This window comes from Lissotriton vulgaris, chromosome 4_1 (assembly GCF_964263255.1).
Source record: "Lissotriton vulgaris chromosome 4_1, aLisVul1.2, whole genome shotgun sequence".
NCBI lineage: Eukaryota > Metazoa > Chordata > Amphibia > Caudata > Salamandridae > Lissotriton > Lissotriton vulgaris.
The window spans coordinates 1,062,587,531-1,063,740,963 of NC_141691.1; the positions used below are offsets into that span (position 1 = coordinate 1,062,587,531).

Below are 1,153,433 nucleotides of genomic sequence, written 5' to 3' on the forward strand. Positions count from 1 at the left end.
CACAGTCTGGTTCTGATCCTGCTGTAATTAGAATGACGTTTATGTTGGTAGGCATGTAAACACCGTCTAGCTGTCTGTAGTGTCTGACTGTAAATGCTAGGGATCACTGTCATAAATCCAGCGAAAATAATTATGTTAACATAAATAAATAAATAAAAATTACTTCTCAATTCAAAAGCACTATTTTATATTGGGGAACCTCTTTCTAAAACCTCTGCAAATTTACAATAAATCCTACTCTAGATCTTGTATGACCATACTACCTACAATACGCTCTCTAAATGTATTTGAATAAACCCAAACTAAACTTGTCATAGACAGAAGGCTGGAGCCTCGATACTCCTTTGAGAAACAGCCCCTCCCTCTAGAATCATGTTCGCGCTCGGAGCTTGAATCTGATCCAAGCATAATCAAGTAGCAGCCGAGCTTCATTGCGATCTAAAATTGGATGACTGCCAAATGTTGATCTCATGGCAGGAGCAAAGCTTCTGCCAATTATCCTGTTTACACTACTGAGGGAAAAACTATTCATTTGCAAGCATGCTCTTATCTGGAGTCAATGAAGCTTTTAGTACTGACTGTGAGGAAGAGCAACTTGACCCCTCCCTTACATAAACATAGAGAAAAAATGCTGCCTGGCTCAGCTGGAGAACAGCCAATAATTGTCCGCGGAAGAGAATTGGAGGATGGCCAAGACAGGCACTGGGAACCAGGCCATCTCGGTCTCGGTCTCGGACGGACTGTCTCAAGGTTAAAAAACACATTCCTTGTACGTCATAACATATCTCTTCCCAGGCCAGAGCTTTTCTAACTTTAACTGAAGCAAACCTTTAAAACGTGTTAAAAAGTAAATTAATAAAGACATATATTTTTCTGTATCTGAGTGACATGCTAGCATTTTAAAAATAATTCTGTACTGCTACTAGCTGCAAGGGAAACAAAACATTCATGGCATGGAAACACACCATATTTTACTCTTTTTTTTTTTTGAAAATAACATGTCGAACTCCTTAATTCTGCATTGCGTAACCAATCTTTTCATAAGTAAGTGTGCAAACTTTTCTATTCTACCTATTAGGAGGGCCAGGATTCATACTTTTTCAAAAGGCCATGTTTTCTAATTTTAGTGGGGACTGTTCTCTGCACACATCAATTGAAGCAGCCTGTCAAAGTACATAGGTCAGTCTTAAAACTAAATGCAATTTAAACTAATGTAGGGGAGACATTGGGAAAAAATATTCTGTAGAAACATTCCTATTTAAAAAACACACTGTTCATTTACACTAATAAAAACGCATTCTATGAAGGGTCTGATTTATATTATCCTGTAAACCCTGAAAACATCTAAGCACCCTCTGTGCAAAACCCTTATCTCAATTCGACTGGTCTATTTACAACTTTACCGTCTTCTGAGCTAAACACATTATATCAAGTATTCCAAGACAAAACCCTTCACAAAAACACTCCTTTACCCTCCATGCAACATTTTACCATTCAATCTGCAAACTGAATACGCCCATTGGATAACATGGCAAATCGCACCCCCGCACAAAACATGCTTTTTCCACCACTTCCACAGCTCGGATCCTTTTCAAACTTTGCATCACAGTAGTTCAAGCTATTCCCTAAATCCTCACCAAAAAGCAACCAAATCCCTCCACTGGAACGGGTACGAATTTCCGCTCAAAAACACGCCCCCCCCCCCCAAAAAAAACGCTAAAATTCCTCAACACCTTGTCAAAACAAATACTGCCTTCTCAATCCAAGAAATTAACCCGTATTCAAAACATTTTCTCCAAGCACTTGAAAGAGATCCAGCTCTCTCCTGACTAACGCAATGATAACATGCTCTGTACAAGCCATATCCACATGGCGCTATTCACAAGCCATATTTACAAGAAAGTCAACAAGTCCAAAAATGACATGCTCTTCACAAGGCATATTTACAAGGCGAAATGCACAAGGAACACAACAAGTCTAAATGGGAATATGCTCCTCACAAGCCATATTACAAGGAGCTATTTACAAGAAACTACACAAATCTTCCTAGTCTTAGTGAAATCACGAGCATTGAGCCCTTTCCTGGTTCTGGATCGTATATACAGTGGGGAATTGCTTCTTTCTACATACTCTAAAGGGTACAGGTGGTGGCGCTCGTGACCTACGGGGTGTTTCTGAGGGGGTCACTTTAGCTAGTTCTTCTGAGAGGACCAGTAACAACGGCATTTCTTTCTATCAGCCTGTTCTGCCTTGACCTTGTCTAGTTCTCTCTGTTTGATGAATTTCTTTCTCTGTTCTCCTATGTGACTCTTTGCGCCATAACTCAATGGCATCTTTCTGTGAGGGTCTTGATTTCTTTTTCCATAGAGCTTCTTCTACTCTCATGATGCACTCGGCATCCCATGTTCCTGAAACAGGCCATCTATATTTCTCTTCTAACTCCTTGGTGTAGTCCACCCACAAGTCTAAGTACAGTATGGCATCTAAGCCATGTTTGTGGTACATAAAGTGCCCTGGAGTGTCCCTAGGTGGAACAGGCACTGCTTCTTCTAGAATCCCTTTTCTAGTTCCTATCTGTCTTAATTTACTGAACAGTGGCATCGTAATATTTTTGACTAGACTTTTACTTGAATTTTGAACACAATTATTACATAAAAGAACACAGTAACATATATCAAACAGTCACTCATACCACGACATTAATCACAAAAATCCTACACATATATTGACTATACTTGATTTCTATAACGAAAATACTCACTAAAATACTTCTTGATATACTGCTAAACAGTACAGATACACCGCTAAACAGTGCAGATACACTGCTAAAACAGTGCAGACTGGAATTCTTGATGCACTGCTAAACAGTACAGATACACTGCTAAACAGTGCAGACTGGATCTGTGTACCCAAACCCATCTTTACCGGATGCATAGTAACACACCCGTCTAGATACTCCCTCAGCAACGGTACTCACCGGGAAGCACAGAAAACGGAAGGCCTCAGAAACTGGACTGGACTGGACTGAACCCTGGACTGGACTGGACTCGCGACGTAGATACTTCGGAACTTCGGAACTGGTGGGCCTCAAGACACCTCGGACCTTGCACTCTCGGCTGGACTCGGGTTGGGATCCTCCGCACTCCTCACCGCCTCGTCTGGGTGTCGATCGCAGTCTCAGTCACCTCCGTTGGCCTGAGGGAGATACAGGAAATCCTGCGGATGCGCATGAGTGTCCGTCCGGCTGTGGCAGGGGACTAGGCCTGCAACGCACCGCCGGCGAGTAAGGTGGGGGAGGGTCCCATCTGGGGTGCCAATTTATGTGGTAAATAAAATTACCTAGTACTTAATTTCTATGCGGTAAAATTCAATAAAATAGCTTAATCAAAATAAGAGACACAGAGTCCGTGGCATCTGAGTTTTAAGGGGTTTTATTCCATAAAATGGAATTGTATGGTCCGGACCAGGATATCATGTTCCTTTCACCACTGGGGTTCAGGAAGGGACAGAGCAATGCTTTATTAACAAGGTACAATATTTATAGTTCATTCATGCAGAAGGCGTAACAGCTGAGAGAAGCGAGATAGGAAACATGTGCGTAGCAATACGTAATCAGAAGGCGTGCACTAGGGCGTACACGGGGTGGGTACTAGAAACGTCACATAAAAGTGTCACAAGTGGGTGGATACATAATGAAATCTTGCAGTGTCAGCAGGAATCTGTAGCAAGGATGCGTGCGCAGCAGCATGACGTGTGACTGACGTAAACAGGAGGGTGCAGGGGACTTGACATTTAGCCTTAGAGGGGAGAGACAGAAGTCTGGTGGGTCAGATCAACTTGTTCCTAAATCATATCTGGTATCTTGTGTTTGGAGTACATGTTGCTGGAAACTAAAGGCTATCGGGACAGAGGTTACTTGTCACTAAGGCTAGGAGATGCATATATTTCTTTAAGTAACTGGAGTTTTCTATGGAAATTGGTACAGTAATACACTTGCATGGAGACGGAAAGACTGGACTGTATCTATTGCAGGCAGGATATGTTTATCCTACTCGTTAGCTAGGAATGTGGATTCACGGAGCAGAACTGATAACATAAAGGCAAAATACCATCTTGGCAGGCAGGCCGGACTGAGCCAGGCCCCGCGCTGCTTGGCAGGAAGGAAGGCAGAGTTCAGAGATGCAGGTGGGGGCTGCCGTTTTCAGAGGCAGAAAACAGAAATGAGCTTGATGGCAGAAATCAGGAAAAGGCTCGATGGCAGGCCTTCGCCAGAGCCATGAAAACATGAAAGTGCACCATGTAAAGACGGTGGCACGGCATACTTAGGAACTGAATTAGTGATCCATTCATGGCGGATCTGAAAGAGGACATGTTAACGTTGGACGCAAATGTATTTGCGTCTTCATAGCTGGCACAGGAGGGAAGTTACATGCACTTTAACTCGTACATGGAGACGTTGGGGTACGTAGTAGGGGACACAATTGAGCATAAAAATTTATATTACCTCACTTTGGTAGTTCAGTGTAGCCCCAGCAATTCCCTAGGCCCTAGGCCTATCCTTTGTTCGTGACGTGGCTCTTATACCACTATTTTAATATATGGTTTGAAGTGCCCCTACGGCTCTACTGTATTTTGTGCTTGTACCTCTGATCTCATAAAGAGTTCAGAGGGGTTGTGTTAGAAATAAATACATATATATTTTATATATAACCTGTGTGGTGTCCTTTCATTTGATAAAACAGCTGGCTTCACATGCCCTCTTGAGTTTAGCCTAAGACTGCTTTGTCCATGCTACCACTAGGATAGCTGGTCTATAAGGTTGACTTTACATCCGTCACCATAAGGGTTGTTTGGACTGATACAGGGTGCCCCCTAGAATAGTGAACATCACATATCAGGCCAACTTCTCACACATGTTCTCTATTGGACGGGGCACCAGGCAGGGTTGTCCGCTGTCCCCCTATCTGTTTGCATTAGCAATGGAACCCTTAGCATCCTGGGTGAGGATTGACGCCCAAGTGACTGGTCTTGAGTGGGCGGCGGGTCTGTCGGATCGTATTGCTTTGTACGCTGATGATGTACTCTTTTTCTTACAAATATAGATAAGACAGGACCACGCTTACTGCGCATTATGCAGATCTTCGGGGAGACCTCAGGTCTAAACATGAACCCTCATAAATCTACCCCATGGGTCCTTGGGGAGGGGCAGGACCCGGTTCCTGGGCCTCCTCCATTCAGGTGGCCTCTGGGGGGTTGAAGTATCTGGGAGTGTTTTTATCGGATTCGCCAATCACCTCTTGGGAAAGGAATTTAGTCCATGTATGGGATCGCGTGTGGGAGGATCTCAAAATCTGGTTCCATATGCCCTTGTCAATATATGGCCGGTCGGCCATCTTTAAGATGGTATCGCTTCCCCGCCTCCTTTATCAATTACAAAACCATCCCTATCCGATTCCTCCCGGATGGTTCCAACAGGTTAATACAGCCTTGGGACAGTTTCTATGGGCTAGTGGATTGGCGAGGGTGGCCCTGCGGACCTGCTTCCAGTCCACATATTGTGGGGGACGGGCAACTTCTAATATCCTGTCCTATCACACGCTGCACACTGTACTCTACTCCATGCCACTGCGCAGCTCCTTGCCACCGGCCACCAAACCTATCTTTCAAATATTACGATAGGCGTTGCGGAGAACCGGGTGGTGGAATAAGTTGACACCAGAAACTCCTCTTTGGTATAATGGACGACTGCCGCAACTAGCTGCATTGTCTGTTTTTCGGGGCTGGGACCGTATCGGCATCTCTACTCTTGGGGATGTCATGCGAGGATCAGTTCTGAAGTCTTTTCAGGATCTAGAAAAGGACTTTCAAATGCCTAAACCCAATATCTGCAGGTCCGACATGCCATCACTCCTTACATCGAGGGGTTGGGGTCCCTGGCTGAGTTTAGTCCCATAGAGCGACCTCTAACCCTGCTGGCAGGCAGGTCGCTCCCCACGCTGCTGCACAGCTCTGACTGCATTGTTTTTGCCTAAATCTTGTATTTTTCCCCTGTGCCTAACTTGCTTGCTTGCCGAGACTTGTTTTTATTCCTCTGTGCCTGTACTTGCTTTCTTGCCCAGACTTGTTTTTATTCCTCTGTGCCTGTACCTCTTTTCTTGCCCAGACTTGTTTTTATTCCTCTGTGCCTGTACTTGCTTTCTTGCCCAGACTTGTTTCTATTCCTCTGTGCCTGTACTTATTTTCTTGCCCAAACTTGTTTTTATTCCTTTGTGCCTGTACCTGTTTTCTTGCCTAAAATAGTTTTTCCTTCCTGTGCCCAGTCCTCCTGCGGCCCCCGCCTGTTTTTCCCGCCGCTGCCTCCCTGCGGCCCCACCCCCCTGCAGTCCCATTCGCCACCTACTCCCACCTCCCAGCTGCTCCTTCCTCCCACATCCCCTCATATTGTGGCCGCACAGCGGGCGCACCTAACGCCAATTCCGTCCGTGCCTGGACCGTGCCCAACGCCAGGATCCCTGGACCCCATGAACACGACGATGCCCGACACCCCACACTGCTGCACAGCTCTGCCTGCATTGTTTTTGCCTAAATCTCGTATTTTTCCCCTGTGCCTAACTTGCTTTCTTGCCGAGACTTGTTTTTATTCCTCTGTGCCTGTACCTGTTTTCTTGCCCAGACTTGTTTTTATTCCTCTGTGCCTGTACTTACTTTCTTGCCCAGACTTGTTTTTATTCCTCTGTGCCTGTACTTATTTTCTTGCCCAAACTTGTTTTTATTCCTCTGTGCCTGTACCTGTTTTCTTGCCTAAACTTGTTTTTCCTTCCTGTGCCCAGTTCTTCTGCGGCCCGCCTGTTTTTCCCTCCACTGCGTCCCTGCGGCCCGCCCCCCTGCAATCCCATTCGCCACACCGCTCCCGCCTCCCAGCTGCTCCTTCCTCCCAAATCCCCTCATATGGTGGCGACGCAGCGGGCGCGCCACTGGCGCGCCTAACGCCAGGCCCGTCCGTGCCTGGACCGTGCCCAACGCCAGGACCCCTGGACCCCATGAACACCACGACGCTCAACTCCGCTACGATGCCAGAACCCTCCACACACTCAACGCCGGACGATCACACACCTCCTTCCTGGCCGCCCCAAAGCGCACCCCCGGAACTTTCACCTGCCGGAACTGCAGCTTCACAAGCATAATAAACCCACCATGCTGCCGACCAGAAAAGAACCCAACCACCCCAGATGCATCCTTCTCAACACCCGCTCCTCCCGCAAACACGCCGTTGAACTCTGGGACCTACTCGACTCAACCTCCCCAGATGTCGCCTTCCTGACAGAGACCTGGCTGAACCCCGCCTCGGCAACCGACATAGCCATAGCCATCCCGGAAGGCTACAAGATCACCCGCAGGGTCCGCACCAACGGAGCAGGAGGAAGAATCGCCATTGTCCACAGGAACACTCTCAGAGTCTCGACCAACACCGACGACACCCTCAGCCCGCCGAACACATGCACTTCAAGATCCACACCGACCCCAACACCACCCTTGGAGGAACCTTCATCTACAGACCCCCCGGACACGACACCAGTTCAGCGACTCCATCGCGGATTTCGTCAGCACACACACCCTCACCTCCACGCACTACATCCTCCTCGGGGACCTGAACTTCCACCTCAAGAACAACAACGACACCAACTCAACCACCCTGATCGACAACCTAGCCAACCTCGGACTCAGACAACTCGTCACAACACCCACCCACTCCGCCGGTCACACGCTTGAGCCCATCTTCTCCGCAAGCCCCCACGTCTCCTTCAGCCACACCACTGAGCTCCACTGGACCGACCATCGCTGCATCCACTTCACCTTCAAGAAACCCACCACGCACCACCGCACCCAACAGATGCCTCGCCGCTGCTGGAGCAAAGTCACTGAAGACTAGCTAACCACCCCCCTCGCCCAGAGACCACCCACCGACCCCACCAACCTCGACACCGCCGCCCGCAACGTCAGACAGTGGATCAATGACATCGCCAACACCATCGCCCGATCAAGAAACCCTTCAACAGGTACGTCCAGCTGGTTCACTGAAGACCTCCTGGCCTCCAAGCAAACCTGCCGAAAGCTGGAGAACATCTGGCTCCGTGAACGAACACCGGACAGCCACGCAGCTCACAAGAACGCCAACCACAGACACCATCATCTCATCAGATCCGCCAAAAGGGCCTCCTTCAAAGACCGCCTAGACAACAAAGCACACAACAGCAAAGAGCTCTTCAACATCGTGAAGGAACTCTCCAACCCCAGCTCCAACACTCACGTCCCACCCTCGCAAGACCTGTGCGACTCACTGGCCACCTTCTTCCACAGCAAGATTGCAGACATCCACAACAGTTTCAACGCCACGACCGCCCCGACAACCACTGTGTCAGGTACCCCACAAGACTCACCTGGGCTTGTGAAGTAAATCTGCAGAGACGACAGAAACCACCACCCCTGACTCCAACCTTCCCCCGCGGGGATTAACACCCGACAAGGACAAGATGGAACCAAAGATGGGGGCCAAATAAGGATACGGAGCGGCCTTTGGTCGTAGGGGCGTTGGGTAGGGTCGTGGCACGGCTGGATAGGGTCTTGGCACAGCTGAGGGAATAAGACAAAGACCCAATCAGGACTAGGTACTACTATGCCACCACACCCCACAAGACACATACAGGAGGAAGCCCTTGTCTCTGGCACTCACCATAACATGCTGTTCGCGTTGATCCAATGAAGAGGCCCACCACGTAGTGTCCAGGAGTTAGGAAGGAGGCACTCCTGCTTGAGAACCACCAAAGCACCAAACAACAAAAAGGGCGCTTCTGCGCGTCGGGGTATTAATAACAGGAACTCCAGGGTAAGCGCTATAGCGCGGCCCAGTGCAGGTCTGTGGGACGCTCCTGCGCCACCTGCATTAACCTAACAGTGCTCCCTATAATGATCAAAATGTCGAAAACAGCAAAAGCGCTCCTGCGCCACTGCTACTGGAATAGTGCTCTAAGAAATAATGTCAATGCGCTCCTGCGCCATGCCCAGAAGAGGAAATGCAAAAAATAAAGGACCGCCAGTCCAAACAAGGAATCCAAGAGCTCACGGCGCTCAGTTCAAAACTGCCCACAACAGCGCTCCTGCGCCGGCTGTGGAAGGAGCGGCAAAAGGAAAGAACGGGGCCAATGATGTCACGTAACGCGGGAAGATTCCGGGCAGTGTTACCGTGACTCGCAAAGCAGCGGACCAAGGAAACTCGAGGAGTAGGAAACCCGGTCCGTCGACGTCTGCTGGGCTCCGGGAAGAAATCCGAATCAGAAGCACCGACCCGGCGGTGCAACACGCATTTAAGCGTATTCCCCCGGAAGTGCTTTTTCCGAAGGAGGACTAGACCGGGACACCACTTCCGGCCGGAAGTGAGTATTCCAGTCCTGTATGTGTCCCGTGGTGTGCGCGGAACAGCCGTCGTATGACAGTACCCCCTCCCTAAAAACGGAACCCCCTCCCGGACGTCAAAGAGGGGAAGCAGGGCGCGGATTCAGGGGGTGGCTCAGATGGAAAGCACGGACCAGAACAGGGGCATGGCGGACATGGGACCGAGGCTCCCAGGACCGTTCCTCAGGACCGTAACCCTTCCAGTCAACCAGGTAGTACAACCTCCCCCTGGTACGGCGAGAACCCAAGATGGCTCGAACCTCGTACTCTACATGGTCCTCCACCACCACCGGAGAAGGAGAAGGGGGGGATGACGCAGTCAGGATGGACCGCCTGCAGAAGAGAGACATGGAACACCGGGTGTATCTTCATGTGGGCCGGGAGCGACAGTCTCATGGCCACGGGGTTGATCACCTTCTCGATGGCAAAAGGACCCACGAACCGAGGCAGCAGTTTCTTGGGTCCATGCACGTTGAGATGTCGAATGGAGAGCCACACCTTGTCGCTCGGGTTCTTTTTGCCTGTGAGCGTCCGCATGTGCCTTGTAGGAGTCTTTAGCTTTGGGCAGCTCGAACCGGGCTTGTTGCCAGAGCTGACACAGTGTCTTGTGATATGCCCGTACCGTGGGCAAAGGGCTATCCGCTGGAACGTCCCACGCCGAGGTGCGGGGGTGTTTCCCTGGAAGACAGAACAAGCATTGGAAATGCAATAGGTCTCGCATTAGAAAAGTTGGAGCTATTGGTCTTGTAAATGACAAATATTTTATTTATTTGTTGGTTTTTAAAATAGCTAAATTGATAGCTTTGTCATTTACAATGCCAATAGTTATAACTTTTGCGAATGTGACACCTATAGCATTTGGAATGCAACATATTTTGTATTTACGTGACATAGATGGCAGCTCTGGTCGTTAGGCCACATCTCTAGAGAGCAGGAGAGTGCAGCAGGGGAGAGAAGCACAGCAATATATAGATTCAATGTATGGATACTTTAAGTTGATATAGTGAAAATCTACACAGATCCGCCCATGAGGGACAGACCTTCACAAACCAGCTCCAGAACATCACATCAAATTAGGATACTTTGCTGCTGATTTTACTGCAGTATTTATCCTTCTGCAGGAAAACTGGAATTGACTGCGAAGTATGTCACAGTGGCTACATTAGGAACGCTCTTTGGGGTAGAGGGGGGGCACAGTCTGCCGAATAAGAAATGGGATGCGTGAAAGAAGAAACAGTTCACTCTCAAGGGCGCAAACACCCCACCATTTTAAACATGTAAACACAATTACAGCGCGATGTTTGCAGCCTGCCAGTGTGGGCTGCCTCGCATTCCTTTTGGTTACTTTTGTCGTAATCGTTTGCACTGCAACTAAAAGAAAAGGGCAACAAAGGGACATCGGAGGAACGGGTCAGGTTTACAAATAAAGCCTCAACACTCACCCTGCAAGTGACGCCCGTCACATAAGCGCCCGGATCTCGGAGTGGGAGGTGGAGGCCTCTGCGCCCGGATCACTGATGACGCAGACCAACAGAGGAGGAGGCAGCAGTGAAGATAGAAGACGGACAAGGATTGTAACTTTCATCTTTAAAGTACGTGTTTCATTGATCTCTGGTGTGCTCTCGTACCACAGCTTTATAGCTTGGGAACGGGAACTACAACTCAATAACACGCCTAATAATAAATAAATGATATCTTGATGCTCCTCACAAAGACGGCGGTATGGCAGGGATGGCTTTGATGAGTGGGAGGTGGTAAACCAATGGATATTTATGCTATGGGCGGCATAGGTAATGAAGGGTAAGGAGGAAGGCCTCATGCTGGGCTTTTTGTAGGCGGGGTAAATGGAACTATAGCAACACTGGCGGCCTGACCTGACGGTTTTAACATAACGGCAGTGGATTGGATTAAAGCCAAAGGACTCTTCCTAAAGGGAGCGGCTCAACATGGCCGCCATGGTGAGAGACGTACATGCTGTGTAGCCCAAGTAACTGCAGCGGATTGAACCGACGCCAAAGGACTCTTCTTAGAGGGAGCGGCTCAACATGGCCGCCACTGTGACAGAAATAGTGTTCTACATGCTCTATAGCTCAAGGAACAGAAGCCGACTGTATTGAAGTCAAAGGACTCTTAGAGGGACCGGCTCAACATGGCTCCCACGGTGAGAGAAATACATGCTCGGTAGCCCGAGTAACTGCAGTGAATTATACTGAAGCCAAATGACTCTTCTTAGAGGGAGAGCTGATCAATATGGCCACCAAAGCGTAAGAAATGCAAAGACCGTAACACGGCGGGCAGGGGAGAGGGCAGAGCGGGGAGAGGGGAGAGGTGCGACACGGCAGGCAGGGGAGGAGAGTAGGAGGAGGAGGGGGGAGGAGAGTAGGGGAGGCACGGCCTAGCGGCCGTGCAATCAAGAAGTGAGGGGGCGGAGCTGGGGGAGGCAGTGAGAGAGAGAGTAGGCAAGACAGGCGGCTGGGGCCATGTGCACGCGCTTTTAAGCTCAATGCGCATGCGCATTGAGCTTATGTGCAGGTGTGATACACGTGCTGCCGTTCTCACTGAACTCCCCCCTCGGGCAATACTCGGTGTGCTGTAGCTTTGCTCACCAAGGACATCAAACAGCAGAATATACAGAACTGAATATTGTGCTCACACAAGATTACAGTTTTTCTGACACGCACAAACGGGCCAGAAGATGCGTATCCAACCTGTGATGACAGAAACCAATCCTCGTACCACACCTGTGGTACACCTTTAACAATACTTGGAAGTTCATAAGTAAACCTATACTACCATCTACGCCGGGGAGCTCCAGATTCTTTTCTTTGCTATATAGCACTTGTAGCCATGATCACAACAGAACTGAGTACTAGAATGCAAAGCAAAAACACAGATCTGGTAACTTTTTCCAATGGGTAAATGGTCTTAGGTACGAGTATTTAAAATATAACAGGACTTGCTGACTCCTGTTTTTGATAACGCAGCTCTGTCTACAGGAAGGAATCTAACTTTAAACTGCAATTAACTTTCAATGCCCATGTGCTTTGGAAACAACGTACTTGACTTCACATTCAAGGCCCCAATAAAAGTCATGCTTTGAAACACAGCTCGGTTTCTTCATTGAGGCCCCTTCACTCTGCTTAAACCTCAAGTCGGCTGTGGAGTCCCAACTTTAAGAAATACTGGTGCTTCATTTATGCAGGAACTTGCAGGTGGTGGAACAGACACTCGATTTTGTGAACCACTGCCATGAGCTTATTTTTCATCCTAATTTGGTCACAAGCAAAAAAGAAAAGGGAGACAAAGGAGGACTAAAAAAAGATATGAACACAGTGACCAATGTTGAAAGCAGAAACCGAGAAACGTGCAAGTGAGAAATAGAGGAGACTTAGGGAAGTGGAAGAAAATACACAGCTAACGTGTTATCTAACCAATCGACACCACCAACGTAGCGCTCCTAAGAAACCTGCTCTTGTGATTTTTTTCATCAAAGTAAGCACTGAAACTAAGTCTTAAGAGTCGCTCACCTTGTCCTACCTAGCAGGACAGTCAGCAGCGCGGCCAGTAGCCCGGTCCTCCGGAAGCGCGGGGAATCAATCACTTTACAGACAGGCAGGACTCAAAGGGGCTTTAAGAAGAAGCACGCGCACCCGCAGCTGAATGAAAGCAGCCCTGCCTCGTGAGCCTGCTGCTGGAGAGCGGGGCCTTCCTGGCACGCAATGCAGCAGAGGGTTCCCGTGCAGCGAGACTGTCTTCCCTTGCTGAGGCAGACTCTCTCACAGCACTCCTCGGGGGAGGGTAGAGGGGGAGGTGTGCGGTGCTGCGGAGGCGAGCAGAAAAGTGTTTTTTTTTTATTTTGTGCAAACATTAAAACTATATTTGCACTTTTATTTTCTTAGTGTTGTTTTAGATCATTTTTGTCTACGCTGTGTCTGCCTGCTGGCAATCTAAAACCCACAGACGCGAAAGTGAAAGCGCTCAGGCTGGGTAAACACAAAACCTGTAACGTGATCCAGGAATGCAAGTGGCACACAGTAGGAGGAGAGTAGGAGGAGGAGGGGGGAGGAGAGTAGGGGAGGCACGGCCTAGCGGCCGTGCAATCAAGAAGTGAGGGGGCGGGAGAGTAGGCAAGGCAGGCGGGAGGGGGGAGGAGAGTAGGGGAGGCACGGCCTAGCGGCCGTGCAATGAAGAAGTGAGGGGGCGGGAGAGTAGGCAAGGCAGGCGGCTGGGGGCATGTGCACGCGCTTTTAAGCTCAATGCGCATGCGCATTGAGCTTAAATTTCTCGTGCACTGCAAGGAATCGCCACGATTCCTTGCAAGTTGGTTAAAGAGTTGGTGAGCCCCCATAGTCTCGCAAGCTCGATGCGCATGCGCATCGACAGGCGAGACCTAAAAAGGGGGACATTCCTATGGCCGAATGTTTGCTGTTGTTGTAAGCGTACTCCGCCATCCACAGTACGTCGGACCATTCCTTCTCGACCGTGAGCAACAAACAGCGCAGGTATTGTTCCATGGTGTGGTTGGTCCTTTCTGCTTGCCCGTCTGTCTGAGGGTGGTAGGCGGAAGAAAGACGAACATCCATCTCCATGATTCTGCACACAGCTCTCCAGAAGCGGGACACGAATTGCGATCCCCGATCCGTAATCACCACCTCAGGAACGCCATGGAGGCGAACCACGTTGTTCACGAACACCAAGGCCAGTTCTGCCGCGGTGGGTACCTTGGGCAGAGGCACGAAATGAGCCATCTTGGTGAGGTGATCTACCACGGTGAGCACTGTGGTATGACCGGTGTTGGTCACTGGAAGCTCCACCACGAAATCCATGGAAATGGTGTGCCAGGGATACGGTGGTACCGGGATGGGACGTAGAAGGCCCACAGGGGTTTTTGACCTGTTCTTGCCTTGGAGACATACGGCACAACGGGAGACGTGGTTTCTTGTGTCTGTCTCTACTGTTGGCCACCAGAACCGTCGTTGTACCAGATCAAGCGTCTTTTGGTATCCTGGATGCCCTGAGAGAACATGGTCATGACATCTATGGATCACTTGCTGCCGAAAGGGCTCCCCAGGCAGGTACAGCTTACTATCTTTGACCAGGTGTCCGTTCTTGCGAACCACGCCTTCGGGTCCTTTCTTTAGGGCTGTTGTTTCCATTCCGGCCGTGTTCTTACGTAGCTGGGTCATGAAGTCCGTGGAGGCCACTACTCCATGGAAGTGCTCGTCCGAAATGACGGGAACAGGTTCGGTGTTTTCGGTGGTATCTTTGGACTCATCCAACCGCGAGAGTGCATCCGCTTTGGCGTTGTCCTTACCGGGTCGGTATGTGATGGTGAAATTGTATTCATTAAAGAACAGGGTCCATCGTAACTGTCGGGGGGTAAGGGCGCGTGCTGAGCGTAAGAACTGCAAGTTCCGGTGATCCGTGTAAATGGTGACCATGTGTTTTGCGTCCTTCAGGTAATGACGCCATTCTTCGAACACCATCTTGATTGCCAGGAGCTCCCTATCCGACACTGTGTAGTTCTTTTCTGCAGGCTGTAGCTTCTTGGAGTAAAAGGCCACTGGATGTAGCTGTCCGGTGTTGGCATCCCTCTGTGATAACACGCCTCCTAAGGGGTCCTTTGAGGCGTCTGCCTCTACTACGAAAGGCTGATCGGCGTTTGGATGAATCAGCACCGGGGCTGTGGTGAACCGCCTCTTTAGTTCCTGGAACGCGGTGTCTGCCTTCTGGTCCCAACAAAAGCTCTGTTCTTTGCGCAGTAAGCGCGAGATAGGCGCCACCATTCCGGAGAATCCAGAGATGAAACGGCGGTAGTAGTTGGCAAACCCCAAGAACCGCTGTACCCCTTTCACGGAATCCGGAGCAGGCCAAAGAAGAATGGCCTCTACCTTCTTGTTGTTCATCTGTATCCCTGCTGGAGTGATGACATGTCCCAGGAACTCCACGGAGGTGACATGAAAAACGCTTTTCTCCAATTTTACGTACAACCGGTGTTTACCCAGTTGTCGTAGAACCGAACGCACGTGTTGTACGTGTTCGGCGATGGTTTGTGAGAATATCAGGATATCATCAGTGTATACGGTACAGAAGATGTCGAGGAACTCCCTCAATACCTCATCGATGAAGTACTGGAACGCTGCGGGGGCATTGCAGAGTCCGAAAGGCATGACCTGGTACTCAAACAGGCCGTATTTGGTCCGGAAGGCGGTCTTCCATTCGTCACCCTTCCGGACCCTGACCAGATGGTAGGCACCCCGCAGATCCAGTTTGGTATACACTGAGGCGTTCTTGACTTGGTCCAGGAGGTTGGAGATGAGCGGTAGCGGGTATCGGTTTTTAACCGTAATTGCGTTCATCGCCCTGAAGTCGATGCAAGTCCTCAGATCCCCTTCCTTCTTCGTCACGAAGAAAAGGGGAGATGACACTGGGGACCTGGAATGACGGATGAACCCATTGTCCAAGTACTCATCCAGATAGGAACGTAGATGGACGTTCTCCTTTTCGGTAAGGGAATAAATCCTGCTACAGGGCAACGTCGAGCCGGGTATAAGATCAATCCGACAATCGAAGGAACGATGCGGTGGTAAGGTGTTGACTCCCTTTTTATCGAACACTTCTGCCAGATCCTGATAGTCCTCTGGTACTTCGGCATGAGACACCATTCCCATGCCTTGTCCTGGTAGCGATTGAGCTTGTACGGAACGGATACCCTGCATGTTGTCCTCTTCGTAGCAGGTGTTACAGCAGTGTTCGGAATCCAAACTAATAACCCGAGACACCCAGTCGACTCGGGGATTGTGGTTTACTAGCCATGGCAGGCCCAGGATGACTTTAAACTGAGGTGCGTCTATGACGTCAAAACAGATGGTTTCGGCGTGTTTGTTCGTGAAGCACATGGTCATGTCTTCGGTCTGATGGCGGATGAGACCGGAGGTCAAATCCGTACCATCGACTGCCTTCACCGTCTCTGGTTGTCTTTTAGGCACTGTGCTCATTCCGAGGGTCTGTAAATAGACGGTGTCAATGAAGTTGCCGGTAGCTCCGGAATCAAGCATCGCGATGACGTTCCAAGTAGCGCCTGTTTGGTTCCGCAAGGTCACTTCCATGCCTATGTGATGGTTGCCATCGAAGACTGCAGGGATCGCTGTGGTGCAGGAAGAAAAACCCAGAGGACGGACCCCCATGTCTACTGGGTTGTCTCGTTTCCCGCCTTGCTTCCTTTGTCAATGGGCAAGGCGAAAGGCTGTTTGTTCCGTGTGCGGCTTGGTTTCACTGGGCACTCCCTGACGAAGTGACCGCTCTTACCGCAATATAGGCACTGGTTCTGTTTCCTCCTCCTTTCCCTCTCTTGGCTGGTTAGAGCCCCTCTGATGCCGCCTATCTGCATAGGTTCCTGGGGGTCGCTAGGCGAGGTCGAGTCCTCCTTGCCTTTGTCGGAGGCCTTCTCCGCAAATGGGAGGAAACGGTTGTCGCTGTTTTTCCCTTTTTCGGTTTTCCTCTCTTGCAACCGGAAGTTCATCTTGACCATCATGTCGATGAACGGCCCTATCATATCTGGAGGGTCGGGGTGTTGGGCAATAAGGTCCTTCAGGTCATCCCTCAACCCTCGGTAAAACACTGACACCTTTTTGTCCTCAGGCCACTGCGCCTCGATGACTAGGCGACTGAAGGTCATGATATAGTGGAGCAGGTCGCTGTTTCCTTGCTTTAGCCCGAGCAGCTGGTTGTCTGCGGCTTGCACAAACGTATGACGGGCGAACATCCGCCTCATGGTCTCTTTGAACGTTGGCAAGTGGTTTAGCATGGGGTCGCTGTTTTCTACCAGCGAGATGGACCACTGCGCGGCGTCCCCGCCCATGTAGGACAGTATGAATGCCACCTTTGATGCATCGTCAGGGAAGGCAGCTGTTCTGGCCATGAAATGCAGATGGCATTGATGAATAAAGACGCCAAACTTGGTGCTGTCGCCATAGAAGCGTTCGGGTGGAGCTAGTTGCACCGGGTGAGGCGTGATGACCTGGATAGCCGCGTCCTGACCGGTGGTAGAGGAGGACCCTCCAAAGGTGAAGGTAGGAGGTCTAAGCAACCCCTCCTGTCGGACTCTGGGACTAGGAGTGGTTCCCCAAGGGTTGGTGACGCCAGCCGCCACTTGGCCCTGTAGGGCCGTTATGTCGTGGCGTAAGCTGAGGTTCTCTGTCTGCATAGCAGCCAACAAGGCTTCTATGTCCTGCAGGGTTACATCCGGGTCTCCCATGTCGTCTGGGCAGATTGTGTGAACGTGGGCTTCTGATTCTGTCAGGTACCCCACAAGACTCACCTGGGCTTGTGAAGTAAATCTGCAGAGACGACAGAAACCACCACCCCTGACTCCAACCTTCCCCCGCGGGGATTAACACCCGACAAGGACAAGATGGAACCAGAGATGGGGGCCAAATAAGGATACGGAGCGGCCTTTGGTGGTAGGGGCGTTGGGTAGGGTCGTGGCACGGCTGGATAGGGTATTGGCACAGCTGAGGGAATAAGACAAAGACCCAATCAGGACTAGGTACTACTATGCCACCACACCCCACAAGACACATACAGGAGGAAGCCCTTGTCTCCGGCACTCACCATAACATGCTGTTCGCGTTGATCCAATGAAGAGGCCCACCACGTAGTGTCCAGGAGGTAGGAAGGAGGCACTCCTGCTTGAGAACCACCAAAGCACCAAACAACAAAAAGGGCGCTTCTGCGCGTCGGGGTATTAATAACAGGAACTCCAGGGTAAGCGCTATAGCGCGGCCCAGTGCAGGTCTGTGGGACGCTCCTGCGCCACCTGCATTAACCTAACAGTGCTCCCTATAATGATCAAAATGTCGAAAACAGCAAAAGCGCTCCTGCGCCACTGCTACTGGAATAGTGCTCTAAGAAATAATGTCAATGCGCTCCTGCGCCATGCCCAGAAGAAGAAATGCAAAAAATAAAGGACCGCCAGTACAAACAAGGAATCCAAGAGCTCACGGCGCTCAGTTCAAAACTGCCCACAACAGCGCTCCTGCGCCGGCTGTGGAAGGAGCGGCAAAAGGAAAGAACGGGGCCAATGATGTCACGTAACGCGGGAAGATTCCGGGCAGCGTTACCGTGACTCGCAAAGCAGCGGACCAAGGAAACTCGTAGAGTAGGAAACCCGGTCCGTCGACGTCTGCTGGGCTCCGGGAAGAAATCAGAATCAGAAGCACCGACCCGGCGGTGCAACACGCATTTAAGCGTATTCCCCCGGGAGTGCTTTTTCCGAAGGAGGACTAGACCGGGACACCACTTCCGGCCGGAAGTGAGTATTCCAGTCCTGTATGTGTCCCGTGGTGCACGGAACAGCCGCCGTATGACACACTGAGACCTCCACCCCCACGACCACCATCCGCACCAATCACCTGCTCTCCTGGACCAACATCAACGACAACGACACCATCAACATCATGAACACCATCCACTCCGGACTTCCGTTAGACCCATGCCCACACCACATCTTCAACAAAGCCAGCACAGCCATCGCACCCCATCTCCAGAAAGTCATCAACACCTCCTTTGAGACAGCAACCTTCCCGGAGAGCTGGAAGCACGCCAAGATCAATGCCTTACTCAAGAAACCCAAGGCGGACCCCAAGGACCTCAGGAACTCCGGCCCATCTCCCTGCTCCCGTTCCCAGCAAAGGTCGAGAAGACTGTCAACGAACAACTGACCCGCTACATCGAGGAGAACAACATCCTGGACCCTTCCCAGTCCGGGCTCCACAACAACCACAGCACCGAGACTGCCCTCATGGCCGCCACTGATGACTTCAAGTCCCTGCTGGACAACGGAGAAACTGCGGCCCTCATCCTCCTGGACCTGTCAGACGCCTTTGACATAGTCTGCGACCACACACTACAAACATGCCTACACAACCCTGGGATCCAAGAGAAGGCCCAGGACTGGACCACCTCCTTCCTCTCTGGCAGAACACAGAGCATCCACCTTCCCCCCCTTCCGCTCCGGAGCTACCAAGATCAACTGCGGCAAACCCCAGGGCTCATCCCTCAGCCCAACTCTATTTAACATCCACATGGCACCGCTCACCCACGTCGCCGTCTGCACGACCTCAAAATCTTCTCCTACGCCGATGACACCCAGCTGATCCTCTCCCGCACCAAGGACCCCCACACCAACAAAACCAACCTTCACGAAGGAATGAAGGCCGTCGCTGAATGGATGAGGAACAGCCGACTGAAGCTGAACTCAGAAAAGACGGAGGTCCTCATCCTTGGATCCACCCCTTTGGCCTGGAACGACTCCTGGTGGCCGACCGCACTGGGAACTGCCCCAACACCCACCCACCACGTATGCAACCTAGGGGTCATCCTCGACTCCACCCTCTCCATGACTAAACAGGTCAGTGCCGTCTCCTTCTCCTGATTCAACACCCTCCGCATGCTCCGCAGGATCTACAAGTGGATCCCCACTGAAACGAGAAGAACGGTCACCCAGGCCATCGTCAGCAGCAACAGGTTGGACTACGGAAACGCCCTCTAAGCAGGAGCCTCAGCCAAACTCCTGAGACGGCTCCAACGCATCCAGAATGCCTCTGCACACCTGATCCTTGACATCCCTTGCCGCAGTCACATCACACCCAACCTGAGAGACCTGCACTGGCTCCCGGTCAACAAGAGGATAACCTTCAAGCTCCTCACCCACGCACACAAGGCACTCCACAACACCAGAACAACGTACCTCAACAGACGACTCAGCTTCTACACCCCCACCGGCCAGCTCCGCTCCGCCGACCTCGCCCTCGCCACAGTCCCCCGCTTTCAAAGAGCGACCTCCGGCGGCAGATCATTCTCCCACCTCGCCGCCAAGACCTGGAACACCCACCCCATCCACCTACAGCAGACCCAAAACCTGCGGACCTTCAGAAAACTCAAGACCTGGATTTTCGAACCGTAGCAGCATTCCCCACAGCAGTGCCTTGAGACCCTCACGGGTGAGTAGTGCGCTTTACAAATGATATGATTGATTGATTGATTGATAGAGGCAAAGATATTCATGGGAGGTCTCCATGACCACAAGAGCTCCAAGATTTATCAGTCCCTGGTCACACATAGCTTCCCCACACTGCAGCGCCTTAGGGAGGCCTGGGAGGGAGCAAAGGCCCGCTGGAGGAGGAGGACTGGGGGGAGGCCTTGGCCTCCCCGCGGGGGTCAGCCATAGCCATAAGCCTTCGCGTTATCCAGTTTAAGTATCTCCACCGGGTATAGTTCACTATGGTCAGGCTCTGGAGGGCGGGATTGGTAGCCTCCCTGGTGTGTCTTTGATGTGAACATGAGGAGGGTACCTTGCTCCTTACTATCTAGCACAGCTCCGCATTAGCACGGTTTTGGCGGGGGTTCTGTTGTGCCTCTCCGAGGTACTGGGCTGGGACCTCCCCCGCTCCCCGAAGTTGGTCCTGTTGCATGATATGGACGATATAGGAGGTAACATATACAAACGCCATCTTATGTTATTAGGGTTCACCTTGGCCAAAAGGGATATCGCCAAAGCCTTGAAGGCTCCGAGGGCGCTCTCTGTATCTGTGTGGAAAAATTGCATGGATTTCTTTATGGGGCTGGAGATCCCCATCTTTGTGGCCAAGGGGTGCCCGCTTAAACATTATAAAATCTGGCGACGATAGGCAGAGTATTGTGGCCTAGAGCTGGAACCTGTTTCAGTAGCCAAGTCTCCTGACGTGGCTTCCCTCCAATTCTAGTCGACATGCATTATTGCCCCTTGGATATTGGTGTGTCCTGTCTGAATATAGGCGAGTGTTCTCTTGTGGTGCTGCTCTAGAGTAGGGTGAGTGAGATGGGGGTGGGTTCTGGGGTTTTTGTTTATTTCCTTTTTTTGTTAATATTTCAAATGCATTGCTCTTCAGTTGTCCAATTTTGCTATTGAAATTGTCAAAGTCAATTCAATGTACTTTCTACATGCATGCATTGCTGGGTTACAGTGCTCTGCACTATATTTGTTATATAAAATCTGTTCTTTAAAAAAAATGATTAGCCCACATTTTAAATTAGCTCCTATCAGTGCGACCTGGCTCTGCAGGCGGCTTACTGTGAGGTGTGATTTAAACAGAAGCAGTCGGCGCTCTTGCAAGAGCACCCGTACCCCAGATAAATATGAACCGGAGCCAAGTCAAGGCGATGTCCTGAGCCAGGTAAGTTTGTGTACTTGACTAAAACAATTAAGCTGCGGCCTCAAAGGTCAATGCCTCATGGCAAAGTTACACATTAAAAACCACAAACAAGCATGCACCAGACCCTGTCTCAAACATATTCTTTTGTCTAACCAGTTCCGGAGGAGATGCTTGGGCTTTAACACTTTATAAAAAGATCAAATATAAATAATTAACTGTGTATATCTTTAGCAATCTAAAACAAATCTTTATTATTATTTGGTGCCTGTGGGTGGAGACCAATGCCTTTAGGTTCTGAAGCAACAGAGTGGGAAAATAGTTGAGTTCTACATCAGTAGCGCAATTAAATGATAGGTACTGGGTGATGAAGCAGCTCCTTCTTTGAAAATGGGTTTGCTAATAGAGCCTCTCCAGCTTTCTGTGATAGACTCCTCTAGTAGGATGGTGTTAAACATGGCGTTCAGGAAGCTGGCCCACCGCGAGGTGGAATGTTTAAAAAGTGCGTGTGGGATTCCGCTTGGAGCAGGGGTGGAGTCAGACCGGGTTTCTTCGATGATTTTAGTTATTTACGGTTGTGTACCCATAGTTGGCCAGTAGCATCATTTATCCAGTTATTCCCCTGAGACCACTATAGGCCAGCTGCATCGTTGATACTTCGTTTAAAGGACTGCAGATACTCAGGCCCAGCTATCCTCACTTATGTTTGCGTTGTAGACAAATCGCAGAATAAGCCTGCAGAGGTAGCTTGAGTGTGTAGGATTATACGCAGAGGACAATGGGCTGAATGGAGATAAACAGTAAGAAAACAAAAGTCATCTTGTTTAAGCAAAGCCTCTTAAACCAGTGCAAATGGCACCTTAGTGGAGCCATGATTGATGAGACATCTACTTACGTCAATTTAGGCATTAAGATAGATTCTATGGCCTCGTTTTCACCCCACTGAGAGGCGATCAAAGAAAAAGCACCTGCCCTCAATTGTGTCTTTTCAATGCTAGTAAAATCTAGTAATTGTGTATGAGTGGATATTTGTGTGATGTGTGCTTGCTTTCTCATGAATAAGGGGTAGGGGGGAAGGTAACAAGCCATTACATGGCTGGCAAGTTGTCCTGTGGAAGGTGCCTACAACATAGCTGGCAAGGTTTGAGGCTGCTGATGTGTGACATATCCATAAATTCAGTATTCCTGTGGAACATATGAATGCCTTATGTGTGGCACTTCTAGTGATGTGGACTAGAGAACCGAGAACTCAATAGAGAACAACAGCTATGCCCATGTAGTGAGATAGATTTCACATATTAGCCCATGTTATGGAATAAAAACTGCCTCAAAACGGCCCAATACTCCTAAAGGGATTACACAAGATCACAAGCGTACTTTCTTTTGCTATCATGGTCACCTCATCGTAATAACCAATAAAATGCATGTTTTAGGAGCATGACAATGGTTTAGTAACCTGTAATACTATACTTACTACACATTTCAGTGAAATTAATTGCTTTGTTAAACCATAACAGATATCAATAACAATGCGTGGTAATCTCAGACAGCCACAGCCAAAAAAAAACTCATGAAAGCAACATCTGGTCTACCACTACAGTGCTAAACGGAATCATGTTAAAACATAGATATTTTTTAAATGGTAATGATTGACAATGGAAAACGAATGGCAAAAACTAGGCCTACTCACTAAGCTATTTGGGATTCAGGTGTATGCTGTGTTCACACACGCAAAGGAAAGCAGTGGCCTTTTCTTCCTCCTTTCCACCTCTCAATCCCACTCCAGCACCTCTAGCCATTGGATTGGGGTATCCTTCTCCCCTCAGGCCCGACCGTATTTGGAAAGGGTAGCTTTTTCTCTTTCTGTTTTTTTTACATCCTGCAGATCGTCTCCCTTATCACAAGACCAGGGAGCTGCTCGGAGCACCAGTTTGATTTTCCTGACAAAGAAGAGTGCCAAGAGCAAATCCAAGAGGGGCTCTAAATTGCGTGATCTTGAATATCAGCGTGGTAACACGGGGCCAAGCATTGAAATGTGTTAGGCTAACCCACGATGCGTGCCACCTGGCAGGGCTGCTTCGACCTGTCCTTACTTTTTATAAGATCATGTTCCATTCTGCTCTGTTTTAATGCCATTCCTAAAGCATTTTATTGTGCAAATTGAGTGTTGTCCTATACTTCTCTTATTTCACGGCTATAACTGCTTTGTTCCTTACACGATATGTATCACACGCATATGGCCTTAAAATGTCACATATCAGCACACCTGATAACTAAATAGGTCACGCATAAGCAAACTGAAAATGACTATATGGTTTTGTTAGACAAGTCACACGTCTCTTGCCAGATGTAAAAAAATCACAAAAAAACGGAGTAACACATTGCTCTATAAAATTGGCAAAGCATGCATATTCTCGAAGCTCCAACAAAGTTCTAAACGTGTTTATTGTAATACTGTGCAAACTGAAGAGAAATGTGGAACAACAAAAGTGTTACAGACTGAAAAAACAGTTTCGATTCCCGCAGTTGTCAACTACACTGTACAAAAACACATGAAAGATAAAACGAAGAAACCGCTCGCATCCATATCATGGCGCCCACAGCTGGCCGTAATGAATGCAAAGTTAGCAGTCCAGTTGTGTCTTTAGTTTAACACTTGGCTAACGTGAATAGAATTCGTGTGATCGCTAAAAGAGATTGTTGCAGTCACGAGTGAGCAAAGTTCAAGTGGCGCTGGAAAAGCAGTCAGTCTTCTTGAAAACCAGAAGTTATTTAGCTGACCAGTTTGCCCTCTGTATGTGCTGGAGAAGAACATAGGAAGATAGGAGTGAAATATTGCTTGCGTTTAGAAGCGGGATCGACTTAGTTTCCTGTGTTTTACTGCATACAGATTGTGCAATTTTAGGTGAGTAGAGAGTTTTCTGAAAGGTGCCCTTTCTGTAGACAATGTGCAAGTATGTGCAAAAGTGTAATTTTGTGATAATATTACTTTATTATTTTGTCATTTTTACACCTTAACAGTGTTTTGGCCAACGTTTCACCTCATTGGTACTAGTTTAACAACCAAATACAGCAATAAGCTGCTGAAGGGTGATCAGTCAACCTTTATTAATGGCCTTTCACTGCGTAGAAACATGAGATCGCTGTTGACCTGCCACCTAATTTCGGGCAATGAATCACATCACAGACCGATGGGGTTAAAAGGTCGCTTTTATTTTTATTTTTTTAAAGTTTCAAAAACCTTTATTGTATTTCCATATTGTACATCATAGAAGTATCATTTTGCAATCATTAAATTCTCAAGTTACATCAACCCGTTCTTCCCGAAGGAGTAATGAATACGCTACAAAAAAACCATAAAAGAATACCCTCCCCTGCCAAGCCCCACACACTTGCACAGCTTCATCAAAAGTACCACAGGGAGAAGGGAGAAACGTGGATTGTATCATAACTCAAATCTGAAGTCCGAGGGATATGACTTTGAGTGCTAACCAGGCAGTACACCCATTCACAAAGTAACAGGGTAGTCAATTCAATTCAATTCAAAAGTAGCTTTATTCGATTTTAGCAAGGAAAATCATAAAAGCACATTTTAATACAACATAATAAAAAGAATTTAACTCAGACCTAGTATTAAAATAAACATAAACAATAAGAAACGACTTTAAAGAAATATTTTTAAAAAGGTATATCAGATTCGGAGGACAATCAATTCATAGATGCTCTACGCCTTACTGCAAATTTCAAAAAACTAGCAGCTACAGTAATGGTGTGTTCATCTTCGAGCATATAGAGCTTGAGTAAGGCTGGTCTGCACTGTCTTAGACCCCATTGTTTCAAAAGTGGTAGGAGATGCTTCTTTCTACCCCAATCGTAATATTTGCAGAATAAAAGGACGTGGATATTGGATTGCTTAGAGGTATTGTCACAAGGACAGACCACCAGATTAGTGGACCAGTCATTAGTGGTGGGAAATGTTAATAGGCGGTAGAAGCACTCTGTCCTCATCCTTGTTAGCAGCATTCTCGTGTAGGTTGGAATATGCGGAGAAAGATAGGAGGGAATGCCAACATCATGAAGTAGGAGCTTGTGATGGGCAATCGATAGTTTGTTACCTTCAATATAAGAGCGCCTGTCTTCAAGTAAACCTAAACAGCGTGCCTTAAGGTCCTTTTTTAGAATGGTTGTGCATAGGGTCGGGTTGGCATATAAATCGGCTAAATCCAGAGATGTTAGGAATTTCCGCACGTAAGCGAGCCAGGATATTTTTCTTGAGTCACTTAAGGCCATGCAGTCCATGATCACATCTCGGTTTAGCACAGTTTTTTCCGAGGTCCATATTTTGTGCCATAAAAGAATTGGTGCGGTTTTAATTGTGTCCGAGATATATACACGGGCAAGCTCGTTGTGGCAGACTGTGGTGGAAGTTGATCGTGGCACAGCCAGCAGGTATTTTAAGAATGCATTCTCGCTGGTTTGTATCTCTCCACAATCCGCCACACCCCAGATTCCAGCCCCATATGTTGCAGTGGAAATGCACTTCGCTACAAATATATCCAACAGGATCCCTACCGGTTTCCCACCTAGTTTTGTGGCAAATTTCTTTAGGGCTCCGATTTGTCTTATGAAAGCCAAGTTACGTGTATGAATAGCATTTTTCCATGACCCTTTGCTGTTAAAGAGTATGCCCAGGTAAGTAAAAGTTTTTGTGAGAGAGATCTTGGATGCGTTAATAAACGTGTTGCATGAAGTCTTCTTCTTTTTACTACAACACATAGTAAATGTTTTACTTACGTTGATCTTTAGACCTCTCTCGCCCATGAATGTTGAGAAGGCTGACAGTGCTTTTTGTAGCCCTAATTGTGTCCTTGACATAATAACGGCGTCGTCCGCATATAAGAGAATTGGGACTGCCAGGCCTTTTATTTTAGGGTAGTCAACGTCCAATTTTGCGAGGCAGTCGGCGACACTGTTTATATATAAATTAAAAAGAAAAGGGGCGAGGATGCAACCCTGTCTAACCCCCTTTTTGATGGGGAATTTGCTCGTGCAACTCCCATCCTTGCCGTAGCGAACCTTGGCCCCAGCTCCACGGTACAATTCTTTTATGAAAACAAGTATATTGGGATCAACTCCCATGGCGGTAAGGGTAGACCACAGTATAGAGTGGTTAAGGCAGTCAAAAGCAGAGCTTAAGTCCACGAAGGTCATATATAAATTACACCCTTTTGCCGTCACATATTTATCGGTAATCAAAGCTAAGTTGAGGCATTGTTCCACTGTCCCAAGGCCAGAGACAAATCCATATTGAAATTTGGATAAGGTGTTATTTGCCTGAGCCCATATCTGCAGTTGATTCAGCAGGACTCTCCCCGCCACCTTCATCATGGAGTCCAGCAAAGAAATGGGTCTGTAACACTTTGGGTCCATTCTTTCCCCTTTTTTAAAGATTGGTATTATGATGGCTTCTTGCCACGTTTCAGGGAAACCAGTGGGGGCATAGGCGTTAAGGACATTCGTAACAATTGGTGCCCACAGTTTGATGTTGTCTTTAAATAAATCTATTGGTATTCCGTCCGGCCCAGGGGCTTTAGCATTAGAACTTTCAAGAATGGCCAGTTCCACTTCTGCATAATTGAAAGAGATGGTAAGTGGAAATGACTCTGTGTAATTTCTTTGTACCTCGTTACTCTCAGTTTGATGAATGTCAGAGTGGGGTGGCTCAATCTGTTCATCTAGTTTATACAATTCTGTAAAGTGATTTATCCAGACTTCCTCTTGGATGGCAATTTCTATGAGGTCAGTTGTCCTATCTATGAAAAAAGGGGCGTTGACCTCTCTCCAAAAGGCCGTGTTGTCTCTTAGAATACTTGCTTTTACCAAAGCTTCCCAGGCTGCAGATTTCAGTTCCTTTTTCCTGTTTTTAATTGCCTGTTTATAAGCTGCACGGGCTGATCTTATTTCCGTCTGATTTTTTGGGTGTATGTTGAGAATAGACTTTAGGATATTGTGTGTACTTGAACATTCACGGTCAAACCATCCAGGGCTTTTTGTCCCATTACTTTTGTTGTGTTTTCTATGCAAGTTTTCCCTAATTTGTGACGCAATTTGATCAAAAGCACTGATGATTTCCTGTGGATTGGGAGGGTATTCTAGACAAATCCGGAATAGATCAGGGTCAAAGTTGATCAAATTTTCGAGAAACTTGGATGTGTCAATTTTTGCCCACTTTAAAGTATAGCCATTTCTCGACGAGAGTGATATGGAATGTGAATAAAGGTTTCCTGTAGTGCTCCCGGACTTGTTTCCACTAATGGGGGAATATATTTTCGCACTGATAGGGTAGTGGTCACTCATAACCAGCTCCTCTCTCCTTGTTTCTCGGGCATCGCCGTGGTGACTATTTGACAGAAGAATAAAGTCTATAGTCGTGAGCGAGCCCCTTCCATGGAATGTAGGTTGGAAGACAGTTGGTGGAACTGTTAGGTCATTAAAAAAGCCCAAATCCCATTCGTGCAATAAGTTGTTTAGTTGGGAACCCATAGCTGAGTGTTCGAAATGGGTGGTGTGTTCGCCATTTGGGGCTCTTAGGTCGCAAACCCTGGTTCCACTATATGGGCATAGGTGACAGTTGAAATCTCCTAAAATAACTAAGCGTCTATCTAGACGAGGCCCACCCATGCCCTTCTTGATAAGTTTGGATATAAAGTCTATGAATTTTGGTTGGTCGTCTCTCTGTGTACTATTATATAGGTTTACGATGAGAGAGCTAACAACCTCTTTCCCAGTCATTCTTAAGGCCTGTGAGTGGAGGCTAAAGGACTTTAAAGTAGGATCAAGCGAGGCAACCTCAATGGGTTCTAGAGATACGTTGAGTCTATTTGTGACATATAGGCAAAGACCTCCTGAGGGTCTGCCTCTAGTAGGCTGGGTAGCTGGGGTGAAATGTGTGCTATAACCATCTAGATTGGTAGGTGTCAGGTCCCAACATTCCTGTAGTGCTATGATATCAAATCTGTTTATAAAGTTCAGGAAAGTTGGGTCCTTCGCTTTGGCTGAAAGTCCGGCTATGTTCCAGGTTAGGATAGACAAATGTTGATTAAAGTCAGTATGATTTGGGGGGCAATAGGGATGACTGTGATCAGGGGTTAAAGTGGATGGAGCCAAGGGACCATTTATTTGTACTGCAGTGGGCCCAGAAGGGGACATATTAGTGGGGCCAGCAATAAGTTGTTCCATAACAGGTTCCCCATATTGACTTGAGGGTGACCCAATACTAGCAGGGGGCAAAGGAAATTTTGTCTTATTCTGGGTAGATGGTTGGTTGCTTGATGGTCAGTCGACCATTTCTAAAACTGAATAATAGTTGCTGGTTGGTACCCCCCTCCACCCCTCTGCGTAGGGTTGCTCTCTTCTTTGATTCCAAGGGTGAAAATCCCACTCCCTTCCTCTGTTGCGTGTATCTACCTGAGACCAACTCCAGCCTGGGGATTGGTTCCAGCTAAGAGGATAATCTTGATCACGAGGAATCCTTGGAGGATAAAAAAAGGACAGACGATGGGTGTCTATAGATCCCTTTCTCTCCAAGGTTGACCAAGAGCAAATATATTTAACAGTCTCTGGATCGTCAAAATTGATGATAATGCAGTCCCCCTGTATTCTTTTTCTAGTTTCCCCAATCCAAGGAACCCTGCGTGTCATGGAGAGCCTGCTATTACAGTGGGAGGGAAGGGGTCTGTTGACGTTGAGCCATTGCATGACTTTATTTTTTAAGGACCAGGTGGATTCACTCGTATTTTCATCTAGTTCTGGGACTCCCGTAAGGATCACGGTGTAGGGAGTTGCCTCTGGGGGAAGGTGGATAGGTCTCTTTGGCTTGGCTGGTTTATTCGTAGTATCACTTGCTGGTTGTACATCTAAGGGCTTGGGAGGGGGGGGCTTTGATTTGGTTTTGGAGGGCTCGGAGGTTGTTATGGTTGGCTTTCCCTGAGCTTGCTTGGTGGTGTCTTTAGTGTTTGTTGGAATTACTTTAGTGTTAGTAGGCGTTTTGGGAGGTTTACCTGCAGGTAAAGCGGTGTTATGTGTTGGTGGTGGGGGTGCAGATTTCTGCACAGTAGTTTCCCTAGTATGATTGGGAATTGTGGAGGCTGGAGGAGCTGTAACAATGCTAAGAGGTTTTTGTTGACTAGTAAGGTTGATAAGTCTAGCAATTTGTTTCTCAATGTTATTTAAGGATCTTTCGATAGGTAATAATTGAGATTTTATGAGATCCTTAATTGTGACAACCATATGTGTATTAAGCTCTGCATAATTTGTAGTTCCAGCAGCAGCGTGGTCCCACTGAGCATCTTCCAAGGATGCAGCTATTACCGAGGGGTCATCCACATTAATATGGTGGGAGGTACTGTCATTGTTTTTGCGTTTAGTGTGGGGGGATTTTTTTGACCTTGTGTGCTTTGGTGGACGTTTCTGATTAGTCGTGGCAATTGACCTTGTGCTGTCCTGTTTAGGGATGGCTCCCTCCCTTATCCCCTTCTCGGTATTAGTGGCAGGGACAACTAGAGGTTGCGACTCTATTAGAGTTGGCGATGCCATTTGAGTCTGGCTAATCATCAGAGTCGGTGTTTTCTCCAGGTCTTCCTGCGAGGTTTCCCCCAAGGATAAGTGAGTGACGGATAAATCAACACTCATAGGAATGGTATGTAAATCTGCACGGACTTCTTGCAGTAAAGGGGCATTATTGCCTTGTTGGATGGGTGTTTTGGCTAAGGCCAGAAGGCCCATGGAGGATCTTCGTGCTGCTTCTAAATCCTGGGAGACACGTCTTTCCAATAAAACAATCCCCTGGTTTATAGCATCGTTGGCCTTCGTAATGAATTGGTCAATTGGACCAGTCACCTGGCCCACCCCTTGTGCCGTCTTACTCCGCATGCCCCTTGTAGTCATGAGGGCTCTGTATTACACGTACACGAATAAAGTAAAAAGGGGGTAGCAAGATGCTATCAGGATGCGAGGGGAGATGTCAAGAGGGCTAGATGAAATAAAATGGCCCAGGCCAGGCTCGCTCAGGCTTGAACGGGCTTAAACGGGCCCGCCCTTTGCCCGGGCTTCGCCCCGGGCTGCGACCCGCGCGCGTCTCGCGATGCGCGTTTGAGCCCTTGCTTAAATGCTGTAATGTGACGAGGGGCGGGCACTGGGAGGGGGCGCGGCTCACGCGGGAAGAGGAAACAGCTGATGGATTTAGCGCTGTTCCTCGCAGTCCCGGGGCCGCGCCTCTCACCTCCTCTGCGGCCTCGCGGTGGCTTTCTCCTTCCTCTTGTGGCGTGGACAGTCTGGCAAAGAAGCTGCTACTCCTGTAGCAGAGGCAGGACACTGGAAGCGCTGGGAACAGAAACCTCAAAGGCGAGCGGCACCCGCGAAGCGGGGGCCGCGAGAGGTTATAGACGCCTTGCTGGGGGCGGGCACTGGGAGGGGGCGCGGCTCACGCGGGAAGAGGAAACAGCTGATGGATTTAGCGCTGTTCCTCGCAGTCCCGGGGCCGCGCCTCTCACCTCCTCTGCGGCCTCGCGGTGGCTTTCTCCTTCCTCTTGTGGCGTGGACAGTCTGGCAAAGAAGCTGCTACTCCTGTAGCAGAGGCAGGACACTGGAAGCGCTGGGAACAGAAACCTCAAAGGCGAGCGGCAGGGTAGTCATTGCTCCCATATGTGCAGATACTTTTCCTCCCCGCCCTATCCAGATCTCTCACCACTCCACCTCTATCAACGTTTAGGGCTTCATTACCATTCGGAGAGGGAAGAGAAAACACGACAGCCAGCTCCACAGTTTGCACCCCGCGCACCTCCTAGTCCTGTTCCGTATCCGAATCAGCCTTCTGTGATAGGAGATATGCAGTTAGAGGGCCCCATATGTCCTTTGGTCTCGACGACAGAGGAAGAAGCTCAGAATAGCACAACGACTGCTCCTGCAAAGTGGTGAAGTCTTGTATCCAGTCCTTAAACTTAGGAGCGCTGCCTTCGTACCCATTTACAGGCTATTCAACGCTTTACAATGAGGTAACCTAGTGCAAGGTATTTTTATGTACTGGAACTATATCCTGGGTACTGCCCAGTTGTGCCACCAATGGGGTCGACTGCAGCTGTATCCCTATCATGTGTGACATACCTTCAAATACCTGCGACCAATATTCAAATATTTGTGGACATTGCCATGCTAAATTAAAAAAATCCGCCCCTTCCCTTCCACATCGTGCACATCTATCTTCTTCCCATAATTTGAATTTGTGAAGTTTAGCAGGAGTGTAGTATAGCCTGTGTAGGAATTTATAGTGGATAAGTCGCAACCGGCTGCTAGCCGTATTTGTTTCTGTCTGCATGCAACTAAATTCCCACTGCTCGTCCGAAAGGGGTGCCTCTAGATCCCTGTCCCTTTCTGCCTGAGCAAGTGGAGTGTAGGGAGGTGGGGCGTACAGCAGGGATGTGACATGTTTGGGAGGTCCAGGTTGCATGAGCGCGTGTAGCGATGGTAAGGTAGGCGGCTCCCACGGGAATGATGGACTGGCAGCTTTCACACTCTGCCATAGTCGTATGGACATGAATAGGTCCATAGTAGTAGGGTTATGCATGCCAAATAATTGCTCCCTGGAACAGAATTTGCCTCCTATATAAAGGTCCCCCCCCCCCAAGTAGTGTATTTGAGACTGTCTAGGAGTCGCTGGCATATCCCTTCATAAGTGAGCTGTAATAAGGGATGACGTATCAAGGGCATTCTAGGGGAATACCTCATTGGGGCTTCTAGTGTAGCAGCAATCTTTTGACAAGCTGTATTAGTACAGTCGACCATGGACGGGCCACACTCCTGATCTTTTCCTGCCTTGAAGAGGTAACCCGAGCGTGGAACAGGGGCCATATAACCAGGGGCCTCCACAGCCAAATGTGGCATAAATGGAGGCGGGTGAAACCAGTAGGCTGCAAAGTGCACTTGGGCGCAATAGTAAACGTATTAAAAATTGGGGACATCAAACCCCCCCTGGCTGTAGGGTAGCACCAGCGTTGTAAGGCTTAGACGTGCCTGTCTCCCTCCCCAAATAAGTTGAGTGATTTGTGTTTTTAGCGTTTTGAAGAAGAACCTCCCAGGATTATATGGAATATTAATCAATAGATATAACAATTTTGGTAAAAGGACCATCTTAATAAGCGAGACCGTTCCAGCCATCGAGAGGGGCAGATTCAACCAGTGAGTAATGTTATCGTCACTTTGTCTATCACTGTCCCATAATTATTGCGCTTGAGAGCTTCTTTATCCCTGGTTATGCGTATTCCCAGGTATATAATTCGTCACTCTTCTAGACAAGAGGGTAGTCGAGTTGGTGTGGTATAGTCAAGTCTGTTAAGGGAAAGATTGCAGACTTGGCCCAATTTATTTGTATCCCAGAAATGGCGCCAAATTTGGTTATTTTCCGTAAAACAGGGTTAAGATTTTCTTGGAGCTTTTTAATGTATAATGTAATATTGTCTGCATAGAGCGAGACTATCAACTGTCGAAAGGGGTATACTAATGCTCTGTCTTTATGATGTTGCCAGATCTTTGCAGCTAAGGGCTCTATCGCTAAGGCAAACAATATTGGAGACAGGGGGCAGCCCTGTCTAGTGCCTCTAGAAATGGCAACATTATTGGATCTGGCTCCGTTTAACAATACAGTGGCGAGCAGCTGTCTGTATACCAGTCACACCCAGCTTAGAAAAGCTGGGGGCATCCCCATGTATCCCAAAGTACCAATCAGATAGTCCAACTCAACCGAATCAAATGCCTTGGTGGCATCAAGGAACACCGCCACTGCCAAACTGTTAGGGTCTATGTCCTGCAGGACTGCTAATAGCGTTCTAAGATTGTGCGATGTTGCACGGTTCGGGATGAACCCAGCCTGGTCCGGCAGGACCAGTCGCTCCATCAGGAGGCTGAGACGATTAGATAGGACATTAGCTAGTATCTTAGTATAGCAGTTTAGCAATGAGAGTGGTCGATAGGACTCGCAGAGAAGTGGGGATTCGTCAGGGTTTAGGAGGGAGACTATCTGTGACTCTCTCATGGTTCTCGGGGGGTAACCTTCGTCTCTTGCTTCATAAAAAATCTCTTTCAGTATAGGGGCCAATTGCTGCACATAGGTCTTATAAAATTCTATAGGGAGGCCATCCGACCCTGTCATGTGTCCGGATTTCATCTGCATTATAGCCTCAGTAATTTCGTCCACTTCCAAGTCAGCACTCAGGAATTTTTGCTGAGTGTTCCCAAGCCAGGCCAGACCTGTGTCCTCAAAGTACTGTGGGAGGTCGAGTGGCTGGCACCTCTGGGAGGTATATAGTGTTTTATAATATTCCACAAATATCTGCATTTGTTCTGGAAGGTTTCTATGAGTCTCGCCATGTGAGTCTTGGATCTCAGCTATGTAATTGGAGAACTTGGGTGGACGCACCAAGTTCGCTAGGACCTTCCCCGAGCGGTCTCCCTCCCCATACACTCTCGCTATATTATACTTCCCTCGAAATTTACATTCTCGTTCCACAGTATCCGTGTATTCTGTCTACTTGTCTCGTAATTTGGCACTGGTCTCCCCTCCCACCCCCACAGAGGCAAGGTCTCTCTCAAGTCATTTTCCAGCAGGTGAAGTTCCCTCCGAATATCCCTGAGTATTCCTCCGCCTTTTGAAATACACCATCCCCTAACCGTGGCTTTAAAAGCCTCACATACAGTTGTGAGACTAGGCACCAACTCTGCGTTACGCGCAAACAAGTCTTGAATTTCCTGCTCAAGCTCAGTCCTAGAGACCATGTCAAGGAGGTGCATAGGGTTAAGGCGCCATCTAGCGTAGGGGGACTGGTCCACCGGGGGTTGCAGTACTAATTGAACGGGAGAGCGGTCCGAGTACGTGCAGGCCTGGCGTGTCGCTGTTTCTATCCAATGTGCCATACCCACTGAGACGAACAAGTAGGCCAGCCTGGACCATGTTGAGTGAACTGCAGAGTAATGTGTACCCTCTCTCTGTGTAAGATGTTTGTAGCACCATGTGTTGAGAAGATAATTGGTATCCACCAGATCTGTTAATAGCCTTTGTGTGTCCGTGTAGTGTAAGGGAGTGGCCCGGGATCTATCAATCTGCGTACACACAGCCGTATTAAAGTTCCCTCCCCAGATTAGGTAAGTGGTACCAAGAGTCTGGATCTTGCTCCACACCATATGTAGGGCTTGTGGATCGTCGACATTTGGGCCATGATAATTAGCAATCGCAACATCGTGCGAGGCTAAACACCCCAGACCAAGCAGTATCTCCCCTGCGAATCAGTCTCAGACCCCCACAACAAAAGCCACATTGTGCCTAATGAGAATGGTGACCCCTCTGGAATGTGAAGAGTATTTTTTTTTATATATATATTTTATTCATTTTTCCAAACAAGAACATTCAGCCATTCACAGGATACAAAAGCTAGTAGCTGCACTGTGGACAATAATTTCTATATAGCTCCAAACGCAAAGTGTATACTCTCAAAGAAGAAATATATTCAGCAATCTCTAGAAAAGAGCATCATGTGGTAATCTACTAAAGGAGGAACACACTGTGCAATAATAAGCAAGGAGTCAACAGAGGCATGTAATCATTTCTGAAGCTACCAAACAAAAAGAAACAAAACTAAAAATGTATCTACAACTAACCCCCCCGAGCCACTTATCCTCCCATCCCCAACATGTCACACAGGTCAAACATTGCAATGGTATCAGGAAATAGGTCACAATCCTCACAAAATCGATATCATGAGACACACATCAAGGGACACCACCCCCCCAGTGAGAGGTACATGTATAAATATGACAGGCATATTCAGTCAGACAGTAAATATATTAATCAGGTCGAAGCGGCCGGGGTACTCGCCATAGACACCGCATCCTACTCAGCCTCCGGGGCTTTCAATAATATCACCAGTGCCTCCCAGGCCCTTGCGACCTCCAAAGCTTTGTCGCTGTGTGCTCGGCTAGCCTGATGTAATCTAGCTGTACCCTTACATTCCACCCATCTAAGGAGTTCAGCTCTCCACCTCTGAACACTGGGGACCCGTTTAGACTTCCAATGTGCCGTAATATTCCTTTCGGTCAATAGTAGACCCAAGTCCAAAAGTGTACTGGTGATCTTGGACTTGGATGTGCGGGGAAAAACCAGTGAAGCAGGCAAGTGCCTCTATCAGGCTCTAACTCCCGTTCAATTACTTCACTCAATAGCGTAGCCAGCTCCTCCCAGTATGACCCCAACTGTGGGCAATCCCACAACATGTGGCGGAAATCCGCCCTCTCTGTTTTGCATCTTGGGCAATTCGCTGTGTCGTATTAAAGTATTTGTTGATCTTAGCCGGGGTAAAATACGCCCTATGCAGAATAAAAAAGTGCACTAATTAGAAACGGGCATTTCTAGTACTTTTCCATACCCTCTCAACCAAAGCCGCCCACACCTTCTCTTGTATCACTTTGCCTAGGTCCTCTTCTCATTTCCGCTTCAGTTCCTGCAGCGGGGTCAGCGTTTCACAAGTCATTCACCTATATAAGCAAGTAACAGCTTGAAAGGTCCCCGCCGCCATCACAACTTATTGACAAGCCATGGAGGTCCGCGGCTCAGACAACCCCTCTCGCCAGTGTTTTTGGATGGCCGATACCATAGCTGAATGGAGCAAAAAATCTCCACGGGGATGGTCATATCTGTCCCGTAATGTGTCAAAAGGTAGGAGAGTTCCATCCTTGTACAAATCACCCAACATATACAACCCCTTCTCTCCCCAGTCGGTCAATGCAGACCAATTGCCCCCGTGCGGGAAAGCAGTACACATAGTTTAAGGGATCTCCGGGGCATAAGGCCGCTCGATCATCCCCCGTCACTGACTCCAATTCCAGCAAAGCCGAAGCATCCGTACCTCATTAGGAAGGGTCCGGAGCTGCAAAGGCAGTTGTAAAATAATAGACGACAACAGCTGCCCCGATACACACCCCTCGTCTCGCTTCGCCGGTCCCCGAAATTCCAGCGCTACTGCCTGAGTAAGCCACTGTAATTGCGCTGCCAAATAGTATGTCTCAAAATCAGGGACCGCCAGCCCACTATCCTCTTTCGGTCGCATTAAAGTTTTCAGCGCTACCCGTCGCCTGCCAGCCGCCCAAATAAAACTTGTGATCATTGACTGAATTTGTTTAAAGTTCGACGCCAGAATCCAGACTGGCAGCGTTCGAAAATAGTACAATAACCGAGGGAGAGCCACTATTTTGAGAAGGGCCACTCTACCTGCTACTGACAGAGGTAAGGTCCCCCAGAATTCCAGGTTACCCCTAAGAGTCCGCAAGAGCTCTCCCTACGTTACCCACGAGCAGGTCAGCAGGATTATGATAAATATGGGTCCCAAGATAGGACAAACATCGGTACTCCCACTGCACCCCATCAGTAAGCAATGGTCCCCCATCCAACGTGGCAGCAGGGAACAGGCAAGACGTATCCCAATTCACCTTGAGGCCGGAGACCGCCTCAAGATCCCGAAGTAAACGCTTCACCCCGGCAAGGGCGTCAGACGTATATTCGATAGGAACATAACCAGATCATCAGCATACAGTGCAATACAGTGAATAGCTCCACACACATTAAGCCCCAAGTAGCAATTTCCCATCCGGGCCTGGTCCGCTAAGGTCTCTATGGCCAACACAAACAGCAGAGGGGAGAGTGGACAAAGCTGGCGCATTCCACGGCCCACCTTGCAAGCAGCCGAAATCAGGCCACCTGTCTTAACTCAGGCAGTAAAGCCGTCCAAGCCACAAAGGAATCGCACAAGCCAAAACTGTGCATAACTTGAAACAAATACGGCCATTCCAGGCTGTCAAAGGCTTTTTCAATGTCAACCGATAAGATGGCAGCAGTGTCTGTCGGGTAGGAATCCACGTCCAAAATGTGAAGTAGTCACCTCACATTGATGGCGGTGTTCCGAGTGGGAATGAAACCCGCCTGATCTTTGTGCACTAAGTGCACCATATGCGGGAGCAATCGAGTCGCCAGTATCCGACTTAAAATCTTATAATCAGTGGTAAGCATAGACAGCGGTCGATAAGCAGTCCTGTCAGAAGGGGATTTCCCTGGTTTCAATAACGGAATAATGATGGCATCATGGGTAGAAGTAGGCAGCACTCCCGCACCCTTGCCTCATTATAAAGAGTCATTAATTTAGGAGCCAACAGATCAATATAGGTCAAATAAAACTTGATCGGCAATCCATCGACCCCAGGCGTCTTTTTTTGCGCCTTATGTTTTATCGCTCCTCTAACCTCTCTCAATGTTATATACTGTCCCATAAGGTCGGCCTGGGGCTTATCAAGGTGCGGAAGTTCAGCCCGACCTAAATACTCCCCCAGGTCGACCTCATTCAGTACCACCCTGCTCCGATAAAGGTCTTTATAATAGGCAAAAAAATGATCATTAATCCCCTGCTGTGTATAAATAGATTCCCCGGTCATACTGCACAATTCCAAAACAACCGTCCCCCGTCGGGCAGGGTTGGCCAATCAAGCCAGCAGCGTGCCGGCCTTGTCACGTTCTGTATGGGTGCGCACAAAATATTTTTTATAGTTGTAACAGTGCAATCTTTCAACTTGCGTGACGACCGCCTCCCGTGCATCCAATACATACTGCTGCCCATCAGGCTGCTCAGCTCGGGCCAGTTCCGCTGCGCGCAAGCGAAGATCCGCTGTTTCTATATCCTGCAGTTGCGTTTTACGCACCCCCATCGCATTAGCAATACAATGACCCCTCAGCACAACCTTAAAAGCATCCCACTCTACTGTGACCGAGGATGCCGTGCCTGCGTTCTCGTGAAAATATTGAGTAATACCAGCCCCCACCGCCTCACGAAAGAACTGATCATCTAGGAGCTCTGGCTGTAAGCGCCAAGTTGGTATTGCGGGCGCACCTGGGTCCAATGGAATCGTAGTAGGAGTGGGTTATGATCGGAAAAGGTTCTAGTAAGATAGTCACTATGTCTAACTACAGCATGTATGTCCGAGCAGCATAAGATTGCATCTAATCTAACATGGAGCTTGTGCAGTGCTGAGAAGAACGAATAGTCGCGCTTTCCTGGGTGAAGTGTCCGCCAGGTGTCAACCAGTCCCCAGCGAAGTTGCCAGTCCCTTCTGGCTTTAGAGGTTTTATGAATAGGAGCTTCAGGGAGAGGCGGATGGGATCTATCCAGGGAAACATCAGATATGGAGTTAAAATCCCCATCCATAATCACTGAACCAGTCAAGTAAGACGCCAACTTTCCAGACAATTGATTAAAAAAGGACTGTTGTTCCGTATTGGGCGCATAGATTCTACTCAGCACCACATCTCTACCATTGAGGCGGCCAGCAACCACCACATACCTCCTCTCTAGATCTGCTAGCTGCTGTTTCGGCTGAAAAGGTACCCCTGCTCTAACCCAGATCAACACTCCCAGCGCGAAAGCAGAATACGTTGTGTAAAAAAACTGACCCCTCCATCTATGCTGCAAGGCGAGTCCGTCTTGGTGTGTAATGTGCGTTTCTTGAAGAAAAGCAATTTGAAGTCCTCTACGCACTAGATAAGCGTGCACTTTGTGGTGTCGCACTATTGTATGTATACCCCTGACATTCCATGATAAACATTTCAGCTCAAGTAATGATCCCATGATACAATCGTACACTATCCTCAAATAGGACCCTCCAGAGGGACACGCCAGGGCCCCTAAACACCCCAAAACAAACACCAATAAAGATGCAGCGCCCAGCATACAGAGACCGTGGAAGCAGCCAGAACCCTTTAGTGGAGCGGCAGGGCGGCGGGTGAAGCAGCGCGGGGGACTCACTGTCCTGAGAGGCACCAGCGCTACTCAGCCCCGCCTCCCTCCTACCAGATATTGCCAGCATCCCCTTCCGGCCCGCGGGACGTGAGCAGGCGACGCCGGGCAAAGGGCGGGCAGTCCGTGGCCGTCACAGGCCAGAAGAGGCCAGACCGGGCCACCCCTCTTGGCTACAGTGATGGGGAGGCGCAATCAGGACAGTAATGGAGAAGGGGAAGATAAGAAGGCTAAGGTCCCAAGGAAATCGGAGTCCATAATCTCTTATTTAACCTGAGCAGTGGGGGTTTTAAGTGTTGAAATTGCAAATGCTGAGAAGGAACTCGGCTTAGATATTCTTCCCAACACATGCGAGGGCACAATAAATCCGCCTGCACCGGGTCCCGCTTCCATCATCCCCCTTGATCCTGTAGTGGTGATTAAGTATCCACCGCATGTGACTAATAATCAGCCGGTGATGATTGAAGACCTAGCCAGTGATAAAGGGGAGCAGCCGCCTGGACAAGTACCACCGGGTACTGAGGGAAAATGCAGGCGCTCTAAAAAGCCCAGTAAAAAGACTATAACAGGTGCTGTTCCACAAGCTATTGACTCAAGTCTTCCTGTCCAACTGGCAGAACGTGTGGAAGGTTTGTTCGAATCCCGGCTGGAGCCTGCCCTTGCAAGCATAGCCAAATACATTGTGGACACTCTTAACACTTGTGTTGCTAGCTTGATAAAGAAATGTGATCATATTGATAAGTTTATAAAGGAATATATGGAGCGACACTCTGTGTCCACTCAATGAAGGGAGGAGCACGATAGAATCAGGATGAAGAGTAGGCATCAGGCCCCCAATGAAATTATCCTCCCTGATGAGTGCTATATAAAGGCATCTAGTCAAGAGAGGCAGGGGGCCATTAATATGACAAAGGGCCGTGCGCAGCCGAACAATAATAAAACAGAGGCTAGACCTATGGTGGCTGTGGGGGCGGAACCACCTGGAACAGGCCTAAGCAGTAAAAAGCCTATTTATTCTACAGGATTCACCTTATATCTTCCTACGGAGGCTACCCCTTTGGTGGCAGTATTAACTGGGGTGTCCCCCCTAAACAATGATATGGTTGAGTCTATGCAAGACCTTATGGGGAAGGCAAAAACCTGGTGTACTCAGCTTAGTAGTGGGGGAGTAGACATCTCATCCCATATTATTATGGCAAGACGGGTTGGGTGGGTGGGGAAGCGTAACAAGTGTATAGCAGGGGACTGTGTGGTGGTCAACTTCAATAGGCCTAATGTTGCAGAAATATTGTTCTGGGATGCCTCTGATATTGGGGGTTATGGAATTAGGCCTTTCCATTGGGCTACTTCTATCCACCGGTAGCCAATCCACATAGAGTATTGCACACACAGAAAAATCAAGCTACTAGACGACCCCAGCCCTATGTGGTTGCCCATAACAATAACTTAGTAAGACAGCCTAACCAGAGAGAAGAGGGTTTTGTACCATCTTCCCCTAGTCTTTCTGGCAATCCGTCTACCGTATGGGCCACAGACTTAGTGCTGGCAAATCATTTTTCTCCCCTATCCAGCATGGATGCTAATGATTGACTACAGTACACAAATGAACATCTTGTTGAACCCACTAGGGCACCAGGCCATGCTTCTACCTGTAAAATTCTTAGCTGGAACGTGGCGGGTCTTAGACAAAAATGCACTGATGACATTTGGATACATTTTGTGGAACAATATGATATCATTGCTCTACAAGAGACCTGGGACACAGTAAATAGCTTCTGCCTGGATGGGTATTCCAGCTTTTTTGTGAAGGCAGTTCCAAAGGAGGGTTGCTCCTGCTTATATCCCTGAAATTAAGTGGTACTTTCAAAATGCTGGAGTTGGCCTCAAATAATAGATTAATTCTTGAGTGGGCTGGTCCCAATCTCCCTACTATTTTATTGATTAATTTTTATAACGCATATGAGAAGGACCTGCGGATCCAACATTTAAGTTCTCTGGCGGGATTTCTAAATGATTATAAATTAACACATAACACTTTATTCGAAATTGTAATTATGGGTGATTTTAATATCCATCCGTGTAGTTGGGATTGCTTATCAGACCACCATCAAGGCCCCCCAGGTTCTATTACTACGCACTTTGAACATAGTCCCCAGGGAGAGGCCCTGGAGGATCTCTTAGCTAATATGAACCTCTTCGAGGTAGCAGGTAATTGGGGGGAGGAAAGGGTTGCCACATTTAAGGGCAGAGATTCTGATACTGTTATTGATTTTATCTTTGTCTCTTCTGTTGTATTAGCTAAGGCCACCCTTTACGAAGTAGTAGTCTCAGTGTACAGTGATCATAACCCACTATCTTTGGTCCTGGATTTGGGGGAAGTAACCGCTAGTAGGGTGTCGAGTTCAGCGGGTACTAAGACCTTAATTCCTAAAGACCAAGGTAGGAGGCTCAACTGGACTAGGGTGTTTCCAGTTGCCTTTATAGAGGATCTTTTGGTTAAGGCAGACGTGGACTTGGCAGTGTGTTTAGATAGTTCTGCTCCAGGTAGCAAAATTATTGGTTCCTATGTTTCCGTTTGTACTCAGATCAGTAAGGACCTGAAGGCAAAAACCAAACGGAATCCTAATAATCAACCTAGATGGTTTGATGGTAGTTGCTCCAAGGCTCATGGGGTTCTTCTCCAAGCATGAAAACAAAAACCTAGAGATCGAGAGTTTGTCGGTGGCTTGAGGAAGAACTATAAATTAGCTATTGCTAATCGGAAAAAGGATATTAAGACCGAGGCCTGGATCAACCTCTTGTCAGCTGATGTCTTAAGGGACAGTAGTAAATTCTAGGCAATCATCAACAACCCTTTTTTTCTGGCCAAGATAATTTAGCTCTAGATTGTGTGATCCCCGATGAAAAATGACTCTTACATTTTAGCGAGTTCTATTGTATCGAGGATGGTGCCTCGACAGAGCGAGGCTATGTACCTATGCATTTAGCCCCACCTTTGCAATTTGTTGTGGATGAGGTTCAAAGGCGATTAAAGAGAAGTCCAAAAACAAGGCACCAGGCCCGGATGGCGTCCCCTCATACTTATATGGGACTCTACATAAATTCTGGGCAAAGATCCTAACAAATGTTTTTAATGCCTCAAGTATTAATGGGTTCCCGCTATCCTGGGCGACCTCTATAATAATCCCAGTTTTTAAAAAGGGCCTGAGAAGTAACTCCTCCTGCTACAGACCTATTTCTCTGATTGACTCTGCAGTTAAAATCTTGGGCAGAGTCATCTTGCATAAGCTCTGAGACTATCTGGAGGAGAGAGGGGTCCTCTCTAATCCTCAATACGGGTTCAGGGCGAAAAGAGGTACCCTAGATCAATGTTTAAATTTGCACCTGTTAATAAGCAAATATACCCAGGCAAAGGATGGAATGCTCTATATGGGCTTTATGGACCTCTCATCGGCCTTTGACCTGGTTAATCGGGCCAAGTTATGGGCAATTTTATTGAATTTAGGGATAGATCCACCTTTAGTTAACTTTTTAGCTGCTCTTCACCAGGGGCTTTTAGCATCAATTTGGGTTAATAAGGAGGGGGGTTGCACTAGTCATTTTAAGTCTACGCGGGGTGTTAGGCAGGGTTGCATCCTGGCGCCCCTTTTGTTTACTTTAAATATAAATGATCTGGATAAATCCTTGGAGGGGGCATCATTAGACGTCCCGCGTGTAGGAGATTCTGTAATCTCAGTCCTTCTTTACGCGGATGACGCAGTGTTATTGGCCCGTACTGGCCGGGGACTGCAGAATCTGCTGGACGCCTTTGGGGGTTTTATGGGTTCGTTAGACCTGCAGGTGAATAACAAAAAGTCGCACGTTATGGAGGTGGGCAGACGTTCTAGGGCCCTAAAAATAAAACGCTTCACTTGTAATGGGGCGGAGGTATCTAGGGTACAGGTTTTTACATACTTAGGTGTCAATTTTGATGATAAGGGCACCTGGGGTCCCCAACAGAAAGCTAAATGCATCTCCGTAGCAAGGTCAACATCCGCATTATTAGGCTTTGCGAAGCAGCTGGGGTCGCAACCTATTGAAGCCCTTTTAACAGTATATAAGTCTAAATATCTGACCATAGCCTCCTATGGTGCCTCACTGTGGGGCTTTCTACCTCAAGAAAAACTACAGATAGTAGAAAATACATTTTTAAGATCTTTATTGGTGGTTCCCCAATCTACCCCCACATTTTCCTTGCATTCTGAACTAGGGCTGGGGTACATTATTGACCAACTGAAACTGGCCCCATTGATTTGCTGGGCAAAAACCTGGATGAACAGTGAGATTACATTAAATCATAATATTCTAAGAGACTGTAGGGCACTGGAGAATGTTAAGAAGATTCACTGGTTAGTCTATATTAAAGAGATGTTTCTTAAACTTGGACGCCCAGAAATGTATACGTTTCCAGGTCTGATTAGAAAGGATGATTTGAGTTGGATTAAGAAAAACCTTTTGGGTATGCTAGCACTGGAACGGGAGGAAATGGAGTTGCAGAAACCCTGTGTTAGAGCTAATTATGTTCTTTCAACTTCATTACTCATTGAGCCATACCTAAAGATTGTCACAATTCCTTTTCACCGTCACCTTTTAATTAGATTCAGGTTCAATATAATTCATTTCAGTCTGGGTCATTTACCAGTTTGGGGCAAACTTGAATCCTCTATTCCCTGCAGTTTTGACAATTTTTCTATCCAAGATACAATGCACCTCATTATGTTCTGTGAGCACTACTTTGATATTAGGAAACAGTACCGTTATTGAGATAGGCTGGGTTTGTCCAAGTTAGGCCTGCCCTCACTTATTTACAACTGTTTAGTAGTACTTGGGTAATTTATGGGGTTGCTAGATTTTTGGTGGCCGCTGTTCGTAACAAAGAAAAAGGATAGCGATTAGTGATCTCCCTGTGTGATTTTATTTTGCCTGTTGATTGTATTTAACCCTTATTACGGTATTTTTACTACTTTTACTGTATACTGTATGATGAATTTGCACTTATATTTGTATTTATATGGAGGGATGAAATGTTGTACTTGCTTTTATGATTTTAATTAATCGAATACAGGGTTTTTAACTTGAAAAAAAAAACCAACTACCCCACCCCAGAACAGGAACTAAAACACTAGTCCCGATCCAAACGAACTAAATACACAACACCCTCTAGTAGCTACAGAGGATCCAGGGGGGGAGCGGCGACAATCCAACACTACCTCACTAAGATACTAGTAACAAATCAGCACCATACCCCATACAGAAGACACTGCCCCGCATCCGAAGGGGAAACACACCTGAAAACATTAGGCCCCACCCCTCCAACAGCTCAGCAATGCAATTAAGGGCAATACCCCAACAACCTATCAAGGTAGCTGGCAATCAACATAGAAAAGAAGCGTAATAAAGTTATAGTAAGTCAACAAAACAGTCAGACAACCTCATCAGCAGTTCCCGGGGTAACAAGCGGCATTGTTACAATATCAGCGTTAGACACTCCAGATGCGGAACCATCTGTCCCCTTTTCTGATCCAGTGTCCACTGCAGATGACTGTTGGCGATCCTGAAACAGTTCCGACACCGCCTGCAGTGCAGCCGACTGCTCCTTCTCCATCTGGGACGCAGTAGTTGACTGCAGGACCGTACGCCTACGCCTCATGCGCTTCGATCTGCGCTTGCTGGTTCATTGCGTTGCCCCGCTGGCCCGCAGCAAGTCTTGTAGGATTCAATCCAATGCCATGCTTCTTTGGGGTCCTCGCAAAAGTGTATCTTGCCATCCAAAATTATGCGCATTACAGCCAGAAACATCAAGGAGTACTGCAGCCATTCATCACGTAATGCTTTCTTGACCGTCAGAAAAGAGGTGCGGCGACGCTGGACATCCAATGTATAATCATGGAACAATGATACTTTACAATTGTCCACGATATAGGGCACTACGTGCCTGCTCTTTATAACAGGAAGTCTCTATCCTTATAGTGGAGCAAGCTGGCAACTACCAGCCGAGGAGGCCTTCCTAGCGCCGGTGGACGGGCAGGGACCCTGTGGTCCCTCTCCAGATTATAGAACTGCGTCAACCCATCCGGCACCACTACATCACGAAGCCATTTTGCGAGATACTCAATCATATTAGCTCCTTCCACTCCCTCCGGCAGACCAAGCACGCGTACATTATTTCTGCGATTCGGCATCCTCCGCTCTCTTCTCCAATGCTTAAAACCTATGGGTGATGTCTCCTATTTGAAAGGTTAGGGACTGTTGAGCCGGTTCCATGCTCCCCAGGGTCACCTCCGTCTGCTTCACCCGGTCAGCCAATTTAGGGGTCGATTATGATTGCGATGATTCGGCATCCTCCGGGCCGGTGGAAGCCAGCCCGGAGGATGCGGAATCACCGCTGCGGACCTTCAAAACAACCACCGCAAGATTATGATGGCGGTGGGATCAGCGGCGGGCGGCAGGTCCGTCCGCCGCTGATCCGCGGGGTGTTGGCCGCAATTTGGTGGCGGTGTCTGCAAGACACCGCCAGCCAAATTACGATGGGTTTGAAAACATGTTTTTCCGCTGTGGATTTACCGCTGTGGAAAAGCATGTGGACAATAGCTTCTGGGGGGCCCTTGAGGGCCCCCAGGGTGTTGGGGTGGGGGGTGCACATGGGGGGTACCTATGGTACCCCCCTGCATTTACATGCACAAAGCAGCCGGCACCGCGCAGTGCCGGCAGTTTTGTGCATGTAAATGCAAATCATGCATTTTTAACCTTGCGGCGGGTGCTGCTTTAAGCAGCACCCGCCGCAAGGTTAAAGATACGGGATGTGACCGCCAGGGTGGCGGTCACATCCTAATTGGTATGGAGGGACCGCCGCTGCCCCTGCGGATGGTCCCTCCACCTCGAGGGTGGCGGACGGACGCAGGTCTGTCCGCCATCCTAATAGGCGCCTTAGTGTGTTTTGAGCGGAGGAGCCCCAGCCCCACCGCCATGTTCGCAATGTCCTGGTGAAGAGTATCCTTTGTATCCGCTATCGCCTTAAAAATCTGGGTCAACTGTTGTTGTACCAGATTCTCCACTGGGGGACAGAAGAGTCTTGCCGCCTGCGGTCCGATGCTGAATCGTCATGGTCCAGAGGAGCCCCCGCCTGCTTCCCCCTCGGTTTCCCCATAGTGCCAAGCTCACGATGTCTTGCTAATCACGAGGGCACTGCTCCAATCCTGTCTCCCCAGCCGCGAACAGTAACGGGCCCTGCCGCAGCTCCCAGCGCTGTACCTTCGGCAATGGCGATATCATCAATACCCCGCTAATCACCAGGGCTCCGGTGGGAGCGCAGGACACTCCAATTTTGTCTCCTCAGCCGCCGAAAGGTAACGGGCCCCGCCGCAGCTCCCAGCTCTGTACCTCGGCAATGGTGATGCCTCAGTTACCCAGCTAATCACCAGGGCTCCGGTGGGAGCAGAGGACACTGTTCCAATCTTGTCTCCCCAGCTGCCGCACGATACCGGGTCCCGCCACAGCTCCCAGTTCTGTGCCTCGGCAAAGGCGATGTCACCGCTGCGCTGCCTGTGGAGGTCTCGTCAACGGTGCCAAGTCTGTGGTAAACAATTCCGCACTCCGAAGGCAAGCCCGCCGGCAGGAAGAGCAGTCGAGCCAACCTCACGCCCTCTGCTACAATCTCGTCGAAGAAGCGGCCGTCGTCATCGTAAAAGACTCCGGGCCGGCTCCTCCTCTGCCACCTCCCCCAGGTCACACAGCTCCCCAGGGATTCAGATCAGGCTGAAATCAGAACCAGTCACCCTCAGTCTTGATGGGGTTATGCACATGCTCCCGGATCCGAGGCAGCAGCGATTACATCAGGATAATGATCTGGGCCGGCGCGGAGGTCCAAGCTCACACGTCCGTCGCCATCAGTTCGTCAGCCACGTCCCCCTGGATAATGTAGAGTATGACGAGAAGCAACGATGCGAAGCCCATGGTGCAGCAAACTGGCGTTTAGTCACAGGGTCTAGGTAAGTTTCCTGTAATAGGGCTATATTAATGTGGTGTCTCTCTAAATACCCTACTACCTGCCTCTTCTTTCGTGGGTTCTTCAAACCTCAGACATTCCATAATAATGCAAGCAGTTTGTTATTGTTATTTGTAGCGTCCATCATTTCCCCTTCTCAAATAGGTTAGTGTGATGCTTGAGTTGCAAAGGCTGGTGTGCTGAACTAAATATAAAATTTCAGGGCTAGGACAGCCTCCCCCCTCCCACTCCGACATCCCCAACTCGCCGGGTATCATTACCCACCCAATCAGACCTAAACTGAAGGCCAAACTAACAATAAAGCTTAGAAGAAGAAATATGGGATAGTCGGAAGGGGCCCACGACTTGCCCTCTCCCCTCCTCTGTCTCACCCACTTGCCACCGAGCCAGAGGGTCAGACTAGCAAAAGACACACAATTGATGGACGGAATGCAGAACAAATCAAAACATTCACCCCAGTCAAGAGATCTGAGTTAAATCCATCATTCTTTTGCTCACCATGCCACCCCAGTTTAGACCTGGCCATATGCAAATCAGTCTTGACCCTGTGCCTCATGGGAACAGTCCAGCCCGAACTGCCAAGCCAGGTCCTCCCTGGACCAGAAACAAGCATCCTAGGACCGGATTTGGGGTTTCACCCCTCTTCAGCCAGGATAGCTTGATTCCAGTGGCACAGTGAGCCCAGGATCCACGTCTGAGCATACCTGGCGCACTTAGGGCGAGAAAGCAAAAGACACACAATTGATGGACGGAATGCAGAACAAATCAAAACATTCACCCCCAGTCAAGAGATCTGGGTTAAATCCATCATTCTTTTGCTCAGACTAGCAGCATGTGTGGGAGGGAGGTGAGTGGCCGGTCAGGCCATTGGTCAAAGTTATTTCGGATGCAATAAATCACTGGTTCTCATCAATTGGCGGTAGAGGGGCAGTTAGAGCCAGTCATTATGAAATAGGTTGGAATCACACTATCAGCCCAGATTCGTTGTCGGTGATTGGGACCTGAAACGCAGCCGTGCATCTGTTTCTGTGGGGGACGTCCGGCGGCAATGTTTAAGATAATCTTCTGCTTGCTGTGGGTTTTGGAAGAAGTGCTGTTTTCCTCGGTGCGTGATGCGTGGCTTCGCTGGGTACATCATCGCGTTTGGGATCTCTTGAGCTTGTAGCTTTTTCTTGACGGCTGCATACTTGTGTCTCGCCACTTGTACATTTTGTGTAAAGTCCAGGAGGAAGATAATAGTGGTGTTTTCATAGGGGGCTTCTTTTCTCGGGCAAGGCGTAGGACAGTATCCAGGTCCCGATAATTGAGGAATCGGACTATGACCGGGCGCAGTGGTGCTCCTGGAGGCGGGCGCACGGTCAGGGTTCTATGTGCCCTTTCTACTGTCAGGTGAGCAGAGAAGGAATGTTAGAAATTGGATTTCTGGTTGGATAAGGCTTGCGCCAAAGCCAGGCAGAAACCACCACTCTAGTTAGGGCAAGGGAGTTACACGCCAAGATAACCCCTGCTCACCCCCTTGTCAACGTGACACAAGCAGTAAGGCTTATCCCGGAGGCAATGTGTAAAGCGTTTGCCCAACACGCACACAGCAGCAACACACTAGGCAAACCACAAAAAGGAACCCCACACAAGGTTATATATTAAAAATAGCCTTTGTATTACCATAAACACATTAGATCATAATCACACACTGGCACTGGGCAGTATATACAGGGGATTATTTACACAGGACAGGGCCAAGTGGGCCACTGTCAGAATCAGCAATTAGTAGAAATGTAGCACAAAATAACACTTGTAGAACACAACCAGTAACCACTGGTAAAAGGTAGGTACACACTACGCAATACTAATCACCTTAGGCATAGATCACGCAGGTGCACATAAACTCACTAGTATAAACTAGACTAGGCAAAACAAACTCCTAAGCATAAAACATAGTTGGAGGTATCACAGGCATAAAGGCATTGCACAATACGCATAAATCACATTAGCCAATTATCATCACAAACATAGTAAGTAATCACAGTGTTCAGAAATCACATTAGATCCTTGCCCCAGGCCACTGGCCTTCCATGGGGCTCAAACACCCTTTATCCAAAAGTCAGGGCTGGCTGCGCACGTAGCCACAAGCAACAACGCAAAAGACCAGGCCTAAACGTGGCAGCTGCCCACTACTTGCTGGGCAGCTGGAAAGGGATGGAGCGAAGGAGTGCGTTTCACTCCTAACTTCAACTGTGCCCCCAAAAGAACTGTGCGCCTACACGGTGCAGCTGCCCACTGCTTGCTGGGCAGCTGTGAATAGTTAAAATGGGGCTTGGGATCCCAGGGCCCTTAAAACAATGTATGTTCTGGTCTGGTCTCAGAGCCACGGGGCTCTGAGACCAGTGAGCAAAACGTTGGAGCCACCTAGGCTCTAAAAACAATCCGGTGGCCCCTTTAGGAAATGGCCACCTCTAGGACACGGGCTCCTCTGGCCCTGTAAATGATTATGGCCCAGGTTACAGCTACCCTCTAACCATCGGGGCAGCTGGAGACAGACATACGGGCCCGGCACCCTCTAGACCCCTACTGGGGTCCTTTAAACAAATATATGCCCCCGTTCCTGGTAAGGCACCTCTTGCTCCAGTTGGAGCAGCCCTCTGTCCAGTGGGGCTGCTCTGGAAAGAGGTACCAGCGTGGTGCCTTGCGTGTATTTCCCCCAGACGGCTTCACTTACCGGCTATTGTCGGTGGGGAATCCTCTTCGCCCGGTCCCTCTTCTGGGACCGGGACTTCAATGGGGAGCTGGTGAGGCTCCTGCCTGTGTCCTGTGGAGGCGGGGGGGCTCCTGTCCTCCTCCACACCGCACCTCACTTTTCTCCTCAGCACCGGAGCGCGGGGTGGGCTCCCATCGGCTTCCGGCTCCGTCTCTCGGGCTCTCGTGGGCGCTGGGCTTCCTTCGGGACAGCGGAAGTCCCGCCCCACATCAGGAAAGGCGCCGCCTGACTTCTGGGTCGCCGCGGGCAGGGCGGCGGCCCCTCTCTGCAAAGAGATGCAAATACAGGGTGGACTTCTGCGTTCCTTTCGGCACACAGGGGGATCCCCACGCCGGGGGGGGGGGTCCCCTCGAATGCCACAACAGCAAGGTGGGCACACTATCTCTTTAAGAACGGACAAAAGTCGCGGGGTGGGCACCCGCGCAATTTAAACGACCATCATCACGGCGGCCATAATGCAGGGTAGTCACCTCCTCGAGGAGGTCAAAAATAGGCGTCTGTAATGCAGGGTGGGCCCCTGCACGGAAGAGGCCATGAGGGGAGGAACCCCACACGGGGCAGCTTCGTGCTGCCGGTCCCCAGCAGTCCTCCTGGGACAGCAACACAGTGCTCCTCAAGACAGCAAAGCCCTTTCTTTAGGAATCAAAAATTAAAGGGATCCTCAGGCAGTCCAGATATAGTGCCTCCCAGACACTGGAGCGCAATGTCCAAGGAAAGTCTTCAGAATGAAGGGGGGCAAAGGCTGGGCCCAGGGGCCAGCTCACAGGGCCCTCCAGCAGGGAGGCAGTCCCCAGTGGCGGTCCTCCTGGTGCCCAGCAGCAGCAGCAGGCCACCCTCAAGTTAGGTCACAGAGATAACCACTTTACAAGGGGTCACAGCCCCTTTTTATACACATTTTCCCTTTGTCTCAAGGGTGCAGGGTGGGGGAAAACCAGACACAGCTGGTTCTGGAGCACTATGTTGTGCTCAGCCCCTCTCCCCATTCACAGGACAGGCTAGGGACATCCGTCGCACCACAGGGGGCGGAACCAGCATTGTGTAGGTGAAAGCCCAGCCCTATTCAGGTCCCAGGTGCACTCCTCCCTCCCATCAACATGCAGATCTCTTCATTCACTACCGGGGAAGACCCATCCTGACTCCTGGAGCCAGGCACACCAGCCAGCTCCAGCCAATCACAAGCCAGACAGTCAATTCACATTTACTACACAGACAAGCCAACTTCTAGAAGTGGCACTTCTACACTAGATACATTAAATCTGTGCACACCATCGCGCAGCATTTAATCTCACGAGTTCGCACATACCAAACTCGCCTCTGCACTCCCCACACATCAGGAACTACCATGGACACACACATTCCCTATGCATTCCTATGGGAGGGCAGGCCAATCTCACCACACTCACTCAGACGGCGCACGCCCTTTACACTGGGACACAGTGTTAAAGTGCGCAGAAGCCAAAAACAACCAACACCAAGTCACATTAAAAAGCAAAACGTTTAGGGGTGAACCTGCCAAAAGGGCCAAGTCCAACAAGGAATCTCTCCCAAACAGGTCAGCAAGGAGCCGCTCAATAAAGTCCTCCATACGGCCCGTGTTGGTCGTCTCGGCCAAGCCTAGGATGTGGACGTTGTTCCTTCTTGAGCGGGCCTCCAAATCCTCATTTTTATCTGCTATGATCTAGAGAAGCCTGTCCATATGCAAGACTCGCTCCTTATTCACCATGGCCCAATCCTCTAGGTCTGAGATTCTGGTTTCCGTCTCCTTGAGCCTTTGATCATGCTGATGTAGTTTGTGCACCACAGAATCCAATCTCGCGTTCATGGTGCCCATTTTCACGTCTATAGATGTCAGGCTGTGTTTCATGCTGAGCAGCTGTGTCTTCCAGTCTTCTTCCTGGCTTTCCGCTGTATCTGAATCTGCATGGTCTGAGGAACCTGTGTCAACCAATCACAGACATACTGCCTTTCATAACTTTTATGTTAAGAGTTTTGTTCCATGTCTATTCCCATGAAATTCTCCACCCGATCAATTTCAATATAAATAATTTTGAATATATTCTCTTCTTGCTGTGTGTTTCTTCTCTTGATTGTATTAGTTTACTTTTTGAAATTGGTGATGAACATTAAAGTAATCCTGAGGATACACTAGGTTTAATTTGCTAAAGAACCGATAAGTAACATACCATTTGAGTAAAGTGATTTTGAAAACAAAATCCCTTGTAGCCACCCCTTACTTTAACTATTCACTGCCCAAGCCTACAAGGGTATATTGGGTTTTCCCACCTTTTTGAGGGTGCAGTAGTAGGCAAGGCTGTGTGTTCTTGGGCCCCAGTCTGTTTATCAGCGATGCTCCGTCACTCTATTTCAGGCCTCCAGCCCCGTAGCAGCAAGCGCCTCTCTGACACCTCTCTTGCCGTCAGCGGACAATCGGGCCTCACGAGGGGGGGTCCCCTGGCTGCTGAGAATTTTGGCCCGACTTGGCAGCCTCCCTGTAGGCTGTCCCCCAAACCGGTATGGGCGGCTGGCAAACGTTATTATCCCCCTCTGTTATGGCTCACCTCGGGGGTACGGCGATGTGTCCTCGCGGGCCTCCCGATCACGGTGGCTCCGCCGGCGGGGTCTTGCACCACAGCCACTTCCGAGCTCGGGCACACAGTCCCACGTCAGACCGCGGGCTTGTTTGCCTCTTGCTGCCGTCCTTCCGTCCCAGGCCTCAAGCGCGGTAACAAGTGCAGGGTTGCGCAACCCACAGTCTCTCGATTCTCAGCACCAACACGGGATCAACCTCACCGCTAGGATAGTCAGGGATTCCAGCAGCAATTTATATGAAATTAAGTCTCTGATGACCTCTCAGGATGGGTTTAAAGGATATTTTTCCGCCCGGCAGGCAGGAGCCTTACTGGTGTGCGGCTATTTTGGTCGCGCACCATTAGGGCCCCCAAAAGGTCACTTTTATTTCAGCAATGGCAATTCAATACAATAATGCAATAAATGAACTTACATGTAACCCCACCCCGGCACCCCTCCTTGATCCCCCATGAAATATCCCCATATTGATCATCCATGAATTTTCCCCCATATTGATCCCCCACAAATTTTTCCCCATATTGATCCCCCATGATTTTTCCCCCATATTAATCCCTCATGAATTTTTCCCCCATATTGACCCCCCCAATAAATTTTCCCCCACCTTGAACCTCGACCCCAACCCCTTAGTTTGTCCCCCTTCCTTCCTCCTGCCTCATTCCTAGTCCTCTGTTTTCCCTCTGTCCTAAGCTATATTGCCTGCCCCAACCCTTCCTGCCTGCCTCAATCCCTGCCAAATCTGCCAATAGGTAACTGAACCCGCCGTGAGAACCCGGGAAGCTAACCCAAAATGAGTGGCAACTAAAAATGAATAAAGGGAGCGTGGGAGGGGCACTAAAACGGCCGTGCCGTCGCCTACCTTGCCACAGGACCCCCAACTGGCACTAACTAGAACGTAGAGTTTGAAACCGCTGCGGTCTAAAGCAGGCACCTGCCTCACCTGCGCGTGCTTGCTCTGGGCAATACCATATCCGAAGCAGCCCTGGGCCCAAGCCCCCCATGGGGCAATGAATCACATCACAAACCAATGGGGTTAAAAGGTCGCTTTTATTTCAGCAACAACAATTCAATACAATAATGCAATGAATGAACTTGCATGTAACCCCACACGCAACCCCTTCTTGATCCCCCATGAAATATCCCCATATCGATCCCCAATTAATTTTCCCCCCATATTGATCCCCCATGACTTTTTCCCCAGATTGATTCCCCACAAATGTTCCCCCATATTGATCCCCCATTAATTTTTCCCCATATTGATTCCTCATGAATTTTCTCCCACCTTGAACCTCGACCTCAACCCCTTAGTTTGTCCCCCTTCCTACCTCCTGGCTCATTCCTCTGTCCTCTGTTTACCCTCTGTCCTAAGCTATTCTGCCTTCCCCAACCCTTCCTGCCTGCCTCAATCCCGTCCAAATCTGCCACCAGGAAAAAATCCTGTAAGGGCATTTTTCCTGTCCTCCCATATTCCTTGTGATTTGGAAGTTAAATATAAACTTCTTTGGGCTAAAGCAAGAATAAAATAACTTTGTAGCTCAGCTTGTTACAGAACAAACTGTTAATGAGAAATAATTCCCAGATAATACCAGAAAGCTTAAAAACAATCCAAGAAGGGAAAGCCGATTATGCAGTCCCTCAACCCTACGCTGTAGACCCAAAATGTAAGATAATTTGTCTTTAATATTCACAAGGTATAGTACATTCGCAATAAAAGACAGATGAAGGCCATCCGGCCTAAAAAAACGAAAATTGTCTTTACCAATGTCATCATGAGATAGCCAGCTGATATTGTTAATGATGCAGAACTGATGAAGCTCTCTATTTAACTAGCACATGGCTCTGTCAATAGCTGAAAACTTTTTGGCCCCCATCCAAACCCGCCTTGGAACCAGAGCAGTGAATACAATTTTTTGTAGAAGGCCGAGATGTAACGATCTTTGCCAAGTCAGCTTTAATGTCAAGCTGTAATCCTAGGCCCGACAGCTGTACAAAGACATTCTCACCCAGATGAAGCAGGAAAATCGTAGGGGATGGCTTAGAAGAATCCAATTCGGATAAACCGGGTAACAGTTGACCCCAAAGCATACCACTCTTACCAAACCAGATAATTTCAGTGTCCTCAAAACTAAAACCCAAAGTAGACTCATAATGGCTCCTCTCAGCTTGTTTGGCTGCTCATCTCATGAATGAGTGCCCTACGATTCAGACTTTCGCCAAGGATGCAGCAGAAAAGAGTTGACGACCTGGAAAGAAATAGATGTTAGCAAGCCCAAACAAGCATTTGCAATGCAATATGTCTTGCATTTTAGCGTTTGAGCTATTGACATTGTAAATGGCAATGCATTTTATTTATGTTTTGTTTTTTAAAACATAAATAAAAGGCATTGTTATTTATAATGCCAATAGCTTAAACTCTCGTAAATGTGAGACCTATTGCATTGCAAATGCTTGTATTATTTTATTCCAGTGCTGCTATCATGCAGCATCACATTCTTCAAGAATTACAGAACAGCGCACAGTCATAGGAGAAACAGAAAGATACAGGTCTCACAGAAATATGTGTTCGCATATTAAGGCCACAACTATTGGCTGCGAGGTCCCAGTTGCGCCTCAGAGTGCTAGCAGGCCCTTAATGCACTGCAAGCATTACCCACTGTTAAATGGGTTTACAACCATTAAAATGTTCATGCCTGCATACGCACTCATGGGTGGCCAGCTTGGAATGGTTTGTGTTATACTTTATTAAAATCATGCAAAGGAAACATGCTGGCAAAGCCAACAGCTCGGGAGCTAGTCAACCCACTTGACTTTGCCAGTGCTTGTTTCAGGTAGTGACCCTGCCAAGTTTTAACAGTAGCGCATGTGTACGTTTCCCATGATGGCATGCCTCATGCACTGACAAAGGGCTGCGGGATTGTTTATGCATAATTTGAAGTTTGCTTACGGTGAGTTCTGGAATACATATGCGTTGGCACGTGGGAGAGAACGTGTAGCGCCTCGTGCGAAGATCATTACATGCTGCAGAGAGACGTCGCTGAACCAATGTGTGTTTTCCCTCCTTCGGCCTTCGACACCCAGAAGAAAGGCGATGATTTAATTCCATGCCAATATAAATGCGCCTTTACTTGCAGATGGAACCCTCCCATTTTTACCACGATTAAATCAGGGGTGTGTGTTGCCATCTTACTGCATTTCAGCTTTTAATGCACAAGGGAGCTTTGGAAGCCACCACTTCCGTTGGCATAAAGCTCATCCCTACCGCGCCCCTCAATTTCCCACAGGCCCAATGCAGAGCACAGCTCCGTGCACCGCTGGCACACGTGCTCTGCCTGTGGTGGAATCCAAGTGGGTTTCTGAGCAGCTACTGCGATCCGTGAAGGAAGCTGTGCGGCACCCTGTGGAGTGCCTGGGCTCAAGCCCCATGCCTGTCCTAGCCGGGTATCCCATGACACCCTTGTAGGCAGGAACCAAAAGCAGCATTTGGAGGAGTGTTTCACTAACCATTGCTCGTTAGTCGTTGCTCTCTCTCCCTGCCCTGCTCGCTCCTGAAGACCCCCCCTTCCTTTGCCTATGGTAATTACCTAATGGAGCTGGAGAAAGTGGCAGAGGCGGCGGCAGCACCCCTTCCTTTAAAACCGTCTGCAATGGCTCTAGTTCTCCAGGACAATGCCCAGTGAAACAAGTAACTATTTCTTGCGAGCGGACAAACATTATGTTCTATGATCCGTGGCTGTCAGTGGAGAAACAGGAAAGGATATTTGTAGATAAAGATATAAGCAAAGCAAACTCCTCACGTTGAGAGGGGGAGTTATCCGGGTGTACTGGAATACAGCAGAGTAAGTTGGCAAAGAAAGACAACCAGCCATGGAATCTCCTGCGGTTGAGGTACAACAATACCACGATGGTGCAAACAAGAATGCTGGTGATTGCTAGAGCTACTCGTGGCAGTATATTTTATTAGTGTTGTCTTGCCAACGAGATAATATAAGCATGGTTAAAGCATCTCGGGCCAAAAAAAACAAGCGCGCACGCAACATATGGCCTCTGCGTGCCTGTAGTCGCTGAGGGTGGAGGAGTGGGGGGGTGCGGCAGAGAGCACACAGAGCGTTTCCCTTGCGGGAGCCAGCAGGGGAACTATCAAAAGCTCGCTCCCGCAAGGGAATCGCCAAACGTGCACGCTTTGCTATGGAAAGCACTGCAACGCGTGAACGTTTTTCGCCGAATAAGCAAATCGATTACAAGAGTCCTCTATGCAGCGCATGCGTACTGCATAGGCGAGACCTGAAAACGATGTCTAAAATTCTTTCAAATCTCTAACATACTTTAAACAGCAAATTGATGTCCAATGGCCCAACCTTCACAGCTGCTGTAAAGTAAAAAAAAACCTTTCTAACCACTTCTGAAGCTGCTCCTATTCTGAAAGAATGGGTACCAAATTCTAAAGGGTAAGACCTAATAAAAGCAAAGATTTTCTCAAGACTGCTAAAAGGTGTGAAGCGGTTAAGGCAGACCCATCCTGATGTTGAAAAATAAAATTATTATTTGAATAATGTTCAAATTCTTTAAATTGTAACCAAGCTGACCATGGGCATAGCGCGTTCCACCAATCTTGTGCAATTACACGGTAGCCCCTTTTCTTCTTTGGTCTGTTTGAGATGATTCTAAAAGAATACTTAACGAATTTGGTGTGATTGATACTTTGGAATATTTTAGCCCTTGAAGAAACGATTTTCTTAACAAACTCATATATCCTAAAAGCTCCAAAGAATAACCATAACATGCAAAGTTTAAACAATGAAGCGTCAAATTTGGAATAATAAAGTTTAGTCAGTGTTGTAGTAATGCACCCCAGTAAGGAAAAAGTTATAGTTTTGCGCAGTACAGTGCTACGTCTCTTTATTTTAGACCAACTTAGTAAAATTCTCCTTCTCAACTCACCTAAAGAGGGGTCATAACCCCAAAAGCACTTACCATAGAAAGAAATGCCTGAAAGCTTCCCCGCAATGGTGGTAGCAGATATATTCTGTAGTAGGGGATCTCTGTGTATAGTCATAATCTAGTGAATAGTCCCGCCCATGTGCGTGGACCCCGGAGCAATCAAAAATAATCTCTAAAGTGTCGAAAAAATGCAGAACTGCACAGACACTTAAGAGAGAATTTAAAGACATATAATGCAGCCTAACAAAGGCTACACTGTCCAGTACTTCAGCTAGAAATTCCACCAAAAATCCACAAAAACAGCAAAGCCTGTCCAGATTTCGTTTGTCTTCAGTACAAACCCCTTTGGAAGATAGAGAGGAAGGTATGGACAGACAAGCCCCATAGGCTGCCATTATGTGGCTCAGAATAGGATACTGTGCCTTTAAGAGAACTTTCCAGAACTTCACAGTATCCCAGAATGCCTTGCAGGTCTCTCTTACTTTCAGTTCTTTTTTCCGGCTCCTGCAAGCAGGACCCTGGAGCATTGAGCTCTCCCTTTTTAAGGGTTTTGTTGGTGTTTTTTGCACTAAACTCGATTTTGTGTACTTTTTCAGTACTTTAAAGCTTTCTTCTTGGTTTCTTGCACCCCTTGGTCGTCCATATTGCCTGCATTATTCGACAAATGCCCGGAGTGCTACAGGAAGAAGGCCAAGACAGACCCCCATGAGGTCTGTATCCTCTGCCTTCCCTCTTCCCACATCCCTGAGGATTGTGAGATCTGCCAAGGTTTCACTAGCAGAACCCTGAAGGACAGACTGAAGATCAGGCTTCAGGGACTAGAAAAAAGAAGACCGAAGACGCAAGGGGGGTCTGGAGGGGCTTCATCTGCCCATGCTGAGGCCCCTGGGGGGTTCCCCGGGGGCAGGAAGCCCAGCACACGTCCCCATTCTCCGTCTGGGTCGGTGGCACCCACCAAGACGTCGAGGGGGAAGTCCAAGGCCGGCTCCCCATCTCCCCAGGGCTCTGGGTCGAGAAAACGTCGCCCGTCAACGTCGAGGGACCTGCATAGGCCGCCGTCGAACACAGAGACATTGTCATCGTCGCTGTCTTCGGCGTCGACGTCGAGCTCTCGGCGTCGACAGGATCGGCGTCGCCGCTCGCCGCCGAGGCGATACCGTCGATCGCCGTCGAGACACAAGGCTTCATCGTCGTCGAGGGGATCCTCGTCGTCGAGCCCGCCGTCGACGCAAAAGCACTCGCCGGCGAGACGGAGGCGTTCGCCGTCGAGGCGTAGGAGGTCAAGGTCGACGTCGAGACACTCCAAGGCGACGTCGAGGCGGTCGCCGTCGAGGCGCAAGAGATCGCTGTCAAGACGCAGAGGGTCGTCGTCAAGATGGTCCGGGTCGACGTCGAGACACGGCAGCCGTTCGACGCCGAAGAGGAGGAGACGGTCGACGCCGAAGGGTCGCTCGACGTCGAGGGGCCGACGGTCGACGCCTGAACACCGGTCAGCGGCGTCGAAGGATCGTACTACGCGGCCTAGGGCTGTGGGGGGCTCCCCTCAGCCCGGGAAGGATGGTGGGTCACCGGGATCGGTATACTCGGAGGTGTATACTCCAAAGAAGTCTGTTCCACCTCCTCCTCCGTTACCTAGAGGCCCGCGTCCGAGGACTCCTACACCTCCGCCTTTGCCTCCTCTGCCTGAAAAGCCTCCACCGGTTCCGCCGAGGTCGGTCTCGTTGCCCGATCTCCCGACCCCTCCCAAGAAGACTCCTAAATCTAAGGAACCACGTAAGCCCAAGTCCGCCACCCCGGAGAAGCCGGTGGACCGGCCGAGGCCCAGGAGATCGAAGTCTCGCTCCAGACGGAGGGAACGATCAAGGAGCAGGCACAGGTCCTCCACCCGTTCCAGACGGCACCATAGGAGACATAGATCCAGGACCGATACGTCTTCTAGGACCCGCTCCTATTCCTCTACTCTGTCCGATTCTCCGGAGACTAGGGTGTCTCCTATCGACGACATCGGTACATTCCAGGAGGTTCTCCTGAGGGGGGCCGCGAAGTTGGGTATTACGGTGACGGCTCCTACACCTACGACGTCCGTGATATTCGAGACTTTGCACAAGAAGCACCTGTCTCGCCCTCTGTTGCCCTTGGTTCCGGGACTGGTTGAACCGGCACAAGAACTATTTCTTACACCTGCGGTGGTGAAGGCCGCCCCGTCTAGACTTTTGAAAAAGTACAGGGCACCGGACTCAGACCCTGCCTTCCTGAGGATGGACCCAGTCCCCGACTCAGTGATAGTTACGGCGGCCAGAAAACAGCATTCTACCTCCCCGTCCTCCACCGTGCCTCCAGACAAGGAGAGCCGCTGGATTGATTCGGCGGGAAGGAAAGCATGTGGGACTTCTTCCACCACCATGAAGGCTTCCAGCGACTCGGCATTACTGGGAAGATATGACCGTGCGCTTTGGGATTCCATGGAGCAGTTCGCGGACCTTGTGCCGCGTGACAGGAGGGAGGACTTCATGGAAATTGTCAAGGAGGGGATGCTGGTCTCGAACCAGGCCATCAGTGCCGCGGCGGATATCTCCTTGTTAGCTGCACATGGCTACTGCCTCGGTATCAACCAGCGCCGCCATGCATGGCTCAGGCTTACGTCTCTCAAGCCTGAGGCGCAACAGCGAGTGGCCAACCTGCCGTTTTCCGGGGACACGCTCTTCGGTAAACACGCAGATGACGAGATGGCTCGGATGAAGGCCGAGGCAGAAACCCTGACGGCGGTGGGCTTGGAGAAGCCCAAGGAAAAGAAACTCTACCGCCAGTTCCAACGGCGGTTCGGCTCGCAAGGGAAAGGAAGAGGACAGTCTTCGGGACAACAGCAGCAGCAACAACAGCAGCAGTTCCGAAGACCTTTCCAAAAACGTCAGAGGGGTAGAGGTGGACAGCAGCCCTCTACCGCGAACAAGGGCCCGGCCGGGTCTCGGCCCTGAGCGGTTACTTCCCCGTCATCCGTTACCCACTCCGGTGGGGGGAAGCGTTAAATTTTTTCTGGCAGAGTGGAGAAAAATTACTCAGGACAAGTGGGTGCTGAATATTGTTTGCAATGGATACAGTCTTCGGTTCATCAGCCCTCCTCCAGCGATCCCTCCGGTCAGCTTGCAGTATCAACTACGCGAGCTCCAGGCGGAGGCCGATATCCTGTTAAGGAAAAGGGCGATAGAAGACGTACCTCTGTCTCAAAGAGGAAGAGATCTGTACTCCCGGTTCTTTCTGGTTCGCAAAAAGGACAAGAACGAGTTCAGGCGCATTCTGGACTTGCGGCAGGCAAACAAGTGGATTCGCAGAGAAAAGTTTCGCATGCTGTCGTTGCATCAGATTTATCCTCAGTTGCAACAGGGGGACTGGCTTTGTGCCATAGACCTACAAGATGCGTACTTCCACGTGCCCATTGCGCACAAGCACAGGAAGTTTCTGCGATTTCAAGTCGGCACCAATCATTACCAATACACGGTGCTGCCTTTCGGACTGAAATCTGCACCCAGGACATTCTCGAAGTGCATGGCAGTGGTAGCGGCACACCTAAGGAAAGGCAAGGTGTTTGTCTACCCGTACCTGGACGATTGGTTGATCAAGGCCTCCTCCTTCTCAGAAGCCCAAGCGGACTTCCGGAAGACGTGCGTTCTCTTGAACAAGTTGGGGTTGCACATCAACATGTCCAAGTCTGTCCCGATCCCGGTCCAATGTATTCAATACTTGGGGGCCACCATCAATACGCTGTCAGCAAGCGTGTCTCCTTCAGAGGAGCGACGGAGATCGATCCTTCGGAAGGCTCAGGCTCTTATGACCGCTCCATCTACAACAGTGAGGACGGTCTCTTCTCTACTGGGGTCGATGGCCTCTGGTATCTTCCTCACTCCTCATGCACGACTACACATGAGACCTCTGCAGGAGTGCTTGGAGAACCAATGGGACCAGAGGAGAGGATCTTGGGACGACAGGATACGACTGTCTCTGCATGCTCTTCAGTCTCTGACGTGGTGGTGTTCAGCGGAGAATCTCCTCAGAGGAGTTCCCTTCCACAAGGACATCCCTACTCAGACAATCGTGATGGATGCTTCTCTCCAGGGCTGGGGAGCGCATTCGGGGGACTTACAAATCCAAGGCACGTGGTCTCAGATGGAGTCCACGTATCACATCAATTTCCTGGAACTCAAAGCTGTTCACTTGGCACTGAAGGCCTTTCATCCGTCCTTCCGGACCAACTCTCTGCTTGTACAGACGGACAATACGACCACAATGTATTACCTCAACAAGCAGGGGGGGTCGAGATCGTGCACCCTGTCTCGGGAGGCGCAGACGATCTGGCACTGGCTTCTGGCAAGAGGATTGACGATAACGGCTACCCATCTGCCAGGTGTACAAAATGTTCAGGCGGACGCACTGAGCAGGCTGCTTCAGGAAAACCACGAGTGGGTCATAAACGACGACGTACTAGGAGAAGTCTTCGCAAGGTGGGGGACTCCAGACGTAGATCTGTTCGCCACCGCTGAAAACAGCAAATGCCGAGACTTCGCCTCCAGGTACTACCAGCAAGGGACGCTGGGGAATGCACTCTGGATCAACTGGTCGAACAGCTTTGTTTACGCTTTTCCGCCCATCCCACTGATTCCGGCGGTGCTTGTCAAGCTGTCCCGGTCCAGGGCACGGATGATCCTGATTGCCCCGGAATGGCCCAGACAGTGGTGGTTCACAGACCTTCTACACCGGTCCCTCCTTCCGCACATACGGTTGCCGTGCAGGCCGGACCTTCTCACGAAGTTCGGGGGGCAGATGGTGCACCCCAACCTCTCATCCTTGAGTTTGGCGGCATGGCTCCTGAGGTAGTGCAATATGGCCATTTGAATCTACCAGAAGATTGCATGGACATACTGAAGGAGTCCAAGAGACCCTCCACTCGGACGTCCTAAGCTTACAAGTGGAAGAGGTTTTGTGTCTAGTGTGTGTCCAGGAACTTTGATCCTACAACGTGCAAGGAAGATGTCATCCTTCCCTACCTTCTACATATGGCGCGATCTGGCCTTAATGTTCACTCTATTAGGGTTCATCTCGCTGCATTGACTGCCTACAGGAAAAGCCCTTCACAGACTTCCTTCTTTCAGATCCCTGTGATCAAAGACTTTTTGGAAGGCTTGAAGAAAGTGTTTCCTCCTGTCCGGCTTCCTTCGCCTTCATGGGAATTGAATGTGGTGCTGTCCAGATTGATGAAGGAGCCTTTTGAACCTATTCATAAGGCTTCGTTGCAGCACCTGTCCTGGAAGGCGGCGTTCCTCGTGGCCATTACATCGGCCCGCAGGGTGAGTGAAATTCAGGCGCTTTGTTGTAATGAACCTTATACTGTATTTCATGCTGCTAAGGTTGTTATGCGTACTCACCCTAAATTTCTTCCCAAGGTTATTTCTGACTTTCATGTCAACCAAGCTATAACTTTGCCTACGTTTTTTCAGAATCCTTCATCTCCAGCGGAAAGGTCCTTACATTCCCTGGATGTTCGGAGGGTGTTGAAATTTTATCTGGATAAGACTAAAGATATTCGTAGGTCAGACCAATTGTTTATCAATTACCGATCAGTCAGGACGGGTCTTGCGACCTCTAAGCAGTCCATCTCTAGGTGGATTGTGTCCTGCATACAACTATGTTACCAGAAAGCTAATAAGACCTTAGGGGGTAAGCCTAAGGCTCATTCCACCAGGGGCAAAGCTGCCACGACAGCATTGCTCCGTAATGTGCCGATTGCAGAAATTTGCAAGGCCGCCACTTGGAAGTCGGTTCATACCTTTGCTAAGCATTACTGTCTGGACGCTGATGCCAGAGCAGATGCTCAGGTTGGACAGGCTTCGCTGCGGAATTTGTTTGCACAATAGTGGTGTTGGTTTTCTTTTCTCCACCGCCGTTTTGGTGTGGGGATGGGCTTGCCATTCTATTCACTAGATTATGACTATACACAGAGATCCCCTACTACAGAAGGAGTAGTTTCTTTTCTGTAACTCCAGTTCTGTAGTAGGGGTATCTCTGTTATAGTCATAAGCGCCCGCCCTCCTCCCCGGTGGAGAGATGTTCATATAAAGAATGCTACAGGTCGGGCGTGTTACGCCTTCAAAAAGAACTGAAAGTAAGAGAGACCTGCAAGGCATTCTGGGATACGTGAAGTTCTGGAAAGTTCTCTTAAAGGCACAGTATCCTATTCTGAGCCACATAATGGCAGCCTATGGGGCTTGTCTGTCCATACCTTCCTCTCTATCTTCCAGAGGGGTTTGTACTGAAGACAAAGGAAATCTGGACAGGCTTTGCTGTTTTTGTGGATTTTTGGTGGAATTTCTAGCTGAAGTACTGGACAGTGTAGCCTTTTTTAGGCTGCATTATATGTCTTTAAATTCTCTCTTAAGTGTCTGTGCAGTCCTGCATTTTTTCGACACTTTAGAGATTATTTTTGATTGCTCCGGGGTCCACGCACATGGGCGGGACTATTCACTAGATTATGACTATAACAGAGATACCCCTACTACAGAACTGGAGTTACAGAAAAGAAACTACTCCTTCTTGTCAATGTTGCTCAGAACAAAACGTAGTATGTCAGCGTTACGTGGTAAAGAGCCTACTTGATCATTGTTACGACAAGCCGCACTTGACTGGAGAAATTCCGCCCAAGCCCTTCTGTAAGCTAAACGAGTGCTGATAGCAAGAGAGTGTTCCCCCCAACATCTTTATCTTCAGTCTGCTAGAAACCATACCTCCTGAGGAATCTGAGTTTTTTCTGGTTCCCCTTTGGGTGCCAAACCACGAAATCTCTGCCACTGAGAACGAGATAACTCATATGCTATATTATTGTCCAGACCAGGTATATGCTGAACTCTAAACGTTATATTAAACATCAAGCAACCCAGCATAAATCTCTGCAACAACTTAAGCAGACGGCTCTCTTTTGCCTTTTAACCATTCACCAAATCAATTGACTTGTTTGCCAAAAACGTGCCCCAAACTGCCAAAGCTACGATCAGGGGAAAGAATTCAAAGAATGCAATACTGCGATTCTCCTTAACCCACTTATGAGGCCATGGCTCCGCGCACCATTTTCCGTCCCAGAAAAGCCCAAACCGTTAGCTCCTAATGCGTTGTAATTTTTTTTTGCACTGACCATACAAAGCGTTTGTCCAAAGACCTGATTGGAACACAGTTGAAGCCTTTAAAGAACAGAATCCAAACCTCAAAATCGGATCTCATGGACAGAGACACTCTAACCCTGTGATGGGGTAAGGAAACACCAGACATAGCAAAGCCCAACCTCCAACAGAAGGATCTCCCAGCCTTTACTACCCTGCAAGCGAAGTTTAGGTGCCCTAATAACCGCTGCATTTCAAAAAGAGTGAGTTTCGGTGACATCCTAGCATGTTCCAACAAATTCATAATTTCCTGCACTTTAATAACTCTCAACCTGGCCTCCATTTTAACTGTATCAATCTCAATACCTAGAAATATGAGACATGTAGCAGGTCCCTCTGTCTTCTCTTTAGCCAGAGACACGCCTAACTCCTGCATTAAAGATTTAAAGAAATGGAGTGCCTTATCACACTGTTGTGATCCCTTCATGGCAACAAAAACAAAATCATCCAGATAATGGGACACTAGTGTATGACCTGAACTGAATGAGAAAATCCCTTGCAAAAAAAAGAGCTAAAGTCTTCAGAAAGCTGACCAGAGACTGCCGAACCCATGGGCAAAACTTTGTCGTCAAAGAAATGTCCTTGAAAGTGCATTCCGAGTAATCCAAAGTCTTGTGGATGAACTGAAAGTAACCTAAAAGCAGATTTGATGTCACAATTTGGCTAACTCCACTTCTGAGCCGGCCTTCTTTACCAGATCAAAAGCTACATCCACTGAAGCAAACTCAAGCACAGTATCTTTCTTTGGGATAAATCATTCACCGACAAATCCTGTGGCCAGGACAAATGTATCATGCGAAAAATTTCCCTGAGTCTTTTTAGGAACCACCCTCAAGGGAGAAAATAAAAAGATTGGGAAAAGGCCAAGAAAGGAAGGGGCCAGCCATCCTACCCTGAGCAATTTCAGAGTGTAATGTTTGCCTAATGACCTGTGGAAATTGCTTTGCAGATTTCAAGTTTTGGGCAAACCTGTGTCTAGGACCTTGATAACCGAGTTTAAAAACACTCTTTAAACGCCCCACTCCAACTTCAGAGCTTACTCCCTGTGAGGATAAAACTGAAGCCAATAACAGAGCTTGCGGATATCAATTGGTGTAACTGCTTTTGAAGTAAGGCCCCTTCCTCTACCTTAACTCATAGGGAAACCGGATGCTTGTTCGCTAAACATTGCCACCGCATTTGAAACATTCATGCCTATATTTGCATAGATTCTTCTGGCAGACAGCCCTGTAAAAAATCCCAGCAGGCTCCTGTAGCGAAAGCTGGAGATTTTGCCCAAGTGCCCACCCCTTCCGGGATGGGTCTGTTAAGAAAGGGCCGGGGAGCAATAGCAAGCCCACTAGCAGTATGCATTGTAGGGGGAGGCTTCTAAGGATACATCCATGTCACCCATAATTCGCTATCCAACTCACCCCAAGGCTTCTCTGAAATGAGGACTAGACAGGCTCTAAAATCATGGTCATAATGTACCCAGGCAAAACCTCCAAATTATGACTGAGCTTTTCTAACTGTATTCAAGTATTTGGAAATTGAGACCAAACAATCTGGAAACTTTTCACAGTAAACACTTGCAAAAATTCAGAAAGGCAGAGGTCCAAGAGTCAATATTAGTGGGAACCCTTGTTCTTTTTTTTTTTTTAAATCTTTATTTATCATTTTCAAAAAGAAACATACAAATAAAGGAATGCATACTTGTTGCAAATGTACATTCGGATCATATCGTGTCACACTAGTCACAGACATGCAATATACAATAAACTGAGCATACTCAAGTTCCAGTCTCAGGCCAAAATGAAAGGTATCTGAGTGAATGCAGTTGCAATGCTGGGTCTCAGAGCGGTCTAGATCGCCTCTCCGCATCGATGAGTCATAAGCTTCTCATGGTTTTCAACATCAATCGGTGAAAAAGGCAAAAGTAACCAGGGTATTAGTCTAATGCAATACACAAATTAAATGTTTCTGTTAGTGTCCCTGTACAGTCCTTCAACCGATCCCTTCGGGATCCATATCGTTGGTAGAGGCACTCTGACCTACAGCCATGACGCCAGCGAGATATGAGCGATACGGTCCCCAAATATCTCTAGGTCTGGAAGTAAAGGGAACCATATTAGAGTATTCCTCACTGTTGGCGTTGCAGTGCGCCATGCTCCGGAGCCAGGAATTGTGTAACGGGGCGACGGTCACACCATCGCAATGCCACCTCGCGCTTGGCCAGTAAGAACCCCAGTGCCGCCAGTCTACGTGTCGCCTTAGGGAAGTCAGCCATGTAACCCAAAAGGGCAATTTCAGGGATGGGGACCAGATTCAGGCGCAGCATGTCACTAAGTGTGCGGTGTACCCTGGTCCAGTAGTCTTGAAGCATTGGGCATGACCATGAAAGGTGTGCAAAGTCCGCATGGGGGCCCCCGCACTTGGGGCAGGTGTGTGGCCTTGCCGAGTCTATTTTATGTAATCGCGCTGGAGTGAAGTATAATCTACGCAAGAACTTGAAGTGTAGGAGCTTATGTCTACTGTTTAGGGAGATGTCCTTGGTCGCCCTACAGCACCACTGCCACTGCTCATCTGTAATAGGGTAACCCAAATCTGCCTCCCACGCTGCTCGCACTTTCTGATCCGGGGAAGGAAGAAGGTCGCAGCACATATGATATAGCTAAATGAGTTCCCGATGGGTTTTGGATAAGAAAGGTGAGGGGAGGCATCTCCTCTGGAGGGAGGGGGAACGAGGCACGCAGCAGTGAACGCAATCTGGTCAGTACAAAGGAGTCCATAAACGTTCTCTCTGCAAAGCGATGGTCTTCTGTGAGAGAAAAGGCGTGGCCTTCCGGGAACAGATCCCCAATGGTGGATATGTGGAATTTGGATAGCGTTTACCTTAAATGTAAATGTAAATGTACAGGAATTTATATAGCGCAAATCACCACCGGTTTCTGAGCGCTTGCTTAGGGAACCCGTCCTGATATTCCCCTGTGAGATAACCCCGGCAGGGTATCTGCAAGGTGAAAGCCAGGCATCCCGCCGCGAGGGGCCGTTGTGGAGATTAAGCAAGCGAGTCGCAGAGTGTGAACCCATGAATCGAGTAGGCACCGGAGCGAGAATTGTCGAGTCCATGGACATTTTAGGACTCAAGACCCCGCCGAGCCGGGAATTGAACCTTGGACCCGGGCTGACCTCTGCTTTCAGGTCTGCCTCCTCTAACCAGTGAGCCACACTTCTCCACCTTACCACAGTTTCCCCAGTCATTGCCAGCCAGGTGGGGTTGGGCAATGGGAGGGCTGGAGAATATAGTTGGGTGAGCCCAGCCAAGCGGCGTAGTCTACCCCACGCCCAGCAGGTCGATGACACAGTTTGAATGTCTCGTGGGTCTCTAGGGAAGCCTGACGGCAGGGTGGAGGACAGCGACCCCGGAAGAACCAAGTCGGCTTCCGGCTTCAGATAAACAATCTGAGCATCGGGGTGTGTGAGACTGGGGACCGGGGTTGTGTCTGTACTGCGGGGTTCTCGAAAAGATTCGCACACACGGGCTCTCTGGGTAATGCAGGTTTTATTGCTTTGTACAAACGACGTTTGCGAACAGGCACTCTATAGAAGGGTAGGGGTGGGTCCGCCTCCTCCGTCCTGGTTCGTCCTCCTGTTGCTCTCCTGTCCCAAGGTCTCCTGGGTGTCGAAGGCCTTTTCCCCGCCGTCTCGCTGGTCTCTTGTCCCAGGTACCCCAGAGAAAAAGGAAAGAAACAAATGTCCGTCTTAGTAAAGATGCTGGGATGAACGTCTCTCAGGGAAGGGAGTGAGGGGAATCACACGTGCAACCTCCAACCTAGTCTGTGGGACGTGAACCCTTGTGAAACCATCAAGGGTGTGCAGGGGTGCTTTCTTTTTAGGCGGGCTTCCCTCGTCTACCACCTCCCCACGCTGTGTTATCGGACCGTACCTGGGTGAGCCACACTTCCGTGTTAGTGTGGCTGGGCGATGCGCGTCCCGCAGAGCCCCCTGGCTTCCCGCGGTAATCCACCTCAGGGTCGCTGTCAGGTCCCGCCGCCTCCTTCCCTGTTCGAGTCGTCCTGTAGCACGGCCTCGTCTCCGATTCCGTCCGGCTCCACCTTCCTAATCTCTCTCCGCTGTCCCCGCCGTGCCGGTGATCTTCTTGTTGTTTCGCCTCCACCTCCGTCCGACTCTCTCCGTCCTCCTCGTCCTCCGACCTCCGATCTTCCTCCGTCCTCCGCTCGTCTTCTTCCTCCTCCGTCCACTCTGCTCCGCTGTCTCTCCACTCGCTCCACCAACCTCCAACTCCACCTCCGGGTGACTCGCACACCTGGCTGGACTCCGGAACGGGCTTTACGTCGTCAGGAAGGGTGTGGCGCCAGTCCGACTCCGCCCCCTTAAAGGAGTAGTCCCGCAGGTGTACAGCTCCAGGCCGTCTCCGTACGACGTCGGGGGTATTCCATGCTTCTGTATTCTGGGAAGAAAAGGCAGACACATTACTAGGCATACCAGGGGGGCCCTCGTCGGGGTCCCCCGCGTCACACATCCCCCCCCTAGGAATCTCCCGATCGGGGAGAGGATACCGAGAAAGAAAGTCCGCATGGACATTCTCGGCACCCTTCTGGTGCCGGACCTGAAACCGAAAAGGCTGCAAGGCTAGGAACCATCGCATGACGCGAGGGTTGTTCGAAATGTTCCTTGCCATCCAAATGAGAGGGGCATGGTCCGTGTATAGCAGGAAAGACCGCCCTTCAAGGTAGTAGCGTAGCTTGTCCACCGCCCACCTGATGGCCAGGCACTCCTTCTCAATAGTCGGGTACCGAACCTCTCTAGGAAAGAGCTTCCTGCTGATGTACAGAACGGGTCGGAGGCCCCCCTCCCCGGTGTCCTGGGACAACACCGCCCCGATACCAAAGTCAGAAGCATCCGTATGCAACACAAAGGGCTTGTTGAAATCGGGCGACGTAAGAACCGGCCTGGTGGTGATGGCTTTTTTAAGAGTCTGAAAGGCCGTCCACATGGCCGGCGTCGGGTTGTGGAAGTCCGGGCGGGTCTTCGACTTCTTGAGAGTATCGGTCAGAGGCGTCGCAACCTCAGAAAAGGAGGGAATGAAACGTCGGTAGTATCCGACTAAACCCAAAAAGGCACGCATGTCCTTTAGAGTTTTCGGAAACGGGGTCTCTGCGATAGCCCGCACTTTTTCCACCTGAGGTTCAATGAGGCCATGACCCAGAAGGTACCCCAGATATTTGACTTTATGGTACCCGATCCGGGATTTCTTGGAGTTGACATGGAGACCCGCAGATGCTAGCAGGCCGAACACAGTATCCAGATGTTGCAAGTGAGCCTCCCAGGAGGGACTGAAAATGATGATGTCATCAAGATATGCGGAGCAATATTGATGATGCCCCCGCAATACCGTATTCATGAGTCTCTGGAACGTGGCGGGAGCCCCGTGTAGACCGAAGGGCAGCACCGTAAATTCGAACAGCCCCTCCGAGGTGGCAAAGGCTGTTTTTCTCCTGTCTTCCTCGCGTAGGGGCACCTGCCAATAACCCTTCGTCAGGTCCAGGGTACTGATATATTTGGCCTCCCCGAGTTTCTCGATGAGTTCATCGATGCGGGGTATGGGGTAGGAATCAAAAGCCGATACTTCGTTTAATGCCCGGAAGTCCATACAAAAACGGCTGCTGCCATCGGGTTTAGGTACCATAACTATAGGGGACGACCACTCACTCCGGGAAGGCCGTATCACCCCTAACCTGAGCATTTCTGCCACCTCTTTCGCTATGGCTTCCCGTTTAGCCTCTGGAATCCTATATGGTCGTTGCTTGACCACGGTACCCGGAGGCGTCTCAATTCTGTGCTCAGCCAAGGTGGTTTTACCTGGAAGGTCGGAGAAGATGGGTGCGTATCTCCTCAGAACCTGCCGGAGCCCTTCCTGCTCTCCTTCAAACAACTCCTCACTGATAACCAAGTCATTTATCGTGGGGGAGGGGGTTTTTATGGGATTCAGTACCAGATTTGCTGCCACCGGAGGCGTTCCAAGCCATTTTTTCAACAGATTTATATGAAAAATCTGGGTCTTTCTGGCGGTGAGACGGAGTCGATAGGTCGTTTTGCCTATCGTCTCGATGACCTTGTAGGGGCCCTGCCACTCATTGCTGAACTTTTTGACCAGTGAAGGCAGTAAGACCAGGGCCCAGTCCCCGATTTTTAGTGACCTCCATTTTTTTCCTCTATTATAATGGGTCTGTTGATGTTTCTGGCTGTCCTCCAAGTGCGTAAAAGCGAGTTCCCTGATCTTTCCTAATTTGTTCCTCAAATTCGAGCTGTATTCAAGAAGAGTTCTGGTTTCTCCCCCTTGTTCCGTTTCCCACATATCCTTTGTCATATCGAGCAAGCTCCTGGGTTGTCTCCCATAGAGCATCTCGAAAGATGAACACCCAAGGCTACTTTGACGCTGGCCTCGTATCACATACAGAGCTAAGGGCAACAAGGAGTCCCAGTCGGAGTGGTTTACCTCCACCATTTTTTTCAGGACCGTTTTTAATGTCCTGTTGTAACGTTCAACTAACCCATCCGTTTGAGGGTGGTACACGGATGTCTTAATCTGGTGTAAACCCAACATTTGGCAAACCTCCTCCATAACCTTGGACATGAATGGGGTCCCCTGGTCCGTGAGGATCTCCTTAGGGAACCCCACTCGAGAAAATAACTCAAGAAATTTATCGGCAATGTTCCTGGAGGTGGGTGCTTTTAAAGGAAACGCCTCAGGAAATCTAGTGGCGTAGTCCACAATAACGAGAGCGTATCTAAATCCTTTTTTCGTGGTGGTTAAGGGGCCTATCAGGTCCATCCCCACTCTCTCGAAAGGGGTCCCGATGACTGGCAGAGGTTGTAAGGGTACCGCCGCAGGACGTTGGGCATTCTTTCGTTGACAAAGGTCACAGGTTTGACAATGTTTTTTTATGTCGCTATAGATACCAGGCCAGTAGAAGTTCCGGAGGACGTTCTGGGTCGTTTTCTCGCTCCCAATGTGTCCCGCCAGTAGGTGGGTATGGGCATAGTACATTATTTGGTCGCGAAAACAGGCTGGTACCAGCAGTTGCATCGGCTCATCCTTAGAGGCTAGTCTATACAAAAGATCATCCTTTATCACAAAACTGGGGTATGAGGGATTAGGATTGTTTAAACCCACATGTGCCTGTTCCCAAGCATTGATGAGCGTCTCGTCATTGGACTGGGCAAATCGGAAGGACCTATCTCCTTCCCAGGGGCCTGTGGATAACAGGTTGTTTACTGTGTCTCCCTGTTCACTGCCTCGGCACAAATGGCGTTTGAAGAGGTTCAGGAAGTTCGGATTATCGGTGCCCAGGATCAAAGGTTCGGGTAGGGTATCCATTACTCCAACTTTCACTACCATATTTTCCCTACCCTCTAGACCTAGGGGAATGGTAGCCACTGGGTACTCTTTCACGTCCCCGTGTACACACTTAATATACACACTGTTCTCCGGTACTAACTGTTTGGGTGTCACATAAACCCCTTGGATGACAGATTGCTTACAGCCAGAGTCAAGGAGGGCCCTGACCCTCACCCCATTAACAGTAACACTCACATGGAAGGAGCCTCCTAGTTCAGCCGAATACAACACTGCCTTTGGAAGGTAATTAACGTCCATTGGCTCTTCGTGCGTTCTTTTCTGGGGGCACATCCGTGCTATGTGTCCCCACTGGCCACAATCGAAACACTGTGGGCCCCGATATTGGGGGTGATCGCCAGCCGATGGTCGGGGTAGAGGAGGGAGGGGTCCCGGTTGTGCCCTCACTCGTCGCTCGGGCCTTGTTGGTCCCTTGCTTGGCTTTTCCGGTTCCGCACTGTGAAGTCGAGGCTGGGCCCGGGCGTAGGTGGTGGCCATCTCCATGGCCTGAGCCGTGTTCAGATTAGAATGTTGGCGCAGCCATCGCTGTGTCCCATAGGGAAGGGCTTCCAGATACTGTTCGAGGTATATTTTGTCCATGATTTGGTCTTTGGTGCTCGTGGTTGGTGTGAGCCACTTGTCCGCTGCGGTTTTGAGTCTAAAGAACAAGGTTTTGGGGTTGTCTCCAGCTTGTCCCCTCTCCTTGCGGAACCGAACCCTATAGGCCTCAGAATCTAAGCCGAGGTGATCTAGAATCACAGTCTTGATTTGGGCATAAGGGGTGGTACCATTGTTGTTCGCTACCTGATAGGCTGCCTGTGCCTCTCCAGTCAACAATGGTGCCAGGAAAAACGGCCACTTGTCCACAGTCCACCCACAAGCAAGGGCCACCCTTTCAAAATTAGTCAGGAAAGCGTCCGGGTCCTCTCCCGGGACATATTTTTGCAAGGAAATGCCCGCGGGTGTAGGAGGAGCCCTGGTCTCACGGACAGTGACGGTGCCGGGGTCTCCCGTAACCCGCATTCCTTCCAGTTGTTGTACCACGGAACTTCGGAAGGTATCCCGGTCCAACTGGGCTGCGGCTAGTTGTTGCTCCACTGCCCATGCCAGTTGTTCTTGGCCCTTCACGAGGGCTTGCAGGATCGCATCCATCGTTGTGTCCTCGATGTTGCTCACAGTTGCACTGCCCGCATTCTCCACCACTTGTGAGACTGGGGACCGGGGTTGTGTCTGTACTGCGGGGTTCTCGAAAAGATTCGCACACACGGGCTCTCTGGGTAATGCAGGTTTTATTGCTTTGTACAAACGACGTTTGCGAACAGGCACTCTATAGAAGGGTAGGGGTGGGTCCGCCTCCTCCGTCCTGGTTCGTCCTCCTGTTGCTCTCCTGTCCCAAGGTCTCCTGGGTGTCGAAGGCCTTTTCCCCGCCGTCTCGCTGGTCTCTTGTCGCAGGTACCCCAGAGAAAAAGGAAAGAAACAAATGTCCGTCTTAGTAAAGATGCTGGGATGAACGTCTCTCAGGGAAGGGAGTGAGGGGAATCACACGTGCAACCTCCAACCTAGTCTGTGGGACGTGAACCCTTGTGAAACCATCAAGGGTGTGCAGGGGTGCTTTCTTTTTAGGCGGGCTTCCCTCGTCTACCACCTCCCCACGCTGTGTTATCGGACCGTACCTGGGTGAGCCACACTTCCGTGTTAGTGTGGCTGGGTGATGCGCGTCCCGCAGAGCCCCCTGGCTTCCCGCGGTAATCCACCTCAGGGTCGCTGTCAGGTCCCGCCGCCTCCTTCCCTGTTCGAGTCGTCCTGTAGCACGGCCTCGTCTCCGATTCCGTCCGGCTCCACCTTCCTAATCTCTCTCCGCTGTCCCCGCCGTGCCGGTGATCTTCTTGTTGTTTCGCCTCCACCTCCGTCCGACTCTCTCCGTCCTCCTCGTCCTCCGACCTCCGATCTTCCTCCGTCCTCCGCTCGTCTTCTTCCTCCTCCGTCCACTCTGCTCCGCTGTCTCTCCACTCGCTCCACCAACCTCCAACTCCACCTCCGGGTGACTCGCACACCTGGCTGGACTCCGGAACGGGCTTTACGTCGTCAGGAAGGGTGTGGCGCCAGTCCGACTCCGCCCCCTTAAAGGAGTAGTCCCGCAGGTGTACAGCTCCAGGCCGTCTCCGTACGACGTCGGGGGTATTCCATGCTTCTGTATTCTGGGAAGAAAAGGCAGACACATTACTAGGCATACCAGGGGGGCCCTCGTCGGGGTCCCCCGCGTCACAGGGTGGAACCAGGGGTATGCGTAGGAGCACTGCGCTACGAGAAAGTAGAGATAAAAATCAGGAACACCCAGTCCACCACGTTCATATGGGAGTGTCAATATGCGCCATGACACGCGTGGGTTCCTGTCTCCCCACACTAGTCGTAATAGTAATGATCGTAACTGTGTAAAGAAAATTTTCGTGAGGGGTACCGGTATATTGTTAAACAAATATAAAAACCGCGGAAGCACTATCATTTTAATAATTGCGACACGCCCAGCCATGGACAGTGGGAGCCGAATCCATTGCTCATTCTGGCCTTCCAGAGCAGTCAGCGCGGTGCCGTAGTTTAGTCTAATGATGGATTCAGTGTCAAAGTGTACTTGTATTCCCAGGTATTTCACCGAGTCTCGGTTCCAAGTGAGGGGAAAGGGGCAAGGCCATTCAGTTGTGCTAGGCGTGAGTGAAAATATGACAGATTTATGCCAGTTTATGTGTAAGCCCGAAAACTTGCCAAACCGGGGTATTTCCAAGATCAATGGCTCAAGGTTGATCTGTGTTGTCTGACATAAAGTATGGTGTCATCCGCATAAAGCGAAATTAAAAGCGGGCCGGTGCGGGACTGGAGACCACGATGTAAATGCCTTTCCTGAAAGTGACGGACCAATGGGTCCATTGCTAATATGTACAAAAGCGGTGAGAGGGGGCAACCTTGTTGCGTGCCACGCGATAGGCGGAACTGTTTAGTGATGGTGCCATTGAGGCGCAGTCGTGCCACAAGCAGAGTGTACAGCAATTCCACCGTATTCACCAAGCATTCAGGTATGCCCATGCGGCGCATCACAGACATAAGGAAAGGCCATTCTAAAGAGTCAAACGCTTTTCCGGCGTCTAAGAGAACCGCCGCTTCCGGGGTGGCTGGGTCTACGCGGTGCAAAACGGAAAAAAAGAGTGGGGAGATTGAGCGAAGTTAAGCGATGCGGCACGAAGCCAGATTGTGCCGGGGGAATAATGGACTCCATTAATAACGAAAGGCGGATGGCGATGACTTTCGCTAGGATCTTGTAGTCCAGGTTTAACAAAGAGAGAGGGCGATAAGAACCACACAGTGTGGAATCTCTTCCCGGTTTGGGCAGAAGCACTATGAACGCCTCCCTAAGTGTGGGGGGCAAACAGCCCGTCTCCAGGGCTTCGGCGTAAACCTCCACCAAACGGGGGACCAACAGTTCTTTATAGGCCTTGTAAAAATCAGCCGAAAAGCCATCAAAACCAGGGGCCGAAGACCCTTTCATGGAGTCGATAGCTTCAATGATATTGTCAGGTGTGATGGGATCCGCCAGAAAGTCTCTCATCCAATTCTCTAAGTACACCACTGCTATTTCATTAAGATAGTTACCTCGGTCAATGGTGTCATCAGTCAACGTGGAAGTGTACAAAGAGGTGTAATAGTTTAAAAAGGCCTCACATATTGCAGGCGTGGAGTGCAGTGTCGCCCTTACGGCCTATCAGTTCAGTGATGTAAGAGGACTTGTAAGGGGGCGGCAGTAGTTGAGCCAACAATTTGCCCGGCCAGTCGTCCTCACCGTATTGCCTAGCCGTGTGTGATTGAGTCAGAAATCTAAGTTCTCTCTCTCAGCTTCCTCACAAAACTGCATGTAAGCGTTTTGTTTCCCTTTCCTCCGTATATTGTTGAAGTTGTTCCGCATCTACGTCGCTATGTCACGCTCTGTCCGGAGCAAGGCAGTGCGAATATCGCGTAGTGCTCCCGTGTGTTTAGCAATGCACACTCCTCTGTGTGCATTGCTAAACACACATTGTCTCCTCCTGTGGGAGGGCTTTAAGGCAATAGTCGCCTTAAAGCCCTCCCACAGGACCGCCCAGGTGTCTACAGTGCCCGTGTTGAGTTCAAAATATTCCTCTATGGCCTGCCTGATGTCTTCCGTGAATACTGGATCTGATAAAGCTTTCCCGGGGAAGCGCCATTGTCTTTCATAACCACCCGCCCTGGGAACCTTCAGTCGTAGCACAATGGGAGAGTGATCCGACAGAGTGCGGGGGAGAGTAAGGAGGTCATCCACCCATCCAACCACTTCCGGGGAAATCAGCCAGTAGTCAATCCTGGTCCAGGTGTCATGAAACCCAGAGTAGTGCGTGTAAGCAGGTGTGGAGGCATGTAGAGAAGCCTCGATGTCAATTAGGGAGAAATGGGAGCATACTTCATGAAGGACTTGTCGGGAGCGGGGTTTCATGTCTGGAGTCGATGATGTACTGTCTCTGGAAGGGTTAAGTAGCAGATTAAAATCGCCACCGATTATCAGTAGCCCTGGCTCCAAGTTTAACAGGTGTACCTGTAGCTCATTGAAAAAAGCAGGCGTGTTTGTGTTAGGGCCATAGACCCCAATGAGTGTAATCCTATGACCCAAGAGGGTCCCTGCAACAGTAACATATCTGCCCTCGCTGTCAAGTATTGTGTGAGATAGCGCGAAAGGTATGCGTTTATGTATACAAATAGCGACTCCCCTGGAGTACCTGCTGTAGTGGGAGAAGAAGCGATGAGGGCCCCAACTCTTGGCAACCTGGGAAGCAGCGTCTGGCGATAAGTGAGTTTCCTGTAGGAAAACCACGTCTATCTTGTGTCGGGCAATGTAGTTGAAGACCTGTCTGCACTTACTGGTGTTGTTTAGTCCCCCAACATTCCATGACATCATTGAAAGATCAGAGGGGCCGAGCTGTAACCCTAATCTGGCCATGAGTACCGGACCGAGAAAGACGACTTATGACATGAGCAGCTCAGCACGCAGTTAGCAATTGTGATAATGTCGTGACACACTCTAAGAGAGCAAAACCAAACAAAACCCCCCTCCCGTCCCCCCACCCAACCTCTCATAAACCCCAAAGAGGAAAACCCATCCCAATATGGCGGTGAAATTGAATATCATGTGTGAAGAGAAAACAGTGTGAATTAAGTACACCGCAGCAAGTGAAACAAAAAACTTCGATGGAATAAAGGCGTGCGCCATGGGGGGTGGCAACGCCACGGCATCCGGGCAAACCAACCCAAATATTCGTGCAACATACAGATCAATGGGCATTCAGATTGGTCCTAGAAAGTCCGTGCCATTAAAATAGAAGCAAGGGAAGGAGTCATAATGTCAGCCTTGGCCGGAGCCCGAAAACAGATCGACACTTTGCTGTGAGCCGTCCTGCGCTGGAGAGGGTGGTCTGAAATTAGCAGCGGCCTGTGTGTTCCCAGACTTATAAGAGTGACAAAATTCTTGGACCTCCGTAGGGGTGTCAGAGATGCGGGTTCTGCCAGCGACTTCCACTCTGAGGCGTGCGGGGGAAAGCATTCCATATTTAAGGCCTAGATTGCGCAGAGAAGCCTTCACCCCAGTGTATTTCCGGCAGGCTTCCTGCACCATAAGAGTGAAGTCTGGATAGAACGACAGGGAGTCGCCCTGCCACCATATCTCCCCCTTCTCTCGAGCCGCTTTGAGGGCAGCATCGCGGTCTCTGAAGTTCATGATCCTGGCTATTATGGGGCGCGGCAGTAGACCCGGTTTTGGTCGAGGCCCCAGAGATCGGTGGGCCCGTTCCACCACAAACCCTGGGGTAAATTGATCCCTGCCGAACAGGTCAATGAGCAATTTCTCCATGAAGACATCCATCCTGCCAGTTTGTGTAGATTCCGCCACACCTAGAATACGGACGTTGTTGCGTCTTCCGCGGGCCTCCAAGTCCTCATTTTTTATGGCCACTTCCTACAGGATCTTTTCAACTTGTTCAAGCCTTTTCCGCTCTTTGGTGCCCGTGTCTTCAAGGTCGGATGACATCTAGCCGGCGATCGTGGGCTTGTACCTTGGAGCCCATGTCCGCCAATTTTTGCTCCAAGGTGTCAAATCTGTTGTCCGGTGACTTCAATCCGGCCCTCATTTCGGACATCATGGCGGTGACCAGAGATGTGGTGGCGTCTTGAGGGGGAGGAGGCATCGTGCCTGATTGGGGTCCTGTTGCGGAGTCCGCAGTAAGTAGGGAGGTCTTATCAAAGCTAAGCTTTCTTTGATTAGGGTCTCTCTTTCCCATGGTGACCAATATGAAACTTGTTGTGGATGACCAGGGGCAGAGTGGGAAGGCTAATGTTGTTCAGGTGGCAGGGAGGATTTACAGCGCCAGTCACGGAATCTCCCTGAAGGAGAGGGGATCCACGGAGGCCAGGCACACCAAGTCAATGCTCAGGCAGACACAGGGGAGGTCACACACCCGGAGATTCACTGCCGCTGCTCCACGTTCGGTTTTGAGGTGAGGCGTCGTCCTCAGGGACCAGAATGCGCAGGGCCGTAATGTAGTCTTTGCCCAAGAAAATGGTGGACCAAAGCTGTTGCGCAATTAGGTGGAAAGCGGACGGTGCAGTTGTATATAGTGCACCGCTCAGCAGGCAGCCACAGGGAGAAGCCACCGAGGGAAGGCCGGGTCACCCAGCCCCACAGCGGTCCCAGCCCCAGAGACGGCCCCCACCACCCCCGCTCCCCCCCCCCCCGCGGCACCAGGGCCAGGCTGCGCTACCCCCCAGACCCAGCCGGGGTCAGCAGCCACTCGAGTCCCGGGCTCCGGCCTACGCTCCAGTCCCGAAGGCCACAGCTCGGCCCGGAGCCCCTGAACCACCAGGCGGCCCCCCAGCAGGACCGGAGGAAGTGCGACCAGGTCCCCAATGCCCCAGGCAGGCAAGGGGCGCGCAGTAACGCATCCCCGGTGCAGAACTCACCGGTAGGCAGGGCGCAGCTAGAGAGGACGTCGGTGGGGTGGCGCTCCTTCTCCTCCGCCGTGCAGTCCTTCTCCGGGCACTCCTGAGCCCCAAAGAGGTTACGGATGGCGGCAAATCGCAGCCACTACAGGATGGAAGTGCTGAGCGGGGTCAGGTCAGGCTTATTCCCGCAGGATGGAAAAGATTGGCCGCACGGACGGCGGAGCTTCAGTCGGTAGCGGCCATCTTGGTCGTCTCCGTGGCCCCGCCAACCCTTGTTCTTTTAGCTAGCTCCCAAGCCTCCTCCATAGATCCTTCTTTGGATTGAATCTCCCTATGCAGTAACCTGAACACACTTAACGTTTCTTAGAAACTGTCTTATAATAATTTTATCAATAAGCGGCTCACCTGTTTGACAGGGCTTGTCCGGTGTTGAAAGCTTTTTCTTGCTGGCGCCTTCAGATGCCTTGGAATATTGCTCCAACTCCTTCCAACTCCTTCAGATTCTTTTATCTGCAAAATATTAGCTCTGGAAATCTTGTTAGTAATCCCTCCCCCCCCCCTTTTTGGAGAGAAAAAAGGCGTTTAGACATATCATCATTACTAGCAAGCTCACCCTCTTCCAAATCAGATAATTCATCGTCACCATTAGCATAAAAACCCCTGATGAGCCCCACTGCAGGATGATTAGGCTCCAACGCCCACACCACCATCGAAGAATCTCCAGTCCACTGCTTTTTTTAACTGTGTAATTTTGTAGTTGGACGAAGACATTAGGAAAACCCCCTCCGTGATTATCCTTTTGCTGATGAGGAGACGAACAGGACGCTTGATACCTGGTCAAGGTGTATTACTGCATCTGATGCCCTTTTGCAAACTTGTCTTATCGTTGGCCTGCAAGACACTAGAACTTGCAGACATGTGGACTCACATTAGCTCGGATGAAGTAGCAATTTTCTTTACCCTCATTGCTAACCCACATCCATTGTCCCTGCCCTTTATGCTCACTATTATCGCTAACTGAAACAATCACTGACGCTGCCAACCTCAAAACCTAAAAAGAGAAAATAATATAGGAATATGATGTTTAGTAGTTGAACTTAAGCAAGCAGTGACCTGAATAACATCAACATTAGCCATATATGAAATCCCCTCAGATGGCACCATTACCCAATTTCCTACAAAAAGCACATCCTGTCAAAGCCTGACCCAGCACCCTTGGAACGAATAAAACCATCCTACCCTGCGAAACAAAGCAGCCCAAAAGACTCCGAGAGGACTAAGCCATAATTTAAAATAAACAAACTTCAAAAACCAACCAAAAAGAAGGCGCTCCGCAATAATGCATATTCTTTACTGTCAAGTTGACCACTGCACAATAGCTGTAAACCCCATCCCTACACCCCATATTTAAATTACAAAATATAGAATTACAAGTTATATAGCCAATTATATTATCACTGTGTCAGTTATTCATTCACAAGCTTTTAGAAACCCAGATAACCACAAGACATATCGGTTTTTATCACTCACACTAAAAATGTTAAAGGCTCATAATAAACAAAACCAGGAACATAAGCAATGATTCATCTACAGTCATTTGTAAAGCATTTTATCCTAATGTTAAAAATACTCTATCTTCTGCACAAACGCTTTTTATCCACTAGATGGCACAGTCACTCTTCTTAGCAAGTTAAACCCCTAAATGTTCATTGAAATAATTCAAGCTCCAACAGACCATTAATAAACACTAAATACACCAATTCAATTAACAATAAAGGCAAGCTTTGAGCCCATATATGGTACTAAAACGGCCGCGCTGCTGGACCCCCAACTGGCACTAATTAGAACGCGGCGTTTGAAACCGCCGCATTCTAAAGAAGGCGCCTCGCCTGCTTGCGCTCTCTCTGGGCATTACCATGCTCGAAGCTGCCCGGGGGGTGGACATTCCTAGAATGCCACCCTCAAGCCCCCCATTCTAAAAAAAACAGCATACAATAGCCTATATTTAATATGGCGCTAGTTTTGCATTTCGGAGCACTGGAGTACACAAGTGCTACCTCAGTTCAGTAATACTCACTGAAGGATGAAAAGCTGGGTAGGCGCTGGCTGAATTTGAACCTATTACCTTTGGGGTGTGATCTATAGAATGAAAGCATTACAAAATAGAACCTGACTCAAGACTAAAAATAAAACAAATTCTCAATCTAACCTTGCCAAAGGTAAAAGGAATCGCAGTTCAGTGTGCTTATCCGAGGTTTGAGCAACATGGTCAGTGCCAAATCTGTTACAAAACCTTTATATACATGACATCAATAGTAAATGGCCATGTCTTTGACTAGACTTATGGCACAGAAACACCGGTTCCTAAATGAAACTTAAAACACTCTTCAATGGTAATGTAATGGAGAATAATTTGATATTTAATAGTGCATACCATATTAAATAAAAAAAATATTTTCAATTATCAGCAATGCCATAAAAGTTTTCCATCAATATAATTAATAAACAACATTCAGTGCAATTAAAACCTATCATATATTACAGCCTAAAATCGTTTCACATCTTATGTTTGTACAAATTATTATATATATAGTTAAAAAAGATATTCAAAAATTAGCATTGATTATAAAATTGATAAAATCAGCATTTGACAGTCGCAATTTTATCTAATAAGCAACATCATCATTTGATAGCTAGTCATCCTTTTGACCACATCCACACCAAAAACGTTGCTGTTGCACTAACATACAGTGCAGAAAGATCCGTTCTTAGTATCCTCAAGGCATTGTGGTGACACGAAGTCCCTATTGGTCTACACACAGGTGCCAACCAAGCTAAGCTAACCTTGGCATAGGCTTGGCATGCAAACAGCAGATGTGGAACGGTCTCCTATCCAGTGCAATAGGGACAGTTACCATTATCAGAGCCTGACCACTTTACAGTAAAATACTTTAAAGGGAGTGTCCCTACTCTAAATAGATTATATAGTTTCCTATCTAACGGGACCGTCATTAGGTCCCAGTACATCTCTAACCCCTGCACTACTTTACATTTTCAAAATACCCCATCAGTAAGGTACTTACCACTTTTTGCACCTCCCTCTGTATTACCAATGCCCAGTACTGTTGTTTCAATGCTCCCTTAGGCGGCAATATATCCATAACTGGATGTTACCAAAGAATATCATGACCTAACAAGATCAGCAAGATCAACAGCTTCTTGATTGAACACAGCCAAGATAGTTTGTGTAATCTGTCAGCATTGATGAAATCTTGTAGGGCAGCAGCATAATGTCTTAACTCTGGAGTAGCCCATAGTATTTGCCAAAGCAACAGAGAACATAGGGCAACCTTTTTGACACCGATGTACAGAAATAGGGAGTACAGGTGGGTACTGGATGGAACTGGGAACAGAGCTCTTAAAAAAATTCTCTGACTGCTACAGAGCAGAAACATCGCCAAACCCCCACTGCTCAGCACCATAAAGCGCTGCACTAATAGTCTTGGCCTCATACACCTAAAGGGCTGGTTCAACTGGCTTGGTAAAGGATACACAATGTTCTTTAAAATAGCTTCAGTATTCTGTATGTGCTTTAAACAAGCCTTTTCAATGTGCAGGGGCAAGGATATGTTGGACGAGAGTTTGATTCCTAGATATTCAAATGAGCCAACACTCCCTAGGAACCTATCCCCTAGCCTCAGGTTACCCTTGACCTTTTTCGAGGTGCTAAACACCATACATTTAGTTTTAGCTACATTGATTTCCAGGGAATAATCCTGGCAAAACACTTCATTTTTTAGAAGCTTTTGGAGGCAAATCAGGGTTTTGGAGATTAAAAGAGTGTTGTCCGCGAACCAAGTATGGGTTTCTTTTTTTTAAGGCTATGGTTGGAACGTCTGCTATGCACTCATAAAGGGAATCTTACAATCCCTTTCAAATATTAAGAAAAGAGGGTAGGGGCCAATACACACCCTTGCCTTATGTCTTTCATCACCAGGATCCTGTCGGTCAGTTGACCCTGGGACTCAATCTAACCATGGCAAAGTTGTTTTCATAAAGCTTGACCAGTAAGGCAAGGATTTCATGGGGCATACCCATCTCCTGCAGAACCTGCCACAATCTCAGCCTTGGGACCAGGTCGAAAGCAGATTTAAGATAGAAAAGGCTACAAACAAGTTGCCCTTGTGATCAAAATTGTCTTCCAGTACATTAAAACAAACCTGAAGACCTGGTCTACTGTAGATGTTTTAACTCTGAATCCCACTTGGAGTGGGCTTATAATACCCTTTTGGATATCCATGCTTGGATGTTTACTAAGATCATGCGACAGAAAACCTTTTGTATACAATCTAGAAGGCCTATAGTTAGCCTGTAGGGGCTTGTTTCCTATTTTGTACACGAGGATCTCTTCAGCTACTGCCATGATTCTGGGCTAGGGACCCCAATTGCTATAGCATTAGATAGAGGTACTATATAAAGGTGTCACTGTCATGTACAAACATGTCTATGGGTAAACCATCTGGGCCAGGAGCCCTCCCTCTTGCAAAGGAGGCTAGAGAATCAATAGCTTCTTCCTTTGTGCACGGTGGGATATTACAACTCTGGGGGCTACTATATAACAGAGCAACCTCACTGATATTAATGCCCTCCTCATGGTACAGAGCTGAAAAGTGTAAAACCAATCTTCAGCTGGAACATAGTTTGCTGGATCGAACCCTATGTTGGTCCCTCCACTGACTCACATCTTCTAGAAATGTCGGTGGTCTCTGTCCAAACATGCCTTTGATATCTCTCTCCATCTATTTGTTAACCCATCTTTCTTAGCCCTCAGCAAGATATTCTTGTATTCCTTCCTAGAATTAACAATCGTACTTGGGTATACCTCTCTCAATCAAGTCAAGTCATATAAGCTTTATTGGGTGCATAATATACAACCATAAAAGCATTCTAATCAAAAGGATTAGCACTCCTAATGATCATTAAAATTGATATAAAAAAGATTTTTCTGAAATACAGGCATTTCACAAACACTTTATAAGCAAATTACTACTCCATATCGATCATAATTACTAACCTCAACAATATAGCAATTACTAATACCAGGACAATTGATAATTACTAAATTCAAATATAAATAAGCATTTGAAAACATATTCCATATAATATTATAAAAACATCATTACCCTACCAAAAAGATAAAACTTCCTTTAAAAAAACAAGAAATCGGGGAACTAGGGTCAGTGCATTTTGTTTTTCAAGGTCATTTAACTCATTTAATCAAGGGGCAATTACATAAAGTGCGAGGCAATAACCAATATCAGAAAAGGAGAGTATAGACCTTGCGATATTCAATCATCTGATTTTTCATACGTCAGGGCTTCTAAATTAGAATTTTCTTTTCTTTTCCTGATTGCCATTTGTATAAAAATGATAACTGGGTTCATAATTTTGTCATTTTCCAAACGACAGATATAATTAAAAGCGTGATTATATTTATATAGCTTATTGTGTAAAAAGAGTGTTTTTTACACATATTTTCGAATACCCCGTTGACTGAAGGGATGTACCGAGACAAGGACACTTTGGGAGATTATGACTCTTTTTTCCCAATCTAGGGAAAGCTAATAAATAGTGTAGGGAGCCCAACCTTAGCCTTGTTAAGTAAAATCTATGCTGAATGTTTCTTACCGAAGTAAGATATAGTTTGAATGCCCGTCGATAAAGGGCGCTCACAGTAAGACATAACACTCTGTTTTAGGTTTGCTTCATCATTTCTTGTACGTTCCCTAGTAGTATCAAGTCTTGTCTTTAAATCGCTTTTACTATAATCCTGAATTGACGACGGCTCATTACGATCTGTGTCTACCTTACAGCACTTTAAAAGATTAAAAATATACTCTAACCAAGGAATATTCCTGCTATTGTCAAGAGCAAGGTGTCAGAACCCCTACACAGGGTCTAATAATTTGTGGCACTGACTTGCCCTGGTTGTGCCAAGATTCACAAAGTTATGGCACTTGGACTGAGCAGGTTCGGCATAGGAGAACTAAGATGGCCGCCATTTTCGAGAGACAGGTTGGCGGTCTAGTCTCTTCGCTGCAGCTGCAGAGAAATCAAGGTGTAGCGCGAGCGCGACAGGAAACGCGCACTTTACCAGAGATTTCAGCCGACGTAGAAGCCTAAGATTTGAGTTCCTAGTTAAAGTTTAAAATCTAGTCACAAAGGTTTATATCCGACGCTGTTGGGTATCTAAGAGAATATTTGAGAGGTTGGTGAGGAAATACTCGGCGCATTCAGTCAAGCGCGAGTTCCAGTTCACTGTGTGTGTGGTCAGAGCAGAGTCAAGAGTTCCTGAGAAGAGAGACGAATTTCGAGCAGCAAGAGAGCTGAATGAAGATTGAAAGCTAAGTCACATTAAACAAATGTTGTAAAGGTCATAGAGTTATACTTACCTGAGTTGGAGATAACCATTGGTCTTTAGTTTGAGCCTAAAACGAATGAGAGAATTCAAGGTTTAATTGAGAAGATAATGGAAGCTAAGAATGTATAAAGACTCAATGTAAATATGTTAATACTCACCAGAGACTGCTAGAAATGTGAAGCAACTTCTAAATTCTAAAATGAGACAAAACACAGGATTAAGGAGTTGAAGACACATAACAGATAGCGGAAAATAAAAGAAGAAGTAGCAAAGGATACATTTTAAAAAGAACTCGTAGAATTAGTGAAGTAAGTGAGTATATCTATATTCTTAATAATAAAAAGACAAGGAGTAGGCAGACAGGCAGGGAAATAACTATCCTATATCTTTCCATGCAGTAACAACTAATGAGCGAGACAAAGAATTTCATAGAGAAAAGGCAGAAGAGCAGCTAGAGTCCTGAAGAGTGTGGGTAGGTGAGATTTAAGAGATTAAGGGCCTGATGTAGGTAATTCTAATTTACCACTTCTAAAATACCGAATCATACCGATTCGATATTTGAGAAGTGGTAAATTAGAAGGGGGGAAATGTAGGTATTTCAGATTCGGTAAATACCGAATCGTTAAGATTCGGTATTTACCGATTCTGTAAATACCGAATCGGTATAGCCCATTGATTCCTATGGGCATTGCAGCCCATAGGAATCAATGGTCATTACCGAATAGGTATTTACCGATTCGGTAAATACCGATTTTTGCAAGGGTGCACGGGGTGTCACTTTGACACCCTCTTGCACCCCAATTCCGGACTTGTGTGCCATGTGGCACACAGACATGCCCTAAGGGCATGTCTGTGTGTCACATTGCACAGGTGTGCATGCACAGATGTGCATGCACAACTGTATTCAGTATTTTACCACCCAATTGGATTGGGTGTTAAATACCGATTCTTAAAGCCCTGTGGCACTCTGACATGTGCCAGCTACATCTGCATTTACAGAATCGGTATTTTACTGAGTCTGTATTTACTGATTCGGTAATTTTACCGAATCGGTAAATACAGAATCGGTAAAATACCGATTCTGTAAATGCATGCCCTACATCTGAAAACCGTAATACCGGTCGGAAACGGCCGAATTCGGCCGTTTCCGACCGGTATTAGGGCACCTACATCGGGCCCAAAGTGAGGCTAGACTAAGAAAGAGAGGGATAGGTTGTAACAGTGTATTACTTCCTTAGGTTCCATAGAAGAGAGCGAAGACGTCAGCAAGTAGCCGACCGAAGGAGCCAGCTCAGGACCAGTCTCTTCTTTGTTTATTATTTTATCCAATTCCCCCGTCCCCCGAGGTAATGTCCGGAGGTTCTTACTAAGACCTGTGAGCATTGCTTAGAGGGATTAGGGACCTAGCATCTCTGTTCCTGTGCAAGTACTGGTAAGCCTATTGTCCTTGATAGAATTGAAGTCTGACACAAGGCCTTAGTGAACTTGGTCTCATCTTTTGTCCAAATCCCGTGCCAAAATGTAAGTGCTGTTATGCTTATAAAATCACTATTGTATGATACAGACAGCTCTTTGTGTACAATGAATGCAGCAGTGGAACTTGGGACTGCCAACACTCTTTTTAAAAACTTGTTTTCCTGAGTTTGTAATGGAATAGCGTTGGCCCTCCCCATACAGCTGTCACACAACATGCGCCTGTTATACATTTACTCTTATACAGGATAAGGATTTCCCATACTGCTTTGTTACTATTTTGGTTGAAAATCTAAAAATACCCTAGCTTTATCACAAAAAGTTCAGGTTACATAGTTCAATGTGTGAGCCACAGGTACCGTTCCTATTGAAAAGTATTCCCAGGAAGAAGGAGGTAACTCTATTAATTTTGATACCTCTCACATGATGTTGTCTAGTCTTCACTCTATTTTAGTCTTCACTCTATTTTTCTCGCATGTCATGACAAAGAAATTCAGCTGTAGATCTTTTTCGGTCATGTATTGCGTGAATTTCTCTATAATACATTGTAGACCGTTCGCGGTCCTCGACAACAGGACGCCGTCGTAATCATATAGGAGTATTGGTGTGGCACATAAGCCGACTGTAGGAAGCATCCACATTTAAATTTTGTAAAAAGGGATCAACATTTATATATAAGGAGAATACAAGGGGAGCTAAAACACAACCTTGTTGTATCCCAGAGTGACCCTGATATTGGGGGTACATTGACCCTTTCTGTCAAACCGTACTCTAGAAATTAAAAAAGTGTAAATCTGTGATAGATATATAATGATATCATATGGGGCACCTAACCCTTTCAGTGTTTGCCATAGATTAGCATGGTAAATCATGTCAAAAGCACTGGTAAGGTCCACAAAACAAAGGTGTAGCTGACCTTCCTTGGCTAGGGTGTATTTTCCTATTAATAGCTCAAGGTTTACACATTGTTCCACTGTCCAAATACCCCTTCTCAATCCATACTGGACCTTAGTAAGGATGTTGTTCGCTGTGACCCAGTTTTCTAGTCTTCCTAACATGATTCTACCCATCAATTTAGATGTAGAATCAAGAAGGGATATGGGGCGGTAGCACTTAGCCTTCCCTCTGTCCCCTTTTTAGGTCTTGCCTAGCGTTGCAGCGCATGCGCTGATCGCTTTGCAAGACATGCTGTATTAGGTTCTTTTTTAGAAGTGGTGGGGAAGCCCCGCTCATATTTATCATTGGCTGGCGTTATTGACCATAGTAAATGCAGGCTTCCGATTGATAATGAGGCTTCTTAGTCCCGCCTTGTTACCGCCCTGTCTCCTTGTAAGACCGCCCATCTGGACTGGATCTTTTACTTGTGGCCTAGACGGTCTCCTTCAATTAGTCGGTAAGCACTTTTTTTGCTTTATTCACTCAATGGCAACAGCTTGTTTTAGTTGTCTTTGTGTATGGAGGTGTCGTGTGTATAAACCAGAAGTACGACGGCTCAGAAGTAGACAAGAACGTCAAGTGTTTGTAATAGTGCACCTTCCAGGGGGCCCGCGTGCAGCCATCGTGACATACCATGCGTGTGTCTAGGACTGTGCAGAGCCCCCCTGTCACGCGCTCCGGTCCAGCTCTCCCGAAGAATGTGGCGCCATCCTCCGAGCCCTGCCCTGTGTGGTCCCCGGGGCCTAATTAGGCTGACGGACGAGGTCACATCCCGGCCATTAAAGCGAGTGGCTGCACCGGGGCTTCTGGCGCTGCCGCTGCTGCCTCCTTGTGTCTGCTCGAGGGGGACACAATTGAGCCACTGCCCTCCCTGGGGGTGCCCCTAGAGCCGCTTTTCCGAGGGTGACGGTGTCACCGGTAGAGCCCCTGCCCTCTACGTGCGGCCCCTAGCACTGCTCTTTCGAGGGTGGAGGTCACACATGCTTCATTCATTCCTGCTGGCTGCGCTGTGAGTGCTAGTCCGAGCTGTACCCACTGTGGCGTAGAACGCTGTTAACAAAACTAAAAGCCTTCTGTGCGTGTGCATGTTGCTGTATGTTTGTGTGTAACATCGGCTTTCAGTGGCACGTGAACTGTATGTTCACTCAAGGAAGTGCATAGGCCATCACATGACGAGAAGTCCATGGGCATTGCAGAAAAACCCCGGCTCCATGTTTTACCTGGTCTGCTGCTTTGTTCCTCAACGCCTGCTTTGCAGTTTGTTCTCCTTTTCTGCCTGCCTTCATAATTATGTTCATCTTCTGGTAATATTTCCATGTTTCTCCTCACTCGTTTGCTTTCCTACATTGCATCTTTAGCTCCTTCCCTTGCAAGGGCTGCAAGGACACTTAAAAGAATAGCTTACTCTGTTCAAATATCCCAGTTTAGATTCTCAGTGTTTATCAAGTATTTTACTTACTTTAGAGTCTTTCCTAGCAGGAAATACTCAAAGCGGCCTTCGCAGTGGCTGACAATCATTCCGCCTGTTCTCACTGCATAATTACTGGTGCGCTGTTCATTTGCCTCTTGGGTATTTGTCACTCAGTTGATCGCTCCCAGTAGAGCTGAAGTTGGTGTGTTATGTTAATGCTGCGCTTCAAGCTTACCATTCCATATTTTAAACTAGTCATTCCTGTGTGACCAGCCTGCCCTCTTTGTCAGCTTCCTTGTTCTTCCTTTTGTGATTCCATTTGCCTTAGTTATTTCTAATTTTACATGTTCATGAAAAGTGAGGCTAGAGGGTCTCTAGTCTCATCCCTTAGCAGGCACACATATTATCGTCTTTGTGAGGACAAAAGACTTCCACTCAATAAGCTTGATTTAAATCTCGTTGTATTTCATGTGAATTATATTTTCAATTTCTTCAATTTTTCAAAGTTCATTTATGCATATTCAAGATCGTTGTAAACGATTTCTAGTTCAGGCAATGTCTATATCATACATCCAACCCGGCCCGGTCTGGGGAAGCCTAGGAGTGTTCTTGGGAGACACAGCAGAGGAGCCGCGCCGAGGACGAGCCCCCGCCCACCAGAGACCCGTGTCAAATCCTTGATGAAGGGCATAGAGAAATACCCGAAATGCATTGGATATATGATATAGACATTGCCTGAACTAGAAATCGTTTACAACGATCTCGAATATGCATAAATGAACTTTGAAAAATTGAAGAAATTGAAAATATAATTCACATGAAATACAACGAGATTTAAATCAAGCTTATTGAGTGGAAGTCTTTTGTCCTCACAAAGACAATAATATGTGTGCCTGCTAAGGGATGAGACTAGAGACCCTCTAGCCTCACTTTTCATGTACAGAGTAAGACGCCGTTGGGCCCTCGGAGTCACCTTGCGGAGCACCAGTAAACCTAAATTAACATTACTCAACACAGTGTGTTCACCTTTTCAACAAATACAAGCTGTGCATCTACCCAATTTCATTCACTTTATCCTAATTTTACATGTTCCCACATTCTCCCTTCAGTCTCGCACTCCTTTTGTCTCTGACATCATTTTTCATCTTTGCCTCCTTTTATGCTTTGATTTTCACATTACCTTCCATTCTAACTCTTGACCCTATTTTTCTTTTTTCCTTGTTTGATTTTTCTCTTTCGTGTCTTTCCCCAGAGATTTCCTCATGCTATCCATATCTTTTCCACTCGCTCTTCCTTTTAGTTCTCCTTTTGCTTCTCTTGCATAGCTGTCTTCTCCCATCCCCGTGGCTCCTTCCTTAATTCTCAGTTCTCCACTCATATCTTCTCCTCTCATTATCGCCCTAATTGTTTCACCGCCCCCCTGTTGTAGATATTAATTTCCATTTGTAACTCCCATACCTCAGTATCTCATTTGTAGCACCTCACCCTCATCTCGCATCTCTCATTTTTCCACCAATGGCTATCATTTTCTCTGTTTCTCTTCCCTCCCCCTCCCCTTCTTACTGGTTCCTTTCTTTGCATCACATCATAGCTAGCTCCCCCTTTGTTCCACATCTTTCTTTTCTTGTTTATCTAGCCTAAGGATCTTACCTTCCCCCCTCTTGCCCAGATCGACATCACTTGGAATTCTTCCTTTATTCTTCTGTCGTCTTCTCCATGTTTCCATTGTTATCATTGATGTCTTCTCCTTTTCTTATTTCCTTGTTCCTTTCTCTGTGTCTTACTGCCTTTGATTAGCTCTTTTTAACTTCCTCTACCTTCTGATTGATGGATGAAAAAACAACAGCAAACTGTGTGTTGTTTATCACACAAGACAGATTTGCTTTTATCCCTGCAGCCCCAGATAGCCATCTGACATCAAAACAAATCAGAGTTCCCTTTAAAGGATTTAAAACAAGTGAGGCATTTATTTTTTATTTTTAGGTTGAGCCAGGGCAGCGCATGCGCTGCTCTGCGAAGCATGCTGTATTCGAGTATGGGCTTGAAACCCAGCCCACTCTCCGCCCATATTTGTTACTGGCTTGTGTCATTGTCCTTTGTAAATGCTGGCTTCTGATTTGTTAATAGGCTTGTAAGTCCCTCCTTAGTATTGCCTTGTCTTCATATGTAACCTCCCATGGGGACTGGCCCTTTTACAGCCCATTACACAATGATACTGACAGGGGTCCCCGAATTACATAATGAAGAAAGAAAGAAAGAAAGAAAGAAAGAAAGAAAGAAAGAAAGAAAGAAAGAAAGAAAGAAAGAAAGAAAGAAAGAAAGAAAGAAAGAAAGAAAGTTACACCGAACTGAAAAATAAGGTTATGTTTTGGCTTAATAACAACAGACCACTCCCGGGTAACACGCAAGTAGATTTACTTTTTGTACGCAGGGTGAGTTGGCTGGGCCATAGAAAGAAGGAAGTAAGAGGGGACTGCATAATTGTCAATTTTCGAGACACAAGAGTGGTAAGGTATCTGTGACTGGCAAGGCCCCATAGGTGATGGTGGCATTCAAAGTCATGACTTGAGCTATTTCTATCCGTGCTCTGGTCTTGACTTTTCCCTTTTTGCTCCATTAAAGTTGAGAGGAAATGAGCATAGAGGGGCTACTAATGTACGTAGAAACGAGTTTAGTATTCCCCTGGCGAACCGTTTTGACGCATTTCTAGGATTAGAAGGAGTGGATTGACTGGGGCATAGTCATCATAGTGTTAACCTGGTCACCCCCCCTATAATAGAAAGCTCGATCCTGGGTGAAGAAAGTAAAGTAACACAAAATAGTCAGACTGAACATGGAATACACTCAAGGGAACTTGACAAGGATCATGCAGACCTTATGGGTAACAGTGGTATTGCTGTAAATACACCGGCAATAACTGAAGTAGGCATTGGTGAAACTATTAACATGGCGGAGGCTACACCTTCAAATGCGAACATGGTCGATAATATTTTGGAACATTGCGGGCCAAAAAACTAAAATACCAAATAGCAACTGGGTTACCCTGATTGATGAGTATGACATAGTAAGTCTACAGGAAACATGGTCGATAGAGGCCTTACATTTGTGCGGCTATAGGACCTTTCACTCACCGGCAATCACCTCAAGACATGGCAGAGCTCAAGGGGGACAATGTACTTATGTGTCAAACCTATTTAAGTGCCGTAATATTGAGATGGTTTTTAATAATAGGTACTATCACATAATTCGGATAGTGATAGATTTAGAGCTACGTATGATCATTGTCAACTTTTACAACAATGTATTGGTGGATGCCATGGAACAGACTATGACAAATTTGGGCAGAGATATTAAGTGCCTACAAGAAGCAAGAGTTAAATCAGTCTGTGTCACTTGGGGCGGGGATTTTAATTGCTCCCTGTGTAAACGTGGGGAAAACGGTACATGTGGCTTAATGCTGGATAAGTTGACCAGCTTGAGAAATTTTGAACATACTATCTGTGGGGACTAGCTGAATGAGGTAATCTTTTCATGTGATTTAGGGTTCGCAAATAAAAATGGCAGCAGTAATGTCCCTTATTGCCCAACGTTTAATGGCTGAGGAGCATATACTACTATAGATTTTGTATTAATCTCGGATAGATTTGGTGGAGAGGTCCAAGAGTTCAAAACTCTAGACAACCCTTTGAGTGATCACTTCCCCTTAAGCGTGGAGATAACAAAACTAGGCAAAGTTTGGACTAATACACGCCCCTCTATAGTGCATGCGAGGAACATTAATTTAGCTTGTCAGAATGGGTATGCCTTAAAATGGAGCAAAGTGGTACCGGAAGATTTTTTGGCTAAGATCTTAAAGACATGTAATGCAAGTATGAAAGCGTGCCTTGAGGAAAATGCCGATGATCAGGCGGTTACCTCAAATTTTAAGATTATTGCAGAAAAGATCAAGAATAGTCTTTGGGTAGAGTTAAAAAGTATCAAGGAAAAACAAACGAACTGGTTTGATACAGCTTGCACTAAAAGCTGTACTAAGCTTAAGCTCGCACTAAATGCCCCTATACGGGACTCTAATTTCATAAAAGTACTAAGGAAGAACTATAAGAATAGTTTGAAGATGAGGAACGACATTATTAAAAAGGAAGCATGGGATGCATTATGTGAGGCGTCCAAGACCAAAGACTCAGCGGCCTTCTGGAAGGTAGTAAATGCACCCCTTCTCAGTGATAATATGAAGGCCAGGGTGGAAATAGCTATCCCAGATAATGAGTGGGTTAAGCATTATCAAGAATTATATAGTGCTAATAATGATATGGATCAAGCCCCAACTGAGGATGCTGGAAACATTGATTCACCACAGTCTAGGACTAAGCTGGAACTTGGTATTACCCTCCATGAAGTGGTCATGAGCATAAAAGAGAGCGCAGGAGGAAAAGCCCCTGGCCCTGATGGCATTCCAGTTGATCTTTATAAGTGCAACATGGATCTTTGGGGCCCGCTGCTCACTCAACTTTTCAATCCATCTTGCACAAATGGCTTGCTACCCTCATGGCGCGAGTCAATAATTGTCCCAATATATAAAAAGGATGACAGATCCAGTTGTAAATGCTATCACCCTATCTCCCTCCTTGACTCTACCATTAAGATTTTTGGCCGATTTATTTTAAATAGACTGCAATCCTGGGCGGAGGAGCACTCTATAATTAGCGACCTTCAGTATGGCTTTAGGAAAGGCCTGGGCACTATTGATCAGTGTCTTAATTTGCATCTACTCTTGGAGAAATACACTAAGGCTAAGGGTGGTCTCATGTTTTTAACATTTGTTGACTTAACGTCAGCCTTTGATTGCGTCACCCACTCCAAATTATGGATGGTTCTTCAGAACCTAGGGGTTGAGAAAGACATAATTAATTTCTTAAGGAAATTTTATGCTGGGGTCACAGCCTGTGTCAGGTATGGGAAAAACGGAGAGCGCACTGACCCTTTTTTCATTGCAAGAGGAGTGCGGCAAGGCTGCGTTCTCGCTCCCTTTCTTTTAACTATTTATATTAATAATCTTGAAAGAATACTGTTAGAGGGGTGCAGGGATATGCTGTTTATTGGTAAAAGGTTTGTCCCTGCCCTCTTGTATGTGGATGACGCAGTTTTGAAGGCCAGGACTCCGCTGGCCATGCAAACAATGGTAAACAGTTTTACAGGCTTCATGAATAATCTTGATCTGAAGACTAACTGTTCCAAAACCTTTTGCATGACTTATGGCCCACGGCAGCAGAAAATGGAAAAAACAATATATATTGGTCTAAGACCCCTTGAACATACATCTACCTTTCCATATCTTGGCGTACTTTTTGACCAAACGGGTCGATGGAACGATGCAATTCTAACTAGGAGATTAATGTTTTGTAAATCTATTATGGCTCTGAAAACTTTTAGCCGGAGGATGGGGAAAAAAACAATAGGGGAGCTTTTAACTGTTTATAGAGCAACTTGTGTGGCAGTTGCCACATATGGAGCAGGGTTATGGGGGCACATGAATGTGAAATCACTTCAGGTGGTTGAGAACACCTCTTTGAAATTCCTCCTAGCGGTTCCCGATAGTGTATCAACATATGTCTGCCATGCAGAATTAGGGGAACCCTATTTATAGGATATTATTAGAGTTGCTCCAATCCTGTTGTGGCACAGGGTCTGGACAACTGAGGAATGTGTCCGAAATAGCTCTATTTTAAGGGACGTAATGATTCTGGATAACTCTGGCAAGGTGGGGTGGCTAAGATATGTGATGACGTTTCTTACGAACTTAGGCCACCGGGAATATTATGAGGATCCGCTAAGTATGAGTCACTTCTCAAGGAAAATCCTTAAGGGTATATGTATGAGGCATTTGGGCGATCTGAGAACTAACACAGAAATAATGAAAAAAACTGTGATCGCACACCAACTAATAGTGACCTCAGATTATATGCAACCTTACATTAGCTTGAAAATGAGTGACTTTGGGAGGTTCTTATTGACGCGTATCAGATTAAACCTGTTGTTTAGATCCCTTAGCTTCCCTGTCATGAATACTTGGTTGAAACTACTTATTAAGTGCCCTTGCGATGATTTGTCTGAGCAGTCAGACATTCACATACTTTTTTTCTGTAGATTTTACACAAATCCTTGAAGGAGATGGATTGTGACCTTACTGAAGATTATGGAATGTAATAAATGTCGCCCTGCGTTTTTAGAATTACAAAGATTAGATAACATTTTAACTGTCACATCTTTATCTGCATATTTTAAATTTGTTTTTAGATCCCGCAAAACGATTGTCTGAAGGAATGAAATCAAGACTTTCATACTTTTTTTATCTTTTGAATTGTACTTTTTAAGGTATCTTTTATGAAATATGATGATTTACTTGTACTTTTATGGTTGTTTATTTAATAACCGAATAAAGTTTATACTTGACTACTTCGCTTGTAACACAGTACGAGTTATTTAGTCTGCAAGCACTAATTTGTTTAATGAGTTTCTCCTACTGCAGGCAGGACATGCTTTCTTGCATCATTCAGCTCTGCATGCACGCTTTCAATTTCCAAGCAGCCTAGGTCAATGGCGGCTGCTTCTTTAAAATGCAGTCGGTCTCGCATTTACAAAAGTTTGAGCTATTGGCATTGTAAATGACAATGCCTTTTATTTATGGGTTGATTATCAAAACCCATAAATAAAAGGCATTGGCATTTACAATGCCAATAACTTAAACTCTCGCAAATGCGAGACCTATTGCATTGCAAATGCTTGTTTAAAAATAGGTACTATTATGCTTTCTACCCATGATGCTTGTAACACTCCTCCTATAGTAGCATTAAAAACATTTAAAAACATCGGTGACCAAAAATCGATATTATGTTTAAAAACATCAATAGGTACCCCATCTGGCCCTGCGGCTTTACCATTTGTACTTTTATTTAGGGGATGTTTAGTTTCATCCACAGAGATTGGTGGTATTTTGACAGTTTTCACTAAAATAAGGTTGCTGTTACCATTCTTCATATTTGTAATGCATCCGGGATTAAAGATGCTTTCAAATGCTTTATCCAATCATCAGGTGTTACTATGGTATCTATTTCAGCCGCTGTTGTATCTTTAAAAAAAGGGTGGTCTACCGTTTTCCATACTAAAACTGCATCAAGTGCCTCTGCAGCTTGAATCAGTTTTTCCCAGGCCTTCTTGGGAATATTTTCCTTAGATTCACTGTGTTTTTAAAAGTTTTCCTTAGGTTGCTGTTCCTTTCACTATCTTTGGGTCTTACTTTTAGGGCTCTTTTTAGTTCCCTATTTATATTTGAACACTCCTGATTGAACCATCTGGGATTATGTTCACATTTGTTTGTATTTTTCGATTTTAAATCACTGGCAATTTCGGACATAATGTAATGAAAAGTGCTTACAATATCTGTGTTTAAAGATGAACTATCCAGACAAGTATTGATGTCTTTTTGTTTTTTCCCTATTAGGTTTTCCATAAAAGCAGTTGGGTTCACACCCACCCATTTAATTGAGACTCCATTATTACCTTCTGTTTCCATGTCTGTCAGCTGCCTTCCCCCTTTCTTGCTGGTGCAGATTTAGCTTCCGCGTCATAAATAACGGATGATGGTTGCTAAACAGGCTTCCAAAAATCAAAAAACTTTCTACTTGCGCCTTACAAATCTGTGATACTTATATTATCTATATTCGAGGAAGATCTCACCCCTTCCTTTGTTTGGGTGATTATCTCTCCATTGTGTTCACCCGCTCCATGACTTCTAAATTATATCTATGGATAGTAGAGATAATTTCTTTCCCGTAAATATTATGTGGGAAGTGAAGGATGGGGTCACCAAAACGATCGCAGTATCCACATTATTGCCCCGCTACAATTTTACACTTTTCACAATTAAAATCTCCAGCCCAAATAAGTAGATAATCTCTTCCACCCCTTAAAAAGTTATCTAATTTTTCTTCTAATGTCCTAATTACCCTATGTCTTGTATTATCAAAAATGTTACTTTAGAGATTTAGTACAATAATAGTCTGATTCCCCTCGGAGTAAAGATGTACAAACTGATAGAACTGTGACGCGGTGTAAACTTTCTTTAATGTTAAAGGTGAGGTTACTGGGATTAAGGTAGTTAAGCCACCTTTAGCTCCCCCCACCCTAGAAGATGTTGCTTGTGTGGCGAATATAGGTGAAAGGTTGGGATGTTACCCAGGCCTATTTTGGGGTACCCATATGGAATATAACACTGCAAGCACAGCAGTATTGTTAGGCAGACATAATTATCATCACATTGGATGGGTAGCTAACAGCTACCTATAGATGAATTGTAAAATGTGTGTTATATAGAAGAATGATGTTGGCACCAACGCACGAGTGAGGCAAACACCAAAGCAGATCTTTGCCAGTCTGTTCTGTCAAGAATTCTCCCTATGGAGATCTCCATGGCTGACGCCCATGTGCCTAAATTCCCAGTTCTAGAGCTCCAGCTCTTGTGCCATAATGTGGATCACATGTTCATGAAGGAATCGCAAGATTGAAGTCTGAGTTAAAAATGCCAAAATCTTGCCTCTTCTCCTTTTCTTCCCTATCTCTCTTCTTCATCACGTCCGCTCAATAGGATCGAGACTTTAGGCATGGACGTTTTATTCAATGCCGTCATTTCATAATTACTTGTATGGTCCTTTTGCGTACCTATTACAGATATGATGTATCACTGACGCCTTATTACTTTCACCGACTGCATCAACTGCACTTTTCCATGCACTGCTGAATGTATTTCTTCTGTGAGACACTTATTGTATGTCTACCTTTTGGTATTTTTGTGTCTTTTGAATCCAAAATAAAAAAAGATTTGAAAAAAAAATTCCCAAATCTGTAGATTGGGAGCAAAATAAAATACTAGAGTGCAATTGTCAGAAATGCAGGGAATTTGTATATACTGATTTAGGTAAAATTGAGGATTTGTGTTGGCCTAGTTTGACCTCACTAAACGGTCTGCCAGCAGAGGAATTAATCAAACATAAATCCATGTGCATAGGGCACAATGCCTGGGATGTTTCTGTGTAATAGCCAAACTGAGCACTGTCTTCTTTCATCCTCCTGTGTCTTAAATCAAATGTTGGAAAAGTATTAAGCAGTAGAATTATTTTAATCCAGCACTCTACCTAGCTCACTATAAATACAAACAAGCATTAGCAAAGCCAAAAGGTATTGCCCATGCAAGAATTTATGGTCTTTCCAATGTGTATTGGCAATGTTTTACACCAGTGTGGCTGCTGTTCAATTCAGTGCCATAGAGGAGAGTGTTGTGGAGTGTTGTAGAGTGTAGTGGCAGAGTGTCCTCTAATGGAGTGGCATAGAGTGGAGTCGCGTGGCATACAGTGGAGTGGTGTACAGTGCATTGACTTAGAGCAGAGGTCTTCAAACTTTTTGATGCCGAGACCCCCTTGTAAAACCTTTTTAGGCGTAAGGACCCCCTTCCGACAAAAGTTTCTAGAAACTGGTACTCCTCATCATCAACTTTTGACAACCATAAATGCGCCTGTTAGACCTCATCACATCCCTCCATCATTCATCCACCCACACTTTCACACATCCATCCATCCACCCTTTCATCCTTCCTTCCATCCATACATCCATCCTTCATCCATCCACCCTTCCTTCCATCCACCGATCATTCATCCACCCACCTTTTCACACATCCATCCATCATTCATCCATGCAACCTTTTATCCATTCATACATCCATCCACCCTTTCATCGTCCCATCCATAAATCCATCCTTCATCCATCTACCCTTTCATCCTCCCATCCATACATCCATCCTTCATCCATCCACCCTTTCATCCATCTATCCATCCATCCACCCACCCTTTCATCCAACCATCTACCCATCATTCATCCCCCCACCTTTTCACACATCCATCCATACATCCTTCATCCGTCCACCCTTTCATCCTTCCATCCATACATCTATCCTTCACCAATCTATCCTTCACCAATCTATCCTTCACCCATCCACCCTTTCATCCTTCTATCCATACATCCATCCTTCATCCATCCACCCTTTCATCCTTCCATCCATACATCCATCATTCATCCATCCACCCTTTCATCCATCCATTCACCCATCATTCATCCACCCATCTTTTTACACATCCATCTCTCCATCATTCATCCATCCACCCTTTCATCCATCCATCCGTCATCCATCCACCCTTTCATTCTTCCATCCATACATCTATCGTTCACCAATCTATCCTTCACCAATCTATCCTTCATCCATCCACCCTTTCATCCTTCCATCCATACATCCATCATCCATCCATCCACCCTTCATTCATCCACCCATCTTTTTACACATCCATCCATCCATCATTCATCCATCCACCCTTTCATCCATCCATCCTTCATCCGTCCACCCTTTCATTCTTCCATCCATACATCTATCCTTCACCAATCTATCCTTTATCCATCCACCCTTTCATCCTTCCATCCATACATCCATCATTCATCCATCCACCCTTTCATTCATCCATCAACTCATCATTCATCCACCCACCTTTTCACACATCCATCCATCCTTCAGCCTTTCATCCATCCATCCACTCATCATTCATCCACCCACCTTTTCACACATCCATCCATCCTTCAGCCTAACATCCATCCATCCATCCACCCATCATTCATCCACCCACCTTTTCTGTGCCTCTCTCATGGGGGATCAGTATCTCTCTGCGTCGTCTTCCTTCTTCTTTCCCGCTCATGGGAGGGCATCTCTGTGCCTCCCTGCTGGGGGCGGGGGATGTGTCACGGGACCCACAGCTCCAGGTGCGCAACATCCATTGAACTCAAAGGGTTGCACTACAGCCACTGCCCCAGCCCCCTCCCCCTCCCCTCCCCCCAGCTCCCCCCAGCACATGTGAGCCCGGCTGTAACAGCTTCAGGGACACACACACAGTCACACCCAAGTACTTGACAGGTCTTTAAAAGACCTTTTACTTGTTAATGAGTCACACCTCGGTGTGAATTAGCCGTGAGCACCCTTGATCAGCCCAATGCCAGGAACTGCACTCTGCAGAATCTGCGACCCCATTTCCAGGACTCCACGACCCCCCTCGGGGTCGCGCCCCACAGATTGAAGACCGCTGGCTTAGAGTGTTGAAGTAAAAATTGGTGTACAGTGGCACAGAGTGCGCCGTCACAGAATTCAGTGGTGTACAATACAGGGTCGTAGAATACAGTGACGTAGATTAGAGTGTTTCATAGTAGAGTGCAGTGGTGCAGAGTGGCTTAGAATACAGTGGTGCAGAGTAGAGTATAGTGCATTAGAATGCAGTGTCATACATTGCAGTGGCATAGAGTGGCATGCTGCAGCGTAAGTAGCAAAGAACAGAGTGATGCAGAGTAATGGCGTAGAGTATATTGACAAAGAATGCAGTAGTGCAGAGTAGAGTGGCGTACAGTTCAGTAATGCAGAGTGCATTATTGCAGAGTAGAGTATCGTACAGTGCAGTGGTGTAGTGGCATAAAGGACAGTGGCTAAGAGTAGCATGCAGTGGTGTAGAGTGGCAGAGCAGAGTGCTGTAGACTGCAATGGCATAGAGTAGGTTAGAGTGGAGTGGCGTAGAATTGACTAGTGTAGAGTGCATTGGTGTAGTGTGTTGCAAAGTATAGTGGCGTAAAGTGCAGCGGCATAGAATTCAGCAGTGTAAAGTCCAGCGGTGTAGAGTGCAGCGGCACAGAGTTGGGTTGGTGCAGAGTAGAGTGGTGCAGAGTAGAGTGGTATAACATGCAATGGTGTAGAATACAATGACGTAGAGTGCAGTGGTGCAGAGTAGAGTATAGTGGCATAGAGTTGGGTTGGTGCAGAGTAGAGTGGTGCAGAGTAGAGTGGTATAACATGTAATGGTGTAGAATACAATGACGTAGAGTGCAGTGGTGCAGAGTAGAGTATAGTGGCATAGAGTGGAGTGCTGCTTAGCGTGCATGTTGTAAGGTGAAATTATTATGTGGTATGGCAGGGGTGCCTTACCATGTAATACTAGCACAGTACACAAAGATGGACCCTGGGTACTCTTTCAGTATACCTTCTCTCAGTCCTGGTAGAGTGGCAAAGAGCAGACAGGCTAGTTAGAGTAACATGTGTTAAGCATTTCAGATCACCAACATGGGTGATAAGTAATTAAAAATTGCACAGATTTTTATATATTTTTAGACACCAAAATTAATTTAATAAATACAGTGTAACCGGAGTTATCAATTTTCTTTTTCTTTTTACCAGCGATATCTCTATAATTTTCAAGTGACATTTTTGAAAAACTACTGAACGGATTTGTACCAAATAACATAAAGCACAATCTGCCAAACAACATCCACCTTTATACTAAATTTGGTATAATTCTGTCCAGCAGTTCCGGCTGTAGGTTCGACAAAGCATTCCTATGGGAATTAACATTACAAACGCGCCCATATTTTTCGGTCATCCCTGCAAAGATCACCCCCAAACTTTCCATGACAAACAGAGCCTACTTCGACACTTTTTTGGGGAACATAAGAAATCTATCCGCATCTCAACCAGCTCTGACGCCAACCTCGCCAACTCCGAACACCTTCACTTCCAAATCCACATCGACCCCAAGTCCACACTCAGAGGCACCCTCCTCTACAGACCACCAGGACCCCGCGCAACATTCAGTGAAGACATCACGGACTTCATCACTCCACACGCGCTCCCCTCCAAAGACTACATCCTTCTGGGAGACCTCAACTTTCACCTTGAAAAGATCAACGACCGCAACACCACCACCCTCCTGGACAACCTCGCCAACCTCGGACTTAAACAACTAGTCACTTCCCCCACCCACATCGCAGGTCACACACTCGACCCCATCTTCTCCACCAGCAATCATGTCTCCTTCAGCCACACTACGGATCTCCTCTGGACTGACCACAGCTGCGTTCACTTCACCTACAACAAGCCAAAACCCACCAACCACCTCCAACCAACTCTGCAAAGAAACTGGAACAAAATAACCACCGACCAGATCTCCGCATCGCTCCTTCTAAACACCCCAGCCCACTCTTCTAACCCAAACCAAGCCGCCGCCAACCTCACACTATGGTTATCCAACACCGCCGACACCTTAGCACCACTGAAAAAACATCAAAGCAAACCTGGCAGCAAGAAGGCCTCATGGTTCAACGAGGATCTTAAGAAGTCCAAGAAACTCTGCCGCTCCCTTGAAAAGGCCTGGAAAAAAGACCCAACCACTAGCACCAAGGACGCCTTCAAAAACGCCACCCGCACTCACCACCAACTAATCCGAAAGGCCAAGAAAACAGCATTCAAGGATCGACTTGACAACAACGCCCACAACAGCAAGGAACTTTTCAACATCGTCAAGGAATTTTCCAATCCCTCGGCCAACTCCGACGACATCACCCCCTCTCAAGCCCTCTGCGACTCCCTAGCCTCATTCTTCCACAACAAGATTGCAGACATCCACAACAGCTTCGACAACCAACCCGGAGACCAACCCATCCAACCATTTGCTGAACATCCTCCCCCCGTCAACATCCTTAACGACTGGAACCCAATCTCCACTGAGGACACAATTCGCCTGATGAATTCCATCCACTCAGGATCCCCCACAGACCCATGTCCTCACCACATCTTCAACAAAGCAGACTCCGTCATAGCACCGCACCTCCGAGACGTCATCAACTGCTCCTTCAACTCCGCCTCCTTACCGGAAGAGTGGAAACACGCTGAACTCACCGCCCTTCTGAAAAAACCCACAGCGGACCCCACCAAACTCAAAAATTACCGCCCCATTTCGCTCCTTCCATTCCCGGCCAAAGTCATCGAGAAAGCTGTCAACAACCAGCTCGCCGCTTTCCTCGAATCCAACAAATCACTCGACTCCTCACAATCTGGCTTCCGAGCAAAACACAGCACTGAGACCGCCCTCATCGCTGCAACAGACGACATTCGAACTCTACTGGACAATGGAGACACAGTCGCCCTCATCCTCCTCGACCTCTCTGCAGCATTCGACACAGTCTGCCACAGCACCCTCTTACAACGCCTCAATAACATCGGAATACAAGGAAAAGCACTTGAATGGATCACCTCGTTCCTCACCGGAAGAACCCAGAGAGTCCGCCTTCCACCATTCAAATCCGAGGCCACTGAAGTAATCTGCGGCGTACCCCAAGGGTCCTCACTCAGCCCCACCCTCTTCAACGTATACATGAGCCCCCTCGCGACCATCGCACGCCAACACAACCTCAACATCATCTCCTACGCAGACGACACTCAACTAATCCTTTCTCTCACCAATGACCCCAGCACAGCCAAAACTAACCTACACGAAGGAATGAAAGAAGTTGCCGAATGGATGAAACAAAGCCGTTTGAAACTGAACTCAGACAAAACAGAAGTCCTCATCTTAGGCACATCCCCCTCTGCATGGGACGACTCTTGGTGGCCGGAAGCCCTTGGAAAAGCACCCATCCCGACAGACCACGCACGGAACCTAGGCGTCACCCTGGATTCTTCACTCTCAATGAACAGACAAGTCAGCACCGTATCCTCATCCTGCTTCAACATTCTCCGCATGCTCAAAAAAACTTTCCATTGGATCCCCACCGAAACAAGGAAAACAGTCACCCATGCTCTGGTCACGAGCCGACTGGACTACGGAAACACCCTCTACGCAGGTACTACCGCTAAACTCCAGAAGAAACTCCAACGAATCCAAAACGCCTCAGCCAGGATCATATTAGACATACCGCGCAACGAACACATCTCCGGTCACCTGAAAGACCTCCACTGGCTACCCGTCAATAAGAGAATCACTTTCCGACTGCTAACCCACGCGCACAAATCACTCTACGACATCGGACCAGAATGCCTTAACTCACGACTGTCCTTCTACACCCCCTCCCGCCAACTACGTTCTTCCAGCCAAGCCCTCGCCACTGTACCCCGCATCAACAAGACCACCATGGGAGGCAGATCCTACTCATACCTAGCTGCTAAAACATGGAACTCACTCCCCGCTTACCTTCGCCTTACCCAGAACCACCAAGCATTCAGAAAGCAACTTAAAACGTGGTTATTTGACAAGTAATCCTCCTCCCTTTCTAAGTGCCTTGAGACCCTCTGGGTATGTAGTGCGCTATATAAATTATCTGACTTGACTTGACTTGACAGATTGGTCAAACGTCGCCAAGGTTATATGCAGGTTAGGGGATGCTTTTCCTGAGGAGGCAGGGCCCTGGCTGTAGTTGCCTATTGGCAGCTGCCAGTGGGTGGTGTATGTGTATGTATACATGTGTGTATATTTGTATATGTATATACATGTGTCTGTGAATTTATGTATATATATATATATATATATGCAAATATATATGCAAAAACCTCCATTCTTCTGCTACAACCACACTCGATATCGATTGCGCTGGAAACAGACACGGACCACGTTGGATGCTGGTTATTTTCGTTTATTCAGCTGTCGCCATAACGTTTCGGCATAAAAGCCTTGATCACATGACAGCGTAACCATTTTTTTCTCGCGTATTTAAAGTGCACAGTGCTTAATGCTGATTGGTTCATTTGAATCTGTCAACCATTGGGTAAACACAATTGACGGACTTTCATATCACGTTACTTTGATATATACAGATATTTATAAATAATTGTACATAGTATTTACACTCTATTGACATTTTCTTGATACCGGGATAAATCCCTACGTAAATGATTCTGGGTTAAATCCCATTATGTGATCAACACATTTTTGCCACATTAATTAAGATGCTAACTCATATTTACAATCCTGGGATAAATCCACATGTTGGCCATCATTTCATATTTTGAATTTGTCTACATTGCTATGTACAAATAATTTTAACATTTCATTAATGCTTCCTATTTTCCTGTACTGTTTGTGTTATTTCACCCACCCATATAAAGTGCTCCTGTGCAAAACCAATTTAAAAACAATGTGAAAAAAGGGCTAAACATTTGAACTCATTTCATCTTTAGTTACTTGCTTTCACTTCTTTGTTATTGCAGTTTGTAGTCCCAAACTTTTCTCCCTTTATTTGACATCCTTCTACCATTCAACTTATTCTTTTTGTTGCTACATTGATTTTCCCAGTTACTATACTCGTGATGATCATTTACTCAGGTTGTTTTCCTCCGTACTAAATATCGGATATATGGCCCTGCTATATATATATATATATATATTGCATTACGCTCCAACTTTGTTTCGTCAGAAAAACGGCAAGCACGCAGGTAATAGGATGTGTAGAAATACTTTATTACAAACCCCCTCACGCCAGAAAAAAAATTATATATATATATATATATATATATATGTGTGTATATATATATATATATATATATATATATATATATATATATATATATATATATATATATATATATATATATATATATATATATTCACTGAAAAAACCATAGGTTATAGACCATATATAGTTAGGAATTCGCATTTACAAAACCTTATATTTTACTCACACAAAACCATTGAAATTCCATATATAGTTAGTTGCACTAACTATATATCGCGCAGCCGCAATCCACTGCTGATGATGTCACATATTACATCATTCATGACATGGTCAGTGACATCACTGATGACATCACTGATGACATCTCAAATGACATCACTGATGACATCACTGATGACAACATCCAGTGACTATGTTTCTGTAAAGTTAAAATATGTCTTACATATTGAAGAATGAGTGGATGTATAAGTGTCTGGATGAAGGATTTAGTAGGTGCATGACTGACTGTATGGGTGAGTGATTAAATGTGTCTCACTGAGTGCATGGGTTAGTGACTAAACTGTCTTAATTTGTGCATCATTATGTCTGTTGTTCTGTAAACTGTTGCATGTGTTGATAAGTAGCTATATGAGTAACTATATGGGTTATTGATTGGTTGCCCAAGTATTTGTATGGGAGACTGAGTGTGTGTGTGGGTGGCTGGGAGGTGTATGACTCTGTGCATAGATGTGTGAGCAGTTGATTCACTAGATGTATGGTTTCAAAAGTGCATGTGGAAACAGCTGTATGGGCGGTTGACTGTGTGCATGAGTGTATTGGTGAGTGAATGGATATCTCAGTGCTACATGTCAAAGTAAGTACATATGTAAAACACAGTACATGTGAGAGTTGACATATATAAATAACTGTGCATAAGAGCCAGTGAATGTGTGAGTGGCTGTATGGATCATTGTGAACTTGTATCAGGGATTGTATAAGAGAGTAAATATGTGTTAGTATATGTTTGAATAAGTAAAGTTTGTATAACTGTATAGTTGAGGAAATGGAGGTGTGATTGATTCTTTGCATGACTGACTAGGTGTGTGAGTAACTCCATGGATGAGTGACAGTCTGTGAGTGTGTTTACACTGATTCTATCTAAGGTTATATTAGAGTCTGAAGAGGTTCATCGTATTATCACATGAATGATATCATCAGTGATGTGATCAGTAATGTCAAATGAGATGTCATCAGTGATGTCATCAGTGATGTCATTTGAGATGTCATCAGTGATGTCATTTGAGATGTCATCAGTGATGTCATCAGTGATGTCACTGACCATGTCATGAATGATGTAATATGTGACATCATCAGCAGTGGATTGCGGGTGCACGATATATAGTTAGTGCAACTAACTATATATGGAATTTCAATGGTTTTGTGTGAGTAAAATAAGGTTTTGTAAATGCGAATTCCTAACTATATATGGTCTATAACCTATGGTTTTTTCAGTGAATTTTCAAGGTTTTGTAAATGCTAATTCCTAACTATATATGGTCTATAACCTATGGTTTTTTCAGTGAATTTTCAAGGTTTTGTAAATGCTAATTCCTAACTATATATGGTCTATAGCCTATGGTTTTTTCAGTGAATATATATATATATACTTACATATATAAACATATATCATCTGTATATCTATATAAATACAAACATAAATGCATGCATACATATACTTATATGCATACAGATGCATGTTATTTACATGAAAGTTGAAAAAACACTAATAAAAGCAAAGCTAAAAAGCCACCTTATTACAAACAGAATGGCTTTAACTTAAACGAGGGCGAGATCTATTGCATTTTCAATGCTTGTTTACTTTGGTTCCATCAAGAAGGCATTCAGATGTGTCACACATTTGCCATAAATTCTGAATGTTAGCACTCTAGTTGCACATTAGATCACTGTAGTAAAGCTACTGCTCACCAGGGACGTCTGCTGCTGGTATTCAAAGTGCATGTTTCAGTTTGCATGTCAGAATTTTTTTAATGAAATAGAAGAGGATTTGAGAAGTCACTCAAAATGATCCCTAATTTTTCTTTCTGAAGCACTAATCATACTTTCTATGGCAAAATTAACCCCCTCATGTTGTTCCTTTTTAAATTGAGTGTTTTCAGACTTACCACTTCATTCCAATCAAGATGGCTTCTGGTGTGCCATACTTTTGTCATAAGTAAGACTGTTAGCGCTCTAGTTGTTCTTTAGAACACTCTGGGACATTCTGTCATTGGGCTATACTTGGGGTACATCTGGGTGATATTTGGGCTACATTTAGGCTATTTTGTCTCTGGTGGCCATCTTGGGAGACTGTATGTCAGAATTTTTTAATGAAATTGAAGAGGGTTTGAGAAGTCACTCAAAATGTGCCCTAATTTTTCTTTCTGCAGCACTAATCATAATTCATATGGTAAAATATACCCCCTCATTTTGTTCCTTTTTAAATTAAATGTTTTAAGTGTTACCACTTTATTCCAATCAAGATGGCTTCAGGTGTGCCATACCTTTGTAATAAGTAGGACTGTTAGCGCTCTAGTTGTTCTTTAGAACACTCTGGGACATTCTGTCATTGGGCTATACTTGGGCTACATCTGGGTGATATTTGGGCTACATTTGGGCTCTTTTGTCTCTGGTGGCCATTTTGGGAGACTGCATGTCAGAATTTTTTAATGAAATAGAAGAGGATTTGAAAAGTCACTCAAAATGTGCCCTAATTTTTCTTTCTGCAGCACTAATAATACCTTCTATTGCATAATATACCCCCTCATTTTGTTCCTTTTTAAATTAAATGTTTGAAGAGTTACCACTTTATTCCCATCACGATGGCTCCAGGTGTGCTATACCTTTGTAATAAGTAGGACTGTTAGCGCTCTAGTTGTTCTTTAGAACACTCTGGGACATTCTGTCATTGGGCTATACTTGGGCTACATCTGGGTGATATTTGGGCTACATTTGGGCTCTTTTGTCTCTGGTGGCCATTTTGGGAGACTGCATGTCAGAATGTTTTTTTAAGTTTGAAAAGCTTTATTGAGTTGAAGAAAACAATGTAAAACATCAGTACAATAGCACAAATAAAGAGCAGTAGGAATTAAAATAATTGTGGAGAATAATGTGCCAATAAACAAGAAAGGCCCCAAAAGGGGAAAACGCTATACAAAGAAAAAATGCTTTTATAACTTTTCATTTTGTGGGGAAGGAAGAGAGAAAGAAAGAGGGAAGAAAGGGAAAAAAAGGGGGGATGGAAGGGGAACAGCAATAGAAAAATAAATGGTAAGAGAAATAAAGAGGTATGAAATACAGAGAAGTTCACAGTAATAATAATAACAGTAATACTAAATATAACAATAACATGTGATCAAGAGGCACTTTTAGATAAAAAGTCCGTTAAAGGGGACCAAAGTAAATCACGTTTTATCAACAATGGAATAGAAGAAGCACATGCACGATCTAGTCTATGATGATGGCAGAGCAAATTCCACCAAGCATTATAAACCACGTTTGTAGTGTCTTTCCAATTAGTTGTTATAATTTGAAAAGCGATAGCTATGCAAAGATCAATAAATTTACGAGTATGGAGTGGGACATCCCAAACTGGGGCCAAACCACCTAGGAATACTGAAGAAATAACAAAGGGAACATTAGTAGATAAAATCTTATTAAGTGTAGACCAAATGTGGGACCACATAAGTTGGACCTTAGGACAAAGAAAAAACATGTGAACAAAGTCACCAGGAGTGCATGAACAGGACCAACACTTCTTAGTGTCTAACAATTTAAATTTAAACAAGTCACAGGGAGTATAAAATAATCTATTATAAAAAAATAAAGGGTTTGTGTGGTACTAGCGGAACGAGAGGTGGAATAAAGTTTGGACCAAATAGAGTCCCAGGTAAGTGAGGGGAAAGTTTGATTGAGGTCCGATTCCCAGATAAGTTCGAGATTAGTTTTAGGCCTGTCAATAAGTGAGGGAGAAAGTAATTTATAAATAGCAGAGGCCTTAAGGGGAACCTGAAAGTTAGGTGGGGAGGCAAGGAGGGGAGGAGAAGAGGATGAAGGAGTGTTGTGTAGGATAACAGTGGATAGTTTGGGTAGAAGTTCATGAAAGTGTATGTAGTATTTGTTAGAGATACCGAAGGAGTCACGAAGTGCTGGAAAGGTTAATAAGGAATTGTCAGAAATAAGATGGCGGTAAGTGAGAATTCCTTTGTCAATCCATTCCTTCCAAAAGAGCGCACGATTGCGTAATTTAAGAGATTTATTATACCAAAGTGGGGTATTCATATGAAGAGTAGATGGTACAGAGAATGAACGAAAAAGGGCGAGTGTTAAAGCTTTGGAGTGTTTGAAAATAGGAGAAAGTAGTTTAGGAGGTGGTTGAGTGAGATTGGAGGCAGTAAGGAAGGAGAAGGGGTGAAGTTGAGCCAATTCCAGAGAGCTCCAAGCCGTAGTAGGAGGAGACGAGGTATCAAGAAAAGGCCAAATTTGCTTGAGAGTAAAAGCTGAATGAAAGCGTGAGATATTGGGGAAGTTGACACCACCAAGATGTCTTGGCGTTTTATATGCTAACACTATTAGAGAAACTATCAAAATTAATCACTCCGATATCCTTAAAAAGCTCTCTTCTCTAATAGAACGTTGGTCCCCTCTTTTTCTTTCCTGGTGGGGTCGTCTCTCCACTATTAAAATGATGCTTCTTCCTATTGTGAACTTCTGTCTCTCCATGCTTCCTATCTCTCTCCCCCATTTCTTTTTTAAGTCTATCAATAGTCTTTTTTCCAAATTCCTATGGAATAAGCGTAAGGCTAGAGTCTCTCTCCTCCGTCTTCAACAACCTAAACATGTCAGAATGTTTTAATGAAATAGAAAAGGATTTGAGAAGTCACTCAAAATGTGCCCTAATTTTTCATTCTGCAGCACTAATCATACTTTCTATGGCAAAATATACCCCCTCATGTTGTTTCTTTTTAAATTAAATGTTTTAAGAGTTACCACTTTATTCCAATCAAGATGGCTTCAGGTGTGCCATACCTTTGTAATAAGTAGGACTGTTAGCGCTCTAGTTGTTCTTTAGAACACTCTGGGACATTCTGTCATTGGGCTATACTTGGGCTACATCTGGGTGATATTTGGGCTACATTTGGGCTCTTTTGTCTCTGGTGGCCATTTTGGGAGACTGCATGTCAGAATGTTTTAATGAAATAGAAAAGGATTTGAGAAGTCACTCAAAATGTGCCCTAATTTTTCATTCTGCAGCACTAATCATACTTTCTATGGCAAAATATATCCCCGCATGTTGTTTCTTTTTAAATTAAATGTTTTAAGAGTTACCACTTTATTCCAATCAAGATGGCTTCAGGTGTGCCATACCTTTGTAATAAGTAGGACTGTTAGCGCTCTAGTTGTTCTTTAGAACACTCTAGGAGGCTGCAGTAGAACACAAAGGAATCAACTGACAGTCTCTGTCCTTGTTGGATGTACATGTTTTACTGAGAATGTCAGACTTCATTTTCACATGACTGTGAATTTACAGAAAATATGCTTTCAGTTTAGCTTATAGATCCCCTTCCAAACCACTGTGGGAAAATCATGAGATATTAGTTTTCTTTCAAACAATATTCATGATATCACAGCAGAAGGTTTTTTCACATGGTAAAATCACCTTAGAACCCACCACAATTCCTAAAACGAGTATGGTACCATCAACAAATGATTTATAATGTAACTAAAGTACTAAAACCCTCTATTAACTACAATGCTTTTTAATGAGGTGCTATCATGTATATTGGTCCCAAGATGGCTGCCAACACTTCTTGGATGAAGTGCTGACAGCCAATCAGATCAGATGTGTGGTTAGGCTCCGCCCAGATATATATCTTTTTTTGAACCTAAATTACTCAAAATCCACCGGAGCACATATATTGAGACCTAGCAAAGGCACATCGGGCTAACAGTCCCTACAATTTTGCCAAGTTTCGTGCAAATCCATTCAGCCGTTCGAGCTCAAAGTGAGGCCAACCGCCCTATGGAAATTAACATGGGAAAAACGCGTTTTGGGACCCCCCTTTTTTCTCGGCCCCCCCTTGATGAAACCCCCCCAAATTGTCAGGGGCTGCTCAGAAACAAAATGTTCCATTTTCCTGAAAATTTCAGCCAATTCCGTCCACAAACGCCAAAGTTATTAGACATAGAATTTTCAAAAATCCCATAGAGAAAAAATCCTAACTATATATACCTACTGGCGACCGCCAGTAGGTAATATATATATATATATATATATACACACACACACACATATGTTTATGGTGTGTTGCCTGCTGGGGGTTGCCGGTGGGTGGTTGTGGTTTCCGTGAGAGGAGCGTTTTTTTTATTTGACGGTAACTGGCGTTGTTTCACCATAGAGAAGGCTCAGGCATACTGTAGGAAAGTAGGATCTGCTTCTTATGGTTACCCCCACTTTTTGCTAAATGTGATACTGTTTTTGACTAGTCTGACTGGCATCCTGCTAATCAGGCCCCAGTCTATCTGCTTTCTCCTTAAAAAGTTATGCTATGTAATTAGGTACACTCCAGGTTGGATACTGGGATACCCTTGTCAGTCCCTAGTATATGGTACCCATGTATCCAGGGCATAGGTACCCCAGAGGCCTCCCAGGGGCTGAAGCATGTATTATGCCACCCATGAGAGGCCATGCAAAATGGAACAACAGGCCTGCCATTGGGGGGCGTCGCTTGGACGCATGGCGGGCTAGACGCTGGTTAGCGCAGCTCCGGCCCCACAAGCCAGTATCCTGCTGAAATCCTGTCGGAATTGCGCCCTTATTTTTACAAAAGTAGATCGGAACCCCCCCTGGTCCGGGGGGCCTGCGCTCAGAGGGGTCCCGCTAACAGACTGATAGGGAACCAGGCTGGTTCTTTCTGGAGCAGCGGCGGACAGATTGTCCACAACATGGCGGTGCCGACCGCGTCTGCCTAATCGCCTACATTGGGGCGCCGGCGTGGGGTCGACCCTGCCGCCGAGAACAGCGCTGTGTGGCGATTGATGGTTGGAGGCTCATGAGGTGTTCGGTGAGCCCCTGCTGCAGATTGACCCGTGGCGTTGGTCCGCCGGTGCCTGCCTGTGGACGCCTGCCAGAGTCCCCGGGGGCGGGTCCCACAGGACCTCGGGGCTTCCTGTCGAGAAGGCCGCGGTAGGCCTTTATGCACGGGCCTTCAAGCTGCACGGCCAGAGGCTGCAAGAACACGACTTATGGAGGTGGACCCTGCCGATTTTGAGGTTTGTACAACCGCTGGGGCCCCGTTTATTCATGGAAGCGAGGGCGGAGTTTGGGCCCTGTGTTGTGTAATCCTTCCATAATGCTGCCACTTCACCCTCATTGCGGCATTTCACGGAAGAGGCCCGCTCTGAGCCCTGTTCAGTTTGGTGTTCTGAGGAAGACTGATTTGTTTTCGGAGCCCTAGGACATATTCCTTGGTGGGCCCGGTGTGGCTGACGGCGACGGTGAACGCGCTCCTGGACGTACGACTTACGGCCTACAGAATTCACGGTGAGCGGGCTGCTGCTCGGGGGGATTGGGCCATTCATCGCAGGTGGGCTCCCCCGGAGGATCCGCTCCCCACACTCCTGGGACAACCTTGGAGAGAGAAGGCCGCCCTGAAGGCTGATGTGCGCTCAGCCTCGGTGCCTGGTGGTGGTCGGGGGAGGCCTTGATTGCGCCCCTGCTGGAAGACGGCCCCTGAGAAGATCCGTGGAGTCCCGGTCCCTGCCATTGGCGGCGTGGTAGACTGTCCCTTTGAACGCCAGCCTTAACACCTGCTACCCCGAGAAACGGCTAGTGGTCCGCATGAACACATAGTGGGCTCGGTTTGAACTGTGCTGGACTTTTCGTGCCCAGGGAGGTGGAGTGGTCGTGCCCCTGCGGCTACCCTGATCCGCCTGCGCCGGATATGGGGAAAGATAGGCCCCTTAGAGGCACTCAAGCGAACATATTGGATTGGATCGCAATAGACCGAATACTGAGCAGGGACCGCCGCAGGGGTCGGCGGCGCAAGACAAAGCGGATATCCTGAAAGCCATTAGGGACTCTCGAACAGCACTGCGCCGGATATGGGGAAAGATAGGCCCCTTAGAGGCACTCAAGCGAACATATTGGATTGGATCGCAATAGACCGAATACTGAGCAGGGACCGCCGCAGGGGTCGGCGGCGCAAGACAAAGCGGATATCCTGAAAGCCATTAGGGACTCTCGAACAGCACTGGAGTCAAAGATGGATGGTATGGCCATGGATATAAATCACTTACGCCTGGACCTAAGGAAGGTGGTGGACCGGGTCACTGTCACTGAGGGTGGCCTGCACTCCTTGCAGACGGAGGTTCAGCACTTACAAGCGACGGTGGCTGCACTTAAAGAACATGCCTACCGCCTAGAGGACAGGGTTGAGGATGCAGAGGGGTGCTCGAGGAGGAATAACCTTCGCTTTTTGGGCTTTCCGGAGAAGGCCGAGTGTCCGGCAGCAGACCTCTTTCCGGAAGAGTTCGTTGGCTCTGCCCTCCCGGGTCTTTGCCTCTCCAAAATGTTTGCGTTGGAATGGGACCACTGCTCCCTTGGTCCCCCACCGAAACCGGGGTTGCCGCCTAGGACTCTGATTGCTCACCGGTTCAACTTCAGGGACCGGGAAATTATCCTGCAGTATATCTGCAAGAATGCCCCCCCCCAGATTCGAAAACCAGGATATCCATATCTATCCAGACTACACCAAAAAGGTGTAGGATTACGAAATGACTTCCTGAGCATTAAAAGGAGGCTGAGTGACCTCAAAATAAAGTACAGTCTCATGTTCCCGGCCAAACTTAGAGTACAGCACTAGGATAGGGTCCACTTCTTCAATACCCTGCAAGAGGCGGTGGACTGGATGGAATCCATGGGTATGGAAGGGCAGGATCAGCAACACGATTGGCAGAAACAGAGGAGACTGAGTGGCCAGCAACAAAATCCGCGTAGCCGCAATGGTGGATAACGATCCAGGTCACAGGGGGAGCCGGACGGAGGCCGCATCCTGGTGGGACAGTATGGCACCCTGCAAGAGGAGTTGAGGGGTATACCGACGCAGAACCTATTTTCCCCGTTGTGCCTAGTCCAAGAAACTCAATCGGAACCGGATGGCCCGTGAGACGCCTGGCTGCAAGTATGGGGCTGATATTGGGGGGGATGATGGATGGTGTGGTCCTATGGATAGCGTGGACTATGGACTTGGCCGCAGCGGCGCTCTGACTTTATTATGGAACTCCTGTAGGGGAAACCCGCTCGGTGGCTGTTAAGGGACTGTGCGGGGGGGAGGGAACGTAGCTGTTGGGGAAGGGGGCGCTATTCCGCCACAATGTGGTCTAGGTGCCCAGACTGTGGTGTGCTGTGGTGGCTCAGCTAGACCATTGGTCCGGGGGGGTTGAGCAGCACCGTGCAGTTTGGTTGTATTACAAGGACTGAGATTCTTTCTTCTGTAGCCTGTTACTGTTATTTGCACTGTTGAGGGGGGTCTTGGGGGTCTTTAGGGTGGGGTGCCGATTGTGGGGCGGAGTCCAGAATTCTCGGGCCAAGTTTGGGCTGTGTGAATGAGGTTCTGCTGCCTGAGGATGGGGGGGGGGGGGGGGGGGGGGTACAGTTTCATATGGTTTTCTATTTTTGTTCTATCAGGGAAATGCTCTATACCGGGTCACCAGAGGTCATGGGAGAGATCGGGGGGGGGGGTAGAGAGGGGAAATTCTCGACTGGGGTCTTGGGGACATTGGACCTGACGCCGGACGTAGAACTCATTGTGGCAGTAGACTTTAATTGCGCCTTGGATAGACATCCCCCTAAAGTTGATGCTAAACCCAAAACGCGGGAAGCCATGCCTCAAATGATTAGCAACTATCACTTATTAGATATTTGGGGGCACCGCAACCCCGATAGCCGGGTGTACTTCTGCTTCACTCCGTCGGCCAATACCTACAGCAGACTGGACTACTGCTTCATACAGGAAACGGCGGCCGGACGGGTTATGGAGACGCAGTATTTGGCCAGATATCTGTCTGATCACTCCCCCCTGTTGGTGGCCTATTCTTTGGACCGCCGGCATTCCCAAATCCTGTTGTGGCGACTTAACACTGAAGCATTGACGGACCCGGTATACAAAGAGGTAGGCGCAACTGGGTTGGAAGGTTACTTTGAACAGAACTGGAACACTGCGATCTCCAGGGCGGTGGAGTGGGACGCAATGAAAGTGGTGCTGAGGGGGATATGTATGTCTACGGAGGCAGGGGTACGGAGGGTACTAGAGCGAGACCTGCGACAGCAGGAAGATAGGTTAAAGACCCTAGAGAAGAACCGCCCCACAGACCCGGAGGGACAGACCCAGTGGACAGAACAGCAACCGAGGATAGGGGAGTTGTGGGAATCACTGGGCAAGTATAATAGGACCCTGAGTAGAGGTCGGTGGTACACTGAGGGGGACAAAGCCGGGCGCCTACTGGCGCGTTTGAGAAAGGTTGAGACGCAACCTCTCCTGATATTGGCCCTACAGACAGAGGGGGGCCGGCTGGTTTACACTCAGCATGAAATTACTAACGCCTTTGCCAGGCACCTACGGTATATATATTCAGAGCCCAAGCCCACCGTTGACCCGCAGATTTTAGAGGCATACCCTACTGAAATTGAATTACCTTGCCTTGATCCGGATAGTCAGGAATCTCTGGGGGTGCCTTTCAGGAGGGAGGAGATAGGGGCGGCGATTGCCCATCTGCGAACAGCTAAGTCCCCCGGAATGGATCGCATGGCGTCGGAATTGTATAAAGAGTTTGGGGGAGTTCTGACCCCTAGACTCCTCGACATTGTTAATGAGGCCGGGGAGTCTGGCATTTTGCCTGCCTCCATGCGCGAAGCACTGATAGTGATGATCCCTAAGCCAGGGAAAGACCCCTTACTTCCCGCCTCCTATAGACCAATTTCAATGCTTAATGTCGACCTTAAGATGGGTTAGTCAAGTTTTGGCCAACAGATTGCTCTCCTACCTTCGACAGCTGGTCGATGACGACCAGTCCGGCTTATCCCGGGTAGGAACACGTTGCAGAATATCCACCGCCTTGCCCATGTCATGCAGCCATTAGAGTGCAGGGCTGAACAGAATACTCTGGTATTCCTTGATATCGAACAAGCGTTCAATTTGCTTTGATAGGAATACTAGTGGCGGGTGCTCCTGAAAATGGGGGTCGATGAGGGGTTTGTAAATTGGGTTTACACTGCTCTACACTTAGCCGGTGGCAAGGGTCCGCATGGGGCGACAGGGGTGTTAGCTCTCCCCCTTGCTGTTCGCCCTGGCAATGGAGCCATTGGCGTGCCACCTCCGTAAGGTTCTCCTGTGGCAGGGAATCCAAATTGGGTCCCGGGAACATATAATATCACTGTATGCGGATGAAGCTCTGGTGTATCTGCGGGAGCCAACTCACTCGCTTCTGCTACTGATGGCGGGCTTGGGGAGGTTTGCCGAGGTCTCGGGGTTACATGTTAATAATATCAAATCACAACTATACCCGCCAACACGTGTTTCGTCTTGGTGAGATAAACCATAGACTTCTTCAGAGCTAGAACATTATAATATACATAATCAAAAACTGATTTGTGTGATACATGTGAGATAAAACATCACTACTCATAACAACTAGTAATCATTACAACACAATTCGCCCAATTGTAAAACAAAGTGGCTAAAACAGACACCTTTCCAAGTGAGTTTGCTTCTTATTCCTATACCACTAGAATAATAGCATGATAACGACCACAGCAGGTATGACATAAGATGTTCTTTCGTGAAAGTCAACCCAAAATAAACAATATATAGTATTGACAATGTCAACACTTTGCGTTTCTCCTTCTCGCACTTATTGAGTATCACAGAATTGTTTAAAATGATTGATAATTACAGAAAACAACTGATGTCACAAAGTGTTGACATTGTCAATACTAAATATTGTTTATTTTAGGTTGATTTTCACGAAAGAACATCGGACACCGACCCTTCAGCACTCGACATCCTTCGTGGGACAGCTCATATCCGGCTCCTGGTTGTCCTCGACGTCTCCTAGTCCCCGTAGCTGCAGAGTCAAGGACTCCATCAACGCACCTGAAGCACCTGACTTCAGTGGACATACGTCTACCGAGCCCATGGTCAATCCTGAGTGACCCAGACTCTGCCCCCTCTGCTTTCAGGTACTCTTGAACAAGAATCCTTGTTTGGACTTCAGCTGACACTTTTCTTCCTTCCGTCAGCGGCTCTTCTTCAAAGTCCTCCATTGGATTCAACTGCGATTTCCGACACCACTTCAGACCTATCAACCCGGCTTCCCTGGGATAGGTAACTTGGGTACCTCGGTATCCACGGGTCAGATGGCTCTCCAACCTCCTATTTTCCACAGGATTTCTTCGAAGTCCACCGGGTGGGATTCTTAAGACACTAAAACTTAAACTGCGACTTTCCAATAGAATTGTACGGCGCACATAGTCGTGTTCCCACACTGCACCCGTTCTCCCTGGGGTCCCTACTTAATCACCTTGGGTGGTTCCTTGGGGTCCCACGGATTCTATGTCCTTTCGACACTGTCATGACTCGAGTCTTGGTTCTTATACCACTTTCTTAGTATATGGTTTGGTCCCCCCTGGGGTCCACTGTGTATTTGTGCTATTTACTATCATTTCTGTGCTTTAGTATTGTGTGCTTTATGATAATCTCCATGTAGGAGATACTGTGTTGTACTGGATAGTGTTGTATTATAAAAAACATATTTTTTATAACTACTGTTTGGTTCTCCTTTCATTTAATCAATACTATAAGGTTGCATTCCTTCAAGATTAAGCCTGAAGGCTGCTCTCCACAGCTACTGCTTGGATAGCTTTGTAAGGTTATATTTGACCTTTTCTATCACCATAAGAGTTGTTTGCACTGGTGCAAGGTGCCCACTTTAATTAGTGGACAGCATATACCAGGCCAACTTCTCACGTTGGAGTGCAGCGGTTGGGATTCAAGCCTGTATTGTTTTACCAGATAAATCCTTGTATTGTTTAACTGAAAAACCACTAGTACTAGGTACATATAATACTAGCTTAGAGTATGTAAGTTCTACTCAACTTAGGGTTGGGGGAGTCAAGGGTCTAGCACACCCTTTCTCCAACCTCAGAGGTTTAGTTCCCACTAGGTTAGGTAGGTGCAACACCTCACCACACTTAGTATGTCTGCAAAAGGAGATGCCAGTGGCTCTTTGCCTTCTAGATACAGTTAGCTTTCATTCCAAGTACTGAAAGCCCTGTGTGCCTCTAGAAAGTTGAAGACAGGGAGAAGTGCCAACACTCAACGCCTGGTAAAGGTGTCACTTCTAGATGACTTAATGAAAACCTCTGGGTCAGATGAACAGGAGAGAGTGGGTAGGTCAGGGAATGAAGACAGGTGGAGTTGACACCTTTTATGACCTAGACTCTAACCCTGACCAGGGGTTATCTGATGTTTCCCACCTGGATAACTCAGATCTTCAAGAGGAGAATGGAGGAGGCCAGAAGGCCAGAAGGCCCTCTCTTTACTCCTCCTGTAAGAGTACAGAGTTTACCAAGGAGATCTAGATCTCCCGCTGCAGAGTATAATCACTCAGGACAGTCAGTAAGGACCTCTGTATCCAGCAAGAGAGACCACTCTTATGATAGGGAGTACCAATTTCTTGAACTTGAAAAAGCTAGGCTTAGGCTCCTTTTTGGGTTCCATTGTAGCAGGCTACTCTCCAAAAAGTGCTACAGCACCTCATCAGGGGAGAACGCGCTATATGAATGCAAACCCTCCCTCTTCCATCCCTCCACTATCCTTTTCAAAGCAAAAAGAGACTAACATTTCCTCTGCTCAAATTAACTTTATATTTTCCTAGACTAATTTACCACTAATCCTTTTCTGGTTCCGGAGTAACTTGCTACTCCCCGAAAAGCACATCAGCACCTCATCAGGGGTAGCATTGCGCTGAAAAATACAATCCTTTTCCTCTTTTTTCCCTCCACTATTCTTCTCAATCGAAATAACAGACTAACATATCCACCGCTCAAATTAATTTCATATTTCACTAAACTAATTCACCACTAATTCTTTTTGGGTTCCAGAGAAGCGTGCTACTTGCCGTTTAAGCACTTTGAAGCCTCGTCAAGAGTAGTAAGCGCTACATAAATGCAATTACAATACAGTACAATTCCATACAATGACATGCCTCAGGTGTAGGAAGGTGGATATCTGACTATATGGTTACCCCAAATGTTTGCCTAGTGTTTAGCTGATTTTCGACTTAGTTGGTCTGGGATCCTGCTAATCAGGGCCCCAGGCTATCTGCTCTCACTGTAAAATGGACAATTGGATATTGGGTCACCTTATGAGCCTCTGTATAGTGTACCATAGGTACCCAGGGCATAGATGCATCCAAGGCCTACTAGGGGCTGCAGCATGTATTATGCAACCCCTGGCTGGCCATTTAAACTGACACAACTGGCTGTTCACTCAGCTGGGGCAAGGTCGTGTAATCACCCCTTGCTTAGGTATAGTATTTCTATACCTACCATTATATATAGACACATATATACAGATAAGTCACTCCTATGGCAGGCCTTGACAATCTTGAAGGCAGAGTGCTTGGTTTTATGTGAGCTGGTGCTCTAGCATGAGCTGAGCCTGTCTGCAGCTTTCGGAACCATGTCCTTATAGCTGTTCTATGATATAGCCATACCATATACTCAAGTGCATTATAATCCTCACGGTTAATGCTAACTTTGGTTTGGCTTTATCAAAACATGTCGTGTAAGGTGTCATACGCTTTGGAATACTACCCCTCCCCCCCCCCGCCAGTCCTGGGGGCGGGGTAGCATTCCACCCTTCTAGAGGGAGAAGACACGTAGTTGTAGCTTTACCCGGTTAAAGTTAAACAGAGCCTCAGCATCACAAAATGGATGCTGCTGCCACAGACACAAGTCTGACCTCCTGCTGCTGGATGAAACTCCGGCAGGGGAGGCCTGGACAATAGGTTTCCTGCCTTGGGAGGTGCTAGCACCTCCCCAGACAGGCTACAGTGTATTGGGGCAGGGTGGGTTGAATGAAATGAGACACTGCCTGGGGCACACAAGGCGCTCCATGCATAGCCCAGTTCAAACAAGTTGCTGGGGCACTCCAGCCCCAGCTCTGGCGTGAAACTGGACAAAGGGAAAGGGTTGTAACCACCCCCTTCCTAGGTTCCACCCATAGGAGGGACCTAGCAGGTAATCCAGCCCCTTAGATTAGTATAAAGCTTGGAGCTGTGTCTAGAGACATTAGATTATCCTGAACTGAAACTCTGGAACAAAACTCTGGACCTTCGACATTCTAATGCAACTAGAAGACTGAAGAATCTCCCTTGTAGTCAAGGAGTGACCACCCTGTGCAAACAGGCACCATCAGTGATTTGCTGGTTATCTTTGTCGATGCTCCCGCCGGAACCCGAAGACTTAGCGACGCAGCCTCTGGACTTCCAGACTTCTCTGATTCCAACCCACATCCACAGCAAAGCTGAGACCCGTGGCGGACACGAGAGACGTGGGACCGGACTACCTGCAGTACCTGCTTTTTGCTAACTGTGCAGCTTCTGAGGCGTCCTCGAAGTTGTGCATTGGGACTTGAGAAGTCCCACTCCGAGCTGTAAGTGCACCGAAGCTCAGCCCTCCACACTCCACCAGTGCCGCGTGGGGCCTGCGCCTGCATTTCTCCTCGACGCTGGTTCCTTCCTGGTCACTGGCTAGTGACCCAGACTCTGTCCCCTCTGCTTTCAGGTTCTTCACTGCTCCGATCCACCCTTGGATCCAACCAGACATCTTCCTCCTGGTCGCCTGCAGTATCTTTGTGCAGCTCTCCATAGGATTCGACGACGAAACCCGACACGAAAGAACACCTGCACCCGGCTTCCCTGGCTGAGGTAACTCGAGTACTCCGGTGCTCCCGTGGGTAATAACTATCCAAGTGTCCTAGTTTAACTGGGTTTTCCCGTAGTCCATCCGGAAGTACCCGAAATCAACTACTTTGTAAACTTTACGTTCCCATTGAAAGTCTATGAGAACCTGTGTGTGTGTTTAGACACTGCACACACATCCTGTGGGACTCCTACTTCCTAACCTGTGGTTGTTCAGTGTAGTCCCAGCGATTCCCGAGGCCCTAGGCCTATTCACTTTTCCTGAAGTGGTTCTTATACCACTTACTTAGTATATGGTTCTTGAGGCCCCTAGGGCAGAATTGTATTTGTGCAACTAATAGTGTGCTTATTGAGTCACTTGTGCTGTATCTCGAACTCTGACCTCATAAAGAGTGCAGAGGCGTTGTGTTAGTAATGAATACATTTATATTTGATATATACCTTGTGTGGTGGCCTTTCATTTGGTATTCAAGGGGTTATTATTGGTAAAACAATTGGCTTCACATGCTCTCTGAAGTATTAGCCTAAGACTGCTTTGTCCATGCTACCACTAGGATAGCTGGTCTATAAGGTTGACTTTACAACCATTACCATAAGGGTTGTTTGGACTGATACAGGGTGCCCACTAGAATAGTGAACATCACATATTAGGCCAACTTCTCACATCAGGGAAGAGGAGAGGTGAGGAATACAAGGTAAAAAAAGGGAGAGAGGAAGGGGCTGACACATAATGAAGAAATAACATATGAATTTTCACCAGAGGAATTTTCGGGAACGCAGCAACAGGGAGCTGGCCAAAAACCAAAATCTTCCACTCTGCTCCAGACTATCAAAAGTCGCTGCCCACAGATGAGGGTGGGGAGACCCCATACAGCCAGACTACCAACTTGAGGTGGCGCTAGCCTCTGCAGGTGTACGTACGTCCTTCAGCCAGTCTTCCAGTTGGGGAAGTGGGTGATGGCCCCAGTACATTGCCTCTGGGCGGACATCCCTGACATATCCCGAAAATGCAACAACGGGGTGCTCTACAGCCGCAAGCCTGTAACCTCATCAATGACACCAAAGACTGACCTGCAGTATCGTTTTTATTTCAGGGCATGCCCAAGCTAAATGGATAAAGTTTGTGCAGGGTTCTGAGCACCGGGCGCAGCGTGCCTCATCTATTAATCCTAGCTTAAACAGCCACTCCGGGGTCCTATACAATCTATGTAGAAATTTTAAATGAACCAGTCACAGCCTGTAGTTGAGTGACAATGCTCTTGCTTGGGCACGGCAAAAGCTCCACAGCTCCTCCGGTATGGATAGGCCCAGTTTGTCTTCCTACTCCTGACGCGCAACTGGAGCTTGTAACGGCGCCGTACATTGCATTTCAGAATATAGTCTAGTTATAAGCTTGCTTGGGGAAGGGTTCCCAATGAAGCTCTCAAGAGCCTGCAGAGTGGGACGTGCCACAGGAAATGAGGCATAGGGAGCACGAAAAGCTGCTCACAACTTGTAATAAGTTAACCTTTCAAGAATATTCACATCGCCATCTCCCAGAGCCTGCTGTAGTATGATAAAAAACACCCTGGGCACGCAGTCTCCATATTGGTAAGCCGCAGTTGCCACAGCCTACCGCATGTGCCGGCATCCTATGAGTAGTGCAGGGCTGGGTGCTTAATTAGTGGAATCGAGGGGGCAAACAGATTGTCCAGTCGTGCACGGCAGCATTGTTCGGGCCATGCCTAAACTGTACAGCCAACCGTGTCCAACGCCGTTCGTGTCCGGCCCTGAGGCCGATATAATACCATATGGAGTGGGCACAGCACTGCATGATTATGTTCGGGCACTGTGTATGCCATGAATTGGGTGCTGTATCCCGTAGAACGCCAACTCTATCTGTGCACAGTTATAATAAAGATCCATGCCCAGTGCTCCCAATCCGCACTGTTCAAATGGAAGAGTGAGAATCTCCCAGTCAATCCTGGGTTGCTTCCCAGCCCACGACCGAAGTTTGCGCTGGAAGCAAGGGGGAAGAGGAAGAGGAAGGGGAAGGGGAAGACTGATAAACAATAGAGAAATTTGGGCAGCTCAACCAATTTAGTGATGGACAACTTTCTCACCATGGAACCGGGAGAAGCATCCAGTGAGCTACCCTGCTCACTAACCACTCCATCAAGCAGCCGTAGTTCGACCTCCAAAGAACATCCACATCACAGCTCAGCCATATCCCTAAATATCTAATGGGACCATTCGCCCAACATAAAGGAAATTCTGAGGCGGATTCCACAGTGTACTCCATGAGTGCGAAAATCACTGATTTTGCCCAATTAATATACGTAGGAAAGTGGGATTTGCTTTCATGGTTACCTCCACTTTTTGCTGGTGTCAGTATGTTTTTTTGACTAGTCTTACTGGGATCGTGCTACTCAGAACTCCAGTCACAATGCTTTCTCCCTAAATTCACTATGGTAAGTACTTCTGTACCTCCACAATTGGCTACTGGTGTACCCTTATAAGTCCCTAGTATATGGTACTGAGACAAAAGGACGTAGGTAACACCAGGGGTCTCCCATGGGCTGCAGCATGTATTGTGCCACCCATGAGAGACCAGTCAAACTGTTGCTACAGGCCTGCTATTGCTGCCTGTGTAAGTTAGTGCTAGCACCACTTAAGACAGATGTAGGTTTACTTACATATTCAGTCACTACACTTAAAACCTTTAAGTCACCACTAAGACAGGCCTTTCAATCCTGAAGCAGGTTGCTGGGTTATATGTGTGAGGGTGCCCCTGCATGAGCAGGACACCCCTACAAAACCCAGAGATGATTCTTCAGGCTTTGTAATTGTGGGCAGCCATTTTGATACATGTAGTGGTCATCCATCATTATGCGATGGCTAACTATGTAGTGGCTGTGCCAAACCTGGGAATGTTTGGTATCAAGAAAATTACATGAAGGGAGAAAGAGAGAGAAGATGTGGATTTGTTCTCCCTGGCTAGGCTTATATAAACAAAACGGAATCCGCTGGTGGGTGTATGTGGTCCCTACAATGGTGGGGAGCACACAGTGTTTTTTAAATACCCCTCACACACCAAAAGGACCCTTGGTGCCATGCGGCGTGCTACTACCTACGTCTACGTGGGAACACTTGGTACACATGTTATGTATGGTGTGTGTGAGGTTTTCAGTGGTAGTAAGTTAGTGGTGGGGTTCGAAGTGTTATTTAGTGATGGTTAAAAAATAACTGGCTCGTGGGGTGTACTCCCCCCAAAAATGTAATGGGCCCCCGGGCTGGTATTGTTAAAAGGTGTGTTTTGAGGTTCCTATGTATTACAATGTACATCACCTCGTGTGTGCATCAACATGTTTCGGAGTGAAACTCTTTCTTCAGGACAGGGTGCACAAATCCCCACCTTACTCACGTCTTGTTATCGAAAACATTTGTTTCTTACAGAAAAGTGAAACTTAATAAAGGTTATTATGTACCTAAATCAATCTTTATTGGAGGTTTCTGCAATTTGCGAACCTAGGAAAAAAATGGAAAGAGACAATATATTTCATTCATAATGCTCATAGTTGAATGTATTGCTCCAGTTCCGTGACCTAAAAAAGTGTGGGCAGCGACTGCTAGACAGGTAATGTCATTCTAACATTGAAGGTGAGCCCTGTAAAAAAGGGGACAAGAACAAGACATACACAACATAAAATATAAAATACACACTCTATTCGTTCTAGCCAAGGTGGTTCTGGTAAGCTGGTACTTGGGGGGGGTTTTGTAAAATTCCTTACAAAATCGTTATTAGATACATACTTATTTCCATAGTACGCTGTACCTCATGAGCCTCCTTACGTTGTGGGGTCTAAACGAGCCAATATGCATCTTGTAAGGTAAAGTAAAGCTCAGATATCTTACTTACAGGTTTGAAGCTCCGGTTGTCTATTGCCTGTTCAGTTACTCACGATTGCGAGGAAGAGTCTCTGCCTTACTGCCCCCAACGCGGCTCCGCTGCTAATGGAGACCGGGTGTTGCTTCGCGCTTATATGCTCGCTAAACGCACCAATTAGGTGTTAACTACCTATGTGCCAAGCCGGAAGCCTATGTCCTAATATGGGCAGTTCGGTGCGGTTTGTCGGTTCCGGCATACCGCTACCTGTGGGTAGGACCAGGCGCTCCTGAGTCTGTCGTAGTCTTCCGCGCATGCGTCCAAGTAGCGACGGCTGTCCCGTGCTTAGCGCATGTGCGCTGGAGAGATGCTGGGCAAAGGTCTTTCCCTCGTTGTTATGGGGAGAAGTATGCCGAAAGCTATTTGGTAAAATACATTGTGATTAACCTTAAAGTAAGGTCGTCACTGCTGGGCCCAAATGTGTGATATTTACAGCAAAATGTACACTTGTTTCTATTTATATATGCCGATGTCAAAATAATTCCTATCAAGAATTTACCATTAGTTTGGCCATTGGCCAATACAGTAAGTATCCTGGATCAATCATCATTATTTATATGAGTGAGATGGGTAGTGAAACCCCTAGGTGGTGACTCTTCTACTCAGATACTAGGTCTTTCAATCCTGAAGCAAGTTGCTGGGTTATAAGTGTGAGGGTGCCCCTGCATGAGCAGGACACCCCTACAAAACCCAGAGTTGATTCTTCAGGCTTTGTAATTGTGGGCAGTCATTTTGATATATGTAGTGGTAATCCATCGTTACGCGATGGCTAAATATGTAGTGGCTGTACCGAACCTGGGCACGCTTGGTATCAAGCATGTTGGAATCATACCATAACACCATTACCGGTATTAGTGTTATGATTCCAGGCACTGGGGGGCTCCTCTGGGAAGCCCCCAGTGCTCCTGTTAACAGCCTTTCAGGGTCTGACAGCAAGCTAGTGCTGCTGCTGACCCAGACACGTTTCTGCTCTTCTCTTGCTAAGCAGGGCTCGAGTAGGGGAAGGTAGAACAATAGGTTTCCGGTCACAGAGAGGTGTGACTACCTCCTAGACAGAACTAAGTGTATTGGGCTGAGAAGGGGGCGCTTTCCCGTGCCACCAGGCTGCTTTGAAGGGCAAGTTTGGTGCCCTACTTTCATACTCCGGCTTGAACCAGTTCAGGGAGTTCTTGGCTCCTGCGGTGGTGCAAAACTAGACAGAGGATGTGGTGTAGCCTCCCCTCTATTCAACCCCTCCTCTGGGAGGGACCCGTGAGTTGTCCCAACCCCTCTTCCTAGGATATTTTAGAGCTTACCTGTGAATGAGACCTCACATTCGTCATGGGACAAGACTCAAGCCTGAAATTACCTCACTTTTCAACCCTCTGGACACTTGGACTTCTCCTGGCACCATCACTGCATCAAGGAAAACTCCTGTGGTTCCTGGTCTCACTGTTCTGCAAGTCTTCTTCATTGTCTGTGTCTGTGCTTCTTCCAGGATCTTCAACAGACCTCTGGGCATCAAGGACACCCGAAGTAATCTTCCTTGGAGTGGAGAAGTCACCCCCTGCATCTGCCGGCACTGCAGCAAAGCTTGTAACTTATAACAGAAGGTCCCACTATCCTGATTTATATTCACCATCGCAACAAAGCTCACCAGTCTGCTGCTCCTGACGTCCCACGGACTTCCCTTGTCAGAACCAGTGGGACTGAACCCCTGTGATCTGTGTCCGCTTGCCGTTGCCAAGACCTGTTGGCTCTGCATTTCACAGATCTTCGGCTACAAGAAGCACCAGCATCTGCCAAGATCAGCAACTTCACTGCATCCTCTGTTCCGTGTTCCTTCATCTTTTGTGAGCTGCACGAGGTCCTCTTACGACTCCAATGCCTTCATTGTGGGTCCTTTTGAGGGTCTTCTCCTGCTCTTGTGGTCTCCCCTGCTTTCTCGTAGCATTGCTCTGACTCTCATGCTGCTTGTGTTGAGTCTCTTGGACATTGCTGGTCGTAAGGTTGCTCCTTCTTCCCTTTCAATGCTGGTTGCAGCTTCCAAGGCTTGTTGGTGCTTCCGCCGGACACCGACCCCATGATTCTCGACTTTCGATGTGAGACTGCTCGTGCACCGCGCTTGGTCTTCCTCAGCATTGCCTGCTCCCCACAGCTTCAGCAACAAGGTCACTGTCAACTCTTCTGAACCATCCAACAGCGGTGGGCATTGCCCTTCCATGCCTCCTGGTCATCTCCGAGTGGCATGGACTCTGTCCCCTCAGCTCGCAGGTTCTTCACTTCAAGAATCCACCCTTGGATTCCACCGGACACTTGCACAGTCTTCTCCAGGAAAAGGAGATATACCAATGTGTTAGTGAGTGTTGTGTTATAAATACACATATTTTTATACATACACTGTGTAGTTCTTTTTCGTTTAACCTACACTACGTGATTAGATCTGGTAACACTCCATCTGGGTAAGCCTGAAGGCTACTCTCCAGAGCTACCACTTATAGAGCTTTCAATGGTTGTCTAAGATCACTAAAATAACCATAAGGGTTGCTTGGATTAGTGCAAGGTGCTTCACTTAAATAAGTGTGCACCATATATTAAGCCAGCCTCCTACAATGGAGATTCTAGACTGCCCACCAAATCTGCTGAATACCCTGATCAATGGATCCAAATCCTTAGCTGGGTGCTTAACATACAAGGTGACATCGTCAGCATACATGGAAAACAGCACCACTTGAGGGAATGCCAGGCCCGATGTGCATGATACTGTCTATGGCATGCAGCCAAGGGCTTCATTGCTATGGCAAAAAGGATGGGTGAGAGCGGGCACCCCTGCCTCATCCCCAGTAAAACTGGAAAAGGGGGGAGATCAACACATTAATCCTGAGATGCACTGTAGGTTTAGAGTAAAGAAGACCAATCAATAGGATGAATTTGTGACTAAGTCCCAGGCGAGTCAACTACGCGAATAGGTACAGCCATTCAAGAGCATCAGATGTCTTAGTGGCATCAAGAGAAATCGCATCTGCACCCAAAGAAAGCTCTAACACCTGAATAATTACTATTATACTTGTACATGTTGTGGGGGGTGGGGAAGTGATAACTGTCTTGTAGCCATGGCTGAGGACACATGCCATTAGATGCTTTTAGCATACATAACATTGCATTTTAGAAGTTTTACAATTAAGAATGTAAGTTTGGGATGTCAAAACCCAGAATGCTGATCACTGTCAGAAAAAATCCTAAATAATAATGCTTTGTACAGAACACTGCTGCCATTTTCCTGGGTCTCGCTTGTGCTTTATATTCTTTGAAATAAAAAGGTAAGCATAATAGCACTCACATTTATCTCAATAAATCCCATTGTTAACGTTTAAAGGCATTTGAGAGATGCCTTCAGTAGAAGCCAAGCTTTTTTCAACTGTTTTGTTTCCTTTCATATCTTTCTGCCTCAAGAATCGACTGTACCACACACCTTAACTTGCGCTGTGTATCTGGGAAGCCAGCGACTGTTAAGGGCTTCATACAAGCTGCAGCACACCTCATTGGGGCCTGAAGAAATATAGAGCCACTTCACCCCTCCCTGACGTAACTTCACAGGTTCACCATGCCAGCCAGCATCAACTTGAAAACCTGATACATCATATACAGTTACATCATGCGCGGCACCCCTGCTTACTTGGTTGACAAGCTTGCCGTTTTGGGTGGCTCTCCACACAGCCACTGCCAGGACGCCTTCAGTAGGAGAAAAAGAAGAAAATAAGGCATTTTCCCACCTGTGCACCAATGAACTAGAATGATTTCCCCATATCCCTCTGGACAGCCACAACCTAATTCCAATTTAAAGAACACTACACCATGATTCAGGAACAGTGCACAAACTAGCTACTCCTCCTAACAAATGTTGACTTCGTATTTACCGTAGGTATATCTGCAGTCCTCTTCCTTTCTGTTAGTAAAGATATATGTTTTGTAGAAATATGCTCCAAGCTTTTTCAGCAAGTGTACCTAATATAATATATTTCCACATCATACAGCTTTAATATAGATGTACTTATTTTATTTGGGCTATTATTTAGGTTTTATGGTTTTCTTGAAATCTGCATCAGGAAAGTCTCTTTTAGCAAAGTCGCTTGAACAATACCAGTTAATTATTAGCACAACTTTTATATTATATTGTTTCAACTTATAGGGTCTTCGCATATTCCCAGTCAGCTCAGGGCCCCACAAGTCGTAGAAACAGCATGTTTTTCCACATTTCAGTTGTCAAGACAATATGCGGGTTCACTGATGAGAACGAAGAAATACATAGTCAAATAATTCAATGATGTGCGTCCGCTAAGCTCCGTAAACGCATCCTAAAGGGGGTCTGGAAGATCGCTAGCAGACATCTTAACAATGAGCCTAACTAAAGAGCTCTTGATAGCCCGCGCTTCTCATATAGAAGCCGCACTGAACAAACCACTGAAAGTGGAACTAGTCAATGCTGTCACTGTGACGCCGGGCACCAGTAGACCCAGAAAAGGCAGTATGACCCCCAGACCATGCGGCTATTGCAGAGGACCAACTGACAAACCCTAAGAGTACCCAGCCAGAGGAAAGAAATGTGCAGGTTGTGGAAAACTCAACCATTTTGTGAAAGTGTGTTGTTCCGGAAAAGGGCATGCACCTCACACCAAGGTGAGTGCTGTACCAGAAGTACAAGAGAGAATTAGGGATATGGATGACAATGTAGAGCACATAATCCACTCCATTTTCACTGTAGGCACAGCGTCTAGTCACCCCTGTGCCAAAAACTCGTTTGGAATCATCCACCAACAGCAGTAGTGGACACTGGGGCATTCATCAACATCATGTCCTCCGAAGCATACTGCACCATGCATACGCCCGCACGTTTACACCAAGCAATGGTCAAAGTAGTTGCCTTGGGCCAAAATAAGTCGCTAGATGTAAAAGGTAAATTCTGGATGACAATCGCATATGGATCTCAATCTGTAGATATGCAAATATATGTTGCTGAGGAGGTCACAGCATGCTACTAGGATGTAGAGCAGCAGAAGCCCTTGAGATCGTAAGTTTTGCATTAGGAGTATACCAAGAAGCCATAACTCACATTCTTGATACATTCCCTACTGTGTTTGAACACATCGGGTGCCTTCAAGGCAAGGAGATGAGATTAAACATAGATACATCAGAGCAGCCAATAGCCCTCCGTCACCGATGGATTGCTTTTCACAGATAGTAGAAACGTTGGCGGGCTCCTTTACTCTTTTCGTTCTTAGGTGCTTTCATTACGCGTGCATCATTCCCCTTGATCTACAACCCTTTTACTGGTTTTAATTGTAACTTGGCATTCTGCATTTTAAACTATATCTTTTGTTAAAAACAAAGATTGTGCAAACATTGAATTTGATTGCACTGTCCTGAAAACTAAGGCAACTGACCTGATCTGGTGGATAAGTCCTTTCTGGAGGGGTGGGGGAGAAAATCAACAGTTATTCGGCTAGGTAGTGGCCCAGTGACTGGCGTACATTTTTCCTCCCGGAGGATGACAAGACCGGCCGTTTTTGGAAGTGTGCTCTCTAGTCTATCTTGGCTCCCCATGCATTTCAGCAGGGATGCTGCGAGGACGCCCCACTAGCGCGCCAAAGGCAAGCCTGTCTGTGCCTGTCAGAGTCCTGGAAGCGAGCTGCGCCAGCCACTTTGTCAGTTCGATTAGTGCGAACAGGGCTAGCATTTCTTATAGCCCTCAGCAACTTTGTGAGCTGGCTCAAAGTTTCACATGCACCACTCTCAACCCTCATACCCTTAGTCTCTCTGTTACCCAATGCAGTTCGAGTAATTTCTGTATTAAAGGAGTAAAACAATCTCCAAGGGAGCACTTACATACTAGTCCCCACATTATGGCAGGCCTGATTAACACTCGTTCTCTTTCAAAATACGCCACCAATATTCATGACCTGTTGTGTGATGAACACTTTGATGTACTATTCATAACAGAAACGTGGCTTTCAGACTCCTCAGGCCCAAACATTTGGTCAGCCATTCCGAAAGGCTTTAAGATTATGAGAGAAGACCAAGTTTTAGGTAGAGGGGGAGGGCTCACAATTATTTACAAGGAGTCTTATACACTCACCTTTCTGTCCACAATGGATCTAGTTAGGGCATAGATTCTGGGCATCACACTCTCTATCTCACTGAAACAATGCGTATCAGGGGCACTCGTATACAGGTGTTTAGCCTCTCTTTGCAATGTCCTGACCCCAATACCTCTTAATTTCGCACACTGCTTAGTGTTTGGTGATTTTAACCTTCACATGGATTGTGCAGAGGCAAGAGATGCTGCAATTCTTCTGGAGAATCTAGCTGTCATGGGCCAGGTTGAGTCTGTTTTTGCCCCCACACATTTGGTCGGTCACACAAAGGACCAAATCTTCACCTCTTGCCCTCTCGAAGCTGATCCCCCCCTGCTGCTGGCTTGGTGCAACCACTATTTGCTTAGATTTAAATGGCCTACGCGTATTATCCCTCCGGCTCCGAAAGACAACTTATCCAGTAAGGTAAGAGGCTTTCACAAGATTCAACCGGAGGACCTATGTTCTGCACTTGAAGTGGACAAACCCACCATATCAGGTAATCTGGAGGCGGACACAACTCGAATAAATAACTGGTTGGAGACCACAATCCTAGCTCTTGATCCAGTAGGGAGGTCTTATTAACATCGCCTTAAGAAGTCTGGTCCCTGGTTAAAAGTCTAAAGCAAGAATGCAAACGCTTAGAAAGGCAGTGGAGAATTTCATACTGCACAACAAAAAAATCAGATTATAAATAAAGTCTCTTAAAATATCATAAGGAGTTTACATTAGCAAAAATAAATCATACTTTGAGGCTAAACTTTTAACTGCTGGCAATTGCTCTAAGGAAACTTTCAAAATCCTCAAATCCTTTACCATGCCTGAAGCAGAGACTAACTTTAAATCATCTTCTCAAAAATGGTGCGAACAACTTCCTAGCACCTTTCATGACAAAATAACCTCCGTTCAACTTAGCCTCCCACCTCCAAAAGTCAACAACTGCTTGGATAAAATTGGGAAACAACCTTTACAACGCAACTTTTACAACGCACTACCATTACATCAAAACTTTGACAATGCAACATCCATAACAATGCATGCCATTACAACCCAACCATTATAACTCATGACACTACAACGCATACCACTACAACACATGTCATTACAACGCAGTCATTACAACGCATAGCATTACAACGCATAGCATTACAACACATAGTACCCTTACACTATCCAACACTTACCATACTGTTGCACCCCCTGGAGTTAGAATAGTAATTTTTACCGCTCCACTGTCCAACACTTACCCTACTGTTGCACCCCCCTGGAGTTAGAATAGTAATTTTTACCCCTACACTATCCAATACTTACCTTACATGCAATGTAATGTTATGCGTTGTAATGGTATGCATTGTAAAGGTAGTATGCGATGTAATGGAATGCGTTGTAAAGGTAGTTTTTAAAAATTTGTTGTAATGGCATGCGTTGTAATGGAATGCATTGTAATGGATGTTGCGTTGTAAAAAATGCTTTGTAAAGGTATGCGTTGTAAAAGTATGCGTTGTAACGTCATACATCTGATAAAAACAGTACGAAGGAACTCACAGGCATAAAAGAGAGGAAGGAGACACACCTGATTCCTCCAATGCCTACCTTCGGTAGCACAGTTGGCTTCTTAGACTCTTTTTCTCCCATTTCAGTGGAAGATACCTTTCTCGCCATAAGTCGCTTAAAATCAGGCTTCCGCTCCGATCCAGGGCCCTGTGTCTCTTTTAGCCCACAGGCAAAGGACATTACCCCACTAGTGCATCAGTTATTTAATGCGTCTCTGTCATTAGCTAACATGCTCATGGAGACCCTCCCCAGATTGTCCAAGATGTGGACAATCCCCGGCCGACTTCTCCCATACGGCGTGGCTGTGCCCGGTACTTGAGAGGTTTTGGAAAGGAGTGGAGTGGGAGCTTTCACAGGCCCTGGGCTGGGAGGTCCCTCATGGCCCGCTGCGAATGCTGCTAGGGATCTTCCTTTGCCTGGACGGCTCTAGGTTAGATAAAAGCCTATTAGGAACAGCAGTGGTTGTGGCCAAAAGGGACATAGCACGACACTGGTTACGCAATGCGGCACCCACGGTGGGGGGATGGAGGAGGGGGGTGAACTGGTGCGGTGTCCAAGTGGAGGCCCTATTCGAATCCCGAGGTTCTCCAGAACTGTTCCCTTAAATATGTTGGAAGTGGATTGACTCGACCCATATGCACTGCTGATTTTGACTCATCGTACCTGTTGATTTGTGAGCTGCTGCCAATGAATTCTCTTTGCTGTTTTAAAATGCTGAATAAAGTTGATTATCAAAAAAAACATGCTCATGGTTTGGAATCAAGCTAAAATTCTACCACTGCTGTAAAAACCCCTGGCAGATCCAAATGATCCAATCAATTACCGACCCGTCTCCCTTCTCCCAGCCCTAGCAAAAGTACTGGAGAAACATGTCAATCAACAGATTTCCGCACATTTAGAAAGCAATAATCTGTTGCAGGCAAGTCAATCTGGGTCAAAAAATATAGTTGCTGGAAGTTCTCGACTCCATTCGTCTTAGTACAGACAGGGGCGATAGAGCGCTTCTGGTGTTACTCAATCTATCTGCAGCGTTTGACACCATATCTCACTCTATCCTCCTAGCTCGTATACATTCAATGTGGATAGGTCAAGAGGTTTGTTGCAGCCCTTTTTCTGCCACCTCCCGCAAGCTAAAGGTTGGAGTGCCACAGGACTCAGAGCTGAGTTGGACACTATTTAATATCTATCTCTGTCCCTTGGCCTCCTTAGTAGAACTCTGGCCCCAAAAATTGTGTCATATGCAGATGACACCCAACTCCTTTTCTCCTGGGGGAAGGGTGAGTCCTGAGAAAATCTGCAATCCAATAACCAACTCAAATGTAACGTGGGTAAGACTGAGCTCCTCTTCTTTGACCCGGAGGCCAAGACACCATTGGGAACATTTTGGCCAAAGGATGGCCCCCCTCCTTTATTAAAAACCTGGACTTCAAATTCGATGAACTGTCGTGTCACACTCAAATCAATTCTGTGGTGGGCACGGGCTTTGCCCTTCTTCGTGTTCTTAGGATTTTTTAAATCTTCTCTCCCTTCAGTCTAGACAACAAGTGACGCAGGCCTTGATAATCTCACGTTTAGACTATGGAAACAGCCTTAACGTAGGGTTGCCAAAGCACCTGTTAGACAGGTTGCAGTTAGTTAGAATGCAGCAGCCCGTACCGTCTTTGCGCTCCCACACCACTCCCATGTCTTAGGCCTCCTTCACAGCCTACGTTGGCTTCCAGGCAGGAAGAGGATCACTTTTAAAATATTGCTCCTAACCCAAAAAGCACTTTACGGTACCTGCCCAGGGTACCTTCAAGACAAAATCAAGCTCCACACTCCCCAGAGAAACCTTCACTCGGAAAATCTCTGTCTGGCCACAGTTCCTTGGATTAGGAATGCAAGGGTGGGGTGCAGATCTTTCTTCTTTCTAGGCCCCTCTCTTTGGAACAAGCTGCCGACTCTCATGGCCATAAAGAAAACATCAAAGCCCTGGCTATTTTATTCCACTTAGACTCTTCTCTGTTCCTTGCCTGTAGACGGCTCCAATGCTATAGCGCCAGAACACTCCTCGGAGTAACAGGTGTGCTTTATAAATTACTCACATACATGCATACATACATCTGAGGCCTCAAGTGGAAAAGAACTAGACAAACTTGATGCCACTGGCATAACTGAGAAAGTGACAGGGGCCACCTCATGGGTGTCTCCAATCATAGTGGCCAGGACGCCTAAACAACCCATTGAGGTCCGGATATGTGTAGACATGCCCCTACCCAATGTCGCTATCAAGAGGGAGTGACATCTACCGCCAACCATATACGACCTGGTTGGAGAACCAGCAGGCCCCATTGATATCCCCAAACTGGATTTGCTTTCTGGCTATCACCAGCTTGTCCTTGCAGAGAAGCCCCGCTACATCACGCCTTTCTCTACTCACGTAGGTTTGCGGCGCTACAAGCAGCTACATTTTTGAATCTCAAGTGCCGCCAAAGTATTCGAAAATGCTATACATGAACTCTTAGTTGACCTCCCAGGAGTTGGCAACGTCAGTGACGATATCTTAATGCATGCCAAGACCATTTCAGAACATGAGGTTGAAGAAAGTACTTCCCCGATTCAAGACTCTGGCCTCACCTTGCACAGCAGCAAGTGTGAATCTTGAAACAAAAACTAAATTATTTTGGATATGTATTTTTTTTTTGTCCTCATCTCACCAATAAGCTTCTGCAGATTTTAATTAAAAACCGTCATTTTTCCAACTGGGCGCCCTTGCTTAGGTCGATCCGACCAGCCCCATTTGATGAAGGCTTGGTGTAATCATAGGACCGGAGGGAAAGCCAACTTGAATTATAATAAACTCAAGTCTCGGCCCCAGCTCATAACGGGCTGCCAGATGTTTATCGAGCTTTCATTGGGGTATGTGTTCTTGTATGAGATATCAAAGAAGAATCACCGCCAACTACAGTGACTGAACTGCACAGTTGTTTAGGTATGGTAAATTACTGTGGCCGTTATATCAAGCACCTTATGATGCTTACACAATCAATCGGAGTCCTCACTGATCTATTTTGACCCTATGAAGGAGGCAACAATAGCTGGGGATGCAAGTCCAAAAGGTCTAGGTGCTTTGCTGATGCAACGACAAGGAAGAGAAGATTGGATTTTGGTAGCGTTTGCAAGTCAATCTCTCACTATGACGGAGCAGCCATATTCTCAGATTGAGGAGCAGGCGATCGCCATACATTGGGGATGTCGCCATTTTCATCTATACGTATACGGCGACCCTTTTACAGTCACAACTGACCACAAACTCCTCATACCGCTATTCAATGGAACGGCCTTCAAGCCACCTCCGGGATTGACAAATGGATGCTCCAACTTCAGGAGTACAACTGTAAAGTAGAATATCGTCCTGGGTCCCACAACCCCAGCCCACTTCTTGTTGTGGCACATTTGTGCTGCCACGCTCAAATAGGAAGAAGAAGCGGACAGAACAGAGGAATACGTGAGACATGTGACCGATCGGTCTCACCCCCTTCCGCTCTCCATGGAAGTCATCCGTCAAGCTAGAAATGGTGATGAATGCCTCCAAAAAGTACTGAATGTCATAAAGACCAACCAGTGGTTTGCATTCAAAAACCATTATTCTCAACTCACCCCAATGCCAGATGCACCAGGAAAAGTCTCTATCATGTTTGCTAGGAACTGAGTGCTAGCCTCGGTGGCTGCCTCCTGAGAGGACAATCGATTAGTCATTCCCACCAGCCTCACAGACCAGGTTCTTCAGCTTGCTCATGCTGGGCACCATCATATGGTCAAGACCAAGAATCGGTTACAAACCAAAGTTTGACTCCTCTTGATGGTTGAACAAGTCGAAGCGAGGATAAGGTCTTGCACCTGGTGTCAAGCATCAGGCGAAGCCAATCCACTGTCTCCGGTGATGACGGAAGTGGGACCCCAGCAGGCGTGTGTGAGTGCTAGCCTTGATTTTGGGAGCCTCACGGATGGAAGACACACCATGGTCATGATTAATGACTATTCAAAATATCCCGCTGTAGAAATACTCTCCTCTCTAAGTGCAAGTGAAGTAGTACTCAAGATTGAGACGATCATGGTGACACATGGGTTGATAAAAGTTCTAAAGTCTGACAAGGGTCCCCCATTCCTAGGCCAAGAAGTGGCAACCTATCTAAAATCCCTAAACATATCCCATAAATGATTCACACCCCGTTGGCCTCAAGCGAACTGTAAGGTAGAGCAATTCATGAAGACATTAAACAAGGTAATTTGGACCAGCTCTGCCAGCCAACAGGCTCCTGAATTGGCCATCTACTCATTCCTACTGGACAACTGCCATACTTCACATTTCAACACAGGGTGGACTCCTGGACATCGCTCAATGGGTAGAGTAATCGAAAACAGCATCCTTCATCACCATAAATGGATACCTGCCTCTATTGATGACCACCGAGTACATGAGAAAAGATAGAAGGCCAATGATGGGTCTAGCCAACGGCGGCATGCAAAATCATCCACTCTTGCAATTGGAGACTTAGTCCTCATTAAAGATTATTTCCCCAGAAGTAAGTTTAGAATACATACATCTGAGGCCTCAAGTGGAAAAGAACTAGACAAACTTGTATAAATGTATCCATGGCTTCTATTGTCCAACAACCTGATCCTCTTGTAGATCTAATCATCTTAGAAGAGCCAAATAAATCTGATGCAACTGTGGAGTTAGACCCAGAGAGCAATACCCCTCCCACTCCCGTCCCTGCACCAAGAGCTAAAAAAAGGGATTACCAAGGCACCACCTAGAAGAGGTGGCTTACGCTCCTGCAAGAATAAACCTGTAACTCCACCTAGAAGAACAAAGAAAAGGGTGGAAGAAGGGATAAGGGAGGAAGAGTACGAAAGTGTAGACGGGGAGGATACCCTCTTAAATAAGCTCATGGGCATATTAGAGTCCAAAACTATCAGGGTTAATGAAACCCCTCATATCGAAAGTAGACCAACTAGCTAACAAAGTTAATAAGCTAGAGACCATCCTAAGGAAAACCAATGAGGGGGTGGGGGAAATATCAAATTTAATTACAACTAAATTTGAACACATAGAGGCTGCAGGGAAAACTCTCGGGGGGAACATGATTGCAGGCCCACAAGTTCCACCTGAGCAAATCCAACAAGTCAGCTCTAGGCATGGTGACACACCTGATATGGCTTTAATCTTAGATCCAGTACAAGCAGTAGGCAACACTACCTCTGAGATTCCCAACCTAGAAACCGACCCTGTTGAACTAATTGTCGAAGCCTCCCCCTTGATTCTAGTACTTGCAAACACACCACCACTGAAAACAGGACAGATCGAGTCTTCAGATTCCTTAAGAAATAAGGCTCTCCAGTGGCTTAGTAACAACATGCATATATCTCCCTGGGGCAAGGAAAAACTATCTGATGATCTGCTTACAGCAAGAAGGGTTAAGTGGATAGGCACCAAGGCAAAGAAATTCCAAGGGGATTGTGTGGTTTTGAATTTCAAGGGCCCTGAAGTATTGCCTGATGTCCTACGGAACATCTTACCTCCACAACATAGAACAGCAGAAATAGTACCACTGACACTGGATTTCTTCTATAGCAGAAGAGGTCTAGTAGCTAAACCTAGCATACTGAGAATAAAGTGGACAGTTGTGGGAAATAGAAGGACCAGGACTAACCCAGTATGCGAGTGGGGGCTAAACTTGGATAACCACTACTCTGCGTTGACCGATCTAAACGAGTGTGATTGACTCGTATGTGCCTCCCCTATCCCTCCTGAAATCCAGCTGGACCAAGGATATGTTAAGATTCCCACTACAGACGAGCCTCCATCAGATAAATTGTCCCTGGCCTCCAATGTATCCTTCACTCCCGTTCCAGAGGAAGTAAATAGAGTTCAGATGGGACCAAAAAGAGCATTAGAGGTAATTGAGAAGTTACCAACATTTAGTGGAGCCATGGCCCGAGACACAGATTGTGTAGAAACAATAAATATCCCTGATATTGAACAGACACCCCACCAAATGGCCACACCGCCATTATCTATTATCTCTTGGAATATAGCTGGAATCACAAATAAGCTAAATATCCCAGACTGGGTCGACTTTATCAACCAGTACGATATTATCATGCTGCAAGAAACGTGGTCGCTCACACCAATCTTCCGGCAAGGGTATTTGAACTTTTACGTCCCAGCTACAAGAATCGAGTGGGTCGTCCCTCTGGGGGCCTGTTAACTTGGGTACGTCAAACTTTGAATTGCTCGGTTAAGCAAAGGTCTATACCCTCCAATGATATTCTAGCACTTGACATTAGCTGGCAAAATGGCCAACAACTATCCCTGTTTAATCTTTATTCTAGGGGAGTTGCTAGGGGTAAACCATCAGAGACCTTAACGACCCTTGAGCATCACATTGAAATGCTACCAGTGCCACCTCATATAATAATAGGCGGGGATTTTAACACCACCTTTGAACCTTTGGGCGAAGAGGATAGGATCCTGGCCGAAGATGAGGATACCAAGTGGAGAATTCCTCAATTAGACATCCCAGCAATCAGAAAATGGAGCACAGTAGCTATCCAATTGAAAAGTTTTTGTCTTTCAAGAGGGCTTAGAGCAGTAAATGGACGGGCACTATCAGATTCAATGGGGAAAAATACTTTTGACAATGGCCGATCGGCCAGCAGAATAGATTATATACTTCTGGATGTAAGGGCCTGGGATAAATTGGTAGACATGGAGGTGAAGGACAAAATAGAAAGTGATCATAATCCTTTGTGCCTGACACTCCATCCCTACCATGAAATACCCGACCAGCCAAGAGGGGATCAAATGGTTACGCAAGACCTTGTAAGCTCAAATAACCTTCGTCACTTGAAGTGGAGTATGCTCCTAGAAGATACTGCCAAAATAGAGACTGTAAAGGAAATAGTGGTGGACGAAGTCTCTAAGATCAAGTCCCATTATGGGATGACTGACTTCATAGACTACATGATGGCTGCTCATGAGAAACTGTTTCCCAAAATCCAAAGTTTTTTTGTTAAAACAGTAGCCTCAAATAAAAAGAAAATGGTCCAAGAGATTAGAGGGTGGTATGACAAGAGCTGCAGGTTAGCTCGAGATAATCTTAGCAGGGAACTAAGATTAGGAAGTGCAGAAACAGTAAGGCTGGCGAGAAACCAGTATAGACAGGCGCAAAAAATAGCAAAGAAGCGTTGGGATGAGGATTGTTGGCGAGAACTCAAGGAGGCGTGTGCCTCCAAGGACTCAAAGCGCTTCTGGGCCACAGTAAAATGGACAAAGGGTGGCATAGCACTCCAGCCTACTAATTATGTCCCGAAAAACAATTGGGTAGAATACTTCCAGCCACAGTATGCCCGTAATCCCATGCTTAACAATGATTGTCCTCCTCCACAAGTTTACTACAAATCACCTATATTTGTTGAAAGGGATGTGAGTACTGTATTGGATTGTGTAGCAGGGGGTAAAGCTCCAGGCATGGATGGAATTCCGGCTGATATTTTTTTATCGGATCGGAAGTCCTGGTGTAGCTATTTTGCAATGCTGGCCAATGCGGTGGCTATGGGAGGGAAAGTGCCTGCCTCATGGAAGGGAGCTGAAATCATTCCCATATATAAGAAAGGTGATCGATCCCTGGCTAAAAACTATAGACCCATTAGCTTGATTGATACAGCACAAAAGGTAATGGGCCGATTAGTCCAAAACAAACTGCAACAATGGATCGACGAAAAAAATATTCTGTCACCCTATCAAGCTGGGTTTCGTCCCTCAACTAGTAGCGTTGACCAAGTTCTCCACTTCCTAACCATCTACTGGAGAAACGTTACTTTAAAGAAGGGGACATTGTATGCAGTCTTTGTGGACCTAAAAGCCGCTTTCGACTTGGTCCCCAGGGAAAAGCTCTGGCAGACCTTGGCGGACGTAGGCTTAAGTCAGGAATTGCTTACACTCCTTGTTCGCCTACACGAAAATAATTTTGCAAGGATAAGGTGGGGCAAACAGGGAGAAGTAACTGATCCCTTTCCGGTAGAACGTGGGGTGAGACAAGGGTGTGTCCTAGCGCCAACTCTCTTCTCCATTTATATAAATGGTATCGTTGAACATCTAGAGAAGATTGCTAGTGACGCCCCAGTAATTGCTGGCTCTCGTGTACCAGTCCTCATGTTTGCGGACGATACACTCTTACTTTCCCGCACCCCCAGTGGGCTCCAAAAAGTGGTTGATGCCTTTGGTGTATTTTGTGATGGGAGGGGTCTTGAATTGAACACCACCAAAACAAAATTCATGTGCCTCAACCAGCAGTCCACCTTCAAAGGTGTAATAAAATACAAAGGTACACCCCTAGAAAGAGTGGACTCCTTTTCTTACCTAGGCATCACTCTACAAGAAAACATGAGCTGGAAACAACATATAACCACAACCTTATTAAAGTTCAGGCAGCTAGCAGGTGCAATTACCCTAAAACATCGCACCTCGCTGACAAAGCCAGTAAACTGTGTGTTGGAAATTTATTCTATGAAAGTCCTGGGGGCTTGTCTATATGGCTCTGAACTTTGGGGGTTTTCAAACTTGAGAGAACTGGGTCGAGCTGAAAACAGGTTTTTACGAGGGATTGTGATGGTCCCCCAAAGTACACCGACAATCCCGCTAAAATTGGAGCTGGGAAGAAAATGCATAGAGGACATAGCAAGGCTACGCCCTCTTCTATATTGGAGACGGATTATGGTGACCCCAGAACTAAGCCACTATGCAGCGGCATTGACGGACGTCATTAAATTCGACCGCTTTCATAGTATTCCATGGTTAAGGGAGCTTCGGGGACTCCTTATAAAATTGAAACTGGACTATCTATGGGACACCAAAGATGTAACCTGCTTCCCTACGAAGGCAAAGTTAAAAGATCTATATTGGGAAATGGTTTATCTTACAATGTTTAGTGACAGTACAAGCTCAAATTTAATATCTCGCTTCTTAAATATAAAAATGTACCCTTCTTGCGAACCTTTTTGGGACACTATTGAAAAACCTCATGATAGAAAACTTTATTTTCAATTTCGCATAGGTACACTCCCGCTGAACGCGTTTAAGAAGCATTGGTCCCCGGCATGGGATGAACATTGTCACCATTGCAATGAACAAATTGAACACATTTCCCATCTCTTGTTCTGTTGTCCACTGTATTCGTCCCCCAGACGTAAATGGTTAAAACCTGTGTGCTCAAACTTGGGAACCCGCAGCCAATCTGAAGCCCTCAGGATACTTGAAACAGATTGTTCTACATTGCTTGTAGTTGGGGTAGCAAAATTTCTTGCTTGGTCATGGCTAATTCGTACCCGATCGTTAATGGCAATTGCATCATAATGAATTATGTATATTCTCAACTTTGCACTTTGCCATATGGATTATTGTATTTTATCCTATAGAAAATCTATTTTTAATGAATTGTGATAATTTGATGTAATACGATGTATTTTATAATCATGTATTTATTCGACATTTCATGTTTAATATGTATTTTTAGAAGTATTTTTACATGTAGTATTTATTGTATTAGGGCTAGGTGAATGCTTTTATGACAAATGTCGAATAAAGCTTTAAAAAATGAAATGAATAGTCTAGTCAAGTCAAGTCAACAGTTCTTTATTCGATGATTAAAAATCACCACAAAAGCACATATATATACAATTAATTAAAATCCAATTAAATCATTATCAGAACCCTGCTTGTAATACAATCTAATTTTTTAAAAAGAGAGAAAAGACAATATAGATACATTGGAGGTCTTATCAATCAATCCCCCCTCTAGTTACCCTCTGTCGGACCGCCACTTTAATGAAATTCATAATACAGCATAATGTAAAAGGGTCACTCGCTTGTTGTAAATAAATTATAGCAGCTCTAGCATATTTCAATTTAGCTTGTTTTAAAATATCTACCAAGAATCTGCGCCTGGGTATTGAGTAAAAAGAACACAATAATACAAAATGAAGTGAGTCCTGCGGGGACCTATTGTCGGAACCGCAGGTTCCCTTCTGCTCAATTGTAGTTAAAAACCCTGACGGGGACGCTAATAAATAAGGTAATACAATGAGCCTAAAACAACACATTAAAAACCTTTCCTGGGCATTGTACATAAGGTATAAGTATGGCTCCATTCCCTCTGTACTTTTGACAAGACTATGGGCACTCACAGTTTTTTGGACCCTTCGACCTCAGCTCTATGTTTTATTTTCTGGGCTAAAAAGGCTCTCTTTACGATCACTTTATCCTGACGTTCAATTACTACCGGGTCGACAAAGAGATTCTTATAGCCCAGAGTTTCTAGGGTGGCCTTTACATAATTGAGCCATGGGATGCTCATACATTTTATCTCTTCCTAGGCAATCACTTAGAATTTCCCTACTTAGGGACGCCTCAGGATTTGTCCAAATTTTCAGCCAGGACAGGATGGGTCTGAGCTTCACCAAATCTGCAAGGTATGCCCTCCCTAATTCCCTGTGTGCTATAACAGCAGGGGTACTTTGTGGGACTTTCAAAATGGATCGTAGATATTTATTTTCTTCCCGCTGAATTTGCGTAATGTTAGCAAAGTCCCATGCCTCTGCCCCATAAATTACTTTGGAGCAGCACAAGAGCCATAAAGGTTCATCACCTGTTCGGGGCACCATCTACCTACCCTCCGTCCATAGCTGGCAATAGCACCATTAGTGGCAATCATTTTACAACAAAGCTCCTCCACCAGGGAATTAAATTTTAAAGACCCATCGAATAGTAAGCCTAAGTAGGAGAATGTTTTAACCCTTTCTATTTTGTGGCTTCCTATCGTGAAAGTGGATTTGGTGCAAGGTTTATTGCCTGCCAACAGCACGTATGACTTGCCCAGGTTGACGGACAGTTCTAAAGAATCCATAAATTTAACAAATCCGTCAATTAAAGTCTGTAGACTCTTTGGCGTACGCGCGAGCAGGACTGCATAATCCGCGTAATGTAAAACAGGGATGTGACGAGACCCTACTCTTGGACAATCTGTCTTTAAATTAACAAAAGCTGCTCTAAATTATTTATGTAAAGTGATAATAAAAAAGGGGCGAGAATGCAGCCTTGCCGTACCCCGCTCCTACATGGGAATGATTCTGTCAACCCACCCTCCATATTGTACCGTACTATAGCTGAGGTGTCGCTGTGAAGCTCCCTTAAAATGTTAATTAGGCCAACGTCAATCCCCATAAAAGTCATCATAGCCCAGAGCTTATCCCTATTCACATGGTCGAAAGCGGCTGCCAAATCCATGAACCCCATATAGATGGCTTCATTGCTGGCCTTGGTGTATTTGGCAGTCAGCATGTAGAGGTTCAGGCATTGGTCGCTAGTAGACGTCCCCATCCTAAAGCCGTACTGAGTGTCCGAGATGGTGTTATTTTCCTTGGTCTACTCAGACAGACGATTAAGGATGCCCCGACTCAAAAGTTTAGCAGACACATCAATCAGTGAAATCGGGCGATAGCACTGGGGGTTGTCCCTTTTGCCCTTTTTAACAATAGGGACGATTATGGCCGCATGAAGGCGGCAAACCACAACTAATAGCTGCATTTATGATTCTAGTCATTATAGGGGCCCACAGCTCCACACAACTCAGGAACAAATCAGGCGGGATCCCATCTGGGCCGGGGGCTATATTTTTTGTCAGACCCTCAATTCCGGCAGTAATTTTCTTAATGGAAAAAACTACAGGCTGACCCTGCTGCATCGTCCCTACCTTCTCTTCAATCGTTCCTGCTTCGTGGTTGTACAGCCCCTTAAAATTAGTGACCCACTGTTCCGGCAAAATATGTGTCCCTATTTCCGGGACATTGTCGTCCTGGAAGCTTGGTCTATTAATAATTCTCCAGAATTCAGACATGTCCCTTTTTTCTGCTGCCTCTCTTAATCTGCCCATGCTTCACCCTGTAGGACTAGTTTCCTCCTCTTGGTCTCACTCTTATATTTTTGTCTTCACATTGCTACCTGTTGGGGGTCCCTAGGCCTAGTTTTGAGGCTGCATTTAAGCTCCCTTAGAGCATGGGAGCAATCGCGGTCAAACCATCTTAGCTGACAGTTTTTCCTCATAGGCGCCCTTATTTTTAGCAACCCATCTATCAAGCTAGCAATCTGCCCAAATGCCAAGAGTAACGGAGAACCTTCTACTGACATATCTAAACAATCCTCAAAAGCGGATTTCCCAGTATCCATCAAGGTTTTGTAGAAGGTTTCCCCATCTATTTTAGACCACCTCAACCGTCTACCCTGGTCCGTTACCTTACCTTCTCAATGGTTGTACCAGGCTGTCTCCACCTGGACCGAGCCAAGTAGAGAAACTCCAGTACTAGGGGATTATGGTCACTGAAAGAGCTCTATTCTATCCCTACACTAGCAATTCTGTTTTTTAAGACTCTAGAAGCTAAAATATAGTCAATAAATGAGGAGCACCCTCTGCCCTTAAATGTCGGTGGTAGACTACCATCCCTCTCCACAACCATCATGTTAATGGTGTGCTCTAGATCATGGTTATGTAGGAGTTTACTAAAGGCCAGACCTTCAAGCGTGTGGTCGAAATGCAGCCCGTTCTCCGCGGGGCAATGTGACCATTCCGCGTCTATTGGAACTAAAGCCGGGCATAGGTGGCAATTGAAATCTCCCATAACGAGAATAGTAGGAGCATAAGCCCCCTTCCTAACTGTGGTTTCCTGGCTCAATCTATCATCCAGTTCCCGTGTAAATGTATTATAATCTCCACTAGCCCCATTATTGTAAACATTAAACATGGTCAACCTTAATCCTTTGCCCCTAAACCGTACTGCTTGTAGGGCTTGCGAGCACTAGTCCGTATTGGACCAAGTGCCCCGGAGGTTCAAATCTGCGTATATAGACAGTCCTCCCATGGCTCTACCCGATCATGATTTCTGTGCCGGGACAAAAAAACATTTGTACCCCTGGATGTGAAAGGGGCTATTGTCGACCACCCATGTCTCCTGGAGGCTGATTATCTGGTACCTGCTGATGTATTGACGCCACTCATAGTTGTTAAATTTGGATGCCAAACCCGCTATATTTCAGGAGATAACTCTTACTACTTCCGCTGCCCTCCCTGTTCCACTAATAGTCCGTTTTCCAACAGAGGTTCCGGCATGCCCTGAATTCGACCCTCTATCCCCTATGGATTGTTCAGTAGCTCTGGTCCGTGTCTCTATTATGTCTGGGCCCCTGCCCCCAGTGGGGATAGTTAACTGTGCCGGTGGACCTTGTAACCCAATTTCCACTGGTAAACACACTCTATTTACATCAACTAGACACACCCTTCCCTGAGCCCTAGTGTTATCATCCTCGAGTCAGTCATTAATGTCCAATGAACTCAGGACCTCATATTTGTTACTTGATGTGACTTAGTCAATATGGGGGACTGCTTGAGGACTGGGCTGTCCCTTACCAGTAGCTCCAATGTTATGGGGGGGGGTAAAAAAACCTCAACTGAACTACATTTACATAGTCGTAGTGAATTCTAGCTGATCCCGCCTGCCTCAAAATGTCAACAACCAATCTGGGGGAGCTAAAACTCACCACAACGCAATCACCCTCCATACTTTTCTTGGACTTACCCACCCATGGTACCCTTCTCACCGTCTTAAAGGTATTATGCAAGTGATCACCCAGCACGGTTTTGGTGGTCAGAAAATGAAGGGCTTTATTTTTTAATGTGGTCCAATGTTCTTCACGACCATCCTGGGTTTTCGGAACCTTTGCCAGAATTACTGAATATGGGCATGCCTCCAGGGGGGGGTGCAGTGAGAAAACTTTTTTGGAGGGCTGTGCCAGTGGACTTAATCTCCCTACAGTGCCCAAGGCATTTGTTTTACTCCCTCCCTAACTCCTAGAGTTGGAGACATCGTAGTAGGTACTACAACTTGGGCTGTATCTTAAGGTAGAGGGGTCATCATAGAATCCACCAAGTCGTTTACTCTAGTTGTAATTGTACTCAAAGGATGAGCAACTGGTGGATCATTCCCGAGTATTGGACTTTTATGGACTAGGAAGTGTTTGTCGATGGCATTTAATCTACCGTCTATCAGCTCAAGTTTAGCCATTAATGGAGAGATAAAAGACCTAAGCCGTTCGTCCATGAGCCTCATGAACTCAGTCATATTACACCACTGGTTAGCCCCTACTTCTTGCGCAGTCTGCTCATTTCTTCCTGGGACTCTACCTTCAGTGGCCTTAGGTAGAACATTATCTTGCTGACCACCCAGCCCAGATGAGGAATTTGTATTCCTAGGTTGTTTGGCTTGTTGCCGGCTTCCTTTGGGAGTATTACTAGCCTTTCTCTTGCCCGTTACGGTTTTAGCGTTACTCGCCGGCATAGCCCGATGTTGCCTAGTGCGTGTTACCGGGGGCGAAGGAGGTAAACTAATAACAGGAGATGGAACCGAACTGATGGATAAACTGCCATCTAGAACTGACCCGTTGGTAACCTGCGGGAGATGTATGGGAACAGATGAAACAGCAGGACAATCCAACTTTGCTGGAATTAGTATGGGAGGAACAATGTGACAAGATGGGTCCAGGGACCACCTCCTTTCTACAAGTTCAATTTCCTTGGCCACAGCAGTTTCAGCTTTTTTGAGAAAGGCATCTAAAGTCCCGACCCCACCAACCCCAGAACACACTTTAGGGTTAACTTTAGCCATAACAGTACTGTAAAACCCACCTGAACGTAGGTTAACAAGACTCTTAACCCAAGTGTGTCAATACAGTTGGCCTACTATAACAATGTCTAACAATGTCTCGCACCTTACTTGTTATCTCTAATACTGGCCAACCATTGATGTAAGAGTAAGAGGGGTGGCCCGGCCCGGCCTCCTCTGACCCCGGACGGCCACAGACGGCCCCACCCTTGTCTCGGGCTTCTCCCGGCGCGCTCCCGTGCGCGTCCCACTCCCGCGCGCGTCCCGCTCAACGAGGTTCCAAGGGAGCCTTTATGCGCCTCCTGGCGCTTCCATGTGACGTCCGCTGCTGCTGGGAGGTGTAGTCCAGGGAGTAGGAGGGGCCCGGCGGAGCCAAGCCCGGCCGGAGGAACAAGCGGAGCAAAGCCGGGCCCTCAGGTGCTGCCACGGGGATTCGTGGCTTGGCTTAGCCAAGCCCGGCCAAGAAGATGTGGCGGAGCAATGCCCGGCCCTCAGGAACGAGTACAAACAGGTGAGCTGACTAACTTTTGAGAGGTTCCCATGGACCATCATCCGTGTGAGAGGCACTAAACTTACTGCTCGTTGTGGGGCTGATGAAGACACTCAGATTGTGTCAGCATTCAAGAAGTTTCCTCACAGTGGTGTGTCTTCCTGGAACATGACTGGCACTGAACCTCAGTAAGATGAGTCAGGAAGCCTTTTTTTTCCTCTGCCAGTGTCAGGGCACAGTATTCATTGACCTGGTACTGTACAAGAATTTACTTCAGAAGCCCTTCTTCTGTTACTCAGAATCAGTGTCCATTTGTGCCAAAGAGTCCTGTTTTGTTGCTTGAGCACTGTCGTACTATATGGCAGTACTTTCACATCTAAGATTATTATCTCCCAATGGGGGCTGTTTCCTGTGAGGCACCTCATTGCCTCCCACACAGTGTTCTGAATGAAGGCTGCCTCTGCTTCTGTAGTTTCTAGAAAGCTGACACAAATAATGATTTCTCATGTAGCTAATTAATTGCATGTACCTCGTGCACTTCCACAATACCGTCTCTCCCCCCAGGTGCAATAATGTACTGAAAAAGAATCGTATTTTCAGTATAAAGAACAACATATTGGAAAACATAATTCCAAGTTATAGAAAAACACGAACTGGTAAAGCCAATAAGTATAGCCTTTAAAAGGTGAGTGCCAACCTGCTTTTGTTGCATGTGCTTATTTGCATTGGCGATAAGTGCACATTTTTACAGATGTTTTTATTGGCCATGTTGAAACGATCAAGTAAGCGAAAAAAAAGCTAGTATATCTGTTGCTGCATCATGACGCATGTCACAACCTGAGTCCACGTATGTGCACATATGGCTGCCATTTTGATACAGATGCACAGTGAGGCATGCATCATGAAATGCCGCCTGAGTTTCTGTTTATTACTTTACCTTTCCAAAATGGCTGCTGGCTGTGCCAGAACGACTAAAACTGCAGATGATTCAGAAAAGGGGGTGGTGATGAACAGAGTGTCTGAATTAAGCAGACCACTCTTACCCAGTCCAAAGATCAGGGCTTGATCCATCACTGTTTTTTAGCTCACTGCACCATCCCAGCTCAGAACCTGGCTACATGCAAATTAGTCTGTTCCTGTCCCAGTGCATGATGGGAACAGGGCAAACCAAACTACCAAGCCAATTCTTATACTGGGAAGGAAACAAGCCACCGGGGACCGGTTTCTGGTATTTCAGCCGTCGTCGGCCCGGCTTGCTTGATTCCTGATGGTGCAGTGAGCAAGGGACTCACATCTGAGTATACCCTTCCACGCTTATGGTGGACAAAATGATTCAGAAAAGGGGGTGGTGATGAACAGAGTGTCTGAATTAAGCAGACCACTCTTACCCAGTCCAAAGATCAGGGCTTGATCCATCACCGTTTTTTAGCTCACTGCACCATCCCAGCTCAGAACCTGGCTACATGCAAATTAGTCTGTTCCTGTCCCAGTGCATGATGGGAACAGGGCAAACCAAACTACCAAGCCAATTCTTATACTGGGAAGGAAACAAGCCACCGGGGACCGGTTTCTGGCATTTCAGCCGTCGTCGGCCCGGCTTGCTTGAATCCTGATGGTGCAATGAGCAAGGGACTCACATCTGAGTATACCCTTCCACGCTTATGGTGGACAAAATGATTCCGAAAAGGGGTGGTGATGAACAGAGTGTCTGAATTAAGCAGACCACTCTTACCCAGTCCAAAGATCAGGGCTTGATCCATCACCGTTTTTTAGCTCACTGCACCATCCCAGCTCAGAACCTGGCTACATGCAAATTAGTCTGTTCCTGTCCCAGTGCATGATGGGAACAGGGCAAACCAAACTACCAAGCCAATTCTTATACTGGGAAGGAAACAAGCCACCGGGGACCGGTTTCTGGCATTTCAGCTGTCGTCGGCCCGGCTTGCTTGAATCCTGATGGTGAAATGAGCAAGGGACTAACATCTGAGTATACCCTTCCACGCTTATGGTGGACAAAATGATTCAGAAAAGGGGGTGGTGATGAACAGAGTTTCTGAATTAAGCAGACCACTCTTACCCAGTCCAAAGATCAGGGCTTGATCATGTTTAATTCAGACACTCTGTTCATCACCACCCCCTTTCTTAATCGTTTTTGGCCACTATAGGTGTGGCAGGGTATACTCAGACATGAGTCCCTTTCTCACTGCATCATCAGGATTCAAGCAAGCCGGGCCGAAGAAGGCTGAAATGCCAGAAACCGGTCCCCGGTAGCTTGTCTCCTTTCTGGTGAAGAATTGGCTTGGTAGTTTGGTCTGCCCTGTTCCCATGATGCACTGGGCCAGGGACAGACTGATTTGCATATAGCCAGGTTCTGAGCTGGGATGGTGCAGTGAGATAAATAACGGTGATGGATCAAGCCCTGATCTTTGGACTGGGTAAGAGTGGTCTGTTTAATTCAGACACTCTGTTCATCACCACCCCCTTTCTTAATCGTTTTTGGCCACTATAGGTGTGGCAGGGTATACTCAGACATGAGTCCCTTTCTCACTGCATCATCAGGATTCAAGCAAGCCGGGCCGAAGAAGGCTGAAATGCCAGAAACCGGTCCCCGGTAGCTTGTCTCCTTTCTGGTGAAGAATTGGCTTGGTAGTTTGGTCTGCCCTGTTCCCATGATGCACTGGGCCAGGGAAAGACTGATTTGCATATAGCCAGGTTCTGAGCTGGGATGGTGCAGTGAGATAAATAACGGTGATGGATCAAGCCCTGATCTTTGGACTGGGTAAGAGTGGTCTGTTTAATTCAGACACTCTGTTCATCACCACCCCCTTTCTTAATTGACTAAAACTGCAGAGCACTGAAAAGTGAAAAGTGAACAGAGAGGTTTGGCAGAAATATGCGGGTGCTGGGCCTGGGATAAATTAAAAATAAAAAAAAACATAGGAAGTGAAGCACTGGTAAAAAGGAGACATGGGTCGGTGGAGGGAGTTTAATGACAGTGTGCATGGTGGCAGGTGCCTTTTCAATAGATACAAATAAAACAAGCATTTGCATAGCCAATAGGTCTCGCTTTTGGGACCTTTGTGTTTATCCTGAAGTTTTGGCTATGTTGTAGAGCATTGTGGCTGATGTGCATTATGTTTAAAAATTATAATAAAAAGTGTTAAGCATTTTTGTTACCTTTATAAAAATTAAGACGACATTATCCTAAACTGAACACCTTGATAAAAAAAATATTTGAAAATAATTTTTTTTTTTTGTACTTATGTGGTGGCACAGTGGTATTATGTGGAGTGTATTTGTTGCATTGAATAGAATGTAATTATGATGTGTATTTATCTTGTATTAAGTGTATTACGTTGAGTGTATTTATGTTGCATTGATTAGAGTATAATTATGTGGTGTGTAATTATGTGGCCCGGACTAGTATGTGGATTGTATTTATGTTGCATTGAGTAGAGTGTAATTATGTTGCGTGTATTTATGTTGTATTAAGTGGTATTACGTTGAGTGTATTTATGTTGCATTGATAAGAGTGTAATTATGTGGTGTGTAATTATATGGGCCTGAATAGTATGTGTAGTGTATTTATGTTGCATTTAAAAGAGTGTAAGTATGTGACGTGTAATTATGTGGTACTGAGTGGTATTTTGTTGAGTGTATTTATGTTGCATTGAGTAGAATGTAATTATGTTGTGTTTAATTATGTGGCACTGAGTGGTCTTATGTGGAGTGTATCTATGTTTGATTGAACAAAGTGTAATTATGTGACGTGTAATTATGTGTTACTGAGTGGTATCATGTGGAGTGTATTGATGTTGCATTGAGTAGAGTGTAATTTTGTGGTGTGTAATTATGTGGCACTGAGTGGTATTATGTGGAGTGTATTTATGTTGCATTGAATAGAGTGTAATTGTGCCTTATGATTATGTGGTACTGAGTGATATTTTGTTTAGTTTATTTATGTTGCATTGAGTAGAGTGTAACTATGTGGTGTGTAATTATGTGGTACTGAGTGGTGTTATGTGGATTGTATTTATGTTGCATTGAGTGGAGTGTGATTACGTGGCATGTAATTATGTGGCACTGAGAGTTATTATGTGGGGTGTAGTTATGTTGCATCGTAGTGTGTAATTATGTGGCATGTAATTATGTGGTATTATGTGGAGTGCATGTTGCATTTAGTAGAGTGTAATTATGTGGTGTGTAATTATGTGTTACTGCGTGGTGTTATGTCGAGTGTATTTATATGTATTGAGTAGAGTGTAATTGTGTGGCGTGTTATTACGTGGCACTAAGTGATATTATGCGGACTGTATTTATGTTGCATTAAGTCAAGTGTAATTACGTGGCATGTAATAATGTAGCACTTAGTGGTATTATGTGTGGTGTATGTTGCATTTAGTAGCGAGTAATTATGTGGCGTGTAATTATGTGGCAGTGAGTGGTATTATTTGGAGTGTATGTTGCATTGAGTGCAGTCTAATTATGTAGCATATAATTATGTGGCACTGAGTTGTATTTTGTGGAGTGTATTTTATTTGCATTGAGGAGAGTGTTATTATGTAGAGTGTAATTATATGGGACTGAGTGGTATTATGTGGAGTGTATTTATGTTGCATTGAGTAGAGTGTAATTATGTGGCATGTAATTACGTGGCACTGATTGGTATTTTTTTATTTTATTTTTTTGGTCATCATCTCACCTATCAAGCCTCTGCAGGTCTTCCGAAGCCGCTCTTGTGATCTGTGGCTCCTTTCGGCTTACCGCCCTCGCTTGGGTTATCCGACCGATCCCTTTTTGTGAGGGAGCTTGGTGTAATCATTAGACCAATTATATTAATCTTAAATTTTGGCCCCAACTCACAAAAGGATGCCAGATGTTTAATGGCTTAGCTTCTGTACCCTCGTAGTCTAGGCGGGCCATAACGAATGAGGCCTTGAGCCAATCCTCCCTTTGTGGTGGTAGGGGGTGTTTCCACCTCTTACAGATTTCCCTTCGGGCCAGCAATACCAAATAGATTAATAAGCCTCTGTTTTTCTGAGAGAGTTTCTGGCTGAGTCGGCCATCATCTCAGAAAAATACCATTGACATGTTGATATCTATAGTGGTGTTAAAAATATCTCGGATATTGTCGCCCACCTCTGTCCAAAATTTTGCCAGTACTGGACACTCTAGGAAGACATGTAAGTCATTGGCTAGGGGTAGCAGACATCTTGGACATTTAGAGGGTGGCTCCGGGGCGAACTTGGCGATCTTAGCGGGAGTATAGTAGAGCCTGTTAATAACGAAGAAATGATTTTTTTTCAAACAAGCAGGCTGAATACATTTATATAAAACCTTTAAAGAGGGCTCATATAAGGACTCTGTTGATGGCCCTAGGGGAATTTCAGTCCATACTGCAGCTAAAGGGGGACCTCAAGATCCTCAGCTTCCAACAAGTTATTATACCACATTGAAATTTCCTTTGTAACCCCTTCAGCGCTGCGCGAATTCCGCTGCGGTACTGAAGGTTCTAAAGAACCAATAGAACCATGACGGAACGGTTCCGTCATAAGCACAGACCAACCGATGCTCATGACGGAACCGTTCCGTCATGAGCATGGAAGGGGTTAATTGGGAGGATAAACTGCCACAGCCCTTCAATCTCTCCATTCCCACTGACTTCGCCCTTTTCTGCGTCGTACCATGACACCAACTGTAGATATTTAAATCTAGAGAACCCTGGCCCAATCTTTGCTCTCAGGTATTCCCATGGGTGTATCCCCCCAGAGTCTACAAGCTCGGCCCAGGTGGTGATGCCCACCCTTCTTATGGGCAACGCCAAACTGTGTCTGAGGCAACCCGGTGTTCCTGGTGCATCCCAAACAGGGGCACTGTCCGAATAGTATCCTATGCCCCAGCGACGTCTGAGCCCATACCATAGCTCCAAGGCCGCCCTCAAAACCTTCAGGCGTACCCGCTTGAAGAATTTTGGTGACCCAAACTTATTTAGAAAAGCCTCACTTCCGCTCTTGCCATTTCTCCTAACAGCCTGCCCCAAGCTTACTCCTCTGGTTTAACAAGTAGCATCCGAATGCTTTTAAACTGGAATGCTGCTGCATATAACCCCACATCAGGAAGAGCCAGCCCGCTTTTCTTTAATCTGCAATCTGCGTCTAAGTTTTTTCCACGCCAATCGGACCCCTTTTTCTCCTCACACAGAGCTCCCAATCTTGCTCTGCACCTTACTTAAGCTTTTTTTCATAAATGTTAATGGTATGGAGGAAAATAAGTATGACAGCTTGGGAAGAAGGACCATCTTTACCAAATTGTTTTTTCCATAAATGGTTAAGGGGAGGTTCCTCCATCTACTAAAGAGGCCATCTATTTCTTTAATGACCCTATTGAGATTAATCTGAGGTATCTTCTCCAAGTCCTTGACGATATAGATCCCCATATATCTCAGCTCTGCGCTGACTCTTCCTGACCACTCCAGATTCCAGCACATCACCTCTGTCTTAGTTTTATTGACTAAATACCCAGATAAAGACCCAAATTCACCCATAAGCTCCTCTACCCTCAGGATCGCCACCTCGGGGTCACTTGTGTACAATATTAGGTCATCGGCATAAAGAGCTATTTTAGAACGATATCGTTCAGATCTAAAGGTATGGATTAGATCGTCTAATCTCATCGCCCGTGCCAATGGCTCCATATATATATTAAATAAAAGGGGCGAGATCGGGCAACCCTGCCTAGTTCCTCTCTGGGTGTCAGAACTCGGTGTAAGTAGCCCATTTAGCAGGATTCGGGCGGAGGCACCCTGATAACAGTTCTGCAAGGTTTGTATGAAGATGGAACCAAACCCCATTACCTTCAGAACCTCCGAAACATACACCCAACAGACTCTGTCAAAAGCATTGGCCACGTCTAGAGCGACTACGGCCAAGGGTTCAGTCCTCTGAATGGCCAGATCTATATTGCCTATTAAGAGCTGCGTCTGCTCCTGCATATGTCTCACTGCAACAAACCCTTTCTGATCCGGGTGTATTAACTTCGGGATCAATTTTGCCAATCTCCCCGCCAATATGCCCAAAAAGATCTTATAATCGGCATTCAGCAGGGAGATTGGATGGTAGGAGTCCGCCTTTTTAGAGTCCTTACCAGTTTTTAAGATCAGAACGATTGTTGCCTCCTTCCAGGTCTTGGGCACCTTTCCGGTTGAACAATAGACTGAGTTAATGGTAACCCCCATTGCAGTTATCAACTCCTCTTTGAGGAGCTTATAAATTTCGCTCTGGAGTGAGTCCGAGCCTGCCGCTTTTTTGTTCTTAGACTGTTTGATCTGATCGGCTATTTCCTCTAAAGTGAAGGGAGCGTCTAATTTGTTCTTACTTTCTTCTGACAGCGAGGGAGATGTTTATTCCTCAGGAATGACTGGATAACACTCGGTAGAGGTGAAAGATCCTCTTTGTACAGTTCCGAAAAAATGGAAAGGAGACAGGTCTGCATATCCTCAATCCTACTTGAGGTATCCCCACTAGCATTGATGGTCATCTTTTATATAATTTCTGGCGCGATCAGTTCTCGCTTTCCACACCAAAAGGGCGCCTGCGTTCTCCCCATATTCAAAGTTCTGCATCTTTCTGGTGTTCCACTGCGCTCTACACTTGGCCTCGAACTTCCCTCTATATTTCGATCTTGCCTCATCCAAATCCTTCAGGACTTGTGAAAGTCCTCCGACTCCTTGTTACTTAATCCATTTCTTTCTTTCCCCAGTTTGTTTATCTTTCCCTCGACAACCTTTAGTGCCTCCGCTTCAACCTTGTTCTTAAAACAGATTACTCCGTGAAGTTTCCCCCTTAGCCAGGCCTTATATGCATCCCATACAACATCTGGTGTCGTGGAGCCCATATTCAAAGAAAAAAATTCCAGAGAGGGAGCCTGCACTGCCTCAATATCCTCAGAATCTAAAAGCTTGGAACTATTGAGAGTCCATCTCAACGGGGGCCGCTGCACCTCTTTGCTCTGATATATAAATTGTAGAGGTGCGTGGTCGGAGAGGTGACTCGGGAGAACTGATATCCCCCTTGGTTGTCTTTTAACGTTCTGTCTGAAAAGACATAGTCAATCCTTGAGGAGTGACCACGCTTTTTGCTATAGAATGTGAAGCCATGTTGGTCGCCTTTTTGGGCCCTCCATAAATCAATCAAGTCCATATCATGTATCATGTTCAATAGTGCTCGACGTATCTTGACTGCTCCTACATAATGACTCAAGTTGGATCTATCTTTTAACGGATCCAACAAGACATTGAAGTCCCCCCTGATAACATAGAGTGGAGATTCCAATATCAATGCTGACTGTAATTAATATATGTAGGTCGGATCGTCCATATTGGGGCCATAGAAAGAGGCACATATTAAGTCTATGTTTTCAAATGCCAATTGGGCTACCAACCACCTTCCCGTAGAGTCCGATTGTGTTTTTTTTATAATGCAGGTTGCTCCTTTTTTAATTAAAATTGCCACCCCTCTACTTTGAGATGCCTGATGTGAGGCACTAAAGCTCTTAACCCAAGGAATCTTGGAGAAGATTACGCTACTTTCCTCGAAGCTCAGGTGGGTCTCTTGCAACATACAAACTTGAGCAGTGCAAAGTTCTAGATATTTAAAGATTAACCTCCGTCTCCGGAGCCACCTTAAACCATTGACATTCCAAGAGATAAAGATGGTCTTTCTATCCCTCAGGCCCAGGCTACCCGTCATTCCCTTGTTCTACCTGGAAGAGTTGACACCCCTGCATGGCGTAAAAGTCCGTACCTAAGGTTGAGATGAGGTTGAATATTTTTTCTTTTTTCCCACTGCTCCCCACCCTCATGCCCCCCTCCCCCCACCCCTAACCCCCATGCCCCCTCTGCCCATGAGGAACCCTCCCTTCTGATAGGCGAAAGCCTATTTAGCCCTCACCCCCCTATGGAATAATATTAAAATGTTCAATTTTAACTAAATTCCTGATAGATGCATATAATATGTGCAAAAAAAAACCCCAAAGTCTAATTCCCCCCACCCCGCCCGTCTCTGATCTTTACTATGAGAGCATCCGCCTCTTCTCCAGTTTTAATTTGGTACATGTGGTTGTTCCACATCACCCGTAGCAATGCTGGGAATTTCAACTGAGTCTTGGCCCCAATGCTGTTCAGCTCCTCCAACCTTTTCCCCAGCTCCCACTGTCTCGTAGCTGTTATGTGTGAGATATCTGATCTTATTTGGAAAGTAAAAGGGTTAGAGCTATTGAAGTGTATGGAGCCTTCTTTCAAAGCGGAAGACAAAATCTGCTCCTTCACAGAATATGTTAAGAAATTCACCAGGATCTTCCTAGGTTTCTGCTTCGCAGGGTTTCTTCTAAAGGGATCACGGTGCACCCTCTGAATATCGTGTGTAAGGTCTACTTCTGGCGAATCTTTTAATACTGTACCCTTCAGTAGAGATATTACAAAACCCTTAATGTCAGCCCCCTCCAGAGCTTCCGGAACATTCAAGAGTCTCAAGTTGCTCCGGCGTGAATTATTTTCTAAGCACTCAAGATCTTCTTTTAGTTCTTTATTCTGGGAAGACAGCTTGATTACCTCCGCTTCGGTGGTACGCATGGATTCCTTGATTTTAGGAATTTCTGTCTCAATTACCTCAGTTCTAAGAGTGACCTCGTCCAATCTCTTGGCTAGCACTTCACATGATGCTTGAATTGCTGCCTGATTAGCCTCAGAAGTTAAAAAGCTATTAGTCATTTCCACTTGGTTGGCTTCAGACACCGTGAATTTGCTGGTAATTTCGTCCTTCATAGATAGAAGTATGTCGGCCAATGAGCGTAAGGTTGTATCAGACTTATCTCTTATATCTGCTATGTCCTCCATGTCTACCTTCTCAGATGAGAAGGAGTGATGTGCTTGCTCTAGTTCCGCTACATTTGGGGCGTCATTTTTTAAAATTAATTCAGTGAAATCCATAGAGATATTTGCTGTTCCATCTCCCCCGAGTGCTGAGTACCTATTTGACAGGCTGACTGCTGGATGCATCGTAACTTCCACCTCCACCAAGGCTGAGGACTTGTCTGAGCTCCCCTCTTTAACAGGATTTGTGGGAATCCCTGACGAACCCCCCTGTGGTAGTGCTCCCATCGCATTCACTACCACGATAACCGGAGCAGGCTGGGTAGGCTGGGTAAGCAGAGGGGAACAGGTGGTAGTGGAAGTAGTAGACATAACTTTGTAAAACGTTTTAAGTGAAGGGGTTACTTTTATGTTTGGGGTAGCTCCCTTTATGCCTTTACTTCTGCCGTTACATTTTACACTTTTAACACTTAGGTACTCTTCGGTGGTGTTCCCCTTAGCTTTGCCCCTTTTTGCATGCACCCTTACTTCAGAGACTGGAGGTGAAATGCGTGAGGGGTAAACAGACTTCCCCTTAGCTGGATCAAAGACTGCCCTGGCTCGCAATGCGTACCTATTTACTTTGATTGGATCAGAGCTCTTTTCTTTGTCACCAGGGCTACCAGGGCTAACTACACTGCCTACTCCAACACCCCCACCAAGAGCTTGTCTATATAAATACACCCAATTGGAGCACTGATAAACTTTGCCTCTTTTCCTTGTGGCAGATTTAGACCTCCATAATCAAAAACATGTATGCCACTATGCAATCGGGTCCCTATCACATAGTTACCAGGGCTGATATCCTTGTTACCACCACAGGGCGGGGAAGGTGAAAATTGCCGACCCCCTACCTTGAAATCCGCTTCACCGCTTACTCTGTTTAAGTTTTCGTTTTTCGGCATGGTGGCGGCCCCTCTCGCCCCTCTCACCGGCTCTGTTCCACAGAGACCTCCGCTAGCTCTTCCCCTGACGACCCGGAACAGAAGCAAGGCAGAGTCGCGTCTCTTCCGCGTCCGAGCCGCCTCCTCCCAGAGCTAGCGTCGATCCTTGCAAGCGCCGTCCCGCTCTCTCTCCTTGCGCTTCTCCCAGCCCGCTCCAAGGATCTGCGGAGAGACTGAAGAAACCCGACCCAACTCCGGAGGCATACTCAGCAGACTCAGCAAGAACTACGAAGTATTTTAGAGACGGCGGGGTGAGGGCTATAAGAAAGGCACAATTTTGTATGGAAAACCTAGCGAGGTTAGCAGGAAATCATTGCTCCATAGGGGAGTCCGGCTGCGGCCGTTTAGCTGGCGGCCGCCATGTTCCTCTGTGGCACTGATTGGTATTCAACAAAAATACACTCCACACAATACAGTGGCACTGATTGGTATTATGTGGAGTGTATTTTTGTTGAATTGAGTAGATTGTAATTATGTAGCATGTAATTATGTGGTATTGAGTGGTATTGTCTGGAGTGTATTTTTTCTGCATTGAGTAGAGTGTAATTATGTGGCGTGTAATTATGTTGTATTGAGTGGTAAAACAGATGTAACAAAAGGGAAAGGGACACTTCGCAAAATAAATAAATATAGAAAATGTTATTATAGTGCGGAAGGGTGGAGCAGAAAACAAACTAAAAGATGAAAAATATACAGAGGCAATTGCAGCACAGGAATGGGAGAGAGGAAAAGGGGGTAGAGGTGCGGCATGCGGCATGGCATCGAGTTTGTAGTGTAGTTCCTATATTCCCAATAGGCTCTGCGCATTGGAATAATATATACTGTAGTTTAGACGTAGAACTGAGGTCGACTAGGTCTCTACCGAATATATTAAACTTAATTGTGAGTGCCAGCTAGGTCAGAGGTCACTAGAAACTTTCTTGAATAAACAAGAAGGGATTAGTTTCTGACAACCGCATAAACATGACAACTTTGTTTCCCAAGAATAGGAAATCAATCTCTAGGGTCGCGGAAACAATAGATAACTATTTTACTCAGTCAATCGTGCATGCTTCCTTTCAGCAGAGGTGCTGAGAAAATAGAGAGACGGGCGTTTTCAATAAAAAGTATTTATTGAACAGTCTTCTTTCTCAAGCATAAGAAATGTACTGCTACAATAGTAATACTGGTTATAAAGTACAAGGCATATAATACGAACAGTATTATAAAGTAGTACTGTAAAAGCATGATATGGTTTCTAAGCCATAAGTTGCCTAAAATGTATAAAATACATACAGTGATAAAATAATGCCTAAAAGTACTCAACTGGTGCTTCTAAAATACGCCTACCCCGGTGTACCTAACCTAAGTGTAGTACAAGGGAAGAAGTAAGTGAGGAGTAGCTTAAGTTTAGTAGTTCTCTGCCAAGAATCTATTCCAAGAATTCTCTAAGGGTCTAATAAGCTCCGTACCTTGGTTTCAGAATGAAGGAGGTCTTTTATCTCTCTCTCAGGACTCGATTTCCCAGATACCCGCAAGGGTAAGCCCGAAACACTGGAGCTGGATTTCTCGGCAAGACTCAAAGACTCAATTCTTTGAAAACTCCGGGAGTTCTTGGATGAATCCATATTAAAGCAGGGGGAAGTCCCTAGCTGCTGAAGGCGGTTTTTCCAAGAAATCGTTACTGATTCTCGGAACTTAGTGGAAGTAGCCATGCCGTATTTGGGCTGCAAGGCTCAGGCCAAATATGGTACTGATTTCTATGCCTAAATAAGGATTGGATAATGTATACCTTATAAGGGCATGAATCAGGAAAATTAACACTAGGGTCCTAGATTCATTTACAAAGCCCACTCCATGATCTTAAGTTCAATAAAGCTAAACGTATAAGCACTGAACATATCTAAAGCTAGTGTTTACAATCCCACCCCAAAGTACATGAAAATGCACTTGAACTGGTTTTTCCACGAGAAAATGAGCATTTCTACAGTACGCATTTAAGGAAGTGATGTCATTCTAAGCATAAAGCATTGTACATAAAATGCAAACTGAATGAATCATATAATTACATTTATGAAAATGGCTCTTAAATACAGAAAAAAAGGTTGAGACCATTTCATAGCATGACATAGCCTATCAATAGTTGTAGTATTGAGGTATTTTCTCTAGGAAGTGTTCAAAAAGAATTTCTTGTTCTCTAAGAATAGTTCTACTTTAAGCAGATTAGTCTGTGCCAAAAGTTCAATGTTTTGTAAAATTCAATTGGTTGTGAAAAAATAGAATTCCAAAGTTAGAAGTCTTTGTTTTGAAAAAGGGAAGGCCGAATTTCAGAGTTCAGGGAACGCTGTGTGCATAAATCAAAAGTTATTCTTGGTGTCAGGAGAAAATATTAGATCAAACAACAATGGAGGAGTACCCCCTTGGAAGGAAAATACAAAGAAGGATTTCTTCTGTATCTGGAGCTTAAGGCTCAGGTCAGCACTAAGTGCCCCAACCCTTTACCGGACAGTGATTGTCCTTGAAGAAGACCCCTCACTCACCAACCTAGTTGGTGACATGCTTCATCATCGGGGTCCCACCCCATAGGCCGAGTGCCCATAGGGTGTGCTGCGACACCTGATTACAGTGAAGCGGGTTTCTTGGTTTTTTTATATGTGCAGAAAAGTTATTGTGATACGTGTATTAAAAAGGGCCAAGACTACTCACTCCAAGACTTTATTCTTGAGTGCTTGAACCCTGCTAAAAACAATGTGGCACCTGTGCCTATTTAGGAAGGCTTTGGTGTCTCGAGAAGTGTGATAAATTAAAAATAGCGTAGTGTGCTATGTGATTTAGTTAAAAATAGGTCTACATGTTTCAACCATATGAAAAAATTATTTGGTTTTCGTCAGGACCGCGTGTTTTGAGCGGGGTGGTCCGCACACGCTAAGGCGCGTCCAGCCCTCGTTCAAATGAAGACCACAAATTATGGTCTAGTGTAAAAAAGTATCTTTTCCTGGTTCAGGAGAAAACCTGTAAGAAAAAACGTATAGGGTTGGGATTACGTACTGGGGAGGACAAAACAAGGGTACACACTTAACAGATAATGTGCTTGGTGGGTTCACCAAAACTAAGGTGGTAGTACAACACCTTATGTATCAGGTCCTACCCGTGGTCTGTCTGTAGTGAAAAGACAGTAGTGGTCAGGCGGTAATTACCGGAGCGTGTATATGCTTGAGTAGAGAAACAACCCAGCATCTTGTTCATGTGCTAATAACTGGGAAAAGTGAAAGGGAGGAAGAGGTGTGGGAGAGCGATCGCCACTGAAATGCGGCGTCAAGCACGCCCAGGCATTACTGGAAGTGATCGGCAACTAAGCAATTGTGCCGCAGATAAGCGGTAGTTTTGTTGTTGAAAATACAGAAAACATGAAATTTATGCACTGCTTCATGTTTTCTGTATTTTCAACAACAAAACTAAATTACCGCCTGAGCACTACTGTATTTTCCTTCCAAGGGGGTACTCCTCCATTGTTGTTTAATCTATCCCAGGGGACCGGGAGTTCCCACCACACGTAGGGGCCGTCCGCGATCATTGAGGAGGAGGGGACGTCCGCATGGGCTGCGGAGTCCCCTCCTGTGCGATTAGGATGTGACCGCCACCCTGGCGGTCACATCCTCTATTTTTAACATTGCCGCGGGTGCAGCTTCAAGCTGCACCCGCGGCAATGCTAAAAATGCACGCATTGCATTTGCATGCAGAAAGAGGCAGGCACCGCGCGGTGCCTGCCGCTTTCTGCATGCAAATGCAGGGGGGTACCCCCATGTGCACCCCCCACCCCCCTTCACCTAGGGGGCCCGCAACGGGCCCCCTAGGTGAAGATCCGTATGCTTTTCCACGGCGAAAACCTGCCGCGGAAAAGCACTTTTAAAATCCCATCCTGATATGGCGGACGGTGTCTGAGAGACACCGTCACCATATCAGAGCTTTTCCGCCGCGGTTGTAAGCCAGCCGTGGCGGAAAAGCTGCGGACGGAAACCAGGACCCACCAGCCATCCTAATGTGGCGGTGGGTCCTTGGTCAGTCCGCTGCGGTTTTTCCGCATCCTCTGGGCCGGCGGTGGCTTCCGCCGGCCCCGAGGATGCGGAAAAACCGCAATCCTAATGACCCCCATAGTCTGTGCAATCTCCCTTACTCTCTCCTTTGTTTTATACAGAAAATATTAGATCGTCTAGGCTGGAAAACAAATCGTCTACCACAGTAGGTGAAAGTAGAACTACTTGATCAAGCAGATCAAAAGTGCACAGATGAGAAGCATTGCCGTCAGCGCCAGGTGCCGCGTTAGCAGTGTTCATATCAGATGGTACCTGTGTGCCTGTTGATCCTCGTATCTCACCCTCAGTTAGACTTACTAGTGAGACCTCAATGAATGCCGTCATCAGGATTGGTAGCCGTTGGGGACAACACGATGCATGAGTCGTTACCGGACCTAGCAAGGCGTCGACATCTGATGGCAGGACTGATGGAAGTGTAAGACAGATGTCCAACACACATTCCTCTCCGCAAAGCAGGCATCGTAGAACAGGTAAGATGCAATCTTGCCAGATTGGTCTGAACGAAAGAAACCAGGTTGTGTTCAGATCTCTTAAATGAGCCAAACCAAGAATCTGTGTAATTCTCTTACGAAACCTCATGGCAAGGAGGGTCCCTTCCTTGGTAATCTGGGTATTGTCGGTTACCAGACTTGCCATATCAGAGCAGAAGGAATAAAACTAGAATTCCTGCTACGAGTCCCAGGATGAGAGGCAGACCGCCGAACACAGAATGTACAAAATTTGGAAAAATTCCGAGGAGTGTTTCAAATGGTGTTAACAGTCCCGAAAAGATTGTCTTAAATACATGTGCGATGCCACTGGTATCAGACATGTTTAAGATTTGACTTAACATTTTTGCGAAATGTACTGGGCAGTTTGTTGATAATAATGCATGTATCTCTGCAGATGTCCTGACAACTTGCAGATCATACGTTTCTCTAGACGAGGTCAGTGGCACAGTTTTTTGCAAAGGAATGGCTTTTATTCTGCTTAAAGCATCAATTTGTATAGAAGAGATATTCAGTGAAGGCCATACTGCCGTCCCACTGTCTGTCTTGCTCTTTGGATACAATACTTGCATACAACAAGTGACCCTGGATGAAACACTAACGAGATAAAGATTTCCTGGCAACATGCCACAGCAGCTGTGGTCATTGAGCATAATGTAGCTTCCATTGGATAGCTGCCTGAAAATGGGTTCTAGCACTGTGGAGGGTGTACCGTGCAGGTGGCAAGAGAGGTTATTTTCAGAACCGTCGCAGGCTCCATGTAAATTAATACCTTGACACAAAAGTGTACCACTTAGTGAGTTCTTACAATTTTTACTACTAAGGAATACCTCTTTTCTCAACATTTGTGTGTGTATGGTAAAGTCCAGGTCGACTTGATGTATTCGTTACCCAACCTTTCATACAGGCCCGCTGGTAAATGCTGGAGACAATACTGAAATTGGAAAATCGTCACTGGTATCATGATGGTGCCATCAATTATCCATTCAAAGACAGGCTTCTCAGAAACTGTCAATGGTATTCTTTCCAGTTTTTCAATGCTCAGCACCGTATAGTCTGCTCCTCTTTGTGCCAAAGAGATTTGTTTATCTGTAAGGTTAAATACAGCAAACAATGACGTTGTGTTAATTAGACGCCATGGCACGTAGCCTGAACGAAGATTTTGTAACGTCCAGCCTAGCTGTATTATAGAACGTAATTGGAGGAATTCTGGAGGACAGAGTCGTTAACCCATTGTCCACAACAGAGAGCGTTCTCTAAATTAATACGATCAATTTCTCGTATTCTTTCTGCAGTTTCCATTTGCGTTATTTTCCAAGCTTCGTTGTACGCAGCGTATATACCGGTGTATATGAAACGTTTTTGCCGTGGTTTGCGAGGTCCCATTAAGAAATCTCGCAAATCATTGCTTTCTTTAAGTAAAGATAAGTGTTGTTTGATTTCCGGAAGTGTGGATGTCTTTAGCCACTCAAGGCATAGTTTTCCTACACTATAAGTTGTTACTATTCCTGGATGTTGTCTCTGGGAGTATCTTGGATCTGGCCTGTTCAGTTTTAACTCCTGTGTTTTGTTCAGGAATCTATCATGACAGTTATTGGTGTCTGTGGGCCAGATTAACATTTTTTTCCAATCAGGATTAGTTCTGTTTTGTCTTAAAATATATGGTCCATCTACCTCCTTTTCTTTAGTATCATTACTCTCAGAAGTGGGTTTAGGTATGGACGGTTTATTTAATTTTTTTATCCTAGCCAGGCCAAGACAAGAAGTTTGTTGAACAGTGTCATTTAAAAACATTACTTGTTCTGGTAAAATGCAGGCTCTGAACAAGGCTTCTAAACCTTGTACCTGCCAGTCTTTCATGCCCTAGACAGTTTTTAGGTCGAGCGTAGAGAAGACACCTCTTGTATACTTTAGTATACTGAATATGTGGACACGAGTCTGACGCGCGCATTTTCCTCTCGGATTTGGCCTCGTGAGCGCGCTTTTGCTGCTGGCTGTTTGCTGTGAATGTGTGCGAGCGCGACTCTGCCATGCGTCTTGGAAACCGAAACCTAAGAGCCGCGCGACGTGAGCTGTCTACGGTAGAAGCTCACGCGCACCGCACGTAGGTTTCGTTTTGACTTGTCATATTTGCAGTCCTAGGTTTTGCATTGCAGCTGGAAAAGGGAAATCGATTCTAATGTGTTTGAAAAACATCATTGACCTAACATATAGGACTCAGGAGTCTTCACACAAACTGCACTTTCGAGGACGAGATTTGCGGATTGTCTCTCGCAAGGTAAAGGCTGCAATACATGGTAACACAGGACCTTGGCCTATAGTAAGTACGTGGCAGGCGCAGGGTTATATTTCAGCCATCATCGCGTGCAAGCAGACAAGGTTAAGCGAAAGATACATAGTTAATTAACAAAACGGCCCTATAAATAATGTTTTTCGCTGAATGGACAATTTAGGCATAACGCGGGAATTTCCTGCGTTATGCCTAAATTCCCGCCGGGAAACATATCTTGCAGGGTTCAAGCCGAGACCAAGTGTTACGAAGCACGATGAATACTGATCACCACGCTCCGGCCTTCCTGCAACTTCTTCGATTTATCTGTTGGCAAGCAATTTTCCCGGTACTCTAAATAATCTCGGAGAAACAAGCTGCTGTTCGGGGTGGACATTAAATGACTCCGGTGAGATTAAACATCCGTACAACGCCAATATGTCACCGTAATATATGCGGCAGGCTCGAATTTTCAATATACCAAGAAAATGGCCAGGTGAGCAATTGGTCACGGTGGGATTGATAACTAGCGAGCTGCGCGGGACGGTCTTTGCAGGATGAAAATAACAGCGGCCCCTAACCCTTGATAGTAAGACCGGGCGAAATGAGGATTTGCGATAAAGGAAAATTGTGCCCTTCGGGGCGCCGTACCTGAGAGCAGGAACTCCATGTTGCTGTTCATGAGCGTGGCATTTACTCTTCCGTTGGATGCGTAAACATGACACCGCTTTCAGGCAGGTGTAAGTTTGGAGCTTTGTTTAAATGTCTCAAACTTTTCAAACCTTGGTTGTGTGCTGCTCTGTACAGCACACATAGAAAGTGAGAACAAGTGTAAGTATGTCAAAGCATGGCATTTCAGCAATGGAAGGGTGTGCTTTCATCAAAAACCCTTCCTAGGATCGTGCAGACATTCTCGCAATATGGTGCAAATATGGTGCTAAGTTGCCTGATAGAGCACCAGCATAGGGGAAGAGAACAGCAGCGACATATCTTAATATCTATGGCAGTGCCTTGCTATTCTTCTAGGGCTGCAGAGGACATTTCCTTCCTGTTCTGCGATGCACTTATAAATTAGTAAAACCTCCTTTTAGTGTTTATAATTATTCCAAATGTTTTACATCTAAGGAAGGTGCCACGTTTTTGATGTTTAATCGCCTCTTAGTGAGACAGTGCAGAGGAGTTGATTTATTTCCTTTTTAGCACAACTCGGTGCAGCAACCGAAGTTGGTCCGGGGGACAAAGCAGCACAGTCATATTTATTAACAAGCATTTTTTGCAGTTTGTACCCAAAAGTTGACGTTCAGTGAGTGACATAATTTTCTGGCTAGCAAGCATTACTTTTATGTTCCTTCCCAGTGTGTCAAACTCTTTTTTTGACCCAAATGCACAAGCTTCAAGCATTCACAAACATCCGACATCCACAAGCATCAGACATCCACAAGCGTCAGGCATCCACAAGCGTCAGGCATCCACAAGCATCAGACATCAGACATCAGGCATCCTCAAGCGTCAGGCATGCACAAGCAACAGACATCCACAAGCAACAGACATCCACAAGCAACAGGCATCAGACATCCACAAGCAACAGGCATCAGACATCCACAAGCAACAGACATCCACAAGCAACAGGCATCAGACATGCACAAACATCAGACATCAGACATGCACAAACATCAGACATCCACAAGCATCAGGCATCAGACATCCACAAGTGTCAAGCATTCACAAGCATCAGACATCCACAAGCAACAGACATCCACAAGCAACAGACATCCACAAGCAACAGACGTCCACAAGCGTCAGACGTCCACAAGCGTCAGACGTCCACAATCGTCAGACGTCCACAAGCGTCAGACGTCCACAAGCGTCAGACGTCCACAAGCGTCAGACGTCCACAAGCGTCAGACATCCACAAGCGTCAGACATCCACAAGTAACAGACATCCACAAGCGTCAGACATCCACAAGCGTCAGACATCCACAAGCGTCAGACATCCACAAGCGTCAGACATCCACAAACATCCAGAGCATCAGACGTCCACAAGCAACAGACATCCACAAGCAACAGACAGACATCCACAAGCAACAGACAGACATCCACAAGCAACAGACAGACATCCACAAGCAACAGACAGACATCCACAAGCAACAGACAGACATCCACAAGCAACAGACGTCCACCAGCGTCAGACGTCCACAAGCGTCAGACATCCACAAGCGTCAGCCATCCACAAGCGTCAGACATCCACAAGCGTCAGACATCCACAAACATCCAGAGCATCAGACGTCCACAAGCAACAGACATCCGCAAGCAACAGACAGACATCCACAAGCAACAGACAGACATCCACAAGCAACAGACAGACATCCACAAGCAACAGACAGACATCCACAAGCAACAGACAGAACAAGCAACAGACAGACATCCACAAGCAACAGACATCCACAAGCAACAGACATCCACAAACATCCAGAGCATCAGACGTCCACAAGCATCCAGAAGCATCAGACGTCCACAAGCGTCAGGCGTCCACAAGCGTCAGGCATCCACAAGCGTCAGGCATCCACAAGCGTCAGGCATCCACAAGCATCAGACATCAGACATCAGGCATCCTCAAGCGTCAGGCATGCACAAGCAACAGACATCCACAAGCAACAGACATCCACAAGCAACAGGCATCAGACATCCACAAGCAACAGGCATCAGACATCCACAAGCAACAGACATCCACAAGCAACAGGCATCAGACATCCACAAGCAACAGGCATCAGACATCCACAAGCAACAGACATCCACAAGCAACAGGCATCAGACATGCACAAACATCAGACATCAGACATGCACAAACATCAGACATCCACAAGCATCAGGCATCAGACATCCACAAGTGTCAAGCATTCACAAGCGTCAGACATCCACAAGTGTCACACACCCACAAGCAACAGACACCCACAAGCAACAGACATCCACAAGCAACAGACATCCACAAGCAACAGACGTCCACAAGCGTCAGACGTCCACAAGCGTCAGACGTCCACAATCGTCAGACGTCCACAATCGTCAGACGTCCACAAGCGTCAGACGTCCACAAGCGTCAGACGTCCACAAGCGTCAGACATCCACAAGCGTCAGACATCCACAAGTAACAGACATCTACAAGCGTCAGACATCCACAAGCGTCAGACATCCACAAGCGTCAGACATCCACAAGCGTCAGACATCCACAAGCGTCAGACATCCACAAGCGTCAGACATCCACAAACATCCAGAGCATCAGACGTCCACAAGCAACAGACATCCACAAGCAACAGACAGACATCCACAAGCAACAGACAGATATCCACAAGCAACAGGCAGACATCCACAAGCAACAGACAGACATCCACAAGCAACAGACAGACATTCACAAGCAACAGACAGACATCCACAAGCAACAGACAGACATCCACAAGCAACAGACAGACATCCACAAGCAACAGACATCCACAAGCAACAGACATCCACAAACATCCAGAGCATCAGACGTCCACAAGCATCCAGAAGCATCAGACGTCCACAAGTGTCAGGCGTCCACAAGCGTCAGGCATCCACAAGCGTCAGACATCCAAAAGCGTCAGACATCCACAAACATCAGACATGCACAAACAGACATTCACAAGCATCAGGCATCAGACATGCACAAGCGTCAGACATCCACAAGTGTCAGACATCCACAAACATCAGACATGCACAAACATCAGACATGCACAAACATCAAGCATCAGGCATCAGACATGCACAAGCGTCAAACATCCACAAGCAACATACATCCACAAGCAACATACATCCACAAGCAACATACATCCACAAGCAACATACATCCACAAGCGTCAGACATCCACAAGCGTCAGACATCCACAAGCGTCAGACATCCACAAACGTCAGACATCCACAAACGTCAGACATCCACAAACGTCAGACATGCACAAACATCAGACATGCACAAACATCAAGCATCAGGCATCAGACATGCACAAGCGTCAGACATCCACAAACATCAGACATCCACAAGCAACATACATCCACAAGCAACATACATCCACAAGCAACATACATCCACAAGCAACATACATCCACAAGCGTCAGACATCCACAAGCGTCAGATATCCACAAGTGTCAGACATCCACAAGCGTCAGACATCCACAAGCGTCAGACATCCACAAACGTCAGACATGCACAAGCGTCAGACATGCACAAGCGTCAGACATGCACAAGCGTCAGACATCCACAAACGTCAGACATGCACAAACGTCAGACATGCACAAGCGTCAGACATGCACAAGCGTCAGACATCCACGAGCATCAGACATCCACAAGCATCAGACATCCAAAGGCATCAGGCATCCTCAAGCGTCAGACATCCACAAGCAACAGACATCCACAAGCAACAGACATCCACAAGCAACAGACATCCACAATCAACAGGCATCAGACATGCACAAATATCAGACATCAGACATGCACAAACATCAGACATCCACAAGCATCAGGCATCAGACATCCACAAGTGTCAAGCATTCACAAGTGTCAGACATCCACAAGCGTCAGACATCCACAAGGGTCAGACATCCACAAGGGTCAGACATCCACAAGGGTCAGACATCCACAAGGGTCAGACATCCACAAGCGTCAGACATACACACGCGTCAGACATCCACAAACGTCAGACATGCACAAGCGTCAGACATGCACAAGCGTCAGACATGCAAAAGCGTCAGACATCCACAAGCATCAGACATCCAAAGGCATCAGGCATGCACAAGCAACAGACATCCACAAGCAACAGACATCCACAAGCAACAGGCATCAGACATCCACAAGCAACAGGCATCAGACATGCACAAACATCAGACATCAGACATGCACAAACATCAGACATCAGACATGCACAAACATCAGACATCAGACATGCACAAACATCAGACATGCACAAACATCAGACATGCACAAACATCAGACATCAGACATGCACAAACATCCGACATCAGACATGCACAAACATCAGACATCAGACATGCACAAACATCAGACATCAGACATGCACAAACATCAGACATCCACAAGCATCAGGCATCAGACGTCCACAAGTGTCAGACGTCCACAAGCGTCAGACGTCCACAAGTGTCAGACGTCCACAAGCGTCAGACGTCCACAAGCGTCAGACATCTACAAGCAACAGACATCCACAAGCGTCAGACATCCACAAGCGTCAGACATCCACAAACATCCAGAGCATCAGACGTCCACAAGCAACAGACATCCACAAGCAAGACATCCACAAGCATCAGACGTCCACAAGCATCAGACGTCCACAAGCATCCATAAGCATCAGACGTCCACAAGCATCCAGAAGCATCAGACGTCCACAAGCATCCAGAAGCATCAGACGTCCACAAGCGTCAGACGTCCACAAGCGTCAGACGTCCACAAGCATCAGACATCCAAAGGCATCAGGCATCCTCAAGCGTCAGGCATGCACAAGCAACAGACATCCACAAGCAACAGACATCCACAAGCAACAGACATCCACAAGCAACAGACATCCACAAGCAACAGACATCCACAAGCAACAGACATCCACAAGCAACAGGCATCCACAAGCAACAGACATCCACAAGCAACAGACCAACATCCACAAGCAACAGACCAACATCCACAAGCAACAGACAGACATCCACAAGCAACAGACCGACATCCACAAGCAACAGACCGACATCCACAAGCAACAGACCGACATCCACAAGCAACAGACCGACATCCACAAGCAACAGACAGACATCCACAAGCAACAGACAGACATCCACAAGCAACAGACATCCACAAGCAACAGACATCCACAAGCAACAGACCGACATCCACAAGCAACAGACAGACATCCACAAGCAACAGACAGACATCCACAAGCAACAGACCGACATCCACAAGCAACAGACAGACATCCACAAGCAACAGACAGACATCCACAAGCAACAGACAGACATCCACAAGCAACAGACAGACATCCACAAGCAACAGACATCCACAAGCAACAGACATCCACAAGCATCAGACATCCACAAGCATCAGACGTCCACAAGCATCAGACGTCCACAAGCATCAGACGTCCACAAGCATCCAGAAGCATCAGACGTCCACAAGCGTCAGACGTCCACAAGCGTCAGACGTCCACAAGCGTCAGACGTCCACAAGCGTCAGACGTCCACAAGCAACAGACATCCACAAGCAACAGACATCCACAAGCAACAGACATCCACAAGCAACAGACATCCACAAGTAACAGACATCTACAAGCAACAGACACCCGCAAGCAACAGACACCCACAAGCAACAGACATCCACAAGCAACAGACATCCACAAGCGTCACACATCCACAAGCGTCAGACATCCACAAGCGTCAGACATCCACAAGCGTCAGACAACCACAAACATCAGGCATCAGACATGCACAAGCATCAGACATCCACAAGCAACATACATCCACAAGCAACAGACATCCACAAGCGTCAGACATCCACACGCGTCAGACATCCACAAACATCAGACATCAGACTTGCACAAGCATCAGACATCCACAAGCAACATACATCCACAAGCAACAGACATCCACAAGCGTCAGACATCCACAAGCGTCAGACATCCACAAACATCAGACATCCACAAACATCAGACATCAGACATGCACAAGTGTCAGACGTCCACAAGCGTCAGACGACCACAAGCGTCAGACACTTCTGTCAGAGTACATCCCTAGAAGATTGCTCCGGTCAGAGGGGCAGCATCTTGCGATCGTCCCCCGCACCAGACTGGCTAGAGTGGGCGGCCGCTCTTTCAGTTTCCTAGCGGCCAAGCTATGGAATAGTCTCTCTGAAGCTATCCGCGGGATTCAGGATCTCTTAGTCTTCAGAAAGGCTATCAAAACACACCTCTTTCAACAATAGTTCCCTCCTTAGCGTCTCCACCTCACTGTACTCTGTCCTTCCGCAGCGCCGGGACGCCCCTTTGCTGAGGCAGCCGTGCGCTATATAAATCACTATAGCATAGCATAGCATAGCATAGCATAGCATAGCATAGCACATCCACAAACATCAGACATCCACAAACATCAGGCATCAGACATGCACAAGCGTCAGACATCCACAAACATCAGACATCCACAAACATCAGACATCCACAAGCAACATACATCCACAAGCAACATACATCCACAAGCAACATACATCCACAAGCAACATACATCCACAAGAAACATACATCCACAAGCGTCAGACATCCACAAGCGTCCGACATCCACAAGCGTCCGACATCCACAAGCAACATACATCCACAAGCAACATACATCCACAAGCAACATACATCCACTAGCGTCAGGCATCCTCAAGCAACAGACATCCACAAGCAACAGACATCCACAAGCAACAGACATCCTCAAACATCAGACATCCACAAGCAACAGACATCCACAAGCAACAGGCATCAGACATGCACAAACATCAGACATCAGACATGCACAAGCGTTAGACATACACAAGTGTCAGGCATCCACAAGCATCAGGCATCCAAAGGCATCAGGCATGCACAAGCAAGAGACATCCACAAGCAAGAGACATCCACAAGCAAGAGACATCCACAAGCAACAGACATCCACAAGTAACAGACATCCACAAGCAACAGACATCCACAAGCATCAGGCATCAGACATCCACAAGTGTCAAGCATTCACAAGCGTCAGACATCCACAAGCGTCAGACATCCACAAGCGTCAGACATCCACAAGCAACAGACATCCACAAGCAACAGACATCCACAAGTGTCAGACATCCACAAGCGTCAGACATCCACAAACAACCAGAGCATCAGACGTCCACAAGCAACAGACGTCCACAAGCAACAGACGTCCACAAGCAACAGACATCCACAAGCAACAGACATCCACAAGCAACAGACATCCACGAGCAACAGACATCCACAAGCAACAGACATCCACAAGCATCAGACATCCACAAGCATCATCATCAGACATCCACAAGCATCAGACATCCACAAGCATCAGACATCCACAAGCATCAGACATCCACAAGCATCAGACGTCCACAAACATCCAGAGCATCAGACGTCCACAAGCATCCAGAAGCGTCAGACGTCCACAAGCGTCAGACGTCCACAAGCGTCAGACGTCCACAAGCGTCAGACGTCCACAAGCGTCAGACGACCACAAGCGTCAAGCATCCACAAACCTCAGACATCCACAAACATGAGACATCAGACATGCACAAGCATCAGACATCCACAAACATTAGACATCAGACATGCACAAGAGTCAGACATCCACAAGCAACAGACACCCGCAAGCAACAGACACCCACAAGCAACAGACACCCACAAGCAACAGACACCCACAAGCAACAGACACCCACAAGCAACAGACACCCACAAGCAACAGACACCCACAAGCAACAGACGCCCACAAGCATCAGGCATCAGACATCCAGATACATCAGATGTCAACAAACATCCAGAAGCATCAGACGTCCACAAGCATCCACAAGCAACAGACATCCACAAGCATCAGGCATCAGACATCCAGAACCATCAGACGTCCACAAGCATCAGACATACACAAGCATCAGGCATCCACAAGCATCCAGAAGCATCAGACGTCCACAAGCATCAGACATACACAAGCATCAGGCATCCACAAGCATCAGGTTCAAATATATCCTCTCTATGTTTCAAGCTTTATTACAAATGTCACAAAAAGATGTTAATATTTCACTTCTGATTTTCGTCACAATAAAGTACACTGAACATAATGTTTACAAAAGTTGTTTACAAAAGTTTAAGCTATTGCCATCATAAATAACAATAACTTTTAAGTATTAATTATTTAAAAAAATTAAAAGCCATTGTTATTTATAATATCAATACATCTAAGTCACGTAAATGCAACACATATTGCATTACAAATGCTATCGGTGTCACATTTGCAAAAGTTAAAACTATTGGCATTGTAAATGACAGCTATTAATTTCGCTATTTTCAAAACCAACACATAAATAAAAAATGGGTCATTTACAATACCAATAGCTCAAACTTTCCTAATGCGAGACCTATTGCATTGCAAATGCTTGTTGTCTAAATATTGTCTTTCCAAAAGTTGAAACCTAATGTAGACAGCTGAGCATAAAAGTTTGCAGAATAAATTTGTTTAGTATTGGTCAACATTGTTTTCATTCCTGTCTTATTTACATTTTTGAAATAAAACATTTCTGGATTTGTAACATTAAACCCCGAGAAGTACGGAAACTTTTCATGAAATATTTTTGAGCTGCCTTTTGGTGGCGTTGGACAATGTTCCTATTGATTATATGTAAAAACATTCCTAGGGCTTACAGATGTATGCAAATAATGATGACCATAATGATTAAAACAATACATTTGTTCATAATCTGATGACCCTTCTAAATAGTCATGTTCAGTCAATTTTGCAGACATTTCTAAATCTGACATCATATAGTCTCAAAGTCCCAATCATCAGAAAATGTGCTGGGTGATACAAAGTCACTTAAAGAAACCTTAAACTGGTGTGCAATCTTCAGCATTTCTACTGGGCCATAGATGTCATAATCAGTTCTATCCCATCCTATACCACCAGGTATATGAACGGCTGTGATGTTTACTGATGACAGGTCTCTTTTTTTCACGATGAGATGATTTGTGAGGTTTTAGGACAGAGTTGATTTTCTGACTTGCTGTGTCCATTGTACTGTATTTTCCATCCATCATTTTTCCCAAGCTTAATACCAAAATGAGCCAGAGCAGGAGAAAATGTACACCTAACACAATCCAAAATTCAATCCATGGTGAAACCAGATATATTTTTTCAAGTTGATGAAAGAGTTCTGTTATTTTTTTATTTGAAAGTTTTATTTGCTGGCGTTTCCTCAGGTTCAGTGGGATCCTCAGAGAAAGTATCAAAGTTGATAAAATAGCCAGAGGCAGTTCTGTCAATTGTTGGAATTGCATCAGGATTGTTATTAATCTTTGGAATTGCTTCTTCCTTTGTCATATTGGTATAGTCAGAGGCTACATCATTGTAGACAGGTGTTTCTTGATGAACTGTTATTTAGGTCTTAAGAGTAATGAGTTCCATGGCTTTGTTGCATAGTCCTCCTTTTCTCATTGCAGGTTTATCAAAGGTGATAAGTCTTTCAGTTTGAACCTTTTGGATTGTAGCGAGATTTGGTCTTCTGCTACATCTTGGGAGTCCACTGGGCTTACTACTTATTATTGGCCACATGTTGTGGTTTGAATAAATTTTGGAAAAGGTGATGGACAGAGTTTCTGAATGATGCAGAATACTCCTACCCAGTCAAGAGATCAGGGCTTGATCCATCACCGTTTTTTAGCTCACTGCACCATTCCAGCTTCAGAACCTGGCTATATGCAAATTAGTCTGTTCATGTTGTGGTTTGACCAGGTCGATGGACACAACTCTGTTCTCCCTTTTATCAGCACTGGGCGGTAGTACTACTGATCTTGTTCCTTTGATTGCCAAGACAGGTACTGCTTTTCTGTAAGAAGGCCCAAATTCCTTCTTCACCGCTATCTTTTCCCTGACTAGATCCCCAATCTTTGGAATCCAGACAGGTCTTGCTGGGACAAGTGGTTTTTCTTCAGTGGTTGGTGGCTTCTGTATTATGTTACTCAGACTTCTTCTTGTTTCATTTAAGTCCTGTCAAAGAGCCAAACGATCTTTGACATCAAAGGGTTTTTGTTCCACCACTGAAGTTTGAAAATCGAGGTCTTCGATTAACATTCTAGTACCAAATAGTAATTCGTATGGAGTGATTCCACCCAAAGAATTTATTGGCATATTATTAAGACTATGTTGGACACTTATTAGATGTTTGATCCACCCATCACCCGAACCTAATACCGTAGCTGTTATGGATTGCTTTATGTTACGTTTTTTTCTTTCCACTATCGCATTACCCTCAGGATGGAAGGGACTAGAATACTGCAATGCAACGCCCCATCTAGCCATGGCCTCTTTGTAAGCTCGAGAGCTAAACGCAGGACCCTGGTCAGAAAGTAGCATGCCGATAAAAACTCGCAAATCCTTTATTACAGTTCTGGCGTCGGCTGAGTGCTGGGGCCATATCCAAATAAATCTTGTGCAGGAATCCACAGCGACCATGATATATTTATAGTTGCCATCCCTTGTTAAGGGACCACAGTGGTCCAGGTAAACGCACGCTAGTGGTTTATCTGAAATCAGAAGGGGCGTCTGTGCAGGTCGCTTCACTGTAGAAACTTTCATTTTTTGGCAGATTTCACATTCTAGAGTATAGTTTCTAGTTTGTTTCCTCATGCGTGGCCACCTATATCTCTGTTTTAATAAAGATACTTTGGCGGAAACTCCTGCGTGTGTAGAGGCGAGCCCTTCATGTGCTGCTAAGATTAGTCCTAACCTGTGTTCCATGTTTGGAATTGTTCTGTCCCCCACGCCAGGGATTCGAGCAAAAGGAACGGAGTTTGCATCAATAATGCATGTATTACGGAGTGGATAGTTTAGCGGTAACGCTGCATGATTGCCTTCCATAGAGGCTTTTACTGCTAGTAACGTTTCACCATTTATTTCTCTTTTCGAGCAAGCGATTGTAGCTACAGAAGCCGTTTGCACAGCTGCCTTAGCAGCTTCATCAGCCAATGAATTCCCTGCAACGTGAACGCCATCACGCTGATGACTCAGTGTATGTATCACATGAGTCTTTTGTAGTTCTTTCTGTAAAAGAGCTACTTGTTCCCAAAGCGTTTGATACTTAATTGTGCCACCTTTTGAATTTTTGAACCCGTTTTTAACTCAGTTCTGCAGATTTTCGTTGTAAGATTCAACGCAGAAATAGGAATCGCTCACTATTATTGTGGGGAATTCGTGATCGTTATTTTCAAGCGCCATCTTGAAAGCATGTAGTTCAGCTCGCTGAGCAGTACAGTCTCCGAGTGATTGAGTTTTAGTGGCCATAGGTCTGAATTTGCCTTCGCGCCAGCGACCTTTAACAATCGCTCACGCAGCACTATAGGCTTGTTTACCCCCAATTGCAGGCTGTGCTGATCCGTCTGTATATATTATACATCCGTAATGATCTGGAGGTAGAATCTCAGTCAGCAGGGAACATTCATGTTCATATTGGAGAAATTCTTGTGTTTTCAAGTATGGGTCAAACACCTATTCAACATCTGTTGCAGCAAGAGAGTTAACTCATTGTATCCATCTTGGATGTAAAGCTTTTGCATTCTGAATGCTCGCTTTTGTCACTGCCTCTAAGGGAGGTACAGGTGTAACGATCATTATGCGTTTACCCTGCGCGAGAGCTCTCTCCTTTGCTACTGCTGTTTGAACCGATGTCAGAATTTTCTCGGTAGAAATTAATTTCATTTCTGCTTGTGTGTACAAGTGTGATTTGTATGCTATTGGTACTGTTTCTCCTTCATTAAAGGTCAGGTACGTGAATCCGCATCTCCCTGGGATGATTCGGATCACAAGGTTGCGCACGTTTTCGCGTGTCTGTAATTGTGTTTTTGCTAACATGTCTGTTTGGACTGAACGCAGAATTTCTTTGTGTGTTTGAGTCCAATTAGTTGGTTTGAAATCAGGTTTGATTAATTCGTAGAGAGCTTTTACCCTTTCTGTGTAATTCAGAACATATGTTCTTCCAAAATTCAGGAAACCTAGAATTGACTGTAAGTTTTTCAGCGTCTTTGGAGGATGTAGGAGCACACATTTTTCTAGAAAATTAGCTGCAAGGCTTTTGCCTTCACTTGATAACTCATAGCCTAGAAATAGGACATTGAGGTGGGCAATTCGTGATTTCCTAAAATTGAATTTATACCCTTCAGATGCGAACCCAAGTATTATGGTGTTCACTCTTTTCAAGTGTACGTCCAAATCATCGTCTGTAAGATAGATGTCATCGACATAGGATAATGCCTCATCATCGTACGTTTGTAGTAACTCTGTTACCCTGGCTGAAAATAACCCTGGACAATTCTTGAATCCCAGGGGGAGACGGCAAAATTGTCGCTGTGTCTCCATAATTGAGAAAGCGCTCAAATGCCTGCTTTCAGGTGCAATGTTTTGACAGAAAAACCCATTCGAAATATCTCATGTAGTTTTATATTTTTTAGCACAATGTAATTCATCAATGCTGCACTGTGTGCATTTTGTACTACAAAACTTTTGCAACAGGAGTTTAAGTGTCTGTAATCCAATACTAGACAATATAAATTGTCTGGTTTGGAGACAGGAAACAAAGGATTGTTCATTGACGAGGTGCATGTTTCAATCACCCCTTAGTATTCAAGTTGATTTAAAATCTCCCTGACTTGTTTTCTTTAGCTTCTTGCTTAACTGGATACTGCATCTGTGCAGTAGGTTGATTTTTTAACTGGATTTTATGGTGAGGAGAGTCCTCATCCCATCCCACATGATTTTTATATAATGCTGGAGCCTGGGCCACTGCCCATTTTCTGGCATATGTGTATTTTTTATGAATTGGAATGTGATTTGAGAAGGCTGGCATAATTATCTCTTCGCCATTGTCAGAATTCTGTGTTTCTCATGAGGTGTACTATCAGGGAATACTGCCTCTAACTGAGAGATTTTTTGAGCTAACCAGAACGGAATTTGTTCCCTCTTTGCTGGTAATTTAACAATGACTGTTTGTATAGTCCGTGGTGTAATTTTGTTTCTGTTCCCCTGGTGAGGGGTGTGCTGTGGAATCCTTATAGCAGGTTGGACTGTTAAAGTCCGCATGACATATTGAACCAATTGTCTGTGTATTTTAATTGACTGTTTCAGCTGAGCTAACAGTTCTCTACCTGGCATATTTTCTATGTCAGGATGTGGTGTATAGCTGGCTAGTACCGGCCATGTGGCTCCTGGTCTACCTAGTGAACCGAAACCTGGTAATGTGATTTTGATGTTGTAGGGCGTGATTAAACCAGAGCTGATGCTCTTGGTAAGTTAGTGGAATTACAACGTCCTCAAAAGGAACGTATTCCACTGGAGGTTCCTCTCCTTTGTAGTAGTGGAACTCCTGTGTTACTGGATTTGCTTGTGGAAAAGTAATCCATGAATAGAATACCTCTGTCTGCCGATATTCATGTGCCTCTATAACAAATATAACTTTACCACCTCTCGATGATACTCCATTTTCTATAAGTTTTATAGTTATGGTTTTCCTTATATTTGCGGGGATGATTATAGCATCCTCGTCGTTTTTATTAAACCCTGTAACGTCTAAACCCAGTTGGTTCGCATTTACTGCAGCTCCACCAGTTGCGATGTTGTCGCCGTTATCCGACATTGTTTAATGACAGTTTGCAGAACAAGTTTCAAGGAAACAAAGATTAGGTGCACAATATTTTGGAACACTCTATCCTTCAACGTTGAATAAACCAAAAACTAATGCATAGGATTTTTGTCCAGCTCAGTTTTGGGGATATTGACCTTTTACCCACTCCAGACATCTATTGGAGTATTTTACGGGAAAAAGGGGTCTGTGTGAAAAGCACGACTGAGTTACTCTAGTATCTAGCGTTAAATTATTGCTTTACCAAACGTTGGGCGCCATGTAGTGTAGTTCTTATATTCCCAATAGGCTCTGCGCATTGGAATAATATATACTGTAGTTTAGACGTAGGACTGAGGTCAACTAGGTCTCTTCCGAATATATTAAACTTAATAGTGAGTGCCACCTAGCTCAGAGGTCACTAGAAACTTTCTCGAATAAACAAGAAGGGATTAGTTTCTGACAACCGCATAGACATGACAGCTTTGTTTCCCAAGAATAAGAAATCAATCTCTGAAGTCACAGAAACAATAGATAACTATTTTACTCAGTCAATTGTGCATGCTTCGTTTCACCAGAGGTGCTGAGAAAATAGAGAGATGGGCATTTTCAATATTTATTGAACAGTCTTCTCAATATCCCAGTAATACCGCAGCCCTTCTGTTAATTCTCATTCCAGAATTTTAACTCGTAAATGCCTGTAAATGGGTGATAATACTTTATAATAGTCACACAGGGCTCCATTTAACTGACACTTGTGTAAAGAGCTCGGTACATGCCGTGTCCGTTAGCAGCTGTTTCCAGGGCAATTACTCATTTCATGCAAATCTGCTGGTGGATGTCAGTGGGTTATGGAATATTTGTTGAGTTTCTTTTAGCTCCTGCTTTCTGCCCCTACTGTTGCGCGATCGCTTCTTTATTTGAGTCCTTTTTATTTTTTACACCGCTTTTTATTTTATTTTATTAGTGTTTATTGATTATAATTTTTTTTTTCTGCTTTTAGACTTTTTTCCGTTTGTCCGTAAATTGCCCGTTTGGCCGGGTTAAAGATTGTTTACAACATATAGCCTTTAAATCGATTCACCACAGTACCCCACACTTTTACCTCCTTCTGCCCTTTTGCTTAAGCTGCATAAGTCTTAAATGCAGCTGGCTCTAAGTTGCAACACTCATTTGCCACTCAGTACGACTTACAGTGGGGCGCAATATCTTTAAGAACGAAAAATGTATGCCAAGGTAGCTTGGCATAAAATGCGTGCTTACAATTTCAATTAATCAGCAGGTCATAAGTTGGAAAATGGACAAAAAAGGGGGGAAATAAAACAGATCGAGTGGGATGAATAAAGGAGTGAGAGAGGGAGGATGGGGTGGACCACACACACACCGTTTCCCTCACAGGAGCGAGCAGGGCCACCATCTGTTTTCAAAATAATTACAAACAGATGGTGCTCATGCTCGCTCCCGCAAGGGAAACGCCAAACGTGCATGTGTTGTAATAGAAAGCAATGCAAAAGGTGCACGCTTATAGCCCAAATGCTGATCGATTCCAAAAGGTCGCCTTCTATACAGTGCACGCGCGCTGCGTAGGCAAGACCTAAAAAGTAGAAAAAAGTAAACAAGGCATTTTTAAGAATGTGTGTGGACTTTTTAAGCAGGCCAGTCAGCGAAATGCCATGGTCTGATACCAACTTTGATGCCAGCCCTATCAAATAATGCCTGATGTCAACTGAACCACTGTAGCCATCGGCTGAAAAGGGTTGTCTAAAAAACCTTTAACTGTTTATATTTTATTCCTAATATATTGTGGGGTTATATGTGTTGTGTGCTGATCCGAGTTCCACAGATAGCTTACACTGGCTGTGGACAAGACCTAAAAACTAACAAAAACAGTTATAGGCCCTTTGAGAAGAAAGCTTTGAAATAAGGCTATTCATCATTATGAATGTTTTCTTAATAAATATAAATACTAATATTTCGTACTGTTACCATCCCTACTACTACCACCACTGCTAATACGGCTAGTACTATGACTAACGCAGCTACAACAACTACTAATAATAAAAATAATAATGTTATGAATAACTGCACATTTTCATATACGTCTCATGCGAACAGGTTCTTTTTCTTTTGTAGGACTGTTAAGAACAAATATTGTATTAGCAAAGTTTAAGGCATTGCTATTAATTTCTTTCTATTGTAAGACAGATTACATTTAAAAGTTTAAACTATACAACATAATTAGGTTTTCCTTTCCACAGGGTGTAGGTGTAGGACTGTTAAGGAGGAAGAAGTTAACCTCTCATAAAAGGACCAGTTCCTCAACAGGTTGACATATATTATGCTTTAAATGTAACTGAGGTTCGAGTCTCATTAAATGGAAATAAAACTTGTAGTTTAACAGCATTACCACGTGGTGCCATAATGCTTTCTTGTTCTGTTTCTTTGCGTTCACAGAGTTTGAAAATGGCCAACGAAGAGCGCCCATGCCCATGCGACATTGGAGATAAGTTTGAATATGGGGGGCTAGGAGAGGAAGTCGAAATCGAGCATTTCAAGGCATACATCTGCAGGCCACAGTCACCACAAGACCGGGCTGTAATAGTCGTCCAAGACATTTTCGGATGGGATCTCCCCAACACACGATTCATCGTGGATTTGCTTGCTGCCAATGGCTACATGTAAGACACATATTCTTCTGAACACTATTCAAGAGTGTGTATATACATGTATATTCCAACATAATGTATTTTAAAACTGAATCGCCTAAACCAATTCACAAGCTTGGCATGGGCTTGGTTTCAAACATACCTCAGCACCCCTGGATAGAACCCATAATTTTAAGCTTCTTTTGCATATTGTCTCAAATTTGTGCCAATTTATATAATCAGGGCTCTTCATTCGTAAAACATCTTTTCATCAGCCTTCTTCTCTGAAAGTAGAAAGGCATCTTAAAAAAAAGGCTGAAGCCTTTAAAAAATCTTTTCCCACATTTGTGGCAGGATGGTGACACTGGCTGGTTGTGTCCTGTGTGGGAGCTGGCGCCTGGCAGACTCAAGAATGGGTGCACCTAATGTCCCTAGCCTGTGGTCTGTGGATACAGGACAATTTGGTCCTGATGGGAGGCTAACAGCAAGTCTATATATGAAAGGGCAAACATAATTGCCCTGGGTTCCTAATGGGTCTAAAGGTTTCAAAAGAGTTTCAAATAGGCTCTCAAGTAGGGTCCTGTTGTCTCTGTCACTGGTGTCACTGCATACTTTTTACGTTGAAGCCTAGCATAAGGCGCAGTCTCGCTGGCGAGATTTAGTGTTATTGGGGAGATTTCACTAGCGGGCTTTCAGCCCCGCCCCTCTTTCCCATTGGCAGGCATCACCGTTCATGCTAAACGGTGGCCAGCCATTGGGAAAGAGCATCCTCTGACGTACAGTTTTCTCTATTTCTGCCGTCCCACTTGGACGGACTGCCCCGACTTACTGCTGGCATACAAGGTTTGTTATCTTCTTTATGGGTCTAAACCGGTGGTTCCCAAAGTGTGCGCCGCGGCACCCCGGTGCGCCGTGATGAGAAGCCAGGGCCGCCGCGCCGCCACCAAGGATGTGGGTCGTGGAAATTGAAGTCGCAATTCCTCCCCCTCCTTTGTGCTGAACGTGATCCCAGCCCTCACCCTCTGCATTTTAATGGCTCAATTAAGAGCTCGGTGAGGTTTCTGACAAAAGTAATGGGTATTCATGAGGAATGCAAAAGTGCTAACCAAGCTACAAGACTGCTTCATTTTGCATTACTAAAAAAAGTGGAATGAATAATCCTTCACTGCATTTCGCCAAAATTAAGTTTCCTCTCGCATCCGACTTTGGTGGAAGCACAGAGCTGCCTTCAAGAGGAGGAGCGCGCAAGACAAGAAACTCCAGGCACGAGACTCGAGACTCCAGCCAGGCTCGAGGCTAGGCTCGAGACTCCAGCCAGGCACGAGGCGACGGCTGAACACAGAGACTATGTACAACGTCGACAAGGGCTGCACCGAGGACATAAAAGGGCATACGCTGAAAGTGGGCGTCAGATAGAATGTCGGCTATGATGGACTACATTACACTGTCAGTGCTACTTGCCTTCCTAGTACCTGCGCATGGCTCGAAGGACATATACATTAAGGTACGCTCTACTGACACTCAACGTCAGCGGTGGTAGGAGTGCGGCTGGTACTCTCTTCAGAAAGCCCAGTTTGCATTGCTTAAAAAATATGCGGTCAGTCATGACTGATCGCGAATCTTAATTCATAACCTCATAATTTATGTTTGATTATTCTGTTGACTTATCGTTGTTATGTAACTGTATTCAATCTTCTGATTTATGTTATATTGTTTTATTTGTATAGTGCCCAGGCTGAGTTAGTATGGCCTCCTAGCACTCGTGGTTGTCATGACGTGTCTCATCTCAGGAGGCTGAGGGCTCCCATCAGTGGCATATTTCAAATTGATGCCCCCACTGCAGAAGAGACCCCTGACATTCTAATGGCTTACTCATGTGTTTAGGCCTTGGGCTGAATGGAAGCATCCAGAAAAGTGGTGGTGTGTGGGTGGGAGCGGGGCTTGCAACACAGGGGCTGCAGGAGCCTGCATCCCGCCTCTAGTTCCCATTACAGGTCCGAATCTTAGACATCCTTTGATGATATGTTCTCATTATATTGTGGAGATTCTCTCGTTGGTTGGCGTTTTCATGTTCAATGAACTGACAGTTTGTGATTTTTGTGCTATATAGTTTTGCTTATGAGCTTTCTTCCACCTTCTAAAACACCTTTAGGATCAATTGTAAGTTTTGTAGGTTTACCCAAAGGTGTCAGAGTGCTTTACATAAGAACCAGTTGCGATACATAAGGACTTAGAATTACAGGCGTTACATAAAGGATACAAGCAGAAAAAAATTGCAAATGTACAAGTTTAAAGTCACACAGGGAAGAGATATAAACAGAAACAAATTGCAAATGTACAAGTAGTAAAGTCACACAGGGAAGAGACATAGAAAAATTTGCAAATGTACAGGTTGTAAAGTCACTCAAGGAAGAGATACAAATGGATAAACTCTAAGAGTCACATAGGAATGGTAGAGAGTACAAAGGTCTACTGCGGTGGTTCCGAAAGTGTGCGCCGGTAAAAAAATGGTGGGGAGCCACGGTCAACTGCCAATTAAGTCAAGGGAGCCACGAGTCAAAAAAGTTTGGGAACCACTGGTCTAAACAGATGGCCCCATAAAGAAGATAATAAACCTTTTACACCAGCAGGAATCCAGCCGAGCCTCCCCAAGTGGGAAGACAGAAATAGAGACAATTCGGTGTCATAAGCTGGCCGTTCTTGTTTTAGTAGATAACAATTTTGACAGAACTTTTTCTCAGTCTCCCCCGCACACACACACTAATGTTACTGTAACTCCCTGTAACAGTGTTTTCAAACAGCGACCAATCACAGTTGTGCTGATCCTTTTTCAAAAAACAAATTGTAGAGCTTTGATCTAGCTACAGTTTAGAGACTTCGGCAAAAATCAAAACCGGCAATCCTTCTTTCGACTGATTTACGTGTACTTTGCAGCGAGCTGGATGAAAAATGTTCGAAAATAAAATGGGAAAACTCTGGCGTGCTGTCAGAATCAGTGAGATGGCATTATGTAACATTTGTCACATCATCACATGGGCCAGAAGCGATAAGGTGTGGAGAAATGCACAGCATCGCCTGGCAACAGATGTAGGTGGTTTGTCTATTGTACAAATTTACTTTGCCACGGCTTGTCTAACTTGTAAAATGCACAGCCCTGACCACCGAACTAGTGTGTGTATTGAAGGAAGGGCTAACTTGCCGTTCCGATTAACTTCGGCAACCCCTGTTTGCCTTGTCGTGGCAATAAAGTTCATTTGAATCTGAGCCAGAGACAGGAAGGGGAGGGGCGGGCCCGTCCCAGGTCCTGAGCCCGGGGCAGAGGAGGCCCTGTCCTGCGTTCCTGTTCCTGTTTCTGCCCTACTCGCACCCTCTCTCCGCGGAGCGCTCCTCCCACACTCACCTGCCCTGTGACCGGAGCAGGTCCACCGCACCGGGCGAGCATGCACTGGGCGGGGCTAACAGTGAATCACGGACACTCCCTTCAGGAGAGAGGTATTCACAACACCCGGTGTCGTGTCGGCCTGCTACAAACGACACAGACACTATAGTATCATGCAGGAGGCTTTATTAATCATGTCTTATTCATTCTTCGTCCCTACTCTAACTGTCCCTTTCCTGTGTCCACTCCTCCCCTTCCTCTGGCCCCCTAGCTCCGCCCACACCCAGCTACTAGAACGTATCCCAACATTACATCTCCCCCCTTGTTAACAAAATGAACTTAGCGTCCAACATATTTGGAGTTCCTAGATCAGCCATACAAGTCAGCGGGCTGTTTGCTTGAGCTATGGAGACGCATCTCAGCTTGCGTTGTGTGGCCTTCTGTCTCCTCGACGAGAGCATCCTTTATTACAAGAGTGCATCTTTGCACTTGCACGAATTCTCGTGTGATGTGCATATGCTCAGATTCATGGTGGCTTTCACTCAACTTCTGAGTGATCCACTCACCTTCAGTGTCTGAGGTGTCTGTGGAGAGCCCAGCTTGATATCGGCAGTCTGTTCTCCTTTGTGACTCTTGTTCCAGTGACGCTCGACCTCTTTTCTGAGGGGATGTTGTTCTGGTTCTCTTCCGAGCGCCTGCATGTATTTTTACTTCCTTTTGTCTTGTCCGGTCGAGAACAACACTGTCTTCCTGTTCCGAGTCCAGGATACCAGACGGTAGGGTAAGAACTGCGGAGATCATCTTGGTATGGCTTGGAGACTGATTTGCTGTCTCTGGTTGTCTCACCCACTCCTGCCTGGAACAGGTGAACCCTGGGACCGGCTGGGTATTTGTATGTTTCGTTCTCATCCGATGATGACCTGTCTCTATTGACACGTCTGGCTTCCCTTGCAGATCGACTGGTTGGTCCGTTTCTATCGGGGTGATAATGGCCACTATATCTGTGTTCCTTTTGTAGGACCTTCGAGTCAACCTCGCTACCCCTATCCGGGGTGACGGTGTAGTATTTGTGTCTTGATGCTCCTGTGACTGACATGACAGGTTATCTGGTGGAGTGATTGAGTGTGCATGGACATTGGTGTGAGACGTGTCGCTCTTGACGGGAAGAATGTCCCTTGGCTCTCTGGTGTGTTCGGGTGATTGACGCCGTGGCCGTTGTTGGGACCACAACTCTGTCGACTCGAAGGATCGGACCGACATGCTTTCTGAATCAGAGGAGTTCTCTGTCAATTCCCTTTGAGAACGTTCCTTTGAGAATGTCTTACTGAGTGGACTTCGGAACTGGGTAGTCCGTGACGAGTTGCTTTGCACGCCAAAGTTGTCTTTGAGGTGTTTCTCCGGGTATCTCTCTCGAGGTGTCTTTGTTGTCAATTCACTGGAGAGATTGTTCGATAACCACGTACTCATGTCTTGAGTTTGATTCCAAGGTATTTCATTTCTGTCTCTCTTGCATGATGATAATGACCTCCTCTCCGTTTCTTCATTATTTTGAGTGTCATGCACGCGTTTGTCTTCCCCTTTTCGTTGTCTGGATGAATCAGTCCATCTTATGCGGTTCACTTCCTCTTCACACTTGTGTGGTGTACTGACATCTGTGTTACCGGTGTGGTGTGTTCTCCTGTTTGACGTGTCCTCGGACTCGTCTCTCGAATGGTGAGATGCTTGTGTATGGTCGGGTACCGATTTCCAGTGTTGACTTGATTGGTTCAGTCTTCTAGGTTCTGCCTTTCGTGCGCGTTTGTTGGACAGACTGTCATCTGGTCCATTGGTGCGATCTGACCCACTTGACACTTCATCTGCTTCAGAACCGTTTGCACCATCTGTTGACTGACTCCTTGAGGTTGAATAACTTCTTAAGGTTGTATCAGTGCCGCTATCGCAATCCTGGTTCATCCTGGTCTTTCGTGTTGTTGACTCTGAGTATTTCATGACGCTTTGTCTCTTCTTTTGTCTTGGCTCTGATCTGCCTTCACCCTCCCTTTTTCTGGTTTTGTTTGATACGTCTTTTACTTTGACCCGCACTCCAACCTCGGCCCCTCTGATGATTCTCCTTAGCGACCACTGTCCCTGAAGAATCTTGCGCTTCGTGTCTGCATTTGAACAGCCTTCGATTATCTGAAGCCGAACGGCTTCTTCATTTGTAAAGGTATTGAAGTAGCAGCCGGGTACCAAGCTTTGCAACCTGGCGATGAATTTTGGCAATGGTTCTCCTGGTTCCTGCCGTGCTGTGGTGAAGGCGAGGCGAGCATGATCCACGTCTACCGGTGTATGGAAATGGGTACGTAGCTTCTTTTGGAGTCTCTCATAGGTCTCTGTGTCCTTTTCAGGGAATGTTCTGACTAAACGTCGGCCCTCATGACCTACCAGCTGGAGGAGTAGTATCAGACATTTTCTATCTCTTCGTTCACCGATTGCGTCGAAGAAATCGTCCAATGATTCCAGCCACCGGTTCCATTTGGGGCCCAAACTCTGACTGTCAGTCTGTGTCACTGGGGGTGGTAATTCAATGCAGGGATTGGACCGATGGGTTGCTGTAAGCACCGCCATGAGGGAGGAAAGTTTCCGTCTGCTACAGTCGCAGGATTGTTCACTTTGCTTCCCGTCTTATTTGCTGACCACCTTCGGCCGAGATCCTGTGTCTAATCGTCTCCTTTGATTTTGGAAAGGTTTGTCACTTCTGGGTGACTACTATATTCTGTCCGGCCACCACTCAGGCGACTCCATACGTGATGCGTGGCTCAGCAACTTCCAATTTTCGTTAGGGTGGCCTGCTAGCTGCAGGTAATCTGGAGCTATTCCGCGATGATACGTGACGCCACTGACATCTCGTTCTTGCGTTTCTCTTCAGCCTAGCACAGGTCATCCAGTGGTTTCAATGATGAGGAAAGGCTTCCTTGGTATTTGTTTACTCATGCTTCTGGAACAATTTTTTTCTTAGCTCTTCTTACTGTTGACCATTTATCTTCGCGGGGTGCTGAAAGTTTGCTTCGGTACTTGCCTTTGCTCACGTTTGTTACGTCTAGGATCTGTATTCGCTCATGCTTGTAGCGTTCTGGATTTGCATTTGCTTGTGTTGGTTCATTCAAGACTTGTGCGGACTTGTGCTTGTTTACGTCGAGGCTTGTATCTGCTCGGGCTTGTTTATACTTGAAGCATGTGCTTGCTTGTGCTTGTTTTCAGTTTATCTCTTGCACTTGCCAGTGCTTGTTGTGTTTATTGGTACTTTTGTTCCTTTCACTTCATGTTGCTGGTGCTCGTGCTGGTTTATATTCAGTGTGTTCTTCGATTTTTCTGGTACTTGCTTGAGCTTGGTGCACTGCAAGCCTTGCCTTTGCCAGAGCTCGTTGTTAGCGGTCACTTTTGTTCATTCCCCTTCTGGTCACTTGTATTAGTGCTTGTTTGTGTTTACCGTTATCTTTTCTTGTATCTTGCAGTTGCTTATGCTCGTTTTGTTGCACTTCTTGCATTTGCTTGTGCTTGTGTATTTGTGTTGTCTCTTGCATTGCAGGTGCTTGTTTGTCTTTGCTGTTACCTCTGTCCGTCTCTTGTATTTGCTTATGCTTATTTCATCTGCTGATGTGTTGTCTTTCATTACGTTTGCCGATGCTTGTTCTTTTTGTTTGCTCCTTTATGTTGGTCAAACTTTGCTCCTTTACATCTGCCAATGCTTGTTGGCTAATATTTACCAATGCTTGTTTCTTTGCCCTTGCCAAGGCTTGTTCCTTATGTTTGCCAATGCTTGTTGCCAAAACTCTGCTTGCCTGACCTCAAGATGGCCGCTCTGGATTTCTTGACAGGGGATTGGAGGATCCGCCTGACTTCAAAATGGCCGCTCCTGTCAAACTCTCATGCTTCACGAGATTTCGGCTTTCCTTCACTTTCACTTGTGATCGGGCACTCACCCGGTAATCGCACACCACGCAGGACTTCGTAATCTCCTCCCGGGTTCCAGCTCTCAGCAGGAAAAACTCCGCAGCACCGGTAGGACTGGGGTGGGCTCCCGACGTCTTCAGCTTTACTTGCTGCGTTTAATGTCACGCATCAGAGGTGAGCACTTTCTTTCAGTGCTCGGCAGCGCTTTGCATTCACGTCGGGGTGAGCACTTTCTTCCAGCGCTCGCCAGTGCTTTGCATTCACGCTCCACGTAGCTTCCGACTACAGAGCAACAGCACATAGACGGCGAGACTGCCCCCTCTGGTTCCGGCGGCGGTCTTCCCTCTGGGTACACGTCGCAACGGCGACTTTGTACATGTGCCTCACGGGACGGTAACTTGGCTCCTAGGGATCCGCGCAACAGCAAGAGCGCGAGATCCCACCTTCGTCGCCAGCTGTCGTGTCGGCCTGCTACAAACGACACAGACACTATAGTATCATGCAGGAGCCTTTATTAATTATGTCTTATTCATTCTTTGTCCCTACTCTAACTGTCCCTTTCCTGTGTCCACTCCTCCCCTTCCTCTGGCCCCCTAGCTCCGCCCACACCCAGCTACTAGAACGTATCCCAACATTACACCCGGGAGCCTCCCACCGGTAAAAGAGTTGAGTGCCGGGAGCCATCAGAGGGGCTACAAAGTCCCCGGGCCCATCAGTAAGAGTACCCAGGTGCACCGTGGTGGTGTCCTAAACGGAGTACAGGTTAGCCCCAGCTCTCGGGAGCTAGCGTGGAGGTCTGTGTAATTAAATAATATTGAGCGCAGTGCGGAGAGGCGTTACAGGCAGCACTAGGAAAGCTGCGTGATGCAAGAAAGGAAGAAGGCTTGCGTTTTCAGAAATGGATGGGGCTGCTGTTAAGTCCTGAACATTTTTCTATCGTTTCCCCCTCCTCTGTTCCTCTTTTGAAAGCCTCTCGAAGATCTCTTGCACAGCGCCTAGAATCCGCCGGCGTTGCTATGCTTCCAAGAAGTGGTACCTCTGGGCGCTATAAATACCCCTAGCAAAACGAATAGAAATAAAGTGCTGTGAGGCAGTCATGAGGTGACGCACCGCGCTGTGCAAGAAGCATGGGCTTAATGAATGCTGGCCAGTCTGGGTGGTATGGGGGGAACTGGGGTTAACACTGCCCCTCTCATGCCAGGTGTGAGAAGTTGGCCTGATATGTGATGTCCACTATTCTAGTGGGCACCCTGTATCAGTCCAAACAACCCTTATGGTGATGGTTGTAAAGTCAACCTTATAGACCAGCTATCCTAGTGGTAGCATGGACAAAGCAGTCTTAGGCTAATACTTCAGAGAGCATATGAATCCAATTGTTTTACCAATAATAGCCCCTTGAATACCAAATGAAAAGACACCACACAAGATATATATATATGTATGTATTACTAACACAACCCCTCTGCACTCTTTATGAGGTCGGAGTTCGAGATACAGCACAAGTGACTCAATACGCATACTATAAGTTGCACAAATACAATTCTGCCCTAGGGGCCTCACGAACCATATACTAAGTAAGTGGTATAAGAACCACTTCAGGAAAGGTGAGTAGGCCTAGGGCCTAGGAAATTGCTGGGGCTACACTGAACAACCAAAGGTTAGGAAGTAGGAGTCCCACAGGATGCGTGTGCAGTGTCTAAACACACACGCAAGTTCTCATAGACTTTCAATGGGATCGTAAAGTTTGCAAAGTAGTTGATTTCGGGCACTTCCGGATGGACTACGGGAAAACCCAGTTAAACTAGGACACTTGGGTAGTTATTACCCACGGGAGCACCAGAGTACTCGAGTTACCTCACCCAGGGAAGCCGGGTGCATAGGTGTTCTTTCGTGTCTGGTTTCGTCACCGAATCCTTTGGAGAGCTGCACAAAGATGCTGCAGGCGACCAGGAGGAATATGTCCGGATGGATCCAAGGGTGGATCGGAGCAGTGAAGAACCTGAAAGCAGAGGGGACAGAGTCTGGGTCACTAGCCAGTGACCAGGAAGGAACCACATTGGAACCAGGCGATGTCGAGATGCAAACAGGTGAAGAAGTGAAGCTTGTCTCTGCAGCCACGTGGACCAGGGGGTGTCGATGACAACCAGGAGCTGGATACGGAGTGTCCCACAAATGATCTCGCTGTTGGCGGTGTTTGCTTTCGGATTGGAGTCAACAAGCCTTAGCAAAGGCAACCCAAGCAGAAAGGGAAGATTGGCTTCTGTTCAGACCAGCAAGGTCTGGGGAGCTTCCCCTTTACAGGAAAGCAGGAGCAAGCCCAGAGCAACCAGGCAAGCGGTGTTGATTCAAAAGGATGTCTTCAGGAGGGCCTCTAGCCAACGGGCTAGCAACCCCAAAGACGCGTCGAGGAGAAATGCAGGCGCAGGCCCCACGCCGCACTAGTGGAGTGTGGAGGGCTGAGCATCGGTGCACTTATGGCTCGGGGTTGGGGCTTCTCAAGTCCCAATGCACAACTTCGAGGACGCCTCAGAAGCTGCCAAGTTAGCAAAAAGCAGGTATTGCAGGTAGTCCGGTCCCACGTCTCTCGTGTCCGCCATGGGTCTCAGCTTTGCTGTGGATGTGGGTCGGAGTCAGAGAAGTCTCGAAGTCCAGAGGCTGCGTCACTAAGTCTTCGGGTTCCGGCGGGAGCGTCGACAAAGCAAACCGGCAAGTCACTGATGGTGCCTGTTTGCACAGGGTGGTCACTCCTTGACCACAAGGGAGATTCTTCAGTCTTCTAGTTGCAGTAGAATGTCAAAGGTCCAGAGTTTCATTTCAGAGTTTCAGTTCAGGAGAATCTAATGTCTCTAGACACAACTCCTAGCTTTATACTAATCTGAGGGGCTGGATTACCTGCTAGGTCCTTCCTATGGGTGGAGCCTGGGAAGGGGGTGGTTACACCCCTTGTTTCGCTCCAGAGCTGGGGCTGGAGTGCCCCAGCAACTGGTTTGAACCGGGCTATGCATGGAGCACCTTGTGTGCCCCAGGCAGTGTCTCATTTCTTTCAATACACTAGAGCCTGTCTGCTCGCACCTCCCAAGGCAGGAAACCTATTGCCCAGGCCTCCCCTGCCGGAGTTTCGTCCAGCAGCAGGAGGTCAGACTGGTGTCTGTGGCAGCAGGATCCATTTTGTGATGCTGAGGCTCTGTTTAACTTTAACCGGGTAAAGCTACAACTACATGTCTTCTCCCTCTAGAAGGGTGGAATGCTACCCCTGCTGCCAGTACTGGCGGAGGGTAGTATTACAAAGCATATGACACCTTACACAACATGTTTTGATAAAGCCAAACCAAAGTTAGCATTAACCGCAAGGATTATAATGCACTTAAGAGTATATGGTATGGCTATATCAGAGAACAGCTATAAGGACATGGTTCCGAAAGCTGCAGACAGGCTCAGCTCATGCTAGAGCACCATCTCACATAAAACCAAGCACTCTGCCTTCAGGATTGTCAAGGTCTGCCATAGGAGTGACTTATAGGTATATATGTGTCTATATATAATGGTAGGTATAGGAATACTATACCTAAGCAAGGAGTGATTACACGACCTTGCCCCAGCTGAGTGATCAGCCAGTTGTGTCAGTTTGGATGGACAGTCAGCGGTGGCATAATACATGCTGCAGCCCCTGGTAGGCCTTGGATGCACCTATGCCCTGGGTACCTATGGTACACTATACAGGGGCTCACAAAGGTGACTCAATACCCAATTAGGTATGTACCTAAAGTACATGGTATGAATTTAGAGAGAGAACAGCTGGGCTGTGGGTCTGATTAGCAGGCCCACAGCCACACTAAAGTCGAAAAAGCAGTGAATCACAGCAAAAAGTGGGGGTGACCATAGGAAGCAGACCCTACTCTCCTACACAATCCCCCCCCCCACCCACCCAAACGCAGGGACATTAAACTAACCTTGACCAGTTGAGTCTTCATATTTTAAGTGGAAATATCTGGAGAGTCCATCTGCATTGCCATGGTCAGTTCCAGGTCTATGTTCCACTGTAAAGTCCATACCCTGTAGGGAAATGGACCACCTGAGTAGTTTGGGATTTTCACCCTTCATCTGATTTAGCCACAAGAGGGGCTTATGGTCTCTCTGAATCTTGAAGTGAGTACCAAACAAGTATGGCCTCAGCTTCCTCAGGGCCCAAACCACAGCAAAGGCCTCCCTCTCTGTAGCTGAGTAGCGTTTCTCTCTAGGGGTCAGCCTTCTGCTAATAAAAGCAATGGGCTGGTCTTGACCATCTTTATTCAATTGTGAAAGAACAGCTCCCACACCCAATTCAGAAGCATCTGTTTAGACAATTAATTCTTTGGAGTAATCTGGACTTTTCAGAATAGGTGCAAGAGCACATGGCCTGCTTCAAGTCATCAAATGCCTTTTGACAGCTTACATTCCACTGAACCTTTTTTTTTGGCATTTTCTTTGAGGTTAAGTCGTTAAGTGGGGTCACAATGGATCCATGATTCTTAACAAACTTTCTGTAGTAACCAGACAGGCCCAAGAAAGCTCTGACCTGTTTCTGGGTGGTTGGAGGAATCCAGTCCTTGATGGTCTGGATCTTGCTCTTCAGTGGTTGAACCTGACCCCCACCTACAAGGAGGCCCAGGTACACAACCTTACTCTGCCCTATTTGGCACTTGGTAGCCTTGATAGTTAGGCCTGCCTTTTGCAGGGCCTCCAAAACATTCCTTATGTGGATCAGGTGATCCTCCCAAGTGGAGCTAAAGACAGCAATATCATCTAGATAAGCTGCACAATAGTCATCCAGACCTGAGAGAACTTGGTTCACCAACCTTTGGAAAGTGGCAGGTGCATTCTTCAAGCCAAAGCGCATCACCACAAATTGGTAATGACCTCCTGGGGTTGAAAATGCTGTTTTGGCTTTTGCATCATCAGCTAGTCTGATTTGCCAGTAGCCTGCTGTCAGGTCAAATGTGCTCAAAAACTTGGCAGAAGCCAATCTGTCAATGAGCTCATCCACCCTGGGGATTGGATGGGCACCTGTCCTAGTGACAGCATTGAGACCTCTGTAGTCCACACAAAACCTCATCTCTCTCTTACCATCTTGTGTGTGAGGCGTTGGCACAAGGACTACTGGACTGGCCCAGGGGCTCTCTGAGGGCTAAATAACGCCCAGTTCCAACATCTTTTGGACCTCTGTCCTTATACAGTCCCTGACATGGTCAGGTTGCCTGTAGATTTTACTCTTCACAGGCAGACTGTCACCAGTGTCCACCTCATGGGTGCACCAGTTTGTCTGACTTGCAGTCAGGGAAAACATATGTCTATAGGCCTGTAGAACTTGTCTGCAGTCCTGTTGCTGCTGGTCAGTGAGGCTGCCTGCCAAGGCCACTCCATCAACTAAACCATCATCAGGGTTCTGAGAAAGCAGGTCTGGGAGAGGGTCACTTTCCTCTTCCTGCCCCCGTCTGTAGCCATGAGCAAGCCCATGTCTGCTTTCTCAACATATGCCTTCAGTTTGTTGACATGAAGCACCCTGTGGGGGCTTCTGGGAGTCCCAAGATCAACCAAGTAGGTAACCTCTCCCTTTTGCTCAACAACAGTGTGGGGTCCAGACCATTTGTCTTAGAGTGCTGCTGGGGCTTCTGGCTCCAACACCCACACTTTCTGTCCTGGCTGGTACACAGTCAGCCCAGCCTTTTGGTCATGCCAGGCTTTTGGAAGTTCCTGGCTAGCCTCAAGGTTTATAGAAACCTTCTTCATGTATTCAGCTATCCTGGAGCGGAGACCAAGTAAATCATTCACTATGTCTTGATTAGGCTTTTTGAGAGGTAACTCCCATCCTTCCTTCACCAGACATAGGGGTCCCCCTACAGGATGCCCAAACAAAAGTTCAAAAGGGCTGTAGCCAACCCTCTTTTGTGGGACCTCTCTGTAAGCAAACAGAAGGCAGGGCAGACGGATGTCCCATCTTCGCCTAAGCTTTTCAGGTAAACCCTTGATCATGCCCTTCAAGGTCTTGTTGAATCTTTCCACAATACCATTGCATTGTGGGTGATAGGGTGTGGTGAACTTGTAGTTCACACCACACTCCTTCCACATAGCAGTTGGGTACCCAGACATGAAGTTTGCACCTCTATCTGAGACAACCTCCTTCGGAAAAACCACTCTTGAGAAAACTCCCAGGAGGGCTCTTGCCACAACAGGTACTGTTGTGGCCCTTAGGGGAATCGCTTCTGGGTATCTGGTGGCATGATCCACTACCACCAGAATAAACCTTTACCCAGAGGTTGTTTGGGGATCCATTGGTCCAACAATGTCTATCCCAACTCTCTCAAAGGGAACCCCCACCACTGGTAGTAGTATAAGGGGGGCCTCTGTGGTGCCACCTGATTTGCCACTGGCTTGGCAGGTGACACAGGAGCGACAAAACTCCTTGGTATCTTCTGACATGTGTGGCCAGTGAAAGTGAGGGACAATCCTGTCCCAAGTCTTGTTCTGGCCAAGATGTCCTGCTAAGGGAATATCATGGGCTAAGGTAAGAAGGAAACCCCTGAATGCCAAAGGTATGACCAACATCCTGGTAGCACCAGGCTTGGGGTCTCTAGCCTCTGAATAAAGGAGCCCTTCATCCCAATACACTTCGTGGGTACCTGTAGCATTCCCAGCAGCCTCAGCAGCAGCTTGCTGTCTGAGGGGTTCAAGAGAGGAGCAATCCAATTGCGCCTGCCTCAGGTCTGCCCTTGAGGGTCCCCCTGTCCCAAGAAATTCAACCTGAACAGGCTCAAGTTCTTCTAGGACAGTTCCCTCTTGGGTCTCACACTCAGCTTCCTGTGAAGTCTGATCCTCATCCCGAGGCAAGGGGGAAGACACTGCCTTAACTCTTTTGCTCTTCCTCTTGGAAGGCAACTGGTCCATAGTTTCAGGATCCAGTGCCTGTTCAGTTTGGCACTTATTGGCCTGTGACCTGGTCACAGCAAGGACATGTGCTGATATGCCCAGCATCTCTACATGAGTCCTATTCTCCACTTTAGACCAGACTGAAGTCTCTAAATCATTGCCCAACAAACATTATACAGGGAGGTCTGAACTTACAACAACTCTTTTGAGGCCAGTTACCCCTCCCCAGGAGAAGTTAACAATTGCCATACTATGGGTGGTAGTGGCATTGCTAGCATTGGTCACTAGGTAATTCTCACCTAGTATGATATGTCCAGGGTCCACTAAGCTAGGCGTCACCATGGTGACACTGGCACATGTGTCCCTGTAGGCCTGAGCCACTACATTGTTAATTAAAGGTGTCTGTCTGTACTTGCCCAAGTTATTGGGACTCACAGTAGAGGACATAGCCATGTCCACATCACAGACAAGAACAGCTTGAGTTGGTACTCTGACTAGGCCAGAGTCCATCTCAGTTCCCAGGGTTAACCCTACTACGCCCTTCTGTTGAGAACCACCACTATTAGCTGCACTAGGGGGAACAGTTGCCTTAGGGGCAATGGTGGTTGGAGCGGTCTCCTTTTTGGTGCAATCACTGGTCCAGTGAGTATTACTTTTACAGATATTGCACAAGGGTTTTCCTTGGCCTTCTTTCTTCTTGGGTTTCTTGGAACCTCCCTCAGTAGAAGCTTTTTGGGACCTGTTAAAGACTTCTGGTCTTTTACTTTCTGATCCCCACCCTTTGGTCTGGCTTCTTCTGATCACCACCTTGGTTCTATTTTTTCTGCTTGACACTGGTTCTGACCCATTTATCTGCCTTCTTTCCCAATTCTTGGGGAGAGGTTAGATCAGAGTCAACCAGGTGCTGATGCAATAACTGGTTCTGACAATTATTAAGTATTTGTTCTCTCATGATCAAATTATACAATCCTCTATAGTCCTTAACTTTACTGCCCAACAACCAGCCTTCCAGAGCCTTAGTGGCTCAATCTACAAAATCAGTCCAGTCCTGAGTCTGTGTCTTCTGGGTATCCCTGAATAGCAACCTATACTGTTCAGTGGTTAGGCCAAACCCATCAATCAGAGCACTCTTCAGGACTGTGTAGATGTTAGCATCCTCATCACTGACTGTGAGGAGCTTGTCTTTACCTTTTTCTGAAAAGGAGAGCCATAAGATTGCTGCCCACTGACTTTGGGGTACCTGCTGTGCTTTGCAAGCCCTCTCCAAAGCAGTTATCCACTTGTGGATGTCATCCCCAACTTTGTAGGCAGGGACAATCTTACTTAGGTTTCTAGTATCATAGGACCTATCGTTATCCTGGGGATATTGCTGCCACCAGTGGGTTCTAACCCACTTAACTTTTACTCTCTTGCAAGAGCAAGTCTCTCTTTGGCGAAGGCAAGTTCTTCCCTCTCAATCCTCAAATTGACTTCTCTCATTCTGGCCTGTTGTTCCCTTCCCTCAGGGGAAGACAATCTCCTGACAACATCTGACCCTAGTGAGACACCAGAGTGATGAGACTCCCTGGATAGGGATCTCCTCCTTCTGTGTTCAGTGTTAAGCCTGCTTGGGAGTCTGTAAGGTACTATGCCCTCTCCAGCCCATGTAGGCTTAGGTTGGCCTGACTAAGTACTCCCACTTGGACCTGGCCATCATCATCATCATCCTCATCCACTTCTTCCACCTCGCTATCCTCAATTAGATTGTGATCAGGGAAATCTTCTGCTGATGGCTGACCCTCTTCTGCATTGTCTGTAGGACCTGTGTTAGATGCTTTCTTAGCATCATATTCTTCCATAGGCTCTATCAGGTGCTTGAGGGTAGGGTTTGAACCCTGTTTTAACCTCCTAGATGTGCACAAGTGCCTCAAATCATGGACGGTTAGAGTATCATATCTGGAAGGTATCCTTAAAGGATCTGCCTCCACTGGGAGAGATCCACTTGGTTCTGCTCGCAGAGACATGATCTAGTGAGGTGTGGTGTGTGCACCTACCTACACTAAGTGTTACCTACTAAACCTCTCTAGGAGTTGTAGTCAGGGTGTGCTGGGCCCTTTGCTCTACAACAACTAAGTTCAGTAGAACTTAAGTATATAAGACTTGATTATTATGTACCTCTAGGTACCTTAATGTGATCTTTCAAATGATATCTCAAGATATTATGGTAAAACAATCAGCACGCTCTTATCCCAACCGCTGCACACCAATGTGAGATGTTGGCCTGATATGTGATGTCCACTATTCTAGTGGGCACCCTGTATCAGTCAAAACAACCCTTATGGTGATGGTTGTAAAGTCATCCTTATAGACCAGCTATCCTAGTGGTAGCATGGACAAAGCAGTCTTAGGCTAATACTTCAGAGAGCATGTTAAGCCAATTGTTTTACCAATAATAACCCATTGAATACCAAATGAAAGGACACCACACAAGGTATATATCAAATATATATGTATTTATTACTAACACAACCCCTTTGCACTCTTTATGAGGTCAGATTTCGAGATACAGCACAAATGACTCAATAAGCATACTATAGGTTGCACAAATACAATTCTGCCCTAGGGGCCTCACAAACCATATACTAAGTAAGTGGTATAAGAACCACTTCAGGAAAGGTGAGCAGGCCTAGGGCCTAAGAAATCGCTGGGGCTACGCTGAACAACCAAAGGTTAGGAAGTAGGAGTCCCACAGGATGCGTGTGCAGTGTCTAAACACACACGCAAGTTCTCATAGACTTTCAATGGGAACGTAAAGTTTACAAAGTAGTTGATTTCGGGCACTTCCGGATGGACTAAGGGAAACCCCATTTAAACTAGGACACTTGGATAGTTATTACCCACGGGAGCACTGGAGTGATCGAGTTACCTCACCCAGGGAAGCCGGGTGCATAGGTGTTCTTTCGTGTCGGGTTTCGTCGTCGAATCCTATGGAGAGCTGCACAAAGATGCTGCAGGCGACCAGGAGGAAGATGTCCGGATGGATCCAAGGGTGGATCAGAGCAGTGAAGAACCTGAAAGCAGAGGGGACAGAGTCTGGGTCACTAGCCAGTGCCCAGGAAGGAACCAGGAAGGAAACAGGCGATGTTGAGATGCAAACAGGTGAAGAAGTGACGCTTGTCTCTGCAGCCACGTGGACCAGGAGGCGTCGACGATGACCAGGAGCTGGATACGGACTGTCCCACGAAGGATCTCGCTATTTGCGGTGTTGGCTTCCGGATTGGAGTCAACAAGTCTTGACAAAGGCAACCCCTGCAGGAAGGGAAGATCAGCTTCTGTTCAGACCAGCAAGGTCTGTTGAGCTTCCTCTTTACAGGAAAGCAGGAGCAAGCCCAGAGCAACCAGGCAAGCGGTGTTGATTCAAAAGAATGTCTTTAGGAGGGCCACTAGCCAACGGGCTAGCAACCGCAAAGTCGCGTCGAGGAGAAATGCAGGCACAGGACCCACGCAGCACTCGTAGAGTGTGGAGGGCTGAGCTTCGGTGCATTTACGACTCGGGGTTGGGGCTTCTCAAGTCCAAATGCACAACTTCGAAGACGCCTCAGAAGCTGCACAGTTAGCAAAAAGCAGGTACTGCAGGTAGTCCGGTCCCACGTCTCTCGTGTCCGCCACGAGTCTCAGGTTTGCTGTGAATGTGGGTCGGAGTCAGAGAAGTCTGGAAGTCCAGAGGCTGTGTCGCTAAGTCTTTGGGTTCCGGCGGGAGCGTCGACAAAGCAAACTGGCAAGACACTGGTGGTGTCTGTTTGCACAGGGAGGTCACTCCTTTACCACAAGGGAGATTCTTCAGTCTTCTAGTTGCAGTAGAATGTCGAAGGTCCAGAGTTTCGTTTCAGAGTTTCAGTTCAGGATAATCTAATGTCTCTAGACACAGCTCCTAGCTTTATACTAATCTAAGGGGCTGGATTACCTGCTAGGTTCCTCCTATGGGTGGAACATTGGAAGGGGGTGGTTACACCCCTTTCCCTTTGTCTAGTTTCGCACCAGAGCTGGGGCTGGAGTCCCCCAGCAACTGGTTTGAACGGGGTTATGCATGGAGCACTTGGTGTGCCACAGGCAGAGTCTCATTACTTTCAACCCACCCTGCCCCAATACACTATAGCCTGTCTGGGGAGGTGCTCGCACCTCCCAAGGCAGGAAACCTATTGTCCAGGCCTCCCCTGTCGGAGCTTCGTCCAGCAGCAGGAGGTCAGACTCGTGTCTGTGGCAGCAGCATCCATTTTGTGATGCTGAGGCTCTGTTTAACTTTAACCTGGTAAAGCTACAACTACATGTCTTCTCCCTCTAGAAGGGTGGAGTGCTTCCCCCACCGCCAGGACTGGCGGGGAGGGGTAGTATTCCAAAGGGTATGACACCTTGCACGACATGTTTTGATAAAGCCAAACCAAAGTTAGCATTAACCGCGAGGATTATAATGCACTTAAGGGAATATGATATGGCTATATCATAGAACAACTATAAGGGCCTGGTTCCGAAAGCTGCAGACAGGTTCAGCTCACGCTAGAGCACCATCTCACATAAAACCAAGCACTCTGCCTTCAGGATTGTCAAGGCCTGCCATAGGATTGACTTATAGGTATATATGTGTCTATATATACATGTAGGTATAGGAATACTATACCTAAGCAAGGGGTGATTACACGACCTTGCCCCAGCAGAGTGATCAGCCAGTTGTGTCAGTTTGGATGGACAGCCATGGGTGGCAAAATACATGCTGCAGCCCCTGGTACGCCTTGAATGCACCTTTGCCCTGGGTACCTATGCTACACTTTACAGGGGCTCACAAAGGTGATCCAATACCCAATTAGGTTGTACCTAAAGTACATGGTATGAATTTAGAGAGAGAACAGCTGGGCTGTGGGTCTGATTAGCAGGCCCACAGCCACACTAAAGACGAAAAACCAGTGAATCACAGCAAAAAGTGGGGGTGACCATAGGAAGCTGACCCTACTCTCCTACACCAGGGCAGTCACTCTTCACCTTCAGTCATTACTGTAACTTCCCACATCCCCTTCTCTTGACTCCGTCATTCCTTCCGTGGCTAATAACTATCTCTCTCCGTGCTTCCTTCCACTGCAGAACCGCTCTCCGCTCTCCTCCCTCCTGTCTCCCCTTCCTCTGCAAGGCCGTCTGCACCCCCTCCCTCGATCCATTAGTCAGTCACCCTTCTCCTTCCTTCTACCTCCAGTGGTGCCGACTGCAGGGATCTGTGTTAGACCCCATGGTCACCGGCTCCAATCCGTGCGGGCCGCTCGGTACATCAGCCTCCCAATGTCGATACATCCTCTAAAATTTATCAATGCACTTAACCGTCCTCACTGCTCAACACACATCACTGTACTCAAATCCCGTGTGTTTGTATAATACGATGTATTGGAAACATGTGCTTTATGTCTTTAAGTCAACCCATGGTCGACTTCTACCTGCTGTTTATTTCATACCTGTCTATATAAAGCGCCTCGAAACCCTGCGGTGATGTCAGTGCTATAGTAAATATAAATATATTCTTACAATGATTGCCGTTGAGTGGGATTTGAATAAACATCAGTTATGCGGTGCCGGGATACCCAGGCGTGAACATGTGCTTTACAAATGTTACGTTTACTCTACTTTGCCCCTATAACATTACTCCCAGTCCTTTTATGCGCTTCTTTTCTATCCCAAGCAATCAATCAGTAAACTTATGAAGCACACTTAACACCCGCCTCTTGCTCCCTCATTTAGTTTATATATTCTGTGCCTTCCTACACCAATGTCTGACCTCTCCTCCAATCCCTCAGCCCCTCCATCCTTACACCCCTTTACCCCTCCTCGAACCGTCTCCTCTGACTCACTCCTTTACTCTATCTGCTAAATGCACTCTTTCGTTTTACTTTCCCTTACTACTCCCTTCTGTCTGTCTTCTGCTTCTGCTTTTAGTTCTTCCCGACACTTCTTAGCCCCTCCCTTTCTGCTTTCTCATTCTGTCGCCTTTCTTTTCATAATTCCTAAATTCTTTTCTTAATCCTTCCCTTCCCCGGCCAGCCCCCCTTCACCACCTACTACTGCCTCCTTTCCCCACTGTAGTAATTTTCTCTTCACCATAGTTTATTCCCTATTGACACCCTGTTCCCCCTTCTTTACACACACCACCCCTCCCCCTCCTTCTGTGCCCACCCGCACCACGCAGTGCAGTGTACCTGGGCCGCCCTCCCTCCCCGGCAGGTATGCTGGTGGGGGAGGTGGCTCCCTCCCAAGCTGTGGTGATGAGGGGTGCTTAGTCACGCCGGTGAAGCTTCATTGTGCTTTAATGAACGTGGGTCTGAGTCCCATTTGGGCCTGCACGCACCGGTGCATCAGGGTGGGCGTGACCTCACTTCCCAGGTATATTGTTGTGATGACAGTGCATGGAAGTGGCTCCTGCGGGAGTGGAGTAGGGAAAACTGTGCGTGTAGGATTGGGGGTGTAGTTATACGCCCTGCCCCCTGTGACAACCCAGACAACTTGGGCATGTGTAGTGTGAACTTGGGGGGGGGCAGATGTAGAGATACCCCCCGCACCCTGTAATAACCCAGGCAGTCTGGGAATGTGTATTGTAAGCCTGGTGAGGGGGTAGATGTAGAGATACCTCCCCGCCCTCTGTGATGATAACCCGAGCAGTCTGGGCATATGTTGTTTATAGTTGGCTGGGGGGTGGGTAGTGACACCTGCCCGCCCCTCTCTGATAAATGATATAGCCAGGGCATGAGCTGTGTAAACTGGGGGGTGGGGGGGGGGGGGGGGGGAGTGGGAGTAGATGTAGTGATGCGTCCCGCCTCCTCTTAGAACCAAATTAGCTTGGCCATGTTTTTTTTTTTAAACGGGGATGGGGGGGGGACAGGTTGATGTAGTTGTGAGAAGTTGGCCTGATATGTAGTGCTCACTATTCTAGTGATCACTGTGCCTGCTTAAGTTGGTCCTGGTGAGTCTACTGACTTCTACCTGACCCTTTTCTGCCTCATCCCCTGACACTTCCTGATCCTCTTCCTCCTCATCAGTACCTGTGCCATTGAGTTGGAGGTCAGGGTCCCCAAGGGTTCCCTCTAAGGGGGGCCTGCTCCCATCTGGATTAGGAGGGCCTGTGTTAGAAGCCCTCCTGGCATCATAAGTCTCTAAGAGACCAATCGGGAATGGGATGGTAGGGTTAGAACCCTGTTTTAGCTTCCTGGAGGTACACACTTGTCTCATCTCCTGGAAGCTAAGAGCTGCATATCTTGATACGACCTGTGGAGGGTCAACTGACACAAGGGGGCCTCTGAGTTCCCTCCTTTGTCTGACATGCTTTTCTAGTGAGGTGTAAGTGGTGCACTTACCTACACTATTTGTTTGCCTACTGATCCCTTGCTAAGAGTTGTAGTCAGGGTGTGCTAGGCCCTGTTGAACTACAACAGCTGGTTCAGTAGAACTCAGAGTATTCTAAGCTAAGTTATATGTACCTGGGTACTTATGTAATCTTTCAAATGATATTCTTAGGATACGTATGGTAAAACAACAGCAAGCTCAAATCCCAACCGCTGCTCACCAATGTGAGAAGTTGGCCTAATATGTAGTGCTCACTATTCTAGTGATCACTGTGTATCATTCCAAACGACCCTTATTGATGATTGGTTGTAAGTCAACCTTATAGACCAGCTATCCTAGTAGCATGGACAAGAGCAGTCTTTAAGCTAAACTCTAGAGGGCGTGTTAAGCCAGCTGTTATACCATCACATATACCCCTTGAACACCAAGTGAAAGGACACCACACAGGTTGTTATGAAAAGGATATTTATTTATCACACAACAACCCTGGACTCTTTATGAGGACAGGGTGCTAAGCACAATACAAACCTCTTAAAGAAATACTACAAGTCGCACAATTTACGCAAATGCCCGAGGGGCACGAAAAACCATATACTATGGAAGTGGAATGCGAATCACTAGCAGGTAAGTAACAGTTCTCAGAGACTTTAGAATTGCTAGGCCTACAATACTGAACCCTTAGATTAGAAGCAGGAGGCCTAGGGGCGCGGGTGCAGAGTGGGAACTCTCACGCGCAATGCGGGACAAAGTCTATGGATGCTAGCAAATGCAAAGTTAGTGTTCTCGGGCGAACCCGACTAGGTAGGTCAAAAACGAAAGTGGATCTAGACACTTAGAGAGTTGTTCTACCCTGGAGCACCGTGGTACTCGGTTTACCTAGCCCAGGGGCTGCGGCTGCATAGGGTTCAAGTGTCGTCGGGAATCCTCGTTGACGAACCAGGAGCCTGAAGTGGAAGTTGCTGGCAGGCGACCAGTGAAGATGTTCCGGGCTGACCCAAGGACTGGATCAGTGAAGAAGAGTACCTGTAAACAGAGGGGACCGAGTTCTGAATCACTAGCCAGTGATTAGGTGGGCACCAGGATGGCACCGGACAAGGTCACTCAGCCAGGCGAAGAGGTGACACTGGATTCTGCTGCTGCACGGACCAGGGGCGCTGATGTCGACCAGGCTGGAGGTCTGCGAGCTGTCCCACGTCGGATGTCTGCTGCTGGCGATGCTGGATCCGGTGAAGGAGGCAACAAGCCTTGGCTACGGCACGCCCACGTGGCGACACAAAATGGCGTCTTGAGTGGACCAGGAGGGTCCGAGGAAGGTCCCCTTCAGGAGGAGACTAGAGCCAGTCTAGAGGAGCTAGACCAGCGGTGAAACAAACGTAGGACGTCGTCTGGGGGGTCACTAGCCAACGGGCAAGTGACCGGACAACGTGGCAAGCGACACAGAAGCAAAAAGGGCCCCACGCAGATCTGGAGGATGCTGGGGGGCTGGTCTTCGGTGCTCGTGCTGCTTGGGGTTGGGGCTTCTCTTACCCCAATGCACCCACTCGAGAGTCCCTCAGCGGTCATGCTGGGTCAGTGTCGTGCTGGTTCCGATGGTCACCGGGTCCTCTGGTCTCGTCGCACCCACGGTTCTCAGCTGTGCTGTAGAGGCAGGTAGAGGTCAGAGAGGGCAGGGAGTCCGGGTCTCGTCGTGCTGGTCGGTCTGGTTCCGGAGGAAGGACGTTTCAGAAAACCGCAAGATACTTAGTTGGTGCCTGCTGCTGCAGGGTGACTACTCCTTAGTCACAAGGGAGAAATCTTGAGAAGAAGTCTTGAGTTCCTTTCGTAGAAAGTAGTTTCAGGATTCAAAGATGATCTAATTTGGAAGGGTCCCCGCTCCCACCTTTATTCTAAAGAAAGGGGCTGGTACGCAACTAGGTCCTGCCCATGGGTGGGACCAGGAAGGGGGGTGGTTACACCCCTCTCCCCTGTCTGGACTTTCCCCAGCTCAGGGGCTGGTGTGCCCCTGGAACTGGTTCAAGCCGGCAGATGCACAGTGAGCACCGGGGTGCCACTTGCAGTCACCTTCCTATTCAGCCCTGCCTACCTAGGATACACAAAACCCTGTCTGGGATGGTGCTAGCACCGCCCCTGACAGGAAACCCTTTGTCCAAGCTCTCCTCGCTGGATGGACTCCCAGCAGCAGGAGGTCAGACTTGTGTCTGTGGTGGCAGCATCCATTTTGTGATGCTGAGGCTTGAGCTAACTTTAACCGGGGTTCACAGTTACGTACATGCCGTGTCCCTCTAGAAGGGTGGAATGCTAACCCCGTCTCCAGAATTGGCGAGGGGTTAGTATTTCAATTCGTATGACACCTTACTCGACATGTTTTGATAAAGCGATACCAAAGATAGCAAATAACCGCGAGGATTATAATGCACTTAAGAGTATATGGTACGCGTTATCATAGAACAGCTATTAGGACTTGGTTCCACAAGCTGCAGACGGGCTCAGCTCATGCCAGAGCACCATCTCACATAATTCCAAGCACTCTGCCTTCAGGATTGTTAAGGCCTGCCATAGGAGTGACTGATAGGAATACATGTGTCTATTTTAGGGTTAGATATAGGTATACTATATCTAAAGCAAAGGGTGATTACACCACCTTGCCCCAGCTGTCGTGCAGCCAGTTGTGTCAGATTTAGATGGCCAGCCAGGGGTGGCATAATACATGCTGCAGCCCCTGGTAGGCCCTGGGTACACCTATGCCCTGAGTTACAGGGTCTGATAAGGTGGCCCAGTACCAATTGGTAAATGCACCTAAGGTACACGTGTCAATTTAGTGAGAGAACAGCTAGGCTGTGGGTCTGATTAGCAGGCCCACAGCCAGGGAAGTCGTAAACCAGTGAAGCAAAAAGCAAAAATCTGGGGTGATCATAGGATTGCAGACCCTACTCTCCTACATGACCCCCCCCCCCCAAACTTTGGGACAATAAGCTAAACTTGACCAGGTGAGTCTTCTTGCTCTAAGTGGAGATACCTGGGGAGGCCATCTGCATTGCCATGATCAGTGCCAGGTCTATGCTCCACTGTAAAATCCATCCCCTGTAGGGAAATGGACCACCTAAGTAGTTTGGGGTTTTCACCCTTCATCTGATTTATCCACAAGAGGGGCTTATGGTCGGTCTGAATCTTGAAATGAGTGCCAAACAAGTATGGCCTCAGTTTCTTCAGGGCCCAAACCACAGCAAAGGCCTCCCTCTCAATAGCTGACCAATTTTTCTCTCTGGGGGTCAGCCTTCTGCTAATAAAAAGCAATGGGCTGGTCATGACCATCAAAATTCAGCTGAGGTAGAACAGCTCCCACACCCAACTCAGAAGCATCTGTTTGGACAATGAATGGTTTGTAGTAGTCTGGACTCTTTAGGATAGGTGCTGTGCACATGGCCTGCTTTAGGTCATCAAATGCTTTTTGATAGCCTGCTGTCCACCGAACTTTCTTTGGCATCTTTTTACTTGTCAGGTCATTAAGTGGAGTCACATTTGATCCATAATTTCTGACAAATTTCCTGTAATAACCAGTCAGGCCCAAGAAAGCTCGAACCTGAGTCTGGGTGGTTGGAAGAGCCCAGTCCTTGATGGACTGTATCTTGCTCTCCAGTGGCTGAACCTGGCCTCCACCTACAAGGTGGCCCAGGTATACAACCTGTTTCTGCCCTATCTGGCACTTTGTGGTCTTGATAGTGAGACCTGCTTTCTGCAGTGCCTCTAACACTTTCCTCAGGTGGACCAGGTGATCCTCCCAGGTGGAACTAAAGACAGCTATATCATCAAGATATGCTGCACAGAAGTCAAATTCAAATTCAAAATATCTTTATTCGGGTTCCATATGTGAAAACCATAAAAGTACATAAAAACAGTAAAAAATATTAAAAATCATTTTTCATTCATTGTAAAAAAGTTATTAAAAACTGTTACACGTCATTACAGGTTCGTACGGTGCCTAATACAAAGTTTTAGATATTGTGCCACAGATTTTGTCATCAACGAATTTTCCAAAAGTTGCAGAGCTAAACAGGCAGGGCGACATCTACGGATGTTCATGACTTTTAGTAGTGGTAATATCCACCTCCTGCGTAATTGCATATAAAATTTGCAAAAAAATATGACATGGATTGTAGACTGTGAGGACATAGAGTCACACGGACACACTGCAGTGTTGTGAGTCCATACATTCTGAATGGGAAATAAAACCAGAAAATGGTATATGTTAAGCCTAAAACGAGTAAGGAGTAGCTTTTCATATTGCGATAAATCATATTGTAAATAAGGTTGTATAGTTGGGACCAACTGTATCATTAAACATTGTTGCACTGAGGGTTTACCTATTTCACATAACAATCGGATTTCAGATAAATGTGACAGGCACAGTGTTTTTAGGTCTTTTTTTGAAATGTCTGTTACAGATAATGGGTCTTCAAAGAAACTCGGACGGCCAATGTCAGTGAAAAAAGATTTTACATATGCCAGCCATTTTATCTTGTTCATATGGTCTAGTTTCATGCAATCCTCTATTATTGTTCTCGTGAGGTGGCATTCTTCTGTGGCCCATATTCTACGCCATAGCATGATAGGCTGAATCTTAATTATGTCCAATATATATTGTGTACACCGAGTTCAAGGTGACACCCAAATGTGGTAGTGCTGTTAGGAACCGCCAAAAGAAACTTTAAAAAGGAGTTTTCAGTCTTTTGGAGTTGCTCTACGTTCGTTGTACCCCAGACTCCTGCTCCAAAGGTGGCGGTGCTGATAGATTTTGCGTTATATATCTTAATCATTTCGTTAGGTGGTCTTTTTCCCAAGCGAAGTGAAAAAGCTTTTAAAGCGCCAACTGTTCTTGTGAGGGCTAAGTTTCTGGAATTAATTGCCTCTCTCCAATTAAACGCCTCATCGATAGTTATTCCAAGATAAGGATAGGTGTTCGCTCTTTCTAGAGGCAGGTTGTCGACAAAGATTTTTTTCTCTTTTTTTCCTCTGTTACCGACGTGCATTACAGGTACCGACGTGCATTACAGAAGTCATCCAGCCCAGTGAGAACTTGATTCACCAGCCTTTGGAAGGTGGCAGGTGCATTTTTCAGACCAAAGGGCATTACCACAAACTGATAATGCCCACCAGGGGTAGAAAATGCTGTCTTGGGCTTGGCTTCCTCAGCTAACCTGATTTGCCAATACCCAGCTGTCAGGTCAAATGTGCTCAAGTAGTTGGCAGAAGCCAATCTATCTATAAGTTCATCTGCCCTTGGTATTGGGTGGGCATCAGTCTCAGTGACTGCATTGAGACCCCTGTAGTCTAAGCAAAACCTCATCTCTTTCTTACCACCATGGGTGTGAGGCTTTGGCACTAGAACTACTGGATTAGCCCAAGGGCTATCTGAGGGCTCAATGACTCCCAGCTCCAACATTTTCTGCACTTCTGTCTTAATGCAGTCTCTGACATGATCAGGCTGCCTGTAGATTTTACTCTTAACTGGCAGACTGTCCCCAGTGTCAACCTCATGGGTACACCAATTGGTCTGACTGGGTGTCAGAGAGAACATATGTCTAAAGGATTGAAGAACTTGTTTGCAATCCTTTTGCTGATGCTCAGAGAGGCTGCCACAAAAGACAACACCATCTACTGACCCATCATCAGGGTTCTGAGTGAGCAGGTCTGGGAGAGGGTCACTCTCCTCCTCCTGTCCCTCATCTGTGGCCATGAGCAAGCTCATGTCCTTCCTGTCGACATATGCCTTGAGCCTGTTCACATGGAGCACCCTGAGGGGGCTCCTGGAAGTTCCAAGGTCCACCAGGTAGGTGACCTCTCCCTTTTGCTCAATGATTGTGTGGGGCCCAGACCATTTGTCTTTGAGTGCTGCTGGGGCCACTGGCTCCAACACCCACACCTTCTGTCTAGGCTTGTACACAGTCAGGACAGCCTTTTGGTCATGCCAAGCTTTTTGGAGTTCTTGGCTTGCCTCAAGGTTTTTAGAAGCCTTTTCCATATACTCAGCCATCCTGGAGCGGAGACCAAGTACATAGTCCACTATGTTGGTTGCAGGCTTTTTGAGAGGTCTCTCCCATCCTTCCTTCACCAAACATAGGGGTCCTCTTACAGGATGTCCATACAAAAGTTCAAAAGGGCTGTAGCCAACCCCCTTCTGTGGGACTTCTCTATAAGCAAACAAAAGGCAGGGTATCAGGACATCCCATCTTCGCCTGAGCTTTTCAAGTAGTCCATGAATCATCCCTTTCAGGGTCCTGTTGAACCTTTCAACAAGCCCATTGCACTGTGGATGATAGGGTGTGGTGAACTTGTAGTTGACACCACATTCCTTCCACATAGCAGTCAGATATCCTGACATGAAGTTTGCACCTCTGTCAGGGACAACCTCCTTAGGGAAGCCCACTCTGGAGAACACTCCAAGTAGGGCTCTTGCCACAACAGGTGCTGTAGTGGTCCTAAGGAGAATAGCTTCAGGATACCTGGTGGCATGGTCCACCACCACCAGTATAAACTTGTGCCCTGATGCTGTCTGGGGTTCCATTGGGCCAACAATGTCAATCCCCACTCTTTCAAAGGGTACCCCCACCACAGGTAGTGGTATAAGGGGGGCCTTTGTTGTGCCACCTGACTTACCACTGGCCTGGCAAGTGACACAGGAGCGACAAAACTCCCTGGTATCTTCATTCATGTGAGGCCAGTGAAAGTGTGAGACAAGCCTGTCCCAAGTCTTATTCTGGCCTAAGTGTCCTGCAAGGGGAATTTCATGGGCCAAGGTAAGAAGGAAACCTCTCTGTGACAAGGGGATGACCAGCCTCCTGGTTGCACCAGGTTTGGGGTCTCTTGCTTCAGAGTGCAGGACTCCATCATCCCAGTATACCTTGTGGGTGCCTGTGGCGTTCCCTGCAGCCTCAGCAGCAGCCTGCTGTCTGAGGGTTTCAAGGGAAGGGCAGTCTGACTGTGCCTTCCCCAGGTCTTCTCTGGAGGGTCCCCCTGAACCCAGAAACTCAACCTGATCAGGTTCAAGTTCTTTAGGCTCAGTTTCCCTCAGCTCTTTGAGGTCAGCCTCCTCTGAGACTTGATCCACAACCTGGGGCAAGGGGGAAAGAAATGCCTTAACCCTACTGCTCTTCTTCTTGGAAGGTGTCTGGTCCATTGTTCCAGGATCCAGCACCTGTTCAGTGGGGCATCTTCTGGCCTGTGACCTAGTCACAGCAAGCACATGTGCTGGCAAGCCTAACATTTCCATGTGAGTCCTCTGCTCCACTTCTGACCATAGGGATGTCTCTAAATCATTGCCCAACAAACATTCAACTGGGAGGTCTGAACTAACCACAACTTTCTTTTGGCCACTTACCCCTCCCCAGGAGAAATCAACAATTGCCATACTATGGTGGGTAGTGACATTTCTGGCATTGGTCACTAGGTAGTCTGTACCTAGCATGATCTGTCCAGGGTCCACAACGGTAGGTGTCACCATTGTGACACTGGCACAAGTGTCCCTGTAGGCCTGAGCCATTTTTCCATTGATAAAAGGTGTCTGCCTGTATTTGCCCAAAGTATTGGGACTTGCATCAGGGGATATATCCACATCCCCTGTACAGACAAGGACAGCCTGAGTGAGTGTGCCAACTAAGTTGTCATACCCGTCAGATCCCAAAGTTAACCCAACTTATCCCTTGGGAGGTGCACTACCACTGCTGACTGTACTAGGGGGTGCAGGTGCCTTAGGGGCTGCAGTGGTAGGAGTTTGCCCTCCTTGCTTGGTGCACTCACTAAACCAGTGAGTTTTACTTTTACAGTATTGGCACCACCTTTTTGACTGGCCTTCTTGAGTCTTCTTTTTCTGCTGTGAAGCCTGACCCCCACCCTCTATGGTTTGTTGGGGGCCTGTCGAAGACTTCTGGTCATTTTGTTCATTCTTTTTGTTACCCTTTTGGTCTGCTTTCTTCTGACCAGGGTGGTCTGGTTCTGCTTAACCCTTGTTCTGACCCATCTGTCTGCCTTCTTTCCCAATTCTTGGGGAGAGGTCAGATCTGAGTCAACAAGGTGCTGATGCAACAACTGGTTCTGACAATTATTTAAAATCTGTTCTCTCATGATCGGTTTGTACAATCCTGTGTAATCAGTAACCTTACTGCCCAGCAACCAGCCCTCCAAAGCCTTAGTGACACAATCCACAAAGTCAGACCAATCCTGAGACTGAGTTTTCTGGGTATCCCTGAATAGCAACCTGTACTGCTCAGTGGTTAGGCCAAACCCATCTATCAGTGTATTTTTCAGGACTTGGTAATTGTTAGCATCCTCAGCTTTAGTAGTGAGGAGCTTATCTCTACCTTTGCCTTCAAAGGAGAGCCACAAGACTGCTGCCCACTGACTCTGGGGGACGCACTGGACAGTGCAGGCCCTCTCCAAAGCAGTTATCCATTTGTGGATATCATCCCCTTGTTTAAAGGGGGGCGCTATCTTACTCAGGTGTCTAGTGTCTAAACTCCTGTCCTTTTCTCTAGGTAAAATGCTGCCACCAGTGGGGTCTACCCCACTCAATTTCTGCTCTCTAGCAAAGGCAAGTTCTTCCCTTTCAATCCTCGGATTGACTTCCCTCATCTTAGCCTCATGCTCTCTCCTCTGAGGGGATGTCATCCCTCTGTGAGAAGAGGTCTGAGAGCCATTGGTTCGAATGGATCTGTTAGAGCCTCTGGATAGAGACCTAACTCGTCCATTCCCAATGTTAAGCCTACCTGAAAGTGGCCCTGGGGTTCCCCCAAGTCCATTCTCATGCCTGCTTAAGTTGGTCCTGGTGAGTCTACTGACTTCTACCTGACCCTTTTCTGCCTCATCCCCTGACACTTCCTGATCCTCTTCCTCCTCATCAGTACCTGTGCCATTGAGTTGGAGGTCAGGGTCCCCAAGGGTTCCCTCTAAGGGGGGCATGCTCCCATCTGGATTAGGAGGGCCTGTGTTAGAAGCCCTCCTGGCATCATAAGTCTCTAAGAGACCAATCGGGAATGGGATGGTAGGGTTAGAACCCTGTTTTAGCTTCCTGGAGGTATACACTTGTCTCATCTCCTGGAAGCTAAGAGCTGCATATCTTGATACGACCTGTGGAGGGTCAACTGACACAAGGGGGCCTCTGAGTTCCCTCCTTTGTCTGACATGCTTTTCTAGTGAGGTGTAAGTGGTGCACTTACCTACACTATTTGTTTGCCTACTGATCCCTTGCTAAGAGTTGTAGTCAGGGTGTGCTAGGCCCTGTTGAACTACAACAGCTGGTTCAGTAGAACTCAGAGTATTCTAAGCTAAGTTATATGTACCTGGGTACTTATGTAATCTTTCAAATGATATTCTTAGGATACGTATGGTAAAACAACAGCAAGCTCAAATCCCAACCGCTGCTTACCAATGTGAGAAGTTGGCCTGATATGTAGTGCTCACTATTCTAGTGATCACTGTGTATCATTCCAAACGACCCTTATTGATGATTGGTTGTAAGTCAACCTTATAGACCAGCTATCCTAGTAGCATGGGCAAGAGCAGTCTTTAGGCTAAACTCTAGAGGGCGTGTTAAGCCAGCTGTTATACCATCACATATACCCCTTGAACACCAAGTGAAAGGACACCACACAAGTTGTTATGAAAATAAAAGGATATTTATTTATAACACAACAACCCTGGACTCTTTATGAGGACAGGGTGCTAAGCACAATACAAAACTCTTAAAGAAATACTACAAGTCGCACAACTTACGCAAATGCCCGAGGGGCACGAAAAACCATATACTATGGAAGTGGAATGCGAATCACTAGCAGGTAAGTAACAGTTCACAGAGACTTTAGAATCGCTAGGCCTACAATACTGAACCCTTAGATTAGAAGCAGGAGGCCTAGGGGCGCCGGGTGCAGAGTGGGAACTCTCACGCGCAATGCGGGACAAAGTCTATGGATGCTAGCAAATGCAAAGTTAGTGTTCTCGGGCGAACCCGACTAGGTAGGTCAAAAACGAAAGTGGATCTAGACACTTAGAGAGTTGTTCTACGCTGGAGCACCGTGGTACTCGGTTTACCTAGCCCAGGGGCTGCGGCTGCATAGGGTTCAAGTGTCGTCGGGAATCCTCGTTGAACCAGGAGCCTGAAGTGGAAGTTGCTGGCAGGCGACCAGTGAAGATGTTCCGGGCTGATCCAATGACTGGATCAGTGAAGAAGAGCACCTGTAAGCAGAGGGGACCGAGTTCTGAATCACTAGCCAGTGATTAGGTGGGCACCAGGATGACACCGGACAAGGTCACTCAGCCAGGCGAAGAGGTGACACTGGATTCTGCTGCTGCACGGACCAGGGGCGCTGATGTCGACCAGGCTGGAGCTCTGCGAGCTGTCCCATGTCGGATGTCTGCTGCTGGCAATGCTGGATCCGGTGAAGGAGGCAACAAGCCTTGGCTACGGCAAGCCCACGTGGCGACACAAAATGGCGTCTTGAGTGGACCAGGAGGGTCCGAGGAAGGTCCCCTTCAGGAGGAGACTAGAGCCAGTCTAGAGGAGCTAGACCAGCGGTGAAACAAACGTAGGACGTCGTCTGGGGGGTCACTAGCCAACGGGCAAGTGACCGGACAACGTGGCAAGCGACACAGAAGCAAAAAGGGCCCCACGCAGATCTGGAGGATGCTGGGGGGCTGGTCTTCGGTGCTCGTGCTGCTTGGGGTTGGGGCTTCTCTTACCCCAATGCACCCACTCAAGGGTCCCTCGGCGGTCGTGCTGGGTCAGTGTCGTGCTGGTTCCGATGGTCACCGGGTCCTCTGGTCTCGTTGCACCCACGGTTCTCAGCTGTGCTGTAGAGGCAGGTAGAGGTCAGAGAGGGCAGGGGGTCCGGGTCACGTCGTGCTGGTCGGTCTGGTTCCGGAGGATGGACATTTCAGCAAACCGCAAGATACTTAGTTGGTGCCTGCTGCTGCAGGGTAACTACTCCTTAGTCACATGGGAGAAATCTTGAGAAGAAGTCTTGAGTTCCTTTCGTAGAAAGTAGTTTCAGGATTCAAAGATGATCTAATTTGGAAGGGTCCCCTTTCCCACCTTTATTCTAAAGAAAGGGGCTGGTACGCGACTAGGTCCTGCCCATGGGTGGGACCAGGAAGGGGGGTGGTTACACCCCTCTCCCCTGTCCGGACTTTCCCCAGCTCAGGGGCTGGTGTGCCCCTGGAACTGGTTCAAGCCGGCAGATGCACAGTGAGCACCGGGGTGCCACTTGCAGTCACCTTCCTATTCAGCCCTGCCTACCTAGGATACACAAAACCCTGTCTGGGATGGTGCTAGCACTGCCCCTGACAGGAAATTCTTTGTCCAAGCTCTCCTCGCTGGAAGGACTCCCAGCAGCAGGAGGTCAGACTTGTGTCTGTGGTGGCAGCATCCATTTTGTGATGCTGAGGCTCGAGTTAACTTTAACCGGGGTTCACAGTTACATACATGTCGTGTCCCTCTAGAAGGGTGGAATGCTAACCCCGTCGCCAGAATTGGCGAGGGGTTAGTATTCCAATTCGTATGACACCTTACTCGACATGTTTTGATAAAGCGATACCAAAGATAGCAAATAACCGCGAGGATTATAATGCACTTAAGAGTATATGGTACGCGTTATCATAGAACAGCTATTAGGACTTGGTTCCGCAAGCTGCAGACGGGCTCAGCTCATGCCAGAGCACCATCTCACATAATTCCAAGCACTCTGCCTTCAGGATTGTTAAGGCCTGCCATAGGAGTGACTGATAGGAATACATGTGTCTATTTTAGGGTTAGATATAGGTATACTATATCTAAAGCAAAGGGTGATTACACCACCTTGCCCCAGCTGTCGTGCAGCCTGTTGTGTCAGATTTAGATGGCCAGCCAGGGGTGGCATAATATCTGCTGCAGCCCCTGGTAGGCCCTGTACACCTATGCCCTGAGTTACAGGGTCTGATAAGGTGGCCCAGTTCCAATTGGTAAATGCACCTAAGGTACACGTGTCAATTTAGTGAGAGAACAGCTAGGCTGTGTGTCTGATTAGCAGGCCCACATCCAGGGAAGTCGTAAACCAGTGAAGCCAAAAGCAAAAATCTGGGGTGATCATAGGATTGCAGACCCTACTCTCCTACAGTAGTGACACCTCCCCACCCTCCGATAGATCTGCAGGTCTTGCCGGGTGTTTGTTTTCCTTCCAGCTGTGTGGCTCACATTACCGCCGCAGTGACTCTTCTCCGGAGGGCAGGCTGGGAGCTTCTTACACCCAAGGCATATTCTGGAGAGGAGGGGTGGAGTGGAGGTAATACCGACTGCCACACATCTTCAATCAATCAATCACGTAATTTGTATAGCGCACTACTCACCCGGTAGGGTCTCAAGGCGGCGGGGGAGGGGGAAATTACTGCTCGAACAGCCAGGTCTTGAGCTGCTTCCTGAAGGCGAGATGGTCTTGGGTTCGCCGAAGGTGGGTGGGGAGGGAGTTCCACGTCTTGGCTGCCAGGTAGGAGAAGGATCTTCCTCCGGCGGTGGCTCTTCAGATGTGTGGTACGGTGGCGAGTGAGTGGCTGGTCGATCGTAGCTGGCGGGTGGGTGTGTAGAAGGTCATGCGGTCGTTGAGGTACTTGGGGCCCAGGTCGTGGAGAGCCTTGTGTGCGTGGGTGAGGAGTCTGAACGTGATTCTCTTGCTGACGGGGAGCCAGTGCAGGTCTCTCAGGTGTCCGGTGATGTGGCTGTGTCGGGGGATGTCGAGGATGAGTCGTGCGGAAGCGTTCTGGATGCGTTGGAGTCTTTTTTGAAGTTTCGCTGTGGTTCCGGCGTAGAGGGTGTTCCCGTAGTTTAGTCGGCTGGTGACGAGTGCCTGGGTGACGGTCTTCTTGGTTTCCGTGGGGATCCATCTGAAGTACTTGCGGAGCATGCGCAGGGTGTTGAAGCATGAGGATGAGACGGCGTTGACTTGTCTGGTAATTGACAGGGAGGAGTCCAGGATGAAGCCCAGGTTGCGTGCGTGGTCCATCAGTTTGGGAGCGGTGCCCAGGGCCGGGGGCCACCAGGAGTCGTCCCAGGCGGAGGGTGATGATCCAAGGATGAGGACTTCCGTCTTGTCCGAGTTCAGTTTAAGGCGGCTGTACCTCATCCAGTCGGCGACGTCTTTCATCCCTTCGTGTAGGTTGGCTCTGGCGGTGGTGGGGTCGCTGCTGAGGGAGAGGATGAGCTGGGTGTCGTCGGCGTAGGAGATGATGTTGAGGTTGTGCTGGCGTGCGATGGCTGCGAGTGGGCTCATGTAGACGTTGAAGAGGGTTGGGCTAAGTGAAGATCCTTGTGGTACGCCGCAGATGACTTCGGTGGCCTCGGATCTGAACGGAGGGAGGCGGACTCTCTGGGTTCTTCCGGTGAGGAACGAGATGATCCACTCCAGCGCTTTTTCTCAAATTCCGATGTTGCTGAGGCGCTTCACTAGAGTTCGGTGGCAGACGGTGTCGAATGCCGCAGAGAGGTCCAGGAGGATAAGGGCTGCTGTTTCCCCGTTGTCGATCAGTGTTCTGATGTCGTCGGTGGCTGCGATCAGGGCGGTCTCGGTGCTGTGGTTGGCCCGAAACCCGGACTGCGAGGGGTCGAAGGATCCGTTCGTCTCGAGGAAGGCGGCCAGCTGTTTGTTGACGGTCTTCTCGATGACTTTGGCCGTAAAAGGAAGGAGCGAGATGGGACGTTAGTTCTTGAGGTCGGTGGGGTCCGCCGTTGGTTTCTTCAGGAGGGCGGTCAGCTCGGCGTGCTTCCAGCTCTCTGGGAAGGTGGTGGTGTGGAAGGAGGAGTTGATGGTGTCTTGGAGATGGGGTGCGATGGTGGCGTTGGTTTTGTTGAAGACGTGGTGTGTGCACGGGTCGGTTGGTGATCCGGAGTGGATGGAGTTCATTGTGTGGGTGGTGTCTTCGGTGCTGATCTGGGACCAGTTGCAGAGGGTGGTGGTGGCGGGCATTGGGTTCTGTGGTAGGGTGCGTGGTCTGTGCGTCGAAGCTGTTGTGTATGTCGGCGATCTTGAGGTGGAAGAACGAGGCGAGTGAGTTGCAGAGGTCTTGCGAGGGAGTGATGTCGTTGTTTCCGGCGCTGGGGTTGGAGAACTCTTTGACTATGCTGAAGAGTTCCTTGCTGTCGTGGGTGTTGTTGTCCAGTCCTTCTTTGAGTGCCGTCTTCTTGGTGGCGCGGATCAGCTGATGGTGTTTGCGGATGGGTGCTTGAGGGCGGTCCTGTTGTCTGTGGTGTGGTCGAGCAGCCAGGCTTTCTCGAGGGTGCGGCAGTTCTTCTTGGATTCCTTGAATTCGTCGGTGAACCAGGGGGTTTTCTTGCTGCCGTGTCTGTTGGGAGGGTTCTTCAGTGGTGCGAGGTCATCGGCGCAGGCGGTCAGCCACTTGGTGAGGTTGCTGGCTGCTTCGTTGGGCTCCGTTGTGCTGGTGGGAGTGTTCTGGCTGAGGGAGGCGGTGAGCTGCTCGGCGGTGATCTTGCTCCAGCATCGGCGGGGGACCTGTTGCGGGTGGTGGTGGGTCATAGTTTTTTTGAAGCTGAAGTGGACGCAGCTGTGGTCGGTCCAGTGGAGTCCGGTGGCGTGGCTGAAGGAGATGTGCTTGCTGGATCAGAAGACGGGGTCAAGCGTGTGGCCGGCGTAGTGGATGGGGGTGTTCACCAGTTGCTTGAGTCCGAGGTTGTCCAGCAGGGCGGTGGTGTTTCTGTCGTTGTTGTTCTCCAGGTGAAAGTTGAGGTCTCCTAGGAGGATGTAGTCGGCGGAGGGAAGGGCGTGCGGGCTGATGAAGTCTGCGATGTCTTCGCTGAATTGTGTGCGTGGTCCCGGTGGTCTGTAGATGAGGGTGCCTCGGAGGGTTGTCTTGTGGTCAGTGTATATCTGGAAGTGCAGGTGTTCGGCTGAGGCGAAGGTTTCGTCGGAGTTAGTCGAGATGCGGATGGTGTTCTTGTGTACGATGGCGATGCCTCCTCCCGTCTGGTTGACGCGGTCCTTCCGGGTGATCTTGTATCTGTCCGAGATGGCTATGGCGATGTCGGGCGCTGAGGAGGCGCTCATCCAGGTTTCGGTGAGGAAAGCGACGTCCGGTGCTGTCGTGTCGAGCAGGTCCCAGCGTTCCACGGCGTGCCTGTGGATGGAGCGGGTGTTGAGCAGGATGCACTTCAGGTGGTTGCTGCGGGTGCTGGGCTTTGCGGGGGCCGTGCAGGTCCGGTAGCAGGAGAAACGGCAGGCTTGGCAGGCGAAGGGTCCGTGGGTGCGTCTCGGGGTGGCTCGGTAGCAGGCAGGGTTACGTCCGTCATTGAGAGCTTTGAGGGTGGCGGCGTCGTAGGTCCGTCGGGTAGTCTTGCAACGGCGGGGGCCAGGGGTCCTGGCACTGGGCGCGTGCCAGGCGCAGACGGGCGCAGAAGGGCTTGCCTTTGGCGCGCCTTCGGCACACAATCGGCGCGCCCGCTGCGCGCCAACGCTGCGCGTGGGAGTTGTCGTCATAAGAAGGGAGTCGGGAGGGATGGTCCGCTGGGTGGCGGGAGCGAGGCTCCAATCGGCTGCAGGGGGGGCGGGGCCGCAGGGAGGCAGCGGCGGCAAAGTCGGGTCCGAACGGGCGGGCGGCTCAGCGGCGGCTGGGTCGCCTGCACGAGGCGAGGATACAGTGATGCTGCGGCAGGTAGCAGGTAGGAGGAGCGGCAGGTAGAGCAGGTAGGAGGAGCGTGGGGGCGACCAGGCCTCAGCAAGGCTCAGTGGTCGCCTATGCAGCACCAAGTCCCCCCCTCACCTTCCATCCCGTCCCGGCTGCCGCCTCCCAAGTCCTACTGCCCACCCCCACTACCTTGTTTCCCCTGTCCCAATCCTACCGCCCCAGTATTTTCTTCCCCCAAACTTACTGCCCACCCACCACTCCTTCCCCCTTACCACCTGCCCCCATACTTTCTGCTCCATTCCTCTCTCCAGTACCGCGCCATATCCCTTCCTTCCAGTACTGCTGCTATGGTAATGTTTGTAGGGCGCACATATTACCCAGTGCGTACCCTGGCGCCCAAGTGTTTGTGTGGGGGAGGGGGTCTGGTTCTCCTGACTGGGGACCCATTGGAAGGACCAGGTTTTTCAATTTATTGCCAAAATCTAGGATGGAGCTGGTGGGGGTAGGATAGGTGGTTATACTGTCCTATTCCCTCCTCCCAGTACTGCTGCCCCTTCCTCCCCCCAAAGCTACTGTCCGGTTCCTTCCTCCCACTTTCTGTCCTATTCACTCCTCCCGGTACAACTGTCCCATTCCTTCCTTCCAGTCATTCTGCCCTATTCCCTCCTCCCAGGTTTAGTGCCCTATTACCTCCTTCCGGTGCTACTACCCCATCCCCCCCCCCCAGTCATTCTGCCCTATTACCTCCTCCCGGTGCTACAGCCCCATTCCTCCACCCAAAGCTACTGCCCCATTCCTTCCTCCCAGTATACTGCCCCATTCCTCCACCCAAAGTTACTGCCCCATTCCTCCTTCCAGGCATTCTGCCCTATTCTCTCCTCCCGGTACTGCTTTTCCTTTCATTCTGCTCTGTACTACTCTGCCAATCCCTCTTCCCAGTGCTGCTGCCCCCATCTCTCCTTCCAGTTTTACCTCAATAATCCTTCCTCTTGCTCTTCCTTCCACATGTCTGATTAGCTCTAACCACTATGAGCCGTGCTCTGTTAGTGGTAGAGCCGGACCGCACAGTCTGTGCACTGCTCTCTGTTAGTGGGGTAGTGCATGCACAGTCTGTGCACTGCTATCTGTTAGTGGAGAGTGGTGCACGCACAGTCTGTGCATTGTCTGCTGTAAGAGCTGTCTATTGATGGTGCCTGCACAGTGTGTGCACTGCTCTTTGTCAGTGAAGTGTGGTGCACGCAAAGTCTGTGTACTGTCTGCTGTAAGAGCTGTGCTCGTCATGCGTTTCACGTAGCACTTATCACAGAGGCCACTGTGCACAAGGATGGCACGTGCACTCCTCCTGCACATACGGCACGGCGACCCCTCAGTTCCTAATGACACCAAAACACTTCACCTGTCACACTATGTTGTCCCTCTTTAAACACTGCCCACAATTTGAGTAGCCTGCTACCCTTTCACTGAATGCGCCTAGGGGCCTTGTCATGGGTATGAGGCACTATACAAATGCAACTACTGGTCAGTGGCAATGCATCATTTATTGTATAATTACTTAAAACCATAACAATATAAAACATAAAAAAATACATAATATACAAAATGACAAAGAGAATGGTAATTCCTTACAAGGCCCTGTAAGATACTAACGCATAGTTCAATATATACAAGCAATTTTAGTTCGATTTCGGATAATTTAACTATTAGCAGTCTGTTATGATTGATCCAATTTGAGGTTTTTTTTATAGAAGAGATAAAATACCTTACCAAGTCCATCTCAGACAGTGCAAAATGACCAAACTCTACAATACCTAATGTCCATGGTACAAAACCCAGGAGTTATCGATTCACGATCATGCTTTGTTGTTAATTTATAGAATTTGCATATTCTTGCCATTTCGAGGGGCACCATGGTGCTAAAAATCCAGTTCATTGCCTGGCTGCATGTCCTTATACCATTAGATAACAAGAATTAAAAATGCAATAGGTCTATCCTTTCATTAAGTTAAAGCCATTTGCTTTGCGATACAATACCATTAGCAAAGTAATTGGCTTTTAACTTAATCAAAGGTGAGACCTATTCCATTTTCAATGCTTTTTCCTAAATACCACTGGTGGTGGCTGAACTTTACAGCTCACACTTTCTCTTTCCTGTGTTCTCGCTTTCTTTCACCAGCTTTTACCCTCCTCTTCTTAATATTAAAGTAGCTTAGTAACTAGAACAAGAGGTTAATGTGGTCAGCGCCATCTGGGAAACCTGAGAGTAAGAGGCTTCTTAATAATAACTGAGTCTGATGGCTCAGTAGAGTAGTACTCCCACTGTAGGCATCTGGGTTTTACTCATGGTCACAGGTTTGAATGGCAGCAGGCCTACTGTACCTTTCATCCTCTCACCCCTCGGCCGTCATCTGCCCAGCCGGACGTCGGACACTGTTTTTCCTCGTCTCCCCGTTGTCCCTCCTACACCCTCCTCTTCCCTCCATTATTCTCCGTCTACCTCCCCTATTCCTTCCCTCTCTCCCCTAATCTTCTCTCTCCTTGCCTATTTTTCCCCCTCATGTTTATGGTATGCTTTTGTACTCATGTAATTCCTGTAACTACGCTCCAGTAACTGATGTAACTTTGTAACCATGTTCTGAAACAATACTTCTTCCTCATCTAAAGCTCTCTGATACCTCCGGGTCTAGCCAGCGCTATATAAATCTCAATAAATAAATGGTAGCGATAAAATAAGTCCCTTTGAGTAGGGCAACAACAAACCTCTATTTGCTTTACAAATGCTCCCCGGCTGTAATGCTGTAATCACGTCCCTCCTGCCATAAAAAAACAACGCCGCCCAGCCTCCAGGGCAGAGCGTGGGGGCACCTTCCCCCCATGCTCTAACTTACGCCGCCACTCTGTTTCCGCTTCCTGCCCCTGCCATGGGCCTGACCTGAGGTCACTTTAATAGCAGCAAAACTTTTAAAGGAGGGCATTTCTGTTACTTATTTCCTCTCCCACGCTGAATTCAATAAATATCCACATTCCAGTAAGTCTGACTGTCATCATAGGACGGCCCCGCCCAGGACTCACAGGAGTCAGGAGCGGGTCGCGCAGCGTGAACGTGCACAGCAAGACCGGTGGTGAAGCGTGAACCTGAACAAACCTTTGGAGCAGCTGCCCTGATGAAGCTACCGTCCAATCAGTGCACACCATCCCAGTGCCCAGGGAAGAAAGCAGGTGAGCTAAGGCAAAGATATTTTTTTTAAAAACGACGTATGAGTCACTGTAATCTGCCCCCTCTCAGCAAGAACTGCGGCGCAACCACGAGGCAGTTCACACTCAATGCAGAGGTCACGTCACCTGCACACCGTCTGCTCAAGTCTTATGCGTTATTTAATGAATGCACCTTGACGCCCCGCTCTGGCAGCTCCGTCTACAAGCAGGTAATGTCTCCGTTCCAGGTCCGAAGAGAGCACTCAAAGGCCGCCAAAGGTGCTCACTTTGTGCAGCCTGCCCTTCCTGACTACTTCTTTATTACTCCTGCTCAGATAAGGATGGATGTGTGAAAGAAGAATGCAGGGCTCGTGTCAAGGGTAGACGGGGCGTGCCAAGACGTTGGGCCCCTCAGAAATGTGCAGAACTGCTCATGTTCAACATGTTGTATTTTTCCGGACACTTTCAGCAGCGCCTGCACGTTCTGCTTTTGTCCTCAGCAACAAGGTGCAGGGGGGGGGGGGGGGGGGGGGGGGGAGAGGGTTTATTAGATTACTGCTTCGCCCATAACAAAACCGTAAATTAAGGGGGTATCAGGTCTTTTTTCCTGGAGTATCCTGGTTGGGTCACATTTGAAATCTTCCAGGTATTTAACAAGGAAATGCTTTTGACTTTGTTCGGTCCCAGTTTATATGAGATATGCATACACTGTAAGAATGTCAGATGTGTTGGTCGCCCCAGTATTTGCACAAATAACAATTTAAATACCACTATTTTGTTTTATTTCATTAACGCACTTTAGCAATACTCATTCCTCTGCAGGTTGTCAGAGTGCTTTTACATCATAGGTACATTGACAATAAATCAGGTGTGTACATAAAGAATGTGTTACATAAGACAGTGAGGGTCATGAGGGGTAGGAGCCACATGCCCTGGCATCGGCGCTATAATTAAGGTAGAATGACTGGCCTACTGCCATTCTGCATGCACAAGTGATCTCTACTTTCAGCAAAACCCAGCAGCACCCTTTTCAAGGTAACGTTTCCTACTTTCTTTTATTTATGTAAAGGGTAGTTTCACTGCCTTTGTGTAACCTCTTCCAAATCATCTCCCCTGAAGCTACAGGATTATCTCTTGGACAAATTTCTAAATGTTTCTTATTGCTTCTTATTGTTTACACAAGCAGTTTATTCATATTTATTTTCGAACAACAATATTGCTTGCACAAAATACCGAAATGTACAGTCTAATATGTACCATTTCAACCCTACGTGGCGGCTGAAAGAAAGCCAAACAAAATATACCCAAATATCCCACAACTGAACTTTTCACAAGCATACATCCTACATCCACGGGGTCAGGCGGGATAGCCATGCAAGAATGTGCCTGGCACAATAATTAAGCTCAAGAACAGTGCAAGAATCATGAGGCCTCAGCCCAGGGACCTGGCTGCAGCCCCTAAGGGAGTTTGAGAGGTGGTGGGGTTGAAAGGTTTGTTGGCAGGCATTCTCTGTACATGTTTGATGTACTTTAATTTTATTTGGCTAGGCTCAAAAGAAATTAAATCCATGAAAGGAATAAAAGGTGTGATAATATTCTTTTTGTTAAGGTGATTTGCACGGTGTGGGAAGTGTTAAGAATCACGAGGCCTCAGTCCACGGACCTGGCTGCAGCCTTCCAGGGGAGTTTGAGGGTCGGTGGAGGTGAAAGGCTTGTTGGCAGGCATGTCCTGGTACATGATGTCCCTGCTTCTGAGTGGTTAGTCTGTAGACTGAGGCGGTGAGTTGACGTCACATTGGAGCACCTCCCTGCAGGGGGGCATGCAGTGCATTCCTAGAAAAGGTTAAAAAGCGGGGTGGGGCTGTCCCGGAAATCCCTCCCAGTATGGACAGAGGAGAGAGCGGGAGAGATGGTGGATTGGAGGCCTGCCTGGAAAGGGCTGAGGAGGGCAGGTGATGTCAGGAGACTGGAGACCAGAAGGGGGGGCAGGGTAGCCCTGCAGGAGAGAGCACGAAAGAGGGGAGATTCTATGTTTAGAAAGCAGAAGAGAGGAGCAAGTGTGCAGGCGTACGGGAGGGAGGGGAACAGAAGGGCGTGTAAGATGGGGAGGTGTCAAACATAGTGAAAAGACCCAAAGGACAGTAGGGGACAACCAGGCGAGGACTTGACATGGGGAAGGGGAGTCATGATCATGGCTGAGGGGGGAGGAGGCCTCAAGTAGATATCTGAAGAGATGGGGACACACCCAGTACTGCACACGCCGCAGAAGACGGTGAGTTTACAGGCCTTGGAGACATCAGAAGGGGATGGAGGGGTTAGAGCTTGCCTAGATAGAGGCTGAGCGTAAGAGGGGAAAGTGCGCAGGTGTGTGGAGACAGCAGGAGGGAGGGAGGTGTAAGGGCGTTTGCAGGTCTGGTGGAGGGAACATAGGGGCTATGGGGAGGTAAGGGCCCACTGTGGAGGAAGTGGGCGGAGCTAGGGGGACAGTGGGTGTGGCCTCTGACAAATATTTGAGCACCTGGACTTCATATTTTACAAATTAAGCACTGTATACATATTAACTCTGCCCTCTCTGGGGAGGAGCTATGACAGCAAGCAAGATGGCCGCATAGTCTCCCGACTCCGCTGACCTCCGTCTTTCGCTCGAAGATCCTGTCATCTATCCTGATATTCCGCCCCATATCCGTGTCTATGAACTAATCTGCAGTCCGATGGAGCAATCCCGAGACTCTTCCGACATTGTGGAGTGGAGTAATGTCGAGGTTTGACTTGAGGCCTAACCCAGTCTGGAAGCCGGGGTCTTGAGTGCTGGTCCAGCCGGGTCCTAGTTGAAAAACAGCGGACCGGTGAGGGCGGCAGGGTCCGGTCCATGGAACTTTCAACATCTTTTGGATTGCTTTGCTGCCGATTTGCTGCCTGGTCTCGTATCGCAGGTGAGGAGACGAGTGACGCCCGAGGCTGTGTGGCGGGGGTCCCTGACCCGGAGGCCTAGCGTTTGCATCGCCGATGCCTTTGGGTTGGAGACTTGTTTTGCTTTTATTGTTTCTATGGCCTTTTTTCTCTTTCGTATCCTTCCTTTTGCCTTTTGTTTCGCTTCTTCTTTTTTCGGGTCAGCGTAGTGGTTCCACTCTTCTGTCAACTATCGATTTTTCTTATCTGTGCCTATACTTTTCGCGGTATTTCAGTATCATTGGGCGGGCGCTTAACTGGTGCGAATTGTGATTGTATGCTTGTTTATCCTGAATTGTATGCCTTAGCGCCACTGTCCTAACGAAGATCGATCTAACTGTGGAAATCCTACTATTTTGCCCGCCCTTTATGCGACTCTGTGATATTGTATGGCACCTGATCCTTCTATTTTTTTATATTATAAAATGGAGCCTTTAGAATCCTGTCATTCGCATGGTATGCTTAATAGCCAGTTTTAACTGAATTAGTGGTACTTTTGCTTCCCGGGCTGCCGAGTCGTGTCCTAACTGACTTGCTGTGATGAAACTGATTAGCGGCCGGCCCTGGTGGTTGTAGGCCCATATTTGTAACTGGTTGAAGTAACAATAAAGGTTTTCCAAAAAAAAAACTCTGCCCTCTCAACATTTTTAATAAGTGCATGGAAAAAACTGGAATAAAAAAAAAAATTAACTATGATACTGTATATTTCTGAATTTCTAAGAGTATGAAATTATCGCTTATTTTACTTTTACTGTATTACTATAACTGAAATTTTATACTGTGCATTCTCTTTTAGTAAAGATTTTAAATAATCAATCAATAAACATATCTATCTATCTAGCTAAAAAATTGGAGAAGCTATTCACTCGTGCAGACAAAACATGAGTGTGACTGTGGCTCTTTCTAGCTGATAGGCTGGCCCTTCTATCTCCAGGCAAACTGATTGTCCTGATTGCCTCTGGCTGTGATGGTTCTTTAAAAGATTGATTCCCCAAGTAACATCAAACAACCATTTGGACAGAGGTTCATAGAGGTGGCAGGGACCCCACTTGTCTGAGATCAGCTGTTAGACGGTAGATGTGTGATTCTTGAACAAGTGCCTTCAGATTTGTTTTCTTAGATCGTGCTTTCTTATTTTTAGCTGTTTGCTAGACCCCTTGGAAACAATATCAAGAAATAGTGGGCTTTGTGTCAGCCTGCTTGATCCATTTGCTTATGTTGGTCAGTCCCTTTCTGCTATAGCTTTGAGACAGGGTCAATCATATCTTGACTTAGCCCAATTGAGCACTTCTCCCTCGCTCTACTGCTATTAGATATTGGGCATATTTGTACCCTCCAAATGAGAGCTTCCGTCTGCAGTGAATACGTTGCATTATGTTCGGGACCAGCAGCAGCTGCCAGGGAATATCTTGTAATCAGAGTTGCATTCTTGGAAAGAACCCATAAAGTGTCATAAAGAAATATTTACCTGACGCACTTCATAAATAAGTATGTTTATATACTATAATACTTGTCAGGACTTTTTTTTACCTAGGTCATGTGTTGTGTATTTTTAGGTCGAGGACCGTCGCACTGCGTAGCAGTGGGTGGAACCCGAAGATTTTATGTTTTTTAGTTAGGGGGCTTGAACCCGCCCCTCTTCTCCATTGGCTGGCTTTTCCTAAACGGAGGCCAGCAATTGGAGGAGAGGGCCGTAACTCGGTTCAAGCCCCGTCTTTTTCGGATTCGGTGGCGTGTTTTTTTGCGTTCTTTCTATTTGTGACGTCATCCGTCACTTAGCAAAAAACACGCCCCCGATTCCAAAAATTTCGGAGCTTTGCAGCGGCCATTTCCTGTACGCCGCCGCCGCAAAAGGTATTGTGACCATGTAATTGTTCAAACTAAACAGCTCAAGACAACTCTGTGTCCAGCACACTGTTCCAACTATCTCTCTGTCTTCTATCTATCCTTCCGTCTATCTATCTTCTCTCCCCTTCCGTCTATCTATCCTCTATCTCCCCCCGCCCCCCCATGCGGGTCAAAATAACATTTGGATCTGTCTATCCAATAAAAGATTATGACGTAGTTACCAAAACCCCATGTTTTGAGAAGATGCCTCTTTGCAAAAATCAATTGTTAATAGAGAATACAACGAATATATGGTTACATCGTGAGCAGCATAGCTTGTTTCATACCCAATGCATTTTTTCTCTTAGTAGCAAACAAATTCTGTTGAAATAAACAAATTGAACACCTATCACTTTGTAGTGAGATCACATATGGCACTCTAGCGGCATGACTGCAATGTTGTTTCAGGTCAGTGTGTGGACCATGGTGCATTGGTATTGTCGGATGAAAACATACTGGCTGGGAACATCGCTTCACACTGCGCCTTCTTGAAACGGTACATTCTTTTGACTGTTTCCCGAGAGCGGTTCTGCACTTCCACAGAAGTATTCTGGCTCGTACCCTGCGCAGTTGTAAGACATTTCTTAGCCCTGGTCTAATGCACAGGTGTCTAGACTGTTTGGGGGAGGTGAATATTCTTACAAAGCCGCTGCTATCTGAGGTACCTGAAACAATAGTTCACAAACAACCCTGTCACTAATGCGGCAAACATTACCGGGTGCTTAGGCAGGGTCGCGCTGCCAGCAAGACGACCCCCAGTAGTATTGACTGTCTTCGGCTGTTCAATGAAGTGGGCATGTCCCTCCCTGCTCTCTACAAATCACTTTGTACGGGATAGAGTCCGACAGTGATCTGCCACATTTCACCCAGCTGGGACCCGTGTGTGCGCCTCTGTGCTTTGTGTACTCTCACAGAGTGCGGCAGTTCAGGCCCTCAATGCCCCCTTCGTGCAAGTGGTGTCTGTCGGTCCCTCCCCCCCTCCCCGTTCACTTCTAGTTTATAACTGGTGCAGTGGCTGGGCCTCTGTGCACGCGCAGGGTGGACTGCACACCTGAGCTGTGTTTAACTGGCCCTCTGCGGGCCCTGCCAGCAGCTGAGCGAGACTTGTAAAAACCCGGAAGCAAGGAGGGAATAAACAAAGGCGGTCTGATGGCTGCAGGAGATCCCGAAAGGGCGACAAAAACATTGGAATTGGCGACTGCAAGCTTCGATATTTTTATCACCACAGTGTAATTGCAGAGTCTCCTGACTGTGAGCTGAGCTATTGTGTCACATCCCCACCACCCCAGCAGGAGCTCTTTTCATGGCATGTGTCCCTGCCCCTCAAAAGCATCTCCCGTTCCCCTCACGCACAGTGTCATCGGTCTGGACCTCTACTCGTCCTTTGCAGGTCTTTACTGAAGGTGTAAATCAATCGTCCTTTCCATGTCCCTCATGAGGCAACCCAGCCACGTCTTTGAGGTGAAATCTTTAATTGGAAATCTCTGCGCTGCTCTGTATTTTGCCTCTTACTCTGCTTGGTTGGGTGCAGTGCAAAGAAAACAAGTTTTGCTCCATTGTTGGGCTTCTGTGAAACTTTGCATTACATATGTAATTCGCCAGGCAACAGGAAGTCTCCCAAAGCACTTGCCATGTCATCTTAAGGCTCCCTCATCTCCTCCTGTGGTGAGCAGGGCTCCAGAGGCTCCACAAATGCCCATCGAGAGTGTAGGGGCCAAGGGCTGCTCACCTCCAGTGACCAATCGGGTCCTAATGGCACAAGCCCCGTGTCCACTCCCGGTCCATGCCCCAGACTGGTCCCTAAAGAGTGTCCGACGGAGGCCGCTTCAGACATGGCCCGGGCTGACAGGACCGTCCGGAGCCCCCCTCTGTGCTGACACCAAAGTGAGTGACAGCACAAGCGAAAATGAAAGTGAAAGGAACAGAAACAAAAGAGGAGGAGCCTTCTGCCCGAGGCCTGCCTGAATGAAGGGAGTATCCGGGCCATTGCACCCTGGGATGCAAGGGGACACTGTCCTTGTGTGAGTGTCACTGAGTTTATCATCAGCAGTCTCACCGCGCACAGTGTAGTCAACCACCAGCCCTCTTCACTCCTAAAACCGTATGCAAAGCAGCCGTACCTTGCACTTCATCTGGCAGCCACCAAAATGTCCAGGCCAGTCACGGAGATAAAAAATGTAAACTGGTGCCCACCACCTGAAATCACTGGCAGCTTAACGTTCTGCTTTCAGGAGGTCTTCTGGTAGTTATCTTGTACTTCCGCCTGGAGGAGCTCAGCAACCGGCTGGCATCTCTGCAGCAAGAGAACAAGGTCCTCAAGATCGAGCTAGAAACCTACAAGCTCAAGTGCAAAGTCCTGCAGGAAGAGAACCACGACCTGCGCAAGGCCAGCGTCACCATCGTGAGTACTGGGGGCCAGGGGGCAGGGGGTCGGCGTCACCGTTACGAGTCAGTGCTTGCGGGGTGGTGTGTGCTTGTGTCTTCCCTCTTGGTGTCTCTGGCACTTCAGTGGGTTGGTCAGCTCTATGTCTTGTATCTCGTACGTGGCTCTGTCTGTGTGTGTGCGTGGCTCTGTCTGTGTGTGTGCGTGGCTCTGTCTGTGTGTGTGCGTATGGCTCTGTCTGTGTGTGTGTGTGTGCGTGGCTCTGTGTGTGTGTGTGTGTGCGTGGTTCTGTCTGTGTGTGTGCGTTGCTCTGTGTGTGTGTCAGTGTGTGTGTGCATGGCTCTGTCTGTGTGTGTGTGGGGCTCTGGCTGTGTGTGTGTGCGCAGCTCTGTCTGTGTGTGTGTGTGCGCGGCTCTGTCTGTGTGTGTGTGTGCGCGCGGCTCTGTCTGTGTGTGTGTGTGTGTGGCTCTGTGTACGCAAATACTCTCTACTACTCTCTAATGCTCACCTATTGCCATTGTAAATGACAATACCATTTATTTATGTTTAAAAAAAAAAAGAAAAAGAAAAGTCATGAGCAATGCCAATAGCTCTACCTTTAATAATGCCGAGACCATTGCATTGTAAATGCTTCTTCATTCATTTGTTGCAGAATAACATCCGATTTTCTTACAAAAATGACAGCTACAATTACGCTTTTATGTTGTTATTTACATCAGGGGTCTTCAACATTTTCAGTAGTAAGAGTTCCTTAAGTTCAATAAAAATTATCAGGAGCTACTATTATTATTAGTGTTGAATAATGACCAGATACGATTACATTAGTGGCTGTTATATAGAAGAAAACTAGCAGTGATCACCTCAGTTCATCAGGCACAGTTGCCAGTGGTAATATAAAAAAAAAGGTGCTGTCATTGTCGAATGCCTCTATGTGGGTAATACATAACATTTCTTCTTCAGGAAGCGATACTTCAAACCGTCCACCAAGGAAAACGACAACGGAAGCAACCATTGCTTCAGGAACACGAGGTCAGAAACCTACTGTGGACTGGGGGTTGCTGCGGACCGGAATAACAGGCGTGGAGGCCGTATATACTTGGCTATGGTAGCTGTTTTTATTGTTCTGACTGACAAAAACTGGAGTATGTACAGAGTTCAGGGGTGAAGCTGTAGTCGGCTCCCAGGCGTATACCGGCTGATGGATCTTCCGGAGGTCTTCACGTCTTCCGGGCGTTGGGATGACCTCGGAGGGAAACCGAGAAGCAGGGGTTTTTCCTTTCAGCACGGACTTTTCAAGTACCGGTACCAACACCAAGGCCGTGAGGGAATAGAGATGACCGTGAGGAGGGGAACGGACAGGGTTGTAGACGGGAGGGGGACAAAGAGGAGTGGGGAGGGTAGAAGAGGTGCTCTCGTGACGGGTTGGGGTGTAGGGAGTATGATACAAGTTATAAGTGCAGTGTCTCTAAGATCTATTATATACAGTGCAAAGGTGCGCTATCAGTGCGTTCTAACTCTATACAAATATTTACAGTTATTCACAAGGGGACACGGAGACGGTAACAAGGTACTCACGTGCCCCGCCGTAACTCTCCCGCGAGTTACGGCCGCTCTCCAGCCACCTCCTGAGGACTCCACCACTCCTCGGTCCAGACGTCCTCCAACTCACCGTCTTCGATCCTCACACTCCTTCCGCTCTCCTTCAATGGTTCGCTGCGCACTGTCTCCTGCCACGAGTCGGCTATCTGGAACGCTCTCCTCTCTTCGTCGTCGGCTTTTATAGTTCCAGGTCCGGGGTAGGGGTTGGGACTTCCGGTTTCCCGGTAGGCGGCTTCCGGTTCGGCACTTCCGGGTTCTAGGTATTCGTGATTCTCCGTTTCCGGGTAGGGTCTTTGTCCGGTCCTCTGGTCTCGTGCCTGTAGGGGGAACAAAAGAAAAGGACTCCTGGTCGTCAGAGACGCAGGAGGGTTAGAGGTTGTGGTACCCCCACTCGGGTGTCGCCCGGTTGAGGTAGGTGGTGTCCCCCTTCCACATCCCCTTTCCCTAGCTGTCTTTCTTGTGGGGGAGGTCGGTGGGGGATATCTAGACAGGTAATCTGCATTGCCCTGCTCAGCCCCCTTCCTATGTAAAGTCTGGAATCTGTAGGGCTGTAAGGATAGAAACCAGCGTAGTACTCGGTCGTTATGTCCCCTATTGCGTGCCATCCACTCTAGGGGAGCATGGTCCGTATACAGAAGGAATTCCCGCCCCTCTAGATAGTAACGCAGGCTCTCTACGGCCCATTTAATGGCTAGGGCTTCCTTCTCGACTACCGCGAAATTCATCTCACGCGGGAAGAGTTTCCTGCTGAGTTAGAGGATAGGCCTCTCTATGCCTGCCTGGTCTTTTTGGGAGAGGACTGCTCCCAGTCCCTGTTCTGAGGCGTCAGTTTGGAGAATAAAGGGTTGCGTATAATCAGGGCTGATGAGAACTGGCTCAGACACCAGTGCTTGTTTAAGGTCCTGAAAAGCTTTCAGCATCGGAGGGGAGGGATGTCGTAACAGGGATTCTGTTCCAGAGTTTTTCTTTAGGAGATCTGTCAGGGGTACTGCAATCTGAGAAAAATTAGGGATGAACCTCCGATAATATCCTAAGAGTCCAAAGAAGGCCCGGAGGTCCTTTTTGGTTTGGGGGAAGGAAATTGACTGGATGGCCTTTATTTTATTATCTTGAGGTTGAATGACCCCCTTCCCAAGGAGGTAACCAAGGTACTTTACTGTTTGTGCAGCAAGAGTGGTTTTAGCGGGGTTAATAGTGAACCCGTATTCACCCAGAGAGGTGATCACTCGTTTCAGGTGGGACAGGTGCTCGGGCCAGTCATTGCTATAAATGACTATATCGTCAAGGTATGCTCCCGCGTATTGGGCATGAGGTTGCAGGACAATGTTCATAGCCCGTTGAAAGGTTGCTGGGGCCCCGTGAAGCCCGAAGGGCATAACTCTGAACTGGAATAGTCCGTCAGGCGTGGAAAACGCTGTGTTCGAGGCATGTGGGCTGCTGAATTCATATCTGTGCATAGATCGCCGCCTAGTGTTGGGTCCGGATGATTGCACATTGTTGTCCTGGAAGAGTCTTCGAAGTATCACGAGATAGGTGGCTCCTCCCCTGGACTACAGTGCGCATGGGCATCGCCTCCATCCCCAGATTGTTTTTTTCCGCCATTGGGTTCGGATGTGTTTCGGTTCCCTCTGTCGGAATCGATAGTTGTTTAACTTTCCTTACTTGAGACCAAAAGGTCTTTAGGATTAGCGTCGGTATTGTCCATCGTTCGGGTTTGTTTATTCCTCAGCTCAGAACTCTTGCTGCCCTTCCGCGTGCTGTCGGCGCGGACGGGCCTACACGACGCTCCAGACTACTTAACATGGAACGAACTCCATTTAAGAGGTGCCCGGTGTGCACCTCAAAGTATTCACACCTCGACGTGCACCCAGTGTGCAACAAGTGTTTGTCGCCGGACCACGATGAGGCCAGGTGTATGGCCTGCTCGAAGTTCCGGTGTAAGAAGACTCTCAAGCTTCGTCGGGCCGCTAGACTCCAGGCCCAGTTATCAGCGCCCCGCCAGACAACATCTTCGAGGAAGACGTTGCTGACGACACCGTCTTACAAGTTTCGGACTCCAGCCCGGCGTCAGAGGATGAAAACTACGACGCGGGGGACGAGGAGTTTGAGGAAGTCGTCGGAGAGGTAGGGGACGACGACGGGGCCATTGCCACCGTGGAGGATAGCTCAGAGGAGGAGCATCCTCAGACTGACTCAGGGGTCAATCCCCATTATACGGCCCAGGTCGAGGGATCGCCTTCGGGCCTTACCCAAGACCTCAATACTCGTCCCACGACCCCGCCTCCGGGCCCAGCCACGGACATTGGTGATGCGCCACTCCCGGTAAAGAAACCGAAAGTGAAACCGTCAGGGTCCACACCAACGGTATCGAAACCGAAAGTGAAAGTCGCACTGGTGGGACAGAAGGCTCCTGAGGCCTCAGCGCCTAAAAAGTCCAAAATGGCCGCCGACATCAAGAGCCAAGCCAAGATGGCCGACCCGAAGACCCCGGTGTCGAAGCCGAAGGCGAAGACGACCGACGCGGCCGCGTCGGCGCCGAAGATGGTCGAGGTCGATGACCCGAAAAAAGCCTCGAAGAATCGTCAAGACGACCCCAAAGCTCTGGCTGCGCCGATTCCGGTCGTCAAGGCCAAGGGTGGTGATGTGTCGGCTCCGAAGACCATGCCTTTGATCGTCGACCCTATTCCGGACTCGGGGGAATCGCTCGGGCCGGGCCAGCCCTCCCCGTCCTTAACCAAAAAGGTCACGGAATCCCTTCAACGTATTCGGAAGGACGCATTGGCTCCCGAACCGAAGGATGTGGTGTCGAAGCCTCCACAGAAACCGGCAAAGGCGCAGACGCCGATCCGCTTCACGCTGCCGCCGAAGACGACGCCGAAGGCTTTCGCTCCAGGACAGGGGGCCGGGGTGCCCTTGAAGCTGGTGTCGACGCCTAAAGCGTCATTGGTAGTGCCGAAGCCTCGGCTCCAGCCACTCGCGGACGAGGAGCGTCGAGAGGTTGTCATCGACGCCAACACAGGCAAACTCTCTCTCCTTAAAAGGAAGATCACCCCGGAGCCAGTGTTAGAACATTTTCGTATTCCACTCAAAAAGAAGTTGGACTCTGTGGGTACTTCTGCCCCTATGGAGCCTGCATCTCCACAACATCTAGAACTCTCACCAACTCATTCCAACGCTGGGGAAGGTGACGGAGATGAGGTGGACGAGTACAATTATCCAGGGTACTCGGATCCAGAGGAGGTCAATGAACCTTGGTCTGCTGGAGGCGACCCTGAGGACCCTCAGTCAGGTCACGAATCGCAGCTTTGTGCAGCGAAAACTTCTCCAACGGAGGACTCTGCAGCCTTCAACGCTCTAATTGAGAGAGCTGCAGCTAATCATGATGTCGACCTCCATGCGGACCCAGTGGATGTCGATTTTCTGTTTGACACTTTCTCAGTGGCTGAAAAGTCGGTCAAGACATTGCCTATGCTCAAGGGAGTGCTGAAGCACGCGCCAGAGGTTTTCAGGGAGCCCACTCGGGCGCGAGTCATCAATCCTCGTATTGACAAGAAATACAAGGCAGCGCCCACTGACCCAACGCACATCAAGGGACACTTGCCACTGGATTCTTTGGTTGTATCCAACGCACGCAAGCGGGCAAACTCGCAGACCACGGGTGATGCTCCTCCCCCAGACAAAGAATCGAAAATCTTTGAAGCCTCAGGAAAACGTATTGCTGCGCAGGCAGCTAATATTTGGCGCATTTCAGACACGCAGGCCTTACTTGCACGCTACGATAGGGCGCACTACGACACCCTAGAAACACTTCTGCAGCACTTACCTGATCAGTACAAAGAGGGAGCTGAAATGTTAATTCAGGAGGGGAAGCTAATCACCAATGCTTCCATTAAGTGTGCACTGGACGTGGCTGATACCGCCTCCAGGGCTATAAACACTAGCGTGTTACTGCGTAGGCATGCATGGCTTAGGATATCAGGCTTCAAACCAGACATACAGACAACCATATTAAATCAAACAGTTAATCCAGACCACCTGTTTGGGCCTGAAGTGGATGCAACCCTTGAAAAAATGAAAAAAGACACGGACACTGCCAAGTCTATTGGGGCCCTCCAGTCCCAGCAGTTTCGGGGTGGTTCCTTTCGCCGCTCCAATAACAGAGGCACCTCAAGGGGTCAGGCATCGCAATCCACGCAGTACTATAAAAGCAACACCCAGACCTCATACACCAACAAGGGTAGAGGTGGTTACAGGGGCAACAACGTCAAAGGCAGGGGACGTGGAAACAACAGCTCCAGGTCCTCCACCACCAACAAACAGTGACGCCTTGTCACTGCCCCCCGACCACACAACACCGGTCGGGGGGAGACTCCAGCAGTTCCTGCCCGCGTGGAAATCCATCACCACGGACAGGTGGGTCAAATCTCTTATCCAGTACGGTTACTGTCTGGAACTTACTTCCACTCCACCAAACATACCTCCAAAAAACCGTCCTATGTCCGGCGAGCACTTGCACTTGTTGCAGCAGGAGGTCATAGTCATGCTGCAAAAAGGGGCAATAGAGCTCGTGCCACTGCAAGAAAGGGGAACAGGAGTTTACTCTCTGTACTTTCTAATCCCCAAAAAGGACGGATCCCTCAGGCCCATCCTGGACCTCAGGCCCCTCAACTGGTACATTCTGTCAGAACACTTCCATATGCTCACGTTGCAGCAGGTTCTCCCTCTGCTTCAGCAAGGGGACTTCCTGGCTACGCTGGATCTCAAGGATGCATACTTTCACATTCCCCTGCATCCTTCACACAGGAAGTACCTCAGATTTACAATTCAAGACCAGCACTACCAGTTCAGGGTTCTGCCTTTCGGGGTCACCACAGCGCCAAGAGTTTTTACAAAGTGCCTGGCGACTGTGGCGGCGCATCTACGGCGCCAGAACATCCACGTTTATCTCTATCTGAACGACTGGCTCATTCAGGCAAAGTCAGAACAGCAGTGCGCCAACCACGTGTCCCGCACCATTCATCTCCTGCACGATCTGGGATTCTCGCTGAATTACCCAAAATCCCATCTCCAACCCGCCCATATACGGCAGTATCTGGGCGCGACAATAGACACTCTGGCAGCCACTGCGCAGCCAAATTCAGTGAGAATCGCCAGTATCCAGACGCTGATCCAACGATTCAGACCTCAGCACTCGCTTCCAGCGAAGGTGTTCATGCAGTTGATAGGCATGATGGCCTCCTGCATCTCCATCGTCCCGCACGCGAGGTTACATATGCGTCCGCTCCAGGAGTGCCTAGCACGTCAGTGGACTCAGGCTCACGGGCAACTAACAGACCTAGTGTTGGTGAGCGGTCGGGCGTACAACTCTCTGCATTGGTGGAATCCACAAAACCTTTGCAAGGGCCGACCGTTCCAGGAGCCTATGCCACAGATTATCCTGACGACGGACGCTTCTCTCCAAGGATGGGGAGCGCATGTACTCCACTACACAGTGCAGGGACTATGGACACTACAGCAAAGGAAGATGCACATCAATGTATTGGAACTGATGGCGATCTTCATGGCCTTGAAGGCATTCAAAGTACATCTGTGCAACAAGGTCGTGTTGATCCGGACGGACAACATGACGGCCATGTACTACATTCAGAAGCAGGGAGGCACACACTCTCCGCAGCTGTCTCATCTGGCTCAGAGCATGTGGAAGTGGGCCATTCAGAGTAACATCTTCCTCATGGCGGAGCATCTCCCAGGCAAGGACAATCAGATGGCGGACCTGCTCAGCAGGCACAGCCACCAAATGCACGAGTGGGAGATACATCCATCAGTACTCCAACCGTACTTCCAAAGGTGGGGTCATCCAGAGATAGACCTGTTCGCCACAAGGGAGAACGCAAAATGCCAAAGCTTCGCCGCCAGGTTCCCACACCCGCAATCACAGGGCAATGCGATGTGGATGAACTGGTCAGGCAGATTTGCGTACGCTTTTCCCCCAGCACCTCTGATACCGCTGGTGGCACGCAAGCTCAGGCAACACTCGATGACTCTCATCCTGGTTGCTCCAACGTGGGCTCGCCAGCCATGGTACACCACGTTTCTGGAATTTTCCGTGGTACCGCATCAAAGGCTTCATCTCACACCCAGACTTCTGACGCAGAGCCATGGCGACATTCAGCACCCAGATCCGCAACAGCTCAACCTGGCGATCTGGCTCCTGAAGTCCTAAAGTTTGGCTACCTCAATTTTCCCCCCGATTGCATGGACATCATTCGGGAGGCAAGGAAGCCCACGACTAGAGCATGTTATGCGGCTAAATGGAAGCGGTTTGTCGTTTATTGTGTAAACCACGACATTGACCCGCTGGATGCTTCCATTCAGAACATCATTTGTTACCTGTTCCATCTGTACCAATGCAATTTGGCGTATTCTTCCATCCGCATTCACCTGTCTGCAATAGCCACATACCTCCAGAATAGGCAACACCTATCACTTTTCAAGGTTCCTGCTATCAAGGCATTTCTGGAAGGACTCAAAAGGGTCATTCCACCACGGACACCACCAGCTCCGGAATGGAACCTCAATGTGGTTCTTACAAGGCTGATGGGTCCTCCCTTTGAGCCACTGCACTCTTGTGAGCTTCAGTTTCTGACTTGGAAGGTGGCTTTCTTAGTAGCAATTACATCGCTACGGAGGGTTAGTGAGTTACAGGCACTTGCCAGTGTTTTTTCAAAACCCTGAATCGCTGGCGGAGCGGATGCTCCACACCCTTGACGTTAAAAGAGCGTTAATGTACTACATTGACAGGACAAAGGATTTTCGAAAGACCAAGCAACTTTTCGTTGCATTTGCCTCACACCACAAGGGTAACGCTATTTCCAAAGCTGGTATTGCTAGGTGGATCGTGAAATGCATTCAGATCTGTTACGCTAAGGCTAAACGCACTCTCACAATTCCACCAAGAGCCCACTCCACCAGAAAGTTGGGGGCCTCTATGGCTTTCCTTGGAAACATTCCCTTAGAGGATATTTGTAGAGCAGCCACATGGTCTACCACACATACTTTTACTAAACATTACTGTGTAGACGTGCACTCTAAACAGCAGGCAGCTGTTGGTCAGGCTGTTCTCAAAACACTTTTTCAAACTGCTGCAGCTGGCACGGGCGGCCGCCAATGATAGGAGGACTGCTATGTATTATATGCACAGATATGAATTCAGCAGCCCACATGCCTCGAACTGCAAATGCTACTTACCAGTATGCATCTGTTCTTGGCATGTAGGGCTGCTGACATTCATATCGCCCGCCCTCCTCCCCGGCGCCTGTAGCAGCTGCAGTATTCATATTTATATATGCTCATAGCATGGGCTTCACTCACATCTCGGCCAATGGCTAAAAACAATCTGGGGATGGAGGCGATGCCCATGCGCACTGTAGTCCAGGGGAGGAGCCACCTATCTCGTGATACTTCGAAGACTCTTCCAGGACAACAATGTGCAATCATCCGGACCCAACACTAGGTGGCGATCTATGCACAGATATGAATGTCAGCAGCCCTACATGCCAAGAACAGATGCATACTGGTAAGTAGCATTTGCATTTCTTTTTAACCTCACTCTTCAGGGGGATCTGCCAGTATCCCTTGCAGAGATCCAGCGTGCTAATGTAGCGAGCTCGTCCAATGCGTTCTATCATCTCGTCTACTCTGGGCAGCGGATAAGTGTCAAAACTCGAGACTTTATTGACTTCCCGGAAGTCGATACAAAATCTTGTGGAGCCATCGGGTTTGGGAACAAGAACGATGGGTGAGTTCCAGCAACTGATTGATGGCTCGATAATGCCCATTTTCAACATTTCTTGGGTTTCCTCTTGGATGACTTTACGGCGGGTATCTGGGACGCGATAGGGGCGTTGTCTCACGACCTTTCCGGGTTCCGTATGGATTGCATGTTCGATGACCGTGGTGTGTCCCGGAGAAGTGGAAAACACCATTTGTAAGGGTGACAAGACAGTCCTGAGGTCTTGTCGATTATTCGGAGGTAGTTCTGGATCTACACAACTTTCGAAGAGTGGGTTCCCTGGGTCTGTCACGCTGGATAACACTGGTTGGGGACCCTCCCATTTCTTGAGCAAATTTATGTGATAGATTTGTCTCTGGTTACGGGTATGGTCCAATTCGATTTCGTATGTAACAGGGGTTACCTGTCTCGTTACTGGATAAGGTTCTTGCCATTGTCCTAGAAGTTTGTGATCTGATGAGGGTAGGAGAAGTAGTACTAGGTCTCCGGGAGCGAATGTTCTGGGCTTGGCTCCTCTGTCGTATTGCCGTTTTTGTGTAGCCTGGGCGGTCAATAGGATTTGCCTCACTATTTCCCTAATCTGGCCCAGGTGAGTCTTGAGGTTGGCAACATATTCAGGCAGAGGTCGGGTACGGTCAGGCTCGGCTTCCCAAGCCTCCCGGGCCATATCCAGGAGTGTTCTAGGGGGCCTTCCGTAGAGGAGTTCATAGGGAGAATACCTGGTACTGCTCTGGACCTTGCAGCGTATAGCAAAGAGGGCCAAAGGAAGCATTTCCTCCCAGCGACGGCTTTCCAGACCCAACAATTTCTTGAGAGTGGTCTTCAGGGTAGCGTTATAAAGCTCTACAAGTCCGTCGGTCTGGGGGTGGTAGGCAGAGATCCTGATTTGTTTAATGCCCAGTTGTGAACATACCTGACGCATGAGAGAAGAAACAAACGGGATACCCTGGTCCGTCAATATCTCTCGGGGAAAACCCATTCGGGTGAAGATGGTTACAAGGGCTCTCGCTATGTTCTGTGTGGTGGGATGTTTTAGTGGGACGGCCTCCGGAAACCGAGTGGCGTAGTCTACGAGAACGAGAGCATACCGACATCCACTCTTTGAGGGTAACATGGGGCCTATCAGGTCCATCCCAACCCTAGTGAAAGGGACATCAATGAGGGGGAGCAGCTGAAGGGGTGCTCTTGGGGGTCGGTAACGACTGTTCTTTTGACATACAGGACACTCTTTGCAGTATTGGCTCACTTGTTTGTGTACACCAGGCCAGTAGAACCTTTCCAGTATCGTTTGTCCAGTTTTGTCGTCCCCGAAATGCCCTCCTAACAAATGACTATGTGCCAAGAACAGTACTTTCTCGCGAAAGAGACCGGGAACGAGCAACTGTGGTTCTTGTTGGGGTCCGCCTTTCCTATGCAACAGACCGTTCCGTTTAAAGAAATAAGGACATACGTGCAAGGGATCCTCATTTTCCAGGGCACGTCCCCAGGAGTCTTGTAACACTGGGTCCTCTTGTTGGGCTGCACGGAACGCCCGATCAGTTTCCCATGGATGTGGGTCCACCTGAACAGGATAGGCAGTGGCGTGTGTCCTTTTTTCTTTCTTCTTTTGCCCTCTGGTCTTCAGGACTTTGTTTGTGGGCTCTACGGGAGGAGGGTTTCGGGAAAAGGGAGCCTCGGACCACCATTTCTCCAAGGAGTTTGTAGCATCATGTAACAGTCGGGGTAGTCCGTTGTAATCACTACCCAGGATAACCTGTTCCGGCAGGTTGGGTACCAGGCCAACATTAAGGGGACTTCTTTCTCCGGAGGACTGTTGTACCTGTACCCGGGTGGTGGGATATATCTTGGTATCACCGTGTACGCATTGGATATCTACGGTGCCAGTCATAGGCCCCATCGGACTGGGCATTTCTTGCGGTCTTAACACGCTCTGCCGACAACCAGAATCAGCTAAAGCCATCATAGGATGTCCATCAATCTTCACCGGACACCGGAAGGGAGGAGGACTGGCATCCGTGGTGAGACACACATAGTTCCGAGTCAGTCCGACCTCCATCGGTTCCTCCTTCTGAGGACAGAACCGTGCTATATGTCCATATCCCCCACAGTGGTAGCATTGAGGGCCCGGAAGACTTGGTCTTGGGGTCACCGGAAAGGGAACCAAAGGGATAGGTTCCGGTTTTTGAGGAACTAACGGCCTCGGGGGTCGTGGATGACTTCCATGGGTCGTTCGTGCAGGATGTTCGGCCTTCTTCTGGAAGTCTTGCGCACGGCTGAAGGCACTTGCAATCTCAACAGCAGTGTCTAATGTGAGTCTGGAGTGCTGACGGACCCACTTCTGCGTAGCGGGATGTAGGGAGGCCAAGAATTGCTCCAGGTATATCTTAGCCAAGATTTCCTCTTTGGTGGACGTGGCAGGCTTCAGCCAGCGGTTGGTTAGGTCTTGGATGCGGAACGACAAGGCCCTGGGAGTTTCCAGAGGTCCTTCACGGGCCTGTCGCAGTCGTACCCTGTAGGTCTCATCGTCAATCCCAAGCCGCTCAAGGATGCATGTCTTGATATCCTGGTACGGGGTCTGCCCTTGGATGTTGGCCTGTTGGAACGCCGCCTGGAGTTCACCCGTCAGCAGAGGCCCCAGATAGTGGCTCCTGCGATCAACCGGCCAAGCAGCCGCCTGAGCCAGGCGCTCAAAGTTCGTAAAAAAGAGGTCCGGGTCCTCTCCCGGAACGTATTTCTGTAATACCACCGAGGGTAATGCAGTCGCGGGTCTCGATTGCCCCATGACGTCGACTAGCTTCCCAAGGGCTCGGTCTGGAGCGGTGCCCTGGTCTCTTAGGACATCGTGCAGCTGGCCTCGATCGTCCTCGGCTGTTTTGAGAAACCGCTCCATCATCTTCCCAAGGAGTTCCCGGCTTTCTGCGAGTTGTTTCACGGCGGCCTCCATGCTTCCGGATCCCACTTCTGACACCAGGTGTGGACTGGGGGTTGCTGCGGACCGGAATAACAGGCGTGGAGGCCATATATACTTGGCTATGGTAGCTGTTTTTATTGTTCTGACTGACAAAAACTGGAGTATGTACAGAGTTCAGGGGTGAAGCTGTAGTCGGCTCCCAGGCGTATACCGGCTGATGGATCTTCCGGAGGTCTTCACGTCTTCCGGGTGTTGGGATGACCTCGGAGGGAAACAGAGAAGCAGGGGTTAGTCCTTTCAGCACGGACTTTTCAAGTACCGGTACCAACACCAAGGCCGTGAGGGAATAGAGATGACCGTGAGGAGGGGAACGGACAGGGTTGTAGACGGGAGGGGGTCAAAGAGGTGTGGGGAGGGTAGAAGAGGTGCTCTTGTGACGGGTTGGGGTGTAGGGAGTATGATACAAGTTATAAGTGCAGTGTCTCTAAGATCTATTATATACAGTGCAAAGGTGCGCTATCAGTGCGTTCTAACTCTATACAAATATTTACAGTTATTCACAAGGGGACACGGAGACGGTGACAAGGTACTCACGTGCCCCGCCGTAACTCTCCCGCGAGTTACGGCCGCTCTCCAGCCACCTCCTGAGGACTCCACCACTCCTCGGTCCAGACGTCCTCCAACTCTCCGTCTTCGATCCTCACACTCCTTCCGCTCTCCTTCAATGGTTCGCTGCGCGCTGTCTCCTGCCACGAGTCGGCTATCTGGAACGCTCTCCTCTCTTCGTCGTCGGCTTTTATAGTTCCAGGTCCGGGGTAGGGGTTGGGACTTCCGGTTTCCCGGTAGGCGGCTTCCGGTTCGGCACTTCCGGGTTCTAGGTGTTCGTGATTCTCCGTTTCCGGGTAGGGTCTTTGTCCGGTCCTCTGGTCTTTTTCCTGTAGGGGGAACAAAAGAAAAGGACTCCTGGTCGTCAGAGACGCAGGAGGGTTAGAGGTCGAGGTACCCCCACTCGGGTGTCGCCCGGTTGAGGTAGGTGGTGTCCCCCTTCCACACCTACACAAACCCCAGCTGACACGGAATCCACCATCCCTGAGCCTTTTTTAGAATCAGGCCCAGATGCAACCGACGACCGAGGCGGGGCAAAAGGACAGGAAAAAGAAGCAGCAGACATCCAACAATCCACAAAGGTCAAATCGAAAATGAGGAAGAATCGCTAGTCATTAACATCTCTGACACGCAACTCAAGGATCATGAGATTAACGTACTCCAAAAGGGAATGTCATTCATCCCAACCAGCAGCACTAATTTACTTGAGCTAGAAGTGAGTACATTTAAGTTGACCCGCAAACTTCGTTTAAGATATTTCTTTGAAAAAGTATTGGAACCTCCAACTGACACCCAACCAGATTTGCTACTAGGCTTGAGACCACCAAGTACCTATATGCCTCCTTGTAGCCATAAGAGTATCAACACTTTTGAGACGCTGGTTAAGCAGGACATCTCAAAAATAAACTTTCGGAAAAAACACAAACAAAATTTAACCACCAAAGATAAGGACACTCTAAAAAAGATCGCTAATAACACCTCAATCAAATGCTTGAAAGCAGACAAAGGAGGGGCCCTAGTTATCTTAAACACTGATTTATACAACCAGAAAATTACGGAACATATTCAAGACCCGGACACATATATGCTACTAAGTGGGAATCCCACGAGTCAATTAAAAGTCGACTTAACGTCACTGATCACAAAAGCTTTTGATGATGAAATCATAGATGAGAGAACGAAAAAATTCTTGATAGTGGAACACCCCAGAAGTCCGACCATTACTATGTTGCCGAAGATTCACAAAAACTTAAGAAACCCACCTTTTCGTCCAATCGTTTCTACAAGAGGGTCAATACATGAACCTATTGGCAAATGTATTGACCGATATCTCCAACCGTCTGTTACCAACCTCAAAAGTCACATTAAGGACACCACCGAATTCCTTACCAAACTGTCTCAAATACCCATCAGTGAAAATGAACAAATCATCTTATGCACAGCTGATGTTAAAAGCCTCTACACCTCCATCCCACATGGCGGTGGCATCGAGGCAGTGGAGAAAGCCTTATTACATAGCGACATTGCGGAACAACTTCAAACCTTCATCCTGGAGTTGATGATCTTTACCCTCTACCACAGCTATTTCTCACATGACCAGAAATGGTATTTACAGATGTCCGGAAGGGCTATGGGAAATTGCGCAGCACCGTCCTATGCCAACATCTACATGGGTGAATTTGAATCCAATTACATTTATTCTGACAGCAACTGGACAGATGATCTCACATTCTATGCCCGGTACATAGATGACCTTTTTTTCGTGTGGAAAGACTCACGTGAAAACTTGGAAACCGCTCTTAAAAATTTGAATTCTAAAGACAATCGGATTGAGCTCACCTGGAACATCAGCAGCGAAGAAATAACCTTCCTTGATGTACTCATAAGATCAACCAACCAAGGCCTACAAACAGACCTATATCGCAAAAACACAGATCGGAACAATACCCTGCACTTTACCAGCTTCCACCAAAATTCCCTAAAAAAACATCTTCCCTTCAGTCAATTGTTGAGGATCAAACGCATTGTATCAGATCCTGATACTAGCATCCACCAAATGGAAGCCATGGCGAAGCGGTTTTTGAAGAGAGGATACCCGAAAGCGACTATTGATGAAGCCATGACACATGTATCCACCATCTCAAGAGCAGAAGCCCCGAAGGGCACTGCAAAGAAGAATACCAAGAGAACAGTACTGGTTAGCAGATACTCTACTTCCAGCCAAACATTTAGAAGCATCATAATGAAACATTGGCGCATCTTATCTTCAGAACTGGATTTTGGTGACCTGTTTAAAGAAACACCCATCTTCGCTTACACCCGAGCGGAGAACATCAAAGAAACCTTATAAAAAAAACCTGTACAACAATGCATATACACCGGCATTCGCCCGTGTCATCACTGCAACAATTGTAACAACATAATAAAAGGGAATACCATCACTCACCCCATGAGGGGATTTGATATAAAATTGAGAGTCAACGCAGCATGTGATTCATGCAATCTGATCTATTTGTTGAAATGCCCGTGCGGCATGATTTACGTAGGCAAGACAACCAGGAAGATTAAAACTCGAATGAATGAACACAAACCAAACATCAGAACCAAAAATGCCAAATCCTACATTGCCGTCCACTTTACTGAAGCCAACCATAACATCGCACAGTTGAAATTCATTGTTCTAGAGATGGTACCAAAAATAGAAGGAAGAGATATCAACAAAACACTCCTCCAAAGAGAAACATCTTGGATTTACAGACTTCAAGCTATGAAGCCCCATGGCCTCAATGATCGTTTGGAATTAAGTTGTTATTTATAATACCCTACCGGTACATGGTATGCACACTGCCGCCTGGAATGGTTTGCTAGGCTTCTATATCACACACCCCCCCCCCACTAACTCTTCGCTATCCTTCTTTCACCCTGTGCACACTCCTTACTCTACACCGCTCTGAGATGGCCGCCCGTATGGCGACCGACTCCCCAGTCCGTCTTTTATGTTTACGCCCACCCTCCCCAGTCAACCTGAGCTCACTGAACACTCCGCGAGTGAGCCATTCTGAGTTTTCACGAACTTCGCAAGCCCAGCCGTATACCCAGTGAGGACTTCGCATTGAGACACCAACTGCACCTGTAAGTTTCACTCTCTCCCCACAGTAACTCGGGGATACGCACCGACGTTGATGCCATCGTTGTAACTTTTGGTTTCCACCCTTCATTTTCAGATTCCCTGACCGCGGGAATGCAACCTTAATCGTAAGTCTCGCTTGGACGAGGCACCTTTTCCTAAACCTTTCTTAATCCACTTAGCCCGTCGTATTACCGTCCATCACACCAAGGTCGCGAACGTTTTCAATTTCAAACGCACTTGCTCTTCAGGCACTATCCTTTTCATTAAAAAACTTCACGTCCGATACTCAACCCACCACCCACGCGATTCCCTTAACTTTCGCCCGTGATAACCATTACACCTCGATCTCCCTCCTCGCTTAACCCGCACACAGCCCACCCCTTCACCCCGGGTCCTTAAGCATGTTACACCGCACCATTGGATAAGCATGCATTAAAAAGGTCATCATGTTATATTATGTTATTGATGTACGATATTTCTATACATTGATGAGTACGTTATTCTGCATTTTTTTGTAGTGCTCCTTGACAAAGAGCCAACCGGCTCGAAATGCATCGGAGCTCGTATGGTTAACCTTGGTGTCATCACTGATTATGAACTTTGAAAAACATTTTGGATATTGAAAACTGAGAATGTATCAGTTTAAAACTTTCAAGTAAACTGTGGATCTTTTGAAATCAAATGAACATTCATTGACTATATTTATTGGAGTTGATTGTTTTATTACAACGAACCACCACAGAGTGCCCATATGCAGGGATGCATTTACACTTGAGGTAATGCACTCACCCCTTCATTAGTTATTCGACGTACTCGGACAGTTACGTCACCTGCCGGAGCACCTGAAAACCACCTAAACAGAAATATCCTCTCATACAATCCCCATCACTAAATAAGGCTGTGCGCCGTGCCTACATCCCTTCTTGGTAATACATAACAGCCATAGATGTAATGCCCAGCACCAAGGTAATAAAAAATAGCAGCAAGTCTCCCCAGCGCCACATGACTATTGAATATTTATGGATCACTGAAATAATATCGACTGCCAAAATATCGACTTGCCAAAATATCGTGGACAAAATATTGACAGTCAAAATATCGAGTTTGTATCTACAAACAGGTAAGTACAAAAATATCGAGTACAAAATATTGTTAACAAAAATATAGATGTAAAAAATATCGACTTTATTAAAAACAATGTTAAATTAAATTAATATTAAATTTTAATTACTAAAATATACTTAAAACGACTTAAATTAAATTATAATAATAAAATAATAAATGAAAATAATAAAAATAATTTTTTAAAATCTTATTTGTTGACCCTGAACCCTAAAAATACCCCTTTACCCAAAAACCCAAAACTGACCCTGAACCCTAAAAATACCCCTTTACCCAAAAACCCAAAACTGACCCTGAACCCTAAAAATACCCCTTTGCCCATGACCTGAAAACTGACCCTGAACCCTAAAAATACCCCTTTACCCATGACCTGAAAACTGACCCTGAACCCTAAAAATACCCCTTTACCCATGACCTGAAAACTGACCCTGAACCCTAAAAATACCCCTTTACCCATGACCTGAAAACTGACCCTGAACCCTAAAAATACCCCTTTACCCATGACCTGAAAACTGACCCTGAACCCTAAAAATACCCCTTTACCCATGAACTGAAAACTGACCCTGAACCCTAAAAATACCCCTTTACCCATGACCTGAAAACTGACCCTGAACCCTAAAAATACCCCTTTACCCATGACCTGAAAACTGACCCTGAACCCTAAAAATACCCCTTTACCCATGAACTGAAAACTGACCCTGAACCCTAAAAATACCCCTTTACCCATGAACTGAAAACTGACCCTGAACCCTAAAAATGCTCCTTTACCCAAAATTTATCAATATTATTTAATTACCAATTAATTATTAATTAACAATAACAATAAAGTAAATATATTAGAACATTAGGTGTAATTATTTTAATAATTAATATTATTTTATCAAAATTAATTTCTTAAAAATAACACAAAATTATATATATAAAAAATGTACTCTAATTAATATAATTAACTAATTACAATTAATTAATTAACAATTATTTACTAATACAAAATATATTCAAAATTATATTAATTAATTAACTAATAATATTAATTATTTATCAATTAATTAAAAATATTAACAAACATATATTAATTAATTAATTATTATTAAATTACTTCCCACCCTATTCCCCTATAAACCCACAACCCGCTACAGAATTACATTACGCAATTATTATCAAAACAAAATTCATGTAATAAAATATTTCATAACATTAATACACACTATTCACACATATTATTACAAAAAAATACACTATAAAATATTATATATTATTAAAAAATCGATATTTTTGCTATCTATATTTTATACAGTCGATATTACTTCACTTACCTGAAAAACGATATTTTTGTAGTCGATATTATGTCCAGTCGATATTTTGTCCAGTCTATATTTTAAACTCGATATTATGTCCAGTCGATATTTTGGAGTCGATATTTTGTCTCTATACCAATATTTATTACCTGTTGTTGATGAACAATTGTTTAAAACAATCCCCCCTACCCCCTCCCCTTCAATGAAATTGTCCTTAATGGTCAGCTTTTGTACCGTAACTCGTTTGTGCTCGGCGTTGCAGGTAATTACTTGTTTGATAAAACAAATAAATACTGGGGCATTAAAATCTGGTTTAGTCAGTTAAACTGTAAATAAAAAAGGGCGGTCCCGCAAGTGCCTGTCGGTGACCCACCCTACAATAAAAAAAGGACGGTCCCGCAAGTGCCTGTCGGTGACCCACCCTACAGCCATCATTGTGTTGTAAAATGCGGCATATCGATAAAGATGAATGGTCATTGGTCTGTTAGAGGAGTGACATCACCATGTAAAACCTCCTTTATGGCGATCTTGATTGAGTGCATACATTTCCCAGTCTTCATAGGTTTCTTGTCACTGATTTGGTGAAAAACACGGCCAAAGCCTCCCTACAGGTCCTTACCCCCTTTGCGATTAAGTATCGGACGAAGAAGACGCAGATGCTTGTTCGTTTTGGGGCAACAGCGCAGGAGGGAAACCAGGATTCTTTGAACAAGGAACATAGCCTACACTCAATGTTTCCCCCTTACGAGCCCAAGCTGGGTTGAAGTCTGTAATGCGTAGCATGATAAGTCTCATGAAGAGTATTTTCCTTTCGACTTGTATTGTCAATGCCTCACGTAAATAAGGTTGAGGCTGTCCTGGAATGTATGATTTTTTCATGGCTCTGTAATTGAGCTAGGGCGGAGGGTTTCAATGTCTTGTGCGAATGATGTTGCCAAAACCTGCTTGACAAGAAAAAAGACTCCCTCTTGACCTATATTTTTTAGACTGATTTAGCAAACATTCAGAAAGTGGGCTAACTATTAATTAACAACAAAATACTGTAACAATTTACAAAATATATTTTTATTTCATTACTTTTACCAATGTTATTTTCTTCATATTTTTCTTTTTTTCAATTATACTGTACATAAACAGCTCAACACATTATTATCCAAAAGATTGTGTAATTACATATCAATAAAAAAATCACAAAGGAACAATAAATATTGAATAACTCCAGGTAGAGAGACAAATAGCAACCTAACACACTCTCATTCATACAAATCTCTTACACTCCCTACATACCATACACATCCATTCATACATCTGGGAGGTTGATGGAGCGAGGTGGTAAAAGCAACATTTTGTACACCCCTCTCGAAATTAATGTTCCATAACTTTAACATTCACTAATGGTGTTATGTGCTTGAATAACCAACCTTAGAGTAATATGCATACACGAACATATGGGAATACTAATCTTGCTTGCATGATGCAATAAAATTAGCTAATATGTGTTGTTATTGTGATGTGAACTAATGCACAGCTTAATTATAAACAAACACAATTTAAATGTGCTTATTGTACACGCTTTGTGCCAAAAAGTCGTTGGATATGTAAGTATAAAGCGCATTTATGTGGCTTATTTGCTAATTAACAACTAATAGGGAAATATTAGAATGGTGGGAGGTAAACAGAAGGGTTTCATTACCATAATTAACATGAATTTGTGTTTGTTCCTATGATAGTTCCAAAATGTGGCTTGTGAGGCCTATACAGAAAATGGCCACTCTGATTCACTGCGAGCGAGTATTTGTCTGCGCATGTGCATCCTAAGCCTGCAAGCGCGAGTGAGCTGACTGTGCTTGGATGGGAGGTTGAAGGACACCTTGCCCAGGAACCTAGGATGGGTGCCAAGCATGGACGATGTAATGCTCAGAGCGTGAGAACTTTTCCCTATGTTTCAAGTGAAGGAAGCGCCTAGGCCACAGACTGCCCTAAACAAAGTCCCTTTATTTTTCCTCTGATTCATCGTGAAAAATATACTGTAATGATGAGGAAGTGCTCATCTACCCCAAATGTGTCCAATCAGAACTCGAATTGGTGATGTTAGTTACTTTTTAGATAGATTAAGCTAGGAAATAGTGTATAAAACCCCCTGTTTTTGCTTAGAAGGGGTCACTCTTTCGATTTCCTCTGGAGATGCTGCCGGACTGAAGATCGATTTCTGGATGTAAGACTTTGTTTTTTCTGACTGATTATTTATCTTTGTAGGACTGTTAGAATACGATGAGGGTGTTAGCAAGGGATGTTAGGAGAGAGTGAATTTGGAACTATCTGTTCTTTGCTTAACTTTTTACTGAACTTTAAAATAAATGTCTATATCTGAGCTTTAAAATAAATGATCATTTTGAAAATAAAGTTAATGGTTCCTATTGAAAAAAGAATTAAATAAATGCCTAAATGTCGGACATACTAAAAGTTTGCTTTGAATAAAAATTAGATAAATGGAGAAGTAAAAGCTGATCTTTGGTTTTTCCTACGCCTAGTTTTCGTCGTAGCAGATCCATTGCCATTAGTGTGGTGTGTCTGAATAAAATGGTGTTTAAAATGAAGCCATGGTAAATTGTTTTACATTGCAGGTGTAAATAAAATAGTTAAATAGGTTTAGACACTCCGCCAATGTTATAGTAGGACTCCTGGTTTGATGGCCAAATCTGTGATGCCGAATTAAATTAACAGAGTAAGTGTGCAGTGTAATGGGCCCCCCTGTTGAATGAATGTGTGTTCTGAGGGTTCGGGGAAATGGCCATATTGATTTAGAATATATTTTTGGATCCCGTTGTAGCAAGGTCAATAACAAAAGATGGTATAATAATCTTGGTGACCAATTACAATATCTGCATATAGCAGGATCTGATAAAGGAATGGCCGACCCGTTTCTGTGGCTTGTAATGGAGAAGGCGCCACCTTCCTCAGAACCTGCCAGATATCAGATCACAAAAAGCCGCTCAACCAGGGGGGGACTACAGATTCTTTTCCACTGACATTTAATTGGTTGACTTCGCTGTGTCAATTATTTGTCCAATTACAAGTTTCTGCTTTCTCAACCAACTTCAGGGCATTGTTTGACAACTTCTAGTCATAGATGCACCAATATTGAGGTCTGGTAACCTTTTTAGAAACGAGATTGGGTTAACACGGTAACTCCTCCTGTTTGTGCACGTAGTGCCTACATTTTGGCAATACCGTAACTTCGTAACTTTTATGTCGACGTTCGGTTTTACACTCACTCCTCTCAAGAATGCAATAATTATTTCTCTGAGAGCCTCAATATATTCTACTCCACGCATTATATTGATCCTTGCCTTTATTCACATCGTGCGAGAAGCCCTCAGATCGACTGAGTACTGTAAATTGTTACAGTATTTTTTTGTTAATTGATAGTTAGTCCACTTTCTGAATTTGTACTAAATCAGTCTAAAGAAATATAGGTCAAGAGGGAGTCTTTTTTCTTGTTGTGTTGTATTTCCCCTCTTCTCCCTGACCTTATATGTATCCTTAGAGGGAGTCCCTTACCTACTGCATAGCCAAAACCTTCTTGTTCACCTCTTTCCTCCAAGCAGATAGAGGAATTTCAGGTAGCTGTAAGCTTGCTGCCTCTGCACTCAGGATCTTTATGGCATTGCCAAGGCTGGGATTCCAGGCTGAACCTACCTCCTCAAAAACAGACCTCAGTCGGTGTCTAAGTGAGTCTGCTGGTGCTCTCATGATGCTGAGGTTTAGCTTTACCAGGTCCCCCTGGCATGAGACCGAGCTCCAGTCTCAGCCTTGATTTCCTTGCTGACCGCAGAATGAGCAGCACTAATTTCTATGTCTTGGCTTGTGATTAGGAACTTGTCCAATGCTCCAGGATAAGATAAATGACCATAGCAGATGGCAGGTAACAATTCAGTTTTTAAGATACTCAACAGATGGATGTGGAGGTATACCCTGCCGAGGGTGTGTTGGTGACAAGCTTATACACAAAACCCACGGACAGGAATAAGGCTTTGTTATTCTCAGGTAATCACCCAAGAAGTCTACGGGAAAACTTGCCTTATGGCCAGTTTTTAAGAATTCGTAGACATTGTTTCTACAATGATGACTATAATCTGCATTACAGTAATCTGGCAGCCAAATTATGAAAACGAGGTTACCCAAAAAAAATAGTTAGTCAAAAATGCAATGAAACGTGCAAGATGGACACCAAGGGAATGTCTCCTTGAACGAAAGACTAAACCTCAGATACAAGAACAAGTCTGTGTGACTACAATTTGTCCAAATTCAAATAAACTGAAAACGTTATTTCTCAAAACTGGCATCTAATTAAGAATTAAGAATTTAGAAGCCAGTCTAAAGTCACCACTACTGTTTGCATTTAAAAAAGAAAGTTGCATTTCTAACCTTATTGTAAGATCAGCCATTCAAAAAGATCCTAAACCTTCATTAGGACAACTAATGGGCCTTGCACCCATTTTGGGACACCACAAATGTGGCATTTGTGTATGTTTCGAACTTACCACGGAAGGTTCATTGTTTAAACATCGAGGAATTTTTGGGAAACATGACACCTTCAGTAACTGTAAAACAAAATATGTTATCTACGGAATAACATGCCCGTGTGGGAAACTCTATATTGGCATAACCAACTGGGAAATACGCCAAAGAATCTCCCAACATAAATCGAGAATTAAAACAAACTTGGAGACAGCTCCGCTTGTGAACCATTGGATTAAGAAGGGTCACACTGTAAGCAACTTAAGATGGACAGTAATATCAAAGGTCGAACGAGATACCCGCGGAGGGGACTTAGAGCTGAAATTAGTACAAAAGGAGGCTTTTTTGATTTTAAAATTCGACACGGCTGGGTCTGGCCTCAACAAGATTTCAGAAATATACAAGGAGCGTTTTACACAGAGCCAACAGCGCCGTGAGGGGAACGGCTTATCGGGCTTACCTTAGGGCTGCCATCACTCCGCCGTGAGGGGAACGGCTCGACGCACAGCCGCACCAGCAACATCGCTGCCGTAAGGGCGGGGAACTCCAATTCCCAGGTGCCCTGGCGGTTGTGACGCCAGCAGAGCGCCCGGAGGCGCGTTAAAAGAGTGGAGCACCGAGCGCTCATTGGGAGTGGTTTACACAGAGCCAACAGCGCCGTGAGGGGAACGGCTTATCAGGCTTACCTTGGGGCTGCCATCACTCCGCCGTGAGGGGAACGGCTTGACGCACAGCCGCACCAGCAACATCGCCGCCGTGAGGGCAGGGAACTCCAATTCCCAGGTGCCCTGGCGGTTGTGACACCAGCACAGCGCCCAGAGGCGCGTTAAAAGAGTGGAACGCCTCTCGCCCCGCGAGTCGCGCGCGGGAGTGCCCGGGTGAAGCCCTCGCCAAGGGCGGGCCCGTTTAAGCCCGTTAAAGACCGGAGAAGGCCGGGTCGGGCAACCCTCCTTCCATTTGCCGCACAATCTGCCCTTGTGAGTACTTTGTCATTTGTATACTATTGCAGTGTTTTGGGATTTTCTTTTTTATTATGCCCCCTAAGGAGGTTAAGGGGAGAACACTGCCAATTTCACAGGAGCCATGGACCAGTTCATAACAAGGATGAACTGTGTTGTTGACGAGGGGATTACTATAATGGAGCGACGTGTCTCTCAGGAACTGGCTATTGCAAGAAGGACTTCAATGGGACACATTGCGAATGCGCAGACTCCTGTCAACCTAAATGTTAATAGTGGTTTAAGTGTTTCCCCAATTTTAGAACTCCCAACCCCACAGCTCCCCACTTGCAATTTGTCTTGGGCCTCAACTAGTAGCCAGTCCACGGCCTCAGATTCATTGTTGGTATCCCCCCAATGGTTTCCTTCTGTGCCTAATTAAGTTAAGGTGCATAACACTAGGCAACAGTGTGGGAGAGATCCAGGAGCAATCCCAAAAAATAAGCAAGGAATAGTAAGTACCATTGGTGGGAGGAAAAGGAAAGCCAGAAAAGTTATGAAAGAAAATCCTGTCAACCTGGAGCAGGCTGCTGCAAACCCCGCCCCGGGCTCAGTTGATTCCTCACTGCCGTGTAGGGAGAGCCAGGCAACAGGCGGGTTACCTAGTCAAAGGGAACGGGAGGGGGTGCAGGAGACTGAGTCTAATGCCATCTATGAGACTTTCAAGCTCCTTCTAGCGCCACTAGAGGATAGGCTGAGCAAGATCGAGGTCCATTTAAAAAGGATTGAGTGTGACATTAAGGGAATTGTAGAACCCCCTATAAGGGATAATCTTTCTACAGCTACTAAATCATTAGTTAAAACCCATAGGGGAAAGGCTGTTGCCCTAGCTCCTGCCATCCACAAAGAAACAATAGTTTCAAATACAGCCCATTTGGTTTCACCGGCACCTGTAGCTACACCCCCTGCAAAGGACAAAGCACCTGCCAATACTAATAGCTCTTGCCAGCAAAAACATAGCCCAGCGCAAGACATGCCAGGTGGGGTGGTCCCTACCACCCAATCTAATGTAGGGAAAAAAATCTTAAACTTACCCCCGGAGGTTTGCCCACTTGTGGTTGTTCTAGCCGGCGTACTAAAGTTGGGCAAAAATGAGGTTGAAACCCCTGCAAAACTATGGAATAGGGTTGTACATTGGTTAAACACGAATAGACCCCTGCCCCCGCATCTTGTTGGTAAAATACTTATGATCCGGAGGGTTCCATGGGTTGGTCATCTGGCAAAAAATATAAGGGGCGACTGTATTTTGATAAACTTTAACAACCCCAGAATTGTTGATTATATTTGTAACTGTAGATACCCTAGTACAGAAACGATTACTCATTCTCTCCCACTGACTTACTTTTATCCCCCAGGTTATTTTACCCCACAGTTAGATTGTTGGACATTGGTACAGCGGAACGGGAGGGGACCACCTCAGGGGGGATTGCATATGCCCCCCTCTCACATGAACACTTTTCTCAGTCACAACCGCTTTGATTGCCTGGAGGCTGTTGATTGACTCGATGATGGAGTAAGAGAATTGAATAACCCGCTTCCCCCTTTGGGTGGTTGGTCTCCCGACTGATTTACATTACGACAGTCCGTGGGGCATGAGTCTTCAAATGTAGCACTAGATATTCTGAGAAACTCTATCATTGTACCTAGCCAGGACTTAGGTGAAACCCCATGTGTCCCAATCTCCCATAAGGTTTATAGTAATACTTTCAAACTTGTTTCGTGGAATGTGGCAGGTCTGCGAAACAAGCTCTCTTTACCTGATTGGAATAATTTTATTGATGGGCATGACATATGTATGTTTCAGGAGACATGGAGCCTCGAACCTTTATATAAGCAGGGATTTTCTTGTTTCTACGTACCTGCTACTACGGTGGGACGTGGTCGCCCCTCTGGAGGGCTTATGGTATGGGTGAGGGTGGACTTTAATCTCAAGATTTCTCACCATACTTGTTCATCTTCGGATATTATGAGACTTTCCATTGGGGGTATGAATGGTGTCTCCACTTGGGAACTCTTTAATGCATATGCTAGAGGTACCCAAGGGGGGGGCTAAATCCACTACTATCGATACTTTAACTCAGAAAAATGGTTCAGCACTCCATATAATGTAAAATTGTCAATATCAATGAGGTCAAGAATCTCAATAAGCCACGATGTATTCTTTTCTTGCTTTATTTCAAATCTTCTCAAACAAGTAGCCAAACAAGTAGCCAACGCGTTTCGTCCGAAGGACTTCTTCAGGGCGAAATGATAAGATACTGTTTTGTATTCTGGACTTTCGCAATCTCCAGCTATTGTAATGGCACCAGTCTCCAGGAACTTGAATGATAAATATCCTTTTATTATGTGATGAGTAGATCAAGTTTTATGCGAAAAATGTGTTCTAGCGAGAAGGAAGGATGTCAGAATACACATCCACGATAGGTGATGTCAGTATTCACCTTCGTTAAATAGTAGTTTCATGCGGTCTCCTCGGGCGTCGTCTCAGAAGATGGTTCGATACTTTAACTGATCTGCTTAAAATGTGTTCTCCTGACTCTGTAATTTTGGTTGCTGGGGACTTTAACTGCTCGTTTGAACCTTTGGCAGTAGAGGACATTCTCGGAGTGCATGAAGATGATGCCCAATGGGGCGTTCCACCCCTTTCCCTCGCGCCTGTGAGGAGATGGTCTCCAGTAGTTATTCAGCTGAATGCTCTAGCGATTGAAACAGGTCTAAGAGCTGTGAATGGTCACACCAGTTCCGATGCTCAGGGGGCAGATACATACAATAGAGTATCGTGTGAGAGAAGAATCGACTATATAATGTTAGATAGGAGAGCATGGAAGTCCGTGGTGGATATGGCCATTATACCATCAGTAGAGAGTGACCATAACCCCCTGTCCCTTACATTGGTGGATTTGTGGCAGAGAACTGAACATACCCCATCAAATAGTGTGAGGCTAATAACCAAGCAAACTATACCATCCAATTGCTAAAGCTTTGATGATGATGATGACAAGTTGCAATTATGGAATTGTTACTGTGTTATGGCCTCATTGCTTTTATTTTACCCACGTAATCAGTAATCGTGAAGCTTGCTTCCCGTCCTGATCATGCATCTATACGGGGACTATGTCCTGTTCTACCTGAATTCTAATCGACACTGACCAATGAGAGGCAGTTTTTCACAGTTCAAGCCTTTCATAAAGTGGGGTCAACAGAGGATGTAAATGTTTCTCCCTACTTCCAGGATACGTTTTTAAGTACATTAAGGCTAGAATAGGGATTTTGCACTCAGCGACATTATCTCCCCGGGACAACGACAGATTCTTTAATATTGAATAAGTAGATATTAGGATAGGGCTATAAGTGACTACAGACCCAGTAATGTTATGGTCTTACATTATACCATCCAAGCCGAGCGTTTAACAAACAGGGACATACATTTTTACAATACAGGGATGACACCCAGCCTTGGACTTCAGCTCCCAGGAGCATTTGGGGAGTCCACGCAGAGTCAATTCGCTACATAAGTCCATGGCTGTAATTATGGATAGAGGCCTGTCCCTTACTGAAACACAGGACACTTATGGACACCCTCATGTCTTTAAGTGCAAGTATTCATATGTGTTATGGATTTCACATTATGCAATAGCCAAGCTCATATACGCATGCGCGAATACGGCCTACCAGACTACATAGCCCAAGAAGCCAGCGGAAGTCGCAGGTGACACTCTTCTGAAATTGAGGCTCGCATTTGAATAACACAGCGGCCCTGTTCGCGTCCGTGTAAAGCTTCACTCTGTAAGTCTAATCCATTTTCAGCCTTCAAACTGAATCCACAATAACAGAGTAGAAGTAGGTCAGAGATCTCATTGCGCCTTGGTTTCTTTGTTTTTGCCACCAGCATGACAATTAAGAAAACGACTTAAAACCTAAGAAAGTGATACAGGCTTCTCCGCGCCAGCTGGTGTCAGGAGGTAAGAGGGGGCTCAATCTAAGCTGGAGAAAGGGATATAAGGCAACACTAAGGGATGTCATTCATCTATCCTTTATATAGAGTATCCTCAACATTTGTGTCCTTTTCATCTCATTACCAGGCAACTGCTGCCCACACCAGTGGATAGTGGGTTCATTAAAGAAAGAAAGCAGCCAGAGAAGGACACTGTGGGACACATATAGGTAAGCCCACAGGATGACAATTGGAATCGTTTTTTGACTAATAGGAACATTCTTGTTTAACAGGCACACTCATGGTTCTCTACCCTTTTCTTCTTCCTTCTTTTCAATTTCTCCCCTTTTTTTAGAGGTGTTTCAGAGTTTTTGGAAAAAGATTTTGAAAAGAAAGAATTCCCGTTTCTGTGTACGGGTAAGCGGTAGTGAATACCTGGCTGGCTAGCGCTTTTAGACATCTGATCAAAACTTGGTTAGACATATTGTTTCTTTCTTCTTTCACAGATTGTTGTGGGTCCTGAGGAGAATCCCAAGAATTAAAGGGATTCGAAACGCGTAGACCATCGGTTTTACCAATTTGTCCATGTGTTAATTTATTGTGGCAGTGTTACACCTAACCGTCTTGATTTATTTTGAATAATTGTACAGTTGAACTGAGTTGTATAGGGTGTATTTAAAAAAAAACAATGGTGTAAATAGTACGTTTTGGCAGTCCTGGTGCTATTCAAGTGGTGTATTGACTCTCCGTTTGTTTTAGCACCTAGTATGTTAAATGTGTCAGGTGTGTTGTGAAATGAGTGAGTTTGTGAGAATGAATGCTTTTCCCTTTCCCTATGGCCCTATTAGGATTGTGATTAACTCCTCTGTGTACTTCTTTTTCAAAATAGGTTCTCCGTACAGCCCATATTGTGTTTTTAACTGAAAAAAGATCTTTTGTATTGATATGACGTAGCCCAGTGTATAGTTAGTCTACTGTAGGAAAAGGTCCTCTCTTTTAATCGTTGGGATTTTAGTATAAAATTGTACTTATATTCTTACTTAGCATTTCTGTATGTAATGAATGATGTTTTATTAATGTACTTTATGTGGAATTCTTTGGAATTGTAAATCATAATAAATACTAATTGAATTGAATTAATTGTGAGAATGAATGTATATGTGTGAATTTCCTTCACTATCCCTTGTGTCCATCCCCATTGTTTGTACAGAATTTGATATAAAAAGGATTACATTTCTGGAGATTTATAAATAAGTACATTTGAATAAATAGCTACTAATGAGCATTCAGATGCATTGTCTTGTGGTTTATGCATTTTTGAGAAATTGTGGTTTTGAATAAGGAATCAGTTTTGGCATTTTTTTGTTTTGCTTAGTTAACAGAAACTCCAAGCATTCCTACAGGATAGCATGCTCTGTGAGCAATGATTTGGTAAGGAGTAGCCCGAGGTGACAGGCTTTTACAAGTGTGCTATTTGTAAGGTCTGCAAACAGGGAGTAAACACCAAAACATACACCTCCCCATTCAAACCTAGGCCTGTTGCAATCACCAAGGCTTTGAACTGCAAAACAAGAGTTTGCAGTATATGTGGTGGAGTGCCCATTTGGCCTGCGCTATGTGGGGAGCACTAAGCTGCAGGTCCACAAACGGGTACTCCAGCACATGAGGGCAATCACCAATAAAGATGCTACCTATCCGGTGGCAAGACACTTTCAGGAACATCACAACAGCAATATACAACATCTGAAATATTTTGCTGTGGATACCATCTTGCTCCTCAGAAGGGGTGGCAATTGGGAGTACCTCCTTATAAAATTGGAAACCAAATACATTTAAGAGTTCCATAGCAAAACACCCCATGGTCTGAACATCAGTGAGGATTTCTTTACCTGTCTTTAAATCACACTGTTTGCACACCCAGTATCTTTTAGCTGGCATCATTTCCATTGAATTGAAATGAAAAGAATATGTATTTTTCTTCTTTTGTAGGATTTTACGTTTTTGATTCACGGCTGTAAATCAAAAAATGGTTGGAGGGAGCACAATTCTTATCACGCACTAGCACTTTGCACTTTTTTAGGTTACACATGATTATTTGCCCACTTGGGCAGAATTCTCTTTTCGAACCCATTACACACAATGGTCTTAGCCAGTGCACAATCTATCTTTTTAGATAGTATTGGAGTCAGCACAATCGGGTACACTATTGTGGCACCTATGAGGTATTTTGTCCACTAACTAATAAGTGACCATGTATATATTGTTGCACCATGTGGCTCTGGGCAATAGCTTGCCTAATCTTCCCGACAGTCCCCAGCGCCTAGAGACCCTTGCGGGTGATTATGCGCTTTACAAATGTGGATTTATTTATTTATGATGAATTTTATAACAATTTTACACTGAGATATGTTTTGCTTATACTGTCAAAAACTATTAATACCTCTCACCTATTTAATTAAGAAGCTGAAACGCGTTATGGCGGTGGTTCGGGCGATCTTTGAATAAACCCGTCATCTGCACTATCCTTGGGTCTGCCTTCTTGTCTCTGCATGCTATGGACGGGAAGTATTGTATATATATATATATATATATATATATATATATATATATATATATAATGGTTTCCCTGACACTTTAGCGCACTCCAGCCGGCAATGCAGTGAGAAAACGGGAAACTGACACCAATTTTGCGTGGTTCAAAGCAGGTCTTGATTTATTAAGCCATAGGTCAGCGCATTTCGAATACCTCAGTGTTCTTGTTCACTAGTTGAAACGCAGTCTGCTTGCTATTTTTATGCTCTGCTTTTTTCATGATGCTGACACCCCGGTCATGTGATTAATAAACATGAAAGAAACACTATTGGCATCAATGCAATTATCTCTTAGTATCTTATTACACCAAAATGATTGTACATACCTTATTAAAATATATACATATGTATTTTCTGTTATTTGTTAGGCACCACAATATTAGGAAAAATTTACATGCTTAAATGCCTGAATGCAAAACAGAGTTACTGAATATTCTATAACTAACATATACCCTAGAATATGGTATTTCAATGATATAAAATCATTTAACATATAAATATATAAATACATAAATAATCTGTATAAATTCCTATTTTTATATAAAAATCATTAATATAAAAAATAAATTAATTACAGTACTCATAATTGATTTTGCTGCATTTCAGAATAAATTCCTGTGGTGTACAAATCCCAGAATCATAAATAGCTTAGTGTAAGTGCAAACTAGCAATGTGCAAACATGCAATGTGCACATAGCTATGCCAGACATGGTGTTTCAGAGATGGTAGCTGCCATACATGTTTTAAAAATAGTGCAAAATCCTTATACTAAAGTGCTATTGTGTATGTGTGCAAGGTAAAGGGGAAGAAAAGCGGTATTTTGTAAAAAATATATACATTAAAAAGTCAATGTATATATTAAAAAACAGAATCATAGGGATAACGGGGAAATAAGATCTCAGTAGTGTGAATCTATAAATAAAATGGATGAAAAGTTATCCAAGACGCCTGACTGCTTTAGAGATAGTTGTGTAGATCCTCCGTATTATTAAGTCCTTTAGGATATTTACTGTCCAGTTCTAAAACATATATATATATATATATATATATATATATATATATATATATATATATATATATATATATATATATATATATATATATATATCCTCGAAAAACTCCTTGCATCCGGACACGAAAAACCAGGAGACAGACCACAGGACCAGATATTAGCTTTCTTCTTTTTTATTGCTCAAGTTGTGCGAGAGTGCATAACGCGTTTCGGGCTCCCAGAGCCCTTGTTCACATGCAATTTGTGTTTTGTACATTTTCTATTTTTATAGTGCACTTAACACCCAAACTTTACCACCTCCTCCATGTGTCACATGTTCATGGAAATAAAAGACACATTCAAGATGTAACTAAAGTGTCTATATGTCCGTATAAATACATTTACATGAGAAATAGAATCACTTGAATAAACAAGTTTTCATCTGCAGTCTCTGGATGAATCCATCAAATATTTGTATCTAAAGGGGAACAAGAAAAAAACGGGAGGGGAGTATGTTAAAAAAGTTTCCATCTTTAAATAGTTAGAATTAATAGATTATTCAATGAGATCAAGCTGGTGGATGGGTAAGATCTTAAAGTGCTATTTTTAAAGTGCAAACAGTGCATGTCCTAAAAGTGCAAAAGATTAATTATGACCTATGATTTGTCTGGAGGAAGAGAAAGTGACCATGTGCATGAAAAACCAACTTGTAAACAAATTTGCCTTATCTCAATATTTTCAACAATTGGGTTAAAACCACATTTTGCTTCAATTAAAATTCATGATAAAAGCATTTGACAATCCAAGCAAGTATAATCATGAATAGATAATTCTTATAAAAACACCCTGTGTGTAAAAATTATGTAGAAAAAAATATAATAAGTACAAGTAATATGTTACATATATTTACAAAATAGCGAATGATTCAAGAGGATTCATTAGTTTCCGCCTAACAGGGAACCTGACTAGACGGAACGGAAATTTGAAAAAATGTGAGAAAATGTTTAGGAAAATCATTGTTATATGTACAAACAGATAAAGCATACTCCAGGCAACAGGGAACCTGATTGCCTGAGAGCAAAGAATCCAAACTTGTTTAATAACACATAGACCACTTGTAGATAATTTCAGAATTACAGAATAGAGTATTTGAGGGATATTAGAGGAAGGTATGTAAATCCTCTGTATTATTAAGGCCATTAGGGCTTTTACTGTCGAATTCCAATATCATATTGGATTCCAACTGCCTTAATTTCAAATCCCTATTGCCACCTCTTCTTAGTTTTGGTATTGCTCCCACTACATAATAAGATAAACAATTTACATCTCTATTATGGGTAGACTCAAAGTGGCGTGCCACTGGGTAGTTTGAGTCATTGTGTAAAATTGCCCGTAGATGTTGTAGGATCCTGACATGCACTTGTTTGCTGGTGCTGCCGATGTAATTAAGACCACAAGTGCACGTCAGGACATATACCGCGAATTCAGTTTTGCATGTATATTGACCTACAATTGGGATTGCGGTCTCACTGAATGGGGTATGGTAGTGGGTTTTATTAACACCAAATCTGCATGCCCTGCAGGTGGAACATTTGCGAAATCCTCCTGCGGTCTGCATCCAATTCCTCTTTTGTTTAAGTTCAGGACTTGGTTGGTCCAAAATAGCTCCCATACTCCGTGCCCTGCGAAAGGTAATCGTGGGTTTAGGTGGTAACAATGCTCCTAGGACCGAATCTGTCATTATAATGGGCCAATTTTTGGTGATAATTTTCCTGATTGTGTTATCCTGGTCACTGAATGCTGTGATGAACCTGGGGCATGTATCATTATCGATGTCAACATTTGAAGAGGAGTTCTCTTCCATATTGTCATCTAACGGAAAAAGGCTATCTCGGGTTCTAAGACTAGCTTTTTTCAAAGCCTGGTCAAAGATCTTCTTGGAATAGCCTCGTTCCCTTAATCTAGTTTCCAAGTCCCTCACACAGTTAGTAAAATCCTCATTGGTGCTGCAGATTCTTTTCAATCTAAGGATTTCTCCATACGGGATGCTATGGATGGTATGTTTGGGATGCAGACTTGAGGCGTGTAGGGTGGTGTTCCCGGCGGTTGGTTTCCTAAAAAGTGTTGTTTGAATCCTGTTATCATTATCTATGTACACTTTAACATCTAGAAACTCAACCTCCTTTTTACTAATGTGGGATGTGAATTTCAGATTTAAGTGATTAACATTAATTTCCTTAACAAAGTTAATCGCTTCATCAATTTCACCTTGCCACACAATGAATACATCGTCAATGTATCTGAGGAATTTGATGATTTTTTCATCCACCCAGGTCTTATGTATCCTGTTGAGGACCTGCTCCTCCCACCAGCCGACGTGTAAACACGCGTAGCTGGGTGAGAAGCAGGCCCCCATTGCTACACCTCTCACTTGACGCCAAACATCTTTTTCAAAGGCAAAAAAGTTATTGCATAAACTCCATTCTATTAGGCTTAATATTGCCTTGTTATGTTCATAGAAATGTGCAGGTCTGAGTCCCAAAAAGTGTTTAACTGCATTGAGACCATCAATATGGGCTATGCTAGTGTATAATGATTCGACATCTAGCGTCATTAGTACCATATCTTCCTGCCATTCTACTGTTTCAAGTTTTTTCAGAAAGTCAGTAGTGTCTCTTACATAACTTGGTAGTTGTTTCACTGGTTCTTGCAAGAAGAAGTCTATATATTGGCCCACTTTCTCACCCACACTATTTATTGCTGAGATAATTGGTCTCCCAGATAACGGCGAGATACCTTTGTGGACCTTTGGGATAAGGTAGAAGACTGGTTGTGTGGGGAATTCATTGTATAGAAATTTGAACTCCTCTCCTGATATTAAGCCTTCTCTCCTCAATTTATTTAACAACTTGTAAAGATTATCCTTCGCCTGACCATAATCTTTGTTGCTAGACTTTAAATAGCACTTGTCATCATGTAATTGTCTGTGTGCTTCAGTGATATAGTCAGATTTTGGCCAAAGGACTAAGTTGCCACCTTTATCCGCTCTTTGCTTTACAAATGTGGATTTATTTATTTATGATGAATTTTATAACAATTTTACACTGAGATATGTTTTGCTTATACTGTCAAAAACTATTAATACCTCTCACCTATTTAATTAAGAAGCTGAAACGCGTTATGGCGGTGGTTCGGGCGATCTTTGAATAAACCCGTCATCTGCACTATCCTTGGGTCTGCCTTCTTGTCTCTGCATGCTATGGACGGGAAGTATTGTATATATATATATATATATATATATATATATATATATATATAATGGTTTCCCTGACACTTTAGCGCACTCCAGCCGGCAATGCAGTGAGAAAACGGGAAACTGACACCAATTTTGCGTGGTTCAAAGCAGGTCTTGATTTATTAAGCCATAGGTCAGCGCATTTCGAATACCTCAGTGTTCTTGTTCACTAGTTGAAACGCAGTCTGCTTGCTATTTTTATGCTCTGCTTTTTTCATGATGCTGACACCCCGGTCATGTGATTAATAAACATGAAAGAAACACTATTGGCATCAATGCAATTATCTCTTAGTATCTTATTACACCAAAATGATTGTACATACCTTATTAAAATATATACATATGTATTTTCTGTTATTTGTTAGGCACCACAATATTAGGAAAAATTTACATGCTTAAATGCCTGAATGCAAAACAGAGTTACTGAATATTCTATAACTAACATATACCCTAGAATATGGTATTTCAATGATATAAAATCATTTAACATATAAATATATAAATACATAAATAATCTGTATAAATTCCTATTTTTATATAAAAATCATTAATATAAAAAATAAATTAATTACAGTACTCATAATTGATTTTGCTGCATTTCAGAATAAATTCCTGTGGTGTACAAATCCCAGAATCATAAATAGCTTAGTGTAAGTGCAAACTAGCAATGTGCAAACATGCAATGTGCACATAGCTATGCCAGACATGGTGTTTCAGAGATGGTAGCTGCCATACATGTTTTAAAAATAGTGCAAAATCCTTATACTAAAGTGCTATTGTGTATGTGTGCAAGGTAAAGGGGAAGAAAAGCGGTATTTTGTAAAAAATATATACATTAAAAAGTCAATGTATATATTAAAAAACAGAATCATAGGGATAACGGGGAAATAAGATCTCAGTAGTGTGAATCTATAAATAAAATGGATGAAAAGTTATCCAAGACGCCTGACTGCTTTAGAGATAGTTGTGTAGATCCTCCGTATTATTAAGTCCTTTAGGATATTTACTGTCCAGTTCTAAAACATATATATATATATATATATATATATATATATATATATATATATATATATATATATATATATATATATATATATATATATATATATATATATATATATATATATATTTGAGCCACTTGTTGTTTCAGAGCCTTCCGTCCCCACTCAGAATTCACTTATTACAACATTATCATCAACAATCAATCTTTATTCGGTTTCTAGAGAACCATAAAAAAAAGTGTTTTAAATAATTTCATTTACACATATAACACCACCATGTAAACTTGTGTTAATAATTTACAAATTTGACCACATTAAAATAGGCTAAAAACAAAAAACAGAAAGATATAGCAGCAATCAAACCTTTGTGAATCTGGTTGCAAAGTGCAGGAAATTGAGGAAAATCATAACAGCAAGTTTACAAGAATAGGAATCTGTAAATGTAGTCCCTGAGACATTTTAGCAATTAATTTATCTAATAAATACCAATAATGCACAGCAATAAGCACACGTAATTAATCTCTTTCCACGGATCATATCCATACCCTAGATTACTTGCCTGCCATGTTTCATAATCTAACTGCAGCTGTGATCAATTTATATACACCAAATAACAAATAAATTAGGGCTGCAGAAGTTGCAAATAAAGTAGGGCTGACTTGCAGCTTTTAATATTCATTTGTCTAAGTAGCGGATTTAAGGAAAGTTTCCTTGGAGCTTTATAAAGTTTGCAAAATTGAAAAAAGTGTAGTGTAGATTGTGCAGTCTATGAACAACATGGGTACAAGGTCTGAATCACCAAACACTTCTCTAGGGAAAGAAACCAGGAGGTGAGCAATGTTAAAGTGAAACCTCATTAAGTAGTGCCTATGATGCTGGCATGGCACCATGTTTAAATAGGGCTCCATACTATGTGTGGTGGTTAATAGTTGGTAAGCCACCCACCCTTCTCCTACTACATTCCTGAGCTTTTCTTCTTCCATAAGCATTGAGAGGAATTCATCTTTGATAAGTGTTTTGGATGCCAAACTAATTCTTTGTGGATTGTTACAGAGATCCGCACGCCCAATCAATCAACGTTGATCCTTGATCTATATCAGTCATCCAATGTTATTAGCTTTATCGAGCCTCAAGCAATCAATAATTATGGCTTGATTAAGCAATGTTTCTGTTTTGGCCCAAATCGAAGCCATAACATTAAGAGTGCAAGTTGTATTCAATCCTTGATAAACAATAACTCCAACCTCGCATGACAGGAATAGATGGGTACACCAGAGGAGACAGAAAGCAACCTTCTTAAAAAGCCATTTTCTCTGACCAGGATTTGTGTTGTGTCAGAAACTTCCCATATGCCCGAGCCAAATGTGGTCACTGACATGCTTCTGGCCTTCTATAAGTCTATCATTACATCTAGGGCTTAAGGGCCATATCTACTATCAACCTGATTTGCGATTCTCAAATAGCGATTTTTAAAAAATCGCTATTTGAGTATCGCAAATAGGTATGTATGTACAAAATCGCATTTTTTTGCGATTTCTTAAAATTCCTTAATTGCGAATCGCAAGTAAGGAATAATTTCCCATTCATTACTATGGGCCAAGAGGCCCATAGGAATGAATGGGAAGGTATTCTCAATTTGCGATTCGCAATTTGAGAATCACAAATTGAGAATAATTTCAAGGGTGGAGGGGTGTCCAAAGGACACCCTGTTGGACCCCTGAAATATTCATGAGTGCACATGTGGCACACATACATGCCCTAAGGACATGTATGTGTGTCACATGGCACTTTGAAAAATGCAAAAATTTGCATTTTTCAAAGAAATCGCAAATTACCACCAACCTGAATTTGGTGGTAATTTGCGATTCCTTAAGGCAAAATTTCACTTTTTTGTGCTTCTTACATTGCGTTTAAGGAATCGCAAAATTTGTGTTTCCTTAAATGCAATTGCAAAATAAGGAATCGCAAATTTTGCGATCCCTTATTTTGCATGCAGATTTGTGTGATACATACCATTTAGCGAAATTCTTGATACAGATTGCCCTTAGAGCCTAATTTTGCCGCAAACTTAAAGACTGCAGCAATGGACCTATCAAGTTGGGTCTTCCTAACCTTCACCAAGTGCCCTAAGTGCCTTTATTATCGAATTGAACCTACATGTATTTATGAGTCCAAGCTGTCCTTTTCTGAGTGTACAGACAGAATGTACTTTGACGTGTCCTACATGGCGTGGTGTGTTTCTCTTTCACCTTCCATGCACCTACACCCCTCTTTCCCTATTCCGACCTGACCTGAGATTTTTTTACCATTCTTCGTCTCCAGAAGTCTTTAGGGGCAGATTGGTAGATTATTGTGTAAATTCAGAGCCAAGCTCTGCGTCGAGAGAATAGGCTCATTCCTAACAGTTTGCCAGGGCCACATATGCTCATGGATTCCCGTGTTTACCAACTTCAGGCTATGGCAAAAGCCATTAATAAAATTCAGCGTGAATTGGAGGTGGCTTGCCAAGAACAAACCTTTTTGTTAAGTAAGATTAACCTTCTAATGCCGACCCCACAAGTCTTGTCATGGCCGGCTGGTGAAAATGCAGCAGATTCAAATCCCAGACACGGTTTACCCCTGTTAACAGGCCTCACAAAATTGTACAGGAACCTGTGCATATTGGGAATCTGAAAAGTCCACTAACCAAAGAAAAGATGATTCATCGTTGCAAAGAAGGGCTGTGCCTTTATTGTGGTAAATGTGGACATTTTGTAAGAAGCTGCCCCCAGTTGCTGGAAAACGAGCAGGCCTGTCCTTGACTTGCAAATTGCAGACAGACCTTTCTGTGTCAAAAGAGTTTGCACCTTCACAAGCACATTATTATTTCCAGTTAAAGTGACATCACATAATGTTCAGTACACTCTTTTGGCTGTGATTCAGTGTGAAGTATCTGATTGTTTCATGGACTATACATTGAGAAGATGGCAGAAATACCTGTACAGAACAAGACATATGTGGTACCCATTCCTGGAATAGATGAGAAACCCTTAACCTCGGAAGATATCTCACAAACCTGACTTTCGATTTATTAATGTCTCCTCATTTCCCATTGTGCTGAACAATGTATGTTTGTGAATCCTTAATCCTACTATTAATTGGAAGGCTTATATAATTGATTAATTTCAACAAAATGGCTGCTGGCCGAGCCAGAACGACTAAAACTGCAGTGCACTGAAAAGTAAAAAAGTGAACTGAGAGGTTTGGCAGAAATATGCGGGTGCTGGGCCTGGGATAAATTAATAAAAAAAAAAAACGTAGGAAGTGAAGCGCTGGGAAAAAGGAGACATGGGTCGGTGGAGGGAGTTTAATGACAGAGTGTGCATGGAGGCAGGTGCCTTTTCAACAGATACAAATAAAAAAAAGTAGAAAAAAGTAAACAAGGCAATTTTAAGAGTGTATGTGGACTTTTTAAGCAGGCCAGTCAGCGAAATGCCATAGTCTGGTACCAACTTTGATGACCAGTCCTATCAACTAGTTCCTGATGTCAACTGAACCACTGTAGCCAATGGCTGAAAGGGGTTGTCCAAAAAAATCTTCAACTGTTTATATTTTGTTCCTAGTATATTGTGGTGGTATATGTGTTGTGTGCTGACATGAGCCCTCACAGACAGCTTACAATGGCTTTAGACAAGACCTAAAAACTGACAAAAACAGGGAACCATGTTCTGAAACAATGCTTCTTCCTCATGTAAAGCGCTCTGATACCTCCGGGTCTAGCCAGCGCTATATAAAACTCAATAAATAAATAAATAAACACTGTCAGAAATGCTTTCTAAGAGGTGATCTGCATAAATACCAGACCCTTGTATGTCTGGCATTGAGACAAGAGGAGTCATTGTTATCTGCCATATCTGAGGTGCATCAGGACTTTGTTGATGTCTTTAGTAAAGCTCAAACTCACTCTCTGCCACCACATAGGGATTATAATCGCTCCATTGATTTGGTTCTGGAGGCAGTGATTCCTATTGGATGCATTTATTTTTTGACCTTCAAGGAATGAGCAATTCTTAAGGCATATCTTGCCAAAACCTTAAGAAAGGGTTCATCATATAATCTACTTCTCAAGCTGGGTCCCCCATCTTCTTTTATTCCTCAATCAGATGAGTCTTACAGACAGTGTCATGATTACTGTGAACTTAAAAACATAGCTGTTCACAGCCAGAATCCCTTACCTTTAATCTCGGTCTTACCGGACAAAATCAAGCCTGCTGGATTTCCGTAGCATACGATCTGGTAAGTATCAAAGACGGCGATGAGTGGAAGATCCCCTTTAACACCAGGTATGGCTATTTTGAATATTTCATCACGTCTTTCGATCTATATAATGTCATGGCTGCATGCCAACACTTAGTAAATTACATCTTCAGCGATATCCTGGATCAATAAGTCATTTATTTTGATAACATTTTATTTTTCTCTAACTCTGTGAAAGAACATCGAAGATATTTCAAGGAGGCATTGCCTTACCTTCTGAAGCATTCAGTGTATGCAAACATTTGAGAAATTCGAATTGAACTAGATTCAGTTTTTTGGGCTTCATTCTCTCTGAAGAAGGCATACAGATGAATTGCTATAAGGTTAAAGCAGTTTTTGACTGGGAAGCATCAAACAGTGTGAAAGAGATGTAAGGTTAAAGCAGTTTTTGAAGGGGAAGCATTTAACGGTGTGAAATACATTTAAGAGTTCTTGTCTCGTTGAGTGTCATACAGTGTAGTACAGTGGTGTATAGTGGATGGCCATAGAGAGGTGTACATTGTCGGACAGTAGAGTGGAGTATAGTACCGTTGCGTAGAGTGGGATGAAGTGTAGCAGCGTGGAGTACACTGGAGTGAGGTACTGTACAGTGGAGTAAAGTGTCATGGAGTGGAAAAAAGTGTTGTAGACTATAGTAGAGTGGAGTGGTGTAGTATACAGTTGAGTAAAGTGTCATAAATTGGAGCACCATGTTGTACAGTAGTGTGGAGTGGGGTGTTGTACAGTATTGGAAAATTATGTAGACTACAGTAGAACAGAATTGCATACAGGCTAGTTGATTTTTATAAAGTGTAGTGGTGTACAGTGTTATTAAGCACAATAGCATAAAATGGCGTAGAGTGGAGTGGAGTAGAGTGGAGTACTGTGTCAGAGTAGAGTGGGGTGCAGTCGCATGTAAAGAGTTGCCTACAGTGTTGCCTACAGTGTTGTATAGTGGGCTAGAGTGTTGTAGAATAGAGTGGAGTAAAGTGGTATAGACGAGAAAAGTGTTGGAGAGGGGCATACAGTGTAGCAGAATATTGTAGAGTTGCATAGAGTACAGTAGTGTGTGAAACAGTGGACATAGCATAGAGAGGATTGTTATATAGTAGCGTACACTGAGGTAAAGTCTCATACAATGGAGTAGAATCTAGTGAAGTGGTCCTAGTGTGGAGTAAAGTACAATAGAGCATATTGGGGTGTCATAGAGAAGAAAGGAATGGAGTGGAGTATACTGGTGTAGCATATGTAGTACACTATTATAAATTGGAATGTAGTCCGGTATACCAGAGTGGAATTCTGTGTCATAAATCAATCAATCAATCAATCATAACACTTGTATAGCGCGCTACTCACCCGGAAGGGTCTCAAGGCGCTTGGGGGAAGGGGGCCGCTACTGCTCGAACAGCCAGGTCTTGAGTTGTCTCCTGAAGGCGAGGTGGTTCTGGGTCAGCCGAAGGTGGATGGGGAGGGAGTTCCATGTCTTGGCCCCCAGGTCGGAAAAGGATCTGCCTCCGGCGGTGGCTCTTCGTCTGCGTGGTACGGCGGTGAGGGCGAGGCTGGCGGACCGTAGCTGGGGGGTGGGCGTGTGGAAGGTCAGGCAGTCGTTGAGGTACTTGGGGCCCAGGTTGTGAAGAGACTTGTGTGCGTGGGTGAGGAGCCTGAACGTGATCCTCTTGTTGACGGGGAGCCAGTGCAGGTTCCTCAGGTGGCCGGAGATGTGGCTTCGTCGAGGGATGTCCAGGATGAGTCGGGCGGAGGCGTTCTGGATGCGTTGTAGTCTTTTCTGTAGCTTGGCTGTGGTTCCGGCGTAGAGGGTGTTGTATGGGCACAGAGTGGAGTACAGAGTTGGGAAGTAGAGTGTATGGGGATGGAGTGGAGTAGAATGTCAAAGAGTGCTATGAAGTGTGGTAAACTTCTATAGTGTGGAGTTATATAGAGTAGAGGAGAGTATAATAGAATGGAGCGGTGTAGAGTGGAGTGGCGTAAACCATAGTAGCATAGAGTGGATAACCGTAAAATGGAGTAGCTACTTTACTCAAGTGGTAATAGGTAGGGATCTGCTGCTTACCTATATCTAAATACTAGACTTCTATTGACTACCGATGGGCAGACTACAGGTGGTCCAAAATCAGGCGGCGAGATTGGCCTTAGGGATCCCGAAGTGGCAATCTGCCAGGCCCCTCCTCATCAAACTCCACTGGCTCCCTGTCGCCTCTAGGGCAGCCTTTAAGATCGGCTGCCTCATCTTCAAATCCCTGGCTGGCTCCTGTCCCATCTTTGTAAAATCTCTCATTCTACCCTACTGCCCGTCCCGCAACTTGAGATCCTCCTATCTTCATCTCTTAACTGTCCCCTCTTACAAGCTCTGCAGATCTGGAGGCCGGAGATTTGCTTACCTGGCCCCCAAGTTCTGGAACTCTCTCCCTCTTTCTCTTAAAACTTCTAATTCTTTGATTCTTTTTCGCAAATCTCTAAAACCTTGGCTTTTCCCTCATTCTGGTTAGTCGTTCTGTCCCCTCTACTTCCAACCAGCGCCAGGAAACCCATGGTGTCAGTGCGCTATATAAGCACCCCTTACGATACGATACGATACCGCAAACGTAATAATATTTCTCACACTTTTACCAAATACACATTGTTTCTCATTTATTTAAAAAGAAAGAGATGTATTATCCCCTTTTTATAGAAATGTAGCTTCCGCAGCCATATTACAGCATTGTCTGTTATGCAACAGCTAGAGACACCAGGGGCCATATTACACATGACTGCACCGGCGCAAAGTCACTGTGTGCCATAGTATGCGCCGATCACATTACAGAGGATCTGTTTGTAATGCACCTTGATGTTGGCGCAGACTTTGAGCTCTTTGTTTATGTGCGCTTGCGTCTGATTGCATATTGTATTGGCGCACAGACGCATACGTACATAAACACAAACATACTCTGGCCCACAGCGACAACAAGCGCCAGCGCAGCCATGTGTAATACGGCCCCAGATGTGTGTTTTGTAATGGTCTCATTTCTATGCGCAGCTGTAAAAACTTGCCGTCTAGCTAATCGCCAATCAAATGTAAACCTTTTTAATAGAAATTAATTGTATGTGATGTTTGTTATCTTTTTAGGAATTTAAGAAAGAATATATGCCTATGAGGTTTTTTTTTGGTTTAATTTATTGAAATGTTATTTGTCCTATGTACTTTTGTGCATTTTTCTTAAATGCGAAATAAAGTCATTTGATGATGAACTAGAACTTCCACTACAAAGATGTAGGAATTATATTTTCGAAATAGTGGAATTCTATGTTCAGCTTCTCCCCAGAGATGCCAAGTGTAATTCTTTTTTTGTTTCCAAAAGTTGCAATGCTTTTGTTTTTTTGTTTTTTAATCTACATGTCGTATGTGTATTTCACATATCTAGTGCATCTTAACCTCTGCACATTAATAATAATAAAGCTTCATCGTTCAAATAAAGATGCAGATTAGTTAATTAACTGGTGTTTTTGCAAAGCCATATTCAGTACTAGCGAATCACCTGGCAAAAATACACTCAGGCCCCCGGGATAAAGACCTCTTTCAATAGTTCATTTGGTTTATGTTGTTTAAACATCATTTGGTTTATGCCAACGGATACGTGGAATCAATATAAATAAAAACATGCATACAGTAAGTTATTCCTTTACTCAAACACTACTAGGTGATGTGCCCTATCGTCCCTCCGAGACAATGCCCCATAAGGACTGCCTGCCGCTGTATCCTGGAAGGGACATCAGGTTTCCCCAGGGCTGGCCCATCTTCTGCGTCTTTAAACTTCAGTAGCAGGGTTTCCCACACTCTTTTATGAAAAGCCACATTTTCTTGATTTTCCATAAGAGAAACAATGTGCACATATAAGCATTCAATAATATGAGTAGTCAAAGGAAAAGCATTACCGTACATATTGACATCGCTTTATCAGTGCACGTGCACAATGGTAAACGACGCTGACAGGTGCACGTGTTCCCGCCTGGACTCATCCTCCTCTGGCAAACCGACTTCACCGGTGGAACCACTGTCACCGTGTAACCCTTTGTTCCCCATACGATTGAAGGTTCAGGATGCTTATGCTTTCTCGTAGGGGGCAGGAGGAGGAGTCCCCCAACGCTGCACATGTTCTGTGGACCATTTACTCACACCAGATACCCAGCTTTCTAGCTTTGGAGAGGGGGCAGACATCTTGACATGGATATTTTGTGATATCTTGTTCTGCATCACTTTGCCTGAGCTGTTGTTTTATGTCTTTAACATATGGTATCAGGTCAAAAATGGTATTCTTGGTGTATGAAAGAATTGTGGTATCCAAAGGCAGTAGTGATATGGGGCCAATACGTTTGGCTGAATGAGCAATCGGGGACATTAAAGTCAGCATGTGGTGAACAGCATCTTGGGCAAGTTGGGGGTAGCCACAGATATTTTTATGTAATATGGAGGGGATAAGGTAGGTGCAATGTTTTCAATTACATTGAATATGTTTGAAATGTGCTTTTCTTGAGACTCTTAATGGGTAGAACGATGTGTTCCCTGTGTTGGCATCTGAGAGATTACTATGTTGATCATCTATTAAATATCTTCTTTTATGAAAACTCTCCAGGTTATGTAACGTTTGGGAAGCCGGGCTTGGTAGATCAAGGAATTTGCCTTTGGGCCTTTCCCCAGTCCCATTAGAGTGTGAAGTAGCTTGTGTACCTGTGGCTCTGTCTCTTTCTGCCCAAGAGAGTGCATCACATGCGTTTTATCCCAACATGTGTCCTTCTGGTATCGAGCACGCTTCCCTCGTCTGCTGGAATGTTTGCAATTTCCCTGCACACGAAGATCGTCCATCATCTAGAATCATAGGCGTAGGAGCTTTTTACCAATGTATCCCAGAACTAGTAAACTGGTGCTAATATTGGCATTATTTTAATACAGAGCCATCTGCCCAGACTTCTTTGTTGGACAAGAGCCATGGACTCCCTCTAGTGACTGGGCCACCTTTACCAAATGGTTAGAAACTCGAAAGCCAAGGCAAATTGACAAGTAAGTTGTATGTTAACTAATGTTTTACCTTAATATGACAAGAATGTTGAACTATGTCGCAGTTTATTTTAGATACGTACATGGTGAGAAAGCCTGCAGTGTCAAGGTTTCTGGTATGAATATCATAATTAGGAGGATGAAAAGTTTCTTGGTGCATGCTCTCATTGAGTCTCTTGAATGGCATTGTTGAACTCGGTTTAATGGACAGTAGGTAACTGACATGCACACTTCTGAAATACCAGGATGGTTTGATGGTGTACTTGCGCAAAGCCTTGTTGCTAATGTTCCTGCTGTGAGCAAACAATTGCCCCGGCGGGTGGATGGGAAGCTGGGACGGTCGGAGTCCTCTCTGAGCGAAATGTTCTGAGGGTTGGAGAGAGAGTTAGAGTTGAGCTGCAGGACGAGAGAGGATCTTCCAGGAAGCTGACGCTCAGCACTCATTGGAAGGCGTGAATCTTCCCAGGAAGGAAAGAACCTGAGGAGACTTCTGAGAGGGAACAGGTAGGTACAAAGGGAGCTCAGGGGCGATCGATTGGTGTGTACATCTTAGGACACTAAAAGGTTGGAAGTGTCTGAGACTTTTTCCAAGCATTCTACCCATTACTTTTGTGGTTATCTGAGTTTTACCTCTCTAGGTGGCCTGGGTACCAGGTCAGTCCACTACCTCCATTTGCACCAGCCCGGCAGTCTCCAAGTCTAGAATCAAAGGGGCATATTCTCAAGGAGTTTTTGCTGAGTTATCGGCATTTTATCGCAGCCAAAGTCGCGATAAATGTATCACCCCATTCACAAGCCAGTGCTAACAGCCCATAGCACCAGTTTACCTGCGATAGCAGCTGCAAAACACATCGCCACAGATGACCCTGGCAACTATCGCTATTGAGATGCAGAGTAGGCCTTCCCGTGCAAAAAGCCACATCAACGCCACTTCGCCACATACTCAACGACCAACCAGATTGGCGATAAGATCACAACACATGCAATATGGCTCGTTAGCAGCAGTAAATAAACACCTGCTCTGACCTGGTGCAAAGTCGGACGACAGCCTGCACCAGGAAAGGGAAACCAGCCCACAGCCACACCTGAAGAACAACAGATGTCATGGAGCCACTGATCATGCTGCCCGGACCCCCGAGAGGCCACAACACCCACCGCCACCACCCCAAGGACCACACCCCACCCCCCTGGACCCCCACTGCCCACACAACCAACACTGAGGTAGCACAGGCAAAGACAGCAGCCCCTTGAAAACGCACCAACCTCACACACCCAACACCAGAAAATGACATTACACACCACAGGCTCAAAGGGACAACCAGCATCCCACCTCAGACAAAGCTGCTGGCCGTGCTGCACCTGTTGGCCTCTGGTACCTACCAACCAACAACTGTCAGAGTCGGAGGAGCCCTATCAAAGTTTCACAAACCTGTCCTGGATGTCATCATCAGCTTGGCATCCCAGTACCCATACTTCACACACACTGCGCAGGAACAGATGGAGACCAAGCAAGGCGTCCACACCATATCTGGCTTTCCACCCGTTGTGGGTGCAACTGACTGCACATGTGTCCTACTGGTTCCCCCTGGCAAAACTGCACACAATAACCGCATCAGAAAGCACAAATATTCCATCAATGTGCATGCAATAGCGGTCTCCCGGGAAATCTCCACAAACGTCAAAGACAACCACCCAGGAAGTGTGCATGGCTCTGACATCTCCCGACAGTCCATCAGCAATCAGTGCTACCAGGATGGCACCTAAGGAAATGCACTGCTCATTGGCAAGTACCAATGAAACACAACACACACTTGACCTCCACAATCATGCAACGCACACCACTGGGAATGAACACGTTACAAACTCACATACAACGTGCCAAACAACATGCCCACCAACCAGACAAGACAGCACAACTTACTGTGGGAATATGGGCTAGTCATGTACATGAGCCATCAACGTCATGGCACCTCAGCCACACAATATCTGAATGTGGGGAGAGGTGGGAACCAGGCATTTGCGAAGGAGGCAAGTGACCTATGAATGAGAAGGTACCCATTGCCAAGTGTGGCGTGGATGTGATGGGCAGACTGCAGTATGCAAAAAACACACATAACCATGTCGACATTTCACCCCAGCTAGTGGGGAGGATCTCAAAAATGCCGCTGGTTAAATCCCGCCCCCCCCCCCCCCCACCCCCCCACCACCCTGTAAGCGTGAGCGGAGTGGGCTGGCCCGGCGTACACGAGGTCAGCGTAGGGGTGTGAAAAAAAGAAAAAAAAGCATGTAGCTCTGGGCATGTGTAACGCGGTGGAGAAGTAGACAGGGAGACGATATGGAAGTTCAAAAAGAAATAAGGGTTTATTGGCCGAAGTTCCATAATGATGAACAACAAATGATAGAAAGAATGTCTTTTAGTAGGGTCTTCACTCTCTTTCTTCAGAGAGTATAGAGTTAATCCATGAGGTTCCGCTTCGTTAACACAGCAGGCTCTGGTTCCTCGCTCCGTGTTGTATTTGCCGGGACAAAAAAGAAAAGAAAGACTCAGTAAGGGGGCGTTCCTTTAACTAAATCATACAGGTGAAAAGGAGTGAAGGACTTGCACCCGACTGTCACATTGAGACACGCTATCTTTTTGAAGTGAGTTACCTGTGGCTAAGCTTCCCACTAGTCGGACTGCCCGCCCCTCTCTCCCACCTTCCCCTTATCTCACACGGCCCCCAGGTGGCACCGTACCTTCAGAAGCCACGACCCTTTTGGGCCGTGGCTGGCTCTGGCGTTTTGCCAGAAGGGGTCTGGTTCCCTCTTTTCCTCGCTCGGGGATGGTGCCTCTTCCTCCCGTTGGGCTCCCAGCTCCATCCCGATGCAGGTTCCTTGGTCCTCGAGTCTCGGTGATACAAAGAAGGTTTCCGCTCCTCTCTCGGTTTTCCAGGACGCCGTTATCACATGAGCAGAGGCTAGTGACTCTCCTCTGCAGCTCGTATCCGTATCCGGAGTCGGGATCAGCTGACGAGGACAAGTGATCCGATGCGGAAGCCAAGGGTGAAGAGAAATTAAAGGGCCAGTGCATCCCGCTCAGTCCGGTGGAAGGCTGGAAACAGAGAAGGGGATAAGGCAACAAGTAGGGGGTTGTTGATCTGTCCCTACAGCGGAGGAGGAGTCCGCAGGTGGCTCCTCATCACAGCATGGTCCTCTTCCGGAATGAATACTGACTCACAGTGTGATCTTAGACAAATGACAGAATCCCTTGCAAAACAGTAAAATGATTACTACAGTGAAAGAGGGTCTTGCTGGGAGTGCTGTTTCAGGGTTTAGAAAACTACAGTAGTATTCACCCTGTGTAGGGGGTATAGCAGGGGGTGTTCGTTCAGAGTTTAAGGCACAGCGACAGTGTTCGGGCAGTGTAGGAGATCATGCAGGGAGTGCTGTTTCAGGGTTTAGGGCAGTGCAGTTGTGTTTCAACATTATAGGGGCATTCGCTGAGGATGGTGTTTCTGGGTTTAGAGTGGTGCAGTAGTGTTGAAAGAGTTTAGCAGGTTTTGCCAGGGATGGTGTTTCAGAGTTTAGGACGGTGCAGTGGTGTTCAGGCACGTAGGGGGTCATGGTGGGACTGGTATTTCCGAGTTTAGAGCACTGCAGTTATGTTTGGGCAGTGTACAGTATCTTGCAGGAGCTAGGAAAATAAAGCACAGCATGTCCTAAAGCATAACTGACTCCATGAGTACATGAATTTCCATGTCTGCAAACACATGCAATGAGCAACTGATTCTGTCACAATATTCCCCAAAACACGCTGACTCACATTCTGATCCTACACAAATAAAAATATCCCTTGAAATTCACTGAAATGATTACTACATGCTGCAGAAAGATTTTCTATGGCATTTCTACCGCACAAGGTTCGCTTTCAAGAGATCGCAAAACCTGAAGGATATCCTAATAAACACCAGACCCAAGAGAGTCAAAAAGGCAACCCAACAGACATTGTGGCATTTACCTCCGGTTACGGGCCATTATCCCTGTGGATGTGCGGAGTCTGCAGATACACCATGACAGCCAAAACCATACAACTCACAGAGACCTTCACATGGGAAATCAGACACCACACAAACTGTAACACCTCACACTGTATATACCTGCTCACGTGCCCCTGTGGCTTACAGTACATCGGGATGACAAACCGTCCCGTTAAAACCCGAATAATTGAACATCGCAGCAACTTCCGCTGCAAGAAGACTCACACAAAAATGTGCAAACATTATGTAGACCACAACCATGATTAAGAATCTATGAAGTGGGTAGTATTAGAATCTAGCCCCAACTGCCCGAAAAATGCCCTCTTTCAGAAGGAACAGAGATGGGTCCATCGACTGTCTTCAGATAAGCAGGGTCTCAACGAAGACATTCCTTGGCACTCACTTTGAGCCATACAGTCCCTTTCATTGCACCTTGCCACTTTTGTAATATTGCCAGGTTTCTATCAGTGGGCCACACTGAGAATTCCAACTCCCACCTGATACCAGCCCCCGTTGGTACCACACCACCATGTGCACCACACATACTCTAGACATAGTTCCCCAACCCCTGGGACACCATGGACAAACCTATTGCCACTCACTCAGCCAGACTATAACTCGGTACATTCTCTGTGCCAACTACACCTGTGTCTCTACTTCCCTAAGGCACACGAAGCAAGGCGACAAACCGAACGTTACCAGAAAGTCAATGGATCCCCCAGCGCCACAATATAGATACTGCCCTATCTCCAGGGCTTCTCTAACTTTACACATGGTTTAGCAGTACTAGGCGCAGTTAATAAGAACTAGTGCTCCAGGCGCTGACATACCACTTCGATATGATGCCAAGACACCGATCTACACCACGTGACACGGCGCCAGGGGCTCTGACGCGTCACTTAGGCCGACCCATCTGGGCGTCATATTACATATCCATAAATGGATACCTGTAACTTTTGCCAATGCCACGTACTTTATACTGGTTTATCCTTCATGGTCCTCGCTTGCATAAGCATGATTGTAGGTAACAGAAGCTAGCTATTACCAGCTACCAGCCTAAAACACGCCGATACACTAGTCTAAGATGGCCGCCACTTAATCAGCCGCGATCACGTGACACGTCAGGGGGCGGAGACGCGTCCTCCGCGCCGATTCGGTTTGTTGTGGTTAAATAACCCCGTCTGCCGAGCTCACACATCTACTCGAGCTCGGCGGAGAAGGGTAGGTCACAGAGCATGGACACAAGAGATTCGAGGTGAGTGCTTAATTGGGAAACGAGGGCAAGATATATAGGACCGCTCTGGTTCTAACGAGTTACTCACCTTTAGGTAACCCTTTGGCGCTATTTTCGTCCTTACTTCAGCTAAAACCCAAGGGCTCATCCCTGATGTCTCGCCCCGCCGACCCCTCATATGGCTTTTAGTTCTAGACCATTGGGTGAGTAGGGGATATAAACCTTTAAAACCGTTATGACCTTACAACTTTGCTAGTCACAGAGTTTATGTGTGTTCTGCACTTAGCCACATTAAACTATAAACGGTGTGTGTGTGTTTCTCTCTGTCTATTTTCAATGCCTGCACATGCTAAGAACCCAGGTGGTGAATGCCTCTAGCCTGGATAGCTGCTGCACAACTTTTTTTTAAATATTTTAACCCTTTTTAACCATTTAAATTTCCTCCACCCCACAACCCTCCTCACTAGCTCATTGGTTGTAGTAGTGTGTGCTCCACCATCTACACTATGCACACGCAATTGACTAGGCATGCAGTGGTTTTGTCAAAACGCTCCACAATACCAACAGCATGCCACACTGTTCACAGATCTTATGATTGACGTGACCTGTTCTTCCTTATTGCAAACTTTCTTAACTATTGTTTGTTTAATTTTTTCCCTATGTATAGGCATAGGACAACCCACAGAGGTAACATACACCAGTATACACATGACACTAGCATGTTGTTTTTCACCTTCTTAAGGTCCTGATGAATCGCGGGCAATTACCCATTGCGAGAAACATGTCGACCACCTTCACCCCTAGTCTCATCTAGAGTCACCTGAACTAACTTGTTGACACCTAGTGAACTAGCCCCTTATTTTTAATTGCAGCCAGGGGACCCCCAGAATAAAGTGAATTCCGGTACCCCTAGCTACATTTTAATATCCCATTCACTACCACACACCATCCCCGCCCACACACCCACACCTCACCATAAGGCTGTTGGATAAAAAGATCTCCGCCAAAGAGCCCCTCTTTGAGGTGAGCCCGTCGGGGATTGCACCGCCTCCCCGACGAGGAGCAACCGCCGATGATGAAGCATGACACCCTTCTGGGTGTGTGAGGCAAATCCATCCAACAAAATGGATGCCCCAGGGTGTTACTCCTACACCTTTGGTCACGCCAGTTAAATCTCCCTCAATCTTCCATTGGAACAGTCCAGCAACCCCCTTTTTGTTGCATTCTCAGATACGGACACACGCTGTGACTGGACCTGCCACCACTCTGAGTGGTAAACAGTGTCTGTTGATCAAGTGATCACAATGTCTTCCTCCCTCCTTTTGACAAAAATTTCTACCGCACACCCAGGATCTTTATTACACAGCATGGAGACTATTTGGGAATTAAGAGGCCTGACACACATACTGCATAGGACTTTCTAGCACTTCATGTCCTAAAGCCTGACTCTCTTCATGAGCACATGTATTCCCATATTTTTAAACACATCAACTAAGCAAATTATTCTGCCACATTTTGCTGATATGAATACTGACTCACACTGTGATCTTAGACACATGACAGTCTCCCTTGCAATTCAGTAAAATCATTACTACAGTGAAAGGGGGGTCTTGCTGGAAGTGCTGTTTCAGGGTTTAGAAAACTACAGTAGTATTCACCCAGTGTAGGGGGTATAGCAGGGGGTGTTCTTTGAGAGTTTAAGGCACAGCAGCAGTGTTCGGGCAGTGTAGGAGATCATGCAGGGAGTGCTGTTTCAGGGTTTAGGTCAGTGAAGTGGTGTTCAGGCAGTGTAGGAGATCAAGGTGGGACTGATATTTCTGAGTTTAGAGCAATGCAGTTGTGTTGGGCAGTGTATGGTATCATGCAAGGGCTAGGACTATAAAGCACTGCATGTCGTAAAGCCTAACTCACTCCTTGAGTACACGTATTCCCATATTTTTAAACACGTCAACTAAGCAAATTATTCTGCCACATTTTTCTGAAATGAATACTGACATACTCTGTGATCTTAGACACATGACAGTATCCCTTGCAAATCAGTAAAATGATTACTACAGAAAAAGGGGGTCTTGCTGGGAGTGCTGTTTCAGGGTTTAGAGCAGTGCAGTAGTGTTGAAAGAGTTTAGCAGGTTTTGCTAGGGATGGTGTTTCAGGGTTTAGGTCAGTGCAGTGGTGTCCGGAACGTGTAGGAGATCAAGGTGGGACTGATATTTCTGAGTTTAGAGCAATGCAGTTGTGTTTGGGAAGTGTATGGTATCATGCAAGGGCTAGGACTATAAGGCACTGCATGTCCTAAAGCCTAACTCACTCCATGAACACATGTATTCCCATGTCTGCAAACACATGCACCGTGCATGGGATTCTGTCACAATATTCCAAAAAACACACTGACTCACATTGTGATTCTTTACAAATAAATATATCCCTTGCATTTCACTCAAATGATTACTGCATGCTACAGAGTGAGTTGTTATGGCATTTCTACAGCACACCCAGGATCTCTATTACACAGCATTGTGCCTATTTGGGAATTAAGAGGCCTGACACACATACTACATAGGACTTTCTAGCTCTACATGTCCTAAAGCCTGACTCACTTCATGAGTAAATGTATTCCCATATTTTTAAACACATCAACTAAGCAAATTATTCTGCCACATTTTTCTGAAATGAATACTGACTCACACTGTGATCTTAGACACATGACAGTATCCCTTGCAATTCAGTAAAATGATTACTACAGTGAAAGGGGGTCTTGCTGGGAGTTCTGTTTTAGGATTTAGAGTGCAGTAGTGTTGAAAGAGTTTAGCAGGTTTTGCTAGGGATGGTGTTTCAGGGTTTAGGTCAGTGCAGTGGTGTTCAGACAGTGTAGGAGATCAAGGTGGGACTGATATTTCTGAGTTTAGAGCAATGCAGTTGTGTTTGGGCAGTGTATTGTATCATGCAAGGGCTAAGACTAGAACGCACTGCATGTCCTAAAGCCTAACTCACTCCATGAACACATGTATTCCCATGTCTGCAAACACATCAACTAAGCAAATTATTCTGCCACATGCTACTGAAAGATTTTCTATGGCCTTTGTGCAGCACACCCAAAATGTTTATTAGACTACAAGGAGACTATCTGAGAATTCTAACCCTGATATTATTATTATTATTATTATGTTTCTTATATAGCGCCTGAATCGACCCCTGAAGGGGTATCTCCGCGCTTGCCTTGGGAACCCGTCCTGGCTTTTCCCTGTGAGATAGCCCCTACAGGGCATCCCCAAGGTGAAAGCCAGGCATCCCGCCGCGGGGGGGCCGTTGTGGAGATTAAGCAAGCTTAATGCCCAGAGTTGCAGAGTGTGAACCCATGATTAGGTCAGGCACCGAAGCGAGAATTATCGAGTCCATGGACATTTGAGCTCAAGACCCTGCCGCGTCGGGAATTGAACCCTGGTCCCGGGTCTGACCTCTGCTTCAGAGTCTGCCTGCTCTAACCAGTGAGCCACACTTCTCCACATATAAAAGTGTGTAAGTGGTTAGACCACTTCATGTACACACTCTACATTTTTAACAACAGCACTGTACTGCAAAAAATATATCCAACACATTAACATACCAAAAGCTCCTATCACAATGTTTTTCCCAAAGCAGACAAATTCAGAATCAGACTCTATTCAAATAAACTCCTGCTTCTACATTATAACACATTTTTCATATTAACTTAAAGTGCACAACATAGATCCCCTTACAAATTTACAACTGACCTTTAAAAATGCTTTTGTAAATTTAGAACAGTGTCAATCACACACCAGATTTTCTTAAGCAGAATCTCTGAATTGTGCACCAGTCACTGCAACCATAGAATGGCATTGCTTCCCTCTCATTTTCCACACATATTCATGTAGATAACCAATGAAATTTCTTCCCACACGATTTCAAAACCAAACTAACATTTTAATTGGTTATACATTTCTACACTTTCAAAATCACATAATGTTCAACCTTCCCCCACTGCTCTCTCTGCCTGTTACCATGGTAACACTCCATAGAACACCTAACTGAACACACAGGTGAACAGTTCATCACAAAATGTTGCAAACCAAACCAGCAAGGGTGTTTGACTTCTCAATATACCAGCTTATCCTGTGCGAAGTTCCTTTCAATGACTTTTTCTCAACCATTAGCATTTCTCCTTTTAAAAACAGTACCATGCACCCTAGTTTTCAATGTTGAATTTTCAGAAACCACCAATCATTTCTTTTTTTTCAAGTGCACTGAATCTCATCTGCAGTTTTTTTCTAAACTCCTACTCTTCAAACTGCCAATTCATTTCCATAGCCCATCCGAATACAACCAGATCTCCCTTCAAAATGCTTAGAGTATGGATTGTAGGACACAGCTATATTTTCTGGACTGAAAGGTATGCAGCAAATAGATGCTTTCTCAACCTTGATTTACCAAATGTGGATATTATGTGGATTGGCCAGAGAGGATTGAGATGTCAACAATTGATGCCATTGGTAAAATCCTTTTTGCATCTCCAACACCCTAACCTCATAATTGTGCACTGTGGTGGCAATGACCTAAGCAGTTTGACTGGGGTAGGTCTGGAAATGCTTTTAAAGGACACCTTTGGGCAATTGATGTCACTTTTTCCACAAACTGCCTTTGTATATTCTAATATATGCCAAAGGCAAAAATGGAGCTGCTCCAACCAATATTGTCCACAGATTGAGAAAGCAAGGAAACATGAGCCATTTACCACTCCAGGCACAGTATTACTGCACTCTGACATTTCTGCCTGAGAACAAGGAGCCCAGAGCTCTGAAACGCGTACAGCTTTTTTAATCCTCTCCAAAGGAAAGTGAATCCTGTTGCCTTTACTAATCCCGAGCAGTGTTCCTCTTCAAAACCTTGCACTCTCGAGTGCTCTTTGTTTAAACCATTAATTATAAGGGCAGGCCTCCATGAAGAGTGAACCGCCTTGTAACCAAGGAGCCGTGGAAACACAGAACATAGTCGAAGTCTCCTGAGGTGCGAGGGGTGGCATTTACAAAGGAGAATCTGGAACTACGGAGGTCCACTGGAGGGTGAAATCAATAAATGGAAACACGATGTTAAAACGCAAAACCCACTGATGGTAATAATTGGAAGGCGCACAGCAAATCCTACTAAGGCAACAAGAGGACTACGTATCCCAGCATGCCACACCAGTGTTACTCACCTGTTGCTTATTGAAGGGTAAAATAAAGACATGCTGTTTGAAGTACACCTTTCGTTTCCTGCGCTCTGACATTTCTGCCTGTGAACAAGGAGCCCAGAGCTCCGAAACGCGTAAGGCTTTTTTAATCCTCTCCAAAGGAAAGTGAATCCTGTTACCTTTACTAATCCCGAGCAGTGTTCCTCTTCGAAACTATATTATATATATATATATATATATATATATATATATATATATATATATCTGCACAAATCTTCCAACCTCCACTACCAAGCGGCGAGAGAAGAGACAGACCCCACGTGTTTCCAGGCAAGATGTTTATTTCGTTCCTGTGCCTTCCAAAAGATGCAACGTTTCGACTAACGATGTAGTCTTGTTCACACACCACATTGCACAAAGCGGAAACTTTTTTTAATATTTTTTGCAGTGGAGACACGCCCCTCCGGGTCCCACCTCCAAACGTGAGTCACATGGTAACAATTTAAAACCAAATCAAATTGATTAAAGGCACAGTGCATGGTAACATTCTATGGTTGTAACAGTTATACAAAGCAAAGTAATAACACAAACATTGTATCGTTAATCCCATTTGCATGAATAACTATGAAACTTTAAAAGTTGTACAGTATAAATAACCGCATGAATGCGTGAATATTCATTAAAATAGTTTGCTTGGACACATATGAAACATATCGCCTCGACGATGATTTTTTGTATGCAGACTCATTTTGTTAGGCTGTTATTTACTGCAACCAAAATAAACAATGACCGCATGAATGCGTGAAATTCATATGAATCTTAGTAGGACTGAATCCAAAGACATACAGCATTCCAATGTGCAAAGCTTGCAATCTTAAAAGGAGATGTGTCATTGCCAATTAAACTGTTGAAATTTACATCCCAATGTTGCACTGTGCTGAGTTGTTGATGACCTGTACACATAATGACTTTAAAACACCAAAACCAGCACCTACGTGTATAATACAATGATACAACAACATATGATCGCCCTTCTCCATATGTGCCACAGTATATGTACATATATACATTATTTGTGAGACTCAAATCATGAATATATGGGAACTATCTGCGCCAAAGGGTTGTGTAACCCCATAAAAGATAAAACAGTGCATGAGTCAATACCAAGTGTTAAGAAAAAATTATAAATCACCCAAAAAGAAAGAATCCATGTGTTTGTTTTACAAGGAAAACTAAGCTGTCCAAAAGACAAAAACAACCAGAACTGTACAGAAATCAGACTACAAAATACCTAATATTAGGTGCTGTTTAACAGAATTTCATATATTTACATACTATCTACAATTATGCTCACGTTGTACCCACTATGTACATTATTGTGCAGAGAAACATTGACAATTGAGTGTCCCTAAGGAAGTTATGAAGATCCTCCGTTGCATTCAACCCGTTGGGTTGTTTGCTGTCGAGTTTGATGATATATTGGGTTTCCAACCGGCGCAGTAATTTCTCGCGGTCACCTCCTCGTTTGAGAGGGGCCACGGCGTCGATGACAAAATAGGTGAGACATGATAAATCCCTATTATGCCTGATGTTGAAATGTCGCGCCACTGGATATGCGCCATCGTGGTTTACAATGGCCCTGAGGTGCTGCAATATTCTCACATGCACCTGTGCGCCGGTACTGCCCACATAGCGTATATATATATATTTCCACACCATCCACTCCAATCAGGCTAGAAGAATGACCAGCGCACCGATATCGTAGATGATGATTTTTAATTCAAGCCCCTAACCCCCACAACAGACGCGTTTCGCCAGAAGGCTTCGTCAGTGTCAACCTGTGCAATATTACACGGCGCCATTTAAAGCCACTTTTCACATTTCCTTCAACAACATAGATGACGGTTAGCTTGTAATAGGAAAGCTAATGCAGCGGCCATCTTTTAGTGTGCAAATAAGCAAATAAATTCATATTACCAAAACGGCGCTATGTACAATAAAGTGCTCTAGTGCAAATTAAAAACAGATGTAGCAACAAGTTACTATTTCATTATATATGCGTACATATTGAGACACGTTAATTGAGCATTTTCACAAAAGGCTAGGATATTGGCAGCAGTATGTTTGGAAAAATACCTGTTTTTCGCCATAATCCCGCCCGTCACATAGAAATACTGCCCTGAATGGGCCTGTCTGGATTCCCAGTTGGGACAATACTTAATTGAGCCCTGGATGGGCAATCTTAGTCCCTGAAGACAGTCGAACAACGCTCAAATTTACATTTCACAGGCTTGTACCTATCTGATTGTATTATTGCATTCTAAGATGTTATTATCAATGCTGTTGCTGAATCAATACCGATTTGTATCTACAGGTGTACCCACATCTCTTCATTGTTGTTTAATCCCCAGGGGGCCATTATTTTTAAACCAATGATATACTTTGACTCTAAAGTACGGAGTGATCTTTCCATGTCTCCTCCCCTTTTGGTGCGCTCCACTTGGTCTATACAATAAAAGCTGAGCAGGTCCCTGTCGCTTTGGTGGAGTTCTGCGAAATGTCGTGCCACAGGGTACGACTTGTCTTTATTCGCAATCGCCCGCATGTGTTCAAGGATTCGCATCTTTGTAGGTTTGATTGTGCTACCTATATAGCGTTTCCCGCATGGACAGAGGAGGCAATAGATAGTATACTCAGAGTTACAGTTAAGTATTTTTTTGATGGTTCTGTCTGGCTCATTTTCATCGGTTCTGCCTGGGTATGTTTTAGTTGTTTTGCTATTTTTACAGGCCTTGCAGCCTAGACATGGGAAAAATCCTTTTGATTTCGAGAGTTGTATGGATTTTTTCTTAGACGTAAAATGACTGTGGACAAGATGGTCCGCCAGTGATTGACTGCGTTTATATGTTATTACTGGTCGCTCTGGAAGGACTTTTTTCATTATATGGTCAGTGCCAAGGATATGCCAATTTTTTTGAAAAATATGCATAATCCTTCCTGACTTCACATTGAAGGTTGTGATCATTCTGGGAATCTCATCTTGTTTTTGTACAGGTTCAGCTACCAGAAGTTCCTCTCTCCGGATTTTCTTAGATTTCTCCTCAGCAATGTTTAATATATTGTGAGAGTATCCTCTAATCTTGAATCTTTTTTTGGCTTCTTCCTTTGCCTGAACGTACTCCTCATCTGAGCAGTTTCTTTTCAGGCGTAGGAGTTCGCCGAAGGGGACGTTTCCGATAAGGCATTTGGGGTGATGGCTTGCTGCGTGCAAAACAGCATTCCCCGCCGTGGGTTTCCTATATAATCGGGTTTGAATCTTCCCCCTGTTGACATAAACTTCTAGATCTAGGTAGTAAACACTGGTGTCACTTATTGTGCTGGTGAATTTGAGATTCCCCACGTTGTCATTCAACGCAGCAATATAGTCCTCAGCCGCGGTTCTATTACCGCTCCAAACCACAAAAAGATCATCTATGTACCTTGTCCATAGTAAGATGTTGTCTGTCCACTGGTCATTGGCCTCCCCCCAGGCCGCGTGCTTCTCCCACCAGCCCACGAACAAGTTTGCGTAGCTGGGAGAAAAGCACTAGCCCATCGATGTACCTCTAACCTGCCTGTACAGCTGTCCTGCAAACAGAAATATATTATTATACAAACAGAATCTCATCATTTGTATTAACATGTCATTGTGTTCCCGGAATTGGTCATGTTTTTTATCCAGGAACCACTTTGCCGCTGCCAGACCGTTTTCATGAGCAATGCAAGTATAGAGGTTCACAACGTCAAGAGTTATTAGTAGGAAACCAGGTTATCCAGTATTGGGGTATCTTTCATAGATTCACATGCCTGAATCATTCCCCGTCGTCGAGGCGGGAGTCCCACGGTAAATTATATATATATAGCAGTGCCTAAAAACCATTAGTAGTAGGCTAAAAAAGTATATAGGCCCAACTAGGCCCAAAACTTAGCAGCCTATCTACCTCATTATGTAAAAAGAACTGAAAATGTAGCCTCAGCCAATCAGCTAACCTCACCCTCTAGAACCTTCCCAGCCCAGGCAGTTCTCCTCAGATTTTCACCGCACTTCGTGTGTAAGGGAGTCTCCCAAGTGCCTACTCAGTTTTTCTTCAGAAATTTCTTCAATTCTTTCAAGATGTCGGAAAAGAAGGCTTTATTCTAGGCCTGTGCTTCATGCTTCAAGAAGAGAGTTCACGTGGACGACGAGCACTCGGACTGTATTTATTGTTTGCATCCTTCACATGTGGTGAAGGATTGCAGGATATGTCGAACCTTCCCTCCTAAGACCAAAAGGGATAGAGAGGCGAGAGTTCTTTTGTGGCTGAAGTCGTCTGTCAGAGATGACGAGGACAGAGCCTCTACTTCAAGTAAGAGAGCCAGTTCCAAAGAGAGGTGTTCCCCTGAGAGATTGAAAAAATCTAAGTTCTCTCATAAACCCTCTGAATCCACAAAGAGTGCTGCGTCAACAGAGTCTTCTACTGTGAGTACAGTCCGCACTAAAGCTGTCACTTTAGTGTCTTCTCTCACTGTTACCACCTATTCTACGTCTTCTACTTCTTCAAATACTGTTTCCACCTCAGCAATTACTTCTCCTGTGATGTCCGTCATGGCCTCTTCTTCTGAGACAAGATCGTCAAGGAAAAGCGCGTCGTCGACGAGTCTACCGTCGACGACCAAATCACCATCTTTGAAGCGCTCGTCATCGCTTCCGTCGACGCTCTCGTCGACGGCTCCCCCGTCGACGAAGACTTCCACTATCCCGTCGACGAAGACCCAGTCGACGAAGATCCCGTCGACGAAGATCCCGTCGACGAAGACCCCGTCGACGAAGACCCCGTCGACGGAGGGCCCGTCGACGAAGGGCCCGTCGACGAAAGGCTCGTCGACGAAGACCCCGTCGACGACAGGCCCGTCGACGACAAGCACGTCGACGAGGGTTTCAGCTCCGTCGACGACTAGCTCGACGACGAGGAGTCCGTCGTCGGATCCGTCTACTAGAACGCCTTCCAAGAAGTCTTCATCCATGATTACAATACCTGTGACGATACCGTCGACGACAACATCGGCAACTCACGCACCTGTTTCTCTTTTGCCATCAACAGCAGCGCTGGCATCTTTGAATGTGCCATCTACGCATTTGTTGCCCACATCTCCGGTTAGGGTGCAGTATACCCATTTTCAGATGAAATCTTTTCAGAGACAGAGTTACTCTCATTTGTCTCCCCTTTTGCCTTCGCATATCTTGGAAAATTACGTGGAAGCAGATTCGGATAATGAAGATGATGATGATGATGATCCTTTTGGAGTGGCCCATCACCCTTCCCAGTTGCACATAAAATATCAAGAGGATGAGGATGAGGATGAGGTTCATTACTATCAGGAAAATTTGGCTACTCCTTATCATCAGGAGCAACAACACACAGAGGACACGACTCATCTTCCGTCTGTTCTAGTACAGGATTTGCAGGCCATGCTGGCCGATTATCGTCAGAGGTTTCCACCAACTCTGCCTACTCCAAATACTGTGCCAGAGGACATGCCAGTAAATCCACCGCCACATCCTTCACACTCTCCAAGGCAGGATGTTGGCCCCGGAACTGGAGATCAGGATGTTGACATCTCATCTCCAGATGAGGATGAAAGGGAGGATGGGGAGCTTCCGGATTCCACGCCTACGGAACCATGGAATGATTACGTCATCCCTATGCCCTCTCCTAACCTGCCAAAACCTTCAGATTCTCCGCCAGAAGACATAGGAGGTTTTCATAACATCATGCACCGGGCGGCTGCTCGATTTGCAATCACAGTTTCGGTTGAACAAACCGACTGTTTTCTTCATGATTTTAAAGAAGGGTATAGAAGGGTGTCCAGATCTATCCCTATCATTGATTATATCTGGAAAGAAGGGATTGATATTATGAAGACGCCAGCTTCCATCCCGGCGGTTCTTCCAAGAGTCGACAAAAAGTACCGAGCACCACCGGACACTCCTTCATGTTTGATTGGTCATCCGCGTCCTGACTCAGTGATTTCACAAGCGGCTCAACAACGATCCAAAAATCCGGTTGCACCTCTTTCAACGCCTCCAGACAAAGAGGGCAGGAGATTGGATGCAATTGGAAAGAAGTTCTCGGCTAATGCCGCTGCTACTGTCAAGATTGCTAATTCTTTGGCGATTTTAGCACGGTACGACAGACAAATGTGGTCAGATCTGTCGGAGTTCATCAATTTGGTTCCCGATGACCGTGTTGAAGAGGTCAGGAAGGTTGTCTTGGAAGGCGAGCGGGCAGCTTCTGAAATTATCGATTGCGCCCTCGATGTATCTAATACAGCCTTTAGACAATTGGCCGGAGCGGCAGTTCTCAGACGGCAAGGATGGCTCAAGGCGACTTCTTTCAGACCTGAGGTCCAGACCAAAATACTGGACATGGCCTATAATGGCGAGTTATTGTTTGGCAAGCACATAGATGAAGCATTGCTTGCGATAAAAACGGATACTGATACGGCCAAATCGCTTGGTGCACTACAGTATAAGCGAGGTTTTTTCAGAGGAGCAAGAGGCCGTGGGTTTTCATCAAGAGGACATTATCAAAATCAACAAAACCGCCAGTATCAACCTCAAAATAAGCCGTACTACCAGCAGTCCTATCGGCAGTCATCGTCAGCGGGTTTCTCTCGTCAAGGAGGGAAACGACGTTCTAACTACCAGGGACGAGATTCAAACAAACGCCAGTGAGTTTTGCCGGACACCATCCTCCCTTCCCTCCCTCCCCGTGGGCGCCAAGATTTCCGCCTTTTATCAGCAGTGGCGGAAAATAACTTCAGATCAGTGGGTTCTGGACATAGTCAAACACGGACACACTCTGGAGTTCTTGCAGAAACCTCCAACATTACCGCCCAGGGGTCCCTCCCCTCCTCGTCTTCATTTGTTATACATGGAAGCCATGAAAATGCTGCACAAGAATGCGATAGAGAAAGTCCCAGCATCCCAGAAAAATCAGGGGTTTTATTCTCGCTTCTTCCTTGTGGAAAAGGTTTCAGGAGAGTGGCGTCCAATTCTGGATCTACGAAACTTAAACACATATCTGAAAAAGCAGAGTTTCCGCATGGTGACACTCACGGATGTCCTCAATTGCCTCATGGAGGGAGATTTCATGGCTTCCCTGGATATGGAAGACGCCTACTTTCACATTCCAATTCATCCAAACCACCGCAAGTATCTGAGATTCACAGTGGCTGGTGTCCATTTTCAATTCAAGGTGCTCCCTTTCGGCCTGAAGTCTGCACCAAGAATCTTTACCAAGACTCTAGTCCCAGTTGCAGCTGCGTTGAGGTCACAGGGAATCCAAGTATTCCCGTACCTCGACGATTGGTTAATAAAGAGTCCGACGAGGACTTCAACAAGGCAATCGGTCAAGAGTGCTCTGTCAATGTTCTCGAATCTGGGTTTGACCCTCAACGCTAAAAAATCTCAACTTCAACCCAGCCAAATTCTGACGTTCCTGGGAGCAGTACTAGACACCTCTCAGTGCAAGGCCTTCTTGACCCAAATTCGTCAGGACAAGATCACAAAGCTGGCAAGCCAAATACGGTCAAAAAAGTCTCTTTCGGTCCGACAGTTTGTTTCCCTGCTAGGGATGTGTTCCTCCGCACTCCATCTAGTCCCACTGGCTCGACTCAGAATGAGGCCTCTCCAGGAGGAATTGCATCGACAATGGCGGCAGATAGACGGATCTTTCGAGGACCGTATCAAGGTCACGCCCAAGATAAAACAAGCTCTTCTGTGGTGGGCGGCAAAGAACAATTTGTCTCCAGGGCTCACTTTTCTTCAGACTCTACCGGAATTTACTCTAACGACAGATGCCTCCATGGAGGGTTGGGGAGGTCATCTCCAGGACCTTCAGGTGCAGGGACGGTGGTCCCATCAGTACAAGCACAAACATATCAACTGCCTCGAGTTGAGGGCAATTTTCCTGTCCTTGCGAGCCTTCCTGCCAAGAATTGCAGGCTCTGCAGTACTGGTGCGCACGGACAACACCACCAGCATGTTTTACGTAAACAAGCAAGGGGGCACAAAATCTCTGGCCCTGTCTCTTCAGGCGCAGGAAATGTGGGAATGGTTACTCCACCACAAAATTTCCCTCAGAGCGGAACATGTTCAAGGAATTCAGAATTCTCTGGCCGACGATCTCAGCAGATCATTCACAGGATGTCACGAGTGGGAACTCGAACAACGCCAAGTGGAAACAATCTTCCAGCTCTGGGGCACACCAACGCTGGACCTGTTTGCCACGCAACAGAACAGCAAATGCATATACTTTGCCAGCAGGTTCCACCAGCAAGGATCGAGGGGAAATGCCCTGTTGATGAGGTGGACCGGAATCTTTGCATATGCCTTCCCGCCGATTCCTCTCATCCCAAAGGTTCTACAGAAAATGAAGAGAGAGCGTTGCTCTCTAATCCTAATTGCTCCTCGCTGGCCGAGGCAGTATTGGTTCCAGGAGCTTCTGATACTCTCCCATCAACCTCCACTGCGCCTCAAGCCGACGCTTTCAATGCTGACAAGGGAGGAAGGACAAATACTTCATCCAGATCCTCAGTCGCTACACTTGCACGCCTGGCTCCTGATTTCTTAGAGTTTAAGGACCTAGAGATTTCTCCAGACTGTAGAGCTGTTCTATCTCAGGCTCGTGCACAGTCTACCATCAGAACCTATCGCTTCAAATGGAAGAGATTCTGTTTATGGTGCGGAGAGCATGACGTCCATCCACTACAGGCTCCTCCAGAGAAGATTCTGCCTTATCTGCTGTCTTTAGCCAGATCAGGTCTCGCTTTTTCTTCTATCAAAGTTCACCTTGCTGCCATATCCAGATTCAGGAAGAGTTACAACAAACCATCTTTGTGTTCTTCTTCTTTAATTAAACGGTTCCTTAAAGGATTGTTTCGAGTTTTCCCTCCAGTGCGGCCTCCTCCTCCTGAGTGGGATCTCAATATTGTGTTATCTCAGTTGCTGAAAAGGCCTTTTGAACCAATTCATAAATCGGAACTTAAATTCTTGACTTGGAAAGTGGCTATTCTGTTAGCCCTCACTTCAACCCGGAGAGTAAGTGAGATGCAAGCGTTCACTATATCAGAACCTTTCCTACATTTTTCAAAAGATTGTGTGACACTTAGAACTCATCCTAAGTTTATTCCCAAAGTTCCGACCCAGTTTCACATCAACCAACCGGTGAAACTCAAGACTTTCTTTCCAGACCCAAAGACTCCAGCTGAAAGGATGCTGCATTCCTTGGATGTCCAAAGATGCCTCAAATTCTATTTACAAAAGACAAAAGATTTACGCAAATCTACCCAACTGTTTGTGGCTTATGGTCAAGCTACACGTGGTCAGGCAGTGACGAAGGCAACTATAGCCAGATGGCTTTCCTCTGTCATTGTCTTCTGTCATGAGAAAGCGAACAAGCCCCTGACAAGAACGGTTAAGGCGCATTCCACCAGGATGATGTCAGCGTCTACTGCCCTATTTGCAGGGGTGTCCCTGGAAAACATCTGCCGTGCTGCTACATGGAAAAGTGTGCATACTTTTACCAAGCACTATTGCCTGCAGCCGGTGCTACATGAAGATACGTCAGTGGGAGAAGCAGTGTTACAGCATCTTCTTCACTGAGGTCAGCCTGTTATGGTTTTTTCTTGTTTCTATTGCTATATGTGTGCTAATATACTATTTTAATGCTCTGTATATAGATATATTTTATATGAAGGTATTGTCATGATTTTGCATATGTATTGAAATATGTTATTGCTCTAGTACCTTCCAGGTTGTGTGGGGATATATGGTTTGGATTGTCTCCCACCTTCCTCTACCGACAGTTATGGTTATTACTGCTTGCTACTCTGATTCAGGCATGTGAATCTATGAAAGATACCCCAATACTGGATAAGAAAACAAGTTACTTACCTGTAACTACAGTTATCCAGTATTGGTATCTTTCATAGATTCACATGCACCCACCCTCCTCCCCGGCAAGGCAGTTCTTATTATGGTTACTACTTCTCACTTGTGCTGGGAAAATCTGAGGAGAACTGCCTGGGCTGGGAAGGTTCTAGAGGGTGAGGTTAGCTGATTGGCTGAGGCTACATTTTCAGTTCTTTTTACATAATGAGGTAGATAGGCTGCTAAGTTTTGGGCCTAGTTGGGCCTATATACTTTTTTAGCCTACTACTAATGGTTTTTAGGCACTGCTATATATATATAATTTACCGTGGGACTCCCGCCTCGACGACGGGGAATGATTCAGGCATGTGAATCTATGAAAGATACCAATACTGGATAACTGTAGTTACAGGTAAGTAACTTGTTTTCTTCCCAAGCAATACTGTCAATTAGCCGCAAGAAGTCTTATGTGTCCCTCACATATGAGGGAAGTTCTTTTACTATTGGTGCAATATATCTGTCAATAAATTTAGATGCATTCTCCAGTAGGCTGCCCATCGATGAGACGATCGGTCGTCCTGGTGGTCTTTTTGAATTTTTGTGGACCTTTGGCAGGTGGTAGAACGTTGGTAAAATGGGTGTTTCACACTGTAGGTATAAGAATTCGTCCATGTTAAGCATTCCTTGTTGTTTCCAATCTACCAGCAAATTCTGGAAGTCCATGGTGCTTTTGACGTATTCTGCCCTGTTGATTACAGTGTAACAGTCCGCATCCCTCAATTGTCTGAGGGCCTCCTGCTGATAATGTTCTTTTGTAAAGATCACGATGTTTCCACCCTTATCAGAGGGTTTAATCTCGATGGACTCATCATTCCGCAGAGATTTAATTGCTTCCCATTCTTTGCGTGTTATATTTGAATCCTTAACGTTCATTTTCTCTTTTGCCAGCTTTTCAAGGTCCATGAGAACTGCATCGCTGAAGACATCAATCGCGTCATTTTGGGCTTTAGGGAGTTTCTTTGATTTGTTCTTCATGTTGCTCGGATCTCTGATCTGTTTGCTCCCACTTTGTGAGGGTTCTGTGCTACCACTCTCGTTGTTTGATGTTAGAGATACTGTGTTGTTCATTGTATCAAGTAATTGTGTCAAGGTTCCGGTTGAAATGTCATTATCAATGATTTGCTCCTCTGCATTCGGAGGTTTACTAGGATGCATTGCAAAAATCTTCTGGAATTTCAGCTTTCTAATATATCTGAAAAGGTCAATTTTAGTGTCGACTAAATTGAAGTTGTTGGACGGACAGAAGCTTAAGCCTTTTTTGAGTACATTCTCCTCTTCCTTGGTCAATATTCTTGTGGAGAGGTTGATGATGGTTTGATCTTTTTTTTTCACCATTTCGTGCGTCTGGAGACGCTCCTCGTTACTCTTGGCGAGGCGGTGGCAGCGTTTCCCCCTCTTGCCCCTCCTTGTTTTCCTCTTTGATTTTGTGCTGGGGGTTGATTTCGTTGTTGCGGCCTCTGTCTCGTTTCTTTTATGACCTGAAATTCGTCGAAAAAAATATTCTCTTTCTGTGCATCTCTGGCTTTATCTTTATCCGCCTGAGCCTCCACTCGTTCCTCATCTGAGATTTCTCCTTCAGATTCAGAGGTTTCTGCATTGCTTGGTCCGGGAATACCTTGTGCAAGGCGTTTTCTCGTGGCATCAAATTTCCGGGCAAAAGTCAGAATTCTCCCCGACATGTAATCTTGCTCGTCTCTTTGAAATTTGTTTTGTTTTCTCTTCCTGATTCCCAATTCATATTCTTTTGCTCTTTTTAGCATTGTTGATCTTAGGTCGTCACTAGTTTTAGTATCTTTTTCATAGGCAATCGTTTTTTCCAAGTCCGCTATTTCCTTAAGACATTCTTCTCTGTCTATCCATGCGTATTTTATAAGCATCTTTACCATCCCTTTTGCAGTTTCAGCCGTGTATTCTGCCCATTCTTTCAATAGAGCTGGGTTTGGCCTTTCATATGATGGTACTGTAAAAATACGCAAGCCTCTTGGAATACGATTGCAATCTACGTAACGTTGAAGGGAGGTGGCTTCCCACCATTTTCTTACTTCTCTCTCCATCAGCTTTTCCAGCCTCTGGTACAACATTTTCAAATTGCTGGGGGGTGCAGTTGTTGTGGCTCCGGTAGCCGCTTTTGCCGGTTTGTCTTTTGTTGATTTAAACATCATTTCGGCCGCTGACTCCCTCTCCTGTAAGAGCTCCCCTGTGTTCGACATTATTGCTCGTTTTCAGTGTCTCAATATGTAGCGCTTCTCCTTCAAATGGCGGGGTGGTGTCTGCAAATACACACTCTTTTGCGGGGCTAACGGTGTTAGTAGCGATATCTTTACGGGACAGAGGCTCACAGAGAAAATGTTCATAAACGTTGCCGCTTCACTCACCAGTTCGAAGCGGGTAACTCGGATCGTCCGCCGAAGCCTCAGCAGGCACGCCCCAGCTCCTCGCTCTTCACTGTGGGTCCGCGGTGTAGTTGAATTCTGTATTTCTCCAAGGTTGGGCAACCAATTCTGCTCAATCTTTCTGTTCAATACTTGTAGCCTCGGGGCTAACGGCCATCGTAATTTACAGCACCGATTCCTCACCGCCGTCGCTCCTCACAGTCCCGGGTGCTTGGTCAGCGGTGGTGAGCCGCTATTATATTTCCACACGATCCACTCCAATCAGGCTAGAAGAATGACCAGCACACCGATATCGTAGATGATGATTTTTAATTCAAGCCCCTAACCCCCACAACAGACGCGTTTCGCCTGAAGGCTTAGTCAGTGTCAACCTGTGCAATATTACACGGCGCCATTTAAAGCCACTTTTCACATTTCCTTCAACAACATAGATGACGGTTAGCTTGTAATAGGAAAGCTAATGCAGCGGCCATCTTTTAGTGTGCAAATAAGCAAATAAATTCATATTACCAAAACGGCGCTATGTACAATAAAGTGCTCTAGTGCAAATTAAAAACAGATGTAGCAACAAGGCTACTATTTCATTATATATGCGTACATATTGAGACACGTTAATTGAGCATTTTCACAAAAGGCTAGGATATTGGCAGCAGTATGTTTGGAAAAATACCCGTTTTTCGCCATAATCCCGCCCTTCACATAGAAATACTGCCCTGAATGGGCCTGTCTGGATTCCCAATTGGGACAATACTTTAAAAAAAAAAAAAAATTATATATATACTTGCCTGATCCGACCATGAGGCGGTCCTGCAAAATCCGAACCTCGGGTAATTGACTTGTCACCAACATATTTGCAGGACGCTTAAACGGAACGGGTCCTCTTCACGTGCTGCTGGCGGGCACGTCAGATATGCAAAACATCGACCCCTCCGTGAAGAAAGCCAGAGGACACAAGGGGAGCTTTCGGGAACACTTTAATGGCTGCTTGTATATGGCATGATGCATTTCGGCGTTGTGCCTTGCAGTGCGAGTGCTGTGCCCTTAAGGAGAGCCCCCGTGAGTAGAAGTCCAAGCGCTCCCTCGAGTCCCCAGCGTTCCTGCCTCATATCCAAAGTCAGACCGAGCCATGAAACTAGGAAGCAGTGGTCCCGTTTCCCTCGTGAAGTCACGGGCTGTTCTTGACAGTGGCCACTTGCCTGATCCGACCATGAGGCGGTCCTGCAAAATCCGAACCTCGGGTAATTGACTTGTCACCAACATATTTGCAGGACGCTTAAACGGAACGGGTCCTCTTCACGTGCTGCTGGCGGGCACGTCAGATATGCAAAACATCGACCCCTCCGTGAAGAAAGCCAGAGGACACAAGGGGAGCTTTCGGGAACACTTTAATGGCTGCTTGTATATGGCATGATGCATTTCGGCGTTGTGCCTTCTTCGGATGCCGCAAGCTGAACGGGAACACTCCTCCTCTCACCCTTGATATTCATATATATATATATCCCAAAAGGCTTGTGGACTAGTATCATCCTAAAGCGATTTTCATGAAGATGAGGTGAAAATGTTGTCGACCCCATTATTTGGCTTTAGTTTTAGCTGCAAGTAGTAGGACTATGTGTCTGTATTCTTTTTCCGGAGCACAACTATCCCTAATGTTCAGAGTCTTGAATAATCTGCAGGTACTGTCACCTTCAACAAGTTGAAATACTTCTTTGTTGTTTCATGCAGGTGGGCAACTTTGGTTGCTTTAAAGCTTGTTCATGACTTTAAGAGAATTTGGTCTTACTCTTTGCCAGTTTTCTAAGTGGTTCTTTCAGGTTGGCCAAATTACAGATGAAACTCCACAGTATGTGGCCATAGCAAGACAATTGTGCACTGCAATTCCAATAGGAGGCAGGTTTGGAAGTTTATTCTTTTATACCATTTTGTGGTCTGCGCCCAAAACAGAAACTACACAAAATCAAGAATGTATGTCATCTTTCAGTGATTTGCATTTCTTTGTGCATAATGTTATTCCATATTTGGATAGTATTAGAAGAACATCTTTGAATCTTTAATGTTCTTCAGTGACTTTAGTGGTGCATTTGAGAATGGTGTCACTCACTTTCACTCCCACTAGGCCTGGCAAGACTTCCCCATGGCATTCTGAAATACCTTACCAATTAGCTAAAATCCGCACATTAAACACCTGTATCATCCTAGATCTACTTGAGTTGAAAATGTGATCATGTATCTGTTTTCCATATCGAAGGTGAGCTGGTGGTATCTGGCAACCACCTGGTTACATTGATGGCTGAGAATAGGTCCCTTTATTGTAGGAATGTGGTAGCACTCTCTTTTACAGGCCTTCTTGGGGAGTGGCGTTTCTATACAAGTACTAAGCAGAATATGCTATTTGGATAATATTCATCGTCTACACATCCATAGGGCCAGCCACCTTTTCTATGACTTTAGCCATGATTACAATTTTGGCACTGTGGGAGCAGGCTGCCACACCACTGCCCCACACCCAAACCACTAAACTCGTCCACACACTGCCCTCCAGATTACGAGTTAATTTATGGTCTGAGCACGCACCAAAGCCAGTTCCTTCATTGCATGGAAGTGAAGTCCATGCTGTGCAGGAACTGTGGTTGCAGCCGAACAGGGGGCATATCATGTGCCCCACTGCATGCATCCTGTGGCAATAGAGGGCCCGCTTAGTTTCATCACAGCCATGAAAACTGGGGCTGTGAGGAAACTCATAACATGTTTGGCGGTGCCACAGCGGCTGGACCAGACCGCCATGCTACAGCAGAGGGATCACAGATCCCCGGTGGTTGAGGCGGTGGGACTGCCATACTCTTAATGCCAGTGTGGTGGTTGCCGCCACGCCACCGCAAATGTGGTGGTCCGATGGACCGCTAAACTCGTAATCAGGCCCTTTATCATCTTGTAGATTCTGAGGTTTGGCTTCAACTTTCCTCAAGTTCGAAAAGAAGTGCAACAATATATGAGTGCTTTTGTACACAGTCAGGTCGCAATGCAAATACACAGGGTGGATCAGCAGGCATCCAAATTTTGAGAAAATGTGTCAAAATGATTTTGTGAACAGTATATGAGGTGCAGTACTTTGGCAGTGCAGAAGCATATGACGGTGCCTTTGACTGTCACATTCAACTTTGCTTTCACAATTTCATATTTTAGGTTTTATGGCCATGTAAAAATACCCTGCAGTAAGGAGAGGTTCTCATCTGTTCAAATGCATGGATGTGAGTATTGATGTTCAGGAGAGGTTGCAGCTGGAGATTAGAGGTTGCAGCTGGAGATTATGTTGTTGGTCCATAATGTTTATGGCAGCCCTGTGACAATTATGCTGACAGTGTTTAGGGCTTGGACTTTTACTTTACATTTGGGTTATGATCTTTTGCGGTTTGCCGCTCTCTCCAAAAATGAGATTAAGAACATTTCCTCCTTATCTTCATAACAGGTTGGGAGGTGTGGTGTGTGGAGCACATTAAGTAGAGTCTGGCATTATCAGACACTTATCATATCCATTCTGGGTGGGCAAAGCAGCAATCCCAGAAGGATTTCTTTCAAAAACTGAGGGCAAAACACAAAGTACTGGGATGAGGAGGAGGGATTGTGAGGGTAATGAAGTAAACCGAACATCTTCATCCTCCCCTCTTAAATGCTAAGTTCAGTGTCAGACACTAAGGGGTCTATTAGAATGTCGGGCGATCCGCCCGACATTCTCCTCCGCCCGCATCCCATTTCCCCCTGCCACATTAGTATGGTGGTGGAGACCTCGGCGGACGGGAAGACCATCCGCTGGTTTTCCGCCGGTCGACAAGTCGACTGGGCGGAAAATGGGATGTATATGGTGGCGATGCCTGCAAGACACCGCCATCCATATTACAATACATACGGTGATGTCGCTGCCATGGAAAGGGATGCGGTTACTGCATGCGGGGGCCCGTAGCGGGCCCCCAGGGTATTGGGTGGTGGGGGGTGCACATGGGGGGTACCTATGGTACTCCCCAGCATTTGCATGCACAACGTGGCAGGCGCTGCGCGGTGCCAGCCACGTTGTGCATGCAAATGCACACAGGTCAGGCACAGCATTGTGGCGGGCGGTGCTGTGTGCACCTCCCGCCACAATGTTGTGGATGGGGGATGCCACCGCTGCACCACTGGCGGCCGGTCTCAGCATCGCTAGGGTGGCGGGCAGACGAAAGTCCGCCGGCTATACTTATAGGCCCCTAACTCTTTGCTCAAGCAATCTGTGAAAAATATTGATGCAGGATTTCCATGTTCTACATATAAACCTGCCTGTTTGTTCAAGTAAGATTAACACATGTGTTGCTTTGTGTATCAGTCAATTCGTTTTCACTCTCACAAGTACAGGGCGGATACCTAGAATGTATCTTCCTGACAAGGTTCTGCAACTGATAGCCTTATAATTAGCGATACAAACGGGGATGATGGACGGAGCGTTTGAGCAAATCAAACACTCACACCCACTGATCTGGGTTTAATCCATCACCATTCTTTAGCTCACTCAGCCACCCCAGTTCAGACATAGCCATATGCAAATCAGTCTGACCCTGTGCCTCATGGGAACAGTCCAGCCCGAACTGCCAAACCATGTCTTCCCTGGACCGGAAACAAGCATCCTGGGACCAGTTTCGGATTCATAATCCTCATCAGCCAGGCTATCTTGAATCCAGTGGCCAAGTGAGCAAGGGACTCACGTCTGAGCATACCCTGCCAACTTAGGGCGAACAAAGCGATACAAAAGGGGATGATGGACGGAGAGTTTGAGCAAATCAAACACTCACCCCCAGTCAACTGATCTGGGTTTAATCCATCACCATTCTTTACCTCACTCAGCCACCCCAGTTCAGACATGGCCATATGCAAATCAGTCTGACCCTGTGCCTCATGGGAACAGTCCAGCCCGAACTGCCAAGCCATGTCTTCCCTGGACCGGAAACAAGCATCCTGGGACCGGTTTCAGATTCATAATCCTCATCAGACAGGCTATCTTGAATCCAGTGGCCAAGTGAGCAAGGGACTCACATCTAAGCATACCCTGCCAACTTAGGGCGAACAAAGCGATACAAAAGGGGATGATGGACGGAGCGTTTGAGTAAATCAAACATTCACCCCCAGTCAACTGATCTGGGTTTAATCCATCACCATTCTTTAGCTCACTCAGCCACCCCAGTTCAGACATGGCCATATGCAAATCAGTCTGACCCTGTGTCTCATGGGAACAGTCCAGCCCGAACTGCCAAGCCATGTCTTCCCTGTACCGGAAACAAGCATCCTAGGACCGGTTTCGGATTCATAATCCTCATCAGCCAGGCTATCTTGAATCCAGTGGCCAAGTGAGCAAGGGACTCACGTCTGAGCATACACTGCCAACTTAGGGCGAACAAAGCGATACAAAATAGGATGATGGACAGAGCGTTTGAGCAAATTAAACACTCACCCCAAGTCAACTGATCTGGGTTTAATCCATCACCATTCTTTAGCTCACTCAGCCACCCCAGTTCAGACATGGCGATATGCAAACCAGTCTGACCCTGTGCCTCATGGGAACAGTCCAGCCAGAACTGCCAAGCCATGTCTTCCCTGGACCGGAAACAAGCATCCTGGGACCGGTTTCTAATTCATAATCCTCATCAGCCAGGCTATCTCTAATCCAGTGGCCAAGTGAGCAAGGGACTCACGTCTGAGCATTCCATGCCAAATTAGGGCGAACAAAGCGATACAAAAGGGGATGATGGACGGAGCTTTTAAGCAAATCAAACACTCACCCCCAGTCAACTGATCTGGGTTTAATCCATCACCATTCTTTAGCCCACTCAGCCACCCCAGTTCAGACATGGCCATATGTAAATCAGTCTGACCATGTGCCTCATGGGAACAGTCCAGCCCGAACTGCCAAGCCATGTCTTCCCTGAAGCGGAAACAAGCATCCTGGGACCGGTTTCGGATTCATAATCTTCATCAGCGAGGCTATCTTGAATCCAGTGGCCAAGTGAGCAAGGGACTCACGTCTGAGCATACCCTGCCAACTTAGGGCGAACAAAGTGATACAAAAGGGGATGATGGACGGAGCGTTTGAGCAAATCAAACATTCACCCCCAGTCAACTGATCTGGGTTTAATACATCACCATTCTTTAGCTCACTCAGCCACCCAGTTCAGACATGGCCATATGCAAATCAGTCTGACCCTGTGCCTCATGGGAACAGTCTAGCCCGAACTGCCAAGCCATGTCTTCCCTGGACGGGAAACAAGCATCCAGGGACCGGTTTCGGATTCATAATCCTCATCAGCCAGGCTATCTTGAATCCAGTGGCCAAGTGAGCAAGAGACTCACGTCTGACCATACCCTGCCAACTTAGGGCGAACAAAGCGATACAAAAGGGGATGATGGACGGAGCGTTTGAGCAAATCAAACACTCACCCCAAGTCAACTGATCTGGGTTTAATCCATCACCATTCTTTAGCTCACTCAGCCACCCCAGTTCAGACATGGCCATATGCAAATCAGTCTGACCCTGTGCCTCATGGGAACAGTCCAGGCCGAACTGCCAAGCCATGTCTTCCCTGGACCAGAAACAAGCATCCTGGGACCGGTTTCGGATTCATAATCCTCATCAGCCAGGCTATCTTGAATCCAGTGGCCAAGTGAGCAAGGGACTCACGTCTGAGCATACCCTGCCAACTTAGGGCAAACAAAGCAATACAAAATGGGATGATGGACGGAGCGTTTGAGCAAATCAAACACTCACACCCTGTCAACTAATCTGGGTTTAATCCATCACCATTCTTTAGCTCACTCAGCCACCCCAGTTCAGACATGGCCATATGCAAATCAGTCTGACCCTGTGCCTCATGGGAACAGTCCAGCCCGAACTGCCAAGCCAAGTCTTCCCTGGACCGGAAACAAGCATCCTGGGACCCAGATCAGTTGACTGGGGGTGAGTGCTTGTATTGTCAACGCTCCGTCCATCTTTTCCTTTGGTTTTTCTTTGTTCGCCATAAGTTGCCAGGGTATGCTCAGACCGGAGTCCCTTGCTCACTTTGCCACTGGATTCAAGCAAGCTGGACTGAAGAAGGCTGAAATGCCAGAAACCGGTCCTCGGTAGCTTGTTTCCGGTCCAGGGAAGGCATGGCTTGGCAGTTCGGGCTGGACTGTTCCCATGAGGCACAGGGTCAGACTGATTTGCATATGGCCATGTCTGAACTGGGGTGGCAGAGTGGGCTAAAGAACGGTGATGGATTAAACCCAGATCAGTTGACTGGGGGTGAGTGCTTGTATTGTCATCTCTCCGTCCATTTCCTTCGTTTTTTCTTTGTTCGTCCATAAGTTGGCAGGGTATGCTCAGACGTGAGTCCCTTGCTCACTTTTCCACTGGATTCAAGCAAGCCGGGCTGAAGAAGGCTGAAATGTCAGAAACCGGTCCTCAGTAGCTTGTTTCCGGTCCAGGGAAGGCATGGCTTGGCAGTTCGGACTGGACTGTTCCCATGAGGCACAGGGTCAGACTGATTTGCATATGGCCATGTCTGAACTGGGGTGGCAGAGTGGGCTAAAGAACGATGATGGATTAAACCCAGATCAGTTGACTGGGGGTGAGTGCTTGTATTGTCAACGCTCCGTCCATCATTTCCTTTGGTTTTTCTTTGTTCGCCATAAGTTGGCAGGGTATGCTCAGACATGAGTCCCTTGCTCACTTTGCCACTGGATTCAAGCAAGCCGGGCTGAAGAAGGCCGAAATGCCAGAAACCGGTCCTCGGTAGCTTGTTTCCGGTACAGGAAAGGCATGGCTTGGCAGTTCGGGCTGGACTGTTCCCGCCATGAGGCACAGGTTCAGACTGATTTTCATATGGCCATGTCTGAACTGGGGTGGCAGAGTGGGCTAAAGAACGGTGATGGATTAAACACAGATCAGTTGACTAGGGGTGAGTGCTTGCATTGTCAACGCTCCGTCCATCATTTCCTTTGGTTTTTCTTAGTCCTTATAATTAGGGCAGCAGTTCCTTGTAGTGAGTGCAATTCCATCCCCTGACAAGGTTTTTCAGGTGTGATAAATGTTTCCTTTACAGCAGAGATGTTATAGTCAATTGAGGAGACTAGAATGTTCCTAGCTCTGTGTAGAATAATATATTCTGACGCCTTTCAGAAATCTGAAGATGTGGACACCCACACCCTTTATTCTATGACGGTTGATGGGTACGTTTGCTGTTGCGTGCAATCGGGGCTTCACTGTCTGGACCGAACAGTGTTATACATATGAACAAAAAGAATGCAGCCCCTGGTTAGGGGTTGTCCCCTGGTGCACAGCGTCGAAAAACAAATGAATGTTTATATCCTGTATTCAATTAAGTCACAAATTTAAAACAAACGGTCCGTTTTCAAACAGTTTTTAATGATTACTTCACTTCAATGATCATTGGTCTTTAAACGTTGTGATTTTCACAAAATTATCATTCAAATGTCTCTCAGTTAGATCTCCAAATTTAATCCATAATCCCAATGCATTTCGAGCATCGGAGTTGCCCTTCATCAGGGGGAAATCTACAAGCAAAACAGATAGTAATGGGCTCTTAGTAGGAAGTATCACGGAATGGCTGCTAAATATAAGAAAGTGGATATTCCTGTGTTATGGAGGATGTGATAGGTTAAAAAGGCGCGTCAATAATCAACTGTGATGCTTCGAGTGATTTAGAATATCTGCGGTAGCGCATGTGAACTCGTATTGTTGTGGGTAATGCTAGTTTCCGGCGTACGTGAAGGATGGTGATGCAAAATGCATACACAGGTGCGTGGTGAGATTGCAGCGCATTAAAACGAGTGTATCGGGTTAAACTCATATAGTGTGCATATAAGGTGAATAATAAATAACGCAGGCAGTGAGTGCAGCAATTGCCACAACATCATCAGACGCAATTATTTCAACCATCCAATGAAAGGAACCAAAATGAAATTAAGATTGAATGCCACATCAACACCTCCTACGTCATCTATATGTTGAAGAGTCCCTGTGGGTCATGCTTCGTGGGACACACGGAAAGGAAAATACGCACTCGAACATTGGAACACAAGTGCAATATCCGAACCAAAAATTTGAGATCGACAGTTGCCACCCATTTTTCGGAAAAGAGACACACATTGCTCAATTGAGAACATCACATCATTTTGGGGGAACATGGCGGCCGTCAGTGGTTGCTGAGCGGTCGCGGATCTCTCGCTCTCCGCATCAATGGTAAGTAGCACAGGATGAGCGTCTACACAATACGAGGAGCCGATACGAGCTAGTATGAGGCTACACATTTAACCAGGGGTCAATTTTGTGCTCCCCACCTTAACTCCATCTTAACCCCCTAACCTGTCTATGAGTCTTCCGTTTTTTTTTGTTCCCTTACCTTCAGACTGCCCTTGCTCGCGGCCCGCGGCTTTTTGTACCGGCTTTTCAGAGGCGTTGTCGCGCTACTCACGCTGTTAGCGTGTCTTCGGCGGTCGAGTGGTTCCGGGGGTCCGGGGCTCTGGGGCCCTGTTTTGCCCCGGGATACTGTTTGCCTTGCTGCCTGAATTCGCGTCTCTGCAGCGCATGGTATTTAGCCCCCCCCCCCCCCGGAGTTGTAGTCATCTATGCAGCGGTGGCTCCTGGAAGTGACGTTCCGCCTCCGCGAGGTGGGACCTGGGTGGAGGCAGCCTTACAGCTAGCAAGAGGACGTAGGGCAGCAGCCAGGATTGGATTTCTCAGCGTTGGAAGCCCTCTCATCCATCCTGCCCCCCGTAGGGCATGCTGACAGCAGGAGCAGCGCGTTAGGAGATGAGAGCCCCTCACAATGCAACCAGTAAGGGGGAGAAGAAAGGGGGCAGGGTTATTGAAAGGGGACTGTGGTACCAAGGGACGTGAGGTTGACCCTGGGGTTCCCACTTCATCGCTGGTAGAGAGCTCCTCAGAAGCAGTAGAAACCTCTGCATTATATGGTGGGGGAGGTAAACAACAAATATTAAAGAACAGAACTATTAACAGATACACCCTGCGGATTAAAGGCATTTGGGGCCAAGCACTGTCCCCTATTGAGAGTACTCAAGGAGACTCTATCCCAAAAGTCACACAAAAGGAGAAAGTGATCCCCACTGAGGGATGTAAGTCTGTCAGAGGGAATAGAAAAAAACCGCCTAAGTCCGTCCGTAGTGTGAGTTCCTGTGTCACTCCCTCCCTTCGCACTTATTTTAAGGTACAAGCCTTGGCCCAAAGATTTATCCCCTGATGAAGGGCAACACCGATTTCTGAAATGCATTGGGATTATGGATTTAATTTGGAGATCTAACTGAGAGACATTCTAATGATAATTTTGTGAAAATAACAACGTTTGAAAGACCAATGATCATTTAAGTGAAGTGATCATTAAAAACTGTTTGAAAACGAACCGTTTGTTTTAAATTTGTGACTTAATTGAATACAGGATATAAACATTAATTTGTTTTTCAACGCTGTGCACCGGGGGACAACCCCTAACCAGGGGCTGCATACTTTTTATCCTTTCAGAAATCAACAGCTCAATGAATTGACCCATACGGCTGGATGAGTTTGGAAAAGATGATAGTAATTGTTGGAAGCACATGGTAGCCTTTTGTTGTGATAAATGATCCCCAGTTACGGACTTAGAGACCTAGCTATATCATCCGGGCTAAGAGCCAATCACACAACCTCTATTGCCCCTTCTTTGCGGTGTACTAAGGGTCATAAACAGTTAAAGACATAATTTCATGCTGTCCCAAGAAATAAGGATTCAGGTGTTGTAGTACGGAAAAACTATAAAGTCGTAATTGATTCCAGAAAGGAAGAGCTCAGAAATAAATCTTGGTTTGATTTATTGGCAGCCAGACGTTTGAAAGACACAGAGAAATTGTGGGATGTTGTCTATCACCCACTGTTCTCAGAGGGTCCCTCATCCAAAATTGACTCCTTGATACCTGAAACAGTATACGTCTCACATATTTTTAACCCTTTTAACTAGGTGATTGAATATAAGGAAAGAGATATTGATTTGCTTAAAGACATGAAGTCCTCTCAGTTTAGACAATCAATTTTAGTGAAGGAGGTGCAGGCAGATATTAATTCGGGTATATAAAGCAAAGTTCCTGGACCGGATGGAGTCCTTATTGATCTTTTTAAAAATAATCTTGCCCTCTGGGCTCTAATAATCACTAATATCTTTAGGGCTTCTGTTATTGGCACACTCCCCGCGTCCTGGAAAGAACTTTCTGTGGCCCCATTCTTTTAAAAAAGGTGATAGAAACGGTCTGGTATGCTGCAGACCGATTTCTTAAATTGATAAAACCAAGGTTTTGGGCACGGTGCTTTTAGCACTGTTGGAAGGGTGGGCCTGTGAAAACAATATACTTTCGACGACCCCATATGGTCTAAACAAGGATTGGGGACGGTTGAGCAGTGTCTCATTCTCTAGTTAATTGTTAGCAAGTACAGCAAGTCCATGAAGTGCTCATTACATCTGGTCTTCGTGCAATTCCCGAGTGCTTTTGACACTATTAATCGTGGAAAATTGTAGAATATGATGGAGGATGGTGTGGTGGAGGAACCCCTGGTTACTCTTCTTCAGAGACTACACTGGAATACCATGGTTAAAATACATAATGGCCCGACGGTGAGAGCATACACTGATTAGTTTCAACTTAGGGTGTCTACCAGGGATGCAGACACTTAAAGTGTCTGCCAGGATGGGCATCCTGTGCCCATTTGTGTTCCTTGTCTACATAAATGGTCTGGAGATATATTTGCTGCGAAAGAAACTACATTATCAGAGAATGGGGATTTTATTCCCATTCATCTTTATGCAGATAATGCTGTCCTTCTAGCAAGTATAACACATCAAAGAAGGGGATCAGGGGCGATAAAGGTGCAGTACACAAGCCCCAAAATATGAACTGTAAATAGAAGGTGTGCTGTTCCTAAGGGAAGAAAAAGGAAACTGGGGTGGAATAGTTCCTATAAGGATCAAGGGCTCTCCCACACCCCGAAGGGTGTCATGCTTCATCACAGGGCAGCTCCTCGATGGGCTGGCGCTGCAATGCCCACTGGATCCCGCTGTGGGGCTCTTTGCCGGAGGTCTTTTATCCTGTATTCCTGGCTGTAGATGAAGTGTGTGTGTGTGTGTGGTGTGTGGTGTATATACAAATGTGAGCAGGGTGTGAAAAAGGTGTGAGTTTAAAAGTAACTATGGGAACCAGCTGAACTAACTTTAATTAGCCGGTTCCATGCCGTAATTCAAAACCTAGCTGCTTGTATGCAGAGATTCTAATAATCTCATTAAGCAATAAGTGAGGAAAGTGGTCAACATGTTTCTTGCCCTACGTTTTCTTAAAGATCGTGGCATTTCATCAGTACCGAGACAATGTATTAACTACTCATAAGAGGGTGGTTCACATCTAGGTGAACAAATAGAAAACGATGCCCTCACCAAATACACAAACAGCTTCCAGAGTCCTCCCAGTTCGGAGCCCTAGGTAAAACAAAGGGAAGAACAAGGGAAAGCAAAGGGGAGAAAAAGGGAAGGAATGGGTAGATGGTGAACAACACATGTTTGTTAGGATATCAACGTGGAGACAATTAGCATCTGCTTCTTTAAAAAGTACCTACATTCTTAAACAGACGAAAAGTGTATGAGTCATAATTTCAGTATATTACAGAGGTGACGTAATAAAGCATTGCATGCGTCTTGCCAATAGTCTGCAGAAAGTCTGCAATGCTTTTGCGGAGTTCATGTCCTCTTTGGACCTGAAAGTAAAATACAGGAAATACTAAATGATGGTCTGCAGTCCAAAAACAACCAGATACAAAACCTTTTATGTGCAAGGAAATGTTGTTAAAGTATCACATTTTTGCTATCTGGTGATTATCTTTAACATTTAATTAAACTTAATGAAAATTGGACTCTCTTCTAACTTTAATGGTGCAGTGAACAAATAGAGCAGTCAAAGTACTCTTCCGCTTTACGGCCAATCTAGGCCAAAAGCCTGTTAGGGAAGTGATAACCCTGTATAAAGCAAAAATCCTCTCAATTGCTACCTATGGAGCTTTAGTATGGGGCTACAGTAACTGCTCCAAACTTCAGGTTGTGGATAACAGCTTCCTTAGGAGGCTCCTGATGGTTCCCCATGTTCCTCAACCTCTTTTGCCATTCTCAGGTGAGTTTGAAATATATAGAAGACTGTATGAACCTGACGCCCTGTTATTGAAGGTCACAATATGGATGACACCGGAACTAGAAGTTTCAAAACATACCTTTTGGACTGCCTGACTTTGTATTATGTATTATGTCGAAAAAATGTCCTGGCTGGGATATGTTAGATGCACTTTTGATTTATTGGGCCTTATTGAGTTCTTTGATGACCAAGCTCCTATCCGCCCTTAATTAAAGCCCAAATTAAGGCAGCATATTCCGAAATGGTGTTGTCTAAACGCTGGCAATTACCCACTCAACAGTAATTCCCTAGTATTTTTAATGATGCTTGCTTTAGTAAAAAGACACAATTGTATTCGTTTTTTTATCCTGAATTCACAACATAGATTTTATCTGACTAGGTTTCGCTTGGGCACCGTACATTTTTGGGTGACATTTCCAACTCAAGGTTGATGAATGAAAAATCTTCCTCCATGGCCTTGTGATAATATTTCAAAGCAATCTACATTGCACTTTTTACTTTTCTGTGCTCTTTATAAAACCCTGAGAACAATTTTCTTACTTCCCCTCTTGAGATTACATAGCCCTTGCTCATATCAAGAAGGCTTTTCTTTTACTTTTTTCTTTAATCTTCTGAAATATATTACGCCGTAGTTAACTTTAAAAGAAGGGCCCTTTCTGTTAGGAAGGTCTACGGTTTAGTGCTGTTCCTTGGACATTGAGGAAATCGTGGTCTTAGAGGTGTAATATTTGTATTATGTATGGAATTTCGCTGATAACATCTTGTACTAATGCACTTTAATTCTACTGTTTTCTTCCTTTTTATAAAACCTTAACCTCAATCTATTATTGCCCCTTCTGAGATTGAATACCTTGCTGTTAACACGAAAACAGTATCCGGTATTTATACTGTTCCAAGTCCCTTGAAATGTGTTAAGCTATTATGAGCACTAAGAAGAGGTTCACTGTCTTCTAGGATATTTGTTGTAAATGTTTACTTATAACATTGTTATTCCTTTGCTGTAGCCCTTCTTATGTGTTCCCACCTCCCCATCCTTCCAGAATCCCTGTTATGTTCTGATGCATTATTTCCTAGCCATGCTGAGTTCCATACTTGTCAGTTGGAGGCCTGGTCAGCTGTCGAGGTGTCCGCTTTATCTGCTCTCTGTTAATAAAGCTTCTACTTACCAAGAGAAGTTCCAGCGTTGTTCTTCATCAACTTACATCAATATTCTTACCTATTGTTTATGGGATGACGATAAAATTGCTGATTCACAGATGTATTTTCTTATGTATGATGCATGCAACTTTGCTGTGTACTTTTATGGTTTTTGTAAATCGATTAAAGTTTTATGGCTGATTGATCTATACTTGTAATATTACGATCTTATTTTACTGCGTTTATTGCAGAGAAGCAAATGCTACTTTAAGGTATCTAAAGGAGCACTACAATGCAAAGAGGTTTGCTGTAGTTGGGTTCTGCTGGGGTGGAATCGTCACACATCACCTGATGCTGACACACCCTGAAATAAAGGCAGGAGTGTCTCTCTATGGTAAGCCTGAAGGATTTATGAATGTACTCCTCTATTGCATACCTTATGTGGCTGAAGGGGGTTTTTGACTGAATTATGCAAATGTGGCATGGCAATGTCTTGAGCAAAAATTTGACACGGGTTATGTAGCGTAAAGAGAGTCAAACTGCATACTGTAGGAACAATGGCTAGAGAAGAAAATGTCTCTTTAGTGAAACATTTTCTGTGTGAACTAGTATCAGTGGCTGAAAATTATGTGAAACTGCATTATGAAATGTACACTATTTCACATCTGCAAAGTTTGCAAATTTCCTGAATATTGTCAGCTTAATTAAAATTAAAAAAATTCTCCGGCATTGTAACAGTTCACTTGATGAAACACTTTTAATTGAATGTTTGGTCAGATAATGAAAATGTGGATAGTGCAGATGAAATTACAATTACATCCTAGCCTTTTGCCATTCACAGGTTTGCGGGTACTTGGCACCTGGCTGCAGGGTTGGAAACCTCTTTTTTTTTGTATTTATAATTTTTTCCATAGAACACAAACTTACAGCTTGACATCCACATAGCACTTTGCAGTATAATATGAGTTGTTGCCTTATGCATACATACCCCTTGTTTACATTGCAATTCATATGTTTCAAATATATTTCACAAGGACATCAGTAACACCTGTCCATATATGATGCATTGATAGCCTATAGGATAATAATACGTAAAAGGGGAGAAAAGAATAAAACCATAGAATAAGAGTCCATCACAAAAGTCCAGTATCGAACAGTAGCAGGGCGTGCTTCCTTATGATATCTTCAAAGAGTCACGCAAAAGAAGCACTACTTTGCCTATAAAGACCTGTTGAGGTTCCAGAGAGATCCACTTGTACCATACAATTTTTATGAACCACTAACAGGAGGTAAGTCCGCGTCCCCAATCTCCCCTTGGAGGAGGAAGATCTAAAGCAGTCCCCAGATATCTCTAGGTCTAGAGGCCATCGGCTGTGTCTCAGCATATACTGACGTTTGCTCCTGACAATATAAAACGTCTGTGAGCCACTCCTTAAACTTTGGAGCCCGTACCCTACCCCACCGGCATGCCACCCTACACTTGGCCAGCAGTAGAGCAATATCAATTCATTTCTTGTGCTGTTTGGGTATTCGTGCAGTGTAACCCAGTAACGCTAAAAGGGGATCCCTCTCCATTGTGTTACCTATCAGTTTGCCAAGGGCCTCATGCACCTGTGTCCAGAATTCCCCAACCGCCGGACATTCCCACGCCAAGTGCAAACGTCCTCCCACAGACCTTCCACACCTATCCTTATCTGATAGCTGGAATTTGTACTTTTTAGCGGGTGTGTAATATAAGCGCTGCAAAAATTTATAATGTATCACCTTTAATCGACAGCTTGCAGAAATGCGTTTGGTTTGTGTACAGCAATACGACCACTGGTCGTCCGTCACTTCCGATCCGAGCTCCGAGCTCCAATACGTGCGGGCCGGTCCATCAACATCATTCTGCTGCGCACGTATGCTACGATATATACCCGATACCAGTTGCTTCCCATCAAGAGAAGTAATCATGAAATGTAGCGGGATAAAATTCTCCGGTTCTCGGGAAAAGTAAGGAAGGACTGCCCTCATCCCCTGCCTTAGTCGCACATATAAAAATCCATCCAGTGGCGTAGGCTGCACTCCTTGGAACAAATGCTCCAGGGATCGGAACATGCCTTCGTGGAACAAGTCCCCCAGACAGTGACATGAAGCTGCGCACACAGATTTTTAAAACCCTTTTCCTGCAATAGCGCCTTGGCTGGGTGATATGATAGCGGAAGCTGTGAGGGGGTACAATAAAGGGGATTCGAGGAGATCTGCCATTCGCCTCCATGCATCCACTGTGCTAGTAACCGTTGTGGGCGGTTCCCCGCGAGCACGGGCAGGTCCATGAATGAGACCACTCAGTGGTATAGGATTTGCCAGCCAATCTTCAGTAGCTACTTGTGGCATATATTGTGTGTGCCATATCCAATGGTACGCATAATGGGTTTTCTCGCTAACGTAGTAAACCTCGAAGTCTGGGTATCAAAGCCTCCTTGGCCATATGGCTTCGTGAGAATAGACTATTTGAGTCTTGAATGTTTGCCTCCCCAGAGTAAACGAATCAATTCAGCGTGTAGGATTTTTAAAAAAAAAATCCCGGGGTGATATGGGACATTAAGAAACAGATAAAGGAATTGGGAAAGTACGATCATTTTTATAAGGGAAGCCCTGCCTGCAAATGATAAAGGTAGAGAGATCCAGTGCGTGACATTGCTGGCCAATCGTGTGATAGCTGTCCCATAATTCAGTATTATCGTTTCCTCCTTGTCTCTGGAAACCTGTATGCTTAGGTATCGAAGGTCATAGCCGCACCACTCAAGAGGGAAATCTAACTTAATAGCCTGCCAAAAACAAGAAATTCCCTTAACAGAGGGTTGAGATTTTGTTGAGGGTCCCTAATATATAGTGTAACGTCATCAGCATATCATGATATTAGGATCTGACGCTGAAAACATCGAAACGCTTTGTTCTCGGTGTATCTGGCTCAGCCTAGATGCCAACGGCTCAATCGCTATTGCAAATAGTAGTGGGGATAGCGGGCACCCCTGCCGAGTACCCCGCAATACAGTAAAAGCAGGGGACAAATGTCCATTTATCAAAACCCTAGCAAAGGGTTGACAATATAGCAATTGTATCCAAGAGATAAATAATCTAGGGAAACCCATTCTCTGTAGTACGCCGAATGGATAATCCCACTCCACTGAGTCGAATGCCTTGGTAGCATCTAAAAAGGCAGCAGCAAGAAGGAATTCTGGCACCACAGTTTGTATCAGGGAAAACAAAGTGCGCAAGTTGTGGGTGGTAGCCTGTCACGGGACAAGGAGGAGGACGTAGACAGCAAATTGGAAAGAAGTGCTTTATTGGAGTAAATTAAGTCTCGGTCGGTTAATTTCACAAACCAACTGGGGAATGAACAAAACAATGTCTCTTCCTTGAGAGCGTATCCAGGGACCTTCCTTCTCCTAAACGTGGCTTCCGGCGAGAGGTTCGGCTGGCGTCAAGGATCACAGCAGACTGTGTGTCCTTCGGCATCTCCGGCATTCGATGGTGTATCGGGGGGGAATGGGAAAACAAAAGAATAGGGGGCTTTAGTTTACAGGCACAGGGTTTATGAGGTTCGGGAAGGGTAGTGAGGGATCACCCAGCGACCCTAGGGGCGTGCTGAGGATGGGGAAGACCGACACCGGGAATAACCAAGAGCAAGCTACCCCGAGGACTCCCCACCTTCTCCACCCGCATGCAGTCAATCCTCTCTCTTCCCGGGCCCAGGAGTCTTGAACGCACCTATTGAAGCCACGTTCCTCCGTGGACGTGGTGGGGCGAAAAGCGATGTTGGTCTCCAGGCTCCAGATCCGACGATCTCTCGAGGGCGTCTTCGGGCTTCGGCATCTCGCAACATGGCTTGGGTCCTGCGGCTTCGGCTTCTGGATCCGCAACAGCTGATGCTTCCTGCTTCCCCTCACACCCACACTCATTGGCTGCTGGTGTTTTGACTCGTGTCGTCACTCGAGGCCCCGCCTCCAAACCTGGATGGAAGACTGGTTCCTGCTCCCAGTTAAAGGGCCAGTAACACAGAGGCCACTTGAGGTCAGTTCCGGTGCTTTCAGCTTCAGAGGGCTGGGGAGACAAAAAAGGGGGGTTCCAGGGGGAAGACACAGTAAGAAGTCTGTTAAGACCCTCTGACTTCTGACATAGCCCTACCCGGAACAAAACCGGACTGATCTGGAAGGATGAGCTTGTCCATCAAAAGAGCCAGGCAAGTGGCCAGTACCTTTGCTAGAATTTTTGTATTGCAATTTATAAGTGACAACGGACTGTAGGAATCGCAGGCTCTAGGGGATTTACCTGGCTTCAAAAGGGACGTTATCACCACTTCCCTCATCGAGGGGGGAAGTATCCAGACTTCCAAGGACTCCTCAAAAACCTCCTTAAGGACTGGCGCCATGATATCAATGTAGTTTTTATAAAACTCAGCAGGCAAGACATCCTGGCCTGGCGCCTTCCCGTTGTTCAAAACCATAATTGCTTCCCTGATCTCATCAATCTCAAATGGTGCACTAAGGAACTCCCTGTGGACATCACTGAGCCAGCCCAACGCCACATCCCCCATAAAGGCACCTATATTCAGTGTCCCTTGACACTGCGTGGTGTATAGAGTGGCATAATGTGAGGTGAATGTTTTGAGGATGTCAAGGGTATCCTGGCAGACCATCCCCTCAGGCTTCTCTATTTCTAGGATATGAGTGGTAAACCGCGGGCATCGTGTTATCTCAGCCAGAGACTTTCCCGGTCCCTCCCCCTCACCATACCTGCAAGCCACCCAGAAGCGCCCTCTGAATTTCACCTCCCTGGTATTCAGATAATTTCTCCCTAAAAATGTTCAGTCCCTGACCCGTTTCCCCATTTACCATTCGATCTTCCAGCCTCTTCAAGTTTCTGAAGTGTCTGTTGTATGTCTCTCAACACTCCGAAACTTTTGGAAATACAATAGCCCCTAATCGTGGCCTTAAATGCCTCCCAGATAACCTCTGCGCTATCTACTGAGCCTTTATTGCAGAGAAAAAGTCCCTAATTTCCTCCCCAAGTTCGGACTGAAAAACTGTGTCTAGCAAAGCATTTGGCTGCAGTCGCCAAGTTGGCCTGGGCTTATCATAACGGACTGATCGTGATTCTTACGGAGCCATGGTCTGAGCAAGATCTGGCAAGATGCGTGGCATTGCGTATGCCAGTCACTAACCCCCTAGAAATCAAGCAGTAATCGAGCCTGGCCCATGTCCCGGTGCAAGATGTGAAATGAGTCCATTCCCTCACCCGTGGGTGCATATAACGCTATCCATCTGTCAATCCACCCTCTTCCATAATACCCGCTAACCCTTCCTGAGACTTGGGAGAATATTGTTTAGCAGCATTGGACCTATCCAGTGCGGGATTCAGGGCAGCGTTAAAATCTCCTCCCCAGATAATGTGAGTGGACCCCACGTCTACAATTTTCCCCCACAGGGTAGTAAAGAATTTAGGCGTATCTATGTTGGGGCCATAACAGCTCGCTATTGTTACCAAATCCCTACCTAATCTCCCCCATGCAATTAATACCTCCCTTATGGGTCCACCAGTGTGCCAGCTAGTGCAAAGGGTGTCTGCTTTTTAACCAAGATGGCAGTGCCACATGCGTATGAGGAATAAGAAGAGAAAATTCTTGCACTTGCCCACTTGCTTGCAAATGTATTTCGAGATCTAGGATTTATGTGCATCTCTTGCAACAGTGCCACTTGTATCTGCTGCCTATCCGGATAAGCCAAAATCTGCCTGCATTTCCTTGAATCATTAAACCCTCGAATATTCCAGGATAACACCTTCAGAACCGAGTCATCCCCCTGTGTAGACATGATGTCATATATCACAGTATCGATTAACCTGTGACATTAGATGATGCAACATATCTCTAGTACATGAGTGACATGTCTCGCCTATATAGCACATGCCAGTGTCGTCAAAGCTGTGAACTTCCCATTCCCAACCTCCCCCACCCACTGAAGCATCCCAATTATGCCAGTGACATTCATTCCCCCCACCCCACCCATACAACCCAAAAAAAATACATTCAGTGTAATGCACCCAGGCAGGTAATAAACTGGGATAAAGAGAAACAGATGCCCAAAGCAAAGAAAACAAGACAACAGGGGTGGACCCATTAGGGGAAGTTCCACTAGGCGGCACACAGGTACCTCTCGCCTGTCCAGGAGACCCACGCCAGAGGACGAGTCCCCGAAGAGGCATCAAGGGTGTCCGACCATCCGTTGTGTCCGTGTCCTGCTCGCCTGCGCTACCACCATAGCAATTTCTGGTGCTCATATTATAAGTTTGGAACTGTATAGCAACTTTCGCCAACCACTGAGGGGTTCATTCCACGTCTGACAGAAGTGCCTCTGATAGGTCGTCATTTTCGGGTGTTGCAGCCTTCCTTCTTTTAAGTTTCTTAAGAAATTCTTCCACCTGTTGCAGGTTTGTGTAAATCGTTTGGTGACCCTGGTGCGTAACTCTGAGGCGTGCTGGGTACAGTAGGGCATAATCCACCTGAGCTTGCCTAAGTTTCTGTTTGACTGCATTAAATTTGCGCCTCTCCTTCTGCACATGCGTGGTGAAGTCAAGGAACATGGTAAAAGACACACCTTTATAGTCCTTTGTTCCGTTTCCTTTAGGCGTGTTTAGTGTCCGTCAAGTTTGCGGACAATATTATCCATACGCGTAGTGAGTGTGTCTATCTTTTCCGCCATAGTCGTGAAGCCCTGCCGTACTTCTGATAGAATTGATTGCACATCATTGCTTGGCTCCACGTGTTTGCTCTGTGGCATCTCCTCTGCGCCATTCTCCGCCTTCACAGCCTGTTGACGCGTGCCCTTTCTTGCTTCAAATGTGTCCCTTGCTCACTTTGCCACTGGATTCAATCAAGCCGGGCTGAAGACGGCTGGAATGCCAGAAACCGGTCCTCGGAAGCTTGTTTCCGGTCCAGGGAAGACATGGCTTGGCAGTTCGGGCTGGACTGTTCCCATGAGGCACAGGGTCAGACTGATTTGCATATAGCCATGTCTGAACTGGGGTGGCAGAGTGGGCTAAAGAACGGTGATGGATTAAACCCAGATCTTTTGACTGGGTGTGAGTGTTTGATTGATTCAGATGCTCTGTCCATCACCAACCCCTTTTGTACCGCTTTTGGCCGCCATAAGTGTGGCAGGCTATGGTCAGACGTGAGTCCCTTGCTCACTTTGCCACTGGATTGAAGCAAGCCGGGCTGAAGACGGCCGGAATACCAGAAACCGGTCCTCTGAAGCTTGTTTCCGGTCTAGGGAAGACATGGCTTGGCAGTTCGGGCTGGACTGTTCTTATGAGGCACAGGGTCAGACTGATTTGCATATAGCCATGTCTGAACTGGGGTGGCAGAGTGGGCTAAAGAACGGTGATGGATTAAACCCAGATCTTTTGACTGGGTGTGAGTGTTTGATTGATTCAGATGCTCCGTCCATCACCACCCCCTTTTGTGCGACTGACGCATGTCCAACTTCCCCATCCTGCAGCACTTGGGCTCAAAACAAAAGAAGAGGGGGTAATGGATGGCATAGTGCACTGATTGAGATAATGTGGCGTATCTACGGCACGATTTACTCAAACCTGGGAGCGTCTGTTGTCGTAGATTCCGAGATGTGCTGCCGTTGATAGACCACAGCTGAGCCTCGCACTTTTTGTTGGCCTTGTGATGTCCAGTACTCCCGTTTATTTAGCGCTACAGGCTTCCCTTGCGTCGTTTAGTGCGCCACTGCCTTCAACAGTAGGGCCATGGAAGTGATGAGATATATATGTTCTGTGCTGCGCTAACGGGGCCTCACCACCCTCTGGTATCAGGTCTCCTGATCCTCAGTCACCGCCGATCAAATTCACGTATATCGCCGCTCACCGCCTGCGGTCATCCCCTGCTCCGCACCACAAACCAAGTCCGTGCAACATATGTTCTTCGTGTCTCTATGGCTATGTAACGGCAGAATACTAGTTGGTCAATTTGGGGTGACCAGCAGAGCAGTGCGGGCCAGTCGGAGTGCACTTCTCCGAGTTCTGTGCTGTGAAAGGCCTCGGAAGCGCTAGTCAGCGCACAACTCCTTCCCACAAAGGGCAAGTGGTGTGTCTATAAAGACTGCATGCTGTAATATGCTGCCATAGGCGCTCTGTCCAAAGGTGAAACTGCCTCCTATAATTATCACGCCATCCTCGATCCAACGCTCCCTGCCGCCATTTTCACAGCATCAGTACACAGACCCAGGCAGCAATCACTCCGTCTATCGCGCTAGCAGTTTGGCGGCAATATGTGTGCCCAGGCTCTCAGAGTTGAAATCGGGCCGGTATGGGAATCGAGTGGTGCCGCGCGGTTCGCAAAAGGACTCACTGATATGGTGACTGCGTAGTTGTGTCTGCCCGGCCTGCACACCACGTGGGAGCCGCGACATTCACATGCCTCCGTTTCCCAGCTGTGGCACCAGGGCTCTCCAGGGGTCCGCCCACGCAACGGATCCCAATGTCCACAGCTCCCTCTGTACTCTGCCTCAGTCGCTGAAATTAGCACCGCTCGTGCTCCAGGCTCAGTACTTCCCACCTACAGAATTTGCTAGCATTTAGCAAGGTCAGAAAAACCGGAGAATTGAAGGATTTGTGGCTGGACTGCGGGAGCCTCACGAGATTGCGGCCTATCCTCTTGTGCGCCACCTAGCGCCCCAACCTCTTTAAAAATTTGTTAGATCAGAAGTTTTCATGGTCATACTGGACACACATGCATCAGGCATCTGTCGCCCTCAGCTCACCCTCTTCTTATTCCAACCTCACCTTGTCCCTTTTTTCCAGTGGCTGGAATGCACTCTCTCAAGGACATCCCTTTTTATCGCAGGTCCAGCTTGATAACTATTGGGATTTTTCTGCTTTTTTTGCTTGTTTGTCCCTCTCATCTCATCTGTTAGCTAGGGCAATTTATGCCACAATTTTCTGACTTTAAGTCATGCATGTTATATCATTGCTAGTTTGCTGAGGCAGTCTATATAGTCTCTGGGTCTCATGTCTTGGAAAATTCATCAAGCGCACATGTGCGCTGTGTCAACAGCCATTTGCATTAGCTCCTGAAACCGTTCAACTATAATTCAGAGTTAGGAAATTAGGTTAGGGCCTTGACCCTGGGCATTATCCTAAACTTACCTTCGTCTGGTGCAGTAGCATGGACCATCTCACCTCCATGTGGACGCCATCCTAGGCCCTAAGCAAGTGGCACATACTCCTGGCAAGGTGAAAGTAATGGGTAGCTAGAACAACTTTCCTCTCACACTAGCTCTTTCTGGTTATCAAGGAACTGGAAAGGGATAATACATGCTAGGGAGCTGAAGGACCTTTATCGCCCACACCTTGTCTGTTTCTTAGACTTCATTGCACCTTTGTGGACATGGGCATACCAAGCAGATGTTTCACCATAGTATTGGCCAACTCTCTTCTTCAGGGTGCAGTGCCGTAGGCCTGTTGCATCAAAAGATTGAACAAACTTGCCACCCTGATTAAAGATTAAAGGACCAAAGTCAAAGTCAAAAAGTTTATTTTGTTTCGGTACTCTTTCGAGGACCACAAAATCATTAAGAGGAAAATACATAGTACATTTACATATAATTTACATATAATTTAAAACATTTTCAGAGTTATTTTAAAAAATTTGTAAATCTTATTACAAACATATTCGTTAGGTGGAAAAGCACACATGGAGATGAAATCCCTTGCTTTCGTAATCCTGCAGGACCGATATATTGGTTCTAGGCATGTTGCCCTAGCAGTAACAACGACTTTATTTGGACATACAAAAAGCATGTGTTCTAAGTTCTGTTTACCCCCCGAACACAGGTTACATTGAGAGGAACTGTTTGGTTTCCAGGTGGAGGTAAAAGATAACAAAGGGAGAATACCCAGACGTAACATCATGATCGTACGCCTTACGCCATGGGTAAGAGTGTATTCCAGATATGGCAATATTAACTTATATTCTTGGGAGTCAGCATAAGGTTTGTACAAGGAAAGTTTAGTACAATGTAAATAATCTAACTCGTAACTTAGTTTTGGTGAAAATGTTTTTAAAAATAGTTTGAGTTGTGCGGGAGTCCAAGAGGATAACATCTCTGCTTTAATTTTTGCTAAACTGAACGCCTCTCCCAGGTTTTTCACAAAAGTAGAGTTGATGGCATCCTCTCTGAAGATCTCGATTTTTAGCAGATGTCGTAGGGTACCCGCCTTAGCATGCAGAAGGTTATAGGCCCACCTTATGAGGCTTGCTATTGATATTGCAAATGCGCTGGTGATCGTACATTCGAGTCTTAGGGCCTGTACAGGTGTTGAGTTGGAAACTTTCAATAGTTTTTTTAAAGTTTTCCCTTCATTTGTGTCCATATAACTCCATTGTTTTAGGGGAATATGTTCTGAGGCGTAAGATAGAACCGGAGATATTTTGGCTCTGTATATTTTTATTAATGCTGAGAAGTGCCTACTTCCAGTCTTCCTATACAGGCGTGATATTGCGCCTGCGAGTAGGTCACATTTCCTTTTTAGATGGGTGATTTGCTTCCCGATACTCAAGTTATGCGAGAAGATTCTTCCTAGATAAGTATATTCCTTAGTCTGTTCCAAGATCTCGCTTCCCAGTTTCCATTGGAACCTCACTCCTTTCTTCTTTTTTGTAAATGCAACTACTTTGGTTTTATTGATGTTTGGAGTTAGAAAATGATCTTTCGAGTATATGTATAAAGTGTCCAAGAGATTTTGGAGACCAAAGGGTGTCAGATCGAACAAAACAATATCGTCCGCATAAAGTAAACAATGTATCGGATGAGATGCCATTTTCGGTGGGGTGCTTTGCCCTTGTTGTAGATGCGACGGCAGGTCGCTCAGGTAGAGAGAGAATAAAATCGGGGCCAACAGACACCCTTGCTTTAGGCCGTTAGACGTATGTATTATTTTTGACATGCCCCTCTCGCCCCCCATTTGGACACGGCACCAGGTATTGCTATGTAGGTTCACAATTAGTTGCAGTAAAGGCTCTGGGATACCCATTTTTCTCAGTTTCGACCATAGTGTCGGTCTATCGACCCTGTCGAATGCTGTTGAGTAGTCAATGAAGGCTGCATATATTGTTTGCGATTTCCCGGTTACGTATTTATCTAATAGAAATTGAAAGATAGCTATATTATCCGTAACCGAGTGGTGCGATCGGAACCCGGCTTGGAACATGGGGATTAGTCCATTTGAAAAAGCCCAAAGCTTTAACCGGTCAAGAATTTCAGCCGCAAAGATCTTTCCGCCAGAATCCATTAAGGCAATTTGTCTATAATTGCCAGCAATAGTCCTTTTTCCTTTTTTATAGATAGGAATTATTGTGCTTCCTTTCCACGAGTTTGGAATGTTCCCTGAGTCGAATATGTAATTAAATAGTGGCGCTAGCATCTGGCCCCAAGCTTTATAGTCGGCTTGATAAACCTTTATCGGGATCTGGTCAGGACCGGATGCACCCGTACTTCTTGCCTTTTTGATGTTCAAGGCAATTGACGCTGCCGAGGCCCTGGAGAGTTTTGTGTCATTGTCTTCCTTTTTCTGTTCAAATGCGTTTCTCGCCTTATCCTGCATGTTGGATTTATACAGATCCTTTAAGAATGTAACCCAATCTTCTTCTGAGACGGGAATTGCTTCGAGCTTCTTTTTAGTTCCCGTCATCTTTGCAATCAAGGACCAGTATTTTCGTTGGTTACATTGCCTTGCTGCTATTTGGATATCTATCCAGTTGCGATCCTGTATCAGCCTTTCCTGTCTAGCACGTTGCCTCCGGATTTGGTTCTTTAATTTGTTTATTTCAGCTTTATATAATGGTGTTTTACACAGGTACTGAGCCCGAATCATCCTATTTAACATTTTAACCGTAGGCTGATTGCAGTTTTTGTGCTTGCTGACGCACTTTCTTAGTGCTGGTCTGTCCTGTTTTAATTTGCGTTGAATTGCATTTTTGAGTTCCTGTAGTACAATTTCATAGTTTTTGATAGGATCTTCAGAGTAAATATTGGTTAACAATTGGAATTGTGTAATTAATACTTTCAAATAGTCCAAGTTTTCTGCCTCCCAATAAATCCGACGCTGGACTGGATTTACTTCTATTATGGGCTTACTGAATATTGGGTCGGTCTGATAAGTGGTTGTAGGCATCCAGAGTGTAGTTAAGCAGAGAGTGGCATGGTCACTTTCATCGTTAAACTTGACAGACAAGTCGGAAATTTGTTCTCTTAGCTCATTCTCACATATAAAGTAGTCTAAGATGGAGGAAACTCCATTTCCTTGTCTTGTGAATGAAGCTGGCTTATCTCCATTAATATTTCCATTTAGGATTATCCCGTTTATACTTGGGAGGAACGACAATAACAGGCTTCCTCTTTTGTCCGACTTCACTCCTTTCGGAAGTTGCGGGAGTGCTATTTCCAGTGATTCCTCCTTAAATAACGATGACCATTTCTTTATTTCGCTATTTGATATTTTGGCGTTTAGGTCACCCATCAAAATATACGGTAATTGATGTTGATCTTCGAGGATGTTGGATATGGTTTCTAAGAGATGATCGAATAAGGAGTCATGTTTTTTACTAGGCGGTGCATAAATGTTGAAAAGTAATATTTTCTTATAAGTGTCAGTAGGCTGTAATCTGAGTTGAATTTTGATACATTGTAGATTGTGCGAATATGTTTCAATACTTTCTTGTGACCAGCTATAGTCTTCTTTCAGCAGGATTGCCATACCTCCTTTCGCGTGACCCCTTTTAGATTCTTTTGCCGGGTTGTCGTAGACGTAATAACCTTTTTGCGAAAAGGAGGTAATTGACCAAGTTTCCTGCAGCGCTAATATATCTGGTTTATCTTTTGTTACATCTTTCATTTTATTGTGAGTTTTCCCGGCCATATTCCATAGGGATATTTTCAGACCTTTGTTAAACCTGACGTTGATGTAGATTGTCAATTTTATTGCCGTTTAATGCTTCTGGTAACCACGACCAAGTTTGTTGGTAATCTTCATCTTCTTTTGGATTAATGTTCCTTGACCACACCGACCTTGCGCCTTGCCTTACTTGTATTTTTAATTTGTCTTTCCTCATGTAGTTTGGTGTACATTCATCCCTTTCTATGTTAGGTATTTTATCAGTAGGATGTTGTTTAGTTATTACGGTATTTTGCAAGTTGGTTTTGATGTCTGAGATTGAGATTACATCATATCCGTGTTTTTGTAGAATTTCTTTTTCTCTCATGATTAGACCCGGGAGAACTGAAGAGAAGAATGACACTTGTGCGAATTGAGTATTTTCTATTTTTGGAAAGCTTACTAGGTCTATTTCTCTACTAGTCAGAGTGATCAAGGAGGGAATTTCTTGCAATAGCTGGACTATTCTTCCTCGATTGAGCGGGATATTATCTGTTGGAAAGAGTTCCTCGATAGTTAAGTGTTTAGATGTTGTTCTGTCCCACTGCCTTGTTATATGGTCTTGTAGATTTTTTGGATTGACGATATTTTGCTCTAGTGGTTTTCTTACTATTGACTGGCAATATTCATCTGCATTAGGATTCAAAGGCTTCGTCGGTGTAGTTGTTTTAGTCGGTGGAGTGATCACCAAGTTAGCATAAGTATGTTTTTGAAATTTGAGTTTGTTCCCTTTTTTCTTATGGATTCTTCTCAGGGGGCGTCCTCGCTTTTTCTTGCCCATGTTTTCTTTCTCATCAGTGATTTTTTCGATTTTTCCTGTCTGTTTGTTTTCATTGTCTTTGTTATCATTCGGCAGATGTATATTGTTTTCGGTGGATATCTTACCATCACCAATCTCAGTTTCTTTATTGGAAAAGATGGGATAGTTTTTGAGACTATTTTCCGAAATGTTTTCCTTTTCTTCACTGAAAAGCTTTTTTAGAGAGAAGATTATGGGTGGGTTTTCCTTGAACTGCAAATTCCTAAATTCACTCTCCTTTATTTTCGCATCTGATGTTTGCGTACTTACACTTTGCAATTTTTAGAGATCTTGAAGTTTTCTTGCAACCAGCTTCAGATGGTACCCGGCTGACTGTTTCTATTTCCACAGAAGAGGCTATAGGTGACTCTTTTTTCTTTTTTTCTTCCACCAGATGTTTGAGAATGCCTATTTGGACGTCCAATGTGTCATCTGAGTTGGCTAAGATTTGGCCGAGATGTGTGAGAACTGATTCCAGAATATCTTGAAGGGAGAAGAGTACTTTGGACAGGGGTGGAAAGGCAGCTGGAAGGGTCGCGTTAGGGAAATAAAGATTTGTAAGATTGGTTTGATTTGAGAACAGATTAGGTGATTTATCTGGGGAACTAGTGAATGGTTGATTTTTTCCTAGCGGAGACGTTAATTTCTGCTCTTCGGAGACCGCATTAGCTGATTTGTTCTCCTGGTTTCTGATTGGTGTTATTTGCGACATTTCTAGAATCATTTGGGAGTACTCTTCCGAGGGCAGATTTCTTAGCTGGTTTAACTCTGGATTAGGTGATTCTTGATTATTGATCCCTTGTACAGCTAATAAATCTGACTGGCGTTCACTATCAATGGAAATAGAAATGTGTTTATTTTCTTCTACCGATGTTCGAGGTGATGAGTGATTTTTCTCTGAGAGAGTAGAAAAGTATTTGGTTATTGCGGGTGTGTTGGTAATTTGGCCGGGTTTCAATGATTTATCCACAGATTTTCTAATGGCTGCATCTGTACCCATGCGTTTCATGTAAATTGTTCTTGAGCGCAATTTTTTCAAAGCCATCATTGAGGGGTATTGTGGACAAGTGAACAGGTGGGCGCAATCTCCTGAAATCGATGTAAGAGGGGTGACCCGTCCCGTCCTCGGTCGACCCCGGACGGCCACAGACGGCCCGCCCTTTGTCCGGGCTTAGTCCCGCGCTTGGTCCCGCGCGCGTCCCGCGTCGCGTGAGTCCACGCGATGCTTTATGCGTGGAGCCGGTGGGCGTGTCCGTGGGCGTGTCGCCTGGGGGAAGAGGCAGCAGCTGCTCCAGGCAGGGGCAGCTGGTCCTCGCAGTCCCCCGGGCTAGATGTAGTTCTTATTTACGCCCTTGCCTCAACCCTGGAGACTCAAGCTGGGAGCGACGGTCAGAGCAGCAGACAGCAGCTCTCGCTCACACCAGCGAGTCTCCGGGGAGGCAGCAAAGTGGAACACGGAGCTCTTGGCAATCCTTCTCTTCTGATAGCGCAGGCAGCAATACAGCAATTCCGATATCCTCTCAGTGAAGACAGCAGTCAAGTGAGTGGCGCCCGCGAAGCGGGGGTCACGAAGCAAAGTAGTGATTTCGCCGGTGGGCGTGTCCGTGGGCGTGTCGCCTGGGGGAAGAGGCAGCAGCTGCTCCAGGCAGGGGCAGCTGGTCCTCGCAGTCCCCCGGGCTAGATGTAGTTCTTATTTACGCCCTTGCCTCAACCCTGGAGACTCAAGCTGGGAGCGACGGTCAGAGCAGCAGACAGCAGCTCTCGCTCACACCAGCGAGTCCCCGGGGAGGCAGCAAAGCGGAACACGGAGCTCTTGGCAATCCTTCTCTTCTGATAGCGCAGGCAGCAATACAGCAATTCCGATATCCTCTCAGTGAAGACAGCAGTCAAGTGAGTGGCGCCCGCGAAGCGGGGGTCACGAAGCAAAGTAGTGATTTCGCCGGTGGGCGTGTCCGTGGGCGTGTCGCCTGGGGGAAGAGGCAGCAGCTGCTCCAGGCAGGGGCAGCTGGTCCTCGCAGTCCCCCGGGCTAGATGTAGTTCTTATTTACGCCCTTGCCTCAACCCTGGAGACTCAAGCTGGGAGCGACGGTCAGAGCAGCAGACAGCAGCTCTCGCTCACACCAGCGAGTCCCCGGGGAGGCAGCAAAGCGGAACACGGAGCTCTTGGCAATCCTTCTCTTCTGATAGCGCAGGCAGCAATACAGCAATTCCGATATCCTCTCAGTGAAGACAGAAGGACCAAGTCTCACTTCTTTCTGGTATCCCTGAAGACTTGATGCCTGACTTTTTCTGTGTTGAACAGGCAGGGGAACCCAATTTACCCTTGTAGGCTTGGGCAGTTTATCTTTAAGGTCAAGGGAATGCTACAAGGGACTTAATTTTAGAAAAACTAAATGCACTTAGTTAGGAGTCGTATGGAAGTTATCGCACTCCAAAGTATCAATACGATATCACATGAAGGGAACAATCTAAACTGATGGAATTAATCTCTGGAAGGAAGAGAATCAAAAGATACACGGAGAGAGAAAACCTGTATTCAAAGAAAATTTTTATAAGTTTTAAGGAAAGATAAATCACACAAAAATGTCTGGGGAGACAAGTAAAAATTAATTTGAGCAAAGAAGTCATGAACAGAGGTATGGGCAACTTAAACACATCAGTTCAGAACTAAACATCAACTCCGGAAAATTAGAACAAACAACCAGAATAATTAATCAACAGTGGTTGTAGGTGTGTTCCAAAGAAACAATGGTGGAGATGATGAGGTTGTCGACGTTTTGGTCTATATTGCTGTCGTCGAGAAGACCATCATCAGGACCAAACAATTCATTGCTGGTAAAAAGACCCCCTAAATTAAAACCATAAAACATCCATTACTATATAAACTAATTAAAAAATGATTACAGTTGTAAAATAAATTCTTCTGTGTATCACTAAAATCATACAAAGTACCCCTTCCCGGTACTACTAATTGCAGAGAGAAAGCGTTAATCTTATCTCATGTAAAATCATCAGCATGAAATTATTTAATAATACTGATCTGAAGCTTAAGAACAAACCATAAATAAAAATGGTTCCTATAAATCATATAGCATATATCATCAACAACATAGGAATGCTTTAAAATATTTATCAAGAAAGAGAGAAATATCGAAACATGTCTAAAAAAATTAACAATTCCACTTCACTGAGGTTTTGACATTCATTGAAAAGAAGCACTAATCTGAACTGAATTGGACATGGCTCTTCTATACGTTGAAATAGACTGAAATATGAGACATCATATTTGATCACACTTATCTAAGGACATTACAAAAATGCATCATCTCAACTTTAGAAGAACTTATTGTTTAACAAATCAATGAAAAAGAAAATAAAAGAAGGTATCAGTTGTCACCTGGATGTATTAAATTCAACCCTTCTGACGGATATGTAGGGTAGAGAACGCAGATGGCAAGAAATCAATCTAAAAGTAAATAAAGCAATTTAGAAAGCGGCATTTGAAAAGAACGGAGCAAACCGACTAACAGAAGCTTAGCGGTAATGGTGTACCTGTGCTTATGGTGAAACTGAATATATAATGTTAAATGGCAGTCACCTCGGGCGTAATTTCGAGTGAAATCTGAAACAGAGTAACATAAAAAGGGGAATGTCAGATATTCCACGGGTTGACGGAAATGAAAATAACTAGATAGCTCAGGCGTGAATCTAGTAATGCTTGCGTAAACAATCAAGTGTTTACGTATTGATATAGACAAGCAGCCGACTGGGGGACTGTTTAAATCGTGCGCAGCTCCTGGCATGTTTGGCAAGATAACGAAAAAGACAAGGCAGCAGGCTAGGTAACGAACAATAAACCTCAGAGTCAAAGAACCGATTTTAGTTAATAAAACAAAACGAAGAGGTCTGAGCGGGCTGCATAAAGCCCGACACCGCAAGGCAGGGCGCTTGTCTTTACTTACTGAATTTCCAAGCGATTCTTCAACTCGTAACAATCGGGTTGGGGAAACAAATATCCTGAGGATCGCACGCTTTTTAAAGACGGCGCTGTTCTATAGGAAGTGAGCTAAACAAGGGACTACTGACCCGTCTGAGCCTTAGTTCGTATGAGTAGACACAACTGCCATATTTGAATGGGGATAATGTGATTGAAACAGACTTGTTTCTGTCCTATCGAGTGTTAGATACAATGCTGATGGACTAAGAATTTGGTGGTGATATTAAGTATTGTGTCTGTAATCCATATTTGAATGGGGATACTGTGATTAAAACAGACTTGTTTCTATCCTATAGAGTGTTAGATACAAGGCTGATGGACTAAGAATTCAGTGGTGATATTAAATATTGTGTATGTAATCACAATGTTGTTTGGATAAAATAATATAACGTGGGTCTGTTTAGAGAACATATGTACCGACCACCCTAATGTAAGATAAGAAAAAGGGGGTAGAAAACTGGCGGCTTTAACGGACTCTGGTATTGGTCTTAGGCAGGTATCAGTGTACGATCGGAGGACACCAAGTGAGGTGACAAGTGATAACCGTCTAGTGTTGCCTTTTTGTTATTCACTGATGCCAATGGAAACAGCAATAGAATAAATGAAAAAATGACTAACAAATAAAATTCAAATGCAGGTAAAGCCTATTTTAGACAAGCCAACGCATGCCATTCAGTACTTGAATTAAGTCCATATTTAACAGACTCAGCTAAACAAATCCAATGTTGTTCCTTCAGGGTAAGTAGATGATTTACATTGGATTGCCTAATGGTTGGTTTTACCACCTCCACCAGCCACCAAATTAATTGATTTTCGTTGTGTTGTTTGGTGGAGTAGTGGTCAACAAGAGGGGCATTTTCAGTGAGACATCGAATCCTAGACTGGTGTTGAAGGATTCGTTTTTTAACAGGCTGAGATGTCGTGCCAAAATATTTGAGGCCACATGGACATTCTATACAGTAGACAACATTTGTTGTAATACAGTTAGAGAATGTTTTGAGAACAAAGTTTTTATTGTTCAGAGTAAACTGTTTCATATTTTTAGTAGTGTTACAAGCTGTGCAATGATTGCACTTATAATGACCCAATAGTGGACTCAATTGTTGCATATTGTCAATTAAATGGGTTTCCTTATTTTTGTATGCATGTACCAACCTGTCTCTCAAATTCCTACCCCTTTTGAAGGCAAACCTAGGTTTGTCAACTAATTCGGGAAGATCTGAAAGCAGGGACCAATGTTTGGAGATGGATTTTTTGATAGAGTTAATATAAGCCCCAAATGTCGTAATGTTATGTTATGTTACTATTTGTTTTGTAGAGCGCTCAGCTGCTCCTAAGAGCGTCCCGGCGCTAAAGATCATCACGCCAAATACCAGCAACTAACATACAGCCATAACGGCACCAGAATTAACCATAACAGCATTACAGGGCAAAAAGATAAGTTTTAAGTCCCTTCCTAAAAACAGAGAGATTGGTGCACGTCCACATACACATACAAGTTTAGATTCAGTAGTTTTTTCTTTAACCTGAAGCAACAACTCTCGGTCGTTGTACCAAGCTCGCTTTAATGAGCGTTTTAGGAGTTTATTCGGGTACCCACGTGCGAGTAGTTTGATTTTAAGAAGATTTGCTTCGCGGAAATAGTCAATACGTCTGGAGCAGTTTCTACGTAAACGTAGAAATTGGCCAAAAGGCAGTCCATTGCGTAGAGCTTGTGGGTGACAGCTGTTATACTTTAACAGAGTGTTTTTGGCAGTGGGTTTAGTGAATAAGGTGGTGAATAGAGTTTTGTCTTCCTTGACTTTGATTGAGATGTCAAGGAAGTCCATGCTGTATTTATCAAAGCCCATAGTGAATTGTAAATTGTTGTTTCTCGAGTTGATCCAATTGTGGAAATTATTTAATTCTTCACTATTGCCATGCCAAATAAAGAAAATATCATCTATATAACGCAGCCAGCATCGAAGATGGGCTGCGAACGGGTTGGTAGTGTTGTAGATGTATTTATCTTCAAAGTCAGCCACGTATATATTCGCAATGTCTGGGGCAAAAATTGCACCCATGGCGACACCTTTCAGTTGTTGAAAGTAAGTTCTCTCATGGATGAAAAAATTCTAGCATAGAGGAATGCGAATACACTCTATGATAAATTCAGAGGGAACTTGGTGGGGTCTGGGTCTGCTCTCAAGTAAGGATAACAAGATGTTTAATGCATCACTCTGGGGAATATTTGTATAGAGACTTTCGATGTCCATGGACACCAAAAGTTCGGTCTCGCTATCAAATTCTATGTTCTCAACACTGTTAATAGCTGCCATGGTGTCTCTGATATAGTTCTTATTTTCAATGTCAAAAGGGCAGATAAAGAAATCAGCATATTGTGCCAGGGGTTTTAGGATGGAATTACACCCTGACACAATAGGTCGCCCAGGGGGACAAGTCAGATGTTTGTGGACTTTCGGCAGTATATAAATGGCTGGCACTGTTGGCGTCTTATTAATAAGAAAGGCTGCCTCCTTTACACTCAGCCAGCCACCCTCCAAGCCTTCATTAGAGAGAGCTAGAATTTTTTTCTCCAATTGAATGGTGGGATTGCAGGTAGTTTACGATAGTTCGATACAACCGACAGCTGTTTTTCCAATTCAAGGTTGTATGCTGTTTCATCCCATAGTACTATCCCTCCACCCTTATCAGCTGGTTTTATGATAGTCTCTGGGAGGGACTGTAAATGGAATAGAGCCTGTTGTTGTTCCTTGCTTAAGTTGTAAGGAACCCATTTGGGTTGTTTAAGAAGATGTTCAATCTCAGTCAGAATCACATTCTCAAAGGTGATGATCTCTTTGGCTACCATATTATTGGATGGAAAGAAATTGGAGATTGGACTTAACCCTGTGGTATCAAAACAGGGAATATTGGTTTTGTTGGCAAAAAAGTTTTTTAGGCGTATTTGTAGCATCCTCCCTGACTCACACTGTATGATGTCATGTATTCTACTTGGTTACCATAGCTACTGGAATGTATCTTTACAAGCTGTGGGCTGTTTTACTTTGAGCTTGGATGAGATCTGGATGTGTCTCCTTTATCTCCAATAAACCTGAGCTTCTTTTCAATCCAATCCTGTGTGAGCTGTATCTCTATCAATAATCAGGATCTTACATTGGCGTAGTCGGCAGCTGAAGAGAAGGGAGACTCAACTATCTCAACAAAACAACAATTCCTGCTTCCTTCAATTTCAAGGTACCATTTTCTTTCATTTACTTTGTGCTTATGATTGCACCAGCGGCTATTAATAATAAAAGTGCCTTGACTGCACCAGCGGCTGTTTTCACAAGGTACCATTTTCTTCCATTTACTTTGTGCTTATGATTGCACCAGCGGCTGTAATAATAAAAGTGCCTTGACTGCACCAGCGGCTGTTTTCAGGATTAATTAATTATCCTTATTACTGAACTTTATGTCTTTTGACATTCCTCAATACTTCTGCGGCTGTTGTTTTAATAGTGCTTTGATTGCACCAGCGGCTGTACTCAAGATTAATTTATCAACCTTTTAATTGAGTTGAAATCACTAAGCCATCATACCAACTTTGACCTTTCTATCAATCTGTGAAATGTTTTATTGCCAGGAAAATAGCTAATTGCCAAGAAATCAATTATTATCTATTGAAATCCATTAAGCCTGTCAATTGCAGGTGAAATCCTTACTTTTCAATAACAAGTATAAAGCTCCGTTTTTCAAATCCAGCTTGAATCCATGTCTCTAATGCCAGCGTTAAAACTCCACCGTTAATATAAACATACTCAAATGTTGTAATTCAATCTGGCTTTAATATCAACATTTCGGTTTAAAAAAAAACATTCAATCCTTGTTTATGCCAAGGTTGTTTTAAGACGAATTGGTGTCTAAGTAAACGGTGCGCTTTTCAGTCCAGCGTCAAAAGTAAACAAACTCAGCAGTGCGCTTTTCAGTCCAGCGTCAAAAGTAAACAAACTCAGCACAATTTCGTTTATGTCAAAGTGAGCGTGCCGATTTCAACTCCAAACTTGGCTGTTATAAACTTTCAAAGACAAACCTGCCTCGTGAGGTCGCGCTGTACAGCCATTACTCACGCGTGCCTTTGTTTGTCTCCTTTCATCTGTGAGAACGTTCGGCGTCCCCGTCGTCTGCAGATCTTCGCGCTTTCTGACGGTCTTCGCGTGTTTTGGTGCAACGTTGACCCTGACGAGCGACGCTCTCTCACGCAGCGTCTGACATCAGCATCTGACATCACTGGCAGCCATTTTCTTCGTTTTTCTTCGTGTTTCCTGGTTTCCATGGAAACTTAACTCCAATGCACATTACCTATATTTATATCGTTTGATGTTGTATTTTATGTGTTATCACAGCGTCTCATCTTCTAAACGCCTCCTTTTAAAGACACCTTTTGAAACAATCTCCAGGATTTCATCCTTCTGAAGGACTCTGTGGAACAGCCTCCTGATCGACATCTCATCGCAAGTTATTATATTCTGTTCTACTCTACAGTTTATTATTAACTTACATTTACAAATAGTATAGTTATTTATTTAAGCTATTTTTTTTCCTTTTCAGGCAACTAGTGTGTTGTGTTCCTTATTGTTTTCCTTTTCCAAGCAATTTTCTTTTAATCTCATTAGACAACCATGCAAAATGTCACTGCAGCCCCATTTTTTTTATCCTCTCCTGGTGATCCTCCTATTAAGTGGCAAAAATGGAAAAAAGTATTCGAACGTTATGCTAAAGTTTGTGGGGTTAGTTTGAGCGCTGAACGCAAGACTTCTCTCCTACTTCATTGTCTTGGCTCAGAGGGCCAAGATGTATTTGACCATTTAGCTGAACTTACTGCTGAGGAGGAAAGAAATCTGAACGAGTTTGAAATTTGCATGAAGAAGTTAGATAATCACTACTTACCCAAGGTTAGTACAATCTTGGAAAGATATCAATTTGCTAAAAGGTTACAAAATGAAGGGGAAACTATTGAGGGGTATGTCACACAGTTAAGAAAATTAGCTTCCTCTTGTAAATTTGATACTTCAATTGAGGAAAGAATTAGAGATCAGTTCATGGTTGGTTGTAATATTGAGAAGGTGCGAGATGAACTTTGGTTAAAAGATGAACCATCTTTAGATGAGGTTTTACAACTAGCCAAAAGAGTTGAACATTCTCTAAAGTGTGTTGACACCTTAAATAAAGACAAACAACCCTCTGTTCACGTTATTAAGAAAACTGTACCTGACTCACAAAAACCTTCTGGGTCTACTACTTCTTCAAATTCTAAAAAGAAACCCTTTGTACCCAAATGTTTCAGGTGTGACAAAATTGGTCATTATGCGAATGACACGAAATGTCCTGCTTTTAATGCTGTTTGTTCAAAATGCAAAAAAAAGGGTCATTTTTCAATGTTATGCAAAAGTAAAACTCCTTCCACTTCTGTAAAATTTGTTGAAGATGAATGTCTAGAAGAAGATTTTGTCTGTGGACAAGTTATTGTTCAAGTCACATCCACAACTGACCAAAGAAACTGTCCTATTGACACCATTGAAATTGAGGGTGAGTCAACGGATGTTCTTTTTGACTCCGGTGCCAAAATAACTATTATTTCTAGGAGTTTTTATTTGGGTAAGTTATCCAAAAAGACTCAATTAACTAGAGCTGACATTCGTCCGTTAGCATATGGAGGTAAACTTATTCCTCTCATGGGATGCTTTACAGGACACATTGAGTATAAAAGTCGTTATACTGTTGGCAAAATCTATGTTTCTCAGAAGGGTGATAGTATAATCAGTTGGTTCCACCAGGGTGATCTTCACATAATGTTGGATCCCAGTGGTCCCAATCCCATATTACTTAAAGAGCTTGTCAACTCTGTCCAAGTTGATTCTAATGTTGAGTTATTGTCACGCATCAAAATGCAATTTCCTAAAGTGTTTAGAGATGAATTAGGTTGCCTCAAAGACTTCAAGCTTGAAATTCCACTAAGGCCTGGGTCTCAACCCTATGCTTGCAAGCCTAGACCTGTTCCCATTTCCCTCAGAGATGAGATGATTAGTGAATTAGAAAAATTAAAGTTGGGTGGGATCATTGAGGAAGTTACAGGAACTGATTGGATTGCGCCCGTGGTGGCCGCACGCAAACCCAATGGTTCTTTGCGTCTATGCATTGATTTGAGGCAATTGAATAAGTGTGTTATCAGTGACAGATACCCTCTTCCTAACATCTCTGATCTTTTGACTAAAGTGAACAATGCAAAAGTATTTAGCACGTTAGATTTAGCCTCTGCTTACCACCAGATTGAGCTAGAAGAGTCTTCAAGAAACCTTACATCCTTTATCACTCCTTTTGGGACTTTTAGATTTATCAGAATGCCCTTTGGCCTTGTTTCAGCGGCATCTGTATTCCAGCGCATTATGGAAAAAGTTCTCAAAGGTTGTGATAAAGTATGTGTTTACCAAGATGACATTCTTGTATTTGGTAAGAATGATGTTGAGCATGAATCTATCTTGTTTGATGTACTGAGTAGGCTTGAAAGAGCCAACCTCACCATCAAGATTGAGAAGTGTCATTTTGGTGTCTCATCAATTCATTATTTAGGCCACACAATTTCAAAAGATGGTATTGCGCCTAAGGCCAACTTGGTGGATACTATTGTTAAGATGCCCCCCCTTCCTCCAGAGAAGAATTGATGAAATTCTTTGGTATGGTAGAATATTACAATAAATAAGTTTGTTAAAGATTTTGCCAGTCAGTGTGTAGGCCTAAGAAGTTTGTTGAAAAAGGGGTCTGAATTCATTTGGGATGACACTTGTGAGTCTGAATTTCAGACGTTAAAAAAGGGACTTGAGAAAGCTCCTAATCTTCGAAGCTTTGACCCACAAAAGATTTCTATTCTTACTACCGATGCCAGTCTCAAAGGACTTGGTTCTGTTCTCCAACAAGAGAATGACGGAGTCCTAGATACCATTATGTTTGCCTCTCGTGGTCTTAAGGACCCTGAAACTCGTTATTCCGTTATCGAACGAGAGGCTCTGGCTGTATATTGGTCTGTCAAAAAATTCAAGAAATTTTTGTGGGGAAGTAGATTCATAATCAAGACTGATCACAAGCCTCTATGCGAGATTTTCTCAAAAAAAGGTATTGATTTAGTATCCAGTAGAATAACCAGATGGGTTATTGCACTTCATGAATTTGATTTCACTATAAAATACATACCTGGTGTTCAGAATTGTATCGCTGACACTTTGTCAAGGCTGGTTGACATTTCTAAGGACGTACCTTTAGATGATGACTGTGAGGAAGATAAATATCAAGTTTGCCCAGTATCTGTTGAAGTCATTGATGAATCCGAGTGGCGTTCTAAATTATCATCTGATCCCGTTCTCTCTGAGGTAATGTCTCTCTTAGAGAAGGGTTGGCATTCCAAGAAACAGGGTTGTGCTGAGTGTGCAAAATTCTGGGGGGTGAAAGACGAATTGGCTGTTTGTAACGATTTGTTGGTTCGTGGGACTAGATTGGTTCCTCCCTCTGAATTACGCAAAAACATCATTGATCTGGCTCATGAGTCACACTCTGGTATGACAAAAACTAAGGAAAGAGTTCGCTCATCCTACTGGTGGCAGGCATGGACTTGCACATTGAGCGTATTATCAGAGATTGTGTGGTTTGTAACCTGAGTGATAAATCCAAAGTTGTAAGAGTCCACCCATGATTATTAGAGATCTCCCGTGTGGGCCGTGGAAAGAGGTCTCATTTGACATCCTTGGCCCCATTTACACTGATGGGCAACAAACTTTCATTTTCGTATTAATGGATCTATTTTCCAGATGGCCTGAGATACACCTCACTTCAAACATTGAGACTAGCAGTGTTATAGAGCTGTATCTCTATCAATAATCAGGATCTTACAGTATTGCTCTGAAAAATCTGTATAACTCCAACTTGGTGGAGAACATTTCGTTCTTAAAGGTAGGAACAAAGGATAATCCTTGTGACAGAACTGATATTTCAACGGTGGTTAAGGAATGTTTGGAAAGATTGAAAATAGTCAAACTTACATTCTCATCTACCACTCGTAGTACTGGTTCCTTGTACGTCTGTAACCTGGGGTGTAGTTGTTCTTCCCCCATCCTCTGCGTGGTTGTCTCTGTTGTCCTCTGGGAGGGAGCCCTTGTCCTCTCTGTCCCTGTCCTAAAAAAGGTTGTCTAGAGGTAGATGGTTGTTCTTGTCCTAATCTTTGTTGATATTCAGAACCTCTTTCACTGTCACTGTCAGAGTCAGTACCGGAGAAGGTAATTCTCTTCTGTTGTCCATTTGATCAAGCTTGGCATTAAACCCTAGGGGAAAACAGAGCATATATTTCATAGTACCCGCTCTTAGACAAAACAACAAACCTCCCAGCGGCCAATATTCTTCAAAAGATAGCTAGATGGTAGATGGGATGGCAGCAATCTTACATCTTCTAGAGACATGTACCTTACTACTGAGGATTTCAGGAGCTTTTTATCATATATTGCCTTGCTATATTTATCATATAACGCCTCCTGCAGTGATTTCTTGCGTACACCGCCCATATTAGTTGGATTTACGAAAATATGTTTGAGGTTTACACTGATCAGACTTTCCCGTACGTAAAAGAGCCACGGTATGTCCATCCCCTTTTCACATTTAAGGCAAATAGAGATTATGTTTCTTGTGAGTATTGCTACTGGGTTCTGCCAAATTTTAAGCCAAAATATGCTGGCCAGTGCCCTAATAAAATCCTCAATATATGACCATTTTAACTCTCCATGGCAGATGTACTGTGATGCGGAGATCGGGGCCCCCAGCAATTTCCTTCAAAATCTATTTTCCTCACCCTGAATGCCACTGCAACCTGTGAAGCCCCAAACTTCTGCCCCATAGGTTTCAACAGGGATATATTGTAATTTAAAAATTTTAGTGATAGGTAGTACCACCTCAGCTTTTTTTCGGCTGGGGTAGTGACAATACCAAATTAATTGCTTTAGCAAATTTTCCCCTGCTGTGTGCCACGTGAGTAGTCCAGGAGTCATTGGCTGCAAATACCAGTCCAAGGTATGGGAAAGTGCAAGTGCGTTGTAAACGTTCGTTGCCTACAGTGATTCATTTAACAAGGTGCTTTTATAGGCTACAGGCCATTAAAAAAGATTTGTTAAAATTTGTGCAGAGATCTAAGGCAGCCATGAAATCAACAAAGCCCTGTATTAAAGTGTGCAGTGCATTTGGTGTGCGGGCCATCAGGACCGCATCATCCGCATATAATGAGGCGGGTAGGATATTACCATTGATATTAGGAACTTCATTAGTGAGCTTAGTCAGGGAGTCAGTTTAGTTTAGTTTATAAACTTTATTCGACAGTTTTAAAAAACGTCATAAAAGTACACAAGATAAAATCGTACAAGTATCATAACGCAGGAAGAGTACGTATCATCATATGATGTTTCAGGGACATACAAAGGTCAGTAAATGGGGAACACAGTAAAACAACTAAAAAACCATACTCTTCCTTAGAGCAACAGATTTCAGGATAAAGGTTGCAGTAAAAAAACACAAATCCGGGCTAGCAAGCGAAAATAACAGTTTCATGGCATTTGAAGTAGAGAACACAGAGTATTTTTTAAAAAACGGTTTCAGGTAAACAATTCGTAGGGCTTTATAGAGGGGGCAAATTAACATGAAATGAAGGGTGCTTTGTTTGGTCAGTCCATCACATGGACAAGCAGAGGTTGGATAATTTTTCATCTTTGGGAAGGCCACAAGATTGTGGACAATACCAAGTCTAAGTCTGGATAGTACGAATTGGTGGGATTGACTGTAGATTATTTTAAGGTAGGTCGGCAGACCAAGACCATCATTTACATTGGAAAAATAGAAAGCATGGGTTGAATAGTTACGTGTATCTGCTTTCCGTTTACCGAGTTTTACCCTCATGAATTCTTCTTTCAACCCCTTTTTAGATAAAGAAGTAGCAATCTCGGGATCTTTACGTACATCCAAATGTAAGAGTTCCTTAAAAGTACTAATCACATACTTTATCCATGGTATATTCGCAAATTTATCCAGGACCAAACTATCTTTGATAATGCACTTTGTGAAACTTGTTTCATCCTTCAGCCAAATAGACCTCCAAACCAGGAGGGGTCTCAATTCAATTAGATCGGCTATATGGTCCAACCTTAGTTCCTCGTGGGCCAGATAGTTGGATGCCGTAGGGGGTAAACAAAGTAGCCGTTTCAGAAACAAATTTTCCAATATTTGCAAGTCTTTGTTAGATCCGTACCCCCATACCCCCGATCCATAGAGCGCTATAGATAAACATCGGTGTCTATAAATATTTAACATTGCAGGGATCCTGCGGCTGCCCAATTTATTGGCAAATCGAAAGACACCTAAAGAAGCCTTCCCCATCCTGGCTTTTATGTTAGTGTGTTCAGGTGCCCATGAGCCCTGGCTATTAAAAGTAATGCCCAGATAACAAAAATTATCTACAGCCTCGATTCTGTTATTTTTAAAATAGAAAGACTTATGGTAATTCGCCTTTTTGCCACAGACCATAGTAAATGTTTTGGTGTTATTAATTTTAAGCTTTTTACCCTGAATGAAGTCATAAAAACAATTCATTAGCCGCTTCAAGCCAATTGGAGTTCTGGATAATAAAACAGTGTCGTCCGCGTATAACAACACTGGAATTGGTAGGCCCCCTGCTTGTGGTGCATCAGCCTGGACCTGTTTTAGTTCATGTTCCATGGAATTAATAAAAAGAGAGAAAAGCAGGGGGGCCAGTACGCACCCCTGCCTAATGCCTGATTTTACCTTAATCTTGCTCGTGCACTCTCCAGCTGGACCATATCGAATCTGTGTGGACAAATTGGAGTATAACCTAGCTAGGAAATGGATAATAGCCGGGGGTGCCCCCATATCAAGAAGGGTTGTCCACAACAGGGAATGATTCACCAGATCGAAGGCACTAGAGAGGTCCGCAAAACAAAGGAATAGGGAACCAGGTTTGGCCATAGTATATTTACCTATTAAAAGATTAAGGTTAATACATTGGTCAATGGTCCCCAAGCCCTTTCTAAAGCCATATTGTGATTGTGCCAGGATATTGTTATCAGACGCCCACTCCTCCAAGCGTAACAATAATACTCGGCTCATAATTTTAAGGGAGGAGTCTAGAAGGGAAATGGGGCGATAGTTTTTGGCCTCCCCTCTATCTCCCTTCTTGTAAATCGGGATGATAATGGATTCGCTCCAAGTTGCCGGGGTGGAAAGTTCAGTGGCAGCATTGAAGACCTGGGTCAATAGGGGGCTCCAGAGGGCCAAATCATGTTTGTATATATCTACCGGGACCCCGTCGGGTCCTGGGGCTTTCCCACCTTTACTAGATTTGATTGCCATGTCCACTTCTCGAATGGTGATTCCCAAAGGCTGCGGACGCAGCTGGGGGTTCATATGGGTTTTATCATAAGTCTCCTCTGGTGGATCGAAGATTCCTGAAAAATATTTGACCCAGCACTCTTCACTTACTAATGCGGTAAGTACTGGGAAATCATCATTCTGGAGGAATGGGGCATTAATAGTACTCCAGAACAATTTACAGTCCCGGAGGGCTGCGGCACAATCCAAATTATCCCAGGCTTGTTCCCGGAGTTCGTTTTTCCTACGTTTGAGTTCTGTGTTATAAGTTGACCTTAAGGTTTTAACCATTTCCCTATCTCTAGGGAGATTTGACAGTGCTTGCTTAAGAGTTTTTAGCGCTGTGGTACAAGCGCGGTCAAACCAGCCAACCTTACCCCGTTTAGATGTAATCTTGTTATTAGTAAAGATTCCATTAATTATAGTACCAAGATCCTCAAAGTCCGTTATAATGCCCGTAAGAGGGGCATTGACTTCCAGACAGCGAAGTATCTGTTTGGAGCCGCCTACCACAACTGTGCTATGTAGTTTTTCAGATTTTTCGGTACACCACTTTATCCTGGTTCCGTTAGGCCTACTTGGGACGATATTATCGACAACCCTGCCTGTGGGCATAATTTTCGGGCCCCACATAAGAATATACATAGTTAGGGCATTGTGGTCGCTCAAACAAAAATCCTTGGTAATTGGCACTGTACAAAATGGCACCAAAAGGGTTGAGATCAGCAAATGGTCAATGACCGACTCAGCATCCCTCCCTCTAAATGTTGGAACGATATTGCCTATAATGTCGAGAGCTGATTGGTGAATAACTAAATCAAATTTTAACAGAAGACCATTAAGGGCGGTCCCATATAGGGAGTGTTGGAAATGTGCTAGATTCTCCCCCGATTCCCCATCAAACCCACAAACTGGGGTTAGAGAGCGCGGGCATGTTCTAATGTTGAAGTCCCCTCCCCATATGATGTCATAGAATGAGTGGGGTTTGTTACAGATTTTATTTAAAAAGGCTTCCAATTCATCCACAACCAGACTACTGTTAGAGTCAAATGTATTATTGTAGTGATTGATCAGTAAGATGTTCCTGCCCTTTTTAGCTTTTAGTTCCAGAATTTGTGAATGTGTGCCCACAATTGCATATGTACCAACAGTTATCGGGAGATCAACTGATATCAAAAGAAGCAGGCCCCCTTTTGCCCTCCCCATAACAGATTCCTGGGCAACACAATTGTATGAAACAAAACCATCGACAAAAATTTCTGTAGTGGACCATGTTTCCTGTAAACATAAAATATCAAACCCAAGAATTAGTTCCCTCCACCCTAAAGCTGAAGCTTTCTGACGCCAGCCAGCTATGTTCCAGCTCACCATAGAATACCCTTGATCACTAGGGGGAGATAGCTCTTCTATGGGAGAGATCATGGTACATCCTTTATCATCAATAACCTCAACGGGTGGTGAAAAGTTGGACTCGTTTGATTTATCATGAGTTGGGGGGGTCCAAACAGGTGTATTGCAGGTTATTTTATCTCTCATTGCTGGTAGGGTTTGATATTCCACAGTGACTCCGCTATCGGTAAGGTTAGTCTCGTTGGGTAGAGGGGGGACATTGGGTAGTCAGTCGACTCCTTCGAGCCCATCAAGACAACTATATCGATTATAATCCCAGAAGATGTTCTGCGGGGTCTGAAATGGGGGCAATCTGGTGTGACTTGGGCGAAAAGGCCTTCCTCTACGTTCAACCCTAGTCCACTCGTTGCTTCCATCATAATACAAGGGGTTAGTCGGTGGTGGGAAGAAAAAGGAAACAGGGAGGGTCTGGATAGTGGAATCAGGTGACCTATTAACACCCGCACATATGTAAGATACTGTGCGTGGGTCTCTAAAACTGACAGTGATACAATCTCCCTTGATAGATTTAGGGGTTTTACCGATCCATGGTACCCTCCGCACCATGATGACTTCATTGTGCAGATGTACCGGCAAGGGGCGGTTCCAATTAAGCCATTTAATAACTTGGTTTTTAAGGGAATTGAAAGTTTCAGTTTCACCCCTGGCTAATGGAGGTGCACCTGCCAGGATTACCATAAATCGGTTGGCCTCCGGTGGGAGGTTGGGCCGTCTCGTTCTTGGAGTTTTAAGATCTTCTGGTTGCGACCCTTGGGTATCCAGAGACATAAGTGCGGGTGGGATATGCAAACCTTGAGGGGGGCCTTGAGTAGACTGTGGGGCAACTAGGCTAACCGAGCTAGAGGCTTGGGGAGCGGGTTGTGTGCTTACGGTCATAGAAACAGGGATTTGGGGCACAATAGTCGGGGGAGTAATGTGGAGAGAGGGCAAACTAGGAGGAGGGCCAGAACTATTAGGCTTAGTGGAATTAGCTAGAAGTATAGCAGTTGATTTCTCTATATTAGACATTCTGAAATCAAGCCTATCTAGTTTGGCCTCTAGAGGAAAAATAATCGATTTAAGTAAGATTGCTAATTTATCCATAGACATATCATTACTGGGTGAGCTCCCTTCCCCGTTGGAATTCAGCAATAAGGGTGCTCCGTCTGTTCTGGCTGTTCTAGCTATTTTAGATATCCTCCCCGTAGTTTTTCCCTTGCAGTTAAATTGTCTCTTCCGTTTTTTGGTGGCCCCTTCATTCCCCCCCTGAGTTGTAGGGATAGTAGGATTCCCATCATTAACATCGGCAGAGGATACATTTGCACATTCAGATATATGGCTAGAATCAGCTATGGTGATGGAGGGATTAGATATAACAGTAGAATCTATGCTTAGCGGGGGGGGCTGAGTCTGGAAGCGGAAATAGGGCATCCGACAGAGGCAAGCAGTCAGAAGGTCTTTCAGGAGTTCTGGCATTAGCTAAAGGGCCCATACTCGAGCGTTTAAGAGACATTAGCTCCTTGGACAGTCGTTTCTCCAGAGTAATAATTTCTTTGTCAATGATGGTGTTAGCCCTAGTAAGAAACTTCTCCATACCTCCAGCGGCAGATTGAGATCCTCCTGCCAGCGAAGATTTGCTCCTTGTTTCCCGGCCAACCATGGTCCACAGACGATCAGGCAGCAGGAAGAGGGAAGGGGTAGGGGGGTAGCCCGGTCCGGTCACTGCCGGTCACGAACGGGCACAAACGGGCCCGCTCTTGGCCCGGTCTTCGCCCGCTTCGTCGTCCGCGCGCGTCCCGCGTACGCGTTCCAGGCGGGGTTAAAATAGAGGAGGAGAGAAGGGGGCGGGAAGAGGAACCAGGTGCGCGCGATGGACGGCGCTAGCACTTCTGGACCTCGCAGTCCCGCTCCCAAGGCAGATGATGGTTTCCGGTTCTCCCCCTACCGTGGTGACCGAGCCGATGTGCTCCCAGGTCATAGGGTACAAGGAATCGAAGGCTCCGCTGTAATTCAAGCCCCCAGGGCGTCCACAGGCACAGGACAAAAAACTCCACGCAGTTCGAGCGGCACCCGCGTCAGCGGGGGCCGCGAGGAGTTTTAAAGGTATCCAGCAGCTCAGAGCAGCTCAGAGGGAGAAGGGGGCGGGAAGAGGAACCAGGTGCGCGCGATGGACGGCGCTAGCACTTCTGGACCTCGCAGTCCCGCTCCCAAGGCAGATGATGGTTTCTGGTTCTCCCCCTACCGTGGTGACCGAGCCGATGTGCTCCCAGGTCATAGGGTACAAGGAATCGAAGGCTCCGCTGTAATTCAAGCCCCCAGGGCGTCCACAGGCACAGGACAAGAAACTCCACGCAGTTCGAGCGGCTAGTCAGGGAGTCATGCAGATCGTTAATATATAAAATGAATAAAAGTGGGGCCAATACGCATCCCTGCCTGACCCCTCTGTCAATAGTGATATCCTTTGTAACCTCACCACCTTTACCAATCCGCACCCGGGCCTTTAAGTCCCTGTATAGGTACGCCAAAAAATGAACTAAAACTTCGTCCAACCCATATTTTAAAAGAATAGACCAAAGATGTGACCTGTTAACAAAATCAAAAGCTGAAGTAAGGTCCATAAAGTCCAAATAAATAGGGGATTTTCGTGCTACGGTATATTTACTGATGATCCAGTGGAGGTTTAGGCACTGTTCTACAGTGCCTATTTTGCTTCTGAAACCTACCTGGCAGGAATTTAAAATATGTTCATCCTCAGCCCAGGACCTAATCTTGTTGAACAGGATTCTCCCGAGTATTTTCAATGTATTATCAATCAGGGAGATCGGTCTGTAGCAGCTAGGGTTGGAACGGTCGCCTTTTTTAAAAATAGGGACGAAAATACTGGTAGACCATGTGCAGGTTATTAAAGCAACAGTTAAATTATTAAAAACATTCAGTAGGAGGGGTGCACAGAAATCTGGTTTGTGTTTGATAAGATCTATTGGTAGCCCGTTGGGGCTGGGGGCTTTATTGCCCAAGCTTTGGTGTATAGCATCCTCAACTTCTGATACAGATATCTTGATCTTAGAGGGTCTTTGATAGTAATATGATTCCTCATTCCTTGATGTGGCTTGATAGCTCTTTGAAAAATTAGATACACACGCTTCACTAGAAATTGTACAACTTTTGGAAGTTAATGTGAGACCTGCAGTTCTCATATCCTTCACTGCTAACCAAAAGCCATTCCCATTATTAAGTGTAACAGCGCACGTAAGGCTATCCCATCTCTCTTTTAGAACCACGTCTTTCTGTTGTTTCGTGATACACTTGTATTGATTTCTCAGAGATTTTCCAAGTACAGGGTCCCTCGAATTCATCGCAAGGGCCTCGCGAAGATCTCTTAGCTCTAGAGCAAGCACTATTAAACCAGTGTGGGCCTTAATTGGACTTAGTTATTGGTCTGGATAACATTTGTTTAATGCCCCCTCATAGTTGGACAAAGGCCTCAATTACCAAAGGGTTATGATCGCCTGGTAACAAACAACTGACAATGAGTGTTGGATGAGGTTTTATCATTCTAGGAAATAGGTCATTATTATCAACACCTCGCCCGGCCAATCTTAGGTTATCAGTAGAGGGCATTAGGTTACTAGCCCCACATTCTTTCACAAATTTTGGACTAGGGGCGACTCTTAATATTGTGGCAATAGGATTGTGATCGCCCAGAGAGGTTGGTATGACTTCAGCCCTTAACAGACAATCTTCCAGTGGGGCAGATATAAATACATAGTCAATAGTGGAGGCGCAACCTCGCCCTCTGTATGTTGGTACAGTATGACTATCTTTATGGGATACAGCCGCAATTTCCATTACATTTATTAAATGGTAATTGGACAAATGGACCAACATTTCCTTCCCCCTAATACACGGACATTTATCTGTGGTGGGTTCCTTGTCTAGTAGGTTATTGCTTGAAATACTGACATTTAATCACCACCTGGACATATACCAGCTAGCTTATCAAACAACCTTTGCAAATTTAAGATAAAATGTAACAAATTTGTAAAATTCGCGTTTGGGATAGAATGGAAATCATTATAAAAAATTATTCAAAGTGATGGAAATGCCTCAGGTATAAACTAACGCCTGGAAGTTGTCATTGTCAGTTGTCAGGGCCCTGATGCTGCCATCTGCGGAGATTTTGATCCAAATAGAATTACCGCCTGATGGGCGGCCGATCTTAGGGATAAGGCAATTATATTATAACATTCGAACCCTTCCTGGTGTAATTCCCGTGTTGCCCAAGTTTCTTGCAACATAAAAATGTCATATGCTTGAACTGTTTTTGCCCATTCGTCCAATTCGATTTTAGAGGCCAAGCCGGCAATATTCCAACCCAAAATATTTAAACTTAGTTTGTTCTCAACAATGGGTTGGGAATCTTGGCCTGGACATACGGGCATAGTTGGTGAGGGAATAATCATGTCAGGTAATGATAGAGGTACCAGTCAATCCTGATTATCAAGACCGGACAGGGTGGAAAACTTGTTATGCATAGTCAAGGGAGGGCCTCATGAATTACTGTCTCCAGCACTGGCTTGTAAAAATAACCCAGTGGCAATGACCAAATAAGGGTGGAATTCACTGTATTGGGCTCCTCCATGGTTAAAAATATTTTTTTTACCAGTGCAGGTTTTCTAAAATTGATGACTATGCAGTCACCCCTGATGTTCTTTGGAGAGATACCAACACACCCTATCCTCCGTACCATGATAATATCATTAATGTTTGCTGCCCGGAGCCCTCTGTGTTTTCCAAGCCAGTGAGCACATTTATTGCGCAACTGGACCCAAGATTCTGTCTGGTTGTTTCTGAGTGGAGGTACTCCAGCTAAGACCAATACATTTGGGCAAGCTGCTGGGGGGAGACTGAGTACTTCCCTACTGCCTTCTGTAATTTCCCTACTCGGGCAACTGGGGACTCCACCACTTTGTATATTATGCATGCTACGTGGGCTGTCCCTCGAACTCCCCGAATTTACTCGCGCTGCAGTGCTCACTCAGGCATTATGTGTAGCTGATGGCCCACGTAATGTGATAACAGGTGAGATAACAGGTGGAATAACAGGTGGGCAGCTCATTAACCCTGAACTAGGTTGTTCACCATTAATGTAGGTTGAATTAGATAAAAAACATTCCTTAACTTTACGGCATGTGATACACGTTTCTGAAAAGGCGGTAACTGTTGTGACGGTTGTATGATGTTACAACGCGATCTTTTAGATCGCGGTACATCACAACGCATCTTTTACAAAGTAAGTTGTTACCACGACTTGCGCTGTAGGGTGCTGGACTTAGGAATAGTAAGATTTACTATTCCAACTCTAGCCTATGTACAGTAGGGAAGGTGTTGGAATAGTAAATCTACTATTCCTTAGTCTACAGCGCCCTCCAACGCAAGTCGTGTTTTGACCTCGTTGTTATGGATGTTCCCCGTTGTGACTGGTGTCTGTGAATGCTGACCACTGGACGATACACGGACAGGACTAGGATTTGACCCATGTTGTGAGATAGCTTTGGGGGTGGCTATTTGGGAATTTAACTTGACTAACAGTGTCTCCAAATGATCTAATGGTCGCCAAAGAGCGGAAAAGTTCTTATCCACGATGTCTTTAAAGCGTTCACATTAAGGGGCTGATTCTGATGTGAGTTGGAAATGCTTCCCGACCGAATCGGGTTGGAAAAGGTTTCCGACCCACTCGGATCGGGAGAGTCCGACCGACTAAGTACGATGCATCCGGATGCTTCCAGATAGGATTTGGTTGGACTCCCATTGACTTTATTGGGAGCACATGTTCCTAATCGCATCATAATTGGGCACTGGGTCGCTCCCGATCCTATTTGGAAGGAGCAAATGCCATTAGGAAGCCTTCCTAACCGCATCAGAATCAGGCCCTGGGCGGGAATGCTTTCCAACCCGCATCAGAATCTGGCCCACAGTGTCCACAATGGAATTGATTGAGGCCTCACCCAGTCCACAGCTGGTGGAAAAGGCCCCTAGGCGTCAGTTTGTGTGCAGGTGGAGCAAGTTGTTGCCTTAGTTTGTGTTGGCTCCGCTATTAAATCAGCCATAGAACTGTTGAAAGCGTTTGCAGAACTCTGGATCCATGCACTCATAGTAGTGCGAGGATTGGTTACACGGGGCGGTTGTTTCCTCTTGGAGACAATAGGTTTAGTTGGCTTCCTTTTCCTTTTTGCGCCTGTTGATGTTGTTATGGGAAGGACAACACCATCCAAGGCGCCACTACAGGGTGCCACCAATAAATCCTCATTATTACAGTCACTAGATCTTGTTAGTGGCTGGGTACTGGGCATAGCGGTCTGTGTATTGAGTTCCATTAGATTATCGGCATTGTCGCCGGAGGCTTCGCCGACAGTGAGGCTGCATGGTGGTGCCACTAAACCCAATGACAAATGACTCTCAGTTAATTCTATTTCATCAGCGACTATACTGACTGCTCTCTCCAACATGCTATCGATACTTGTTGTAGTCCGAGGGTTTAGGCTTAATACTCCATTGCGTTTCCCCATAGCTATGTATTTAGTAGCACTTGTAGTAGTAAAAAATACAATAGTTTTTTGTTCACCTTGATTTGCTTGGAATAGCACTTAAACAAGGGGTGGCCCGGCCCGGCCTCCGCTGGGCTCTGACGGGCGCAGACGGGCCCCCCCCCCCTGGCCAGGGCTTTGCCCGGGCGCGCCCGCGTGCGTCCCTCGCTGCGGGAGCCGAAAGAAGGTTATATGCTCTGGCTGGCGCAAAAGTGACGTGGCTCCTGCCGTGGTACCCTCTGGACGCTGGAGTCCTCTGTTGTGGTTAGATGCGGGCACAAATGATCAACACGCTCCTGAGGGACCCGAAAGCAGGTTATATACGCCGGCTGGCGCAAAAGTTACGCGGCTCCTGCCGCTGTACCCTCTGGGTGCTGGAGTCGTCTGTTGAGGCTAGATGCGGGCACAAATGATCAACACGCTCCCCTTTTTTTGCGACGCTGCAGACCCCCCAGCCCTACCCCCTTCCAGCACAGCGTCGAAAGCATGTTATATGCGCCTGCTGGCGGGAAAGTGACACAGCTCCTGCCACGGTACCCTCTGGGCGCTGGAGTCCTCTGTTGCGGCTAAATAAAGGCACAAATGATCAACACGCTCCCGCCCTGCGGGAGCCGAAAGCAGGTTATATGCGCCGGCTGGCGCGAAAGTGACTCGGCTCCTGCCGCGGTACCCTCTGGGCGCTGAAGTCCTATGTTGCGGCTAGATGCGGGCACAAATGGTCAACACGCTCCCCTTTTTTTGCGACACTGCAGACCCCCCAGCCCCACCCCCTTCCAGCACAGCGTTTCCAACTCCCCGCCTCCAAGCTGTCCAGCCTCTCCCTCACACTACTTAATGGCGACCACTACACGGAGACAGGAGCAATCCCACTGTCCTGGTCAGTGACCTGCTCCCCTCCCACACAGCACCACCAAGTAGGGTCTGCCCTGCAGACCCACTGATCCTTTCTGGGTAGTGAGTTTGAGAACCTCCTCTACCTGCAGGCTCCTGCCTGCCCCTCATCCCTGGTGGTCGGTGGTAGAGCATCTCTGCTCTGTTGTTATGCTGTCTCTCAATCTTTTTCAGATGCAATGCTCCACGGGCACCCATAAAGGGGCTCTTTATCGGAGATCTGTTGTTCTTTGCCGTATAGGTGCTGTGGGTGTGAGGGGCCTGGTAAGATATAGATGTGGTGTGTGGGTTAAAACAGGTAAGGGAATCCTCTATAAATATTTTTATTCTGGAGAGGTCACAACCTGATTATAAAGTAAAAAGAAAAAGGAGGGCGTCTGTTTTAATCAGACAAAAATTACGCTCTCCCCCTTAGTGGTCAATATGTTTCTCACCTATAAAATGTCTCTAATAGATCAGTTGGTGATTCCTCAGGACCTAGTGACTAAATGAAAACTATCTACAGTGTGTGGTGTGGTTCTACATACCATTTCTTCTCTCTGTAGGACGTTGCCCCAGAGAAAAGCAGCCAACCTAGAGTACAAACAAAAAGGATCAAAAAACCAAATGGAGATATTGGTACATGGTCTTATTAATTGCAGTGGGTGTGTTTCACCGTACACAACCTCTTTGAATCTATACAAGTGATAAAAACAACGTGATTTCATGCATATCACATTCTAAGTGTGCCTTCATTTGTATTTAGAATATAAAAACCTCTGTGTAACCAGTTAGAGTAATTGAACATCATGGTGAGTGTATATCAGCTCACCTCTTAAGGATTCAAGTGCTGCTTCATCAGACCGCAGCAGAGTATATGGACACTCAACGTAGTGTCGCTGTTTATTAAAAGGAAAAAACAAACAACAAAATATCCTGGATGTGGGCTTGTAAGCACAACGTTTAGTTGCTAAGGCCATGACTCTAGAGCATTAAAAGTGAAAGTGGGCATGGTTCAGGTTAAAGTAAGCCCATAGTCGTGAAATTGGTATAATTGACAAGGTTATTCAACAGTCTCAAAATTTCCCCAGACCTGCCTGCGTAGCTGCTGGCGCCTTTACCATGCGCTCCGACATTATGCCAATCGTGCGGTGTGTTAAGGGCGCCTACAGCACCCAAGCTATGACTTAGTGCAGAGCTTTACAGAACATCAGAGTCAGCGTACCCTTCCCAAAGACCAGCAGTAACTTGTCAGCAATTCCCAGCACCTCTTACCTCTCTTAAAAGTTTGTGACCAGGCATAGTCTCAACCCGTAATCCATACTCACCTGCTCCCGCTCAGAGCAGTCCGGCTCACCTACCTGCTCCGCTACATCAGGAAGAAAAAGACAGGCTGCCGGTTCCTGTCTTAAATATCCTCTCCTAGTGCTATTAAGCAAGGTAAATCAGCCGCACCTGGTGTGTGGTGTGATGGTGTCGGCATGACATCATCTACAGTGTAACCATGGAGACGATCTTTAAATGTGGTGAAAGTCTATAGTTCTGGCTATTACCTTGATGTGGACGCGCATCAAGGGCTTCAAATTTGGCATTGAGTGGCGTGGTTTTATCAACAATGTGAACAAGAATTTATACAGTGCAAAAGTGCTCGTGTCACTGCGCTAAATTCGTGCATAAGTTGCTGGCGACCGCCGATTAGGTGATTTGTATGTCGGCCATCTTAGAGTGTAGTATTGTACTCTATTGTTAGTTATTAGATATATCGCCCTAACATAACCTAATCTCAATATCTGACTAGCCTGATGTCGATATCATGTGGCAGAGATGTATTAAGAGGTGAGAGACTTGCGTGGAGTCCTAAGCTGATATACTCGTTTGTTAAAGTTGCTGACAATGGTTGTATATATCAGATTAATTAATGAGCTCCAGGGTATGGCGTCATTTGCTAAGTCAAGACGGAACACCCACCTTTGTTCAATCCTGAACAAAGCAGTTTGTGTTATTTGTTGGTGGGATTCTAGGATGACCCAGTGTAGACTCTCTGGGGTGTCCGAGTTCAGGGAAGTGTGTGTATAGTTTGGTGGTAGTTTTATGGCAACGAATATTGCTCTTGTGCTCAGTGATTCTGACCTTAATGGGCCTCATGGTCATGCCAACATACCTCTTGTCACAGGGGCAGGTCAGTATGTACACACAACGTGGGGTGTTACAGTTAGTGTGTTTGATTAACATCCATGTAAATGTATCTGATAGAACCAATTGTTTGGTGTGTCTGGTCTGTGGGCATTAAAGGCAAGCCCAGCTGTGCCCTTCTGCGCTTGGACCACGCCCAGCACCATGGACCCTGGTCCTCGAACAAGCGGTTGTAGCTACACCTTCTCCCACCTACACACTCTAGCTCCTCCCCATGCCCAGCCGCCCCTCTCCACACCCAACCACCTCAATTGCACTCTGCTCAACAATCGATCCCTGCACAGATACGCCATAGAGATCTGGGACCTCCTCAGCCTCGCCCAACATCGCCTTCCTTACGGAAACCTGGATCAACCCCAGCTCAGCGCCGGACATTGCCACCACCATTCCACATGGCTACAAGACATCCGCAACTGACCAGGGGAGGCATTGCCATCGTCCTCAAAAACACCCTTCACCTGACCACCCATGCGCATGACCCAACAACAGTGGCAGCCAGTGATTTCTTAAACTGGTGGGGCTTAAATTGGTGATCTGACCTGAAGTATCTGAGCCTAACGAGAGACTAATTTTCCTCCAGGCTTTCTGCAGATGTTTTTTTCAAGAACGTTTAGAAAAAGTGAGCCAAATTGTACTTTTTACAATACAGTTTGCAGATACGTTTGTTAAAAAGCCACAGGTTTTACCACACTCCTTAAGAGCACTCATCAAAATATTCACTGACGGGCTTCTACCAGTGCTTAATTGGTACATAGAAATTACATGCTGGGGTCCAAACATTTCTAAGAAGGCCACTGCAAAATGTCAGACCTCCAAGCATCCAGATAATAGGCCAATTGGAATTTAAAACATCTGCAATACCCAGAATGCTATAGATGTTAAATGAATGCTTAGTACTGGTCCATCCATCTCACAAAGACATAATCTGGCAGCTGTTTAATATTGACACTCATTTTCTTCAGTTCAGAGAGATGGAAGGCTGAGCATCAGGATTTAAACTGTGACCTCAAAATGATAAACTGCACTATGCAGCAGGAGCTGAAACATCTGAGTTACCCTGTCATATTGTATATCAAGACATTAAATCTACTAATGTACTACTGAACTACAAGTAGAACCCTGCAGCCAATCTATAACTTCCAAGTGATTCCTGGCCTATGTGACAGCTGGCAATCCTGCCTTGTTCTGACAACAGCTGTTTACATTATACCATGTACTTTTGTTTTCCCCTTTAAAGTATTAACTCCCATTCCAGGCATATAAATTGTAATGGCATAAAAAACAGATTTGTCAGTGGTGTCACACACCCAGCCTCTGAAATATGAAATATTCTTATAGTTTTGGGACAAAAGAAAATTAGATTGTTGTGCCTGTAACGCATAATGGTCTACGCATGTCAAAAATATCACGTCTGAAATTCACCTTGTGCATCACAAACTCGCTTATGAAATACTTCATAAAATAAACGTGTCTTCCTGAAAAGCACGCGAAATATATAAGAATGCCCCTCAAATGTGCTTGAGGGTTGGACCCCTTTGGTTCCCCTCACGTATGAATCAGTATGCCAGAATGCCTGAAAGGCCAGCCCAACAACGAAAATAAATGCACAAATCCTATCCCTAAATGAATACCAGGCCATTCACCACATCTGTCTGAAGCTTTGGTAAATGTACGCCAGAAAGTGCAAGCAGTTTCCTGTGGAACATTCCACTCCTCTTTACTAAACAACATTTGTACGCTTATATATTAAAGGTGCATCACACTTTCTATCAAATATTCTTCATATTTCTTTATAAAATGTCTATTACTTTTACCCTCCCATACGGGACACTGCTCCCTTCACCTGAAGTCTGCCAGTGTAGACCTCTCAATGTTGTTCTTGTGTTTTCCAGGTGTAATGTCATGGTATACGAGGTATCCCAGCAGCAAAAGTGGGTTAGAAGTCTTATTTCAAAGATGTGGCCTTTTCCATCATCAGGACTCACATGAAGTCCATCCAAAGTTACTGCTGAAATCACGAGATATTAATGAGACACCCTCAGACAGCACCAACTCTGGAGTACACGCACCTAATGATGAGTGGTCTTAAACGCTCTCAGTGTTTCCAGTGTAAAAGAGCATGGAGTTGGAAGTCTTAACATACACTTCCATTCCGTAAACCTGTTTACGTGCCCTCCTGCTTCCAAAGAACAGTAAAAGCAGTAGCTCAATTGTTCTCTGTACCATACACTGTACAGTAGATATCAGAGGCTGCTTCTTGTGCACCTTGTGGCGCGAGGATCGACTTTACAACTGTGGACACTGTGACTGCCAGTTGCTCGGATAAGGGTGCCTGCTGATGTTGCAGGCTTATTGTTACGATGTAAATGCCCTCAGTACTGTGTTTCTGGCATTTCAGCCGTCTTCGGCCCGGCTTGCTTGAATCCTGATGGTGCAATGAGCAAGGAACTCACATCTGAGTATACCCTTCCACGCTTATGGTGGACAAAAATGATTCAGAAAAGGGGGTGGTGATGAACAGAGTGTCTGAATTAAGCAGACACTCTGCCCGCCTGCCCTCTCTCCCACCCCCTGGATCCACTGTCTCATCTTTTATCTGCAACTCTGTGGGGCTGCAAACTGGCACATGCAATTGCTTCTGGGCCTGACAAACATCATGAACAGGGAGACTGGCCATGGACCAAAAGCTGCTCTATGAGCTAATTTACGGCCAGTGCTGTTTCAGTCCATGATTCCCCTCTGCCCGCCTGCCCTCTCTCCCACCCCCTGGATCCACTGTCTCATCTTTTACTCATAGGGCAGAGAGGCCCTGCGCAGCCCATGAGCTCGTGATTCAGAAAAGGGGGTGGTGATGAACAGAGTGTCTGAATTAAGCAGACCACTCTTACCCAGTCCAAAGATCAGGGTTTGATCCATCACCGTTTTTTAGCTAACTGCACCATCCCAGCTCAGAACTTGGCTATATGCAAATTAGTCTGACCCTGGCCCTGTGCATCATGGGAACAGGGCAGACCAAACTACCAAGCCAATTCTTATACTGGGAAGGAAACAAGCTTCCGGGGACCGGTTGCTGGCATTTCAGCTGTCTTCGGCCCGGCTTGCTTGAATCCCGATGGTGCAATGAGCAAGGGACTCACATCTGAGTATACCCTTCCACGCTTATGGTGGACAAAAATGATTCAGAAAAGGGGGTGGTGATGAACAGAGTGCCTGAATTAAGCAGACCACTCTTACCCAGTCCAAAGATCAGGGCTTGATCCATCACCGTTTTTTAGCTCACTGCACCATCCCAGCTCAGAACTTGGCTATATGCAAATTAGTCTGACCCTGGCCCAGTGCATCATGGGAACAAGGCAGACCAAACTACCAAGCCAATTCTTATACTGGGAAGGAAACAAGCTTCCGGGGACCGGTTTCTGGCATTTCAGCCGGCTTCGGCCCGGCTTGCTTGAATCCTGATGGTGCAATGAGCAAGGGACTCACATCTGAGTATACCCTTCTACGCTTATGGTGGACAAAAATGATTCAGAAAAGGGGGTGGTGATGAACTGAGTGTCTGAATTAAGCAGACCACTCTTACCCAGTCCAAAGATCAGGGCTTGATCCATCACCGTTTTTTAGCTCACTGCACCATCCCAGCTCAGAACTTGGCTATATGCAAATTAGTCTGACCCTGGCCCAGTGCATCATGGGAACAGGGCAGACCAAACTACCAAGCCAATTCTTATACTGGGAAGGAAACAAGCTTCCGTGCTCACTGCACCACCAGGATTCAAGCAAGCCGGGCCGACGACGGCTGAAATGCCAGAAACCGGTCCCCGGAAGCTTGTCTCCTTTCCGGTGAAGAATTGGCTTGGTAGTTTGGTCTGCCCTGTTCCCATGAGGCACTGGGTCAGACTAATTTGCATATAGCCAGGTTCTGAACTGGGGTGATGCAGTGAGATAAATAACGGTGATGGATCAAGCCCTGATCTCCTGACTGGGTAAGAGTGGTCTGCTTAATTCAGACACTCTGTTCATCACCACCCCCTTTCTGAATCAGCCCATGAGCTCAGCTCATCCCCTTTTACAGAGTTGAAAACAAATAATACTTCCTGTATAGCAGGTAACTTACTTGGTACGGACTCTGGTTTAACAGACTCTGTCGGAGCAACATGGTTTGTTCCCGTGATTTTTAGGTCTCCGTCTGATCCAGCTCATGCGCTGGTCTAGGCCGAGATATTTAGAAGCCGCTTTTGGAAGTGCTTCCAAAAGCAGCGATCAGCTCACCCTCACGCGCGCAAGCATGCGCGCGACGTGCACAGCACTTTTTTTGTCACACGCGTGCGCACAACTCGCGCGGCCAATGCTTGTTTTAATCTGTGACGGAATCATTTCTCATCTAATGTTCTTCTAATCTGCTTTTCATTATTTCATGACAATATTTCTTTTACGCGACCTCCAGTTAGCACGGTTGTATGTTCTTACAACAAACTCTGTTGTAACGCATGCCTTTACCACGCATGCGTTACAACGGATTGGTATTTCCACGCTTATCCTTCTCCACAAATTCTTCCGTGGTGACGTCATACGTCGTAAAGAGGAAGTGGAAGTTTCTTTCCGTTTCCTCTTATACGACGCCGATTGCCTACACATCTCGACTTCTGGTTTTTTTGGGGGGGGAGGGGGGAGCCCCTCCCAACTCCCCTTTTTTTAATTGTCCCCTTTACCACACATGCCTTTACTACGTACCTCGTAGTAAACTTATGCGTGGTAAAGGCTTTCGAGGAACCACACATGCGTTGTAATGCATGCGTGGTTAAGGTTTTCATGGAAACGGCCGCGTTGTAGTGACCGTTTCCCGTTAGCACCATATTGTAGGATCTCATATGTTGACTGAGAGGTAACCTTGCTAATGATAACATTTTGTATTTTTTAGGGGGGCAAAGGGAAATTGATTTGCCCACAATCCCATGATGTGATGGTGAGGTCGGGATTCGAATGTACTCCTTCCTGTTCCAAAATGGGGTGCTCCCGCCAACATGCCACATCTCCTGCCCTACCTGGCATTCAGGATACGAACCTATTGCACCTGTTTATTCTACCCGTAGGCACTGGCGCTTATTCTACGACCTTCAGGAAGATGTCGGCTTACAAACGGATCATGCCTTCGCCTTTCATACACTACAGCTACAGAAGTGTCACGCGTGCATCACTTCCGGGCTGCTCCCGTGCTCCGCTCGTTAAGCCCGCTTGTCAAAACCCAAATCCGCTTTAGATAAAGGCCGCCGGGTCGGGATGTTTCTTCTATAAAAGGAACCAAGGACACTTTGAGCGTTTGACAAGGGATTGGCTGACAACTCTTCCTCCACTGGCCGCCTCGGCTGAGAGACACTTCCCAGGTTTCAGAATGTTGTGGAGTGTTATCATGAGCGCCAAGCCTCCTCAAGTGCCTCGCAGACGGGTAGAGGCACTCTCCCTCACCTGACCAGCACATGCAGGTTTGAGAATGTACATCACCTGGCTCGCAAGCAGTTAAATGTCTCACCTAGCTATCATTAATGTTACTGAATTATTTGACATATCTCAACGTATACCACGTTTACCTGCTTGCTACCCGTCCACCTGAAGCGCTTTGGCCCTTTGTGCGGGATATGAACCGCTATATCAATGCAAGTTATTTGGAGAGGAAGGCAGTGCTTGAAATGGAAAAATAGAAGTGCAGGTTCTCCGTACCAGAGTACCTGCTTGTTTCTGGTGAGTGCCGGTACTCTCCAAGTAAAAGTATTAGATTTCTCTTGAGAAGTGCCGGTACTCTTCCTCTCAAAATAAACAAGCATTGACATAGCCAATAGGTCTCGCCTTTGGGACATTATAAGTGGGTAGCCATGCAACAGTTGATGTTGCACCAAGGATAGTGTGCTGCATAATTGCTTATAAGGTCCCAAAGGCGAGACCTATTGGCTATGCTAACGCTTGTTTTTACTGCTGTGATTCTTTACAAAATGACAGGCACTTCAGTGTGCAATAGCTGCTAAGCTTTACTGATTTCGCTTGCTGTCTTGGAACCGTGAGACTGTAATTGATGAGGAAAGCTTCTAGGTGACCCTGACACCACCTGCATACACCAGAGAAAGAGCTCAAATGAATGGCATCAACACGGTCCTGGAATTAACAGCAGTGCGGGAACAAGACACCCGAGTCTGCGCAATGTGTAAAGACACTGTGCAGACCCAATTTCTCCGCTTGCTGCCTGCCTGCAGCCTCTACCCCACCCTTTTCCAACTCCTTACAGGATAAGACCCAGCCCCCTGTGACGAGCTGGGAAAGGGCGGGTGACCATCCTCTCCACTCCATGACTGACGTGAAGCCCCTGTGAATCAGGGTTTCAGGCTTAAACGCCCGGGGCAAATTTCATCCCCACGTCATCAGTGGTTGGAGATTGGTCATTAAGGCTCTGTCTTTGCCAAGGTGATGACCTCACACGCCTCAGGGCTGTGAGCTTGTCAGCCCAGCAAGTAATATAGACTGTGGGCCCGCCCACAGGCAGCAGTTTTAGTGAAATCATCGGCAACGCTGACTCGGTAGTGGTGTGTTATCATGAGAGTAATCACAGCAACAACGGCCCAAAGAAAGATGTCTGCATATAATATTTTTAAAAGAGCAGATTTAAAGGGTTTGTTTTAACTATGGCAATCAATGACCCTGGGGGCAAAAGTAAAGGGGGCAGAGGCCCGAAGCCCTTGCCCAGAAACTGCTGCTGCCCAACAACCTTTATGGAGCACCTCCACTTCCTGATCTAGACCAACCCGAACACTGCCCTCCAAGGCACCCCCCATCTACAGACCACCCAGCACCCCGGGCTCCTTTCGCCATCATCAACTTCATTGCACCCCAGGCCCTTGCATCCACCAACTACACTCTACTGGGCGACCTCAGCTTCCACCTGGACAACCCCAACAACTAGAACACCTCATTCCTCTTAGAGAACCTCACCAAGGTACGTCTCAAGCAGCTAGTTACCTCGCCAACACACACAGCTGGACACACGCTCGACCCCGTCTTCACCGCCAGCTACCGCATCATTTTCATCCACACCACCGAACTCCTCTGGACCGACCAACACTGCATTAATTTCTCGTTCACCAAACTCACTGTACACTACCACACCCACCGCTTCCTCCGCAGAAGCTGGAACAAAGTTTCCGAAAAACATCTCCCAACACCTTCCTCAGCAGAACCCTGCCTCCAGCTTCCACAGATACTAGCACTGCAACACGCAATCTCCATCACTAGATCGCCAACTAATCCAACACCCTGTTTCACCTCAAGAAACTTCTGGCAAACAACACTTCAAGAAAGCAAGCTGGTTCACCCCTGCCCTCCAAGAGTCCAGAAGCACCTGTAAACAGCTCGAGAAGAGATGGAGGAGCAACAAAACCACGGAGGCCCATGCCGCCTTCAAATCACCCACCACCGCACACCACCACCTCATCAAAACCACAAAGAAAATGACCCTCCAATACAGAATCAACGCCAGTGCCCACAACAGCAGAGAACTCTCGCCATCATTAAAGAGCTCATCAGGCCCAACAATGAGACCACAGACGTCCCACCATCCCAAGACCTGTGCAACAAACTCAGCACCTTCTTCCCCCATAAGACCAAGCAGATCTACAAGAGCTTAGATGCCCAAGATCACTCAACTGCCCCAACCATAGCCAACACCCCACCCCCCCATCAGATCCTGCTCAGCTGGACCCTGCTCACCCCAGATGACACCCTCAAGAACTTGAAGAGCATTCACTCAGGAACCCCATCAGATCCCTGTCCGCACCACATCTTCCACAGAACCACCAATGCCATCGCACCCAAGCTACACTGCACCATCAACTGCTCTATTGAAACCGCCACCTTCTCTGATGACTGGAAACATACTGAGATCAACCCGCTGCTGAAGTAGCCTTCTGTGGACCCAACAGACCTCATGAATTTCAGTCCCATCTCACTACTCCCCTTCCCAGCCAAGGTCATCAAAAAACCATTGACACCCAGCTTGCCGAGTTCATCGAACCAACTATGTCCCGGACATCTCCCAATTCGGTTTCTAGGGCAACCCCAGCACCGAGACTGCCCTCCTTGCCGCTGCAAGTGACATCTGCTCCCTCATCAACCAGGACAAAACTGCAGCCCTCATCCTCCTGAACCGACACCGTCTCTCACTGCACCCTAAGCACAAGACTCCACAATGCCAGCATCTGTGACCAAGCACTGGACTGGATCCGCTCCGTCCTCACCATCGAAACATACCTCTCAGAACCTACAGAGATCTGCTGCGGAGTGCCCCAGGGCTCCTCCCTGAGCCCTACCCCCTTCAACATCTATATCGCCCCACTCGCAAACATCGTCAGAAACCACAGACTCAACATTGTCTCCCATGCTGATAGCACCCAGCTTATCCTCTCCCTCACCAACAAACCCACAGTCATCACGGAACAATGTCCATGAAAGGATGAAAGCCGTTGCAACCTGGATGAGAGACCGTTTCCTCAAGTTCAACTCAGACAAGACAGAAGTCCTCATCCAGGGATCAACCTCCTTCGCTTGGAATTACTCCTGGTGGCCCGATGCACTGGGAACACCCCCACACCCATGGACCACGCATACAACCTCAGCATCAAAGTGGATTCTGGGCTCACTATGAACCACTGAACCACCAGATCAACGCTATCTACTCGTCCTGTTTTAACACTCTCTGCCTGCTTCGAAAAAAGACCTTCAGATGGATCCCCAAGAATCCAGAAAGACAGCCACTCACTCCCTCATCAGCAGCAGACTTGACTATGGCAACGCACCTCAAGCCGGCCTCACCCAGAACCACCTCCGGAAGCTCCAGAACGTTCAAAATGCAACAGCCAGACTGGTCCAACATCCCATTCCACACACCCAACAGACATCTCCGCTCTGCACAAGTGTCACTGACTACCGTCCCACGGATCCTCAGGACCAGAAACGGAGGAAGATACTTCTCCCACCTCGCCTCCTAGACCTAGAACACCAAGCACCTCTGCCCCAGGCAATCCCCATCATTGTCCCACTTCAGGAAGGACCGCAAGACCTGCTTTTCGAATGAAGCTAGTTCCCAGATGGATCTGCAGCCCCACTCCTAGCTTCTTGAGACCCTCACAGGTGAGTATCCGTGCTTTACAAACACATGATTGATTGATTGATGGCCTTCTGCTCTTTCACAAGCAGGGGCATTGCTTAGTCAGTGAGATTTCTTTTGGGTGGGGTGGGGGGGGTGGGGGGGGGGGGTGAATGTCAAATTTCCCAACTAAAAAAGCAGCGTGCTGCAGGGTGGAGAGATTAGGTAATCAAGGTTCGGGATGAACTGTTTCCTTGAGGAACAGGGTCAGTACTATTTTGCATTAGGTGGGCCTCTGTCTAGAGTTGCACAGTGGGTGAAGAATTATTGGTTAGAATGCAACAATGAGCGATTTCCACTGGTTAGACTATTTGTAAGAATTCATCCCATCACCTTTTAGATGTTTGATTGCTTAATATGCCTGTAAAGTTGAGCTTGGGGCAGCTTTCCAAGCCTACTGCTGCCACTGTTTGTATATTGCAAACAGTAGTTATTTTGCACCTATCCAAAGAGTACTTCTACATGTTCAGATTTACTAGTTTTTTTGGTAAACTGGTCACTATATATATTTAAGATCCCAACCAAAAATATGAATAAGTTAAAACCTCTTAGTGAAATTAGAAAGCCAAGAAAACTGACTGACATAGCAGATCTGACTCAACTACCAAACCAAGAATTCAGTTGAAGGGTACATCCCAAACATCTCTGATGAAGCTATGTCCCGGCCCATCCTACCAGGGCCTGGCTGTTCTCCCAGGAAACTATTGACGCCTGTCACGTACAACACAATGGCCTGGAGCCCTCTTGGATCACTAATTTTAAATGCATTTTCACTGCACACACTCTTATTTGCCTCTGCTACAAGAAACCTTTTTGGTAGATTTGTCAATTTGTGGCATGTGGACAGGGCTCCATGCTTTTAGTCCTCGATTTTTACAAATCATTTTATCATGTGACTTATGGCCACATTTACTAAACTCAAGTCACAAATAGAGGAAGGCATGCACGCATATTCTTAGAGTGGTTAGAGCCGAGCCATTGGTCCGGCTTGGCTCCATGAGTCTGTGCACAAGCCGAAGCCATGAAAATATTTTGAATGATATCAACAAACATAATATAATAATATGATACAGTAGCTTAAAAATTCGGGGGGGTGTGGCCAAGGAAACCAGCATGGCGGACGCAGCCTAGAAGAGCTCTGTCCCGCCGGCCAAATATCCGCAAATTTATCCTTGTTCTCCCCCACCCTGTGGCGTCCCGGAGGGGTGTTCCGGTAGCGGAAATCAGTGGCAGGCCATGTGCGAAGTTTCGGCGGACAGGGTGAGCGGGGACCGGATATCAAGATCTGAGGCAGTGGGGCCTACGCTGTGAAGTGACGCCGGGGACCTTGAGTTTCGCGGGTCCCGGCGGCGGATGCAGCGATGGACCGGATCGTGAGGGGCGAGTGGCACCGGTCCCGAATTAGCGCAAACGGCGCTCCGACTGCACTGATCGGCCCTCCACTGTCATCAGGTGACGGGGAGCTGCAAAGAACGACAGCCGATTGACCGGCTCTGGGGAGCAAAACTGCGGTGCGGCCTGGACTAAAACATGGAGCCGGGGACTAGATTTTGGTGACCTGGTCACCGGCGTTTAAGGCGCCCTTCCCCGGCTGCACCTGGCCCGAAGGGGCGAAAGTAAGGAGGTGTGCTCCCCCAGGGGTGCAAAGTGAGGGCCCAGTGAAGCAGCAAGACCAGTGGAGCATGAGGCGGCTCTTCCGGCGGTCAGATCGGGTCGCGGCGGCGACGAGGGGCGGGCAGGGAGCCCCCCTTGGAGAAAACAGTAGGCCCCATACTCAGCAGGGCAGAGGTGGTTGGCGAGAGCTGACCCAGCCGCCTCCGGCCCCCCTCTCTGATCCACGAGGTCCGAAGGGGCTACCCGTATCAAACTGCAGGCCACTTAACAGCGGGACAAACAAGTGGTGGCGGCGGAGACACGGCCCTTCCCTAGGGATCCTACACGGGGCTATCGCAGCTGTATGGGACGATAAGGCCTGTAACATCCCCATTCGCCGGTTAGACCGGGCCGCGGCATAGGCCTGGGGGTGTGGAGACTGCACGCTGTGGGAGACATAGATGGCCCCCCTGGCAGTTGGATTGGCGGAGGCGACCAAGGGCATTACAATAGACTCAGGGTCCATCCGGGTGGAGACCAGATAAATAAGGTTGGCACGGGCGTTGGTGGCATAGAGCCTGCAGTGTGGTAGCGATTGGCCCCTGACCACTATCGGTCCTGGATACGCAAGGCCAAGGGGGGTGCACAGAGCTGGGTCTGAGGAGGAGCCGTAGCCTGCACGGAGGATTGAAGAGAACTGGGTGGGGTCGTCCGTGGATACAGCAGGGGGCCAAGAGCTGAGAGGAGCAGCGAAGCGACACTGAGCGGAGGATTGCGACGACCGCTGGCTGGTCCCTAGACGGCACCCCGGGCGGCATTTGGACAGAGCAGGTGCGGCTGCGGACTTGGAGACGTAGTGAGACCCTGTGCGTGTCCTTCTCCCGGTGGCACTGGAGCAGACGTCCCGTGGCACAAGCAGCAGGTCCCAGCGCGAGTGCCGACAGGCGCAGCCCACTATGACCACAGACGGAAGTGGGGAGGGGCGCTTGGGCCTCAGGGGGTCTTCAGGCACCAGGACCAGACAATGCAGCACTTATGGCGGCAATAACCCAATCCAGGGATGTGTTGGATGCGAAGATAGGGGCGGTGGGGGTTGACGTCACACTACTACGCCAGGACCTGCGAAATGCCGTGGCCAGCATCACGGAGGCCGAGACCAGAAAATCAGGGGTGGAGGGCGACGTGGCGATCTTGAAGCGGAAGGTGGCCAGTATAGAAGGGATCCAGAAAGGCCTAGCACTCCGGGCAGAAGATGCGGAAGGGCAGGCTCGGCGGAACAACCTGAGATTCGTGGGGTTCCCGGAGGGCTGCGAGAAGGGCGACATGGAGAGTTTCTTGACCCAGTGGCTGGAGAGCTGACTCCCGCCAGATTCCCTCTCACGATGCTTTGTAATAGAGCGGGCACATAGGGCTCTTATACAAAAGCCACCAGTCGGATCCCACCCCTGCCAGTGATAGCCAAGCTGCTGAATTATCACGATCGGGACACTATCCTGCAACAGGCGCGGATAAAGGAGCCTCTCATGTGCTACAATCAGAAAATCCTGATCTTCCCAGACTACACCAGGCTTGTGCAGCAACAGAGGCAATCATTTACAGCGGCCAAGGCACGCCTGCGTGATCTTAAGCTCCCATATGTCCTACTATATCCGGCCCGCCTGCGAGTGGTTTATCAGTCCGTACTCTTTTCTTTAACACCCCGGAGGAGGTGTTCAACTGGACTGACGAGACTGTAAAAGTGAGGGTGCATACTCTGCCGGGCCGAGACTCGGACTCATCATCCAATAGTGTACCGACGCTGACCCTCTGACGATCACGGAGCAAAAGCAACTAGAGATCCAGATCTAGGAGACGCTCTACCTCCGGAAAGGCGTAGGATGGGAAGGCGGCTGCCCCCGACCCTCCGACGGTGGATCCTTGAATACTAGACCTGCATGAGGCAGAACTTTGGCGCATGAATACATCTGTGGTAACTGGGAGGATGCGGGATTCCCTACTGAGTGTTCTTGAGGCTACAAGGAACTACTACCAGAGACATTTTAGCTATAGTGATTTTATTGACACAGGGCGAATGTGGGTGGGGAGGTACTGTATTAAGGGCAGACGCATACCCCGAGTTCAGAAGAGTCCATTTCTTGGGAGGGGGGAGTTGGGTGACTGGGCGGGTAGTTAATGGGGATCCATTGGGGTAGATGGTTTCCGGCCTCCCGTTGGGGGTTTGCGACATTCTATGCCGCCACAGGTACTTCAATGTTGCTGAGGTATGGGGGGGGGCAGTTGGAGGTGAGGTCTGGGGGTGGGTGTTTGAGGGGGAGTGGGGGGTGAATAGAGAGTTGGGGGGAATTTTTAGTTTGCACTGCACAATGTTATTGAGGTCTCAACAGTGGGTGTGTACACGTCCGTTATGCTTGTCACTTGGGCCCTTGATTTGCATGCTCTTGGATAGCAGTTGAAGGTCCCAGATGAATGACTCCTAGGGCGTCAATACGGATTCTGAGCTGGAATGTAAGTGGGATGCTCGACAAGATAAAGAGGGGTGCAGTCCTGCGGTTGGGGAAAAGGGAAAGAGCGGATGTCCTACTACTGCAGGAAACGCATCTGCTAGGCAACAAGACACCTAGGGCCCGATGTAGGTAAATCACATTTACCGATTTTGAAATATCGAATTTTACCGATTCGGTATTTCAAAATCGGTAAATGGGATGTAGGTCCCAACATCTGGATTCATTACCGAATCCTTAACAATTCATTAATTACCGATTCGGTAAATACTGAATCCGTAATGCCCATTCATTCCTATGGGCTTTGAAGCCCATAGGAATGATTAGGCATTACCGATTGGGTATTTACCGAATCGGTAATTAATGAATTCACAAGGGTGCAGGGGGTGTCACTTTGACACCCTCTAGCACCCCCAAAACGGGCATGTGTGCAATGAGGCACACAGACATGCCCTAAGGGCACGTCTGTCTGTCACATGGCACATGTGTACATGCACAGATGTGCATGTACACAGGAATCGGTATTTTACCATGGATTTGTATTCCATGGTAAAATACCGATTCTGTAAGCCATGTGCCAATGGAAAATTGGCTACCCACATAGCATTTTCGGTAATTTTACCGAATCGGTAAATATTACCGATTTGGTAATTATTACCGAATCGGTACTTATTACCGATTCAGTAATAATAACGATTCGGTAAAATTACCGAATATGTGCACCTACATCTTCCTAGCCCTTTACCGATCGGAAACGGCCGAAAATCGGTATTTTCGGCCGATTCCGATCGGTAAAGGGCTACCTACATCTGGCCACTAGTCTGCTAAGATATGGGTATCAACAGGTTTATCATGCTGGGTTTGTGAGGGGGTTTCGGGGGGTGGCCATATTGGTGCACCGCAGGTTGTCCTATATCCACTCGACACAGTGGGTTTATCCACAAGGCCGTTATGTGTTTATCAAAGGGATGATTGGAGAGGAACCACTGGTGTTTTGGAATGTGTATGCCCCAGTCCCATTACAGTGGTCGCTGGTGGGGAAGTAGTTTGCGGTGTAGGCGGAAATTCCTGAGGTGATGGCAGTGGTTGGGGGCGACTGGAATGATGTCATGAATTGCCGAATGGATCGTTGTAGACCCGGGGAAGTACAGGCTGTGGACACGCCCACTAAACTTGGAGATATGGTGCGAGATATGGTGCGGGGGATGGGCTGGGTAGACACACACACATAGCCGGGAATATACACATGTTTCGGCGGTCCACGAATCATTTTCTAGACTCGACTATATATTCGTCCCCCGCGCAGCTGTAGGAAGAGTGGACTCAGCGTCTATATTGCCACGGGGGCTTTCGGACCACTCTCCAGTTGCAGTAGACCTTTTGCTAGACAAGGGACGGCAGCCTTTCAGATGGCGCCTTTCCACGTGGCATCTGCAGCAGGAAGACTACCAAAAGCACATGGGGGAGGCCATAGCCCACTACTGGGAAGACAATGTAGGATCGGTGGCAGATGTCGTGACACTCTGGGAGGCTCTGAAGCCCACACTTCGTGGGGTGGACATAGCCTGGTGTGCGGAGGGAGGACTTAGTGAAGGCAGCGGCGCATGTAGAGACGCTAGAGGAACAATGCAGTGTGGCTAGGGAGGATAGAGAAGTGGGGCAGCTACTATTAGCACAGCAGTCATATGCGTCCTTGCTACTAGATGAGGCTAGGCAGGTGTGGCTGGCGACGCGGAGCAGAATATATCAATGGGGGGACAAGTCGGGTACAATGCTTCATAGGCTCTGCCAAAACACATTTCAGGCGCAGACATTGCCGGGACTCAGGAATGAGGCAGGGATTTCGATCTCGGCTCCAAAGGAACTAGCGGACAGCTTCGCACAATATTATGCTGCTCAGTATGCCCGGCGGGAGTGCCTCCCTGCGACAGTGGTTGATAAATTTATTGCGGACCTTCCACCACGTGCAATATCGGAGGAGGTACGTGAGCGCCTCGAACTTCCCTTGTCGGCTGAAAAGCTGGGCATGGCCCTCGGAGAGCTTAATACCGGAAAGGCCCCCGGGCCTAATGGGTTTCCAAGTGGATTCTTTAAGAAATACCACCTTCAATTAGGTTCGCACTATAGGGGGGCACTAGAGGGTGCTAGGGAGCAGGGTTGCCTACCGGCGGACTGGAGACATGCCGAAATAGTGGTGTTCTGCAAACCATGGAGGCCCCCAGGCAGACATGAGTCCTATTGACCCATTTCCCTTCTAAACGTTGAAGCTAAGATACTGGCCAGGGCGCTCGCAAACCGCCTCCTTCCCCATATAGCGGAGCTGATCCACCCGGACCAGGCTGGGTTTATGCCCCGTAGGGCGACGAGACACAATATTAGACGCGCGCATGTTGCAGTGGAGGCGATGAAGAGTGTTGGGGACCAGGCGGCACTCCTGCTGGCAGATATTGACAGGGCTTTTGACTCCTTGAGTTGGGTCTACCTGTTTGCACTCCTCTCACGTCTAAACTTTGGGCCCCGCTTTATGTCGTACCTGAGGCTGTTATAAACAGACCTGACGGCCTCGGTGAGGGTGGCAGGGGTCACGTCTACTGCATTTCCCATCGGATGAGGTACTCGACAGGGGTGCCCCCTCTCACCGTATTTGTTTGCCCTTGCCATGGAGCCGCTGGCGGCGTGGATACGCATAGACGCACAATTGCGAGGTTTTGAGTGGGAGGCAGGACCGTTGGATAGAATTGCGCTCTACGCGGATGATGTCCTGTTTATCCTTACTAATCTGAATAGGTCGGGCCAAGGGTCTTGGAGATAATGCGAATATTTGGCGAAACATCGGGGCTATACCTGAACCCGCGTTAGTCTACTCTGTGGGTACTGGGAGACTGCGCAGGACTTGGATCATGGGCGTCTGCGCTGCAGGTGGCGACGGGGGCCTTAAGTATTTGGGAGTGTTTTTAACGGACTCACCTGCGGTCTCCTGGGAGTGCAACATAGTGCCAGTCTGGGACATGGTTCGGACGGAGATGAAAACGTGGTCCCATATGCCCCTTAATATCTGCGGCCGGTCGGCTATATTCAAGATGGTTGCCCTCCCACGCCTACTGTACCAAATGCAAAATCACCCGTACCCGATTTCACTGCAGTGGTTTCGGCAAGTTAATTCAGTGCTGGGACAAATCCTTTGGGCGGGGGGTGCTGTGCGAGTAGCGCTGCGCACCTGTTTTTTATCGACATATTGTGGAGGATTGACAACATCCGATATTCTGTCTTACTATCAGGCATCTCATCTCCTGATTTTGAACAAATGGTATATGGAGATAGGGGAGACCCGGCATATGCCCTTGAGAGATACCTAATAGAACCCGATACGCTACACACAATGTTATACTCGGCAAGGTTAAGGAAGAGGTTGCCCAAGGCCACCCAGGTAGTCTTCTAGATATGGAGGCAGGCGCTACGTCGCATGGGATGGTGGGGTAAGCTAACTGAGGAGACCCCTCTATGGCAAAATGGTCGGCTGCCGGCATTGGCGTCCTTGCAGGGCTTCCGAGGCTGGGATTGTATAGGAGTTTCAGCGTTGGGACATGTTCTGAATAGCACGACCCTTAAATCGTTTCAAGAGCTTAGCGAGGAGTTTAGCATGCCTCGAACCCAATTTTTTTAATATTTGCAGTTCCGCCACACCATTGCGCCTAGCTTGGAGGGACTAGACTCATTGCCCGGATTTAGCCCACTAGAAGCAAAGGTATTTATGGGAGACCTGGAAGAAAAGAAAATATCCCGCATCTACCAGACCCTGGTTACACATTTCTCCTCCTCTCTTCACAAACTGCGGGAATCCTGGGAAAGGGATATGGGAGAGCTGGAAGAGAAAGATTGGCGGTAAGCCCTTGAAGCCCCAAGAGGTGCGGCTATTGCAATGTGCCTACGACTTATCCAATTCAAATACCTTCATAGAGCCTATTACACTAGAGAGAGACTGTGGCGGGCTGGCCTGATTGAGTCCCCCGAATGTTTGAGATGTGGCCAAGAGGTGGGCACTTTCCTTCACACGGTATGGAACTGCGGAGCGTTGGCTGGGCTCTGGACAGGCATATGGGACTGTTTGTCTGAAGTGTTGGGTTGGGACCTGCCTCGTACTCCACAATTAGGCCTCCTACATGTCTTGGAAGGGGTGGGCGGTAATTTATATAAAAGGCATCTGTTTATTACTGGGCCTTACCGTTGCCAAGAGAGACGTGGCCCAGCCCTGGAAAAACTCCCGGGCTCCTCCGGTTGTGGTGTGGAAGAAAGGGCTAGATTTTTGTATGGGGCTGGAGCGTCCTATTTTTGAGGCCAGGGGCTGCCCTAGGAAACACTATAAAATATGGAAGAGATGGGCAGATTACAGGGGTCTGTGGTTAGAGCCACCAGTGCAACAGGAGGAATGCGCGGGACTGGTGTGAAGGGGCCACGGGTAAGGCATTGTGTACATTGTTCTATTCATGTGATTTTTTTCAAGAACGAGACAGAATTGTGCAGGGGGTTAGGGTGGGATCCAGGCAGGGGGAGTTGGCAGTGGGGGGGTGGGATACATGTTCTGTTTAAAATAATGTATGGATTGCTTCTCATTTGCTGATGGCTACTTGTTCGCAGTTTCTCCGGAGTGCGGAGTGCTGCGTCTTGTGTGCGATCTGTCAATAAAAACTGTTTTAAAAAAATATATATATCAAAAAAGTGTATTTCCTTAACATGCTGAAGCGTTTCACCTTAGTGCCCCAGCTTATATCAATGCATAGGAAGACATTTGTTAAAAGTGAACAAACATTCATGGCTTACACCCCCCCCCCCCCCCCCAACGAATTAGTGAACTAAAATGCACGTCAGTAGTCATGTAAAGCCTAAATGTGTTCTGGGTTCTAATTATACATGGCTCAATATTACATTCCATTAAATCAGCTATAAGAGGTGATTGTACAGCACACATCCTAAACTCAAGTATTTGAAAGTGCGCTCATATGTGATAATAAAGAAAAAAAGAGGCTAGCTGAAATAAAATATTTGGCTAGGATCATAATATATAGACGAGCAGAGAAGTCCATATTTATTCCAGGTTATCTGGGTCCACATTTTGAAATTCGTCCACCAGATAGATCTCTCTCTCCATCTCTCCTCTCTTCTCTCTCTCCAAAATGCTGGCAGCCACTGCCAGAGCTATTTGTCTTGCCAGTGCATGCTCCGATAACATTCTTTCTAAAACTCCAAATCCCAAACAGCACTCACTCTGCCAGCCTTTAACTGGAGCGAAAGGTTTCAATCATGTGCATATAGTGAAAATATTTTCTTATTGGGGCATACATTGTGCTACTAAAATGGGATCTTTAATACAGTAGCTAGCTATGTTGCATTATATCCAATTGGACTTTTGAGCAATAATTGCGCCAATTATATATGGACAGATGCCCTGTCTAGTAAGTTTTATGTTTTATCATGTGACGAGTTTCTCCCTTTTATTGTTAATTCCTCTCAGTATATCAGCATTACAAAATACAATCTTTCTAGGGTGTGAGGTTCTGTTCTCTGTGCTTCTAAGATTTGTGGGTACCGGGGCCACCTATTTAAGTTCTCTTGACCTGCTATAGCCCTTCTGATGCCCTTATTGGCTCCTGCTGAGCCTATGCACTAAGACTTTCTTCCGAAATGCCAGAGAAAAGTCATTTCCGAGGATCATTTATGCTGGTGTCACACTTGCATTAGCTGGGTCACTAGTGGGTTACTTCACTAGCTTTTAGGATAAACGGTTGTATTGTTGTTCAGAACTGGTGAAAAGCAACCAAGGGCCAGATGTAGGTAATCTCGATTTACCTACTCTTAAATACCGAATCGTACCGATTCGGTATTTAGGAGTAGGTAAATGGGATGTAGGTAATTTCACTTTCGAAATTACCGAATCGGAATGATTTGGTAATTACCGAATCAGTATTTACCGATTCGGTAATTGCCATTGATTTCTATGGGCCTTGAGGCCCATAGGAATAAATTATTTCAAACAACAAGAGAGTGTTAATACAAACATTCAACACAGTAGGCTAGTGGAGAAATTGAGCAAGCACTACTGGACTATTAGAAGAGAATGTTAATATCAGTAAGAGAAGACAGAGTGCACGTGCTCAAAGGCCTGGCTAAAAAGAACCCTCAGGCCCCAGTGAACCACTGGTAGCCGGTTGTCTTCATTGGGTTCTCATTATTAGCTAGGGAAAGTGAAAGTGAGTTAAAAAGAGTATGGACTACTCCTCAAAATTATTTTAATAGGAGGGTAGCTCTAACTCTATTAAAACCAGTGTATAGAAAATATAATAATTTTCGGACTATTGAAAGGTTATGTAAGTTTGAACCAATCAGTCCCTTAGTAAAGTGAAAAGAACAGAACTAAAAAGTGGTCAACATGTTTCTGCTTTATGAGCCCTACTCCGCTCAGCATTCATCAGGACCAGGTATGATACCGCTCACTGATCTGAGCACTCTAAAGTGCTCCGATCAAGTGGTGGTTACATGGAACAATACGACCTGAAAGTGTCGATGCTCCTATAGGAAAGTCTTCCCCAATAAGAATTTCGATCCTTGTTGTAGGAGAAACAGTGGAAATGTAATGTCATGAGGTAAAGTACCCCATGGGCATGGCGGCAGGAGGAAATCTTCACGTTTGGGATTTTTGACTCCAAACGGCTCCCTGCTCGATAACCTACAAGCGGCCACATCCGCCGCCCGTTGTACAAGATTTCCTCCTGCCGCCATGCCCATGGGGTACTTTACCTCATGACATTAAATTTCCACTGTTTCTCCTACAACAAGGATCGAAATTCTTATTGGGGAAGACTTTCCTATAGGAGCATCGACACTTTCAGGTCGTATTGTTCCATGTAACCACCAATTGGTCGGAGCACTTTAGAGTGCTCAGATCAGTGAGCGGTATCATACCTTGTCCTGATGAATGCTGAGCGGAGTAGGGCTCATAAAGCAGAAACATGTTGACCACTTTTTAGTTCTGTTCTTTTCACTTTACTAAGGGACTGATTGGTTCAAACTTACACAACCTTTCAATAGTCCGAAAATTATTATATTTTCTATACACTGGTTTTAATAAAGTTAGAGCTACCCTCCTATTAAAATAATTTTGAGGAGTAGTCCATACTCTTTTTAACTCACTTTCACTTTCCCTAGCTAATAATGAGAACCCAATGAAGACAACCGGCTACCAGTGGTTCACTGGGGCCTGAGGGTTCTTTTTAGCCAGGCCTTTGAGCACGTGCACTCTGTCTTCTCTTACTGATATTAACATTCTCTTCTAATAGTCCAGTAGTGCTTGCTCAATTTCTCCACTAGCCTACTGTGTTGAATGTTTGTATTAACACTCTCTTGTTGTTTGAAATAATGATTTGATGAGGGGCATGGGAGTGTCTATTCCGACCCTTACTCTCTTGTTGATTGAATTATCCATAGGAATAAATGCCAATTACCGAATCGGTAAATACAGATTCGGTAAAATTACCGAATTTGCAAGGGGGACAGGGTGTCACTTTGACACCCTGTTGCACCCATCAATTGTGCATGGGTGCACATGTTGCTGACATACTGCAACAGGGCACGTTTTTTAAAGCAAAAAAAATGCTTTTTGAAGGGTTTTCATTATTTACCACCAACTTCTAGTTGGTGGTAAATAACTAATTCTTACACCCTTGTAGCACTGATTACAGTGCTACCTACATGTTGAATTACAGAATCGGTAATTTTACCAATTCGGTATTTTACAGAATCGGAAAAATTACAAATTCGGTAAAAGTACCGATTCTGTAATTTAACATGCCCCTACATCTCAATATCCAAATACCGGTCGGAAACGGCCGAAAACCGGTATTTTCGGCCGTTTCCGACCGGTATTTGGATACCTACATCTGGCCCCAAGTTCTTTAGAGATGAACTATGGACTCATTTTGGCAAAACTGATGCAACTGAGGACAGAGAATTGGACATATAAATCAGTAAAATCTACTACAAAAGAAGTTCACTCTTCCAGTTGAAGGACAGGTGGTGATAGCCTGTGGAAAGCAGATGAGAGTGCCTAAAGACTCCCACTGTAAAGCAGAAGACTGAAAGGTATGTTGGGCATTGAGTTAGAATTAAAAATTTCCTAGCTAACGTAACGGAAAGTTTAAATTCTATTAAGGACTCGGAGGCGAGGATTATGCCTTCTTTTTCCACTTTATTTCAACAGCAGCAAGAAGGTAAACAAAGCTACTTTTCCCATGAACCACAGGGAAAAAGTAGGCAAGAAACAAATATGACACCAACCAATCAGCATCAGAGTCCATGTCTAATGAGAGGCAGCCAGCCCCATATAGTCCTTCACCAGAGTCCTTCCTTCCTCTTTCTGAGCGCGACGACAGCTGATCTGCACTCTTCAAACATCCTGTTTCTGGGCGTCAGAACCTGAAAACAACAGGGACGCATTACTCAAGGAACAGGAGAACGATCAATAGCACTAAACAAGATACATCATCTTAGCAACACATCAAGTGCATCGTTAACATCCAGTGAGATAACTCGTATTAGCAATACATCAAGTGCATGAAAAAACCTCTACTTACTTTCATACGGGGAGGGATCTCCTCTCAGAGAAATGGGCAGAATAATCCTCGCCTCTGAGTCCTTAATAGAATTGAAACTTTCCGTTACGTTAGCTAGGACATTTTTCATTCTATGTCAGGACTGGAGGCGAGGATTATGCCTGTTCAAAGCTTGCCCACAACCAGTTGAGCCATAATCAGAACTGGTTTAAAGTAGAACCTCTTAAAGGTAAAGTCCGAAGACCAATCTGCCACATTAAGGATATCTTCCAGGCGCGCACCCAAACAAAACGCTTTCGAGCCCATTGCCTCCCCGAGCGGAATGGGCACCAAGCTTCCACAAACTTATGCCAGCCTCCTGCGTCACCCACCGCACCCATCTGGCGATCGTGGGCGAAGAGACTGCCTTAAAGGGTTTCTTTAGCGAAATCAACAATTGACGTTCCCCGGGAGGGCGGAACTCTTCTGTCATCTCTTCATACGCCTTAAAGCATCTAACTACGCACAACTTTGGAGAGTCTGGAAATGCCGGGTAAGAAATAACCCTGGTATGGCATTTAGTGCGCCGGTCAAGAGTAAAGGTAACGCCCTCGGGAGAGAAAATCCTGCCCGAAATGTCCAAAGCCCGGACATCTGAGACACGTCTGCAAGAAACCAGACAAAGGAGCATAGCTAACTTCGCAGACAGCTCCTTCCTCGAGAGAAACCGGTTAGGTTGCCAAGACAGAAAAAGGTTAAGGACCTGATTAACTTCCCAAAGAGCCGAGTAGCGAGGCTCCAGGGGCAATGACAGCCGTATGCCTCGCAACAACTTACAGATTAAGGGATGTTCCCCAACCGGGGTACCATTCACCGGGACATGCCCGGACGAGATCGCCGATCTAAAGGTATTGATGGATCTGTAAGCCAGGCCGTCAGAGGCCAGATGTGCCCAAAAATTCACCACGGTAACCACGTCGGCGACCAGGGGATCGTAACCCCGTTGGGCACACCAACGGGACCATCTGCCCCATGCGGACCAGTATCGCTTAACCGTGCTGTCCGCCCAGGCCTTGACGATGAGGTCCTCAGCCTCTCTCGAAAGGCCCGGGGTTTCCCATCTACCCCGCAAATCTGCCACGCCATAAGAACCAGCGACTCCGCTAATAACAGTGGGTGAGGATTCCCCTCAGGATCCGTGAGAAGAACGGGAAACTGGGGGAGTAGGATTGTAAAATCCCAAGAAAGTTCCAGAAGAACCGGAAACCACACTTGCGACCTCCATAGGGGTGAAATCATCACCAAGTCCGCCTCCTGTCTTCGGACTTGAGCCGAGGAGTGCGTGATCATCGCAAAAGAGGGGAACGCGTACCCCCGTTCCAAACTCGAATCTTGGAGGAAGGCATCCGTGGCCGCCGCTAGGATATCCGGTCTCCAGCTGAAGAACCAGGGAACTTGGTGATCCAGACGGGACGCAAAGAGGTCCGCCGAGAACGGACCCCAGTGGTCGTTCAGGGCTGCAAAAATGGCTCGGTCCAGCCTCCACATGCTGGAATCCTAGAAATCAGATGCTCCGTCCATCACCACCCCCTTTTGTACCGCTTCTGACCGCCATAAGTGTGGCAGGGTATGCTCAGACGTGAGTCCTTTGCTCACTTTGCCACTGGATTCAAGCAAGCCGGGCTGAAGACGGCTGGAATGCCAGAAACCGGACCTCAGAAGCTTGTTTCCGGTCCAGGGAAGACATGGCTTGGCAGTTCGGGCTGGACTGTTCCCATGAGGCACAGGGTCAGACTGATTTGCATATAGCCATGTCTGAACTGGGGTGGCAGAGTGGGCTAAAGAATGGTGATGGATTTAACCCAGATTTTTTGACAGGGTGTGAGTGTTTGATTGATTTAGATGCTCCGTCCATCACCACCCCCTTTTGTACCGCTTTTGGCTGCCATAAGTGTGGCAGGGTATGCTCAGACGTGAGTCCCTTGCTCACTTTGCCACTGGATTCAAGCAAGCCGGACTGAAGACGGCTGGAATGCCAGAAACCGGTCCTCGGAAGCTTGTTTCCGGTCCAGGGAAGACATGGCTTGGCAGTTCAGGCTGGACTGTTCCCATGAGGCACAGGGTCAGACTGATTTGCATATAGCCATGTCTGAACTGGGGTGGCAGAGTGGGCTTAAGAACGGTGATGGATTTAACCCAGATCTTTTGACTGGGTGTGAGTGTTTGATTGATTCAGATGCTCCGTCCATCACCACCCCCTTTTTTACCGGAATCTTAGAAATGTCGCGAATGGAAGTCCGCTTCCACATTGTTCCGGCCCGGAAGATACTCAGCCGTAACTGATATCTGGCTGTCCAGGCAATACTGCCAGAAACTCGCCGCCAGATCCGAGAGGGCCTTGGACCTGGTGCCTCCCAGGTGATTCACATACCGGACCGCCGAAATGTTGTCCATTTTCAGGAGGACACAAGACTGCACTGAGTATCTCGTCCAGCACTGCACTGCAAACGAGCCTGCCAAAAGCTCAAGACAGTTTATGTGTAATTTTTGTTCTTCTGTAGACCACAAATCTCCTGTGGACAGATCGCTGCAGCGCACTCCCCAGCCCAGCCTGCTGGAATCAGACTTGATCACTAGATCTGGAGCAGAACCGAAGATTGCTCGCCCGTTCCAGGCCTCCATATGATCTAACCACCATTGGATCTCGGTCTTCACCTCGGGTGTCAGGCCCACCTTGTGAGAATAAGGAAATCCCTTCCGAAGGAAGTACGCCTTTAGGCGCTGCAAGGCTGTGTAATGAAGAGGACCCAGGAAGATGGCTTGAATGGAGGCAGACAAGTCTAGAACGTGCAGCTGGGTAAGCTGGACAGGCTTAAGGAAACAGCACTGCAAAGGCCTCTGCTGGGGCCCTATGACATGCGAAGCTGGGTGGCAGCTAAATTTAAGGGCGGCCAAGGAAACTGCAATTGAGGGCACACTCAAGCCCCAGGGGACTCCTGCTGGCAGTCAATTCAAACACACACACACCCCTGTGACGGAGGGGCGCTCACCGGTCTGGGTCTAGTCCCCCTTAAGAACCTAGGACAGATAGTACTGGACCTCCTCCGAGGCGTCAGCAAGCATAATACCTGACTCCACCACCGCTTAGAAATGCGATCTGAGGTGGTGGAGCGTACCAATGCAATGCGGCAAAAACGGTAAACACCCGCCTTAGCTGCTACAACCACCGGGCGTCTCTCCTCAGACCGGGGCCTCGCGAATCCCAACGCGCGCGCGACGTTTGAATGCCCAGAAGAGCACAAACGTCGCACCGCGTACCAGACGACCTCCACGCCCTCTAGCGGCGGGAGGTCCACCGAGAACGAGCCAGCAAACGTGTCGCGTGGGGTTGAGGAAAAAACCTCAACTCCGCGACAGAAACGACCAGACACGCAAACGGTGACAAAATGTGACCCCCAGGGGGTTCAACACTCAAATACCGGCACGCGATAGCGTTGTGTCAATAAATACCTCACAGCAAGGAAAAAACTGCGCGAACGCGCCCACATAACAGCAATCAGTGTAAAATACAGCAGTAAGCCACAGCGCAATGCAATAAAGGCACAGAAGAAGAAAAAACTTTCAGTAAAGCACTAAACAGTGAAAGAACTGAAGAGTACTTATCTTTGCTGCGGAGCAGCGAAGAAAGAGGAAGGAAGGACTCTGGTGAAGGACAATATGGGGCTGGCTGCCTCTCATTGGACATGGACTCTGATGCTGATTGGTTGTTGTCACATTTGTTTCTTGCCTACTTTTTCCCTGTGGTTCATGGGAAAAGTAGTTTTGTTTACCTTCTTGCTGCTGTTGGAATAAAGTGGAGAAAGAAGGCATAATCCTCGCCTCCAGTCCTGACATAGAATTTAAACTTCTGACTTATATTTAGGTCTCTGCTACAGATTGCTTTGGCTGGCCCTTATATTCATCTGAAAAGCCAATATCTAAGCTTTATGCCAGTGATGTAATACACTAGTGCTGAGTTTCAACAAACGGATTTAATCAAAAAAGAGAAGAGATTAAAGCCTTATATTGAGCATATTGCACTCTGATTTGAAATGCCCAAGCACACTCCATAAAAACAACCAGTCCAGGGAATCGAATGCCTTTTCAGTATGTAATAAAGCAGCAACAGCATTAAAACTGTGGTTAGCTGAGCCTTCATATTATACTATCTCAAATTTAGGTGGATGGACCACCCTGGAGCAGACCCAGATTTGTCAGTATAAATATGAGGGATGAAGAATTGAGGAAGCAACCTTGTAGCAAGTATTTTATTTACTGTATTTAACAGAGAAAAAGAGTTCTCCATGAGTGGCAAGATCTATAGTCTTATCTGTTTCATACAGTAACATTATTACTCCCTTATGAATGGTCCTTAGGAGCAGCCTTCTGGATATACTTTCAGTGAAAATCTCTAGCATCATAGGAGCCAGTTGGTCCACATAGGCTTCACGAAAATTCCTCCAGGTCCAGGTGCCCTCGAACTAACCACACTGTAGATCACATTTCAAATCTCCTTGATAGAATGGGCCCATTCATGTCTAACCAGACCACCCCTCGTAGAGTAGATAGTCTAGAAGAACTCCCAACAGATTAGTGCTACACTACCCCCGGTCAAGCCCAGAAACATATGTATCCACTCCCACCCACATTGAGAGCCTAGAAATTGTCTGTCAGTAGTGAAACCCAGCAACCCAAGAAAGTATAATATAAGAGGGTAAACATAATAGGGCACATTCTGCAGTTTCAATCATTGATAGAGCATGGTTATGTCAAGTGTACTAAGGGAACGAGCTGAAAATCTCCAAGTTCTCCTGAAAAAAAAAGGAAAATTTCTCCCAAAGCAGAAGATCCGCAGAAGCTACCCCAGACCCAGAATCAATTGAAACAAGCATTGTTAAAGTTAGTAGACCTTTCTTTGGGCAGTCTATAATGTTTCCTTTAAACAAATTCCATAAGCATTAAATGTGTAAAAGTATTTTAAAAAAAATACAAAAAGTAGATTGTATATGGCCTAGCGGTCCAACATTGCGGACACGCTTTAGGCAAGCTCCGACAGCCTACATTAGGATCCTTCAACATCCTGCTGGATTAGCAGCACAATCTTCCAGATTACACTATAGAGGTCGGAGTGCGTAAGAAGACGGAGAGGCGGCAGCCGGAAGCCAATGAGGTGCGGTGCTAGAGGTGCTGCAAGCCAGCTTCATGGTAGAGGTGCAGGGCAAACGGGTGGCCTTAACAGTATCGGCAGCCGTGTCGTGCTGCACTGAGTGTACTGGTGTCCACCCAGGTCGTGATCCGCATTTGGGCCCAGTATTTGCTCCAGTCGGGCTCCGGGCCAGGGCAACCCTGTTGTGTGTGCGGCTGTGGTGCTGTGGCCGATTGCACAGTTGAGGTATGGGTAGGAGGAGCCCGATGTCTGGGTGCTCCGGCCTGTTGGGCCTCCAGGGAGTCACCTCAGCTGGGCTGCGGCCACGTGGGGCCAGGAGGCGCCCACCTATTGTGGAAACAGAGGCTTCGCTGCTGGGAGACAGGGGGTGTGCACCCGGCCTCCTCCATTGCAGACACCGGGATCGGCTGACGTGGCACCGCCTTTCCTGCGGAGCCTCTGGGACGGCCTGACCGGGGTGTTCAAACGCTACCTACATGGCAGACCTCCTTCGGAGCTCGCTTCTTCTACAGGGAATAGCGGTTCTTGTGGCAAAGATAAAGGAATATAATGGTAAGAGTAATGCACAATGTCAAAGAATGTTGGGTCATATGGATATCAGACAAAGAGGAGGCGGAATACAGTGTGATTGAATATTTACACTTTTTATCAATTATTTCAACAAAATTCAAAGTCTATACAACAGTAAGTGCTTAGTGTCCCCAGTGGGTGTTGGAACCAAATGAAAGAACAGACTAGTGACATTTGTGACATTTATAACTTGGTTACCATTGAACAAAAAACGACAAATTCTTCCACAGAAAACAAGGCAAGGAGGAGACAATAGATGACTATGTGCCAGCGTTGAAAAACTTAGCACTCAACTGCTGCATTGGGGATTAACATGAGGAGTTGATAAGGGACCAGATTGTGATGCAGGGGTCCAACAGTAACATCCAAGATAATTTGTGGGCAAAGGGTGAGTACCCACTACAAAATATAATTGACATTGCGAAGAAGGCTGAACTTACAGGACGATGCGCAAAAGCAGTCATTGCTGAAAGCAACGAAAAGAAAGAAGGAGTAACAGTAAACAGGGTGACAGACTCTAAAAAATAATAAAACAGAATAGTAATAACGGGAGTTACAAACCTATGCAATGAAGAACACAGTACAGCAACAGACGGCGCTGTTATAGGTGCGGAAGCACAAATCACATGGCTGATGACAAAAAGTGCCCAGCACGAAGCGTGAAATGTACATATTTTGGTGTAGTTGGTCACTTCCAAAAGGTGTCCCACAGAAGAGGCACTGGATCAGTGAAAATGGTGGAATGTGAGGAAAAATCCAACCTAGACACATCGGATGACGAAGATGTAACCATGTTCGGTTTAAATGTTAATGATGAATGAGTCTCAAGTGTCGATGTGGCAAAGAAGACCAGGACAAGGAAACCTGTTTGTGAAATGACAATTGGAGGAATTGAGATTAGTATTGTGGCAGACTCTGACTCCCCGTACACTATAGTGAACAATGATGTATGGAAGGAGAAGTTTGCTCCTCAACTAGGGGAACAGTTGGGTAAAGCAGATATCTCAATCAAGACGTTCACTGGGGACCCCATCGAGATACGTGGATTCAGGAAATTGAATTTTGCCTTCAAAGGAAGGGAATCTATCTGCAAGCTCCATGTGTCTGCAGTGGGACCCTCCGTATTGGGGTGGATGGATCAAGGGGATCTGGAAATAAAGCTTGACCCTAGTAGGTCAGACCCAGTTTTGGTCGTACATGACAGTGAGAATTACAGTAAGACCTTGTTAAATAAATTTCCTAGTGTCTTCAATGGAGAAATAGGAGCACTCAAAGGATACACGCACAAAATACAAGTCAAGAGCGATGCCGTGCCAGCAGTGCATAAAGTACGCAACTTGCCATTCTCAGTAAAGGAAGAAGGGAAGGCACAACTGGACAAGCTTCTCCAGGATGAAATTATGGAATGCGTCGAGGCATCTGAGTGGGTAGCACCATTGTTTGTGGCCAAACGGCCCAATGGCAGTTTATGACTGTGCACGATTTGCGCAATCATAATCGAAATATAGTGGTTGAACAATACCCATTGCTGAGGATCAATGAAATGCTAGCCAAAATGAAAGCGGTGAAAAGGTTTTCGACAATAGACTTGAAACCAGTGTATCACCAGGACCCTCTACATCTGGAGAGCAAGAAACTGACCATGTTCATAACGCCTTTCAGATGTTACCGGTTCAACAGAGTACCCTTTGGATTGGCGTCTGAAGCTGCAATGTTTCAGAGACTAATGCAAAACATCTTCGCAGGCATCCCAGATTTATTGATGTTCCAAGACGACATCCTTGTCATGGGAAGGTCTAGGCAGCAGCATGACGATAAGGTCCACCAAGTTCTTGACATACTTGCGGCAAAGGGTTTGACAGCTGAATACAAGAAGTGCAGATTTGCTTGTCATAAGGTTAACTATCTGGGACATGAAATAACTGGAGAGGGAATTTGTCCGAAGAAAGAACTTTTGGAAGACATCAATGAAGCTCCTGTGCCAAAGAACAAAGAGGAGTTAAGATTCTCCCTAGGATTGGTAGAATTTTATGCCAAATTCATAAAGAACTTCTCTCACAAAACATATTCACTTAGAGTACACAATTGTTAAAATTGAAAAATAAATTTATATGGGATGAAGATTGTCAGAACACTTTCAATTCTTTGAAACTGTTCCATTGCAAGGTTTTCACATGCCCATGCCTTTGATAGTTCATTTACTGGGTTGTCAGACGAGGAAATAGACTGTGAACCACAAACCAGCAACACAGCACGGCACCCCACTCAAGAGCTAAACAATGCCTCTTCCATCCACAGATGGCCATGTTCTACAAGCATGAGTAGAACTGGTAGAAGGTTACCACCCACACCCGCACTCAACGTTGCCTCAAACTTTGCCACCAGTAGGGCGGGAAGGAGGTTATAATTGTCAGACTATGTTTGTGAGTAACATATTGTTATATACCCTCACCAGTTATTTACCCTGTTATGCCTCACTCTGATCCGTTCTTTTCTCTCTCTCTCTCTCTCTCTCCTTAAGGAGGAAGATATGTCATGATTGTTTTGTGTCCGCCTTCGGACACCGTAGCACTGCTTCTTACGTCACCAGCTGTCACCACTGGAATGTTGACAGTTGACAGCTGGTGGCCAGCTGAGCGGGGGCGTTTCTTGCGCCCCAATTTCAATGGAGCTTGTTTTGGTACAATTACCATTAAAGGAAGTTATTTCTTCCCTCTTCGTGTCCGGACTTTCATTACACTCTGGATGCCCCATCTCCATCCAGGTGAGGAGATAGGCGGCTGGATGTACACCTGGCTGTGGAGGCAGCCAGGCTAGGTCTAGGTGCGGCTTATGTTTGGGCTTCCCCCAGTCTTCACCTGTCATATCAGAGGGCCCTCTGACACCCGCCTTGGATTGCTTGCCTGCCCCTGTTTGTCCAGAGGGAGTGCTCCTGCAACTGCTCGGTTTGCCCTGACCGGCCTATGGGGTGGGTGCAGTGGCGGGGGCTTGGTACGTTGAGTGGGACTATAACGTGAATATCTGCTGTGGGCGATCAATGACTAAAGACAAGCCCTCGGGCCACACGGCCAAACAGAGCACGATGTAGAGTTAACCAGGGCTGGGGCAGTGACAGCGGATTCTGGTAGGACCCACGGATCTATCCTTGACAACGTGGCGCGGTAAGCCGCCATCACCCAAATCTAGAGGCATGTTAGAGGCACAGATTGGTGCTGTGGGCTCGGATGTGGCATTGCTGCCACAGGACCTTTGGAAGGCATTAGAGCACATCACAGAGGCTGAGACCAGAGTCTCTAATGTTGAGGACACTGTCATCTCACTACAACAAAAAATCACTACACTCACGACAGTGACAAAGGAACTAGCTGGGCAGGTGAGGATGCGGAAGGCTGCACCCATCGCAGTAATTTCCGCTATGTGGGCTTTCCAGAGGGCTATGAGAGAGAGAATAAGAGTAAATTCCTCGACCACTGGATCACTCAACTACTGCTGCCGGACTCCCTCTCTCTCTGTCTCGTCATTGAACATGCCCACAGAGCCCTGGTCGGGAATCCCCACTCTGGGACCAGGCCACACCCTGTTATAGCCCAAATTCTCAATGTTCACGAGAGAGACACCATCTTAAATTTGCACTTAACCAGAAAGAGCTGCTGTTTGAGTCTCACTGCATCATGATTTTACCTGGTTACACCATGATGGTCCAACAACAGCATGAATCATTTGTTGCAGCAAAGAATCGCCTTCGCGAACTAAAAAATTCAATGCATGCTTCTTTTCCCTGCCCGCATGCATGTGGTGCACAATTCTCAAACACTGATTTTTGATATCCCAGAAGAGATCTTTGCTTAGCAGGATGAAACAGTTTCTGTCAGGCCTCATACACTGCCAAGCATGAATTCGGATTCATCTTCCAGTGATCGCCGTATACAGCAGAACCTAATGGCGCTCCAAAGATTACCATGGCTTAGGGGTCTGGCGTTTGATCTGCTGAGGTTCCGTGGCCGCCACTGCAATAGATAGTGACATTATCATATGGTTATATCCATCTGCGATGAAGTCCTATCACTACTGGCTGCACCTTTAGTTTGCCCTCATCTATTGCCCTCCAGAGAACTTTTTTGTTATTTGGGGAAATGGGTATCCGTAGAATGAGCATGGCTCCCGGCCTCCGTTGGGGTCGGTTCCTGGCTCCTTCCAGGACAGAAACTTCAATGGTTTTGAGGTATTCTGGTGGGTTGGAAGGAAGGGTGGATTGTTGTATAGTTCTTGTTTACCCTGTTATGGGCAGACCTTGTGCTCACCCGACAGTAACCCAGCCCATGGATAGATTGGTTTATTCTTAAAGGTGCCCCAATGGCTGAGACAGATTTTGTTAGTCCTGCCGGCTGACTCTGTGTTATAACATGGAATGTTCGTGGTATCCTGGACAAGGTAAAGAGGGGCGCTGTGCTCCATCAGCTAAAAGATTAGAGGCTGATAAACTTCTATTACAGGAGACACACCTGGTTTTTCACCCTGAATTTGTCAGGTGATCACGGGGTGGCCATTCTTATACATCAGATGGTTCCCTTTTCGATCCTAAAAACCTGGGTGGATACACAGAGGAGATAGATTTTGTGCCTGGTACAATTTAAGGGGAGTCTGTGGTTATGGGCTGTGTCTATGCCACCCCCCACCGCTAGGGCAATATTTTGTTGATCGTATTATAGGTCTCTTGGAAACACTGCCAGAAGGTTTGGCTGTTATTGGCGGGGATTGGAACTACGTCATGTTCCGGTAGTGCGCTCAATGGCAGAAGGCGGGCGGTGGGGGGCGTGCAGGGGTCCCGGTTCAGGCCCTGGTTGAGACAGTGTGGTGGACTGACACCTGACGGGCCTATCAGCCCAATGAGGCTGGTTTTACTTCTACAGTACATGGGTCCTTCTTTCGGTTGGAACATATTTTGGTGCCAGCTGGTCACTTGCACAGAATCTATGCCGTAGATATCCTCCCTAGAGGATTGTCTGATCATATAAATATTGAGGTCAACCTCCTAGCCAACCAATTGATGCCTCACATGCCGGATGTGGTCCATCGAGATCAGGCTGGTTTTATACCCCACCGCGCCACTCGCCACAACATTCACTCAATCAATCAATCAGGAGTTTGTTAATGCGCGACTACTCACCCGTAAGGGTCTCAAGGCGCTAGGGGTGGGGGGGTTGGGGGGGTGCAGGTTCCATTCCATCAAGGAGGGGGTCTGTCGAAGAGCCTGGTTTTGAGGTTTCTTGCGAAGATTGGGAGCGATGTTGTCTGTTTGAGGTGGAGCGGAAGGGCGTTCCATGCTTTGGCCGCGAGGAAGGAGAAGGAGCGGCCTCCCAATCTGGTCTTTCTGGTGCGGGGGACCACGGCGTAGGAAAGCTGGGCTGATCGTAGGGTCCTTTGGGGTGCGTGGAATTTGAGTCGCCTGTTCAGGTATGCTGGTCCGGTGCCGTGGAGGGCCTTGTGTGCGTGGGTGAGCATCTTAAAGGTGATTCTCGCCTCGACGGGGAGCAAGTGGAGTGTGCGCAGGTGCTGGGAGATGGGGCAGTGTTTTGGCAGGTTGAGGACCAGTCTTGCGGCGGCGTTCTGGATGTTCTGTAGCTTGCGGATGAGGTTTTTGTTTATTCCGGCGTAGAGTGCGTTGCCGTAGTCGAGTCTGCTGGTGACCAGGGCGTGAGTGACTGTCTTTCGGTGTTCGAGGGGGATCCATTTGAAGGTCCTACGAAGGAGGCGGAGGGTGTGGAAGCAGGAAGATGAGACAGAGTTGATCTGGCAGTCCATTTTGAGCTCGGAGTCCAGGATGATTCCCAGGTTGCGTGCGTGGTTTGTGGGGGTTGGCGGGTTTCCGAGGGCGGTGGGCCACCAGGTGTCGCTCCAGGCGTCAGGGTTTGGGCCCATGATGAGTACTTCTGTTTTGTTGATGTTTAGTTGTAGGCAGCTGTTTTTCATCCATTTGGCGACGGCTTCCATGCCTTCTCGAAAGTTGCGTCTGGCGGTGTTGGGCTCGTTGGATAGATGAGCTGGGTGTCGTCTGCGTATGAAACGATGTTGAGTCCGTAGGTTCTGACGATGGGGGCAAGTGGAGCCATGTAGACGTTGAAGAGCGTCGGGCTGAGGGAGGAGCCCTGGGAGACTCCGCAGGTGGTAGTTGTGGGGTCTGAGAGGAAAGGGGGGAGTCTGACCCGCTGCGTCCTGCCGGAGAGGAAGGAGCAGATCCAGTCGAGGGCCTTTATTTATTTATTTATTTATTGGGCTTATTAAGCGCGACAAATACCCAAAAAGGGCTTCCCGCGCTGTGACAGAAAACTGAACCAGAGAGACAGGAAAAGGAAATGGGATGAAAACCTGAACAGGTCACTGGTTAAAAAGCCAGGTCTTAATGGCCTTGCGGAAGTGGGTGTACCGAGTTTCTAAACGGAGAGATTGTGGGAGGGAGTTCCAGAGCTTCGGGCCTAGGAGAGAGAAGGATCTGCCCCCCATCCTCGCACGGTATATTTTGGGGACACGAAAAAGGCCTTGAGTAGAGATCTCAAACATCGGACAGGCGTGTAGGTGTGTACAAGGGTTTGAAGGTATCTGGGTGCATTGCCCCACTTTATCCTATGCATGAGGCTGAGTGTCTTAAATTTGACCCTGTTGTCAATTTTTAGCCAGTGGAGCGCCTTTAGGTGACTGGACATACAATCTCTCTTGTTGCATTTACAAAGCAGTCTTGCTGCAGCATTCTGTACCAATTGGAGGCGCCTCATGACTGCCTGAGATGCCCCCAGATAAAGGACATTCCCATAGTCCAAGCGGGAGGTGATTAGTGCGTTGATCACTGTCTTTTGAGTGTCGTCCGAGAGCATCCATATGATTTTTTTGAGCCATCTCAGGATTGTAAAGCGGGTAGCTGAGAGATTGTTCACCTGGGGCTCCATGGTTAGGCCGTTATCAATAGTGATGCCTAGATTACGGACTTGATGCGATGGAGTTGGCAGAGGGCCCATTTCGGATGGCCAGTGTCTGGAATTCCAGAGGTTTTGATTGGGACCTATCATCAGGACCTCAGTTTTGCTTCCATTCAGTTTAAGCATGTTTTTATTCATCCAGGAGGAGATGTCCCTAAGACCTGTCTGTAAGCACGAAGGGAAGTCAAGGTTATCGTTTGATAGTGAGAAAACGATTTGGGAGTCGTCAGCGTATGGGAACATATTCAGACCAGCTGATTCAGCGATCTGGGCCAGCGGGGCTGCGTAGAGGTTAAAAAGTAGGGGGCTTAATACTGATCCCTGTGGAACTCCGTACGGGGAGAAATGTACATTGGATGCCGCATTACTGGAGGAGATTTGAAATGTCCTGAGAGTCAGAAAAGATGTAATACAATCTAGTGCCTTTCCTTTTATGCCCATGTTGGAAAGGGAAGCGAGCAGTATGTCGTGGGAGATGGTGTCAAACGCCGCGCTGAGGTCGAGTAGAATCAGCGCAGCTGTGTTTCCCTTGTCCACCAGTTGTCGAATATTTTCCACAACTCCAAGTAGTGTAGTCTCCGTCGAGAATCCGGTGCGGAAACCCGATTGGGAAGGGTGTAGGATGCTGTTTGTCTCCGTGAATCTGGCTAGATGTTAATGGACGTGCTTCTCCAAAATTTTGGAAAGGACAGGCAGGAGGGATATTGGACGAAAGTTTGCCAGGATTTTGGGGTCGGCCGATGGTTTTTTGAGAAGGGGCGAGACCATGGCATGTTTCCAGGACGGCGGGACCGTGGCCGTGGAAAGAGATAAATTTAAGGTTTGACATAGCATGGCAAGAAGAGGAGTGTTCAGCAGTCTGAGTATAGGGATCGGAAAGGGGTCAGTAGGAGATCCAGATTTAACCTTCCCTAAGATGTCCCGCAGACCTTGGACATCGATCTGGGGCCACGAAGTAAGTGGAGCGTAGGACAGAGGAGGTGGACATAGATGTCATCTGTATTGGGGCTGGAATTTTGCGCACTTTTGGATTGAGCCTGATGTTGTGTTGCTATGTCCTGATAGATTGTCTCAATCTTGGATGTAAAATATTTCTCCAATTCCTCACATTGGTGGCTGTTGAGAGGAAGAGGTTTGGCAAATGTATTACCACCTGCTAGCTCTTTTACAAGATTAAAAAGAATTTTAGACTTGTTGGTAGCTTCAGATATGGATTTGGCTACTTAGTTGGCTCTTGCCTTATTACAGGCTTTATGGTAGAGCTTGAGCTAACTTTTATAGTGCGAGCTGGCAGCCGGGGAGTAGTCTTTCCTCAGAGGCGTTTACATTTTGATTTAGAAACCTTCAGTTGTTCATTGTACCATAAGGCAGGAGAGTTATGGGAGGTGTTTTTTTGTGAGCTAGGGGCAGGCAAATGTCTAAAGCATCCAAGAGCCATTTATTGATATTGGTGGCTACAGTTTCAATGTCTCTGGTGTCTAGTAATTCCTCCGGTGGGGTCGAACTTAGGATCGACATGAGGTGGTTAATGTCTAGATTTTTCCAATTTCTTTTGAGGGACTTAGTAGTCCCGCTAAGTGGGCTAACGGCTGTATGGTCTCCCAGATGGAATTTTGTTAGAAAATGGTCTGACCAATCTAAGGGCAGAGCCTGTTGGCACTGTAGCTGGGGAAGGCTGGAAAAGATGGGGCCACAAATCACAGAAACCTAGTCCCAAAGGCAATAATTATTATAAATCTATGGGCATACTTGGATTTGTCAACAGATCATTCCAATAGCTCTCCTAAAAATCGAAGTAGGTGTCATGCTCAAGTTGCTTGCCAAAAAAAAGTTATAAAAGTAGCCACTCTCTGATAAGTCTAACACTAGACAACACAGTACAAACATTCACTAGAAAGACGACATTTGAAAAAAATGTGTGAATAGCTAGAGGACACCTCACGGGCGCACCACCAATGTGGCTCCTGGTTGGTACTCACCAGGTTAGCCCTGTTCTCATCATCGGTGTCCACTAGCTTAACGCAAACGTGTCCGACTCCCAAAAGTAAAGAGACAGTGAATGGTGCAGTGTACACAAACTTATATGTGACAAGGACTAACAACATTCAACATATAACTAAACAAATACTGTGCAAACAAGAAACAAGAAACCTTTTTATTTATATCCTCTTGTCTGCCACAGTAAACATATATACTTAAAAAAAGGAGAGAAGCGAATACTACCTATCGATTCGCTTACAGCTCACTGCCGACATGTTTCATTGCCATGGTAGAGTTTCAGGCAATTTCTTCAGGGCAAATGTTTATAAAAAGCCACTGCCAGCAATACTATGTTGAGCGTGCTGTAAATCAAAAAGGCATGTATGAGAAAATGCCTGTGATTATGCTGTGTACTGTTATTTCACAACCATATTAGGGGAATGTTCATTACCTGGCTCTCGGCTTTTGCTATCATACCACTTATGATCACGTCTTTACAAGTCAAAAGACCCACTTCCAGTCGGTAAGTATGGTCTAGTCCTCCCTTATATTTTATCTAATGCAGGGAAAAATGAAAGCCCAACAGGGGGCCGACATTAGAGAAAGCCAGTCTAGTCTTACCGGGTCTTCTGTTGTTAAAGCGAATCGACCGCCACGCGGTGGTTACCTGTGGAGAAGGTACGAGCGGCGTCTTCTCAACACCGGATCACCGAGTGTTTGGGGAGTGTACTATTTATTTTCCTTCTAGGCTTCTGATTGGTCTCTAGCGTCACGTGGGTTGCGTGTCAGTGGACTATGTAGTAAAAACAATTTCGATTGGTCCCTGAGTTGCGGTACACATGAGACAGTGTTTTTGATTGGACCCTCATCTTGTAATGTTTAAACGTCAGAGTGTTTGGGTTGTTCCTGTCCAAATGTAAACAGAACGACGTATAATATAATATACACGGAAGAAATTAACATCTACTGCCGGTCATCGGTATGTTTGTCCTGGAAAAGATGGGGTCCAGGTGTCCCCTTCTGTGAGTTGGGCCTGAGTTCCATAGAATGAGATTCATGGCAGCCAGGTCATGAACTAAGTTAATGCCTGGTTTGTTTGAAGGGTCGTCGAAATGAATGTTTAGATCGCCCACAATAAATAGATTGTTGTAGTTCACCCATACCGAGGAGATCCAGTCCACTAGTTGGGTGGCCCAAGGAAGTGAGGGGCCGGGCGGACGGTAAATCAGAAAACCTGTGAAGGTGAAGGTCGGGTGGGGTTGAAGTTTGAAAAGGGCCACCTCACAGGCAGGTAAAGGAATGGGTTCCAAAGTGCACTGCAGCGATTTTTTAAAGATGACTGCTATCCCACCTCCAATTCCCGTGGTTCGATCTTCTCGAATGATGGCATAATTGGACGGTATGGCTTCGGCGATGTCTGGGCCAGAACTAGCATGCAGCCATGCCTCGGTGAGAAAGAGGGCATCTAAGGAGTTGTCGGACAGAAGATCGAAAATGTCCCTTTTATGTTTGCAGAGTGACCTGCAGTTAAGACTGCCAAGAAGCCATGAACGAGCTGGCTTGCGGTCATTAGATCTGGGCCGACAGAGTTGCGGGATGTCGAGATGAAAGTTGCATGCATGGCATGCGGCACTGTCGTTCCTGTGGTTAGATAGTATTTCGCAGGTGTGTTTGACAGGGGGACGTAAGGACCGTAATAAGTTTGGCGTATAGGTAATCACTCCAACAGAGTTTAACCCCTTCGAAGCTAATGACGAGCTGGGCTCGTCATGGCGCTTACCTGCCGTGCGCGGATGACAAGGCCAGCTCGTCATGAATAATGGCATCCTGCATATCTCAGCACAGGACGGGAAAACGCCTAGCAGCCATGTGGTTAAGGGCCCTGGGCCCGTCCAGGCGCGGACGGGCGCAGACGGGCTTCCTTTGGCGCGCCTTCGGCGCGCAAACGGCGCTCCCGCTACGCTTGTCCGCTGCGCTTCCTGAAGATGCACATTTTTATCTTGTGAGGGGAAGGGGCGGTAGGGGCGTGGCCTCAGGGAGGTGGGCGTGGCCTGTGGGCTCGATTCAGGCCTTGTCCTGGATTCCTGCATCGTAGAGTCTGCGTATTAGAGTGCGGTGGGAGACTGTGTCGAACGCCGCTGATAGGTCGAGGAGGATGAGGGCTACTGTTTCTCTTTTGTCCAGTAAGGTGCGGATGTCGTCTGTTGCGGCGAGGAGGGCCGTTTCCGTACTGTGGTTTTTTCTGAAGCCGGATTGGGAGGAGTCGAGGATGTTGTGTTCTTCAATGAATGTGGCGAGTTGGCTGTTGATGGCTTCTCTATGACTTTCGCTGGGAACGGGAGCAGGGAGATGGGTCTGTAGTTTTTGAGGTCGGTGGGGTCCGCTGAGGGTTTCTTTAGGAGGGGGTTGACCTCGGCGTGTTTCCAGTCGTCGGGGAACGAGGCGGTTGCCAGGGAGCGGTTGATGGTTTGGCGGAGCATGGGTGCAATGGTGTTGGCGGCTCTGTTTAAGATGTGGTGGGGGCAGGGGTCCGTGTGGGCCCCTGAGTGGATTGACTTCATTGTCTTCAGTGTGTCTTCGGTGGTGAGGGCTGTCCAGTCATCAATCGCTGGTTTCCGGGTGTCGGGGGTGGTTGATGAGGGTTCAGTGTGTTGGTTGTCTTCGTCGAAGTTGTTGTAGATGCTCTTGATTTTGTGGTGGAAAAAGATGCTGAGTTTGTTGCAGAGGTCTTGTGAGGGAGGGATTTTGGTAGACTCGCATGTGGGTTGGGCGAACTCCTTGATGATGCTGAAGAGTTCCTTGCTGTTGTGTGCGTGGGTGGAGATTCTGTCTTCAATCGCTTTTTTCCTCGTTTCTCTGATGAGTTGATGGTGGGCGTTGGTGGCGGCTTGGAAGTTGTTGTGGGCTTCTGTGGATTTGGTGTTTCTCCAGGCCTTTTCGAGGCGGCGGCATGTGCGCCTGGACTCTCGAAGTTTGGTGGTAAACCATCTGGCTTTCTTGGCACGGGTATTGTTGTTTTTCTTGAGGGGGGCTATGGTGTTGGTGTTGTCTGAGATCCATCTATGCAGGGTTCGGGCTGCGGTGTTGGGGTCGTCGTTTTCCGCGATGGTTGGGGGGGAGTTGTTGAGTGAGGAGGTGAGCTGGTCATCGGTGATTTTGGTCCAATTTCTTTGTGGATGCAGGTGCTGGTGTCTGTGGATTGGGGGTGTTCTGAAGGTGAAGTGGACGCAACGATGGTCGGTCCATGGTAGTTCGGTGGTGTGGCTGAAGGTGATGGAGTTTCCTGTAGTGAAGAGGGGGGTCGAGGGTGTCTCCTGCTAAGTGCGTGGGCTCGGTCACGATCTGGCGGAGTCCAATGTTGTGGAGGTTGTCCAGGAGGCATGTGGTGTTGGGGTCCAGTTGATTGTCGAGGTGGAAGTTGAGGTCTCCCAGCAGGGTGTAGTTGGTGGATGCGATGGCCTGCGGGGAGATAATGTCTGTGATGGAGTTGGCGAAGGGTCCAGGGGGTCGGTAGATGAGGGTTCCTCGGAGGGCGGCGGTGGGGCTGGCCAGTATCTTGAAGTGAAGGTGTTCCATCAGTTCTGTGGACTCGTCAGGGAGTGTGCTCAGGCGGAGGCTAAATTTGTGGACGATGGCGATTCCTCCTCCTGGGTGGGTAGGGCGGTCCTTCCTGGAGATCTTGTATCCTTGGGGGACGGCGATGGTGATGTCCGGTCCCGAGGTGGTGTTGGTCCAGGTTTCAGTGAAGAATGCTACGTCTGGGGTAGTGCTGTCGAGGTGGTCCCAGATTTCTGTGGCGTGTTTGTGGAGGGATCGGACGTTGAGAAGGATGCATTGCAGGGTCATCGGTTCGGTTGTGTTCTTGTGGGCGGGTTGTGCTGGATCCGTGTTCTTGGCTGTGCTGCAGGTGTGCCGGCAGCGGTGACAGCTGAAGGGTCCGTGGGTGTCGGCTGGTGATGCTAGCTTGCAGTTGTTGTTGTTGCAGCCTGGGTTGAGTCAGTGGTCTTGCTCGCCTGTCCCCGCAGTGGCCGCCATTAAGTAGGGGTCGGGGAGGGCTGGACAGCTGGGAGGCGGGAGCGGGGAGGGGAGCTGGATTGGGCCTGTCGCGCTGGGGGGAGAAGGGCCGCGGGGGCAGCAGCGGCGGGGAAAGGTAAAGGGAGGAAGGAAGGGATAAAGAAAAAAGGGAAAATAAGCAGAAATAAGGCACAAAAGAGCAGAGATGCAGAAAAGAGCAGAAAGGTGAAAGATAGAGATGATAGAAAAACGAGTGAAATCGAGTGAAGGAGCAGAGGGAGAGAAAGGGAAAATGGGCAGAAATAAGGCACAAAAGAGCAGAGGTGCAGAAAGGTGAAAGATAGAAAGCGGAGAAAAACGAGTGAAAACGAGTGAAGGAGCAGAGGGAGAGAAAGGGAAAATGGGCAGAAATATGGTGCAAAAGAACAGAGGTGCAGAAAGGTGAAAGATAGAAAGGGGAGAAAAAAGAGTGAAGGAGCAGAAAGAAAGAAAGGAGACAGAGGTCCACTGGGCCACCAGGGATGAAGCGCAGGGAAACCTGCCGGTGGAGGAGGGCCTCGATCACCAACACTCAAGAGTGCAGGGGCAGGGGCACCTCACTTAATGGTGGAGCTGCGAGAGTGGGAGACCAATTTCACTGACAATGAGTCAGTGGTCTTGCTCGCCTGTCCCCGCAGTGGCCGCCTGTGGAGCGGCAGCGGCACATACCTCAGTACAACGATGTCCGAGCGCGGGGGCCCTGTCCCGCGCGCCCGGTCAATTAACGTCCCGGGCACCCAGGACACCTTCTCTTTGTCGTCCCCTGCAGGTACCGGCGTCGGAGCTTGAAAGACCGGAAACACTCGCCAGCGATCCCGGAAGAGACAGTGAGACGACCCCTAACGACCCGGAAGCAGCCGCCTCTGACCCCGGAAGTGGACAAACCAACAACAACACGGAAGGAAGAAAAAGCCCCGAGGACGGAGGAGAGGCGTTCGAAGCAACCGACTCGTGGCAGGAGGCAGCGGACAGCGACGAACCCCGGAGAGAGAGTAGAGCAGCACGGCACGATCGAAGCGAGGACGAGGAAGAGGACGTCTGGACGGAGGACTGGTGGCGTCCTCAGGAGGAAGCTGGAGAGCGGCCGCAACTCGGACGAGAGTTGCGGCGGGGCACGTGAGTACACGTCACCCTTTCTCCCTGCCCCCTCTTGTATATAGCTGTATATAGTATTGTATATAACGTAGGCTGCACGAGCACAGAGATAGAGCTTAATTTAACTACTTTTCACGCGCACTGTAACAAAGACCGAGCACTGTCCAGCACCTGACCATACTCCACCCTCCCACCTCTTCCTTGCCGCTTCAGCCCTCCCTTACCGTCCCCTCCTCACGGCCCGTTTTCCGTACCCCCTCACTCCCCGGTGTAGGTGGTGGTATTCCGACTGCGTACCCGGACTAAAGCCCTTACGCTTCTCTCCTTTTTCAAGCCTCCGAGGAGTCCCAGTACCACACCGAGGAGACTACTGGTGGAACAAGGAGAAGCAGGACCTGATCCCCAACGACCTCTCAGAGCCCGGTTCACAGCCGTATCCTTCAGCCACCAACCCTTGGAATCTACCCTGCAACCTTACCTTCATTGGGACTTTGTGCTACTGTTGAATAAAACTCTTGCCATAGCTCACTATATTCGGCCTCCCCGCCTGTTATTCCGGTCCGCCCGTCACCCAGTTCCACACCGCCATTAAGTAGGGGTCGGGGAGGGCTGGGCAGCTGGGAGGCGGGAGCGGGGAGGGGAGCTGGATTGAGCCGGTCGCTCTGGGGGGGGAGGGGCCGCGGGGGAAGCAGGGGCAGGAAAAGGTAAAGGGAGGAAAGAAGGGATAAAGAAAAAAGGGAAAATAAGCAGAAATAAGGCACAAAAGAGCAGAGATGCAGAAAAGAGCAGAAAGGTGAAAGATAGAAGGGGTAGAAAAACGAGTGAAAACGAGTGAAGGAGCAGAGGGAGAGAAAGGGAAAATGGGCAGAAATAAGGCACAAAAGAGCAGAGAGGCAGAAAGGTGCAAGCTAGAAAGGGGAGAAAAACGCGTGAAGGAGCAGAGGGAGAGAAAGGGAAAATGGGTAGAAATAATGCGCAAAAGAGCAGAGGTGCAGAAAGGTGAAAGATAGAAAGGGGAGAAAAACAAGTGAAGGAGCAGAAAGAAAGAAAGGAGACAGAGGTCCACTGGACCACCAGGGATGAGGCGCAGGGAAACCTGCGGGTGGAGGAGGGCCTTGATCACCAACACTCAAGAGTGCAGGGGCAGGGGCACCTCACTTAATGGTGGAGCTGCGAGGGTGGGAGAGCAATTTCACTGACAATGACTCAGTGGTCTTGCTATGCCCATAATGCCATGGCTCTCGACGATCGTCTGGGGTGACCAGTAGCTCTCCTGGCAGATATAGAGAAAGCCTTTGATTCAGTGAGCTGGACATATTTGTTTGCGCTCTTCCCGCATCTTAATATGGGGCCTAGATTTCTCTCATATGTTACTCTATTGTATATGGATTTGACCACCTCGGTTAGAGTCGCGTGGTAGGTCTCGGCCCCATTCCCCATCTGCTGGAGTACCAGGCAGGGCGGTCCCCCTTGTTGTTTGCCCTGGTCATGGAGTCACTGGCCGCCTGGGTTAGGGTAGATGCCCAGGTGCGGGGCTTTGAATGGTCCAGGTAAATCTCAGATCTCATTGCTCTATATGCCAATGGCGTATTACTCTTTATAACCGACCCAGCAGTTATATGACCCCAGATTTTGAGAATTATGCAAGTGTTCGGGGAGACGTTGGGGCTTTTATGAACGTCGACAAGTCTGTGCTGTTGCTGCTGAAGTGGTTGTTGGTTTACTTTGAGTGGGCTACGGGACTATCCCATTCAGAGGATGGCTTTCAATACCTTGGAGTATATCTGATTGGGACATCTAGCGGCTGGATCTGGAAGATTTTTGATAGCAGCGATAAGAGGCTTCGGTTGACTCCGCTAGACATTGGGTTCGTCATGACATCCGCGTTGTCTATATAGGCACCACCTTCGCGCTGACATCAGTTATTTTTTTTCCGCGCCTACCATCACAGATCCGTCGAAGAGAGCTACCCCCTGTCACAATTTGACAGACTTCTTTTGACTTTTTGTCGAATCCTTTTGGTGTGTAGGATATCCAGTAAGAAGACCTCTGGGTTCAAACCGCACAGAGTCTGTCACAGCGCCATGTCGGTCACGGACCCCCATCTGGTGTGTCTTTGGTGCCTGGAACGCGACCACGACCATGACCCGAAGCCATACTCCGACTACCAGGCCATGGCGCCGAAGGCTTTGAGGAAGTGGTTCCTACGTACGGTGCCACGGAGGTCGCCTTGTCAATCTCAGTCTTGGTCGAGAGGAAGGTCCGAGCACCGCTCCAGGAGGTCGAAGTCTCCTTCTTCCCAGTCAAAGTTATCGAGGTCAGGTAAGAAGCACCATAGGAATCACAAAAAGTCGAAGCGTGCTTCGCCCCATCTGCGAAGCGGGTACCTGGGTCAGCACCGCGTTTCCCTCCCTTTGCAGGGACAAGATCGACCCCTGCCCCTGCCCAACTAAAATAATACTATGATGCCATGAGCGCAATATTTGGCCAACCTGTCACTGCAGGCGCGCCTTCGGGCTCCACAGTTCCAGCAGAAGGAGACCCTGTGGGTTCAACGCCTCTGGTACCATGGCCTCCTCTTGGATCCGTTTAGTGGATCTGGACTGGCACCAGTGCCACGTCTGACGTCGAGACCCTTGGCGTCACCGGGGACACCTTCCTCTTCGTAATTCCAGATGACATGCAGCTGGTTGGACGCTGAGTGAGTCGTATGGTTCCATGCTGTTCACTTTGCCCTACTGAAGAGCTAGGGATGGATGGTGATTGGGAGGGGAAGCAGGGTCCCTTAGCAATCCTACAACCAAACCATGAACTGGACTGGTATGAGGACCTGGGTGATGCCAGCAGCCTGGACATCTCCCCAGATTCTGGCATATTGTCTCCTCCTAACCTGGCTACGGAGGAGGTGGATTCTTTTGCAATAGTGGTGTGTAGGGCTGTGAAGGTTTTTTTATCTGCAGATTCCTATGGTGGCATTCAAGACTAATGTCTTGACTGAGATCTTGCAGCCTGGTGTCTCTGCCTCTGAACCCTTGCTGCCTTTCAATGAGGCCTTGACCGAAGTTCTACTAGGCACCTGGTCCAAGCCCAGCGCAGGGTTCCTGCGAATAGAAATATTGCCCATCGCCATCGCCCTGCACCATGCGAACCAGCTTTCCTCTCCCCCATCCTCACCCCACAGAGCTTGGTGGTCGAAGCCTCCACTCCCCATGACACGTACCCTTCTGCACTCCCTACAGGGAATACAAAAAGCTGGACATCTTCGTTAAGATCTTTTCTTCCACCAGCCTAGCATTGCTGTTGGTAAACACTGCATGCCTCTTGGCCTTACTCCTATTTGCAATGGGATACGGTTGAACAAGTCCTGCCCAGAGTCTTGGATGAGGACCGGGCTCTCCTCTCCCAAGTTGTTACAGACGGCAGAGATGCAGCAATGTTTGCCATACGATGTGGCTTAGACACAACAGACTTGCAAGGCAGAGCAATTTTCTTGATGGTGGTCGTTAGGCCCCACACCTAGCTGAGTACATCGGGGCATGTCTAAGCTAATCTCATGGACATGCCCTTTGATGGCTCCTCCTGTCTCTTCAGAGACAAGGCAGATGCAGCACTTGAGAACTTCAAGGACTCGTGGGCTATGGCCAAGTCCCTGTGCCTCTCCACTTCATCCTGGCCAGTGTCTGCTATTCTCCCCTTTTGTGGCTACAGAAGCAGCTTTCAACTGGCCAATCCTATTCCAGTCAGAGGACTCCTCAAGTCCAACAACCTCTGTGGTGCCGTGGATGCGGTTCACCCCGACCTCGCGGGTCACGTGGCCAGAAGTCCGTTCAATCCACAAACCCCTCCTCCACCACAAAATCATTCTAGTCCGATCCCTCCGGATCATGGCCGTTTAGTTGGTGGTAAGATATGCCATCACCTCCACCACTGGCGAGATATCACCTTGCAAGATCTAAATAGACGGGATACCTCTTTCTTGTGGGGTTTACGACAAATAACTGATGTGTAGCTAATGCACAAAACATGAATTAATTCAGCAGATATGGTCATAATTGTAACAATGTCTATTATAGACCCAGAGTGACGGTAATATAAACTAATACAGATAAGTTTTGATAAAAAAGTATACAAATTTATTGTTATTTCATACAGTCTGAATCATTTGGTAATATTAAAACCAACAGTAAAAGCAAACATAAAGGTAATCATTCAACATATTATATACAGTTCATCCTAATTAAAACAAAATACATTAAAACAAGAATCACAGGTTTAGTCGACGCGGCGTTTCGGTTTTTCTTTATATGACACCTTCTTCAGGACCGATTCTTAAGACAAATCGTTATTTATGAACCCACTTAAATTTTAGTGGTATAGTATGCCCCAGTCTTGTACGATCTGCTGGACTCTGATGGGTTTTTGTCTGGAAATATCTTGGTTAGTAAAATAACTGGCCTTCCACACTGTGCGAGGCAGCCCCTCTCCCTTCGCCAACCAGATGTCACAGTAGTGATGGACGCGTCACTGGGATGGGGCAGCCATCGGGGAGAGGTGGAGATCAGAGGACTGGTCTCCGGTGGAATCCAGGCTCCATATCAACCTCCTGGAGCTTTGTGCAATCTGATTGTCACTGAAAACCTTCTTACCATCCCTCAAGGGAAGGCTAGTTCAAGTGTTCAAAGACAACACTACTGTCATGTGGTACAGCAACAAACAGGGCAGGGTGAGGTCGTGTACCCTCTGTCTCTGGACTTGGTTGCAGCAACAGGGCATTTCCTTAGTGGTTCAACATCTGGACGGTTTTCTGAATGCCAGAGCAGACAAACTCATCCACCCGTTGGTACCTTCATTATCACGAGTGGCATCTCTATCCAGAGGTGGTGCAGGGTCTCTTTCAACAGTGTGGAGAGCCTTTGTAAGATCTATTCGCCTTCGAAGAGAACACAAAATGTCAGCAGTTTTGTGCCTTGGAGTTTCCGAGGTAGTTCTCGCTCAGCAACGCTTTTCAACGCGAGTGGAGCACAGACCTTCTGCATGCCTTTCCACCCAAACCACTTCTGCCCAGAGTGCTCAAGAAGATCAGAAGAGACAGGCCAGACGTCATCCTTGTGCTTCCAGACTGGGGACAGAGAGTGTGGAAACCCAAGCTTCTCCAAATGAGCATCAATCCTCCAATAAGGTTGCCCCTTCGGGAGGATCTTCTATTGCAGTAGCAGTGGATGATCCTCCATCTGAACCTGTCCATTCTCCTCTTCCTTGCATGGAGATTACGCTGCAACAGTTGACAGCTTTTGACCTTCCTGCCAAAGTCTGTGAAGTTATCCTGGCAGCCAGGTGTCCCTTCACAAAGTTTGTATACGCCTGTTGATGTCAAAGATTTTGTAAATATTGTACAGAACTGTCTGTTGACCCCTTATCTGCTTCCCTCTCAGACATCCTTCTATTCATTCTTTCCTTGGCCCAGCAGGGCTTTGCACTGGGCACCCTGAACGGCTATCTTTTGGCCATTTCTGCTTTTTAGGTTGGCAGTCCAACCATCCCTTTTTTAATCACCTCTTGCACAGAGATTTCTGAAGGGGCTCACTCATTTGTTTCTCGCATCACCTTTTATTATGCCCCAGTGGGACCTCGATTTGGTTCTCAATTGCTTGATGTATGCTCCATTCGAAACACTGCACAACTGTCCCCTACGGCTGCTCACTATCAAAAACGTTTTTTTTGTGGCAATAACTTCTGCCTGGAGGGTGAGCGAACTGCGGGCTCTATCATCTCGGCCTCCTTACCTGACCATCTTTCTTTTCTGCCCAAGTTAGTAACACCTTTTCATATGGGACAATCTGTCAACTTGCCCTCCTTCTATGCTCCTCCAAATCTTTCTAAAGAAGAACAGCGTCTCCACCATCTGGACCCAAATAGAGTGTTGTTGTTCTACCTTGACCGCACTAAAACGTTCCGGGTGGAAGACCAGCTTATTTTGGAGCAATAAAGGGGCGTGCTGTTCAGAAGAGGACCATATCACGTTGCTGCATCCTCTGCAATAAAATATGTTACGCCTTGGCCAAGAAACAGCCTCCTGAAGGCCTTAGAGCCCATTCTACAAGGGCGAAAGCAGCCACTGTGGCTCTTCAGCGTGGTGTTCGGGTTTGTGACATTTGTCAGGCAGCCACGTGTGGGTCTCTGTACAAGTTCGCTAAGCATTACTGCCTAGACAACCAGGTCTGCAGTGAGGGCCTTTTTGGCTGTTCAGTCCTGCAGGACTTTTTGGCTTGAAGCTTGTCCGCTTCCCTCTTCCGGGGATAGTAGTGCTTGGGTATCTGCTCAAAGGTAAGGAGTCTGCGGCTAGATGTCTTTATCAGATGGACAAATTAGTTACCTTCGGTAACACCTTATCTGGTAGAGCCGCAGATTCCTTACCGACCACCCATCCTCTCGCACTGCAAATTAGTTTTTGTGTCAGAGATGTTTCCCTTCAGGGCCTTCTTTGTTTTTAACACACCATGGTTAGTCACTTCATTGCTCCAAGCTTCGGGTGTGGAAAGTCGTGAGAAGTACTGAAATCAGCATACCAAGATGGTGCCTCATATAGACGATGCGAAAGTCATGATGACAAACCCGACGCCTACGACGTCACGCGTGGTCGACCGACGCCACCTATCGGCGTGCAGGGGTACTGCGATCAAAACTCTTCTGGATTCAGTCTGATGCCTAGAAGTTCAAAGGTAAGTTATCTGTGGCTAGGTCATGTCTCTACCAGTTAAGCATTACCGAAGGCAAGTAACTTGTCCATTTAGCGGGTCTCCCATCTGTCTCATGGACCCGCAATTTAGCCCTGTTTATGGAGCGTGTCAAGACCAATGTCAGGTCTTGGTCCTAGCTAGCTCTATCCCTATTTGGCCGATCTGCCTCTTTAAGATGATCTCACTACCACGTCTTCTGTATCGATTACAGAGCTATCCACATCCTGTTCCCACCTCCTGGATCCGGAAGATCAATGCAATATTGGGTCACTTTCTGTGGAGGGAAGGTACCCTTTGTGTGGCCCTACGAACTTGCTTCCAAACCACATACTCTGGAGGCCTCGCCACTGCTGACATTCAATCCTGCCATGCCGCGTCCTACCTAGAGGTTCTTAATGCATGGTGGTATGGCATATGTGAGGATCCAGCCTATGCTGTAGAATGATGGGTGATGGGTGAGACATCTATGCTTACATTATTGTACAGTGGGTCGGAGGTAGGTTCTCTTCCCCCAGAGAGGTTATTCTGGTACGGAGGCAATCTCTTCGTAAAATGGGATGGTGGAAGTGTCTAACACGTGAGACACCATTGTGGCAGGGCACACTCCTTTTACAAGTTGCTGTGATGAGAGGCTTTCATAGTTGGGATCACATAGGTATATCCCCTTTGGGTGAAGTCATACGCGGCCTCATACTAAAGTCGTTCCGGGAGCTTCAATCTGAATTCTCAATGCCCCATAGCCAATTCTATCAATTCCTGCTGTTGTGCAATGCCCTATTTCCATACATCCGCACTCTCTCTGCTCTTTCGGACTTCAATCCACTTGAGGGTAAACTTTTAATGGGCGACCTTAGCTACCACAAAATCTCCAAACTATACCAGACTCCAGTTACAAACAGCTCCACCTGGGTAGCTACCCTCAGGTCGGTGTGACAGGGGGGCTTGGGTGATATAGACTGGGTGTCAGCTTTAGAGTCTCCTTGCGGGGCAGCAATATCTTCCCGCCTGCTTTTATTCCATTTGAAGTATCTTCCTAGAGCCCATTTTACAAGGCACCGCTTATGGCTTTTGGGCCTGATCAGTTCCCCTAGGTGCCTACGATGTGAGACTGAAGCTGGTACATTACTCCATACTGTTTGGAACAGCAGGGTCCTAACCCGCTATTGGCATGGTGTTGTGCCCTGCCTGGCTGATGTGTTTGCCTGGGATATCCTGTTGACCCTGAAATTGCTCCTCCTCCAAAATACTGAAGGTATAGGCGGTGATAGATATAAATGCCATTTGCTATTTCTTGGCCTAATCGCAGGACAGTGGAACGCTGCAGACACATCGCTTTTGGGTGTTTGGCAGCAAGGTATGGATTTTGTATGGATTTGAGGTCACAGTATTCCAGTCGAGGGAATGCCCCCAAAAACATCCTAAAATTTGGCAGAGATGGGCAGATTATCGTGGCTGGACTCTGGAGCATATACGGGCTGCCCTACAGCAACTAAATGCCGAAGTTAGGCAATATGGCCAGGACATATGAGTGGACATTCAGTTCTTATGAATTATGCATGAATCGGACATTGGTCACTGTATTGGGTGGGGTGGGGGGCACAAGAGGTATAACGTGCTCACATTAATGATTTTCTTTCTCTATTTTTCCTTTCTTTTTCTGATTTTGTTTATGGAGCTTTTGCTGGGGATTAAGTCATAATTTCTATCATGTGACATGATGTATCCTCGTGGCCCGGCTGGGTCATGCTCTGGCAAAACAAAACAATATATTTTTATGAAAGAAAAAGTGGGATGTATATTTTTGATAAAAGAAACCTGTAAAGAGTTAGACCCATTGCAACAACAAAAAACAAATTCACTGATGTAGACTAAATTGTATATGGATGCATGCAAGCAAAATGTTGTTGCTCATAATGAAGAGCACCAGTAGTGACGGTGTGGGGATCTTTGTATCTCCTTCTTCAGGTGTAATCGGTCAATAACCCCCGCCAGTGGTTGTATGGACCTTTGATCATCAACAAGGAGAGATTAAAAGAAGCAAGCTTGTACATCAAACACATTAACAGTGAAGTCCATTTGGGACTCTACAATAATCAAATTAGAGAGTTGATGTGGGTTAAAGGGTTTTATTACCAGTTCTAATTCAGCAAATATTATTACACAGTCATCATTGTTACACATTTATTGGTCGATATTTCAAAGCAAGGTAAAATACTATGGGGCCAATTCACAGAACTAATCTGAGACAAAGTCCTAAACTTACTACTTGTGGCATTCACAAAAGGCACTTACGATTTTTGGTATTCACAGAATGCACCTACGACTCCTAACTTTACGTCCGTCCGTGGGAAACTTTTCTGGGTTATGATGTAGTGTCTGGCGGTACCCTTTTCCCTGCCCAAACTGTTTTTCATGACCTCCTCTACCATTTATCACAAATTCCTAATGTTCCTTTTTGTAAAAATTGCAATCCGGCCCATTGATTACACTTTATCCGGCCCCAGCCGGAGATTATGGTTTGAGCCGGAGAGTACGGCCCTAGCCGGAGAGTAAGGTCTAGGTGCGGAGAGTACAGTCCAGGTACGGAGAGTACGCTCCGAGTGCGGAGAGTACGCTCCAGGTGCAGAAATTCCAGCCAAGTGTGGACGTAAAGTTAGGAGTCGTAAGTGCATTCTGTGAATACCAAAAGTAGTAGGTTTGGGATTTTGTCTCAGATTAGTTCTGTGAATCGGCCCCTATATTGGTGAAGATTACAAATAATATAGAGATAATACTACAAGCATGTTCCATAAAGGAATTTCCCTAATCCTTATAAGTACCAGAATGGCAATTTAAACCGGAGTAAAGGTGTCAGGTCAGAAATGTAATAAAGAGATCCTGCATTGTCACTGTTACTTGTTCTTTTTCTTCCTACGTCATTCTGATTTGTGTACTTTGCCCACACTTGCCCTCCTAATTATCTGATATAGAAAAGTAAGTGCCCATCTTAAAAAATAAGTACTATTGGCCCAACGTCAACCACTGGCGCAAATGAAGCACCACTTGAAAGTACACCAAGGACTGGGCTGACCATAAAATAAGCGATGGACCTTTTCCACTGAAAATACATCAGAGGCTAGTTTCATTCGTACGTGCAGTATCAGTCGCATATTAGAATCAACAATTTTGCCAGTTTGCGCCCTTCCTTGAAACATACAGTGCATATTTTATAGTATGCAGACCACTCTTTAACGCCCTTACTCTCTGTCACTGTATGTATTTATCAAGCCAATAGTATAGCAATCATATAACCACACATCCTAGGTTCCAGCTCTTTAAGTTGACCCAATATTTATTTCAGTCTAGTCTGAGTATGATCTTCTAGTAGATCAGGGCCTTACTTTGAAATGAAAATAACTGTTTTCTTCATCCAGCCCGGCATCTCTGGTAATCGCCAACAGTATCCAATCCAGAATGCTCCTTTGTTTGATGATGTCTACTGGGCTTTGAGACATTGTGTGGCATCATTCTCTCGAAGATCACTGTGAGTGCTGTCTGTAGGCTTGCTGATTTAGCTTTGCAGACTAACGTGCTATCCACCTAATATAGTACTAAGACATGTTTTGAGTCAAATCAAAATTAAAATACATTTTATCAGATTTGGTTTATTAGGCAACCATAAAAGCATATACAAAACATACAAAAACGTATTATTAAGAAGTTAAAAACGACATATATATCATGGCTAAAAACTACAGACATTTTTATAACACCGTAGAATATTCTTGTTGTAAGAGTCAGTCAGTCGAGAAACGCTACTCTTATCGGTTCTGTGGAGGATATCCTGCTGAGAATGGTGACACTCCGGCGATTGTTATATCTGTTTGGAGCCCTGCCAGTCTGGATCCCAGCAGGAATGTTTGGCTATCTTAGGTCTCCAGTGATGGTCTTTATGTGGGGTACAGGTATGCGTAGAGTAGCGTGGGGTACATTATCGAGACCAAAGAGCACAGGAGGCCTTGCACTTCCGGATTTCAAACACTACTACCTTGCAGCGCAACTGCAGTAGTTCACGAAATGGGTGGCTGGGAAAGGGAGAGGTGTAGACCAACCAAATGATGCAGTTTCTAGTTTGACTGTACTGTCTAATCTAGTGCTCCGTCTGCCTCCCTGCAGAGGAGATGAAAATAATCAAATCAAGGTAGTACGCAAATGCTTGATTAGGACCCACCAGAGAGCTAACATTAAAAAATCATATGCCCCAGAGATTCCAATGGCCATTTGCACGGGACTTCCCCACGGAGGGAGATGGCGAGGGGTGGAGACCTGGGCAGAAGCAGGGGTAACCGCCATAGGCATGTTATATGAGGCTGGAACCTTACTCCTGTTTCATGACTTCAGGGAATGATATGATATACCCAGAGGCCATTTCTTATGATACAATGCCCTCAAAAAAGTGATACCAAAACACGGAGGGGGGGGGGGGGGGGGGGGCTCTTGGAACCTCTCACATTAGGAAGATACCAATATGTGGTGTCATCTTCCGGGACTTTTAATGCGGTGACCTGTCTCTGTCGACCACTCAGAAATTAATCACTGCCTGCGCTTACCAGACTGAGGGACACTTGGTTGTGGAGTGTGGTGGAATATCAGAATTACAATTGCGGGAAAGAGGTTGTTGTTGCCAGTACAAACTGTGCTTTCCTTTCCTCATCACTTCTCAGTATGACGAGTGTCTCTGCCACATTTTCCGTGCCTTCTTCTCCTGTCCGTGTGACACGGCTGGCATTGGCGCGGGCCGGCTTCTCCCTGCATCACCAGTTTTTAATGTCCCACAAGCAGTAGATACAAGAAAGAAACGCTTTAAAATGTTTTCTAGATACCTTAACGATCCCTGAGTGATAATTCAAGTTAACAAAGACAGAAGAGAGCATGGTGAAAATGAATGCAGGCGGTTTTATGCAAAGTTATATTAAAGTATCATGTCTGGGTGATTGCAGGATCTTTAAATGTGAACACATGGACAGTATTTTACGTTGGCAAAGGTGGCAAACCCAGCAACACCAGTGGCGGCTGCTCCCCCCCCCCTCTCCGGTGGCACATTCGGGTGTGTCTCCTACTGCCAAGCCCTGCTGTGCAACTTCGATAAAAGCTGGTGCTGCTGCTCGCTCGCAGCTGCAGAACTGGCGTCCAGAGTCTTTCGCAGTACACCGTCACCCACCCTTTTATTTATTTTAATTTATTTTAAAAGTTTTATATAGCGCTAGCTTGACCCGTAGGTATCAGAGCGCTTTAATTACACTACTTCACTTCCAGCAGGATCACAGAACTGAAGTGTTCTGTTAGGACATGTGGTAGTTCTGCATTGCAACTGAGGCACACATGTCCAAAACTACAAACTTGAAATAGAAAACATTTCCACATATGTTTCGTTCTTCTGCGCTCAGAGAATGTGTACCCTCCTGATAAAGCACTTCTTTATAAAAATGCGCATCTCCCGGCTCCAACATTAAAATAGATGCCTTATTTTCTTAAAAGCGTACCACATGAAATAAGAATACCGTGCTCTGCAGCCCCGAGGTTCAGCCGGCAGTTGTACAAAATTGGATGAATTTAATTCTCCTTATTTAATGCGACCCAATATCATTGCATCCTAGACGCTAGCAATTACAGGCCCACTCTTGATGCCAGACGTTGGTTGCGAGCACGGCTGCTCAGCCGGATTAACCACTCCGCAGATTCCATTGTTCGCCGGCCTTGAGGAGTGCTCTTAGGTGCCTTCGCCCCGGGAGACAACACCATATCAGCACCAGTGAGGGAAACCCTGGAGCCTCAGGATGCTCGTCGGGTGCTCCTCTGGCTCTGCGTGCTTCGCCATCTCCGCCCCCGGCTGGGCCTTGCTGTGGCACTCCTCTCCTGCCGCTTGCACCCCTCGTGGAGCTTGGGGAGAGATCCTACCACCCACTATACGGCGCATTGAGTCGAGGATGACCCCCATGCTGCGTGCGTGGTCGGTGGGTGTTGGAGCTGTTCCCATTGCGGTCGGCTACCAGGAGTCGACCCAGGCCGACGGGCTGGATCCGAGGATGAGGACCTCCATCTTGTCCGAGTTCAGCTTCAGTCGGCTTTTCCTCATCCATTCGGCGACAGCCTTCATTCCTTCGTGTAGGTTGGTTTTGGCGGTGTGGGGGTCCTTGGCGAGGGAGAGGATCAGCTGGGTGTCATCGACGTAGGGGATGATGTTGAGGTCGTACAGTCGGGCGACGTGGGCGAGTGGTGCCATGTAGATGTTAAACAGCGTAGGGCTGAGGAATGAGCCCTAGGGTATGCGCAGATGATCTTGGTGGCTTCGGAGCGGAAGGCGGACGTTCTGTGTTCTGCCGGAGAGGAAGTCTTGCTTTTCGAGGGAAACAAAGTGTCTACATTGTAAAAAAAACAAATATACATAGCTTCATGTTGTTAAATAACTAAAACAAAACTAAGATATCTATGTTTGTTGTAGGAAAAATTGCCAAATAAAATGTAGCAAAATTCCCGCTAAATTTCCATATTTGTGCCGCTAAATTTCCATTTTTGTGCCGCTAAATTTGCTAATTCATGCCACTATATCCTGGGTGGTCTGACTTGGGAAAGAGACCTGGGAACAGTTATTGAGGAGAAGGCATGGGACACACTAGTGGAGAGAACACCACAAGTCACTAGAAACGCTCTGTACCAATTAATACATTTTTATGTGTTACACAGAGGCTACCTCACACCAGCACACATCAAAAAATACTTTGGGATGGGAGCGGCCCAGTGTCCAAGGTGCGGGGAGACAGATGCAGCATTCCTGCATATGTTTTGGGACTGCCGGAGGTTGGGTCTTTCTGGGGGGAGGTAACAGCAACAATAGCGAAAATTACTGAGAAGGAGTTCCAAGCCACACCAGAATCTGTTTACAAAACACAAAAACCAGTCAGTCAGTTAGAAAAGCTTTATTTGGTACAAATAGTCTCAGCTATAAAAGCACAAATATTACAATAAATGATTACAATGTTATGTAAGAAAACATTGATCTTCTAAAACCAAAATTCACACAGTGCCAAAGCAGATTAAATAAAACTTAAAACGTGATTAAAAAGAATTATGTACAAGCATCATGCATAAATACACCAAATCAAATAATAACGAAGGGTGGGCGGAATTTGCGTAGTTGCGCTACGCAAAGCTCAGCAAAACAGTAAAAAATCTCCACGAGCACACCCAAAGTTCAGCGAACACGCAGAATTTCTTGTTCCACCCGTTCGCGATGCTTTTTTCCTGTTCGCGAACGTCGTTTGCGCACTCAGGGGGAAATATCTCACGAACACGCATTTTGAAAGCGAGAACAAGCAAAAAATTCTGCGAAGCCGCGGATCGCAGACTTTTTGGCGATTCCGCGTTCTCAGCGGAACACAAAATTACCCGAATTCCGCAAGCAGAACGGAATTTACCGCCCAGGCCTAATAATAACCAATCGGTTAAAATGTAATTCTACTGACAGTTTACCTTTAATCATGAATCCCTAATGGAATCAGCAATAGAACAAAACATGGAATTGAAATACAGACTCTAACCTTATTTGGCTTTCAGGTTCCCTAAATTATTTAAGGACCGTCTTTAAAGAAACTGGAGCATATGTAAAGGGCAGAGGTCATGTCCAGAAGGGATCGCTGTGATAGGCCAAGTGGATCCCCACCAAGATTTAAAGAAAGCCTCGCTCTGTCCGGGCAGTTTCATTGCAAATGACGCTGACAGCTCGTTCCAACATCCGATTGATTGACATGGTTTTTGTTGGAGGCGTGGATACAGAGCCAGTGCCTCCCACTTTTCTTCTCCCCATAGTCAAGAATGAAACACTTAAATGTTGGAAACAAAAAGTGCCTAATCAAATAGGTCAGGCTAAAATTAAAACAAGGAAGTGTGAGAGAAAAAAGTACCTCTAAACCGTTGGTCAATGACAGAAGCAGCTGGCTGGCTAACTTGACTTCAATGACCAAAGATGTCTGTGGTAAAAATGAAGCTTGGTGTCCGGGGCCTCAGAGAGTGGGTCCAGCCTCGTCTGGTCACGGCCGGGCACGGTATTGGCCGTGCCATCCCGCACCCTACGAGAGACCCACAGTGAAATTTGTTGGGGCCTTCAGGCGCTGAAGATTGCGTTGGCGGCTCTAGCTGCAAATTTGCCTGAGTCCCGAAGTCCTGTCCCCATCATCGTCACTGGACCAGACCGCAGCACTCTCCTCTGTGTTTGGAGGTGCCTTCCGGCGCTGAATATGATGTTGGCGGCCAAAGCGTAAGGTTGCCTAGAGCCTGAAGTTCTGCCTCCACTGCCCTAACCGGACCGGACCGTAACACTCTCCTCAACAAATTTAATGGAGCTTAATGCGGAAAGTAATTATGTCCTGAGGGGGTTTATGCTAACTGTGGAATATACTTTTCAGTTAGGTTATGCATTAATGTTTTGGTTTTGTAGCTGTATGTACTGTGAATTTGAATTAACTGGGACTTTCACACTTTTAAGGCATGTACAAAGTAGAGTATATGTTGATATCCAACCTTTCGTTGTTAAGGTGATAAGGAACGATAATATGCTGGTATCATCTTTATTCTGAGCTGATGATGGCACATTATGCTTCAGAATTAATGGTTTTGGTCACCCAGGACTATTAGCAATGGTGCTGAGGGTTACTGGAGGACTGGAACTCGTTCATCAGTGCCAGGTTCTAGAAGCAAGATTGGTAGTGAGGCAGTAACACTGATCTCTGAACCTTCTTTAAGGAGCTACCACTTATGTTTACTCATTGCATACATTGTTTGGCCACCAAGTTAAGGTCACTTTTAGAATTGTCTTTAGAACCAGACCATATTCCATCAATGTGTTTCTGTCTTAAAATCTAATAAACAAATAACTATTTCACACAAGTTGTTCTAACACCCTCAAGTGTCCATGTAAAGTACTTTGCATTTTATCACTTTTGAACAGTGTTTTTATGTTACTAGCACTGCACAGTTTAGCATCCATGTCTATAAGTTTTACCTTGACGGCTTTTATCAGTCCCTTTGTAATTTTATCTTACATCCCATTAATATTGGATCAAATTCTGCTGACCTATGCACAGATTGGGTGGACGCTCACACAATGAACAGTACTAAACAATGAAAAGTAGCACAAGGAGAACAAAGACCTTTGTGAGCAAAAGCTATTTTGTGCTGGAAGATAACACGTGCGCAATGCCAAAACTGCTTCACACTGCGGAGCCACAACTCCCTGATAGATGAAATATGCAAAGTGGGTATAATGGGATTGGAATACTGCAAACAGCCCTAGGATTCCATGCACAGCCCTATCTACTAAACTATTGTGACCTGGCTTGTGTGAAATTCTAGCACCGAATTAAACCAGGCACAAACAGCGACCATGCAGGATATTGTGAAATATTCTTTAGCCATCCTTGGGACAGACCTCTTACCTCTCCTGTGTAGTTGTCAATTTCTCTTATCCACTTTGGACCAATTATACTGGCTAAATATTGATTAAAATGCATGCCTTTGACAATAAATCTTCCACATAATCCCTTGTAACTATGGCTTCAAATTATGTCATATTTCCACCAGTGCTATGAGCCCAATTTGTTCGAAAAGAAACACTTTCCCTCTAATGGCCTCACTAAACCTTCTGATATTCCTGGCAATGTCTTTAACAACCCCGAAGGCCTGCCACTCTCAATGTCTGCAAGCTCTGGAATTACTGCCTGAGCCTATAAAATATGTGTAATCTCAGGGGTGGGTTTATGTGTGACACATTCCGATATTAATGGCGGACATTGAAAAATTGCCCTATTTTTAAAATTTTAGATCTCTATGATTTTTGAAATACATTTGATTTTGCTGTTCTGGGAAGTCACAGTTTAGGACATCTGTGTTGACCAGAAATACCGAAAGTATTGAAATCCGTAGCCAGAGTTGGAAGCTTGAACCAATACCTACTATGGTAATTTCCACCAATGCTTAATAGGTAAATAAACACCTGCAGGGGTCCAACCTTTTGCTTAAAATCCTGTGGCCGTTGCTTCTGAATTTCAAGAATTTCTTAGTTCTCAAACTGTGTATCCTTATTCCACATCATGCATTTTTCATCTGTCACCCTACATTCCCTGTCACCATACTCTCTTTATCTAACTCGTGTATGTTCTTTTTCTTCCACTGTTTCCCGCTTCCCCACTGTTTTCCTATCTTTTTCTTCCTCCTTCTTTCTCTGTTGAGTACCGGTGGGTCCTTCACTTTAATTTTGGTGTCTACGTTAGTGAGAGAGAGAGGGTGCAATAGGAGAACCATAACTCTGGTGACCTGTCTGATTTAAGTATTATCACGATTTTTGGAGCTTATAGGTTTTATGGCAGGTACTCAGTATTCAGCATTACTTCTAGCATGGCTTTGAATGGGAGGAAGAGGTTGTGTGAGATGCGTTTCAAAAATTCAGTGGGGAAACTATTCGGACCAGTTTTTTCCCTATTCTGAAGTTGGCTCAAAGCCATTGATCCAGCGGAGCTCTACAACAACCCTCAATACACATTTCACTTTACCCAGGAGCAATTTAACTTTACTCATCAGTGGGGCCCATAGCATCGCGAGTCACACACACACTATTACTCCTGAATCAGTGACAAAGAAGGCGAGCTGCTGGTTAGCGGGGTACCTAAGCTCATATTATATACATTATGTACATTTAAAGATTTTCAACATATGCTAACCTGTTACCTGGAAAACCCTACATCAAGGTACTCCACTATTCGGTCAATGGATCATCTAGTGGAATTTAGTTGATTTAGACTAAGACCAGCTTAATCATAGTAATCCTATAACTTTAGCAATTTATTCTGTCATAACATTTCAATAAAATAAAACCAAAAACTCGAGTTTAAATTTTAATTGAATTTATCTAGTTCATTTAAGAGATGAAACTTAGATTTTATTTAGACAAACAAAGATTAAGCATTTTATCTAGTAAATGTTAAAAGAAGATTAGAAAATATATTACCCTTCTGTTATATGAAAATAACAGAGTCGCACAGGTTCCCAGATAAAGTCCAAAAATATTTCGAAGTCTCTAGCACAATAAAATTGTCCAAATCGACAGCATGTCGTGGTGCAATATAAAATCCGTGGAGCAAGCTTTTTTCACCCTTTCGAACAAGCTCTTTTGTACCCTTTTTCTCTAACTATCTAACTTAAAATTGAAACTTTTAGGGGCCACAGTTCATTCTGATTGGTCCATTAGAGGGGTGGTGAAGATCACCTCATTCAAACCTTGCCCAAACCAGTTTTTATTTTAGCAAAGTCGTCTTCAACATATTCCCATGGCATTCATCTCTGATTTATGCTTGTCATTCTCTTCTTGTTGCACAACTTATTTTTTCTTCAGCACTGTTCCGTTTACACGGTTTCAGATGCAAGCATCCTTTGGCACACTTCCGTGCCCTAGGCCAAGCTGACCTTGAAATCACTCACTTCGCGTACAGGCCATTCTGCTTACTCTGCTGTCATTTACGCGAATGCGTGGAGGCCTTTTCTTTCAAACTGATGTCAACGCTTTAGTCACTAGCCATTATCAACAAACAGGTTGCATAGGCCTCAATGAGAACTAATGTGAAAACAAACATAACAGAAGTTAGGTTTAGAATTATAACCCTTCTGCTTACCTCCCACCATTCTAATCATCCCAGTTAGTTATTACCTAGCAAAAGCAACACTAATAGCTTTATTTTACTTACCAAGTGCATTTCTTTTCTCTTGCCACAACATATACTTTTTCTAATAAAGCATAAACACACATGCTTATCTGATTAATGTATATTATTATAACTCTATATTAATATGACTCGATCACAATTATGAATATATTATTTTTGCAAATAGCCATTAGTTTCCCACGTGTAATGTAAAATGTCTAAGTGCTTTTGTTGATTAGTTTTTTACATGCTTCATACTTTTATATCCATTATAGTTATGAGAGCTTGACTTCACAGGGGGTACACACAATTTTTCGTCTCTCCCCTGCTCCATCAACTCCCTCCTTTGGTGATTTTATCACCACACAGTCATCCCACCTCCTCTTTGTTTACTTTTTTCTATATTTAATCTTATTTTTCTTTCAGCTCTTTTTCTTATCATTAATGCTATCATTATTATTATTGTTATTGGTACCTATTTCAGCAAACCAATTCTTTACATTAGAAAAACTCCTACCAAGTTTCTCTAGAACACCACCAACCTCCAGTGGGATAATTTCTTTATGCAATTCAGTAATATTTTTAATATACCTTTGTATATTCTGACTTTTGTCAGGAATATAAGTACAGCAATGTTGCACTTTCAATATTCCACAGACTCCTCCTTCTTTTGCCAATAAAATATCAAGAGCAAGTCTATTTTACATTACCATAGCTCTCATGGCAACCATTTCTGTATTTATCATTAAAAATCCTCCAGCTGTACTTGTCGAAAAACGATCTACTATCGTTGACAATTTCCTAATTTTGTTTGCATTGAATGATATACCCACTGCTGGTATTAGTGCTCCAAATACATCACCTACTATTTCTAGAAAACGAACCCTTCTCCTACATGTTAATAGTTTACCTATTTCGTGAATTCCATTAGTACCTCTATCTAACATGAAAAAGTTTGGGAAGGACCAAACCTATATAATACGTCCCATACCAATGGTCTGGCAATCTATAATAAGCTTTGTTACTACATATAAAATACAATCCTGGACAAACAGGATCATTTCCCCCTTTAAATCCCCATCCCCCAATGATTCTATAAGTGTCTTTGCAATCACATGCTCCAATAAAATAGTTATCATATACTGTGTTATCCCTTCGAATACAACATTTTCCCTGTTGGAGAAGATATATTCCCAATGTAACATCAGTATCACCTTTTACGAAATTTTCTTCATCAAAATTTAATGAGGATGGTTTCAATGTACGTGCTGTAGCCTTTCTATGATAGGCTAGTCTTCTATCTTCTGCCATTTCTAAAAATACTTTTTCTGCCTTTTTCGATTTACATGTCACATTGTTTTTAAATGCATATTCTATTGTCAACTTATTGGTTTCTAAGAAAAATTGACCCAAAACTTTACCAGATTTCACTTTGTTCATTCTATGTACTACGGGAACTTTAGCAATAATGTCATCAACATCTGAATAATAATACTCCAATTTCCCAGTTTTGTAAAATAAACTAGCTATTACACTACAAGTCATTCCATAAGTCAAAGGAAGGTGAAGATAGGTTACCCCCCTGATACAGATGCAGGCAACTGCATACAGACGTAGCAGTCTTGTACATCCATAGTTTCCTCATATTCTTTCAACAATCTAGAAAAAACATTCTTTGAAAAATCATTAATAGATCTATCTTCATGTAATTCGGTTTTATCTACTAGTTCTACATCATTGTTTGTATCATGTATTTTCTCACTTTTATTGTCAGCTTGATTTCTATATGAATGCTCAAAATTTGAATGAAATGGAACCAAAATTGCTAAAATAATCCATATAAGCATTAATAAAGAACTGCAAATTAACCACATTCTACACCATCTGCGTAACATCCCACATTTGGACGTATTACTTGCAGGCATTTTTTTTTTCAATCGATTCTTTCTATAATGTCTCTTTAACACTTACACCTTCTTTTACAATGTCTATTTGCCACTTTACACACAAAATATGTGTCCTTTTATTTTTATTCCGTTGGACCTTTTCTTTCAGTTTGAGTTTTCCACTTTTACTTTCTTGGTTTTGAAATCAAACAAATTCTTTACCTTTGCCTTTGTCTTTTTCACTCACCAGAGTCACTTTGATTTTCTTGGTATGTCTGGTAAGGAAATATACACCCACTCAGGTGATTTGTACTTGTGATTTGATCTCCTTACTTTTTTAGGTCTTTGCAAAATGTCTTTATTACTTTCTTTTTGGCCTTCTTGGCTAGATATTTTGTTTAGTTGTTCTTTTAATTCTCCATTCACATTTATCAATTTGAATTTTAGTCCTTTGATTTCTGTAGGCCAATCATCTAGCTTTTTGGGCTTTTTGATCACAAGTTCAATTGTTTCACGTTCCACTTTCCAAGCCCTTTATCTGGGACTCTTTCTCAAAGTACGTTCTCTGTCACTTTCATCAGACTCCGTTTCAGATCTCTTTTCACTTCCTCTTATTTTAAACTTCATGATTTCCCATTCAGCTTCTGAGTCTTGTTTTTCTTTTGTCAAATCAGTTCTTTTACAAGGAATCTCTCCATAATTGGTACTTGGAATCTCATCCTTATCGTGAGTTTCTTCATTTTCTCCAGTTTTAAGATCGATATTCCTTTTCCTAGAACTTTCTGTTTGACTTTCAGATTTTCCACATTTACCAGTTTTATTCTGTTCTTTTTCAGTGTCCAAACTGGTTTTTGCTTTTTCCAGATGTTGACTTACAGGTCGATCTTCAAGATCTGGAATTTCAATTATTTCAGTTTCTGTTTCTGATTCCGAATTTGTATCTGATATTTCCAGATGTCGCCTCACAGGTCGATCTTTCTTATCTGGAACTTTGTCTGTTGTCTCCTCCGCATCAGAGTCTGAACTAGTCTCTTCTTCTTGCAATTGTTGATTCTCAGGTTCTGATACTCGGATGGTGTGGCTCGTGTGAACCCACCTTTTAACACCTGAACATTTCACTGCAGTTGTGCTGACTGGAATCACTTGTCTTGGCTTATCCTTCTGTGTACTTTTATGCTGACCCAGTCTCCAGGACTTAAATCATGGGTTCGATGCTTTTCCTGAGTACACGCATCAGTTCCAACCTGGTGAAACACAGAATCGATGGTATCAGATAGGCCCTTGCAGTAATCCAATATAATATCATCATTTATAGCTAGCAGTTTCTTGACGGGTACAAATGTGTGTCTCATTACTCGTCCCATCAGACCTCATGTGGACTTAGACAAGTCTTTCTGTCTGGAATGCTTCTTAAGGTCATGAAAACAAGTGGCAAATCATCAGGCCATTTTAGTCCTGTGGCCAAACACATTTTCCCAAGTCTGATTTTTATTGTTCCATTAACTTGCTCAACTACCCCAGATGCCGCTGGTCTGTAAGCGCAATGTAATTTCTGGCAAATATCCTGTGCTTCACAAATCAATTGTTGGCTCCCTCTGTCAGATTCAATTGTTACTGGAAATCCGAAGTGCGGTATCACCTCTCTTAACAAAAGCTTTGCTACAGTCACTCCATTGTTTCTCCTTGTGGGGAAAGCCTCAACTTGTTGCATGGTGGCATCTCTATGAAATCAAACTGCATTCGTGTGAAAGGACCACCCTTCCGTCCTATGGTTCCCAAACTCACAACAGTTTTTCTTCCTGGATTCAATTGTTGGCAAGTCAAACACCATTGGCATAAACTTTCAGCTATTATACGAAACTTTGGATTATACCAAGTTTGTTTGAATGACCTGATCATAGCGTCTCTGCCTATGTTTGCTTGACCATGGTACATTCGGGCCATATTTGAGATCATGCTATCAGGCATAACTGGTCTTTCATCTTTGTATACCCAAATTTCATCTTCTTCTCTTTGTCTGCAACCTGATTTTATCCATCTAGCTTTTTCTTCATCATTTGATTCATCCTGCAATTGTTTTACTTCCTGCCAAGTTTCAACTATGTTAGTAAACATTAAAGGCCTTGAAACATGTTCTTTTTCTCTGTCCCGATTGATTGAAGCTAAATTTCTGGCACAATATTGAGCAATTGCATCGGCGAATCTATTACCTTCAGTGACATAATCATCTCCATTTTTATGTGCAGCACATTTCACCACTGCAATGCTTTTAGGCAGCTGTATCGCCTCAAGCAACATCTTTACAAACTCACCCTTCCGGATAGGTGATCCAGCAGAGGTCATATAACCTCTTTGGGACCACGGTTGCCCATAATCATGGACCACTCCAAATCCATACTGACTGTCAGTCACTATAGTAACCCGGACATGCTATCCCAGTTTGCATGCTCGAATCAAAGCAATCAATTCAGCTACTTGAGCAGAACGTATTCCTTTCAGACAAGATGCTTCCATGACATCTGCTACTGTACATACAGCATATGCAGCACTCAAAGTTCCATCATCTGTTCTTAAACAGGAACCATCTACACACAGCACATAATCTGATTCTTCGAAAGGTTCATCTTTAATGTCAGGTCTTGGTTTGTTACAATACTCAAGCACATCCAAACATTTGTGATCAATATCATCCATCACTTCCACATCCAAAGAGTCAGGTAACAAAGTAGAAGGATTCACATTGACACACCTTGCAACTGTCACATCGTCTGCACCCAAAATCACCTTTTCATACCTGGTCAGGCGATTATTAGTCAGGTACTGCGTTTTTGTCTGAGTAAGGAGTATCTCCACGGAGTGTGGCACATACGCCTTAACCGGATATCCCATCACAATACCTTTGCTTTGTTCCAAACTTACACTTGTCGCAGCAACAGCTTTCAGACACCTAGGCAATGCTTTTACTACTGGATCCAACACTGCTGAAAAATATGCAATTGGTCTTCTCATTCTTCCATGTCTCTGAATCAAAACTGATAATGCACATCCTTCTCTCTCGCTGCAATACAGTTCAAAATCTTTTTCATAATCAGGCATGCCTAGTGCTGGTGCGTCGCATAAACTGTTTTTACAGTGTTCAAATGAATCCATTTGTTTTTCATTTAGCACTATAGGGTCTTTTACATCACCTTTTGTCAATCTCTGTAAGGGTTTTGCAATTAGTGAAAAACCACATATCCATTGACGACAGCAACCAGCCATACCCAAATAAATTCTTACTTGTTTCTGTGTCTTTGGTGGACTCATCCCCCTGATAATTTTGATTCTTTCTGAGGTCACTTTTCTCACTCCTTTTCCAATCTTGTGACCTAGGTATTGTACTTCTTGTTGGCAAAATTTCAATTTTGATGGGGACACTTTATGTCCTCCTTCTGCTAAATGGTTCAACAGTGCAATAGTATCCGAAATACAACCTTCTTTTGTCTTTGATGCCACTAACAGGTCATCAATATATTGCACCAATACTGATTTCTCTGGCATATTTATATTTTCTAATGACTTCTTCAGTATCTGATTGAAAATTGAAGGACTTTCAGTATACCCTTGAGGAATTCGGCACCATGCCAAAATACGCTCTCCAAACCGAAATGCACAAATCGGTTGGCTGTCTGGATGTAATGGTACTGTAAAGAATGCATTACACAAATCAATACCAGTACACCATTCTGCATCATGTGGAATCTGATATAATATTACTGCTGGATTTGGCACAATGGGACAGCATGGGGAAACTATTTTATTTACCTTTCTCAAATCCTGTACTATTCTAAATGTACCATTTGGCTTTTTCAGTCCCATAATTGGTGAATTACATGGACTGCTCATCATTTATTTCAGGATTGCTTGCTTAATCATTTTGTTAATCACCGGTGTTACTCCTTCAATTATTTCTGGTGTCAATTTATATTGTGGGATATTTGGATATACAGGATCTTCCTTTATCGTGATTTTTACAGGACTTACTCCTTTCATTAGCCCTATTTCTTCTTCTGTGAAATCCCACACCTCTTCTTTAAATGTTTCTTTTAATTCAATTGGGATCTTTTCTCTGTCAAATACAGGAAATGTTTCACTTCTTTCTGAGTCTATTATCATTGTCTGCTGTTTGGAAAGCTATGCCACCTGGTGAACAGTAAATGGCACAGTACATCTTACACAGTATGTCACGTCCAAATAGATTTACAGGACTGCTGTCACATACCACACAACGATGCATCTCTTTAAAATTACCAATTTCCACTTCTACAGGTTGTGTCAGAGGAGTTTTAATCTGTCTGTTCGTCACACCCACAACTTGGATTATGTCACCAGAGAGAGGAAGATTTTGAATTTCTACTGATCTAATTGTAGAACAGGTAGCACCTTTGTCCACTAGGAAAGTAACATTTACACCATTCACCTTTCCATTCACAAAAGGACCAGATTGATCTACCTCCAGAGTTGCGCCAAGCATGCACTCCACTTCCTCTCCTAGGCACCGTCAGTAGCTTTCATCAGATTCATTTCCATCAAATCTTAACCAAAACTGCCGAACAGCAGTCACATGCAGTGATCTTTTTACCTGTTCTCCTTCATAGAATCCTGTCTCAACACTGTATTTCTGAAGATTAACACTCTGTGGAAGAGGTGGCAATGGCACCTGATTTTGCTGGACTACCTGCTGCTGTGGTGGAGACTGTTTATTAACCTCATTCTGGACCTGTGAATTCAATGATTTATTTTCCAGATTAACCTTTTGCAGTAACTTACACTTGTTTCTCATATGCCCTATCTTTCCGCAATTATGACATGGCCATTTCTTTTTAGCCTCATCAATATTCATTTGCCCTTTTCCTTTACTCATATTATTCTTAAATTTCGTTTAGCTTCCATTTTTAGTAATTTGTGCTTCTTGTCGCTCCACAACTTTCACTTGTGCCCACATTACTTTTTCTTTCAACTTACGCTGTCTTGTTTCAATATCATCACTACAATATTTCGCATATCTCAACACATCGTCCACTGAACTGAATTGCCAGCAGATCATGTGGTGTCTTATCATGTCTCCTATTTCAGGTCTCAAACTAAACACAAATCTGTATACAAAATGACTCATATCCTTTTCACTTAGGTTTTCATACCCACTATACTGTTTAAAAACTAGAAGCAACCTTTCATAATATGCATGTACAGATTCTTTCGATTCTTTAATAGTTCTGTCAATTTCTAACAAATCCGTTTCTTTTGGCAGGATTTTATTTTTCAAAAAGGTAATAACTTGGTCATATTTTCTCATTACTTCTGGACCTGGAGCACCTATTTTTGCATCTTTCGGGTATTCTTCCTTTGGCTAGTCAATTGAAATTTTACATTCTGTCCATAAATCTGCTGGTACAACTATGTCAAACAACCCATCTAAATTTTCCCATAACACTTTTGATACCTTCACAAACCTGTCTACTTGCCTGTACCATTCCACTGTTTTCTCTCGTAATCTTGGAAAATAATTCGTGAATGACAATATATCCTGTCTACTCCAAGGCACATGTATATATCCTCCTCCTGGTATTTCTCTCAAAGGGTATTATGTTGCTACCACTGCTTCTTTCTCCTTAACAGGGAATGCTAGTGAAGTTTTGTCACTGACTTCTTCCTTTTTCTTTGTCCATCTACTTCTCCATCGATCTACGCCTCCCCATTTTCTCAGCAACACTATTAATTATTTTTTTTGGGTCAGTCTTCCTGCTGTATTCATATTATCTATATGTTTTTCAGTGAAATCTACTCTGTACGGTTGTTGCAACATTTTTACCTTTGCCAATTCCACACCTAATTCATTTGCAATTTCTTCCAATCGGTCAGGAAGATTTTTAGCTCTCCATGTTATACTTTCACTCATAAATAGTTAATTCCTTAATTTTCTCAGCTAATTCTTTTGTTGATCTTTCCAATTCTGAATATATTTGCTGTCTCAACCTGTGCAAGTTCTGACCTTTCAGAGGTACATTTTACTTCTAACTGTCTTTTTGGGGTTTCTGTTACTACAAGCTCCATTGGCAGTGCATTTGGAGTCACTACTGCTGAAGTTGATTGATACAGTGAGGTCTTCTGTTCAGAATGCTTTCCAGCACCTCATCCTCTGTATCACTCATTCCACATACATTCTTTTCTGAAACCTGATGATTTCATTTCTCTGTACACTTTCTTCCTACATACCATCCCACATATAAGCACACCTCAATCTCTTCATTCTTACTCTCATGTGTAGTTCCCCAATATCCTTTAAAATTTCTATGTCTCCCATCCATATTCTAAAACCTTTATTCCTCTTTAGCATGCATTTCATCCTCCCATTCCATTAGAGCCTCAAACTGAGTCGGTCTAGGTCTGGGCTCAAGTCTCATCATTTTTTCTCTCAAATGTCTTAATACTGCTATACTAAATGAACCTGTTTCTGGAAATGCCAATATTCCATCATTTTTAGTGTATTTTGCCCAATTCTACAACCATATGCAAGTATGATAGCCATATTTTGTCATCATGTATGATGCAGGCGTTTTCGGTGGAGGATGCAATTTTCCCACTCTCGTAACTACCTCCTTTCCCTTTTTGTAAACAAATTCTTGATTTTCTTAAACCATGAAGGTTTCTCACTATCTCGTTCATAGTAATAATCAATTTTTACGTATTTTTCGTCTCAAAACGTTTGTACACTTCCTTTCAGTCTATACCGCTATTCTGACCAATCCAAGTGTGTCTCACACTAACGCACCAATCAGCACTGTATATGTCAGTCATGTGGACCAATCCCAGTGCGACTCTTTCCACGTCAGCTTCTACTCCTGCTGACCCCTCCTTTACAAAATTTATCTGCACAATATTTATATATTTTACAATACGCAAACTTGTTACTTATGACATAAACACATTTCCATTGCCTGTTTCGCTAAAATCAAAGGAAAAGTTTGTTCAAACTCACAAGAATTCTGTATTTCCAGTAGACAGCGCTTACCTCTTCTCTACCACAAAATTAAGTTTTGCCGATAAAGCAGCACTTCTCTCTACTTTACCCTTCTAACAAGCTTAGGGAACAAAACTGCTACTCTCCCAGGGATAAGTTTTAGTCAGAGTACATATGACTCCTGTTCTTAAGGGCTGAGGTTTTACAGATGACCTTCGCTATACATTCACCACTCTCATACAGAAAATGTCCCTAAGGATAACACGACAATGTTACCACTTTAAAATCAGACAATCTAGAGTGCGACTTCTCTTGCCACACATGTTCCCCCTGCCTACATACAGGGCAACCAACTTCCTACTTCCTGGAAATCCGACTACATATAACGTAATACAAACTCAACATATAGGGCCCGATGTAGGTAATCTCAATTTACCGATTCTTAAATACCGAATTTTACCGATTCGGTATTTAAGAATCAGTATATATGATGTAGGTAAAAAAAAAAAAATCGGTAAAATTTACTGATTCAGTAATATTTCTTATTACCGAATCGGTAATACTGATTCTGTAATAAGGAATACCTTCCCATTCATTCCTATGGGCCTGGAGGCCCATAGGAATGAATGGGAAGCCATTTACTATTACAGATTCGGTAAATACTGAATCGGCAATAGCAGGAGCATATTCAAGGGTGGCAGGGTCTCACATTGACACCCTGTTGCACCCCTGAATCATGCATGTGTTCACATGTGGCGAACATACATGCCCTAAGGGCATGTATGTCCGCCACATGGCACTTTGAAAAAAGCAAATAATTGCTTTTTTAAAGGTATTCGGTATTTACCACCACCTTGTAGTTGGTGGTAAATAATGAATCCTTAAAGCAATAAGGCACTCACTTAAGTGCTACCTACATAGGTTTTAAGGATTCGGTAATTTACCGATTCCTTAAAATAAGGATTCGGTAATTTACCGATTCCTTAAAATAAGGAATTGGTAAATTACTGAATCCTTATTTACAGCCTCCTACATTGGAAAGGGCTAAATACTGGTCTGTAACGGGAAATTCACCGATTTTTGGCCCTTGCCAACCAGTATTTAGCTACCTAAATCTGACCCATAGTGTTAAACATATAACATCAATAATCTCTAAACTAACCTGTAGAAACCAGACTCCTGCTACCAAGAAATCTGTTCCAGCGGAGCCCTCCCAACAGCCCTCAACCCTCATTTCACTTTACCCAGGAGCAATTTAACATTACTCATCGGTGGGGCCCATAGCACCGCGAGTCACACACACACACACACACTATTACTCCTGAATCAGTGACAAAGAAGGCGAGCTGCTGGTTAGCGGGGTACCTAAGCTCATATTAAATACATTATGTACATTTACAGATTTTCAACATATGCTACCCTGTTACCTGGAAAACCCTACATCAAGGTACTCCACTATTCGGTCAATGGATCATCTAGTGGAATTTAGTTGATTTAGACTAAGACCAGCTTAATCATAGTAATCCTATAACTTTAGCAATTTATTCTGTCATAACATTTCAATAACATAAAACCAAAAACACGAGTTTAAATTTTAATTGAATTTATCTACTTCATTTAAGAGATGAAACTTAGATTTTATTTAGACAAGCAAAGATTAAGCATTTTATTTAGTAAATGTTAAAAGAAAATTAGAAAATATATTACCCTTCTGTTATATGAAAATAACAGATTCGCACAGGTTCCCAATCTGTCTCTCTATTCTCCTTAATGCCTCCCTTCCAAAAAAAACTCTGCATTCGATCATCTTCATTGTTCATTGCTCCATAAAAGCTAAAGTCCAAAAATATTTCAGTCTCTAGCACCATAAAATTGTCCAAACCGACAGCAGGTCGTGGTGAAATATAAAATCCATGGAGCAAGCTTTTTTCACCCTTTCGAACAAGCTCTTTTATACCCTTTTTCTCTAACTATCTAACTTAAAATTGAAACTTTTAGGATCCACAGTTCATTCTGATTGGTCCTTTAGAGGGGTGGTGAAGATCACCTTATTCAAGCCTAGCCACACCAGTTTTTCTTTTAGCAAAGTAATCTTCAACATATTCCCATGGCATTCATCTCCGATTTATGCTTGTCATTCTCTTTTTGTTACACAACTTGTTATTTTTTCTTCAGCACTGTTCCGTTCACACAGTTTCAGATGCAAGCATCCTTTGGCACAGTTCCGTGCCCTAGGCCAAGCTGACCTTGACATCACTCACTTTGCGTACAGGCCGTTCTGCTTACTCTGCTTTCATGTACGCGCATGCGAGGAGGCCTTTTCTTTCAAACTGATGTCATGAGAACTAATGTGAAAACAAACATAACAGAAGTTAGGTTTAGAATTATAGCCCTTTTTTTTTTTACCTCCCACCATTCTAATCATCCCATTTAGTTGTTACCCAGCAAAAGCGACACTTATAGCTTTATTTTACTTACCAAGTGCATTTCTCTTCTCTTGCCACAACATATACTTTCTCTAATAAAGCATAAACACACATGCTTATCTGATTAATGTATATTATTATAGCTCTACTATAATATGATAGATCAGAATTATGAATATATTATTTTTGCAACTAGCCAGTAGTTTCCCACATGTAATGTAAAATGTCTAAGTACATTTTGTTGGTAGTTTTTTACATGCTTCGTACTGTTATATCCGTTATAGTTATGAGAGCTTGACTTCACGGGGGGTACACAAAAATGTTCGTCTCTCCCCTGCTCCATCACCATCAAGAGCTCCTCATCCGTGATCTCCCCTTTTAGGAGTTCTCATTCTTGTTTTGTAAGGCGCCATGTTAGGAGGTCACTAATAAAGTCCCATAAGTCTGCTAGATTTGGGGCGTTCAGTCCAGCATATAATGGTTATATTTGGCAAAGATGTGGAGAGGTTGTCCTTTGTTATTCATCCCTTAGAGTCAAATATATGGCTGATATTCCTGTTTGACTCACTATGTTGGCTTAGCCAATGCAACGGTTTATTGGCTTTGTTACTCCATTGATACATACGGCTTTGGGAAGTGAGTTAGGCTGCTCTTGCTTCTCCCAGCAAATTTTGACTCAGTAGTATTCTGTTATGATTAATATTCTGAAGTATTTCTGGAACTTAGGTGCAAGGTATTATGACTTCAGATTCTGGAGAGACACCTCATGTTGGTGTATGATGTTACCCATTGTATAGCTCATGGCTTTGCCTCTAATAAATTCCTCAAAGGCTTCCCTTAGCACTGTTGGTGACACCACTCAGTCCTGGGTTTGTTTGATGTAAAAGTCAACCTCAGTTGCGATAATAGGTTTTAAAATCTACATTTGTCAACTGCCATGCACTAAGAGTAACTGTCCCTCCTCATCCATTTCCCTGTTCAAAAGTCGAACTCTACTGGTGGATGGTCATAAACACCCCAGGATAATTATTCCACTTGTCTAACTGCACCTAACTCTGTCCTTTACACAAGAAAATTGTTAAACCTGGAAAACACATGTTTGTGGTCTGTAAGCTCCTTTTGAACTGGGAGGGGCTGGAGTTGCAACAATATTCAGCTTTGTATTGGAGACAAATAATAATAATAAAGGCAGACAGTTTGAGTATACCTCACATGATACCCTTCTTAACCTAGCATGAAGAACTTTGGTTTGCCAGGAAGTGGCATTTTATTCTCATCAAAGTGTTTCTTGTACAAGGAAAATGTCAGAGTTATGCTGCTTGGTAGCATTATGGATTGCTCCATGTATGTTCTTATTAGGCCGGGCGTTTACATTTCATGGGCGTATGGGAGTACACTATTTTGGGTATGTTCTCTGTCACTGGATATTCTTAGGTGGGTATGTTAGTGCCCACTTTAACAATCTACACACCTGTAGAAGTAACTTGTGCCATTGATGCATACATATGAACATTCCCAATAAAAATAAAAATTAACTTTTTTGTGCTGTCTGGGAAAAGTAAAGGAAACAGACGACTAATGACAATAGGGGAAGTAGCAAAGGAATTCTAAAATAGCCTATGCACCATCCCATTTGCCCTTAGTGAACATGATTAGTTTAACTCAACTCCATAGTCATAGTCAAATGTATGATTTTATCCCCATGGTTGTAGGCATGTAGGCCTTCTAGGGGTATATATCTGACAAGATGAGGCCCATGGCAGACAGCACCCACTCTCTTGAACTGGAACAGGTCAGCCTTGTTTATTGGCAGAGCCATTGAGAGTGACATGATGAATCGCAAAGGAACCCCCTGGTTTATTTGTCTAACAAAGTCTTATGTTCTCAGCATTACTTAGTCAGACAGGGTGGGAAAGGGATTTTCTTGGTCTGCATTATTGAGACGCGAGTCTGAGTCTAAGATATGGTGTGAGAAGTTGGCCTGGTATATGATGATCACTATTCTAGTGAGCACCTTGCACCAGTCCAAACGACCCTTATGGTGATTGGTTGCAGTCTTAGGCTAAACTCAAGAGGGCATGTGAAGCCAGCTGTTTTGCCATATGCAATCCTTTAAACATCAAATGAAAGGACACCACACAAGTTATATATTATAAAATATATGTATTTATTACTAGAATAATCCCCTGTACTCTTTATGAGCACAGAAGCACAAGCGTTAAACAAAGAACTTCATATAACATACAACAGTTGCACAAATATGGATTGGCCGGGTGGCCACTCAAACCATATACTAAAATAGTGGTATAAGAACCACGTCACGAACAATGGTAAGGCCTAGGGCCTTGAGAATCGCTGGGGCTACACTGGACTAACGAAGGTTAGGTCGGGGAGGCCCACAGGATACGGGTGCAGTGTCTATAGGCAACCGTTGCACCAATAGAAGTCAATGGTGCGTAAAAGTTAGAAAGTTACTGTTTTAGGAGACTTCCGAATGGACTAGGACTTAACCACTTAAAACTAGGACACTAGAGGTGTAATCCACTACATGAGCACCGGAGTACTCTTGTTACCTCACCCACAGGAAGCGGGTGCATAGGTGTCAAAGTGCGTCGGGTTTCGTCGTGGAGTTCTATGGAGCCTGGAGGCAAAAGATGCTGCAGGCGATCAGGAGAGAAGAGTCCGGTTGGATCCAAGGGTGGATCGAAGATGTTGAGTACCTGAAAGCAGAGGGGACAGAGTCTAGGTCACTAGCCAGAGACCTGGATGGAACCAGGAAGGAACCAGGCGATGTTGGGTTGCGATCAGGTGATGTCGAGGAGTTTGTCTCCGCTGCCACGTGGACCAGGAAGTATCAATGACAACCAGGAGTTGAACACGGGCTGTCCCGCGAAGGCTCTCGCTGTCAGCGGTGTCGGTTCTCGAATCGGAGTCAACAGGCCTTGGCAAATGCAACCCATGCAGGAATCGAAGATGGCTTCTGGATCGGACCAGCAAGTTCAGATCGGCTGCTCCTTTTCAGGGGAGCGAGGGCAAGTCTGGAACAACCAAAAGCTGCTCAGGGCTGGGGCTTCTCAATCCCCAATGCACAGCTTCAAGGGGGCCTCGGGAGCTGCACAGGAAGCAATTTGCTGGCTTTCCAAGATGGCCGGTCCCACGTCTCACGTCGCCTCCTTGGGTCTAAACTTTGCTAGGACTGTGGATCGGGCTGTTGGAAGTCTGGGAGTCCAGGTCTTGTCGGTCTCTGTTGTTCGAGCTCCAGCGGGAACAATGGCAAGGAAAACCTTTGAGTGCTAATAGTGCCTGCTTGTGCAGGGTGGTCACTCCTTGACCACAAGGGAGATTCTTCAGTCTTCAGTCACTTGTGGGACACCCCCGCGCCGCACGGCCACCAGCTGCTGCGTGTGCCCCTTGCCTGCCCTCTGCCTCGCTGCTGCCTCGTTTGCCGGTTGCCGGCTGCCTCCGCTGCGGTTGTTTTTGCCCTTGTTTTGTCGATAATTTGTGCCTGTTTTGTTTTATTTCATTTTGTCCTTGTTTTGTCGATAATTTGTGCCTGTTTAGTTTTATTTCATTTTCCCCGTGTTTTGGTTTTCCTTCCTTGTTGTCCGCCTACCTCGCCGCCCTCCGCCCTCCCTTCCCGCCACCGCCGCTTTTCCCCGCCCTTTTTTCTATTCTGTACCCTCCCCGCTCCCGCCTCCCAGCTGCTCCGCCCACCCGCGCACTTGGCCTTAAATGGCGACCGTGCGACGCAGGTGAGTGTGACCCACTTGTGGGACACCCCCGCGCCGCACGGCCACCAGCTGCTGCGTGTGCCCCTTGCCTGCCCTCTGCCTCGCTGCTGCCTCGTTTGCCGGTTGCCGGCTGCCTCCGCTGCGGTTGTTTTTGCCCTTGTTTTGTCGATAATTTGTGCCTGTTTAGTTTTATTTAATTTTGCCCGTGTTTTGGTTTTCCTTCCTTGTTGTCCGCCTACCTCGCCGCCCTCCGCCCTCCCTTCCCGCCACCGCCGCTTTTCCCTGCCCCTTTTTCTATTCTGTACCCTCCCCGCTCCCGCCTCCCAGCTGCTCCGCCCACCCGCGCACTTGGCCTTAAATGGCAACCGTGCGACGCAGGTGAGTGTGACCCACTTGTGGGACACCCCCGCGCCGCACGGCCACCAGCTGCTGCGTGTGCCCCTTGCCTGCCCTCTGCCTCGCTGCTGCCTCGTTTGCCGGTTGCCGGCTGCCTCCGCTGCGGTTGTTTTTGCCCTTGTTTTGTCGATAATTTGTGCCTGTTTAGTTTTATTTCATTTTGCCCGTGTTTTGGTTTTCCTTCCTTGTTGTCCGCCTACCTCGCCGCCCTCCGCCCTCCCTTCCCGCCACCGCCGCTTTTCCCCGCCCCTTTTTCTATTCTGTACCCTCCCCGCTCCCGCCTCCCAGCTGCTCCGCCCACCCGCGCACTTGGCCTTAAATGGCGACCGTGCGACGCAGGTGAGTGTGACCCACTTGTGGGACACCCCCGCGCCGCACGGCCACCAGCTGCTGCGTGTGCCCCTTGCCTGCCCTCTGCCTCGCTGCTGCCTCGTTTGCCGGTTGCCGGCTGCCTCCGCTGCGGTTATTTTTGCCCTTGTTTTGTCGATAATTTGTGCCTGTTTAGTTTTATTTCATTTTGCCCGTGTTTTGGTTTTCCTTCCTTGTTGTCCGCCTACCTCGCCGCCCTCCCTTCCCACCACCGCCGCTTTTCCCCGCCCCTTTTTCTATTCTGTACCCTCCCCGCTCCCGCCTCCCAGCTGCTCCGCCCACCCGCGCACTTGGCCTTAAATGGCGACCGTGCGACGCAGGTGAGTGTGACCCACTTGTGGGACACCCCGGCGCCGCACGGCCACCAGCTGCTGCGTGTGCCCCTTGCCTGCCCTCTGCCTCGCTGCTGCCTCGTTTGCCGGTTGCCGGCTGCCTCCGCTGCGGTTGTTTTTGCCCTTGTTTTGTCGATAATTTGTGCCTGTTTAGTTTTATTTCATTTTGCCTGTGTTTTGGTTTTCCTTCCTTGTTGTCCGCCTACCTCGCCGCCCTCCGCCCTCCCTTCCCGCCACCGCCGCTTTTCCCCGCCCCTTTTTCTATTCTGTACCCTCCCCGCTCCCGCCTCCCAGCTGCTCCGCCCACCCGCGCACTTCGCCTTAAATGGCGACCGTGCGAACGCGCAGCGGTCACGCGCAGCGGGCGCGCCGATTGTGCGCCGAAGGCACGCTAAAGGTAAGCCCGTCTACGCCCGTCCGCGCCTGGACCGCGCCCAGTGCCAGGACCCCTGGCCCACGAGGACCCCGACCGACCCGCCTGACGTACTCCGCCGCCACCCTCACCGCTCTCAACACCGGCCGACTCCCAGAATGCCATCAAGCCACTCCACGACGTACCCACGGACCTTTCAGCTGCCACGCCTGCAAGTTCACCTGCATCCGGACCAGCCTCGCACCAGCACCCGCCAAGTCGAACACCAGCAGCACCCACCTCAAGTGCATCCTGCTCAACACCCGCTCCGTCCACAGACACGCCATCGAACTCTGGAACCTCCTAGACGCCACAGCCCCTGACGTTGCCTTCCTCACGGAGACCTGGATGAACGCCTCTTTAGCTCCCGACATCGCCATCTCCATCCCAGAGGGCTACAAGATCGTCCGGAGGGACCGAAACGCCAACCAGATGGGAGGAGGCATCGCCATCATCCACAGGAGCACCATCCGTCTCACGACCAGCACCGACAACACCCTGACCAGCGCCGAACACCTGCATTTCCAGATCCACACCAACCCGAACACCACCCTCAGAGGCACCCTGATCTACCGACCCCCTGGACCACGCACGCAATTCAGCGAGGACATCGCCGACTTCGTCAGCCCGCATGCCCTCCCCTCCGCTGACTACATCCTCCTGGGAGACCCCAACTTCCATCTGGAGAACAACAACGACCGCAACACCAGCACCCTGCTCGACAACCTCGCCAACCTGGGACTCAAGCAACTGGTGTCCACCCCCACCCACCTCGCCGGACACACACTCGACGCAGTCTTCTCTTCCAGCACAGACATCGACTTCAGCCACGCCACAGAGCTTCAATGGACGGACCACAGCTGCGTCCACTTCACCTTCAAGAGAACGACGACCCACCAACACCAGCAACAGGCCGCCCGCAGAAGCTGGAACAAGATCACAGCAGACCAGCTCGCCACCTCCCTGAGCCAGCACCCTCCTACCAGCTCAGCGAACCCCAGCCAGGCCGCCGACAACCTCACGAAGTGGATCAGCAACTGCGCGGACGAACTCGCCCCACTGAGGACCCCGCCTAGCAGACCCGGCAGCAAGAAGGCCCCATGGTTCACCGACGAACTCAAGAGCTCCAAGAAGAACTGCCGAGCCCTCGAGAAAGTCTGGAGAAGGGAACCGACACCGGACAACAGGACCTCCTTCAAACTTGCCACCCGGAAACACCACCAGCTGATCCGCGCCGCCAAGAAAACAGCATTCAAGGACCGGTTGGACAACAACGCACACAACTGCAAGGAACTCTTCAACATCGTGAAAGAGCTTTCCAACCCCAGCGCAGGAAACAACGACATCACCCCATCGCAAGACCTCTGCAACTCCCTCGCTTCATACTTCCACAACAAGATCGCGGACATACACAACAGCTTCAACAACCAACCAACGCACACCATGACCGAGCAACCACCCCCCACCACCACCCTCCACGCCTAGACCCCGATCAGCACCGAAGACACCATCCGCACGATGAACTCCATCCACTCCGGATCACCGACCGACCCCTGCCCTCACCACGTCTTCAACAAGGCCGACGCTGTCATCGCACCCCACCTGCGAGACATCATCAACACATCCTTCGACACCACCATCTTCCCTGAGAGCTGGAAACACGCCGAACTCAGCGCTCTACTCAAGAAACCAACAGCGGACCCCACTGACCTCAAGAATTACCGCCCCATCTCGCTCCTCCCGTTTCCAGCCAAAGTCATCGAGAAGACCGTCAACAAGCAGATGGCCGCCTTCCTCGAGACGAACGGATCCCTCGACCCCTCACAGTCCGGCTTCCGAGCCAACCACAGCACCGAGACCGCCCTCATCGCCGCCACCGATGACATCCGAGCCCTGATGGACAATGGAGAAACAGCGGCCCTCATCCTCCTAGACCTCTCCGCGGCATTCGACACGGTCTGCCACCGCACCCTAGTAAGCGCCTCAGCAACATCGGAATCCAGGACAAGGCGCTGGAATGGATCATCTCCTTCCTCGACGGAAGAACACAGAGAGTCCGCCTACCACCGTACAAGTCAGAGGCCTCCGAAGTCATCTGCGGCGTCCCCCAAGGATCATCTCTGAGCCCCACCCTCTTCAACGTCTACATGAGCCCCCTCGCGGCCATTGTACGCAAACACAACCTCAGCATAATCTCCTATGCCAACGACACCCAGCTGATCCTCTCCCTGACCAACGACCTCGCCGCCGCCAGAGCCAACCTGCACGAAGGGATGAAAGAGGTAGCCGAGTGGATGACGACCAGCCGCCTGAAACTGAACTCGGACAAGACGGAGGTCCTCATCCTGGGCTCCTCACCCTCCTCCTGGGACGACTCCTGGTGGCCTCCCGCCCTGGGCACCGCACCCAAACCGACAGACCATGCACGCAACCTGGGCTTCATCCTGGACCCCTCCCTCTCCATGACCAGGCAAGTCAACAACGTCTCCTCGGCGTGCTTCAACATCCTACGCATGCTACGGAAGATCTTCTGGTGGATCCCCACCGAGACCAGGAAGACCGTCACCCAGGCCCTCGTCACCAGTCGACTGGACTACGGCAACGCCCTCTACGCCGGTACCACCGCCAAGCTCCAGAAGAGACTCCAGCGGATCCAGAACGCCTCAGCCAGACTCATCCTCGACATCCCACGAACCAGCCACATCTCCGGACATCTGAGAGACCTTCACTGGCTCCCCGTCAACAAAAGAATCACCTTCCGCCTCCTCACCCACGCACACAAAGCCCTACACGACCAAGGCCCGAGCTACCTCAACAGCCGAGTCAACTTCTACGCTCCCAAACGCCACCTCCGATCAGCCAACCACGCCCTCGCCGCCGTCCCCTGCATCCGAAGAGCGACTACAGGAGGAAGGTCCTTCTCCTACCTGGCCGCCAAGACCTGGAACTCCCTCCCTCCCGACCTGCGCCTGACCCAAGACCACCTCTCCTTCAGGAAGAAGCTGAAGACCTGGCTGTTCGAGCAGTAGCGCCCCCCTCCCCCCCCCCCCCCAGCGCCTTGAGACCCTACGGGTATGTAGCGCGCTTTATAAGTGTCACTGATTGATTGATTGATTGATTCTACGTCGAGTAGGATGTCGAAGGGTCCAGAGTTTCGTATGAAAGTTTCAGTCAGGATGATCTACCGTTTCATGGCACAGCTCCTACCTTTATTCCAAATCAAGGGGCTGGATCTCCTGCTAGGTCCCTCCTATGGGTGGGACCCAGGAAGGGGGTGGTTACACCCCTTTCCCTTTGTCCAGTTTTACGCCAGAGCTGGGGCTGGAGTGCCCCAGCACCGGTTTGAGCTGAACTTTGCATGGGACACCTTGTGTGCCCCAGGCAGTGTCTAGTTTCATTCAGCCCTCCCTGCCCCAATCCACTATCTCCTGTCTGGGGTGGTGTAACATCTCCCTGTGACAGGAAACCTTTTGTCCAGGCCTCCCCTGCCGGAGTTTCGGTCAGCAGCAGGAGGCCAGACTTGTGTCTGTGGCAGCAGCATCCATTTTGTGATGCTGAGGCTCTGGTTAGATTTAACCGCGTTTAAGGAAAGTAACATGTCTTTTCCCTCTAGAAGGGTGGAATGCTACCCCCGTCGCCAATACTGGCGAGGGGGTAGTATTCCAAAGCGTATGACACCTTACACGACATGTTTTTATAAAGCCAAACCATAGTTAGCATTGAACCGCGAGGTTCATAATGCACCTAAGAGTATATGGTATGGCAATATCCCAGAACAGCTATAAGGACATGGTTCCGAAAGCTGCAGACAGGCTCAGCCCATGCTAGAGCACCACCTCACATAAAACCAAGCACTCTGCCTCCAGGATTGTTAAGGCCTGCCATGGGAGTGGCTTATAGGTGCATATGTGCCCATATATAGGTTTAGACATAGGTATACTATATCTAAGCAAGGGGTGATTACACCACCTTGCCCCAGTTGAGTGCTCAGCCAGTGTGTCACTTTGGATGGCCAGCCAGGGGTGGCAAAAGATATGCTGCAGTCCCTGGTAGGCCTTGGATGCACCTATGCCCTGGGTACCTATAATACACTGTACAGGGGCTGATAAGGTGACCCAATCCCAATTGGAGATGTACCTAGGGTACATGGAGTCCATTTTACAGAGAGAGCAGATAGCCTGGGGCCCTGATTAGCAGGATCCAAGGCCAACTAAGTCGAAAACCAGCTAAACACTAGGCAAAACATCTGGGGTAACCATAGTCAGGTACCCACCTTCCTACATATGGTACAACTGCTTCCTGGTTCAGACCACCCCAGAACTGGACCTCCTGTGGCATCTATTTCCATTTTTCTATCCTGGCCTGCTTACCATTGATTCCACCAGGTCTGCAGGTTCTCCCTTGGGTTATATATCTCTCCCCAGTATCTTTTGTTCACCATCCAGTTAGAGATCACTCTGAAGTCTCAAAAAATATTGCCTTAGAGTGTAGGAGGACTTTGAGTTATGAGGGGAATATGAGTCTGTAGTCAGTGTGCATTGCTCTTAGCTTTTGTTTGAGTCTCTCATGTCATTTTCTGTGCTGGTTCACAAGTCTTGTGCAGTTTGGAAATGTAAGTATTCGAGTTGAGCTGAAAATGATGGTGCCTTTCTTGAATGCCATGTGTTGGATAGAATCTTGGTCTTTGTGGTTTAGTATCCTGGCAGTGATCAGCATTGGTGGTGCATGGGCATCATCTCTGGGTCAAGGGCCTGATTGGCTTGTTCAGTGATGAAGTAAGAGGAAAGTTCTATCCCCAGCATCCAGGATTGAACAATTTGTGCAAGAAGTGTTGTGGCTGGGTTCCCTTTGTCCCTTCTGGGAAGCCGCATAGACGTAGCTTCATATGGCAAGTTCTTCCCTCCACATCCTCCACTTGTTCCAAAAGGGTTTTGGTTTACCCACTTCTTATTTTCGGGTCTTGTAGTACATCTTCCAGTTTCTAGATTCACTCAACAGTATTTTGTAAATGCTGCCTGAGCAGGATCACATCTGATCCTATTTCGGCAATTCATATTTCAAGTGTTTAGTAAGTGCTCTTAGTTGTTTGAAGAATTGCTGCAGTGTCTGTAGTCTGTGGTCACTGCAGCTGTTGGTTTTGCAAAATTATCGAGTTTAGATTGCTGCAGTGTCTGGTTTAGTTCATCTTTCGCTATCATATGGTAATGGCCTGCATTTTATCACACTGGCAATAGGGCCATTAAGGGTATCTCTGCATTGTTACATTTGATAGGCACTGAGTCCTTTGTGGTGGGCCTCAGGGGGTTAGTCTGGGCCACAAATGTTCTCTGAAGGGAGACCCAACGTCTCAAGAAAGTCATCTCCCTCCCTTTGCAGTTGTTTTGGCAATCTCCTCCCTGCCTCTGGCACCGAGATCAAAGCACCCTGTGTTGATGCCCCAAAAAAGGAAGAGGAGGGTATGGGTTAAAAAGAGGCAGGTGAGAACCCTCAGAAAGGGAAGGCTATGCCATGCTAGGATTGGTAGACAATTCACTGGTCACCTAGAATGAATGAGAAATGCAGTTCATTCTCTCCGGTGAAAAGAGTTCTCAATTGAGGCTCTGTGTCTTTGGTGCAGCAGTAGTATGGGTGATCACATCCTGCCATTGCCTCTACTCACCGCCTTTTCCCCGTGGAATCACTGCCCCGGAACTCCAAAGGTCTTCATCGATGGGGCTGCTCACAAGGTCTCTTCCTTACAGCAGGCCATCCATCTCTTCTGAGAGTTCTGTGCTTCGCTCCTTCGGCTCTATGTCCGATGTATTTATTAAGTTTTATAAATCAAATGCAAGGAAGTATTTGTTCACATTGTATTTTATCTTTACTTCTAGTTGTATATCTTAAGCACTGTTTTACCAGAGGTACCGTATACGGGTATATTGACCAGAGCCACAAGCAGGGAAAGTGTGTGATCGTCATGTAGATCTGTTCTCTCACAGAAATCTCTACCAAATACTTCAATGTGTCTCTTTAGTAATCTTCAAGAAATCAGCCTTTCTTTAAAATATTAAAAAAATAAACCTCGTTCGAAATCTGTCCAGAGGTCATATTAAATCACCTTTTTGACGTCATCAGAGGTAATATGCTATTTTCTATGACCTCATGCACAAGACAAAAGGTGTTGTATCATTTCTGCTAACCTTGGCATTTTAGTGAACCAATGCCTCTCTCTACTGGATCTGCTGAAAATTGTATTTTGGTAAATTAGAAAAATCTTATTTTAACTCGTTTAGATGTTCTATATTTTTCAGGAATAATCAAAGATTCTGATGATCGATATGCTTTGAAAAACCCCACATTGTTTATTTTTGGTGAAAATGACAGTGTCATTCCTCATGAGCAAGTAAGTTAATATTCATTGTCAATGTAACAATTTCATCCTAAATGATAAATATATGGTAATCTTTTTATATGCATTGTGTAACTGATACTTGTGGTGTGGTGGATTTTTTTCCTTTTGCATTCCATTCTGTCTCACAAATTAAAGATTTCTTTTTGGAGGATGTCTGGTCTCCTGATTTAGAAGTAATTTGAATTGGGCCAAGGTGAGCACAGGAGAGGCCGACATGCACCCCTCCCACCTGTGTAGTCGTGTTAAGACCCCCAGATCTTCACTCCCTTTGGTACTTGAGACAAAGCGAAATATAGGACATAAAGCACAGCAGCGAAGTGCAGAGCTTCAGGCAGGTTTGGGGGAAGTCAAGGGCAGATCATAAAGTTGCAGAAGGAAGTAAAATAGGACCCCAATGCATTAACCTTCTTCATCCAAAATTGAGAAGCAGGTTTAGTGAAGTGAACCCCCCAAAAGGGGCACACCAGGTAGGAGATTGGCCTGCAAAAACACAGTTCCCCAACCCCTTGTGCGTAGTATGTGAGACAAGGCTGACAATGGGCTTTTAATGTGAACTCCATGAAGGAGAAGGAGCCGGAAACATGGTGGGCCTCAGCTAAAAGAAGTTGTTGACAGGAGCATATATTGAGGGCAAAGCATTGAGCATAGATAATGTCAAATCAATGAGTTAAAAAAAACATCAAACTTCTCTGCCCCATAAATTCTTGGAGGAGCTACAAATGACTTACGCTTAAAACCTCAGTGGGTAAGTTGCTAGATTCAACTAGATGCCACTGTCCTGACACTGAAGGAAGTCTGATGGCATGCAAGACTTTAAACCTGGCGATGGAGAGTGGGCACGAGGGAGCTATGCTCAATTTACATATATAAGTGCCAGGTACGAAGGAGAAAGAATTAAGTCACTCATCCTAAAGCAGGTCCGATCCGTGGGCTCACTCAGAGATGAGAGCCTTATTAGGATCAGTCTTGGAGATCCAAACTGATCTCTGCACACACATGACTTGAAAATTAGAAGGACTGAATGAAGCAAGTGTGCAGACTCAGAGACATTGATAGGTGTGTGATGTATTATAAGCTAAAGATAACCATGAAGAGACCATCCGCTGAAGCTTAAATGTTCTGAAATCATCAAAACAGGGATGCTTGATGCTACCTAGGACATGTTAAGAGGACATATTAAGACTGAAAGGCAGAAATATTAGGGCTTGTCCCCAACTTCCCCATTCCTGCAACAATAGGAGCTGGTAAAGTGTTTGATGTAGTAAAAATAATACACTAGGCATGGGTAGATAAAGGAAAATGATTGAGAGAATTAATTAGAACAAACAGTGTCCAGATGTTCTACGAAGTGAAACAAGCAATAGAGAAAAAAGGATCCAATCAAGCACCTAGTACTGGGACACTGTTGGAACTTCTGGAATATTCAGAAATCTATAAACAGATCTGTAACAAACAATGGAGAACATGAAGAACGGTTTGAGGCAGGCAATTAAGGAAACTCAGAGGGATAATCTCTGCTGTTGAGAGAACACAGCATCAATCAATGAGCAAACAAATTGAGGACTTAATACAGAAATCAGCTAGAGCTGCAGAGTTATCATCATAAAACTTTATTTTGGGTCATTTTAACCATAGAAGTGCACAATGCAGAACAATATGTATATTAAAAACACTCACCCCAATTCATAGCAATAAATAAATAATCATACAGCATCAATCGTCAAGTAAAATATCACAGAGCTCAGATAAAATCAAAGGTACAAAAACCTCAAAAGAAGTCCTGGAAGAAAACTCATTAGGGGTCCGCTAAGCCCCCCTGGGTTATCTAAGCAGAAAATCAGGCATTGAGGACATTCAGAACTATGATCAAGAACATGAAAATCTATCATAGAAATAAAAATAAAATCCATAAAGCTCCATAAAATTCATAAAATATGTAAGAACTGTAGCCCCCTGATTAATAGCATGACCAATATTCGGCAGCAGAGAAGCTGATCTTGATCATGGGTAAGCTTTGCAGGTAAATAAATCGGCTCTACAGTAACAGATGTTGGCAACCCTTAAAATGAAATGAATGAAATACCAGTAATTGTAAAGCGCACAGCTACCTCCGAAGTGGTGTCCCGGCACTGGGGGCCCCGGGAAGATTAAGCAAGCTATTGCCCAGAGTCACATGGTGCTGGGCTAACCTGCCGCCGGCTCCAGGGATCGAACCGTGAACCCTGTAGTCTGGAGTCAGGCACCCTGGCCGCTGCACCACACCTCTTCCAGCAACAGGCGTCATACAGGCTTGATGGTTACTGTAGTCCCAATATTGCCAGAAAAAGACTTCAATAGTTCTCTCGCCAAGTGGCTGCCCGCTATCTGCCTCCATTAAAATGTCAATCCATCAGGGTGAGCGGCATGCCGGCACCCTTGTCAGTGCTGCCCAGTCTTTCTGAAGTCCAAGGCCCCCTCGGTCGCTGACTGCACTTGAAGTACAAACGCCAGGGAACCCATTACCAGTGTCAGGACATCCACGCGGCCAGACCAGCCGCATAACATCGTTCCACAAGGTTGCCCTTAAGGGATGTCACGCACCAAATGGTATCCGCACACTGTACCACAGGTGGCAACACCAACAGCATGCCATACGCAATCACGGAGCCATATGCGGTTCGAGCTATTACAGCTCTTGATCACTGGCAGGAAATGAAGCAGGATGCGGGCTTAGCAGAACATGGTTTTAATAGATTGTAAAGTCCCGCCCTAATGGGAGTCATCACAGGCATGATGGTTACTGTAGTCCCAATATTGCCAGAAAAAGACTTCAATAGTTCTCTCGTCAAGTGGCTGCCCACTATCTGCCTCAATTAAAATGTCAATCCATCAGGGTGAGAGGCATGCCGGCACCCTTGTCAGTGCTGCCCAGTCTTTCTAAAGTCCAAGGCCCCCTCGGTCCCCGACGGCGCTTGAAGTACAAACGCCAGGGAACGCCTTACCAGCGTCAGGACATCCACGCAGCCGGACCAGCCCCATAACATCGTTCCACAAGGTTGCCCTTAAGGGATGTCACGCTCCAAAGGGTATCCGCAGACTGTACCTCAGGCGGCAACACCAACAGCATGCCACACGCAATCACGGAGCCATATGCGTTTCGAGCTATTACAGCTCTTGATCAATGGCAGGAAATGAGGCAGGATGCGGGCTTAGCAAAACATGGTTTTAATAGATTGTAAAGTCCCGCCATAATGGGCGTCATCACAGGCATGATGGTTACTGTAGTCCCAATATTGCCAGAAAAATACTTCAATAGTTCTATCGCCAAGTGGCTGCCCGCTATCTGTCTCAATTAAAATGTCAATCCATCAGGGTGAGAGGCCTGCCGGCACCCTTGTCAGTGCTGCCCAGTCTTTCTGAAGTCCAAGGCCCCCTTGGTCCCTGACAGCGCTTGAAATACAAACGCCAGGGAACTCCTTACCATCGACAGGACATCCACGTGGCCGGACCAGCAGCATAACATCGTTCCACAAGGTTGCCCTTAAGGGATGTCACGCACCAAAGGGTAGCCGCACACTGTACCTCAGGCGGCAACACCAAGAGCATGCCATACGCAATCACGGAGCCATACGCGTTTCGAGCTATTACAGCTCTTGATCACTGGCAGGAAATGAGGCAGGATGCGGGCTTAGCAGAACATGATTTTAATAGATTGTAAAGTCCCTCCCTAATGGGCATCATCACAGGCATGATGGTTACTGTAGTCCCAATATTTCCAGAAAAAGACTTCAATAGTTCTCTCGCCAAGTGGCTGCCCACTATCTGCCTCAATTAAAATGTCAATCCATCAGGGTGAGAGGCATGCCGGCACCCTTGTCAGTCCTGCCCAGTCTTTTTGAAGTCTAAGGCCCCCTCGGTCCCCTACGGTGCTTGAAGTACAAACGCCAGGGAACGCCTTACCAGCATCAGGACATCCACGCGGCCGAACCAGCCGCATATCATCGTTCCACAAGGTTGCCCTTAAGGGATGTCACGCCCCAAAGGGTATCCGCACACTGTACCTCAGGCGGCAACACCAACAGCATGCCACACGCAATCACGGAGCCATACGCGTTTCGAGCTATTACAGCTCTTCAACACTGACAGGAAATGTGGCAGGATGCGTGTGGCATGCTGTTGGTGTTGCTGCCTTAGGTACAGTATGCGGATACCCTTTGGTGTGTGACATCCCTTAATGGCAACCTTGTATATATATAATAGGATGTTATTTATTGTATTTTTTAAACTGCTTTATGGAGGTTTTTATTATGCTGTTTTTACATCTGGAAATTAGGCAACCTCGTTTTTGCCAATGATTGTTATTTCTTGATTTTGTATACTTTGATGGTTTGGATCAAACCAAATAAAGTTTATGATGAGAACTTGGAAGTCTTACATCTATTGGATCCAATACAGCAGAAAGATATGCCACTGGATGCATTAAACCTCCTTGTTTTTGAGTAAGAATCGAAAGTGAACATCCAATCCTCTCATGACAAAATTAAAAAAACATTAAATTGTATTCAGGCATCCTGAGTGTTGGCACATGACAAGAACTCTCTTTCAGGTTTTTAAATGTATCAATGCATTCATCATCAAATGGTACAGGATCGTAGACATCAATGCATTTCAACCCTACAAAAGGGTTTGCAACCAAGAAAATATTTGGAATCCACTGATGAATGTGGCTAACAATTCCTTGAAGCCGCAAACCTCTATCTGAGTGGTTGGTTGTCTCAATTTCAGAACTTCAGAAACTCATTCATTAGAGACTTTTCCTACATATTTTTTTGTTCACTGACAGAATATTGACACCTAAAATATCCCCATACCACAATATCGAGTTATAAATATCTATGTCAAAAATTTTGACATCCTATATTTATAATGGTAAGTACAAAAATATCAGAAAAAAAATGTCAATGTCTTAAATATAGGTGTACAAAATATTGTTATATATATATATTCACTGAAAAAAAACATAGGTTTCACACCAGTTATAGTTAGCTGGAAATTTTACTGACATAAAACCATTGAAATTCCCACGTTATAGTTAGTTGGACTCACTATAACTTGCGCGCCTGCAATGCACTGCTGATGACGTCGCATATTACATCACTCATGACATGGTCAGTGACATCACTCACCTTTTCACTGTAGCTTATTACTAGCCGTCATTCTGTGTTATGTTATCTTCTGTCTCTCCTCCCTGCTCCCTCTGTATAGCGCCAAGAAACCTAATGGTGTTAGCGCGCTCAATAAGTTAATTTAACATAACATAACATAACATAACACTCATGACATCACTGATGACACCATCCAGTGAATGTGTGTCTTTCTTAAAAACATATATGTTTTATATATGTATTTGTAAAGGACGATGGAAGAATAAATGGTTAAATAAGTGTGTAAATGGGTGTTTGTTTTTATAAGAATTGATTGGTTAACTGCCTTATTAAGTGTATCTTAGTGAATACATATATTAGCAAGTAAATTTTAAATATTGAAATGTATGTATCAGTGTTTCACTTTGTGTATAAGTGGCTGTATGGGTTGGTGACTGACTCACTGTTTGTATGTGTTTTGAAGACAGCATATGTACAAAACTGTATGGATGGATGAGTGTGTATATGTGTATGTTAGTGAGTAAAGGACTGTCTCACTATTGTCTTTTTCAGTAAGGACATATGTTTTAATCTAGTATATGTGTGTATTGATTTATATAAGTGAGTATATGTGAGAGTGAGAGATTGTAAGAGTTCCTGTTTAAATAAGTATGTGTTTCTATAAGTGATTGTTTAAGAGAGTAAGTATGTGTAAGTTTCCTTAGAAGTAAAGTGGCAGTGTGTGTATTGCTGTATATGCAAATAAATGGATGTTCAATAGTTTTTTTGCATGTGTGAATATGTGTGTGAGTAACTTTTGGATGACTGTCCAGGTGTAACAGGATGTATAGGTGTATCACTACATGTAATGAGTGAGTATATGTATGAGTGACTATATAGAACTGTTGGTGAATTAGTGGATGTGTATATAGATGGTGGAATTACTGAATTGTTTGTTGTAACTGGTATGGGTATCTCCATTTTTTTGAAAATGTTAAATACTATTTTGGAATATGTGTTTCAAGGCTTACATTACACTGAAAGGAGGTCTGTCACTCTGTCACAAGGATGGTGTCATCAGTGATGTCATGAGTGATGTCACTGACCATGTCATGAGTGATGTAATATGTGACGTCATCAGCAGTGCATTGCAGGCGCGCAAGTTATAGTGAGTCCTACTAACTACAACGTGGGAATTTCAATGGTTTTATGTCAGTAAAATTTCCAGCTAACTATAACTGGTGTGAAACCTATGGTTTTTTTCAGTGAATTTAATAGGTTTTTTAAATGCTAATTCCTAACTATAACTGGTGTGAAACCTATGGTTTTTTCAGTGAATTTCATAGGTTTTTTAAATGCTAATTCCTTTCTATATCGAGTTTCTAACCTATGTTTTTTTAATAAATTTGCTGTTTTGTGTAAGTATTAATTTGTAAGTTTTTTTTTTTTAATCATTTTTTCCTGGGGCGCTCTGGGTGCGCGCTCCGGTAAGCTCTCCGGAAAGCGCACCCAGAGCTCTACTTTCGTTCGTGAAAAAAATATGAATGAAAAGTTATCAATAACGCAAAACATTTCGTACCAGGGGGGCGCTAGAGGGCGCGCTTGCGGAATGGCTGCCTAGACCTGCAGCTCCCGCTCCTTGGTCACTTATCCTGAGGTGATCCTTCGCCACGGGGTGCCGTGGTGCCCCCAGGAGACCGGACTCCGCATCCGGGGGGTGCTATCCACAATCGTGTCCAGTCTGGTGTGGCTGCGATCCCCAGAGCCGAAGATACGGGCTTCTGAAACCTGCCCGGTGCCTGCTCTGGAGCTGCCTGAGGCGGGCGCTCGGCCGCCACAACCACGCGACCTCGGTGCCTGCCACGAGGCTCCCAGGCCGCAGCGGACCCTCGCCTGCCCGATCCTGCTGAGACGGCGTTCGGAGAGGACGGTGAAGGTAGGAGGCTGCTGCCTGCTCTCCTTGGGTCTCCCCCCGGCCGGCACCGAGCTGCCACAGAAGGCGGGCTGCTCCTGCCGCGACGCCTGCAAACGCGGCACTACCTGGCCGCCGTGCCTGTCTCGCCTGGCGCCACAGCCCCGTACCTTTGCGGCGATGCCCGCCTGAAATCCTGGATCGGGTGTAGGGGTTGCCCCATCGCGCGGAGTTCCCCTGGCACTTTCCCGCATTGCTGGGTTATGGACTATTTCGAGCGCTGGATGCGCTGGGGGCTGTACACGTATCACACAGCTGCCATACAGAGAGGCGCCAACCAATATATGTGCCACGCTATTCCCGGCACTGGCCTGCCTCCCTGGATCTGACCCTACAGCCCATCGGGGAGGGCCGATGCTCTGGCCTCTGCACTACCTGGCTATCACACAGCGAGTGCCTGCTACTGCAACAGGGTGCCCAGGACTGGACTAGTAACCACTACCACTGGGCGGTTGGTAATATAGCGCTACTGGTGATACCGGCTGCATTGCGATATACTACAGCATACTGAGCCTGGGACCCTATTACCTACTCCTGGCTGTTTACTACCCACAGTGCTCTGTCGCCCTATCTCTTCCTTTTTGGCCTCTCACTTACCTCCGGTCACAACCATGGGACGGCCTGAGACTCGCCAGCCTAAGCTGAGCTTCGATAACACACGCAAAAGCAACACGTCGACGCAGATGAACCCGGGGCCCAGCGTACCGCCACCACAGCCTGCCCCACCCATCGCTCCTGCTGCGGACCTTACCAACCTGATACAGGAGATGCGTCAAGGCTTCGCCACCGTCGTAGAGAAGGTGGACGGCGTCACGGCTAGGCTGGACGCCCTGGTCCATAAGGTAGATCGCCATGAGGAGCGCCTTACAACTGCGGAACAGAGAATCTCCGACAACACCGATGCCGCCGCGTCCCATACGACGCAACTAGCGAGAATGGACAATCTCCTCCGCATCATAGCGGCAAAGAATGAGGACTTGGAAGCGCGTAGCCGCCGGAATAACATCCGCATTACGAATGTGCCGGAATCCACTGCTACGGGCAGGATGGAGCTCTATGTGGAGAAACTGCTCAAGGGGTCGATCGGAGATGAAGCTTTCTCATCCCAGTTCATTGTGGAGAGGGCCCACCGATCCTTGGCGCCTATGCCCCAACCAGGCCTGCCTCCGAGACCTATCATTGCTCGTCTTTTGAATTATCGGGACCGCGACACGGCCCTCAGGGCTGCCCGGACACAAGGGTCACTGCGGTTTGATGGCATTACCTTCTCCATTTATCCTGATTTTACCCCGATGGTCCAGGACGAGCGGCGCAAATTCCTCCCAGTGAAGAAAAAACTGCGGGAGGCCCAAATAGACTACGCCCTCTTGTACCCAGCGAAGCTTAGAGTCACCCACCAGGGCAAGCAACGCTTTTTCACCAACCCGCAGAAAGCTGAGGATTTCCTCAAGACGACCCGAAGAGCACGCAGAGATGGACAGGCCCCTGCAGACGAACAAGAGAATGATGACCTGCCTCCTGAGCACCATGCAGACTAACGGATCTTACATACTCTGACTCACATTTGCATCATACCGGACCACTAGCTGGCACTGACTCACCACTTGAGAATTGGGGAGATGCGTGAGCGGCGATTATCTGGACATTGCACCCCAGTGGTAACGTATACCAAGGACCACTCTCTCGGCCCTAGTCTCCACCGAGGGCGGTACAGTTTGGAGCTATGGGCCGGATAGTGGCAGCGCGTACTTTCTGATGTACCCCTATTGGGTGTTCCCCACTGACTTATTGTTTGTTTGGCTGTTTGCCTCTCTGAAGTTGGGGGGGGAGGGTGAAGGGGGGGTTTCACGTTGAGGGGATCCAAGGCTACTGGCATGTTTGGGATGCTGGGGTGGGTGGGGGGGGGCTAGTTTTTGTGAGGTTAGCATTGAATGCGCTGTGTATATATTACTTCGCCTGGTGTATGACTCGGTCCTTTGGGGGTGGCGGTGGACCCTTTGTTTGGCCCTCTTGGACACTTTCGTCTTTGCTGTCGCTATGTCCATGGCTGCTGTGAACACTGCTGCGCGACTGACATGTCTATCGTGGAATGTCCGGGGGCTGAACAATGCTAAAAAATGCAGGAATGTTATTGCTTACTTGAATAGACATGTACAAGTTGCCATGCTGCAGGAGACGCACATGCCCATACGCAGGGACAACTCCTTTGGACTCAAATGGGCGGGCACCCGTGCCTTCTCCTCCTATTCGACATATGCGAGGGGTGTGGCGATTCTCATTGCCCGTGGCGTGCCTTTCCATCGCTTTGGGGAGGAGGTGGACAGGGAGGGGCGGTATGTTTTGCTGTGGGGCAGGGTAGGACATGACGTCTATTTATTTGTCTCTATGTATGCACCGAATGTTGACTCACCTGCCTTTTTTTCCACACTGTGGGGTAGGATTGTTTCCATAGGGGCACGACATGTCGTCTGGGGTGGTGATTTTAATCTGGCGCTGGCGCCCCCCCTTGACAGGGCGGATGGTGTTGGCTCCTACAAGCCCCGAGCCAGGGAGATTTTGGAGGGAGTGGTGGAGGAGGGTGGTCTGTTTGATGCCTGGAGACACCTGCATCCCCTCGGAAGGGAGGGCACACACTTCACACCTCACACCGGGACATGGGCGCGCCTGGACTATTTCTTGGTTACCGGAGACATTACTATGGAGCTGATAGGGGTTGAACACTTGCCCAGAACTTTTTCTGATCACAGCCCTGTGAAGTTGCAGTTCAGAAGCCCTGGTTGGGACAGTCCGAGACCACAGTGAAGGCTGAGCCCCGACGTGCTCCTTGACGAGCTCTTTCGCACAGAGCTGGGTGAAGAGATTAGAGAATTCTTCCCTAGAAACAAGGGCTCAGTGGAGTCGGTAGAGCACATATGGGAGGCTTTCAAGGTCACTATTAGGGGGTTCTGCATTTCCAAATGTCACGGGGTCCTACGTGCTATCCTGCGCACCATCACCACACTAGAGACAGAGCTGCGTGCTCTGGAGCTCCAAATGGCGGTAGATGATGATCCACGCCTGCAGGTGACCTTTAGGGACACGCTATCCAAATATGAGGAAGAGGCTGCCAGGGAGGCGAAATATCGGGGTAAACACTGGGTGGCCCGGAGATACTGCGAAGGGGAGAGACCTGGGAAAGTGCTGGCTTCACTCACACGCACGCCACGCGCACACAACACTGTCTTAGAGCTTACGGATGCAACTGGCGCCGCCATTAGGGAAACAGATGCGATCCTTACTACCTTCACGACACACTACTCGACACTATATACGTCCACTGTGGAGGAGGACGCTCCATATGCCGAATACTTGAGCGAAGTGGCCCTCTGCTGGCTTAGTGATGGAGATAGGGAATTCCTTGCGGCGCCCTTCGAGCTCGATGAGATTCGCGAAGCCATCATGTCCCTCAAAAACGGTAAAACCCCGGGGCTCGATGGCATTCCGGCTGAATTCTATAAGGCCTATATCGAAATCATGGCTCCCGTGCTGAGTGAAGTGTTTGCCGAATCGTTGGCTGATGGGATACTGCCCTGCTCTATGCGGGAGGTGGTTATCGCCTCGCTTCTGAAACCGGATAAGGATCCCACCTCCTGCGACTCTTACCGCCCACTCTCCCTTTTGAATTGTGACGTCAAGATCCTCGCCAAGGTTCTGGCCACACGACTTTCACTACTCATGACCAGACTTGTCCTACCTGATCAGTCTGGATTTGTGGTGGGCAGGTCCACGTCTCATAATCTCCGCACCCTTTTCTCCCTGCTCCGCACAGTCCACCCTGATATCCCTGTGGCAGCTGTGTTCCTGGACGCCTCCAAGGCGTTCGACTCTGTCGAATGGCCCTACCTCTTCTCGGTCTTGGCCAGCATGGGTTTCCCTAAAATGTTCTTGGCCTGGGTGTGCCTCCTATACACAGATCCCACGGCAAAAGTGCTGATAAATGGAAAATTGTCGCCACCCATCACCCTTACGAGAGGCACCCGCCAGGGGTGTCCGCTCTCGCCTCTATTATTCGCTATTGCAGTGGAACCTTTGGCTTGCCGTCTACGCCAATTACACCGAGAAGGAGCGGTACAATGTCTGCAGCGGCAAATCGATGTATCCCTCTATGCGGATGACATAACGCTGTACGTCAAATACCCGGATCAACACCTTAATCCCCTGCTTCGTGAGTTTGTCCTTTTCGGAGGTCAGTCGGGCGTTCACATCAATTGGTCTAAATCGCAATTTTTTCCTCTCACTGATGCTGTGCACGACTTCCCCCTAGATTACCCATTGGTGTGGTGCCGTGATGATCTCAGATATCTTGGGATTCGTATCGCGCGCACCAAGGACAAGACACTCCGCTCCAATTATGGCGTAGCCGTGACCAAACTCACTGCCTCCGTTGATAGGTGGATCACGTTGCCTCTCTCCATGGCTGGTAGAGCTTCCCTTATAAAAATGATATTATTGCCCCGATTCCTGTACCTTTTCCTCAATATTCCCTACTACCCAGGTGCCTTTTTCTTCAGGACACTTCGCACGGAGCTGCGCAGACTTTTTTGGGGTGGTAAGTCTCCCCGTTTGAAGTGGTCGACATTGACCCTACCCTACGACCAAGGGGGGTTTGATGTCCCCGATTTTGAAACGTACTATTTATGCGCGCAGGCGCATTACGCCTATCATTGGATGGCCCCTACTCCCTTCATGCCACACATAGCGGTGGAGGACTGGATAGTACACCCCCTCCCGCTGAATGGCCTGCTGCACTGTCCCGAGACTTCCATCACCACTTCGAATACCTCGGTTTCTTGCACGCTGGATGCATCACATTTTAATCTCGCAGACTTCCACAAGAATCCCGCAATTACATGTCCTCATTGCAATTTCACTATTCCTCCTCTTACCAACATCAGTTCTACAATCAACTCTCAGGAGGAAGGAGTTAGTATATCCATAGCTCTCATCAATGTACGCTCTCTTGGTAAGCATAGGCAGGAAGTCTTTGACCTCATTAAGGATTCCAAAGTAGATGCACTATTCCTTACAGAAACCTGGACTGACGGTACCTCACAACCTGACCTGGCTATCGCAGTCCCAGATGGATATAAAGCCTACTGTCAGGATAGGCCCAAACAAAGAGGAGGTGGACTGGCCATAATAACCAGAGACTCCTACCCAGTCAGGATAACCCCCATTCCATCCAACTCGTGTGAAGCCTTGCAATTTGCTATTAATTTCTCTCCCCAGTTTAACTTCAAGGGGATTTTGATATATCGACCCCCTGGATCCAAAGCGGCTTTTTTATCCAGTATTAACTCCATGATGGAATCTGTAGCTACAGAAAGTGCTTTTACAATTCTAGGTGATCTAAATTTTCACCTAGATCTTACTCACCTAACCGACTCTGCCACTCTTATATCTGATCTGCAAACCTTAGGACTGAAACAACGTGTCATGTCTCCCACCCACCAAGCGGGCCACATTTTGGACCCTATTTTCTCAAACCTTGAAGGCATGCAAATAACAAATATCTTGCCCATGCCCTGGACGGACCACTACGTCGTTTTCGCAAAAATAACTACGCATAATCAGTGCAGTAATAGACCGGTTCCTGTGCCCAAACAGTCCTTTAAAGATTGGAAAAATTTGAACCATGACCAATTAAAAGTGACACTTGAACTTACCCGTCCTACACTGTCCCCGGAACCCAATTCAGCTCTTCAGCAGTTCTACACCTGGGTAGGCCAGGCTACGAATCAATCAGCCCCCACTAAAGAACGGTCCAGTAATAGATCTAAACCTACTGCCCCTTGGTATAATGACAAATTAAGGGCACAAAAACAAATAAATCGCAATAAGGAACGACAATGGAGAAAGAATTACGACATCGACAGTAAAAACATCTACAAAGAAGCACTGGCGCTTTATAAAGCCATGATAACAAAAGCAAAGAAGGACTATTATAGCGACCAAATCGAGAACGCTAAAAACTCTAGTAGGCAACTATTTCAAATTACCAAGGTACTGTCAGGTAACTCCCCTGATCTTACTCCCCCTCCTTCGCAATCACTGTGTGATGCTCTTGCCACGTTTTTCTACACTAAAGTAGATGATATTTACCAGGCCTTTGCTTCTAATCCATCTTCGCGCACAGGCAGTTTCCCTATCCCGCCCCCAGCAAACACATTCTCTAATTTTCAACCAGTTACCCCAGATCACATAAAAGCCATATTGTCCTCCATTAAATCAGGATCACCCCTGGATCCTTGCCCAATCTCAGTACTCCGGCCGGTGATGGAGGATATCATTCCAGTGGTCACCCAGGTCTGCAACACCATTCTTCTATCAGGCAATTATCCAGACCCCCTCAAAAACACCTTACTAAAACCCTTGCTGAAAAAACCTTCCCTCGATAAAAGTGAGTTAAAAAATTACCGTCCCATTGCAAGCCTCCCTTTCATGGCGAAAGTGCTTGAAAAAGCAATGAATTCCCAGATTTCCGAGTTTATAGAAAAACACCAGCTCCTAGATGACACCCAGTTTGGATTTAGGAAATTCCATGGGACGGAGACAGCCCTGATTAAAGCGGCCGACGATATCAGGGTAATCAGGGACCAGGGGGGCACAGCCATTCTGGTCTTGTTAGACCTATCCGCAGCCTTCGACACGGTCGACCACAACATCTTGGTCGACCGGGTCGAGGGTTTTGGAATCTGTCATACTGCCAAAAATCTAATCGCGTCCTTTCTTGCCAAAAGAACGCAGGCAGTCATCCTAGGACCCTTTCAATCGGCCCAACTCTCAGCCCCATGTGGTGTCCCTCAAGGCTCATCCCTGAGTCCGACACTATTTAATATCTACGAGTCGGACCTTGCTAAAACCATCAAAGCACATGGGATGAGCCTAACCTCTTATGCCGACGATACCCAACTAGTGTTGGCAATTAAAGGGGACGGAGATCAAGTGGCCGAACAATTCAAGAAAGGACTCCTAGATATAGGAGATTGGATGTCAACCAACTGTTTAAAGTTGAACTCTGACAAAACAGAGGTACTTATTTTTGGAACTCTTCTGCCAGCATGGCCTTCGAGTTGGTGGCCTGACACCTTTGGTATGCCTCCTATCCCCGTTACTAAAGTCAGGAACCTTGGAATCATCTTTGATGATGCCCTAAATTTTATGGACCATGCCAATAAAACGGTGTCTTCGGCACATCTAAAGCTTAAGATGATCAGGAAAATACACCCTTTTTTACCTGAATCAGCCATTAAGACACTGGTCACATCTCTTGTCTTGTCCTCCCTGGACTACTGCAACGGTCTTTTTTTAAATGCTCAAGCCAGAGTCATTACCAAATTGCAAACCATTCAAAACGCCGCCGCACGCCTGCTGGCTGGCAAAACCAAATTTGAATCCATCTCCAATAGCATTAAAGACCTTCACTGGCTCACCGTGCAGAAAAGGATCCAATTCAAAGCTTTATGCATTGTGTTCAAGGCTCTTAACAATCAAGGTCCCCAGTTCTTAAGAGACCAACTTCAATTGCACAAACCTTCCAGAGCCTTAAGGTCAGCCACCCTAAACCAACTAGTTACCCCCCGTACCAAAACTGTTTCCTGGGGCGATCGCCGCTTTTTGGTGGCCGCTCCCAGGCTTTGGAACACTCTGCCTCTCAACATCAAGCGAAGTCCCACCCTTCTGCAATTCCGTAAGCTCTTGAAAACTTGGCTGTTCACTCAATAGTCCATCAGCTCAGAGGCATTTACAAGCAATTGGTTTACAGCGCCAAGACACCCACGGGTATAAGCAGCGCTTTAGAAATGTTAAAAATAAATAAATAAATGGCGTCGCATTGCTCGGCGACTGCTCTGCACGCTGCCCTACTCCCCCAAACTTCCTCTTACTTATCATCCACGTCTTGCCTTGCTATCGGAAATAGGGTTTCGGCACCTTTGTGGCAAGCTTCTTATCGCCTGCTGGGGAGATCTGTTCCACGACGGACTTTTCAAATCAGCCGATCAATTTTTTGGAACGCATAACCGTTCGCCCCTTGACCTATTTTACTATATCCGACTACGTGCTGGGATGCGTGACATCCTACCTGACTATCCTGATGAGCCTGCGACCCTGCCGCCACTACATTATCTTTTAGAGTCACAGGATGGGACCCATTTGGTCTCTGGGCTCTACCGCCAGTTTCGCGGGGCTGCTCCTTTACAGGCTTCTGCTGCCCGGTTGCACTGGACGGCGGAACTGGGAACAGATGTCTCGGATGACCAATGGAAATACTGCTGCGTATTAACTTCCCGCATCTCGGCCAGCTGCAGATTGAAAATAATACATTATAAATTCCTTCAGAGGATATATTATACGCCGGTCCGGAAATTCAGGTTTGGACTGGCCGATAATGATCGCTGCGAACGTTGCTGTGCTGAACATGCTGATTTTCTCCACCTGGCATGGTCCTGCCCCCAGGTTGCAGACTACTGGCGACAGGTCATCGAAGCCGTCGCGGAAATGGTAGATGAGGAGGTTCCTGCGGACCCTCTGGTAGCCATCCTTGGATATACCAAGCAATTACCTAGGGGATGCAGAAAATTCATTGACATAGCATTGCTCTTGGCCAAGAGACGTGTCGCTTGCCGCTGGAGCAGGGGCAGAGCTCCCAAGTTCAAGGACTGGCTAACTGACTTAACATACTGCCAAGACCAGCACACCACCTTTGCTGAGCTGCTGCCTCTCTCTTGCCGGCCTGGGAACATCTGGGATCCACTGGGTCACTATTTGCTTAAACGCTCACCAGACGATGTGCAGTCAAGCGACGCACCCGACACTCCCCAGCTACAGTGACACTTTTCTAGACATTGCCTGTGACCCTGGATATACAGCGCTGCCTTCTTACCCCTTTCTGTGCCTAAGCGTCCTCCCTGCCACATAGGCGGACGGTCCCGCCGCTGGTAAACTATGTCCTTCATACCCTGCTGATCCTGAGATTACACCCCGCGAACTTCCATTCACACTAGAAATCAAGACTAAGACAGTCACTTTCCCCGCGCAGCGCCACCTGCCAAGAAGGCCGCGATACACCACTACCATACACTAACGCAACACAGTCATGCGACACCTCTTGGTTTGTTACCTCGTTGGGATGTTTCGTGGTTCTCGTTTCACAAACAACAAAACAATAGTGAGACTACTCTCTCGCTCAAAAAATCTGTTCGACTGCTGCTCATCCTCGCTTGGCCTGCTCCACCGGATACTGATGTGACACAGCGACACCCTATACTTTGCCGCCGGGCCCCCGGGATGCCGGCTCCCAGGCTGTGTATTGTTGCTTCTCCATTGCTGCCGGCCTCCGGGTTGTAGGCGATCCAAGCTGTGTATCCTACTACTTTTATCTCAATAAAGCAGATTTGAATACCAAAAAAAAAAAAAACCATTTCGTACCATACAAATAAAAGTATTTTTTTATAAGGAAATGAAAATGATTTTGCATTTCCGTGAAACTATGAAGACGTCACTTCGGCGCGCAGCGTAAGCGCCTACGTTCGCGCCGCGTATGCGCCCCGGAAGCGCCTACGTTCACGTCGCGTATGCGCCCCGGAAGCGCCTACGTTCGCGACGCGTGTGCGCACCCGGAAGCACTCCGGTGCGCGCAGCGTCAGCGCGTCAAGTCATGTGACCTTAAAATAACACTTTTCATTGGTTGCTAACAGTTTTTTTTACAAAGAATGAAATCCCCACCCATTTCCTTCACTTCTTCTTTCACTTTTGTGACTGAAAGATCTGTTTTTTGCTCCTGGATCTTTCTTGGTTTACCATGGCTGCCAGAGAATCCAGCAGTGATGAAGAGCCTGAATTCATCAATGAAGAGCCTCCTCAGCCAAAGGTGAAGGAGCATTTTATTTGGAAATTTTTTAAAATACCACCTAACCAGAAAAAGGTGAATGCTCCAAAAGTGGAGTGCGGGATCTGCAAACAAGTCCTGTCACGGGGTGACCCCCAAAAAAATACTCTTTTGGGAACTTTACGATGATCCGGCATGTGGAGAGGAGGCACCCCCAGAATTTTGCCCGGGAAAGTGTCAGGGCTCTGGCACAAGAGGTTCCCAGTGATGGGGCCTCTACATCCACCAGAGGAGCAACTACATCTGGGAGGGGGAAATCGCAGGAGCTCGTGCCAAATATTCAACCTGCTTTTAACAATGGTGTCCTGAGATGCAGATACTGCAATCAACTCCTTACCTATGGGGAGCAAAGTGTCCAGCTCATGGTTCGAGCATTGGAGAACCATCACTGCCGTTCCCACCCCCAATTTTTTTTTTTTTTTTTTGCTCCTGTTGAGCAGTTTCCATTCCCTGTTTTTGTTCCTGTTTTGAAAAAAGAAGAAAACAAAAAGTTCTTTTCAGAACTACCTCCAATTCTCATCAAAGAGCTATATTCTTAAAAAAATGAAAAAGAGTAAGTGAAATGGAGTGCATTGATAATGGAAAGGAAAATGAGTAAGAAAGAACAGAAAGGTATGAGAGGAGAAAGGAAGTGAAGTAGGGGGACTGAAAGAAGGTGAGTGTTGGGAAGGAAAGTAAGGAGAAGAAGAGTGAATATGGGGAATGTTGATATTCAAAGAAAATGTTGAAAAGGAACGGGGGTGTGGAAGGGTAAGAAAAGATGCATTGCTGGAGTTGAAGACTGAAGGCCTCATTTATGAAGCCATGCGTCACTTTAACGCCACCAGAGCGTCATTTTTTGTGACGCATCAGTCCAGTAAAAAATGCACCTTATTTAGTCATATTTACAAAGTGGCGCATCTAGGTAGATGCGTCACTTTGTAAGCCCCTGCGCCTCATTATTCCTACGTCAGGTGTAATGTATGCAAAAGGGACGTATTGACGCAAGAAAGGGTCGTAGAGGTGACTCAGTGAAATCTATGAGATATCACTGCGTCACTTTTATGACGCTGTTGCGTCCAAATCTTACGCCTGTTTCACAGCAGGCGTGCAGGCCCTTTCACATGGGGCTTGGCCCCATGTGAAAGGATACATTGCTGGAGTTGCTTCATTTTTGAGACACACTCCAGCAATGCATCACTTTTGCGCTAACAGATACGTCTAAAATACTGACGTATCTGTAAGAACTTCCAACATAATACGTCATAAATTTAATATGACGCATGAGTAGAAGACTGAAGGACTCATTTATGAAGCCATGCGTCACTTTAACCCCACCAGAGCGTCACTTTTTGTGACGCACCAGTGCTGTAAAAAATGCACCTTATTCAGTCGTATTTACAAAGTGACGCATCTAGGTTGATGCGTCACTTTGTAAGCCCCTGCGCCTCATTATTCCTACGTCAGGTGTAATGTATGCAAAAGGGACGTATTGACGCAAGAAAGGGTCGTAGAGGTGACGCAGTGAAATCTATGAGATATCACTGCGTCACTTTTATGACGCTGTTGCTTCCAAATATTACGCCTGTTTCACAGCAGGCGTGCAGGCCCTTTCACATGGGGCTTGGCCCTATGTGAAAGAATACATTGCTGGAGTTGCTTCATTTTTGAGACACACTCCAGCAATGCATCACTTTTGCGCTAACAGATACGTCTAAAATACTGTGCGCAAGTCGCGTAGCACGCCCGGTGCGCTCCCCGGTGCGCGTACCGGGGCCCGCCTATAGATATATATATTTTTTTTAACCTAAATTACTCAAAATCCACTGGAGCACATATCTTGAGACATAGCAAAGGCATATCGGGCTACCAGTCCCTACAATTTTGCCAAGTTTGGTGTAAATCCATTCAGCCGTTCGGGCTAAAAGTGAGGTCAACCGCCCTATGGAAATTAACATGGGGAATCTCGGCCCCCGCTTGACGCATTCCCCCCAAACTTTCAGGGAAGGACCGGAGCTCGACGAGGCCATTTTGAGGCCATTTTCAGGCAGATTCGTCAACCGGCGCCAAAGTTATTCCAAATAGAATTTTGAGATTTAACATTGGAAAAAATCCTATCTATAACTACCTACTGGCGACCGCCAGTAGGTTATATATATATATATATATATATATATTTATGGCCAAAACAAAGAGGGAAATGACCATAAGGGGGCAGAGTAGACCCCCCTTGACCCCCTAGGTTTGATGTGGGGGCCATAAAAGGGCCCCGCGGAGCAAAAAAAAAATAAAAAAAAATTTTGATTTTCGCGGGGTGAGCGCCCGGTACGCGCACCGGTGCGCGCACCGGTAAGCGTACCGGGGAGCGTACCATGGGGAAAAAGAATGACAGTTTTAAAAGTAGCTGTTTAAAAAAAAAATGTTTTGTTGTTTTTTTTATACATACACATACATATATATAAATGCACATGCATATATATATATGCATATATGTGTATATGTGTGCGTGTAGAGAGAGGTAGAGGTGTAGAGGTAGAGAGGTAGAGAGGTAGCGGTAGAGAGGTAGAGATTAGTAGAGAGAGAAGAAGAGAGAGGTAGAGAGGTAGAGAGTAGAGAGTGAGTAATAGAGAGTAGAGAGTGAGTAGTAGAGAGTAGTAGAGAGCAGTAGAGAGAGTAGCAGAGAGTGAGTAGTAGAGAGTAGTAGAGTGAATAGTAGAGTGAGTAGTAGAGAGTAGTAAAAGTAATTTACAATCGTTCGGAATATCGGTGTTTGGGCAGATATGATCCAGGGACCCCCAGTATGCAAGGGGAATTAGTCCCCCCTCTACAAACGTGCCAGTGGCCTGCATTGCACAGAGGTGTAACAAGGGTGTGGCCTCATTACACTTCTCTGCAATGCAGCTCCCTCGCGCATACTGGAGGCTCCTGGTGGATTAGTTGACCCCAGGGACCCCCAGTATGCAAGGGGAATTAGTTTCCCCTCTGCAAACGCGGCAGTGGGCTGCGTTGCAGAGAGGTGTAACAAGTGGCATAGTCTCATTACACCTCTGCAATGCAGCCCCTGGCGCATACTGGAGGTTCCAGGTGGGCTAATTGGCCCCCATGGCCCACCAGTATGAAAGGGGAATTAATTCCCCCTCTTCAAACATGCATGGGGCTGCGTTGCAGAGAGGTGTAAAAAGGGTTGTGGCTTCATTACACCTCCCTGCAATGCAGTCCCCTGGCGCATACTGGAGATTCCTGGTGGGCTTTCAGGTCTTATATAGTTAGGAATTAGCATTAAAAAAACCTTTGAAATTCACTGAAAAAACCATAGGTTTCACACCAGTTATAGTTAGGAATTAGCATTTAAAAAACCTTTGAAATTCACTGAAAAAACCATAGGTTTCACACCAGTTATAGTTAGGAATTAGCATTTAAAAAACCTATTAAATTCACTGACAAAACCATAGGTTTCACACCAGTTATAGTTAGCTGGAAATTTTACTGACATAAAACCATTGAAATTCCCACGTTATAGTTAGTTGGACTCACTATAACTTGCGCGCCTGCAATGCACTGCTGATGACGTCACATATTACATCACTCATGACATGGTCAGTGACATCACTCATGACATCACTGATGACACCATCCTTGTGACAGAGTGACAGACCTAATTTCAGTGTAATGTAACGCTTGAAACACATATTCAAAAATAGAAACAAACATTTTCAAAAAAATGGAGATACCCAAACCAGTAACAACAACCAATTCAGTAATTCCACCATCTATATACACATCCACTCATTCACCAACAGTTCTATATAGTCACTCATATATATACTCACTCATCATATGTAGTGATACACCTATACATCCTGTTACACATCAGCAGTCATCCAAAAGTTACTCACACACATACTCACACATGCAAATAAACTATTGAACATCCATTTATTTGCATATACATTTATACACACACTACCACCTTACTTCTAAGGAAACTTACACATACTTACTCTCTTAAACAATCACTTATAGAAACACATACTTATTTAAACAGGAACTCCTACAATCTCTCACTATATATACTATACTCACTTATATACATCAATACTCACATATACTAGATTAAAACATATGTCGTTACTAATGAAGACACTAGTGAGACAGTCATTCACTCACTAACACACACATATACACACTCATCCACCCATACAGTCCTGCACATATGCTGTCTTCAAAACACATACAAACAGTGAGTCAGTCACCAACCCCTGCAGCCACTTATACACAAAGAGAAACACTGATACAAACATTTAAATATTTAAACAATACTCGCTAATATATGTATTCACTAAGATACACTTAATAAGCCAGTTAACCAACCAATTTTTTTTAAAAAAACATCCATTTACACACTTATTTAAACATTTATTCTTCCATCGACCTTTACAAATACATATATAAAACAAATTTATTTTTCAGAAAGACACACATTCACTGGATGGTGTCATCAGTGATGTCATGAGTGATGTCACTGACCATGTCATGAGTGATGTAATATGTGACGTCATCAGCAGTGCATTGCAGGCGCGCAAGTTATAGTGAGTCCAACTAACTATAACGTGGGAATTTCAATGGTTTTATGTCAGTAAAATTTCCAGCTAACTATAACTGGTGTGAAACCTATGGTTTTGTCAGTGAATTTAATAGGTTTTTTAAATGCTAATTCCTAACTATAACTGGTGTGAAACCTATGGTTTTTTCAGTGATATATATATATATATATATATATATATATATATATATATATATATATATTACCTACTGGCGATAGCCAGTAGGTATATATAGTTAGGATTTTTTTCCTATGGGACTTTTGAAAATTCTATGTCTAATAACTTTGGCGTTTGTGGACGGAATCGGCTGAAATTTTCAGGAAAATGGCACATTTTGTTTCTGAGCAGCTCCTGAAGATTTGGGGGGGGTTCGTCAAGGGGGGGCCGAGAAAAAAGGGGGGTCCCAAAACGCGTTTTTCCCATGTTAATTTCCATAGGGCGGTTGGACTCACTTTTAGCCCGAACGGCTGAATGGATTTCCACGAAACTTGGCAAAATTGTAGGGACTGTTAGCCCGATGTGCCTTTGCTAGGTCTCAATATATGTGCTTCAGTGGATTTTGAGAAATTAACGTTTAAATCAAGATATATATCTGTAACAGCGCTCCGGGCAGCTATCCGGTTAGCGAACCTTTCGCGTATCGGAACTTTGCAAAGCGAAGCTGATTGGCTCTCCGGTGTCTGTCAACATTCTAAACAGTCCGGTGCGGCCGCCATCTTGTCTCTCGGTAGGATCGAGAGACAAGAGGAGGCCAAAACAAAGGGGGAAATGAAGGAAAGGGGGCAAGGTAGACCCCTCCTGACCCCCTAGGATTGATGAGGGGGATATTATAGAGCCACGCCGGGCCCAAAAAAAAAAAAAAAAAAAATCCGATTTTTTCGCCGTAGAGACGCGTCTTGGTAAGCGAACCGGGCAGCTAACTGGGCAGCTAACCGGGAAGCTAACCGGCAGTGTAACGGGAGTCTGAGGAGTAGCTGATTGGCTGTCAACATTGTAAACAGTCCGGAGCGGCCGCCATCTTGTCTCTCGGTAGGATCAAGAGACAAGAGGAGACCAAAACAAAGGGGGAAATGAAGGAAAGAGGGCAAGGTAGACCCCTTCTGACCCCATAGGATTGATGAGGGGGATATTATAAAACCACGCGGGGCCCAAAAAAAAAAAATCCTGAGGAGTAGCTGATTGGCTGTCAACATTGTAAACAGTCCAGAGCGGCCGCCATCTTGTCTCTCGGTAGGATCGAGAGACAAGAGGTGGAAAAAAAAAGGTGTAAATGAATGAAAGGGGTAAGGCAGACCCCTCCTGAACCCCTAGGATTGATGAGGGGGCTATTAAAGTTCCCTGCGGGGCAAAAGAAAAAAAAATTGTGATTTTTCGCGGTAAAGGTGCTTCCTTGTACGTTAACCGGGCAGCTAACCGGCAGCGTAACGGGAGTCCGACATATTGTGTTTTTTGAACGTTTGTGATATGTGCACGTGTGGATTTTGTCTAATTAAGGTTAAAAAAATATATATATATCTTTAAGCGTGTTCTGGCGCGCTTACGTTTTGGGTTTGGTTTGCGCTGCAGAGACGATACGTCATGGTTATGCGATGCATCATGAGGCGTCTCACGGGCTACGTGATACGTCACTTAATAAAGAATATATTTTACAGCTATAGATATTAGCTTTTAAAAAAACAATGAAATTCACAGAAAAAACCATAGGTTATAGACCATATATAGTTAGGAATTTGCATTTACAAAACCTTGAAAATTCACTGAAAAAACCATAGGTTATAGACCATATATAGTTAGGGATTAGCATTTAAAAAACCTTATTTTATTTGCACAAAACCATTGAAATTCCATATATAGTTAGTTGCACTAACTATATATCGCGGACCCGCAATCCACTGCTAATGATGTCACATATTACATCATTCATGACATGGTCAGTGACATCACTGATGACATCTCAAATGACATCACTGATGACATCACTGATGACATCTCAAATGACATCACTGATGACATCACTGACATCTCATTTGACATTACTGATTACATCACTGATGATATCATTTATGTGATAATACATCTTCAGACTCTAATATAACCTTAGATACACTCAGTGTAAACAGGCACTCACAGACTGTCACACATCCATGGAGTTACTCACACACCTAGTCAGTCATGCAAAGAATCAATCACATCTCCATTTCCTCAACTATACAGTTATACACACCTTACTTATTCAAACATATAGTAACACATATTTACTCTCTTATACAATCCTTGATACAAGTTCACAATGATTCATACAGCCACTCACACATTCACTGGCTCTTATGTTCAGTTATTTATATATGTCAACTCTCACATGGAGTGTGTTTTACATATGTACTTACTTTGACATGTAGCACTGAGATATCCATTCACTCACCAATATACTCATGCACACAGTCAACTGTCCATACAGCTGTTTCTACATGCACTTTTGAACCCATACACCTAGGGAATCAACTGCTCACACATCTATGCACAGAGTTATACACCTCCCAGCCACCCACACACATACTCAGTCTCCCATACAAATAGTTGGGCAACCATTCAATAACCCATATAGTTACTGATATAGCTACTGATTTAAACATGCAGCAGTTTACAGAACAACATAAATAATGATTGCCAAATTAAGACACTTTAATCACTAACCCATACACTCAGTGAGACACATTTAATCATTCTCTCATACAGTCAGTCATGCACCTACTAAATCCTTCATCCAGACACTTATACATCCACTCATTCTTCAATATGTAAGACATATTTTAACTTTACAGAAACATACAGTCACTGGGTGTTGTCATCAGTGATGTCATCAGTGATGTCATCAGTGATGTCATTTGAGATGTCATCAGTGATGTCATCAGTGATGTCACTGACCATGTCATGAATGATGTAATATGTGACATCATTAGCAGTGGATTGCGGGTCCGCGATATATAGTTAGTGCAACTAACTATATATGGAATTTCAATGGTTTTGTGCAAATAAAATAAGGTTTTTTAAATGCTAATCCCTAACTATATATGGTCTATAACCTATGGTTTTTTCAGTGAATATATATATATATATATAACCCGAGGTGCCCGAGGTCTTCACCTTTAAACATGAGCAGCGCGTATTATGTAAACACTGAAATCATTAACCGGCATTCAACCGGAGTATGTTTAAACAAGTTTACTGACATTAACCAATTCTTAAATAAATACAAGAACACAGCAGATTTACCTCGCGGCATACGCGGCATGCCATGTGTCACAGGGCCGATGTTAAATACAGAAATCACCGGCCACCTGCAGTAGTGTAACATTTGTGCTCTCACCCTCGGCACGAGTGTCCAATTACAGACCCACAGACTCCCAACTTAGCAAGCCCCGGCCAATCATGCGTTATATGTTATACACATGTGTCAACACCAGGGGCCAAGGATTCGGTAAACAGGCTCTACACAAAATATTGCTTGGGTCAATATTAGAGGTGACGCTTTAAAAACATTCACAAAATATTTTATTTTATTTTATTAAGCACATGGGAATGGCAATTCCAATTGTAATGTATTATTTATTGAATGTTATATATATGTCCACAATAACAAGTGAAGAAAGACTACCATGAATTTAAAATGTGCAAGTCACCAACTTGTTAATTCACGGGTGTAACCATGTTCACCATAGCAACGGCCAATTGCAACAGGTTGGCTAATTGATCACATGACATAGTTAACATGTATATATATGTTTGGATGTAACAGACAGATGTTAGTGAGCAAGGCGGGAGCAAGCCGCCGAAACGGCGAGGAAGAGTATTGGATACCGTGTGGACAAAATACTATAATATCTCACTTGGGAGTTTACAACTGATAGACTTTTGTCACGACAACCTACTTGTACAACGAGAATACAATGTTGCTCACTTGAGCGTTTTCAAGTTTTCTAATGAATTTGTTGAATATGTGTTGAGGCAATCATGTTTATATAATGCTATTGGACTGCTGCCCCACGCTATCGTTTAAACAGATATTAACTGTACTAGATGAAAAAATGTGAGATGAAATTATTTCATTAATATTATTAAGTTGCATGTTATCTTCCATGCCTTTAACTGTATGACAGGAATGTCTTTATGTATACTCTGTGGAATATACTGCAGTGGGCTTGATAGATGTAAGGCGATAATACTCCACTCCAAGATGGCCGCGATAATGGGGTCTTGAGTCCTTTGTTTATTTTGAGCACTTATCACGTGAAACTTTATTTAATGTTTTGAACACTGGCAATGCAATTACCCGTGACCAAGGCGAAGGTATCGCCGAAACGCGTTGGGGTTGTTTCCGTGTTTATTATCACGATGCTGCATCTGATGGAATAAATAATATTGGATTGCGCAAAAAGGATTGGGAGTGATCTTTTTCCTATCGAGGAGAGTGCATTTGCGTAGCTGCGGCTATGCGTTGTGAGCCTGTATATATATATATATATATATATATATATATATATATATATACACACACACACACACACACGTTGCCCCAAAGAGAACATCACACCAGCAGGGGTAACTAAACACAGCCTCTAGCAGCAGAAAACGCAAAGGACTGCTGGTAATCCTGCCAATGTAAATCCGGGTTCTTGGCGTTCGATCTTGAGCGCTGTGAGGAGAGCAGGGGGCCTAACCACCGGATTTACATTGGCAGGATTACCAGCAGTCCTTTGAGTTTTCGTGCCCACTGGGGTTGACATTTTAGTGAACTCTTCATTTTGAATTGCGGTGCCCAACCGGGTTTTGATGAAACTGATCTAAGCAGTGATAGGCAATACTACATATACCATGATGCCTTGCTTTGCTGACGCCCATGGTGGGCGGGACTAATAATTCAAATAAAAGGTGTGTTCCACTACAATACCGCTTTCCTTGCCTAATTGAAGAGAACCAGTGAACAAGAGAGTTATTCGCTCGAAACACGTTTGGCAATCACATGCGAACCTTGGATGGCTGACTAGATGATTCTGCTGCTGGTGGCTGTGTGCAGTTACCCCTGCTGGTGTGATGTTCTCTTTGGGGCAACCTGTGTTTTTGTTTGTATAGCGGCAAGCCTAGCCGCGAGGATGTCACACTGCTGTGCTGCGGGTCCTTGGTGTTCGATCTCGAGCGCTGTGTGGAGAGCAGGGGGCCTAACCACCGGATTTACATTGGCAGGATTACCAGCAGTCCTTTGAGTTTTCGTGCCCAAGTAGGGAAAGTGTTGGATAGCAGAGGGGTGAAAATTACTATTCCCACTCCAGTGAATGCAACAGTAGGGAAAGTGTTGGATAGCGGAGGGATAACATGTACTATTCTCACTCTAATCAGTGCAACAGTAGGGAAAGTGTTGGATAGCGGAGAGGTAAAAATTACTATTCCCACTCCAGTAAGTGCTGCAGTATGGAAAGTGTTGGATAGTAAAGGGGTAAACATTACTATTCCCACTCCAATGTGAGCAACAATTGAGAAAGTGTTGGATAGCGGAGGGGTAACAATTACTATTACCACTTCAATGCAAAAGTAGGGAAAGCGTTGGATAGTGGAGGGGTAAAAATTACTGTTCCCATTCCAGTGAGTGCAACAGTGCAGTAAGTGTTGGATAGCGGAGGGGTACAATGTACTATTCCCACTCCAGTAAGTGCAACAGTAGGGAAAGTGTAATAGTCCCCAGTACTCCTCAGGATCAGGGCGATGCACAAATGGGTCCACCTCTTGACGTCCGTAACTCTGAATGTAAGGCACAGAGTATTGAGGCAATCATAAGAGGGAAAGGAAGTCGGTAAGGAACAGCGGGGATGGGGATACCTACAATCAAAAGAACACAAGATCAATACAGTTCTACAAGAGACTACACTCAATATAATCCCACTAAAATGGACAGTTACCTGAAAACACCCTACGTAATGGCCTCTGTGTTCCTCTCTATCACCAGTATAGATACACATCTTAACTCTTAAACTGGAATGATATGTACCTATAACAACAAAGCAGAAACAGATTATAACACCATTCATTCCCACTCATCTTCATAGGTGAACCCAACCAGGTCATACGTACCCTCCTTTCATTCCAGACAACAGAAAGAAGAAAAAGAAACCAAGAAAAAATAAATGCTGAGGGATACTGTGTTCCTGCTTAACAGTATCCGCAAAATAGTCTCCTGTTCCACCGAGAGAATCCCCAGAATCCCCTTCCTCCTATAGAACCTTCAGAGAGAACTCACACCCAGAGCCAAAGTTAGTCTTGGTGAACAGCAAACAAAAAAGATTTAAATAGTGTCAGAAATAACCTCCAATGGCTATTATAAATGATAATGTACCCCAAATCACAGTCAAAGAATTGTTATACACTGGGAAGGTGTATAGTCTTAAATAAGTACTGTCTTCTGCTGCTACTCGAGCCTGAACAGCAGTGAATATCCAGCCTCCGACGAATCCATAAAAAAGAATCTTCGGCAACCGAAGAACAGAGACTCCGGTAACTTAGAGACAGCTGACCTTCTTCCAAATGCTTCCGGAAAGCGATATTGAGCGGAATGCTCGCACCCAAGTTCGGATACTGGACAAGGCACTTCCCAGCTCCGAGACAGCAGACACAGGCAGCGGAGCTTCTCAGCATCAACCAGCTTACTGGAATGCCACTGAATCCTCGGGTGGCGCGGACAATCCAAAACCCCCAAACAGGAAGAGAACCGAGCCGTGTTTCCACACGACTCAATCCTGCGGCCAGAATTACGCACACCGCCAAGAGTGCGTTGTTTGGGGATATCCCCGAGGCCCCTCCCACAATTGCCGGGTTTCTGGGAGATGTAGTTTAACCCACAATATTCATGAAACGGGTTTCATAGGCTCCTATGCTCAGTGCCTGACAGAAAGTGTTGGATAGTGGAGGGGTAAAAATTACTATTCCCACTCCTGTCAGTGCAACAGTAGGGAATGTGTTGAATAGCAAAGGGGTAAAAATTACTATTCCCACTCCAATTACTGCAACAGTAGGGAAAGTGTTGGATAGTGGAACAGTAAAAATTACTATTCCCCCGCTCCAGTGAATGCAACAGTAGGAAAAGTGTTGGATAGCGGAGGGCTCAAATTTACTATTGCCACTCCAGTCAGTGCAACAGTAAAGAAAGTGTTGGATTGCAGATGGGTAAAATGTACTATTGCCCCTCCAGTCAGTTCAAAATTAAATACAAACTAGATGTCAACAACAACAAAATATTTGAAAAACAAAATAGATAAAAATAAATATATGATAAAAATGCAAATATATTTACTTAAAAAAATGAATACAAATAAAACACATTATAATGTTAAATACATATCACAAATACCTACAAATATTATATTGAATAAAATGAAAATAAAAATCAAAAATGTTTATTTAGAAATTATTTATGAACAAAAACATTAATTACATACATTTAGTATATGTACGTCCTACCCTATAACACCACACAATTCACATCCCACAACTAAATAAAAAAATATATACTTCCATAATTAACATAATTCATAATCAAGTAAATAAATATTATTGAAAAACGAATTAAAACACATAAAAAGTAATTAACTTCCCACCCTTTGCGCTATAATTCCCACAACCCACACCTAAAATTAAACTGTAAAAAAATTAATTACAGAACTAAAATTGTTTTTCAGTTAAAAAACTAATTATAAAGTGAGTACAAAGAATTTACTTTCTACCCTTCACCCCTATAAAACCAACACAATCACACACAAAAATAAATGACCCTAATTAATTATCATCTAATTAATATTATTTATCAACTAATTATTATTAATTAATTTAAAAAAGACTTCCTACCCTTTATCCTTATAAACCCCATAACCTGCACCTAAACTTTATTACATTTCCATATTTAATTTTCAATTAATTAACAACTAATTATTAATGAATTGAAAATAAATACCTTTCCACCTTTTACCTTTATAAGCCCAAAACCCAGACCACACAAAAAATAATTAAACATTTAACAAAATTTATAATCAATTATTTATTATCAACTCATTATTAGTTAATTAAAAATAAACTACTTGATACCCTTTACCCCATAAACCTCACATCCTACACCTGAAAAAATACACAATTACCATAATTAATTACCAATTAATTAATGTTAATTATCAACCAATCAATAATTAATAAAAATAAATTACTTCCCACATTATACCCTTATAAATCCCACAACCCATACAAAAAAATATACACACACAATTAACACTAATAAATATTAATAAATAAATAAATTATCATTAATTAATTATAATTAAATTACTTCCCTCCCTATTCCCTTATAAACCCACAACCCGCTACAGAACTAAAAAACGCAACACTTAATCAAAATAAAATTGATAATTACTAAAAAGTTAACAAATATATTAAAAAACATAAACAATACTTATACCAAAAATTCATCACATACATTCAAAATATATACTAAAATACTCAACACTAATTTAAAAATCGATATTTTAAACAACTATATTTTTGCAAATTATATGAATGACAGTTTTTCAAACGATATTTCTTACTATAAGTTCGATATTCTTGACAACGATATTCTTGCTGTCGATATTTCTGTGTCACAATATCTACAAGTCGATATTTATGTAGGTCGACATTTACAACTCGATATTGTGTCTAAATACCCATCCTTTTCAATATGGCGTATGAGATAGATGACTATTACAATTCTGAATTTTAGTTGGGGAAACCTTATGTTCATTATTAGCTAGGTGAATCGACAAGGAGATTTTATCAAGTTTACAGTCCTCTTTTGTCTTAGATAAGACAGCAGGTCATTGTTACATTGCACTAACACTGCATTGTAGGCCACCTCAAATTCTCTAGCTCTAACTCTCTAACCTAAAGCTAGAAGATGTTTTAATCATGCCCACTTTGGTGAGTGAAATTGGGAATTTTGCTTTTTCCTCTGAAGTTCCCTGAGTTGGTCCATCTAGGTGGTGTAAATAAAATAAAGTCGTGATTTGTTGGCCACATTGCACACACTAATTTAAACCCTGATCCTAAGGGACTTCTGCTTTCGCAGAAGGCCCCCAGGAGGGTCGTCCTTACAAGGACTGGGAAACTGAAAAAAGTGCAGCGGCCAAGCCAATGTAGCAGTTGATGCTCCTGGCCCTGCATAGACGAGAGAAAGTTTCAACTGCCATACCAGTCTGAGGAGGAATGGACTAGAGGAAGAAGGAGAACAAAAGATTGAGAAGGAGAGGAGAGGGAGAGAATTAATGGAGAGTTAAGGTAAGGTTTACCTTTTCAGGCCTTCTAAGAAGGATGATTTCCTGATGTAGATGTCCGAGGTAGGACATTCTTTAGCACAAAAATGTTGTGTGGCAAATGGGCGTCCACCTTGAGATGGAAGTATGGAAGGGAGGGATCCCAGCAGAGGGCAACTCATATTTGCTTTTTAATTTTTTTAAACAAGTTTATAAAGCATATGGCCCCGCGCTGCGGCAGAAAAGACCAAATTCCGGCCAGTAGGGTGAGACCATAGAAAGATTAGACGGGGGGCTTAGAGATGGAAAGAGCCAGGTCTTAAGCTTTTTCCGAAAAATTGTCACCAAAGACTCCAGCCGGAGCCCCGGGGGGGAGTTTATTCCAGTGGGTGGCTGCTAAAAAGTGGAAGGAGCGACCACCCATCCTTTCTCTTCTGATGGTCGGAATGCTAACCAGCCCCGTCCTACTTGATCTCAGTCAGCGGGTTGGAGCGTATGGAGTCAGTAGGTCATGCAGATAAGTGGGCCCTTTTCTCTGTAGGATGCGATGGCTGACACACAGAGCTTTAAAAAGAATGTGTTCCCTAACCGGAAGCCAGTGAAGAGTAGCTAGGGCCATGTTAGAGGGAGCTCTCCTGGGTAGCATTAGAACGAGATGGGCCGCTGCATTCTGAATGCATTGGAGTCTCTGTACACATTTGATATTTGCTTACAAGTAGAGGGCGTTCCCATAGTCCAGGCGTGACCTCACCAGAGCATGGACCATAGTTTTCTTTGCTGTAACAGGAAGTACATCTAGGGTCTTTCGGAGTCCTCGCAGAACCCCTACACATTTTCCCGCCACCCGCCTGGTGTGGTGCTTGAAGGATAGTTTAATTTCCAAACCACGCCAAATTTTCCAATAATCTCTGCCAGGGGGCGATGTAGAGATTAAAGATTATTTAAATTTAAAAAAGCATTTCACAAAGCTGGAACGGTCTAGAAAATTTACAAATGTGCGAGTGAGACATCTTTAAACCCACTCAAAATGTCTAATTCCATCTTTTTGGTGACATCAGAGGCAGCTCCTCCATTAGGGCGGAGGAGCATCGCCCCACTGCTTTCTCGCAGTGCAAAAAGCAGAAACATAAAATTGTATGTTTCTTCTTCTCGTGCTGGGAGAAAGCAGAAAGCAGGGTATGCCTGGTTGGGGGTGGGCGGGTAGGTGGGTTGTGGAAGAGTGGCTTGTCCACTGTTGTGGGCCCTGACTGTTTGGTCGACCGACCAAACCAGTCATGCGCACTCTATATTTTCTCTTTGTAGGCTGGATGCAACCTACATAGAGAAAATGGCCTCCAATTACCACTCCGGTGCGTGAATCACCAAACAGAGAAACGGACTCTCAAATAAATTCAAATCACTGCCGGCTGCAGTAACTGCAAAATAATCTGACAAATGACACGTTTTGGCCAACACTGTGGCCTTGCTCACATAATAGCGTCGCTCGGTTGTCAAGTTTAAATTCAAATGTGGAAATAATCATGTGACTCACACACTTCCCTGCGGATAAACAATGAAAAAATACTATACAGGTAAGAACTACTGGTAAAAGACTCACTGATAACGTGTACACTCCTGATACTGGTGGTACATTACCTATGTACACTTGGTTATGATGGCTAGACAATTGACTGTGTTAACACAGAAAGAATTAATGCAGAAATGCTTGAAACATGGAGTGGCAAAAAAAGAAAAAAGAAGAAACAAAAACAGCTAATATCAGAATTAGTTGACTGTTCCGTTATCCGTTTCATTATAAATACCGAAATGCAATGGCCATCATTGGTACAATATTCTAAAGGGAAAATCTGGTGTGAATATATGCTGGTGCACGATATATACATGTGTACACTATATACAAATATACAGAGTATACATTGTATACAAATTATCTGCAGAAATCTACAAATGTATCTGTCTTTTAAATAAGGGACTACAATGTATCTCATATTGGCGACATCATTATATAAATGCTCAAATGCAAAGAGACCGTATGAACTTACCACTTCAAAATGTGCATATAGCATATAAATCACATATAAAAATATATAAGCAAAAAGATAAACCCAGCTCCAATGCATGGATTATTATAAATATAAGCTGAAATGAACGGTAATGATTAGAAAAATATCACACTCTTCATTGATATACCCCCAAGTTACTGTACGTTCAAATACAAAGATAGCTGGCTAGGTTAAGTGTTACAAACAGTAAAGAACAACTATTGCCAAAATGTACCCAGAGGAAACACGTTAACTTGGAGTTTACCTGAAACTGTTCATCCTAATGAATAGTATAAATAATCAACTGGAAATGTGCAAAAAAAAACAAGTGAAGCGTGCTAAATAAAGTATACAAAAAACCAAACTCAGGGAAAAGGAGGCCGAGATGTTGAGAATTATTCAGAATTGCCTTCCATAAAAAGGTAAGATTCGATAAGGGGGGGAAAATATCCTACGGCTACTAACCCACTCAGTTAACTCGAAAGAGCAGGAAATACAGGAATACACAGGAACTAATGCCAATAACAGAAATATACGTTAAGCAAGAGGTCCGACCTAGGAGTATAACATCACATATATACATGGAATACAGAATATAGAATGTAGAATATTTCCAGAGGGCAGTTGGAATAATGCCAAAATACTGATCTCAAAGGAAATTACAAATAGTGATGTAAATCCTCGCAAATGTTTAAACCTTTAGGCGCCTTGGTGTCAAGCTATATAAAGTATTTTGTCTCTAGTTGCCTGAGCTGTTTTTCACGGTTCCCTCCTCTCTTGTTTATCGGAACACTATCTATGACAAAGTATTTGAGCACATTTAGATTGTTGTTGTGCTCAATTTTGACATATCGTGCAACTGGATATGAGGGATCAGAATTCACTGTGGCACGAAGGTGTTGCAATATGCGCTGGTACGCCTGCAGCTTTGTGCTGCCTACATAGCGTAAGCCACAGACACATTGAAGAATGTAAACCACATGGTCAGTCCGGCACGTGCAGTGGCCTTTCAGGTTCACTGGGACTTCAGAAAAAGCCGTAGTGCTGCATTTGTAAAAACCTTTTACGGGAGAAAGCCAGTCGGCTTTGTTAATGAGTTCAGGACTGTTTTTGACAAGTTCACTCTGCATGGAGCGAGCTTTTCTATATGTGAAGTTGGGCTTAGCTGGCAGAATTTGAGAACTGAGCGTTGATGATGCTCTTAACCCTTTCGATGCTGATGACGAGCTCAGCTCGTCATGATGCACGGTTGAGCTGTGCTGATGACGAGCTGAGCTCGTCATGAATAATGTAAAATATCCATTTCCAGCACAGGACGGGAAAACTGCTAGCAGCCAAGGTGTTAATCCTGTTAGCTTGCCTGCTGTACGTAGAGATGAACCTACATGAAAAAGCTTCACTGCGAGTGTGGCTTTCACTCTGGCTATTCTCGGATACTGCAGGTGTCGTTGGCATAGCCGAAAAGGAATTAGATCGCAACAAAGATTGCGTATTGCATGCATTTGCTTTTTTAAGAGCAAAATCAAGCAGTTTGGCTTTGTAGCCTCTATGTAAAAACCTATTTCTGACTGCTTCTTGTGCTTCTGACAAAGACTCAGTGGTACTGCAGGCTCTGTGTATCCCGAGAAACTCCCCATATGGTCGACTGGAAATAGTGTGGTGGGGATGAAAACTCGTGGCTTGCAACAATGTGTTGCCTGCCGTCGGTTTACAGAACAGCCGTGTTTCTAGCCCCCCCGTTTTGGACAAAAACTGTGATGTCAAGAAAATAAACAGTGCCAAGGTCTATATGCGCTGTGAACAGTAAATTCAGTTGATTGTCATTGATGGCATTGACAAACTGGGAAGCCTGATTTTCTGAGCCCTTCCAAACGACAAAAATGTTGTCTATGTACCTCCACATGTGAACCAAATGTGTGTCTACCAGTGATTTATGTTCTACCATAAGGACATGCATCTCCCACCAGCCTACGTGCAAGCATGCATAGCTGGGGGAGAAGCATGCGCCCATGGCTACGCCCTGTTGTTGCCTAAAGATTTTACCATCAAGCGTAAACAGATTGTTGAACAAACACCAATGTATCATACTGAGCAACATCGTATTATGCCGATACATGGAGATACATCTGTTTTTCAGGAAGTAATTAACAGCATTTAGTCCACCCACATGTCGAATACTCGTGTATAGGGAGGTAATATCTAAAGTCATAAGCAAATACTCACTGGACCATTCTATTTGACTGAGATTCCTTAGAAAGTCTTTGGTGTTCCTAAGATAAGTGGGCAATGCAACCACATGTTCCTGCAAATAGTGATCGACGTATCTGTAAGAAGGGTGCAAAGACAACCAGTAACCAAAGACCCTTCTCTGTGTTGCCCGGCGGTATCGCCTCTATGACCCACCAATATTAATCAATGAAGAAGCAGGCGCTGGAGACTGAAAGGCAGGAAACGGGGTTTTATTCTCTCCAGAGGAGAACACATCAATTCGGACAGCAAGTATCGTCACGAGGTGCTCTGCTCGCATCTCGGAGGCCTGGCCTTTTATACATAGGATTAGGATCTTTATTACATGTAACACATTCTTGTAACATTTTGGCATGTGAAAGAACATCCTCGGAATCTCCCCTTCGGGCCCGTTCCCACATATATTTGCAGTTGAATTCCCCACCCCGGTCACAACAGGTGATGATTATCGCGCAGCTGGACATTCCGCCGATTCACTGAATGTGTGGAGTTTGATCGGATCTCATAGGGTGGGGGCTTTGATCAACTCGAGGGCCCTTTGATGGGCAGGGGAAGCTTCCTACTGTACGGGGTAATAAACAGTATCCGCAGGGCCAGGTGGCGGCCTGGGAACAAGGAAGACAAACGGGGACACAGGAAAAGGGGTTTGTATCAAAGGACTTGGGACCATGAAAGGAATGAAGGGAGGTGTCGCGCTGGGAACAGGATGGGATTCTGTGGCAGAGCTGCGCTGAAGAGGGGTTTATGGCCCAAGGCATGTGAGAGCGAGGGGGTTGTCAGCGTGCGGGGGATACCTGCGAGGATAGGAGAGCGAGAGACGCGCTGGCTATCAGGGAAGGGGCAGGGAGGCCATGGTGCTTAAAATGGCTGCCGCTTACGCTCAAGGCATCTGGGAGCGGGAGTGATCAGTGCGTGGGGGTGTTGGTGAGGGTGAAGGTCCGTGTTGGGGGTCAGGGGCGCGCAGAGAGTGGTTCTGATCAGAGCAGCTAAAATGGTGGGGACACATGACAAAAGTGTGGCATCAGAAAAAGGCAAGATGGCGCAGATGATGTTCACCAAAACGTAACAATTTTCCACAGTCCTCCCTTTAACATTTCCAAGACATCTTGCTGGCCTATTTCCTATCTATATCTACTGTGGTGGTCATAAGTAAGGGGATGGAGACCTAGGCAAAGGAACTGTACATAAATATCACATTATAAATATCACAGTTGAAAATCTTGTCATCTAGTAGGCGGGTTCTTCGCTAAACTTGTTGCAGAAAAAGTCATAGTAATGCAATATCAGACTGGAATTACATAGCGGGGGTGTTGGGTACAGATCATAGATGCTTATAGTCATTTGGAATAGGAACTGGTAAGTAAGTCCTTTTTGTACTCGGTGGGAGTATAGTCAGATTCAATGGTGGTTGGGAGAGAAATGAGACATAGCAAAAAATAATCAAGGTCTCCAGTGTCTTATGGTCGTGAACCATTATTAGCTAATTCTCAACAGTCTCTGCCGTCTTCCGTTGACACCGTTAAGCACCTGTATTACAATTCGTTCTTTCAACAGGAATGTTCATGTGGGTTGAGTCGTTGGAGGTCTGCGGGCGAGAGTACGTCTTTGCTTAGTTTCACCAGACCTCATGGAGAAATGCGTTACGGTTTTGGGGCAGGTGCATTTTCTTCTGTAACCCGGAGCACAGTTATTAGAAGACAGAAAAGGATTGTGATGAAAAAGTGCAATGGTCTTCGAGTTGTGGAGTCTGTTTGTTTCTTGAGTCTCTGTGGTGGGTACTTCCTGTTGTTTCCGTCATCTTCGAGGCGTTCAGCAGCGGGTAGAACCACATACTTCGTTCATCTTCTCTTTGGGGTGACCCTTGGTGGAGTTTAGGTCACCGTTCTGAGATTAACATAGTTCGTGGTCTACTTAGTCGGAGCTTCCTCCCTTTAGACGCAGGAAATACCTCATTCTGGATAGCTCAATAGGATTTGGAGGATTTTGAAAGTTCAGGTGGAAAAGGGGGGGGGTGTGTGAGTAGTCCTTATGGTAGGTCGGAGGAGGAGGGGATGGAGCAGGGCCAAGTCGGGAACAGACCAGGGGGAAGGAAAGTTTTAGACAGACGGGTCCATAACCAGTTTCGGAGAGCGGGGACTTCTCGGCATACGTCGATCATAGAGCAGGGGCCTCAGGTCAGCCCCTTCCTTTCGTTTTGTCGGAAATAATGCCTCGTCCTGCGACTCCTTACTGTTACAGTCTCGCCTTGGTCACCGTCGCTGATGGTCCACGATCTTCGGACAGGCCGCGTGCTCCCACATCCGGTCTCTTTCTCTTCCGACAGTGGTACCCTTGAATGAGTTTGAAAAGACAGTCTTTAGAGATTTTGCAGAGGAAAGTAATCACATAAATCTATTTCTCTCCCAACCCCAAGCAACTGGGGTATACATCCGCTGCATCGAGGTTTGCAAACAATTGATGATAGGTTCGCTGGATTCCCAAAAATTTTCCTTTGTGGCTATTTCTTTGGTGTTTTGTTGGTCATTACATTCATTTGTCGTGGTACGAGGTCTGATACCCATTTATTGCATTCGTTTATTACAGTCATGTCAGTTCTTCTGGCAGAGACCTATTTCCCTAGTACAAGCCTTTGCAAGACTAGATCGGTCTTCAGGGCTTTGCATTTTATGAAAAAGTGCAACGTGCTATTCACCATAATCTGATAGGTATCTTTCTGAGGGATGAACACAGGCTAAACGATTTTTCATTATACCATTGCACCTTATCTTTCTGCTAAACATTTTATTTTCAACAGGTTTTATCGCAACAAGTTCTTGTATTTTCCGATCTGATTTTAACTTTGCACACATCATTCTAATTTCTACATAGTCTCTTACAACATGGTTATTTCATCAAAAAACTTCGGGGTTTGCGATGACTATTTAACTTATCTGTGGGGTGAGAGGAGCCTTATGGGAGACTATTAGTAACGTAGCGTATCGGGGCAAGGGACATTCTTCGGACTCTCCTTCCGGGCAGCTGATACGAAACTGGGGGCATTCTGGGAAGACGGGGATGTCTTGATCATTTTTACTGCTTGGGGTACGGAGACAACTTGGGACGGGGAAGGTTGCATTACCAAAGACATTTTTTATCATAGAAGCCACTGACAAGTAGTTCCCTTATTGCGGGTCAGATTAGGGAACTTTTAGTCGTCTTACCTGTCCCTTTCTTTTTTGGCCAATCTAATTTTCATCCATTTTTAGCAGAAAAGGAGAGGTAGTAACGTGGTATCGATATAATTTCATTTAGGACAAATTTGTGCAAATACTTGTGGTATTTGGGGCCAATTAGGTGGTGCACCAGGTTCGCCAATTAGGTGCCAGTCGCTAGGAAGAGTAAAAGTGTGGAGGAGTGAGAGACAGAGAGAGAGAGAGAGAGAGACGGAGAGAGAGAGCAACAATAGGCTAAATAGTACACGTGTGACATGGAGAATGACCGTGTATTATTTAGGCTATTTAGTGCATTACCCAACGTTAGACATAAGGACATGCATTGAGTTGGGTATCTTTGGGAGCCATCTCGCAGTGTAGGTCTGCTTCAGGTATCGGACATGGCGTGGTACCAGATCTCTACTATCTCCTGGTCGTGATTCCAAGGTAACCTGCAGAGGGTGAGAAAGGTAGGAGGAAAAAGGAAGGGGGGGGGCAACATTCAAGCATATCAAACGTATGGGCACGAAAAGACCTTTACTTACCACTTACTCGTCTTATCTCCTCGGGATATAATCTCTGGGGTCTTGGTTTCTAGAGCCAAGAAGGAGGGGGAGGGGGCAGTGTGGTGAGGGTGGCGAGCGATAGGTTGTACAGGGGGAAGACGGTCTGGGCGTGGCATTATAGATAGGGTGTAGGAGAACGCTAAAATGAAATCAGAGGTGTCTAGTATAGCATCATAGGAATGAATTAAAAGATGAATCGAAGTAACATAAGGTTAGGTTTACTCCACAAGTAAGAGCGCATCCATACAGATCTTCTGTCAGCATACACAGTGAGTAACTGTCCTCACAGCGATTGCATCATGGAACATAGAACACAGGTAATGAAATGCATACGAGTCAGTAAAAGAGGAAATGCGTAATAGGCACAACGCTAGATACTGCGCCTAGTGCGAGGTGTCTGGGTTGTGGATGAGTCCGGCTATCGGGCTTCTCAAATCACTTCTCGACGCCTGTAAGGTGCTGAAGGCACGTTAGTTCTTCGGTCAACCCCGTTCCTGAGTACCTTCGAGTATCGTACCTTTGTAACATTCTACCATCTACACTGCTTCGCTTTACCCATTCTCAGAAGTCGAGGTCCTTCTTCATGTGTTAGTTCCCGAGCTCAGTCGCACATTTGGAGGCAGCGTATCATACCTTAGATTCAATCATCCATCCGGGGCCGACCAACCCCTTTTTTTTTTTTTTTCTTTTTTTCACATAACCTAAAAAAAAGAGCAGAGCGGTTGCGCACAGAAAAGCCCTCCCACCAACTCCCACATTTTACAAAAGTATGCGATAACTGTTCATAGTTTTGCAAACCTTTATTTGCATAATCGTTCAGTAAGTAAAAGGTGCGAGTGCAATCGTATTTTGACCGAACATGGCGGTGACTGAAGCACATACAGTAGGGGGGCTATTTTTGCAACATTTAAAAACATTAAAAAAAGGTCTACTTAGTTATTTGCGAGAAACTAAAAATGTCTATTAATAGTTGAGGAAAAAGGAGGCATTTATTTCATGATTGGAAACACAGTCATACTAATCGCAATCGTATTTCCTATACGTTTACCGTGGGTGTGCGTCATAAGCGACGTTAGGTATTGGTCATAATAAATATCATTATAAATCATACATTGAAATCAACATTTTAACGGGATTCTTTCAAATGTTTGCCAAGTGAACCCTCCTCCCTTTTTCGTCAAGTGTACAAAGGTTCACATACATATCTCAGAACATCAAGTCTTGTTAGCTAAAGAACACCATGCGGTGTTCGTAAGTTCCTATTGATACCGGCGCCATTTTGGGCGATGTCGGGTTGGTTGCACCAGAATCCCTTTCGGCAGTTAAAAAACCTGTGCTAACAGAGGGGCTGGTAATGTGGACCGTCAATCAAGAGGGGAGGGAGGTAGAATCTTCCCTACCAGGTCACGTTGAGGTTCAGCCGGAACTCACTCGAATTCGTTAGCCCACAATGTTCCTGGGTGGTTCAGACTGAAGCTGGTGCAGACACGAGAGCACCACCATCTTGCGGCTATGTCGTGGTCGTTCCAGTTGTTCCCTACCGGAAGCCTGTAGGGGCCGAGGGCTTCTGGGACTCTGGTAGAATCTTCAAAGCTGTGGGGATGCTGTCGGAGGTGGGGGCTCGTGCCCAGGTGGGCAAGTGCCCGAGTTGCAATTCCGGACAAAGTTACTCCAGCGGCCTAGACCCGCCTTCCAGAGGGCCCAGACGCCATTTTGAGACCCTGCAGCCGCCGCCCTTCGTCGTGTCTTTCAGGAGTGGAAGAAAACTTCTTGTGGCGACAAAGACAGAGCATCATGCTGTTGGAGCAAGACATTTGATTCGGGGCGCCAGGGTGCAGCTGTGGAGCCTTCATCTGGGGAGGTGGGGGAGGCTCGTCCGTGCCGCCTCCCTCTCCCGGCGCAGCCCACGCCGTCCCTTTGAATCAGGGGTGCACATGATGACTACCCTACACCCCTGACTCCGACTCTTGGGGGACCATTGTATGTCCGGTGCTGCACAAGTATGCCCGTCGGACATTGTATGTTCTGTGCTGCGAAAATAGGCCCGTTGAACATTGTACGTCCTGTGCTACGCAAATAGATCTGTGGCCTGGCTGGAGGATTTCGGCGCCGGGCCGGGGCTGGGAAACCTCCTACCTGTGGAGGTGGGAGAGGTTCGTCCGCGTCGCCTCTCCCTCCCAGCCCACCCTGCATCAGTTCGAAGGAGGAATTCGTGATGGCCGGACCAGGAGATACGAGGGAGGGGGTCATCTGCCGCCCCCCTCCCTACTCGTGGCCCAGGGGATGTCACCCCAGGAAGGACAGCATGGGAAGACCATTTCAAGTCGGCTGGTGTAGCCTCCGGTACCTTCTCGCCGGCGATTTCGTTTGGGCTATGGTCGTTGGCAGGCCCCGCCCCACACGTGCCGTGTTTCACCTTCCGGATGGACGGGATTGCCGACCTGTTACATTTTGAGAACTTCCGGAGTGAGCGTAATATGTTTTGTATTGTTCCTATTAGTACAGTTTACTCTAAAGAATGTTTTACTAGTTTTTCTATTTATCGTTGGTTGTGTGTTATCTTTATCGTAATTAAATCCTAAATTATATAACAGATGCTTGGTTTCCCTGAGTCCTTTTTCTAATGGGAGGTTGTCTACGCAGGCCTGTATTTGCTTTTGTTTTTCAGAGTGGGGGGCAACAGGGGGGCAATCAGTCCCAGAACTCTAACATGTCGTTAAAATTAGTCTGACGAAATTTGTGCCATCGAGCATAATCGAACGTGGTGGTTCTATCCGTCCTGTCCGTGTTAGTCTGATTTGTTTTTGCCTCGCGCCTTTTCCCTTCCTGCCGGCCTGTTATTTCTGTCGACCCTCCGCTCTTACTTATGTTCTGTAGAGTCGGGCATTGGGCTTTCCAGTGCCCGAGACATTTACAGAAAGCACATTGGTTTTGCCTTAAATCTGTTCGTCCTGTGCATAGTGTTGGGGGATTACTTTTGGGTCGTTGTGTCTCGGGGTTGTCCCGTCGGCACATCCCTTTACACCGTCCCTTTTTTATGTCTAATCCTCTGAACTGTGTCGTCGCTGGCCCTTCCTTTTGCCTACTAGACGTTTGGAGGGTTGCCTGTCGCGTTTCTTTAACTACTTTGACTTCGTCTCTTTCCTTTCGTTGCGTAGCTTCTTTGCGCCACATACCGAGACTATCGAGCATAATAGGCGTTGTCTTATTATTACGAAGGGCTATTTCTACCGTTTCTATTTTGTCTAAATCGAAGGATCCTATTAGTGGCCACTGCTTCTCTTGGTCTGCTTTGGTATACTTATGCCATAGCTTACTATAGGCTATGGTAATTAATCCATACTTTGTGAACATGTCTTTATTAGGGGTGCCTTCCAGCGGGGCTAGATGGTCCACCTCTAATAAACGGTCCGGGCTGAACCAGCTATCCATCAGTGGGGAGAAGACAGGCATGACGGATCACAAATGGGGATAATAGTCAGCACTACCTTTCTTATCACTGTGTGCAAAGACTAGACAGAATATTTCTATTCTACGTTGTTTGCAGGCAGTGAATACCTCAAGAACCAATATCAATCAAAAAATGGTCAATAAAATGGTCAATGGGGAGAATAAGTAGGCCCGCAAAGATCTGCGTTACCTACCCTTTCACTATCTGCAAAGAGGGAACCTATTATTTCCTGTTTGCAGACAGAGAATCTCCAGAAAACAATCCGTAACAGTTAATCAATGGGGAGGGGCAATTGATCAGTGGGGGAGAAAGATAGGCACGACGGGTGCGTTACCTATCCTTCACTGTTTGCAAAGGGAGAGCCGGTTGTTTCTCCATTTGCCGACAGTGAATCTCCAATAAATTAACAAAAAGTAATACTAGTATTTTCTCATCAATTATCAATCACTTTCGCAATTCGTCGTGTTTACACGACCTTACCCGGACCGTATGGACAGTTTCTTGTCTTCCGAATCCAGCGCCCGATCGTCCTCTTCTCTTCGTACTCCTCGTGGCACTCCTGATGGTTCCCAGTCAGGACCGTAGATCACTCGAGAGAGGTCTGTTCGGAACCAGTGAAGTTCGGATGATCGGCTGTCAGACGAGGGTCTATCGGACAGGGTACCTTCCGATCGTTGCAGTTGTTCACTCTGTCGTCAGGACCTCTCCCACTGGATCCACGAGTCGCTGATGGGCCCCACGCTTGGGACGCCAATTGTAAGAAGGGTGCAAAGACAACCAGTAACCAAAGACCCTTCTCTGTGTTGCCCGGCGGTATCGCCTCTATGACCCACCAATATTAATCAATGAAGAAGCAGGCGCTGGAGACTGAAAGGCAGGAAACAGGGTTTTATTCTCTCCAGAGGAGAACACATCAATTCGGACAGCAAGTATCGTCACGAGGTGCTCTGCTCGCATCTCGGAGGCCTGGCCTTTTATACATAGGATTAGGATCTTTATTACATGTAACACATTCTTGTAACATTTTGGCATGTGAAAGAACATCCTCGGAATCTCCCCTTCGGGCCCGTTCCCACATATATTTGCAGTTGAATTCTCCACCCCGGTCACAACAGGTGATGATTATTGCGCAGCTGGACATTCCGCCGATTCACGGAATGTGTGGAGTTTGATCGGATCTCATAGGGTGGGGGCTTTGATCAACTCGAGGGCCCTTTGATGGGCAGGGGAAGCTTCCTACTGTACGGGGTAATAAACAGTATCCGCAGGGCCAGGTGGCGGCCTGGGAACAAGGAAGACAAACGGGGACACAGGAAAAGGGGTTTGTATCAAAGGACTTGGGACCATGAAAGGAATGAAGGGAGGTGTCGCGCTGGGAACAGGATGGGATTCTGTGGCAGAGCTGCGCTGAAGAGGGGTTTATGGCCCAAGGCATGTGAGAGCGAGGGGGTTGTCAGCGTGCGGGGGATACCTGCGAGGATAGGAGAGCGAGAGACGCGCTGGCTATCAGGGAAGGGGCAGGGAGGCCATGGTGCTTAAAATGGCTGCCGCTTACGCTCAAGGCATCTGGGAGCGGGAGTGATCAGTGCGTGGGGGTGTTGGTGAGGGTGAAGGTCCGTGTTGGGGGTCAGGGGCGCGCAGAGAGTGGTTCTGATCAGAGCAGCTAAAATGGTGGGGACACATGACAAAAGTGTGGCATCAGAAAAAGGCAAGATGGCGCAGATGATGTTCACCAAAACGTAACAATTTTCCACATATCTAGATGCATTTTCAAAGACACTATCTCTTGCTGAGATAATTGGACGTCCAGGAACCGGAGTCACCAGTTTATGTACTTTTGGGATCAAATAGAATGTGGGCAGGGTAGGAAGCTCTTTGTGGAGAAAGCAAAATTCATCTTTAGTGATGAGTCCTTCTCTTTTCCAAACATTGAGTTGTTCTTTATTATTATTATTATTATTTATATTCCTTGCAGGTTTTCTTGACTGCTGCCCAATTAGAAAGTTCATAACATTCAATGTTGTTCAAATGTCTGTATGCTTCCAGATTGTATTGTGCTTTGTCCCATAGCACTATATTTCCTCCCTTGTCAGAGTTATTGATCACCACGAAATCACTGGTTTTAAGTTTATCCATTAGTTGGAAATAGTGTTGAGTTTTCATGTCTTTGGGCTTATGTTGATTCTTAGTGGTTTTGTGTTGAAGCAATTTTAACTCTTCTGTAATTCGATCATGGAAGATGTCCAATGCATCTCGTGGCATCACTGGGACAAATGTGGACGGAGCTTTGAAAGGACTGTTACCAGGAGCTGAGATTGTAATGCCGTCTGAATCTGCCATCTCTTGTGTGTTGGGGGTATAGTCCTGTAGTCCTGCTCCCTCAGAGCGCAGAGTGTGTAAAGTAGACAAAAGCGGAATTTGATGAACTGTCAAGCCCGGATTTTTGGGTAGGGTCGTAGTTTCAGCTGTTTGTTTATTGAGATTTTTGATTTTGAAAAATGTGGTCAGTTTCAATTTACGAATAAACTTGTAGACATCGACCCTTGTCTCAGCATAATTAAAGTTGCTCTCCGGGCAAAAACTAAGCCCCAATGTTAGCAATTGTGATTCTGCTGCATTCAATTGGATATTGGTTAGGTTGATGATGTTGTTTTCTGCACTAGTATCTAGTGCTGCCAGGTCTTTTTCTTGTGGAATTGCCATCTCTGCCTCTGTTGCTTGGTTCATTTGCGCCTTTGGCGCCTCCTGTTGTTTCTAGTCGCGAAGATTGAGGATTTTGTACTGTCGGTCGTAAGGACACATTTCTCTGTTCCCTTATAAAATCCATTTCCTCCGCGTAAGTTAGAGGGCCCAGTTGTGAATTATTACCAGCTTCCGAACCACTCAACTCGGATTCAGTGTCACCGGCTACTGTGCTAGTGTCGGAGGAGGAGGCCACAGTGTTATTGGATGTACCTGCTTTGTCTTGTGCTTGTTTTTGTACTGCAACCATTACTTTCTGTTTCTTGACAAAGTCGTACTTTGGGGCAAAAGTAAACACTTGTCCTTGCTCGTAATCATTCTTATCATGAGCAAATTTGAATGCCTTGCGCGTTTTAATGGAATCCTCTTGTTTCTTAATGCGGGCTGACATTTCTGCAATGCTTTTGTCAATAAAATCTTTATTAGTTGGAGTTGTCAGTTGTTGTAATTGTAGTTTGATGTGTGCGATTTCTTGTATATTAACATCTCGATCAATTTTCGCGTGCTTGATCAGAAGGCAGACTAATCGCATTGACGCATCTGACCCTTGCTCTGGCTCCGTTGTTATCGTGCTACTTTTATCAGTTATTTTCGGCAAATTCGTGAACAACTCATCGGCTGCCTTTTCCCGTTCGAGCAGCGCCTCATCCGACATTGCACTTTAAATAAATGGATAATGTTTCGTAACAGGGGTTTACTTCAAACAACCACCCTGTGGCCAGCAGTGTGTAATACCTCCCCACCTGCGTTGTGTGACTCAATGGCTCCCGACTTACTGCAGAACCCTCCCTACAGGCACCTGGCTGGGCGCTCTTCGCACCAATTTGCCATTAAAGCGTCGCGATTGGCTTAGGGAGGGGAGGGAGGATGAATGCTTGATACTTTCAGTTCCAGGAAACACAGTAGTCAAGACCCGGCCAGGAGCAGAGGCAATAAGGTAAGTTTTAATTTTTTTTATTTTGTTTAACATACCCCCTGTCTTTTTGAACAACAGTAACATTTAAAATCACTCTACGTTCTTCAAACCACAGTAGGTAATTTTTTTGAAGCATGGCAATAACAACATGTCCCTATATTGCTGCTAAAAATTTAAGTGAATGTTGACAAACAATCTGATAAACAAACCGGTGGCTTTAGTTCCTTGCTATAGCACACGTTAACCAGGATCTTAGCATTCATTTAAAGTGAAAATAGTGTGGTTTCCTATTGAAACTGAATTGGAGTCTAAACAAATCGGGCAATGTGTGTCTGCCACTTTCTTGGTAGAAATTCCTTGTCTGGGCCTTTTTATTTGTCACCTACAGAAAACCTGTCATGGTATCTTGTTGAAGGCCTATTGCATGCAATATATGAAAAATAGTGAGACAGCGGGCAATCCTGTTGTCTAGGTGGTAATGTTCTGCACACTTTTACTTGAACCAATTGGTTCTCTTCAGGTATACTCATAAACAATAATAATCCAAGAAATAATCCTTATTTCAAACTTTCATGTTTATTTCATCGTTTTAGTTAATGTGAATCCTTTTATTTCCAGGACATCTCATCTTAACATCTCCCATTTACCCAATGCATTTCGGGTCTATGGTGACCCTTCCTCGGGGGTCTCTATTAGAAAAATCAAGAAAAAATTGCAATCAGCCTCATAACCATCTTAATCTGTACATTTACATTCAGATGCATTTATATCCATTCTGTGATTATATGCAAACAAGCAACAAAAATCATGGCGTGTAGTCAAAAAACGATCCCCAAATAGCCAGACTATTAGTGTTCAACCTATTACCAAAAGTTTGAGCAAGGATGTCCATTTTTAAAAAATTCGCGCTAAAAACGTGACAAACGTAAAGATTCCAAATGCACGCTCCATGCCAGTCTCCCTTAACCTACTCTAACAAAAATAATAATCTTTAACAAAAACTAGTAGAACCCAAGCAAACGCCCTATTCCTCCATAGCGCTTCACTTACTGGGAAATGCAAACGTCCCTCGTCTACGCGATGTCCACCAATCCGCTGCTCCCTGACTGTCAATGATAAGCTATTTAAAGCTACGCGCGCTCTGATTGGCTCAACATGCAGCGGATTGGTGGACAGGGAGACTGGCATGGAGCGTAGTAATAGGTTGAACACTAATAGTCTGGCTATTTGGGGATCGTTTTTTGACTACACGCCATGATTTTTGTTGCTTGTTTGCATATAATCACAGAATGGATATAAATGCATCTGAATGTAAATGTACAGATTAAGATGGTTATGAGGCTGATTGCAATTTTTTCTTGATTTTTCTAATAGAGACCCCCGAGGAAGGGTCACCATAGACCCGAAATGCATTGGGTAAATGGGAGATGTTAAGATGAGATGTCCTGGAAATAAAAGGATTCACATTAACTAAAACGATGAAATAAACATGAAAGTTTGAAATAAGGATTATTTCTTGGATTATTATTGTTTATGAGTATACCTGAAGAGAACCAATTGGTTCAAGTAAAAGTGTGCAGAACATTACGACCTAGACAACGGGATTGCCCGCTGTCTCACTATTTTTCATATATTTACAAAGTGTTTTTAGACTAAAACACTGGGTTAATGTTGCACAACATCGAATGGATTAAATTGAAGAGAATACTAAAAACCTGAGTGCTGGATGGACTCTATCAAAATTTATTGCATGCAATGCCAGCAGTTACAGCGGGCTTTATGTCAGCCCACTGCTTATTATTTGTTGTTTTTCTTGTGTTCTCATTCGCTTGCTTGTTTGATGGGTTTCCTTCCTCTCGTGTTTGTCCCTCGCCTGGAGAATGGCCTCTTTACCATCATTTGGATTGGATGTCTCTGTTTCTTTGTGATTTGTGTGGGATCTCCCTCAGGGCAACACAAACAGATAGCAACCTTACTCTAAGATTTTGGTGCAAGTAATCCTGGCCTTATTCTATGGTTTAAATCTTTTTTTGAAATTTCAAAAGGAACAAGATACAGAGACCTCGGGCGGTCATGCAAGCAATGCAAAGTAGGCTCCAGTGCAACACAAGCATGTATTTCCGGTGCAAAACGAAGCCAATCCGTGATATGGATCTCTTGTAACACCCCAAAACATAACAGCCCCGCCCTCCCCCCTCCCTCTCTCCCTTGTCGACTAAACAAAAAGGTATCCTTTGTATGACGGAAAGGAAAAGCGAATGAGATGGTCCTCAGTGCGTGGGTTTCAGTGTGCGCTTGGGCGCCTTCTGGTCCGGTATTGGTGTGTCTGCCAATCGGAGAAGGCGCAAGTACCTAGGGCAGCTCAATTCACGAAATTCTTTGGTGAGTAAAGTCAAGAAGGGGCGTCACAATTCTGGGAATTCCTCACCCCGCCCAGCCTGCACCAGGGACAGCTTCTCCATGCTGGGCACCATCCACAACCTATGTAGCCAACCCGTGTGCGGGGGGGCTTGTGGTGTCCTCCAGTGTGCTAAAATATTTTGTGTGGCCTCCCCTAACGCTATAGCGATGAGACAACCTCTCCGGGACTTCAGGGGGTACATCAGGGTGTTGGGCAGTCCTAGCAAGATGTAAGCGGGGAATCGGGGGAGTTGTGTATCCAAGTGATCATCTATGTAATCTAATAACGTGCCCCAGGACCCCTGGAGGCGGTCACAGCTCCACAGCAGATGTTCTAATGTGCCCAGCTCCCCACACCCCCTCCAGCATCGGTCACTGATATGTGGGTCAAATTGGTGGAGGCGTTCTGGTGTATGGTACCAATAGGTCGCCACTTTTTTTTTTTTTAAGACCTTTATTGCACTTATTACAAGAACACAGCATTTGGCCTACAACCCGAAAAGAGGGCCGGCCGCAAAGCATTTCGTGCACATACCTCAATTATCGTGAGAATCTCAATAGTTGAGACCAAAGGCAAGGTGTACAGCATGTCAAAGTGAGGAACCTGAGTCTTGTATTATTATTATGCAGATTATAAGCAGTCTCATTTTTAGATATACAATAATAACTTAATACTTCAACATCCCCCCTCCCAAACACCCCAGGCATCAGATCATGTCATCGTTGAATAATACATAAAATCAGAAGGCAATCGAGGTATACGGAATATGTAATGCATCGCAGCCTTGGTTGATGTTTTGGTTAGGCCATGCATGCTGCAGAAGGCTATCTCATTGAGAAAAACCGTGCCACAGACAGATGGATGCTAGGTCAAGGGTCCACCTATATCTATCCTATAATAGATATTCATATAATGAGGAGAAGAACATCAGCACTATAGTCACAACTCAGCGGTGAACATCTGCACAGCCAATTCTAACCAGGGACTCCCTTGTCCGTCACTGGGTTCTTATGGTTATGCTATATATCAATCTTCATCAAGCTTCGACAACATATACGTTGTGTATGGGCCCAAGACATCACGTGGCCGTAAGGTGACAGGCAGTTCTTCATAATAACGGGTCAGCTGATCCCGACAATATGCCATGTCTTGCAACCATACTTTGACATCTGGCGCTCGCCTCCCCCCCCCCCATGAAACAGCCACTCTGCGCTTAGCAATCTGTAGTGCCATCACTATCAATCGTCTCATTCCGGTAGGCACTCCAGAGGCTATACCCAGCAAGCACAAGCGCGGGTCAGCAGCAATTTCAATTGACGTCATTTCAGAGAGCGCCGCAGTCACAGCAACCCAGAACGCATACACACGTTCACACCCCCAGGCCAAGTGGATAAAGTCACCACAACGCACACAATTTGACGTGTCACGAAGACCATACTTAGCCTACTGTGCAGGCGTATAATACCATTGTTGTAAGAATTTATAGTGAATGAGACGAAAATTTCCATTAGCTGCAAATCCACCAGTCATGGAACAGCAATCAGACCATTCATCATCAGTCAGTGGTTCCGGTAAACATGCATCCCACCTAGCTTTAGCTATCACATTGCCTCCTCCCTCATCCTCTTGTGAAGTCCGGTACAGTCGTGAGATCAATTTCACTCGATTTGTCGTTGTATATAGCAGCTGTAAGGCACCCAACACTGGTGGTTCGTCCGGGAAGGAAGGATATAAAGCACGTATCGCAGCGCGTAGCCTGACATAAATAAACGTGGCCATAGTGGTATTAGTCGTCTGTTTCAACAAGTTCTGTAACGGTAGGAATCTGGCAATCAGAAACACATCTCCCATAGTGTTAATCCCTGCACCCTGCAGCAACTTTAAAGCTCCTATTTCACTTGATACCGAGACCTCAGCATGGTACAGCAATGGCATACCTGGGGCATATAATGGCAATCTGATCGATCGTTTGCCTAACTCCCGCCAAGCCCTGGAAGTACAGTGCACCGTATCCACTTCACCCTTGTCAAATACTGAGTGTGGATTCACTATCATTGCCTTTAGGGGCAGCGGAAGTACTGCGCTTGCCTCAAGTGCTACGTGCGGCGTATATGGTGGAGCTGATAGCCAGTAAGTAGCAAAATGAGCCTGAGCACAGAGATAATATAGTCTCATGTCCGGCACAGCGAAACCTCCCAACTCGTAAGGTTTTGTTAATACATCCCACTTCACTCGCGGCTTCTTCCCGGCCCAGGCTAAAGTAATTAACAATGACTGCAGTTGTGCAAAAAAATGGGACGTCGGGGCAATTGGCACGTTAACAAAATAGTACAAAAATTTAGGAAGAACCACCATTTTGATCAGGGATACCCGATCAGCAAACGAGAGTGGCAGCCGAATCCAACGTGTGACCTGATCTTCCAATTTCGAAATAGCCACTCCGTAGTTAGCCCGAATTGTTTCTTGGCAATCACTCTGCACCCAGATCCCCAGGTAACGTACTGGCTCCGTCGCCCTCGCCAATGGAAATTCCAATGGGAAAGGCAGCGTGACGTCCGTGAGGGGTAACAATATGGATTTATCCCAGTTGATGGATAAGCCCGAAAAGCGCCCAAATCGAATGAATTCCCGAAGTACTTTTTCCAAATTTTGAGCAGGTTCCCTTATGTACAGAACCATATCATCGGCATACATGGATACCGCCAGGGACATGAGAGGGAATCGCAACGCCGTGTCTGCATATCTTTGTCGCAGAATACACGCTAGGGGCTCCAATATGATAGCAAATAGTAAGGGTGAAAGAGGACAACCTTGCCTAGTCCCCCTCTGCAAGGGGAACGGTGCCGACACATGACCGTTAACCCGCACTCGCGCAATCGGGTTTGTGTAAAGCAGAGTAATTAAGGACGTAAAGAAAAACGGCACTCCCATGCGATGCAGCACTGCTATCATGTATCGCCAGGCCATGGAGTCAAATGCTTTCGCAGCATCTAAAAGTACCGCCACCGCAGCAAGATCTGGCTTGAGAAGATGCAGAACTGCAAACAAAGCTTTCAAATTATGAGTCGTGGATCGGAGGGGGATGAAACCGTACTGATCCGGCAGAACCATAACCGGCAATATCAGTCGCAACCGCGTTGCTAGCAACTTGGCAATAATCTTAACATCCGTATTCATCAGGGATAGAGCCCGATATGACTTGCATTGATTCCGTGGCTTGCCCGGTTTCGGCAGAGCAACCAACAATGCTTTCCTCATCGTTGCCGGTAATTGTCCCTGCTCTAACGCCTCTTCCAGAACCATCGCCATGTGTGGTAAAAGCAAATCTACATACTCTTTATAAAATTCAGATGGCAAACCGTCAGTTCTGGTCGCCTTGCCATCCGGCAGAGCCGCAATTGCATCTCGAAACTCCCCCTCAGTAATATGATGCATTAGAAAATCTTGTTGTCCCTTCAAAAGCCAGACCAATGCTATGTTCTCCAAATATTGCGCTAATTCTTCCTCCCCTGCCGTCTCCCTATGCCCATACATCTGCTCATAGTATTGTACAAAACAATCCAAGACACCAGTCGCGCTAGTCACGGTGGTGTCCCCATCCACAATCTCCTGTACTCCACAGTGCCTAGCCCACGGTTCTCTAATTCTGCCTGCCAGTCCACGTCCCGGACGCCCCCCCTCACCATAATACCGCGCCCTGGTATGTTTGGACAGGAATTTAACCTCTTGGTCTGCCAGTTCATTATACTCAGTGACTTTCATCCAGATTGCAGCCAATAGGGACTCCTCCGGTAGTAGCTCATGTTGTCGTTCTAGAGACAACAATTCACCCTCCAGTTTGTCCATGGAATCCCTCAGCGACTTGAGCACTCCCGATTGCAATCCAATACACGCTCCCCGTATCGTCACCTTAAAGGCTTCTCATACTGTACCCATGTTCTCAACAGAGCCAACATTTTTGTCAAAGAATTCTTCAATAATTGTCCTCAGTTTCTCACGCAGTACCAGGTCTGTCAAAGTATCCGGTGGCAGACGCCATGAGAAGGGAGCAGTAGCATGCGACGGCAATCACACCTTCATGAGCACAGGAGCATGATCGGAGAGCGTTCGAGGTAAGTGGCACACTTCCATGACCCAGCCGTTAACATCCCGTGTCACCAACCAATAGTCCAGCCGCGACCACGTGTCATGCGCTGATGTATAGCAAGTACCTTCTCTCACTCCCGGATGCCCCAGCCGCCACACATCCACCAATCCAAGCCCACTCATACCATCACGCACCACGTCAGCTGCCCTCCTGTGCATATAGGGTCTATCATCCTTCCTATCTAACGCACCATCCAGTGTCAAATTCAAATCCCCTCCACAGATAATTGCCGAGGGTGGCAGAGCATATACCTTGTTCCATAGAGTGACATAAAATTCAGGATCATCAATATTTGGATCATATACATTGACCATCGTTATCAGCGTACCACACAGTTTCCCATGCAATATAATATATCTACCTTCTTTGTCAATTTCCTCATGTAGTGAAACAAACGGGACATTTTTCTTAATCAAGGACATAACCCCATGAGCATATGAGGAGTAATTTGATGCTAATCGAGTGCCCGCCCATTGCCTAGCCACTGTCTCTGCCGCCCTTCCCTTAAGATGTGTCTCCTGAAGGAAGACCACCTGTACTCCATGCCTGTTAAAAAATGCCAACATCTGTCTCGTCTTCTGTGGTTGGTTCAGTCCCCTTACATTTCATGTGATCCAACTAATCTTGCCCCCTCCATATGGCCTTTCATTCATTGAATCCTGAAACATATAGAGTGAGCTCAACCGCCCAGCACCAACTGCTGAATACAAGGCAACAAACCAAATAACCATCTGCAGGAATCGTCTGAAAATCAAAGTGGTATGTCAACCAACAGATCCTATTCCCATTTTCCACCCCTCCTGACCTCCCACCCATGACAATTGGGCAAACTACCCAGACCTGAAATCCCTGGTAACCCTTTGCCCTCCCCCCACCCACTTCAGCACCACCAACCTGCCAAAGCCTTCCCCAACCCCCCAGACTCCAAACTCTTAACTCTGCTCCAAACATTTTGTGGGGATCTCCCATATGTGGGGGCATAGGGGCGCTCAACTCCCGCTAGTGAACTAAGCAGGAGAGGACCAAGCTATTTGTATGAACATCCAACCCCCGCCACCCCAACGCCGCGGCTTACATCATAGCGTTCCTGTATTTCGCAAACTGAGAGGCATTATTCCAACCAATGTCCTGTGCAGCGCCATCATGCAACCATTAATACACTAAAAACATTGTATCAAATGACATTCCCAGCAGACAGCCAACCCCTAGTCCATATCTTTCTGTTAGTCTTATCCCTTAAACAAAAGAGTGGTCCCATAAGGCCAGCTGTATGTCCTCAACAATTGTTAACTCAATCAGTGCATAAGTCGTGTAACATTAGCTGGGATGCGTGCATTACCAATGAATTTGCAAAGATGCACAAGCCCACCACCCACCAGTTTAAGTTATATATTGCTGAATCGTCAATAATGAGAGTGGACTGTCAGTTAGCAGCAGCACCCCAGTGATGATGAACAAGAATTACTGAGTTGCTTGAAGAGTCCAAAGGCTCATGCAACTTTGTCGTGTAGGTTTTCCTCCCTATCCTGAGCCACATTTGAGTCTCGTTTTCTCTTTTTCTGCTTTTTAGCATAGTCCATGGCCGCCTTAGGAGAGGTAAAGATTTTGTTATCTGATGGTGCCCCGATCCGAAGGCGGGCCGGGTGCAGCATGGCATATGGTATATCTTCCGCTCGGAGAAGTTGCTTTACCACATTAAATTCTTTCTGCGCTGTTTGCAATGCCATCGTGAAATCAGGGTAGAACTCAAGTTTGTTGCCCTGATATTCTATGGTGCCCCTCTCCCGTGCTAGACGCAAGATCACGTCTCTGTCTTTATAATTAAGTATGCGGGCAATGATGGGACGGGGCGGCGCTCCAGGCACTGGCCGTTTCGCTAAGGAGCGATGTGCTCGTTCCACTATGAATACTCGGGACAGCTGTTCAGTCCCAAATATTTCAATCAATAATCGTTCCATGAATTCTTCCATTCTGCCAACATTTGTGGATTCCGGCAGCACCGTGACACGGATATTGTTGCGTTGGGACCGCCCTTCCAACTCCTCATTTTTGGACTGAATAACCGCCAAAACACGCTCCATGTTGAAAACTTTATTAGTCACTGTGGCGAGACCATCCTCTGTGGCAGATACCCTCTGCTCAACTTCTCCCATCCGCTCATTCTGTCTGTCGAATTGTGTAGCCATATGATCAAGTCTGTGATTAACTGCTTCAATGGTGCCTTCAATGGACTGCAATGTCTTTTGCATAGCCACAAGCGTGGCCTCTAAATTCGGCGTTGCCCCGGCTGAATCAGTGTCCGGGGGCGCCTGTGAGGAGGACATTGCGGTTTTTCTAGTTTCAAAGTTTATTTTGGGCTGATTTCTCTCAGGCTTGCCCATGCTGCCACCAGTCCGCTATAACTAATATCACCGGCAGTAGTGTGCAATCTGATAAGGATTAGGCAATGCCAGCAGGCCAGACCAGTATCCGAAACCAAAGAGTGTAATCAGTTCCAGCACCCAAGGAGAAGAAGCTCCAGGAGCCACGCGTGCACCACCACCGGTCTACAAGCAGTGTCGAAGCTAGGCCCAGGCCATGCCCCCTCAGGACGCCGATCTCTCCCTCTCAGTCTTCTATCGAGCCCATCAACAGTTCCCAGACACAGTTGTTTGCACTGCCCCAGGCACCACGGAGCCGCCAGTCCGCTATAACCAATGTCACTGGCAGAAGTGTGCAATCTTATAAGGATTAGGCAATGCCAGCAGGCCAGACCAGTATCCGAAACCAAAGGGTGCAATCAGCTCCAGCATCCGGGGAGAAGAAGCTTCAGGCGCCACACGGGCACCACCACCAGCCAACAAGCAGTGTCGAAGCTAGGCCCAGACCATGCCCCCTTAGGACGCCGATCTCTCCCTCTCAGTCCGCTATCGAGCCCATCAACAGCTCCCAAACACAGTTTTTAGCAATGCCCCAGGCACCACGGAGCCGCCACTACGCCGTTGTCTCCTCACATTCGTCCCGGTCCGCACCCCGCCCCCGCCGGCCGCAGTTCGCGCGGAGCAGCCCAGTACGGCCTAGTGCCACCTCTGCAGCCCTGGACTTTCCTAGGCCGCTGCCCCACTCACCTCTACCAGCAGAGACAGGAGCCAGCCCCGATGACGGCCGCTCGTCACTGCCACAGACCGGAACTCCCCCGCTGGCCTCGACGATCTTCTCCGGCCGCTCTCACTGCCCTCGATCCCAATGCCAGGCGTTGCAAGGACCCTCCACAGCAGCCAGGCCCCATGGCCGATATGTCCTGAAAGAGAGCGACTGGGCTATCGTGGAACCTGAGGGGTTGTTGCTTCCTGGCTTCTTTGAGAATACGTTCTTTGAGGGGAAATCCGGTAAAAATGCTAAGATATCTGGGGGGGGCGGTGGTCTGGCGTGGTGGTCCCACTCTGTGTGCTCTATCTATGCGGATTTCAAAGTCCGCTGGTTCTCCAAGGATCTATCTGAAAAGGGCCTGCAAATATCCTGTAACTTCAGACCCCTCTTCCTTCGACGGCACCCCCGGACCCTAATGTTATTCTGTCGCAATCTGTTCTCCAAATCTTCTGCATGGGCTTGCAGGTCCATGTGCTGTTCCTGGAGGTGTAGCACCTCTTGTTGTAATAGCTCCACTTCTTCGCTGTGGGCGCAGTCTGTTTCTTCGACGGCGGCCACTCTCTCCCCCAGACCGTCAACCTCAATTCTGATCTCGAGCACCTCTCCGGCTACTTCTTGTTTCAGGGCGTGGAAGTCGTTTCGGAGGGAGTTAAAGAGGTTCTTGAGGAAGGATTTGGTGATGGGCTCTTCACCATCTGAAGCGTTAGTGGGCTGTTTGGGAGCACCCGGGGACGTCTGGCCCCTATCTCCCTTCGTCTGCCCCTTATTCAGCATCTCCGGTAGGGTGAGTTCCCCTTCTTACGTTGGCCCGCCATTGGGCGTTACTCCCGGGGGTGCGGATCGCGTCGTCCTTCTATCACTGCTCTGTATTCCAGGCGGGTCCCTGACATCTCCTAGGCCATCCGCTCCGGGTGGTGGCCCCTTCTGACGCCCCTCTGCCTCGGTCCCCCGGGGAGTCCGCTGATGGTGGTGGGGCCTGTGGAGGAGGGCGCGGCACGTTATTGCGAGCGCCATCTCTCGCTATGTCCTTTCTTGCTGGTGGGTCAGGCAGACACTGGGCAGATGGCGAGCCCGGCCACCCTTCTCGAACCTAATGTTCTGGGGCCCCCTGATGTGTGTCTCCCGGTTCTTGCTCTTGGCGGTGTAATAGGCCCTGTCGCTCCTGACGATGCAGCCCCGCGGCTTCTCACCACTTCTGCTGGGCCGACACCACTAGGCTTTCGGGTGTGCCCTGCGCCTGGTAGAGGGAGGCGACCCCCTCCCAGTGTGTTCTAGGCCTCACCAGCCGGCAGCTGGGCCCCGTCCCCTCTGCTCCTTGTCCTACGGCTCCGCTGCTATATCACCAGGCGGGAAGGTGCCAGGGGCGGGGGAATGTGTGATGTCTGTGGTGCTCCGCAGGGGGCCCCTGTAGATGGCGAGGACCCGCTCGGCAGGCCAGGCCCCACGCGTGGGCCGAGTTGCTGCTGATGCCAGGCCACGCCCTCGGCCTCGAGTTTGGCGCCGCTGGGGCTCAGGCGTGTCCCAGCGAGCGACACCACAGCGCATCCAGGGCGGCCTCTCACCTCCTCCCCGCGCCAGCCGGATCCCCCGCCGCTGCCCCCCCGGGCCAGTCCTCCTCCAGGCGACCCGGCTGGTCACCCCAGGTCCTCACCGCCCGAGCTGCTAGATCGCTGTGGACGCCGTGTGCCTTTCCCCAAGTTGATGACAGGGCGTTGAGGCCCCGCCGATGGGCCCGCTCGGTGCCCGCTGTCTCGATCTCCTCCAGGGCCAGGCCGCGACGACGGCCTCGATTTGGGCGCCGCCGGCTTCCTGGTGCTGTCTCTCCGCTGGGCCCCACCTCGCGGCTGTCCCCGTGCAACCGTCCCCCGGAGCAGCCGCAAAGATGCCGGACCCTGCCGCTTCAGCGCGGGGGTTGGTGCCACTTCAAGGGGACCCCTTCGCTCCCGCCCAAGTGTCTCTCTGGTAGCCGCTTAGTCACGTGGCCTCCGTCTGCCTGCTGCGCTCGCTAATGGTGGCGCCAATGTGCGGCTCTAGTTCCCCCGCTGGCGGACTCCGCAGCTCCCCAGGGCTGCTGGGAGTGATCTTCTATCTCCCCACACCTGCTGCAAGGGCACGGGTGGAGAGGCGCTGAGTTAGACGTCCGGTAAGGGCAGGTTTGGAGGAGCACTCGGTGTATGCGACCGCTCACTCCGCCATCTTGGCCACGCCCCCCCTGGCCTTATTTTAAACTCCAAATGATTCAAAGGCTTACACAGTGTCTCAGTCTAAACACTTGTACTCTGTGGAGCTGCGGTCAGTTCAATTCCTGGTCAAGCTTAGGGTGAAATGTGCATGTCCATGGAGATTTAAAGTGCTTACTCTCGTAATTTAATAAGGAAGAAAAAAATTGGATATGACAGGATTAATATTGACACAAGGAAGTCTTTCTCTCGGATAACCTTAATACTCCTGTAAGGATCATTGAGCTGAATGTGGTATTGATTATTGTGTGCTTTGGTGGGGGGAGGTAGGGCGGTTGTAGGAGGGGTGTTTGGCATATTGGTGAGAGGCACATTTTGGTGAATGTGTTCATTTCATGGTTTTGTTTACTTCATGATACTCGAATGCAAATAGAAAGATAAAACATGCATTAACTGTTTAAATATGTTACAATGAACAAAGTGTTTTTATTTGTGATGGCTTTGCTTTCAACATGAAAGCAAAAGTTGGGTTAACAAAAATGTGGACTAGAGAAAAACTGATCTTAATTTGCTCCATAGGTCACCCTTCTGGAACAGAAACTTAAGGAACAGTGTAAGGTTGATTATGAAGTTAAAGTATATCCTGGACAGACCCATGGCTTTGTTCACCGCAGGAAGGAAGATATTAATCCTGATGATAAACCATACATTGAGGAGGCAAGAAGACGAATGATCGAGTGGTTGAATAAATACATGTGAATACGAGACCAAGAGCAAAATTCACAACCAACTCTGTTATGATAATCATGCACAAATTATTAAAATAAACGGAATATGAAGTTTCATCTTTGTGATGTTGCCCGTGTTGTTGAGAAGATGATACAATTGTGAAATCAGGCCTACAAAAATACAACCGTGTTTCTAGTAACCAGATTCATTCTTTGATTTCATGATTTAAAGAAAAAAAAGAAATCTGAGATTTATATGGGAGAAAGAGTATAAGATTTTCTTTAAAAATATTCTTAGTGGGGTGGCAGATGATTCTCATATGTGTGATGATTTTCAACTGTATCTGCCATATGCAAATACAGTTTTCTGCAGCACTGGGTGAAATGCCATGCTGCACTGTACTGTTGTAAATATGGATCAGACCTGTGTGTAAGAAGTTGCTGAGTGTGGTGTCAAGCCAAGAATGATAACACAGCGGTCTGTCAGTCTTGTACATATGCACACAAGTACAGTGTGGAAGTGTGCCACATATACAAAGTGTTGCCAAGCCACATCAGGTGGTTCAACACTGCCTAGTAAATACTACGAAGCACGGTTTCACCCAGTAAAGTCCAAAATAGTGATAGTGCTGTTGTAATAGTGGCGTTGAAATATGCAACAGTTCACATTAATTTCTCAAATGCAGGTCGGATGTGTGCAGGTGAATAATGCAGCAAACATAACCACATTCCAAATTGTTGGATGCAACTATTTGAAGGTGACTCACTCCTGTTGTTAACATGAAAAACCGTACAACTTATGGAAGCACCTTACGTTGCTAATGGGCACATTATAATGAATATAAATTACATACTTAATGTGCATTCAATGTTTGCAGATGTGTTCTGCATTTTTAACTATTGTTAACTGCCCTAGCATTGTAGGGAGGGGTTCATTATAAATATCAACATGTCTGTTGTGTATGCTATGCTCATCAAATCACACATTCCACATTCATATCATGGTAAGTGAAGGGTAAGAATGGGCCTCATTCACAATATTGCAACTATGCATGTTACTTGGCTACACCCTGCTTTGCTATTATTCTCCACAATGTTTTAATCCACGTGCAAGGTGGCTAATGTTATGTTCCGTTGGCATTATGTCATTTTGTAAATGGTCCTGGGTTTGTTGGTCAATGACACATATAGATATGTGTGGAACATGGGTCTTAGGTAAAGTCAAATGTGCCTGGGAGAAAATGCATAGCTATTGATGTCTGTAATCATTCATCCAGTAACCAATGCATCAAAGGACTATGTACAATACAGTACATATCATCAATGTCCCCACCCCTGTGCTGTTCAACAAAGTTCTACTATGCAACAATGCACCAATCCATTAAGCATACCTCAGAGTCATATGTCCTCCTGCTTGCATCAAGTCATCATTGTCACTGCTGTGGAAAACACAAGGGGAAGATGCTCACTTCTTCACTCTGGCTCAGTCCCTTGCCTTTAGACACATTCTGGCTTGAGCTCTTTAACAATTTGCTGCACAATGTCCAATCAAAATCTAAGGTCTTTGGGATATATGTAGTCAAATCTCACCATTAGAAAAAATAAAGCATCCCCTGGTTAGCTGAATGACACATGTCACCCTCTAACAGATTGCAACATTTTCCTGTTATGGCAAGCCACAAAATACACAAGAGTAGTAGCCACAATACAAAATACTCATAAACAGTCATTTGTTAATGTCCTGATCTCAGTCTCAAATACACAGAGAGATCAATGGACACATACCCATGTCCAGTAGACATACCTATGCTGACTTACAAAGGATACAAAAGGGGATGATGGACGGAGCGTTTGAGCAAATCAAACACTCACCCCCCCCCTTTGGTATCGCTTTATTCGCCCTAAGTTTGCCACTGGATTCAAGATAGCCTTGCTGATGAGGGTTATGAACCTGAAACGGGTCCCATGATGCTTGTTTCCGGTCCAGGGAAGACATGGCTTGGCAGTTCGGGCTGGACTGTTCCCATGAGGCACAGGGTCAGACTGATTTGCATATGGCCATGGCTAAACTGGGGTGGCAGAGTGAGCTAAAGAATGGTGATGGATTAAACACAGATCAGTTGACTGATGGGTGAGTATTTGATTTGCTCAAACGCTCCGTCCATCGTCCCCTTTGGTATCGACTTACAAAGGATGTCTGTGATTACCATGTGATACATAGGCTAGGATGTAGCCACTTTGTAGTCCTTAACCACAGAAAGGCAAAGAATGTGTATAAGTTCAATTTACTACCAACATGCTTCACCATCATGAAAAATCTGGGTTGTGTAGATTTCCCACTTTAAGCTTCACCGTGTACCTGTGTATATCAAAGCTACCTTGCAGCATCCAAGCCACCCTTGGCATAAAGTGCTAGGGGGTCTGGGTAGACGGAATGATTGCCAATGAACAAGCATGTGTTCCTTCCTGCACACAAACATCCCTTCATGGGATTGACCTGTTGTGACGACGCGCTGTCCTTAGAAGACCCAACGGAACATTATTTCCCTCATTGTTCTCCCTGTTTCCTTCTATGTTTTAAGCACGTACCTGAGGACTCCTGTTCCTTTAATTCCCTCGTCCTGTCAGGTCATGGGACTCTGTCACATGACCCCCAGCGCTTCAAGACGGAAGACGCCAGAGTAAGACGTCGTTCATTTGGACCGCCTCGTGTAGCAAGGGAGGAGGAGACGCTCATGAGGACCTTTGAAGTAACCCCGTGGAGTGACGCAGCGCTTGCTGAACCGGAGGAAGAGGAATCAACCGCCGTCAAGGGGAAGGACAAGTGGGAGAGAGCCGAAGGAGGAACAGACGGGCAGCCAGACCCTAACTGGCAACGTGGAGCCTCCTGCCACGGCCCAGTAGGGACGTGGCTGGACATGGTACGGGGTTGGTACCGAGGCCTGGGGCTAATGCACTCGACCGTGGGGGTGTAAAGGGAGAGAGCTCTTAGTTCTAGAAACCGGCCAGCCTGCGCATATGTTCAGAGCGCTTGCGAAACACTGGTGAAGGAGTGGTGATATACCCTTACACTTCCCCTGCTCCTGGGACACTATTAGGAAGGAGAATCCCCTTCCTTACCCCCATTCTTCTTTCTTTCTTTTCCATGGACCTATCCACCAAACGAGGGAAATAACCAACCATAAGAGCGGGAAGAGAGCTGTCCATCAGCGTCCACACCACCCGGAGAGAGAAGAAACAGGGAACCGGACTACAACTCCCAGAAACGCTTGCTTGATGGACTGGATTATCAGTCCCCCTCTTACTCATTTGTAGAAGTTGGGGACTACAAGTCCCATAATCCCGTGCTTCAAATACCGAACTCTCACTCCCGAATCCCTTGTTTGAGATAGGACTCTATGGGCCAGATGTAGGAATCGGCCATTACCGACCGGTAATAGCCTTTTCAGATGTAGGTGGTATATTTACCGATTCGGTAAATAACGAATCGGTATTTACCGATTCGGTATTTACCGAATCATCATTTACCGATTCAGTATTTACCGAATCGGTAAATGAGATGTAGGAAGCACTTTAAAGAGTGCTTTTGTGCTTTAAGGATTCGTTATTTACCACTATTAGTTGGTGGTAAATAAGGAATTCCTCTGTAATTGCAAATCTGTGCATTTACACCTGTGCCATGTGACAGACATACATGCCCTTATGTATGCCACATGTACACACCAGCACTATTCAGGGGTTAAACACGGTGTCAAAGTGGCACCCTGCCACCCTTGACTCTTTCCCTATTTTACCGAATCGGTATTTACCGATTCGGTAATTGACATTAATTCCTATGGGCCTCCAGGCCCATAGGAATGAATGGCAATTACCGAATCGGTAAATACCAAGGGCCAGATGTAGGTAATTTCATTTTACCGGTTCATAAACACCGATTGATACGAATCGGTATTTATGAATCGGAAAACTGTATGTAGGTAAAAAATGGTATAAAAATACCGAATCGGTAACAGTCAGAATCCTAACTCTGTAAATACCGATTCGGTAATCTCCGAATCGGTAATCACTGATTCAGTATCACCCATTCAACCCTATGGGCCTCCAGGCCCATAGGAATGAATGGGAGATACCGAATCGGAGATTACCGATTCGGAGATTACTGAATCGGTAAAAGTTGATCTTGAAAATTCTAATGGAAGACATGTGAGCCAGTCAACCAATCAAGGACACCCACCACATCCCACAACAAAGCTTTCAACCAATCAGATGCAAGTACCACACCCAGTACCTGGAGTTGGCCACACCCATGCAGGTGCAGATCCACAGAACTGTTTGGAGAGCTGGAGGGGAGACAGAGGAGCAGGCTGCACTGAGCCCAGCAGAGCATCACCATGGAGTCCCCGGAAGCCCAGAAGGATGGTGTGGATAGATAAAGGAAGATTAAATTCAGCACAACTGAGCTCCAGGTGCTAGTGGAGGAGGTAGTGCAGCATTACAGCCAGCTTTTTGGGAGACAGTCCCTGCAAGTGGCAGAGTCTGTCAAAAGAACCACCTGGCTGGCCATCCAGAGCAAAGTAAATGCCCTTTGGATCACACATTGTGAAATAGAAGACGGTGGTATGATCTGAGGATCACCACTAAAAAGAAGATTGCAACCCAGAGGAAAGAATCCTCAGCCACAGGTGGAATCCATCATGGAGCCTTAAAGCATACACAGGATTGGGGATGCTGACAGCTCAGCCAGAGCTGCAAGAAAGAAAGTTAAGATGCATGGACATGAATCCCCACCCATTCCCTGGCCCCTTCCCCAATGTGGGTTACTCATGCACAATCCAGAACACATGTCAGTACTCACCAGCAATGCATCATGGTAGTCGTAGTCATAGGAACATTCATCAAAGCAGCCAACACAGAATAATGCATGCCATGCCACACTCCCCATACACAAGCAGTTGAGGCTTAGGAAATTGTGTGATAGGAATTTGTCTAATGGAAACACACAGGTGATCATTGTCCATGTCTGCCCACAGGAGAGTCATCGCGCAGTGCAGCGCAGGGAGGGAAGGCAAGTGCACCAGCAACGGCTGCGAGGGAGAAGCCCACAGACAAAGCAGGACCCAGCACTATCCTTGAGGACACTTCCACAACGCAGGCACTCACAGAAAATGGAGGAAGACACCACAGCACAGCCACTGTCACCCCTGCTGTTTGAGACACAGACTCCGGCAGTACCTGCAGGTGCCACAACACCAAGCTCAGGGTCCTCTGTGCATTTGAGGCCAAGGAGGCAGGACGTTCCACCACTCAGGATCCTGGAAAGCTCTGATGAGGAAGAGGTGAAGGTTCAGACACCGAGCACTCCAGCAGTGGCTGGCAACGCAGAGCAACAGGGGTCATTAGGATCTGGGTGTGCAAGTGCCCGTGGTCGTAGGGCACGTGAGCGAGAAGAGGGGCATGATATGCAGGGGGTCTTTGCCGGTTTGGAAAGCACTATGGTGAGGACCCAGCGCATGCAGGCCAAAGGGATCATGGCAGTGCACAGACAGGTGCGCATCCTCATTAGCAGGATGTCAAACATTGATAGGGGGATATGCTCCATGGCCCTAGGAATGGAGTCCATGGCCAAAGGAATGGAGTCCATGGCAGAGGGGTTGAGGGACATGGGTGTGCGCATGGGTTCCCTCTGTGACAGGCTGGAGAGTGACCAGACAGAAAGGCGCAGGAATAGGCACGAACTGAAGCAGATGAATAAATCCATCAATCGTCTGGCAACTGCAACCACCCTGCTATGCCGCCGGTCAGTGAACATGCAGACTGACATTGTACACTGCTGCAGTGACTTGTCCAGGGGCATGGGGAGGGTGACTTCTGCTATGGAGGTACTGCTGACACAGCAGATAGCCACTGCTGGTGACACGTGTGTCGTGGACACAGAGGAGTCCACAAGCAGGAGTGGATCCAGCACGCCTCTACAGGATGTTCGCAGGAGCAGCAGGCTTCATGCAGATGACCCTGGCACCACTGCGCAAGTTGGCCCCCTGCCCCATGGCTCCCACAACATAATGCGTAAACGCAAACATTACCATTTGATCCCGAACACAGGACAGGTCACCGTGAAGTGAACTTTGGCCACCCAGTGTGAAAAGTGAATTTTATTTGGTCCATGTGGTCTTGAATATGTGGAGTCCAGTAGTGCATATTAAACAGAGTGTTTCAAGAAGTAAACATGCCTGTGTATCATCACTCCATTAGAAATATCTGTTTGTGATTTCTGCGCGTCTCAGTCTACCATCTGTTGCTGGCGCTGCACCTGCTGCATTGTCATCGGCTTGTTCTGTCCCATCATCTATGTCCTCATGATATGTGAGTTCTACCTCTGTGCCCTCCTTGGTGGCAAGATTATGCAGCATGGCGCAGATCGCAATAATTTTACAACAGATCACTGGCGTGTACTGCCGTGCACCTCCACTCTTATGGAGGCACCTAAATCTGCTTTTAAGCAGTCCAAAAGTGGGGGGGCGGAGCTTGCCGGCATCGATGGCGGCTGCTTGAAAGCGCAGCTCCGCCAAGTCGCCTCAATAATCCTTCATTTATCCTTTCCCCCACAGCGCTGGATGTCTGGCGGGATCGCCGCTTCACCCCCGCCTGCCGCTGACACCCCCGGCGCCAACGTCGGAGTCCGGGTGAGGCCGCAGAGCACTGAAGATTACAAGCGGAGAAGCCGAGGCGGAGGGCCGCGGAGCCGCGACCTCGAGTAGTCCTGCCCCCCGAGCTGCGTGACAGGACGTGCGGCGCGGGCGCTGTCGGCGGCCCAGGTGATGTCACGAGCCCGCTTCCCGGCCCCGGGGTAATCGGCTGGTGAAGCCGGGTAAGGCTGCACACTGCATAAAGGAGCGCCGGGGGGCCGCGGATGGCCTCCATTGACCCCCTCTGCACTGCAGATTACTTTGGCCTCGGTGGGGGCAGTGAACTGAATCTCTGCACACGTGGCTGGGCCCAGAGCTGGGCAGGCCCCAGGCCACTTCCCATCGTACCTGCCTGCTCGCATCAGCCGGGGCGCGCTATCTGCCCCCCCCCCCCCCACGGGCCAACAGCAGTATACTTTCCTACGCCCGGTGGTGATATGCGCCTGGCCCGAGGAGGCGCCCACGACGGCGGCAACACTGCAGAGGCTGCGCCCCAGGACAAGAGGGGGCCGCAGGGGGGGACCCACTGTTGCCCTGGACCATTTTCGCCCCAGCCGGGGTAGTGGGAGGCTTCGAGACAGGCGCCCCGCGGCGCGGACCTGGTCAACAGCCCGGTTTACACTTCGGACCCCCTTCCTTGTCGGTGGATAGGCAGGGGGCGCGGGGACGATGACGGTCCCGAAGAGCCAAGAAGGGTTCGACTAGCGGCTTCCCCCCCTACCCGGCGGGGGTTGCGAACACGTGGAGAGTCAAGCTGGGGAGTCCTGGAGATCCCCCCACAAAGAGGGAGTTGCGGCCACCGCGAAAGACACCTCCCCCCGGGGCCGGCAGGGCAAGAGAAGGCCCGAAGGAGCAGCTGAGAGGCAAGATGGGGAAAGGGGGCGCAAAGCAGTCAAAAATCCCCTTTGAGCAGAGTCGCACCAGGCCTGTGGACTCGGGAGAAGCAGACAGTGGGCAGGCCTCTGCGGCGCAGGAGGGCTCTATCTACGCCGGCATAAAGGACCTGCTGGTCACCATGGAAAAGGGCCTACAGGAGAGTATGGCATCGATAGGGACCAAGATTGACGCCCTCACCTTCCGCATGGACAGGATGTCGGAAAGGGTCGACAAACACACAGAACGCCTCGACATGTCCGAAAGACGGCTCACGGAAGTGGAAGAAGGGCAAATGGAACTTGATAAGGACCGCAAACACATGGCGAAGTTGCTGCAGGTCATACAGGACAAGTCAGAGGATTTGGAAGCGCGCTCCAGGAGGTCCAACATACGAATCACGGGGGTGCCGGAGACGACCCAAACGGGCAAAATGGAGCTATTTGTGGAGAAGTTGCTGACCAGCCTGCTGGGGGAAGGTGTATTCTCCAACATATTCATAGTGGAGAGGGCACACCGCTCTTGGGGACTGCGTCCACCACCGGGAGCCTCCCCCAGGCCCATAATAGCTAAACTCCTAAATTACCGCGACAGGGACTCAGCTCTGAGAGTCGCACGGGAGAAAGGCCAGCTACAATTTGAGGGATCCAACATATCCCTATACCCTGACTTCACTGCTCGAGTACAGGAGGATCGGAGACGTTTTGCCCCTTACAAACAACAGATGAGAGACCTTGGGCTGGACTATGCAATGCTGTATCCGGCGAAGCTGCGGATAAATCAGGGTGGTCACTCCCATTTCTTCACGGACCCGAAAGAGCTTCAAAAGGCGCTGAAATCCTGGGCAAAAGAGCGGCGCAACAGCCCGAGGGATAGACCAGACGACCTGGCCCCCTCCAGTGGTCTGGTGGATCAAGAATAACGGCTCGGCCTCTTGGGACTCGTCCAGTTGGTATCTGCCAGCGCTCCGCCACTGAGGGGTAACGAGCATCCAGTTTTGCTCGGGGGTCCTCACAACGAGACGAACAGTGCAGGCCGGGCGAGCTGTCGAAACATTGGGAGTGAGCATGGACTTCGTCACATGGTGAGATTGTTCCTATATATGGGGGCCTGTTTGAACTTGGTGCCACTTGAGTACACTACTCGCTCACTCTGACTTACTAGCTTACAGGAGCCTGTTGGAGCTGGCAGTTCTTTCCCCCTGGTCTGCATTGATTTTTCAATGAGTGGGGTGTTGGGGCGGCGGGTGGGCGGGGGCGGTAAATTTCGACTGACGGGGACACTGGTTGTGATTACTGATTCTGTTATAGAATGCTGTGGTAGGATTACTGATAGAGCTGATGTGGCGAGGAGCCTGATGGCGCACGTTGGTTTCGGTTAAATGCTTTCTACAGTTCTCTTGGTGACCTCTGCCCTAGAGCTGATCGCACACAGGGTTCTGGCTGGGCCCTATGGCTTTGGTTTCGGGGAAACAGGGAGGGGGGAGGTCTATCGTATCATGCTAGGCCAAGTTGGGGTTGGTCGGCTGTGGGTGGAGGGGGGGGGAAGACATGGTTGCCATTACGAGACAATGGGAGAGTTACAATTGTTATGCTCTGTTTCAATGTGCCTTGCCTCAAAGAAATCAATGCATCTGCTGCGACTGTCTGATTGCCTGCTCGTTAGTCTGCTCAAGACACTTGCCTACAATGATACTCCCCGGGTGGCGCCCTGATGGCTGAGGGGGAGATTGGAAGGGCGGATGAGCGCCCTGGGTTGGTACACGCTTTGACATGGAATGTGAGGGGGCTGAACGATCACAGGAAACTTAGAAAGGTGCTCTGCTATCTTAGACGCCACAATATTGATATCGCACTACTACAAGAAACGCATCTACCGCTCACTAGTAACATGCTACACACCAGGAGTTTAGCGGGTAACATAGCGGTTGCGGGGTTCACCACTCACGCGCGGGCGTCCTCACCTGGATAAACCCGAAATCTGGATTTCAACTGCAGACCATTCAGGTCGACCCAGAGGGGAGGTATGTCCTGGCGTCCTGCACAGGAAGGGGGATGGAATTGCTAGTGGTCAACACCTATGGCCCCAACTTTGACTCTCCTGTATTTTTTGACTCCCTGACCACTGAGATCTCCAACCATAACAACTCACACGTACTATGGGGTGGGGACTTTAACTTGACGTTAAATCCTGACTTAGATAGGTCCTCGGGTCCCCCCCGGCGGCAGCCGCGCAGTCACTCTCCGTGAAGCTGGTGATGTTGGACATGATAGATGTGTGGCGGAGCAGGAACGACGGAAAGAGTGGTTTTACCCATTACTCAGCGTTGCACAACATACATACAAGGATAGATTACTGGTTTGCTACCGCGAGTACTGACCGCTTGATTAAGTGCTGCAAGGTTCTCCCCCGCACCCTCTCGGACCACTCCCCCATTCTGTTAACCCTGGAGACCCCAGTGAAGGGTTACGCTCCGTTTACCTGGCGCTTCCCGCCGTATTCCTTGCTGGATCCGATTTTCCGCAGAGAATTGGCGGAGGCGATCGAGGTGTTCTTTGAGACAAACGTGGGCTCGGTTGAAGACTTCCAAACGGTGTGGGAGGCATTCAAGGTCTATATTAGAGGGATAGCAATGTCCAAGCACTCTAGTGTCTTGAAGACTACCAGAGCCACTCTGGCTGACCTTGAGCGGCAATTGCACGCTCTCGAAAAAAGACTTCACTCCCACCCGGACGACTCCGTGGAGGATGAAACTAAGCGTCTACTGAGGGAATACCACGAGGCGGCCGACAGAGAGGTACTACACCTGGGCAAATATGCCACGGCACGCACTTACGGAGAGGGAGAGAGACCGGGCGCAGTCCTAGCTAACATTGTCAAAGGCCAGAGGAGAAAGGCACATATTCCTGATTTAAAGAACGCAAGCGGGGATAGGGTGTCGGATGAGGCGGAGATGGCGGCGGTCTTTCGGGACTACTATGCGGAGCTCTATTCCTCCAAAAGCGGAGATCTGACGGATGAAATATGTGATTATTTAGAACATATACAGCTCCCATTTCTCCCCCAGACAGGGAATTCCTGATGTGCCCCATTCAGCTGGACGAAATTAGAGAAGAACTAGCCTCCATGAGATCGGGTAGTGCGCCGGGCATGGATGGCCTCTCTGTCGATTTCTACAAAGCGTTCCAGGAACAGCTACTGCCGCACATCCACGCCCTCCTAGACGACATAGGGGTTCAGGGTACCATGCCTAGCTCTATGAGGGAGGCAATGATAGTTACCATTCTTAAGCCGGGTAAGCCACAAGTCGACTGTCGCTCATATCGCCCGATCTCGCTGCTAAACGTTGACACCAAACTATACGTGAAAGTACTTGCGAACAGACTGGCACTCCTAGCCCCGGATTTAGTAGCCCCAGAACAGGCGGGATTCATCCCATCCAGAAATTTGACTTATAATATCAGAACTGTCTTGGGTGCCATCCAACACGTGAAGCAGGACACGCCAGCAGTAGCGCTTTTTTTAGACATGAAGAAGGCGTTCGACTCCATAGAGTGGCCATTCCTTCTACAGGTATTACGGAGAATGGGCCTGGGCGAACCCTTTATCCAAATGATTGGCGCGCTCTATGATGGCCCGGCGGCTAGGGTCCGGGTAGGCAATGCGGTATCCCCCCCCTTGTTCATAGGGAGAGGCACCCGCCAGTGATGCCCTCTGTCCCCTTTACTATACATGCTAGCTGCTGAACCCCTCGCCTGTGCCCTAAGAGAGTATCATAGTCACAAGGGAGTTAGGTTCCCCACATACAAGCTGATCGTATCTATGTACGCGGACGACACCTTGCTATACGCCCACGATCCGGCTGTCTCACTTCCCCCACTCTTGAGAGAGGTGGTCCGATTCGGCGCGCTATCGGGGCTCAAGGTTAATTGGGCGAAATCTGTGGTGCTACCCCTGACTCCTGTGACGACTCGGGTGGAGACCAAGTTCCCCGTACAATGGACGGAGGAACCGATTAGATATCTGGGGATCCAGATACATACGGACCCGGACCTGCTCCTGGGGAAGAACTACGGACGAGCGGTCAGTAGGCTCGAGGACGAGATAGAAATATGGTGTAAACTGCCTCTAACGCTGATGGGCCGCATAGCCCTGATGAAGATGGTAGTGCTACCACGGTTTCTATTCCTGTTTAACGCTCTACCGATTGTGCTCTCTAAATCCTTCTTCCATCGTCTAACTAGTCTGCTGATCAAATTGGCGTGGGCAGGCAGTGGAGAAGTGTGGCTCACTGATTAGAGCGGCAGACCCTGATGCAGAGGTCTGGCCCGGGACCAGGGTTCAATTCCTGACGCGGCAGGGTCCTGAGCCCAAAATGTCCACGGACTCGATAATTCTCGCCTCGGTGCCGATTCTATTCATGGGGTCCCACGCTGCAACTCTGGGCAATAGCTTGCTTAATCTCCACTACGGCGGCCCACCCGCTGCGGGATGCCTGGCTTTCACCTTGGGGATGCCCAGTAGGGGTTATCTCACAGGGAAAAAGCCAGGACGGGTTCCCAAGGCAAGCGCCTTGATGCCTTCGGGTGATACGTGCGCTATATAAATCGCAATACATTTACATTTACAGGCAAACAGCCGCGAGTCAAATGGACTACGCTCACCCTCCCATATAAATTGGGGGGGGCTGGCGGCGCCGGATCTGGAATTGTACTACAGAGCTGCCCAGGCATCTCATCTACATACCTAGACACATGGCGATCCGCTAATCCCGCATGTCCGACTCGAACGATTATTCGCGCACACGATACCGCTCCCTTCCATAATCTGCCAACCACAGGATCTCCGGACGGGGATATTGGATTCCATATCTTCCACCAACCACGCGTGGCACTCACTTCTATTTCGCCAGGGAGGAGCATTGCTGTATTCACCGGAGATGCCGATTGAGTGGATGCGCTGGCTCCCTCCCATGGCGGACAAAGCGACCACACGGGAACTCGCTAAATTGGGATTGAGCAAGACGGGAGACCTCTTCCTCGACGGCACGGCCAAAACCTGGGACCAGGCGCCGGGGAACGGAGTTGACCCTCCGCTACTCCAGAGGTTCCACTTCCACAGAACTCGGAGCGCCCTCGCCGAACTCCGGGGTCCGGATATGTCGGAGCCTCCGGACATGCCGGAACTAACTTATGTGATCACACATAAAGACCCCAAGAAACTTTTGACGAACCTTTACGGGATAGCGAGATCCCAGGGGGAACACCAACTCATGAAAGCTCGCTTGGAGTGGCAGAGGGACCTAGGCACCTCGCTAGATGACTTGACGTGGAGCTACTGCTGCGAAAGCACGAAGCGTATTTCCCTAAATGGAAAACACCGACTCATACACTTTAAATTCCTTCAAAGAGTGTACTACACCCCAGCACGGCTTCATAGATACGGGCTGCGCCCGGAGGCGCACTGTGAGCGTTGCAGAGCGGCAGACGCGGACTTCTTGCATTTGGCGTGGAGTTGCCCGGGGATACATAGATTTTGGCGGGACATTTTTTCCGAGATGAGCAGGATTCTGGAAGTCGACTTAGACATGGACCCGGGGTTAGCACTAATAGGCAACTCAAAAAGACTTCTGGGGGCGATACGCAAACTCACGGACATGGGGATGCTGATGGCGAGAAGAGTGGTAGCTCAGTGCTGGATGCGGGGCCCTCTTCCTACCAAGGCTAGATGGGCGCGAGACATACTATACTGCTCCACACAGACGGAGGCATACAGTGAGCTGTTACCCCCGAAATCCCGCCCGAAGAACTTCTGGGCCCTTTATAGGACTTACTTGCAGGGTCAGCAGACAGAGAGCGAGGACACGACAGACAGCACCCCCTCGGGGGCAGCCGTAGATTCCACACACGATCTAGACTAGGATACTGACACCAGGAGGGGAGGATACCGGGGGAGTATGAGGCTCAAGGGGGGAGGACAGGGGGAGTAGGGGTTCCATGGGGGGGGAATTTACGGGGTAGACCACACACTGTCCGATTTCTTCACTAGCAGGGGTATAACCCGCGTGGTTCAAGATCAAACCCCCCCCATTCAAGGCCCCTTTGCTATCAATGGGTTGGTCACGTTTGGAAGGAGGAACGGGGAACGAACACAGTCATTGCAGAGCTGTCTACGCTAGATGGAGCGAGGTACTTGGGTAAAGGCTATAGGCAAGATTAGAGGGGGGGGGTTGTTCTGAGGGGGTTCAGGGGTTGGTGTGAAGGGCGAAAATTGAAAAACGCACAGAAAGACGGGCAGCCGCCCACTTGTAAAATCTATACTACATTATGGAATTCAGATGCACCTATGCGCCGCCGGACCGGAGGGGTTGTGGGCCAGAAGCTGTGTAAAATGTATTTCCTTACTCTGTGCAATAATAAAAAAAAAGCAGTCCAAAAGTGCGTTCCACAACGCAACGTGTTGTTCTGTGTGGCACATTGTAACGCCTTTCGCTCCTGGTGGATGGATTCAGGTAGGGGGTGAGAACAAATGAACGCAGGGCATATGCACTGTCACCTGGGTGGAAAATGAAATTTTGATTAGTCACATACTCATGATTGATCCTTCTGCATTGACTATCAAGGTGTCTCACACTTACTTACCTAGCAGGTATCCATCCCCAAAATCACCAGCCACAAGGCGTCTGTATATCCTACTCTTCTGGAATATGTAAGAGTCGTGGGTACTCCCTGGAAATTTTGCAACAATGTCCGTAATCATGTTGGCAGCGTTGCAGATCACCTGCACATTGTTTGAATGCGTAGACGTCCGGTTTCTATATATGTGTTCTGTTGCTGCAGGTGGGCATAGTGTGGTGTGCGTCCCATCGATACAGCCGATGATGTGTGGGAACTGTGCAAGTTGATAGAAATCGGTTTTTGTTTTAGCTAGTTCAGCAGGTGTGTCAGGGAACTCAATGAAGTGTTCCATCCTCTGCATCATGGCGTCAAGGAATTTTCTGAAGAAACGTGACAGGCAGCTCTGGGACATCCCACCTACCGCAGCAATCACATGCTGGTAGCTCCCAGAAGCAAGACGATGTAGGCAGCACAACACCTGTACGTGGGGTGGGATAGCGTATGCTCTTGGGGTTGGGTGTTCCAGATATGGGTGGAAGTCCCTGATCAAGTCCAGGATGGTTCCGGGGTGGAGTCTGTACCTTTGCAGGATTTCAGCTTCAGTCAGTTGGATGAGGGTGATCCTCTGCCTATACACCTGCTCCTCCCCTAGCCGGACCCTCTCTCCTGCTGCCTGTATCCGTAGCCGCCTTGTCATGATGTAGAAAGCCATTGATGATTTATTCATCATATGAAAAGACTCTGAAAGTAATTTGCAACAAGCCCTTACCGCTTTGAACACCAAAGACAAAAGAATCCAACTCACTTGGCAAATGAGTGAAGAATCAATCAATTTTTTAGACGTAGCCATCACCAGAATACCTAACAGATTTAAAACTGATCTATACCGTAAGCCAACGGATCGTAACAACACACTCCACTACTCCAGTTTCCATCAGGGTTCATTAAAAAGTCACTTGCCATTTTCTCAAATGATGCGAGCTAAACGTATTATATCTGATGAACATTTGGCTGAACAACGCATTAATGAAATGAGCAAACGATACTCAGAAAGAGGATACCCCAAAACTATACTTGAGAATGCCAAGACACGTGTCCAAACAATTAGCAGACAAGAGGCGCTTCAAAAAACCACTAAACCCAAAGACAACAGAATGGTACTAGTATCCAAATTTTCAACTACAAGTACTAAATATAAGAAAATCATCTTAAAACACTGGCCAATTTTGCAACTAGAGCCTGATTTTCAAAACATATTTAAAGATCCTCCGATATTCGCATATACGCGGAGCAACAACATCAAAGAAATACTAGCCAAACGATCCCAAACCACTATTGAACATAAAGGCACACGCCCTTGCATGAACTGCAATAACATCATCAATGGGAATACCATCACCCATCCAATGAAAGGCAACAACATTAAACTAAAAGTTAATGCTACTTGCGACTCTACCAATCTCATCTATTCTCTAAAATTTCCCTGTGGAAAAATGTATGTGGGGAAAACAGAGAAAAATTAAAGTACGAATAAACGAACACAAATCAAATATAAGAACCAAAAATGAAAAATCCATGGTGGCAGTCCACTTCAATGAACAGAAACACACCGTTGCACAATTAAAATTCATGGTACTTGAAATTATCCAAAAACAGAGGGCAAAGACAACCACAAACTTTTACTCCAACGTGAAATGTCATGGATTTATCGTTTACAATCTATGAAGCCCTTTGGGCTCAATGATAGAACTGAATTCCGTTGTTACTTATAATCTTTTGCTTCTACTCCACATCGTCTTCAGCCACTTTTTGTGGCTTTCTGATACAGTAACTTTGCTGTGGTTTATTTATATATGTTGTTTATATTTTGTTTAAACTATGTTGTGTTCACTCTGTTGGCAACTTGTCATTAGTTGCACTGTTAATTTACACACATTCACTACCTTTACCTAGTACACACCGGTATACACATGTAAGATGGCCGCCTCGATAGTCCGTTATCTATTCTTATTAACCCCACGTGACGAGCATACACGAATCACAGTGACTTAACATGAACGCACTTCCGCGCGTTTCACAATGTTCCCGGAGGCTGTTCTATGAACTTGTAACACCAGCACGCTATACGGACTAACTCTTTAAGTAAGTTTCACGCGTATTTCCTTTATAGCTATATGTGATAGGTCTCCCGGCCGCAAATAGAAACTTACGCTTCGCCGTTTACTTTCCACAGCTTGTTGATACTACTCATCACATGTTGCAACCATAAGTTGTACCGACATGTTGAGCACCCTTTTGAGTCTTCAATCACTCTATAACCGTTTGACCTCGTTTGAGCACCCCTAGTCTTAATTATTTTATAACTGTTGGACCTCGTTTGAGCACCCCTGTTTCTTTCTACCGAGCACTTAGCTACTTTATCAACTCACATTCGTGGCAGCACTCCCTTGGACACCATATTGCATGGTATACACGTCACTCAGCATGTTTTTCGTTTTTATTGACCTCCCACACTGGATTTTCCACCACATGACACGTATTATTTAACTTCTCTTAGTAACACAACTCTATTTTTATTAATTGCTAATCTCTTTTTTTAGAGCTCCTTGATAAAGGGCTCATGCCCGAAATGCATTGGAGTAATGCAATTTGCATACATGATGAATAATGATGCAAGTCGTCTAAATGATATGCTAAAAATATTTGAAGATTAAATATAGACTTTGCAAAAAACTCAATGAACTTTATTTTGGGAGTCAATCTTTGATGATACCCAGAGGTGTGCCTCAAATACAGGGATGCATTCATATGTATGTATGCACTACTTTTTCTCTTTTTTATGATGTAGAAAGCCGCCATTGTGGTTGCAGTGTTGCATTTTGGGGCCTTCTTTTATAACCTGTACCTGGTTTCCACCTGCTTTCAAGCCATGGTAATTACCGACTCTTAAATACCGATTTTCATGGGATTCGGTATTTTTTGGGTTTCCTACATCTCGATATGCCATTTTTACCATTTCTTATTTACCGACTCGGTAAATAAGAATTCGGTAAGTTCCGAATCGGAAAATTACCATTTCTTATTTCCCTATTTGGAAAATAAGTATTCGGTATATTCTGATTCGTGAAATACCGATTCGGTATTTTACCAACTGGTTTTTACCGATTCGGTACATTTTTTATCACAAACATCTCGAATCTCTTATACCGGTCGGTAACGGCTGAATTTAGCGATTTTCGGCCGTTACCGACCGGTATTTGCCTACCTACATCGGGCCCCAAATCTTAACGATTCGGTATTTTTTACCGACTTTTTATCTACATTGCATTTACCGATTCGAAAATCCGAATCAGTAAAATTCGGTATTTTCAAATCGGTAAATTACAATTCAAGGTATCCTGGTCTGCTTCTCTGCCGCGCCACACCTGTTTAAATGTGTGCTGCACACTTTAAAACACATAGACACATCTTAGATTGGGATCATTTTAACAAATACCCTTGTCTCAGTAACCATGACATTTAGGTATCCCTGGGCTCAAGTGCATGAGTGGCCTCATCTTTAAGCCACACTTGTAAATAGGTGGCAGTGGCAATATCAAGGTGGGGGTTTCAGTGGGATATCCACCTCAAAACTCTAGACAGCATTCATGTGTATTTTGCTGAAGGCAGAGCTGCAGGCCTTGCTGCTGCGCTGCCCTATGGCAAAAGAAAAGGGCAGTAATTGGCCGTATCTATTAGATATGACACATTCCTGTCCTTTTACCCTGCGCTGTTGCACAATGGGATGCCGGGGGCCATCTTAGGCAGCATTTGCACCATGGTGCAAGGCTGACTGCGCTGCGGGGATGATCATTGTTTTGTGCAGGAACGGAAACCTTCCTTCACAAAACCAATCACAATAGGCTTTTCCCTCTTTCCATGTATGCAGCAGAATGCAGCACACATAGAATGAGCAAAGATTTGGAGATATTAAGATATTTCTTCTTGTGCTGCCCTTACGCCTCCCCTGGGAGGCTTACGTTTCTGGTGCTGCCTCAGACTAACAATTTCTTGTAAATCTAGGACAGTGTAAAAAAACATGGATGTTGCTGGGAGCACCCCTAGGAACACCCAAGGAACGCCCCTTTGAAGCACTTTTCTGCGTGAAAGGAGCAGATATTCATAAGGCCATGAAAAGCCACCTAACATGGCTTTACGTGGCCTTATAAATATGCCAGTGGCACAATGCGCCACCGGAATGTCAAAAAAGTGACGCACTGGCAATGCAATAGTGCTGGGGCCAAATCCTGCACTCAAACTGGAGTATGGAAGGGTTCCTAATCATCAGTGTGGTGTGAATCAATGTAAAGTAGCTCAGCGCAGCATTGTAAATAAGGTGAAGTAACCAGCACCACAGGCAGGTCTGAATAGATAATGTAACAGGTGTAGTATGGGCTTATAGATATGCCCCTCACTGTTGGCATACAGGGAAAATGTCCAAATCAATGAACAACCTAATTGTAACAGTCGTGGACTTTGTACACTGACATACAAAGCTGCGTGTAACAGGTGTACCATGTAACACAAGAGAATGCAAAGTGTCATGCCCTTGGATTATCAAATGCTAAAATTTCTTGAAAAATTGAACAGACACTTACAACAGTATCTGCTCTTTACATTGCTGAGGATGAAACATCATCCTCTGCTCAGCAACCTGTCCCGCTCTTCAATGATAATAATGTTGAAGAAGATGTCACCACCATCGAGAGCCACCTGACTCCACAGGCACCGGATCCAGCAGCATTGTGGCTTCTCCAAATGCCCCGCCAAACATCAAGCAGGCACCACCTATTACCACTGCCACAAACCTGGACTCTGAGGAACCACAGATACAATTTCAATGTTCATTTCATTTCATTCTTTATTTCGATCGAATAGATCATAAAAGAGTACATCCAAAGTTTTAAAAAAAGTGCACTTGGTTAATACAAGTTCATTCTACAATGGTTAAAAAAATGACATTAAAGCTTTCATCCAATTATTCAAAATCAGACAGTTCCAATAGTTTACATATCATGAATCACAAAATCAATTTAAAATATCAAAGATTGAATGTACTGTATTCAAGTTAAATGTCAGCAAGCATGAAATTGTTTTAAAAATTATACCGAATCTATGTCAAGTTGCATGCAACGAGTACGTATATGCCACATCGCAGTTCTAAATTTGGATACCGCAAACACAATCGGAGGTGAAACATCCGTCTTTAGTATTCTATAAGCGGGCAAGTAATGCCTGAACCCCAGGTTTTTAAGAAGGGGAACGAGCCAGTACTTTCTAGGTTTCTGGTAAGCTTTGCAGAAAAATAAAACGTGCAAATCATTTTCCTGGTGGTACGTACAAGCTGGACAAAGCTCTGGGGTAGGGAGGTGGGACCAAGTGCTACTAAGTGCTCTAAAAAGGGAGTGTGCCAAACCTCCACTGTAAAAATAATTTCCTTGTCAGGGCAGGGCTGATTGCATCGAGGACGAGTTCCTGATGATAAAAGTCTTTGGATTTGATGAATAATTGCGTTAAAGACCCCATACGAGGATTCTGTAGTAGAGATGTTATTTTAGAATCGTAGAAATCATTTGACAAAGATTTACACGAAATCTTGCTACAAGCGTTTACTGGGTCCAACCACAGTTCTGGCCTACCCAGGCTCTCACAAATCTTTTTTTTATATATTTTAACCAGGGAATGTTCATTTTGTTTGGAAGAGATAAAATCTCTTGTAACTCCATCCGGTAACTCGAGAGCTCTGGGGTACTCCAAATTTGTCGCCAGAAAGTTCGTGGTTTTAATCCCAGCTCATCCTCAATTGGTCTTAGGCCCAGATCTAGTCTGAGCGGGAAGAGTGGGGTGCTTGGTAGTAAAACCCCCATCTGCCTGATGAATTTGTTCTCAGTGATTGTCAGGTTTTGTGCAGGTATATGCCCCCACAGCTCCCCCCCATATGTGACTGCCCCCCGGGCCTGCATTTTGTAAATTTGAAGCACTGGGCCGAGTGATTTATGAGTTGATCTGTTTGCCATCCTGGAGATAACACCCGTTAGCTGAGCTAATTTAATATTATCCTTTATCCGATGTGTATCCCAGGTCATATTTTGGTTGATGGTCAACCCGAGATACTCAAATTTGTGAACCCTCTCTAGTCTCAGTGTGCCAGTTTTGGAGGCGATCAAGTATCAGCCTGCCGAATAGTTTTTGGGACATACCGATAAGGCTGATGGGCCTGTAGTTGGCTGGAAGCAGAGGCGATCCCTTCTTGAAAATAGGGACAATCTCTACTCCCAGCCAAGTACAGGGCACCTCCATGCCCCTCAGAACTGCGTTAAAAATTGTAAAAAAAATAGGGAGCCCAGATATCCGGTTCTTGTTTGAAGATATCGCCCGGGAGGCCATCCAGGCCAGGCGCCTTTCCTGAAGCCAGCCCTGAAATGGCCACCCGTACCTCTGCCTCTGTGAAAAAGTTCCCCTCTAGCAGTGTGCCATTAGGTGGCAATGCATCGGTTGAGGGACTATCACCATCCGTGTACAAGGTCTGGAAGTGATCTTGCCAAACCTCGGCTGAGATGTTAGGCTCAATTGCAGGAGACAGTTCCTCAGACCCTGCATTCACTATTTGCCAGAACTTCCGGGAGTCCCTGACAGCTAATGCGATAGTCAGGTTCTCCCATTTGTCATAGTCCCATTCTTCCTTTGCGTGGGTGATCAGCCGCTTGTAATCCTTTCTCCTTTACTGTATGAGAGATCTGTTTTTGCCTCCCTTGAGGGCAGTCAGTAGGTCAGATTTAGCTTTTCGGCAGGCCGCATTGTACCAAGTAGGACAATGTGGCCTTCCTCCCCCTGACTTTTCCGTAGAGAAAAGAACTTCTGCTATGGACTTAATATGGTCCTCATGAGCCATCCATAGTTCTGTGTGCGCATCGGCGATGTTGGGTTGCTTCATTAGTGCGCTCACCCTTTCAAAAATAGGGATGACACGGGCATATAGCCCTGAGACCTTCTCTGAGTTGGCAGCTAACTTTTCCCACCTCACTCTCCGTCCATTATTAGCCAGGGACAGTCCCAATTCGGGGACGTCTGCCCCGCCCCATTTGGAATATCAGTGCAGGGGAGGGAATATTCTAGTTCTAGCGCATTATGATCGCTATCCTCCCTTGGTATCACCCTGAAGTCCTCAATGTGCGATCAGGAGGACAGTGGCACAAAAATGTAGTCCAGTCTTCACTCCCTTCCCACCTTGTTAAATGTACATTTTGGGAGAATGTCAGACTTTGTGCGTCCGTTACAAGCCCTGATCCCATAATTAAGGGTTAGCGTGGTGATCTGCACTGCTAGCGGTGTCCAGGCTCTAGGTGGAGAAGCCGCTGTTGGGGGAACTAAGCACACCGCATCTTCCTGCAGTGGTATCTCTTCGGATAATCCTGCGAGAGGCTCAAAGTGTGAATTCAGGTCTCCTCCTACCAGGAATAGAATTCCCTGAGGGAGATCACTAAGGAAGGCGGAAAGTTCCTCGATGGTACTCGATTCCTTAGTTACGTTCACCGGCCTTGAGTAAACGTTTACAAATGCCAATTTACTGGAATTTGACCATTCCAGGATGACACATTGAATGCCATCCGACACTATGGGATGAGATGTGGCCCTACAAACTAGGTGTGTAGCCACCCAGATCGCAAGGCCGCCAGAAGGCCGCCCCTTTCCCCCCCACCTCGCAAGGGTGGAGAATACAGCGAAGCCTGTGCGGGAGTGTTCCTCCCGTGCCCAGGTTTCTTGTAATAGACAAATGTCTTTGCTACCCACAAAGGTGCTCCACTCTGGGCAATCAAGCTTATTTCCCAGACCAGCCAGGTTCCATGAGAGTATCTTTAACGGAAGCGGTCTGGAGTTGGAAGCGGAACTTGGGGCAATCCTCATGTCAAGTTGACTCACAGATGGTATTGTGGTTTCGACCATGTCCCCTGGGTTTCCTGCCGGTTCCCCATAAGTGGGCAACATCCCCATATGGGGAGGTTGGCCTTCCTGGTCATAGTGCTGTTCGGCACGGGGTATAGTCCCTATGATACGATGAGTATGACTGTTAGATCGACTATTGTTTCCTACCTCGCCCCCACTGATTCGCTGTTTGCCCACCCGCCCCCACTTCTGGAGATGTCAGTCAATCATAGCCTGGCAGCTAAACCTATTATACGTGTTAAAGTAGGCAGGCTGCCTGGCTATGTGCCGGTGGGGGACTCCTCCCTCCCAGCCTCCCCACCCATCCCCTCGCCTAGGGACTGTTTCCCATCCCTCCTCATCGGATACATACTTCGAGGGTGGGTAAAAAAAGAAACGAGGTAAGGATTGAATGGAAGTACCCAGATCACAGTAGGGCCAACCACAAATATGGAAGACAGTCAAGTCAAGTCAAGTCAAAGAATTTATATAGCGCACTACATACCCAGAGGGTTTCAAGGCGCTTAGGGAAGGGAGGAGGATTACTTGTCAAATATCCACGTTTTAAGTTGCTTTCTGAATGCTAGGTGGTTCTGGGTGAGACGGAGGTAAGTGGGGAGTGAGTTCCATGTTTTAGCTGCAAGGTATGAGAAGGATCTTCCTCCCATAGTGGTCTTGTTGATGCGGGGTACAGTGGCGAGGGCTTGGCTGGAAGAGCGAAGTTGGCGGGAGGGGGTGTAGAAGGACAGTCGAGAGTTGAGGCATTCTGGTCCGATGTCGTAGAGTGATTTGTGTGCGTGGGTCAGCAGTCGGAAAGTGATCCTCTTATCGACGGGCAGCCAGTGGAGGTCTTTCAGGTGGCCAGAGATGTGTTCGTTGCGCGGGATGTCTAGTATGATCCTGGCTGAGGCGTTTTGGATTCGTTGGAGTTTCTTCTGGATTTTAGCGGTAGTACCTGCGTAGAGGGTGTTTCCGTAATCCAGTCGGCTCGTGACCAGAGCATGGGTGACTGTTTTTCTGGTTTCGGTGGGGATCCAGCGAAATGTTTTTTTGAGCATGCGAAGAATGTTGAAGCAGGATGAGGATACGGCACTGACTTGTCTGTTCATTGAGAGTGAAGAATCCAGGATAACGCCTAGGTTCCGAGCGTGGTCTGTCGGGATGGGTGCTTTTCCAAGGGCTTCCGGCCACCAAGAGTCGTCCCATGCAGAGGGGGATGTACCTAAGATGAGGACTTCTGTTTTATCTGAGTTCAGTTTCAGACGGCTGTGTTTCATCCATTCGGCAACTTCTTTCATTCCTTCATGTAGGTTAGTTTTGGCGGTGCTGGGGTCATTGGTGAGAGAAAGGATCAGTTGAGTGTCGTCCGCGTAAGAGATGATGTTGAGATTGTGTTGGCGAGCGATGGCCGCAAGGGGGCTCATGTATACGTTGAAGAGGGTGGGACTGAGTGATGATCCTTGTGGTACACCACAGATGACTTCAGTGGCCTCGGACTTGAATGGTGGAAGGCGGACTCTCTGCGTTCTTCCGGTGAGGAACGAGGTGATCCATTCAAGTGCTTTTCCTTGTATTCCGATGTTTCTGAGGCGTTGTAAAAGGGTGCTGTGGCAGACTGTGTCGAAGGCTGCAGAGAGATCGAGGAGGATGAGGGCGACTGTGTCTCCATTGTCCAGTAGAGTTCGAATGTCGTCTGTTGCTGCGATGAGGGCGGTCTCCGTGCTGTGTTTTGCTCGGAAGCCAGATTGTGAGGAGTCGAGGGATTTGTTGGCTTCGAGGAAAGCGGCGAGTTGGTTGTTGACAGCTTTCTCGATGACTTTGGCCGGGAAAGGAAGGAGCGATATGGGGCGGTAATTTTTGAGTTCGTTGGGGTCCGCTGTGAGTTTTTTCAGAAGGGCGGTGAGTTCAGCGTGTTTCCAGCTCTCCGGGAAGGTGGCGGAGTTGAAGGAGCAGTTGATGACGTCTAGGAGGTGCGGTGCTATGACGGAGTCAGCTTTGTTGAAGATGTGGTGAGGACATGGGTCTGTGGGGGATCCTGAGTGGATGGAGTTCATCAGGCGGATGGTGTCCTCAGTGGAGATTGGGTTCCATTCGTTGAGGGTGTTCAAGGGGGGAGAATGTCCAGCATATGGTTGGGTGGGTTGGTCTCCGGGTTGGTTGTCGAAGCTGTTGTGGATGTCTGCGATTTTGTTGTGGAAGAATAAAGCCAGGGAGTCGCAGAGGGCTTGAGAGGGGGTGATGTCGTTGGAGTTGGCCGAGGGGTTGGTGAATTCCTTGACGATGTTGAAAAGTTCCTTGCTGTTGTGGGCGTTGTTGTCTAGTCGATCCTTGAATGCTGTTTTCTTGGCTTTTCGGATTAGTTGGTGGTGTGTGCGGGTGGCGTTTTTGAAGGCGTCCTTGGTGCTAGTGGTTGGGTCTTTTTTCCAGGCCTTCTCAAGGGAGCGGCAGAGTTTCTTGGACTTCTTAAGATCATCGTTGAACCATGAGGCCTTCTTGCTGCCAGGTTTGCTTTGACGTTTTTTCAGTGGTGCTAGGATGTCGGTGGTGTTGGATAACCATAGGGTGAGGTTGGCGGCGGCTTGGTCTGGGTTAGAAGAGTGGGCTGGGGTGTTTAGAAGGAGCGATGAGGAGATCTGGTCGATGGTGATTTTGTTCCAGTTTCTTTGCAGAGTTGGTTGGAGGTGGTTGGTGGGTTTCGGCTTGTTGTAGGTGAAGTGAACGCAGCTGTGGTCAGTCCAGAGGAGATCCGTAGTGTGGCTGAATGAGACATGGTTGCTGGAGGTGAAGATGGGGTCGAGTGTGTGACCTGCGATGTGGGTGGGGGAGGTGACCAGTTGTTTAAGTCCGAGGTTGGCGAGGTTGTCCAAGAGGGTGGTGGTGTTGCGGTCGTTGTTCTTTTCAAGGTGAAAGTTGAGGTCTCCCAAAAGGATGTAATCTTTGGAGGGGAGCGCGTGTGGAGTGATGAAGTCCGTGATGTCTTCACTGAATTTTGCGCGGGGTCCTGGTGGCCTGTAGAGGAGGGTGCCTCTGAGTGTGGTCTTGGGGTCGATGTGGATCTGGAAGTGAAGGTGTTCAGAGTTGGCGAGGTTGGCGTCAGAGCTGGTTGAGATGCGGATTGATTTTTTATGGACGATAGCGATTCCTCCTCCTGTGTGGCTGGTACGGTCCTTGCGAGTGATCTTATAATCTTCAGGGATGGCAATGGTGATGTCTGGGGCGGAAGAAGCGTTCATCCATGTTTCTGTTAGGAAGGCGACGTCTGGAGAGATGGTGTCTAGTAGATTCCATAGGTCGATGGCGTGTCTGTGGACCGATCGGGTGTTGAGCAAGATGCATTGTAGATGGTTGGGGTCGAGAGTCTGTGGTGTGATCGTAGCGGAGATGTTGTCAGTGCCGCTGAATTTGCAGGAGTAGCAAGAGAAAGGTCCATGGGTGTGACCAGGAGTGGCTTGGACGCAGTTGGGGGCGCGACCGGGGTTAAGGGCTAGGAGGGCGGCGGCATCGTAGGCAATGCGGGAGGGCTGGGAGACGCGAGGGGCAGGGGGTCTGGCGTTGGGCGCGGTCCAGGCGCGGACGGGCGTAGACGGGCTTACCTTTGGCGCACCTTCGTCGCGGATTGGGCGCGTCGCTGCGCGTAAACGCTGGGCGCGGGAACAACTGTCATATATGGATAGTGGAGGGGGAGGGGCGAGGGCGTCTCAGCTGGGAGGCGGGGCGGGCCACGAAGGAGGACAACAACAATCAAAATGGCAGCGGAGGGGTCGGCGGAGCGGAGCGCTTGGGGCGAAATGCGCAAATACAAGAATAATGCTTACACAATGACAAACGCGCTTTAAAAATGTAGATTAAGCAAAGCGGCAAGCGGGGCAGACTGCAGGCAGTTAATCAGGACAGACAAAAGCGGAACAACGATACCACAGTGCGCCAGGGAGGCAGGGGAGCGACCACTCAGCTGGATGGCACAGTCCCCTTTGATTGATTTCCTCGAGTTGCCAACCCAGGGGACTCTTCTTGTCGTGAGAACCTCACTCACTATTCCTCGGGGGAGAGGTCGATTTAAGGAGAGCCAGCTGACCACCTTGTTCTTTAAAGAGGTTGCCGATTCTGTGGTCTCTGGTTTCAGCTCTGGAATGCCAGCTAGGATGACTACATATGGTCCCGCCTCTGGGGGAAGATTCAGGGGCCTGATTTTTTGTGTCCTAACCGGGTCACCCTGAATGGCTATTGTGTTAGACCCTGAGTGGGTCGATTTGGGAGCCCCTTCAATTGGCTTGGAAATTAGGGAGTGGGTGGTGATCGGCTCAAGTTGTGCAGTTAATGTGGGCTGTTTAACCTCCTTCACTGATGGAGCTAGTGTAACCCTCTTATTCTTAGGCTCAGCACCACCACTATTGACCTTGTTATCAGCTTTAAGGGCATCTGTTAATCGGACCGTTGATTTTTCTGTGGTCATTAACCTGGCCTCACTTTTTATAAGGCGGGCTTCTAGGGGGCTAAGGAGAGACTTCAGGAGAGCGGCCATATTAGCGATGGTAATGACACCTCCTTCCGTCTGGCTAGAGTTGGAATTCGCCTGCTCCGTTGCCCGCAGAGGTGAGTTTACTCGAGGTATAGATGTAGTTTTCTCAGGCAGTGTGGGTGCAAATTTGCCAGTTTCTACAGAGTCGATATTCATAAGGCCATGAAAAGCCACCTAACATGGCTTTACGTGGCCTTATAAATATGCCAGTGGCACAATGCGCCACCATAATATCAAAAAAGTGACGTACTGGCAATGCAATAGTGCTGGGGCCAAATCTTGCACTCAAACTGGAGTATGGAAGGGTTCCTAATCATCAGTGCGGTGTGAATCAATGTAAAGTAGCTCAGTGCAGCATTGTAAATAAGGTGAAGTAACCAGCACCACAGGCGGGACTGAATAGATAGCGTAACAGGTGTAGTATGGGCTTATAGATATGCCCCTCACTGTTGGCATACAGGGAAAATGTCCAAATCAATGAACAACCTAATTGTAACAGTCGTGGACTTTGTACACTGACATACAAAGCTGCGTGTAACAGGTATACCTTGTAACACAAGAGAATGCAAAGTGTCATGCCCTTGGATTATCAAATGCTAAAATTTCTTGAAAAATTGAACAGACACTTACAACAGTATCTGGTCTTTACATTGCAGAGGATGAAACATCATCCCCTGCTCAGCAACCTGACCCACTCTTCAATGATAATGATGTTGAAGAAGATGTCACCACTATCGAGAGCCACCTGACTCCACAGGCACCGGATCCAGCAGCATTGTGGCTTCCCCAAATGCCCCGCCAAACATCAAGCAGGCGCCAGCTATTACCACTGCCACAAACCTGGACTCTGAGGACCCACAGATACAATTTCAATGTAGTGCGGGAGGAGTCCAACGTGAGATGACAGACAAGGTGCGGGCGGGTTGGAGAGCCTGGCAGCCGAAGTTGAGAGGATCCTTGGATGCCTCAGTCCCAATATGGACCACTCAAATGCCATCAAAGGCACCTATAGTCTGCTCCGTGGCCTACAGCAGTCCCTGGCTGACATTGCTTGTGTCATGATGCAGAGGCAACAACAACTCGTCTGCCTAAGAGTTGGGGGCAATGAGGAAGATCCTGGAGAACATGGAGCAGAAGCAGGATTCCCACTTGGCTGTCATGGCTGCCTACCACTGTGACGTTGCTGGAGTCCTGCAAGCCCTGCAGCTCATCCTCCCTGCACTGCTGCCTCATCTGTGCCAACAGATTAATGCTGCTGCACCTACAGCATCCATCTCTTCTGCCTCTGATGTGTCTGTGTCTCCCTGGGCTGCCACAAATCCAACATCACCCGCACGGGAGGAACCAGACACATTAGAGGAGGAAGATGTGGATGATAAACAAATCATAAGGAGAAGCAAGCAGTAGCATTCATTTCTGGCAAGTGGCTAGTTTCTGCTTAGCCCTCTGCTTACCATCATGTCTCTGAACATCACCAATCACTGTCCTCAGATTGGCTTTGCTACGTTTACCTTGGACATTTCATGGACTGTCAATGTGGCCATTGATCCTCAATGGCACTGAAATCAGCCTCCTGACTGATGTTTTCTGATTCCTCAACATGTCCCCCCACAAGGACTCTCTCTGGCCATCACCTAGCTATGTACTCAATTTGGGGGTTGTTGTCAAAAGAACTGGTCCAGTCTGACTATTTCAAATTCCCACATGTAAATAAAAACACTTAAAATAATGGGGACGGAAGATCAGCTGCATCAATCGGTGTCAGGCAGGGTTGCTTCTGCTGGAGACAAGCAGAGATTGGGAATATCTGATGGAGCTCGCAGCATACACAAGATGGCGGACACCCACAGAAGAGAACCAGGCACACGCTGAGGAGATGAGCGAACAGCGAGAAAGGCCTAGAGGTGACACGGCGGGTGTCAGGTCTGTCGGAGTTCGCGGGCACAAGCAGAGACGGAGGACTATAAAATCCCTTGGACTCCGCACTAGACCACTTCGCGTTCTAGCGTGTAGGTCTTACCTCACTTCCAGGTCCCTTGTAGAACGTCCGGTTCACCGTCGGGCTTCCTGTTCCTGAATCACTACAGCCCGTATTGCTCCTGACGTCCTTATCTCCCTGCTCTAGTTCCGACTTGAGGTTGCTGCTCAAGACGTCCTCATCCCCCTGAGATTGTTCCTGTTCGAGGCTGCGCTGATTGTTGGCGTCCTCATTTCCTAACCGCATTCACCGAGGTTCAGATTGGCATTGCGTCGGTTCCCCGCAGTCATGGGGTAAAGTGAATCCTCTGTAGGTGCATTCCTTTTTGCCTCAGATATATAGAGTCTCCTCTTCTTTTATTTACAGGGAGACAGTTCCTTTGGGCATATTCCCTCAGTGCCATTACTCCTCCTTTTCATTTGGTCATTTGGTGTGACAACATGTCCATGGAGATTCGTCCTTTTTTTTGGTGTTTCATGATTGCCCCATGGTGTTCCTGATGTCAAGAACCACCACCTTGCTATAAAGAGTTTGTTCCGATAGTTACATAGGTGTTTGGGGGCATTATCTACACTTGTTATTTAAAAAACTAAAGACTATTAGTCTTAGATTCATACTGGTGCTTCATTTACACAAGTGATATTTATTTAGCGGAAGAAGGGACAACCTAGGTACTTCTGATTCATTTATTACATGATATAGTAACAACACATAGCTTCTGTGTAATATTAGTACTTACAGTGATTTTCTTATTTTATTTAGGGCTTTCCTGATTGTGTGGTCCTGTCCTTGAAGAGATTACGACGAGGGACGTTTATTTGTGTCTCTTCCCTATTTCCCTTCTTTCCCAGATTTCACTGTTTTACTTTGGCTTTGTTGGGCAATCCGGTGGTCGCGGGAGGATTGGACCTATCATCCTTGCATGCCGTTCCTGTGGAAACTTGAGCACTGTGACAGCAGGGTACATTATTCCGTACAGCTGCCAAAGGAACAACTGAGCTGCAGGGAAACGGAGAACTCTGCGCCCGGAGACCGCATCGGTGTAACTAGTGCAAATCGCTGGGAAATGGCCGGCAGTACAACAAGAGGCAGCACAGGATCCTGGCTGCTGACCAAGATGCCAAAGAAAAGTAAGTGTTGGTGCTGCCTCCGTCCACACGGTGCAATAAGGAGCGCTTTGACTTGCCCCCACATCCCATTGAAACGAACGGCTGCAGCCGAGACTTGCTGAATAGCGGGGCTTCACAGCGGAGGAAACTACATGGCGCATCCCGCGGGGAGGCGATTACCAGGCACGGGGGGCTGCCCCCAAAACAAACACCCAGTGAAAGCAAATGGCCACTGCCCCCAGGCATTAAGGGTACAAATAGCGGAAAACAAGCTGCCACTCCTCGCCTATACACTACATGGAAAGATTTATAGGCTGGGAATCCCGTTTCCCCCTAAGTAAATAAGTCCAATTTTCCGCCGAGACTGACACATAGGGGGTAAGATCGTAGGTCGTGCCACGAGGAGAGAGGTGGCATTGTCCCAGTACATTAAAAAGAGCACACTGAGGGCGCTGCAGACTGGCAAAAGTGTTGAGAGCCAACAATAAAGTGCTGGTGCTGCCCCCCACTTCTTTCTGTTTCTTCGTTGTATGGCGAACTGGAATGCGCATCATTTGGGGCCATACACCTATGCATGGAAAAGCGAGAACAGGGTGAAGGAGCGGGGGAAAAGCCACCAAGCAAACCAACCCCCCCACTCACAACAAAGACATCATACCTAACTTCACCCCTGCAAAAAGTATACTGGGCACATACACGCCAGCGGAGCGGAAGGGGGCCAATAAGGAAAAAGGCAGTACGCAAACACGCAAGAATCTAGAGCAAAATAAGGCGCAGGACCTGCAGAAATAAATAATCCTACCCGCCACTTAATAGCATAAGGGATAGTGGATCCACCCTGGGGGCATAACGACGCTTCAACTTAGTGGAACATCCGCAGTATAAGCCAGAGGGACGGTAGGCAACCCAGGCTACAATTTGAGACTCGAGAATCAACTCGGTGCAGAACAGCAAAACAGTGGAAAATATGGCAGAAAAGGCACCCTTAGAGGAGCGAACATCAGTCAATGACCTCAAAGATTTGCTTTTAACTATAAAGACCAGCCTCAACTTGATCAAATCTAAAATGGATGCCATGAATGCACAGATGGATACAATTACTCACAAAATTGAACAACACGACAAGCGCCTCAAAGAGACAGAACATCGCATCTCCAACCCTGAAGATACAGTGGGGCCAAAAGAGCAACTATTAATCATGGACCGGCTACTGAAAGTAATAGCGGCCAAAAATGAAGATTTAGAATTGCGCTCCCGGCGAAATAACATCAGGATCTTGGGGGTGGCAGAAACGACGAACACTGGAAGGATGGAGGAATATGTTGAGCGCCTACTCAAGACCATCTTTGAAAGAAAATCATTTTCAGAACTGTTCATTGTGGAGAGGGCACACCGGTCGCTTGCGAGTCGCCCGCCACCAGGAGCCCCACCGAGACCAATTATTGCCAAACCTACTAATTATTGTGACTGTGACACAAGGATGCTTCAATTTGCTACTGTGGATCGCTCCTTTTTATACACATTTCTCTCATAGGTTAACATGGTACACAAAGGTTTACAACTTGGTTCCCATAATTATCCCCGAGAGGGGTCGCTTTGATGTATTCAAGGTCCGGAACATAAGTACAGAAACATTTGGCGGTTCCCAACTGTAAAAACCCATTTTCCCACCATTAGTACATTCCAATCGGCAGTAAACAGATCGAAGAAGGAACAGAGACAGGTGCAGAGGAAGGCAGAAACAGTGGGGAGATCGGAAAGGGTGTAAAGGGGGGTGGTTTCGGGAAACACGAGCTGCAGGCATCAAAGGGGTGTGCCTAATGAGATGCACGGCTGAGACAATAGACCGGCACGGCAAGATGAGCCTCGAGCGGGGCCATCTGCCTTACAGTATCATCCCCCTCATCATAAAGACACTTTCAAAGGAAATGTGTCTTCGGCAAGAGTCTTGGGAATCCCAGGGTCGCGAAGCGGACAGCGTCCGTTCGCTGGCTACTTGAGGGCAAGAGACAAAATGGATGCCATATCTAAGATGGAACCCATGGGTACAGATAGAAAACCCATGAAACAAACGAACGGTTCAGGTTAGCACAACGAAACTGCGCACGCCCACTAAACTCGTCATTTGCGGTTCATAGATACCAGACTCGACCATATTCGTGCGAGTCGAAAACACCACTTACGATCGTCACGGAACCTCAGACGCTCCTTTTGCCCTCATGTAGGCAAGCACTAGTCAGAATCATACTCGATATTCATCAGAACGTCTAGATGTTGCTGCAACATAACTCTGTCCAACCGAGCTCCTTTGGTAACAGGCGGCTGTCTTATACACGTCGTAGCACAGAGGCCACATAAGGCAGGACCACACTGCACACAAAGGCAACACGTGAACAGAAATGCTACAACAACTCCGATGATCATCAGAATCTTCCAACCCCAAGTCGACATCAGGCCCCAAAACCACCCAAGCAGCGTCCAATCCCCTAGGTCCACGTGTATGGACTCAGAGATCTTATGCAACTTTGAGATGGCTTGATAGACAGTCGGAGCGTTATCTGGAATGAAAATGCAGCAGCTCGAATGGATCACCTTACATACTCCACCTCGATCTGCTAAGACCACGTCTAAAACCATACGGTTTTGTAACGTCATAAGCCTTTCCGCCTGAAGTTCTGTGGTGATATTACCAAGGGCACTGGCAGTGATATTAGCTGTCGATTCCACCACACGAGTCAACTGTCTCAGGTTCCTACTATTGACCATAGGTCCCCAAAACGGGAGGAAACCCTTGAAAAAGTCTCCTGCCTCTTGACCGGCAGTGTCCTCTTCGCTAATCACGCCTCTCACAACTCTAGTCTTGTGATAGTCTGGATCTACAGTGAACGTCGGAGGCAACAGATTTGCGATAAAACATGAGCCCACAAAGTCGGAGGGCAACCATGTATACGCACAATCATAGCAGACAAAGTATGTACCCTTGGCAGCCAGAAACACAGGGGACGAGACCATCGGCAGGATATAAGTCTCGGAGCAAGCACTCTCTCCAAGACGAGCTTTCGATCTTCGGCCACGACCCATTAGACAGAAATTACCAAGGTGGGGTACGACCCATATCGGAGGCGAGCTTCTAAGCTGTTTTTCACTCGTGAGCGCACTATACTCGACCTTACTCAGGACCCTATAGGCTTGTACCTCTTCCTCTGGGATGAGCGACGGCTCATAGATATCTCTATCTAAATCCTCTATCGCTATAGACAAAGGCTTCTGATACGAGCCAGGACCAGAGAAGGGAGAACGTGGCTCTCGATTGGGGTAGGAATCTAGTGCACTTCGAAACATTGTTTGGAATGCTCGAGCTGAACCCTGGGAACTATAAGGTAGGACCAGATATGGAATTCCCTTATCCGTGGTATGTGGCATTAACCCACACACCCAACAATTAGTAGTGTTAACCACTAACTGATGCTGATGAAGGAGCTGAATAAAGGAATTATTTCTGAATTCCACACGTCCAGCCTGTTCGTGTTCGGGTAAGATATGGAAAGAATGAGGGGATGCAACCCCCTCATCATAAAGACACTTTCAAAGGAAATGTGTCTTCCGCAAGAGTCTTGGGAATCCCAGGGTCGCGAAGCGGACAGCGTCCGTTCGCTGGCTACTTGAGGGCAAGAGACAAAATGGATGCCATATCTAAGATGGAACCCGTGGGTACAGATAGAAAACCCACGAAACAAACGAACGGTTCAGGTTAGCACAACGAAACTGCGCACACCCACTAAACTCGTCATTTGCGGTTCATAGATACCAGACTCGACCATATTCGTGCGAGTCGAAAACACCACTTACGATCGTCACGGACCCTCACCTGGAATCTTATTTCCAGTGTGCACAGGCACATTATGCAGCGTACTGGATTTAACGGTGGAACAGGGTTACATGAACCCAGTCCTGACCAAAGCATTCCTAGGCTCCGCCAAACAATTGAGAGGGACAAACACGACGGCAGCCGACTGTACAAATGCAGACTGGCAGAAAATTGGCAGGCGATTGCAAACACCCATGCTATACTCCCCGCTGCTGGGCATACTACATCACCCAGACCTACCGGTAACGCATGAAATGGCCTGTCGACAGGCAAACATGGAATGATCTGTATGACAAGGGCACTTTCTGTACGCATGAGGCCTTTTTTCCGCGAGCGCCAACCCAATGCAATTGAACTGTTTCTCTATGTTAGCTTACGCCAGGACGTAAAAACGACAACACACGACTTCCCTGCTGAGCCTGAAACGCTTGTCCCGCTGCATATGCTGCTCCAAAGCACTACACCCACACGTGGTCTCTATGCTATATCGGGCCACCCAGTCACATAGCCCCACTATGCAACAGAAATCACGTACACAAGGGAATGAGGAACTGGGGACAGCCATTAGTGGTGACCAGATGCCATACTACTGCCAGCAAGCAGGCAAAGTGTCAGCAAATAGTAGATTACGCATCATACACTTCAAATAGCTACACCATATACAGACCCCCCAGGATATAGCGGCATGGATTCGCAAATTTAGCGGCACAAATATGGAAATTTAGCGGCACAAATATGGAAATTTAGCAGCATTTTTGCAGCACTTTATTTTACTCATAATTATTCATTACAGGCTATTAAAGCATATAAATACAGGTGTGTTTTTTGTACAGGATCCATCTTGTACTGATTTACTTGAAAGTGCTCTCAAATGATAATGTCAAGTAAATTAGACACATGAAGTACATTAATATGATTTAGATTACACAATTTAGTTATGCTGGGAAATTGGGATGTTAACCTACGTTTCCTGGTCACATATAGTGCAATTATGTCACTGACTAGATTCATTTATTTTTCTCAATCCCCTTTGAAACCAGAGGTCTGTGTTTTTGTACAACTGCGTCAGATGAATAGTTAAATAAATACAGATAACAGGTTAATCTGGCATTATTTCTAAAGAAGGACATATATAGATAGTGAAGGTAAAGGAAGGCAGGACACTTATCTGCTAATTTCACTGGCTTTCTCATACTTTAAATAGCTGTTCAAAGCAGAGCTGAAGTGCACTGAAAAATTTAAGAATACTGCGATCTCGTGTCTAATGCTGGTGAAGGCAACGAGTGTTGAAGCGGATTCGAATGCGTGGCTTAAAAGAAAACCTATTCTGTAAGCCTCTTGTTGCTGTTTCAACATCCGGTAACTAAGTGCATATAAAATAACGCACACCTTAAATGAAAAATAAATTCAATATAAACTAATCAGCTGGAAATTCACTACTTTATGTTACAACAAAACCTCAAGTGGTCAATGTGATCACTGGAGATGTCTACACGTGTAACTGGAGTCTCCCAGAACTGAATCCTGTTTGGTACAGCAGAGAATTTTGATGTGGGTATTTTTAGCTAGAATTACACATAGTATAAGATAGGATGCCACAAACTGAGCAAATACATTTAGGTTAATGATGAAAAATGTCCTTCTAAAGTATAGATTGTACCCAGTGCAAATATTATTATAACTGTCCATTAAAAGCATGCACGCCACAGTTCAGCCTGAAACACCTTTACAATACCTCTCAAAAAGAAGAAATCTTTGTAATCAGGAACCTTAAATTGACTTAATCAATTAATGCCTATATGGCTGCCAAGCAGCCTTGTTTTTTGCAGATTAACCTATTACACACATTCACAATTCTTTCAGGAAGCAGGCACCCCGGCAGAACGGATTGTTTCTTGTTAAACTGCTTGCCCTTCTCTGGGATTAAAGAACAGGAGATTCCCTCCCACTTCAGTTGAGCCATCTCAACTGTCAGAATTAACCTTTTGTCTTTTAGCAGAAAGGCTAAAATTACTGACAAATGTTGTCGATTGAAACAATTATCGCGGACAAGTGGCATCAGTGTCACAGGACAGTCTGTGTAATTTAAGAACGGATGGTCAGTGGTCACCCTACTTCTCCGCCGCAGTCCCTTATACTCCCTAGGCTATGACCCATGTATTTCTGTCGGAAGCTACCAACTCAAACAAGCCTTACTTGCACCGGAGGTTTTTATGATGTCACCGAAAGGGCGCATCTAGGGTATATCGGTCAAGCCCTATCTTTTCCATGCATGCACACTTCTGTTCCTGGCGCAGCATCTTCCAGATGCGCCCGGGTGGGCAGTCCCTGCTTTAGTCTGGATATTGAGAGAAAGCTCTCAGCGCTGAAGCATGACCCACTTTTCCTTTCTCCAATCTGGAATACAGAATAAAAAAGATTTGTCATTGCATTCCTCAATTTCACCAGGCACTTTTGTAAAAATCGCGGCATTTTTACAAAAGTGCCGATTTCGCGGCAAATTGCGGAATCGCGAAATCCTGGGGGGTCGGCATATATTATACGCCAGTTAGGCTTCATCGATTTAATCTCAGAGATACCGATAGATGCGAAAGATGTAATAAAAAAAGAGCAGACTTCCTACACTTGGCCTGAGAGTGTGTAGCCATTCAAGAATACTGGACACAAGTCCTACAAGCACTGGAGCAGATGAGTGGCTCCTCAGTCCCAAACACTCCACTGACAACACTGCTGGGATACACAGCGGAGATAGAGACATCAGTCATGATATTATTGACCAAGAGGAGAATAGCTTGCAAATGAGGAAGGGGCAAAGCTCCTAAGATTAAGGAATGGAGGCGCGATCTCATCTACTGCCAGGATCAACTATTCTCATACGCAGAGCTAATGTCAATTACCTCCAGACCTCGCGATATATGGGACCCCCTACGGAATTACTTGATGAAACACCAATCAGATTAGGCTAGCTCAGAGCAGAACTCACAAAATGGGCCACTGCAGGCAGGAGAAGAGAGTGAAAACAGGAAGGGGAGAGGAAAGAGTCACTGAAGGGCGAGGTCCCTAAAGCATTCACAAGAGAAACTATAGTCTGACCTCACATGTGAACAAGAGAGGCGAGATGTTGGACATTGAAATATAACTGTGATAATGTAACTATGCATAAAGTTACCTAGAGATGAAAAGAAGAAACTGCGACCGGTTTATTGTGTGCAAAACTGAACATTTACATGTCTGTACTGAGAAATAACAATTTATGTATGACCACCTGGGAAATGTTGTTTATCGTTGATATGTATTCACAAAAACTCTAATAAACAGATTTTATATTTTTATTCTCCAAGGCGACATTATTACTGGAATTTCACTTTTCCCAACATTCATGTGCGGATAGAGCCTTGCTCACTAATCAAGTCAGCATAAACCCACTTGAAATGGCTTAACCTTGCCTAGCTAACGAGGCATACTTTGACCCTATACTTATTGTCAATGTTGTGTACAATGGGTGTTGTGATGGCTGCACTGGAAAAAAAACAGTTTCAGCTGGATCCTTCACCATATTCCCAAAGATGATGTACTAATATTGCTGTCAGAGGAGAAATGGCGTGTAAATAAAACATTGGTTCGTATACATAGTCGGGCAGCATTTTGCTGGACACATCTAGACAGCAAAACAACATGAATGTCAGTACCTTCAAGCGCCTGATCCAACATTTTCCCAATGAAGGAACCCTTGCACAATGGCGTAAGGGTGTCTGTGTTTCAGGTGAAGTTATTTTTATTTGCAGGAAGGTGTCCCTTCTGGTACATAAAAAAACAATTACGTTTTGCTGTTTCCATGTGTTCAGTCCAACGCAGCACACATGGAAACAGCAAAAACGAAGAGAAATTGTACATTTATACTTGGTGCACAATGCTAAGTCCAGGTTTACCCTGGTCTTAGTTTTGGCACTGCCCCATATTTACGACACTCTTGTAAATATGGGACAATGTCAAAATCTGGGTGTTTACGGTGGAACTGCCACCACAACACCCATTGCCCTTCCCTTTCACGCTAAATACAGCGTGATTTTGTGCCTTATGTTAATCCTTTGCATGCTGCCATTGGCCGTCGTGAGCACTCCCTCCCCAGTGCTGCGCACGACCAATGGCCGACGCAGCCCCACCCACCCTTTAGAAAGCCCGCACCGCGGCGGAAAAACCGCTGCGGTTAAGGCGTTAAAGGCAGAGTTAATATATCAACACATAAAGGTACTGGGGAGTGTCCCAGTGCCCGGAGGGTTTGAGAGGAAATTCTAACCGGAGTATATCCTCCCTTAATGGTATTTTAATCACAAAAAAATACTTCAATTCACCAGTCAGTGGTCAGAGATGCTAGTAAACTAGCCGTGCCCGAGAACGGGGACAAAAGAGGGGAGGAAAATAAGGGGGGCCTCTCTAGGGAAAGGTTGTGCCTAACACAACCATGAATGTGGGAAAAAACACTTTTTGTTTTAATTACCCTCACACACCCTGGTGATGTCATGCTTCATCATGGGGTCACCCCGACCCCTCAACTACAGTGTTGGGAGCTCTTTAGATAGATAAAGGCCAGGGGGTTAAAGATTAAAATACCTCAGTCAGACCCCCTGTTTCCCTTAATTCTTGGGTCTGTCTGGGTCGTTAACAAATCTAAAAAACAGGTCTTGTTGGAGTATTATGGTCCTAAGACCCTGGTGCCGACATGTTTCAGTCCTGGGTGGCTGTAAAGGTCCTGGACTTTCTTCAGGGCAATTGGAAACCCCCCTATGTGAGGAAATTTATAAGGATGGAGAGTCCCTATCCTCTCCGTGATACGAGGGCAGAGTAGCTGCTCCTCGCTGTGTGTGATATGTTAGTGTGTCTGTTTTCTGCCAACCTCCATTCAATTCGGGAAAGCTGGGCGTATCACACAGGACTGGAAAGATAATGTTGGTGATCTTCAATTTGATTACTCACCCCGCATTTCAACCTGCTTATGTTCCGGTCCTCTGCTCCTGCCAATGTCAAAATCTGGGTGTTTAGCAGTGGAACTGCCACCACAACACCCATTGCCCTTCCCTTTCACACTAAGTATAGTGTGAATTTGTGCCTTATGTTAAAGGCAGAGTTAAGCCATATTAAGTGGCTTAATGCTGCTTGTAAATAAAGCAAAGCCTCTATTGCCACCACAACATCAGAAAAAGTGGCGTTCGGTTGGCACTAGGGGCTTGTAAATATGCCCCTAAGTAACACCACACCACCTCCTACATCATGGAACTGGTGGGGGTTCAATGCCTTCATTGTCTAATGTGTTTTTATACTAAGCAAATACTTTTTAGATGACAACTTATCCAGCACACAATCTCAAAACTTAACTTTGCTAGCCTACATATCATGCATGTTTGTAAATCCCAATCAAACAGCAGTATGCCAGTAGCCTGTCCCTAGAAGATGACGTCAGTATATTTTTAGATAATAGATATCAAATCGAGTTTTGGCGAAATTAATCTGATGTATACAAAATCTAACTCCAAGATCACTGATTCACATTAAACATCAGCGACACCACAAATCACTAACCAATATAACTTTTTTTTAAGATACTACTTAAGCTAAACCTACTTCCAATAAACTATCCTAACCTACAATAATATAATTATTTTTTGTTTGAATATATTTTATTGCATTTCTTTCATGAGAATACAGGGGAGTAACATAGTGTAGCAAGCAGTAGCACTGTTAAAATATAACATTTCACATCCGTTGTCTGTACATGTTCATACAAATGAAGAAAATAAGACAGGTTAAAGCATTGTGTGACAAGGATGTTAAATACAGCTGTATAAAAACTTCTCTTTACGACAGCAGTTTGCTAGGATTACAACTTCACTCAGTCTTGTCCGGCAAAACCAAACCTGTATGGTAAGGTACCTATGGTAATAATGTGACCAGTATATGAGGAATTGGGCATGTCAGGGGACTGGCGGGAGTGCTTCTAGAAGGACAGGCGCGGTGCGTCCCGGGCCACAGTTAGCATCCCTGTTAGTAAGGGCATTATAACGAGAGGGAGCCGGGCGGTTGAAGTATTTCCGCGTGAAAGAACATACTCAGCAAGTGTCATCGTCCCTCATTCTCAGGGTGTGTCTCTTGTGCTGTACCCGTGTGCGTCGCGCCCGTCCCAGTGGGGTGTCTACACCTGTGCACTCAATGTCATCGTACAGTCACCAACCATAGCTCAAGAGAGATGATCTGCAAATTGTCTATACCCAATACCTTTTGCTCATAACTATAAACAACAAATAAGAACTCGTGGAAACGGGGACTGAAAAGTAACACAAAGGGAAAAAATCCCCAAAAATAGAGAATTAAGGGGCTTTATTAGAACAGATTTTACAGGAATACGGGCAGAGATGAATGTGTGTTTCGTCGCGTCTGCAGTGGGTGTCGTCCAGCGCCTCGCGCCGCGGCCGCATCAGTGGGGGGGGGGGGGAGTCATCAGAAAAGTTCCCAGGAGCATGCGAGAGGGGCAGTCAGGTTGATTAGGGGGAGAGGGGGCGGCAATGATCAGAGAGCGGAACTTCTATGTGATCCCTCCTTGTAGGCACACCTGGTGAAAGGCAGCCAGGGTGTCATCCCAGGTGTGAGCTATTGGATACTTGTGGAGCCCCACAGTTTCCTCCCTACGCAGAGCCACGCTTTCTGCCTGTGCCCAATCATCGAATGAGGTGCGCCAGTACATGGCCCGGGGAGGTTCACCATTCTTCCAGCGCTTGGTAATAAGCCTCTTTGCTGTTATTAAACCCAGGTCCCAGAATCTAGCCTGAGCTTTCGTCTGTTTCATCCGCCTAAACATGCTCAACAAGCAAGCCTCCCATGTATGTGGCAAGCTTCCCCCCGTGGCCGCCGCCAGAGAGGTCGATACTGCTGTCCAGTAGTCTGGCAGCAGTGGACATGACCAGAGCATGTGTAAAAAGTCTGCATCCACCAACCCACACCTGGGGCACGCTGTCGTTGCAAGGTTAAAGTAGCGGTTTATTTTGTCCGGGGATAAATACGCTCGGTATATAATGTAGTATTGGATAATTTTGAAGCAAGAGTTGCGCTGGACATTCAACGCTCCAGCCAGCAACCTTGTCCATTCTTTATCGGTCCAGTCTTGTCCCCTGTCTCCAGTTCATTTATCGCGCAAGCGCTGTAGGGAGAACTGAGTATGTGTATGTAGGGCCTGTGCTAGGCAATGGACAATGTGGGAGCCATTCCTCATCACATGTAAATACTGTATCAACAGGTGAGTTTGTTGTTCTTCGCGAGGTCACTCCAGGCCTGCGAGAGTGTGTGTATTATCGTCGCATGCGTTAGGAATTGACCGGCAGGTAGCCCCATATTTGCCGCTAAGGTCTCGAAAGGAAGTAGGGCACCTTCCACAAATAGGTCCCCCAGTCCCTCCAGATCAGCTCGTGTCCAGCTACTCAGTGTCGCCTCCGTGAGAGCGCCTCCTTCCCAGGGCATTCCCAGCAATGGCAGATTTGGAGCATACAGTTTAATGGAGCTCGTGAGTTTCAGACTCCTCATGTACCGCTAGGTGTATTTGCTCTGGTCATCGGACTTTAGCTAAAGGGTGGAACGGCGCATGAACTTGCGGCGTCGTCATAACCGCATCGTCCATGGCAGTGTCTTCCAGGTTCTTCCCGCTCAGCCAGTAGGTCACCCACTGTAGCTGGGCCGCTAGGTAATAGAGTTCCAGATTAGGGACCGCCAATCCCCATTCTCTGCCGAGGCATACAGTGTCTTAAACGCCACCCTAGGTCGCCCCTTGTTCCATATCAGTCGTCTGGTTAGGGCTTCTAATTCTCGGAACATCCGGGTCGGGACATAAACAGGAAGATTGGCATAAAAGTAGAGCAGTTTAGGTACGCTATCATTTTCCTCAGCGTAATGCGACTTGGGACATTGAGTGGGAGGGAGTTTCAAAAAGTTACCTGAGCCGTTAGCGATGTAACCGCCCGTACCAGATTACCGTCTAGCAGGTCAGTGGGGTTTCGGTATATGTACACTCCCAGGTAGCGGAAGGTGGTCGGATACCAAACAAGTCTTTCACCCAGCACCTCGATGTCACTCTCTGGGGTGTCGGCAGCAAAGGAATATATACCTGACTTTGCCCAATTAACTTTAAGTCCCGACATCTCCCCGAATGTGCGAAATATATCGGTAGGCACTCGTGGGAAGCAGGTCAGATCTCTAATATAGAGAAGCAAGTCATCTGCGTAGAGTGACACTGCATGCAGTCTATCGGCCAAAGGGATGCCCCAGTCCGCTCCGGAGGCTCTGAGCTGCGCGGCTAAGGGTTCCATCATGAGCGCGAAGATTAAGGGAAAGAGGGGGCACCCCTGTCTAGTACCTCTACGCACTCTGATTGGACCTGAGAACAGTTTGCCCGTTCGGACACGTACAGCCGGTTCCCGGTACAGGAGCTCCACCATCTGGAGAAAGGCTTCCCCCAAGTCAAACTTCTCCAGCACTAACTTCAGGTAGGGCAACTCTACGGAGTCAAACGCCTTCTCAAGGTCAAGGACCAGGCACCCCGAAGAGGGGCATCGGGCCAGAGCTAGACTCTGGACCCGGAACAAGCGTCTGATGTTGTACGACGTGCTGCAAGTCGGCACAAAACCGTTCTGGTCAATGTGCACAAAGGTAGGCACCAAGGGAGCCAGTCGCTGGGCCAACGTAGACGCCAGGATCTTATGGTCAGTGTTGAGGAGGGCCAGCGGTCTATACGAGCCCAAGCTGAGCTCGTCTTTGCCCGGTTTCAAGAGAGACACTAAGTTCGCCTCATTCAGTGAAGGTGGGAGAGCAGAATCCGCAATTGCCGCCCTATACATGCGCAACAATTCGGGAATGAGGATAACAGAGTAAGCTTTGTAGAACTCCGCAGGTAATCCGTCAGGCCCCGGGGACTTGCCATTAGAGAGGGAAAAGATAGCTTCGCGTAATTCTTCCGACGTGAGTGGTGTTCCTAGGCCTCCACGCTGTTCATTAGTAACTACTGGCAGGTGCAAAGTCAATAGATATGGCGAGATGTCGTCGACTGAGATTCGCAGTCGGGAGCGGTAAAGGCCTTCATAATGTGACTTGAAGGCCTCGTGGATAGCCCTCTGCATGTAAACAGTGGTGTCTGGGGCAGTGCGGATAGACATTACCGGCGTGGTCTGAGCGTCGCGTCTAATCAGCCATGATAGTAGTTTACCTAGTTTACCAGGTTTATCACCCAAGCAGTGCGTTCGCGCCGAGTTAGCCGCATAATTCAGATTTTTCAACCTGTCCAGCAGTTGTGTGCGCCGCTCCCTGGCCGCCAACAAAGCCCCGTCATCCCCCCCACTGCCTCCCGCTCCCCCCAACAGATCAGATTCACCTGTGTCAGTTCGGTCTCTATCTGCTTCCTCATACCCGCCTGCATGCCTAGACAGTGGCCCCTAGTGACCACCTTAAACGCATCCCATTCCAATTGCGGGGAGGATGCTGTATTGTCATTTTCTTCAAAATACTGCAGTAGGCGGACCGATAGTGCCTCCCTATACGGAGCGTCCAATAAGACATCTGGTTGAAGTCGCCAAGTTGGTATCGGTGGGTGGGGACGTTCCCAAGCAAAGTCGAGGGTGTGAGGATTGTGGTCAGAGTGGGTGCGGCCGAGGTATCTTGTATCTGTGACATGCTGAAGTAGGTCGCTCGTCATCATGTACCTATCTAATCGGACGTGAAGTGTGTGTGCACCTGAGTAGTATGAATACACCTTTTCATGAGGGTTACGGCTGCGCCAGGCATCGTGCAAGTCCCACTGCGCCGCCCAGTCTGTAAGTGCCCTCATTGCCCCAGCTACTGGCGTGCCGACCAGGGGAGGAAATGAGCGGTCTAAAGCAACATCTAAAACAGCATTGTAGTCGCCTCCAAGTAGTAGCGGTACTCCATGCCAAGGGGCCAGCACCGTAGACAGCTGCGTAAAGAAACGCCCCTGGTCAGTGTTAGGAGCATCGATGGAAGCGAGGACTATGAACGGCCCATCCAGTTTACCATAGAGTACTACATATCTACCCTCTGTGTCTACCTTGCAATGGAAGAGTGCAAATGGGACCCCAGGGCGTATCCAGACCAGCGCACCCGTGCAAATGCAGAAAATCCTGTAGCATGCAACTGTCCCCGCCACCTGCGGTGTAACGTGAGCGCCTCCGGCCCGATCAAGTGAGTCTCTTGCAACAGGGCAATGTGAACATGGTGCCGTTTGAGATATGAATTAATCTGGTAATGCCGCGAAGGTGTATGCATACCCCGCACATTCCAGGTACAACATGTAATCGCAGCCATTATATATCCATTCTACCTTCCCCTCCCCCAGCCATCCCCCCCAGCAACCGGCAGACCCGCACAACACGGCAGACACCCAACTCTGTAAACAAGGTAAACAAAAACACAATGCCAAAATGTCGACAGCAAAACATATTGTCGTCCAAACGCTCCTACGAGCTAAAGAGTCCTTAAGTTCAAAGGGGGGGGGGGTGCTGAGCGCCTGGCTCTGTTCTTACGCTAGCATCATGTGTTCAGGTTGAGGGTGCCTCCCCTCACAGGCAGTTCTCGGCGGTCGGCCCAGCTCCAGTGGCGACCCCCAGTGAACGGGGCCCATAGCTCCCGGGTCCAGAGTTCAACCACCCTCCGGTGTCTCAGATTGGGTCCCCGTGCAGCACTCACCTTCAGAGGTCCGTCCACCCCTGCAATGGTGCCCCATGGTTCACCTACGGTGTGTGCTCTCACGTCGTACCTGGATGAAGGGGGGCCAGACTCGTAGCAGACCCTCCCTGGGTCCGGTCGCCCCTCCGCAGGCAAGATAGTGTCTGTAGCACCTCAAAGGTGAGAAAGAAAAGCAAAAGTCTAGTCGGAAACAAAAGTTCCCGAGGTTAGTTTCAAAGGGGCCAAATGGTCAGTGGACAAAGTCAGCCGTCTGCAGGGTGACATCCGGTAAGTCCGCCGAATTTTGTGAGTCCGGTATTTCGTAGATATGTTCATCGTCGCTTGAAACTGCACGAGGGCTGGCTTCCAGGTCTTGATCCGCTTCCAACGATCCACAGATTAGCACCACCATTCGGAGAGCCTCCTGTTGCTCACTTTGCACTGTTTCGGGTGTGGGCCCCACCTCCATCTCCGTGGTCGTCAGTTTTATCGGTGAGGGTCTCCGCCGGCGGCGTCATTGGGGTCCTCGGTCACGTCGCGCCATCGATGGAGCCCCACCAGGGTCCGTGTCAACACCCGAGTCAAGCCAGGCCTCCCCTGCCTCAGGGGTTTCAAAAAAATGTGTCTTGTCTTGGGCCACCACTCGCAGGCGCGTCGGAAAGAGAAGGGAGTATTTCAAAGTTAGGCGGCGGAGGCGTTGTTTCACTGCCAGGAAAGAGTGGCGCTGACTCTGGACTTGTACTGTGTAATCAGGGAAGAACCTGATCTTAGCGTTCTCTACACTTATGTCCGACAGCTTCCTAGTCTCCCTCAGAATGGCGTCGCAATCACAGTAGTTAAGGACGCGAATGAGCATGGGCCTGGGGTTGGATCCCGCGGGAGGAGGTCACGTTGGCACCCGGTGGGCCCGTTCCACTACAATAATATAACTTATGCTAATTATTATAAACACTAAACTAACTACTGTACCTTAAACTATACACATAAAAAGATATATTAAAAATCCCCCCCTCCCTCCTTAAGGCACATCTGGAGACAGGACAAGGACAAGTTAACCTAGACAAACACAAACTCAACATATATCTAAACAAATATATATTTTTATTTAAACATTTTTTATTATACAAGTCAAAAAACATCCCCACCTCACCCAAAGAAAAAGGAAACGTAACCCAAAAGCTATGTATAACTCAACACCAATATAATACCTTATCTACACCTAACACTAAACTAAACCTACTCTAAACCTACACTTAACACTACATAATACTCTACATTAATAAAACATATAAAAGTTTGCACCAAGGAATAAGGGGACTGTACAAGGGGGAGTGCGAAAGCAGGTTTGGCTCATAAAGGGAGCCCCAGGGCACCCTTTATGTCCTGTAGGTGGGTCAGTACCGTAGAAATGCCCCGCTCCACAGATGCCACCCAAACATTTAGCTCCAAAAGTAGCCTTCTGTCCTCATGGCTGTACCCGATAGCATGCCTTGGTTGTGCTGGTGCAGCTGCAGCCGGTTGAGCTTCTATGCTTGGCAGGGCAGGTTATGATGGGGCAGACGGTAGATGAGCTGAAAGTGGTGGGGCAGGTGCTGGAGGTTGGGGAGCAGCAGGTGGCACTGAATGTGTGCCTCTATGTCGTATGCCAGAAGGGCCTGGCATATTGTCATTGTCCCTCTGCTGAACCTAAGAGGCAGGCAGCACACCACTCTGGTTTCCTGCTGTTTTGGCACCCTTGTGAATGGCCTTCAACCGTCAGGCCGCCCTCTCCTCATGGTGCCTCCTCTCCTTGGTGCCTCCCTTAGCAACTCTGTGGATGTGCTTATAACGGTCCTTCTGCAGATTCGACACACTGGTTGTCTCAGGTGATGACTTGTCTGTAATGAAATACACACATGACAAGATGTAAGAACAAAGAACAAGGTTCAGCATGTATCCCCCGAACACAAAAACATGAACTTTACACTTGTCAACTGTTTGATACTTCTAGCATGACCTGACAAATTACATGTGAAGCAAAACTCTTATCACAACCTGACAGTGATACCGACATGGTCATGTATGATATGGGATATAGCAATGGCAGAGTGCATGAACAACAGGAAGGTTAGCTGAGTTTACCAGGGGAATGTCCCCAAGAAGACAGCTTTACAGGCCCATTGCAGGCACAGGGCATGACATTTACCCCAAGACATAGGATGCACTGGTTGAAATAGTGGCCGACCACTAAGCATCAAAGTGTTACTCATGTACAACAGTCACTAAAATCAGATATCATTAAATCACTACATAGTGGGATGTGTCTCCACATCTACACATCCATGATTGATGCTGTATACATCTACTTGAAGTATCTGAGGAGTTGTATGTCACAACTCAGCAATTTGAAACACAACAGGCATATTTACCAGGAAGTGGTGGAGCGTGGCCTCCTTGGCTTAATGCCATGCTCCGAAGCTTCTGAATGGCAGGCCTGCACCATATGTACAACAATATGGTGCAGCCCTGCGTTTCCCCTGCCCTGGTGCTAAATTTAGCAGGCTAGCTCCAACTCAGACACATTTGCACCAAAGTGCAAGGGTGTCTGTGTGAGAAGTTGGCCTGGTATATGATGTTCACTATTCTAGTGAGTGTGAGAAGTTGGCCTGATATATGATGTTTCCAATTCTGGAACCACCTTGTATCAGTCCAAACAATCCCTTATGGTGTCTGGTTGTAAGTCAACCTTATAGACAAGCTATCCTAATGGTAGCATAGACTAAGCAGCCTTAAACGCTAAACTCAAGAGGTCGTGTTAAGCGAGCTGTTTTACCAATCACAATCCTGTAATACCAAATGAAAGGACACCACACAAGTTATATATTATAAAAATAAATGTATTTATTACTAGAATAATCCTCTATACTCTTTATGAGTCTAGAGGCACAAGCGTTTAAACAAAAGCACAGTTTAACATACAAAGTTGCACAATTATGGATGAGGCCGGGGGGCCACGCAAACCATATATTAAAAAAGTGGTATAAGAGATACCAATTGAACAGTGGTTAGGCCTAGGGCCTAGGGAATCGCTGGGAGCAGTCGGAACTAGCAATGCTGAAGTCGGGAAAAGCCCGCTGGATTCGGGTGCAGTGCTTAAAGCACAGGCATGCACCAATGCAAAGTCAATGGTGCGTAAAAGTTATAAAGTTATAGTTTAAGGAAACTTCCGCTTAACCTAGCAAGATGAAACTTTAGACACATACACTAGAGGTATGTACCAGTGTGTGAACACCGGCGTTGATGAGTTACCTCACCCCCAGGAAGCGGGTGCACAGGTGCGAAGTAGTGTCGGGTTTTGTCACGCTGGTTGATGGTGCTTGGAGCTGAAGATGCTGCAGGCGTCGTGAAGGAGAAGTGTCCGGTGTGATCCAAGGGTGGATCAGAGTTGTAGAGTACCTGAAAGCAGAGGGGACAGAGTCTGGGTCACTCAGCAGTGACCAGGGTGGAACCAGGACGGAACCAGGCAATGTTGGGCGCAATCAGGTGGTTGTCGAGGAGCTTCTCTCCGCTGCCACGTGGACTCTAGGGCATCTGCGACGTTTAGGAGTGGATCACGAGCTGTCTCACGAAGGTTCTCGCCGTCGGCGGTGTTGGCTTCAGGATTGGAGCAAACAACACTTGGCAAGAGCAATCCACGCAGGACTGGAAGATTGCTTCTCACTCGGACCTGGAGGGTCAGAGCGGGTGCTCCTTTTCAGAGGAGCGAGTGCAAGTCTGGAGCTACCAGAATCACAAGTTAGGTTTTGTAGTTCATCGGTACAGGGGCCACAAGCCAACGGGCAAGTGACCGGGCCAACGCGTTGAGCCAAAAGATGCAGAAGAGCCCCACGCAGCACTCGGTGAGTGTAGAGGGGTAAGCTTTGGTGCAAGAGTGGCTCAGGGCTGGGGCTTCTCAAACCCTGATGTACAGCTTCGAGGGTCACTCGTGGGCTGCACGGTCAGCGTCTCGTGGTCTTTCCAAGATGGCAGGCCCCACGCTTCCGGTCGCCTCCACGGGTCTCAGCTCTGCAGGGACTGTGGATCGGGCTGTTAGAAGGCAGGCTCACTTGGTCTTGTCAGACTCTGTTGCTCGATTTCCGGCGGGAACGGCAACAAAGCAAACGTCGAGGTGCTGGAGGGTGCCTGTTTGCACAGGGTGGTCACTCCTTGACCACAAGGGAGATTCTTCAGTCTTCTACAACGAGTAGGATGTTGAAGGGTCCAGAGTTTCGTTTCATAAGTTTCAGTCAGGATAATCTGAGTGCTTTGGCACTGCTCCCATTCTTACACCAATCTAGGGGGCTGGATTACCTGCTAGGTCCCTCCTATGGGTGGGACCCAGGAAGGGGGTGGTTACACCCCTTTCCCTTTGTCCAGGGTCGCGCTGGGACTGGGGCTGGTGAGCCCCAGAACCGGTTTGACCGGATTATGCAAGGGGAAGCCTTGTGCTCCCCAGGCAGTGTCTGGTTTCTTTCAAACCTCCCTACTACAATCCACTATCTCCTGTCTGGGGTGGTGTGACACCTCCCTGTGACAGGAAACCCTTTGTCCAGGCCTCCTTGGCTGAGTTTCGGTCAGCAGCAGGAGGTCAGACTCGTGTCTGTGGCAGAAGCATCCATTTTGTGGTGCTGAGGCTCCTTTTAAAATCAACCGCGTTTTAGCAAAGTAGCATGTCGTCTCCCTCTAGAGGGGTGGAATGCTATCCCCGTTGACAGTACTGTCGAGGGGATAGTATTCCAAATCGTATGACACCTTACACAACATGTTTTGATAAAGCCAAACCAAAGTTAGCATATAACCGCGAGGATTATATTGCACTTAATAGTATATGGTATGGCATTATCCCGGAACAGCTTAGGGAATTGGTCCCGACAGCTGCAGACAGGCTCAGCTCACGCTAGAGCACCATCTTACATAAAACTAAGCACTCTGCCTCCAGGATTGTTAAGGCCTGCCATAGGAGTGACTTATAGATATATATGTGTCCAGATAGGTTTAGATATAGGCATACTATATCTAAGCAAGGGGTGATTACACCACCTTGCCCCAGCTGAGTGATCAGCCAGTTGTGTCAATTTTAGATAGCCAGCCAGGGGTGGCAAAAGTTATGCTGCAGCCCCTGGTAGGCCTTGGATGCACCTATGCCCTGGGCACCCATAGTGCACTGTACAGGGGCTGATAAGGTGACCCAAGCCAATCTAGTTATGCACCTAGGGTACATGGAATCCATTTTACAGAGAGAGCAGATAGCCTGGGGCCCTGATTAGCAGGGAACCAGGCCAACTAAGTCGAAAACCAGCTAAACACAAGGCAAAAAATCTGGGGTAACCATAGTCAGGTATCCACCTTCCTACACACACACCCCCAAACGAAAGTAGATAAGACTATCCTTGACCAGGTAAGCCTACATTGCCTTAGTGGCCATATAAGGAAGTACCTGCACTAGCATGGGTACCCCCTGTCTCAGGGTCCACTACGCAGTCCCTCACCCTTGGGGTATTAGAGGGTCTCCACCATAGGAAATCACTACCTTGGGTGTGTTTATGCAAGGAAAAAGGCTGGTTTTGATATGGAGTATTGAAGTGAGGCTCCACTAATTTAGGGCTCAGCTTCCTCTAATTATCTTCCACCATGTGTGCCTTTCTTTCTTCAACTGAGTTGCACTGTGCTCTCAAGGTCAGCCTCTGGCTACCTAAAGCTGGAGGCTGGGTCCCTCTGTTTATCTTACTGGAGGGACAGTTCAGGTTTGGGCCCTTTTGGTCCCTTTTGGTCCCAGGTTTGGCTGTGCCCAACAGAATCCATCTGTGGGAGGTCCCTAACTACTTTTAAGGGGGTTTTAACGTTTTCACCTTACTGGGGCTACTAATTTCGGTGCCCCTAATCTGTTGATGGAGGTGCTTTATTTGACAGGGGGCCCTATGGGGCTCACTGTCCTTCTTGTCCTCTGCAGCCCTGGGCTGACTAAGGCAAGGCAGAGAGGGGCAGGTTACCTGCTCCAGACTGGGTACCACCTGAGAAGGGTCCACTACCATCAGAGGCTCTGTCAGGCCAGGCCTAACAACCTCTGGGGCAGTTCCTTCATCAGGGGTAAGATCAGTTCCCTGAGGAGGCTGATCCTGTCCTAATGTCTGGTGAGGGGGAGATTTCCATTCTCTCAGTTTGGGTGGAGTGATCCATCATTTCAGGCTTCACAACACACGTATCTGTTTGAGTTTGGGCTGTGGCCATCACAGCCCCACCAACATTTTCAGGAGGAGACTCAGTTTGGGTATGTGCTGTTATCATAACAGCTCTGCTAATCTTTTCAGGAAGGGAGTCAGCTAAAGATGGGGCTGAGTCTTGCACAGCCCTACCAACCTTTTCAGGAAGAACATCTTGAATTGGGGCTGTAGCCATTACAGCCCCACTAACCTTTCCATTGGCATTTACCATTCTAGAATGGATTTTCTGTTCAACCTCAGCCCAGGCTGAGATTTCCAAATCATTGCCAAGTAGGCAGTCTACATGCAAGTTTGATGACACTGCCACTCTCTTTGGGCCAGTGACACCCCCCAGCTGAGACTTACTACTGCCATGGGATGATTGGTTTGAATTCCATCAATGTTTGTCCCTTGTATGTGGCACCAGGTAAAAGTTGCTTAGAGGGGACTATACAGTCAGCCACCATGGTGATGCTAGTCCCTGTGTCTCTAAAGGCTTCAACTTTCAAACCATTGATGAGGGGTTCTTGTCTTTATTTGCTCAATGTATTTGGGCAATCAGAGAAATTGGCAAACCCCATGCCAGTCTCATAAACAAGATCATTTGGGGATGGGGACCTGGATAGGCCAGGGTCCGCCTGTACTCCAAAAGTAAACCCACCCAGATTCCTGGGTGTGCTCCAACTTCCTGGGGGATTACTGCTGATAGTAACAGGAGGTGTTGGAGCTGGCTTTGGAGGTATATTTTCTTTATTGCCATTCTTTGGACAACAGCTGTCTGATTTCCAATGGCCAGTCTGTTTACAGACATGACAGTATGGCTTTTTCTGGGTAGATGAAGTGTCTTGGTACCCACCCCCATCCTTGGAGTTTTGGGTCCCTGGGGAAGTCTTTTCTTTATTTTTATCCCCACCCTTATCTTGAGGCTTGGTAGACTCCTTCTTCTGGTCATTGCCCTAATTCTTAGGCCTAATAATGGTTCTGACCCATTTATCTGCCCTCTTTCCCAATTCTTGGGGAGAGGTCAAATCTGAGTCCACCAGGTGCTGGTGTAAGAGCTGGTTCTGACAATTACTTAGGATCTGCTCCCTCATAATCAAAATATACAATCCTGTAAAGTCATGTACTTTGCTGCCATGTAGCCAACCCTTCAGAGCCTTAGTAGCACAATCTACAAAATCAGTCCAGTCCTGAGTCTGTGTCTTCTGGGTGTCTCTGAACCTTAACCTGTATTGTTCAGTGGTTAAGCCAAACCCATCTGTTAGAGCACTCTTCAGGACTTTGTAGTTTTTAGCATCCTCATGTCTGACAGTGAGGAGCTTATCTCTCCCTTTCTCAGAAAAGGAGTACCATAAGATTGCTGCCCACTATTCTTCAGGAACCTGCTGTACCATGCAGGCTCTCTCAAGAGCAGTTATCCACTTGTGGATGTCATCCCCTTCCTTGTAGGGGAGTGCTACCAAAAACACGGGTTAACCCAAGAAGTCACTGGGACCTGGGCGAAATATTGATACAAACAAAGCGGTCCCAGATAGACACACAATTAACTGAATCCTAAAAACAAATGGGTACATACAAAGATAATTATAACAACATTGTTTTTAATCACAACGTGTATCGTAAAAAATGTATTCATAAAATTAAATACATAGTAAATCACATATAATGCCCCTAAAAGGAATGAAATGGGGAAAGGTAGTGCTGGGTTAGTGCAAGTATAGAAACTAGAACATTGGTCACTTAGACCAAGATATACCAGAAATTATGATAAATTGGCACAATGGAACAAATAATTTTTCAATTAATTTAAACAATCATGCCTCAAATAAAATCACAAATAAATAAATAAGGGAGGAGGCTGAGCACAAAAGGAAGTGTCGACGTTTCAACCCAAGTGGATGCAGGCGTGGTATAAACCTTGCTAGAGGGTCTTCATCAGGACAGGGGTTGCTGGAAGTGGGGCAATCGATCTGTATAAAAAAGGTAAAATATCAATTTTACTATGGGTCACCAGGGATCCCAAAAAGCTTCTTTTAAAAAATTGATAAATTAATAAAAGGCCGGGAGGGAAACATAGTCATATGTTATAGACAAGAGGAATACATCATTGATAGCAAAAAAATAGTTACGGACAGATATCTAATGAGGTAGGCTAATTGGAAAAAACCTCAAAAGCACGATTGGTCTTTAGTCAGTAAGTGTCACCGGATAACAGACACTGCAGTTAGGCAGTTAATACATGGTATACTTGTCCAGAACGTGGGCACAAGTGTGAATCAAAAGGTAAACAAGCATACCTTAAATAGATACTGTAATGCAGTGGGTCTGATTGAATAGTGGTAGACTCTTGAAGATACGAAAGGTAGATTATATCTAAAAGATCAAGAATATTCATTCAGATACTTTAAAGAAAAGTTGTACATCAGTGTAAACCTCTTTGGTAGGAACAATTGCCAGGACTTGGTGTGAACCTCACTGGTAAAGACAATTTAAATGAGCGAAGTAAGTGTAGAGGCGCACATCTGTAGTCAGATTGAAACAACACTTATATCTTGTCTACAGACCGCTGTTTTGGGGGTAAATAGTCACATTAATAGTGGTTAATACACTTTGGCTAAACGATTGGTACCTGGTCAGATTGAAAAACATACCTTGTGTTAGTGCCTAATCGGGAAAAGGTGTCTCAGAATCAAACCGACAAAGGAATGAAAAGAAAACAACCACTGCTCTCTAGTTGCACCTCATACGGGTGCATACAATGAAAACTGAGGAAACAAATTTAACATCATTTGCCTGAAAATTGGCATACCTGTCAGTAAAAATGCCGATGACAATCAGGGGTTCAGCTGTAATATTTAACAAGGACGTACGTAGGTCACCGCTGGATCGTATGTGTCGGTCCTTGTCAGTTCGAACAAAACAAAATCTATAGAATAGCGGGAGAGTATATTAGTGTTTAGATCCCCACGTTAGTAAAGTCACGCAAAATGCGTTAAAGATAACATACCTAACTCTAGGTGGTATGTTAGGACCTTCAATTGCAAACGCAAACAAACCGCTATGTGCGCTTTCAAATTAACATACCTGCCAAAAGCAGAGATGCAGCAAAAAAAGGGGGAGGGGGTTTAGCTGTAGTTTTAAACCAGGAAGTGCGTGGGTCACCGCTGCTGTGGCGGTCCTCGTCAGCTCCACTAGGCAGAATCTATAAAATAGCCGGACAGTATATTAGTATTTGGGTCCCCACGTAGATTAAAAATTACTCATAATTCGTTTATGATAACATACCTAACAAAAGGCAAGATTGCCACGAAGAGTGGGGGTTCAATTACAGTCGTGGCATACACCGAAGACCGCTGGTTTATTGTGCGGTTCGCAATTCAAAGAAGTCAAAGGACACGGTCTGTAAAATGGCAGAGCAATTTGTTAGTGCCGTCGTCAGTTAAGAAAAATGTGAAGCGCTAGAGTCATAAAATAGATTGAGACAAAACGTACCGTGTAACAAGAAAAATCGTAGACTAATTGAGAGATCCTAAACAGCACTGCTCATCGCTGGGCTCAGACGGGAGTAACCGCTAGAGCTACTTCCTATAGAGTTCCGATCGCGTGACTCATAGTGGTCATCGTCATAAAAAGAGGACTAGTTGAAAGAGGAAGAAATCTATTTTTAACCAACTCCAGTATATAGTTGAACGATGAAGACAAAATTCTAAGGCGGGTAATAACGCTAATGTTTGCTGATGTGCAGTATCTAAAGTAGAAGAGTTATAGAAAGTCAGTGCATGTAGTCGCGATCACTCATATAGCCTTGCGTGTGTTACTCAAGGAATATGTATTCTGGAAGGTTATTGTTAGGGAACCAAAAGTACACATACGTTAAAACACTTGCCAGCATGAGCCATAATATTGGTGGATAATTACCTTATGGCTTACATAGTGAACGCATAATTGTTATATAATATAATTGACATTACGGCGTACCTATCGAGCACGATGGTAAAGGCCGTCAGTACGAAAAGGTTATTGTTGTGCATTCAAGAGGTTGATACAGATGATACAGCAAAGTACTGGCCAGCATTTATATTTACAGATTGGCCATTTGAGCAAAAGTGCTCTCAGTTTCATTAAGACCCGCCTTTACTGAGTCAAACAGAAACATCCATTTGGCCTCACGGGTATTGAGAACATTTGAAATACTGCCACCCCTGGCACCTAGTGTGACTTTTTCAAGGATGACCCACCTCAGACTCTCTGGTGTATGTTGTTTGGCTTTGAAGTGATCGACTAATGGGGCTCCCACTACATCACATCTAATTCTACTTGTATGTTGTAGGATCCTAACTTTTGCCTTTTGCTGAGTCTGGCCAATGTAGATTAGATCACATTCACATAGGATGGCGTAGAATACGTTCTGGGTGTTACAGTTCGTAAGTGATTTCAGTGGGATTTTGTGATCCTTATATTCAAAGACCTTTGTCTGGACTGTATTGTCACAAGCTTTGCACTTGGTACATCTGTGATGTCCTGTGACAGGTGTGAACTGGGGCTGTAGCCATTACAGCCCCACTAACCTTTCCATTGGCATTTACCATTCTAGAATGGATTTTCTGTTCAACCTCAGCCCAGGCTGAGATTTCCAAATCATTGCCAAGTAGGCAGTCTACAGGCAAGTTTGATGACACTGCCACTCTCTTTGGGCCAGTGACACCCCCCGCCCCCCCCAGCTGAGACTTACTACTGCCATGGATGATTGGTTTGAATTCCATCAATGTTTGTCACCTGGTATGTGGCACCAGGTAAAAGTTGCTTAGAGGGGACTATACAGTCAGCCACCATGGGGATGCTACCCCCTGTGTCTCTAAAGGCTTCAACTTTCAAACCATTGATGAGGGGTTCTTGTCTATATTTGCTCAAGGTATTTGGGCAATCAGAGAAATTGGCAAACCCCATGCCAGTCTCATAAACAAGATCATTTGGGGATGGGGACCTGGATAGGCCAGGGTCCGCCTGTGCTCCAAAAGTAAACCCACCCAGATTCCTGGGTGTGCTCCCACTTCCTGGGGGATTACTGCTGACAGTAACAGGAGGTGTTGGAGCTGGCTTTGGAGGTATATTTTCTTTATTGCCATTCTTTGGACAACAGCTGTCTGATTTCCAATGGCCAGTCTGTTTACAGACATGACAGTATGGCTTTTTCTGGGTAGATGAAGTGTCTTGGGACCCACCCCCATCCTTGGAGTTTTGGGGCCCTGGGGAAGTCTTTTCTTTGATTTTATCCCCACCCTTATCTTGAGGCTTGGTAGACTCCTTCTTCTGGTCATTGTCCTGATTCTTAGGCCTAATAATGGTTCTGACCCATTTATCTGCCCTCTTTCCCAATTCTTGGGGAGAGGTCAAATCTGAGTCCACCAGGTGCTGGTGTAAGAGCTGGTTCTGACAATTACTTAGGATCTGCTCCCTCATAATCAAATTATACAATCCTGTAAAGCCATGTACTTTGCTGCCATGTAGCCAACCCTCCAGAGCCTTAGTTGCGCAATCTACAAAATCAGTCCAGTCCTGAGTCTGTGTCTTCTGGGTGTCTCTGAACCTTAACCTGTATTGTTCAGTGGTTAAGCCAAACCCATCTATTAGAGCACTCTTCAGGACTTTGTAGTTTTTAGCATCCTCATGTCTGACAGTGAGGAGCTTATCTCTCCCTTTCTCAGAAAAGGAGTACCATAAGAATGCTGCCCACTGTTCTTCAGGAACCTGCTGTACCATGCAGGCTCTCTCAAGAGCAGTTATCCACTTGTGGATGTCATCCCCTTCCTTGTAGGGGGGCACAATCTTTGTCAGGTTTCTATTGTCATAGACCCTGTCTTTCTCTCTGGGAATATTGCTGCCACCAGTGGAATCTAATTTTAGGAGAGTAGGGTCTGCTATCCTATGGTCACCCCAATTTTTGCTTTTTGCTTCACTGGTTTTCGACTTACTGAGGCTGTGGGCCTGCTAATCAGACCCCCAGCCTGCTGTTCTCTCTCTAAATTCACATACATGTACTATAGGTACATAACCCAATTGGAAAATGGACTCCTTGTCAGCCCCTGTACCATGCACTATAGGTGCTCAGGGCATAGGTGCCACCAAGGCCTACCAGGGGCTGAAGCATAGCTTTTGCCACCCCTGGCTGGTTCTTAAATTGACACAATTGGCTGATCACTCAGCTGGGGCAAGTGGGTGTAGTCACCCCTTGCTTAGATATAGTATACCTATATCTAAACCTATATCTGGACACATATAAACCTGTGAGCCACTCCTATGGAAGGCCTTATCAATCCTGGAGGCAGAGTGTGTGGTTTAATGTGAGATGGAGCTCTAGCATGAGCTGAGCCTGTCTGCAGCTGTCGGGAACAACTCCCTAAGCTGTTCCGGGATAATGCCATACCATATATTAAGTGCATTATAATCCTCGCGGTTATATAGCAACTTTGGTTTGGCTTTATCAAAACATGTCGTGTAAGGTGTCATACGATTTGGAATACTATCCCCTCGACAGTCCTGTTGACGGGGATAGCATTCCACCCCTCTAGAGGGAGAAGACATGTTACTTTACTGAAACTCGTTTGATTTTTAATAGAGCCTCAGATCCACAAAATGGACGCTTCTGCGACAGACACAAGTCTGACCTCCTGCAGCTGACCGAAAATCAGCAGAGGAGGCCTGGACAAAGGCTTTCCTGTCGCAGGGAGGTGTTACACCACCCCAGACAGGAGATAGTGGATTGTAGCAGGGAGGTTTGAAAGAAACCAGACACTGCCTGGGGTGCACAAGGCTGCCCCTTGCATAATCCGGCCAAACCGGTTCTGGGGCACACCAGCCCCAGTCCCAGCGCAGCCTGGATCAAAGAAAAGGGGTGTATCCCCCTAGATTGGTATAAGAATGGGAGCAGTGCCAACGCACTCAGATTATCCTGATGAAACATTTGAAACAAAACTCTGGACCCTTCGACATCCTACTCAACGTAGAAGACTGAAGAATCTCCCTTGTGGTCAAGGAGCGACCACCCTGTGCAAACAGGCACCATCCAGCACCTTGACGTCTGCTTTGTTGCAGTTCTTGCCAGAACTCGAGCAACAGAGATCGACGAGGTCAAGCTTGCCTGCCTTCTTACAGCCCGATCCACAGTCCCTGCAGAGCTGAGACCCGTGGAGGCGACCGGAAGCGTTGGGCACGCCATCTTGAAAAGACCACGAGACACTGACTGTGCAGCCCATGAGTGACCCTCGAAGCTGTACACCGGGGTTTGAGAAGCCCCAACCCTGAGCCACTCTTGCACCGAAGCTCACCCCTCTACACTCGACGAGTGCTGCGTGGGGCCCTTCTGCTTTCTTTGGCTCGACGCGTTGGCCCGGTCACTTGCCAGCTGGCTTGTGGCCCCTGTGCCGGCGAAAACCTATAACCGACTTGTGATTCTGGTTGCTCCAGACTTGCACCCGCTCCTCTGAAAAGGAGCACCCGCTCTGACCCTCCTGGTCCGAGTGAGAAGCAATCTCCCGATCCCGCGTGGATTGCTCTTGCCAAGTGTTGTTTGCTCCGATCTTGAAGCCGACAGCGCCGACGGTGATAGCCTGCATGGGACAGCTCCTGACCCGCTCCTGGGCGTCGCAGATGCCCCAGAGACCACGTGGCAGTGGAGAGAAGCTCCTCAACAACCACCTGATTGCGCCCAACATTGCCTGGTTCCGTCCTGGTTCCACCCTGGTCACTGCTGAGTGACCCAGACTCTGTCCCCTCTGCTTTCAGGTACTTTTCTACTCTGATCCACCCTTGGATCACACCGGACACTTCTCCTTCACATCGCCTGCAGCATCTTCAGCTTCAAGCACCAACAACCTGCGTGACGAAACCCGACGCCACTTCGACCCTATGCACCCGCTTCCTGTGGGTGAGGTAACTCAGCAACGCCGGTGTTCCCACACTGGTACACACCTCTAGGGTCTGTGTCTAAAGTTTTGTCCTTCTAGGTTCAGCGGAAGTATCCTTAAACTCTATTTGTGTAACCTTTACGCACCATTGACTTTGCATTGGTGCAAGCGTGTGCTTTAAGCCCTGCACCCGAATCCCGCGGGCTTTTCCAGACTTCAGCATTGCTTGTCCCGACTGCTCCCAGCGATTCCTTAGGCCCTAGGCCTAACCACTGTTCGATTGGTATCTCTTATACCACTTTCTTAATATATGGTTTGAGTGGCCACCCACCCTCATCCATAATTGTGCAACTTTCATATGTTATACTGTGCTTTCGATTTAACGCTTGTGCCCCTTTGCTCATAAACAGTACTGGGGATTATTTTAGTAATGAACACATATATTTTTATAATATATACTTGTGTGGTGTCCTTTCATTTGGTATTACAGGATTGTGATTGGTAAAACAGCTCGCTTAACACGACCTCTTGAGTTTAGCCTTTAAGGCTGCTTAGTCTATGCAACCATTAAGAAAGCTTGTCTATAATGTTGACTTACAACCAGACACCATAAGGGATTGTTTGGACTGATACAAGGTGGTTCCAGAATTGGAAACATCATATATCAGGCCAACTTCTCACACTAATCCACACAATTGTTGTTCTCTTGCGGGGCGGATTTAAACTTGCTGTTGTTTTACCATTGCAATCTTTTTATCAAATTGAAAGATCACATCAAGTCCCCTAGGTACATATAAATCAAAAGCTTAGCATATTTAAGTTCTACTGAATTTAGTAGTTGCAGATTAAAAGGATTAGCACACCCTGACTACAACTCACTAGCAAGGTACAGTAGGAAAACACTTAGTGTAGGTAAGTGCACCACTTGCACCTCACTAGCAGTCATGTCTGACACAGGAAGAGCTTCAGGCTCTGCCCCTGTGACAGTTGACCTTACCAAGGCAACTTCCAGCTATGACAAACTTAGCCACAAAGACTTGGGTGCCTTGTGCATTGCAAGGGGGCTAAAAAGGGGTAGAAACCCCACCATTCCTTCCCTGATAGCCATCCTGGAAAAGGATGACTTAGATAAGGCGAGTGCAGCTCCCTTAGATTTAGAGATGGAGTGAACACCCCTGAGAATGAGAAAACTCCAGAAGAGGAAGAAGAAGAGGATGAAAATGGCTCAAAAGTAGATGAGCCTGATGATCAGGATCAGAGGGGTAACCAGGTTGTAGTTGCCAGGCTTAACCAGGCCAACTTAGACCTACATGACCTACATGGGAATGGAGAGGGCCAGCACCTCCCCAGATCCCATAACATAATCCTCCCAGGCAACAGAAGGGTGAGATCTCCATCAGGGGACTCTCATATTTCTAGTGTCTCAAGAGAATCTCAAAGGGGAATGACTTCCCCCAGAGGGAAGAGCATAGGGCCAGGATGAGGGCTGTCCAACTCCAAATAGAGAGGGAAGAGATAGCCTTGGCTCAAGCTAAACTTGCTTTAGCAAGAGAACAGAAGTTGTGTGGCCTAGATGCCACTGGTGGCAGCAATATTCCTAGAGAGAAAGACAGGGGCTATGACATTAGAAACCTGACACAAATTGTGCCCCCTACAAGGAAGGGGATGACATCCACAAATGGATGACTGCTGTTGAGAGAGCCTGCATGGTACAGCAGGTTCCTTGGGATCAGTGGGCTGCAATTTTATGGTACTCCTTTTCTGAGAAAGGGAGGGATAGGCTCCTCACAGTTAGACCTGAAGATGCCAAAAACTACTCTGTCCTGAAGAGTGCTCTTATTGAAGGGTTTGGCCTAACCACTGAGCAATACAGGTTGTTGTTCAGAGACACCCAAAAAGCACAGACTCAGGACTGGACTGATTTTGTTGATTGTGCCACTAAGGCTCTGGAGGGTTGGCTGCAGGGAAGTAAACTCTCAGACTATACAGGATTGTACAATCTTATAGAGAGCGCAGATCCTTAATAACTGTCAGAACCAGCTGTTGCATCAATACCTTATTGACTCTGATCTGACCTCTCCCCAAGAATTGGGAAAGAAGGCAGACAAATGGGTCAGAACAAGGATTAAGCAGAAACCCCAGAACCATGGTGGTGACCAGAAGAAAACAGACCAGAAGGGTGGGAATCAGAAAGATAAAGAAAAGGACCAGAAGTCTTCAGGCCCCCAAACTAGTAATAAGGAGGGTGGTTCCCAAAATGGCAACAAGAACAAGAAGAATGATGGCCCAAAGAAACCTTGGTGTAATACCTGCAAATCAGTTTCACACTGGGGCAGTGAATGCACCAAGAAAAATCCAGTCCCCACCACTGCAGCTCCTAAAGCACCTGTACCCTCTAGTACAGTTAACAGTGGTGGTACACAGCCAAAGGGTATAGTAGGGTTAACCCTGGGTACTGAGGTGGATTCTGGCAGTTCTCCTATATGATGTGGACTTATCTTTGTCCACTACTGTGAGTCCCAGTAACCTGGGCAAGTATAGGCAGACGCCTTTGATAAATGAGAAACTGGCTCAGGCCTACAGGGACACTTGTGCCAGTGTCACTATGGTGACACCTGACTTTGTGGACCCTGGTCAGATTGTACTAGGTGAGAATTACCTAGTGACCAATGCAAGCAACACCACTACTACACATAGTGTGGCTGTTTTGAACTTCTCCTGGGGAGGGGTAAATGGCCTAAAGAAAGTTGTGGTAAGTGCAGACCTCCCAGTAGACTGTCTGTTACGCAATGATCTTGAAAGCTCAGTTTGGTCAGAAGTGGAGTACAGGACTCATGCAGAAATGCTAGGGATTTCAGCACATGTCCTTGCAGTGACAAGGACTCAGGCTAAGAAGTGCCTTCCTGAACCAGTGGTGGATCTTGGAACAATAGACCAACCACAACCCAAGAGAAGGAGCAAGAGGGTTACGGCTGTGCCTTCCCACTTGCCCCAGGTTGAGGATCAGACTTCACAGGAAGCTGATTCTGCAGTCCAAGAGGAGACTGTCTGAGGAACTTGAGCCTGACCAGGATGAGTTTCTGGGGACAGGGGGACCCTGAAGGGCAGACCTGCGGCAGGCCCAATTAGATTGCCCTTCACTTGAACCCCTCAGACAGCAAGCTGCTGCTGAGGCTGCAGGGAATGCTCAAGGTGCCCATAAAGTATATTGGGATGATGGACTCCTTTACTCAGAGGCTAGAGACCCCAAGCCTGGTACCACCAGGAGGCTGGTTATACCTTTGAGGTTTAGGGGTTTCCTTCTCACCTTGGCCCATGATATTCCCCTTGCAGGACACTTAGGCCAGAACAAGACTTGGGACAGGCTTGTCCCTCACTTTCACTGGCCTCATATGTCAGAAAATGTCAAGGAGTTGTGTCGCTCCTGTGTCACTTGCCAAGCCAGTGGTAAGTCAGGTGGCACAACAAAGGCCCCCCTGATACCACTACCTGTGGTGGGGGTACCCTTTGAAAGAGTTGGAATAGATATTGTGGGTCCCATGGATCCTCAAACAGCATCTGGGCACAGATTTATACTGGTGGTAGTGGATCATGCCACCAGGTATCCAGAGGCAATTCCCCTGAGGACCACAACAGCACCTGTTGCGGCAAAGGCCCTTCTTGCAGTGTTCTCAAGAGTGGGTTTTCCAAAGGAGGTTCTTTCAGACAGAGGTACCAACTTCATGTCTGGATACTTAAAGGCAATGTGGAAGGAGTGTGGAGTAAACTACAAGTTTACCACACCTTATCACCCACAGTGCAATGGGCTTGTGGAGAGATTCAACAAGACCCTCAAGGGAATGATAAAAGAATTACCAGAGAAGCTTAGGCGGAAATGGGACACCCTTTTACCCTGCTTGCTCTTTGCTTACAGAGAGGTCCCACAGAAGGGGGTTGGCTACAGCCCTTTTGAACTTTTGTTTTGCCTTCCTGTGAGGGGTCCACTATGTTTGGTGAAGGAAGGATGGGAGTTACCTCTCAAAAAGCCTAAGCTAGATGTTGTGGACTATGTACTTGGTCTCCGCTCCAGGATGGCTGAGTATATGGAAAGAGCATCCAAAAACCTGGAGGCCAGCCAAGAATTACAGAAAGCTTGGCATGACCAAAAGGCTGTTCTGGTGGAGTACAAACCAGGGCAGATGGTGTGGGTGTTGGAGCCAGTGGCCCCAGCAGCACTCCAGGACAAATGGACTGGACCCTACCCAATTGTTGAAAAGAAGGGAGAAGTCACCTATGTGGTTGACTTTGGAACCCCTAGGACCCCCCACAGGGTGTTCCATGTAAATCGTTTGAAAGCATTTGTTGACAGGGAGGACATAAGTCTCCTCATGGCCACAGATGGGGATCAGGAGGAAGAGAGTGACCCTCTCCCAGACCTGCTTTCCCAGAACCCTGATGGTTCAGTTGATGGAGTAGCCTTGGCAGGCAGCCTCACTGAGCAGCAACAGGTGGACTGCAGACAGGATTTGCAGGCCCACAGACATATGTTTTCACTCACACCCAGTCAAACTAACTGGTGCACCCATGAGGTGCACACTGGTGACAGTCTGCCTGTGAAGAATAAGACCTACAGGCAACCTGACCATGTCAGGGATTGTATAAAGGCTGAGGTGCAAAAGATGTTGGAGCTTGGAGTGATTGAGCATTAAATGATTACGACCAGAGAAGCGTGCAGCCGACAGTAGACGTAGAGGGAACGAATACTCACGTCTCTGGGGCATGACTTAGGCGCCTCTGGTCCCACACAACGCGATTGAAAGTAAAGCGCCGTGTACCAAGAAAGTTCGGCACTATACTGCCACTCAATTTAACAGGTAAACTTATCAGCAAGGCACAAATAGAAGCCACTACAAAAGGGACAGAAGGAATCATATGTCATACCAAACTCGGCTCAGTCTGCTGTAAATTTTTAACAATTTACGGATAAGGAACATTAATATAGACCAAGCTTGAAAATTGTTCATGAACATCCGCGGTTTGAGTAATAACGTCATTACAGAGGACGTCTGCACTATCACTATAGATTGGTCCTTCGCACCTAAGAGGTGCACCCGGATAACCTGCTCGTGTGACGCCCTGAGAACGAGGAAACGCACCTGTCTGTGCAGCGGCCGGGCTTGGCTCCGCCATTCTGCTTGAACTACCGACCGGCCGGGCTTGGCTCCGCCGGTTGGACTCCACCTCCCAGCAGCCTCCAGGGGGAGGCGGCGACGACATCCACCAGCGCGCCAGGCGGCGCATAAAGCTCCCGCAGGTCTATCGTCCCGCGAGGACGCGCGCGGGACGCGCCGGGCTAAGCCCGGGCAAAGGGCGGGCCCTCTACGGGCCTCATCGGCAGGAAGAGACAGGGACAGGGCCCTGACCTCTGTCCAAATCTTTCAAGTAAGTCATTATCTCCCAAAAATAACTGTAAGTGTCTGTGATACCTCTCAGCGTTTAACATCACACGGATTTATATAGACGCTATTTGAAAAAGTTGCCTTCCAACATGTCTAAAGCAAAATCGATTGACCCCCTCAATACCATAGACAATTATATGGTCCAGAAAGTTGCTAAAATCAATAACGACAGGAGATCATCTCTGGGGTTGAGCTACTCACCAGAATTGCCTTCTGACAACACGCCTTTACCTACTCCTGCTTTTGATGTTAGTAACGAGGTGTTCCAGACCCCGGAGAAAAATTCACTGACCCAGCTTTTAGTAGCCATTGCCGATTCAGTTCCCGAGAGTATACCGGACGAAGAAATAATACTCCTAGAAGAGGAGGCTCCTGCACCGGTCCCAGCACCAAGAGTAGTGAAGGGAGGGGAGAAGAGCATATCTAAACGGGGCGGTCTCCGATCAAGCAAAAAGCGTCCCGATGCATCCCCCCTGGAAAATAGTGGAGATGATACAAGGGGAACTACTGGAGGGAAGGTACAATTGGATGAAGATCAATTCAAGAAGTTGTTAAATGCCTTAGATAACAAGATCAAAACTATAACCAAGCCGCTTCTAAGCAAAATAGACCAGCTTACGGAAGAGGTGAATAGGCTGGGGGGTCTTCTGCAAAAATCAATAGAAGAAAAAGCGAAAACCCCATTGCCGAAAACACTTATAGTCGAATCGAAAAATACCCAAACTACTTGAAAATACTCCCTTGATTTCCAGGGAGAGCACTGATCTAGAGAGTGGGGGCCCGAGGGATCTAGATATCAACAAAGGGGATTCTGAAGGGCTGAGCCAAAGGGACAGAAGGGAAGATTTCAATTTAGAGAAGGGGCCTGTAGAATTAATTGTAGAGGCATCTCCCCTAATATTGGTCTTGGCAAATGTCCCCCAGTTGGAACCAGGGCAAGTTGAGAACATCCCTTCCCTGATAAATAAATCACTCCATTGGTTATCAAGGAACATGGCTTTTACCCCGGAAGGCAGGGACCAGTTGGCACAAGAAGTAGTTAAAGCTAGAAGAGTTGAATGGATCGGGGGTGGCACTAAATAATTTAAGGGGGATCGTGTGGTGTTACACCTTTCTGATCCAGAAGTGTTGCCAAACATTCTAGCGAATATATACCCCCCCAGCGTAGATCAACTGTAATAGTGCCACTAACTTTGGATTTCTTTTATACGAAAAAAGGTAATACTCTAAATCCAACAATGTTGAAAACTAAATGGAACCCTGTACTAAAAAAAGCCAAAACCCTTGATATAAGGAACAATTGGGGAATCCCGATGGAAAATAGATTCTCGGCCCTTTCTGGTCTAAGTGAATGTGATTGACTGGAAGAGCGGTTGAGCATAGAAAAGGATAAGGTTGCAGAGATTCAAGAAAGTGGAAATGATGTCTCTATAAAGCACTTAGAAATAAATCATAGTGAGGGTAAGACATTTGGTCCCAGGGAAGATTCCCCTAGTATAGTAGAGCACTTGCCACCAAATACCCACACCACTGTATGTAATGAGGAAAGTAGTCCTTCATTCCCCTTGTTCCCTCTTAAGCAGGGTGCATCATTACAAGAGCGGACTACTCAGATGAAAGGTAGTCTTAAACTTATTTCCTGGAATTTGGCGGGAATCCACCATAAATTAGAAACCCCTGAATGGTGTGAGTTCATTGACTGCCATGATGTTATTATGCTGCAGGAAACTTGGGCAGTGGCACCAGTTTTTCGGCAGGGCTTCTTAAATTTCTTTGTACCTGCGAAAAAGAATACTAAAGGGCGGCCCTCAGGGGGTCTAACTATTTGGGTACGACAATCCCTACAATGTACCATCAAGCAGAGACTTACTTGTAATTGTGACCTACTCCCACTTGTGTTCACCTGGGCTGATGGCCATAACATGGTCTTATATAATATCTATGCCAGGGGAATTCAAGGGGACAAAGCCTCGGATGTGATAGGTGCATTAGATAATGATTTAGAGACTCTTCCTATACATTACACTATCCTAGTGGGGGGAGACCTGAACACAACATTTGAACCACTAGGACTTGAGGATAACGAACTGGCCCTAGAGGAAGACACCAAATGGGGAGTTCCCCAATTGGATCTACCGATGGTAAAAAAGTGGACAGAAGTGGCAATACAGGTTAAGAGTTTGTGCCTGGCCAGGGGGTTGAGGGCAGTAAATGGCCGCACCCCCTCATACCTACAGGGCATGCATACCTTCGATAATTTGAGGTCAAGTAGTCGGATAGACTACATCCTTATAGATGTTAGAGACTGGCACAAAGTGGTAGATATGCAAGTGACATCGAGACTGGAGAGTGATCACAACCCGTTGTGCCTGCTCTTTAATCTGGATCAAGATGAAAATTCATCTAACCAAGAAAGGGGTGTTACGACACTAGAAGTTATTCCAACTAATAATCTCCGCCACATTAAATGGGCAACTTTGGTAGATAAGCCTGGGGATATGCAGGACTTAGTGGAGGTAGTTAGTAAAGAGGTTAGCAGATTACAGATCCACTGTAATGAATTACATTTTAACCAACTTATTGAAGAGTCACAGCCAACGTTTTTTGCTAACTTACAGAGGTTTTTCTTAAAAAAAACACAGCAGAGGAAGGGTCCTGGCCCCCCGATAAAAAGAGGGTGGTATGACCACTCTTGCAGAAAAGCGCGACAGAACCTCAGTATACCATTGAGGACTAAAATAGGAGTATTAAAGGCCAGGGATGATTACAGGAAAGCCCAAATTAGGGCAAAAAGACTGTGGGATGAGAACCTATGGTTAGATCTTAAGAAGGCATGTGTAGCCAAACAACAGAAAGAGTTTTGGGCCATCTTAAAGTGGGGCAGTGGGGGAATAGCAGACTGCCCGAAAAATCATGTAGCAAAGGAAGCATGGGTGGACTTTTTTAAACCACAATACGCTGACAATCTGCCCCCACCAACGGAATCACCACCAGAAAGGGTATTCTATACTCATGGAATATTCTCATTGAAAGATATAAACGAGGCAATGGACTGGGTAACTAGAGGAAGGGCGCCAGGAATTGATGGAATGCCGGCGGATGTGTTTTTATCTGACAGGGCCAACTGGTGTAAATATTTTGTATGGCTTGCGAACTCCATCGCACAAGGAGCAATGATCCCAGCAACATGGAAGGGCGCGGAGATTATACCAGTCTTCAAAAAAGGGGATAAGGCTTTACCAAGTAACTACAGGCCCATTAGCCTTATCGACTCGGCACAAAAACTGATGGGCAGGATGATACAAAACAAAATACAAGCCTGGATAGACGATAAGGATATCCTTTCCCCGTATCAAGCTGGCTTCCGTCCATTAACTAGCTCTGTTGACCAGGTATTCCATTTTTTAACCTTGTTTTGGGAAAATGTAACCCTGACAAATGGCCCATTATATGCTGTTTTCGTTGACCTGAAGTCAGCGTTTGATCTAGTACCCCGACAAAAACTTTGGGTTGTTTTGCGCGATCTCGGAATAAGCCCCGAATTGCTCACTTTGCTCGTGCGTATGCACGAAAACAACTATGCCAGGATTAGGTGGGGAGCACAGGGAGACGTCACTGAACCTTTCCCCGTGGAACGAGGGGTAAGGCAGGGCTGCGTCCTGGCCCCCACCCTATTCTCTCTTTACATCAACAGCATAGTAGATTTTCTAAAGAAACTTCCGACAGATGCCCCGATATTAGATGGGGAGCGGGTTCCTGTATTAATGTTTGCTGATGACACCTTACTGGTCTCGCGGACCCCTAGTGGTTTACAAAAGACAATCAACGCTTTTGGTGATTTCTGTCGGATTCGGGGCTTGGAACTAAATACAACAAAGACTAAGTTTATGAACCTGAATCCTGCTAAGCAATTCAAGAGGAAAATGCATTTTAATGGGTCTTTTTTGGAGGAAGTGAACGCTTTCACCTATCTAGGTATTTCTCTACAGGCCAACATGAACTGGAAATCTCATATGGACTCTGTGGTGCTAAAGTTCAATCAACTGGCCGGGGCTATAGCACAAAAACATAAATCTTCATTTAAAAAACCCATTCAGCCAATAATGGAGATTTATGTATGAAAGTGCTGGACGCTTGCCTTTACGGATCAGAGCTATGGGGCTTTACCAACTTCAGTACACTGGTCATTGCAGAAAACAAATTCCTTCGTCGAATGGTTGGTGTCCCGCAGAGCACCCCATCGATCCCGCTCCAATACGATCTTGGGAGGAAAAAGATCGAGGATATGGCCAGATTGCGTCCTCTTCTATATTGGAGGCGCATAAAGACTACTCCTGAATTGGGCCACTACGCATCTGCTCTCACTGACATTATTAGCTCTGATCGGTTTCATAAAATACCCTGGCTTAAAGAAATTAGGAACTTGCTCCAAAAATTGCACCTAGATCACCTGTGGACTGCAGTAGACCCCCATGCCTTCCCATCTAAGGCATCATTGAAAAAAATGTATTGGGACATGATATATAATACTGTTTTGACTTCCAACCAACCCTCCATGTTGGCATCCCAGTTCTTGGATTCTAAAATAACCCCTAAATGCGAACAGTACTGGGACTTGATTTCTAAACCCCTAGATAGGAAGCTGTATTTTCAGTTTAGAATTGGCTCCCTACCCCTTAATGCTTTCACTGTCAAATGGTCCCCAGGCAATGTAAACACATGCTTCTATTGTAAAGTACACGTTGAGGACATCCCACATTTCCTGTTTGCCTGCCCATTATATGCTGCCCCGAGAAGTAGATGGCTAAAACCGGTTTGTAGGAATTTGGGGATAAGGAAATATCTAGAGGCACTAAGAATATTAAGATCAAATTGTGCCCCCAATCTTGCTATCGCCGTAGCCAAATACTTGGGGTGGGCCTGGATAATACGCATGCGCACTTTAAACTGTAATTAATTATGTAAAATGGAAAATGTAATTATAAGGATAGTTCCAATCGTCAAGAACTTTGTACTGGGACTCGGATTTTATAACGTATGAATTTTATAAACTGAAATACTCGCCAGCACTTTGTAATTTGATGGTATTTAATATGTATTTTATGTTGATCTTAAAATTTTAGCGTAGTATTTATTCTGTTTAGCTTAGGGAAACATGCTATTGAAACTTGAAAACTTGATTGAGCCATCAGAGAGCCCATGGGCTAGCCCAGTGGTCCTTGTGCCAAAACCTCATACCAAAGATGGAAAGAGAGAAATTAGGTTTTGTGTGGACTACAGAGGTCTCAATGCTGCCACTAGGACAGATGCCCATCCCATTCCAAGAGCAGATGAGCTCATTGTCTCTACCCCTAGTGGACATTATCAATTTGTGGTAATGCCCTTTGGTTTGAAGAATGCACCTGCCACCTTCCAAAGGTTGGTGAATCAAGTCCTTGCTGGGTTGGATGACTTTTGTGCAGCATATCTAGATGATATTGCTGTCTTTAGCTCCACCTGGGAGGATCACCTGATCCACCTGAAGAAGGTTCTGGACGCCCTGCAAAAGGCAGGCCTGACTATCAAGGCTACCAAGTGCCAGATAGGGCAGAGCAAGGTTGTGTACCTGGGCCACCTAGTAGGTGGGGGTCAGGTTCAACCATTGGAGAGCAAAATCCAGACCATACAGGACTGGGCTCCTCCAACTACCCAGACACAAGTCAGAGCCTTCTTGGGCCTGACTGGGTATTACAGAAAATTTGTAAAGAACTATGGGTCCATTGTGACACCATTGAATGACTTGACATCCAAGAAGATGCCCAAAAAGGTTCAGTGGACAGTAAGCTGTCAAAAGGCATTTGATGACCTGAAGAAGGCCATGTGCTCTGCACCTATCCTGAAGAGTCCTGACTACTCCAAACAGTTCATTGTACAGACAGATGCTTCTGAGTTGGGGGTGGGAGCTGTGCTTTCACAACTAAATACAGATGGTCAAGACCAGCCCATTGCTTTCATTACCAGAAGGCTGACCCCCAGGGAGAAACGTTTGTCAGCTATTGAGAGGGAGGCCTTTGCTGTGGTTTGGGCCCTGAAGAAGTTGAGGACATACTTGTTTGGAACTCACTTCAAAATTCAGACAGACCATAAGCCCCTCTTGTGGCTAAATCAGATGAAGGGTGAAAATCCCAAACTGCTCAGGTGGTCCATTTCCCTACAGGGGATGGACTTTACAGTGGAGCACCGCCCAGGGACTGACTATGGTAATCCAGATGGTCTCTCCAGGTACTTCCACTTAGAACATGAAGACTTATCTGGTCAAGGTTAAGTTTAATGTCCCTGCGTTTGGGGGGGGGGGGGGTTGTGTAGGAGAGTAGGGTCTGCTATCCTATGGTCACCCCAATTTTTGCTTTTTGCTTCTCTGGTTTTCGACTTACTGAGGCTGTGGGCCTGCTACTCAGACACCCAGCCTGCTGTTCTCTCTCTAAATTCACATACATGTACTATAGGTACATAACCCAATTGGAAAATGGACTCCTTGTCAGCCCCTATACCATGCACTATAGTTGCTCAGGGCATAGGTGCCACCTAGGCCTACCAGGGGCTGAAGCACAGCTTTTGGCTCCCCTGGCTGGTTCTTAAATTGACACAACTGGCTGATCACTCAGCTGGGGCAAGTGGGTGTAGTCACCCCTTGCTTAGATATAGTATACCTATATCTAAACCTATATCTGGACACATATAAACATGTGAGCCACTCCTATGGAAGGCCTTATCAATCCTGGAGGCAGAGTGTGTGGTTTAATGGGAGATGGAGCTCTAGCATGAGCTGAGCCTGTCTGCAGCTGTCGGGAACAACTCCCTAAGCTGTTCCGGGATAATGCCATGCCATATACTATTAAGTGCATTATAATCCTCGCGGTTATATAGCAAATTTGGTTTGGCTTTATCAAAACATGTCGTGTAAGATGTCATACGATTTGGAATACTATCCCCTCGACAGTCCTCTCGACGGGGATAGCATTCCACCCCTCTAGAGGGAGAAGACATGTTACTTTACTGAAACTCGGTAGATTTTTAAAAGAGCCTCAGATCCACAAAATGGATGCTTCTGCCACAGACACGAGTCTGACCTCCTGCAGCTGACCGAAACTCAGTGGAGGAGGCCTGGACAAAGGCTTTCCTGTCACAGGGAGGTGTTACACCACCCCAGACAGGAGATAGTGGATCAAAGGAAAGGGGTGTATCCACCCCATTCCTGGGTCCCACCCATAGGAGGGGACCTAGCAGGTAATCCAGCCCCCTAGATCGGTATAAGAATGGGAGCAGTGCCAACGCACTCAGATTATCCTGATGAAACATTTGAAACGAAACTCCGGACCCTTCGACATCCTACTCAATGTAGAAGACTGAAGAATCTCCCTTGTGGTCAAGGAGTGACCACCCTGTGCAACCAGGCACCATCCAGCACCTCGACGTCTGCTTTGTTGCAGTTCCCGCCGGAACTCGAGCGACAGAGATCGACGAGATCAAGCTTGCCTGCCTTCTTACAGCCCGATCCACAGTCCCTGCAGAGCTGAGACCCGTGGAGGCGACCGGAAGCGTGGGCACGCCATCTTGAAAAGATCACGAGACGCTGACTGTGCAGCCCACGAGTGACCCTGTACACCGGGGTTTGAGAAGCCCCAACCCTGAGCCACTCTTGCACCGAAGCTCACCCCTCTACACTCAACGAATGCTGCGTGGGGCCCTTCTGCTTTCTTTGGCTCGACTCGTTAGCCCGGTCACTTACCAGCTGGCTTGTGGCCCCTGTGCCGGCAAAAACCTAAAACCGACTTGTGATTCTGGTTGCTCCAGACTTGCACCCGCTCCTCTGAAAAGGAGCACCCACTCTGACCCTCCTGGTCCGAGTGAGAAGCAATCTCCCGATCCCGCGTGGATTGCTCTTGCCAAGTGTTGTTTGCTCCGATCTTGAAGCCGACAGCGCCGGCGGTGAGAGCCTGTGTGGGACAGCTCGTGACCCGCTCCTGGACGTCGCAGATGCCCCAGAGCCCACGTGGCAGCGGAGAGAAGCTCCTCGACAACCACCTGATTGCGCCCGACATTGCCTGGTTCCATCCTGGTTCCACCCTGGTCACTGCTGAGTGACCCAGACTCTGTCCCCTCTGCTTTCAGGTACTTTTCTACTCTGATCCACCCTTGGATCACACCGTACACTTCTCCTTCACATCGCCTGCAGCATCTTCAGCTTCAAGCACCAACAACCTGCGTGACGAAACCCGACGCCACTTCGACCCTATGCACCCGCTTCCTGTGGGTGAGGTAACTCAGCAACGCCAGTGTTCCCACACTGGTACACACCTCTAGGGTCTGTGTCTAAAGTTTTGTCCTTCTAGGTTCAGCGGAAGTATCCTTAAACTCTATTTGTGTAACTTTTACGCACCATTGACTTTGCATTGGTGCATGCGTGTGCTTTAAGCGCTGCACCCGAATCCCGCGGGCTTTTCCCGACTTCAGCATTGCTTGTCCCGACTGCTCCCAGCGATTTCCTAGGCCCTAGGCCTAACCACTGTTCGATTGGTATCTCTTACACCACTTTCTTAATATATGGTTTGAGTGGCCATCCACCCTCATCCATAATTGTGCAACTTTCATATGTTATACTGTGCTTTTGATTTAACGCCTGTGCCCCTTTGCTCATAAAGAGTACTGGGGATTATTTTAGTAATGAACACATATATTTTTATAATATATACTTGTGTGGTGTCCTTTCATTTGGTATTACAGGATTGTGATTGGTAAAACAGCTCGCTTAACACGACCTCTTGAGTTTAGCCTTTAAGGCTGCTGAGTCTATGCTACCATTAAGATAGCTTGTCTATAAGGTTGACTTACAACCAGACACCATAAGGGATTGTTTGGACTGATACAAGGTGGTTCCAGAATTGGAAACATCATATATAAGGCCAACTTCTCACACTAATCCACACAAATGTTGTTCTCTTGCTAAAGCAAGTTTAGCTTGAGCCAAGGCTACCTCTTCCCTCTCTATCTGGGGTTGGACAGCCCTCATTCTGGCCCTATGCTCTTTTCTCTGGGGGGAAGTCATTCCCCTTTGAGATTCCCTTGAGGCACTAGAACTATGAGAGTCCCTTGAGGGAGATCTCATCCTTCTATTACCTGAGGGAACTAGGTTATAGGGTCTGAGGAGGTGCTCGCACTCTCCATCCCTATGTAGGTCCAAGTTGGCTCGGCTAAGCCTCCCCACTGGTACCTGGTTACCCCTCTGATTCTGATCAGACTCATCTACTTCTGAGCCTTCCTCCTCTTCTTCTTCTTCCTCCTCATCCACCTCTGGGTGGTCTCATTCTCAGGGGGGTTCACTCCATCTCCTGCATCTAAGGGAACTGCACTCTCCTTATCTAAGTCATCCTTTTCCAGGTTGGCTATCAGGGAAGGAATGGTGGGGTTGTGACCCCTTTTTAGCCCTCTTGCAATGCATAAGGCACTCAAGTCTTTATGGCTAAGTTTGTCATAGCTGGAAGTTGCCTTGGTAAGGTCAACTGTCACAGGTGCAGAGCCTGAAGCTCCTCCTGTGACAGACATGACTGCTAGTGAGGTGCAAGTGGTGCACTTACCTACACTAAGTGTTTTCCTACTGTACCTTGCTAGTGAGTTGTAGGCAGGGTGTGCTAAACCCTTTAATCTACAACTACTAAGTTCAGTAGAACTTAAAAATGCTAAGCTTTTGTTTATATGTACCTAAGGTACTTGATGTGATCTTTCAATTTGATAAAAAGATTGCAATGGTAAAACAACAGCAAGCTCAAATCCGCACCGCTGCACACCAATGTGAGAAGTTGGCCTGATATATGATGTTTCCAATTCTGGAACCACCTTGTATCAGTCCAAACAATCCCTTATGGTGTCTGGTTGTAAGTCAACCTTATAGACAAGCTATCCTAATGGTAGCATGAACTAAGCAGCCTTAAAGGCTAAACTCAAGAGGTCGTGTTAAGCGAGCTGTTTTACCAATCACAATCCTGTAATACCAAATGAAAGGACACCACACAAGTTATATATTATAAAAATATATGTATTTATTACTAGAATAATCCTCTATACTCTTTATGAGTCTAGAGGCACAAGCGTTTAAACAAAAGCACAGTTAAACATTCAAAGTTGCACAATTATGGATGAGGCCGGGGGGCCACGCAAACGATATATTAAAAAAGTGGTATAAGAGATACCAATCGAACAGTGGTTAGGCCTAGGGCCTAGGGAATCGCTGGGAGCAGTCGTGACTAGCAATGCTAAAGTCGGGAAAAGCCCGCGGGATTCGGGTGCAGCGCTTAAAGGACAGGCATGCACCAATGCAAAGTCAATGGTGCGTAAAAGTTACAAAGTTATAGTTTAAGGAGACTTCCGCTTAACCTAGCAAGATGAAACTTTAGACACATACACTAGAGGTGTGTACCAGTGTGGGAACACCGGCGTTGATGAGTTACCTCACCCCCAGGAATTGGGTGCACAGGTGCGAAGTAGTGTCGGGTTTTGTCACGCTGGTTGATGGTGCTTGGAGCTGAAGATGCTGCAGGCGTCGTGAAGGAGAAGTGTCCGGTGTGATCCAAGGGTGGATCGGAGTTGTAGAGTACCTGAAAGCAGAGGAGACAGAGTCTGGGTCACTCAGCAGTGACCAGGGTAGAACCAGGACGGAACCAGGCAATGTTGGGCGCAATCAGGTGGTTGTTGAGGAGCTTCTCTCCGCTGCCACGTGGACTCTAGGGCATCTGCGACGTTCGGGAGTGGATCACAAGCTGTCCCACAAAGGCTCTCGCCGTCGGCGGTGTCGGCTTCAGGATTGGAGCAAACAACACTTGGCGAGAGCAATGCACGCAGGACTGGAAGATTGCTTCTCACTCGGACCAGAAGGGTCAGAGCGGGTGCTCCTTTTCAGAGGAGCGAGCGCAAGTCTGGAGCAACCAGAATCACAAGTTAGGTTTCGTAGTTCGTCGGCACAGGGGCCACAAGCCAACGGGCAAGTGACCGGGCCAACGCGTTGAGCCAAAAGATGCAGAAGAGCCCCACGCAGCACTCGGAGAGTGTAACGGGGTGAGCAAGAGTGGCTCAGGGCTGGGGCTTCTCAAACCCCGATGTACAGTTTCGAGGGTCACTCGTGGGCCTGCACGGTCAGCGTCTCGTGGTCTTTCCAAGATGGCGGGCCCCACGCTTCCGGTCGCCTCCACGGGTCTCAGCTCTGCAGGGACTGTGGATCCGGCTGTTAGAAGGCAGGCTCACTTGGTCTTGTTGGACTCTGTTGCCCGAGTTCTGGCGGGAACTGCAACAAAGCAAACGTCGAGGTGCTGAATGGTGCCTATTTACACATGGTGGTCACTCCTTGACCACAAGGGAGATTCTTCAGTCTTCTACGTCGGGTAGGATGTCGAAGGGTCCAGAGTTTTGTTTCATAAATTTCAGTCAGGATAATCTGAGTGCTTTGGCACTGCTCCCATTCTTATACCAATCTAGGGTGCTGGATTACCTGTTAGGTCCCTCCTATGGGTGGGACCCAGGAAGGCGGTGGTTACACCCCTTTCCCTTTGTCCAGGGTCGCGCTGGGACTGGGGCTGGTGAGCCCCAGAACCGGTTTGACCGGATTATGCAAGGGGAAGCCTTGTGCTCCCCAGGCAGTGTCTGGTTTCTTTCAAACCTCCCTGCTACAATCCACTATCTCCTGTCTGGGGTGGTGTGACACCTCCCTGTGACAGGAAACCCTTTGTCCAGGCCTCCTTGGCTGAGTTTCGGTCAGCAGCAGGAGGTCAGACTCGTGTCTGTGGCAGAAGCATCCACTTTGTAGTGCTGAGGCTCCTTTTAAAATCAACCGCGTTTTAGCAAAGTAGCATGTCGTCTCCCTCTAGAGGGGTGGAATGCTATCCCCGTCGACAGGACTGTCGAGGGGATAGTATTCCAAATCGTATGACACCTTACACGACATGTTTTGATAAAGCCAAACCAAAGTTAACATATAACCGCGAGGATTATAGTGCACTTAATAGTATATGGTATGGCATTATCCCAGAACAGCTTAGGAAATTGGTCCTGACAGCTGCAGACAGGCTCAGCTCATGCTAGAGCACCATCTCACATAAAACCAAGCACTCTGCCTCCAGGATTGTTAAGACCTGCCATAGGAGTGACTTATAGGTATATATGTGTCCAGATAGGTTTAGATATAGGCATACTATATCTAAGCAAGGGGTGATTACACCACCTTGCCCCAGCTGAGTGATCAGCCAGTTGTGTCAATTTTAGATAGCCAGCCAGGGGTGGCAAAAGTTATGCTGCAGCCCCTGGTAGGCCTTGGATGCACCTATGCCCTGGACCTATAGTGCACTGTACAGGGGCTGATAAGGTGACCCAAGCCAATCTAGTTATGCACCTAGGGTACATGGAATCCATTTTACAGAGAGAGCAGATAGCCTGGGGCCCTGATTAGCAGGGAACCAGGCCAACTAAGTCGAAAACCAGCTAAACACAAGGCAAAAAATCTGGGGTAACCATAGTCAGGTATCCACCTTCCTACAGTGAGCACCTTGCACCAGTCCAAACAACCCTTATGGTGATGGTTGTAAAGTCAACCTTATAGACCAGCTATCCTAGTGGTAGCATGGACAAAGCAGTCTTAGGCTAAACTCAAGAGGGCATGTGAAGCCAGCTGTTTACGATATGTAACCCCTTTAATTCCAAATGAAAGGACACCACACAGGATATATATAAAATATATATGTATTTATTTCTAAACAACCCCTCTGAACTCTTTATGAGGTCAGAGGCACAAGCACATAACAAGATACTTATCATACAATAAGTTGCACAAAATACAGTAGGGCCCTAGGGGCACGCTAAACCTTATACTAAAATAGTGGTATAAGAACCACGTCACAAACAAAGGATAGGCCTAGGGCCTAGGGAATCGCTAGGGCTACACTGTACTACCAAAGGATAGGAAGTAGGAGGCCCACGGTAGGCGTGTGCAGAGTCTTTACTCACACGCAAGTTACCATAGAGTTAGAATAAGAACGAAAGAATTAGAAACTAGTTCTTTTAGGGCATTTCTGACTGGACTTGATGAAAGTTACTTGAAACCTAGACACTAGGATATTCAATACCCACAGGAGCACCGGAGTACTTGCGTTATCTCACCCACAGGAAGCAGGTGCATAGGTGTCAAAGTGTGTCGGGTTTCGTCGCAGAATCCTATGGAGCCTTGAAGAAAGATGCTGCAAGCGACCAGGAGAGAAGTGTTCGGTTGGATCCAAGGGTGGATCAAGGATGAAGAGTACCTGACAGCAAAGGGGACAGAGTCTGGGTCACTAGCCAGTGACCAGGAAGGAACCAGGCGATGTCGCAAAGCAATCAGGTGATGTCGTGAAGCTTGTCTCTGCAGCCACGTGGACCAGGAGGCGTCGACGATGACCAGGAGTCAGGCACGAACTGTCCCACAAAGGCTCTCGCTGTCTGCGGTATCGGCTTCCGGATTGGAGTCAACAAACCTTGGCAAAGGCAAACCACGCAGGAATCGAAGATGGCTTCTTAATCAGACCAGCCAGGTCTGATGGGCTTCTTCTTTTCAGGGAAGCAAGGGCCAGTCTGGAGCAACCAGACCAGCGGTGTAAATTCAAAAGTTCGTCGTCAAGATGGCCACTAGCCAATGGGCAAGTGACCGGACCGACGCGTCAAGCAGGAAAATGCAGAAGGGCCCCACGCAGAACTCGTGGAGTGTGGAGGGCTGATCTTCGGTGCAGTTGATGCTCGGGGCTGGGTCTTCTCAATCCCCAATGCACAACTTCGAGGGTGCCTTGGAAGTTGCACGGAAAGCAATTCACTGACTTTCCAAGATGGCCAGTCCCACGTTTCGCGTCGCCTCCACGGGTCTCAGCTTTGCTGGGCTGTTGATCGGGCTGACGGAAGTCTGGAAGTCCAGGTCTTGTCAGGCTCTGTGCTCGGGCTGCGGCGGGAGCGTCGACAAAGCAAGCCGTTAATCGCTGGATGGTGCCTGCTTGTGCAGAGTGGTCACTCTTTGACCACAAGTGAGATTCTTCAGTCGTCTATCTTCAAGTAGAACATCGAAGGTCCAGATTTTCGTTTCAAGTTTCAGTCAGATTTAATCTAAAGTCTTGGGACTCAGTGTAGGAGAGTAGGGTCTGCTATCCTATGGTCACCCCAAATTGTTGCTTTTTGCTTCACTGGTTTATGATTTAATGTGGCTGTCGCCTGCTAATCAGACCCACAGCCTGCTGTTCTCTCTCTAAATTACTGCCAAGGCACTCTAGGTACATTACGAATTGGAACTGGCTCACCTTATAGGCCCCTGTAACAGTGTACCATAGGTACCCAGGGCATAGGTGTAGCCAATGCCTACCAGGGGCTGCAGCATGTATTGTGCCACCCCTGGCCTGGCCTCCATATTTGACACAACTGGCTGATCACTCAGCTGGGGTAAGTTGGTGTAATCACCTCTTACTTAGATATAGTTTCACTATATCTAACCTTAACTGGACACATGTTAACCTATAAGACACTCCTATGGAAGGCCTCTGCAATCCTGGAGGCAGAGTGCGTGGTTTCATGTGAGACGGTGCTCTAGCATGAGCTGAGCCTGTCTGCAGCTGTCGGGAACAACTCCCTTAGCTGTTCCGGGATATTGCCATACCATATACTCTAAGTGCATTATAATCCTCGCGGTTATTTGCTAACTTTGGTTTGGCCTTATCAAAACATGTCGAGTAAGGTGTCATACGATTTGGAATACTATCCCCTCGACAGTTCTGTCGACGGGGATAGCATTCCACCCTTCTAGAGGGACACGACATGTACATAACCTGAACCCCGGTTAAAGTGAACCAGAGCCTTAGCATCACAAAATGGATGCTGCCACCACAGACACAAGTCTGGCCTCCTGCTGCTGGGAGTCCTTCCAGCAAGGGAGGCTTGGACAAAGGGTTTCCTGCCTTGGGAGGTGCGAGCACCACCCCAAACAGGATTTTCTGTATTGGGTAGGACAGGGCTGAATAGAATCAGACATGCCCGGGGCACACAAGGTGTCCTCGTGCATAAGCCAGTCCAAACCGGTCCTGGGGCTTTCCAGCCCCAGTCCTGGCGGGGAGCTGGACAAAGGAAAGGGGGTGTAACTGCCCCCCTTCCTGGTCCCACCCACAGGAGGGACCTAGCAGGTGATCCACCCCTCAGATTGGGAATAAGAGTGGGAGCAGTGCCATAGCACCTCAGATCATCCTGAATCAACTTGAAAATAAGAAGACGACTGGACTTCGACATTCTGCTGCACAGAAGACTGAAGAGCATCTCCCTTGTGGCCTAGGAGTGGCCACCCTGTGAACACAGGCACCATCCAGCAACTCGACGTCTGCTTTGCTGCCGCCTCCTGCTGGAGCCCGAGCCCAGAGCCTGACGAGACCCAGACTCCCAGACTTCTCACCGACCGATCCACAGTCCCTGCAAAGAAGGGACCCGTGGAGGCACCGAGAGACGTGGGACCGGACATCTTGAAAGACCCCTGAGAAGCTGACAGCGCAGCACCTGAGGCACCCTCGATGCTGTGCTTTGGGGATTGAGAAGCCCCACAACCGAGCAGCCCTTGTACCGAAGATCAGCCCCCTAGCATCTCCATGATCTGCGTGGGGCCCTTTTGCATCGTGCCACTCGACGCGCCATCTCGGCCACTTGGCGATGAAACCTACAATTTACACTGCGGGTCTGGTTGCTCTAGACTTGCCCTCGCACTGTAAAAAGGAGCACCCGCTCTGACCTTGCTGGTCCGAGTGAGAAGCTTGCATCGATTCCTGCGTGGCTTGCATTAGCCAAGGCCTGTTTGCTCCGATCAAGAAGCCGACACCGCCAACAGCTAGAGCCTTTGTGGGACAGCTCGTGACCAATGCCTGGACGTCCTTGACCTCTTCGTGTCCACGTGGCTGCGGAGACAATCTTCACCTCATCGCCTGTTTGCACCCGACATCGCCTGGTTCCATCCTGGTTCCACAGTAGTCACTGGCTAGTGACTTTGAACATTGTCCCCTCTGCTTTCAGGTCTTCACCACTTCAGATCCACCCTTGGATCCACCGGAACTCTTCTCGTCTTGACGCCTGCAGCATCTTCAGCTCCAAGCACCATCGACCTACATGACGAAACCCGACACTACTTCGCACCTGTGCACCCGCTTCCTGTGGGTGAGGTAACTCAGCAACCCCGGTGTTCCTACACTGGTACACACCTCTCGTGCCTAGTTCTAAAGTTTTGTCCTTCTAGGTCAGCCGGAAGGTTCCTTAATCACTAACTTTGTAACTTTTACGCACCATTGACTTAACATTGGTATATGCGTGCACTTTCCGCACTGCACCCGAGTCCCGCGGGCCTTTCCCGACTTCTTCACTGTTTGTCCCGAACAGCTCCAGCGATTCCCCAGGCCCTAGGCCTACTTCCTTTCAGCTAGGTATTTCTTATACCACTATTTTAGTATATGGTTTAGGTGGCCCCTAGGGCTCATCCATATCGTGCAACTTTTGTGTATTTAAACTGTGTTTTGTTTTAACGCATTTGCTTCTGTGCTCATAAAGAGTATAGGGGATTTTGTAGTAAATAAATATATATATTTTCAATATATATCTGTGTGGTGTCCTTTCATTTGGTATTCAATGGGATTGTGTATGGTAAAACAGCTTGCTTCACATGCCATTACAGAGTTTAGCCTAAGACTGCTTTGTCCACGCTACTAGGATAGCTGTTCTATAAGGTTGACTTACAACCAAACATCATAAGGGTTGCTTGGCATGGTATAAGGTGATCACTAGAACTAGTGAGCATCATATACCAGGCCAACTTCTCACACTCAGCTCCTACCTATATGCCAAATCTAGGGACTGGATTACCTGCTAGGTCCCTCCTATGGGTGGGACCAGGGAAGGGGGTGGTTACACCCCTTTTCCTTTGTCCAGTTTCACGCCAGAGCTGGGGCTGGAGTGCCCCAGCACCGGTTTGAACTGGACTATGCATGGGACACCTTGTGTGCCCCAGGCAGTGTCTCATTTCTTTCAGCCTCCCTGCCCCAATACACAAGAGCCTGTCTGGGGTGGAGCTAGCACCTCCCAAGGCAGGAAACCTATTGTCCAAGCCTCCCTCGCTGAAAGGACTCTCAGCAGCAGGAGGTCAGACTCGTGTCTGTGGCAGCAGCATCCATTTTGTGATGCTGAGGCTCTGGTTAACTTTAACCGGGATTAGTAGGAACAACATGTCTTCTCCCTCTAGAAGGGTGGAATGCTACCCCTGTCACCAGAACTGGCGGGGCGGGGAGTAGTATTCCAAAGCATATGACACCTTACATGACATGTTTTGATAAAGCCAAACCAGAGTTAGCATTTAACCGCGAGGTTCATAATGCACGTAAGAGTATATGGTATGGCTATATCCTAGAATAGCTATAAGGACATGGTTCCGAAAGCTGCAGACAGGCTCAGCTCATGCTAGAGCCTCATCTCACATAAATCTAAGCACTCTGCCTCCAGGATTGTTAAGGCCTGCCATAGGAGTGACTGATAGGCATATATGTGTCCAGATATAGGCTTATATATAGGTGTACTATATCTAAGCAAGGGGTGATTACACCACCTTGCCCCAGCTGAGTGATCAGCCAGTTGTGTCAGATTAGATGGCCAGCCAGGGGAGGCAAAAGATATGCTGCAGCCCCTGGTAGGCCTTGGATGCACCTATGCCCTGGGTACCTATAGTACACTGTACAGGGGCTCATGAGGTGACCCAATGTCCAATTGGTAATGTACCTAAAGTACATTGTAGTGAATTTAGAGAGAGCACAGCTGGGCTGTGGGTCTGATTAGCAGGCACACAGCCACATTAAGTCGAAAACCAGTGAAGCAAAAAGCAAAAAGGTGGGTGACCATAGGAAAGCAGAACCTACTCTCCTACAGTCTGCATCAAGGAGATAAATGTTCATGTGCAGGAAGGAACACCTTCCTGCACATAAACAATCAATGGCCCTTTGATGCTTCTATGTGTGGTGCACAACACAGCACACATGGAAACAGCAAAAATGAGGAGAATAAAAGCAGTTGTCCTCGTTTAGCTTGTTTATGGCCACGTTTTCCCTGGTCTTAATTTTTCCGCTGCCTCCTACTTACGCCACCCTTGTAAATAGGCGGCAGCATGAAAATCAATGGGTGCTGCGGTGGACCGCCCAACACAACAACCATTGCCCACCCCTTTCATGCTAAGTGCAGCGTGAAAAGGTGTCTTATGTACAAGGCAGCGTTACGCCACATTGAGTGGCTTAATGCTGGCTTGTAAATAAGGCTTAGCCCCTATTGCCACCACAACGTCTGGAAAAGTGGCGTTGTGGTAACAACAGGGGCTTGTAAATATGCCCATAGTGTAACAACTTCAGACAGTATTGATCTTGGTAGAAGCACCGACAGCTCAGAGCATCCGAATAAAATGTGAAGGGGAACACAATGGATACGATAGGACAGACCATCAGATAAATAGATTGTATGTGGGCGCCCTTTGAGAAGAATGGTGTAGGGTGGAGTCATACAAAATTGGTTGACAATCTGCTCCAACATGTTGCACATGTATGGATGCAAGGAATGTGTCATATTAAGGAGCACACACCAGTTTTCATAAACATCAGTGTCCACTTTTTCTGCCTAGAACCAACGCAGGCCCACCTTGCACAATGATGCCAGAGTGCCTACATGCTTTTGGAGGCAACAAAAATTGCTCCATGACAGGGCAAAACACTGAAATGAGTTGTATTGTTGCAAGTACAGTGAAGGGATACATTTTCAAACTGGGGATATGCTACGAAAAGGCAAGAAGGCTACTGCTGTGATCAATCAGTTCATCATAAACATGTGCAAACATTCTCATCTCCATGCTGCCTATGCATGTCAAGAACACCCAGACTGTGTTCAACAACATACCAGAGCATTCATCTAAGAATATCTTTTTTTGAAAAGCAAAATACATGGACTATAGGCCATATGTATGAAGCTTACGTTTTGCGATTCTCAAATAGCGATTTTTAGAAATTTGCAATTTGAGAATCTCAAAATGCTATGTATGTAGGATTTGCAAATAATTTTGCAAATCCTACATATTCCTTAATTGATTTTCGCAAATCGCAATTCGCAATTAAGGAATACCTCCCCTTTTATTCCTATGGGCCTAGAGGCCCATAGGAATCGCAAATTTGCGATTCATTTTTTTTCCGAGGCTGTTTTGCTTTCATACATACCACTTAGCTATTTTGCGATCGCAAAATTGCCTTCATACATATGGCCCTAAGGCACTCACCAGTGGTGTGTGGATCCCTAAAGTCATCAATATCACCCTTAGTGAACAATGGTCGACCAATTGTGACACAAGAAAAACTAGTTTGTATCAGACATGAGTTGTCACGTGTCATGTCCAATACTGAAGTCATCTACATAAAAATGTATTTACTATTACAGTCATGTCTCTGTTCATGTTGCCTACATGAAGGGATGTGAATGGTCTGTCTGACACACAACACATGACCAATGCCGGCTTGTAGACTACAAGACGATCTTGCAAGTATATGTGATCATATTGTTACTACACCTTGAGGGATATATTCACAAGGCACTATTGCCTCCACAGCATCACTTTTCTTGACGTTGTGTTGGCAATAGGGGCTACACCTTATTCACAAGGCTGTGTTAAGCCACTTGACGTGGCTGGACGCAGCCTTGGGAATAAGATATATAGGCTAAATGTCCAGGTAGGAATCATTCAAAACAACCACTTTGCATTTATATATGTCACGTGAGTGATCACACAAATCAATAGGGTAACCAAAGGGCTTATATCAAAAATATACTTAATTTATTTTTGATTCTCAATTTTCGTTTTTTAAATACATGAAAGAAATTGCAGAACTGGCAACAGACAGACTACCATAACATGTAAACTGATTGATAGTCTACATACACCTTCAGCATAACATGTGGCTACGATCTACGGACCACATCAAAGTAAATATTTACACATAAAAATATACAAATCAAATTATACAGTGAATTATACAGTGTATTGCATGTCAGGTGTTAAGCGTCGACGTTTCGGTCCATGCTGGTCAAGTCGATCCGTCGGACCATCTTCAGGACAGAGACGTTGCACAGCAATGTGATAACTAAAACGCCACACGGGTCGTTCTGCAGTTAGGACTGTCGCCACGGGGTTGGAACAACAGCAATGCGCCGGCTCTACAGAGTCCGTGCTCGATCCCCGGTGAATACTCGGGACGCCTTGGGAATAAGGCAGCCTTTCACACTCTAATTAGTGTGAAGACTTTGGGGAATGGGTGTTGTGGTGGGCATTCCACCACAACACCCATTGTATTTTATGCTGGACCATATTTACAAGGCTGGCGTACATATGGTCCCCTGCGTTACAGTGTGGCTTTGAAAGACAATGAACCCCTTACCATGAGAGTTGGAAGGATTTTATCGCAACCACAATACTTGAGTAGTTGAACAACAATGGGCTTGGGTACGACACTGGGTGGTGGTCTGGGAGCCGGGACTCTATGGGGAAGATTTTCAAAGAAGTTGCGCAGCGCAGCAGCCAAAAATGCTGTGCTGCGTTGCGTGACAGGTAGGAAGCTGGAGAGCGCCATATCCACAGAGATATGTCTCACTCCTTACCTCTTCTTAGTGCCGCCACTGATTTCAGCTGCGCGGAACCAGACACACACTGTAGTGCCATAGTGCTAAGCTCCGTACCTGAGTCTGGCATAGGTTTTGTACCGAAAGGGTACCCTTCCTGTACAAAATACTATGCCTAAACAAGTACAAACACTTATCCCAATTGGTATGTGTGCTGCACAGTGCAGCATGCATGCAAAGTAGGAAAAGAAAGGAGAAGTGAAAACATTTCTACTCTTAACACCTCCTTTCAGATGGTTTTAACTTTTGGCACTAAACTCTGTCTACAATTGTTTGTAGATAGGGCTTTGCATCAAAAGGCATGGGGGTTGCATGAGAATGCCCATGTACCACTCATGTAACGCCCCATTGGCAATAAGTAATGCAAAGCAATGCTTCACGTTGCTTTGCATTACTTGTAGGATATGTTCCAAAGCAAAACAAATTTTGCGCTGGAAAGTAAATTGGTAAAAAACATTTTGTACTGCTAACCGAGCACAAAATATTTGAAAATCTGCCCCTATCTGTTCACTTGACAACAGAGAAGTGGGAGACGCCATGGTGTTTAGCCAGGTGTTGATGAACTCTGTTGCTTTTGGACCTTCAGAGTTCTCAAGATTGTTTACAATATGCAATTATTGTTCAGCATAGTTGTACCCAGGGCGTAGCTTGGTCAGTAAGAATGGGCGGTGAGCTTCAGATTCCCCAACAATCACACAGTTTAAAATATATTATATGAAAAGAAGAGGGGCGAGGGGGCTTAAGGAGAGGTAGAAAGGGAGAGGAGTGCAGATTGTTAGGGGTTCTTATAACTCAATATTTTGTAAAATAACCATTTTTAAGACCTTTAAACAAATACAAGAGTGTGTGGGTTTTTGCTTGCATGTGTATGTAAAAAAACCAGAGTGAAATTAAACAAACACCTCACTATACCCGACTTAAAGCTTCTGTACCCAATGATTTACTACAGAATACATTTATTATTGGGGTGTAACACCCTAAACACTCTCTTAAAGCTACGCCTCTGGTTGTACCTGTATGCATTACTCTTTTTGATCTTTCAAATTCGATGCTCTGTCTTCAGGACTATATGTTTGTGTTGTACAGTGAGAAGCTGTGCTGGACATTTATAGTCCTTTTTTTTTTGCAGGAGTGCTCTGTGTTACATGCAGTTTTCGTACATGTCCCTATAGACTCTGCGCTGCCTAAAATGCTGGAGTTGGTATTGTTTATGCCAAAAATGGGTGAACAGGTTCTTAAGTATCAACTGGGGGAGGCTGAGCAGAGGTGTGTAGCTCCTTGGTGGGGGGTCTTCGTTATCTGGTATATCAGCAATTTACAATAAAGAGGAACTCTTTTGTGAGGGCGGCCTAGAAGGCAGTGCACCTATGGAGAAGTGTGGCTCAATGGTTAGAGCGGCAGACCTTGATGCAGAGCGCTGGCCAGGGACCAGGGTTCGATTCCCACCTCGGCGGGATCGGGCTTAAATTCCTCTGACCGGATATTCTCGCCTCAGTGCCGAATGTAAGCATGGGCTCCACGCTGCAACTCTGGGCAATAGCTTGCTTAGTCTCCACAACGGCCCCCGATACACAAGGGATGCCTGGTTTCACCATGGGATGCCCAGGAGTGGACACCTCACAAGGAAAAGCCAGGAGGGGTTCCCTTGTGGTAGGAGTACAAGCGCCGGGTTACTGTTCGTGCTATACAAATACAACACATTTACATTAACATTGCTCCGCCACCCATTCCCTTTATTCAACATTTATCAGACCCCAGGTGCGGCATCTACACAAAATTGTGGGGTCCTTCTATGCTGCCCTGCTGGCCTCCCCCAGTGCCATGCTGTCCTGAAGCCGGGGTAGCCACCATTTTGAGGTGGCGGGATGCCATGTCAGTGGGCCCATAAGCAGGGGCGGATTGGCAAGGCAGGCATTCGGGAATGGGCCGAAGGGCCGGTGCCCCAGTGCCCTCTGTGGGCCATTTTTTTCTCCCCTGTCCCAGTCCACAGGGAGTGGACTAGGAAAGGGGAGAAAAAAAACAGCCCACAGATTGCACGGAGACAGAGACTGAGAAAATGAAAGCAGCTTCGCTCTGCTGCCAGACAGCGATTGTCAGCTGTGGGCTCTCCTTCACCCCTACCCTGCCAAGCAATCAAGCTGAGGCTGGGCTGGGGAGGGGTGATTGTTTGCAATAATCGGCCTCCCTGGGGGCCAGGTGTTTCACAGGCCTTTGAGCCATTTGCACCTCGGCCCCCTGGCGCCCATGCAGCCCAGAAACGGTGTTAGTCTTAACACCTCGTCCACAGCCCTTCACATTCAGGGCATTGTGGGCGAGGAAGAATGGGTCTTGCTGTGGGGGCCTGGTGATGTTTGGAATTTTTTTATTTATTTATTTATTTATGCGATTTTATATAGCGCAGACTTTACCCGAAGGTTTCAGAGCGCTTCACACTAGGAACAGCAATAATACATGGAGAAAATTATAAATGGACAAATTGCAAAAGCAAACGTTAAGTTACATGAATCAAAAGTGACAATAGTGAGCAACCAAAATACAAGAGGAGCAAACGATACATTACAGGAGGAAAAAGTGATATGTGTGCAGGTTACAAAAGCGTACAAAATACAAGTAGAGGTATAATACTGCAATTAATGGCAGACACTCCAGCACAGGCACAAACGTTATGTAGGCAATGGTGGCACTTGTGCAAGTATCTAAAGCAAACAAAAGTGAGAGGTAGCAAACAGTGTGTTACAAGAGAAAAGTGACGTGTGCAAGTTACAAAAGGGTACCATACACAGGTACAAGGTGTAGGAGAGTAGGGTCTGCAATCCTATGATCACCCAGATTTTTTGCTTTTGTTTCACTGGTTTACGACTTTCTCTGGCTGTGGGCCTGCTAATCAGACCCACAGCCTGGCTGTTCTCTTTCTAAATTACGATATGTACCCTAGGTGCATTTACCAATTGGTACTGGGCCACCTTATCAGACCCCGTAACGCAGGGCATAGGTGTACCCAGGGCCGCCAGGGGCTGAAGCATGTATTATGCCACCCCTGGACTGGCCTCCTAAATTTGACACAACTGGCTGCACGACAGCTGGGGCGAAGCCGTGTAACCACCCTTCGCTTTAGGTATAGTAGCTCTATATCTAACCATACAATGGACACCCGAGTTCCTATCAGTCACTCCTATGGCAGGCCTTAACAATCCTGAAGGCAGAGTGCGTGGGCTCGTGTGAGCTAGGTTCAGGCCCGAGCCGAGCCCGGTTGCAGCTTGCGGAATCAAGACCCAATGGCTGTTCCATGATAACGCGTACCATAACGGTAACTCCGGTGTCGCGTTATCCAGGCATGTCGAGTAAGGTGTCATACGAATCGGGGTGCTGCCCTCTCACCAATTCTGGCGATGAGGTTAGCATCCCACCCTTCTAGAGGGACACGACATGCACGTAACCGTGAACCCCGGTTAAAGTTAACTGAAGCCTCAGCTCCACAAAATGGATGCTGCCACCACAGACACGAGTCTGACCTCCTGCTGCTGGGAGTCCTTCCAGCGAGGAGCACTTGGACAAAGGGTTTCCCGTCGAGGGCGGTGTTCGCACCGTCCCAGACAGGGTTTGTGTATTCTGGGTAGGTAGGGCTTTGGCGAGAAGGTGACTGCGGAGTGGCACCCCGGTGCTCACTACGCATCTGCCGGTTAGAACCAGTTCCAGGGGCGACAGCCCTGGCCTGGGGAAAGTCCGGCAGGGGAGAGGGGTGTAACTACCCCCCTTCCTGGTCCCACCCTTAGGGCAGGACCTAGTCATGTACCCACCCCTTTCTTTAGAATAAAGACCGGAGCGGGGACCCTTCCAAATTAGATCATCTTTGATTCAAGAACTACTTTCTACGAAAGGACATTCAAGACTCTTCTCAAGATTTCTCCCTTGTGACTAAGGAGTAGTCACCCTGCATCAGCGGGCACCAACTAAGAACTCTGCGGTTTGCTGCAAGTCCTTCCTCAGGAATCCGACGGCCCAGCTCGACGAGAACCGGCTTCCCTGGCACCTCTGACCTCTACCCACGTCATCAGCTCAGCTGTGATCTGTGGGTGTGACGAGACCTCGAGGGACCGCCCATCATCAGAACCTGCACGCTCTTAACGCCAGCACGACCATCGGGGTAACTCTCTGGTGAGTGCTCTGGGGTCCGAGAAGCCCCGACCCTGAGCCGCTCCAGCACCGAAGTGCAGTCTCCCAGCATCTCCACGATCTGCGTGGGGCCCTTCTGCTCGCTGCTCAGCACGTTGTCTGGTCACTAGCCGCTGGCTTGTGCCCTTCTGTGACGACATCCGAGAATCATCACTGCTGGTCTGGTTGCTCCAGACTGGCCCTTGCTTCCATCTTTGCGAGAAGCACCCCGGACCCTCCTGGTCCACTCAAGACGCCATCTTAGGCCCACCACGTGGCCCTGAGAACTGCCAAGGCTTGTTGCCCCATCCTGGGCCCAGCGACGCCGACAGCATCATCCTTCGTGGGACAGCTCGCACCTCCGCCGTGGTCGCCGACAACGCCTCCTGGTCCGTGAGACTGCAGAGCCTAGCGTCGCCCACTCACCTGGTCGAGGTGACGGCCAACCGGTGCCTTCCTGGTACCCTCTGACTACTGGCTAGTAGTACGAACTTGGTCCCCTCTGCTTTCAGGTTTCTTCAATCTCCGATCCAGGCTTGGATCTCTACGAACTATTCAGCACTGGTCGCCGGCCAGCAACTCCTTTTCTTCCGGCTCCTGGCTCGTCAGCGAAGACCCCGACGCCTGTAAGACTTGTGCAGCCGCAGCCCTCGTGGCTAGGTAACTCGGCATTTCGGTGCCTGCATAGCCTCCTTACTCTAGGGTCCCGAGTCCCTCGCTTCCGACTTGCCTTATCGGGTCCGCCCGAGACCTTAATCTTTCCGTGTCCTCGGACACTTGTTTTAATTGTGCACTTGAAGTATTTGCTAAAGAGATTTGGTTTGTGCTTAGTACCCTGTCCTCATAAAGAGTACAGGGCTGTTGTGATTCTTTATAAATATACTGTTTATTTTCATAACACTTGTGTGGTGTCCTTTCACTGGGTGTTCAAGGGGTACATGTGTGGTAAACAGCTGGCTTAACACGCCCTCTCGAGTCTTTAGCCTTAGACTGCTCGTATCCACGCTACTAGGATAGCTGGTCTATAGGTTGACTTACAACCAAACACCATAAGGGTCGTTGGAACGATACATAGCGGTCGCTAGAATAGCGAACGTTGCATATCGGGCCAACTTCTCACATTGGTGAGCAGCGGTTGGGATTTGAGCTTGCTGTTGTTTTACCACACGTATCCTAAGAATATCTTGTTGAAAGATCGCACAAGTACTGTTAGTACATATAACTAAAAGCTTAGAATACTCTGAGTTCTACTGAACCAGCTGTTGTAGCTCCTCAAGGCTTAGCACACCTTGGCTACAACTCTTAGCGAGGGTACAGTAGGTAAACACGTAGTGTAGGTAGGTGCATCACTTACACCACACTAGAACCAGTATGTCGGACAAAGGAGGAAACTCTGGGTCTCCCCTTGTGTCAGTTGACCCTCCACAGGTCATCCCTTCAGGATATACTGTGCTGAGCTTCAAGGAGTTAAGACGACTGTGTCACTCCAGGAAGATTCAGCAGGGGTCTAACCCCACAACGTCCTTTCTGATTGGTCTCTTGGAGACTTATGATGCCAGGAGAGCTGAGAAACTTCGTAGCTCTTCTAATCCAGAAGGAGACATGCCTCCCCTCGAGGGAACCCGAGACGATCCTGACCTCATCCACCTCGCAACTGAGAACGAAGATGTGGAGGAGGATGAGGATGAGGATCTCTCTGGGGATGAGGCAGATAAGGGACAGGTAGAAGTCGTCAGACTAAGCAGGTCCAACTTAAGCAAACATGATAGCGGTACTGGGGGACCCCTGGGACCACTATCAGGTCAGCTTAACATTGGGAATGGACGAGCCCGATCTCTGTCAAGAGACTCTGGCGGATCCCTTCGAACCAATGGCTCTCACAACTCTTCTCAGAGAGGGATGACGTCCCCTCAGAGGAGAGTGTACGAAGCTAAGGAAAGGGCAGCTAATCTGAGGATCGAAAGGGAAGAACTTGCCCTGGCCAAAGAAAGGCTTGCCTTTGCTAGAGAGCAACAGTTAAGTGGGGCAGTCCCCACTGGTGGCAGCAATGTACCTAGTAATAGGGAAAAGAGTTTCGATACGAAACACCTTGGTAAGATAGTGCCCCCCTTTAAACAAGGGGACGACATCCACAAATGGATTACTGCTTTGGAGAGGGCCTGCACTGTGCAGGGTGTTCCCCAGAGTCAGTGGGCAGCTATCTTGTGGCTCTCCTTTGAAGGAAAAGGAAGAGACAAGCTCCTCACCACAAGGGTGGAGGATGCTAACAATTACCAAATCTTGAAAAATACACTCGTTGAAGGGTTCGGCCTAACCACTGAGCAGTACAGGGTGCTGTTCAGGGATACCCAGAAAACGCAGTCTCAAGATTGGTCTGATTTTGTCGATTGTGCCACTAAGGCTTTTGAGGGCTGGTTGCTGGGCAGTAAGGTTACTGATTATCAAGGATTGTATAATTTGATGATGAGAGAACAAATTTTAAACAATTGTCAGAACCAGTTGTTGCATCAGCATCTTGTCGACTCGGATCTGACCTCTCCCCAAGAATTGGGAAAGAAGGCAGACAGATGGGTTCCTACAAGAGTTAAACAGAACCAGGGCCAGAATCAAGGTGGTCAGAAGAAAGCAGACCAGAAGGGTAAAGATTCTAAAGGGGAACAAAATGACCAGAAGTCTTCGACAGGTCCCCAACAACCCAAAGAGGGTGGGGGTCAGGCTCCCCAAAAGAAGAAAGAAGGCCAATCCAAAAGATGGTGCCAGTACTGTAAAAGTAAGTCTCACTGGTTTAGTGAGTGCACCAAGAAAGGAGGAGGGCAGACTCCTGCCACTGCAGCCCCTAAGGCACCTGTGCCCCCTAGTACAGTCAGCAGTGGTAGTGCGCCTCCCAAGGGTTTAGTAGGGTTAACCCTGGGTTCTGAGGGGCGTGACAACTTAGTTGGCACACTCACTCAGGCTGTCCTTGTCAGTACAGGGGACGCAGACGTATCCCCTGACGTAAGCCCCAATACTTTGGGCAAATACCGACAGACGCCTTTCATAAATGGAAAGATGGCTCAGGCCTATAGGGACACTTGTGCCAGCGTCACCATGGTGACGCCTAACTTTGTGGACCCTGGACAGATCATGCCAGGTACAGAATTCCTGGTGACCAATGCAAGCAATGTCACTACCAATCACAGTATGGCAATTGTAGCTTTCTCCTGGGGAGGGGTAACTGGCCACAAGAAGGTTGTAGTTAGTCCAGACCTCCCAGTGGATTGTTTGTTGGGCAATGATTTGGAGTCGTCACAATGGTCAGAAGTGGAGCACCGGACTCACATGGAAATGTTAGGTTTGCCAGCACATGTGTTCGCTGTGACTAGGTCACAGGTCAGGAAATGCCCCACTGAACAGGTGCTGGATCCTGGAACAACGGACCAGACACCTCCCAAGAAAAAGAGCAGTAGGGTTAAGGCTGCGCCTTCCCCCTTGCCTCAGGTCGAGGATCAAGTCTCAGAGGAGGCTGACCTACAGGAATTGAGGGAAACTGAGCCTAAGGAATTCGAACTTGATCAAGTTGAATTCTTGGGTTCAGGGGGACCCTCAAGGGAGGACCTGGGGAAGGACCAGTTAGACTGCCCTTCTCTTGAACCCCTCAGACAGCAGGCTGCTGCTGAGGCTGCTGGGAATGCCACAGGTACCCACAAGGTATACTGGGAAGATGGACTCCTGTACACTGAGTCAAGAGACCCCAAGCCTGGCATGACCAGGAGGCTGGTTGTACCCTTGTCTCAGCGTGGTTTCCTACTTACCTTGGCCCACGAGATTCCCTTAGCAGGTCACTTAGGCCAGACGAAAACGTGGGACAGGCTTGTCTCACACTTTCACTGGCCTCACATGAACGAGGATACCAAGGAGTTTTGCCGCTCCTGTGTCACTTGCCAAGCCAGTGGTAAGTCAGGTGGCACGACAAAGGCCCCCCTTATACCAATGCCTGTGGTGGGGGTGCCCTTTGAACGGGTGGGGATCGACATCGTCGGTCCCATGGAACCACCTACAGCATCAGGGCACAAGTTTATACTGGTGGTAGTGGATCATGCCACCAGGTATCCTGAAGCTATTCCCCTTAGGACCACTACAGCACCTGTTGTGGCAAGAGCCCTAGTTGGAGTGTTCTCCAGAGTGGGCTTCCCTAAGGAGGTCGTCTCCGACAGAGGTGCAAACTTTATGTCGAGCTATTTAACTGCTATGTGGAAGGAATGTGGTGTTAACTACAAGTTCACTACACCCTATCATCCACAATGCAATGGGCTTGTTGAGAGATTCAACAGGACCCTAAAAGGGATGATTCATGGACTACCGGAAAAGCTTCGGCGTAGATGGGACGTCCTGATCCCCTGCCTCTTGTTCGCCTACAGAGAAGTCCCACAGAAGGGGGTTGGCTACAGCCCTTTTGAACTTCTGTACGGGCATCCTGTAAGGGGACCCCTGTGTTTGGTGAAGGAAGGATGGGAGAGACCTCTCAAAAAGCCTGCAGCCAACATAGTGGACTATGTGCTTGGCCTCCGCTCGCGGATGGCTGAATACATGGAAAAGGCATCTGAAAACCTTAAGGCCAGCCAAGAACTCCAAAAAGCTTGGCATGACCAAAAGGCTGTCTTGACTGTTTACCAGCCCGGACAGAAGGTGTGGGTGTTGGAGCCAGTGGCCCCAGCAGCACTCAAGGACAAATGGTCCGGGCCCTACACCATCCTGGAGAAAAAGGGAGAGGTCACCTACCTGGTCGACCTGGGAACTCCCCGGAGCCCCCACAGGGTGCTTCATGTCAACAGGCTAAAAGCATATGTCGACAGGAAGGACATGAGTTTGCTCATGGCCCTAGATGAGGGACAGGAAGAGGAGAGTGACCCTCTCCCCGACCTGCTCACTCAGAATCCTGATGATGGCTCGGTAGATGGTGTTGTCTTTTGTGGCAGCCTCTCCGAACATCAACAGAGCGACTGTAAACAGGTTCTTCAGTCGTTCAGACATATGTTTTCTCTAACACCCAGTCAGACCGATTGGTGCACCCATGAGGTTGACACTGGTGACAGCTTGCCCGTCAAGAGTAAAATCTACAGGCAGCCTGATCACGTTAGAGACTGCATCAAAAGTGAAGTGCAGAAAATGTTGGAGCTGGGAGTCATTGAACCCTCGGATAGCCCTTGGGCTAGTCCCGTAGTTCTAGTGCCGAAACCTCACACCCAGGGTGGTAAGAGAGAGATGAGGTTTTGCGTAGACTACAGGGGTCTCAATGCAGTCACTAAGACTGACGCCCACCCAATACCGAGGGCAGACGAGCTTATCGATAGATTGGCTTCGGCCAACTACTTAAGTACGTTTGACCTGACAGCTGGGTATTGGCAAATCAGGTTAGCTGAGGACGCCAAGCCTAAAACCGCATTTTCAACCCCTGGTGGGCATTATCAGTTCGTGGTAATGCCCTTTGGTCTGAAAAATGCACCTGCCACCTTCCAACGGTTGGTGAATCAAGTCCTTACTGGGCTGGATGACTTCTGTGCGGCGTATCTTGACGATATCGCTGTCTTTAGCTCCACCTGGGAGGATCACCTGGTCCACCTGCGGAAGACGTTAGAGGCACTGCAAGCAGCAGGTCTCACTATCAAGGCCACCAAGTGCCAGATAGGGCAGACACAGGTTGTATACCTGGGCCACCTTGTAGGTGGAGGTCAGGTTCAGCCACTGGAGAGCAAGATACAGTCAATCAGGGACTGGGCTCCTCCAACCACCCAGACTCAGGTTCGAGCTTTCTTGGGCCTGACTGGTTACTATAGGAAGTTTGTCAGGAACTATGGTTCCATTGTGACACCATTAAACGAACTGACAAGTAAGAAAATGCCAAAAAAGGTTCAGTGGACAGCGAGCTGTCAAAAAGCATTCGATGACCTAAAGCAGGCCATGTGCACGGCGCCTATCCTCAAGAGTCCGGACTACTCCAAACCATTCATTGTCCAAACAGATGCTTCTGAGTTCGGTGTGGGAGCTGTTCTTTCTCAACTGAATTTTGATGGTCAAGACCAGCCCATTGCTTTTATAAGCAGAAGGCTGACCCCTAGAGAGAAGAATTGGTCAGCTATTGAGAGGGAGGCCTTTGCTGTGGTTTGGGCCCTGAAGAAGCTGAGGCCATACTTGTTTGGCACTCACTTCAAGATTCAGACCGACCATAAGCCCCTCTTGTGGCTAAATCAGATGAAGGGTGAAAACCCCAAACTGCTTAGGTGGTCCATTTCCCTACAGGGGATGGACTTTACAGTGGAACATAGACCTGGTACTGATCATGGCAATGCCGATGGGCTCTCCAGATATTTCCACTTAGAACAAGAAGACTCACCTGGTCAAGGTTAGCTTATTGTTCCGACGTTTGGGGGGGGGGTCATGTAGGAGAGTAGGGTCTGCAATCCTATGATCACCCAGATTTTTTGCTTTTGTTTCACTGGTTTACGACTTTCTCTGGCTGTGGGCCTGCTAATCAGACCCACAGCCTGGCTGTTCTCTTTCTAAATTACGATATGTACCCTAGGTGCATTTACCAATTGGTACTGGGCCACCTTATCAGACCCCGTAACGCAGGGCATAGGTGTACCCAGGGCCGCCAGGGGCTGAAGCATGTATTATGCCACCCCTGGCTGGCCTCCTAAATTTGACACAACTGGCTGCACGACAGCTGGGGCGAAGCCGTGTAACCACCCTTCGCTTTAGGTATAGTAGCTCTATATCTAACCATACAATGGACACCCGAGTTCCTATCAGTCACTCCTATGGCAGGCCTTAACAATCCTGAAGGCAGAGTGCGTGGGCTCGTGTGAGCTAGGTTCAGGCCCGAGCCGAGCCCGGTTGCAGCTTGCGGAATCAAGACCCAATGGCTGTTCCATGATAACGCGTACCATAACGGTAACTCCGGTGTCGCGTTATCCAGGCATGTCGAGTAAGGTGTCATACGAATCGGGGTGCTGCCCTCTCACCAATTCTGGCGATGAGGTTAGCATCCCACCCTTCTAGAGGGACACGACATGCACGTAACCGTGAACCCCGGTTAAAGTTAACTGAAGCCTCAGCTCCACAAAATGGATGCTGCCACCACAGACACGAGTCTGACCTCCTGCTGCTGGGAGTCCTTCCAGCGAGGAGCACTTGGACAAAGGGTTTCCCGTCGAGGGCGGTGTTCGCACCGTCCCAGACAGGGTTTGTGTATTCTGGGTAGGTAGGGCTTTGGCGAGAAGGTGACTGCGGAGTGGCACCCCGGTGCTCACTACGCATCTGCCGGTTAGAACCAGTTCCAGGGGCGACAGCCCTGGCCTGGGGAAAGTCCGGCAGGGGAGAGGGGTGTAACTACCCCCCTTCCTGGTCCCACCCTTAGGGCAGGACCTAGTCATGTACCCACCCCTTTCTTTAGAATAAAGACCGGAGCGGGGACCCTTCCAAATTAGATCATCTTTGATTCAAGAACTACTTTCTACGAAAGGACATTCAAGACTCTTCTCAAGATTTCTCCCTTGTGACTAAGGAGTAGTCACCCTGCATCAGCGGGCACCAACTAAGAACTCTGCGGTTTGCTGCAAGTCCTTCCTCAGGAATCCGACGGCCCAGCTCGACGAGAACCGGCTTCCCTGGCACCTCTGACCTCTACCCACGTCATCAGCTCAGCTGTGATCTGTGGGTGTGACGAGACCTCGAGGGACCGGCCATCATCAGAACCTGCACGCTCTTAACGCCAGCACGACCATCGGGGTAACTCTCTGGTGAGTGCTCTGGGGTCCGAGAAGCCCCGACCCTGAGCCGCTCCAGCACCGAAGTGCAGTCTCCCAGCATCTCCACGATCTGCGTGGGGCCCTTCTGCTCGCTGCTCAGCACGTTGTCTGGTCACTAGCCGCTGGCTTGTGCCCTTCTGTGACGACATCCGAGAATCATCACTGCTGGTCTGGTTGCTCCAGACTGGCCCTTGCTTCCATCTTTGCGAGAAGCACCCCGGACCCTCCTGGTCCACTCAAGACGCCATCTTAGGCCCACCACGTGGCCCTGAGAACTGCCAAGGCTTGTTGCCCCATCCTGGGCCCAGCGACGCCGACAGCATCATCCTTCGTGGGACAGCTCGCACCTCCACCGTGGTCGCCGACAACGCCTCCTGGTCCGTGAGACTGCAGAGCCTAGCGTCGCCCACTCACCTGGTCGAGGTGACGGCCAACCGGTGCCTTCCTGGTACCCTCTGACTACTGGCTAGTAGTACGAACTTGGTCCCCTCTGCTTTCAGGTTTCTTCAATCTCCGATCCAGGCTTGGATCTCTACGAACTATTCAGCACTGGTCGCCGGCCAGCAACTCCTTTTCTTCCGGCTCCTGGCTCGTCAGCGAAGACCCCGACGCCTGTAAGACTTGTGCAGCCGCAGCCCTCGTGGCTAGGTAACTCGGCATTTCGGTGCCTGCATAGCCTCCTTACTCTAGGGTCCCGAGTCCCTCGCTTCCGACTTGCCTTATCGGGTCCGCCCGAGACCTTAATCTTTCCGTGTCCTCGGACACTTGTTTTAATTGTGCACTTGAAGTATTTGCTAAAGAGATTTGGTTTGTGCTTAGTACCCTGTCCTCATAAAGAGTACAGGGCTGTTGTGATTCTTAATAAATATACTGTTTATTTTCATAACACTTGTGTGGTGTCCTTTCACTGGGTGTTCAAGGGGTACATGTGTGGTAAACAGCTGGCTTAACACGCCCTCTCGAGTCTTTAGCCTTAGACTGCTCGTATCCACGCTACTAGGATAGCTGGTCTATAGGTTGACTAACAACCAAACACCATAAGGGTCGTTGGAACGATACATAGCGGTCGCTAGAATAGCGAACGTTGCATATCGGGCCAACTTCTCACACAAGGGTAATACTACAGTAAATGGTAAATACTCAAACTGCCAGAACACACTGGGAAGGCACTTCCCATGCACCAGCTTCACCTCAGCCTCCCCCTGGCTACCTGGCTACCTTGGATGACCAGAAAGCTGTGTTTTGTGCTCCCCTGCCAGGACATTTTCCCAAGGCCTGGAGGGTTGATTAATTTACTAATTGCAGGGGCCTTACATCTGTTCATGTGCTCCTGAGCTGAAGGTCTGGGGAGGGCTGAGTAGGTTAGTAATAGGAGGGGCTTCGCTGCTTTTCAGGTGCTCCTGTGCTGGAGGGCTGGAATAATTTTGTGACAAAAAGGGGCCTTGCTATTTTTTTTAGTTGCTCAGCATGTAGGCCATTGTCACCTTGGCCCTGTGTCGTGTGCAAGAACAGTATCCTCCCACTTTCATTCATTGTCTGTGCAAATGGTGTTTCATGAAAGGGCACGCCCCTTGAATGTGGGCCACGCCCCTTGAATGTGGGCCACGCCTCTTGAATGTGGGCCACTTTTTTCGTCAGTGCCCGGGCCGAATTGTGATCCCAATCCGACCCTGCCCACAAGGTAAGACCGCATAACAGAACTTGAGCGAGGCTGCTGGCCCCCACACATTGGAGGTGAGGCCTGTGGGGCCTGTGATGTGGTCACCGCGATCGCCTCGCCATTTCCAGCACCCGAAGGGGTAGCGGTGGACCACCTGTGGTATATGTAGAGAGGGATTCTAATTGGTTGATTAGGGGTGGGGTTTCATTGTGAATAGAAAGGTCCTGGTGTGTACAGGACGTTGAACAGTCATACATGCGTGTGGTGTATTTACTTCCGTTCATACGTAACAGTGCTGGCGACGAAGGTGGGATTTCTCAGCTGTCCTCTCCTGCTTCCTGCTTGAATCCTGATTCTTTGTGGTGACCTGCGGTGCTGTTTTGGGGATATACTTGTGACGGTGGAGCTCCTGGCCGTCTTGCTGTGTCCCGGGAGTTTTGTTCCGGGTGTTGCTGTCTGCCCGCTCCGGCTGTGTTTGGGGGCGTGGCCAGCGTGGCGGTTCGCTTCATTGACAGCGCTTCACTGTGCTGCCGCAGCAAGGCCAGAGCACGCAGGAGGTTGCTGTCAGTGGGGAAGCCCTGCGGGATAGCAGCGCTTACGGTTCCTGAGCATCTTGTGGCAGGAGAGCTCGGTGAGCCTGACAGCGCTTCGTTGTACTGCCACAGCAAGACCAGAGCACGCGGGAGATCGCTGTCAGCAACGAAATGCTGCAGGATAGCAGCGTTTATGGATCCTGAGTATTTTGTGGCAGAGGAGCTTTGTGAGCCATTTCTGGTTGTCCCGTGCTGCTCAGTACAGCTGGTATTAGTAAAAAGGCAGTGACATGGGATTCCTACCAGTTGGTCATTAAGTGGACAGGTGATCCGAATGTTGTAATTCGACTCTGAGGAGCATAGGAGTTGGGGAAGTGGCTCCCTGATTTGTCTTTAAGGGGGTCATTACGTCGTCCATTCCCCCATTTGAACATTTTCTATTGGATGGTCCACCGTCTGCCCAGTCCGCCCGGTGGAAGGAGTGGGTGGACCGTTTGGAAACCTATTTTGCTGCTATTGATTTGGAGGACGAGCAGAGGCGCCCGATGCTGCTGCATCTGGGAGGGGCGGCTATTCATCGTTTGGGACGGTCAGTGGTGGAAGGTACTCCACCTACTTATGACACCTTGAAGCAAGCTCTGACTGCCCATTTTGAGCCCCTAGCAAATCCGGATTATGAACGGTTCTTGTTACGTCAGGCTAGGCAGTTGCCCGATGAATCTGTGGACATTTTCTATGCTCGTCTACGTACCTTGGCCAGTACCTGTCGATTGCCTGATGTCGCAGATGAAATCAGGGCCAATTCATACAAGGCTGTTATTCTAGCAAACTCCATGTATCAATATTGCAGGTGCCAGATATGCCTATGGGTGACATGTTGACTCGTGACAGAGCTAAGGAACTTTCAAAGGTCAGAGCGGCTCATATGGATGCTGCCCTTCAACATGCTGTGAAGGTGGAGCCAGTGAATGCTATTTCAGCCTGAGTCCCTGACAGACAAAGGATGCTGAACTGGGGAAAAATGGAACGACCCTGGATTTGTTATGGCTGTGGAGGTTTGTTTCCTCATAAGGGGACATGTCCTGCGGTTGGGAAGCGGTGCTCTAATTGCAATAAAGTAAACCATTTTGCGAAGATGTGTCGTTCTGCCCCTGCCCGAAGTTCTGTTCCCATATCATCCGCCCAGGTGTATACAGCTGCTCCCTTGTTGGCGGAGGGAGATATGGATGATGATGAAGAGACTATGCATGTCCTACATGCTTTGCAACCTGGGGGTGCTGTACGGAGAGGTCTTCTCAGATGTTGTGTACTGGTAGATGGTCAGTCGGTGCCTGCTTTGATTGATACAGGGACTTCCATAAATGTGATGGCCGAATCCATGATGATGACACTGCTGACTATTCCGGTTTTGAGTGGGACTTCTACTAATGTTTTTGCTTATGGAGCCCGTGAACCTCTTCCGTTGGTTGGTGTTTTTACTGCTGAGGTGGCGCATGATTCTCATGTTGTGAAGACGCAAATATATGTCACCAAGGGTGGCCAAGGAATGTTGCTGAGTTGCCAGACAGCCGAAAGACTGCAGTTGGTTGTTTTTGCTTTAGGTGTGCATCAATGGACTGTAGATGATTTGCTGGTCCAGTTTTCTTCATTGTTTGATGGCATTGGCTGTTTGAAAGATCGGATGATCAAGCTGCACATTGATGACTTTGTCCAGCCGGTGGCGTCGCGTCACAGGAGGGTGGTTTTCCATCTTCGGCCGAAGGTGGAAGCAGAACTGGCGAGGCTGGAAAAGGCAGATATCATCGAAAGGGTGGATGGTCCCACTCCCTGGGTGTCACCTATTGTGATCGCTCGTAAACCCAAGCAACCTGGTGAGGTCGGCATCTGCGTGGACATGCGTTTGCCTAATCTTGCGATTAGATGTGAACGGATGTATGACGTTACAACGCAGGCTATTACAACACCTGCCTTTACAACGCGGTTTTTACATCGCATACCATTACAACGCATAGTGCTTTTAGGTGCTGGATAGTGAATTATTTAATTTACTATTCCAACTCCAGTCCCCGTGGACACTAGGGAAGGTGTTGGATAGTAAATTAAATCTATTCCCTATCCTAGAGCGCCCCCCAGCACAATGCGTTGTAATGGTTTGCGTTGTAATGACTGCGTTGTAAAGGCACTGCGTGGTAAGAGTTGCGTTGTAAGTGATGTTTCCCGACGTGAACGGCACCTCACCCCTACTGTTGATGATATTGTGGTGGAGGTGAGCGGGTCTCGGCGGTTTTCCAAAATGGACCTTCATGCTGGTTACCACCAGTTACTATTTGACCCTTCTTCCCGTGCGATAACCACGTTTTCCACACATGTGGGTTTACGGCGGTATAAACGCTTGAGTTTTGGCATTTCCAGTGCTGCAGAAGTTTTCCAGGATACGATCCGTGGGGTTTTGTATGGTCTGGATGGCGTAATTAATGTCAATGAAGACATTTTGGTGCATGCCCCTACTTTGGATGGGCATTTGAGCCGTCTTAAGGGTGTGTTTCAGAGGCTACTAGATCATGAACTTACCTTACATAAGGAGAAATGCGAGTTCTTGAAAACTGACATTTCGTTCCTTGGCTATTGTTTTTCGCAGGATGATGTATCCCCTGACCCTTTGAAGGTATGTGACATTCAGTCCGCTTCTGCTCCTGTCAATGGGTCTGGTGTGCGGAGCTTCATGGGAATGGTCTACCATTGTGGCCGTTTCATTCGTAATTTGTCAGATCTAACGGCTCCCTTGTGAGAACTCACCAAATCCAATGTTACCTGTGACTGGGGTCCGGAGCAGGAGTCTTCTTTTCAAGCCACCAAGCAGGCCCTCTCCTCTGATACCACACTGGTGTATTTTAATCCATTCCTGGACTCTGAGCTATCTGTGGATGCAAGCCTAGGCGGCCTGGGGGCTGTCCTTTCTCAGCGGCAGAGTAATGGTGAATAGCCGTGCATTGACGGCCACTGAACAACGATATTCTCATATAGAGAAGGAGGCCATTGCTATACATTGGGGATGTCGTCATTTTCATTTGTATTTGTATTTGTATTTGTATTTGTATTTGTATGGTCAGCCTTTTGTTGTTCACACTGACCATAAGCCGCTTATTCCCTTGTTTATGGGCTCATCCTCTAAGCCTCCTCCCCGTATTGAGAAGTGGATCCTGCAATTGCAGGATTATTGTTTTACGGTGGTCTTTCGTCCTGGAGCTTTGAATCCTGCTGATTATCTTTCCCGGCATTTTCGTCCTGCCACTATTGCTGAGGAATTTGATGCTGAGGACACTGAGGAGTATGTGCGGCTGGTGGTGGAGCGTTCTAGGCTACTCCCTATTTCTATGGAGGAGATCGTGGAGTCCACGTCTCAGGATGGGTGTCTTCAACTCTGTCTTTCTGCTGTGGGGACTGGGAAGTGGAAAGGTTTCATGGATTCTGCTAAATGTCGTACTGAGGATGCTAGATCGACCTTGGCATCTCTCTTTCATGTGCGGGAAGAACTGGCACGCTCCCCAGAGGGGTGTCTAATGAGAGGTCCACAGTTGGTAATTCCTGCCTGTCTCCAGCAGAGAGTGGTGGATTTGGCACACTTGGTTCACCAAGGGGTTGTGAAGACCAAGTCCAGTTTGAGATCTAAAGTATGGTTTCCCGGATTGGACGCTCTAGTGGAGAGTACGGTGTTGGGTTGTACGCTGTGTCAAGCTGCTGGGGGTGGGGATGCTCCAGCTCCCATCCTTATGGAAAGTATCCCCTTGTTCCCTTGGCAGAGGGCAAGTGCTGACTTTGGATGTCTACCTGATGGGCGACACATGCTGGTAGTGATTGATCACTTTTCTAAATATCCTGGAGTTGAAATTATGGATACTACAACAGCATGTCACACTATTCCGCTGTTTGATAAAATCATGGCGACACATAGTTTGATTTCTGAATTACGCACTGATAATGGTCCCCCTTTTTCCAGCCATGAGTTTGCGCTCTATCTGCAATCCAGAGGTACTTTCCATCGTAGAGTTACCCCTTTGTGGCCGCAGGCCAATGGAGAGGCTGAACGTTTTATGCGTACCCTTAATAAGGCCATCAGGATTGCCGTCACTGACCGTCAAGATTTGGACTGTGCTATATTCATGTTTCTGAAGGAATACCGGAAGACTCCTCATTCAACCACGAAAGTCAGTTCAATGTCACTATGCATGAATCGTCCTATGTGTGACTTTGTTCCTCAGATGGAGGCAGTTCCTGTGAAGTATGCCGCTGTGGCTGGGGAATTGCGGAATCGGAAGATGAAGAATGATAAAGTGGCATTCAGGCGTGGGGCTAAGCCCAGGACTTTTTTCTGTTGGTGATGTTGTATTGGTGAAGAATCGGCACCGGAGAGGGAAGTTAAGTCTACCTTTTGAGCCTGAGCCATGGTTTGTGCAGTCCGTTCATGGGACAAAAGTTACTGCCATAAGGAATGGGTTGAGAATTTCCCAGAATATGTCTTTCGTTAAATCTTATCGGGCTCCTATTGGTGTTCAGGGGTATGGACATATGATACCATCTGATGCTGAATCTGTGGGTTCAGATGATGACTTCACGGACATGGATCCTTTGCCTGTTTCTGTTCCATGAACGGAGTAGGCGGTGCCTGGACAGTATGGTGTGTCTCCATCTACCCTACCGTCAGGAGTGTTTCCGAGTCTGCTGTTATGTTTTCATCTGGTGAATGTCAAGTACCCGAGTCTGACTCCCAGCGACGGGGTGTGGGGATATATCAATTACAGCCGTGTACTGCTAGATCCACACGTTTGAACATATTGAAATGGATTAATGTTTTGTTTTGGGTGGTTTTTGAAAGATCCACGTGTTTAGAGTTATGTAACTTATATGAAAGGGATTTATGTTTTTTTATTTTATTTAAATTTGTGGAGGAGTGTGATGTGGTCACCGCCATCCCCTTGCCATTTCCAGCACCCGAAGGGGTAGCAGTGGACCACCTGTGGTATATGTAGAGCGGGATGCTAATTGGTTGATTGGGGGTGGGGTTTCATTGTGAATAAAAAGGTCCTGGTATGGACAGGACGTTGAACAGTCATACCTGTGTGTGGTGTGTTTACTTCCGTTCCGACGTAACAGGGCCTACTGCAGTGACGCAGGCACCTCTCCTTCACCTCCTATTCATCCGCTATTTCTCTACTCATGCCGAGGAGCTCTGAGCACCCTTTACCTACCGGCTGTCTTCTACTCCCACGTGTGCCTCGCTGAGCTGGGGCAATTACTGCAGGCACTACCGGCACCCGGAGGATGACAGCGGAGGACCGTGGGCGTGATCGCGTGGCCCCCGGGCTGCGCAGATTAGCCTTGCGTCCTGTCCTGGGAGGCCTCTCCTCCTACACAAACAGGTTGGGTCCCCCTCCGCACCAGACTAACACCAACGGACTGCTCATTAACTGAGCCCCGGCTCACTGAGGCTCCCGCTGAGGGGCCCCTATACAAGGATCAGGACATGCCTGCCTGGGAGCTGCCCGATGAACACTACCCATTCTTGGCAAGGGAAGTGTACACAGGGCCTTTGGGATTATTGGCCCCTCTGAGGCACCCTACTTCCCTTCCTGCCGTGGACGAATACTCTCCTTCTACAGCCGAGGGAACCCCCACTGCCCCCACCAACTGCCACACAGATATGGACTCTGTGAGTCAGTTGTTTCCCTCCACTGACAACAAATTGTGAGCCCCCCGATAGTGGCTTGAAGCCAGAATGAAGACTGCTCACCCTCTGGACCCTGTTGGATCACTAGAAAACAGAGAATCCTATTCACTACTGCCCATGCAGACCTACAGGGTTTAGCTCCCTAGGATGGACTACCAGCACATGCAATAGTGGAAGGACTCTGCTCTTACAGCCGTGACATGCTGCTTCACCCCACCTCTACAAATTTTCCACCTCTAGGTATAAGAATTTACTCCAACGCTGAGGGCAGGTGCACCTGGGGCTGCACGTGCTGCCTTGCTTAAGATCCACGTGGGGGCATCTGCAAGCAGGCTCAGGAGGCGGACCATAACTAAGCATACCAGTGCTACATGGCCAGCTCTCGACTCCTTGCTTACCATTCTTCATTGCTGGCTCTGTTTCTGAAGCACATGGAGGGATTGCAGAGAGGAGCTGGGAAGGGACTGCTCCAATAGAACTGTCTCTCTGTTGAGTGAAGGGAGGAAGCAGAAATTAATGCTCTGATGACTGGAGTCGACTCTGCGGCTGCTCGTGCTACGGTGCTGAGCCATTGACTGCTGCATCATCAATCAGGCTCACTAACCTCGATCACGCATGCTCTATCAGCCCCCTCTGATGTCAAATACAGCTGAGATGGGTCGCCTACGAAATCCACTATAGATCCTCCTCGCGCTCCTACACTACATGTTTGATGCTGTATTGGCTGCTATTGAGAAGTCCTGTGTATCACAGGAGTCCACAATTGACAATGCAGTTGCGGACCTCATGCTGTAAATGTAAATGTATAGGCATTTATATAGCGCACTACTTACCCGGAGGGTCCCAAGGCGCTTCGACCGCTGCGAAACCCTTCCTGGCTTCCCTGAGATATGGTCCCTTAATGGGTATCTCCAGGGTGAGACCAGGCATCCCCGGCGGTCTGGTGGGGCCGTTAGTGAAGATGAGGCAAGCTAATGCCCAGAGTTGCCGAGTGTGAACGCTGATCAGAGTGGGCACCGAGGCGACAGAATTATCGAGTCCGCTGCACACCAATCATCGCAAATTAGCCGCAGCGTGACAGCTACAGAGCAAACTCTCTCGGAGATACAACCAACCACCCATCAACAGGAGCAGTAATTGTGGGAATAAGGCGCTAGAATCCAGACTCTGGAGTCGTGGATGAGTATGCGGAAGGTTGTTCTAAGCAAAATAGTGTTCGCCTTATCCACCTTCCTGAAGGAGCAGGACAGGACGCTGTTTCATTAATCGAGCGGTGGCTCAAGGAACTATTTCCAGAATCCTCCCTCTCAGCTACTTCACCATAAATAGGGCACATCATATCCAGGCTCGTGGGTCCTGGTGCCTGCCCCAGACCATTCATATTCAAATTGTTACACTACTGCAACAAGGTTTCAGTATTGTGTGAGACCTGGAAATTGCAAGACATCAGGGTGGAGAATGCACAAGTAATGTTCGGGGGTCAGTAACACATCATCTCAGAACGACGACGGGCCAACCAGGAGGCAGCACAGATTTGCAACGGTCAACTGGATCTGACCAGAAGGCGGTGTCTTCGAGGTCCTCTGGAGACAAGGAATCTTCTGCGCATGTCCATCCGAGACTAACTTGATGACTCCACCTGCTATCACCCAGCAGATGTCAAATAACATCTTATGACCTTTTCCGCCATTTATGCCTTTGCTATGCCTTTCACTGTTACAAATGCGTGTCAAATTGTACAATGATGTTCATCTTATTGTAAATCCCCAGTCACTTATACCCGTATGAGAAACCCAATGGTACTCATCAGTCTGAGCCTGGTCCGGTAACGTTAAGTGATGTACGCTTCCTCTCTTTGTATTTGTGCATTTTAGGATATGATGGAGGCTGACCAGCAGACAGCGCTCTTGGTGCTCTTATCACCTTCGTCCAGTTTGGAGGTGCTTTCTTCTGGACTTTCGAAGCTTCACATATCTCCTATACCTTTTTGAGTTTAATACCTTTGACATGGTTTATGTCTGAGTTTGGGCAGCCTTCTCAAGGGGGCTGCTTCTTTAGTGCTGAAGAAAACCAGGTTGCCGTCTGGTTCACACCTTTTGCTGCTTTGGATTTGCTGCACTTACCCACAGGGGGTTCCCAGTTCTGCTCCTGCACATGGGGTTTGGTGCTCTCTTAGACCAAATCACTGATTACACTCTCACCCAGTTGCATTATGACCCATTAACATTATAAAGTGGAATGTGCGAGCTATGCAGGCTCCATCTCACTTTTATGAAGTATACTCTTACCTCAAATGTCACGCTGCAAATATAGCACTATTACAGGAGGTACATTTAACATTGTTTGAGGCGAATACGCTGCAGAGCAGGTAGAGGAGGCAGTTTTCACCGCACATTTCTTTTCCTATGCCCATGGGGTTTGGATCAGGGTCAGGCCTTGAACTCCTTTTCAGGCTAGGAAGGTTGAGATACATGACAAGGGTCGCTACATAATTATCAAGGGCAAGTTAGATGGGCGCCTTTTCCTGTTAAGTAAAATTTACGCCCTGAACATTGATTAGGGCTCCTTCTTACGGTCGATATCCCAAACACTTTCTAGATGGTGTGGTCTACCGTGGCTATTAGGAGGAGACTTCAACAGTGCTTTAGACACTAGTCTGGACATCTCTTACCCTCCCCTGTGATGTACGTTGACCTCCGCCAATGCATTGGCACTGCCGTATTGGCTCCGCCACTGGCAACTCGCTGATGTCTGGAGGTCACAAAACCCTATTACCCTAGTGTATTCCTTCTACTTCTACCCACACAAACTACATTTTAAGATAGATTGGTTGTTATGCACAGGAATTTATAACCCTCTATCCTGCAAAGAGATTATTTGAGATGCACCCATGTCGATCATAACTCAGACTACTAGCACCTCACATGTGATACTGGACCTTCCCGAATCCCCATTTGGCACGTACAACCCGCTATGTTAGAAGACCCTCCCTTACGAGCCTCCTAGGTACTGCTATAGCAGACTACTTTCACCAAGTCACAGGCAAGTCCTCTTCAAATTTATAATAGGATGCAATGAAGGTGGCACTGAGGCATCGCTGTCTTGGCCTGGGATGTGGCATGTGGAAGCAGATAGAAAGCAAACTGTCTCAGAATGAATGGGATCTCCTGGCGCTGGAGACCCGCATAGCTTCTGAGCCATTGCATACACCTGCCCTTAAAAGAGCAAGGGATGGACACACAGCCCTGCTGGAGTGCTTACAATATCTGAATTACGAAGCCCACTCTACCAGGGTACATGCCACTGCTGACTGGCCTGGACCACTTCTTGCATGGATAATCGGCATGAGCAGCCGATACAACTGATGGTAACATTGAGGCCAGCCGGAGGTACCTTACTCTTCACACAACGTGAAATTCTTCTTCAGATGTTTCACCATTACACCTTACTATACCAGTACGCAGTCAGCAGTCACATCAGACATTGACTCCTTCCTGTCCTCACTGCCTTTTCCTGGATTAACCCTGAACCAATGATCAGACTTCGATGGCCCCATTGCCCCTGTGGAAATTCGGGACGCAAAACGGGCCCTTGCCACTGGGAAATTACCGGGCCCTGATGTCCATCTGACTGAATTCTCTAAAGCCTATGCAGAGCTCTTGGTCCCTCGTCTTCAGCATATGTACGATGAGGCGCTGTTGTCCTCTCACCTTCCCGACTCCCTCTATGAGACCACACTTGTCGACCTTCCAAAGCCTGACAGGGGTCATATGCTGTTGGGCTTTGTTAGAATTGGGGGTCTTTAGTTGGCACAGGTAAGGACTTGTGACAAATAGGGACCCTCTCCTCTAGTCAGAGTAAGGGGGTACACTCCTAAAATAACCCCTGCTCACCTCCTTGGTAGCTTGGCACGAGCAGACAGGCTTATCTCAGAGGCAGTGTGAAAAGCATTTGTGAACACATACAGTAACCAAGTGACAACACTACAAATGGACACCACACAGGTTGCACAGTTATAAAAATAAGTATCTTTTATATAGAGTTACCATAAGACAATAAACAACAGAAATAATCCACAATACTATTAAAGATCAAGAGTTCTTGTTAAAAATGCTTAAATCACAGTTCTGTGCGAGTCGGTAGCCCTGTCCGGCTACAGCGTTGTTGAAATAATACAGAGTCTAACAAATCCAGCGGACAATGTCGGTCCGGGCCCACTCAAATGTCGATAGACTCAATCACCGTACCTTTACTTGAGGCGTTCGTCACGGTGCAGAAAAGAAAGCGTTGCAGGACGCGCTGTCCCTCGATGCGGTGCAGGCAGCGGCCTGTTGACGGAGTTGGTGGGTAAAAGGCGTACGTTGCAGGGCGAGACGGTGCTTCGTTGCGGTGCTTCCAGCTTGCGGTGCAGCGACAGAGCCGGAGTTCGGGAGCTGGCGTCGATCAGTCCGGACAGCGGTGCGAGTTGGGCGGTGCTTCGTGAAGCGTGCGAGGCGGTGCCCAACTCTGATGCCTTCACGGGACTGAAAGACAGCAGCAGTGACCGTGTCGGTCTGACCAGTATGAGTTGGTGTAGCGAGGCGTTGCACGTCGCGGTGTCCACAGGTTATGGTGTAGGCAACGGCTCGGTGACGGCGTGAGAACAGAGTCGGTGAGCTCAGAGCTTACGTTGCAGGATGCGGGCGTTGTTCGATGCGGTGCCTACAGGACACTGGGTCGGTCGTCAGAGTCAGTCACAGCTCCCTGCCTCTGTAGCCACTGAAACAGAATTTCCAGCAGCAATCCACAAAGGCTGGTGAAGTGTACTGGTCCTGAGACTTCGGTCAGGGGGCAAGCTGTCTTCCAAGCCCTTGGAGATTCTTCAAAAGTTGAAAGTAAAGTACACAAAGATCTTTCTCCTTTCTTTGGCAGTCAGACAACCACTGCAGGCCAATCCCCCAAGCAGCACTTCGGCTTTGGGATAGTCTCTCCTCAGTTTCTTCAGGTTCCTCTCCTCAGGAAAGGTTTCTTCTTGTAGTCCAAAAGTGATCTAATTTCCTGGGATCAGGGTCCCAATACTTATACCCCAAAATCTTTTGTCCTCTGTGAGCAGAGGGGCCTTTGCCCTGTCCAAACCAGTTCTGGAGCACTCTGTTTACATGGCTCCTTCTTTCCTTTCACAATGCAGGGCGTGGAGCCAGCATTGTGGAAGGCAGGCTCAGCCCTATTCAGGTCCCAGGCGTAATTCCTCCCACCTATCTAGATGCAGATCTCTCTATTCACCTCTGGGCTGCCCCATTCTGTGTCCTGATATCCCCCAGCCCTGTCACTCACAAACTCCAGACAAGGAATACACAACCTAGCAGAGGCAGGCTTGGAAAGTTAGACAAGAAAATACACACTTTCTAAAAGTGGTATTTTCAAACACAGAATGTCAAAACCAACTTCACAAAAAGATATATTTTTTTTCATTCTTAGTCCAGGGATACTAAACTCAAATTTCTACTGTGTTCCCTGAGTCAGTTAGGATTCTAAGATGTAATAATCTATCTGCCCATTCTGGCCTATGGAGAACAGTTAGCCTTGCAATAGAGAAAAACAAAAATGGCTGTAATTCACTATTTATTAGGACATGCTACACATACCAGGGCATATCCTACCTTATACTTACAATGCACCCTGCCCTTGGGCCTACCATAGGTGTGTCTGATATGAAGAAAAGGGAAGGTTTAGGGACTGGCAATGGGTGCACGTGCCCAGTCGACATGGCAGTACCAGACTGCACACAGGCTCCGCAATGGCAGGCCTTAGACACATTTTATAAGGCTGCTCCTGTGGGTGGCACAACCAGTGCTGCAAGCCCACTAGCAACATTTGGTTTACAAGCCCTGGGCACTCTCAGTGCACTGTACTAGGGTCTGACAAGTAAACCAAATCATCCACGAGATCCAGCGGGGACAGCTAGGTGCCGAGAGGGTGTCGAGCGTTGCGGGCGGTGTGCCATTGTCGCTCCCACCCCCCCTCTGAATCTATGGGGCGTGGTTCATACTGAATACAAACTTTTGGGCTCCTCGCAACTGAGGCAAATCCCTAGCCTTTGGTTTGTATTCTCACGCACTTTTTACACATAGTGCCACTGTTTTTAACTTTCACACCTACAGCAGGGTAGGCCTTAGCGCGCCTATACCTGTTGAGGTAACACCCACTTCACTGGTCCTGACGAAAGCCCTGTAAACTCACACACTTAAAGGGCAGAAACATGTTGACCTTCCCCTAACAGGGAAACACCTGTATTTCTTGTGGATAGTTTCCCTGCACATAGCTTTAATTTTAATATGTCAAGTTGACCAGCGAATAAATGATTTTTTGGGACAACCTCTGACATTTTTAACTACACTTTCTTTTTCACATTCACTCTCACAACAACCCGCTCCGCAGTCTCCTGGCGTCGTAGCACACTCGGGAGGTACTCGATCTCCCGAGTGGACCCGATGATGAAGCATGTCACCACTAGGGTGAGTGAGGGTTTCTTGAAGAAATAATTTGTTTTTTCTAGAAAGTTAGCCCAGTATATTGACCAACTATAGCTGGCCTCATACCAATACGTGCTATCTTGATCACACCCACGTCTCACTGACGGACACTCTTCCTTTGTTTGTATACCTACCATAGGTGTGTCTGATATGAAGAAAAGGGAAGGTTTAGGGACTGGCAATGGGTGCACGTGCCCAGTCGACATGGCAGTACCAGACTGCACACAGGCTCCGCAATGGCAGGCCTTAGACACATTTTATAAGGCTGCTCCTGTGGGTGGCACAACCAGTGCTGCAAGCCCACTAGCAACATTTGGTTTACAAGCCCTGGGCACTCTCAGTGCACTGTACTAGGGTCTGACAAGTAAACCAAATCAGCCAATCATGGAATCACGAATTAACACATTATTTTACAATAGGGAGAACTTGCACTGTGGCACTGGACAGCAGTGGCACAGTGCCCAAAGCATCTAACACCAGCAAAAGCACATGAGACAACAGAAAAAATGGTAGGGAGACCCACGTCAATGGTGTCAGGTCTAACACGTGTCCCCTCCAGCTAAAATGTGGGGAGAACTACCCTACCTCTTGGGAGTTCTCATCACTTAGGCGGAAAGATCTGGACAGACCATCAGCGTTGGCGTGTTCTGTACCAGGGCGGTGTTCCACCGTAAAGTCCATACCCTGTAGGGAAATGGACCACCTCAACAGCTTTGGATTCTCAACCCTCATCTGCATTAACCATCTGAGGGGCCTGTGGTCTGTCTGAACCCGGAAGTGAGTCCCAAACAGGTATGATCTCAGCTTCTTCAGTGCCCAGACCACAGCAAATGCCTCAAGCTCAATAGCACTCCACCTCTGTTCCCATGGAAGTAACCTCCTACTGATGAAGGCTACAGGTTGATCTAGGCCCTCCTCATTCATCTGTGACAAAACAGCCCCCACAACATTCTCTGAAGCGTCTGACTGAATGATAAACTCTCTGGAGAAGTTGGGTGCCAGGAGCACGGGCGCCGTGCACATGGCAGCTTTCAGGGCCTCAAAAGCTTTCTGACAGGTGTCAGTCCAAATCACTTTCCTGGGCTGCTTCCTGGAAGTCAGCTCTGTGAAGGGTGCAACAATGTTGTCAGAGTTGAGAGCCTTTTTAGGACTCACAAGGTACTACAGGAGGTTTGACAAACCTCCTGTAGTTCCCTGTGAGTCCTAAAAAGGCTCTCAACTTTGACTGGGTTTTGGGGTTTCCCAAGCCAAGATGGTTTCAATCTTGGGTTGTAGGGGCGCCACCTTGCCGCTCCGAACTTGGTGTCCCAAGTACACCACGGAACCCTGCCCGATGTGGCACTTACTCGCCTTGATCGTGAGCCCTGCCTTTCGCAGTGCCAACAGCACTTCCCAGAGATGGTGCAGGTGTTCTTCCCAACTGGTGCTGAACACTGTAATGTCATCCAGGTAAGCGGCACTAAACTCATCCAGTCCAAACAAAATCAGGGTTGACTAACCTCTGAAAGGTGGCGGGGCATTCTTCACCCCAAAGGGCATAACCCGGAACTGGAAAATGCCCATCTGGTGTGGAGAATGCTGACCTCTCCTTTGCCCCATCAGTTAAGGCGATCTGGAAGTACCCAGACGTCAAGTCAAACGTGCTGAGGTAGCCGTGCAGCCCCTAGCCGATCAATGAGCTCATCAGCTCTGGGGATGGGGTACGCATCAGTCTTCGTGACCGAATTGAGCCCTTGGTAGTCCACACAGAACCGGAGTTTGGGTGTGGTGGCACCTGGTGCAGCAGCCTTCAGGACCAAGACCATTGGGCTGGCCCAAGGACTACTAGAGGACTCAATCACCCCTAACAAAAGCATCTTTGAGACCTCCTCTTTGATGCAAGCCCTCACCCTGTAAGTTACCCTGTAAGATTTGTGCTTTACAGGTAAGCTGTCTCCTGTGTCCACATCATGGACGCACCAATCTGTGACACCAGGAACCAGGGAGAACAGATCAGAGAACTGTCCCAGCAACTGGTGGCAGTCATTCTGTTGCTCAGGGGTCAGGGTGGAAGAGAGGTTAACACCATCCACTGACCCATCCTGCTCTGTTGCAGAGAGGAGGTCAGGAAGAGGCTCAGTCTCCTTCTCCATTCCAGCATCTGTTGCTAAGAGCATGCCCACTTCAGACCTCTCCAAATGGGGCATAAGGTGGTTGACATGCAGGACCTGCAAGGGGTTCCTGGGAGACCACAAGTCCACCAAGTAGGTGACATCACTCTTGCGCTCCACAACCTCAAAGGGTCCGGTCCACTTATCTTGGAGCGCACAGGGCTCCACTGGGCCATGACCGACACTTTCTGACCAGGCTGCCAGAGTGGCATTCTCATCATACCATCGCTTCATCTCCTCCTGGCTGGCTTCCAGATTTGTCTCAGCGAGTTGTCTGAAACGCTGAGTCTGGTTCCTGAAGGCCAGCATGTAGCTATATACATCCTGGGGAGGTTTCCTGGGAGATTGCTCCCAACCTTCCTTGACCAGACTCAGAGGTCCTCTGATTGGGTGTCCATAGAAAAGCTCAAAGGGACTGAACCCTAGAGATTTCTGTGGCACCTCGCAGTATGCAAACAACAGGCATGGTAAGAGGGCGTCCCACTTACGCCTCATGATTTGCTCCAGACCCATAATCATGCCTTTTAGGGTTCGGTTGAATCTTTCAATCAATCCATTTCCTTGGGGGTGGTAAGGAGTGGTGAATTTGTAAATTACCCCACACTCCTGCCACAGGGACTATATATATTAGGAAATTAAGTTGGTCCCCCGTCAGACACCACCTCATGAGGGAATCCCACTCTGCAGAAAATTCCCATCAGTGCTCGTCCCACCACGGGGACCGTCACTGTCCTCAGAGGTATGGCTTCCGGGTAGCGGGTGGCATGGTCCACCAAGACCAGGATGAACCTGTTGCCCATGGCTGTCTTGGGGTCCAAGGGCCCCACAATGTCAATCTCCACTCACTCAAAGGGGGTACTGACCACAGGGAATGGCTAGAGAGGAGCCTTCTGCTTCCTCCCACTCTTTCCACTTGCCTGGCAAGTCTGACAGGTCCTGCAATGAGTGTCTGAACTCTTGCACATTTGGGACCAATGAAAGTGGGTGCAAGCCTCTCAAAGGTCTTGTCCTGCCCCAAATGACCTGCCAATGGCACATCATGAGCCAGCCCCAGTAGGAAGGCTCTGAAGCTCTGGGGTACCACCAGCACACGGGCTGACCCAGGCTCAGCAACCTTAGGCTCACTATACAGGAGACCGTTCTCCCAGTAGACTCAATGTGATCCAGACTGATCACCTGCTGCCTGGCTTACAGCCTGTTGCAGCAAGCCCTCAAGAGAAGGGCATTCTCTCAGCTCCCGGCAGAATTCTTCCCTGGAGTGGCCTCCTCCCTGCTGCCAATGGGTCAGCTCAGGCAGGTCCCCCAGTTCAGCTACCTGTTCCCTGGTAGGCTCCAGGGCATCCCCCTCATGGTCTACCTCCTCCTGGTCCGTGGGAACTTCGGGGGCTGGTTTCCCGCACCCCCTGCCTCTTCTCTCTAAGGCAGGTTCCTGGGCCTCCCTCTCAGGCTCCATGTCCTCTTGAGCACCCCTACTGGCTGCCATTGACCGGGTGGTCACGCACGCCCAGTCAGGCAGACCCACCATCTTCAAGTGAGTACTCTTCTCCACCTTTTCCCAAGGTGAGCTCTCTAAATCTTTCCCCAAGAAACAGTTAACAGGCATGGGGTGCCTCACAGCTACCGGAAGAGTACAAGAGACCCCCCCCCCCCCCACTCAAAGGGAACCTGAGCCATTGGACAGTGGCTCTCTGTGTTGTCGGTGGCAACAACTCTGCAAAATGCATGAGGGACAATCTGCTCTTGAGACACCAGGTGACACCTGACAGCTATCACACTGGCTCCTGTATCTCTAAGAGCCTCCACCTTATGGCCATTGATGGTCACCCACTGCCCATATTTCTTAGTGTTCCTGGGCAGTTGGTTCTCTGGGACCACCTTACAGTCTCCTAAAGAGACAAGGGTCATCTGTGTGGGACCCCACCCACCTTGAACATCAATCTCCTCCCCAAAGGATACACTTGTCATCTGCCGGGGCGGAGCACCAGTGGGTGCTGCTTTTTCAAATAGGCGGCACCTGGGATCACTCGCCTTGTGACCCAGGTCCCCATATTTGTAACATTTCAGGGGCCCCTGTAGAACACGACTACCTGTCGGGACCCCTTGCTTTCTCTCAGGGGGAGGCTGGGAACCTTTCCCTTGGTTCCCTTGGGAATTACTTTGGGGCCCTCTACGGAACTCCTTCTGTTTACTCTTGTCCCCCCACTCTTCTGGTGGGGACCCTGCCCATCTTTGGCTGAGTCTCCCATATGACCCTTGTGGACCCGGGTACTCCCCGAGCGGTCCGCCTCCTCAGCAAGCTTCCTAGGGTTAGTTAGCTTGCTATCAATCAGGTGCTGGCGCAGCTCTGGAAAACAATTATCAGACAAGTGCTCCTATGCAATCAAATCCAAGAGACCTTGAAAATCATTAACTTTGCTGCCCTTCACCCAACCATCCAATGCTCTGCAAAAGAAAGTGACATATTCTACCCAGGTACTGTTTTCTATCTTCTTGCACTTCCTGAACCTCTGCCTATAGAGTTAAGTGGTCAAACCATACCTAGTCATGAGTGCCTCTTTCATGTGGCTATAGGATTTATGGACTTCAGAAGGCAAGTCCATCAGTGTGTCCTGCCCCTCACTAAGGACCCCCCATCCCCACAACCCCTCTCCCCAATCTCTCTCAGGGACCCGGTGGGAAGACATGGCTACCTCATAGGCTCTGAACCACTGCCCAATATCATCATTTGAAAAAAAACTTTTTTACCACATCCTTGGGCTATGCACTGTACCTTCCACAGGCACGGACGGTGTGCTGCCACCAGAGGGAGTAATCTCTAAACTCCAGGCTTTTAAATCCACCTCCCTCAAAACTTTGTCATGCTCCAACTGTAATCTCTTTTCCTCTAGAGCCAATTTCTTACATTCTAACTCCAGTTGGCCATTCAATTTGAGCTTGGCCATCTCCATTTCATGCATCCTGTTTTCTTTCCCATCTGCCGATTCTTCTGGAGACAGCCCTCGGGCAGAAATACTGCTACCCACCAGGGAGGGTGCATCCCTCCTTTCTGGACCCAGTGGTCCGTCAAGCTGCTGCTCTGCATCCTCATATTCCATCACATTTCCAGGGGCATTCCTTGTCTCGACCCAGGCCCTCAGCGCCTTTTGGAACTGCTCCTTTCTGGGGAGTCCGGTCACAGAAATGTTAAACATTTTGCAGAAGCTTTTGAGCTGCTTGCTGGAGTAGCATTCTATTTTCTCCTCCTCCCAATCACAGTCAAGAGATGCAATGGATGCTTCCTTTTCCATGATGATTGAAACAGGCATTACTTTCCTAAAACAGAGATTCCTGGTAAAACAAGTATCAGAAGTATGTGGTTGCGCTATGGTCTGCATTCACTAAGTAGTGTTCACCAATCACTGTACATGAGACACAAATGCAAGTCCAGAATCCCCACCGCTGACCACCAATGTTAGAATTGGGGGTTTCTAGTTGGCACAGGTAGGGACTTGTAACAAATAGGGACCCTCTTCTCTAGTCAGGGTAAGGGGGTACACTCCTAAAATAACCCCTGCTCACCCCCTTGGTACCTTGGAACAAGCACACAGGCTTATCTCAGAGGCAGTGTATAAAGCATTTTTGAACACATACAGTAACCAAGTGACAACACTACAAATGGACACCACACAGGTTGTATAGTTATAAAAATAAGTATATTTTATATAGAGTTACCAGAAGACCATAAACAACAGAAATAATCCACAATACTATTAAAGATCAAGAGTTCTTGTTAAAAATGCTTAAATCACAGTTCTGTGCGAGTCAGTTGCCCTGTCCGGCTACAGCGTTGCTGAAATAACATAGAGTCTAACAAATCCAGCGGACCGTGTCGGTCCGGGCCCACTCAAATGTTGACAGACTCAATCACAGTACCTTTACTTGAGGCGTTTGTCGCGGTGCAGAAAATAAAGCGTTGCAGCACGCGTTGTCCCTCGATGCGGTCATGCAGCGGCCTGTTGACGGAGTCGGTGGGTCCAAGGCGTAAGTTGCAGGGCGAGACGGTGCTTCGTTGCGGTGCTTCCAGCTTGCGGTGCGGTGACAGAGCCAGAGTCCGGGAGCTGGCGTCGATCAGTCCAGACAGCGGTGCGAGTCAGGCGGTGCGTCGCGAAGCATGCGAGGCGGTGCCCAACTCTGATGCGCTCACGGGAATCAAAGTCAGCAGCAGTGACCGCGTCGGTCAGATCAGTACGAGTCGGTGTAGCGAGGCGCTGCACGTCGCTGTGTCCATAGGTTACTGTGCAGGCAAGGGCTCGGTGACTGCGTCAGGACGAAGTCGGTGAGCTCAGAGCTTACGTTTCAAGATGCGGGCGTTGTTTGATGCAGAGCCTACAGGACACCGGGCCGGACGTGAGAGTCGGTCACAGCTCCCTGCCTCTGAAGCCACTGAAACAGCATTTTCAGCAGCAATCTACAAAGGCTGGTGACCTCTACTGGTCCTGAGACTTCGGTCAGGGGGCAAGCTCTCTTCCAAGCCCTTGGAGATCCTTCACAAGTTGAAAGTAAAGTACACAAAGTTTTTTCTCCTTTCTTTGGCAGTCAGGCAACCACAGCAGGCCAATCCTCCAAGCAGCACTTCAGCTTAGGGATAGTGTCTGCTCAGTTTCTTCAGGTTCCTCTCCTCAGCAAAGGCTTCTTCTTGTAGTCCAAAAGTGATCTAATTTCTTGGAATCAGGGTCCCAATACTTATACCGCCAAAATCATTTGTCCTCTGAGGGCAGAGGGGCCTTTGCCCAGTCCAAACCAGTTCTGGAGCCCTCTGTTTACATGGCTCCTTCTTTCCTTTCACAGTGCAGAGCAGAAACATCAGACTCACCACAGGATGTAGAGCCAGCATTGTGGAAGGCAGGCCCAGCCCTATTCAGGTCCCAGGTGCAACCCCTCCCACCTATCTAGATGCAGATCTCTCTATTCAGCACTGGGCTGCCCCATTCTGTCTCCTGGACTCCCCCAGCCCTGTCCCTCACAAACTCCAGACAAGGAATACACAACCTAGCAGAGGCAGGCTAGGAAAGCTAGACAAGAAAATACCCACTTTCTAAAAGTAGTATTTTCAAACACAGAATATTAAAACCAACTTCACTAAAAGATGTATTTTTTCATTCTGAGTCCAGGTATACTAAACTCAAATTTCTACTGTTTCCCTGAGTCAGTTAGGATTATAAGATGTTACAATCTAACCACCCATTCTGGCCTATGGAGAACAGGTAGCCTTGCAATAGTGAAAAACGAAAATGGCTGTAATTCACTATTTGGACATGCCACACACACCAGGGCATATCCTACCTTATATTTACAATGCACCCTGCCCCTGGGCCTACCATAGGGGTGTCTGATATGAAGAAAAGTGAAAGTTTAGCGACTGGCAGTAGGTGCACGTGCTCAGTCGACATGGCAGTACCAGATTGCACACAGGCTCTGCAATGGCAGGCCTTAGACACATTTTACAAGGCTGCTTCTGAGGGTAGCACAACCAGTGCTGCAAGCCCACTAGCAGCATTGGTTTACAAGCCCTGGGCACACTCAGTGCACTGTACTAGGTTCTGACAAGTAAACCAAATCAGCCAATCATGGAATCACGAATTAACACATACATTTACAATAGGGAGAACTTGCACTGTGGCACTGGACAGCAGTGGCACAGTGCCTGAAGCATCTAAGACCAGCAAAAACCAATGAGGCAAAAAATGGAAGTGAGACCCACGCCAATGGTGCTAGGTCTAACAGGCTCCTACTAACCACTGGTGTTATTGAATACAGATTATAAAAATATTGGCTTAGATATTGGCTGAGAGACTAGCACCTTTAGTGGCTTCTCTGATACATGGAAACCAAAATGAGTTTGTTCCAGCCCACAGCACCTCGTTCAATATGAGATACCTTTTTCGGATCTTATGCTATGACCCACACACCTGGCCACCTTCGAGGTGCCTGGTCCTAGATCTGGAAAAGGCGTTCAATACCCTTGAATGGGCCTCTTTACTTCAGATCCTCTGAAGGAAGTGACCCACTTAGGGCCACCCTGGTCAGCACAGACCACCTCTCAACCTTCCATACCGAATGAAGAGTCAGAGAAACAGTGGAGAATATATACCAATAATCGTTTATTAGTATATGCTCAGAGCGGGGCTTCATCTACACCGTCTCATAAGAGTACTGCAGAGGGAACTGAGAAAAAATAAGCATAAAGATACATTATGTACATTGCATGGTTGGCTAAGAACACACCCACAGTGGACTTTTCTAAACAGTTGTGGCCAGACAGCAAAAGACACAAATAAAGGTTTCTATTCTCATATCTTGCACAGTTCAGGACACTCTCAAGGCTGTTCCATCCTGTGCTGCGATCAAACTGCCTGAAAGGTGGGAGAGGTTCTTTATCTAGGGAAAACTATGCACTGGCATAAGCAATCCTTCGGTAAAGAAACAAAACTTCGCAAAGGCTATCTCTCGGAACAGGGAAGGATTAGTTTCAAACCTCACACAAAATGGAGTCTGAAAAAGGAAATAGCACAGCGAATGCTAACTTATACATGGTATTATGAGAGCATCAACGAGCATAATCTAATAAACGCTTCTTTTAGCATGAGCTAAAAACATTTTCTGTTATGCAAAAATAGACACATATTTGCTGCCACTATACAATCATCTAAAGCAGATAGAGCCTCAAAATTAGAAATGCAATCAGGGTGAAGTTATGGGTACACTTTACAGCAGAGGTCTTCAAACTGTGGGGTGCGCCCCCCTGGGGGGTCGTGGATGGGTTCCCAGGGATGCGCGATTACCTCTGCAGATGCATGTAAATGAAGATGGCCTAGAAGTGCGGCGATCTTTAATTGCCGCATTTCCAGGCAGTGTTCATTTATTCCGAAGTACAGTGAGGGTAGGGGTCAGTAAATGTGCTGGCAGGGTCAAGGAGGTTGCCTAAAATAAATCTGGTGAACACGAGGCACAGTGCGCGCAGCGCGTGCCACTTATCAAGTCATCCCCGATGGCTCTGAGGCGCACAGATTTTATTGCGGGCATGTGCGGTGGCTCAGTCAAAGGCTTCTGCCCTGGTAACAATGTAATGCATACCATTGTATGCATTGTATTTCCAGTTGAGGACCATGTAGCAGTGACCGGTCTTGCAAGCTATTGGGACAAAATGTTGAGCTATGTCAGTCAAGCTATGAATACAGAAATGTAATAAGCAGAAGCCCCCTCGATATAGGGTTCAGGCACCACTCAAACAGCAAAACAGCTCAAATGGGGATTATCACTGGCGTAATTTGTATACAGAGAGGAGAAACGTGCAAGCAGGCGCTGCTGCATGGGAGTTTCTGACAGGTGTACTCATTTCATACACACGAGAACAGATGTAAGTAAGTGTTTTGTGTTTTTCAAAGTAAAGGTCTGCCATTTGAAAAAGTTACGCCCTTACCTGGGGGTTTTGCTGCTATTCACCTGCTGGTTCTTTGTTGCCCTGTGCTCCCTGCGAGCGAAGCTGCCTGGCCATCTCCAGACTCCCGCCTTTGCGACCGGCTACCTACGCGGACCGCTGCTGCCGGACTACACTACCCAGGAGGCAGCGCGGTCTCGCGAGGGGAGGAGGAGGGGACGCTCCGCCCCATAAAAATCTCGGCGGGCTCCCAGGGCGTGGGGCGCTCTTACCTGGGGGTTTTGCTGCTATTCACCTGCTGGTTCTTTGTTGCCCTGTGCTCCCTGCGAGTGAAGCTGCCTGGCCATCTCCAGACTCCCACCTTTGCGACCGGCACCCTACGCGGACCGCTGCTGCCGGACTACACTACCCAGGAGGCAGCGCGGTCTCGCGAGGGGAGGAGGAGGGGACGCTCCGACCCATAAAAATCTCGGCGGGCTCACGCGGTGCAGGACGCCCTTACCTGGGGGTTTTCTGCTATTCACCTGTTGGTTCTTTGTTGCCCTGTGCTCCCTGCGAGCAAAGCTGCCTGGCCATCTCCAGACTCCCACCTTTGCGACCGGCTCCCTACGCGGAATGCTGCTGCCGGACTACACTACCCAGGAGGCAGAGCGGGCTCGCAAGGGGAGGAGGGGACGCTCCGGCCCATAAAAATCTCTGTGGGCTCCCGCTGCGCAGGACGCGTGCGGGCTCGCCCGGGCCAAGGGCTGGCCCGTCCTGTGCCCGTCATCGCCCGGAAGAGGCTGGGCTGGGCCACCCCCGATTATTCCAAGAACTGTAAGAAGATTAGACTTTATAAACCCTTCCTTTCGTTTTGAACGTTGTATTGATATTGGCTGTATATCTACTCATTAGGAAGTGGTCTGGGAGTGCCTGTTTGCATTTTGTATGGTTATGGCGGCTCGTGTTGGAAAGGGGATGAGGGCTGCAGCGTGGGGGTCTATAAGCGGAACGCTTGACCAGTTTATCACAAGGGCACAATCGGTTCTCGAGCATGAAATAGTCATGACAGAACGTCGTCTGTCGCTGGAACCTATGTATATAAGAAGGTCATCTCTAGGACCTATAGGATCGGTTATTTCGCCAAACCGATCAGAAGGGCAAGCCTTTACCACCCAACATACTAATGAGAGAGGTAGCACTAAATATGAAGCGGGGAGTGTACGAGCTAATCTAGTGCTAAACGAGGTTATCCCACCTGATTTAGTAAATACCGTAGCCATTGAGGAGGCCCCTACTAATGTTCTATTATATTCCTCATCAAGGTCTTGTGTAAATAATAGTACAAAAACACATAAGATCAAGCAATTCACTGGACAAACTACTACTGCCAAAAGGAAGCGGGAGGGGGGCCCGTAAGGGGAGATGTCCAAAGTTGCAAAAAACTGCGGAAGTGGCAAATAACATTGATAGTATTGTTGAGGAGGTTGGGATTTCCCAAGACAATGTATCACCTTACCAGGAATTGTTACCCATTACTCCCCCAATGTCCTCGCCATTAAGGCTGGTTGATTCAACCCTCCCTTTGGTCCAAGCATTGGAGGGACTTATGCCCCAAATGGAACAAATGATCAAGACCCTAATCCTACCATTACTACAAAGAATAAAAGTAATTAGTGAAAGGTTGGAGAGACTCGAGCTGAACACTACTGAGCAATCTGGTATGTGGAAAAAATTGATGGAGTGCTCAGAAAGAATTAATACGGGGGAGGTAAACAAACCCACTTCACCAGCAGTGGGAACAATTTCATTACCTAATCCAATGGCAACTAAGATAGTTCCGGTGGAATTGGGTAGGGGAAATCAAACCCCCACATCATTGGAAAACAGAAGGGTGGAATCTGGCACAGGAAATCAAACCGCCCCACTATTGGAAAATAGGACAAGGGAACTGGCAAAATGCTCCCAAGGAGCGAGGGAGGAGACACGGTAAATGAAGATAGAACAAGGGGACAGAATAAGGACAATTCATTGGGAGTAAGGGAACGTAATAACCTTATAAAGAGTAAAACTGATTTAAATATCATTGATCTCTCACCTGATTCTTTTCCATATGTGTGGTTCTCACTGGGGTACCAGAATTAAAAAGTGGCAAAACAGAAACTTACCTAGAACTTAAAAACAAACTAATATTCTGGCTAAATAAGAACAGACCCCTCCCGAGTATCATTGATGGGGAAATTCTGTATGCTCGGAGAGTTAGTTGGGTCGGGCATAGAACTAAAGATATAGCTGGGGATTCTGTGATCGTTAATTTCAGAAATTGAAGGGTAGTTGGGTATATCTGTGACTGTTTTTATCCAAGTGATGGGAGTGGCATATATCCTCACGATTTGACCTATTTTTACTGTTCACCATCTACGACACTGCCCAATTATAACCCCTTTGGGCGGCAACAAACAGGGATCATGGGCGAGCCCAGGAATTATTATACCATCCCTACTTTAACTCGATTTGAGTTGCTATCTGGTCTTGAAGGTGTAGACTGACTGACCTTATACAGTATGGGAGAGGATTTGAATTGGGTCATTTCCGAAAATAAGGAGGTTGCGTTTAATGAATCCTTTGTTGGGAAATAATGGGAGAATAACTGTGTGCATATAACACCCCATGTAATTGTACCTGTCCTACACCCCCCGTCAGATAATGCGAGTTAAACATCTAAAGGTAATTATCTAGAAGATAGCTTTCAACATGTTAGTACTAAGGTGGTACAAGTAGCAGAAACTAATCTGACAGGCAATATAGTAGTTACAGGGTTAGAACTTAGTTTCAATCTGAGGTCCTGGAATATAGCAGGCATTAAAAAGAAGCTAAGTGATCCTGCTTGGCAGAATTACGTAGATGATTCTGAAATTATATTATTTCAGGAAACCTGGGCTGTTGAAAATCAGTTTAAAGTTGGCTACAGATCATTTTGCGTACCCACTATTGCCGCGCCAAAAGGAAGACCCTTGGGAGGTCTGGTGATATGGACAAAAATTGCACTAGGAATCGATTTTAAGCAAATTGACTGCAACAGTCTGGATATCCTGGGAATTAAGTTTAATGGCACAAACAAAAGAGAAGTTTGTATCCTTAATGTCAACAGCAGGCCCTCGGCTGCAAACAAGAAAGCAAAAGTTATCGAGCAACTAGATAATATTATTTCTAAGCTCGATCATGGGACGTTGGTAATTGTTTAGGGGGATTTTAATCGTAAATTTGAGCCGATAATAGGCTTAGAAAATATTCTTGAACAAGAGGACAGCGCCAATAATATCCCGGTAGTTGAGACCAGTTGGGCGGTGCCATGGTCAGTGGCGACAGCACAGTTACTGCGTCTGACCACTACGCATGGCTTACGAGCCTGTAATGGCCGTCTCCCATCAGACAGCCCAAGTCAACCTACCTTTAAGAGGGGCAGCTGTAATAGTCACATTGATTATGTCATGGTGTCAATTTCTCTCTGGCCGGAGGTAAATGATCTTGTAGTGGAGAATTGTGTTGAAAGCGACCACTACCCACTTACTTTGAAGCTTAATCAGGCATTATTTAATTTGCTGCCTTCGGGGAGACATTGTCTTAAACATACTGATATTGAACCCTTGACCTCATACAACCGTAGAGCATTGAAGTGGCCAGTAGTAATGGGAAACGATACTATTGTTAAAAAAATCTATGAACTCTATGTTGATCAGTTTTCGCTGTATATTAATTCCTCAGTACAGGAAATCCCCATTATGCAAATTCATGGAAACATCTCTTAAGGACTGGGGGTATTGCTGACCAAAAATAACAAGCGCCTAAAAAGGGGTCAGCTAAACTCAGCAAAAGGGGACACATGGTATGATAAAAGCTGCCGAAATGCCAAAAAAGAACTTATAATGGCTGCAAAGAACTACAATGTACAAGTGCTGAGGGAGAAAAGGAGGTGTTAAAAGAGCTTAATAGCTAAGGCAAAGAAACGATGGGAGGAAGAAAATTGGTCCAAATTATTGGAAGCGTGTAAGGCAAATGATCAGACATTATTTTGGGGCCTGATTGCTAAAGGCTCTGGAGGTGGAACCCCCAGTAAATGTAAATGTACATGTATTTATATAGCGCAAATCGCAGGCATCTATGCGCTTGCTTAGGGAACCCGTCCTGGTATTCCCCTGTGAGATACCCCAGCAGGGTATCCACAAGGTGAAAGCCAGGCATCCCGCCGCGAGGGGCCGTTGTGGAGATTAAGCAAGCTATTGCCCAGAGTCGTAGAGTGTGAACCCGTGAGTCGAGTAGGCACCGGAGCGAGAATTATCGAGTCCATGGAATTACTGAGCCCAACCCCCGTCGGGGCAGGGAATTGAACCCTGGTCCAGGGCCGATCTCAGCTTCCGGGTCTGCCGCCTCTAACCCCTGAGCCACACTTCTCCACAGTAGGGATAGGTTCCTTGAAGCAAATGTTTGGGTCTCCTATTTTTCAAAGCTATACTCCCCTGGTAATACTGAATTTACATTTATCACTGATGACCCAGGAACGAACCGTGTCATACCTCTATCTTTTAGTTTGGCAGAAACCATTGAAGCCATTAAAGCGATTAAACCGGGAAAGGCACCCGGACCGGATAGGATTCCGGGGGACCTATGGAAGCATGAAAACATGCTGTGGGCCCCATATGTTAACTGCCTTTGTAATGATATTGCCAAGGGTGCCCCTATCCCAGATACGTGGTGGGGCACTGAGATTGTAACAATTTTTAAAAAGGGGGATCGCATGAATCCGGCCAATTATAGACCTATTAGTCTAATTGACGTTCTACAGTAAGTATTTGCGAGGTAGGTTTTAAATAGGCTTGGTTCTTGGATTGAGGAGACCAACACCTTAACCAAGTACCAAGCAGGTTTTAGAGAACGGATTAGTACAATCGACCAGGTGTTCAGATTTTTATGTATCATCTGGAAATACATTAAAATTAAGGGGGCACATTTGTACGTGGCCTTCGTGACCTTAAGGCAGCCTTTGACCTGATCCTCAGGAACTTACTCTGGTCAAGAGTAAGGGACCAGGGTGTTCCTGGGGAAATTTTGGGACATATTGTCAGGTTGCATGAGGCTAATTTTTCTAGGGTGAGATGTGGCCCAAACTGAGAACTGTCAGATCGAATTAATATAAATAGAGGGGTCAGGCAAGGATGCGTGCTGGCACCAACACTGTTCTCCTTGTATGTTAATGATATACCAGACACCCTCTTGGGCTGCGAGCATGACTCTCCCAAGCTCGGTGGTCGCCATGTGCCCGCGTTGTTATTTGCAGATGAAACCATTTTAATTTCACAGATACCCAAAGGATTGCAAAACTTATTAGATACCTTTCGGTCTTACTGTGAAGCTAAAGGACTGGAGATCAACTCGTCAAAAACCAAGTACTTGGCGGTTAATCCCCATAGAACTTAAAAAAAAACATTAACTGTTAATGCGGAATCGATTGAACACGTTCTGAATTTTATTTATTTAGGTATTACAATTGACGTTAAACTAAACTGGAAAACCCAGATAGATAAAAGCAAAAAGATCCTCTCACAAAATGTAGCACCAATAATAAGGCGTCCCAAGATTAGTTACTCTGTCACTCCAAGTACAAAGCACAATCAGCCGCACTTTACGGGGCAGAGTTATGGGGCCATGCTGCCAAACATGCCTTTATGGTACAAGAGAACACCTTTCTCAGGACTATCCTAGAGATTCCACAGTGCACACCCCTACTCCCACTCACAATCGACCTGGATATTCATCGTGTTGATGACCATGCAACTTTACGACCCCTGTTGTATTGGGTCCGTTTGCGGTCAACAGATGAATTAGTATACTACAGAGAAGCCCTGAAAGAAATTATGAAAATAAAAAACAATATGAAATTGGCATGGCTAAACCATACCGAGGAGTGGCTGTTTAAGCTGGGGTTAAGCGATTACTGGTTGGATCCTGAGGGTCTCACTTTGAGCTGCAAAAAATTGCTAAAAGAATTATACTGGGCGTTTGTCTTAAATTTAAAACTACACAACCCGGATTTGGGGGTTTCAACTCTTAAATATCTGAGTATGAAGACAGAGAGTAGATTCGAACCCTTTATGGATGAGATTCTACCAGGCCTTGCCAAATCACTGTATTTAAAGTTCCGATATGGCATATTGCAAATCAAAGCTAACACCACGAGATGGGTATGTCATGAGGGTAATGTAGGGAAGGATGACTTGGCTGACTTAGCTAGATGTGAATTATGTAACAGCAATGCCAGAGAGGATGAAGCACATTTATTATTCTTCTGTCCTGCATACACATACCTGAGGAGAAAGTCGATAAAACCTATCTGCCGCCTCCTGGGATTTAGGCGCTATTGTGAGGCGGAAAGAATTCTTAGATCAGAAACGACTCAACCAATAGTTTTTAGTGTGAGCAGATACCTCTTTTCTGTGGCGATAGTACGGAAGAGACAGGGTCTTAAGCTGTAATGCCATCTAGTTAGTTTTATATAATGCAATTGTCATAAATATTTGCACCTTTTATTCATTTTTCTATTTATAGGAAAAGGGAGTAATAATTCATATATAAACTAGGTTCTAATGAAATACAAATTTTTAGTTTGTGATTGTAAATATCTTTTAGAATAATGAATTGCACTATGGTTTTAAATTTATAAATGTATTTATTGTCTTATAATCGCAAATCTCTTTGAATGAGCCTCAATTGGTCTAAAATGAATTGTGGGAAAAGGGGCCGGAATGGATAAATTGGTTCTGTTTTAATTACTGTATGTATGTCTTTTATGGTTACATTTTAACCGAAATAAAGATTTTGAAAATGAAAAAGTTAAAGCTATTGGCGTCATAAATTGTAATGTTTGTTATTTACTTTTTGGGTCTGTAGTGGAGTGTTTCAGGAACAAAGTGCATGTGATTCTATATTATTAGAATTTGTTGGGGCGTGAAGGAGTCGGGGTAGAGGGCTATAAAGACAGGAAGAGGAGGAAAGTGGACAGAGGTTTAGGTGGAAAAAGATGAGGCGTGAGGTAGAATAGTAAGATGAATTGAACATGTTATGGATGGGAAAGGCAAATAGAAAATTACAAGAGGTAGTGGTGTGGAGAGCATGGGACTCACATCTGAGCATACCCATCCCACTCGGGGTGACAAAATGCAAAACAACAGTTGATGGACAGAATGCAGAACAATGTCATATATTCACCCCAGTACAGAGATCTGGGCCTAAATCCATCGTTTTTTGCACTCCACACCACCCCAGTTCAGACATGGCCATATGCAAATCAGCCTTGACCCTGTGCCTCATGGGAACAGTCCAGCCCGTAAGACATGGCTTGGCAGTTCAGGCTTGACTGTTCCATGAGGCACAGGGTCAGACTGATTTGCATGTGGCCATGTCTGAACTGGGGTGGTGTAGAGTGCAAAAAAAACCGATGGATTTAGGCTCAGATCTCTGTACTGGGGTGAGTGTATGACATTGTTCTGCATGCTGTCCATCAACTGTTGTTTTTGCATCTATCACCCCGAGTGGGATGGGTATGCTCAGACGTGAGTCCCATGCGCTCCACACCACTGGAGTCAAGCTATCCTGGCTGAAGACGGCTGATAGCCAAAAACCAGTCCTAGGATGCTTGATTCCGGTCCAGGAAAGACATGGCTTGGCAGTTCGGGCTGGACTGTTCCCATGAGGCACAGGGTCAGACTGATTTGCATATGGCCATGTTTGAACTGGGGTGGTGTGGAGTGCAAAAAAACGATGGATTTAGGCCCAGATCTCTGTACTGGGGTGAGAGTCGGAAGACTCCTAAAACAGTAACTTTGTAACTTTTACACACCATTGACTTTGCATTGGTGCATGCGTGTGCTTTAAGCGCTGCACCCGAGTCCCGCGGGCTTTTCCCGACTTCACCACTGCTAGTCCCGAATAGCCCCAGCGATTCCCCAGGCCTCAGGCCTTACCACTGTTCGAGTAGTGATACTTATACCACTATTTTAGTATATGGTTTGAGTGGCCCCTGGGAATCATCCATAATTGTGCAACTTTCATATGTTTTACTGTGCTTTTGTTTAAACGCTTGTGCTTCTAGACTCATAAAGAGAATAGAGGATTATTCTAGTAATAAATACATATATTTTTATAATATATAACTTGTGTGGTGTCCTTTCATTTGATATTGCAGGATTGTGATTGGTAAAACAGCTGGCTTCACATGCCCTCTTGAGTTAAGCCTTTAAGGCTGCTTAGTCCATGCTACCCTTAGGATAGCTTGTCTATAAGGTTGACTTACAACCATCACCATAAGGGATTGTTTGGACTGATACAAGGTGCCCCCAGAATTGGAGACATCATATATCAGGCCAACTTCTCACATTGGTGTGCAGCGGTGCGAATTTGTGCTTGCTGTTGTTTTACCATTGCAATCTTTTTATCAAATTGAAAGATCACATTAAGTACCTAGGTACATATAAACAATGCTTACATATTTAAGTTCTACTGAACTTAGTAGTTGTAGATCAAAGGGCTTAGCACACCCTGCCTACAACTCACTAGGAAAACACTTAGTGTAGGTAAGTGCACCATTTACACCTCACTAGCAGTCATGCCTGGTACAGGTGAAGCTTCAGGCTCTCAACCTGTGTTGGTTGACCTTACCAAGGCAACTTCCAGCTATGACAAACTCAGCCATAAGGACTTGAGTACCTTGTGTACTTCAAGGGGGCAGAAAAAGGGTCACAACCCTACCATTCCCATCCTGATAGCCATCCTGGAGAAGGATGATCTTGAGAAAGCTAGTGTAGCTCCCTTAGGGTCAGGAGATGGAGTGAATCCCCCAGAAATTAAGAACACCCCCCCAGAAGATGAGGAGGTGGACCCTGAATCAGAAGGTGAAGTGTCAGATCATGATCAAGGGAATACCCAGGTACCAGTTGGGAGGCTTAGCCAAGCCAGCTTGTTCCTACATGGAAATGGAGAGGGCCAACACCTCCCCAGAGTACATACCAGAATAGTTCCAGGCAATAGAAGAGTGATATCTCTCTCAAGGGATTCTCACATTTCTAGTGCCTCAAGAGAATCTCAAAGGGGAATGACTTCCCCCCAGAGAAGAGAGCATAGGGCCAGAATGAGGGCTGTCCAACTCCAGATAGAGAGGGAAGAGGTAGCCTTGGCCCAAGCTAAACTTGCTTTAGCAAGGGAACAAACATTGAGTGGATTAGATTCCACTGGTGGCAGCAACATAATTCCTAGAGAGAAAGACAGGTCCTATGATACTAGAAACCTGAGCAAGAGTGTGCCCCCCTTCAAGGAAGGGGATGACATCCACAAGTGGATAACTGCTCTTGAAAGAGCCTGCATGGTACAGCAGGTTCCTCCAGACCAGTGGGCTGCAATCTTATGGCTCTCCTTTTCTGAGAAAGGGAGAGATAAGCTCCTCACTGTTAGACAGGAGGATGCTAAAAACTACACTGTCCTGGAGAGTGCTCTAATAGATGGGTTTGGCATAACCACTGAACAGTACAGGTTAATGTTCAGAGATACCCAGAAGACACAGACTCAGGACTGGACTGATCTTGTAGATTGTGCTACTAAGGCTCTGGAAGGTTGGCTACATGGCAGCAAAGTACATGACTATACAGGATTGTATAATTTGATTATGAGGGAGCAGATCCTAAGTAATTGTCAGAACCAGCTTTTGCACCAGCACCTGGTGGACTCAGATCTGACCTCTCCACAAGAATTGGGTAAGAGGGCAGACAAATGGGTTAGAACCAGGATTAGGCCTAAGAATCAGGATAATAACCAAAAGAAGGATACTTCCAAGGCTCAAGAAGAGGGTGGGGATAAATCAAAAGACAAGTCTCCCACAGGGCCCCAAAACTCCAAGGATGGGGGTGGGTCCCAGAACAACTCCTCTAACCAGAAGAAACCTTACTGCCATGCCTGTAAAGAGACAGGCCACTGGAAAACAGACAGCTGTTGTCCAAAGAATAGCAATAAAGAAAATATACCTTCAAGTAAAGCTCCAACACCTCCTGTTACTGTCAGCAGTAATCCCCCAGGTGGTGGGAGCACCCCCAAGAATTTGTCTGGGTTTACTTTTGGAACTCAGGTGGACTCTGGCCTAACCAGGTCCCCTACCACATCTACTATTGTCTGTGACAATGGCATGGGGTTTGCCAATTTCACTGCTTGCCCAAACGCTTTGAGCAAGTACAGACAGGAGCCCCTCATCCATGGTCTGAAAGTTGAGGCCTTTCGAGACACAGGGGCTAGCATCACCATGGTGGCTGAATGTCTAGTCCCCTCAAGGCAACATATACCTGGTGCCACATACCAGGTGACCAATATTGATGGAATAGAAACCAATCATCCCATGGCAGTAGTTTACCTCAGCTGGGGAGGTGTCATTGTCCCAAAGAGAGTGGCAGTGTCACCAAACTTGCCTGTAGATTGTCTACTTGGAAATGATTTGGAAATCTCAGCCTGGGCTGAGGTTGAACAGGAAATCCATTCTAGAATGGTTAATGTCCATGGAAAGGTTAGGGGGCTGTGTTGGCCACAGCCCCAATCCAAGATGTCCTTCCTGAAAAGGTTGGTAGGGCTGTGCAAGACTCAGCCCCATCTTTAGCAGAAGCCCTTCCTGAACAAGTTAGCAGAGCTGTTATGGTAACAGTCCATACCCAAACTGAGTCCCCTCCTGAAAAGGTTGGTGGGGCTGTGATGGCCACAGCCCAAACTCAAACTGATTCATGTGTTGTGAAGTCCGAAACAATGGATCATTCTACACAAACAGAGAGCATTGAGGAGGAAGAGAAATCTCCCTCCCACCAGACATTAGGACAGGATCAGCCTCCTCAGGGAACTGATCTTACCCCTGATGAAGGAACTGTCCCAGAGGTTGTTAGGCCTAGCCTGACAGAGCCCCTGATGGCAGTGGACCCTTCTCAGGTGGGACCCAGTCTGGAGCAGGTAACCTGTCCCTCTCTACCTTCCCTTAGTCAGCCCAGGGCTGCAGTGGACAAGAAGGACAGTGAGCCCCAAAGGGCCCCCTGTCAAATAAAGCACCCCATCAGCAGATTAGGGGCACCAAAGCTAGCAGCCCTAGCCAGGTGAAAACTTTAAAAACTCCTGAGGGATCCCCCTTAAAATTAGTAAGGGACCTCCCACAGATGGATTCTGTTGGCACAGCCAAACCTGGGACCCAAAGGGCCCAAACCTGAACTGTCCCTCCAGTAAGCCAACAAAAGGGACCGAGCCTCCAGCTTTAGGTAGCCAGAGGTTGAACCTGATGGCACAGTGCAACTCAGTCAAGGAAAGAAAGGCACATATGGTGGAAGAGGATTGAAAGAAGCTGAGCCCTACATTAGTGGAGCCTCACTTCAGTACTCCATCTCAACCCCAGCCTTTTGCTTTGCCTAAACACACCACAGGTAGTAATTCTCCATGGTGGAGGCCCTCTGATACCCCTAGGGTGAGGGATTACTTGGTGGACCATGACACAGGGGGTAACCATGCCAGTGCAGGTTCCTCCTTATATGGCCACTCAGGTAATATAGGCTTACTTGTCAAGGATAGCCTTATCTCCTTTCGTTTGGGGGGGGGGAGGTTATGTAGGAGGGTGGATGCCTGACTATGGTTACCCCACATTTTTTGCCTAGTGTTTAGCTGGTTTTCGACTTAGTTGGCCTAGGACCCTGCTAATCAGGGCCCCAGGCTATCTGCTCTCTCTTAAAATGGACTACATGCTCCCTAGGTGCATAACCAATCTGGTACTGGACACCTTGTCAGAACCTATACAGTGCACTATAGGTGCCTAGGGCATAGGTGCATCCAATGCCTACCAGGGGCTGCAGCATATATTTTGCCACCCCTTGTTGGTACTTAAATTGACACAACTGGCTGATCACTCAGCTGGGGCAAGGTGGTGTAATCACCCCTTCCTTAGATATAGTATACCTATATCTAAACCTATATCTGGACACGTATACCTATAAGTCACTCCTATGGCAGGCCTTATCAATCCTGGAGGCAGAGTGCTTGGTTTTATGTGAGATGGTGCTCTAGCATGTGCTGAGCCTGTCTGCAGCTGTCGGGACCAACTCCCTTAGCTGTTCCGGGATATTGCCATACCATATACTCTTAAGTGCATTATAATCCTCGCGGTTATGTGCTAACTTTGGTTTGGCTTTATCAAAACATGTCGTGTAAGGTGTCATACGATTTGGAATACTACCCCCTCGCCAGTCCTGTCAACGGGGGTAGCATTCCAGCCTTCTAGAGGGAGAAATAAACAAAACAGATTGCCAGTACTGTGCAATCATTTTCAAGACAATAGAAGAAAAAGCTCCTAGTCGCTAATTCCAAAATGACCACTCTTTCAGTCAAAGTTTATGGTAGAAAACTTGATAATCCTTTATTTTTATTTTTATGAGTTTAGTTAGTTTTTTGTTTTTCTAAAAGATTTTTTCTTATTTACATCATCAAACAATAAACGTTATTGAAAAATGGAGGAGTGAAACTTTTTCAAGGACAAGGGAAGTAATTGTGGGGGTGATTTATACAAACATTTAACACAAAAGTAAACACAAAACACGTGTACACAAGACAAAGGATGTACATCAAACAATCACTGGGGGGCGATGATAGTTGGTGGTATGGTTTTATCAAATGATTCAAGAAACTGAGTTGGTGTATTCAAATTAAGAGATGAACCCAAGTCCTATTTACAATCATAGGAATGGTGTAATACGATAAATGAGCTCAAAACATCAAAACAGTAACAAAGACCAAGCAATGTTCCAAAACACTTTTTTGCTTCACAATTGTTTAAGCAGAGATTGGTCTAAAGCCATAAACATGGCACCACAAACAACTAACACCTCGGTCGACGCGTTTCGAATCCTTAGTGAGTTCAAAGGTTTCTCTTCAGGACCAAACACAATTAATCTGGAAAACACAATAAGTGAAAACAATCTGTCAGTCAACTCAAAAAGAGGGACTCTTAACTTTCATTCAGCCACCAAATACTCTCAGTAAGCTTACCTGTCGAAGAATTAGATGGGGCTTAAAGTTGTAATAAACTGCAAAGAAATTTCAAAAGTGAATAGAATCAGAAAAGGCTCGCTAAAAAATCGTCCTACATCAGTTGGGGATAGGGGTCTGAACTACTCACTAGCAGATGGCGTTGTCGTGTCCAACTATAGATGGAAATATCCTTGTGCAAATCAGTGGGAAGATCCAACAGGTTCCGGAACCCAATCCGTTGAATTGTTTGCCTCAAGATTAATTCTGGGGAATGAAATAGCGAGGGCTATTAGAATTTCATATCGTTAAAGAAGTGATATCTTAAATGAAGTTTGAAACGAGGTGTGGCCATTAGAAGGGGTGCATACGACCACTCCGAAATTATCACCATTCAAAGATAATATAGCGGCGAGCATCGGGCTATTTTAGGTTCGAACTAAGCCAAGCGAATTGTTGAAGAAATAGTTACCTGAGGTTAGGCGTCCATCTCCTACAGGCTAAATCGCCATCGTGTGTTTACGCGATAAAAATCGTTCCGGGTCAGCCTTATTTAAATGGATAGTATTTCCGGATCTGTTCATGTGTGTATCATGGGAGTTGTAGTTCCACCAGATTTACGTCCGGCGGAATAAATTGTGTAAAATACCAACGTAGCAAGCTAACTTATTTGTGAAAAATTATGCTTCCTGTTCCGTTTACTTCCAGACTGAATCGCAATCGTCATTCCGTTATTCCGGGTCAACCTGTTTAGATGTGGGGTATTTTCGGGTTTCTTTATGTGTATCTCATGGGATTTGTAGTTCCATGTGGCTGGCCGACGGCAAGTTGAATTGTGTGCAGTTCAAAATTAATGAGATTTATAGAGCCATGTGGTTAGCATCCGGCAGGTTGAGTTTGCGTGAATTTACTAAAAAACTACGAACTAGTTGTAAACGATGAAGTTTTAGAATTGTCGAACAGGGAGGGGGTTATCGTATCATGTGATTGGCTACCATCAAGTTTGGTAGCTGTCCGGTTTGGCTCCAGAGACTAGAATTTAGGAATATCGGGCAAAAATGAAATTTATGTGGTGAATAAGCCACAGCTTAGATTGAACTAAAAAGAAGGTATAGGGTGGATGAGTTTATAAAAACTTGTTGGGTGTCCGATTCAACTGTTGGGTTTAGGGAGTAACGAGTATGATGGGTTCGCACATTTGCTCAAAAACATTATTTTTTGGAGTGTGATGGAATTATTACAAGTTGTACAGTTCAGACATTTCATTCAGGCCTTGTATTATAGTGTTAAATTTCAGGATCAGCATTGCCTCTCGTTGTCGTAACTTAGCCTCTACATCTCCGCCTCTTGGGTCATTGTCTATTTTTGAAATTATTGTCCATTTAAAATCTTGTTCACCATGCGCTTTATCGATCCAATGTTGAACCAATGGAGCCGTAAGAACTTTTTTCTTTATTCTGGACTTGTGTTGGGACATTCTTTGTCTAACTTCCTGAGTTGTTTTGCCTATGCATAGTTTGTCGCATGGACATAGTAAGCCATAGACCACATTCTTTGTTTTACAGTTGGTAAACTGATCATGCTTCCACGATATCCCTGCATGTTGGAAAAGGTTTCCTTCAATAGTGGAAGGACAGCAGAGGCATGTACCGCATTTGTGGTGGCCGGTTATGGGTGGAAGATTCAAGTAGTCACGTAGTGTCGGAGCTTTTGGCTTAGGAATGGCTGCTCGGACGATGTGGTTTGCAATGCTTTTATCTTTTTTGTATGCAAAAAGGGGGACATCTGTCAATTGAGTATCAAGGTCTTTAACTAGATGCCAGTTCTGATGGATCAGCTTTTTAAGGATGTTGGATGAAGGGCAATATGTGGAAACACAAACAGTTCGTTGTTGATGGTTTTTTGTTTTTTCACCAGTAATTCTTCGCGTGGCGTCCACTAAGCTCTCTTGATCGCTTGTTTAAGTAGTTTGGCTGGATAGCCACGAACTAGGAGTTTCTCTTTCAGGGCATTGGCATGGTCCATGAATTCATCTTTAAAGGTACAGTTTCTGCGGAAGCGCAGAAACTGCCCTATTGGTAAATTTTGTTTTAAACTCCTTGGGTGACTGCTTGAAAAGTCCAATGCCTTGTTACGGTCAGTCTTCTTTTTAAATAAAGTGGTGACCAGTTGTCTATTGGCACAGTAAACTTCGACATCCAAAAAGGACATTCTTGTCTCAGAGGTCTGGAGGGTGAATTTGATATCCTCTGTCCTATTGTTGATCCAGTCATGGAACTGATTTAGTTGTTCCGAGGTCCCCGACCAGGTGAAAAAGACATCGTCCATATATCGTACCCATCCACCAATCCATTGGTGGAATGGGTTGCCATTGTGGATAAAGGTATCCTCATATTGACTCATAAAAAGGATCGCCAATTCCCGGGCAAAAGGACAGCCCATGGCGACCCCCTTTATCTGGAAGTAGAAATCATCACCAAACTTGAAATAGTTTTTTGTCAGCGCTAGTTTGGCCAGCTTCAGGATAAATTCTGTTGGAATTTTGGATGGAATCTCACGTTTGTTCAAGAAGATTTCAAGTACCTCCAATGCTTGGTCTTGAGGGATCTGGGTGTAAAGTGATACAATGTCCATGCTCACTAAAAGGTCATGTTTCTCTGTGAATGGTAATTGATCCAGTTTTGTTAAAAAGTCTGTGGTGTCCAAAAGGAAAGATTTCACCGTCAGTGTAAATGGCTTTAGGAAGAAATCTATAAATTTCGAGATTGGTTCAAATAAGGAGTCACATCCAGAAATTATAGGTCAACCCGGTGGTGTTGTTTCATTGTTATGTACTTTAGGAAGTACGTAAAACAATGGGATTCGTGGGTGTTTATTCAATAAAAAGTTAAACTCATTTTTCCCAAGGAATCCTTGTTCAAGTCCATTGTGAAGAATCGCGCCGAGTTCTTTTTGAAAGTCAGAGGTAGGATCCATATTGATTTTACGGTAGCATTTAGGGTCTGAAAGTTGTTTAGTAGCTTCTAAAATGTACTCATCTGTTCCCCAAACCACAATCGATCCGCCTTTATCGGCTTGCTTGATGATGATATTTTCATTTTGTTTAATTGATTGCAAAGCCAATTTCTGTTCTTGAGATAGGTTAGGTTTAGTATATCCATTTCTTTTCTTTTCTTGAACAGCCAAAGCAGAAAGGATGGTTTTTTCGAAGTAAATCACCTCTTTAGGTATTTTATTTGCCGGCGGGCAAAAGTTTGATTTTATCTTGAACCCAGTTGTTTCAAGTTGAGGTCGAGTTTCCTTGTCAGCAAAAAATGTAATCAATCGAATTTTTCGACAGAACTCTATAAATTCCAATTTCAATCGAACGAAGTCCGTAAATTTAGATGGTACAAAGGATAATCCCTTTTCTAGGACACTGATTTCTGCTGCAGTTAGGACTTTTTTTCAGAGATTATAAATTGGAGACTTTTCGTATGGTACTAGTTCTTGTAGTTTTGCCTCCTTGTTGACATCTCCCATGGTTGGTTGAATATTGTTTTTCCCCGGGGCTTTTGCTGGCCCTGTCCTAAAAAAGGTTGTTGTTGTTGGTTTTGGTAATTTGGTTGATAATTCGCTTGATATTGTTGTTGATAGTTTCTTTGGAAACCGCCTCTTTGGTTGTACTGGGGACGGGAGGTCCCTTGTTCAGAGTCACTTCCTCCTGAAGATGAAGTGTCGGAGAAGGTGAGGTATTTAGTCCGTGATCTACCTTGATTATCAGATAAAAACCGTCTAGCTTCAGGTCTAGTATAGAATTCTTGTTGAAGATAAGGATAAGCTTTTTCGAAGTTAAATTGCGTTTATCTCTCTCGAAGTTATTATCTTTTTGTTGAACAGTATAGTCCTTGAACTCGAGTATCTCTTTTTCAACTTTATCAAGTAGGATCTTTGAATCTTGGATTAAGGGGTTCGATTTTATTTCAGTCTCTAATTTTTCAATTTCTTCCAGTTGGGTTTTAGATAGACGTTGAGCTGTTTCTATGGTTAAGACCATGAGGTCTCGGCTACATTTAGTCTCTATGAAACTGAAACCTTTTTTGTAGACACTGTCTTCAGTAAATATGACCGGTATGTTTTTTACAATCAATCCAGATGGTATGGTGCCTGACCTAAGATGTTGGAGTAAGTAGTGGCCATGTAAATCTGTCCGTATTTGTTTCTTTTTCAAGCAAACTAATTTATCTGATTCATTATTTACCTGAGCAGAATTACTGAGCGTAGCTGAGCCAAACGAAGGAGGGTCTCTCAAGAGTTTTTTGATATGATCTTCGCTATATGCGAATGTTTGTTCCTCTTACATTATCTACAGGTTGGATTATTTAATAGGGCCTGTCTGGATATCTCTTTCAGACTACACACTTACATACATCCGTACCAAAAAAGAATAAAATCCAAATAATAAAGTGCAGTGATATATAGATAATGAATGAAAAAAGAAGGAAAACAAAGTGGATGGTTTCCACAGTCCACACCCGGTGGAGACAGATTAATTCAAAAGCAGAGACTACCTTGAATGTCTCTCAAAAAACCTCGCGGGCCGGCGCCCGCAAAACAAGCCAAGAAACTGTACGGGTCTGGCGAAAAGCACAGTAAGGCTACGCCACTTAGAAATAAACAAAACAGATTGCCAGTACTGTGCAATAATTTTCAAGACAATAGAAGAAAAAGCTCCTAGTCGCTAATTCCAAAATGACCACTCTTTCAGTCAAAGTTTATGGTAGAAAACTTGGTAATCTTTTATTTTTATTTTTATGAGTTTAGTTAGTTTTTTGTTTTTCTAAAAGATTTTTTCTTATTTACATCATCAAACAATAAACGTTATTGAAAAATGGAGGAGTGAAACTTTTTCAAGGACAAGGGAAGTAATTGTGGGGGTGATTTATACAAACATTTAACACAAAAGTAAACACAAAACACGTGTACACAAGACAAAGGATGTACATCAAACAATCACTGGGGGGCGATGATAGTTGGTGGTATGGTTTTATCAAATGATTCAAGAAACTGAGTTGGTGTATTCAAATCAAGAGATGAACCCAAGTCCTATTTACAATCATAGGAATGGTGTAATACGATAAATGAGCTCAAAACATCAAAACAGTAACAAAGACCAAGCAATGTTCCAAAACACTTTTTTGCTTCACAATTGTTTAAGCAGAGATTGGTCTAAAGCCATAAACATGGCACCACAAACAACTAACACCTCGGTCGACGCGCTTCGAATCCTTAGTGAGTTCAAAGGATTCTCTTCAGGACCAAACACAATTAATCTGGAAAACACAATAAGTGAAAACAATCTGTCAGTCAACTCAAAAAGAGGGACTCTCAACTTTCATTCAGCCACCACATACTCTCAGTAAGCTTACCTGTCGAAGAATTAGATGGGGCTTAAAGTTGTAATAAACTGCAAAGAAATTTCAAAAGTGAATAGAATCAGAAAAGGGTCGCTAAAAAATCGTCCTACATCAGTTGGAGATAGGGGTCTGAACTACTCACTAGCAGATGGCGTTGTCGTGTCCAACTATAGATGGAAATATCCTTGTGCAAATCAGTGGGAAGATCCAACAGGTTCCGGAACCCAATCCGTTAAATTGTTTGCCTCGAGATTAATTCTGGGGAATGAAATAGCGAGGGCTATTAGAATTTCATATCGTTAAAGAAGTGATATCTTAAATGAAGTTTGAAACAAGGTGTGGCCATTAGAAGGGGTGCATACGACCACTCCGAAATTATCACCATTCAAAGATAATATAGCGGCGAGCATCGGGCTATTTTAGGTTCGAACTAAGCCAAGCGAATTGTTGAAGAAATAGTTACCTGAGGTTAGGCGTCCATCTCCTCCAAGCTAAATCGCCATTGTGTGTTTACGCGATAAAAATCGTTCCGGGTCAGCCTTATTTAAATGGATAGTATTTCCGGATCTGTTCATGTGTGTATCATGGGAGTTGTAGTTCCACGTGATTTACATCCGGCGGAATAAATTGTGTAAAATACCAACGTAGCAAGCTAACTTATTTGTGAAAAATTATGCTTCCTGTTCCGTTTACTTCCAGACTGAATCGCAAACGTCATTCCGTTATTCCGGGTCAACCTGTTTAGATGTGGGGTATTTTCGGGTTTCTTTATGTGTATCTCATGGGATTTGTAGTTCCATGTGGCTGCCCGACGGCAAGTTGAATTGCGTGCAGTTCAAAATTAATGGGATTTATAGAGCCATGTGGTTAGCATCCGGCAGGTTGAGTTTGCGTGAATTTACTAAAAAACTACGAACTAGTTGTAAACGATGAAGTTTTAGAATTGTCGAACAGGGTGGGGGTTATCGTATCATGTGATTGGCTACCATCAAGTTTGGTAGCTGTCCGGTTTGGCTCCAGAGACTAGAATTTAGGAATATCGGGCCCGCGAGGTTTTTTGAGAGACATTCAAGGTAGTCTCTGCTTTTGAATTAATCTGTCTCCACCGGGTGTGGACTGTGGAAACCATCCACTTTGTTTTCCTTCTTTTTTCATTCATTATCTATATATCACTGCACTTTATTATTTGGATTTTATTCTTTTTTGGTACGGATGTATGTAAGTGTGTAGTCTGAAAGAGATATCCAGACAGGCCCTATTAAATAATCCAACCTGTAGATAATGTCAGAGGAACAAACATTCGCATATAGCGAAGATCATATCAAAAAACTCTTGAGAGACCCTCCTTCGTTTGGCTCAGCTACGCTCAGTAATTCTGCTCAGGTAAATAATGAATCAGATAAATTAGTTTGCTTGAAAAAGAAACAAATACGGACAGATTTACATGGCCACTACTTACTCCAACATCTTAGGTCAGGCACCATACCATCTGGATTGATTGTAAAAAACATACCGGTCATATTTACTGAAGACAGTGTCTACAAAAAAGGTTTCAGTTTCATAGAGACTAAATGTAGCCGAGACCTCATGGTCTTAACCATAGAAACAGCTCAACGTCTATCTAAAACCCAACTGGAAGAAATTGAAAAATTAGAGACTGAAATAAAATCGAACCCCTTAATCCAAGATTCAAAGATCCTACTTGATAAAGTTGAAAAAGAGATACTCGAGTTCAAGGACTATACTGTTCAACAAAAAGATAATAACTTCGAGAGAGATAAACGCAATTTTACCTTCGAAAAAGCTTATCCTTATCTTCAACAAGAATTCTATACTAGACCTGAAGCTAGACGGTTTTTATCTGATAATCATGGTAGATCACGGACTAAATACCTCACCTTCTCCGACACTTCATCTTCAGGAGGAAGTGACTCTGAACAAGGGACCTCCCGTCCCCAGTACAACCAAAGAGGCGGTTTCCAAAGAAACTATCAACAACAATATCAAGCGAATTATCAACCAAATTACCAAAACCAACAACAACAACCTTTTTTAGGACAGGGCCAGCAAAAGCCCCGGGGAAAAACAAGATTCAACCAACCATGGAAGATGTCAACAAGGAGGCAAAACTACAAGAACTAGTACCATACGAAAAGTCTCCAATTTATAATCGCTCAAAAAAAGTCCTAACTGCAGCAGAAATCAGTGTCCTAGAAAAGGGATTATCCTTTGTACCATCTAAATTTACGGACTTCGTTCGATTGAAATTGGAATTTATAGAGTTCTGTCAAAAAATTCGATTGATTACATTTTTTGCTGACAAGGAAACTCGACCTCAACTTGAAACAACTGGGTTCAAGAAAAAATCTAACCTTTGCCCGCCGGCAAATAAAATACCTAAAGAGGTGATTTACTTCGAAAAAACCATCCTTTCTGCTTTGGCTGTTCAAGAAAAGAAAAGAAATGGATATACTAAACCTAACCTATCTCAAGAACAGAAATTGGCTTTGCAATCAATTAAACAAAATGAAAATATCATCATCAAGCAAGCCGATAAAGGCGGATCAATTGTGGTTTGGGGAACAGATGAGTACATTTTAGAAGCTACTAAACAACTTTCAGACCCTAAATGATACCGTAAAATCAGTATGGATCCTACCTCTGACTTACAAAAAGAACTCGGCGCGATTCTTCACAATTGACTTGAACAAGGATTCCTTGGGAAAAATGAGTTTAACATTTTATTGAATAAACACCCACGAATCCCATTGTTTTACGTACTTCCTAAAGTACATAAGAATGAAACAACACCACCGGGTCGACCTATAATTTCTGGATGTGACTCCTTATTTGAACCAATCTCGAAATTTATAGACTTCTTCTTAAAGCCATTTACACTGACGGTGAAATCTTTCCTTTTGGACACCACGGACTTTTTAACAAAACTGGATCAATTACCATTCACAGAGAAACATGACCTTTTAGTGAGCATGGACATTGTATCACTTTACACCCAGATCCCTCAAGACGAAGCATTGGAGGTACTTGAAATCTTCTTGAACAAATGTGAGAGTCCATCTAAAATTCCAACAGAATTAATCCTGAAGCTGGCCAAACTAGCGCTGACAAAAAACTATTTCAAGTTTGGTGATGATTTCTACTTCCAGATAAAGGGGGTCGCCATGGGCTGTCCTTTTGCCCCGGAATTGGCAATCCTTTTTATGAGTCAATATGAGGATACCTTTATCCACAATGGCAACCCATTCCACCAATGGATTGGTGGATGGGTACGATATATGGACGATGTCTTTTTCACCTGGTCGGGGACCTCGGAACAACTAAATCAGTTCCATGACTGGATCAACAATAGGACAGAGGATATCAGATTTACTCTCCAGACCTCTGAGACAAGAATGTCCTTTTTGGATGTCGAAGTTTACTGTGCCAATGGACAACTGGTCACCACTTTATTTAAAAAGAAGACTGACCGTAACAAGGCATTGGACTTTTCAAGCAGTCACCCAAGGAGTTTAAAACAAAATTTACCAATAGGGCAGTTTCTGCGCTTCCGCAGAAACTGTACCTTTAAAGATGAATTCATGGACCATGCCAATGCCCTGAAAGAGAAACTCCTAGCTCGTGGCTATCCAGCCAAACTACTTAAACAAGCGATCAAGAGAGCTTGGTGGACGCCACGCGAAGAATTACTAGTGAAAAAACAAAAAAACCATCAACAACGAACTGTTTGTGTTTCCACATATTGCCCTTCATCCAACATCCTTAAAAAGCTGATCCATCAGAACTGGCATCTAGTTAAAGACCTTGATACTCAATTGACAGATGTCCCCCTTTTTGCATACAAAAAAGATAAAAGCATTGCAAACCACATCGTCCGAGCAGCCATTCCTAAGCCAATAGCTCCTACACTACGTGACTACTTGAATCTTCCACCCATAACCGGCCACCGCAAATGCGGTATATGCCTCTGCTGTCCTTCGACTATTGAAGGAAACCTTTTCCAACATGCAGGGATATCGTGGAAGCATGATCAGTTTACCAACTGTAAAACAAAGAATGTGGTCTATGGCTTACTATGTCCATGCGACAAACTATACATGGGCAAACCAACTCAGGAAGTTAGACAAAGAATGTCCCAACACAAGTCCAGAATAAAGAAAAAAGTTCTTACGGCTCCATTGGTTCAACATTGGATCGATAAAGCGCATGGTGAACAAGATTTAAAATGGACAATAATTTCAAAAATAGACAATGACCCAAGAGGCGGAGATGTAGAGGCTAAGTTACGACGAGAGGCAATGCTGATCCTGAAATTTAACACTACAATACAAGGCCTGAATGAAATGTCTGAACTGTACAACTTGTAATAATTCCATCACACTCCAAAAAATAATGTTTTTGAGCAAATGTGCGAACCCATCATACTCGTTACTCCCTAAACCCAACAGTTGAATCGGACACCCAACAAGTTTTTATAAACTCATCCACCCTATAACTTCTTTTTAGTTCAATCTAAACTGTGGCTTATTCACCACATAAATTTCATTTTTGCCCGATATTCCTAAATTCTGGTCTCTGGAGCCAAACCGGACAGCTACCAAACTTGATGGTAGCCAATCACATGATACGATAACCCCCACCCTGTTCGACAATTCTAAAACTTCATCGTTTACAACTAGTTCGTAGTTTTTTAGTAAATTCACGCAAACTCAACCTGCCGGATGCTAACCACATGGCTCTATAAATCCCATTCATTTTGAACTGCACACAATTCAACTTGCCGTCGGCCAGCCACATGGAACTACAAATCCCATGAGATACACATAAAGAAACCCGAAAATACCCCACATCTAAATCGGTTGACCCAGAATAACGGAATGACGATTGCGATTCAGTCCGGAAGTAAACGGAACAGGAACAGTGGCGGTGCGTCCATTAGGGGCGTTGGGGCGTTGCCCCACTAACCATGGACGACCGCACGCTGCAGGAATTAGTAAATACTATAGGCTTCAAAAATAATTTATTCGCGCTTCACTAAGCGCACTCGCAGTACTGTTTGCGGCAGAGAGAGCCAGCGGGACAAGCCCGACAGATTCGGAATCTCGGAAGGCAGTGGGGGCGGGGCTGCGGCAATGAGTGACAGCGCAGCCATAGGTAGCGCAGCAGGCACTGTGTGTGTGTGCGCATTTAGGGATAGTCATTTTTTTGACTGGCCCACGCATGCGCACACCCAGTAGTACCTTCCCCCCTCCTCCTTGCCTACAGCACACAAACAGGAAGGGACCCGGCTCTCCCGGGTCTCATAATGGGCAGTTTTTGCCCTGCACGTTAGCCAATCCTGGCGCTGCGGCGCAGTGGCGCTGGTAATGCTGCGCCAGGATTGTATGCACGTCACCGCGCCTGGCGTGCCAAAGCAACACACGACGAGGAATGAGAGAGTCACGAGGAGAGGAGAGTGTCTAGTACTCTGTCATCATGTATGTGTACGTACCCTCCTCGTGAGTCGTGTTTGCCTGCTGCAGTACTTCCACACAGTCAGTCGAGACTGTCGAGTGAGTCACGTCACCGTCACGTCACCTCATAAAAAGTAAGTTTTATTTAGAGTACAGTACAACAGTCTAGTACAGACAGTCCAGAAGTGTGTCGGTGTGCGTGGTGTGTCGTGTGTCACTCGCTCACAGTACTACTAGTCTGGCCTAGACATGGGTATATGTGGGCTCTGATAACAAGAAGCCTCTCTGTGGGGCTCCACCGCTCCAGGCATGGGCACGCGCGGCATGAATAACTGAAAGCATTCTGCAAGCCATAATCTGCGGTGCCCTGTCCGGGCCGTCCGGGCCGGCCAATATAGCACCGCTCCTGCCCGGCTGGCACACCAGCCGCCGCTCAATGGCCCAGCTCAAATCCCCTTTTGATCGGACCGAGGCGGGCATCATTGCATTATAAAATGCTCCGTGGGCTTGAAAGTCTACAAAGATTCATCGGTGGCCCTGTATAATGCTGCTCTTGACGATTCAGTTGCTGTTTGCCGTGTTCTTACTCTGTGTATACACAGAGTAAGAACACGGCAAACAGCAACTGAATCGTCAAGAGCAGCATTATACAGAGCCACTGCTATCATGTAATTATGCAGCCGTGTCGTTTGTGTTAGTAGCTCAGAATCCCTGGCATGAACACAGGCGAGGCTGACAGGCGGGCTGCAGGCTGTAACCAAAGCGAGACTGCATGTGCCACGACGTGAAGTTGACCATGGCAAGTAGTTAAACTTTACACATAGTGTTCTGTTATGAAGGAAAGGTTTCAAATAACTACTACCAAACCTAATTATACAGCCCTAATAGCCTGGAGACAGTCGTTTTTCTTCTGCCCTGTGAGCCATCCTTATGCAGTGATTACTAAGGGGAAGGCCATTTCATGCAAGAGACGAGAGTCAGTCTGGAGCAGAAATAAAGGGCTCTTAACCCAACTAGCCATGGAACACGAAGGGCTCAGCTGTAGGCGACCACTGTGGATTTTTATTTTACTGAATATTACATGTTAGTGAATAAAAGATGCACTTTTTGTTTTCCCCGGCTGAAAGGGTTTCTTTAATCAGTTATGTCTTCTTATTTGAAGCAGCCCTTTGTTGTTTTTTCCTATCCAAATAGAGCAAGATTACATCATAAGGCTGTGCTCATTTTACCATGCCTGACAGCCACATTATTAACCCCTTATCCGAGGCAAGTTATCACGGTAAAATTGTGAAAGTTATTTTATGTGCTGTTTTTATTGATACTGTTAGATTACTAGTACTTTGACAGACCGACATCAACTGTGCACCTGAAACAAAAAGTAATTACACAGTTTGCAAATGGTTGTTCCTTTTAAACAGCGGGGTCACCAGTGCTGTTAGTTGTTACCACCTCCTCCTTTTTTTCCTTTTCTCGATGGATACCTTATTTTGTACATGGTGGCAGAGCCTCATGGGCTACCATTGCTTTCTTTGCAGATAGCTGTGAGTTTCTGTGGTGAGTGGAGCTTCCCTCATGAAAGCTGACGCCAAGTTGCTATGAGTTGGTCAGCTGTGGTGCTGTCCACATCAAAGCAGCCAGGATGATGTGATGGAGTATGGCGGTCCGTTGAGATTGTGGCTGCACTTTAATGTTGGAGTCCACGGGTTGCGCTGTGTGGGGCATGCTGTGCGAAAAGCAGGGCTCTCAAGTGGAAAGAAGCAAAAAGGGTGATTGGCTCCACTTGGGCATACATTTATAGTTTTTGCTATTGGTTCTTAGCCTGCTTTTTATGGGTAAACAAGTTATTTATGCCTATTGGAGAAGTTACCCTGAGTCCTGTGTGGTTTGTACAAGAAATTAGCACGATTACATTGCTTGATTTTGCTCATAAGAAAGTGTCACTCATCGTTGTTGAAATGTCACTCATAATTACACTGAAATTATGAAAATGTCACACATAGCACTCTGAAACCTTGGCAGCTATGGTAACGAGCTGCAAGCCACTGACGGCACACAGGTGTCACAGGCGCCGGCGCGCGCCCAAAACCCTGCCCTAGGCGAGTTTCAGAATAGCATTAAAAATGCGTGACAATACATTTCAGTGCGGTGTTGCGGAACACCAGGCTGAAATGCGTAAGAGTCACGTCTTATGCGTGCTACTTGACAGGACTGTTTTTTCGCTTAAGTATGCATTTGCCACATCTGCCACATAATCCATAGTCTTCTGCATAATCTTCAGATTGTAATAAAAAAAGTTTAATTTATATCTCAAAGGGTTCAAAAGTTACTAAAGACGCAGCAACACGTGCTGCCCCTCAGTGGAAGGCCCTCTGTAAAGCTTGATTGGTCACCATTCTAATGCTTATTGCTATATTTTTGTGTTAAACCGGTGCTAATGGGGGTCAAGCAATGCCCAGGAAGTGTAAAGATGACAAAAACATGCAGTATTACGATCGTAAAATGTGCCACATTAAACCACATCATTTGCGTTTTCTTGCCGCAAAATTTGGTCCTTCCCTGCCACATAATTCCCTTGGCCCTGATTATACATTGTGTCACAGGCTTTTTAGGGGGACCAGGGGCATAGCTGCCTTTGGTGTAGCGACAGGCGGCCTATGCCCTGATAGTTGTTCACTTTTACTGCCCACTTGCAGCCAAATGGGTAGTTTTCCTTGCTTGCACCCGGACCATTGGCACCATTGCTGATGGCGTCATGCAGCGTGTCTCTATTTTTTAGACACCACATGCATATTTGTTGCTGTCCTCTCCGCTGCTTTGAGGGAGTAGGGTCCTCAGACATGCTCCCTCCTTGTGTGCTGCTTTCGCGTCCACGTAAGTTTTTCGCACTTAAGTTGCTTGCTTCTGGTTCCAAGCAGCTTCACCTAAAAGCGGCTTTGGAATTTGTAAGTGAACTTCCTGACTGTGAGTGCGTACAGAGGAGGATATTTAGGTTTAGCGTTGGGCCTGGGACCGGTTGGTTAACTGTTCTGCCTTAAATGGTTCTAAAAATCGTAATGAGCTCTTGAAGGCAGTAAGGAATGGCGTGGCCGAGGGGGCCGCGGTGTCTACAGTCTACGCACTTAGGGACAGAGGTGGGCTGATCTGTTTGCAAATGCATCGTGTGTCACGTACATCGACTGGGCTATAGGCGTTTTGGGGCTGGGCCGAGTCAGAGTCAAGCTTATATGTCAGGCATGACTCCCTACTTTGGTTTCCTATGCGGTCTGAGACTGAGGTCTTGGGACGGAAGTGAGTCCGAGGGTGGCACGGGGTCGGGGGGCACTAGAATGGATAGATTAGGTCCTGGATGTGTCTGGCAGGTCGGCGGTCCGAGAATGGATTGGAGGCTGTGGTTACCATGGATGGACTGGAGGTCAGAGTTCAGATCCTCTCAGTGAGGGCAGGGGCAGGGTATATTTGAGAACCTGGTTTTGAACGCGATTTCGGTGAAAGACAGTCTTTGGAATTTATATTGGAACTTATCATGGCTCCACATTGAAAACAAGTGAGGGCAACTGCAACCTCTGATAGAGTGCTACTAGATTTGGATGACATATATTGGGCGGACGCCCTTTAAAGGGAGCGTGTATTACGCAAGTATTGGAAGATAAAGTATCATACAAATTGGAGATTTGCCTTGAGAAAGCCCATAGGGTGCGAATCGCGCGTCGGCTGTCAAGAACCGTGTTTATAAAAAGAAATAAAGTTTGGATTTTGGATACACTACGTGATTCCTTTGGACAAAGAAATCGGGTCTATGCGTGCTTACAGCAAATGATTGAAAGAGACTTTTTGTGATGTGCAATGATGTTTTTGTATTGTATATTTGAGAACATCACAGACATGCATTGCAGATTCTGGGAGCATCTCTCCCACACGGTGTTTTGGAAGACCTCGCCTGCAGATAGTGGCCCGAATGTTCTCCTTTCGTATTCCACCAGTCCCACGTACATGGATGAGAACAGGTTATAATTAGGGCTCCCGGTTTTATGGTATTTATTTTTTTAACATTTCCGTCTGTATTTATCCATATTTATTTTTATGTCATTTTATCTGTATATATCTGTATTTATTTTTGTCGCAAGCAAAAAAAGACGTTGCAGCTAGTATTTTTCCACATTTATTTAAATAGACAGTGCAAATGGTTGTTATAGGTTTAGCTATATGTATATATGCGCCAAATATGTTTCATGCAACATCCATCCAAAAACTTTTCTGTTAGATGAAAACAGGAACTCACATAGGAGAAATGGGAGTGGTGTCACAGAGATTACCTGCAATAATATTAGTGATCTGATGCTGTGTTACAATATTGAAAACACTGTCAGTAGCCATTTTTATTCTATGTAAACACATTTAGAATTTAGACACGTGTACCTGGGTACTTTCAGTGACCTGGCCAAAGACAGCAGCAAGCTCTCATTTCAGAAAAAATAAAGGCCCTTGCATTAGTCCTGCTAGGCTCTATTTCCCTCACAATCCTGAAGCATGAAGCCTAAAATATCCAACAACAGCCACGTAAGTGGGCAGCTTTTGATTCACATTTTTTTTAAACTAAGTCCTTCGCTAATGCAAAACCCTTTTTCCATAAGTTAACTAGTCTCTGCTTTGAAGACATTGGGCTTGTATCACTTCCCTTATTTTACCTAATACTGCCCCGTAGCATTTGAACAATTTACTTTAAAGCTTTAATCCCACACAGTGTAGCTGCAGCCACAGTTCTTCCTCACACAGTGGAGAAAATAAACAATTTAACTTGAAAAGGGGCTTACAGATATGCCCAGCTGCCTCTGTCTCTCAGGAATGTTTATTCATGCTTCACCAACTCACGGAGGAACGTTTCAATTTAAGGTCTGAAAGTGAATGCAACCTAATTTTCTTAATGTGTTTATTCTGCTGGTATATCTGACCTTTTTGGGTCACACATTTCTGCCAGTCTTAGCTCCAAGTATTCGCGCTGCTAACAACGCCCCCACCTCCTCAAATGTTAACACCTGTAGTAGTGCAAACAGTGAAATACAGGTCCACCCCCCACCCTTTGATTAACCTGTGACCTAAAACTCACTGGGGTGCAGGCTCAGCGATGGAGATGTCAAAGGAACCGCAGAAGGAATTTCCCGTGCCTAGCAGAGAGTGATTAATGGCTCAGCAGGTGCTAATGAGGGCAGTCATAAACGGCAATCAGGAAGAGGGCTCAGAGAATCTAATTTAGTTGTATTTTTCCGCTTCTATTTATAAATACAGACAGGAAAAAAATATTTTTCCGTCTGTATTTATATGTATAAATCCGTATAAACGGAAAACCGGGAGCCTTAGTTATAATGTACGGCAGCTTCCTATGAAGCTCTGTTTGATAATGGCCTCCATTTATGTGCAACCCGGCTCTATTAAAGTTATTTTTAAACACATGTAAAGGGCGGAGTTCGGTGACCCGCAGCATCAACAAACATACATCATTGTCTACCTACCATACAAGGGCTCTTATAAAGTTTGCCATGATGAATTCTGTGGTGAGATGGTGGTGCTCTCCTTATTGGTCTTTTTGAGGGTCTCTTCGTTCACGAAGACTCTCACATGCCTGTTTCTTCGCTTTCTCAAAGGACATTTCACTCACTTGTGATACGTGCGGCTTCCAGTATCTACAGCTCTTTCATCTTCAACTCAACATGCGAACGTGGAAGTGGATGTGTTTGTCTTGGTTTTGAAATAGGGTTAGGGAGACTAGATTTCTCTCGTTGTTTGTGGGGGTGAGGGTGCTGGTTATCATTGAGTCCAAAGGATTTTTCCAATCTTAAAAAGGCAACTTGTAGTACTTGTAGGTAGCACTGGGCAATGTTGAGGTCTGCACTACAACTGCTTTCACTTCAGGAAGACTGATTTTAACACTTAGAAGGTTGCAAATTTATCTGCCCAGCTCCTCCTTTTCCCCATGCCCATCCTGGCTAGATTTAAGTCTGGAAGGGACTGTTAACGTGTTAATATGGAGAGTTGGTATTAAGATTTGTTTCTTTGCTTATCTGAGTCTTTAGAAATGTTTTTTGAACGGTTTACAAGAGCTCGCCTTTAATCTCTGTATCTTGTCCATCTATGCTAGATGGGACAGGAAATCTTGCAAACAGTTTCGTTCCTGTGCTTTAGGTTGGGAATTTTCTGAGCAGTGTGCCTACTTGGAAACACTACCTACGTAACAACCTGCATGTCTGTTGCTTTTCGCTAGGCTACAAGTCTGCAGTGTATTGAGTGTTGGCTAGATATTTATTTGTGCCTATGCCAATGCTGCCAACTGGGGATTGTCCTGAACCTTGGATGAATAATTAATAGCTAAAATATTTTGTTACTTTTTACTGCACAGCCTTTTAACTGCAGGGCATCGACGGGAAGGAAGGTTACCATTAAACCTGTAGAAAAGCAATTGGCCTCATTAAGAGACCTGCATTGAATTCTCAGTTTCCCACTAACTGTTCAGGCAGTTGGGGCAAGTTAACATTCTGCCACGTCCTAGGCATAGTTCCCAACATCTATTGGCCCTTAGTTGCATTGCCCTGATCCCTTCAGAACAGCCCTGGTCTTGGGGTGTAGGGCGGGTTCATGCTTTCTCATATACTGTGTGGAGTCATGCTGTCTCATATATAGTCCCGGGACAGGAGACATGCTCTCACATATTTCACCCATGCATTCGCACCCTCTACTCGCCTGGCGGTCCTTCTTCCTGAAGGACTGCGAGTGCGCACCCCCCTTCTCACGAGTGTGTCTCAAGCCTCGGGCCCGCAACCTCCCTGATTCGGTCACAGACCAGCGCCCGGGCCGTTTTTCTCCTAAGCGCTGCAGGAGTCTGTTATTAAGCTCTGTGGTTATACTGAATAAGCAGCTACCTATGTTATATGACAGCTCTCTAATAATGTAATACCTGCACTTTCACAATTGCTTTATTAACCTTCCTTCTTACTCAAATCTGCTTGAAAATGCACAATTTTTCCACAATTTTTTCAAAATTTTCTCGGGGGGAAATCCCCCCGAACCCTCCTTGGGGGGTCCGGGCTCGCTCGCTACGCTCGCTCGCTACGGTGCAGTATGATTATCAGTTTACGCCTCACCACTTTCAAATGGCACCAGCCGCCACTGAACAGGAAGCATAATTTTTCACAAATAAGTTAGCTTGCTACGTTGGTATTTTACACAATTTATTCCGCCGGACGTAAATCTGGTGGAACTACAACTCCCATGATACACACATGAACAGATCCGGAAATACTATCCATTTAAATAAGGCTGACCCGGAACGATTTTTATCGCGTAAACACACGATGGCGATTTAGCCTGGAGGAGATGGACGCCTAACCTCAGGTAACTATTTCTTCAACAATTCGCTTGGCTTAGTTCGAACCTAAAATACCCCGATGCTCGCCGCTATATTATCTTTGAATGGTGATAATTTCGGAGTGGTCGTATGCACCCCTTCTAATGGCAACACCTTGTTTCAAACTTCATTTAAGATATCACTTCTTTAACGATATGAAATTCTAATAGCCCTCGCTATTTCATTCCCCAGAATTAATCTTGAGGCAAACAATTTAACGGATTGGGTTCCGGAACCTGTTGGATCTTCCCACTGATTTGCACAAGGATATTTCCATCTATAGTTGGACACGACAACGCCATCTACTAGTGAATAGTTCAGACCCCTATCCCCAACTGATGTAGGAAGATTTTTTAGCGACCCTTTTCTGATTCTATTCACTTTTGAAATTTCTTTGCAGTTTATTACAACTTTAAGCCCCATCTAATTCTTCGACAGGTAAGCTTACTGAGAGTATGTGGTGGCTGAATGAAAGTTGAGAGTCCCTCTTTTTTTTTGTAAAATTTTTTATTTTGCAGACAGAAAGAATAAAACATCAAACAAAAGGTGCCACATAGGGCGCACAGATGATCCCACACAATGGGAAAGCGTTAGTGTAAGACGAGGCAATGCTGCAATACAAGAAAGTCAGTGAACAAGAGGCTTCGCCAGCCGTAAGTGTCGGCAGTCCTGCTCGTATCCCCCAACATGGGGTTGCTCAGTTAGTGCAGCCGATAGGGAGTCCAGAATCGCCATGCCCTCGAGGTGAGCCTCGTCTTATCGACATAACTGTCCCAAAGTAGCACCCAACCATAACCCCCCACAACTCCCCCCCCCCCTCCCGTGACGGTGCCGCACTCATCCCCCATACATCCGATAGGCATACTTTAGAGCTGAAATAAATGTAAATTCCTCAATGACGCCGGGCAAACTGCTGAGGGCAAACCAGTAGAGAGAAAGGACACCAAGGGGCCCCACACGTGTCTGAAGTTTTTGTAGTTGCCTAGGAATATGTCCGCCATTCTCTCGAGACTCAGGAGCCTCCACAGTCTAGCGTGCCAAAGGGAGATCGCCGGGGCCTCTTTCCGCTTCCAGGCTGATGCCAACGTGAGTTTGGCCGCGCCGAGACACAGCCAAAGGATCTTTTTGTCAGCTCGTGTCTGGTGCTCAAGGCCAGGGTCTCTCAAACCCAGTAGCACGAACTCCAGGGAGTCGTCGACAGGGTACTTCAGGATGTCTTTAATATGGGATAAGATCTCGACCCAGAAGGGTTTGATGATCGGGCAGTCCCACCAAATGTGGCGGAAGTCCCCCAGGAGGCCGCAGCCCCTCCAGCACCTATCCGTGACAGCCGGGTAAATGCGATGAAGTCGAGCCGGGACCATGTACCATTGCGTAAGGGTTTTTAAATGCGCCTCCCTCAGGAGTATGGAGTGATTAAATTGCGTCATGTCCTTCCAAAGCGCCGACCATTCGCCGTCGGTGATATCCCTCCCTACCATCTCCTCCCATCGCTCCATGTAGCGCGGTCTAGGGGAAAGGGCAGAACGAAGCAGCAGTTGGTAGAGAAAGGAGATGGCCCCCTTCATGGTGGATGTCTTCAGGAGGAAGGCCTCAAAGGCGGACGGAGGTCTCGTCGCAGCCTCCCGCACACCCGGTGACGTGGCCCAGTGGAGCAGTTGTAAATGCCTGTATTGTTCCACCGGCTGCACTTGGTAGTCCCGCATGCAGTTCCCAAACGTCAGGGGGTCAGGGCCGTGGAACAGGTGGAGTAGCGCCCGGCACCCCCCCTCCCTCCAGGCGTCAAAGGGGCCCTCGGTGAGTGCCGGCGGAAACTCCGGATTGAAATGCAATGGAGTGAACGGGGACGGAAAGGTCGTCCATCTCTCGTCACCCGCCAGGGTATCCCAGACTTTCAGCGTAGTCCCCGTGGGGGTACTAATATACGCGTTTGCTGGGCGGTCCCGCTTCGGCTTCCAAGCCAGATCCCAGATGGACCGGCCCACCACACTCCGGTCCATGTGCAACCAGTGTTTGTCGGAAAATTGCTGTGACCATTCCACCATGACCCTAAGTTGGGCCGCTTTGTAATAGAGGTGGAAATCCGGAAGGCCGACCCCCCGTCAGTCCGCAGCCGTCGCAGGAGTGCAAATGAAAGTCGCGCCCGACCCCCCTGCCAGACAAATTTCAAAATCATCGATTTAAGGTGGCTAAAAAAGGAGGAGCTCAGTGGGATCGGCAGGGCCTGGAACAGGTACAGATACTTGGGGAGAAGGACCATTTTGATAGCGTGCACCCGACCCAACCAGGATAGGAATTTTGGTTTCCATTTCTCCAGTTCTGCCCGCGACTTGGCCAAGAGGGGCGGGAAGTTGGCCGCGAATAAACCGCCCACCGTAGGGGTGAGGTGAACTCCCAAGTATAGAATGGAGCCCGAGGCCCAGGCCAGAGGCGTCGTCGCTCTCACCTGTGCCACCTCGGCCTGAGACAGAGTCAGGTTCAGGACATAAGACTTGCCGTAATTAACTTTGAAGCCGGCCACTGCTTCAAATTCCAGCAAGATATCTCGAACACACGGAAGAGAGTTAGCAGGGTCGGCCACTGAAAGTAAAACGTCATCTGCAAAGAGGGAAATCTTGTGCTGTTCCCCCGTGAATGGGATGCCCTTTACCCCCTCATGCTCCCGAACCGCCATCGCCAGAGGCTCAATGCTGAGCGCAAACAACAAGGATGAGAGGGGGCAGCCCTGTCTGGTGCCCCGTGAGTGCCGGAAGAAGGCCGACAGGTGGCCGTTCACTGCCACCCTCGAGCGTGGGCTGCAGAAGTTGGCTCTCACCATAGCGATGAATCTGTCGGAGAAACCAAACGCCTGTAATGTGTGGAATAGAAAGCCCCAGTCCACTCGGTCGAAAGCCTTCTCCGTGTCCAGACCCACCAAGACCGCCGGGGTGCGGAACTTGTCCGCTTTCTCAATAAGGTGGATCACCCTCCGAGTATTGTCGTGCGTCTGGCGGCCTTTGATGAAGCCGGACTGATCTGCGTGGATAATCGTCGGTAGCAGATCCTGGAGGCGGCTCGCCAAAATCGCCGAGTATAGCTTCGCGTCGATATTTAGTAAGGCTATGGGGCGGTATGAGGCACACTGCTCCGGATCCTTCCCCGGCTTCGGCAGGACTGTAATCACTGCCTCCGCGAGGGTCCCGGAATTCACCCCAGGTCCAACCATGTCATTAAAGAGGGCGACCAGGAAGTCACACACCTCAGTCGCATAGGTCTGATAGAAAACTGCAGTGAATCCATCGGGCCCGGGGGCTTTGTGCAATTTCAAGTTTTTGATGGCAGAGAGGACCTCCTCCCTCGTGATCGGAGCGTCGAGTAAGTCATTCCAGGCCCCGGAGACCTGCGGAAGCGATAAGCGCTGCAGGAACTCCCGCTGCTTAGCGGTATCCAGCTCCTCTCCCCTGTATAAAGCGGCATAGAAGCGGCCAAAGACGTCCGCCTTCGCCCCGTCACAATGGTGGAGCGCTCCCGCGGAGTCTCTAATCCCACCTATGTACTCACGCTCCCTCTTGTCCCTCATTTGTCGGGCCAAGTGTCTGCCAATCTTGTTACTACTGGAGTAGGAGTGCCGTCCCAGCCGTAGGAGGGTGAGCTCGGCCCTATTTGTATAGTGTGCCTTCAGCTTGCCCCTAACCGCTGTCAGGGGACGCAGGGTGATCCTCGAGGGGTTAGCTTTGTGTGCCCTCTCAAGCGTGAACACCTCGGCCTCTAGCGCCTCCCTCTCCTTCCTACGTAGAGCGTTCAATTGCGAATTGAGGCCCAGGCATGTCCCCCTGATCGTCGCCTTGAAGGCGTCCCACGTGGTCATCAGAGAAGTGTCCGACGGGGGATTGTAATCGAAAAATTCCCGTATGGCCAAGCGTAAGGCTTGATTGGATACTTCGTCCCTGACCACCGATGCAGGGAAGTACCACTTCCGGTTCGCGGTGTCAGGTGGCGACCAACGGAGCGTGAGCACCATGAGGCTGTGGTCCGACACAGATATCGGGAGAATGGCGGCATCTAGAATGTTCCCTCTAAGGGATTGACTAAGGAAGATGTGATCCAAACGGGAGTAGGAGTGGTGCACATGGGAAAAGAACGTATAGTCCTTCACATCAGGGTGAAAAAACCGCCATCCATCAATTAGACCCAGCTCCTCCACCCCACGCTGCGTAGCATCAGAAAAGACCCCTGTGTCCGCCCGCCGCCCCCCCGAGCTGTCCATATCTCTGTCCCAAATCAAATTATAATCGCCCAGCAGGAACACGAGACCTTCTGCAAAGTCCCCCACCTTAACCAGTAACTCCTGCAGGAACTTGTTCTGACCTGCATTGGGCAGGTAGAGCACAACAAACGTACACAACCTACCCTGAATGTGCCCCTTGACCATCAGCCACCGTCCCTCCTTGTCGCTGCGGACCCCCACCGGTTGAAAGTGCAACGCCGCCCTGAACAGTAATGCCACCCCCCGATGCTTCGTGATAGCTGAGGACCTGTATACAATGGGGTACGCCCTATGGCGGAGCCGCATCTCATCCTTTCGCGCCAAGTGAGTTTCTTGCAACCCTACCACATCAAGGTGATGGTCTACCACATATTTCAGGACCTTCTGTCGCTTCTGAGGAGAGTTCATGCCCTTGACATTCCATGTCCCTATACTAATTGGCATGGCAAACACAAACCACAGACCCCGCTGTCAGTAATACAATTGGCCCCCATCCCGCCTTCCTCCCGGCAGAATACACCCAAGCGTTTCCAGAATAGTCGCTGAACCACACCCTCTGTAGCAAAGTACGCACTCATCCACATACACACCACAGTCACCCCCAATGGCCTCCCGTCACGGGTCCCCCCCCCCAACCCCAAGAACCCCCAACCAAACCCCCCCCTAAACGATATGTAAACTCAACATCGTACAAAATCAGAAAAAAAAGTGCAGTAACCAGACTCATCGAGATCAGTAGGCCGAAGTCCGTAGGAGGCCCCCATTCAAGAGACAGGCCGGGGGAATGAAGACACTATTCCCCTTGGCCACAATCGAGGTCGTCTCCTACAAGAGTACTTTCAGAGCCCTCGACCAGAAGGCCCGAGCCTCTCCGGCGCCGATCCGCCATTCCTCGGGGATCACGCCGCCCCAGAGCTATGCTGTGAGTCGGCCAACGTGGCCGATGCCACCGAGGCGACTGCTGCTCCCCGTTCTTGCAGGCTGGCAGAAAGGTCTGGGCGTTGTCTGGCAGGGGAGCTGATGGGGGAACCCCCCACCCTGTGCCATGAGTTCGAACGGCGGCGCCGCCGAGACGGGGAGGCCGCCCCGGCCCGCGAAGACGGCACATCCTCCATTCCCAAAAGCTCTTTTGCCGCCTGAAGCGTGCGGATTTGAGCTAGGCGATTCTGCCACCTGAAGATGATCCTGAAAGGGTGTCCCCAGGAATAAGCGATGCCCCTCTCTCTCAGAAACGATGTAACCGGTCGGAATTCCCTCCGCTTTTGCAAGGTAGATGCAGCCAAGTCCTGATACAGCTGTGGTCGATGACCCCGGAATTGCAGCACCTCGATGGTCCGGGCCTTTCGGAGAATCCTTTCCTTAAGCTGGAAATCATGGACACACACCAGAATGTCAGGGGGGGGGTCCCCCCCCGCGCCGTGGCAAACCTACCCGGTGTACCCTGTCCATCTGTATCTCCTTCGTGTCTGCCTCATCGAGGACCTGGAGGAACAGCTCCTGGACGTACCCCCGCAGGTCCCCAGCCTCACCGTCCCACGGCACCGCCCGTATTCGGATGTTGTTTCTACGGGAGCGGTTTTCAAGGTCTTCCGTGTGTAGCTGTAGGTCCAAATTTTGCTCGGTGAGGCGGATGATGTCTTGTTGAAGCATATGGACGTCGGTAGCCACACTCATATCTCTGTCTTCCAGGGTCGCCACCCTTTCGCCTATGCCGTCTACGTCTCTCCGCACCTCCCTCAAGTCGGAGGCGAGTTGCGCCCTGAGCTCGGATATGTCCTCCTTGATTGAGGCAAACAACTCCGACATGAAAGCCTTCGTCGCTGGGGCGTCTTCATCCGAGTGCTTCGACGACCCACTCGCTCCACGGGAGGCCGGTTGTTGAGAGGATTTCAGGGCATTGTCCTTCCCCTGGCCCCGTTTGCGCGGCATAGTAGACATGGCGGCCACAGCGCCCTGAGCCGGCGCCACGTGGCTGTGGAAAGTAGCGGGGCCCTCAGGCGGTCCAAGTGCTCGGGAGGGCGCTCACGGGTGTCACCAAGTATGTCCAGCCCCCCACACACAGCTACTCGATCCGCGGGATCCTCCGGTGCCCAAGACGGGAAAGCCCGAGAGCCGGTGTCTGTATGCCTTTGCCCTCCGGGCCTCCACCCAACACTTGTTGCGCCACCAGCCAGCGGGAGAACCACTCCTTTGCCTCGTAGCAGTCACGGCCTTGCACAGCGCCCAGGCCCCGCGCCTCGTGGACAGGTGTAATGGCGAGCCTCGAGATTCCGATCAGGCTGCAGACGCCAGCCGAGCCTGGCCCCGTGAAGGTAGTGACGGGCGGTGCAGATAGTAGAATATTGCTGCTCGTCCGAGTGCCCCAGCAGTGCCAGGGGCCGGCGCTTCACCTCCCCCAGGGGCAGTGGGGTACGATCTGGGACACCCGTCGCCCAAGTGCAGCTCCTTCCAGCCTTCGGCCTACCCCAACGCCTGCAGGGCAGATCTAGGGCCCCGCCCTCCGACCGCGCCGGGCCTCGATGTCCGGAGAGCCCGGGGTCTCATAGGCGCGGGGTGCGTTCGATCTCAGAGGCGCTCCCGGGGTCACACCGCCTCGGCGACCCCACCAAAGCCTGCCGCTCCGTCAGGCGGTCTTCCCCGCCGCTTTTGGGGCGCGTGAGCTCCCCCAAATTCGTGCTTTTAGATGCTTTGCTGGATCAGCGCCGGAGCGGCACGGAAAGGCGTCCTACTCCGCCGCCATCTTGGCCACGCCCCTCGAGAGTCCCTCTTTTTGAGTTGACTGACAGATTGTTTTCACTTATTGTGTTTTCCAGATTAATTGTGTTTGGTCCTGAAGAGAATCCTTTGAACTCACTAAGGATTCGAAACGCGTCGTCCGAGGTGTTAGTTGTTTGTGGTGCCAAGTTTATGGATTTAGACCAATCTCTGCTTAAACAATTGTGAAGCAAAAAAGTGTTTTGGAACATTGCTTGGTCTTTGTTACTGTTTTGATGTTTTGAGCTCATTTATCGTATTACACCATTCCTATGATTGTAAATAGGACTTGGGTTCATCTCTTAATTTGAATACACCAACTCAGTTTCTTGAATCATTTGATAAAACCATACCACCAACTATCATCGCCCCCCAGTGATTGTTTGATGTACATCCTTTGTCTTGTGTACACGTGTTTTGTGTTTACTTTTGTGTTAAATGTTTGTATAAATCACCCCCACAATTACTTCCCTTGTCCTTGAAAAAGTTTCACTCCTCCATTTTTCAATAACGTTTATTGTTTGATGATGTAAATAAGAAAAAATCTTTTAGAAAAACAAAAAACTAACTAAACTCATAAAAATAAAAATAAAAGATTACCAAGTTTTCTACCATAAACTTTGACTGAAAGAGTGGTCATTTTGGAATTAGCGACTAGGAGCTTTTTCTTCTATTGTCTTGAAAATTATTGCACAGTACTGGCAATCTGTTTTGTTTATTTCTAAGTGGCGTAGCCTTACTGTGCTTTTCGCCAGACCCGTACAGTTTCTTTTCTAGAGGGAGAAGACATATTACTTTACTGAAACGCGGTTAATCCTAACCAGAGCCTCAGCATCACAAAATGGATGCTGCTGCCACCGACACAAGTCTGACCTCCTGCTGCTGACCGAAACTTGGCAGAGGAGGCCTGGACAAAGGGTTTCCTGTTGCAGGGAGGTGCTACACCTCCCCAGACAGGAGATAGTGGATTGGGGCAGGGAGGGCTGAAAGGAACTAGACACTGCATGGGGTGCACAAGGCTTCTCCTTGCATAATCCAGCCAAACCGGTTCTGGGGCTCACCAGCCCCAGTCCTGGCATGGAGCTGGACTAAGGGAAAGGGGTGTAACCACCCCCTTCCCTGGTCCCACCCATAGGAGGGACCTAGCAGGTAACCCAACTCACAGATTTGGTATAAGAGTGGGAGCAGTGCCAGCACACATCAGATTATCCTGACTGAAACTTATGAAACAAAACTCTGGACCCTTCGACATCCTACTCGACGTAGAAGACTGAAGAATCTCCCTTGTGGTCAAGGAGTGACCACCCTGTGCAAACAGGCACCATCCAGTGCCTCACCAATTGCTTTGTGGCAGTTCCTGCCGGAACTCGAGCAACAGAAATCAACAAGACCCAGCTATCCTGCGTTGCAACAGCCCGATCCACAGTCCCAGCTAATCTGAGACCCGTGGAGGCGACCTGAAGCGTGAGGCCGGCCATCTTGGAAAAAACAGAAAGTACTGACCGTGCAGCTCCCGAGGCTCCCTCCACGCCGTGCATTGGGGTTTAGGAAGCCCCAGCCGCGAGCAGCTTTTGCACCAAAGCTACCCCCTCCACACTCTCCGAGTGCTGCATGGGGCCCTTCTGCATTTTGCTGCTCAACGAGTTGGTCCGGTCGCTTGCCCATTAGCTAGTGGCCCCAGTACCAAAGAACCTTTGAATGTGCTCTGCTGGTCCGGTTGCTCTGGACTGGCCCTCGCTCCCCTGAAAAGGAGCACCCGCTCGGACCTTGCTGGTCCGAGTAAGAAGCGATCTTCGAATCCTGTGTGGGTTGCGCTTGCCAAGGTTTGTTTGCTCCAATCCGGAAGCCGACACCGCCAACAGCGAGAGCCTTCCTGGCACAGCTCGTGACCCATCCCCCGGACATCCTCGGTGCCCCAGAGTCCACGTGGCAGCGAAGACAAGCTTCACGACAACCACCTGATTGCGCCCGACATTGCCTTGTTCCTTCCTGGTTCCACCCTGGTCATTACTGAGTGACCCAGACTCTGTCCCCTCTGCTTTCAGGTACTCTACATCTTCGATCCACGCTTGGATCAAACTGGAAACTTCTCTTCTGGACACCTGCAGCATCTTCATCTCCAGGCACCATCAGACTGCGTGACGAAACCCGACACACTTTGGCACCTATGCACCCGCTTCCTGTGGGTGAGGTAACTCATGAACGCCGGTGCTCCTGCATTGGTAAACACCTCTAGTGTCTAAGTCTAAAGTTTGGTAATTCTAGTCCAGTCGGAAGACTCGTAAAACAGTAACTTTGTAACTTTTACGCACCGTTGACTTTGCATTGGTGCATGCGTGTGCTTTAAGCGCTGCACCCGAGTCCCGCGGGCTTTTTCCGACTTCACCACTGCGAGTCCCAAATAGCCCCAGCGATTCCCAAGGCCTCAGGCCTTACCACTGTTCGTAGTGATACTTATACCACTATTTTAGTATATGGTTTGAGTGGCCCCTGGGCCTCATCCATAATTGTGCAACTTTCACATGTTTTACTGTGCTTTTGTTTAAACGCTTGTGCTTCTAGACTCATAAAGAGTATAGAGGATTATTCTAGTAATAAATACATATATTTTTATAATATATAACTTGTGTGGTGTCCTTTCATTTGATATTGCAGGATTGTGATTGGTAAAACAGCTGGTTTCACATGCCCTCCTGAGTTAAGCCTTTAAGGCTGCTTAGTCCATGCTACCCTTAGGATAGCTTGTCTATAAGGTTGACTTACAACCATCACCATAAGGGATTGTTTGGACTGATACAATGTGCCCCCAGAATTGGAGACATCATATATCAGGCCAACTTCTCACATTAGTGTGCAGCGGTGCGGATTTGAGCTTGCTGTTGTTTTACCATTGCAATCTTTTTATCAAATTGAAAGATCAAGTACCTAGGTACATATAAACAAAGCTTACATATTTAAGTTCTACTGAACTTAGTAGTTGTAGATCAAAGGGCTTAGCACACCCTGCCTACAACTCACTAGCAAGGTACAGTAGGAAAACACTTAGTTTAGGCAAGTGCACCACTTACACCTCACTAGCAGTCATGTCTGGCACAGGTGAAGCTTCAGGCTCTCAGCCTGTGTTGGTTGACCTTACCAAGGCAACTTCCAGCTATGACAAACTCAGCCATAAGGACTTGAGTACCTTGTGTACTTCAAGGGGGCTGAAAAAGGGTCACAACCCTACCATTCCAATCCTGATAGCCATCCGGGAGAAGGATGATCTTGAGAAAGCTAGTGTAGCTCCCTTAGGGTCAGGAGATGGAGTGAATACCCCAGAGATTGAGAACACCCCCCCAGAAGAGGAGGAGGTGGACCCTGAATCAGAAGGTGAAGTGTCAGATCATGATAAAGGGGATACCCAGGTACCAGTTGGGAGGCTTAGCCAAGCCAGCTTGTTCCTACATGGAAATGGAGAGGGCCAGCACCTCCCCAGAGTACATACCAGAATATTTCCAGGCAATAAAAGAGTGAGATCTCCCTCAAGGGATTCTCACATTTCTAGTGCCTCAAGAGAATCTCAAAGGGGAATGACTTCCCCCCAGAGAAGAGAACATAGGGCCAGAATGAGGGCTGTCCAACTCCAGATAGAGAGGGAAGAGGTAGCCTTGGCCCAAGCTAAACTTGCTTTAGCAAGGGAACAACAATTGAGTGGATTAGATTCCACTGGTGGCAGCAACATAATTCCTAGAGAGAAAGACAGGTCTATGATACTAGAAACCTGAGCAAGATTGTGCCCCACTACAAGGAAGGGGATGCCATCCACAAGAGGATAACTGCTCTTGAAAGAGCCTGCATGGTACAGCAGGTTCCTCAAGACCAGTGGGCTGCAATCATATGGCTCTTCTTTTCTGAGAAAGGGAGAGATAAGCTCCTCACTGTTAGACCGGAGGATGCTAAAAACTACACTGTCCTGAAGAGTGCTCTAATAGATGGGTTTGGCTTAACCACTGAACAGTACAGGTTAATGTTCAGAGATACCCAGAAGACACAGACTCAGGACTGGACTGATTTTGTAAATCGTGCTACTAAGGCTCTGGAAGGTTGGCTACATGGTAGCAAAGTACATGACTATACAGGATTGTATAATTTGATTATGAGGGAACAGATCCTAAGTAATTGTCAGAACCAGCTTTTGCACCAGCACCTGGTGGACTCAGATCTGACCTCTCCACAAGAATTGGGTAAGAGGGCAGACAAATGGGTCAGAACCAGGATTAGGCCTAAGAATCAGGGTAATAACCAAAAGAAGGATACTTCCAAGCCTCAAAAAGAAGGTGGGGATAAATCAAAAGACAAGTCTCCCACAGGGCCCCAAAACTAGAAGGATGGGGGTGGGTCCCAGAACAACTCCTCTAACCAGAAGAAACCTTACTGCCATGCCTGTAAACAGACTGGCCACTGGAAAACAGACAGCTGTTGTCCAAAGAATAGCAATAAAGAAAATATACCTCCAATTAAAGCTCCAACACCTCCTGTTACTGTCAGCAGTAATCCCCCAGGTGGTGGGAGCACCCCCAAAAATTTGGCTGGGTTTACTTTTGGAGCTCAGGTGGACTCTGGCCTAACCAGGTCCCCTACCATATCTACTCTTGTCTGTGACAATGGCATGGGGTTTGCCAATTTCACTGCTTGCCCAAACACTTTGAGCAAGTACAGACAGGAGCCCCTCATCCATGGTCTGAAAGTTGAGGCCTTTAGAGACACAGGGGCTAGCATCACCATGGTGGCTGAATGTCTGGTCCCCTCAAGGCAACATATACCTGGTGCCACATACCAGGTGACCAATATTGATGGAATAGAAACCAATCATCCCATGGCAGTAGTACACCTCAGCTGGGGAGGTGTCATTGGCCCAAAGAGAGTGGCAGTGTCACCAAACTTGCTTGTAGATTGTCTACTTGGAAATGATTTGGAAATCTCAGCCTGGGCTGAGGTTGAACAGGAAATCCATTCTAGAATGGTAAATGTCCATGGAAAGGTTAGTGGGGCTGTGTTGGCCACAGCCCCAATCCAAGATGTCCTTCCTGAAAACGTTGGTAGGGCTGTGCAAGACTCAGCCCCATCTTTAGCAGAAGCCCTTCCTGAACAAGTTAGCAGAGCTGTTATGGTAACAGTCCATACCCAAACTGAGTCTCCTCCTGAAAAGGTTGGTGGGGCTGTGATGGCCACAGCCCAAACTCAAACTGATTCATGTGTTGTGAAGCCTGAAACAGTGTTTACTGCCTAATTACATTAGCCTGCTGTGTGCCTGCCTGCCGAGTTGTTCTCTTAACTATTTAAATAATTATAGTGCCGCTTTTCACTATTTTTGCGCGCTCTGACTAGCGCGACGCTGTGCTCCCCCCTCCGCCTCCATTTTGTTGTTGTTTGTGATCCCTGGAGCCCGCCCCGCCTCCCAGCTGAGCAGCCCTCCCACAGACCTGATTAGCGCTGCAGAACCTCAGAGCGCCGTGACTCGCTCCTGTCCCTCAGGCTGAGTGGTCGCTCCCCTGTGTCCCCTCGTGACACTCGGTATCGTTGTGCTGCTTTTACAGTGATTCCTATCTAACTGCATTTACCTGCTGTGTGCCTGCCTGCCGAGCTGCTGTATTAGTTAATTATTTAATTAATCGCGCCGCTTCCACTGCACTCGGTAGCGTTGTACCGCTTTTGCCATTGTTTACTGCCTAATTACATTAGCCTGCTGTGTGCCTGCCTGCCGAGTTGTTCTCTTAACTATTTAAATAATTATAGTGCCGCTTTTCACTATTTTTGCGCGCTCTGACTAGCGCGACGCTGTGCTCCCCCCTCCGCCTCCATTTTGTTGTTGTTTGTGATCCCTGGAGCCCGCCCCGCCTCCCAGCTGAGCAGCCCTCCCACAGACCTGATTAGCGCTGCAGAACCTCAGAGCGCCGTGACTCGCTCCTGTCCCTCAGGCTGAGTGGTCGCTCCCCTGTGTCCCCTCGTGACACTCGGTATCGTTGTGCTGCTTTTACAGTGATTCCTATCTAACTGCATTTACCTGCTGTGTGCCTGCCTGCCGAGCTGCTGTATTAGTTAATTATTTAATTAATCGCGCCGCTTCCACTGCACTCGGTAGCGTTGTACCGCTTTTGCCATTGTTTACTGCCTAATTACATTAGCCTGCTGTGTGCCTGCCTGCCGAGTTGTTCTCTTAACTATTTAAATAATTATAGTGCCGCTTTTCACTATTTTTGCGCGCTCTGACTAGCGCGACGCTGTGCTCCCCCCTCCGCCTCCATTTTGTTGTTGTTTGTGATCCCTGGAGCCCGCCCCGCCTCCCAGCTGAGCAGCCCTCCCACAGACCTGATTAGCGCTGCAGAACCTCAGAGCGCCGTGACTCGCTCCTGTCCCTCAGGCTGAGTGGTCGCTCCCCTGTGTCCCCTCGTGACACTCGGTATCGTTGTGCTGCTTTTACAGTGTTTCCTATCTAACTGCATTTACCTGCTGTGTGCCTGCCTGCCGAGCTGCTGTATTAGTTAATTATTTAATTAATCGCGCCGCTTCCACTGCACTCGGTAGCGTTGTACCGCTTTTGCCATTGTTTACTGCCTAATTACATTAGCCTGCTGTGTGCCTGCCTGCCGAGTTGTTCTCTTAACTATTTAAATAATTATAGTGCCGCTTTTCACTATTTTTGCGCGCTCTGACTAGCGCGACGCTGTGCTCCCCCCTCCGCCTCCATTTTGTTGTTGTTTGTGATCCCTGGAGCCCGCCCCGCCTCCCAGCTGAGCAGCCCTCGCCCCTCCCCCTCCACTCTCCATATATGACAGGAGTTCCCGCGCGCAGCGTTCACGCGCAGCGACCGCGCCCAACCCGCGCCGAAGGTGCGCCAAAGGTAAGCCCGTCTACGCCTGTCCGTGCCTGGACCGCGCCCAGCGCCAGACCCCCTGCCCCTCGCGCTCCCCAGCCCTCCCGCATTAGCTATGATACCGCCACCCTCCTAGCCCTTGACCCCGGTCGCGCCCCCAACTGCGTCCAAGCCGCTCCTGGACACACCCATGGTCCTTTCTCCTGCTACTCCTGCAAATTCAGCGGCACCGACAACATCTCCGCCACGACTACACCACAGATTCCCGACCCCAACCACCTACAATGCATCCTTCTCAACACCCGATCGGTGCACAGGCACGCCATCGACCTATGGAACCTACTAGACACCCTCTCTCCAGACGTCGCCTTCCTCACGGAAACATGGATGAATGCTTCCTCCGCTCCAGACATCACCATTGCCATCCCTGAAGACTACAAGATCACTCGCAAAGACCGCACCGACCACACAGGAGGAGGAATCGCTTCAACAGCAAGGAGCTCTTCAACATCGTCAAGGAATTTTCCAACCCCTCGGCCAACTCCAACGACATCACCCCCTCTCAAACCCTCTGCGACTCCCTAGCCTCTTTTTTCCACAACAAGATTGCTGAAATCCACAACAGCTTTGACAACCAACCCGGAAGCCAACCCACCCTACCATCTGCTGACCATCTTCCCCCCGTAAACACCCTTAACACCTGGAACCCAATCTCCACTGAGGACACCATCCGCCTGATGAACTCCATCCACTCTGGATCCCCCACAGACCCTTGCCCTCACCACATCTTCAACAAAGCAGACTCAGTCATAGCTCCGCACCTCCGAGACGTCATCAACTGCTCCTTCAACTCCGCTACCTTCCCAGAAGACTGGAAACACGCTGAACTCACCGCCCTTCTGAAAAAACCAACAGCAGACCCCACCGAACTCAAAAACTACCGCCCCATCTCGCTTCTTCCATTCCCGGCCAAAGTCATCGAGAAAGCTGTCAACAACCAGCTCGCCGCCTTCCTCGAAGCCAACAAATCACTCGACCCCTCACAATCTGGTTTCCGCGCCAAACACAGCACTGAGACCGCCCTCATCGCAGCTACAGACGACATTCGAACTCTACTGGACAATGGAGACACAGTCGCCCTCATCCTCCTCGACCTCTCTGCAGCCTTCGACACAGTCTGCCACATCACCCTTCTACAACGCCTCAGAAACATCGGAATCCAAGGAAAAGCACTGGAATGGATCACCTCGTTCCTCACCGGAAGAACCCAGAGAGTCCGCCTCCCACCATTCAAGTCCGAGGCCTCTGAAATCATCTGCGGAGTACCTCAAGGATCCTCACTCAGTCCCACCCTCTTCAACGTATACATGAGCCCCCTCGCGGCCATCGCCCGCCAACACAACCTCAACATCATCTCCTACGCGGATGATACTCAACTGATCCTTTCTCTCACCAAGGACCCCAGCACCGCTAAAACTAACCTACACGAAGGAATGAAAGAAGTCGCCGAATGGATGAAACAAAGCCGTCTGAAACTGAACTCAGACAAAACAGAAGTCCTCATCCTAGGTACTTCCCCCTCAGCATGGGACGACTCCTGGTGGCCGGAAGCCCTCGGAAAAGCACCCATCCCGACGGACCATGCACGAAACCTTGGCGTCATCCTGGATTCCTCACTCTCAATGAACAGACAAGTCAGCGCCATATCCTCTTCCTGCTTTAACATCCTTCGCATGCTCAGAAAAACATTTCGCTGGATCCCATCCGAAACAAGGAAAACAGTCACCCACGCTCTAGTCACGAGCCGACTGGACTACGGAAACACCCTCTACGCAGGTACCACCGCTAAACTCCAGAAGAAACTACAACGAATCCAAAACGCCTCAGCCAGGCTCATATTAGACATCCCACGCAACGAACACATCTCTGGCCACCTTAAAGACCTCCACTGGCTACCCGTCAATAAGAGGATCACTTTCCGACTGCTTACCCACGCACACAAATCACTCTACAACATCGGACCAGATTGCCTCAACTCTCGACTGTCCTTCTACACCCCCTCCCGCCAACTTCGCTCTTCCAGCCAAGCCTTCGCCACTGTACCTCGCATCAACAAGACCACCATGGGAGGCAGATCCTTTTCATACCTGGCTGCCAAAACATGGAACTCACTCCCCGCTCACCTTCGCCTCACCCAGAATCACCTAGCGTTCAGAAAGCAGCTTAAAACGTGGATATTTGACAAATAATCCTCCTCCCCTTCCTAAGCGCCTTGAAACCCTCTGGGTATGTAGTGCGCTATACAAATTTTATGACTTGACTTGACTTGACTATCGTCCACAAGAAATCAATCTGCATCTCAACCAGCTCTGACGCCAACCTCGCCAACTCCGAACACCTTCACTTCCAGATCCACACCGACCCCAAAACCACACTCAGAGGCACCCTCCTCTATAGACCACCAGGACCCCGCGCTGAATTCAGTGAAGACATCACGGACTTCATCACTCCACACGCGCTCCCCTCCAAAGACTACATCCTTCTGGGAGACCTCAACTTTCACCTTGAGAAGATCAACGACCGCAACACCGCCACCCTCGTGGACAACCTCGCCAACCTCGGACTTAAACAACTAGTCACCTCCCCCACCCACATCGCAGGCCACACACTCGACCCCATCTTCACTTCCAGCAATCATGTCTCCTTCAGCCACACTACGGATCTCCTCTGGACTGACCACAGCTGCGTTCACTTCACCTACAACAAGCCGAAACCCATCAACCACTCCCAACCTACCCTACAAAGAAACTGGAACAAAATCACCACGGACCAAATCTCCGCTTCGCTCCTTCGAAACTCCCCAGCCCTCTCCTCTAACGCCAACGAAGCCGCCGCCAACCTCACCCTATGGTTATCCAACACCGCCGACACCTTAGCACCACTGAAAAAACGTCAAAGCAAACCTGGCTGCAAGAAGGCCTCATGGTTCAACGATGATCTTAAGAAATCCAAGAAACTCTGCCGCTCCCTTGAAAAAGCCTGGAAAAAAGACCCAACCACCAGCACCAAGGACGCCTTCAAAAGCGCCACCCGCACTCACCACCAACTGATCCGTAAAGCCAAGAAAACAGCATTCAAAGATCGACTCGACAACAACGCCCACAACAGCAAGGAACTTTTCAACATCGTCAAGGAATTTTCCAACCCCTCGGCCAATTCCAACGACATCACCCCCTCTCAAACCCTCTGCGACTCCCTAGCCTCTTTTTTCCACAACAAGATTGCAGACATCCACAACAGCTTTGACAACCAACCCGGAAACCAACCCACCCTACCAGCTGCTGACCATCTTCCCCCCATAAACACCCTTAACGCCTGGAACTCAATCTCCACTGAGGACACCATCCGCCTGATGAATTCCATCCACTCTGGATCCCCCACAGACCCATGCCCTCACCACATCTTCAACAAAGCAGACTCCGTCATAGCACCTCACCTCCGAGACGTCATCAACTGCTCCTTCAACTCCGCTACCTTCCCAGAAGACTGGAAACCCGCTGAACTCACCGCCCTTCTGAAAAAACCAACAGCGGACCCCACCGAACTCAAAAACTACCGCCCCATCTCTCTCCTTCCATTCCCGGCAAAAGTCATCGAGAAAGCCGTCAACAACCAACTCGCCGCCTTCCTCGAAGCCAACAAATCCCTCGACCCCTCACAATCTGGCTTCCGAGCAAAACACAGCACCGAGACCGCCCTCATCGCAGCAACAGACGACATTCGAACTCTACTGGACAATGGAGACACAGTCGCCCTCATCCTCCTCGACCTCTCCGCAGCATTCGACACAGTCTGCCACAGCACCCTTCTACAACGCCTCAATAACATCGGAATCCAAGGAAAAGCACTTGAATGGATCACCTCGTTCCTCACCGGAAGAACCCAAAGAGTCCGCCTTCCTCCATTCAAGTCCGAGGCCTCTGAAGTCATCTGCGGCGTACCTCAAGGATCCTCACTCAGTCCCACCCTCTTCAATGTATACATGAGCCCCCTCGCGGCCATCGCCCGCCAACACAACCTCAACATCATCTCTTACGCGGATGACACTCAACTGATCCTTTCTCTCACCAAGGACCCTTGCACCGCCAAAACTAACCTACACGAAGGAATGAAAAAAGTCGCTGAATGGATGAAACAAAGCCGTCTGAAATTGAACTCTGACAAAACAGAAGTCCTCATCCTAGGTACATCCCCTTCTGCCTGGGACGACTCCTGGTGGCCGGAAGCCCTCGGAAAAGCACCCATCCCGACAGACCACGCACGGAACCTTGGCGTCATCCTGGATTCTTCACTCTCAATGAACAGACAAGTCAGCGCCGTATCCTCATCCTGCTTCAACGTTCTTCGCATGCTCAGAAAAACTTTCCGCTGGATCCCCTCCGAAACAAGGAAAACAGTCACCCACGCTCTGGTCACGAGCCGACTGGACTATGGAAACACCCTCTACGCAGGTACCACCGCTAAACTCCAGAAGAAACTCCAACGAATACAAAACGCCTCAGCCAGGCTCATATTAGACATCCCACGTAACGAACACATCTCTGGTCACCTTAAAGACCTCCACTGGCTTCCCGTCAATAAGAGGATCACTTTCCGACTGCTTACCCACGCACACAAATCACTCTACGACATCGGACCAGATTGCCTCAACTCTCGACTGTCCTTCTACACCCCCTCCCGCCAACTACGTTCTTCCAGCCAAGCCCTCGCCACTGTACCTCGCATCAACAAGACCACCATGGGAGGCAGATCCTTTTCATACCTGGCTGCTAAAACATGGAACTCACTCCCCGCTTACCTTCGCCTCACCCAGAACCACCTAGCGTTCAGAAAGCAGCTTAAAACGTGGATATTTGACAAATAATCCTCCTCCCCTACCTAAGCGCCTTGAAACCCTCTGGGTATGTAGTGCGCTATACAAATTGTTTGACTTGACTTGACTTGACAAACAGAGAGCATTGAGGAGGAAGAGAAATCTCCCTCCCACCAGACATTAGGACAGGATCAGCCTCCAAAGGAACTGATCTTACCCCTGATGAAGGAACTGTCCCAGAGGTTGTTAGGCCTAGTCTGACAGAGCCCCTGATGGCAGTGGACCCTTCTCAGGTGGGACTCAGTCTGGAGCCGGTAACCTGCCCCTCTCTAGCTTGCCTTAGTCAGCCCAGGGCTGCAAAGGACAAGAAGGACAGGGAGACCCAAGGGGCCCCCTGTCAAATAAAGCACCCCATCAGCAGATTAGGGGCACCAAAGCTAGCATCCCTAGCCATGTGAAAACTTTAAAACTCATGAAGGATCCCCCTTAAAATTAGTTAGGGACCTCCCACAGATGGATTCTGTTGGGCACAGCCAAACCTGGGACCCAAAGGGCCCAAACCTGAACTGTCCATCCAGTAAGCCAACAAAAGGGACCCAGCCTCCAGCTTTAGGTAGCCGAAGGTTGACCCTGAGAGCACAGTGCAACTCAGTCAAGGAAAGAAAGGCACATATGGTGGAAGAGGATTGGAGGAAGCTGAGCCCTACATTAGTGGAGCCTCACTTCAGTACTCCATCACAACACCGGCTTTTTGCTTTGCCTAAACACACCACAGGTAGTAATTCCCCATGGTGGAGACCCTCTGATACCCCTAGGCTGAGGGATTACTTGGTGGACCATGACACAGGGGGTAACCATGCCAGTGCATGTTCCTCCTTATATGGCCACTCAGGTAATATAGGCTTACCTGGTCAAGGATAGCCTTATCTCCTTTCGTTGGGGGGGGGGGGGGGGGGGGGTTATTTAGGAGGATATTTTGCCTAGTGTTTAGCTGGTTTTCGACTTAGTTGGCCTAGGACCCTGCTAATCAGGGCCCCAGGCTATCTGCCCTCTCTATAAAATGGACTCCATGCACCCTAGGTGCATAAACAATCTGGTGCTGGACACCTTGTCAGCCCCTATACAGTGCACTATAGGTGCCTAGGGCATAGGCGCATCCAAGGCCTACCAGGGGCTGCAGCATATCTTTTGCCACCCCTGGCTGGTGCTTAAATTGACACAACTGGCTGATCACTCAGCTGGGGCAAGGTGGTGTAATCACCCCTTGCTTAGATATAGTATACCTATATTTAAACCTATATCTGGACACATATATATACCTGTGAGCCACTCCTATGGAAGGCCTTATTAATCCTGGAGGCAGAGTGCGTGGTTTAATGTGAGATGGAGCTCTGGCATGAGCTGAGCCTGTCTGCAGCTGTCGGGAACAACTCCCTAAGCTGATCCGGGATAATGTCATACCATATACTATTAAGTGCATTATAATCCTCGCGGTTATATAGCAACTTTGGTTTGGCTTTGTTAGACTTGTCTGGCTTTTTGGCGAAGTCCCTCCTAATTATTATTTATTTTGTCCCCTTTTTGACCCTCATACCCTTGTTAATTTTTTGTCTACTGACTTTTTGTAGGTGTTGGCCAGGGGGATAGGTGTTCTTTCTCCCCCTCATGATCTTTTACCTCAGGCCCAGAGGCCTGTTCTGACAGGAAAGTTGGCACCACCTAAAATGGTGGCCGCCAACTGCCCCAACTGTCACATCCAGAACTTGGCCATAGCCTAACATAGGGCATTCCAGAACCTTCTGGTCCATTCTGGACCACTGAAGGGCAGCCTATATAAGGCGGAATGCGAGGAAGCCATTTTGTGCTGACCAGAGAGTGGAGGAGTGAGGCAGTGGTGAGAGGAGGAGGACGCACTGGGAGCAGTTAGTTTGTCCCTGTGACAGACAGCCACTACAGGGAGACGTTCCCCCTTCAACCCCTGACCAATCCCTCCCAACCATCTTCCTCTACTGATAAGGAAATCAATCTACCTGTGAAGAAAGTCCCTTCTAATCTGAGCCCCAGTGAACCCTGACAGGGAGCTCTTAATAGAGGATTTCCCACACTTCCAATTTCACCTACCAGCCTTGAAGAGGGGCTGTGAGCGCCGCGTGGTGGCCGGTGTCCCTTGACGCGCTGTGGAGAAGACGCGTGTCTGTGGAGCCTTAGCAGCCTGGGGGGCGAGTGCGCAGCTCGAGAGTATACTTCCCCTGGAGCCAGGTGAGGGAAGAGACTGTGTGAAAGGAGCGGCGCTGTTCTGGCCGTCTGCGGGACCCCGGGGGCACCAGCCGCGTCATCGTGGAAACCCCAAGGGCTGGGAAGTAAGAGAGCGCTAACGCGCATGTTCCAGGCGCGTCCGCTTCTGGAACCAGGAGGGGCCTAGGATCGGGCAGGCCCAGGAGTATAGCATCTGCCCTGTGAGCAAGGGCCTCGCGCATGCCCCGAGGATCAGCGCGACTCAAGGAGATAGGCGGGAGCGGAGGCGGAGCTGTAGAGGAGCTCCGCGCATGCCCAGGAGTTCAGCGTGACCATCGGGTTGTGTGGAGAGGCGCCGGAAGGGTTCCCTGAGCGCCGCGACTTCTGAGATAACCCCCCTCGCTCGAGCGCCAACCAGAGGAGCCGGCGTGAGCGAGAGGGGGAAGGCGAAGTGCTGACTGCCGATAGCGGGTGCCGGGTGCACGTGATCCCGCCCTCGAACCTTCCTGCTTCTTCGGGGACAGAAGGCCGACTGCGAGAGGGATCTCCCTCAGTCTCTGCCAGCCCGGACTACTGTGGAGCCGCCCGTTTGAGCCTGACAAGTGGAGGCTTGGGGAGTAACGCCTCCCGGATGCAGTAAGGAGTGTGTGGGGCAGGTGGGGAGAGGTAGCCGGTAGAGCCTAATCTCCTTCAGGCATTTCAATAGAGGAGGAGTCCCTAGGAGAACTATCTGAGAGGGAGAAGGGGGGTGCTGGAGTGTGGTGTAAACAGATCCAACACCCTGACTGTTTTCCTCACCTGTACTTGAGGAAGCTATCCCTTATAACGGCTGGCTGGGAAAAGTAAACTATTGTAATAGAGCCTGAGAGAGGGAGCACGTGCCAAAGTGGTGCTGTGAGATCTGGTAATTAAAAAGAGGTATAAGCCTAATTAAAGTGGCTGAGACCATTGTTGTCATCTGGGGTCTGAAACCTCTCATTGAATGTGCTCCCTGATGATGGGTAGTAGTGTGAGGAGGTAAAGTCTAGAGCACTTCCCTAGAGTAAAATCTAATTAATACTGAAATCTGAGGAAATTGCCTATAGATATTGATTATTGATTCAAGTTAACAAACCTGAGAGTGAATACTGATTTAATGACAAATGAATTGTAATGATGAAGCTGGCTGTCTAGTTGCTTAGCAGTTTAAATGAGATAATTACTGATCTAAAGTGACCTGAAATGTTCTAAGCTATTTATATCCAAAGTGACCTGAAATGTTCTAAGCTATTTATATCTAAAGTGACCTGAAATGTTCTGAGCTATTTATATTTGAGAACAGAGAGCATATTATTTTTATATAAAGCAATACGTATTTTCCCACATTTTTGGTGTAGTGTTTTCCTTTTTGAGTGCTATTGCGTGGAATTACTTTTGGGTGGTCTGCAACCTTTACACTGAGCCTCTGTTATGCTAGTCTTGCCCTAGGCCAGGCTACCTAATTCCAACAGGCTTTATCAAAATATGTTGTGTAAGGTGTCATAAGATTTGGAATACTATCCGCTCGACAGTTCTGTTGATGGGGATAGCATTCCACCCTTCTAGAGGGAGAAGACATGTTATTTTGTTGAAATGCCGGCCATCTTGGGAAAACCACAAAGTGCTGACCGTGCAGCTCCCAAGGCTCCCTCGATGCTGTGCATTGGGGTTTGAGAAGCCCCAGCCCCGAGCAGCTTTTGCACCAAAGCTACCCCCTCCACACTCTCCGAGTGCTGCGTGGGGCCCTTCTGCATTTTGCTGCTCAATGCATTGGTCTGGTCACTTGCCCGTTGGCTAGTGGCCCCAGTACCGACGAACCTTTGAATTTGCTCTGCCAGTCTGGTTGCTTTGGACTGGCCCTCACTCCCCTGAAAAGGAGCACCCGCTCTGACCTTGCTGGTCCGAGTAAGAAGCGATCTTCGAATCCTGCGTGGGTTGCGCCTGCCAAGGTTTGTTTGCTCCAACCTGGAAGCTGACACCGTCGAGAGCGAGAGCCTTTGTGGGACAGTTCGTGATCCACTCCTGGACATCCTCGGTGCCCCAGAGTCCACGTGGCAGCGGAGACAAGCTTCATGACAACCACCTGATTACACCCGACATTGCCTGGTTTCTTCCTGGTTCCACCCTGGTCACTGCTGAGTGACCCAGACTCTGTCCCCTCTGCTTTCAGGTACTCTACATCTTCGATACACCCTTGGATCAAACCGGACACTTGTCTTCTGGACGCCTGCAGCATCTTCATCTCCAGGCACCATCAGACTGCGTGACGAAACCCGACACACTTTGGCACCTATGCACCTGCTTCCTGTGGGTGAGGTAACTCGTGAACGCCGGTGCTCCTGCATTGGTATACACCTCTAGTGTCTAAGTCTAAAGTTTGGTAATTCTAGTCCAGTCAGAAGACTCCTAAAAGAGTAACTTTATAACTTTTACGCACTATTGACTTTGCATTGGTGCATGCGTGTGCTTTAAGCGATGCACCCGAGTCCTGCGGGCTTTTCCCGACTTCACCACTGCTAGTCCCGAATAGCCCCAGCGATTCCCAAGGCCTCAGGCCTTACCACTGTTCGAGTAGTGATACTTATACCACTATTTTAGTATATGGTTTGAGTGGCCCCTGGGCCTCATCCATAATTGTGCAACTTTCATATGTTTTACTGTGCTGTTGTTTAAACGCTTGTGCTTCCAGACTCATAAAGAGTATAGAGGATTTTTCTAGTAATAAATATATATTTTTATAATATATAACTTGTGTGGTGTCCTTTCGTTTGATATTGTAGGATTGTGATTGGTAAAACAGCTGGCTTCACATGCCCTCTTGAGTTAAGCCTTTAAGGCTGCTTAGTCCATGCTACCCTTAGGATAGCTTGTCTATAAGGTTGACTTACAACCATCACCATAAGGGATTGTTTGGACTGATACAAGGTGCCCCCAGAATTGGAGACATCATATATCAGGCCAACTTCTCACACCCTCCTTTTGCCATTGAGTGGCAAATACTTTAAGAAATGTCAATGTTCATAAGGCCATCAGTTTCTTGTTGGAGCATCATCATCATATTGATGTTGTGAATGTTAGAGGGTGGAGGTTTGATGGTCTGGACACACATTGTACAGAGCACTGGCAGACACTGGTTGGGGGATGCCACCAGCTCCAGAGGAGATGTAGAGTTTAAAGTTTTTGTATCACACGTACTGGTACCAACTTTCTTAGTCCTTAGGCAATGAAGGCAGAGATGGCTTTGCACATTTATGACATTCACAGTGTCTCGTTCATCAGGCAGTATCCTTCTTGTGCGGAATCTGGAAAATGTTCGTCGATTAGTTGAGTTTGAATACTACCATCTCACCAAGTTCATCTGGTGGTAGTAGGGTTGTGGATGAGCTGGTCGGGCAAAAAGAAGCATTGCATGTCCGGATCTGTTCTACCAGAAGTCATCCCGAAATGTTCCAAGGGCAGAATTAGCAGTACCATTGACAGTGTAGGCATCCTGCATCATCATCCACCATGCAAGACAAGACCCAGAGATGGAAAAGGGGTAGGGAAAGAATGGGACAGGGTGTATCATGGAATGCGCCATTAGTCCACACACCCAGCAGTTGGAAGTGTTCATGATCAGCTGGTGATGATGCAATATTTAGATTAGTGTTGTTGAAGAATTCTGCACTGCGGGGTAATTCGTGGGCTGGTAACTTGTAATACTGGTGTTCTGCAGGAGTCAGGGTAGAAGTTGGTGAGGTCACAGGATGGTAGATTAGTAACAGCCAACCAATGATAGACAGGATGAGGGAGACAAACAGCGTCACCACGGTGACCATGAAGCATTTACTATGTCGAAGGCTGACATGTTGTTTCTGGATTCGGGTGTCTTGGACAGTGGCCATTGTGCTAAGCCAGGGACCTCTAGTGGCTGTCTGTGATTGGTGGTTGCTTCACTGGGCGCAGGTGCCAAGGGCCCTTATGACTTACCTCAGTCTGGCACATCAGCACTACTCTCAGCCGGGGAAGATCACAGCCTTATAGCCTGTAGGTACTTGGCAAAGTCAAGGGCAAGCCTTCCCTCAGTGGCGCAAAACAATTGTTCTTAGTGTTGAGCAGAGTTAAGGGAGGGTTTCACCCATCTTTTCAGTATGCTGTCACTCTCTGCTTCCGTAGTTGTAGAATGCAGTCTGGCATCGCTGAATGGGACATACGTCGGGACTGTTTCTGTAAAGAGTACGAAAGGTATTAGTTAGACTGTATAGACAATCAGTTTTTATACCCAATGCTGTACAGACATATTAGTAGTGTGGGACTGAATATCAATCACACTCTGTACCATGCCCTCGCCTGCCACCCTCCTAGCGGGACCTCCTACATACATTCCTTCCCTTTTTCTAAGAGCTGTTTGTCTGGCCGTCTGGTCAGCCAGGGCATTGCCTTTCCCAACATCATCTGTCACTTTCTTATGGGCCTTACATTTTATGATGGCCACCTTCTGGGGAGTGTCAGAGAGTCTAACAGTCAGTGAATTAGGGGGCCATGTTGAATTTTGGTCCCATGGGAAGTAACGAAATTCCTTTCTTTCCACAACCTCCCGAAGTTGTGGGCCACCCGAAAGGCATACTGACTGTCAGTATAGATATTAACTGTTATTCCCTTGCTTATCTCACAGGCTCTAGTGAGGGCCACTAGGTTCTTACCTAGGTGTTGGGAGCGAGGCTGTTGTGCCTTTGCCGACCGGCTCTCCTGCAGCTTATAACTCTCACGCCGCTCGTGTTCCAAGCCTGACGGAAGGAGTGCAAGCCCATCTGCCATAACCTCCAGAAGCGGAGCTACTGTGCGAGAGAGGGACTGCGAGGACCAGCGTGCAGTGTGGCTTGGATCTGCCGCAGCTGGTCCTCTTCCCGTCTCCGCCCTGTCGATTTAAAATCACTGGCTGACTCTGTGCTACTGGGTGTTCTTACCTAGGTGTTGGGAGCGAGACTGTTGTGCCTTTGCTGACCGGCTCTCCTGCAGCTTATAACTCTCACGCCTCGCGGCCCCCGCTCCGCGGGAGCCGCTCGTGTCCCAAGCCTGACGGAAGGAGTGCGAGAGAGGGACTGCGAGGACCAGCGTGCAGTGTGGCTTGGATCTGCCGCAGCTGGTCCTCTTCCCGTCTCCGCCCTCATTGTCACGTTATTTACTTTAATCGTCTACCGCGTACGCGGGACGCGCGCGGGACGAAGCTCGGGGCTAAGCCGGGGCTAAGCCGGGGCAAAGGGGGGGCCCTTTTAGGCCCTCAGAGGATGAAGTAGGCTGGGCTGGGCCCATTCCCTTTAAAAAAGCTTTTCTTTAGTATAATCGTGAATGTGTTCATCTAATTATATTTCTTGTACAGTTTTTAGCTGTTGTTAAACTTTGGAACTCTAGTATAGGAGCAAAAGCTGATACTGTAATTTTTAATATCTTATTGAGTCTGTTTTATTTCTGTAATGACTGCTAAAAAATTAAGGTCGGGGAGACTGTTAGTGGGAAGAACCTGCTCTAAGACCAAATCTAATCCTTTACGGAACAAGGATGGTCACGCTATGCATTTAAAAGGAAATTGTCAGTTATTTAGTCTATGTGAAAGGGGAAAGATTAAAGCTGCCACAGCAGGGTCTAAGTCCGATGACAATGCCGAAATAAGTGATTTTGTTAAGGATCACACCACTATGAGGGGGCTCAGAAATTCTGTTGGTGTAATTGAACAAGGTGATAAGGAAGAGGGTGTTACTTCCTACATTAAAGAGAGAGAAGGTCTTCCTAATACTTTGGAGATGTTGGCGCCTTCACGGCTAGTGCTTGGGGATAAAAATATATATGCTTCCCGGCCCCCCACGGTCCGCCAGAGTCCAGTCATAAAATAGTGGGTGTTACAGTGCATAATCCTCCATCTAATCCCAGTGAATTTCTTTCAAAAGATGCTCCTGGCTCATCTTTGCCGAGGGAAGTGCAAAGTAATGATTTTATTTCTTCAGACTTAGATATGGAGCTCTGTAGGAGGTATATTGTTGAAGAATCCAGCAAGATTCTTGATCCTATAAAGACCCCGGCAGCATTTGCCCCCTCTGGGCTTCAGCTATATACTAGCACTCCATCTAATAAATCTTTATTCAATATTTCTCAGTCAAACACTTCTATGAGTCCTGACCTTAATATAACAGGTATTGACCCTATTCAACCAATTAGGTCAGATAAACCCGTCTCTGACTCTTTATCGTCATTAGAACATTTACTCTCTTCTATTTTAATATTACTGGAAAAATTTGTTGGTGGTTCAGATTGTGTTCTGGAAACAGTAACTCAAATAATATCCACATTTGTAAAGCGCACAATCACCCGTTAGGGTCTCTAGGCGCTGGGGGCCGTCGGGAAGATTAAGCAAGCTATTGCCCAGAGTCACAAGGTGCTAGGCTAATCCGCCGCCGGTGCCGGGGATCGAACCATGATCCCCAGATTCCGGAGTCAGTCGCCCTGGCTCCGGCGCGACACCTCTTCCCAATACTGAAGGTGCTATTGAACAATAAGCAGGGGAAGGAATCTAGCCCTGACTTGGGATCTAGTTCTCCAGGGCCCAAAGTAATGAAACATACGATGATAAAGAATGAGCCTTCGAATGCCCCTCAAGTTCTAGTCCGAACAGGACCGGATGAGGATCCTATCTTTACTGATAGAAAAAAGTTAGAATCTCCCTTGGGAGTCCCCGTAGCTAATTGTGTAATAGAGCTTGATCAAGTAATTGAAATTATGGATGATCCCAACACAAGGGTAGATAAAGAGTTATTTCCTATTTTCAAATGGCAGAAAAATGAGGGAGATGAGGGTGTACCGGGCCCAGAAGGTAAGAGAAAAAAGGGAACTCTAAAATGAATGGGGGAAAAAAGAGGAAACTTATTCGCAGATTTGGAAAAAAGAGGCGGAGGAAAATCTACTTTTATGAACAGTTGGAAATTTCTATTAAAAAAGTGCCTTGTCATGTATCCTTAATTAATTCCCCCAAGATGAGATCCAGGAAGTAAAATTAGACCAAGAAACTTTAACTTCCACAGAACAAGAGGTAGTCCCAACAACAATTCAAATAGATTGTCACACTGACATTATTCCCCTCTTATCTGGTGCCCCAAATATTGAAACGGGGGGGGCCTCTCAACTTTATTCCCCCTGGGGAACTGAGGAAACCAGCTGGCCTAGCTTTAACAGCCATTAACCCTCTAGCTAAATCATTCTCGGATTCGGTGGGAAGAGAAGGGGTTCCCAAGAGACCTGCAGAGATTCTTAAAGAGGAAAGCATTGACGCACTTACTTTAGATTTTTTCCCTTTGTTTGATCCAGATTGTACATTAAATAGATCTCGGCTTCTTAAATGTTTTCAGGAGACCGCAAGTCTGTAATTAATACAATCATCTGATATAGATATAGTAACAATCCTGAAAACAGAGGTAGGGACTTTAACAAGGGTAAAGTTTTATTCTAAACTTATTGTAAATCACATCCTTCAGCAGTCAGAAGGCTTTCAAAGTAAAGGGATTGACGTTATGCCTTTTTTGGAGAATTTCCGCTTTGGTAGACTTATTAATAAGTTTTCTCTCCTCCAAGCAGCCTCTGGTAGTACTGATTGGCCGGGCGGTTACGAAGATTTAAAAATTTGCATTTCTAAAGACATTCGTCACGTGTCACATATCAATACCAATCCTTCTTCTCTCCAAAGAAACACGGTTGAAGAGAGTCTCCACTGGAATTGGTTGCCTGGAGTTCTTTCGAGGAAACCTATAAATAATTCTGAAATATATCCCGGTCTTTAGAAAAGACCTAAAAATATTATCCTGGAATGCTGCTGGTATGAAGAACAATTCTGAAAAATGACAATTCCTTCACACATTAAAGGCCAGTGTGATCTGTCTCCAAGAGACGTGGTGCGCTGATAAAATTTTGTCAGGAAGGGATTATTTCGTACTGGAGGGTAGAGCACTTCCCTCAAGGAGAGGTCGTGCAAAAGGGGGTGTAGCATGCCTACTGTCTAACCGGATAAATTCGAATTTTTCCCTTTATTTAGATCCCAGTAATCTTTTCCAGGCAGTAACGCTGTTTAACTCTGACAATGCTGAAGCTTGTAATCCTATTGTTTTGATAAATGTCTACATTCCCCCAGATGCCTGCTTTAATATAATCTTAAAGAAGGTCTTTTCTTATGTAAAGAAAATTACTGAGAAAGTACCTGCTCCCCATATAATCTTGGTAGGGGATTTCAATTGTACAATCTCTAATTTTAGTTTGTCTTTGTTTAGAAACAAGCATAAAGAGGAGATTTTGCAGATTCCCCAAGCCCTCTTTCCTAGCAATAATAAGACAAATAGGAGAGGGAAAATGCTCCTTGCAGAATTGGCTGAAATGGATGGGATTATTGTGAATGGAAGGCTCCCCTCAGACTCTCCAGCAAACTATACTCATAAATCTAACCAGAGTGAATCAATCTTAGATTATGTAATGGTGGAAAATTCAGCCTTTTCCCTACTGAAAAATCTTAAGGTCTCCCATACACCTTATAGTGACCATAAAGTAATAGCTATCACTGTAAATGTAAATCCTCCTAAAACCGATTGTTGGTCTTTAATAGTGACTTGGTCAGTTTTGGAGACAAATCAGGGAGATGTTATTGGAATGCTAGGACTATGAGGGGTTTGGAGAGCATTCTTGATGCTGCAGTTAATGACTTGGATAATTGGAAAGGCTCTGAAATAGTGTGTTTTCTAGATTTTATGAAGGTTGTGATTTCTGTTGCTAGTAAATCTAATTGGAAAAGAAATACTAAAATACGTCCCTGTTCCCACCGAGTACTTAATATAGAAATAAATAAGCTAGTAAGAGAACAATATCTGAATAATTCTCCTGAAAGATCTCGCAGAATAGTTTTATTAAAAAGAAGGAGGAGAAGGTTGAAGGCTAAATTGAAAAAAGACAGGGAGGATTCTTTATGGATTAAACTAAGGGAGGCTGCTACTAAAGGCCAAGTAAGACTATTTTGGTCATTTATAGGGGAGGGATGTTTTGTTAGGTCAAGTCAACTTCCAATTCCCATTGAAGAACAAATTTGGGTGGACTACATTACAAACTTATAAGCAAGTAATGGAATGGTGGTCCCCAGTAGAAGAATAATGCGGATAGTCATGCTCTAGATCCTCCCTCTGGAAAATTCATTGAATTGGCTATCAGGGAATTGCGTTCCTCCGGGGCAATGGGACCGATGAGCTTCCTATTTCGGTCTTAAAACAAAATAGCGTATTGTGGAGCAAAATTCTTTACCCGGTGTTCAAATTTTGTTTTTTGAGTAGAACGGTTCACCCCTCTTGGAAAGGGAGTATATTGGTTCCCCTCTTCAAGAAGGGAGACCGGACGGCCCCACAAAATTATCGCCAAATCACCCTTTTAGACGCAATTGGAAAAGTTTTTGCAAAGTGTCTCCTGAAGTTAATTCAGGATTGGGTGGATAAGAGTAATGTACTACCCTTTGAGCAGACGGGTTTTCGCAAAGGGCATGGCACTATGGACAACTTAACGGCCCTACAAGTAATATCTGACAAATAGATCAAGGTCCGAGGTGGGAGAGTTTATGCAGCCTTTATAGATTTCTCCACAGCTTTTGACAAAGTGGATCGCCCTTTGCTGTGGAGGAAACTATTGGACCTTGGCATGCCATCATTGTTATTGGATCTAGTTCAGGATCTTCATTCTGATTCCTGGTGTAGAGTTCTTCAGGGTGGGGAAAGATGCCTATCTCAAGCAATTTTGTCTGCCAATGGACTCAAACAAGGTTGTTTATTAGCTCCTTTACTATTTTCCCTATACATATCTGATCTTCCCGAGACCTTATCTTTAAGTGAAGGAATTGCCCCTGTTTTGGGGGATAAACCAATTATATGTTTGTTGTATGCAGATGATATATTAATATTGGACCTAACTCCAAAAGGATTAAATAAGCGTCTGCAGGCACTTCACGTATATGCAGAGACTCATCCTTTGAAGATAAATGTCTCAAAAAGTAAAGTCATGTGTATGACAGGAAAGAAAAAACAGAAATATGGGAATTTTATGTGGTTGGTAGGTGGACATAAGTTAGAAGTTGTAAAATCTTAAGTCTTCCTAGGGAAAATAGTTTCTGGTAATTTGAGTGATAAGGCCCATATAGATAATAACACTCGGAAGGCAATGGCACAAGGCAAGGGCTTAAGCGCGCGTTATAATTCCACAGGCAAAAGACATTTTGTCTATTTGTTAGAGGCCTTCCGTGCTAAAATCCCGGCCTCTTTACTTTATGGTATCAAACTACTTGAATTGGGCCAATGGGGTTTTTTACATACTACTGAGGGCAGACTCTTACGGTATTTAACTATGGTCAACACTGCTTGTACTGTGGCTGCCCTTAGGCTAGAATTTGGTATGTGTAGCAGCTGGGTCCAGGGCCTTGCTGGGATAGTACGATGGGTCTCATGTCTGGCAAAGGGAAAACCGGATACTTTAAGATACCTTATACAAAAAGACCTATTGGGATCCCTGTAAGAGCATTCTCTAATCGTAAAATTTTTTAGAAGGGCTGTTGCTCTATTGCAATTGGAAGAATCAACTCTCTTTACGCTATCGACACACAAGTTGAAGTCCACCCTAAAACTGGCCACATGGAATCTAAGTTTTGGGATGGATAGGGATACCCTTATCCTAAAGAAAGGTGTTTCTCCGGTCATTGATTCCTATCTAATTAGAAACATGCAACCTTATGTCTCCTGGAACCTTCCTCATGGTATACGGCGCTTTTGGTTCCTTTTGAGGCAGGACCTTCTCCCTTTGAACAATTTACTATCCAGATGGTATGGTTCCTCAGCAACGTGCAACCAGTGCAATAATTCGATCCAGGACATTGCTCATGCTCTTTTTGTATGCCCGGCCCTTCTGTTATACCGACGAAAGTGGTTGAGACCAATTTGCTTAAAACTAAGTATCTTGACTGCCAGCTCTTTAATGGATGCCATTTATAATCCGCCAAACGAAATGTTTTGCTACAAAATGTTTAACTTTTTAAAAAGCTTTCTAGATATATACTAGTGGATATGAAATTGCTTCTTTTTTTCTCTTCCGTATTTGCCTGTAACTGTATTTTTCTCTTATGTTATTATTTTATGTGGATCTCATGTGAGTTCCAAAATCATAAATAAATATTGAATTGAATTGATAGTGAGGGCCACTAATTATGCTGCCTGAGCAGAACACTGCAGAATCTGAGCTGTTTCTACTACTTGCCCCAATGTCGTGAGGGCGTAGGCGGTGAGGTGTTACCATCTGGCCCTCTGAGACATGATCCGTCCACATACAGTGTACCTTCTGGTTCTGCAATCGGGGTATCCTGTAAGTCAACCCGTCCCTTCGTCTTCTCCTCTGTCTTCAATATACAGTCATGTGGGTCTAAGCGGGCATCCTGAGTATCTAGTGGGAGTAATGTGGCGGGGTTTAGTGCAGTGCATCTTTTGATGTTAATGTGGCTAGCAAAGAGTGTCAGTTCATATCCTGTAAGTCGTGCGCTAGTGAGGTACTGTGTCTTGGTGTTATTAAGGAGGGTATCTACAGAATGGGGGCCAACAGAGTCAGGGGGAGTTCATGACGATTCCCGGACTCTGACGGACCATGAGGGCGGCCGCAGCTGTCGCCCCTAGGCATCCTGGGAGAGCCCTTGCAACAGGATCTAAGGTGGCTAAAAAATAGGCACATGGCCGTTGGTGACCGCCAAACATCTGGGTCAGGACAGGGCATGCACAGCCGTCTGTCTCATGTATAAAAAGAAAAAATTGTTTGCTATAGTCAGGAGTACCGAGGACTGGAGCAGTACACAGGCCCTCTTCAAATCTTGGAAGGCCTGTAGTCCATGGAAAGAAACTGTCTGATATGTCTTTAGTGGTGAGGGAAAAAAGAGGTTGGACCATGGCTGTAAAATTGGAAATCCGCTGTCTACAGTATGAGGTTAGGCCTATGAAGGCTCGCACCTGCTTTTGTGTTCGTGGGGCCGTCATAGCATTGATAATGGCTACACGATCAGCGGTGTGCTGCCTTCCCTCCTTCGAGAGGAGATGACCTAAGTAGGTCACCTTCTCTTGACAAAACTGAAGCTTTTTCAAAGAGACTTTGTGGTTATGGAGGGCAAGGTGGCGTAACAGACAGAGAGTAGCTTCTTTACATGTTGGGGCAGAATTTGCAGCAATGAGGAGGTCATCTACATATTGTAATAGTGTAGAATTATCAGGGAGTTCCAAGGAATCTAGTTGACTTTTTAGGGCTTGACTATAGATACTGGGGCTCTCAGTGAAACCTTGAGGGGCGCGGCAGAATCTAAAGCTCTGCACACCAAGGGAGAAACCAAAGAATTGTCTGCTGTCAGGATATATAGGAATGATGAAAAAAGTATTCTTCAGGTCTATGACAGAAAAGTGCGTGGCATCAGAAGGGACCATTGTTAAGAGGGCTGTAATGTCGGGGACAACAGGGTATTGGGAGATTGTTATTTTGTTAAGGGCTCTCAGGTCAATCACAAATCGGTATATTTTAGGGGAGAGAGCATCTCCATTGGTCTTTTTAGGAACAGGACTGTTACAGATATTACCACGTGTCTCCTCCACTACGCCCTTGTCCATCAATTCAGATATTATTGTCAAAAGGGCCATTTCTCCTTCCGCGGGTAGTCGATACTGCCAGAGGCGGGGGAGAAGTGCACCTGGCTGGATGCGTACCACATGAGGGGGTAGGTTGAGGCACCCTACATCAGTGTCTGATGATGCCCAGAGGGAGGAAGGTAAAGACTGCAACTCTGGTGGGAGGGGACCGGACAGTTACATATAGGAAGCTGTGGTGGGGGAAATTGTTAGGGGTACACCTTGGGGACTACATGATATGGTCGCATATAGAGCTTTCAGTAAATCCATGCCTAACAAGTTTTCACTGCAACCTGTAGTAAGAATCAAGGGAGCGTCAACATGTGCAGGGCCAATATTGAGAGGGAGGGGTTCAGAGACAGGACTGGTCATGGGTGTCCCTGCAAAACCCACGGAGACATTCATATTGCCAGAAAGGGGTGCCTCCGGAACTGACAGACGTGCAATAGAAGACCTGGTGTCCCCAGTATCCAAAAGAAAATTCTTATCATTCCCCACAACTGACATTTGAACATACGGGCCCCTTTGATCCACTGGAATTTGCACTCAGGTAATACCCCTTTCCTGGATCTCCTATGCTTGGTAGGATCCTGTCTCATCAACTTCGTCATAATCATCATTGTAATAAGTGCGTGTTGCTTCGTACCCATCAAACCTATTGGCCGGGGGTGGCCGGACTAGAGTGTCATCCGTGGGCCTAGGTTCTTTATTCTGTGGATGGGGCGGGCCATGGTCCCTAGTCGGCCTCGCTTCCCTAGGAGCACGAGGCTGAGTCTTCCCTGTTCTTATGTTTTCAGCTAACACGGGACACTCATCTATCCAATGGCTGTACCCCTTACAATAAGCACACTGATCTGTTTGGAGGGCTCCCGTACGTTAAGGGCTGGAGGGGGTAGACTGGCGAGCCCTCGGAAGGGGTTGGAGTTGAGGTCTAAAATTCCCCTAGGCATGGGGACCTCAGGGAGGGTAAGCCTGCTGGCGAAGTGCCCTAGTCTTAAGATCCCTAACCTTCTTACTTTCCCTGTCTCTATCTTCATTCTCCCTATTCTCGTGATATTGTGCCATAGCCAAGATACCAGTCATAGTTTGGGCAGACCACGTACTTTCAACTTTCTTAAGCCTGGCGGAGATCTCAGGAAGCAGAGGAAGTAGGTTGCCGACAAACTTATCGACAAACACTGGGCCAGAACCTGGGGTCTGGGGATCCAAACCACTATGTCCCTTGTATTGTGTCTCAAAACGGGTAAAGAAGTCAGCCACATTCTCATCTTTTTGCTGCCTACAGGCGTTTATTTTATCCCAGTTAATGATAGTTTCCGGCAAAAGTGTTTTCATAAACGGCATTACTTTACCGGGCAAAGTCAGGATGGCAGCTTCTGGTTTTGTCCCTCCTACCGTTGTTTCTTCCTTAGCCTCTAGGTCAGCCCATTTTCCTCCCAATGCCACTTCATGGTCAGTATGTCGAATCTTGTCCCAAATATCAGTGGGGACAACCGTACCAATAAGTAAATCTATATCCTCAAGAACGAGAGTACCTGCAGATATAATCTGACCTAATTCTCTGTAAAAGGCAGCCGGATTCTTCCGGGGATCTGGTAATTGTCCTTTTAACTGCATTACTTCTGACCTTTTCCAAGGAACCTGAACCCAAAGCCTGCGCCAGTGTGCTTCAACAGCCCCTCGGCCATTATTTTGGGCATCAGTAAGTGCCTCTCTCATTGGCATAGCTTTTTCTAGAGGGGTGTTGGAAAAAGCGGTCATATCACGGTAAGCCATTAAAACAGACATAGCGCCAAACATCCCCTCTCCCTGAACATCGCCTCTTTTATTTGTGACCTAAGGTCCATTAATTCGCTGGGTATCTGCATAAGCGCATTCTCAAATTTTTGCATGACCAAAGTACACATGTATTCAGCCCAGGTGGTTTGTTCCATAATCGTCCACTGAGAAAAGGTGGACCATATTTCTTTAAAGGTATAAATATTCCCGTTATTTATCAAACATTCACACTGTTGCCTCTGTAGGTCATTTTCTCGAAGGGATGAAAAGCTGACTGCAGAGTGCAAGGAGGCCAGTCGGGGGGAATTCAACAATTTATATAAATCTTGCTTAACTGTAGACCAAGGGGAAGTAGGAAAAAGGCGGGTAGTGGTAAAGCAGCAGGGGTTGGACGGATGGAGACTTGTTGTCATTCCCGCAGCGAGGACAGGGTTACCGGGCATGGTCGGTGTCATAGGGAAAGTCGGGAGTGTCGGTGTGACAGGGGGAACAGTATTAGGGGCAGTGGGGGTAAGAGTGGGCGGTGGCGGGGGGGACATGCGGAGTGGGAGGCGTCAGGGCAGGGTACATTTGAGCAAATGCAGGAGGGCTTTCTAGCATGGTATCAAGCAAGGATTCACCTTCTTCTCCCCCTTCCATGTGGCCCTTTCCTTTCTCCTCACAAGCTGGATAACATTTCTGTACCCGAGCCCCATGCTTCCTATCGGCTATTTCTACTGATTTTGTCATTTTTTTGGGTAAATTTTCTCTAGCGTGGTCAGCAATTGACATACGTTCCTGTTTCCTTTCTTGGGCCTTCTGCTTTCTAGCTCTCAGCTCTATCTCTTTCCTCCAAAATTGGACAGATTCAAACATAGACGGGCGCGTTTTTCTTTTCATTAATTGTTCCTCTAAGTTGGTGAGAACTTGGGAATTAAAGGAGCCATAAAGTGGCCACTGTAATTCCGCGTTACTTGGTTTGGTATACTTTACCCAAAATGAGGAAAACATTATGGCAGAAGGGCCATGTTTAACATACATCGTATGGCCAGGGGTCCCTTCTGGAGGAAGTGGACAGGCCGCCTCCAGCTGCGAGTCCTGCGTACACATACAACAACATAATTTCTTGAACTTACTACTGGCTGGCATGCTTAAAAACAGATAACAGATACCAGCGGGTTTCTACAACTCACCTCGCTTGCTTGGCTTTTGCAAAAGTCAATAACAGCAGAATCATACAGAACAGACACCAGCGGGTTTTTAAAACTTCACATCGCTTGCTTGGCTTTGGCAAACGTCAATAACAACTTGGATTTTGCGAAAGTCAATAACAGAATCATACAGACTTGGTGGATGATCAGTCCACCCTTACCTTACAGGGGTAGTTCTCTTCTGCAGACGTAGGGCTGTGTCCTGTTCTAGAAATTATTTGCTAGGGGACTCCAGCGAGGACGCGGTCATGTGGCCCAGACCGGGTGGGGAGGGACAGCGGGGGAGTCGTTCGGTCTACCGGAATACAAGAATCCCTCGGGTAGGGCGCCTCCGTCGGAGTCTCTCCGTGCACCTCCTCACATCCACCGGGCCTGACCTTCGTGCTTGTGGAGTCCCTGTTCAGGCGCCATTTGAAGGACCGGTTACACCCACTTACTGGGTCGCGGTGGCGGGGGAACCACCCTAGTCTTCCATACCTTCCATACTTAGTAAAAGGAGACACAGGAGCCTTCGTCTGCAGGAGGAACCCAGATTTATTTCAATAGCCTGTGCTATGGAACAGAGTCCCAAGCTAGTCAGAGACAAGACAAAGGAGGCTGCTACTTCACTCTGTAGCTTACAAGCCTTTTATACTTTTTCATCCCAGTCTGTTGGCTGTTAGTTCATTGTTTAATCAGGGCAGTGTTTGCAGTTGCTAACCAGATCCAGACGACGTTTGTAGATGGTGAACTGGTCAAGACTTGGTACACAAATCATTGTTCACTCGGCTTTGATCAAGGCTTAGTCTTTTCAGGTCATTGTTCAATTGCCTTGATCAAAGCCCGGTCTTTCAAGTCATTGTTTAACTACCCTGATGAAGGTCCAGCAGTCAGACCATTGTCCAGATAACCTGATCACTGTGTCAAGGATGTTTACCAGGCTGGGAGCAGGAGACGGAGAATAAATCATTTACTCAGGGTGAGTGTCTCGTGGCTTTCTGGTGAACTGCAGAGAACAGGGGGTTGGGCGTGTGACAGTTCCTGGGCAGAAATGCAGGCTGCAAGATGGTTTTTGTCGGGTCACTTAGAATTTTCCTCTGGCATCAGCAAAAATGACCAGGTGGGTCGTGTGGAAGTGTTTGACACGAGATGGCAATGAAAAAGCAATGGAGTCCCGGTACAAATGATGCAGATCAGAAGAACACTTTTCCTCAGGCCCGCACCACACGTTCTCACGGATAGATTACATTTTAGCACCAATGCAGCAGGACACTACAATTCGAGATGTCAAACACCTGGCCAAAGGTATATCGGATCAATCCCCTATATGGGCTCATTTTACAGTTGGAGACTGAAGGGAGGGATGTGTTGCGCCGATTAATGCCTGGTATCTTCCTAATGAGAAGACCAAAAAGAAACTTATTCTCTCAACTGACCAGTGTTTTCAGGAAAACATTGGGACTGTAGAGTTATTGGTAGTCCTCTGGGAAGCGTTTAAAATGGTGCTGAGGGGGTAAGCCCTTTCCGCAACGCTGGACGCCGTAAGGAACGTGAGGTGCAAATGGTCACCATGATAAGCGATCTTCTCGCTCTAGAGGAAATGGCGCAGAGGGAGGGTAGTCCGGGACTTTTGAATCAGATGCAACTTAAAGCAGCAAAATACAAGGCTTTGGCTACTGACGCTGCTAAGACCTTAGCAAGAGATAGGGAGGCCCGACTATATGACCAAGGGGACAAAGCGGGCAAATTAATAGCCTGGCTAGACAAAAAGAAGCAGGCGCAGAGGGTCGTGGTCGAGCTTAGGACTGATTCAGGGACCATCCTTACAGAACCCAGGGAGATTGTCAGGGAGTTCGCAGGGCATTTTCAAAAAGTATACAGCAGGGGTCCGAGCGCTCGGAAGAAGATTCAATAGCCCTACTGGCTGGCATCAGGTTGCCTACCCTCTCAGATGACGAACGAGAGAATCTGGAGGCGTCACTCACTACGGAGGAACTGATTAGGGCCATTCATGACCTCCAGCCTGGAAAGGCCCTCGGGCCCAATGGTCTTCCGATTAAGCTCTACAAGATAAAGCCTGACAGCCTGAGGCAGCATCTAAAACACATGTTCAAGGCATGTAGGGAGCAAGGTATACTACCGAGGGACCAACGCATAGCTACAATTGTGGCCATTCCTAAGGAAGGAAAACCGAAAGAATTAAGTACCTCCTACAGACCAATATCACTATTAAATGCTGAGCCAAAAATCCTGGTAAAAGTACTCGCTAACAGGCTCAAGCCGGTACTCAACACGCTGATCCACCGGGACCAATCGGGCTTTATGCCTCACCGCAACACTGCGCTCAACTTGAACCGTCTCCACGGAGTATTAGGATGCTGCCACAAGAGGTGCCGCTCACACAGCTGACTCTGGTGAATACATCCAAAAGGATTTCTGTTGTCGAACGGAGGGTGCTTCCTTCGTAATCTTGCCCTGCAGTGACCAGCTACCTGGGAGGTCGCGCCGCTGGTGGGAGCTCTTCCGTGGTCGGCGGATTGCCTACTTGCTCCCAGCGAGCGCTTGACCCCAATCTATTGGCTGCCTGCACCGGGGGACTGCGAGGACCAGAAGCGTTAGCATCTTCCAGCTGGTGCCTCTTCCCCTGGCGGCAATGCCCCCTACCTGCCGCCTATTTACTTTTCGCGACACCCGCTCCGCGGGTGCCGCTCACACAGCTGACTCTGGTGAATACATCCAAAAGGATTTCTGTTGCCGAACGGAGGGTGCTTCCCTTCGTAATCTTGCCCTGCTGTGACCAGCTACCTGGGAGGTCGCGCCGCTGGTGGGAGCTCTTCCGTGGTCGGCGGATTGCCTACTTGCTCCCAGCGAGCGCTTGACCCCAATCTATTGGCTGCCTGCACCGGGGGACTGCGAGGACCAGAAGCCTTAGCATCTTCCAGCTGGTGCCTCTTCCCCCGGCGGCAACGCCCCCTACCTGCCGCCTATTTACTTTTCGCGACACCCGCTCCGCGGGTGCCGCTCACACAGCTGACTCTGGGGAATACATCCAAAAGGATTTCTGTTGCCGAACGGAGGGTGCTTCCCTTCGTAATCTTGCCCTGCTGTGACCAGCTACCTGGGAGGTCGCGCCGCTGGTGGGAGCTCTTCCGTGGTCGGCGGATTGCCTACTTGCTCCCAGCGAGCGCTTGACCCCAATCTATTGGCTGCCTGCACCGGGGGACTGCGAGGACCAGAAGCCTTAGCATTTTCCAGCTGGTGCCTCTTCCCCCGGCGGCAACGCCCCCTACCTGCCGCCTATTTACTTTTCGCGACACCCGCTCCGCGGGTGCCGCTCACACAGCTGACTCTGGTGAATACATCCAAAAGGATTTCTGTTGCCGAACGGAGGGTGCTTCCCTTCGTAATCTTGCCCTGCTGTGACCAGCTACCTGGGAGGTCGCGCCGCTGGTGGGAGCTCTTCCGTGGTCGGCGGATTGCCTACTTGCTCCCAGCGAGCGCTTGACCCCAATCTATTGGCTGCCTGCACCGGAGGACTGCGAGGACCAGAAGCCTTAGCATCTTCCAGCTGGTGCCTCTTCCCCCGGCGGCAACGCCCCCTACCTGCCGCCTATCTACTTTTCGCGACACCCGCTCCGCGGGTGCCGCTCACAGAGCTGACTCTGGTGAATACATCCAAAAGGATTTCTGTTGCCGAACGGAGGGTGCTTCCCTTCGTAATCTTGCCCTGCTGTGACCAGCTACCTGGGAGGTCGCGCCGCTGGTGGGAGCTCTTCCGTGGTCGGCGGATTACCTACTTGCTCCCCGCGAGCGCTTGACCCCAATCTATTGGCTGCCTGCACCGGGGGACTGCGAGGACCAGAAGCCTTAGCATCTTCCAGCTGGTGCCTCTTCCCCCGGCGGCAACGCCCCCTACCTGCCGCCTATTTACTTTTCGCAACACCCGCTCCGCGGGTGCCGCTCACACAGCTGACTCTGGTGAATACATCCAAAAGGATTTCTGTTGCCGAACGGAGGGTGCTTCCCTTCGTAATCTTGCCCTGCTGTGACCAGCTACCTGGGAGGTCGCGCCGCTGGTGGGAGCTCTTCCGTGGTCGGCGGATTGCCTACTTGCTCCCAGCGAGCGCTTGAACCCAATCTATTGGCTGCCTGCACCGGGGGACTGCGAGGACCAGAAGCCTTAGCATCTTCCAGCTGGTGCCTCTTCCCCCAGCGGCAACGCCCCCGTGCACGGTCCTCCCCTTAAATTGAACAGTCTCACACGCAACGCGGGACGCGCGCGGGGAAAAGCGCGAGGCGAAGCCCGGGCCAAGGGCGGGCCCGTTTCATCCCGTTCCAGACTGTGCAGGACTGGACTGGGCCACGGTATTTACATTCTCATTCTCATACCGCTACCTCTAACTGTGACATTTCGTTGGTTTTTGACCAAGTATCTGACCTGTTCTTATTAATAACTTTGTCATACTTGGCGCAACAATGAATAAGCGTACTAAAAGTAAAAAGACCTCTAACCTAACTGACATCACTGGTCCTATAGACTTATTCATTACCAAGACCCACGAGGTCATAGACAAAAGCATACACATCCTAGAACGGAGGGTATCCCATGAACTGGAGGTTGCAAGAAGATCATCTATGGGGCTCCTGGCTTCTGCACAAACCCCTACTCAACAGGGTCCAATTATTCCAGGAAGCGGACAATACGAATGTATTAATACATACGGTTCCAAATATTGTCGATCTATCCGCCACCCAACTCTCACTGGGGTCTAACTCCAGTGAGGACTTGGAAAAAACACCAGATCTACAATTCTCTCATGATCATATGGATATTGTAGACCCTATTTCCACGGGCAAGCGGGAGGGTGCTATAGCAAAGAGGCAAAACACAGACTTGACCCCACACGAGACCACATCAGCTCTGCATAACATGATGACCTCACTTAAACCAACTACTGACATAGTCCTGTCAGATCAACCGATCCCTACCAATAGTAATGCTGATTGTATAGCAATCTCACAGGACGCTGTTCTCCGAGAGCTGACAGAGAATCTAGCCCTCGGGGTGGCATACAGAAACCATGTACCACATGCGTAACACTACATGATTTTATCACAAAAAGCATGGGCCTGTTGCTAAAACGCCATCTGCAACCATTGGAAAAGAGCATCATGATCATTGAGAAGCAATTAGCTAAATTAAATACCCCAGCTTTCAAGCAAAAATCACTGGGAACACCTGCCAAGGCCCTGGGGAACGCGAAAGACACAAACAACCCGGCTCAACCCCTGTCTTTACCAGTCTCCCGACCCAAGCCCTCCCGCTCGAAAGAGTCGTAAACATTGAAGCTCCAAAAAATAAACAAATTACTTCAAAACCTGTCCCAACAGAAGGGATTGGAAAACAAAAAGGCCCCATTGATAATCCTTAAAAAACCCCGGCTCCCATGGAGTCAAATAGCCAAGTAGTGAAGCAGAAGGATACCCCACAGACTTTACAAAAAGCCCAACCACCCCAGCCACAGGCCAATGTGAGGAAAGGCCCTAGGTACAGGCGTCCGATACATCTGCCACCCGAGGCGACCCCATACACTGTCATACTTACCGGGGTCACCGAGCTGGCAGATGGTACAGACGAACCCCCCTGGTCTTTGCGTAACAAGGTATTGCAGTGGTTGAGCCAAAACAGACCTCTTCATCCATCTAATCATAGCAGAATCATTTCAATGAGAAGAGTGTTCTGGATTGGCGATACCAAAAAAAGTTTACAGGGCGATTGCATTGTACTTAATTGTGAGGACCCCGCCACAGCTGATTACATTTCCTCATGGCCAGCTCTGGAGAAAAGGGGGGGGGGTTGACGTACAGCGTCTCTCCTTCTTTTATCCACCCCTAAATACTTTTAATTATGGTGACCCGAACAGCTGGGAAGAAGTCCAGGATTGGCCCTGGACACAGGTGGGGCACTATAACAGAAACAGAAATAGGAATAGTAGCAACCACTGGAATAGAGGGTGGGATAATCGTCCCTGGCCACCGAGAAGAGAAAACTTAAATCCCGATTACTGGAGGGGGGCCCCCACAAGGAACAGGTTTGACTGCCTAGACATGGTCGATTGACCAACAATGGCAACAAAACAGAAAGGAAATAATTCAGGCATCTCAGATGAGTCCAGCATAAATGACCACCAGATTCTCAACCCTAGTACTGGGCCATTAGGGAACACACCCGATCCCCCAATAGGGGAAACATCGCTAACACCTCAGCATCCATCATACCAACTAATCGAGGCCCCAAAAGGGGAAGGTTCCGTAGCCCAAGAGAAATTCAATGGTGGGGTTATACCCACAATCCCGCGGGATACCACACAAATCCAAAGGGAGGTAGAAAACAGCGTAGAGGGTGCGGAGAGGCCAACTTCTCAGACACTGGCACTAGAAGCCAATCAACAAAAATCCAACCTAAAAATAACTTCCTGTAATATCGCAGGGCTAAACAATAAATCAAGGGCCCAGTCATTTCTATCCTTTATGGAAAAACAGGACATAATATGTTTACAAGAATGTTGGGACCAGGAGGAGACCCACATTGAGGGCTTTAGTACCTTTTACATCCCGTCGATACAGGGTAATCGAGGTAGAGGGTCGGGGGGTTTGTGCATCTTTGCCTCTAATTTGTGTAATATAAAACTGTCCCCATACATGGCAAGTGGATCCAAAGTAGGGGTGGCCAGATCAATGCAAGGACTTATGGTCAAAGCAAAGGGGTGGTCTATTTTTGTGATTAACATATATATCAACGTGCCAAAAGTAGATCCTAAAGCTTTAATAGCTGAGCTTATTAAAATGCTCACGAGAGGTGGGCAAGATGCAGATTGTACTCTAATAGTAGGTGATTATAATTGTCATCTATGTCCCTACAGTGCCACAAAAAACTGTGGCATTTATAACTTAAGAGGGGACCCTACTACACACTTTGAACACTCTATTATGGGTAACATGTTAAACCAATTAATGCATGATTGGGACCTGGGGTTTGCTAATGAATTATGTGAGCCTTCTGTAGCTTTTCAGACAACCTTCTTTGGTCGAGGGTCAGGCACTGTAATTGACTATATCCTAGTGTCCAATAGGAACCAGGGCTGTCTGGAGGAGTTTAACACGGAAGATCTGGCAATAAGTGATCACTTTCCGATTAGCACCACTATTGCCGTTGAGAAGTCCGAGAGCCCTGTAACAAGCATACCTAGTATTCTTTATGGTCACTCAGTATCACTGGCAAGAAAGAACGGATATGCCATAAAATGGGCAAAAATCGATTCCACAAATATTGTGAAGGATTTAGTCCAGAAAGAATTGAAACAATTTACGACCTGCCTAGAACTTAACACTAACCCCCAGTTAATTATAGAGGCTTATGGAAGAATAACTGCCACTATAAACGATAAGTTAACCAAAAAATTAAAGATAGGGGCAGTAAAGAGAGTACACGGCTGGTTTAATTCCGCCTGTTCCAAAGCCCATAAAGACCTGTTACAGGCATTAAAGACAGTCCCCAAAGACACTAGTTTGATTAAAGATGCCAGGCGAGCCTATAAACAGACCCTACGCGAGAGACAGGACGAATTGAAAAATCAGGCCTGGGAAGCCCTAGTAAAGGCAAGTGCCTTAAGGGTTAATATTTCTTTCTGGAAAGAAATCAATGCCCCCTTCTTCTCCACGGACAGCAAGGCTGACTCGATGGAGATAGCCATAACGGAAGACGTCTGGGTTGATTACTTCACCTCCCTATATAAAAAAGATCTAATAACTATGACCCCACAATATGATTTTAATAATAGGCAGGTGGAACAGGCAGTGATGCAAAAAAGCTTCCCCTTAAATATAGTTTTTACCCCCCTAGAGGTCGAGCTAGCAATCTCCCAGAGTGCTAATTTAAAGGCCCCTGGCCCAGATGGAGTTCCCATCGATTTATTTAAAGAAAATGTAGACCTTTGGGCTCCTCTATTAGCAAATGTATTAAACGTGTATAGCAAAAGGGGTTTTCCTGATACATGGCACGAAGCCATAGTAATTCCAATATTTAAAAAAGGGGATAGACAGGACCCAAAATGCTACCGCCCTATTTCCTTGCTAGACACCCTGATGAAAGTTGCAGGCAGAGTATTGTTAACCAAATTGCAAACCTGGTCTAAGAGCAAAGGGATTTTATCGAAATTACAGTATGGCTTTAAAACTGGTGTAGGCACTGTAGAGCAGGGTTTAAACCTGGCCTTAATAACAAGTAAATATATTGGAAGGAAAAAAGGGAATTTGTTTCTAACATTCGTCGACCTAACCTCGGCTTTTGATTGTTTAGACCATAGCATGTTATGGAAAACCCTGGTTAAATTGGGGATAGACAAAAATATTCTATATTTTATACAGGAACTGTATAGAGACGCAGGCGCCACGGTCAGATACGGTAAAAATGGTGAGCGAACCAGAAAATTCCCTATAGCAAAGGGTGTTCGACAGGGCTGCATCCTTGCGCCATTCCTTTTTAATCTATATATTAACGAGATAGCAGACTTTTTAAAAGATCTTGAAGTGGACTACCCTAAAATAAACGGCATCTCAGTACCACTATTACTATATGCTGATGATGCCGTGATTATGGCTCGCACCCAGTTGGGCCTTCAGAAAGCGCTAACAGGATTCTCAACCTTTATGACCATGAGAGGTTTAAAAATAAACGAGGGAAAAACATTCACAATGTCATGTACAATGAGGAAAAATATACCAGAGTGTAAAACCTTCGTCAATAATACTAAGATTGCTATGACCAAACCCTTTTCCCACCTAGGTATCATATTTAACAACAGGGGTACATGGTCAACAGCAATAACCTCCCGGAATCTGGCCTTCTCTCGCACGATAGGTGCCCTCAAACAATTTGCTAAAAGACTGGGCAGGAAACCTGTAGACATATTACTTAAGATTTATGCAGCGAAATGTGTGTCCACTGCTGTATACGGGGCGGGTATTTGGGGACTGGCAGACTGTACACAAATCCAAACAGTGGAAAATGCTTTCCTGAGACACCTATTATCAGTCCCCCGCTCCACGTCTACTACAATCTGCCACAATTAATTGGATAGAGTCCACATCACCGACCTGATAAAAATAGCCCCAGTGATGTTGTGGTTCAAGATCTGGACATGCGATGACACAGGTTTCAACAGGGAAGTAATCCAAGACTGCTTGAATCATCCCGCTTCCAGTAAGCAGCCATGGCTAGCCTATGTGAAAAAGTTTTTGTTCTCCATTGGCAAACCAGATTTCTACCTAAATCCTACATCATGCTCACAAATAGCAAAAAAAGCCCTAAAAGTGGCATGTCTTGATTTACTGGAGGAAAGGAGATGGTACTTAGACGGGCACAAGTCTACAATAGTAGCCCATCGTAACATCCTACATGGTACAGGCCTTCACGCTTATCTAGCCCCAACCTATTCTTGTTATCATAGAATGCTCCTGACTCGAATGAGGACGGAGTCATTCTATAGGTTAATATCATTTCCTGCCCCGAATGATTGGTCTGCTAATTTGGAAAAATGCCCGTGTGACGACCTATCCAAACAGTCAAACCTACATTGCATTTTCTTTTGCAAATATTACCAGTGGGGGAGAAAAAGATACCTGTTACCATTGTTAAAGACATGGGGATTGAGAACCTGTAAAACTGCACTGGTCAGATTGTACATGATGCAAGATGAACTCACCATAGTGACAGCAATAAAATGTTTGACCTTCACTGTAAAGTGTAGAGGGACCATGGGTAACGATTAGGACTTTATGGATAAAACAAAAAATTGTAAAATCGTATTATATTGTACCTTATCACATCAAATAATACGTAACACAGGAGACTGCACGAATTCCATGCGTCTTTAATGAATTTTAGAAATTTTGTATGCATTTTAACGAACCTTACCTGTTCTGTCTTTATGATATGTATTTTTGTAAGAAGTTTTTTAATGAGAAAAGCTATTTAGTCTGTCTATGTCTGTATTTTGTATGTTTTTATGGTTTTTTGTCAAAACACCGAATAAAGCTAATTTTGAATTGAATTTGAATTGCTGCCACAAGATTCAAGAGGATGCGGTGGTGGTATCATTGGACCCCGCGATGGCATTCGACACGCTCGAGTATCCATATATGATGGCAGTCCTTCAGAAACTGGGTTTTGGTCCGAACTTTATTGGTTGGGTGTGCCTCCTCTATACCGAGCCTCTAGCCCAGGTGGTAGTGAACAATAACATTTTGGAGGTTTTTACCCTAGGAAGAGGGACGCGACAGGAGTGTCCCCTCTCACCTTTGCTCTTTGCCCTCTCCCTGGAGCCATTGGCTGCCTGGATACGACAGGATCTCTCCCTAAAGGGGCTTCGATGGGTTAACGGGTGGGAGGACAGGATTTCGCTATATGCGGACGACATCCTTTTGTACCTCGCGAACCCTGGTAAGTCCCTTATAGTGGCCTTAGACATTTTTATCAGCTTCGGGAAGAACTCAGGATATAGTATTAACTGGAGTAAGTCACTCCTCTACGTCCTTCATGGAGACCCCCAACAATCCTGCGTAACTGATCAATTAAGGTGCCCACAGACGGGTTCATGTACCTGGGAATCTTTATCTCCAAGGAGAGGGCCATTAGATATGAGAAAAATCTATTGCCACCTCTGCAACGTTTAAGAGAGGCGCCATTACCTGGAAGACATTCCCGCTGTCCCTACTAGGTCGGGCAGCGCTCTTCAAAGTGATGGCACTACCACGGTTTCTCTAGGCCCTCCAGAACTACCCGGACTTAGTTCCTCCGAAATTTTTTGCTGCCATCTAGGCCACCCAAAGAGACCTTCTGTGGACTGGAATACCCTGAATATCCCTTCAGAAACTCACATTAGGATGGTATGACGGGGGTATAGCACTTCCGGATATCTGGAAATATTACTGGGCTGCCCATCTTTCTGCCGTAAATCAGGGCACTTACTGTGCCGGAAATTACCCCGGCTATGGGGTCCAACTTTGGCACATTGTTAACCGAAAACTGGGATGGGCTGACAAACTCACACTGTTTACCCCGTTATGGGTTTCTGAAAGGTTGGGTACACTGAGTCGCACTAAAGGTTTTCACAATTGGGAACTGATAGGAATCTTTCACATAAAAAACTGTGGGGTCTTGACAGAGTGGTGACATTCGCTTTGCTCCAGCATACTTATGACCTGGCGCACACGGAGCACTTTCGATATTTGCTGGTTAGGCATTCTCTCCAGGCAAACATCCCACCAGGGACACAGCTCGCAGAATCCTCCCTCCTTGAGGATAGGCTGCTGGATGGCCACCTCCCAGAAAAGGCTATTTCCCTCACATACAAACAGCTCATAAATCACACTCCCGACCCCTTACTGGCTCTTAGGGGAAAGTGGGAGGCAGACGGACTCGAAATTGACGACGAGGAATGGAGAGAAGCGCTCGCCTCCCCCAAAGACATAGCAATATCGGCTAAATTGAGATTGATTCAGTTGAAAATACTCCACCAAGTCTATATTTCTGGTACTAGGCTGATGTTGATGGGCCGCAGTGAAGATGGGCTCTGCAGGAGGAGATGTGGGAGATGGGAACTTTCTTTCACATACTATGGAAGTGCTCTGTGCTGCAAGCTTATTGGAAGTGGGTACACACCTGTATGCAAGAGGTCTGGGGGGGAATTGCGTCCAGAGGTAAAGAGGTGCCTTCTCAACATATGGGAGCCCACAGATCTATCATCAAAAGGTAGAATATGGGTGATGCTAGGATTGGCAATCGCTAAAAGGAATATAGCACGACTGTGGGGAGCGGTAGCACCTCCAACACTCAGCTCCTGGAAGAAGGATATGGACTGGTGCATGGTCCAAGAAAAGACAGTCTATGTGTCCCGTATGGTCCACATGGAATGATTATCATGGTAATCTGTGTGAACCCCCTTTTACTACACCCATTGACGAACTAAGTACAATGTAAACAAATTCGGCATGGATGACATCCTGTGAAAAGCTGTACCAGATATGATATACATGTATTGTGTTTAAAAATGATGACTCTGTGAAAACTGTAATCCCTATACGTGATGACCACCTAATTTAGGGGTCGATTACAATGGTGGACGGAAGGACGACCGCCGGCCTGGAGTAGGCGGAAAATGCTTTTTACAGTCCGCAAGCCGCGGATAGTCCATCCGTCATATTAGGATGGGAAGCACTGCCGAATTTCCGTACGCCACGGAAGAAAATGATCCGCCGACCCCGCGGCGCACGGAATCAATCCAGAGACACCGCCGTATGGAATGACGTCTCGACCGTCCTCAAAATCACGATGGCGGAAACAACACAGCAAATCGCTGCGGAAAAACCACCACACAGCGGAACCACCACAGCTGAGAGGCAAAACATTGCAGAGAGACCCACCACAGCCAGACCACCGTCATGGACCCAGCTCTACACGCATTCCCGGTACTCTTCGTGCTCTACCTCCAGCAAGTCATGGATCGTAGCCGACGACAACGCAGGTACGCAAACACACAACACACACACCACGCACGTGTTGAAGCCCCTGCCCACAACAGAACCCCAGGTCTGGACAGGAATACACATACATGCACCCCCAGCAAAACCACCTGGGCAGAACTCACCCCACGCACTCAGAACACACACGCACCGCAAACAAACAGCCACACCACGGACATCGCAACGTAGCGGAGCAGACGACGGAAACCATGCCCACAATCAACTAGGTAGGCAGGCAGGAATGGCTAGGCCACACAGCCACAGGCCCACATACACACACTAACACACACGGCATACCACACATAAGGAGACATGCTGGCCCACCCTCAGCCCAACCCCACACCTACCCCACTAACAGACAGCGCCCATACACCACACACCACAAAAAAACAACCCTGTTGCACACACATCAACAACCAACACACAATCGATGAGCCCTGACATGTTGACTGACAAAGTCGAGACTGAACAACCTACTGGGTAGCCACAAATCATGAGTGTGACACACGCACCATATGAAAAACATCCACATAACCTGCAGTACATGGGAAGCCACTGTTGTCCCAAAATAAGCCTCAGAGTGCCTCCACCACCCTTACACAGTCCACGGCCATATTGTAATGACTGTCACCCCTGCCAAACGAAAGGAAACAGTGCTGGGCAATGGTTATGTGAAAGTGGCAGACACAGCATGTACGACAGCAGCAATATATCAACAATGCAAGGAGACAACCAGGAATGACACAGATAAACCACAACACAGGATTAACTTGCTTCATTGCACAGCACAGAGGTTGACTTTGTGAGTAGTCAGCAGCATGCACACTGGATAGAACAGAGCAGGTACATCTGAGGCAGCACATGAGAGGGACAAAGTGCATCAACAGTCCATGGTACATAACAGAGCAGGTCCATCTGAGGCAGCACATGAGACGGCACAATGCAGCATCAGAACAGCAACAGGGCAGTGTTCACAACAGAGCAGGTACATCTGAGGCAGCACATGAGAGGGGCAAAGTGCATCAACAGTCCATGGTACAGAACAGAGCAGGTCCATCTGAGGCAGCACATGAGAGGGCACAATGCAGCATCAGAACAGCAACAGGGCAGTGTTCACAACAGAGCAGGTACATCTGAGGCAGCACATGAGAGGGGCAAAGTGCATCAACAGTCCATGGTACAGAACAGAGCAGGTCCATGTGAGGCAGCACATGAGAGGGCACAATGCAGCATCAGAACAGCAACAGGGCAGTGTTCACAAAAGAGCAGGTACATCTGAGGCAGCACATGAGAGGGGCAAAGTGCATCAACAGTCCATGGAACAGAACAGAACAGGTCCATCTGAGGCAGCACACAAGAGGGCACAATGCAGCATCAGAACAGCAACAGGGCAGTATTCACAACAGAGCAGGTACATCTGAGGCAGCACATGAGAGAGCACAATGCAGCATCAGAACAGCAACAGGGTAGTGTTCACAACAGAGCAGTTACATCTAACGCAGCACATGAGAGGGCACAATGCAGCATCAGAACAGCAACAGGGCAGTGTTCACAACAGAGCAGGTCCATCTGAGGCTCAGTATAAATAAAGTTTGGTCTGAGTTGAAACAGTATCAAATGATTTCCAACAAACACACACTCACCATAGAGTTTTTTTTTAAAAAAGATGAGTCGGAATGAAAATGCAACTTATTCATTTATAAACATCTTGGCATTTTTGATCATGCACGGTCAGATTTGATCCAAAAGCAGCAAAAATTGAACAAAACATATTATAGTATCTACATGTACTCAAAACAATACATAAGGTATTCATCGGACGTGCTCTCAGAGAAAAGGAGGGAAAGTGAGTGGGTAAGTGAAAGGGACAGGGTAAAGGTGTGGTGACAAAGTGGTTACATCCAAATCGACACTTGAAAAACCTCTACTAGCAGGTTAATGAGCAAAGGTTCCCAAAGTCACATCACACATAGGGAACAAGAGTCCATCGTTTAGTTGGTTCCTATGGTGTGTAAAGTGAAGGCGTAGTTCTACGTTTCGACCCCTGGTTACGCTAAAGGGCTAGTTCAGAGCCTCATGGTGGGGTCTTCATCAGGAAGAGAAATGGAGAGCGTCGTCAAAAACGGCCATCAAATGTTCCGTCTGGGAAATCTGGGCTCCCTCGAGCTCCACAGAGTGTTGGCATGTGGGTTGACACACAGCCGATGGGTACTGGTGAATAGATCCTCGATGTATCGGTATAGCTTTAAGCTTCTTTATGTAATCCCAGACGGAACATTTGATGGCCGTTTTTGACGACGCTCTCCATTTCTCTTCCTGATGAAGACCCCACCATGAGGCTCTGAACTAGCCCTTTAGCGTAACCAGGGGTCGAAACGTAGAACTACGCCTTCACTTTACACACCATAGGAACCAACTAAACGATGGACTCTTGTTCCCTATGTGTGATGTGACTTTGGGAACCTTTGCTCATTAACCTGCTAGTAGAGGTTTTTCAAGTGTCGATTTGGATGTAACCACTTTGTCACCACACCTTTACCCTGTCCCTTTCACTTACCCACTCACTTTCCCTCCTTTTCTCTGAGAGCACGTCCGATGAATACCTTATGTATTGTTTTGAGTACATGTAGATACTATAATATGTTTTGTTCAATTTTTGCTGCTTTTGGATCAAATCTGACCGTGCATGATCAAAAATGCCAAAATGTTTATAAATGAATAAGTTGCATTTTCATTCCGACTCATCTTTTTTTAAAAAAAAAAACTCTATGGTGAGTGTGTGTTTGTTGGAAATCATTTGATACTGTTTCAACTCAGACCAAACTTTATTTATACTGACCCACGGACCCAGGTCCTGAGTGTTTAGGGCCTTCCCCGTTAATACTCATACTCTCTGAGCAAGGAGTGCCTTGCGAGGGTTCTTCGTATACCTATATAGTATTCTAGATTAATCACAAATGTTGTATAGATAGGCTGTCAACATCATGGAACTTGTGACCCTATCCTATACTGAAGATTACATAAAGAAGCTTAAAGCTATACCGATACATCGAGGATCTATTCACCAGTACCCATCGGCTGTGTGTCAACCCACATGCCAACACTCTGTGGAGCTCGAGGGAGCCCAGATTTCCCAGACGGAACATTTGATGGCCGTTTTTGACGACGCTCTCCATTTCTCTTCCTGATGAAGACCCCACCATGAGGCTCTGAACTAGCCCTTTAGCGTAACCAGGGGTCGAAACGTAGAACTACGCCTTCACTTTACACACCATAGGAACCAACTAAACGATGGACTCTTGTTCCCTATGTGTGATGTGACTTTGGGAACCTTTGCTCATTAACCTGCTAGTAGAGGTTTTTCAAGTGTCGATTTGGATGTAACCACTTTGTCACCACACCTTTACCCTGTCCCTTTCACTTACCCACTCACTTTCCCTCCTTTTCTCTGAGAGCACGTCCGATGAATACCTTATGTATTGTTTTGAGTACATGTAGATACTATAATATGTTTTGTTCAATTTTTGCTGCTTTTGGACCAAATCTGACCGTGCATGATCAAAAATGCCAAAATGTTTATAAATGAATAAGTTGCATTTTCATTCCGACTCATCTTTTTTAAAAAAAAACTCTATGGTGAGTGTGTGTTTGTTGGAAATCATTTGATACTGTTTCAACTCAGACCAAACTTTATTTATACTGACCCACGGACCCAGGTCCTGAGTGTTTAGGGCCTTCCCCGTTAATACTCATAGGTCCATCTGAGGCAGCACAAGGACGTGTGTCATACGGACAGTCCCATGGACAATAATATTGCAAGGGTGGTTACAATGGACAGTTCAGACATCAAGTACAATGAGATTTGAGTGATGGGAAGTGCACCTCACAGCACAGAATCCGGTGGACTGTGGGACCTCGTAGCTTCGGACACAGTAGCAGGACCTGATACAGGAGTGTGAGAAACAGCCACAGCTCTAGTGACTGACACATGAGCGATAGACCCAGACACACTGGCAGGACCTGATACAGGAGTGTGAGAAACAGCCACAGCTCTAGTGACTGACACATGAGCAATAGACCCAGACACAGTGGAAGGACCTGATACAGGAGTGTGAGAAACAGCTACAGCTCTGGTGACTGACACATGAGCGATAGACCCAGACACATTGGCAGGACCTGATACAGGAGTGTGAGAAACAGCCACAGCTCTAGTGACTGACTCATGAGCGATAGACCCAGACACACTGGCAGGACCTGATACAGGAGTGTGAGAAACCGCCACAGCTCTAGTGACTGACACATAAGCGATAGACCCAGACACACATGCAGGACCTGATACAGGAGTGTGAGAAACAGCCACAGCTCTAGTGACTGGCACATGAGCGATAGACCCTGACACACTGGCAGGACCTGTCCCTGGACAGTGACCAACATATACCATGCCAGCATCTGAGACATGAGAGTGGAGGACACACACACAGTGGCAGTACCTGAAACAGGAGAGCGCACAACTGACACAGTGCTACTATATGAGGCATGACAGCGAACAACAGACACTGTGCCACTATCTGAAACATTCGAGTGAACTGCAGCTGACCTACTAGGACCACTGAAATGATGAGCCACAGTGCTGTATGGGCCAGGAGGCAGGGTGGCTTTGGGAGCTGGGGACAGCTGTACTGGGGCGACATTGGGGTGGTCAGGTGTTACCGGTGTGTGTTTCCATTTCTTTGGCATTTGCAAGGGCACCCTGGACATGACTGGAATGGGAAGTGGTGCGGGCTCATCTGAAACATCACCCATCAAAGGTGGATCATGTGCTGGTGGGGATCTGCTCTCTGGGGATGTGTTGGACCCTGCTTGATGCTTGCCCTGGCCCTGCCTTCTGCCCTCTGCATCATGTGTAATGGGGGATGCAACAACAGTGTACTCCTTCCTCTGCTTCACCGGGGTGTGGATGGGAGTAGAGGTATGGGGGGACTCCACCTCTGACACATGTGGTTTACGTTCCTTCACCAACACCAGCTTCGGGGACACATGGGTGATGGATGTCTGTCCTTGGTGGATGTCCTGTCCATGGGAGACGCCTTGGCCCTGGGAGGTGCCTTGGCCGTGGGAGGCGCCTTGGCCTTAGGAGGTGTCCTGTCTTCTGAATGTGCCTTATGCGTAGGCGGTGCTCTGTCCCTGGGAGGTGCCCTGTCCATTGAAGGTGCCCTGTCCTTTGTAGGGGCCCGGTCCTTGGGAGTGGCCCTGTCCTTGGGAGGTGCCCTGTCCTTTATAGGGGCCCGGTCCTTGGGAGTGGCCCTGTCCTTGGGAGGTGACCTGTCCTTGGGAGGTGCCTGCTCCTTGGGAGGAGCCGTGTCTGCGGGTGGTGTCCTGTCCTTTGCGGATGCCCTGACCTTGGTCTGTGCCTTGTCCATGAGATGTGCCTTGCCCTTGGGAGTACCTTTTGAGGGGGATGCCTGTGTGCCCTGTGAATCCGTGTCCCCATCACCCCATGAGGGTCCTGTGTGTCATCTCCAGGGTAGCTGATGTCGTGTTCTGTGAAAGATTTCCCTTTCCTAGGGGATGGTGTCTGTGGCCTTCGTAGCCTGCCTTGCTGCCTGTGCCTGCTTCTAGTGCAATACCCTGAAAATGAGGCATGTTCAAAAATGTCACTCTCCCCTGAGACAGCAAGTGTTGTGGATGGGGGAACTGAAGTAGAACCTTGTCCATGTGACCGTTGAATGGCTGCAGACACTGTGTTGGATAAGGACTGTACTGTTCTGTGGAGACAAGCAACATCACCATGCATCCCCTCCATGAATGCTACCACGTGCCCCAACTTCCTATCGTGGTCAGGAATGCATTTATCATGTTTTTCTACCCTACACACAGCTGTCGCAGCAGATCAACCGCCTCAGCACTAAGGGCAGTTTGTGTCACAGGGGCAGAGGCAGTGGTGCCTGCACCAAAGGCCACTCTGCTCCCCCTACTCTGGCGAGCACGAGCAGTACTTGTTGCAGTTGGTGACAGTGTGGGCCCAGTGTGCTGTGTACCAATTGAAGTTGTAGATTGTCCACTCCCTGTGTCTACCAACACTGATGACTCACCACAGCTGTCTGAAGATGAGGACGATGGTGTCTCCACATGTGAGTCCTCAGGGATAGTTCTGTCCCCCTCTCCGGGGCTGCTCTCTTCCGTCTCAGTCTGCGTTTGTGTGATCTCTGATCCGGATGCATTGCCACCACTTACCTCTGTTGTTTGTCTTTCAGTGCCCTCATCCAAAGCTGAAAGAGAGAGATAAGAGGTATACCTAAGTGCCACACTCTCACGTACTGCAAATTACAAAATCCAAACTTCCTTGACTGCTGAACAACATGTCGCACCCATCCTGCACATGAACCACCCCTACCAGACATCCTCATGTCAAAGAATTAGTGGGCCCTGTGACACATGTACATGAAACAAACAGGGCAAGTGCATGCAGACCACCACACATGTGATGCCATGGGACCACAGACCCGAATGGCATGTCCTGGGCCCCTGCACTACAATGCTGGTTGACATGGATGCTAACTCTCACTCCGCTAATGTCACCAACATGCAATAGCAGCACACCATATACACCACGGATGTCACTACCGTGTCTGACCAGCAATGGATGCATGCACTCCCAAGTCACAAACCCATTCAGTGTGCTTACCACTAGTTTGCTGCTGCTCCCCTCTCAACCGTGCGGACAGGTCAGGATGTGTCACAGCTATGATACGTAGCATTAGAGGGGTCATGGTACGTCGTGCATCTGTTAGCCTGCCCCAGCCTGATCGGTGAATCAGGCCCAGTGTCATCTCCGCCACATTCTTGCTGAACCTGGAGATGTCGTCCCACCGCTTGTGGCAGTGTGTGTGTCGCCTGTTGCACACCCCCACTGCCCGTACATCACGTGCTATGGCCCTCCACATGGCCTTGCGATGGTGCAGCTTGACCTACCATAATGGGAGACAAGAGGGGGCAAGCAAGTCAGTGAATAGTTGGCCGTTCATACAGTTAGAAGGTACAGGTATCTGTCAGCAGCCATGCACAGTACAACATATGTGACTGACAGGTCAATATGGCATTAGTCCATCATGGAAAGCAGGTGAGGTACACACCCACAAGATAACTGTGATCGGTCGTGACCCAGCACAGCCACAAGACTACACATGTCATATTTGTGACCCCTCAAAGATAACACTTGCAGCATAGAGGTCAATCAGTCAGTGACAGAACCAGGAACACATGACAGCGTGCCTGGCCTGCTTGGGCATACCCACACTGCCTCCCAAAGAACACCGCCCAGATTGCAGAATCCAGGAGACAGGGACACCTCATGCACACCAACATGTCCCCCACTGAACTTACCACCTGTCCTGGAGCACGTAGAACCGTTCATAGTGGTGGAGCACACCGTCCACAAGGACCTCCAGCTCCTCTGCACTGAAGGGACGGACCCGGCGGTGGGTAACCACCCATGGCCATCCATGCCACGGTAACATCAATACACATAGCGGCACCCACCGCCCGGCCCCGGCGGTGGGTGCCGCTATGTGACTGAATGGGGGGATACCAACTGCCATTTCCACTTGCACATTCAAATGTATCTGTTAGCCTGCCCCGCCCCCGCGGAATGCGTGCTCCGCCATTGCGATGCCAGCGAGTGATGATGTTCAAATGATGCACCATCGTGGTAGCACGCACATGCGGTTGGCGGTGTGTGACCATGATGGACCTTGCCTATGCAGCCAAGGGTACGCACAATTGCAGTAGCAAGGATAAATTTCTGTGATGGCGGACTGCGTGCCCTGACGCGGTGTGTAGACACACTGCATGTCTCTACACACATCTAATGATAATAGGTGTACATGTGTGTCAGGGCATGTCCGGAATGCCTCAAAACTCATCATGTTCTGTCAATGGCCTGTGTCCACGTGTCAACAATGTCCATTTGTTGCATGTGTGAGCATACTATTGACATTGCCAGTGGTTGTCAAAGGACAGTGATGTGAGCTCAAGTTGCGGCATATGTGCATGGCAATGTGGTGACATCTTGGTTTTGAGGTCACACGTTTCAAAGTGTACACATCTACATAGTCCATTAAGGCTGTGTACCCACAGTTTGATCCAGTCGTGAGTGTGTGTTTTGTATGTGCAAGAAGCAATGATGGGGGGATACATGCATTCTGTGGATGCGTCTGTGTGTTGTCTGTTGTATGTCAATGCCTGTCATGAGAGCATACACAGCATTGTTGGTGGTGTCAAGGGGGCATGAAGACAAGGAGGGTGTGTTCCAGGTTCGTGTTGTGAGTGCACATCCATATGTGTCTGTGGGGATGCTTGTCCACACATGGGCCCTCCATCATGTGATGTTGGCTGTTCTTGCAACATGTGTGCACGTACCATTGTACATATTTGCACACAGGATGTTGTTTGTTGGTGAACATTGTGTGTGTAGTTGGCTGTAGTGCCTTATATTTCTGTCACATCACACATACAATCAGTGTCTGCAACATGGATTATTTGTGGTGTGTTGGTCAAGATGTGATAGTGTGCTTCAGCTGTGCCGTGTTGTCCAATTGACATCTGTTCCCATCTACTTCCACACAGGAGGGCTCTAAATGTGCATCGACCATACACTGTGCTGGAGGACATGGCTGGAGAGGAGGTGATCCGCAAATTCCGGCTTGACCGACCGACATTGCAGAACCTTGTAGCACAATTGGCACCGCACCTGCAGCCACGCAGGCCATATCCTGGAGCAATTACACCCACAGCAAAGGTGATGGCGGCACTTCACTTGTTCGCTACGGGCACATTCCAGTATACAGTTGGTCATGCCTGGGGTTGGTCCTAATCCATGTTTAGCATGGTACTGCTGGATGTGCTGGAAGCCATGATGCGTTACAAGGATGATTACATCCATTTCCCACGTCCGGTCAGAGTTGGCAGCAGTGAAAGGGGATTTCTATGCCCTGGCCCAGATTCCACACGTAGTGGGTGCCATTGATGGCACACATATTGGTCTAGTTCCACCCCAGGCACGTGAACCCATCTATCGCAATCGGAAGCACTACCATTCAATCAATTTGCAAGTGGTGTGCCTGGCTGACATCATCTCCCATGTGTGTGCCAGATTTCCGGGATCCGCACATGTCTCCCACATCCTGCGGAGCAGCATTGTCTCCCAACTGATGGCTAATCTGCGTCAAGATCGTGCGTGGCTTGTAGGTGAGTGTGCTGTGATGACTACTGTTTTGTATGTGTGCCATGCTGTTCCCACCAGTACTGGTACTGATGTATGTGTCTGTCATCCCCCCACCTAGGTGACTCTGCGTACCTAAACCGCCCGTTGCTGCTGAGCCCCCTACTGAAGGTGGAGGTTCTCTGCTTCGGTCAAAGTGTAAATTCGACTGCACAGTAATGAAGCTCCAGGTTCCAGCTCGATCTTACACTCATATTCCCGATGTGGAGGAAGTCTTTCAGCGTTTCGTTTATCAAAAACACTAGCCAAGTCTTGGTATTCTTTAGGAATGTCCTGTGGTTCCAGAACACAAATGCTAGTAGTGAGTTGAGCTAACTCGCTGGCTGGGGATCCTTCGACCTTAAGTTTAGTTCCCGAAAAACAATTCTTCAAGCAATGTTCGGAGTTCATTTCCACGGTTCTTTTCTCCCAGCCAATAGTGGGGTTGTGTTCAGTCAGCCACAGCATCCCCAATATTAACTGAAATTGTGGAGCATCAATAAGATTAAATCTTATATATTCGCGGTGACCCTGCAGCCCCTCCAATTCCAACGTTTCAGTCTCTTCTGTGATTGGGCCAGAGGTCAAATTTGTACCATTCACAGCCTTCACCACTTCGAAATGTTTTTTCTTAATGGCCTTGACTCCAATTTCTCGAGCATACCTTAAATCGCAAAAGTTCACTGTTGCGCAGGAATCAATCATCACTGACACCCCATTGATTTCTCATGATCCAAATTTGACCGTAAATGTAACTGTTAAGTGGGGGGCCGCTGATTGCAATGTGTTGACCAGCTGTTGATGTTCAAGAGTTGACTGTTCAATACTTCCCACCAGTGCAACTCCCCCTACTGATGGGATTTGTCTTTTAACCCCAAATTAACTTTGGGTTTTTTCAGACATTCTTTCACAAAGTGACTCGAGGCCCCACAATACAGGCACAGATTGTTTGAACATCGTTTCTCTTTTTCTTCTTTTGTCAGGGGACCTCTGATAGAACCTATCTGCATAGGTTCCTCTCCTGTAGTAACGTCTGTCTTGCTGCCTTCAGACTTGATTGCGATCAAGCTGGGGAACCCAGGTTCTGAAATCTTTTTTCTTCTCAGATCCTCTCTCATAAAGTCGATGATATATCTGTAGAACTAAATCTATTAGTTCAGAAATTTCCTGCGGTCTATTCGGTATCTGTGCTAGGGCATCCTTTAATTCATCTTTCAGACCACGATAAAAAATGGCTGAGCGTTTACCTTCGGGCCAATCAGTTTGGTAAATTGTGCGATGTATGCTACTAAGTAACGATTCCCTTGCTTTAGATCCAGCAACTCGTTGTCAGTGGCTTGATTAGCGGTTCCTCTAGCAAAAATTCTCAAAAATTCTTTCATAAAGAGTTCAAGGTTGTACAGAGCAGGATCATTTCTGGAGATTATTGGCATAGACCAGGCAGCGGCATCACCACTCAAGTAGGACAGCATGAATGCAACCTTCTCTTGATCCTCTTTAAACACTACCGTCCTGCATAGAAAATGCAAGGAGCACTGGGCGAGAAATATTTGGGCCTTATGGGGGTCCCCACTAAATCTCTCTCGATTAGCTAAAGGAACAATTGGAGCCACTGAGTGTATAACTTGGCTTGCCACTTCAGCAGCAGATTTACGAGTAGGGTCTATTCCCGGTAAAGGAGTCGTTCCAGCAAGAAGTTCCTCCATTTTTTGTTTAATTTGATGGGTCTCTTGTTGGGATCTTTTGACCTCATCTCTAAGGACTCTATTTTCCTCAGAAGTACGAGTTAGTTGAATCTGTAACCCTTCTAAAACCCCCCTTAAAGACTTTAAATCCAAACCTTCAACCATGTCGACTCGGTGGATAAATTGGCACTTCAATCTGTCAAGATGCCGAAGATAATCCACAGGAGCCGACGATGGTCCCACTGCCCTTCCGCCTCAACCGCCACTCGAATAAAATCAAAGTGACGTCTAAAGCAGGGGGGAAAGGGGAAGTGGAAGAGAAAGAGAGACAGCCTCTGTTCAGAAGTGTAGCGGCTTCTTCTGCAACGGTCTTTTGGGGTTCTGTAGAGTTTGCACCCGGAAAGAAGGCATGATATAACAAACAACTATATTCACACTATACCTAATATCTGTTCTTGAATTTACTAAATGATTCTTACCCCTTGAGACCTAGGCAATAGCTTCCCTCTTATTGAATGGTAGTATTCTTATAACAGATCCTGCAATAAACACAATGACAGTCAATAACTCTGTAACCAATATTTAGTTCTCACTGACCCTCTAATGTTTCTCTCTTTACCTGATACTGTTATTTAAACTTACTTGAATTGCTTCAACTGGAACCTCTGGTACTGTGGAGTTGGTTTCACTCTTCATATGAATTGACCCTAGCTATGAGTAAACTTGAACTGAAAACGATAATAGTCTGAAGAACAAAGTTATGCTCCATGCATTTAGAAATTGACATTGCTTCTCACAAGTTCAGCATTCCGGTTTTTCCCTACCGTTGAATTACGACAAACAGCTTCCGAGTAAACTTCACTCGGAAACGACTTTTCTACCTCTGGACGAATGTGCATCCCACGTTGCGCATGCGTATTTCTTTCTCAAACTTTTCCGAAGTCTTCTATAACCGCAACAACATCGAGTTCCATGCGTGAAGAGAAGACGCTTCTTCACTCTGGAACGGTTACAGTTGAAGTGCGCAGTTCACCTGTGGAACGCGCACCTCGTTTGCTCTGCCGCCCTCGTGCCCTGAGACGCTAGAACGGCAACCTGACCCCAGCTGTGTCCACCCAGCTCCGCCATTTAACACCCAGGGTCTCCTCAACACGGACAAGCATTGTTTAAGAATTAATGAAGAAACAATGTGTTTTCTTCTCCATCGCGGGTATCTGCCTTCTCTTTTAAATGTGGTTTTACCTTTACTCTTGTGCTCACATTGTAAGTTGTAGCCACAGCAGACCTGACACGCACTGGTGGTTTATCCGCGGTGCGGTCGGGAGTATATTTGTCGCGAATATGGTGGACGGACCCGTTTCCGTCCGCCATCGTAATCAACCTCTTAATTTCTTTTGTCACTAAAAAGATATTTAAAAAAAAAAAGTTAGACACGATTCTGAATTCAGCAAGGGGTCATTCGTGTAGATCCTTCAAGGTTTTTTTTTTATATAGAAACTAACCGTTGAAAATAGGAGAAATTGAAAAATATTTGAAAAAAACAGCAATTTGTGCCAACATTTTCACCTGTAACTTCTTCTAAGTATGACAGATTTTTAACGCAATATACCGTTACATCCGCTGCACCCTTCTGGTTGTGGGGATATATAGGACTAGAAGGTTCACCAAGAAGCAGGGGAACACAGAAGCCATAACTGAGCAGCGTCTTGCAACGGTTTTTATTGTGTACCGAATATATAGCAGTTCATTTGGGAAAATATAAACAGTCAAAAATCAGTATGAAAGACACCTATGTATTTCTGAAATGGGAACAGAATATAGAGTCTATAAACAGTAGCTATTTGCACATTGAGATTGTGGTTACCCATACTACCATGTGAATTATAGGACACATTGTCTTACATTAGGAAGGCAGAAATGCATTGAAAGTCAATGGGTAATAACAGTTGCTCCACAATTCTTTGTTCCTCTAAGTCTCCAGATAAAAATGGTACTGCACTTGCGTGGGTAGGTCTAGTGCCTGCGACAGGAAACGGCCCAAAACGCAACTTGGACACACCACATTTTTGCAGTGAAAACTGACCCTTTTTTTGCAAAGTGCCTAGCTGTAGATTTTGATCCCTAGCTCTGCTGGCACCTAGGGAAAACTAACAAACCTATACATTTTTTAAAGCAAGATACCCAGGGGAATCCAGGATGGGGTGACTTGTCTGGCTCCCACCAGGCTCTGTTACCCAAAATCCTTTGCAAACCTCAAACTTTGTCAAAAAAACAAATTTTGCTCAAATTTCTGTGACGGAAAGTTCTGGAATTTGCATTGATCAACACAATTCCATACACCCCGCATTTCCCAAAGGCTTCCATTAAAAATGGTACCTCACTTGTGTGGGTAGGCCTAGTGCCCGCCACAGGAAACGTCCCAAAACACAAAGCGGTCACACCACATTTTTACAGAGAAAACTGATCCTTTTTTTAGCAAAGTCCCTAGCTGTAGATTTTGAACCCTATCTCTGCCAGTACCTAGGGAAACCTAGCACACCTATACATTTGTGAAAACTAGACAACCAGGGGTATCAAGGATGGGGTGATGTGTCAGGTTCTCCCAAGTTCTGTTATGCAGAATCCCTTACAAACCTCAAACTTTGTAATAACAAAACACATTTTCCTCACATTTCAGTGATGAAAAGTTCTAGAATCTGTGTGGATCTACAAAATTCCACCCACCCCGTATTCCCCAAAGTCTTCCGATAAAAATGGTACCACACGTGTGTGAGTAGGCCTAGGGCCTGCAACAGGAAACGGCCCAAAACACAACGTGGACACATTTATATAGTAAAAAAATATCCTTTTTTGCAAAGTGCCTAGCTGTAGATTTTGAGCCCTAGCTCTGCCGGCACCTGGGGAAACCTAGCAAACCTATACAATTTGGAAAACTTGACACCCGGGGGAATCCAGGATGGGATGGCTTGTCTGGCTCCCACCAGGTTCTGTAACCCAGAATCTCTTTCAAACCTCAAACTTTGTCCAGAAAAACACATTTTGCTCACATTTCTGTGATGGAACATTCTGGAATCTGCGTGGATCCACAGAATTCCACCCACCCTTCATTTCACAAAATCTCCCAATAAAAATGGTACCTCACTTGTGTGGGTAGGCCTAGTGCCCATGACAGGAAACGGGCAAAACGCAACACAGACACATCACATTTTTACAGTGAAAACTGTCCCTTTTTAGCCATGTGCTACCTACAAAACCTTTAAATTGTTAAACACTATACACCCAGAGGAATCCAGGAGGGGTGACTTGTGTGCTCTAACCAGGTTCTCACCCAGAATTCCATGCAAACCTAAAACTTTGTAAAAAAAGAAAACATATTTTCCCAACATTTCGGTGTTGGAAATTTCTGGAATCTGTGTGGATCCACAAACTTCCACCCACCCAGCATTCTCCAAAGTCTCCCGATAAAAATGGTACCTCACTCGTGTGGGTGGGCTAAGTGCCCGAGGCAGAGACATCACAATGACCTATCACAAAACGACCTGGTTTTGCAAGGGGGGGTTACCTGGATTTTTGGCTCCCTCTCGGCGGCCATCTAGGGAAACCTACTACACCCACACATTTCTGAAAATTATACACCCAGGGGCGTCCAGGGAGGGATGGCTTGCATGGATCCCCCAACGTATTCCTACCCAGAATCCCCTGCAAACCTCAAATTTAGATGAAAAAAATCACTTTTTTTCTTAAATTTCTGTGTGGGAAAGTTGTGGATCACCGGGCTGACTCAAATTTCCTACCACCCAGCTTTCTCCCAGGTCTACCGATAAAAATGGAACACACTCATGTGGGTGGCCCAAGTACCCGTGACAGACAAGGGTCCAAAACGTATTGAGGAGACTTCCAAATTACCAATCACAAAACGACCTAGTTTTGCAAGGGGGGCACCTGGATTTTTGGTCCCTGGCTCGGCGGCCATCTAGGGCAACCTACCAAAGCCACACATGTCTGTAAACTAGACACCCGGGGAGTCCAGGGAAGTATGGCTTGTGTGGACCCCCCAATGTTTTTATGCCCAGAATCCCCCGCAAACCTCAAATTTAGCTGAAAAAATCCCAGGTGACCCTCCTTGCAAAGTGGGGTTGTTTTGTGATAGGTAATTTTGAAGTCTCCACAATACATTTTGGGCCCTTGCCTGTCGCGGGTACTTGGCCCACCCACACGAGTGAGGTATCATTTTTATCCTGAGACTTTGGGAACTGCGGGGTGGGTGGAATTTTGTGGATCCATGGAAATTCAGAACATTCTATCACAGAAATATGAGAAAATTTGTTTTTTTTACTAAGTTTGAGGTTTGCAAGGGAATCTGGGTAAAAGAACCTGGTGAGAGGCACACAAGTCATCCCATCCTTTATTCCCCTTGGTGTCTAGTTTTTAAAAATTTACAGGTTTGCTAGGGCCTAACAAACCACAGGTAGGTACATAGAAAAAAAAAAGTCAGTGCCTTGTGGGCTTTCTGCCACGGGGGCGGGGGTAGTTGCCCTGATATGCCCTCAAGGGAGGCAGAAAGACTGTGGTAATATTTTATGTAGGGTGGGGGCATTGGCATGCCTATTCTGGGCAGCCCCCACTTATTAAAAAAAAACGCCTAATCGCTGGTGCTTTGTGGGCTCTCTGCCAACTCCGGGGTGCAGATCAGGGGCTACATCCCCCATCTGCCTCCTGGGGGGCAGAAAGCCTATGGCATTTTGGGTGGGGGCACTGGAACCCCAGAATTTTAAAAACAAATATTCTCTGATGCCTAGTGGGCTTTCTGCCCCGGGGGGGGGGGGGCAGATAAGAGGCTATTGCCCCCATATGCCTCCCAGAGGGGCAGAAAGACTGTGGAATTTTTTGGGGGGTGGGGGCATCGCCGTGCCCATTTTGGTCAGCCCCCACCCCTATGTATAAAAATAATAATAATAATCCCAGGTGCCTAGAGGGCTTTCTGCACCCCCGGGGGAAGATCAGGGGCAGAAAGACTGGCATGTTTTTTTTTGGGGGGGGGGGGGGGCATTGGCATTCCCATCCCGGGTAGACCCCTACCCCTAAATCAAATTTTAAAAAAATCATGGCTTCTAGTGGGCTTTCTTCCCCCCAGGGGGCAGATAAGGGAATACTGCCCCATCTGCCCCCCAGGGAGGGCAGAAAGACTGAAATTTCGCTATGGGGCATGGGGGCAATGCCATGCTCATCTTGGGTAGCTCCCACCCCTTTAGCAATACAAAAAAAATCCCCGGATCCAGGGAACTTTTTACCCCCCCCCCCCGGGGGGGCATATTGGGGGCTGCTGACCCCCGGGGGCAAAAAGACTGAGTAGCACCCCTCCAAAAGATATTGGAGGAGCAAAGGCCCTTGCCCAAGGGGCCACTTCCCCTCCCTAGTATCTAGAGGGTAGATCCCTACTTGGGGATTGTCTTCCTGGGGTGATCCCCAAGCAGTAATCCACTAGGGAGGTGTACCATTGGAGAGGGCGATTCTCCTCTTTCCAACGATATCTCTCCTGACTTTCTACGTGCTCAGGGTGCCTATTGCCTCATTTCAGTTTCAGTTTCACTGAAATGACGTCAGAGCACTGATCGTCATTTCAGGTAACCACACAGACAGCCTCGGGACCTGGGGAAAGACTTCCCCTGCTTCCGCTCCTGAGGCTGTTGGGGGGTAAAGGAAATCGATCTGGTGCAGAGGGATTTCAAATACGGTGTGCAAGGACGGCTGGGAGCTATTCTGCGCACACAAGCACCGTGGTGAAGGGCAGCTCCCGGCTATCCTGCATATGAAAAGGGTTAAAATAAACATGCTCTCAGTAAAATATCTCAAACCCATCAGATCAGACATACCGTGTTAATACAATTATGCATATTCATTAAAACCACTACACCATAATCACCGCCAAATACAGCATTAACATACATAGAAGGGGAGCACAGAGTGCAAATGGAGAGCATAGTGTGAAGGGAGCATATAGTGGAAATGTTGAGCACAGAGGCAAGGGTATAACCATAGCTACCAATCTATCATAATAGCTTTGAGGCTGAGTTCCAAACTCCATGCCCTTTCATCAAGATGACACTAAGGGGAAGACAAACGACAAAGTGATAGAATGAATGCTTGAATTAATCTTAGCTACTGGCGATTGTCTAGGATGCATTCAGTACATCATTTTTTCACTCACTGTGCTACTTTATACAGAGACTAGCTATATGCAAATCAGTCTTGATCCTGCTCCAGTAGCAACTGTCCAGAAAAAATTGTCAGGCCATGTTCCCTCCATACGAGAAGACAATCAACCCCAGACAGGAAGCCACAGCACATGACGTTTAACCACAGTGACATCACAAGAAGTGATATGATTAGTGATTCTTTGACATAACGAACAAAACAGTTCTGCAGTAAGATGTTACACAGTGTTTCTGTACAGAACCTGAAAAATGTAAATGGCTGTCAAACCGTGGAACAATTACCTCTGCCAGCTCCTACCCAGTGCTTCACAATCTTTCGGGCCCAACATCCCAAGGTGGGACATACCTCTTATACACCAATGATTAGTCTTCTCCAGCTCTGTGAAACTTATCCTAGATGGGAGAAGGGCCTTACAATCCCTTACATGACATTATTTCCACCCAGGTATATTCAGTAGATACTGTCTTGCAAGGGCAATGGGGCCTATTCAACCTAAAAAACACAAACTTTTCAATTTTTGGGGAATTCATACATTTTCCCAGAAGTATGCCCAGAGGCCGGTGCCATGTTCAGGTTTCCAAGCATAGTTCTGGGAATGTCTTGTGTATTTTTTTTTAGTATCACGTATGTTTATTGAGAGTACAACAGGTGGTAAATCAAAAACTTGGCATGTTCAGAATGACTAAACCCATCCGGGGGCAAACCCATTATGCAGCGTTGAGGAGTACCCAGAGCCTGACCACCTTGTGAGAAAGCAAACTTATACACAGCAAGCCGCCTACAACCCAACCAGGGCCGGCCACGTCATAAACATAAGGCGGAGAGTGTGCCACCCTGAGGTGTTGCTACTTCCCCCCCGCTGGTATGTCGGAGATCGTAATGCTCCGTGCTGCCGCTGCTGAGGGTCTGACACTCCATCTGTAATCGCTGGTAATTGTCATTAGTGCATATCTGCCACCTGAAGCCCCTCGCCCAAAAAAAGGTCAGAAACCAACTCAGAACAAAACAGGAAAGAACAGAAAGGGAGGGCTTATCATAGTCACAATGGCTCTCGAACCTCGAACCCCCATCCCCCTCTCTTAACTCGCCCCCTCTCCCCCTGAACGCCCCCCCCCCCCACCCCATGGTCCATGGTCTATTCGCATCCCGGCCCGGGGCCTACAAAGTCCTTGTTAACAGATCACTGAGCGTTTGGCTCCGTTCCGACGTCCGTCACCCTCAACAGCCGGAGGTACTTGGGACAGGTCACCTCCATGAACTCAGATGCCAAAAAGGGCAGGAATGGTTTCCACAGATCCACATAGCACGCCCCCTCCCCCGCTCTCGATAAAGATAATTTCTCCATACCCAGAACTAACCACAGGCGATGTAGCCAACCCAGGTGTGTGGGGACGTGTTTAGATCGCCAGTGTGCCACTATATTCTGTACCGCTGACCCAAGTGGGATTGCTATTATTTATTTATTTATTTATTTTAAAAATTTATAAAGCGCAGCGTATACCCGTGGGTGTCTTGGCGCTATGACTTGACTAATGATCTCAGCTTGAGCATGTGTTTAAATTAAAAAGGGGTTGGCCTGCACAGTTTATTGGTTAAATAACCAGGTTTTTACCAATTTTCTGAATTGGAGCAGGGAGGGTGCCAATTTTATTTCCTTTGGAAGCGTGTTCCAAAGTCTGGCTGCAGAGTTAGTGAAACATCTATCGCCCCATGTGACCGTACTGGTGCGTGGCACTACCAATAGATGTTTCTGTTCAGATCGTAAGGATCTTTCCGGTTGGTAGTAGAGGAGTTTCTGTTTGAGAAATGCTGGTCCAAGACCTTTAAGAGCTTTATATGTGAGACAAAGGGTCTTGAATCGAATACGGTTTTTCACCGTTAGCCAGTGATAATTCCTTATCGCCTGTTTGGTGGACTGAAACTTGGGGATGCCAGCGAGTAGCCTTGCTGCGGCATTTTGGATTAGCTGTAGTTTGGCTACTACCCGTGCTTGAGCATTTACAAACAATCCATTACAGTAGTCCAATGATGAGAGTACTAAGGAGCTCACCACTGTTTTCCTTGTACTTTCCGGAAGATAGGGTAGGATTTTCCTAATAATCTTAAGCTTATAGAAAGCAGACGACGCAACCTGATTGGCGTGGCTGGCGAAATTGAGGTTGTCGTCGAATAAAATTCCTAAATTCCTCACCTTTTGCACAGGTTCTGGGGGGTCTCCGAGTGGTGTCGGCCACCAGCAGGTGGACCACTGTGGTGAAAGTTTTCCAAAGATCATTACCTCAGTTTTGTCTGAGTTGAGGCGTAAGCAATTCTCAGACATCCATTCCTTGATGGCCATCATACCTTCTTGGAACCTGACGGCTACCTCCTCGCCTTAAACATCCTCTCCGTGATTTCAGCGGGTAGGTCAGCGCGTTAGGTAACCCCAAAAGCACGTATGCGGGGAAGAGTGGGATGTCCGTTTCAAAGTGTGTGTCTACCTCCCTCAATATCTGGTTCCAATATTCCTGTAGAAGTGGGCAGTCCCGGAGTATATGTACCAGTGTGCCAATCTGTCCGCAACCGCGCCAGCACCGTGGGTCTTGCTTACTGTCCATTTCGTACAGGCACTCGGGGGTATAATACCAGTAAGAGGCCAGTTTCGTAAGTGTGTCTGTGAGGCCCATGTGGTAGGCCGAGTGTCGTGCCCTGTAGTAGACCCCCTCCTACTCTTTATGTGTCAGGGCTCTCCCCAACTCCTTCTCCCAGCGCACCCTGCCCGCATTATACGTATATTTATGTTTTTGCATCAGCATCTTATAGAGGTCTGTGATTAATTGTTTGTCATTGGTGCGGGAAATTAGCCAGCGTTCGAATTTAGTCAGATGTCTATCTGCCATCGGTCTCACTGTGGCGCCGAGCGCCCAATGCCTCACCTGTAGGTAGCGGAACCTTTCGGTCTCCGGCAGGTCAAAGTCCTGTCGAAATTGCTGGAAGGGGATCATCCCTTCCGAGTCATAGACATGATGGAGAGCCCGACAGCCGGCAGGCTTCCAGCGCACAAACGCTCTCTCATCCAACCCTGGGTGGAACTCCGGATTGCCTATGATGGGTGTAAGGGGGGAAGGGTGGGTGGTGAATTCCTGGCTAACCCCCACCCGGTCCCAAATTTCTAGGGGGACCCGTGTGATGAAGGATGCATAGAGATTGGGCGGCCTATGCTCACGTCTCATGAAGGGGATTTCCTGTAGTGTCCGTCCCGCTACAGCCTGATCCTGAAACAACCAATGTTTCCCGGACTCCCACCTGACCCATTCCACTAGAAAATGGAGCTGTGACGCCTGAAAATATGTCGCTAGGTCAGGAATCCCGATTCCGCCCTGTTCTGGCGCCAGCATGGCGATATGGCGCTTCATGCGGGGTTTCCGCCTGTTCCGAATGAATTGTGACAAGTCAGACTGCGTTTGTTTTATCCAGCCTCGTGGCGGTGCAAGAGGGATCGTTCGGAAAAGGTACAGGATCTGGGGTAGGACCGTCATCTTCACCGCCGCCACTCTTCCCAGCCAAGACAGCGGGTAGTAGTTCCAGCGGCGCAGTTCATTTCTGATCTTCTGCCGCAGGTTGGCGTAGATGACGTCCACCGACTTCTGAAGGGAGGGCGCTAAATGAATCCCCAAGTACGGGACTGTGTCCGATGTCCACGGTATGGGGAACAGTGCCTGTAGGTGAGTGCGTGTAGAGGGGTCAAGGGAAAGGTCGAGGGCCACCGATTTGGTCATGTTGACCTTAAAGCCAGAGACTCTGCCGAACCTTTCTAGGGCCGCAATGCATGCCGGCAGGGAGCTCCTAGGTTTAGCGAGGGAAATCAGCACGTCATCGGCATATAGGCGACATATTTTCAGGCGTCACAGCTCCGTGTGGATGCTGCCACCAAACTTGATACCCTGTACCTCCGGGTCGGAGCGCAGGAGGTGTGCAAGAGGCTCCATATATAGGGCAAACAAGAGAGGGGAAAGTGGGCAACCCTGCCGGGTGCCGCGTTCAATGTCAAATCGGGGGGATGTGCACCCGTTGACTAGGACCGCTGCTGTCGAAATTTGTAGCAATTGAACACTTTGTTTCGGAATTTAGGCCCTATCCCTGTTTTGAGTAGCACCTTATCTAAGTAGGGCCAGTGTATCCTATCAAATGCCTTTTCGGCGTCAATGGTCAGCATCATGTACTCGCCCTCCGTCCAAGCAGCTTTTTCAAGGAGGTGGAAGGCCCGTTTAGTATTATCCGTGGTCTGGCGCTCCGGAATAAATCCGGACTGGTCCGGGTCGATCAGCCCCTCCATGTACGGCCCTAACCTGGAGGCGAGAATCCCTGTATACAGCTTGAGGTCAACATTCAAGAGGGTGATGGGCCTGTATGCTCCACACTCAACCGGGTCCTTACCTGACTTAGGTATCACTGCGATAGACGCCTCCAATAGGTCCCTATGTATCGCCCCCTCTTCCGCGAAGGACGTGAAGAGCCGAGCGAGTAGCGGGGCTAATTGGCAGCAGAATGTTTTGTAAAAGCTCACCGGAAAACCGTCTGGGCCCGGGGCTTTTCCTAATTTGAGCCGGGAGATAGCCGATATGACCTCCTCCGGGCGGATGTCCTTTTCAAGGCAGTCTACTTGTTCTTGTGTCAATCTGGGTAGGGAGACACCCTCCAGGAACTCGGACTCCGCCTCCGGACAAGCAGGGTCGGCTTTGTATAAGTCTGCATAGAATGTGCTGAATGCATCCGCTATGGCCTGATTTCCGTCTACCGCTGAGCCATCACCGCTCCGTATCTCAGGGCCTCTCTGCGCTGCGTGACCTCGCGAAGTTTGTGTGCTAGCAAGCACCCACACCTGTCCCCGCCTGTATAAAATGCGTGGCGCAACCGTAGCGCTGCGTACTCCGCTCTGTCGAGGTCGAGCACCGCAAGCTGTTGTCTGACCGCTTTCAATTGTCGCCAAATCCTCGGGGCCCCCGTTCTCCGGTGCATCTGTTCCAGCTCTCTAGTCTGCCGCGTAAGTTCCTCCCTCTTAGCCTGACGCTCCGAGTTTTCCATCGTCGAGAGCGAAATGAATTCCCCCCTGAGGACTGCCTTCAGCGCGGACCATTGCGTGGAAAGCGTGGTGTCAGTGTTGCTGTTGTGCATTAGCAAGTCAGTGAATGCACCGTGGATTTTAGCGACCACTGCTTTCCTTTGTAGGAGTGAATCTCGGAGGCGTCAAACCCTGTGTGGGCGTCGGGTGTCGGGCATGGAGAGGACGGTCCTAACCGGAGCAGGATCAGAGAGTGAAGCAGTGCCTATGTCAGCACTAATGGCGAGTGATTTTGTGGCTGTGGACACCAGCAGGTAGTCGAGTCTTGCATACGTCTGTTGCGCAGCTGAGAAATATGTGTAGTCTGTCTCCCCGGGGTGCAGCTCGCGCCACAGGTCTGTCAAACCTAAGTCCCGCAGTCTGTCCTTGCCCGCCGCAGTGAGTGCCCCCACCTGTGTAGTGCGTTGACAGGACCTATCTAATGTGTTGTCGAAGACTAAGTTTAGATCTCCTCCCAGAACTATGTGGTGATCAGTGGTGTCAGTGACTTCTGTGAGCGCCCTATGAAGAAAGTGTTCTTGGCCGTCGTTGGGCCCGTATATCGAACTGATCGTGAGTGTCCTGTCGCCTAACGAGAATCTATAGACTAGCAGGTGCCCCCTGATCTCAGCAAGCTTCCCCAACACCCTGCCCCGAACTTTTGTGCCACCAAAATTGCAACTCCCGCTTTCTTGTCTGGACAGGAGGAGAAAAATTGGTGTGGAAATTTACAGGACCTCAACCTATGACAGTCTCTGGACAGAAGGTGTGTTTCTTGTAAAAGGCATATGTCCGCGCCGGACTGTTCTAAATGGAGCAGAATCGCCTTGCGCTTAGTGGGGTTGTTAAGGCCGCGGACGTTCAATGTGAGGACAATCAGTTCATCGCCCTTCATCTGTAAGTTCCCTCCCATTCCCTGCCTCTAGTTTAGCCCTGGGGTGGCCAGGTCACAAGCCTCCAACACGTCTCTGGTTCGTGATCCCAACTTCTTGACCGAGTGTCGCCCCTGCCAGTAAACGAACCATGGACCATTTTCCCTCCCCAACCCCAACTCCCCTCCCTCCCCCCCCCAACAACTGCAGAGAGTCAATGTCTCTCATCCAAGGATGAAAAGTAGAAGAAATAAGGGAAAGTGTAAGGTAGTCTTACTAGTCTATTCGGGGGAGCCTTGCCGCCAACGGCCATGCGGCCAGGACGAACCCTCAAGACATTAGTTGGCAGAGTGTCTCTCATCCCGTGGAACCGGCACCGCTGTCCGTGGCCACGGCTTCTACTGCGGCGCGTTGACCTGCTTCGATTTCCATCGCCGAGGGCTTCTTGACTCGTCTTCGCCTTCTCTGATGGCTCCACTGCGACTTTCTTCCGTCTGTGCCCGGTGCTGATCCCTGGGCCTCAGCCTCGTCTTCTGGCTTCTCAATTCCTAGCAGCGTGCAGGCCTCCGATACCGAACGCAGTTGCCATTGTTTGTTCTCCAGTTTGAAAACTAGGCGGAATGGGTGGCCCCAGCTGTATGGAATGCTGTTCTGCTGTAGGTAGGTTGTGACGGGTTTGAAGAGTCGACGCTTGTGGAGCGTGAGCGCAGCCAAGTCCTGAAATAACTGCGGGGATGTGCCTTGGAAAGTTATCGGTTGATTGTGGCGCGCTTTCTGTAGTATTTCTTCTTTGGTACTGTAATCCTGAACGCACACCAAGATGTCCGGGGGGGTGCGGTCCCCGCACGTGACGGTCCGGTCCTGTGAGCTCTGTTCAGCTGTAAAGGAGAGTCCAGCGGTCGCCCCAGCACGTGGTTGAATAGTTCCCTTGCGTAGCAAAACACATTGCGAGTGGCGTCGGACGTGGCTACATTGCGAATGCGAATGTTATGGCGCCTAGAGCGATTTTCCAAGTCTTCCAGGTGGAGCTGTAAATCTACTTGCTGGTCGTGTAGCTGGATAATCTGCTGCTGTTGGGCCGCCAGCTCCGTGTCCCTGTCGTCGCTCTTGGTTTCCAGGTCCGCCACCCGCTCCCCTATACCGTCCATCTCGCGTCTCACCTCTCGGATTTCACTGGTGAATTCTATTTTGAAGGTCTGTATGTCGTCCCGTAGGGACGCAAAGAGGGACTCCAGAAAGGCCTTCGTGATGGGTTCTGTCCCGCTGTCGGCGGTCTGATCCATCTTCTTCAGTGCCGGGGCCCCCGCGTCCTTCTGTGGGGGATCAGTGTTTTCGCGAATAGCTCCTTCACTGTTTTACCCCTGGGAGGCCTGGCTGACGACATCCCGTCGTTCCAGTGTCTTTGCCGCTGGTGTGATGATCTCTGCTTGTGTCCCCCTTGAGTGTGAATCTTCACCGTGACGTCGAATGGGCCCTGGCTTGCCACGGGCCGGCGCGACCTCGCCCGTGTCCCCTGCAAGGGTGCCCTCGGCGCGAGTGGGCCTGTGTGCGGCCTGTCACAGGCTCGTGCTCAAGTGGCTCCGATACGGGCCGGATCCCTGGTCCCGCATGTACGGGCCCCTCTCCCTTGGAAACTCAGCCGCCACCTCCAGTGACCTTGAAAGTCTCCCCCTGCGCTGCGGCGCCCCCACCTCTTAAGCCCGGGGCCCCTCCTGTCATTGTGCCGGGGCGGGCACCTCACTGCGCAAGGAAAGACAGTCTGCCCCGGCAGAGCCCGAGTCCGTGGACCCACTCACTGCTGCCCGTCAGGGCCCCTCAATGACGGCCTCTTCCAGGGGAGACACAGTCTGCCAGGCCTGTATCGAGGGTGAAACACTCTGGGGGGTCACGCCGCCACCGGGCCGATATGCCCGCCGAGGGGGTCCTCCGCTCCAGGCCTCCACTCACAACCCCCACTCGGGACTCACCGCTCGGCCGCCTGCGATTCCCGGGGCCAGTCCCCACCGGAGGCTCTGTCACCTGCGTTACGCCTCCGTCTCCATCCGGGCCCCGCGGCATCCAAGCGCTGTTCTGCTGTCCATTGGGCCGATTACCCTGCTCCGCCGTCCGCCGTCCGCCCAGAAGCCTCAGTTGCCGTTGCGGGTCCTTGTGTTGGCACCCGAAGCTTGCGGGAGACACCCGCCGCAGGCCATGCTGCTTCGCCGCTGAAGGGGGCGCGCCGCTCGGCCCCGTCTTCCACGCTGAGGCGGCCTCGCTACCAGGCCGGAGGGGGGCGGGGCGCCTCGCGTCTCTGGCTCAGCTGCGGTCCTGCGCCGCCTCGTCCCGCGCCTCTGCCGCTTCCACCGGGTCCGTTCTGCTCTACGAACGGTTCCGACAGCCCGAAGCCCCTGACTGCGGACGCAAAGGCGTCGGAACCGGTGCTGTTACAGGGCCGTTGGCAGGAGCTGAGGCGAGACACGTCCGCTCACTCCGCCATCTTGGCCACGCCCCGTGTATTTTTTTTAAAGTTTTATATTCGCCCTTTGAAGAGTTCTCCAAAGAGGAGAAGGCTGCACAAGGAAAATAGAACCCTCTGTGCAAACACACTTTTATTTTCTAAATGGGCAAAACATTTTTTCACTTGGAGGTAGCCCTTCCCCTACACCTGTACTAAATCTAGTGGCAATCTATTTGCTTTTCCATCCTGGAAGGAAAGTTACGCCAACTGTTTGCTGGGGGACATAGGCAACCATTTCTAGGGCGAAATGAGGACCGAGAAGAGTTTGGGAATGCATTAAAACATGCATATTGTGGCGTTCTAACACTTCTAAGAGAAAACATGCATTAGATCATCATCTTCTTACCCCCTGAGTAGGATTCTATGTCAGGACCTGAGGCTCCGATTATGCTTCTCATTTTCTTTATTGAAAATTCTCAGCAGCCAATCAAATGAAAGTAAAAACAAATAAATACTACAATACCCATGAACACTCACTAGGTATCACATTACAACCATAGAGTTACCCTTATCTAAAGAGTACTAAAGAATACCATATCCTCTTTCTTTGTTGCGCTGCAGCCAGTTAAGTGCTTTTGACTTATGTGTATTCATATTGCATATTGCTTGATGTGTTGTACTTACAAGTTATTGCGCTTCGTTTTACTATTGCAGGCTGGTGATTGTATTCTCTGTGTGCTTGTGTAGCGCCATGCTAGTCGTTTGCTTTTGATATTGCACTCTGCTGTTGGTCTACTCGTCTGTTCAGACCTCTCTTGATGCCTGCAGTGTCGCGCTGATCTTGTTCCCCGTGTGTACATTTGTTCAGTGCTCTTTTGGCACTCAGGGGGCTTGGGAGCACTTACTGCTTCCCCGGACCGGTCGCTCGGTGCCCGCGCCTTTGTTTGTGGAGCTGGAGATTCGGGGTGAGGACGTGCCTCATTGCGACGCCCAGACCTCTTTCTGGCTTTACGGGCGGTTCGCATCGCGTATGGGGGGGCGGCCATTTTACCGGTTTGTTGAGTTTCACCGGGTTTTAGTGAGCGTGGGAGCAGCGCTGAACCTGCTCGTATCACACTACCCTGTGCCAGTCCCCAGCGACACCCAATTCCAGCATTGTGGTGCATTTGGGCTGTATTATTATGGCATAGGTGTTGCCTAGAGTGGTTGTTTCTGGGCAAGCCCTCCCTCCACGCTTTATTTCATTTTGCACACATTGTGCCATCAGTACTTGTGGTGCATTGCATTGGCTTGTCTGGGTTCTCCACTCCCCTTTATTGAAACACTGTTACTCTCTTCACATATTTACTGTGTTTTTCCACTAAGACAGTGCATTTTGGCTCCACTTTCTCCTTCAGTGGGTATAATTGCCTCTTCACAGTGTCACCATGGCTGAATATTATTATGATGAGGAGTATTTTGATGAGGGCCCTTCTGGGTCACTGGGGCATGAGCTGGTCGAGGCTCTTGATGTAGGTGTTTAACGCCCCATTAATAAAGCCATGGTCAGGGCTATTGAACCTTTGAAACGCCATTTATGTAATTACGCCCTACAGCAAGGATGGCTTCTGGGTTCTGCGACCCGTTCTGCCTCTGGCGAGAAGGGTTCCAAAAATCCTCATTCCTCTGATTTTGCCAAGTTAGGAAAAGCCTTGTCTTCTGATCATACATATGGTTCAGCGTCCAAGGAAGTACATTCTGGTTCCCCTCAAAGGGATAATGGTGATACCTCTTCTGATACTGCTTCTGAACCTGAGTCTACTCCTCCGCCTGCTAAAAAACAGTTTAAGGAGCGTTATGTGGATGCCTCATCCCATCCTACATTACTCACCTTTGATCCCACAGAGATTGTTCTCCCTAACTCCTCCTCATGGCGTCCCTCTCCTGAGGTTGCTGACTATGTACAGTCCCATATTGGCCAGGCATTCGATAAAGATGTCAGGGCGCGTTTGCACTCAGAATGTCCTAGGCCATAATTGGCTGACAAGGTGACAGACACTCCGGAGGTGGATCCCTCCATGCTCACTTACCTCAATAAATACTCAAAAGATCGTAAGAAAGGAATTGATCGAGCATGGAGGTCTTGTCAGGATAAACTACTTGACTTGACACGTCCCCTTATGAAAATATTGGACCTGGGTTTTCGGGCAAAGGCCTCGGGGTACGTAGTGGATCCTGATGAACTGATCGGATGGGCTCAGCTGGCCAATTGTCAATTGGGCAACGCAAACTGTTCCATGTCTTGTGAGCGCCATTGCTCTATTCTTTTGAAGCTCGACCCGAAATTGGCAGAGCTGTCTACCTCTGAATCTGGTCCTTTGGCTCAGGGTCTGCTTTTCAGTCAAGCTTTTCTAAAGGAGCTGACAAAATTTGTTGCTACCTTCAGTGGTCGCGCCAAAGCGCACGGTTCTCTCAGGTGGGCTTTTCGTCTGGTTTTTGGCCAGGCCCGACGATATCGTGGGCGGTTGTTCGGCATTGGTTTCCAGCAAGGCATCCAGCGAGGATATAACTCCCAACGTGGTGGATATCAGGATTCCAACTCCAACTCCTCCTCTTCCTTCTATCCAACACGTAGAGCTAGAAACAAGTTCAGAAAAGGCTGTTATGGAGGTAACCAGGGAGGTCAACAGGATACCACATCTTCAGGTGAGCTTGATTTCCTTTTCGGAAGTGACATTGAGGGGCAGGATAAAATATTTTCTCCACAATGGCAAAAAAATGTGCAGGATGTATGGATCCTGGACACAGTGTAGTGTTACAAAATAGCGTTTTTCCATTCTCCTTCTCAAACTCTCCCTCCACGCCCAATGCTTTTTTCACTTCAAGATCAGACCTTCATTTCCAGCGAGCTCGAATCTCTACTTCAAAAAGGGGCCATAGTACGATCGTCGCGTCACCCCCAGGGTTCCATCAGCAACATCTTCCTCGTACAGAAGAAGGGGGTGGATCCAGGCAAGTTTTAAATCTCAGGGAGTTCAATGGAAGGGTTGAATATCGTCACTTCAAGACGGAGAGATCCATCTTCTTCGCGATCTTCTTCAGGATGGGGACTAGATGGTCTGCCTAGATCTGAAAGATGTGTATCTGTCTATGCCCATCTTCAAACATCCGGCAGGGAGTTTGGTAAGAGTAGAAAGTCCTACCCTTCAGCCTCTCGTCAGCACCTTGGTGCTTCCCGAAAATTCTGAGGCCTGTGGTAGAATCCCTTCGGGCCCGGGCATTCATCTCATTATCTACATGGACGACATTCTCATCATGGGTCATTGTCCTCGCCTGGTAATGCAACATCTAGTTTGGACCACAGATCCTTTGCAGACTCTGGTTTTCTGGTCAATCCACAGACGTCTGTATTGATTCCGTCTCATTGGGGTGAGTTCCTGGGGTTTCTGATCAAATCCCTCACTTGTCAGCTCCTCTTACCCAATCAGAAAATCAGATCTATCAAGAGAGTGTTGAGACTGATTTTGCACAAGCAGATTGTGTCGTTGAGATCTGTAGCCCGGATCGTCGGATTGTTAGCTTCCTCTATCCAAGCGATCTTCCCGGGTCCCCTTCATTACCGAGCACTTCAACGGCTCAAGATCCGTCATCTCCATAAAGGCCTCAAGTACTCAGATCAGATTCCTCTCACAGAGGAGGCGAGTTGGGAGATGTTGTGGTGGCTAGAGCACATGGAGTCTTGGAACGGTCAAGCCCTCTTTGGTTCCACTCCGGAAGTGGTGATAGAATCCGATGCCAGTTGGTGGGGTTGGGGAGCCTGTTGCGGTCAAGTGTCTATAGACAGGCGTTGGTCTCAAGAGGAGTTGAATCTCCACATCAATTGCCTGGAACTTCTGGCGGGCTCCTTTGCGATTCCCTGCCTCTCGCCCCGCCAGACGAATTGTTGCATTCTTCTCCGCATGGACAACGTGTCAGCGGTTCGTTATGTGAGCAAATTGGGTGGGACAAGGTCCCGGATCCTAGCGGAAATTGCCAAGGATTTCTGGCACTTTTGCCTTCATGGCAAACTGTTTGTGGTGGCGGAATATCTACCGGGGTGCAACAACCAGATTGACGATTGGCACTCCCGGCATCTCTGGGATTTCTTTTTGCCTCCCGCCTCAACAAACAGATTCCAGTATTTTTAAGCTGGCGTCCGGACCTGGAGGCCTTTCTTCAGGTGTGGCCTCCGACTCTGTGTTATGCCTTTCCTCAATTTGTAATGATTCCCAGGGTCCTGGCCCGGACCAAGAGTTATCAGTCAGAATTGATTCTGATCACTCCTCTTTGGAGGGCTCAGGCGTGGTTCCCAGTACTTCTGGAGATGCTGTGTGCAGTACCGATCCTTCTACCCCAGTGGTGGAATCTGTTGCTGGATCCTCTCAATTCACCAAACCCGTTGACAGCCTCTGGTCAACTCATGCTTGTTGCTTGGCGAATTTCGGGGACCGCTGAAAAATCCCAGGCCTTTCGCGAGATGCTACCGGATTTATCAGCGAGGCTTGGTCTCCCAACACACACAAGGATGATTCTGCGGCCTGGAAACAATGGTGTGGTTGGTGCTCTCAACGGGAGGTGGATACCGCTACAGCGGTTGTGTCCTTGATGGTGAATTTTCTTGCATCCATCGCATCTTCAGGTCTTGCCTATCGCACTGTAAATAATTTTCAGTCAGCCATCTCGGCGGGTCACGTGGCGGTTGATGGCAAACCGGCTGGTGAACATCCGTTGATATGCAAATTGCTCAGAGGTATCCAGTTGGTAAAACCACCTTGCCCTAAATATTCTGAGCTATGGGATGTTTCTACTGTCTTACGATTCTTGGACGCCTGGTCTTCCAATAAGTTTCTGTTCCGTAAGCAATTCAATTCAATTCAAAAATCTTTATTTCGGTAAAAATTTTACCATAAAAGACAATTATTAAAAACAATTCATTTAAAAATTTTATACAGCAAGTTGTAAGATTCATAAAAACATCACTGAAAAAAGAGTCCTTGTATACCAGAAACCGGTCTGCACTCAGCTCTGTGTTTTAAGACATTTCCTTCTGATAGACCAGAGGGCGCCCAGGTACTTGGCCATAGCAAACACAATATGTTCTGACAGATCGGTTTTTAAAACTCTAAAGGCGGCCAGACACCTCTTAAATCCAAGATTCCTGCATAGGGGGACAATCCAGTACCTTCGGATCTCCCGATAAGCTGGGCAGAAAAAAAGAATGTGGATCTCGCTTTCCTCCGTAATTCTGCAAGCTGGACAGGTGCTACTTGGATCATGACACCATTTGGATGTAAGAGTTCTGATGGGGAGAGATCCATGTCTCCACTGAAGGTATAACTTTCTCAATAAGGTGGGATAAATTTTGTCCAAAGTTTGTTCCATGTTATAGTTCACCTTGTGGGACAAAAAGGAAGCTGTTAAGGTCCCAAGATGTTGGTGGCTAAGTATCTGGGAGAGTTTACTTTCACGATATGTCCTGGCTAAGTCCTTTTTAGAGAGGGTATGGCACATGTTCAGGGGGTCCGACCACATTGTTGAGAGGCCGAGGGCCTCCAATTCCAATTTGATGGAATTGAGCCATTTTATTTTTCGAGCTCCTGGAATAGCAAGAACCTCCCGGAGACCTTCCCTGTAACTGGCCAGTTCCGGGGTTGTCCATAATCTACGCCAGAAGGCCAGCGGGCGTAGGGCCAATTCCTCATCGAGTGGACACAGGCCTAGGTCCATCCTGAGGGGGACAAGGGGGTTGCTCGGTGGTAGCCCAACAAGGTTTCGGATGAATTTGTTTTCCACCTTCAGCAGCACTGTTGTTTTTTCAAGGCCCCAAAGTTCAGATCCGTAGGTAACAGCCCCCTTGGCCTGTGATTTGTAAATCTGTAGTGGAGGGCCAATGGGCCTAATTGATGATTTGTTACTTGCCAGGAGCTTCATTATGCCTCCCGAATGCTGGGTCAGTTTAAGGGCAGCTTTCTCCAGATGTGAGCTCCAGGTGAATTTGTCGTTTAACACAATTCCCAGGTATTCGAAAGTTTTTACTCTTTCCAGCTTGGTCTGTGCAATGCTTGGGCTAAAGTGAAATTTCTGTGGGGGGTTGAGGACCATGAATTTCGTCTTGGTGGTGTTGATTTCTAGTCCATGGGCCTCACAGAAGTCCACAAAGCCGTCAAGGATGCGCTGGATGCCTTTTGCCGACTTGGATAATAGCAGTGTGTCGTCGGCAAACATAATGGCTGGGACCCTCTCAGCAGCCAGTTTTGGGGCGTCAGAGTTAGGTACACCCGCTAAGTGGGCGATTACCCCGTTGACATAGAGGCAGAACAGGGTTGGTGCGAGCACACAACCCTGCCTTACCCCCCTGCCAACGGGGAACCTCTCGGATAATTCCCCCATCCTGCCGCATCTAACCTGGGCAAAGTTGTTGGAGTGGAGGCGAATTATCATGTTCAGAAGACCTTCAGGGACCCCCAGTTTGTCAAGGACCTCCCAAAGCTTATTCCTCGGGACCAGGTCGAACGCTGCCCTTAGGTCCACGAATACAGTGTAGAGGCTGCCACCCTCCAACTGCACCGTTTTCCAGTATATGAGGACAAGGCGAAAGACCTGGTCCACAGTGGAGACCTTCTCCCTGAAGCCTGCTTGCAGGGGGCTAAGAATGTTGGAGTCCCTGATCCACTCGTGTAGGCGGTTTAGCAAGAGCTTGGAGAAAAGTTTCTGAGCTACATCAATTAGGCTTATTGGCCTATAGTTTGCCGGGAGAAGGGGGGACCCCTTTTTGAAAATTGGCACTATTTCAGCCCCTGGCCAGGTGGAAGGAATTGGGAGTCCTTTCAGAATGGAATTGAATAGCACCCCAAAGTAGGGAGCCCAAACTTTAGATTCGTGCTTGTAAAGGTCGCCTGGGATCCTGTCTAGGCCCGGCGCCTTACCTGCAGACAGGGAGGAGATTGCCAGGGTGACTTCCTCTACGCTGAAGCCATCCATTGCAGTCTCACTATTTTTAAGCTTGGGGGGCACACCTACAGGTTCACTTTTCCCATTATCACTACTATGTGGTTGATATAGATTTTTAAAATGTTCCTCCCAGACAGCTGGTGCTATGTTGGCCTCGACTGCTGCAAGTGGTTCAGCCGAGCCGTGCCTAACAATCTGCCAGAAGGTCCGTGAGTCTCGGCAAGCAAGGGCAGCTGTTATTTTTGACCAATTCTCCTCATCCCAATCTATTTTTGCAGTGTGAAGAGCGGCTTTATAGGCTACTCGTCTCTCCCTAATAGTGTTTGATGGGTCTCGTGCTTTGAGTGATTCCAGCAGAAGGGTTTTTGCTTCCCTGCAGGTGGCATTGAACCAGCTCGCTCTTCTCTGTTTGGGTTTGTGTGGCCTGACGATTGGATTCAGTACCTCTGCAAGATTGGTGCATAACTCAGAGTGGATGTTACCGAGAACGGACAATTGCGCCGGACTGGCTGTAATACTGGTCTCGGAGTCGCTGGCCGAGAGGTTCATACAGCGCTCTACTTTTTCCAGGGTAGGGACAACTAGTGCATAAATTCTCTCAATGTTGTTATGGTTTTCAAGCAATTTGGCCCATTTAATTCTACGCCTGTTGCTGGATAGCACAAGGTCGGGCTGTGGTGGTGCATTGATGTCTACCTCATCTGTATGCCGACCAAGGATCTCAAAGTTTAGTGAGAGCAGGTTGTGATCACTGTCAAATCTGGGGATAACTTTGAAGTCTTTCACCCTCCTCCAATCCCTGGTTGGAACCATTATATAGTCAATCCGTGACTCCTGTCCTGGTCTGTTAAAGGTATTTTTTGGCGGGATATCACCCTTGGTCCGACCATTGCACGCCCTCAGCGAATGGCATAGAGTGAGGGCCATTATCTGAGTAGCAAGGGGGGACCATGCCCTGGTCACTGTTTCTGCGAGAGTAGGAATTTCCCATAGGTCATCCTCCTCACTGGATATGCCCTCCAAGTAGTCAGGGAGCGGTTCATATTGCTGGTTGAAGTCTCCACCTATGATTAGAGGGGAAGAAAAGTTGTGTATGTCGAGGAACTGTGCTAAATCTTCCACTGGACCCGAAGTTGCTGCAACCCCCACTGGCCTTGAATATATATTAATTAGTGTGAGCTTCCCTCCACAAGGCCAAACAAGGGAGACACACTGGAAGTCACAGGAGTTGGTTTCCAGGTGTGTGGCCCTGCAGCCCAAGTGGGACCCAACCCAGATCGAAAGTCCTCCTGAGGGTCGGCCCTTTCCTCCCCATTTCGCTTCAATATTAAAGATAGCGAATCCCTGGCGGCTAAATTGTTCTCTAGCCCATGTCTCTTGTAAGAGACATATATCATAGCCCTCTACTAGATCTGTCCAGTCAGGGGTGTCTACTTTATTGGCTAGCCCTGCCACATTCCAGGATAGAATAGAAATTATACCCGGGGCCTTTGGTGTGATACTAGTGCCCGATATTGTGGTGCACTCTTGGGCTACAGGTTCTCCACATTGGTTCGGTGGGTGGGCGTTCAATAGAACACTATTTAATTTAGGACTGTGTAGGATGGGAGGGTTATGTTCCAACCTAAAGTGGATATTAGTGATTGCACCTTTGGGTGAACATGTGGCTAGACTACCTACCCCTACTCTGGGATCGTCGGTCATTATCTGGGCAGCAGTTTGTACGTGGGATAGAACACCCCTGTGTGTTTTTAAAATACTGTTGGGTAGTATGCCGCCCATATGGTGTATGTTGACGGTATTTGGAGTGGGCGGAGGGGGTTCGGTGGGTGTCGAATGTAGAAGTCAATCCACTTCCTCAAGACACCCATATCTATTGGACATCGGGACCCCATTCCATCCACCAAGTGTGTCTTCCCAACAACTGCTTTGTACTCCCCATGTGTAGTTCCTCACCGGAATCCTACTCCAGTTCCCCCCCTGAGCTACAGGGGGGCTTGGTGGATAGAAAAAAGTGAGTGGTCTTGCTATTATAGATGCAGATGAGCTATGGTTGGTCCATGAGTAAATGGCAGTAACAGTGTTAGGATCCTCAAAGGAAACAATCACACAGTCGCCACAGATGGACTTTTGCGTGGTCCCTACCCAGGGTACCCTCCGTACCATGAGGATTTTGCTCCTCAGGTGGTTGGGTATTGGTTTATTGGCGTCCAACCAGTGGGTCACCTTATTCTTTAGAGAAGCAAAGTTTTCCTGCTGGTTGTACGTCAATTCAGTTACCCCGGTCAGCACGACAACATAGGGGCTGACCTCAGGGGGAAGATCTACAAATCCCCTGGACCGTATAAAGCTAGTGCTTGCTCTCTGTGATATTGGGGGGTTTGTATTCTGGCCATTTTGCCTTGGTTTGGGATAGTCAGTCGGAGGAGGTACTCTTTGGCCAGATGTAGTTGAGGGGGGTGGCGGGAGAGATACGGCCCCCGATTGCATTATGTTTTTCTTTCCCCTACTAGGAGGATTATGGGTTTCTACCTTGGTGCGTGGTTTAGGTGTTGGTTTGACCTTGGGTGTAACAGTGAGACTAGCAGAAGAAGAGGTGGCAGCAGGATAGGAAAGCGGGGGTGCGTTAGTTGTTCCTAGGGGCTTGGCCTTGGGGGAGGCCCGCAGGTTCGCAGCGACTTGAGTGATAGGACCAGGAGGTGCTACTGGTGGCGGGGGTACATTTGAGCATGTTGGTTTAGAGTTCTGCATAGTGATAGTAGCTAGATTTAGTATGCTTTTTTCTATTTCCAGCAGTTGTGTTTCTATGTGTGTGAATCTCTTCTCTAGTGGGGAAAGTAGTTTTTTAAGTGTTTCCCAAACTACAGTGAGAAATTCAACATCCTTCCCTTTAATGGTGCAGAGCGGAGTTCCTGAAGTGTCACTTTCAATAGTCAGGTCATTATTTTCTCGGATGACTACTGTGTGCCAGGGAGTATTTTCTGGGCGCATTTCTAAGGGGGGAGATTTAGTCTCTGTCGGCGTAGCAAGGGGAGGTGCCTTTGTTTGGTAGCTGCGCCTTCGCCACTTTGGCCCTTTTCCTTGAATATGCCGAGGTGGGGTTGCGCTTCCTTTTGTTGAGTAGCTGGTTTTGTAATTTGGGTGGACTAACACCTTTTTCATTGGAAGCTAGAATGGTTTCGGCTTTGGAAGGTGTGCCCTCCTCAGCTCCCTTCTTTTTTTCTGCACATGCGCCCAGATGAGATTTTGGGGAGGGAATAGTGATTTGTGGAGATCCCCCCTGTGGTGCAGGTGTACTATCTGCTTGTGCTACATGGATCACAGCATTTGTGACAATCAGGTTGGGTGTAGAGGCGGGCGGACGCTCTGGTGTTTTCGCCCAAGCAATAGGACCTAGGGAGGATTTTTTGGCGGCAGTTAACTCAACTGACAGTCTTCTAGCTGCTTCAAGTTCCAGTGAAACCCTGTGTTGCATCTTATTGATTTCGTTGTCGATAGCAGTGTGTGTCCTGGTAATAAAGTCGTCCAAAGTTCCATTTTTTAGTTTAGATTTGGCCGCTCTGTCTCTAAACTCGGGGGCTGCCATGGTGGATGCAAGGTGAACGTGCAAAGAGAGTGAGGATGAAGAATCAAATGGGGTGGCCCAGTCCAGTCTCTAACTGCCTCTAACGGCCTAAAACGGCCCGCTCTTTGCCCGGTCTTCGCCCCGGGGATCGCCCCGCGCGCGTCCCGCGGTGCGCGAGACCAGGGCTCCTAAATAGGACAGGGGGCGTGGCACTAGGAGGGGGCGCGGCGCGGGCGGGAAGAGGAACCAGCTGTCGGTGATCTTCAGGAATGCTGGTCCTCGCAGTCCCGCTCGCCGCGCCTCTCACCTTCCTTGCTTTGTCCAAGATCACAGGGAACGGCAAAGACACTGCCCACAGGACACAGCTCCCAGCTACACCAGTAGCGAGCAGGGCAGACTCCAACAGGTCAGTTTCACTCTCGAGCGGCGCCCGCGGAGCGGGGGCCGCGAGAGGTTAAGTGCTCTATCAGGCAGGGGGCGTGGCACTAGGAGGGGGCGCGGCACGGGCGGGAAGAGGAACCAGCTGTCGGTGATCTTCAGGAATGCTGGTCCTCGCAGTCCCGCTCGCCGCGCCTCTCACCTCCCTTGCTTTGTCCAAGATCACAGGGAACGGCAAAGACACTGCCCACAGGACACAGCTCCCAGCTACACCAGTAGCGAGCAGGGCAGACTCCAACAGGTCAGTTTCACTCTCGAGCGGCTCCCGCGGAGTGGGGGCCGCGAGAGGTTAAGTGCTCTATCAGGCAGGGGGCGTGGCACTAGGAGGGGGCGCGGCGCGGGCGGGAAGAGGAACCAGCTGTCGGTGATCTTCAGGAATGCTGGTCCTCGCAGTCCCGCTCGCCGCGCCTCTCACCTCCCTTGCTTTGTCCAAGATCACAGGGAACGGCAAAGACACTGCCCACAGGACACAGCTCCCAGCTACACCAGTAGCGAGCAGGGCAGACTCCAACAGGTCAGTTTCACACTCGAGCGGCACCCGCGGAGCGGGGGCCGCGAGAGGTTAAGTGCTCTATCAGGCAGGGGGCGTGGCATTAGGAGGGGGCGCGGCGCGGGCGGGAAGAGGAACCAGCTGTCGGTGATCTTCAGGAATGCTGGTCCTCGCAGTCCCGCTCGCCGCGCCTCTCACCTCCCTTGCTTTGTCCAAGATCACAGGGAACGGCAAAGACACTGCCCACAGGACACAGCTCCCAGCTACACCAGTAGCGAGCAGGGCAGACTCCAACAGGTCAGTTTCACTCTCGAGCGGCTCCCGCGGAGCGGGGGCCGCGAGAGGTTAAGTGCTCTATCAGGCAGGGGGCGTGGCACTAGGAGGGGGCGCGGCGCGGGCGGGAAGAGGAACCAGCTGTCGGTGATCTTCAGGAATGCTGGTCCTCGCAGTCCCGCTCGCCGCGCCTCTCACCTCCCTTGCTTTGTCCAAGATCACAGGGAACGGCAAAGACACTGCCCACAGGACACAGCTCCCAGCTACACCAGTAGCGAGCAGGGCAGACTCCAACAGGTCAGTTTCACTCTCGAGCGGCCCCCGCGGAGCGGGGGCCGCGAGAGGTTAAGTGCTCTATCAGGCAGGGGGCGTGGCACTAGGAGGGGGCGCGGCGCGGGCGGGAAGAGGAACCAGCTGTCGGTGATCTTCAGGAATGCTGGTCCTCGCACTCCCGCTCGCCGCGCCTCTCACCTCCCTTGCTTTGTCCAAGATCACAGGGAACGGCAAAGACACTGCCCACAGGACACAGCTCCCAGCTACACCAGTAGCGAGCAGGGCAGACTCCAACAGGTCAGTTTCACTCTCGAGCGGCTCCCGCGGAGCGGGGGCCGCGAGAGGTTAAGTGCTCTATCAGGCAGGGGGCGTGGCACTAGGAGGGGGCGCGGGCGGGAAGAGGAACCAGCTGTCGGTGATCTTCAGGAATGCTGGTCCTCGCAGTCCCGCTCGCCGCGCCTCTCACCTCCCTTGCTTTGTCCAAGATCACAGGGAACGGCAAAGACACTGCCCACAGGACACAGCTCCCAGCTACACCAGTAGCGAGCAGGGCAGACTCCAACAGGTCAGTTTCACTCTCGAGCGGCGCCCGCGGAGCGGGGGCCGCGAGAGGTTAAGTGCTCTATCAGGCAGGGGGCGTGGCACTAGGAGGGGGCGCGGCGCGGGCGGGAAGAGGAACCAGCTGTCGGTGATCTTCAGGAATGCTGGTCCTCGCAGTCCCGCTCGCCGCGCCTCTCACCTCCCTTGCTTTGTCCAAGATCACAGGGAACGGCAAAGACACTGCCCACAGGACACAGCTCCCAGCTACACCAGTAGCGAGCAGGGCAGACTCCAACAGGTCAGTTTCACTCTCGAGCGGCTCCCGCGGAGCGGGGGCCGCGAGAGGTTAAGTGCTCTATCAGGCAGGGGGCGTGGCACTAGGAGGGGGCGCGGCGCGGGCGGGAAGAGGAACCAGCTGTCGGTGATCTTCAGGAATGCTGGTCCTCGCAGTCCAGCTCGCCGCGCCTCTCACCTCCCTTGCTTTGTCCAAGATCACAGGGAACGGCAAAGACACTGCCCATAGGACACAGCTCCCAGCTACACCAGTAGCGAGCAGGGCAGACTCCAACAGGTCAGTTTCACTCTCGAGCGGCCCCCGCGGAGCGGAGGCCGCGAGAGGTTAAGTGCTCTATCAGGCAGGGGGCGTGGCACTAGGAGGGGGCGCGGCGCGGGCGGGAAGAGGAACCAGCTGTCGGTGATCTTCAGGAATGCTGGTCCTCGCAGTCCCGCTCGCCGCGCCTCTCACCTCCCTTGCTTTGTCCAAGATCACAGGGAACGGCAAAGACACTGCCCACAGGACACAGCTCCCAGCTACACCAGTAGCGAGCAGGGCAGACTCCAACAGGTCAGTTTCACTCTCGAGCGGCACCCGCGGAGCGGGGGCCGCGAGAGGTTAAGTGCTCTATCAGGCAGGGGGCGTGGCACTAGGAGGGGGCGCGGCGCGGGCGGGAAGAGGAACCAGCTGTCGGTGATCTTCAGGAATGCTGGTCCTCGCAGTCCCGCTCGCCGCGCCTCTCACCTCCCTTGCTTTGTCCAAGATCACAGGGAACGGCAAAGACACTGCCCACAGGACACAGCTCCCAGCTACACCAGTAGCGAGCAGGGCAGACTCCAACAGGTCAGTTTCACTCTCGAGCGGCACCCGCGGAGCGGGGGCCGCGAGAGGTTAAGTGCTCTATCAGGCAGGGGGCGTGGCACTAGGAGGGGGCGCGGCGCGGGCGGGAAGAGGAACCAGCTGTCGGTGATCTTCAGGAATGCTGGTCCTCGCAGTCCCGCTCGCCGCGCCTCTCACCTCCCTTGCTTTGTCCAAGATCACAGGGAACGGCAAAGACACTGCCCACAGGACACAGCTCCCAGCTACACCAGTAGCGAGCAGGGCAGACTCCAACAGGTCAGTTTCACTCTCGAGCGGCGCCCGCGGAACGGGGGCCGCGAGAGGTTAAGTGCTCTATCAGGCAGGGGGCGTGGCACTAGGAGGGGGCGCGGCGCGGGCGGGAAGAGGAACCAGCTGTCGGTGATCTTCAGGAATGCTGGTCCTCGCAGTCCCGCTCGCCGCGCCTCTCACCTCCCTTGCTTTGTCCAAGATCACAGGGAACGGCAAAGACACTGCCCACAGGACACAGCTCCCAGCTACACCAGTAGCGAGCAGGGCAGACTCCAACAGGTCAGTTTCACTCTTGAGCGGCTCCCGCGGAGCGGGGGCTGCGAGAGGTTAAGTGCTCTATCAGGCAGGGGGCGTGGCACTAGGAGGGGGCGCGGCGCGGGCGGGAAGAGGAACCAGCTGTCAGTGATCTTCAGGAATGCTGGTCCTCGCAGTCCCGCTCGCCGCGCCTCTCACCTCCCTTGCTTTGTCCAAGATCACAGGGAACGGTAAAGACACTGCCCAGAGGACACAGCTCCCAGCTACACCAGTAGCGAGCAGGGCAGACTCCAACAGGTCAGTTTCACTCTCGAGCGGCTCCCGCGGAGCGGGGGCCGCGAGAGGTTAAGTGCTCTATCAGGCAGGGGGCGTGGCACTAGGAGGGGGCGCGGCGCGGGCGGGAAGAGGAACCAGCTGTCGGTGATCTTCAGGAATGCTGGTCCTCGCAGTCCCGCTCGCCGCGCCTCTCACCTCCCTTGCTTTGTCCAAGATCACAGGGAACGGCAAAGACACTGCCCACAGGACACAGCTCCCAGCTACACCAGTAGCGAGCAGGGCAGACTCCAACAGGTCAGTTTCACTCTCGAGCGGCTCCCGCGGAGCGGGGGCCGCAAGAGGTTAAGTGCTCTATCAGGCAGGGGGCGTGGCACTAGGAGGGGGCGCGGCGCGGGCGGGAAGAGGAACCAGCTGTCGGTGATCTTCAGGAATGCTGGTCCTCGCAGTCCCGCTCGCCGCGCCTCTCACCTCCCTTGCTTTGTCCAAGATCACAGGGAACGGTAAAGACACTGCCCACAGGACACAGCTCCCAGCTACACCAGTAGCGAGCAGGGCAGACTCCAACAGGTCAGTTTCACTCTCGAGCGGGCGTAAGCAACTTTCTGCAAAGTTGGCTATGCTACTTTGTCTAGTGTCTTGAAAGTGGGTTTTAGATATCCGCGCGCTAGATCTAGCGGGTTGTCGATTTTCTCCGGCGGGTGTTACTTTTACTGTCACCAGACGCACCAAATGTAACACAACTTCTATCACTTATCCTGTTTTTCCTGATAATCCTAAACTATGTGTGGTACAATGTATATGGGATTAAGAGGTAAGTAATGCAGAATTTTGGCAGGATATGGGAGGTCAATTATTGATTGCTCTACAGAAACCTTTTCGCCCAGTAACCCCAGCTGCCTTAGAAAGATGGGTGCGCTGGCTTATGGGCGAGGCAGGAATTGATGTTTCAAAATTTGGTGCACATTCAGCTCGTGGGGCTATGGCCTCTAAAGACTTTTCTGTGGGAGTCAGTTTACTGGATATTATGAATGCAGCTGACTGGTCTTCTGACTATATGTTTAAATCTTTTTATTATAAACCTATTGTGAATATTGCATCTGTTGTGGTGGTACAGCTTTAAACAAGCATAATCAGAGCCTCCGGTCCTGACATAGAATTCACAATTTGCGAACATACGTGACAAGAATTTTCCATTCTATTAAGGACACGGAGGCGAGGATTATCCCACCCATGATTCTGTATTGTGATTTATGCTTCGCCTTGAATATGTATCTTATACTGTGTATATCTTGTGTTTTTACCCTACCCTTTCTGGTATAAGACACTCTTGGAGGGAGTAAGGTATTACAACTCTGTCTTTACTTTTCAGGTTCAGATCTCAAATAAGGTTCGCTGATCTTCATCTTTGGAGAATTCTTCATGGTCTCTGCATGATTGACGAGTTTCGTTGTAGCAAGCTTTAAGTTTCCTGTTTGCAGCCGTTGGCCTGCTGGTTTTCATTCTGAAGATTGGGTTTTTCCTTTCAAGATGGTTCACAGATGTCGGCCTATGTTTCTGGACTTGACTGTTTATTTTTAACACAAAGAAAGAGTTTATGGTATTCTCTAGTACTCTTTATATAAGGGTTACTCTGTGGTTGTCATGTGATACCCAGTGAGTGTTCATGGGTATTGTAGTATTTATTTGTTTTTACTTTCATTTGATTGGCTGCTGAGAATTTTCAGTAAAGATAAAGAGAAGCATAATCCTCGCCTCTGTGTCCTTAATAGAATTGAAAATTCTTGTCACGTATGTTCGCATATTTTGAATTTACAAGTGTAAAATTCTCGCAGTTTTTTAGTTTCAAAATGTATTTTATTGGATTTTCCAGCAGACAAAACCAAAGACATCATCGCATATTGAAAAGGCAAGAGTCATATACAGTGGACGGGACAGACAAGCATGTCTTCCCTAACATTGATTGACCGATGTAAACACATATGCCTAACTGGCAGTAAGACATCCTGGAAGCAAATTAAGTGCAATGTGATAAAATGACATAAGAAGGACAACAACAACCAACAACCTCCCTCCCACCCCCCTCTGAGCCCCCCACCCCCGCCCCGACCAGTGTGCCTTGTAGTGCCGGAAGGTCCGTCAGCAGGTCCGCAAAGCGCAGAGCCCCCCTTTGGGAAGCCATTAAGCGTCTCTAGTGGTATCAGTAAGACGCAAAATCTTAAGGTATTTGGGGCATGTGATTTCATTAAATTCTCTGGACAAAAGGGTCAGCAGTGGAAGCCACGTTTTCTGAAAGGCATCGGTGGCCCCGGTGAGTGTTGCCTGTATGCGTTCCATCCCGAGTGTAAACCAAAGTTTATGGAGCCACCCTGTGTGTGTAGGGCTGGTTGTGGAACCCCATAGAGATAGAATATGTTGCGTGGCAGCTTGCATGGCGATTCCCATCTGTCGGCCCCTCAATGATTTCATGGGGAAGGTTAGAGCATTGGGGAGGCCCAGCAGAGCGTATGCAGGGAATCTCGGGATTTCAGTGTTAAAGGTAGAGTCAATATCGTCCAGGACCAACTTCCAGTAGTCTCCGAGTATCAAACATTCCCAAAGGAGGTGGGTTAGAGTGCCTTTTTCCCCACAACCCCTCCAGCAAAGCTCACTACGCGCCGGGTTTCCCTTGTGTAGGCGAGCTGGGGTGAGGTGCCAGTACATAGCCAATTTCACTGCAGCCTCCCTCGCTTTCGTGTTGCGTGTCGTGCGCGTAGCCCTATAGTAAACTTAACCCCATTCTTTATATGACAAGTTTCTCCCCAATTCAGCCTCCCACCGTTTCTGACTAGGTGTTTTCTCCGAAGTGTGTGGTGGTGTGAGCATTTTATAGAGTTCCGAGACAAGGCGTCTATCTGAATCTTTAGTAAGTAACCATTTTTCAAAGATTGACATGGGGCGAACCACCATCATTGCAGTGTCCGGTGCAGTGAGCCAATGTCTTAGTTGAAAATACTGGAATAGGTGAGGGTTCTGAATGTCGTACCCTTGCTGAACATCAGTGAAGGGAAGAAATCCCGGTTGGTCAAAATGATCGCCTGCTGCACGACATGCCGTGCCGCGCCATTGGAGGAATACGCCTGCACTATTGCCCGGAGGGAAATCTGGGTTGTCCAAGATGGGGGTGAAGGGGGAGGGAAAGGTTGTTAACCCGTGTTTGAGCGCCACCCTGTCCCATACCTGTAAGGTCGTGCGTGTGATAGGAGACCGCAACATGTATCGTGGCCGGTGCTGCCGGGCGAGAAATGGAATCCTCCAAAGCGGCATCTGAGCCATAGCCCTGTCTTGGAAGAGCCACCTTTTTTCCGACTCAGGTCTGTACCATTCTACTAAGTAACGGAGTAGAGATGCCTGGAAGTAACGCAGCAGATTGGGGACGCCTAGGCCTCCTTCATCCATGCTCCTGTAAGCCAGTTGTTTGTGGACACATGCCCGTTTACCCTCCCAAACAAAGTTAAGCAGGGTGTGCTGTAAATCCTTCAAAGTGCCAGCGGGGGGCGTAACCGGGATGGTCTGGAAGAGATATAGAATACGAGGTAGTATAGACATTTTCACTGCCGCCACTCTGCCCAGCAAGGAGAGGGGCTGTTTAGACCACTGTGCTAGATCTGTCCGGATCTGGGTGGTGAGAATCTTATAGTTGGTCGATACCGTTAAGTCCGTAGAGGAGGTGAGGGTAACCCGGGTAGCCAGCTGGAGACCACTCTCGTGACCAATGGCGTGGGCATTCGGGCACGCATTCCTGCCCAACGGCAGTATCAAGGATTTGTCTATATTAATTCGGAATCCCGAAACGGATCCGAATGAGGCAAGTTCCTCCATAAAGGCTGGTATGGAGCTGTTAGGTTGGTCCAGGGCAACTATAACGTTGTCTGCATATAAACTAATGACGTGAGGTTCATGACCGAAGTTAATGCCTGTACTGTCTGAACTAAACAGAATACTCTCACCCAGTCAAGAGATCAGGGCTAGATCCAACACCGTTTTTTAGCTCACTGCACCATCCCAGTTTCAGAACCTGGCTGTATGCAAATTAGTCTGTTCCTGTCCCAGTGCATGATGGGAACAGGGCAAACCAAACTACAAAAGCCAATTCTTACACTGGGAAGGAAACAAGCTACCGGGGACCGGTTTCTGGCATTTCAGCCGTCTTCGGCCCGGCTTGCTTGAATCCTGATGGTGCAATGAGCAAGGGACTCACATCTGAGTATACCCTTCCACGCTTAGGGTGGACAAAAATATTTACAACAAGGGGTGGCGAGGGAAAGGGTGCCAGAAACCGGTCCCCGGTAGCTTGTCTCCTTTCTGGTGAAGAATTGGCTTGGTAGTTTAGTCTGCCCTGTTCCCATGATGCACTGGGCCAGGGACAGACTGATTTGCATATAGCCAGGTTCTGAGCTGGGATGGGGCAGTGAGATAAATAACGGTGATGGATCAAGCCCTGATCTTTGGACTGGGTAAGAGTGGTCTGTTTAACTCAGACACTCTGTTCATCACCACCCCCTTTTTGTAAATCGTTTTTGGCCACTATAGGTGTGGCAGGGTATACTCAGACATGAGTCCCTTTCTCACTGCTCCATCAGGATTCAAGCAAGCCGGGCCGAAGAAGGCTGAAATGCCAGAAACCGGTCCCCGGTAGCTTGTCTCCTTTCTGGTGAAGAATTGGCTTGGTAGTTTAGTCTGCCCTGTTCCCATGATGCACTGGGCCAGGGACAGACTGATTTGCATATAGCCAGGTTCTGAGCTGGGATGGGGCAGTGAGATAAATAACGGTGATGGATCAAGCCCTGATCTTTGGACTGGGTAAGAGTGGTCTGTTTAACTCAGACACTCTGTTCATCACCACCCCCTTTTTGTAAATCGTTTTTGGCCACTATAGGTGTGGCAGGGTATACTCAGACATGAGTCCCTTTCTCACTGCTCCATCAGGATTCAAGCAAGCCGGGCCGAAGAAGGCTGAAATGCCAGAAACCGGTCCCCGGTAGCTTGTCTCCTTTCTGGTGAAGAATTGGCTTGGTAGTTTAGTCTGCCCTGTTCCCATGATGCACTGGGCCAGGGACAGACTGATTTGCATATAGCCAGGTTCTGAGCTGGGATGGGGCAGTGAGATAAATAACGGTGATGGATCAAGCCCTGATCTTTGGACTGGGTAAGAGTGGTCTGTTTAACTCAGACACTCTGTTCATCACCACCCCCTTTTTGTAAAAGGGCTTCATCTTGGCGGATAGAGGCATCTAGGGCTTCCGCGTTAGTCTTGGAGATTTTAGTGAGACGTATCGTGGTCAAGTAGGCCTCAATGTCTCCAGAGGGGGTCTCCTCCTCCCCATACAGCGAGGCGTAATAGGAACGGAAGGCGTCTGCTATCTGGGCCTCGTCAGCAAGTACCGCCCCATTGGCGCCTATGAGGCCGTTGATCTTTGTTCGTTGGGTTTTGGCCTTCAGAGCACTGGCAAGTAGCCGACCCGTTCTGTTGCCTCCGACATAGTAGGTATGTCGAAGACGGAGAGCCGCGAATTCCGCCCTATCCGTATCGAGGCTGGCAAGCTGAGCTCTTGCTGCCTTTAGCTGCTTCCAAACGCGTGGGGCGCAAGTGCGACTATGGACTCGTTCCAGCTACGCTACACGGGCTGTAAGATCATCCCTTATACTTTTGCGGGCTTTGGCTTCAGCTGCTGCTATGGCTATAAGTTCTACTCGAATGACCGATTTCAGGGCGCCCCAGAGAGCTGTTATAGATATTCCGGTTTAGTGACATCCGGTCTCTGAAATAGAGTTTCACGTAGGCGCCACGGGCCGCTGGGCCGGTGGGCCGTGCGAATCGTAAGCGACAGTTCCACTGCATCATGGTCAGAGATGGCCGCCGGCACTATGGTGACCTCCTCAAGGTTGTTTAGTAAATCAGAAGAACCTACGAAATGATCGAGTCTGGCATATGTGCGGTGCACGTGCGAGTAAAATGTGAATTGCGATGTGTTTGGGTGTTTGGCCCTCCAGAAATCTACCAAGCCCCTGTCCTTCAGCCATTCACGACCATTGGGCGAGAGGGCACAGGTCCCGCCATAGCGGTGTCCAGATCTGTCTGCCTGCGCATCCATGACGATGTTGAAGTCTCCCCCCAAAAGTAGGGATGCATGTGGGGTCTGAAGCGCTTCCGAAATCGCGCCTTTTAAGAAGGCCTCCTGTCCTGTGTTTGGGGCATAAAGAGAGCCTATTGTAAAATGTGCATCACCCAACTGAAATGTATGTACCAAGAGGCGACCCTTGATCTCACCCACCCTATTCCCTATCCTTCCCTGGAAGTTTCTTGATATTAAAATCGCAACCCCAGCTGTTTTTGTAGGGAAAGAGGAAAAGAGCTGTTGTGGGAAGGCGCGGGAGCGCATTCTATGCCAGTCTTTCTGCAATAGGTGTGTCTCCTGTAGCAGGCAAATATCTGCCCCTGAATGTTCTAAGTAGGAAATAATGGCTCGACGTTTAATGGGGTTATTCAGCCCTTTCATGTTGAGGGTCAGTATCTTAAGGGTCACATCAGGCATGGTGCAATAGGGTACGGTTCAGCTCTAAGTAGGTGACCCGCAGGTCACTCTGCAGTCGCGCAGCAAATTGCAAGGCTGGACCCTCCCGGCAGCCCCACAAACCCACCATCAGACCCTCTATCCAAACTGGTGACAGACCACTGAATCGGCACAGCTTAGACATAACCCCTGTAGCAATGATATAATCGGACTGGCACACTGGTCCCCACCCCGGAGCCCCCCCTAGCCCAACAAGCCCCCCCAAAACAACCCAAAACCACCATTGGCTACATCCTTGCTTATGTAAGCTGAGATCTTTGCGGGCAGAAGTTCTCCAACCAACTCCACCCCTCAAACTCCCCCCTCCCGACCCCAACTCCCCCGAAACACATAGTCCCAGTCCTGTTAGTCCACACAGGGCCGTGGTAAAGAGTATTGAAGGGGTCATCTCCGACGGCGGCCCCTCCGGTCCCCCCGCCCGACCCAACCACCGCCCGGGCAAAGTAAGTGCAATAAGGAATCTCTCCCGCAAAAGTGTTTAGCATTCTGGAGACGAAGTTTCTTTGGCCACCTCCGCTAGCGCAGTCTCGCGTTCTCGGGAGATGACAGAGGCATCTGGTTTAAGTCGGTGCGTCGGCGAACGTTTGTAATGCACAGTCTGCCAGCCCCTTCCGGGCGCCCCTTGAGAGCTTCTGAACACCGGCTCTGTGTCGACCTGTTCAAGGCCCACAAGTGTACAGGTGTCCTTTAGTGAGCACAGTTGATGCAGCCGGCCATTCCATTTAAATATGATCCGAAACGGGTGGCCCCAGGAGTAAGGGATCTCCTTCTGCTTTAGGAAGTCCGTCACAGGTTTGAATTCTTTCCTCTTTTGGAGAGTAATAGAAGAAGGGTCCTGATATAGAGCGATGGGGTGGCCTTGAAATTGAAGGGGCTAGGCTTTCCGAGCCTCTCGGAGGATTCTCTCTTTAAGGGGGAAATCCGGGAGGAACGTTAAAATATCCGGCGGTGGGGCCGGGGCTCGACGGGGCAATCCAACCCTATGGGCCCTGTCGATTCGAATGGCAAAGTCTGCAGATTCCCCCAGGACACTCCTGAAGAGGGACTGTATGTAGCCCGTGACATCAGCCCCCTCTTCCTTTTGAGGGACGCCCGGACCCGTATATTATTGCGGCGGGAACGGTTCTCAAGGTCCTCCGCATGGGCCTGGAGGTCCAGCTGCTGGTCAGTGAGGCGCAGTATTTCCTGTTGAAGCTGCTCGATTTCACTGCTTTGGGTCTGGTCAGCCTCCTCGATGGAAACCACGCGCTCCCCAAGGCCTCCACATCCCGACGGAGCTCCCGGACCTCCCCGGCCACCTCCTGCTTCAGGGATCAGAAGTCTTCCCTAAGTGAATTGAATAAGGTTTCCAGAAAAGACCTGGTGATTGGTCTTCAGTTGAGACTGGCGGTTGTTTAGCGGTTACCGGGGAGTGGGGGTCCTTGCTAACTTTGGGCTGCGATTTGGCCAACGTTTCGGGAAGTGTTTGGGATCCCCTCTTCCCCCTCTGTGCCATATCGTGGGCTGCCCCTGCAGAATCGGGCAACAGGCCGGGAATCTCGGGGGGCCCCACAGTACCGTGGCGTGTCTCGGTGGGGTCGCGGCGCAGGTGTAGATCACTTCACCCCCTTCGCCTCTGTCGCCCAGGTCGTAGGCCTTAACCACTGCCCACAGGCCCACAAGGAACGCGGCAAGGTCAGTGCTTCTGTGGGTGACCCAAAGTCTTAGCTAGGCGTAGTGTAGCGAGGCAATAGGCCACAGTCTCCCGCACCCCACACAGTTCACCAGCGCAGTACCAGGGTGGTTTCTCAGGCCCAAAGCGTGACCCTTTGCAGGGCTTTACTGCATCCCCATACCGGGGGCTCGATTATGCCCCCCGAGCTGATCAGAGCCTCCACCTCTGCCCAAGTCCTCCTCACCTCTGATTGCTGGGTATCCGGAGTGGTCTCTTGGAGCAGGCCCGGGCCTTCAGCTCAGCAGGGATCTTGACTCCAGGCGGGGCTCGGCGTAGTTAGGCCGCAGGGCCGTATCGGAACTCAGCAGCCCCGAATTCGCCACCCGGCGCGATCCTCCACGGCGGTAATGCCGCGCTGTCCTCTGCTCCCCCCGCAGGGTACTCTCCAGGTCCGTCAGGGCCCTCCGGACGGTCGGCCTCCACGCCGCAGAGATCCGGGCAGCAGGCCACAAGCCGGGGTCTCTTTTTTGAAAGCCCCCGCCGGGGCTTCTCAGTCCTTGGTTGGAGTGCCCAGGCAGTGCGATGTCGCAGTAGGCTTCTCGGTACGGGAGCCGCAGTGGGGGACTTGCTCTCTGATCTCGTCCCTCTAGGCAGACGTCAGCCGGGTGATTTCCGCCGTGTCACTTGGCGGGCTCGAGCGCGGCAGCGCGGCCGCCATTGGTGCAGCGTCTCCCGGCAGCTTACGCCTCGCTAGACAAGCAGGCCGATGGTGATTTCTTCTGGCCCCCTGTGTCGTCGGGTGCCCCCCCCCCCCTGGTGTTTTGGGCTATGTTGGGGAGAGATTCGGGCTGTTGATGCGGCAAACGGCGGGATCGGGCAGGGAGACTCGGAACCTGCGTCCGATCACGCCGCCATCTTGGACACGCCCCGCCGCAGTTTTTTTAAAAATAATTTTGTTTTATTGTTTTTCAAACAAACAATACATCAAGAGCATTATTACTTTAGTACATTATCAGCGTGTCCGTGTCACAGGTATTCATAGCATTAGTCCATATCACGTAACATATCACGGCATAGTACAATATCTACAGAACGTCAAGAGGCAGAGGACATTGCATCAGGGCAGTACACAACAGTCACATAAATAAGCTATATTTCCATTACATCATTGGCGTGTAGGTGCCTGTACAGGTATTAAAGTAAACTATACCAGAATGCAAAACGTTTAGTTCACAGGTGGTATCTCTATCGCTCACAGGGGGAGGACCCTTCAACTATTTGTGCACACTTCTGTCCTGCTATTGCGTAGCTACGTCTGTGTCCGGCGTTGGAGTCTCTCGTGGGTGTGAAAGCAGGTAAGATGTTAAGGGGGTCCAGATATCCCTGGGCCTAGAGGCACTAGGTAGCAGTTCCACGTATATGGTAAGGCTTTCTTGGCAAACCACCAAAGCATCAAGCCAGCCCTTAAATTTCGGTGCACGCCCCCTGCACCCATTGGCAGTCCACCCGCCTCTTAGCCATGAGTAGTGCAAGGGCCACATATTTGCAATGTGCTGCCTGTATTGGTTTGACGTAGCCGAGCAGAGCCATCAATGTTGTGGGTTCAATGTGTGTATTCGTCATCAGATCCAGAGCGTCAAAGACGTGCCCCCAAAATTCATTCACACCCGGGCATTCCCAAGCCAGATGGAGAAAATCTGCTCCAGGAGCACGACATCTGTCACATCTGTCCGAGTCTCGCAGATGATACCTGTGCATCTTGGCTGGGGTGTAATACAATCTATGGAGAAACTTATAGTGTATTATGCGGACCTTCTCAGTCTGTGAGCAGCAGTATTCCTAATGGTCATCTATCAGGGCGAAATCCAACTCCTCACTCCATCGTGTGCGGGATAGCGTAGCCGGCAGTTACCTCTGTGTGTGCACTGCCCAATATATCATGGAGACAAGGCGTTTAGTCATCGCACTTTTAAGTATCAGCTGTAGCGGAGCTAGCACCTGAGGCTCCGCCAAGAAGTCAGGGGTTAGAGACCGGACTCCCTGTCTAAGGCGAATATATAGAAAAACGTCAAGTGGGGTTTGTTGCAGGCCCTGAAAACCATGTTCAGAGGTGCGGAAGTGGCCATCATGGTATAAGTGCCCTCAAGTATTAATGTGGGTGCGCTCCCTAAAGTTTTGAAATATTGTTTCTTGGAGAAGGGGCATACTTGGATGATAAGTGAGAGGTAATAACGGGGAATAAAGCATGGGAGCGTTTAACATGCACCCTATGCGTTGCCACGCTGTGGTTGTATCTGTGAGGGTGGTCGGCATCTTGTCCCTGGTGTTAACCGAATCATACAACGCTCCCTCTATTGGAATGGGGTGTGCAAGCCAGTGTTCCGCTGCAACCTGTGGCATATACCATGGCTGTTTCCCCCAGAAACGTGCGTAATGTACTTGTGCGCTAATGTAATACAATTCGAAATTTGGTACTCCGAACCCTCCCTGTGAGTATGGTCTAATAAATACATTCCATTGCAATCTCGGTTGTTTACCCCCCACCCCATACCAAACGCGTCAGTTCTGATCTGAGTTCTGATCTGAGTGTCTTAAAAAAAACAGCTCCTGGATAATGTGGAATATTTAAAAACAGATAGAGCAATTGAGGAAGAATCACCATTTTAATTAAGGATGCCCGTCCCGCCAAGGAGAGGGGTAAGGTAATCCAGCGGGTAACATAGTCCGTTATGCGGGTCATTGCAGTGCCATAGTTTAGTTGCATCAGCTCGCCTCTATCTTTGGTGACACGGATTCCCAAATACAGTAATTCCTCATCACATCACTCTAAGGGATAATCCAGCGGAAAGCGAACTGTTGTGGTCGTCAAAGGGAAAATGCTGGACTTCCTCCAGTTAATTTGGATTCCCGATAGTCTCCCAAAAACAATAAATTTCCGGATGATCGGATTCAAATTTGGCTGCGGGTCACGAATGTATAGGGTGATATCATCGGCGTATAGGGATATGAGTATTTGCCTCATATTGCAACGTAGCGCCTTATCATTGTGTTGTTGATGCAGCTTTGCAGCTAATGGCTCCACTGCAAGAGCAAAAATCAAGGGGGATAACTGGCATCCCTGTCGGGTGCCCCTAGTAATTTGGAATGTCTCGGATGTGCGTCCATTAATGAGCACTTTAGCAACTGGCAATTGGTATAGAAGCCTAATCCATGAGAGGAAAGGGGTGGGAAACCCATCCGCTGCATTACCCCAAAGATATAGTCCCACTCAATTGAATCAAAAGCCTTAGTGGCATCCAAAAATATAGCAGCTAGGGGCAAGTTGGGTGAGACATTATTTAGAATAGCAAAAAGGGTTCTCAAATTATGGGAGGTTGCACTCCTGGGCACAAAGCCCGACTGATCGGGGAGGATCAGATTTTCCAGCAACAGGCTCAGTCGAGTAGCGATGAGTTTGGCCAGTATTTTGGCATCACAATTAAGGATGGACAGCGGCCTATAGGAGTCACATTGTCGGGGCGACTTCCCTGGTTTCAGTAGTGAAATGATGAGAGCCTCCCTCATGGAGGCAGGGAGGCAGCCAACATCTAGCGATTCTTCATACACCTCGCGTAAGATGGGGGCCATTAGATCTATGTATATTTTGTACAACTCTATAGGAATTCCGTCCATTCCCGTGCCTTTCCCTGATTGCATGCTCATAATAGGTTCCCTAACCTCGTCCAACTTAAATGGGGCACATAAGAATTCCCGTTGCACATCGCTCAACAAGCCTAGTGCCACATCTCCCAAATAGTTCTCTAAATCTAAATCACCCTCCCTATTTGTTGTGTAGAAGTGAGTGTAATGGCGTGTAAAGGCATTGAGGATATTGGCAGTGTCACGGTAGACCATCTTGTCTAAGTCTTCAAGTTCCAATACATAGAGTAGCGAGTTTCCTAATCGTATGCACCAGTGCCTTACCAAGTTGTTCTCGCTCTCCGTAACAGCGGGCCACCCAGAATCTGCCCCAAAACTATGTTTCCCTCTGTGCTGTGTCCATGTAATCCGTGAGTGTCTCCCTAAGAACGCTGAACTCGTTCTCAGACAGAACGCTGGTCGGCCTCCCACGCAGATGTTCAGCCAGAGCTACCATCCGTAAGCTCCACTGGCTGCCCGTGGAACTCCGAATTAAATTCAAGGCCTTAGTCACGATCTTTAAGATCGTTAAACAAGGAAATCCCCCTCTGCTTCGTAGCCTTGCCCAACCTTACGTTCCTGGCCGTGCTCTGCGCTCTTCCAACCAACTCCTCCTGACAATCCCTAGGATTCGACTTTGCCGAACTGGAGGCCGTTCCTTTAGCGTCCTTGGCCCCAAATTGTGGAATGATCTCCCCCTTAGCATTCGTTCCATAGATTCCCTCCCAGCCTTCCGTAAAGCAATTAAGACTCACCTCTTCCCCGCTCCCTAGATTCCCCTTCCCCCCCTCCCCCTCTATCCTCAGTCTGTGTGCCTGTTTCTTAGCGCCGGGACACCCCATTGCTGGGGCAGCTGCTGCGCTTCATCAAATCCAGAAAATAGAAATAAACTTGAGTTGGGCGAGACTGTTCAGGCCCGCAGCTAATTTTGCTTCCAGTGACTTAAGCTCTGCCTTTAATTTGCGTAATGTGTTAGTTATGTCTTTTAGTGCACCTGGGCCCTTCGATATGCAGAACCCGCGGAGTGTAACCTTGATTGCCTCCCAAATGGTTTCTACACTGTCCACCGATCCTTTGTTTCGCGCAAAGAAATCCTGTATCCAGCTCTTCCTGGAAAAACGTGTCTAGCAAAATAGGAGTATGAAGTTGTCAAGGGCTGCACGGTAGGCCGAATTCTGAGGAGGACAGTGTGAGTTTTACCGGGGCGTGATCCGAGTAGGTTCTGGCCAAGTGCTGTACTTGAAATATTGCTGGGCCCAACCCTCGGGACAAAAACCAGTAGTCTAGTCGCGCCCATGAAGCTGCCTGTGCTGTGTAATGTGTTCCCTCCTGTGTTTGTGGGTGCGTATGTCTCCAAGCATCAATCAATTGATAGGTGGGTAAAGTATCTTGTATAACTATACGTGCTTTAGTGTAGTGGTGAGGAGCAGGGTGTGACCTATCCAAGCTTGGGTTGTATGTAACATTAAAGTCCCCATCCCAAATAATGTGACTGGAGCCTATATCAAATATCTTAGCCCATAATGAAGTGTAAAATTCTGGGGCATCCACGTTCAGCCCATAGCAACAGGCCAGAGTGACTGAAACAGACCCCAGCTGCCCCCATGCCAGGCAGTATCATCCCTGCGAATCCCAGGTGGCTCCCGCTAGGTGGAAGGGTATCTTTTTTTATAAGGATTGCCGCCCCCTCACATAAGAGGAAAAAGAGGAAAAGATTCTGTGCTCCGCCCATTTACCTGCAAAGTTGTTTGGTTTCTGAGGAGTGAAATGTGTTTCCTGAAACATAGCTATGTGCACTCGATGCCTGTCCAAATAAGCTAATATGTGTCTCTTCTTCCTCTGGTCCCCCAAGCCCCTAACGTTCCAAGTGATAACGTTCAATTTCTCAGAACCTGTATCAGACATGTTTCTGGACATTTGCTATCAACTTGCTCTGCATCTAAAGAATGCAGTTCGAACCATGTACTTGATCACAATGTAATGCCTAATTCCACTTGGGATGCTCAAACACTAACTCGCCTGTTGTCCTTACTGAACTATCGAGGATGGTATCTTGGTGAGTGAACGTCACATAGAGAACAAAACATACCCCCACAACCCCACCCACTGAAGCAGCCCCAACTTGCCAGAAATGTTCACCCACCTGCCCTTCCCTAACCCCAACCTAACCAAGAACAGCACAACAGTCCTTGCAAGTAGTATGCAGTGGACAATCTTGGGTGAATACCCATTGGGGGCCAGTTCGAGGCGGCAACACAGATACCTCTCGCCCATAGATTCCACCGCAGATGGTCCAACCGGGCTCTTGAGGTCAAAGGGTGCCTGGTGTACAGTAGAGATAGCTCAAAGTGGTCCACCAGCTGAATAGATTATGCATCCCCTGAAGTAGATCCAGTTGGCAGTCGATCATCATGTCTCAAACCATAATTAGAGTAGCTATGAACAGCAGAGAATGGATCATTGTGAATCATCTTCTGCTCCCGTTGATGAAAATTGTTGCGATGCCGCCATGCCTCCGTCAGTGCGATTCGTGCGCCTCACATGTTTTAGGAACTCCTCTACCTGTTGCGGCTTGGTGAAAAAGCGTTGCTTACCCTGATGAGTAACCCTGAGACGCGCCAGATATAATAGCACATAGTCAGTTTGGGCCTTCAGAAGCTTATTTTTGACGTCCATAAATTTGCGCCTCTCTTCCTGGACTATAGGCGTGAAATCAGGGTAGATGGAGAACATGGTCCCGTCATATGATAGGTTCTGTTTTCTTCTCGCAGCTCGTTGGGCCACATCCCGGTCCCTTTAGTTCAAAAGTCTCGCTATTATAGGACGTGGAATGCCGCCGGGCGGCGAGCGGGCCCCAGGGTTCGGTGGGCCGGTTCTATAATGAACTAGCTGGAAAAGGACTCTTCTCCGATTGCAGACAACAACAGTTTTTCAACGTATTCTTCCATTTTGCCTGTGTTGGTCGATTCACGAATTCCTAGTATGCGAATATTATTGCGCCTACTGCACACGTCTAAGTCCTCGTTCTTTGCAGCAATAAGTTTCAGGAGCTTATCCATGTGGTCAAGCTGCGTTGTGGTTCTGGATGTCGTGTCCTTGGTGTCTGAGATGCGCTGCTCCGCCTCCTTTATACGGTTCTCATGCCTTCCAACTTATGTGCAATGATGTCCATACGCGATTAAATTATGCTCACCTTATCCACGATGGTGGCGAACCCTTGTCTGACCTCCTGGAGGATACTTTGCACATCAGCAGCCTCTGGGGTCGCACCCCCCTGGGCCTCATCTCTCCTGTCGAGGTCCTGGTCATCCTGCAAGTTCCGGGCACCTCTCTTCGCTGCTTCAAAGTTCAACTTTGGTTGCCTGGTATCTGGTTTGCCCATGACGATGCAAGGGTGTAGCTTGGTTGTGTGCCCCCGATGCCTGTGCACACACTGATCCCCAGCGGAGTGGTTCGAATGTGCCTTCAACAAGTAACAGTAGATGAAGCACCAGTGCAAGGTGGCGCAATGGCTCACAGCCGGCCGACCGCAGCCTCCTCAAGCTGCCAGCAACAGTCCAGACCGCTCACTTATTCTCTCCCACTCCGACGCGTGTGGGCCACCTTCAGTGTTTCACAGCAGGCACTGCACCACAGAGCCCGAGCACAGAGGGGCTTGCAGGCTGTCGCCAAGGCAAAGTTTGCAAATGGAGCAGGCAGTGACAGGGATATTTCCAGAGACCTATATTTATGGGTAGTAATGTCCCAGGGCAATAGACAGTCTGGGCCCGATTCACAGAATGAACTTAAGACTCAATCCTAAATTTACTACTATTTTGGTATTCACAGAATGCACTTACTACTTTTGGCATTCACAGAATGCACTTACTACTTTTGGCATTCACAGAATTAACTTACTACTTTTGGTATTCACAGAAGTTAGGATTTTGTCTTAAGTTTGTCTTAAGACAGACTTAAGACAGACTTAAGACAAACTTAAGACAGACTTAAGACATATTTAAGACAAAATCCTAACTTCTGTGAATACCAAAAGTAGTAAGTTCATTCTGTGAATACCAAAAGTAGTAAGTGCATTCTGTGAATGCCAAAAGTAGTAAGTGCATTCTGTGAATACCAAAATAGTAGTAAGTTTAGGATTGAGTCTTAAGTTCATTCTGTGAATCGGGCCCTCTGTGCGGTTCAAAGATCCAACCCCGCTCCGCTCCCAAGATGGTGGGTAGGAGTCTCCGGCTATGTTCCAGCGCTGTCACAGGAGCCCCAGATATGCACAAAACGCCAGTGGGAGGGCAGCGGGCAGCAACGCGTGTCTCACCCACCAACACACCTGCGTCAGGTGGGTAGTTTTATAGCAGCGGATTCCCAAGCCACGTCTCTCTAGCAGCGAGCCTCTCCCTGTGCCGCCACCCCAGCAGGAGGCCTTGTCCCAAGCAGTAACGGCAGCGCCAATGCGCCCAAACTCCTTCGGCGCAGGGTAATGCAGGGATTGCTTGTGCGCGGTCCGATGGTCAGAAGCAGGGGCGGATTGGCAAGGCGGGCATTCGGGCATGGGCCGAAGGGCCGGTGCCTCAGTGCCCTCTGTGGGCTGTTTTTTTTCTCCCCTGTCCCAGTCCACAGAGAGTGGACTAGGAAAGGAGAGAAAAAAAACGGCCCACAGAGTGCACAGAGACAGAGACACAGAAAATGAAAGCAGCCTCGCTGTGCGGCCAGACAGCGATTGTCAGCTGTGGCCTCTCCTTCACCCCTACCCTGCCAAGCAATCAAGCTGAGGCTGGGCAGGGGTGATTGCTGGCAATAATCGGCCTCCCTGGGGGCCAGGTGTTTCTCAGGCCTTTGAGCCATTTGCACCTCGGCCCCCCTGGCGCCCATGCAGCCCAGAAACGGTGTTAGTCTTAACACCTCGCCCACAGTGTAATGATGGGAAGTCCACACGTGAAGTAGTTATTAGGTGATGCTTTATTCCAAGATGTAAAGGGAGACCCCACCAGGAGCACCCATCATGGTACTCAGCCCAGCTAACTGTGATCTGTCAGGCAGATCACCAACATTCTGTTAGATGCATCACATCAACATTCTAATAGAGGTAGAGAGGGAAGACATAGGAAATAATAAGATACTACATTATCCTCTCTCCTTAACAGAAAACAAAAAGCTTAAAACAGGAACGGAGAACTGGAGAAAATGAAGGCGAGTAGAATGAGCGAAAGGGGAAAAAGAAGAAAAGAAAAGAGGAACAACTTAAGGAAAAGAACAAGAAGGAAGAATGGAAGAAAACACAAACCATCCACCCTTCTAAGACCATATAAACCATCCTCTCTTCTTACAGAACTGAAAGGAAGAAAATAAAAGAAGGCGAAAGAAGAAAATTACATTACGAGAAGATGAGGAAAATTAGAAGAGAAACCTCATCAACACACTATTACCACAAAGCAAAATACAGTAACGCAATGCAAGAGATAATAGTGCTAAAAGTAGCAATAAAATACAAAATATCTGAACACATGTAAATCTGAACATATTTAGCATAAAAAGCGTTAAAAAAAACCACAAAAATAGTAGGCATAAGCTAAATATGATGTATCCCATCCTCGTCGCCATGAATGTAATGATGGGAAGTCCACACGTGAAGTAGTTATTAGGTGATGCTTTATTCCAAGATGTAAAGGGAGACCCCACCAGGAGCACCCATCATGGTACTCAGCCCAGCTAACTGTGATCTGTCAGGCAGATCACCAACATTCTGTTAGATGCATCACATCAACATTCTAATAGAGGTAGAGAGGGAAGACATAGGAAATAACAAGATACTACACACAGCCCTTCACATTCAGGGCATAGTGGGCGAGGAAGAATGGGTCTTGCTGTGGGGGCCTGGTGATGTTTGGAATTTTTTTGTTTTATTTATTATTTATGCGATTTTATATAGCGCAGACTTTACCTGAAGGTGTCAGAGCGCTTCACACTAGGAACAGCAATAATACATGAGGAGAAAATTATAAGTGGACAAATTACAAAAGCAAACGTTAAGTTACATGAATCAAAAGTGACAATAGTGAGCAACCAAAATACAAGAGGAGCAAACAATACATTACAGGAGGAAAAGGTGATATGTGTGCAGGTTACAAAAGCGTACAAAATACAAGTAGAGGTATAATACTGCAATTAATGGCAGACACTCCAGCACAAGAACAAACGTTACGTAGGAAATGGTGGCACTTGTGCAAGTATCTAAAGAAAACAAAAGTGAGAGGTAGCAAACAGTGTGTTACAAGAGAAAAGTGACGTGTGCAAGTTACAAAAGGGTACCATAGACAGGTACAAGGGTAATACTACAGTAAATGGTAAATACTCAAACTGCCAGAACACACTGGGAAGGCACTTCCCATGCACCAGCTTCACCTCAGCCTCCCCCCTGGCTACCTGGCTACCTGGCTACCTTGGATGACCCAGAAAGCTGTGTTTTGTGCTCTCCTGCCAGGACATTTTCCCAAGGCCTGGAGGGTGGATTAATTTACTGATTGCAGGGGCCTTACCTCTGTTCATGTGCTCCTGAGCTGAAGGTCTGGGGAGGGCTTAGTAGGTTAGTAATAGCAGGGGCTTTGCTGCTTTTCAGGTGCTCCTGTGCTGGAGGGCTGGAATAATTTTGTGACAAAAAGGGGCCATGCTATTTTTTTTAGTTGCTCAGCATGTAGGCCATTGTCACCTTGGCCCCGTGTCCTGTGCAAGAACAGTATCCTCTCACTTTCATTCCTTGTCTGTGCAAATGGTATTTCATGAAAAGGCACGCCCCTTGAATGTGGGCCACGCCCCTTAAATATGGGCCACGCCTCTTGAATGTGGGCCACTTTTTTCGTCAGTGCCCGGGCCGAATTGTGATCCCAATCCGACCCTGGTCAGAAGGCAGTGTCTGTTTTATCGCTGCAGCATCAGGTGGGGTCCAGGGCACAGTAGCGCACCCCGGAATGACAGGGATCTATGTCCGACAGCTGCCGAGGGCCCAATGCGGCAGCAGTACGGGCGCGCGCCTCTCTGCACTCACCGCCAACAGCAGCGCTCAAAGCAGCGTCCTCTCTGCACCCACAGCAAGCCCCGGGGGCCTGCTCCCCTTTTGCTAGGAGCCCCACAGGCTGCAATACAAGGAACCGGGCCTCCATTTCCGGCACCTCAGGACAGGTCGCGGTGCAGGGCCCAGTCACCTCGTGGCCAGCAGTGGCCAGCAGTGGGCTCGCATGATGTCCGAAGCTGCCCCGGGGCTCTCCAGCGCTCAGGCCCACATGCATCATTGTTTCATTTTGCACTTCCTAATTTGCGATTTTTAGGGAATCGCAAATTAGGAAATGCAAAATGGGATGCATGTACATTTTCTCAAAATATTTGAGAATCGGTAAAAATCACAATTTTTACCGATTCTCAAATATTATGCGATTAGCAAAGTGCGAATTCGCAATTCCCATTCATTCCTATGGGCTAAAATGCCCATAGGAATGAATGGGAATTGCGAATTCGCACTTTGCTAATCGCAAATCCTGATTGCATTTCAAGGGTGGAGAGGGGGGTTCAAATGACCCCCCCCTGCACCCATGAAATGTTGTTTTCGCATCATGTTGCACACACACATGTCCTAAGGACATGTGTGTCCGTAACATGAATGTGTAAAAAATGCTTTTGCAGCGTTTTTAACACTTTTTGCAAATTTACCGAGTGGTTCAACCACTCAGTAAATTTGACACCCTAATTGCGAATTCGCAATTATGAAAGTAATCATGCATTGCTTTTAAGAAATCGCAAATTTGCGATTTCTTAAAAGCAATCGCATTTTTAGAAATCGCAAAAATGTTGCGATTTCTAAAAATGCTTGATGCATTCCAAAAAGCATTTTTGGAATCGCAAACGGCCGATTTTAAGGAATCGCACCGTTTGCGACTCCAAAAATGCTTGATGCATGTGCCCCTCAGTGCCTCCACTCCGGCAAAAGCTTCACGGCGTCGCGGCAGGAGCAGGGCTGAACCAATTCAGTCTATTTTCGCAGCGGGTCGCCAGCAAGACAGGATCAGCCGCAGGCTGTATTAAATTCACTTCAACCGGGCCGCCGAGCAGGATAAATGTCGAATTTAAACACCAGGCTGCAGGAGCCTCACTCTTGTGTGGCCACCTTGCGTGCGTGCCACCTAGCGCCCCCCGCAATTCTCGGCAGTTGTGGCAGAGAAATACACACTTGATAAAGTTTTTACCCCTGCCACAAATCCCTTTGTGAACTCCTGGCATGAGAAAGTAATTTTGTTAATAAACTTTGCCAATCAGCTTTTTAAAAAGCATACCCTCCAAACTAACAAGTGGGCAAAAAAGTGTTCTCAGATATTTCACTCCCTAAAATGGTTTGGGGTAGTGTAGGCAGCTCACTACATGTAATCAGGAACAGTTTCCAATTATGGATTCTCAAAGACCAAATCAGTGCTTCAGGTGAGTCTGATTAGTTCAATTCAAGTAAAATAAGACTAGAACCCATAAAGTGGTCAAACTAACACTTAGGGCTGGAAATAATTTTCATGAGGGCATGGAGTGAGACGGTCACGCTACTCGAGAGGTTTTCTTCCATGGAACTTTGTTTGTGAACTCATGTACTTTTAAACTAACTTCAAATAAGAATTTCTACTGCCAAAACCTACTACACTTATACATAAAATACCATGCATAAGTCTTAGATCAAAGGATGTTTATTCCACAATGTCTTAATCGCTTGCTGATTCTTCCAAAATTATATGATTGAGTTTATTTAGAACAACTCATTGCTTCACCTTTCTTTCCTTTCATCTTCCTTATACTGCTATTTTCATTTTGTATCCCATTCACTCTTGACCCTGGAGTTGCCTTCCAGTAAGCCCTTTATTCCCATTCCTACTTACTCTTTCAAATTCTTCCTTCAAATGCCGGCTCAATTTTTCTTTTTCATCACACATTCCCTCCTTCAACAGTTCTTCCCTCCTCTTACCACTTATTCAAATGATTCCCTCCCCCAGTTAGACTTCCCCTGCCCCTTGAAGCTGTGCTGTAAGACTCTGAATCCGAAATGCTGGGAAATCAAACAGGGATCCCACCACCCCTCCTGTGGGCATAGTTCACAAGTATGCAACATTATGGAGACTATCCCTGACATGCCAGAGACAATGCAGGGTAAATTTGAATACATCAGATCTTCCACTTTGTTTTGAGAAGTCTAAGACAACAATAGCATCATGTATTTTCCAAGTCTTTGACGATAATATATTCTGTAAAAGATGCAAGACTGTTATAGTAAAAATTAGTAAAAAATTAGCACATCTGAATATTAGAAATGTAAATACATAGTACATACCTACTATTTTATTAAGTGTTACTAAAAGTCCACATTTATTATTCTTCCCAATTAGGTTTGATGAAACCCTCTGGGAACATTTCTCTAAATTTCAAGAGTGTAGGGCTTGAGGACCCAACTCTGAAATAAGCCTTTCAGACAGTCGTAATAAGAGACGACGCCACTAAAGTCGAACTATGTAGGAAATGCATCTTTTCTGCTTGGTCAAGCCGGATTTTTCAGCTTTTACTGGACTGTATATTTTTGCAGCCTTTAAAACTCTCTGCATTTTACCCCCCTAAACATGGTGGAATTGGCATTGTCCTAACTGATATAAAAAATAGTCAGGGGCGCTTCCTGATTCTCTCGGGGACGTTGGGTGGAGCGGTCCTTCACTTCTTTTCTATCTAAGTCCAACCAATGACGCTTGCCTCAACACTGCAACATCTCACTCATACCATCATACCATCTGCAATCTACATGAAGGTCAGTTGATCCCCGGGGGTGGGACTTTAATGCGGTCATGCAGCCCACTCTAGACTCTACAGGTATCCCCTACCAGGCTGCTCCACGCCAGGAAACTGACTGGGCGGCCAACCTAGGCCTAAGTGACATATGGAGGGTCTGGCACCCCCGCACCCCTCACTATACGCACATCTCATCAGCCCACCACTCCCACCCCAAATTGCCATGATCTTTCTGCCGGCCCAGACTGCCAGCGCATGACCAGTGCTTCCATTCTCCCTCGCAGATTCTCAGACCACTCAGCAGTACTCGTACACGAGGCCACATGCCACATTTGAACGCCTGCTTCCTTCAAAACCAGGAATTTCGTACGGCCGTGGGCGAGGAGCTTACACAATACTTCCTCACAATTTTAGGCTTGTTGACCTCACCTAGCATCCTCTGGGAGGCTGGTAGGGCGACAATCCGAGGGGCTGCCAGAGGCCTCCTCCGGATGCACAGTGGGCCAGAGATGGCCACCTTGCACTCCTCGAAGGCACATGCACTGACCGGATCTCCGGGCGGGCCCCGAGAGCGACAATTGGCAGCCGTGCGAGACGAGATTAGGCAAACCTCGCTGGAATCGGCCAAACTGCTGTGTCGCTCCTCTGTCACCCGTGTCTATGGGTGGGGTGACAAAAACGGGAGACTCCACCACAGGCTGGCCTTCTACCCCTTGGCATCTCGAATAATCCCCGAGATCCGTGACCCCTCGTGAACCGGCTGCCGTACCTCCCCGGAGATTGCATAAGATTTTGCCGGTTTCTACTCCCATTTATACTCGGCGCGCCAGCTGCCCGACACGCCTGCGGACTTCCTTGCTCCCTTGCGGCCCACATTCCGTGCCTGTCGCAATTGGAAGCCGCAAGCCTGGACCATCCCTTTTCCCCAGAAGAAATTGGAGAGGCGATCTCCCTACTGGCATCTCGAAAAACTCCGGGCCCTGACGGGTTTCCTCAGGAGTATTATGCGTCCTACTGTGATCAGTTGGCTTCCCACCTCGCAGCCTTGTTAATCCCTAGACAATGAGGAAGCTTGCTTTCTCATTCTCCTTGACCTCTCAGTGGCATTTTATACAGTCAATCATGCCTCCTAAATTAATTTGCGTCAATTTCGATTTGGCCTTAATGGTGTGGTCCTCAAATGGTTCACTTCTTCCAACGAAGAACACAAAAATTCAAAATCAAATCCTGCCTCTCTAACCCGACGACTGTCTCCTTGGGCGTGTCCCGAGGCTCTATTCTTTCCCCCTCCCTCTTCAACCTCTTTATGGAACCCCTCACCCTCATTCTGAAATAGGCGGGAATCAACTATCACCTTTATGCCGACGACTCCCAAATCTATTACAAAATTAAATCACACTCTGATATTCTGCACTTAAACAATATCTTGAATAAGATCCAATCCTGGTTCTACTCCAACCATCTTAAACTGAACCCTAAAAAAACTGAAATTATTCTCTTCTCACCTAAAAATAATCGGCTCGCCATCCAAAGCTGGATCACTGACCTAAATGCCCGTAATTGCACACTCTCCCTGTCTGATTCGGCAAAATCCCTAGGTTTCACGCTTTATAAAAACCTGGACCTTCAAGACCACATAAAAAAACTCAGCTAAAGGAGCACTCTGCACTCTCCGTCACCTTAAGATATTCAAACCCTTCATTCCCACTGACGACTTCAAATCAGTTGTCCAATCTTTAGTCCTCCCTAGGTTAGATTTTAATAAGATAAGATAACTTTATAGCATGATTTAAAAAGAAACTTTTGCAAAGTACAAAAGTTAAAATTATGACACTTATTAGATTGATAAAAATATGACACTTATTAGGTTTGATAAAAATTGAACCCCAGTTCCAGAAATGAAAAGCGCCCGGCCCCCCACATGTCCGAGCTCTCTCGTAGGTACACTGCGCCGCAAATGCCTATGAAGATGATCCCTTCAAGGCAATTGTGCTCGTGACCGTGGTTGTATTTTGAGTCCCAAAGTTGTCCAGCCTGTACGCCCGTCCCTTTTTGTTTTGGTGTTTCCAACAGTTTTTCGTGTGTCTGGGTGCTCGCAGGGCAAGATTTCCTGCTATTGTAGAGGTCCGTGGATCTGTGCCTCTAGCTGAGGTAGGGATCGACATCTCCCCTCCCCGAGTTTTTTTGCGGCACAGTCCATAAACCTCACCAAAGCGCAGTTTAAGTGTGTTTTCCGTGGGTCGAAGCAGGCCAATACTGCAGATCTACATGATCTAAATTCCTTGTTGTTCCAGGCCCTCCGTAGGAGGGTCCTTCTTTCTTTCAGGAGGCTTGGACACAGGCACAGAACGTGAATTATGTCTTCCCTATGGTTGCCACAAAATGGACATAGTTCCGGGGCTTGTTCTCTTTTCCATTTGGGAAGGTGGCAGGATAAGTTGATCACCCCCAATCTTAGTTTTAAAAAGCATAGTTTGGTGCGTGCATCGAAAAGACAAGTTAAGTAACTCTGAGGTGTCAGCTGATCATATTATATGAGGGTCATCCAACCATGACTTCTTCTTGCAAGACTCGCCATGTCTTCCATTGAGGAGAACTTTTTTCCACTTATTTTTGCTAGCCGTTTGAACTCGTTTTGGCTAACGTGTAGGTCCCAAACTTCGCTCAGGCCTAGGGTTTTTAGTCCGCTTGACAAATAGCCATGCCCTGCTTGCCATCGTTTTGTGTTCCGATTGGACCATAGGTGTTCCTCTAACCTGCCCTCTTTTGATGTCCTCAGCTTGTGGCAGCACATTAGAAAATTAATCATTCTGCCCAGGGATTGTTTGCAGATGCCCAGTTCCAGCCTGATATGTGCCGGTGACGTGAAAGATGGTAGCTGGAAGACTGTTCTAAAGATTTTCGCTATAATTGTGTCTAATTGGCCACTATCCAGTCCTTTTTTACAGGTCCTGAAGAAAGCCTTGTTAGGCTGAAACATGTCGACCATATAAGTTCCACCTACTGATAGTTTTATTTGTTGACACACTATCATCACTCTGCTTTTTAACCTTCCCGTTATGATGATCCCCTTAATAAAGTCTCATCTTCGGCATCATAACAGGCAATTTTAAACACCATTTTTCACTTTTATTTTATACACACCTTCTGTGTACTGCAACCTTTTCCCACCAGCATTACTATCATATCCAGTTGGCTCTCTCTCACTGATGGATCTAACACTAGTACTCCTCACTATACGTTCAGTGAAGGACCTAGTAGATACCAGTTTTCACAAAAAACCCAGATGATGAGATTCCGCCAATGGGTGGGCTGATGGGTATTCTTCATCACTTTTCATGTTTCTCTCAACACACTGATCAGTTCTCCACACACTACTTTTGAGTGTATAGATATCTTGAGCTTTACTTAGACCCTTAGCATCCTCTGTGTGTTTTTGCTAGTCTGGAACCGTAGCCAATCTTGATCCTGACCCATGTGTCCTGGTGCAGTAACTGTAGGGCTCTTAGTAAATCGTTTGGGATGTTCAGTGCGGATAGCTTTTGCCATAGCTTGGCCCTATTAACCTTGTCGAACGCCAATCTATAGTCTCTAAATCCCATGTAAAACGGTCTGGTGCTAATCTCCGCCTGGTCTATCAGACACGAGAGAGTCATAAGGTTAACCGCAGTGCCGGTTTCGCTTGTGAAACCAGTTTGATTTGGAGGGATTATTGAATGTTCGTCGGCCCATTCCCGCAGTGAATTCAGCAAAATCCCTGCACAGTACTTCGCTTCATTATCGATAAGAGCGATAAACCGATAGTTTCCTGGGGATTTTTTGTCCCCTCCTTTAAAGATTGGAACAAGAATCGATCCTTGCTAAGAGGGTGGAATGATGTTCTTTGCTAAGATGGAAGTGAAAAGTGGAGCTAGCTTAGAAGCCCAGAAGGCCGGATCCTCCTTAAACAAGGCCGGAGGAATACCGGCTGGTCCTGGGGCCCCATCATTCCGACCCTTTTTTTTATCTGCCTTACAATTAGGTCCTCCGGGACTGTACTATGCTCAGTGCTGTTATCATGATTTTGTCTCTCTATTTCCATTATGATTATTTGACTTTAGTGGAAAAGCTCTTCCGTTGTTAGCCCTTTGCAAAAGCAGTCTGGAGGTGAGTTCAACTCTGTCGGAGCATTGCTGCCCTTTGTGCCGATAACCTGATTTGGGGTGTGGTCTTGTCGGTCGGTAAAATGACTGTGCAGAAAGAAATACCACTCGGACCACAGTATGTTTGACGTGGCAACTTTCGGGCAGTGCTTAATTTGTAAAATATGAAGTGCAGGAGCTCAAATCTGTGTCGGAGGCCACACCTACTTTTCTCTGGCTCCGCCCACTTTCTCCATTGGCTCCACCCACTTCCTCTATTAGCTCCACCCACAAGCTAAAGATGGACTCCATAACACCCTAGTATCACCCCACCACATAACTCTGAATCCTGTCTGTAATAATGCAACCCTTGGAAATGAGGGCAGGCAACAGCGATGGCCCAGGCTTACAGAGCATTAACTTCATACCATCAACAGGCACTCTCGGCTGTGCACTCTGCAGATGTCAACAACTACAGAACACATACCATAAGAACAAGAACAATGAATGAGCCCTGAACGCGCGTGAATCAATTTAAAAAGTAATAGATTGCATTGCAACCGTTAAACAGCAGGGTGGGTGAATTACAAACGTTGCCCCACAGTTGGAAGAATTCGAAAAAGGTCAGCCTTCATGAAGGGAGGTCGGTTCCTGACCTTGTCAGACTGCATCAATTTTTAGGGGCATCTGGCCCGAACTACATGCACCGGGTGACCTAATCAGGAAGGGAATTGGCTGCCTAGGGGTAGGAGTTTCCCTGCCTCCAGTCATGGTTGCCCTTAGTTCCAAGGCGCAGTAACTGCTTGGCAGCTGCGCACCCCTCGCCCCTCAGTCTGGAGGTCAGTGACAAGTAACCCCGTGGAAGGAGGAGAATGAGGGTCGCCCGCTCGCACCTTTTTAAGAGCCCCCCTACTGCAAGCCTCCAGGTCCTCCGGACGCCCAGACACCTATCACTTTTCAGGTGCTAATCGCACCACAGAAAACAGTGGCAAACGACCACTCACAACCGTGTCTCGGCACACACGGATAAACAATGGAATTCGGTAAAAGCCGAAAGCACTTCCTGTCAATAGAAGTTGAGGCCTGTGTAGCTCAGATCCGAAGTCACTGCTTTCAACTTAGCTCGGTGTGCTGCTGCTTAAGTCTGTTGACAGTTCCGTCGTGACACCAGGCGAAAGCAACAGCACGCCACGCTTAAAATGTGACATCATAAAAACCCTGAAATTACCCGTTTGGTTTTGAGTTTGTCGTGAAGATGTGCTAGGTGTTGGTTATGCCATGTACATTAGCTATGATACAGCCAGTACATACGACCGTATGAGCAGGGATGTCCTCAAGGTTTCTGCACAGGCTCAAACATTCTCATTTCTCGAAATAATTTTCTGACTCATTCCAGCGCTGCAAATGTTTAGTGATATACTTTTTATTACGGGCAGGAGTAAATCCCTTTCCGAGGAGGGAATAGAAAAGGATCATTTCCAAAATTGGTCGGCAACTATAGTAAGGAGTTTTCCAACTGAGAAAAACAGGGGGGAAAAAAACTGAAAGTGTAATTTCACATTTGAGAAGGAATTTTCCTCTGTGCAACGATACACTATTTGAAATTATTGATGTGGAAATTCCTCTATATTTTGGTATATTTTAATTGACAACAGACTTTCATCTGGGTATCTGCAAGTCTGCATCTGTCAATGCGGTTTCAAGAGTACCTTGGGGAACCCTTGTAAAATTAAAACATTTATACACAAATATAAAAACATAATTGGAAATATACTACTGTTTCTGCTCAAACTGGTACTAAAAGCCAATTCATATTGGGGAGTCCGTGTAGGCCAAGGATGTACATAACACATTATTACACGGAGAGAGGATGTGGCCTCGTAGCTGATGGGACTTGGTTCGAGCCTCTGCTGGTAGGCTAGACATCTTGTGATTCTGGGCAAATCACTCCCGGTGCCTAGCGAAAACAATACATTAGGTCTCGCATTTGTTCAAGTTAAGAACTGTTTGCCTTAAAAATGACAATGTTTTTTTACTTTTGATTATGTATACCAGTGTCAATAGCGCTCTGCAAATATAATAACTCCAACGCAAATAAAAAACAAAAATAAAAAACATTGTCATTTGCAACACAAACGGTTCTAACTTTAACAAATGCGACACATATTGCAAATGCTTTTCCTCTTTCTTGCCATTTTCTTTCCTGATCCCAGCCTACCATTGAAAAGGAGTGTCTCGGTTTCTGCATGCCCCGGGCTCTTTTCTAACACCGAGTATTGTTGAGGCAGGACAAAGTTTTACGTGGCCTTGACAGTTTTAATGCTGCCCATTTCCTGAGTGACCGTTCAGGGTAGCTGCTCAGGGGGGGAGGGAGGGGAGGGGGTGGAAACGTTTCCCGACAGTGCTTCCCTGTATCTCGAGGCCCGGGTTTAGCTCTGTGGGTTGGAGCGGGGTTCTGATTACACACCTACGTCGCGGGGTCAATCCCCCTACGGGCCACTGTGTAATTTTAGGGGAATTTTGACAGGCCTACGGCTGTGATAATTTGACTCGCCCCTATGCAGCAGTAGTAATGCTGTCCCTCAATTAGGAAAACTGTGTAAAGTTAAACTCTATGCCAAACTGTGTGAACTGTGAAGCTACAAAGACCTTCAAACCTGTCTATTGATGGGACCCTGGTTCACATGTCATATCCGGAAGAAGGCCGTGGCGGCGGCCGCCAAGTTATGTTGCACTGACTGATTGCATCACACTGTCCGTTGCGACAGCCACACCACACTCGAAAAAGAAAAAAAAAGTGAAACCATTACCAGCATAGGGATCGGCTGCGCACCAGCCACCATGTTTAAACAAGTAGTCAGCCAGCGGCTGGGCGGGTACTGGTAGGCTAGGACAGCAGGGCCTAGTAGTTAGTTTTATCTTCTTAACCCCGCAGCCTGTGCACGGTGTGAAGGAGCCTCACCCATTGTCGATAACATTAAGCAGTGGCTTCAGGGAGTATTTCATGCCAGACTGCATTGAGAAATTAACATTCTTTTTCTCTAAAGCACGAGTGAGGCATTCTACCTTCCCCCGCCCCCCAGCGCAGGCCAGTACAGTACTGAGGGCCACGGCACCAGCACGATACTTGTTGCATTTTTGCATATTCCTATAATCAGTATTATTGGAGCTTCCCCCTCACCCCCCCCCCCCCCCCCCCCCCCGCCCGCCAGTGATCTTACAACCGGACTCTCACTGAAGTAAGTCAAGTCACACACTACCAAATAAAAATACAGAGTGCGTTGGTTTTTGCACGCACGGTATGAGTACTTCAGTAGGTTAGCCTTAGCTCGCCGCTTAGCTCACTCACAGTACACAGTAATTCACTTAACTCACACACGGTTTTATTAACTTCCTTCAATCTTACCGTCCGTTACTCGTGGTGGGCGGTCGGCTCAGTGCCTCGGTCAGTAATAAATGATTTCAGATCAGGCAGCCAGGCCTGGTGCACTGCTGCTCACCCAACAATATGCAGAACCACGAGACAGCAGTGTCGTCCTACTCTGGTTAGCAGTGGGCTGCGGTGGCGCGCGCGTGGTCATGTGACACTCGCTTTGCACGCACAGAGGCCCCTATCAGAACAGTCAGATTAGTTCAGAACCAACGGTAACCCAAATCCAGCCCGCCCCGGGTGCCCCAATAAATCAGTGGGACACGCACGGCGCACGCACAGTCAACTGTGTGCAGTGCAGTGCACGCACGGCCCACTGCCCCACTCACTGTGTGAATAAGACTTAAGTAACCAACCAGCTGCCGTTAGGATCACAAGCGCGCGCCACGCCCCGACCAATAATTTATTCTCTCTCTCTTTTGCACCGTGCGCGGCAGGCAGCAGCTAATTAAGAGAAGTATAGAAGTGTGTGTTAGTCGATCACACACAGCCGCAACGAGTACAGTCATTAACCGGGCTCCTGTGACCTGCAGGCTGCATGACTGAACACGCTGAGGCGGAGTACACAGAGTTCTTATGGTAAATAAAAAAAAAATCAATGACGCACGGGCGAGATGCATAGACCCGGCCCTGTCAATTAAGTGCCGGTGCTAAGCACCGGCAAGCACCGGCACAAATTAAGCACTGCTTTCGGGACACGACGTCCAAGGCTATTTATGGTGCGCCAGAACCTCGCGGAGTTGTGTGACCTAATGTGTTGATATATTTTGGCCCAAAAGGAATTCCAGTGAGCCCTTCGATGTTCTCTTTTTGCTTTTTTTAGATGGCTGCGAACTTCTCTCAGTTTGGTTATAATTGATGTATCCATTGGCTTTATTTTTAATTCCCGCCATAGCCAGTTCATGCTTCTTTTCTCCGATCGTATCTTACCTAATCTTTTTGTAGGTCCGACATTAGCCTCATGTTAAAGTTTCCAGATAGTACGATGTCTGTGTTCGAGAATCCTGATCTCATTCTTAGCACTATCGCTATCAACTCGTCTGAGAGGGTTTGCCTGGAGTCAGAATTTGGACGAATGTACACATTCAATAAGATTATGGTCCTGGGCTGGCCTTGATGGGTGCTGAAAGAGATTCCCACAGACTGGAGAGAATGGGAAGAGCTTGCGAGGTCCCATGAGGTTATTGCATTGTTCATTGATATGTAGATAACTAGGCCTCGGTTACCTCATCCTGATGATTTCATTTTAATAGCTGGAGTGTGGTGAGTTCTGTACCCTTCCAAATGATGCTGCTCCGCGAGATATGCCTCTTGTAGAAGTATGATCTCAAATAACCGTAAGTAAAAGATCGTGGCTTCATCTCCTAGTTTGTTTGATAGCCCATGGATGTTCCAAGAACAGATCTTTAATGGGCAGGCTTCTTGCACCTTTTGACTGTTGTTTTGTCAGCGTAGCAGCCGGGTTGAGTTTAATGAACCCACCAGCCAAGACCATGTGCAGGCCTGTTCCAGTCCCCTATTTAATGTATGCGGGCCACCTCTTGCTTTTGAGTCGGGGTGAGAGTTTTATCCCAGGCACTCCACAGAACCGAGTAGACCTTTCTCTGTCCTGCTCGCGGGTGCTCAATGGCTCGTGTTTTCTGCAGAACATGAGGGTATCCTGGTTCCCTGCCGGGGAGAATGGTGATGCCCCTCTGGTTGAAGGTTTCCGAGTGACTTAAGATCTTGTTCAGTACCTCTCTCGAGTGCCAGGTGACCTTCGTGGCTTCATTTGTTTGACCCTGGCCTGGTGCTATAAATTCTATTGAGATGATGTCTTGTGAAGTTACAACATTAGACCGGCCAATGGCTTCTATCAATTTCATGATGTTCCCACGATTTAGTATGTCGCAGCTGCCTTTGGACTTGTACTCTGAATAAAAAAGTGTGAAGGTTGTATCTCCATGAGAAGGGACCTTGTCAGCCCCGGATAGTGACTCAGGTCTTAGCACACACTGAGTTAAGACGGGTCCTGTCTAAAGTCCAAGTATTTCCTCTTTCATTGCTTTGTGCACAGGTGTAAGAATTGACCCGTTCAATGCTCTAGGGCTCTATTGGGTTGCACCACGTACGATTTACGCTTTGCCTCCTCTGTCCTGAAGCCGATATAGAAAAATTGCCCTGATGATCATTATGCGGGCTACTGGCTTGGGCTTGATTGAATGCTTTAATGCTGCCAGGCATCTCGATAAGTCTGGTACATCTTTGGCCCTCTTCCCTTGGCAAGGATGTGGGGTCCGGGAAGGCCAATTGGATGTTAGTACTTGGCTCAATATTCCCCCCTTTTCTTAAGTGCACGTGGTCTACCCCTGCACATTCCTTTTCCTTCTCAGGGGATAAAGAGCCAGTCAGATGTTGTTTGATGCTGTTGGATGAAATTGTTGGGGTCTCTGTTTCCTTGATTACCTCGTCTGTTCTTATTGGGTCATTTTGCCTTGTTGAGTCTGCTCGGTTGTAAGTGTTAAACAGTGGGTAGAGGCTCAGATCTTGCCTGGTCTGGCGAGTCTTATTGTGGCCTTTTCGCTTCCTTTGTCTTTTCTCCTTGCCGTTGAGACCTTCTAAATCTTGATTTGAATGAGATGGTGAGGTGAACTCTGCTTTGCCTGCGGCTGAGGGTTTTTGTTGATTGATCATTGTACTGCCGGAGGCCGGAGTTTCCAGAGATGGTGACGTGGCCCTGACTGCTGCCCCTCTTGCCCCTTAGTTTGCCACCACCTTGGTTTCGGTTGCAGGGCATATGACATTTTCTCTTTTGCTTGAGGGGAGAGGAGTTGGCCTAACGGCTAGGGCGCTCGACCTCGGACCTGGGGATCTGGGTTCGAGTATAGGTAACAACGCCAAACATCCTGTGATTGTGGGCAAATCACTTCATCTCCCCGTGCCTAACAAAAATGAATGTGTGTCCTCATGTAACGTAACTGGTGCTATGTAAAGTGCTCCGATACCCAATTCGGGTCAAGTTTGTGCTATACAAAACTCTGCAAAATAAAATAAATTAAAAAAATGACTTCCACCATCAATTTTGTCATCATCTCTGGGAGCGTACTTAGTTTCTCAATTATTGGTGAGCAGTCGCAACCTTGTCGCGGGGGGTCGACATCCGCTTGGGCCAGTCTAATCAGGTTGTTTAGATTTGTGATTTTGTTGTCTATATTAGCAACGTACACAGCCAATGTGTTCAAAAGGCTGATTTGTATATCCATTTTGTTGGCTTGGTAGGTCATGGCAACGGCTGACCTTTGTAAGATGTCCAAAGCTGTGGCCCATGCCGTCTCCTGTTTGAAATCCTCCTTCTTCCTCTCATTTGGGACCAGTGATGGCCTGGGATGGTCGGAGCATCTTTGCCATATGATGTAAGCATGTTTTCCCATTCTTTTGATTAAAAAAAGGAGAGATCTCTCTCCATAGCATGAGCATCTTCCTCGCCTGGTAAAGGCGTAGACCAGCTATGCCCGTGGTTTGAGGACTGGGCTAGGTCTTTTCTGCCCTCCTCCCAGTGTGGTGGGTTCTCTCGTGATACTCTGTTCCGTCACATTGGTTGTACTGCTCTTTGTGCCGGGCTTTATAGGTGGCTCGATGTACTTGGGCGTGGGGTCTAGATTGACTTGGGAAGAAGATGTGTTTTTGGCTACGAAGTTGCTCGTTGTCTCTAAGGGCCATATGTATCAACAAACCCTTTTGCGATTCCTAAATAGCGAATTTTAAGGAATCGCTATTTAGGAATCGCAAAATGGTATGTATGAAGAAATTCGCATTTTATTAGCGATTCCTTAAGCTTCCTTAATTGCGAATTCGCATTTTGTGAATTCGCAATTAAGGAATAATTTCCAATGCATTCCTATGGGCCAGGAGGCCCATAGGAATGATTTCCAAATAATTCTCAAATTGCGAATTCGCAATTTGCTAATCGCAATTTGAGAATTATTGCAAGGGTGCAGGGTGTCTCAAGGACACCCTGCTGCACCCCTGTAAATTACATGTGTGTGCATATGGCGCACATACATGCCCAATGGGCATGTATGTGCGTCATATGCCACCCTCACAAATGCACAATTGTGCATATTTACAAGAAATCGCAAATTACCACCAACTACAAGTTGGTGGTAATTTGCGATTCCTTAACCAAAATTCGCTAGCCAAAAATGCTACATACATATCATTTAGGGAATCGCAAAATTGCGATTCCCTAAATGCTATGGCAAAATAAGGAATCGCACAAGTTTGCAATTCCTTATTTTGGGAATGTTTCATACATCCCAAAACATGCAAAAAGGCCGTTTGCGATTCACAAATGCCGAAATTCTGAGAATTTCGGCCTTTGCGAATCACAAAAGGCTTGATACATATGGCCCTCAGTGAGTTAACGCGGTCGTAGATTGGATGCAACCTGCAGCCAAGACTGAAGGTGGGACCCCTAAACTGCTCAGCGTGGTTATATTAGGGTCTCCCCCCTGTGATGGTTCTGCCTCATCAAACTTGCAGGTGTCTGTAGTTTGATAGATTTGTGGCTTACTTGTCTCCATGTTCTTGTCTAAGCTATCCTTTCAGATGGTCACCATAGGGCTCAGAGGAATAGGTAACCCCCTGATTTTCATGTTGCTTGAGAAGACAGCTGACCCTGCGTCTTTCAGAAAGGCAAATTTTGTCATTATTTTTGGTTGAGAACCAGATGATTTGTAGCCAATGGAGCCAGCTTCCTGTGAATGTAAATGGGAAGCACTAGCTGTTGTGCTTCCAGGTGCACTTGGTGACAGGTCAAGTATCCGATCATTGACAGCATTAGGTGTCTCTAGCTTTTCTCTCTGTTTCTTTTTATTTTGTGGGGCTACACTCCCCTGCTTCCCTAATTGCATCCTTTGCTTAATCCGGTTTTATTGCAAGAAGCCAAGGTGCCCCGTCTTGGGCCTACTAGATAACCGTGCAGGCAGCGTAGAACTTTCGGGTAAACTAAGCTCGCTGGAGTGCAGGAGGGATAAGGGTGACAGCAGGGTTTGCTACTAACTGGCTCGCTGCACCTGGCGCTCACTGGGTCCTCAAGTAGACCGCTCTCTCTTTTCTTTCTCCTGCTGTATACTGCTTGCTCCCTAGCAGCTCTCTTTTAAGGGTAGTTCACTATCAGTCACTAGTTGTTGCTATCAATTGCTTCTGCTACTGGGTGCTTTCTTCCTTTTCTTGCAGATATGCTCACATAGGCCTGCGCCCTCCAAACCAATTGCCACTTCAACAGGTAGTCATGCAGCTAGCCTCTCGCGATTTAGCTGAAATCTACAAGTGGCTCAAAGTCCCATGCACGTACATGCAGGTAGGTTGTGCTGTGATGTATTATGAAGTCAGCCTCTGTTAACAGCCGCCGCTCGCTGCCGCTTTCCCTTCACCCCCTCGTGATGAAGGAATATAGTATCGATACTATATAATGTTGTCATAACATATTCAATATATATCTGCAACTTCGATAAAAGCCCCTTGTAAATACACTTGAACCATGTACATCTTATGAATCGGGCCCTATTTGAACAAACGCCATCTTGGTTTTGTTTCTCGAGGCCTCTTTTCTTAAGTAAGGAAAACATGTGACATGCTGCTAAGAGGAGAGTCTGAAAGGTCGGCCTAGGCTATGAACAGAGCATTGATTCTAACTTAGGAAACCCAAGGTCACATCTGCTCTTTCTTGTAGGATGAGCACATTCCAGCAGGCGCCATGTCTGTACTCCCATGCACCAGAACGAAAGGGAGGCACCTTTACTGACCTACCCCCGGAATAGCTTTAGCAGAGTTTCGAACCAATCTATTGTGCCTTATATGGGTGTTCCTGTTGGTCTCTCTTGAACTGGTACTTTTCCATGTACGGGGTTTCTATGAGGTATGTCGAAAGATATATGCACTGTTTTGAACGTAATCCAGCAGTCTCCTCTGCACACCTTTGCGAGCTGTGACCAGAGGGAGGCTCCCCTGTACAGGGCACTTTGCAAAATAAACGATTGAAACTTTTCCATTGCCGACTGATTTATGTATGGTAAATGAGATATATGGGCTATTGGTAAGTATAGCTCCATGGTATATTTTTCTAGTACTTCAGTTGGCGACTCAGCCGGGACTCCGCGATAGGGTTGTCCCCTCCCGTAAACCGAGAGAAGAGGGACGGGGAGGGGTTCTGATCGAGGGGTGGGATTGAAAAAGGATCCTAATTGAGAAACCAGTTTGTGGTAGAAGCAGAAAATTCCACTCTTCGACCTAGAGACCTTCCCAGCTGCTAAATAACCCTTCGCCGGAGTCCTTCAGGCTTAACCCGGGAAACAGCTGACCGTGTTGGTCTATATGGGAAGTTGGCGGTGGAGAACGTTCAATCAGACCTGCGTGCACCAGGTGAATGAATTGTATGGTATAAAATGAGCACTTTTGAGAAGTGGCTCAGAAAAACAGTTAACTGTGTATGGTATGGTGGTTGGTGAACCACAAGGGAATCTGGGGGTCTGACGTGGCAGAGGTGTGACTGCATGGGTAGATGCTCCACAGACTTCTTTGGCGAATAATTGGGAGAACGTCGGACGCCTTTGTGTTGCACGGTGGGTGCTCACTCGGCCGGATCCTCTTCGGAAAGGCCCCCAGGAGCAACTAAGTAAACGCAGGGTCTGGGGTGGCGCCCATAATGCCTGGCCCAACCAGCACAGGACTGAGGGATAGTCTGTAAGAGGGTCCGTGGTTCGCCTGTGTACTGGGGTGGTAGGGACGGTACGGGTGTGAGTCACCGAGTCAGAGACTTTGAGTAAGGTTTTCAGAGATGGCTTTATTTTTATATATGCCTTTCTTCTCCGGCTCGTTAGTCTTTCTAGGGCAAACACAGCAGGGTCCGTCTTGGTGTTCTTTAGGGACTCCAGATTGCATAAGCCAGGAATGGTTGGAGAGACACTCCTTCAGGAACCACCAAAACGAAAGAAGAAATATAGAGAGGGGTTAGGGGGCGTCCGGGTTTGGAAATGCAAGGGCCGGGAGTGAGGGAAACCAAGTGCACGAGTGCTATCTACAGATTCGTAATCCGTGCTCAAGTGCTCGTGAGGAGGGAAGGGTTGCAGGCTGTACAGACGTATTTACAACTATACACAGGCGGGCTATTACTCGGCAGGCTGGTTGCGTCTTCCCACCTAACCCGCTACTTTGCCCCGTACCTGTTCAAGCCACGCTCCTCCCGCGGGAGCGTGGCAGGGCGGTTCGTGAAGATGTTGGCCTCCTGGCTTGTCGGGGACGTCTCTGGTCTTCTGTACACGGCCCGTCTCGTCTTCTTCCTCCTCAGTCTTCGGTTTCTCTCCTCTTCTCCGCTCGTCGTCGCCTTCTTCTACCTCCGGGGAAACGCCGTCCGTCTTCTTCCTGGTTCTTCCCTCTTTTGACGAACCTGGCGCGATGACGTCCATTAGGGGAGGAGTCTCGTCATATTGAAATCCCCAATTAAAGGATCCATGTCTCTTTTCCTTATCGCTGTTTCATAGGGGTCCATCCTCTTCATACTGCCATTCCTCGTGAGAATACGGGGCGGAATGCTGTTGAGAGGGGACAGAAACGGGTGAAAGGGGAACAGCTGACCACCAATCTTTGACATAGTCCTGTCCCTCGGAGGGGCGTTCTGCCCGGTTACAGCCTGTCTGATGATCCCAGGGCAGTCTCTGGACTGTCTCTTTTGTGAAATCTTTTTGTGGTCTGGAATCCAAGGTGATCGATTCCCCGAACAGGAGTCGACGGGCTCTGTTCGGGTATGAGACATGTCGTAAGAAATTGTAAAGTCATGACGGAGCATTTTTTTTTTCTCTTTCTTTCTTTCTCGATCGAAATTTATGCACTTTAAGTACAGTATTATATTGACTTGTCGTAAGTGGAAAAAGTGAAAGAGTGTATGGTGAGTAGACGCGTTTATGTGTGTGACTGTAGATGGAATGATATGATATGTTGAATATTGTTGTACTTTGTACATGAAGACACTGGTAGCCAGGATGTAAGTTTCATGTAGTCTTCTTTATTAATCCATGTCTATAACATCAAACAGGGATCATCCAAGTACAGCTCTTAATCCAGCTCTAGTAACTCCTATTCCAGCCCCACAAGGACCAGCCTGCCTAGCTGCTCAGCCCATCTCCAAGTGTCACCCACTCAACCACACAGTCACCCAGGCATTCCATTCATCACAGGCACACCAAATTTCCGTCACCATCTCTCACACTAGCTGAGCAGCTAGGAAGACCTATGCGAATTCACATAGGAATGTAAATCTTAGGATATAACATTATCCCTTTCCTTTAAAAATGAAATCAAAACTAACAATCTTTAAAGAAAAGAACTATACACAACAGGCGATAATGTTCATAACTAAGTGATGAAATTGAATCCAAAACATCAACAAAGAGAGAACAAAGCAGACAAGAAAAGATGGGCAAAAGAAGACATAATAAAAACATGCATCAAAATCCCCCATCCTCCTCATGAACATTTTTTTTTTTTTTTTTTTAAATTTTTGAAAACCTTTATTGTGCTTCAAAGTCAAACAAATATGGGCCTACAACCTCTCGGCCGGCCACGAACACCATTGAGCACCAAAGCAGCGTTACGGCGACATAGCATTAGCACTTTACAGGCGAGCATTCAATTACACTGTGCACTTCAGAACACCACGTCTCAGGATCAATGAAGGTTAATTTTAAGGTTTTTCAAGCAAGCAATGTATCATGTCGTACTTCACCAAGTCTGTTGGGAAGAAAGAAAGAAGGATCCATGCAGGGGGAACAACACCATAGTTTCATCACATATACAGGATAGGACCGCCATTCAGTGAGTTCCCCCCGGGCAGGAAGGCAACCATCCACAGAGTCAGATAAGAGACCCCTCTCATACGCCACCCGAACCCTGCCGCCCCCTAACCCCTAGTATAACTAGACACGGACCCCGACCAAAGTAAAACCAAAAAATAGAGAAAAAGAAGAAGGCACCATAGAAATAAGTCTATATTCTACCTACTAACCCCCCACCCTACACGCATGCGGAGGCTACGGCCTGCCCCCCCCCCCAGCAGTGTGTCTGTCGCCCCATAAACCCGAAATATAGCGAGAAGAAGGAAGAGAAAGAAGGGAAAAGAGAAAAAGCACAAAGGGGACAAAACATGCCCTATGACATAGAGAAGAAGAGAAGGACACCCTAATCCTCAACTCTCAAAGGGGAGAAAGAAGGGAGGGAGGAGGTTCATTTCCAGGCAACCCGGTCTCCGCCAGTCATACAGCATTCGCCCCCCCGCGATCAGAATAGACTGCAGAAATTGAAGCAATGTAAGAGCGAAGCATGATTCAGCGGCGAACACGCAGACTGGATACCAAATACAGTCCGAAATCCCGACCCGCCCGCCCAGCAGCCAATATCAGGAAATGCAACCTAACCCTGTCCTGAACGTGGACTGTCCCACCGTCGCGCTGTCCAAGCGAGGCCCGCCCACCCCAAAACAAGAAAACAAAATGGCGAGAGGGCAGGGATCAACAAAGCGGTGACACAAAATGGCCACGATGATTCAGCAGAAAGTCCGGCCATTGCAGCAGAATGTTCTCTTAACACACCAGGCATACTCAGCGTCTGGAGAGGCAAAAAGCGCCGCGCAGAAAGAAAAGGCAGCCAGGACGGTGCAAGCAGTTCTCGGGGTTTCCACAATAGAGAGTCTGGCCACAATGTATCACTCCACTCCTGGAGGAGAAACAAAGTATTTTGAGGGTAGCCGTCAGTCAGGTAGTCCTGGGCGTCCGCAGGATAATCAGGGAGCTCAGATGTGCCGCTTACCGGGGGGATCACCGGCGCTTCACACGCTGCAGACAATGGTAGGCGGTCGCCGTGCAGTTCAGAGCCACCGATGCCCCAGCTCAACAGTGGTGTCATTCGGTCCAGCTCGTCGCCCAGTTCCCGAGTGCAATGTCGCACCTCTAAGCGGAGATCGCACAGAGCTGAAAAGACTGCGCCGAGAGAGATACCGGACTGCATACCTCCGTTCTCGTGTCCCCGGGGGATCTCCAGTGGCACGGGTTCTCCTGTAGCCAGGGCGACACTGGACCCCGACGTGGAGGGGCTTAGGTCCCCACAAGACATGGCGGCACACCCGGCCAACTCAATCAGGGTCCACCCCGGGCTCCAGGTGTAGAGTAGAGCCAGCGCACCCCCTCGTTTCACTGACCTCGGAGGACACTCCGTGCCCCAAAGCAATGCGGGTCAGCTACACTCCTCTCGGCAGTATCAGGTAGCGAGGCATGGGGTCCGCAGATAAAGTGCAATCCAAAATGTCCGTCTCACCCTCGCATCAGCCACCTTAAACAAAAGCTCCGCTGTAGTGGAGGTCCGCAGCTCCGTGAGTATCGTCCCCTTTCCGCCCGCGTCTCAGCGTCTCCGGTGACTAGTCTCAAGTCGCGCCTCTCGGGGCCAGCGCCAAGTACACCGCCGTGTGCGCCAGCGGAGCACTCCGGCCGGCAGCAGGGTCAGGAGACACGGGAGGGGGAGCTCGCTGATACTAGGTCCAGAGCCGGGAGTCAGGAGCCGATTTCTCCGGCTGCCGGGCAGGTCCGGGGGCCGGGAGGGCACCGTCGTGCTCAGCGTCGTGTCACACACACGCTGCCGTCGAAGTCGTCAGGATTGAGAAGCAGGATGTAGGCACGGCAGAAACGGACTGGCGGAGCCGGGAGCCTACAGGTCCGCTCCGGTCGCCATCTTGGCTCCTCCCCTCATGAACATTTTTAAGATACATCTGATATGAATCATCAGACAATATCAAAATTGGGAAGGAAAAACAGCAATATTACATTTCAAATCAGCATTAGCCCTGTCCTTTCCCAATAACACAAAAGAAAATATTGTAGAGAAAGGTGCAGACACACCACGACAAACACCCAAGGCCAGGAACAGACAGCAAAGGTGAACCAACACTACAAATACACGTGCACCACAATATGGACCAGCTGCAAAGAATCCCACTTTGACAAAACTTCAACTTACTCGTGCCGCGTTTTCTCCAGCCACCATCTGACCTTGGTGAACTTTATTGTGACAAACAGAAACAAAAAAAAACGTGGTTGGCAAAATTGGAATACTAACTTTGACATCAGCGCTTCTTTGAGAGAGAAAAGAGCAGTTCCCAAACACAAGATGGTGGCACGTTTTGTTACGTGATTGCCGAATGGCTCAAGGTGCGTTTATGCATTAAAACGAAGAAACATCGCCGGAGCAGAGGCAGGCCTGCACGTCAGAGTGAAGATGACGCAGGCCACACAGCAGGGGAGGCTACACGCGACGAACCAACTGTAACAAGGTAGGCGCGCAAGATACTTGACTCGTGCCATATTTGATTTTTTTTTTTACATTTGAACAGCGATCCAACAGTCAATGTCCAGGTGAGAGCCAAAAGGTGACTATAATTTGACAGGAAAAACCTCAGAGTCAAAGTCTTCTGTCAAATTAAATACGAGGCAGTTATCAGACCATAAAAACAAGTCTCCAAGCTCTCGTTAGAAAAGCTTATTACCTTTATGGCTGAGATACCCGCCACCCCCTCTCAACACAATCCCCAAAGAGGGAAACCGGAAACAGTTCTTGAAGTTTTTGGAAGAGGGAGGGAGTAACCCTCCCGGCCGTATTTATTAAAACAAAATTAAAACATTAAACCAACATTTTATATTATGTACAATTTCATTACCACATTGCGATGTTTGGCTAACCTTAACAGATTCTCTAATACAGAGGTTCTCCTAGCCGAACTAACATCCTACACACATTTACTTGAAATTATGAAATTGTACATCCTAACGTTTAAGGGCCAACGGCAAGGTCGTAACCGGTGTCAAGATCCCTAACCAAAAATACCCCCCCCACTTGTGAGGGGCGACAGCACTGAGGCGTACCTCAAGTGCAACTACCAATTTCCCTTTGACTTGACGGGGGCACCAATAAAACTCGACGCCACTTAAAGGTCGTTCGAGGACTCGTGTGAGGTATCTAGAAGGTAGCGTAGACCCCCCCCCAAAAACCCCGCACAACTTACCACATCTGCCGTCGCAGACGTCACTGGCCCCGGGAAATTCCCCAGGAGGGGGCTGTAACCCCTCCTACACAGGAAGGGGCCTTGACCGCCTTTCCTTTTCTTTCGGCGACCCATCCTTAGAAGGGACCGCCTCCCCGTTGAGGGGCCAATGGCCACCTCTCCCGAGCGCTCCCATCCATGTTGGGTGACGCCCACTCATAGGGATCTTCCAATTAGTGCTCACCGATCATGACCTTACCGCCCGACCAAAATAAATACGACAATGCTAACTAAATGACTAAACTAAAATTACAGTAGCAACTATACCTTCATTAAAAGCATGCTACCAATGAACACTAAAGCAGAATTTCTTTATTTGCAAAACGTAACACAAATCGACATTCTTTATTACATACTCAAAATCATCACGAATAATACCACAACCTGTAAACGAAAATCAGAGTTATCCATCAACTTTATTCAAAACCACTTGCTGTCATCAGGGGCTGGTGGGTGGGTCAAAATTGGCTCTTCGTTCCGTCTCGAGCTCACGTGCAGCGAGGAGGTGCAGCTTCAGAGCACAGGAACAAGAGGATGCCTTCCGGTCTTGCGTCCCCTTTTATCCGTCTTCAGGGCGGGCGTAAACCCGCCCCTGCCTGCCCCGAGGGCGTGGCCAGCCGCGTCCGTGTCTAGGCCAGCCCACCCTAGGGCGGGAAAAAGCGCGCCCCGGCTACGCCGCTTCGGGCATACCAGCCGAGACACGCCTCCCGCCCAAGATGGCTTCCCGGGGGGATCGTGGTACTCTGCCATACGTGCGGGGGGACCGAGTGGTCGCCCCTTTCCATATGGCTGAGATACCCGCCACCCCCTCTCAACACAATCCCCAAAGAGGGAAACCGGAAACAGTTCTTGAAGTTTTTGGAAGAGGGAGGGAGTAACCCTCCCGGCCGTATTTATTAAAACAAAATTAAAACATTAAACCAACATTTTATATTATGTACAATTTCATTACCACATTGCGATGTTTGGCTAACCTTAACAGATTCTCTAATACAGAGGTTCTCCTAGCCGAACTAACATCCTACACACATTTACTTGAAATTATGAAATTGTACATCCTAACGTTTAAGGGCCAACGGCAAGGTCGTAACCGGTGTCAAGATCCCTAACCAAAAACACCCCCCCCACTTGTGAGGGGCGACAGCACTGAGGCGTACCTCAAGTGCAACTACCAATTTCCCTTTGACTTGACGGGGGCACCAATAAAACTCGACGCCACTTAAAGGTCGTTCGAGGACTCGTGTGAGGTATCTAGAAGGTAGCGTAGACCCCCCCCCAAAAACCCCGCACAACTTACCACATCTGCCGTCGCAGACGGCACTGGCCCCGGGAAATTCCCCAGGAGGGGGCTGTAACCCCTCCTACACAGGAAGGGGCCTTGACCGCCTTTCCTTTTCTTTCGGCGACCCATCCTTAGAAGGGACCGCCTCCCCGTTGAGGGGCCAATGGCCACCTCTCCCGAGCGCTCCCATCCGTGTTGGGTGACGCCCACTCATAGGGATCTTCCAATTAGTGCTCACCGATCATGACCTTACCGCCACAGGCCGGATAGTTGACCGGCTATCCGGACCCCCCACAAAGCTCCTACCTAAAGGTCATGTTTTAACGTTTTTAACCATGCTAAAAAGTCTCCTATGAGTAACTCATTCCCCACCCGAGACAAATGCACACCATCCCCCAAATACATACTGTCATCATTAATACAGCCATGCGAAATAGAATGCAATGTCCTGGAACGGAACAACCTACTCACTTTGTTATTAAGCTTTCTAACAGAATGATTCAAAGCAGGAATAGAAATAGCCCCTCGCCATACCTTTCGTGGGATCACATGGGACCACGCAATTATGCACCCCGGAACTCTCCTCGCCAACCAACTTACAGTGGAAAGCATTGCCTCCAGGAGAAGTCGTCTACCGGTGGTGACTAAATCATTGCCCCCTAGATGTACTATGACTATAGACGGCGGTGACCTCGTCCGCCCTAACAAACCCTCGAAAAATGTTTGAAACTGGTCAATACAGAGACCGCCCCTTCCGTAGAAGGACACCCTGTACCCGTATTCCCCAGCTACGTGAATCATGTCACCTGCTTTGAATACGTCCGCGGCACGCCTCACGTATGAGTGGCCCACGACCCACACCTCCTTTGTCACAGCCGGTGATGTCTGACCGCTGGCCCGGTGTTGGGTCGACTGCATAGTCCGCCCCGCCTCGTAGGCTTGCGCAACTGAAAATCAAACAAAAACAAGAGGCGTGAGTACATCATTACAGCTTCACAACATGTGCAACCGCACATACCTCTTATAACAATTGGAGGACCAACGCCCCACACGTTTTACTTGCTCAACATTAAGACCCCTAGCTGTAGCTTCTGTAGCAGCCCCTATCCGAAAGGAATGGGTCCCAAACTCGCCCGGGTTCAAGCCCGCAGCGGCAATTGACATCGCAAGCACCCGCTGAAACTGAAATTTCGTCAGTGGGGTGGCGTCCGCGTGTCTCAACAAGGTCCCCCCCCATGATGCCACCCTTCGTGCTAGGTAATCATCTAAACACTTTACCGGACACATGGAGGACCCGGGAATCCTGCGTATAATTATGCAGTCACCCATCCCACCCTGATCGGTCTTGGACCTTACAAAGGAGACAGTCATCGTCTCTCCTCTGATCTGAACGTGTTCCTGGCACAAACCCCCTGTCACATCCTGTTTGTTCCTTGCCACTAGTTCACTTACCCGCATCGCCCCATGAAATGCCAGCGTAAAAGCGGCTCGGAACAACACTGTCTCAAACTGAGATGAACATGTGGAAGGGAGTGTGGCCAACAACTGGGCCAACCTATCCAAACCTATCGGGCGCCTCTCATCTACTCTGCGACCCTCAAGGCGTTGCCACCCACGCAGCGCTTTCTGTACCACGAAAGACGCTGTCGGGTCCTGGATACCATGAGCCCTGGCAACAAAGGAAATGGCAGCACGATGCCTCTGGGCCGTAGCCACTGATTTCCCAGCCCTACGTAAGGACATCAGAAAATTCACTACCCATTCCTCGTGGCCCCAAAGCCCCTCTCTATCGGTCCCCAAAAAGGCTAAATAGGACCGAAACGCCCCTTCATATGCCTTCCTCGTCCTTGGTGCTAGACTCTCTTCCACGAGGTGACGAAGTTCGGGGCACCGAGAGACCAGAGAGCTTCGGGAAAGGGTGCCGGCTCTGGGTCCGCTGTGGGAAGGAAACCCGAGAAAGCCTGCATATGAAAACGAGACAGTGCATCAGCCGCCTGATTCATTACCCCCGGGACATGTTTTGCTCTGAATAGCACATTCAGTTGCATACACAGTAACACAATTTCTTTGAGCAGTCTTAAAATCAGTTTACATCGTGCAGCCTGGCTATTGATGCACTCGACCACGGTCTTATTGTCAGACCAAAATATCACAGAGTGATCTTTGAACCCTTCTGGCCAGGTTCTCAGGGCCACCAAAATGGGGAAAAGTTCAAGGAAAGCAATATTACTTGTCAGACCATTGTCATGCCACCATGTCGGCCACCTTTGTGCCGACCATTTTGTGCCGAAGATGGCACCAAAACCTATGCTACCTGCTGAATCTGTCCATAGCCCCAGCTCTTCCGAGGACACGGCTGGTTTGTTCCAGACGACTCGACCATTAAAGTCCGCCAGGAATGCTAGCCAAATGCGCATGTCCTGGCGGACCTCAGCCGATAGTCTCGTGCGATGATGGCCCTCCTTTAAGCCGACCATAGCTTGGGCAATTGAACGGGAGAAGGGGCGGGCCATTGGTATAACCCTCAGGGCAAAATTTAACTGTCCCACCAACTGCTGTAATTGATGCAGCGTAACTTTAGATCCATTTATACACACTCGCAGAGCTGCCCTGAACTTCAACACTTTGTCAGCTGGCAAACGAAAACAACCCTCACTGGAGTCTAACTCGATCCCCAGAAACTCGAGGCAGGTCGCAGGACCCACCGTCTTACCTGGTGCCAATGGCACACCAAAGTGCTTCATTAACATACAAAATTCGGCCAAGGCCCGGCCACATTCAAGATCCCCGGCTGCCCCAAGGAACAGAAAATCATCAAGGTAATGCATTACATGTTGGAAACCCGTCTTCTTTGTGAAGACCCATTGTAGAAAACTACTGAATTTCTCGAAATAGGCACAAGATATAGAGCACCCCATCGGCATACACCTATCCATGTAATAATAACCCTGAAACATGAAACCCAGGAGACGCTGGTCGTCTGGGTGTACCGGGAGCAATCGGAACGCTGATTCGATATCTGACTTCGCCATCAGCGCCCCGGGCCCCAGGCGATTCAAAATGGCTACGGCCTCATCGAAGGATGCGTACCGCACCGAACATACTTCCGGATCTATTGCATCGTTTACAGAAAAACCACGTGGAGCTGATAAATTGTGAATCAATCGGAACTCACCCGGGTCCTTCTTGGGGACCACCCCTAAAGGAGAACAAACAAAATCCTGCACCGGGGGTACACTAAACGGGCCGGCGACCCGACCTCGAGTAACCTCTTTCCGGATCTTATCTTGTACCACGGTCGTATGCTGCAGGACCGACAGTTGATTTTTACACTTCTCCACACCCTGAAAGTCCCCTACCGGGATGCGGAAACCATACGAAAATCCGTTCCGCAGCACCCCAGCAGAAGTACGATCCGGGTATTCACTGAGCCAGGGAATCATCGCCAAGGTATCAATCGGGGTAGGTAAAGGCGCCCCTCGGACTATGTTAGACCTGTTTGGCGCCTCCTCTCCCCCCGTTATCACCCGTTTTGGCTCTGCACGTGGACTCAGGATGGGGCGACCCGCACCCACTACATTCATGTTTAAATTTACACGATCCCTGGGGCCTAGTACATTTACCTCTGTTGAAATTAAAGCATAACCCCTTTTTTCCTGTATTGCCGGCAGGCCTCGAGTAATCGTCGGTACCCGTACCTGAACGAAAGGGCGTCCCCCCATATTGGCGGGAGGATTCGCCAACATTACTTCCTACCAATGGCATTTTCAACATTCCTGTCTCCTTCATTTTATCCCATGTCAAAGAATCGTAACAATCCCAGGTTAAGCTTTTATTATGCTCTTTCGCCTTTCTAAAAAGATTATCGTAGCAAAACCAATGGTTACCCTGGTATGATGTCGAGTACCCCATGATTCGCGACTGATAGGTCGGCAACTCGGCAAGCAACTCGGGCCTACGTTCCCCTAAGATCGACGTAAAGATTCCCCATGCATTGCCCCAATTGCCAATATTTTCATTCACCTTAAAGGCGGCCATTTTTGCGCGCCAAACACTCGGATGCATGAGGTCTTTCTGGCCCTTAACATGCTCCACCTCATAATGATCAACAAGCAACGAGAAGATGTTCACATATTCCCCCGCCCAAATCTTCTCTTTAATTGCCAAAGGCACATGTTGACCCAACCTTTCTCTACGAGAGGGTGCTGACTCATCCCTCGCAATCGGCAATGGCCGCTTACCTGCACCGGACGCTGCCTCTGCGGTCGCAATCGTCCCTTGTGGCTTGTCAATTACTGCAGCCGGCGCGGACACCTTGGCTGCCTCCCGTTTCTCACGCAGATGCTTCATCAGCGCCTGCGCGTCGACAGCCGTGGCGCCCTCACTACCTTCGCCCAACCACGCTGCAAGTTGTGCTGCCAGCTCGGGCGGCATATCCTCATTGGACACCGGGGTGACCACCACGGGAATCGGATTCCCCTCCACGGGTACTGGGGTTGGCGCTTCAAGCGGGGTACAGGGAACCGGGACGTCTCCCCCAGCTGGCCCCCTTCTTGGCCTCTTGGCTCTCCCTCCTGGGGCTGCTCCAGCCGAAGGACGTTCCGGCCCCCCTTCCCCCTCTCTCTCCGCCACCCGCTTCTTCAGCTCGGTCATCTCCTTCATGAGTACCCGAAGCATCTGTTCAGTCGTCATTCTCTTTCCGCCTTTCTTGGGCATTTCTCTGACAGAGTATCTGCAAGACAAAAAGAAGGATTACAACGCTCAAAATTGGCTCTTCGTTCCGTCTCGAGCTCACGTGCAGCGAGGAGGTGCAGCTTCAGAGCACAGGAACAAGAGGATGCCTTCCGGTCTTGCGTCCCCTTTTATCCGTCTTCAGGGCGGGCGTAAACCCGCCCCTGCCTGCCCCGAGGGCGTGGCCAGCCGCGTCCGTGTCTAGGCCAGCCCACCCTAGGGCGGGAAAAAGCGCGCCCCGGCTACGCCGCTTCGGGCATACCAGCCGAGACACGCCTCCCGCCCAAGATGGCTTCCCGGGGGGATCGTGGTACTCTACCATACGTGCGGGGGGACCGAGTGGTCGCCCCTTTCCATTCTCCCCCACAAATAGCACATCTAGTTTGTAACATTTTCGAGATCCTGGCCAAACCCAATGTAGAATACATAATTTGAAGACTGGTTTGCTGAATCCGATGATGTGGTTAATACTCCAAAGCCTCACTCCAATCTGTCTTGGGCACACTCACATTGGCAATAAGAAAAGTCCAAAAGTACAACCACTGCACGCCGTCTCTAGAAGCATCTAGGTCAATAACAGTCCAAATGGTCTTGAAAATCAGAAAGACGTTTTGTGCTGCAAATTCCAATGCAGGTTGTGAGAAACCTTAAGGTCTCATAAATGTGCACGTTGTGAAAAATCTTTAAAAACACACTCCTTGTTACCAGAGGACTAGACTTAGCAACACCACGCCACACTTGTGTTGCACTTATGAATTTGCTTCACTGAGTTAAACTATAACTCACAACTTGAACAGTCACAATCCTTCATTGATTCTCCTATGTGTGTATTTCTTTCTAGATAGTCACCGTGTTGCTCATGTGTCGCACGTCTTTCACAAATTGTAACAACCACACCGCTCCTGTGTGGTACATGTGAATATATTCACAGAATTCAGTCTTTAACTCTCACTTGAGAAGCCACAATTCCCTTGCGCAGTGGGTACATCCAAACAGCAGACTCTAAGGGAAGTGGTAGGGTGAAAGTCAGAACATTCATACCCTAACATACAGACCATACCTTTGGTCAAGTCCATGGAGTAAATCAGGCAGGACACAAGTTGGGGCCGTCCGATGACAGGACACTGGTGGGGCTGACTTGCCTTTTACTCCATACTGCTTCAAGTATTTTTCTTTCCTTTTTATTTCTTTGTAGTTGCGCTGGCTACAATGTTTTCTTAGTAGTATCTGGGTTACTGTTCAGTCCTTAAGTACGCTTGGGTCCAGGTCCGCTCGCCGCCAAAAATATGCTGTACTTTGTACATGAAGACACTGGTAGCCAGGATGTAAGTTTCATGTAGTCTTATTTATTAATCCATGTCTATAACATCAAACAGGAATCATCCAAGTACAGCTCTTAATCCAGCTCTAGTAACTCCTATGCCAGCCCCACCAGGAGCAGCCTGCCTAGCTGCTCAGCCCATCTCCAACTGTCACCCACTCAACCACACAGTCAGTCAGGCATTCCATTCATCACAGGCACACCAACATTCTGTCACCATCTCTCACAATAGCTGAGCAGCTAGGAAGACCTAGGCTGATTCACATAGGAATGTAAATCTTAGGATATAATATATATCTACCAAAATGTCTTGTTTTAGTAAATTATGTTTTGGGTGCTGCCGACGGAAAAGTGGGTGGCTGGAAGAAAGACAGCCCGCTCCTCCAGAAGGCAGTCCTAGTTCTGATATGTAGGTTAAACATGGTCTTACTCCTATCTTGTTTAATACATTGTGGAACAAATATACTAAAGACAATGCAGAATTACAGTGGCCTTTAACAGGGTCCTTTGATGAAAGGAAAATAAATTACTTACAAAACAAATTATTTTTAAGAAGGAGCCGTCAGAATATGTTTGACTCCTTGGCCTTATGGGTCAAGGAGGCGAAGCGACGGCGAATACGGGGAAAGAAATTAGAAAAAATTAAAACAGGACAGACTGTAATCCAAAAGGCAGTGGCATACGAAAAGGAAAAAGTAGAGAAGAATATCAAACAATTAGACAGACAGTTTAGATTACAGACTGATAAAAGTTATGTGACCCGAACCGAAGCGGAAGATGAAATAGAGAAACTGTTGGAGACTCGCCCTCCGCCACCATATGTGCCCCAGAGTTTGTACCCAACAGTTCCAGTGGATCGAAATGGAGGGATAGGAGGAGCGGTTGCGACTGCTCGAGTAGCTGTGCACCCTCCCCCCGTTGTCTGTCCCTCCTACCCTCCGTCCCACTACCTCAGAATTAATAACCTTGTTACCCGGACGGTGGTCGCTTCCCCAGTATTCTTAACACCCCAGGCTAGAGGAATGACGGTTACCTCTAGCGGGATGACCGCTGCCTCTTCAGATGACACCCCGTGACGCCCTATGAGAGGGATGGAAGGTCGTCGAGTTTTTACTCGATCATCCTTAGGTGATGAAGAAAGACGGGCTGTAGTGATTCAGGCGTCCCAATGGATGCGGAATCCAATTTATACTCTAGAGGACATTTGGAGTACAATGAAAGATTTTGAACCTGTTACTCAACAACTAGCATTAGAACACATGGCAAAAATACTGATTCCATTATGGGAACAATGCTTTCATGAAGGTCTGGCCCCCCAAATATTGTGTGACATCAGAGATCGAGCATTTAAGTTCGAACTACTGGTCAATGAGGTTTTCCAAAATGTTGAAACTCTGATAAATTATCGGGACCGAATGGTTAGGAGATGCCCAGATGCAGGAACACAGTACCCTATGAGAGAAGTGCACCCCCTCTTTCACCACGAGGTTCCTGAAGTATTGGATGGAGGAGGCCAGATCATTAGAGCACGTGTAGAGGCACACTTCCAAGACCAGTGGGTTTATACCCCTTGGAAACAGAGTGAAGTCCTTACTTTAAAAGCTCAGCTCCCTGACCCTCGGACAATCCTACCGCTTATTATAAAGAATTGACAGAAGCCGCGAATTCGGCTGTTATGACTCTAGCTGATATCGAGTTATTTTTCGGTCTTTTAGTCCCAGTGGATATATGGAGACAAGTGCATGATTCAGATCATGCCTCCGAACTTGGAGGGACCTGGGATCAAATTAAGGCATGGGACAAAGATCGAAAGCCTGGCAATAAACCTAAAGATGAGATTTTAGCTATACCGGCTCGAATTATTACATTTATGCAAACCCTTATCCCCCTACGAAAGGTAGATTGGGATAAGTTAACAGCCTGCATCCAAAAGAAGGATGAGAATGTGTCAGATTTTTTTACCCGGTTTGAGAAGGTATTTATTGACTTCAGTGGACAGGATTTGTCCACCGAAGGTGGCATACGACTATTTGTCAATAGATTTGTCACTAATTTGTTACCAGAAATAAAGACACGTTTACAGGCTGCCAAAAGTACTTGGACTACGTCAACCCCTTCAGGTATCCTTAGCATGGCTCAGTATTATGAGCATCGAGAAAATGAGAGTAGGGACAAGTCGGATAAAAAGGTTAAGGACTTGAAAACTCGTGTACTGCTACAGCAAGTAGGCAGAGGACAAAATGGAAGAAGAGCAAGCAGGGGCCCTTTCCCTAGGGGCGCAATGATGAGAGGAGGTGGAGGACAGGGACCCCCTTTAAGGTATGATCAGTGCTCCAATTGCAGACAGGAGGGACACTGGCGAGCCCAGTGTCCATTATTGTATGGACGGGGTGGTTTCAGCATACTGGAGCTATGAATAGTTCTGTGGCTCATACATTGGCGGCTCTGTACGGGCAAAATAACGTATCAGTGGGATTTTCAGGAATCCCCGTGGTCAGCCCCGTTTCGAAACCACTTCCCTTTATCATTGGACCCGTTACTGTAGAATCACCAGTTTTGCTTACCTCTAGTTGCTGCGAAAATTTGCTAGGCTTGGACATATTGAAAAAGTTGCATGCTCGCATTTATTGTTCTCCTGAAGGTGTGTACCTAACTTTGCAGCCTCCCATTGAACGAGTATCTCAATGCTTAGTCAAAAATGCACCCCTCCCTCCTGAGTTCTCAGATATACCGCCCACCCTTTGGGCAAAAGGGGACACGGATGTCGGATCATTGAAAATACCACATCTATCCATAACCCTAAAACCAAATGCGCATTTACCACGTATTCCCCAATATTGAATTTCGCCTGAAGGTAAACAGGCTTTATTGCATGTTATTCGTGATTTGATTAAGAAAGGAGTTGTAGAGGAAACAGCGTCAAATATTTGTAATAGTCCCATTTTACCGATTTTGAAATAGGCCCCTTTGGATGGTGATCCTGATTATAAAGGAACTTATCGTTTTGTAATTGACCTTAGAGAGGTTAATAAAAGAGTGATTCCTCAATATCCTGTGGTCCCTGATATCACTGCCATCTTGACTATGATTCCCTCTACCGCGCAGTATTCTTCAGTGATCGATCTAAAGAATGCTTTCTTTAGTATCCCTATACATCCAGACAGCTGTCACATTTTTGGATTCTCGTTATCTGGCCACAGTTTTAGATTTTGCCGCGCACCCCAAGGCTATACTGAAAGTCCTAGCATTTATAGCCAGGCTCTAAAAGTGATACTGGATGAGTTAGTCCTCCCTTCTGGTAATGTCCTCATCCAATATGTGAATGATATTTTGGTGGCGTCTGATACGACGGATGGTTGTAAGGAAGCCACTGTTAAATTGTTGCATCATCTGGCTACTCATGGTAATAAAGTATCCCTGTCCAAATTTCAGTATTGTCGACAGGAAGTGACCTACCTTGGTCACTAACTGTCGAAAGCGGGGAGACGATTAACTCCTGAACGAATAACTGTTATTACTAACATGTCTGTGCCTCGTACTCAACGTGATGTTCGTGCTTTTCTAGGCATAACCTCTTACTGTCGCCAATGGATTCCTAATTTTTCTCTTCTGACTAAATCTCTGTTGCACTTGGTTACAAAAGATGTGCATGAACCCTTACCCTGGACGGATGAATGTCAAGATGCCTTTAATTCTTTGAAATCTGCACTTTGCTCTGCACCTGTTCTGGGTACTCCGGACTACCGAAAACCTTTTGTACTTTATGTGCACGAGGTGGACGGTTGTTATCTTTCAGTGTTAACCCAGGGTTTTGGTTGAAACAACGACCCTGTGCATATTTCTCGGCAGTATTGGAAAATGTTGCCCGAGCCCTCCCTAGCTGTCTAAGGGCTACTGCTGCTGTGGCGGTGGCCATTCGACAGTCGGAGGGGATTGTTTTAAATACTGACCTCACAGTGATGGCACCACAAGCTGTGGACATATTATTGAACAGAACAAAAACTCAGCATCTCACAAGTGCACGATTGACTGGTTATGAATTAACTTTATTCGCACCCCATATTAAAATTAAACGCCACTCTGAACCCAGCCCGTTACTACCCCTCCCTTCCAGTGATCAAAAGGACGATGTCCTTGATTGTATATTTCGGACGGAAGAAGAAACGAAGGGACGTGTAGACCTCACTGATTCCCCTTTATCTGACCCACAAGGGGAATTGTATCTGGATGGCTCTTGTTTCAAGTTACCAGATGGCACGACCGCAGCTGCTTATGCTATAACTACTCTTAGAACAGTAGTAGAGACCGCTCGGGTTTCTCAGCACTCAGCGCAAGCAGCTGAACTAATAGCATTATTAAGGGCCTGTGAGCTGAGTGAAGGGTTAAGAGTAAATATCTTTACTGACAGTCAATATGCCTTTGGCGTGGCCCATATTTTTGGGCGGCTGTGAAGAGAACGAGGATTTCTTACTTCTCACGGTCAGAGAATACAGCATGGCCAGTTGATTGAAAGACTCTTATATGCTTTAACTTTACCGGAAAAGGTAGCTATCATCAAGTGTAGTCCCCATAAGAAAATCACTGATACTACAGGAGAAGGAAATGCTTTTGCTAATCAAGTAGCGAAAGAAACAGCACTAACTGAAACGTCCACGATGTTCCCCAGTGTAGCAACTCAATGGGTGGCAGAGACTTCAGTGTTTTATAACACTATTGAAAGTGTTAAGGAATTGCAGAAAGAGGCCACGTCTGATGAACTGTTAAGATGGGAACAGGAAATTGGGCGGTTAGACAAAAACGATTGTTGGATTGATTTGACGGATAGACAGAGATGGCTATTGCCTAATGCCCTGGTGTATGCAGTAGTAGTGATGGCCCATGGCACTGCCCATATTGGAGCAAAAGGTATTTGTTCGTTATTGGACCCTGTGTGGAACAACTCGAATATTCCTAAAACTGCCGTCCATGTAGTTAAATATTGCATGGTTTGTTTGCAGCATAATCCTGGAAGAAGAGAGACAGTCCTTACTGGAAATTTTGCCCCCCCTTCTTTACCATTTGAATTATTACAGATGGATTATATTCAATTTGACAGAGTAAATAATCTTAAGTATGTACTGGTGGTGGTTTGCGCATTTAGTAAATGGGTTGAAGCCTACCCCACCAAGGAAAACACTGCCCTAGCTACTGCAAAAGCCTTAATTAAGGAATTCCTTCCCCGATTCGGTTTATCCCGAATTATATGGACAGATAATGATGTACATTTCAATGCAGAGATCGTTAAGCATGTTTGTGCAGGGTTGCAGATAAAACAAAAATGTCATGCAGCACGACACCCACAATCTGCAGGATTGGTGAGAAATATAATAGCATATTGAAATTGAAAATGGCAAAGATACAGGAGAGTACCAGTTTAAGTTGGCCTGATGCGCTGCCTCTAGCATTAATTATTTAATAAAGGACAGTGGTCCCTAGACAAAGAGCATTCAAACAAAAGTAAATATAGACTGAATAGAAACTATATTCATTGTCCAGCCGGATAGTATTTAATTTTTGATAAAATGATGATCACATGAAATGAGGTGTAATACAAGCAGGACACCAGCGGATGTCAAACTAACACGCTCAAGGAAGGAACAAACCAGGAAGTAAAGGCAGGTAAAAATGGTCTGTGTATCATAAATCATAACAGACAATATGTAATACAAACTATTGCTTCTAGTCATTCACAGTGAACTAAGCATATAGTGTGCAAGGGTCGACGACGTTTCGAACTTTAACATTATACAGAGTTCATCTTCAGGACAAACTGGTATTGCCTTAGAAAATATCAAATGATACAATAATTAGAAAACAGCCCACACTGTGGGAATCATGTAAAGTAGCATGATCAAGAAAGAGAAAGGGGTGGGGGGGGGAGAAACATAGGAAAAAAGTTAAAACATGTCTTTTAGAAAGTACACAAACAAGTTAAAACATGTCATTTACACAACCAAATTATTTGTTTGACAAACCAAGTGCGAGGCCCCTTGATAAAGGTGATTGAGAGGATAGCCTTGATGCGAGGAAACAGGGAGGCACATCGTAATATGATCTATGTAAATACCAAGTGCACAGGGGGTCGTATTAATGAAAAATAATTAAGCAAGGACGAACAGTGAAGGTGCAGAAATGCCTGATAGTTCCTAGGTTGGTGAATTGGTGCCGGAGAGTGCCGTGAATCGAAGACAATGACGGGGGATTGGTGCCGGAGGGTATCGAATAGCCGGACAATACTGATCAAATAAGAACCCCATAGAACCTAGGCTGGTGAAATGGCGTGAATCGAAGACAATGGCGGAGTAATAGTGCCAGGGGGTGTCGGATAGCCAGACAATACTAATTAGTGAAGGGAGGTACCTGTGTGGCTGTCAAAAAAGTATGCGGCGGCAGTACTTGAGAGACGAACAACAGACCCAGGGTTCTGTAATAGGGAAAAAAAAACCTAATGTAAACCGTTCTTAAAAGGGACATGGGTGGAGGTGAGGATATTAACTCACTTACCAGTTGCAATCTAATGGCTGGCAAAAGTAGAAGATACTTGAGCGTTGGGCAACTGACCAATGGTTCTACAAAGGGAAGCATAATTTGTGATATAAACCAGTATCCGTGCGTGAGAGGAGGGAAACGTGAGTAAAGGGAATTATCTCACTTACCAGTTGCGAGCAGGCGGACTTGACCAAATGGAATGGATACAGACCTAAGGGCAAAGTAGGCAAAAAGAAATGAATTATCAAGTTTGCCGCTAGTAGGGTGGGAAAGCGGAAAGTCACGCTAAACCTTACAGAGATAGCCAGCAAAGCGGATCCTCAATGGGGTCCACGATGTTGTTTAAAATTACACGATGGGGAAAGAGATAGAGTACGAACCAGAAAGTAAGCCCAGCACATGTCACATGGACATTCTAGCCCCATCACCAACCGCGTGAAAACGGGCGGCCATGTTGGAACAGTAAGGTTATCTGAACCAGTGTCGGCCATCTTAAAGTGGTTGGATAGAGGTATGGGAATAAAAACATGCAAATTACATGAGCACAGGAATGCTGGGGTGCAAAAGTGCATACAGTGTCAGAGAGAGCACAATACTGCATCACATATAACCATCAGCAATTTAGTGCCAATACATATCCATCACAGAGGCAGTATGTGTGGTTGCAGAGTGATATACCACAGGAGAGCATAAGGATTAACAGTACATGGTTACAATAAAGCAGTCCATTCCACAGCGCAATTCAATCCATTTTGGATACTATGAGTCCTAAGTATCCAGTGCAGTTCTCCCTCATTGAGTAGATGTTGCAGATTGGCTCCTCGGGCAGGTACCTTGACTGTGGCGATGATAGTCCATTTAAAATCAAGTTCAGTGTGCGCAAGTTCCATGAAGTGCTCCACCAATGGAGCATTAGGTGTTCGGCAGCGTATTCTGCTTCTATGCTGACACATCCGTATGCTTGCCTTTTGTGTAGTTTGCCCTATAACAAACTCTCATTTATTCAACAAGCAAAATCTATAGTTTCTGCCTCTTTTTTCACACTTTAAATGATTTAAAAAATCCAACCCTATCTTCCCTTAAATACCATAAATACCTTGATTTCTACCTTACTAATGTCTCGAGTCGACTACTGCAATGCACTCATGCTTAACGCCCAAGAACAAGTAGTCAACAAACTTCAGCTGGTCCAAAACGCGGCTGCACGACTCGTCACAGGTATACCAAAATTCAAGCCAATATCCAATACCATCCGCAAACTTCATTGGTTGCCAATCAAACAACGTATTAAATTCAAAGCCCTCTGCATTGCCTTCAAAAGCATTCATGAAAAAGCACCTTCCTTTCTTAAAGATGCCCTTTGTCCCTATCGACCACTACGCAATCTTAGATCTGCTGATGCTAATCTTTTGAAAGTAATCAAAACTAAAAAAGCAACTTGGGGAGACAGATCCTTTACAGTAGCTGCTGCTAAACTATGGAATACCATGCCAGGACATCTAAAAAATGCTCCAACATTATTATCATTCAGGAACAGTTGAAGACGTGGCTGTTCAATTACTAGATCCCTTTATCCCCGGGTCCAACCTTTCAATTTTTTTCTGTCAAAGCGCCAAGACACCCTTGGGTAAATGTGTGCTCAACAAATTGCATAAAATAAATAAATAAACTGTGAATGACTAGAAGCAATAGTTTGTATTACATATTGTCTGTTATGATTTATGATACACAGACCATTTTCACCTGCCTTTACTTTCTTGTTTGTTCCTTCCTTGAGCGTGTTAGTTTGACATCGACTGGTGTCCTGATTGTATTACACCTCATTTCATGCGATCATCATTTTATCAAAAATTAAATACTGTCCGGCTGGACAATGAATATAGTTTCTATTCAGTCTATATTTACTTTTGTTTGAATGCTCTTTGTCTAGGGACCTCTGTCCTTTATTAAATACGTAACTACCCAAGGTCCCTAGCTTATTGCTCCTTTGGGTCCCCTTCTATTGTATAAATTGCCCCTAGCATTAATGTCAATAAGAGTAACCCCCCATTCTCGAGCTGGGCTGTCACCTTATGAGGTTGTTTTTGGATGACCCGCCAACGTGTGGGGCCGTCCCAAGACCTAAATCCTTCTGTGATCTTGATTACCCTATGATGACAGATTACCTGTACGCTTTAACTAAATATCTGCGTTCTATTCATCAACAGGTCTCAGCAGTACTGCAGCCGCTGCCGGAGGGTCCCGGACATCGCCTGGAACCAGGACAGTGGGTCCTTGTACAGAATTACCAACGAAAATCGAGTCTGGAACTAAGGTGGAGCCGCCCCTACCAGATCCTCTTGGCCACTCGGACAGCAGTAAAGGTGGATGGGTAGAAGAACTGGATCCATGCATCACATGTGAAGAGGCTACCCTTGCCGCTTCCCTCTGATCAACAGAACGGAGACGGGGTTCTAACACACGAGGGAGAACAAAAGGTACGGTTTGTGCCTTTCTCGGATGCCGTTGAAATTAGGCAAGAGGAAGGATTGTCGATACCGCAAGGAGGCGAATCAGCCTTGGTTCCTGAAATTTGTGATAAATCTGATCCCCCTGAGGCTTCTGAAAATTGTGATGCACCAAATATCCCTGCAGCTGTGTTGTTCCATGATCAGGAGCAACCTGGCCATCTGCGATACAACTTATGGCCCCGAAAATCACGCAATACCCCAGTTCCGGATTGCAGGAGAAAGGGAAAGACTTGAGTTGTAGGGTGAAAGTTAAGCTTTTCTGGGGTATTGAGCAAGACACTGGACTGAACCTGTTGAGGGCTTGGAACTGACACATTGCTCTGTTCAGAAAGAAAGACTGTGTAATCTAAAGGGCCTAAATTGCAACGGTGAAAATTACTGGGAAGATCATTTTGTGGATGGATAGCAAGAGCCTGCCTGTGAGGCTCTAAACGGACACAGGGAGAAGAAACCCTCTGGCAGTTGGCTTGCGTTGTTCCCGAGTTTAGTTTGGACTTTTAGTTAGGATGTATCCCTTTGCCCGATTTGCTCTTGAAGATGAGAGACCTCTTGCACCCAGACCTTTTATTGAGAATGTTCCTATGTTTTCTGGTTGGGCTACCAGAGTGAAGGTAGCCTTTGTAATAACTATTGCAGTAATTATGATAATCTTAATGAGCGTGTTTATATATTTAGAATTTCAATATCCAATGCACCATGTTTTAGGTACCACCGCAACCCCGACTGAGCATTTCTTTTATACTTTACCTCTCCATAAAGAGCGACACCGAGAAACCTATGTTAAAAATACATTTATAGAAATGTTGCATGAGGCTCATAGCACCACGAATAAGACAAACTGCTGGCTGCGTGGTCTCTTGCCATCTGTAATGCATCGCCATGATTTGTTTATTTGCTTACCACTATCACACTTGGCAAGTTGTGAAGCCTGGTTTCAGTTATAATCACTCATGTATTTGCATTATGTAGCTGACCCCAAAAGATATACTGAAAAGGATTATGAAGCTGTGTTCAAATATATAGAACAACATCAGGGATTTGATGCCCAGGGGAACCATGGGGAGAGATCTTTAGATCCGAATGTGTGTATGAATATGTACACCACTTATGAAAATGCTACTTGGTTACAAGAGGAAATGTCGGATTTTGAACAATTCAATTCTACCCAATATTTTCAGCATTTCCAGGATCGAAATGTCACCGATGATAAGGCAATGCCAGTTCCTATTCTGAATAGTACTGCTTCCTTTTGTATACAATGAAAAGGTCATGTTAATGTGGGAAATAGTAGATGTAACTATACTTACATTTTGCATACTACCAGTACACCACCTCTAATTACTCCTCCCAATGTATATTTTGTATGTGGAGAAAATGCCTATACTTGGCTTCCGAGAGGGTGGGCCGGAAAATGTTACCTGTCCTTCTTGTACCCTACAGTTTACATAGCTCCTTCTGACTACCACAAAACCCACCAGCTGACTAAACGGAGTTTAGGTCCTTATCGAGTATACAGAAGTATTAGTACCGAAGGCACCGATCAGACTGAAACTGCTGCTCAGCAGTTTATGGACATAGCGAAGGGTTTCTTTCCAATCTGGGGTCCCATTTTCACTAGTAGAGATGTTAGGCGTCTTTCCAGAGTAGTAGAAAATGTGGTTCAAACTACAGCTGGGATTTTGACTAACCTCACTGTAGAGCTTCAGGCTACGAGGCTTGTCTCGCTCCAAAATCGGATGGTGCTTGACGGCATCCTAGCTGATCGAGGAGGAGCATGTCATGTGATCGGCATCTCCTGCTGCGTATGTATTCCAGATTCTGCTCCCACTATACATTTAGCTATTCAAAAATTGCATCGCTTAGCTGCGGAAGTCCATGCTGACACTGGCACTTGGTCTTTTACCGGGTGGTTTTGGGATCTCCTCTCTACTTGGGGCTCGAAGATTTTCATGATTCTGGCTAGAGCACTGGGAGTGGTATTTGTTAGTTGCCTGTGCCTTAATTGTGGCCCCGCATTTTGCTCCTATTGTGCAGCCAAACTTACTTCCTCCTTGAGAGTTTCCCGACAAACTAAAATTGAACAGCAGTTAGTGCAGAAGGAGGTGGCCGACCTCATGCAGATAGATGAGGGTGTCTTCTTAGAGTAGAAGACCATTTTTTTATATTGGCTATGTTATGCCAAAAGGGCGGTCTGAAGTAATATAAAATTGATACTATATAATGTTGTCATAACATATCCAATATATATCTGCAACTTCGATAAAAGCCCCTTGTAAATACACTCGAACCATGTACATCTTATGAATCGGGCCCGATTTGAACAAACGCCATCTTGGTTTTGTTTCTCGAGGCCTCTTTTCTTAAGTAAGGAAAACACGTGACATGCTGCTAAGAGGAGAGTCTGAAAGGTCGGCCTAGGCTATGAACAGAGCATTGATTCTAACTTAGGAAACCCAAGGTCACATCTGCTCTTTCTTGTAGGATGAGCATATTCCTGCAGGCGCCATGCCTGTACTCCCATGCACCAGAACGAAAGGGAGGCACCTTTACTGACCTACCCCGGAATAGCTTTAGCAGAGTTTCGAACCAATCTATTGTGCCTTATATGGGTGTTCCTGTTGGTCTCTCTTGAACTGGTACTTTTCCATGTACGGGGTTTCTATGAGGTATGTCGAAAGTATATATGCACTGTTTTGAACCTAATCCAGCAGTCTCCTCTGCACACCTTTGCAAGCTGTGACCAGAGGGAGGCTCCCCTGTACAGGGCACTTTGCAAAATAAACGATTGAAACTTTTCCATTGCCGACTGATTTATGTATGGTAAATGAGATATATGGGCTATTGGTAAGTATAGCTCCATGGTATATTTTTCTAGTACTTCAGTGACCTCTGCCACTTCAGCGCCTGTGCCTGTAAGGGTGCTGTAAAAATGGTACCAGGGCCCAGGGAGCCTCACGGGGGCCGTGAGCGGAGAGCGAGTCATCTGCGAGACAGCAAACGGCTCAAGCGATCACACGCGGCTAGAACAGGCTTCTGTGATAACTGTTGCAGGCAAAAGGGTGCTGGAGGGAGCAAATGCACAAGGAAAGATGAACAAGTGAACAAATGTGCACGAGCGAGCAAGCGTTTGCCTACTAACGTGGGTCTCGCTCAAGCTTAAGCTCTTGCTTCTATTAGCCGTAGTCAGTCTCACCAGTATCCAGTTGCCTGCCTCCGGTACAATCGCGGCTCAGCCCTGGTGCTCAGCTCTGTTCGAGGGCTTCTTCCCCAGCACCTCCCCCTCAAAGGAGCGCTCTGGCTCCTGCTCCGGTTGCCGTTGCCGGTCTCACCGGTCTAGCTGGTCCCAAACTCCAAAGCCCGGTCTCTTGTGTTGGCGTTGGTGTTGGTGCTGGTGTTGGCGTTGACGTCTCCAAGCCAGCCGCGGCTCCAAACGCGAAATGAAACGAAGCTCCTCCTCCTGCGGCTGCAGTTCGTAAATAGAAGCACTCTCCCGTAACTGGAAGCACACGCCAACTACCAGATTAGACTAAGGCAACTTTATCCTGACAGGAACTCCCAAAGTTCACCTGGCCCCACTTAGAGCTGTTCTCAACCTGGCGGCCAGACTCGTCATGGATTGTAAAAGATTTGACCACATCTCCCCAGCCTTGAAAGCCCTTAAATGGCTCCCTATTGATGGAAGATGCTTCTACAAGACTGCATGCATCACTCACAAAGCCCTCCACTAACAAACCCTGCTATACTTAGCAAACAAACTCAAAAAGGCGGTCTGCACCAGACTGATGAGAAGCTCCAATTCGCTCCCCCTCGTCCCCCACTTAAAAAAGAAATCCACCCAATCTCGCTCCTTCTCCGGGTATGCCCTGAGCATTTGGAATTTCCTCCCACTGGACCTGCGCTGTAACCCCACCTACCTCAACTTTTAAAAAGACCTTAAACATCACCTTCTCAACTTATACTGGGGTCCTTAATCTCCACTCTGACCGAACTTTCTTCCTCCCCCTGCTTCGGTTTTTGTCAGTTTCTTTCCTCACCCACCCATTGCTCATATCATTCCTCCCTTCCCAGACACTGACTTCTAACCCCCATGTACATTATGTTTATGTTCAATTCTGGCAATACCCTCTGTATCTTCTAATCGCACATTCCTCTACATTGATTTCTAACAGCACATTTTTTACCCGAATCCTCGCCACGCTTATTTTTATACTGTGATGTATCCGCTTGCTTCATTTGTTATCTTGTACAACTCTCTTCTCCATTTGCCTCTGTTCATGTAAAGCGCTCTGATACCCCAGGGTCTAGCCAGCGCTACATAAAACCTTTCAAATAAATAAAGTGTTCCACCACGTGGTGGAGGTGGGGGTTTTCCTCCGGAGACAAATGTAGCCACTATTATGGTTATACTTAAAACCGAGCCACCCTCGTTGTCCTGCGCAGACTACTGACCAATCTCACTGATCAACACTGAACTTAAAATTTATGCCACGGTTTTAGCCCAGCGCCTACGCCCGCTCCTTTGCCATGCTGATCCATCGGGACCAGTGTGGCTTCATGCCTGCCTGTGCCACTAGACACTGCATACAGCGCATCCATCTGGCGCTCGCCAACCATCAGGCGCTCACTCCCTACTTATCACTCCTTCTCGTAGACTTCAAAAAGGCTTTTGATACAGGAGACTGGCACTATCTTCATGAGGTACTTGCAACGATGGGTGTGGGTCAACAGTTCCGCCGTTTCATCCATGTCCTCTACTCTAATCCCCAAGATAGGGTGTTGGTCAACAGCTTCCTCTCCTAAGTATTTCCGATCCGGAGGGGCACGTGACAGGGCTGCCCCCTCGCCCTACTCCTCTTTGTGCTGGCAATGGAGCCCCTGGAGTGCCTCCTTCGTGCTGATGACTTAATACAAGGCTGGTCGTGGGGAAGCAACCGCGTGGACAAAATAGCATTATATGCAGATGACGTGTTGCTCTTCCTTGCCGATCCGGCCCACTCTGGCCCCTGATGTCTCCACTCCCTCCAGTGCTTCGAACAGGTTTTGGGGCTCCGGCTGAACCCAGCCAAGTCCACTCTTGTGCTGCTTCATCTCTCTAGGGATTGCTTTGACTGGCAGTCTTCTATACCTATTAGACTGCAGTCGTTTAATTACCTCGTTATATGGGTAGCCCTACTCCCTGAACTGGAATGGACACTGAACATTACCCCTCTGGTTAAGCGGACCAGGAGCGATCTCAGGCGCTGGCAAGCCCTACCACTCAACCCACTTGGGCAGGTGGCATTATTTAAAATGACGATCTTCCCCCAATTCCTTTACATTATTCAGAACACTCCCTTCCACTACCCCTGTACCTGGTTCAGAGAGATCGACTCACTAATCATACAATTTTTATGGGGCTCGGGCAGATCACGCATGTCCCTTGACCATTGCTGTATTCCGTCCTCTGATGGGGCGTTGGGCATGACCGACCTATACCTATACTATATGGCGACGAGATTGCTTGTCCTCCACCATTGGTTTACAGGGGGATGATCTGACCCTGCTTACCAAACCAAACTCTGGAACCTGGACTTTCCCTAAATCCAAGCCTTCCTTTACGGCTCCCCCGTCCCCCAGATTCTCCCAACAGTGATTCGAACAGTCTTAATGGCCTGGCGCTCTGCCGTGAATCATATGAGCTGGGAGACTAAGTTGACTCAGCAAACTCTGCTTAGGGAGGGTGCATGGCTTGGCGAGGTAGCAGAAATACGAGTCTTTATGCATTGGGACCACATTGGAATCTCCCTCTTGGGTGATATATGGGTAGGAGACCACATGCGTTCTTTTCAAGACCTACAGAGCCGCTTCTCCCTCCACACCTCACAAATCTATAAATATTTACAACTTCGACACGCCCTTACTTCACATATCTCCGCCGGGACCACGCTCCCTGAGTTCAGCCCTCCAGAGGCACAGCTCATGATGGGGAATCTCAGGAAGGGAGGCATATTGCGCATTTACCGCACTCATAAACAACAGCCCCACGTCTCTGGAACCACTTAGAGCTGGCTGGGAGGATTGGTTGGGTCCCCTCGAGGAGGAGGATTGGCGAGATGCCTTGATGGCCCCCAAACAGATCACTACCTCGGCCAGGCTTCGTCTTGTCCAGACCTACTACCAACACACCGCTTGCCTTACTCCAGACCGTGCCCAGCGCAAGCACTCCTAGCCTACCAAACACCCACTGGTACTCTGCAGCAGACCTCCATGCCCTAGACCTCGGACACAAGAAAAACTGCTGCCTAGCATCATCCCGCTCTACAGCAAGTTCTTTTTCCTGCCTTGGATGCCGATTCATCGCTCCCCCAACATGAGCCACATCAGCCCCCGAAGACAAGACTAACCCAGGACAACTCTCTTGCCTCCTACTCAACACCAGATCCCTCTGAATTTCCAACTGCGCACATATGACAACACCACCCTCAAAGGCACTTTCAAATCAAGCCCGCCAGGACCATGAGCCAACATCAGCAACGCCATCGCAAATTTCATCACTGCACTCATCATTAAATCCGAACACTACGTCTTCCTGGAAGACCTCAACTTCCACCTGGACAACAAGTCTGACACCAACTCCACCAACCTCCTTGAAAGGCTGCAAAACATCTGACCTAAGCAGATAGTCACAGACCCCCACACAAGAAGGACACATGCTAGACCCCATCTTCACATCCAGCAACCGAATCAAATGCCACCAAACCACTGAACTCAACTGGTCAGATCACTCCATCGTATATTTTACTGTCGTTGTACCTACCCACACACTCCCCAATGGGCACAGCACCCCATTTAGCTGCTGGTCGAGGGTCACCCTCAGCACTACCTGGCCCAAATACACTACCAAACTCACCCTGAGAAGCTCAGACTTTTAGTGACTGAATCACCAATGCCGCCAACCTCGTCACCCCCAACCGACCTGCTAATCTTACAGACCCACCAAACAAGCCAGTTGGTACATCTCAGAACTCTGTACTTCAAAACACTGGTGCAAACAACTGGAAATAAGATGGCGCACCAGCGATTTACCCATGGGCAATTTTTAAATCAGCCTGCAGCGACTACTACTGACTGATCAAAGCTGCAAAAAATGAGGCCCTAACCCGCCGGATCAACACAAGCACCAACCAGAGAAATACTTCTTAATCATCGTCAGAGAGTTCACCGACCCATCAGCCACCGAAACGCCATCCCCACCTCCCAGGAACTCTGCGAGGCACTTGCTGACCACTTCCATACCAAAATAGCAACCATCTACTAAAACTTTGACCCCCAACCCTCCAACCTCCTCAACCAACATCACCAAACACTCACTCACCGCCTGGGAACAACTCATCATACCGAACACTTCCACCCTGATGAATACCATCCACTCAGGAGCACCCACTGCCCCCTGCCACCACAACTCTTCTGCCTCAGAAAAATAAAATCAGCAATCAACTCACCACCATCCTCAACACCTCGATAACCATGGCCACTTTCCCCAATGTCTGGAAACACACCCAAGTTTGACCTCTCCTGAAAAAACCCTGGGTGGACTGCAGTGAGCCCGGAACTACTGGCCCATCTCACTACTCCCATTCCCAGCTAAAATCCTGGAGAAGGCCATCAACCTCCAACTCATATACACCTGGAGAAGAGCAATCTACTGGAACCCTTACAATCAGGTTTAAGAGCCAACCACAGAACTGAGACAGCTCTGATCGCCGCAACAAATGGCATCCGCACCCTTCTAGACAGAAGAGAATCTGCCGCCCTGGCCCTACTTGACCTCTACGTAGCTTTCAACACCATCTCCCACCACACTCTCACCGAATGGCTTCACCGGGTCGCCATTACAGACAATGCACTCAGCTAGATGGTACTTTTTCTCACAGGTCACACTCAGAAAGTCTGACTACCTCGCTTCACATCACAAGCTAAGCACAACATAAGGCTCATCCCTCAATCCCACACTCTTCACCATATATGTGTCATCACTTGCATACATCATCAGATCGCACAACATCAGCATCATCTCCTACCCCAATGACACCCAGCTCATCCTATCATTTTCAGCAGACTCACCACAACTAAGGCTAACTTCCACAGCTGCATGAAAAGCGTATCAACCTGGATGAGGGAAAACTGCCTAAAGCTCAACACAAACAAGACTGCAGTCTGAATATTCGGCAAACACACCGACCTCTGGATTGGCTCCTGATGGCCTTCAGAACACGGACCCACCCCCACAAACCACATCCGCAACCTCAGCATTATCCTCAACAGCTAGTTTCCATGAAACGACAAGTCAACACCATTTCCTCAGCCAGCTTCCTCATATTCTGCATGCTACACAAGATCTTCCAGTGGCTACCCATCAACACCAGAAAAACAGTAACACCAGCTGGTTAGACTGCAGCAAACAGTTACGCCAGCCCACTAGACTACAGCAACACACTCTATGCAAGCACCATCGCCAACCTCATACAAAGACTCCAGTCAATCCGGAACGCTGCAGCCAGACTGATCCCCAACCTGCCTTAAAGAACCCACATCACCCAACACCTGAACGTCCTTCACTGTCTTCCAGTTCAGAAGAGATGCCTTTTCAAACTCCTGACCCATGCCTCTAAAGCCCTCCATGACCAGGGACCCACCTACCTTAACCACTGCCTCCACTTCCATCAACCACCCAAAAACCTCAGTTCCGCACACCTCACAGAAAGCCCCCGCATTCGCAGCAGCAGCACCAGAGGATGATCTTTCACCCATCTCACCGCCAAAGCCTGGTAAACCCTCTAACTACACCTCCACACGACACCATCGCTCACCGTCTTTAAGAAGGGACTCAAGACACAGCTTTTTTAACAAGGCAGGCAGAAAGCACCTAGATACACTTGCGGGTGACAAGTAGCGCTATACAAATCCCTTTTGACTGATTGATCAATAGTTTGAATATATTTAACTTACCTATACATCATTAGAACATGGTACAAGTGTACCCAAGCCCTGACAGTTAAATGCCACTAGTGGACTTCAGCACCTACTGTGTCACCCAGTACAGTGCAAACATCACCTCAGGCCTACCCAGTGTTGCCTGACGGTAGCAGTGTAAAAACTGCAATTCAACCTGTCAAAATAAACATTATAGCAGGTCAAAAACTTCCTTTTAAATATTAATAAGTCACCCCTAAGTAGGTCTTGTGGTCCATAAGGCAGGGTGCATGATATATGAATATAGGACATGTAGAAATTGAATGTTAAAATCTTAATAATGTACCCTGGGAATGAAACTAGCTTGAAAAATAATGAAACAACTTTTTTTAATAGAAATTAAAAAACACATTTGATGGTGAAGTTAGATTTAAAAAAAAATATTACAAAAATATAACTTTTAGAACGCTACCTTTTTCAGCCTCAAATTCGTGGAGGCTAATTTGCATTTGATCTCTAATGTCTTCCAGCCTGGGTTTATCATTTAAATAAACGTGAAAAAGGCATTAAATGCTTCTCAGCAACAAACAATAGGTTGACCTGATTATGGAAAGATGGCTATTCTGAACCAAGCAGAATACACAGAGGGGGACTGTGAGCATCCTTTTTCATATTCCTTTGTCAAATCATGCTCGAGTGTAAAATCCTGCTTGACAGGTCTGCTGGGTTTACATATAAAACTTTGGGGCACATTTTAAAGGCAGAGCACATGATACCAAGACAGTTCTTGAATACCCACAGTCTGGTTGCAGAAGGACCCTGCATTTTCTTACTATAAGTCTCTGGGATGTTGCATATAGCATCGGGGGCACACTTGAAAGAACTGGAGCAGGATGGCAAGACAATTCTTGTGCATCCACTCTCTGAGTGCTGATGAACCTTGTTTTGTTCTACAAGACTTCTGTCTCCTGGTTTAAAGGGGGGATACAGTGGATGCTTCAAAGCTGTTCCAAATTAGATTTTGGTGTTAGTTGTGGGAGGAAACTAGGATTACCATAGTACACCCCTCACATACACACACCCAGCCAAAGTTTATTGTGGCCAAAGACTTTCGTCATTTTGAAAATGCTCAAAGTGGGTAGCGTTGGCCCCGAGACCCTTTACCCCATTGGCTAGGGCATGCCCAGGAGTCCTTTCCACCAACTAGGTCGTAGCAGGTATAAATGTGGCACCTCCAATCACCACTTCAGAACACTCTTAGATCTGAGGAAGAACAGAAGAGAACCGGACATGCTGTACTAAAAGGAGCCCAGAAGGACTGGACCTACTCCCTCTAGTACCCAGGACAAAAATATGAAGACCAAGGGTCATAAGGCCGACTTCCAGTTCAAGCTACAGGGATACAACAAGCTGCTACAAAAGGATTTTCTTACAACTGCCCAGTTGACCAGCTGGACTAAAACATGCTGTTGACCTCTGCCTGACACCATGCACGTCTCTAAGTGCCTCTCCTGAGGTACAGGGAGACCTTATAAGTGGATTGGGACAAAGTACTAAAGTAAGAAGGAAAAATGTTTGACCAGGATGAACCTGGTTGGTACATCCGAACTGAGTTCCATTGTGGTGTTTGGACGGAAAGGCCTCTGTATGGTAATGGATGTGCACCCTTGGCCTGAGTTCCCAACTGTACTGATGTCTGGATCCCTAATGCTGATTATTTTTGTCATAGGCAAACACAGATCATGAGTGTGCGCCATTACATTGGCCTGTCTCATGGACTGTGGTCTTGTTGGACATTCACCAGGAGTTAAGCAGCATGAGTGCAGTGGTGGCAGCATATCATGTAGCAATCATTTGGAATGAGCAGGTCTTTTTCTTGAACGAGGTGGCTGTTGACTCTCAGGTGTTTTTTTTAATAACAAGATATAAGGCAATTATGAATAGGGACAATACCTATAAAAAGTGAAGGGTTGTTGTTGGGGAAGAAAATAAACTTCAATTCCCACTCATGAAGTAAATAAGATTTTTGCCTGAGCAGATTGGGCCTAAGTGGTGTTATTTATGATTTTGAGTGAAGGCGACCCAATCTGTCTGCTCCCTCTGTAGCACCTTATTGTATAGAAGAATACACCAGGAAATAACATATACAGACTAAAGCTCAGGAATAGGATAGAGAAGGCAATCAACCTCAGCGTGAACAAACAGGGAAGGGATCAATAATGGACAAACACACTGGGTCATCACTAGGGTTGTACACTGGTAAGACTCAGAACGTCACACAGCAACAGGGAGTCAATTCCCCTGTACAGATTACTCTTACTGATGGTCACCCTGTAAGCACCATAGAAGAGAGGCAGCAGAAGTGATTATATCTCTAGACCCCAGGGCACAAAAAAGGATATACTTTCATATACAAGACACACCCTTATGGGTCCAGCTGGAGGCACAGTGGCAATTCCTAAGAAAAACAGAAATAGCACACTGTTACAGATAAGGCACTTAAGACTACATACAACACAAGACAAGGGACGGGGCAGGAATTGTCTTGCGGAAACCAGGGGCCAACCCTTGTATAAAAGAATACACTCATACACAAGTAAGGACCAAATAGTACACTTACCAGATACAAAAGCCCAAGTGAACAATACACGGCAAGCACTAGTAAGGAACATAAGAGCTGTAGCAAATAGTCAGGAGCAGGCTATTCAAGAAAAAAACAGGAGAACAAACAGTCAAGGCAAGCACAAAGATTCTACAAAGCTGTAAAAAACAAGAGACTGGAACTTCGAGGGAACCAGAGACTTCGTATTAATCACTGAAAAAGGGAACCTAAACCAGAGGCAAAATCTAGAAGAGGGGGGAGAAAATACAAGAGCAATAGTAGAAGCAAAAGGACTAAGTAAAGGGAAAATAATAGCAGGAACAGAAGGAACAAACTAGGAACAATTAGAAAGGGAGCAGCTCAAGGGCTGAACCAAAGTGTAGAAAAAAGGCAGACAAGAGAGTAAAGCAAATAAGAGCTTGGAAAATAAGTAACAGGCTTAATTGGAACAGTCTTTGGATGCGGCAAGGCAGGAACTGGACTGGAAAACGAGCAACAAGTAGTTTGGTACACAGAGGAACAAACTTCAATGCACGAACAAGGATCTTCTGCAAATGGCAGCTTATAAGCAGTTGCAGATAGCAGTTAGGCCAGGGTGGAGTCCCATGACTGGGCTACACAAGACTGGTCACATGTGTGTGCACTTCCGGTCTCTCACAAATCCTGGAGGACAGAATCCAGTGCTGAGGAACAGCAGGAGTACTGCCATAGAACGCAACAGACAGTGTATTCCAGATATTACTTGGCAGTCCATTATTGAACCTGAAGACCTTGGAGGCAAATGTAAGTTTTTTAGGTAGGTGGATACAACATTGAACTGGAAAGCAGGCAGGAGTCAGAGTTGGACTTTGGGTGAGTTTCAATTGTTATTTCCATGCTGCAGATGGGCCACGTACAACATCCCCCAGGAGCGGAAAGATGGAATTGTAACAAGGGCTGGGAGCCCTGGGCTAACCTTTTGAGGCACATATCACTGTGGCTGACTTCCAGATGTGAACTCTAGTCACTCCCATGGCCTGTGCTGTTGAACTATCAGTTCAAAGACCTCCCTGCTATGACAGACTGCTATTCAATATGAAGCAGGAGGAGTAGGAACTTGAAAAGAGACACAATCCCAACATAAAACTTCAAAGACTCAGATCCTAAATTACATTTAATGTGAAAAGGACTATAAGAAGAGAAGTTTGAGACCTCAGAAATTGTCATCTGCCAAGCAGCCAGACGGGTTGTATGAGGAGGGTAAGCTCTGCAAGACTTATGCCTGTGAGGGGGAACATCCTTTACCACAAATCTTTTACAACGCGGTACCGTTACCACGCAGGTTTTACAACGAAAGTCGTTACAACGACTTGCGCTGGAGGGCGCTGTAGGATAGGGAATAGTTTAGTTTACTATCCAACACCTTCCCTACTATCCACGGGGACTGGAGTTGGAATAGTAAATTAAACTATTCCACTATCCAGCGCCCCCCAAAGCAAGTTGTTGTAACGACTTGCATTGTAAAACCTGCGTTGTAACGGTACGCGTGGTAACACCACGCGTTGTAACGACATACATCCACCCGTGAGCAGGACTTGGGGGCTAGGCTCCCTGCTTGGTGAGGGGACAGGAAATCCAAGACAACCTGTCCTGGAGCCAGGAGCATCTGTTCCTGCCTATTTGCAAAGACCAGTGTGCCCTGTAAGGAAGAGGGGAGCGCTGGAGGGAGTAAGTTCCAGTGGGAAGCTCTTTAGCGTAGACTCCCAGTGCGAGGTGTGAGGAAACGTATGCTACACCGATCGACTACCTGGTTGAAGTGAGAATGCCGGGGGAGCAACTTCATCTAAGTGTGGACCGAGGACAACATCATAATAGCCCCCTCCCCTCGTGAGCCAAGAAACACCCCACCAGAGAAGCTGCAAGAGCACGATCCTAAGGAAGAAAACATGCATGCACCGAGTGTAGCCGGTGAGTCCAGATGCGGATGGCTCACCTCACTTGGGCTGCAGCCACTGGGAGCACCTGTGTACTGGGGCACTCCAGAACTTCGAACGCTTTTCTTGCTGGTGCAGGTAACAAAGTTTCCGGCCTATTGGCCCTGGGGGAGAACCTGCTGCTAGTTGAAGCTCGATAGTGCTGGAACACTATTGACTTTTAATTTGAGCTGTAGTGGACTCTTTAGAGACCCAGGCTACTAGTGCAGTATAACCTGGATGTTAGCAATAGCAAATGGGGAATAGCAGTTCCTAATATAAGGATTGAGTGGGACAGGGTATACTTTGTAATTGTTTGTGAATGTTGCATTCTACCTTTGTGGGGCTAGTAGTAGAAATAAATACTATTTGGGAGTGATTTCTTGCTGCTGCTGCCTGCATTTTGAGTTGTGAGCTGGGCCCGTGTTCACTAACCTGCATCCACACTTTTTCCCCAAGGGAGCCTTGGGATGCTCAACCATGCTTGCTGTCATATTCAGCGTTCTGTGTGTGTGGTGGGGGAGCTTCCTTACTTTGTTGTTTGGCCTACAGCCTCATGCACTCCTGAAATTGTCTTTGACCACTGGGAGGACCAAGAAGATAATGTAAAATGTTTTATAATACACCCACCGTGCTCTTGAAGGATACATTTAATTTTGTATAGTCCATAGTCAATAAAAACATTCAAAGCACAATCCCGGCAACAGCACTACATTGAAAATAGCAAAATTATATGAATTTCAACCTCATCATAAACTGCTGGTGCTACTCCTCTCAACAGGAACACAATAATGGTCCACTGGAAATAAAATAGGCTTCTCACACAACAAAAAAGTGTAACAAATATTTAATGTCAGTATGTGGAAAAAGTGGGAAAACCCAAATCCAAATTCTGTTGCCAGATTGCAGTCCTGTCTTCTCAATGCTTCTAACCCATTGGAGTCTCGCCCTCACCCACAGACCTCCTGGACCGTGAACCACATTCACCACAACCATCACGGACCTCATCGCGCCCCACATCATCTCCTCCGTGGACTACAAACTGTTCGGAGATCTGATCTTCCACCTCGACAACCTCAGCAACCCCAACTCCACTGCTCTCCTGGACAACCCTGCCAACATTGGACTGAAACAGCTCGTCACCACCTCCACTCACAAGACAGGACACACCCTCAAACCCATTTTTGCAGGAGGAAACAACATTTACTGCAGCCACACCACACAGCCCCTCTGGACGGGCCACCACTGTGTACACTTCTCCTTCTAAAAAAACACTGCTCCACGGAGGAATTGGAGCAAATTCACAGAGGATCACCCCAACTCCACCCTCAACCACGATCCCCCTACCACCATGACCAACGTGAACTCTGCAGCTAATGAAAGCCACAGATAGATCACCAACTGCGCAGACAAGCTCGGCCCCCTCCGGAACTCCAACATAGAAGCCACCTGGTTCACCATCGACCTCTGAGAATCCAGATGCACCTGCAGACGTCTCGAGAAAGCATGGAGAAACACCATAACCTCGGAAGCTTAGACCCCCTACAAGAACGCCATGTCAGAATACCACCAATGCATCAGATCCACCAAAAAGACCTTCATCCCAGACAAAATCCCCGCCAACTCCAGCAATTCAAAAGAATTCTTCAGCATCATCCAGGAATTCACCAAACTCCCCCGCGAAGCTGCGGACGTCACCCATTCCCAGGACCTCTGCAACAGACTCTGATCCTTTTTCCATCTCAAGGTCAAGTCCCTCTACAACTATTTCAATGAACAAACACCTCTCACCAAAAGCACGCCCACCCCCAGCAACACCAGCAAGCCTACCAGCTCAACCTGGACCCCGATCACTACCGAAGAAACAGCCTCCACCACGAAGAGCATTCATTCAGGAGCCCCCACAAACCCCTGCCCGCCACACATCTTTCAACGGTCCGTCCCCGCCATAGCTCCCGAGCTAAGACGCACCATCAACAACTCCTTCGAATCCAGCACATTCGCCGACAAATGGAAATGCACAGAAGTCAAGCCCCTCCTCTAGAAGCCCTGCGCAGGCCCGATGGACCTAAAAAACTACAGGCCCATCTCTGTTCTACCATTCGTAGCTAAAATCACTGAGAAGATAGTCAACAGCCAAATCACGAACTTCATCAAAGCAAACTCCATCCTCTACCCTTCCCAATCCGATTCCACCGCAACCACAGCACCGAGACCGCCCTCCTCGCCGCCACAGGCAACATCTGCATCCTCCTTGGTCTGGGCCCCACAGCGGCCCTCATCTTACTTTACCTCTCTGCAGCCTTCAACACCGTCTCCCACTGCTCTCTGACCACCAGACTCCATGACACCAGCATACAGGGAACTGACATTGATTGGATCCACTCTTTCCTCACCGGCCGAACCCAAAGAATCAGACTCCTGCCTTTTCTCTCTGAACTCACAGAGAACAACTGCAGAGTACCACAAGGAGCATCACTCAGCCCCACACTCTTCAACATCTACATGGCCCCACCCACCTCCATTGTAAGAAAACATGGGCTCATCCTCTCCCTCATGAATCGCCAGACTCAGCTTCCAGAAAGGAATGAAAGAAGTTGCATCCTGGATGAGCAGCAGCTGTCTGAAGCTCATTCAGAGAAGACAGGAGTCCTTGTGTTCGGACCCACCCCCTCAGCATAGGACAACACCTGGTGGCATCCCCAGGGAACACGCCCCCAACCTAGGCACCATACTCGGCTCCTACCTCACCATGACCGAACAGATCACTGCCCTATTTTGCGGGTCAGTAACCAATCACCAACTCTCAAAATAGGATTTGCAAGTCGGTATTAGGAAGGGGCGTGCCAAGGGCATCCCTTCCTGATAGCAAGTTGCAGGGGCATGCATGAATGTTTTGCGACCATAATGCAGTCGCAAAACATTCATATTTTACCAACTCTGTGAAGGAGGTGGTAACCCATTCTCAAATGGGAAGGGGTCCTCCAGGGACCTCTTCCCCTTTGTGAATGTGGACGCCAATTTTTTTTCAAGAGCATGCAGCGGTCCCATGGACGACTGCCTACTCTTAAAAAATGAAAAGGTTGTTTTTCATTTAGATTACGGAAATGCATCCTGTTTACCTTTACAATCGCATTTACAAGCAATTTCAAATTGGTGGTAAGCCAGTGGCATATGGGAACCGCTCCCAGGAGACACCTTCCCCTTTGTGATTGGCAGCAAAAATGTTTTTTAATGGCAGACAGTGGTCCAGCGGACCATTGACTTCTCTTAAAAAATAAAATGAAACGTTTCATTTTTATTTTTTAAATGCATCCCTTTTTCCTTTAAGAAAAACTGACTGCATTTTCTTTTAAAACCCACTGCTTTATTGGCAAAGCAGTCACAGATATGGTGGTCTACTGACCCCAGCAGGCCACAATCCCTGTGAGTGCCGGCCCTGCCCAATGGGTGGCAAAATGTGCCTTTCTGAGGCATTCAGGAATCGCAAACTGTGTCTCAGACACTAATGCACATCAGTGTTTGCAAGTTGCAAATAAATGCAAATTGTGAGTCACAAACACTGAGGGTCGTACATCTTTACGTTAATTCATGGCAAAAATGACAAAGGGACGGGAGCATAGGCATAGCAGGACAGTAACAAAATGGATTGAGCATGGAGAGCAATGTAGAGAGAAACAAAAGGAGAAGTGAGACAGCAGAGTGGAGAAGAATGACAAAAATGTGGGAAGAGGAAAAGTAAATCAAGTGAGGAAGAAAGGAAAGGTAGCAGAGAGAGGATAACAGTGCTAAAGATCCAGACAGATGGAGGTAATGAGTGGGACGAGATTGGGGAGAAGTGATGGAAGATAGTGGAAAGAAGAGCAGAAATTGTTAAATTTAGAGCGAAAGCTGGTAAGCGAAAGTGGAGAAGTGGGAGACTGGAAAGTGGTAGGGGATGTGGCGTAATGGCCAGAGCTGCTCAGTGTTGGCTCAACAATTTGTGATTCTAGTCAAATTACCTAATCTGTCTGTGCCTAAATAGAAAGGAATGTGTCCATGTAAATCTCCAAACCATTGCATAGAGTCTGCGCTATATAAAACTACAAAAATAGTGAAGGACTAGGGAAATGATGGCGAGGAAGGTAGAAGAGGGTGTCAAACATTTCCTGGTCAATGAGAAAAAAAAGGGATGGTACTACCTCACATGCAGGATTCTAATGCTCTCCCTCAGTCTATGACTTAGTTTAGAGGTTTTTGGCATTCTAGGAGGTAGTGCTAAATGTAGATTACAATCTACTAGTGGAATTTCTTGCAGCAAACGGATAGAATGGTAACTCAAATTCCAACTGTGGATTCTCGTCTGGTTGTTTTTTTAAAATTACATTTGATTGATAAAACATTGCCCATTTACATATAAGTATCACAATCATGAATAGCGGGCATTGATGCACTGCTAATATGCTCCTTGCATTGACAGTTTACATTTATACAATATCCAAGGACGCGGAGACCTGTTGAATTCTTGTACACCTTACAACAGCAGGATACCCTCCATGCCACCGAATTGCTTTCCCTGTATCCGACATTTGGCTTATTTCCATGTACATTAAGAGTAGCAAGATGAGGTTATGTGAACTATGTTATATCTTATGATAGCGCCATTCCAGTCGGGCGCTATCATAAGATATATCAGGCCCGGGAAGGTTACACGTCCGACTCCGGTTTAAAACCTTGCCAAACACAACTTCTTCAAACACACGGCAGGAAGACCATGGTGTTTTCAGGAAACGCCAGACTTTAGGTGAGTGTTCAGCAACTTCACATCTCGTGGAATTGCGAGTCTATTCTTGTTTGATATCGGCGCACAATACTGAACCAACATGGTTCTTTTTTCAGAGCAAAATTTATTGACCCGAGCAAAACACAGATCACGCCCTAACCTGATGGTGGCTTTCTACATTTCCAGGTACGACCATTACGGTAACTACCGACTTTACACTCTTTTTCCGATAGACCGATTTTTAAAAAAAACACTGTTTCATTTACCACAGGTTAGCTGTCTTGGGCTTACGTGCACCGACTTAATACTGACTATACACTTCCTTCAACGAGGAAGGTGTGTTTGGCTAATTTTTTTCTTAGATTCGCTTGTAGAAGATTCTTAGAGTGACTGGTTGTTTCGTTTCTTTTACAATTTTAAGACACTGTTTTTGCTTAACATTGAAGGCATGAGATGGGGTTATTCATTTCTTTCTTGTACTTTGTTTTTCTGTACTGTTGATAAGTAGTGTGGGTATACACTACCGGAAGACAAGTAACATTTTGTGTACACTTATGAGAATGCGTTTTTACGTTTCATGAAGTCATTGTTTACTGATGTAAGTTCATTCAAACATGCCCGTGTATAGGTGTTATAACACACTATTAGTATGATTATGATTTTTGACATGCAATGTATTACGAATATATTACAGTTGTGTTTCATCTTTTTGTAGAACATCAATGCCCCTGAAGAAGGGCAGCATTGCCCGAAATACATTGGGCCAATTATAAATTTGATTTATGAAATATGTGAAAGACTAAGGATTACAACATTCAACGTTACAAATAAAACTTTATTTTAAAAGAAAACTACAAGTTCAAAGGAATTTTTTCTATCCAGTGTGCGTCGGGGGCCGCCATTCCCGACTGGAATGGCGCTATCATAAGCTACACTTCCACCTCCAAGACTCAGAAGGAGGTACCCAGGCAGCACCTAATCACTTGCTCGTATCTCTTCACCTTCAATTTAACTAATCTTCGTGTGCGAGAAGGTTCAGTTCTCATTTTATTGTCAACTATGTTAGATCCCCACATGGGAGATAGGTTATAAACGGCTCTCATATACCATGGGGACGGCTTCCCTGCAGCATCAGGTCAAAATATGTAGTCTGGTGTCCATGGCAATATGCAATATCTGTGAGCCTATCTTGGGATCTAGGAGCTCGGGATCTCCCCCAATGCATAGTCACCTGAAGCTTTGCGAGGAGGAGCAGTAGCGCAACCAGTTTACGGAACTCCTGGGACATGTCTCTAACATATCCCAATAGTCCCAATAATGGTAAAAATGCGACAGACATCTCTATGATTTATTCTAGTATGTGAAAGACCTCCACCCAGTAGGCTATAATGACAGGACAGTGCCATGCAAGGTGTATAAAGTCTGATTGCAGCGCATGAAAGCGAATCACTGACATAATGCCGCCACTGATAATATCGACATACAAAACTATCGAGACACAAATAACAATAACATAAATATATACATACTATACTTATTTTAAAAATGACACAAATATCAAAATATAAATATTGTGAACAACAAACAATGATTTAAACATTATCGAAATCATTATTATCGTTAAAAATAATATCGACAACATTAAATAAACAGACAAAATAACACAAATATCGAAACCAAAAATATAAACCACATAATTACCGTCAATACCACAATATCGATACCTTAAAAATTATTCAAATAACACAATACATAAAAAATAAAATAAAAATATATCACTAACACACACAAAATAAAAAAAATATATACAATTACAAATAGAAAAATATGATTAACAAAATATAACTTTAACATAAAAAACTCCACTACATTTTTTGCTCTTTACAAACATATTATATTAAATAATTAAATGAATTCATATCTTAAATACAATATAAATTACAAATTACGTATTAGCATTTGTTTTAATAAACAAAAAATAAAATAAACGTTAACTGAACATTAATTAGCGTCTCCCAAATAAGGAAACAACTGCCAAAATTATTTAAAAACATTAGTAACATCCAATGAAAACCCCCTACAGCTTAAATAAACCAATAATATTTAAAGAACAATTAGATGAACACTATATAAACTAAAGAAAAATTAACATTATTTTATGCTACAACAGCAAATACAAGAATAAGGAAAATCTCTGCCAGATTGCTTCTACAACACCAAACTACCACAGTGAAAACTCTGATTTTAACTTTACAAAGTAAGTAAAATATAAAACTAATGTTATAACTTCTAAAACAAAAGTAAAGTACTTTCAAAATAATTGAATAAGTAATAGATTTTTTTTAATGATATCTTCTCTACAGAAAATCCAAACTACAGTAAAGCAACTACAGACTTCAAAAAACGTTCTACAAAAAGAGTATACATTTATCCAAAAACGAATAATCCCAACGCAAACGCGCCACTAACCACCTAAATGCCAACATACAGAAAATGCAGTTATATATTTTTTCTACAGATAAGAAAACAAAATACTAAATCCAAAAATCAACAGAAAACATCATAACTTCAAAAAAGTTCAACAGATTAAAACATGTAAGTGTAACTTTGTTTTTAAACATTTGCAAAACAATAAAAGCTTTTAAAATATATGGAAAAAAAATCTGTATATTTCTCATAACAGTCAAAATGACTGAAGGTGCAAAATTCATAACTTCACAAAAAGGAAAACTGTTATTATGCTATATGGGATATGTCAACACCCAGGAAAAAAACAGGAGACAATTGTAATTGGAAATCCAGCAAATATTATGCAAATGCATGTTATGGGAGGGCTACAGCAAAACAAACCACTGTATTAAATGTTAAAGAACATAACAACCGCCTATCATTTCAGAAATAGAAGTAACAGACGTTTTAGAAACTCTCAAGGAAGCTAGCACTAGCTCTCAAAAACCTACAACTCAAATACTGAAGGACATCCTAACCCGAGTTCCATAACATGTAACTGACCAATTAGCCTCCATCCCAACTTTAAAAAAGATTAATAACTAGAACAAAATAATTAACTAGTAACACCCCACCTACCCTCAAAACTTTCATTAAAGTTCAAATACCACCTGAACTCAGTATAACTCATAATGAAGAGCATTCCTTCTGTATGATAATAAATCTAACGAAAAAAGTATTATTATATTTGCAACTCCCACAAACCTACTTAAACTGCAAAATTGAGAAACTGGATGATGAATGGGACATGAAAAATATGTCCCAAACCATTTTAACAATTATACACAATACATGGCCAGTATCACAATAGCATCATCCCCATTATATATGCCCTGTTACCAAACAAACAAACAACCACCTATACAGAACTCCTAACAAAAGTAAAACAAGAAACTAATAACTACTACCACTGAAAATTATCATAGACTTTGAACAGTCAATGATTCAGGCAATCCTGAAAAAATACCCTCACACAGCAATACAAGGTTGCTATCACCTCTTTAATCAATGCACAAGGTGATACCATCAAAAATCTACCCTTTGGGGCTCATTAGGATGGCGGTGTTTGGCACATCCGGGGTGCTGGCAGTGGCGGAAAATGTCCTTTTCAACACTCCTGCTGCCTTCCTCGCTTCTGCCATATTACAATGGGCAGAGATAGCCCATTTCCCGTCCGCTGCAGAGTGTTGGGATCCGCCAGGAATTTCCTTCAGCAACGGTGGCAGAGGAAGCCAATAGAGACAGACCACCATGTGGAATGACGTTACGACAGCCGGAAAAATCACAATGCCTCAAACAGCCCATCAGAATGCAGAGAATAAACCAGCCACTTGGAGACGGCTGAAGCACTACTGCGGAGATCGAAACCCGAATCCCAGACACCTCCACGCGTTCCTGACCGCTATGGATCCAGCTCTTCAAGCCCTTCCGCTGCTGTACCTCATCCACTACCAGCAAATAAGACGTTGCTGCGGTCAACACCACAGGTACGTAAATAACACATCTCCGCATACAAGCACAACACACACTCCTGTGCTGAAATACGGTCCTGTCCACATCAGACACTCTGGTGGAGACAGGAACATATCCCCTAGTGTACTCACACATGTCCTGCCTGCTAGAAATCCACACCTCCGCATCGGGCTCACCCATCAACAACAAAATCAGTGCAATGTCCCGGTCACGTCACCGCAGTGGTGAAGACGAGGGAAAACCTGTGCACAATGTAGTAGGCAGGCAGGACGGGCGTCAGGCATGGGCAGTCTGGGCAGCTTCCCAGGGCTCTACCTTCACCCTACCCACATGGTGGGCTGCATCAGTTGGCCACAGCCCACAGCACGCTTTCCTCATCCATTTCTGCACATGCTGTGTGCCCCTCTTGTGCCCCCCCATGCACTATTGAGCAGCCAGGAGTGGCTCGATCACGCACCTCACACATCAAAGGGCAAGGCAGATTGACTGGGAAGGTGGATGTGAATATGAACACCCTGCACAGAAGGCCAAGGGCTGGACAATCCTCCTCCTCACACCTGCCTTCCACTCATGTGAATCAAACTAAGTAAATTAAGAAATGAAGACTCACACTACTTATTAACAACCACTGAACTGTTCACACTGCATGTCAAGTCCCTCAAAAAGATCCCACACTGACACTCTGCCACATACACATATCATAGGTCAATGTATGACAATAAATGGACTAGTCCAAAGTGGAGTGCACAGTGCTGGAAACCTATAGAGCAAGCCACATAGCATTTGTATATGACATGCAAGAGAAGGAACATATCACACTACCCTTAGGCCATCAAATCAGACATGGGTGGCACAATGATTGAAATTAAAGTAAAGTGACATTTTTGCAATATCTCTGGGATACATCAATGCAAGCTATGCATAGGCAAAGGAATGATAAGAAGTATCAGAAGCCATACAGTGACTGGCCCCACATCTGTGTCAACTACCTTGACATGTGAATGCCACCAGCATACACAAGTCCTGTGAGTTTCCTGACAACCAATCACACACCCTGGTATGTATCTACAAATGTCAGACTCACACTGTGTCTTAACCAATGCTGACCAGAAACCAATTGCCAAACACAAAACTCACAAACAACATCCAAAGAAGTCCAACAAGCTCAGCCATGTGCAGACAAACAGTGGATAGGCAATGTGACCCTAGACAGAACAGGAATACACATAATTTTCACTCTGGACAAATGCACAGACACCATACCCCAACCCAAAGAAGAATTGCATCATAAAATGCCAATCATCAACACTAACTGTGATCAATGGGACAAATCAGCTAACACAGACATACACACCACACCAGTTATCAGGTGAACATGGTGTCAATGTGTACCACAAGCATGCACATGCGCAATCCTGACAAGTGACAGGTCAAATATAGGAGGACATAGCACTATTGTGCACTCAAAACAAGCTCATGAACAAGACTCCACATTGCTGTATGTGATATACACACAAGAAATGCACACTACACATTCAACACACATCGGAATGTATTTCAATGCACAAACTACTCTCACACAATGTCATGCAAATAGAACATTACACACACATTGCACCTGTCGTTAGAAAGAGCCATCACAGGCCAAACACTGCTTCCATCAACAACAAAAACACAACATTTGCCAAAACTATTCATCACATACTCAACTCAGTCGGACATCAGGGGATGCCACCATGTCAATACAAGGCACATACACTGACAGCACTGCATGCACAGTAAGCAGTGTGTGAACACCAACAAAAGCAGTAGCACACATATCTGAGTGCCCAACCATAAGCTCCCACACCACAAATTATCACAGCACACAGATCACATCACACTCAGGAAGGGTAGCAGTACCTCAGCAAACAGACATACAGCTTAGCCATCACCCACAGCTGCACAACCCAGGAAACCTCAGCTGCAAACAACATGACTAGAGGACTGTGCTGCTCAAACATATGCACTGCACATGAGCAACCATGACTGCAAACAAGTAGAAGAAAACAACACATAACTAATTATGAAACTGTCCTGTGTCGGCAAATTGGTCCTGTACACAGATCATTCTCCCACAGTATAGTGTCACACTATGAAGTGGTGGGGAGGGTCACACACTGGCAAGGCATGGGGTGGAAGACATGAGACTGTAGTGGTATGTGCATCAGTATTGGACAGGTGAGGAGTGTATAGTGCAAAAACATATAGAGGAGTAACTCACAATGTGTAGGCATCAGAAGCATCTACAGGAGATGGTATGATTCCTCATACCCCATACTATACTTGTCCCAAAAATGTACCAAGTGACAGCAATGCATGGGAAAACTCACAAATAATGTCAGTGTGGTTGAGCAGGTCAGCACAGTGAGTACAAACTTAAACAAGACCTATGGCTGATCAACAAAACACAACAGACTTTGCAGTGACACACACTGCATACTCACAATTGACAGCGACAGTGACAAGTGGATTTTCCCTAGGAGTGCAAGAACACACCGACACACTGCACAGTGCTCAACCTACAACTCCTACATGTGCCCACAATCTGAAGCACGCCTGACAATGTAACCAAACAGGCACTCATTACCTGGATCATACATGTGTGTAGTGGGCATTTGCAGGGGCGCATACACACCAACACTACTGACAATGACAGGCCAATCACACTGTATGACTACTCAAATGCACACATTCAAATGTACCCATGTGACTATGAAGTCAGGCCTACACAAGATGACTACACATCAACACTGCTGTTCACACATCAAGCAAGATCACACAGATATGACGGACCCAGGACACCCCACAAGTAATCTTGTGGATAGCATTCACCTCTGTTGAGGTATGATCCTGAAAAGCATTCAGGAGAGCAGTCTGACCTACACACAGCTGGCGCAAAAGGTCTAATGCCTCTACAATGAGGACAGCAGAGGAGACGTGCAGAGGCTGCGGTGCCTGGGGGTAAGGAGACGCTACCCTTCCTAGAGCTGCGGGCACTGACAGCACTTGTGGGAGCCTCCAGGAGGGTGTGCACTGGATAATTTGGAACTCCCTGTGCCGCCAACATCGAGGCTTCACCGCTGGAGTCTGAAGATGTGGAGGTTGGGGTTTCCGGGCGGGAATCAACCAGGGCACTCCTGTCCCCCTCCGAGGCGCTGGTCACAGATCTTTTGACTGGGTGTGAGTGTTTGATTGATTCAGATGCTCTGTCCATCACCACCCCCTTTTGTACCGCTTTTGGCCGCCGTAAGTGTGGCAGGTTATGCTCAGACGTGAGTCCCTTGCTCACTTTGCCACTGGATTCAAGCAAGCTGGGCTGAAGATGGCTGGAATGCCAGAAACCGGTCCTCAGAAGCTTGTTTCCGGTCCAGGGAAGACATGGCTTGGCAGTTCGGGCTGGACTGTTCCCATGAGGCACAGGGTCAGACTGATTTGCATATAGCCATGTCTGAGCTGGGGTGGCAGAGTGGGCTAAAGAACGGTGATGGATTAAACCCAGATCTTTTGACTGGGTGTGAGTGTTTGATTGATTCGGATGCTCTGTCCATCACCACCCCCTTTTGTACCGCTTTTGGCCGCCATAAGTGTGGCAGGGTATGCTCAGACGTGAGTCCCTTGCTCACTTTGCCACTGGATTCAAGCAAGCCGGGCTGAAGACGTTTGGAATGCCAGAAACCGGTCCTCGGAAGCTTGTTTCCGGTCCAGGGAAGACATGGCTTGGCAGTTCGGGCTGGACTGTTCCCATGAGGCACAGGGTCAGACTGATTTGCATATAGCCATGTCTGAGCTGGGGTGGCAGAGTGGGATAAAGAACGGTGATGGATTAAACCCAGATCTTTTGACTGGGTGTGAGTGTTTGATTGATTCAGATGCTCTGTCCATCACCACCCCCTTTTGTACCGCTTTTGGCCGCCATAAGTGTGGCAGGGTATGCTCAGACGTGAGTCCCTTGCTCACTTTGCCACTGGATTCAAGCAAGCCGGGCTGAAGAAGGCTGGAATGCCTGAAACCGGTCCTCGGAAGCTTGTTTCCGGTCCAGGGAAGACATGGCTTGGCAGTTCGGGCTGGACTGTTCCCATGAGGCACAGGGTCAGACTGATTTGCATATAGCCATGTGTGAGCTGGGGTGGCAGAGTGGGATAAAGAACGGTGATGGATTAAACCCAGATCTTTTGACTGGGTGTGAGTGTTTGATTGATTCAGATGCTCTGTCCATCACCACCCCCTTTTGTACCGATTTTGGCCGCCATAAGTGTGGCAGGGTATGCTCAGACGCGAGTCCCTTGCTCACTTTGCCACTGGATTCAAGCAAGCTGGGCTGAAGATCGGCTGGAATGCCAGAAACCGGTCCTCTGAAGCTTGTTTCCGGTCCAGGGAAGACATGGCTTGGCAATTCGGGCTGGACTGTTCCCATGAGGCACAGGGTCAGACTGATTTGCATATAGCCATGTCTGAGCTGGGGTGGCAGAGTGGGCTAAAGAACGGTGATGGATTAAACCCAGATTTTTTTACTGGGTGTGAGTGTTTGATTGATTCAGATGCTCTGTCCATCACCACCCCCTTTTGTACCACATCAGTGTCAGTGAACTCAGGTGCAGCAGTCATGCCAGAAGGTTCCCCACTGGTGTCTGTCCCCCGTCCTTGTCTACCCTCGGTAGATGCTGCAAGAGACAAAAACATAGATTCATTATAGTGCCATACTCACAAACACCATATGCAAGCAAAGCACAAAACTTGAAAATGATAGTCCCATGTTGGCCTTCTCCATGTACAGTCAGCATGTGCTATATTTATGCAATCATCAGAAGATGCATGGAAACATGCATAGTTGATAGTAATGCTCCATGTGGGGTTGACACAGCCAAATAGCTGGCCCTCTGCCTTCCTTTAACCACAAATACTATTCTCTGTAAGCATACCTATGTGCCTGTACGTGAGATAGATATACATCAATACATGTTGTCTCTGTCACATATGGAGTCACTTTAAGGTCACACCACAGATACAAACTCCAAAATGTCATTTTGCAAAGGGTACAAGCTCCTGATATCCATCATGTAGTGCTTTGAAGTGCAACTATAGTTGTACATTGGTGTCAGCTGTGTAGATGTCACAAATGTTCTGTTGTACACAGCACACATTAATATATGTACACTAACATGATGCTCACTGCTGTTAACTACCAGTTGATTTCTATGACACTCATTCTGCAGCATATGTCACAAGGCCACATCTCATCTGTCAATGACAAGGGCCATAGTTTTACACACATGAGAAACCACATTTTGTACAAATGCAGAATAGCTGCACTCAACACTGAGGCCACTTAGAAGCCATTGCATCATACTAGAGACGTCACAAAGCTTACCACTGGCTCAAGGTTGGGATTCATGCAGTCACTCACACCCAAAGTCACACTTAGCTGAATACTCACCCCTAACTTGCTGCTGATGGGCCCTCAAGCATCCATCCAGCTCTGGCAGTGTCACTGCCAAGATGCGGGCCATTAGTGGTGTCATGTTCCTGCGTGCCAACCTGCCACTCTGAGGGAGCACCCCACCTCTTGTGACCGTGTGTATGCTGTTGGTTGGAGACACCCTTGGGTGCAGTGGCCCTCCATATCGCCCTACGCTGGTGAACCTTAAGCTTCAGGCATGGGGGATAAGAAGAGGAAGTTTCACTGACACTGTGTTATGTATCACTGTGTGTCAGTACAGGAGCATGAAAAAACATAGCACACTAACATATAAATGTTGAGCAGAGGTGTTAGACGGGGACCTGGAGGGTCGGCCGAGGACAAGGGGAGAGGCCTCCGGAGAGGGCCGTCTCCAGCGATCGTACAGACAAGTAACTTCCCCCCCACAGATGGACACCACACAAGGATGAGGTCAACACTCTTTATATACGATTCTTGAAGCAAGGATATCAGCGATACAGTGAGATCGGGACATGAGGGTCCTCTCAATTCTAGTCTCTGGAAGGGAAAGGGGTAGCGGGACAGTCTTGGTACCGGTCTGGTACTGAGGTGGTACGATGGATAGCTCACAATCCTCGAGCTCGGAGTTCTGGAAGGTCGGGCCGCGGCAGCGCCAGCAGGCTCGGTTGATAAGTCTCACTTGAGAAGGGCCGCGGCAGCGCCAGCCGGCAAGGGCGATGGTTCACACAAGGATGGGCCGCGGCAGCGCCAGCAGGTCCCGACGAAGATGTAGGTTGTAGAGGGCCGCAGCAGCGCCAGCAGGTCCCGACGAGGATGTAGGTTGCAGAGGGCCGCGGCAGCGCCAGCAGGTCCAGACGAGGATGTAGGTTGCAGAGGGCCGCGGCAGCGCCAGCAGGTCCCGACGAAGATGTAGGTTGCAGAGGGCCGCGGCAGCGCCAGCAGGTCCCGACGAAGATGTAGGTTGCAGAAAGCCGCGGCAGCGCCAGCAGGCAGGATGATGATTCACAAGGCAGGGCTGCGGCAGCGCCAGCAGTCCATCAAGGATGAGTTCTTCTAGGTGTCTCTCGACTCCAGGATACAACTGCCTTCCTGCTCTGGAGCTGCCCCAGTTATAGGTCTGGCCTCCTTTGATATCCGGACCCTCGCTCTTGGAGGTCGGGAGGTCCGGGATGAGGGAGTCCAGACACCCAGCAGGGGGGTGGAGCCAGCGCCCGGGGAGGCTGGGGGCGATCGGCACCTGGCGGGGGAGAGCCATCGACACTCCTCTCTCCCATTGACCTGCCAAGTGGTCCGTTCACCTCCTGGGTGGATGGTGGTGCCTCGATGTCGGGGCCTGGCCAGGCCCAGGGTTGGGGTCGAGCTGAGGCCACGCGGCCTCGTGGTGCAGTGTCCAAGATGGCGGCTGGGCCGGGGCAATGCTGCTGATGGTGGCCCGGGCCGGCCGATGTCGTGGTGTTCGGGGGCAGGCGTCCCGTTGGGGACGGGTTGCGGGTTGCTTCTGTGGGTTGCCGGGGTGGTTCTTCTGGTGACACCAGGAGAGCCGGTGCTCGAACCTTATTATGCGGGGAGGGAGCGGCCCCTTCACGAGGCCTGTCCAACATGCGTCCCCCCCAGCTGAAGGCGGGGAGAGTCACCCATCTTCTTGGGTACTCTCCTCGTCGAGGCGGAAAAAGCGTGACAGGCCGTCCGCGTTGGCGTGGTCTTGGCCAGGGCGATGCTCCACAGTGAAGTCTATCCCCTGCAGGGAGATGGACCATCGCAACAGTTTTGGATTTTCCCCCCGCATCTGCATCAACCATTGCAGGGGTCTATGATCTGTTTGTACCCTGAAATGGGTACCGAAGAGGTAGGGCCGGAGTTTCTTGAGGGCCCATACTACTGCGAAGGCCTCCCGCTCGATGGTGCTCCAGCGCTGCTCTCGGGCCAGCAGGCGTCGGCTGATGAAGGCCACTGGTTGATCGACTCCCTCGGCGTTGAGTTGAGAGAGTACCGCCCCAATGCCATGATCTGAGGCGTCCGTCTGGACGATGAATTCCCGGCTGTAGTCGGGGGCCTGGAGCACGGGGGCGGTGCACATGGCGGCCTTCAACTTCTCGAAGGCCGCTTGACAGTCCGGAGTCCAGTTGACGGTTTTGGGGTTTTTCTTGGAGGTGAGTTCGGTGAGGGGCCCCACAATGCTGCCATAGTCCTTCACAAACCGCCGGTAGTATCCGGTGAGCCCCAGGAAGGTTCGGACCTCGGTTTGGGTGACAGGTGGCTGCCAGGACTGGATGGCAGCGATCATGAGCTGAAGGGGGGCCACCAGACCGCTCCCCACTTGGTGTCCGAGGTAGGTCACGGACCTCTGGCCAATCTGGCATTTGCTGGCCTTGATGGTAAGGCCGGCCTGCTGGAGGGCGCGCAGGACTTCTCGGAGGTGGTGAAGGTGGTCGGCCCAGTGACGACTGTACACAGCGATATCGTCTAGGTAAGCAGCACTGAACTCTTCGAGGCCCGCCAATACCTGGTTCACGAGTCGTTGGAAAGTAGCTGGAGCGTTTTTCATGCCGAATGGCATCACTTTGAAATGGTAGTGGCCATCCGGGGTAGAGAAGGCGGATCGTTCTTGGGCTCTGGGGGTGAGGCCGATCTGCCAGTAGCCCTCTGTCAGATCGAAGATGCTCAGGTAGCGGGCAGCCCCCATACGGTCAACCAGTTCATCTGCCCGGGGGATGGGGTGTGCGTCGGTTCGGGTCAGTGCGTTCAGGCCCCGATAGTCTACACAGAATCGGAGTTCGGGGGTGGCGCCCGGGGCGGCAGCTTTGGGGACCAGTACGACTGGGCTGGCCCTGGGGCTGTCGGATGGCTCGATCACTCCTAGTGCGAGCATTTTAGAGACTTCGTCCTGGATGCAGGTGCGCACCCGATCCGGCACTCGGTACGCCCTGTGTCGAATAGGGGGACTATCCCCAGTGTCCATGTCGTGGAGGCACCAGGGGGGGTGACCCCCGGGGTGAGTGAGAACAGGTTCGCAAATTGTAGCAGGAGAGCCCGACAGTCTTGGCGTTGTTCCGGGGACAAGGCATCGGAGAGTCGGACCCCTTCCACTGAGCCATCTTTTTCACGGGTCCTCAGTAGGTCAGGGAGGGGCTCGGAGTCTTCTTCCGTCCCACTATCTGTTGCCATCAGTAGGCTGAGCTCCGAGCGTACGAAGTGTGGTTTGAGTCTGTTGGCGTGGAGGACCCGGAGGGGGTACCGGGGGGACTCCATGTCTATTAGGTAGGTGACAGGGCCCTTGCGCTCAGTCACCTTGAAGGGCCCTGTCCATTTGTCCTGCAGGGCACAAGGTTCGACTGGAGACATCACCCATACTTGCTGACTGGGCTCGAACTCAATGGAAGAGGCATGTTGATCGTACCATTTCTTCATGTCCTCCTGACTAGCCTCAAGATTGGCTTTGGCGAGTTCCCTGAATCGCCGGGTCTGGTTGCGGAGGGTCAGGAGGTACTTATACACGTCCGGAGGGGTCTTCTGGGGGGCCATCTCCCATTCTTCTTTGACCAGGCTGAGGGGCCCCCGGACAGGGTGTCCGTACAGGAGCTCGAAGGGGCTAAAACCGAGGGGTTTCTGGGGAACCTCTCGGTAGGCGAAGAGGAGGCACGGGAGCAGCACGTCCCATTGGCGACGTAGGGGTTCCTCCAGGCCCATGATCATTCCCTTGAGAGTGCGGTTAAACCGCTCGACCAGTCCGTTTCCTTGCGGGTGATAGGGGGTCGTGAACCGGTAGGTAACCCCGCACTGCTGCCAGAGAGATTTCATGTATTTGGAGATAAAGTTCGTGCCCCTGTCGCTGACGACTTCCCGGGGGAAGCCCACTCGAGAGAAGATCCCCATTAAGGCTCGGCCTACCACTGGGGCTGTTACGGTCCGAAGAGGAATGGCCTCGGGATAGCGGGTGGCGTGGTCCACCAGGACCAGGATGAACCGGTGCCCCTGTGCTGTTCGAGGGTTCAGGGGCCCCACAATGTCTATTCCCACCCGTTCGAACGGGGTGGTGACGACAGGAAATGGTTGCAAGGGTGCTTTGATTTTTCGGCCGCTCTTCCCGCTGGCCTGGCAGGTGGGGCAGGCCCGGCAGTGGTTGGAGACATCATTTCGCATTTTGGGCCAGTAAAAGTGTGTTACCAGGCGGTTGTACGTTTTGTCTTGTCCCAAGTGTCCAGCAAGGGGGACATCGTGCGCTAAGTTCAAAAGGAAGTCTCTGAAGCGGAGGGGCACCACCAGCACCCGGCTGGCCCCCAACTCAGCAATTCTTTGCTCGCTGTAGAGTAGGTCATTGTCCCAATAGATCCAGTGTGCCCCTGCGGTGTCTCCTGCGCTCTGGGCGAGGGCTTGCTGCCGGAGTCCCTCGAGGGAGGGACAGGTCTTCTGTTCTTGCCGGAATTGTTCCTGGGTGGGTCCACCTTCTTGACGCCACTGGGCCAGTTCTGGAAGGTCCTGGAGCTGAGCGGGCCCCTCTTGGTTTTGCTCTGGGGGATCAGTACTGAGGGCATCTCTCTCTGGGATGACCGGGGGAGGAGGTGCTGGCCATTCAGGTTCTTCGGGACTGGGGATGGCGCGGGCGGCCATGGACCGGGTCGTTACGCAGGCCCAGTCAGGGAGGCCCAACATCCCCAGGTGCTCTCTTCTCTCAACTGCTTCCCAGGGGGAACTTTCGAGGTCGTTTCCCAGGAGGCAGTCCACCGGGGCATCATCGCGGACAGTCACTTTCAGCATACCGGACACTCCTCCCCATTCGAAGGGGACGCAGGCCATCCGACACAGGCTCTCTGAATTGTCAGCTGATCGGACGGGGCAAAGAACGTTTGGCAAGATCTGTTCCGGGGTTACCAGATGACAGCGGACTGCCGTCACACTGGCCCCGGTGTCACGCAGGGCTTCGGCCTTGCGCCCATTGATGTTCACCCACTGGCTGTATTTTCTCGTGTTGGCGGGTAGGGGAGCCCGCGGGATCATGTCTCTTTCCCCTAGGCAAACCAGGGACATGGCGGCGGGTTCCCACTCGGGCTGTTCCTGGTCGTACTCTTCATAATCTTCGGGTGCTTGCTCCTCTCCCAGGGCGGCGGCAGCGACCTGGCGGGGTATAGGACTCTGGTTCTTCGGGCAGTTAGGGTCGTTGGCATAGTGGCCGGTCCGCTGGCACCGTTGGCAAGTAACGTTGGCTCGGAACCCTGGACGCATCGGGGGGTTTCCCCTACCGGCCGGGGGCGGGGTGTTGCTGGCGGGAGCTGCCGGGACGGCGTCTCTGCCCCAACCCTGGCCTCTTCCTCCTCGGGGGCGATGGGGACCTTGGTTGGTTCTGTTTGGCTCACTGGGCCCACTTCGGGCAACTCGAGTGCTTTCCCATCGGTCAGCTTCGGCGGCGAGCTGCCGAGGTTCAGTCAGTTTACTGTCGAGGAGGTGCTGCCTGAGCTCGACGAAGCAATTGTTGGAGAGGTGTTCCCACACAATGAGGTTAAAGAGTTGCTCGTAGGTGGTTACGTGGCTGCCCTTGATCCACCCCTCGAAGGCTCGGCTGAAATAGTTCACGTACTCCACCCAAGTTGTACCCGGGATCCGTTTGCAGTCGCGGAACCGCTGGCGGTACATCTCGGGCGTGAGTCCGTATCGAGTGAGGAGGGCGGCCTTCATGTGGTCATAGGATGTCATCTGATGGTCCGGGAGCTGCAGCAGGGCGTCGCGCCCTTCATTGATGGACCTCCCCCATAACCCGGCTCCCCAGTCACTTCGATCAATCCGGTGGGAGGTCATGGCTATCTTGTAGGCCTTGAACCACTGCTGGATATCGTCGATCCAGTAATATTATCTGACGACATCCTTGGGGATGTGGACTTTTGGTTCTGCAGTGCCCGGGGTGTTCGGGCGCTCGGGCACCCCGAGATCTTTATTCTGTTTCCGAATCTCTATCTCTGCTAGCTTGCGCTCATGTTCGTATGCCAGTTTTTTCTCTTTGAGTTCCCTCTGCCTTTGTTTCTCTTCCCGCTCCTCTCGCAGCTGCAAGTGTTCTAATGTTATCTTTTGTTCCGCCAATTTCAGCTCTCCGTCCAACCGAAGCCGTGCCAACTCTAATTCATGGAGTCTGCTTTTCTCTCGTTCTTGGATCTCCTCCAGGGAGAGACCCGCTCTCCTTCCTTCTGTCGGAGTTGTGTTTGTTTCTGGCGCCTCGAGGTTTTGGTTTTGGGGTACGGCCGTACCCGTTTCTGCCCAAGATTCTAGGGCGTGTTTGAAGTCCTCTTTCGTGCTCAGTCCAGTGGTAGCAATGCCTAGTTCTATGCAAAATTGCTTTAACTCTCGGTGGTTGTACTCCTCTAGTTTCTCCATCTGGAATTTCTCTGTGGATCCGCTCTCTTTTGTTGTCATTGTGGTTGAGTCGTGGGGTGAGTTACTCTCTGTACGATTACGCGTTGGTTCGGATCGCGCCGCTGGCCACCAATGTTAGACACTCCTCTCTCCCATTGACCTGCCAAGTGGTCCGTTCACCTCCTGGGTGGATGGTGGTGCCTCGATGTCGGGGCCTGGCCAGGCCCAGGGTTGGGGTCGAGCTGAGGCCATGTGGCCTCGTGGTGCAGTGTCCAAGATGGCGGCTGGGCCGGGGCAATGCTGCTGATGGTGGCCCGGGCCGGCCGATGTCGTGGTGTTCGGGGGCAGGCGTCCCGTTGGGGACGGGTTGCGGGTTGCTTCTGTGGGTTGCCGGGGTGGTTCTTCTGGTGACACCGGGAGAGCCGGTGCTCGGACCTTATTATGCGGGGAGGGAGCGGCCCCTTCACGAGGCCTGTCCAACAAGAGGCCATACAGCATGACACATAGTACACTTGCATCAAATAATCTCATAGAAATGAATACATGTATGATGAAGGACACAGTACGTGGCCATTTTATAAACACGCAAAGTGCCAGCACAGAAACCAATGTGAAAAAGACCCTCATCTGTGATGTAATATGTGAGTGAGCATGACATACAATACATTGGAAATGATGTCCCGGGGCAGACTCACTGTGTCCAACACTACACACCCCTCCATGTCCTTGGCCAGTGAACGGCTACATGTGTCATTGTGGTCACATTTAGGGCCATTATCTACATTCTCACACTCTTCTCATAAGGTGCCTTGTGCAATCCTCAGGCCTAAGATAGCTCATTGAAAAATAGGGTGGTGGACAACACATGTTTCACTCAGTCCATTTAGTGGTGAGTCCTTGTAACATTGGGCAGTTTCTGCGCAGGCCAGAGGGACTCACACTGAGGTTAAACGTGGGCCATCAGAGAAATCACATGCATGTACAATATGAGAGGGCAAACAGTGCCTACACATGCGAGACTGAACACATTATGGAATCAATAGAAGGATGACATCCCCAACTAACATGTATCTGATGTGTCATAGGTGAATTACCACCAAGAGTGTTACACTCAAGCATTGCACTCTTGTGCATAATGCAGACATCATCACAGGGGAAACTTGAGAACTGTACACACATCCTTCAGTACTCTCTGGACAAAATACATTAGTAATGTCACAAATGAGCATGTGAATACTTAATGGACTATGACATCACATAGCACAAGCAATGTTTCTTCAGACTTCGAGTGTCTCAAACGAGCAGTGTAACTGTATGGCTGCAAAACCACTGCATGTCACTCCCATCCTTCAGTGCAGCCATGGATCTGTGGAAATAAGTCTAAACACCCCATTGACATGAAGTCAGCATGCTAGGCAGTATATCACATATTACGTTACCCAGACCAACGTTTCTTTTTTTTTTTGCTGAAGAAGGGCTGTTGAAATGTCCATGTTGCCATCCTCCCCACATACTCAAATGCAATGTTTGATAGGCCATGTATGGAGCATGCTATAGGAAAAATATGGATGCATGCACATTGACTTGCACTCACAGGCACATACTACTGCAGAGAAACATCATGTGAGAGTGTGGCTCAATAGTTAGAGCGGCAGACCCTGATGCAGAGGTCTGGCTGGGACCAGGGTTCAATTCCTGACGCGGCAGGTTCTTGGGCTCATTGTCCACTGACTCGATAATTCTCGCCTCGGTGCCTACTCTAATCATGGGTCCACACTCTGCAACTCTGGGCAATAGCTTGCTTAATCTCCACAACGGCCCTAAAGTGCTGGGATGCCTAGTTTCACCTTGGGGGTGCCCAGTAAGGAGCATCTCACAGGGAAAGCCAGGACGGGTTCCACAGCGCCAAGATGCCTGTCAGGTGATAGTGCGCTTTACAAGTATACATACATTTACATTTACATTCTGAGCACTCTCAAAGTTTTACTCTGAAACAGTTACTAGTACATCTGGTGCACCATACAGCCTCCCATACTGTGTAAGGACCTCATCCACCTGGAACTCCAGCTCCTCTGTGGTGAAGGGACGGGCCTGATGTTCTCAGTTCTCGCTATCACTGGGTCCAGAATACAGGAACAGCAGCAGAATGGCAGGCAACAGTGTCTGAATGCAAGTGAAATGTGTGGCTCTCTCTCAGACATTTATAGGCCCCTGGGGTTGTTTTAGTGGTACTCAGCTGCTTCAATTGGTCTGCCTGGTTAGCATTTTTCAATTGTATCAAATAACCGGGACCGTGGAAGCAGAGCATGCCTACAGCGAGTTTCAAGATTGTATTTCACTACCATGATCGGGGTACCCATTGGCTGCAATGTCATTGGCACAGTCGGTGTCACACCACGGGGGCCAGGCTGTCTCTTCTGCAATTTGGAATCTTTCAATTGTAACCAATGACCGGGCCCACGGCAGAGGAGCACACCTACCGCGGCTTGCAAAATTGTATTTCACTACCGCAATCCCGGTTCCCATTGGCTGCAACGGCATTGGCACAGGCCGTGTCACAACGCGGAGGCCAGGCAGTCGCTACAGCGATTTGGCATCTTTCAATTGTAATCAATGACCGGGCCCGCGGTGGCGGAGCACACCTACCACGGGTTTCAAAATTGGATTTCGCTACCGCGATCTCGGTTCCCATTAGCTGCAATGGCATGGGCATTGGCGGTGGCACACCGCGGGGTCCAGGCGGTCTCCACCACAATCCTGCATCTTTCAATTGTGGCCAATGTCATGAACGGGGTGGCGGAGTACGCATACCACACCTATCGACACATTATGCTCTAGCAATGGCACTAGACAATTTTGATCATTGAACACTACCTTCACAATGTATCACAGCACCTGTTAGCAAAATTGAATGCTAGGGGTTGTTACTCTGGACCTTGTAAGGCCAGCCCTGAACCACTGTTCTTTTCTAAACATATTATAACCCCTGGTTCGTTTTTCGGGGTACCCTTAGCGCAGTGGCTACACTACAAGGGTTCCACTCATTGAGTGGTTGTATTAATTACCATAGAAATACCAAGTGTACATACATGTTCAAAGTCTAGTGGACACCAACACCACACTAGCAACATCATATAATGTTGACACCAATAGACCCTACATATACAGAGGAATATATATCAAGCAAACTAAGTGGACCATCCCTATTTCATGCTCCAATATCAGCAAACAGGGCCCCCAGAGATCTGGCCAATGAGAAACTAACCGCCCTTGAAAGGCTTAAGAAAAAACACATCCGCACAGAGTTACACGCACGTATGTTGACGGAATATCTGAGGGCTGATATCATCCCCGTACAAGATAAAATATTCAAAACAGAATTCTCTCACATTGGTACCACCTACTCGCGCCACTGGATGGTCCTGGGCATAGACACTGCACTAGAGCATAGCAAAAAGGAACTTGAAGAAATTCAGGAGCTGGAAAAAGCTATACCTGAACTAAACAATGTCATAGATAGGTAGTGGTGGTCTAGACAGTCGCACATCCAGTTCTATCTGACAGTACGGAATTGTATATGTTTTAATTCAAGAGATATAGAGATTACAATGCCAATCAAGGTAACAGTTATCCCACTACCAAGGATGTCAAGTCAATTTTATAGATTAGTTGTGCCTCGGCACTCTACTATTTTTATTTTTAGTTTGCACAATTCATGACAAATGTATCTTAATCATGTTCTAGAAGACAGCTCATGCATGAAAGGACATCATAAATGCATATTCCAAGATCAAAAAGAGAACATCCAGAAATTAAGAGGCCCATTAGGATAGTGGGCGGAAAATCACCCCGATCGCCATGGAGGCGGGAAACAACCGCCCGCCAGGACCGGGGATTAACCGACGGACAAATTAGGATCAACGGCCACCAAAGACCGACCGCGGCGGTAGCCGGCCTACCAAAACCGCCCGACGCGGGCGGTGACGTCAAAAAACCTTCTGCGGTGGTCGGAAAAGCAGCGAAAAAGCAACAACCCGCCGCAAGGAAAGAAGAGACACCGCACGGAAATTAGGAAATCCCCGAGGGTCCCGCGGTCGGAACCGCGGTTTCTGACTGCCGCGGTCGCACACAGGAGTGAACAGGAGAGATAGCGGAAGAGCTGCAGCATAGCCACCGCAGCGGAAGGTACATGAAAAAAATGGCGGACGATGCAAAAACACCTCATTGATGCCAAACATTGCACAAACCAAAGTAGCCATGCCCCCCAAATACATAAAAAACATACAAATGAAATAAACAAAGGCAAAACCAAAAATAAAAGCACAGGACAACTCGCACAACACACCTGACAGCCAAATTCCACTTGGACACACCCACATAGCTGAGTATAAAACCAGCCCCTTCACTGACTACAATTCTTTGCAACACTCCAAAAGAGAAGGCCATACAGCACATCTGACAGGAGAGGCAAAAAAGCACAGCACACACACACAACCACCATCACCATCACTACCACCAGCACCAACAATCCCCCAGCATACAACACACCTCACACACCAACACCACACCCGCCACCCACACTCCTGCACCCACAAACACATCAACCACCACACACCATGACTTCACAGAAGATGCCCAAATTCATAGAGGCTGAGTTGACAGTCATGGTCAATGAGATTGTCAGAGCAGGGCCACAACTGTTTGGTAGCCTGGTCCAACAGACACAATTAGCCACAAGGACACAAATGTGGGAAAGGATAGTACAAAGGGTCAATGCAGTAGGGACCACCCCAAGATCGAAGAAGGAGATCATGAAGGGGTGGCATGATCTCAAGAGGGTTGTCAAGGAGAAGAGGAGCAAGAACTGGGAGCTGGCAAACGTGATTGGCAGTGGCCCTCCCATCCCACCGAAAACATTCACACCATGGGAGGAGAAGGTGATTGCCATACTGCAGCCTGAGAGTCTCACAGGAGTACCCGGGGGAACGGAGGCTGGTAAGTACAAAAAAATGCCAAACAACACACTGATAAGTACTTCCTTTCACAACCCAAACACCATTGCACTGTTCACCCTCACCTAACAGGTAGCCAGCCATCTTCACTGTGAGGCCTGTTTGGGGGAGGGAGGCCTGCACTACCACTCCCAGAATGCCCCTAATTCACACTCCAGAAGCATGGAGGCCTCACCCACCCTGGAGCATGTGTCAGCCATTGCACTGTTCTCCCTCACCTAACAGGTAGGTAGCCATCTTGTATTGGAGGACTGTTTGGGGGTGGGAGGCCTGTATCACTACTCCCAGCATGCCCCCGTCCCACACTCCAGCAGCATGGAGGTCTCACCCACCCAGGAGCATGTGTCAGCCATTGCACTGCCCACCTTCACCTAACAGGTAGGTAGCCATCTTCACTGGGAGGTGTGTTTGGGGGAGGGAGGTTTGGCCCACACCCCAGCTGCATGGAGCAATCCCTCCCACCCAGGAGCATGTGTCAGCAATTGCACTGTTCTCCCTCACCTAACAGGTAGGGAGCCATCTTGTATTGGAGTACTGTTTGGGGGTGGGAGGCCTGTACTACTACTCCAACCATGCCTCCTGGCCCACACCCCAGCCGCATGGAGCACTCCCTCCCACCCAGGAGCATGTGTTAGCCATTGCACTGTCCACCCTCACCTAACAGGTAGGTAGCCATCTTCACTGGGAGGTCTGTTTAGGGGAGGGAGGTTTGTTCCACAACTCCCACCATGCCCCCTGGCCCACACCCCAGCTGCATGGAGCACTCCCTCCCACCCTGGAGCATGTGTCAGCCATTGCACTGTTCTCCCTCACCTAACAGGTAGGTAGCCATCTTCACTGGGAGGTCTGTTTGGGGGAGGGAGGTTTGTTCCACAACTCCCACCATGCCCCCTGGCCCACACCCCAGCTGCATGGAGCACTCCCTCCCACCCAGGAGCATGTGTCAGCCATTGCACTGTTCTCCCTCACCTAACAGGTAGGTAGCCATCTTCACTCTTCTGGATGTGTGTGTGTGAGACCTGCATCCCTACACACAGCAACAATTGCATGCAATGCATTGACACCTGACATGTATGAGTAAATGATGTTCCTCTGCACCATGAAATTACACACAGTGTTGCAATGAATAATACTAGTGGTGATTTCACAATTGTGTAGTGTACAGACAGTCAATGACACGCAGATGGCACAATACTTGCACAGTGCCCAACACTGACCATTACCCATCTAATCCACAGGTGATGAAGAACTCACTGCTGAGGACCACAACAACGAACAGCAGAGCCAGTCTCCACCCCGGTACATGGACTCTTGTATGTTGACTCCCAGGACAGTTTGGACGATGAACTCCAGGCCGCCCCATCTGGTGTGCCACAGACCCACAGGTCCCAAGACCCCATCCTTCCCACCACCACGTCTGCTGCAACAACAACAGCACAGCAGACCCCTGTAGTCACGGCCTCTGCCTCCACCGCTGCCACCACCACTACCACCACCACCACCAGTACCATCAGTACCACGTGCAGCACCCTCCCTGTCCCAGGGGATGACCAGGCCACACCAACAACTGTGGAGGGCAGGGAGAGTCTGCGTGGACCCAGAGTGGTTAGGCAACAGGTCCGTGGCAGCAGGGCAGGTGGGAGGACCAGGGTCACCACCAGACCTCAGGAGGAGTGGACACCATCCCTGGATCACTTCACCAGAGTTGTGGAGGCGTACCAACTGGTCCAGGGACAAAGTGGCCGGTCTGATGAACTATTACGGGAGCTCATCCTGCTGATGAGGTCCATCGACAACCGCCTTGGACAGATGGTGGCCCTCATGGGCCAGCAAGTGGCGTTACTGAGGGACAGGCCAGCGTCCAAAACAACACCTCCGCCTCCCTCTGTTGTGCCACAGGATGACAGTGCACCATCCTCCCCTGCGGCCACAGAGAGGGGTGAGTCCTCAGACGCCGCTGGCCAAGCAGCATCCCCCCCAAGAGATCAAGGGGGCATCCAAAGAAGAGCCTGGGAGTCTCTGGAGGCAAAGCACCAGCCACACGCCAGTCACGGAGCTAGCCCTGATGGCGACCATCTTCTCCACTGCATTGACTCTTTGAACTGTGCTTCCCCACACTGCCTTGTGAATGGCACATGTCTGTTGGACTGGGTCACCACATCCATGTGGTCTCTTCTCTTGCATCTCATCTACTATGACGGTCAACTCACTGCTCCATCACCACCTACATGTGAAAATGCCCGCACCCCTCACATGTCAACTTTGTAAATAAAACACCTTACACACTACAATTTGTGCAGTCTTGTCTTTAGTACTATTTTGACTGTGTCCAAAATGTCCATGATGTATACAAAAGATGTACATTATGTAGGCCAGGATGACTCCGTAGAACAACAGTCACTGGCGTCAGTGTGCTATCACAGACATAACACAACACCAAACATCAACATAACTGTACAGGCAGACAACACAATGTGAAGCAAGTGTCAACAAACAGAGTCCTGCATATGGTCACATGTGAAATGTCACTGACACATTTTCGCATACAGGTCACTCCACATGTGCCTGACTTTTACATCTGCGCATAGCCCTTCACAACAACAGCAACCACACCAGACAATGTACAAGTCGTACCTCGTCACCCACCTTCAAGTGAAGTAGCGGTCGATGAGCTGTTGGCGCAGGTCAACTCCTTCCTCCTCTCCACTGTCCTCATCACTGGACTCAGGTCCTTGAGCAGGCGGTTGCCTTGGTTCCTCACCATCGTCCATGAGCAGGGGGATCCCCTTGTGGATGGCCAGATTGTGCAGCACACAGCATGCCACAACGATCTTGCAGACCTTCCCAGGCGAGCATGCCAGTGCACCTCCTGTCCTGTCAAGGCAGCAGAATCTTGACTTCAGCACGCCAAAAGTCCGCTCGATTATACGTCGGGTCCTGCCATGGGCCTCATTGTACCGGACATCACCCGGGGTCCTGGGATTCCTTAGCGGGCTCAACAGCCATGGCCGACTGGGATATGCCGAGTCACCTGTAAATGACAAACACCCATTGCAATGTTGCACATCTAGAGTGCAGCAGGTAACACACAGCACGCCATATCAGTAGGCATACTCACCCACAATCCAAGCACACGCGGAATGCAGATTTTCCATCATCCGTGGCACCATGCTGTTCCTCATGATGTACGAATCATGTGCAGAGCCAGGAAATCTTGCACACACATGGGAAATGGTAATGTCCGCAAGGCACACCACCTGCACATTGATAAAATGATAATGTTTACGATTTCTAAAAATGTGCTCAGTTGCCTGTGGTGGCACCAGATCTACATGGGTGCAATCGATGGCACCAACAACATGGGGGATGCACCCAAGGGAATAGAAGTCACCCTTCACACCGGCCAATTCTGCTCCCATAGGGAAATGAATGTAGCGATTCTTATATAGCATCATGGCTGCAAGAACATCCTTGAGCACCTGGCTGAACATGGGCTGCGACAACCCTCCAGCGCTGGCCATGGTCTCCTGGAAGGAACCAGTTGCAAAAAAGTGGAGGGCTGCCATCACCTTGTATGCGGGTGGGAATGCTGTTGGATAGTGCCGGCAAGGCTGCAGGTGGGGCTCCAAAAGATCACACAGGGTCTTCAGTGTTGGTCTGTCGAGGCGGAATTTCCGAATGATTGCAACATTCTCCATGTCCTCCAGCACTGTCAGGTGGCGTAGGAGATTTGGCCTACTGCTAGTTGAGATGTAAATGTGCAGATGTCAGTAACAACCATCATGAGATGGCCACAGCACTCACCATCAACGATGTCATGGCAAAACAAAGACTGCCCTGAGAGATGCATGGCACACCAGGTTACATAGGTGGCCAGTTGAGACACACAGAGGGCACAGCTCTCCACTAACAATGCACAAGTGCCGCAAACAACACATAGGTCAATGTGAATGCACACATACTGAACCACACATTTCACATGTGCACGCCTGGTGCTGTATCATCCGCCAATGTGTCTAAAATGACTATGACTGTATCATACCCATCTGCAGTACCTGTCCCACCTCAATGCATCATCTAAACTCTGCACACATCCACAACACAATGATCACAGTAGACGGGAAAAATGTCAGTTGTGTGCATGAGCTGATGTTAAAGCACCAGCCAGGTACGATACCATACAGTGAGACAAGCCTTGACAAGCTCAGCACTGACCCACAACACATTGATTTCTTCAACATCATTGACACCAGCTTAAGAGTGTCAAGCATCATCAACCATCAAATGCATAAGTTTCATATCAGGGATCACAGACCAAAGTGCGTCACACGCAACGTGCGTCCACCTGTGGATGATATGGAAGAATGGCCTTGTGTGTACAATGATGTGCCCTTCACCATGTTACTGCTGTGTACTGATGCAGTGTTCACGATGGACATAGCCAGTAAATGTTACTAAAATGGCGGTAGCTACCGCCTGGCCCCGGCGGAATGACACTAGCACCACCCCCTTCACAAGTGCGGTAGCCATTGGCATGAAGACATGTGTAGATGGCTGTGGGCATGCTCCACCTCCCAAATGGCGGTAGCTACAGCAGTGGCGTAGCTAGAGCTTCTGGTGCCCGGGGCTATTCCCCAGATTGCCGCCCATGGCAGGTAGCGGCAGGGGGGGGATCTGGGGAAAAATGACAGCGAGCAGCAGGGGTGGATTGGCAGGGTTTAAGTTACGACGCCACTCTCTACTCCACTTCATAAGAAAGGGAGTGAAACTGCGGCGTAAGCATAGTGCAAACCTCGAAGGTCAAGTCTCAGTTGATAAAGGCCCACCAGCACTAAAATGGTAGCTAAACGCATTAAGTAAATGTATCCCTTCCTCCTCTTTACACCACTCCATACTTAACTGCTGCTACAAGACCACAGCTCTAAAACCACTCGCTAGACATCAAGCACAACACCAAAACAACTCCCAGATCGGTCACACTCTACCAAACATCAACAGTATTTAGAAACATAAGCAAAGCTATAGCTATCTCCTTTTTGATCCACTCCATGCATGTCATTTAAGAAACAACCCTCAGGTCCTTATGCATGAAACCAATGTCACATAGGCCACACTATACACATTCATTCTCGAGAACGCCACTGAAGTTGCACCGCGAGATAGTGCTCAGGAGAAGGCCGCTGAAGTTGCACCGCTAGATAGCAGTGCTTGAAGTGCAGGGCTCCCAGGTCTCCATGATCCGTGGGTAGTTTCAATTTGGAAAGGAAAGTGCTACTCTACACCGGTGATTATTTAAAATTAGGTTCCCTAGCATGGCATCCTGCATGTAGAAGAGGCTCTTGGATCTGGGAATTGGTAAGTTTGAGAAACAGTACAGTGATCTTGACAGCATCACCATTTTAGTCAGGTATGCAACAGACCTATTATGTCTGCTAGGGTTTTTCACCCTGAAAATGGTTTTAAAAAGGGGGTTAAATTGTCCATTTTAATGCAACAAAAAAACATAGGTTCTATAGGGGAGATGATGAAATATTCCAGTACTTTCAGGGTCTGCCTCAGCCCCCTCAGTCCCCCTTCTGTCAGCTTCAGAGGAAGATGGTGATCTGAAGCAGACACTGGTGCCCTGATATGTACACTGCAGTGTTTCTTTAAAAAATCATAGTATCACGAACACTGATCATGAAAATGTAGAGAAAATATGAGCAGTGGCCAGGGACAAAATGTGGCGACATATGTGGCAGGCATTGACATTTATTGGTCCGAACAATTGCTTCTGCAGAAAATTGAAGTATCCTCTACTTTGAATTAAAGTGCTGATGCTTCCAAGCAAGCAAAGCAAGTGAGCTGAACCCGCAATAGAACAGCTTCCTTGTCTCTTCCATCCATGCATCTATCTATTCATTCTTTCACCCTTCCATCCACCTACTGGCATCCACTATTTCACCTTTAAGATTCTGCCATCCATTCATTCTTTCATCCATTATTCAATATTTCCCCATTCTATCCATTTGTCCATCTATCCATCCAATTTTCCATCCATCTATTATGCCATCCATCTGCCCATCCACGCAGTCTAAAAACCAACCATCCACTTTGCCACCCATCAATCCATTCACTCTGCCATCCATTCTCTTTGCCATCCATCCTCCACTCTGTTACCTTACCATCACCTCTGCCATTCATCGATCAACTGCCATCCTTTCATCAATTCATTAACTCTTCCATTCATCCACTCGGCCATCCATCAGCCTACTCTGCCATCCATCCATCCTTCTATCCTCTCTTCCATCCATCCATCCATCCATCCACTCTGTAATTCACCCTCTCTGCCATCCACTCTGCCACCCTATCACCATCCATCCACACTCCACCCATCCATTCATCAAGTCTTCTATCTATCCATTCTGTCATTCATTCGTCCATCAATCCATCCATTCTGGTATCCAACCACCCATTCATCCACTCTGCCATGCATCAATCCCCTCTGCCATCCACCGCTCATCCATCCATTCATTCATCCACTCTGCCATCCATCCTGCCATTCATTCATCAATCCATCCACTCTGCTATCCAATCATGCATTCAGTCACTTTGCCTTTAATCCATTCACGCTGCCACGCATCCATCCATTTACTTTGCCATCCATCCAATCTGCCATCCACCCATACATTCATTCACTTTGCCACCCATCTATTCACCCTGCCATCCATTCATCATCCATCTACTATGACTTTCATTCACAGATCTTTTCGCCCACTCATCCATCCCTTTACTCTATCCTCCTTTCAGCTGTCCCTCCACCTATTCATTCATTGAACGATTTGCTCTGCCATCCTTTCACTTGTCCATCCACCTATCCATTCACTCACTCGCCCATCCCTTTACTTTACTATATTTTCATGTGTCCATCCATCATCATTCACTTCTTCTTCCACCCACATATCCATTCATCCTCCTACTCATTCATCCCTAATTCCTTTTTTTCACCCTTTTCTTCCAACATTCCTTCTTTCTTTCCCGTTCCATTTACCCAGCTGTCGGTTTTCATCGCCCCTGCTTGCTCTTCTATTCAGGCTGTATCCTGCATTAAGGATGAGCTTTGACTGCCGAGTGGTAGACAGAAGTTGCCCATAAAGAACACCCCTCCCCCACCCAACGCTGTAGCTGCTAAAGAGGGAGTTCACGACGCCCCTGGCAGCAAGCAGTTGATATAACAAAAATGTTCTACTGCATGGAAAACCAACTGATTTGCCTCTCCAACAAATAAAGCAGTATGTGTTATGTTATTCTTGCTTATATAGCGCGCGAATCACCGGGGGGCATCTCGGCGCTTTTTTCTCAGTCGCAGTCACAAAAGGCATAGCTAGACAACTACACCTGGTACAAGTGGGCTTTAAGATGTTTCCTGAAAGATTGGTTGGAGGGAATATCACGAAGGGTCACGGGGAGTCTATTCCAATACTTAGGGGCCAAGTAGGAGAAAGCCCTACCCCAGTCCTACTTCGTTTGATGCGAGGGACATGCAGAAGATGCCACGAACTGGACCTCAGTGGGCGGTTGGGCGTGTATTTTTTCAGCTTCAGTTGGAGATACAGTGGTCCACGGCCCTGGAGAGCCGTGAAGGTCAGGCAGCAATCTTTAAAAAAGGATCTTTGCTTCACTGGGAGCCAGTGTAAGGTTTTCAGTAGAGGCAAAGATGGAGTGCCCGCCGGTTGGTTCAGAACCAGCCTGGCGGCTGTATTCTGAATGACCTGCAGTTTCCTTATGTGTGTTGCACTTACTTCAGCAAGCGGAGCGTTTCCGTAATCTAGCCGGCTAATAATTGTTGCCTGAGTCAGCGTTCTGCGATGTGTCATGGGGATAAAAGAAAGAATCTTCCGTAATAATTTTAATCTATAGAAACACGCCCCGGCTACCGAGGAAATGTGATCTTGCATTGTAAGGGTGTGGTTTAATTTGATGCCCAGATTATTCACACTCTGAGATGGCGAGGGGGGGGAGCCTAGTTGTGCTGGCCACCAATCCGGGGACCAGGATTCCTCGGCCTTACCCAACAGCATGACTTCCGTCTTGCTCGGGTTCAATTGGAGGCAATTATTGGCCATCCAATTTGCAATCTCCATCATACCAGTGCAAAAACGGAGTCTATCGGCCGCCACATCTGGCCCGCAGTTAAACACCAGCTGGGTGTTATCGGTGTAAGACACCGTCTCAAACCCCAGGGCTTCCACCACACTCGCCAGTGAAGCCAGATAAATATTAAAAAGGGTGGGGCTAAGGCAGGAGCCCTGGGGGACACCCTTGTCCAGCGGAGTTTTTTTGGATTTATACGGGCCCATGGTAACCGTTTGGTATCTGTCCTGCAAAAAGCTCTGCAGCCACTTGAGGGCTAAACCCTGTATGCCTGCCGCTCTCAACCTCTCTGCGAGCTTAACATGGGAGATGGTATCAAAAGCCGCGGAGAGGTCAAGCAGGACTAGGATTGCCGAGCCCCCAGCGTCTATGGTCATCCTTAGGGAGTCTGTTACCATCAGTAAGGCTGTTTTGGTGCTAAAACCCTGCTGAAACCCTGATTGAGAATGGTCCAAGATGGTGTTTGACTCTAGATACCTATTTAATTTCTGGGTAATGAGGCTCTCCAATATTTTCCCCAATAATGGGAGCAAGGAGATAGGACGATAATTACCTAAATCCTGAGGGTTCGCCGTGGGCTTTTTGAGTATGGGGCGGACAAAGGATTCCTTCCAGGATAATGGGACAACACCTTCCAGGATTGAAAGATTAAAGATCCTTTGAATGGCGGGGGCCATAATGTTAGAGAGCAGTGACATGACCTCAGGGGGGCAGAGATCTGCAGGGGAACCTGATTTCGCCACCTCCAAGGCTCTTTGTGTCTCCAGGAGGGAGATCGGGGAAAAAGATTCCAGTGAGCATACTCGTTGCCCAAGGCGGTGTCCTAGCCTGCAATCCAGTTGTGGGGAACCCTGAGCTTGGGTAGGGAAATTGGCATAGATTTTATAAATTTTCTGTTGAAAAAAGTCGGCCAAAGAGTCAAATAACTCTTGGGATTCGATGGGTGACGGTTTACAAGCATCCGGGGTGGTGAAGCCCTTAATGATGTCAAAGAGGGCTTTCGATGAATTATCTGCCCTTTCGATCTGAATCACAATAAACTGACATCTTGCTGCCTTGAGATTATGATGATAAATCACCAGTGCAGCTTTAAATGACGCCTTTGACTGTAAAGACTTGTTGCGTCGCCATATTCTTTCCACCTTCTTACAGGCAGCTTTTTCCTGCTTGAATTCGGGCGACTACCATTGGGCTGAGCGACGGCTTCAACTGGGTCTGGTATGTCTATTTGCAGGTAAAATGGTATCTAAAACATGTTCCAGGCCCTCCCTAAAGCCCTTCAGGGCCCTTGATGCATCTTGATACTTCGGCGGGGGCAACGCTAGGAATTCGGCTTTAAAACTCTGTAGCGACAGCTTATTCCACTGACGCGGGAGATGTTTCCCCCTCTCCAAAGGGTGACCTAAAGAGCTCGGCCCACTATGGGCCAGCGTGAACTTGATCATCGCGTGATCTGTCCACATGAGGGGTGCCGGGGGATCACAGCTAAGAGAGTCGATGTTAGTAAAAACTAGGTCCAGGGTGTGACCACCATTGTGTGTAGCTCCCTGGACTCTCTGTAAGAGCCCCAGCTGTTCCAAGTCTGAAAGGAGCTTACTCACTTCCGGAGAGGAGAGTAGCTCGCCGTGAAAATTAAAATCACCCAAAAGTAGGAATTTATTTACGGCGAGGACATGTGTGGCAATCAGGTCCACAAGTTTGTTTGCAAAGTCAGCCTTAGGACCCAGGGGCGATAGACTAGTGCCCCCGTCCAGCTCTCAGACGGGGAAAAATTGGCTTTAAAAATCCCTCCTTCCATACTGTCGTCCATTTGCGTATTGACCCAAGCAATATTTATATGGCTTTTACAAACAATAGCTATCCCTACCCCTGATTTCCCTGTCCTGTCCAAATGGATAATTTTATAGTTCTCAGGAATGGCTATATTAATCAAATGGAAATTGTAAGTGTTCAGCTATGTTTCCGTCAGAAAACAAATTTCTGGCGAATATGAACTGATCATGTCCCATATCTCAAAGGAGTGTCCAGCCAAGGAGCGTACATTGCACAGAATGAAGGTGCGCTCTCCCAGAGGAGAGGCGGATTCCTGGCCGGTAGGACCCACTAGGCTAATCTGCATAGCCCCTTGAAACGTGCAGTGTTTACACGCCACTGGGCCTTCAAGTTGGGAAGGGAAGTGATGAGAACAGTTTAGCATGCCGCAGTGGCGGTTTCTGCATGGGGGCGTTTGGGCGCCGCCCCCCCTGCTTTCTCGCCGTGTGAGAAGGCAGAACAAATGGTAGTTATCATATTATATAACTACCATTGTTTCTGCCATCTCGCACGGAAAGAAAGCAGAACTTCCTGGCTTAGAGTTACTCGAGGGCAGGGGGAGTGGCTTGGGGGAGTGGCTTGCCCATTGTTGTTAATACTGACTGTTTGGGCAGCCTGATGCCGCCCAAACAGACAGTATTACCAACAGTGGGAAAGCCACTCCCCCAAGCCACTCCCCCCTGCCCTCGAGTAACTCTCCCTGTTCTCTCTGTAGGCTGCTGCTGCAGCAGCAGCCTACAGAGAGAAAATGACGTCACCTGGGGCAGCCGGCCGCACCAATGGAAAACGCGTCAGTGGAGAGGGAGGCTGCCTGCTGCACCGCCTTCCTCATGACGTGCTGGTGATGCCTGCAGGACTTGAAAGCGAGGACGGCGGGAATCGGGACGGACTGAGTCTCTGGAGTTTGCTGGAAGGCGTCGCGTCGGTAAGTTTACTCTTACTTATTTAATTTGTGTTAATGTGTTGTTGTACTTGTTTCCAACCCCCTCCCGACTTCCCCCTCATTCCCTCAGGTCGTCGCGACTCGAGTGCGACCCCATTACACCCCCCCCACCCCGCCCGTAATGCCGGCCATGACTGCAAGACAGGTAAAAGTTACCACGTTGAATCCCCTGTGTGAACGCTGTTGATCAGAGTGAGGTCAATGCTGTGTGGGACACGAGGGACGTTTAGGCAGGCATGGCTGTGAGATAAGAGGCACTCCCTGTGGTAGAGCTTTGTGGTAATCAGGCAGCCAAACAGTGCTTAATTTGTGCCGGTGCTTGCCGGTGCTTAGCACCGGCACTTAATTGACAGGGCCGGGTCTATGCATCTCGCCCGTGCGTCATTGATTTTTTTTTTATTTACCATAAGAACTCTGTGTACTCCGCCTCAGCGTGTTCAGTCATGCAGCCTGCAGGTCACAGGAGCCCGGTTAATGACTGTACTCGTTGCGGCTGTGTGTGATCGACTAACACACACTTCTATACTTCTCTTAATTAGCTGCTGCCTGCCGCGCACGGTGCAAAAGAGAGAGAGAATAAATTATTGGTCGGGGCGTGGCGCGCGCTTGTGATCCTAACGGCAGCTGGTTGGTTACTTAAGTCTTATTCACACAGTGAGTGGGGCAGTGGGCCGTGCGTGCACTGCACTGCACACAGTTGACTGTGCGTGCGCCGTGCGTGTCCCACTGATTTATTGGGGCACCCGGGGCGGGCTGGATTTGGGTTACCGTTGGTTCTGAACTAATCTGACTGTTCTGATAGGGGCCTCTGTGCGTGCAAAGCGAGTGTCACATGACCACGCGCGCGCCACCGCAGCCCACTGCTAACCAGAGTAGGACGACACTGCTGTCTCGTGGTTCTGCATATTGTTGGGTGAGCAGCAGTGCACCAGGCCTGGCTGCCTGATCTGAAATCATTTATTACTGACCGAGGCACTGAGCCGACCGCCCACCACGAGTAACGGACGGTAAGATTGAAGGAAGTTAATAAAACCGTGTGTGAGTTAAGTGAATTACTGTGTACTGTGAGTGAGCTAAGCGGCGAGCTAAGGCTAACCTACTGAAGTACTCATACCGTGCGTGCAAAAACCAACGCACTCTGTATTTTTATTTGGTAGTGTGTGACTTGACTTACTTCAGTGAGAGTCCGGTTGTAAGATCACTGGCGGGCGGGGGGGGGGGGGGGGGGGGTGAGGGGGAAGCTCCAATAATACTGATTATAGGAATATGCAAAAATGCAACAAGTATCGTGCTGGTGCCGTGGCCCTCAGTACTGTACTGGCCTGCGCTGGGGGGCGGGGGAAGGTAGAATGCCTCACTCGTGCTTTAGAGAAAAAGAATGTTAATTTCTCAATGCAGTCTGGCATGAAATACTCCCTGAAGCCACTGCTTAATGTTATCGACAATGGGTGAGGCTCCTTCACACCGTGCACAGGCTGCGGGGTTAAGAAGATAAAACTAACTACTAGGCCCTGCTGTCCTAGCCTACCAGTACCCGCCCAGCCGCTGGCTGACTACTTGTTTAAACATGGTGGCTGGTGCGCAGCCGATCCCTATGCTGGTAATGGTTTCACTTTTTTTTTCTTTTTCGAGTGTGGTGTGGCTGTCGCAACGGACAGTGTGATGCAATCAGTCAGTGCAACATAACTTGGCGGCCGCCGCCACGGCCTTCTTCCGGATATGACATGTGAACCAGGGTCCCATCAATAGACAGGTTTGAAGGTCTTTGTAGCTTCACAGTTCACACAGTTTGGCATAGAGTTTAACTTTACACAGTTTTCCTAATTGAGGGACAGCATTACTACTGCTGCATAGGGGCGAGTCAAATTATCACAGCCGTAGGCCTGTCAAAATTCCCCTAAAATTACACAGTGGCCCGTAGGGGGATTGACCCCGCGACGTAGGTGTGTAATCAGAACCCCGCTCCAACCCACAGAGCTAAACCCGGGCCTCGAGATACAGGGAAGCACTGTCGGGAAACGTTTCCACCCCCTCCCCTCCCTCCCCCCCTGAGCAGCTACCCTGAACGGTCACTCAGGAAATGGGCAGCATTAAAACTGTCAAGGCCACGTAAAACTTTGTCCTGCCTCAACAATACTCGGTGTTAGAAAAGAGCCCGGGGCATGCAGAAACCGAGACACTCCTTTTCAATGGTAGGCTGGGATCAGGAAAGAAAATGGCAAGAAAGAGGAAAAGCATTTGCAATATGTGTCGCATTTGTTAAAGTTAGAACCGTTTGTGTTGCAAATGACAATGTTTTTTATTTTTGTTTTTTATTTGCGTTGGAGTTATTATATTTGCAGAGCGCTATTGACACTGGTATACATAATCAAAAGTAAAAAAACATTGTCATTTTTAAGGCAAACAGTTCTTAACTTGAACAAATGCGAGACCTAATGTATTGTTTTCGCTAGGCACCGGGAGTGATTTGCCCAGAATCACAAGATGTCTAGCCTACCAGCAGAGGCTCGAACCAAGTCCCATCAGCTACGAGGCCACATCCTCTCTCCGTGTAATAATGTGTTATGTACATCCTTGGCCTACACGGACTCCCCAATATGAATTGGCTTTTAGTACCAGTTTGAGCAGAAACAGTAGTATATTTCCAATTATGTTTTTATATTTGTGTATAAATGTTTTAATTTTACAAGGGTTCCCCAAGGTACTCTTGAAACCGCATTGACAGATGCAGACTTGCAGATACCCAGATGAAAGTCTGTTGTCAATTAAAATATACCAAAATATAGAGGAATTTCCACATCAATAATTTCAAATAGTGTATCGTTGCACAGAGGAAAATTCCTTCTCAAATGTGAAATTACACTTTCAGTTTTTTTCCCCCCTGTTTTTCTCAGTTGGAAAACTCCTTACTATAGTTGCCGACCAATTTTGGAAATGATCCTTTTCTATTCCCTCCTCGGAAAGGGATTTACTCCTGCCCGTAATAAAAAGTATATCACTAAACATTTGCAGCGCTGGAATGAGTCAGAAAATTATTTCGAGAAATGAGAATGTTTGAGCCTGTGCAGAAACCTTGAGGACATCCCTGCTCATACGGTCGTATGTACTGGCTGTATCATAGCTAATGTACATGGCATAACCAACACCTAGCACATCTTCACGACAAACTCAAAACCAAACGGGTAATTTCAGGGTTTTTATGATGTCACATTTTAAGCGTGGCGTGCTGTTGCTTTCGCCTGGTGTCACGACGGAACTGTCAACAGACTTAAGCAGCAGCACACCGAGCTAAGTTGAAAGCAGTGACTTCGGATCTGAGCTACACAGGCCTCAACTTCTATTGACAGGAAGTGCTTTCGGCTTTTACCGAATTCCATTGTTTATCCGTGTGTGCCGAGACACGGTTGTGAGTGGTCGTTTGCCACTGTTTTCTGTGGTGCGATTAGCACCTGAAAAGTGATAGGTGTCTGGGCGTCCGGAGGACCTGGAGGCTTGCAGTAGGGGGGCTCTTAAAAAGGTGCGAGCGGGCGACCCTCATTCTCCTCCTTCCACGGGGTTACTTGTCACTGACCTCCAGACTGAGGGGCGAGGGGTGCGCAGCTGCCAAGCAGTTACTGCGCCTTGGAACTAAGGGCAACCATGACTGGAGGCAGGGAAACTCCTACCCCTAGGCAGCCAATTCCCTTCCTGATTAGGTCACCCGGTGCATGTAGTTCGGGCCAGATGCCCCTAAAAATTGATGCAGTCTGACAAGGTCAGGAACCGACCTCCCTTCATGAAGGCTGACCTTTTTCGAATTCTTCCAACTGTGGGGCAACGTTTGTAATTCACCCACCCTGCTGTTTAACGGTTGCAATGCAATCTATTACTTTTTAAATTGATTCACGCGCGTTCAGGGCTCATTCATTGTTCTTGTTCTTATGGTATGTGTTCTGTAGTTGTTGACATCTGCAGAGTGCACAGCCGAGAGTGCCTGTTGATGGTATGAAGTTAATGCTCTGTAAGCCTGGGCCATCGCTGTTGCCTGCCCTCATTTCCAAGGGTTGCATTATTACAGACAAACAGGATTCAGAGTTATGTGGTGGGGTGATACTAGGGTGTTATGGAGTCCATCTTTAGCTTGTGGGTGGAGCTAATAGAGGAAGTGGGTGGAGCCAATGGAGAAAGTGGGCGGAGCCAGAGAAAAGTAGGTGTGGCCTCCGACACAGATTTGAGCTCCTGCACTTCATATTTTACAAATTAAGCACTGCAGCCAAAGTGCACAGTAGCAGTGATCTGTGCAGTGATCGATGTAGGTAACCAATGTGCAATATAGCAGTTCTCTTTGTATCCATGCTGATAGCCAATACGCACTGCAAAAGTGCTCTCGGTATCTGTGTCTAACGGACGTGCACCGTAGCAGTGTTCTGTGTGGACACGCAGGTATCCTGTGTTATGATTAGCTATTTAAAACTGTATTGGTTCGTATGAGGCGGTATGCTTGCTGCACTGTTGAGTGCCTTGCTGCATCCAGGACGGGTTCCCCAGCGGTCTATAGCGCTACGAGGCCTCCGGGTAGCAGTGCGCTTTACAAGACACAACAATTTACAATTATGCCACCCTGCTTTGACATATTTTATGGTATGTTGGTTACGTTGTTTTATGCGATGCTTTGTCAGCGGTGTTCAGTGCGCGCCTTTCTCCTTGCCCTCTTTGTTTTTGTATGGAATCCTTATCTTGAAGGGGAAAGGGGCAGCATCCAGTGTATGTACAAAGTGATAATATTCAGTTAATTAATGTCTCGCATAAAGAGAACTGTACTTTTCCAGTTTAACAAAAATGAAATTGTGGGTCACTTACAACCACTTCAGCATTGTGCACATTTTGGTGTAAAAATGCACACATCTTAAGTATGAAGAGAATTCTTAAAGTAGTTGCTGTATCCATGAGTGATGCATGCTTCTGGTTCTAATCGATTCACTAACCAGTGTGACGGCACGTGGGTGGCTTTAAAATAAATTAATGTGCTGAGGTACGTGACCCTGTTAATAGAAAGGCGTCCAGGGCACTGGCGTGGTGTTTATCAGACTGTAGTTTTTCAGCCACTGCTCCGCTGACTGTAGCAATGCACACGGACACACCACATGAAGTGAAATGTTTCCTTCTGCTTTAGAAAATGCTTTTCAATATAACTGGACTAAGAGAACCGCGGGGACTTGCCAACTGGAGAGGCTGCCCATGAACCACCTGGGTGAGGCCGGGTTACTTGAGAAACTGTTTTAGACCCTAAGCGTCTGTACAGGCTCTTATCACAGCCATTAAATATACATAAAAGAAAAGCCACGATGTTGAGTTAAGCATGGGGGCCAGGATTAAAATCTAGGTCCCCAGGTTGCCAAGTCGCCATTCTAGCCACTAAAGTAGAGCACACCTCCTCCTTCTCTGGTTTGTATCATAGTGGCATGATAGCTCAGCAGGAAAGCCGCACAATCTGCAAACAGTTTAGGTATATTCAGAAACGGGGTGAGGTGGGGGAGAGGCAGCCCCCCCAAACATGACTTTGACCCTCCCAGTCATGGCAGAAGAGGCCATGGACAACGTGCAATAATTGCTGGAAAATGCACCATTTGTACACTCTTTTTAAAAAAAAAAAATTCACCCCGTAGGTTCTTCGGGCTCGCTCGCCAAAGTGCAGTGTGACAATAATTTTACGCCCCACCACTTTTAAATGCCACCAGCCGCCACTGGCATGCCGCCTCCCTGTTCCCTAGTTGTCTTTCGAATGTTCCACAAATCTGAGGAAGAGAAGACTATCCTAGGGGAAGACTTATCAGGAGACGGACCAGGGGTTTTGGCCTCAGGGCTCGGACTGGCCCGGACGGGCAAAGACGGGATTACCTCTGGCGCACCTCCGGCGCGCACATGGCGCGCCTGCTGCTCGCGACCGCTTCGCGGTAGCAATCCCATATTCTTTTAAACAGCTGCAGGTCGCGTCACCGATCTAGGCCCCGCCCCCCGCGTCCCACCTCCGAGGTGGTCATAGGGGTAACCGGCGGCCCCTCTGCGCGGGAGATGTCAATTCCGCACCTAATCGGCGGAACAGGCAAAAGCTTCCCAACGTCTGGTAGGAGGTTTTTATTCAGCACACTACCTCTCGGTCGATGAGCGGCCATCAAAACAGAGAGCAATTAAAAACTTGTAGCAGCATATGAGACCTGGCTCCCGGCTTTTCGCCTCAAGAGCGGCTAAATTAGTATTTTAAAATGACACGAGTGCAATTAAACAAAGTAAAACAGTACAAAAGTTTAAAACCAACACTACTGCGTCCTAGCTCCCGGCTGAGCCTCAGGAGCAACTAATTAGGGCGAGCGTTGTGCAGGCTGCTTCCTTTAAACAGCTGCAGATCTAGACCGTGCCCCCCGCGTCCCGCCTCCGAGGTGGGCGTAGAGGTTACCGGCGGCCACTCTGCGCAGGAGATGTCAATTCCGCACCTAATCGGCGTAACAGGCAAAAGCTTCCCAACGTCTGGTAGGAGGTTTTTATTCAGCACACTACCTCTCGGTCGATGAGCGGCCAACAAAACAGAGAGCAATTAAAAACTTGTAGCAGCATATGAGACCTGGCTCCCGGCTTTTCGCCTCAAGAGCGGCTAAATAAGTATTTTAAAATGACACGAGTGCAATTAAACACAGTAAAACAGTACAAAAGTTTAAAACCAACACTACTGCATCCTAGCTCCCGGCTGAGCCTCAGGAGCAACTATTGAAAAGAGAAGTAGCACTCACTTTAAATGTAAAAAAAAATCTGGGTACCTTTGTCGTGATACATTCTGCCCTGAGTGCAAAGCGCCACAAAGGTTTCGTCCCAGAATATCTTTGCAAATATATCGTTTGATACATATATTGTATCCTATATACGGTCTATAAAATATTGCAAAATGTGGATTTAATATTAGAAAATGTATAACCAGTGGCACAATAGTGTTGGAAACAATATTTAGGGCACCATATTTATGCCAGACAATTTTTTGTATATGATATTATTGCATACAAACACCACAGTCTCTTCAGTTCTCTTACGATGCACAGGTTTAAAATACTAACCTGATCTGTTTTGGGATTACAATCCAACCCTAGGATGTACTTTTACTTTATTTCATGATTTGATGGTATGTTACAAATTGTATATAGCGCACCAGTGCCATTGGTATGGCTTTGCAGCACTTTGCTGGTGTGTACTTTACTATATGCACTTCCTGCCGATATTTTGCCTCTCGACATTAGAGTGCCACAATAGTGTTAGTGTCCATATTCAGTAGTAAAATACCCAATCATGTGCTTAGAAGCAGCCGTTTCTAACTTAAGGCGCATGTTACAAATGGGACACAGAGAGCTATATTCTAAAGATTTCAACTCAGACCCTGGCATGACACACATAACATTTCTCCGGCCTGCATTCACCCATCGGAGATACAACCATGTCACGCTTTGAGCCGTCTCCATACTCGAGGCACTAGATTCTGAGCCTGCAGTGGGCAGTTTCTTGCTTTATGACGCATGTTACTTGTTAGTATCCCTGCTGGGGTTCACGTACATCTCACTTCTCACAGCTGAGGCAGAAGGAGCATTTTCTGCCTCGTCTGCGCCTGATATCTTCTAAGCCACATGCAACCTTTGCCCGTTCTCCACCCTTATCAAAGTGCACCGCCACATGGGCAGAGTGCAGGGAACGTGTGATGCAGCTAGCGCTGCGTAACGGGAGCAGTCTTGCCAGGCCAGCAGCGCTATTGATGGAGTTCAGCATGGTGTGCTTGCACTTACATATATGTGACGACGTGTGCAGTGCTGCTCGACTATCTGCCCAAATAAATCCTGGGCTGGCCACCAGAGCCACTCAGCTGCTGCCGGCCACCTCCAAAATAGTGCCGCCTGGGGGGGACCGCCCCCCCCCCCCTCTAGCTACGCTGTTGAGCTACCATATGGCCCCGGCGGTGTGACACCAGCACCACCCCCTTCACAAGTTCGGTAGTCATTGGCATGGAGACATGTGTAGATGGCTCTGGGCATGCTCCGCCACCCAAATGGCGGTAGCTACCGCCTGGCCCCGCGGTGCATCACCCCCATGGAGCATTGCCTACAGCCAATGGCAGCGATGATCGCAGTGGCATAATGCAGATTTGAAAATCACGGAAGGTGTGCACCGCCACCGTGGAGGCAGTCATTGGATGCTTTTGAAAGATGCACCATCACGGTAGCGCACCCCGGGCCCCAGCGGTGCATCACCGCCATCGAGCATTGCCTACAGCCAATGGCAGCGATGATCGGGGTGGCATGATGCAGATTTGAAAATCGCTGAAGGTGTGCACCGCCACCGCGGAGGCGGTCATTGGATGCTTTTGAAAGAGGCAGACCTGGACAACCAATTGTTGCAGCTTTTCAGCTTACAAACGAGTCCAAGGGATATAAATCTGTGGGAGTGTGCCTCACTTTTCCACTGGTCACAGAGCCTGCTGCCTGGGACCCTCTCCTGCTGCTGCCTCAAGAGCCTGCTGCCTGGGACCCTCTCCTGCTGCTACCTCAAGAGATTGCTGCCTGGGACACTCTCCTGCTGCTGCCTCAAGAGCCTGCTGCCTGGGACCCTCTCCTGCTACTGCCTCAAGAGCCTGCTGCCTGGGAACCTCTCCTGCTGCTGCCTCAAGAGCCTGCTGCCTGGGACCACTCGCTTCCACCACAGGTGTTCCATGTCCACAGGGATGGCAAGGACAGAGAAGATCCGTGCCAGTCCATTCACAAGTGAGGAGCTGGAGGTCCTTGTGGACGAGGTGCTGGCACAGTACCTAAGGCTGTTTGGTGGTCCCAATTTAGTGGTAAGTTACCATGAAGGTATTTGTAGGGCAGGGGGGTGTCAGACGTGTAGTTGTGCTGCTGCAGTATATGCCTGGGTTGTGGGGTTGTGTCAAACACTGACAGACAAGCTGTCTCCAGGGCCAAGGAGTGTGTGTGTCCCAAAGTCACTCTTTTCCATGCCTGTACTTGTATGTGTGAGTGGGGTGTGTTACATTGTCAGCCATACAGAGCCACCGGATGTTAGCCATGTAGGTGCCAGGACAGTAATTGATTGTGTGAATATTTCAGTGTGCCCCTGTTGTCTGACTCAGTGTGACCCAGAGAGTAGGTCCAGTGCCTGCCCACCCAAACGAGAAAACATCACCAGACTTACATCCTCCTTTCTCCAGTTCCTTCACAGTGAATAGTAGATATGGTCCATCTGTGTTCTGTATAATTGCACACTTACCCACTTCTGTCGATGCATGTTGTGTTGATGCATCCTGCATTTGTGAGATTGTCATGGACCCTCAATGCCCCAATGTGTGCATGCAATCACACCTGTTTGGGCCATGCAGAGTGCCCTTGTGAGGGGTGCCCCAGTTTTGGAGTTAGGGAGGTTACAATTGGTCCTGAGTCTGTGTCTTGCTACTGTACTGATAGATGTTGGTACCTGACACTTTGCAACTGGTTATTTACCCTTCTTTTCTCTCATACCTGCAGCTCAAGGTACACCGGCGTAAGCCCGTGTGGAGGGCCATTGCAGCAAAGGTGCGAGCCCTGGGGGTATCGACCAGAGGACGCACCCACTGTCACAAGAGGTAGAACGACATCAGCCGGCTGGCAAAGCAAGTGGCAGAGATGACCTTGGGGATTCTACCACGCACAGGGCGTTTGGCACGGCGCAGCATGACTCCACTAATGGGTCGCATCCTGGCAGTGACTCATCCAGACCTGGATGCACATCTGAAGGAGCATCGCCAGCAAGGCAGGGGTGGTGAGTATCTGGGGAGGTGCCTTTTGCTGGGACTGGATGCATGTGTGCAGGGCCTGTGGCAGCGGTGACCCATGTGATGTGCGTGGGTTGCTGTGCTGTGCTGTGTAATGTGAGTGGCTGCTGTGATGTGTGCTTGTATGAGGCATTGGGCCACCCTGGCCTTACTAAGCTGATCCTCCCTGCTGTACTTTTGCATTTCCAGATGTGTTAGGATCCACATGGTCATTCATCATTGGGATAGTGTGGGGAATCTATTATGGGGTGAACAGCAGTGTCCACTTTCTGAGTGTGACTTCATTAATGCCTACTTTGCATGCACCATCATTGTTGAGGCCCACACATCTGAAAACAATGTGCCCCAGATTACCACACGGTTGTTGCTATGGCCTACTTGGCATTGTGGGCTGTAATGTCATAATAGGTGTGTGTGTTGTCCCCTCCTGTTCCCTGAAGGTCTGTCAGTGGTAATAAGTGTTGTACCCACATCAAGTCCCTAGGTTTGGGCAGGGCAAGTTGTGTGTGTGGTGCACTCCATCTACGGGCATGGTGTAGTGCTATCTGGCATCAACATGTCTCACTCATGGCAGATATTCTGCGTTACAGGCACTGTTGTGGTCTATGTTGTGTGTTGCTACACAGTGATTGCAGGGTCTGGTGGTTACCATGTAGATTTGGGCCTCTCCTGTACTGCATTGATTTGAATTTGTGTGACCAGATGATGACACTTACACAACCCTGTATCTCTCTCTCATGCAGATTCGCAAGAGACCACGGAGGAACATGAGCCAGAAACCAGTGGTGGCGAGAGTAGCACAACAGCTGCAGCGGAGGCCAGTGACACAGAGCCCACCAGCGCATCTGAGGGGGACCGAAGTATGCAGGAGGAATCCGTGGCTGAGACACAGAGTACCACATCATCTGATGCCAGCGGGGATGCATCCATGTTGGCAGGCACCGGGGATGGGGAGTCTGCATCATCATCTACCACCCAGCGGCCAGTGCCCAGCCTCCCATCCACTTTCTCTGGTGCTGCCCGTATCCGTGTCACTAAGAGGGGACGAGTCACATTCACACCTGGCACAGCTGCCGCTGCACCTGCACCTGCCCCCCTGCTGCCCTCAGTGCAGAGTGTGTAGAGCTCCTGCACCAGCTTTGTGTGGACCAGATCGCCCTGCTCAAGGGCATACACTTTGACGTGGGTGGGCTACACCGTACAGTCCAGGCGTTGTCATCCACAGTGACGTCTGCCCTTCAACAGGCACATGTTCCCATTCCAGCTCAGGTGCCTTTGTCCACCCCCAGTCAGTGGCCACATCAGATGACAGTGACCACGGTTCACCTGCGTCACCAAAACGATACAGCTCAAGGCGCACACGAGCACACAACAGACACAACTAAATCACTCCCGCCCACAGACACCATCCTCACTGAAGAGCAGGGCCACCCCAGAATGCACAGACAAGAGCCAGTCAGGGAAGAGCAAGGCCAGAAGAGCAATGAGGCAGCCATCAGGCTCAGATGCCGCAGAGGCATCACCAGCAAAAGACTCTCCTGTCACTGAAAAAACACACAGACCTACCCATGCAGTGTCTTTGCCCACTGAGGAGGTGTGGCATATCAGGGGTACACCTAGGAAGAGCACAGGGACACATCCACCCACCACATCAACCCCAATTCCAAGACATTGAAGCAGGTGGAGGAGGGCACTGTAGAGGCACCCCCTGGCAAAAAGGCAAAGGAGGGCACTGTAGAGACCACCCCTGGCAAAAAGGCAAAGGAGGGCACTGACGAGACCATCCCTGGCAAAAAGGGAAAGGAGGGCAATGTAGAGACCACCCCTGGCAAAAAGGGAAAGGAGGGCACTGTAGAGACCACCCCTAGCAAAAAGGCAAAGGATGGCACTGTAGAGACCACCCCTGGCAAAAAGGCAAAGGAGGGCACTGTAGGGGGTACACCTGGGAAAAAGGCAAAGGATGGCACTGTAGGGGGTACACCTGGCAAAGAGGGGAAGGTGGTCCAGAGGCGTAGCCAGACCAAGCGTTCCGCAGGATTCAGCACATCACCAGAGGTAGTGCCAGTGTCTGCACCTGATGTGGGACAGTTGGTGTGTGTGCCTGTTGTGTCATCACCACTTCCCATCAACCCCAAGCCAGGGAAGCCATTTCATATTCCCAAAAAAGTGGAAGGGCACCCCTCAAACCTCTCCCACCCACACTGTGTCAGAGGTCTGCATGACTCCACCTCCACTTGCCACTATGCCACCTGGTCCACACAGCCCTCCAGCTTATCAAGCCACTGTTAGCCCCCCATCACCTGGGGCTCTGTCACCCCAGTCAAGTGGGCCTGCTGTCCCGGACACACAGCCAGGTTCAAGTCCGCATGACAGCCAGGAGTGAGTTGACATCCCCCTCATACGCCTGTGCCTCATACAGGTGTGCTAGTCCTGACCATTGTTTACAACCTGGGTGTGTTGCTGGCCCTGTTGCTCTGCTGTGTTGGGCTCTCCCCTGTGCCATGGACACTGGCCCTGTTGCTCTGTTGTGCTGTACTCTCCCCTGTGCAGCCTACCATGTACTTGATGTCTCACCTGTGTCATGGACACTGGCCCTGTTGCTCTGCTGTGTTGGGCTCTCCCCTGTGCTATGGACACTGGCCCTCCTGTTTGTATTTAACCTGTGCATAGTATCTTGCATATGATCATCGTTTTGTGCCTTGCTGTTGTCTACTATTGTTCTACTGCTACACCTGTGCAATATGTGAATAAATAGTTACTGCTGTTGTGTGTTTTGTCAGTGTCCTTGCTGATTAAAGTTCTTTTGGTGTTTGCATTTGATTGGCTGTGCCCCATGCTCTATGTATCACTTCAGCATTGCAAAGCTCTTTGCACGCATCAGATTTTTAGACAGGGTTGACAGGGTCTTCTGTCCATTCTGAACCTGATAATAGTGTAATCTGTGAAGGCTATTTTACCTGCCATGCAGTTTTCTTCTTGGTGATTTGCTATTGTTGGCTACACTGTTCAATTAATCAAAAATTTCTTTATTCATTTTTTTTCAAGTATAAAAACCATAAAAGCACATTCAGTATAACATTTTTGTGACATTTCGACGCAGTAATAAATACAATTTATATTAAAATATTTGAATACCAATTTAAAAATTTTAAAAATCGAGCTGTGAACAAACTATTATGTGACGAGGAATTTTCATCCTAAGCGTAATTCAGATATTTTTTACTTTTTGACTTTTTAGTTCATTTGGTCATTCTAAGTTACCTCTATGAAGGACAATACACTTCAGAAATTTCGTGATGAGCTTTACCAGCCATTGTTCGTCAAGTAACTGTAAGAAAAGGAAAGCAGGGCGACATCTTCTGAAACCCAATAGTCTTAGTGGAGGTATAAGCCATTTCTTTCTGAACTCAGTGTAAAACTTACAAAAAAGAAAAGTACGCATGGTTGTCTGAATGGAGGTGCCGTCACAAAGGCAAGGAAATAAATTGCTTGCCCAGTTATTTCTAGTGGGGAATACAACCAGTCGATGAAAAAAGTTTAGCCTAAACCTTGTCAAGAGAAAGCGCTCATAGGTGGTGATGTCATAAGTTAAGTAGGGCTGGATGGCAAATGTTGTTTGAACAGCCAGACAGTGATTAACTGTGGGTTTCAAAGCTTCGATCGTGAGTCGTAGTTCATCGAGGTGGTTGAGACAATGAACCTGGAAATCCTTCCTTGGTATCTCCCGAATTAACATGGGGTCCTGGTAGTATTTTCTAACCCTAGATCAAGTAAGAACCTTTTCACATAAGATAACCAACCAGATTTATGAGCGTTCTCCAGGGCAATACAGTCTAGGATTATCGATTTGGAAAATGCAGTTTTTTCTGATGTCCAGATTCGGTGCCACAGTAAAAGTGGCTGTATTTTCACGATGTCTGACAAATGGGAGAGTCCCAGTTCCATGTGACAGGAGAAAGTGGCCGTGCTCCTGGGTACAGCAAGATACAAAAAGGTATTTTCTACCCCCTGTAATACATCCGTACCCACATGGCCCCACACACCCGCCCCGTAGAGTGCCACTGTAAGACATTTTGCTTTGTAGATTTTGACAAGTTCCACAGGGGCTCTTTTCCCTAATGTCCTTGAGAAATTTACAAGGGCTGTAGTGGTTCTCATAAAGTGGAGTTTCCTCGTTTCAATTGCCGGTTTCCAAGAGAGTTTTTGGTCAAACATGATTCCTAGATAGGGGTATTTATGTGTGGTCGATAGTTTTTCGTTTTTTAAATAAATGTCCTTTGATTTACAATTTCTGCCAAACCCAGCTTTCATGACTAATTTTTTCCCAATGTTGATATTGAGGTCCAGCTCGGCCATGAAGGAGGCTACACTGTTCACATGGAAGGTTGGGGGACACTGCCAGCACAGGGTGTGATGCTGTGCAGAGGTTTGGAAGCAGGCTGGGATATGTAATGATGTAAGTGTGTGGATTCCTTTATGTGTGTCCAGCCGTGTATTTCTAAGGTCATCTTGTGTTGGCCCTTGGTCCTGGTACCATGGCCTACATGAGATGTGTGGTCTTGGGTGTAGCAGATGTGTGCAGTGTGAAGGGTGTAAGTTTGTAGTGGATGTGTGTGTGCCCCTGGATTGTGAGAAACACACATGTCACCCAAGAGTTGTGTGCCTGTTGTTTGTTTTGTCTTGCCCTGTGTATAAGATTGTATGCACTTGTGTGAGCTGTTTGTTGTGCACTGTGCTGTGTGTTGGTGTCTCCATGCTGTTGTGTGTGGTGACTCCTCCTTGTTGTGTTGGTAAGTTAGAAGTATGCAAAGTGTGTGAGTTGCACATCAGTGTTGTGTTTGCTTGATCCTCAATGTGTCTTGGGTGTGTTTGTGTAGACTATGTGGCCCTGCTGCTCCACACTGGCATTGTGTTAGTCATGCATTGCAGGCACATGGTGGCTTTTCTCCTCCTGTATGGCATGGTATGTGTGGTGTAAAGCCATCCCCTATGTGTGCCACTTGTGCCTGGCCATTGTAGGTCTTCCCTCCCTCTATTTATGTGTGGTACACCCCTTACATGTCTGCTACTGACATGCAGGGTATTTCACTTTGATGTCAGCTGTCCCCTTGGTTTCCGTGTGTGTGCCTCCCCATCACTTCATTTGTGAGCTTGTGCTTTGTGGTGCAGTTCTTGGGCCATGAGTGTTGTTCCACTCTGGACATTGCCACAATGGTGTATGTGTGCTGTCCTTGTGCTATTAGTCATTCTGTAGTGGACATGTGCACTTCATCTGTGTGTTCTGCCCAGCGCTCTGGTGGAGATGGCTTGGCTCTTGTATCCCAGAGTGGTGCATGTGTAGTTGTTGTGATGGATGTGTGTGTGTTGGCTGTGGTATTGCTTCACTTCCTGGGTGTGCTGTTGTATGTGTGCTGTGCTGGTTTGTGGTGTGTGTGATGAGGTTGTGTCAATCATGTCTGTGTGTGGCTGTTGTGCTTGCTATGCACACACTGCTTGTTGTGCATGCAGTGCTGTGTGTATGTGGCCTTGGCATTGTCTGATGTGCATACCCTTATGTCCTGTGGTGTTTGTTGATTAGTGTTTCATGTGCATCTGTGGTTGGTTTGATGGGGCAGTGTGGGTTTGTCCTGATGCACTTCTTGTGTGATATGTGTTATGGTGTGTGTGTTTTGTTCCTGAGTGATGATGTTGTGAACTCCTGTTGTGTCTGTGCTCCCATTACCTTTCACCAGTTTGGCTGACAGGATATGTCTGTTTCTGTTGGGGTTCAGTATGTGTTCCTGTTGTGTTTGTGTGTTGTTCTTGTGCAGGCATCTATTGAGGCATCCCTGTGTGTGTGTTGTGTTTGCGGCTACACCCAGGGTGTGTGTTTGTTTGTGTGTGTATGTGCTGGCAAGGATTGTGAGCCTTCAGTGTGTGTGGCACTGGTGTTGTGTGTTCCTTGTCAGCCACTCCTGCAGTGGCTGTCTCCCTGGTTGTGTGTTGTGTGGTGCAGGGTGTGTATTGTGCTTGCTTGCTGCAGTGCTTGTTGCTTGTTGGTGTATGTGGGGGGGAACAGGATGGGCACCTGGCCTGTGACTTGATCGGGTGTGTTGATGTGTGGTTGGGGGTGGTGTGGTCTTTGTGCCCTGCCCATTCCTTGGAGTGACCTTGCCTTCTGCATTGTGCGCAAGTGTTGACCACGGCGGTGACGTGACCGGGACGTTGCTGCTGGTTGGCGGTCGATGTGTGTCCCGGATGCTGAGGGGTGCCTTGTTGTCAGGTGGGTCATGTGTGGGGAATCACTGACATAACCTCGACAGACCGAATATCGACTAGACAAAATATCAGTGAGGATTTATCTACTATACAAATATCGAATCCCAATACTTGCAGAAGAAAACACAAAAATATTGATTCCACAATATCGATAGAAAAACATATCGACTACATTATCGACCATCAATATCATCACATGTAAAAAATATCGACTTTCTATTCTTAACATGAAACATAGTCAAAATATCGAACCTCAAAATATAGAATATAAATATATCGTAATTTATAGAATATTGACTTCACAAAATACATACACAATGCACTTTCTAATTAAAAATACATATTATACACATCACAAATAACCATAATCTATTTTATAAAATAAATACAGCATACGATTAAAATTGCAAACAATTAAAAATAAACATTTACATCAAACAAACAATTTAAAACACATAAACAAAATTGCAAATAATAAAACATTTCTTAATGCACATAATAAATATTCTTTCACTTTAAATCCCAAAAAATTGCATTACCCATAGCAAAAATTTGCCTTACCCATAGACAAAAAAAAGTAATTGGCGTCACCCATGTAAGGAAAACAAATAGCAAAAAAACAAATAATAAAATTCAAATGAACAAATAAGAACAAGCTATCAATTTCAACAACCAATAAACTTTCAGAAACAATTAAACTAATTCTATAAAAAGAAGAATTAAACCAGACAAAATTTCAATCTAAACCACCAAAGAAAAGGAAGGGGAAACTCTGCCGGATTGCTGAGAGAAAACTGATTGACTTCAACAAAAAAACAGCTACACCTATCTAAAGTAAGTACTACCACCTTAATATATTTCCAAAACGTAAATATAAAACTTCAAACCTGTATTTCAAAAACAAATAACTAAAACATCTCTTTTATTTCTACTCTATTTTCTACACAGAAAAAGAAAATAAAAAAAAACTGCACAACATCTGCACTTCAAAGATAAAAGACAAAAAGTAAGTATATAATTTAAAACATGACTGAAAACCTTAATTAATAGAAAACAAAGTGCAAACTAGCTAGCAGAGCACAAAAAACAAACATAAATAAATTTAAAATATTGTAACACATTTTCTCCATCTCCACAGGTACTGAAGAAATACACAGAAAAGAAAAGTTTGAAGAAAAGCAACAACTGAATTCAACAAAGAAATAAACTGGTAAATAATGAACGTGCAAAACAGTGTTATTATAATACAAAATACTTAATTTAAATACTTTAATAATAATTTAATGTTTAATTTCTCCTAGCACCAAAAAATCAAGCATGACTGAAGGAGCAAAATGTGTGTATTCTCAGAAAGGGAAAATGCTTCTTTTTTTACATGGGATATGTACCTACTCAAGAGAAACAGAAAGATATGAAAGTTTTTTGGAAGTGCACTAAATACTATTCTAGCAAATGTTATGGTAGAGCTATAACTCAGGAAACTACTGTGACTTATACTAAGCAACATAATCACCCACCCAATGTAAAATAAATAGAGATTAGAGAAATGCTTGATTCCCTTAAATAAGCTAGTACTAGTACTGATGTAGCAACAACTGCTATTCTAAAACAGCATTTAAGTGTTCTACCCCAACATGCCTCTATCCAACTACCATCTATAGATTCGCTTAAAAGAACCATAGCTAGACAAAAAACAGCTACATCAGCTACTCCTCCCACACCTAAAACTTTTGAAGAAGTGCAAATTCCCCCTGAACTCTGTCTAACTCATAATAATGAATAATGTATACTATATGACAACAAATCAAAAGATAAAAGAGTAAAACTGTTTGCCACTGCAGACAACATGACTAAACTAAACCAATGCCAAACTTGGATGATGGACGGTACTTTTGCAGTATGCCCTAAACCTTTTTACCAATTGTACACTATCAATGGTCATTTCCAAAATGCAAATATTCCATTCCTATATGCCCTCCTACCAAACAAACAGCAATCTACCTACCAAGAAGTCCTAACCAAAGTCAAACAGCAAACTAATGACTTTTTTCCACAAAAAATTATCATTGATTTTGAAAAAGCAATGATAAACAGTATCCTGAAAACATACCCACACACAGCAATACAAGGTTGCTATTATCATTTCAATCAATGTATATGGCGACATCTACTAAAATCTACATTAAGGGGTTGATTCCGATTCTGGAAAAAGCGCTCCGATTAGCCGTATGGAGCCTTTTCCCCGTACGATTCGTACACCTTCAACGTCCCCGTACGAACGAGCAAGTACGATCCGAACCCAATGCACCACTCCGTACGACTCGTACCAAACACAGTACAACTAGAAATTACATATGGATTGTCTCCGGGTGACGCTGTACGCTACGTCCGTAGGTAAACTGGCAGCCATTTCCGAACCAGGAAGTACGATCCGTGTTGACGACACTCCATACGACTCTTTTGCTACGAGAGCTGTAAACAGCCGTAAAACCTGAGTCCGGCCGAACTGCACCCCGGTACGCGACATACACGACATGAACCCCCTCGAGCGTGTCATCCCAGCCCTGTACGCCTACAACCTCGTATATAGAAATCGACGACGGCGCAGACAGTGAGTACCACGTACCACAACAACGGAAGTATACCTGTATGGTCCGCCCCACGCTAGCGCATACCACCATTGCTACTGTGATACGTGCCGCACATACGCAATCAACGTGTGGGGGAGGCATGGTGCGCCACACGCTAGAGCATATCACTATTGAAATAGTGATACGTGCCGCACACACGTCTGAAATGTCGGGTGCGGTGCGTCACATCTGAGTGGTGGGTGGCAAAGACCCCCAGCAGTGCCCAGACATAGGAGAGGGGTGTGTACAGGACCCCAAGCAGTGCCCAGACATAGGAGAGGGGGTGTGTACAGGACCCCCAGCAGTGCCCAGACATAGGAGAGGGGTGGGTACAGGACCCCCAGCAGTGCCCAGACATAGGAGAGGGGTGTGTACAGGACTCCCAGCAGTGCCCAGACATAGGAGAGGGGGGGTGTCCAGGACCCCCAGCAGTGCCCAGACATAGGAGAGGGGAGTGTACAGGACCCCCAGCAGTAGCCAGACATAAGAGAGGGGTGAGTACATGACCCCCAACAGTGCCCAGACATAGGAGAGGGGTGTGCACAGGACCCCCAGCATTGTCCAGACATGACAGGGGTGGGTGGATATGACTCCCAGCAGTGCCCAGACATAGGAGAGGGGTGTGTACAGGACCCCCAGCAGTGCCCAGACATAGGAGAGGGGTGTGTACAGGACCCCCAGCAGTGCCCAGACATAGGAGAGAGGAGTGTACAGGACCCCCAGCAGTGCCCAGACATAGCAGAGGGGTGTGTACAGGACCCCCAGCAGTGCCCAGACATAGGAGAGGGGTGTGTACAGGACTCCTAGCAGTGCCCGCACATAGGAGAGGGATATGTACAGGACTCCCAGCAGTGCCCAGACATAGGAGAGGGGTGTGTACAGGACCCCCAGCGGTGCCCAGACATAGGAGAGGGGTATGTACAGGACTCCCAGCGGTGCCCAGATATAGGAGAGGGGGTGTGTACAGGACTCCCAGCAGTGCCCAGACATAGGAGAGGGCTGTGCACAGGACCCCCAGCAGTGCCCAGACATAGGAGAGGGGTATGTACAGGACTCCGAGCAGTGCCCCAACATAGGAGAGCGGGTGTGTACAGGACCCCCAGCAGTGCCCAGACATAGGAGAGGGGTGTGCACAGGACCCATAGCAGTGCCCAGACATAGGAGAGGGGTGTGTACAGGACTCCCAGCAGTGCCCAGACATAGGATAGGGGGTGTGTACAGGACTCCCAGCAGTGCCCAGACATAGGATAGGGGGTGTGTACAGGACCCCCAGCAGTGCCCAGACATAGGAGAGGGGTGTGTACAGGACTGCTCGCAGTGCCCAGACATAGGAGAGGGGTGTGTACAGGACCTCCAGCAGTGCCCAGACATGGCAGGGGTGGGTGGATATGACTCCCAGCAGTGCCTAGACATAGGGGTGTGCGTATCCAACAGCAAACCTTAAGTACATGCCTGTATGTGTACATCCCTAACTAGGAACACTCATAATAGTTGCATAGCAACACATCACACACAGCAGTGACCTACTCCACGGAGAATGGTATCCTGTCACACACTGTGTGACACACCACATGTGGGTGTATTGTCAGATCCCACATGTATATCCACCCGTCTAGGTCGCTGGCACCCCCCCCCCTCCATCCTGACTCAATAGTGTGCAGTCATGTAACAGACCACCAAACAAATGAAGCACAAATGTAGTAATAAAGTGTCATGTACATCCCGGACATGATGTGAATGTCCAGGTGGTGCAACATGTACTCCCTCATGGATGTAACAGGGTAGAAATCCCCTAGATACAAATAAACAAATTCTATTTTGTGTGTCCAAAGATTAGAAATGTACAATCTGAATCATAACGTCAAGGCTGATAACATTGTCATGCATAGTCTGATAAAGTATGATGGTCTCCCTGAAGGCATTACTACATACTACAAACCCAAGCACAGTGAGTAGCATGGATAGCACTGACCAACTATCTGAATTCATCTGTGAGCAGGCATGACCATTGATGAAGGGAAGGTACAAATTTATAGGGAATCAACAGAAACGTCATCACCACTAATGTGTAACTGTCCGTAGTGAACATCACATGTGTCACTGAGGAAGGGACACTCTTTGGGACAATGTCTGCATGCAAACTGCAGACACACCAATCTAGATAGTTTGATGCAACATTGGGATAGCACAAACATACCATGGTCCAGCTCATTACCATCAGGAAATAGACATATGTTACAGTAGTAAGCAAATATGAACATCACAACAACTCGTAGGCACACAGCAGTCAAAGCAATGTGCTGAAATGCAAAAGTTCAGAATGCAAAATGAAAAGCTTTATTCAGCGCCACAATTGAAAAAATTAATGAATGAGTCCAGGCTCACAGAAGGCCAATGGCCAGTCCAAATAAAGTCCCCAACAGTGGTGGTGTAGTGGATGTTGTCACACCCAAACTTGCCTGCACATCGAGATCAAATGTCTGTGGACACATGGGTGCATCATCGGGGTAATTGTCCACTACTGCAGGGACAGGAGAGGGAAGGGCAGGTGTAGTGGGTGCAGGTGGAGTGGAATCCTCCACAGTGTCTGGCGCAGCGCCAAAGGATGATGAATATTCAGCGCTGCACACTGCTGCCAGTTCTGACAAACTACCACCTGAACCCGGGGACACAATGGGGGTGAAGGTAGAGGGCTGTGAGTCAGGTGTCGTGCGTCTGTGGATGCGTGTGTGACGTCTGTCCCCTCTCCCTGTGGGTGTGCCTACATCCCCTTGAGATTGGGTGCATGGAGATTTGCGTTTTGTCTGATGTGTGGGTGTGCTGGGTGTGGCTGTTGTGGTGTCTGATCAGTGGCGTCTGCGTATAACTTGGACAGGTATGGGAGAGGGTGATGTGGATGGGTCAGAAGGAGTGGGGGGGGCTGACGGTGCAGGATGGACAGTGCTTCCGTCAGTGATGACTCTATGGCAGCCAAACTCCGACTTTGGCCAGACATGGCTGATGACATGCCCTCCATGTATGACAACAACTGGGTCATGATGTGTGTTTGGCCATGGAGGACAGTTAGCATCGATGTCTGACCAACTTGGATCTGCCGGAGCAGGTCCTCAGACTCAGCACTGAGGGCAGCAGGGGAGACAGGGGCAGGGGCTGCGGTGCCGGGGACAAAGGAGACACGGGGCTAGCACGGACCCTATGGACCCTAACAACTGGAAGGGTGGAGATGGTTCCGGAAGAGAAGGGTACAGGCAAAGTTGTTGCAGATGGCATAGCTGCATATTCCCCCTCCTCCTCGGAGTCAGAATCCGAGCCGTCCGCATGGCAAGAGGTGTCGTGCTCATGATGTCCGGCCACCTGACTCCCCTCACCCTCTGTGCCACTGTCTCCCTCCGACTCCTCAAAGCTGGTATGGCTGCAAGATACTGAGCATCATGTCATGATGTTGAGGTACATACATTGCTTGACCATGATGTAACATGTAAATAGAAACAATGTGCCACGTACAGATTGCGTGATTACAAGGACATATCATCATCTAACGACTTTGCGCACATCAACTTTATGTGATGCGTCTTTTTTGTTTGCTCTGCATGGAATCAATTTCAGCTAAGCAAGAACTAGCCATTGTAATGTAATACATACCTTTTTTATATCATGTACTTTACTTTGTTTGTCAGATTGACCAGGCATGATTAGCTTTCATATGGGCCTTCATGCTCTGGCAACATGGCACTTACAAATTGCATTCTGTGCTTTGCATGATTGGGCCCTGACTTTCTTCCACATGTGACTTGTTGAGTCAAAGTTTATTTCTGTGACAGTTACGTGCGCTTAGCTGTCTGCACACAGGATGTGGTTTTTGTATCTATGCCAAGTTGGATGACATGTGAGTGCTGGTGTGGTCATATGGCTCCATGCATTTTGAGAAAGATGGCAGGGTGCATGCCCTGACTACGTACATGTTTGGTGAAGGTGATCAATGAAATGGCTGCCACGTGGTTGTGGGTGGGGGTAGTGCTCCATCCTGCTGAGCTGTGGGACAATGGGGCCTGGTGGGAGTTGTAGTGCAGGCTTCCCACCCACAAACACCCCTCCCTGTTAAGATGGCTACCTACCTGTAAGTTTGATGAGTGCAATGGAATGGCAGCCACATGGTTGTGGGGAGTGCTCCTTCCTGCCTGGCTGTGGGACAAGGGGGCCTGGGGGAGTTGTAGTGCTGGCTTCCTTCCCACACACACTCCCCCCTATTCAGAAGGCTACCACCCAGTGATGTGGGACAGAGGAAGGGAATATGTTACACATGGCTCGAGGATGGGGGAGTGTTCCATCCTGTTCAGGGGTGGGACAGAAGGGCACGAGAAGGCTACCTACATGTTAGTTTGGGAGTGCAATGGCTGCAACATGGTTGTGGGTGTGGGGAATGCTCTATCTGCTGAGCTGTGGGACAAGGGGGGCTGATGGGAATTGTAGTGCTGGCTTTCCACCAACAAACACCTCTCCCTGTTAAGCTGGCTGTAGGAGAGTAGCGTCTGCAATCCTATGATCACCCAGATTTTTTGCTTTTGTTTCACTGGTTTACGACTTTCTCTGGCTGTGGGCCTGCCAATCAGACCCACAGCCTAGCTGTTCTCTCGCTAAATTGATATGTGTACCTTAGGTGCATTACCCAATTGGAACTGGGCCACCTTGTCAGACCCTGTAACTCAGGGCATCGGTGTACCCAGGGCCTACCAGGGGCTGAAGCATGTATTATGCCACCCCTGGATGGCCATCTAAATCTCAGTGCTCCCACCCGTAAAATAATTAATTAATTTGCGCTTAACTGAATTTAGGCATTTCTGAACGACGACTGTGCCCCTGCTTTGTCCCGCGCTACCCTACCGCCATTTGCTGTTGTTGTTGTGTTTACCCTGTCCCCGTGTCTCCTCCCCGCTCCCGCCTCCCAGCCGACCCTCCCACGCTCCGCCCCCCTCCACTATCCATTTATGGACAGATGGACCTACGCGCAGCGACCACGCGCTGCGGCCACGCCGAAGGTGCGCCAAAGGTAAGCCCGTCTACGCCCGTCCGCGCCTGGACCGCGCCCAGTGCCAGACCCCCTGGCCCTCGCTTTGCCCAGCCCTCCCGCATTACCTACGATGCCTCCACCCTCCTAGCCCTTAACCCCGGCCGCTCCCCCAACTGCGTCCAAGCCGCTCCTGGACACACCCATGGACCTTTCTCATGCTACTCCTGCAAATTCAGCGGCACCTACATCTACTCCGCTACGATCACCCCACAGACTCCCGATCCCAACAACCTACAATGCATCTTGCTCAACACCCGTTCGGTCCACAGGCACGCCATTGACCTATGGAATCTACTAGACACCATCTCTCCGGACGTCGCCTTCCTAACAGAAACATGGATGAACGCCTCTTCCGCCCCAGACATCACCATTGCCATCCCAGAAGACTATAAGATCATACGCAAGGACCGTACCGGCCACACAGGAGGAGGAATCGCTATCGTCCACAAGAAATCCATCCACATCTCAACCAGCTCTGACATCAATCTCGCCAACTCTGAACACCTTCACTTCCAGATCCACACCGACCCCAAAACCACACTCAGAGGCACCCTCCTTTACAGACCTCCAGGACCCCGCGCACAATTTAGTGAGGACATCACGGATTTCATCACTCCACACGCGCTCCCATCCAAAGATTACATCCTTCTGGGAGACCTCAATTTTCACCTTGAAAAGAACAACGACCATAACTCCACCACCCTTTTGGACAACCTCGCCAACCTCGGACTTAAACAACTGGTCACTTCCCCCACCCACATCGCAGGTCACACACTCGACCCTATCTTCACCTCCAGCAACCATGTCTCCTTCAGCCACACTACGGCTCTCCTCTGGACTGACCACAGCTGCGTCCACTTTACCTACAACAAGCCCAAACCCAACAACCACCCCCAACCAACCCTGCAAAGAAACTGGAACAAAATCACCATCGACCAGATCTCCTCATCGCTTCTTCTAAACGCCCCTACCTACTCCTCAAACCCCGACCAAGCCGCCACCAACCTCACCCTATGGTTATCCAACAGCGCCGACATCCTAGCACCACTGAAAAAACGACAAATCAAACTTGGCAGCAAGAAAGCCTCCTGGTTCAACGATGATCTTAAAAAATCCAAGAAACTCTGCCGCTCCCTTGAGAAGGCCTGGAAAAAAGACCCAACCACCAGCACCAAGGAAGCCTTCAAAAACGCCACTCGCACACACCACCAACTAATCCGAAAAGCCAAGAAAACCGCCTTCAAGGACCGACTTGATAGCAACGCCCACAACAGCAAGGAACTTTTCAACATCGTCAAGGAATTCACCAATCCCTCGGCCAACTCCAACGACATCACCCCCTCTCAAGCCCTCTGCGACTCCCTAGCCTCATTCTTCCACAACAAAATTGCAGACATCCACAACAGCTTCGACAACCAACCCGGAGACCAACCCACCCAACCATCTGCTGGACCTTCACCACCCTCGAACATCCTTAATGACTGGAACCCAATCTCCACTGAGGACACTATCCGCCTGATCAACTCCATCCACTCAGGATCCCCCACAGACCCATGCCCTCACCACATCTTCAACAAAGCAGACTCCATCATAGCACCGCACCTCAGAGACGTCATCAACTGCTCCCTCTACTCCGCCACCTTCCCGGAAAGCTGGAAACACGCAGAACTCAGCGCCCTTCTGAAAAAACCCACAGCGGACCCCACCGAACTCAAAAACTACCGCCCCATTTCGCTCCTTCCATTCCCGGCCAAAGTCATCGAGAAAGCTGTCAACAACCAGCTCGCCGCCTTCCTCAAAGCCAACAACTCCCTCGACTCCTCACAGTCCGGCTTCCGTGCCAAACACAGCACTGAAACCGCCCTCATCGCAGCAACAGACGACATTCGAACTCTACTGGACAATGGAGACACAGTCGCCCTCATCCTCCTCGACCTCTCCGCAGCCTTCAACACAGTCTGCCATAACACCCTTCTACAGCGCCTCAGAAACATTGGAATCCAAGGAAAAGCACTAGAATGGATCACCTCGTTCCTCACCGGAAGAACCCAGAGAGTCCGCCTTCCACCATTCAAGTCAGAGGCCACTGAAGTCATCTGCGGCGTACCACAAGGATCTTCACTCAGCCCCACCCTTTTCAACGTATACATGAGCCCCCTCGCGACCATCGCACGCCAACACAACCTCAACATCATCTCCTACGCGGATGACACTCAACTGATCCTATCACTCACCAATGACCCTCGCACCGCCAAAACTAACCTACACGAAGGAATGAAAGAAGTTGCCGAATGGATGAAACATAGCCGTCTGAAACTGAACTCTGATAAAACAGAAGTCCTTATCTTAGGTACCTCCCCCTCTGCATGGGACGATTCTTGGTGGCCAGAAGCCCTTGGAAAAGCACCCATCCCGACAGACCATGCACGGAACCTGGGCGTCATCCTGGATTCCTCACTTTCGATGTACAAACAAGTCAACGCCGTCTCTTCATCCTGCTTCAACATTCTTCGCATGCTCAAAAAAACATTTCGTTGGATCCCCACCGATACTAGGAAAACGGTCACCCACGCCCTGGGCACGAGCCGACTGGACTATGGAAACACCCTCTACGCCGGTACTACCGCTAAACTCCAGAAAAAACTCCAGCGAATCCAAAACGCCTCAGCCAGGCTCATATTAGACATCCCGCGTAAAGAACATATCTCTGGTCACCTGAAAAACCTCCACTGGCTTCCCGTCAATAAGAGGATCACCTTCCGGCTCCTAACCCACGCACACAAAGCACTCTACGAAATCGGACCAGAATGCCTCAACACACGACTGTCCTTCTACTCCCCCTCCCGCCAGCTACGATCATCCAACCAAGCCCTTGCCACTGTACCTCGCATCAACAAAGCCACCATGGGAGGTAGATCCTTCTCCTACCTGGCAGCTAAAACCTGGAACTCCCTTCCCACTCACCTTCGCCTTACTCAGAATCACCTAGCATTCAGAAAACAACTTAAAACGTGGATATTTGACAAGTAATTCCCCTCCCCTCCTCAACGCCTTGAGACCCTCTGGGTATGTAGAGCGCTATATAAATTCTTTGACTTGACTTGACTTGACACAACTGGCTGTGCGACAGCTGGGACAACGTGGCGTACTCGATCTTTGCTTTAGATATAGTATACCTATATCTAACCCTCAAATGGACACCCGAATTCCTATAAGCCACTCCTATGGCAGGCCTTGACAATCCTGAAGGCAGAGTGCGTGGAATCATGTGAATTGGGCTCTGGCATGAGCCGAGCCCGGTTGCAGCTTGCGGAACCAAGACCCAATGGCTGTTCCATGATAACGCGTACCATATTGGTGACTTCGGTATCGCGTTATCAAGACATGTCGAGTAAGGTGTCATACGAATCGGGATACTGACCCCTCACCAATGCTGGCGACGGGGTTAGCATTCCACCCTTCTAGAGGGACACGACATGTACGTAACTGTGAACCCCGGTTAAAGTTAACTGAAGCCTCAGCTCCACAAAATGGACGCTGCCACCACAGACATGAGTCTGACCTCCTGCTGCTGGGAGTCCTTCCAGCAAGGAGAGCTTGGACAAAGGGTTTCCTGTCCGGGGCGGTGCTCGCACCATCCCAGACAGGGTTTTGTGTATCCTGGGTAGGCAGGGCTTTACAGGAAGGTGACTGCGGAGTGGCACCCCGGTGCTCACTACGCATCTGCCGGCTAGAACCAGTTCCAGGGGCACACCAGCCCCTGACCTGGGGAAAGTCCGGCATGGGAGAGGGGTGTAACTACCCCCCTTCCTGGTCCCACCCCTAGGGCAGGACCTAGTCACGTACCCACCCCTTTCTTTAGGATAAAGGCAGGAGCGGGGACCCTTCAAAATTAGATCATCTTTGAATCAAGAATACTTTCTACGAAAGGAACTCTCGACTTCTTCTCAAGATTTCTCCCTTGTGGCTAAGGAGTAGTCACCCTGCATCCGCAGGCACCATCTAAGAACTCTGCGGTTTGCTGCAAGTCCTTCCTCAGGAATCCGACTGCCCAGCTCGACGAGAACCGGCTTCCCTGGCACCTCTGACCTCTACCCACATCGTCAGCTCAGCTGAGATCTGTGGGTGCGACGAGACCTCGAGGGACCGGCCATCATCAAGACCTGCACGATTTCTTAACCAGCACGACCGCCGAGGGATCCTCTGGTGAGTGCTCTGGGGTCCGAGAAGCCCCGACCCTGAGCAGCTCCAGCATCGAAGTGCAGCCTCCCAGCATCTCCACGATCTGCGTGGGGCCCTTCTGCTATTTGCTGTTCAACACGTTGTTTGGTTACTAGCCGCTGGCTTGTGACCTTCTTGACGACGCCCGACAACCAACGCTGCTGGTCTGGTTGCTCCAGACTGGCCTTTGCTCCCTTCTGAGAGGAGCACCCCGGACCCCCCTGGTCCACTCAAGATGCCATTTTAGGTCCACCACGTGGCCCTGAATTTGCCAAGGCTTGTTGCCCCAACCCTGGGCCCAGCGACGCCGACAGCATCAACCTTCGTGGGACAGCTCGCACCTCCATCCTGGTCACCGACAACGCCTCCTGGTCCGTGAGACTGCAGAGCCTAGCGTCGCCCACTCACCTAGTCGAGGTGACGATCATCCGGTGCCCTCCTGGTACCCTCTGACTACTGGCTAGTAGTACGAACTTGGTCCCCTCTGCTTTCAGGTGTCATCCATCTCTGATCCAGGCTTGGATCTCTACGAACTATTTCCACTGGTCGCCGGCCAGCAACTCCTTCCTTCAAGCTCCTGGCTCGTCAGCGAGGACTCCCGACGTCTGTAAAGACTTGTGCAGCCACAGCCCTTGGGCTAGGTAACTTCGGCATTTCGGTGCCCGCATAGCCTCCTTATTTAAGGGTCCCGAGTCCCTACCGCTTCCGACTTGCCTTATCGGGTCCGCCCGAGACCACTAAACTTTCCGTGCCCTCGGGCACTTGTATTGATTGTGCACTTGAAGTATTTTCCTAAGGGTTTTGTTGTGTGCTTAGTACCCTGTCCTCATAAAGAGTACAGGGCTGTTGTGATTCTAATAAATACACTGTTTATTTTCATAATACTTGTGTGGTGTCCTTTCACTTGGTGTTCAAGGGGTATGTGATGGTATAACAGCTGTCTTAACACGCCCTCTAGAGTTTAGCCCGAAGACTGCTCGTATCCACGCTACTAGGATAGCTGGTCTAAGGTTGACTTACAACCAATCACCATAAGGGTCGTTTGGACTGATGCATAGTGATCACTAGAATAGTGAGCACTGCATATCGGGCCAAGTTCTCACATTGGTGAGCAGCGGTTGGGATTTGAGCTTGCTGTTGTTTTACCACGTGTATCCTAAGAATATCTTGTGAAAGATCGCATAAGTACTCCAGGTACATATAACTTAGCTTAGAATACTCTGAGTTCTACAGAACCAGCTGTTGTAGCTCCTCAAGGCTTAGCACACCTTGGCTACAACTCTTAGCAAGGGATCAGTAGGTAAACATATAGTGTAGGTAGGTGCATCACTTACACCACACTAGAAGCAGCATGTCAGACAAAGGAGGAAACGCAGAGTCTCCCCTCGTGTCAGTCGACCTTCCACAGGTCACTTCCAGATATGCTGCACTTAGCTTCCAAGAGATGCGACAGATCTGTACATCCCGGAAGCTAAAACAGGGTGCAAACCCTACCATTCCGTTTCTGATTGGTCTCTTAGAGACTTATGATGCTAGGAGGGCTGGTAACACAGACCCTTCTCATCCAGAAGGGAATATGCCCCCCCTCGAGGGAACCCTAGGTGACCCAGACCTTATCCATCTCTCCGCAGAAGGTGAAGAGGAGGACGAGGATCCAGAGACATCTGGGGATGAGGCAGACAAAGGTCCAGTCGTAGTTAGCCAGCTAACTAGGGACAACTTAAGCAGGCACGAGAGTGGTACTAGGAGACCCCTGGGGCCCCTCTCCGGCCAGCTTAACATTAGGAATGGACGAGTTAGGTCTCTGTCGAGAGGCTCTAACAGATCCGTTCGAACCAATGGCTCTCGCGGCTCTTCTCGAAGAGGGATGACATCCCCTCAGAGGAGAGTGTACGAAGCTAAAGAGCGGGAAGTCAATCTGAGGATCGAAAGGGAAGAACTCGCCCTGGCCAAAGAGAGACTTGCCTTCGCTAGAGAGCAAGAATTGAGTGGGAAAAACCCCACTGGTGGCAGCATTCCCCCAAGGGAAAACAGGATTTAGACACTAGGCACCTGAGTAAGATAGTGCCCCCCTTTAAGCTGAGTTTGTGGAAATCCCGAGGGACTGGGGGAATAGACATAGATTGAACAACTTCGTTACCCCGCCCCCAGAGGATCTCCTAAAGATATGTAAATCTATTAAGTCCGGTTCCCCTCGGGATCCCACTACGCCTAAAAGGCTAGTTGATAGCTTGCCAGTGCTGGAGCCTTACATCAGGCACCTGCTAGACCTGTCATTTAAGACTGGGATAGTGCCTAGAGACTGGAAGCAGGCGGTGGTTCTACCCCTGAGAAAGAAAACCAACATCAGTTTTGACAAATTAGAGAACCTCCGACCTATCTCCCTTCTACCCTACCTGGCCAAAATTGCAGAGAAAGTGATTAATGTACAACTGATGGATTTCGTGGAGAAGGCTGCCCTCCTGCATGACACCCAGTTTGGTTTTCGTCCTTGCCACTCCACGGAATCAGCGCTGCTGATGGCAGTAGAGACCCTTCGCCAGGGCGTGGATGAGGGACAGACCATGGCCCTCATCCTACTGGATCTAAGTGCGGCATTCGACACTGTAGCACATACCACCTTGCTACAGTGTCTGAATAATGGAGGTATATCGGGCACTGCACTCGGATGGTTCCAATCCTTTCTGACGGGGAGAGGCTTTCAGGTCCGCCAGGGCGAATGCTATTCTGGGGAGATCGGTTTGGGACAGGGCGTGCCCCAGGGCTCGTCCCTGAGTCCGACCCTGTTTAATTTATATGTCTCCCCGGTAGCCACTATTGTGGAGGGTCATGGTTTGAAAATAGTATCTTACGCCGACGATACACAGCTGGCGATCTCCCTCTCGCGCGCACCCGGTCTTGCGGCGGACCAATTTAGAACCTGTATGCAGGAGTTGGCAACCTGGATGTCCGCCAATTGCCTTAAATTAAATGGCAATAAAACCGAGGTGCTCGTGGTGGGGGGTGGTCCATCTGTGTGGTCGTCGGCATGGTGGCCCTCTTGTTTAGGCGAGGCTCCAACTCCCTGTCGGGAAGCCAAGAATCTTGGAGTTTGGCTTGATGCTGATTTGTCCTTTGGACCTCAGATAGGCCGTGTGACGGGGGTCTGTTTCAGCGTCCTAAGAGGTCTGCGGAAGATATTAGATCTTCTTCCCATGTCGGCCCGCAGGACGCTGGTGCATGCCCTCGTCACATCGCGCCTGGACTATGGCAACCTACTGTACCTCGGAGCTACCAGCAAGGTGTTAAATCGTCTCCAGGTACTGCAAAATGCAGCAGCTCGCCTCATTCTAAAGCTTCCCAAAAGATCGGCCTCCAAAGCAGCCCTTCAGACTCTTCATTGGCTTCCAGTGAAGAGCAGGGTGGAGTTTAAAGCCCTCTGTACCTGCCAACGTATCCTTAATGGGAGGGCACCAGTACCACTCCAGAGTCTGGTCTCCAGATACGAACCTACGTGAGCGCTGCGCTCCTCCCATGGGGGCCTATTATACGTACCCAGGACGAGAAAGGCTCGCATGGGAGGCAGATCCTTTCGCTATTTGGTGGCGAAGGGATGGAATGCTCTACCCTTGGACCTCCGTCTTGAAGTGTCTGAAGCCGTCTTCAGGAAGAAGCTAAAAACACACCTTTATGCACGACAAACTTAGCTGACTCGGCGGCCCGTTTATATGAGTTTCTATCTGTCTCAGCGCAGGGACACGCTAGCCAGCGTAACCGCGCGCTTTATAAGACTCCCTTATTATTATTATTATTATAAGCAAGGGGACGATATCCACAAATGGATTACTGCTTTGGAGAGGGCCTGCACTGTACAGTGCGTCCCCCAGAGTCAGTGGGCAGCTATCTTGTGGCTCTCCTGTGAAGGTAAAGGTAGAGATAAGCTCCTCACTACTAGATCTGAGGACGCTAATGATTACCAGGTCCTGAAGAACACACTGATTGATGGGTTCGGCCTAACCACTGAGCAGTACAGGTTGCTGTTCAGGGATACCCAGAAAACTCAGTCTCAGGACTGGTCTGATTTTGTCGATTGTGCCACTAAGGCTTTGGAGGGCTGGTTGCTGGGCAGTAAGGTTACTGATTACACAGGATTGTATAATTTGATCATGCAAGAACAGATTTTAAACAATTGTCAGAACCAGTTGTTGCATCAGCACCTTGTCGACTCGGATCTGACCTCTCCCCAAGAATTGGGAAAGAAGGCAGACAGATGGGTCAGAACAAGGGTTAAGCAAAACCAGGGCCAGAACCAGGGTGGTCAGAAGAAAGCAGACCAGAAGGGTAAAGATTCTAAAGGGGAACAAAATGACCAGAAGTCTTCGACAGGTCCCCAACAACCCAAAGAGGGGGGGGGTCAGGCTTCCCAGAAAAAGAAGAAACAAGAAGGCCAATCGAAAAGGTGGTGCCAATACTGTAAAAGTAAAACTCACTGGTTTAGTGAGTGCACCAAGAAAGGAGGGCAGACTCCTGCTACTGCAGTCCCTAAGGCACCTGTGCCCCCTAGTACAGCCAGCAGTAGCAGTGCACCTCCCAAGGGATTAGTTGGGTTAACCTTGGGTTCTGAGGGATGTGACAACTTAGTTGGCACACTCACTCAGGCTGTCCTTGTCTGTACGGGGGATGTGGATATATCCCCCGATGTCAGTCCCAATACTTTGGGCAAATACCGACAGACGCCTTTAATAAATGGAAAAACGGCTCAGGCCTATAGGGACACTTGTGCCAGTGTCACCATGGTGACGCCTAACTTTGTGGACCCTGGACAGATCATGCCCGGTACAGAATTCCTGGTGACCAATGCCAGCAACGTCACTACCAGTCATAGTATGGCGATTGTTGCTTTCTCCTGGGGAGGGGTAAATGGCCAGAAAAAGGTTGTTGTTAGTTCAGACCTCCCAGTGGATTGTTTGTTGGGCAATGATTTGGAGTCATCGCAATGGTCAGAAGTGGAGCACCGGACTCACATGGAAATGTTAGGCTTGCCAGCACATGTGCTTGCTGTGACTAGGTCACAGGTCAGAAGATGCCCCACTGAACCGGTGCTGGATCCTGGAACAACGGACCAGACACCTCCCAAGAAGAAGAGCAGTCGGGTTAAGGCATCGCCTTCCCCCTTGCCCCAGGTCGAGGATCAGGTCTCAGAGGAGGCTTGTGGTATTGGGTTCCCAAGGCCTACATACTCCGCAGAAATACCCACTTACACCAAAGAACTGTTGGCACGGAAACTGAAAAGTACAAAAGACAAGTTTATTAAGACCCCATGGGGTGGTGGTACATTCCTACAGCACCCTTCGGCAATGCAAGAAGTATCACACCGAACGTTGGTGCGAATCCTTCTTTTATACATTTTTACAGGTAATAAAAGATAGGCGGTACACGGTTCCAGAGCTTTATGTACATATATGGTCATTTTTGGAGCACAGCCAACTCATGGGAGGGGTTACAACTCCACTGGTCAGTTTGGCGGAACATTCCTGAGGGGTGACTGGTCAGTTGGGACTGCGCATGTACAGGCTTGACCGTTACTAAAAATAGCCTGTTGCTGGGCAAACTCGAGTGGTCAGCGGCACGGACAAAGGACTAAAGGGCGTGCTGACCACGAGGCCGCTCATTCCCTAAAATGGCCGCCGTAGCATACAAAATGGCGTTTTCGAATAAGGCCAAGTTAAGGAAAATAACGTGTAGCAAAGCTAAGAGCTAACCCGGCCATTGTCAAATTACGACAGACGACCCTTTTAGCGTTTAGCTGAAGCTACCTCATAGTGGACATAGTCGGGATATTCATCTTCAATATCTATTGACATTATCTGAGCTACTTCTTTGTGAAGCATCAATTCATTTTGAGCAAGAGCTCGTCTGGATGGAACACATGCTGATAAACACATAGAACATAAGGTAGGGCCACATTGTATACATAAACATACAAAGAATAGTATCCCAACCATGATACATAAAATCGTCAATAGTTTCCAGCCCCAAGTACTAAGCATTGACCAGAACCACCCCGAAAGAGTCCACGTGCCATTGTCCGGGTGTATTTCAGCAGCGATTTTGTGAAGCTTAGAAATCGCATCATAAACAGATGGTGAATTATCTGGCACGTACACGCAGCAGCTACTTCCGATGATTCAACATGCCCCCCCTCGATCAGCTAGAACCACATCTAGAACCATGCGATTTTGGAGCGTAACAATTAAGAAATGTGAAGTTCTTCCGTTATATTCCCCAATGCAATAGCAGTGTCATTAGCTACAGCCTCAACAACACGAGTCAGTCGTCGTATTTTCCGACTGTTCAAGGCAGCCCACACAAAGGAAAACAATCCCAAATTAAAGTCTACATATTGTTGTAAGGCAGTATCGGTCTGGTCGATATCGTCCAAGACCACAGTACGTTTAACTCTATTTAACACAAAATCGTGGTAAAGCACGTAATCATTGTGATACATTGGTGGGGCAATGAATACAGGGGGCAATACAAAAGATACATAGCATGTGCCTAACCATCCTAAAAGGAGCTGATGATAGCCTTTAGTACCGCAAATAAAGTATGTATTTCGGGATGCCACAAATGATATGCCATTCGGACTGTCAAATGTAAGTGTGGTGTTACATTCACTTTTTCCAACCGGGATTGTACCTTTATTACGTATACAGATATCAGCCTTGGTATTTATAACATTAATGACATGTGAATTAGACATATTAATGTTCCTTTGATTGCTGTAAATTCGGGGTGCAGACATATTATCGGGCGGTACTCTTCCCATTCAAATCGAGTACCCTCAGCTCGTGGATAACCATCCCGGTCATGATAACATATTTTATTCAAACGGAAAAGCACCCCCCCTTTTGTTGGCCATCGTAAGGTGAATAGGAGAGTATACCAGGCGTTACAGGATCCATTGTGAGAAAACGGGTGTGGGATGAGCGGAGTGCCCCCTTTCTTCTGATGCCCAGGCAACATCCCACACACCCAGCAATTAGACGTGTTCGTCATATTATGAGTATTATGCAAGATCTGAATGAAGCTATTGTTCAGGTAAGTCTGTCGGTGCCGTTCTTCATGGTAGGGTAAAGTGAAGTGAAAATGTTCAGATGGAGCCGGGGTAGTCGGCAGCAAATGTTCTCGTACAGGCACCACAAGTTCTACTACCCAGGCTATTACTGCTATCACCACAATTGTTAACACAAACAAAATGGCACCAAGAATTTTCTTGTCTCGTGATGCTGAAGATGCCATAGTTCAAAAGTTCACAATGTCTCAAATGTACAACTACAAAAATTAAAAACAATGGTGCTGAGCTCCGAGGTAGCCGTTGTTTTCTTCTCCGGGGTCAAGACGGGTGTCGCTACTCTTGGCAGAACTGATCCCCCCCCCTTGAGATTCCCGGCTTCCGTTTCATAAACCCCAGAGCGGTAACCAACCAGTCTCGCACAAAAAGAAAATCTTCCTCCTATCTTGGCCGCAAATCGTAGCGCTGTCGTCCAGAAACAGTGTGGTCCTGGAAGGCTCCCTCAGATTCGGCCGACGTCACAGCTGGGCTCTTTTCGTTGTCCAAGATCTCTTTGTAGTCGGACAGCACAGTAGGATTCACCAGGTCCGGAGAGAAGCGGCGGCAGTGAGTTGAATGCACCCACCGCTTTCTGTTGGTCACTCGCACAGCCGTTCGAGTTGCCAAGAGGACCTGCTCGGGGCCACGCCACCTCGGTTCCAAGCTGTTTGCTCTCTCAAACGATTTCACCATCACATAATCCCCAGGACGGAGACTATGGGCCTCTCCAATGGAGTTGTCAGGGAGTGCTTCTCGAACCTGTTGATGAATAGAAAGCAAATCATTTGTTAATCGTGCCAAATAATCGTTCATCATTATACAAGGCACATCATGTAACAATCGCGGCTTAGGAACTCCCCATATATTCATAGGCCTTCCAAACACCACTTCATACGGTGTGAGGCCAGTTCGAGAGTGGGGCACCGATCTAAGAGAGAGCAAGGCTAGCGGTAAGGCATCCGGCCACTTCAAGGACGTTGACGCTACAATCTTAGCCAGTTTTAATTTCAACGTGGCATTGTACCGCTCGACAAGACCTGCTGACTGAGGGTGGAACACAGCATGGAACTTCTGCTGGATCCCCAGTCCCTTTAGCACATATTCCACAATTTTCCCAACAAAATGAGGACCATTATCGCTCCACAAAAATTTGCAAACTCCAAATCGAGGGAAGTACTCCTTGAGCAAAACCTTAGCTGTTGTTAAAGCTGTATTATCTTTCGTGGGGAAGACCTCAACCCATTTGCTAAAAGCGCACACCACCACTAAGACATACTTAAGGTTATTGCAGCGCTCAAGCTGGATGTAATCCATTTGAAGTACCTCGAATGGTGCAGAAGGTGGAACGAACCCTCCTTTCGGAGTATGAGTCCCTTTTGCAGGATTGTGCTGTAAACATATCAAGCAGGTCTGCACTACTCTATTAGCAGTATTGGCAATCTCGGGATGCTCCCAAACTCGCGTTAACAATCGAGTGATTGCAAGAGCTCCCACATGCGCTAATCCGTGTGTCATCTGGACCATCGCCTGCAAGTAAGCTGCAGGCAATTTCCATCTCTCTATGTCTTTACTTCTCCAACAACCCTCATCATCCAGTACCCCTTCTGCTGCCCATGCTGCAAGTTCTGCTTCAGTCGCTGATTTTTGGATGTCTAGTATCTCCGCTCTAGCATCATGCCATCGCTCGGCCTGTGACTTTGCTACATACATGGGGGAGTCATTTCGAGACATAGCTGTATGTCTTGCTATGCTATCTGCAAAGGCATTGCCTTATCCCACTTTATCAGTGATCTTTTTATGTGCACTGCATTTAATTATCGCTACTTTCTTTGGACAAAGCAACACGTTTAGGAGATCATGCACTAGTTCTCCGTGCATAATGTGTACTCCATGAGAGGTCAAAAACCCACGCTCTCTCCAGAGTAAGCCAAAGTCATGCGCTACTCCGAAGGCGTACCGGCTGTCTGTGTAGATGTTCACACATAGGCCAGCACGCAACTCGCAGGCTCTTGTTAAGGCTATCAGCTCTGCTGCTTGAACCGATTTCTGTGGTATTCGTGCTGTTTCTACCACTGTCTTAAGTGTCGTGATCGCATATGCTGCGGAAGTCGTGCCATCTGGCAGCCTCAAACACGATCCATCAACCCACAGTTCCCCGTCCACATCTGGAAGTGGCATATCCTGTAAGTCGACACGACCCTTTGTTTGTTCCTCAGTCAGGAAAATACAATCATGATGTTTTTCCTCCTGACCCTCTTCGACCGGATAAGGCAATAAAGTGGCAGGGTTCAGGGTAGCGCATCTTTTCAGTGTGATATGTGGCGCCAGAAGTGTAAGCTCATATCCTGTTAACCGTGCACTCGTGAGATATTGGGTCTTTGTTTGATTTAAAAGGGCATCTACTGCTTGGGGGACTAGCACCAACAATTTGTGCGATAACACTATCCCCTCACTCTGCCGTATAGCTACTGCTGTTGCTGCAACTGCTCGAAAACACCCAGGTAACCCTCGTGCTACAGGATCAAGGATGGCTGAGAAATACGCGCATGGCCTCTGCTTGTCCCCGTGTGCTTGCACTAACACTGATAACGCGCACCCATCTTTCTCGTGTACGTACAATGTGAAAATCTTCGTGTAATCTGGTGTACCTAACACGGGAGCAGAGCAAAGGGCCTGTCTCAATTGTTCAAAAGCATTCTGACATTCATCCGTCCATTCAAGGGGCATTGGTGTAGTTTTGGACAGTAACGCTAACAAAGGTTTTATAATGTGCGAAAACCCCATTATCCACTGTCTACAAAAGGACGTTAGTCCTATGAAGGCGCGTACATCTCTCTGAGTGCGGGGGACTGGTGTATCTAAAATCACCTGAATTCGATCTGATGTTAATGCACGCCCCTCCTTAGACAAAAGATGACCGAGGTAGGTCACCTTGGGTCTACAGTATTGAAGCTTTTTCTTAGAGACTTTATGGTTGTTCTGAGCCAAAAAGGAAAGCAAAGCGAGTGTACTCTCCTCACATTGTGCATAGGTGTCTGCAGCCAACAGGAGGTCGTCAACATACTGTATAAGGGCTACTCCAGATTGCAATTCAAAAGAATCAAGCTGTCTTTTTAAAGCCTGGCTGTAGATGCTAGGACTCTCAGTGTAACCTTGAGGAACACGACAAAATCTATACGATTTATTATTTAACGTAAAGCCAAATAAATATCTGCTATCAGGATGGATGGGGATGGAAAAGAACGCATTTTTGAGGTCAATGACAGTAAATGTCGTCGCTGTTGGGGGGACCAACGTAAGCAATGTCGTGATGTCAGACACCACCGGGTATTGGGGAATGACAATTTTGTTAATTTCTCTCAAATCAATAATAAATCGGTAGACCTTGTCGTCAGTGTCTTTCTTAAGAATCGGAAGGATAGGGCTGTTACAGACATTGTAAGGAACTTCCTCCACTACTCCTGCAATGATCAAATCCTGAACAATGTGCGTCAGGGCAATTTCACCTTCCCTGGAAATCTTATACTGTGGTACACGTGGCAAAATTACTCCCTCCTTCACAGTGATTCAAATAGGTGGAATAAGCATCTGTCCCACATCCGTGTCTGAGGTCGCCCATAACGTGTGCGGGAGAGAGGCTAGTGCTTCAATTTCCTGTATAGTACAAAATCTGTCTGAATCTGGATAATTGTCGTTCAAAATAACTCGCACTCCCTCGGGAGCGCAGCGTATCGTTGCTCGAAAGTATTTGAGCAAATCAATGCCCATAATGTTATCTGGGGTGTGAGGTGACAACAAAAATGGACCAAAACTGAAAAATTTGTCAATACAAAGTGCAAGAGGTTGTGATAATGGGCTAGGAGAGGGTGTGCCATCAAACCCTATACATGTTATCGTTTCGCCAGACAGGGGAGCCCTTGGAACCAAGTTTTTGGACAAAGCGCTACGAGTAGCTCCTGTGTCCACTAAAAACTGATCAGTAGAACCCAAAATGCCCGCTGATACATATGGACCTCTTTGATCTACTGGCACTTCAACTGATTCCGTACCCCATCCTACGCAGTCCTATGCATGCACATAATCCTGATGCTCCACATTCTCACCCTCCGATATCTGATATTGATTTCGTCTATCAAAGGTATTACGTTCATCCTGGCCACGGCCCCTCTCTTCAAACCTACCACGATCACTTCCGCCACCTCTCGCCCCCGAATAACTATTCCTCGACCTTCAGCCTCCTCGACCACGCTGACTACGTTGCTCACGAAGTACCGGACAATCTTCAGCCCAATGCCCAAACTCCTTACAATAGGCACATTGGTCCTCCGCTATATCCGTACGACCATACGACGCATTACTCCCTCCTCGCCTTCCTCTATCATTGCCTCTAGATTGCGTTCCACGAACCTGTGCCAACATCACCTTCGTTTTCAATTCCTTCGTTTTCTTATCAACACTTTCTTTAGCCTCTAATTCCTGCCGCTCATAATACTGAGCCATAGTTAACAAAGACGCAGGGGTCGCCGTGGCCCAGGAACTTTCACTCGTCTTTAATCGTTTTGCAATCTCCGGTAGGAGATTAGCCACATACTTATCTACAAACAGATGCCTACCCGTATCATCTGTTAACGATTGACCACTGTAATCGTGAAACGCCTCTTCGAAACGTGTAAAGAAATCTGATACCGATTCATCTAACTTTTGTTTGCAGGAAGCTAACATAGTCCAATCGATCTTTTTAGGAGGAACAAGAGTTTTTAATTTAGCTAAAATAGCCGCTGGAAGTTCTAAAATCATATCACATGGTTTACATGCTGGTTCCCTGTCTAAGTCAGCCTGGTTTAGTTCTTTCCAAGTTGCCCCAAGCGCCGTTTCATCATTAGTTTTACGAATCGATCTCCACATATCGGGCGCAAGAATTAACCCAAAAAATAGATCTATATCAACAAGAGTCATAACACAAGAGGAAATGGCCCCCTCCACCCCGTCATAGAATGCGGCTGGATTTTTACAGAGATCAGGCAAGGAGTTCTTTAGCGCCATAACATCTGCTCTATTCCAAGGCGTATACACCCAATTATATATAAAGTACCCCTTTGCATCCTTCGAAGTTTTATCTTCGTCTGTACCGTCCCCCTTAGGGGGAACATACAAAGGTGCAGCTTCACGCATAGGCATAACATGCACTTTAGAATTCTTATCTGAGCCCCGGAGAGAATATTCTTTGGACTGCTCTGTCGACCCCGGCACGGACTCCGTAGCTTTTTTCCCTTCTTCCCACAATCTGGACGCCTCATCCCGTAGCTGGAGCAGTTGTTTGAAAAGGTCATCAACATCTGAAAGGACAAATAAACCTTTATCCAAATTCTCACAATAGACCGACACAGCTTTAGGTTCTAAGGTCTCTGAATATTTACGAAATCGAGTAACAACTTCAGTTGCAAAAGTATTCAAAAAACACACCAATTCTCGGTCTGTCCATTTACCCCTTTCAGCTACAACTTCTGCCACAGTTACTTGATTCAAATTTAACTTCCTAGCAAAACTACGCAACTCCGCTGCTCTCTGAGCAGATAACCTGACACTCGACTTATCCGTTTTATCTCGCTCTTCATCGCCAGAATCTTCAGTCGGAGCTGTAGGCTGAACGTACGGAGGCGGAGGTCGATCTAGTAACAAAAAATCATCAATTTCATTATTAAGGACAGGATAAAGCGGTCGTCGAATAGGAAATTGACCGGTCGTTTGCAAATTACGTTCCCGTTCCTCCCTCTCTCTCTTTTCCTGTGCCTCCTTTTCCTCAAGCTGTAAAGCTTTATCTCGAGCAGCCTTGCGCTGTTCTTTGTCCGCCAAGGCAACTTCACGCTTCATACGTTCACGCACCGCTTTCTCCCACATTCGCACACAATCAAACATATTCTATCTAGACCTGCGCTGAAACAAACATTGCTCCACAAACTGAACCTTTCATAAATCAAACGACCCATGTAGTGGGCATTGCAACTCGGGATCAGTTCTAGTGTATTTATGCCATAATTTACTATACAGTATAGGGGGAAGGCCAAATTTGACATACATCTCACGGTTTGGAGTTCCTTCTGGGGGAGCCGGCTGTGATTCCGCTAACCTAATTGTGGTACCATTTCCAAAACAGCACATCCCTCGGAGCGTGCTTAAAACAGGCATGTTCAAAAAGTACCACGAAAGCGTGATACCATAAAAATGGCATTTACAGTACTTCACACAAATGTGCCGCTCAGAATACAAACGAAATTAGAGAAAAATCTCTACATGCCTGCCTATGTGAAGTGCACTACACATATAGGTTCAAAGTTCACAAAGTCAAAATGTTAGCTAACTCAAATCATAGTCACAGTCATAGAACTTCCGTAAGCGTCCGTAGACTACCTTACCGATCACAAATCGTACCCAAATCTCAAAAGTCCAGATTCCAACTGCCAAGGTCTTTAATCGAATCAGCCAAACGGCACTATCCAGCAACGCAGACGATCAAGATCTCAGTCGGAGACCGGCGCCACCTGGAAGGTCAGATCAGAAGGAAAGGAAGAAAACACCGTAGGTGCCAAGACTCGGGTCACTCGGTGGCAGCGTACGCGTCCATGGCGAGTTTCCAATCCTTCGTCACGACCTCTCCTTCGGGCATCCGAGTCACCGATGAGTCCCTTCGTGGTCGCCAATTTGTGGTATTGGGTTCCCAAGGCCTACATACCCCGCAGAAATACCCACTTACACCAAAGAACTGTTGGCACGGAAACTGAAAAGTACAAAAGACAAGTTTATTAAGACTCCATGGGGTGGTGGTACATTCCTACAGCACCCTTCGGCAATGCAAGAAGTATCACACCGAACGTTGATGCGAATCCTTCTTTTATACATTTTTACAGGTAATAAAAGATAGGCGGTACAAGGTTACAGAGCTTTATGTACATATATGGTCATTTTTGGAGCACAGCCAACTCATGGGAGGGGTTACAACTCCACTGGTCAGTTTGGCGGAACATTACTGAGGGGTGACTGGTCAGTTGGGACTGCGCATGTACAGGCTTGACCGTTACTAAAAATAGCCTGTTGCTGGGCAAACTCGAGTGGTCAGCGGCACGGACAAAGGACTAAAGAGCGTGCTGACCACGAGGCCGCTCATTCCCTAAAATGGCCGCCGTAGCATACAAAATGGCGTTTTCGAATAAGGCCAAGTTAAGGAAAATAACGTGTAGCAAAGCTAAGCGCTAACCCGGCCATTGTCAAATTACGACAGGCTGACCTCCAGGAATTGCGGGAAACTGAACCTAAAGAACTCAAACTTGATCAAGTTGAGTTTCTGGGCTCAGGGGGACCCACACGAGAAGACCTGGGGAAGGACCAGTTAGACTGCCCTTCCCTTGAACCCTAGTTGGCACACACTTTGGTTGTGTTCTCTTGAGTCAGAAAAACACTTTCATTCAATATTCTCTTAGATCGTGTTTTATTAGAGGTTATTCATGATTTTTCCAGTATAAACGTGTACTTCCTTTCTGAACCCTCCGTTTTTTAATTCCCGTATCTCACTATACATTAGGAACAACCACAGCCTGAAAATAGTTTGCCCGCCGCTACCATATCCACACAACCCGTAAACCGGGTTACACATGACAGTCTTTCCTTTCTCTCTATCCCACGTGACAGAGAGAACCACCTTAAACTAATGAAAGCCGAAAGCTAACTGCTTTTACCGGCACATCGAAAACTGGCAGACTGGGAGACAAATCGCGTTCTAACATTCCACAGGTTAGTGCAGAAGCCCACAGCGTTGTTTCACAGCGCGCACGCATTTGCTTTTTTAGTTCCTTTGTAAACTCGACAAACACCTAACAAACGCCTGTACCTCCACAGATTAACTGCTATACCGACATGACAGGCATGTGAGTACGAACTGAATTGATTTTTTCACAACCCCCAGCACAAACCCCAACTATTTTTCACAATACCACCAACTGTTTTTAAGTGCATGATATACACGTTAAGGAAAAACACGTTCTTTTGCATGCTTTATTATGTGAACTGAAACGTAATGCAATGATATTGAGACAAGATCAGCATTATTGATATTTCGTTTTATTTTCATTTGTAGTGTCATTTCCCTGATGAAGGGCACATTATGTTAGTGCCCGAAATGCATTGGACACGCCTTGATATTTGCCTGATGTTGAAACTTGAAATAATTTGATGAACTTTGATATGAAATAATATAAAATGCAACGCAAATCATGAATAACCTCTAATAAAACACGATCTAAGAGAATATTGAATGAAAGTGTTTTTCTGACTCAAGAGAACACAACCAAAGTGTGTGCCAACTAGGGATGACACCAGATACCATCTGGTCTCACTTATTTCGCAGTTTTCCTGACGTCGTGGGGCTCTCGACGCCTCCTAATTGAGCACCACCAAACCTGAACAAAGCACATTTAACTTGAACAAATTCACTATAACCAGCAGTGCATCAACCCAACTTTATTACATTCTTCCCTTGAACCCCTCAGGCAGCAGGCTGATGCTTAGGCTGCTGGGAACGCCACAGGTACCCACAAGGTATACTGGGAGGATGGACTCCTGTACACTGAGGCAAGAGACCCCAAGCCTGGCATGACCAGGAGGCTGGTTATCCCCTTGTCTCAGCGTGGTTTCCTTCTTACCTTGGTCCACGAGATTCCCTTAGCAGGACACTTAGGCCAGACGAAGACGTGGGACAGGCTTGTCTCACACTTTCACTGGCCTCACATGAACGAAGATACCAAGGAGTTTTGTCGCTCCTGTGTCACTTGCCAAGCCAGTGGTAAGTCAGGTGGCACGACAAAGGCCCCCCTTATACCAATGCCTGTGGTGGGGGTGCCCTTTGAACGAGTGGGGATTGACATTGTCAGTCCAATGGAACCCCAGACAGCATCAGGGCACAGGTTTATACTGGTGGTAGTGGATCATGCCACCAGGTATCCTGAAGCTATTCCCCTTAGGACCACGACAGCACCTGTTGTGGCAAGAGCCCTAGTTGGAGTGTTCTCCAGAGTGGGCTTCCCTAAGGAGGTTGTCTCTGACAGAGGTGCAAACATCATGTCGATTTACTTGACTGCTATGTGGAAGGAATGTGGTGTCAACTACAAGTTCACTACACCCTATCACCCACAATGCAATGGGCTTGTTGAAAGGTTCAACAGGACCCTGAAAGGGATGATTCATGGACTACCTGAAAAGCTCCGGCGTAGATGGGACGTCCTGATTCCCTGCCTTTTATTCGCTTATAGAGAGGTCCCACAGAAGGGGGTTGGCTACAGCCCTTTTGAACTTTTGTACGGCCATCCTGTAAGAGGGCCCCTGTGTTTGGTGAAGTAAGGATGGGAGAGACCTCTCAAAAAGCCTGCAACCAGCATAGTGGACTGTCAGCCTAATTCATGAACCCTAAATGGTCTCGCAAAGGGCCAGATTCTGAGAATCTGGCCCTTTGCGAGTGCGTTTTTTGTATTTGGGATTCAACATCCCAAATGCAAAAATCGCTATTTGCTAATTCGCATATTTGCGAGCAATTACATTTAAGGAATCTCAACTTGAGATTCCTTAAATGTAATTCATCATCCATTTTCCAATTGCGAAATCGCAATTTCGGCCCGCAATTTACCGCGAGGTCAAACCTCGTGGTAAATTGAGAAAACTCTGAAAAATGCATTTAAATGCATTTTTCTGAGTTGCGTGTTACACACACACATGTCCTTTGGACATGTGTGTGTGCAACACTTGTGTTAATTTCCATTGCAGGGGTGCTACAGGGTGTCCTTTGGACACCCCTGGCACCCTTGTACTCGCAATCTCATTTGCGATTAGCTAATTGCTAATCGCAAATGAGGAATGACTCCCCATGCATTCCTATGGGCCTTTTGGCCCATAGGAATGCATGGGGAGTTATTCCTTATTTGCGATTAGCAATTAGCTAATCGCAAATAAGGAATCAGTGGGAATCGCAATTAATATTGCAATTCCTACATGAATACCGTTTTGCGAGTCTCAAATAGCGATTCCTTATGATTCGCTATTTGAGCCTCGCAAAACGGCCCGTTCATGAATCAGGCGGTGTGTGCTTGGCCTCCGTTCCCGGATGGCTGAGTACATGGAGAAGGCATCCCAAAACCTTAAGGCCAGCCAAGAACTCCAAAAAGCTTGGCATGACCAAAAGGCTGTCCTGACTGTTTATCAGCCTGGACAGAAGGTGTGGGTGTTGGAGCCAGTGGCCCCAGCAGCACTCAAAGACAAATGGTCTGGGCCCTACACCATCCTGGAGAAAAAGGGAGAGGTCACCTACCTGGTGGACCTTGAAACTCCCAGGAGCCCCCACCGGGTGCTCCATGTCAACAGGCTCAAAGCATATGTCGACAGGAAGGACATGAGCTTGCTCATGGCCATAGATGAGGGCCAGGAGGAAGAGAGTGACCCTCTCCAAGACCTGCTCACTCAGAATCCTGACGATGGGTCAGTAGACGGTGTTGTCTTTTGTGGCAGCCTCTCTGAACATCAACAGAAGGATTGTAAACAGGTTCTTCAATCCTTCCGGCATATGTTCTCTCTAACACCCAGTCAGACCAATTGGTGTACCCATGAGGTTGACACTGGTGACAGCTTGCCCGTCAAGAGTAAAATCTACAGGCAGCCCGATCACATTAGAGACTGCATCAAAACTGAAGTGCAGAAAATGTTGGAGCTGGGAGTAATTGAACCCTCGGATAGCCCTTGGGCTAGTCCCGTAGTTCTAGTGCTGAAACCTCACACCCCGGGTGGTAAGAAAGAGATGAGGTTCTGCGTAGACCACAGGGGTCTCAATGCAGTCACTAAGACTGATGCCTACCCAATACCAAGGGCAGATGAGCTTATAGATAGATTGGCTTCTGCCAACTACTTAAGTACGTTTGACCTGACAGCTGGGTATTGGCAAATCAGGTTAGCTGAGGACGCCAAGCCCAAGACCGCATTTTCTACCCCTGGTGGGCATTATCAGTTTGTGGTAATGCCCTTCGGTTTGAAGAATGCACCTGCCACCTTCCAAAGGTTGGTGAATCACGTTCTCACTGGGCTGGATGACTTCTGTGCGGCGTATCTTGACGATATTGCTGTCTTTAGCTCCACCTGGGAGGATCACCTGGTCCACCTGAGGAAAGTGTTAGAGGCGCTGCAAGCAGCAGGTCTCACTATCAAGGCCACCAAGTGCCAGATAGGGCAGACACAGGTTGTATACTTGGGCCACCTTGTAGGTGGAGGCCAAGTTCAACCACTGGAGAGCAAAATACAGTCAATCAGGGACTGGGCTCCTCCAACCACCCAGACTCAGGTTCGAGCTTTCTTGGGCCTGACTGGTTACTACCGAAAGTTTGTCAGAAATTATGGATCGATTGTGACTCCCCTTAATGAACTGACAAGTAAGAAAATGCCAAAAAAGGTTCAGTGGACAGCGAGCTGTCAAAAAGCATTCGATGACCTAAAACAGGCCATGTGCACGGCACCTATCCTCAAGAGTCCAGACTACTCAAAACCATTCATTGTCCAAACAGATGCTTCTGAGTTGGGTGTGGGAGCTGTTCTATCTCAACTGAATTTTGATGGTAATGACCAGCCCATTGCTTTTATAAGCAGACGGCTGACCCACAGAGAGAAAAATTGGTCAGCTATTGAGAGGGAGGCCTTTCATGTGGTTTGGGCCCTGAAGAAACTGAGGCCATACTTGTTTGGCACTCATTTCAAGATTCAGACCGACCATAAGCCCCTCTTATGGCTAAATCAGATGAAGGGTGAAAACCCCAAACTGCTTAGGTGGTCCATTTCCCTACAGGGGATGGACTTCACAGTAGAGCATAGACCTGGCACTGATCATGGCAATGCATATGGGCTCTCCAGGTATTTCCACTTAGAACAAGAAGACTCACCTGGTCAAGGTTAGATTATTGTCCCAACGTTTGGGGGGGTCATGTAGGAGAGTAGGGTCTGCAATCCTATGATCACCCAGATTTTTTGCTTTTGTTTCACTGGTTTACGACTTTCTCTGGCTTTGGGCCTGCCAATCAGACCCACAGCCTAGCTGTTCTCTCGCTAAATTGATATGTGTACCTTAGGTGCATTACCCAATTGGAACTGGGCCACCTTGTCGGACCCTGTAACTCAGGGCATCGGTGTACCCAGGGCCTACCAGGGGCTGAAGCATGTATTATGCCACCCCTGGATGGCCATCTAAATCTGACACAACTGGCTGCGCGACAGCTGGGGCAACGTGGCGTACTCGCCCTTTGCTTTAGATATAATATACCTATATCTAACCCTCAAATGGACATCCGAATTCCTATAAGCCACTCCTATGGCAGGCCTTGACAATCCTGAAGGCAGAGTGCGTGGAATCGTGTGAATTGGGCTCTGGCACGAGCCAAGCCGGTTGCAGCTTGCGGAACCAAGACCCAATGGCTGTTCCATGATAACGCGTACCATATTGGTAACTTCGGTATCGCGTTATCAAGACATGTCAAGTAAGGTGTCATACGAATCGGGATACTGACCCCTCACCAATGCTGGCGACGGGGTTAGCATTCCACCCTTCTAGAGGGACACGACATGTACGTAACTGTGAACCCCGGTTAAAGTTAACTGAAGCCTCAGCTCCACAAAATGGACGCTGCCACCACAGACACAAGTCTGACCTCCTCCTGCTGGGAGTCCTTCCAGGGAGGAGAGCTTGGACAAAGGGTTTCCTGTCCGGGGCGGTGCTCGCACCATCCCAGACAGGGTTTTGTGTATCCTGGGTAGGCAGGGCTTTACAGGAAGGTGACTGCGGAGTGGCACCCCGGTGCTCACTACGCATCTGCCGGCTAGAACCAGTTCCAGGGGCACACCAGCCCCTGACCTGGGGAAAGTCCGGCATTGGAGAGGGGTGTAACTACCCCCCTTCCTGGTCCCACCCCTAGGGCAGGACCTAGTCACGTACCCACCCCTTTCTTCAGGATAAAGGCAGGAGCGGGGACCCTTCAAAATTAGATCATCTTTGAATCAAGAATACTTTCTACGAAAGGAACTCTCGACTTCTTCTCAAGATTTCTCCCTTGTGGCTAAGGAGTAGTCACCCTGCATCCGCAGGCACCATCTAAGAACTCTGCGGTTTGCTGCAAGTCCTTCCTCAGGAATCCGACTGCCCAGCTCGACGAGAACCGGCTTCCCTGGCACCTCTGACCTCTACCCACATCGTCAGCTCAGCTGAGATCTGTGGGTGCGACGAGACCTCGAGGGACCGGCCATCATCAAGACCTGCACGATTTCTTAACCCGCACGACCGCCGAGGGATCCTCTGGTGAGTGCTCTGGGGTCCGAGAAGCCCCGACCCTGAGCAGCTCCAGCATCGAAGTGCAGCCTCCCAGCATCTCCACGATCTGCGTGGGGCCCTTCTGCTATTTGCTGTTCAACACGTTGTCTGGTTACTAGCCGCTGGCTTGTGACCTTCTTGACGACGCCCGACAACCAACGCTGCTGGTCTGGTTGCTTCAGACTGGCCTTTGCTCCTTTCTGAGAGAGGAGCACCCCGGACCCCCCTGGTCCACTCAAGACGCCATTTGAAGTCCACCACGTGGCCCTGAATTTGCCAAGGCTTGTTGCCCCAACCCTGGGCCCAGCGACGCCGACAGCATCAACCTTCGTGGGACAGCTCGCACCTCCATCCTGGTCGCCGACAACGCCTCCTGGTCCGTGAGACTGCAGAGCCTAGCGTCGCCCACTCACCTAGTCGAGGTGACGATCATCCGGTGCCCTCCTGGTACCCTCTGACTACTGGCTAGTAGTACGAACTTGGTCCCCTCTGCTTTCAGGTGTCATCCATCTCTGATCCAGGCTTGGATCTCTACGAACTATTTCCACTGGTCGCCGGCCAGCAACTCCTTCCTTCCGGCTCCTGGCTCGTCAGCGAGGACTCCCGACGTCTGTAAAGACTTGTGCAGCCACAGCCCTTGGGCTAGGTAACTTCGGCATTTCGGTGCCCGCATAACCTCCTTATTTAAGGGTCCCGAGTCCCTACCGCTTCCGACTTGCCTTATCGGGTCCGCCTGAGACCACTAAACTTTCCGTGCCCTCGGGCACTTGTATTGATTGTGCACTTGAAGTATTTTCCTAAGGGTTTTGTTGTGTGCTTAGTACCCTGTCCTCATAAAGAGTACAGGGCTGTTGTGATTCTAATAAATACACTGTTTATTTTCATAACACTTGTGTGGTGTCCTTTCACTTGGTGTTCAAGGGGTATGTGATGGTATAACAGCTGGCTTAACACGCCCTCTAGAGTTTAGCCCGAAGACTGCTCGTATCCACACTACTAGGATAGCTGGTCTAAGGTTGACTTACAACCAATCACCATAAGGGTCGTTTGGACTGATGCATAGGGATCACTAGAATAGTGAGCACTGCATATCGGGCCAACTTCTCACACTGGCTACCTACCTTTCAGGTGAAGTGGAGCAAAGAAATAGCTGCCACATGGTTCTGGGTGGGGGGGTGTTCCATCCTGCTAAGGGGTGAGGCAAGAGAGTATGAGAGGGCTACCTACCGGTAAGTTTGAGGAGAGCAATGAAATGGCTGCCACATGGTTGTGGGTGGGGGGAATGCTCCATCCTGCTGAACTGTGGGTCAAGGGGGCATAGTGGGAGGTATAGTGCAGGCTTCCCCACCCCTCCCAGTTAAGATGGTTACACACCTGTATGTTTGAGGAGAGCAATGAAATGGCTGCCACATGGTTATGAGTGGGAGGAGAGTACCATCCTGCTCAGTTGTGGGACAAGGGGGCCTGGTGGAAGTTGTAGTGCTGGCTGCCTGTACACAATCCCCCATGGAAATATTGCTTGCTATCTTTGGGGTGATTCAGAGGAAGGAAATGTTAGATCTGTGAGACATGTGTTGGGAAGAGTGTGTTGTACGTAAGTGCATTTGTGTTTAGGAAGGGCAGTTTTGTAGTTGTGCAAGACAGTACACAGCAGTGTAATGGTAGACATGTGTTAGTAATTACCAGCCTCCACTCCCCTGGGTATTCCTGTGAGACTCTCTGCATGAAGTATGGCAAGCACCTTCTCCTCTCATTCAGTGAATGTTAGTGGTGGAATGGGAGGGCCACTGCAGACCTCTGGGTCAGCTCATCGTTCTTGTTGGTACGCTCTTTCACCCTGCTCTTGAGGTCATGCCACCTCCTCTTGATGTCCTTCAGGGTGCACGGGGTGGTCTCTACTGCAGCGACTTTGTTGGCTATCCTTGCCCACATTTGATTTTTTGTGGCTACTGGTGTCTGTTGGACCATGCTTCCAAACAAATGTGGTTCTACTTTGATTATCTCATCTACCATCACTGACAACTCATTGTCAGTGGATCTGGGCATCTTTTTCTGTGACATGGTGTGTGATGTGCAAATGGGTGAAAGGTGCAGGTGTGTAGGTGGTGATGTGCAGTGTTTGTGTGTGGTTGTGATGGTGTGATGTGTGCTGATTTGCCTCTCCTTTGTGCTGTGGGGCTGGGCCCTTCAGTTCTGGAGTTGTGCAAAGGATTCTGGGCAGGTTTTATACTCAGCTATGTGGGTGGGTCAAAATGGAGTATTCATGACATATGTGTTGTGTAGTTTGACCTGTGATTTGAATTTTTTACTTGCCATGGGGATGTGTCATTGGGGTGTGTTAGTTTTTTTTTTTAGGCTGAGTCAGCTATACAGCCACACTTGGTAGCCTTTTTGTGTGGGTCCTTACTCCGCTCTCCCATTCATCATTTTTGTTGCGATTGCGGCAGTCGGAAACGACTGATCATTCCGCTGGCACCGCCATTGTATCGTAATTTCACGGGTGGTCATTCTGCTGGTCGAACGGCGGCTTTTGGTCTTTACGCAGCACATCCGACCGCCGCAGTCTGATTTTTCTGGCAGTGCATCCTAATCTGACCGGTACATGCGGACGGTTAGTTTCTGCTACCGCTGTGGTCGGAATGCTTTTCCTTCTGCCATCCTAATTGACCCCTTGATGTAAAAAATGCAATCAACAGTAATTTTGCAAATGAATTTAAAAAACTAATTGCACTAGCCTACGTCCCAATAACTGTAGTAGCGGAACACTACAATTTAGTAATAGAAAACCCCTATTACCAAACAAATTAGCATAAACTAAGTCCCCTACTATTTCGAGGATACCTGGGTGGGAAGGCTTCACAGATCTGGACACATAGACAGCCACAATTTCTCCATTTCATGGTGGAATGTATACAACAATATCCTAAACAAAGAAGCAAAAACGAATAATGCTGTTGAAGGATGGCATAATGCTTTCCCAGCCACAACGGGCCAAACCCAACCAACACTACCTAAATTACTAGAATCAATACAAAAAGAACAAATCTACCAACAACTAAGACTAGAACAATCTGTACTTCCAAAATGACCTAAACAAACTAAAACAATGTACGAGTATTACAATATATAGTAAGACTCTACCCAAACACTAGAGAACCAGAATATTTAGAAACAATAGCAAAATCCCTACTGTAAAACATTAACACATAAACATTGAACATTTCGATTTTTAAACTAAGCAGTTCACTCCACAATTGGTTTTCTAACATATCAAATATAAATATAATGTCAAATAATTGTAACTTTTTAATAAAAATATTTGACATAATACTTATTTTTTTTCTTGAAAAATATAAATAGTTATATAAATAACATTTCCCTCCCACTGTAATAATTTAAAATAACGTACGTTTTTGTAGCTGAAGAAAATCATCCAGAGAGCCCAAAAAAATCCCAAACTATCAATATTCCAAAACTTAGTTAATAATTAAAACAACCTAAACAAAATGGTAAAATTCAGCTGTGTAAAACAAACTACCTAGACTAAAGATCCATACACTAGAACCATAAAAAAAAACGTTTTTTTTTTTTTTTTAAAAAGGTTCCAAGAAATCCCAAAAAAGAAAGGAAGTGTAAAATAAATATTAGTTTACTAGAAACTAATACACATTTCCTTAACAAAAAAAATGACACTGTTTTCTCAACGGCAATGCGGAAACTTCGAAAACCTGTGGAAAAAAACATCAATTCCTCCCGCACAAATATGCAGTAATATTTTTTTTAAATACACATAAACATACTAATAATTAGTTAACACAATACTCTAAACATAATTAAATATATATACCAAACGATAACACTAAATTACCAATACACTAACTGCATTACACATATGCTAAACTACAAACAAAACCTCACAACAAACCGAAAATACAAACCTTATATACACTATAAAGTACCCAACTACCTTCTCCTTACTCCTAAATAAAGTCTAAAAGTAATTAAAATAAACTTACCTTAACCGAGGCGACGGAGCTTCCAAACGCAAGCTTCTCCCTTCAGAAATGACCCCAAAACAACACCAATAGCCTATAAAATAGAACTTAGTTTAAAGAAATGGCCGCCTAATTGAATTAAAAAAATACCTTTCCACATTAAATGTAATATTAATTAGAAATATAAAACACAAAAATATAACTCAAATACTTAGGAAATATTACTAACGTAAAAAATATTTTTATTGTGTAAAAAATTGTATAATGCATAATAATAAATATTAGAACATTGATAAAAAATTGTATTATACATACAGAAATTGTAATATCTAATTATTAAAACAATTTCTGTACTGCTTGTTAAAAGTGGGGGGAAAGTATTAATGTTAAAAATTATTTTTTATATAAATTAAATAATATTATACAATATATAATATGATTTATTATCAATTATGTTAATAAAGAAAATTGAAAATACAACGAAACAATGTCTCCAAAATATATAATAATAATAATGTAACCTGTACAAAATTATGTAATACATATTGACTATATAGTTTTTTTATAACTGTTACAAAATAATATGTATGACATAAATATATACAAAAAAGTGAATAACTACATCTTATGTTTGTAAAAAATATACATATGTTCCAACTTCTATATTATATAAAACCTAAAATTGTTTCAGAGTTACTATGCTTAAACATTGTATTTGATATATTTAAAGACTTAACAAATATATAACATATTCACAAATAAATAAATAAATATTTTGCTTTATGACAATATATATGAAAAATTGTGAATAAAATAAAAATGATTATATTTCTTTGGTTGAGTGTTTCAATAAAAATAAAAAAACTATAAATGTTATTTATTTACTCGCAATATATTATTTTTTTATACTGTATTTGCTATAATATAATTGTCTTACATTTAATAACTGTTGTAAATTAAAATTTTAATAAACAAATATTACACACGATGACCACTAAAACATACATTATTTTCATAATTTTGCTCAGAAATAAAAATCTATATTTTCCTATTCTCATTCCGAACGACATTAAAAAAGCACTGGTCACTAAACATATAAAAAAATTATACTCCAACTAAAAACTATATTAACTATTAACTCACGGAATGTGCTGGACAATAAACATATAAAATAATATATTCCCACTACATTAACTGAGAAAAAAATCTGTACACTAAACATATAATTAACTATTCCCTCTCCCAACAAAATGAAATCAGGGAAGGTGCTGGAAAGTAAACATATATAATTTACTATTCCCACTCCACACTATACTAACTCAAGGAAAGTGCAGGACACTAAACATATAAAATTAACAATTGCCACTCCAAACTATATTAACTTAGGGAAAGTGCTGGACGCTAAAAATATAAAATATACTATTCCCACTCCAAACTATGGGGCCCATTAGGATGGCGGGCGGATTGCCCCCGCCAGCCCAGCGGTGGTCACCGCCGGCCTGGCGGGGGCAATCAGCCCACCATCCGCTCCGGATGGCTGGGGGGTCCGCGGCGGATGGAAAGACCGCCCGCCGCACTTCCGCCCCGGTCGCCTTGCGAAAGGGGCGGGAAAGGGTTTATATGGTTGCGGTGTCTATCAGACACCGCCAGCCATATTAGGATGGGCCTTTGAAGATGCTTTTCCGTGGCTGCAATGCCGCCACAGGAAAGCATGCAGTCTTTGCTATGGGGGCCCGAAGGTGAGGTGGGGGGTGCACATGGGGGGTACCTGTGGTACCCCCCTGCATTTGCATACACACGGCGGCAGGCACCACTCTAAATGCATCACAAGCATTTTTAGCATTGTGCGGGCGGCGCTGAGAGCACCGCCCGCCACAATGTTAAACATGCATGATGCGCCTGCCCCTGTGGTGCCAGACACAAAACAAAGGATTCAAACTTATTTCATTTGTATTAAATTATTTCAAAGAGCAAAGCTATTGAATGCAAAAGAGTTTAATTCGAAATTGCATATACATCCTATTCAATGGTTGGAACTCATAATACATTTGATTTTGTATATAACAAATTTCAATAAATGTGCGTGCCCACATTCACAACGGGGAGGGGAAGGAAACGGTGTGCCGTGGTCGGTGGCAGAGCGCTTAGCCAATTACGAATACATCGAATAGATTCGGGCGGACTTGCAGACGTTCAAGGTAACAATTCCATCCCGCCCCTCTTTGTTATTAATCTACACAACGCGGCTGAATCACGGGCCGTTTCTTGAACCCATGGGTGTTTTACTGGTTTATAGGAGGGTGTGAAAACCATGTATGATCCAGTCTTCCTCCAGAACAGTTGCCACTTGTGGAGGTAAGGATCGCAATATAGACTCCCCCTTTTTTTGTTTCCAGTCCAACACGGCATTAATACTTTAAAGGCCCCCTTTATCCTCATTTTCCAGGCGCAACATAAAGCCAATAACTCTTCAGACAGATACTCCCAGAACCTTCCGTTCATAAGAGGTAACCTCCATACTATAATAATCTACAGCCAGGTTTCTTTTTCCTAATTATGCGCATGTATTGAATATAGAATTAAAATCTGTTTTCTCTCTAAGTCCCTGTAACGGGGTCGGGACGGGTGGCCGGGAAGACTGGTGGACCCCTGATGATGCCTCCCCTTCTGCCCTACAGTCGGAAACGCCGAGGGATGACTGGAACCCACGACAGGAATCGCATGAGGAAACATCCGCTGGTTCCTTTAAGTGGGCGTACGACGACTGCGATGAAACCCCGCCTGCCTCTGACGTGGACGCATCTGGATGGTTGAAAACGGGGGAAGCCCTTTACGCAGCGTGTGACGTCACCGACGGCTTGAGAGGAGAAGGCGAGGAGAACGCTACGAAGGAGCACGAAGAAGACGGAGGAACCGGATTCCCTGAGAGCGGAGAGGAGCCAGGAGGCCAACGACCCTGTGTTCCGCCGTGCCGCACTCCCGAGGGAGGAGTGTGGCTTGCCCAGGTACGGCGGCGTTGGGCGGCTTGGGTGGGGAGAAAGAGTGCCCCAAGTGAATAGTATTAAGTTACCCCGTTCGTGCCTTTCCTTTGTGTTTTTCACGATACCTGTTTTTCCCGCATCCCCCTCCTTTCCCTACCTCCCTTCCTCACCTCGCTCCTGTAATCCTTGAAGCACCAGACACGAGTGTGCCTGTACCTCTGCACGTTCACACGGTGTCCCTTCACTACCTCTGGGTTCCCCCTGGGTGAGGATTGCTATCAGACTTGCGTCTAACGGCCTCCCTTTTGTCCGTCTTCTTTCCCCTTTGGCTCCACCATCGCTACACCGGGGAAGGCGATTCCGAGTGGCCAACGCGTGCCCAGAACCCTGGAAAAAGACGGCCTCACCACGGATAACCGGGAGTTCGCGAAAGAGACACTAACTTATCGGACAAGACGAACTTTAAAAATAAAGCCAAGTCTAATCAGATATTCTGGTCAGCCTCTTCCTGTTGCGGCGCCTGTTCCAAACATAGACAGTGTTCCCAGCCCCTCTGCCCCGATTACAGCTATGGAACAAGTGGTGCAGCAGTTAATAGAGGGACAACAGAAATTGGAATGGGCTATCGGCCAACAGATGTCGACTGCGGAAGCTGACCGCGACCTCTTTAAAAACACGATTACAGCCCAAATCGAGGGTCTGCAAAAAGTAGTGCAAGGCGCCAACGTCCCTATTCCAACGGAGAGACGGGCGTTTGGACCGCATCCCTCGGGAATGCAACTGCAGAAATATGTACAAGGAGAGGATCCCGACGCTTTTCTCCTTCATTTTGAGCGAGCAGCAAGAGCCTGTGGGTGGCCAGTAGAAAAATGGCCCTTCTTTCTAGCGCCCCTGTTATCCGGCGAGGCACAAGCCGGCTACCAAGTGGCTAATCATGCTGGGATAACACCTTATGTAACTATTAAAGCAGTAATCCTGGACCACTTAGGCCTAGACACAGAAGCCTATAGACTGAGATTTCGAAAAGAAAAGGGGGTTGCTGGGGAACACCCAAAGACATTATACCTGCGACTGAAGATGGCCGCCGATAAATGGTTAAAACCGGAGAGTAGGAGCAAAGAGGAAATAATGACCAGTATTTATCTGGAACAGTTTATGGAGGCCTTACCGTAGGGCACTCAGCGGTGGCTTAGACAACATTCAGGCCTTACTGCTGAACAGGCTATCGAGATGGCTTCGAATTACAACAGGGCAATGCCTCGTACCTTTCCTTGGGAAACGGACAAAGGTCCAAAAGGAACCCCAGGAATAGCGAAGCAGGAAAAAAAACTGAAGCCGGCCCCAGAGACGATGAAACCCCGCCCCATCCGCCCTGCAATGCCTACCATAAGGGGTCCGCAATGTTTCGAATGCGGGGATTGGGGACACATCGCCAGAATGTGTCCTCGGAAAAGACCAACAGAAGAACCCATGGAGGTTGGATACATTCCAAAGGCTGTGATGTACACAGCGGGGATGGGTCCATCTTTCTATATAAGGGTACAAGTGAACAGCAAATGTGTGAAAGCCCTCTTAGACTCTGGCTGCAAACAGTCAGTAATAAAGAAACAGCTAGTCTTACCCTCCCAGCTTGGCCCCAACTCGGTGGTGCACATCAGATGTGTACACGGAGACGTGAAACCTTACCCTGTGGCTCACCTGACCCTTAGGCCCCTGGGGGGAGACCCTTGTGTAGTAAAGGTAGGATTAGTGGAATCTTTACCTGAGGACCTGATCCTAGGCGTAGATAACCCGGATTTCTTGAGTCTCTTCCGGAAAAAAATAGAACAACCTCCAGCAGCATACTTAACCACCGACCCGTGGGAGTTAGATCGGGGTTTCAAGTTTGCCCAGATAAACGATCCAACCCTTCAGAACGCATGGGAGGCAGCTCATATAGCTGAGACAACACCGACCCAAGGGTATCCCAGATTCAGAATCATCAATGACCTCTTGTACAGAGAAGGGAAGGCAGGCGATCCTCCACAGTTAGTTGTCCCAAAAGATTTTAGAGACCAAATCTTGTTTTATGCACACACACATCTAACGGCAGGACATAGTGGGGCCGAGAAGACCTTACAGAATATCACCAGACTCTTCTTCTGGCCTGGCATTTACAAAACAGCAGAAGTGTACTGCCGCCAATGCGAGGTGTGCCAGAAAAAGAACATGAACAGACCCCCTGCAGTACCCCTCCAACCGTTGCCCGTCATAGGCAACCCTTTCGAGAGGGTGGGAATGGAACTTATCGGTCCTCTTCCTCGTACAACCAGGGGACACACTTATGCCCTAGTCGTTGTCGACTATAATACCAGGTTCCCAGAAGCCTTTGCCCTCAGTGCACCTACAACAAGAAACGTGGCCGACAAACTAATAGAGTTATTTTCACGGGTGGGGTTTCCCAGGGAAATACTCACAGACCAGGGAACCCCTTTTGTTTCCAAAATGTTGAAGGAAGTATGTTAAACATTAGAACTAAGACACATACGTACCTCCGCCTACCACCCCCAAACGGACTGCTTGTTTGAGCGGTACAACCGCACACTCAAGACCACTTTAAAAAAAATGTTGACTGCCGAGAACAGAGACTGGGACAAGTTGTTGCCCCTAGCTCTCTATGTATTAAGGGCCCAAGTGCAGAGTAGCTTAGGGTACTCCCCGTTTGAACTGCTATACGGCCGTCAGCCCAGATCTCTCCTGGAAATTACAAAAGAAGCGTGGGAGAAAGAAGAGGCGGCTGAACAAAGATCTCTGTTAGAGTATACCAGACAGTTAAAGTCGAGGCTGGATAAATTAAGGGACCTGGCGTACTCCAACCTGGAGAAATCCCAAGAGAAACAGAGACACCAATATGATAAGGGCAAGAAGTGGAGGACCCTAAACAAGGGGGATTGGGCCTTAGTGCTTCTCCCGTCGTCCACCCAAAAGTTCAGAAGTGAATGGAAGGGGCCTTATAAAGTAGTGGAGACCATAGGCAAGACAACCTATCGGGTACAAATCACCCCTGGACGGCAACAAACCTTCCACATCAATATGTTAAAGAAGTGGATAGGGCCTCCACCCAAAGCAGCTAACCTAACGTTGCCATCACGAGACGAAGGTACCACTCTAGACAAGTTACCCATTAACCCCGAGTTGACGGTGTCTGAAAAGGAAGAACTCCTGCAAAGGCTACAACGGTTCTCCCAAATGTTTTCAGACATTCCAGGACGTACACACCTAGCCGAGCATTGCATAGACACTGAACCCGGTAAGGTGGTCAAACAGAGAGCCTACCGTATACCGGCTGCCAGGAGAGCTGATGTGAAAAGGGAGGTTAAGGACATGCTTCAGCTAGGGGTTATCCGTCCATCACGGAGTAACTGGACCTCGCCTATCGTGATGGTACCTAAAGCGGACGGGTCCACCCGGTTCTATATGGACTTTCGGGCATTAAATGCGATATCCTCATTCGATGCATTTCCAATACCCCGAGTAGACGAGTTAATCGAAAGGATAGGAGAAGCCAGGTACATTACTACTCTAGACCTGACTAAGGGCTACTGGCAGGTTCCACTACGTGAAAAAGATAGGCACAAAACAGCATTTGCCACCGACGATGGGCTGTTTGAGTTCACGGTACTGCCATTCGGGCTCCACGGGGCCCCTGCGACATTCCAGAGACTAATGAATACGGTGTTGGCCCCTCACACCGAATACAGCTCAGTGTACTTGGATGACATCGTCATCTTTAGCAAGACATGGGAGGTCCACCTTGAACACATAGACCTCATTTTAAAGGCCCTACAACATGCAGGGCTGCACATAAACTCGAAGAAGTCAAGGGCGGCCTTTCTAAAGGTGAAATATCTGGGGTTCCTGCTAGGGGAGGGGGTTATTGCTCCTCAGGAAGAGAAAATAAGAGCCATCACTAGCACCCCCTTTCCATCTTCAAAGAAAGAACTTCGGGCATTCCTAGGTTTAATAGGGTATTACAGGAGGTTCATCATGAATTTTGCGGACATAGCCGCTCCCTTGACGGATCTCCTCAAAAATAACAACAAACATAGCATAGGGAAATGCCCCTCCCCAGAGGCCTACAAGGCTTTCGAAGACCTGAAAAAAGCCATCACCTCAAGCCCAGTGCTGATACCTCCAGACTTAAAAAAAAACCTTTCTCCCTAGCAACAGATGCCTCGGATACTGGGATTGGAGCCGTATTGTCCCAATCGGGAGAGGATGGGCTAGAACACCCCATCCTCTTCATAAGCCGCAAGCTCCACCAAAGGGAATGTAAATACCCTACAGTTGAGAAGGAATGCTTGGCTATCCGCTGGGCTGTGGACAAGTTGAGATATTATCTCGAAGGAAAACCGTTCACTCTATATTCCGACCACGCTCCCCTGCAATGGATGCAGAGAAACATGACTCAGAACTCCAGGATACTCAGGTGGTTTCTATTTCTTCAGCCCTTTGCGTTCCGGATAGTACACAAAAAAGGAGCCGATAACAGCAACGCTGATTATCTGTTGATGGCGCCCATTCTCCCCGACCGGGAGAATCCAAGGGGGGAGGAGTGTAACAGGGTCGGGACGGGTGGCCGGGAAGACTGGTGGACCCCTGATGATGCCTCCCCTTCTGCCCTACAGTCGGAAACGCCGAGGGATGACTGGAACCCATGACGTGAATCGCATGAGGAAACATCCGCTGGTTCCTTTAAGTGGGCGTACGGCGACTGCGATGAAACCCCGCCTGCCTCTGACGTGGACGCATCTGGATGGTTGAAAACGGGGGAAGCCCTTTACGCAGCGTGTGACGTCACCGACGGCTTGAGAGGAGAAGGCGAGGAGAACGCTACGAAGGAGCACGAAGAAGACGGAGGAACCGGATTCCCTGAGAGCGGAGGAGAGCCAGGAGGCCAACGACCCTGTGTTCCGCCGTGCCGCACTCCCGAGGGAGGAGTGTGGCTTGCCCAGGTACGGCGGCGTTGTGCGGCTTGGGTGGGGAGAAAGAGTGCCCCAAGTGAATAGTATAAAGTTACCCCGTTCGTGCCTTTCCTTTGTGTTTTTCACGATACCTGTTTTTCCTGCATCCCCCTCCTTTCCCTACCTCCCTTCCTCACCTCGCTCCTGTAAACCTTGAAGCACCAGACACAAGAGTGCCTGTACGTCTGCACGTTCACACGGTGTCCCTTCACTACCTCTGGGTTCCCCCTGGGTGAGGATTGCTATCAGACTTGCGTCTAACGGCCTCCCTTTTGTCCGTCTTCTGTCCCCTTTGGCTCCACCATCGCTACACCGGGGAAGGCGGTTCCGAGTGGACAACGAGTGCCCAGAACCCTGGAAAAAGACGGCCTCACCACAGATAACCGGGAGTTCGCGAAAGAGAGACTAACTTATCGGACAAGACGAACTTTAAAAATAAAGCCAAGTCTAATCAGATATTCTGGTCAGCCTCTTCCTGTTGCGGCGCCTGTTCCAAACATAGACAGTGTTCCCAGCCCCTCCGCCCCGATTACAGTCCTTTATGCATAGGCGTTTCTCTAACCAATTCCCAGATAATCTGCACCAGGTAGTATGAACTATTGGAGCACCTACAAAAGGTGCCGCATACACAGAATCCATCCTGTCTGCTAACTAAATTGACTTCTAGTGGTAAGCCTTATAGAATGAACTATCCTTGACATTTAAAGCTTCCATGTTAATAATGCCTCAATGTTATGACCAAAACCCTGTCTCCCTATTTTAGGTGATTAATTTAACAACCCATAAGGACTTTTCACCGTACTGTCAAGACGCCTTGAGAACCTTTAGAGATCAGAGGTAAATAACAGACCACGAATATAAGTCAGTTGTAAATTTGTAATTCGTATCTAGCTCTATTAGAATGAAATCAAACAAATGTCCAAAATACTAGAGAATTACTCTTTATTCATAATCCTATCCTGAATTGGTGAGACCACAGACATTGGGTGGTGTTTTATATACTATGTTGTATATACTGTGCATCACAGATTGAACAAGATGTCACCATTCTGGGGCATTTTACTTTTAAGTTGCACAATAAAAAACAGCGCTCCTTTGTGTTATGGATTATATAAAAACTTTTCGACCACAAAGAGGAATGACCCAACAGGCTCTGTTGACTTTCTAATTTTTGTTTGCACTAACTGACAATCGAAAGATTTGTAGATGAATACGTTTTTTCCTCGTTATTTTCAGTTAGAATTCACTATTACGGTCCGGGAGAATTCACTTTCTGTTGATCCAGCCCCTCTCGCCCCTCGCGATAGGTGAGCTATAGACAGTTCCTATGTACTCTTTAACCTAACATTATGTGTATTGTGTTTCCGACACAACTATACAACACGTTTTTAATTGTTACACTGTTCTTCACAATCCACCCTCCTTGGAATAATTTACAGGATGGGTGTGTTCTAATTGATCATTTTTAACTGTCCCCCAGGAGGTTGCCCACCCACAACTTCTTTGTCCTGACGAAGACCCACTCTGTAAGGAACAGACTCCTACTGTTTATCCGAGTCGAAACGTAGACTACACAATCATCGACCAACTCCGACCCCAAGCAAGACATTAATGGCTCTAGCGGAGTTAGGCCCCTGTTCATCAGTTATATTTCGGACTCTTTATGAGCCTCATAGTGTGGCCTTTGTCTAAAGGGACCACATGTACACAGTCTTCAAATTGAGAATAAGACTTGTCACTGAATGAATCAGACCATCCCTATCCTATCCCTGACACTTCCCTCACTTCACCCCTCCCCGTTGTGAATGTGGGCACGCACATTTATAGAAATTTGTTATATACAAAATCAAATGTATTATGAGTTCCAACCATTGAATAGGATGTATATGCAATTTCGAATTAAACTCTTTTGCATTCAATAGCTTTGCTCTTTGAAATAATTTAATACAAATGAAATAAGTTTGAATCCTTTGTTTTGTGTCTGGGACCCCTTCCTTTCATTCTGATAACTACCCAGGTCCTATTGACTTCAGTGGGTTTAACCCTGTTTTCTATAACATGCCCCTGTGGTGGGCGCATCGGAATACCCCCCACGGGACCCCCGCCCTTATGGCAGGCGGTCCCTTCCCCCGATGGGATGGCGGGCGGACAAGGCACATGCATCAAGCGTTTAGGAAGTCGGTAAAATTGCGAATCGCAAAAATATGGCATTTGCGATCGCAATTTGAAGTGTAGAAATGCATGAACCTTAATTCATGCGAAAATTTCGAAATTTTCGCAAAATTAAGTAATCGCAAAGAAAATCTGAGAAAACCATTGCGATTTCCCATTTGTGATTCGCAAGTAAAGAATCGCAAATAAGGAATCGCAATCCAAATGCATGACAAATCGCAATTAGCGATTTACAGGAAAATCGCTAAATTGCAATCGCAATTTAAGAAGGGACCCAACCAGGTGGTAAAAATGAGTGCAAATCAGAAACAGCTGAAGACCAACAGAAACATATATAAACACACCCACAATGAGGCCCCAGTTTCCAAAATGGCTGCTCTGTACCTGATGGCGAGGAGGATGAGGCTGCAAGCTGCTCAACAGAGAGGGAGGCAAATTAATGAGCGCATCTTCGAATCCGCGTCACTCTGCTTGGTCAGGAGGATGATGAAATATATGACAAGTATAGGCTGAATGGCCAAATGATACATGATCTAATCCATGAATTGGACCCTATCCTGCAACGACAGACTCATAGGACCAATGCAATCCCAACGCATGTGCAGGTATTATGTTGCCTACATCTACTGGCGTCAGGCACTTTTCAGGGAGTCATAGCAGTAGCAGGAGGTGTGTCTCAAAGTGCAATGTCACGAATATTGGCAGATTTTCTTGATGCTATGATGGTACGAATACACAACCACATAAGTTTTCCTACCACAGCCCATGAAATAGCTAGGACCAAGCAGGAGTTTTATCAAATTGCTGGCTTCCCCCAAGTACTGGGTTGTATTGATTGCACCCATGTGGCGATATGTCCCCCTGCAGCTCATGAATATATGTATCGCAATAGGAAAAGTTATCATTCCCTGAATATTCAGGTGGTGTGCAATGCAAAGAACATTATAACGGACATCGTGTCACAATTACCTGGCAGTGCACATGATTCGTATATCTTCAGGCAAAGTGGCATTCAGACCCGTCTAGCAAGAGGAGAGTTTGGAGAGGGACATTTGCTAGGTAATTATGTGCAAAACATCTTTCCATTCCTTGTACAAATGTAAAACTCAAACAACCACTGACAGCCTTTCTACCCTCACATGTAGGTGACAGCGCATACGCCTTGCGAAATTACCTGCTGACACCATATCTAAATCCAGCCACAGCCGCACAAAGGAGATACAATGCAGCACATATCTCTACAAGGAACGTGATTGAGCGCACATTTGGCCTACTCAAGAGCCGATTCAGACGCCTCTATAAGACCGGAGGAGCAATGAAATACAGTCCCGTCAAATGCTGCAAGATAGTGGCAGCATGTGCCATGCTGCACAACATAGCGACAAAGGGAGGTTTGGAACTGGAGCTGTCTGACAGTGACTCAGAGGATGGAAACCAACAAGTGCCACACCACCCTGCCCAACAAGGCACAGACACAGCAGAAGGCCGCAGGCGCAGATTGGAGATTACACAGAATTACTTCTGAGGTGAGTAATGAAGACACAAACACATTAAATGAAATGCAAAGTATACTTTATGTAAATGTATTGTGACCGGGGAACAGAAGCAAACAGCCAAAGTGACTAATGTCACAATACTCATTGGAATTCAAAAAAACAACAACATTTAAATCAAATGTACTTGAGAGTCAGTGATTAGGTCACAGCGTGTCAATGGTTAAATCACCATTTCAATCAAAATGTCAGGATGTGAGACTAGCGTTTTTTCCCTCGAACACCCAGACGTCTGTCTTGCGCTGCATCTTCCTGCCTTTCGTTGGCAGTGGATCGGGTAGCGCTGCGAGTAGTGCGTCTCACAGCACTTGCAACAGGCACTGTTGTACTGCTCATGCTTGAGGCACACTCACTACTGTCATCTTGTGCAGTCATGTGCACTTGCCTACCGGATGCATTCATCATGTCTACTGCATTAGTCACTTGATGCAGTGCTTTGGCAACATCTCCACTACAGTGACACATTTCCGTCTGCAAAGTCACTGATCTACGCGCCAGCAGTGTCGTGGCTGTGGCCAGACTATTGTTGGTCTTTCCTTGGTGTTTGAGTTGCTGCATCAGTTGGCGGTGCTGTCTGTTGCGCGATGCATGCCCCTCCTGCATGACCTTTGTGAGTTCCTGGACGCTACTGGCCAGTACAGCAATGTTGCCTGACATCTTTGCAATTTCCTCCTTCACTAACCGAGTGTTCTTGCTCTGCAGGCGATGTGAACGGAGCATCTGTCCCTCCAAGCCACCCCAGACTGGATTTCTTGCCTCCACCTGCTGTGGTCTGCGTGCTCTGCGTCTTCTCCTTTGCGATCTACATTAGCCTCTCCGGATCTGTGTTGGTGTGGGTGTTGCGCTGTCTGTTTGCCGTACACCGACTGCAGGTGCAGCATTGCCCTCATCATCGGAAGCCATAGGACGCAGTGTTGGGACAGGTGACCTACGGGAATGAGGCAAACGTGACTGGGTAGTTGACAGAGCTGGTGTGTCCTCATGTTCTGATGCGCTGCTGTGGTGCATTTCCAGACCATCAATGTCTCCGGCCTCATTGAGTTCTGCATCTGTGAGGTTAAACAGTGCAAAACTGCATCAATGTATGCTTGTGAGGTCATGTCACAGTTCTCAATTAATACATTTCTTTTTATTTTTGACATCTGCTACACTATTTCTAACAGTTTTTGGCATATCTGTGTGTGTGTCATTGTCAGTACCTAGCCTGACTACAACTCCCATGATGCACTTTCCTCAGTAATGTAATAGTATACAGGCTTTATAGTGTGTGCTTATGCTGTGCTCTGCTGACATCCTGACTTATGTACTTGGGGCAATTGAGACATACATTTCTCTTACCTGCAGAGGTGTGTGAAGCTCCGGAGGTGTCCAGCTGCGTGACTCCAACAACTGTTTCACGCTGGATGGTAGACTCCACCAATTCCTCCATGGGAGTGTTTCCTGTGTGTGGTGGTGTGCCCCCTCCTGTCTTCTGTGCCTCCTTCATACGTTCTGCAATGCTCGCCTTGGCACGACTGCGTAAATCGTACCATCTCTTTTTAAGTTCCTCTGTTGAACGGTAAGTGACACCGATGGCATTTACTTGGTTCTGAATCCGGATCCATATTTTACGTTTTTCCTGCTCTGGAACCTTCAGTGAGGCTTTCCCAAACAGCTTGTCATTGCTGTGCACTACACCCTCAATTAGAGTCTCTAGTTCTTTTTCAGAGAATTTAATGTTTCTCTTCCTTGAACTTTGGCTGTCCTGTGCTTGATTGTCAGCTTCCATTTTGCAGTTCTTTGGTGTACACAGTCTCTCTCCCTCTCACTCTCCTCTGCTCCCAGAGCCAGCTCCCTCCTCCCCCTGAGCCTCAGCAATGAAAATGAGGCTTGGGCAGCACATTTCCTGGTTGTGATGTCATCAACATGCATCAATACGCGACCTCGCAATTTGCGAGTTTGCAAAAAATGGATATCGCAATTTTTTCTGCGATTTTTACCGATTCCTTAATTAATCGCTATTTTTTTCTTGCATTCCGTTTTGCGATTCCTTATTTGCGATTCCTTAAAAATCGCTAATAAGGAATCGCTAAACAATTCAATGATGCATGTACCTTGGTCCGCCCGTCATCCTAATGACCCCCTATATGTACTCAAGAAAAGTGCTGGAACATAAACATATATAATGTACTATTCCTACTCCAAACTATGGGGCTCATTATGATGGCGGGCAGACATCAGTCCGCCCGCCATCATAACAGTGATGGGACCGCCTGCCAGACTTGTGGCGGTCTCACCAGTGCAATTATGATGCGCCCGCCATACTGATGGGCGCATTATGGCCTTTTACCATTGCGAACGGTGCTGCTGGCTGCAGCACCGTCCACAATGGTAAATGAGCATGCACAGCATTTCCCTGCACCACGTAGCAGGCACCACGTAGTGCCTGCCACTTGGTGCAGGGAACTGCAGAGGCTACCATAGGTACCCCCTAGTGCAGGCCGCACCCCTTAACAAAGGGGGCTGCATTGGGCCCCCAAAGCCAACCCCCCCAGCCTTTCCATGGCAGTAAAGGCCCCTAAAATACCCACGTACTAATATGGCGTACAGGGCAACTAGGCACCGCAACCATATTAGTGGCCCAGCTCTACCCGGCAGGCAATCGTAACGTTTGCCAACGGCAGAAAAGCGGCAGAAGGCCTTTGTGTCCGCCGCAATACCCACCACCATCGTAATATGGCGGTGGGTAATTCTCTTCACGATGGCGGAACGATCGACACCGCGGGGCCAGCAGTGGCGATCAATCTGCCATCGTAAAGAGCACCTATATCAACTCAAGGAAAGTGCAGGACACTAAACATATAAAATATACTATTCCCACTCCAAACTATGGGGCCCATTAGTATGTCTGGCGGATCGCCACCGCCTGCATGGCAGGGGTGTTCCACCCGACATTTTGCCCACCCGCTTGCCAATTTTGGAAAGACCGTCCGCCGGTAGGCAATCTACCCGATTGCCTACCGGGCGGAATTTTTTTTAATATGGTGGCGGTGTCTGGTAGACACCGCCATCCATATTAAGATGCATGCAGGGTTGTGCCTTTCTGTGGCGGCAGCGCCGCCACGGAAAGGCAGGTGGTTCTCATCAGGGATTCTGGGGCTAGGGGTATGCACATGGGGGGTACCTATGGTACCCCCATGCATTTGACAGTACAACATGGCAGGCACCGCTCGGTGCCTGCCACGTGGTACTGTCAAATGCACAACTTGCATTTCTAGCATTGTGGCGGGCGGTGCTTTCACCACCGCCCGCCGCAATGTCAGAAATGCGGGAAGCGCCCGCCAGTGTGGCGGGCGCACCCAAATGGGATGTGTGGGACCACTGCATGCATTGCGGGCCGACCCATTTCCCGACGGTATGGTGGGCAGACAAATTCAACCCGCCATTCTAATGTCCCCCTTGATTTACTCAGGGAAAGTGCTGGACACTAAACATATAAATTATACTATTCCCAATCCAAACTATATTAAGTCAGGGAAAGTGCTGAAAATTAAACATATAAAATATACTATTCCCACTCCAAACTACATTAAAACACAGAAGGTGCTGGATAGTAAACAAATATAATTTGATATTACCAATCCAAACCACATTAACTAAGGTAAAGTTGTGGACACTAAACATATATAATTAACTATTCCTTCACAATGCTATATTAAACCAGGGTATGCGCTGGAAAATAAGCATATTTCATTTACTATTCCCACTTTAAGCTATATAAACTCAAGGAAGGTGCGGGAAACGAAACATATCAAATATACTGTTCCCACTCCAAACTACATAAAAAAGAGAAGGTACTGGACAATAAGATCATATAATGTAATATACCCACAGCAACCTACATTAAAACATAAAAATGGTACACACTACACATATATTATACTATTTCCACTTGTAAAAACATATCCAAAAACTATTTATATTAATTTTTCAAAATTATTTATAAAAACAAATGTTTCATTTTCACAATATACTATAATACCAATTTTAATGTTTTAAAATTAATATTAGACTTACCTTTTGTTATAAAAACATAAAAATTCCCACATTTGAAAAATTATTTTTGATAATATAATAAACCATAAGCACAAATAGTTCCCCTCCACAAATATTTCTAATTTATTTGTATTTTTATAAAAAAATTCACATTTCAATTTATTATTACACATTTTGCAATTTTGTTTTTTAATTGAATATTTTTTTTCAACCACTACTCTTACCCCTTCATAAACAAACACCTAATGACAAAACTTTTACTAATTTATTATTTAAAATATATATTTTTTTATTTAGTCTAATTTTTTAAAAACACCATAAAATCATCTGCAATAACAAGAAAATACAACTATCAATATAATTTTTTTGTAAATTTAAAAAAATACATATTCTGCATTTTATTATTTTTAAACAAAAATCCTACTCCCAACATCTATAAACACAACATCACACTATTGTAAAAAAATGTATTTCAAATTTTTTTTATTTCATTTTTTTAAATCTGAATTGTTTTATAAAAATCTTTAAAAAAATACCCACTTTTATCCCCTGTACCATCAAGCTCCCACTCCAAAATAATATTTAACATTTTTTTTATTACTTATTTTTTTTACAAATTAAATAAATATTTTAAAACACTCCCCACCCTTATCCCCAAAGAACCCCACATCCCACACCTAAAATAAAAATAAAAAACATTTTGAAACACTCCCCACCCTTCTCTCCTATGAGCCAAATATCCCACACCTAAAAATATATTTTTAAATATTTAAAAAATTGAAAAAATGTTAAAACACTCCCCACCCTTATCTCCTATAAACCCAACATCCCACTCCTAAAAAATGACTTAAAATGTCTTTAATATTAATTTACATTTTTATTAAGTTGGTGCAAGGAGCACATTGGTTCCTTCATACTGCTGGATTGGATGGCGGTCCTCTTCGCTGAAGATGAACTGGATCATCTCTTGGAACTGATTGAATTGGCACCCAGCTCTCTGACTGGCCCTGTTTGCATTGGCTCGGAATGTACTGTGCTCTGTGGTCTATAGCGCTTGGTACCACAGACCAGGGCAAGTGGAGGCTATCATCTGACCATCGTGGACATTGTCATCTGGCATGAGCCCGGCTTCCATTATGCAGCTGTAGCGCATGAAGAGGACATGGCGTTGTTGTTTTGCAAGTACCCAGGGCTCGAGTTGGGGGTACACGCAGGTACACGGCGCCTCCCCTCTTTGCGCGGGTTTGGCGTCGTCCCTCCTACCAGAACATTGGTCCCCACAGGGATATGCTTAAATTGTCCCGGTGTACAGTCCAGATCCCAGGAAACGTTCAGTTGCACCTGCATGTTGACAGCTATTGTTTCCAGCAGCAGCGTGCATGCAGTGAGTGTGCCTTTTTTCACCCGTCCAGCCGGGCCTAGGTAAAGGGGCCATCCGGCCTCCTTTTGTTGGTACATGCTGAGTGGGGTCTGTCTTGAACCTTACATTTGAATGTAGATGCCACAGAGGAGTACATATGCACACAGCCATCTCTACACAGGTACTTAAGTGTGGCATGCTTTTGCCTTTGTTCTGTCCCTGTATGTCAATGCAGACACTGTCAGACTGTCAGACGGGGTGGCCTGTCCCAGTATTTTACTGCTTTCATAGAGATACGTCGTGGCGTTGTGAGCATTAGCATTTTGTCTTACTTGGTCAGTCCCCTCACTTTCTGTTTTAGGACTTGTGCCCTGCAAGTACAGTAGTACATGTCTGTCACATGAGAGGCGTCCACAGAGCTTGTTCACTGCGCGGTCCACGATTACTGTCTGAACATTCCGTCTGTACTCATAGAACCCTGTCCATTGTCATTCAGGTCTGTTCAGGCCATAGCACCCCTAATCAACAAGGTCACACAGTTGCTGGAGGACACAGATCCCCTTTGATTGACATGGTTCTTTGTGCCAGATGCCGCACTCTTGGGGGGGAGGGTCATCCATCCAGTGATGAGTGCGGCACAGCCAATGTGGTGTAATGTCACCATGTTTAGTCTAGGCAATGGTTTCTGCTGACAAATCTCATGGACCAGGGACATCCCATACAACTTCTTCCTGCAAGGGGTGGGGGGATATGCTTGTGGTTCAACGTCCAGAGGGGTTGTTGATGCAACAGCTTGCTTCATGCTAAATGGATATGTCACTGTGGTTACTGGTAGGTACTCATGCTTTTTCAACCTGTTGTGGCACATATTTTGCATGCTTTGACACTGTAGTAAAAACTTGCCTTCAGGTTGTCTGCTTGTGTACATGCACTTGGATGCCTCAGAATGAGTAGCGGAGCAAGTGAAGCAGTATAGCAATGGTGTCCTGTGTGTTGTGGTGCTTCAGGGTGCTCAGTCCCTGCATGCATGTGTATTCTGATCCGGCGCATAATCCTGTATGGGGATGGAATCTCAGGGACATTTGTCAAAGTCTGTGAGACAACTGCAAGGCACACAGACACAGTCATAGGCGCTCGTTGTTGCATTGATGATGAGCTGTAGACGTTGGTTAAGGCCACGTTGGTCAAGGCCTTCTTCCTCACCACTGTCATTGTCACTGGGCATGTGTGGGTTGGGTGCGGGGTTGATATTCCTGGTCAGCCAGATGTTTTAGTCATGTGCCGACCCCGGATACTCTGCACACATATGTGTGATGATCTGCTCCGCCTGTCATACCACTTGCACGTTGATGGGGTGGTAGTGTTTGGGGATCCTATAGATGGGTTCACTTGCCTGTGGTGGTATGATGCCGGTGTGTGTACCATCAACATTTGTGATGCGTCCCAGGAAGGGCCGGCTCCAGGAATCTTCATTTGTGTGGTCCAACGCGGCATTCGGGTGGGCCACTGCATGCCTGAGTTGTCATTTATGTCTAAGGCAAGGCCTGCTTCAGGGCCTCCCTTTGTCTCTCCTCAGTTTTACAAGGGCCTGGGAGATGCATTATTTCCTTCCAGATTCTGTCACTAGATGTTGTCAATCTCAAGACGTGTGTTTTTTCCATTGGAAGTCCTCCTTATGGGAGGATGAGGTTTCCGGAGGTGGGAGTTTCAAGCAAGTGAAACTTCTCATGCTCTCACTCTGGCCCTCCTCCTCGGATTCCCTTTTTGCCACCCTCGTCCAGCGCCCCTCATCTCTCCATGGATGCTCGCTCAAGTGCATTTCATTTGTTGTATGGTGCTACTGATATGTGTGTAGGGTGGGACAGTGCTTCACATCATGCACACATTGTAGTGTAGTTCCTATTTTCCCTATAGGCCCTGCGCATTGGAATAACATAAACAGCAGTGTAGACGTAGGACTGAGGTCTTCTAGGTCTCTACTGACTATGTTAGACTTAATTTAGGTTTGCACCAGCTAGCTCAGAGGTCACTGGAAACTTTCTTGACTGAATAGGAAGTGATCATTTTCCCTGGCTCAGACAAGAAGGGATTCAGCTTCCGACAACCACATAAACATGACGACTTTGCTCCCTCAGAATAAGAGTCAATCTCTAGAGTCGTGTGAAACAATAGACAGCTATTTCACTCAGTCAGTTGTGCAGTTTTAATTTCACCAGGGTGCAGAGAATAGAGAGACGGGCGTTTTCAATAAAAGATATTATTTATTGAGCAGTCTTCCTTCTCATGCAAGAGAAATGAATTGCCACAATTGCAAGACTTGTTATAAAGTAAAGTACATACAGTAAAAGGAGTATTATGAAATAATACTGTAAAAGCATTGATATGGTTTCTTAGCCGTAAGACACTTTAAAATGGATAAAATATATATACATATATACATAGGCTAACGTGCTCAACTGGTGCTTCTAAAATACGCCTACCCCGGTGTACCTGACCTAAGCCTAATACGTGGGAAGGAGTAAGTAAGTAGCAATTTAATTTAAGTAGGTTTGTTGCCAAGGATCTGTTCAAGAATTCTCTCTAAGGGTTTAGTCAGCACTGTACCTTGGGAATAGAATGTAGGAGGTCTGATATCTCCCTCTCAGGACTCGATATTCCAGTCACCCGCAAGGGTAGGCTGGAAACGCCGGAGCTGGATTTTCTCGGCAGGAGAAAAGACAGCGTCTTTCTCAGCGTGTCAAAGAGTAGGGGCAGCGTCCGTGGGCTTCTCGCTTCTGCTGGGCTCTCGGAAAGTAGATTAGCTGCTCTGCTTCAGAATCACCACTGTGTGTTTGCTTAAGGCAACGCTGGTATATTTATACCTGAAAGGTGCCGAGTTTGACGTCAATAAAGATGTCACTAAGAACTGGTCGTTCTTACAGTGCTCGCAGGAGTTCTATTACAAATCAAAACAAAGCAAGCTGGGCTTTCCCAGGTTGCTGGGGGTTTGGTGTGTCGAAAGAACTCGGTGTGCTCTCTAGGAATCTAAGGAAGTAGCTTCTGCTGTGTCATGGACTGCAGAGGCGAGTTACTGAAATATGGCTCTGATTATTATGCCATTATAGGGATATTTATTGATTATAGCCGTATAGGGGCATAAGGTCACAATATTGAATCAGGTTCCTAGATAAAACACATCAACATTGTACAGAGACAATCAATCATGCACGTATGGGAGTACATCAGTCAACAGGGAATGTCACATGAGTCAATTGGGATTGCAAGGTGTGGTAATCACATGTCATCCATGCTGGTGGGCAGGAATTTTTAGGGCATTTGGTCGGGAGATGCACTGACTCAGGACGTGTGTGAGGACATTTGCAGGCAGTGGCAGTTAGGCAGACTGCATGCCACACCGTTACGCATGTTGGGTGTGCTAAGGATTACACATATGTCTGATTTACAGACAATGGTCACCTCTGATTATCTGCTTACGCCACAGACCCTTCACAATTCAACCCCTGGCCAAGAGACACCAGTCAGATGTCAAGGGATATTCAAGCGGGGTTCAAAGGTTCGATGCTTCATTACACAACATTGGTACAGTGTGGGAGACCTTTGTCCTTTTTTACTCTTTTCCTCATTTAAGTCCATCTGGCCACGAGGCATGGCTATGTATGTAATTTCACTCTCCTTTCCTTGGACATCCCATGTATGTGAAGACTTGGCTCACGGGTCACACTCTCTCGTCCCTTCACAGTATAGTGCGCAGCTGTTTACTGTTCTAGTTGTTCTGATGTACCAACCACTCCCAGAGGGCTGGCTTACCCCCCATCACACACACCCAGCACAGGTGTCACAGGACATGTGACCCTGCCAATAAACGGGTCCGGGCGCATGTGCTCTGGGCCAGTTTGCCTATACATGTACTGTGTCTGTGTGGTGACTTGGAATGCAAGGGGTTTTCATGCCACACAGCATTACATGTGTGGTATGTGAGAAGGTGGCATGGTATATGATGTCCGCTTTTCTAGTGAGCCATCTTGCACCAGTCCAATCGACCCTTATTGATGATGGTTGAAAAGTCAACCTTATAGAAAGCAATCCTAGGGGTAGCAGTGACGAGCAGTCTTCAGGCTAAGACTTCAGGAGGTGAGTTAAGCAAGTTGTTTTACCATTTATAATCTCTTGAGTACCAAATGAAAGCACACCACACAAGATATATATCAAATATATATGTATTTAATCTAAACACAACACCTCTGCACTATTTATGAGTTCAGAGGTAAAAGTACATTACAAGGAACTTAAGTAGCATACAACAAGTTGCACAGTATACGTTTTGCCCTAGGGGCCTCACAAATCATATACTAAAATAGTGGTATAAGAACCACGTGAGGAATAGAAAGCAGGCCTAGGGCCTGTGGAATCGCTGGGGATACTCAGAACAACCAAGGGTTAGGCTGCAGGAGGCCCACGGGAGACGCGTGCAGTGTCTAAACACAGCCGCGGGTTACCATTGACTGTCTATGGGAAACAAACAAGTTACAAATTTACAATTTAAGGACACTTCCGGTTGGACTACGATGGAACCCTTTTAGACTAGAATACTTCGAGAGTCAAAACCCACAGGAGCACCGGAGTACTCGTGTTACCTCACCCACAGAAGCCGGGTGCATAGGTGCCTTTTGGTGTTGGGTTTAGTCGTCGTTTTCAATGGAGACCTGCAAAGAAGTGCTGCAGGCGACCAGAGAAAAAGTGTCCGGGTGGATTCAAGGGTGTATTGAAGATCTGAAGAACCTGAAAGCAGAAGGGACAGAGTCTGGGTCACTTGCCAGTGACCAGGATGGCGACAGGAAGATGCCAGGCGATGTCGGATGATTTCAGGTGAAAGAGGTGAAGCTTGTCTCTTCAGTCACGTGGTCCAGGAGGTGTCAACGACAACCAGGAGCTGGATTTGAGCTGCCCATGAAGGATCTAGTGATTGTGGTGTCGGTATCCGGATTGGACCCAACGAGCCTTGGCAAACGCAATCCACGCAAGATGTCGAGATTGGCTTCGGTGCAGACCAGCAAGGTCTGAGGAACTTCTCATTTGCAGGGAAGTTGGAGCAAGCCTGCAGCAACCAGGAAAGTAAGTTAAATCAAAGGAAAGTCTTCTTGGGAGCTCACTAGCCAACAAGCTAGAAACCGGGAAGATGCGACGAGCAGAAATGCACAAAGCTGGCCCACGGGACACTTGTGGAGTGTGGGCCTCTGAGCTTCGGTGCAAATGGTGCTCGGGCTGGGGCTTCAAGCACCCCAATGCACAACTTCGGGGAACCTCGGGAAGTAGGTGTGGTTTGCAAAATGCAGAATATTCAGGAGTTCCGTTCCCATGTCTCTCGTGTCTGCTATGGGTCTCAGCTTTGCGGGTAGCTCGGGTCAGCGTCAGAGATGTCTGAAAGTTCATGTCCTGTGTTGCAGATTCTTTGGGATCAGGCGGGAGCCTCAAAAATACAGACCGGCAAAGTTGCTGTAGGTGCCTGTTTGAACAGGGTGGTCACTCATTGACCACAAGTCAGATTTCTTCCGTCTTCCAGTCGATATGGAATGTCGAAGGTCCAAGATTTGTGCATCAGAGTTTCGTCCAGGGTAATCTGAAGTCCTAGTGACTGAGGTTCTATACTTATAGGAAGTTTAGGGGTTGGACTAACTCTAAGGTCCCTTCTATGGGTGTACCTGGGAAGAGGGTGGTTACACCCTTCCCCTTTGTCCAGTTTTGCACCAGAGCTGGGGCGGAGTGTCCCAGCAACCGGTTTGAACTGGGAAATGCATGGAGCACCTTGTGTGCCCTAGGCAGTGTCTGGAAAGCATTCATTGAATGCAGCCCTCCCTGCCCCAATACATTAAATCCTGTCTGGGGAGTTGCTAGCACCTCCCTGGACAGGAAACCTATTGTCCAGGCCTCCCCTGCCAGATTTTCGTCAAGCAGCAGGAGGGCAGACTTGTGTCTGTGGCTGCAGCATCCATTTTGAGATGCCAGGGCTCTGTTTAACTTTAACCAGGTAAACCAGTAACTACATGTCTTCACCCTCTAGAAGGGTGGAATACTACCCCCACCGCCAAGACTGGCGGGGGGTAGTATTCCAAAGTGTTTGACACCTTACACGACATGTTTTGATAAAGCCAAACCAAAGTTCAAATTAACTGCGAGGATTATAATGCACTTAAGAGTATATGGTATGGCTATATCATAAAGCAGCTATAAGGAGATGGTTCCGAAAGCTGCAGAGGGACTCAGCTCATGCTAGGGCCCCTTCTCACACAAACCAAGTACTCTGCCTCCAGGATTGTCAAGGCCTGCCGTAGGAGTGACTTATAGGTTAATATGTGTCTATATATATATATATATATATATATATATATATATATATATATATATATATATGGGTATAGGTATACTATATCCCAGTAAGGGGTAAATACACCACCTTAGCCAGGCTGCAGGTGCAGACCTGTGGTGTCAGTTTGGAAGGCTAACCAGTGGTGGCACAATACATGCTGCAGCTCCTGGTAGGCCTAGGGTGCACCTATGCCCTGGGTACCTAGGGTACACTATACAGGGGCTCACAAGGGTGACCCAGTAACTAATCTGGTATGTACCTAAAGTATATGGTATCAATTTAGAGAGAGTACAGCTTGGCTGTGGGCCTGATTAACAGGGCCACAGCCTTATTTAAGTCGAAAAACCAGTAAAGCACAGCAAAAAGTGGGGGTAACCATAGGAAGCAGACCCTACTCTCCCACTCTCCACCCCAAAATGCAGGGACATTAAACTAACCTTGACAAGTTGAGTCTTCATGTTCTAAGTGGAAATATCTGGAGAGTCCATCTGCATTGGCATGGTTACTCCCAGGTCTATGTTCCACTGTATAGTTCATTCCCTGTAGGGAAATGGACCACCTGAGTAGTTTGGGATTTTCACCCTTCATCTGTTTTAGCCATAAGAGGGGCTCATGGTCTATCTGAACAGTGTAGTGAGTACTGTACGGTCTCAACTTCTTCAGAGCCCAAACCACAGCAAAGGCCTCCCTCTCAATAGCTGTATGTATGTATGTATGTATGTATAGGCATTTATATAGCGCACTACTTACCCGGAGGGTCCCAAGGCGCTTCGACCGCTGCGAAACCCTTCCTGGCTTCCCTGAGAGATGGTCCCTTAATGGGTATCTCCAGGGTGAGACCAGGCATCCCCGGCGGTCTGGTGGGGCAGTTAGTGAAGATGAGGCAAGCTAATGCCCAGAGTTGCCGAGTGTGATCGCTGATCAGAGTGGGCACCGAGTAGCTGACCAACGTTTCTCTCTAGGGGTCAGCCTTCTGCTTATAAAAGCTACTGGCTGGTTTTGACCTTCTGTATTCAATTGTGATAGCACAGCCCCTACCCCAACTCAGAAGCATCTGTTTGAACAATGAATTATTTGGAGTAGTCAGGACTTTGCAGAATTGGTGCAGTGCACATGGCCTGCTTCAGGTCATCAAATGCCTTTTGACAGCTGAATGTCCACTGAACATTCTTAGGCATTTTCTTAGAAGTTAAGTCATTAAGGGGTGTCACAATGGAACCATACCCCTTGACAAATCTCTTATAGTACCCAGTCAGGCACAAGAATGCTCTGACCTGAGTCTGGGTGGTTGGAGCAGTCCAGTCCATTATGGTCTGGATTTTGCTCTGCAATGGTTGAACCTGGCCTCCACCTACAAGGTGGCCCAGGTATACAACCTGACTCTGCCCTATCTGGTACTTGGTAGCCTTGATAGTTAGGCCTGCCTTCAGCAGGGCCTCCAACACATTTTTCAGGTGGATCAGGTGATCTTCCCAGGTGGAGCTAAAGACAGCAATATCATCTAGATAAGTTGCACAGTAGTCATCCAGACCTGAGAGGACTTTGTTCACCAACCTTTGAAATGTGACAGGTGCATTTTTCAGACCAAAGGGCGTTACCACAAATTGATAATGCCCACTAGGGGTTGAAAATGCTGTCTTTGGCTTTGCATCATCAGTGTTATCCTCTCCGTCCTCAGGATCAGCGTGTGGTTAGATAGGCCACCTCCAGATCTATCCAAGCCCCGATTGCTGTTATAGCCGTGGGCTAAGGAAGGATCAGGTGAGGGCAAAACAGGAAGGAAAGGAAGGGGACTGTGGGGAGGGAGAGCTGTGAAGACAGAGAACACAATGATTGGTACCAGTTCTACTGAATGCACTCCTAACACTATATACTGACAGTATATAACAGTTTTCTACCTGTAACTCGAAAGCAGCTAGCGATAACTCAGGAGATACTTCTCTTCTACTGAGAACATGTAAGTTCAGCAGGCGTCTGTCTTCCCCTGCAAACATAAACCTCACTATTGTAACAACCCCCAGGACCTGATTTCTAGCAAAACTATAATTATAAAGAAAGGGAAATACATACCCTATTCTCTCTACCCGTGGGTAATGAAGATGAGGAGTCAGTGCTCTATGCCGAAAAAGAAAGGACACAGTCTCTCCCTGAACATAAATAAGGGTTACGTCACCCAAAAGTAAGGGAAGAAGGGGTTACCTGGATAGTTGTTCGGTAACCTTAAGGAATAGTATTTCTTCGTCCCAGCCTGGGACCTATGACAGTAATCCTCCGCAATAGCCGATGCAAGAAGGCTCGCCAACGGAGGATGACAGGGGGGGAGTATACGGAACACAAACAAAAAGGTATTTCCTCCGCAATAGCCATTGAAAGAAGGCTCGCCAACGGAGGAAATCGGAATCAGAATGAACCCTGATCTGAGGTTCTGAAATCGTGTCCTCCGCAAGAGCCGATGCAATAAGGCTCGCCAACGGAGACACGCGGTATGACAGCACAGCGGGACCAAAGAACACGTAATTATGTCCTCCGCAATAGCCTGTGAGAAGGCTTGCCAACGGAGGACCAAAGGAGAACAACAATACTGTAAAGACTCGCTACATTTGCCAAACGTAGAGACGTCAAGAACGATGGCGGTCACAATCCAAAATATCCGACACCGGATGAAGGAAGTGCATCCTATATATACCCCGCCTCCTATACCGCTTAGCAGTCTGGGAATTGTAGTTCAATCACCGTCCGTACCTTTGTCCATAGCGAGGCACGACAGAAACCTGACAATCAGGTAGTCTGATCTGCCGGTAGCCAGCGGTCAGGTCAAATGTGCTCAGAAATTTGGCAGATGCCAACTTATCTATGAGCTCATCTGCTCTGGGTATTGGATGGGCATCTGTCCTAGTGACAGCATTCAGACCTCTGTAATCCACACAAAACCTCATCTCTCTTTAACCACCCTGGGTGTGAGGTTTTGGCACAAGGACTACTGGACTGGCCCAAGGGCTCTCTGAGGGTTCAATAACTCCCAATTCCAACATTTTCTGGACTTCTGTCCTGATACAGTCCCTGACATGATCAGGTTGCCTGTAAATCTTATTTTTAACAGGCAGACTGTCCCGTGTCCACTTCATGAGTGCATCAGGTAGTCTGACTTGGAGTCAGGGAAAACATATGTCTGAACTGCTGCAGAACTTGTCTACAGTCAGTTTGCTGCTGATCAGTGAGGCTGCCTGCCAAGGCTACACCATCTACTGATCCATCATCAGGGTTCTGAGAGAGCAGGTCTGGGAGAGGGTCACTCTCTTCCGTCTGTCCTTCATCAGTAGCCATGAGAAAGCCCATGTATGCCCTGTCCACATATGCCTTCAGTCTGTTGACATGAAGCACCCTAAGGGGGCTCCTGGGAGTTCCAAGATCCACCAAATAGGTGACTTCTCCCTTCTGTTCAACAATAGTGTGGGGTCCACTCCACTTGTCTTGGCGAGCTGCTGGGGCCACAGGCTCCAACACCCACACTTTCTGTCCTGGCTGGTCAACAGTCAGCACAGCCTTTTGGTCATGCCAGGCCTTTTGCAATTCCTGGCTAGCCTCAAGGTTTTTGGATGCCTTTTTCATGTACTCAGCCATCCTGGAGTAGAGACCAAGTGCATAGTCCACAATGTCTTGTTTGGGAAGTTTGAGAGGTAACTCCCATCCTTCCTTCACCAGACAAAGTGGTCCTCTTACAGGATGCTCAAACAAAAGTTTGTAGGCAAATAAAAGGCAGGGCAGTAGGATATCCCATCTCCCCCTGAGCTTTTCAGGGAGACCATTAATCATGCCCTTTAAGGTCTTGTTGAACCTTTCAACTAGACCATTGCATTATGGGTGATAGGGTGTTGTGAACTTATATTTCACTCCACACTCCTTCCACATTGCAGTCAAGTAACTAGACATAAAGTTTGCACCTCTGTCTGATACAACCTCCTTAGGGAAACCCACTCTTGAGAAAACTCCCAAGATGGTTCTTGCCACAACAGGTGCTGAGTGGTCCTAAGGGGGATAGCTTCTGGGTACCTGGTGGCATGTTCCACTAGCACCAGGATAAACCTGTGCACAGATGCTGTCTGAGGATCCATTGGTCCAAAAATGTCAATCCCCACTCTTTCAAAGGGAACCCCCACCACAGGTAGTGGTATAAGGGAGGCCTTTGTAGTGCCACCTGCTTTGCCACTGACTTGGCAGGTCACACAGGAGCGACAAAACTCCTTTGTGTCCTCTGGCATGTGGGGCCAGTGAAAATGAGGAACAAGCCTGCCCCAAGTCTTGTACTGGCCAAGATGTCCTGCTAAGGGAATATCATGGCTAGTGTCAAAAGGAAGCCCCTGTGTGGTATTGGGTTCTTCAGACCTACATACTCTGCAAAACCTCTATAACACCATAATGTAGAAATTGGCACGAAAACTGGAAAATGCAAAAGACAAGTTTATTAGGACCCCATGGGGTGGTGGTACATTCCTACAGCACCCTTCGGCAATGCAAGAAGTATCACACCGAACATCGGGGCGAGGCCTCTTTTATACAGTTCTACAGTAATAAAAAGAATGGGTGTAACACATTTGCTCAGTTTAGGTCTATATAAGGACATTTTTGGAACACAGCCAGCTTATGGGAGGAGTTTCGATACTACTGGTCAGTTTGGGGCACATTCCTAATTGATGACCGTCCACTAGTAGAAAGGATTTGACTGCGCATGTGCAAGCTTGACCAGTACTAAAAATAGCCTGTTGCCGGGCAAGTTAGATGGTCATTGGTACAGAGAAAGGACAAAAGGGCATGCTGACCACGTGGCAGCACGTTCATGGGAATGGAAGCCATCGAATACAAAATGGCCTCCGAAAACGTGGTCAAGATAAAGAGAAAAGTCGTGTAGATGAGCTAAATGCTAACCCGATCATTGTCAAATTACGACAGACGACCCTTTTAGCATTTAGCTGAAGCTACCTCATAACGGAAGTAATCAGGATATTCATCATCAGTATTAATTAACATAATATTCGTTATCTCTCGATTAATCATTTGCTCATTCTTAGCAATGGCTCGTTTGGATGGAATACAAGCAGTAATACACATAGAACATAACATTGGGCCACATTGAATACATAGGCAAAGGAAGAAGAGTGTCCCAATTATTATACATAAAATTGTTAACAGCTTCCAACCCCAAGTACTGAGCAAAGTCCAGAACCAATTTGAAAACGTCCATGTGCCATTATCAGGATGTATTTCAGCAGCTATTTTATGAAATTTAGAAATAGCATCATATACAAAAGGTGAGTTATCAGGGACGTACACACAGCAACTACTTCCAATAATGCGGCATGCACCCTCCACGATCAGCTAGCACGACATCTAGAACCATACGGTTCTGGAGCACTACAATTCTGGTAATTTGAAGTTCCTCAGTCAAGTTCCCTAGAGCAAAAACTGTTTCATTAGCAACAGCTTCCACAACACGTGTCAACCGCCTTATTTTTTGCTATTTAGAGCAGCACCAACAAATGAAAAGAGGCCTAAATTAAAATCAATATACTGCTGTAGGGAGGTGTCTGTTTGATCGATCTCATCAATTGCTAATGTTCTCTTCACTCTATTTAATATAAAATCATTGTATAACACAAAGTCATTATGATACATGGGTGGGGCAATAAACACAGAGGGTAATACAAAAGATATGTAACATGTTCCTAACCATCCAATGGGAAGTCGGTGATAACCTTTATTTCCACAAATGAAGTAAGTGTTTCGCGAGGCCACAAAAGCAATACCATTTGGAGTGTCAAAGGTGAGAGTAGTATTACATTCACTTCTTCCTACTGGGATAGTACCTTTATTTCGGACACATAAATCAGCTTTGGTATCAATAACGGTAATCACATGTAAACTAGACATATTTATATTTCGTTGGTAGCTGTAAACTCGAGGCGTGGATACATTATCTGGTCGATATTCTTCCCATTCGAATTTAGTTCCTTCTGCTTGCGGGTATCCATCTCTGTCATTATAACAAACTTTATTTAGCCGGAAAAGCAGTCCACCTTTAGTTGGCCATCTCAAAGTAAACAGAAGAGTGTACCAAGCATTACAAGAACCATTGTGAGAGAACGGAAGAGGAATAAGCGGAGTGCCTCCTTTCTTATGATGTCCAGGCAACATTCCACATACCCAACAGTTCGAAGTGTTCGTCATATTATGGGTGTGATGTAGAATTTGAATGAAACTGTTATTTAGATAAGTCTGTCTATGTCTTTCTTCATGATAGGGTAAAGTGAAATGAAAATGTTCCGATGGAATTGGGGTAGTAGGCAATAAGTATTTTCTTGCCGGAACCAATCGTTCTACGACCCAAGCTATTACTGCTATCACCACTATGGTCGTAACAAAAAGCACCGCACCCACAATTCTCTTATTTCTTATCATAGTAGGTGTCATAGTTCAAAGTACAAATGTCTCAAAGCAAAATCAACTAAAAAATAAAAATATGAGTGCTGAGCTCCGAGGTAGCCGTTGGTTTCTTCTCCGAGATTCTAGACGGGTATCGCTACACTTGGCAGAACTGATCCCCCCCCTTGATATTCCCGGCTTCCGTTTTCACAAACCTCAGAGCGGTAACTCAACCAGTCTCGCACAAAACAACTGCTTTTCTTGGCCGTAGATTGTATCTTTCTTCACCAGAAACAGTGTGGTCCGGGAAGGCTCCCTCCGATTCAGTAGATGTGGTAGCTGGGCTCCTCTCTGCATCCAAGATGTCTCGATAATTAAACAGCTCAGTGGGATTCACCAGATCATGAGAGACACAACGACAATGAGTAGAATGCACCCACCGCTTCTTGTTCGTGACTCGCACAGCCGTTCGAGTCGCCAGCAACACCTGCTCAGGGCCACGCCATCTCGGCTCCAAGCTGCTGGTTCTCTCAAATATACGGATCATCACATGGTCCCCAGGACGAAGATTGTGAGCCTCTCCAATGGATTTGTCGGGGAGCGCTTCTCGAACCTGTTGATGAATAGAAAGTAAATCATTTGTTAATCGTGCCAAATAATCGTTCATCATTATACAAGGCACATCACGTAGCAAACGAGGCTTAGGAACTCCCCATATGTTCATAGGTGTAAGGCCAGTTCGGGAATGGGGTACTGATCTAATAGATAGCAATGCCAGAGGCAGAGCATCCGGCCATTTCAAAGACGTGGATGCCACGATCTTTGCTAGCTTCAACTTCAGAGTAGCATTATACCTTTCTACCAAACCTGCTGACTGCGGATGGAATACCGCATGAAACTTTTGCTGAATCCCCAATCCCTTCAGGACGTACTCCACTACTTTCCCGACAAAATGAGGACTGTTATCATTCCACAAAAATTTACAAACACCATAGCGTGGGAAGTACTCTTTGAGCAAAACCTTAGCCGTTGTCAGCGCTGTATTATCCTTCGTGGGGAAGGCCTCAATCCATTTACTGAAAGAACACACCACCACTAAGATATACTTAAGGTTATTGCAACGCTCAAGCTGGATGTAATCCATTTGCAGTACTTCGAATGGTGCAGTAGGTGGAACAAACCCTCCTTTCGGAGTAAAAGTCCCTTTTGCAGGATTGTACTGCAAGCATATCAGACAGGTCTGCACTACTCTTTTGGCCGTATTGGCAATCTCAGGATGCTCCCAAACTCGTGTAAGCAATTTAGTAATTGCAAGAGCTCCAACATGTGCCAATCCATGTGTCATTTGAACCATTGCTTGTAAGTAAGCTGCAGGCAATTTCCATCTCTCCATAGCCTTGCTCCTCCAACAACCCTCATCATCCAACACTCCCTCCTTTGCCCAGGTTGCGAGTTCTGCTTCGGACGCTGATTTCTGAATGTCTAAGATCTCCTCTCTAGCATCATGCCATCTCTCAGCCTGCGATTTCACCACATATATTGGCGAGACATTTGGTAACATAGCAGTTTCTCTCGCTATGCGATCTGCAAAGGCGTTTCCTTGGCCTACTTTGTCTGTCACTTTCTTATGTGCACTGCATTTGATTATTGCTACTTTCTTTGGGTGCAATAGCGCATTCAGGAGGTCACATACTAATTCTCCATGCATAATGTGTACTCCATGTGAAGTCAAAAATCCTCACTCCCTCCAGAGTAGGCCGAAGTCGTGCACTACTCCAAAGGCGTACCGGCTATCAGTGTAGATATTCACACATAAACCAGCACTCAATTCACATGCTTTCGTTAACGCTATCAATTCAGCTGCTTGGGCCGATTTCTGTGGTATTCGTGCTGCTTCTACCACTGTCTTAAGTGTTGTGATCGCATATGCTGCAGAAGTTGTACCATCTGGCAGCCTTAAACACGATCCATCAACCCACAGTTCCCCATCTACATCTGGAAGTGGCGTATCCTGTAAGTCAATACGACCCTTTGTTTGTTCTTCAGTCAGGAAAACACAATCATGGTGTTCTTCCTCCTGGCCCTCAGCAACTGGATACGGCAATAAAGTAGCAGGGTTCAAAGTGGCACATCTCTTCAGTATAATATCTGGCACCAACAATGTTAGCTCATATCCTGTTAAACGTGCACTCGTTAGGTACTGGGTTTTTGTTTGCTTTAACAGAGCGTCTACCGCGTGGGGAACTAACACCAACAATTTGTGTGACAAAACTATTCCCTCACTCTGTCGTATAGCCACTGCTGTTGCTGCAACTGCTCGAAAACACCCAGGTAATCCCCGTGCTAAGGGGTCAAGTACTGCTGAAAAGTACGCGCAAGGTCTCTGTTTATCCCCGTGTGTCTGCACTAGGACTGACAATGCACACCCATCCTTCTCGTGTACATATAATGTAAAAATCTTTGTATAATCTGGTGTACCTAGCACTGGTGCAGAACAAAGGGCTTGTCTCAATTGTTCAAAAGCATTCTGACATTCATCTGTCCATTCAAGGGGGTTCGGTGTAGTTTTGGACAACAATGCTAACAAAGGTTTTATGATGTGTGAAAACATCATTATCCACTGCCTACAAAAAGACGTTAACCCTATAAAAGCACGAACATCTCTCTGAGTGCAAGGGACTGGTGTATCTAATATTGCTTGGATTCGATCAGATGTCAATGCACGTCCCTCCTTAGACAAAAGATGACCGAGGTAGGTCACCTTTGGTCTACAATATTGGAGCTTTTTCCTAGAAACCTTGTGATTATTCTGAGCAAGAAAAGAAAGCAGAGCAAGACTACTCTCGTCACATTGTTCCTGTGTGTCTGCTGCAAGTAAAATGTCATCAACATTTTGAATGAGAGCCACTCCAGACTGTAAATCGAAAGAATCAAGCTGTCTCTTTAAAGCCTGGCTATAAATGCTAGGGCTTTCTGTATAACCTTGAGGAACTCGACAAAATCTATATGATTTATTATTTAATGTGAAGCCAAACAAATATCGGCTATCAGGATGGATGGGAATTGAAAAGAAAGCGTTTTTTAAGTCAATAACAGTGAAGGTGGTGACCGTGGGCGGAATCAAAGTAAGTAAGGTGGTAATATCAGACACCACTGGGTATTGAGGTACTACTATCTTATTAATTTCTCTCAAATCAATAATGAAATGATAGATTTTGGTGTCTGTATCTTTCTTTAAATTGGAAGAATAGGGCTGTTACAAACATTATAGGGGACTTCTTCTACCACGCCTGCAATAATTAAGTCATGTACAATATGCATCAGAGCAATTTCACCTTCCCTGGAAATTTTATACTGCGGTACACGAGGCAAAGACACCTCCTCCTTAACAGTTATACATATAGGGGGGATAATCATCTGTCCCACATCTGTATCTGAAGTAGCCCATAACGTTTTTGGAAGAGAGGCTAACGCCTCAGTCTCTTGCATGAGGCACACTCTCATTACATCTGGATAATTCTCGTTCAAAATGACCCACACCCCTTATAGTTGCTCGAAAATATTTAAGCATATCTATGCTCATGATATTATCTGGAGTGTTTGGTGACAACAAAAACGGGCATGGGGCAGCAAATTTATCAATATGAAATGCAATGGGTTGTGACAATGGGCTAAGAGAGGGTGTTCCATCGAACCCTATTGATGTAATTATTTCGCCAGACAGGGGAGCCCTTGGAACCAAGTGTTTGGACGAGTAGCTCCTGTATCGACCAGACACTGATCAGTAGAACCCAAAACATGCGCTGATACATATGGACCCCTTTGATCTACTGGTACTTCAACCGATTCCACACCCCATCCTACGCAATCCTATGCATGTACATAATCCTGGGACTCTGTAAACTCACCCTCAGCTATCTGATACTGATATTGTCGATCAAAAGTATTATAATCAGCCTGACCACGACCCCTCGCTTCAAACCTGCCACAATCATTCGCCCCGCCCCTCGATCCTGTATGACTATTCCGCGTCCTTCCACTTCTTGGACCACGCTTACGCTGTTCTCGAAGCACCGGATAGTCTGAAGCCCAATGTCCAAACTGTTTACAGTATGCACACTGGTCCTCGGAAATGTCGGTACGAACAGAAAACGTACCATACGATCCACGCCTACCCCTGTCATTCCCTCTCGTCTGGGTCACATGAACCTGAGCCAACATCACCTTCGTCTTTAACTCCTTCGCTTTCTTATCACTACTTTCCTTAGCTTCCAATTCCTGTCTTTCATAATACTGAGCCATAGTCAATAAAGAAGCAGGGGTCGCTGTGTTCCAAGAACTTTCACTAGCCTTTAAACGTTTCGCAATCTCTGGTAGGAGATTAGCCACATACTTGTCAACAAACAAATGCCTGCCCGTATCCTCTGTTAATAATTGCCCACTGTAGTCATGGAATGCTTCCTCAAAACGCGAAAGGAAGTCAGAAACCGATTCATCCTGTTTCTGTTTGCAAGAAGCTAACATAGTCCAATCAACCTTCTTACGGGGAACAAGCGTTTTCAATTTATTCAAAATAGCCCCTGGGAGATCTAAAATTAATTGACACGGCTTACACGCGGGCTTCCTATCTAAATCAGCTTGGGCTATTTCTTTCCAATCTGCGCCCAAAATCGCTCGATCATCAAATTTACGAATCGCTCTCCACATATCAGGAGGTAATATCAATCCGAAGAAAAGATCAATATCAACTAAGGTCATAACGCATGAAGAAATAGCCCCTTCCACTCCTTCATAGAAAGCTGCCGGGTTTTTACGAGGGTCAGGCAAAGCAGTCTTAAGTGCCATAACATCTGTTCTATTCCATGGTGTGTAAACCCAATTATATATAAAATAACCCTTTGCATTCACAGACGTTTTATCATCCTCTGTACCTTGCCCTTTAGGAGGGACATATAAAGGTGCAGCTTCTCGCATAGGCATAATATGAACTGTAGAACTCTTATCTGCTCCAAAGATGGGACACTCTTTGGAATTCTCCGTCGATCCAGACGCAGCCGAGTCTGATGCCTTTTTCGCCGCCCGTAATTGTAACGCCTCATCCCGCAGATGGCCCAACCGTTGGAAAAATGTATCCGCATCTTTAAGAACAAAAATACCTTTACGCAAATTCTCACGACCAACTGATACATCTTTTGGTTCCAAGTCAGATGAATATTTTCTAAACAGTTCTACAACTTCGTCCCCAAAATGACTCAAGAAATACAACCGTTCTTTCTCAGACCACTTACGCATCTGATCATCAATTTCCAAAATAGCTATAGTTTTAAGATTAAGTTTTCGAGCAAACCCCCTCAATTCCGCAGCCCGATCAACACTTAGCCTGGTACGACTATGCCCTTCATCATCTTCATCTGATCCCTCATACGGAGCCGTAGGTGAAACATACGGAGGCGGGCAATGGTCTAGCAAAGAAAAATCATCGGGTTCATTAGTAAGGACAGGGTAAAGAGGACGTCGAATAGGAAATTGACCATTAATTTGCAAATTACGTTCTCGTGCCTCCCTCTCTTTCTTTTCCTGCAACTCTTTCTCCTCCAGCTGTAAAGCTTTATCACGGGCAGCCTTTCGCTGCTCCTTGTCTGCCAAGGCTTGTTCAGGCTTCATTCGTTCACGCACCGCTTTCTCCCACATACGCACACAATCAAACATATCCTGTCTAGACCTGCGCTGAAACAAACATTGCTCCACATATTGAACCTTTCGTAAATCAAACGACCCATGTAGTGGCCATTGCAATTCACGGTCAGTTTTGGTATATTTATGCCACAACGTACTATACATAATAGGGGGAAGGCCAAATTTAACGTACATTTCGCGATTAGGTGTCCCCTCTGGGGGATCCGGCTGAGATTCATTTAATCGATAACTGGTACCTTTTCCAAGACAGCACATTCCTCGAAGTGTGCTTAAAACAGGCATGTCAAAAATATCACGAAAACGCGATATTACATAAAATGGCACTTAATATACTTTACACAGTGTGTGCCGTTCAAACAAATACAAAATCGGAGAAATATCTCCACACTGCCTGCCTATGTGAGGTGCACTGCACATATAACTCAAATCATAGAACCAAATGTTAGCTAACTCAAACAAATCAAAAAGCCACAGTAAGTGTCCGTAGACTATCTTACCAATCACAAGCTGACCAAATTCTCAAGTATCCAGGTTCCAGCTGCCAAGTTCTTTAATCGAACCAGCTAAACAGGCTCTGTACGACAACCCAACCGATCAGGATCTCAGTCGAGGACCGGCGCCACCTGGAAGGTCAGAACAGAAGGAAAGGAAGAAAACACCGTGGGTGCCAAGACTCGGGTCACTCAGTGGCAGCGTACGCGTCAATGGCGAGTTTCCAATCCTTCGTCACGACCTCTCCTTCGGGCATCCGAGTCGCCAATGAGTCCCTTCGTGGTCGCCAATTTGTGGTATTGGGTTCTTCAGACCTACATATTCTGCAAAACCTCTATAACACCATAATGCAGAAATTGACACGAAAACTGGAAAATGCAAAAGACAAGTTTATTAGGACCCCATGGGGTGGTGGTACATTCCTACAGCACCCTTTGGCAATGCAAGAAGTATCACACTGAACATCGGTGCGAGGCCTCTTTTATACAGTTCTACAGTAATAAAAAGAATGGGTGCAACACATTTGCTCAGTTTAGGTGCATATAAGGACATTTTTGGAACACAGCCAGCTTATGGGAGGAGTTTCGATACTACTGGTCAGTTTGGGGCACATTTCTAAGTGATGACCGTCCACTAGTAGAAAGGATTTGACTGCGCATGTGCAAGCTTGACCAGTACTAAAAATAGCCTGTTGCCGGGAAAGTTAGAGGGTCATTGGTACAGAGAAAGGACAAAAGGGCATGCTGACCACAAGGCAGCACGTTCATGGGAATGGAAGCCATCGAATACAAATTGGCCTCCGAAAACGTGGTCAAGATAAAGAGAAAAGTCATGCAGCTGAGCTAAATGCTAACCTGATCATTGTCAAATTACGACACCTGAATGCCAAAGGTATGATCACTCTCCTGGAAGAACCAGGCTTGGGGTCTCTAGCCTCTGAATACAGGAGCCCTTAATCCCAATAAACTTTATGGGTTCCACTAGCAATCCCAGCAGCCTCAGCAGCAGCTAGCTGTCTGAGGGGTTCAAGAGAAGAGCAGTCCAACTGCGCCTGCCTCAGATCTGCCCTTGAAGGTCCCCCTGTCCCAAGAAACTCAACCTGATCAGGTTCAAGCTCTTCTAGGACAGTTCCTTCTTCAAGCCCACAACCAGCTTCCTCAGAAGGCTGATCCTCATCTTGAGGCAGGGGGGTAGGCACTGCCTTAACCCTACTGCTCCTTTTCCTGGTGGGCAACTGGTCCATTATTCCAGAATCCAGTGCCTGTTCAGTGTTAGACTTTTTGACCTGTGACCTAGTCACTGCAAGGACATGTGCTGAGATTCCTAAAATTTCTGCATGAGTCCTAAACTCCACTTCAGACCAGGCTGAAGTCTCTAGGTCATTGCCAATCAAGCATTCTACAGGGAGGTCTGAACTAACAGCAACCTTCTTAAGGCGAGTTACCCCTCCCGAGGAGAAATTTACAACTGCCATACTGTGGGTGGTAGTGACATTGCTAGCATTGGTCACTAGGTAAGTTTCACCTAGTATGATCTGTCCAGGGTCCACAAAGTCAGGTATAACAATTGTGACACTGGCACCGGTGTCCCTGTAGGCCTGAGCCTCTTTGTCATTGACAAAATGAGTTTGTCTGTACTTGCCCAAGTTATTGGGACTCACAGCAAAGGACATATCTTTGTCCCCATCACAGATCAAAACAGCTTGGGTTGGTACTCTCACTAGGCCAGAGTACAACCCAGTTCCCATGGTTAACCATACTACACCCTTCTGTTGAGAACCACCACTTGGAGCTGAACTAGGGGGAACAGTTGTCCTAGGGGCAATGGTGGCTGGAGCTGTCTCCTTCTTGTTGCAATCACTGGTCTAGTAAGTATTACTTTTACAATTTTTGCACCATGGTTTCTTTTGGCCGTCTTTCTGTTTGGATTGTTGGGGACCCCCACCATTAGAAGCTTTTTGGGGACCTTGAGAAGACTTCTGGTCTTTTGCTTTCTCCCCACCCTTTTGGTCTTGCTTCTTCTGGTCACCACCTTGGTTCTGTACCTTCTGCTTCACCCTGGTTCTGACCCATTTGTCTGCCTTCTTACCTAATTCTTGGGGAAAGATCAAATCAGAGTCAACCAAGTGCTGATGCAATAACTGGTTCTGACAATTATTAAGAATCTGTTCTCTCATTATAAGGTTATACAATTCTGGATAGTCAATTACTTTACTGCCCAGTAACCAGCCTTCCAGAGCCTTAGTAGCTCAATCTACAAAGTCAGTCCAGTCCTGAGTCTGTGTCTTTTGGGTATCTCTGAACAGCAACCTGTACTGCTCAGGAAAACAGATCGTGCACTCAAGTCCTCTCAGACCGCTTTGTGCGCTCGGAGCGGGTGATTCAAGCAGCTGGAGAGAGGAAGATTTGAACGTCGTAATGGAGGAGAAAGAGCAGTTTTCATATACTCGGAGGCTGAAAGCTGCTGTTCACTTCACTGTGGGTTCCATGTGTCAGGAAATGGCGGAAGAGAAAGAAGTTCAGTACAGCAAACAGACTATTGCAGCCCTTTCAGAAGTGACCTTCAGACAATGCGAAACCTTTGCAAAAGATCTCAAAATGTTGGCAAGGCATGCAAAGAGAAGCACCATTAATGCAGAAGATGTCAAGCTATTGGCCAGGAGGAGCAATGCTCTGTTTAACTATATCACTGGAATGAGTGAAACACTCGCCTCTCGAAATCAGGAACAGAAGGAGAAAAAGAAAAAGAAGTCAGTGAGTGTGGGAAAAGGAGCCAGGAGCACTGAGGAGGTGCATGAGGCTGGGGCAGTGGACACTGAAGACTAGCTCTAAGTTATGCCTGTCTCTACACATAATGAGCAACTTCACTAAGTCAGAGCTACCTACGCCTGCCCAGGAATGTGAAGATGTGATCTTCTACATCCATTGCCAGCTCAGTGTACCTCATAAATTCCTCCAGCCACTTTCTGACCATCCAGGAAGTGTAGACATTTGTCACCAACCTTTGCATTCGCTTCCAGTTTGAATGTCATCAACTATGCTGTTGCTAAAATCCTGCTATGTACTCTTGATTTTTCTATGCTAACTGTAACACCAGTTAATATTCTGTCTAGTATGGTAGACATGTTTATTTTTGTGCTAAAACATGCTGGGGCATATTAGCAAGGAACCTCGTTAAAATTATCACTGTTTTATTGGCAGGAAACTGCTGATAAAACGACGATAATGGGCTTGCTAATATGCGTTATAGAATTCCTATAGAATCCCAGGTTAGATGTGCAGGACATCTAACCTTCGGATTCTATAGGAATTCTATAACGCATATTAGCAAGCCCATTATCGACGTTTTATGGGATAAAAACAGTGATAATTTTAACGAGGTTCCTTGCTAATATCCCCCACTGTTGGTTGCTCCAACTCCCCATCCTAACCGAGGAGTGCATTCGCTAACATCTGAGTGCCTTTGCTGTGGACAAAGTCAGTTGCTAGAGATTTTAATTTGTATTTACTTGTACCATGTCAGCCTGCTGTCTGATGAGTAATGCAGAGTGCATGAAATAAAGTAATTCCATATAACAAATGATAAATATACACTTCTTCCACAACATATCAATACAAATATTTTTACAGAATAAATTGCAAATATTTTCTCAAAAATAAAACCTGTACTTCTCAGTGGTTAGGCCAAACCCATCTATTAGAGCACTCTTCAGGACAGTGTAATTGTCAGCATCCTCTTCTTTTACAGTGAGGAGCTTGTCTCTACCTTTGTCTGCAAAGGAGAGCCACAAGATTGCTGCCTACTGACTCTGGGGTACCTGCAGTACTTTGCAGGCCCTCTCCAAAGCAGTTATCCATTTGTGGATGTCATCCCCAACCAGATAGGGAGGGACAATCTTGTTCACGTTTCTATGGTCATGAGACCTATCCCTACCACTAGGGATTATGCTGCCACCAGTAGGCTCTAGCCCACACAATTTTCTCTCTCTTTCAAGAGTCAGGGTCTCCTTGGCAAGGGCAATTTCTTGCCTCTTGATCCTAGGCTTGACTTACTTCATTCTAGCTTCATGCTCTCTTCTCTGAGGGGAAGTTCTTCTCCTTTGAGCTGAGGCAGAGGACCCTGTTGATGAGTCAGAATGTCCAGATTCTTCTGAAAGAGATCTGTGTCTTCTGGTCACACTATAAGGCCTGCATGGAGGGATAGAGGGAGGCCTTCCTAGGCCCTCTCCATCCTCAGGTAGCCCAGTTATTCCCAGGTTAGGTTCAGTAACCACCTCCTGGTCTGCATCCTCATCATCTTCAGATACCAGTGGGGTTATGCCATTAGGATCTTCCAGCGACGGCTCGTGGAGGGAGTTACGGTGGGGCAGGAGGGCGGGGAGGGGGAGGGGCAGGCCGGAGGTTGCTAAAAACCGGCATATGGATAATTGCAGGTAAGTAAACAATTTAATTAATAAAACGAATTTCGTAGCTCGCACTGCATTGCATTTTGCGATGCAAGGCGCACTACGAAATTCGTTTTATTAATTAAATTGTTTACTTACCTGCAATTATGCATATGCCGGTTTTTAGCAACCTCCACCCTGCCCCTCCCCCTCCCCGCCCTCCTGCCCCACCGTAACTCCCTCCACGAGCCGTCGCTGGGATCTTCCTCTGATGAAGGATGCCCCCCCCCCCCCCCCTACTGCCATGAGTATCTGGATTTGATGTTTTTGCTACATCATCTATCACTAAGATATCTATCAGGTGTTGAAAGGTGGGACTCTGTCCTTGCTTTATTTTTCTTATGGCACACAAACTTCTCAATTCTTGGAAGGGGAAGGTGTCATATTTAGTTGGCAGCACTGGGCTGTCAACTGGCAGAGGCCCACTAGGCCCTGCCTTTAAAGCCATGACTAGTGAGGTATGGTGTGTGCACCTACCTACACTACTTGGTTTCCAACTAGAACCTCTCTAGGAGTTGTAGTCAGGGTGTGCTAAGCTCTTACCACCTACAACTGCTAAGTTCAGTAGAACATATGTATTATAAGACTTGATTTATATGTACCTAAAAGTACCTTGATGTGATTTTTCAAATAATAGTCTCAAGAATATTTGGTAAAACAATGCAAGCTCTTATTCCATCCGTTGCACACCAATGTGAATAGTTGGCCTGGTATATGATGTCCACTATGCTAGTGAGACACCTTGCACCAGTCCAATCGAATCTCATTGATGATGGTTGTAAAGTCAACCTTATAGAAAGCTATCCTAGGGGTAGCAGTGACAAACAGTCTTCAGGCTAAAACTTCAGGAGGCGAGTTAAGCAAGTTGTTTTACCATTTATAATCTCTTGAGTACCAAATGAAAGCACACGACACAAGGTATATATTAAATGTATATGTATTTAATCTAAACACAACCCCTCTGCACTCTTTATGAGGTCAGAGGTAAAAGTACATTACAAGGAACTTAATTAGCATAAGATAAGTTGCACAGTATATGTTTTGCCCTAGGGGCCTCACAAACCAAATACTAAAATAGTGGTATAAGAACACTGTGAGGAATAGAAAGTAGGCCTAGGGCCTGTGGAATCGCTGGGGCTACTCAGAACAACCAAGAGTTAGGATGCAGGAGGCCCAAGGGAGATGCGTGCAGTGTCTAAACACAGCTGCGGGTTACCATTAACTTTCAATGGGAAACAAACAAGTTACAAATTTACAATTTAAGGACACTTCCGGATGGACTATGATGGAACCCTTTGAGACTAGAACACTTCGAGAGTCAAGACCCACAGGAGCACCAGAGTACTTGTGTTACCTCACCCACAGAAGCCGGGTGCATAGGTGCCTTTTAGTGTCGGGTTTTGTCGTCGTTTTCAATGGAGATCTGCAAAGAAGTGCTGCAGGAGACCAGAGGAAAAGTGTCTGGGTGGATCCAAGGGTGGATCGAAGATCTGAAGAACCTGAAAGCAGAAGGGAGAGAGTCTGGGTCATTTGCCAGTGACCAGTATGGCGCAGGAAGATGCCAGGCGATGTCGGGTGATTTCAGGTGAAAGAGGTGAAGCTTGTCTCTTCAGCCACGTGGTCCAGGAGGCGTTGACGACGACCAGGAGCTGTATTCGAGCTGTTCCATGAAGGATCTAGTTGACTGCGGTGTCGGTATCCGGATTGGACCCAACGAGCCTTGGTAAACGCAATCCATGCAGGATGTCGAGATCAGCTTTGGTGCAGACCAGCAAGGTCTGAGGAACTTCTCCTTTGCAGGGAAGTTGGAGCAAGCCTAGAGCAACCAGGAACGCAAGTTAAATCAAAGGAAAGTTTTCTTGGGGGCTCACTAGCCAACGGGCTAGGAACCACAAAGACGCATAGCGGAAATGCATAAAGCGGGACAACGGGACACTCGTGGAGTGTGGGCCTCTGAGCTTCGGTGCAAATGGTGCTCGGGCTGGGGTTTCAAGCACCCCAATGCATAACTTCAGGATACCTCCGGAAGTAGGTGCAGTTTGCAAAATGCAGGATGTCCAGGAGTTCCGGTCCCACGTCTCTCGTGTCCGCTTCGGGTCTCAGCTTTGCTGGGAGCTCGGGTCAGCGTCAGGGATGTCTGGAAGTCCGTGTCCTGTGTCGCAATTGTTTGGGATCCGGCAGGAGCCTCGAAAAATGCAGGGCGGCAAAGTTGCTGTAGGTGCCTGTTTAAACAGGGTTGTCACTCCTTGACCACAAGAGAGATTTCTTCCGTCTTCCAGTCGATATGGAATGTCGAAGGTCCAAGATTTGTGTATCAGAGTTTCGTCCATGGTAATCTGAAGTCCTAGTGACTGAGGTTCTATACTTATAGGAAGTTTAGGGGTTGGACTAACTCTAAGGTCCCTCCTATGGGTGGACCTGGGGAGGGGGTGGTTACTACATGTCTTCTCCCTCTAGAAGGGTGGAATGCTACCCCCGCCGCCAGGACTGGCAGGGGGGTAGAATTCCAACATTTTTGACACCTTACACAACATGTTTTGATAAAGCCAAACCAAAGTTAGCATTAACTGCGAGGATTATAATGCACTTAAGACTATATGATATGGCTATATCATAGAACAGCTATAAGGAGATGGTTCCGAAAGCTGCAGAGGGGCTCAGCTCATGCTAGGGCCCCCTCTCACACAAAACCAAGCACTCTGCCTCCAGGATTGTCAAATGCAAAAACAACAGTTGATGACAGAATGCAGAACAATGTCATACATTCACCCCAGTACAGAGATCTGGGCCTAAATCCGTTGTTTTTCTGCTCACCACACCACCCCAGTTCAGACATGGCCATATGCAAATCAGACTTGACCTTGTGCCTCATGGGAACTGTCCAGCCCAAACTGCCAAGCCATGTCTTCCCTGGACCGGAATCAAGCATCCTAGGACCGGTTTCTGTCTCTCAGCCGTTTTCAGCCAGGAAAGCTTGACTCCAACTCCTATGAGCATTTGTCACCCCGAGTGGGACGGGTATGCTCAGACGTGAGACCCGTGCTCTCCACACCACTGGAGTCAAGCTATGCTGGCTGAAGACGGCTGATAGCCATATACCGGTCCTAGGATGCTTGATTCTGGTCCAGGGAAGACATGGCTTGGCAGTTCGTGCTGGACTGTTCCCATGAGGCACAGGGTCAAGGCTGATTTGCATATGGTCATGTCTGAACTGGGGTGGTGTGGTTAGCAAAAGACGATGGTCTTAGGCCCAGATCTCTGTACTGGGGTGAATGTATGACATTGTTCTGCATTCTGTCCATCAACTGTTGTTTTTGCATTTGTCACCCCGAGTGGGACGGGTATGCTCAGACGTGAGTCCCGTGCTCTCCACGCCACTGGAGTCAAGCTATTCTGGCTGAAGACGGCTGATAGCTAGAAACCAGTCCTAGGATGCTTGATTCCGGTCCAGGGAAGACATGGCTTGGCAGTTGGGGCTGGACTGTTCCCATGAGGCACAGGGTCAAGGCTGATTTGCATATGGCCGTGTCTGAACTGGGGTGGTGTGGTGAGCACAAAAACAATGGATTTAGGCCCAGATCGTATACTATATCCCAGTAAGGGATGATTACACCACCTTACCCAGGCTGCAGGTGCAGACCTGTGGTGTCAGTTTGGAAGGCTAACCAGTCAAGTCAAGTCAAGTCATAAAATGTATATAGCGCACTACATACCCAGAGGGTTTCAAGGCGCTTAGGAAAGGGAGGAGGATTATTTGTCAAATATCCACGTTTTAAGCTGCTTTCTGAACGCTAGGTGATTCTGGGTGAGGCGAAGGTAAGCGGGGAGTGAGTTCCATGTTTTGGCAGCCAGGTAAGAAAAGGATCTGCCTCCCATGGTGGTCTTGTTGATGCGAGGTACAGTGGCGAAGGCTTGGCTGGAAGAGCGAAGTTGGCGGGAGGGGGTGTAGAAGGACAGTCGAGAGTTGAGGCAATCTGGTCCGATGTCGTAGAGTGATTTGTGTGCGTGGGTAAGTAGTCGGAAAGTGATCCTCTTATTGACGGGTAGCCAGTGGAGGTCTTTAAGGTGACCAGAGATGTGTTCGTTGCGTGGGATGTCTAATATGAGCCTGGCTGAGGCGTTTTGGATTCGTTGTAGTTTCTTCTGGAGTTTAGCGGTGGTACCTGCGTAGAGGGTGTTTCCGTAGTCCAGTCGGCTCGTGACTAGAGCGTGGGTGACTGTTTTCCTTGTTTCGGAGGGGATACAGCGAAATGTTTTTCTGAGCATGCGAAGAATGTTAAAGCAGGAAGAGGATACGGCGCTGACTTGTCTGTTCATGGAGAGTGAAGAATCCAGGATGACGCCAAGGTTCCGTGCGTGGTCTGTCGGGATGGGTGCTTTTCCGAGGGCTTCCGGCCACCAGGAGTCGTCCCATGCAGAGGGGGATGTACCTAAGATGAGGACTTCTGTTTTGTCTGAATTCAGTTTCAGACGGCTTTGTTTCATCCATTCGGCGACTTCTTTCATTCCTTCGTGTAGGTTAGTTTTGGCGGTGCTGGGGTCCTTGGTGAGAGAAAGGATCAGTTGAGTGTCGTCCGCGTACGAGATGATGTTGAGGTTGTGTTGGCGGGCGATGGCCGCGAGGGGGCTCATGTATACGTTGAAGAGGGTGGGACTGAGTGAGGATCCTTGAGGTACGCCGCAGATGATTTCAGAGGCCTCGGACTTGAATGGTGGGAGGCGGACTCTCTGGGTTCTTCCGGTGAGGAACGAGGTGATCCATTCCAGTGCTTTTCCTTCGATTCCGATGTTTCTGAGGGGTGGCACAATACATGCTGCAGCTCCTGGTTGGCCTGGGGTGCACCTATGCCCTGGGTACCTAGGGTACACTATACAGGGGCTCACAAGGGTGACCCATTAACCAATCTGGTATGTACCTAAAGTACATGGTATCAATTTAGAGAGAGTACAGCTAGGCTGTGGGCCTGATTAGCAGGGCCACAGCCATACTAAAGTCGAAAAACCTGTGAAGCACAGCAAAAAGTGGGGGTAACCATAGGAACCAGACCCTACTCTCCTACATGGTACACCAATCACTTTCAGCAAATGAGTAGTGATGTGTGATGTAATAGTCAGGGCGCCTATTCAAATGCAGTATGTGTTTGCATGAGCAGTAGCTGGCATTCGCAGCGATGACACGTATTGGCACCACTTAAAAGTTGCAGGGTTGCGGTCGCAGCTTCTGGGCTTCCAGGGTGTGGCACACACAATGCGGATGAGCCATCAGCCAATGGGTGTCTTCTGCGTCCATGTTTAGATGTTGCGGTGTGTGCGCTCAGCAACTGCAGGGCTCGTCATTGGCTCCAATTGCCTTCGGGGGTCCGAGGTGTTGTATTTCATATCGGTACCCAGATATAGGTCTAGGGAACATCGCAAACTTTCCCTACATTATCTCCCCATCATTTCATATGAACGAGCCTTATAAGGACATAACTCCAAATAAGAACAGACTGTCTTGTATGGACATAACGCCTTATAAGGTCTGCAGCCTTATATGAACTAAACCTTTCACCTAGTTCATGACGAGGGTGGGTTCTGCCCGATCGATATTGTTAAGACGTCATCCTTAGCACAAATGAATAATGTATGAGTACACTCTCCAGGAGGTACACTTCACCTCTTCCATCGACGCACAAGGTTTAATCCCCAAACGTCATCCTCATACTAAACAATAGGGAACATACGCACATAGACTGTATAAATACAACACATCTTGATATCAGTAAGAAGGAGGGAACAGAGACTTCAAGCCCGTCACACTGACCAGAGATGCTGCAGCTTCGACATAACATCGCTCCAGCTGACAGTGGTCTGACGATCCCTTGTGGGGTGTCCAGCTCAAGTACAGGACAAAGTCCCACACTCTCACTATTCAGGTATGGGGGTTCGACTCAAGCCTAGCGGGATTCTTGGCTCTTAGGCTCTTTAGCACCTACTCACATGCTAGGTACACTTAGGTACATCTAGTCAGGCATCTTAGGAGTACGCACTTTATTTTATAGATGCATTCTATATTCATGTATAGGTTCATGACTGTTGCAAAATGGTAGAACAATACTATTTCTTCTTATTCACTGTACTACTGGTTCTATATCTCTGCTACTGTGTAACAGTCGTAACCGCACACTTATTCTTCATGAGAAGAACTACTGTACAATAAATTCTTATTGTAAACACGCTCAACAGTTTCTTCTCTGTATTGCTCCGAGAGCAAAAATAAGCAAGCACGAGTGACTGGGTGAAAAGTAATATATTGTTTCCACAAGTCTGAGATTATTGTGTTCAAAAGTTGCAAAAACGAATCTCTCTGATAACATGAGATTCTAGTGGCACTGCGAGCTAGCTAATGCGAACCATAGGCTAATATATGTGGCGGGGGTGTACAGAGTCAGTCTGCCACCCGACCCACATTATATGTTATCCGTAATCATCGTAGGTGCTACATAACAGGGTACTTTTAGGGACTACACCACAGAGGGTCACTCATGGGTATTGGGTGGGCCTCACACTTTGCATTTGGCAGGTTGCCACATTCATCATGGTGCCACCACGCTTGCTGTGAGTTGTAGTTGTTCATGGGTTGCATACGTGGAGATGTCTGTTACATACCTCTGTTGTTGAGCGCGGCGGCGTCTTGTCTGCCGGAGGTGCAGCAGGTGGTACAAGGCCTGTGTTGCAAGATCCATGGCGGGTCCGGAGGTTTGGATGGGTACAGTATCGGCTCTTTCTCTCCGATGTTGTATTTCCGCCATCCGGAACGTGGTGGTTTTTGCGCAGTGGTGGGCAGGGCTGTTTGCAACATCGTGATTTGCTTGGCGGACAGAATATGTTTCCGCACGCGGTCCTGCCCTGTTGGCTCTGTCCACCACCCTTGCGAACGCAAAAAACATGCGAAGACTGACAGACGGCGTCAGATGGTAAATGGCCTCTGTGGGTCCATTGTGATTTTTTGGTTGCAATGACCGCACCAAAGGCCAAAATCATGACAGTTTTCCACCTCCGCCATAAGCACAGATGGCCTTCCGTCCGTCATTGTAATGGGCCCCTTAATACTTACCTAATACTTACATTTAAAACATTAATGCCTGTACCATTCATGCCTTTACAACGAAATTTGTTGTAAAGGCATTAATACGCTATTTGTTTTTATGCTGATTTTAATTATAGAGATTTTAACTTTCTGCTAATCTTTTGAATATGCATATTTTACTTGGTAGGCTCCTACCTCACGCATTGCACAGTTTGGGGGGCTTTTTTCTTTTTCCTGGTTCCGCCCTATTCCATTGCGACTGTGTGCCGATTGGACAGGGGTGTCTCTCAACCAGCCAAGCTTACGTCTCATGGCACTTCCAGGTCTGTTTTTTTTAAACCCCATGCCATGGCAGACGCGCAGCAGGCCAAAGGCAAGCTTGTCTGCACCCAACCGTGGCCAGGGGCCAGAACCCCTGCTCGTTTTATCTTGCAACCAAGACTTACTCCTCTCAAGCCCTTTTTAGTCTCAAACCAACCTCTAATACTGGTTGCCAGGTCCTTGCTCCTGATTTTAGTGTCAGGTATTGGTCTCATTGCTTGCTTGACAATATCCTCCCCACTCACTCTGGGCCTGATCCCCACCTTCCTTCTGATGGGGAGGCCCTCCACCTTTCTGTAGTTGACAAATCTGTCCCACGTCCTCCCAAGGTTTCTCGCTGTTTCAGTCCTAACTGTTGCTTCCTTTCCATACATCAGTTGCACCTATTTCACTTCCTGGTTGGCATGGATCTGGATGTGTTCTTTTTAACTGAGACCTAGCTTCACGAGGGGTCCATGCTGGATGTAATTGCAGCGCTACCGCAGAACTTTGCACTACTAGGCATCAACAGACCTCTAAAAACAGGTGGAGGTATTGCCATTGTTTAAAAAAACGTTATAATTGCAAAATTGAGGCACTCACGATCCCTAATTGTGAAGCGCTGGCTTTTTCTGTTCTGTTCTCCCATAAACTTCCTTTTCTGGTGCCCTAATTTACCGCCACCCTGGGCCTCCTAACAACTGGGGTTCTCTGCTGACCAAAATACTTACCCCCCTTGTTCTTAGTGTGGCTAATTTCTCGGTGCTTGGGGACTTGAACTTTCATTTCGATGATCCTAGTAATAAATCAGCTCAAACTCTCTTGGATGATCTGATGACCCTGAATTTTTCACTTATCAATTCCTTACCAACTCATGTAGCAGGGCGCCTTCTGACCCTATTTTTCCAAATTTCCCCACATTGTCCACTACACCTCCTATTCATCTTGGCTGGTCCAACCCCTTTGCTATACCTTTTTTCATTGATTCCTCTTTGGCTCCCTTGCCTTGTACTGCCGTGTTGCCCAAAAAAATGCAGAATTGGTCGCAACTTGATATGGAGGAACTTAATGATCAGCTTTTGAAGGCCACTCCCTCTATTACATCTCATCTGGACTCGGATCAGCTGAGGTTTTGTTCTTCCTCTTTCCACCAAATCTCAGCCTAGAGTTCTTTCCCCTGCTCCATGATTTACTGGCTCTCTTAGACTTGAAAAAACCAATGTAAAGTTTTAGAGAGATGGTGGTGAAGGCACTACGTGCCAGAGGCCAAAGGATTTTGTTCTTCCTCTTTCCACCAAATCTCAGCCTAGAGTTCTTTTCCCCGCTCTGTGGTTTACTGGCTCTCTTAGACTTGAAAAAAAACAATGTAAAGTTTTGGAGAGATGGTGGAGAAGGCACTACGTGTCAGAGGCCAAAGTCACCTATCTGGAGGCACTAAAAAAATATCATGCTATATGCAGATCAAATCGTGCCTCCTTCTACACGGATAAAATTATGACTGTTCAAAACTGCCAAAAAACCCTATTTAAAGTTGTGACAGAACTCTCTGCATCTAGCAAGTTCTAGCCACCCCCTCCCTTTCATTACATCACTGCAACAAACTTGCGCAGTTTTTCCACAATAAAGTTGCGTCTATCCACCACGGGCTTGAGGTAAACTCCTCCCCTCATGCCAACTTCATCTTTCCTACCTCTCAGCTTTCTGAACTGATCAAGAATGTTCCCCCTGAGCTTTCATTGGTTGAGTCCTGTCAAGTTGAGTCCTGGCTCCCACTTGATTTGATCACTCTGAAAAAATTTCTGAGTAGCATCAAGCGATTCTTAATCTCCTTAACTCCTCTTTAAATCTTGGGCAGCTTCCCCGTAGCTGGAAACACGCTCTTGTGGTCCCTTTGCTGAAAAAGAATGGCTTAGATCCCCTCTGCTGGTCAAACTCCAGGCCTATATCACTTCTATCCACCTTTTCCAAAATATTGGAAAAACACATTAATTCTCAACTTTCTGCACATGGGACATGGCATATGCTATTTCATCCATCTCAATCTGGCTTTCATACTTGTCACAGTATGGAATCATTTTTGCTGGGGGTCACAGAAGACCTTAGGCAGCAGCTTGACTCTGGGGATACAGCAGCGCTCATCCTCCTGGATTTGAGCACTGCCTTCGATACCGTCTCTCACTGTATTCTGGTGGAGCACCTCAAAAGTGCAGGAATTGTCGGTGTAGCCCTGCAGTGGCTGATCTCTTTCTTAAAGGATCGCTCCCTTCAAGTTTTCTCTCATACCGCTAAATCTAATTCTGTTCCCTTAACATCTGGAGTGCCGCAGGGTTTGATCATGAATCCTCGGCACTTTAATCTTTATGTTCGCCCCTTGGCGGACATAGCAGAAAAATCTGGGCTGACCATTTTTTCATATGCAGATGATATTCAGATAAAGTTTTTTCTATCACATGCTCAACATCAGGATTCTTCACTACTTAAACTTGGCCGGCGGAACATCTCCTTATGGATGTCTAGAAATGCTTTAAGATTGGACGGTTCTAAGTTGGTGATTATAATCCTGGGGAACAATCCCGAGCTCTGGGGAGCCAGCCATTGGCCTGTCTCTCTGGGAACTCTGCCGGCTACGGTCCCCAAGGTTAAGAACTTGGGCTTTACCATTTGACAAGCTTTCTCTCGCTGCCCAAATCTCGGGAGTCACCTCTGCCTACTGTGTGGCTCTCAAGTGGCTAAAGATAATCCTCTGGCTCATTCCATCAGCTGCTCTGAGAACTGTCTTGCAGGCCTTGGTAATCTCCAGACTTGATTACGGGAATGTACTGTATCTGGGTGGGGACAAGACCTCTGTCCGCAGTCTCCAGCTCAGTCAGAACCGCTTTTTCGGTTGCCTCGCTAAACTTCTGTTTTTCCTTTGTTTCATCAACTCCACTGGCTCAAGGTTAGTAAGCGTATCGCGTTTAAGGCCCTTTGCTATATGTTTATAGCTCAGCACGGCTTGGCCCCTGTGTACATACGCAAGATCGTCAAGCCTTATCAACCCACTTGCAATCTAAGATCGGCCAACCTCTCCCTCTTTTCAGTTCCCAGAATGTGGCTGACCAGTATGGGTGGTAGTTTGTTAATTTTCCTGGGAACAAAATTGTGGAATTCCTTTCCGCTGGAACTTAGAACCTGTCAATCTCTCCTTGCTTTCCAAAAAAAGCTTAAGACCTTTCTTTTTAGTCAGGCCTAATGGCCAATTGACCTCCATCAACTTCGCTTCTCTTGCTTTTCTGCGCCGGGAAACCCTGTTGGGTAGCTGTGGGCTCTATAAATCCTTCTATAAGTAAATAAATGCGTGGTAAAGGCATATGCATTGTAAAAAAGAGTGTGGTAAAGGTTATGTGTGGTAATGGCATTTGCGTTGTAATGGTTAGCATGGTTAAGGCTGCGTTGTAATGTCTGTTTCCCACACATGGCTCTCTCTGCGGTTAGTAAAACTAAATTCAGGGAGATGGGCTTAATTGGCACATGGCATCACAGATACCCGCTCCAGATACTCTCACTTCTCATCAGCACACCAAGTCTATGCATGCATTGACAATAACTTACTTGATCAAACAGTGGCACACCTAATCCGAGATGTGAAACAAGGGCTCCAAACCATATAATACCATGGCTCGATACAAAAGATATTTAATTAGCCTGAGATGGAGGGGGAAAAAAGATAGGAACACACCTAGCCCGTAAGCAAGTTTCTCTTACAGGATCCTGTGACCGTTTACGAAGTCTGTGAAATGATACAGGACTACCCCACACTCAGTAACATCAGGGAACTTAATCTGAGGCTAATGAGGGATGCTGTTAAAGCAGGAGAGAGGAGGGAAGTCATTCAAGAAGTATGTAGCTTACACCACCTGTGAGAAGTTCAACTTACAAGTCAACCAGGGTGGCTCCTCCACTAAGGCGGAGGAACATTGCCCCACTGCTCTCAGAGCAGGAAACAAAAATGATAATAACAATGTTATTATCATTTTATTTTTTGTAGCTAAAGGGTTGGGTTAAGACGGGGTTGGTTTCAGAACCTAGGAGGAGTGGTTTGTGCACAATAAGGGCGCATGATGGTTTGCCAAGCCGTCTTGGGTGGCCAAGCAGTCATGCGCACTTTGCATGCTGTGAGAAGTTGGCCTGATATATGATGTCTCCAATTCTGGGGGCACCTTGTATCAGTCCAAGCAATCCCTTATGGTGTCTGGTTGTACGTCAACCTTATAGACAAGCTATCCTAAGGGTAGCATGGATTAAGCAGCCTTAAAGGCTTAGCTCAAGAGGTCATGTTAAGCAAGCTGTTTTACCAATCACAATCCTGTAATATCAAATGAAAGTACACCACGCAAGTTATATATTATAAAATATATGTATTTATTACTAGAATAATCCTCTATACTCTTTATGAGTCTAGAGGCACAAGCGTTTAAACAAAAGCACAGTTAAACATATAAAAGTTGCACAATTATGGATGAGGCCCAGGGGCCACTCAAACCATATATTAAACAAGCACTGGCGTTGCCAATAGGTCTCGCAGTAGGCAAGTTGGAGCTATTGGTTCTGTAAATGACAAAGCCCTTTATGTTTTGAAAAACAAAACAAAAATAAAAGTCATTGTTATTTGCAATTGTAATAGCTCCATCTTTGCTACTGCGAGTCCTATTGGCAACTCCAGTGCTTTTTTTGGGTGGTGGTGAGTGATGCTGTGGTGGTGCTGAGTGTTGCTAGGGTTGCGCTGAGTGATGGCGGGGTGTTGCAGAGTGATGCTCGTTTGGTGGTGAGTAGTGCTGTGGTGTTGTGAAGTGATGTTTTAGTTGCATCTAGTGTTTTTTTTTTGAGTGGTGCTCTGTTGGAGCTAAGTGGTGTTGTTGTTGTGCTGACTTATGGTGTTTAGTGTCGTGTAAGTTTGTTGCTGACTAGTGCTGTGGTGTTGTGAAGTGATATTTGAGTTGCATCTAGTGTTGTTTTTTTTTGAGTGGTGCTCTGTTGGAGCTGAGTGGTGTTGTTGTTGTGCTGACTTATGGTGTTTATTGTCGTGTAAGTTTGGTGCTGACTAGTGCTGTGGTGTTGTGAAGTGATGTTGTAGTTGCATTTAGTGTTCCTGTTGTTTAGCTGAGTGGTGCTCTGTTGGAGGTGAGTGGTGTTGTTGTGCTGACTTATGGTGTTTTGTGTTATGTAATGCTGTGGTGGTGCTGAGTGGTGCGGAGGTGTTCATGAGTGTATCTGTGTTGTTGGTTAGTGTTGCTTTGGTGTTGCCGAGTTGTGCTGTTGTGTTGTTGTGGTGGTGTGTAATAGTGTTGTTGTGTTGAAGTCTAATGCTTTCCTTTAACATTATGAGTGTATTGTATGTTGTTGCCTTATTCTTATTGTGTGATGTTTGTATGTGATGTAGCAGATTTGATGTTGTGTGAGTGTGATTTATTTGCATGTTTTAATTTTATGAGTGGTGCTGTGCTTGTGTTCATTGTTGCTGTGGTGGTGCTTAGTGGTGTTGTGGTGGTGCTTAGTGATGCTGTAGTGGGGCAGAGTGGTGGTGTGGTGTTGCCGAGTGATGGTGGTGCGGTGCTGAGTGTTGATCGTTTTTGCTTTGAGTGATGTTGTGGTGGTGTTGACTTGTGTTGTTGTGATGTTGAGTGGTGCTGTGGTAGTGCATTTTTTGTGGTAAGTGTTAATGTGTTGCTGCTGAGTGATTATGTGGTGGCACTGAGTGGTGCTGCGTTGGTGCTGAATGATACTGGGGTGACGCTAATTTTTATTTCTGTGTGTTGCTGACTGATGCTGTGTTGGTGCTGACTGCTGCTGTTGTTGCGTTGAGTGATGGTGGTGTGTCGTGGAGTGATGGTGTTGTTGGGCTTAGTGATGGTGGTGTGGTGGTGATTTCTGCTGTGCTGTTGTTCAGTGGTGCTGTGGTGGTGTAGAGTGATGCTGGTTTGTTAGTTTTTGATGCTGGTGTGGTGCTGAGTGGTGCTGTGGTGGTGCTGAGTGTTGCTGTTGTTGTGCTGACTTATGCTGGGGTGGCGCTGTGTAATTGTTTTTTTTGTTGAGTGGTGCTGTGGTGGTGTATAGTGATGCTTTTGTGGTGTTGAGTGGTGCTGTGCTGTTTGTTAGTTGGTGCTTAGTGATGCAGTGGTGGTGCTGAGTGTTGTTATTGTGGTGTTGAGTGGTGTTGTGGTGGTGATGTTGTGGCGCTGAGTGTTAATGTTGGGCTGCTTATTGATAATGTGGTGGTGCTGAGCATTGCTGGTGTGTTGCTGAGTGATGATGGTGTTGTGCTGATGTTTTTTTGGGTGTTGGTGAGTGATGCTATGGTGGTGCTGAGTGTTGCTAGTGTTGCGCTGAGTGATGGCGGGGTGTTGCAGAGTGATGCTCGTCTTGTGCTGAGTAGTGCTGTGGTGGTGTGAAGTGATGTTGTAGTTGCATTTAGTGATGTTGTTGTTTTCCTGAGTGGTGTTTTGTTGGAGCTGAGTGTTGCTGTTGTTGTGCAGACTTTTTGTGTTTTGCGTTGTGTAAGTGTGGTGCTGAGTAGTGCTGTGGTGTTGTGAAGTGATGTTGTAGTTGCATTTAGTGATGCAGTTTTTTTGCTGAGTGGTGCTCTGTTGGAGCTGAGTGGTGCTGTTGTTGTGGTGATGTTTGGTGTTTTGTGTCGTGTAATGTTGTGGTGGTGCAGAGTGGTACTGTGGTGTTCCTGAGTGTATCTGTGTTGTTGCTGAGTGTTGCTTTGATGGTGCAGAATTGTGCTGTTATGTTGTTGTGGTGGTGTGTAATAGTGTTGTTGTGTTGAAGTGTAATGCTTATGAGTGTATTGTATGTTGTAGCGTTATGATTATGATGTGATGTTTGTATGTGATGTAGCATGTTTGATGTTGTGTGAGTGTGAGTGTTTAGCATGTATTAATTTTATGTTTTTATGTAATTTGTGTGTGTATTTGTGTATTTTTATTGGTATTATATGTGTATTGTGAATGTTTTTAAACTGTGTTTTTTTTATTTCAAAATGGCGGACTCTATGTATTCCCTTTACGTTTCTTACGTAAGGGAATTTAGCGTTCTTGCCTTTTTTTTGTTTTTATTTTATGTTTAGTGTGACGTAATTTCTAGCCAATCGCAGCGCTACTTTGGTGACGTAGCGTTGCGTTTGACGTGTGTCAACGGGGAAATTCCCAGATTGGTGTGAATCTTAGTGCGGGAAAGGCGTGTTCTTCTTCCGTTCTTGTTGCAGCGTCGTTTGACAGGTAAGATTAAATTTTTATAATATTTCCTACATTAAGCTGAATGTATTATTGCTTGTGTTTATATTTTTATTACATTTATTAATTGTTGGGATGTATTCTTGACTTTTTGGTATGGCGACTCTTTTATTTGTTACCGTATGTACTTAGTATATAGTTTTGTACTGTTATAAAGTATGGATGTGCTATTAATTGTAATGTTTTCTAAATTTAATATATACCAAGGTATTATTATAATGTGTTTCTGAAATTTTCGAACCTTGTTATATTTGTTGTATGTACTTTGTGATTATCTCTCGAAATACCATGATTTATTGAAGAGCCATGTTTTGCTTACTTACTTATGTAATATATGGCTATGTTTATACCGTTTATTATGTACTTTTGATATGTATGTGTATTATTTTACTTTGCATATGTAGAGTATTAGTGTTATTTTGCGAAGTGTACTTTGTGATTAGCTATTGACTTTACATGATGTTTTGAAGTGCCATTTTTTTATTATTTTCAAATGTAATATATTTCTATGTTTATATTCTTTGTAATGTCCTTTTGATATTTATGGACAGTATTTACCTTTTCGCATGTAGAGTATTGGTCTTCTTTTGATAAATGTGTAATTGTTTTTTTGCGTTGTGTTTTGATGCATATTTCATTGGGAAGTTGTTTATTAGGATGTACTTTGTGATTTATTTTGCGTATATAATTTGAATGTAATAATAGACTGCAATATTACATGCATGTTGTGCTTCAGAATTGCGGGTATTTTGCAGTGTCAGGTAGGATATTTTTTTTATTGCGCTAATTTTGTGACTGTTATTTTTTGTGCAACTCTATATATTTTTGGGGATATAATAGGTGCTACTTTATTTGTTATGTGGTATGATTTATTGTTATATATAGATATTTTTACTTTGTAACGAAAGTGCTGTCACACGTTTATTATGTGGAATACTTTATCTGACTACGTGCGTGCGGGGGGACGTTTTTTACGTAAAGGTCAGATGGCGATATCTTTTGGCAAGTGATGCAGGTAAGAACACCTTTTCTGTGAATGTAATGTAATTTTTTTGTTTCAGATGTAATGTTTTTGTGGGATACTTTTTATTAAGTATTCCTTCTTTGTGTTCTGTTTCGACCGTTTGTGACTTTTCGACACTTTGCCGTCTCTGCTGTTGTGACGTGTTCCACCAATTTATACAGGTAAGAGTAAGTTTTGTCAGTTAATGTAATGTGTTTTTTGTATCCTTGTATATGATTTACATGTTTTTTCGTATTTTTATTTCTATCTGTTCACTGTTCGAGTCCTTTTTGGCTACCGCTTGTGACATTTAGGTAAGTGTAAAATGTGTTTGTTGTGTGATATTGCTTTTCTGTTTAATGTAAGAATGTTATTTTTCCAGCAGTATGTTTGATATTTCTAACAGTTCTAAGTATGTAATATTTTTGTTTTGTTTGTGCTATTCCTACACTTTAATGTCCGAGTTACTGCGACATACAGGTAAATTTTTATGTTAAAATTATTTCTTTGAACATTTTATATTGTGTATTATTTATTGTGTTGCCTTCTAGCTGTAATTGCATTTCTTATTATTTTTTCGTGATCTTTCTCCTTTATTTGTTTGACGAAAGTGCGATTCATAATTGAATACGGGGAGTACTTGATTTTAATACGTCACGGGTGGGGCACGTGTTTCACGTAAACGTCAGTTACCGATATGTTTTGTGAAGTTCTGGAGGTAAGAAACTTTTGTCTGTTGATATAATGTGTTTTGCTTTCTTTTGTAGACGTTAATTTTATAATTTCTTTTTGTGTATTTACAGCTTTTCACTGTACCGTTCCTGTTTGGCTACGTAAAAGTCACTTACCGTTGTTTTCTGTGAAATTCGACCGGTAAGCTAAAATTATGTTTGCTTTAATTAATGTAATAATGTTTTTTGTTTTCGATGTACTTGTAATGTTTTAGAAATGTGTAAGTGTTTAATGTTTGTGTACTCATTGTCATATTTCTCCACTTTAAAGGGCGAGTTGCTGCAACATACCGGTAAATTCTTGGTTAAATACATTTTTATATTGATTTCGAATGTATTGTGTATTACTTTGTGTTTTCCTTTTTAGCTGTAATTGTATTTATTAAAAAAATTCTGATATTATTAGTTTATTTATTTGACGAAAGTGCTAATCTTAATTTTGTTCGGGGAGTATTTGAATGTAATACGTCACGGTTGGGGCACGTTTTTGATGTAAACGTCAGTTACGTATATATTTTGTGAAGTTCTGCAGGTAAGACCAACTTTTGTCTGTTGATGTATTGTATATATATTTTTTTGTAGATTTTTTTTATTTTAATTTTTGCATTTACAGCTATTCACTTCCCGGGTCCTGTTTGGCTACCGCTTGTGACATTTCTATACTTCACGGACTGTTTTGAATCGACATACAGGTAAGTCTCCTTATTTTGTTATATATTTTCATATTGCGTTTTTGGTGTTGTTCGACTTTATTGTATCTTTTTTTTGTGGAATGTGGATTTAATAATGTACATGCCTACTATTAGCCTTTTCTGCATAGTGTACAATTTATTGCGATGTTCGTGTTTGAGTATGTTTTCCTATTTTTTTGTTTATAAATTGTATCTTGTGTTTATCTGGTATCATCGCCATACATTGACTGATGTTTGAGTGTGTCGTCTTTGTATCCGGGTCCTGTAGTTTACTTTAGCCTTACCTTGCACCTTGTTTTATTTGTTATTTTGTGCTTGGCTCGTGTTTGGCTTGTGTATGGCCCGTATGTGGCTCGTGTCACCAATATGCATTGCCCTGTTTATTTTTTGATATTTTCTTATTTTTGTAAAACTTCGTATGTATGCACTGTCTATCTTCTCTTTGTGTGACGTTTATCTGATCTCTACACTTCACAGACTGAGCTGCTACGATCGACAGGTAATTGATCTTTTTTTGTAATATAATTAAAGAGTGCCTTTGTGGTTTTGTAAACTTTTTTGTATATATTTCCTTTGTGTGATGTTAATGTAATCATGGCTTTGGCTCTTTCTTTGCTCGCACTTGGCTTGTGTCCGGCTCGTTTCTTCTTAGTGTCCTTTTTCATGCTATCACTGGCTCGTCTTTAGCTCGTCTCTTCGCCATGCATTGACTCATGTTTGCTTGTGTCATCCTGGTATCCGGGTCCTGTAGTCTAGTTTCGTCTGAGCTCGCACCCTGTTTGTTTATCTCGCACCTGGCTTTTTTTTGGCTCGTGTTTGGCCCGTATCTGGCTTGTGTCACCGCTATGCATTGCCGTGTTTTTGTTGTTGATATTTTCTTGTTTTTGTTAAACTTATTATGTATGCACTGTCTATGTTCTCTTTGTGTGTCGTTTGTCTGATCTCTACATTTCACAGACTGAGCTGCTACGATCGACAGGTAATTGCTATATTTTTTTAATATAATTAAAGAGTGCCTTTGTGATTTTGCAAACTTTTTTGTATAGATTTCCTTTGTGTGATATTAATGTAATCATGACTTTGCCTCTTTCTTTGCTCGCACTCGGCTTGTGTCCGGCTCGTTTCTTCTTAGTGTCCTTTTTCATGCTATCACTGGCTGGTATTTATCTCGTATCTTCACCATGCATTGACTTATGTTTGCGCGTGTCGTTCTGGTATGCGGTTCCTGTAGTCTAGTTTCGCCTGAGCTCGCACCCTGTTTTTTTTTATCTCGCACCTGGCTTGTGTTTGGCTCGTGTCTGGCCCGTATTTGTGTCGTATCGCCGCTATGCATTGGCCTATTTTTTGTGATGTTTTCTTTTTTTTGTAAAACTTATTATGTATGCACTGTCTCTGTTGTTTTTGTGTGACGTTTGTCTGATCTCTACACTTCACTGACTGAGCTGCTACGATCGACAGGTAATTCCATTTTTTAAAAATATATTTAAAGAGTGCCTTTGTGATGTTTTACACTAAATTGTATACATTTCCTTTGTGTGAATTTAATGTAATTATGGACCTTGCTCTTTTTTGGCTCGGACTTGGCTTGTGTCCGGCTCGTCTCTGCTTAGTGTCCTTTTCCATGCTATCACTGGCCCGTCTTTAGCTCGTCTCTTCGCCATGCATTGACTCATGTTTGCTTGTATCGTCCTTGTATGTGGGTCCTGTAGTCTAGTTTCGCCTGAGCTCGCTCCCTGTTTGTTTTTTTATCTCGCACCTGGCTCGTGTTTGGCTCGTCTTTGGCCCGTATCTGGTTCGTGTCGCCGCTATACATTGCCGTGTTTTTTGTGATGTTTTTTTTTTAACTTATTACGTATGCACTGTGTATGTTCTCTTTGTGTGTCATTTGTCTGATCTCTACATTTCACTGACTGAGCTGCTACAATCGACAGGTAATTGCTATTTTTTTAAAATATAATGAAAGAGTGCATTTGTGATTTTGTACTGTAAATTGTATACAGTTCCTTTGTGTGATGTTAATGTAATTATGGACTTTGCTCGCCCTTGGCTTGTGTCCGGCTCGTCTCTGCTTAGTGTCCTTTTTCATGCTATCACTGGCTTGTCTTTAGCTCGTCTCTTCGCCATGCATTGACTCATGTTTGCTTGTGTCGTCATGGTATGCGGGTCCTGTAGTCTAGTTTTGCCTGAGCTCGCACCCTGTTTGTTTTTTTATCTCGCACCTGGCTCGTGTTTGGCTCGTCTTTGGCCCGTATCTGGCTCGTGTCACCGCTATGCATTGCCCTTTGTTTGGTGATATTTTTTTATTTTTTTAAACGTAGTATGTATGCACAGTTCATGTTCTGTTTGTGTGACGTTTGTCTGCTGAGTCATGCTGTTGTGGTGATGAGTGTTGCTGTGGTGGTGATGAGTGCTGCTGTGTCGTTGTAGAGTGATATTGTGTTGTTGCTGAATGATGCTGTTGTGGTGGTGTGGAGTGATGCTGGTGTGTTGGCGAGTGATATTAGTGTGGTGCTGAGTAATGCTGTTGTGGTGATGAGTGGTGCTGTGCTGGTGATGAGTGGTGCTGTGTTGGTGTTCACTGATTACCACCACAGCATAACTCTGCACCACAACAGTAGCACTTCTCACAACAACTGCATCACTGAGCCCCACCAATGCAACACGCAGCAACACCACATTATCACTCAGCACCCCCACAGTACCATTGAGCAACAACACAGCATCACTCTGCACCACCACAGCCGTACTTAGCACAACAACAGCCTCATTCATCCACACTACTGCAGTACTCAACAGCAACAAAGCATGATTTTATACCTGTAATTGTGTGTGCTACGTTAAAACAGGGTTCTGGACTCACTGACAACTCTTGATACTTACTGCCTAGCCTGGGCGAATATCGGCCGATTTACGGGCTGAGGCTCCCGGGCGCCGCTTTTTCGGCAGCGGCCATCTTTGATTGGGCATTTGTGTCTGAGGCGCTCTAGTCGCCAGTATTAAAACAACTGGGTATGGCTCCGCGCAGCGGACGCGATCAGCGGTCGTGCCGCATTCGCGCCGGAGTCGAGCCAGAGTCCAGCCCGTCTGCGCCCGTCAGCGACAGGGAAGCGCCAGGGGCCAGCCATAATATCTCAGGTGACTCTACTGATCTATCTACTGTCCTGCGAGCCTTAAAACCCTCTAGGCTGCCCTGTCATTACACCTTAACCCCTGATTTAATTGCTACTACCCCTCTATGTGGTTGCTGTAATAAGCCCACTTCATCTTCCTTGCTGGATAGGGCTATTCATCGCCCCCCTCCTACAGGGCCTTCCCCCTCTCCCACTGTCTACACGGGGCTCCTTTTGAACACCCGCTCATTGGTCAAAAATAATGTCTCCTTTAGAGAACTAATCTCACAGGAAAAGCCTTCCTGGGCCTTTATTACAGAAACTTGGGCCTCAGATTCTTCTCAGCCGGATCTGATAAATGCAATTCCTGAAGGTTACTCGCTGGCCAGGATGGACAGAGTGGGTCGTGTGGGAGGAGGTCTGGGGTTACTCTATCTCAGCTCCATAAAATGCCGGACTGTCCATCTGTCTTTCCCCGCTGAGAAATTGCAAGCAATGCATTTCACCCTCACCCCCTCCCCCACTATTTCCTTTACCGGGATACTGGTCTATAGACCCCCTGGTCCTAGGTCGGCTTTCTGCTCTGATCTTCTTAAAATCTTAGAGCCCTACATTGCTGGGCCTTGCCTGACCATTTTAGGAGATTTCAACTTCCATTTGGAGAAGCATACTTCCCCTGACACCTCCCTTTTATTAGACGCCCTATCCTCCTATAACTTTCCTCTGCTAAAGACTGGACCTACCCATTTAGCCGGCCACACCTTGGATGGAATTTTCAGCAATGACTCTCGTCTCTCTATTGGTATCCCTTTCCCTCTGTCATGGTCAGACCACTTTGTTGTCCCTTTTCGTTTTTCCCCTCCTCCCTCCAGTTGCTCCCAGTCTGTTCATACCAAGTGGGTCTCAAGAAGGAATTTTGGGGAGATTACTAACGACTCCCTTGCTCCGTATCTGGCTTCACTTAAGCCCTCTTCCACTGGTGATGTTCACACGGCGGCTCTTGACTTCTCCAACTCCTTGACGGAGGCTGTCAATTCACTCGTCCCTGCCAGGCTCCACTACTCGGCTAGGAAACGGCCCTCAGCCTCCTGGTACTCTGAATCTCTCAGGATTCTTAGACAAGGATGCAGAAGGCAGGAAAGGCTTTGGAGGACACATCTTGATCCTATAGAAAGGGAAAAACACAGAACCCTTCTCAAAGAGTACAAATCGGCCGTACTCAGAGACAAACAGGCCCACTTCTCCAAACTCACATCCTCCCTCAAATCATCCAGTGATCTATTCAAGATAGTGGATAATCTCTCCCTCATTCAGATGCCTGATCCCATAACAGCTTCACAGGACCTGTGTGATCAGATCTCCACTTTCTTCCATGAGAAGATCATGGATATCTATACAGACTTGGAAACTCAGAATTCCAGTCCCCTCCTTGCCTCTTCCTTAATCCCCCCTGATATCCCTGCCCCTACCCCCGGCCACGCTCTCTCCCAGTTCCCCGTCATCACTTCCGCTCATCTTAACTCTCTGCTTGACAAACTTAAGTCTGGATCACCTCTGGATCCATGCCCCCTTAAGGTCCTCAAAGACTGCAGACAGACTATCCTTCCCCCTTTGATGGAAGTGATGAACCTGGCCATTTCAGAGGGGATTTATCCCCTCTCTTGGAAATTGGCCACTGTCAAGCCCCTACTTAAAAAACCTACCCTGGACCCTGGGACACTAAAGAACTTTCGTCCCATCTCCCTTCTTCCTGCCCCTGCTAAACTTTTGGAGACTCATCTCAACCTCCACCTGAGCTCTTTCCTTGACAGTACCAACTCTCTTGATCCCTCACAGCATGGTTTTCGGAGGACCCATAGCACTGAGTCGGCACTTACAGTGGTAGGGCCCGATTCACAGAATGAACTTAAGACTCAATCCTAAACTTACTACTATTTTGGTATTCACTGAAGGCACTTACTACTTTTGGCATTCACAGAATGCGCTTACTACTTTTGGTATTCACCGAATGAACTTACTACTTTTGGTATTCACAGAAGTTAGGATTTTGTCTTAAGTCTGTCTTAAGTCTGTCTTAAGTTTGTCTTAAGTCTGTCTTAAGTCTGTCTTAAGACAAACTTAAGACAAAATCCTAACTTCTGTGAATACCAAAAGTAGTAAGTTCATTCTGTGAATGCCAAAAGTAGTAAGTGCAATCTGTGAATGCCAAACGTAGTAAGTGCATTCTGTGAATACCAAAATAGTAGTAAATTTAGGATTGAGTCTTAAGTTCATTCTGTGAATCGGGCCCGTAGTCGATAGCATTCGCTCTAAGGTCGACACCGGTCAGACAACCTTACTGGTGTTACTTGACCTCACGGCGGCTTTCGACACCCTGTCTCCAAATATTCTTGTTAACCGACTCAGTGAGCTGGGAGTCAAGGATTCTGCACTCAATCTTCTTGCCTCCTTTCTTGACCAACGGAAGCAAAGGGTCAAGCTTGGCGAGTATATGTCATCTGTCAAGGCCGTGAAGTGTGGGGTCCCCCAGGGCTCTTCACTGAGCCCGACGCTTTTTAACATTTACGTCGCCCCTCTCGCCAGGCTTATAAGATCCTTTGGCCTGGAAGTTCTCTCCTATGCCGACGACACGCAGATTATGGCTTCCATCTCCCAATCTGTGAGCCAAACCGCGCACAATTTTAAAAACTGTATGGAGGCGGTCGCCGGATGGATGCTTAAGAACTTCCTTAAGTTAAATGGCGAGAAAACGGAGGTCCTTGTTTTTGGAGGCAAAAGTGAGATCTGGTCTATGGATTGGTGGCTGTCTGTCCTCGGGCCCTGTCCTACGCCCACTTTCTCTGCCCGTAACCTTGGGATCATATTGGACACCTCTCTTTCCTTGGACAAACAGGTCAGTAGGACAGTGTCCACTTGCTGTAATGCCCTGAGGGTTTTAAGGAAGATCTCTCACTACCTTTCCCCTGAGGCACGCAAACAGGTAGCAATAGCGGTCATTGCCTCAAGACTGGACTATTGCAATGCCCTATACTTTGGCATCAGCAGTGGTCTCATTCAGCGCCTCCAGACCGTACAGAATGCGGCTGCCCGGTTTGTTGTAGGTGCTCCTAAACGTTCCTCGGGCACTACCATCAGAAAAGACCTGCATTGGCTCCCCATGCAGGCAAGGATCAACTTTAAGGCTCTATGCCTTACTCATCGTGCCCTTAATGAATCTGGACCGGAGGCTATTCGTGCTCTGGTGGCCCACTATGTCCCTGGGAGAGCACTTCGCTCTTCCAATAAAAACCTGCTTGTGGTTCCTCGTATATCCAAGGTCCGGTGGGGAGGAAGGTCTTTTCGCTTCCTTGCGCCTAGACTCTGGAATACGCTCCCTAGTGATCTCAAACTGATCTCCTCTCACCTTCAGTTCTGCAGGGCACTTAAGACTTGGCTATTTCTAGCAGCTTATCTCTAAGTTTCCCCCCTGGTTGATATCTGAGCTCTCTGGTTACCATCTTCAGCGCCTTGATGCCTATGGGTTTAGTTGCGCTTCTTATATACAAATTGCCTTTAATAATAATAATAATAATAATAAAACATGTGGTGAAAGCGTGCACTTATGGTCGGTGGTGTGTATGCCTGTTGAAAGCGTGCACTGATGGCAGTTGGTGTGTGTGTATGCCTGTTGAAAGCGTGCACTGATGGCTGTGTGTGTGTGTATGCCTGGTGAAAGCGTGCACTGATGGCTGTTGGTGTGTTCGTGTATGCCTGGTGAAAGCGTGCATTGATAGCTGTTGGTGTGTGTGCCTGGTGAAAGTGTGCATTTTCTGTTTGTGTGACGTTTGTCTGCTGAGTAATGCTGTTGTGGTGATGAGTGGTGCTGTGGTGTTGATGAGTGCTGTTGTGTTGTTGTAGAGTGATATTGTGTTGTTGCTGAATGATGCTGTTGTGGTGGTGTGGAGTGATGCCGGTGTGTTGCCGAGTGATGCTAGTGTGGAGCTGAGTAATGCTGTTGTGGTGATGAGTGGTGCTGTGCTGGTGATGAGTGGTGCTGTGTTGGTGTTCACTGATTACCACAACAGCATAACTCTGCACCACAACAGTAGCACTTCTCACAACAACTGCATCACTGAGCCCCACCAATGCAACACGCAGCAACACCACATTATCACTCAGTACCCCCACAGTACCATTAAGCAACAACACAGCATCACTCTGCACCACCACAGCCGTACTTAGCACAACAACAGCCTCATTCATCCACACTACTGCAGTACTCAACAGCAACAAAGCATGCTTTTATACCTGTAATTGTGTGTGCTACGTTAAAACATGTGGTGAAAGTGTGCACTTATGGCCGGTGGTGTGTATGCCTGGTGAAAGCGTGCACTGATGGCTGTTGGTGTGTGTGTATGCCTGGTGAAAGCGTGCATTGATAGCTGTTGGTGTGTGCGCCTAGTGAAAGCGTGCATTTTATGTTTGTGTGATGTTTGTCTGCTGAGTAATGCTGTTGTGGTGATGAATGGTGCTGTGGTGGTGATGAGTGCTGCTGTTTTGTTGTAGAGTGATATTGTGTTGTTGCTGAATGATGCTGTTGTGGTGGTGTGAAGTGATGCTGGTGTGTTGCCGAGTGATGTTAGTGTGGTGCTGAGTAATGCTGTTGTGGTGATGAGTGGTGCTGTGCTGTGCTGGTGATGAGTGGTGCTGTGTTGGTGTTCACTGATTACCACCACAGCATAACTCTGCACCACAACAGTAGCACTTCTCACAACAACTGCATCACTGAGCCCCACCAATGCAACACGCAGCAACACCACATTATCACTCAGCACCCCCACAGTACCATTGAGCAACAACAAAGCATCACTCTGCACCACCACAGCTGTACTTAGCACAACAACAGCCTCATTCATCCACACTACTGCAGTACTCAACAGCAACAAAGCATGCTTTTATACCTGTAATTGTGTGTGCTACGTTAAAACATGTGGTGAAAGCGTGCACTTATGGCCGGTGGTGTGTATGCCTGGTGAAAGCGTGCACTGATGGCTGATGGTGTGTGTATATGCCTGGTGAAAGCGTGCATTGATAGCTGTTGGTGTGTGTGCCTGTTGAAAGCGTGCATGTTCTGTTTGTGTGACGTTTGTCTGCTGAGTAATGCTGTTGTGGTGATGAGTGGTGCTGTGGTGTTGATGAGTGCTGCTGTGTCGTTGAAGAGTGATATTGTGTTGTTGCTGAATGATGCTGTTGTGGTGGTGTGGAGTGATGCTGGTGTGTTGCCGAGTGATGTTAGTGTGGTACTGAGTAATGCTGTTGTGTTGATGAGTGGTGCTGTGCTGGTGATGAGTGGTGCTGTGTTGGTGTTCACTGATTACCACCACAGCATAACTCTGCACCACAACAGTAGCACTTCTCACAACAACGGATTCACTGAGCCCCACCAATGCAACACGCAGCAACACCACATTATCACTCAGTACCCCCACAGTACCATTAAGCAACAACACAGCATCACTCTGCACCACCACAGCCGTACATAGCACAACAACAGCCTCATTCATCCACACTACTGCAGTACTCAACAGCAACAAAGCATGCTTTTATACCTGCAATTGTGTGTGCTACGTTAAAACATGTGGGGAAAGCGTGCACTTATGGCCGGTGGTGTGTATGCCTGGTGAAAGCGTGCACTGATGGCTGTTGGTGTGTGTGTATGCCTGGTGAAAGCGTGCATTGATAGCTGTTGGTGTGTGTGCCTGGTGAAAGCGTGCATGTTCTGTTTGTGTGACGTTTGTCTGCTGAGTAATGCTGTTGTGGTGATGAGTGGTGCTGTGGTGTTGATGAGTGCTGCTGTGTCGTTGTAGAGTGATATTGTGTTGTTGCTGAATGATGCTGTTGTGGTGGTGTGGAGTGATGCTGGTGTGTTCCTGAGTGATGTTAGTGTGGTGCTGAGTAATGCTGTTGTGGTGATGAGTGGTGCTGTACTGGTGATGAGTGGTGCTGTGTTGGTGTTCACTGATGACCACCACAGCATAACTCTGCACCACAACAGTAGCACTTCTCACAACAACTGCATCACTGAGCCCCACCAATGCAACACGTAGCAACACCACATTATCACTCAGTACCCCCACAGTACCATTAAGCAACAACACAGCATCACTCTGCACCACCACAGCTGCACTTAGCACAACAGCAGCCTCATTCATCCACACTACTGCAGTACTCAACAGCAACAAAGCATGCTTTTATACCTGTAATTGTGTGTGCTACGTTAAAACATGTGGTGAAAGCGTGCACTTATGGCCGGTGGTGTGTATGCCTGTTGAAAGCGTGCACTGATGGCTGTTGGTGTGTATGTATATGCCTGGTGAAAGTGTGCACTGATGGTTGTGTGTGTGTGTATGCCTGGTAAAAGCGTGCACTGATGGCTGTTGGTGTGTGTGTATGCCTGGTGAAAGCGTGCAATGATAGCTGTTGGTGTGTGTGCCTGGTGAAAGCGTGCATTTTCTGTTTGTGTGACATTTGTCTGCTGAGTAATGCTGTTGTGGTGATGAGTGGTGCTGTGGTGGTGATGAGTGCTGCTGTGTTGTTGTAGAGTATTATTATGTTGTTGCTGAATGATGTTGTTGTGGTGGTGTGGAGTGGTGCTGGTGTGTTGCCGAGTGATGTTAGTGTGGTGCTGATTAATGTTATTGTGGTGATGAGTGGCTCTGTGGTGGTGATGAGTGCTGCTGTGTTGGTGTTCACTGATTACCCCCACAGCATAACTCAGCACCACAACAGTAGCACTTATCACAACAACAGCATCACTAAGCCCCACCAATGCACCACGCAGCAACACCACAGTATCACTCTGCACTCCCACAGTACCACTGAGCACCAACACAGCATCACTCTGCACCACGGCAGCTGTACTTAGCACCACAACAGCCTTATAAATCAACACAACAGCACTACTGAACAGCAACAAAGCATGCTTTTATACTTGTTATTGTAGGTGGCACGTTGAAACATGTAGTGATGTCAGACAACTATTGTATAGTTAGTGTTTTGTCTGTGTGCTTTGCGAAATGTAGCTGCAACTGCTATTGTTATGTATGATGTTGTGGTACATTGTAATTTTTTTTTAAAAAATATACCCACCCCCAACGAAAATGACCATGCAAGTGGATATGTTGAAATTAGTATATTTATTTGTTTGAAACACAAAACAATATTTATTTATTGAACTTTGTACATTATTTTTTTAGGATTGTTCATTATAAACTTAAATCTTCCTCAGACTTTTCTTTAACAATTTTAGTAATTTTCCCATTACAAAATATAACTTCACATATTTGAGGCAAATAATGAATTAGTGCTTCACCAATGTCATCCACCTCTTCGTCCAACATAAACCACTGTATAAGTGTTTGATTTTGTACGTCCATTGATTGGTAAATATCGGTGTTGGTTATTTTGGTTGTTATAGTGCTCCAATCTCCGTTTGTGCTTTCCACTCCATATATTTCCACATCAATTGTTTCTTGGGGTGGCGTTGTTACCTGTTGTAGTAAAGAAAGACATAGTTAATTTTTTTTCCCCTAAAGGTTACAGTGTTTGTCAGAGAGAGTGTTGTAGAGAGAGGCTGTTGTAGAGAGAGGCTGTTGTAGATAGAGAGTGTTGTAGAGAGAGAGTGTTGTAGAGAGAGAGTGTTGTAGCGACAGAGTGTTGTAGAGATAGAGTGTTGCAGAGAGAGAGTCTCGTAGAGAGAGAGTGTTGTTGAGAGAGAGTGTTGTAGAGAGAGAGTGTTGTAGAGAGAGAGTCTTGTAGAGAGAGAGTCTTGTAGAGAGAGAGTCTTGTAGAGAGATAGTGTGTGCGAGAGAGTGTTGTAGAGAGATAGTGTGGGGGGGAGAGATAGTGTGTTGGATAGTTAAAGAGTGTGTTCTTGAAAGAGAGAGAGTGTGTGGGTGCATGAGAGAGCGTGTGTTCCTTACTTTTAATTTGCTGTGCCTTGTCGTGTTCAATATTTTCTGTCCATTAAATTCATGTACTGTGACATGAGTTAACATTACATATTCTCCAATGTTTATTGAGAGTAGAGTAGCTTCCCTCCATAATGTGACTTTGATGTCATCAGTGGAATCTTTTAAGGTAATACATTTTATCGCTGTATTTTGTCCATTGATGAGCACACGTTTACTTTCCTCTTCCTAGAAAAAAATATTTGTGTTTAAATTTCAAAAGCACTGAAGTCAGACTTAATAATTGGTCAAGCATTGAAGACATAGTGATTAAGGGCTATTGCTCTTTTCAAATTAACGTCGTTTTTCCCAAGCATGTTAAAAAAAGATGAACTTTGATGTCTGAGTACGGCGCTCATCTTGAAACACCTAACAAATTAACATTTATAAATGCTGTGTAGATTTTTCACACCTATTTACACACAGTGTTCATTGTTAATATGTGGCTGCTGTACAGATGATTTATGATTGATAGAAAGCCTCACAAAAATAACAGCATATGTAATGTGTTACAGAGCCCACACACACAAGTGCACCCACTCAAAAAAAAATAACATCTAAACACCAAATAGTACACACGCACACACACACAAGCACACTGACAAAGCCAAAATAAATATTGACAATGGCACAGACAACACCACACACACTAACTGACAACACAAGCAGCGAGACACACAGTACAAAACACCTCTACTTATTTCTGAAATGGTCCCACACACTGTCATAAGACTTCACACAGTTGCACGCTTTATTTCTTTAATTGGAGAAGAAGATGGTGCAGGAGGCTGCAAAATGTTTTCTGCTTCTTGAATTAGCGATTGATTTAGAGGCATTGCAGGAAATTTTGTAACTTTGCTTTGCTTTGTAATAAGAATTGTGTTGTTTTAATTATAAAATTGCGTATTAGTAGCCCACAGTTGTTTTGCGTCTGCTGATATGAATTTTCTTGGTAGCACGTTGCTTTAATTGTTCCAGTTTTATCAGCTAGAGCCAAATAAAATAGAACTTTATTTTCTTGTTTGGCGTTCTTGTAATTTGTTTTACTTGAGCACTTGATCACATTAACTCTGATGGGTTTTTCATAAGGTTTGTTGTCATTGGTGGTAATGTTAGCGATTTCTTCAATAGTCAACATCTGAAATAGAAATATATGTTACAAACAATGTTAAATACAAATCCATAGTGCTTTATGATCACTGTAATAGCATTCTAATGTACCATAATTTTGAAGTATGTAATTGGTATATATATGATCTAAGATAGATTGGTAGTCTGTTGTGTAAGTGTCTATAAGTTGTGTACATTGCAACTTTGTCTCAAAGAACCCAATTAGTTTGTTAGTTTGTGAATTGCTTTGAGCGACATCCACATTGAAATCTCCCATAATGATGAATTTGTGTTCTGGGTAAAAATTAGTGATAATGGTAATGAATTCCAAAAGATCAGTAATAAGTTTATGTGGTGGTTTGTAGACTATAATAATAAGGTAATCTGTGCTATTAATCTGTAATGTAAAATGTAAAATGTCTATCCCTTGGTGTGTTTCATAAATAGGTAATATACAAAGATATTTCTTGTAGTACAGTATCATCCCATGGTTAGTGTTGTATGTATGAAATTGATCAAATATAATATGATCATATTGTTCTACAGTAAAATCATTTCCAGTTGACTTCCTTGTCGTGTTGATCTCAGTTAAGCAAATAATGTCTGCTTGCATCATGTTACTATCAGCTATCATTGAGTTGAAATGCTTCTGAAGTGATCGTATATTGTGTGTTATAATATTGAAATGTGCCATGTATGTATCTAATTGTGGGATAGTTATTTCAAGTTGCATTTCGGTCCTTAATCTTTCCATTTCCTCATTAACTTTTGGGTGTATTATAATTTTAGTTTCATCAAAATTTTGAACGTATACGTTCTGTATACATTTAGCTCTGCTTATAGCAACATAATGTAAATGATGAATTTTGCTGTTACTAAAGTGTATATAAAGTGGTTCTATAGTGTCCCCTTGTGTGCGATGTATAGTACGTTCTGATGCTTGTCGTAAAGGAAATTGTTTGCGTATAACAGTAATACATTTCTTTGTGCATTGGAAATGTCTAGCTATAGCATGTATTGGTGTCCATGACTTTTCTATTTGTGCATGATATAAATGCTTATATTCTTTCCTTGCTTTTTGCCCCACACTAATATTGTCAAATGATACCCAAACAATAAATGTGGTATTGTTAATAATTTCAACAAATTGTACTATACCAGTTGCGCCATTAGTTAAACCATCATTTACATCCACATTGCAAGTTAAATCATAACGGAGCTGTAAAGCAATGTGTAATGTATGTGCAAGTCCCATAGTTTTCGTTGGATCCTTAGGCAATTGGTTAAGTATAGTTTTTTAAACATTTTCTGAGACATCTGAACTCACAGTATCGATAGCTATTGTTATATACACTGGATATTCCTTGCTATGTTTATCCAAAACAAGTCTGTTAATTTCATTTACTTCAACATTAGTAGACATAATATATGGGATTGTTTCTAAGAGACTCTCATCAGGTGTCATTTCTCTTTGCTTAATTAGTAGAATATCTTCTTTTGTATGCTTCCCTTCTCTTAATCTGTTTAGTAGTTCTGCAAATTGGAGATCTTCTTTTTGACGCATAATCTTCGTTAATTCAAATAGTTTAAAATGTTCTTTCCATAAGTTAATACTTAAAGGGCCATATTAGCACCCCTGAAAAAACACCAGAACAAATCAACCAGCAAAAAGGCTCCCTGGTTCAATGATGACCTTAAAAAATCCAAGAAACTATGCCGCACCCTGGAGAAAACATGGAGAAAAAACCCAACCACCGACAACATGGCCACCCTCAAGGCAGCCACCCACAAACACCACCAACTGATTCGATCTGCCAAGAAATCAGCTTTCAAAGATCGCCTCGACAACAACGCCCACAACAGCAAGGAACTCTTCAACATCGTCAAAGAATTCACCAACCCTACCGCAGCATCAAATGACATCACCCCCTCCCAAGACCTCTGTGATGCGTTATCCTCCTTCTTCTACAACAAAATTGCCGACATCCACAACAGCTTCGAAAACACTCCTAGCGATCAACCCTCCCCACCTCCCTCAGATCCTACTCCGCCAACTAACAACCTCAGCGCCTGGGACCCAATCACCACTGAAGACACCATCCGCCTAATGAACTCAATCCACTCTGGCTCCCCAATCGATCCCTGCCCCCACCACATCTTCAACAAAGCTGACTCCATCATCGCACCCCATCTCCGTGATGTCATCAACTGCTCGTTCAACTCTGCCACCTTTCCAGAAAGCTGGAAACACGCAGAACTCAGCGCCCTTCTGAAGAAACCCACAGCAGACCCCTCTGAACTCAAAAACTACCGCCCCATTTCCCTCCTCCCTTTCCCCGCCAAAGTCATTGAGAAAGCCGTCAACAGCCAGCTCGCCGCCTTCCTTGAATCCAACAACTCCCTCGATCCCTCTCAATCCGGATTTCGAGCCAAACACAGCACCGAAACCGCCCTCATTGCAGCGACAGACGACATCCGAACACTACTGGACAACAGTGAAACAGTGGCCCTCATTCTACTCGACCTCTCTGCCGCTTTCGACACAGTATGCCACAGCACCCTTATACAACGCCTCAGTAACATCGGCATAAAAGGTAAAGCCTTGGACTGGATCATCTCGTTCCTCGCCGGAAGAACCCAGAGAGTCCGCCTCCCCCCATTCAAATCAGAGACCACCGAAGTCATCTGCGGTGTACCACAAGGATCCTCACTTAGTCCCACCCTCTTCAGCGTTTACAAGAGTCCACTCGCCTCCATTGCGCATCAACACAACCTCAACATCATCTCTTACGCAGACGACACCCAGTTAATCCTTTCCCTCACCAAAGACCCCAACACCGCCAAAACCAATCTTCACGAAGGCATGAAAGAAGTAGCCGAATGGATGAAACATAGCCGCCTAAAACTCAACTCAGACAAAACGGAAGTGCTCATCCTAGGATCTTCCCCCTCCGCCTGGGACGACTCTTGGTGGCCTTCCGCTCTGGGCACAGCACCAACACCCACTGACCATGCACGTAACCTTGGCTTCATCCTAGACTCCTCTCTCTCGATGTCCAGACAAGTCAACGCAGTCTCATCCTCCTGCTTCAACGTACTTCGCATTCTCAAAAAGATCTTCCGCTGGATCCCCCTCGAAACAAGAAAGACTGTCACCCACGCACTGGTCACGAGTCGACTGGATTATGGTAACACACTATACGCCGGAATCACAGCCAAATTACAGAAAAAACTCCAACGCATCCAAAACGCATCAGCGAGACTCATATTAGACATCCCTCGCCAAGACCACATCACCGGACACCTAAAAGACCTCCACTGGCTTCCAGTCAACAAAAGAATTACTTTTCGCCTTCTCACCCACGCACACAAAGCCCTCTACAATCTAGGACCCGAATGCCTCAACACTCGACTGTCCTTCTACAAACCCACCCGCCATCTAAGATCGACCAATCAAGCCCTCGCCGCAGTCCTGCGCATCCGAAAAACCACCATGGGCGGCAGATCCTTCTCCTTCCTTGCTGCCAAGACCTGGAACTCACTCCCCACTCACCTCCGCCTCACTCAAAACCACATCTCCTTCAGAAAAGAACTTAAAACCTGGCTATTCGACAAATAATGAACCCTTTCCCCTAGCGCCTTGAGACCCTCTGGGTGAGCAGTGTGCTATATAAATGCCCGAACTTGAACTTGAACTTATTTTGAAAGTACTATGCAATGTTTGCCCATGAATATTATGTGCTGCTTTGCCTGTTGGAGCAGTAAGTAAGACATGTACATTATCTGGATTTTCACCTGCCTTTGTATTATAGTAGCGTAGTAATGTTTGATGTAGTGCAGTTATTAGAAAGCTTTTACCAACACCAGCCCCTCCAGTACAGAAAGTATAGCATGGAGTACTTTAACAAATACAAGTGATGGTAAACAAAATTGAGTTGTTGACCAGTTAAGTTGTGCATTATATTTTGGTATTTATCATCAGGTAGAATGGAGTTAGTTAAGCTTGGTTCTTTAGTTATTGTTCTAATTCCTAAATCTAATGACAAATCATATAGATGTTGATTTTCTTAATTGTTCCCTTCATCACATACATTTACTGTTGGTATTAATAGAGGTGATAGAGGAGGGGATATTATATTTTCATTACACTCTTCATTCGTAATGTTTCTAACCTCCCTGTGATTATGGTTATAGATTTTAACTTGTGAATCAACAACATTTTTAACTTGTAGATACCTTTTATAGTAAGTGTCATTGTTTACGATAATTTTATGTTCTTCCCTCCATGGATAGTGCAACATTAATAGTTCTCTATAATATTCTTCAGGCTCCTTGTCTTTGTTAAATCTGCAATAGCTTATAATTTTTCTACGTTTGCGCTTACTTAAAGCATACTTGCTATTTATATTCTGCATTCCTACATCCTCATCAGTACATTCTATTTCTATTTCTTCCTCATCTGAGCTGTAAAAGTTTCTTTCAGCAAGTAAATCTTCAGAATCATTTATTTATTTTAGAGTTAAAATTTGAAGCATAATCAGCTAAAGTACACATTTCTAATTTTTTGGGCCTCTTGCAGTACTTAGCAATAATATTTTCACATTGAATGTCAGTTGAATTTTCTGGCAACGAATTAATAGTTTCCATATCGCGCATTAAATAAGTTCGTTTTTATGGACGGCTAGTATTAATAAATACAAATGCCCGTGAACTTTTCCGTAATGGGATCTGAAGAATGAGATATGCTGCTTCTTGAGCACTAATTTCTGTGGAGTTGAGGAATTTGTTCCCTATGTGTTTAAGTTGGTCTTTGACATTACTATTATTTTTCACTTCTTTAGCAGCTTGTGCAATAAGTTTGCTAATTCCTCTTTGCGATTTGCTGATATATGAAATAATGTAGACCGCACAAGCATACGCAACTAGTATAAACTGCAAGTCTATGTTTGCTCGCCAAGCTTTCAAAATCGTACTATTGTAGTTATTAATGAAGCATTCATCTGGTGTTCTTTTTAAAAAAAATTGTAGGCTTTTCTAAACTTGTTTGTATAGAAGTTATATATTCTTTATTTTCCATCTTAATAACACCTAAAAATTCATCAAAAGAAAGTGTGTTAAAAGTTGCAGTATTCATTGCTTCATGGATACGTTTTAGATTATCTTTCCATTGCCTATCTGTCCCTTCAAGTGTAAATGGCTCTAATATGAGAGTATTTGACATAGGATATTTGGGGTATTGATATTTACATGTTCTTTTATCTTTCCTACGGCAATTTTTAGGGTACCCATGCCTTTGTAAATTTATTAAAGGCTGTAAAACAGTGTCATCTTACTTATTACATTGAATATATTGCTCAATAAAAGCATTGACATCCTCCAATGGTGACACACCATAGAGGGGTGCATTTTTTACCCATAGTAATGCATGTATATGTGGAGAACCTCTCTGTTGGAATTCGACTCTGTAAAAGTAGTCAACTATTTCCCCAATTGGATTTGTCCCGTTCATCAAAACACAATTAAACAATTTCCTCACTTGATAGTCAGACTGTCTAGCACATGTAATAGGATCTTCTTGTATTAATCGACATTTTGTTTCCCAAGACATGTTATTGAATTCCTCTTCTGTGCATTCATTTATGTTTTTAACTCTCAATAATATATTTATTAAATGGTGCCATTTTGTTTCAGCAGCAGATAAAGTTAAAAAAAAGTTGGTATTCCAAGTTGTCTTATCACAGCAAAAAGGTCTCTTTTACAACTTTCCCAATATGGAGGTGAACTGTGTATAGTTTTCAAAACTTTATAACCTTCATTAAACTGGAACAAATTTTCAATATTATATTTTATGTCTTTAGCAGTAATATTTTTACCATCTGTATACTTTTTCCGTATAGAAATATTAATTTTCCCTTGAATTTGCTTAATATGCAATTTTTTAAGTTTAAAGAAAACATTAGTCATACTTTTTGCAACTCTTCTCTCATGACTTCTTAATTCCCATTGACAAATAGTACTATAATGTACCGGTATATGTCTTTCCTTATTGATTGGCCTTCGTTCCCAACAATAAATTGTAGGGAAAGCCAAAAATTCAGAATCTTTATCCTCATATAAACCTCTTGGTGTATTATATTCAGCTGGAGCTAAACTTAATACATTTACTGTATTACTGGTAATAGTTTCATTAGTTAACATAGTATCTAAATTCCCTGCTTCCATGTTGTCAGATATATCTGAAGAATAGCTTGTCTCTGAAGTATCTGTTACATTGTAGATTTCTGGAGGTATATACTGCCAGTCAGGGTTAATTGTCACAACATATTCATTAAACATGACACTATTGGTTGCTAGCCATGTAGCTGCCTTTTTAACGGTGTTTGGTCTAATATTTTCAAAATGTGTGTGCGATTTATACACTAATTTTCTGTTTAATTTTACTGGGATGGTCATGGCATCATTCATTTGCCTTGGTAAAATGGTAACTGTTGTCATTACATCTGCAGGTACATTAACTACAGCACCTGATAATGATTTTTGAAATCGGCTTGGTAAACTACGAATTTGTAAAAAAGGTATCCTAGGAGAAATAATAATCTTTCTTCTAAATCGTATATTTCTAATTCAATTGGTACATTTGGAAATGCCATGCCATTTAGAACTGAACATGGTGGTATTTTATCTTTTCTGATGTAAGCATAGCAAGTCATACAAATTTTTTTATTGTTTGTTTATGCCACAACTGGTTGCAAATAGTACAAACATACTCTGGGCCATGCAATATTTCACAATGGAATTTATTAATAATGAAATGGATTTGTTTATTTGCTTTGTTTTTTTGTACCAGCGTTAAACTTACAGTTGGTCTGTTTTCTTCAACACCTTTATTTCCAAGATTGTCAAGTGCTCCTAGTGCAACATTAGTATTTTTCCTTTTTTTCACACTAGGTACTGAAAGGCTCAAGTTATCTAAGTTGATTTGAGAGAGTTTATTTGTCCCCAGAATAGAAGTACTTGTTCCTGGCAAATGACTTTCCTTACTAGTATTGCTATTATTCCCCTTACTTTGAATACCTAAAGCGTCCGAAGACACTAAAATCCCTTCCAAAATAGAATTGACAGTCACTTGAGTAGTATGTACAAAGATTTCAGTAACTGGAGTTAAATGACTATTTTTCTTGTGCACTCTAAGTGCTCTTTGGAATGTTTGTTTCAAAAGAAAATTTATATCTATTGGTGTTAATTCAAATGGTATGCAATCCTGAGACGGATTTCTAAAGTTTTTGCTAGATTTACAACATATTCCAAAAGTCCTTCAAAAGTTTTTATTTTTAGAGTTACACATGTTCCATTTGAATGAGGCATGCCTTCATTGTCCCTGCTATGTGAATCAAATACATAGTATGTTTGCATATTTCTGAAAATAGGAATTACATATACACTCATACAAAGTAGTACCCCACAGTACTTAGAAATACCTAAATGTAATGCAGTGCTAATATCTGGATAGTCTTTATCAAAAGGTTTAAGGACATTACCATAGTAAGGGTTGTGTAGCGTAAGTGAATACAAATTATTATTGTGCTCTATATATTTTGGCAAATCATCAGGATGCATAAGTGTTTCGTTGTTAATAGAATGCATTTGTAGATATAAAGCATCTCTAAGGTCCATTATATAATTTAGATCGTTAGAGTTCCATGTATTCACTGGTTTGCATACATTGTGCAAAATAGCAAAAGTACTATTTGGTAAGCACTGCTTCCCTTTTGATGTACTATTAAATCTTGTATTACCTTGATGGTAACTGGCTTTTAAGCATCTATGCATGTTATTTTTTAGTCCCTGTACTTTATTAATCTAAAGTCTATTCACTTAAGTAAGGCGAAGTACTTTTTAAATGACTATTTTTTATTTTTATAAAAACAATAATATTATTAACTTGATTTTTGGGTGATTGTACCTCCCTAGAATAATCTGAAATGAGAGTAATGTTAATTGTTAGAATATGCTTAACATTAAATAACACTTTAAATCCAAAAACAAAACAGGGAATGTAATAGTAGCTTAGAAATGTTGTATCCTTATGTCTCAGAGTGTGACAGAGTGCATGATAATAGATTGTGTGCGTGTGACAGTTTTTTGTTTTATGACCAACTTTGTAGTGAGAAAGTGTGTGATGTGTAGAGTGTATTCTTGTTGCCCTGCATAATGAGTAGAGTGCGTGAAGTAGAGAGAGAAAGAAGGAAGTGAGATATATCGAATTTATTTTGTACAAAATGAGGGTGAGAGAGAAGAAGCATGAGAAGTAGGAAGAGAAAGATCAGAAGCATGAAAATGAGAGAGCCAGTTAAAGTAAGTGGGATAATTTTTGGGAGAAAGTTTTTTTAAATGCTTTTTTAAAAACGCATTATTCATACAAAGGAAAGTTGTGAGGGAGGATAGTGAGCGAGGAAGTGGATGAGATGTAGCATGCAAGAGAGATGATCAGTGTGAAAGTCAATATCCCAAAACTTTTTTTTTAATTATATTGTCAGTATGAGCATGCCCCCCCCCAAATTAAACTGTGACAGTATTTAACGTTAGTAGTACGAAGCCTAGGCATAGCATCATGCATGCTAAATGTGGGGGTGAACTGTTGTAAGGAAGTAGAGCAAAGTGTATGGGAGTGAACAACACAGTTAGCATGAGGATGGTTAAAGTGGGAACATAGCACGTGAAAAATAACAGTTATTTTAATTTCAAAATCCTTACAGAGATGTGCCAAAGTGTTGTAAGATTTGTGTCGCAAAGGATGGAGCAGTGGAGTAGCAACGAAAGGCTGTGCAGGAAGGGGACAATTGTGTCTAAATAGCACTTGCATAGTGTGAGATGTGGATAAGTAGTGTGAGCTGCCTATGCAAAAGGAGTGAGGAGCTGACTTTGAACGAGAGTCTGTGCAGTTATGGGACCTGTGCTGTGTTTGCCTAAGTTGTGTATTGTTTAAAAATTAATATTAAGTTGGATGCAACTGCGTTTTAGAGATGTGGCGAAGTGATGTCATGATCTGTGTGTGCCTTAGGAGGGAGCAGCGGAATAGGCTAAATATACTGTGTGGATAAAAGGGTAGGGACGAAGGGTGTGCTAGTCAATAACACGTACAGCTGTAGGAAGTCAATAGTATTAAACCCGCATGTTTAAAAATGTTTTGTTTACAGGCAAAAGCGTTAGTTAAATATTGCAAAGTGGTGTGATCTCTATGTTAAAAAGGAGGGAAGAGCGGAGTAGGAAGGATGGGCTGTACAGGCGTGGGACAAATGTGTTTTAAATGCCCATGCAATATTAGCCTTTAATGTGCATGATACATCTTTTTGAAGATGTGGCTAAGTGGTGTGAGCTGCCTGTACAAAATGAGTGAGCAGCAGAGTAGGATCACGAGTGTGTGCATGCATGTGACGACTGTGTGTTGAGATGTAGTGTAGGTGTAGTGTGATGTGTGGCAAACTTGTGTATTTGTAGCAAAATATTTTTAATGTAGATGCAACATCGTTTTAGAGATGTGGCGAAGTGGTGTGATTTGTGTGTGCCTTAGGAGGGAGAGCTCAAGATACTGTGTGAATTAAAGCTAGGGACGAAGGGTGTGGTAGTCAACAACACGTACAGCTAGAGGAAGTCGATAGTATAAAAGCTGCCTGTTAAAACGAAAATTGTTCCCAGCCAAAAGCGTTATTTAAATGTTGCAAAGTGGTGTGATCTTTATGTTAAAAACGAGGGAAGAGCGTAGTATGAAGGATGGGCTGTGCATGCATGGGACAAGTGTCTTTAAAAAGGGCGTTAATATTAGCCGTTAATTAGCATGATAAATCGTTTGTAAGATGTGGCAAAGTGGTCTGAGCTGCCTGTAAAAAATAAGTGAGCAGCGTAGTAGGAACGAGAGTGTGTGCAAGCATGTGACGATTGTGTGTTGAGATGTAGTGTACGTGTTCTGTGATGTGTAGCACACAGACAGCTGGAGGGAGGCTCTAGTACCCAAATATCATTCGCTCCAAAAGCATTTCTTTGCAGCCAAAAGCGTTAGGGAGATGTGGCGATGTGGTGTGATGTGTGAGTGCCTTATGAGGGAGCAGATAACTAAGCCCGTAATACTGTGTGAATGAAAGGAGGGACTAAGAGTGTGGTAGTCAACAACACGGACAGCTGTTGGAAGGATAGCGTAAAAAAACAAAAACACCCTAGATAGTGTGTGTAGCACACGGACTGCTGGAGGGAGGCTCTAGTATCCAGATAACATTAGATTTTAAAACGTTTCGTTGCTGTCAAAAGAGTTAGTGAGAGGTGTGTTAGTCAACAAGAAATACAGCTGTAGCCAGGCTATATTATTTAAATTGCACTTGCCCAAATAGTTTACCTTTGCAGTGAAATGCGTTAGTGATATGTTTATAAGTAGTGTGACCTGTGTGTTAGCAAAAGGAGGGAGCTGCTTCTATGGTCAAATCATTGGCATTTTAGTACTTAGTTTCCAGCAAAAATCGTGCAAGACATGTGGCTAAGGGGTGTGAGGTGCCTGCGATAAATGATTAAGCAGCAGAGTAGGGTCACAAGTGTGTGCATGCATGTGAGGAATGTGTCTTGAGCTGTTGTGTAGGTGTACTGTGATGTGTGGCAAAGTTGTATATTTTTCGAAAAATATTTATAATTTCGATGCAGCAGCGTTTTAGAGATGTGGCGAAGTGGTGTGATCTGTGTGTGCGCCTTAGGAAGGAGCAGCGGAATAGACTCAAGATACTGTGTGAATAAAGGGTAGGGACGAAGGGTGTGCTAGTAAACAAGACGTACAGCTGGAGGAAGTCTACACTATTAAATGCGGCACTTATAAATAAAATTGTTTCCATGCAAAAGAGTTAGGTAAATGTAGCAAAGTGGTGTGAGCTCTATGTTAAAAAGGAGGTAAGATCGTAGTCGGAGGGATGGGCTGTGCAGGCATGGGACTAATGTGTTTAAAATGGCCGGGAATATTATCCATTAATTGGCATGAAAAATCCTTCCGAAGATGTGGCGAAGTGGTGTGAGCTGGCTGTACAAAATGAGTGAGCAGCGGAGTAGGAACGAGAGTGTGTGCAAGCGTGGAACGATTGTGTGTTGAGATGGAGTGTACGTGTTCTGTGATGTGGAGCACACAAACAGCTAGAGGGATGCTATAGTACCCAAATATCATTTTGGCAAAAAGAGTATCTTTGCAGCCAAAAGCGTTAGTGAGATGTGGCGATGTGGTGTGATGTATGTGTGCCTTAGGAGGAGCAGAGAACTAAGAACGGAATACTGTTAACTCGATGCCAACATTAACATCCCCATGTACTTACCTAAATTAATATGTTGGTTACAGATCACAACTTGAACAGAATGAATTGAAAGCGTTCTCTGTTGTATCTGTAAAAGAAAAAGTATAATTTGTAAACATGTATTACCTCCTTATTTGATGCTAAGTAGAGTACGAGCGAGCGTTTTTTGGTGAGGTAAAGAAAATGCTTTTTTTTTAATTATGGTTGATATGGCGAGGGAGTTAGACGAAGCATGCAAGGGAGTATTGTATGTACAAAGCATTAGCATTTTAGTAGTTAATTTGCAGGCAAAATCGTTAAAAAGATGTGGCGAAGTGGTGTGAACTGCCTGCGCTAAATGAGTGATCAGCAGAGTAGGATCACGAGTGTGTGCATGCATGTGACGAATGTGTGTTGAGATGTACTGTAGGTGTAGTGTGATGTGTGGCAAAGTTGTATAATTTGTGCAAAATATTTTTTATTTCGATGCAACAGCGTTTTATAGATGTGGCGAAGTGGTGAGATCTGTGTGTGACTTAGGAGGGAGCAGGGGAATAGGCTCAAGATACTGTGTGAATAAAAGGTAGTGACGAAGGTTGTGCTAGTCAACAACACGTACAGCTGGAGGAAGTCTATAGTATGAAAGCCGCCTGTTATAAATACATTTCTTTCCATGCAAAAGCGTTATTGAAATGTTGCAAATGGGTGTGAACTCTATGTTAAAAATGAGGGAAGAGCGTAGTAGGAAGGATGGCCTGTGCATGCATGTTACAAATGTCTTTAAAATGCTCGGTAATATTAGCCGTTAATTTGCAGGATAAATCGTTTGGTAGATCTGGCGAAGTGGTGTGACCTGCCTGTACAAAATGAGTGAGCAGCGGAGTAGGAAAGAAAGTGTGTGGAAGCATGGGACGACTAGGTGTTGAGATCTAGTGTACGTCCAAAAGCGTTTCTTTGCAGCCAAAAGCGTTAGTGAGATGTGGCGCTGCGGTGTGATCTGTGTGTGCCTTAGGAGGGAGCAGAGAACTAAGAACGCAATACTATTAATTCGATGACAACATTAACATCCCCATGTACTTACCTAAATTAATATGTTAGTTACAGATCACAACTGGAACAGAATGCTTGGAAAACAGTCTCTGTTGTATCTGTAAAATAAAAAGGATAATTTGTAAGCATGTATTACCTCCTTATTTGATGATAAGTAGAGTACGAGCGAGAGAGTTAGGGTGAGGTCAAGAAAACGCATTTTTTTAACATTATTGTGGATCTGGCAATGGAGTTATAGGAAGCATGAAAAGTAGGGGAAGAGAGAATAAGAGAGTAATCATGAAAAAGAGTGACAGAAATAAAGCATAAAATAAATGGTAAGAGTGCAGTGAAAGGGACCGAAAAGAGTGAAGCTTTAAAAAAAAACGAAGTTTACAAAGTGGAGAGAAACAAGGGAGAATGTGTAGAGGTAGCAAGGGAGAAGATGAGAGGAGAAAGAGATATCGAAATGTAGAGACGAATAAGTCAGTAAAAGCTGAAAAAAAGACAAGTCTTTTTACGAAAATAACTACAAATGCACTTACATTATAAATTTGTCGGGTTGTGTCTTTGAACATGTATTCTTCGGAGCAAATACAGCGTCGTTCCGTCGGGCACTGTTGTCTTTCTGCACACGAAAAAGGCTATGGCTCCAATGACCCTTTCCTGATCTTAAATAGGCTGAACTGCTGAAAATTGCCGGCAAGGTGTTTGAAAGTGGACAAAGGATGAAAGGTAAATCCCCTTCCCTTGCCCCCAGGAGATGTCTCCAAGGATAATGTGTCTAACTCCCAAGTGTGAAAATGTAAATGTGTATGTAGATGTGGTTTCGATTTGGCGCCACTAGCGACTTTCCAGGGTCTTTCACGCAACACTTGTTAATGTACCTGTCTTCCCCCACGCAGCAACGAACAAGCAACAACAATAAGTATTCCTAACATAACTTTCCCAAATGTTAATATTTGTACGTTACTTTTAAAAAAATAATTAGTAAAGCAAGTAAAGTTGAAAATGGTACGTGCGGCTAAAGTTAATGTAAAAATATAGCAGCCTTAGAGTCCTAAAATTTACGTTAGAATGTAGAGCTAGTTATTTCACAAGAAATGCAAGTATAATAACTGAGCATTTGCAACACTAATATCTCAAAGTAATTGTAACTTTAGAATCTATCCATCAGTTCTGTGTCATACAAAATGATGTATAGTGTTAGTGTGTGTGCATGTGCTAAGCAGATACTGAGGGATGGTGTTATGTGTAGATGGTTAGTAAGTGCACAAACAACTAGCAGACTGGGGGCTGTGTGCACTGAGTGAGGGCTGTGTGCACTGAGAGTGATGGATGTGTGCGCAGTTTGAGGGCTGTTTGTAGTGTAAGTGAGGGCTGTATGAAGTGCAAGTGAGGCCTTGGTGCAGTCTGACTGAGGGCTGTGTGCACTGTGAGTTAGGGGCTGTGTGCACTGTGAGTTAGGGGCTGTGTACAGTGAGTGTGTGCTGTATGCACTGATTGAGGCCTGTGTGGATTGTGAGTGAGGCCTGTGTGCAGTGAGTGAGGGCTGCTTGCACTGAGTAACGCCTGTTTCCAGTGTGATTGAGGCCTGTGTGCAGGGTGATTGAGTGCTGTGTGCACTGTGAGTTATGTCTGTGTGCAGTAAGTGTGTGCAGTATGCACCTATTGCGTACTGTATGCAGTGTGTTTGAAGGCTCTGTACACTGAGTGAGGCCTGTTTGCAGTGTGAGTGAGGCCTGTGTGCAGTATGACTGAGTGCTGTGTGCAGTGACTGAGGGCTGCTTGCACTGAGTAACGCCTGTTTGTAGTGTGAGAGAGTCCTGTGTACAGGGTGATTGAGAGCTGTGTGCACAGAGTGAGAGCTGTGGGCACTGAGTGAGAGCTGTGGGCACTGAGTGAGAGCTCTGCACCTAGAGTGAGAGCTGTGGGCACTGAGTGAGAGCTGTGGGCACTGAGTGAGAGCTGTGGGCACTGAGTGAGAGCTGTGGGCACTGAGTGAGAGGTGTGGGCACTGAGTGAGAGCTGTGGGCACTGAGTGAGTGCTGTGTGCACTGTGAGTTAGGGCAGTGTGCACAGAGTGTATGCAGTATGCACTGAGTGTGTACAGTATGCCCTGAGTGCGTACTGTATGCTGTGTGATAGAAGGCTGAGTGCACTGAGTCAGGCCTGTGTGCAGTGTGAGTAAAGCCTGTGTGCAGTGCGAGTTAGGGATGTGTGCACTAAGTGAGGGCTGTATGGACTGAGTGAGGCCTGTACTTGCAACACTAATATCTCAAAGTAATTGTAACTTTAAAATCTATCCATCAGTTCAGTGTCATACAAAACGATGTATAGTGTTAGTGTGTATGCATGTGCTACACTGATACTGAGGGATGGTGTTATGTGTAGATGGTTAGTAACAGCACAAAGAAATAGCGGACTGAGGGCTGTGTGCACTGATTGAGGGCTGTGTGCACTAAGAGTGATGGCTGTGTACGCAGAGTGAGGGCTGTGTGTAGTGTAAGTGAGGGCTGTATGAAGTGCAAGTGAGACCTTGGTGCAGTGTGACTTAGAGCTGGGTGCACTGTGAGTTAGGGGCTGTGTGCACTGAATGAGGCCTGTGTGGATTGATGTGCACTGAGTGAGTGCTGTGTGCACTGTGAGTTAGGGCAGTGTGCAGTGAGTGTGTGCATTATGCACTGAGTGTGTACAGTATGCACTGAGTGAGGAGTGTATGCAGTGTGATAGAAGGCTGAGTGCAATGAGTGAGGCCTGTGTGAAGTGTGAGTAAAGCCTGTGTGCAGTGTGAGTTAGGGATGTGTGCACTAAGTGAGGGCTGTGTGCACTGAGAGTGATGTCTGTGTGTGCAGAGTGAGGGCTGTGTGTAGTGTAAGTAAGGGCTGTATGCAGTGCAAGTGAGGCCTTGGTGCAGTGTGACTGAGAGCTGGGTGCACTGTGAGTTAGGGGCTGTGTGCACTGAGTGTGTGATGTATGCACTGAATGAGCCCTGTGTGGATTGTGAGTGAGGCCTGTGTGCATTGTGAGTGAGTGCTGTGTGCAGTGAGTGAGGGCTACTTGTACTGAGTAAGGCCTGTGTGCAGGGTGAGTGAGAGCTGTGTGCACTGAGTAAGAGCTGTGTGCACTGAGTGAGAGCTGTGTGCACTGAGTGAGAGCTGTGTGCACTGAGTGAGAGCTGCAGTGTGATAGAAGGCTGAGTGCAGTGAGTGAGGCCTGTGTGCAGTGTGAGTGGAGCCTATGTGCAGTGTGAGTTCGGGAAGTGTGCACTGAGTGACGGATGTATGCAGTGAGTGATGCCTGTATGCAGTGCGATCGCATACTTTTGTGCAGTGTGGTCTGAGGCATGTGTGCAGTGGGAGTGAAGGCTGTGGATAGTCCCACAATATTTGCACGATTGACGTTTCTCAAAATATGGAGAGAAAAAGTGTGATTACGTGTTAAAGCAGCACTCACAACACTATTATACCAAGACAAAAGTGATTTGCGTAATCCTAGTACAATTTTTTGTGTCATACTGAATGTGGTATTTTTCTTTCTCCGCACACGTAATATGTCTAGGCATTTGCAGTGTTGGTGTGTGTCAATGGACAAGCAGGCACTTACGGCTGGTGCTATGCATGTTTGTTGTGTAACCTTGCACTAACAAACGTAAAAAATCAAAAAGTACCATTTGACCTGCATGTAATAGATTGTGTAAAAGAACATGTTGCTTTCCACAGTGTTTCTAAAGTTGCTTCCCATGTATTTTATGTTATTTGTTGAGAAGGCGAGTTTCGCTACCTTTATTTTATATTTCCATTTACACTTAAAATTTCTAGGCATTTGCAGTGTTTGTGTGTTGTGCGTCTTTCCGCGAGTGAAAGGCCGAAACGTGCAGATGAATGAATGAGAGAGAAGGTATGACAGGGGGGGTATGCTTGGAAGATGCACGTGTAAATGTTGTCAACGTGTGCGTGTTGCCGTGCGTGAATGGAACAGAGAGAGAGTCTGTGGGCTGTTTGTGCGTGTTGTGCGTGTTCCCGGGCGTGAATGGGATAAGATAAGCAAGAGGCACGCACGTGTTCGTGTTGCCGTGCGTGAATGCGATACAGAGATAGTCTGTGGGTTGTTTGCACATGTTGTGCGTGTTGCCGGGCGTGAACGGGATAAGATAAGCAAGAGGCACGCACGTGTGCATGTTGCCATGCGTGAATGGGATATTGTGCGTGTTCCCGGGCGTGAATGGGATAAGATAAGCAAGAGGCACGCACGTGTTCGTGTTGCCTTGCGTGAATGCGATACAGAGACAGTCTGTGGGTTGTTTGTGCGTGTTGTGCGTGTTGCCGGGCGTGAATGGGATAAGATAAGCAAGAGGCACGCACGTGTGCTTGTTGCCATGCGTGAATGGGATATTGTGCGTGTTGCCGGGCGTGAATGGGATAAGATAAGTGCGTGTTGCCGTCAGTGAATGGGATAAGATAAGCAAGAGGCACGCACGTGTGCGTGTTGCCGTGCGTGAATGGAAGATGCACGTCTTAATGTTATCAACGAGTGCGTGTTGCTGTGCGTGAATGGAACAGAGAGAAAGTCCGTGGGCTGTTGTGTTTGTTGTGCGTCTTTCCGCGAGTAAAAGTCAGAAACGTGCAGATGAATGAATGTAAGAGAAGGTAAGACAGGGGGGGGGTATGCTTGGAAGATGCACGTCTAAATGTTGTCAACGTGTGCGTGTTGCCGTGCGTGAATGGAACAGAGAGAGAGTCTGTGGGCTGTTTGTGCGTGTTGTGCGTGTTCCCGGGCGTGAATGGGATAAGATAAGCAAGAGGCACGCACGACTGTTATCGTGTTGCCGTGCGTGAATGCGATACAGAGACAGTCTGTGGGTTATTTGTGCGTGTTGTGCGTGTTGCCGGGCGTGAATGGGATAAGATAAGCAAGAGGCACGCACGTGTGCGTGTTGCCATGTCAACGTGTGCGTGTTGCCGTGCGTGAATGGAACAGAGAGAGAGTCTGTGGGCTGTTTGTGCTTGAGACCCCACGGGTATGTAGCGCGCTTTATAAGTGTCACTGATTGATTGATTGATTGATTGTTGTGCGTGTTCCCAGGCGTGAATGGGATAAGATAAGCAAGAGGCACGCACGTATTCGTGTTGCCGTGCGTGCAAGGCCGGACTGGGAACTGAAAGCAGCCCTGGGAAATTTTATCAGACAAGCCCCCGTCCGGCGCATAGCGAGCGAGCGCAGCGAGCGAGCCCGTCTGCTACTAGGGGGGGTTTGGGGGGGTTCTTCCCCCACAAAAATTTTGGAAAAAGACAGACCAAAATGGTGAATTTTACAGCACCTTTTTCATTACATAATCAATTGTATCAACTTTCAAAGCACAGTAATTAGTAGATGATGACCTTAAAGAGCACCAGGTTACCCACCCAGTCATATGTACTTATAGACATTCTTTCAGAGAGCACCAAACATAGGCACAAGTAGTGAATCTGCGAGAACAAAGTTAAAGTGACCTGGCACACAGGCCCATACAAGCCCAAAACAGACTACATTAGTAACCGCATTCTCAAACATGAGTTAGTTCGTAAATCTCTGTATACAAAACATGGCTGCTGCTAAAGAAAAAAATTCTATACAAGTTCAATGTTTTGCATATGCAAGTGAATTCGAGCTTCACCATTTTTGAAATGTCCATCCACAGCACAAGATTCCCTAATGCAGACAGCACAATTACGAGATGTGCATCAAGCATGCGCACTTCCCTAACACACGGGTGCAAGGAAACATAAGAGGAAGCAGTGCAAGCTTCCCCCTCAGGCAGGTACAAATCACGGTCTGCAGTATTTTTTTTTTTTTTTTTTATGCAAAAGACCAGTAAAGCACAGCAACAGTGCATGCTTTGCCAACACGCATCAACACGTTAGCATGGGCAGAATGACTGCAAGGTTTCTTCACACAAATTTCAGTGAGAAGGATAAGCTACCCTCACCTAGTAACCGTATAGGAGAATGCGGGTTGAAAACAGTTAAGGCCATGGCAGATTTAGAATGCCCACAAAAGAAATTTGCATGCATTTAAATCCAAACGAGAATCATTTACGTAATTCAGGATTACAAAATAGATGTGGAAGTACTTCTAAAGCATGAATGTGTTTGGCGAAGCAATGGAGCAATAAAGGTCAGGAGCCCAAGGTACATTGTAGATGTGTAACCAACAAGTAAGATGGCAGTATTTAGTGAACAAGGGCTTTTTCGATATCTTCTGAACTGCAGGATTTGAGCAGTTTTTAGGTCAGTCTGGATGCTGCTCCAGACCCCTGCTACAAAGGGCAGCGTTCCAGTCTTTTGGCCGAGTGTCTCAAGGTCTCCAATTTGGCAATGTTTTGGCTTCCTGTGTGCGCTGTCCATCTGAGATTGCCAAGTTCTGGTCTAGGTGTGCAGGGATGTTGTTTCTGAAGTCCGTTTAAGTGACGCATGATATTTTTAAACATGATGCTGCTCCACGGCCGGAGCCAGCATGGTTGGTTCAGGGAGGGAATGGCTATTTTCTACATACCAATGAGGAGACCAGCAGCAGTATTTACGATTCGTTTAACATAGCTGCCAAGGTTTCAGAATGTTGTGTATGGCATTTTTACAATTTCAGTGTAATTATGAGTGACATTTCAACTTCTATGAGTGACACTTTCTTGCAAACAAAAATCAAGCAATGAAGAGGAGGGAAACATAGAAATATCAGACATTACACCCATTGGAGCATCGAGAAACTTTAAGAAGATCTTGCAACTGCTGCAAAGCACCAGAAATCAGGAGAGTGAGGCACACATTACAGCCAGCCAGGACACTGTATTAGACTGGACTATAGAACTGCTTGCTCAACCCTAATAAAAGTGATTACCAGCACTCCTGAGTGGTGTCTGCCCCAGTGGGCGCCCCGCTGCCTGCTGGGCAACCCCGCAGCACCAGATGACAGCAACAGGTGGTAGCTGCCAAGGAGCTACTACAAACACCAGGCTCTTCACTATGTGACGCCGGATGCACTGAAAGTTGGACCAGCACCAGCGTGGTCACTGCGCGCTAGACCTATAATTATAGGCTGCACTGACTAGGGCTGCCTGAAGCTCCAGAGCTCTCTTGGTACTAAGAGGAGTTATCTCAGGCCAGTTTCCTAGGAATCACTGTGCGGCCCTAGTCTGCGTCCCAACCAGTGTGGCCGCTGCAAGATGGCATCAGGTTGACCACTGCTTAGAAGAGGTAGCTGCGTCTGATACCTGTTCTGTACACCATATGATCATTGCCCAGACTGACCAGATAAGTTGCAGAGCCAGTGGTATCAGGCTAACACCATTGGCGCTGCGAGGCACAAGCAGGGACCAAGGTGAAAGTATTCAGAAAGCCACTACTGTAGACTTTGATGCGAAGTGTACAAATACAGGCACAGAGATGCACGTATTCAGCAGATGGAGCAAGATAGGTGTGACTGTGTGTGCATTATCAAGTATATAGTACCAGGTAATGTAGTACTCCTGTATTGTATTCAGGGGCCGATGCTGTTCCTCCCCCTTTGGGTTTCAGGTATGATGATCAGCTTGGCTTTCTGGAATATCCGAAGCGGTTATTGTGTCTGTTAGTGAACAGAATGAATGCTTTTACTGTATTACGGCATATAGTGTCACTATAAAAATAATTACAGGGGTTAAGCCCTTCCCAAGCGGAGCAACACATGTCCGGGATTTGTCATCCCTGTGTGCAATGTAAGAAGGACCTGAAAATGCTCCTCAGAATGTGCTGAAACAACTTATACTCCTTGTGTGCAGCGATGCTTGGAGAGCTGTTTCAGACACTGGCTTACGTCTGCCCCTGGGGATAGGAACACCTGTTATCTAGGCCACAAAGGCATCGGCTACAAGTGGCATCTCTCAGGCTGCTGCCACTGATGGCTGTCATCACTCAGGCTTGAGACTGCAATGGCGGAAGTACAGCTCACCAGAAACTCATTCACCTACAATCCACCCTTTCTGGAATAGCTAGAAATGTGATGTATGTGCGCGCCAATACAGTATATATCTACAGCCAGTTACTAGGAAGAGAATCGAGGCTGCCAATCCTGCGCTTTAAGTTCAACGCAGAAAAAAAATTCTATTACCACGTTTTTTTTCTCCCCGTTGCATTTCTATTTTTACAATATCTTGCTACGTCACATGTCTTGTCTTTTTATTTGACACTTTTTTGCATGGAAAAAGCTTGAGTCATTACAAATAATGAATTTCATAATGTTTACCTTCTTGTCAAATACATTGAGGCAGCAGGCCGTGGTTTCAGGCCGACCCCAGGGCTCTGGTCCCATCACCCAGACAGAGCCACCCTTATGCCTATGAATGCAGATACTTCCGCTAAGCATGGACAACGAGGACAGTTCAGGTGGTTCAAGCCCTGCTCCTTGGTCATTAAACCATACACATCTCACTTTCATCCTTTTCCTGCTCTGCCTCCGACCAGCACTTGTTTCTGTACCTTGTAATCTGCAGTGGCTCTCTCATCCAGCCCTGCCGCTAATTTAAAAGTCTGAGCTGATCACAACTTTGTTGTGTGCCTGTGCCTCTCTGCTAGTGTCCCTATGTACAAGTGATGCTATCTTTGTACATGTGCCTGGTTGTGGGCCTTCACCTCTCTGCTTGTGTCCCTATGTCCAAGTGATGCTCTCTTTGTACCTGTGTCTGGTTGTGTGGCTGTGCGCCTCTGCTAGTGTCCCTATGTCCAAGTGATGCTCTCATTGTACCTGTGTCTGGTTGTGTGCCTGTGCCTCTCTGCTAGTGTCCCTATGTCCAAGTGATGCTCTCTTTGTACCTGTGTCTGGTTGTGTGCCTGTGCCTCTCTGCTAGTGTCCCTATGTCCAAGTGATGCTCTCTTTGTACCTGTGTCTGGTTATGTGCCTGTGCCTCTCTGCTAGTGTCCCTATGTCCAAGTGATGCTATCTTTGTACATGTGCCTGGTTGTGGGCCTGTGCCTCTCTGCTAGTGTCCCTATGTCCAAGTGATGCTCTCTTTGTACCTGTGTCTGGTTGTGTGCCTGTGCCTCTCTGCTAGTGTCCCTATGTCCAAGTGATGCTCTCTTTGTACCTGTGTCTGGTTGTGTGCCTGTGCCTCTCTGCTAGTGTCCCTATGTTCAAGTGATGCTCTCTTTGTACCTGTGTCTGGTTGTGTGCCTGTGCCTCTCTGCTAGTGTCCCTATGTCCAAGTGATGCTCTCTTTGTACCTGTGTCTGGTTGTGTGCCTGTGCCTCTCTGCTAGTGTCCCTATATTCAAGTGATGCTCTCTTTGTACCTGTGTCTGGTTGTCTGCCTGTGCCTTTCTGCTAGTGTCCCTATGTTCAAGTGATGCTGTGTTTGTACCTGTGTCTGGTTGTGTCTCTATGTTCTAGTGTTCTCTTCTCTTTCTCTTTGTTTGGTTGTGTGCCTTATCCTTTCTTTCCTGCTGGTGTCGCTCTAATCTAGCAATGGTGCTGGTTCATTTTTCAGAGTGGGGTGCTGCCATCAAGGTAACTGCACTGAAGTCACAGGAGTTGTGAAACATCCAAACATCACTGTTGGACTTGGCCCCTCTGGCAGGTTGACCCCTGAAACTTGTTGCTTGTGATAGGTGATCTAGGGCTAGGATTATCTGGTGATTGCGCATGTGGCGCACTGTACGTGCTGTGTTCTCTGAATGCGTGGGTGAGAATGGCCTGCCTCCCATAGGAATGCATTGGGAATGTATGTATTCATGGTAGTTCTTGAGGTGTTGGGAGTGCAGGCCCGAGTTTGGTATGGGTGAACTCGTGTGATGAAATGCTACGTGATGATGTATGTTGGAGGAATGTGGCTAGCGTGTAAGTGCCACTTCTAGAAAGTGGCATAATAAGGTAAAGTATGCCTGTCGTGTGATTGGCTGGAGCCGGCTGGTGAGCTTGGCTCCAGGAGTCTGGAGGGGCCTGCCCCAGGGGTGAGTGTGAGATTAGCCTGCAGATGTGAGGGGAGGGGCTGAGCTTTCCCTGAACAATGCTGGCTCCGGCCCCTGCGGTGTGACTGATGACCCTGCCCTGCCAGTGAATACAGTGAGGGGCTGAGCACATCCTGAGTGCTTCCAGACCAGCGGCGCCTGGTTCTCCCCCCACCTTGCCCCCCTACATCAAAGGGTTGTGCTGTATAAAAAGGGGCTGTGTCCTCTTACAAATCGTTCTTGTTCTCAACTTGAATCTACCAGGGGCTGCTGCTGCTTGGGCTCAGGGTTGGCTTGCCTCCCTGGGCCCTGCCCTACTCCTGGACTGCTGATGGCCTTTTTCCCTTCTAGGAGCTGATATGCTCCACCTGAGGTCCTGGACTATGTATGGACTCTGCTATTCTTCCTCTAGCGCTTGGGGAGCGCTGTTCTTCCTACCTAGCGCCTGGAAGTGCTGATTCCTGCCCGCTAGCTCTCGGAGCTCTTTCTTTATGTTACTAGCACTTGGGAGCGCCCTATTTTCCCTTATAGCGCTGGGAGCGCTGTATTCCTGCTCTAGCGCTTGGGAGCGCTGGATTTGCTCAAGCCGGTGCCACCCGGCGTTTGCCCAGCTCTGCTGAGGTGCCTGAAGCCCCAGCGAGTGCCTACCTCGCTATCTGCCTTACAACTCGAGGGAGCCTGGCCCTTGTCATTTCCCCCGAGTTCACCGCCACTGGCTCGGGATCCTTCGTGTTGTCCTTCCCGGGCCGCGCTGTGATTGGCCAGCGACCCGAGGAGCTGGCGAGAGGAGAAAAGAGAATGCCAAGAATGCAGGGAGCGGCGGGAGCCTACTCCGCGCCCCTGCGTACCCCCAGGTGAACTGCCGAGTCCCCCCCACGGGGCCCCCAGGAGCGAGAGGGAGCCCCCGGAGAGCGAGGAGAGACCTGCGCGTCCGACCGGTGAGTGACAAGAGGGGAGAGGAGGAGCATCGGGGCACATTGCCGGTGCCCGCCCCTCCTTTCCATTGCGAGCGCTGGGGCGCTCAGAGGCCCGTGAGACCGCACCTAATACCGAGTCCCCCGAGAGGGACTCCGCCTGCTGTTCCGAGCCCAAGAGGCTCCCCTGGCCCCCCCCCATTTCTTCCGAGCCCTGAGAGGCTCTTCACCCATGCCGGGCCATATCGAATCCCCAGAGGGGGGACTCCAGCGAAGGCCCCCACATGTCCCAAGCCCGCAAAGGCTCCAACGTGGCCCAGTTGTTTCTCGAGCCCCGAGAGGCTCCACCATTGTCCCACGTGGCCCTTTGCTTCTTGAGCCCGAGAGGTGCCACCTTTGACCCCATCGCTTCTTGAGCCCGAGAGGCTCCACCTTTGACCCCATCGCTTCTTGAGCCCGAGAGGCTCCACTTTGGCCCCTTCGCTTCTCGAGCCGCGAGAGGCTCCACATTGATCCCTTGTCCCCCGAGCCTGCGAGGCTCCCACGATGTCCCTCAGCTGCCCAGCACTTCGTGGGCAGTTGCCACGTTTAGGTCTATTATTGGCTACCTGCAGCCTGCCCTGACACTGAGACTTTGGGGGCGCCCTAGCCCCCGGAAGGCCAGTTGGCCTAGCGAAAGTATGTGCTAATGTTCATTTGATTCCTGAGAGTTATAGTGTGTCGCACCTCTGAAGGTGCTCCTGATGCGTTGTGTGCTTTATCCTTTGTGTTCCTTCCAGAATGTCTTATACCTCAAAGATGTTGCTAATGGTTATAATGTGTCCTAATGCCAGTTCCATCATGTGCATATTCCTGTACATAGTCCCTTGTAAACCCTGCCCGTGCCTCTGGCACCTTGTAAAGTGTGTGTTCCTATGTGTCCTTTTTAATACAAAGACTATTCTCATATATACCTGGTGTGGAGTTCCTTTTGTGGGAGGCCCTGGATGTTGTTGCTGGTGGGTGCGTGCGCAAATGCTTTACACATGACCTCCGAGATAGGCCTGACTGCTCGCGCCGCGTTACCTAGAGGGTGAGCAGGGGTTGTCTTGGCGTGTGACCCCCTTGCCCTGACATAGGAGTGGTGGTCTCTGACTGGCTGTGGCGCAAGCCCTGGCCGGCCGGGGGTCCCATTTCCTACATTGGCGGCTAGCGGTGGGATCCGGACTTGTGTTTGCGCAGTACCACAGCGATAACGGGCTTCACTACAAAACTCTGCATTGTAAATGGTCGCAAAGAAAGGAGATTATTATTTTAAAGGTTGCTAGAAAGACCTGTTCTGTGGAAAGTTTTAAAATGTTACGAAAATGTCTGTTCTGTGGAAAATATGTTCTTGTACACTATGAGTTAGGTGTCCCTAGCTCGGGAGAGTAGATCATCTCCCTAGTGCAATGTGTTTTCTGGATTCACCAGAAGGGTGGGATCCAGTGGTGGCAGCGTATTGTGTTCAATGTGTATGGTCCCTGTGTAAGTTCTCTGAGAGGGGGAGCTTGCTGCATCAACTATAAGTGTATCTTACCTACCCCGCTGAATGTGTTTGATGCATCATGTGTCTTCTTTACACCGCTGAATGTGTTTTATGCGTCAGGTGTTAGTCTCTGAGACGGGGAGCGTGCTGAGTACTGGAGTGTAAGTTCTCTGAGATGGGGGAGCTTGCTGAATTAATGTTAAGTTGTATCCCGGACAAGGCAGCCCTGCTGATTGGATCGCGGCTTGCCTTGGGGAAAGCTGAACTCTGAGCCCTGCTGACGTGGTTGCGGCTCATCTTGCTGAAAGTGATGTTACGTTGTATCCCGGACAAGGAAGCCCTGCTGATTGGATCGCGGCTTGCCTTGGGGAAAGCTGAACTCTGAGCCCTGCTGACGTGGTCGCGGCTCATCTTGCTGAAATTAATGTTAAGTTGTATCCCGGACAAGGAGGCCCTGCTGATTGGATCGCGGCTTGCCCTGGGGAGAGCTGAACACTGAGCCCTGCTGACGTGGTCGCGGCTCATTCTAGTTAGTACAAGAGGGAACTCCTGCCTGAAGAGGGGGAACCGGGTAAGCTGTATGGGGTATTGACCTGCAGTGGTTGCATGCCTGCTGAAGGAGGAGAGGAAGTCTTAGATTTCATTTTTTTCTTGTAGAAGTCCTGGTGTGCCAGGCATCTGGTCATAGGGTACTGCCCGCGGTTGGGGAGCCTGTAGTCGGTGTTTCCGGATCTGGACGGCAGGGCAACTGTAGCCAATGTCCTGGCCGGTTTGTCTTCTAGATGTACTCCTAGGGGCACAGGTGAGGCTTCTCCCAAGGAGGAGACCCTGTGTTTCCCAGAAGGGGCGGTGCGGGCCTAGCAGGGATCCTTAGGGGTCTTGGCTGAGTGTTGTGGTACTGCCCTGAGAGCAGGTGGGGCCCACCTTAAGTGGAAGGACCCTGTTCTACATGGGGGGGTGCAGAACTGGAAGGGGGTCAGAGGGATTCTGACTCCTGGGCATCCGGTGAAATTAGGTCCTAGGTGGTAGACCAGTGGAGGGAGAGAGTTCCGAGACTGGTGAGAGAAGGTGTTCTGGAGGGTGCTTCTCCTGGGAGGGCACGGAACCTCAGAAGTAGAGGTAGGGTGGGGCGAGCGTGCCCGTGACCTCTGGCCAGCCTGAGGGTGCGGACCCTAGGTGGGAGAAGCAGTTGTAGTTTGAGCTACACGGAAAAAGGGAGTGGAGAATGGCTATTGTGGGCCAGGGGTTGCCACCCCCCACTTCGGATTAGCAGGGACCAGTGGTATCTGGGTGGCCTAGGGCCTGGTCCTAGTCATGGACAACTAAGGAGTACCAGTGGGGTAGCCTGGTTGGGCCTGTGTTTTTTTTTTTTGTTTTTTTTTTATATATATCTGTGCGTGTCTTATGGTTCAACGTGGCGTAGAACCGGAGGGTGTCCCTACAGTGCGGGCCTCATCCGTGTTTTGTCGCCCAAAGCAGGGAAGCCCATCACTGTGGTGATTGGTCTACCCTGCGTTTTGGCTGGGAGGGAGCCGTGTTGGACTTGGCCCTTCTGGCAGGTTGACCCCTGAAACTTGTTGCTTGCAATAGGTGATCTAGGGCTAAGATTATCTGGTGATTGCGCACGTGGCTCAGTGTACGTGCTGTGTTCTCTGAATGCGTGGGTGAGAATGGCCTGCCACCCATAGGAATGCATTGGGAATGTATGTATCCATGGTAGTTCTTGAAGTGTTGGGAGTGCAGGCCCGAGTTTGGTATGGGTGCACTCGTGTGATGAAATGCTACGTGATGATGTATGTTGGAGGAATGTGGCTAGCGTGTAAGTGCCACTTCTAGAAAGTGGCATAATAAGGTAAAGTATGCCTGTCGTGTGATTGGCTGGAGCCGGCTGGTGAGCTTGGCTCCAGGAGTCTGGAGGGGCCTGCCCCAGGGGTGAGTGTGAAATTAGCCTGCAGATGTGAGGGGAGGGGCTGAGCTTTCCCTGAACAATGCTGGCTCCGGCCCCTGCGGTGTGACTGATGACCCTGCCCTGCCAGTGAATACAGTGAGGGGCTGAGCACATCCTGAGTGCTTCCAGACCAGCGGCGCCTGGTTCTCCCCCCACCTTGCCCCCCTACATCAAAGGGTTGTGCTGTATAAAAAGGGGCTGCGTCCTCTTACAAATCGTTCTTGTTCTCAACTTGAATCTACCAGGGGCTGCTGCTGCTTGGGCTCAGGGTTGGCTTGCCTCCCTGGGCCCTGCCCTACTCCTGGACTGCTGTTGGCCTTTTTCCCTTCTAGGAGCTGATATGCTCCACCTGAGGTCCTGGACTATGTATGGACTCTGCTATTCTTCCTCTAGCGCTTGGGGAGCGCTGTTCTTCCTACCTAGTGCCTGGAAGCGCTGATTCCTGCCCGCTAGCGCTTGGAGCGCTTTCTTTATGTTACTAGCACTTGTGAGCGCCCTATTTTCCCTTATAGCGCTGGGAGCGCTGTATTCCTGCTCTAGCGCTTGGGAGCGCTGGATTAGCTCGAGCCGGTGCCACCCGGCGTTTGCCCTGCTCTGCTGAGGTGCCTGAAGCCCCAGCGAGTGCCTACCTCGCTATCTGCCCTTACAACTCGAGGGAGCCTGGCCCTTGTCATTTCCCCCGAGTTCACCGCCAGTGGCCCGGGATCCTTCGTGTTGTCCTTCCCGGGCCGCGCTGGGATTGGCTGGCGACCCGAGGAGCTGGCGAGAGGAGAAAAGAGAATGCCGAGAATGCAGGGAGCAGCGGGAGCCTACTCCGCGCCCCTGCGTACCCCCAGGTGAACTGCAGAGTCCCCCCCACGGGGCCCCCAGGAGCGAGAGGGAGCCCCCGGAGAGCAAGGAAAGACCGGTGCATCCGACCGGTGAGTGACGAGAGGGGAGAGGAGGAGCATCGGGGCACATTGCCGGTGCCCGCCCCTCCTTTCCATTGCGAGCGCTGGGGCGCTCAGAGGCCCGTGAGACAGCACCTAATACCGAGTCCCCCGAGAGTGACTCCACCTGCTGTTCCGAGCCCGAGAGGCTCCCCTGGGCCCCCCCCGTTTCTTCCGAGCCCTGAGAGGCTCTTCACCCATGCCGGGCCATATCGAATCCCCAGAGGGGGGACTCCAGCGAAGGCCCCCACATGTCCCAAGCCCGCAAAGGCTCCAACGTAGGGCTCAGTCGTTTCTCGAGCCCCGAGAGGCTCCACCATTGTCCCACGTGGCCCTTTGCTTCTTGAGCCCGAGAGGCTCCACCTTTGACCCCATCGCTTCTTGAGCCCGAGAGGCTCCACCTTTGACCCCATCGCTTCTTGAGCCCGAGAGGCTCCACTTTGGCCCCTTCGCTTCTCGAGCCGCGAGAGGCTCCACATTGATCCCTTGTCCCCCGAGCCTGCGAGGCTCCCACGATGTCCCTCAGCTGCCCAGCACTTCGTGGGCAGTTGCCACGTTTAGGTCTATTATTGGCTACCTGCAGCCTGCCCTGACACTGAGACTTTGGGGGCGCCCTAGCCCCCGGAAGGCCAGTTGGCCTAGCGAAAGTATGTGCTAATGTTCATTTGATTCCTGAGAGTTATAGTGTGTCGCACCTCTGAAGGTGCTCCTGATGCGTTGTGTGCTTTATCCTTTGTGTTCCTTCCAGAATGTCCTATACCTCAAAGGTGTTGCTTATGGTTATAATGTGTCCTAATGCCAGTTCCATCATGTGCATATTCCTAGCAGGGGCCCCATGGCCCTGCCCTGTACATAGTCCCTTGTAAACCCTGCCCGTGCCTCTGGCACCTTGTAAAGTGTGTGTTCCTATGTGTCCTTTTTAATACAAAGACTATTCTCATATATACCTGGTGTGGAGTTCCTTTTGTGGGAGGCCCTGGATGTTGTTGCTGTTGGGTGCGTGTTAAGGCGTTTTATTCCTAATTCACTTCTAAACTCCAAGGTGGATATTTTGGGGTTGCAGCAGCTCCCCTACACTCAGTGCCTCTGGGTTGTAGCATTCCTCTCTATGGTGTATCTTTGTCTAGTTGTGTGTTTGTGTGTCTCTCCTCATGTCCATGGGTTCTAGGGTTTCTCTCTTTGTCTGGTTCTGTGCGTGTGTTTTTCTGCTCATGTCTCTTAAGTTCTAGTTTCTCCCTCTCTTCCTCTTTGTCGGGTTGTGTACCTGTCTCTGTCTGTTCATTTACCTCTGTTCCTGTCTCTGCATCTGTGTTCAGTTGTGTGCCTGTATCTTTCTTTCTGCTCTACTTGTGTACCCCTGCTCTATTGTTCCTTTCTCTGTATCTTTATCTGGTTGTGTGTCTGTGTCTGCCTGCTCTAGTTCTCGAGAACAATTTGTAATGTATGTTAACGACAGCGCTCCACATGTCTTTAATACAAAGAACCCCTGTCACGACTGTGATGCCAGTTCCAGCAAACTCCAGGCAGGCCCTGTATTTTGGCGATTAATGATCAGGAGCCTCTTGTCGATTATCATGGGTAGGCCGAGGCCTAATGGCTTTTGTTTTTAATTGCGGGCCGGGGTGGCATTCCTGCAGGACACACGCGTCGACCTCTCCGTCTCACACGGAAGATAGCCATTTATTCCGGGCCCGCTTCTGTCACCAGTGGTGGCCTGGCGAGTGGTGACTGTATTTAGCAAGGGGGAGGGTATCTGATGTAAGGGGTCTGTAGAGTAAACCCTTCTCGCCTGAGTCACCTCCCATGTATAAACTACCCCCACCCAGGCGTGAAGCTGCCATTTCAGAGTATTCTCATCCCCCCCTCCCAGATCTCTCTCAATAACAGGGTATGCGGCAAGGTGCGCGCAAAGGAGACTTGTATATCCAATGAATTATAATAAAACGTTAGGGCAGGACATGCGGACTGAAAAATAACATGCCAATTTCAAATTTACATGAAACTTACTGGCAAAGAGTGTCCCTCGAGGATTGTCAGGGTTGTACATGACAAAGTACAGAACATCAACTACAATATGGTGCGCAGTTTATGATGAATGCAATAACATTAATAACAATAATATGAATATTAATAAGTACAATTATTTTATATGAAGGAGATGGGCATATACGAACACTTGCAGATACAACGGCTTGCATTAATAGTAGTTCATGGTCGGTAAACTCAACACCATTGAATTGGTTGCTGCTAGTAATGTTTACAGCACATAGAGCGATAGAGGTGCTATTGAAGCGCTACATTAAAAACTTGTTGTTATTCGGAGAGCTGCACCGGGGCGAGCGTGGCTGGGACCATGTGTGACACCCCCATCGGACTCCTCCCACACTGCTGGACGGACCCTCCGAGTGGTGGTCGCAGAGGGGAATGAATGAGTCCTGCAACCGCTCTGGAAATGTTGCGAAGGCTACGAAGTTAGCAATTGTTAGGGGCCTCCTGCTAGAGGCCATTCCTGCTGCCGGCACAACCCCCCCCCCACACCCCCAGCAGCTGACTACGGTGGGGGCATTGTCGGTGGAAGGGTCGGTCGCACAACATATCAAGTGTCTCCCACCCCTGAGAAATAAACAGCCGAGATAACACATGATGGTGGCGCTGCCTCTGTAAGTGGGCCTGTACACCACTGGTCCCGAATAGCAGTTTGCTATCCTGTGTAAGCTCCCTCGGCTGTCGAATTACCAGCCCAGGTGCAATTTGCGCCCAGCCCGATCGCACGGCATCCGCCCCCACTCCCTCCAACCCCCCCCCCCCCCTCCCCAGCATGGCCATGAAAATCAAGCAGGGGATGGCCTGTCACTCACCTTTGGCTGCGGCCGCCGGGCAGGAGACACGGGGGCAGGCTCCACTCCATCCATGCCAGCCTGTCTTTCAGTCTGCCAGCCTGTCTTTCAGTCTGCCAGCCTGTCTTTCAGTCTGCCAGCCTGTCTTTCAGTCATCTCTCCCATGCGCACTTTTTATTGCCCGACCCGCCGACCCCCAATGCGCTTGCGCTCCCTCCAGACTCCACCCTAAGGGTGAATGACTATACCGCGGCGCATGACCTCACTGCGTGCCGCGCATCACGGTGCGGTGCACCCTGGCCCACCACCTAACCCAGGTCAGAGATGACAGACGGAATTTTAAAAATTCAAATAAAATCGGCTCACCTCAAGGACACGGTCCCGGACGGTGCGTGCAGCACCAGCAGCAGCTGCATTTTATACAGATTATGCTCGTTTGCTCGGTCACTCCTCAGGGTCCAAATCGGCCCCAGGAACAAAACCGGCCCCCTGTCACCAAACCGGCCCCCAACCCGTCCAGCCTATCGGGGGATTGCCCGGTGCCCGGAAATGCCAGTCCGGCCCTGCGTGCGTGAGTGCGATACAGAGACAGTCTGTGGGTTGTTTGTGTGTGTTGTGCGTGTTGCCGGGCGATTTTACACGTAATATGTCTAGGCATTTGCAGTGTTGGTGTGTGTCAATGGCCTAAGCAGGCACTTACGGCTGGTGCTATGCATGTTTGTTGTGTAACCTTGCACTAACAAACGTAAAAAATCAAAAAGTACTATTTGACCTGCTTGTAATAGATTGGGAAAAAGAACGTGTTGCTTCCCACAGTGTTTCTAAAGTTGCTTCTCGTGTATTTTATGGTATTTGGTGAGAAGGCGAGTTTCGCTACCTTTACTTTATATTTGCATTTACACGTAAAATTTCTAGGCATTTGTAGTGTTTGTGTGTGTGCATGGCCTAAGCAGGAACTTGCGGATGGTGCTATGCGTGTTTGGTGTGTAACTTTGCACTAACAAACGTACAAATATCAAAATACCATTTTACCTGCATGTAATCGAATGTGTAAAAAAACGTGGTGCTTTACACAGTGTTTCTAAAGTTGCTTCCCTTGTTTTATGTTTTTCAGTGAGACGGCGACTTTCGGTGTCTTTAGTTTAGATTTGCATTTCACAGCGGATGGCCGACAACAGATTAGAATCTTTACGACTGTGATGAACGCAATACAGTCTCCTGGGGTGGTTAGGCCCCAGACGTTTTGCTCTCGTCCCCTCCCCACCTTACAGAGGGGAGAAGGAAGAAACACATGGCGTGCATCAATGTGAAAGAGTCTGGGGACTGTTAGGTTTTGTTTTAAAATGTTTTCAAAGAAAAGAGGGACTAAAAGTAGAATGTGGTGTGCGAGAACGTGCCGATGAATGAGAGACAAGCTATAGTGTGCGTGTTTCCGTGCGTAAATGAGAGAGCGTGTGGGAGTGGGTGGAAAACGTGAAGATGAATGAAAAAGAAGCTATGGTGTGCGTGTTGCCCTGCGGGAATAAAAGTAGAAGGTGGGGTGGGAGAACGTGCCGATGAATGAGAGACAAACTATGGTGTGCGTGTTTCCGTGCGAGAGACTGGGAGTGTGGGGGGGGGGGATTGGGAGAGAGAGTCTGTGGTCTGATTGTGTTTGTTGTGCATCTTTCCGCGAGTGAAAGGCAGAAACGTGCAGATGAATGAATGAGAGAGAAGGTAAGACAGGGGGGGTATGCTTGGAAGATGCACGTCTAAATGTTGTCAACATGTGCGTGTTGCCATGTGTGAATGGAACAGAGAGACAGTCTGTGGGGTGTTTGTGCGTGTTGTGCGTGTTCCCGGGCGTGAATGGGATAAGATAAGCAAGAGGCACGCACGTGTTCGTGTTGCCGTGCGTGAATGCGATACAGAGACAGTCTGTGGGTTGTTTGTGCGTGTTGTGCGTGTTGCCGGGTGTGAATGGGATAAGATAAGCAAGAGGCACGCACGTGTGCGTGTTGCCATGCGTGAATGGGATATTGCGCGTGTTGCTGGGCGTGGATGGGATAAGATAAGTGCGTGTTGCCGGGAGTGAATGGGATAAGATAAGCAAGAGGCACGCACGTGTGCGTGTTACCGTGAGTGAATGGCAGATGCACGTCTAAATGTTATCAACGAGTGCCTGTTGCCGTGCATGAATGGAACAGAGAGAGATTCTGTGGGCTGTTGTGTTTGTTGTGCGTCTTTCCGCGAGTACAAGTCAGAAACATGCAGATGAATGAATGTGAGAGAAGGTAAGACAGGGGGGGGTATGCTTGGAAGATGCACGTCTAAATGTTGTCAACGTGTGCGTGTTGCCGTGCGTGAATGGAACAGAGAGAGAGTCTGTGGGCTGTTTGTGCATGTTGTGCGTGTTGCCGGGCGTGAATGGGATAAGATAAGCAAGAGGCACGCACGTGTGCGTGTTGCCATGCGTGTATGGGATATTGTGCGTGTTGCCGGGAGTGAATGGGATAAAAAAGCAAGAGGCACGCACGTGTGCGTGTTGCCATGCGTGAATGGAAGATGCACGTCTAAATGTTATCAACGAGTGCGTGTTGCCGTGCGTAAATGGAACAGAGAGAGAGTCTGTGGGCTGATTGTGTTTGTTGTGCGTATTTCCGCGAGTAAAAGTCAGAAACGTGAAGATGAATGAATGTGAGAGAAGGTAAGACAGGGGGGTACGCTTGTAAGATGCACGTCTAAATGTTGTCAACGTGTGCGTATTGCAGTGCGTGAATGGAACTGAGAGAGGGTCTGAGGGCTGTTTGTGCGTGTTGTGCGTGTTGCCGGGCATGAATGGGATAAGATAAGCAAGAGGCACGCGTGAATGGGATACAGAGCCAGTCTGTGGGCTGTTTGTTTTGGTGTACATGTTTCTGCAAGTGAAAGACAGGGTGGTATGCTTAAAAAAAAAAGAGTGCACGTCTGAATGTTGTCAAGCTACGGTGAGATAAGCAAGAGGCACAAGCAGGACAGAGAGAAGGTGGGCGGAGAGAGCAGCTTGAATGAGACGTGGACAAAGTGAAGAGCCAATGAAAAAAAACAACAGCTTGGGAAAAAAAAGTTTATGGCACAAAAGCGCGTGCCTTTGGCCACGTGAACTCGAAGAAAACCGCACGGGAAAAGCGGTAGTTTGACGAGTATTTTGAACACTTGAATTCTCCCCATTTCCCATTCCTGCGGAATGGAAAAGGCGAGACCTAAAAAGTGGTATAAGTATCACTAATCGAACAGTGGTCAGGCCTAGGGCCTGGGGAATCGCTGGGAGCAATCGGGACTAGCAATGCTGAAGTCGGGAAAAGCCCGGAGGAATCGGGTGCAGCGCTTAAAGCATGCACATGCACCAATGCAGCGTAAAAGTTATCGAGTTACTGTTTTAGGAGCCTTCCGACTGACCTAGAAGGACAAAACTTTAGACTTAGACACTAGAGGTGTATACCAGTACAGGAGCACCGGCGTTCATGAGTTACCTTACCCACAGGAAGCGGGTGCACAGGTGCAAAGTAGTGTCGGCTTTCGTCGTGTAGATCTATGGAGCCTGGAGATGAAGATGCTGCAGGCGGCCAGAAGAGGAAGTGTCCGGTGCGATCCAAGGGTGGATCGAAGATGTAGATGACCTGAAAGCAGAGGGGACAGAGTCTGGGTCACTCCGCAGTGACCAGGGTGGAACCAGGAAGGAACCAGGCAATGTCGGGGGCAATCAGGTCGATGTCGTGAAGCTTGTCTCCGCTGCCACGTGGACTCTGGGGCACCGAGGATGTCCAGGAGTGGATCACGAGCTGTCCCATGAAGGTTCTAGCTGTTGGCGGTGTGGGCTTCCGGATCGGAGCAAACAACCCTTGGCAAGCGCAACCCACGCAGGATTCGCAGATCGCTTCTTACTCGGACCAGGAGGGTCAGAGCGGGTGCTCCTTTTCAGGGGAGCGGGGGCAAGTCTGGAGCAACCAGACTCACAAGTTAGATTCAAAGGTTCGTCGGTACTGGGGTCGCTAGCCAACAGGCAAGCGACCGGACCAACGCGTTGAGCCAAAAGATGCAGAAGGGCCCCACGCAGCACTCGGTGAGTGTAGAGGGGTGAGCTTTGGTGCAAGAGTGGCTCAGGGCTGGGGTTTCTCAAACGTCAATGCACAGCTTCGAGAGAGCCTTGGAAGCTGCACGGTCAGCGCCTCGTGGTCTTTCCAAGATGGCCGGCCCCACGCTTCAGGTCGCCTCCACGGGTCTCAGCTCTGCAGGGACTATGGATCGGGCTGTTAGAAGGCAGGCATGCTGGGTCTTGTCGATCTCTGTCGCTCGAGTTCTGGCGGGAACTGCAACAAAGCAAACGTCGAGGTGCTGGATGGTGCCTGTTTGCACAGGGTGGTCACTCCTTGACCACAAGGGAGATTCTTCAGTCTTCTACGTCGAGTAGGATGTCGAAGGGTCCAGAGTTTCATTTCATAAGTTTCAGTCAGGATAATCTGAGTGCGTTGGCACTGCTCCCATTCTTATACCAATCTAGGGGGCTGGATTACCTGCTAGGTCCCTCCTATGGGTGGGACCCAGGAAGGGGGTGGTTACACCCTTTTCCCTTTGTCCAGGGTCGCGCTGGGACTGGGGCTGGTGTGCCCCAGAACCGGTTTGACCGGATTATGCAAGGGGAAGCCTTGTGCGCCCCAGGCACTGTCTAGTTTCTTTCAGCCCTCCCTGCCCCAATACACTATCTCCTGTCTGGGGGGGTGTAGCACCTCCCGGCGACAGGAAACCCTTTGTCCAGGCCTCCTCTGCCAAGTTTCGGTCAGCAGCAGGAGGTCAGACTTGTGTCGGTTGCAGCAGCATCCATTTTGTGATGCTGAGGCTCTGGTTAGGATTAACCGTGTTTAGGTAAAGTAACATGTCTTCTCCCTCTAGAAGGGTGGAATGCTATCACTGTCGACAGGACTGTCGATGGGATAGTATTCCAAATCGTATGACACCTTACACAACATGTTTTGATAAAGCCAAACCAAAGTTAGCACATAACCGCGATGGATTATAATGCACTTAAGAGTATATGGTATGGCAATATCCCGGAACAGCTAAGGGAGTTAATCCCGACAGCTGCAGACAGGCTCAGCTCATGCTAGAGTACCATTGTGAGAAGTTGGCCTGATATATGATGCTCACTAGTTCTAGTGATCACCTTGTATCAGTCCAAACAACCCTTATGATGATTGGTTGTAAGTCAACCTTATAGACCAGCTATCCTGGTAGCGTGGACAAAAGCAGTCTTTAGGTTAAACTCTGAATGGCATGTGAAGCCAGTTGTTTTACCATATATAACCCTTTGAATACCAAGTGAAAGGACACCACACAGGTTGTTATGAAAATAAACAGATATTTATTAACTAACATACACCTCTGAACTCTTTATGAGGTCAGAGGGCTAAGCACATGACAATACTAAAAAGGAAATACGAGTGCGCACAATATTTACAAGTGCGCCTTAGGGGCATGACAAACCATATACTCAAAACAATGGAATGCGAGGAAAGAAAGTACTTTAAGGAGATCCAGAGGCTGGGGGATCGCTGGGACTACTCTACGAACTAGGTAAGTAAGGAGCATGTGGTAAATATTTGATTTACCGTCTTAATTTCTATGCAGGTAAGTACTTTAAACAAAAATAACTCAATCGGAAAGAAAGAGGCAGAGTCCGTGGTGTTAGAGTTCTTAGGGGTTTTATTCCTTAAAAAGGAATGGCCACCACTGGGGTGCAGGAAGGGATAGAGCAATATTTTATTGACAATACCTAGCTTATATACTTAAATCATATAATGAATACCAATACAGTAGGCGTAACAGCTGGGAGAAACAAGATAAGAGCACACACGTGGTAGTGATACGTAATTAGAAGGCGTGAACTAGGCGTGAACATAGAGGCGTGTGCTAGAAACGTCATATGTAAGTGTCACGAGTAGGTGGGTACAAAGCAGAATTTGGCAATGTCAGCAGAAATCTGAGGCCTGGATGCGCGCGCAGCTGCATGACGTGTGATTGACGTGAAACTGGAGGGTGCAGGGGACTTGACATTTACACTGGCGGAAAGAGACAGAAGTCTGGCATGTCAGATCAACTCGTACCTCTATCATATCTGATATCTGCTGTTTAGGAACCATATTATCTAGAAGGAAAAGGTCTCTGGGGCAGAAGCTATTCTATACTGACTGTGAGTGCGTGTATAAGCGTCTAAGTGTCTGCATGAGATGCGAGGGGGCATGGGCCTACCATAGTAACAGAGGCTATGAATTACTTGCACGGAGACAGTGAGGCCGGGCCCTTTGCTCTGCAGCTGGGGGGGATGTTTACTTAAACTAGTAGGTAGGAATGCATTTTCGAGGAGCGGAACAGATAATTCGAAGGTTGAATTCAATCTTGGCAGGCAGCAGGCTGAGCTAAGCGCCGTTAGCCGCACAGGGAGTAAGGCAGAGGTCACGGGTACAGAGACAGCCCAGGCTGAGGCGTTCAGAATCAAAAGGCAGAAAAAGGCTCGATGGCAGAATTCAGGGCCTACTTCGCCAGAGCTGAAAAACGTGTAAAGTACACCACAAAAAGACGTTGGCATATCATACTTAGGAACGGAATATTCAACCCATTCAGGGTGGGTCTGAAAGAGGACATGTTAACGTTGGACGCAAATGTATTTGCGTCTTCATAGCTGGCACAGGAGGGAAGTTACATGCACTTTAAGCTGGTACATGGAGACGGTGGGGTACACGTTAGGGAACATTTCTTGACCATAAAATTTATATTTCCTCATTCCCTCCTTGTTCCCTACGGACCCTTCATGATATATCGATCCTCATGAATCGATCAGTCTGTTCTTGTAACATCATTTGCTCTTCCTTCTTATTTTCGCGTTTTGAGTGAAAACTGGAATGTGCAATGCACAATGTGGCGCACAGACCACAAATCGCTGGCCCACACTGTAGGCACAGGCAGCAACTGAATACTATGACAAGGGCAATGCCTAGGAAGGAAAGGATCTTCCATCCCCAAGCGGTCAACGTTGTCCAGAACCAACCGGACCAAGTCCAGGTGCCTGGATTCTGATGTATCAAACTTGCAATTTTATGAAGACGTGTAATAGCTTGGTATACCGTTGGCGCGTTTTCTGGAATGAAAACCCAGCAACTTGACCCGATGACCTTACAAGCTCCGCCTCTATCTGCCAAGATGACGTCAATAACAAGACGATTCTGAAGAACAACAACCCACATGGCGGACTGCTCCTCTGTTAAGTTGCCTAGAGCGGAGGTAGTTTCATTCACTACTGCTTCAAGTGTTCTAGTTAATCTGCGTATTAGTTTACTATTTTGGACGGGGCCTGTGAAGAAAAAGAATCCTTTATTGAAATCTGTGTATTGCTCCCATGCCGTTTCAGTATAGTCGACAATCGGGAGATCTCTTCGGAGTCTATTCTTTAATAGATTTGTATTTCTGTGATAATCAGGAGGGGCTAGAAAAACAGGTGGCAGAAGGAATGCAATGTAACAGGTACCATCCCAATCTGGAGGTAAGCGTATGTATGCTGTATGGCCACAAACAAAGTAGGAATGACGAGTAGCTCTAAAGGAAGACTTGCCTTGATCACTGAATTCGACCACAGTAGTACATTTACTATGACCTAAGTGTACTGAACCCTTCTTTCTGACACATAAATCACCAGTGACTGGTAATACTGACATAGCAGGGAGAACTGGTGCAGCTTCGGATTCGACATTAAGAATCATAAGGTTAATTGTATAATTACCTAATCCATATACTTCATTTTCTAGATCAGTTCCTATTCTAATGGGAAGTCCCTTCTTGTCAGGGTAACAGGCATTGAGCAGAACTAGGTTCAGGTTTCCCCAAATCCAATTCCCCTCGAAAACAGCAATATCAGGATCTAAAGAATTAATTAATCTAAACCATGCACCACAGGAGCCATTGTTAGTGAACGGGTACGGAAAGAGAGGCAGAACTCCCTTGTATTTCTGATAGGGAGGGAGTCGGCCACATATCCAACAGTTTGTAGCATTGTTAGTCTGATGGGAGTGATGTAACATACTAATGAATGTATTGTTGCGCAGCGCAAGTCTGTAAGATAGTTCATGAGGAGGTAATTCACTAAAAGAATGTTCGGCAGTGACATTGTAAGCAGATTGTTCACGCTTGAAGATAGGGTAGTATATGGGAAGCAATATACTGGCAACAATAATCAGAAGACTTAGAAAAAACATAATCAATAATGTCACTATACAGCGACTGCGGAGTGATTTACAATATGTACGTTTCTTGAGTTGTCTCTCTCTCTCTCTATCTCGATCTAGGGGATACATGTCAGAAACTATTTAACCGATTCACCTAGGGGAGGACTTAAACAATTAAACTGTCTGACTTGCTAGATCGAAGTTTTGTTCGATACTCCTCTTGGGGAGTTTTCTCTCTTTTTGGAACTTTGAAGTCTTTAGTATCGAGGCAGTCCTTTGAGGGGGTGGACGAGTCAGTTTCTGGCAACAGTTCATTACATTTTTTAATATGACTCGTGTGGATCCACCCCTTTCGGCCTTCCACTTTGATTGCGGTCCTCGTGGTAAGAAGGACGATCTTCCGCTCCTTCCAGCGGGGCTCCAGCGGGCTTTTCCTGTCGAAGTTGCGAATTAACACAGTATCCCCGGGACGGACATCGTGTGGCTTTACATCAGTGTTGTCGGGAAAGGCTGCAGCAACCTGTGAACGACATGATTGGAGTGCAGACATCAAGGAGGCAAGGTAATCTGTCAGCATGTTACAATCAACATCGGTTATTTTCTTAGGCATGGGCGTCCCCCACATATTCGGTGGTCGGCCAAAGACCACTTCATACGGGGATAGTCCTGATCTCGAATGGGGGACCATTCTCATATAGAACAGTGCAACGGGCAGGGCGACTATCCAGTCGACCCCTTTCTCTTTACAGATTTTAGCAAGGCGGATTTTCAGTGTCTGGTTATGCCTTTCTACAAGGCCAGCGGCCTCGGGATGTCGGACACAATGGAATCTCCACTGATATCCTAGCAGGAGGGAAACCTGTTTCCTGAGCTCGGATGAGAATGGCTGTCCCTTATCTGAGTACACGATACGAGGCAAGCCGTACCGTGGGAAGAATTCTCGAACCAGCTGCCTGGCAGTGGTCGGAGCAGTGTAATCTGGTACTGGATATGCTTCGGTCCAACGGGAAAGTGCACAAACAACTACGAGGACGTACTTGAATCGACCGGACCAACGCGTTGAGCCAAAAGATGCAGAAGGGCCCCACGCAGCACTCGGTGAGTGTAGAGGGGTGAGCTTTGGTGCAAGAGTGGCTCAGGGCTGGGGTTTCTCAAACGTCAATGCACAGCTTCGAGAGAGCCTTGGAAGCTGCACGGTCAGCGCCTCGTGGTCTTTCCAAGATTGCCGGCCCCACGCTTCAGGTCGCCTCCACGGGTCTCAGCTCTGCAGGGACTATGGATCGGGCTGTTAGAAGGCAGGCATGCTGGGTCTTGTCGATCTCTGTCGCTCGAGTTCTGGCGGGAACTGCAACAAAGCAAACGTTGAGGTGCTGGATGGTGCCTGTTTGCACAGGGTGGTCACTCCTTGACCACAAGGGAGATTCTTCAGTCTTCTACGTCGAGTAGGATGTCGAAGGGTCCAGAGTTTCATTTCATAAGTTTCAGTCAGGATAATCTGAGTGCGTTGGCACTGCTCCCATTCTTATACCAATCTAGGGGGCTGGATTACCTGCTAGGTCCCTCCTATGGGTGGGACCCAGGAAGGGGGTGGTTACACCCTTTTCCCTTTGTCCAGGGTCGCGCTGGGACTGGGGCTGGTGTGCCCCAGAACCGGTTTGACCGGATTATGCAAGGGGAAGCCTTGTGCGCCCCAGGCACTGTCTAGTTTCTTTCAGCCCTCCCTGCCCCAATACACTATCTCCTGTCTGGGGGGGTGTAGCACCTCCAGGCGACAGGAAACCCTTTGTCCAGGCCTCCTCTGCCAAGTTTCGGTCAGCAGCAGGAGGTCAGACTTGTGTCGGTTGCAGCAGCATCCATTTTGTGATGCTGAGGCTCTGGTTAGGATTAACCGTGTTTTAGTAAAGTAACATGTCTTCTCCCTCTAGAAGGGTGGAATGCTATCACCGTCGACAGGACTGTCGATGGGATAGTATTCCAAATCGTATGACACCTTACACAACATGTTTTGATAAAGCCAAACCAAAGTTAGCACATAACCGCGATGGATTATAATGCACTTAAGAGTATATGGTATGGCAATATCCCGGAACAGCTAAGGGAGTTAATCCCGACAGCTGCAGACAGGCTCAGCTCATGCTAGAGTACCATTGTGAGAAGTTGGCCTGATATATGATGCTCACTAGTTCTAGTGATCACCTTGTATCAGTCCAAACAACCCTTATGATGATTGGTTGTAAGTCAACCTTATAGACCAGCTATCCTGGTAGCGTGGACAAAAGCAGTCTTTAGGTTAAACTCTGAATGGCATGTGAAGCCAGTTGTTTTACCATATATAACCCTTTGAATACCAAGTGAAAGGACACCACACAGGTTGTTATGAAAATAAACAGATATTTATTAACTAACATACACATCTGAACTCTTTATGAGGTCAGAGGGCTAAGCACATGACAATACTAAAAAGGAAATACGAGTGCGCACAATATTTACAAGTGCGCCTTAGGGGCATGACAAACCATATACTCAAAACAATGGAATGCGAGGAAAGAAAGTACTTTAAGGAGATCCAGAGGCTGGGGGATCGCTGGGACTACTCTACGAACTAGGTAAGTAAGGAGCATGTGGTAAATATTTGATTTACCGTCTTAATTTCTATGCAGGTAAGTACTTTAAACAAAAATAACTCAATCGGAAAGAAAGAGGCAGAGTCCGTGGTGTTAGAGTTCTTAGGGGTTTTATTCCTTAAAAAGGAATGGCCACCACTGGGGTGCAGGAAGGGATAGAGCAATATTTTATTGACAATACTAAGCTTATATACTTAAATCATATAATGAATACCAATACAGTAGGCGTAACAGCTGGGAGAAACAAGATAAGAGCACACACGTGGTAGTGATACGTAATTAGAAGGCGTGAACTAGGCGTGAACATAGAGGCGTGTGCTAGAAACGTCATATGTAAGTGTCACGAGTAGGTGGGTACAAAGCAGAATTTGGCAATGTCAGCAGAAATCTGAGGCCTGGATGCGCGCGCAGCTGCATGACGTGTGATTGACGTGAAACTGGAGGGTGCAGGGGACTTGACATTTACACTGGCGGAAAGAGACAGAAGTCTGGCATGTCAGATCAACTCGTACCTCTATCATATCTGATATCTGCTGTTTAGGAACCATATTATCTAGAAGGAAAAGGTCTCTGGGGCAGAAGCTATTCTATACTGACTGTGAGTGCGTGTATAAGCGTCTAAGTGTCTGCATGAGATGCGAGGGGGCATGGGCCTACCATAGTAACAGAGGCTATGAATTACTTGCACGGAGACAGTGAGGCCGGGCCCTTTGCTCTGCAGCTGGGGGGGATGTTTACTTAAACTAGTAGGTAGGAATGCATTTTCGAGGAGCGGAACAGATAATTCGAAGGTTGAATTCAATCTTGGCAGGCAGCAGGCTGAGCTAAGCGCCGTTAGCCGCACAGGGAGTAAGGCAGAGGTCACGGGTACAGAGACAGCCCAGGCTGAGGCGTTCAGAATCAAAAGGCAGAAAAAGGCTCGATGGCAGAATTCAGGGCCTACTTCGCCAGAGCTGAAAAACGTGTAAAGTACACCACAAAAAGACGTTGGCATATCATACTTAGGAACGGAATATTCAACCCATTCAGGGTGGGTCTGAAAGAGGACATGTTAACGTTGGACGCAAATGTATTTGCGTCTTCATAGCTGGCACAGGAGGGAAGTTACATGCACTTTAAGCTGGTACATGGAGACGGTGGGGTACACGTTAGGGAACATTTCTTGACCATAAAATTTATATTTCCTCATTCCCTCCTTGTTCCCTACGGACCCTTCATGATATATCGATCCTCATGAATCGATCAGTCTGTTCTTGTAACATCATTTGCTCTTCCTTCTTATTTTCGCGTTTTGAGTGAAAACTGGAATGTGCAATGCACGATGTGGCGCACAGACCACAAATCGCTGGCCCACACTGTAGGCACAGGCAGCAACTGAATACTATGACAAGGGCAATGCCTAGGAAGGAAAGGATCTTCCATCCCCAAGCGGTCAACGTTGTCCAGAACCAACCGGACCAAGCCCAGGTGCCTGGATTCTGATGTATCAAACTTGCAATTTTATGAAGACGTGTAATAGCTTGGTATACCGTTGGCGCGTTTTCTGGAATGAAAACCCAGCAACTTGACCCGATGACCTTACAAGCTCCGCCTCTATCTGCCAAGATGACGTCAATAACAAGACGATTCTGAAGAACAACAACCCACATGGCGGACTGCTCCTCTGTTAAGTTGCCTAGAGCGGAGGTAGTTTCATTCACTACTGCTTCAAGTGTTCTAGTTAATCTGCGTATTAGTTTACTATTTTGGACGGGCCTGTGAAGAAAAAGAATCCTTTATTGAAATCTGTGTATTGCTCCCATGCCGTTTCAGTATAGTCGACAATCGGGAGATCTCTTCGGAGTCTATTCTTTAATAGATTTGTATTTCTGTGATAATCAGGAGGGGCTAGAAAAACAGGTGGCAGAAGGAATGCAATGTAACAGGTACCATCCCAATCTGGAGGTAAGCGTATGTATGCTGTATGGCCACAAACAAAGTAGGAATGACGAGTAGCTCTAAAGGAAGACTTGCCTCGATCACTGAATTCGACCACAGTAGTACATTTACTATGACCTAAGTGTACTGAACCCTTCTTTCTGACACATAAATCACCAGTGACTGGTAATACTGACATAGCAGGGAGAACTGGTGCAGCTTCGGATTCGACATTAAGAATCATAAGGTTAATTGTATAATTACCTAATCCATATACTTCATTTTCTAGATCAGTTCCTATTCTAATGGGAAGTCCCTTCTTGTCAGGGTAACAGGCATTGAGCAGAACTAGGTTCAGGTTTCCCCAAATCCAATTCCCCTCGAAAACAGCAATATCAGGATCTAAAGAATTAATTAATCTAAACCATGCACCACAGGAGCCATTGTTAGTGAACGGGTACGGAAAGAGAGGCAGAACTCCCTTGTATTTCTGATAGGGAGGGAGTCGGCCACATATCCAACAGTTTGTAGCATTGTTAGTCTGATGGGAGTGATGTAACATACTAATGAATGTATTGTTGCGCAGCGCAAGTCTGTAAGATAGTTCATGAGGAGGTAATTCACTAAAAGAATGTTCGGCAGTGACATTGTAAGCAGATTGTTCACGCTTGAAGATAGGGTAGTATATGGGAAGCAATATACTGGCAACAATAATCAGAAGACTTAGAAAAAACATAATCAATAATGTCACTATACAGCGACTGCGGAGTGATTTACAATATGTACGTTTCTTGAGTTGTCTCTCTCTCTCTCTATCTCGATCTAGGGGATACATGTCAGAAACTATTTAACCGATTCACCTAGGGGAGGACTTAAACAATTAAACTGTCTGACTTGCTAGATCGAAGTTTTGTTCGATACTCCTCTTGGGGAGTTTTCTCTCTTTTTGGAACTTTGAAGTCTTTAGTATCGAGGCAGTCCTTTGAGGGGGTGGACGAGTCAGTTTCTGGCAACAGTTCATTACATTTTTTAATATGACTCGTGTGGATCCACCCCTTTCGGCCTTCCACTTTGATTGCGGTCCTCGTGGTAAGAAGGACGATCTTCGGCTCCTTCCAGCGGGGCTCCAGCGGGCTTTTCCTGTCGAAGTTGCGAATTAACACAGTATCCCCGGGACGGACATCGTGTGGCTTTACATCAGTGTTGTCGGGAAAGGCTGCAGCAACCTGTGAACGACATGATTGGAGTGCAGACATCAAGGAGGCAAGGTAATCTGTCAGCATGTTACAATCAACATCGGTTATTTTCTTAGGCATGGGCGTCCCCCACATATTCGGTGGTCGGCCAAAGACCACTTCATACGGGGATAGTCCTGATCTCGAATGGGGGACCATTCTCATATAGAACAGTGCAACGGGCAGGGCGACTATCCAGTCGACCCCTTTCTCTTTACAGATTTTAGCAAGGCGGATTTTCAGTGTCTGGTTATGCCTTTCTACAAGGCCAGCGGCCTCGGGATGTCGGACACAATGGAATCTCCACTGATATCCTAGCAGGAGGGAAACCTGTTTCCTGAGCTCGGATGAGAATGGCTGTCCCTTATCTGAGTACACGATACGAGGCAAGCCGTACCGTGGGAAGAATTCTCGAACCAGCTGCCTGGCAGTGGTCGGAGCAGTGTAATCTGGGACTGGATATGCTTCGGTCCAACGGGAAAGTGCACAAACAACTACGAGGACGTACTTGAATCCTCGACAACGGTCCATCTGGATATAATCCATCTGGAGGACTTCAAAAGGGTGATCGGGAGAATGGAATCCACCTTGCTCTACAGGGACGCTTTTACCTGGATTGAACTGACAACAGATCATGCAAGTACGCAATTTCTGTTTTGCTGCTGCTCGTAAGTGTTTGTTGTACCAGAGATTCTGTAAACTGTCTAACATAGCTTTTTCTCCTAGATGTGCTGGACTATGTCCTGTATTTATTATGACTTGAACCATAGAGTCGGGGAGAAACCATGTAGATTTTCCCTTCGTCATCCAACCTTGATCTGTCTGAATCCCTCCTAGTTCAGTCCATTTCTTTATTTCATCTGGAGTAGCATGTGTCTGAATATCGATTACATCTAGTGTCGGATCCCTAACTGCCATACAATGTGTCGGTACTATGATCTTTGTCACGTCAGTTGTCTGGATGTGAGTCAATGCTGTATGTTTTGCTGTTTGGTCTGCCAGGTCGTTACCCTGGGAAACAGAATCTGTAACTTTAGTATGTGCTTTACACTTCATGATGGATATGCCTGAAGGCAGATGTATTGCTTCTAACAGTGCTTGAATGAGGGGACCGTGTTGGATCTTGGCACCGTGAGAGGTCAAAAAACCTCTTTCTTGCCATAACACTCCGAAGTCGTGTACGACTCCGAAAGCATAACGTGAATCTGTGTATATGTTAACATTTCTGTTCTTGGCTAGTATACAGGCTCGGGTCAGAGCGATGAGCTCTGCTGCTTGAGCGGACAGTGTATCAATACGATATGTTTCTTTAACTTCAGTTTCAGTGGTCACTGCATACGCGGCCACTGGTTCTCCTGTGTTTGTTCTCATACATGAACCATCCACATAAAGTGTCAGGTCTGGATTTGTCAGTGGAACATCTGTTAAGTCTCGTCGGGGCTTTGTTACTGCATTAATGATCTCTATACAATCATGCGGGGCTGAATTAGTCATACTCGAAGGTAACAATGTTGCGGGATTCAGAATGCTGCAGCGTCTGATTTCTATGTGTGGCTGGAATAGCGTCAGTTCATAACCTGTCAGTCGTGCTATAGTCAAGTGTTGAGTCTGGGTTCGGTTTAGAAGAACCTCTACAGAATGTGGAACTTGTACTGTTAATTGATGTCCTAAAACAATTGAGTCGCTCTGTCTGATTGCTAGGGCTGTTGCTGCTACTGACTTTAAGCACGCAGGGAGTGCCTGGGCTACTGAATCCAATGTACTTGAAAAATAAGCGCAAGGCTTATGTGATCCTGCTTGATCTTGAGTGAGGACAGACAACGCTGTACCATCACGTTCTGTAACAAAAAGTGTAAAAGGTTTGCTGTAACACGGTGTCGCTAAAACTGGTGCTTGGCATAAAGCTTTCTTTAATTCCTCAAAGGCCTGTGTATGTTCCTGAGTCCAAGGAAGGACAGTCGAAGTCGCTGCCTCCTGTGTTGTCAACTGAATGAGTGGTTTAGCTAGAAATGCATACTGAGGAATCCCTTGTCTGCAGTACGAGGTGAGGCCTATAAAGGCCCGCACTTCCTTTTGTGTCTGGGGTTGTGGCATATTTACAATTAACTGGATACGGTCAGGAGTGAGCTGTCTCCCCACTTTGGACAGCAAGTGACCCAAGTACACAACTTGCTGAACACAGAATTGTAGCTTCGAAGGAGACACCTTGTGTCCCTTGTCGGCCAGAAAATGTAAAACTGTCAGTGATGCTTGTTCACATTCGGGCTCACTTTGTGCGGTGATCAGCAGATCATCGACGTATTGCAGTAAGGCGGTGTTAACTGGCATTTGAATACAATCGAGTTGTCTTTTCAGTGCTTGACTATAGATGCTGGGGCTTTCTGTGAATCCTTGAGGTGCGCGTGAAAATTTGAAACTTCGTCCATTTAAACTGAATCCGAAGAGATATTGGCTCTCTGGATCAATGGGCACACTGAAGAAGGCGTTCTTGAGGTCAATTACAGTAAAGAACGTTGCTTCTGAATCAATAGTAGTCAATAAGGAAGAGATGTCGGGAACCACAGGGTACTGTGGAACGATGCATTTATTCAGTTCTCGTAAATCAATCACCAGCCGATATACTGGCGGTGCATTGGGATCAGTACGTTTAAGAATCGGAATGATAGGGGAATTACAGATATTGGAGTCGGTCTCTACGACCACTCCTTGGGCAATGAGCTCTTCAATGATTTCCAGTAAAGCCACTACAGCATCGGGTGGTAACTTGTATTGTCTGATTCGGGGTAAAACAACACCTGGCTTTAGTGTAACACGGTATGGTGTAATGTGCATGCAGCCTACATCGGTTGGGCCTTGTGCCCACAGGTGTTCTGGTACATTTTTCAATCTGACATCAAACTCTCGTAATACATAGTGACCCTTAAAGTCACGCAGGAAAAGTCTAACTCCTTCCGGAGAACAACATATCACAGCTCCTAGAGCCTTCAATGTTTTGATACCTAACAGATTTTCTGGACATGATTTCGTAAGTAACAAGTCTGTAACACGTGATAATGGACCCGCAGCCAGAGGGACGGGTTTCGATACCTCATTTTCAATAGGCTGTCCTGAAAAACCAAGGGAAACATTCTGTAAGCCTGAGAGGGGTGCCCCTGGGACTTCATTATGGCTGATTGTTGTGCGGCTTGCCCCTGTGTCAATTAAAAACGTTCTGTCTTTTCCCAATACTTGACTGTGTACATAAGGACCCTCTTGATCTACAGGAACCTCAATAAGAGGCAAGCCAACCTCCCTCTCTAGGCTGTTTCATGTGTATCGTTGATAATCGGGATAATCAGATTGGGCATACTGGCACATCTGCCGTGAAACTTGCTGCGTCGCGGCAATGGGCTGTGGCTGTGGCTGTGATACCGCTGCGTTTTGTCCTGTATGTGGTGGAGCATGCATAGGTTGTGCATTCTGTGAAGTCTGTTGCTGGCCCTGGTCTTGTCTAGGCGGATACGGTCTTTCCTTAGTTTTACCTGTTGCTATATTGTGTATCAGGACTGGGCATTCATGTACGTAGTGACCTGACTGCTTGCAATAATTGCATGTCCCTTTAACGGGAGCTGCTGCATTTCCTGTCTGGGCCGTACCCTTTCTCTGGCCGTCGTCTGGAACCGACTGGGCCACTAACATTTTCATTTTCGTGTCTTTCATGCGTCTCTGTTCATGATCCTGTTCTTCTCTGATTCTGTTCTGATGGTACTGTAACATCTGTAACATCTGGGATGGCGTATTTGCTTGCCATGTACTCTCAACCTTATATACACGGTTCTTAACTGATGTCAAGGAATTCTCGACTAATTTTGTTACAAAAAGATGCGGGTACGACTCGCTACCTGGTTTTAGGCCACTATTAATAATGAAACATTTCTCGAATCTTGAATAGAAGTCACTAGTATCTTCATCGTGTTTCTGTTTACAGGCTGAGATTGCGTCCCAGTCTTCCTTTTTAGTGGTCAGTAATCTTGGCAGAACCTGTACTATCAAACCTGGTAATGCTTTAGCTTTCTCCCCAAGGCCTAGCCCTGGAGTACGAAGTTTTTCCTCGTCTTCTATTTCTGTCCATATAATCTTTTTGCCTCCCACCTCCCATTCTCTTTCCTTGAGTTTCTCGTAAATGCCGGTGGGCAACAATACCTTTAACAATTTCATAACATCAGTATATGTGTAATCTCCCATCAGTAACATGTCTTTAAGTTCTCTATGAAAACCTGCAGGGTCTTTATCGTGACACGGTACTAGTTTCTTCATCTCCAATAGTTCTAACTTAGTCAGAGGTGTGTATACATACACACGTTTCAAGGTATTATCGGCACCCATAACTGGATGTACTTCTCGTAATGGGTTCTGCCTTTCAAAACGCTCCATATGAAACATTTTTCTTTCTGGGGGCGGAGCGGAAACATACTGTGCGCCTAAGAAAGTGTTGTATCTGTGCCGTTGTTCTAGAATTATTTGTATTAACTTGGTACTTAGGCCTCTCCATCTATCCATGAGTAGTGCTTCTAATGTATCGTGTAAGGGACCTGGATCAGAATGTTTATTTCTGTATAACGTGAGGAGGTGCTGAATCATATATATACCTGCTAATTTCTGCTCGTCTGGGGATAGGTTCAGAAATGTCTGCGCTACTGTGTCATCATTGTATATATTAGTACTGTCAGCCCATAGTACTGCTGACCGGGCTAGTTCTTGTTCATCCATAGAATTGAGTACATGGTACCCCATTCGTTCTCGAAGCATTTTATCAGCGTCTTGAAACAGATATTCAGGAGAATTCGGTTTTGATATGCCAGAGAGAAAAACTCTCTTGCTTTCTGGACGAATGCCTTTCCTAAGGTAAGTTCCTTTACCTACATACGCTATCGTATCTGTAGTCGTTTCTGGTTTTTCAGGTCCTTCCTCCTCCTCGGAGGAACCATTTTCTTTTTCTTTTTCGTGTATTTCTATTACTGCTTTTCTTATTTTCTTGTACATACTAGCTATACAATTCACTTTATCATGCTTTCCTTCGGCTATATTTTGACCCCACTTGTTTAGTGCTTCCATTTCATCCTGGTCTGTCTCAGGCCTGTCTCGGTCTCTTATTAAGCAATTTATAAAAAAACGTAATATATATGCTTGAGTGTCAACTTTCTGATGTGCCAGGGCCTCCTTAATACTATCGGGATTTTCCCCAGTCTGGACAAAATGATATATTCTATCTAGGTGATCAGTCATCCCTGAGAATAACACTAGGTAATCTGTAGCTTGTCGCAAGCGTAGTGATGCTATCAACATTCTATCGTCTTTGCCGGGTACTGGATCGTATCTGCAAACTGGAAGTGGTTCTTTGAGTATGTCGAGACGGGGTGAATGGAGTGTAGGGTGCTTCTGCATGTCCCTAAGGTGTAATCTGTGTGTTGCTGGCGGGGTCTGGAAACCTCCGGTCGCACCTCCTGAGGCGGAGGCTTGGGCATTATCCCTCTGTGGAGTCTGTATGTGTACTTGAACTTGTCTCTTAATAGGATCAGGCAAAAACGGATTTGGTATCTTAACCTTAGGTGTGGGAAGTGGTGGGGGTGGAGGGACAGGCTGTCGGACGGGGGAACTTTGTTGCGGTAATGGCGGGATATGGTCTTGAGGTGGGTTGCCATCTCCGTCACCGTCAGTAGGCGGGGCGCGTGAATTGGTGTAAGCGGGTGCTATATCATCTAGATAGGAATTCAGAAATATGTCTTTAGTAGTCCTGTGATTTACTTTAGTTGGAACCAATGGTGGCGGCAGATCTTTCGGTATTTCTGAAGTGGCTTCAGGCGAACCCTCGCCACTAAGTACATGCCATTTACAAGATTGTTTCGTGCGCGGTCTACTTGTTCTGCTTTTACTCGGATTCCTTCATTAACTAATTCGTTTTCTCGGACTTTATCCGACGCCTCTCTAAGTCTGTCTTCTTTTCGTAGTTCTTTCTCGGCTCGTTTATGTGATTCTTTACGCCATAATTCTATGGCATCTTTCTGTGATTGTCTGGCTTTCTTTCTCCATAGTGCTTCTTCTACTTTCAGGATGCACTCAGCATCCCACGTTCCTGTAACGGGCCATCTTTGTCTTTCTTCTAGGTGCTTAGTATAATCGGCCCATAAATCTAGATACAGTATGGCGTCTATGCCATGCTTATGGTACATGAAATTTCCAGGCGTGTCCCTAGGGGGGATAGGAATTTCTTCCTATAGTATCCCTTTCCTAGTTCCTATCTGCTTTAACTTATTGAAAAACGGCATCTTGTTTACTTAGTACTGTATACTCAATCCTTGCTACTTAACTCTGAACACAACTAATTACACAATAATGTACATTAAACAATCACTCATACCACGACATTAATCACATGAAAAACATTTTGAACATATATCTCTACCCTAGATACTGGATGTACTGCTAAACAGCACAGATACACTGTCGAAGATAGTGCAAGAACTTGAATAACTGATATACTGCTAAACAGTACAGATACACTGTCTAAAACAGTGCAGACCGCGTTTGTGTACCCAAACCCGTCTTTACCGGATACATAATAATGCACCCGTCTAGATACGTCCCAGCAATGGTACTCACCGGGAAGCACGGAATCGGAAAGCCTCGGAAAACTCGACTGGACTGGACCGGACTGGACTGGACTCGACTCGACACGTGGATACTTCGGAAACTGGTGGGCCTCTTGACACCTCGGACCTTGCTTCTTTCGGCTAGGCTCTGGTCGGGATCCTCCGCACTCCTCACCGCCTCGTCTGGGTGCTGATCGCAGTCTTCGTCACCTCCGTGGGCCAGAGGGAGATACAGGAAATCCTGCGGGTACGCGTAGTTCCGTCTTGACAGATGGCAGGGGGCAAAGCTTGCAACGCACCAACCGGCGCGTGGGGTGGGGGAGGGGTCCCTATTCGGGCGCCAAAATAATGTGGTAAATATTTGATTTACCGTCTTAATTTCTATGCAGGTAAGTACTTTAAACAAAAATAACTCAATCGGGAAGAAAGAGGCAGAGTCCGTGGTGTTAGAGTTCTTAGGGGTTTTATTCCTTAAAAAGGAATGGTCATGGTACCAGATCGGATATCGGGTTCCTGCCACCACTGGGGTGCAGGAAGGGATAGAGCAATATTTCATTGACAATACATAGCTTATATACTTAAATCATATAATGAATACCAATACAGTAGGCGTAACAGCTGGGAGAAACAAGATAAGAGCACACACGTGGTAGTGATACGTAATTAGAAGGCGTGAACTAGGCGTGAACATAGAGGCTGTGTGCTAGAAACGTCATATGTAAGTGTCACGAGTAGGTGGGTACAAAGCAGAATTTGGCAATATCAGCAGAAATCTGAGGCCTGGATGCGCGCGCAGCTGCATGACGTGTGATTGACGTGAAACTGGAGGGTGCAGGGGACTTGACATTTACACTGGCGGAAAGAGACAGAAGTCTGGCATGTCAGATCAACTCGTACCTCTATCATATCTGATATCTGCTGTTTAGGAACCATATTATCTAGAAGGAAAAGGTCTCTGGGGCAGAAGCTATTCTATACTGACTGTGAGTGCGTGTATAAGCGTCTAAGTGTCTGCATGAGATGCGAGGGGGCATGGGCCTACCATAGTAACAGAGGCTATGAATTACTTGCACGGAGACAGTGAGGCCGGGCCCTTTGCTCTGCAGCTGGGGGGGATGTTTACTTAAACTAGTAGGTAGGAATGCATTTTCGAGGAGCGGAACAGATAATTCGAAGGTTGAATTCAATCTTGGCAGGCAGCAGGCTGAGCTAAGCGCCGTTAGCCGCACAGGGAGTAAGGCAGAGGTCACGGGTACAGAGACAGCCCAGGCTGAGGCGTTCAGAATCAAAAGGCAGAAAAAGGCTCGATGGCAGAATTCAGGGCCTACTTCCCCAGAGCTGAAAAACGTGTAAAGTACACCACAAAAAGACGTTGGCATATCATACTTAGGAACGGAATATTCAACCCATTCAGGGTGGGTCTGAAAGAGGACATGTTAACGTTGGACGCAAATGTATTTGCGTCTTCATAGCTGGCACAGGAGGGAAGTTACATGCACTTTAAGCTGGTACATGGAGACGGTGGGGTACACGTTAGGGAACATTTCTTGACCATAAAATTTATATTTCCTCAAGCAGGAGGCCCACGGGACTCACGTGCAGAGTGGGAACTCTCACGCGGGATGCGTACCAACGTCTATGGATCTTACAGTTTAGAAAGTTACGGATTCCGGAAGAACCCGGCTGGATGGAGGGAAAACAACAGTGGACCTGGACACTAGGATAGTGTACACAGACTTCAGCACCTAGAAGCTTTAGTTACCTAACCCACAGGCTGCGGGTGCATAGGGCTGAAGTTGCGTCGGGTTTGCTGCGTTGATCCCGGTGATGCCTGAAACAAGGAGTTGCTGGCAGGCAGCCAGATGGAGGAGTCCGGTGGTTCCAAGGATGGAACTAGGAAGAAGAAGTCCTGAAAGGGAAGGGGACAGAGTCTCGATCACTAGCCAGTGATGGTGCTGGAACCAGGAGGGAACCAGATGCTGTCGCCGCGTTCAGGTGGAAGAAGAGTCGCTTCTCTCTGTAGCTGCGTGGACCAGGAGCTGTTCTTCTCGACCAGGCTGGAGGCATGAGCTGTCCCACGTAGTCTGCTGCTGATGGCGGTGTCGGATCGTCGATCTGGACAACAGGCCTTGGCTAATGCAAGCCAAGTGGTGGAACAAAGATGGCGTCTGGTGCGGACTAAGCGTGGGCGGAAAATCCGTTCCGCTCGCGGATTTTGCGGATTTTCGGGAAATCCGCAATCCGCGAGATTTGCGGATTTCCCGCAAAATCCGCAAATTCGCACGCAGCGGATTTTTTTGGCGGCGCGCGGCGTTGGTGATACAATTTTTGCGGCGCGCGGCGTTTATCATCGTTTGCCGAGTTGTTTTTTTCGATAGTTTGCGAGTGCTGCGCCATTTTGGATCTTGCTGTGTGATCCCGCGGGAATTTGCGAGCGCGATTACGTCATCGCGGCTTGCCAGCGATAGTTTGTCAACGCGAGTACGGCGAGATCACGTCTCGCGGTACTTCGCAATTGCGAGATTTGAGATGCGGCGAGCGAAAATATAAATTTGCAATTCTGCACAAGAAATCCACCAGCAAGCAGCATAAACCTTCTAGAAATGATGATTTTTATGTGAATAACTCCTTAGTTTGACATTTGCCTGCACTTTTTTAGCGAGGAGTCCATTTTGGGGAGGGGGGCAGGGGGGTGGGAGGAAGGAAGTGCCCCATAGTCTTCAACTTCCTGTTCCTGTTCAGCAGGCTCCTCCCAGTGCTTTGTCCATCTCCTGGTCACTTTTCATTCGGATGTGGACCTGGAAGGATTACTTTTTGTGGATGCTGCTGGATCTTTGGATTTGAGGCCTTTTTGACTTTCTTTGGATCACTGTTGGATTAGAAATTTTACAAGTAAGTTTGTTTGGGGCATTACAGTTGCTGCAACTAAAATTTTGGGATTTTCGATTTTTGGGCTGTTTTGGGGCCTTTTCCCCAGGGGTACTCAGTGGTGGGTGGACTGATTCTTTCTGTGGGTTGTCTTGAACTTAAACATCATGGAGGCCATAGATGAATTGGGATTGTGCTGATTTTTCTGTGTTTTTCGATTTTTTTTTTTTGTAAAATTTTGTGTTTTTCGATTTTTGACCTGTTGTTGGGGCCTTGACCAGGGGTAGTGAGTGGTGCATGGGCCTAGTCTTTCTGTGGGCTGTCTTGAATTTAAACATCATGGAGGCCATGGATGGAATGGGATTGTGCTGATTTTGCAGTGTTTTTCGATTTTTGGGCCTGTACTTGTGGCCTTTTCACCAGGGGTATTTGAGTCTAGCATGGGCCTAGTCTTTCTGTGGGCTGTCTTGAATTTAAACATCATGGAGGCCATGGATGGAATGGGATTGTGCTGATTTTGCAGTGTTTTTCGATTTTTGGGCCTGTACTTGTGGCCTTTTCACCAGGGGTATTTGAGTCTAGCATGGGCCTAGTCTTTCTGTGGGCTGTCTTGAATTTAAACATCATGGAGGCCATGGATGGAATGGGATTGTGCTGATTTTGCAGTGTTTTTCGATTTTTGGGGGTGTTCATGGGGAGGGACATGCCATGTGGCTGGTGGCCATTTTGAGTGCAGCTACAGGCACTGGCCATGTGCTGGCAGGCAAGTGGCCATTTTGAATGCAGGCTTTGTTGTTAGGCCTCCAACCATTTTGCCTACTTTTCAACCTTTATTTATGCCCAGGGGTAGTGAGTCTTGCATGGGCCTAGTATTTCTGTGGGTTGTCTTGAATTTAAACATCATGGAGGCCATGGATTGAATGGGATTGTGCTGATTTTGCAGTGTTTTTCGATTTTTGGGCCTGTACTTGTGGCCTTTTCACCAGGGGTATTTGAGTCTAGCATGGGCCTAGTCTTTCTGTGGGCTGTCTTGAATTTAAACATCATGGAGGCCATGGATGGAATGGGATTGTGCTGATTTTGCAGTGTTTTTCGATTTTTGGGGGTGTTCATGGGGAGGGACATGCCATGTGGCTGGTGGCCATTTTGAGTGCAGCTACAGGCACTGGCCATGTGCTGGCAGGCAAGTGGCCATTTTGAATGCAGGCTTTGTTGTTAGGCCTCCAACCATTTTGCCTACTTTTCAACCTTTATTTATGCCCAGGGGTAGTGAGTCTTGCATGGGCCTAGTATTTCTGTGGGTTGTCTTGAATTTAAACATCATGGAGGCCATGGATTGAATGGGATTGTGCTGATTTTGCAGTGTTTTTCGATTTTTGGGCCTGTACTTGTGGCCTTTTCACCAGGGGTATTTCAGTCTAGCATGGGCCTAGTCTTTCTGTGGGCTGTCTTGAATTTAAACATCATGGAGGCCATGGATGGAATAGGATTGTGCTGATTTTGCAGTGTTTTTCGATTTTTGGGCCTGTACTTGTGGCCTTTTCACCAGGGGTATTTGAGTCTAGCATGGGCCTAGTCTTTCTGTGGGCTGTCTTGAATTTAAACATCATGGAGGCCATGGATGGAATAGGATTGTGCTCATTTTGCAGTGTTTTTCGATTTTTGGGCCTGTACTTGTGGCCTTTTCACCAGGGGTATTTGAGTCTAGCATGGGCCTAGTCTTTCTGTGGGCTGTCTTGAATTTAAACATCATGGAGGCCATGGATGGAATGGGATTGTGCTGATTTTGCAGTGTTTTTCGATTTTTGGGGGTGTTCATGGGGAGGGACATGCCATGTGGCTGGTGGCCATTTTGAGTGCAGCTTCAGGCACTGGCCATGTGCTGGCAGGCAAGTGGCCATTTTGAATGCAGGCTTTGTTGTTAGGCCTCCAACCATTTTGCCTACTTTTCAACCTTTATTTATGCCCAGGGGTAGTGAGTCTTGCATGGGCCTAGTATTTCTGTGGGTTGTCTTGAATTTAAACATCATGGAGGCCATGGATTGAATGGGATTGTGCTGATTTTGCAGTGTTTTTCGATTTTTGGGCCTGTACTTGTGGCCTTTTCACCAGGGGTATTTCAGTCTAGCATGGGCCTAGTCTTTCTGTGGGCTGTCTTGAATTTAAACATCATGGAGGCCATGGATGGAATAGGATTGTGCTCATTTTGCAGTGTTTTTCGATTTTTGGGCCTGTACTTGTGGCCTTTTCACCAGGGGTATTTGAGTCTAGCATGGGCCTAGTCTTTCTGTGGGCTGTCTTGAATTTAAACATCATGGAGGCCATGGATGGAATAGGATTGTGCTCATTTTGCAGTGTTTTTCGATTTTTGGGCCTGTACTTGTGGCCTTTTCACCAGGGGTATTTGAGTCTAGCATGGGCCTAGTCTTTCTGTGGGCTGTCTTGAATTTAAACATCATGGAGGCCATGGATGGAATAGGATTGTGCTCATTTTGCAGTGTTTTTCGATTTTTGGGCCTGTACTTGTGGCCTTTTCACCAGGGGTATTTGAGTCTAGCATGGGCCTAGTCTTTCTGTGGGCTGTCTTGAATTTAAACATCATGGAGGCCATGGATGGAATGGGATTGTGCTCATTTTGCAGTGTTTTTCGATTTTTGGGCCTGTACTTGTGGCCTTTTCACCAGGGGTATTTGAGTCTAGCATGGGCCTAGTCTTTCTGTGGGCTGTCTTGAATTTAAACATCATGGAGGCCATGGATGGAATGGGATTGTGCTGATTTTGCAGTGTTTTTCGATTTTTGGGGGTGTTCATGGGGAGGGACATGCCATGTGGCTGGTGGCCATTTTGAGTGCAGCTACAGGCACTGGCCATGTGCTGGCAGGCAAGTGGCCATTTTGAATGCAGGCTTTGTTGTTAGGCCTCCAACCATTTTGCCTACTTTTCAACCTTTATTTATGCCCAGGGGTAGTGAGTCTTGCATGGGCCTAGTATTTCTGTGGGTTGTCTTGAATTTAAACATCATGGAGGCCATGGATTGAATGGGATTGTGCTGATTTTGCAGTGTTTTTCGATTTTTGGGCCTGTACTTGTGGCCTTTTCACCAGGGGTATTTCAGTCTAGCATGGGCCTAGTCTTTCTGTGGGCTGTCTTGAATTTAAACATCATGGAGGCCATGGATGGAATAGGATTGTGCTGATTTTGCAGTGTTTTTCGATTTTTGGGCCTGTACTTGTGGCCTTTTCACCAGGGGTATTTGAGTCTAGCATGGGCCTAGTCTTTCTGTGGGCTGTCTTGAATTTAAACATCATGGAGGCCATGGATGGAATAGGATTGTGCTCATTTTGCAGTGTTTTTCGATTTTTGGGCCTGTACTTGTGGCCTTTTCACCAGGGGTATTTGAGTCTAGCATGGGCCTAGTCTTTCTGTGGGCTGTCTTGAATTTAAACATCATGGAGGCCATGGATGGAATAGGATTGTGCTCATTTTGCAGTGTTTTTCGATTTTTGGGCCTGTACTTGTGGCCTTTTCACCAGGGGTATTTGAGTCTAGCATGGGCCTAGTCTTTCTGTGGGCTGTCTTGAATTTAAACATCATGGAGGCCATGGATGGAATAGGATTGTGCTCATTTTGCAGTGTTTTTCGATTTTTGGGCCTGTACTTGTGGCCTTTTCACCAGGGGTATTTGAGTCTAGCATGGGCCTAGTCTTTCTGTGGGCTGTCTTGAATTTAAACATCATGGAGGCCATAGATGGAATAGGATTGTGCTCATTTTGCAGTGTTTTTCGATTTTTGGGCCTGTACTTGTGGCCTTTTCACCAGGGGTATTTGAGTCTAGCATGGGCCTAGTCTTTCTGTGGGCTGTCTTGAATTTAAACATCATGGAGGCCATGGATGAAATAGGATTGTGCTCATTTTGCAGTGTTTTTCGATTTTTGGGCCTGTACTTGTGGCCTTTTCACCAGGGGTATTTGAGTCTAGCATGGGCCTAGTCTTTCTGTGGGCTGTCTTGAATTTAAACATCATGGAGGCCATGGATGGAATGGGATTGTGCTGATTTTGCAGTGTTTTTCGATTTTTGGGGGTGTTCATGGGGAGGGACATGCCATGTGGCTGGTGGCCATTTTGAGTGCAGCTACAGGCACTGGCCATGTGCTGGCAGGCAAGTGGCCATTTTGAATGCAGGCTTTGTTGTTAGGCCTCCAACCATTTTGCCTACTTTTCAACCTTTATTTATGCCCAGGGGTAGTGAGTCTTGCATGGGCCTAGTATTTCTGTGGGTTGTCTTGAATTTAAACATCATGGAGGCCATGGATTGAATGGGATTGTGCTGATTTTGCAGTGTTTTTCGATTTTTGGGCCTGTACTTGTGGCCTTTTCACCAGGGGTATTTCAGTCTAGCATGGGCCTAGTCTTTCTGTGGGTTGTCTTGAATTTAAACATTATGGAGGGCATGGATGGATTGGGATTGTGCTGATTTTGCAGTGTTTTTCGATTTTTTTGTGCTCTATAACTGAACTGATGTTCCTCTGTCTTCCATTTTTTTTAGGTGCACAAGACTCAAGAGAACCACCAGTGCCAGGAAGAAGTCCTGCAGCGGTGTGTGTGTGCAGCATAACGTCACGCGACGTCACGTCTGGCCTCAGACAACTCTACAATTCGTGCAACTGCGGCCTGCTGTCTGACCTGCTCTGAAGAAGATGGCCCCGCCCCCAAAGAAAGTTCTCCGTAGCTCCTCTAGCAAGAAAGTTGCTAGTAAGGAGCAGAAGAAGCAAGTTACCAAGGAGGCTGGTGTGCCACCCGCCACTTTTTTTGGGAGCAAAAAAAAAAGTACGCCTGCAGCAGCAGGATCTGCTGGGGACCAACCTGAGAGCAGCACCCCTGCTCCATTGGGTTCAGTGCCTCCACCACCACGCCAACTTAAGTCAAAGCCCTTGAGTGCTTCAGAGGCAGTCAGTGTACTTCTCCAATCACCATCGACCAGTGATGTTGGCTCATCGCAAGAAAGTAGCAGCAATGTCCCTGAATCAACACAGGTTGTTGTAACTCATCTGACAAGTGTTGAACAACCACAGCCGCAACAACAACACCATGTGCAAGTACACGCCCAAGTACATGTGGAAGGAGAGGCAGCAAAAGGAGATGCGCAAGCAAAGGTGCATGGACGTTCACAAGTGCCCACAATAGTTGTTCCTCCCGAAGTAGGGGCACATTTGGAAATCGACAATGAAGCTGAGGTATCATTGGAAGCCACTCCTCCTGATGATCATTCATTGTCTTCCACATCCCTAGCAAGGAAAAGATCAAGGGGGGTGTCTACATCTTCTTCAAGCCCACCTCGTTCTGGTGCAAGTGATCTGTCTTGGGAACCACAACTGCGGTCTGACAGTGAGGCAGAGGCACACCATGATCTGGCACCGGTACCTAAGCGTAAAAGGAAGGTCGTCCAAAAACTCAAACCTATGGAGTGTGATGAGGCTCAACAAGAAGTGACAGATACTGCTGGTGATGAAGCCTCTCACGATGACGACGAGCCAGTCATCACAAAGGTCACTGCAGCCCCACCGGGCATGCAGCAAAGAGACATTTTGACCCTATCCCGAGAAGCTGCTGAGCGTGATGATGATGTGGGCGAGGAGGCAATGGAAATGGAATCATTAGATTTGGAGTTAAGTAGTACACCAAAACCTACCGCTTCCATATTTCTTCGCAAGAAGGTACCCACCTCGTCCTCGACCTCAATTCGTGGTGGTGAAAGTGCAAAACGTACTGCAGTTCGGCAATCCACATCCTCCACTTCATCTGTCATTAGCAGCAGGACCACCACCACCAGTATCGCCGCCTCCTCCGGCCCCCGAAGACATTTCAAGTCTCCAGTTTGGGACTTCTTTAGTGTTTGCCCAAAAAAGGAAAACGTAGCCATTTGTAGCCTTTGTAAGCTTCGATTTAGTCGTGGTAAGCTTGGTTCTAACTATGGTACCGGAGGCCAGAGAGGTCATCTTGAGAGAAGGCACCCTGTCGAATGGTTTCCGCACCTAGAGGCGGTCAAGAAAGCCGGAATTGCACGTAATGAAAACGTTGATTTGTCATCTGCTGATGACGAGGAGGTAGAAGAAGACGATTCAAACACTTCACTTACACCCAGTTCCCATGTCAGCAGCACACCCCATGGGAGCCACACTAAGAGTGTGGGAGAGAGTGAGACATCAATGCGGAAAAGTTCATCAGCGAGCGTAACTGGGTCGAAGAGATCATCATCATCCCGTAAATCATTGGTCCAGGGCAACATTAAAAAGATGTTGTTTACAGAAGCGCAATATGAACGCAACCACCCAATGACCCGTCTGTATAACACTAAGCTGGCTAAAATGCTAGCTCTGGACCTTCTCCCTTTTTCTTTTGTAGAAGGGGTTGGTTTTCTAGAATTAGTGACAGCGCTCTGCCCTAAATGGAAGGTTCCTAGCCGGTTCTATTTTGCCCGAGTTGCGGTTCCAGCACTACATGAAGATGTTCTGAAGGTGATTGGGGCAGCTTTGCAGAAGAGTGCTGTTCACACTATACATCTGACAACAGACATGTGGACCAGTGGCGCAGGCGCTGATTACATGTGCATCACTGCACACTGGGTCTCTTTTTCAGGGGCTAAAGCAAAGCTAAACTCAGGTGTTGACACTAACATTGTTTTTAAAGGTGCTCGGAAACATGCAACACTAGCCATGTTTGGTTTGGAGAAACGTCACACAGCAGAAAACATTTTGGATGTCTTTAACACAAAGGTCCTTAACTGTCTGTCCCCACTAAAACGCAAGGTTGGTTATGTTTCCACGGACAATGGCTCCAATATAGTTAAGGCCATGAGGGACGGTTACTATTTCAGAGTGCCGTGTTTGGCGCACTGTATAAACCTGGTTGTCCAAAAATTCTTGGGTAATAAACGCAGTGCAGCGTACAGTGTATTGGAGAACTGCCGAAAAATTTGCAAGCATTTCAGGCATTCTTTTAAGGCCCGCAAGCAGCTGAGGAGCATGCTATATCAATGTCAAATGCCAGTGAAAGCACTCATCCAGGAGGTGGTAACACGTTGGAACTCAACCTTCTACATGCTTGAGCGTCTGTATGAGCAGTATACGCAACTCGATCAATATTTCTTGAAAGAGGGTATAGAGGAGCTGAGGATGGGTGGGCCGCAATGGAACATAGTTGAAAGCCTAACACGCATGCTTCGTCCTTTTGAGGTCTTCACGCGTGCAGTCAGCAAGGAGGACTCTAATTTGGGAAAAGCTATCCCATTGTTGTACATGCTGGAGGACCAACTGAAGGAGGTGTGTTCTGTGTTTCGAAAAGATGACAAAAAGAAAGACTCTTCTTTGCTTCTGGCTGAGCGATTATTAGAGCTCCTACAAGGTGATGAACGTCTTCAAAAGATCCACTCAGAACAGCATTACATTTGTGCTACTATTCTGGATCCACGCTACAAAAAGGCGCTGGCAGGCAGAGCATTCTTTCCTTTTGCTGATGAAGATGTTACAAAGTACAAACGTTGGCTAGCCTTGTCAGCCAAGAAGTTTGAAACAGAACGGCTGGAAATTGAAGGAAATGGCAGTACATCAGCAGGCCATCCCCAGTCAAAACAATCCACTTCTGCACCTGTGGCTGTGGCACAAGTGACCTCTCAGCCGTTAAAGACACCGGCAACCGGATCATCTGCACGAAAGACAACAGAAACATTGGAGGCTGAAGAGGATTGGCTAGCTCTGCGTGGGTTTGGTTCTCAAAAGGTCAGAGGCACAGCAAGAGCTACGCAAAGTGGAGGAACCTTGGAGGAGGACCTTGAGTCGATGGTGAAGGACTATCTGAATGACTCCACAGAGGTCTATGTTAATTCTGACCCATTGGCGTATTGGCATGGGAAAAAAGAATTGTGGCCACAGCTCACCAACCTGGCTTTAAACTACTTGTCTTGCCCACTCGCAAGTGTGTCTTCTGAACGGGTTTTCAGTGCGGCTGGTGGGATTGTAACTCCCAAACGGAGCCGCCTCTCGCCCAAAAATGTGGAGAGGTTAACAATGATCAAGATGAATCAGCACCTCATACCACCAGATATAAGAGTACGAGAGAGCGTGCCGGATGAAGAGGAGGTGGCCAGCACCATAGATGAGGGAATTTCTACTCTGTCAGGTGGCACTGACCTCACCCTGGCTGAATTCGCAGAGTATGATGACGAAGCCTTATTCTTATTCCTGGACCGTGATACCGACTTCGAGCCCTGAAAATGAGACAACGAATCAATAACTTTCTTTTTCATCCTTATTCACTTTTATTCCTGTGTGTCTGTCTTTCTTTGTTGTGCACAGTTAATATAATTCAAACTTTAATCAGATAATCACAAAAACAAGCCCATCAGCAGAACTGTCTTCACTTGTTTGCTAATTTATTTGAAGGTGCCGCAGTCTGCATTCCTCAGGTTCACAAGTTCAGAAGAACATGCTCCTCTATCCTCCTCCTCCAGACTCCTATTTCCATCAAAGCAGAGGGCTGGTTTACGCCCAATGAAGAAAGACTCAGCACTTGTGGGGGTGTTGTTCTACCTCTTTGCAGGTGAGTTGACGGGTCTGGGGCCATTGCTGGGAAGCACTAAAAGTGGTTTGTGCCAAATCCGAGGCGGAATTTTTTTTGTGTTTTTGATGACTTGCTTGCCTTTGAGGTGCTCTTAGGGGGGGTTCCGTCTGTTTGTGGGTGAGTTTCGTGGTCTGAGAGCATTGCTGGGACACTCTAATCTTGATTGCATTTGCTTTTCAGGAAATCCGTCGTGCCAACCCCGACTTATGGCCTAGCTACGCAGCGCGTTTGGACCGAAGGCCCAGAAATATTGCAAGTATGAGATTTTGCTTTTGGCCTGTTTGGGGGTGTTATGCTTCTTGGCGGGTGGGTTGCCGGGTCTTGGGGCATTCCTGGGAAGGTCTAATACCGGGTAGAAGTGGTTGGGACAAAATCCAGGCCGATTTTTTTTTTGGGCTATTTCTGACATTTTGCTCTATGTAGCGTTTTCGGGGGCCTGTTTGGGGGGCTTCCTGGTGTTTGTGGGTGAGTTTCGTGGTCTGGGAGCACTGCTGGGACACTCTAATCTTGATTGCATTTGCTTTTCAGGAAATCCGTCGTGCCAACCCCGACTTATGGCCTAGCTACGCAGCGCGTTTGGACCGAAGGCCCAGAAATATTGCAAGTATGAGATTTTGCTTTTGGCCTGTTTGGGGGTGTTATGCTTCTTGGCGGGTGGGTTGCCGGGTCTTGGGGCATTCCTGGGAAGGTCTAATACCGGGTAGAAGTGGTTGGGACAAAATCCAGGCCGATTTTTTTTGGGCTATTTCTGACATTTTGCTCTATGTAGCGTTTTCGGGGGCCTGTTTGGGGGGCTTCCTGGTGTTTGCGGGTGAGTTTCGTGGTCTGGGAGCACTGCTGGGACACTTTAATCTTGATTGCATTTGCTTTTCAGGAAATCCGTCGTGCCAACCCCGACTTATGGCCTAGCTACGCAGCGCGTTTGGACCGAAGGCCCAGAAATATTGCAAGTATGAGATTTTGCTTTTGGCCGTTTGGGGGTGTTATGCTTCTTGGCGGGTGGGTTGCCGGGTCTTGGGGCATTCCTGGGAAGGTCTAATACCGGGTAGAAGTGGTTGGGACAAAATCCAGGCCGATTTTTTTTTGGGCTATTTCTGACATTTTGCTCTATGTAGCGTTTTCGGGGGCCTGTTTGGGGGGCTTCCTGGTGTTTGTGGGTGAGTTTCGTGGTGTGCGAGCACTGCTGGCTATATATACTTTACTTTGCAAGAGGTTTGAAGCAAATCCATGGTGGCTGAGGGGACTTAGGGCCTAGCTGCAGAGTGCGCGCGGAGTGATTTGGGAAATTTGTGAAAAAGTGACTAAGTCCCCATTTTTGTACTTTTGCTCTTTGGCTGTTTGGGGGTCTTCTACTCGTTTTCTCCTGGGTTGACGGCTCTGGGGCCATTGCTGGGAAGCTCTAATACCGGATAAAAGTGTTTTGGACCAAATCCCAGGCGGAATTTTTTTTGTGTTTTTGATGACTTGCTTGCCTTTGAGGTGCTCTTAGGGGGGGTTCCGTCTGTTTGCGGGTGAGTTTCGTGGTCTGGGAGCACTGCTGGGACACTCTAATCTTGATTGCATTTGCTTTTCAGGAAATCCGTCGTGCCAACCCCGACTTATGGCCTAGCTACGCAGCGCGTTTGGACCGAAGGCCCAGAAATATTGCAAGTATGAGATTTTGCTTTTGGCCTGTTTGGGGGTGTTATGCTTCTTGGCGGGTGGGTTGCCGGGTCTTGGGGCATTCCTGGGAAGGTCTAATACCGGGTAGAAGTGGTTGGGACAAAATCCAGGCCGATTTTTTTTTGGGCTATTTCTGACATTTTGCTCTATGTAGCGTTTTCGGGGGCCTGTTTGGGGGGCTTCCTGGTGTTTGTGGGTGAGTTTCGTGGTGTGGGAGCACTGCTGGCTATATATACTTTACTTTGCAAGAGGTTTGAAGCAAATCCATGGTGGCTGAGGGGACTTAGGGCCTAGCTGCAGAGTGCGCGCGGAGTGATTTGGGAAATTTGTGAAAAAGTGACTAAGTCCCCATTTTTGTACTTTTGCTCTTTGGCTGTTTGGGGGTCTTCTACTCGTTTTCTCCTGGGTTGACGGCTCTGGGGCCATTGCTGGGAAGCTCTAATACCGGATAAAAGTGTTTTGGACCAAATCCCAGGCGGAATTTTTTTTGTGTTTTTGATGACTTGCTTGCCTTTGAGGTGCTCTTAGGGGGGGTTCCGTCTGTTTGCGGGTGAGTTTCGTGGTCTGGGAGCACTGCTGGGACACTCTAATCTTGATTGCATTTGCTTTTCAGGAAATCCGTCGTGCCAACCCCGACTTATGGCCTAGCTACGCAGCGCGTTTGGACCGAAGGCCCAGAAATATTGCAAGTATGAGATTTTGCTTTTGGCCTGTTTGGGGGTGTTATGCTTCTTGGCGGGTGGGTTGCCGGGTCTTGGGGCATTCCTGGGAAGGTCTAATACCGGGTAGAAGTGGTTGGGACAAAATCCAGGCCGATTTTTTTTTGGGCTATTTCTGACATTTTGCTCTATGTAGCGTTTTCGGGGGCCTGTTTGGGGGGCTTCCTGGTGTTTGTGGGTGAGTTTCGTGGTGTGGGAGCACTGCTGGCTATATATACTTTACTTTGCAAGAGGTTTGAAGCAAATCCATGGTGGCTGAGGGGACTTAGGGCCTAGCTGCAGAGTGCGCGCGGAGTGATTTGGGAAATTTGTGAAAAAGTGACTAAGTCCCCATTTTTGTACTTTTGCTCTTTGGCTGTTTGGGGGTCTTCTACTCGTTTTCTCCTGGGTTGACGGCTCTGGGGCCATTGCTGGGAAGCTCTAATACCGGATAAAAGTGTTTTGGACCAAATCCCAGGCGGAATTTTTTTTGTGTTTTTGATGACTTGCTTGCCTTTGAGGTGCTCTTAGGGGGGGTTCTGTCTGTTTGCGGGTGAGTTTCGTGGTCTGGGAGCACTGCTGGGACACTCTAATCTTGATTGCATTTGCTTTTCAGGAAATCCGTAGTGCCAACCCCGACTTATGGCCTAGCTACGCAGCGCGTTTGGACCGAAGGCCCAGAAATATTGCAAGTATGAGATTTTGCTTTTGGCCTGTTTGGGGGTGTTATGCTTCTTGGCGGGTGGGTTGCCGGGTCTTGGGGCATTCCTGGGAAGGTCTAATACCGGGTAGAAGTGGTTGGGACAAAATCCAGGCCGATTTTTTTTTGGGCTATTTCTGACATTTTGCTCTATGTAGAGTTTTCGGGGGCCTGTTTGGGGGGCTTCCTGGTGTTTGTGGGTGAGTTTCGTGGTGTGGGAGCACTGCTGGCTATATATACTTTACTTTGCAAGAGGTTTGAAGCAAATCCATGGTGGCTGAGGGGACTTAGGGCCTAGCTGCAGAGTGCGCGCGGAGTGATTTGGGAAATTTGTGAAAAAGTGACTAAGTCCCCATTTTTGTACTTTTGCTCTTTGGCTGTTTGGGGGTCTTCTACTCGTTTTCTCCTGGGTTGACGGCTCTGGGGCCATTGCTGGGAAGCTCTAATACCGGATAAAAGTGTTTTGGACCAAATCCCAGGCGGAATTTTTTTTGTGTTTTTGATGACTTGCTTGCCTTTGAGGTGCTCTTAGGGGGGGTTCCGTCTGTTTGCGGGTGAGTTTCGTGGTCTGGGAGCACTGCTGGGACACTCTAATCTTGATTGCATTTGCTTTTCAGGAAATCCGTCGTGCCAACCCCGACTTATGGCCTAGCTACGCAGCGCGTTTGGACCGAAGGCCCAGAAATATTGCAAGTATGAGATTTTGCTTTTGGCCTGTTTGGGGGTGTTATGCTTCTTGGCGGGTGGGTTGCCGGGTCTTGGGGCATTCCTGGGAAGGTCTAATACCGGGTAGAAGTGGTTGGGACAAAATCCAGGCCGATTTTTTTTTGGGCTATTTCTGACATTTTGCTCTATGTAGAGTTTTCGGGGGCCTGTTTGGGGGGCTTCCTGGTGTTTGTGGGTGAGTTTCGTGGTGTGGGAGCACTGCTGGCTATATATACTTTACTTTGCAAGAGGTTTGAAGCAAATCCATGGTGGCTGAGGGGACTTAGGGCCTAGCTGCAGAGTGCGCGCGGAGTGATTTGGGAAATTTGTGAAAAAGTGACTAAGTCCCCATTTTTGTACTTTTGCTCTTCGGCTGTTTGGGGGTCTTCTACTCGTTTTCTCCTGGGTTGACGGCTCTGGGGCCATTGCTGGGAAGCTCTAATACCGGATAAAAGTGTTTTGGACCAAATCCCAGGCGGAATTTTTTTTGTGTTTTTGATGACTTGCTTGCCTTTGAGGTGCTCTTAGGGGGGGTTCCGTCTGTTTGCGGGTGAGTTTCGTGGTCTGGGAGCACTGCTGGGACACTCTAATCTTGATTGCATTTGCTTTTCAGGAAATCCGTCGTGCCAACCCCGACTTATGGCCTAGCTACGCAGCGCGTTTGGACCGAAGGCCCAGAAATATTGCAAGTATGAGATTTTGCTTTTGGCCTGTTTGGGGGTGTTATGCTTCTTGGCGGGTGGGTTGCCGGGTCTTGGGGCATTCCTGGGAAGGTCTAATACCGGGTAGAAGTGGTTGGGACAAAATCCAGGCCGATTTTTTTTTGGGCTATTTCTGACATTTTGCTCTATGTAGCGTTTTCGGGGGCCTGTTTGGGGGGCTTCCTGGTGTTTGCGGGTGAGTTTCGTGGTCTGGGAGCACTGCTGGGACACTTTAATCTTGATTGCATTTGCTTTTCAGGAAATCCGTCGTGCCAACCCCGACTTATGGCCTAGCTACGCAGCGCGTTTGGACCGAAGGCCCAGAAATATTGCAAGTATGAGATTTTGCTTTTGGCCTGTTTGGGGGTGTTACGCTTCTTGGCGGGTGGGTTGCCGGGTCTTGGGGCATTCCTGGGAAGGTCTAATACCGGGTAGAAGTGGTTGGGACAAAATCCGCGCGGAAAAGCCTTTAGTTTTGGCACTTTTTGTAACTTAGGGTTCGTTAGGGTTAGCCCTAGCAGCAGGATTGCATGTGTTTCGGGGTGTTCTAGATTTTTCAAACTGAGTTCTGGGGTCTTAGAGCACTCGTGAGAATGTGTAATTTTGGTTGCAAGTCATTTGAAGAAAATCCATGGTGGGAAAGGGGGGATTTGGCATAGTTAAAGAAAGCCTTTGCCACTAATCTTAACTTAGGGTTCGTTAGGGTTAGCAGTATTTCTATTGCATGTGTTTGAGTGGGGGGGATTTCGAGTCTTGGAGCGATGCTGGCTATGGCTACTTTTGCTTGGTTGCTTGCAAGTGGTTTGAATGCAATCCACGGTGGGTAATGGGTAATTAGGGTACTTCGGCCTACTTTTACTTTCAAAGTAAGTTTTGTCACCAGTTTTCTGCTAGGCCTCGTTTTTTGAGATTTGATTGGGGGTCTTCTACATTTTTGCGACTGGCTTTAGTAAGGGTCTGGGTGGGAGCACTGCTAGGAAGATCTAATTTTGTTCTAAAACACAGTTTACAGTACACCTAGCTTGAGGGGCAAGATCCGATACATTAATTTGCCCATACATCCTTCAAAAGGTGACTCAGAGTACGCACTTTCAAAAACATTGTACTGTCTACTAGGAAAAACAAATTGTGACTTTTTGCACTCCACAGCCTACATGCCTTATATTTATTTATCAGTGGTGTTGTAATATTATATCACTTCCTGTTTTTCGTTGAATAATTACAGGCCGGGTTTCAGTCTCTGCAATGGGGAAAAAAGGATGGAGGCAGGCTTCACAGTAGCGAGCCACAATTCAGCATCAGGCAGGCAGTGGACAGGGTGTCTTCTGGTGACCAACATCGATGGACGAAGCGTCGGCTGCAATGGAGGAGTGCCGCTAATAGGAGGATTTTTTTTCTGCGGGCAACTTACTTACCACTTCCAACAGGACCACTACAACCACATAGATACAGTATCCCTTGCCTTTTTCTCTGACTGTGACTGCATTTCTTGGCTCTCTCTCTGCTTCTACATTGATCCCTTAACACATCACTTAGTCCACTCCACTATCACATCTGCACCACACATAGTCATTTGTAAGTGCTCCTACGTAATTCGCAAGTCGCAGCACGCCCCAGGCCGTAGAGGACTGGGATGGCCCCAATGATGAAGCATGTCACCAAGGGGCAACCCTGGTGAGTGAGGGGACACCTAGAAAAAAAGCAATTTCTCCTTTTCTATCTACTATACCTTCTGTCAGGTTACGCAGCCCCTAAGCGCCTACCGTACTATGAAACTACATTTCCCATGAGTAGGCGGGAGACTTGCAGACTATTTAGTGAGACTATATGAGAGTACCCTTGTATGTTAGGACAGCACTTCACTGATGCCTGTCTTGTCTTCTGTTACAGGTATCCTTTCCCTGCTGACCCTACCTTTACCCATCCCACATTTTTTATTTTAGTTTGTTATTTTTCTCCCCCGCCTAATGCCTCGAACACCCTGTGTTTACACTTCTGGGTGTTGGTGACATTTGGAGGTGGAACCATATTTGCATCGACTGGATCACGGGGAGTAAACCTGACACCTTCCAGACCAACCCCATTGAGTGTTGTTGTGAATGGATTTATAGTGACCAGCAAGGCTCTCAGGTATCTGGCTACAGAGACCTTATGTTGAATATAGTTATCAATATTTCCACCCACGCCCTGTACTGTCGCATTCTTTCTTCCACAGTTGTCGAAAGTACTAATTACTTTTAACTGACATGCATGCAGTTACAGTAGTGTATGCACTTTCAAAGATTGAGGGATAGGTTTGTACCCAAAGATTTGTTTATGTTCACAATTGTTCGTCCATGCTGTGCTACTTTTTCTTGTCTCCCAAAACCTTTCCCAAAAACCCCCGTACCCATCCATTTTTCAAACCCTAACCCTCTTCCCCCGGGCTGTGTGGTTTTGATTGATGTGTGACTAAATTACAGCAATAAATCCACACACTTGCTGGGGAGGATAAGGTGATAGCAACAGGCTGGTGAAGAAATCCGAGGATATATTCTTACTCTGCTTGACAAAGACCCATGGCTAATGTCAAAGAACTTCAACCGAATTAGTTATACTTTAACATTTGTTAGGCTACAACGTGGCACTGTTCTAGTGTACTTCTGTCACCTGCTATATTCTGTATTGTACCTTTGTATTGCTCAGGAGGACAAACCAGATTTCATTTTCTTTTTTTCATAGGCAAGCAACTGCCACTGTGTCACACCACTAGTACCACCGCTATGAGGAAATTTTATCCGCCCAGGATTGCCAACCTTATTTGCTGTTTCCCGTGGAGCCAGCCCTGGGCCTAGCCCTACTTGCAAACAGAAATTACAGGTAAGATAGGCGTTTGGTTGGAGGTAGTATAATGGAGTATTAGGAGAGACGAGAGATTTGATTGACGGTAGTACTACTAAAGTCCTAGGACTATTCAGGAAAACAAACTTACTGTTATGTTAAACCCCCACCCACCAGACTCAAAAGCAGTAAAAAACAGGTATGGTCAGATAAAGTTTCAAAAAGTATATTTTTATAGCCCTAACAAAAGAATCTCCCGCAAGACCCTCCCTAACCCCAACGATTGTCCTTCAAAAGTCCCCAAAAATCACAACTCCCAATTCCCACCCCCCAAAAGTCTCTAAAAAAGGGGCAAGGGACACTATGGCAGGGTGCTGTTGGAATTAGCAGCCAGGGCATCATGCTCCTTGCGGAGGGTGGCAAGTTCGAAGCGGAGGCCCTCCACCACGTTCTTATAATTATGGACCTCCTGCTCCAGGTAGGACAGTCTGAGGGATAAGCGGCGCCGGTGTGCCTTGCAAATCCTGTGAGGGGCAGCTGCTTTCTTTGCTGCTGGGCGGTGGCGTTTGGCTTTGGTAGCCCGGCTCCGTACCGCTGGAGCACTGCGCTGGCTGGCAGCCCGCACGGAGGAGGAGGCAGCTGTCCCAGTGGACGTTGTTGTTGTTCCAGACTGCGTCTCCTCCTCCTCCAGGGCCACCAGCCGCCGATATTCAGCAACAGTGGCATCCAGCCTCCGTTGCCGGGCCATTCGAGCCTGCTCCTTCCTCCTTGATGGTGTCTTGGATTTGGAAGGAGCAACTACATGAAAAAAGAAAGACATAGTCTGTAACCAATGCTCCTTAAGATTAACACAAAATGATTGAGCAGAAAGTTGTCACAGTACAAGTAGCAAATTGAAAGCACAGTGCATAACTATTGAGGACAGTATCTATGTAACCTCCGACTTCTTCATCCTTGCTCTAACATTAGTGGGAGTTTAAGGAACAAATTCTACGAGCACTATGGACTTCTATTACAGTCGACTATGACAGTACACCACTCTTATTCTTCTTCTTCTCTCTTGTTTAGGAAAATTTGTACGTTATCTTATGCAAGCCGGCATAATGCCAGCGCAGTGAACTTGCACCCGAGAAAAACAGACGCACACCATGGTGAGTGAGACAGACTTGCGTTACTGTACCGGTCCAGTACATGCAGGTGGTGAAGCTCTTACTTTTCTATTACGGGTGGCACTGAGAATACTCTGTTAAAAGGGCTACTGCTTAATTAAGTTAGCTTTCACCCTACAGTGCAAATGAGTATTAGAAAAGGAAAATGAAGAAGCTAAATTATCTGATTATCTATCACTTCACATGGGATGTATTTGATGACATATGGGATGACTTTAGGTGCTTTGCTTATTATTGAGTGAACAGTGATACCCCCACACATGAATGACGTACTACTACTAAACTAAAGTTATTAAGGGAGGTAGGGAGTGCCCACCGTAATAACTGGATATATGCTGTGCTTGCAGTTGCAATACAAACTACTGCTACTATTCATGGTAGTCTTTGGACAACGTTACAACTTCTTTTCCTTGCCTTTCCTACACTGGAACGGACGTGCGGGTGCGGTGTTACATGCTCTTCAAAGTAACACTTAGTTCATCCAGTGACCGTCTACTCTCTCTAGATTCACATATGCTATCTAAGAGTCAGATAGTACCATGAATGATCCAGGCATCCATCCATTCAAAGTATATTGCACACATACAGTTTCTGTCTCACCCACCCAGGCTGTTCTCCTTCCACCCATCCTTGCTTCATCATTCACCCAGCCATGCACCATACCATTTTCTTACCTTCCCAGCCACCTCGGGGACCAAGCAAACACATATCATTCTTCTTTGCCAGTCATCATTACATTTCTCGTGCTTCCACACTTACTTACACCCTTCTTTCGCTTTTCGTTCATCCCATCCATCAAGTTCACCTCAGATCTGATTGGGATTCTTCTCGCCAAAAACTTCACAGCTAAGTCGAAGTACATTTAGAGGAGGCTACTACCTGCTTTTTTTATAATACACCCGTGCAGAAAGCACACTCTGCAGTCTTCAATCTCAATGACTAAGGAATGTATAGCTTACCTCTGCCCGCCACCACCGTGTGAACCCTCACAGGCATGTCCTTTTCCGGCACTTGCACCGCCTCCTCCCCAGAGTTGTCCTCCTCGTCCAATGCCACCACCTCCGCGCTGGCCCCGTCTCCAGATGTTCCACCTACAAAGTACATTTAATAATGTTAGAATACACCACTCACTACTATATAATATTTGGTCTAGGAGGAAGAAAGAAATGTGAAAAAAAGTGTACAATTTAATAATTTTTGACTGTGTACTCTAGAGTAAAAATGTCCCTTTTTCCAGGGAAGGCTGTTGTCTTGCTGCACTTTTTGGCACAACTGATGAATGTTTGCTTTTTACTTTTTAACACGCACCACTTTTTCTCCTAACAGACAGAACCTTGACTTCTAAGAACACGAGCAGGATCAAGTTCAAACCAGGTGAGAGCTCGGCTCGACCACAAGAAATGTGTCCAATTAATCGTCAGCACTAAGCACTTTTCCATTTTCAGTTACACGTTCACTTTTATGACAAACTTGAATTTAATAAATGTGTTTACTTTTAATAAAGCTTTTAAACTTAAATAGACTCTGTGGTTTTTGGTCCTCCAGACTAGAGTGGATGAGCTAAAGGTTTTCGAATTTTTGCAAGCATGAGTCCGTGCCTCTGCCATCGGTGACTTTGGGAGCTAAATGACTCTGCCACACTATCTAGTCAGTAAGGAGATTGGGGGTTCAACTACAAAGTCTGTTATCACTGAGGTATGTGGAAAGTCTAACAGTTACAGCACCTATTATAATTGATAAGCTAAGCGATGCATTATTTAGTGTCCATAGTTCTGTTTGTGCAGATTTGTCCCTGCAACAGTAGTAGAATGGATTGTCCTATCCAAACCAAAAGTAAAGTAGTATCTTATTATTTCTTGGTGGTGGTCATTCACCTTTTTATTGTTGGCAATGGTCAAAGCATAAACATTTAGAATACTTGAAAAGACAATATGGACAATCCCAGAGGACTACACTCAGTGCATAGAGCTATTGCTGACTAGAATGGGAGTCCAATGGAAATGCCAAATGTGCAATCTTAGTTAGCTACACAGACAGACTAATAAGAATAATCTAGTAATACCACACGGAGTCATAGGGATAAGAATTTAGATCCTGTCTACAAGAAGATCAAAGACGATTTAGAAAAAATCGAATGAGGAACGCTAGGAAAAAATAAGTACTCTATATTAAAATTAAAACTTACTGGGGCCAGCAAAGGAGCCCTCGACTGCCCGGTCCTGGCCTGCATCGACAACAGCACCCTCCTCCTCCTCCTCCTGTGTCCTCCTCTTGCCCCTGGGGGAAGCTGATGTACAACATGAAAGAAAGAAAAACAGAAAACATGGATGATATTTATTTCTCAACCAAATCAAACATTTAAAAAAGAACTAACAAAGTAACAAAATATTTTTGCGAAATAGCAAATAGGGAACGACTCCACGGGATATATTATTGACCAATCTCATGTGGTCGACTACGTCATTACTTTAGTATTGCTTGATTTGCGGACCGTCGAATTGGAAACTACCCTATGTAACTCACTAAACAAAGTACTAAAAAGGTTTGCCTAGGATTGGCAGGCAGCAGTCCGCAGCACGCAAAGTGACAGCCAAAGTCCATCGTGATTGAAGATCAGCGACAACACTAAAGTTTCCTACTACATTCACCAGTCATTAAAATACTCAAACTATTAATCCACCACCACTATTTCTTCTTATCGCCATGTGTACAAAGGAAGGACTGGACTTGAGTCTGTAGGGGCTGATTTATAAGGCCCTTGCGGCTCTTTTGCTCCATTGTTGCGTGACTTTTGTGACGCAGCGACAGCACAAAAGAGGCGCAATGGTGCGGCGTATATTAACAACGTGACGCATCTGGGAGATGCATCACGTTGTAAAGCCCTGCGCCAATAGGGGTGTTCCGGCGCAAGGGAGGGCGTTCCTGCGCAGGAACGCATCCTAAAAGTGGCTGAGGGAAATCTACAAGATTTCAATCAGTCACTTTGAGGACAATGATGCGTGACTCAAACCCTGCGCCTGCTTGAAGCAGACGTACGGCTTGACGCAGCATTGGGGAGATAGGGCACCCCAGAGAATTGATGGAGCTGCACCATCGTTGCGACGCAACTCCAGCAATGCGCCACCTTTACGGCACAGATGCGTAACGCTTTGGTGACGTTTTGGGCCCATGGCGCGCCGCATTGTAATACGGCGCACCATGGGTGATGGTGGCGTGACGCACAATTACTGGCGCATCCCTGCAACTTTGCAGGGATGCGCCGGTAATTAAAAATCTGAACCTTAGTGTGTAGCATTGCGCAGTTCTTTCAACTACACTCATACATAATTTCACAGGCCAATGAAATGAACACAAAATCTAAAACAAATAAGCATAGTAGCAACACTACTGAGAAGGAGAGCAGTGTACCTGAAATGCACAGAAGATTTTGAAATAAAATGTACCTACAATGTAATGAGCAGCATTATTGCTCTTGGTAAAAAACAAAAATTTGCAATATAATAACACAGCAGGAGAAAACATAGTAGTAAAGACATAGCTACTACTACTCACCAAGCCCGGGGATCTCAAGGCCAAGGAGGTCGAGCAGATCTCGCTCACGGGTCAGGACATCCGTCCAGCGGTGGGTGGCCTGGTTGTAGGTGCGCCAGACCCGAGAGTGGTGGTAAATGGCCTGGCACACCTTCTCCCACCGCTTCCGGCGCTCCCGGGCCCCGTACCCGGCACTGATCTTGCCGCCTCCCATGATGGTCCTGGGGAGGCGGCGCTGAACATAAAAAATGAGTTGGGCCACCTCCTCCGGGGTAAAGATCTCCCGTGGCATCACTAGCTCCCCCCTCAAACGCCCGCACGGGAGCCGGACACGGGGTGCGGGACCCTTCCCCTTCTCGGGATGCTTCCCGGCTCCCTTCACCATGGTCTGGGCGGAAAGGAATAAAGAAAATAGAATAGGGAAGAGAAGAAAAGAAAAGAGTTTACAAAAGTAGTTTAAAATTAACCAAAAGTAGCAGTAAACACAAAAATATAGGGCTAGAAAAATAGAGGGATAGATAATAAGTAAAATAGATAAAAAAAAACTTCAAACAAGCAAAGGATGGCAGAGATTGACAGAGGATACAAAGACCATGCCCAGAACCATAGCAATGAATGAGAAACAAGATGGCCGCGCCCGTTCACGACCGCGCGGGTAAGTTCGCGCGAGATTTTCTTTGCGAACACGCGCGAGACTGTACTGGCAAACCGCGGACTTTGCGAGATTACACTTCGCGCCCGGAAACGGAAATACGTCAGGCAAACAAGATGGCTGCGCCCTTGAACGACCGCGAGGGTAACTTCGCGTCTTGCGCTACGAGCGGCTCGCAAAAACGCACAAAACCTTGCCAACTAACACGCCGCAAAAAAAACAAATTGCATATTCGCACGAATTTGCGGCTTCCGAATCCGATCTTGCGCGTGTTCGCACCCCGCGAACCCCGCGAAATTGCAGAAAAACGAGTTTTTCAAAAGTGAAAGCACTCGGCAGGGGCAAGAGTTCAAACTCATCATTAGTAACAATTCCCGGTAGTGCTTCCTGACTGGGGCCCCTCCAGAATTCAGTTGCTAGTTGCAACAATTGTATGACCCTGCTCTGACCCTCACAGCAGGCTCATACAATAGCTACAAGTAGGCCACAAAGAAGGTCCTGGGGAAAAAAAATGCACTGCAACAGAAAGCAAAATTACAGATAAGGAAGCAGGTGCCAGACTGGAATTTTAAAACAGTGACACATTAATAAACTAACCCCAAATTAATTCATCTGAGTTGAAGCAGGGATGGTGTGCTTGCTTTTCCCCCCCATAATCTACAGTAATGATGAACCAGAGGGTGGCATTGATGTAACAGAGGGTTGCAGTGGTGAAACAGAGGGTGCTGGGAACCTGTGATGATGAACCAGACGTAGAAACAACATAATTCGCGACCGTTGCGCGACGAAATGTAAGTTCGCAATTGCGAACTGGTACGAAACCCTCGCGAACTGGCAGAAATCCTTGCGAACACAAAAAAAAAAAAAAATCCGCAAATTCGCAAGAATTCGCGGATTTTGCGGATTGCGAGTTCAAAAATCCGCAAATTCGCGAACGCGAGATCCGCAAAATTCGCTCATGCTTAGTGCGGACCAGGAGGGTCCGGGGTGCTTCTCGTTCACAGGGAAGCAAGGGCCAGTCTGGGGGACCAGACCAGCAGTGTTGGATTCTTCGGGTCGTCGTCTCAGAGGTCACTAGCCAGCCGGCAAGTGACCAGACAACAGGGCAAGCAGCAACCAGGCAAAAGGGCCCCTGGCAGATCTTGTGGATGCTGGGGGGCTGGTCTTTGGTGCAGGAGCTGCGTCGGTGGGGGGCTTCTCAAACCCCAGTGCACTCACTCGAGGATCCCTCGGCAGTCGTGCTGGAAGCGCTGTGAAGGTTTTCTCAAGATGGCCGTCTCCACGTTGCTCGTCGCACCCACGGGTCTCAGCTGTGCTGTGGATGTGGGTAGAGGTCAGAGAGGTCTGGCGGTCCGGGTCTTGTCGAGCTGGGTCGTCGGATTCCGGGATGGAAGGACTTTGCAGCAAACCGCACAGGAGATTTATGGTGCCTGCAAAGCAGCATGGTCACTCCCTGACCATAGGGGAGATTCTTCAGTCTTCTGATGGTTCAGGAGGGAGGAGGTCAAGAGTTCTTCATAGAAGTTGTTAAGAGTAATCTAATTTGGAATGGGACAAGCTCCTACCTTTATTCTGCTAAAGGGGGCTGCACCACGACTAGGTCCCTCCTTTGGGTGGGACCAGGAAGGGGGGGGTTACACCCCCTTTCCTTTGTCCGGTCTTGCGCCAGCTCTGGGGCTGGAGTGCCCCAGGAACTGGTTTAGACCGGCATATGCACAGGGACTCCTTGTGTGCCCCAGGCATGTCTCATTCCTTTCAGCCCTGGCCTACCTAATACACAAAATCCTGTCTGGGGTGGTGCTAGCACCTCCCAAGGCAGGAAACCCTTTGTTCGAGCCTCCCTCGCTGGAAGGACTCCCAGCAGCAGGAGGTCAGACTTGTGTCTGTGGTGGCAGCATCCATTTTGTGATGCTGAGGCTCGAGTTAACTTTAACCGGGGTTCACAGTTACATACATGTCGTGTCCCTCTAGAAGGGTGGAATGCTACCCCCGTCGCCAGAATTGGCGAGGGGGTAGTATTCCAATTCGTATGACACCTTACTCGACATGTTTTGATAATGCTATACCAAAGTTAGCATTTGACCGCGAGGTTCATAATGCACTTAAGAGTATATGGAATAGCGTTATCATGGAACAGCTATTAGGACTTGGTTCCGCAAGCTGCAAACGGGCTCAGCTCATGCCAGAGCACCATCTCACATAATTCCAAGCACTCTGCCTTCAGGATTGATAAGGCCTGCCATAGGAGTGACTGATAGGAATACACGTGTCCATTTTAGGGTTAGATATAGGGATACTATATCTAAAGCAAAGGGTGATTACACCACCTTGCCCCAGCTGTCGTGCAGCCAGTTGTGTCTGTTTAGAGGCCAGCCAGGGGTGGCATAATACATGATTCAGCCCCTGGTAGGCCCTGGGTACACCTATGCCCTGGGTACCTATAGTACACTGTACAGGGACTGAGAAGGTGGCCCAGTACCAATTGGTAAATGCACCCAAGGTACATGCTTGTCAATTTAGAGAGAGAACAGCTAGGCTGTGGGTCTGATTAGCAGGCCCACAGCCAGGGAAAGTCGTAAACCAGTGAAGCAAAAAGCAAAAATCGGGGGTGACCATAGGATTGCAGACCCTACTCTCCTACAACCATCTCACATAAAACCAAGCATTCTGCCTCCAGGATTGTTAAGGCCTGCCATAGGAGTGACTTATAGGTATATATGTGTCCAGATATAGGTTTAGATATAGGTATACTATATCTAAGCAAGGGGTGATTACACCACCTTGCCCCAGTTGAGTGATCAGCCTGTTGTGTCAATTTAAGAACCAGCCAGGGGTGGCAAAAGATATGCTGCAGCCCCTGGTAGGCCTTGGATGCAACTATGCCCTTGGCACCTATGGTGCACTGTATAGGGGCTGACAAGGTGTCCAGTTCCAAATTGGTTATGTACCTATATTATATGTCTGTGAATATAGAGAGAGAACAGCAGGCTGTGGGTCTGATTAGCAGGCCCACAGCCACATTAAGTCGAAAACCAGGGAAGCAAAAAGCAAAAATTGGGGTGACCATAGGATAGCAGACCCTACTCTCCTACACATGCTCCCCACCAGGCTGTAATACACAGCCTGGTGGGGAACATGCACACGCTCCCAGTCGCCGCCAGAGTGAAGCATGACGGCACTCAGACCATTCACAACGCTTAATTGCAGGGTTGTGATTGGCTTAGGGGAGCCTATGTGCTTCCTTCTTCCAGGACATGGCAGGAAGAGAAGCAACGACAGAGGTAAGTGATTTTAAAAAAATGATTTTGTTACCCACCCTGCTACAACCGTTCCCTGCCAGCTGCCACGGAGTCCAACTTAAGCAACTCTGCAGACAGTTGGAAACCCTCGAGTGCAACCACAAACTGAACCTATGTAAAAAGTCTGGGAAGAAACTAACTTAAAAAAGAAGTCAAATGCTCACCGCTGGATACAATAAAGGTAACTACATTCTTGCCAGTATATGAATGGGCTTCCATGAGGGAGGCAATAAAGCTGGAGCCCTACTCATTAAACTCTGATCCAAAAGAGTGCAGAATTACATTGGTGAAGTCAGGAATGAGGCTGCACAAGTATGGGGCAAGGACAAACTGCAAGCTTTTCAATTTTTTTTCTAAGGGCTAAACACAGCATCCTCAATCTACACAAAGGCTATTAATATCTATGTATATTTGTTCACCGTTTGTAGCACCTCAGGAGCAAGAACACCTAAACGAGCAAGAACACCAAAATGAATCCATTGCAGTGGCTGAAGCATTTACAGGATTTAAAAATATTCAAGGTGGGTAAATCGCCAGTTCAAAATCACAAAGACCTAGCCCCAAGGGCAATAATTATTAAAGATCTAAGGGCATAAGTGGATTGTCAAAAGATCATTCCACGTGCACTCCTTGTTACAAAAATAAGTGTCATGCTCAAGACTATTGCCACAGAATAAAAATAGCCAACCTCTGATAAGTCTGACACTAGACAACACAGTACCAACATTCACTAGAAGGACAACATTTAGAGAAAAAGGTGTGAATAGCTAGAAGACACCTCACGGGCGCACCACCAATGGGGCCCCTGGTTGGTACTCACCAGGATGGCCCTGTTCTCATCATCGGTGTCAACTAGCTTAACGTAAACGTGTCCGACTCCCAAAAGAAAAGAAAAAGAAGACAGTGAATGGTGCAGTGTACACAAACTTATATGTGACAAGGACTAACAACGTTCAACATATAACATAACAAATACTGTGCATACAAGATTATGAACTCCTTTATTTATATTCTCTTGTGTGCCAACAGTAAACAAATATACATAAAATGGAGAGAAGCGAATACTACCTATCGATTCGCATTCAACTCGCTGCCGACATGTTTCATTGCCTTGGTAAAAAATTCAATAACAATTAAACGGTGTCCCTGAAGGAATTATTCTAATACTATTCCATCAATTCAGAATCTTGCCACATACGTGGTCAACAATTGAAAGTAGAGCAAGGAAAAAAGAACAGATTTAAACTGTTTTTTATTACTCAAAATTCTCACTTTTTTTGTTCTTTCTCTTTTATACACAAAATCTAAAATATGGCAACAAAAATACTACTATGCAGATGACAGAAATTCTCAGTAGTATCAGGCAACTTTTGCTATACACACGAAAAACCACATATCATGTCGAAACCAGTATTTTCCAAAATACAATTATTTGATATTCAAATTAATGTGACAACAGTAAGCAAAACGTTGCCAGGCGTCGACGTTTCGGTCCTTAATTGGTTGAAATAATCCACCGGACCATCTTCAGGACTATGCGCTGCACATATTAATCTAAAAACCAAATGTACAAAGCAGTATCAGAACCTTGCCCTTAAAGCATCATCCACCCAGTCCAACAAAAAATGTGACTGAACCTGTGACACATGCTTGAGGTGTGATACATAAAAAGACACCCAACACCAATATGAATGTGCCAACACCTAAAAGCTAACTCAATAGACAACATTACATACACAAAACAGGGGGGCTTACCCAAGACCTCCAGCCGGAAGTCAAAAATGATCGAAAGGTTATACACTGTATCAACCTCCTGTCTGAACAGAAAAATCAACATAAGTATCAAGAGCTAATCTCCCTTACAAAGAACATCATACAGCGACATGTCACTACACCTACCCAACAATGTGGATGTTTACTCCCAAAATGCAGAATCCGTCTCCAAAAATTCATATACCAGTGAAGGATTTTGGCTTTTATCCGAGTCACTCGCAACACCTACGAATTACAAAGGGAAACCCACAAGTGTCATAACTATGACCCGCATCGCAAGGAAAACAGCAGAAAATTAAGCAAGCTGAGTAATATAACCTCCCACGCTGGCGGTAAACTTACTTAATGGCGGTGGTGAGGGGGCCGTAGTACACAACTTCGTATCGGCATCGGAACCGAAGAAGTGGCTACTTCCGCATATATGCGTGAAGCACGTCATGACGTCACACGCGAGGGGCGGGGATGAGCTACAATGTCCGCGTCAAAGACGCCGGGACGTCCCGTGTACCGGGGACTATCCTGTAGCGGCACTAGTTCAAAACTGCGCAAAACACGCATCATAACAATAATGTAGGGCTCAATATGCGCAAACCAAAAGACCTATGTCAACAGCAAATCAAGTGTGAAAAAATCGAGTGTGAAAAAACATCGGAGTACCACCCAAGAAGTGGAAACATCTTATGTTGATGTCCCATGAAAGTTTATATAAATGGGAACTGAATTGTATATCACTATGACAGAACTAAACATGCAACAAAAAGAACTAAGCATAAAAAATGATGAATAGATAAACTACACATACTTCACCTAAGAGCACTATTTAGTATATATGATCTCCATGGGTCTTAAACTCAATGTAGCCATACATATAGCCAAACACTTACGGAGGACCAAACCCCACTCATGGGGTTCACGGAAACAAGGGCATAAGATGAGGTCAACAAAACCCTTCGCTAACTCACATCATGGCCACAGTATGCCATTCAATAAGGGAATTTAAACCTCTTTCTACAGTGTCACAGGTCCAGATCCACTTGTTCTCCCTCAGAGTTAGTAAACGATCAACATTCTGGCAACGTTTGGTGCATTTGATGACATCAATTACAAACCACTGCATTTCATGAGGCATATGCAATTTTTTCTGGTAGTGTTCCACTAGAGGGGCAGTTAAGACATTGCATCGTATTCTTGATTGATGCTGTAACACACGTTGTGTTACAGCATCAATCAAGAATACGATGCAATGTCTTAACTTATGTGAGTTAGCGAAGGGTTTTGTTGACCTCATCTTATGCCCTTGTTTCCGTGAACCCCATGAGTGGGGTTTGGTCCTCCGTAAGTGTTTGGCTATATGTATGGCTACATTGAGTTTAAGACCCATGGAGATCATATATACTAAATAGTGCTCTTAGGTGAAGTATGTGTAGTTTATCTATTCATCATTTTTTATGCTTAGTTCTTTTTGTTGCATGTTTAGTTCTGTCATAGTGATATACAATTCAGTTCCCATTTATATAAACTTTCATGGGACATCAACATAAGATGTTTCCACTTCTTGGGTGGTACTCCGATGTTTTTTCACACTCGATTTTTTCACACTTGATTTGCTGTTGACATAGGTCTTTTGGTTTGCGCATATTGAGCCCTACATTATTGTTATGATGCGTGTTTTGCACAGTTTTGAACTAGTGCCGCTACAGGATAGTCCCCGGTACACGGGACGTCCCGGCGTCTTTGACGCGGACATTGTAGCTCATCCCCGCCCCTCGCGTGTGACGTCATGACGTGCTTCACGCATATATGCGGAAGTAGCCACTTCTTCGGTTCCGATGCCGATACGAAGTTGTGTACTACGGCCCCCTCACCACCGCCATTAAGTAAGTTTACCGCCAGCGTGGGAGGTTATATTACTCAGCTTGCTTAATTTTCTGCTGTTTTCCTTGCGATGCGGGTCATAGTTATGACACTTGTGGGTTTCCCTTTGTAATTCGTAGGTGTTGCGAGTGACTCGGATAAAAGCCAAAATCCTTCACTGGTATATGAATTTTTGGAGACGGATTCTGCATTTTGGGAGTAAACATCCACATTGTTGGGTAGGTGTAGTGACATGTCGCTGTATGATGTTCTTTGTAAGGGAGATTAGCTCTTGATACTTATGTTGATTTTTCTGTTCAGACAGGAGGTTGATACAGTGTATAACCTTTCGATCATTTTTGACTTCCGGCTGGAGGTCTTGGGTAAGCCCCCCTGTTTTGTGTATGTAATGTTGTCTATTGAGTTAGCTTTTAGGTGTTGGCACATTCATATTGGTGTTGGGTGTCTTTTTATGTATCACACCTCAAGCATGTGTCACAGGTTCAGTCACATTTTTTGTTGGACTGGGTGGATGATGCTTTAAGGGCAAGGTTCTGATACTGCTTTGTACATTTGGTTTTTAGATTAATATGTGCAGCGCATAGTCCTGAAGATGGTCCGGTGGATTATTTCAACCAATTAAGGACCGAAACGTCGACGCCTGGCAACGTTTTGCTTACTGTTGTCACATTAATTTGAATATCAAATAATTGTATTTTGGAAAATACTGGTTTCGACATGATATGTGGTTTTTCGTGTGTATAGCAAAAGTTGCCTGATACTACTGAGAATTTCTGTCATCTGCATAGTAGTATTTTTGTTGCCATATTTTAGATTTTGTGTATAAAAGAGAAAGAACAAAAAAAGTGAGAATTTTGAGTAATAAAAAACAGTTTAAATCTGTTCTTTTTTCCTTGCTCTACTTTCAATTGTTGACCACGTATGTGGCAAGATTCTGAATTGATGGAATAGTATTAGAATAATTCCTTCAGGGACACCGTTTAATTGTTATTGATAAATACCCAGTCCCTGTGGGAATATTGGGTGGCTCTATTGTATTTAACCTTGGTAAAAAATTCAGGCAATTTCTTCAGGGCAAAGATTATTGAAAAGCCACTGCCAGCAGTACTGTGTTTAGCGTGCTACAAATCAAAGAGAAAATGTGTGTAAGGGAGATTGCCCCTGATTGCTCTGTGTAAAAACACAAATGTGCCATATTGCATTACACCAGCCAAAACGGAATGCCAATTACCTAGCTCGTGGTTTGTGCTCTCATACCATTACAGCCACTTCATGGACCCACTTCCGATTGGTAAGTATGGTCTTTCCTCCCTTATGTTTTATCTAATATGGGAAGTACAAAAAGACGCCACCCGGGGCGGACATTATTGATAGTAATTCTAGCCTCACCAGATTTGTTAGTCCGTCAGGGGTTTGTCTATTTCTCGGCATTTACCCGTGGAGAATATTCGTTCGGCGTCTTCTCAGCACCGGAACGCCGAGCGATTGAAGTGTGCGTTATTTGTTTTCTTGGTTCGTCTTAACATCGGGCTGTGATTGGTCACTGAAGTTTGATCGTGATTGGCTCACGGGGTCACGTGGTTCGTGTGTCAGTAGCGCCCGTCTATTACCGTACATTCAGTTGTTTACATACTGCACGTGGTATTTATGTACATAACACTGGGCGTTATTCTACGTGGAAGTTAATGATGAAAGCGATAATGATATCGATCATATCGACTCGTATTGTGAAATCGGTCGGCCATCATGGAGTGGTCTTAGGTATTATCTAGGAGGACATAGATTCACTATTTAATGTGAGCTCAACATTTATAAATAGTTAAGGTCGATGCCCTGTGTTGTATTTATGGTGTCAGAAGAACGGTATTTATGTACATAATATAAGACATTACTCTAAGTGGGAGTTAACAATAAGAGTGATAGTGGCTCATATTATAAAATCCGTTGGCCATATTGGAATGGTCTTAGGTATTGTCTAGGATGTCAGTAGAAGGACAAAGATTCACTATTTTGATTTAAGTGAACCTTCACTGTGAGCTCGACATTTATAAAATAGCTACGATGGTTGTCCATGTTCACATTGTGGACTGTGTTGTACTTATATTGTCAAAAAAGCTTTATATAAACCTTTGCAGCTGACTGCTAAGCAGTTTTCAAAAGGATTATACACAGGTCAACGACCTAAGGGATCGGTATTTGAAAATTTGTCATGTTTTTCAGTTAAACAACCATCAAAAGACTGGGCCAAGGAACATCTAAGGATATGTTTCAGCGCAGCTTGTTCCATTCCAGCAGTTCATTTAAACCTTGTTGTTCACTCCGCTCTTGGTATATCCAACGAGCCTCCTTAGTCAAAAGTCGCCTTTCCATGGTTTGTGTATCGCCTGTTACTCGTTCTAACACCACCCAGGTGAAAGAGTGTTTGTTGCGGTGGCAATGTTCCACCAACTTGGTTGTTAATTTGCCCTGTCGTATTGTGCTTAGATGCTCTTGTATGCGGAGCTTGACTTTGCGCGTTGTCAATCCAATATATTCAAGGCCACATTCACAGCTCAATCTATACACAACATTTGCCGTATTACAGTTGCTGAAGTGGTGCAATGACCATGTCTTCCCTGATTTCAACACAACTGTGGTACTTTTTTTCGTAAGGTGGCATACCGAGCAACTCCCGCAAGGATAATGTCCGTTTGGTACGTTGGTTTTTGTTGGTAAGTTCTCTATCATCCTTGTGTGGACCAATTTATCCTTGAGGTTCTGGGCTCTCCGGAAAGCAAAACGTGGTGGTGGCATTTTGTGTTCTTGTGTGGACAAGATGTGCCAATGTTTTCTGATGGCTTGACGCACCTTCGAGGCCAGCGGATCGTATGTCATAACCACAGGTAGGCATTCTGATTTCTCCTTCTTTTGTGGTTCTAAGAGAGCTGCCCGAGGGGTGTTCAAAGCTCTCTTATTTGCCTGGCGAATTACTTTGTTTGGATAGTCTCGTGCTTTTAGCCTATTGCTGAGGTCTTTGGCTTGTTCATTATAGACGTCTGTGGAGGAACAATTCCTCCTGTACCGCATAAATTGGCCTACTGGGAGGTTGTCCCTCAGTGCCCTCGGATGGTATGAGTGGTAGGCCAATAGAGAATTTCTGTCAGTAGGTTTTTGATGTACGCTAGTGGCTAATTTTCCTTCGTAGGCTTCAATATCCAGGTCCAGGTAGACCGCACTCATATGGTCGTACTTCCATGTGAACCGAAGGCTCATGTCCTGGGTGTTCAACCAGTTTAGAAACTGTAGGAGCGAATCTTCTTCACCAGACCAAATGAGGAGCACGTCATCAATGTAACGTTTCCACAAACGTAGATGGTCTTTAAAGGGGTTGTTATCCGATTCGATGACGTGCTCCTCAAACTGTCCAACGTAGATACATGCTACACTGGGCGCCATTGTCGCTCCCATAGATGTCCCCGTTACTTGCAAAAAGAGTTCATTTTTGTAACAAAAAAAGTTTCTTGTCAATGCCAGTTCGACGCATTGAAGTATGAAGCTCTGCGGAGCATCGTAGAACCATTCTTGTTTTTCCAGTGCTTTTGCTATTGCCACCAGGGCCGCCTCTTGGGGGATGCATGAGTATAAAGACTCAATGTCTATGGTTACGATATACTCAGTTGCCGGGTTGAAGGGCATGGACTCTAGTACATTCAGAATATCTGTGGTGTCTTTCACGTACGAGTTTTGGGTTATGACTGATTCGCGGAGATAATAATCTGCGAATTGGGACAAGGGCTCCAATATGGACTGAATGCCCGACACAATGGGCCTGCCAGGCGGGGGCCTGGCAGGCTTATGTATCTTTGGAAGAATATAAAAGGCCGGAGTTCTCGGGTTGGTGTTGATGAGAAACTCCGCCTCCTTTACACTTATCCATTTCTTTTCTTTTGCATTTGCAACAAGCTGTGTGATGGTGTCTCTTAGTTCAGGTGTAGGGTCTCTGACAAGGGGTTGGTAGTTCGTTCTAACATCAAGGAGTCTTCGTACTTCCATTTCATAGTCATCCATATTTAAAATCACAATTGCGCCGCCCTTGTCGGCGCTTTTGATGATTATTTTGTCATTATTTTGAAGAGATTTGATGGATTCCCAATCTTTTTTGGTCATATTTTTGAAGCCCATAGATTTGTTTTTGTTTTCTATTTCCGTGATCTCTTCTAGGACTTTTGCCTCAAATACCGCGGTTTCTGGGCCGATTGATGCATAAGTTGGACAGAACGAAGAGGGTTTTCTTAAGTTGGAATTAAAACCTTCGCTTTCTTCATGTGTTTGTTTCGAGAAGAATTTTTTAAGTTTTATTCTGCGCATCGTTTCATGGAACTCAGTTCGACATCTAAAGGCGTCATGGTTAGGAGTGGGCACAAAGCCCAAGCCTTTGTTCAGCACCTTCTCTTCTTCAGCTGTCAGAATGTGATTGGATAGGTTTACTACAATATTATTCACAATGGTTTCTTCCCCTTGCTCCGTGTTAGTCGTGGTGAGGACGTTTGCCATTGTTGTTGTGGTCGGTTTCCGCGTCCTCTCCCTTTTCCTTGTTGTTGTTGGAATCCTGGGCCTTTGTTGGATGCTTGGCTCTGCTCTAAAAAATTCCTCAGCAGTGTATTTAAATCGGTGCTTGATGGTTCTGGTTGGTTGAACCTGACTCTGTTAGTGCTAGGTCCAGGTTCCGGGTCCTCTTCACTTGATGTGTTGGCGAATGACCAATTTGCAGGTGTTCTCTTGCGTTGCTGAAATCGGGTTGCCTTGCCACTTCTATTACCACCAGCCTGTGGCTGTTGTTCTTGGTTCGATTGGTAGTAAGTGTCGTTAGTATATGGGAATGCCCACTCGTGGGTGTATCGTTGGAGGTTGCGCTGTAGTCCTCTTGTTTTCTGTGCCACCATATATTCTTTATACTCGTCCAAGTCTGTTTTGATCTTCTCTAGATGTTCCTTGGCATCGGTAAAACTATTATCCCGATTGATGGTTTCTTCTAATTCAGCAATTTCTTTCAGTACCTCTTCACTTAGTCGTTGAGCTGTACTGATTATGAGGATTAACCAGTCCCTTGTACATTTGTTGGCGATATAACTCCAATCACAGCGAAATTTTTTATCGTCCAGAAAGATACGAGGCTCGATTCTGACTATAAGACTGGCGGGGGAGGCTCCTGCTTGATAATATTCTGACATAAGGGCTCCATGTAAAGCAATCCTTATGTGTTTCTTTTTGAGATTACTCAGTTTCTCCCATTCTTCCCTTACTTTATTGGTTCCTTTTAGGGGGTTATCGCTAAAGAGGGAAGGGCCTGCTAGAATTGCTGCAATCTGTGCGTCTGAAAAAGCTAGGCAATTTTTATCCATTCCACAAAGCTATGAGGTGTACTACACACAGACAATTTCAATGAAATGCAAGCACGGTTTAAAAATCAGAGTACAAATAAATGGCTATGAAAAAACTCTCACGGCTAGTTTGTCGTACAAATCATATTCATCTACTAGGAGTTCAGAGGGACGTAGGACTAGGTCGCCCTCCACTCAATCAATTCAAAATCACAAAGACCTAGCCCCAAGGGCAATAATTATTAAAGATCTAAGGGCATAAGTGGATTGTCAAAAGATCATTCCACGTGCACTCCTTGTTACAAAAATAAGTGTCATGCTCAAGACTATTGCCACAGAATAAAAATAGCCAACCTCTGATAAGTCTGACACTAGACAACACAGTACCAACATTCACTAGAAGGACAACATTTAGAGAAAAAGGTGTGAATAGCTAGAAGACACCTCACGGGCGCACCACCAATGGGGCCACTGGTTGGTACTCACCAGGATGGCCCTGTTCTCATCATCGGTGTCAACTAGCTTAACGTAAACGTGTCCGACTCCCAAAAGAAAAGAAAAAGAAGACAGTGAATGGTGCAGTGTACACAAACTTATATGTGACAAGGACTAACAACGTTCAACATATAACATAACAAATACTGTGCATACAAGATTATGAACTCCTTTATTTATATTCTCTTGTGTGCCAACAGTAAACAAATATACATAAAATGGAGAGAAGCGAATACTACCTATCGATTCGCATTCAACTCGCTGCCGACATGTTTCATTGCCTTGGTAAAAAATTCAGGCAATTTCTTCAGGGCAAAGATTATTGAAAAGCCACTGCCAGCAGTACTGTGTTTAGCGTGCTGCAAATCAAAGAGAAAATGTGTGTAAGGGAGATTGCCCCTGATTGCTCTGTGTAAAAACACAAATGTGCCATATTGCATTACACCAGCCAAAACGGAATGCCAATTACCTAGCTCGTGGTTTGTGCTCTCATACCATTACAGCCACTTCATGGACCCACTTCCGATTGGTAAGTATGGTCTTTCCTCCCTTATGTTTTATCTAATATGGGAAGTACAAAAAGACGCCACCCGGGGCGGACATTATTGATAGTAATTCTAGCCTCACCAGATTTGTTAGTCCGTCAGGGGTTTGTCTATTTCTCGGCATTTACCCGTGGAGAATATTGGAAAAACAAGAATGGTTCTACGATGCTCCGCAGAGCTTCATACTTCAATGCGTCGAACTGGCATTGACAAGAAACTTTTTTTGTTACAAAAATGACCTCTTTTTGCAAGTAACGGGGACATCTATGGGAGCGACAATGGCGCCCAGTGTAGCATGTATCTACGTTGGACAGTTTGAGGAGCACGTCATCGAATCGGATAACAACCCCTTTAAAGACCATCTACGTTTGTGGAAACGTTACATTGATGACGTGCTCCTCATTTGGTCTGGTGAAGAAGATTCGCTCCTACAGTTTCTAAACTGGTTGAACACCCAGGACATGAGCCTTCGGTTCACATGGAAGTACGACCATATGAGTGCGGTCTACCTGGACCTGGATATTGAAGCCTACGAAGGAAAATTAGCCACTAGCGTACATCAAAAACCTACTGACAGAAATTCTCTATTGGCCTACCACTCATACCATCCGAGGGCACTGAGGGACAACCTCCCAGTAGGCCAATTTATGCGGTACAGGAGGAATTGTTCCTCCACAGACGTCTATAATGAACAAGCCAAAGACCTCAGCAATAGGCTAAAAGCACGAGACTATCCAAACAAAGTAATTGGCCAGGCAAATAAGAGAGCTTTGAACACCCCTCGGGCAGCTCTCTTAGAACCACAAAAGAAGGAGAAATCAGAATGCCTACCTGTGGTTATGACATACGATCCGCTGGCCTCGAAGGTGCGTCAAGCCATCAGAAAACAATGGCACATCTTGTCCACACAAGAACACAAAATGCCACCACCACGTTTTGCTTTCCGGAGAGCCCAGAACCTCAAGGATAAATTGGTCCACACAAGGATGATAGAGAACTTACCAACAAAAACCAACGTACCAAACGGACATTATCCTTGCGGGAGTTGCTCGGTATGCCACCTTACGAAAAAAAGTACCACAGTTGTGTTGAAATCAGGGAAGACATGGTCATTGCACCACTTCAGCAACTGTAATACTGCAAATGTTGTGTATAGATTGAGCTGTGAATGTGGCCTTGAATATATTGGATTGACAACGCGCAAAGTCAAGCTCCGCATACAAGAGCATCTAAGCACAATACGACAGGGCAAATTAACAACCAAGTTGGTGGAACATTGCCACCGCAACAAACACTCTTTCACCTGGGTGGTGTTAGAACGAGTAACAGGCGATACACAAACCATGGAAAGGCGACTTTTGACTAAGGAGGCTTGTTGGATATACCAAGAGCGGAGTGAACAACAAGGTTTAAATGAACTGCTGGAATGGAACAAGCTGCGCTGAAACATATCCTTAGATGTTCCTTGGCCCAGTCTTTTGATGGTTGTTTAACTGAAAAACATGACAAATTTTCAAATACCGATCCCTTAGGTCGTTGACCTGTGTATAATCCTTTTGAAAACTGCTTAGCAGTCAGCTGCAAAGGTTTATATAAAGCTTTTTTGACAATATAAGTACAACACAGTCCACAATGTGAACATGGACAACGATCGTAGCTATTTTATAAATGTCGAGCTCACAGTGAAGGTTCACTTAAATCAAAATAGTGAATCTTTGTCCTTCTACTGACATCCTAGACAATACCTAAGACCATTCCAATATGGCCAACGGATTTTATAATATGAGCCACTATCACTCTTATTGTTAACTCCCACTTAGAGTAATGTCTTATATTATGTACATAAATACCGTTCTTCTGACACCATAAATACAACACAGGGCATCGACCTTAACTATTTATAAATGTTGAGCTCACATTAAATAGTGAATCTATGTCCTCCTAGATAATACCTAAGACCACTCCAAGATGGCCGACCGATTTCACAATACGAGTCGATATGATCGATATCATTATCGCTTTCATCATTAACTTCCACGTAGAATAACGCCCAGTGTTATGTACATAAATACCACGTGCAGTATGTAAACAACTGAATGTACGGTAATAGACGGGCGCTACTGACACACGAACCACGTGACCCCGTGAGCCAATCACGATCAAACTTCAGTGACCAATCACAGCCCGATGTTAAGACGAACCAAGAAAACAAATAACGCACACTTCAATCGCTCGGCGTTCCGGTGCTGAGAAGACGCCGAACGAATATTCTCCACGGGTAAATGCCGAGAAATAGACAAACCCCTGACGGACTAACAAATCTGGTGAGGCTAGAATTACTATCAATAATGTCCGCCCCGGGTGGCGTCTTTTTGTACTTCCCATATTAGATAAAACATAAGGGAGGAAAGACCATACTTACCAATCGGAAGTGGGTCCATGAAGTGGCTGTAATGGTATGAGAGCACAAACCACGAGCTAGGTTATTGGCATTCCGTTTTGGCTGGTGTAATGCAATATGGCACATTTGTGTTTTTACACAGAGCAATCAGGGGCAATCTCCCTTACACACATTTTCTCTTTGATTTGCAGCACGCTAAACACAGTACTGCTGGCAGTGGCTTTTCAATAATCTTTGCCCTGAAGAAATTGCCTGAATTTTTTACCAAGGCAATGAAACATGTCGGCAGCGAGTTGAATGCGAATCGATAGGTAGTATTCACTTCTCTCCATTTTATGTATATTTGTTTACTGTTGGCACACAAGAGAATATAAATAAAGGAGTTCATAATCTTGTATGCACAGTATTTGTTATGTTATATGTTGAACGTTGTTAGTCCTTGTCACATATAAGTTTGTGTACACTGCACCATTCACTGTCTTCTTTTTCTTTTCTTTTGGGAGTCGGACACGTTTACGTTAAGCTAGTTGACACCGATGATGAGAACAGGGCCATCCTGGTGAGTACCAACCAGGGGCCCCATTGGTGGTGCGCCCGTGAGGTGTCTTCTAGCTATTCACACCTTTTTCTCTAAATGTTGTCCTTCTAGTGAATGTTGGTACTGTGTTGTCTAGTGTCAGACTTATCAGAGGTTGGCTATTTTTATTCTGTGGCAATAGTCTTGAGCATGACACTTATTTTTGTAACAAGGAGTGCACGTGGAATGATCTTTTGACAATCCACTTATGCCCTTAGATCTTTAATAATTATTGCCCTTGGGGCTAGGTCTTTGTGATTTTGAATTGATTGAGTGGAGGGCGACCTAGTCCTACGTCCCTCTGAACTCCTAGTAGATGAATATGATTTGTACGGCAAACTAGCCGTGAGAGTTTTTTCATAGCCATTTATTTGTACTCTGATTTTTAAACCGTGCTTGCATTTCATTGAAATTGTCTGTGTGTAGTACACCTCATAGCTTTGTGGAATGGATAAAAATTGCCTAGCTTTTTCAGACGCACAGATTGCAGCAATTCTAGCAGGCCCTTCCCTCTTTAGCGATAACCCCCTAAAAGGAACCAATAAAGTAAGGGAAGAATGGGAGAAACTGAGTAATCTCAAAAAGAAACACATAAGGATTGCTTTACATGGAGCCCTTATGTCAGAATATTATCAAGCAGGAGCCTCCCCCGCCAGTCTTATAGTCAGAATCGAGCCTCGTATCTTTCTGGACGATAAAAAATTTCGCTGTGATTGGAGTTATATCGCCAACAAATGTACAAGGGACTGGTTAATCCTCATAATCAGTACAGCTCAACGACTAAGTGAAGAGGTACTGAAAGAAATTGCTGAATTAGAAGTAACCATCAATTGGGATAATAGTTTTACCGATGCCAAGGAACATCTAGAGAAGATCAAAACAGACTTGGACGAGTATAAAGAATATATGGTGGCACAGAAAACAAGAGGACTACAGCGCAACCTCCAACGATACACCCACGAGTGGGCATTCCCATATACTAACGACACTTACTACCAATCGAACCAAGAACAACAGCCACAGACTGGTGGTAATAGAAGTGGCAAGGCAACCCGATTTCAGCAACGCAAGAGAACACCTGCAAATTGGTCATTCGCCAACACATCAAGTGAAGAGGACCCGGAACCTGGACCTAGCACTAACAGAGTCAGGTTCAACCAACCAGAACCATCAAGCACCGATTTAAATACACTGCTGAGGAATTTTTTAGAGCAGGGCCAAGCATCCAACAAAGGCCCAGGATTCCAACAACAACAAGGAAAAGGGAGAGGACGCGGAAACCGACCACAACAACAATGGCAAACGTCCTCACCACGACTAACACGGAGCAAGGGGAAGAAACCATTGTGAATAATATTGTAGTAAACCTATCCAATCACATTCTGACAGCTGAAGAAGAGAAGGTGCTGAACAAAGGCTTGGGCTTTGTGCCCACTCCTAACCATGACGCCTTTAGATGTCGAACTGAGTTCCATGAAACGATGCGCAGAATAAAACTTAAAAAATTCTTCTCGAAACAAACACATGAAGAAAGCGAAGGTTTTAATTCCAACTTAAGAAAACCCTCTTCGTTCTGTCCAACTTATGCATCAATCGGCCCAGAAACCGCGGTATTTGAGGCAAAAGTCCTAGAAGAGATCACGGAAATAGAAAACAAAAACAAATCTATGGGCTTCAAAAATATGACCAAAAAAGATTGGGAATCCATCAAATCTCTTCAAAATAATGACAAAATAATCATCAAAAGCGCCGACAAGGGCGGCGCAATTGTGATTTTAAATATGGATGACTATGAAATGGAAGTACGAAGACTCCTTGATGTTAGAACGAACTACCAACCCCTTGTCAGAGACCCTACACCTGAACTAAGAGACACCATCACACAGCTTGTTGCAAATGCAAAAGAAAAGAAATGGATAAGTGTAAAGGAGGCGGAGTTTCTCATCAACACCAACCCGAGAACTCCGGCCTTTTATATTCTTCCAAAGATACATAAGCCTGCCAGGCCCCCGCCTGGCAGGCCCATTGTGTCGGGCATTCAGTCCATATTGGAGCCCTTGTCCCAATTCGCAGATTATTATCTCCGCGAATCAGTCATAACCCAAAACTCGTACGTGAAAGACACCACAGATATTCTGAATGTACTAGAGTCCATGCCCTTCAACCCGGCAACTGAGTATATCGTAACCATAGACATTGAGTCTTTATACTCATGCATCCCCCAAGAGGCGGCCCTGGTGGCAATAGCAAAAGCACTGGAAAAACAAGAATGGTTCTACGATGCTCCGCAGAGCTTCATACTTCAATGCGTCGAACTGGCATTGACAAGAAACTTTTTTTGTTACAAAAATGACCTCTTTTTGCAAGTAACGGGGACATCTATGGGAGCGACAATGGCGCCCAGTGTAGCATGTATCTACGTTGGACAGTTTGAGGAGCACGTCATCGAATCGGATAACAACCCCTTTAAAGACCATCTACGTTTGTGGAAACGTTACATTGATGACGTGCTCCTCATTTGGTCTGGTGAAGAAGATTCGCTCCTACAGTTTCTAAACTGGTTGAACACCCAGGACATGAGCCTTCGGTTCACATGGAAGTACGACCATATGAGTGCGGTCTACCTGGACCTGGATATTGAAGCCTACGAAGGAAAATTAGCCACTAGCGTACATCAAAAACCTACTGACAGAAATTCTCTATTGGCCTACCACTCATACCATCCGAGGGCACTGAGGGACAACCTTCCAGTAGGCCAATTTATGCGGTACAGGAGGAATTGTTCCTCCACAGACGTCTATAATGAACAAGCCAAAGACCTCAGCAATAGGCTAAAAGCACGAGACTATCCAAACAAAGTAATTCGCCAGGCAAATAAGAGAGCTTTGAACACCCCTCGGGCAGCTCTCTTAGAACCACAAAAGAAGGAGAAATCAGAATGCCTACCTGTGGTTATGACATACGATCCGCTGGCCTCGAAGGTGCGTCAAGCCATCAGAAAACATTGGCACATCTTGTCCACACAAGAACACAAAATGCCACCACCACGTTTTGCTTTCCGGAGAGCCCAGAACCTCAAGGATAAATTGGTCCACACAAGGATGATAGAGAACTTACCAACAAAAACCAACGTACCAAACGGACATTATCCTTGCGGGAGTTGCTCGGTATGCCACCTTACGAAAAAAAGTACCACAGTTGTGTTGAAATCAGGGAAGACATGGTCATTGCACCACTTCAGCAACTGTAATACTGCAAATGTTGTGTATAGATTGAGCTGTGAATGTGGCCTTGAATATATTGGATTGACAACGCGCAAAGTCAAGCTCCGCATACAAGAGCATCTAAGCACAATACGACAGGGCAAATTAACAACCAAGTTGGTGGAACATTGCCACCGCAACAAACACTCTTTCACCTGGGTGGTGTTAGAACGAGTAACAGGCGATACACAAACCATGGAAAGGCGACTTTTGACTAAGGAGGCTCGTTGGATATACCAAGAGCGGAGTGAACAACAAGGTTTAAATGAACTGCTGGAATGGAACAAGCTGCGCTGAAACATATCCTTAGATGTTCCTTGGCCCAGTCTTTTGATGGTTGTTTAACTGAAAAACATGACAAATTTTCAAATACCGATCCCTTAGGTCGTTGACCTGTGTATAATCCTTTTGAAAACTGCTTAGCAGTCAGCTGCAAAGGTTTATATAAAGCTTTTTTGACAATATAAGTACAACACAGTCCACAATGTGAACATGGACAACCATCGTAGCTATTTTATAAATGTCGAGCTCACAGTGAAGGTTCACTTAAATCAAAATAGTGAATCTTTGTCCTTCTACTGACATCCTAGACAATACCTAAGACCATTCCAATATGGCCAACGGATTTTATAATATGAGCCACTATCACTCTTATTGTTAACTCCCACTTAGAGTAATGTCTTATATTATGTACATAAATACCGTTCTTCTGACACCATAAATACAACACAGGGCATCGACCTTAACTATTTATAAATGTTGAGCTCACATTAAATAGTGAATCTATGTCCTCCTAGAAAATACCTAAGACCACTCCAAGATGGCCGACCGATTTCACAATACGAGTCGATATGATCGATATCATCGCTTTCATCATTAACTTCCACGTAGAATAACGCCCAGTGTTATGTACATAAATACCACGTGCAGTATGTAAACAACTGAATGTACGGTAATAGACGGGCGCTACTGACACACGAACCACATGACCCCGTGAGCCAATCACGATCAAACTTCAGTGACCAATCACAGCCCGATGTTAAGACGAACCAAGAAAACAAATAACGCACACTTCAATCGCTCGGCGTTCCGGTGCTGAGAAGACGCCGAACGAATATTCTCCACGGGTAAATGCCGAGAAATAGACAAACCCCTGACGGACTAACAAATCTGGTGAGGCTAGAATTACTATCAATAATGTCCGCCCCGGGTGGCGTCTTTTTGTACTTCCCATATTAGATAAAACATAAGGGAGGAAAGACCATACTTACCAATCGGAAGTGGGTCCATGAAGTGGCTGTAATGGTATGAGAGCACAAACCACGAGCTAGGTAATTGGCATTCCGTTTTGGCTGGTGTAATGCAATATGGCACATTTGTGTTTTTACACAGAGCAATCAGGGGCAATCTCCCTTACACACATTTTCTCTTTGATTTGCAGCACGCTAAACACAGTACTGCTGGCAGTGGCTTTTCAATAATCTTTGCCCTGAAGAAATTGCCTGAATTTTTTACCAAGGCAATGAAACATGTCGGCAGCGAGTTGAATGCGAATCGATAGGTAGTATTCGCTTCTCTCCATTTTATGTATATTTGTTTACTGTTGGCACACAAGAGAATATAAATAAAGGAGTTCATAATCTTGTATGCACAGTATTTGTTATGTTATATGTTGAACGTTGTTAGTCCTTGTCACATATAAGTTTGTGTACACTGCACCATTCACTGTCTTCTTTTTCTTTTCTTTTGGGAGTCGGACACGTTTACGTTAAGCTAGTTGACACCGATGATGAGAACAGGGCCATCCTGGTGAGTACCAACCAGGGGCCCCATTGGTGGTGCGCCCGTGAGGTGTCTTCTAGCTATTCACACCTTTTTCTCTAAATGTTGTCCTTCTAGTGAATGTTGGTACTGTGTTGTCTAGTGTCAGACTTATCAGAGGTTGGCTATTTTTATTCTGTGGCAATAGTCTTGAGCATGACACTTATTTTTGTAACAAGGAGTGCACGTGGAATGATCTTTTGACAATCCACTTATGCCCTTAGATCTTTAATAATTATTGCCCTTGGGGCTAGGTCTTTGTGATTTTGAATTGATTGAGTGGAGGGCGACCTAGTCCTACGTCCCTCTGAACTCCTAGTAGATGAATATGGGTAAATCTCCAGGCCAAACTGCTACACGCCAGTATTTTACAAGCAATTTGCACCTCTGCAACAAAAGATACTAACAAAATGTTACAATAGCATGTACCACGCACATGCTCTCACCTGCTCTAAGGCTAAAGTTTATTTTAATATCCTGTGTTTGCAAATACTACTTTTAGAAAGTTAGTATTTGCTTGCCTAACCATTTCAGCCCGCCTCTGCTCTTATGTGTATCTGCTGTCTGGTTTCTGTGAGTGACAGGGCTAGGGATGAGAGGTGGTGAATAGAGGAATTACACCAGGATGGGTGGGGGGAGTGCCCCTTGACTCTGTATAGGGCTGTGCTCTTCCACCTCAATACTGGCTCCGCCCCCTGGGGAGCGACTGATGACTCTGCCCTGCACTTTGTGAAGAGGGAGGCGAAGACTGTCAACAGAGTGCTCCTGGACTGTGGACTGTACTTGTCACCACAATGCTGGCTCCACCTCCTGCGGAGCGTCTGAGTTCCCTGCCCTGCTCCCGGAAAGGAGAAACCAGAGTCTGTAAAACAAAGTGCTCCAGAGCTAAATTGGACTATGCAAAGGCCACCCTGGCCTGAAAGAACAAAAGAAACTGTGTATAAAAAGAGGAGCTCTGCTCCTAACAAATCAGATCCTGTTTTGACCACGAAGAACCTCTGTCCGACTAGAAGGACCAGGAGAAACTGGAGGAGGAAAGACTGTCCCTGACCTGGAGGACTGGCCTGCAGTTGGTGCCTTGCTGAGGAAGGAGAGGAAAAGACCTGAAAGGACTTTGTTACATTTGTGCCTGAAACGATCTCCAAGGGCTTGGAATTGAACTTGCCCCCTGACCAGAGTCCCGGGATCATTGGACTTTATTTGCCTTCCCTGCCACGTTGCTAGGACTTGTCTGATCTCCCTGTGCCGCTGGAGCCCCACCTGAAGTGTGCCTTGCTCACCCCCCTTTGCAGCCCATGCCTGTCCGCCTCCGCCTCCCCTGTGCTGCGTTCGCTTCGCTGGGCCGCCCGTACCCTGCCCCCGCACACCTTTGGGTCGCCCCTGCCGCTAGAAGCGCCCGGAGCCCCTTTGGGAGGCGAGAAACGCCTGCACGTTTGCAGCGTATCGGCTGCCTTCCGCCCGCTCTGGCTTAAGTGAAGAGATCACCCGCATCGTCTAGTGCAACCAGGCCAGAAGGTACGACTCGTACCTAAAGGTGTCCGCATCGGACCAGGAAGAGCCGCCGGTACTGTCCGTACCTGCCGCTGGGTGCCACCGCAGTATGCCTCCCCCTTCGCATCAAGCACGCGTGTCGCCCCTGCTGCTCCCGTACCGGCGCATACCTGCGAGAGTGCCCTGCCTGCCCGGACCGGTACTGAAGGTACGGTCCCCGCTACAAAGCGTACTGAAGACCTACGCTAGTTACAGAATCCTCATCCCTCCCGAACGCCTACGCCCCGGATCGTCGCCACCTCTCCCCGCAGTCCCACTCAGCCGCCTCGCACTTTGCGGCTTCCTACGGGCCGGACTGCCTGAGGGGAACCCCGACCTCGTCCCGGCCCGCCTTCACTTGGGGCCGCCTCTGTACCATGGACTCCCGCATCAAAAGGTACTGTGCCACTCGAACCGCAGGGTCCGCAACGTTGGGGCCATTTGTTTTGAAAAGTACAAACGGATTAAGACGGGGTCGCACAGCGCGTGCGAAGCGCACCACACCCCAAAAAAAAAAACATTGGTAAAGACCGCCCAAGAACTCTGTTACTCCAAAGCATTGTGGCATCACTTTTATATTGTTAATATGGTCTTGTGATAAATCTGCATAACAGTCTAGTTTTATATAAAGTACACATATTTTTTTATACAAAACTTACGCAGAGTGTCCATTTGTGGTGGGTCTGTGATTTTGCTGTATATGGTCATAAATGCTTAACTAACTTAGCGCCCTGAGGATTAACCTTGACTGCTCGCGCCACACAACCTAAATGGTGAGCAGGGGTTATTCTTAAGGGGTAGTTCCCTTGCCCTGACTAGAGGAGAGGGTTCCTGTTTGTCACAAGTGCATACCTGTGCCAACCAAGGACCCCCAATTCTAACATTGGTGGCAGCAGTGGGATTACGAATTTGCATTTATGATTGATATACAGTAAATTATTGATCATCACATAGTGAGTGCAGACCTATAACGCAGCCACAGATTTATTGATTTTTTTAGTTTTGCTGAGAAATCTCCATGTATTGTTGAAAAGGCATGCCTGGGTCAGTGAGAATGGAAAAGGCAGCATCCAATTCATGTATTGACTTTGACTGGGAGAAACTAGAAAACTACACCAACAAACAGCTGAGGAGCTTCTACACACATTTTAAAATTTCCATGACCGGACTCTCCAGAAGGGAGCAGTTCCAAAAGGCGCTGAGGGCTGGGTCAAGGCAAGGAATGCCCCTGGAAATGTGATTGAATTTGTGGGTGCAGAACAGCAGCTGGAGGGACCACTGGGTCCAGAATGGAGGTGAGCAACCTCCCCGTTGGGTAGCAGTGTTTCTGCCCGAGGTCTGTCGCAAGAGGAGTTGGCAGACAGGGAGGAGACCAGGAGACATGAAATGGAGATGGCCAAACTCAAAATACAACTGGAGCTAGAAGCTAGGAAATTACCCTGGAAGAAAAGAAAATTCAGCTTGACCATGACTTGAGAATGAGGAAAATTGATTTGGAGCTCGAGGGGCTTGAGGCCATGAGTGTTTCAGCTCAGCAACTAGAAATGTGTGTAACTCAGAGATTGAGCTTTGCTGAGTTGGAGGGGGAGTCCAGCTCAGATGGTGGCAGCAATATTCAGGTATCTAGTGCTGGGAGAGTAGTACACACACCCAGAGATGTGGTACCTGACTTGGAGGGGGTTAACATACACCAGGAGGTTCAAGGACATGAGGTAGCTCCAGTAGTGCGCAGTGCCCCTGAACGGAAAAGGGTAACTGGCGTAGGGGTTCATAGTCCTAGTAGTGGGAGAGACACTCTACTGACTCTAGATAAGAGGTGCAGGGAGAGGGGATCCCCCAGAGTTGTAGTCCTGGAATGTGAGAATGGAGACCGCCCAGAAGAGTGTGGGTTGTGGGACAGAGACAGTCAGATACTGTCTTGCCAGTCTCAGGAGAGTGGTGTGGAGTACGTGTATGAGGCACTGGATGGTGAGGGGAAGGATAGTTTGGTTTACCCTTGTACGGGGCTGTGTGATCCAATTCTGGGAGAGCATATTTTAAGTCCCTGTTTTCCAGAGCTATGCCAACACCTGTTTGAGAGTGAGTTCTCTGACCCCAGGGAGCTCACATTGGAGGCTGACCCTTTGGTGGATTCCAGAGGGTCTGAAGAAGCATTGGGGAGTGATTCCAACCAGAGTGGCTCAGGTAACTTCCAGTCCTGTGGGATGGAAGAGGTTCAGTGTAGCCCAGCTAGGTCCCAGGATAGTGGGAGGGGTGTAGGGGCTCACGTCCTGTCTAAGAGGAGGAGGAGGAGTGAGTGCGGGTTCTGTCCCAAGGTATCCGAAACCGAGTCTCAGGGCCTGGATGGTTTCTTAAGGGAACATCAGGTCGGGGGCCTAGGTTGTACTTGTAGGCCATTTGAGGAGGATCTCCCAGTGGCTAGAGAACGTGGAGACTCTGTAAGCAGAGCTCCAGTAGTTCTGGTATCTGGCAGTACCGCTCCAGTTAAGAAGGGTGCAGAGGTCCAGATGGAGGGGTGGGAGGGGTAAAGAGTCCCCCATGGAAGAACCAGTGGGTCAGAGGCCAGTCAGAAGGACTGCGTCCCCAGGGAATGACCATGGTGACACCACTTCTGTCCTGGGGGATCTTCGCGCACTGTCAGATGGACAGAGGACGGGAGATCTGCACCAGGCAGACTGTCACACAACACAGGAGTTATGTGTTACCCTCAGGGGGGACATGCATGCTCCCAAGGAAGTCCTGGTGCGCCAGACAGGGGTTCAACTGCAGGGTTGAGTCCCTGAGTTTCCTGACCTGGAGGGAGGGACATCTGTAATCAGTGTCCCTACCAGTCTGTCTTTTTGGTGTACCACTCCAGGTGGGAGGGTACAGCCATCTGGAAGGGGGTGCAAAGGGAGGGAGTCCTCGCCTCTGATTCTGGTGCAGCTTGAGGGTTTAGACACTTGGTTAGAGGGCCAGGTGCAGGGTGTCCCCCCTGACCTGGTGCCCCAGTTGCAGGATAGCACCCCTGAACTGGTAGGCGAATTGTGCAGGTCACCTGCCACAAGTGCCCTGGCAATTCTGGAAGGGGGTACCACTCCAGGTAGGAGGGTACAGAGCCCCAAGGAGGAGGACCGGGTGTGGGAGAGCCCACCTCAGTCTCTGGTCCAGCCACCGGGTACAGGCCTGGGGCTGGTGGGTCAGTGCCAGGATGTCATACCTGACCTGACAGGAGGGAGAGTGGACAAAGGGTGGCAAGCACCTGGGGCTACTGCCCCCCGCTCTCTAATGCCACAGAGGTTTGAGAGCCCTGAGAGGCATAAGGAGGCCTGGGTCTCATCCCTGACTACTGTCAGTGGCCACTGTGACTTGATGTTTGGCTGTTGGGACACACATGTGAGCAAGTTAAGGATGGGTGCTGCACAGGTGGTGTCCACAGGTGAGGAGAAGGGTTCCCCATGGTTTGGCTTGGTGGACCCTGAGAGTATGGACAGAGGATTTGAAATGGGTTCAGATTGGCGTAGAACTGGAATATGCCCCTGCTGTTGCGGGCCAGGTCCATGTTCTATCGCCCTAAGCAGGGAAGCCCATCACGGTAGTGATTGGTCTACCCTTCGTTTTGGCTGGAAGGGGTTGTGCTGGACTTGGCCCTCTCTGCAGGGTAATCCCTAAACTTTTTGCCTTCCTCCTATATTCTCTCTGACCTGTTTTTGTTGGTATAATGACTCTGGGCACTTTACCACTGCTGACCAGTGCTGAAGTACATATGCTCTCCCTACTATAAAGTGTATACATTGATTGGTTTCCATGATTGGCTTATTTGGTTTACTGTCAGTTCCCAGTAGGCTGCACCAGGAGTGCCAGGGCTTGAAAATACAAATGCTGCTGGTGGGCTTGCAGCACTGGTTGTGCCACCCACAGAAGCGGCCTAGTAAAATGTGTCTAAGGTCTGCGATTGCAGAACCTGCGTGCAGTCTGGTACTGTCATGCTGACTGCGCAAGTGCACCTACTTGCCAGTCCCTAAACCTTCCCTTAACTTCATATTAGTCACCCCTATGGTAGGCCCAAGGACAGGGTGCATTGTAAGCAGAAGGTAGGGCAAGCCCTGATGTATGTGGCATGTCCTATTAGTGAATTACAGCCATTTTCGTTTTTCACTATTGTAAGGCTACCTGTTCTCATAGGCCAGAATGGGCTGCTGGAATTATTACACTCTATAATCCCAGTAGGCTCAGGGAACATCGTAGAAAGTCAAGTTTAGTATGCCTGAACTCAGAATAATAAAATACTTCTTTTAGTAAAGTTTATTTTAATATCCTGTATTTGCAAATACTACTGTTAGAAAGTTAGTATTTGCTTGCCTAACCATTTCAGCCCGCCTCTGCTCTTATGTGTATCTGCTGTCTGGTTTTTGTGAGTGACAGGGCTAGGAATGACAGGTGGTGAATAGAGGGATTACACCAGGATGGGTGGGGGAGTGCCCCTTGACTCTGAATAGGGCTGTGCTCTGCCCCCTCAATACTGGCTCCGCCCCCTGGGGAGCGACTGATGACTCTGCCCTGCACTTTGTGAAGAGGGAGGGTAAGACTGTTAACAGAGTGCTCCTGGACTGTACTTGTCACGACAATGCTGGCTCCACCTCCTGCGGAGCGTCTGAGGTCCCTGCCCTGCTCCCTGAAAGGAGAAACCAGAGTCTGTAAAACAAAGTGCTCCAGAGCTGAATTGGACTATGCAAAGGCCACCCTTGCCTGAAAGAACAAAAGAAACTGTGTATAAAAAGAGGAGCTCTGCTCCTAACAAATCAGATCCTGTTTTGACTACGAAGAACCTCTGCCCGACTAGAAGGACCAGGAGAAGCTGAAGGAGGAAAGACGGTCCCTGACCTGGAGGACTGGCCTGCAGTTGGTGCCTTGTTGAAGAAGGAGAGGAAAAGACCAGAAAGGACGTTGTTACATTTGTGCCTGAAACGATCTCCAAGGGCTTGGAATTGAACTTGCCCCCTGACCAGAGTCCCGGGATCATTGGACTCTATTTGCCTTCCCTGCCACGTTGCTAGGACTTGTCTGATCTCCCTGTGCCGCTGGAGCCCCGCCTGAAGTGTGCCTCGCTCACCCCCCGTTGCAGCCCGTGCCTGGCCGCCTCCGCCTCGAGCTGCGCCGCTCTCCCCTGAGCCGCGTTCACACACTGTCCCCGCCTTCCTCCGAGCCGCACACCTTTGGGTCAACCCAGCCGCTAGAAGAGCCCGGAGCCCCTTTGGGAGGCGAGAAACGCCCACATGCTTGCAGCGTACTGGCTGCCTCCCGCCCTCTCCGGCTTAAGTGAAGAGATCACCCGCATCGTCCAGGGCAACCAAGCCAGAAGGTACGATTCGTACCTAGAGGTGTCCGCATTGCACAGGAAGAGCCGCCTGTACTGTCCGTACCTGCCGTTGTGTGCCACCGCAGTACACCTCCCCATTCACATCAAGCCCGTGTGTCGTCCCTGCTGCTCCCGTACGGCGCGTACCTGCGAGAGTGCCCTGCCTGCCCAGACCGGTACTGAAGGTACGGTCCCGGCTACGAAGCGTACTGAAGACGTACGCTAGTTACAGAAGCCTCGCCCCTCCCGAACGCCTACACCCCGGATTGTCGCCACCTCTCCCCGCAGTCCCGCTCAGCCGCCTCAGACTTCGAGGCTTCCTACGGGCCGGACTGCCTGGGGGAAACGCCAACCTCATCCCGGGCCCGCCTTCACTTGGGGCCGTCCCTGTACCACGGACTTCCGCATCAAAAGGTACTACACATCCTTCCAGAACTTTTTGAGAATTGAAGACTCTTGTTGAACTTTTCTATCTTCAACAATGAGCGGGAAGCCGTGGCGGACAAAGACTGAACGGAGGAAGTAAACTGTCTTTTCCCGTTTTTGCTGGCCACAATGACGGATTGTAGAGAGTAGATTGTCTCTTTTTGTTTTCTTTGTCAATCTAAGGGGAGAAGGTCATCATCATGATCTTCATGTGATCCTTGTTTTATCCTGTCCCTTTGCCTTCGTGATCTGGAAGTCCAAGAGGTTGCTTACCTCCTATGTGTTATATGTTTTCTTCTTCGTGTTTTCCATGCTTTAACTCTTACTATGTGTTTGAGTCTTTCATTTGTGTTTTATCTGTAAAGGGAGAAGATGTGTTGTATATTTATACTTTCTTCAATATGGCTACTTGGTGTCTGTAGTCCTTCCTTAGTGTTTCTATCTTCTAACCTAAGAGTGTTCTATCTGGTATGTGAGGATTCCAGCCTTGGCAGTTGATGGTCTGGTCAGCTGTGAGGTTTACTGCTCTGCTGTCTTATCCTGTACTTTCTTAATAAACCTACCTTAATAACCTGAAGACGCGTCCAGCTGCTTACCTAACTTACTTACAACACAGTCCCACTCGCATTGTCTGAACGTCCGTCCACCAATCATCAGGTAACAGCTGATGCTTCTTGTAGATATTGGGATGACTTCGAATCAATCTCAAATTTTTGACTGATTCACTGCCCCGGTCAGCAGAGCCTCGCTAAGCATGGCCATCATGTTGCTGCTCCCTCTAGCACCCCTTACTTCCTGTGCAGCCAGCATGTACTTATCCATGTCTTCTTTCCATGCCGCACCTTGGGAGTCCCCCCCCCATTGCCTTGAGATGTTTCTCTTTGCCAGCACCATAACAGTCAGACATATTTTTATGTATTTTGGGACTCTTTCTTCCTCCTGAATCCAAGTCATTTTAATCCTCTGTTACTGTGACCTTGATGGGAAAGGAACGCACAACATTTAAGCTCCAGGTGCACCGAATATCAGAGAAGGCTATGGCATATAGTCCTGCTAATGTTGCACCATATTCTTTCTACACATGTGAATACTACACAGTGGGGGACTTTTAAAGGGCGATAGGGTGCCGTCCTAATTTGTTGAGTGCATTAGATAGTTGGGTGGAACTCCATTTTTGAGTATTTGGGAGTTCATATTCCTGGCTCAATTCAGGGAAAGATTTCCAGGACCCATATTTTAGGACATTATCTGTACACCTATTTTTTATGTTTTCCAGAGGGGCCAATCAATTTCCTCACCTCCTGCAGCAATTTCTGCACTGGGTCACATAAGTGCCTTTGAGTTAAGTTGCTTTGGGACTTTTAGCAACTTATAAATGTGTCACCAAACAAGGATGGTATAAATGATAGGGTTAGGGAGCTGTGTTCTGTGAGGCCTTCTCAAATCAAAAATGTTGTATTGCTAGAGTATGGCGTACAATACTAATCCAGAATGGTGTATTCATGGTGTTTTCAGTATATTCAAGAAATGAGTGAGCTGCTATGTCAAGAAATAGCTTTCCACATAGGGCATGCAGAAACTTTACTTTACAGAAGGGTCATAGTTCGAAACATTTTAATCTAGGATTGTCTCTGCACCAACATAAAGTAGGTGTTTCGAAGAAAGGTTATGAGTAGTGAAAGTGGTAGCCTACTGAAAATATAATTGAATTTAGGTATTGAGCTTATTTTAATGATTTAACCCTTTAAAGTAGATGACGTTAATAGTGCAGCCTCACATTTGGACCAGCTTATGTTGTATCCAGAGAATTGCTATAAGAAATGACATTTTCTGTATCAGTGACTTGGCTGAGTTAGAAATGGGCATTACATCATCTGCATTGTATAGTGCCTTAAGCACCTGTGAGGTTCTAATAATTCCTTTAATATTATCATTGGTATGTATGGTAATTGTCATGGGTTCCAGAGCTAAAAGGAATAGCAAGGGTGATCGAGGGTAACCCTGCTTGGTTCTGCAAGGTATGTGGAAGTAGGGTGAGATGTGGCCTTCTCATTTTCACTGTGGTGACATAAAGATACATTCCTTTAGTTAGCGTGATGAATTTTTGACCAACGCCCATCTTTCCAATGTCCTAAATAAATATTCCCATTTACCCGGTCGAACACCTTCTTGGTGTCAAAAGAAACGAGTACTTTCTCATCTAGATCCTCTCTCACTTACCACAGAACATGTGACAGGGTGTGTTAGAGGTTAGTTGAGGAGCGACCAGGTATAAATGCCACTTATGTTGGGTAGGTCAATGTGGGGAGACATTTCTTTAAACAGTTCACTAAGATTTTAGCTATTATTTTTACATCCACCTTAATTAGCAAGTTGGTCTATAACTAGAGCATTACAAAGCGTTGTTACCCGGTTTCGGGTTCACAGAAATTTTAGCTCATAGAAATGTGTCCTGTAAGTGCTCCTATGCCAGTGCTCATCGCAAGACAGAGTCTAGCAATGGAATGATCAGTGGTGTAGTCATTTTGAAACATTCCCCTGAAAAACAATCTTCTCCAGGGTCTTTGTGTTATGAATATTTGTATAGCGCGCTACTCACCCATGAGGGTATGAAGGCACTTTGTAGATGAATTGGCAGCTGCCTCCTTGAAGTGATTATTCGAAAAGCCAGGTCTTCAGCTTCTTGCAGAACTTGAGAAGTGAAGAGGTTCCCTCACATAGTGTGGGAGGTCGTTCCATGCCTTGGGGGCAGTGTAGGAGAAGGTACAGCCTCAGACTGTCGCTTTGAGGATGTGGGGAACGTTTTAATGGGAGTCCGGCTGAGCGCAGGTGCCTGGGAAGTGGGTGGAAGTGTATGCTTCTGTTGAAGTAAACAGGGCCTGTGTTGACATTGCTTTGTATATTTGTGTCAGGAGTTTAAACTGGGCGCGTTTGTATATGGGGAGCCAGTGAAGTTCTGAAATGTGGCGTGATATGTGTGCAGCGAGTTAGGTTGAGGATGAGCCTTGCTGTGGTGTTTTAGATTTTAGGAGCCTGTTCAGGAGCTACTTAGAAATTCCTGCGTAGAGTGTCCTGCCGTAGTCGTCTGCTTGTAATCAAAGCAATACAAAAGGTGAGGATGGTCGGTAATCAAGGCCTGTGTAACTATCTTCCTGGTGTTCACCGCTAGCTATTTGAAGATCTTTTGCAACATCCTCAGGATGTGGAAGCAAGTGAAGGTCACTGTGTGCACATGGATTGTCATGTCAGTCTTGCTGTCCAGGATGATTCTGTAGAGGTGGGCCTCAGCCAGGCCTACCAGTGCTAGGGTTTCGCCCTTCTCTGCACACAAGTCCTCAGGCCAGTAAATAGGAGTTGGCACGGAAACTGAAATGTAAAAGAGATATTTATTAAACCTCATGAGGTGGAACTACATTTACACATCACCCTTCGGTAGTGTATGAAGTAGCACAAGGAGTAGAAGAACCATGGGCCTTTTATACCCACATAGGGGCTCAAAAGAAGGCGGTACAAGCACACATAGGAGAGTTACATACATAGATGGTCATACAGAAATGCACAGTCAACAAAGAAAGAGGAGCTAACAGTTGCTGGCTTTAGTAGAAACAGACCTTAACAGGTGCATGGGCAGCTACAAGCTCAACTGAGCAAGTGCAAGCGAGCAGAGGCTAAGTATATCAAGACTTTGAGCAAGGCACAAGGGTAAATGACAGAGAAGAAAGAAAAGACGTGCACATGACAAAATGGCTGCCGGAAACAAGATGGCTTCAGCTAAATGCTAACATTGATCTCTGCCAAAATTCCACAGACGACCCTTTAGCATTAGCTGAGGACATTCATACTCTAGAGGAGTCTAAATATACGTCATGTACATCGATTTGCATCAATTGATCAATTTCTTTGTCTAATATGTGCTGGGTATTCATTTGAGCAACATCACGTTTAGCAGGTGTACAGGCAGTAATACAGATAGAGCAAAGCATTGGACTGCATTGTATACGTAGGCAACATGTCAGTAGAACTGGAAGTAATATAAATAACACTGTTAGCACTTTCCAGCCCCAGGTAACAAATAGTGTCCAAAACCAAGTGGCGAAAATCCATGTGCCAGTATCCAGGTGGATCTTAGCAGCAATTTTGTGCAGGTTGAAGATCGCATCAAAAACTGAAGGGGCATGATCCAGTATGTAGACACAACAGCTACTTTTGATGATACAACATGCACCACCTCGATCAGCCAAGACTACATCTAGGACCATACGGTTTTGGAGTGCCACAATCCTTGCAATTTGCAGATCCTCTGTAATGTTCCCAAGTGCCATGGCTGTCTGGTTGGTAACAGCTTCCACAACACAAATCAACCGTCTGATTTTCCTGCTGTTTAAGGCAGCACCAACAAAGAAGAACAATCCCAAATTGAAATCAACATATTGCTGTAATGCAGTGTCAGTCTGGTCCACTTCATCATTACTTATTGTCCTTTTATATCTGGTTTTAGTAATATCATCAAACAATTGATAGTCCTTATGATATGATACAGGTGCCAAAAACACAGGAGGTAACAAAAAGGACACATAGCATACCCCAGACCATCCAACAGGTAGATGGTAGTATCCATTGTTAACGCAGACAAAGTAGGTATTATGTGAAGACATAAAACTGCTGTTGTTTGCACCTTCAATGGTCAAAACCTGAGTGCATTCACTTCTTCCCACTGGAATTTTCCCAACACTGCTTACACACAAATCTACTTGGGCTCTAGTGACAACTATTACAAATGGTCCATTACCCATGGTAGTTCGCATATTTGGGTAAACATAAGGTGTAGAAGCATTTCCTGGTCGATACTCCTCCCACTCCCATTTATTCCCTTTAGCTTGTGGATCGCCATCTTCATCTGGGTAACATGCTTCATTGAGATAATAGTTTATTATCCCTACTGCCATACTAGTAATATTAGCCTGTTGGGAAGCGATTTGAAGTGCAAACCAGGCTTGACAAGAACCCTTATGGGAAAAGGGAAGAGGATTGAAGTGTTCCTCCCTTTTTCTGGTGAGCAGGCATCATCCCACACACCCAACAGTTAGTAATGTTCGTAGCATTGTGAGTGTGGTGTAACATCTGGATGAACGTGTTGTTCAGATAAGATTGTCTATGCTGCTGCTCATGATATGGGAGAATAAAATAATCGTGTTCAATTGGTACTGGGGTAGTGGCAGTCAGCAGTTGTCTAGCAGGAGCCACTTCATCTACAACCCAAGTTATCACTGCCATAGCAATCACAGTGACAACAAATCCAGCAATGCACATGGTCTTTTTTATCACAAATGTTCGCCGTAATTGATCTTTTCCCTACAGACATGGTCATTTCGTCGCTGAAGTAATCGTTGGAGCTCTAAAGTCCTGGGCAGCCGCTGGTTTCTTCACTGAGGGTCAAGACGGGTGTCACTATATAGGACTAACCCCCTTTGCCATATCAGCTCCCTTTCACTAACTCAGGACGGTAGCTCAACCAGACTTTTTCAATAATGAAGGTTCTTTCCGGGGTCTCAGTTGGTATCGAGATGCACCAGGGATCATGTGGTCCAGGAAGACTTCCTCAGGTGATATGCTTGGCCTCTCTCCGTATCCAGGATGTCTCGATGGTCGATCAGGGCAGCAGTTTCCACCAGGGTAGACAGCACCTTTTTGCAATGGATGGAATGGACCCAGTTCCTCCTGTTCGTCACTCGAACCTCGTTCTCGGTGCGTGGTCTCTTAGTAGACAATTTTAATATTTGCACATTCTTTATTTTCACCTTTTTGCACTGCAAATCTTCAGCACCACTTACTAAAATAAAGTTGTGGCTGTATCAGTCACTGGGTTATGAACTAAGCATAGCTCTTCATCTAGCATTGTTGGTTGCACTAGTTCTGCAACCTAGAGATAATTCCAGATGATGAAGTTTGCCACCACAGTGGGCTGATGGGATTCTTTTTGCATTCTTTTTGCATTGTGAATATGTATTTTCTTTGACCCAGACACTTTAGCTTTTCTGCCAATCCTTGTCTCGCTGTTCATAGACCGGTAGTTTATTTGTGTTTTTTCAGGTTGTAATATGGGGACAGAATACTGCCTGGTCTTTAAATATTGATCCCTAGGACCCTTTGTGTAAAGACTTTTTTTTTTTTCTGGATGCTCCCAGACTTGCGTGGGCAATTTTGTTATCGAGGAGGCTCCAACATGGGCTGGCCCATGTGCCATATGAATCATAGGTTGTAAATAGGCTTTGGGCAATCTCCACTTGGTCATGTCTTTATTTCTCCAACAGCCCTCATCATCCAATGTTCCTTCCTTAGACCATTGCTCAAGTTCTTCTGCAGAAGCAGATCTCTGCATGTCTAGCACTTCCTGCCTAATATCATGCCATCGTTCAGCCTGTGACTTCACTAAGTACATAGATGTAGTGCTTCGCTGCATTGCAGTTTCACGGGCTGTGTGATCTGCGAAGGCATTGCCTTGTCCTATTTTGTCAGTCACCTTTTTGTGTGCACTACACTTAACAATTGCTATTTTCTTCGGGTATGTTAAAGCAGTCAAAAGGTTGTGTACTAATTCTCCATGCATTATTTGCATCCCGTGGGATGTAAGAAAGCCTCTTTCCATGCAGAGTAACCCAAAATCATGAGCCACTCCGAAAGCATAAAGGCTATCTGTATAAATGTTCGCAGACAAGTCAGTACTAAGGTCACACGCTCTTGTTAAAGCTATTAGCTCAGCTGCCTGAGCTGACTTAGGTAGAATACGAGCTGTCTCAACTACCGTCTGGAGTGTCATAATTTCATATGCAGCTGATGTTGTTCCACCTGGTAACATCAAGCAGGACCCATTAACCCACAATTTACCATCAGAGTTTGTGAGGGGCGCATCTTGCAAATCGACACGACCCTTGGTTTGTTCCTCAGTAAGGAATATACAATCATGAAGCTCTTGTGACTGGGACTGAGACACTGGATATGGCAATATGGCAATAACGTATTTGGAGTCAAGGTGATATGAGGGGCCAAAAGTGTCAATTTGTATCCTGTCAACCTAGCACTAGTTAAATGCTGTGTTTTAGTTTGGTTCAAAAGGGAATCAACTGCATGGGATACCAATACCAACAGTCTGTGTGACAAGACTATGCCTTCACTCTGACGTATGGACACAGCTGCCGCTGCAACAGAGCGAAAACACCCAGGCAATGCATGGGCAACTGGATCGAGAACAGCTGAAAAATATGCACAAGGACGCTGCTTGTCACCGTGTGTCTGCACTAACACTGAAAGTGCGCAACTATCTCTCTCGTGTACATAGAGTGTAAAAGCCTTAGCGTAGTCTGGAGTGCCTAATGCTGGTGAGGAACAAAGAGCTTGTTGCAACTGTTGGGAAGCAATCTGGCACATTCAGTCGTCCATGGAAGGGGCATTGGAGTGTCTTTCGTCAAAAGCGCCAACAAATAGTTTAACAATGTGTGAGAAGCCTAAAATCCATTGCCTTCAAAAAGCAGTAAGACCAATGAATGCACGAACATCTTTCTAAGTACGGGGCACTGGTGTGTCTAAAATAGCTTGAATGCGATCTGGTGTTAGTGCAAGTCCCTCCTTATACAGGAGGTGACCTAAATATGTAACCTTCTGTCTACATTATTCCAATTTCTTACGTGAAACTTTATGATGGTGTGATGCAAGAAATGAAAGTAAGGACAGTGTGCCTTCTTCACACTGTTCAGGCGTAGCAGCTGCCAACAAGATGTCATCGACATATTGTATGACAGCCACCCCTGTGGGTACAGGGAAAGAATCGAGCTGTCTTTTCAATGCTTGGCTGTAAATACTAGGACTCTCTGTATACCCCTGAGGAACTCTACAGAGTAGGATTGATTATTCAAAGTGAAGCCGAACAAATATCGGCTGTCAGGATGAATAGGGATTGAAAAGAAAGCGTTCTTTAAATCATTCACAGTGAAGGTGGTCGCTGTCGGGGGAACCATGGTAAGGAGTGTCATAATATCAGAAACTACCGGGTATTGTGGTACTACGATCTTGTTAACCTCTCGCAAATCAATGATAAACCTGCAGATTTTAGTATCAGTGCCTTTCTTCAAAATAGGCAGAATAGGGCTATTGCAAATATTGTAAGGAACTTCTTCCACAACCCCCATATCACTCAGATCATGCACAATGCGTACCAGTGCCTCTTCACCTTCTCGAGAAATTCTATACTGTGTTAATCGAGGCAATGAAACACCCTCCTTCACCTGAATATGCACTGGTGGAATAACCATTTTTCCCACATCGGTATCTGATATAGCCCACAAAGTACTAGGGAGTGAAGCCAATGAAACATCTTCTCTAATAAGACAAGACTTCTCAACCATGGGGTGGTTGTCATTTAAAATAACACGCACACCTTCTGGGTAACAATGTATCGTAGCCCTAAAATACTTGAGCATATCAAGACCAACAATATTATCCAGTGTGTTAGGAGAAAGCAAATATGGACATGGAGCAGTAAATTTATCAACATGAAATGCAAGTGGTTGTGACAGTGGGCTAAGGGAAGGTGTCCCATCGAAACCTATCGATGTAATAGTTAAGCCAGACAGGGGAGCCCTTGGAACCAATTGTTTAGACAGTGCACTACGAGCAGCTCCTGTGTTGACCAGAAACCGATCAGTAGAATCCAAAACATGTGCTTGGACATAGGGACCCTTCTGAGCTACTGGGACTTCAACTGATTCCTTACACCATCCTAGGCATTTCTATGCTTAAGCAGAGTCCTTCAAATCTGAATCCAAATAATCAGACATTTGGTATTGGTTACGCCTATCAAATGTATTTGAAGAATTTGGAGGATGCCCAACAGTCTCAAATCTAGCACAATCATCCATACCTTCCCTATGTCCTGGATTCCCCGGGCGACCTCTCATTTGTCCCCAACCACGCTGATACTGCTGAGCAGGCAATGCCGGACAATCAACAGCCAATGTGCAATCTTTCTACAATACGCACACTGATCAGAAAATAGAGTCGGACGAGCATAAGTGGACAAGGTCAGATCATAAGACGCATGTCCGCCTCTACCATCACCCCTATAGGACTGGCCATAAGCCTGAGCTAGCATAACCTTTGTTTTCAACTCCTTATTCTTCTTATCCTGATTTCCCTTAGCTTCCAATTCCTGCCGTTCATAATACTGAGCCATAGTCAAAAGAGAGACTGGGGAAGCTGTAGTTCATAAACTTTCGCTGGCCTTTAGGCGACTAGCTAGTCCTGGCAACATGTTTGCGACAAACTTATCGACAAACAGATGCCTGCCTGTGTCATCTGTCAATGACTGGCCACTAAAGTCGTGGAATGCCTCCTCAAAACGTGTAAAGAAATCATAGACCGATTCATCTACCTTCTCTTTGCAAGATGCTAACACAGTCCAATCTATCTTTTTAGGAGAAATTAGAGTTTTCAAGTTAACTACTATAGCTTTTGAAAGATCTAAAATCACTTGTTGTGGTTTCTGCGCAGGTTCCCTTACTGCATCAATCCTTTCTAGCTCCTTCCAAACATCCCAAAAAGTTGTATGATCATCGACTTTACGAATAGATCTCCACATATCAGAGGGTAAAATAAGCCCGAAAAACATATCAATACCAGATAAGGTCATGGTACAAGAACTAATAGCTCTCTCAACTTCTTCATAAAAAGCGGCCGGATTTTTGCGCGGGTCAGGCAAAGCAGTTTGAAGAGCCATAACATCTACTCTATTCCATGTAGTATAAACCCAATTAAAAAAAAGAACCCTTTGCTTCAGTGAAATCCTTATTATCATCTGTTCCCGCACCCTTAGGGGGGAACATACAAAGGCGCGGCTTCCCGCATAGGTTTTACATGAACAACAATATCATGAAATGTCATCCTGCGGCACGGTGGTCTGAATTGTCTGTTCAGCTGCAGCAGCTGCCCTTTTCTCCTCTCGCAAACGGAGTTCATCAGCTCACAGTTTAGCCATGCGTCTAATTAAGTCAGCCCCCTGAGAGGGGAGAAAAAGACCGTCACGCAATTGCTTATAATCGTTTGCAATATCAGGAGGCTCTAACTCTGTGGAATGCTTTCTAAACGGTTCAATCACTTTTGTAGCAAATATTTCTACAAAATATAACTGCTCTCTATCTGCCATTGCTGTACCTCAGCTGAAAGATCTGAAGCAGAAACGTTATCACGGGCAGCTTTAAGAGCAGCGGATCTAAGGGTAGCCACACAATCAGCGGTCAGCATTGAGCGAGTCTCTCGCAAAGCATCCAACCTTAACTTCTCTTTATCGGAAAGAGAAGTATCATCATCAGAATCAACTTCAGGGGCAGAGGGAAACGTATATGAAGGCGGGGAGTGATCTAACAAAATTCAATCATCTTGAGGTTTATTTAGTAGAGAGTAAAGGGGGCATTGGATAGGGTATTGGCCATATACCTGTAAACGACGCTCCCTATCCTCGCTCTCTTTTATCTCCTTCATTTCTTTATTTTTCAATTCCAGCGCTTTCGCATGGATACTTTTGCTTTAGCATGGATACTTTTGCGTTGCTCTTTTTCTATCAAAGCTTGCTCTCTTCTCACTCGTTCACACGCTTCTTTCTCCAACATTCGTACACAGTCAAACATATCCGGTCTACTTTTACGTTTAAACAGACATTGTTCCACATACTGAATCTCTTGAAGATCAAATGACCCATATATAGGCCAACGCAACTCAGGATCCTTACTAGTTTATTTATTCCATAACGTGCTGTACATTATAGAAGAAATACCAATTTTAATATACATGTCTCTATTTGGTGTTCCCTCCGGGGGAGCTGGCTGATTCCGCTCGAGTTCCATACCAGTACTTCCACAAAAGCAACACATTCTACGAAGTGTGCTAAAAACAGGCATGCCAAAATATTGCAGTATATGCAATATTATACACAAAGTAGCACTTAAAATACGGTGTGCCGTCCAGATTTTATAAAAAGTAGACAATAGTCTCCTCATTACCTGTCTATATAAATTGCAATTTATATATATCCAAATTCAAAATATTGGCCAATTTCCATACAATTCCAAAAGCGTTGCATTAAACTACCTTAACCAAAAGCGTTGCAACAAACAACCTTACCAAGCAAAAATCTCCAGATTCCAACTGCCAAGTTCTGAATCCACCAAATGGTCTTTGCACGGCGAACACCAGAAGAGATCTCAGTCGAGGACCTGCACCACCTGGAGGGTCAGAGCAGGAAGAGAGGAAAAACGCCCTGGGTGCCAAGACATGGGTCTCCTCGGGCAGTGATCGTCCGTAGCGAGATTCCAATCCTCTGTTTCAACCACTCTTTGGGCATCCGAGTCGCTGATGAGCCCCAGTGGTTGGGCGCCAATCTGTAGAGGTGGGCCTCAGCCAGGCCTATCAGTGCTAGGGATTCACACTTCTCTGCACACAAGTCCTCAGACCAGTAAATAGAATATGACACGGAAACTGAAATGTAAAAGAGATATTTATTAAACCTTATGAGGTGTAACTACAGTCACACAACACCCTTTGGTAGTGTATGAATAAGCACAAGGAGTAGAAGAACCATGGGTCTTTTATACCCACACAGGGGCTCAAAAGAAGGCAGTACAAGCACACATAGGAGAGTTACATACATAGATGGTCAGACAGAAATGCACAGTCAACAAAGATGGAGGAGCTAACAGTTGCTGACAATAGTAGAAATATCCTGACAGTGATAGACCTTAACAGGAGCATGGGCAGCTACAAGCTCAACTGAGCATGTGTAGAGTAGCAGAGGCTAAGTATAGCCAGTCCTTTGAGCAAGGCACAAGGGTAAATGACAGAGAAGAAGGAAAGAGTGTAGGAAGGTGGATACCTGACTATGGTTACCCCAGATTTTTAGCTGGTTTTCGACTTAGTTGGCCTGGGATCCTGCTAATCAGCGCCCCAGGCTGTCTGCTCTCCCTTTAAAATGGACTCCATGTACCCTAGGTACATCTCCAATTGGATAATGGGTCACCTTATGAGCCCCTGTACAGTGTACTATAGGTACCCAGGACATAAGTGCATCCAAGGCCTACCAGGGGCTGCAGCATGTATTATGCCACCCCTGGCTGGCCATTCACATTGACAAAACAGGCTGATCACTCAGCTGGGGCAAGGTCATGTAATCACCCCTTGCTTAGATATAGCATACCTATATCTAACCTTCTATCTAGACACATATACACCTATAAGTCACTCCTATGGCAGGCCTTAACAATCCTGGAGGCAGAGTGCTTGGTTTTATGTGAGATGGTGCTCTAGCATGAGCTGAGCCTGTCTGCAGCTTACGGAACCATGTCCTTATAGCTGTTCTAGGATATTGCCATACCATATACTCTTAAGTGCATTATGAACCTCCCAGTTAAATGCGAACTATGGTTTGGCTTTATCAAAACATGTTGAGTAAGGTGTCGTCCGATTTGGAATACTACGCCCTCACCAGTCCTGGTGACAGGGGTAGCATTCCACCCTTCTAGAGGGAGAAGATATGTTGTTCCTACTATTCTGGGGTAAAGTTAACCAGAGCCTCAGCATCACAAAATGGATGCTGCTACCACAGACACAAGTCTGACCTCCTGCTGCTGGGAGTCCTTCCAGCGAGGGAGGCTTGGACAATAGGTTTCCTGCCTTGGGAGGTGCTAGCACCACCCCAGACAGGATTTTGTGTATTAGGACAGGGAGGGCTGAAAGGATTGAGACACTGCCTGGGGCACACAAGGTGTCCCATGCATAGGCCAGTTCAAACCGGTGCTGAGGCACTCCAGCCCCAGCTCTGGCACGAAACTGGACAAAGGAAAAGGGGTGTAACTGCCCCCTTCCCTGGTCCCACCCATAGGAGGGAATTAGCAGGTAATCCAGCCCCTAAGATTGGTATATAGGTAGGAGCTGAGTCACAGGACTTCAGATTATCCTGACTGAAACTTTGAAACGAAACTCTGGACCTTCATCACTCTATTTTGGAAGAAGACGACTGAAGAATCTACCTTGTGGTCAAGGAGTGACCACCCTGCACAAGCAGGCACCATCCAGCGATCGATGACTTGCTTTGCCGCCACCTCCCACCGGAGCCCGAGCCCAGAGCCTGACAAAAACCAGATTCCCAGACATCCAACAGCCCGATCCACAGTCCCTGCAAAGCTGAGACCTGTGGAGGCGACGAGAGACGTGGGACCGGCCATCTTGAAAAGTCTGCGACCTGCTAACTGTGCAGCCCCCGAGGCCTCCTCGAAGCTGTGCATTGAGGATTGAGAAGCCCCAGCCCCGAGCAGCATCCGCACCAAAGATCAGCCCTGCACACTCCACAAGTTCTGCGTGGGGCCCTTTTGCATTTTCCAGCTCAACGCGTCTGCCCGGTCACTTGCCCGTTGGCTAGTGGCCATCTTGACGACGATCTTTTGAAACTACACCGCTGGTTGCTCCAGACTGGACCTTGCTTCCCTCAAAAGAAGCAGCCCATGAGACCTTGCTGGTCTGAATGAGAAGCCTACATCTTATCCTGCGTGGGTTGCCTTTGCCAAGGCTTGTTGACTCCAATCCTGAAGCCGACACCGCCAACAGCGAGAGCCTTCGTGGGACAGTCCGTGCCTGCCTCCTGGTCATCGCTGATGCCTCCTGGTCCACGTGGCTGCAGAGACAAGCTTCCCATCAGCACCTGATTGCAACGCAACATCACCTGGTTCCATCCTGATCACTGGCTAGTGACCCAGACTCTGTCCCCTCTGCTTTCAGGTCCTCTACATCTTCGATCCACCCTTGGATCCATCCGGACTGTTCTCTTCTGGCCGCCTGCAGGTACTTCTACCACTTTTTTAATATATGGTTTAGCGGGCCACCCGGCCCTCCATAAGTGTGCAACTTTTGTATGTTATATTAAGTTACTTGTTATGCGCTGTGCTTCTGTGCTCATAAAGAGTTCAGGGGATTTCTTTAGAAATAAATTCATATATATTTTGAATATATATCCTGTGTGGTGTCCTTTCATTTGGTATTAAACCGACTGCATATGGTAAAACAGCTGGCTTCACATGCCCTCTTGAGTTTAGCCTAAGACTGCTTTGTCCATGCTACCTCTAGGATAGCTTGTCTATAAGGTTGACTTTACAACCATCACCATAAGGGTTGTTTGGACTGGTGCAAGGTGCTCACTAGAGTAGTGAACATCATATACCAGGCCAACTTCTCACATTGTTGTGCAGCGGTTGGAATTTGAGCTTGCTGTTGTTTTACCAATTGTAATCTTTGCAATATCATTTGAAAGATCACTATGGTACCTTTAGGTACATATAACAAGACTTAGAATACTTAAGTTCTACGGAACTTAGTTGTTGTACAGCAAAGGGCCTAGCACACCCTGGTTACAACTCCTATAGAGGTTTAGTAGGTAAACACTAAGGGCCCGATGTAGGTAAACGCGATTTTCCGATTTCAAAATACCGAGGCGGGCCGAATCGGTATTCTGAAATCGGAAAACGAGATGTAGGGAAAAAAAAACGAAGGAATACCGAATCGGTCGGCATCGGTAATGAGATTCGGTACGTTCCGATTCTGCTAGGTCCGAATCGGAAAGTACCGAATCGGCCAACAACGAATCGGAAATCACCGAATCGGCTACCACCGAATCGGATATTCCCGAATCGGCGAATACCGATTCGGTAAAAGCCGATTCGGTAAAATCCGATTCGGCAATCATAGATTCGTAGCCATGAAAACACACCCATGGCGAAAAAGCCCATAGGAATGCATTGATTGAACCGAATCGGGTTTTACCGAATCGGATAATACCGAATCGGATTTTACCGAATCGGATATTACCGAATCGGTAAAAGCCGATTCGGCAATAGGCGATTCAGCCAATGAGGTGGCTCCCCCTCCCCCACCCAAACAGGGAGTGGCAACCCTGGCAGGTGCAGCTAATTAAGAAGTTTCTGGAAAGCCTGCCTGAGCCCAACACTCACAGTTAGCAGCAGTGGGAGAAGGAGGTTGCCAACTGAACAGGAGAACATGGCAGAGCAGTCTGAAAGCCAGAAGTCCTCACAGAAGAGGAAGCCCAAGTTCACCACCACCGAACTTCAGGTGCTGGTGGAGGAGGTGGTGAGGGTGCACCGCCAGCTGTTTGGCAAGCTGTCCCTCAACGTGCCAGACAGCACCAAGAGGAGAATCTGGGCCGACATCGCCCAGAAGGTGAATGCTGCGGGTGTCACCCCCAGGTCCATAGAGGAATTGAAAAAGAGGTTTTATGACATCCGCAGCCTCACGAAGAGGAAGCTGGCTGACATACAAAGGCAGGCTGGACTCACTGGAGGAGGCAACAACCCGGCGCCACCCCTCACCGAGCTGGAGGAACTGGTCTCCAGCACCATTGAGAGGGAGAGTGTCGTTGGAATCGGGACCCTGGACAGCTCTGCGAGAGCTACAGGTAAGAAGCATGCGCATCATGACACACCCTACCAGACACCTCCCCATTAGACACAATGCATAGGCAAACCCCAGCACTGTACTGTCACCAACATACAAGAGACAAGCATCATGGTACATGTAGTCAGCAGAAGTTAGCCAAATATGTCAGTGCAGAATCACAAGACAGGAAACAGTGTGACACAGTGTAAGGAGATGCAAGGACATGTGGAATGCCATAATTGTACTGACTGTAATACATCGGCACTCAGTTTACAAATGCTTCTTTGTACCTAGGGGCCCCATCAGGCGGAACAACAGCGACAGCAGAGGGAGCAGCACCGTCCAACACTGCAGTCGCAGGGCCGAGCACCAGCCAGGCTGGCCAGGAGGAGGAGGAGGAAGGAGACACCACAGGGCTAGGCATGGAGGGAGTCCTGGTTATTGACTTCCATGCAGTGCACTCCCCAGTACTGCCCAGCACACCCCCCTTGCAATTCTCTCCAGAAAACTCCCCTACAAGGCACACCATTCCGCCTACACCAGCTCCTGCCACAACCGTGGCCTTGCCACCTGTTCCACCTGTCCTGGGAGCAGGGGCTCAGGGACCGGCCAGCTTCACACCCCCACCAGTGGCACCCCAGCCCACTCAGCAGGCCGGAAGCAGCAGTGCCCGACGCCGTGCCAACACCACCACTGCTGCACCAGCACGGGAGGGCAGTGTGTTCCTGGGCCTGGAGGGACAGATGGTTAAAATCCAGAGGCAACAGGCACGATCCACCATGGCCTGCCAACGCCAGCTCCTGCAGCACAACATGCAGATGGGAGAGTTGGTGAAGGGATTCCAGGCTGTTGTGGAAACCAACAAGGAGGTGGCAGCAGGGTTAGGCAGGCTGACCACTGCCATCACCCACTCATCTGCCAGACAGGAGGAGCATGAGCTGGTGCGCAGGCGGGATGCCCGGGTGCTGAACCGGGCCATGGCCCGCCTTGCTGCGGCGACGGCACAACTGTGCCATCGCAGCTCCAACCAGGAATCGGTGCTTAGTCAGCATACGGCTGAGCTCACTAGGGGGATGGCCAGGATCACCACGGCTATGGAGGCCATGATAATTTCAAACACCGCCTCCAATCCTGCCCTGGACCTGGGTGATGCTGGAGACAGCAGCAGCCGCAACAGCCCGGGCAGCGCTGCGTCTGAGCCACGGAGGAGCACCAGGCGATCCGCTGATGCTGCGGGGCATTCAGAGGGGGCTGAGGGACACCCCAGTGGGTCTGGCAAGCGGGCCAAAAAATAGCCTGGCAAGGGCGGATGAGGCAACCAGAACCCTGGACTTTATTTGATTTTACATACTCCATTTTTTGATGCACAACAGTGCTGTAACTGTGGTGCAACACTATTAAAATTTGTTTTTTCCAAGCAACATTTCGCTGTCTTTGCATCTGTACTCAGTCAGAAATAGTTCTCAGTGATCTCCTCACGTCTGTATCTGCCATCACTTGGCGTACACACCCCAGCTGGCTGTGTCAGTGGCACAGCTTCGTCGTCGTCATAGTCCTCGTAGTCAGACAACTCCACCTCAGTGCCCTTCTTGACTGCAAGGTTGTGTAACATTGCACATACAGCTATGATCTTGCAGCAGGTCATGGGGGTATACTGCCTTGCACCTCCACTCTTGTGCAGGCATCTGAATCTACTTTTCCAGATGCCAAAGGTCCGTTCAACAACATTCCTTGTGCGTATGTGGGCCCGGTTATACCTCCTTTGGCTGGGTGTGGAGGGGTTGAGGTAGGGGGTGAGTATGAATGAGCGGAGGGCATATGCACTGTCGCCTGGAAGAGAAAGGGGTCACATTAGACACATGCATACATGTATACCACCTACCTACTATGTGTTATGGGGGTCTGATGATGTGTCTCACCTAGGAGGTATCCTTCTCCAAATTCGCCAGCCATCAGCCGTGCATATATGCCGCTCTGTTGGAATATATAGGAGTCATGGGTACTCCCTGGAAATTTTGCTACCAGGTCTGTGATGGTGTACTTGGCATTGCAGATCACCTGCACGTTGATGGTGTGTGTAGATTTCCGATTGCGGTATATGTATTCGGTGTCCGCTGGTGGGCAAATCGGAATGTGCGTGCCATCTATGCAACCGATGATTTGGGGAAATTGTGCCATCTGGTAGAAGTCAGCTTTGGTTTGTAGCAGTTCTGCGTGGGTTGCAGGGAAAGAGATGTATTGGTCCATCCTGTCTATCATGGCGTCAAGGAATATGTGGAAGAACCTTGACAGGCTGCTCTGGCTCACCCCTCCTGCTGCTGCTACTCCACTTTGATAGCTGCCAGACGCAAGCAGGTGTAGGCTGCATAGCACCTGGACGTGCGCAGGGATGGCGTGTGCCCTTGGGGTGTGGTGGTCCAAGAATGGCTTAAGGTCCCTGATGAGCTCAAGTATGGTGTCAGAGTCCAGCCTGTATCTCTGTAGGATCTCAGCCTCAGTGAGCATGAACAGGGTTATCCTCTGTCTGTAGACCTGTTCATTTCTTAGCCATTCCCTCTGTCCTTCCTGCTGTAGCCGTAGCCGCCTCGCAATGACATAGAAAGCTGCCATCCTGCAAGTTGCAATGCATTTTGGGACTGTTTATATGGGTTGGAGTTGGTTACCACCTGATTGCAATCCATGGTAAATACCGAGTGAATTCTACCGATTTTGAGCCGATTTCGGTGTTTCTGTGCCTCCCTACATCTCCCCAACTGTCGGAATCGGGGAATTTCCCGATCGGAGATTCATACGAATCGGCATGTTTTCCGAATCGGCTCATGTCCGAATCGGTATTTGTACCGATTCGGTAATTGGACCGAATCGGTGATTTTCCGAATCGGTGTCACTAACGATTCGGTACATGGACCGAATCGGTGATTTTCCGATTCGGTTTCACTAACGAATCGGTAATTGGACCGAATCGGTGATTTTCCGAATCGGTGTCACTAACGATTCGGTACATGGACCGAATCGGTGATTTTCCGAATCGGTGTCACTAACGATTCGGTAATTGGACCGAATCGGTCTTTGCATCCGATTCGGTGTTTTTCCGATTCATTACATATCCGATTTTCGGTATGTACGTATCGGATTCTTTCCCATTCGGTACTCATTCCGAATCGGTTTTCTATCCGATTCTTTCTGTTTTCGGTTCCCTACATCTCGATGGCTGTTTACCGATCGGTAAGGGCCAAAAATCGGTATTTTCGGCCGTTACCGATCGGTAACGCCCTACCTACATCGGGCCCTAAGTGTAGGTAGTTGCATCACATCCACCTCACTAGAGAATGTCTGGCACAGGAGAGCCCAGTGGACTCCAACCTGTGGAGAGTAACCCTCCCAAGGTACCCTCCAGATTTTCTATCCTCAGTTTCAAGGCACAGAGGCACTTGTGTACAACAAGAAGGTTGAAGCAAGGGTCTAACCCTACACTTCAACAACTCCTAGACCTTTTAGATGAGCATGAGGATCAGAAAGCCTCAGGTACAGCTCCTACAGGGAGTACAGAGGAGGTCTCACCCTCTACAGAGGATGCCACTGACCCCCCTGTCATAGAAGATGATGAGGTTGAGGTTGAGGAAGAATCTGGAGAAGAGGATGGTAGCCAGGTCCAGGTCAGGAGACTTAGCCAGGCTAATTTAAGCCAATTTGGGGCTGAGAATGGGACAGCCCCATTCAGGCTTCCAAGTGGGCTTAACCAGAGGTACAGGAGAGGGAGATTTCCCTCAGGAGATTGTCTACTAGGGAATGATCTAGAGATCTCAGGCTGGGCTGAGGTAGAACAAGAAACCCATTCCAAAAATGGTAGGCCTTCCCGAAAAGGTTAGTGGGGCTTTGATGGCCACAGCCCCAGCCCAAGCTGAATTCCTTCCTAAAGAGGTTGGAAGGGCTGTGATGGTCACAGCCCAAGCTCAAGCAGACTTCCCTGAAAAGGTTGGCACAGCTGTGATGGTCACAGCCCACACCCAAACTGAGTTCCTTCCTGAAAAGGTGGGTAGGGCTGTGATGGTCACAGCCCAAACTCAAACAGATTTTAGTGTTGTAAAGCCTGAAACTATGGATCACTCCACTCAAACAGAGAGCATTGGGGAGGAAGAAAAGTCTCCCTCCCACCAGACATTAGGTGAGAGTCAGCCACCTCAGGGAACTGACCCTACCCCTTGTGAAGGAACTGCCCCAGAGGTAGTCAGGCCTAGCCTGGCAGAGCCTCTGATGTCAGTGGACCCTTCCAATGTGGGACCCAGTCTGGAGCAGGTAACCTGCCCCTCTCTACCCTGCCTCAGTCAGCCCAGGGCTGCAGAGGTCAGGGAGGCCAGTGGTGGACCCCAAAGGGCCCCCTGTCCACAAGAACCACCCCGTCAGCCTTTTAGGGGCACCAAAGCTAGCAGCCCTAGCAAGGTGAAAATTTCAAAAACTCCTGAGGGATCTCCCTTACACTTAGTTAGGAACCTCCCCCAGATGGATTCTGTTGGGCACAGCCAAACCTGGGACCCAAAGGCCTCCAAACCTGGCCTGTCCCTCCAGTAAGTCAACAAAAGGGACCCAGCCTCCAGCTTTAGGTAGCCAGAGGTTGACCCTGAGAGTACAGTGCACCTCAGTCAAAGAAAGAAAGGCCTATATGGTGGAAAGTGATTGGAGGAAGCTGAGCCCTACATTAGAGGAGCCTCACTTCAGTACTCCATCTCAACACCAGCCTTTTACTTTGCCAAAACACACCACAGGTAGAGATTCCCTATGGTGGAGACCCTGTGATTCCCCTAGGGCATGGGTACTCATAGTACGGCCCGCGGGCCGGTGGAGGCCCGGCAAGCCTTCCGTGGCGGCCCGCGGACTTTGAGACATCATACCCGTGTTTGAAATTATTTTTTTTAAGAGTGTCTGCCTCAGCGTGAGAGACTCTGCTGCTCTGTGAGGGGCGGGCGATCCTAGCGATAGCCAGAGTAAAGCTGCAGGGGCCTAAGAAGAGGTGAAATACATCAAGGCCTCATTAACAGGAAAATAGTCTTTTAAAGACCTGATAAGTGCTCGGTGCGGCTGTGAGTGTGTGTGTGCCCCGGCTGACACACAGGCAGGGTGTGATGAGAGGGAGGGGACGGAGAGGGAGGGAGAGTGAGTGAGAGGGAGGAAACCCCAGTTGTATTTGGTAATTATTCAATCTTCAGGTGAAATTAGCAAATACAGTTCCCAACCACGCACCAGCCAACTATTTTCAAAATATTAGGCAGTCAGTATTTTAAGACGCTTTTTTTAATTAATCGAAAAGCCAGTGCTTTATTTTGCCGTACACTGTATAGCCCTGATAACTTACTCGAAGTTGGCAGGCGAATTCCCACATGTTTTCTTATAAACACATGCACACCTCAAAAGAAAAGTGCTTTCTTTAGCTGGAAAACCACCTACTTAATCGGCGCTTCTCGCTCGCTCAGTCTATAGACCCACATTCAGGGTCTACCACGGAATGCAAGACCACCCGAGAGAAAATTACAATTTAAATTTAAGTCCAAAAATAATCAGCGCTAACAAATGCTACTGCAACTTTGAGTAACCTTCTTGCATGTAATCGGTTTTAAACCGAAACAAGGTCATTTAGCACTTTCCCTATCCTGGATGCCTGTAAGAATTCGAATACTCTTTGATATTCAGCAACACATTTATAGCACAGGCCAGGTTTTACTAAGAGGGATTGCCCAGCGTTTATTTGGTTAAAGTAGTGTATGTACTATTGATTCAGCGCCGACTATTAGTTCTATATTTGACCCTATGGCTTTGTGAAAATTATGCGCTACCTTTGTTTTAAATAATAATATTTTTTTGAAGGTGTTATCTATTCACAACCCTGTTTGCTCTGTTTGCGGCTGTGAGTGTGTGTGTGCCCCGGCTGACACACAGGCAGGGTGAGATGAGAGGGAGGGGGACTGAGAGGGAGGGGGACGGAGAGTGAGAGGGAGGAAAAGGGAGGGAGATGGCGATGGAGATAGAGAGGGAGTGAGAGGGAGGAAAAGGGAGGAAAAGGGAGGGGGAGAAAGGGAGGGAAAGGGAGTGAGAGGGAGGGAAAGGGAGTGAGAGGGAGGGAAAGGGAGTGAGAGGGAGGGAAAGGGAGGGAGAAGGAGACGGAGAGGGAGTGAGAGGGAGTGAAAGGGAGGGAGACGGAGAGGGAGTGAAAGGGAAGTAGACGGAGAGGGAGTGAGAGGGAGGGAAAGGGAGTGAGACGGGGAGGGAGGGAAAGGGAGGGAGACTGAGTGAGAGGGAGGGAACAGGAGGGAGACTGAGAGGGAGGGAGAGGGAGGGAGAGGGAGGGAAAAAGAGAGAGAGAGAGAGAGAGAGAGAGAGAGAGAGAGAGAGAGAGAGTGGGAGAGAGTGAGAGGGAGTGAGACAGAGGGAGAGTGGGAGGGAGGGAGAGAGAGAGAGCTAGAGCGAGAGAGGGAGAGGGAGGCCAAGAGAGAAAGAGAGAGAGAGATATGTGTATGCCTGGTCTGGTGGCTCAGTGGACGAAGGCGTCCGCTGCAGGGACCTGTGATCAACCTCATGGTCAGTTTTTTGTATTGCTCTAGCCCCTCCCACTCCCCCACTGACCCGCCCCCATCGGTGCGGCCCTCGGACAGAAGTCAAACTGTAAATTTGGCCCCCGAGAGAAAGTTTGTGAGTACCCATGCCTTAGGGTAAGGGATTGCTTAGTGGACCATGAGACAGGGGGTAACCATGCTAGTGCAGGTACTTCCTTATATGGCCACTTAGGCAATATAGGCTTGCCTGGTCAAGGATAGCCGTATCTCCTTTCGTTTGGGGGGGTGTGTAGGAAGGTGGATACCTGACTATGGTTACCCCAGATTTTTCGCCTCGTGTTTAGCTGGTTTTTACTTAGTTGGCCTGGGATCCTGCTAATCAGGGCCCCAGGCTATCTGCTCTCCCTTTAAAATGGACTCCATGTACCCTAGGTACATCTCCAATTGGATACTGGGTCACCTTATGAGCCCCTGTACAGTGTACTATAGGTACCCAGGGCATAGGTGCATCCAAGGCCTACCAGGGGCTGCAGCATGTATTATGCCACCCCTGGCTGGCCATTCACATTGACACAACTGGCTGATCACTCATCTGGGGCAAGGTCGTGTAATCACCCCTTTAGATATAGTATACCTATATCTAGACACATATACACCTATAAGTCACTCCTATGGCAGGCCTTAACAATCCTGGAGGCAGAGTGCTTGGTTTTATGTGAGATGGTGCTCTAGCATGAGCTGAGCCTGTCTGCAGCTTTCGGAACCATGTCCGTATAGCTGTTCTAGGATATTGCCATACCATATACTCTTAAGTGCATTATGAACCTCCCGGTTAAAGGCTAACTATGGTTTGGCTTTATCAAAACATGTCGAGTACAGTGTCATACAGTTTGGAATACTAACCCGTCGCCAGGGGACGGGGGTAACATTCCACCCTTCTAGAGGGAGAAGACATGTTGTTCCTACTATTCCCGGTTAAAGTTAACCAGAGCCTCAGCATCACAAACTGGATGCTGCTGCCACAGACACAAGTCTGACCTCCTGCTGCTGGGAGTCCTTCCAGCGAGGAAGGCTTGTGTAGGAGAGTAGGGTCTGCTATCCTATGTTCACCCCAAATTTTTGCTTTTTGCTCCACTGGTTTATGACTTAATGTGGCTATGGGCCTGCTAATCAGACCCACAGCCTGCTGTTCTCTCTCTAACTTAATGCCAATGCACTCTAGATGCATTACGAATTGGAACTGGTTCACCTTATAGGCCCCTGTAGCAGTGTACTCCAGGTACCCAGGGCATAGGTGTATCCAAGGCCTACCAGGGGCGGCAGCATGTATTGTGCCACCCCTGGCCTGGCCTCCATATTTGACAAAAACTGGCTGATCACTCAGCTGGGGTAAGTTGGTGTAATCACCTCTTACTTAGATATAGTATCCCTATATCTAACCCTAACTGGACACATGTAAACCTATAAGCCACTCCTATGGAAGGCCTCAGCAATCCTGGAGGCAGAATGCTTGCTTTCATGTGAGATGACGCTCTGGCACGAGCTGAGCCCATCTGCAGCTGTCGGGAACAACTCCTTTAGCTCTTCCGGGATATTGCCATACCATATACTCTTAAGTGCATTATAATCCTCACGGTTATATGCTAAGGTTGGTTTGGCTTTATCAAAACAAGTTGAGTAAGGTGTCATACGATTTGGAATACTATCCCCTCGACAGTCCTGTCGACGGGGATAGCCTTCCACCCTTCTAGAGGGACACGACATGTACATAACCTGAACCCCGGTTAAAGTTAAACTCGAGCCTCAGCATCACAAAATGGATGCTGCCACCACAGACACAAGTCTGACCTCCTGCTGCTGGGAGTCCTTCCAGCGAGGGAGGCTTGGACAAAGGGTTTCCTGCCTTGGGAGGTGCGAGCACCACCCCAGACAGGATTTTGTGTATTGGGTAGGACAGGGCTGAATAGATTGAGACATGCCTGGGGCACACAAGGTGTCCCCGTGCATAAGCCTGTCCAAATCGGTTCTGGGGCTTTCCAGCCCCAGTCCTGGCGTGGAGCTGGACAAAGGAAAGGAGGTGTAACCGCTCCCCTTCCTGGTCCCACCCAGAGGAGGGACCTAGCAGGTGATCCACCCCTCAGATTGGGACTAAGAGTGGGAGAGTGCCATAGCACCTCAGATCATCCTGAAATCGACTTGAAACTAAGAAGACGCCTGGACTTCGACATTCTGCTGCACAGAAGACTGAAGAGCATCTCCCTTGTGGCCAAGGAGTGGCCACCCTGTGAACACAGGCACCATCCAGCAACTCAACGTCTGCTTTGCCGCCGCCTCCTGCCGGAGCCCGAGCACAGAGCCCGACTAGACCCAGACTCCCAGACATCTCAGAGCTCGATCCACAGTCCCTGCAAAGAAGAGACCCGTGGAGGCACCGAGAGACGTGGGACCGGACATCTGGAAAGACCCCCGAGAAGTTGACTGCGCAGCACCCGAGGCACCCTCGATGCTGTGCTTTGGGGTTTGAGAAGCCCCACCACCGAGCAGCATTTGCACCGAAAATCAGCCCCCCAGCATCTCCACGATCTGCGTGGGGCCCTTTTGCACTTTGCCACTCGATGCACCATCCCGGCCACTTGCCACGTGGCTAGCGGCCATATTGGTGATGAAACCTACGATCAACACCACGGGTCTGGTTGCTCCAGACTTGCCCTCGCTTCCCTGAAAAGGAGCACCTGCTCTGACCTTGCTGGTCCGAGTGATAAGCTTTCTTCACTTCCTGCGTGGCTTGCATTAGCCAAGGCCTGTTTGCTCCAATCAAGTTGCAGACACCGCCATCAGCTAGAGCCTTTGTGGGACAGCTCGTGATCGACCCCTGGACATCCTCGACCTCTTCGTGTCCACGTGGCTACGGAGACAAGCTACACCTCTTCGCCTGTTTGCACCCGACATCGCCTGGTTCCGTCCTGGTTCCACCGTAGTCACTGGCTAGTGACTTTGAACATTGTCCCTTCTGCTTACAGGTCTTCACCACTTCAGATCCACCCTTGGATCCACCGGAACTTTCCTCGACGACCCGCCTGCAGCATCTTCATCTTCAGGCACCATCGACCTGCGTGACGAAACCAGACACTACTTTGCACCTGTGCACCCGGTACTGTGGGTGAGGTAACTCAGCAACGCCGGTGTTCCTACACTGGTACACACCTCTAGTGTCTAGGTCTTACGTTTTGTCCTTCTAGGTCACTCGGAAGGTTCCTTAAACAGTAACTTTATAAGTTTTATGCACCTTGACATTGCATTGGTGCCTGCGTGTGCTTTAAGCGCTGCACCCGAGTCCTGCGGGCCTTTCCCGACTTCTTCACTGTTAGTCCCGAACAGCTCCAGCGATTCCTAAGGCCCTAGGCCTACTTACTTTCAGCTAGGTGGTTCTTATACCACTATTTTAGTATATGGTTTAGGTGGCCCCTAGGGCTCATCCATATTGTGCAACTTTTGTGTATTTAAACTGTGTTTTGTTTTAACGCATTTGCTTCTGTGCTCATAAAGGGCCAGATGTAGGTAAATCCGATTTACCGACTTTTAAATACCGAGTCATACCGATTTGGTATTTAAAAGTCGGTAAATTGGAAGGAGGCAGATGTAGGTAAAAAATTACCGAATCTGTAAGAGTCGGTATTTACAGATTCTGTAAATACTGAATCTGTATTTCACATTGATTCCTATGGGCTTCAAGGCCCATAGGAATCAATGGGAAATACAGATTCGGTATTTACAGAATCTGTAAATACCGAATCCTGCAAGGGTGCAGGGGGTGTCACTTTGACACCCTCTAGCACCCCAATTCTGGACTTGTGTGCAATGTGGCACACAGACATGCCCTAAGGGCATGTCGGTGTGTCACATTGCACAGGTGTGCATGCACAGATGTGCATGCACACCTGAATTCGTTATTTTACCACCCAATAGGATTGGGTGGTAAAATACCGATTTTAAAGGGCCTGTGGCGCTCTTAGGAGTGCCACCTACATGTGGTTTTTCCGATTCGGTAAACATACCGATTCGGTATTTTACCGATTCTGTAAATTTACCGATTCGGTAACTTTACAGAATCGGTAAAATATAGGCCCCCTACATCTGGAAACCCTAATACCGGTCGGTAACGGGCGAATTCGGCCGTTACCGACCGGTATTAGGGCTCCTACATCTGGCCCAAAGAGTATAGGGGCTATTGGTAGTAAATAAATATATATATATTTTCAATATATATCTGTGTGGTGTCCTTTCATTTGGTATTCAAGGGGATTGTGTATGGTAAAACAGCTTGCTTCACATGCCTTTACAGAGTTTAGCCTAAGACTGCTTTGTCCACGCTACTAGGATAGCTGGTCCATAAGGTTGACTTACAACCAATCATCATAAGGGTTGCTTGGCATGGTAAAAGGTGATCACTAGAACTAGTGAGCATCATATACGAGGTCAACTTCTCACATTGGTGAGCAGCGGTTGGGATTTGAGCTTGCTGTTGTTTTACCATTAAAATCTTTGAGAATATCATTTGAAATATCATACAGGTACCTGCTAGGTACATATAAAACAAGACTAGTATACTTAAGTTCTACTGAACTTAGTTGTTTTAGAGGATAGGGAGTAGCACACCCTGGCTACAACTACTAGATAGGTTTAGTAGTTAAACACGAGTGTAGGTAGATTGCAACATATCCACCCACACTAGAGCAATGTCTGGAGCAGAGGGGTCCACTGGGACTGTCCCTGTTGAGAGTGACTCTACAAGGGCACCATCCAAATTTGCTATGCTTAATTTTAAAGAACTGAGGCAGATCTGTATCTTAAGAGGTCTCAAGACGGGTCCAACCCCTACCACAGACCACCTCAGAGAGCTTTTAGACCAGTCTGAAGCTCTAAAGACCTCTAAAGCAGACCCCACAGGGAATGCTGAAGGAGGCTCTCCCACTGAAGATGATAATACTGACACCCCTGTCCCTGTAGTCCAGATAGATGAGGATGACCAAGTCACTGGAGATACTCAGCCTGAAGATGAGGAGGAGGAAGAAGAGGAGATAGAAGGGGAGAGCAGTGATTCTGATGATGGCAGAGATAGTCAGGTGCCAGCCAGAGGGCTTAGCATGTCTAACTTAAGCCTATTTGGGACTGAGTCAGGGATGAACCCGCTCAGACCCCCAAGTGGACTTAACCAGGAGCAAAGGAGGAGAATGAATCCAATACCTCCCAAGCTTCTAGAGGTTCTCATGGGATGACTAGCCCTCAGAGAAGGGAACATGAGGCCAAAATGAGAGAGGCTGAGCTTAGGATCCAGAAGCAAGAATTAGAAGTTGCCCTGGCCCAAGAGAAACTTGCTAGTGGAAGACAGCCTAGAGAGGGTGGATTAGGATCCACTGGTGGCAGCACTATCCCCAAGGATAAAGACAGGTCCTATGACAATAGAAACCTGAGTAAGATTGTGCCCCCCTACAAAGCTGGGGATGATATCCACAAATGGATGACTGCACTTGAGAGAGCCTGCAGAGTACAGCAGATCCCTCAGGAGCAATGGGCGGCAATCTTGTGGCTCTCCTTTGAAGGTAGAAGCCGAGACAGACTCCTCACAGTTAGTGATGGGGATTCTAGAAACTACCTGGTCCTGAAGAGTGCTCTGATAGATGGGTTAGGCTTAACCACTGAACAGTACAGGTTAATGTTCAGAGAGACCCAGAAGACACAGACTCAGGACTGGTCTGAATTTGTTGAATGTGCCACTAAGGCTCTGGAGGGATGGTTGCTGGGAAGTAAGTTACAGACTATACAGGATTGTATAATTTAATTATGAGAGAACAAATCTTAAATAATTGTCAGAACCAGCAGTTGCATCAACACCTGATTAACTCAGATCTGACCTCTCCCCAAGAATTGGGAAAGAAGGCAGACAAATGGGTTAGAACCAGGGTTAAGCAAAAGAACCAGAACCAGAACCAGGGTGGTGACCAGAAGAAAACAGACCAGAAGGGTGGGGAGCAGAAAGCTAAAGACCAGAAGTCTTTAACAGGGCCCCAAACTAATATTGAGGGTGGGTCCCAACCTTCCAAGAAGAAGAAGAAAGAAGGTCAAAGGAAACCCTGGTGTAGTACATGTAAAAACACCTCTCACTGGACAAGTGAGTGTAAAAAGGGTGGAGCCCCCAACACTGCAGCCCCTAAGGCACCTGCACCCACTAGTACAGCTGGCAGTGTTGGTCCACAAACTAAGGGGGTAGTGGGTATCACCTTGGGAACTGAGGGAGATTCTGGCCTAGTCAGAACCCCTACACAGGCTGTTCTGATTTGTGATGGGGACATAGATTTGACCCCTACTATAAGTCCCAGTAATCTGGGCAAGTACAGACAGACACCTTTGATTAATGAAAAAGTGGCTCAAGCATACTGGGACACATGTGCCTCAGTCACTATGGTGACACCTAGCTTTGTGGACCCTGGACAATACATACCAGGTGACAATTACCTGGAGACCAATGCCAGCAATGTCACTACTACACATAGTGTGGCAATTCTTAATTTCTCCTGGAGAGAGGTAACTGGCCTAAAAAGAGTTGTGGTTAGTGCTGATCTCCCAGTTGAATGTTTGTTGGGCAATGACCTGGAGAGCTCTCTATGGTCAGAAGTAGAGTACAGCACTCATGCAGAGATGTTAGGGATATCATCACATGTCCTTGTTGTGACTAGGTCACAGGCCAAAAAGGGCCTCTCTGAACCTCAGGTCTTGGATCCTGGAACAATGGACCAAGCACCTTCCAAGAAGAAGAACAGGAGGGTAAAGGCGGTACCTTCCCAACTACCTACAAGTGAGGATCAGCCTTCCCAGGAAGATGATCTTGAGACCCCTTTCCCTGAAGAACTTGAACCTGATCAGGTTGAGTTTCTGGGGACATGGGGACCTTTAAGGGCTGACTTGGGGCAGGCTCCGTTAACCTGTCCTTCTCTTGAACCCCTCAGACAGCAGGCTGCTGCTGAGGCTGCTGTGAATGCTCAAGGTACCCATAAAGTATATTGGGGTGATGGGCTCCTTTATTCAGAGGGTAGAGACCCCAAGCCTGGTACAACTAGGAGGTTGGTTATACCTCTGCAATTTAGGGGCTTCCTTCTTACCTTGGCCCATGATATTCCCTTAGCAGTACACCTAGGCCAAAATAAGACTTGGGACAGGCTTGTCCCTCACTTTCACTGGCCTCACATGTCTGAAGACACCAATGAGTTTCATCGCTCCTGTGTACCCTGCCAAGCCAGTGGTAAAGCAGGTGGCACAACAAAGGCCCCCCCTGATACCACTACCTGTGGTGGGGGTTCCCTTTGAAAGAGTGGGGATTTATATTGTAGATCCAATGGATACCCCTACAGCATCTGGGCACAGATTCATACTGGTGGTGGTGGACCATGCCACCAGGTACCCAGAGGCAATTCTCCTTAGGATCACAACAGCTCCTGTTGTGGCCAGGGCCCTACTTGGAGTTGTCTCCAGAGTGGGGTTTCCTAAGGAGGTAGTATCTGATAGAGATCCCAACTTCATGTCAGGATACTTAACAGCTATGTGGAAGGAATGTGGTGTCAACTACAAGTTCACCACTCCTTATCATCCACAGTGTAATGGGCTTGTTGAAAGATTTAACAAGACCCTAAAGGGTATGATCAAAGGATTACCCGAAAAGCTCAGGCGGAGATGGGACATCCTTCTACCCTGCCTTCTGTTTGCTTACAGAGAGGTCCCATAAAAGGGGGTTGGCTTCAGCCCCTTTGAATTGTTGTTTGGGCACCCTGTAAGAGGACCCCTATGTCTGGTGAAGGAAGGATGGGAGTTACCTCTCAAAAAGCCTAAACAAGACATAGTGTACTATGTACTTGGTCTCCGCTCCAGGATGGTTGAGTATATGGAGAAGGCATCCAAAATCCTTGAGGCTAGCCAAGAATTACAGAAAGCTTGGCATGACCAAAAGGCTGTCTTGACTGAGTATCAGCCTGGACAGAAGGTATGAGTGTTGGAGCCAGTGGCCCCAGCAGCACTCCAAGACATATGGTCTGGACCCCATACAATTGTTGAGAAAAAGGGAGAGGTTACCTACTTGGTGGACCTAGGAACTCCCAGGAGCCCCCACAGGGTGATCCATGTCAACAGACTGAAGGCATATGTTGACAGGGCAGACATGGGCTTGCTCATGGCTACAGATGAGGGGCAGGAGGAAGAGAGTGACCCTCTCCCAGACCTGTTAACTCAGAACCCTGAAGATGGCTCAGTTGATGGTGTGGCCTTAGATGGCAGCCTCACTGAACATCAGCAACATGACTGTAGACAAGTTTTGCAGTCATACAGACATATGCTCTCATTGACACCCAGTCAGACTAACTGGTGTACCCATGTGGTGGACACTGGTGACAGACTTCCTGTGAAAAGCAAGATTTACAGGAAACCTGACCACGTCAGGGACTGTATAAAGACTGAGGTGCAAAAGATGCTGGAATTAGGTGTTATTGAGCCTTCAGAGAGCCCCTGGGCTAGCCCAGTGGTTCTGGTCCCCAAACCTCACACCAAAGATGGCAAGAGAGAGATGAGGTTCTGTGTGGATTACAGAGGACTCAATGCTGTCACTAGGACAGATGCACACCCTATTCCAAGGGCAGATGAGCTCATTGACAAGTTGGCTTCTGCCAAATATTTGAGCACATTTGATCTGACAGCTGGCTATTGGCAAATCAGGTTAGCTGAGGAATCCAAAGCCAAAACAGCATTTTCTACCCCAGGAGGACATTACCAATTTGTGGTGATGCCCTTTGGTTTGAAAAATGCACCTGCCACCTTCCAAAGGTTGGTGAATCAAGTCCTTACTGGGTTAGATGACTTTTGCACAGAATATCTGGATGACATTGCTGTCTTCAGCTCCACCTGGGAGGATCACCTGGTCCACCTGAAGGAAGTGCTAGAGGCTCTGCAAAAGGCAGGCCTCACTATAAAGGCCACAAAGTGCCAGATAGGGCAGAGCAAGGTTGTATACCTGGGCCACCTTGTAGCTGGAGGCCAAGTTCAACCACTGGAGAGTAAGATCCAGATCATAAAGGACTGGCCCCCTCCAACTACCCATACTCAGGTCAGAGCTTTCTTGGGCCTGACTGGATACTACAGGAAGTTTATTAAGAACTATGGGTCCATTGTGCCTCCTCTTAATGATCTGACATCCAAGAAGATGCCCAAAAAGGTTCAGTGGACAGTAAACTGTCAAAAGGCATTTGATGACCTAAAGAAGGCCATGGCTCTGCACCTATCCTGAAGAGTCCTGACTACTCAAGAGAGTTCATTGTCCAAACAGATGCTTCTGAGTTGGAAGTGGGAGCTGTGCTTTCACAACTTAATGTAGATGGTCAAGACCAGCCCATTGCTTTTATTAGCAGAAGGCTGACCCCCAGGGAGAAACGTTGGTCAGCTATTGAGAGGGAGGCCTTTGCTGTGGTGTGGGCCCTGAAGAAGTTGAGACCGTACTTGTTTGGCACTCACTTCAAGATTCAGACCTACCATAAGCCCCTCTTATGGCTTAATCAGATGAAGGGTGAAAACCCCAAACTACGCAGGTGGTCCATTTCCCTACAGGGGATGGACTTTACAGTGGAGCACCGCCCAGGGACTGACCATGGCAACGCAGATGGTCTCTCCAGGTACTTCCACTTAGAACATGAAGACACAACTGGTCAAGGTTAGTCTAATGTCCCTGCGTTTGGGGGGGGGGGTTGTGTAGGAGAGTAGGGTCTGCTATCCTATGGTCACCCCAAAATTTTGCTTTTTGCTTCACTGGTTTATGACTTAATGTGGCTGTGGGCCTGCTAATCAGACCCACAGCCTGCTGTTCTCTCTCTAAATTAATGCCAATGCACTCTGGATGCATTACGAATTGGAACCGGTTCACCTTATAGGCCCTTGTAGCAGTGTACTCCAGGTACCCAGGGTATAGGTGTATCCAAGGCCTACCACGGGCTGCAGCATGTATTGTGCCATCCTTGGCCTGGCCTCCATATTTGACACAACTGGCTGATCACTCAGCTGGGGTAAGTTGGTGTAATCACTTCTTACTTAGATATAGTATCCCTATATCTAACCCTAACTGGACACATGTTAACCTATAAGCCACTCCTATGGAAGGCCTCAGCAATCCTGGAGGCAGAGTGCTTGGTTTCATGTGAGGTAACGCTCTGGCATGAGCTGAGCCCGTCTGCAGCTGTCGGGAACAACTCCCTTAGCTGTTCCGGGATATTGCCATACCATATACTATTAAGTGCATTATGATCCTCGCGGTTATATGCTAACTTTGGTTTGTCTTTATCAAAACATGTCGAGTAAGGTGTCATACGATTTGGAATACTATCCCCTCGACAGTCCTGTCGACGGGGATAGCCTTCCACCCTTCTAGAGGGACACGACATGTACATAACCTGAACCCCGGTTAAAGTTAAACTCGAGCCTCAGCATCACAAAGTGGATGCTGCCACCACAGACACAAGTCTGACCTCCTGCTGCTGGGAGTCCTTCCAGCGAGGGAGGCTTGGACAAAGGGTTTCCTGCCTTGGGAGGTGCGAGCACCACCCCAGACAGGATTTTGTGTATTGGGTAGGACAGGGCTGAATAGATTGAGACATGCCTGGGGCACACAAGGTGTCCCCGTGCATAAGCCAGTCCAAACCGGTGCTGGGGCTTTCCAGCCCCAGTCCTGGCGTGGAGCTGGACAAAGAAATGGGGGTGTAACCGCTCCCCTTCCTGGTCCCACCCCGAGGAGGGACCTAGCAGGTGATCCACCCCTCAGATTGGGAATAAGAGTGGGAGCAGTGGGGGGCGTGGCCAAGATGGCGGCTTAGGTGGACGAGTTTTCCGGTAACTCCCCGTCCCGGACTCCCAAGCCCTGCCTAACTCACTGACTACCCTGCAGCCGGACCCGGGGCTTTGAGGCTAGGAGTGGGGGAAAGAGCACAGACGGCACCTCAGCCGCTGGCGGGCGGAGAAGCGCACTCCAAAGAACCGGCAAGCGGAGTCGGGCCGAGAGGGACAGGAGGAGGCCCATCTCCCACGCTGCAAACTGGGTCGGGAGGTCCGCGGCGGCGCTACAATGCCAGAAGAGGTCACCGGGGCCGACCTTGGCGCTTGCGGGGGTCCGCTGTGAGTGGGGCCCAGATCGGTGACCGGGGGTCGAGAGGGAGGCCCGTACAAGAAGTCGCCGGGGTGCCCGGCTGCGAGCGGCTAAGAGAGACCCCGGCTGCGGCCTGGCGGCCGGAGGTGGGCGGCCCGGCCCCCGGCCCGGAGAGACTGCTGCTGCCTGGGGTGCGTGATGGGAGCGGTCCGGGGCTGAAACGGGCCGGCTCTGCTTGGGGCCCACTGGTGAGCGGCAAGCCGGAGGAGCCATTGCGGGGCCCGGCGGGAACTGCCAGGAAAGGCCCCAGCTGCGGCCTAGCTGATAAAGGATTTACAAAAAGGGGGTGGTGATGAACAGAGTGTCTGAGTTAAACAGACCACTCTTACCCAGTCCAAAGATCAGGGCTTGATCCATCACCGTTATTTATCTCACTGCCCCATCCCAGCTCAGAACCTGGCTATATGCAAATCAGTCTGTCCCTGGCCCAGTGCATCATGGGAACAGGGCAGACTAAACTACCAAGCCAATTCTTCACCAGAAAGGAGACAAGCTACCGGGGACCGGTTTCTGGCATTTCAGCCTTCTTCGGCCCGGCTTGCTTGAATCCTGAGGGAGCAGTGAGAAAGGGACTCATGTCTGAGTATACCCTGCCACACCTATAGTGGCCAAAAACGATTTACAAAAAGGGGGTGGTGATGAACAGAGTGTCTGAGTTAAACAGACCACTCTTACCCAGTCCAAAGATCAGGGCTTGATCCATCACCGTTATTTATCTCACTGCCCCATCCCAGCTCAGAACCTGGCTATATGCAAATCAGTCTGTCCCTGGCCCAGTGCATCATGGGAACAGGGCAGACTAAACTACCAAGCCAATTCTTCACCAGAAAGGAGACAAGCTACCGGGGACCGGTTTCTGGCATTTCAGCCTTCTTCGGCCCGGCTTGCTTGAATCCTGATGGAGCAGTGAGAAAGGGACTCATGTCTGAGTATACCCTGCCACACCTATAGTGGCCAAAAACGATTTACAAAAAGGGGGTGGTGATGAACAGAGTGTCTGAGTTAAACAGACCACTCTTACCCAGTCCAAAGATCAGGGCTTGATCCATCACCGTTATTTATCTCACTGCCCCATCCCAGCTCAGAACCTGGCTATATGCAAATCAGTCTGTCCCTGGCCCAGTGCATCATGGGAACAGGGCAGACTAAACTACCAAGCCAATTCTTCACCAGAAAGGAGACAAGCTACCGGGGACCGGTTTCTGGCATTTCAGCCTTCTTCGGCCCGGCTTGCTTGAATCCTGATGGAGCAGTGAGAAAGGGACTCATGTCTGAGTATACCCTGCCACACCTATAGTGGCCAAAAACGATTTACAAAAAGGGGGTGGTGATGAACAGAGTGTCTGAGTCCCTTGCTCATTGCACCATCAGGATTCAAGCAAGCCGGGCCGAAGAGGCTGAAATGCCAGAAACCGGTCCCCGGTAGCTTGTTTCCTTCCCAGTGTAAGGATTGGCTTTTGTAGTTTGGTTTGCCCTGTTCCCATCATGCACTGGGAGAGGAACAGACTAATTTGCATACAGCCAGGTTCTGAAACTGGGATGGTGCAGTGAGCTAAAAAACGGTGTTGGATCTAGCCCTGATCTCTTGACTGGGTGAGAGTATTCTGTTTAATTCAGAGACTCTGTCCCTCACCACCCCTTGTTGTAAATATTTTTGTCCACCCTAAGCGTGGAAGGGTATACTCAGATGTGAGTCCCTTGCTCATTGCACCATCAGGATTCAAGCAAGCCGGGCCGAAGAGGCTGAAATGCCAGAAACCGGTCCCCGGTAGCTTGTTTCCTTCCCAGTGTAAGGATTGGCTTTTGTAGTTTGGTTTGCCCTGTTCCCATCATGCACTGGGACAGGAACAGACTAATTTGCATACAGCCAGGTTCTGAAACTGGGATGGTGCAGTGAGCTAAAAAACGGTGTTGGATCTAGCCCTGATCTCTTGACTGGGTGAGAGTATTCTGTTTAATTCAGAGACTCTGTCCCTCACCACCCCTTGTTGTAAATAGCTGATAAAGGAGCACAGGCCCGGAGGCCGCAGCTACATCGACATGGGACCTGAGGGCCCGAGGCGCGGCCATAACCACCGGGGTGTGTGACGAAGCTGGCACCGCAGGGGGCACCCGGTGTGGGACGTGGAGGCTCGGGCCTGAGTACAGGAAGGGCCGGCTAGTCCGGAGCGGTTGGACGCGGTGTGGGCCATGTGAAGGTAGCCCAGCCAAGAGATCGGTGCACGCACCCGCCGTCGGCCCACGTGGGGACTCCTCGTCCCGGAGAGGGAGCACAGGCCGGGCTGGAAGGGGGGTCTGCTGGCACCGAGACCCGAGGCGGTCCATCCCAGCTGCATCGAGCGACCTGCAGTTGTTGCATTCTGTGGCCAGGAGACGGAGGTCGGGGTGGACGAGCCCCGCAAAGGACCGAGAGATCGGGGGGCACGATCCGTTCCCCCATAAGGTGCCTGCGGCCCAGGACAGGAACGGGGCCCGAAGGTCGTGGAAGAGGGCCTGCAGCGGAACCACGGATCAAGGCAGCGACCCAGAGACGCCAAACGCCTCTGCAGCGCACTGTGAGTGGTGATCCCCTGTCTTCGGGGGTGGGGTGGCAGCCGGGAGACGCGAAGGGCCTGGAGACACTGAAGGGGCCACAGGGGAGAGCGCTGGCCTAGGGCCCTGAACCACTGACGGCTCGCTGTGTTACCTGATCGAGCTGGGCTCCTGGCGCGGCTATCGACCCGGACGACCCGATTACACCCCCAACAAGCAAGCGAAGAGCCAGTCGGTGGGGGAGTTGCTAAGGAGAGGGAAGATGGCGGCCAACAACCACAAGGGGAACCGCACTATCACGGACTTGTTGTCGAAGGGGAACCCCAAACCTGAAAAACGCACAGACAAGCAGACTCAAGGGCCCCCGACTAAAGAGACCGATCGGGATGGGGGAGAAGCCCCGGCGACCAAAGCCTTCATGGAGGCACTCTTCAACTCTCTCAAGGAGGACATTCAATCCCTTCGACAGGACATGGCGGGTGAATACAAGGAACTCCGCCGCAATGTTGATGACCTAGGGGAACGAGTAGCAGCAAACAAGCTTTCCGGACAGGCTAGGAGCGAAGAAGTGGAATTTCTCCGACAGGAAATTGTCCGGCTTAATGACCAGCAGACTGACCTCCAGTCTCACACGGAGGACCTAGAAAAACGTTCCAGGCGGAACAACATCAGGGTTCGGAACGTGCCCTCCTCGGCTGAGGGGGGAGATGTTGCAAGCTATCTACAAGGTCTGTTCCGGGCAGTCCTCGAGGTGGGAGATGGCTTCGTGATCCGCATCGATAGAGCACACCGGGTGGGCCCGGCACACAGGTCCCAAGGGCTTCCCCCTGACATCCTTGCTTTTCTGCCCGATTACGCCTTAAAAGAACGCATCTTGAAGGCGGCGCGCCTCAAACAGCCCATTCAATACCAAGGCCAAGCTCTGGAACTCTTTCAGGACCTCTCAGTGATCATGCTACAAAAGAGGAGATTCTTCAAACCCGCAACCACGTTTCTGCGCAACGAAGGGGTCAAGTTCTCCTGGGGTCACCCCTTTAGGCTGATCTTCCGATAGAATGGGACCCACCATCAATTGCGCTCCCTGAGAGACACTTGCTCAGTGCTGGGGATTCCATACGAGGAGCCCCAACCAGGCTTTGACGGGAATGGCGGCTCTACAGGGTCTCCGTCCACATCCTCTCAAGCGACGGCTGGCAGAAAGTACGACGCGGCCGATCGTCGAGGAAGCCGCTCAAGCCTGACTTAAAGACAATGGAACAGGAGAAGGCAGCAGCGATACAAGAAGTCTCCAAAGATACAGGTGCTGGTTCATGAGGTCCGGTAAGGGGGTTATACACAGATACCTGTAGCGCGAGGGGTGGGGAATGGGGCAGGGAGTCTCGAACCGTCGAGCCGCCACTGCCAACTACCCACTACAAGTACTCTTTGACTGCAGTTTTGGACTGGAAGGATGGGGTCAGCAGTCATGGCCCGAACTCTTGGTTTCCAGTTGGGGACTGTTGTTCTGTTATTTTGTTGGAAGGGAAGGTGGGGGGGGGGGGGGATTGAGTGGTGTTGTGATGCTGCACTGTGGCTCCCGGGGCCTTCTACTATCTGTGGAGCGGGGGGTGGACAGGGGCCCTCACCGAGGCAGTGTTGAAAGAGTGACCCAGGGGAGCTATCTCGGCACCTTCGCTGGACAACGTGGGTTGTGTGGACGGGACATGAGGAGTGCAGAGATGTCCCGGTTTGGGAGGGTGGGGCAGGGGAAGGCATTTACAGCGGGGTGGTCAGGTTCTGTCCCTAAATGCCTATAACGATCGGGACCTGGAATGTTAAGGGCCTAAACTCCCCGCAGAAGCGCCAGAGAGTGTGGAAATATGTGCTAGACCAACACTTAGATATTGTCGCATTGCAGGAAACACATCTCCTGAAATCGGAAGACCACCGACTCAAACACAAGAAGTACCCCCTTATATATAAAGCCTCTGCGACCACTAAGCAAAAAGGGGTAGCGCTGCTGTTCAGTCCGGCCGCGCAGTTCGAGCCTATGTGCACACAGAGTGACAAAGACGGGAGATGGCTAATGGTCAAGGGTCGCTTAAAGGGTAAAGTGTGCACTCTGGTGTCAGTTTATTCCCCCAATACTGGTCAAAAGAGTTTCCTGCTTACACTTCTGGGTAAAGTGACAGACTTTGCTGAGGGTCCTGTTTTCCTTTTGGGAGACTTCAACCTTGTTTGTCACCCAACTCTAGACAGTACACACACTAGAAGATCTGACATGGGCTTATTCCCGGACTCTATCCAGGCGCTGATGGAGGACATGGGGCTCCTAGACAGTTGGCGAGTGGCACACCCGAACACTCGGGATTTCTCGTTCTATTCCCATGAACACCAAACCTACTCACGCCTCGATTACATCTTTTTTAGTCAGTCCCTACAGGGCTCCCTGCAGGATGCAAAGATCCTCCCTATCTCCGTATCTGATCATGGGATGTACACTATTTGTTTAACCTGGCTGGGTGGTGCCCCGAAACCAGCGCAATGGTACTTCCCGGAAGCATTAGTGAGGGACAAGGAATCATGCACGCAACTGAGGGAGGCAATCGGGGAGTTTTTCTTCTTCAATAACCCGGAGGAGACCTCTGAGTATAACACCTGGGACACGTTCAAAGCGGTTCTTAGGGGTAAATGCATTGCGCTTAACTCGGCCCTTAATAAACAGCGCGCTAAGGAAAGGGAAGGCCTGGAACAGGAGCTATCGAAGGTCCAACAGGTTCACAAGCAGACGCCCACCAGACAGACACTGCGAGCACTCACGGCCCTTAGAGGCAAATTGCGAGCCATATATAACAACAGAGCGGAGTTCACCCTCCTTAAATTGCACAGCCTAGCCTATAGGCAGGGGGACAAAGTGGGGAAGCACCTGGCCAGGCAGTTGAAGGATAAACGGGAGAGGGAATATATCTGGGGCATACGAGACAGCGGCGGGGAACCTAAAGCACAGGGATGAGGACAAGGCCGACCTCTTTGGGGAGTTCTATGCATCCCTATATACAGCGGATACCCCTGACGCTGACCGTCAGGGCGCCTTCTTGAGGGACCTGCCTGTCCTACAGGTGTCCCCGGAGCGGAACGAAGTCCTCGTAGCCCCTATCACCCTAGAAGAAGTCCTAGCGGCTATCAAATCGCTCAAGGCGCATAAGGCACCGGGGATAGATGGGTACACTGCAGTCTTCTATAAGACCTTTACCGCCAAGATTGCGCCCCACCTGGTCAGCCTATTCAATTGTATGGCCACGGAGGGCAACTCAGCGGCCTCCATGAACGAGGCGGTGATCTCGGTAATCCCCAAACCAGGCAAGGACCCCTCCCACTGTGTCACATACAGGCCCATTGCCCTCCTTAACGTAGACGCAAAACTTTACTCCTCTATACTGGCCAAGAGACTGGGCGACCTTATGCCGCTTATCATCCACCCCGACCAGTCTGGTTTTATCAAAGGGAGGCAAACTCACGACAACACCAGGCGCATCGTCCATTTAATAGAGAAGGCCAACAGATTCAAAATACCTGCAGTGTTGATTGGTCTTGACGCCGAAAAAGCGTTCGACCGTGTGGATTGAAGCTTCCTGTGGTCCACCCTGCAGAGGTTTGGATTCTCCACCCAATTTATTACAATGCTCCAGGCCAACTATAGGCACCCGTGCTCTAGGGTCTCGGTCAATGGGGTGCAATCGACCCCCTTTGGTCACTCCAGGGGGACGAGGCAGGGTTGTCCTCTGTCCCCCTTACTCTTCGCCCTCAGCATAGAACCCCTAGCTATAGCGGTCCGGGAGCACCAAGGGATAGAGGGTCTTCCCTTCACTTGTGAGGCCCACAAAATCTCGCTCTTCGCGGATGATGTCCTCCTCTCTCTGTCCAATCCGCTGGGTTCCCTCCCGCATTTACAGGAAGTGCTCACCTCCTTTGAGGGGGTGGCAGGCTTCAGGGTCAATCTGGCCAAATCCTCCATTCTTAACCTAACTCTTTCTCAGGCTGAGGCCTCGCAGCTTCGAGCGCTATCTCCGCTGGACTGGGCACCCTCCTCCTTACAGTATCTAGGGGTCCAACTGCCTCCCAGGATTGATCAACTATATGCGGCCAATTTCCCTGTTCTCATCACCCGCCTCCAACGGGAACTGTTCCGTTGGAAGCCGCTTTTTCTCTCCTGGTTGGGTCGCATACATGCCATCAAAATGACCCTCCTACCTAAACTACTCTATTTATTCCAAGCACTCCCTATAGAACTGGAGGAGGACTTCTTTGCACGTCTCAAGACCATGATCCTAAAGTTTGTGTGGCAGGGGGGAAGGGCACGTTTCTCCTTCTACATGCTAAGACGCCCACAGCGAGAGGGAGGGGCGGGACTTCCAGACCTTCGCCTCTATTATAAGGCAGCTCATTTGCGCATCCTGGTTGAATGGGCACAGATGGAATCAGAAAAGCACTGGCTCCATATGGACCGCAGCGTAGCGGGCAGAACAATCTGGGATTTAATATGGCGCGCTAAAAAAGACAGACCCCTCAATGTGTACATCAGCACCCCGACACGCACCACCCTAAAAGTGTGGGACACTGTGGCTGAGAGGGAGGGCTGGACGTCCTTCCCGTCACCGCTTACCCCGATCCACTTCACCTCCTCCTTTCCTCCAGCGCTCCGAGAGGGGCCGTTCGATGCCTGGAGGTCGGGCGGATGTCTCGCACTCACGCACCTGTTCCACAACTACGACCCACTTACTTTTGACAATTGCAAGAGGGACTATGGGGTGGGAGACCTGGAGCGCTACCATCATGCGCAACTCCTTCACTGGGCCCTAGGTCCACAGGTTAGGGATAGGGCCACCAGACCTCTTACCACATTCGAATTATTCCTGCTCAAGGCTAAGTCTATGAAAGGGGCAATCTCGGCACTGTATAAGCTCCTACTCTCCACAGAGACTGCACCACGGCCACGCTTTATGTCTTGGTGGGAGGGATTGACTCAGCGGGACATTGGGGAGGAGGAGTGGAAACACCTGTGGGCAGACATCTTTCGCTTTAACCGCTCCACGAAACTGAGGGAGGCACACATAAAGGTAATGGCGGACTGGTACTTGTACCCAGCTAGACTGGCTAAGATCTTCCCAGGGGCAACAGATAGGTGCTGGAGGGGGTGTGGACTACTGGGTGACTTCCAACACATATGGTGGGACTGCCCCTCCATTAGGCTGTTTTGGGAGGAGATCCTCGCTCAGATAAAATCCATTTTAGGATACCCGGTCCCGGCTACGATGGCAGAAGCTCTTCTGGGCCTTCGGGACCCCCAGCTAGAACACCAAACCAGAGCCGATAAAAGAATTATGTGGTTATGCTTGGGGGCTGCTAAACTAGCAATAGCAAAAGCTTGGAAACAGAGGGAGGCACCAGCGATGTCACTGTGGCACTCCCGCCTGTGGCAACTGCTCAGCCTGGAACGCATGTCCGACGTTTCCCGTGAGGACTTTAAGAACTTCTAGTACCGCTGGGGACCACTGGTCTCGTTCCTCTCTAAGGGCCTCCCATCTGCGGTGTGCCCCTCTACAATCAGGGCCTTGCACTTGTTCCAGTTTTAAAAAGGCCTCAAGGGCTGACGCGCTACTGTATGGCACTTTCACCACTGGGGGGGCGGGAGAGGGTGTTCGGGAGGTGGGGAGGGAAAGTTGAGGGTTATGGGGTTTCTTTGTTACTGTTCGTATACGGGTAAAATGTCCACCTTTAGCTGTCCTGGTGCTCTGGGGACGCGACACTGGCGGAGGCTCTCGCTGGTATGGATGGAGGTTTGAGGTTGGGAGTGCCTGTCATACATAAGGGTATTGTGATGTGCCAGGGCACTTGGGGATTCTTCCTTCTGGACTCTGCTGAGACTCGACCCTGGCAGCTTAAGCAATGACTGTTATAGACTTACTGTGCATGGTCCACAGGTGCCTTGAGTCGTTGTGAAGTATTGACCCCTTCCCTTGGCCATGCTGTTAATGCAGTGCTCCTTGTCTTATGGGCCCCTGCATGGGCATGTTGGCGGATTGTGCCCTGCTTCTTTGAATGTGGACAACAATAAAATCTGTTTACAAAAAAAAAAAGAGTGGGAGCAGTGCCATAGCACTTCAGATCATCCTGAAATCGACTTGAAACTAAGAAGACCCCTGGACTTCGACATTCCGCTGCACAGAAGACTGAAGAGCATCTCCCTTGTGGCCAAGGAGTGGCCACCCTGTGAACACAGGCACCATCCAGCAACTCGACGTCTGCTTTCCTGCCGGAGCCCGAGCCCAGAGCCCGACGAGACCCAGACTCCCAGACATCTCAGAGCCCAATCCACAGTCCCTGCAAAGAAGAGGCCCATGGAGGCACCGAGAGACGTGGGACCGGACATCTCGAAAGACCCCTGAGAAGCTGACTGCGCAGCACCCGAGGCAACCTCGATGCTGTGCTTTGGGTTTTGAGAAGCCCCACCACAGAGCAGCATTTGCACTGAAGATCAGCCCCCCAGCATCTCCACGATCTGCGTGGGGCCCATTTGCACTTTGCCACTCGACGCGCCATCCAGGCCACTTGCCACGTGGCTAGCGGCCATCTTGGTGACGAAACCTACAATCAACACCGCGGGTCTGGTTGCTCCAGACTTGCCCTCGCTCCCCTGAAAAGGAGCACCCGCTCTGACCTTGCTGGTCCGAGTGATAAGCTTTCTTCACTTCCTGCGTGGCTTGCATTAGCCTGTTTGCTTTAATCAAGTTGACGACACCGCCATCAGCTAGAGCCTTCGTTGGACAGCTTGTGATCGACCCCTGGATGTCCTCGACCTCTTCGTGTCCACGTGGCTGCGGAGACAAGCTACACCTCTTCGCCTGTTTGCACCCGACATCGCCTAGTTCCATCCTGGTTCCATGGTAGGCACTGGCTAGTGACTTTGAACATTGTCCCCTCTGCTTTCAGGTCTTCACCACTTCAGATCCACCCTTGGATCCACCGGAACTCTCCTCGACGACCCGCCTGCAGCATCTTCATCTTCAGGCACCATCGACCTGCGTGACGAAACCCGACACTACTTTGCACCTGTGCACCCGCTTCCTGTGGGTGAGGTAACTCAGCAACGCCGGTGTTCCTACACTGGTACACACCTCTAGTGTCTAGGTCTTACGTTTTGTCCTTCTAGGTCACTCGGAAGGTTCCTTAAACAGTAACTTTATAACTTTTACGCACCATTGACATTGCATTGGTGCCTGCGTGTGCTTTAAGTGCTGCACCCGAGTCCTGCGGGCCTTTCCTGACTTCTTCACTGTTACTCCCGAACAGCTCCAGCGATTCCCGAAGCCCTAGGCCTACTTCCTTTCAGCTAGGTGGTTCTTATACCACTATTTTAGTATATGGTTTAGGTGGCCCCTAGGGCTCATCCATATTGTGCAACTTTTGTGTATTTAAACTGTGTTTTGTTTTAACGCATTTGCTTCTGTGCTCATAAAGAGTATAGGGGATATTGGTAGTAAATATATATATATTTTCAATATATATCTGTGTGGTGTCCTTTCATTTGGTATTCAAGGGGATTGTGTATGGTAAAACAGTTGCTTCACATACCTTTACAGAGTTTAGCCTAAGACTGCTTTGTCCACGCTACTAGGATAGCTGGTCTATAAGGTTGACTTACAACCAATCATCATAAGGGTTGCTTGGCATGGTACAAGGTGATCACTAGAACTAGCGAGCATCATATGCCAGGTCAACCTCTCACAGCTTGGACAATAGGTTTCCTGCCTTGGGAGGTGCTAGCAGCACCCTAGACAGGATTTTGTGTATTGGGACATGGAGGGCTGAAAGGATTGAGACACTGCCTGGGGCACACAAGGTGTCTCATGCATAGGCCAGTTCAAACCGGTGCTGGGGCACTCCAGCCCCAGCTCTGGCGCGAAACTGGACAAAGGAAAAGGGGTGTAACCGCCCCCTTCCCTGGTCCCACCCATAGGAGGGACCTAGCAGGTAATCCAGCCCCTAAGATTGGTATATAGGTAGGAGCTGAGTCACAGGACTTCAGATTATCCTGACTGAAACTTTGAAACGAAACTCTGGACCTTCATCACTCTACTTTGGAAGAAGACGACTGAAGAATCTCCCTTGTGGTCAAGGAGTGACCACCCTGCACAAGCAGGCACCATCCAGCGATCGACGACTTGCTTTGCCGCCGCCTCCCGCCGGAGCCCGAGCCCAGACTCTGACAAGAACCGGATTCCCAGACATCCAACAGCCCGATCCACAGTCCCTGCAAAGCTGAGACCCGTGGGACCGGCCATCTTGAAAAATCAGCGACCTGCTAACTGTGCAGCCCCCGAGGCCTCCTCGAAGCTGTGCATTGGGGATTGAAAAGCCCCAGCCCCGAGCAGCATCTGCACCAAAGATCAGCCCTGCACACTCCACGAGTTCTGAGTGGGGCCCTTTTGCATTTTCCTGCTTGACGCGTCTGCCCGGTCACTTGCCCATTGGCTAGTGGCCATCTTGGCGACGATATTTTGAAACTACACCGCTGGTCTGGTTGCTCCAGACTGGCCCTTGCTTCCCTCAAAAGAAGCAGCCCCTCAGACCTTGCTGGTCTGAGTGAGAAGCCTTCATCTTATCCAGCGTGGGTTGCCTTTGCCAAGGCTTGTTGACTCCAATCCTGAAGCCGACACCGCCGACAGCGAGAGCCTTCGTGGGACAGTCCGTGCCTGCCTCCTGGTCGTCGTCGACGCCTCCTGGTCCATGTGGCTGCAGGGACAAGCTTCCCATAAGCACCTGATTGCAACGCGACATCACCTGGTTCTATCCTGGTCACTGGCTAGTGACCCAGACTCTGTCCCCTCTGCTTTCAGGTCCTCTACATCTTCGATCCACCCTTGGATCCACCCGGACTCTTCTCTTCTGGCCGCCTGCAGCATCTTTTCTCCAAGGCTCCATAGAACTCCACAAAGAAACCTGACACACTTTGGGACCTATGCACCCGCTTCCTGTGGGTTAGGTAACGCGAGTACTGCGGTGCTCCTGTAAAGAGTAACTCTCCTAGTGTCCTAGTTTCAAGTGGTTAGGTTCTAGTCCAGTCGGAAGACTCCCAAACCTTTAACTTTCTATTTTTACTCACCCATTGACTTCTATGTGTGCACACGTGTGCCTTTAGACACTGCACACGCATCCCGTGGGCCTCCTGCTCCCTAACCATTGTTAGCTCAGTGTAGCCCCAGCGATTCCCAAGGCCCTAGGCCTTACCATTGTTCGTGACGTGGTACTTATACCACTTTTTTAATATATGGTTTAGCGGGCCACCCGGCCCTATCCATAATTGTGCAACTTTTGTATGTTATATTAAGTTACTTGTTATGCGCTTGTGCTTCTGTGCTCATAAAGAGTTCAGGGGATTTCTTTAGAAATAAATACATATATATTTTGAATATATATCCTGTGTGGTGTCCTTTCATTTGGTATTAAAGGGATTGCATATGGCAAGACAGCTGGCTTCACATGCCCTCTTGAGTTTAGCCTAAGACTGCTTTGTCCATGCTACCTCTAGGATAGCTGGTCTATAAGGTTGACTTTACAACCGTCACCATAAGGGTTGTTTGGACTGGTGCAAGGTGCTCACTAGAATAGTGAACATCATATACCAGGCCAACTTCTCACAAAGAGCACATGGCGAGCAAATGGCAGAAAAAATGGCTGCTGGAAATAAGATGGCTTCAGCTAAATGTTAACATTGATCTCTGCCAAATTTCCACAATTCCAAGATTTCAGGAGTAGGTAGTGGGGGTGTGTGTGGGGCTGGGGTCTGTTGCCCACTGTAGGAGAGTAGGGTCTGCAATCCCATGATCACCCAGATTTTTCGCTTTTGTTTCACTGGTTTACGACTTTCTCTGGCTGTGGGCCTGCTAATCAGACCCACAGCCTGGCTGTTCTCTTTCTAAAATTACGACATGTACCCTAGGTGCATTTACCAATTGGTACTGGGCCACCTTATCAGACCCTGTAACTCAGGGCATAGGTGTACCCAGGGCCGCCAGGGGCTGCAGCATGTATTATGCCACCCCTGGCTGGCCTCCTAAATTTGACACAACTGGCTGCGTGACAGCTGGGGCGAAGTCGTGTACACACACTTTGCTTTAGATATAGTAGCACTATATCTAACCATACAATGGACACTCGAGTTCCTATCAGTCACTCCTATGGCAGGCCTTGACAATCCTGAAGGCAGAGTGCGTGGGCTCGTGTGAACTAAGCTCTGGCCCGAGCCGAGCCCGGTTGCAGCTTGCGGAATCAAGACCCAATGGCTGTTCCATGATAACGCGTACCATATCGGTAACTTCGGTGTCGCGTTATCAAGACATGCCGAGTAAGGTGTCATACGAATCGGGATGCTGCCCTCTCCCCAACTCTGGCGACGAGGTTAGCATTCCGCCCTTCTAGAGGGACACGACATGTACGTAACTGTGAACCCCGGTTAAAGTTAACTAAAGCCTCAGCTCCACAAAATGGATGCTGCCACCACAGACACGAGTCTGACCTCCTGCTGCTGGGAGTCCTTCCAGCGAGGAGAGCTTGGACAAAGGGTTTCCTGTCGAGGGCGGTGTTCGCACCGTCCCAGACAGGGTTTGTGTATTCTGGGTAGGTAGGGCTTTTGCGAGAAGGTGACTGCGGAGTGGCACCCCGGTGCTCACTACGCATCTGCCGGTTAGAACCAGTTCCAGGGGCGACAGCCCTGGCCTGGGGAAAGTCCGGCAGGGGAGAGGGGTGTAACTACCTCCCTTCCTGGTCCCACCCTTAGGGCAGGACCTAGTCATGTACCCACCCCTTTCTTTAGAATAAAGGCCGGAGCGGGGACCCTTCCAAATTAGATCATCTTTGATTCAAGAACTACTTTCTACGAAAGGACATTCAAGACTCTTCTCAAGATTTCTCCCTTGTGACTTAGGAGTAGTCACCCTGCATCAGCGGGCACCATCTAAGAACTCTGCGGTTTGCTGTAAGTCCTTCCTCAAGGAATCCGACGGCCCAGCTCGACGAGAACCGGCTTCCCTGGCACCTCTGACCTCTACCCACGTCATCAGCTTAGCTGTGCTCTGTGGGTGCGACGAGACCTCGAGGGACCGGCCATCATCAAAACCTGCACGCTTTCTTAACCAGCACGACCATCGAGGTAACTCTCTGGTGAGTGCTCTGGGGTCCGAGAAGCCCCGACCCTGAGCCGCTCCAGCATCGAAGTGCAGTCTCCCAGCATCTCCACGATCTGCGTGGGGCCCTTCTGCTCGCTGCTCAGCACGTTGTCTGGTCACTAGCCGCTGGCTTGTGCCCTTCTGTGACGACATCCGGAAATCAACACTGCTGGTCTGGTTGCCCCAGACCGGCCCTTGCTTCCATCTTTTCGAGAAGCACCCCGGACCCTCCTGGTCCACTCAAGACGCCAACTTAGGCCCACCACGTGGCCCTGAGATTTGCCAAGGCTTGTTGCCCCATCCTGGGCCCAGCGACGCCGACGGCATCATCCTTCGTGGGACAGCTCGCACCTCCACCGTGGTCGCCGACAACGCCTCCTCGTCCGTGAGACTGCCGAGCCTAGCGTCGCCCACTCACCTGGTCGAGGTGACGGCCAACCGGTGCCTTCCTGGTACCCTCTGACTACTGGCTAGTAGTACGAACTTGGTCCCCTCTGCTTTCAGGTATCATCAATCTCCGAGCCAGGCTTGGATCTCTACAAACTATTCATCACTGGTCGCCGGCCAGCAACTCCTTTTCTTCCGGCTCCTGGCTCGTCAGCGAAGACCCCGACGCCTGTAAGACTTGTGCAGCCGCAGCCCTCGTGGCTAGGTAACTCGGCATTTCGGTGCCTGCATAGCCTCTTTACTCTAGGGTCCCGAGTCCCTCGCTTCCGACTTGCCTTATCGGGTCCACCGAGACCTTAACCTTTCCGTGTCCTCGGACACTTGTTTTAATTGTGCACTTGAAGTATTTGCTAAAGAGATTTGGTTTGTGCTTAGTACCTTGTCCTCATAAAGAGTACAGGGCTGTTGTGATTCTTAATAAATATACTGTTTATTTTCATAACACTTGTGTGGTGTCCTTTCACTGGGTGTTCAAGGGGTACATGTGTGGTAAACAGCTGGCTTAACGCGCCCTCTCGAGTCTTTAGCCTTAGACTGCTCGTATCCACGCTACTAGGATAGCTGGTCTATAGGTTGACTTACAACCAAACACCATAAGGGTCGTTGGAACGATACATAGCGGTCGCTAGAATAGCGAACGTTGCATATCGGGCCAACTTCTCACATTGGTGAGCAGCGGTTGGGATTTGAGCTTGCTGTTGTTTTACCACACGTATCCTAAGAATATCTTGTTGAAAGATCACACAAGTACTGTTAGTACATATAACTAAAGCTTAGAATACTCTGAGTTCTACTGAACCAGCTGTTGTAGCTCCTCAAGGCTTAGCACACCTTGGCTGCAACTCTTAGCAAGGGAACAGTAGGTAAACACGTAGTGTAGGTAGGTGCATCACTTACACCACACTAGAAACAGTATGTCGGACAAAGGAGGAAACTCTGAGTCTCCCCTTGTGTCAGTTGACCCTCCACAGGTCATCCCGTCAAGATATACTGCGCTTAACTTCCATGAGTTACGACAAGTATGTACCTCTAGGAAGATTAAGCAAGGGGCTAACCCCACCACCTCCTTTCTGATTGGTCTCCTAGAGACTTATGATGCCAGAAAGGCTGAGAAGCTTCTTAGCCATTCTAATCCAGAAGGAGACATGCCTCCCCTTGAGGGAACCAGAGACGATCCTGACCTCATCCACCTCGCAACTGAGAACGAAGATGTGGAGGACGATGAGGATGAGGATCCCTCTGGGGATGAGGCAGATAAGGGACAGGTAGAAGTCGTCAGACTAAGCAGGTCCAACTTAAGCAAACATGATAGCGGTACTGGGGGACCCCTGGGGCCACTATCAGGTCAGCTTAACATTGGGAATGGACGAGCCCGATCTCTGTCAAGAGACTCTGGCAGATCCCTTCAAACCAATGGCTCTCGCAACTCTTCTCAAAGAGGGATGACGTCCCCTCAGAGGAGAGTGTACGAAGCTAAGGAAAGGGCAGCTAATCTGAGGATCGAAAGGGAAGAACTTGCCCTGGCCAAAGAGAGGCTTGCCTTTGCGAGAGAGCAACAGTTAAGTGGGGTAGTCCCCACTGGTGGCAGCAATGTACCTAGCAATAGGGAAAAGAGTTTCGATACGAAACACCTTGGTAAGATAGTGCCCCCCTTTAAACAAGGGGATGACATCCACAAATGGATAACTGCTTTGGAGAGGGCCTGCACTGTGCAGGGTGTTCCCCAGAGTCAGTGGGCAGCTATCTTGTGGCTCTCCTTTGAAGGAAAAGGAAGAGACAAGCTCCTCACCACAAGGGTGGAGGACGCTAACGATTACCAAGTCTTGAAAAGTACACTCGTTGAAGGGTTCGGCCTAACCACTGAGCAGTACAGGGTGCTGTTCAGGGATACCCAGAAAACGCAGTCTCAAGATTGGTCTGACTTTGTCGATTGTGCCACTAAGGCTTTTGAGGGCTGGTTGCTGGGCAGTAAGGTTACTGATTACAAGGGATTGTATAATTTGATGATGAGAGAACAAATTTTAAACAATTGTCAGAACCAGTTGTTGCATCAGCATCTTGTCGACTCGGATCTGACCTCTCCCCAAGAATTGGGAAAGAAGGCAGACAGATGGGTTCGTACGAGAGTTAAACAGAACCAGGGCCAGAATCAAGGTGGTCAGAAGAAAGCAGACCAGAAGGGTAAAGATTCTAAAGGGGAACAAAATGACCAGAAGTCTTCGACAGGTCCCCAACAACCCAAAGAGGGTGGGGGTCAGGCTCCCCAAAAGAAGAAAGAAGGCCAATCCAAAAGATGGTGCCAGTACTGTAAAAGTAAATCTCACTGGTTTAGTGAGTGCACCAGGAAAGGAGGAGGGCAGACTCCTGCCACTGCAGCCCCTAAGGCACCTGTGCCCCCTAGTACAGTCAGCAGTGGTAGTGCGCCTCCCAAGGGTTTAGTAGGGTTAACCCTGGGTTCTGAGGGGCGTGACAACTTAGTTGGCACACTCACTCAGGCTGTCCTTGTCAGTACAGGGGACGTGGACGTGTCCCCTGACGTAAGCCCCAATACTTTGGGCAAATACCGACAAACGCCTTTCATAAATGGAAAGATGGCTCAGGCCTATAGGGACACTTGTGCCAGCGTCACCATGGTGACGCCTAACTTTGTGGACCCTGGACAAATCATGCCAGGTACAGAATTCCTGGTGACCAATGCAAGCAATGTCACTACCAATCACAGTATGGCAATTGTAGCTTTCTCCTGGGGAGGGGTAACTGGCCAAAAGAAGGTTGTAGTTAGTCCAGACCTCCCAGTGGATTGTTTGTTGGGCAATGATTTGGAGTCATCACAATGGTCAGAAGTGGAGCACCGGACTCACATGGAAATGTTAGGTTTGCCAGCACATGTGTTCGCTGTGACCAGGTCACGGGTCAGGAGATGCCCCACTGAACAGGTGCTGGATCCTGGAACAACGGACCAGACACCCCCCAAGAAAAAGAGCGGTAGGGTTAAGGCTGCGCCTTCCCCCTTGCCCCAGGTCGAGGATCAAGTCTCAGAGGAGGCTGACCTACAGGAATTGAGGGAAACTGAGCCTAGGGAGTTCGAACTTGATCAAGTTGAATTCTTGGGTTCAGGGGGACCCTCAAGGGAAGACCTGGGGAAGGACCAGTTAGACTGCCCTTCTCTTGAACCCCTCAGACAGCAGGCTGCTGCTGAGGCTGCTGGGAACGCCACAGGTACCCACAAGGTATACTGGGAAGATGGACTCCTGTACACTGAGTCAAGAGACCCCAAGCCTGGCATGACCAGGAGGCTGGTTGTACCCTTGTCTCAGCGTGGTTTCCTACTTACCTTGGCCCACGAGATTCCCTTAGCAGGTCACTTAGGCCAGACGAAAACGTGGGACAGGCTCGTCTCACACTTTCACTGGCCTCACATGAACGAAGATACCAAGGAGTTTTGCCGCTCCTGTGTCACTTGCCAAGCCAGTGGTAAGTCAGGTGGCACGACAAAGGCCCCCCTTATACCAATGCCTGTGGTGGGGGTGCCCTTTGAACGGGTGGGGATCGACATCGTCGGTCCCATGGAACCACCTACAGCATCAGGGCACAAGTTTATACTGGTGGTAGTGGATCATGCCACCAGGTATCCTGAAGCTATTCCCCTTAGGACCACTACAGCACCTGTTGTGGCAAGAGCCCTAGTTGGAGTATTCTCCAGAGTGGGCTTCCCTAAGGAGGTCGTCTCCGACAGAGGTGCAAACTTTATGTCGAGCTATTTAACTGCTATGTGGAAGGAATGTGGTGTCAACTACAAGTTCACTACACCCTATCACCCACAATGCAATGGGCTTGTTGAGAGATTCAACAGGACCCTAAAAGGGATGATTCCTGGACTACCAGAAAAGCTTCGGCGTAGATGGGACGTCCTGATCCCCTGCCTCTTGTTCGCCTACAGAGAAGTCCCACAGAAGGGGGTTGGCTACAGCCCTTTTGAACTTTTGTACGGACATCCTGTAAGGGGACCCCTGTGTTTGGTGAAGGAAGGATGGGAGAGACCTCTCAAAAAGCCTGCAGCCAACATAGTGGACTATGTGCTTGGCCTCCGCTCGCGGATGGCTGAATACATGGAGAAGGCATCTGAAAACCTTAAGGCCAGTCAAGAACTCCAAAAAGCTTGGCATGACCAAAAGGCTGTCTTGACTGTTTACCAGCCCGGACAGAAGGTGTGGGTGTTGGAGCCAGTGGCCCCAGCAGCACTCAAGGACAAGTGGTCCGGGCCCCACACCATCCTGGAGAAAAAGGGAGAGGTCACCTACCTGGTCGACCTGGGAACTCCCCGGAGCCCCCACAGGGTGCTTCATGTCAACAGGCTAAAAGCATATGTCGACAGGAAGGACATGAGTTTGCTCATGGCCCTAGATGAGGGACAGGAAGAGGAGAGTGACCCTCTCCCCGACCTGCTCACTCAGAATCCTGACGATGGATCGGTAGATGGTGTTGTCTTTTGTGGCAGCCTCTCCGAACATCAACAGAACGACTGTAAACAGGTTCTTCAGTCGTTCAGACATATGTTCTCTCTAACACCCAGTCAGACCGATTGGTGTACCCATGAGGTTGACACTGGTGACAGCTTGCCAGTTAAGAGTAAAATCTACCGGCAGCCTGATCACGTTAGAGACTGCATCAAGAGTGAAGTGCAGAAAATGTTGGAGCTGGGAGTCATTGAACCCTCGGATAGCCCGTGGGCTAGTCCCGTAGTTCTAGTGCCGAAACCTCACACCCAGGGTGGTAAGAGAGAGATGAGGTTTTGCGTAGACTACAGGGGTCTCAATGCAGTCACTAAGACTGACGCCCACCCCATACCAAGGGCAGACGAGCTTATCGATAGATTGGCTTCGGCCAACTACTTAAGTACGTTTGACCTGACAGCTGGGTATTGGCAAATCAGGTTAGCTGAGGACGCCAAGCCTAAAACCGCATTTTCAACCCCTGGTGGGCATTATCAGTTCGTGGTGATGCCCTTGGGTCTGAAAAATGCACCTGCCACCTTCCAACGGTTGGTGAATCAAGTCCTTACCGGGCTGGATGACTTCTGTGCGGCGTATCTTGACGATATTGCTGTCTTTAGCTCCACCTGGGAGGATCACCTGGTCCACCTGCGGAAAGCGTTAGAGGCTCTGCAAGCAGCAGGCCTCACTATCAAGGCCACCAAGTGCCAGATAGGGCAGACACAGGTTGTATACCTGGGCCACCTTGTAGGTGGAGGCCAGGTTCAGCCACTGGAGAGCAAGATACAGTCAATCAGGGACTGGGCTCCTCCAACCACCCAGACTCAGGTTCGAGCTTTCTTGGGCCTGACTGGTTACTATAGGAAGTTTGTCAGGAACTATGGTTCAATTGTGACACCATTAAATGAACTGACAAGTAAGAAAATGCCAAAAAAGGTTCAGTGGACAGCGAGCTGTCAAAAAGCATTCGATGACCTAAAGCAGGCCATGTGCACGGCGCCTATCCTCAAGAGTCCGGACTACTCCAAACCATTCATTGTCCAAACAGATGCTTCTGAGTTGGGTGTGGGAGCTGTTCTTTCTCAACTGAATTTTGATGGTCAAGACCAGCCCATTGCTTTTATAAGCAGAAGGCTGACCCCTAGAGAGAAGAATTGGTCAGCTATTGAGAGGGAGGCCTTTGCTGTGGTTTGGGCCCTGAAGAAGTTGAGGCCATACTTGTTTGGCACTCACTTCAAGATTCAGACCGACCATAAGCCCCTCTTGTGGCTAAATCAGATGAAGGGTGAGAACCCCAAACTGCTTAGGTGGTCCATTTCCCTACAGGGGATGGACTTTACAGTGGAACATAGACCTGGTACTGATCATGGCAATGCCGATGGGCTCTCCAGATATTTCCACTTAGAACAAGAAGACTCACCTGGTCAAGGTTAGCTTACTGTTCCGACGTTTGGGGGGGGGGGTCATGTAGGAGAGTAGGGTCTGCAATCCCATGATCACCCAGATTTTTCGCTTTTGTTTCACTGGTTTACGACTTTCTCTGGCTGTGGGCCTGCTAATCAGACCCACAGCCTGGCTGTTCTCTTTCTAAAATTACGACATGTACCCTAGGTGCATTTACCAATTGGTACTGGGCCACCTTATCAGACCCTGTAACTCAGGGCATAGGTGTACCCAGGGCCGCCAGGGGCTGCAGCATGTATTATGCCACCCCTGGCTGGCCTCCTAAATTTGACACAACTGGCTGCGTGACAGCTGGGGCGAAGTCGTGTACACACACTTTGCTTTAGATATAGTAGCACTATATCTAACCATACAATGGACACTCGAGTTCCTATCAGTCACTCCTATGGCAGGCCTTGACAATCCTGAAGGCAGAGTGCGTGGGCTCGTGTGAACTAAGCTCTGGCCCGAGCCGAGCCCGGTTGCAGCTTGCGGAATCAAGACCCAATGGCTGTTCCATGATAACGCGTACCATATCGGTAACTTCGGTGTCGCGTTATCAAGACATGTCGAGTAAGGTGTCATACGAATCGGGATGCTGCCCTCTCCCCAACTCTGGCGACGAGGTTAGCATTCCGCCCTTCTAGAGGGACACGACATGTACGTAACTGTGAACCCCGGTTAAAGTTAACTAAAGCCTCAGCTCCACAAAATGGATGCTGCCACCACAGACACGAGTCTGACCTCCTGCTGCTGGGAGTCCTTCCAGCGAGGAGAGCTTGGACAAAGGGTTTCCTGTCGAGGGCGGTGTTCGCACCGTCCCAGACAGGGTTTGTGTATTCTGGGTAGGTAGGGCTTTTGCGAGAAGGTGACTGCGGAGTGGCACCCCGGTGCTCACTACGCATCTGCCGGTTAGAACCAGTTCCAGGGGCGACAGCCCTGGCCTGGGGAAAGTCCGGCAGGGGAGAGGGGTGTAACTACCTCCCTTCCTGGTCCCACCCTTAGGGCAGGACCTAGTCATGTACCCACCCCTTTCTTTAGAATAAAGGCCGGAGCGGGGACCCTTCCAAATTAGATCATCTTTGATTCAAGAACTACTTTCTACGAAAGGACATTCAAGACTCTTCTCAAGATTTCTCCCTTGTGACTAAGGAGTAGTCACCCTGCATCAGCGGGCACCATCTAAGAACTCTGCGGTTTGCTGTAAGTCCTTCCTCAAGGAATCCGACGGCCCAGCTCGACGAGAACCGGCTTCCCTGGCACCTCTGACCTCTACCCACGTCATCAGCTTAGCTGTGCTCTGTGGGTGCGACGAGACCTCGAGGGACCGGCCATCATCAAAACCTGCACGCTTTCTTAACCAGCACGACCATCGAGGTAACTCTCTGGTGAGTGCTCTGGGGTCCGAGAAGCCCCGACCCTGAGCCGCTCCAGCATCGAAGTGCAGTCTCCCAGCATCTCCACGATCTGCGTGGGGCCCTTCTGCTCGCTGCTCAGCACGTTGTCTGGTCACTAGCCGCTGGCTTGTGCCCTTCTGTGACAACATCCGGAAATCAACACTGCTGGTCTGGTTGCCCCAGACCGGCCCTTGCTTCCATCTTTTCGAGAAGCACCCCGGACCCTCCTGGTCCACTCAAGACGCCAACTTAGGCCCACCACGTGGCCCTGAGATTTGCCAAGGCTTGTTGCCCCATCCTGGGCCCAGCGACGCCGACGGCATCATCCTTCGTGGGACAGCTCGCACCTCCACCGTGGTCGCCGACAACGCCTCCTGGTCCGTGAGACTGCCGAGCCTAGCGTCGCCCACTCACCTGGTCGAGGTGACGGCCAACCGGTGCCTTCCTGGTACCCTCTGACTACTGGCTAGTAGTACGAACTTGGTCCCCTCTGCTTTCAGGTATCATCAATCTCCGAGCCAGGCTTGGATCTCTACAAACTATTCATCACTGGTCGCCGGCCAGCAACTCCTTTTCTTCCGGCTCCTGGCTCGTCAGCGAAGACCCCGACGCCTGTAAGACTTGTGCAGCCGCAGCCCTCATGGCTAGGTAACTCGGCATTTCGGTGCCTGCATAGCCTCTTTACTCTAGGGTCCCGAGTCCCTCGCTTCCGACTTGCCTTATCGGGTCCACCCGAGACCTTAACCTTTCCGTGTCCTCGGACACTTGTTTTAATTGTGCACTTGAAGTATTTGCTAAAGAGATTTGGTTTGTGCTTAGTACCTTGTCCTCATAAAGAGTACAGGGCTGTTGTGATTCTTAATAAATATACTGTTTATTTTCATAACACTTGTGTGGTGTCCTTTCACTGGGTGTTCAAGGGGTACATGTGTGGTAAACAGCTGGCTTAACGCGCCCTCTCGAGTCTTTAGCCTTAGACTGCTCGTATCCACGCTACTAGGATAGCTGGTCTATAGGTTGACTTACAACCAAACACCATAAGGGTCGTTGGAACGATACATAGCGGTCGCTAGAATAGCGAACGTTGCATATCGGGCCAACTTCTCACATTGGTGAGCAGCGGTTGGGATTTGAGCTTGCTGTTGTTTTACCACACGTATCCTAAGAATATCTTGTTGAAAGATCACACAAGTACTGTTAGTACATATAACTAAAGCTTAGAATACTCTGAGTTCTACTGAACCAGCTGTTGTAGCTCCTCAAGGCTTAGCACACCTTGGCTGCAACTCTTAGCAAGGGAACAGTAGGTAAACACGTAGTGTAGGTAGGTGCATCACTTACACCACACTAGAAACAGTATGTCGGACAAAGGAGGAAACTCTGAGTCTCCCCTTGTGTCAGTTGACCCTCCACAGGTCATCCCGTCAAGATATACTGCGCTTAACTTCCATGAGTTACGACAAGTATGTACCTCTAGGAAGATTAAGCAAGGGGCTAACCCCACCACCTCCTTTCTGATTGGTCTCCTAGAGACTTATGATGCCAGAAAGGCTGAGAAGCTTCTTAGCCATTCTAATCCAGAAGGAGACATGCCTCCCCTTGAGGGAACCAGAGACGATCCTGACCTCATCCACCTCGCAACTGAGAACGAAGATGTGGAGGACGATGAGGATGAGGATCCCTCTGGGGATGAGGCAGATAAGGGACAGGTAGAAGTCGTCAGACTAAGCAGGTCCAACTTAAGCAAACATGATAGCGGTACTGGGGGACCCCTGGGGCCACTATCAGGTCAGCTTAACATTGGGAATGGACGAGCCCGATCTCTGTCAAGAGACTCTGGCAGATCCCTTCAAACCAATGGCTCTCGCAACTCTTCTCAAAGAGGGATGACGTCCCCTCAGAGGAGAGTGTACGAAGCTAAGGAAAGGGCAGCTAATCTGAGGATCGAAAGGGAAGAACTTGCCCTGGCCAAAGAGAGGCTTGCCTTTGCGAGAGAGCAACAGTTAAGTGGGGTAGTCCCCACTGGTGGCAGCAATGTACCTAGCAATAGGGAAAAGAGTTTCGATACGAAACACCTTGGTAAGATAGTGCCCCCCTTTAAACAAGGGGATGACATCCACAAATGGATAACTGCTTTGGAGAGGGCCTGCACTGTGCAGGGTGTTCCCCAGAGTCAGTGGGCAGCTATCTTGTGGCTCTCCTTTGAATGAAAAGGCAGAGACAAGCTCCTCACCACAAGGGTGGAGGACGCTAACGATTACCAAGTCTTGAAAAGTACACTCGTTGAAGGGTTCGGCCTAACCACTGAGCAGTACAGGGTGCTGTTCAGGGATACCCAGAAAACGCAGTCTCAAGATTGGTCTGACTTTGTCGATTGTGCCACTAAGGCTTTTGAGGGCTGGTTGCTGGGCAGTAAGGTTACTGATTACAAGGGATTGTATAATTTGATGATGAGAGAACAAATTTTAAACAATTGTCAGAACCAGTTGTTGCATCAGCATCTTGTCGACTCGGATCTGACCTCTCCCCAAGAATTGGGAAAGAAGGCAGACAGATGGGTTCGTACGAGAGTTAAACAGAACCAGGGCCAGAATCAAGGTGGTCAGAAGAAAGCAGACCAGAAGGGTAAAGATTCTAAAGGGGAACAAAATGACCAGAAGTCTTCGACAGGTCCCCAACAACCCAAAGAGGGTGGGGGTCAGGCTCCCCAAAAGAAGAAAGAAGGCCAATCCAAAAGATGGTGCCAGTACTGTAAAAGTAAATCTCACTGGTTTAGTGAGTGCACCAGGAAAGGAGGAGGGCAGACTCCTGCCACTGCAGCCCCTAAGGCACCTGTGCCCCCTAGTACAGTCAGCAGTGGTAGTGCGCCTCCCAAGGGTTTAGTAGGGTTAACCCTGGGTTCTGAGGGGCGTGACAACTTAGTTGGCACACTCACTCAGGCTGTCCTTGTCAGTACAGGGGAAGTGGACGTGTCCCCTGACGTAAGCCCCAATACTTTGGGCAAATACCGACAAACGCCTTTCATAAATGGAAAGATGGCTCAGGCCTATAGGGACACTTGTGCCAGCGTCACCATGGTGACGCCTAACTTTGTGGACCCTGGACAAATCATGCCAGGAACAGAATTCCTGATGACCAATGCAAGCAATGTCACTACCAATCACAGTATGGCAATTGTAGCTTTCTCCTGGGGAGGGGTAACTGGCCAAAAGAAGGTTGTAGTTAGTCCAGACCTCCCAGTGGATTGTTTGTTGGGCAATGATTTGGAGTCATCACAATGGTCAGAAGTGGAGCACCGGACTCACATGGAAATGTTAGGTTTGCCAGCACATGTGTTCGCTGTGACCAGGTCACGGGTCAGGAGATGCCCCACTGAACAGGTGCTGGATCCTGGAACAACGGACCAGACACCCCCCAAGAAAAAGAGCGGTAGGGTTAAGGCTGCGCCTTCCCCCTTGCCCCAGGTCGAGGATCAAGTCTCAGAGGAGGCTGACCTACAGGAATTGAGGGAAACTGAGCCTAGGGAGTTCGAACTTGATCAAGTTGAATTCTTGGGTTCAGGGGGACCCTCAAGGGAAGACCTGGGGAAGGACCAGTTAGACTGCCCTTCTCTTGAACCCCTCAGACAGCAGGCTGCTGCTGAGGCTGCTGGGAACGCCACAGGTACCCACAAGGTATACTGGGAAGATGGACTCCTGTACACTGAGTCAAGAGACCCCAAGCCTGGCATGACCAGGAGGCTGGTTGTACCCTTGTCTCAGCGTGGTTTCCTACTTACCTTGGCCCACGAGATTCCCTTAGCAGGTCACTTAGGCCAGACGAAAACGTGGGACAGGCTCGTCTCACACTTTCACTGGCCTCACATGAACGAAGATACCAAGGAGTTTTGCCGCTCCTGTGTCACTTGCCAAGCCAGTGGTAAGTCAGGTGGCACGACAAAGGCCCCCCTTATACCAATGCCTGTGGTGGGGGTGCCCTTTGAACGGGTGGGGATCGACATCGTCGGTCCCATGGAACCACCTACAGCATCAGGGCACAAGTTTATACTGGTGGTAGTGGATCATGCCACCAGGTATCCTGAAGCTATTCCCCTTAGGACCACTACAGCACCTGTTGTGGCAAGAGCCCTAGTTGGAGTATTCTCCAGAGTGGGCTTCCCTAAGGAGGTCGTCTCCGACAGAGGTGCAAACTTTATGTCGAGCTATTTAACTGCTATGTGGAAGGAATGTGGTGTCAACTACAAGTTCACTACACCCTATCACCCACAATGCAATGGGCTTGTTGAGAGATTCAACAGGACCCTAAAAGGGATGATTCCTGGACTACCAGAAAAGCTTCGGCGTAGATGGGACGTCCTGATCCCCTGCCTCTTGTTCGCCTACAGAGAAGTCCCACAGAAGGGGGTTGGCTACAGCCCTTTTGAACTTTTGTACGGACATCCTGTAAGGGGACCCCTGTGTTTGGTGAAGGAAGGATGGGAGAGACCTCTCAAAAAGCCTGCAGCCAACATAGTGGACTATGTGCTTGGCCTCCGCTCGCGGATGGCTGAATACATGGAGAAGGCATCTGAAAACCTTAAGGCCAGTCAAGAACTCCAAAAAGCTTGGCATGACCAAAAGGCTGTCTTGACTGTTTACCAGCCCGGACAGAAGGTGTGGGTGTTGGAGCCAGTGGCCCCAGCAGCACTCAAGGACAAGTGGTCCGGGCCCCACACCATCCTGGAGAAAAAGGGAGAGGTCACCTACCTGGTCGACCTGGGAACTCCCCGGAGCCCCCACAGGGTGCTTCATGTCAACAGGCTAAAAGCATATGTCGACAGGAAGGACATGAGTTTGCTCATGGCCCTAGATGAGGGACAGGAAGAGGAGAGTGACCCTCTCCCCGACCTGCTCACTCAGAATCCTGACGATGGATCGGTAGATGGTGTTGTCTTTTGTGGCAGCCTCTCCGAACATCAACAGAACGACTGTAAACAGGTTCTTCAGTCGTTCAGACATATGTTCTCTCTAACACCCAGTCAGACCGATTGGTGTACCCATGAGGTTGACACTGGTGACAGCTTGCCAGTTAAGAGTAAAATCTACCGGCAGCCTGATCACGTTAGAGACTGCATCAAGAGTGAAGTGCAGAAAATGTTGGAGCTGGGAGTCATTGAACCCTCGGATAGCCCGTGGGCTAGTCCCGTAGTTCTAGTGCCGAAACCTCACACCCAGGGTGGTAAGAGAGAGATGAGGTTTTGCGTAGACTACAGGGGTCTCAATGCAGTCACTAAGACTGACGCCCACCCCATACCAAGGGCAGACGAGCTTATCGATAGATTGGCTTCGGCCAACTACTTAAGTACGTTTGACCTGACAGCTGGGTATTGGCAAATCAGGTTAGCTGAGGACGCCAAGCCTAAAACCGCATTTTCAACCCCTGGTGGGCATTATCAGTTCGTGGTGATGCCCTTGGGTCTGAAAAATGCACCTGCCACCTTCCAACGGTTGGTGAATCAAGTCCTTACCGGGCTGGATGACTTCTGTGCGGCGTATCTTGACGATATTGCTGTCTTTAGCTCCACCTGGGAGGATCACCTGGTCCACCTGCGGAAAGCGTTAGAGGCTCTGCAAGCAGCAGGCCTCACTATCAAGGCCACCAAGTGCCAGATAGGGCAGACACAGGTTGTATACCTGGGCCACCTTGTAGGTGGAGGCCAGGTTCAGCCACTGGAGAGCAAGATACAGTCAATCAGGGACTGGGCTCCTCCAACCACCCAGACTCAGGTTCGAGCTTTCTTGGGCCTGACTGGTTACTATAGGAAGTTTGTCAGGAACTATGGTTCAATTGTGACACCATTAAATGAACTGACAAGTAAGAAAATGCCAAAAAAGGTTCAGTGGACAGCGAGCTGTCAAAAAGCATTCGATGACCTAAAGCAGGCCATGTGCACGGCGCCTATCCTCAAGAGTCCGGACTACTCCAAACCATTCATTGTCCAAACAGATGCTTCTGAGTTGGGTGTGGGAGCTGTTCTTGCTCAACTGAATTTTGATGGTCAAGACCAGCCCATTGCTTTTATAAGCAGAAGGCTGACCCCTAGAGAGAAGAATTGGTCAGCTATTGAGAGGGAGGCCTTTGCTGTGGTTTGGGCCCTGAAGAAGTTGAGGCCATACTTGTTTGGCACTCACTTCAAGATTCAGACCGACCATAAGCCCCTCTTGTGGCTAAATCAGATGAAGGGTGAGAACCCCAAACTGCTTAGGTGGTCCATTTCCCTACAGGGGATGGACTTTACAGTGGAACATAGACCTGGTACTGATCATGGCAATGCCGATGGGCTCTCCAGATATTTCCACTTAGAACAAGAAGACTCACCTGGTCAAGGTTAGCTTACTGTTCCGACGTTTGGGGGGGGGGTCATGTAGGAGAGTAGGGTCTGCAATCCCATGATCACCCAGATTTTTCGCTTTTGTTTCACTGGTTTACGACTTTCTCTGGCTGTGGGCCTGCTAATCAGACCCACAGCCTGGCTGTTCTCTTTCTAAAATTACGACATGTACCCTAGGTGCATTTACCAATTGGTACTGGGCCACCTTATCAGACCCTGTAACTCAGGGCATAGGTGTACCCAGGGCCGCCAGGGGCTGCAGCATGTATTATGCCACCCCTGGCTGGCCTCCTAAATTTGACACAACTGGCTGCGTGACAGCTGGGGCGAAGTCGTGTACACACACTTTGCTTTAGATATAGTAGCACTATATCTAACCATACAATGGACACTCGAGTTCCTATCAGTCACTCCTATGGCAGGCCTTGACAATCCTGAAGGCAGAGTGCGTGGGCTCGTGTGAACTAAGCTCTGGCCCGAGCCGAGCCCGGTTGCAGCTTGCGGAATCAAGACCCAATGGCTGTTCCATGATAACGCGTACCATATCGGTAACTTCGGTGTCGCGTTATCAAGACATGTCGAGTAAGGTGTCATACGAATCGGGATGCTGCCCTCTCCCCAACTCTGGCGACGAGGTTAGCATTCCGCCCTTCTAGAGGGACACGACATGTACGTAACTGTGAACCCCGGTTAAAGTTAACTAAAGCCTCAGCTCCACAAAATGGATGCTGCCACCACAGACACGAGTCTGACCTCCTGCTGCTGGGAGTCCTTCCAGCGAGGAGAGCTTGGACAAAGGGTTTCCTGTCGAGGGCGGTGTTCGCACCGTCCCAGACAGGGTTTGTGTATTCTGGGTAGGTAGGGCTTTTGCGAGAAGGTGACTGCGGAGTGGCACCCCGGTGCTCACTACGCATCTGCCGGTTAGAACCAGTTCCAGGGGCGACAGCCCTGGCCTGGGGAAAGTCCGGCAGGGGAGAGGGGTGTAACTACCTCCCTTCCTGGTCCCACCCTTAGGGCAGGACCTAGTCATGTACCCACCCCTTTCTTTAGAATAAAGGCCGGAGCGGGGACCCTTCCAAATTAGATCATCTTTGATTCAAGAACTACTTTCTACGAAAGGACATTCAAGACTCTTCTCAAGATTTCTCCCTTGTGACTAAGGAGTAGTCACCCTGCATCAGCGGGCACCATCTAAGAACTCTGCGGTTTGCTGTAAGTCCTTCCTCAAGGAATCCGACGGCCCAGCTCGACGAGAACCGGCTTCCCTGGCACCTCTGACCTCTACCCACGTCATCAGCTTAGCTGTGCTCTGTGGGTGCGACGAGACCTCGAGGGACCGGCCATCATCAAAACCTGCACGCTTTCTTAACCAGCACGACCATCGAGGTAACTCTCTGGTGAGTGCTCTGGGGTCCGAGAAGCCCCGACCCTGAGCCGCTCCAGCATCGAAGTGCAGTCTCCCAGCATCTCCACGATCTGCGTGGGGCCCTTCTGCTCGCTGCTCAGCACGTTGTCTGGTCACTAGCCGCTGGCTTGTGCCCTTCTGTGACGACATCCGGAAATCAACACTGCTGGTCTGGTTGCCCCAGACCGGCCCTTGCTTCCATCTTTTCGAGAAGCACCCCGGACCCTCCTGGTCCACTCAAGACGCCAACTTAGGCCCACCACGTGGCCCTGAGATTTGCCAAGGCTTGTTGCCCCATCCTGGGCCCAGCGACGCCGACGGCATCATCCTTCGTGGGACAGCTCGCACCTCCACCGTGGTCGCCGACAACGCCTCCTGGTCCGTGAGACTGCCGAGCCTAGCGTCGCCCACTCACCTGGTCGAGGTGACGGCCAACCGGTGCCTTCCTGGTACCCTCTGACTACTGGCTAGTAGTACGAACTTGGTCCCCTCTGCTTTCAGGTATCATCAATCTCCGAGCCAGGCTTGGATCTCTACAAACTATTCATCACTGGTCGCCGGCCAGCAACTCCTTTTCTTCCGGCTCCTGGCTCGTCAGCGAAGACCCCGACGCCTGTAAGACTTGTGCAGCCGCAGCCCTCATGGCTAGGTAACTCGGCATTTCGGTGCCTGCATAGCCTCTTTACTCTAGGGTCCCGAGTCCCTCGCTTCCGACTTGCCTTATCGGGTCCACCCGAGACCTTAACCTTTCCGTGTCCTCGGACACTTGTTTTAATTGTGCACTTGAAGTATTTGCTAAAGAGATTTGGTTTGTGCTTAGTACCTTGTCCTCATAAAGAGTACAGGGCTGTTGTGATTCTTAATAAATATACTGTTTATTTTCATAACACTTGTGTGGTGTCCTTTCACTGGGTGTTCAAGGGGTACATGTGTGGTAAACAGCTGGCTTAACGCGCCCTCTCGAGTCTTTAGCCTTAGACTGCTCGTATCCACGCTACTAGGATAGCTGGTCTATAGGTTGACTTACAACCAAACACCATAAGGGTCGTTGGAACGATACATAGCGGTCGCTAGAATAGCGAACGTTGCATAGCGGGCCAACTTCTCACATTGGTGAGCAGCGGTTGGGATTTGAGCTTGCTGTTGTTTTACCACACGTATCCTAAGAATATCTTGTTGAAAGATCACACAAGTACTGTTAGTACATATAACTAAAGCTTAGAATACTCTGAGTTCTACTGAACCAGCTGTTGTAGCTCCTCAAGGCTTAGCACACCTTGGCTGCAACTCTTAGCAAGGGAACAGTAGGTAAACACGTAGTGTAGGTAGGTGCATCACTTACACCACACTAGAAACAGTATGTCGGACAAAGGAGGAAACTCTGAGTCTCCCCTTGTGTCAGTTGACCCTCCACAGGTCATCCCGTCAAGATATACTGCGCTTAACTTCCATGAGTTACGACAAGTATGTACCTCTAGGAAGATTAAGCAAGGGGCTAACCCCACCACCTCCTTTCTGATTGGTCTCCTAGAGACTTATGATGCCAGAAAGGCTGAGAAGCTTCTTAGCCATTCTAATCCAGAAGGAGACATGCCTCCCCTTGAGGGAACCAGAGACGATCCTGACCTCATCCACCTCGCAACTGAGAACGAAGATGTGGAGGACGATGAGGATGAGGATCCCTCTGGGGATGAGGCAGATAAGGGACAGGTAGAAGTCGTCAGACTAAGCAGGTCCAACTTAAGCAAACATGATAGCGGTACTGGGGGACCCCTGGGGCCACTATCAGGTCAGCTTAACATTGGGAATGGACGAGCCCGATCTCTGTCAAGAGACTCTGGCAGATCCCTTCAAACCAATGGCTCTCGCAACTCTTCTCAAAGAGGGATGACGTCCCCTCAGAGGAGAGTGTACGAAGCTAAGGAAAGGGCAGCTAATCTGAGGATCGAAAGGGAAGAACTTGCCCTGGCCAAAGAGAGGCTTGCCTTTGCGAGAGAGCAACAGTTAAGTGGGGTAGTCCCCACTGGTGGCAGCAATGTACCTAGCAATAGGGAAAAGCGTTTCGATACGAAACACCTTGGTAAGATAGTGCCCCCCTTTAAACAAGGGGATGACATCCACAAATGGATAACTGCTTTGGAGAGGGCCTGCACTGTGCAGGGTGTTCCCCAGAGTCAGTGGGCAGCTATCTTGTGGCTCTCCTTTGAAGGAAAAGGAAGAGACAAGCTCCTCACCACAAGGGTGGAGGACGCTAACGATTACCAAGTCTTGAAAAGTACACTCGTTGAAGGGTTCGGCCTAACCACTGAGCAGTACAGGGTGCTGTTCAGGGATACCCAGAAAACGCAGTCTCAAGATTGGTCTGACTTTGTCGATTGTGCCACTAAGGCTTTTGAGGGCTGGTTGCTGGGCAGTAAGGTTACTGATTACAAGGGATTGTATAATTTGATGATGAGAGAACAAATTTTAAACAATTGTCAGAACCAGTTGTTGCATCAGCATCTTGTCGACTCGGATCTGACCTCTCCCCAAGAATTGGGAAAGAAGGCAGACAGATGGGTTCGTACGAGAGTTAAACAGAACCAGGGCCAGAATCAAGGTGGTCAGAAGAAAGCAGACCAGAAGGGTAAAGATTCTAAAGGGGAACAAAATGACCAGAAGTCTTCGACAGGTCCCCAACAACCCAAAGAGGGTGGGGGTCAGGCTCCCCAAAAGAAGAAAGAAGGCCAATCCAAAAGATGGTGCCAGTACTGTAAAAGTAAATCTCACTGGTTTAGTGAGTGCACCAGGAAAGGAGGAGGGCAGACTCCTGCCACTGCAGCCCCTAAGGCACCTGTGCCCCCTAGTACAGTCAGCAGTGGTAGTGCGCCTCCCAAGGGTTTAGTAGGGTTAACCCTGGGTTCTGAGGGGCGTGACAACTTAGTTGGCACACTCACTCAGGCTGTCCTTGTCAGTACAGGGGACGTGGACGTGTCCCCTGACGTAAGCCCCAATACTTTGGGCAAATACCGACAAACGCCTTTCATAAATGGAAAGATGGCTCAGGCCTATAGGGACACTTGTGCCAGCGTCACCATGGTGACGCCTAACTTTGTGGACCCTGGACAAATCATGCCAGGTACAGAATTCCTGGTGACCAATGCAAGCAATGTCACTACCAATCACAGTATGGCAATTGTAGCTTTCTCCTGGGGAGGGGTAACTGGCCAAAAGAAGGTTGTAGTTAGTCCAGACCTCCCAGTGGATTGTTTGTTGGGCAATGATTTGGAGTCATCACAATGGTCAGAAGTGGAGCACCGGACTCACATGGAAATGTTAGGTTTGCCAGCACATGTGTTCGCTGTGACCAGGTCACGGGTCAGGAGATGCCCCACTGAACAGGTGCTGGATCCTGGAACAACGGACCAGACACCCCCCAAGAAAAAGAGCGGTAGGGTTAAGGCTGCGCCTTCCCCCTTGCCCCAGGTCGAGGATCAAGTCTCAGAGGAGGCTGACCTACAGGAATTGAGGGAAACTGAGCCTAGGGAGTTCGAACTTGATCAAGTTGAATTCTTGGGTTCAGGGGGACCCTCAAGGGAAGACCTGGGGAAGGACCAGTTAGACTGCCCTTCTCTTGAACCCCTCAGACAGCAGGCTGCTGCTGAGGCTGCTGGGAACGCCACAGGTACCCACAAGGTATACTGGGAAGATGGACTCCTGTACACTGAGTCAAGAGACCCCAAGCCTGGCATGACCAGGAGGCTGGTTGTACCCTTGTCTCAGCGTGGTTTCCTACTTACCTTGGCCCACGAGATTCCCTTAGCAGGTCACTTAGGCCAGACGAAAACGTGGGACAGGCTCGTCTCACACTTTCACTGGCCTCACATGAACGAAGATACCAAGGAGTTTTGCCGCTCCTGTGTCACTTGCCAAGCCAGTGGTAAGTCAGGTGGCACGACAAAGGCCCCCCTTATACCAATGCCTGTGGTGGGGGTGCCCTTTGAACGGGTGGGGATCGACATCGTCGGTCCCATGGAACCACCTACAGCATCAGGGCACAAGTTTATACTGGTGGTAGTGGATCATGCCACCAGGTATCCTGAAGCTATTCCCCTTAGGACCACTACAGCACCTGTTGTGGCAAGAGCCCTAGTTGGAGTATTCTCCAGAGTGGGCTTCCCTAAGGAGGTCGTCTCCGACAGAGGTGCAAACTTTATGTCGAGCTATTTAACTGCTATGTGGAAGGAATGTGGTGTCAACTACAAGTTCACTACACCCTATCACCCACAATGCAATGGGCTTGTTGAGAGATTCAACAGGACCCTAAAAGGGATGATTCCTGGACTACCAGAAAAGCTTCGGCGTAGATGGGACGTCCTGATCCCCTGCCTCTTGTTCGCCTACAGAGAAGTCCCACAGAAGGGGGTTGGCTACAGCCCTTTTGAACTTTTGTACGGACATCCTGTAAGGGGACCCCTGTGTTTGGTGAAGGAAGGATGGGAGAGACCTCTCAAAAAGCCTGCAGCCAACATAGTGGACTATGTGCTTGGCCTCCGCTCGCGGATGGCTGAATACATGGAGAAGGCATCTGAAAACCTTAAGGCCAGTCAAGAACTCCAAAAAGCTTGGCATGACCAAAAGGCTGTCTTGACTGTTTACCAGCCCGGACAGAAGGTGTGGGTGTTGGAGCCAGTGGCCCCAGCAGCACTCAAGGACAAGTGGTCCGGGCCCCACACCATCCTGGAGAAAAAGGGAGAGGTCACCTACCTGGTCGACCTGGGAACTCCCCGGAGCCCCCACAGGGTGCTTCATGTCAACAGGCTAAAAGCATATGTCGACAGGAAGGACATGAGTTTGCTCATGGCCCTAGATGAGGGACAGGAAGAGGAGAGTGACCCTCTCCCCGACCTGCTCACTCAGAATCCTGACGATGGATCGGTAGATGGTGTTGTCTTTTGTGGCAGCCTCTCCGAACATCAACAGAACGACTGTAAACAGGTTCTTCAGTCGTTCAGACATATGTTCTCTCTAACACCCAGTCAGACCGATTGGTGTACCCATGAGGTTGACACTGGTGACAGCTTGCCAGTTAAGAGTAAAATCTACCGGCAGCCTGATCACGTTAGAGACTGCATCAAGAGTGAAGTGCAGAAAATGTTGGAGCTGGGAGTCATTGAACCCTCGGATAGCCCGTGGGCTAGTCCCGTAGTTCTAGTGCCGAAACCTCACACCCAGGGTGGTAAGAGAGAGATGAGGTTTTGCGTAGACTACAGGGGTCTCAATGCAGTCACTAAGACTGACGCCCACCCCATACCAAGGGCAGACGAGCTTATCGATAGATTGGCTTCGGCCAACTACTTAAGTACGTTTGACCTGACAGCTGGGTATTGGCAAATCAGGTTAGCTGAGGACGCCAAGCCTAAAACCGCATTTTCAACCCCTGGTGGGCATTATCAGTTCGTGGTGATGCCCTTGGGTCTGAAAAATGCACCTGCCACCTTCCAACGGTTGGTGAATCAAGTCCTTACCGGGCTGGATGACTTCTGTGCGGCGTATCTTGACGATATTGCTGTCTTTAGCTCCACCTGGGAGGATCACCTGGTCCACCTGCGGAAAGCGTTAGAGGCTCTGCAAGCAGCAGGCCTCACTATCAAGGCCACCAAGTGCCAGATAGGGCAGACACAGGTTGTATACCTGGGCCACCTTGTAGGTGGAGGCCAGGTTCAGCCACTGGAGAGCAAGATACAGTCAATCAGGGACTGGGCTCCTCCAACCACCCAGACTCAGGTTCGAGCTTTCTTGGGCCTGACTGGTTACTATAGGAAGTTTGTCAGGAACTATGGTTCAATTGTGACACCATTAAATGAACTGACAAGTAAGAAAATGCCAAAAAAGGTTCAGTGGACAGCGAGCTGTCAAAAAGCATTCGATGACCTAAAGCAGGCCATGTGCACGGCGCCTATCCTTAAGAGTCCGGACTACTCCAAACCATTCATTGTCCAAACAGATGCTTCTGAGTTGGGTGTGGGAGCTGTTCTTTCTCAACTGAATTTTGATGGTCAAGACCAGCCCATTGCTTTTATAAGCAGAAGGCTGACCCCTAGAGAGAAGAATTGGTCAGCTATTGAGAGGGAGGCCTTTGCTGTGGTTTGGGCCCTGAAGAAGTTGAGGCCATACTTGTTTGACACTCACTTCAAGATTCAGACCGACCATAAGCCCCTCTTGTGGCTAAATCAGATGAAGGGTGAGAACCCCAAACTGCTTAGGTGGTCCATTTCCCTACAGGGGATGGACTTTACAGTGGAACATAGACCTGGTACTGATCATGGCAATGCCGATGGGCTCTCCAGATATTTCCACTTAGAACAAGAAGACTCACCTGGTCAAGGTTAGCTTACTGTTCCGACGTTTGGGGGGGGGTCATGTAGGAGAGTAGGGTCTGCAATCCCATGATCACCCAGATTTTTCGCTTTTGTTTCACTGGTTTACGACTTTCTCTGGCTGTGGGCCTGCTAATCAGACCCACAGCCTGGCTGTTCTCTTTCTAAAATTACGACATGTACCCTAGGTGCATTTACCAATTGGTACTGGGCCACCTTATCAGACCCTGTAACTCAGGGCATAGGTGTACCCAGGGCCGCCAGGGGCTGCAGCATGTATTATGCCACCCCTGGACGGCCTCCTAAATTTGACACAACTGGCTGCGTGACAGCTGGGGCGAAGTCGTGTACACACACTTTGCTTTAGATATAACCATACAATGGACACTCGAGTTCCTATCAGTCACTCCTATGGCAGGCCTTGACAATCCTGAAGGCAGAGTGCGTGGGCTCGTGTGAACTAAGCTCTGGCCCGAGCCGAGCCCGGTTGCAGCTTGCAGAATCAAGACCCAATGGCTGTTCCATGATAACGCGTACCATATCGGTAACTTCGGTGTCGCGTTATCAAGACATGTCGAGTAAGGTGTCATACGAATCGGGATGCTGCCCTCTCCCCAACTCTGGCGACGAGGTTAGCATTCCGCCCTTCTAGAGGGACACGACATGTACGTAACTGTGAACCCCGGTTAAAGTTAACTAAAGCCTCAGCTCCACAAAATGGATGCTGCCACCACAGACACGAGTCTGACCTCCTGCTGCTGGGAGTCCTTCCAGCGAGGAGAGCTTGGACAAAGGGTTTCCTGTCGAGGGCGGTGTTCGCACCGTCCCAGACAGGGTTTGTGTATTCTGGGTAGGTAGGGCTTTTGCGAGAAGGTGACTGCGGAGTGGCACCCCGGTGCTCACTACGCATCTGCCGGTTAGAACCAGTTCCAGGGGCGACAGCCCTGGCCTGGGGAAAGTCCGGCAGGGGAGAGGGGTGTAACTACCTCCCTTCCTGGTCCCACCCTTAGGGCAGGACCTAGTCATGTACCCACCCCTTTCTTTAGAATAAAGGCCGGAGCGGGGACCCTTCCAAATTAGATCATCTTTGATTCAAGAACTACTTTCTACGAAAGGACATTCAAGACTCTTCTCAAGATTTCTCCCTTGTGACTAAGGAGTAGTCACCCTGCATCAGCGGGCACCATCTAAGAACTCTGCGGTTTGCTGTAAGTCCTTCCTCAAGGAATCCGACGGCCCAGCTCGACGAGAACCGGCTTCCCTGGCACCTCTGACCTCTACCCACGTCATCAGCTTAGCTGTGCTCTGTGGGTGCGACGAGACCTCGAGGGACCGGCCATCATCAAAACCTGCACGCTTTCTTAACCAGCACGACCATCGAGGTAACTCTCTGGTGAGTGCTCTGGGGTCCGAGAAGCCCCGACCCTGAGCCGCTCCAGCATCGAAGTGCAGTCTCCCAGCATCTCCACGATCTGCGTGGGGCCCTTCTGCTCGCTGCTCAGCACGTTGTCTGGTCACTAGCCGCTGGCTTGTGCCCTTCTGTGACGACATCCGGAAATCAACACTGCTGGTCTGGTTGCCCCAGACCGGCCCTTGCTTCCATCTTTTCGAGAAGCACCCCGGACCCTCCTGGTCCACTCAAGACGCCAACTTAGGCCCACCACGTGGCCCTGAGATTTGCCAAGGCTTGTTGCCCCATCCTGGGCCCAGCGACGCCGACAGCATCATCCTTCGTGGGACAGCTCGCACCTCCACCGTGGTCGCCGACAACGCCTCCTGGTCCGTGAGACTGCCGAGCCTAGCGTCGCCCACTCACCTGGTCGAGGTGACGGCCAACCGGTGCCTTCCTGGTACCCTCTGACTACTGGCTAGTAGTACGAACTTGGTCCCCTCTGCTTTCAGGTATCATCAATCTCCGAGCCAGGCTTGGATCTCTACGAACTATTCATCACTGGTCGCCGGCCAGCAACTCCTTTTCTTCCGGCTCCTGGCTCGTCAGCGAAGACCCCGACGCCTGTAAGACTTGTGCAGCCGCAGCCCTCGTGGCTAGGTAACTCGGCATTTCGGTGCCTGCATAGCCTCTTTACTCTAGGGTCCCGAGTCCCTCGCTTCCGACTTGCCTTATCGGGTCCACCCGAGACCTTAACCTTTCCGTGTCCTCGGACACTTGTTTTAATTGTGCACTTGAAGTATTTGCTAAAGAGATTTGGTTTGTGCTTAGTACCTTGTCCTCATAAAGAGTACAGGGCTGTTGTGATTCTTAATAAATATACTGTTTATTTTCATAACACTTGTGTGGTGTCCTTTCACTGGGTGTTCAAGGGGTACATGTGTGGTAAACAGCTGGCTTAACGCGCCCTCTCGAGTCTTTAGCCTTAGACTGCTCGTATCCACGCTACTAGGATAGCTGGTCTATAGGTTGACTTACAACCAAACACCATAAGGGTCGTTGGAACGATACATAGCGGTCGCTAGAATAGCGAACGTTGCATATCGGGCCAACTTCTCACACCCACCAGTTGGATTCCCAGGCTGAGGCTTTCCTTCCGGATATCACCATTACAGATTTGTCTGTGTTGAGCTTGAGACAGTTGGATTTCATCCGTGGCTACCAGTAATGCAGGTGGCAAAGTTGGTTTTCGTTGTGAGGGCCTTCTACAACATAAAGATTGCCAGTTGGGTGTCATTCGCGTACGAGAGTAGGTTGATGTTATATGATCTGATGAGGTCCACTAGTGGGGTCATGTATATGTTGAAAAGTGTCGGACTAAGAGATGATCTTATGAGATTCTTGGCATCTGATGTGCAGGGTGGCAGGTTGATGTTTTGTGTTCTTCTTGTGAGGAAGGAGCAGATCCAGTTTTGGGCAGGTCCTTGGATGCCTGTTTTTTCTTGCTTTTTGCTTCACTGGTTTTCGACTTACTGAGGCTGTTGGCCTGCTAATCAGACCCCCAGCCTGCTGTTCTCTCTCTAAATTCACATACATGTACTATAGGTACATAACCCAATTGGAAAATTGACTCCTTGTCAGCCCCTGTACCATTCACTATAGGTGCTCAGGGCATAGGTGCCACCAAGGCCTACCAGGAACTGAAGCATAGCTTTTGCCACCCCTGGCTGGTTCTTAAATTGACACAACTGGCTGATCACTCAGCTGGGGCAAGTTGGTGTAATCACCCCTTGCTTAGATATAGTATACCTATATCTAAACCTATATCTGGACACACATAAACCTGTGAGCCACTGCTATGGAAGGCCTCATCAATCCTGGAGGCAGAGTGCGTGGTTTAATGTGAGATGGAGCTCTGGCATGAGCTGAGCCTGTCTGCAGCTGTCGGGAACAACTCCCTAAGCTGTTCCAGGATAATGCCAAACCATATACTATTAAGTGCATTATAATCCTCGCGGTTATATAGCAACTTTGGTTTGGCTTTATCAAAACATGTCGTGTAAGGTGTCATACAATTTGGAATACTATCCCCTCAACAGTTCTGTCGACAGGGATAGCATTCCACCCCTCTAGAGGGAGAAGACATGTTACTTTACTGAAACGCGGTTGATTTTTAAAAGAGCCTCAGATCCACAAAATGGATGCTTCTGCCACAGACACGAGTCTGACCTCCTGCTGCTGACTGAAACTCAGCAGAGGAGGCCTGGACAAAGGCTTTCCTGTCGCAGGGCGGTGTTACACCACCCCAGACAGGAGATAGTGGATTGTAGCAGGGAGGTTTGAAAGAAACCAGACACTGTCTGTGGAGCACAAGGCTTCCCCTTGCATAATCCGGCCAAACCGGTTCTGGGGCACACCAGCCCCTGTCCCAGCGCGGCCTGGATCAAAGAAAAGGGGTGTATCCACCCCCTTCCTGGGTCCCACCCATAGGAGGGGACCTAGCAGGTAATCCAGCCCCCTAGATTGGTATAAGAATGGGAGCAGTGCCAACGCACTCAGATTATCCTGATGAAACATAAGAAACGAAACTCTGGACCCTTCGACATCCTACTCGACGTAGAAGACTGAAGAATCTCCCTTGTGGTCAAGGAGTTACCACCCTGTGCAAACAGGCACCATCCAGCACCTCGACATCTGCTTTGTTGCAGTTCCCGCCGGAACTCGAGCAACAGAGATCGAGGAGATCAAGCTTGCCTGCCTTCTTACAGCCCATTCCACAGTCCCTGCAGAGCTGAGACCCGTGGAGGCGACCGGAAGCGTGGGGCACGCCATCTTGAAAAGACCACGAGACACTGACCGTGCAGCCCACGAGTGACCCTCAAAGCTGTACACCGGGGTTTGAGAAGCCCCAACCCTGAGCCACTCTTGCACCGAAGCTCACCCCTCTACACTCGACGAGTGCTGCGTGGGGCTCTTCTGCTTGCTTTGGCTCGATGTGTTGGCCCGGTCACTTGCCAGCTGGCTTGTGGCCCCTGTGCCGACGAAAACCTAAAACCGACTTGCGATTCTGGTTGCTCCAGACTTGCACCAGCTCCTCTGAAAAGGAGCACCCGCTCTGACCCTCCTGGTCCGAGTAAGAAGCAATATTCCAGTCCTGCGTGGTTTGCTCTTGCCAAGTGTTGTTTGCTTCGATCTTGAAGCCGACAGCGCCGACGGTGAGAGCCTGCGTCAGACAGCTCGTGACCTGCTCCTGGACGTCGCAGATGCCCCAGAGCCCACTTGGCAGCGGAGAGAAGCTCCTCGACAACCACCTGATTGCACCTGACATTGCCTGGTTCCGTCCTGGTTCCACCCTGGTCACTGCTGAGTGACCCAGACTCTGTCCCCTCTGCTTTCAGGTACTTTTCTACTCTGATCCACCCTTGGATCACACCGGACACTTCTCCTTCACATCGCCTGCAGCATCTTCAGCTTCAAGCACCAAGAACCTGCGTGACGAAACCCGACGCCACTTCGACCCTATGCACCCGCTTCCTGTGGGTGAGGTAACATTGCAACGCCGGTGTTCCCACACTGGTACACACCTCTAGGGTCTATGTCTAAAGTTTTGTCCCTCTAGGTTCAGCGGAAGTATCCTAAAACTCTATTTGTGTAACTTTTACGCACCATTGACTTAAAATTGGTGCATGCGTGTGCTTTAAGCGCTGTACCCGAATCCCGCTGGCTTTTCCCGACTTCAGCATTGCTTGTCCCGACTGCTCCCAGCGATTCCCTAGGCCCTAGGCCTAACCACTGTTCGATTGGTATCTCTTATACCACTTTCTTAATATATGGTTTGAGTGGCCACCCGCCCTCATCCATAATTGTGCAACTTTGTATGTTATACTGTGCTTTTGATTTAACGCTTGTGCCCCTTTGCTCATAAGAGTACTGGGGATTATTTTTAGTAATAAACACACATATATTTATAATATATACTTGTGTGGTGTCCTTTCATTTGATATTACAGGATTGTGATTGGTAAAACAGCTCGCTTAACACGACCTCTTGAGTTTAGCCTTTAAGGCTGCTTAGTCTATGCTACCATTAAGATAGCTTGTCTATAAGGTTGACTTACAACCAGACACCATAAGGGATTGTTTGGACTGATACAAGGTGCTTCCAGAATTGGAAACATCATATATCAGGCCAACTTCTCACAACGATGAAGTGGGGGACCATGTTAAAGGCTGCTGAGAGGTCGAGCAGTATGAGGGCCACTGTATCCCCACAGTTGGGGATCAGCCTGATGTCATCTGTGGCTGTGATAAGTGCATTCTTGTGGCTGTGGTTGGGCTGTAAACCTGACGTTGTTGTGTCTATTAGCTGGTATATGTTAATGTGGTGAGTTGCTTGTTGATAGCTTTCTCAATGACCGTGACTGGGTAGGGTAGAAGGGTGATCAAATGGTAGCTTGCTAGTTGAGTGGGGTCTCCTGAAGTTTTCTTTAGCAGAGTGATGACCCATGCACGTTCCCAGGCATCCGGGTAAGTCTCGGAGGTGATGGAGTTGTTCAAGGTGCAGAAAAAGACTTCACTGATAGAGGTGGCACCCATATTACAGATGTGGAGGGGAAGAGGTTCACTGGAGACCCGGAGTGGGTGGTCCTCATAATGTTTGCTGTTTCTTCCACAGTAAATGTTTCCCATGAAAGTTAGGGGTTTTCAGTGGCTATTTGTTATTGGGCTCATGGAGAGGGTGCAGGAGTTCGAAGTTGGTATAGATTGCTTTAATTTTCTTGCTAAAGAAGTACAAGAGGTTATCAAATATTTCTTGTGAGGGGGTGTTGCTGTTCGTCGTGGAAGCTGGGGAGGTAAAATTTTTGATTATTCCAAAGATTTCTTTGTTGATATTGACACTTAGTGAAGAACCGCTGCACTCCTTAGGGTGAAAAATGATAATGCCAAGTAAGGTTAGTGGTCTGGTTTATAGGTGCTTAGGAGGTCACCTTCCTGGTCCAAAAGGTGCATATAGAATAAAGAAAGTGTAAGCCTTACAGGAGGTAAGGGCAAATCCTAGGCACTCTGATAGGCACCTTAGTGCGTGAATATGTTCAATAAAGTTTTGAATTCAGAGTTGAACGTAATTTGAAATAGGTTTATTTCAACAATTCCTTGTTCGTAATAGTATTCAGTTAATCATGATTCAATATTTCATCAGTCATATTCCAGTCATATGATCCATGAATTTTTGTTTTTATACTTCTTGTGAGATTATACAATCAAGGCAGTCCCCGATGCATTTCGTGCTGCGAAGCACTTCTTCAGGGGGAATCTAAAAAGTAAGAGGAAAACCATGTATAGGGCGCTGATACAGGAGTCCCAAAAAAAACAGTGTGAATACCTAAGCTAAACAATGGTGAATAGTACCGAACTTTAACTGTACAAGAGCTTTAGCTGTACAAGAGGGTGAGAACCCAGTATGGGGTCATCTGCAGTTAGTGGGAAGGAACGTGAGTAATAGAACAACATAAACGTAAAGATGGCATTCCAACATATTGTGTAAAAGGATAGTGGTCCAGGTAAATGATCGAGGGGGAATGAAGAAAAATACCGGTGTTCGAAATTAAGCATAGTGATAGGTAGAAACGTGCAAAGGCGCTGTGAAGAAGTGAAGTATCCCAAACAGATTTTTACCCGAGGTGTAAACGTGTGAGGTTAAAAAAGCGGCGGTGCATCGAATATAAGTGGCTTAAAGCGACCCAAGGACGCGAGAGAAAAGGCAAGGCTCTTACCGAGTAAGTGAGAGATTAAACTCATTCCACAAGGTGATCCGAGAAAGCTCCGGGCTCAAATTCAAGAACCCGGAAGACGCCACGCATGCGCGATGGATAGGAATAAGAGCGTATGGAGTCGAGAAAGAGAAGACAGACTCGGTTAGAGTGATACTAAGAGACGCGAGTGAGAAAGAAACTGTGTCAGCATAATCAAAAATTTAATAAATGAATGGAAAATAAGTGTATGAATAGATAATCGAAAAAACAGTCACCATAAAACGCAGACTGGGAACATATACAGTAGGGAGGGAAATAAAGCAAAAATTAGAGTAAGTTAAAACAATAACATGTGTAAAAAAATAACATGTGTAAAAACAACAGTAAACTTAATGTGAAAAATGAAAGATGGGAAAGTGTAAAGAACAAGGGAAAAGGTCACAGATGGGAATAGAATAAGGCAATTATACACGCAGGGCAAGTACACATAAAGGGTATCAATCAAATTAGCATGTCATTATACAGATGGGATCAATAAGGTACCAGAACAGTTATTTAAAGGTAACAACTGTATTCTAATCTGTCATTAAGTCCTTTTGGATGCATCGCTAGAAGACGGTGTATCCAGTATAATTCACGGCGTAGCAAGTTTTTATTATTGTCTGTGTGAGGATATTTTTCCACTACTTCCAACACAAGGAAGCGAATTTGGCTGGGATTGTGTCCATGTTGCACAAAATGAGCTGCTACACAAGATTTGAGGTTTTTGGTGCGTATGTTGCTACGGTGCTCCGTCAATCTTGTTTTGATTTTCCTTTCAGTTTTACCTACGTATGGTAGGCCACACGGGCATTTCAGCATATATATGACGTTGGTAGAGTCACAGGTGGCATTTACTTTGAGACGGATAGGCGTCCCTTGAGTAGGGTGTGATAGACAGTTTCCTGCAATGATACTGCTGCAATGGCCACAGTTGTGGCATGGTATAGTGCCTTTGTAGGTAATTTGTTTTTGAGTTGAAGATTGTTTTAACATGGACGCAATATTTTTAGAGCGTTGGTGTGCAAAAATTGGCGGATGGTCAAATATCTTATTGAAATCCGTTTCAAGTTGTAGCATTTGCCAGTGCTTGCGAATAGATTGTTTGATTTTTGAGGATTGTGTAGAATATTTTGAGACGAATACAACACGGGTTTCTGATTCTGAAGATTGTTCTCTGGGTTTTAATAGGTCCTGTCTTGATTTATTCGAGACTCTGATTTTGGCTGTTTCTGTGATTTCCTCTGGGTAACCCCGTTGTCTGAATTTTGTGATGATGGTAGAACTGTTGTAGTCAAAATTTTCAGGGGTAGATGCGATTCTTTTGGCCCGCAAAAGTTGCGAGTATGGCAAGTGTTGTTTCAAGCTAGGTTGGTGGAAACTCTTATAATGCAAGTAGTTGTTCCGGTCAGTGGCTTTTGTGTAGATTGAAGTGACAAATTGGTTGTTGGTTAATGCAATTTGTACATCCAGGAAAGATATGGATTTAGAATCAAAACTGTAAGTGAATTGAATGCGGTCATCTACATGGTTGAGATAATTGATGGCTTGATGTAGTTGGGTCTCATTGCCTGTCCACACTAGAAAGATGTCATCAATGTATCGGTAATAGGCATGTATGTGTGGTTGCCACAATTGGTGACTCAATACATGTTTGGTCTCGAATGAGTGCATGAACAGATTTGCATATGCAGGAGCCGCACAGTTGCCCATGGCGACTCCTGATAACTGTTGGTAGAATTTGCCAGTCGATGCTTTGAAGTAGCTGTGATGTAAGATGTATTGCATGAGTTCCATGATAAAAACTTGTAAATCCATGGGTTTTTCACTCTGTACCAAGGCAGTTTCTAGTGCTTCCAATCCCAAATCATGAGGTATCGACGTATATAGGGAGTTGACATCGATTGTACATAAAATTACAGGTTGATTGGGTGATATGTTGATGTTTTGGAGCTTGATAAGAAAATCTGTGGTATCCTGTATGTAGGTAGACATGTTTGTCACGGATTTTTGCAAATGTTTATCGATGTACTTGCCGGTTGGTTCATGGATAGAATCACATGTGCTCACTATCGGTCTAAAAGGTGGCTTGGTGGCGTGCTTATGAATTTTAGGAACAAGATACATGTATGGTATCTGAGGATGATCTTTGACCAAAAATCTTTTGTCTTTTTCAGTGATGGTTCCAGATGAGACCGCTTTAGTAACAATGGTGATCAGAACCTGCTTGTACTCGTAGGTAGGATCAGTATTCAAGAGCAGATATAGATCAGGGTTATTCAAATGTTTGTCTAAATGTAGGTTGTAGTAGCAGGTGTCTAAAGCTACTAGTGCTCCTCCTTTGTCTGCCTTGCAAATTTTTATGTTAGTATTAGAAGCTAGTTGTCTTAATGCTTGAAATTCGTTAGTTGATAAATTAGAACGATGTTTGGAAGACGTTTTGAAGATAGTGTGAATATCTTGTTGTACTGCTATTTCAAACGTGTCCAACACTTTATGACTTGTAGGTGGGATGAAGGAACTCTTTGGTCTTAACCCCATTAGGGTACTTTGATCTTGAGTGGTTTGTGGCGGACATACATTGGTGAAAAAGTGTCTTAAACGCAAGGTTCTCATAAACTTGAAAAAAGAGATGGTAGTGTCAAGTTCATTGGTATGATGCGTCGGTACGAAGTTCATGCCTTTCTGGAGTACTTGTTGTTGAATGTTGGTTAATGGGGTTTGTGAAATGTTTATCACTAAATTCTGTGACTCCTGGTAGATTTCGCTGGTGGTAAGTCGGTGGGTCCTGCGGGACCTCCTGGGTCTGTGGTTGACGATTGGCCCACTTCTAAAAAAGAAGAGGGTGTTGTGTCTGTGCGATTCCTTGGGTCACTTAGTAAGCTGGAGGTTGACGGCTGGTCTGGTCTTGTACGATCCGATGCGCTGGTCCTTGGTCTTGGTTGGCCCCTAGCCGGTCCTGTTCTTGATGTATCCTCGGATGATGAGGTGTCTCCGTCAGTTGATCTATTAGTTTGTGCGCGGCTTTGACGTCTGGCCGCGTAGATTTCAGCCCAATTGTAAACTTCTCCCAATTTATAGTCAACTGTGTCTCGTTTAAATTTTCTTATTTTTCTCTCATTTATTTCTTTCACGTATTTGTCTAGTTGACTATTAATGTCTTCCAATGTTGAAGCCAGTTCTTCTGGGGTGAGTTTTGTACTTAGGTCGTGTTTTAGCTGTTTGACTTCGTTGTCAAGCTCTTCTAGTAATTTAGATAGTTCTTCAACTATGAGCAATATTAGGTCGAGGGAGTGCTCCCTCGACCTAATATTGCTCATAGTTGAAGAACTATCTAAATTACAGTTGACTATAAATTGGGAGAAGTTTACAATTGGGCTGAAATCTACGCGGCCAGACGTCAAAGCCGCGCACAAACTAATAGATCAACTGACGGAGACACCTCATCATCCGAGGATACGTCAAGAACAGGACCGGCTAGGGGCCAACCAAGACCAAGGACCAGCGCATCGGATCGTACAAGACCAGACCAGCCGTCAACCTCCAGCTTACTAAGTGACCCAAGGAATCGCACAGACACAACACCCTCTTCTTTTTTAGAAGTGGGCCAATCGTCAACCACAGACCCAGGAGGTCCCGCAGGACCCACCGACTTACCACCAGCGAAATCTACCAGGAGTCACAGAATTTAGTGATAAACATTTCACAAACCCCATTAACCAACATTCAACAACAAGTACTCCAGAAAGGCATGAACTTCGTACCGACGCATCATACCAATGAACTTGACACTACCATCTCTTTTTTCAAGTTTATGAGAACCTTGCGTTTAAGACACTTTTTCACCAATGTATGTCCGCCACAAACCACTCAAGATCAAAGTACCCTAATGGGGTTAAGACCAAAGAGTTCCTTCATCCCACCTACAAGTCATAAAGTGTTGGACACGTTTGAAATAGCAGTACAACAAGATATTCACACTATCTTCAAAACGTCTTCCAAACATCGTTCTAATTTATCAACTAACGAATTTCAAGCATTAAGACAACTAGCTTCTAATACTAACATAAAAATTTGCAAGGCAGACAAAGGAGGAGCACTAGTAGCTTTAGACACCTGCTACTACAACCTACATTTAGACAAACATTTGAATAACCCTGATCTATATCTGCTCTTGAATACTGATCCTACCTACGAGTACAAGCAGGTTCTGATCACCATTGTTACTAAAGCGGTCTCATCTGGAACCATCACTGAAAAAGACAAAAGATTTTTGGTCAAAGATCATCCTCAGATACCATACATGTATCTTGTTCCTAAAATTCATAAGCACGCCACCAAGCCACCTTTTAGACCGATAGTGAGCACATGTGATTCTATCCATGAACCAACCGGCAAGTACATCGATAAACATTTGCAAAAATCCGTGACAAACATGTCTACCTACATACAGGATACCACAGATTTTCTTATCAAGCTCCAAAACATCAACATATCACCCAATCAACCTGTAATTTTATGTACAATCGATGTCAACTCCCTATATACGTCGATACCTCATGATTTGGGATTGGAAGCACTAGAAACTGCCTTGGTACAGAGTGAAAAACCCATGGATTTACAAGTTTTTATCATGGAACTCATGCAATACATCTTACATCACAGCTACTTCAAAGCATCGACTGGCAAATTCTACCAACAGTTATCAGGAGTCGCCATGGGCAACTGTGCGGCTCCTGCATATGCAAATCTGTTCATGCACTCATTCGAGACCAAACATGTATTGAGTCACCAATTGTGGCAACCACACATACATGCCTATTACCGATACATTGATGACATCTTTCTAGTGTGGACAGGCAATGAGACCCAACTACATCAAGCCATCAATTATCTCAACCATGTAGATGACCGCATTCAATTCACTTACAGTTTTGATTCTAAATCCATATCTTTCCTGGATGTACAAATTGCATTAACCAACAACCAATTTGTCACTTCAATCTACACAAAAGCCACTGACCGGAACAACTACTTGCATTATAAGAGTTTCCACCAACCTAGCTTGAAACGACACTTGCCATACTCGCAACTTTTGCGGGCCAAAAGAATCGCATCTACCCCTGAAAATTTTGACTACAACAGTTCTACCATCATCACAAAATTCAGACAACGGGGTTACCCAGAGGAAATCACAGAAACAGCCAAAATCAGAGTCTCGAATAAATCAAGACAGGACCTATTAAAACCCAGAGAACAATCTTCAGAATCAGAAACCCGTGTTGTATTCGTCTCAAAATATTCTACACAATCCTCAAAAATCAAACAATCTATTCGCAAGCACTGGCAAATGCTACAACTTGAAACGGATTTCAATAAGATATTTGACCATCCGCCAATTTTTGCACACCAACGCTCTAAAAATATTGCGTCCATGTTAAAACAATCTTCAACTCAAAAACAAATTACCTACAAAGGCACTATACCATGCCACAACTGTGGCCATTGCAGCAGTATCATTGCAGGAAACTGTCTATCACACCCTACTCAAGGGACGCCTATCCGTCTCAAAGTAAATGCCACCTGTGACTCTACCAACGTCATATATATGCTGAAATGCCCGTGTGGCCTACCATACGTAGGTAAAACTGAAAGGAAAATCAAAACAAGATTGACGGAGCACCGTAGCAACATACGCACCAAAAACCTCAAATCTTGTGTAGCAGCTCATTTTGTGCAACATGGACACAATCCCAGCCAAATTCGCTTCCTTGTGTTGGAAGTAGTGGAAAAATATCCTCACACAGACAATAATAAAAACTTGCTACGCCGTGAATTATACTGGATACACCGTCTTCTAGCGATGCATCCAAAAGGACTTAATGACAGATTAGAATACAGTTGTTACCTTTAAATAACTGTTCTGGTACCTTATTGATCCCATCTGTATAATGACATGCTAATTTGATTGATACCCTTTATGTGTACTTGCCCTGCGTGTATAATTGCCTTATTCTATTCCCATCTGTGACCTTTTCCCTTGTTCTTTACACTTTCCCATCTTTCATTTTTCACATTAAGTTTACTGTTGTTTTTACACATGTTATTTTTTTACACATGTTATTGTTTTAACTTACTCTAATTTTTGCTTTATTTCCCTCCCTACTGTATATGTTTCCAGTCTGCGTTTTATGGTGACTGTTTTTTCGATTATCTATTCATACACTTATTTTCCATTCATTTATTTAATTTTTGATTATGCTGACACAGTTTCTTTCTCACTCGCGTCTCTTAGTATCACTCTAACCGAGTCTGTCTTCTCTTTCTCGACTCCATACGCTCTTATTCCTATCCATCGCGCATGCGTGGCGTCTTCCGGGTTCTTGAATTTGAGCCCGGAGCTTTCTCGGATCACCTTGTGGAATGAGTTTAATCTCTCACTTACTCGGTAAGAGCCTTGCCTTTTCTCTCGCGTCCTTGGGTCGCTTTAAGCCACTTATATTCGATGCACCGCCGCTTTTTTAACCTCACACGTTTACACCTCGGGTAAAAATCTGTTTGGGATACTTCACTTCTTCACAGCGCCTTTGCACGTTTCTACCTATCACTATGCTTAATTTCGAACACCGGTATTTTTCTTCATTCCCCCTCGATCATTTACCTGGACCACTATCCTTTTACACAATATGTTGGAATGCCATCTTTACGTTTATGTTGTTCTATTAC

General features: G+C 47.2%; 1 protein-coding gene and 1 pseudogene across 1 annotated transcript; both read left to right on the forward strand.

Moving 5' to 3' along the window:
• The first annotated feature begins 24,255 nt into the window (after positions 1–24,255).
• On the forward strand, positions 24,256–495,753 carry CMBL (carboxymethylenebutenolidase homolog). The gene is made up of 6 exons (XM_086965292.1): positions 24,256–24,546; positions 183,412–183,635; positions 276,242–276,349; positions 313,811–313,953; positions 436,870–436,961; positions 495,488–495,753. The coding sequence occupies exons 2-6, from the start codon at positions 183,421–183,423 to the stop codon at positions 495,665–495,667; spliced, it is 738 nt and encodes a 245-aa protein (XP_086821418.1). The 5' UTR covers positions 24,256–24,546; positions 183,412–183,420; the 3' UTR covers positions 495,668–495,753.
• Positions 495,754–935,425: 439,672 nt separating this feature from the next.
• LOC147722872 (centromere protein S pseudogene) lies at positions 935,426–935,848 on the forward strand (annotated as a pseudogene).
• Positions 935,849–1,153,433: the final 217,585 nt, after the last annotated feature.

What these genes read in the sequence shown, in the direction of transcription:
- CMBL (XM_086965292.1), top strand. Translation starts at nt 183,421, where the DNA reads ATGGCCAACGAAGAGCGCCCATGCCCATGCGACATTGGAGATAAGTTT. An exon ending in CTTGCTGCCAATGGCTACAT is followed by an intron (nt 183,636 to 276,241) that starts GTAAGACACATA and finishes ATTTTAATACAG; the next exon opens with AGCCATCTGCCCAGACTTCT. An exon ending in GGCAGGAGTGTCTCTCTATG is followed by an intron (nt 313,954 to 436,869) that starts GTAAGCCTGAAG and finishes TATATTTTTCAG; the next exon opens with GAATAATCAAAGATTCTGAT.